Raw genomic sequence first — 1153433 nt, forward strand, 5'->3', positions numbered from 1 at the left:
GATGGCAGTCTCTCCTGCTGTCACCTCATTCAAAATACAGTAGGCCTCTGCCTACACCCTCCTATTTCCTGGGCTTCAACACAGCCAGTTGTAGTTCGGAAGTGCCGTCCACACGGAAAGAGATACTTGCTCCCGTGTCTCAGTGGGGTTCAGTAATGTCAGCTGATCCCCTGCTGTGAGGATGGCAGTCTCTCCTGCTGTCACCTCATTCAAAATACAGTAGGCCTCTGCCTACACCCTCCTATTTCCTGGGCTTCAACACAGCCAGTTGTAGTTCGGAAGTGCCGTCCACACGGAAAGAGATACTTGCTCCCGTGTCTCAGTGGGGTTCAGTAATGTCAGCTGATCCCCTGCTGTGTGGATGGCAGTCTCTCCTGCTGTCACCTCATTCAAAATACAGTAGGCCTCTGCCTACACCCTCCTATTTCCTGGGCTTCAACACAGCCAGTTGTAGTTCGGAAGTGCCGTCCACACGGAAAGAGATACTTGCTCCCGTGTCTCAGTGGGGTTCAGTAACGTCAGCTGATCCCCTGCTGTGTGGATGGCAGTCTCTCCTGCTGTCACCTCATTCAAAATACAGTAGGCCTCTGCCTACACCCTCCTATTTCCTGGGCTTCAACACAGCCAGCTGTAGTTCGGAAGTGCCGTCCACACGGAAAGAGATACTTGCTCGCGTGTCTCAGTGGGGTTCAGTAATGTCAGCTGATCCCCTGCTGTGTGGATGGCAGTCTCTCCTGCTGTCACCTCATTCAAAATACAGTAGGCCTCTGCCTACACCCTCCTATTTCCTGGGCTTCAACACAGCCAGTTGTAGTTCGGAAGTGCCGTCCACACGGAAAGAGATACTTGCTCCCGTGTCTCAGTGGGGTTCAGTAATGTCAGCTGATCCCCTGCTGTGTGGATGGCAGTCTCTCCTGCTGTCACCTCATTCAAAATACAGTAGGCCTCTGCCTACACCCTCCTATTTCCTGGGCTTCAACACAGCCAGTTGTAGTTCGGAAGTGCCGTCCACACGGAAAGAGATACTTGCTCCCGTGTCTCAGTGGGGTTCAGTAACGTCAGCTGATCCCCTGCTGTGTGGATGGCAGTCTCTCCTGCTGTCACCTCATTATGGGAATGTGGACAGAGCAGTCGACATTGCCGGACACACATCAGGGGATTAACTGACCGGACTGAACACCTGTAACACAGGAACAAGTGTGGATTGTGCAGACGCCACTTCGGAGCTGTAACTGGCGGGGTTGGAGGACAGGGGAAATACGAAAATCAGTGAAGCCACAGGCCTAAGTGGAGCTTGGTTCAAATTAGTAGTCTACAACCGATCTTAAAATTTCTTCAATGCAGCCTCAGCCTGCTCCGTGCTTGTCCCTGGGCTTCAACACAGCCAGTTGTTGCTCGGAAGTGCCGTCTTCACAGAGTAAAACACTAGCTCCTGTGTTTGTGGGGTTCAGTAACGTCAGCTGTTCCCCTGCTGTTTTGATGGCAATCTGTCCTGCTGCCTCCCAATTGACAGCACATCAGGCCTCAGCCTGCTAAGTGCTTGTCCTGGGCTCCAACATCGCCAGTTGCTGCTCATAACTGACTTTGGCACGGGTACTCCCTCCTGCCCAGCTTGGTTCCAGCCCTGCCTGCTGTTTCCGGGAAGTGTCAATGTCAGTTTGCCACCCCAAGTTGCCATGTCGTGTTGCGGTTGGGTTAGCCGAGGCTAGGGTGCCAGCAGTTTAGGTGCTTCCTATGTGGACTGCGGGTTCTGGTAAGAAAGGTTTGTTCCATAGTTCCAGTAGGACAAGCACCCCCTGTAGGACTGTGTGATTCGGTAACTGCGGCCAGCTTGCGGCATGCCAACTTTGCTTTTCAGGGGTAACTTCTGATACCCCTCCGGGTTCCAGCACCGTCAGCTGGTTCTCATCAGAGCCTTTGGCCTAGGTGCCTCCATCTCGGTATCCGAGTTCCGGCAACGTCTGCTGGTCCTTGGTAGTGCTTTGTAGCACAGGTACCTCCTGCTTAGTAACCGGGTTCCAGCACCGTCAGCTGGTCCTCGGTTGTGCCATTGGCTCTTATTCCTTCTGCTGCCCCTCCGGGTGCCAGCACTGTCAGCTGGTCCTCGCTATTTCCATTTGCTCTTGCAGCTTATGCTACCCCTCCGGGTTCCAGCACCGTCAGCTGGTTCTCGTCAGAGCCTTTGGCCTAGGTGCCTCCATCTCGGTATCCGAGTTCCGGCAACGTCTGCTGGTCCTTGGTAGTGCTTTGTAGCACAGGTACCTCCTGCTTAGTAACCGGGTTCCAGCACCGTCAGCTGGTCCTCGGTAGTGCCATTGGCTCTTGTTCCTTCTGCTGCCCCTCCGGGTGCCAGTACCGTCAGCTGGTTCAAGAGGACAAAGAACAGGAAGACAACCACCAAGATGCAGAACAACAAGAGAGAGAAGACAAAGAAGCATAAAAAAAACAAAGCAGAAGAACATTAAGCATAAGACTAATACTCTGAGCAAATGATATTATCTTATTTATAAGCAGAAGAAGACTAAGCAGTGTATGGGGGTGAGTCCGTTCCTCCTCGTGGTGCCCCTGGAAAAGGCCTGCTGCTGCAGGCCAAACTGAACGCGGACAAATCCTGTTGTAAATCTTTTGTGACAGGCAGAACGGAAGGTGTAAACTTCTAACTTTTCTAGATAACAACTACAGGAATGCCTGACACAAACAAGAATATGATGAAGAAGAATAGGAAGAAGATGAAGAAGCTGAATATGTAGAATAATAATTGTTGAATAAGAAGAATATGAAGAATGTAAGAAAAGGAAGAAGAAGAAGAAGAAGAAGAAGAAGAAGAAGAAGAAGAATGTAAAAAAAGGAAGTAGAAGAAGAAGAAGAAGAAGAATGTAAAAAAAGGAAGTAGAAGAAGAAGAAGAAGAATGTAAAAAAAGGAATAAGAAGAAGAATGTAAAAAAAGGAAGTAGAAGAAGAAGAAGAAGAATGTAAAAAAAGGAAGTAGAAGAAGAAGAAGAAGAATGTAAAAAAAGGAAGTAGAAGAAGAAGAAGAAGAATGTAAAAAAAGGAAGTAGAAGAAGAAGAAAGAAGAAAGAAGAAGAAGACATACATGTCTGGCAAAATATAAATGAGGCTAACATAGTCAATATCTTTGTAACTCCTAACATCTTTAAAAAAAAAGTTTAATTCCTGCTATTCCATTTGATTGGGCTAAACCTCTATGGCTTTAATGTCTCCTCCACCTCTCACAATACATTCTACATTATTCTTAGTTGTTTTTCTTCATGTAGAATTAACCTACAAGGAAAGAAAGGGTTTTTTTTAATTCCGATATTTTGGCCCCATTGACTTGCATTGGTTCCCGGTATCGGAATCGGCGATACCGATACTTTTTTTTAAGATCGGCCGATCCATTCCGATCCGATATTTTCAAGTATCGGCTGGTATCGCTCAACTCTAGTAAAGACGCAAAGTTGAGTGTTAGCAGAAATTTTGGAATTACTCATCGCGGGGAAACCTCCCGGTATATGTTGCAGAGGTGATGCAGACCCTGAATTACTGTGTCTGTGGAGAAAGCGAAAAAGGTTCTTTGTGAAGAAAGGATTGCTTTATCGCAGTAGCGTGGATCACATCACCGTTACTCGTCTCCGTCAAATTGTGATCACAGGGAGAGATGTACCCATGGTCCTCACTGCCTATCATGATGTGTCTGGTCATTTTGGAGTGCAAAAGACAGAAGCCACAGGCGATTCTATTGGATTGGCATGAGAGGAGATATTGAAAAATGGTGGCAGGAATGTCACACGTCTGTGACTATAACAACTGTGAAAGGTGATCATAAACCACCACTGCATCCGCTTGTAAGTTGATGGCCATTTCAAATGGTAGCCATTGATCTTCTGAAGGTAGAGGCCAGCAGGACAGGCCATAGCTACATCTTAACATTGATCAATACACCAAATTTCTAGTGGCCATCCCTGTGAAGGATTTAACTGCCCAGACTACACAGCGGTGGAGCAGGGAGAGGTAAGTATTGCAACTTGCAAGTGCTGTGGCCATGACCAAGCAGGGGGGGCACAATCGTGGTCGATGGTACTGGCACAGGGCCCCTCATAGTACGCTGTTGTGTCTGACGGCGAGTGGGCCCTCCCACCGCCTGAGACACTGTATTGTACTATCAGGGGCCCTATGCCATTGCCGTCGGCCATCAGTGGGCCCATCCACCTGTTCAGAGCAATGGCACTTGCCCGGGTGTGCCAAGTCTTGACCCCAGCCGTTGGGGGAGGGGTGGGAAGCCCAGTTAGGGAGGTTTAAAAATTGGCATATGTAGATATGTTGGCTGGACATTCAGCTGCTGCAAAGGGCGTAATTGGGCAAGTCCGAGGAAGAGGAGGAAAAAACCGAGGCACTTTTCTGGTAACCTATGTGTCATCAGGGGAAGGTGGGAGAAAATCCCTTGAAACCCATGCATGGTTCATTTTAATGAAGGTTAGATCATCAACATTTTGGGTCGACAGACGGGTCCTTTTTTCTGTCAGGATTGATCCAGCAGCACTGAAGACTCTTTCAGATAGCACACTAACAGCAGGTCAAGCGAGCTCCTGTAAGGCATATTGTGCCAATTCAGGCCAGGCGTCCAGTTTAGAGTCCCAATAGTCAAAGAGGAATGACCTGTGAGGGAGAACATCGATATGGGAGGAAAAGTAGTTTGTAACCATAGTTGACAACTGCTGCCTCCTGTCACTTTTAGTCGATTAGTAAAACACAATAGCCCAATACTTTACAAAGCACAAATGGCAGTAACCTGAATATATGGTCTGCCATGATAAGTGGTTCCACTCCATGGAACTATGTATACACAAGGAGAAAAGGGAGTGACTGAATCCAACAATTGTAGACTATAAAAATATGAAAATTTTATTATAATCAGTAAGTATACAAGAGCACAATAATCATAATATAGTTACACATAAAATATGACACCATACACCAGAAGAGGAGATACACAACAATGGCAGAAGGCACCAAACCACAAAAAATGCCTAGGATATAGTAGCCCTTATGGGATATAGTTAGCACACTACTGCCTATGTAAAAATCCTATCGTGACCATAATATATCTAGGATGGCAGAGAGCTCCCAGAACGGGCTGACAATACAAAAATGAAAAACGACGGTAAGAGTTCAGCCTTACATAATTGTAACAAAAAGGTAAAGAGATTATAGTGCGAACGCTTACCGGATGGTGCCCACTGACCCCCGGTTGTAAAAAGAATCTCCAACGCGCGTTTCGCGCTTGCCACTAGCGCTTTCTCAAGGAGATGCCGCTAGTACTGGCGCAGGACCTTTTGTAGCCATAACAACTGTCACATGTCTGACCACGTGATGTGAGTGAGCCAATCAAAAACGGTTATAGTGGCGCATGCGCCGCGGCACCAGCCAGTCCTCTCACATAAAGACAGATGCCCATCGTTGGACGCGCGCTCAAGATCAGCGCTCACGTCACAAGTATAAAGGGCACCGCCCCCATGGGGAGGAACACGGGAGGGCACACAACGCATGCGCACAACCGCAAAGTCACAGAACAGACGTGACAGCTAAAAATAAAAATACATACAAACATAAAGACATCAAAGGAAGGGCACACAAATCAAGTAGCAGTTATACAACACAGTCCCACCCCACACAGAATGCCATAAAGATCAAAAATATATAGAGGATAAATCTTTACAACCCCCGCCATTAGCAGATATAACCAAAGATAGAAAGGTATTCAATACATAGAGCAGGGGGAGATTCAAAAGCAGTATCCAATCGATGGCAACTGAAAGGCTGGAGCCGGTGAAGAAGAAAACGGTGGGTCCATGTATACCAGAACAGCGACAGGAACGATAAAACTAAGAGATAAGAGATAAGAAACAATTAAAAATTAAGAACAATAAAAATACAAACGGGGAAGATAATGGGCAGTGGTGGACATGGACAACCCAAAGGGGTAACTTATTTTACAGGAAAGAGGCAAAGCTCAGAGACTCATTAAGACCTTTCGGGGTAATCGTATCCAGCATAACAATCCACTTAGATTCTCTTTGAGCCAAGACTTTCTTATAGTTGCCAGCTCTGATCCCTAGATGAACCCTATCAATCCCCCTCACCATAAATGTCTGTGGGTCACAATTGTGCACTAATTTAAAGTGACGAGGGATCGTCTTTAAAACAGAAAGATCGGTCACTGTCTTAGCCCCCAAAATGTCACGAACGTGCTCCCGGATCCTCACTCGGAGTTCTCTCGAGGTTAAACCCACATATATAAGAGGCGCGGCCTGTGCACCTTCGTACGCTAATCTTTTCCTCGGTTCGTGGGAAAGATTCATTTTTGGCGACGAAGGCGCAACGGCCGCCTCCCATGTGCTGTGCTGGCACCGCTATATTGATGATATATTATTTTTTTGGGATGGGACGGCGCAACAGCTCGGGGACTTTATGGCGTGCCTTAATGTGAATAATTTTAACATTAAGCTTACTTATAAATATGATTCAAGGTCCATTGATTTCTTGGACGTTATCTTGGAGGTAGATCATAGACGTCGTATTCAGACTGACGTATTTAGAAAACCTACCTCAGTGAATGCTTTGTTACACGCCACATCCGCACATAATCAGTCCACCATCAGGGCCGTTCCTGTCGGGCAGTTTCTACGAATGAGGCGGATCTGCTCCACAGAAGTTAAATTTGAGGAACAAGCCCGCGACCTGAGAACACGTTTTCAGGATCGCGGGTATAGTAACAGATGCATAGGGAGGGGTTACGACCGGGCGAGGAGAACTGCACGTAGGGACTTGTTATACCCTCATGCACAAACTGGTGGGGATAGTCCCGGGAGAAATGGTATTTTCCGATCACACGGCCCTTCTCGTTTTATTTCTACTCATAATCATGAGTGGGGACATATGCGAGACATTCTTACGAAGCACTGGGCCATTTTGAAATCCGAACCGGCATTAAATCAGGCTTTTGGTGATCATCCCTTGATGACTGCAAGAAGATCTAAGAATTTAAGGGATCTTTTGGTTAAGAGCCATTATGTCCCTGATATAATCAATCCGTTTGGCACTAGAGTCCCTGTGGCTGGTTTGGTCCCGTGTGGTCACTGCCTTGCCTGCCGCAATGTCTCACGGTGCTCGACATTCTGCAATTCGAACAGGTCAAAAGAATTTCAAATTACAGAACGGATATCATGCGGCAGTGATAATGTGGTATATTATGCCGTTTGCGGGTGTTCTCTTATATATGTGGGTTTAACCTCGAGAGAACTCCGAGTGAGGATCCGGGAGCACGTTCGTGACATTTTGGGGGCTAAGACAGTGACCGATCTTTCTGTTTTAAAGACGATCCCTCGTCACTTTAAATTAGTGCACAATTGTGACCCACAGACATTTATGGTGAGGGGGATTGATAGGGTTCATCTAGGGATCAGAGCTGGCAACTATAAGAAAGTCTTGGCTCAAAGAGAATCTAAGTGGATTGTTATGCTGGATACGATTACCCCGAAAGGTCTTAATGAGTCTCTGAGCTTTGCCTCTTTCCTGTAAAATAAGTTACCCCTTTGGGTTGTCCATGTCCACCACTGCCCATTATCTTCCCCGTTTGTATTTTTATTGTTCTTAATTTTTAATTGTTTCTTATCTCTTATCTCTTAGTTTTATCGTTCCTGTCGCTGTTCTGGTATACATGGACCCACCGTTTTCTTCTTCACCGGCTCCAGCCTTTCAGTTGCCATCGATTGGATACTGCTTTTGAATCTCCCCCTGCTCTATGTATTGAATACCTTTCTATCTTTGGTTATATCTGCTAATGGCGGGGGTTGTAAAGATTTATCCTCTATATATATTTTTGATCTTTATGGCATTCTGTGTGGGGTGGGACTGTGTTGTATAACTGCTACTTGATTTGTGTGCCCTTCCTTTGATGTCTTTATGTTTGTATGTATTTTTATTTTTAGCTGTCACGTCTGTTCTGTGACTTTGCGGTTGTGCGCATGCGTTGTGTGCCCTCCCGTGTTCCTCCCCATGGGGTGGTGCCCTTTATACTTGTGACGTGAGCGCTGATCTTGAGCGCGCGTCCAACGATGGGCGTCTGTCTTTATGTGAGAGGACTGGCTGGTGCCGCGGCGCATGCGCCACTATAACCGTTTTTGATTGGCTCACTCACATCACGTGGTCAGACATGTGACAGTTGTTATGGCTACAAAAGGTCCTGCGCCAGTACTAGCGGCATCTCCTTGAGAAAGCGCTAGTGGCAAGCGCGAAACGCGCGTTGGAGATTCTTTTTACAACCGGGGGTCAGTGGGCACCATCCGGTAAGCGTTCGCACTATAATCTCTTTACCTTTTTGTTACAATTATGTAAGGCTGAACTCTTACCGTCGTTTTTCATTTTTGTATTGTCAGCCCGTTCTGGGAGCTCTCTGCCATCCTAGATATATTATGGTCACGATAGGATTTTTACATAGGCAGTAGTGTGCTAACTATATCCCATAAGGGCTACTATATGCTAGGCATTTTTTGTGGTTTGGTGCCTTCTGCCATTGTTGTGTATCTCCTCTTCTGGTGTATGGTGTCATATTTTATGTGTAACTATATTATGATTATTGTGCTCTTGTATACTTACTGATTATAATAAAATTTTCATATTTTTATAGTCTACAATTGTTGGATTCAGTCACTCCCTTTTCTCCTTGTGTATACATAGTTCCATGGAGTGGAACCACTTATCATGGCAGACCATATATTCAGGTTACTGCCATTTGTGCTTTGTAAAGTATTGGGCTATTGTGTTTTACTAATTGCTTTCTCTGTGTTTTTTACAGAACTTCTCAGCCCTACTATGGATTTTCGGGCGCGCGACCTTACTTGGCGCACACAACTTAATGATGCCTTCCAGGAGGGTGATAATGTGGGCAGTGGTGGATTTGGTGTTGACATGCAGGAGACTATGGCCGAGTTCAGAGATCTCTTAAGGAAACGCACCAGAGTTTGGTGGAATTGCGAGTTTTTGGATAAATATATCCAAAGAGATCTTATCCCGAGGGGACTTCGTATCCAGGTCTTTCCCTCCTTCCCAATTCAGGATAATGACTTCAAAGATAGATGGGAAATCCTGGTTAATACCTGCTCCAAAGGGTTTCTGAATCTATTGAGAGAATATGATTTAAAAACATTAAGCTCCCTTGAGAGCGAAATTGAAACCTTACAAGTACAACTTCAGAAGGATCTTACTAGTGATGTTTTAAAAAAATTTAATGACGAGCTGGATGTCGACCTGCAAAAATGGGTGTCGGACATCCAGGCTCAAAAAACTAAAAAATTAAAAAGAGATATTCAGGATAAAACGACTGCTAAGGTGTATAGGTGGCGGAACCCGGTAGAACGTTCCCGCTACCCATATAGAAACTTTTCACGTTCGAGGTCGAGGTCAACATCGACCAGATCTAATGTGTCTATGGAGGAAGATACTGCACCGCAGGCTTCTAATCGCAGCGGGAATTCTGCACGTGACTTCATGTCACGACGTATAGTGACCCGTCAGTCCGCCAAAAATAAAAATCATACGGGGTCTACTAAGGAGGGCCATGCCACTAGTCTCCAGGTGATTAATCTTTCATCATATAGGCTCACCCAACCACAGTTAGAGGTTTTGAGCAAAGGTCTGACCTTCTCTCCGACTAACTCTTTTAATTTCTTTCTAGCGTTAAAAGACTTGCATCTCTTCTCGCGAAAGTTATTGTTGCAAAAATTACACTATAAAGATGAAAGTAGAGAGATGATGAGTGAGAGCGAGAAAGAGGCACTCCGCGCCCTTGAGGATCTCCTCGGTGAACAAGAATCTCCTATCCGGGGTAAGTTTCCTCCGAACATCTTGCCTAGATCCACAAGATTCCCGCCCCTATCACTTTGTCCCGCCATTGACATCTTTACTAAGCTAGTAATTGAGGACTTCAAGAAACTTTCCTCCCGGCGGAAATTTGACAACTTGACGTATAAGCAACGGCAGGCTATTAAGGAATTACAGTCGATTCCAGGGATACTGTTTAAGCCTGGTGATAAGGGCGGGAATATTGTGATGTGGCCTATGGACCTTTATGAGCGCGAGGCGTATAGACAATTAAAAAATCCTCATACATATGAGAAGTTGTCATATAACCCCACTACCTCCTTCTCGCTCTCACTCCAGCGTATCTTGGTCCGTGCCTTGGATGAAAATATCATTTCTAAGACAGTTTTTGAGGGACTAATGGTCAAATACCCGAAGACACCAACCTTCTATCTTCTGCCCAAAATCCACAAGAACGCCCTCGACCCTCCGGGCCGTCCGATCGTGTCTGGTATGGAAAGTTTGTGTGATCCAGTATGTAAATTTCTTGACTACTATTTGAAACCGTTGGTGGAAATATTACCATCCCATATCAAAGACACGACGGATGTCCTGACTCGGGTTGATGGCGTTCTTGTGGATTCCGGTACTCTCCTTGTCACGGCTGACGTCGAATCCCTGTATACCTGTATTGACCATAGTTTGGGGGTGGATGCAGTCCGCCTGTTCCTGAGGATGTCCGACCTGGACAGCTCCTTGTGCGAGTTGATCCTAGAGCTGTTGCGTTTTGTCCTTACCCATAATTTTTTTGTGTTCAAAGATCAATTTTATCTTTAGCGGTGCGGCACGGCCATGGGCGCGGCCTGTGCGCCTTCGTACGCTAATCTTTTCCTCGGTTCGTGGGAAAGATTCATTTTTGGCGACGAAGGCGCAACGGCCGCCTCCCATGTGCTGTGCTGGCACCGCTATATTGATGATATATTATTTTTTTGGGATGGGACGGCGCAACAGCTCGGGGACTTTATGGCGTGCCTTAATGTGAATAATTTTAACATTAAGCTTACTTATAAATATGATTCAAGGTCCATTGATTTCTTGGACGTTATCTTGGAGGTAGATCATAGACGTCGTATTCAGACTGATGTATTTAGAAAACCTACCTCAGTGAATGCTTTGTTACACGCCACATCCGCACATAATCAGTCCACCATCAGGGCCGTTCCTGTCGGGCAGTTTCTACGAATGAGGCGGATCTGCTCCACAGAAGTTAAATTTGAGGAACAAGCCCGCGACCTGAGAACACGTTTTCAGGATCGCGGGTATAGTAACAGATGCATAGGGAGGGGTTACGACCGGGCGAGGAGAACTGCACGTAGGGACTTGTTATACCCTCATGCACAAACTGGTGGGGATAGTCCCGGGAGAAATGGTATTTTCCGATCACACGGCCCTTCTCGTTTTATTTCTACTCATAATCATGAGTGGGGACATATGCGAGACATTCTTACGAAGCACTGGGCCATTTTGAAATCCGAACCGGCATTAAATCAGGCTGTTGGTGATCATCCCTTGATGACTGCAAGAAGATCTAAGAATTTAAGGGATCTTTTGGTTAAGAGCCATTATGTCCCTGATATAATCAATCCGTTTGGCACTAGAGGCCCTGTGGCTGGTTCGGTCCCGTGCGGTCACTGCCTTGCCTGCCGCAATGTCTCACGGTGCTCGACATTCTGCAATTCGAACAGGTCAAAAGAATTTCAAATTACAGAACGGATATCATGCGGCAGTGATAATGTGGTATATTATGCCGTTTGCGGGTGTTCTCTTATATATGTGGGTTTAACCTCGAGAGAACTCCGAGTGAGGATCCGGGAGCACGTTCGTGACATTTTGGGGGCTAAGACAGTGACCGATCTTTCTGTTTTAAAGACGATCCCTCGTCACTTTAAATTAGTGCACAATTGTGACCCACAGTCATTTATGGTGAGGGGGATTGATAGGGTTCATCTAGGGATCAGAGCTGGCAACTATAAGAAAGTCTTGGCTCAAAGAGAATCTAAGTGGATTGTTATGCTGGATACGATTACCCCGAAAGGTCTTAATGAGTCTCTGAGCTTTGCCTCTTTCCTGTAAAATAAGTTACCCCTTTGGGTTGTCCATGTCCACCACTGCCCATTATCTTCCCCGTTTGTATTTTTATTGTTCTTAATTTTTAATTGTTTCTTATCTCTTATCTCTTAGTTTTATCGTTCCTGTCGCTGTTCTGGTATACATGGACCCACCGTTTTCTTCTTCACCGGCTCCAGCCTTTCAGTTGCCATCGATTGGATACTGCTTTTGAATCTCCCCCTGCTCTATGTATTGAATACCTTTCTATCTTTGGTTATTTCTGCTAATGGCGGGGGTTGTAAAGATTTATCCTCTATATATATTTTTGATCTTTATGGCATTCTGTGTGGGGTGGGACTGTGTTGTATAACTGCTACTTGATTTGTGTGCCCTTCCTTTGATGTCTTTATGTTTGTATGTATTTTTATTTTTAGCTGTCACGTCTGTTCTGTGACTTTGCGGTTGTGCGCATGCGTTGTGTGCCCTCCCGTGTTCCTCCCCATGGGGGCGGTGCCCTTTATACTTGTGACGTGAGCGCTGATCTTGAGCGCGCGTCCAACGATGGGCGCCTGTCTTTATGTGAGAGGACTGGCTGGTGCCGCGGCGCATGCGCCACTATAACCGTTTTTGATTGGCTCACTCACATCACGTGGTCAGACATGTGACGGTTGTTATGGCTACAAAAGGTCCTGCGCCAGTACTAGCGGCATCTCCTTGAGAAAGCGCTAGTGGCAAGCGCGAAACGCGCGTTGGAGATTCTTTTTACAACCGGGGGTCAGTGGGCACCATCCGGTAAGCGTTCGCACTATAATCTCTTTACCTTTTTGTTACAATTATGTAAGGCTGAACTCTTACCGTCGTTTTTCATTTTTGTATTGTCAGCCCGTTCTGGGAGCTCTCTGCCATCATAGATATATTATGGTCACGATAGGATTTTTACATAGGCAGTAGTGTGCTAACTATATCCCATAAGGGCTACTATATCCTAGGCATTTTTTGTGGTTTGGTGCCTTCTGCCATTGTTGTGTATCTCCTCTTCTGGTGTATGGTGTCATATTTTATGTGTAACTATATTATGATTATTGTGCTCTTGTATACTTACTGATTATAATAAAATTTTCATATTTTTATAGTCTACAATTGTTGGATTCAGTCACTCCCTTTTCTCCTTGTGTATACACTTTTAATCGATGCAGTATTAGCAGTCGTGTGAGCTGTACTTGAGAAATCATTCCACAACATGGTCATTAAACCCCTGTCTCCAATGCCACTTCTGCTGTGTGCACCACGAACACCTCTTCCATTGTTCCCACTACAGCTCGTGGGAGAACCAGCAATGCTGCTGTGTGCTGGGAAAGCCTCAAACAAACGGTTTACCAGAGTTGCTTGTCTGTTTGCCAATATTATCTCTAGGTTCTCCTGTGGCATGATGTTGTGTAATTTGCTTTGTAGCGTGGATCGAGGATGCTGGCCAGCCAGTAGTCATCATACCTCATCATTTTGGCAATGCGGGGGCCCCTTTTTAGAATCCGCAAGGCATAATCGCACATGTGGGCCAATGTTCCAGGTGTCAATGATGCACTGCCCATGGTGGGTGGTGGAGCAGTTTCTGGCAAATCCACTTCCCTACAGTTACGCACAAACACTGTCCCTGACCTTGGAACGCCAACATTTTCTCTTGCCCCCTGAGAAATATCCTCCTGCCCAAAATAATCATCCCCCTCATCCTCATCCTCCTCCTCTTCCTCTTCTTCCTCCACCTCGTCCAGGACAGTTCCTTGACCAGACAATGGCTGGTCCATACAATCAGGGCAACTATTACCACCCACCTTTCATGTCTACGCCTTTCCTCATAGACTGTAAGCTTGCGAGCAGGGCCCTCATTCCTCTTGGTATTTGTTATAATCTATGTGATTATTGTTATGCTGTAATGTCTATTGTCTGTACAAGTCCCCTCTGAAATGTAAAGTGCTGCGGAATATGTTGGCGCTATAGAAATAAAATTTATTATTATTATTATTATGGCTGTCTGTCATCAAGGCTTCCCTCCTCCTCCTCCTCCGCTGCAGACGCCTGATCCTTAATGTGCGTCAAACTTTGCATGAGCAGACGCATAAGTGGGATGCTCATGCTTATGATGGCGTCATCTGCGCTTACCAGCCGTGTGCATTCCGCAAAACACTGAAGGACTTTACAGAGGTCTTTCAGCTTTGACCACTGCACACTTGACAATTCCATGTCTTCCCTCAAACTGCCTGCCCGTGTATCCTCCCACAAATGCATTACAGCTTGGCTCTGTTCGCACAGCCGCTCAACCATGTGCAGGGTGGAGTTCCATCTTGTTGCAACGTCTATGATTAGGCGGTGCTTGGGGAGGTGGAGCAATCGCTGCAGCTTCTGCATACGACTGGAGTGTACGGCCGAGTGACGGATGTGCGAGCACAGTCTTCGCACCTTATGTAGCAGGGATGTTAAGTCCAGATAATTATTAAGGAAGCACTGCACCACCAGGTTCAAAGTGTGAGCCAGGCAAGGTATGTGTGTGAGTTTTGCATGGGCTATGGCTGCCACAAAATTACGGCCGTTATCACTGACTACCTTGCCTGCCTCAAGATGTAGACTGCCCAGACATGACTCTGTTTGTCGCTGCAAGTAGTCGGCCAGTACCTCCACGGTGTGTCTGTTGACGCCCAAAGACATCATCTTTAACACAGCCGGCTGACGCTTACCACTTACCGATAGTGGGACACCTCGTGTGCAACACTGCCAGCTGCGGATGTAGTGCTCGTGCAACTGCACTCTGTGGACGAGCTTTCGCTGATAGATGAGGAGGAGCGAAAGCCTACAGCCAGCTGTTTCCTATACCGTGGGCTAGGCAGCACTGTTCCACCGCCGCTGTCCCCAGTGGAGCCTACATCCACCACATTAACCCAGTGCACAGTGATGGACACATAACGGCCCTGGCCATGCCTACTGGTCCATGCTTCTGTTGTGAGGTGCACCTTTCCACTCACTGACTGTTTTAGTGCATGGACAATGCGGTCTTTCACATGCTGGTGGAGGGCAGGGATGGCTTTTTTGAGAATAGAAGTGCCGACTGGGTAGGTCATAGCGTGGGACAGCGTAGGCCATGAGGTCGCGGATAGCTTCGCTTTCAACTAAACGGTAGGGCATCATCTCTAATGAGATTAGTTTGGCAATGTAGGCATTCAAACATAGTGTACGTGGATCAGAGGAAGAGTACTTTCTTGTCCTACTCAGAGTGTCTGGTAGGGTGAGCTGTACTGGAGAGCTGCATATGGGGGAAGTAGCGGTGGACCAGATGGAGTGAGAGGGGGTTGGTGATGGTATTGGTGGTGATGGCCTAGATTCAGTGTTGTGTTGCAAAACCATTGTGATTCCCTGAGTGCTTTTGCCTTGCAATGACACCTCCACATTTAGTGCTGGTGGTGTGCTTAATGGTGGCGGTGGTCTTACAGTGGGGGTAGCGATGGAGCGTTGTTGGCTACCTTCAGTCAGAGCAGGTGCACATGTGCTACCTGAGGTTTTGTAGTCCATCCACGCTTGCAAGTGCATGTTGATTAAATGTCTAAGCATGCAACTGGTATTCAAATTTCTGAGTTGTTTACCTCGGCTAAAGGTCCTTCCGCACTTCTTACAGGTAACCTTTGCCTTATCATTAGGATTTTGGACAAAGAAGTGCCACACTGCACTCTTCCTACTATGGTAAACATTTTCTGGCCTTGCACGCTGTGCTAAGTTGACCGTCTGGTCAAGCTGTCCTGCAATTCTTTTAGTTTTTGTTCCACGTTTTAGGAGAGCTATGGGCCTGCTAGATTACCCCTGCTGCGATGTCAATGCCTGCTGCGGATCCTTCTCCTTATCTGAACTATTGCCAATGCCACCCTCCTCCCCAATGGATGCCAATCCAGGCCCAGAACTGGGTCATCCATCACCTCCTCTCAAAGTAATCTGCACCTTCCTCTTTACCTTCCTCTGTGTCACCGTGTAAGGTGGTATAGTATGCGGGAAGGAGCACCTGGGTTTCATCAGGGTCAGATTCTGGCTCAATAGACTGCGAGGGCAATGCAGTGCTGTGGGTCAATGTACCAGCAGAATCATCTAGCAGTGGCTGTGCATCAGTGCACTCCATGTAAGATTCATCTTGGACTGGGGAATTCAGGATTTGACTGGATAACCCAGGCATGGTATGTGAAAAGAGCTCCATAGAGTAATCTGAAGTGTGGGCTGCCGCATCCTTAACTTTTGGTGGGAGTGAAGGACACAAGGAAAGGGGTTTTTTATGACCAGAACCCTGCACTGACGACTCCGTGCTTGCAGGTTTCGACCGTTCAGAAGTGGAGGCAATAGAGCTGGTGGCTGTTTCGGCAGTGTACGCCAAAACCTGTTCCTGATGCTCCGGCTTTAAAAGCGGTTTTCCTACTCCAAGAAAAGGCAAACTTACAGGCCTTCTTGGGCCAGAGGATGACGCAGGGTCAACACCTCCTGCCTTAGCTGCTATTGTGCTTTCGCCAGAACTAGTCGATGCACCACCACCATCAGTACAAGCTGCGCCCCCCTGCCCACGTCCGCGGCCTCTCCCACCATACTTCCTCATGTTTGGGAAAATGTACCAAAAATACCAGCAGAGAGATGGTACTGTATGAGGAGCGTCCAGCTGTGTAAGGTGTATTAAAGAAATTAAATCAACGTATATATTATGTTAGTCACAGACGCTCTCACAGTATGTATTGGACCTTAATCCAACAAGCAGATATACGGAACTGTATCAGAAGTGTACAGCTGTATACGATTTTTATGCAACTAACAATCTCCGTATATGTATTTACGGAGTGTCACACACACACGCTGACTAGGTAAAAAGTGACTGTAATGCGAACGGCAGATATACAATACTGTTGGAGAATAGGACAGCTCTATACCATGTATGTAAGGAAAATTATCAAGCTCCATGTATTTGTATACAGACTGACACACGCTGTCTGTGTCTAGTTTTGACCGTTATCAAACAGCAGATATACAAAACTGTTTGAAAAACGGACACAACTCTAAAGTGTAGGTCTGGAAAAACGGAAAAGCTCCTCGTTTTTTTTCCAGAGTCACATGCAGGTAGCTTCTATTTGTCCGTGCTAGAAGGCGGGACATGGTAGTGTGTGAGGAGCGTACACCGCTGTATGGTGTGTGTATGTAAAATTGTCAAGCTCCGTGTATTTGTATACGGACTGACACACGCTGTCTCTATCTAGTTTAGACCATGATCAAACAGCAGATATACAAAACTGTTTGAAAAACGGACACGACTCTAAGGCGTAGATCTGGAAAAACGGAAAAACTCCTCAGTTTTTTTTTCCAGAGTCACACACAGGTAGCTTCTATTTGTCCGTACTAGAAGGCGGTACACGGTAGTGTGTGAGGAGAGTACACCTCTGTACGGTGTGTGTATGTAAAATTGTCAAGCTCCATGTATTTTTATACGGACTGACACGCTGTCTCTGTGTAGTTTAGACCGAAATCAAACAGCAGATATACGAAACTGTTTGAAAAACGGACACGACTCTAAGGTGTAGGTCTGGAAAAACGGAAAAACTCCTCGTTTTTTTTTCCAGAATCACACACAGGTAGCTTCTGTTTGTCCGTGCTAGAAGGCGGTACACGGTAGTGTGTGAGGAGCATACACCACTGGACGGTGTGTGTATGTAAAATTGTCAAGCTCCATGTATTTGTATACGGACTGACACACGCTGTCTGTGTCTAGTTTTGACCGTCATCAAACAGCAGATATACGAAACTGTTTGAAAAATGGACACGACTCTAAGGTGTAGGTCTGGAAAAACAGACAAACTCCTCGGCTTTTTCTTCCAGAGTCACACCCAAATAGCTTCTATTTGTCCGTGATACCAGCCGGTACACAGTAGTGTGTGAGGAGCGTACACCGCTAGACGGTGTCTGTATGGAAAATTGTCAAGCTCTGTGTATTTGTATACAGACTGACACACGCTGTCTCTGTCTAGTTTTGACTGTAATCAAACAGCAGATATACGATACTATTTGAAAAACGGACACAACTGTAAGGTGTAGGTCTGGAAAAACGGACAAACTCCTCGGCTTTTTCTTCCAGAGTCACACCCAGATAGCTTCTATTTGTCCTTGACACCAGCCGGTACACGGTAGTGTGTGAGGAGCGTACACCACTAGACGGTGTCTGTATGGAAAATTGTCAAGCTCCGTGTATTTGTATACAGACTGACACATGCTGTCTGTCTAGTTTTGACTGTAATCAAACAGCAGATATACGAAACTGTTTGAAAAACGGACACAACTCTAAGGTGTAGGTCTGGAAAAGCGGACAAACTCCTCGGCTTTTTCTTCCAGAGTCACACCCAGATAGCTTCTATTTGTCCGTGATACTAGCCAGTACACGGTAGTGTGTGAGGAGTAGAGTTGAGCGAAACAGGTCGGTCAATTTCAAAAGTCGCCGACTTTCGCAAAAGTCGGGTTTCATGAAACGAAACCTGACCATAGCTTGAGGTCGGCGACCAGAGCGCCAAAGTCACATTTCAAAAGATGCTTCCAGTGCCCTTTTTCAGCCAATGATGGAGGATGCACACTGTGGGCAACGCGATGAAATAGGCAGCGGTCACCACCATCTTTGAGAAGGGCATGCAAATGATTGGCTTGCTTTGTGTGGCATCACAGTGGCTATAAAAGGCGTGCACGCCGACCACCATCTTACTTCTGCTGATCTCAGAATAGGGAGAGCTGCTGCTGATGATGATTCTGTAGGGAGAGCGTTAGGCAGGGAAGAAGATACAAAAAACTGCTTCTGCTGCTAGCGATTGTGCCTGTACAACACACCACTTAGTGTGCAGTGCAAGGGGAGGCTGTTGGTTATTAGCTCTGTTGGTTATTAGGCTGCCTTATAAGACTCCCTGATAGCTGCATTGCTGTTTTCACACTGCTGTGCAAACTGCTTTTTTAAAAGCAAAAATACTTTTCATCCTCTTTTTTGCCCAGTTACCAAGCGTTCATTTTTCCACACTTTTGTGTGCAGCAGTCCTGCTTATTAGGCTGCCTGCTGCCATACTTGGGACTGAGAGCATCATTGTCAGCTTGCTAAAATCTCTAGGGAGATTCAAATTCTCCCAAGTCCTATATAGACATTTTATACACTGTTGTGAGTTCATTTTCCCCTTCACTACTGAGGCCCGAGGAACTCCCTCTTCTGGTAAAGAAAGGTAGTGAGCCTGATTATCAAACACCTGAGCTTGATGATGATGACTGGCTGAGTGGAGTTACTGACTGGATATAAGGCTGCCGACGCCCTTCTGCCCTGCGGGTGATTTCTCTGTGGGATCCTTGGAGACCTGTCTGAATTCCTGCTCTTCTAAAGCTAAGTTTTCTGCTCGGCTTTTTGCATTTGTGCTTTGACTTTGTTTTGCTTTGTTTTTCTGGATTTCTGCCATTCCCTGCTGGGGTGTGCTGAATTCCTTTAGCTCTGTCTTCTGAAAATACCTGAGTGCTGATTTAGTTTTTGAAGCCTAGCTGCTTCAGGGTCTTTTTCCATATCAGCTTGTTGGCTTATGTCTTTGATAGGGTTTTGGCAGATTGCAGACAGCAACCTTCCTTTCCTGTTCTGTTTAGTTAGCTTGGGCCCCATCGTTTGCTCAGCCTATCTTTCTATCTGTGTGAGTGTTTTTCATCTTGCTTCACCGTCATTATATGTTGGGGGCTGCCTTTTACTTTGGGGTCTGCTCTGGGGCAGTTTAGATTTCCTTTTCTGTCTTTAGGCTATTTAGCTCTCCGGCTGTGATCGAGGGGTCTAGGGCATCGTAGGAACCCCCCACGGCTACTGCTAGTTGTGTTGATAGGTTCAGGGGTCTGCAATCTGATAGTTGCCAACTTCTCTGGTTTTCTGGACGTAGCTTCTATTTTTGTGTCTGCCTCCTACGGTGACTCAATCATAACAATACACCATCCAATTTCAGCCTGTTATATTGAGGTGTAATCTACACTGGGCCTGAGATATTAGTTCAGTGTCCTCAAGTCTGTAGGGAGATTCAAATTCTCCCCAGTCCTATATAGACATTTTATACACCATCCAATTTCAGCCTGTTATATTAAGGTGTAATCTACACTGGGCCTGAGATTATAGTTCAGTGTCTTCAAGTCTGTAGGGAAATTCAAATTCTCCCCAGTCCTATATAGACATTTTATACACCATCCAATTTCAGCCGGTTATATTGAGGTGTAATCTACACTGGGCCTGAGATAATAGTTCAGTGTCCTCAAGTCTGTAGGGAGATTCAAATTCTCCCCAGTCCTATATAGACATTTTATACACCATCCAATTTCAGCCTGTTATATTGAGGTGTAATCTACACTGGGCCTGAGGTAATAGTTCAGTGTCCTCAAGTCTGTAGGGAGATTCAAATTCTCCCCAGTCCTATATAGACATTTTATACACCATCTATTTTCAGCCTGTTATATTGAGGTGTATTCTACACTGGGCCTGAGATAATAGTTCAGTGTCCTCAAGTCTGTAGGGAGATTCAAATTCTCTCCAGTCCTATATTGACATTTTATACACCATCCAATTTCAGCCTGTTATATTGAGGTGTAATCTACACTGGGCCTGAGATAATAGTTCAGTGTCCTCAAGTCTGTAGGGAGATTCAAATTCTCCCCAGTCCTATATAGACATTTTATACACCATCCAATTTTAGCCTGTTATATTGAGGTGTAATCTACACTGGGCCTGAGATAATAGTTCAGTGTCCTCAAGTCTGTAGGGAGATTAAAATTCTCCCCAATACTATATACACCTTGCACCTTGTTTTACAGAACCATATTGCTGGTGGTATTTTGGGTACATTTTCCCAAAAATGAGGAAGTGTGTTGGAAGAGGTCGTGGAAGTGGGCGGGGGTTGCCAGCTGGTAATGATGGTGTTGGTGGTGGTGGTGGATCTGCTGGTAGTGGCAAAAGCACAATAGCACCTAATGCAGGAGGTGTTGAGCCTGCGTCATCGTCTGGCTCCACAAGGCCTCGAAGGCTCCCTTTTCTGGGAGTAGGTAAACCGCTTCCAGCTCTATCGCCTCCTCTTCTGAACTTTCAAAAAATAAAAGCACTGAGTCGTCATTGGAGGCTCATGGTAAGGAGCCACACCTTTTCTTGTGTCCTTCACCCCTACCAAAAGTAAAGGATGCGGCAGGCCACACTACAGATTACTCCATGGAGCTCTTTTCACATACCATGCCTGGGTTATCAAGTCAAATCGTCAATTACCCAGTCCAAGAAGAAACTGACATGGAGTGCACTGATGCACAGCCACTGCTAGATTTATCTGCTGGTACATTCACTCAGAGCACTACATTGTCCTCGCAGTTTACTGAGCCAGAATCTGACCCTGATGAAACTCAGGTGCTCCTTCCCGCATACTATACCACCTTACATGGTGACACTGAGGAAGGTGCACATGACATTGAAGAGGAGGTTATGGATGACCCAGTTGTTGACCCAGATTGGCATCCATTGGGCGAAGAGGGTGCCGCTGCCAATAGCTCAGAAGAGGAGGAGCATCCGCAGCAGGCATCGACATCGCAACAGCTGTTATCTGGCAGGCCCGGAGCAGTCCAAAAACGGGTTACAAAAGCCAAAAGTGTTGCAGGACAGCTAGGCCAGATGGTCAAATTAGCACAGGGTGCAAGGCCTCAAGATGTTGTCCATAGTAGGAAGAGTGCAGTGTGGCACTTTTTTGAACAAAATCCTAATGATCAGGCAAAGGTTATCTGTAAGAAGTGCGCAAAGACCTTTAGCCGAGGGAAAAATCTGAGAAATTTGAATACCAGTTGCATGCTTAGACATTTAACCACCATGCACTTGCAAGCGTGGACAGACTACCAAACCTCACGTACCACCTGTGGAACTGCTCCCAAAGAAGGTAGTCAGCAACGCTACATCATTTCCCCCACTGTAAGTCCACCGGTTAGCACACCACCAGCAGCAAATGTTGAGGTGTTGTCGCAAGGCCAAAGCAGTCAGGGAATCACAATGTTATTGCTATGAAAGACTGAATCTAGGCCATCAGAAAGAACACCAACTCCATCACCATCATCAACCCTCTCTCAGTCCGCCATGTCCACTGCTAGTTCCACCATATGCAGCTCTCAAGTCCAGCTCACCCTACCAGAGACTATGAGTAGGACAAGAAAGTACTCATCCTTTCATCCGCGTACACTGTGTTTGAACATCCACATTGCCCAACTAATCTCGCTAGAGATGATGCCCTACCGGTTGGTTGAAAGCAAAGCTTTACGCGCACTCATGGCCTACGCAGTACCATGCTATGACCTACCCAGTCAGCACTTCTTTTCTCGCAAAGCCATCAAAGCCCTCCACCTTCATGTGAAAGACCGCATTGTCCATGCACTCAAGCAATCAGTGAGTGGAAAGGTGCACCTCACAACAGATGCATGGTCCAGTAGGCATGGCCAGGGCTGTTACGTGTCACTGCGCACTGGGTTAATGTGGTGGATCCAGGGTCCACAGGGGACAGCGGCGGTGGGACAGTGCTGCCTAGCCCACGGTATAGGAAACAGTTGGGTGTAGGCGTTCGACCCTCCTCCAGAAGCAAAAGCTCGTCCATAGAACGCAGTCGAACGAGCACTCCATCCGCAACTGCCAGTGTTGCACACTCGATGTCCCACTATCGAACAGCTAGTGGTAAGCATCAGCAGGCTGTGTGGAAGATGTTGTGTTTGGGAGACAACAGACACACCGTTGAGGTACTGGCCGACTACTTGCAGCGACAAACTGAGTCATGGCTGGGCAGTCTACATCTTGAGGCAGGCAAGGTAGTTAGTGATAACGGCCGGAATTTTGTGGCAGCCATACCCCTTTCAAAATGCCGACACATACCTTGCCTGGCTCACACCTTGAACCTGGTGGTGCAGTGCTTCCTCAATAATTATCCGGAGTTAACAGGCCTGCTCCAGAAGGTTCGAAGACTGTGCTCGCACATATGCCGGTCGCCCGTATACTCCAGTCGTATGCAGAAGCTGCAGCGATTGCTCCAACTTCCCAAGCACGGCCTAATTAACAACGCTGCAACAAGGTGGAACTCCACCCTGCACATGGTTGAGAGGCTGTGCAAACAGAGGCAGGCTGTAATGCATTTGTGGGAGGATACACGGCCAGGCACTTTGAGGGCAGACATGGAGTTGTCGGGTGTGCAGTGGTCGAAGCTGAAAGACCTCTGTAAAGTCCTTCAGTGTTTTGAGGAATGCACATGACTGGTTAGTGCAGATGACGCCATCATAAGCATGAGCATCCCACTTATGCGTCTGCTCATGCAAACTTTGACGCACATTAAGGATCAGGCGTCTGCAGCCGAGGAGGATTAGGAAGAGGAGGAGGGAAGCCTTGATGACAGTCAGCCATTGTCTGCTCCGGGACCTCTCCTGGACGAGGTGGAGGAAGAAGAGGAAGAGGAGGAGGAGAATGATGATGGGGATGATTATTTAGGGGAGGAGTATGCTTCTCGTGGGGCAAGAGAAAATGTTGGCGTGGCAAGGTCTGGTACAGGGTTTGTGCGTGACTGGAGGGATGTGGATTTGCCAGAAAGTGCTCCTCCACCCAGCACTCGCAGTGCATCATTGACACCTGGAACATTGGCCCACATGTCAGATTATGCCTTGCAGATCTTAAAAAGGGACCCCCGCATTGCCAAAATGATGAACGATGATGACTACTGGTTGGCCATGGATCCATGCTATAAAGGCAAATTCCAAAACATCATGCCACAGGAGAACCTTGACCTAATATTGGCTAACAAACAAGCAACTCTGGTAAACCATTTGTTTGAGGCATTCCCAGCACACAGCAGCGGTGATGGTTCTCCAACGAGCCGTAGGGGGTAACATGGAAGAGGTGTTCGTGGTGCACACATCAGAAGTGGCGTTGGGGACAGGGGTTTCATGACCATGTTGTGGACTGATCTTTCAAGTCCTGCTCACACGACTGGTAATACTGCATAGATTGAAAGTGACAGGAGGCAGCAGTTGTCAACTATGTTTACAAATTACTTCTCGTCCCATATCAATGTTCTCCCTCACAGGTCATTCCCCTTTGACTATTGGGCCTCTAAACTGGAAGCCTGGCCTGAATTGGCACAATATGCTTTACAGGAACTCGCTTGCCCTGCTGCTAGTGTGCTATCGGAAAGAGTCTTCAGTGCTGCTGGCTCAATCCTGACAGAAAAAAGGACCCATCTGTCAACCCAAAATGTTGATGATCTAGCCTTCATTAAAATGAACCATGCATGGGTTTCAAAGGATCTTGTCCCACCTTCCCCTGATAACACATAGGTTGCCAGAAAAATGGCTCGCTTCCTCGGACTTCTCCAATTCCCCCATTTGCAGCTGCTGAATGTCCAACATCAATATATGCCATTTTTTAAACCTCCCTAACTGGGCTGCCCCCCCTATGGCCGGGGTCACCACCTAGCGCACGCAACCGTGCGAGTGCCATTGCCCTGGACAGGTGGGTGGGTTGACTCTTGGGCGCCGGCACTGGCACAGGGTCCCTCATAGTGCAATCAAGTGTCTCTGATGGTGGGGGTGCACACCCGCCATCAGACACAGTTGCATACTATGAGGGGCCCAGTGCCAGTACCGACACCCACAATTGGGCCCCCCTTGCTTGGGCAGGGCATTTGCAATATTTACCTCTCCCTGCTCCTCCGCTGTGTAGTCTGGGCTGTGAAATCCTTCCCTGGGACTGCGACTACAAATTTGGTGAACTGATAGATGATGGTTAAGAAGTAGCTACAGTATGCCCTGTCCTGCTGGCTGGGCTCTAGCTTCAAATGATCAATGGCTTCCATTTCTTATGGACGTCGACTCACAATGAGATGCAGTGGTGGGTTATCATCAGCTTTCACAGTTTTCCTACTCACAGACGTGTGACATCCCTGCCCACATTTTTAAATGTGCCCTCTCATGCCAATCTAATTGAATCGCCTACGGCTTGTGGCTTCTTTTGCACTCCAAAGTTACCTGACAGATCATGATAGGCAGTGAGGACCATGTCTACATCTCTCCCTGTGATCAAAATTTGATGGACATGAGTAACGGTGATGGGATCCACGGTACTGCGATACAGCAACCCTTTCTTCACAAATAACTGTTTTCACTGTCTCCACACACAAAGTAATTGAGGGTCAGCATCACCTCTGAGAATTATCCCGGGAGTTTTTCCCCTGATTGGTAATTTCTGCAATCACCCGACTTTATGTTTGTACTTTTATCCATCTCGTTTCCTCTTGCGGAGAGTCTGGACTGTCTTACTGAGACAGAAATATATATGAAGATTTAAAAATTCCCCAACAGTGTATACAGGTGTACGCTTCAAAAACATTTCCTTTTTTCTACTTTTTAGATTGTTGTCTAATCCATACTGAGGCTGTGAGTGTCTTTGTCGGACTCCGGAAATAAACACGGAGATTTTAAATGTTTAAACTATGCTATATATACCTGTTATCCGGTGATACTGTACCCTTTCTCAACTTTCTGCAATCTTGTCGAATCTATACTGTGCCTGAGACCATCTGAGTCTGCCTCCTGATTACAGATGAGTGGTGTTTGAGAGGAACTGATGGCCAAGTTCAATTTCTAGCTGTTTTGGGCGGTGTTAGATCCGTTCGTCGAACTACAACACTTTGATTAAAATTCGGCTGTTCGAGTTTCCGTTCGAGAACGTTTCGTTAAACAAAAGCGTATCTTTTTTCACATTAATAATGGTTTTCAATGATAATAGACAGTTTTAGGGCATAGTAGCGGTGTCTGGTAGCCAGCGGTGTAGTACACCTGTGAAGGAACTACACCGTTTGTGTTTCTAATAATTTTTTACCGCATATTGTCCTGAAAATCCTTTTGGGCCTAGTAACTGTGTCTGCTACTCAGAAGAGGAGTCCACCCCTGAACCGAGCTATGCAGCCTGTTTATGAAAGAACCAGTTTTTGACTGCATTTACACCACTTAATACTTTAGGCCTAGTAACTGTGTATGCTACTCAGCATAGTTGGCCACCCGTGAACCAAGCTATGCTGCCTGTTTATGTAAGAACTGTGTGCTACTCAGCAGAGGAGCCCAGCTGTTAAGCAAGCTACAGAACCTGTGGTTTTGACACTTAATTTTTTCACATTCTTTCTGGAATGCCATTTAGGCCTAATTCTGGAATTACGGTTGACCTGCACTTACTGGGAAATGCTTGTTCGCGGGGAAGAATTGTAATCCCAGATCCCCATCACTAACGGGGTTCACTGTGTTATCCGCACCTGTAAGCGATACACGCTGGTCCTTTCATTGTAGCACGCATGCAGCCCCGGACATGTAAGGGCATGACAGACCTGTTATTGGCCGATCTCGCGTGCCAGAGCCTCGTGTTTCCCTCTAGTAAGCTGGATGCGGACCGCGGGGGCATGCCTGAGTCTCGTTCGTTAACGAAATTAAGCTTGCAATCTGTGCAGCTTTTTTGTGGATGACATAGTTGAGGTTGCCCGTGTTGAGTCCAATTAAGCCGCAGGCTCCACTCCTGGTGGTGCCCTTATTGACATTCCTTTAAGGTTCAGCTTTGCAACCATACTGCCCCCGGAAACCAAACACTTTTCCTGACAGTGACATTCTGGTCAAAGAGCGTGATCACATCACGTCTGTATGCCCACTGCCTAAACAGTCCAAGTGCAGAGAGATGGAAGATGGCGACGACGGGGAGTCCAGAGTACAGGGATTCCCTAGCGAGGAGACTTATTTAATTGTTTTAAAGGTTGGGAGCAATTTTTGGGGAGCATGATACTCTGGAGAATGATATCTGGGGCCCACCATCTACTGGAGCATTCCAAAGGTGGACATCAGTCACTGGAGCAGCATTTACAGGGCCCATTATACACTGGAGCATTAGAAATGGGGCCCATTATATATGGAGCATTATTTGGCCCCATAAAACACTGGAGCTTCATCCATGGTGAGCAACATATACTGTAGCATTATGTGGAGCTCATCATATACTGTATCAAACATTATATGGGACCAATGATTCTCTATGGAGAAATTTATGGGCCTCATTACTCTGTATGGCGCACTATGCGGTGGCCATAATACTGTATGGAGGAATATACTGTCTGTTTTTGGAGCTATTGGAGAATTTAAAATGGATATCAGTCATGTGATGTAAGAATTGAAGTATTTTTCATTGTACTGTACCGCTATTTCTCTGCCGTATCAAAGGATCATGAATTGTGCCATGTGTTAAAGGAGCCCAGTGACACTCTTTGGCCCTGGGCCCACGAAAATCTGGAGCCAGCACTACCCCCCCACAACTTTAGCCAAATAACCCCCAGTTTTCAATGCCTAACTATTATTATAAAGTAAATTAAGGTTGACAAGCTTGAGGAATAAGAATTGCTGTTTTTGGCATTAAAATGGGCACTCTCGGTGTGTTTACTGTCCTCCACTCACTGCCGACTTTTCTTCCCCATTGACTTACATTGGGTTTCGTGTTTCAGTCAGCCTTCAACTTTTCACGATAATCGGGCGATTTCGTTTGACCTGACTTTTGCGAAAGTCGGGTTTCGTGAAACCCGACTCGACCCGAAAAAAGGCAAAGTCGCTCATCTCTAGTGAGGAGCGTACACCGCTAGACGGTGTCTGTATGGAAAATTGTCATGCTCCGTGTATTTGTATATTGACTGACACATGCTGTCTCTGTCTAGTTTTGACTGTAATCAAACAGCAGATATACGAAACTGTTTGAAAAACGGACACAACTCTAAGGTGTAGGTCTGGAAAAACGGACACACTCCTCGGCTTTTTCTTCCAGAGTCACACCCAGATAGCTTCTATTTGTCCGTGATACCAGCCGGTACACGGTAGTGTGTGAGGAGCGTACACTGCTAGACGGTGTTTGAAAAAATTAACGCCCAGTAACTAACCAGGACAAAATAATAAAATTTGGAGTGCTTTGAAAAAAGCAGTTTGAACAGCAGTGTGCACACAGCAATGCAGCTAGCAGGTAGCCTTAAAAGGCAGCCTAATCACCACCAGCACTGCTGCACACAACAAAAATCCTCCCCTTTCACTGCACACTAACTGTACAGTGAAAAGCGCTATCAGCAGAATCAGTTTTTTTTCTTCTTCCCTGCCTAACGCTCTCTCTGTTCAGAATCAGCAGCAGCACCTCTCCCTATTGTAAGATCGGCAGAAGTAAGATGGCGGTCGGCATTCACAGCCTTTTATACCCACTGTGACGCCACACAAAGCCAGCCAATCACTTCAATGCCCTTCTCTAAGATGGTGCTGGCCGCTGCGCATGTCATCGCGTTGCCCACAATGTGCGTCCTCCATCACTGGGTGAGAAAAGGCGCTGAAAGCATCATTTGAAACTCGACTTTGGCGCACTAATCGGCGACCTCATGGCCGACCTCACGCTAGGGTCGGGTTTCGATCGGCAAAACCCGACTTTGGTGAAAGTCGGCGATTTTTGAATCTGACCGACCTGTTTCGCTCAACTCTAGGTACGGAAAGTATTCAGACCCCTTTAAATTTTTCACTCTTTGTTTCATTGCAGCCATTTGGTAAATTTAAAAAAGTTCATTTTTTTCTCATTAATGTACACTCTGCACCCCATCTTGACAGAAAAAACCCACAAATGAAGAAATTTTTGTAAAATTATTAAAGAAGAAAAACTGAAATATCACATGGTCATAAGTATTCAGACCCTTTGCTCAGACACTCATATTTAAGTCACATGTAGAGTTGAGCGACTTTTGTTTTTTTATGGTCGAGTTTCGTTTCGTGCAAGATCGGCCGATTATAGGGAAAAGTCGGGGTCGTCCCGAAACACGAAACCCAATGTAAGTCAATGAGGAATAAAAGTCGGCAGTGAGAGGAGGACAGGAAACACACCTACAGTGCTCATTTGAATGCCAAAAGCATCAATTCTTCTTACTTAAGCTGGTCAACCTTAATTAACTTCATAATACAAGTTACGCACTGAAAAATGGGGATTATTTGGCTAAAGTTGTGGGGGGGTAGGGCTGGCTCCAGGTTTTCATGTGCCCTGGGCGAAAGAGCGCCCCTTTAACACATAATACCACAACTCATCATGCTCCGATACGGCAGAGAAATAGCGGTATAGTACAATGAAAAATACTTCACTTTTTACATCTCATGACGAGGCCCATCTATTTCTCCATACAGAATCATTGGTCCCATATAATGTCTGAAACAGTATATGATGAGCTCCACATAATGCTACAGTATATGTTGGTCCCCATGGATGAAGCTCCACTGTCTTATGGGCCCAAATAATGCTCCAAACATAATGGGCCCCATTTCTAATGCTCTAGTGTATAATGGGCCCTGTAAATGCTGCTCCAATGTCTGATGTCCACCTTTGGAATGTTCCAGTGTATGGTGGGCCCCATCTATCATTCTCCAGAGTATAGTGCTCCCCAAAAATTGCTGTCCCAACATTGAAAACAATCAAATAAGTCTCCTCGCTAGGGAATCCCTGTACCAGTCTGGACTCCTCGTCGTCCCCATCTTCCATCTCACTGCACAGCATTTCAACCTTGCAAGTGCTGTGATCCTGAGCAAGCAGGGGGGGCCCACTCGTTGGCGACGGCACTGGCACAGGGCCCCTGATAGTACGGTGGTGTGTCTGATGGCGGGTGGGCCGAACCTGCACTTTCATCTGCAGCTTCCTCTTTGTCACCGTGTAAGATGGAACTGTATATGGGAAGGGTAACCTGAGTTTCATCAGGGTCAGATTCAGGCCGTGTAGCGTGCGAGGGGAAGGTAGTGGTCTGGGTCAATGTACCAGCAGATTCATCGAGCAGTGGCTGGGCATCAGTGCACTTGTGTCGCCCCCAGGAGTACGGTCGCCACAGTGGCATTACGTTCCTCCTAGGGAGTGTGATGTCATGCTTGGGAGCAACGAAGGATCTCTCTAGCAGGTTAACTGATTGGGCGGCGTTATTCCCACGAGTCATGACCCTCCAAACAGCGTTCATGAAGGCAAAGTGTTTTTTTTACGTGGGCAGTATGGTTGCAAAGCTGAACCTTAAAGGAATGTCCAGAAGGGCACCACCAGGAGTGGAGCCTACGGCGTAATTTGACTCAACACGGGCAACCTCAACCATGCCAGCTACAGAACAGATGCACACATTGCAAGCTTAATTCCGTTAACGAACGTGACTCCGTCATGCCCCGCGGTCCGAGTCTGGCTTACTAGAGGGACACGTGAGGCTCTGGCACATGAGATTGGCCAATAACTGGTGTGTCATGCCCTTACATGTCCGTGGCTGCATGTGCGCTACACTGAAAAGGCCAGCGTTTGTCGCTTACAGGTGCAGATAACCCGCTGAACAACGTTAGTGATGGGGATCACTGATTACAATTATTACCCGCGAGCGATGATTTCCCAGTAAGTGCAGGTCAACCGCAGTTCCGGAATTAGGCCTAACCGTCATTCCTGAAAAAAATGAAAAACTTACGTGTGCAAACCACAGGTGCTGTAGCTTGCTTAACAGCTCGCCAGCCGTTCTCACGCCCAGTATGGGTTACACATGATTGCACAAAGGTGAGAAAGGGTACCGTATCCCCGGATAACATGTATGGATAGCGTACACATTCAAAATATATGTCTATACATCAGGAGGCAGGCTCAGACGGTGTTAGGCCCAGTATGGCTTGCAAGTGATTGCACAAAGGTGAGAAAGGGTACCGTATCCCCGGATAACATGTATGGATAGTGTACACATTCAAAAGATATGTCTATACATCAGGAGGCAGGCTCAGACGGTGTCAGGCACAGTATGGCTTGCAAGTGATTGCACAAAGGTGAGAAAGGGTACCGTATCCCCAGATAACATGTATGGATAGCGTACACATTCAAAATATATGTCTATACATCAGGAGGCAGGCTCAGACGGTGTAAGGCCCAGTATGGCTTGCAAGTGATTGCACAAAGGTGAGAAAGGGTACCGTATCCCCGGATAACATGTATGGATAGCGTACACATTCAAAAGATATGTCTATACATCAGTAGGCAGGCTCAGACGGTGTAAGGCCCAGTATGGCTTGCAAGTGATTGCACAAAGGTGAGAAAGGGTACCGTATCCCCGGATAACATGTATGGATAGCGTACACATTCAAAAGATATGTCTATACATCAGGAGGCAGGCTCAGACGGTGTTAGGCCCAGTATGGCTTGCACGTTATTGCACAAAGGTGAGAAAGGGTACCGTATCCCCGGATAACATGTATGGATAGCGTACACATTCAAAATATATGTCTATACATCAGGAGGCAGGCTCAGACGGTGTTAGGCCCAGTATGGCTTGCACGTGATTGCACAAAGGTGAGAAAGGGTACCGTATCCCCGGATAACATGTATGGATAGCGTACACATTCAAAAGATATGTCTATACATCAGGAGGCAGGCTCAGACGGTGTTAGGCCCAGTATGGCTTGCACGTGATTGCACAAAGGTGAGAAAGGGTACCGTATCCCCGGATAACATGTATGGATAGCGTACACATTCAAAAGATATGTCTATACATCAGGAGGCAGGCTCAGACGGTGTCAGGCCCAGTATGGCTTGCAAGTGATTGCACAAAGGTGAGAAAGGGTACTGTATCCCCGGATAACATGTATGGATAGCGTACACATTCAAAAGATATGTCTATACATCAGGAGGCAGGCTCAGACGGTGTAAGGCCCAGTATGGCTTGCAAGTGATTGCACAAAGGTGAGAAAGGGTACCGTATCCCCGGATAACATGTATGGATAGCGTACACATTCAAAAGATATGTCTATACATCAGGAGGCAGGCTCAGACGGTGTTAGGCCCAGTATGGCTTGCACGTGATTGCACAAAGGTGAGAAAGGGTACCATATCCCCGGATAACATGTATGGATAGCGTACACATTCAAAAGATATGTCTATACACCAGGAGGCAGGCTCAGACGGTGTCAGGCACAGTATGGATTTGACGGCCGAGACTACACAGCGGAGGAGCAGGGAGAGGTAAAGATTGCAAATGCTGGGGCCCTGCCCAAGCAAGGGGGGCCCACTCGTGGGCGTCGGTACTGGCACTGGGCCCCTCATAGTACGGCGGTGTGTCTGACAGCGGGTGTGCACCACCACCGTCAGAGACACTTGATTGCACTATGAGGGACCCTGTGCCAGTGCCCGTGCCCAAGAGTCGGCCTACCCACCTGTCCAGGGCAACGGCACTCGCACGGTGTCGTGCGCTAGGTGGTGACCCCGGCCATGGGGGGGGAGGCAGCACAGTTAGGGAGTTTTAGAAAGTGGCATATGCTGATGTTGGACATTCAGCTGATGCAAAAGGCGAAATAGGTCAAGTCCCAGGAAGAGGTGGACCAAAGCAAGCCATTTTTCTGTCACCCTATGTGTCATCAGGGGAAGGTGGGACAAAATCCTTGGAAACCCATGCATGGTTCATTTTAATGAAGGTTAGATCATCCACATTTTGGGTTGACAGACGGGTCCTTTTTTCTGTCAGGATTGATCCAGCTGCACTGAAGACTCTTTCTGATAGCACACTTGCAGCTGGGCATGCGAGCTCCTGTAAGGCATATTGTGCCAATTCAGGCCAGGTGTCCAGTTTAGCAGCCCAATAGTCAAAGGGGAATGACCTGTGTGGGAGAACATCGATATGGGAGGAAAAGCAGTTTGTAACCATATTTGACAACTGCTGTCTCCTGTCACTTTCCATCGATGCTGTATTACCAGTTGTGTGAGCGGTACTTGAAAAATCAGTCCACAACATTGTCATGAAACCCCTGTCTCCAACGCCACTTCTGCTGTGTGCACCATGAACACCTCTGCCAAGCTGCCCCCGGCCCGTACGGCTCGTGTGAGAACCATCACCGCTGCTGTGTGCTGGGAATGCCTCAAGCAACCGATTTACCAGAGTTGCTTGTTTATTAGCCAATATTAGGTCAAGGTTCTCCTGTGGCATGATGTTTTGTAATTTGCCTTTATAGCGTGGATCCAGGATGCTGGCCAACCAGTAGTCATCATCGTTCATCATTTTGGCAATGCGGGGGTCCCTTTTTAGGATCCGCAAGGCATAATCTGACATGTGGGCCAATGTTCCCGGTGTCAATGATGCACTGCGAGTGCTGGTTGGAGGAGCACTTTCTGGCAAATCCACATCCCTCCAGTCACGCACAAACCCTGTACCAGACCTTGCCACGCCAACATTTTCACTTGCCCCACGAGATGCATCCTCCTCCCCTAAGTAATCATCCCCATCATCATCCTCCTCCTCCTCTTCTTCCTCCAACTCATCCAGGAGAGGTCCCTTAGCAGACAATGGCTGAATGTCATCAAGGATTCCCTCCACCTCTTCCTCCTCGTCAACATTGGCTGCAGACGCCTGCTCCTTAAGGTGCGTCAAAGCTTGCATGAGCAGACGCATAAGTGGGATGCTCATGCTTAGGATGGCGTCGTCTGCGCTTACCAGCCGTGTGCATTCCTCAAAACACTGAAGGACTTTACAGAGGTCTTTCAGCTTCGACCACTGCACACCTGTCAACTCCATGTCTGCTCTCAAAGTGCCTGGCCGTGTATCCTCCCACAAATGCATTATGGCCTGCCTCTGCTCGCACAGCCGCTCCACCATGTGCAGGGTGGAGTTCCACCTTGTTGCAATGTCGATAATGAGGCGGTGGTTGGGAAGGTGGAGCAATCACTGCAGCTTCTGCATACGAACGGAGTGTACAGGCGACCGGCGGATGTGCGCGCACAGTCTTCGCACCTTATGGAGCAGGGCTGTTAACTCCGGATAATTTTTGAGGAAGCACTGCACCACCAGGTTCAAGGTGTGAGCCAAGCAAGGTATGTGGCTGAGTTTTGAAAGGGCTATGGCTGCCACAAAATTACGGCCGTTATCACTAACTACCTTGCCTGCCTCAAGATGTACACTGCCCAGCCATGACTCAGTTTGTCGCTTCAAGTACTCGGCCAGCACCTCGGCGGTGTGTCTGTCGCCCAAACACATCATCTGCAACACAGCCTGCTGACGCTTTCCACTAGCTGCTCGATAGGGGGACACCTCGTGTGCAACAGTGGCAGCTGCAGATGGAGTGCTCGTACGACTGCGCTCTGTGGACGAGCTTTCGCTTCTGGAGGAGGAGGAGGGTGGAACGCCTACAGCCAACTGTTTCCTATACCGTGGGCTAGGCAGCACTGTCCCACCACCGCTGTCCCCTGTGGACCCTGCATCCACCACATTAACCCAGTGCGCAGTGATGGACACGTAACGGCCCTGGCCATGCCTACTGGACCATGCATCAGTTGTGAGGTGCACCTTTCCACTCACTGACTGCTTGAGTGCATGGACAATGCGGTCTTTCACATGATGGTGGAGGGCTGGGATGGCTTTGCGAGAGAAGAAGTGGCGACTGGGTAGGTCATAGCGTGGTACTGCATAGGCCATGAGTTCGCGGAAAGCTGCGCTTTCCACCAACCGATAGGGCATCATCTCAAACGAGATTAGTTTGGCAATGTGGGCGTTCAAACCCAGTGTACGCGGATGAGAGACTGAGTACTTTCTTGACCTACTCATAGTGTCTGGGAGAGTGAGCTGGACTTGAGAGCTGCATATGGTAGAAGTAGCGGTGGACAGGGCGGACTGAGAGAGGGTTGATGATGTGATGGAGTTGGTGTTCTTTCTGATGGCCTAGATTCAGTATTTCGTTGATATAACAGTGGGATTCCCTGACTGCTGTGGCCTTGCAATGACACCTCAACATTTGCTGCTGTGCTAACTGGTGGGCTTACAGTGGGGGAAACAATGTAGCATTGCTGACTACCTTCTTTGTGATCAGTTGCACATGTGGCACTTGAGGTTTGTTGTTGTGTCCACGCTTGCAAGTGCATGCTGGTTAAATGTCTAAGCATGCAACTGGTATTCAAATTTTTCAGATTTTTCCCTCGGCTAAAGGTCTTTGCGCACTTCTTACAGATAACATTGGCCTGATCATGAGGATTTTGTTCAAAAAAGTGCCACACTGCACTCTTCCTACTTTGGCAGACATTTTGCGGCCTAGCACGCTGTGATGTTTTGACCCTCTGGACAAGCTGTCCAGCAACTCTTTTGATTTTTGGAACCTGTCTTTGGAGTGCTCCGGGCCTGCCAGATAACAGCTGTTGCGATGTTGATGTCTGCTGTGGATGCTCCTCATCTGAGCTATTGGAAGCAGCACCATCTTCCCCCAATGGATGCCAATCTGGGTCAACAACTGGGTCATCCATCACCTCCTCTTCAATATCATGTGCACCTTCCTCTGTGTCACCGTGTATGGTGTGCAGGAAGGGGCACCTGAGTCTCATCAGGGTCAGAATCTGGCTCTGTACACTGCGAGGACAATGTAGTGCTCTGAGTGAATGTACCAGCAAAATCATCGATCAGCGGCTGTGCATCAGTGCACTCCATGTCAGATTCATCTTGGCCTGGGTAATTCACCATTTCACTTGATAATCCAGGCATGGTATTTGAAAACAGCTCCATGGAGTAATCAGTAGTATGGCCTGCGTCATCCTTCAATCTTGGTTGTGGTGAAGGGCACAAGGAAAGGTGTGGTTCATGAACATGAGCCTCCAATGACGACTCAGTGCTTTTACTTTTTACAACTTCAGAAGAGGAGGCGATAGAGCTGGAGGCTGTCAGCAATGTAAGACAAAACTTTTTCCTGATGCTCTGGCGTTAAAAGCGGTTTGCCAACTCCTAGAAAACTAAGCCTTCGAAGCCTTATGGAGCCAGACGATGACGCAGGCTCAACACCTCCTGCATTCGGTCCTATTTTGCTTTCGCCACTACCATCAGATCCACCATCAACACCATCATTACCAGCTGCCAACCCCCGCCCAATTCCACGGCCTCTTCCACCAGCCTTCCTCATTTTTGGTAGAAATGTAGACAAAATCCAACAAACTATATAGTAATGTAAAACAAGTTACAAGGTGTATATAGGACAGGGGAGATTTAGATTTTCTGCACACACTAGTGGACACTGGACACTTTTGGATTGTGTGAGGCCCACTGAATATCAGAGCGCTATGTCACAGGCTCGATGGCACAGGTGTGAAAAAAGTGACTACAGGATAAGGGAGATTTTGAATTTCTGTGAGATTTTGAATTTCTGCAGACACTTGTGGACACTGGACACTTGGATTGTGTGAGGCCCACTGAATATCATAGCGCTATGTCACAGGCTCGATGGCACAGGTGTGAAAAAAGTGACTACAGGATAAGGGAGATTTTGAATTTCTGGGAGATTTTGAATTTCTGCAGACACTTGTGGACACTGGACACTTGGATTGTGTGAGGCCCACTGAATATCACAGCGCTATGTCACAGGCTCGATGCAGCAGGTGTGAAAAAAGTGACTACAGGATAAGGGAGATTTTGAATTTCTGCAGACACTTGTGGACACTGGACACTTGGATTGTGTGAGGCCCACTGAATATCACAGCGCTATGTCACAGGCTCGATGGCACAGGTGTGAAAAAAGTGACTACAGGATAAGGGAGATTTTGAATTTCTGGGAGATTTTGAATTTCTGCAGACACTTGTGGACACTGGACACTTGGATTGTGTGAGGCCCACTGAATATCACAGCGCTATGTCACAGGCTCGATGGCACAGGTGTGAAAAAAGTGACTACAGGATAAGGGAGATTTAGATTTTCTGCAGACACTTGTGGACACTGGACACTTGGATTGTGTGAGGCCCACTGAATATCACAGCGCTATGTCACAGGCTCGATGGCACAGGTGTGAAATAAGTGACTAAAGGATAAGGGAGATTTTGAATTTCTGTGAGATTTTGAATTTCTGCAGACACTTGTGGACACTGGACACTTGGATTGTGTGAGGCCCACTGAATATCACAGCGCTATGTCACAGGCTCGATGCAGCAGGTGTGAAAAAAGTGACTACAGGATAAGGGAGATTTAGATTTTCTGCAGACACTTGTGGACACTGGACACTTGGATTGTGTGAGGCCCACTGAATATCACAGCGCTATGTCACAGGCTCGATGGCACAGGTGTGAAAAAAGTGACTACAGGATAAGGGAGATTTTGAATTTCTGTGAGATTTTGAATTTCTGCAGACACTTGTGGACACTGGACACTTGGATTGTGTGAGGCCCACTGAATATCACAGCGCTATGTCACAGGCTCGATGCAGCAGGTGTGAAAAAAGTGACTACAGGATAAGGGAGATTTTGAATTTCTGCAGACACTTGTGGACACTGGACACTTGGATTGTGTGAGGCCCACTGAATATCACAGCGCTATGTCACAGGCTCGATGCAGCAGGTGTGAAAAAAGTGACTACAGGATAAGGGAGATTTTGAATTTCTGCAGACACTTGTGGACCCTGGACACTTAGATTGTGTGAGGCCCACTGAATATCACAGTGCTATGTCACAGGCTCGATGGCACAAGTGTGAAAAAAGTGACTACAGGATAAGGGAGATTTTGAATTTCTGTGAGATTTTGAATTTCTGCAGACACTTGTGTACACTGGACACTTGGATTGTGTGAGGCCCACTGAATATCACAGCGCTATGTCACAGGCTTGATGCAGCAGGTGTGAAAAAAATGACTACAGGATAAGGGAGATTTTGAATTTCTGCAGACACTTGTGGACACTGGACACTTGGATTGTGTGAGGCCCACTGAATATCACAGCGCTATGTCACAGGCTCGATGCAGCAGGTGTGAAAAAAGTGACTACAGGATAAGGGAGATTTTGAATTTCTGCAGAAACTTGTGGACACTGGACAATTGGATTTTGTGAGGCCCACTGAATATCACAGTGCTATGTCACAGGCTCGATGGCACAGGTGTGAAAAAAGTGACTACAGGATAAGGGAGATTTTGAATTTCTGCAGACACTTGTGGACACACTTGGATTGTGTGAGGCCCACTGAATATCACAGCGCTATGTCACAGGCTCGATGGCACAGGTGTGAAAAAAGTGACTACAGGATAAGGGAGATTTTGAATTTCTGCAGACACTTGTGGACGCTGGACACTTTTGGATTGTGTGAGGCCCAATGAATATCAGAGCGCTATGTCACAGGCTCGATGCAGCAGGTGTGAAAAAAGTGACTACAGGATAAGGGAGATTTTGAATTTCTGCAGACACTGGACACTTTTGGATTGTGTGAGGCCCAATGAATATCAGAGCGCTATGTCACAGGCTCGATGCAGCAGGTGTGAAAAAAGTGACTACAGGATAAGGGAGATTTTGAATTTCTGCAGACACACGACACTTGGATTGTGTGAGGCCCAATGAATATCACAGCGCTATGTCACAGGCTCGATGCAGCAGGTGTGAAAAAAGTGACTACAGGATAAGGGAGATTTTGAATTTCTGCAGACACTTGTGGACACTGGACACTTTTGGATTGTGTGAGGCCCACTGAATATCAGAGCGCTATGTCACAGGCTCGATGGCACAGGTGTGAAAAAAGTGAATTGTAGAAATGGGCAGAATAGGAATCTCCCTAGAGTGTAGGTCTGTAAGAACGGAACAAGTCCTCCACAGTGACACACAGATAGCTTCACTGTGGCTGTGATAACAGCCGTTACACGGTACTGTGTGAGGAGCGTACACCGCTGTATGGTGTGAATAAATGCACGCTCAGTACCTTAGCAGGACAAAAAAAAAATTGGGATTGTTTTTAAAAAAGCAGTTTGCAGAGCAGTGGGGAAACAGCAATGCAGCTGTCAGGAAGCCTTAGAAGGCAGCCTAACAACCAACACCGCTGATCCACCACAATATAGCCTCCCCTTGCACTGCACACACAGTGACTGGTGTGTTGCACAGGCAAAATTGCTAGCAGCAGAAGCAGTTTTTTTGTCTTCTTCCCTGCCTAACGCTCTCCCTACAGAATCAGCAACCTCTCCCTATGCTAAGATCGGCAGAAGTAAGATAGCGGTCGGGGTGCACGCCCTTTTATAACCCCTGTGACGCCCACCAAAGCAAGCCAATCACTTGCATGCCCTTCTGAAAGATGGTGGCGACCCCTGCCTATGTCATCACGTTGCCCACAGTGTCCGTGGATCCTGATTGGCTGAAAAAGAGCGCTAAACAAACTTTTGAAACGCGACTTTGGCGCGTAAGTCGCCGACTTCGTGGCCGACCTCATCCTAGGGTCGGGTTTCGTTTCATGAAACCCGACTTTGCCAAAAGTCAGCGACTTTTGAAATTGTTCGACCCGTTTCACTCAACTCTAGTCACATGCTATCCATTTCCTTGTGATCCTCCTTGAGATGGTTCTACTCCTTCATTGGAGTCCAGCTGTGTTTAATTAAACTGATAAGACCTAATTTGTAAAGGCACACACCTGTCTATATAATTTAACACCTTACTGCCATGTGACATACTATCCCGTCCATGTGCCCTGGGACTTAATTCCCAGGGACGGGATAGTACGTCATAGCAATCAGCGGCGCCCACGTGGTGAGCGCCGCTGATCGCGGCCGGTGTCAGCTGATTATCACAGCTGACACCCGGCACAATGTGTCAGGGGCGGTCACGGACTGCCCCTGGCACATTAACCCCTTGCACACCGCGATCAAACACGATCGCGGTGTACCGGGGGTTAAAGGGAAGCATCGCCAGGGAGGGGGCTCCCTCCGTGCTTCCCTGAGCCCCCCACAGCAGCGCAATGTGCAGTGCTGCTGCGGGGTCTCCTTCCCTGCAGGTCCCCGGATACAAGATGGTGACGGGGACCTTCGGGGGCCTGCAGGGAGCTGGCTTCCTCAGTGCCTGCAAAGCGCAGGCAAGAGGAAGTCTTCAATGCCTGTGACAGATCGCTGATCTGTCACAGTGATCTGTGATGTGACAGTCCACCCTGGGACAACCTAATAAAGTTAAAAAACGTGTAAAAATAATTTAAAAAAAAAATCGCTAAATAAATAAAAAAAAAATATTCCCTAATAAATTCATTTTTTGGAAATAATAAAAAAAAACAATAAAAGTACACATATTTGGTATTGCCGCGTCCGTAACGACCTGCCCTATAAAACTGTCACATTAGTTAACACCTTTAGCGAACCCCTTAAAAAATAAAAATAAAAAACAAAGCTAAAAATAATGTTTTATTATCATACCGCCAAACAAAAAGTGCAATAACGCGCAATCAAAAAGACAGATATAAATATCCATGGTACCGCTGAAAACGTCATCTTGTCCCACAAAAAATGAGGCACCAAGCAGCATCATCAGAGAAAAAATAAAAAAGTTATAGCTCACAGAATAAAGCGATGCAAAAATAATTATTTTTTATATAAAATTGTTTTTATTGCATAAAAGCGCCAAAACATAAAAAAAGACATAAATCAGGTATTGCTGTAACCATACTGACCCGAAGAATAAAACCGCTTTATCAATTTTACCGCACGCGGAACGGTGTAAACGCACCACCCAAAAGAAATTCATGAAATGCTGGTTTTTGTTCATTCTGCATCCCAAAAATCGGAATAAAAAGCGATCAAAAAATGTCACATGCCCGAACATGATACCAATAAAAGCGTCAACTTGTCCCGCAAGAAATAAGACCTCACATGACTCAGTGGGTCAAAATATGGGAAAATTATAGCTCTCAATATGTGGTGATGCAAAAACTATTTTTACAATAAAAAGCGTCTTTTAGCGTGTGACAGCTGCCAAATATAAAAACCGCCATAAATAGTAAATCAAACCCCCCATTATCACCCCCTTAGTTAGGGAAAAATAATAAAATTAAAAAAATTTATTTATTTTCCATTTTACCATTAGGGTTAGGGCTAGGGCTAGGGCTAGTGTTAGGGCTAGGGTTAGGGCTAGGGCTAGGTTTAGGGCTAGGGCTAGGGGTGTGTTGGGGTTAGGGTTGGAGTTAGAATTGGGGGGCTTCCACTGTTTGGGCACATCAGGTGCTCTCCAAGCGCAACATGGCGTCTGATCTCAATTCCAGCCAATTCTGCGTTGAATAAGTCAAATGGTGTTCCTTCCCTTCCAAGCTTTGCCATGCGCCCAAACAGTGTTTTACCCCCACATATGGGGTATCAGCCTACTCAGGACAAATTGCAAAACAACTTTTGGGGTCCTATTTCTCCTATTGCCCTTAGGAAAATAAAAAATTGGGGGCAAAAATATCATTTTTGTGGAAAAAAATATGATTTTTTTATTTTCACGCCTGGGCGTTATAAACTTCTGTGAGGCACGTGGGGGTTCAAAGTGCTCAACACACATCTAGATAAGTTCCGTGGGGGGTCTAGTTTCCAAAATGGGGTCACTTGTGGGGAGTTTCAATAGTTTAGGTACATCAGAGGCTCTCCAAACGCACATGACACCCGCAGACCATTCCATCAAAGTCTGCATTCCAAAACATCATTACTTCCCTTCCGAGCCCCGACGTGTGCCCATACAGTAGTTTTCTCCCTCATATGAGATATCAGCGTACTCAGGACAAATTGGACAACAACTTTTGGGGTCCAATTTCTCCTGGTACCTTTGGGAAAATAAAAAAATTGGGGACTAAATGATAATGCTTGTGGAAAACTACGATTTTTTTATTTTCACGCCCGGGCATTATAAACTTTTGTGAAGCCCTTGGGGGTTCAAAGTGCTCACCACACATCTAGATAAGTTCCTTAGTTTCCAAAATGGTGTCATTTGTGGGGGTTTCCACTGTTTAGGTACATCAGGGGCTCTCCAAAGGCAACATGACACCCGCAGACCATTCCATCAAAGTCTGCATTCCAAAATGTCACTACTTCCCTTCCGAGCCCCGACGTGTGCCCATACAGTAGTTTTCTCTCACATATGGGGTATCGGGGTACTCAGGACAAATTGGACAACATCTTTTGGGGTCCATTTTCTCCTGGAACCCTTGGAAAAATAAAAAAAATGGGGACTAAATGATCATGTTTGTGGAAAAATACGATTTTTTTATTTTCACGCCCGGGCGTTATTAACTTCTGTGAAGCACTGGGGGGTTCAAAGTGCTCACCACACATCTAGATAAGTTCCTTAGGGGGTCTAGTTTCCAAAATGGGGTCACTTGTGGGGGGATTTCACTGTTTAGGTACGTCAGGGGCTTTCCAAACGCGACAAGGTGTTCGATCTCAATTCCAGCCAAAAACGTCAAATGGCACTGCTTCCTTTCCGAGCTCTGCCATGCGCACAAACAGTCGTTTACACCCACATATGGGGTATCAGCATACTCGGGACAAATTGCACAACAACTTTTATGGTCCTGTTACCTTTGGAAAAGTAAGAATTGAGGGTGAAAAGATCATTTTTGTGGAAAAAATATGATTTTTTAATTATACGGCTGTACGTTATAAACTTCTGTGAAGCCCTTGGGGGTTCAAAGTTCTCACCACACATCTAGATAAGTTCCTTGGGGGGTATAGTTTCCAAAATGGTGTCATTTTTGGGGGGTTTCCACTGTTTTGGTACGTCAGGGGCTTTCCAAACGCGACATGGTGTCCGATCTCAATTCCAGCCATAAAAGTCAAATGGCGCTGCTTCGCTTCCGAGCTCTGCTATGCGCCCAAATAGTAATTTACACCCACATATGGGGTATCAGCGTACTCAAGACAAATTGCACAATAACTTTTAGGGTCCTGTTACCCTTGGGAAAATAAAAATTGGGGGTGAAAAGATCATTTTTGTGGAAAAAATATGACATGGCATCCGATCTGAATTCCAGCCAATTTTGCATTGAAAAAGTCAAACGGCGCTCCTTCCCTTCTGAGCTCTGTCATGCGCCGGAACAGTGGTTCCCCCCCACATATCAGGTTTCAGCGTACTCAAGACAAATTGAACAATAACTTTTCCAGTCCAATTTCTCCTTTTACCCTTGGTAAAATAAAAAAAATTGAACCTGAAGTATTTTTTTTGTGAAAAAAGTTAAATGTTCAATTTTTTTTAAATATTCAAAAAATTCCTGTGACGCACCTGAAGGGTTAATAAACTTCTTGAATGTGGTTTTGAGCACCTTAAGGGGTGCAGTTTTTAGAATGGTGTCACTTTTGGGTATTTTCTATCATATAGACCCCACAAAGTGGCTTCAAATGTGATGTGGCCCGTAAAAATAAAATGGTGTTGCAAAAATGAGATATCGCTGGTCAACTTTTAACCCTTATAACTTCCTAACAAAAAAAATTTGGGTTCCAAAATTGTGCTGATGTAAAGTAAACATGTGGCAAATGTTATGTATTAAGTTTTTTGTGTCTCATCTCTGTGATTTAAGGGCATAAAAATTCGAAGTTGGAAAATTGCGAAATTTCAAAATTTTCACCAAATTTCCATTTTTTTCACAAATAAACGCAAGTTATATGAATGAAATTTTACCACTATCATGAAGTACAATATGTCACGAGAAAACAGTGTCAGAATCACCGGGATCCATAGAAGCATTTCAGAGTTATTACCTCATAAATGGACAGTGGTCAGAATTGTAAAAATTGGCCGGGTCATGAACGTGCAAACCACCCTTGGGGGTTAAGGGGTTAAAGGGGTCTGAATACTTTCCGTACCCACTGTATAAAGTTTCTCCACACACATCTATAAAGTATCCTTATTAGATACTATTGCTACATTATTTTCTATTTAGTACTTTCCGTACCCACTGCGTGTTCTAATTCTCTTGCCCCATGTTGGAAAGCAAAGCCTATTTTAATTCTATTTTATCCAAACCTTAAAATACAAAAACCACATTAGAGGGATTGTCCTATGAGCAAAATCAATTTGTATTAATAGATTTTGGAATAATAATAAGTTCCACAATTTGATGTGTTTAAAAATTTTCCTGTGCTGAGATAATTTTATAAATGTGCCCCTGCTGTGTACTGTGTAATGACTGTGTCCAACCATGCAGGGCTGCTCTAGATCATGGTCAGCACATACCACAACTCCTGACAAAGGGAGTATGCATGAATCATAAATGTGATAAAAAGATATTATGAAGGTCATTGGACATTTGCTTAATGCATTGTTCTTGAAGGTTACTTAAAGTCATAGGCAGGATTTTGAACTGATCTGATATTGGTTTTCACACTGATACCAAATATGGTGCCATAGGTGACATTTACAGTCTCCATACCAAGGATGCATTTAGGCAGCATGTGCATGAGGCTTTATGATTGGATACCCCAAGCACTCTACTGCTTATTGGATTCTGCTAGATAAGGTCTCAGTTATCTTAAGTTAAAAATAAGTCTTTTATTCAAATATATAAAGCACGATAATATTACATTATTGCATTATATTTTGTATTGTATACATAGATTGTATTAGCATATATAAGGTTAATAGTCCCCCATAGAGATGAGCAAATTTGATCGGAATCGGTTCCGAATTCTATCGGCATCAAATATTGTTTATCCAATGTTCGTCAAAGACAGCCGAAAGTCATTAGAGTCAATGGGAGTAGAAATGACCAAATATGTTCGGAACCGATCATCAAACATACATTTGGCACGAATAGTGTTCGAATATGGCATGTATTTATGTCAAAATCAGATTTGGGGACAAAAACCGGACAAATTCGCTCATCTCTAGTCCTCATTCTCTTTCCCCATTACCTTTTACTTCCACCTTGTGTAATTCATGGTCCCTTTTTACATGTTTGTAGCAAATGGCTGGAGAAAGGTTTTGCCAAGAAATATATCAAGAAAAAACCTTTGGATGGCTCCCTAATAAATACATGAGATGCGGAACATTTAAAATGAGAAGGCCAAAGAACAGAAAATTGATCAAGGTACTGGGTGTTAAGCACTTGAGTTCATAATAAGCTGCCGATAACAGAATAATATTATTGTGAAAATGTTGATTAATGGCTCTTAAGATTATAAAGTGGTAGGTACACAGTAGTTAATATTTAGAAGAAATATAAAGTAATTTAAACATTTTCCATTTGTAAGTATTAGCAGAAAGTACACTAATATGTGACAACATACACTCTGACCAGGAGGGATAGACACTCACGCACTTTGGAATATGAGTGTAGATATTACTGGGCACCAAAGTCTACCAGAAAGATACTAATACTATTCTAAAAGCTGGAATACTTTTACTACAGAATAACAGAAGTGTAACTTAATGCTTCAAGGTTCGTCTATAAAGTCAATATAAAACAGGCCCCCGACCTATGAGAAGAGATCTTGGTGAAAGCTGCATCCCTTATGCTACATCATTGGTTACCATTATTAATTCTAAGGTTATGCATACAGATATGGAGGGAACAGATTGCCTTTCATACTCGGATTTCATCCTTGTTACATACGTTAAAAATAATGAAAGCACTTCTTCCCTCTTAAGTTGTATAAAGAATACTTGGCTGGTTATACAAAGACATGAAAACAGAAGCGGGCACAACCTATGGACTAATGTGACACTGTTTCTAGCGACTCCAGACCTTTCCTTATGTTCACTAAAGGTCTAGCCAAGAAAGCAAAAAATATATCTTAGTTTAATCCTTGGTTATTTCTTCACTTTTTCCATTGTGAAGTTGGCTAAAACATTAAATATGATTTTTATATTCTGTTAAGGGTCAGTATAAAATCCAACTCATGGCAAGTGTATATCTCTAAAGAAAAGGTTATCCTCACATGTCCACCCTTTTAATGACTATAAAAGTGATATAATAATATAATACATACAGTGGGGAAAATATGTATTTAATACACTGCCAATTTTGCAAGTTTTCCCACCTACAAAGAATGGAGAGGTCTGTCATTTTAATGTAGGTACACTTCAACTGTGAGAGACAACATGGAAATATAAAAAACAGAAAATCATATTGTACGATTTTTAAATAATTAAATTGCATTTTATGGCATGGAATAAGTATTTAATCACCTACCTACCAGCAAGAATTTTGACTCTCACAGACCTGTTAGTTTTTCTTTAAGAAGGCTTCCTACTGTGCACCCATTACCTGTATTAATGGCACCTGTTTGAACTCGTTACCTGTATAAAAGACATTTGTCCACACACTCAATCACACTCCAAACTCTCACCATGGCCAAGACCAAAGAGCTAAGGACACCAGGGACAAAACTGTAGACGTGCACAAGACTGAGGTGGCCTACAATAGGCAAGCAGCTTGGTGAGAAGGCATCAATTGTTGGCACAATAATTAGAAAATGGAAGAAACCCAAGATGACTATCATTCTTCCATGGTCTGGGGCTCCATGCAAGATCTCACTACGTGGAGTAAGAATGATTCCAAGAAAGGTCGGAAATCAGCCCAAAACTACACAGATCTGAAAGAGCTGGGACCACAGTCTCAAACATTACCGTCAGTAACACACTACGTCGTCATGGATTAAAATTCCGCATGGCACGTAAGGTCTCCTGCTCATGCCAGCACATGTCCAAGTCCATTTGAAGTCTGCCAATGACCATCTGGATCAGAGAAGGTCATGGGGTCAGATGAAAGCCACTTTCTGGTGGCGATACGCGTGGGGTTTGCTCCCCCCGCACACTCATCCCACAGAAGCACCAGGCACTTTATTTTTCATATGCATGGCATATTATGGAGCTTTGGTTTATTTGACCTTTTCTGCCTTCATTGTCTCTGCCATTTGTGGTCTGTATGTCTGCAACGACCTTATTAGAGGTGCAAAGGCATTAGTACTGCTGTCCCATATGGGCTTTTTATATTTTTCCATTCTTGTATTCATCTGCTCAATTTTTTTTTTGTTATATGCAGTCCACAGGAGTGTGTGCTCATTAACTACATCAGTGAGTACATAGATGCCAGTTCAGGGGTTTCATATGTGCTTAATATATTCATGGTGCTGTGAATAGTTCTCTTTCCAAACCAGTCAGGCATTTTGATTTTTCATGTTTAATGCCTTTTTTCATTTGTTTGTTTTAGAGACTGTTCCTCATTAGACACTTTATAGTGCTCATTCATACATTGTCTGTGGGGTCTGTTGATGTGGGAGGTTTATCATATCATTATTTCATGATTTGACTTACCACTTTTCCACATGTTTTTAAATGTTTTTATGGAGTCTGTGTTATTCCATGTCTGTGTTGGATGTATTCAATAAACTTCATACATTTTTTACTCATACATGTGGTGTTCCCTATTCATAGGCTGGTCGCTTAGGCTGGTTTCACATTTGCGTTTTTTAGCGCTGGAAAAAAACGCATACCTGCGCATGCGTTTTTTCCCCTATATTTAACATGGGTGCGCATACCTGCGCGCTGGTAAGCGCATGTATGCGATTTTCATGCGCTGCGTTTTTTTGGGGTGTGCGTTGGTATTTTCCAGACGCAGCATGTTGCATTTTTTGGCCCTGCAAAAAAGCGCATGCGCACATATGCGCACGTTTTGCACTAAAAATGGCCATTATAGCCTATGGATGCGCATATGTGCGCACTGGCATGCTCATGTATGCGTTTTTTTGCATATGCGTTTTTTTTTTTTAACCATGGAATTTAGGGGTTTGGGTTAGAGTTAGGGTTAGTTAAGGGGGTTTAGGGTTAGGGTTATGGTCAGGGTCAGGGTTAGGGTTGGGGTTTGGGTCAGGGTTAGGGTTAAGTATGGTTTGGTTAAGGGTTAGGGTCAGGGTTAGGGTCAGGATTAGGGTTAAGTATGGTTTTGTTAAGGGTTAGGGTCAGGGTTAGGGTTAGGGTTAGGGTCAGGGTTAGGGTTAGGGTTGGGGTCAGGGTTAGGGTTAAGTATGGTTTTGTTAAGGGTTAGGGTCAGGGTTAGGGTCAGGATTAGGGTTAAGTATGGTTTTGTTAAGGGTTAGGGTCAGGGTTAGGGTTAGGGTTAGGGTCAGGGTCAGGGTTAGGGTTAAGTATGGTTTTGTTAAGGATTAGGGTCAGGGTTAGGGTCAGGATTAGGGTTAAGTATGGTTTTGTTAAGGGTTAGGGTCAGGGTTAGGGTTAGGGTTAGGGTCAGGGTTAGGGTCAGGATTAGGGTTAAGTATGGTTTGGTTAAGGGTTAGGGTCAGGGTTAGGGTTAGGGTCAGGGTTAGGGTTAGGGTTAGGGTCAGGGTTAGGGTTAGTAAAGTCATGGTTTGGGTAGTGTGAGGGGCCACCTAAAAATGTTGGAAAAAAACGCAAACGCGGTAAAAACGCACTAAAAACGCATACAAACGCATAAAAACGCTGCATTTTTTTCATGCATGCTCATAAAAATGCTTGAAAAAAATGCAGCAGTTGTATGCTTATGTATGCGTTTTTTCAATGCGTTTTTTTGCGGGAAAAACGCGCTGCAAAAAAAAGCAAGTGTGAAACTAGCCTTAGTTCTTTTTTCTGTCACATATTTTTGACTAGTCTTTGGTGAACCCCTCTTTCCAGTGGTGCCCTCCATTTTTGTTCACATTACCTAACTCCATATGAAGCAGAGAGTTCAGGTGCCGCCCCCCTATACACACAGTCAGGAAACATGAACACAGCAGACAGGAGGTAAGAGGGACAGAGCATGGAGCTGGAAGTAAACAGAGTTCACAGCATGGCCTGGAGCAGTGAGAAAGATGGTGAGTGGGGAGTGGGAGGCCATGCAGCGATGCCAGCATGGTTGTTACACTCTCACAGTTGAAGTGTACCTACAATAAAAATTACAGACCTCTTGCAAATCGACAGTATATCAGGATATCAATTACTTATTTTCCTTACTGTGTGTATGTGTGTACATATATATATATAAATATGTGTATGCAAGTATATATATATATACACACATATGTCTGAAACATACTGATTATAATCAATGCATCATTGCTTTGATCTCATACTGAAATGAATATGATATCTATACATTAATTCCAAAGATAGTGTTAAAGTAAATAACTCAACTGAAGTCATTAAATGCAGTGTACTGTATATTATAAAATTCTTTTTGACAATCCCCTAGAAAGCCTGGAATTATTAATTTCTCCCAATCTGCCATTGTATTTCATAACGTTTCTTGATTCTTTGATCATCTAATTGCCTTTCTGTTCTTCAATCTCTTTTTTTGTCTTTACTGTGTGTCACCTGACCTAATCATCACCTCCGCCCTAGTTTGATTTGACTCCTTTCACCTTTCTCCTCTTCTTTCATCTCTTTCAAGATACAAAGTGCCAAATAATCTTCAGATAACCACCTTCTGGATATTTTGCTGTAAAAAAAAATGAATCCTAGTGACCTTGGCATTGATGGGTACATAACCTCTAATTTTATTTTTTACCCTGAAGCAATTTTTAAACCTAGTGGTCACTGCTCATCAATTTAACTCCTATGGAATATACTACCACTGTTCCAATTTCTAAACTGAAATTGACTTTTTTTCTTGCATTTATGCAAAGAAAGTGCATTTTATTATTATTTATTATGTTTTGCTTATATAGCACTATCATATTCTGCAGCACTTTACAGACATTATCATCACTGTCCCAATGGGATGAAACTGAAGGACCTGGAAGAATCCCACGCAAATACGGGGAGAACATTATATATATATACGGTATATATATATATATATAGAAATATAAGAGAATTGGGATCCAGCAAAAAGATGAAAGTTCACCAGAATTATAAAATCTTCTTCTTTATTTATCCATTAAATCATATAAAAAATATATGAGGAACTCCAATCAATTGGTAACATTCCAGCAAGGGACTACATGTTTCAGCACTATGTGCCTTCTTCACGGTCCTATTTGAACTGAGCTCCAACACTGACAATATATCCTCCTTTGTGGAACATATTCAAATGACCCTTAATTAAAAGCAGTGAAACAAACCAGTTAAAAACACCTGAGTAGATGGTTGAAACTCAGTTCAAAAATATTGCTAGAAAAATACATATATTGAACATGTTTTATACATAGACCAATGATATAAACATTTGGTAATAAATCAACAGTGATATGGAATAACTGCCACAAAAAAAAAAAAAATATATAAACATATATGAAAAAATACATCATGTAGTAGGCGCGATCTAAATATCAGAGACAATCACAAATATAACTCTCAAAAGGTATAATATATTGGAGTAGGTTTAAGATAGAGATATAATCTTTTAAAAACTAATATATGCACTCTATCTTTTCAAAAAAAAAAAAAAAAAATTCTTCTCTTATTTTCTTACTTAATATTGTGTAATAAGATCCATTCTACTGTTCAATCCGTCAGGAACTCTAGTCTCTAATAAAAAGATCCACCTACTTTCTCTAGAGAGGATTTTACTTTTATAATCACCACCCCTTCGTGGTTTTGTGACCACCTCTATTCCCCTAAAGGAAAAGCTTTTTAAATCTCCTTTATGCACATTAGCAAAGTGTTTGGAAACCGCAGAGGCTCCTGCAATAGGCAAATTAACTGCATCCGACAAATGTTTTCGCATACGCTGTTTCAATGAATTAGTGGTGCAATCCACATATTGAAGTCCGCAAATATTGCAATCAATAAGATATTACATTTTCTGTATTACAATTAATAAAAGAAAAAATCTCAAAGTTTTTTCCATTTTTTATAGAAGAAAATGTTTTTGTTTTAACAATATATTTGCAACACTTACAAATTTTTGCACCACAACCATAACAGCCTACATTTTTCATCCAATTTTGTTTCAATTTTTTGTCTGGATCAGTAAATAAGCTTGCCGTCAACATAGATCCTATAGTAGGAGCTCTCCTCGCAACAAATTTAATTGAATATTTTTTTAGTATTTCTTTCAATTCACCACTTTGTTCTAAAATGGGTAAATGTTTTTTAATAATGGAGACTATTTCTTGATACTGTGGACTAAATTTAGTGCTGAAAACTATACCCAAATCATTGTTATGGTCTTTGATATTTTTATATTCCAACAATTCCTGTCTATTTAAATTATCTACTATGCCTCTCGCTCTTTTTAGAGACCAGTTTGGGTACCCCCTGGATTTTAATCTTTTTGCCAAAAATTCAGATTCTTTCATATAGGTATCTTTTTCTGTACTATTTCTTTTTGTTCGAATCAGTTCACCTGTGGGTATATTCCTAATTACATGGTTGGCATGGCATGAGTTTGCCATCAATATACTATTCACAGCTGTAGATTTGCGATAAGGTTCCACCAACACTTTTTTCGATTTGAATCTATTTTCAAGGTCAAATCAAGAAAATTAATTGACAGCTCATTCATGTGGCATGTAAATTTGAGATTGAAACTATTGTTATTTAAATATGAAAAAAAAAGGAAGATGCTAAATCCTTGTTCCCCCTCCACACAAAAACCAAATCATCAATGAAGCGTCCCAACCAAAAAATGTTATGTCTAAATGGATTGTTAAAATGAAAAATATACCTCTCCTCCCATACTGACATAGTTAAATTTGCTAAAGACGGTGAGAATTTGGCCCCCATGCTCACTCCCTGTATCTGCAAATAATATTTCTCATCAAAAACAAAATAATTATGAGTGAGCAAAAAATTAGTTGCAAGCAATAAAAAATGTTGAATTTCAAATGTATACTCACTGTATTTAGGTAGGTAATATCTGAGGCTCTCCAATGCAACAGAATGTGGAATTGATGGATATAATCCAATAACATCACATGAAAGCCACAGAAAATCATTCCCCCATTCTATTTTTTCTACCATGTTAATAGCTGCTTTGCTATCTCTCAAGTGACTAGGAGTTAAAGCCACCAGGGGTTGTAGATAATGATCCACCCACTCTCCAAGGTGTTCACTGAAAGATCCTATCCCTGAAACGATAGGTCTTAGTGGGGGAGCAAAAATTTCTTTATGCACCTTGGGGAGTGAGTGGTAAATGGGTATAATGGGATGGTCACAATACAAAGCTTCACTCAATTTCTCTGAAATAGCTCCTGTAGATACACCTTCCTGCAAAATTTTTTTCATTTCCTTATTAAAAGGGAGAGTGGGATTTTCATTTAATTCCCTGTACACACTGGAGTTTCCCAATGCGGTTAAATTAAGTTTCTTATATAAACCAACATCCAGAATGGTAATTGATCCACCCTTATCCGACTGGACAATTTTTAGATCTTTATTCTTACTCAATTCCTGAAGAGCTTTATGCTCATGAAATGTCAGATTATGATGGGTCAGTTCCACTCTGTTATTTAATTCCACCAAATCCCTTTCCACCGCTTCTTGAAAAACATCCAGCATAGGAGGTCTAGATTTAAGTGGGTAAAATTTTGTATTTTTTACATGAAAAGAATCATTTAAATTAACCTGGTATTCTTTGGAGCTTTCAGATTCTAGTTGTCTCAAATTGTACAAACCCACCTGTTCCTCAAACGTAAGTAACCTTTCAACATCCCTATTTTCTACAGAACAAAAATTATCAGTACCAATATTATCCACAAAGTGACATTTTAAGGTTAAACTACGTGCTAGACGATTAACATCCAACACGGTGTCATATACATTGAATTTACATGCCGGGGAAAAACCAAGTCCTTTTGACAAAAGTGAAAGTTGCGGTGCTGAAAGTATATAACTGGAAAGGTTGTAGACTGGTACAGTTACTTCTTCCGTTTCCGGAGTTTGTCCCGATAAGCCTGTTCTCTTATGGCGTCTTCCTCCTCTCCTTCTAATCCGTTTTTTGGTTTAGCTCCCTCTTTGTTGTAATTTCTTTGGTGAGATTTTTTTCTTTTTTCCATACCTTTATTAGATACACAAGCCACTGATGAATCTGAATAATCATCTGAAGTATCTCCAAAAGTAGTGTCCATATTTTCTTGAGTTTTTTGAAAAGTCACTTTATGTTTGCTGAACCAAGGTTTCCGTTTTTTTAATATTGATGACGGATTCTTACTCCAATTATATACACATTTATTGTTATAATCCTCCAAATCTCGTGTGTATTTTCTTTTTTTAGTCTCAATAATGGTATCCTCTAGTTTATTTAATTTTTGTTGCATTTTTTCATATAATGATTTGTAAGAATCATTGCCTTGATAAATTTCCAGAGAATCTTTCACAATCTTAATTTCATCACTGAGTTTTTTAAGTTCAGTCTCCTCTTCTTCAATGATTAATTTTATAAGACTGAGAGAGCATTCACTAAGAACATTTTCCCACCTGGTCTGAAACTCATAATTATAAGCTGTTGTAGCCACTTTTTTTAATCTCAGACCACGTGGAATCATCTTCCTCTCCCAGTAGCAGCTGAGAGAATTGTGGTCCCACCATAATTTCTGTTCCTTGATCATAATACGTTACAAATTGTACATGATGGAATTCAATCCCCCAGGTGCTATATCCACTCCATTGACATTGTCATTAAATATCAAGGCAAGTTTATTGCGTCTTGTGTTGCAGTAATCCACTTCCATAGCAAAAAAAGATTTTTTACTAATGGGATCAGTCATATGTAATAAAGTTTCAAGTTCAATACTTTGATTATGGGTGCTCGGCTAATACTCCCAGAGGCAATATTCAAACAATGTAAAAAACATATAGCCAGCTCACCATAAAGGAGTTCCTCTTAATGCAATAGTCGGTGTTCACCTTATATTCTGCACGGATCCAGGCAGGGAGTATGCCCCAACAAATAGAAATATAAGAGAATTGGGATCCAGCAAAAAGATGAAAGTTCACCAGAATTATAAAATCTTCTTCTTTATTTATCCATTAAATCATATAAAAAATATATGAGGAACTCCAATCAATTGGTAACATTCCAGCAAGGGACTACATGTTTCAGCACTATGTGCCTTCTTCACGGTCCTATTTGAACTGAGCTCCAACACTGACAATATATCCTCCTTTGTGGAACATATTCAAATGACCCTTAATTAAAAGCAGTGAAACAAACCAGTTAAAAACACCTGAGTAGATGGTTGAAACTCAGTTCAAAAATATTGCTAGAAAAATACATATATTGAACATGTTTTATACATAGACCAATGATATAAACATTTGGTAATAAATCAACAGTGATATGGAATAACTGCCACAAAAAAAAATTAAAAAAAATATAAACATATATGAAAAAATACATCATGTAGTAGGCGCGATCTAAATATCAGAGACAATCACAAATATAACTCTCAAAAGGTATAATATATTGGAGTAGGTTTAAGATAGAGATATAATCTTTGGAAAACTAATATATGCACTCTATCTTTTAAAAAAAAAAAAAAAAATTCTTCTCTTATTTTCTTACTTAATATTGTGTGATAAGATCCATTCTACTGTTCAATCCGTCAGGAACTCTAGTCTCTAATAAAAAGATCCACCTACTTTCTCTAGAGAGGATTTTACTTTTATAATCACCACCCCTTCGTGGTTTTGTGACCACCTCTATTCCCCTAAAGGAAAAGCTTTTTAAATCTCCTTTATGCACATTAGCAAAGTGTTTGGAAACCGCAGAGGCTCCTGCAATAGGCAAATTAACTGCATCCGACAAATGTTTTCGCATACGCTGTTTCAATGAATTAGTGGTGCAACCCACATATTGAAGTCCGCAAATATTGCAATCAATAAGATATATTACATTTTCTGTATTACAATTAATAAAAGAAAAAATCTCAAAGTTTTTTTCATTTTTTATAGAAGAAAATGTTTTTGTTTTAACAATATATTTGCAACACTTACAAATTTTTGCACCACAACCATAACAGCCTACATTTTTCATCCAATTTTGTTTCAATTTTTTGTCTGGATCAGTAAATAAGCTTGCCGTCAACATAGATCCTATAGTAGGAGCTCTCCTCGCAACAAATTTAATTGAATATTTTTTTAGTATTTCTTTCAATTCACCACTTTGTTCTAAAATGGGTAAATGTTTTTTAATAATGGAGACTATTTCTTGATACTGTGGACTAAATTTAGTGCTGAAAACTATACCCAAATCATTGTTATGTTCTTTGATATTTTTATATTCCAACAATTCCTGTCTATTTAAATTATCTACTATGCCTCTCGCTCTTTTTAGAGACCAGTTTGGGTACCCCTGGATTTTAATCTTTTTGCCAAAAATTCAGATTCTTTCATATAGGTATCTTTTTCTGTACTATTTCTTTTTGTTCGAATCAGTTCACCTGTGGGTATATTCCTAATTACATGGTTGGCGTGGCATGAGTTTGCCATCAATATACTATTCACAGCTGTAGATTTGCGATAAGGTTCCACCAACACTTTTTTCGATTTGAATCTATTTTCAAGGTCAAATCAAGAAAATTAATTGACAGCTCATTCATGTGGCATGTAAATTTGAGATTGAAACTATTGTTATTTAAATATGAAAAAAAGGAAGATGCTAAATCCTTGTTCCCCCTCCACACAAAAACCAAATCATCAATGAAGCGTCCTAACCAAAAAATGTTATGTCTAAATGGATTGTTGAAATGAAAAATATACCTCTCCTCCCATACTGACATAGTTAAATTTGCTAAAGATGGTGAGAATTTGGCCCCCATGCTCACTCCCTGTATCTGCAAATAATATTTCTCATCAAAAACAAAATAATTATGAGTGAGCAAAAAATTAGTTGCAAGCAATAAAAAATGTTGAATTTCAAATGTATACTCACTGTATTTAGATAGGTAATATCTGAGGCTCTCCAATGCAACAGAATGTGGAATTGATGGATATAATCCAATAACATCACATGAAAGCCACAGAAAATCATTCCCCCATTCTATTTTTTCTACCATGTTAATAGCTGCTTTGCTATCTCTCAAGTGACTAGGAGTTAAAGCCACCAGGGGTTGTAGATAATGATCCACCCACTCTCCAAGGCGGAGACGCTGTGTGGTGGCTCGTTTTTTGCGGGACAAGATGACGTTTTCAGCGGTACCATGAATATTTATATGCGTCTTTTTGATCGCGCATTATTGCACTTTTTGTTCGGTGGTATGATAATAAATCATTATTTTTTGCTTCGTTTTTTATTTTTATTTTTTAAGGGGTTCGCTAAAGGGGATAACTAATGGGACAGTTTTATAGGGCGGGTCGCTACGGACGCGGCGATACCAAATATGTGTACTTTTATTGTTTTTTTTTTATTTTGAAAAAATGGATTTATTGGGGAATATTTTTTTTTACTAATTTATTTAGCGATTTTTGTAAAATTATTTTTAACACTTTTTTTTTTTTTACTTTATTACCTTGTCCCAGGTGGGACATCACTGTCCTGTGACAGATCGCTGATCTGTCACATCACAGATCACTGTGACAGATCAGTAATCTGTCACAGGCAGTTCTGCAGACTTCCTCGTGCCTGCGCTTTGCAGGCAGTGAGGAAGTCAGCTCCCTACAGGCCCCCCGAAGGCCCCTGTCGCCATCTTGGATCCGGGGGCCTGTAGGGAAAGAGACCCCCGCAGCAGCGCTGCACATTGCGCTGCCGTGGGGGGCTCAGGGAAGCAAGGAGGGAGCCCCCTCCCTGCCGATGCTTCCCTTTAACCCCGGTACACCGCGATCGCGTTTGATCGCGGTGTACAAGGGGTTAACGTGTCGAGGGCAGTCCATGACCGCCCCTGACACATTGTACCGGGTGTCAGCTGTGATAATCAGCTGACACCCGGCCGCGATCAGCGGCGCTCACCACGTGGGCGCCGCTGATCGCTGGGACGTAATATTCTGTCCATGGTAATTAGGTCCAGGGTCACATGGACGGAATATTACGTCCCTTGTAGGTAAGGGGTTAAATCATAATGGCAACCCAAAACATCCAAATGACCCTGATCAAAAGTTCACATACCCTTGTGATTTTGGCTTGATAACATGCACATAAGTTGACACAAATGGGTTTGAATGGCTGCTAAAGGTAACATCCTCACCTGTGTCCTGTTTGCTCGTAATCAGTGTGTGTGCATAAAAGCTGAGTGAGTTTCTGGGAACCAGACAGACTCTTGCATTTTTCATCCAGCCACTGATGTTTCTGGATTGTGAGTCATGGGGAAAGCAAAAGAATTGTCAATGGATCTATGGGAAAGGTAGTTGAACTGTATAAAACAGGACAGGAATACAAAAAGATATCCAAGGAATTGATAATGGCAGTCAGCAATGTTCAAACTGTGATTAACAAATGGAACATTGATGGCTCTGCAAAACCATATCTACGGTGAGGTAGACCAACAGAAATTTCATCCACAACTGCCAGGAAAATTGTTCAGGATGCAAAGAAATACCAACAAATAACATCAGCTGAAAGACTGGACTGTCTGAAAACTAGTGGTGTGGCTGTTTCAAGATGCACAATATGGAGGTACTTGAAGAAAAATGGGCTGCATGGTCAAGTCACCAGAAGAAAGTCATTACTGTGCAAATGTCAAAGTATCTCACCTACAATATGCAAAACAGCACAGAGACAAGCGTCAAAACTTCTGAAACAAGGTACAGTCATATGTAAAAGTTTGGGCACCCCTATTAATGTTAACCTTTTTTCTTTATAACAATTTTGGTTTTTGCAACAGCTTTTTCAGTTTCATATATCTAATAACTGATGGACTCAGTTATATTTCTGGATTCAAATGAGGTTTATTGTACTAACAGAAAATGTGCAATCTGCATTTAAACAAAATTTGACCGGTGCAAAAGTATGGGCACCCTTATCATTTTCTTGATTTGAACACTCCTAACTACTTTTTACTGACTTCCTGAAGCACTAAATTGGTTTTGTAACCTCATTGAGCTTTGAACTTCATAGCCAGGTGTATCAAATCATGAGAAAAGGTATTTAAAGTGGCCACTTGCAAGTAGTTCTCCTATTTGATTCTCCTATGAAGAGTGGCATCATGGGCTCCTCAAAACAACTCTCAAATGATCTGAAAACAAAGATTATTCAACATAGCTTTTCAGGGGAAGGATACAAAAAGTTGTCTCAGAGATTTAACCTGTCAGTTTCCACTGTGAGGAACATAGTAAGGAAATGGAAGAACACAGGTACAGTTCTTGTTAAGCCCAGAAGTGGTAGGCCAAGAAAAATATCAGAAAGGCAGAGAAGAAGAATGGTGAGAACAGTCAAGGACAATCCACAGACCACCTCCAAAGACCTGCATCATCATCTTGCTGCAGATTGTGTCACTGTGCATCGGTCAACAATACAGCACATGCATAACGCCTTTTTGTATGACCAAACAACTCAATCTTTGTTTCATCAGTCCACAGGACCTTCTTCCAAAATGTAACTGGCTTGTCCAAATGTGCTTTTGCATACCTCAGGCGACTCTGTTTGTGGCGTGCTTGCAGAAACGGCTTCTTTCGCATCACTCTCCCATACAGCTTCTCCTTGTGCAAAGTGCGCTGTATTGTTGACCGATGCACAGTGACACCATCTGCAGCAAGATGATGCTGCAGGTCTTTGGAAGTGGTCTGTGGATTGTCCTTGACTGTTCTCACCATTCTTCTTCTCTGCCTTTCTGATATTTTTCTTGGCCTGCCACTTCTGGGCTTAACGAGAACTGTACCTGTGTTCTTCCATTTCCTTACTATGTTCCTCACAGTGGAAACTGACAGGTTAAATCTCTGAGACAACTTTTTGTATCCTTCCCCTGAAAAGCTATGTTGAATAATCTTTGTTTTCAGATCATTTGAGAGTTGTTTTGAGGAGCCCATGATGCCACTCTTCATAGGAGAATCAAATAGGAGAACTACTTGCAAGTGGCCACCTTAAATACCTTTTCTCATGATTTGATACACCTGGCTATGAAGTTCAAAGCTCAATGAGGTTACAAAACCAATTTAGTGCTTCAGGAAGTCAGTAAAAAGTAGTTAGGAGTGTTCAAATCAAGAAAATGATAAGGGTGCCCATACTTTTGCACCGGTCAAATTTTGTTTAAATGCAGATTGCACATTTTCTGTTAGTACAATAAACCTCATTTGAATCCAGAAATATAACTGAGTCCATCAGTTATTAGATATATGAAACTGAAATACCTGTTGCAAAAACCAAAATTGCTATTAAGAAAAAAGGTTAACATTAATAGGGGTGCCCAAACTTTTACATATGACTGTAATTTGGAGTGATGAGACCAAAATTGAACTTTTTGGCCACAACCATAAACATTACAATTGGAGAGAGGTCAGCAAGGCCTATGATGAAAGGAAAACCATTCCTACTGTAAAGCACAGAGGTGGATCGCTGATGTTTTGGGGATGTGTGCGCTAAAAAAGCACAGGAAACGTGGTCAAAGTTGAAGGAAAGATGACTGCAGCACGTTATCAGCAAATGCTGGAGGCAAATTTGCAATCATCAGCCTGGAAACTGCAGAACAAAGTGAAGGTTCTGGAGTGGCCATCTCAGTCTCCAGACCTCAGCCCAGCCCAGGAATTTACAGGAACTGGAGGCTTTTTGCCAAGAAGAGTGGGCAGCTTTACCATCTGAGAAAATAAAGAACCTCATCCACAACAACCACAAAAGACTTCAAGCTGTCATTGATGTTAGGGGAGGGGAGAAATACACGGTATCAAGTAATGGGATATGTGAACTTTTGATCTAGGTCATTTGGATGTTTTGGGTTGTCATTATGATTGAAAATGAGAAAACACAGTAGTTTGCCAATAAATGGCTTCACCCACCCACTAGGCCATGTGAAAACACAGAAACACATTAAAACCATTCAATTTGGATAATAATTGTCATGATCCAGGTTGGATCTGACAGTTTAAATGCACAAAGTAACCTTTTTTCCCCCTTTGGCTGTGTGCCAAAGGTGGTTTTGTCCCCGGTGGCAATTAGGGTCATTGCACTGTGGTGATTTCAGTTGTAGTTGTCCCCCCGGTGGCCATTAGGGTAATTGCACTTTGGTTACTTTAGATTGTGCACGTGATTAGGTAACAGGTGTGATTGCTCTATAAGAGAGTATCAGGTGTGTTAATCACTGTTGGTGATGGGTCTTCATTTGCAAGCAAGCCTGGGTGAAGTATGGAGCTAAAGGAGAGTCACGGGCAGCTCAGTGAGATTCCTGAAGTAGCAGCTATGGTGTCTGTAAGGAGGGCTGGCATGGCGTGGTGGATTCGCAGCTATGGTGTCAGCAAGGAGTTCGGGCATGGATTGGTGTAGTGGCAGCTATGGTGTAGAGCTGCACTCAAAATGCTGGACGTTGCTGCTGAAAGCAGGACTCAAGCATGCTGGACTTTTTGGCAGAAAAACTGGACTCATTTGCGGGACTCTGTTTCTGAACAGCTGCACGCAGGCGGTGGACTCTGTTTGCTCCAAGGCTGCACTATGGTGTTGGATCCAGTTGAAGGAAAAGATGCACGCAGGTGGTGGGCTCTGTTGCTGGTACTGATATTTAACCGTCATCTTGTTAAGGGAACGATAATCAATACATGGTCTTAATGAACCATCTTTCTTGGCCACAAAAAAAACCCAGCACCTAAAGGTGACGAGGATGGTCTAATATGACCCTTCTCCAATGACTCCTTAATATAGGATCGCATAGCATCATGTTCGGGTACTGATAAGTTGAAAAGCCGACCCTTGGGAAATTTACACCTAGGCATCAACTCAATTGCACTGTCATAACTCCTATGAGGAGGCAAAGACGCAGACTTGCTCTCACTAAGTACAACAGAAAAATTGGCTAGATAATCAGGAATATCATGAGACTGAGGAGAGGTGGAGAAAACAGGAGCATCCCTAAGAACACACTGACAACCCCAACTCACCACAGACCCAGATTTCCAATCCAAAACTGGATTATGAGTTTGCAACCAAGATAAACCCAGAACAATAGTATCATGCAAACTATGCAGCACCAAAAATTTACAATTTTCTTGGTGGTCTGGGGAAACTTGCATTGTCACCTGGGTCCAAAACTGAGGTTTATTCTCCGCCAAAGGAGTAGCATCAATACCCCTCAAAGGAATAGGCGTCTGCAGAGGCGTCATGGAAAAACCACAACATTTAGCAAAGTCCAAATCCATCAGATTCAACGCTGCTCCTGAATCCACAAAAGCCTTCGTGGAAAACGTGGATAAGGAGCAGATCAGCGTAATTGCCAAAAGAAACTTAGGTTGTATACTGCCCACAGCAAATGTGTGTGCAAAACGTTTCTCTTTGGGCAGACAGAAATAGTATGAGAGATGTCTCAACAGAAAAAACACAGCTTATTATGCCTTCTAAACTCCTGACGTTGCGCCTTAGACAAAACCCCATCACATTGCATAGGTTCAGACGTTTGTTCAAAAGGTGGCAGTGCTTCCCGTGTAGTTTTACGTTCACGTAAACACCGATCAACTTGAATGGCTAATGATATAGAATCATCCAGACCAGAGGGAACAGGAATTCCACCATAATATCTTTTACGGTCTCTGATAAACCCTTATGAAAGAGAGTTGCCAATGCACTATCATTCCATGTAGTAAGGACCGCCCACTTTTGGAATTTTTGACAGTATAACTCTGCAGAATCCTGAACCTGGTTTAATGCCAAAAGGGTTCTCTCAGCTTGATCAACAGCATTAGGTTCATCATACAACAACCCCAAGGCTTGAAAAAATGTATCCACATTAGTCAGAATAGGATTTTCAGGTGTCAGAGAAAAAACCCTATCCTGGGGTTCGCCGCGCAGCAAGGAGATGACAATTTTAAACTGCTGCACAGAGCTCCCCGATGAACTAGGCTTCAAGGCCATAAATAATTTACAATTATTCTTAAAATTCAGAAATTTAGACTGATCCCCAGAAAACAAATCAGGAGTAGGGATCTTAGGTTCAGCAACATGTGACTGAATGAGGTAGGTGGAAATTCCCTGCAATTCAGCAGCCAACTGCTCCACACGATCAGACAATTGCTTAATCTCCATTAGGAAAAATTAAAAAAAAATCCTCCTTCGGCCCCAGAGAAAAAAGAGGAAAGAATATATAAAAAAAATAAAAAAATTCTGACACTTTTTTTTTTAACAACTCTTTCCTGCTTTTGAGTACCCTAGAATCTGCGGTATGGCTGGTGATTTTGTTATGAATGGGCCACCGAGGAGAAAAAAGCAAAACAAGCTAAGTCACAGAAAACCAGACAGGTTGGTAACTATGCAGATTGCAGATCCCTGATCTTACAGCACAACTAGCAGTAGCCGTGGAGCATGCCTACGATGTTCCTAGACTCCTCGTCATGGCCGGAGGACTAAATAAGCCTAAAGCAAGAAAAGGGAAAACTAACTGCCCCAGAGCAGACCCCAAAGGAATAGATAGCCCCCACACATGTATTGATGGTGAAACAAGATGAAGGCACAAACACAGGCAGGAAAATAGGCTGAGCAAATGATGGGGCCCAAACTAACTAGACAGGAAAGGAAATACACTGTCTGCAACCTGCAAAAAACCCTGCAAAAATCATGTCCAACACTTCTGATAGCAAAATTAACCCTGAAGTCACTAGACTTCTCCCACTATATCAGCACTCTGAAATATTCTGAGACAGAGCAAAAAGAGACCGAACTAGTAAGGGACAAAAAGCCAATTGGCAAAATACTGATAAATAAGAGTGGAAATTCAGCACAGCCCCCAGCCGGGGCTGGCTGACCACACAAAAAACTGAATAGACCAACAAAATCAAGTGTGAACATTAGCAGAAAAACTTAGCTTTAGATGACTGGAACAGAGCTGAAAACCAAGAGCTGACAAGCCAGAAGGAATCACCAGCAACTGAATAGGGCGTTGGCTGTCTTAAATCCAATCTGAGAATCCTGAGGTCCAATCATCATCCTCTTTCTCAGGTGGCAGACCTCCACCGATCAAACCAGCCTCACCACCTCCTGTTACCACCAGAGGGAGTCTGGAAGGGGAACTCACAACAGGTGAACCAGAGAATGAACTCACAACACCTCGCCATTAGCCAACCCTGGGAGGCGTCTACCTCGTGGTGTAAAGGGTGGGATGGTGGTGTTCCTTTGGTGAATAACGGGGGGTGTGAGTGTGGTGACACAGGGGGACGCCTCTGTTGTCGATCCCAGAATGAGTTCACAGAAATATGACAAACGAATGTGTGGCAATAAACGTTCAGGTCCGGACCTGTGTGTGAACGAGCATGTATGGGTGGCTACAAAAAACATCCTATGGAAGTGTGTTGTGGAGTCTTACCAGCTCATACCGAACATACACATACATAACTCATTCCCCAGGTTGACGCTTTGGAGATGAGTGGTGCCTCCAGAACATACTTTGCCAATACCAGCTGTGCGTTTGTCATAAACCTGAAGTGAAGGTAGTGGTTGGGGTGAACTCTGGATCTAGACGTCTCCGCTGTAGGTGGTGCCCTGATGAGGAGTGGTCTTGAGGGTCCAGAGGCCCCTCATTAAGGGGAGGGTACTGTCATGATCCAGGTTGGATCTGACAGTTTAAATGCAAAAGTAACCTTTTTTTCCCTTTGGCTGTGTGCTAATGGTGGTTTTGCCCCCGGTGGTCATTAGGGTCATTGCACTGTGGTGATTTCAGTTATATTTTTCCCCCCCGGTGGCCATTAGGGTCATTACACTTTGGTTACTTTAGTTTGTGCACGTGATTAGGCAACAGGTGTGATTGCTCTATAAGAGAGTATCAGGTGTGTTAATCACTGTTGGTGATAGGTCTTCATTTGCAAGCAAGCCTGGGTGAAGTATGGAGCTAAAGGAGAGTCACGGGCAGCTCAGTGAGATTCCTGGAGTAGCAGCTATGGTGTCTGCAAGGAGGGCTGGCATGGTGTGGTGGAGTCGCAGCTATGGTGTCAGCAAGGAGTTCAGGAATGGATTGGTGGAGTGGCAGCTATGGTGTAGAGCTGCACTCAAAATGCTGGACGTTGTTGCTGAGAGCAGGACTCAAGCATGCTGGACTTTTTGGCAGAAAAGCTGGACTCATTTGCGGGACTTTATTTCTGGACAGCTGCACACAGTGTTGGATCCGGTTGGATCCGGTTGAAGGAAAAGATGCACGCAGGTGGTGGGCTCTGTTGCTGGGAGCGTAAGCAACAGATCAAAGCTAAGTGGTGTTCCCCTGTATTGTCATTTTTCCTTATGTGTGTTTAGTGCAGTGGTGGGATTAGTTTCCGCACCAACCATTTCCCTAGTGAGGGTTTAGGTGCAGGGCGAGTCAGAGTTTTTAGGTTCCTGATCGTCGCCTGGTGCGGAACCGGCCTAGGGAACGTTAGGAGTGTAGGGACACTGACTCAGGGGAGTGCAGGAGGTCTCCACTTCCCCATTCCCTATCGCAGGGCCACCATTGTTATTGTTACCCAGGTTTTCCCTATTCCCTTTGTCTTATTGTATTAGCTACCGGCCTGCGGGCTGTGTCACATAGAACAATTTTTACGTGCCGCGTCCTGTTGTATCAGTGACCAGCCTGCTGGCCGTGTCACTCAGGACGGGGCACGTGACAATAATCCTCAAAAATATATATTTTTTTTATTGTAGGCTTATCCCGGTAGTGACATGTTTGTTCTAAATTGTAGGCTGGTGGCCCAGAAGTGGCTGATGTACGGTAGAGCAGGGACCCATCAGGGGGAGGTCACCTTGCCGTCGTTGATGGGCTTACATGAATTGGCCAATTTGTGCACTAAGAACCTTCATTTTCATCTTACTGTACGTTTAAAAAAATAAATAAATACATTTTTTGAAAAAATATTTTTGAGGATTATTATCCAAATTGAATGGTTTTAATGTGTTTCTGTGTTTTCACATGGCCTAGATTCATGCACATGTGCTGCTGTATTCTTTTTGTCTATATATCTATAATATAACCGGCTTAGCGCCACTCTGTCCGAAGCCTTTATAGACTGCGCAAGCGCGATGCACCTGCGCAGTCTGGCTCCATACAGAATGAGGCAGCCAGCCGTGAGGCGCGTGTATGGCGCCCGAGATGGCGGTACGTATGCACACTGCATACCGCTATGTCCAGTGCCATACTTACATACCTGACCGGGAGGAGTGTTGCCGCAGTGCTTCTCTTTGGCCGAAGACCGGGCCAGGAGTGCATTCGGAATCGCGCATAGCTCGATGAGGCGCCATTTTACTGAAGACACATTTGCAGTGTGTCTTCAGCAATATGGCGCTGGACAGCGCTATGGGCATAATAATAATAATAAATTTTATTTCTATAGCGCCGACATATTCCGCAGCACTTTACATTTCGGAGGGGATTTGCACAGACAATAGACATTACAGCGTAACAATAATCACATAGATTAAAACAAATACCAAGAGGAATGAGGGCCCTGCTCGCAAGCTTACAATCTATGAGGAAAAAAGGGAGACACGAAAGGTGGGTGGTAACAGTTGCCCTGATTGTATGGACCAGCCATAATGTTAAGTGTGTATCGGTACAGACACAGAGGGCTAATGGATGCATAAAGCATGTGGAAACATGATGCGGGGAACCTGGATATGGTAAAACTTTTGGCTGTGCCACACAGGGATAGATTAGGTTAATATGTTGAGGCGATAGGCCAGTCTGAATAAATGCGTTTTCAGGGCACGCTTAAAATTGTGGGGATTGGGGACTAATCGTATTGACCTGAGAAGTGCATTCCAAAGAATTGGCGCAGCACATGTAAAGTCTTGGAGACGGGAGTGGGAGGTTCTGATTATTGAGGATGCTAACCTCAGGTCATCAGCAGAACGGAGGGCACAGGTAGGGTGGTATACTGAATCAAGGGAGGAGATGTAGGGTGGTGCTGAGCCATGGAGGGCTTTGTGGGTGAGGGTAATAAGTTTATACTGAGTTCTGGAGTGGATGGGTAGCCAGTGTAATGACTGGCACAAGGTAGAGGCATCGGTGTAACGATTGGTGAGGAATATGATCATGGCTGCAGCATTCAAGACAGATTGGAGAGGGGAGAGTTTGGTAAGAGGCAGACCGATTAGAAGAGAGTTACAATAGTCGAGACGAGAATGAATAAGAGAAACAGTAAGAGTTTTTGCAGACTCAAAAGTAAGAAAAGGTCGAATTCTAGAAATGTTTTTGAGGTGCAGATGACAAGTCGAGCCAGTGATAGAATGTGGGGGGGCAAAGGAAAGCTCGGAATCAAGTATGACCCCAAGACAGCGGGCATGTTGCTGGGGAGTAATAGTGGAGCCACACACAGAAATGGCAATGTTGGGTATAGGTACATTAGTAGAGGGAGGAAACACAAGGAGTTCAGTCTTTGACAGGTTCAGTTTCAGATATAGCGAGGACATGATGTTAGACACAGCGTTTAGACAATCGCCGGTGTTTTCTAGAAAGGCTGGCATGATGTCAGGAGAAGAAGCGTATAATTGGGTGTCATCAGCATAGAGATGGTACTGGAAACCAAATCTACTGATTGTTTGACCAATAGGGGCAGTGTACAAGGAGAAGAGGAGGGGGCCTAGGACTGATCCTTGACGAACCCCAACAGTAAGGGGAAGGTGAGAGGAGGAGGAACCGGCAATAGATACAGTAAAGGAGCGGTCAGAGAGATAGGAGGAGAACCAGGAGAGAATGGTGTCCTTGAGGCCAATGGAACGGAGCATAGTGAGGAGGAGCTGATGATCCACAGTGTTGAATGCTGCAGAGAGATCCAAGAGAATTAGCATGGAGTAATGACCATTAGATTTAGCTGTTAGTAGATCATTAGAGACTTTAGTGAGGGCAGTTTCAGTAGAGTGTAAGGAGCGGAAGCCGGATTGGAGAGGGTCGAGAAGGGAGTTATCAGAGAGATAGCAGATAAGACGGGAGTGGACCAGGCGTTCCAGGAGTTTAAAGATGAAGGGAAGATTAGAGACAGGTCTATAGTTAGCGGCACAGTTTTGGTCGAGGGATGGTTTTTTAAGTAGTGGATGTATGGTGGCATGCTTAAATGAGGAGGGAAAGGTACCAGAAGAGAGAGAGGTTAAATATTTTAGTTAGGTGAGTGGTGACAGCAGGGGAAAGAGACTGGAGGAGATGTGACGGAAATGGGTCACTGATGCAAGTGGTTGGGCGAGAAGATGCAAGGAGCCTGCTTACTTCTTCTGTGACTGGTTCAAAATCAGAGAGTGAGCTAGATGCAGTGGGGGAGGGAGGACAGTGCATGGTATGAGGTGATTGGGAGATAATTTCCTGTCGGATCTGGTCAGTTTTTTCTTTGAAGTAATTGGCCAGATCGTCAGCTCGGAGCTCCGTTGTTGGGGCCTGTACTCTTGGGTTGAGTAGAGAATGAAGAGTGTCAAAGAGATGTTTCGGGTTATTGGACAATGAGGTGATGAGGGTGTTGAAATAGGTTTGTTTGCAGAGGTGAAGGGCAGTGTTGTATGTTCGAAGCATAAACTTATAATGGATGAAATCTTCGTGTAGATTGGATTTTCTCCTCAGATGTTCGGCGCATCTGGAGCACCGCTGCAGGAAACATGTTTGCAGGGTGTGACAGGGTTGTCGCCGTCTGAGTTGTGGTGTTCTATTTATAGCGGGTGCAAATTCATCCAGGGCACTTTGAAGTGTTTCATTGTAATGCTTCAGTGCAGAATCAGGACATGAGAGGGAGGAGATAGGGGCCAATACGCATGCGCGTACTCCAGCACCAGACTCCTCCCCCGGCCTCCAGCAGAACGTGACAGGCAGCGCTGGAGCACAGGTAAGAAGGGTGAGTATAAATGTTTTTTTTGTATGTGTGTAGTTTAATAGGGTGAGGGGGACCATGCATACTATGAAAGGGGGAGAGGGGACCATGCATACCATGAAAGGGGGGTGAGAGAACCATGCATACCATGAAAGGGGGGTGAGGGGACCATTCATACCACGAAAGGGGAGTGATGGGACCGCACATACCACAAAAGGGGTGAGGGTACCACGCTTACCACGAAAGGGGAGTGAGAGGACCATGCATACCAGGATAGGGGGGTGAGGGGACCACGCATACCAGGAAATGGGGGTGAGGGGACCATGCATACCACGAAAGGAGGGTGAGGGGACCATGCATACCACGAATGGAGGGTGAGGGGACCATGCATACCACGAAAGGAGGGTGAGTGTTATGAATGGGTCACCGAGGAGAAAAAAAGCAACACACGCTAAGTCTCAGAAAACCAGAGAGGTTGGTAACTATGCAGATTGCAGATCCCTGATCTTAACACACAACTAGCAGTAGTCATGGAGCGTGCCTATGATGGTCCTGTATGCCTCGTCACAACCGGAGAGCTAAATTAGCCTAAAGTAAGAAAAGAGGAAAACTAACTTCCCCAGAGCAGACCCCAAAGGAAAGACAGCCCCCCACATGTATTGACGGTGAAGCAAGATGAAAACACAAACAAAGGCAGAAAAATAGGCTGAGCAAACAATGGGGTCAAACTAACTTGAAAGGACAGGAAAGGAAAGAAACTGTCTGCAATCTGCCAAAAAACCCTACCAAAAATAATGTCCAACACTCTGATAACAAAATTTACCCTGAAGTCACTAGACTTCTCCCACTATATCAGCACTCTGAAATATTCTGAGACAGAGCAAAAAAGAGGCCAATCTAATAAAGGACAAAAAGGCAAATTGGCAAATACAGATAAATAAGAGTGGAAATTCAGCACAGCCCAGCCGGGCTGGCTGACTGCACAAAAACTGAGTTGACCAACAGGAGCAAGTGTGAACATTAGCAAAAACAAACTTAACTTGAGAAGACTGGAGCACAGCTGAAGTCCAAGACCTGAGAAGCAGACTGAATCACCAGCACCAGGATAGGGCGTCGGCTGTCTTATATCCAGTCTGATACTCCAGAGATGCAATCATTATCCTCCTTGTCAGGTGGCAGACCATTACCAATTAAACCAACCTCACTACCTCCTGTCACCACCAGAGGGAGAACGGAAGGAGAACTCCCAGCTGGTGGAGCAGAAAATGAGTTCATAACAGGTGAGGGGACCACGCATACCACAAAAGGGAGTGAGGGGACCATGCATACCACGAAAAGGCAGTGAGGGGACCATGCATTCCATGAAAGGGGGGTGAGGGGACCATGCATTCCATGAAAGGGGGGTGAGGGGACCATGCATACCACGAAAGGGGAGTGAGGGGACCATGCATACCACGAAAGGGGAGTGACAGGACCATGCATACCAAGAAAGGGGGTAAGGGAACCATGCATACCACAAAAGGAGGGTGAGGGCACCACGCATACCCTGAAAGGGGGGTAAGGGGACCATGCATACCACGAAAGGAGGGTGAGGGGACCATGCATACCACGAAAGGAGGGTGAGGGGACCATGCATACCACGAAAGGAGGGTGAGGTGACCATGCATACCACGAAAGGGGAGTGAGGGAACCATGCATACCATAAAAGGCGAGTGAGGGGACCATGCATACCACGAAAGGGGAGTGAGGGGACCATGCATACCACAAAAAGAGAGTGAGGGGACCATGCATACCAGGATTGGGGGTTTAGGGGTAGCATGCATACCAGGATAGGGGGGGTGAGAGGACCATGCATACCAGGAAAGGGGGGTGAGAGGACCATGCATACTAGTATAGGGGGGATGAGAGGACGATGCATTCCAGGATAGGGGGGTGAGAGGAACATGCATACCAGGATAAGGGAGTGAGAGGACCATGCATACCAGGATGGGGGGGTGAGGGGACTATGCATACCAGGATGGTGGGGTGAGGGGACCATGCATGCCAGGATTGGGGGGTGAGGGGACCATGCATGCCAGGATAGGGGGGTGAGGAGACCATGCATACCAGGATTGGGGGGTGAGGGGACCATGCATACCTGGATAGGGGGTGAGAGGACCATGCATACCAGGATAGGGGGGTGAGAGGACCATGCATACCAGGATTGGGGGTGAGGGGACCATGCATACCAGGATAGGGGGGGTGAGGGGACCATGCATATCAGGATAGGGATGAGGGGTGCCATGCACACCAGGATAGAAGGGGGGCAGCACATACCAGGATGGGAGACCATATACCAATAAAAATGCCCGCCACCCGGGCGTAGAACGGGTTCATAGCTAGTATATATATATATATATATATATATATATATATACACACACTACCGTGTAAAAGTTTAGGGTCACTTAGAAATGTTTTTATTTTTGAAAGAAAGGCACAGTTTTTTCCAAGCTAACATTAAATGATTCAGAAATACATTCTATACATTGTTAATGTGGTAAATGACTATTCTAGCTGTGAACATCTGGTTTGAAATGCAATATGTTCATAGGTGTTTAGAGGCCCATTTCTGTCAACCATCATTCCAGTGTTCTTATGGTACTTTGTGTTTGATAACTGTGTAAGAAGGCTAATGGATGGTTAGAATACCCTTGAAACCCTTGTGCAAGTATGTTAGCACGGCTGAAAACAGTTTCGCTGATTAGAGAAGCTATAAACCGACCTTCCTTTGAGCTAGTTGAGAATCTGGAGCATTACATTTGTTGGTTCCATTAAACTCTCAAAATGACCAGAAAAAAAAAGAACTTTCATGTGAAATTCGACAGTCTATTCTTGTTCTTGGAAATGAAAGCTATTCCATGCGATAACTTGCCAAGAAACTGAAGATTTACTACAACAGTGTGTACTACTCTTTTCAGAGGAGAGCACAAACAGGCTCTAACCAGAGTAGAAAGAGAAGTGGGAGGCCCCGCTGCACAACTGAGCAACATGACAAGTGTTAGGGACGGCAGAATGCACTAAATATTAAATAACATAAAGTGCGTTTGCCGCCCGGGGTCCACCGTGCAGTGGTGTTAGACTGCTGCTATATAATGGCAGATGCACAGTATTGCGGTATGGCACACGCGGGTTGAACGTCACCCGGTGAGTGCTGGCGAACTCTGTTATAATCACAGAGGCACCTAAGGCATAAACATAAATGCCGAGCCTGTTGACCTCACAGGTCTCAGCGGTGTGCACGCACGGTATATGGTCACAGGACTAGGCCCTAGACTCTCGGTCAAAGTCCATCTAGACCCAGCTTGCGTGCGGCGCCGCTACCACGGACGCCAACAAGTGCTGCTGACTGCAGCGCGGCGACTGATCCAGCCGCAATATGACAATGCCCAGACAGGCTCACTGTCGGACGCTAGCCCTGTGGAGGATGCGTACTGTGGCCTGTAGCTTGCCACTGACTGGCGCTGACTCTATTACTAGATCCCTATACACAGTCGTAATATCAGAGGGAGGGGAATCTTAATGAGTCATTTGCAGTCCATACATCCATCAACATTCACACAGTAGCAATTAGAGTCTATACTAGCGCATGGTCGAGTGGCCATGCGACCGTTTTGTAGCCGGGACCTTCCGGAAGCTTCCAGATCTCTGAGATGGACCAATGAGATCTGGAGAAGGACCTGAGCACATGACTCCCGATCTCCAATGGGAGATCGTCTCGTGAGCATGCCCAGTAGCGCGACGGGAGGACTTAGCCTCTGGAATGGCTTGCTGCAGAGCAGGCTGCACTACTATTGCTGGCCCAGAGGTGGCAGCAACAACCAGACCCACAGAGCTGGTCTGAGCAGAGCGTCTGGAACGCCGGGATTGCTGTGCAGGCTCCTGAGTGGGCTGTGGAGAATGGGAGACCGCTGAATGCAAGGCTCTGGATTCCTGCCATGCAGTTGCAAAAACCTGACGCCTAACATTACCCCCCCTCCTAGGGCCCCCTCCCCTCCGAGCCTCGCTACGCTCAAAAGCCGCGATGAGGAGCGGGGCGTGGATGTTCTCCACTGGCTTCCAGGTCCAAGCCTCTGGACCATGACCCTTCCAGTCCACCAAATAAAATTTTTGTGCCACGCACAATCCTGCGTCCCACAATGGCGTTGACCTCAAACTCATCAGAAGACAAGTCTGATGTCCCGGCAGATGACTCAGAAAACCGGGCCATGTGAACAGGCTTGAGGAGGGATACATGGAAGACGTCAGAGATGGCCACGTGTGGTGGAAGAGTCAGGCGAGCTGATCCACTTGAGGACTTTGAATGGACCAATGTATCGCGGCGCAAACTTGGTGGACAGGGTCCGCAGCTTGATATTTCGGGCATAAAGCCACACCTAGTCGCCAGGGGAAAAAGTTGGAGTGGGGCGCCGATGTGTGTCGGCGGACGCCCACATTCTATCCTTAGAAGCTCGAATGGCATCCTGGGTGCGATCCCAAATGTCGCAAGCCTCCACTGCCCAGTCTGCCACCCTGGAGTCAGTGGAAGACACTGGCATCGGGACCAGGATGCGTGGATGCTGGCCGTAATTAAGCAGAAATGGCGTCTGACCAGTGGAATCGGCCACTGCATTATTCAGGGCAAATTCGGCCCACGGCAGTAAGGATGCCCAGTCATCCTGCCTGGCCGAAACAAAATGTCGCAGGTAGGTGACCAGAGTTTGGTTGGCTCTCTCAACCAACCCGTTCGTCTCTGGATCATAGGCGGAAGACAAAGTTAGCTTGATACTGAGTAGACTGCAGAGCTCCCTCCAAAACCAGGACGCGAATTGGGGACCTCAGTCACTAACAGTTTTGTCCGGCATGCCATGCAAATGAAATACATGTTTTATAAACAGTGTGGCGAGACCACGATCGGAATGCAGCCGCGCGAGTGGCACCAGGTGCACCATTTTAGAAAAATGATCGGTGACCACCCAGATGACTGTACTGCCACCAGACTTGGGCAGGCTGACCACAAAGTCCATGCCAACCATCTCCCAAGGTCTGTCTGCCACCAGCAGGGGATACTGTAACCCAGCAGGCCTCTGTCTAGAGGACCTGTTCCGAGCACACGAGACACATGCCTGAATGTATTCTTTGGTGTCCCGGGCCATGTGCGGCCACCAATAAGACCTTGCCAGGAGTTCCGTTGTCCACTTATTGCCGAAGTGACCACCCACCCTGGACGCATGTGCCCACGCAAGAACCTCCGGCCGTAGGCGAGGAGGGACAAAGGTCTTGCTCAGCGGCACTCACTCGAGAGCAACTGGGGCCACGGTCCTGAGACTCTCAGTGGGGACAATTAGCCAAGGCTCAGCCTCCTCTTTCTCCACTGAAACCACCAAGCGCGAGAGGGCATCCGCACGGACGTTCTTCTCTCCAGACAGATGATGCAAGGTGAAGCGGAAGCGGGAGAAGAAGTGCGACCACCTAGCTTGACGAGAGTTCAAGCGTTGGGCTGTTTGTAAATAGACCAGGTTTTTATGGTCAGTGTACACCTGGAAGGGAAACCGGGCTCCTTCCAGGAGATGTCTCCACTCGGAAAAGGCCAACTTCATTGCCAGCAGCTCCCTGTCCCCGATTGGAGTAGTTTTTCTCCACCGGTGAGAAGGTCTTAGAGAAGAAGAAGCAGGGATGCTTCCGACCTTGAGCATCCTTCTGGAAATGGACTGCTCCTGCACCAACGGATGATGCATCCACCTCTAGGATAAAAGGTTTATCCACATTTGGACGGTGTAGGATAGGAGCACCGGCAAAATGGGTTTTCAAGGACGAGAAGGCCTTGGAGACCTGTTCAGACCAAGCCTCGGGATTAGCTCCTTTTTTAGTGAGGGCAACCAGAGGAGCTACCAGTGTGGAGAAATGAGAATTGAACTGGCGATAGTAATTAACGAACCCCAAAAAGCGCTGCACCGCTTTGAAAGAATGGGGCTCCTGCCAGTCCATTACTGCTTGCAATTTGGCAGGATCCATAGCCAACCCCTGGGCCGAGATGATGTAGCCCAGGAGCAGCAAGGACTCTTGCTCAAACTGGCACTTCTCCATCTTGGCGAAGAGAGAGTTCACCCGCAAACGGTCGAAGACCCTGCAGACGTCTCTCCGGTGAGAGGTCAAATCTGGAGAAAAGATGAGGATGTCATCCAGATAGACCACCACCCAGCTAGAAAGACATCATTTACAAAATCCTGGAAGACAGCAGGCACATTACAGAGGCCGAAGGGCATGACCAAATATTCCATAGAAGATATACACACTACTGTTTCAAATTTTGGGGTCACCCAGACAATAGAGTCAGCGCCAGTCAGTGGCAAGCTACAGGCCACAGTACGCATCCTCCACAGGGCTAGCGTCCGACAGTGAGCCTGTCTGGGCGGTCTCCCATTCTCCATCGACCGCAGAGGAGCCTGCTCAGCAGCTCCGTCGTTCCCGACGCTCTGCTCAGACCAGCTCTGTGGGTGTGGCTGTTGCTGCCACCTCTGGGCCAGCAATAGCAATGCAGGTTGCTCAGCAGCAAGCCACTCCAGAGGCTATGTCCTTCAGTCGCTACATTGAAGCTGAAGCTGAAGCTGAAGAGCCCGGCGCTGCCTGGGCATAGTAACTAACTGTGGTTAGTTGTAGCAAATGATAATTATCCTCCATCCCATAGTCCCGTGCCCATATACCCATCACACATCCTTCATCTCATAGTCCCATGCCCATATACCCGTCATACATATCCTCCATCCCATAGTCCAATGCCCATATACCCATCACACATCCTCCATCCCATAGTCCCGTGCCCATATACATATCCGCCATCCCATAGTCCCGTGCCCATATACCCATCAAACATATCCTCCATCCCATAGTCAAGTGCTCATATACCCATCACACATCCTCCATCCCATAGTCCCGTGCCCATATACATATCCGCCATCCCATAGTCCTGTGCCCATATACCTGTCATACATATCCTCCATCCCATAGTCCAGTGCCCATATACCCATCACACATCCTCCATCCCATAGTCAACCATTATGACATCATAATGAGCGGCGGCGGGGCTTGCAACCTATGATGACATCAGCGTCGCCATGGCAACCGTTATGACATCATATTCAGGGGCGGGGCTTGATACGGACACACTGCTTCCCCAGTATGCAAATAGGGGCATTATGACATCACAATGAGGGGCGGGGCTTGACACGCACACACTTTTTCCCCAGGAAGTATGTAGATAGGGGCAAAATTGTTTGGTGAATTGGAACGCACGGGGTTAAAATTTTGCCTCACAACATAGCTTAGGACGCTCTCGGGGTCCAGACGTGTGACTGTGCCAAATTTTGTGGCTGTAGCTGCGACGGTGCGGATGCCTATCCCGGACATACACACATACACACACACATACACACATACATACACACATACATACACACTTTGAGCTTAGATATATATATGTATCATTAGTATATATAATTACAGTATTCAAAGGTATAAAGTACCATTCAATCCATGTAGTTTGATATGTTCAGATGGTCAGAGATACATATTATATGGTTAACACATTGTATTTTATTTTTCAATTTTTAATTAGAAAATGTTTCCCATAAAGTCCATTTTTAGTTGTTAACATATATTATCAGCAGTTAGATTTAGGATTCTGCTTTGTACTGGGGTCCAGAGATTGAATGTCAGTATTTTTTTTTAAATGTTTCCTTGAGCTTGTCCACCAATAGAAAGCAGAAACTCCTTGGGATGTATTTGATATTGCAAGTGCAAGTGTTGGCTCCAGATTTACAGAGTCACAGTGGGCCACTCTTTTGTTTCCAACTTCCATCCTTACTTTCCAAGACTTATACGTTTTTTTCCTTTTGTGTTGATTGAGTTGTATGGAGGCTTTCTCTGTGCATGTGAGCTGCAGTTTTTATTAGTAAGATTTTGGGATCCACGTGACTTTCTGATCTCTTTTTATTCCATTTTTGGAGGCCAAGAGAACATGAAATAAAAATGTATCCATTTTTTTCTTGTGTTTCAGCATTCACTGCATAGGATAAATAATGAGATATTTTATTAGTATAGAAATTTACGCACATGGCGGTTCGAAATATGTTATTTGTTTGTATGCTTTAGACATAACTAAGAAAGAAAGTTAATGCAAAAATAGGGATCACCAAATAATTATGTACAATTTTTATTAGTAAACAAACAGAAGCAATTTAAAAACACTTAAAAAAACCCATACTACTGGACTGCAGCAAATGATCCATAATGAAATATTTAATACCTACTGACCTAATAACTGTAAAAATTGTTTATAACAATCAATAAATGATCAATGTGATAAGTACTCAACTTGCATAATCCTCAATTCAAAATATGCCAAAATATGCCAATAGGTCAAAACATGAAAGAACCCTATGTGAACCAAAACCCTGTTAGGGATATGTGCTGCCAGAACAATACAAGTTATTAATATGTGCAAGAAAATCAAAGATCATAATCAGGCAAAATGAAACATAAGAGCAAAGGTAGGGGGGAAATAATACTTAGCAGTATAAGAAGAAAGAGCCACCCATATATGCAATGAGACCAGTTAAACCTCTGAGTGGTTTGTTCACATATATATAGAGACAATGATCAAAATAATAAGATTTCATTTTTAGCAGCTGATCAAGTCTGTCACACCATATATGGACACATGGTATCTATTCATCAAGCCTCCTGATGAGCCAAAAGAGGCGAAACGCGTTGAGGCATTAATCTATGCATGGCAGATGGCGGGTGAAAAGATGAGTATCAATCTGTTTCTAATTGATGTGCTAGTGTAGCATTCTGCTCTTTATGCATCTGTATGACTTTTTGAAAATTCTTTTTGACAACATGGGCTTGATGCTGAGACTGTATGACGCAATTGCATATTGATGAATCTAGGGGATAAGTGCTAATAATATTTGAAATTGGAAATGTAGGCATTTATTTGAGATATCATCTAAAAAGCTGTGTGCCATAAAGGATATCATTTAATGTTGCTGTCTCATGAGCCTAGAGACATGCTCTTGATGTTGCTATTGTATTGAAATAAGAGATCAATAGTCAGTTTCTTTTGGAGTATTGCTAGTTGCACATCACCTTTCCACTAAGTAATCTACTATCAGTGTGGTTATACCTGTTTTCCACCGATATCAAAAACTTGGATTGCGGAGGGTTCTTAAATAATTTTATACCAACTATGCCACCAATTGCCTAATATGCTCTTTTTCATTGTTTTTATCTTTTTTTGGGGTCTAGGGTCTCCTTAGACATAGGTATGGTCTATGTTTATTGGTAGGGGACCCTCTAGAGATTGGGTAGAGGGATTTCCTAGTGGCTGCAGGGTATATCAGGGTGCCTTGGGACAGCCATCATGGAGCTGGGCGCTACAACGTTCCCCCCTGGGGTGCCAACCTCCGCAGCCAGGAAAGTGTAAGCTTACGTGATATACCAGGGACTTCTAGAATACCCCCATGATTTTATCTATATGTTTTTTGAGCACGTTTCATTTTTGCTTGGTCACTGGTTTTGATGTGAACCAATTTTTTGGTTGTTTTAACTAATAAAGTATAATTTGAATAGGGGATATATATGATATCAGTGTTTCTGGGATGCCCGCTTTTACGGTACCCAATTGTGGGAAGAATGAACCACTTTTTGCGTCCTCTGGAGTGCAAAGTTTGCCGCCCATCAGCTCAAGGGACCCTGATCCAGTGGAAGAGTTGCAAGATGCCCCTGAGGTACCTCTGCCAGAAGTAGTGGACTGTAAAGAGGAAGTAGGTCCTGAGACACTACCTCCGGCTGCTCTGGAGTATGGAGAGGGAGAGTTTCTCGACTTGTCAGATGTTGACTCAAAAGAGATTGCTGATCCATGGGACCTGGATGGACCCCTATTCCCTGCCTTCTACCTGAGGTTCAGAGTGACTCTAACAAGCTGTACTGGCTGAATGTGATGCAGGAGAGGTAGAGGCAGATGCAGAAACTGTGGGCATCTGTCGGCCCTCAGAAAACAGTACTGGAGTACGACGAAGCCTCGCCAGTGGAATGGCAAGTTAAAAGAGAGGGGGAGTGTAAGGAGATAGACTGTGCCTCGGGTACCTGCATGCCAGGTCCAGAACTAGAAAGGCTGCATCCTCTGTTCCGGGGGGGAAGCCTGAGTGGGGCGGACCTTCCCTTGCTGCATGAGGGAAGCATGAGTGAGACAGAGCTTCCTGCTGACAAGAGGGGGGTAGAGCCATAAAAGGGCACGCAGCAGCAGAGAGATAAAAGGAGAAAGTGCGCAAAGGATGGGAGTTTGGAGCCAGGGCAAAGTAGTGTGCAGAGCTGTGATTGGCGCGCTCTGTCTTCCCTTCCCTCAGAGAGTACCGGTGCTGTATCAGGCAGCATAGAGAGGGCCCTATTGCCTGCAGAGCCAAGCGTGAACAGTAGCACATCAGAGAGAGAGACCGCTGCGGAGCCGTGCAAAGTGGAGCAGTGCAGGGCTGTTTACCCCGGGCAGAACCGTGTAGAACCAAGCCATGTACATAGAGCTGAGACGTGCACACCAAGTAGAGCTGAGCTAGCCGTGCAGCAACCAGAAAGAGAAGTGCCAAGTCCTGAGAACATCAGCAGTGTGCAAGCTAGTGCCAGTCATCGCCTGCCGCCAACAGTGAGGACCAGAGAGAAAGGGACGTACAGCATGAGCCCGGTGACTGTCAGAAGGCAAGGCACAGAATGTGTCTGTGAGTATAACACACGTGCCCTATACGGGTGACCAAGGACAGGCGCTTGTACCCTGACCGTGCCGTTAAACAGCTACTGGGCCACGTGGGGCACATTCCGGATCGTGGCCCCTTTTACCGTCAGCCACTTTGGGCTCGCTTGACCGAGACTGTGAGGAGAGTTGTGCAGGAGTCTTGTCGAGCTTAGACAGTAGTCGTAACCCTTACCTTTGCAGGAAACTACAGTATATGGACTAGGGGCAGTGGAAGTTACCGGAGACCGACCACTGTCACCAGAAGACGGGAGTATTAATGAGGACACTGCATCGGCCTTTGCCGGCACCATTGAGTTCGCAGCAGGAGCTGCAGTATTAGGACTTCCTTATACATTTGCTAATATTTGAACTGTTGTATTGTACTGTGCCTTTAATACAGTTTAACTCTTTACCTCCCTGCGTGGAGTATTTCCCCTGTAAATAAACCTAACCCTTGCTCTGCCAACGTCCTGTCACTTCATCCTGCATTCCTGATTGTTACCTTTACACTCCCACCACCCCATGTAAATGTTAGCATACGATGGTTCGCATCTTGCCTCATTGCCATCCCAGATACATGTCTAAGTCATAATTGATGTTGTATATAATGCCTCTACATCCATAGAGGCGAGGATGGTGTTTTCCGGTATCATCAGACCCTCCAAATGCTGAATGAAATGTGATGAATCTCTTATATAGGATACTGCATTAGGGTAATTTTCCTCAAGCAATTCAAGTAGATCCCAAAACGCTTGTCTTTTGTTATCAGGTAGACTGTCTTATAAGCAAAGATTGGTGATATAGCAATGTAAATGTCAGCTGCCTGAATCTGAACTGACGTCTAGAGTATCACTGACATCCTATGTCAGCGCCTCCTGTTGTTGCGCCTGGTCTCTCGTTTGCATGGTGGGGACCAATCCCTGTATCGTCTGCCTCTCTTCCTTATGTTTTGAGGGTTTTCTTCTTACCCTTCTGTAGTGCTTTCTCGGTCGCTTGTATCGGAAGATAAAAATATCTCTTGATATAGATTCACATGCCCCAGGTAAGGTGTCCATCTTTTTATCAATAGTTTTAATGTTTATATTTTTCTTGTTGCCATAGTGGGTCCATCTAAAGACCTTTTGATTATCATAATTGGCTTTATGCCTTTGGCATTTGTTCTTCTTGCCCCTTATAATTTCTTTCTCATATCGATCAATAGTCAATTTCAATCATTCCTTGAAAGGTTCCACCAACCCTGGCTGATCAAATGAAGCCAATTTTGCCTCTCTGTTCTTAATATATGCTTTCAATTTGATTAAAGCTATTTGATCATGGTCAATTAACATTTCAATAATCAAGTGGAAACACCTATGCAGGACCTTTTCCAAAGTGGTCTTGAAATCTGTATTAACCTCCCATGCAGGGAATGTCTGGTCCCTTAAACTACGAAGAATCAAGACCAATTTCTTATACTTCTCTAAACTTCCAATATTCCACCATATTTTAACCCTTCACTACCAAGGGTGGTTTGCACGTTAACTCCCGGGCCAATTTTTACAATTCTGACCACTGTCCCTTTATGAGGTAATAACTCTGAAACGCTTCCATGGATTCCGGTGATTCTGACATTGTTTTCTTGTGACATATTGTACTTCATGTTAGTGGTAAAATTTCATTCAAATAACTTGCGTTTATTTGTGAAAAAATGGAAATTTGGTGAAAATTTTTAAAATTTTGCAATTTTCCAACATTGAATTTTTATGCCCTTAAATCACAGAGATACAGCACACAAAAACTTGATAATTAACATTTCCCACATGTTTACTTTACATCAGCACAATTTTGGAACCAAAATTTTTGTTTGTTAGGAAGTCATAAGGGTTTAAAATTGACCAATGATTTCTCATTTTTGCAACACCATTTTATTTTTAAGGACCACATCATATTTGAAGCCATTTTGCGGGGTCTATATGATAGAAAATGCCCAAAAGTGACACCATTCTAAAAACTGCACCCCTTAAGGTTTATTAACCCTTTAGGTGCGTCACAGGAATTTTTTAATATTTAAAAAAAATGAACATTTAACTTTTTTTCACAAAAAAAAATACTTCAGGTTCAATTTTTTTTACTTTACCAAGGGTAACAGGAGAAATTGGACTGCAAAAGCTATTGTGCAATTTGTCCTGAGTACGCTGATACCTGATATGTGGGGTGAACCACTGTTTCGGCGCATGGCAGAGCTCAGAAGGGAAGGAGCGCCGTTTGACTTTTTCAATGCAAAATTGGCTGGAATTCAGATCGGACGCCATGCCACTTTTGGAGAGCCCCTGATGTACCTAAACAGTGGAAACCCCCCACAAGTGACCCCATTTTGGAAACTAGACCCCCCAAGGAACTTATCTAGATATGTGGTAAGAACTTTGAACCCACAAGGGCTTCACAGAAGTTTATAAAGTACAGCGGTACAATTAAAAAATCATATTTTTTCCACAAAAATGATCTTTTCACCCCCAATTTTTATTTTTCCAAGGGTAACAGGACCCTAAAAGTTATTGTGCAATTTGTCCTGAGTACGCTGATACCCCACATATGGGGGTAAACGACTATTTGGGCGCATGGCAGAGCTCAGAAGGGAAGCAGCGCCATTTGACGTTTTTGGCTGGAATTGAGATCAGACACCATGTCGCGTTTGGAAAGCCCCTGATGTACCAAAACCGTGGAAACCCCCCACAAATGACACCATTTTGGAAACTAGACCCCCAAGGAACTTATCTAGATGTGTGGTGAGAACTTTGAACCCCCCAGTTCTTCACAGAAGTTTATAATGCCTGGGTGTGAGAATAAAAAAATCGTATTTTTTCCACAAACATGATCTTTTAGTCACCAATTTTTTATTTTCCCAATGGTACCAGGAGAAATTGGACCCCAAACGTTGTTGTCCAATTTGTCCTGAGTACGCTGATACCTCATATGTGGGAGAAAACTACTGTATGGGAACACGTCGGGGCTCGGAAGGGAAGTAGTGACGTTTTGTAATGCAGGCTTTGATGAAATGGTCTGCGGGTGTCATGTTGCTTTTGGAGAGCCCCTGATGTACCTAAACAGTGGAAACCCCCCACAAGTGACCCCATTTTGGAAACTAGACCCCCTAAGGAACTTATCTAGTTGTGTGGAGAGCAATTTGAAACCCCAAGGGCTTCACAGAAGTTTATAATGCTCGGGCATGAAAATAAAAAAAATCGTATTTTTTTCCACAAACCTGATCTTTTAGTCACCAATTTTTTATTTTCCCAATGCTGCCAGGATAAATTGGACCCCAAAAGTTGTTGTCCAATTTGTCCTGAGTACGCTGATATCTCATATGTGGGAGAAAACTACTGTATGGGCACACGTTGGGGCTCGGAAGGGAAGTAGTGACGTTTTGGAATGCAGACTTTGATGGAATGGTCTGCGGGTGTCATGTGCGTTTGGAGAGCCCCTGATGTACCTAAACTATTGAAACTCCCCACAAGTGACTCCATTTCGGAAACTAGACCCCCCATGGAACTTATCTAGATGTGTGGTGAGCACTTTGAACCCCCAAGTGATTCACAGAAGTTTATAACGCCCGGGCGTGAAAATAAAAAAAATCATTTTTTTCCCACAAAAATGATATTTTTGCCCCCAATTTTTTATTTTCCTAAGGGTAACAGGAGAAATTGGACCCCAAAAGTTGTTTTGCAATTTGTCCTGAGTAGGCTGATACCCTATATGTGGGGGTAAAACACTGTTTGGGTGCATGGCAGAGCTTGGAAGGGAAGGAGCACCATTTGACTTTTTCAACGCAGAACTGGCCGTAATTGAGATCCGACGCTATGTTGCATTTGGAGAGCACCTGATGTGCCCAAACAGTGGCAACCCCCAATTCTAACTCCAACCCTAACCCCAACACACCCCTAACCCTAATCTCAGCCCTAACCCTAGCCCTAACCCTAGCCCTAGCCATAGCCCTAGCCCTAACCCTAGCCCTAATGGGAAAATGGAAATAAATACATTTTCTTTTAATTTTATTATTTTCCCTAACTAAGGGGGTGATAACGGGGGTTTGATTTACTATTTATAGCGGGTTTTTATGTTTGGCAGCTGTCATAGGCTAAAAGACGCTTTTTATTGTAAAAATAGTTTTTGCATCACCACATATTGAGAGCTATAATTTTTCCGTATTTTGACCCACTGAGTCATGTGAGGTGTTATTTTTTGCGGGACGAGTTGACGTTTTTATTGGTATCATTTTCAGGCACGTGACATTTTTTGATCGCTTTTTATTCCGATTTTTGGGATGCAGAATGAACAAAAAACAGCATTTCATGAATTTCTTTTGGGGGTGCGTTTACACCGTTCCGCGTGCGATAAAATTGATAAAGCAGTTTTATTCTTCGGGTCAGTATGGTTACAGTGATACCTCATTTATGTCTTTTTTTATGTTTTGGCGATTTTATGCAATAAAAACTATTTTATATAAAAAATAATTATTTTTGCATCGCTTTATTCTGCGAGCTATAACTTTTTAATTTTTTGCTGATGATGCTGTATGGTGGCTTGTTTTTTGCGGGACATGTTGACGTTTTCAGCAGTACCATGGATATTTATATGCGTCTTTTTGATCGCGCGTTATTGCACTTTTTGTTCGGCGGTATGATAATAAATCATTACTTTTTGCTACGTTTTTTATTTTTAATTTTTAAGGGGTTCGCTAAAGGGGTTAACTAATGGGACGATTTTATAGGGCAGGTCGTTACGGATGCGGCAATACCAAATATGTGTACTTTTATTGTTTGTTTTTTATTTCCAAAAAATGAATTTATTTGGGAATATTTTTTTTTTCTAATTTATTTAGCGATTTTATTTTAATTATTTTTACACTTTTTTTTAACTTTATTAGGTTGTCCCAGGGTGGACATCACTGTCCTGTGACAGATCGCTGATCTGTCACATCACAGATCACTGTGACAGATCAGCAATCTGGCACAGGCACTGCTGCAGACTTCCTCATGCCTGCACTTTGCAGGCACTGAGGAAGTCAGCTCTCTACAGGCCTCCGAAGGTCCCCGTCGCCATCTAGGATCCGGGGACCTGTAGGGAAAGAGACCCCCGCAGCAGCGCTACACATTGCGCTGCTGTGGGGGGCTCAGGGAAGCATGGAGGGAGCCCCCTCCCTGCCGATGCTTCCCTTTAACCCCCGGTACACCGCGATCGTGTTTGATCGCGGTGTGCAAGGGGTTAATGTGTTGGGGGTGGTCCGTGACCGCCCCTGACACATTGTGCCGGGTGTCAGCTGTGATAATCAGCTGACACCTGGCCGGGGTCAGCGGTGCTCACCACGTGGGCGCTGCTGATCACTGTGACGTAATATTCCGTTCATGGGAATTAGGTTCAGGGTCACATGGACGGAATATTACGTCCAATGTAGGTAAGGGGTTAATTAATGAATTCTATAGATTAATAATTTCTGATGTCAATTTGTGAAAGCCATCATCATTTTCCATACTCGAGGCTACACCACCAATAATGCCCAACACCTGATAACGCCATGCTGCCTCTCTAGCATCCAAATCCATAATAGGGGTGATGTGCCACCACCAAGAAAAACTGACTGAGAACAGTCAGATACAACAACAATAAGAGTATATATTCTGATTGTTATGCTTTAGATTATATTTACATTATGAAAAAACATGAACGATATAAACATTCATATTTTGTTTATTTTTTAATCAAGAATCACTTGAATACAATACTGTAGTATTGCAGCAATTTGTAATACATGGCAGACACATGGGTCTTCAGTAGGCCCTCATTTACCTTTGGCATGCTACAATCATTTTGTGGGGATGAAGGGGCAAAAGGCATCAGAAAGGACACCTTGCCCCATTTCCAATCCTTTAAATTCTTCGTTCACGATTGACAGCAGTACCCAATAGGGTAGGGTAAACTGCTGTGATCAGAGCTACAGTGGGGGAAATAAGTATTTGATCCCTTGCTGATTTTGTAAGTTTGCCCACTGACAAAAACATGAACAGTTTATAATTTTAAGGGTAGGTTAATTTTCACATTGAGAGATAGAATATCAAAAATAAAATCCAGAAAATCACATTGTATACATTATATAAATTTATTTGCATTTTGCAGTGAGAAATAAGTATTTGATCCCCCTACCAACCATTAAGAGTTCTCGCTCCTACAGACCAGTTAGACGCTCCTAATCAACTCGTTACCTGCATTAAAGACAGCTGTCTTACATAGTCACCTTTATAAAAGACTCCTGTCCACAGACTCAATTATCAGTCAGACTCTAACCTCTACAATATGAGCAAGACCAAAGAGCTTTCTAAGTTTTTCATAGACAACAGCATAAACTGGAGTGGGCTACAAAACATAAGTAAGATGCTGGATGAGAAGGAGACAACTGTTGGTGCAATAGTAAGAAAATGGAAGAAATACAAAATGACTGTCAATCGACATCGATCTGGGGCACCATGCAAAACCTCACCTCGTGGGGTATCCTTGATCATGAGGAATGTGAGAGATCAGCCTAAAACTACATGGGGGGAACTTATTAATGCTTTCAAGGCAGTTGGGATCACAGTCACCTAGAAAACCATTGGTAACACGTTATGCAGTAAAGGTTTAAAATCCTACAGTGCCCGCAAGGTATCCCTGCTCAAGAAGGCACATGTGCAGGCCTGTCTGAAGTTTGCCAAAGAACACCTGGATGATAGTGTGAGTGACTGGGAGAAGGTGCTGTGGTCAGATGAGACAAAAATTGAGCTGATTGGCATTAACGCAACTCGCTGTGTTGGGATGAAGAGAAATGCTGCCTATGACCCAAAGAACACTGTCCCCACTGTCAAGCATGGAATTGGAAACATTATGTTTCGGGGGTGTTTCTCTGCTAAGGGCACAGGACTACTTCACTGCATTAATGGAAGAATGGATGGAGCCATGTACCGTAAAATCCTGAGTGACAACCTCCTTCCCTCCGTCAGGACATTAAAAATTGGTCATGGCTGGGTCCTCCTGCAAGACAATGACCTAAAACCTACAAGCAAGGCAACAAAGGAGTGGCTCAAAAAGAAGGACATTAAGGTCTTGGAGAGGCCTAGCCAGTCTCCAGACATTAATCCCATAGAAAACTTATGGAGAGAGTTAAAGCTTCGAGTTGCCAAGCGACAGCCTCAAAATCTTAAAATGATTAATGATTTAGAGATGATTTAGAGATGATCTGCAAAGAGGAGTGGACCAAAATTCCTCCTGACATATGTGCAAACTTCATCACCAACTACAAAAAACGTCTGAGTGTTGTGTTTGCCAACAAGGGTTTTGCCACCATGTATTAAGTCTTGTTTACCAGAGGGATCAAATACTAATTTCTCACTACAAAATGCAAATAAATTTATATACTTTATACAATGTGATTTTCTGGATTTTATTTTTAATATTCTATCTCAATATTGAAATTAGCCTACCCCTAAAATTATAGACTGTTCATTTCTTTGTCAGTGGGCAAATGTACATATTCAGCAAGGGATCAAATACTTATTTCCCCCACGATACCTTCATGCTGGCATCGGCTCTGTTTAAGGTAATTACAAAGAAGCCTAGTAATTGCTTACAGTGTCAGCATCTTTTAGATCTGAGAAAATTAAATTGTATTACTTGTATTATTTTTATTACTAGCAGTGTACAATTCAATACAACATCACGTATGGATTATATATATCTACATGAACTGAAATTGGGAACAGGTGTCCTCTATTCTAGTGCTTGTTGGGGGCCCCAGATTTAACAATTATCACATTTCCTAACCTGGTAAAGCCCACTGTAAATAGACTCAAATAAAATAGATTATTTTTGAAGCCACAAATATGTTTTTTGGTTTTACACAATAGTTTGGCTAGATATCTTGAAAATATGGTTTGAAAGAGGCTCAGTTCACATCTATCTTGGAAGTAGTAAAAATAATTAAAAACAGAAATATGACTAATTTTATATTGTGTAACAATGATATTATTTGATTATTAATATTCTGAATTACAGAGGATGGTTATGTTCGGTAGAGCGCTACATAGAACCAGAAAGAACTCTAATGGTTTACAGTTGAATAGATTCTAGCCAAGAAGTCTCAATGGGCCGCACATGTAAAATGGGCCGCACATGTAAAAAATTTCAATGTGAAATGCCACGTTTTTTGCAGGGGAAGATTATGTTTTGAGTGATACCGTTATTTTTCTATTTGACTTTTTGATTATCATTTTTTTTGGTGTGTTTTTTATTTTTTTAAAGGTGTTTATCATATGGGTTATTGTACAGATCTTCTCATTTACGTCAGTTTTCACATAAAATACCATTTTTAGTGGCAAGATATTATTCCATTATTTTTTCATTCTTTATTTTACTTTTTTTTTTTAAATGTCTTCCTTTTTTGGCCCCCAACTGGCCTCACACAGTAATATAGTTTTACAATTAACCCCATATAGTAATTCTGGCCCTCATTTTATAACAATGTCTCCAATCCTGTAATAATGTCGCCAATCCAGTAATTATGTCTCCTGTCCTGTAATAATGTTCCTATCCCTGTAATAATGTACCCCATCCTGTTATAGTGTCCCCTGTTGGGTAAAAATATCCCGAAGCTTATAATAATGTCCCTCGTCCTGTAATAATGGCCCCTGTTCTGTAATAATGGCCTTCAACCTGTAATAATGGTCCCAATCCTGGAATAATATCCTGAAGCTTTTAATAATGTCCACTGTCCTGCAATAATGTCCCTCAGCCTGTAATAATGTTCCCTGTCCTATATTAATGTACCACAGCTTGCAATAATGATCCCAATCCTGGAATAATGTCCCCAAGCCTGGAATAATGTCCCCTGTCCTGTAATAATGTCCACTGTCCTGTATTAATGTCCCTCAGTGTGCAGTAATGCCTCCTGTCCGGTAATAATGTCCCCTGTCCTGTTATAATGTCCCTCAGCCTGCAATAATGTCCCCTGTTATGTAATAATGTCCCTCAGCCTGTAATAATGTGCCCTGTCCTGTAGTAACGGCCTCATCTTGGTCTAATCTTATATTAATGTCTCCATCCTAGTCCTATCTTATAGCAATGTTAGCAAGGTCCCTATCCTAATCCCATTTTATAGTAGTGTCACCATAATGGTCCCATCTTATAGTAATGTTCTCGTACTAGTGCCATCTTATAGTAGTTTCCATATCCTAGTCCCATCTTATAGTAGTTCTCCCATCCTAGTCCCTTCTTCTAGCAATGTCCCCCATCCTGGTCTCATCTTATAGTAATGTCACATCCCTTCTTTTAGTAATGTCCCCACCCTAGTCCCATCTTATTGCAATGTTAGCAATGTCCCCATCCTAGTACCATTTTATAGTAGTGTCCCCATCCTAGTTCCATCTTATAGTAATGTCCCCATCCTTGTCCCATCTTATAGTAAAGTCCCCATCCTTGTCCCATCTTATAGTAGTGTCCCCATCCTAGTCCCATCTTAGGGTATTGTGCCCATCCTAGTCCCATCTTATAGGAGTGCTCCCATCCTATCCTCTTCTTCCTGTAATCTCCCCATTCTGGTCTCATCTTCGCCCAATTTGAGACGTGCCCTGGAGGAATTACAGGAGGATAGGCCTGAGCGCTGCCCTATGGGAAGATTGTATGTTCCTGACCAGTGGAGAAAGAGAGTGATGTCTGAAGTCCATTGCTCCGCATTGGCTGGTCATCCAGGTATTTTTGGTACCAGAGATTTGGTGAGTCGGTCGTTTTGGTGGCCTGCCTTGTCTCGTGATGTCAGGAATTTTGTACAGTCCTGTGGAACTTGTTCTCAGTCTAAACCCTTTTCTCGTTCTAGTGGGTTGCTGATGCCCCTGCCTGTGCCCAAGAGGCCATGGACCCATATCTCAATGGATTTTATTTCTGATCTTCCTGTCTCTCAGAGAATGACTGTTATCTGGGTGATTTGTGATAGATTTTCGAAGATGGTCCATCTTGTACCACTCCCAAAGTTGCCATCTTCTGCCGAGTTGGTGCCCTTGTTTTTACAACAGGTGGTTCGGTTACACGGGATTCCTGAGAACATTGTGTCCGATAGAGGGGTCCAGTTTGTTTCCCGATTCTGGAAAACCTTTTGTTCCAATCTGGGAATTCAGTTATCCTTCTCCTCCGCGTTTCATCCCCAGACCAATGGGCAGACTGAGAGAACAAACCAGACCCTGGAGTCTTATTTAAGATGTTTTATATCTGCTGATCAAGATGATTGGGTCTCATTTTTGCCCTTCGCCGAATTTGCGCTGAACAATAGAGATAGTTCTGCCACTTTGATGTCACTCTTTTTCTTTAATTTTGGGTTTCATCCTCGATTATCTTCAGGGCAAGTGGAATCTTCGTCCTGCCCAGGTGTGGACACTGTGGTTGTGAGAATGCAGCAGATATGGGACCAAGTGGTGGATAAGTTGTCACTCTCTCAGGAAAAGGCCCAGCGTTTTTACAACCGGCATAGGACCATTGGTCCCCGGTTTAAAGTGGGTGATATGGTTTGGTTGTCGTCTAAGAATATTCCTATGAAGGTTGCATCTCCAAAATTTAAGCCAAGATTTATTGGACCTTATAAGATTTTGGAGATTCTTAATCCTGTTTCTTTTTGATTGGCTCTTCCAGTTACGTTCAAAATCCATAACGTATTTCACAAGTCACTGTTGAAGAGGTTTGTTGAGCCAGTAGTTCCTGTGGCGGCACCTCCTGACCCTGTATTGGTTAAAGGCAATGTGGAATATGAGGTAAAGAAAATATTGGATTCTCGTTTGGTTAGACGGAGACTCCAGTATTTGGTCAAATGGAAGGGTTATGGCCAGGAGGATAATTCTTGGGTCTCTGCCTCTGATAATAATGCCAATAAATTGGTTTGTGCTTTTCACCGGGCTCATCCTGATCGGCCTGGTGGCATGGATGAGGGTTCGGTGACCCCTCCTCAAGGGGGGGTACTGTTGTGAACTAATTTTCTGCTCTACCAGTTGAGAGTTCTCCTTCCGTTCTCCCTCTGGTGGTGACAGGAGGTAGTGAGGTTGGTTTAATTGGTAGTGATCTGCCACCTGATGAGGAGGATAACGATTGGATCTCTGGAGTATCAGACTGGATATAAGACAGCCGACGCCCTATCCTGGTGCTGGTGATTCAGTCTGCTTCTCAGGTCTTGGACTTCAGCTCTGTTCCAGTCTTCTCAAGTTAAGTTTGTTTTTGCTATTGTTCACACTTGTTCTTGTTGGTAAATTCAGTTTTTTGTGGTCAGCCAGCCCCTGCTGGGATTGTGCTGAATTTCCACTCCTATTTATCTGTATTTGCCTTTTGGTCCCTTATTAGATTGGCCTCTTTTTGCTCTGTGTCAGAATATTTCAGAGTGCTGATATAGTGGGAGAAGTCTAGTGACTTCAGGGTTAATTTTGCTATCAGAAGTGTTGGACATTATTTTGGTACGGTTTTTGGCAGATTGCAGACAGTGTCTTTCCTTTCCTGTCCTTTCTAGTTAGTCGGGCCCCATCGTTTGCTCAGCCTATTTTTCTGCCTTTGTTTGTGTTTTCATCTTGTTTCACCGTCAATACATGTGGGGGGCTGTCTTTCCTTTTGGGTCTGCTCTGGGGCAGTTAGTTTTCCTCTTTTCCTGCTTTAGGCTTATGTAGCTCTCCGGTTGTGACAAGGCGTCTAGGATCATCATAGGTACGCTCCACGACTGCTGCTAGTTGTGTGGTAAGATCAGGGATCTGCAATCTGCATAGTTACCAACCTCTCTGGTTTTCTGAGACTTGGCTTGTGTTGTTTTTTCCTCCTCGTTGACCCATTCATAACAGTCCCCTAAGCTGACATCCTGTAGAATCACTTGGAACAGAGGCAAAGTGTTATGAATGGGTCACCGAGGAGAAAAAAAACAAAACAAGCTAAGCCACAGAAAACCAGAGAAGTTGGTAACTATGCAGATTGCAGATCCCTGATCTTACCACACAACTAGCAGTAGCCGTGGAGCGTGCCTACGATGTTCCTAGATGCCTCGTCACGGCCGGAGGACTACATAAGCCTAAAACAAGAAAAGGGAAGACTAACTGCCCCAGAGCAGACCCCAAAGGAAAAGATAGCCCCCACACATGTATTGATGGTGAAACAAGATGAAGGCACAAACACAGGCAGGAAAACAGGCTGAGCAAATGATGGGGCCCAAACTAACTAGACAGGAAAGGAAAGGCAAGTCACTGTCTGCAACCTGCAAAAAAACCCTACAAAAACAATGTCCAACACTTCTGATAGCAAAATTAACCCTGAAGTCACTAGACTTCTCCCACTATATCAGCACTCTGGAATATTCTGAGACAGAGCAAAAAGAGACCGAACTAGTAAGGGACAAAAAGCCAATTGGCAAAATACTGATAAATAAGAGTGGAAATTCAGCTCAGCCCCCAGCCGGGGCTGGCAGACCACACAAAAAACTGAATAGACAAACAAAATCAAGTGTGAACATTAGCAGAAAAACTTAGCTTTAGAAGACTGGAACAGAGCTGAAAACCAAGAGCTGACAAGCCAGAAGGAATCACCAGCAACTGAAAAAGGCGTCAGCTGTCTTAAATCCAATCTGAGAATCCTGAGATCCAATCATCATCCTCATTCTCAGGTGGCAGATCTCCACCGATCAAACCAGCCGCACCACCTCCCGAACCAGAGAATGAACTCACAACACAAAGTCTCCTTAAATAGTTCAAAACTGTCCTTAAAGCCATTCACAGGTGGAAGGGGTGATGATGTTAACATGCATTGTTTGATTATTTATAGTTTATCTTTCAATGTTTATAAGTCAACAAACTGCATGGTCTAGTATAATGTGTATCCAACATAGCAACAAACATCATTGTTCAGTGACATTGTGTCCCTGTTTTGCAAAGATAACAGTACAATAAACTGTAGAAGCTAATGTAAGAGATAAATAGCAACCATTCATCAATTTACAAATATCAATTCGACCTACAAGGATAGAAAATAATTTAGACAATAGTCTATGATTTTGGGCCTATGGAATTTATGTCTGGCATAATTAAGAATTTTCTATTGTGGCATATTCCCTCTCCCGGTCCAACAACTTCTGGGAGACATAGGCTATAGGGCGTTCCTGACCATCGTCTCCCTCTCTCACTGAGTATGGCTCCCAATCTGGTGTCCGATGCGTCTGTTTGGACAATGAACCGGTGGCGGAAGTTAGGAGCAGTCATGACTGGGTTTAGGGCTGGCTGGGTTTTCTACTGAAGGAATGCGGACTCACATTCTGGGGTCCAGATGAAATTGCAGGCATATCTTTTGGTGGTGAGATCAGTTAGTGGATTTGCTACTGTGCTGTAATTGGGGATAAACTTACGATAATAGTTTGCGATCCCTAAGGATCCGCTGATCAGTTTTTGGTTGGCTGGGCAAGGCCTCTGGGTAATGGCTTCTACTTCTGTGGTTTCAGGACAAATGTGAAAATTATAAATTTGAGGCTTAAACAACTGTTTGTGAAAAAAATTAATATTTTCAATATCACGACATGATATCAAATTCTGTATAGTACCCATGGGTTCAAAATGCTCACTATTCCTCTATATAAAATCCTTGAGGGGTGTAGTTTCCATTTGTGGAGAGTTCTGTTTTTAAGATACCTTAGAGGCTCTGCAAGGTCGATCTGGTGCTCACAATTTATTTCAGACAAATTTACGTTCAAAAATTCAAATGGTGCTCCTTCCCTTAGAGCCCTATTGTTTGTCCAAACAGATCTTTTTGACTACATGTGGGGTATTGCTGAGCTCATAAGAAAGTTGATAGCAAACTATTTGGTCCACGTTTTGGTGTTACATCTTGCAAAAGTGAGCCATTTGGGGCTAAAGAAAAATTTGTGTGAGAAAAATTAAAAGCTTCAATATGACAACCGAATGTTATCAAATTCTGTGTAGTAGCTATGTGATTAAAATGCTCACTATAGCCGTAGATAAAATCCTTGAAGGATGTAGTTTCCAAAATGTGGTGGGTTTCTGCTCTTTTGGTGCTTGTCATCGTGTAAATGCGACATGGTGCCCACCATTTTTTCAGCCAAATTTGTGTTCCAAAATTCAAATGATGCTCTTCCCTTCCAAGACCTGCCTTTTGTCCAAACAGAGGTTTCCGATGACATATGGAGAATCAACGCGCTCAGAAGAAACTGGGCAACAAATTTTGTGGTCCAAATTGTTATGCTATAACTTGTAAAAATGAAAAAAGTGTATCTAAAGCAACATTTTAATGGTAAAATTTAAATGTATGTTTTTTTCATTCCACTTTGCATTAATTATTATGTAGCATGTGAAGTGTTTAAACATTTCCTGACAGCAGTTTTGATATATTTAAAATAGTATGACTTTTGGGGCGTTTCCAATATATAGGCCCCTCAAAGTCCATTTAAATCTGAATAAGTCACTAAAGAAACAGGTTTGGAAAATTCTTGAAAAAAATAGAAATTGCTGCTAAACTTTTAACCCTTCTAACATCCTAGCAAAATAAAATGATGCTTGAAAAATAAAGGTAGACATATGGGAAATGTTAAGTATTAATTATTTTGTACAGCCTGACTAACTGGTTTAAGGTTATAAAGGTTGAAAAATCAATGCAAAAAATTACATTACATACATGCCTGGAGGAAAGAGGCAGAGGGAGATGGGGACAGGTGCAGAGATCCTCACTGCGCAGGTGCCAGACATCCAGCCCCGCAGTGTGAATACATCATAACACACTTTGGGGCGGCATCTGGGGCATCTGCTACATGCAGGCACGATATCCTTACATCACCTGATGTAAGTTTCCAGGCAGTGCGCATGGTGCATGCCCGAGGACTGATTGCAGAGTGCAGCCGCAGGTCACGTCACGAGAAAGAGAGGAGGCAGCGCCCGGAGGCCAGAGAGGGATGATGGATGACTGCGAGGCGGATGAGTCAGGGGGAGAAAACATACCTCCCTGACTCAATAGAGGTATGGCGGGAAATTTATAAAACTCATTATTTCAGTGTTCCTAGGGATAATAAACATAAGAGCCACCTTCACAGAATGCAGCCTTAGTGCTGCTGAAGGTGGCTCTTTTACTTTAATAGGCTCTGGGGGGACAGGTTCTCTTTGACAGTTGCTATATTCACTGTAGTTAGGTACCATTCATCAACTGCTAAACTGACAAGTGTTCCAATGCTTTGCTTTGTTACATTTTCCCAGTGTAGATTAGATCGTAAACATATAAAATGTATACATTACTTTTGTCACAATTGTGTATTTGAAGCATTTCAGAGTTCATTTTAGTGGCAGCAGAGCATTGTACAAGTTAATCAGTCCTGCTATAAATGCAGTTTTTTATACCATAACAATTATAGATAGATAAATAATTGATTTATTTCTATGAAACAGTAATGGAAAATCTCCCGAGGATGTTATCTGTTTGGATATCTGAAATAAAATAACTTGGAAGCATCCATATAATGAAAAGGACACAGAGCCACCCCTTGCGCATCACTTTAAATGAATAGGTTAATGAACCGTCTCTATTCTGCACTGAAAGGATAATCTGCCTCGTTCTTTTGTTAGCATTGTATCTTGCAATTAGTCTGTCATTATGTGTAAATGATCTAAAATAATCAGTGTTTTTCTTCTTATTTTTCCTCTTTGTCTCCACTGGCTTTGTGTCTTTCTATCTACAGTATGTACACAGATGAGCAAAAGGGTAACAGTGTTTTGAACTTTTGAGTTTCAGGTCCATATCTCACCAGCCACTGCTGCTTTGAACATGAGACTACCATCATTTTACTGCATAGACAATCATCGTGGCTATCTCATACATATAGTTGACTTGCAACTATTTAGCATATGATTAGTTATGCAGATTCTTGTCATGTCACTTCATTTTTAAGGCCCTTTTACATTTAGCGATGCACCAGCGATCCGACCAGCGATACGACCCGGTCAGGATCGCTGGTGCATCGCTAAATGATCGCTAGTGAGCTTCCACACAGGAAGATCTCACAGCGATGCAGCAGCGACGCAGCAGACGATACTTACCTTTCACACACAGCGATCCTGACTTCCTCCGGTCCGCGTCCAGCGTCGCTCGTCTCACACAGCAGGAAGCCCAGCAGGAAGCAGACGACGAGAAATGGAGCCGCCCGATCTCGCGCAATGAGCGACAGACAGCGGGGGAGCCGGTCGGAGGTAAGTATCACACATAGCGATATCGCTAGCAATATCGCTATAACGTCACAAAATCAGTGACGTTTTAGCGATATTGCTAGCGATATCGCTATCTGTAAAACCCCCTTTACTGTTTTGCTCCTAAAAATCTAAAATTTTAATTTTTATTATTTTGCTAGTATTTTGTAAATTCACCTTTGGTTTTTAACACTGCCTGAATCCTTCTGGACATGCTCTTGATCAGATTCAAGCAAGCCTTGACCAAAATCTGATTCCAGGTGTCTCCTACACGTTTCCAAAGTATGTACATGCTGGTTTACTCACTTGGGTTCACTCACTTATGCAAACAGCTTTTTCTTCAACTCTACCTATAAGTGTTCGATTGCGTTGACGTCTGGGTACCAATCCAGCACCTCTACTTCATTGTCAATGAACCATTCCTTGGTCAATCTCCAAGTATGTTTTGAGTCGTTGTCCGGCTGGAACAGTGTGTCGTCCTTTTCATACCCATAGTACTCGAGTGTACGAAGTAGCTCATCTTGTAGGATACTCACAAATAGCTCAGCATTGAGACCACCATTGATTCTGGTCAAGTATCCAATGCCTTTGGCTATGAAACAACTCCATATCATCAGGCTTCCTCCACCAACCTTTTTCCCTTGTTTTTTCCAGACCCATTAGCACCCAATAGAGCCTTGTTTATTTACTTTCATCCTATCGCTCCATATCACCTGTTTCCAATCTTCAACTGTCCACTTTTCATACTTTTTTGGAAACTGGAGCCAAGGCTTATTATGATAATAAGGTGAAGAAGCCTAGACTTTAATTTTTTGAACCACCATTTCAGACATGTGTAACGTGTGATGCATGGTACTTGCATTGACATCTGTGTTCTCACTATTACCAAGCAGTCGAGCCACCTCTACTGCCATATTTGTTGCACCAGAACTGATAGACCTTGTGATGAGCCGGCTTGTTGACTCCAATATTTTGCCTGGACTTCCACCCGCTTTGCTTTTGAATAGATGGACACATTTCAATTTGTATTTTTCCAACTGTCAGGCTCTCACATGAAGCAGTTTGGGAATTTTCTTGGCTGAGAGACCACCATCGATGAGCTGGACGATGTTGTTTCTGTTTTCTTGGGAAATCTTTATTGCTGCTCCTCAAGTCAAACCAGTGACATTTAGCATAGGAATCAACCTAATAACACACTGAACTATTAAGGAATGTGAGAACAGGTTGTATTTTGTAGTATGTAGGAAGAAAAAGATTATTCCACCACCAGGAGCAAAACAGTAACAATGCAGTGACATGACAAGAATCTGCATAACTATGCAACCAGAGAATGAAACATGATCGGCACCAGGGCAGTAACTTAATTCCCTTGTTCACATTAGATCCTTAGTAACAGATAGATCCTTATTAACTGATAGATAACGGTAGTACACCTGGACCCCTTGAAGCATTGTAACACTCAAAACGGCCGTCGTTCGCTCATGTTCCCTGCATGCCTGCACATGCCTGCCTGATTTTAACCTTGTCTATACCTTGGATGGAAAATAAAGGACTTTGGTTTTAAATATTCCGGTGAGTGCCACATTCCTTATCCTCTTGGTCTCTGTCTATCTGCATAACTAATCATAAGCTAAATAGTTGCAAGTGAGATATGGAGCCTGAAAATCAAAAGTTCAAAACATTGTTACCCTTTTGCTCATCATTGTATCTATCTATCTATCTAAATCAATCTAAAAAATATAGAACAAGTCCAGCATCCATGTAGTACCAAATTAACCTACAATTGCATATATGCCATGGCGAATTTACAAACATATATACACATATTATACGCCAGCATGCTACTACTGTAGATATTCCATAATCAGAAGAATTAGCCATTACTAACATAAATTAAATTCTATTGAACCTGAGACCCTTGAACAAGTGATGACATCTCAGGATAATTGTTTAATATTGCTGTCTCTTGAAGATGTACCCAACACCATTAAGCAGAATCCATCTGTCTCATAAGCTGCCTGATGTTTGTTTCATAATGAATAAGGAAAGTATAAGTAAAGAATAAAACTGTCACAGCCTGTTATAGTCCCAATCGTGGGCGGAGGTCCGGTCCTCTTCATTGATCAACTGTTGAATTTCACCTGACCCAAACATATCATTAAATAATATTTATACAATAATAGAGAATTTTGTTAAAACTAGTTTGAAATATCAAGAATATTTGTTTCTAAGTGAGAACAATTTTTCCTTTTGTGCCATGCCTTGCGTAGGGTCCCAGTTCTGTGAAGGGTACTACCGAGTGATGTCAACCCAGTTGATTCCCTTAAAAAAATTCAGATTGACCCCAAAATGATTGTGAAGCAGAGAACTAAAGAAAATATGGAGTCATAGAAGCCCAATAGTTTTTATCATAACAGTATTTGCCTTTTCTACCAGTTCTTGCACAGGGGGCCTATTCTGGCATAGGGTCCAGCTAGGTAAAGTTTCACCAGACACTGTTCCCCCAAAAATTAATTTACCTAAAAATAAGGAGTACACTGATATGTGCTAAATATTTTACAGAAGACAAGTAATTTTTCTATCCTCTTTCAAAAGCTTCACTAAGCAATACATGGCCATCGTCACCTGCCAATAGCAGATTTATTCTGTCACCTCACCGCCTGATGTAACTTGTACAGATGCTGTAACATATGCAGTTGAGAATTCCATTACGTTTCAAGTTTGCAAATCAGTCGGTAGCTGAGTAAAAACCACGCTGTCGCTCCAAATCCTTGCACAGTGGACCTGCCCACACACTCTTCTGACAATGAACACAACATTGTTCCTGCGGGTATATACTATATATATATATATATATATACATACTGTATATATTTAAATGCTACAGGATCAGATTGAAGGCATGTTCTATGCCACATTGCATGACAGCTTCAATATTTGTGGCATTGTTGCTTACTAAGTTGCCTGATTTTAGATTACTAGGAGTCATCCTGTGTGGCATGTGATACCAGATTATGATACATTGCGGGGGGGGGGACAAAAAGATGTCCATTTAGGAAGATGTGGAGGAAGTGCATAAGTGACATCTGGGGTGGAGGTATTACCAGTAAACAATGAGTCTGCTTCCAGTTGTGCATTGCTGTTGTGCAAAACATTAACTCAATGGGACATAACTTACTTGGAAAGTCCCTGGCCATAATTGCTGCTGTTGATGGTGGAGTGCATCTTTAAGCTCAATTCCAAGAATAAAACTATGGTCTTTGCTACATGTAAATATAAAACAGAGATGGCTTTATTCAATAAAACATGACAGCTAGGTATCTTCCGTTGAGGCTGAATGCATGCGATTCTTTTGCAAATCCATGGAGTTCGTCATAGATTGTGGTGAACTTGGACATGTGAGAATTCAGTTTCCACACAAACGGACAAATGACCACATGTTTCTGGGCACCCAAAAGGCTAGCTAATGAAGAAAAAGAATGCAGAAAGCAGTAGATGAGGCTGATGACTGATGACAATGACAAGGCAATGGTGCTACCAGTTAGGTGATCACGAATAAAGAGGACTGCGGACAGGGAGACATACCGTAGTTCCTAGTCGATGTGTGCCAAGATGTACATGGCTTATTTCCCAGTGGCAAGACCTGCACACTGGAATAGATTGGTCTTCTGGCAACATGGAAAATCATAGAATCATAGAATGGTAGAGTTGGAAGGGACCTCCTGGATCTTCTGGTCCAACCCCTTGCTCAAAGGGGGTTGGACCAGAAGATGTCTGTCCAGCTTCTGTTTGAAGACTTCCAATGAAGGAGAATTCACCACCTCTCGTGGCAGCCTGTTCCACTCATTGATCGCCCTAACTGTCAAAAAGGTTTTCTAATATCTAATCTGTGTCTCCTCCCATTCAGTTTCATCTCAGTGCTTCTTGTCTTTCCTTGTGCAAATGAGAATAAAGATGATCCTTCTACTATGTGACAGCCCTTGAGATATTTGTAGACAGCTATTAAGTCTCCTCTCAGTCTTCTCTTTTGCAAGCTAAACATTCCCAAATCTCGTAACCGTTCCTCATATGACATGGTTTGCAGACCGATCACCATTCTGGTCAGTCATCTCTGAACTTGGTCCAGTTTGTTGATATCTTTTTTAAAATGTGGTGCCCAAAACTGGACCCTGTGATGTACTGTGCACGTTCATATAGCATCTTGTGCTTGGGTGCGAGGAAAACACAGGATACACAGGTGTGATTAGGAAGGACTTGTATTACTTCATACAAGTAAGCAAAAGGATTCACACAGTTTTGCAGGGTACAAAGGCAGGAGATACAGCAGGCAAGACTAAACTTTAAGCACAGCAGAACTTCCACAACAGGTTCATGGTCTCTCTGTAACCTCCCTTGCAACTGTGGATTTAGAAGGCAACAGGTTTCCAGTGTCCACAAGTGTTCCCAAGTTCGTCAGCAGCAGATGGCTGGAGTACCAAGTCCAATGCTTCCAGGTCACAGGCTAACTGCAGACTTGATTCTGAAGCACTGATTGCTCAGCTGAGGCTGCTTAAAAGGCAAGAGGGAGAGAATCAGGGCGGGAACATGAAAGCTGGAAACTCCATACTAACTGAGGGCAAGATAGCTGCAGCAAGACAGAAAGCAAAATGGCCGACAGAAAAGACTGAGTTTCAAAAAACATGTCAAAAGAGACTGAGAACCTTACAGACCCAGTATTCCAGATGACATCTGACCAAAGAGGAGTAGAGGTCAGAAATGACTTCATGTGATCTAAACTGTATGCTTCTGTTAATACATCACAGAATTGTATTTGCATTTTTTGCTGCTGCATCACACTGTTGATTCATGTTCAGTCTGTGATCTATTAGTATACCCAAGTCTTTTTCACATGTGCTGTTGCTTAACCCTATTCCTCCCATTCAGTATATGCTTTTTTCATTTTTATTGCCCAGATGTAGTACTTTGCATTTTTCCCTGTTAAAAACTATTGTTAGTTGCTGCCCACTACTCCAGTTTATTTATATGTTTTTGAATCCTCTCTCTCTTCTCTAGTATTAGTGATCCCTCCTAGCTTTGTGTCATCAGCAAATTTAATCAGTTTACCCTCAATTCCCTCATCTAAATCATTGATAAAGAAGTTGAACATTACAGGGACCAGAACAGAGCCCTGTGGTACCCCACTAGAGATATTCTTCCTACTGGATGGCAAGCCATTTATGGCCACTCTTTGGGTCCGATCACTAAGCCAGTTATGAATCCACCTAACAGTTGCCTTGTCCATTCTATACTTAGTCATTTTTTAAATAAGGATTGTATGAGAGACTTTGTCAAATGCTTTGCTGATGGCAAGATATACTATATCTACAACATTTTCCTGATCCACCTAGTCAGTGTTCTGTCATAGAAGGAAATTAAATTAGCCTGACATGACTTATTAGTTTCAAACCCATGCTGACTCTGGTTAATCACTTCATTCTTATCCAGGTACTTACATACATGTTGTTTAATAATTTGTCCAAATATCTTTCCTGGTATAGGAGTCAGACTTACTAGCTTATAGTTCCCTGGGTCCACCTTCTTCCCCTTTTTGAAGATATGGGCAACATTTACTTTTTTCCAGTCTTCTGGGACTTCTCCTGTTCTCCAAGAATTTTCAAAGATTATGGAGAGTGATTCAAAAATTTCCTCTGATATCTCCTTCAGTACTCTTGGGTGTAATTCATCTAGACCTGGAGACTTTAATTCATTTAGGTTAGCTAAGTGTTTCCTCACTATCCTTATGTTTATAGGTATCCTGAATTCTTCTATTCCTTTAATAGGACAGTGAAGATCAGCTGATGTTACATTTCTTTTCTGAGAGAAAACAGATTCAAAAAAGGAATTTAAAAGTTAGACCTTCTCAACATTCTTTCTTACCATTTCATCATTTTCATCCTGCAAAAATCCTATAGCATCTTTGACTTTTCTTTTACTTTTGACATATCCTCAAAATCCTTTTTTATTGCTTTTGACATCTTTTGCAAGTCTTAATTCATTATCAGCTTTAGTAATATGATTCATGCCCTGCAGGTTCTGCAGACAGCATTATATTCTTCTTTAGATATGCCTCCCTCTTTCCGTTTGGTAAACATTTCTTTCTTCCTTTTTAGCATCTGTTTAAGTTCAGAGTTCATCCATCCTGGTTTCCTTAAATGCTTTGTATTCTTCCCTCTTTATGGAATTGTTAACGATTGTGCTTTGAGAATCTAGTTTTTCAAGATTTTCCATCCTTCCTGGACATTTTTGTCCTTAAGGATATCCAGCCATTTGATCCCTCCAATTCTCTTTCTGAGTCCCTTAATATCTGCCTTTCTGAAATATAACCTTAAAGTCTGAGTCTTCACAGGTCTTGCAACTCTAGCTATCCAAAATTCTAAAATAGCATGGTCGCTACCTCCTAAGGTCCCAGCCACTCTTATCTCCTCAACCATTTTCTCTCTGTTTATAAGGATTAGATCCAAGGTAGCAGTTCCCCTTGTTTTCTCCCCTACTTTTTGGAAGATAAAGTTGTCAGCAAGAGAGGATAAGAATTTGCTTGACCTGTTAGTTTTGCCTGAAAAGAATTCCTGCACCTGAGATGCCTGGAATATAGGAATGGAAATCACCACCACCACCACCATTGTTTTAATGCACTATTGATACCTCCAAACAAACATCAGTCATGATATCCTTTGCTCAATCCTGAGTTTACTATAGAAGAAGCAGATGTTTCGACTTTATATTTTAAAGCTGACTTCACTATCCTCTCATTCTGAGATCACTTCCTTGGCACTTAGATTTGGTTCGCTATCATCAGCAATATCCTTGACACAGCTCACAGTTGTCTAAGTGTGAGAAATGTCCTGAGATCCCTGCACTAATGTCTCATTACCATTTAAAGATTTGCCTTGACTCTGAGTGCCACTACAACTGCCAGTGCCCCTACTACCACAATTCACAGAGCCAAGAACACAGATAGGCATTTGAATCATAGAATCATAAAATGTTAGAGTTGGAAGGGTCCTCATAGGTCATCGTATCCAATCAGCTACTCAATGCAGAATTCACCATCTCAGACTCTCATTGATCACCATCACTATCAAAAAGTTTTTTTCTAATATCTAATCTGTGTCTCCTCCCTTTCAGTTTCATTGCATTGTTTCTCATATTTCCATGTGCAAATAAGAATAATGATGATATCTCTACACTGTGACACTGTTTAGATCCAATTTATCAGCCTTACGCCGCACAAACATATACACACTGTACCTACTTTGCAATGCAGCATCTAAAGGTACTGTCACACTTAGCGATGCACCAGCGATCCCGACCACCGATATGACGCGGTCAGGATCGCTGGTACATTGCTAAGTGGTCGCTAGTGAGCTGCCACACAGGCAGATCTCACCAGCGACATCGCATGGGGAGGGGGTCGCTACTTACCTGTCACACCAGGCGATCCTGCGTCCTCCCGCCCGGCTCCACGCGTCGCTCGTCATCACAGCAGGAAGCCCCAGCAGGAAGCTGACGACGAGAAGCGGTCCTGGACGTTCTCACGCGATCAGCGATAAGCAGCGGGGGAGCGGGTTGTAGGTAAGTATCACACACAGCGATATCGCTAGCAATATCGCTATAACGTCACTAGTTATAGCGATATTGCTAGCGATATCGCTTAGTGTGACAGGCCCTTTAGATTGTGTTGCATTTTGTCTAATCAATTTGGATAACTTAAAAAATTATATAAAAAAGAACAGAGACAAAAAAACAAAAATAGGTTAAAGTTTTACAACTGTTTTATTAGTCAAATTCAACAACTATTTGTGCCATAGCGATAATGCTGGCTGTACCTACTTGGTAACATAGAATTTTAGGGGTACATACATTGCATTTTTTTGTCAAGGCAGGGGATAACTTATAAAAACAAACAAATAAACACAGTTTATCATTTGTTTTAACCTAGCCAGATAGGCTGAGGACACTTGAACATTGTAAGGCTTAATTTGTAGTAAAGAGATCAAAAGGGGTTCAATACAGTCCTAGCATATACACCTATTTTCAGGGCAATTAGGGGCTTCTCAGTAATGAAAATCATATTTCTTTGGTACATTCGTCAAAGAAGGGGAGTTCGAATTTCAAAGGGTTCGATCATCTCTAATGAACATAGGTTAATTATTTATTTACTTCCCTTGCTTTTATGACTAACATATTTTATGTTTAATATAATCCGCAGCCCCTTATAGAATTAATAATGAAAATAAAATAATGTAAAGTCGGAGGAATTTATGAGAGGAGAACAATATTAGTATGCGATGGGCTCAGTCTGCCAGTTAGTAATCAGATCATCAAGATATATCCTCACCTCTGTGGGAGCGAGAATGGGCTGACGATATAAAGCACATGTTTATGTTGCCATAAAAGTAACTATATCCCATTACCATGAGCAGACATATGAGCATGGCCCATGTGTTTTATATTAGTGTTGTATTGCCTATTGCCATTTGCAGCCTATTCTGTTTTATGCACCTTTACTGCAATGTTTATTATCATTTATAATATAAATGTAAGCAGGATGAAGCTGTGATATCAAATTAATATTGTAATCGGTTTCTTATGTTTCCCTAATAATCCAGACAAACTGAAACAAAATGAAAATTGGATTTCTATCACATGAACATTCTCTTGGTTTTATTACTGTAATAAACTTTGTTTGATGGCATCAAATAAGAAATTATTAACCACATGTGTGCTTGACTATAGAGTATTCTTTGCTTTTTTGGTTACATAAGTAATATTGCAAAATCGCATATTTTTCAAGCTTTCCAGCTAGTACATTTTTCTAAAGCAGATTGTTTTTATAAGAAACAGATATTGTTGATGTAAAAGACCTCCCAAGTACTGCACTTAACTGATTATGAATCACAGCATTACGCAATACTGACACTGATTAAAGGATTGTATCTTATATTTATTGTATATTTATTGAATATGAAGAGGTTTGCCGCCTTACATGAATGGATTATTTTATGGATATACAGATTAAGAAATCTGTCCTAATCAGACAAAGCTTCCGAAAATCAATTCCGAGAATCAATTATTGTTAAGATTATCTGAATTGCCCATTTACATACATTTTGCATGTAAATATAGCATCAATCATCAGCATTTTCACATTAAATTACTACTGCTTACATTCCTCTGATCAGAAAATATATGGGCAGGTCATTTCATGTTGTCGTCTCATTTTGACACTCATTTACACAATTATCTTTACCATTTGATATTTGCAGTTGGACTGTAGAGAAATTCACTCTGTAAAAACTTAGCATAAATTAGGTTCTAACTATCTGAACTACTTAAAAGAATTGACGTACAAACCTTCTACGAAAGAATGATTTGCATATAAAATTTATTTATTTGCTTGCATAGCGCAATCATATTATGCAACCAGATGCAGATGTCCTTAGTTGGATTTTTACCCAGGACACAGAGCAAAAAATGTTAACTATTTGCTGTGCTGACTGTATGTTTTCAGTTGTCCTTTGCTTCATTAAATCTTGTATCTTTGTTAAATCTCAAAGCATATACAGCGGGTGAAATAAGTATTGAACATGTCACCAATTTTTTAAGTAAATATATTTCTAAAGGTTCAACTGATATGAAATTCTCACCAGATGTCTGTAACAACACATCCAATCCACACATGCAAATAAATCAAACCATAGATGTCCATAAATTAAACTATGTGTAATAATAAGAAATTACACAGGGAAAAAGTATTGAACACATGAAGAAAGAGGTTCAAAAAGCCATGGAAAGTCTTGACAGCAGCTGAAATCTGTCAGTAGCTAGAAAGCAATCCTGCCACTTAGTGAAAAATAATATCATCTGGTTCAACTGATGGCCTATTAAAAGATGTCTCATTACCAAGATGCCACACAAGAAATATCTCTCATGATTGGGAAAATTAGTGAACAATCTCAAGACCTTTCACATCCTCATTGTTGCAAAATATATTGATGGCATTGGTTACAGAAGAATTTCTAAACTACTGATGGTTCCATTGAGCACTATTGGGGACATAATCTGGAAGTGGAAAGAACATCATCTCACCATATACTGGACATGACCAGGTGCTCCTGCTTGATTTCAGATAGAGGAGTGAAAATAATAATCAGAAGAGTTGTGCAAGAGCCAAGGACCAACTGCGGAGAGCTTCAAAAAGACCTGGAATCAGCAGGTGTCATTATCCAGATGGGGTTCTCCCTGGTCTGGTCATGTCAGGGGTTAACTTTTTCTCTGCCTCGTTCTGGTGTCAGGTTGGCTATTTCCCTACGCTGCATCCTGAAAGCAGTGTCAGTTATGTTTTCTGGCTACGGCATGAGTAGCTGACTCTGGTTATACCCTGATTTGTCCTGCTGTGCTTTATTGACTGTGCCCGTGTCTGTTCATTCCTCACTCCCTGTCCCGACTCAGTGTTTGCCTTCATGTTTGGACTTCCTGGTACCCGACTCAGTTTTGACTCTGACCTGATTCCAGCTCTTGCTTCTGGTATTTCTGCTTCTGGCCGGTACTGACCTTTTTGGCTTTCCTCTGACTCTGAGTTTGGTACTTCCCTTGGTACTGTGCTACTCTCTAGTATCGACCTGGCTTGTTTGACTATTCTGCTGCCACCTGATGGTAGCCTCGCTGCAGGGCTGCTGGTCTGCTCTAAGCAGTATTTCAGTCTTCCCTCCACTCTGCTGCCATCTTGTGGAGATTGCATTTACCTGCAGCGATGCAGCGTGACAGCAGGTACAATTGTTTCAAAGAAAGAAATATGAAATGCACTCAACCTCCATGGAATGTATACACAATCACCACACAAGACTCCATTGCTGAACAAAAAACATGTTCAAGTGCGTTTAAAGGTTGCTTAACAACATTTAGACAAGCATGTGAAAAACTGGAAAAATATAGTCTAGACAGATAAGACCAACATTGAACTCTTTGGATGTCATAATGCACACCATATTTGGAGGACAAAAGGTACTGAATGCCACCCCAAAAACACCATACCAACAGTGAAGTTTGGAGTGAGAGCATTATGGTGTGATGCTGTTTTTCAGGATATGGAACCTTCATAACATAGTTGAAGGAAGGATGAATGGACAAATGTACTGAGACATTCTTGAAAAAAAATCTGCTGCCATCTACCAGGATTATGAAGATGAAATGAGGGTGGACATTTCAGCATCTCAGTGATCCCAAACACACAGTCAGGGAAACTCTTGGTTTCCCTCTTGGTTTCAGAGAAAATAAAGCTGCTAGAATGGCTCAGCCAATCATCTGACCTGAATCCAATCAATATTTATGGAATAAGCTAAAGCTTAGAGTTCATAGAAGGAGTCCACAGATTCCTCAGGATTTGAGGAGTGTTGGTGGGGAAGAATGGGTCAAAATCTCACCTCAGCAATGCATGTGACTAGTTTCCCCATACAGGAGGTGTCTTGAAGCTGTCATCACCAACAAAGGCGAAGCTATTGTGGTGTAGTAACCACTGAGTCCGCTAGGGGGCGCTGTGTGGATGTCCCAGGAGAAAGGATGAATGGCAGAATATGGAATGGCCATTATGTATCCCAAAGTGGGTTGCTTTGGGATGAAGACTTATGTGTTGTTCAGCAATGATATTGCTGAGGTGTTGCTTCAATGTATAAGGGAGAAGTCTCCAGGTAACTAGAAAGATGGGTGGCCCTGGTTACCTACAAACCCACCCAGGGATGTGTTTAAGAGTGCCATAATAAAGTATATGTGTGGCTGTGTGTAATAGGACATTTAGTGAGGTCAAAGCCATGTGATCACCTGTGGGTGTGGTTATGGACCATATAAGGTACCTGAGGTCCGGTCACATGAGAGAGAGCGCATGGATCTGATTGGGCCATGTGGAAGGTCCCGGCAGGCCTAGGTGGAAGAAGGTGTGCTACCTTCCTGAAGATCACGTGCTGAGGCTGCTGACCCGGGGAGGCCTATGTATATTGGCTGTATGTAAGGAGGGATAAGACTCCTGTGTTTTGCTGAGGCTCCGGAACTGAGCCTGAAATCATGGACACTTGTGCTTGCTTTCGCCTGAGCTAAAGGCTATTCCTTGTGTTATGTGCTGCTTTATGGGTTATGAAGCAATAAACCCTATGAACTTTTAAAGGAACGTGCCTCATGATTGACTCCCGTTGCTCCTGAGCGAGTAGAATCCCTACAATTGGTGGAGAGTGTGGGCATCAGTTCCAAGAAGCACATGTTGCTGTACTGGCGGCTCTGAGCCAGGAGAGCAGACGGTCTGAAAAATCGTGAGTAATACTGACCGAGGTCAGAGAAAGTGACTGTTTTGATATTTGTGGGATACCTCTGAGGAGACGAGGCATCCAGGAACCGGTGTGGCCGTCACCAACAGGTAACAGACAGGAGTCTGTGGTATGCTGACCGGGGTCAGTGAGAAAGAGACTGTGAATTGTGCTAGAGTGCCTCTGCGGAGAAGAGGTACCCGAGAACCTGTGTGGCTGACACCAGCAGGTAATGGACAGGAATCCGTGTTGTACTGACCAGGGTCAGTGAGTAAGACTGTGTACTTAGAGGGTTCAGTGAGCAAGGTCCTGGAGGGTCAGTGTTGGGAGGTTCTAGGAGAAGAATCGGATCCCTGGAGCACATGGTATGATCTTGGACCTGGTGAGGCGTGAGTGTTGAGCTGTCTCAGGTGGAGACGGATGTCCTGAATAGCATCCACCGAGCCCCTGGACCTGGTGAGGCTGGTGTGTTGGGAAACCCTAAGAGGAGGGTCGGCTCCCTGAATAGCACCCGGTGCACTCTGTGTGTTGGACGGTCTCAGGCGGAGACGGTACGTCCTGAATAGCACACAGACAGGACACGTGAGTTTTTTTGTGGAGTGTTTTTTTCTTCTTTTCTCAACTCAGCCTGCGGTGGCTCAGTGGGAGTCAAGAAGGTGACAAGCGGCTTCCGGTAACTCGGTGGGGATACGAAGGTGACAAGCGGCTTGCTGTAACTCGGCTGGGTTACGAAGGGGACAAACGGCTTCCTGTAACTCAGCGGGGTTACGAAGAGGACACCAGCCGCTGTGTGTGAACAGCAGCCAGTGATGTCGTTGATTTGTGACAGCAGGAGCTCTGGCAGCGCCAGAAGGAACTGGTGTGGTGTCGTGCTTAAAGGGCCAGTACCAGCCCAAAAGACAAACTGTACTGTGTGAACTGTGGCATAAGAAGTTCTGCAGAACAGACATGGGGAAATCCCGAAAGGGGGCGGTGGCCCAAATCGGGGTGGTAGCCCAAAAGGGGGTGAAGTACCAGAAGGGGGCGGTGACCCAAATCGGGGTGGTAGCCCAAAAGGGGTGGAGTCCCAAAAGGGGGCGGTGACCCAAATTGGGGTGGTAACCAAAAAGGGGGTGGAGTCCCAGAGGGGGTGGTGACCCAAATTGGGGTGGTAACCCAAAAAGGGGTGGAGTCCCGGGAGGGGGCAGCAACCCAAATTGGGGTGGTTTAGGAAATGACAGCACTGGTTGCCTCAGTGGGTATGTCTGGGGAACCGCAGAGTGTGTGTATGAGTTTTGAGGAGTGCGGCATGTATTTTCCTGATAATGACGGGCCACAGGTGAGTACCGTGATGCTGCAACGGGAAGGAGTCTCTGGTAGACTGGACTCAGAGAGTCAGGTAACTCTGACAGGAGCTCCGCTCGTTTTATCTCTGACCAAGAAAAACGCCAGGGTTCGCTGTAAACATGGGATCACTGTGAACTATGCAGTAGACCGAGTAATGTTTGAGGGGACCAAAGGTGGTGTGTGCAAAGGGGGCGGGATACCACAAGACTTAGTCTATGCCTTGGAGAGGGGCCGGGACTTTGTGTTGTTTGATGACATATGGTCGGACGATGGAGACATTTCGACTGTGGGGCCAGCGGACGCTGAGACGGTGACGCCTCCTAAAGTGGACAGGTCAGAAGTAAAACTGACTGGGAAAAGAAGTACATCTGCCCAACTGACGGACCTAACGTCTCGTGACAAGACAGATGGTGGGCTGGGAGATGAGGTGACTGGAGTGGACACACGGTCAGAGGGTAACTGGAGGGTTGACTTGGATGATCAGCATGACTCAGACTCTAGGGGTGACTGTGGCTCTGAGAGAGAAAGGGAGCACAGACTGGATGAGCTAGAGAAAGAAGTCTTCGAGCTCAAAGGTCACCTGGCATCGTGGCAAGGTCTGAATAAGTCCCTCAGAGAAGAGGTAGGAGTACTAACAGAAACTGTAAGAGGTCTTCTGCGGGAGAAGAAGTGGGACGAAGACTTACAGCGGCCAGGCCTGAGTAAGGAACAGTGTGAAGACAAAAAGAAACTGAAAAGTATGGAAGCAGAGGTGATTCGTTTGCAGATGGAGCTTGCTGCTGCAGAGTGTGCTAAAAGACAAGCACAGCAGGAAAAAGATGAACTGGCTGATGTGATTGCCAACAACAGAGGTGAAAGTGCTCTGGCTTTGGAAGAAAAGAGGCGGTTAGAGTCTTGCATTGTTCAGCTTGAAGAAGAAGTGGAGGAAGAACACGGCAACGTTGAATTAGCCAATGACAAGCTGAGAAAGGCCACACTTCAGGTTGACCAGATGATGCTGATCTGAAGACAGAACGTAGTAATGCTCAGAAGTATGAGAATGCCCGTCAGCAATTAGTTCGCCAGAATAAGGACTTAGAAGCAAAGGTTGCACTACTGGAGGAACAGCTTGATGCAGAAATTAAAGTGCGACAATCTGCTAGCAAACAAGTACGTCGTATGGAGAAAAAACTGAAGGTTGTACTAAGGCAAATGGATGATAAAAGGCGTAATTCTGAGCAGTACCAAGACCTAGCGGAGGGAAATGATGTGCGTCTGAAACAGTTGAAACGCCAGGTGGAAGAAGCAGAGAAAGAGGCTCAACGTGCCAATACGTTGCACCGTAGATTACAGTGTGAACTGGAGGTTGCTACAGAGACAGCAGATGCAAAGAACTGTGAGGTTAATGCACTGAAAAGTAAACTTAGATGTGGTGGGGTACCATTTGTTACAAGACACTTAGATAGAGAAAGGATGGTGACTAACCAGTGTCTGACCGACCGTGACTGGAGGGTCAAAGCCAATGACCTATATTCTGACCGCTGGAGGCGGGGGAGGTCTAACATAGGAACGAGGCCGTATGACAGATGGAGACGGTTCTCTCGACCTGTGGGGCAAGGTGTAGTGAGTGCCCGGTCGCGAGACCTGATGTGTTGTTATGTGTTCAACCCCACAAGTTTGAACAGAGGGGGAGGTATGTGGTGTAATAACCACTGAGTCCGCTAGGGGGGCGCTGTGTGGATGTCCCAGGAGAAAGGATGAATGGCAGAATACGGAATGGCCGTTATGTAGCCCAAAGTGGGTGGCTTTGGGATGGAGACTTATGTGTTGTTCAGCAATGATATTGCTGAGGTGTTGTTTCAATGTATAATGGAGAAGTCTCCAGGTAACTAGAGAGATGGGTGGCCCTGGTTACCTACAAACCCACCCAGGGGTGTGTTTAAGAGTGTCATAACAAAGTATATGTGTGGCTGTGTGTAATAGGACCTTTAGTGAGGTCATAGCCATGTGATCACCTGTGGGTGTGGGTATGGACCATATAAGGTACCTGAGGTCCGGTCACATGAGAGAGAGCGCATGGATCTGATTGGGCCATGTGGAAGGTCCCGGCAGGCCTAGGTGGAAGAAGGTGTGCTACCTTCCAGAAGACCACGTGCTGAGGCTGCTAACCCGGGGAGGCCTATGTATATTGGCTGTATGTAAGGAGGGATAAGATTCCTGTGTTTTGCTGAGGTTCCAGGACTGAGCCTGAAATCATGGACACTTGTGCTTGCTTTATCTTGAGCTAAAGGCTATTCCTTGTGTTATGTGCTGCTTTATGGGTTATGAAGCAATAAACCCTATGAACTTTTAAAGGAAAGTGCCTCCTGATTGACTCCCGTTGCTCCTGAGCGAGTAGAATCCATACACTATCATCACCAACAAAGGCTTTTGTTTGAAGTATTAAATACATTTCAGTATCTTGGAGAACAGGAGAAGTGCCAGAAGACTGGAGAAGAGCAAATGTTGTTCCTATCTTCAAAAAGGGGAAGAAGGTGGACCCAGGCAACTATAGGCCGGTGAGTCTGACTTCTATACCAGGAAAGATCTTTGAACAAATTATTAAACAACATGTAAGTCAATACCTGGATAAGAATGAAGTGATCAAACAGAGTCAGCATGGGTTTGTAACTAATAAGTCATGTCAGACTAACTTAATTTCCTTCTATGACGGTATCACTGATTGGGTGGATCAAGGAAATGCTGTAGATATAGTATATCTTGACTTCAGCAAAGCATTTGACAAAGTCTCTCATACAATCCTTATTGAAAAAATGACTAAGTATGGAATGGACAAGGCAACTGTTAGGTGGATTCATAGCTGGCTTAGTGATCGGACCCAAAGAGTGGTCGTAAATGGCTGTACATCCAGTTGGAAGAATGTCTCAAGTGGGGTACCACAGGGCTCTGTCCTGGGCCCTGTATTGTTCAACATCTTTATCAACGATTTAGATGAAGGAATTGAGGGTAAACTGATTAAATTTGCTGATGACACAAAGCTAGGAGGGATAGCTAATACTAGAGAAGAGAGAGAGAGGATTCAAAAAGATTTAAATAAACTGGAGAAGTGGGCAGTAACTAACAGAATGGTTTTTAACAGGGAGAAATGCAAAGTACTACATCTGGGCAATAAAAATGAAAAAAGCATATATAGAATGGGAGGAATAGGGCTAAGTGACAGCACATGTGAAAAAGACTTGGGTATACTAATAGATCACAGACTGAATATGAGTCAACAGTGTGATGCAGCAGCAAAAAAGGCAAATGCAGTTCTAGGATGTATTAACAGAAGCATACAGTCTAGATCACGTGAAGTCATTATTTCCCTCTACTCCTCTTTGGTCAGACCTCATCTGGAATATTGTGTCCAGTTTTGGGCACCACATTTTAAAAAAGACATCAACAAACTGGAGCAAGTTCAGAAAAGAGCGACCAGAATGGTGACCGGTCTGCAAACCCTGTCTTATGAGGAAAGGTTGCAGGATTTGGGAATGTTTAGTTTGCAAAAGAGAAGACTGAGAGGAGACTTAATTGCTGTCTACAAATATCTAAAGGGCTGTCACATTGTAGAAGGCTCAACTTTATTCTCATTTGCACAAGGAAAGACTAGAAGCAATGGGATGAAACTGAATGGGAGGAGACACAGATTAGATATTAGAAAAAACTTTTTGACAGTTAGAGTGATCAATGAGTGGAACAGGCTGCCACGAGAAGTGGTGAGTTCTCCTTCAATGGAAGTCTTCAAACAGAGGCTGGACAGACATCTGACTGGGATGATTTAGCGAATCCTGCTTTGAGCAGGGGGTTGGACCAGATGGCCCAGGAGGTCCCTTCCAACTCTACGATTCTATGATTCTATGATTCAGTAACCATGTTCAATACTTTTTCCCTTTTTCTCATTATAACACATAACTTACTCAATGGTTTGATTTATTTGCCTGTGTGAATTGGTTGGGTTGTTACCGACATCTGGTGAGAATTTTATGTCAATAGCATCTTTAGAAATGCATTTGCTTACAAAATTGGTGATGTGTTCAATACTTATTTCACTCGCTGTGTCTTTCATTTCAAGAAAAAAATCCTAAGGGTATGTGCACACACTGCGGATTGGGGTGCGGATTTGGCCGCATGGATTTTGTAAAATCCGCAGGTAAATCTGCAGGTCAAAAGACCTGCGGTTTTACCTGCGGATTGGCCTACGGTTTTGCCCTGCGGTTTTTCATCTCCACAATGGAGGAGATGGCAAACCACAGCGGAATCCGCAGAAAGAAATGACATGTCAATTCTTTCTGCGGTTTAGAAACCGCAGGAAAACCGCGCGGAAAAATCTGCACCGTCTGCACTGCAGGTTTTTTTTCCATAGGATATTATGCTACTGTACACCGCAGCAGTTTGCTGCGGATCCGCAGCTGCCAAATCCGCTGCGGATCCTCAGTAGAATCCGCAGCGTGTGCACACACCCTTAGTAGCACACATGAATATATAAAATGATATATCCTATTAAACATAAAGAATCACCTTCCTGTTATCTACAGTAATGAAAATACACGAGCAGTTGAAGAGGGATTCAGCTTCTTTTTTTTCATTCAGTGTTCTATTGGAATAGAAAACGGGAAAAAAGAAAGGAGAAGCTTTAGACTATATTCCCGCAATAAGTTCTCGGTGAGGTTATTTTATTATGTATTTAAAAAAAAATACAAGAAACCTATTTTACTTAATAGGTGCAAAAATGGTACAAAAAATCTGCAACATCAAAAACTCACCAAAAGCTCATCGTGGGATCATAGCCCTAGTGAAAAATCTGATTAACCCATAGCCCACAACATATATCTTATATCACATTAAAAAGAGCCTGTCCACTCAGCAAGCATGCTGATATTTGCTGAGCTTTAACTAAAACCAGAAGGATTGAAAAATACTACAAATATGCAAGTTAAACTTAACATTTCTGGTTGCAGTAACTGTGATCTACAGTTGCCAGATTCTCTTTTTGTGCCATAGTAAGTATGCTTTGACTCTTTCCCTCCAAAGGACATACAAGTGTTCCTCACAAAATTAGAATATCATCAAAAAGTTAATTTATTTCAGTTTTTCAATACAAAAAGTGAAACTCATATATAGAGTCATATAGAGTCATTAGTCAAAGATAGTGATCTATTAAAAGTTTCTTTTTCTGTTAATGTTGATAATTATGGCTTACAGCCAATGAAATCCCAAGAGTCATTATCTCGGTAAATTAGAATGCTTTATAACACGAGCTTGAAAAATGATTTCAAAATACGAAATGTTGGCCTACTGAAGTGTATGTTCAGTAAATGCACTCAATACATGGTAAGGGCTCCTTTTGCATCAATTACTGCATTGATGCAGTGTGGCATGGAGGCGATCTTTCTGTGGCACTGCTGAGGTGTTATAGAAGCCCAGGTTGCTTTAATAGCAGCCTTCATCTCAACTGCATTGTTGGGTCTGTTGTCTCTCATCTTCCTCTTGACAATATCTCATAGATTCTATATGGGGTTAAGATCAGGCGAGTTTGCTAGCCAATCAAGCACAGTGATACTGTTGTTTTTAAACCAGATATTAGTACTTTTGGCAGTGTGGTCAGGTGCCAAGTCCTAATGGAGAATGAAAATTTACATGAAGTGCTCTAAAATTTAGATTTACATTACATTTACATTTAGTGCATGAAGTGCTCTAAAATTTCTTGGTAGACAGCTGCACTGACTTTGGGCTTGATAAAACACAGTGGACCTACACCAGCAGATGACATGGCTCCCCCAACCATCCCACTAGACCTCAAGCAGCTTGGATTGTGTGCCTCTCCATTCTTCCACCAGACTCTAGGACCTTGATTTCCAAATGAAATGCAAAATTTACTTTAATCTGAAAACAACACCTTGGACCACTGAGCAACAGTCCAGTTCTTTTTCTCCTTGGTCCAGGTAAGGTGCTTCTGGCGTTGTCTATTGGTCATGATCGGCTTGACACAAGGAATGAGACACTTGTCGCCAGTGGCGTAACTACAAAGTTATGGGCTCCAATGTGAACTTTCAAATGGGTCCCCCTATGCCAAAATATCCGCACATCTTCGCTCCGTACACCTCGTACATGCGCGGCTCAGCTCCATACACCTCGTACATGCGCAGCTCAGCTCCGTACACCTCGTACAAGCGCAGGTCCGCTCACCTCATACACGTGCGGCTCTGTTCCGTACACGTCGTACACGCGCATCTCCACTCCATACACCTCGTACATGCACATCTCCGCTCCGTACACCACGTTCATGCACGGCTCCGCTCCATACACCTCGTACACGCGCAGCTCCGCTCACCTCATACACGTGCGGCTCTGCTCCATACACGTCGTACACGCACATCTCCGCTCCGTACACCTTGTACACGCACGGCTCCGCTCCATACATTTCGTACACGCGCAGCTCTGCTGACCTCGTACAAGCTTGGCTCTGCTCCGTACATGTCGCACATGCACATCTCCACTCTGTACACCTCGTACGCATGCTGCTCAGCTCCATACACATGCGGCTCAGCTCCGTACACCTTGTACACGCGCAGCTTCGCTCACCTCGTACACGCGCGGCTCTGCTCCGTACACATTGTACACGCACATATCCGCTCCGTCAACCTTGTACATGCACATCTCCACTCCGTACACCTCGTACAAACGCGGCTCAGCTCCATACACCTTGTACACGCGCAGCTCCGCTCCACTTCTAATATAAAAAAAATTATGGTTTCAAAATTGTGCTGATGTAAAGTAGACATGTGGGAAATGTTATTTATTAACTATTTTGTGTAACTCGACTGATTTAAGGGCACAAAAATTGCAAAAGTTTAACATTTTTTGCCAAATTTCTGTTTTTTTCATAAATAAACGCAAGTCATATCGAAGAAATTTTTACCACTAACATGAAGTACAATATGTCATGAAAAATAGTCTCAGAATCAGTGGGATCCATTGAAGCGTTCTAGAGCTATAACCTCATAAAGCGAAATGGTCAGAATTGCAAAAATTGGCTTGGTCATGAAGTATCAAATTGGCTCTGTCACTAAGGGGTTAAACTATGGTGCAGCTCATATCTGTTATTATTTTCTCATGCTGATTTGGCATTCAAAAATAATCACAGCATGCTGCGATTGCACCCAAGAATTGGATTGCACTCTCCTGCCCAAGTCTATGGGTGCATATGAAACATCGCACTGTACTCGGATATCACTCGAGTGCAGTGCGATTCCTGCTGACGCCGGAAATGAAGGAGATGGAGAAACTACTTTCTCCATCTCCTCTGCACATGCGAGAGTATCGGTGCACGGAGCACTGACACTTGGCTCCCAGTCACAGAAGAGCATTAGCCCAGTGTCATTAGCTCTCGCATGAGATGCCATATGCTAGTGTGACTCTGGCCGTGGTCCAAGTTCACATGATTGGTCCGATAGCTGTCCATGAAGAAAAGGACTATGCATGGACAGCAGTCAGACCAATGGTATTCAATGGAGAAATGAAGATGAGCAATTTTTTTCACAGACTAAACCTCTGTTTGAAAAAATTTGTAGCTTGCACTTGTTTCTGTTCGTGTCAGATAAGGCCTGTTTCACACTTCTGTTGATGGCGGACAGATGACATCCGCCAAAAGCGAAAAATTTAAAGTGACCGGGGTCGGGAAAGAGAGAGAGAGGGAGAGAGAGATTTTTTGCTGCTCCCGGAACGGCATTTCAGGGTTAAAATGCTTTCCGGAGTAAAGCTTCCGGGCATGCGCACTTAAAATTGACGGACCATCAAGGAAAAAAAACATTGCAGGGTCCGTCTCATCCGCCCAGGAGACGCTAAAATCTTGGCGGATCCGTAAAAAAAGCTGGTGGAACGGACGACCGTCAGTCAAGATCCGCCACTAATGTAAGTCTATGGGGGAAAAAAAAGGATCCGCCCTTTTTTTGGAGGATCCGTTTTTTTCTAAAATTGGCTGATTTTGACTGACATCAAGAAACGGAAGTATGAAACAGGCCTTAGACTTACCCATTGAATTCTATGGGTGCGGGAAAAAAATATATATGTTCTATGCTCATGTGACCACATCTTAAAGGGAACCTGTCACCCCCCAGGCATTTTTAAGTAAAAGAGCCACCTTGTGCAGCACTATTGCTGTATTCTGTCAAGGTGGCTCTTTTATTTAGCATCCCTTCCACCGCCGAAATAAGCGTTTTTAAAATTAGTCAGACATACCAGAATTTTGACTGGGGGCAGGTTTTTCCTCCTCTGACACTGACACCTCGCATCCATCATTCTTTTCCTACTTATGTCTTTGCTCCACCTCCTCTGTGTTCAATTCAAATGCTGGCGCCTGCGCTGAAATATATATTCTTGGGCATGCGCAGATAGCGCTGCCCGTTCTCTCACATCACTTCATGGCCAGACTATCGCGCCTGCATGGACTCGCTGCCAGAGAGCCCGCCCCGCAGTCGCTTATGATTTATTCACACTGCGGCGCTGGGAATCTTGGGCATGCGCAGTAGTTAACTGCGGCTCTCATGCTCAAGATTCCCAGCCCTGCAGTGTGAATAAATCATAAACACAGAGGAGGCGGAGCAAAGACATAAGGAGGAAATGAATGATGGATGCGAGGCGTCGGTGTCAGAGGGAGAAAGACCTGCCCCCTGGTCAAAATTCTGGTATGTCTGACTAATTTTAAAAACGCTTAAAACGCGGATGAATGTCATCCGCTCAATGCCGACTTTTATTTCCCATTGACTTGCATTGGGGTCGGGTTTCGGACGAAACTCAGACTTTTTTTGCCCTAGACCAGTTTCATCTGAAACAAATTTTGTTTCATGAAACCCGATTCGACCAAAGTCGCTCAACTCTAGTGCTGAAATGACATGGGAACATCATGGGGAAGATCCCTGAAAGCATTTGTGACTCCTAGGTCACTGCTGTGAACAATGTTGTCAGAGTGTTATGCCACTTTTACAGGCGCACACTAAAACATACAAAAAGGAAACCAAAATGAATTTCCCTGGGAAATATGTTAAGGAGCATTCTTTCCAGGGTAATGATTTGCATGTAAGGCAAAATAAATAACTTGCGCTAATTAAATGTGTCTTGGTTAAATAAAGATATCTTATGAAGAAATCTATTACCTTTACTGAAGCTGAAAACTGGCGAGGCAGGGAAAAAGGTCTTCAGAATGCAGGGTGGATTTCCAGGTCCTTTCCCAATGATACTCCCCGACACAGGTATATAAAAAGTTACTGGAGCTAAAGGGTGCTACCTCCTAGCATGCCGCCGTCCCGGCCGGTGACTGGCGCGCAGCTGGAGGTGTATATCGGCAGGCTGTAAGAGTACCAGCCGCCGCTTGCAAAAGCAGGCCTGCAAGGTCCGAAAAAGCTGAAGGACCTTGCGTGACGTCACAGTCACGTGATAGATCACGTGACAGGCAAGAAAGCCCTATGGGGCGCTGATGGGGCCAGAAAGCAATGGCAAATCCTACGCGTTGCGGAATTCACTGATTCCTTCTTCAGGGATGGCCCCCTAGAGCAAGAGGAACCCTTATATAGCCTCCAGTATATAGCAATGGAGCATTATACTATGCATTAAAAGCAAATAGCTCAATCTCGCTATTTAAACCGTTTGGGATCAGAGTATTCAATTCAAAAATCCATTTACTTTCCACCCTGGACATCTGATGGATAAAATTACCTTTCCTGATACTTCTTTTAACTATTTGAATCCCAGTCACTTTAGTGTCCCTTAGGGAGCTCCCATGATGTGTAAGATAATGATTAGAGAGGGGGTGACCTGTGAATTTCTTACAAATATTCCGTAAATGTTCCCCAATTCTGACATTTAAGGGACGTATCGTTCGACCTATATATAATTTATCACATGGACATGTGATACAATATATCACCCCCTTCGTGTCACAGGTAATAAAATCACGAATCTGAATCTCCATGGATTTATTTATAATAGAGAATTGTTTCTTACTGCCTAATTTTCTGCAAGATACACATTTTTTGCAGGGAAAAAAACCTTTTAATTGCTGTTGTGAATGAGAATTGGGGCCTTTTTTGGATATTGAAATAGAAGGGGCTACCAGGTTACCTAAATTATTTGCCCTTCTAAAGACAAACCTAGGGCGGGCTGGTAGAACTTCCCCTATGATTTTATCATTCTTCAAAATACCCCAGTGTTTATTTACAATTTTTCTGAGAATTTGACTATTTGAATTATACTGGGTGATGATAGGAATCTCGTCTATACTAATATTTTCTTTATTTTTTATGTCTGAGGAATTGTTCCCTTGGTATATGTCCAATATATTCCCTGGTTGCTAGCAGGGATTGGGTATCATAACCTTTTTGACAAAATTTTTTGATTAGAGTTTCAGCCTCAGTTAAATAGTCCTGTGACTTGGAAAAATTTCAACAATTTTTATTCAATTCATCAGTTATACCAGATTCGCGCCCAGTTATGCAAATTTGTATGTTGGCAAGTGGGAACATGAAACCATCTTTCCCGAGGGCAGGCTGCGCGCGAATCTGGTACTCTGGCACCGCTTCATAGATGATATTATTTTTATTTGGTCTGGTGGGCCTACTCTTTTAACAGATTTTATTGATGAATTGAATAAAAATTGTTATTTTTTAAAATTTACCGCAACTACTAGTCTCACGGAGATTAACTTTTTAGACTTAAAAATCTTTATTGAGGACAACACCATTCAGACACAACTATTTCACAAACCCACTGATTCAAACAATTATATTTCGCTAGAAAGCTGTCATCTCCCAAGTTGGCTTCTTAATATTCCAAAGAGCCAATTCATACGGGCTCATAGAAATTGTTCCAAGTCACAGGACTATTTAACTGAGGCTGAAACTCTAATCAAAAAATTTTGTCAAAAAGGTTATGATACCCAATCCCTGCTAGCAACCACGGAATATATTGGACATATACCAAGGGAACAATTCCTCAGACATAAAAAATAAAGAAAATATTAGTATAGACGAGATTCCTATCATCACCCAGTATAATTCAAATAGTCAAATTCTCAGAAAAATTGTAAATAAACACTGGGGTATTTTGAAGAATGATAAAATCATAGGGGAAGTTCTACCAGCCCGCCCTAGGTTTGTCTTTAGAAGGGCAAATAATTTAGGTAACCTGGTAGCCCCTTCTATTTCAATATCCAAAAAAGGCCCCAATTCTCATTCACAACAGCAATTAAAAGGTTTTTTTCCCCGCAAAAAATGTGTATCTTGCAGAAAATTAGGCAGTAAGAAACAATTCTCTATTATAAATAAATCCATGGAGATTCAGATTCGTGATTTTATTACCTGTGACACGAAGGGGGTGATATATTGTATCACATGTCCATGTGATAAATTATATATAGGTCGAACGATACGTCCCTTAAATGTCAGAATTGGGGAACATTTACGGAATATTTGTAAGAAATTCACATGTCACCCCCTCTCTAATCATTATCTTACACATCATGGGAGCTCCCTAAGGGACACTAAAGTGACTGGGATTCAAATAGTTAAAAGAAGTATCAGGAAAGGTAATTTTATCCATCAGATGTCCAGGGTGGAAAGTAAATGGATTTTTGAATTGAATACTCTGATCCCAAACGGTTTAAATAGCGAGATTGAGCTATTTGCTTTTAATGCATAGTATAATGCTCCATTGCTATATACTGGAGGCTATATAAGGGTTCCTCTTGCTCTAGGGGGCCATCCCTGAAGAAGGAATCAGTGAATTCCGCAACGCGTAGGATTTGCCATGGCTTTCTTGCCTGTCACGTGATCTATCACGTGACTGTGACGTCACGCAAGGTCCTTCAGCTTTTTCGGACCTTGCAGGCCTGCTTTTGCAAGCGGCGGCTGGTACTCTTACAGCCTGCCGATATACACCTCCAGCTGCGCGCCAGTCACCGGCCGGGACGGCGGCATGCTAGGAGGTAGCACCCTTTAGCTCCAGTAACTTTTTATATACCTGTGTCGGGGAGTATCATTGGGAAAGGACCTGGAAATCCACCCTGCATTCTGAAGACCTTTTTCCCTGCCTCGCCAGTTTTTAGCTTCAGTAAAGGTAATAGATTTCTTCATAAGATATCTTTATTTAACCAAGACACATTTAATTAGCGCAAGTTTCTATCAGGTTTATTTATTATTATTATTTTATGGAGACAACTTGAGTGGTGTGTTGTCTTATTACTTGCTGCTTTGTGTTCTGTGGGTGTACGCTTTAGCGCCATTGGTATATACATATATTTATTGCAAAATAAATAACTCCCCAAAAGAAATGTACCTCCACCACTTGGGCTATGTTCACACGTAGCATTTTTAATGCATTTTTCAACTTTAGCATTGCTTTCAACCAATACAAATGCATTCACAGGGAAATCTCTTTTTAACATTTAACAACCTTAGTTAGCCATGTGGTGTGTGTCACATCATCAGACACATCCTGTTTCATTTATGAAGGAGGGACTCTGAAAGTTACAAAGCCTATTTTTATAGGGGCATCAGGCGGCATTAATATTCTTAAAGGGCCATCAGCCGGCAATGCTTCATTGTGCCCATTATTAAACAGTGGGACTCCTATACTGTTATTGCCTATGCAGTGAGTGACTGGGCTGCCAAAAATTAGTACGCACCCCAATACCCCTTTGACGAGACGTACAGGAGGGCCTCATGAAGAAATGTTCCCTTTATAAGAAAGTGGATCTCCCATAGTGTTTGCCTATGCATTGAATGCAAGGCTTGCCTTGCCCCAAAGTTACACGCACCCCAATAACTCTTTGAACCAGATGTCCAAATGAAACCAAAGTTCCCATTATTATTCACACTCCAAACTCCACTATGATGAAGACCAAAGAGCTGTCGAAGAACAACAGAAACAAAATTGTAGCCCTGCACCAGGCTGGGGAGACTGAATCTTCAATAGGCAAGCAGCTTGGTGTAATGAAATCAACTATGGTAGCAATAATATGAAAATGGAAGACGCAAGATCTCACCCCATGGGGTCAAAATGATCACAAGAACAGTGTGCAAAAATCCCATAACCTCATGGGGGGACCTAGTGAATGACCTGCATAGAGCTGGGATCACCGTAACAAAGGCTACCATCAGTAACACACTACGCCGCTCAGATTCTGCAGTGCTAGACATGTCCCCTGCTTAAGCTAGTACGTGTCTGGGCCCGTCTGAAGTTTGCTAGAGAGCATTTAGTTTATCCGTAAGAGTATTGGGAGAATGTGATATGGTCTGATGAAACCAAAGTAGAACTGTTTGGTAGAAACAAAACTTGTCATGTTTGGAGGAGACAGAATGCTGTGTTGCATCCAAAGAACACCATACCTACTGTGAAGCATGGGTGTGGCGACATCATGCTTTGAGCCTGTTTCTCTGCAAAGGGACCAGGACGACTGATCCGTGTACATGAAAGAATGAATGGGGCCATGTATCATGAGATTTTGAGAGCAAGGGCATTGAAGATGAAACGTGGATGGGTCTTTCAGCATGATAATTATCCCAAGCACACTGCCAGGGCAATGAAGCAGTGGCTTTGTAAGAAGCATATGAAGGTCCTGGACTGGCCTAGCCAGTTTCCAGATCTCAGCCTCATAGAAAACCTTTGGAGGGATTTGAAAGTCCATGTTGCACAGCGACAGGCCCAAAACATCACTGCTCTAGAGGAGATCTGCATGGAGGAATGGGCTAACATACCATCAATAGTGTGTGCCAACCTTGTGAAGACTTAGGGTGTGTGCACACGTTGCGGATTCTGCTGGTTGGTGATCATTGTATTATCTGCACACTGACACTATATACAGAGCTCCTGTGTATAATGTCACTGGTGATCTTTGTATTACCTGTACACTATACATTATACTATACACAGAGCTCCTGTGTATAAAGTCACTGGTAATAACTGTATTACCTGTACACCGACACTAATATACAGAGCTCTTACTGACGCGTCAGCGGTGGGCATGGATTTGTGACATCAGACGCTGATTCCCTGGGTTCCAGTCCCCGCCGGGTCACAGAAGCACTGCTTCAGCTATGCATTGCAGATGATTATTCCCTGGAGTATATAAACTTGCCAGTCAATCCCTGACACCACACCTCCCGAAGAAGCACATTGCGAAAAGTACGTTGGGATCTGCCTTCCCCACATCTGTTCCAGGTTTGTCTCTGTCTACTCATGCCTTAGTACTTTTGAATCTATTTGGTATACCCAGCGTAGTTTTTATGGTCAGGCTTTTCCCTATACCTATATTATGGTCTTACAACATTGAATGTCATTTTTTGTTTGATATTTTCTATTTATGCTATGCAAATTAAGCACTATGCATTTTATGTAAAATCTTACTTGTAAGCGCATAAGGGTAACTTTCTATCTGACCTCAATACTATCTACATATAGAGCCACTACTATTGTACCATCTTAGATTCCCTTTAGGAGTATATATAGACATTTTTTATTACTTTCCTGCTCTGGCGTGGCATCTAGGTGTCGCTTCTCTTTATATTTTTATTCTGTTTATATTGAATCTTTATTGGATTTTGTGATAAAATATTTTGCAATAAAAGCTGTTATATACCTTTTTTTACAAAGCTCTGGTGTCTATTCCTTTTTGGTCTTCTAATAGTGCTTAAAGGATGATCTCTTTGTTCTACTATAGGCCTCCTTTTGGGTTAGTTATGGTCTGGTGGTAATTTTCCTTGTATGTTGTATTATTTGGTCACTATGTGGTCTGGTCACAGTGTTTTGGTATTTCTTCACTATATATAGTAGTATTGGTATACTGGATTGTGTTGTGTATGGTGGTCTTTTGGTCTCTCTGATATTAATTAGGAGAATATTCTATGTTAGGCGCCGGATTACTGTAGCTGCACAGCGGGAATCCAGAGGCTTGCACCTCTGGGTCAGCAATAGCAACGCAGGCTGTCCTGCAGCAAGCCACTCCAGAGGCTAAGTCCTCTCATTGCGCTACTGGGCATGCTCACGAGACGATCTCTCATTGGAGATCGGGAGTCACGTGCTCAGGTACTTCCCTGGATCTGATTGGTCCATCTCAGAGATCTGGAAGATCCCGGAAGCGCATGGCTATAAAAGGCCCGCATGGCCGCTCGGCCATGTGCTAGTATAGACTCTAATTGCTATCTGTGTGAATGATGATGAATGCATGTGCCTGCGAATGACTCATTAAGATCCCCTCCCTCTGATAATACGAGTGTGGCTAGGGACTTAAGGGGGTTTTACACTAAGCGATATCGCTAGCAATATCGCTAAAACGTCACTGGTTTTGTGACGTTATAGCGATATTGCTAGCGATATCACTGTGTGTGATACTTACCAGCGACCGGCTCCCCCGCTGTCCATCGCTGATCGCGCGAGAATGTCCGGCTCCATTTCTCGTCGGGCACTTCCTGCTGAGACTTCCTGCTGTGACGACGAGCGACGCTGGACGCGGGCGGGAGGACGCAGGATCGCTGTGTGTGAATGGTAAGTATCGTGCGCTGCGTCGCTGCTGCATCGCTGTGAGATCTTTCTGTATGAAAGCTCACTAGCGATCATTTAGTGATGCACCAGCGATCCTGACCGGGTCGGATCGCTGGTTGGATCGCTGGTGCATCGCTAAATGTAAAAGGGCCTTTAGTCATAGAGTCAGCGCCAGTCAGTGGCATGCTACAGGCCACAGTTCACATCTTACAGCACTAGCGTCCGACAGTGCGCCCCCTCTTGGGCATTGTCGTGTGGCGGCTGGGTTGGTCACCACGCTGCAGTCAGCAGCACTTGTTGGTGTCTGCTATGGCGACGCCGCATGCACGGTAGGCCTAGACGGACATTGACCCTGAGTCTTGGGCCTAGTCCTCTGACCATATACCGTGTGTGCACACCGCTGAAACCTGTGAGGTCAACAGGCTCGGCATTTATGTTTATACCTTAGGCGTCTCTGTGAGATTAACAGAGCTCGCCAGCGCACATCGGGTGACGTATAACCCGCGTGTGCTATACCGCCATATAGCGCGTCTGCCATTATATAGCAGCAGTTTAACACCTCTGCATGGTGGACCCCGGGCGGCGAACGTACTTTCTGTTATTTAATATTTAGTGCGTTCTGCCATCCCTAACATTATACTAGCACCAGGGTCTGGCTAGTAATGGCAGATCAGCAGCAACTACTGCAGTACATTCGGCAGCTGGAGGGCAGGTTGGTGGCTCTCAAGAGTTCCACCTCAGCTGCGAAGGTTACTGCGGCTGCTGCACAGGCAGTCGCAGAAGCTGTCTCTTGTATGCCCACGCCCACGCCTGCACCGACATTATCCCGTCTCCCGACAAGTTTTCGGGTGACAGCGCCACCTGTAGGGGTTTCATGAGCCAGTGCTCTATTCAGCTTGAGCTACTGGCTGCACGGTTCCCTACAGAGTGGGCTAAGGTGGGGTTTATTGTCTCCCTCCTGTTGGGCAGGGTGTTAGAGTGGGCTACGCCATTGTGGGAGCGTGATGACACCGTGGTTCTGAGCGCTGCTCAGTTTCTCACGTCCTTAAAGCAGGTCTTTTTAGGACCACGGGTCACTCACAACACTTCTCTACAGCTATTAGCCCTAACACAGGGGTCCCTCTCGGTCAGCAATTATGCCGTCCGATTCCAGACACTGGCTTCCAAGCTGGAGTGGCCTGATAGGACACTCGTCCCTGTGTTTTGGAGAGGGTTAGCGGAGCATGGCAAGGATGCTCTAGCAACCAGAGAGGTGCCCACAAGTCTGGAGGAGTTGATTGCCATTTCCACCCTCATTGATCTCCAGTTTACGGAACATGGGTTGGAGCGTGCGCAATCCAGACAAAGGGTTAAGTTGGCTCCCACTTTCTCCGAGCCGCTAGAGTTTCCCGCTCAGGAGCTTATACCTTCTGAACCCATGGAGGTGTCTCGCGCCGGTCCCAAGCCGCATCCGGTGCAAAGCTCCGCACGCTGTTACCAGTGATGGCAGTTTGGTCACTTGGCTAACACATGTCCACTGTGGTTGAAAAAACGATTACATCCAGTGGTCATAGGTGGGGGTCTATCTCATATGAAACCTTTCTCCCCCAAACCGGTATTCCAAGGGACCTTAGATAGCGGGGCTTCCACCTGGGAGGTAGAGGTCACGGTGGATTCCGGGGCAGAAGGGAACTTTATGTCCTCGTCCTTCGCCCAAAAGCACGCTATTCCGCTGGTGTTACTGTCCCAACCCTTGACCATCAAGGTGGTTAATGGTGCACCTTTACCATCTCAGGTTACCCACCAGACAGCACCCCTAGGGCTCTCAATCTCACCATCCCACCGTGAGATTTTGTCCCTGTTCATTTTGCTAGATGGCATCGACCAGGTGCTTCTCGGAGTTCACTGGCTCTGTTGCCATTCCCCTCATATCGATTAGGTTTCGGGGAGTATACTGGGTTGGAGCAAGGACTGTGAGGGAAGGTGCCTGATGGACAGTGTTCAAGTAGCCTCCACAGAAGTGCCCGCGGATCTCTCCGCGCTGCCCAGACAATACCACCAGTACGCGGACGTCTTCTCCAGAAAATCCGCGGAGACGCTTCCGCCGCACCGTTCCTTACGATTGCCCGATAGACCTATTGCCAGCCATGGAACCTCCTAGAGGCTGCATGTATCCTCTATCACTCCCCGAGATGGAGGCTATGTCTCAATATATCCGGGAGAACCTGGCAAGAGGTTTTATCAGAAAGTCGGTGTCGCCGGCTGGTACAGGGTTCTTCTTCGTGCAGAAGAGTGGAGTGTTATGTCCCTGCATTGACTACAGAGGTCTCAACGCCATTACAGTAAAACAAATACCATCTTCCGTTGATCTCCGAGTTGTTTGACAGATTGCGAGGGGCCCGGATCTTTACAAAATTGGATCTACGGGGGGGTGTACAACCTGATCCGCATTCGCGAAGGAGACGAGTGGAAGACAGCCTTTAATACCAGGGATGGCCACTATGAATATCTGGTCATGCCTTTTGGCCTCTGTAATGTGCCTGCTGTCTTCCAGGATTTTGTCAACGACGTCTTTCCTGATATGCTCTCCAACTCGGTGGTGGTCTATCTGGATGACATTCTCATCTTTTCTCCAGATTTGGCCTCTCACCGGAGAGACGTCTGCAAGGTCTTTGACCGTTTGCGGGCAAATTCTCTCTTCGCCAAGTTGGAGAAGTGCCAGTTTGAGTAGGAGTCCTTGCCGTTTCTGGGCTATATCATCTCGACCCAGGGGTTGGCTATGGATCCTGCCAAACTGCAGGTGGTTATGGACTGGCAGGAGCCCCATTCTCTCAAAGTGGTGCAGCGCTTTTTGGGGTTCGTTAATTACTACCATCAGTTCATCCCCCACTTCACCACACTGGTAGCTCCTCTGGTTGCCCTCACTAAAAAAGGAGCTAATCCCAAGGTTTGGTCTGAACAGGTCTCCAAGGCCTTCTCATCTTTGAAAACCCATTTTTCCGGCGCTCCCATCCTACATCGTCCCAATGTGAATAAACTTTTTATCCTCGAGGTGGATGCCTCATCCGTCGGTGCAGGAGCAGTCCTTTTCCAGAAGGATGCTCAAGGTCGGAAGCATCCCTGCTTCTTCTTCTCTAAGACCTTCTCACCGGCAGAGAAAAACTACTCCATCAGGGACAGGGAGTTGCTGGCAATGAAGTTGGCCTTTTGCGAGTGGAGACATCTCATGGAGGGAGCCCGGTTCCCCTTCCAGGTGTATACTGACCAAAGAAACCTGGTCTATTTGCAAACGGCCCAGCGCTTGAACTCTCGTCAAGCTAGGTGGTCGCTCTTCTTCTCCCTCTTCTGCTTCACCTTGCACTACCTGTCTGGAGAGAAGAACGTCCGTGCGGATGCTCTCTCGCGCTCTGTGGTTTCAGCGGAGGAAGAGGAGGCTGAGCCTCGGCTAATTCTCCCCACTGAGAGTATCAGGACCGTGGTCCCAGATGGTCACGAGTCAGTGCCACCGGGCAAGACCTTTGTCCCTCCTTGCCTGCGGCCGGAGGTCCTCGCGTGGGCACATGCATCCAGGGTGGGTGGTCACTTTGGCATTAAGCGGACCACAGAACTCCTGGCAAGGTCTTATTGGTGGCTGCACATAGCCCGGGACACGAAAGAATACATTCAAGCATGCGTCTCGTGTGCTCGGAGCAGGTCCTCTTGACAGAGGCCGGCTGGGTTATTGTGTCCTCTGCCGGTGGCAGACAGACCTTGGGAGATGGTTGGCATGGATTTTGTGGTCGGCCTGCCCAAGTCTGGTGGCAGTACGGTTATCTGGGCGGTCACCGATCATTTTTCTAAAATGGTGCATCTGGTGCCACTCGCGCAGCTGCCTTCCGCTCGTGGTCTCGCCGCACTGTTCATAAAGCATGTTTTTCATTTGCACGGTATGCCAGACAAAATAGTCAGTGACCAAGGTCCCCAATTTGTGTCTTGGTTTTGGAGGGAGGTCTGCAGTCTACTCAGTATCGAGCTAAATTTGTCCTCCGCCTATCACCCCGAGACGAACAGGTTGGTTGAGAGAGCCAATCAAACTCTGGTCACGTACCTGCGACATTTTGTCACTGCCAGGCAGGATGACTGGGCATACTTACTACCGTGGGCTGAATTTTCCCTGAATAATGCAGTGGCTGATTCCACTGATCAGACGCCGTTCCTTCTCAATTACGGCCAGCATCCGCGCGTCCCTGTCCTGATGCCAGTGTCTTCAACTGATTCCAGGGTGGCAGACTAGGCAGTGGAGGCTCGCGACATTTGGGATTGCATCCAGGATGCTATTCGAGTCTCTAAAGAGAGAATGAGAGCATCCGCCGACACACATTGGCGTCCCGCTCCAACTTTTGCCCCTGTCGACTTGGTGTGGCTCTCTGCCTGAAATATCAAGCTGCGGGCCGAGTCCTCCAAGTTCGCTCCACGATACATTGGTCCCTTCAAAGTCCTCGAGCGCATCAGCTCAGTGGTCTACCGTCTGGCTCTTTCACCACATTTGGCCATCTCTGACGTCTTCCATGTGTCCCTTCTCAAGCCTGTTCACATGGCTCGGTTTTCCGAGTCATCTGTCAGGACATCAGACCTGTCCTCAGATGAGTTTGAGGTCAACGCCATTGTGGGACGCAGGATTGTGCGTGGCAAAATTTTTTATTTGGTGGACTGGAAGGGTCATGGTCCAGAGGCCCGGACCTGGGAGCCAGTGGAGAACATCAACACCCTGCTCTTAATCATGGCGTTTTAGCATACCAAGGCTCAGAGGGGAAAGGGTACTAGGAGGGGGGGTAATGTTAGGCGCAGGATTTCTGCAGCTGCACAGCGTGAATCCAGAGCCTTGCAACCAGTGGTCTTCCATTCTCCCCCAACCGCTCAGGAGTCTGCACAGCAATCTCGGCGTCCCAGATGCTCTGCTCAGACCAGCTCTGTAGGACTGGTTGTTGCTGCCACCTCTGCGTCAGCAATAGCAATGCAGGATGTCCTGCAGCAAGCCACTCCAGAGGCTAAGTCCTCTCATCACGCTACTGGGCATGCTCACGAGACGATCTCTCATTGGAGATCGGGAGTCACATGCTCAGGTACTTCCCCGGATCTGATTGGTCCATCTCAGAGATCTGCAAGGTCCCGGAAGTGCACGGCTATAAAAGGCCCGCATGGCCGCTCGGCCATGCGCTAGTATAGACTCTAATTGCTATCTGTGTGAATGATGATGAATGCATGTGTGTTATGATGAGTCACCGAAGGAGGAAAAAACAAAATACCAGATAAGTCCAGAAAAACCAGAGAGGTTGGCAGCTATCGGATTGCAGACCCCTGAACCTATCCACAACAACTAGCAGTAGCCGTGGGGGGTTCCTACGGTGCCCTAGACCCCTCGATCACAGCCGGAGAGCTACATAGCCTGAAGACAGAAAGGGGAAAACTAAACTGCCCCAGAGCAGACCCCAAAGCAATAGGCAGCCCCAACATATAATGACGGTGAAGCAAGATGAAAACACTAACACAGATAGAAAGATAGGTTGAGCAAATGATGGGGCCCAAGCTAACTACATAGGACAGGATAGGAAAGCTGCTGTTTGCCATCCGCAAAAACCCTATAAAAATGAGCCAACTGACTGATAGGAAAAACAGGCCCTGAAGTCGCTAGGCTTCAAAAGACTATATCAGCACTCAGGTATATTCTGAAGACAGAGCAAAAGATCAACAGATCAGAGACAAAAATGGAATTCAGCTCACCCCCGGCCGGGGATGGCAGAACTCCCAAAAAACAAGGCAAGACAAAAACAATACTGAAGAGTACAAAGCAGAGCAGAAAAACTTAGCTTTGAGATGCAGGAATCAGACTGGTCTCCAAGAATCCAGCAGGAAAATCACCAGCCAGGAAGAAGGGCGTCGGCAGCCTTATATCCAGTCCTCAATTCCAGCCACCCAGTTATCATCTAGCTGCCCAGGTGTTTGGTAATCAGTCTCACTACCTTCCTTCACCAGAGGAGGGAGTTCCTCAGACCTCAATGGTGAAGGGAAAAATAAACTCACAACAGTACCTCCCCCTTGAGGAGGGGTCACCGAACCCTCATCCATGCCACCAGGGCGATCCGGGTGAGCCCGATGAAAGGCACGCACCAATCTTTCGGCATGAATATCAGAGGCAGAGACCCAGGAATTATCCTCCTGACCATAAACCTTCCACTTAACCAAATACTGGAGTCTCTGTCTAGCCAGACGGGAATCCAGTATCTTCTCTACCTCATATTCCATGTTACCTTCAACCAATATAGGGTCAGGAGGTGCCACCACAGGAACTACTGGTTCAACAAACCTCTTCAACAAGGACTTATGAAACACATTATGAATTTAAAATGTGACAGGAAGAGCCAACCGAAAAGAGACCGGATTACTAATCTCCAAAATCTTATAAGGTCCAATAAATCTAGGCTTAAACTTAGGAGAAGCCACCTTCATAGCGATATTTTTTGATGACAACCAAACCATATCACCCACCTTAAACTGGGGACCAACGGTCCTACGCCGGTTGGAAAACCGCTGGGCCTTTTCCTGGGAGAGAGACAACTTATCCACTACTTGGTCCCAGATCTGGTGCATTCTCTCCACCACAGTGTCAACACCTGGGCAGGCAGAAGGCTCCACCTGCCCTGAAGAAAATCGAGGGTGAAAACCAAAGTTACAAAAAAAAGGTGACATCAAAGTGGCAGAACTAGCTCTATTATTTAAAGCAAATTCGGCCAAGGGCAAAAATGAAACGCAATCATCCTGATCGGCAGAAATAAAACATCTCAAAAACGACTCCAAAGTCTGGTTTGTTCTCTCCGTCTGCCCATTGGTCTGAGGGTGAAATGCAGAGGAGAAGGACAACTGAATTCCCAGCTTGGAACAGAAAGTCCTCCAAAATCTAGACACAAACTGAACTCCTCTGTCAGATACAATGTTCTCAGGAATCCCGTGCAAGCGAACCACCTGTTGCAAAAACAAGGGCACCAACTCAGAGGAAGATGGCAACTTAGGGAGTGGTACAAGATGGACCATCTTAGAGAATCTATCACAAATCACCCAAATAACAGTCATTCTCTGAGAGACAGGCATATCAGAGATAAAATCCATTGAAATATGGGTCCATGGCCTCCTGGGCACCGGCAAAGGCATCAACAAGCCACTAGAGCGAGAACAAGGTGTAGACCGGGAGCAAGTCCCACAGGACTGCACAAAATTCCTGACATCACGAGAGAAGGCGGGCCACCAAAAAGACCGACTCACCAGATCTCTAGTACCAAAAATACCTGGATGACCAGCCAATGCAGAGCAATGAACTTCAGACATCACTCTCTTCCTCCACTGGTCAGGAACATACAACTTTCCACTGGGACAACGCTCAGGTTTGTCCTCCTGAAACTCTTCCAGAGCACGTCTCAAATCGGGCGAGATGGCAGAAAGAACTACCCCCTCGCCTAAGATGGTAGCAGGCTTAGTCACAACAGGAGAATCAGCAAGGAAACTCCTAGAGAGGGCGAGAGGGCGTCTGCCTTGACATTCTTAGTGCCAGGAAGAAAAGAGACCACAAAATCAAAACGTGTGAAAAACAAGGCCCACCTAGCCTGTCTAGGATTCAAGCGCTTGGCCGACTCCAGGTAAATCAAATTCTTGTGGTCAGTAAGGACCACGACTTGGTGTTTGGCTCCCTCCAACCAATGTCTCCACTCATCATATGCCCATTTCATGGCCAACAGTTCCCGATTCCCCACATCATAGTTGCGTTCGGATGGGGAGAACTTTCGGGAAAAGAAAGCACAAGGATTCATTTTAGATGTCACAGGATCTTTTTGGGACAACACCACTCCTGCACCAATCTCAGAAGAGTCCACCTCCACCTGAAACGGGAGTGAGACATCAGGTTGCCGCAAAACCGGAGCAGAAGTGAATCTTCGCTTCAGCTCCTGAAAGGAAGAAACAGCCTCCGGAGACCAATTCAGCACATCAGCACCCTTCCTAGTCAAATCCGTCAATGGCTTGGCAATACCAGAAAAATTAGCTATAAATTTCCGATAAAAATTAGCAAAACCCAAAAACTTCTGGAGGGCCTTCAAAGAAGTGGGCTGAACCCAATCATAAATGGCCTGTACCTTGGCCGGGTCCATTTCAATAGTTGACGGAGACAAAATAAATCCCAAAAATGAAACCCTCTGTACCCCAAAAAGGCATTTCGATCCCTTGACATACAGGGAATTCTCCCTCAAAATCTGGAACACAGTCCGAACATGTTCCACATGAGAGTCCCAATTCTTGGAGAAGATCAAAATATCATCCAGATAGATAATCAAAAATTTATCCACAAAGTCTCGGAATATATTGTTCATGAAGCACTGGAAGACAGAAGGGGCATTAGTGAGCCCAAAAGGCATCACCAGGTACTCAAAATGTCCCTCCAGAGTATTAAACGCCATCTTCCATTCATCCCCATGCTTAATGCGAATAAGATTATACGCCCCCCTGAGGTCAAGCTTGGTAAACCAGCAAGCACCTTTAACTCTGGAGAATAGATCAGAAATCAGGCGTAACGGATACTTATATTTAACAGTAATTTTGTTGAGGGCACGATAGTCAGTACAAGGCCATAATGAACCATCCTTTTTAGCCACGAAAAAAAAACCAGCACCTAAGGGTGAAGAGGATGGTCTAATATGACCCTTCTCCAATGCCTCCTTAATATAGGATCGCATAGCCTCGTGCTCGGGTACAGATAAATTGAAAAGCCGACCCTTGGGGAATTTACACCCCGGGTTCAGCTCAATTGCACAGTCATAACTCCTATGAGGAGGCAAAGACGCAGACTCATTCTCACTAAATACATCATAAAAGTCAGCCAAATAGTCAGGAACATCATGCGACTGGGGAGAGGTGGAGAAAACAGGAGCATCACTAAGGGCACACCGACAACCCCAACTCACCACAGACAAAGATTTCCAATCCAGAACTGGATTTTGGATTTGCAACCAGGGAAACCCCAGAACAATGGTATCATGCAAATTATGCAACACCAAAAATCTGCAATTTTCTTGATGGTCTGGGGCGACCCGCATTGCCACCTGGGTCCAAAACTGAGGTTTATTCTTCACCAAAGGAGTAGCATCAATACCCCTCAAAGGGATAGGCGTCTGCAGAGGTGTCATAGGAAATCCACAGCGTTTAGCAAAATCCAAGTCCATCAGGTTCAGAGCTGCTCCTGAATCCATAAAAGCCTTGGCAGAAAATGTGGACAGGGAGCAGATCAGAGTAATTGCCGAAAGAAACTTAGGTTGAACACCACCCACAGAAAACATGTGTGCACAACGTTTCTCTCGTTTAGGGCAGACAGAAATAATATGCGAGGCATCTCCACAAAAAAAACACAGCTTATTACGCCTTCTGAACTCCTGACATTGCACCCTAGACAAAACTCTATCACATTGCATAGGTTCAGACATTTGTTCAACAGGTGGCAACATCTCTCGTGTAGTTTTGCGTTCACGTAAACGCCGATCCACCTGAATGGCTAATGACATAGAATCGTCAAGACCAGAGGGAACAGGAAATCCCACCATAGTATCTTTTACAGTCTCTGACAAACCCTTCCGAAAGAGGGCTGCCAAGGCACCATCATTCCAGGTAGTAAGGACCGCCCACTTTCGGAATTTTTGACAGTACAACTCTGCCGAATCCCGACCCTGGCTTAATGCCAACAGGGTCTTTTCAGCCTGATCAATAGCATTAGGTTCATCATACAACAACCCCAAGGCTTGAAAAAATGCGTTCACATTATTCAGAATAGGATCATCAGGTTTCAAAGAAAACGCCCAATCCTGGGGATCGCTGCGCAGCAAAGAGATGACAATTTTAACCTGCTGCGCAGAGTTCTCCGACGAGTTAGGCTTCAAGGCAAAAAATAATTTACAATTATTTTTGAAATTCAAGAATTTAGACCGATCCCCAAAAAACACATCAGGAGTAGGAATCTTTGGTTCAGCAGCATGTGAATGAGCAAGATAGGCGGAAATTCCCCGCACTTCAGCAGCGAGCTGCTCCACACGATCAGACAATTGCTTCATCTCCACTGAGAGAAAAATTCCCCCTACGGCCTCAGAGGTATAGAGGAAAAAATATGCACACAAAAAAAAAAAAAATTCTGACACTTTTTTTTTTTATTACAATTCTCTCCTGCTATTGAGTACCCTAGAATCTGCGGTATGGCTGGTGATTCTGTTATGATGAGTCACCGAAGGAGGAAAAAAGAAAATACCAGCTAAGTCCAGAAAAGCCAGAGAGGTTGGCAGCTATCGGATTGTAGATCCCTGAACCTATCCACAACAACTAGTAGTAGTCGTGGGGGGTTCCTACGGTGCCCTAGACCCCTCGATCACAGCCGGAGAGCTATATAGCCTAAAGACAGAAAGGGGAAAAACTAAACTGCCCCAGAGCAGACCCCAAAGTAATAGACAGCCCCCAACATATAATGATGGTGAAGCAAGATGAAAACACTAACACAGATAGAAAGATAGGTTGAGCAAATGATGGGGCCCAAGCTAACTACATAGGACAGGATAGGAAAGCTGCTGTCTGCCATCCACAAAAACCCTATCAAAGTGAGCCAACCGACTGATAGGAAAAACAGGCCCTGAAGTCGCTAGGCTTCAAAAGACTATATCAGCACTCGGGTACAGTGGGGAAAAAAAGTATTTAGTCAGTCAGCAATAGTGCAAGTTCCACCACTTAAAAAGATGAGAGGCGTCTGTAATTTACATCATAGGTAGACCTCAACTATGGAAGACAAACTGAGAAAAAAAAATCCAGAAAATCACATTGTCTGTTTTTTTTTCATTTTATTTGCATATTATGGTGGAAAATAAGTATTTGGTCAGAAACAAGCAATCAAGATTTCTGGCTCTCACAGACCTGTAACTTCTTCTTTAAGAGTCTCCTCTTTCCTCCACTCATTACCTGTAGTAATGGCACCTGTTTAAACTTGTTATCAGTATAAAAAGACACCTGTGCACACCCTCAAACAGTCTGACTCCAAACTCCACTATGGTGAAGACCAAAGAGCTGTCAAAGGACACCAGAAACAAAATTGTAGCCCTGCACCAGGCTGGGAAGACTGAATCTGCAATAGCCAACCAGCTTGGAGTGAAGAAATCAACTGTGGGAGCAATAATTAGAAAATGGAAGACATACAAGACCACTGATAATCTCCCTCGATCTGGTGCTCCACGCAAAATCCCAGAACCACGCGGGGGGACCTAGTGAATGAACTGCAGAGAGCTGGGACCAATGTAACAAGGCCTACCATAAGTAACACACTACGCCACCATGGACTCAGATCCTGCAGTGCCAGACGTGTCCCACTGCTTAAGCCTGTACATGTCCGGGCCCGTCTGAAGTTTGCTAGAGAGCATTTGGATGATCCAGAGGAGTTTTGGGAGAATGTCCTATGGTCTGATGAAACCAAACTGGAACTGTTTGGTAGAAACACAACTTGTCGTGTTTGGAGGAAAAAGAATACTGAGTTGCATCCTTCAAACACCATACCTACTGTAAAGCATGGTGGTGGAAACATCATGCTTTGGGGCTGTTTCTCTGCAAAGGGGCCACGACGACTGATCCGGGTACATGAAAGAATGAATGGGTCCATGTATCATGAGATTTTGAGTGCAAACCTCCTTCCATCAGCAAGGGCATTGAAGATGAAACGTGGCTGGGTCTTTCAACATGACAATGATCCAAAGCACACCGCCAGGGCAACGAAGGAGTGGCTTCGTAAGAAGCATTTCAAGGTCCTGGAGTGGCCTAGCCAGTCTACAGATCTCAACCCTATAGAAAACCTTTGGAGGGAGTTGAAAATCCGTGTTGCCAAGCGAAAAGCCAAAAACATCACTGCTCTAGAGGAGATCTGCATGGAGGAGTGGGCCAACATATCAACAACAGTGTGTGGCAACCTTGTGAAGACTTACAGAAAACGTTTGACCTCTGTCATTGCCAACAAAGGATATATCACAAAGTATTGAGATGAAATTTTGTTTCTGACCAAATACTTATTTTCCACCATAATATGCAAATAAAATGAAAAAAAACAGACAATGTGATTTTCTGGATTTTTTTTTCTCAGTTTGTCTCCCATAGTTGAGGTCTACCTATGATGTAAATTACAGACGCCTCTCATCTTTTTAAGTGGTGGAACTTGCACTATTGCTGACTGACTAAATACTTTTTTTCCCCACTGTATATTCTGAAGACAGAGCAAAAGATCAACAGATCAGAGACAAAAATGGAATTCAGCTCACCCCCGGCCGGGGATGGCAGAACTCCCAAAAAACAAGGCAAGACAAAAACAAAACTGAAGAGTACAAAGCAGAGCAGAAAAACTTAGCTTTGAGATGCAGGAATCAGATTGGTCTCCAAGAATCCAGCAGGAAAATCACCAGCCAGGAAGAAGGGCGTCGGCAGCCTTATATCCAGTCCTCAATTCCAGCCACCCAGTTATCATCTAGCTGCCCAGGTGTTTGGTAATCAGTCTCACTACCTTCCTTCACCAGAGGAGGGAGTTCCTCAGACCTCAATGGTGAAGGGAAAAGTAAACTCACAACACATGTGCCTGCGAATGACTCATTAAGATCCCCTCCCTCTGATATTACGTGTGTGGATAGAGACTTAGTCATAGAGTCAGCGCCAGTCAGTGGCATGCTACAGGCCACAGTTCACATCTTACAGCACTAGTGTCCGACAGTGCGCCCCCTCTTGGGCATTGTTGTGTGGCGGCTGGGTTGGTCACCACGCTGCAGTCAGCAGCACTTGTTGGCATCCGCAGTAGTGACGCCACACGCACCGTAGGTCTAGACGGACATTGACCCTGAGTCTTGGGCCTAGTCCTGTGACCGTATACCGTGTGTGCACACCACTGAGACCTGTGAGGTCTTCAGGGTCGTCGTCTCCAGGGTCGTCGCTTTTGGGATCGTCTTCTTCGGGGGTGGTCTTCAGGGTCATCGTCTTTAGGGTCGTCATCAGGGAGATCCAGAGTGATTATCAAAAACCATTTCAAAAAGCTTGAACTTGGAAATGTAGCGGAAGGTACAAGAAGGCTGAGGAACTGCTGAGAACCAGCTGACGGTAATGGAACCTGGATCAGTAGCCGAAGGTACAAGAGCCAATGGAACTACTGAGGACCAGCTGATGGTACTGGAACCCGGTTACTAAGCAGGAGGTACCTGTGCCAGAAAGCACTTCCAAGGACCAGCAGATGTTGGTGGAACTCGGATACCGAGAAGGAGGCACCTAAGCCAAAGGCTCTGCCTGGAACCAGCTGACGTTACTGGAACCCAGGGGGACATATTCAAGATTGACTTCCAAAGAACCAGCTGATGGTACTGGAACTCAGATAGGCAGCAGAAGGTACACATGAAAAAAGAAGTTGCAAGGCCGCGAGCCGGCCAGAGTTACCGAAACCCACAGTCCTACAGGGGGAGCTTGTCCTATTGGCACTACGGAACCAGCCTTCATTGCCAGATCCTGCAGCCCACATAGGAAGCACCTAAACTGCAGGCACCATAGAGTCGGCTAACCCGACCGCAACACAACAGGACAACGTATTGGAGGCAAAGTGACGTTGACACTACCCGGAAACAGCTGGCGTGCTGGAACCAGGCTGGGCAGGAGGGAGTACCCGTGCCAAAGAACCTTCTGAGCAGTAACTGGTGGTGTTGGAGCCCAGGGATTACAGTAGAAACAGAGTGTAGCCAGAGGCCTAATTGGAGCAAGTTTAATATCTGTAGTAGTGTGAATGTGGACAGAGCAGGCGAAATTGCCGGACACACAGCAGGGGATCAGCTGATGTTACTGAACCCCAATAACACTGTAGCATGTGTTGACTGTGCAGACGGCACTTCTGAGCAGCAACTGGCGGTGTTGGAGCCCAGGCATTACAGGAGAAGCAGAGTGTAGCCAGAGGCCTAATTGGAGCAAGTTTAATATCTGTAGTAGTGTGAGTGTGGTCGGAGCAGGAGAAATTGTCGGACACACAGTAGGGGATCAGCTGACGTTACTGAACCCCAATAACACAGGAGCAAGTGTTGACTGTGCAGACGGCACTTCTGAGCAGAAACTGGCAGTGTTGGAGCCCAGGGTAAATACAAGAAACAGAATGGAGGCAGAGGCGTAATTGGAGCAAGTTTGAAATCTGTAGTAGGGTGAATGTGGACAGAGCAGGCGAAAATGCCGGACACACAGCAGGGGATCAGCTGACGTTACTGAACCCCAATAACACTGGAGCATGTGTTGACTGTGCAGACGGCACTTCTGATCAGCAACTGGCGATGTTGGAGCCCAAGGATTACAGTTCAGATGGTAGAAACATGAACACAACAGGAGACCTGGTGTGAGGTACACCTGGGGAGGACCCGCTAGACCGTGGCAACGAACCTCCCGGGGGCGAGCTGACCAGGTGGACCACCCCCTATACAGGGAGCGTTTGGGGCAAGCCCACGGGTAACTATTACCACGGCAGCTGGTACCCTGGGAAGTAACGACAGACAGACAGCTAGAGCCGAGTTGGGGATACAGGACTGACGGTACCGGCTGGGAACCACAGGACAGACGGGCACGGCTTAGAGACACGAGACAGGTGGGCACGGCCTGGAGACACAGGACAGGCGGGCACGGCTGGGAGACACAGGACCTAGGAGAGAGGAAAATGGAGAGGTGAACGAGCAACGGATGGACAGGACGCGAAAGCGTGCATAGAGGGCGGCCAGAATCACTAGGGAAAAGTAGTGATACTCAGGCACCGCTGGCAGGAAGAGGCGGCCAGATATAGGGGCTAGTAGGAGGACTTCCGGGTCGTGACCTAAAGTGGAGGAGGAGCAGGCGCGCGTCCTCAGGAGGAGGAGGAGGAGACCGCCGGACGGAGAAGAGGAGCCGGGGAGGACCGCGGAGAAGACCGCGGCCGCCGGCGCAGAGGGGAGCAGGACACCGGAGGATGGGTAAGCTGCGGCCGGGAGGAGGCAAAGAGAGGAGTGCGCGGCAGCCGCCGCGTGACAGTACCCCCCTCCTTACGTGCCTCCCTCCGCAGTCCGGAAAAAAACTTAGCCAAGATTCAAGGGGCCTGGATGTTCTCTAGGGGCTCCCAGGACCTCTCCTCGGGACCAAAGCCCTTCCAATCAACCAAAAAAAAGGTTCTCCCCTTTTGCTTCCTCATGGCCAAAATATCTTTAACCTCAAACACATCGTCTGCGGAGACAGGCGGAGGCGAGTGAGGGGCCTTAGAAAGGAAACGATTGAAGATGACTGGTTTTAGCAAGGACACATGAAAGGCATTAGGGATACGGAGAGAGGCAGGAAGCCGTAGTTTGTAGGAGACATCATTAATACGGGACAAGACCTCAAAAGGTCCAATATAACGGGGACCCAGTTTATGGGAAGGGATCTTGAGGCGAATAAACTTGGAGGCCAGCCAAACTTTATCACCAGGGTGATATGGCGGAGCATCCAGGCGTCTTTTGTCGGCGTGTCTCTTAACTCTGTTACGTACCAACTCGAGAGCGGCCTTGGTCTCCTGCCAGATCCTGGAAAATTCCCCGGTCAGAAGGTCAGCCGCCGGTACACCCGAGGCAGGGGGAACCGGAAGAGGTACACCAGGATGTTGCCCGTAGACGACAAAGAAAGGGGACTTGCCCGAAGACTCACTGACGTGGTTATTATAGGCGAACTCAGCCCACGGGAGAAGTTCAGCCCAGTCGTTCTGGTGGACATTGGAAAAATGCCGGAGGTAGTTCACCAAGCACTGATTTGTCCGTTCGGCCTGACCGTTGGACTGGGGGTGGTAAGATGAGGAGAAGTCGAGAGTGATATCCATTGATCTGCATAGGGCTCTCCAGAAGCGAGAGGTGAATTGGACTCCTCTGTCAGAAACAATATGTTGGGGCAGTCCATGAAGACGGAAGATGTGCTGAACGAAAATCTTCGCCAAGGCTGGGGCCGATGGCAAGCCGGAAAGAGGAACGAAGTGTGCCATCTTAGAAAACCTATCAACCACCACTAGGACGACAGTACAGTTGGCAGAGTGGGGCAGGTCCGTAATAAAGTCCATGGCAATGTGTTGCCAAGGGGACGAGGGTACTAGAAGAGGGTGTAGAAGACCAGAAGGCAGCTGCCTAGGCACCTTGATCTTGGCACAGGAGAGACAGGAGGCGACGAAATCCCGGACATCCTGGGGAAGAGTCGGCCACCAGTAGTAGCGGGACACCAGGAGAAGTGTCTTCTTAAGCCCGAGATGGCCAGCCAGCTTGGAAGCATGTCCCCAGTGGAGGATTCGTCCTCGGTCCTTCTCCGGCACAAAAGTCTTGCCAGGTGGAGGTGAGAGAAGAAAAAGCGGTGCCACCGTGATGAGCCGGGATGGATCCAAAATATGCGTGGGTTCCTCTTCGACATCTGCGGGAAGGAAGGACCTGGACAAGGCGTCAGCTTTGAGGTTCTTGTTGCCTGGGCGAAAATGCAGATCAAAATCGAATCGAGCGAAGAACAGAGACCACCTGGCCTGGCGTGGGTTGAGTCTCTGTGCAGACCGAAGATAAGCTAGATTCTTATGGTCTGTGAAGATTGTGAAGGGATGTGCGGCGCCCTCCAATAAGTATCTCCACTCCTCTAGAGCTAACTTGATGGCCAGCAGTTCTCGGTCCCCAATGGAATAATTCCGCTCTGGGGTGGAGAAGGACTTGGAAAAGAAGCCGCACGTAACGAGCCTACCGGAGGAAGATTTTTGAGACAAAACCGCTCCAGCTCCAGTTGCTGAAGCATCCACTTCGAGGACGAACGGTTTGTTGACCTCAGGACGATGGAGTACGGGAGCCGTGGCAAATGCTCGTTTCAGAGATAGGAAGGCCTCCTCTGCTTCAGGGGTCCAGACGTGCGGGTTGGCTCCTTTACGAATCAAAGATGAGATAGAGCCGGCCAATGAGGAAAAATGAGGGATGAACTGCCGATAATAATTTGCGAAGCCGAGAAATCGCTGAACGGCTTTCACCCCTTGGGGACGTGGCCAGTTGAGCACGGCAGAGACCTTCACCAGATCCATACGCAGGCCGGAGTCGGAGATGATATAGCCCAGAAATGGAAGGGAGGACTGTTCAAAGGCGCACTTCTCCAATTTGGCGTACAGGCGATTCTCCCTCAATCGGAACAGTACTCGGCGGACATCTCTTCTGTGGGTGGACAGATCGGGAGAGAAGACCAGGATATCGTCAAGGTACACAACCACACTGGAGTACAGAAGGTCTCGGAAAATGTCATTCACAAATTCCTGAAAGACTGCGGGAGCGTTGCACAACCCGAAGGGCATGACGAGGTACTCGTAGTGTCCATCCCTGGTGTTGAAGGCGGTCTTCCATTCATCTCCGGAGCGAATACGGACGAGATTATAGGCTCCACGGAGATCCAATTTAGAAAAGATTTGCGCCCCTCGTAGCCGGTCGAACAGCTCGGGGATGAGAGGTAGAGGATATCTGTTCTTGATGGTAATCTGGTTAAGACCTCGATAGTCAATACAGGGGAGGAGAGACCCGTCCTTCTTCTTGACAAAAAAGAAGCCAGCCACAGCGGGAGAAGATGACTTTCGGATGAAGCCTTTGGCCAAATTCTCTTGTACATATTCAGACATGGCCTGGGACTCGAGTGGACTCAACGGATAGATTCGCCCCCGGGGCGGAGTCGAGCCGGGTACAAGCTCGATGGGGCAATCATATTGCCGGTGCGGTGGAAGAGCCTCTGCCTCTTTCTTATCAAAGACATCCGAAAAAGCCCAATAGGCCGAGGGCAAATCCGCAGGGCCCGAGACAGGAGACGAGCATTTGAGGGGTTGTACTGGACGAAGACATCTAGTCTGGCAAACGCAGCCCCAGCAAAGAATGTCTCCGGTCCGCCAATCCAGGACAGGTTCATGCATCCTCAACCACAGAAGACCCAGGAGCAAGGTGTGGGATAGAGATGGCAGCACGAAGAAGGCTATTCTCTCACGGTGCAGGACCCCGATCTGTAATTCCAGCTCTTCAGTGACCAGCGTAACGGTCTCGCGCAAGGGAATGCCGTCGACTGAAGCTAACTGCCGGGGAACCTCCAAGGACCTAACAGGTATCCCCAATCTCTTCACCGCCTCGAGTTGGATAAAATTACCAGCAGCCCCTGAGTCAATATAGGCTAACTCCGAGAAACGTTTGGATCCCTGGATAAACAAAACAGGAAGGGTCAAAGGTAGAGAGGTGTCGAAGGCACCTAGGGAGGCCTCTCTTACCTGTCCTAGGCGGAGGAGTTTCCCGGCCTCACAGGGCAGGAACGTAGAAGGTGGGAAGCACTGCCACAATAGAGACAAAGACCATGAGTGAGTCTCTCCTGGCGGCGTAGCTCTGCGGGCCTGAGTCGGTCAACCTGCATAGGTTCAGGGGCTGACGCCGAGGTGGAAGGCCGAGAGCGGGGAGGACTGCGTGTCGGAGGAGAAAACCGAGTGGGTCTTCTCTCCCTGGCGACCTCGCGGGAACGCTCCCGGAAACGCAGGTCAATTCGCGTTGCCAGCGAGATGAGATCTTCCAAAGACGTAGGTGTATCCCTGCCTGCCAACTCATCTTTGATTCGGGGCGACAAGCCACGCCAAAAAGCCCCTACTAGAGCCTCATTGTTCCATCCTAGTTCAGAAGACAACGTACGAAACTGGATGGCGTACTGTCCCACAGAGAGAGCACCCTGGCGAAGGCAAAATAAGGACTCGGTGGCGGAGACCAGACGGCTGGGTTCATCAAAGACCTTACGAAATGTCTCCAAGAAGGTTGCGAGCTGGGAGACTATCGGGTCATCTCGCTCCCACAAAGGATTCACCCAAGCCAATGCCTCACCCTCTAAGTGGGAAATCATAAAGGCCACCTTGGCCCGGTCGGAGGGATACTGCAGGGATGCCAGCTCAAAGTGCAACTGGCACTGGTTAATGAACCTCCGACAGAGTTTGGGATCTCCACTATAGCGTGGGGGTTTGGCCAAGCGGGGCGAGGACTGAGAAGCTGCCGCAGGCGCAGGGACAGCGGCCGCCATCTGTAGAGCTAGAAGGCGGTTATCTACAGAGGCTATGTAGTTCAAAATATGGGCCTGGGTGTCGCGCTGCTGAGCAAGCTCCTGCTGTAAGCCGGAGATTTGGGAGGCAATCCCCGGATCGGAGGTTTGCAGAGAAGAAAGTCTGGACTCCATTGACTTGAGGAACGACATGATCCTCGCCTGATTCTCATGAAGGAACAAAAGTTCCTTTTGGGTCGGGGTCGGGGTACCAGCGGGATCCATGGCCTGAGTATTCTGTGAGGTACACCTGGAGTGGACCCGCTAGACCGTGGCAACGAACCTCCCGGGGGCGAGCTGACCAGGTGGACCACCCCCTATACAGGAAGCGTTTGGGGCAAGCCCGCGGGTAACTATTACCACGGCAGCTGGTACCCTGGGAAGTAACGACAGACAGACAGCTAGAGCCGAGTTGGGGATACAGGACTGACGGTACCGGCTGGGAACCACAGGACAGACGGGCACGGCTTAGAGACACGAGACAGGTGGGCACGGCCTGGAGACACAGGACAGGCGGGCACGGCTGGGAGACACAGGACCTAGGAGAGAGGAAAATGGAGAGGTGAACGAGCAACGGATGGACAGGACGCGAAAGCGTGCATAGAGGGCGGCCAGAATCACTAGGGAAAAGTAGTGATACTCAGGCACCGCTGGCAGGAAGAGGCGGCCAGATATAGGGGCTAGTAGGAGGACTTCCGGGTCGTGACCTAAAGTGGAGGAGGAGCAGGCGCGCGTCCTCAGGAGGAGGAGGAGGAGGAGGCGCGCGCGTGCCCTGGCACAGTATGTGCGCGCGCCCGCCGAGCAGGAGGGGCGGGAGCGTGCACCCGGCGCGGTCCGGAAGATCGGACGGAGGAGACCGCCGGACGGAGAAGAGGAGCCGGGGAGGACTGCGGAGAAGACCGCGGCCGCCGGCGCAGAGGGGAGCAGGACACCGGAGGATGGGTAAGCTGCGGCCGGGAGGAGGCAAAGAGAGGAGTGCGCGGCAGCCACCGCGTGACACCTGGATACTGTTGCCAACCAATTATTTAATCTGGAAGAGGACTGGCAAATTCCTGCGAGATCCAGGCCTTGTTCATTTTCAGAAAAGTAAGCCTGTCAACGTTATCGGAGGATAGTCGCATGCGACGGTCTGTTAGTACACCACCTGCGGCACTAAAGACGCATTCCGATAATACACTAGCAGCAGGGCAAGCCAGCACCTCCAATGCATACTGGCTAAGCTCTGGCCATGTATCCTGCTTAGAGACCCAAAACTTGAAGGGGGAAGAGCTGTGTGGGAGAACACTGAGAGGGCAAGACATGTAGTCTGTCACCATCTGACAGAAACGTTGCCTCCTGCTGACTGGAGCCGTCTGTGATGGTGTAGACATTTGTGGCGGGGACACAAAACTTTGCCACATTTGGGCCATACTGGTCTTGCCTTGTGCTGAGGCACTGCTTCTGCTCCCTCTTTGTGCAGAGCTTCCTCCACTGCCTCGACGCACTGAGCTGCTTTGTAAAGCACTAGCAGCACTGCTCTCGGGTGGAATGGAGAACATGATGGAATGCACCAGTGTGTCTTGGTACTCCCACATTTTACGCTCCCGGTTCAACGGTGTTATGAGGCTTTGTAAGTTGTCCCGGTAGCGAGGATCTAGGAGGGTGTACACCCAATAATCAGAATGTGGGTGATGCGGTGGTCGTTTCTCAGGCACTGCAGCATGAAATCAACCATGTGCTGCAGACTGCCAACTGGCCAAGAAACGCTGTCCCCTGCTTGAGGCGTCATCTCTGCCTGCTTTGCATCACCCCACCCTCGCTCTACATACTGACTACTAGAGCATTGTGTACCTCCCTTCTCTGGACATATGTCTTCCTCCTCCATTGACTCCTCCTCATCCTCCTCACAAAGTGTCCCCTGCCTAGGCCTTTGTGAGGAACCACGTTGCGCTGACTGTCCAAAAGCAGATGGCATTTGTGACTACTTATCCTCCACCTCTTCCACAACCTCCTCCCTTAGTGCTTGCAGTGTTTTTTCAAGCAGGCAGATAAGGGGGATAGTCATGCTGACTAGTGCATCATCTGCACTCGCCATCCACGTGGAATCATCGAAGGCACGCAAAACGTGGCAGATGTCCTTCATAGAGGCCCACTCAGTGGTGGTGAAGTGTGAACGGCGCGCAGTGCGACTTGTTTGCGCCTGATGCAGATGGTACTCCATTACTGCTGCCTGCTGCTCACACAACCTCTCCAACATATGTAACATTGAATTTCACCTGGTGGGTAGGTCACATATGATGCGATGTTCCGGAAGGCGGAATCGGTGCTGCAGAGCTACAATGCGCGATCTTGCCATGCTGGAACGCTGCAAGTGAGCGCACTCTATGCGGACCTTGTGCAGCAATGCATCAAGATCCGGATAGTCCCTCAAAAAACTCTTCATGACCAAGTTAAGCACATGTGCCAGACATGGGATGTGAGTGAGGTTGCTTAGGCCCAGAGTTGCCACTAGATTTCGGCCATTGTCACACACTACCATGCCTGGCTGGAGATTCGCTGGCATAAACCACATGTCGCTCTCCTGCTTGATGGCATTCCAGAGCTCCTGCGCTGTGTGGCTTCGATTCCCCAAAGAAATTAATTTCAATACGGCCTGTTGACGTTTGGCCACGGCTGTGCTCATATCGGTCGTAACAGGTAAGCGTTCAAGGGTCCATGTGCAGGTAGACCGTGATGGCTCCTGCAGCGCTGATTCAGTGGAACTGGAGTATGAGGAGGAGTCAATGTGTACAGACTGGATTCCTGCAATCCTTGGAGTTGGCAGAACACGTACAGTGACACTCTCAAGATCTGTACCCGGCTCCACAACATTTACCCAATGGGCAGTGAGGGAAAGATATCATCCCTGTCCATGGTTACTGATTCACGCATCGGTGGTCAGGTGGACCTTGCTACTGACGGCGTTTAGTAGCGCATGTTTAATTTTTCCCTCCACATGCTTTTGCAGGGCAGGGACGGCTTGCCTGCTGAAATAAAAGTGGCTGGGCATGTTGTATTGTGGGACTGCCAATGCCATGAAGTTACGGAAGGTGTCAGTCTCCACCAGCCTGAATGAGAGCATTTCAAGGGACATTAGTTTTGCAATGCCAGCATTCAGAGCCTGTGCTCGGGGGTGGTTTGCCGATTATGGACACCTTTTCTCCCATGCCTGTGCTACCGATGGCTGTAGACTGGCCTGGGAGTGTGAGGGTGACAGGGAACGTGGTGCCGTGGGTGGAATGACACTGTGTTTGTGTACAACAGTGCCAGAGGTTCTTCCATGGCGATCCTGTGAGGAAGCCGAACCAGCTGTGTGTGAGCTGGAGGAAGAGGCTTCAACATGAGCTGAAGAGCTGGTAGGTGGCGCTGTAGGTTTGCCTAGGCGTTCAGTGTGTCTTTGTAACTCCACCACGTGCTTGGTCCGCACATGTTTCCACATATTTGTGGTATTGAGGTTGCTGACACTTTTCCCTCTTTTCACTTTCTGATTACACAGCTTGCATTTGACAAAGCAAATGTCATCTGCAACTGTGTCAAAAAACGACCAGGCACTGTAAGTCTTGGGAGCGCCCGTTTTGGGTTTTGGAAGAGGCATGCTCCTAATGGGTGCTGAAGTGGAGGCTACAGGCAACCGAGTCTGCCCCCTCCCTCTTCCTCCTTTTTTGGCCGTTCGGGGAATCTCTTCCTCAGAGCTGCTCCCACCACCTTCTTGTACCTCACGCCATGATGGGTCAAGGACCTCATCATCTACACTACCCTCTTCAAACGACTGCATCTCCTGGGTAGTCTCGACAGCACAGTACGCACCAGAAAGTGGCACCTGAGTCTCATCATCAGATGCGTACTGAGGTGTGCTGACCATAGGCACTGGCCCACTCGCCTCTTCAGATTCTGAGAGACAAAGCTGTTGCGCATCACTGCATGCTACCTCTTCTTCAAATTCTCGAATGCTGCTTGGCTGGCCCCCTCTTTCCAAGCCAACAGATTCAGAGAACAGAAGTAGAGATGGCTCCTGTCCAGGGCCCTCTGACTGCCTGGGCAATTTGGCAGGTGGTGAAGAGACAGATGGGTGCTCTTCAGTGCTCTGGACCTGAGTGGATCTGGAACTAATTTAAGTCGATGCGTTAGCTGCCATCCATCCGACAATGGCTTCTAATTTGTTCGTCCCGCAGCAGTGGGGTACGGCAAGCTCCTACAAAGCTGCGCATAAAGGTCTGTTCCCTGGGAAAACTGGGGGATGCTGAGTCACTGGTGCCCGCAACAGGCACAGAATCCCCACGTCCTCTCCCTGCAGAAACTCCACGCCCACGACCACGTGCCTTACTCCCTGCCTTCTTCATCTTGGTAAACTGATAAAGATAGGCAGAAAAGTACTAAGGGCTTAGTGTGCTTATTCCTGAACAGCTGCTAACAGGTATAAGAAACACTAATTTTATAAAGTGTAGACTAGACTTTAATATGAGCTAATGTGGCCTACACAACTGTAAAGTGGAGTGTTTGGTGAACTTTATTAACTTTTTTGTTTTTCACAAAAGACACTGGATGTGCTCAAAGATGTAAAACCGATAGTATCACAAACTTTTTGTAGCTATTACAATGCAGGAAGGTAACCTACAATGCAATAGATGAGGGTCCAAAAAATAGGCTAATACTAATCTGGCTGGGGCTGCAGGGCACAAGCCAGCAGAAAGGCTCCTCTATCTACTCCTATATAGTATTTGCAAATATTGTAGCTGGATACGGATTTTAAATTATGATTATTAATATTAAGGAATTTTATGAATTCTTTTATATTATCTGGATCACCCTTCCATATTATTATCAGATCATCAATAAATCTTCCAAAAAATTCTATATGATCCATAAAAATATTTTCCTGACCATAAATTTTTTCTTCCTCCCACCAAGTAACAAATATATTTGCAAGCGATGGGGAAAATTTCGCCCCCATCGCACATCCTTGTAATTGAAGGAACAAATTGCTTTTCCTTTTGAACCTAAAATAGTTGTTTTTTAACAAAAATTCAGTTACAGATAAAATAAATTTCTGCAATTCCACACTGTATTTAGTATATTTAAACAACTGATCCTGAAGTGCACGAATAGCTAGATGATGAGGTATAGATGAGTACAGTGTAGCAATATCTGCAGTAACCCATGTATAATTACTATTCCACTTAATGTTCTTCATTACACGTAACACATGTTTACTATCCTTAATATAGCTGGGTGATCTCAATACTAGTGGTTGAAGTCGTGCATCCAACCAATCCCCCAAATTCTCCAATAATGACCCTATTCCAGATACAATAGGTCGCATAGGTGGGGGAAATACCCCCTTATGAACCTTGGGCAAGGCATGAAAAAGAGGAATTTTGGGGAAAGATGGATTCAGAAATTCCAATTGCTGACTAGTAAGAAAACCCATCAAATGTCCTTCTTCCAAAATTTTCACTAAAAGAACTCTTATCTCCTCTGTAGGATATTTCATTAACGGCTTGTACACAACACTGTCTTGAAGCAACTTAAGCACTTCTTGTTCATAAAGACCAGTATCCAGTATAGTAGTAGATCCACCTTTATCTGAACTTTTTATAACAATGTTAGAATTTTTCTTCAATTCCTCCAATGCATTTATTTGTTTTTTTGTTAAGTTTTTTTTATTATTCTGATTTTTGATTTCCGATGCCAGTTTGGTAAGTTCACTTTCCACCACTATTTGAAATTCCTCCATCACTGTGCTACATGACTGCACTGGGTAATAACTAGGATTGGGAACCCTGTTTCCAAACAGACGGTCATTTATGTCCAAAAAATTTTTTTCTTCTTCTGACATTTCATACAAATTTTTTAAAATAATCTGGTCTGAAAAAGATTTTTTGTAATATTCATTCACAGGTGGAATCTCATCTTGGACAGTATGAATAGAGTTTTGTTCATCAAAAAAATGTTTCTTTATTGTTAAACCTCTGATAAATTTATTCATGTCCAGAATTGTATCAAAAAGATTAAACTGTTTATTTGGGACAAAACCGAGTCCTTTCTCCAGAACTTCCACCTGTGCATCTGATAAAATTGTAGCTGACAGGTTTAGAACTGTTTGTTCCTCTTTTGGTAGTGCCTGGTATAATAATTTCGTCTTACGATATTTTCGCCCTGCCCGCCTCCGTTTTTTCTTGATGACAATCCTTTCTGTGAATCCAAGTTTTTTGTCAGGATAGAACTAGTAGCCGCTGCCTGTTCTTCTATGTCTACATCAGACTGATCAGTACACCCATCTGTATTATCAGTAGACGAAAAACTAACATGTCTTTGCGATTTATACCGCTTTCGAAAACTACTGTTCAGGGTATTATTTCTATTGAATGTTTTCCAACTGTAGACCACATTTTCATCATAATCTCTAATGTCTCTTTTAAATTTTTCTTGTTTCCTTTTTACAATGTCCCCTTCCAGCATATTCAGATTATCAAAGATCTTCTTTTAGATTTAATAAAATAATCCGTTTTCTCAAATTGTATTAATTCAGTTTCAATATCTTTGATTTTTTTATCCAAAACGGAAACTTTTTCTTCCTCATACTAGATAATAAGGGACATTAATTTTATGGAACAATCTGACAAAATGTTATTTCACTTGTCAGAAAATGAGACATCAAATTGAACCGTGGAGCGTTTATTCAATCTTAAACCTCTAGGGATCATTTCATGACCTATATAGTTTTGCAAAGTGGTCAGATCCCACCACGTTTTTAATCTAATAATCATTTGTTTTTCCAATTCTGATATAGATTTTTCAATATTGTCATAATCTTTCAAATCCACTCTATTTGTTCTAGAAAAAACAGCAGCGGCCTTATTTAGTCTATCCGCATTTTTTATAGAAAAAAATTCTGAATCTTTAAAGGACACTTCACCTTCAGCCATATTATATAAATAGTCTTTATCTTTAGAAAATGAACTATTCACTCCAGAAAAAAATATTATTATGGATCAAATTCAGCTACTGGTTTATAGGAGCAAGACATAAACCGGCAAGTACACAAGGAAAAAATTTTGTCAGCTCACCAAACCGTAGCAAATGCGGAGTCTGGAGGAATGCAATCAATCCTGGGCGGTACAGGGAACTTGGATTCCGGAAAATCTTGTAGGCACAATACTCAGGAGGTGTTCCAGCAACTTCGACCAAAGGATGGTTAAAATCAAAAGACTTTATTCCAAAAAAATGATTAAAAACATTGTGACAGACGCTTACGCGTTTCGGACTGGGGGGTCCTTACTCATAGCTTAACATCTTACTATATACTGCATACTATGTGCAAAGCTCCTGTGTATAATGTCACCGGTGATCCCTGTATTACCTGTACACTGACACTATATACAAAACTCCTGTGTATAATGTCACTGGTGATCATTGTATTACCTGTACACTGACAGTATATACAAAGCTCATGTGTATAATGTCACCGATGATCATGGTATTATCTTAGTATCTGTACACTGACACTATTTACAGAACTCCTGTGTATAATGTGACTGGCGATCACTGTATTACCTGTATACTGACAGTATATACAAAGCTCATGGGTATAATGGCACTTAGTATTTTTTTTATTAATTATCAGTATTGTAGTAGTCGGTCACTATGTGGTGGTAATGTGTGGTCTGGTAATGATGTGGCAGCATTTGTTCCTTGTATGTGGTATTATTCAGTTACTATATGATAGTAATATGTGGTCTGGTCATGGTATGTCGGTATTTGCCTCTTGTATGTGGTATTATTTGTCACTATGTGGTGGTAATATGTGGTCTGGTCATGGTGTGACAGTATTTTTCCCTTTTATGTAGTATTATTGGTCATTTTAAAAAATATATGTGACTAGTTACCTTAAAGAAAAATAAAGAAAAATATACCTAAAAAGAGTATGGGATATTTTAAGACATTTTTAATAGGGTAGCGTAGGGAACAACCAAAAAGAGTCCTCCTTGTTGTAAAGGCGGTTTAAATTTTTTTTGACCAAAACAAACACTGATGGCTATCTATGTGATATGGCGTTCGATGAGAACTTTTAATGTGTGAATGGTGGGGATATGGTGCAGAAGTGGAGATTTTCCAAGAGTGGGAGGTGTGACTGTGGAAGGTTCAAGGGGAGGAGGTGGAGCTGGGGTGGAGCCTGGGCAGAGTCTCAAGGGGGCCCAAAAATTTTGCCAGTGTGGGGCCGTGAAATTCCTGGTGGCAGCCCTGAGTATATAATACCTGTCCATGTCACAACATAGTGAAACTAAATAAAGTGCAGACCACAGATAAATATTAGTGTTACATTCAGAAATGAGAAATATATGCAGTGACCTATACTGTATATATGTGCTATAGTACTGACCTCAAACCAAATGCTATTTCCTAATAATAAAGGAAATAGGGAAATATCGTTTGGTTTTAGGTCAGTTCTATACTATAACATGCTTTATCACTTCCTATCTATGGGTCACTGCATATATTTTTCATTTCTGAACTTAACACTATTATATATCTATGATCTGTACTTTTATTTAGTCTCACTATGTTATGGTAAGGACAGGGAGTTTAGATGTGCTACTATCTGTTTATGCACTGATGCACTTCATGGTTATACCCCATTGGTTTGTTGCTTTTTATATATTTTATATTAAATTGCACATATACATTTGATTGTATATATACTATGCACATTGCATAGACCCACCTTTTTACTTTTCAGCACAGCAGGATATGTATATACATATATACAGTCGGGGAAAAAAAGTATTTAGTCAGCCACCAATTGTGCAAATTCTCCCACTTAAAAAGATGAGAGAAGCCTGTAATTAACATGATGAATAGACCACAACAATGAGGGTCAAAATGAGAAAACAAATCCAGAAAATCACCTTGTCTGATTTGGCAAGATTTATTTTGCAAATTATGTTGGAAAATAATCAAAATAATCAATGATCAGAGGAAGAGATGGAAGCAGAGGATGATGCGGAAGGGATAGCAATATCTCAAGTTTCTGGATTGTAGTCTCACAGGCGGGTGGTGCCATGAGAGGGTGGCTTACAGCTCTCAAAGGGGACTCATGGTGCCAGAATAACTGTCAATAAAGATGCAGAGCAGAGGAACTAATTGAGGAGGACAAGGTGATGGACGCGCAACAGTCAGGAGATGAAGAGGGTAATGATACGCTCTCTGTTGTCCTTGGTTGGCAGGAGGGGATGGAGGAAGCAACTTTGAGTGTTACCCTGCGACCAACACAGCATAGACTGGGACCTCATGGAAGTGCCCGACACATGATCACCTTCTTGCTACACTTGTTTTGCCACAAACTTTTTAAGCTAATAAATTTAAAAATGCGCCAGATTTATCAAACAACTTGAGCCACTTTGATAGATTTAGCAAATTTTTCCACTGTCTTGTTTAAGTCTTCATTATCTATGAATTAGATAGTATTAATAAATAAATATTCCGCAGTTATATTTATTAATAATTAAACTAATTAAATTAAATGAATGAAATCAAATTTAATAGTTAAACAAAAATCTAACAGGATGTCTGAATTCTCTTCCCCAACTCAATATATTGACTCTTTTACTGCCTGCTATCAAAAAGCAGAGTGATCACCCTTCAGGAAGGGGCACATGACCTATTTCCTTCTACTCAAAAAATTATGCTAATCAAATATCAAAAGACTTAAGGGGTCTTTACACATAGCGATATTGCTTGCGATATCGCTAAAGCGTCACCTATTTTGTGACGCAGCAGCGATATTGCTAGCGATGTCGCTATGTGTGATACTTACCTCCGACCGGCTCCCCCGCTGTCTGTCGCTGATCGTGCGAGATCGTGCAGCTCCATTTCTCGTCGGGTGCTTCCTGCTGGGCTTCCTGCTGGCGCCAACGAGCGACGCGTGGACGCGGGCGGAAGGACGTCAGGATCGCCGCGTCTGAAAGGTAAGTAACGACCGCTGCTGCGTCGCTACATCGCTGTGAGATCTGCCTGTGTGGCAGCTCACTAGCGACCATTTAGCAATGCACCAGCGATCCTGACCAGGTTGTATCGTTGACGGGATCGCTGGTGCATCACTAAATGTAAAGGGGCCTTTACTGTCACTACAAAGTGCTACTTTATTTGTTGGCTATATATGGAGATGGCTACTCTTAGTAAGCACCTGTACACACCTGTTTTCTGTTTAAGAAGTGCAAGTCAGTCTTTTGATATTTGTATACATAGGCTCTCTGACTGAGCACACCACCTCTCATCCTCAGGCGTTTTTAATTACAGCCATATATATGTAGGCTTCAGCCTAAGGCTGGCGTCACACTTGCAAGTGTGATGTGAGAAATTCGCATGAGTTTCTTGCATCAATACTTGGCGCCGCCACCAGCACTCGGGACCGGAGCGTTCAGCACTGGTCCGAGTGCCGGTGGGTATTGATGCAAGAGACTCGTGTGAGTTTCTCGCATCACACTCACAAGTGTGGCCCCAGCCTAAGACAAGATTCACATTAGATAGGTCCCCACCAATGAGAACCCCCTTATCACTGCTTCCGGGTACACATGAATTAGGCAATTTATGCACTATGTATTCTCAATTTTTCCAATTTTCTAAAGCAGTAATGCAGTTCAAATTTCATATATTTAATGTTTGCATGCTATAGCGCTATAGAGTGCTGCTTTATTTGTTGATTTAACAGAGATTTATCATAGTGGGATTAGTTTTTCTTGGAGATGATGAAAAAAAAAGGTCCTCCACTTTCTCCATTTAGTCAGTCTGTGAAAATCAGACTGCACTTGGATGTCATCTGATTGCAGTCTGAGGTTTTCCATGGACCCATAGACATGTCTTGCAGATTTTGATCTGACACTTAGATCAAAATCAGGCATGTCACAGATTTTTTCTTTGGACATGTGCACAGACCCCATAGAATAACATGGGTGTGAATGTTATCCATCAAAACCACAGAGAGCACTTGTAGGATTTGAACAGTTGTGTACACAAGACATTATGTTTCTTTAAAAATATCAGAATACAGCAGTGAGCTGAATATTTTAGGTGAAAACTGTATTATATTATATACGCTGTAAAATATTTGGGCGGGCAAGCTGCATAAAATTCATTAATTTCTGAGCATGTCTTGGACTAATTTTACAATTTGCCATGTCCCTTTAATCTTTAATTACGTACTTAGGAAATGTTCCATTCTCATACTATAAAATGACTGTCACAGTCTATAATAAGGTACTGCTGTGTTGTTGGACGGTTAGCAGTGTGTGCACTTCTCTTTACCGAGAGCCAGTACAATTATCCAAAACTCTGCAACCTGAAAATATTAGCTGAGGGAATGCATCCACAAGCCATCGTTACAATGCAGCGATGATGGAGATCTGTGATCCAAGGACTTCTGCTCATTGAGATGAGAAAATGAGTATGTGAATAGCAATGAAGTGAGGACACACATTACCGCTCATTGGAATACTGATTTATTGGTGTTTAACATGGCAATAATAATTTAGACTGCCTTTAGTGTGGTTTATGACTTTCGCTGTCAGTCCAAGGCTAGAACACAAATATTTACCGATATGCTTGAATGTATTATGTACAGACTGTGCGATCCGTTCCAAAGCAGATGCTGCCTTCAGACACTGAAGGATGAAGAGATTCTCTTGATTTCCTCTCTATCACATATGCAGGGTTAATGATTGGTAAACTGAGGAAACCGCTATTCAAAATTATATAGATAATTAAACAAGATATAAATTAGTTATTACTAATGTAGAAACTGCAGGAGCTTGAGATGTCGTCACAGACAGGAGACAGATCAAGAGTTAGCTGGATTTTATTAACAACAAATACACTACACACAGGGAGTGGCAGGGCAGGGAGGAGTATAATAGGACAAAGGACGGGACAGGGAGTTTGAATGGGGTAGGACAGGGATGAACGATAGTTCAGAAGGAAAAGGGAAGACACTTATCAGTCTGTAGTCTTCTTGATTGCAGCATCTTGGTTCTCCAACAGTGGCACCAGCAACAGCGGCACGTGACGGCTTGGAGGTGTCTGTAGAGAACCGGGTTTCAATCCACGGAGCAGGAGAACAGTTTCTGAAGGGCGCGGGAAACTCCCGTACCCAGGAGCTCCACACGCTGTGCTATTCCAGTACAGGTAATCGCAGTGTATGGGGAACTTGGCTGAAGGGCTCTGCTTGGAGTGGGGTGAGAGCGTTATAGTCTCTGGTCTCGTCTGTGAGTCACCTCCCGGGAACGGAGGATAGCGGGGAACTGGCTGTCTGTAGACTACTTGCAGTGGACCTGTACGCAGGTAAACCGTCACATTGGCCTGCGCTCACGTGGTGTTCTGCCTTCATGGCCGTCATTGTACCCGACTGCCTGCTTTGGTTTCCCGCCTGCACCATGACCCTCTTCCCATGCACAGCACTTTTTAACTCTGCCCCACCTACCTCAGTCACATGTAAGGGATGGTCCCTCTCAGGAAGTCTTCGCCCCTGCAACATTGGTGACAGTCCCAGCAGTTCCGGAACCGGAATGAGAGAGGTACCCCCAATCTTGTTCTTCCTCCTACACTAACAAGAATCAATTAGCTTCAATGATACAATCTTCTTAACATTGATCAGTGATAAATCTAATTTTGATCAGTGATAACTGCAGTGTTGCCAACAAAAATATCTAGGTCCCATACAAACCAATAGATGTGACTTGTTTATCCTTCACCAGGGAAACAATTCAGTTTGGTGCCAGGTCATATACACACCATAAGTGGTTTGAGTAGTAGTTATGTGACTTCACTCATATGCGATTTGCATGCTTACAGTTATGTGCTATCGATCTTATTACTGTAATTCTCTCAATGTTTAGTGAAAAACTGTAGCCACTGCATCATTGAGAGAAGCTGGAAGAGAAGCTAGTTGGCACATGAACGCAAGTATGAAAATGACACAAGTGGTCATCTGATGACGGCTAGAACCAGCAGACAGAGCCGAATCCTGACAGTGAGTCCATGACATGCTATTAGGATTTGGCATGCTATAATGGTTCATTTTATAATTAATTTTCCTAACATAAATACAGATGTAACAATACTTTATTAACACAGCCATGTATCATGTTATCTGACAAGTTATGGACTGCTACATGTGTACAGGATCAGAACCAATATCAGTATAGAAATGCATCACCAGAACCACAAACAGTGCAGAAATATATCACCAGAATAAATAACAGTACATCAAAACACCAATAAAACAACAAAAAGTACAGAAATACACAACCAGAAGCACAATCAGTAATGAAATACATTGCCAGAACCACCAACAGTACAGAAATACATCACCAGAACCACAGTCATTACATGAATACATCACCAGAACATGAATATATCACCAGAACAACCAACAATACAAAAATACAGCATCACAACCACCATCCGTACAAGAATACATCACCAGAATGTGACGGTCTCAAGTAAAGGTCAGGGGCCTAAAACTGTCCCTTGAACAGGGACCCTATCTATCCCTAACCCAAGGGAACTTGATGGTAGAGAGTACCAGGTCTTCAACCTTGCTATGCTCCTGTTAAACCCTAATCTGTCCCATCCTCCACCACATGAGGTACACAACAAAAATGCCACGCTGCATGTCACCTTGCCAGGCTGGGTCAATGACTTCATCATCCACCACCTCGTCTTTTACTTCCATACTCTAGTCCTCCTCCTGACTTGGTGTCTTAACATGACTTGTTGGCAACTGTGTCTCATCATCATCCACCTCTTGAGACAGTAATTTCCATTCACCATCATTGGCATCTTCTGACCGTGGCTGCTCAAATATTTTGGCATCTCTGCACACAATCTCCTCATGTCCCTCTCAAAACCTGCACAGTGACAGGCCAGAAAAAGCCATAAATGGAAAGATAAAGAGCTCCTCGGAGTGTCAAAACATGGGGTTACTTGTCTCCTGGGACTCACCATGGTGGGAGGAAGCAGGATCAGGGTGAGGATTATGTGATCCAGACTCTTGGCTAGTGAGACTGGGCCATGTGGAAGACAAGATGGTGCTGGGAAATAGACTGGAAGCACTATCTGCCATCAAACCCACAACCTGCTCGCACTGTTCTGGCATTAAAAGTGTTAGGCGTCGGGTTCCTGCAGTGGCTCAGCAGGAATCAAGAGACTCACATTCTGCGGCCTCCCATTGTCTATCAACCTCAGAGGAGATTGCTCAGCAGTCTCGGCATCCCAGACACTCTGCCCAAACCTGCTCTGTGGGTCTGGTTGTTGCTGCCACCTTTGGGTCAGCAATGGCAATGCAGGCTGCTCAGCAGCAAATTGCTCCAGAGGCTAAGTCCCTCCGTCGCTCTACTGGGCATGCTCACGAGACGATCTCCCTTTGGAGTTCGGGAGTCACGTGCTCAGGTCCTTCTCCTGATCTGATTGGTCCATCTCAGAGATCTGGAAGGTCCCGGAGGCGCACGGCTATAAAAGGTCCGCATGGCCTCTCGGCCATGCGCTAGTATAGACTCTAATTGCTACTGTGTGTATGGTGATGGATGTATGGACTGCGGATGACTCATTAAAATTCTCCTCCTTCTGATATTACGAGTACGTTTAGGGATCTAGTTATAGAGTTTCCGGACACTGGCTTCCGAGCTGGAGTGGCCTGATAAAACACTCATCCCTGTGTTCTGGAAAGGGTTGGCAGAGCATGTCAAAGATAGATATTCACGTATATTTGTTTTGTGTACATTATATGTGAACATGGTATCTGAGGATATGGTATTCAAGTGGATTATGTAAAAAAAGAGGTTGGACAAAGAAATGACATCACAATTGGGTTTTTTTGTTGTTAAATAATAGATCTTTATTTAGCTTACAAAAACGCATACAAATCCGTATGAAATTCCGCATCAAATCTGCATCAAAAACGCATCAAAAACACTTGTATTTTTAACTGTGTTTTCTGCCAAGAGAGGAAGAAAATTCCACAAGCAAATCCGCAACGTGTGCAAATACCCTGAAGGTCAGGTATCAACAATGAGCGCTCATATGTAGCGAATGAAATGAAGACAGAAGTGGTAATAAACCAGTTCTGTCTTCTCCCCAGGGACTCTTCTGTATCAGAGGAATGATCCTACTCCTCTTCCTAAGAGCAGGAGTTTTAACCCGGTATCCTAAAGACCAAGCACCGTAAATTTATGATGCTTGTTCTTAATTGGGTTAAATGTATTTTAAAAAGTATTGATAATGACATTTTATACCTTTATGTTTGTCTATTCCTGGAGGACCACTATAAGGCCTCATTCAGATGTTTGTGAAAGACATAAATAACAAAAGACTGACTGACACTTCCAAACAGAAAACTGGTGTGCACAGGTGCATACTTTGAGAAACTTTAACATTAGGTTAGGTTCCCAGCAACTGGAGAGCACCTTGTCGTTGGCAGCTAGGCAAGCATGAATTGGCCAAATTATGTGCTAAGCATTTCTATTTTTCTTATTATCTAGATCAGTAATGCAATTCAAATGTTATATGTGTTATGTTTACATGCTGTAGCACTTCAGAGTGCAACTTTGTTTGTGATTCACAGTCTGGGTATGGACTGTCGTGCATGGACAGGTCGGGCGTCTCCTGACCTGAACTTAACATCCTGTGTGAACCCGTTTAGGATGAAGAATACATACAGTCTTGTCATTGTGATAGCTTAACAATTTTAAAATAGGTGTAAAAATCTAATTAGAAATATTAGCAAACAAGATATTCTTAATAAAGTTAGAATGGTGCAACCATGGGCATACAGCGCTGCCATTCATCCATTCCTTGTGACTTAATGAAGACCGTATGTTTATCTATTTGCTAAACCAACTGCTGCTTTCTTATTGAGTTCTGTACCTGCTTACAAATGTAAACACACTCAGGCCTTTTTTCTATTTTTTTTTTTTTATAAAGGAGATTCGATATCTCCAATAATAAAATGACAGGAAAAGGTCATAGAAGAATAGCTAAGAAAGAAAGGCACATGAGATTGTGAGGAAAAGTGACAAAAATCTTATTCTAAAGAAAAATAAAAGCTCTAGAAAGAGGTTGAGGACTGAGTTTATCAACTTATTGTTGTTCACTTCGGATGCACTTCTTGATTATTATTCCAGACTGTGTGGAAAATGAGAATTCATTCAATATATAGGGAAGTTTTTAGGTTTAAACATGACTTTAGACTGATTAGGATAAGGTAGCAACATGTGCAAGGGTATGGGCATATCTGGTCGGATTTTATTTTAATATACTGTGTATATATATTGGAAAGTGGTGGGTAGCAATATTGGACCCCTTCGTTTTGATGATGTGATTGCTTATTTGTTTCCTTGAATTAAAACAGTTTTGTTTTAAAATATGGCATTTGGTTGTTGAAAATAGCAATTTCTAATATTAAATATCAATATTTCTTGGGAGAATGAAGTGCTAATAAAATAGTTTCCGCAATAATGATGTGACAAGTGCACTTTCTGCTTATAGTCTAATAACCGAAAATTCCACAGGTATATGATGTATGAGCATTTTACCGGCATCGGTCACATATTGACTATTGCATGCATCTCATCGCAGCCTGCACATGCTCTGTTCCATATAATGCATCTGCTTGGGTATCTTAATTTTTACTCTTTAATTTATAGCTAAAAATCTCTTTCTTCTTTCAACATTGTTGCTGTATATTTTATTTATAAAATTAGGAAGCAGTATAACTTTGGTTCAAAAATATAGACTTTACCTATGCTGCAAAAGGTTATTGCTGCTCATTAAGACTGATTTACCCCTTATTAATTGGATATGATTAGCCATTAATCCAGTGTCCTTATAGTAAATCATTTGTCTCATCCTCTGTAAACCATGTTAATTAGCTATTTAAGGAAGCTTAATATTTGTGTTAGCATAGCTGAAGCATCTTGTGGCAGGTTCACTAATATTACTTGCCTAATATTTCCACAGTGAAACTTTAGCATAGGTGGTCTGCAGACGCACAAAATGTATTACAGTGCCTTATGCTAGATGATAAATGTGGTACATTTTAGATACTTCTGTTTGATGCTACACCTACTTTACTTACTGTAGACCACTGTTTTTTGAGCCAAAACTTTGATGTAGTGCAGAGTATTCTAACCCCTTAGTGACCGAGCTAATTTTGACCTTAATGACCAATCCAATTTTTATATTCTGACCACTGTCACTTTATGAGGTTATAGCTCTGGAACGCTTCAACGGATTCCACTGATTCTGAGAATGTTTTCCCGTGACATATTGTACTTCATGTTAGTGGTAAAATTTCTTCGATATGACTTGCGTTTATTTAAAAAAAAATGGAAATTTGGCAAAAGTTTTGAAAATTTTGCAATTTTCAAACTTTTAAATTTTGTGCCCTTAAATGAGAGTCATGTCACACAAAATCTAATATATAAAGCTCAAGTGTGTGTATATATGTATGTATGTATGTGCATGTATGTGTGTGTGTGTATGTCCGGGATAGGCATCCGCATCGTCGCAGCTACAGCCACAAAATTTGGCACAGTCACATGTCTGGACCCCGAGAGCGTCCTAGGCTATGTTGTGAGGCGAAATTTTAACCCCACGCGTTCCAATTCACCAAACAATTTTGCCCCTGTCTACATACTGGGGAAAAAGTGTGTGCGCATCAAGCCCCGCCCCTCATTATGATGTCATAATGCCCCTATCTACATAATGGGGAAGCAGTGTGTGTGTATCAAGCCCCGCCCCTCATTATGATGTCACAATGGTTGCCATGGCGACGCTGATGTCATCATAGGTTGCAAGCCCCGCCGCTCATTATGATGTCATAATGGTTGACTATGGGATGGAGGATGTGTGATGGGTATATGGGCACTGGACTATGGGATGGAGGATATGTATAACGGGTATATGGGCACGGGACAATGGGATGGAGGATGTGTGATGGGTATATGGGCACTGGACTATGGGATGGAGGATATATATGACTGTTATATGGGCACGGGACTATGGGATGGCGGATATGTATGATGGGTATATGGGCACGGGACTATGGGATGGACGATATGTATGATGGGTATATGGGCACGGGACTATGAGATGAAGGATGTCTGATGGGTATATGGGCACTCGACTATGGGATGGCGAATATGTATGATGGGTATATGGGCATGGGACTATGGGATGGAGGATGTGTGATGGGTATATGGGCATGGGACTATGGGATGGAGGATGTGTGATGGGTATATGGGCACGGGCCTATGGGATGGAGGATATGTATGATGGGTATATGGGCACGGGCCTATGGGATGGAAGATATGTATGATGGGTATATGGGCACAGGACTATGGGATGGAGGATAATTATAATTTGTTATAACTAACCACAGTTAGTTACTATGCCCAGGCAGCGCCGGGCTCTTCAGCTAGTAGTTAATAAAAAACATTTCCCACATGTCAACTTTTCATCAACACAATTTTGGAAACACAATATTTTTTGCTAGGAAATTATAAGGGTTAAAAGTTGACCAGCGATTTCTGATTTTTCAAACAAAATCACAAAACCATTTTTTTTAGAGTACGCTGATACCCTGTATGGGGGGGAAAGCCAATGTTAGGGCTCAGAAGGGAGTGAGTACCGTTTGACTTTTTGAACACAAAATTGGCTGGAATCGATGGCGGGCATCATGCAGCATTTGGAGACACCCTGATGTACCTAAACAGTGGAAACCCCCAATTCTAACTCCAAATCAAACACAGCCCTAACCCCAACACACCCCTAGCCATAATTCCAACCCTAACCCCAACCCTAACACTAACTACAACCTTAACCACAAACGTGATCCTAACCACAACCACAACCCTAACCACAACACCCTAACCACAACCACCACCATAGCCCCAACCACCACAACTGTATTCCAACCATAACCCCAACACAACCCTAACCCCCACCCTAACCCTGGCTCTAACCCCAACCCCACCCTAACCCTAGTTCTAACCCCAACCCTACCCTAACCCTAGCTCTAACCCCAACCCTAACCCTAGCCCCAACCTTAACCCCAACCCTAGCCCCAATCCTAACCCTAACTGCAAAGAATGGAAAAAATACATCATTTTAACTTTATTATTTTTACCTAACTAAGGGTGTGACAAAGGGGGATTTGATTCACTATTTTTTATTTACTATTTTTATTTTATTTTTTATAGACTATCACAGTGATCAAAATGAACCAATAGGAAAAATCTCCTATTGTTGCCGGGTACCAGCCAGCAGATCTTGACAAGTGCACTGTGCCCACTATTTTCTTCCAGGAGGAAGATGTGGAGGGTTGGGGAACAAAGTAGGAGGGTCTGGGGATGGCAGAGTTACTGGGGGGCCCCATTTCTCTCTTCTCTGGTATGTTAGATCATAGCAGAGGAGAGAGAAAAGAATGGGAAATCGGAGTTTTCTTTTCGATCACGAGACTAGGAACAGTAAAAACTGACCCGAATCATGTCCTCTGGGGTCTCAGCTACCCCCAGTAGCCAAGGCTCCAGAGACTTTCCAATGCTGGGGGGGCACTATACCCTTATTTCTCAGCGCCGTTAAAAAGCAGCCTTAGGAATAAGTACCCTTACCTGCTGACATTAAAAGGTGTATCAGCGGTCATTAAGAGGTTAAGCCACATTTCTTGGAAGCTATACCCTTTACCACTAAGCCATACTCCTTTAGGAATGAGACACAATTGTCTAAACACATCTATGAAGTGATCTTTGGGTTACAAAGTGGGCATATCCAATTTTGTGTTCAGGCTATTGTTTTCACATGACATGTAGAATAATTATTTTTCAATACTGCCAGGAAACTGTCTGCTTTTTTTTAAAGTTGTGGATTTCATATAAACCCTTTAATGATGCCCAACATACCTTTTTATGACAGTCACTAAGGGGCCCTATTAATCAACACCATATTTTCACAGCCTTACAAAATAAGTAAATAGCACACCTTGACAGGCGAAAATGTAGTTGGTGTTGGCTATATACTATAACTGTACCCCTCCTGCATTGGTTACAATTGGTATTAGCATTGATCATGGCCGATTAACTGTCTAGATGGCACTGTCAATAATGACAGCAGCATCTTGATGGCTGACAGAGTGGGGAGGCTTCATAGATCACTGTTGTGAACTCAATTTCTGGTTTACCTCTGGCTTCTGGTGAGGGTGGTGGAGCTGGATGTGTTGACAGAGGAGTCGTGAGCTCTCCATCCGGGCTCCCTCTAGTGGTAACAATAGGTAATGAAGCTGATCTAAATGGCAGAGACCTGCCACCTGAGGAGGAGGACTGTGAGTGGACATCAGGAGTCTCTGACTGGATTTAAGACAGCCGACTCTCTAATTTTGTGCTGGTGATTTTTTCCTGCCCTGAGGTTCTGGTTTCCAGTTCTGTTCCTGCCTTCTCAAGCTGGTTTCCAGTTCTGTTCCTGCCTTCTCAAGCTAAGTGTGCTCTGCTATTTTTTCACATGAGATTTGGTCTTGTTTACTCAGTTTTTGTGGTCAGCCAGCCCCTGCTGGGGCTGTGCTGAATTTCCATTCTTATGTCTCTGTTTATGCCAGTTTGCTTTTTGTCCCTGATCAGATTGGTCTCTTTTTGCTCTGTCTTCAGAATATACCAGAGTGCTGTCTGGTCTAGTGACTTCAGGGTTTTTGTTATCAGAAGGTGTTGGACATTTTTTGGCAGGGTTTTGTGCATGATTGCAGACAGCATCTTTCCTTTCCTGTCCTTTCTAGCTAATGTGGGCCCCATCGTTTGCTCAGCCTATTTTTCTATCTGTGTTTGTGTTTTCATCTTGTCTCACCAACAATACATGTTTGGGGGCTGTATATTGCTTTGGGGTCTGCTCTGGGGCAGTTTAGATTTCCCCTTTTCTTGCTTTAGGTTTATTTAGTTCTCCGGCTGTGACGAGGCATCTAGGATCATCGTAGGTACGCTCCACGGATACTGCTAGTTGTGTGGATAGGATCAGGGGTCTGCAATCTGCTTAGTTACCAACCTCTCTGGTTTTCTGTGGCTTAGCTTGTTTTTGTTTTTCCTCCTCGGTGACTCATTCATAACAGATCACGTAATATAGCAAAACAAAGATTGCTCTGACGTCATTAATTATAATAGATCTTATACTAATGTTGACAAATTTAATAAACCTATTCATTCCACTCAATACAGTTTACTAACAAATAAATAAATGACAAATACTTGCCAGTTTTTCTGGAGGATGATATTCTTGATTCCATCCTGCAGTCCGGCTGCAGAGTGAATGCACCCTCGCAAGGAATGCACCCTCATTAGGTATTATCCTCTCGCATAGCTGTTTTAGTTCTCGCCATTCAATTTGAACTTGGCGTAGTTTCAAAGGTTTTTTTCGCTGTGGTGCCCAACATCTTAAGACATGCCAACAAGCACAACTTTTAGCAATCATGATAATACCCAGAGCTACAATTTCAAGCAATTCATTAATTATAATACTCAGAATGTAATTTATGCCATTAAATGTTCTTAATGTAACAAAATATACATTGGTTGTACTTCCCATAAATTGAAGACTCGTATTACCAAGCATTTGAAAGACATTAATAATGTCAGCAGCATTGCCCATCATGTCTCCTTTCGCAGCCAAACATTTCATTTCAACACATCAATGACAGATTCTGTCTTTAAAAAATTTTGGTCTTGAAAAGGTTAATAGACTGATTCGCGTGAGAGACATGAGGAGATGCTAACTGACCAGGAAAGCATTTTTGATCTTTATTCTCGGCAACCGATTCCCTGGTGGTTTGAACTTACCGGGTGAAATAATTTATTACCATCGGTTTTATTTATTATGCATTTTTTTAGGTTGTTCATTGTCTCTATTGCTTTCTAGCTATAATTATGTGGTTGTGATTTTATATAAGTATTCTCGTTTTGTTTTATTTTTTGACCACGTTTTGTTTTGTTGATTTGTTTACCTGATTAGTTAAGCCTGATGGGTTATTTCTAAGGTAGGCTTTGACAAAGAGCGTTGGACTTAGGGATGAGTGAACCCAAACGGTAAAGTTCGAGTTCGTACAGGACACCTGGTGTCCGATGCTGAATTCTTAAAACGGACTTTTAAATGGATATCCATGCAACTGTTCGTGTTTGTCAGCCAAATAAAGCTTGATGAAAGGCTGCAGTGCAGGCAATCAACAAGATTTAGGGCTGTGGGCACTTTCGGCCCCATTACAGCCATGCCAAGTATTGGCATGGCTGTGATTGGCCTGCGCACCACATGACCCAGCTGTCTTGAGCCAGTCCATGTTTTGAGTCCTGTCTGCCCTCTTCCTGGGCTGATCATGTCAAGGGTTAACTTTGCCTGGCCTAATTTTGGATTCAGGTTTGCTATTTCTTCCTGCTGCATCCTGCAGGCCATGTCAGTTATATTTTCTGCCTATGGCGTGAGTATCTGACTCTGGTAGTACCCTGATTTGTCCTCCTACTGTTGCTGACTTTGCCCGTGTCTGTTTGTTCCCCACTCCCCGTCCCGACTCAGTGTTTCTCTTTCATGTTTCGGACTCTCTGGAATTTGACTCGGCTTGGACCCTGACCTGCTGTTTGTCTCTTGTCTTTGGCATATCTGCTCCTGACTGGTACAGACCCATTTGGCTTCCTTCTGACTCTGTGTTTGTTTATTACTTTGGTACTGCGCTACAGACTAAATATCGACCCGGCTTGTTTGACTATTCTGCTGCCACCCGGTGGCAGCCTCGCTGCTGCACTGCAGGTCTGCTCTTGCTGTGTGCAGTCCTCCCTCCACTCTATTGCCATCTAGTGGAACTTGCATCTACCTGCATAGCAGCAGCGTGACATTTTATCTGACCCACATTTTGTTTCTCTCCTCGCTCTCTATGGCTCTGCTTTGTACTCTTGCGGACCAGATGTCTGATTTGACTCAAATGATGCAGGATTTGTCTGTAGAACATAGAGCCCTGGCAACTTCTCATAATCAGCTTCAAAAGGAACTCTCTGAAACTGTTAGGTCTGTTCAGGGTTCTGTTTCCCAACTTACCTTTACTTAGTCGGACCCCATGGATGTCTCGTTCCACGCTCCTGAATCTACGGTCAGGCTTCCAGATACTTTTTCCAGAGAGAAGGAGAAGTTCCGTACTTTCAGGGAGAGTTGTAAGTTGCTTTCCTCCCTGAGACCCCGATCCTCTGAGAATGAGAGTCAACGAGTGGGGATAATCATTTAGTTACTCCAGGAGGGTCGCCAGACTTGGACATTTAGGTTACCTGCTATTGCTCCTGAAAGTGTATCTGTGGATAGGTTCTTTGAGGCCTTAGGACTGATTTTTGATGAACCAGACCAGGTCAGGGTGGCAGAGGACACTATCATGGGTCTCTTCCAGGGTAAACTCACCGCTGAATGGTATTGCTCTGAGTTCAGGTGGTGGGCCACCGAAGTTACCTGGAATGACTCTGCACTTACAGTAGTTGTCAGTTCAGGAGAGGACTGTCGGATCACCTTAAGGATGCTCTAGCTATCCATCTGCCACCCAGCTCCTTGGAGGAGGCTATGACTCAGGCCATCCGTATGGATCGGAGTTTTCGGGAGAGAGGCATAATGCAACAAGAGACTCCTTTACGTCTGGCTAATTCCGATGTGGCACCCTATACTGAACTTATTGAGGTAGGGGCCACCAACCTGGAGAAGGAGAAGAGGTGGCGATGAGAAGGGAGATTGTGTTTTTACTGTGGAGATCCTGGACATTGGAAAAAGGACTGCCACTCTTGCCCACCGACTGACAAGCTGCCGAGTCTGGGTGATCATCGAGGAGGTAACCCAGACTCTCAGGTACCTTTTTCTTCATGTCAAAAAATGTTGCTGGAGGTGAAACTTTGTTATGGTGATTGTTTCACACCCTCTTCAGCTTTATTGGACTGTGGGTCATTCATGAACTTCATTGATTCATGTTTGGTATCTAAAGGCCCCGTCTCACTAAGCGATCTCGGTAGCGAGATCGCTGCTGAGTCACAACTTTTGTGACGTAACAGCGATCTCACCAGCGAGATCGCTGTGTGTGACAGCGATCAGCGAGCGGCCCCCCTGCCGGTATCGCTGATCGCTGGAAGAAACCTCTATGACATTCCTTTGGTTGCTGGTCTCCCGCTGGCCAGCACGCATCGCTGTGTGTGACAGACGGGAGATCAGCGATCAGGTGTAAAAAATAATAAAAAAATAAAAACTATAGTTATTCTCACCTTCCGACGTCCCGTTCAGCCATCCCGCCTCTCTCCACGCTTCGGTCCCAGTAATCCTTTGCACGAATGACCGCGAGACTTTGTTATCCCTCGAGACCGTGACATCTCGCGGTCATTCGTGCAAAGGATCACTGTGACCGGAGCGTGGAGAGAGGCAGGATGGCTGAAGGCGACGTCGAAAGGTGAGAATAACAATATTTTTTATTTTGATTCTATTTTTTACAGGGATGGCCAGCGATGCCGGGTGCTCGGCATCGCTGTGCTGATCACTGGTGAAGCTGTCTGTGTGACAGCTCACCAGCGATCACATAGCGACTTACTAGCGATCCTGACACCTTGATATCGTTGTCGGGATCGCTGGTAAGTCGTTTAGTGTGACGGGGCCTTAAGTGTCAGATAGGGACAGTTAGGCTTGAAACACCAATTCATATTATTGCTATTGATAAGACTCCGCTGGTTAAGAACATTGTTAAATTTTCTCTCGGAGGAGTTCCTCCTCAAGGTGGGTTCCTTGCATCAGAAACGCATCTCATGTTATGTTCTGGACCATTTTCCAGCAGAACTGGTGTTGGGATTCCCCTGGTTATGGTTACATAATCCTGTTATTAACTGAGAATCTCGGGATATTGTAAAATGGAGGCCTAACTGGTCAAAAGGTTGTCTTTCTACTGTATTGGTGTCGTCCGTTAATCTGGAGGGTATTCTGGAGTACCTGATGGATTTTAAGGGCGTGTTTTCAGAAAAAGAGGCTGAAGTTTTACCACCGCATTGCTCCTATGATTGCGCTATTAATCTTGTTTGGGTGCTAAATTGCCCAAGGCCCGTCTGTACAATCTTTCTGGCCCGGAACATTCCGCTATGAAAGAGTATGTCTCTGAAAGTTTACGTTAATAACACATCCATCCCTCTGTCTCTCCTGTGGCTGCTGGATTTTTTTTGTTAAGAAAAAAGATGGTGGTTTGCACCCTTACCTCGATTTTCATGAACTTAATAAGATTGCGGTGAGAAATACTTACCCTTTCCCACTCATCCCTGATCTTTTCAACCAATTGTCTGAGGCAAAGTGATTTTCCAAGTTAGACCTCAGGGGAGCATACAATCTTATTTGTATTCGGGAGGGGGATGAGTGGAAAACGTAATTTCTCACCTCTGAGGGTGTCACGATCTATTTTTGGATCTGTGACAGATCTGGATTCTCAGATATAAACTTTTTTCCCAACAGGCCATCGGGGGATTAATGCCTGTTTACCCCCCCAGTGGCTGCTGGTGTAATTACATTGCTGCTTATTTTGCTGATGCAGGTGGTGACCACTCCCACCATCCTTTAAAAGGTCACCTGATGCATCAGCTGATCATCGGTGTTAGAGTTCATGCTACAGCGACCTTGCTGGAGGTAGGAGCTTGCTGGGAGCAGTGGTGCCTCAGCTGTTTATGGTGTATCTGCTGTTGTTATTCTGCTGTCTGGTGCTTTACAGCAGAAAGCAAAGTGTTGTATTTTTGTTACCCTGTTCCTTTTGCTTTCCATCTATCCTTACCCTGTGTTGTATTAGTGCAGCGGTGGGACCAGTGTTCTCACTTGCCAATTCCCTACTTAGGGATAGGAGCAGGGCAAGTGAGGGCTTAGGTATCCTGCTCAGCGACAGGTTGTATAGGGACGTCAGGGAGATTAGGGCATATCCTTAGGAGAGTGCAGGAGGTGTCCATTTCCCCGTTCAATATCGCAGGGCCCACCATTGTAATTGTCTCCCAGGTGTTTCCTTGTTTGTTTTGCTGTTTGGTGACTGACCAATTGTTGGGTCGTTTCGCGCTGGTCAGTCACTCCATGATATTAACACCGACCTGCCTATTTTGCCCTCTGGTGAACCATGACCCAAATGCAGGCCTTTGTTCAACTGCTCCAGACCCTCATCGATGAGCTCAGGGTGCTGCGTTGTGAGGTAGTGCAGCAGCTAATAGTAACATAGTAACATAGTTATTAAGGTTGAAGGAAGACTTTAAGTCCATCTAGTTCAACCCATATCCTATCCTAACTTGCCCTAACATGTTGATCCAGAGGAAGGCAAAAAAAACCCCATGTGGCAAACAGTAAGCTTCACATAGGGTAAAAAAATTCCTTCCCGACTCCACATACGGCAATCAGACTAGCTCCCTGGATCAACTCAATATTAAGGAAACTAGTATATATACCCTGTATTATACTTTTCAAGAAAGGCATCCAGTCCCTTCTTAAATTTTAGTAGGGAATCACTCATTACAACATCATATGGCAGAGAGTTCCATAGTCTCACTGCTCTTACAGTAAAGAATCCGCGTCTGTGAGTATGCTTAAACCTTCTTTCCTCCAGACGTAGAGGATGCTCCCTTGTCCCCGTCACAGGCCTAAGAGTAAAAAGATCATTAGAAAGGTCTTTGTACTGTCCCCGCATATATTTATACATTGTAATAAGATCACCCCTAAGCCTTCGATTTTCCAAACTAATAGTAACATAGTTATTAAGGTTGAAGGAAGACTTTAAGTCCATGCAGCAGTTGGTGGGGTTTTGGGTCTTGGCTTAGGTGCAGGCTCAACCAGAACCCAAGATATCTCTCCCAGACAGGTTTTCTAGAGGGAGAGATCAATTTTTGGTTTTTCAGGAGGCCTGCAAGTTGCACTTCAGGCTCCGCCCTTGTTTAGCAGGGAGTGAGGACCAACAGGTGTGAATCATCATATCCCTTCTTAAGGGTGATCCCCAATCCTGGGCCTTCTCTCTGCCGGCGGATTCACCATCTCTACAGTCAGTGGACAAGTTTTTCGCAGCTTTGGCGCTGGTGTATGGAGATCCTGATGGCGTCTCCCTGGCGGAATCCTGACTCCATAAGATCAAGCAGGGGGGCTGGCCAACTAAGGAGCACTGTTCAGAGTTCAGGAGGTGGGCCACTGACATGCAGTGGAATGACCCTGCCCTTAGGAGTCATTTTATGCAAGGTCTGTCTCCTAGGTTGCAGGATACTCTGGTGCAGTACGCTGCCTCCAGGTCATTGGAGGCCGCCATGTCCCTTGCCATCCAGGTAGACAGAAGCCTCAGGGAGAGGCATACACCAAATGTGCCCCCGGTGGTCCTTGCTAAGGAATAGGCACACTGGTGCTGACCGACGAACCCATGCAGGTGGGAGGAGTTAATTCCCAAACAGAGTTGCCTGCGGTTCGTCGTGGTGTGGGGGCATGTTTTTACTGTGGGCAGACTGGTCACTTCATCGGTGTCTGCCCAGCTGATGCCAAAATACCTGTACAACCTAAGAAGCCGTGTTCCCCTGGTGGGGAGGAGGGAAGCGAACAGGGAGTGTATATTTCCTCCATTTTTTCTCCTCAGTGTAAAAAACCTGCTGAAGTGGTGGTTGGCAGGGTAACTGAGAGTATACTGGTGCTTGTGGAAAGTGGAGCAGGAGTCAGTCTGCTGGATGCTCACTTTGTCCAGACCCATGGCATGAGGTGTAGGATGCTAGCAAAACCTGTAAGCGTCCAGGGCATTAACTCTGTCGCACTTAGCCAGGCGATGTTGACCCAAGTCAAGGATGATATACATCAGTGTATAGGCACTCATCATGAAGAGTCCCTGTCGTGCTACTTCTTGGGGGGAATGCCATCACCCATCATTTTAGGCCTCCCTTGGTTGAAAAGACACAACCCAGTCATAGATTGGCTGTCCAGGGAAGTAGTCAGCTGGGATCAGTCATGTGAGGGCTGCTGCCCAGGGGCTACTGTCTCTGCTGTCTTTCTACAACGGTCCCCTTCTTCTCCAGCAGAGGTGCTGTCAGGGAGTAGGGGCAAGTCTCAACCCTCACCACAAGCTAACCCTGAGTGTTGGAGTCCTCTTAGGAGGAGGCGTCAGAGGAGGGTGGTGTGTTGTGAACTCATTTTCTGGTCTGCCTCTGGTTTCTGGTGAGGGAGCTGGTTGTGCTGACAGAGGAGTTGTGAGTTCTCTTTCCGGGCTCCCTCTGGTGGTGGCAGGAGGTAGTGAAGCTGATCTAATTAACAGAGACCTGCCACCTGATAATGAGGAAGAGGAGTGGACATCTGGAGTCTCAGACTGGATTTAAGACAAGCCAACTCCCTATTCCCATGCTGGTGATTTTTTCCTGCCTCCTGAGGTCTTAGTTTCCAGCTCAGTTCCTGCCATCTCAAGCTAAGTTGTCTTTGCTAATGTTCTCATTTGATTTGGTTTGGTCTATTCAGTTTTTTGTGTGGTCAACCAGCCCCGGCTGGGGCTGTGCTGAATTTCCACTCTTATGTCACTGTATGTGCCAGTTTGCTTTTTGTCCCTTATTAGATTGGCCTCTTTTTGCTCTGTTCTCAGAATATGCCAGAGTGCTGATATAGTGGGAGAAGTCTAGTGACTTCAGGGTATTTTTTGCTATCAGAAGTGTTGGACATTTTTGCAGGGTTTTTTGGTGTGATTGCAGACAATATCTTTCCTTTCCTGTCCTTTCTAGCTAGTGTGGGCCCCATCGTTTGCTCAGCCTATTTTCCTACCTGTGTTCGTGTTTTCATCTTGTCTCACCATCAATACATGTGTGGGGGCTGTCTATTCCTTTGGTGTCTGCTCTGGGGCAGTTTTAGATTTCCCCTTTTCTTGCTTTAGGCTTATTTAGTCCTCCGGCTATGACGAGACTTCTAGAATCATCGTAGGTGCGCTCCACGGCTGCTGTTAGTTGTGTGGTTATGATCAGGGGTCTGCAATCCGCGTAGTTACCAACCTCTCTGGTTTTCTGTGACTTGGCTTGGTCTTGTTTTCCTCCTCGGTGACCCATTCATAACAGTGGTGGTTCCTTCTGAGCATTGTGGGGGTGTGAGTATGTTGACACAGGGGGATGCCTCTGTTGTGTTGGTTCTGTAAAGAGTTCACCAGCTTGTGGCAAATGTGTGCATGGAAATAAACGTTCAGGTCCGGACCTGTGTGTGAATGAGTACATATGGGTCCACCAATATGTGACTGGATGAGGAAATGAAGTAGGAAAAGGAGTCAACATGGACAGAGAAACATCCTGCAATCCTCAGTGATGGTACAACATGACCTACAACACCTTCCGCCTCTGGCCCAGTAGCCAGTACATTTACCCAGTGGCAGTTAGGGAGATGTATTGTCCCTGCCCGTGCTTACTGGTCTACATATTGGTGGTTATGTGGGCCTTACCACTGATGGCGTTGCACAGTGCACACCTTATTTGGTCCGCATCATGTGTGTACATGGCAGGGATGGCCTACCTGGGAAAGTAGTGGTATCTGGGAACAATGTACTGAGGGACAGGCAATGCCATCAGATTAAAAAGCAGTCCTTCTCTACCAGCCTGAATTGCAGCATTTCAAAGGCCAGGAATTATGAAATGCTGTCATTCAGGAGCAGAGCTTGTGGGTGGGTAGGGGAGTATTTTCTCTTTCAATCTAGGGTTTGGGGGATGGAGAGCTGAACGCTTCCATGGGATGGTGTGGAGATTTTCAGTGACACTGTGGTGGTGTTGTCACATCCTCTCTTTGCAGGGAGGCATGTGGCCCTATTGATCGTTAGCAAGTAGAAGAGACCACAGCAGAAGATGTAGCAGGAGGAGGCTCAGATGCTTTTTAAGTTGTGTACTCCACTGCACCTTGTGCTTGGAATTCAGAAGGTGAGGCTCAGGTTCAGCTCATTTTTGACTCGCTTCAGGCTGATGACACAGCGTGCAAACGACCCATCGCTTGTCATCAGCACAGTGCCTGAAAAAATACCACTCGACAGAACTCCTTTGAGCCATTGGTGTGCTCATTTTGTGAGCGTGGTGGGCAGAAGCAGCTGACGTACTGGCTAGGGGTCGGCCTCTGTGCTTTTTGCACCATGCTCACAGTTTTGTTGTGCTGCTGGGGCAGCGTAACCACCTGCTGTTCCTCCGAACTGCGCACATCACTAGAATGGCCTTTGCTCCATGTGGGGTCTAGGACCTCATTATTATTTGCATCATCTTCCACACACTCCTAAGCCCTACCCTCCTTGCCGGTCTGTACAATGCAGAATACTGCAGCAGTTGGCACTTGTGTAGGCAGAAAATATAACTGACATGGCCTGCAGGATGCAGCAGGAAGAAATAGCAAACATGAATCCAAAATTAGACAAGGCAAAGTTAACCCTTGACATGATCAGCCCAGGAAAAGGGCAGACAGGACTCAAAACCCGGACTGGATTATGACAGTACCCTCCTCTCAAGGGGGGCCACCGGACCCCCAGGTTTTCCAGGATAACGTGCATGAAACGCCTGATCCAGACGATCAGCATGGATGAAATGCGCCGAAACCCAAGATCGCTCCTCAGGACCGTAACCCTTCCAATGGACCAAGTACTGAAGCGAACTGCGAACCCTCCGAGAATTGACAATCCATTCAAATTTGTACTCAGTCTGACCATCCACCGAGACAGGAGGCGGAGGAGGTGGAGACCCAGCAGAGGAAGGTAGGCATGGCTTAAGAAGGGACTTATAGAATACATCGGGCAGCACGGTGGCTCAGTGGTTAGCACTGCAGCCTTGCAGTGCTGGAGTCCTGGTTTCGAATCCCACCAAGGACAACATCTGCAAGGAGTTTGTATGTTCTCCCTGTGTTTGTGTGGGTTTCCTCCGGGTACTCTGGTTTCCTCCCACATTCCAAAGACATACTGATAGGGAATTTAGATTGTGAGCCCCATCAGGGACAGTGATGATAATGTGTGCAAATTGTAAAGCGCTGCGGAATATGTTAGCGCTATATAAAAACAAAGATTATTATTATTATTTAATACATTGGGGATCCGAAGCGACGTAGGTAAGCGTAAATGGAAGGCAACTGGGTTGAGAACCTCAATGATCTCGTAAAGGACCAATAAACATAGGACCCAGCTTAAAGGAAGGAACCTTCAGACATACATTCTTAGTAGACAACAGACCTTGTCTCCCACCAGAAACTTAGGTCCCACAAATCGTTGCTTATCAACAAAACATTTTTGTTTGCCCTGAGCCACCCCAATGTTCTTCTTAACCTCCCTCCACACCTCCTCCAACCGTTGAACCGCCGAATCAGCCCCTGGACATCCCGAATCCAGCTGGAAAATTCACCAAAAAGGGGGGGAAAACCGTAATTACAGAAAAACGGAGAAGTACCAGTGCACTGATTAACCCGATTATTGAATGTGAATTCAGCCACCGGCAGTGAGGAGCACCAATCACCTTGCTGAGATGTGGCAAGACACCGCAAAATTTGTTCAAGTGACTGGTTGGTTTTCTCCATCTGCCCATTGGTTTCAGGATGGTAGGCCGAGGAGAAGGTCAAATCAATACCCAGTCTCTTACAGAAATCCCTCCAGAACTTGGATACAAATTGTACCCCTCTCTCAGAAACCAAATTCAGAGGCACACCATGCAACCGCACAACATGCTCAATAAATAACTTGGATAAAGTTTCTGCGTTAAGTAGTCCTGCCAATGGTACAAAATGTTTCTGTTTACTAAATTTGTCAACCACCACCCAAACCACAGTCTTACCATTAGAAGTAGGGAGATCAGTGATAAAATCCATGGACAAATGAGACCAAGGTCTCTCCGAAATTGGCAATGGCACCAATTCCCCGGCCAGCCGGTTACGGGAGCTTTTAGCAAAGGCACACGTATAACAAGCAGACACAAACATGGTGATATCAAAAGACATGGAGGACCACCTGAATAGTCTATCAATAGCTCTCCGGGTAGTCGAGACTCCTGGATGCCCACTGAGAGCAGAGTTATGAAACTCATGGAGAACTCTCCTGCTCCAACTCGGAGGACACCCCAGCAACGAACACCCCGTGCTGAAGAATGGAGGAGGGAGATTTGGGAGGTGACAAGAGATTCAAACTGCAAGACAAGGCATCGGCCTTGACATTCTTGGAACCAGGCCGAAAGGTGAAGGAAAAATAGAACCGTGAAAAAAAAAGTGACCACCTCATCTGCCTAGGAGTTAAACATTTTTCCAACTCAATGTAGGACAGGTTCTTGTGGTCCATAATCACTGTAATCCAATGAACAGCCCCCTCCAAAAAGTGTCTCCATTCTTCAAAAGCTAGTTTTATGGCTAATAACTCCCGATTCCCGACATCATAATTTATATTAGCAGGAGAAAATTTCTTGAAGAAAAATGCACAAGATCTCAAGTTAGTCAAAGTGGCGGGTCCCTGAGACAACACTGCCCCCACTTCCACTTCCGATGCGCCTACCTCAGCAATGATTGGTTCAGACAGATTGAGCTGGACCAACACAGGACACAAAACAATTTTTCAATGAAGAAAATGCTGCAACTGCCAAGACTGACCAGTTTTTAAGATCAGCCCCCTTACAAGTGAGATCAGTGAGAGGCTTGACCACCTGAGAAAACCCTTTAATACATTTCCGATAATAATTAGCAAACCCCAAAAAGCGCTGAAGATCTCTCAGGTCTTTGGGTTGCACATAGTCAACAATGGCCAGTACCGTACCAGGGTCCATGTGAAACACTTTAGCAGACAGAATAACCCCAAGAAAGGACAGGTCTTGGACAAAAAATACACACTTCTCAGGTTTAGCAAACAGCAAATTCTCCCATAACCTCTGAAGAACTGCACGCAGATGACCCAAGTGAGATTCCTTGTCAGAAGAAAACACCAAGATGTCATCTAAATATATCACCACAAAACGCCTGATGAAGTCGGAAAAAACATTATTAATGAAATCCTGAAACACAGCTGGCGCATTGGTGAGGCCAAAAGGGCATAACCAGGTTTTTAAACAAACCCTCTGTCACGGAGTGACTGACCAGTGCGACACGACCAAATGATTGGTTGGTCACCAAAAAGCAAAACAAACAAGGAAACACCGGGGACACAATTACAACGGTGGGCCCTGCGATAGGGAACGGGGAAATGGACACCTCCTGCACTCTCCTAAGCATGTGCCCTAATCTCTCTGATGTTCCTATACAGGTTTTTACAACCTGTCGCCAAGCAGGATACCTAAGCCCTCGCTTGCCCTGCTCCTATCCCTAAGTAGGGAATTGGCAAGTGAGGACACTGGTCCCACCGCTGCACTAATACAACACAAGGTAAGGATAGACAGACAGCAAAAGGAACAGGGTAACAAAAATACAACTATAGCTTTCTGCTGAAAAGCACCGCACAGCAGGATTGCGACAGCAGATACAGCATAAACAGCTGAGGCACCACTGCTTCCAGCAAGCTCCTTCCTCCAACAAGGTCGCTGTAGCATGAACTCTAACACCGACGATCAGCTGATGCATAAGGTGACCTTTTAAAGGATGGTGGGAGTGGTCACCACCTGCATCAGCAAACTCAGCAGCAATGTAATTACACCAGCGGCCACCGGGGGGAAAAACAGACATTAACTCCAGATGGCCTGAAAGGAAAAAAGTCTATATGTGAGAATCCAGGTCTGCCACAGATCCTAAAATGGATTGTGACAGTACCCTCCCTCAACGAGGGGCCTCTGGACCCTCAACACTGGACCTCACCTGAAAGGAACCTATGGTGAGGATGCCTACATCTACCAGAGTTCACCTCGGCAGTCACCTGACTCTCAGGTTTATGGGAAACGCGGGCTGATGGAAGTGACAATAACGTATGCTCCGGAGGTGCCACAAATCTCCAGAGCGCCAACCAGGGGAATGAGTAAGGGCATTACTGGGGGTAACTCCAGCTGGTAAGTCTCCGGGCCGAGAATGGCCAACACTCGATACGGCCGGGTCACCTGAGAAGTCCAGGCCCCCGCACCATACTTCCACCGGATTTTTTGGATTGGATTTGCCATTGCTTTCTGGCCCCATCAGCGCCCCATAGGGCTTTCTTGCCTGTCACGTGATCTATCACGTGACTGTGACGTCACGCAAGGTCCTTCAGCTTTTTCGGACCTTGCAGGCCTGCTTTTGCAAGCGGCGGCTGGTACTCTTACAGCCTGCCGATATACACCTCCAGCTGCGTGCCAGTCACCGGCCGGGACGGCGGCATGCTAGGAGGTAGCACCCTTTAGCTCCAGTAACTTTTTATATACCTGTGTCGGGGAGTATTATTGGGAAAGGACCTGGAAATCCACCCTGCATTCTGAAGACCTTTTTCCCTGCCTCGCCAGTTTTTAGCTTCAGTAAAGGTAATAGATTTCTTCATAAGATATCTTTATTTAACCAAGACACATTTAATTAGCGCAAGTTTCTATCAGGTTTATTTATTATTAATAGTGGAGTTTCAACTGCAGCACTCTGCTAAACAACACCACTTCACCACCAATGAGTAGGTCCCCATGTGGGACACTTGTGCCATGTTGTGCTGCTTCGAATATTCCACCAACATGGCCACAGCTGATGATGCCATCATGAGTTTTACTATACCTCTTCTATGCCTATTTAAAAAAATTCTTCCAACGATGATGGATGTGGTGGTGGTGGCACAGGAGGAAGAGGAGCAGGAGGAACAGAGACCATTCACATCATTATTAGGCCTGTCATCCACATATAGCTTGGAGGGTGGGTTCCTGTACCAACAGCAGCCAGGTACAAAACTGTCCAGCTAGAGTACTGTGTTGGAGGATGAGAAGGAGGAAACGTGGTCACAACATGGTGCCACTCAAAGCAGCTCATGGGCATCACTGGAGTGTGACTGTGGGGATGCAGGAATACAAGTGCATGCTGGTAGAGGCACTACTGATGTTGTTTCCACCTGACAGTGGGGGTTCAGTGGAAGAACACGGCAGATGAAGAGGAGGAAGTCGCCAACACAGCTGGGGCATCGGCACCACTGCGGAAGGGAGGGCTGGATGGCTTAAATGTGGAAAAACTTCCTCAGAAAGCACAACGTTCGGCACCCCCATTTGATACAGTCCGTATTAACAGGAGACAGCATTTCATCAACATGGTGGAAGAGTAGGTGTCCACAAGTCTATATGTATTAAGTGATGGATCTGCCCCATTTAACTTTTGGGTCTCCAAATTGGACACATAGCCTGAATTTGCCCTTTACTCCTTGGAGGCGCTGACCTGCCCTGTGGCAAGTGTACTGTCAGAACGTCTATTTAATCACAGGGGGTGTAAGGGAATGTAATCACAAAAAGGTGCATCTGCCTGTCCACACCCAATTTGGGGAAGCTAGCATTCATTAAAATGAACAAGGCGTGGATCACAAAGAACTTGTCCGTACCTTTGGCTGACTAGATAACTATACCAGCTGCACCCAGCCATTATGATACTCTTTTTGCCATTTGTTTAATTTTTGGGGCCTCCCCAAATAAAAAAATAAAAGCAAAACAGTGTTAGATACCTCCTCCCCCTCTTCCAACTACACCGCCATATTCACCTCCTTCTCATACTGAACCTCCTCCTCCACTTGGGCCTCTGCCTCCTGGTTCAAGATTATTATTTTTTAATTCTGTTATTTTAAGTAATTTCCCTATCCATATTTATTTTCAGGGCAATTATCCTGCCCCTACCCCCATTTTGCTTCCTTTTGCAGCCCCCTACACCTTACTACCCCCCATTTTACAGCCCAAAACTTCAGGCCCCCTTTGGTTCCTATTGGCTGTGAGCTGGTCTAATTATGCAAGACAGGGCCGAATAACCATGGAGTTTCCCAGCCTTTTAATATCAGCTCACAGCTGTCTGCTTTGCCTTTGCTAGTTACTAAAATGAGGCAGACCTTATAAAAATGACATGGGGTCCCCCTATTTTAATTAACCAGCCAAAGGTAAGCAGACAGCTGTGATCTGGTCTTATTATACTGGGAAAGAAACAATATTCATGGACTTTCACAGCCTATTAATATCATCCCCAAGCTGTCTGCTTTGCTGGCTATTAAAAATCGGGTGACCGACCCACCAAAAAATTACATGGGGTCCCTCCTATTTTTAATAACCACCTAAGGCAAAGCAAACAGCTGGGGGCTGATATTAAGAGACTGGTAAGGTCCATGGGCCCCTTCCCAGCCTAATTAAACCAGCCTTCGGCTTCCCCAGAAATGGTGCATCCATTAGATGCGCCAATTCTGGAGATTAGCCCGGCTGTTTCCAATTGCTTTAGTGTGGTCGCAATCGGGGTGATAGTCTTTGGGTTGATGACAGTTGTGTAATGTCAGCTGACCTCAAGCCCAGAGGTTAGTAATGGAGAGGTGTCTATTAGACACTCTCATCACTAACCCCGCATTTAAAAATAAAAAGACGCACACATAGGAAAAGACGTTTATTTGAATAAAGACTCCCCCACACATTCCCTGGTTTACCCATTTAATATTAAAAAATAACCCCAGCAGCTCCAACGTAATTCATTGTGGCTCCCACGATGTCAAACAATTCTCTCCTGCAACCTATGGAGAGTTGCTCTGAAAATGATACTTCATAGGTTACCATTGATCATTTCTCATGAGCGATGACGTCAGTTTGGGTTCACTCATCTCTACCTAGGACAATTAAATAAATGCCCTATACCCACAGTTTTAAGCATGCCCTATAAACACATTTCTTTAGACTAATCAATCAGCTCAACCCACTCATATAACTATTCCCATTTGGGCCCTACAAAATTTTTCTTTCAAATCTGGTCCCTTGTAGTATCTGTTTACGCACCCTTCATACACTCTGTATCTGTACTGGACTCTTACTGGCTGGTGACCGGTTCATGCAGCGTTATTTGAATACCCTATGTTGATGGCTGGACCATACTGTACAACACAAGCTCTTTTTACCAGTTACCTTTTCGTTTCTCCCCTATTTTCTCATAGATTGTAAGCTTGCTAGCAGGGCCCTCACTCCTCTAGGTATCTGTTGAGTTATGTGTTACTCTATAATTTCTTTATTGTCTATATAAGTCCCCTCTAAAGAGTAAAGTACTGCGAAATATGTTGGTGCTATGGAAATAATTATTACCTTTATACTGTTGCATTTCATTCAATGCATGAACTGTTTATACCCATTTTATTTTAATATGTGTATGTCCTTAATAAGCTACATGCTCATTTCTAAAAAGAAAAAGTTAAGGTAACTGAAAATAGAATAGTTAGTATTATTATTTTTATTATTTCTATTGGTATTATTATTGAAGAGGGAAATCCTTGTTCAAATACCAATATTCTCCATTTGATGTTTTCCTCACGCACTGTGCCTGGCACCAAAAATTTGGTTGGAAGCCCTTAGAGACCAGATGTCACTTCCATTGAATATCATCATGCTAATTTATGAAAGAGCTGCATTTCTGTCATGTATTCAACAACCAACTCTTTTGTTTATTCTGCCACAATTAAAAATAATTGATAGGAGGAAGCTGTTATCCTCTTAATAACACGCTGTCCATGGGATTGGTTCAAACTGTGTATATCCTGTTTTCAGTAAAAACATGATAGACAGTATATTGGAAGGAAAACTATCAAAATCTCAGTTTTTCAAGATTATTGATATTGATTTCATGTTATTTACTTGGTGTAATATCTCAATACTATAATGATAACAAAAATTAATAATTTCAGAATGCTAGCAGCTGCTTTCATATTATAAAACATAGGAGAATGTAGACAATACAGGGCCATGGAACGGGACAGTGTATGGGCCATTACCATACTTACTACTAATTTGAAGACAAGGGTGTACGAAACTGAAGATCTCTTTTATGGCTCAACCCATATATTGATCATTGGGAAACCTGAATATAACTCTTTTTATGGAAGGCAATGGACATTAGCTTCCTTGTAATTAAGAGTAGGCCTTTGTGCTGCTGCATAGGTTGCAAATAACAAAAGACTGATTGGCACATCCAAGCTAGTCTGAATAGGTGCATATCAGGAGCAGCTACCTCCATATACAATGTGCAAAAAAGGTTGCACTCTATCATGCTAAAGCATGTCAATGTGGAATAAATGAAATATGAATAACAATGCGGCTTTTGAATATTAGGAAAAAATATGAAACTCTTTGCATACAATTTGGCCAAATCATGCCGGTCCATCAACCAACCTTAAGGTGGTCCCAAAACCTGATGGGTCCCTAACAATGTGAATACCTCTCTAAGGCTGATGTCTTTATTCCTGGGTGAATGTGGACACCTCTCTCAACACCTGCATTTATGGGTAGCTAGGCTGTGAATGGCTGCTCAAATATGAGCCAAATTTATTAATAGGCTCATCCTCTTCTCATTTTACCCTGCGGAAACCAATAAACTACCACTGTCATCTTTGCAAGCATTGACTTAATGATTTATAACACAGGTCAACGAAAAAAATTTTTTTTTCTGGTGTCCAAAATATTTTAATGAATTTGGGGTATTTTTGGGGTGCTGATTCTGAATATGTCATCAGTTTTGCCAGATTGGCTCAAGTTTTTGAGATTTTTGGTATCTTATTTATAGCACTTGTTGGTAAATGCGACGCATCATCTCATTAATTTCTTTGGATTAGTACTTGAACTGAGCAGTTCTCAATATAGTTTTGTGTTAATTAGTGTTCTAAAAGTTTGTTCATAGCTTGATTTTTGCACTAACTTTATGTTGTTGTCTGTTTTCCAGTGAAAAGCATGAACTCATCATGAAGAAGTTGTCTTAACGATCCAGACTCATTCTGTTACATTTGTGGTGAATATACACTGCCAAAACATAGAAGAAACATAACACACTTCGTAAAAAAAGTGTATTTTGCCTATTTTGGGGTTATGCTTGGGGACCAAGACAAGTTTTGGGCACCACACATAGTGTGCAAAGCATGTATCGAATTATTACGAAAATGGAGCAAAGGACAAAGAAAAAGCTTCAAATTTGGTGTTCCAATGGTGTGGAGAGAGCCAAAAAATCATCATGATGACTGTTATTTCTGTGCAGTGCAAGTGCAAGGATTCAATAAGCATAAGAAACGAAAATGGGAGTAACATGGAATCTGCAAGAAGGCCTGTCCCTCATTGTGAAGATGTGCCTGTACCTGTGTTTACCATAAATAACAGTCATCATGATGATTTTTTGGCTCTCTCCACACCATTGGAACACCAAATTTGAAGCTTTTTCTTTGTCCTTTGCTCCATTTTCGTAATAATTCGATACATGCTTTGCACACTATGTGTGGTGCCCAAAACTTGTCTTGGTCCCCAAGCATAACCCCAAAATAGGCAAAATACACTTTTTTTACGAAGTCTGTTATGTTTCTTCTATGTTTTGGCAGTGTGTATTCACCACAAATGTAACAGAATGAGTCTGGATCGTTAAGACAACTTCTTCTTGATGAGTTCATGCTTTTCACTGGAAAACAGACAACAACATAAAGTTAGTGCAAAAATCAAGCTATGAACAAACTTTTAGAACACTAATTAACACAAAACTATATTGAGAACTGCTCAGTTCAAGTACTAATCCAAAGAAATTAATGAGATGATGCGTCGCATTTACCAACAAGTGCTATAAATAAGATACCAAAAATCTCAAAAACTTGAGCCAATCTGGCAAAACTGATGACATATTCAGAATCAGCACCCCAAAAATACCCTAAATTCGATGAAATATCTTTGGCACCAAAAATGCTGTTGACCAGTGTAATCATTTTAGTTTGTCTGTATTCACAGTTGCTGTAATGTTATCTCAATCACCTTTTAAACTTTGATATTTCATAACTTATAAACTTTTTGGGTTTTTTGCATATTCCTGACTCCATAAGTGTTAAGTCAGTTTATTAAATGTATATTGAATTAAATTAGACCTAGTTCAAAGCACATACTTCACTATAAATTTTAATCTGGTCAATGGGAAGGCTCTCGAGCAGGTTGGATATTTTGTCTAAGTGCTAGCAGTTATACATTATACCTAGCAATTAGGGCAGAAGACAGATTAGCTATGAAAAATACATACATAAACTTTTTCTCAGTTCACTTTAACTGAAAAATGTTTTTTTCCCATGATTATTTACTTCACCTAAGTCTTAGCTGCTGTTTTCTTCCAAATTTACCATCATCTAACACATTCTGTGCACTCCACCCACATCAGTCTCTCTTCATCCTCTCCCCCTTTTACAGCTCTATTACTCTTCTCACATTCTTAAAACATTTAAATTAATCCACCCCCAAACAGCCATGTGTGGAATTGTGATCCACCCAAGGCTGTTAGCATGTTAAATGCTGCTGTCAATCTCTGACAGCGGGATTTAACATGTTTGCTCCAGAAGTGCGTCACAAATGCCACCCATTGGTGCCCATGTCACTGAGGGGTTGGCATGACAACCCGCGGTCTGAAGGAGACCCCTGTAGTTTTCATTGCTGGATTGCTATGAGTGCTGCCCTGTGGCCGCATTTTAGCTGCACATACGGTCCATATTGTTATACGTTGTGTCTGACGCCAGCCTTAGGATTTGTCTCTGATTGCTATTTTGATCAGTCGCCACGTGATCGCTCATTGGTTTAACATTAGCATTCAGAAAAGCAGGAAGATTAACTAGCCGGTAGGCGCCAACACGCATGCAAAAAATGACAATACTATTGCAGAATCAATAATTTTTGCGTGAGACGAAGCAGCAATACCTTTGTGCTCTAGATTTGTATGTCATGGTATTATGCTAAATTCCAGTACACTAGGTGGGCAAAAAGTTTTTTGCTTAACTAGCCATAGAAGGAAGACTATATCTACATATATAAACGCCTTATCATGTCTGTCTGTAACCGAAATCGCGGGACGCTGATTGGTCGCGGTCGCCAGGCCCCCGCCAGGCCGCAACCAATCAGCGACAGACGCAGCTGTTTGTAATGGTAAGCTGCGCCTAATGCTGATTGGTCGTGGCCGCCAGGCCGTGACCAATCAGTGGCAGGCGCAGTCGGGAGCAGGCCTTAATCTGTAAAAAAGAGAATTAAAATAAAAAAAGGTTATTCTCACCTTCCGACGGCCTCCTGTCTTCTTTCCACGTTCCCGGCCACGCGTTTCCAGTAATGCTTTGCGGCCTCTGACCGCTGATGACATCACTCTCGCGAGAGCGAGAAGGAAGACCGACATCACTCTAGCGAGAAAGAAAACCATCAGCGGTCTAAGCTGCAAAGCATTACTGGGAACTCGTGAGGGGACCATGCATACCAGGATTGGGGGGTGAGGGGACCATGCATACCAGGATTGGGGGGTGAGGGGACCATGCATACCAGGAAAGGGGGGTGAGGGGACCATGCATACCAGGATTGGGGGGTGAGGGGACCATGCATACCAGGATTAGGGGTGAGGGGACCATGCATACCAAGAAAGGGGGTGAGGGGACCATGCATACCAGGATAGGGGGTGAGGGGACCATGCATACCAGGAAAGGGGGGTGAGGGGACCATGCATACCAGGATTGGGGGGTGAGGGGACCATGCATACCAGGATTGGGGGTGAGGGGACCATGCATACCAAGAAAGGGGGTGAGGGGACCATGCATACCAGGATAGGGGGTGAGGGGACCATGCATACCAGGATTGGGGGGTGAGAGGACCATGCATACCAGGATTGGGGGATGAGGGGACCATGCATACCCCGAAAGAGGGGTAAGAGGACTATGCATACCAGGAAAGAGGGGTGAGAGGATCATGCATACCAGGATTGGGGGGTGAGAGGACCATGCATACCAGGATTGGGGGGTGAGGGGACCATGCATACCAGGAAAGGGGGGTGAGGGGACCATGCATACCAGGATTGGGGGGTGAGGGGACCATGCATACCAGGATTAGGGGTGAGGGGACCATGCATACCAAGAAAGGGGGTGAGGGGACCATGCATACCAGGATAGGGGGGTGAGGGGACCATGCATACCAGGAAAGGGGGGTGAGGGGACCATGCATACCAGGAAAGGGGGGTGAGGGGACCATGCATACCAGGATTGGGGGTGAGGGGACCATGCATACCAAGAAAGGGGGTGAGGGGACCATGCATACCAGGATAGGGGGGTGAGGGGACCATGCATACCCCGAAAGAGGGGTAAGAGGACTATGCATACCAGGATTGGGGGGTGAGAGGACCATGCATACCAGGATTGGGGGGTGAGGGGACCATGCATACCCCGAAAGAGGGGTAAGAGGACTATGCATACCAGGAAAGAGGGGTGAGAGGATCATGCATACCAGGATTGGGGGGTGAGAGGACCATGCATACCCCGAAAGGGGAGTAAGAGGACCATGCATACCAGGAAAGAGAGGCGAGAGAACCATGCATACCAGGATTGGGGGGTGAGAGGACCATGCATTCCAGGATTGGGGGGTCAGGGGACCATGCATACCAGGATAGGGGGTTGAGGGGTAGCATGTATATCAGGATTGGGGATGAAAGAACCATACATATCAGGATTGGGGGTGAGAGAACCATACATATCAGGATTTGGGGGTGCATTATTGCATTATTATTAAATCTTCAAAAGTAAACTGCATACATATTCTAGAATACCCGATGCGTTAGAATCGGGCCACCATCTAGTTAAACATATTTTGAAATTAAAAAACAAGGGAAAATAGATTAGCAGTAGAAACAAGGGAATCTTGAAATTCAAGTTTGCCAGCTTAGCTAATTTTTTTTAATGTATTTATTGCAAATATTCCAGTTGCCCTGGAATTATGTTCATGACACTTTGAGTTCTTCCAAGACTGTATTCAACCCCTTTTAAGCTCTTTAACCCCTTACTGACATTTGACATACTGGTACGTCATATGCTGGCGCTCAGATGTGAAAGATGATTTAATCAGCCATCACGCACCTTTAACCGCTGTGGGGGAGCTCTGCCTGCGGCTGTTAACCTGTTAAATGACCCTGTCAATCTCTGTAGCTGGCGTTCATAGGAGATCGTAATTTTCAGTATACATAGCAGTGCTGTACTGTTATACTTCATAGCAAATCTAACGTTTCAGAAGAGCCCACAAGTTCTCAATAAGATTTATGTGAGTCGAGGAAGGGGGCCATGTCATTTTTCTTTCATCTTTAAAACCTTAAAGACTTCAATGTATGCGATGGAGCATTGTCCTGCATAAAAATCATGGTTTTGTTCAAAGATGCAGACTTTTCCCTGTACCATTGCTTGAAGAAAGCATCTTCTAAAAACTGACAGCAGGTTTGGGAGTTCATTTTGAGTCCATGTTCAACCTGAAAAGGTCCAACTACTGTATTTTTCAGACTATAAGACACACCAAACCATAAGATGCACCTAGGTTTTAGAGGAGGAAATTAGGAAAAAAAATTGAAGCAAAAAATGTGGTAAATTCTGTACTTAATATCCCCTATCCTGGTATATATGGTCCTCTCATCCCCATCCTGATACACATGGCTTCCTCATCCCTATCTTGGTATGCATGGCCCCCCTCATCTCTACCCTGGTATGCATGCCCCCCCTCATCCAAACCCTGGCATGCATGGCTCCCTCATTCCCATCCTATTATGCATGTCTCCTCATCCCTAGACTGATATGCATGCCCTCCTTATCCCTATCCTGGTAGGAAGATCCCCCTCATCCTTATCCTGGCAGGAATGATCCCCCTCATCCCTATTCTAGTATGCATGGACCCATCCCTATCCTGGTATGCAGGGCCCGATCCTTACCCTGGTATGATTGGCCCCCAACCTCGGTCATGGTATGCATGGTCCCATCCTTACCCTGGAATGTTTGGCCCCCAACCCTGGTCCTAGTAAGCATGTTTTCCTTATCCTGGTATGATTAGCCCCATCAGGAAACATTAAAAAAAACCCACTACACTTACCTTCCTGCACTCCCTCACAGCGTCCTGCTCTGATGCCAGCAGGTGCTTAACGCTTGTAAGCTGTGCATGGCAGGGATGTCATGGGCTGCTTGCAAGCCGAAGGGAAGCTGCTGGATTGCTCAATGCTCTGCATTCCGGGACTGTGTACGCAGAGAGCACAGTGTCACCCAGAGCCTTCCTGCTGCTGCTGGCGGTCACGTGTGTTGATACTTAAGAGAAATGAATATTCACAAATATTATATTATATTATAATATAATTATATATTATATTATTCACAAATAATTCACTTTATTTAATAGTAACTCTGAAACGCTTCAATGGATGAAACTGATTCTGAGTCTGTTTTTTCATGGTATATGGTACATCTTGATAGTGATAAAAATTAATGCATTTATTTGTGAAAAAAATAAAAAATTCGGCGAAAAGTGTGAAAATTGAGCAATTTTCAAACTTTAAATTTTTTATGCTCTTAACCCCTTCCCGACATGTGCCATACATGTACTGCTCTGTGGAAACTGTGTTCCCGCAAACCGCAGAACAGGTACAGCTGTCCCTGACAGAAGACCATCCCTGTACGTCGCCACGGGAATCTGTACTGCCCCCTGCATTGGAGATCGCTGTGATTGGCTGGTCAATCCTGACCAGCCAATCACAGCAATGTGTTAATAAAGGAAAATACATGGAGTGGGATTTCTCTTGTTTTAGACATTTCTTGTATTTCTAGCTTGCAGAATAATTAGAGTGGTGATATCTGTCCTGTATATTGCTATTATGGCTGTAGACATGCAATGAGCATCGTAGTTTTGTGTTTTCATGGACATTACAACACGACCCACCCATAGGAAGTTCTCCTCTGTACAATAGGAAGAGCTTACTTACAAAAAATCTCAATAAAACCAAAATCCACAAGGCTCATCTAATATTTCATAATGTGTCTAATAATAATAAATTATCATAAGGCCATATCGGATATGTATTAATATAGCTCTTAGTAACTACAAACAGTAACTGCCAGCCACTGTGGATGGGCTTTATTTTATAACACTAAACCTTGAAAATACAGATAAATTGCATTTCCTATTTTACTTTATCTATAACATTTATTGTACAACTATTCATTGCCTGTAAAAATACTGGCATAGTCTGTTGTACAGATCTTATATTTTGCAATTCTGCACGCTCGGGAATGCATTACTCAGTGTTATGAACAAAGCTATTGCCATATTTACTATGCCCCGTGAAGCATTTATTTTTATAGGTTTCTGTTATGTATGAGTGTTTCCTTATAAGCTGATTTACCTGTTCAAGTCCAGAGCATTTCTGATTTCAGTATGCCGTGTCAAGCACCATTTGACAGCAGTCATGAGGTTATTATCCACATACTGTACCTGATGAACCTGAATCTTCTATACAAGTCTTCAAATAATAATAATAATAATAAATTTTATTTTTATAGCGCCGACATATTCCGCAGCACTTTACATTTCAGAGGGGATTTGTACAGACAATAGACATTACAGCATAACAATAATCACATACAGTAGATTATAACAAATAACAAGAGGAATGAGGGCCCTGCTCGCAAGCTTACAGTCTATGAGGAAAGAGGTAGACACGAAAGGTGGGTGGTAACAGTTGCCCTGATTGTATGGACCAGCCATAATGTTAAGTGTGTAGCAGTACAGACACAGAGGGCTAATGGATGCATAAAGCATGTGGGAACATGATGCGGGGAACCTGGTTATGGTAAAACTTTTGGCTCTGCCACACAGGGATAGGTTAGGTTAATGTGTTGAGGCGATAGGCCAGTCTGAATAAATGCGTTTTCAGGACACGCTTAAAATTGTGGGGATTGGGGACTAATCGTATTGACCTGGGAAGTGCATTCCAAAGAATTGGCGTGGCACGTGTAAAGTCTTGGAGACGGGAGAGGGAGGTTCTGACTATTGAGGATGCTAACCACAGGTCATCAGCAGAACGGAGGGCGCGGGTAGGGTGGTATACTGAAACAAGGGAGGAGATGTAGGGTGGTGCTGAGCCATGGAGGGCTTTGTGGGTGAAGTCAAATGGAATGGGTCCTTCATGTTAGTTACACATTACTATATATAGTATTCAGTTTTTTAGTTTATATAAAAAAAACATTGTAAGAACAATTATGGTTTGGAGATATTTATGTTAACGTTAACTGTATTTTCTTAAATTTTCAGTGAATGTTTCAAATCTTTATATTATGGTAGATACCAATTTAACATTTCCATTTTCACATTATATTTCTTTAGGGATAGTCTGTACATGGCTTTCCAATGACACAGAATGTGACTTGAAAGCAAAATATTGATTTATCTACCTACAGTAACTGACATTTCCATTATTGATACTCTTATAGATACGTATAGTTTTACCTTCTTACGTAGTAGTGGCTTTGGTGCTGTGCTGCACTTAGTATTTTTCTTTTAGTAGGTATTTTTCTTAGCAAGAATTGAACAGCACTGCAGTCACTAGAACTCTTGCTGTGTTTCTATAGGAAAATGCTACATGGGACAATGCAACTTTGTAATATTTTCAATCATGTAAATGATGGGAAAAATTGTTCCTAACATAGAAAACATATTTCTATGCACATCTCACGATCGATCAAGGTACCAATAACAAATATTATAACATCAGTTATGTTAGGATCAAAATGTAGCAAGAAAAACAATCTTGCGTCCACTTTCTATGTAGTTACTTATACTATATACTGAATATTACAGGGACATACAACCTGCAGGCCACATGAGGTTTGCTAACCTAAGCTGTGCAGTCTTTATCCGCCTGGCCACAGACCATGGCTGGCGTTAAGGGCAGTCTAACCAGACATTTGCTTAGGGCCACCTCTCCCTAAGGGGCACCCAGCCAGTGGCATGCCACTACCTAATTGCGCCAGACCAAGCGGCCACTATGGAACCCATATGAGTCAGGGGGGCCTGGTGCCAGTGCCGGGTGTGGGGTACCCCTTGCATCACGCATTGAACTGTATTAATATCACAGATAGAAACAAGGATGGAGGGGAGAGCATCAGGTTATACTCTCTTTCCCGTCATTCCTTCTTTGCTTCAAACGCAGCAGGAGCGATGACGTTGCTTCATATCGTGCCAAGCTGTGCACTAAGTAGACGTACTAAGTAAACGTACTGCAGTGGGGGAACAGGGAAAGGTGAGTATTGTGTATATATATATATATATATATATATATATATATTTAAAATCAGTGAGTATGTGGTGGCCATAATACTGCAGGACTATGGGGATGCGTTACACTATACGTACTATTTGGGGCTGTATTGTACTCTATGGGGCTGCATTATACTATACAGTGAGGAATTAGTATTTAGTCAGACATCAATTGTGCAAGTTCTCCCACTTAAAAAATTTAGAGAGGCCTGTAATTGACATCATAGGTAGACCACAAATATGAGAGTCAAAATGAGAAAACAAATCCAGAAAATCACCTTGTCTGATATGTCAAGATTTATTTTGCATATCATGGTGGAAAATAAGTATTTAAGTTCATTTCAATATTTTGTTATATATCCTTTGATGACAATGACAGAGGTCAAACGTTTTCTGTAAGTCTTTACAAGGTTGGCACACACTGTTGGTCATATATTGGCCCATTTCTCCATGCAGATCTCCTCTAGAGCAGTGATGTTTTGGGCCTGTTGGGCAACACAGACTTTCATATCCCTCCAAAGGTTTTCTATGGGGTTGAGATCTGGAGACTGGCTAGGCCACTTCAGGACCTTCATATGCTTCTTACAAAGCCACTCCTTTGTTGCCCTGGCAGCGTGCTTTGGATCATTATCATGCTGAAAGACCCATCCACGTTTCATCTTCAATGCCCTTGCTGATGGAAGGAGGTTTGCACTCAAAATCTCACAATACATGGCCCCATTCATTCTTTCATGTATATGAATCAGTCATCCTTGTCCCTTTGCAAAGAAACAGCTCCAAAGCATGATGTTGCCACCTTCATGCTTCACAGTAGGTATGGTGTTCTTTGGATGCAACTCAGCATTCTGTCTCCTCCAAACACGATGAGTTTTGTTTCTACCAAACAGTTCTATCTTGTTTCATCAGACCATATGACATTCTCCCAATACTCTACTGGTTAATCCAAATCCAGAAGGGCCTGGACATGTACTGGCTTAAGCAGGGTGACACATCTGGCACTGTAGGATCTGAGTCCCTGGTGGAGTAGTGTGTTACTGATGGTAGCCTTTGTTACGGCAGTCTCAGCTCTATGCAGGTCATTCACTAGGTCCCCCTGTGTGGTTCTGCGATTTTTGCTCACCGTTCTTGTGATCATTTTGACCCCACAGAGTGAGATCTAGTGTGGAGCCCAAGATCGAGGGAGATTATAAGTGGTCTTGTATGTCTTCCATTTTCTTATTATTGCTCCCAAAGTTGATTTCACCACATCAAGCTGCTTGCCTATTGCAGATTTAGTCTTCCCAGCCTGGTGCAGGGATATAATTCTGTTTCTGATATATTTTGACAGCTCTTTGGTCTGCACCATAGTGGAATTCGGAGTGAGCCAGTTTGAGGCTGTGGCAAGTGTCTCTTATACTGATAACAAGTTCAAACAGGTGCCATTACTACAGGTAATGAGTGGAGGACAGAGGAGCCTCTTAAAGAGGAAGTTACAGGTCTGTGAGAGCCAGAAATCTTGCATGTTTTTAGGTGACCAAATACTTATTTTCCACCATAGTTTGCAAAATAAATCTTGCCAAATCAGACAAAGTGATTTTCTGGATTTGTTTTCTCATTTTGAGCCTTAGTTGTGGTCTATCTATGATGTCAATTACAGGCCTCTCTCATCATTTTAAATGGGAGAACTTGCACAATTGGTGGCTGAATAAATGCTTTTTTTCCTCACTGTATGTACTCTATGGGGCTGCAATATACTATATGTACTCTATGGGGGCTGCATTATTTTATATGTACTCTATGGGGCTGCATTGTGCTGCATGGGACTGCATTATACTATAAGTACTCTATCAGGCTGCATTGTACTCTATGGGGCTGCATTATACTCTATTGGGCTGCATTATACTATATGGGGCTGCATTATACTCTATCAAGAACTGTAGACTGTGAGCCCTCACGGGCAGGCTCCTCTCTCCTTCTGTACTTGTGTGTCCCTTGTCTTGCACATGTTTATTGTACTTGTCTATATTTCCCCTTTTCCCATGTAAAGCGCCATGGAATAAATGGTGCTATATAAATGTATAATAATAACTATGGGGCTGCATTATACTATATGTACTCTATAAGGCTGCATTATACTATATGTACGGTACTTTATAAGGCTGTATTATACTATATGTACTCTTTGGGGCTGCATTATAATCAATGGGGCTGCATTGTACTCTATGCACTCTATGAGGCTGCATTATACTCTATCAAGGACTACGTGGTGTGCATTATACTGTATGTACTATTTGTGGGCTGCATTATACTCTAACAAGGACTATAGGCTCTGCATTACACTATGTGTACTATATAGGGGCTGCATTCTACTGTATCGAGGACTATGTGGAGTGCATTATAATGTATGGAGGACTATGGGGGAGTGCATTAAACTGTATGGAGGACTATGAGGAGTTTATCATACTATGTGGAGGACTTTGGGGAACATTATACTATATGGGTGACTATGGGACACATTATACTGTTATGATGAGTCACCGAAGGAGGAAAAAAAACAAAATACTAGCTAAGTCCAGAAAAAACCAGAGAGGTTGGCAGCTATCGGATTGCAGACCCCTGAACCTATCCACAACAACTAGCAGCAGCCGTGGGGGGTTCCTACGGTGCCCTAGACCCCTCAATCACAGCCGGAGAACTACATAGCCTAAAGACAGAAAGGGGAAAACTAAACTGCCCCAGAGCAGACCCCAAAGTAATAGGCAGCCCCCAACATATAATGACGGTGAAGCAAGATGAAAGCACTAACACAGATAGAAAGATAGGTTGAGCAAATGATGGGGCCCAAGCTAACTAAATAGGACAGGATAGGAAAGCTGCTGTCTGCCATCCGCAAAAACCCTATCCAAAATGTGCCAACCGACTGATAGGAAAAACAGGCCTTGAAGTCGCTAGGCTTCAAAAGACTATATCAGCACTCAGGTATATTCTGAAGACAGAGCAAAAGATCAACAGATCAGAGACAAAAATGGAATTCAGCTCACCCCCGGCCGGGATGGCAGAACTCCCAAAAAACAAGGCAAAACAAAAACAAAACTGAAGTGTACAAAGCAGAGCAGAAAAACTTAGCTTTGAGACGCAGGAATCAGACTGGTCTCCAAGAATCCAGCAGGATCACCAGCAAGGCTGAAGGGCGTCGGCTGCCTTATATCCAGTCCTCAATTCCAGCCACCCAGTCATCATCTAGCTGCCCAGGTATTTGGTAATCAGCCTCACTACCTTCCTTCACCAGAGGAGGGAGTTCATCAGACCTCAATGGTGAAGGGAAAAATGAACTCACAACAGTACCTCCCCCTTGAGGAGGGGTCACCGAACCCTCATCCATGCCACCAGGGCGATCCGGGTGAGCCCGATGAAAGGCACACACCAATCTTTCGGCATGAATATCAGAGGCAGAGACCCAGGAATTATCCTCCTGACCATAACCCTTCCACTTAACCAAATACTGGAGTCTCCGTCTAGCCAGACGGGAATCCAGTATCTTCTCTACCTCATATTCCATGTTACCGTCAACCAATACAGGGTCAGGAGGTGCCACCACAGGAACTACTGGTATTGCCAAGCCATTGACTGATTTGACTAGGAAGGGTGCTGATGTGCTGAATTGGTCTCCGGAGGCTGTTTCTTCCTTTCAGGAGCTGAAGCGAAGATTCACTTTTGCTCCGGTTTAGCAGCAACCTGATGTCTCACTCCCGTTTCAGGTGGAGGTGGACGCTTCTGAGATTGATGCAGGAGCGGTGTTGTCCCAAAAAGATCCTGTGACATCTAAAATGAATCCTTGTGCTTTCTTTTCCCGAAAGTTCTCCCCATCCGAACGTAACTATGATGTGGGGAATCGGGAACTGTTGGCCATGAAATGGGCATTTGAGGAGTGGAGACATTGGTTGGAGGGAGCCAAACACCAAGTCGTGGTCCTTACTGACCACAAGAATTTGATTTACCTGGAGTCGGCCAAGCGCTTGAATCCTAGACAGGCTAGGTGGGCCTTGTTTTTCACACGTTTTGATTTTGTGGCCTCTTTTTTTCCAGGCACTAAGAATGTCAAGGCAGACGCCCTCTCTAGGAGTTTCCTTGCTGATTCCCCTGTTGTGACTAAGCCTGCTACCATCTTAGGCGAGGGGGTAGTTCTTTCTGCCATCTCGCCCGATTTGAGACGTGCTCTGGAAGAGTTTCAGGAGGACAAACCTGAGCGTTGTCCCAGTGGAAAGTCGTATGTTCCTGACCAGTGGAGGAAGAGAGTGATGTCTGAAGTTCATTGCTCTGCATTGGCTGGTCATCCAGGTATTTTTGGTACTAGAGATCTGGTGAGTCGGTCTTTTTGGTGACCCGCCTTATCTCGTGATGTCAGGAATTTTGTGCAGTCCTGTGGGACTTGCTCCCGGTCTAAACCTTGTTCTCGCTCTAGTGGCTTGTTGATGCCTTTGCCGGTGCCCAGGAGGCCATGCACCCATATTTCAATGGATTTTATCTCTGATATGCCTGTCTCTCAGAGAATGACTGTTATTTGGGTGATTTGTGATAGATTCTCTAAGATGGTCCATCTTGTACCACTCCCAAAAAACAAGTTAAAACAAAAACAAAACTGAAGTGTACAAAGCAGAGCAGAAAAACTTAGCTTTGAGACGCAGGAATCAGACTGGTCTCCAAGAATCCAGCATGATCACCAGCAAGGCAGGAGGGCGTCGGCTGCCTTATATCCAGTCCTCAATTCCAGCCACCCAGTCATCATCTAGCTACCCAGGTGTTTGGTAATCAGCCTCACTACCTTCCTTCACCAGAGGAGGGAGTTCATCAGACCTCAATGGTGAAGGGAAAAATGAACTCACAATATTATACCATATGGAAGACTATGGGGCACATTATACTAAATGAGCAAAATGCTGCATATTCATTGAGTGATTGGATTGTTTATACCGGAACAAAAATCGTTGTTCTCAGCAGCACATCGCCCGGTGTGAACAGCAGATATGCTGCTAACATGATATTGTATGGGGACAGATTGATCTATTAATGATCATTCTGTGCCCATCATTCTTCCTTAAATATTGTTGATCACACTCGTTGAACAGTCTGAACTCAGGGCAGGTAAATACAACTAAAATGTTTCTGTGTGATGGTGAAATATGTTAGCATTTGGGGCCCTACTTTACACCTTTGTCCAGGGCTCAACTTTGTCTAAAATCAGCCCTAACACAGACATACTTGACAGTGTCTGGTGGCTGCTCACTTGTATTTCCATGTCAGGATGAAAAGGCATGGTGAGTACACTGGAAGGTTTTTAATTGCGAGCTACGCCTGGTTTCCTTTTCACTCCCCATTCACATGATGCTGTTTTGGCACATGGAGAGGTAGACATATAGTGGTTAGGGACCATCCATATTAAAAGGTACAACTTTGACACAGTTGAATGACTTTTGTGTTCTTTGGTTAAAAAATACTAAGTACCTTACGTTTTTAACATTTACAGCAATATTGCAATGGAGTTTATGTATAATGAGAACTTTGAGTAGCACCCCAAGAGCAGGTAAATATTAATAGTGCACCATGTGACCATCTCATTGTGCATAAATATTAGCAGAATTAGGTTATCCTGACCCCTGTGTAGCATGAAAGGAATAGACGAGATGAAGAACACATGAAAGTGCTGCTATATTCCTGTAGTTGATGGGATTCTTTCTGGATTGTGAATGGGGAAGAAAGGAACTTCTATCACCCTGATAAGTGGGAGTCCTAAATGTTGACCTAGTAGACATTTAGGCAATATACTTTTTATCTGTCATAAATGTCTCTTAAGGTAATATGATCTAAAGCCCAAGTTTTATTGCTGCCCTTAGGGTTGGTTTGATCTCGCAGTGTGGTCCACAGACAACTCCTAGAATATAATCCACTCATTTGACACAGCTGTAAGCATTTATTTCCAGCATGGGAAAGTTGTGTTTAGCATTATTTAATTGGATTCATGACAGAAAGTCTGCTCCTGGCTCATCAAATGTACAGTTGACTTCAAGCTGTCATTGATGTTAGAGGGGGCAATACACGGTATTAAGAAATGGGGTATGTGAACTTTTGATCAGGGTTATTTGGATATTTTGGGTTGTCATTATGATTTAAAAAGAGAACACACAGTAGTTTGACAATAAATGGCTTCACCCAACCACTAACCATGAGCGGAGAAAAAGGTTTGGTGTTAATATCATTCATATTCTCTGAAAAAGGCCAAGAAAGCAAAAATTCTTCGGGGTATGTAAACTTTTGAGCACAACTGTATTTCCCATGGTCATTTTCTAGTTGGTGTAGCACTGCTTTAGCAGATTTAGTTGTCACAGGTGATGTCTGGACTGCAGCAGTTGATACATTTAAAAAGCTTTTATTGTAATTGTGAGCAACATAGAGCCCCCCCACCTTGGATACGATACTACCCTATGGCTGCTTGTCTCTCTTTTTTTCCTTTTCTATGTGAACATATAGGCAGAAACCTGTCAATCCAGGGCAATGGGCTGGGAGAAGCAATCAGGGATCCACCTGTCCGACTATCTCCAGCGCTGCTCAGTACCTGGCCACTTTTAAAGTAGGTTTTACTCTAAAACATCCCCCTCAAACATATGTAAGGGGTTAACCCCTTAACGACCAGGGGTATTTTTGGTTTTACATTTTCATTTTTCCCTCCCCTTCTTTCCAGAGCCATAACTTTTTTATTTTTCCGTTTATATTGCCATGTGAGGGCTTATTTTTTGCGGGACGAGTTGTACTTTTAAATGACATCATTGGTTTTACCATGTCGTGTACTCGAAAACGGGAAAAAAATTCCAAGTGCGGTGAAATTGCAAAAAAAGTGCAATCCCACACTTGTTTTTTGCTTGGCTTTTTTGTTAGGTTCACTAGATGCTAAATCTGACCTGCCATTATGATTCTCCAGGTCATTACGAGTTCATAGACACCAAACATGTCTATGTCCTCTTTTATCTGAGTGGTGAAAAAAAATTCCAAAGTTTGCTAAAAAAAATAAAAAAAAAAAAAAAAAATTTGCACAATTTTCCGAGACCCGTAGCGTCTCCAATTTTCATGATCTGGGGTCAGGTGAGGGCTTATTTTTTCCATGCCGGACTGATGTTTTTAATGATACCACTTTTGTGCAGATATGTTCTTTTGATTGCCCGTTATTGCATTTTAATGCAATGTCTTGGTGACCAAAAAAACGTAATTCTGGCGTTTTTAATTTTTTTCTCGCTACGCCGTTTAGCGATCGGGTTAATGCTTTTTTTTATTGATAGATCGGGCAATTCTGAACGCGGCGATACCTAATATGTGTATGTGGGATTTTTTTTTTACTGTTTTATTTTGATTGGGGCGAAAGGGGGGTGATTTGAACTTTTAGGTTTTTTAAATTTTTTTTTATTTTTAAACATTTTTTTTTTTACTTTTGGCATGCTTCAATAGCCTCCATAAGAGGCCAGAAGCTTGCACAACCCGATCGGCTCTGCTACATATGGGCGATGAGCAGATTGCCCATATGTAGCAGATTTACTGCTGTGCTTTCAGTGCCGACCACCGGGTGGCGCTGAAAGCCATATGCCTGGAACATCCATAGAGGTCTCATAGAGACCTCTGGCTGTCCAGGCAACATGACACGTCACGTGATCGGGGGTCGGCGATGAGGTCATTTCCGGCCCGGCGGCCGGAATTGCTATTTAAATGCCCGCTGTCAGCTTTGACAGCGGCATTTAACTAGTTAATAGGCGCGGGCGGACGGCGATTCCGCTCGCGCCTATTGCAGGCACATGTCAGCTGTTCATAACAGCTGACATGTCCCGGCTTTGATGCGGGCTCATCGCCGGAGCCCTCATCAAAGCAGGGGAAATGTCTGATGACATACTGTGCACGTCATTGGACATTAAGGGGTTGAGACCGTCCTGTATAGATGTGCATATAGTAATGTATGGTTTTATAAATGTATGTTGTTGTTTTGTTTTATGGTAGGGAAAGTTTAATACCCTATTTAGTCCTCTAGATGGGGGTAACGTTATGCTCAGGATGTAAATAGTTAAATGTAGGAGGGCTAACTGTGGTTAAGCTGAGTGGCATCTGACATTTTTGTTATTTGGGCTAGGGAAGCCCTGACTGGGCAGTTAGCCCCGTAATGTTGTAAAGATATTAGCCCAGCCTTTCCGGGCCAGAGGGCCAAAGAGATTAACAGCACAGTATACAGCAGCAGAGAACAGAATAACAGAGTTTGCAGCTGTGCAGGCTTTATAAAAGACGGAATGTGGCAGCTAGCTATGTGGGCAGATGCCCTTTTTGCTGGGGCGAAACAGACAGGTGAACTCCCAAAGATAGCAAAGCTGGACAGGAAGGATGATGTGATGCTGTCTGGGACGGGATGACTCGGGAACGTTCTAGAAGGTGACAGTGAGAATATAGGGAAAGAAGAGAAGGCAAACTGTGCGATACCTGATGCGTATGCTGTAACTGAAGTGAACAGACTGAGAACTTATAAGAGTAAAATTTCTTGTTTAAAGTTGGAATTGGACTGTGACTCTGTTTATGCCAAAATTTTTGCAAAAAATATACAGCCACCTATGGAAGGCCCTGAAGGTGAGAAGAATGGAGCCACAGGTATGCTGACAGAGAACTGTGATGTGTATGTGAGGGGGAGGCCAGGGTGTGCCTGGCCATTTACCTCAGTCAGGACTACCGCCCTGGCCGAACCTTACACATACCTGACTGAGTTTAAACCATCAGTGCCTGATACATGCTGCCTGTGGATCGGGCAACATGTATCAGCTGTCATGTTCACTTTAATACTATACTCTTGCTTCCTATTGGGTATTTTTTTAGATTAACAGAAATAGACTGATTCAGACCCACTGAAATGCTTAATGAGTATGATTTCATCACTGGGGTGAGGGGAAGGAGGTCAGCTGTAACCATGAATGCTGGAGCCAGTGTTATCTCCTGTATACAGATGTGTTACCTTTCATTGTAATCCTGTATGAGATGATAATGAGACTGCTGAAAAGTCATCTGTATGGAACATGAAGGGTGAATCTAGAGTATCAAGACATCTGATTTTTTTAATATAGATATGGAGTGATATGTTATTTCTAAAATGGAGAATTGAGAAAAAATAATATTACAACTGGTGTGTTTCCCTTTTGAAGGCTTCTTCATGGTGTTGTCAAGGTAGTCTCCCTACCAATCTCTGGCTATCATTGTATCCATAACAAAAACAGGAATCATTGGTGGAGAATTGGTGGAGAGGACAGACCTCTGTTTCAGCATCCATTACTATATTTCTTTGCACCAAGATAGCCCTTGAGAGTGGTGGTGCGAGGTTAGTGAAGATGCATAAAGTGACATAATGTACAGTTACTGGACCCCTTTAGTCTTCATTCCATTAGCAGCTTGCCATTATATTGATTTGGTTGTGGAATCAGTGGGACATTTCATCAAAGTGCCCCATGAGCTGTTTTTTAACGTGACAGCTCTTGACCACATGTTGTTCGGGTTACTATGAGCAGCCTGCATGGCCTAAATGTGATACCTTGTCCTACAGCATCTCTGAACTTATCTCCCTTTGAGCACATCTGAGATGTCATTAGTTGGTAGTAGCAAAGGAAACCGGCAGTAGCAGATCTTGATGACAACCATTAAGAACTCCATTGATAGCATGTCAAATGTGTCTATTTGTGAGCATGGTGCTCATACTAAAATTTTGTTTCCATTGTTTCATGATTTGCATATTATTAACATGTTTATCAGTCCAGAATTCTGTGACTTTTCTCTCCTGGCTTTGCAATTTTATTACTGAGGACTATATAACTGATGTAAAGATGATGGCTGTTGTTTGCCGCATGAGACGGTGCACGGAGACTTGCTAGGATTCGTCTAGGTATATTACCAGTGTTTTCTAGCTTCTATACGATGTGTACACTGGCATGACTTTCTAGTTTTCTTGTAATGTGTGAGCTGATATAAAGCTGTAGCTGTGGATGGACACAGACAATAAAAGGATTAATATAGTCCCCTTGTTCTCCAACTGCTAATTCAATGATGGCAAGATTGAACATCCCTTATTGTCTAATTAATTAGTAGAATCATAGAATTGTAGAGTTGGAAGGGACCTCCTGGGCCATCTGGTCCAACCCCCTGCTCACGATTCGCTAAATCATCCCAGACAGATGTCTGTCCAGCCTCTGTTTGAAGACTTCTATTGAAGGAGAACTCACCACCTCTCGTGGTAGCCTGTTCCACTCATTGATCACTCTGTCAAGAAGTTTTTTCTAATATCTAATCTGTATCTCCTCCCATTCAGTTTCATCCCATTGCTTCTAGTTTTTCCTTGTGCAAATGAGAATAAAGATGATCCTTCTACAATGTGACAGCCCTTGAGATATTTGTAGACAGCTATTAAGTCTCCTCTCAGTCTTCTCTTCTGCAAGCTAAACATTCCCAAATCCTGCAACCTTTCTATTAAAAGTAAAAACAACATTTAATTTCATTAACTAATGTGATAATGTGGTTCATTGCCTTATCCATTGAATATGTCTGCTTCTGGTCTCAGCTAGTTTTAGGCCATAGTTGGAATTTGTCATCAGGGGACAGTGGTAACCTGATGGAAGATAACTAATGCACATGTGAACAGAGCCATTGACTATTTTGTTTTCACACATAGATTACTACAAATTCAATTCTCATATCAATGTGTTACATGTTCCTTATCAATGTCCTTGAATTTTTACTGATATACTGTATCTCTAACCAGGGCTTTTTCTGTAAAAAAATATTTGCCGATACGCAATATTTGCCCCTGACCTCCTCTGTGCAGCCCCCGTCCTCCTCTGTGCAGCCCCTGACCTCTTCTGTGCAGCCCCCGACCTCCTCTGTGCAGCCCCCGACCTCCTCTGTGCAGCCCCCGTCCTCCTCTGTGCAACCCCCGCCCTCCTCTGTGCAGCCCCCGTCCTCCTCCTTCATGCCTAACCTGCTGTGCTGTCGCTGAACGTCCCTGAATCCTCTGTTTTCCAGCGCTGACAGCTTCTTCCTGCCTTCAGCGGTAACATGGTACCGCCCCTTAAGTTCATGAATATGCTTCCACGCCCATGGGCATCCATATTCATGAGCTTAATGAGCGGTACCATGTGACTGCTGAAGGCAGAAGCTGTCAGCGCTGGGACAAGGAGGATGCAGGGGACTTTCAGGGAGGCACGGGAGGGATATGACTTCCCAGCCACCAGCTCCTGCCGCCGCTCCCCCTCCCCCACTGAAGCACCTTCAGATTTCCGGTACGCCGTACCGAAGCGTACCGGCGCAAAAAAAACGCTGTCTCTAACAATACTGTTTACAATGCTTTTACTATATGTGATTTTTTTAATCTTGAGGTAGTTTGATTTGGCTGAACGCATGCTTCACAAAGCCAGCGAGATCACACCTTTCTTTTTTGATGGTTATTGGAAATGATAATTTTTTGTGTATTGTGTAACACCATTTTCAGTCTGAAGGGATTTTTTTTTCTTAAAATTTTCAATATAAAGAGACAATTGTTTATTTTTATGTTTTTTTATTATCTATTTTCTTCATAGAGATCCATTGTTGAGTTCTTGAAATCCAGTCCACAGTTTGAACATAAATATATTGCATTTCAATTTATTTATAGGTATTTTAACCATGAGAAACAAATTCTGCAAAAAATCCTGCCATATTTTGGATTATTACCAAAAACAAAGCACAATCATAAGAGTGAATAAATATGACGATGCCAATCAAAGTGAGTGAAAATGTGACTGAGCCTATGATGTACTGAGTGCATGTTATTACCAAAATTACTAACCAGACTATCTGAAAAATTTAAATAAAGTATTATATATAATATGTCATATACAGTTTTTATTTCCTGAGCAAAAAATATGGATCGATATGACATACATTGTATAGTCTAGCATTATATGCTATATTAATATGCTATATAAAATGCTAGAAAAATATTTAGAATTGAGAGTCCTCAGTGGTTGACACTTTTTAATGGCTAACTGAAAAGATGGTAACAAACTGCAAGCTTTCAAGACTACGCAGGTCTCTTCATCAGGAATATAGACTAATACAAAATCTGAAGAATCACATATTTATACACAACACAGCACAGAACTGTTTATTGTCCTCTGATAGGGGTCGGGTTCTGTGATGCCCCCACAAGGTCTGAAGAGCTGATTCCTTAATTGATGTAAAAAGACAGGAATCCATGTGACACATTCAATATAAAATGCTAGATTTTTATATTTGAATATTTTTGAGAAAATTGATTAGCCCTATCAAAAGTCAAGTACTATGGGGCTATGTTAAATCAGAAACTGTAGTAAACTGTGCCTCAATTTCTGAGTGAATTTTGGTGAATATGCCACTTGCTATTGATCAGGTTGTTGCTGCTATTGGTCTTTAGCACACAGAGATTAATATAACTGGATGACCCTCCCGTATTTAGTAACCTAATATTTGGGTCATTTTATCTGGCATGGAAACTTTACTGATATATGTGAAAGCATCTTAAAAGCACTGATCCCTCCAACATTGTGCATGTTCACACCAGTTAAAAATCCATGTAGCACCACTTTTCTCAGGAAGAATTATGTCTGCAGGAAAAATCAACAGTTTCAATACTCCAATACAATGCACAGACATGACGCCAGCACCTAGGCATGCAAATCATCAAGGTTCGCAGCTGGCAGTTTCCTTTGCAATTACCAACTGACATCCAAAATGTAATCAATAGCAGATGTCCAGAGACATTGCAGGCCATGTTAGCATGTTTAGGCCATGCAGGCTGCTCACAGAAGCATGAGCAACATGCAGTATTGAGTTACAAAATAGCTCCTAGGACACCTTGATGAAATGACTGTAGAACTGATTCCACCACCAAATCAATGTAACATTGAGCTGATAGTGTACCTGGAATGAAGACTAGACGAGTAAATTTACTGTACATTATGCCACCCTCACCAATCAATCAGATAGCAATCAAGATAGAACTGGTGTGATATTCCTCCAATGTTCTGTTCCAGCCTATTGTCTCTACTTTGAGACTATGTGAGCGACACCACTAAGAAGCCTTCACCCCATACTGGTCCTATTCCAGGAATTATAGTGTGGGACAGTATAATGTAGCCAGAGTTTATTCCAGGTACGAAAACAACTTAGCGTTATTTCGATTTGATGAAGGAACCATTGTTATGGCCATTTTTGCAATGTGTCCCAGGAACTGTTTAGTAACACGACTCCAAGCTGCATGATGCTCGTGGTACTGTGAGAAGCCTGCGTTGTCTAAGCATTCCAGCCTAACATGACCTGCAAGGTCTTTGGATTTGTACATCTGGGACGTCATTGGTCGGCAATTGCAAAGGGAGCTGCCAGATGTGAATCTTGATTATTTGTTTGCATAATGGCTTTCAGAATATTCATTAGACAATAATAACCTCATTGATAGTTTACCAAGGTGTGTAAGTATGTGTAGTCTGTGCATGGTGCTCATACTTAATACTGAATAAATCAATATGTTTCGAACTTTTTGTTTCCATTCCTTCATTTGCATTTCATTAACATGTCTATCAATTCTGATTTCCTTAAATCTACAACTTTTCCTTATAAGTGTTGCAATTTCAATGTTGAAGAACATAACTAGTTGAGAGTGGACAAATGAAAAAATATAGCATATATTTGCTTATGATATTAAATTTGGTTATATTTGGTGAAATCTTGTGCAAACAATGGAATTGACAGATTTTTTACAGGAATTGTGAGTGATTTTTTTAAAATTAAAATGTTGTATAGAGGGGAATATAATGTTTTATACGTGTTCAGAAATTTGGTCTATAGGAGCCTGTTCTTGGGAACCATGTGTGCATGTAGGTACTGATTATTACCTGGAGAATATCCAATGTAGAGCAGCTCACATATATGAGGGTTCCATGCATAAATCATTCATCAATGAGCAAGCTGTGCACCTTTGAATGCCAAGTACTGATTTGTAGTATGACGTATGTAATAAGGTATATATATTTCTACAATCCTAAAGAACCCTTTTCATATGCAGTGTTGCTTCCAATACCCTTATCATCGCCTTGCAATTTATTAATCATCACAAGCATAATTTAATATTTATAGTCTGAGTTAATCTGATGACTATTTGGGTCACACAAACTTACATTTACGGTATTTTAGTAAAGGTGAGCAAACAAATAAAAAAATAACAAACCAAATTAAACATTTATAAGAATATTTTAATTGAATTGCTCCTTTTGCAAATTCTCAATACTTTTGGTATTTCTTCTAGCACCTACATTACAATAATACAATGGTCAGATGTCTGACTCATTAAAAGGTGTATTCTCATGATTGAAAGTTATCCCCTATCTATAACTTGTCGATTGCTATGTTTCTGACCACAGGAGCCCACATTGATCCTGAGAACTACGTGTGAATGAAGTGGAGGTTGGTAATATCCACTGCTGCTCAATTAATTCCTACTGGAGTGCTGAAGGTCAGCCGGCAGACATTGGCAACCTATGGCACATCCATTATGAATGAATGGAGCATCAGTGATCGATCATTACTCCATTTACACATGGCTCTTCAGTATTCCAGGTCTTGGATCGGTGGGGTCTCATTAGTCAGACCCCTAATAATCTGGAAGTTATTAACTTAATTACTGTTAGATTGGTGAAAGTTTGACTGCTGACCCCCACTGATCATGGGACACATTTAACTCCAATAGAATGGAGTGGCAGTGCGCATGCTCGACCAACACTTCATTCTCGATGGGATTGCTGGAGCATTGTATTCAGCTTCCTACTTATTTCCCATAAGTGATGAATGGAGTGACAAGTGCGCATGCTCGACCAACACTTCATTCTCTATGGGACTGCTGGAGCATTGAATTCATTTTTCTACTTACGTCTCATAAGTGATGAATGGAGTGGTGGTCAAGTATGTGTATTGCCAGTCTGTTCTAATGGAAATAAAAGGGGCCCATTCGGGAAACTAGAGGAGATGACAGAGGTCAGATCTCAACTGATACATAAGTAATGATCCCATACATAGGTCATAATTTGCTCCAATTGAAATAACATAATATACCAAAACAGCACAAACAATGTTTTTACTTGTAGTTTTGGTCTCTATTAGTCCTGACTGAGTACAGTGGAAATATACTTAAAGGGAACCTGTCATTTGATTAATTCTACTCGTACCACTGCCAGCAAATGTCAGGGATGATCTCCATTATTGCAGCCGTGTATGTTTCACTCTGAGTTGGCACAGAGTTTTAGAGAAAGCATACTCTAAAACACAGCCCAGGGACTATGTGACTAGGATGGCTAGTTACAGCGGGCTTCTTCTTGTCTTGGACTAAACATCTATGTTGCACTATTCCTGACAATCATTTTAAAGTATGCTTTCTTACAGATGTTGATTTCAGAGTGAAACACATGGTTGCAATAATGGAGCCAGTCTGATTCATTCTGCCTTCATGTTGGATCGGACAGTATGAGTCCGCTTACAGATTCCCTTTAATGAGCCCAGTGTATTCATGAGTCGAGAGCTCTTTCCTTCTTTAAGGTGACTGATAAGCTGGTGAATATGCAAACATACACAGACGTCTGTATTGCGTTCTTCCCCAGGCTCATAGGTCTTGTCAGGGCTTATGTCCATACCTCCTGCAATTTGGGCGTATGCGACGATGGGGTCATTGACAAATTTACCATGTGCTTTGTCATGCATAATTTTGGGGCATTTACACTTACTGGAGGCACACACTCAGGTGTAGTAGGCTGCATTGGAGAGTCCGCCTCCAGCAGGCATATATGCCCGAAAATGATGCATGTCAGAGGACACGTTGACTCTTTAGGCACCATTATAGTCAATGGCCACTCCAAGAGTAGATACCCAAGAACACTTGGTAGATCAAACATACACACTTGTTGGTGCATTATGTACCATTTATTAGATGTAAACTCAATAACAAATATCAGAATTTGTGAAAACAATGCAACGTTGTAACCTGAAAATGAGTGCCTTGATTGTTTTCTGTGCACCAAATGCATAACTAATAAGATGTTAAAGGGATATCTCATTTACCATGTGAAAAGTTGTGTCTAAGTTCATGTGTAATGTGCTTTCCTTCCCAGAAAAGACATCTATTCCTCATGATATTGTAATATAACATTCAAAGCAATGTATTCAAATGACTGAACAAACTTTTATTAATGCTGAGGAATGGTACAAATTAGCAATAGCTTATACTTATCAGAAAAATCAAAAAATCCAAGAAAAAAATAGTTCTTTATATTCAACAAAGGCCAATTAGGTGTTAAATTTGGATTCAGTGGATACTTTTAGGGGTTCTGTTAGAAATTTTAATGATGATCTTCTAAATAAAAACTAATTCACAAACTCCTTAAAAGGAAAATATAAATTTTCAAGATTAAATGAATTCAAAGGGTTAAAAAACTGGAAGAGCAATTACACAATTTAATTGGAAACTGTTCTAGGACTGGACAATTATAAAACATTTCTAGTCAATGAGGTCTTGAGAGTCAATTAGTTGGTAGCCACATTTAATCCATTTTTCATCGTCCATAATCCCAGCATGAACGGACAGAGATTATCTGCCCTTGTGATTTTGAAAAACACTTTAGTAAGATACTGTAAGCCTATATTTGCAACCCATAACCTTCATGGCCATTAAAGTAAATTGCAAATTACAATATTTCTTATTTTTTACCGTAGAAGCAAGGACTTCATTAGAAACATATCGTTGTACATGTAATGTAAACCCTATTGCAATGGGTCATGTAAGGAACAAAAAGCAGGGGTATAATGGTTGCTCCCTCCTTTTTGTCTGCAATGGGCTTTCTCTCAAATGGAATTGATTGTAGCTTTTATACACAACATAGAAAAAAACGCCAAAAAAAAAAAAAATAAACAGACGTTAAACAGTGAAGTGTATCAATGTTTTACCACATGATGAGCACCAACAAACACAACACACAAAGAGACGAGTATTAGGAAAATGGTTTAATATAGGAGACAGAAGCAAAAAACTGCATCACACAATAACATACGTTACAAAAATAAGTTTGACTGTTTTAACTACACAGTAATGTTCACAATGAAGACGGAAGTCAGAAAAAACTTTGTTCTAAACGGCAAAAAAGCAAACCCCTATTTTTTTTTGTTTGGATTTTTTTTCTTTTAGGTATTACTAATACATTTATCCACTTAAAGTGACTGCGTACGTCTAGCGCTAATTACCTTAGTGTGTAACTGCACAACACATAATAAAAAGTGTAACTTACCGCTGTCCATTTAGACATTATCTTTACGTTATGTATAAGCAAAGGAAAAAAGCAAGCCAAAGTTTTTTTTTTTTTTAATGTTGAAAGCAAAACCACCGTTCTTTAATCCATTCAGAAATCAAACTCAAAAATCGGTCATGGTAGGGCCTTCAAGAGTAAGCCACAACTTTTCCTTTTGTTTTTTTAATCTCCAGTATAAAATGTTGCACTGGTACAAAATGCATAAGTACAATCAGTTAGTAGAAATAGGAAAGCCTGTTTTTTTTGTTTTTCTTTTTGGCTCAAATTCCATCACACAACAGAACCAAAATGCATCAAGAAAACATAAACAATACTTAAATGATCTTACAGTTTCCACTAAAATTGCAGTAACTTTGGCTTTTCTCAGACGATACTCAAAAACCATTTGTAATGCGAAACAAAATGAATTCTTATTTAATCTCTACAAACAACAATTCTCACAGCACAAAAAGAAACACAAATACATTTCCTTTGTAAGATGTAGTTCTAAAATGTTATGAAACTACAAGTTTTTTTTCTTATTTGTATTTAGCACTTGAGATAATAAAAACAGAACAGTTAAAATGACTTCAGAATTACACAAGCCAAAAAACTAGAATCTTAAGGTGAAAAGTTGGTTGAACGTATTAGTCCTTTAAGCAGCGTCCTTCAGTGCGATCCTTGTGTTTAACTGCATTAGTGCTGAACGTGTTCTTCTTTATACAGTAGGATGCTTAACTAAGAGAGTTAGCTTTCTGTATTATCCAACTGTATGTGGGGGGATGGGATGGACGTTATACATTGTAAATGGTTTTCTCATTCACCTTAATTCTAGGTGTGTTAGATCAATGCCTTTTAAATAGCTCATTGTAACATAAAAAGTTACAATGGACCAGTCATTGCACGCTTTCATTTCGAGATGCATCCAAATCTGCATAAATCTACATAACAAAAATATGTGTTCTATAATATATATCTCTATACATATATTCATAGAATGGCATCTAGATAAAATTTAGTCATAATCTTTGTGCATTTCTCATACAAAAATAGCCCTCAAATAATTCTGGTAGGACCCAGGAGTAGAGAAGTAAACTGGTAGGACCCAGGAGTAGAGAAGTGAACACTGGCAAGGACCAATATATAAATGATTACAAATTTAATAAATTTCACTTAACATAGGGAGTCTCGGACTACTGTTGATCGATAGCATTTGTTGAGGTTTAGAAACGAGGCACTGTATTATTTATCAAATGCTATTACAGTCTAGCCATTTAGGGAATAATGGCGGACAAAGAGGCCAACCCCCATTTGTGCCATTAGACATAATGCCAGCTAGGAAAGTAAAGACATTAAAAACAAGTTCAACAAGTTTTTCAGACATACAAAGGATGGAGATGAGAAGTTTATGCGGCACTTTTGACGTCATGTGCTGTTTCCTTTGCCTACTGTGGCATCAGAAACATGGATGATTCCAAAGTTGTACGTAAACAATGTGCACGTGCTCTTTAAACCATGTATGTGCTTATATGTGTTTTATATACCCTGATTCTTTTGGACGGTATGCTTAAAAGGAATAGCAGTTCAACCCTCTTCACCGCAAAGACTTCCACAGACCATGAAAAAAGTACAGTTGTGAGGTTTGCTTTCACAGGATCGATGTGCAGAGTGGTTAAAAAAGTGGAACATGGGCACTTACTGTATACAATGTTTTACCAAAAACATCAAAGAGATATAACAAACAATAACAATTTCAGGCAACAAGACCACAGGATAGCAAGTTAACAAACTTTGTAACCTCTCTTTTTAAATAGAAGGGATTTATACAAAACACATAATAAAATACCCATGTTATCAAATTACTTCGTACACGAAATACACTGAAGCTTTAGGCAGGAAGTACCTTTGGAATTTGGCACTGTTATTTTTCACTGATTTTTTTTCTTTCCAAGAAAAAAAAACAGGTCACATTTTGCTGAACACAAACACATCTAAGTTTCCCCACAATAGAAAATAAGAACATCGATGCTTTACAAGCCAACACAAAACTTATTTTTCTGGAATAGTTTTTTTGTTTGTTTTTTTTTTTTGTTTCTTGTTTCACATGAAATTATAGCAAACAGACTCTTTATTTCTGAAAATGATTTTTTGTTCAAGTAAACCAATTTTTTTTTCTTTTAAAACTTATTAAACATAGAACACAGAAGACTTTTAAGACTTAATGAAGCCACAACTAAATTCACAGAAGCACCAACGTGACACGGTATACATTTACCTTCTTTTCTGTACATTGAAACAGTATAAAATATAGGTAATTTCATGTGCATTAAACCATGGATTGTCTAACTGTGAGTCAGTTCAGCAAAAGGTGACAGAACTAGGTAGCATTTGCCCCAAAACAGGGTAAATATTTTCTTATACTAATCTACAAAAAAGTGGTTCTATATATATAATTTAATGAGAAAGTGAGCCACCTAAAATGGCCTTATCAAAAAACTTTACACTGCCTGAAAAATGTAAAAACTATTACAGAGCTCTAGAGACTTAAAATCAGACAGTTTTTCTCAAACTGTTTTGGAAGTTGTCTGCTTCATTTAGAAACCAACATTCTGCATTCCTGGACACATATTGCTTTAGGAAACAGTGACCGGACAGAATGCTAATCCCTGTGTAATACTTTCAAGTCTGTTTATGTTATGAAACAAAAAAGAGAAAGAAAAAGAGAAAACTTTTTTTTTGCCACAGGTTTTTTTTTTATCTTTTTTTTCTCTGTAATTTATCTTATAGTAAATTTCAGTCTTGCGCGAACGCTGCAACGCTTCTTGCGTTGAATTTTTTTCTTTTTGTGTTTTATTTTTCCAGAATTCAAAGCTAGATGAGATCACATGCAAATTTCAGAAGTCAAACTAAGTCAGTTGGAGGATCAAATATGATGTGAGGTCAGAAAGACATCAGAAACAATGACGGGACGATGAAACTTTTTTTTTTTTTTTTTTACAGACGCCACAGGGACATGCTAGGCAAACGGTGAACTAACAGGCATGGAGATGTTCTAGGGAAAAAAAACAAGGAAGAGTATAAAGTTACACAGAATCTATGCAGCAGAAACAAAAAAATCACTTTTTAAGCCTATCAGTGTTGGCGTTACCAGTGGTGCATTAGAAGGTAATGCAGTTCTGTCTGCTCCATCACTGAATAGGTTAACCAGTGTAAGAATAAAATGTAATGCAATTTTTTTTAGCCATTAGAATATTCTATATGCATTCTATAGTTCACATTTAATTATAAATATATAGAATATATTTTAACACAAAGCACAATGAACAGCCCAAAAGAAACCATCTAGTTAGAGTTAGTGCAGATGGATTGCTTTGGGGAGGACAGGTAGGGTTACAGAAGGGAATAGGCGGCCATTTTGAACAAATGCCACACAACAAATAAGTCACAGGACAAATCTTTCACTACGCGATGGAAACAAAAATAATCAAACAAAACATAGAAACGGAAGAGAGTGATTTGTGCATAATGGGTGTTTCAACTAAAAATAAAACAGTATTATTTCTCATTATTTTGTTACTCTAGAGTCTATTTCAAAAAGGTATCTATCTAGCATCGAGAACTTCTCTTTATGTATCCAATAAGTTAACAATAAATAACTCCCATTATTTCTGAGGCAGTAAAAATTTTTGTATAAAAATAGAAATGTTTTTTTACAAATAAAATTTACAGGCCTGTGGCTTCCTTTATTATTAAATTTATCTCTCAAGTAACGTCAAGTATATTCACTCGCTTTAGTTATTTTGAAACCCTGTAGCTTTAGAAACAGTTCTCCAAGACGGTTTTTTGTTTGTTTTTTTTATAACACACAACTTGTCCAAACAGAATGATGATAATAATAATAATTATAATAATAAATAACAGCATACATAATATTACGAACAAACTGAATTAATTTTAAGAAGTTAATTGACCAGTAACGACTGGTCCTTAATAATTTTAATAACTAAAATGTTTCGTAAACAAAAGTTTCTAAAACAATCTGACGCATTGGAAGGATTGTGTTTTTGCCTGTGTGAGTGTGTGCCTTAATTAAGGAAACAAACAAATAAGAAATGAAAAAAATAAAACTGTGTAGCTTGGCAACTATTTTCATATTAAGCCACGAGCCTAGCCTCCTAACTGCTGGTGTCACTATTATACAACCAGGTCCTCGAACCTTTATCATGTGTTCAGTATTTTTGTTTTCTCATTTGATGGCACCAGTGGTTGCAGAGTATAATTGCACATTATTTCGCTGCTATTGTAAATCTGAAGATGTCATACAAAAAAATATAGGGAAATGAAAACTGAAAAGGAACACTGTTAAACGACTTGCTGGATTCTGGGTAAGAAAAATATAGCCAGAGTAAATGGCAAGAGCTGGGGCTCAGGGTAGAAGGGAATGGAAGCGTTTAATGTAAAAATAATTGTCTCTCTTGGTGAGTGTTGGCAATGTTTTCCTCCTCAGCCCCCAGTGGAGAATAGGCTGGCTCATGGGACTTACCCTAAGAAAGCTAAAATAAGAGCAGAAAGCTTCTGGGGTTAAGATCAGTATGGTTTGCTGTCATTTTTGGAGCGTTTCAGCTGAACTTTCAAACGTTTCATGCCGATCTGAAAGCCGTTCATAGCCTGAATAGCAGCTTGTGCGGAAACGGGATTGTCATAGCTAACAAAGCCTGCAAAGAAGAGGAAGGACATTATAAAGTTATACTGTGGCAGTATATATGGATGAAAAATGTTCTTCGTACTAAAACAGACTATACATATAAACAGTAAATGTCGACTACATGTATACCAAATACAAATATTGGTTAGAAATACTCAGTAGTCCAATAATCTCTAGCTTCACACTTCAGAAAATCTCTCTCTAATAGTCATAAAGCAATAACTATGAGGCATTACGATTGGTGAAATGTCTCACTTTCTTGTTCACTAAGCAGAGAATTGGTGTTTGGCTTTAAAGAACCTTTAACTCTGCATTTCATAAAATAAACCATCTGTGCTGTTTCAGTATTGCTGCTTGGAACATTCCGAGGACTGAAAGGAAATGTTGGGGCATGCTGTGAATCCTGAATACCTTCAGAAAGAGGTTGGTTTGGCAGTGAGATGAAAAAGCCCGATGCTTAAGAGAATACGTTGAAAGTAGATTCTAAGTATTATGATACTAGTAGCTGTTCATCAAGCTAGCAATGTATTATTAACCTTCACTGCAGGGATTTAAATACCATCTTGAAATCTGCATTTAATCCTCTAATTTCAAATATTTTTCTGATACATTTCTAGAAATGATCTTGTAAATGGAACAAGACATTACAATTTTTGCAGGAGAGTTGGCCATATAAGACCCAACTTCCCAATATTACCCAAGGATTAATCGTATTGTCAATCTATATGGGGATGTACTGAAGACTCCTTGTACATTTTTTTTACAATTTTGCATACATTTTGAAAAACAATCTTAAAAATCTAATGTTTTTGATGGGTACAACAAATGCTAATATTTAGTTTCCACACTGATCTTAGGTTGTGAAAACATAGTGGACTTTACGCTATCCACTTGCAGAAAATCTACAGCATTTTACAGTGTCAGCAAAGTGCAGGGGATATTGAAACAACTCGTGCACAAGGTGCGTAATATATCCACAGCGCAAACTGACAGGAGCTGCGGGTTTGAAATTAGCATATGAATAGCTTGATAAAATGGACAGTAAATGATATTTGATTAATAATTGAAGTTAATATGAAATGTATCTAAACATAAGAGGTTGTGATTACATAATCTTGCACGGTCTTTGTTTGCCTATATCACAAGAAATAATGTCAAGGGAACCTGTCATGGCAAAAACTGCTATTGACCTGGAAGTATGGGACTAATCACCACTCTGACACCCCTGCTACCAAAAGGAAATTAACTTTATTCCTCCCGACAGCATTCATTCATAGAGGAGCGGCGTCAGTCACCGCTCAGTACAATGATCAGCAGCAGCTGAAAACATGCCCCGTCACTGATAGTCAGATCAGCACTGATGCACTCTTCAGCTAGCTGTCAGTCAAGCCGGGAAATGGATACAGCTGGTGCTCGCTCACTGCCTACTGATCAAAGACCTGAAAATTGTGCCTCTACGACTGAAAGTGGAATACAGTTGATTTCCTCCTGGCAGCGGGGCTCTCAGTGAGGTCGCCACACAGATTTATAACTCTACTAACCTGCAGATTAACCCCGCTTCCGCAGGTTAATAGCGTTTAGAGACATGACAAGTTCACTTCATCTATACTCATCTCTACTAAACCCTCCTCAAAAAAACAAACTACCCTATTAAATAAATGTAAAGTGTATGTGTATATTCCAACTGATCCATACAGCTGCATACTTTTTTGTGTTATACGTTTATACTTTCCTAAAAAATGGATGGATACATTTTAAAACATGGTGTCAACCTAGTCTAACACTTTTAAAGGTCAAGAACACTTTGTATAACGTAAAGAGAACCTGCCATCACATTCATGCTGCCCGAAACATGAGTGGCATGAATCAGACACTGGCTGACTGACTGCAGCCAGGTATGCCTTTCTCAGAAATGCTGCCTCATTCCAGAGTAAACATAACTTGAAATGATGGCTAGGGACTATATGTCTCGGCTGACGAGTCTGATGCGGGTCAGCTCCAATTGTCTGTATATGGAGACACCCGTCAGTCAAAGATATTGTGGTGGGATGACACCAGCAAGGAAGAACCTCGGACTAGTCAGCCTATACACACTGTACCCAGCTGGCTTTTCAATGTATGTTTATGCTCAAACGCTGCAGAATTTCATAATAAAACATACCTTGCTACAGTCACACATCCAGTATCTGATTCATGCTGCCCGTAGTTCGCACAGCATGAATCTGATGACAAGTTTCTCTTTGTTCTTAGGAAAGGTGATAAATTGTTTAAAAATGAGCCACTCAACAATGAGTACAAGGAGAAGAGCAGGTTTTACAGTACATTTACACATATCAACATTATGATTAGAAACATTCAGACTGAGTTGTACTGTAATATAAAATATAAATGTAAGATAACCATGGCTTTCCTTTATTCAATTAGTGTACATTTGTAAAACCAACTTTGTAAAGGTTTTCACAGTTCAGTTTATCTGAAGCAACATACTTCCACTTAAAAGGGACATAACTTTGGAGGATACTTACTGAGCTAAATGTATCAGAATTCTGGTGCAATTTGTACCCAAAAAACCTTGTCTTTCATGATGTGTACTACATTTATTATGTGTTTCAGATACTCTCTTCGTATAAATGCAAAGTTGTGTGCAAAAAATGTACCAAAATTCTGAAGCACATTTCAGGCACAAAGTACGCCACCTAACGTGTAGTGTTTAATTAGCCTAGACAGTATAAAGATGCACCAAGTTTATCAAATAGCATGAACCACTATGATAATAAATGGTGCATTCTGAGACGGTCAGGTTTATTTTTATTAGGTCTTTATTGTGTAAACTTAGACTAGACTTCTAGTTAGAAAAATTGATGAATATGCCTCAATGTGCCAGCAATATTCAAGTCGACTTTTGAAAAATGGCTTATGTAATAAAACTCATCACCCTTAAGAAGATTGTCAGGACTTTAACACTGAGGGCTTGTCCTTAGGATAGGTCGTCAATGTCTGATCAGTGGGAGTATGACACCCGCCATCATTGCCGATCAGCTGTTTCAGGTGTCGGCGGTGGTTGGAACTGCTCAATTACAGAGCTACATAGTACAGCTCTATCAATGGAATAGTGGCTGCAGCCATGTACTGCACATTAAACCCACTATTCTGTTGACAGAGCTGTATTATATAGCTCCGCAACTGAGCAGTTTCACCCGCCACCAAAACTTGGAACAGTTGATAGACGGGGTGCCAGATGACAGGGATGCCCCACCAATCAGACATTGATGACCTATCCTAAGGATAGGTTGAAGTCCCAGACAACGCCTTTAAAGAGTACCTTTCATCAAATGTTTCATGTTGAACTGGACACACAATGTATTAGTGGTTGCAGAACGGAATAAAATGTTTTCCTTTGTTTTTGTTTTTTATAAATTTTGCAAATCCGTTGCAGAGACATTAGTAATCAAAATATTTGGCACTTAATGAGTTAGTTTTGTTTCACCAGAGACTTGTACTTCTTCTCCTTGTATGAGTTGCTATCTGATACCACCTACTGGGACTTAACAAAAGTTAACTCATTAGATGCCAAATAATTGCCGAATACTTGCTAATAACAGAGAAGCAAAATAAAAAAAGGTAAAATAACCACAAAAACAAAATAAAATGTTTTATTCCACTCTGCAGTCAATATTGCCACATGAAAAATTTGGTCAAAGGTCCTCTAACTGCAAAGGTCCTTTAACTACAGAATAACAGTAATTATTTCATAATTAAATAACTAAAATAAAGAGCAAAGAGTAAAATAAAACCCAAAGCATTACATGGAAACAAACAAGGAGAAAAAACAACATGCACCATAATTCTGCCTCAAACTTGCGCCAGATAAGTTTCTCATGGATTTTAAACACTTTTTATGCCTTGCTAGACAGTTCTAAATGTGCTTAAAAGTGGGTAATCTCTGAATAGAGTTATATAATTTTGAAGCACCACAATTTAGTCACAAAAATTCTGCCCAAAAAGTCTAACTGAAAAGATGGTAATACATTGCAAGCTTTCGAGACTACTCACATCATGAAGAGACCTGAGTAGTCTCGAAAGCTTGCAATGTATTACCATCTTTTCAGTTAGCCATTAAAAGGTATCAACTACTGAAGATTCTCAATCCTGAATATTTTTCTATCCACTGGCTAACACGGTACAAAGATATACATCTTTCCTGCCCAAAAAGTTGAATTTCAAGCAGTGTGTGCCAGAATTGTGCCAAAATCTTAAGAATCTTTTTTATTTAAATGGTGGCAAAATTGAAGACATCTAGGAAAACCAAATTCGCATGTTTTGTTTTTTTTCATTGCACAATGAGTTAAGTAGAGCCTTACAAATGCTTGAGTCAAGGCTTTGTGAAATGAGTCCTGAGTCTTAGGGCAAAACACAAAAGAACGGTGTCACAATGCAACATAGGACGAGAAGACAGCAGAAATGATAGGGACAAAGCTACCTAGCAAGTGATGTGCCTGCCTTAGTACAAAGCAGTAAGATTAGGTATTCTAGAAGTGACATGCTGATAGTATAGGAACAGCGCTCGCCCGCACTGAAAGTAATTAGTTTCATTTACTCACTATGTCCACATGTCAGTTTGTATTCATTTTCCTTTGTGAACTATTGTGTCTGTGCATCGCTCATTTTAAACAGTATTACACTTAAAAAAAACAACTAAAATTTTGTCCTAAACGCTTCAATGACAGGCAAGCAACATGTACAAATTACAGAGAATACTCTTTATATAAAATGCATTTATTTTACCCACATTTCTGACATGTGAAAACATAAAATCAGGCCAAAGCTGAAATGATATTTTATTTACATAGGGTTTGACCTAAGAACATGGGTTTAAATTAAAGTAACTTTTTTCCTAAAGTTGCAGTGGGAATCAGTGTTAGGCCGGGGTCATACTTGCAACTGCAATGTGAGAAACTTGGGCGAGTCTCTCACATCAATACCCGCACTGCCACCGGTACTCGGGATCGGAGTGTGTGGCTGCAAATATTTCTGAATTATGAAAAAAGCAAGCGTCAAGGGGCAATGGGCATAAAACAAGAGTACGAACTGGCAACTTTTGACCTTCTGACAGAACCTCTATAAACGCTTGATTCAGTATGCCGGGCGGCTTATAGTTTAGTTATGATCCAACAGTTTTTATTTTGATAACATTTTCCTTACCAAAGCACTTGCTTAGATTGGTCTGTTTGTCAATGAAGACTTTAGCAGAGATTACATTTCCAAAAGGCATAAACATTTGCAAGATGTCCTGGTCACCAAATTCTTGGGGTAGATGATAAATGAAGAGATTTGCTCCTTCCGGGCCTTGAGAGGAAGAGAAAAGGAGGCCTGACTTCACTATAGTTAGAAACTCTTTCCAAGCACGCTTTCAAATGATTTTATAAAACATATATTTAACTACATATTGATAACAAATAGAAAGTCATTAAAAATTTTAGCTACTTGCTGTGTTCTTGGGACTCCTTTAAAGGGAATCTGTCATCAGGCTTTTACTATGGAATCTGAGAGGCGAATGATGTAGGGGCAGACAGCCTGATTCCACCAATGTACAGTACTACTTACTAGGATGCTTGGTGTAGTTTTGATAGAATCCCTGTATTCTCTGCTGTAGATGTAGCGGTACTCAGAATGCTGTGTTGTGTATAACCCCGCCCACACCCCTGATTGGCACCTTCCTGTGTACACTGTACATTGTGGGAAAGCAGGCAATCAGGGTGGGAGCTGGGTTACATATATTAGCCTGGCTTGCACAAGACACCTAGTCAAGCAGTGACAATCTCCTGGTGATAAAACACAGATTGTATAAAAACTACATCATGTTGCCGAGCAAGTGACACATCCCTGGAATCAGGCTCTCTATCCCTGCATTCAGATTAAATTGCAAAAACCTGCTAGCAGATTCCCTTTAATAGGCTCCAATTATCTCCCATACAGACTGGTATTTAGTTAAATCTGTCGTACAACTAATATTGCTTATACTTAAGTATACAGTACAGTACCCATTATGACTCAGTTGGTATTCTGGTTGGAAACACAGTTTCTAAGTACTAAAAAGGATGTTAAAACGTGAGTTACTACTTTACTTTAATAACTAAAATAATGTCAACATTTTATTATTTTAAGTTATTTGCTACCTGGAAAATATGGTGAGCATTAGGTGAAATAAGGGGTGCAGACATACACCATGCAGATGATGTTCTTGGTGGGATTTGAACCAAAAACATAGCCTTGCAAAGCAAAAGTGCTAGCCAATGAGTGCTGCCCCGCGCTTAATGGCTTTATGCATTCTAAAGTTTTATTCTTCCATTGTGCGTGATTCCTTTAAAAGTGCCTACTTGGTGTATCTGTAAGGTGTCTTGAAGATATACCCACCCAGTTTGCCTTAAAGTGGTATTCTCTTGTTATTAAATTGGCTTAGCTAATTGGACAGCATGAAATAAGCAATGTGTAATTGACTTGCTTTTACTACCTGCTTTCTATCTCCTGTTGAGAGTGCTTTTATCTTATATACGCAAAGCTTCTAGTAGTGGTTGTAGTTTGGCCACCAGAGTCTGGCTGAGTGTAGTGACATTCCAGGAGAGGAGTTAACTCCTAAGATGCTAGTCAGCTTTCTCCAGCCCACAGATTTCTATACAGTTAGCTGCTCATCCCCTCCCCTTTCCTGTCAGCTCCTAACTGAGCTACTTTTATCAGTCCTGAACATTCCTAATCCCCCAGCTCCCTGCATCATTAGTTTCCAGAACAATTCTCCTAATCGTGGCTCTCACTTTCACACCTTCAGACTGAGCACTCCTCCCATTGGCCTAAGGTGGTTATCAATAGAGATTGATACTTGATCCTCCTTGCCCATATAATTAATTGTAGGCTTTTAGCTTGGGAGAGGCATCATGTTAGTTTTAAGGTCACAAAAAGGGGGTACGCCTTGTTGCTGGCTATTAGACTCATATCAGTTGGCCAATTTACACGCTAAGGGCCCCGTTACACATAGCGACTCACCAGCGATACCGACAACAATATCAACGTGTCAGGATCGCTGGTGAGTCGCTACATGATCGCTGGTGAGCTGTCAAACAGACAGCTTCACCAGCGATCAGCATCAGCGACGCCGAGCGCGCGGCATCGCTGTGTACTTTAGTTACCAGCACGCTGATGCAGGGAGCTGGTAACTAAGGTACACATCGGGTTTCTAAGGGATGCGCGTCACTTAGAAACCCGATGTGTACCTTAGTTACCAGCTCCCTGCATCATCGCGGTGGTAACTAAGGTACACATCGGGTTTCTAAGTGACGCATGTTCCTTAGATACCCGATGTGTACCTTAGTTACCAGCTGATCGCTGGTCTCCCGCCTGTCACACGCAGCGATGCGTGCTGGCCAGCGGGAGACCAGCAATCAAAGAAATGTCCAGGGCTTTCCAAGAGCGATCAGCGATGCCGGCAGGGGGGCCGGTCGTTGATCGCTGTCATACACAGCGATCTCGCTAGTGAGATCGCTGTTGTGTCACAAAACTTGTGACTCAGCAGCGATCTCGCTAGCGAGATCGCTATGTGTGACGGGGTCTTTAGTACCTTAATTTTTTAACTAATTTTCTAAAGCAGTAATGTAATTCCAATTTCATATAGTCAATTTGTACATTTCATAGTTTATAGTAAAGACTTGGCACTCAAAATGGAAAATTGAATTTAACTGTTCCTTTATTGTACAAAGCATCCAGTTAAAAAATTCTTGAACGTTTTTGGTCGTACAATCGACCTTCATCAGAAAAGGAAATTCACAGTTGATTTAAATGAAAGGAGCTGTAATGGAAAATTCCATATATCATTAAAGACACAGCTGGCCTGTGTGGTAATATTCAGTACTGAATATCTGGTCTAAAAATCTGGAATAAGAGGCGTCTGGTAAGCAGCGGATACTGAAGGTAATAACGGGAGGAGAGGATGCGCTGGTTAGAAAGGCACGTGAGTGCAGAGGAATAGCGCTGTATCTGTGTCCAGGCGTGTGTACAGCTGCTGTAGGAGTGCGTCCTCTACTCCCGTGGCACACATACCTGGGCAGGACATACTTTCTCAAACAGTACCAGTCCCATATCAGGGACACAAGCATGCTATGCACAACATGTGGCATATCCTCTAATTAAATCTCAGCTATTACTTTCAGTTAAATCAACTGTGAATTTCCTTTTCTGATGAAGGTCGATTGTACGACCGAAAACGTTCAAGAATTTTTGAACTGGATGCTTTGTACAATAAAGGAATTGTTAAATTCAATTTTCTCTTTTGAGTGCCAAGTCTTTACTATAATCTATAGTGGATTGGATACCTTACTTGTGCACTTCCCTCTCAGTCATCGAGTGCTGTGTTTTTTCTAATTTGTACATTTCATAGTGTTTCAGGATGCAGCTTTAATTTGTTAGTTATATATAGAGTGGCTCTCTTATTTTGCACCTGTTCACATCTGTCTTTTTCTGTTTTGAAGTGGCGGTCAGTTTTTTTTATATTCTTCAAATACACTGCTACCTCTATTTGCAGACTTCAGAACAATGACATTAGCAGAAGGAAACTGACCAGAACAGTCACCAAATGAGGAGTGCTCACCCTTCCAGAAAACAGGTAGTAAGGAGACTGCAGAGCTCTGGGCTGCTCAAGAGACATCTTGGGATTACCCTTTAAGCCATGCTACCTTGAGAAAGCAAGAGGTAAGCTCACTTCATACTGTTTCACCAGCCCGTACCTTGTGGATGGAGTTCGTAAGAGCATAAAACTAGTGGCATGTTCCCTTTTAAAGCTGCTGAATTTTTATGTTTTATCAAAGGACACACGTTCACGTTATGCATCTAAATCAATAGGAATGGCTAGACAGTATGGACTGTATTTTCATCACTCATTATCAGCATTTTCTGCTGAGCTTTATCATTTGGAAGCATATACTTTATGTTTAAAATGTCTTCAGAACTCAGTGCACTGGACATTTACACTTTACGTCCTGATTCTTTATGAATGATATATATTATTTATTTAATGCTATATTAAAAGTTCTTAAAGTTTATCGTGTACATTTCAATTCTGAAACATAGATATCAAATGACAAAAGACTGACTGGCACTTCCAAGCTAGTGTGAACAAGCGCATACAAGGAGCAGCCATCTACATATACAATAAACATATTGACATGCCTTAGCACTATGGAGTGAAACTTTTTTTTGTTTATTGAAACAGATATTGGAGACCGGGGCTGTTTGAACCTTTGTGTAATCTTAGACAAACATGACCATACACTAGCATGAAAAGCATATAGTTATACAGTATCTCACGGTCATATAAGTATATATGTCTCATATGCACTATATATATAGATGTGTGTGTATATAAATATATATATATATATATATATATACATACACACACATATACTGTTTGAGTATATATAAATATTTTCACACACATCTAAGCCATTTTGTTAAATGGTTTAATTAAAATTTATGTTTTTTATTACTTCTAATTGCAGTAAAAGTGAATTTATTGGGCTCTCCCAATCCTGTGTTGCATTGTCAGCTGTTTATCTAGGAAGAAAACCTTGATTTGCAACTATGTGGGGTTTATCTAGTAAACTTAAAACATAAGCAAGAAAATCAATGTGAATCTGATGAATAATTTATCAATAATATTCTGGACGTCTTCTTAAATCTCTCCGAGTAAATTATTATTGTCCATAACAGTATAACAAGAAAACCTGTGCTGGGTTTGGTGCCAGTGTAAAATCAATCCTGTAAAAAGTGAATTTGGAAAGAGGAAGCAGGGGAATTTGTAAAACCCTGCCGACGCTAATGTGTTAATGGTTGTCCTATCACTAATTTAAAAATGACAGGTATGGTGCAAACATCACAGGAAAATATTATATTGCGTGACCTCACAAGGGATGACAGCATAAAATGAGGTCCCCAGTCTAAATGTGATCTTGTTTAATATGTTTAGTTCTCACACATTACATTTTGAAAAATTGCAGTATTGAAACCTAGACTGAAACCTGAGAAAGCATATTGGGCATAGGTAATGTCATTTTCTAGGCCCCAGAATGGACTGCGATGTGTCTCCAAGTGCACCATAACTTCTTATTACACAACACGGGCTCATAAATATGACAGAATCGTTTTTTCTCAGGAGACATGGATTGAAAATAAATTTAATGAAAATTCAATAAACTGGGAAGCCATCAATCAAATATCTCCCTATGCAGCATTCTCTAAAACAACACTCTTGATGCGATCTCTCAGAGAGCTAAATTCAGTATACTCTTACCTTCTTTCTGACTGCCCGCAGCACTCTGCTGTTGTAGCAAACTCTGACTATAAAGTGTTGGCAGTGCCGCCGCGGCATACTGCTGAATTCCTGAGTAGGCCTGGGTTAGGGCATCCATTGTACCAGCTGTACCATTCGTTAAGCCTGTTGCGCCAAGTCCTCCATTCAGAGCAGCCATACCTGAGAGCATTTGAGCAACTTTACAAAAAACCCAACAATAGAGAAAAAAAATTGCACTTGTTCATTAGTGCTTTCTAATAAATATTGATCATTTTACACTGAAAATGACTGCACTGCATGCAATAATATGAGCACTCCGACAAGTAAAAACTGAAACAGCACTGTAAAACAATGGTGAGTAATATCTCAAGGCATGCACATCTCTGAAAGCAAGCAGTGTCACTGCATTCCACTGTGTGTTCTCTTTTTAGGACAAAGTCATGCACTAACCATATAGAGATATAGATTGGAAAATATACTGCACATATTTACATGTGCTACTTCCATATCACTATAATGTTCATGTTTTTATTGTAATTCACATATATAATGCAAATCTAATAAAGGTCTACTGGTCTTCTAAGGACTCCATGCTATTTCCAGGCACCTCAAACAGTAGCTTATTAAAGAAGCACTCCCATCAAAAATGTTAGCATTCTAATATATTGCAATCATCATAGTATATAGCACTGTGTACTTACAATTGCTTATTTGCCTTTCTACCCAGCTAATTCTTCTCTTTTCCATTAGGACTATGACATCACATGTTTAAACTGACAAGCTGAATCCTTCTAAGCTCTATATAGAAACAGGAGGTCAATTTTCTCTGCATGAGTCATATCTTTAAAAGTCCCTGGCAGGGGTCAGAAGGGAGCGGCTGGGTCAGGAGTTGAAGAGGGAAATGACTCATGCAGGGAAAAGAAACTTCCTCTTTCTACATACAGCAGAGAAAAGAGAAGAATTAAAGGCAAAATGAGCAATTGTAAGTACACAGAGAGCCATATAATATGATGATTGCAATATATGGTATTAAGGGGATAAAAATTTTGTTTGGAATGCTTCTTTAAGGAAACACAGATTTGAGTGTGTGGAATTCATTTTTTAAAAATAATTAATTTGTTACATCTGTCATTTTAATATGTAGTTAATGTGTATTGCATTAAGCTAAGGAGATGTTGTTGAGACTATCAGTTAATTGCTGTTTGATCTTTTGAGTAGTAGTCAACAGACTAAAAAATCTATCAATGGAACACCTTGAAGCTCTTAGACCCTAATGCAAAATCTGTTGCAGGGTCCTCCATTTAAGATGTCATTGATAATACTCAGGTGTCCGCTGAAGTGCTACAGCTGTAAAAATTTGAACGACTTCATTCACATTATGTAACAATGAGCCAAAGCAGCTAATGCTGACGGGATCTACCAACAGGCTAATAAGAGATTATCAGAGATGAGCGAACCCGAACTTAAAAGTTCAGTGTTCGTACCGGACAGCTGGGGTCTGATGCTAAACCTGAACATAGACTTCTTCCGGAAGTCTGTTGCAATGATCAGGGTTGCAGAGTTGCAGAGAGAGAGAGATTTTCCTGCTCAAAAGTTTGGGTCTCCTTTGTTTTTAATGGGGTTCAGGTTCTGGTTCAAGTTCGGGTACAGTTTTGGTACCTGAACAGAACATTGGAATAAAGTTCAGGTCGGGTACCAGAACTTCCATGGGTCCACTCATAACTAGCGATGATGTCTGGGCAGAGAATAATTCGAAGATGCAGCAATAAATATTGCCGGCTCACCATATGTTTAGTTGCTTCTTCGTGCAACCGAAATGGATCATCAAGAAACCAATCTCAGGAAATAGGTCAAGCACTCGAGGTAAAAGCAGCAAAGTTTTATTTAGACTTATTAATATCCAACATGTGGAATGTGCACATTCAGCACAAAAGCCGCACTGTTACTGACATGTTTCAGGCCTCTCCACGACCTAAGTCGTAGCTTTGAAAACTTTGCTGCTTTTACCTCGAATATCGGACCGATTACCTTCAAGAGAAGGATCCAGAATGATGTGTTTCAATGACCAAACCTTTTATTTGGCGTTGGAGATGAATCACTGCTAGAGAAATCTCTTAGACGCTCTCTCAAAGAAATGCTAAGACAAGTTCAGCATTCCTGCACACGGAGAGAGCTGTCGGCTAACAGCTATCTAATATATATGGCCAGCTTTAGTGTTATGTCACACTGCATTATACGTGGTCGTATCCACATTGTATGTTATAAGCCTTATCTCTATTAACAAGAGGGAACCTATGGAGGCAATGACTCCAACTTGTTTTATATCAGAGGTCTTTAACCTGTGGTTCTTCAGATGTTGCAAAACAGTAACAGTCAGAATAATCTGACATAGAAGATGAAACTTTGTTACAGCTGCAAACAGCAAATTGGAACAGAATGCTTTAGATAGTAGCCAAATACTATTTCAGATGTAAATGCTAGAATACTAAATATGGAAAGGTGGGTAAAGCTGTAGGTTTGCAACTCAACAGTTCCACAGTTGGTGCACACTTATATAGGAAAATCTTGGAATTCCACTGCATTTTTGGAGTCAAATTTCAAAAATGAGATTTTTCTAAATGAGGTGTACAAATTTAAAGTAGCTAAAATACAGTAAAGAGGTTACCTCAACCTGATGAATCAGTAAAACTGCAAAGTGCTTATAAAAGCAAGCAATTTATCTATTCTCAAAAATCCTCTCTGTTCACAAGAAAAGATGGATTTTTATTCTATGTTATACTGCTTATTGTCTAGGTTACTGGCCACTGTTTCAGTCTGTCAGAGGTGGCCGGATGCCTAGACAGGGAGTATAGGGATTGTAAGTGCTTGAAGCTTGCCAGATTGCTGCATCCAGCCAGCTTCAGAACCCTTCAGCACCTCCAAAGCTGCATATGCAAAGCTGCCTGTGCTGTCAGTATTTGAGAGGACGACAGAGTTTTGATCAGCAGCTCGACCATGCCACCAGCCTGACCAGTCAATCGTCAGAAGCATACTGTCCACAGACAAGTAGAAAGATGGAATGCAGTGGCGCTCCTATGGTTTGATCTTGAGAACAACCGCTTGAAGTAATAAGATACATATTATTGGTCTATATTTATTGATGTTTCTCTTTAATCAGAATACATATCTTTATGATTTTCACTGTGAGTGTCTGTGCAAGTACAGATTAGCTCTCATTCAAATAGGTATTCAGACCCCCATACTCATTGCGTGAAACAGCGATGGGGGCATCGATGGGTTCAGCTGACAGTCTAATATGTATGGGGGTGCTTGCAGGCTGACTGCCAGGGGAGATGTCGATTGGGCATGTCCGATTTTGATCCATTTTGATCATGTTGTTGACAAGTCAGCCGGCGATATTTTCAAAGTAAACTCAGGAGCACTATGGAGAGTGAGTGCTCCTGTGTATGGAAAAGTTGGCTGAATGATAGTCATAAGCATTGTTTGGCCAACAGCCATCCGATGTGTACGGCAGTCTTTAGTCTTATAATTTAGAGATAACATAAGCTGTACAAATCAAACCGGTTCAGAATACATACTTATATTGCAAAAGTATGAAAAATGTTCCTTGATATTGCTGCATACTCAGCTTATAGTTTACTAAGAAATATGTATAAATTGTGATAATGTTAATTCACTGCAAATTTTACAATACAACATCAAAAATCACATGAAATTCAATGAAAAATGCCATCCACCACAGCACTAAATACTCACTGTTTACGGTACCTGCTAGTGCATTTATATTATTCAATCCCACGGTGGCCCCAGCCAGCCCCTGTAGAGTGCCTAGAGAGGTTAAAGAATTCATGGCGGCTCCAGCTGAGGGGTTCGCAGTTGATCCAGCCACTGGAAGAAAAAAAGAACATTTAAAGACATTCCAAAATGCAAAGTATAAGGGTTATCTTTTTAATATGAATGTATTGGATGGACTGTGTTTAGCATTATTGTTTCATTTTTGCAAAACGTTTAAACCATTTAAGACTTAGTAAGGTACTGTATGTGATATTCTAGAATGGAATGTGTTAAACCGAGAACTGCCAGAAGTGTCTGTAATTCTGGCCAGGATTCATTGTACAAAACATATTGTACATGAAATCAAACCGCAAAACATTTGAACAAACCGAAATGAGAATCTGTGAAAGAGAGGTGCTTGCACAGCAGAAAAATGTAATATCATAATAAAGCAAGGCTCCCTTCTGACAACATGAATCCAGAGGTACCGTTCACAGAGAATATGAAGCTAGAGCCAGGCACTTGTTTCATCTTCCAGTTCTTATCATTGTCTTGCCCTTCAAGCATCATAAAAGGAAGACATTAATAGATCTACCCCTATCTACTCTGGAAGATGATTTTTTTCCCTTGCTTCCTAGCAAAATCTTGGTGAGTGAAACCTGCTTTTTAGAAATTGTGAATAAAATGTAAAATATATCTTTTTATATTTAAAACCTGGTTTCCATTATAATAGTACAATTTAATTTTTGCACAAAGGATAGCTGACATGAATGGGATTGCTAACACTGTGATATCAGACACATGCCGCAAAACATAGCACATAAATGACAAAAAAATATTTTCTTTATTAACAAAAATGACTTAATTTGTTTTATTGCCAACTCTCTTGAAAGCTGGTGTTGGAAGCAGAAAATTGCTGATTCGAAACCTATTCATTAACATAGGATTTTCATTGAGGTCAGAGTCTCCTCAATGCATTTTCCCAAATGGGAGATATCAAGGCACAGTCATCAAGCTAATGTCATAGACATAGGGTAGCTGTCAAATCAAATCAAAAATCAATCAAATCAAATTTATTATCACCAAGTACATATTACATATATACAAGGAATTCTTTGTGGCAAAGAGGCAACATAATATATAACAACAGATACAATAAGTAACATCTAACAAGACAGATACAGTATATAGTCTACACATGACGATTTAATTGTTGAACAGAGAGTGGATAGAAGCTGTTCATATGGCGGTTGGTGCTGCATTTGGGGACTCTGAAGCGACGTCCTGAAGGGAGTAGTTGGAAGGAGGAGTGTCCCGGGTGAGAGGGATCGGATGAAATTTTCAATGCGTGGGATCGAATACTCTTATCATAAAGATCCTGGATTTTAGGCAGGGGGGAACCTATAATTCTCTCTGCTGTTCTGAAAGTCCTTTGTAAGCGGAGTTTGTCATGCGCAGTGGCTCCCCCATACCAGACTATCAGAGAGGAACAAATCACAGATCTGATGACAGCATTAAAGAATAAGATCAGCAGATTCTTAGACAAACCATATCTTTTCAGCTGACGCAGGAAGAACATCCTCTGTTGTGCTTTTCTTATAACAGCATCCACGTTTTTCCCCCATTTAAGATCATGAGAGATGATAACACCAAGGATCTCATATAAATCAGTGGGTTAAGAGAATAAATAAATTTTTCTTTGGAAATAAGAGGCGCCATTGGTGAAAAGAACCTGTTAATGGAGGGTAAGAGGAAATCATGTCTGGGTTGCAGTCACCTAATGTCTATGGTTTATAAAATGCAAAAATTATTTGACAAGAGATCAATTGTAACTATTTCCAATCTTACTTTTTTAGATTAAGCTTAATACAAGCTCTGATCTATCATTGTGGATAAAGGTGGAAATGACCATGTTAATAATTCTGAATAATTGTGGTATGTGTAAAGATCCTTCATATATCCTCAAATTAAGTAATATTATTATTAGTAGTGGTAGTATTTGTTGAAGTACATGATAGCTGCTGGCTTGCGATGGAGGACTGTGTTGAGTAGACAGCAGATGGTGTTGTTGGAGTTTGGTTTGTTAATACTACACTGTTTGATGATGGGTTTCTTTAAGTTAGTTCTAGCAATGTAATCTTCTATGTTGTTGTCATGAAGAAAATTGTTGTTCTGTGTCACAAGTAAAATAGTACATTCCCTGACAATGTCTGAATGGTAAATGAGTCTGCTGAAAGCTGAAATACACAACACTATTTCCATAAGTTTCTGATATCACATGTAACAAGTTTTGAGCTATGATCATGCCTACACACTCACAGGGGTAACAGAGAGGCAAAGAACTACCAAAGAGAAGCTTCACCTGTAACCAACTGGTCCCTCTGTAGACTAGAAAGGATCCGATCCAGAAATATATACACCTCTTCGGACTTGGCTCTCTAAAAGGCCATTGTGAGGTTTCTTGTACCTCCTGAGGAGCCAGAAAGGTGGCCACAATACAAATCCAACAAAGGTAGAAGAAAGCGCGTAGGGAGACACGAGAACCCAGAGTGAAATATAAAACACATTCACAAAGGATAGACAGAGTTAAATAAGGAGAACCAAAAAAACAAAAAGAATAAATGAAACCTTCCAGATCCCCAAATGTGGAGAAGGATTACCTGACAAAGTAAACCCCCAGCTGAGGAGCTGGAACTCAAAACACCAATCTATATGGAAGTAAAGCCAGCAAGTGAGGTAAGTGAAAGGTGAACATATAAAACCCATCTCAAAATGTGATAATACAGAGCCAAAAGGGAAAATGGAAAACACCTGGAGAGAAGCCAACCAAGAAACCAAAGCCAATACCATCAGCATGTGGAGAAAGACAAAAAAGACTGTAGCCCAGTAGCAAAAAGTCACCGGAACAAATCCTGAAACCGAACCATGGCACTATGATAATTTCAAGAATCTGGCGCTGAAAACTGAATTTTGCTTTGCAGGATTCTAATGATATCTATTCTAACTGTTCTGTAGTAGCCAATCACATTTTTAGGCTATTTTCACACCTGCATTTTGAGTTCCATTTCTCTGTTTGGTTTTGGGAACACACAAGTGCATTTCATATGGAAAAAGATCCATTGCAAACTGAAGCGAAACAGACCAACTGAGGATAATCGGATCTGTCCATTTTCAGTTTGGTTTTTTAACAAAACATAAAGTGCTGCTTGAACAATTGAACAATTTTGTAAGTCAACTAAAGCAAACTAATGGAGACTGTGGGTGACTATCAGTAACCATGAACTTTTCAGTGTGAGGACCTAGAAGCCAAATCCACAGATCTCAGTTTAATGTTTGAGATTCAGTTTGGAATTGAGTGTTGGTATTTTTCATTACATTTCAGAAATATGTCATTGGTCTTTTTCAACTTATCCAATCAATATGGAAATCAGGAACTGATGGTTGGGAAACATAACTCCATGTCTTCATAAACACTACATTAGATCAGGTGCCACAATTCTAAATCCTAATTTATATGTAATGAATTGAACAGTTATCCTCTATACTTCTCCCAGTGGTGGAATTTAAAGCCCTTTGGGCCCCAATGCAAACTGTGTAGCAGGGCCTCATCTAAAATTGTACCGTTGACTTCTCCCCATGCTTTTTCCACTGTACTACTACTGTTTTGCCAGTTTTATTGTTAAATGTTAAAAAAAATCAATAAAAATATATTAAAATGGTCAGAGTTTCATATTATTGATGCTAAGCCAAGAAAGATGGAAAATGTCCAGCCTGAAAAAAAGTAATCAGAAAAGAAAAAAGAAGCAGCTTTGCTAGTGCTTAACATTTATGCTATAAAGAAAACCCCGGTTACTTGTAACAATGAATGGAATGGCAGGGACATCAATATTATCAGTCCACAAGAATGAGAGAAATGAAATATAGAGTATGTAAAATAAAGAACTAATCTGCTGTGAGGCATTCTGTAAGAAAACACTTTATCCCTTAGGTTGGCACCGATGTGGTGTTGTCTACCACAGAGTAACCTACATATGTCGGTGCAGTCAAAGAGTTTTCAATGCTGTGCGGATGCGAGATATAATGACAATGCTCCAGCAGCTTATCTCTGCATGTCTTTATTTGATATTTATTGTGCGTCTTGTCCCACTGACACACTACGATTGGACAATGGCAGAACTTTTAAATTGCATTTCTTCAGCAGCTCCCAAGACACTAGTGAACACGTAAATAACTATTGAAATGCGCCTGCTACGAATTGCTTGGCGTAGTAGCGTATTTCAGGCATGCCACAAAAGGCCCAGATTGTGCCCCCTATCATGTGTGACTACTAAGGATTCCAATATTTATTCATGGCAATTTTTACTAACGTCTCTGCTAATAATGATAGTGGAATACAAGTAATAAAATATTTATTTTTTTCTAATGTTTTTGTCATGCAGAGGAACATTACAATGTGGTTGTTAAATTGTCATTTATCGTGCATTATATATCATCAGAAAAATGTGTCTGAATGCAAATGTATATAAAATGATCTAACAAAATTAATCCTGGCAAACAGTGACTTATATCTACATAATGAAAAGGCTTATCTTATGCCACAGAAGCGTATCTCATTTAAAGCAAAGCGAAACGTATGTTATATAGATAGATAAAATAAGTGACATAATCACATAAATAGTGACAAAATATATACTAAATTTTAGTTACATCAACAAAAAACACACTTAGGGGACCTGCCTTGAGTGTGTTAAAGTTTAATTAATAAATCAAATGGTAAAACTGGAGAGACAAAAAGCGCAAACAGGGTCTTATCTGATAACCAAGTGGTATAAGATATTATAGGTACGTTCACCGGATGGGGTTGTGACAGCCACAACTTCTATAGAAGCATGTAAAGGTTGCAGCAGAACCACCAATAAGATACATAGGAAAAAATTAGGAATATGGTGGTTCAGAGTCCGCGCTGCCCAAGGTTCAAAGATACGATCACAAACAAAGGTGAAACATGAATGCAGTTTATTTTGTAAAGTTTCAAGTTGTTCAAACCTCTTCATCAGGACCAAACAACAATAATTGATTGTGGTGTGTGATCGTATCTTTGAACTTTGGGCAGCGCAAACTCTGAACCACCATACTCCTCATTTATTGCAAAATTTAATTAATGTATTTTATGGATTAAGCTACATCTATGCCAGAGCTGCCTTTCCACAAAAAGACTCAGGCCCCTGGTTATTATGACTGGCAATGTACACATCAGTCTTAAAGGAAGGGGTGAAATGGATTAAGACACGCACATCACTTAATGAAACAGATGCACCCTACAAGTGGCCTCCCTGCACCTTGCTTGAAATCATATTTCTGGCAAAAAGTAAGCCAAGTCTAGTCATGAATTTGACCAGGCAATAATATTACGCATTGTCAAGCCCATGCTCTGCTCACTTTGGCAGAGCTGGATAGAATTGTCTTGAAAATGTCAAAATTCACAACATTTTTGTGCAATTTCATATTGCCTTTACAAAGTGTGTCACGCCAGTCTTCTGGTGTAAACACTTTGCTGTATCAGCCCCATTATGTTCTATGTTGACTGTTGAAAATTATATTGGAGCCAATCAAGTACCTAATGCTGGATGATAACCAGTGACTATAAGATTTATGAGTACTTCGGGGGTTTGTTAACAGTTGTCTGACAAATGAGAGGTACTATCTGCCATGTGTCCTTGCAATAGAATAGTTATCCTGTTTTACCTTTTTTGTATTTTACTGCCACTATTGCTAGTCCCCAACATTGGGTTCAGTTGCTCTATTGGAACTGCATGCTCACTTTAGCGCATATCAAAGCCCCAATTTACATTTTCTTATTCAGATCAGGAGGCTGTAACATTACTTCTTGGTAGAGTATTGTGGACTACTTGTGATTTTATCTTTATGTTAGGATACCATGCTGTACAGATATATTCTTTTTCTTGTGTCACCTTGCCAAATTGTATTTTGTCAGCATTTTTATTTTTGACGGGTGATTAATTATAGACCTGTCACAATGATTTTGTAATGTAATGTAAAGGCATGGCTTACATTGATTCATTGATACCTTTGTTGAAGAAATAAACTTTTTGGTTCTTTAATCACCATTTAAAGTTTTATGCTAATTAGATTTCAGTGCACAGGGGCCGGACTGTGCACTGGGTCTTCTCCTCCCTGTCTGTGATTCCCCAACCACTCTGCTTTGACTGATCTGTGAATTGTCCTGCCTCTTCTGAAATCTCAACAGTGACCTGTCAGTCACAGACCGGAGGCAGTGGGGTCGGCGACGCAGACATGGAGGAGACGATCCATTACACAGTCCGGCCCCTGTGCACCAAAATCTGATTGGAAGAAAACTACAAATGGTGATTAAAATAGAATCACAAAGCGGATTTTCTCACCCAAGGTATTAATTTAATCTGTGACACAGTGCCATTACAACTGTCTTTAATTTAAACTACAAAATGATGCTGACAGGTTTTCTTTCATAAAGATTACTGCGGTTTGTACACTTACCGGCAAGAACATTTTTGACCAGGTTTATGACAATCCTAATTAATAATGTAATATCCACCAATTCAGGTCACTCATGTAACAACAAAGATACATGGTTCCAGGTAACAGCTTTTTTATTATTATGAGGGAGCTTTTTAAGATTTCTGAAAACGTACAATAGGTAAGCAAAGTGTATAGCTATTTGCTTTAAATATTTAGTATTTAACCAAGGAACATACATTTCCAATTATACTGGAATTTAATATTTGAAAGATTTAATGACCAGGTCAGGCCTACATACTGTAAATGCCTCATGTTTTTGGATTATGCTTGATTCAAATCTTTCCATTCACGCCTTAGCATGTACAATGTTGCACCTGCAACTCATAAAGAACAAAACAAAAAAAAGAAACCTTAAGACTCTGCCCTTGAAACAGCAAACGCTGTTATTGTTGATCTAATATATTCTCATCTTGATTAATGTAACTCATTGATAAACTGTCCTCCCTTCTGTAAATTCTGCCCTATACAACCTATTCCGAATTCAGCCACCAGGATCAAATTTTTGTCACGCACCAATGCTTCCACCTTGTGCCAGCCGCTTACCCATCCGCTATGCAATACAACTTATGACTCTAAGCCACTGTGCTGCAATGCCCTCCATCTCGTCCCTCATCTCATGCTACCATAGTACCGATGCTCTCCATTTTGCTAAGACTAACATGAGCCATAATCCAAATCCCCTATTCTTATCTGTAAGACTGTTCTTGAGCTGTACAGATTCTGAAATGAGCAAACACAGGCTCACTTCTGGGAAACCCTAAACTAAGGAGGAACAGTACCTTAGACGTGCATAAATAATACTGAAAGATGGCAAATAATCTTAACTATATTCAATGTTATATAGCCGTATAGTCAATGCATTCTGCATTTTAAGGAACAAACTAGTAAGGAACACACTAGCAGGATCTACCTTTTGTGTTCTGCCCACACGTTTACTAAACTGAAGACTGAACAAGAGATTTGTACTGTAGGTTGATGCTAAGTGAGGAAATGTACGTGGTGTAATCTGTATTTACCTATTGGAGCAATAAACACGCTCCAAAATCTAAAGGGCATAATTGCAACCTTTGGAATAGATCTGACACATTAACGCAGTTCCAATAAAAAAAATTGGGAAAAAGATGTTTGAACTAGCAGGGGAGAAGAACAAGGGCAAAACGTAAAAAAAGGAAGCCATGGATGTAAGGAAAGAACATGATGAAATTGGAAAGAGAGAGCTAGCAAAGGTATCATTAGAACAAAATAGGTTAATGGGAATGAGTGCTGTTAAAAGCATTGCCCAAGGGCTTTTCTTTCAGATACCAAGAGGAAAATATTATCTTATAACTCAAGTATAAAAAAATTGAAAAGAACAAAGTGAAGTGGAAAGAGTGGATGTGAATGTTATAAAATGTGCTTTGCTTCATATTTTAACTGTTCCTTCTGCTTAATGTACTTTTAGAGCAGTGGGTGATAAATATGTACATGGTTAATGCACTTTTCCTAAATTTAGACACAAGTAGAGCAATATAGCAAAATGCTGCAAGCTCAGGTAGAGACAGCTATAAAAGCACATAGTATTAATAGGTATTAATAGTGAGCCATATAAAATGAAAGAACTAGGCTTCGAGAAAAAAGAGCATATTATGCATGAGTTTTAGAAATATTCCATTCATGAGAAATATATTTAAATTTTAAACATATTCTAATATATCACTTATCACTCCATATCAAGAGACAAGTATGGTCCTAAATTAGACTCATATGTGATTTCAATATAAGATTTTTAAGCCCTTTATTCTTTTATTTATAACTTCCAGGCATATAGTTTTGATTGAACGTTCCTAACTGATATTTGCAGACTCCAGAGCAGAAACGCTCTCTTGTTCAGCTATGAACTTTTTTTTTGTAAATTAACCTGTGGTTTGCCTTAATACAGCTGTTCGAGACAAATGTATGCCTCTGAAATTCTTCAAAAATATTCAGGTTCTTCTGAATCCATTTTTTTGCGATCTGCTTCTTGCAAGTTTAGCAAAATAGCAGCCGCCTGTCTGTCACTATGATGGATTGTATGGGCCACTAATCGGTTGCACCAAAGCTGCCCGCTGACCGATGCTTTACATGTCCTCTTTCTTCAGTCATGTTCATTCACCAGCATCATAAAAGCCTTTAATGAAATGATGCGTGTCAGGACATCATGATGTCATGGTGATGTGCCTCGTTAGAGGTCAAGTCAGCCCCTTGAGCAATGTACGTCATGATGTCGCATTGCGATCAGCACCAACACACTAACTAGGCTTCGACTGATGTGAATCGTTATGTCTGTAGCCTACTAAATGCCAAAAGCCTCAGCCAAAGTGAATGGGCAAAGGACCAGTTGAGAGAAGGACTGAATGCGGGTCTGTGGCAGAAGAGGTACAGGTGAATGATGAGTTATTGCCCCGACCCCATGTTTATTATGCTCTGGGATCTGTAGTTAGGAATAACTTTAATGTGAGTCAAATTTTCTGGCAAAATTCAAGCAATATGACAAATTCAAATTTCATCTGATTTGTTCATTACTTTATATATTAAAGCAAATTTTACATAGTTACATAGTTTTGAAGGCTGAAGGAAGACCTTATGTCCATCTAGTTCAGCCTATTTTTAGTGCAGCTGTTATGCATTGTTGATCCTGGGGAAGGAAAAAACCTACAGAGTAGCAGCCAATTTTCTCCATAGGGAAAAAAGTTCCTTCCCCTAAGCTGGGTCAACCATCTACCTATAATATTATGTTATTCGTAACCTTCTATACTGTTACTCACAAGAAAAGCATCCATTCCTTTCTTAAATTCATTCAGTGAGTTGGCCATCACCACTTCCTCAGGAAGAGAATTCCAGAGCCTCACTGCTCTTACTGTGAAGAACCCTCTTCTATGCTGGTGCAGAAATTGTCTTTCCTCCAAACAAAGAGAATGCCCCCTTGTTCTTGTCACAGTCCTTGGTACAAACAGTTCATTGGAGAGATCTCTGTATTGCCCTCTGATATACTAGTACATATATATTAGGTCTCCCCTAAGTCTTCTCTTTTCTAGAGTAAATAGACCTAATTTTGATAACCTTTCTGGGTATTGTAGTGAACCAACTCCATTTATCATTTTAGTAGCCCACCTTTGAACCCTTTCAAGTTCAGTAATGTCTTTCTTGAGCACCGGCGTCCAAAATTGCACACAATACTCCAAGTGTGGTCTGACGAGTGATTTGTACAGAGGGAGAATTATGTTTTCACCTCGTGTCCCCAGACGTCTTCTAATGCATCCCATGACCCTATTTGCTTTGGTGGCAGCTGCCTGACACTGGGCACTCCAATTTAGCTTCGTATTGACTAAGATGCCGAAGTCTTTTTCCATGTCTGATTTCCCCAGCAGTTTCCCTTTTAGTAAGTAATTGTAGCATCTGTTTCTCCTTCCCATGTGCATAACCTTACACTTATCTGTGTTAAACCTCATTTGCCATTTTTCAGCCCAATTCTCCAATTTACTCAAATCTGTCTGTAGTTGCAAACTGTCCTCCTTTGTGTTAACTACCTTACATAGTTTTGTATCATCTGCAAATACTGATATTTTACTGTGTAAGCCATCCACTAGATCATTAATAAACATATTAAACAGTAGGGGGCCCAATACAGAACCCTGTGGTACCCCACTAGTAATCCTTGCCCAATCTGAGTATGCCCCATTAATAACCACTCTTTGTTTTCTATCACTAAGCCAGCTACCTATCCATCTACACACATTTTCCCCTAGCCCAGGTTTTCTCATCTTACTTATCAATCTTTTATGTGGGACAGTGTCAAATGCTATAGAGAAGTCGAGATAAATGACATCCAATGATTCTCCTTGGTCCATTTGAGAGCTTACATCCTCATAGAAGCTGATCAGGTTAGTTTGACAGGAGCGATCCTTCATAAATCCATGTTGATATGGAGTTAAACATTTATTAACATTGAGATATTCCTTAATGGTATCCCTTAGAAACCCTTCAAAAATTTTACCCACAACAGATGTTAAGCTTACCGGCCTATAGTTTCCAGGTTCCCTTTTACACCCCTTTTTGAATATTGCTACCACATTTGCTTGCCGCCAATCAAAAGGAACAGACCCTGTTTCTATAGAGTCTTTAAATATAAGGAATAGAGGCCTGTCTACCACATTACATAACTCCCTTAATACCTGAGGGTAAATGCCATCAGGGCCTGGTGATTTGTCAATTTTAATCTTACTAAGGCGGTTCTGCACTTCTTCCTGGGTTAGGCAGGTAATACTTAATGGGGAGTTTACATTATCACTCTGCATTTCCCCTGGCAAATTCTTTTCCTGTGTGAACACTGTTGAGGAAAAAGTATTTAAAACGTTTGCTTTTCCCACATCGCTCTCTATGATTTCACCCTCATTGTTCTTTAAAGGGCCGACACCATCAATTTTAATCATTTTACTGTTTATATAATTAAAGAATAGTTTGGGGTTTGTTTTACTTTCCTTAGCAATTAGTCTCTCAGTTTCCACTTTTGCTAAATGTATTTGCTTTTTACACATTTTATTTTTTTCTCTATAACTTTTTAATGCTTCTTCATTGCCTTCTTGTTTTAGTTTCTTAAATGCCTTGTTCTTGTTATTTATTGCCCTTTTTACATCCTTATTTAGCCACATTGGTGTTCTCCTGTTTCTCATCAGATTTCACAATACAGACTGCAGACATTTATAAATATACCTCCTAGACCTGACAATAATGCTGTATTTGAAATAAATCATGTCGGATTGACAGTATAATCCTTTATGACAGTTAAACTCAATCTCTGCCCACCTACCCTGACTGACAGCTCCCCATTGTCCCTCCTACTGCTGAGATCTCACTGTTTAGTACCAGCTGCAGCTGTCAGTCAGGGTGGGTGGAGACTGACTTCTATATTAGTAAAGATTTTTGAACAAATTATTAAACATTATGTATGCAAGTACTTGGATAGGAATCCAGTAATTTACCAGAGTCAGCATGGGTTTGTAACTAATAAGTCTTGTCAGACTAATCTAATTTTCTTCTATGACAGAATCACTGACTGGGTGGATCAGGGAAATGCTGTAGATATAGTATATATTAACTTCAGCAAAGCAATTGACAAGTATCTCACACCATCCTTACTGAAAAAAAAATGACCATCTATGGAATGGACAAGGCAACTGTCAGGTGGATTAATAACTGGCTTAGTGATTGGACCCAAAGAGTGGTAATAAATGGCTGCACATCCAGTTGGAAGAATGTTTCAAGTGGGGTACCCAGGGCTCTGTCTTGGGCCCTGTGTTGTCGAACATCTTTTGTCAGTGACATAGATGAAAGAATTGAGTGTAAACTGATTAAATATGGTGATGACACAAAGCTAGGAGGGATAGATAATACTAGAGAAGAGAGAGAGGATTCAAAAAGATCTAAACAAACTGGAACTGTGGGCTGCAAATAAAATGTATTTTAACAGTGAGAAATGCAAAGTACTACATCTGGGCAAGTAAAATGATAAAAGCATATACATAATGGGAGAAATAGGGCTAAGCAACAGCACATGTGAAAAAGACTTGAGTATACGAATAGATCACAGACTGTACATGAGTCAACAGTGTGATGTAGCAGCAAAAAAGGCAAACAGAATTTTGGGATGTATTAACAGAAGCATAGAGTCTCGATCATGTGAAATAATTATGCCTCCTTGGTCAGGCCTCATCTGGAACACTGAGTGCAGTTCTGGGCATCACATTAAAAAAAAAAAATGAACAAACTGGAGCAAGTTCATAAGAAAAGTTTTCAGATTGGTGACCGGTCTGTAAACAATGTCCTATGAGGAATGGTTAGAGGATCTGGAAATGCTTAGCTTGTAAAAAAGAAGACTGATAGGAGACTTAATAGCTGTCTTAAATATCTCAAGTGCTGTCACACTGTAGAGTGATCAGCTTTATTCTCATTTTGCACAAGGGCAGACAAGAAGCAATGGGATGAAACTGAATGGGAAGAGATACAGGTACGATATTAGAAAAAGCTTTTTGACAGTGAGGGTGATCAATGAGTGAAAAAGTCTACCACGAGAGGTGGTGAGTTCTTCGAAAGAAGTCTTTAAACAGAGGTTGAACATTTTTCTGGGATGATTTGGTGAATCCCATTGAGCAGGGGGTTGGATCAGATGACCTAGGAGAAGAGGTCCCTTCCAACTATACCATTCTATGATGCTATGAGACTGAACATACTCAAACTCATCAGATAGATTTTTCGATAGCTGTATTGAATGCCCAGTATAATCTTAATACTGGGATTATACAGTCATACTGACTTTCATTTTCAGTGTAAGAATACCAGTCTCATCAGATCTAGGAGATATATTTAAAAATGTATACCGTTTGTGTTGTGATATCTGGTGACAGATCTGCTTTAAGAAGCTGTCATTTACAATGAATGTTCCCTTTAAGAATGTATCCTTTTAGACGTGAACTGCTGTGATAAAACCAGAGGTTTCCAAAGTAGCCTTTAATTTGGAAGAACATGTAGTGTGTTATATTATTTCACAAAACAATAACTGTTTCACCATATGCAACACACTTGCTAGTTGTTTCCTCTCCTATTCCCAGACATAAGACAATGAAATAACTGTGATTTACTGCATTGAAAGCGCTACAACATCCATTTTTAAACCAATGTACGATATGAATGCACATGGAAATAGAGAGAAATAATTAAGTGATGACTGAGGTATCATCATTGTTAGATAATCACAACCCCAGGGCATTAGAAATGCCAAGTGCTCCCTGTCCCATGAGGACTAATTATTCTTACAAACCACACCTCCTAATTTGAATCTGCTCTTTAAGAATTTGTTTTCTTTGGTGAGAGAGGAAGGAAGGGTGGATTATGATTTAAGAGAGAAAGAAGAAGCTTTTTATAATGTCTGGGATACATTTTTATGAGGAAATAAATGTGACCAGCAGAAAATAGGAAATAAAGATCTCTTACAAATCACACAACACTCACTGAAAGATGTTACATAAATTCCTCTGTACTTCTTCCAAGATTAGCCTGTACACATGAACAATAATCAGCACTTCACTTACAACCTTTACTTTTATCTTGTTTGTCAGCAGTTATACTAATCTTCTAGCAGCGATGGGTGATGTACAATTCTATGATGGATACATTTTTTCGAGATATTATTCTAAGAGTGTACTGAGCAGTCAAGTGGACAGTCCTAATCAATGACTGACAGTCTTCTCTGCATGTCAATCAATGATAAGAACCGCCCTCTTAACTCCTAAGCCTAGAATGAGCAGGTTGTTCTAGTTCTATTTAATAAAAAATGGATATGTAAAGGTATTGCTGGATTTGTCTTTGAAAGAGCTATATGCACATATAAATAGTTTTTTTGTGTGAAATCCTACTGATAGATTCCTTTTAAGGAGTTAGGGTCTAAGAAGTAAGGTTTCTCCTTGCGGAGAGTGACATGCCAGCTGTGGCTTGTCAAGGTAAGGAGACTTATTCGCTGTGCAATGCTCCTCTGGGAAAATAATATGCAAATTGCCTCTTCAGAAAGAAAGAGGACTTTTACTCTACAGCCCCACCTATTGGTAGTAGCGATCCTACAAGTCACAATCAACCCTTTAACGAGTCTTGTAGTATGACTTAGGATACAAGCCAAATCAGAATCTCAATTTGCAGACACGGTGTTTCGAGCTGTTGGCTCTCGTCAGTGCAAAGTATGAGATCTGATTTGGCAAGGTGAGAGGCTCTGGACTAGGGTCTAAGAAGTAAGGTTTCTCCTTGCGGAGAGTGACATGCCAGCTGTGGCTTGTCAAGGTAAGGAGACTTATTCGCCGTGCAATGCTCCTCTGGGAAAATAAGGAAAATAAGTAAGGAGAAACCTTACTTCTTAGACCCTAGTCCAGAGCCTCTCACCTTGCCAAATCAGATCTCATACTTTGCACTGACGAGAGCCAACAGCTCGAAACACCGTGTCTGCAAATTGAGATTCTGATTTGGCTTGTATCCTAAGTCATACTACAAGACTCGTTAAAGGGTTGATTGTGACTTGTAGGATCGCTACTACCAATAGGTGGCACTGTAGAGTAAAAGTCCTCTTTCTTTCTGAAGAGGCAATTTGCATATTATTTTCCCAGAGGAGCATTGCACGGCGAATAAGTCTCCTTACCTTGACAAGCCACAGCTGGCATGTCACTCTCCGCAAGGAGAAACCTTACTTCTTAGACCCTAGTCCAGAGCCTCTCACCTTGCCAAATCAGATCTCATACTTTGCACTGACGAGAGCCAACAGCTCGAAACACCGTGTCTGCAAATTGAGATTCTGATTTGGCTTGTATCCTAAGTCATACTACAAGACTCGTTAAAGGGTTGATTGTGACTTGTAGGATCGCTACTACCAATAGGTGGCGCTTTAGAGTAAAAGTCCTCTTTCTTTCTGAAGAGGCAATTTGCATATTATTTTCCCAGAGGAGCATTGCACGGCGAATAAGTCTCCTTACCTTGACAAGCCACAGCTGGCATGTCACTCTCTGCAAGGAGAAACCTTACTTCTTAGACCCTAGTCCAGAGCCTCTCACCTTGCCAAATCAGATCTCATACTTTGCACTGACGAGAGCCAACAGCTCGAAACACCGTGTCTGCAAATTGAGATTCTGATTTGGCTTGTATCCTAAGTCATACTACAAGACTCGTTAAAGGGTTGATTGTGACTTGTAGGATCGCTACTACCAATAGGTGGCGCTGTAGAGTAAAAGTCCTCTTTCTTTCTGAAGAGGCAATTTGCATTTTAAGGAGTTAATGATTAGTGGACCTTATTTCCATGTATAAGTGGATAATAAGTATAATCAGTCAACAATGCTGCTTAAGGCCATGACTCAGAACACTCAAAATTTCAAGAACTTTCAAAATATCATCCAACATAATAAATCATTACTGATATGTCGCAGTAGCATAACATAATGTCTAGTACATATACTAGCACCTTTTCATAGTAAAAATTGACGTTTCAATAAAGTGTAGCAACATTAGTTTTAGTAATTTGTGCATAAAGCTGATGGACCTGACAATCATTGATCAACAGATGAACAGATGGGCTTTCTCAGATAGAAATTGGTTCTTTAGGGTCTCCAGATAAACAGAGGTGTTTTTTCGTTTCATTTAGAGGTGGGCTCTCTTGGGTCTCAAAATAAACACATGGGCTTTCTCAGTTGGAGATGGACTCTCTAGGGTGCCCGGATGAATGGGCAGACTTTCCCAGTTGGTGATGGGTCACTATTGCTATCTATCTGTTTTCTAGAAGAGAGATTATTAGCCACATAGAAAAAAGGAGAAAAAAAGGATCCATAGGCTGGATATAAATAAAATTCACTTTTTATTTTATTCCATTAAAAAGGAAAAAAGTAATGTCCAGACAGATTAGAAGGAATCCAAGATTCTAGAATGCTGGATTCCTTTTAATCTGTCTGGACAACACTTTTTTCTTTTTAATGGAATAAAATAAAAAGTGAATTTTATTTATATCCAGCCTATGGATCCTTTTTTCTCTCCTTTATTCTAAATGTATCCGATGGTCAACGGACTTGGATCCTGGCTGCACTATTACGAATCAACCATCTATACATCACACAGTGAGGCTTATTTCCTAATTTCTATTTTTTCTCTCCTTTTGATATTAGCCACATAGTGGTTCATATACATGTTCTGTAAAGTCACTTTGGCTGGAAGCAGCCATACACCCATCCCTGAATTATGTACTCACAACTAGTAAGTAAAATATTAAGTCGTTCTGTCCACAAAGGAATTGCAGCATATCTTAAGCATCTTTACATGACTTGAATATACTGATCAGTGTCACCGGAGCCATGAACTTTTCCTTTATCAAAGTCATGATTTTAACAACATTTAAATTCATAGGAACAGTGCTGAAGAGACACCAAATACTTACAATAAGGATAGTTACAGCAATGATGATTTTAAGACCAATTATACAGGGCTGCAATGATCCAAAACATTTTGCAGATGTAGATACGTTCATTAAGCTGAATAATTTATGGACTTAATGGGAGAAAAGCAGAAGGACGGGAACATGAAGCCATCTGAATAAAATGATCACTCTTCTTTAAAATTTTAAATACCTCATAAAGTACATTCTCCCATATTTAAATGTTCTATATGGATGTGCATTTCTCATGAGAAAATTTATAAGTGCTTTCATGTACATTTCAAATGGGCAGTAATAGTTCACAAATGCAGTGTATGAACCTCAATTCATAACTCTGTTTCTACCTAGCAGCAAAAAATAAAATATTAGCTCATATAGTACTTAAGTAAGTTGGGTTTGGGGAAAGGCTAAGATGTATTGCAGTATCAGTGTGGAATGTGCCATATAGAAAGATTTGCCAGTGCTATAGAAAGACTTGCCAGTGCTACAGACCATGGCACATATCAATCTCAGGTAGGGTTGTGTCTTAGCTTAGGACTAGTGTTGAGCAAAATCAATTGCAGGACCTTGGCCTACCTGCCATGTTGGTAGTTTGTGGCCATCGAACCAAAGCACTGCAAACCTTCTACTACCTGTGGTATCCCTGGCATCACATCTAATTAGAAGGCCCCTGTAACATCATACATGCGTTGCTTGATGAAGCTCCAGAGTCTACCAATCAGAAGAGGCACCGGAGATGCCGCAGGGAGTAGAAGTTCCACAGGGTTGTGCTTCAACAGCCATGGACTACCTATTGTAACATCTGTGCCGGTCTCTGCTTCGACCGCTAGATGGCGCTACACAGTTGTGGATGATGATTGACAGAATCAATCCTATTTTAGTCCAGTGACTTGTGGTTCTGGCCAGTCAGGAAGCTAAGGGGCTAATCTTGTCGAGTTGGTTTCTGTCTGCTGTCAGCACTAGGGTTGTTCTATATAAACCCCTGAGAACCAGCTCCCACTGCCAATCAATAGTTCAGCTACCCTGTTTCAAAGCTCTGTGTTGTGCATCGATGTTTTGTCCTGATTCCATTCTTTGACCTCGGCTTGATATTTGACTACCCGCTTGTTTTTTTATTCTGTTCCTTACATGATCTCTTGGCTTTGACTCTGCTTGGCGACCCATTCTTACCTCTGGTTCGCACTTCCGGACGAAAGGTTCTTCCGTGGTAGCTATCCACTGGGTCCTGTTGTAAAACCAGATCCACGAAGAGGGGTTAAAGGACATTGGGGCTCCTCTGGAATCTGCCAGATGGAGTGGCTTGTGCCAAGTATGCCCAAGATAGTCTTTTTGAGCCGGTGGCCTCACGCCAATATTACACCAATGTGGCAGCTAGACCAGGGTCCTGGAAATCTTCTGGCTGGACTCAGCTTAGGACTAAACTGTTTGGGCTGAGGAACATTAGTACTACTTTAAAATTATCGTACAAACATTAACAAGTGGCCCCATGGGCTTCCCATTGTACTTTGAGCTTTTTTTATTAAAGGCAATTAGACTTTAATTTGAAAAATAAAGGAGTTCTAGAAAAATACATAAATGAAGTTAAAAATAGCTAGACAACATCAATCGTAAATACTATCCTGGCCTTGGCAATTGCTCATGTTTCTTTTCCGTTCTCTGCCATAAAACTGTTGCGTGTTCGCATTTCTATATCATTAAACTGTCCAGAGCCATTTCACATGTGACACCGCTTAGCAGTGAAATGCTTATACATGTTGTTTACTGACATGTATAGTAAATACATTTCTCTTCATGGGAAATTGCATTGTACTAATGTGAGTTAGCCTTGCACTTACTCTATTTTTATAACTTCCCAGGGCCAAATCATCAATAAATTTGATCTCTAAAATAATTGTCACTAGGGTTGTAGCAATCTAATGGCTACTGTCTTTCATTCAAAAAAAGGCAGCTAGGAATTCAATATGATCTTTACATTTTTCAGACAGGGCTACCACACCCTATGCCCAGAAAAGCTAGTGCTCGGACACTGCATTCCAAATACATGCTCATTTTAATGGATATACTGATGGAAGGAAGCTGGCTTGTTAGATATGAAATAAAAAAAAAGCTTAGAAACATAATTGCACGGCACCAATTGATAAATATGGTGCAATTCCGTCTGTCAAGAATTCTCTATGGCAATAATAACAAGGTCTATATTGAAACAACTTATTGAAGATATCCCAGTGGAGCGACACACAGGTCACTGTGCTGGACACTTGGCAATAGGCAAGTTCAATACAGAGTGAACCTGTCATCTGTGTGACTCATTGCACAGATCTCAAGCAATTTACCAGGCGGTGACCCTGTATTTTGCTGGGACGTTGTCATAAAGTCTGAAATCCTACTGATCTAATTTGGTCATTAGAGGTGAAGCAGTGTGTAAAAAAAGGACGCATGCTAGCGAAGTTCAGATAAATGTAGCACTTTCTGCTTATTAAGCTGTCATAAGGATTTACAAATACAAACTGATGTCTAGAATTGTAGAGCCAAAATCATATATATGCATAAAAATAGATACTGATTACATCTAAAATAAATAGGAAAAAGGGGATGTTCTGGCTTCTGGATAAAACAAAATCCACTATATTCTATATTAGGTCATTTAGGTCATTTTAAAATTGGCTCCAAGAATATATAACAGAAAATAGAAAAGCGATGCATTTTCAACACTATCTAGCGTTCTTTGTCTAAGCTTGGACAAAGAACGCCGGATAGCATTTGAAATTCATCCCTTTTCTTTTTTCTGTTCTACATTCTTGGAACCAATTTAACAATGACTTAATAAAGTGGATTTTTTTTAATTCAAGAGCTGGAAAATCCACTTTTTCCTTATTTTGCATTTATCAACACGTTTGGTCAGATCGTGGTTTCAGATGTACTGGAGTTGCTTCTCACAAAATTAGAATATCATCAAAAAGTTAATTTATTTCAGTTCTTCAATACAAAAACTAAAACTCATATATTATATAGAGACATTACAAACATAGTGATGTATTTCAAGTGTTTATTTCTGTTAATGTTGATGATTATGGCTTAGGACAGTCAATGAAAACCCAAAAGTCATTATCTCAGTAAATTAGCATACTTTATAACACCAGCTTGAAGAACTATTTTAAAATCCAAAATATTGGTCTACTGAAATGTATGTTCAGTTAATGCACTTAATACTTGGTCGAGACTCCTTTGGCATCAATTACTGCATCAATGCCGCGTGGCATGGAGGCGATCAGCCTGTGGCACTGCTGAGGTGTTATGGAAGCCCAGGTTGTTTTGATAGCAGCCTTCAGCTCATCTGCATTGCTGGGTCTGTTGTTTCTCATCTTCCTCTAGACAATACCCCATAGATTCTCTATGTGGATAAGGTCAGGCAAGTTTGCTGGCCAATCAAGCACTGTGATGCTGTTGTTTTTAAAACAGGTATTGGTACTTTTGGCAGTGTGGACAGGTGCCAATTCCTGCTGGAGAATGAAATTTCCATCTCCAAAAAGCTTGCCGGCAGAGGGAAGCATGAAGTGCTCTAAAATTTCCGGGTAGACGGCTGTACTGACTTTGGTCTTCATAAAACACAGTGGACTTACACTAACAGATGACATGGCTCCCCAAACCATCATTGATTGTGGAAACTTCACACTAGACCTCAAGCAGCTTGAATTGTGTGCCTCTCCACTCTTACTCCAGACTCTGGGACCTTGATTTTGAAATTAAATGCAAAATTTACTTTCATCTGAAAATAACACATTGGACCACTGAGCAACAGTCCAGTTCTTTTTCTCCTTGGCCCAGGTAAGACACTTCTGTTGTCTATTGGTCATGAGTGGCTTGACACAAGGAATGCGACACTTGTAGCCCATGTCCTGGATACTTCTGTGCGTGGTGGCTCTTGAAGTAATGACTCCAGTAGCAGTCTATGCCTTATGAATCTCCCCAAAATTTTTGAATGGCCTTTTCTTAACAATTCTTCCAAGGCTGCAGTTATCCCGGTTGCTTGTGCACCTTTTTCTACCACACTTTTTCCTTCCGCTCAACATTCCATTAACTCCTTTCCTACATTGGACGTACTATTCCCTCCATGTGACCTGGGACCTAAGTCCCAAGGATGGAATAGTACATCTAATGCGATCAGCGGCGCTCACGTGGTGAGCGCCGCTGATTGCGGCCAGGTGTCAGCTGATTATTACAGCTGACACCCAGCACAATGTGTCAGGGGCGGTCACGGACCGCCCCAGACACCTTAACCCCTGGCACACCACGATCAAACATGATCGCGGTGTACCGGGGATTAAAGGAAGCATCGGCAGGGAGGGGGCTCCCTCCGTGCTTCCCTGCGACCCCCACAGCAGCGCGATGTGCAGCGCCGCTGTGGGGGTTACCTTCCCTGCAGGTCCCCAGATCCAATATGGCGACGGGGACCTTCGGGGGCCTGCAGGGAGCTGGCTTCCTCACTGCCCGCAGAGCGCAGGCATGAGGAAGCCTGCAGCAGTGCCTGTGACAGATTGCTGATCTGTCACAGCGATCTGTGATGTGACAGATCAGCGATCTGTCACAGGACAGTGATATCCCCCATGGGACATTATGATAAAGTTAAAAAAAAAAAAAGTGTAAAAATCATTAAAAAAAAAAAATAGTCAGCAGTCTTCCCCATGATTGGGGAGCTTACTGAAACAGACTAAGGGACCTTTTGAAACGCTTAGGAAGCCTTTGAAGGTGTTTTTTGTTAATTATTCTAATTTACTGAGACAATGACTTTTGGGTTTTCATTGGCTGTAAGCCATAATCATCAACATTAACAGAAATAAACATTTGAAATAGATCTCTCTATTTGTAATAACTCTATATAATAGATGAGTTTCACTTTTTGTATTGAAGAACTGAAATAAGTTGACTCTTTGATGATATTCTAATTCTGTGAGAAGCACCTGTATATTCTACATATGGTGAGCTGGCAATTTTTTTCTCTTATTGATTAAATATACAAATCTAATCATGTATTATATATACATGACTGTGATTCCAATACTTCCAATGCCTGTATATCCATGACTCCAAGTGACACCAAGGTAATGTAATATGGAAATCAAACAAAATGGCAATCACAGGTAAGCAAGGACATTTTACAGAAAAGAAACAGAAGAGCAATCCCATAAGTGGCACATGTTTAGTTATAGCAAGGTAGGGTGAGGTTTCCCTATACTACATGTACCATGTCACAACACATCGGCATATACTCAGAAGCAAGACGTAATCCACGGATTATAAAAAAATAAATAAATAAATAAAAGAAAGCCTCTCTCTATTTTATCTTAGCTTCAGTACCAAATGTTTGTATTTCATTCTCAATACTGTAAATGTCTGCATTTGTCCTTACATGTCTGCTATAATTAAAGGGGACATTTACTTATCCAAAGGCAATTTAGAAAATATTCTACTCTAATTTTTCAGGCCAGGAAACAAAGGAAACAGCTTATTGCCCTAGGTGTTCTTTTCAACAAAGGGAATCTCACCTTTTAAGTTACTGCACAAAGTTACCAAGGATCACTTAAGGGAATGCTACTAGGAGGTACATCGTTGAATGAAAAAAAAGAAAAATAATCAGGGCATAGTTGTCATCAATTCAGTTACAACATTTACTGATTTTTTAGGTTTTACTGCTATCGGATGAGTCAGAAGCAGTAAGATATGGGTAAGCATCATGTACAAGGCAGATATGTTACATTGATAAAGTCTTGTAAACAGTTTTGAAGGCAGTGATAATGCACAGTAAAAGCAGGACATACATTTTCTTTATCTCTCGAAACAGTGGTAAAAATCTGGTAATGCAAAAAAATGTGTTGCCACTAAGATAAAACCTGACTAATGGCTGTCAGACACAGTCTACTTTAGAAATTTTGACTTTTCATGCCCTAGCTTTTCTTTATAAGTTCACAGAAGGTGAATATACACATATGTGCTAAAGAAGTAACTAGCTAATTAATTCCTAATTTTATATGTATTCTGATAACCAGAAATCCAATTCAGATCTAAGCATGGCTTAAATGTATCATGAGTCTCACAGCCCTTTTCATTGGACACTCCTATCCTGTTTCCTCAATTATCCCAACACTATATGTACACTGACAGAAACAGATAGACCCACTTTCTAGCCAATGCCCCTCCATGAGTTTTCAACTTCCCCATTATACCTGTTTATTGCCCCCTGAATGTATGATTAGACACAACAGCATGCCTGACTCATGCAAAAGAAATATTCATGAAGTGAAATTTTAGGGAGGTTTCAGCAGCCTTCAGAAAATGTGTCAACCGTCCTGAGTAGGCTGATACCTGATATGTGGGGGGGGGACCACTGTTTCGGCGCATGGCAGAGCTCAGAAGGGAAGGAGTGCCGTTTTACTTTTTCAATGCAAAATTGGCCAGAATTCAGATCGGACGCCATGTCACGTTTGGAGAGCCCCTGATGTACCTAAACAGTGGAAACCCTCCACAAGTGACCCCATTTTGGAAACTAGACCCCCCCAAAGGAACTTGTCTAGATATGTGGTGAGAACTTTGAACCCATAAGGGCTTTACAGAAGTTTATAACGTACAGCAGTACAATTAAAAAATCATATTTTCTCCACAAAAATGATCTTTTCACCCCCAATTTTTATTTTTCCAAGGGTAACAGGACTCTAAAAGTTATTGTGCAATTTGTCCTGAGTACGCTGATACCCCATATGTGGGTGTAAACGACTATTTGGGCGCATGGCAGAGCTCAGAAGGGAAGCAGCGCCATTTGACTTTTTTTGGCTGGAATTGAGATCGGACACCATGTTGCGATTGGAAAACCCCTGATGTACCAAAACAGTGGAAACCCCCCACAAATGACACCATTTTGGAAACTAGACCCCCCAAGGAACTTATCTAGATGTGTGGTGAGAACTTTGAACCCCCAAGGGCTTCGCAGAAGTTTATAACGTAAAGCTGTACAATTAAAAAATCATATTTTTTCCACAAAAATGATCTTTTCACCCTCAAGTCATATTTTTCCAAGGGTATCAGGACCCTAAAGTTATTGTGCAATTTGTCCTGAGTATGCTGATACCCCACATGTGGGGGTAAACCACTATTTGGGCGCATGGCAGAGCTCGGAAGGGAAGCAGCACAATTTGACGTTTTTGGCTGGAATTGAGATCGGACACCATGTCGCATTTGGAAAGCCCCTGATGTACCAAAACAGTGAAAACCCCGAACAAATGACACCATTTTGGAAACTAGACCCCCCAAGGAACTTATCTAGATGTGTGGTGAGCACTTTGAACCCCCCCGTGCTTCACAGAAGTTTATAACGCCCGGGTGTGAAAATAAAAAAATTGTATTTTTTCCACGAACATGATCATTTAGTCACCAATTTTTTTATTTACCCAAGGGTACCAGGAGAAATTGGACCCCAAAAGTTGTTGTCCTATTTGCCCTGAGTACGCTGATTTCCCATATGTGGGAGAAAACTACTGAATGGGCACACGTCAGGGCTCGGAAGGGAAGTAGTGACGTTTTGGAATGCAGACTTTGATGGAATGGTCTGCGGGTGTCATGTTGCTTTTCGAGAGCCCCTGATGTACCTAAACAGTGGAAACGCCCCACAAGTGACCCCATTTTGGAAACTAGACCCCCTAAGGAACTTATCTAGATGTGGGGTGAGCACTTTGAACTCCCCAGTGCTTCACAGAAATTTATAACGACGGGGCGTGAAAATAAAAAAATCGTATTTTTTCAACAAACATGATCTTTTAGTCTCCATTTTTTTTATTTTCCCAAGGGTAACAGGAGAAATTGGACCCTAAACGTTGTTGTCCAATTTGTCCTGAGTATGCTGATACCCCATATGTGGGAGAAAACTACTGTATGGGCACACATCGGGGCTCGAAAGGGAAGTAGTGACGTTTTGGAAAGCAGATTTTGATGGAATGCTCTGCGGGTGTCATGTTGCATTTGGAGAGCCCCTAATGTATCTAAACAGTGGAAACCCCCCACAAATGACACCATTTTGGAAACTAGACCCCCTGAGGAACTTATCTAGATGTGTGGTGAGCACTTTGAACCCCCCAAGGGCTTCACAGAAGTTTATAATGCCCAGGTGAGAAAATAAAAAAATCGTATTTTTTCAACAAACATGATCATTTAGTCCCCAATTTGTTTAATTTTCCCAAGGGTAATAGGAGAAATTGGACCCCAAAAGTTGTTGTCCAATTTGTCCTGAGTATGCTGATACCTCATATGTGGGAGAAAACTACCTAAACTATTGAAACTCCCCACAAGTGACCCCATTTTGGAAACTAGACCACCCACGGAAAGTATCTAGATGTGTGGTGAGCACTTTGAACCCCCAAGTGCTTCACAGAAGTTTATAACGCCCGGGCGTGAAAATAAAAAAAACATTTTTTTCCACAAAAATGACATTTTTGCCCCCAATTTTTTATTTTCTTAAGGGTAACAGGAGAAATTGGACCCCAAAAGTTGTTTTGTAATTTGTCCTGAGTAGGCTGATACCCCATATGTGGGGGTAAAACACTGTTTGGGCGCATGGCAGAGCTTGGAAGGGAAGGAGCGCCGTTTGACTTTTTCAACGCAGAATTGGCTGGAATTGAGATCAGATGCCATGTTGCGTTTGGAGAGCACCTGATGTGCCCCAAACAGTGGAAACCCCCCAATTATAACTCCAACCCTAACCCCAACACACCCCTAACCCTAATCTCAGCCCTAACCCTAGCCCTAACCCTAGTCCTAGCCCTAACCCTAATGGGAAAATGGAAATAAATACATTTTCTTTTAATTTTATTATTTTTCCCTAACTAAGGGGGTGATAACGGGGGGTTTGGTTTACTATTTATAGCGGGTTTTTATTTTTGGCAGCTGTCACATGCTAAAAGACGCTTTTTATTGTAAAAATATTTTTGGCATCACCGCATATTGAGAGCTATAATTTTTCTATATTTTGACCCACCGAGTCATGTGAGGTCTTATTTTTTGCGGGACGAGTTGACGTTTTTATTGGTATCATTTTCAGGCATGTGACATCTTTTGATCGCTTTTTATTCTGATTTTTGGGACGCAGAATGAACAAAAACCAGCGTTTCATGAATTTCTTTTGGGGGGTGCGTTTACACCGTTCCGCCAGGGGTAAAATTAATAAAGCCCTTTTATTCTTCGGGTCAGTACGGTTACAGTGATATCTCATTTAGGTCTTTTTTATGCTTTGGCGCTTTTATGCAATGAAAACAATTTTATATAAAAAATAATTATTGTTGCATCGCTTTATTCTGCGAGCTATAACTTTTTATTTTTTTGCTGATGATGCTGTATGGCAGCTCGTTTTTTGCGGGACAAGATGACGTTTTCAGCAGTACCATGGATATTTATATGCGTCTTTTTGATCGCGCGTTATTGCACTTTTTGTTTGGCGGTATGATAATAAATCATTATTTTTTGCTTAGTTTTTTATTTTTATCTTTTAAGGGGTTCGCTAAAGGGGTTAACTAGTGGGACAGTGTCATAGGACGGGTCGTTACGGACATGGCGATACCAAATATGTGTACTTTTATTGTTTTTTTTTTATTTGCAAAAAATGAATTAGGGAATTTTTTTTTTAATTTATTTAGCGATTTGTAAAAAATTATTTTTACACCTTTTTTTTTTAGCTTTATTACATTGTCCCAGGGGGGACATACCTGTCCTGTGACAGATCGCTGATCTGTCACATCACAGATCACTGTGACTGAGCAGCGATCTGTCACAGGCACTGCACAGGCTTTCCTCATGCCTGCGCTTTGCAGGCACAGAGGAAGCCATCTCCCTGCAGGCCCCCAAAGGTCCCCATCGCCATCTTGGATTCGGGGACCTGCAGGGATGAAGCCCACCGTAGCAGCGCTGCACATTGCGCTGCTGTGGGGGGCACTGGGTATCACGGAGGGAGCCCCCTCCCTTTTGATGCTTCCCTTTAACCCCCATGTTTGATCGTGGAGTGCAAGGGGTTAACCTGTCGGGGCGGTCCGCGACCGCCCCTGACACATTGTGCCGGGTGTCAGCTGTGATACTCAGCTGACACCCGGCCGCAATCAGCGGCGCTCACCACGTGGGCGCCGCTGATCGCTGTGACGTACTATCCCGTCCCTGGGAATTAAGTCCCAGGGCACATGGACGGGATAGTACGTCACATGACAGAAAGGGGTTAATAAGAGGTAAACTGCAAAGTTGCTTGCTTTTCCTTTTTAAATATTTTTATTAGATATTGTGATAAAACCAGGAAATGGTAAAGGAAGGTAAGGTAAGGAAGGGGTAACACGGTGAGGAGGCTAAAGGGGTATAATAAAAACTAGAGAACTAAGAATCATTCACAGAATAAGGAAAGTGAATCTTACAATGATATCCATTTGTGCAGCTTAATATACAAATAGGAAGGATGTAATATGGAATGAAAGCAGTATACCAGAATGAAATAATGAAGCTCCAATATTTCTTTTTTATGAGACTATCGAAGGATCATGGAGTGCGAAATTCCAAGTTTTCCATTTCTTTAAATAGTTTTTTATACCATTAGTATTCATTGCAAATCTCTACTCTAGGGAATTGTGTTGGTGGATGTGATCTAGAATATCCGCAATTTGGGTGGTTCCGGTTTTGAGTGCTAATGTGTTCTTAACCACAAGGAATATGTGGATTATGACATTTATCCTGAGGATCGGTTCCTTCCATATTTATGGAAAGGAGGACCCTCTGTGGAGTAATTACAAAATTATCAGCAAATAAGTTAATATGTTGAGTAACACTTGGCCAAAGAGGTTTTAATTTCGTACATCCCCAGAGAAGATAGTAAAGGTTACCTTGGTATCCACACTTCCTCCAGCACATGGGAGGGTAATCTTGGATTATATGTGCCAATCTAGTTGGTGTGTAGTACCATCTCATGATTGAGATAAGACTCATGTAAAGCCAATAAGATCGTAGACTTGTATATGGTTTTAATAGCGCGTTCCAAATTCTCAGCTTGTAAAGTTATATTGAGGTCAGATAACCATCTTTTCATGTAAGCATTTTTGAAACTTACACAGTCTCTATTGAAATATCTGTACATATGTTTTTATTGCTTATACTGCACAGTAGTGAAGAAATAATATCTAAATTAAGGGTTTGCTATTTAGTAATCTCTGGATGCCTTCTTTCAAAATTATAAAGGAAATTATTTCAGACGAAGGTAAGTTAAATTTGAGTTTGATTTCACTGAAAGTGAGGAATTTAATCCTGTCATAAATGTTTCCAATCCTCTTGATGCCTGATTTGATCCATGAATCTGACAGTGGGATATTATATATCATGTGTGGTACAGTAAAGGGTGTTTTACTGGATGGAAGATATGTTTCTCCCAGCAGATTAATGTTTGGCCGCGTTTTTCCCTTAAGACGGGACCTGCGATGATGTCAGGGTCACGTGATCAGCCCATGTGGTGTCTACCTCACTGGTGGGAGGGGTTAGGCCCTATGTAATGGAGGTTGGTAATTACCACAGTGTGAATGTGTTTCTGGAAGCTACAGGAACTTGTGTGGACTCAGCCTGAAACTTGTATACAGGATTCCCGTGCTGCAGGACTATAGCAGCAAGACTCAGAAGAACCCCGGGAATGGCACCTGGCGGATGCCGCAGGACCTGGCAGCCGCTTAGTTACGCCCGTCCCGTGCAAGGGGTGAGTCTGGGACCAGTGATTCTCCAAGCTGGAGTATGTGTTTGGTTTTCCTTACGTTTTGTTAAGCTGCTGGTTACTGAGTGACATTAAAACCACTGGAATTGGACTTTATGCCTGTGTGTTGCCTCGTTACTGCCGCCCAGCTATTGCCTACCAGAGCGAATCCCTACACATGGTTAACAGAGAAAGAGGGAATTTCTTAACCTGATCAGTCCTATTAAAGTTTTCTTTTGGGGGTTTGGCAAGAATCCTCCATGCTTGTATTATAGCCCTAAAAATGGGATGGGAAGGTTCCCCTGTTGGTTTATGGAATAGAAAACTGAAAAAAATATCTTTAGCCGAAAGTGGATTATGGATGTCATTTTCAATATGAAGCCAAGCTGTGGATGTTCCACTACCAAACCAGTACCTACTTTGTTTGATCAATGAAGCTAGGTAGTATGCGTGGAAATTTGGTAAACCAGCTCCACAATTACATTTATGTTTACATAAGACATCTAGAGAAGTTCTAGGTTGTTTGCCTCTCCAAATGAATGAATTTATCAAGTTTTGAAATTTGTAGATGGATTGGTATGAGAAAACTACTGGGAGGGTTCTAAAAAGATATAGAATCTTGGGGAGGATAAATGTTTTAGTGGTCATTATTCTCCCGAATAGTGAGAGTTCTGAGTGTGTAAAGTGGGTGATGTCAAGGGTGATCATTTTTAAGGTGTTTGCGAGGTTAGCTTTAATTATATTCTGTATTGTGTTTGATATCATTCTACCCAAATACACTATCTCATTACCTTCCCAAGCGAAATTTGTCAGCCATCTCAATTCTCTTATTTCAGAGTCCTTCATATTAAAGGTCAAGAATTTTGATTTTTGTGGATTGACCTTGAAGTACGATATTCTAGTGAAAGTAAGTTGCTTGTTTTTCCAAGTACTTTGCAATTTTACCAATTTAATAAGACGACAACACTTCTTTACGTGATTTCTGTTACAGGACACATTGTTGTGGCCACCCCTTGTATAAACTAACAACCTATTTTTCAGTTCCGTACTTGGAAACGATCTTATACTCCGGCTACTTAATCTGTATGATTTGGTGTATAAATACATCATATGAGATAATATACATCTATTATCTATATCTATCTATCTATCTATCTATCTATCTACTGTATATCTCTTTATCTGAACTTGTACTACAGAAGAGAAGAGAGAGAGGGAAGGAGAGGAGCTGTCTTGTTAAGCGTCAGGAGGTCTGGCAGACGAGAACAGCCTTGCCACTAGGTCAATCCGTTAGAATAAAATTGTCATTTGATTAAAGATAAAATAAATTAGCTGATAAGACACCATTGGATAGCCTTAGCTATCAAACACTTCAAGCACTCATGAAGTGTGACCACCTATTAAGTAAATGTTTGTTACAACAGTGAAGAAAAATGGACTTAATACACAAGCTGTTTTCAAAGGACACTGCTGAAAACTGAGGTTTCTCAAATAATACAAAAGGAAGCTGCACAAAGATATAGCGAAACCTGCAAGAATCGGCACAGAGAATGCTTTTGATATTGACACTAAGCTTTTATTATGACAGAAGCTTTGTAGAACTAGAACTTTTTTCTAATAGAAAGAGTGTTACAGATTGGTGTTTGGCATATTCTCTCAGAAATACATTTCCGCAGAGGCCAAAGTGACACCATTTTTCCAACAAAGCCATACGTTTTCAAGAATGAATGCTTTGTTACCACCCTAAAAGTGAGCTTGAAAAACGCTATTGATAAAATTCTCAATTTCAGCTTTATTCTATATTAAAGTCAACCCAAACCATACTATATTTTGCAGGCAATGTAGCTAAGGATTACAATGCAGAGATGTTACATCATTTAGATGCCTAAAAGATTGTATTTCTATATTGATAGAATGTAACTGATGCTGTCTCTGAACTGAATATGTAAACCTGATGATGAGTAAAAAATAAGGTCTATATCCAAATTTAATACACATTAATAAAAAATAATTAGAATCATAATGTACAACAACATGAATAGAGCTACTTTCACCAGTCACCTAAAGCTGGCTACACAATTATAGCCATAGACCAAATGTTTGGTTAACATGTATTTCTCGCAACTTCAAAATTAATATGCATGCTCATCTTGGTTGGATGTGCATATTTATTTATTTTTTTTAAATGATTTTCTCAGATCCTTCTTTACCCCAATAACTGCCATCTGGGCAGCATTAGGAAACCCTACACAGTCAGGAGACCCAATACATATTACATTACCTATTAGCAGCTGACAATATCGTTTCTTACTTCCCCCTTCTGAAGCAGTCTTTTTAGCTATTCTGCCTTACTGTTGCATAGGGCTTTCTCGTACAAGCAGGGCAGAATGTTATTGTCAGCTCAGCAGTGAACAGAATCACAGAGAACTGGCTGTGCAGAGAGCAATATGGGAGCACTCATCAGGTGGATGTGCACATTGCTATACACTTTGTACACATTAAGTAGGGCTGGAGTAGGATTATTGGTTGTCATATAGGTGTTTATTTTCAATAGGATCAATTAACCTTTCAGTATATTTTGAAGCATGGGAGGAAAACCCCAAAAACGGGAGAACAACTAAACTACACGCAAATATTGTCTTTGGTCAGATTAAAACTACAATACGTGGGTGGTACAGTCATATTTAAAGCACGCTTTTGTAATATAAAGTAAAAACATGGCTATAATTGAGGTTTAATACTGTTAACATTGATACCTTGAGTGAATAAATCCACCTTGGTGTTCTTTTTTAATCACCATTTTGAGTTTTCTGCTAATTAGATTTCAGTGCACAGGGGCCGGACTGTGCACTGGGTCTTCTCCATATCTGTGATTCCACGGCACCTCCACCTGCCTCCTGTCTTTGAATGATTGGCCTCCTCTGTTTGAAATCTTAGCAGTGACCTGTCATTCAAAGGTTGGAGGCAGGCAGAGGGTCGGGGAATCAAAGAAAGGGAGGAGAAGACCCAGTGCACAGTCCGGCCCCTGTGCACCGAAACCTAACTAGAAAACTAAAAATGGTAATTAAAAATAAACAACAAAGTGGATTTCTTCACCAAAGGTATCAATTTTAACTGTATTCCTGCCCCATTACAGCTATGCCTTTATTCTTCTACATTACAAAATCGTGCCGACTGGTTCTATTTAAGTTACCCTATATACGCAAGAAACAGCTCTATATAAGCCTTTCTCAAGAGTAATACTCTGTAAATATATTTTTAATCAGTCAGTTATGGAATATCAGTTGCAATTTTTAAATGTATAAATATAACTCAACAAACAAGTTCTGCAAGCTTGGGAAAATTCAAACTTTCAAAACTTAAAGGGACTGTGAACATCTACTGAAGGCTTCGTGGTAAACTTATTCTCTAAATGAGACAATAGAAATTATTTTATAAAGACAGTGATGCTGCACTCACAAGCATTACTCCTTTTAGCTGATAAATGGTGGTGTAGAAATGGGATTATAGAAAACACAGATAGTCTGCTTCCAAAGGAGCCAATAAAAATATATGGGAGTTTCAAAAGGAGACAAAGATAAATAAAATGTTAACATAAAAAGTGTATCTTTTCATTCAAGCTAAAATGTGCAAGGTCCTTTAATTATACTGTCCAAAAGACAAAATAGCACATCTGCACCACAGACCGGTATGCTATATGAAGCATGCACTCAGTTCTAAACTACCTTACTGCACGTTTATCCTCAAATGCAGTAGCAGTCTGCAAACATTATATATATATATATATATATATATATATATATATATACAGTTGTGGCCAAAAGTATTGACACCCCTGCAATTCTGTCAGATAATACTCAGTTTCTTCCTGAAAATGATTGCAAACACAAATTCTTTGGTATTATTATCTTCATTTAATTTGTCTTAAATGAAAAAAACACAAAAAGAATTGTCCTAAAGCCAAATTGGATATAATTCCACACCAAACATAAAAAAGAGGGTGGACAAAAGTACTGGCACTGTTCGAAAAATCATGTGATGCTTCTCTAATTTGTGTAATTAACAGCACCTGTAACTTACCTGTGGCAGCTAACAGGTGTTGGCAATAACTAAATCACACTTGCAGCCAGTTGACATGGATTAAAGTTGACTCAACCTCTGTCCTGTGTCCTTGTGTGTACCACATTGAGCATGGAGAAAAGAAAGAAGACCAAAGAACTGTCTGAGGACTTGAGAAACCAAATTGTGAGGAAGCATGAGCAATCTCAAGGCTACAAGTCCATCTCCAAAGACCTGAATGTTCCTGTGTCTACCGTGCGCAGTGTCATCAAGAAGTTTAAAGCCCATGGTACTGTGGCTATCCTCCCTAGATGTGGACGGAAAAGAAAAATTGACAAGAGATTTCAATGCAAGATTGTGCGGATGTTGGATAAAGAACCTCGACTAACATCCAAACAAGTTCAAGCTGCCCTGCAGTCTGAGGGTACAACAGTGTCAACCCGTACTATCCGTCGGCGTCTGAATGAAAAGGGACTGTATGGTAGGAGACCCAGGAAGACCCCATTTCTTACCCCGAGACATAAAAAAGCCAGGCTGGAGTTTGCCAAAACTTACCTGAAAAAGCCTAAAACGTTTTGGAAGAATGTTCTCTGGTCAGTTGAGACAAAAGTATAGCTTTTTGGGCAAAGGCATCAACATAGAGTTTACAGGAGAAAAAAAGATGCATTCAAAGAATAGAACACAGTTCCTACAGTCAAACATGGCAGAGGTTCCCTGATGTTTTGGGGTTGATTTGCTGCCTTTGGCACTGGACTGCTTGACCGTGTGCATGGCAATATGAAGTCAGAACGCTACCAACAAATTTTGCAGCATAATGTAGGGCCCAGTGTGAGAAAGCTGGGTCTCCCTCAGAGGTCATGGGTCTTCCAGCAGGACAATGACCCAAAACACACTTCAAAAAGCACTAGAAAATGGTTTGAGAGAAAGCACTGGAGACTTCTAAGGTGGCCAGCAATGAGTCCTGACCTGAATCCCATAGAACACCTGTGGAGAGATCTAAAAATGGCAGTTTGGAGAAGGCACCCTTCAAATATCAGGGACCTGGAGCAGTTTGCCAAAGAAGAATGGTCTAAAATTCCAGCAGAGCATTGTAAGAAACTCATTGATGGTTACCGGAAGCGGTTGGTCACAGTTGCTTTGGCTAAAGGTTGTGCAACCAAGTATTAGGCTGAGGGTGCCAATACTTTTGTCTTGCCCATTTTTGGAGTTTTGTTTGAAATGGTCAATGTTTTGCTTTTAGCTTCATTCTCTTTTGTGTTTTTTCATTTAAGACAAATTAAATGAAGATCATAATACCAAAGAATTTGTGTTTGCAATAATTTTCAGGAAGAAACTGAGTATTATCTGACAGAATTGCAGGGGTGTCAATACTTTTGGCCACAACTGTATATATATATATATATATATATATATATATTCCAATATTGCTCAATACTGTTAAAGTTTCAGGTTCTTTGCACACTTTATGATCAAAGTGAGAGAGCTTATCTGCCATCGACAAGGTAACCTAACCTCCTTTAGCTGGGATCCTGTACTAACACATCTGCTTGTGCGTAGGCCTAAAACTTGGGAAGAATAAAATCTAACTATAGTTTATTTTAATTAAAAATATTCTGAAACAGATGGGTGAATGCCATCAATGTCTCTGGCAGGTAGGCTCACACATTTTGATCAAAATTATCGTTAAGCACCTCACAATTTTTATGACTGTAGCAATATCATAACTCTTGCATTCTATATTTCCACAGTGCATTTACATTTATACTGCAGTCACATCGTACTTGCACGGGTGTATTCATTTTATAGTATAGGTAGTGCTAACCATTCTAAATTTAATTTCCACATTCAGGTTTACAAAATCAATTCTATAATGGACGGCACGGTGGCTCAGTGGTTAGCACTGCAACCTTACAGCACTGGAATCCTGGGTTCAAATCCCACCAAGGCCAACATCTGCAAGGAGTTTGTGTGTTCTCCCCGTGTTTGCTCTGGGATATACAGTTTCCTCCCACATTCCAGTAACATACTGATAGGGAATTTAGATTGTGAGCCCCATCGGGGACAGTGCCAATAACGTCTGTAAAGCGCTGTGGAATTAATGGCGCTATATAAATGAGTAAATAAATAATCAAAAAGAACACAATTATGACATTATTCATAGCTGTAAAATTGCCAAACTACAATAAGCTATGACTAATTCCCATTCAGTAGAAGACCATCACAGCCAACTGTAACCCATCTGTCCTGTTTCTAACACCATTTACAGACATTTTATCTGATTGGTTCTTGTGCAGCTTCTCCATTTTTGGCCTGTGTTAGTCTATATAAATGGGACCCATGCTATATGCAGCCAGACCACCATATAAATTTGTCATAACTACATCAAATTAATTGAAAGAATGGGGAATGAATTAAAGGCAAATAAGATGAAAATGTCAACAAGAACAATTAGTACAGCAAAAAAGGGTATCCATGAAGCCCCCTCCCTTAGAACGGTTCAATGATAAAAAGATGGAATTGGCGACACAAATGTTTTCTTTGAACATCCTGGAAGAATGTTCTATGTGACAGACAGAAAACACGCCTCACCCGGGCTTGTTAGCGCTCCCAGTGCGCTAGTCGTTGTGGAGAGAGGATTTGCATTGGTGGTGGTTGCAGAGGTTTGGGCTGCGGCTGCTGCAGCTGCTAAAGTAGCCAAATTCTGTAATTGCAAAGCATTCATGCCTGTGTAGGAAACAAAAGAAACCTTCAGGGACAAAGTAAAAAAAAAAATAATTCACTGCTTTGTGAATAGGTTTCCTGCTTTGCTGATTGTCATGAAATTTGAAAACTGTCAGACCTAATGGAAATGGTAGTGTCAGAGAGTCAATGGAAGTCTAGGTATCAGTCCACTTCAATAACACAGAATACTCATCCACGCCTTCAGACCCTATATAACTACATGTGCCAACATTTAATCATAAAAAAATTCATATTAAATGGACTCTTTACATTGTCATCAGCCAAACTTTCAGAACTAAATATTACATTTGTCCCACCACTGCAATATACTGTGTTGAAATAATTGGTACATGTGCACAAATCTTTGGGACTAAAACTGTCTTCCCACATTAGGTCATTTTTTTTGACATAAGTCAATAGAGTAGAGCGTGCTACTATAGTAGGGTTATTCAGTTCACAAACCCTTTGTAAGTTAACAGAACGTGTAAAACATATGTATTAAATGAAAAACAACTCACACAAATGATGATTCCGAATCAATATCCCTATACAGCTTAGGTCCTATGTGTCAACTCATGCCTTAGTCCTCAGAAAAGCGAACTTATCTCCGTGATGTTAACAAACATGACATGGTCATAGAGATTAGTAAATACTCCTTGTCCTAAATGACTGCTAACCTGTACAGCTGTGGTCCTCAAAATTCATGCCCAGAGAACAAACGCATCTCATATTTTATGCTTTACCATTTGAGAAACAGAAGTGATTATGAACTCAGAGACAACTCATGCTATATAATAAAAGAACAATATTTTGCAGTAGACTCTAGAAAATTCTATAATTTGCTGACTAGATTTGCAATTTCTTTGGTCCTTCCTAATTTACCTAGAGTTTTAGGTAGACCATAATAAAGGCGATGACTCAGAAATGGATGTCTGTCTACCATTTGGAGATTTTGCCATAACCTAATTTTAGAGTAGTACTTCTCAATTTTGTATCTTACAAGTTGTGTTGATACTGTGTAACATTATAATTTATACATCTTTTATCTTTCTGATGAAAACCTCAAAACATTTTTTATTAGGATTAAATTGTCTCTTCAGAGAGGAAGAGGACTAGAACTCTAGTGCCACCTATTGGAAGTAGCAATCCTAAAAGTCAATGTCAACCCTTTAATGAGCCTTGTCACACGACTTAGGATAAAATTGAGATTCTGGTTTGGCTTTTATCCTAAGTCATGTGACAAGGCTGGATAAAGGGTCGACATTGACTTTTAGGATTGCTACTTCCAATAGGTGGCAGTAGAATTCTAGTACTCTTCCTGTCTGAAGAGACAATTTGCATATTTCCCAGAGGAGCTTTAGGTCTCCTCATCTTGGCATGCTTAGCATGTCAATCTCCGCAAAGAGAAACGATACTTCTTGGTTATTAGGAGCAGTAATTAAAATGATTGTACTCAGTTGGACCAACTGAGAGGTTCGCCGTGACGTGGCAGTGGGTTTCATATAGTCTGATTAGAATGTTAAACTAAGAACCTCATGTTCTGTTTTCTAAATTTTCACCTAGTGGCATTAGATCAATGTATGATTTTTTTTGGAGGTGCTGTCCATTCTCCTTTTTCAGCACAGTAATTAAAGGGATTGTACTCAGTTATTTATTATCTCCATGACTGAGATATTGGTGACCTATTCTTCAGCCCACCATATACATTAGATGATTTGGCCCATTGTCAACAGCCATCTTGGCCGGTAGCATCTCGATCCACTCTGCCATACAAGTTAGCGCTCATTTGGTCGAGTGCTCCTGTGTTTTCTATCAGTCAGAAATTGGACACAACCATTTTCTCCAACAATGAGTTGGCAAGTGCCACCCTACACATTAGACTGTCAGAGGAATCCCTCAATATTGGCAGAGATTAGTCTAGTGTGTATTGAGGACTTTGAGATAGCTCATCAATATCAGATTGGTGAGGGACATTCAGCATCCCTGCTGATCAACTGATACCTGATGCTGTGACCACCTGAAGTACATATTGTATGAAGCCAAAACACCAAAGCTCTGTAGAGTCCAGGATAACCCCTTTAATGTGCAAAGTATGCCCTTCATCAGTCTGAATAATTGGGAGAGTAAATGAGCACAGTCTGTGTGTTGTATGCCAGTATTCTGTGAATGTAAATTATTATATTTCATTGTTTTTACAGAAGACATTATTAGATTTTTCTGTTGGTAAATGCTATCGTTTTTCAGCATTCCAGTTAGGGTTTCATGTATAGGTGGTCACAATGGCATAATCTGCTTTTTTACATAGCAAAGTGTTGATAGTAGAGAAACATTGCCATTTGTTAGGATCTGTTCTAATTTCTGTTAAAATGTGAGATGGAAGCACAAACCTGCACATCGCCTTATAAATAGATTTTTGAGTAGGCAGGTAAAGCAGGCAGCATGGAATTATGTTGTCCTTATGCGCGCAGTCACTGATTGATATCCACAGGATGGGTTGGATTTTCAGAGTGCTAACTATGCAGTGATAATGTAAGCACATATAATGCAGGATACATATTCATCTTCTGCAGTGGGAAGTACACGCTTTGCTTTTGCCTGGATCTCTGCATATTTGGATTCTTGGAATATATTTCCCTCTTAACCAGCGCTATACAGAAACAAGTTTAATACAAGATTTGTCTTGTGACAAATGCATTTATTTTACAATAGTTCGGACCTTGAGATTTATTGATTCATGGAATTATTATTTTTTCTTTAGGGTTGGCAAGTTAAAAATGTAACATTCACCTTAGGTATTTTTGTTCTATTGTTCATAACGATTATCATAAATCTGCATATAAATAAGCATGAACAGATGTCAGTTGTTATGAGCGCTTGCCAATCAGGCCTGTTAGAAAGTGACAGATGGGTGGTGATAAAAACATTCTCACAAGGCCTATTAGTACATTCACAGAAAAGCGCTGCTGTGTATGTGCAGTCACAGATGCCGCTGTGTGAAAATAAGGGCCTGTATACCAGTGCGATTCATCCACGATCATGTCAAAGGCTGCACTTCACAGACACGCTCATGCAGAGTAGAAGGCATTTATCACATTGCCTAATATTCTCTTCTACTGGTGCTACCTATCACAAATGTATATTAAAAAAATATAGATCTATCTATGTATGTATAAGAAAGCACAGCAGTACTCTGTGAATGACAAGACATATAATGTCAATGGAAATAACAACTTACAACTGCATTGTCCCTCAGCAAGATGTACTTGCAAAAAAGCAAAGGTTCTTAGCACATAAATTGGCCAATTCATGTGTGCCCATCAACCATGGCAAGGTGACACTTCTCTGATGGGTCCTATCAGAACCCTTCCCTATTCTACTGTACATGCCGCTTTTGGGCTAAAAAGCCTACAATAATGGACAAACATGTCAACTGACCTGTAGGAGTTCTCAACCAATTCTATTTGTCCATTCATACTGTAGGCTTGCAGGCCAGGAGAGACACGTTTGTCCATTATCGCAGGATAGGGAAGGGTTATGATAGAACCCATCAGAGAAGTGTCACCTTGCCATGGTTGATGGGCACACAGGAATTGGCCAATCTATGCGCTAAGAACCTTCCCTTTTTTTGCAGATACATCTTGCTGAGGGACAATGTAGTTGGAAGTTGTTATTTCCATTGACATTATATGTCTTGGCATTCACAGAGTGCTGCTGTGCTTTTTTATACATATTCTGCAGTCACTACAGCTTGCACCTATTCACACTTAGGAGGTGCTAGTCAGGATTTTTTGTATAGCTTTTCTTGTCTATCTATCTATCTATCTATCTATCTATCTATCTATCTATCTATCAACACTAAAAAGAAAGAAGCACCAAAAATGCTTACTAGTGAGTGCAGAGCCTCCTGGATACACAAAGACTTGAAAAAGTATTCACACCCTATGAACTTTTCCACAAACTTAAAGGGGTATTCCTAGCTTCAAGATCCTATCTGAATATGTAGTACGTGTAATAAATTATATTAGCAAAATATCTCCAAAATGTAGTATAGTATTTCTGATTCGCTATGTCTCTTTCCTCATGTGCAGGCATTGTAGGACCTTAGGTACCCATAGTTATGACCACTAGCAACTATCTAACTGCCACTATTTCAGTGGTTGTAATGATGGATACCTAACAGATTTTCCTCCAGGACTGCCCTTTATTTAGCTCCATCCATCTTTCCATCAACTCTAACCAGCTTCTCTGTCCTTGCTGAATGAAAGCATCCCCACAGCATGATACTGCCACCACGTTTGCCCGGGTGGATATTGTTTTCAGGGTCACGTGCAGTGTTCATTTTTTTTAACGTATATAGCTTTTTGCATTTAACCCAAAACGTTCACATTTTGTCTCATCTCACCTTCTTGCTGTCACGGTCACGTGTGTCTGGACGCAGCGAGTACCGCAAGGCGAACCCATATGACACATGTGACCCTGAATACACCGCCTCCAGTGGGGCGAATTTAAATAATAAGACGTGCAGCTGGATACACCGCCTCCAACTGGCGAATTTAGGTAATACACGTTATATATACAGTAGTCTGGAAACCCCGCCTCCAGTAAGGCGAATTTAAATAATAAAGGGGAAAGCTGGGTAACAATAACAATGGTGGGCCCTGCGATAGGGAATAGGGATGTGGAGACCTCCTGTACTCCCCTGAGCCAGTGTCCCTGCACTCCTAACGTTCCCTATGCTGGTTCCGCACCGGGCGACGCACGCATACCTCAAACCCTGACTCGCCCTGCACCTAAACCCTCACTAGGGAATTGGTCGGTGCGGAAACTAATCCCACAACTGCACTAAACACACATAAGGAAAAATGACAATACAGGGGAACACCACTTAGCTTTGCTCTGTTGCGTACGGTCCTAGCAACAGAGCCCACCACCTGCATGCATCTTCTCCTCCAACTGGATCTATCACCATAACCGGATCCATCACCCTAGTGCAGCCTTGGAGCAGAGTCCACCACCAGTTGCAGCTGCCCAGTAACAGAGTCCCAAAGATGAGTCCAGCTTCTGCCAAAAGTCCAGCATGCTTGAGTCCAACTTTTCTGCCAATAAGTCCAGCATGCTTGAGTCCAGTTTTCAGCAACCAAGTCCAGCATGCTGAGTGTAACTCTCACCATAGTCGCCACTCCACCAAGCCATGCAAGCACTTCCTGCTGACACCATAAACTGCGACTCCACCATGCCATGCCAGCCCTTCTTGCAGACCACATCGTTGGACTCCACCAATCCATGCCAGCACTCCTTGCAGACTCCATAGCTGACTCAACCACTCTTGCTGGGCTGCCCAGGACTCTTGTTCAGCTCCATCTTTCACCCAGGCTTACTTGTGAATGACTAACTATCACCAACAGTGATCAAACACACCTGACACTCTTTTATAGAGCCTCACACCTGATTTGTAATACGTGCACATTAAAACTAAAGTGTAATACCACTCACCACCACCGGGGCAACATAGAACAAATGACACCACGTGTAATAATTCTAATGGCCACCGGGGGCAATCAACCCACTTTGGCACCAAGCCAAAGGAAAAAAAGTTCACTTTGTCCATTTACTTGTCAGATCCACCTTGGATCATGACAGTACCCCCTCCTTAATGAGGGGCATCTGGACCCTCAAGACCACTCCTCATAAGAGAAACACCTACAGCGGGGACGCCCAGATCCTGGGTTCACCCCACCACCACCTGAAACTTCAGGTTTATGACAAACGCACCGCTGGTATTGGCAATACATGTTCTGGAGGCACCACTCATCTCCACAGTGCCGACCTGGGGAACGAGTTTATGTATGTGTATGTTTGCTATGAGCTGATCAGACTCCACAACACACTTCCACAAGATTTTTTTGGTGGCCACCCATACATGCTCGTTCACACACAGGTCCGGACCTGAACGTTTATTGCCACACATTCGTTTGTCATATTTTGGTGAACTCATTCTGGACTCGACAAGAGAGGCGTCCCCCTGTGTCACCACACTCACACCCCCGCTATTCATCAAGGGACACCACCCTCCAACCCTTTCACCATGAGGTCTGCGCCTCCCAGGGTTGGTTAATGGCGAGGGGTGAGATTTGTCCCTACTCCCCCGCAGCACACCTGCAGCTCACACCTGGAGGAGAAGGGGACAGGAATATGGAGGAAATATACACTCGCTGGTCGCCTTCCTCCAAACGACCAGGAGGGGGCGGCCTCTTCAGTGGTATAGAAGATTTGGCGTCAGCCCCGCAGACTATAACACCAGTCTGCTCACTACAGGGACGTACCCCTTCAACTTGGGGAACCTCAGACAGCACCATGGGGATCACCAACTCCACCCACCTGTCTGGTTACATCCGCCTGTATGAACAAGTCCCGCTCCCCAGCAGCGACTCTGGAGGTTTTTTGCCAGACCGCAGTCGCCATTTGATTATCTGGTGAAGCCAAAGGGAAGGCCCCAGACCCTGATAACTACTGCTGCAGCAGCTCTAACACACCATGCCGCTCCTCACTCACCTCAGTGAGGCCCGGCAGCAATTACTCAGAGGTCTCCACATGGCCAAGGCAAACCAGAAAAAAAAATGTAGGGTTGGTGATAATGTCACGGTCACGTGTGTCTGGAAGCAGCGAGTACTGCAAGGCGAACCCATATGACACATGTGACCCTGGATACACCGCCTCCAGTGGGGTGAATTTAAATAATAAGACGTGCAGCTGGATACACCGCCTCCAACTGGCGAATTTAGGTAATACACGTTATATATACAGTAGTCTGGAAACCCCGCCTCCAGTAAGGCGAATTTAAATAATAAAGGGGAAACCTGGGTAACAATAACAATGGTGGGCCCTGCGATAGGGAATAGGAACGTGGAGACCTCCTGTACTCCCCTGAGCCAGTGTCCTTGCACTCCTAACGTTCCCTATGCCGGTTCCGCACCAGGCGACACACGCGCACCTCAAACCCTAACTCGCCCTGCACCTAAACCCTCACTAGGGAATCGGTTGGTGCGGAAACTAATCCCACCACTGCACTAAACACACATAAGGAAAAATGACAATACAGGGAGAACACCACTTAGCTTTGCTCTGTTGCGTACGGTCCTAGCAACAGAGCCCACCACCTGCGTGTATATTCTCTTCCAACTGGATCCATCACCATAACCGGATCCATCACCCTAGTGCAGCCTTAGAGCAGAGTCCACCACCAGTTGCAGCTGCCCAGTAAACAGAGTCCCAAAGATGAGTCCAGCTTCTGCCAAAAAGTCCAGCATGCTTGAGTCCAACTTTTCTGCCAATAAGTTCAGCATGCCTGAGTCCAGTTTTCAGCAACCAAGTCCAGCATGCTGAGTGCAACTCTCACCATAGTCGCCACTCCACCAAGCCATGCAAGCACTTCCTGCTGACACCATAAACTGCGACTCCACCACGCCATACCAGCCCTTCTTGCAGACCACATCGTTGGACTCCACCAATCCATGCCAGCACTCCTTGCAGACTCCATAGCTGACTCAACCCCTCTTGCTGGGCTGCCCAGGACTCTTGTTCAGCTCCATCTTTCACCCAGGCTTACTTGTGAATGACTATCACCAACAGTGATCAAACACACCTGACACTCTTTTATAGAGCCTCACACCTGATTTGCAATACGTGCACATTAAAATTAAAGTGCAATACCACTCACCACCACCGGGGCAACTTAGAACAAACGACACCACGAGTAATAATTCTAATGGCCACCGGGGGCAATCAACCCACTTTGGCACCAAGCCAAAGGAAAAAAGTTCACTTTGTCCATTTACTTGTCAGATCCACCTTGGATCATGACACTTGCACATACTAACTGTGTCCCCTACATGATTTTTTAAACTACATATAGAACTCCTTATGGCTTGCTTTCAAAAATGTTTTTCTTCTTGCCACTCTTCCATACAGGCCAGATTTGTGGAGCGAATGAATGTGGCAATTTACTTAAACTATGATTACTGTTTAGCATTACTGCAAGTGTTAAATTATAATTACTAAAAATGACATTAAACTAGTTGTAATGATGGAAATTATTTTGATAAAAGACAAGAATAATCTCATAATTTCATGTATTTATGATACTTTGTATGTCATAAAATCTACCATGCAAGAACAGTCTATTCTTATAATGTACTGCTGGCTGTAAAGCATGCTGAACAATCTCCACAAGAAATTGACAAGCAATAGATTATTTTACATTATTTATTACATTAACATGCTTTCTCCTTGATGTGCAGTAAATGTGACAAGCACGAATAATTCTTCATACAGAGACACAATATAATAATATAAAATGGTCAATACAGAGCATAAGATACTGATTAATTACACACAGTTGTTTTACTTCAGAGCAGAATTAGCTACTGAGTGAACAATGTCCTTATTTCATTATTAGTAATTATTCACGATGGAAGTCTATGTGACTATCATTGGAAGAAATGTTCTAATTAATACAAATTGCTGGGCAATTCTAATAAACTACAGAAAACTGAAATATAATGTGATATAGATCTTTCAAAGAAGATGACCTCATTAGGCCTCAATCATGAAATCTAAAAATGAGCAAAAAAGTATAGGTGCCATTATTTTTTCCTGAGCAGTTTTAAAAACATATAACCTGTCATGTGAAAAACACTTTTAACCTGCAAATATGGAGTTAATCTACAGGTTAATATAATTCTAAAGCTGTGTGTCTGCTGCACTGAAAGCACAACTACCAGGAGGAAATTAACTTTATTCCTTCCGGCAGCTTTCAGTCATTGAGGCGCGGCTTCAGTCAAAGCTTCATACATAGTGAGCAATGTATGTAACCACACCTCCGACACTGACAGCCGGCTCATCAGTGCATCAGTACAGAATCGGCTGTCAGTCAGAGCCAAGGAATGGTTACAGCAGCCACTCACTATGTACTGAGCACTGACTGAAGCCGCGCCTTTATGACTGCAGGGCTTTCCTCCTGGTACACAGGCAGTGCAGCGGCCACAAGGCTTTAGAACTCTATTTTACACCATATCTGCAGGTTAATAGCTTTTTTGACATGACAAGTTCTCTTAAAGGTGAAATAATAACTCCTTTTTACCAGAAAAATGGCATATTGAAATACATTTTTGTGCAAAAAGTAGTCAGGGCTTAGCGGGAGTGATGCGGCAGATATGCCATAATTTATGCAAGAATGTGACCTAAATCTTAGCAGAAATATACAGAAGCTTAAAGCTATATAAGATTTCAAATTCTGGCACATGGTAGCTCTGAAATATTTGTCAAATTGTCTGGAATTTGGGAAATTGTCTGTAGTCACTTTATGTGACTGCAGACTTCTGAATCACAACACCATGCGGTGTGCATGCTGTCACGATTCCCAGGTATTCACCGTATTCAGGTATTCACTCAGCTATTCACTGTAAATCCATCCCACATTCCACGACGATCTCCAACTCTGCTACATCCAGACGGTATATTGAGCAGTAACATGATGAGACCGCTCAGCACGCCAGCTGGAACACACTGACAGCAGCATGAGAATGCGTCTGCAGTGAAGAGCGCTGACATCAGTAAGGTGAACAGAGTTCACCGGTAATTTCAGCCAGGTAAGTTTTATTCTGAAAAACTGCAGTGTTTCTGAGAAAACATACATTTAGGAGGTGAGCAGGAACCAAGCCGCTTGGATGCCTAGTTCTAAAGGCTTTTCCCTAGGAGTTTCTACTCATCCCACTTATTTTGAGCAATAGGTTTCACTTCGTCTGTGAAATCCTGCAGCATTTCACAGTAAAACATATCTATAGAAATGCTACAGCCGGTATCTGATACATGCTGCCCATGGTTCAGGTTAGATATATGTGCTATCGCTTTCCCTTAAATATTCATACTGTATCTGCATATCACACGAAGAAGTATGTGCAGTACGACGCTCGTAATTGCCATAAAAAATGGTATAATTCATATAAAATTCAGCAGCCGTTAAGATAAAAATACAACTTTCACTAACGCATTTCAAGCACTGACTGCATCCTTAGCGGTAGCAGCTCTGGCTAAAGCAGCTGTCAGCAAAACACTTCAGGTGTGAGTTGTATTTTTATCTTCACTGCTCTTGGTTTTTATACATTTCTGAAGAATAAAATAAACCAATTTTTTTATCGCAATTATGAGCGCTGGACTGGATTTAGCTCATATTTCTGCTGCTGCTTTAGTCATCTATTAACTAAATTGAAATCCGTACGTAGAGTATATATGTGCATTCATCCCATTAATGATTTTTGCAATCATATATATTTTATAGAATTAATAATAATAATAATAGTAATAATAATAATATGTACATTTGACCAATCTAATTAATTAGACTGTTGTGACACAGTATATCCTTTTGTTGTCATAACTCATGACTTTTATAAAATGGTTTTGTTGCTTTTAATCAGCTTTCTTTAATACAATAGAACTTTCTGTATCACTGATTTAATGTGTATAATTTTAACTGTAGAATATCAAATTGGGAGCATGTATCTATAGTATACTTTTCTGCTGTCTGAAAATATACCCTTATTTTGCTGTCAAGAGAAAATAAAAATATTCTAGATACATTAATGTCTTTTTAAAACCAATATTATATTTATCATAATGTTTTTTATAAAGTCATTATATTCCATAACATTTCACACTTAAAGGAAATCTGTCACCCTTTTTTTGGCCTTGCAGCTGCCGGCATAGACATCGGGGGCTTATCTACAGCATTCTGTAATGCTGTAGATAAGCCTCCGATGTAACCTGAAAGAGAAGAAAAACACGTTATATTATACTCACGGAGGTGGGCGGTCCGGTCCGATGGGTGTTGCAGTCCTGTCCGGCGCCTCCCTTCTTCATGCGATGACGTCCCATCTCCCGTCCTGTAATGGCTCCGGCGCAGGCGCACTGCTCTGCCCTGTTTAGGGCAGAGCAGAGTTCTGCAGTGCGCAGGCATCGGGAGAGGTCTGGCACCTGCGCACTGCAGAATTCTGCTCTGCCCTCAGCAGGGCAGAGCAATGCGCCTGCGCTGGAGCCATTTCAGGATGGGAGAAGAGGACGTCATTACATGAAGAAGGGAGGCGCTGGACCGGACCGCAAACACCCATCGGACCGGACCGCCCACCTCAGTGAGTATAATATAACGTGTTTTTCTTCTCTTTCAGGTTACATCGGAGGCTTATCTACAGAATTACAGAATGCTGGAGATAAGCCCCCGATGTCTATGCCGGCAGCTAATAGGGGAAAAAAAGGGTGACAGATTCCCTTTAAGAGGGTACATGTACAATCAACAAGCATTAAAGGGAATCTTTCAGCAGGTTTTTGCAATGTAATCTGACAGCAGCATGAGGTAGGAACAGAGACCCTGATTCCAGCAATGTATCACTTAGTTTTCTGGGTGAAGCAGTTGTGGCAGAATCACAATTTTCTCTGCTGCAGATCTTGCAGCACTCAGAATGCTGAGACTTGTGTACCCACACCCACACAACTGATAGACAGCTTTCTGTGTACACTATATATTGACATATATTTACTAATCAGTGCTGGGAGAGGAATTGCACAAGGCATTTTACCCTCTTGTGATAATCTAATCTCCTGATGACAAACAGAGTGTATTGAAATGGCAAAACACAGCATAGTAAATAATCAATTAAATCAGGATCTTTTCACCTACAGTGGGGGAAATAAGTATTTGATCCCTTGCTGATTTTGTAAGTTTGCCCACTGACAAAGACATGAACAGTCTATAATTTTAAGGGTAGGTTAATTTTAACACTGAGAGATAGAATATCAAAAATAAAATCCAGAAAAACACATTGTATAAATTATATAAATGTATTTGCATTTTGCAGTGAGAAATAAGTATTTGATCCCTCTGGCAAACAAGACTTAATAGTTGGTGGCAAAATCCTTGCTGGCAAGCACAGCAGTCAGACTTTTTTTGTAGTTGATGATGAGGTTTGCACACATGTCAGGAGGAATTCTGGTCCACTCCTCTTTGCAGATCATCCCTGAATCATTAAGAATTCGAGGCTGCCGCTTGGCAACTCGGAGCTTCAACTCCCTCCATAAGTTTTCTATGGGATTAAGGTCTGGAGACTGGCTAGGCCACTTCATGACCTTAATGTGCTTCTTTTTGAGCCACTCCTTTGCTGCCTTGGCTGTATGTTTTGGGTCATTGTCTTGTTGGAACAATTTTAAAAAGGATTTAACTGTACATGGCTCCATCCATTCTCCCATTGATGTGTTGAAGTAGTCCTGTGTCCTTAGCAGAGAAACACCCCCAAACCCTAATGTTTCCACCTCCATACTTAACAGTGAGGATGGTGTTCTTTGGGTCACAGGCAGCATTTCTCTTCCTCCAAACACAGCGAGTTGAGTTAATGCCAAAGAGCTCAATTTTTGTCTCATCTGACCACAGAACCTTCTCTCAATCACTCATAGAATCATCCAGGTGTTCATTGGCAAACATCAGACGGGCCTGCACATGTGCCTTCTTGAGCAGGGGACTTTGAGGGCACTGCAGGGTTTTAAACCTTTATGGCGTATTGTGTTACCAATGGTTTTCTTAGTGACTGTGGTCCCAGCTGCCTTGAGATCATTAACAAGTTCCCCCGTGTAGTTTTAGGCTGATCTCTCACCTTCCTCATGATCAAGGATACCACATCAGGTGAGATTTTGCATGGTGCCCCAGATCGATGTCGATTGACAGTCATTTTGTATTTCTTCCATTTTCTTACTATTGCACCAACAGTTGTCTCCTCACCCAGCGTCCCACTTATTGTTTTGTAGCCCATTCTAGCATTGTGCAGGTCTATAATCTTGTCACTAACATCCTTATAAAGCTCTTTGGTCTTGCCCATGTTGTAGAGGTTAATTGAGTTTGTGAACAGGAGTCTTTTATAAAGGTGACTATGTAAGACAGCTGTCTTTAGTACAGGTAACGAGTTGATTAGGAGTGTCTAACTGGTCTATAGGAGCCAGAACTCTTAATGATTGGTATGGGATTAAATACTTATTTCTCACTGCAAAATGCAAATATATGTATATAATGTGATTTTCTGGATTTTATTTTTGATATTCTATCTCTCAATGTTAAAATTAACCTACCCTTAAAATTATAGACTGTTCATATTTTTGTCAGTGGACAAACTTACAAAATCAGCAATGGATCAAATACTTATTTCTCCCACTGTATATCATGTTACTCTCAAATTACATATCAAAAACCTGCTGACACTTCCTTTACAAGAAAGCTATCATCATAAAATGACCTATTGTTTAAATCATGTTTTTGTGTTAAATAGATTTATGGGGTTTTTTAACTGCATTTTTTACATATAACACTCTATTGAAAATACAAATGCAGCTCTTCACACTGACCACTGGGGCTTTTTACACTTTAGCTTCCTACTGTTTCAAGAAATAACACATGTTTATAGCCACAATGGTTGGATCCCAACCTTGTCCTTAGGTGCTAAAGTGTCTAATGAGCGTGTGCAAAGGTCATTGTGAAGAGAGAGGGGACAGTGTCAGGTGTGACATTACCGATTGTAATTGGTGGATCCTGTGTAATCATCTGTCTATAGGGGTGCAACCTGTCATTGTAATCCTGCATCCGATGCTGGGGTGCCTTGCTATAAACTGTTCCTGAAAGGAAAGGAAGTACAAGTAAAAAAAGCCTCAGTGACCACAGTGAAAATTGTAAGATCATTGATAAGTATTTTTTTTCATAAAGGTCATAATATAAAAAATTCCCTTTTTTTAAATTGCATGTAACACAACAATCTGACATAAACAAAAGGTTATTTTCTGATGATAGCTTCCATTTAAAGGCTAGTGTGAGAACTCCTTTAATAAATGGATTAGTTATGAACTGTATTTGTGTTTTATACATGGCTATGTACTGTAGTTGTGTGTTCTATATACCGTGGGTAAAATAAGTATTTGATACACTGCCGATTTAGCAAGTGTTCCCACCTATAAAGAATGGAGAGATCTGTAATTTTTATCGTAGGTACACTGTGACAGACAGAATCTAAAAAAATCACATTGTATACTTTTTACATAATTAAATTACATTTTATTGCATAAAATAAGAACTTGACATTTCCTGTAGTCCTTGACCAAGTTAGCACACACCGCAGCAGGGATTTTGGTCCACTCTTCCACACAGATCTCCAGATCTTTCAGGTTTCGGGGCTGTCGCTGGCCAACATTGAGTTTCAGCTCCCTCCAAAGATTTTCTATTGAGTTCAGGTCTGGAGACTGGCTAGGCTACTCCAGCACCCTGAAAAGCCTTTTACAGAGTCACTCCTTAGTTGCCCTGACTGTGTGTTTGGGTCACTGTCATGCTGGAAGACCCAGCCACGATCCATCTTCAATGCTCTTACTGAGGGATGAAGGTTGTTGGCCAAAATTTCAAGATATATGACCCCATCCATACTCCTTTCAATACGGTGCAGTCATCCTATCCCCTTTGCAGAAAATCACCAACAAAGTATGATGTTTACCCTACCATGCTTCACAGTTGGGATGGTGTTCTTGGTGTTGTACGCATCCTTCTTCTTCCTCCAAACACTACAAGTGGAGTTGATATAAAAAAAAGTGTTATTTTGGTCTTATCTGACCACATGACCTCCTTCTCCCGTGCCTTGTCTGGATCATCCAGATGGTCATTGTCAAATTTCAAATGGGCCTGCACAAGTACTGGCGTGAGCACGGGGATCATTCGTGCCATGCAGGATTTTAATCCATGAGGGCGTAGTGTGTAACTAACGGTAATGTTTGAGACTGTTGCCCCAGCTCTCTTCAAGTCATTGACCAGGTCCTCCTGTGTAGTTCTGGGCTGATTCATGACCTTTCTTAGAATCTTCCTTACCCTATGAGGCAAGATCTTGCATGGAGCCCCAGACAGAGGAAGATGGACAGTCATCTTATGTTACTTCTATTTTCTAATAATTGCACCAATACTTGTTGCCTTCTCACCAAGCTGCTTGCCTATTGTCCTGTAGTCTATCCCAGTCTTGTACAGGTCTATAATTTTGTTCCTGGTGTCCTTAGACAGCTCTTTGGTCTTGGCCATGATGGAGAGGTTGGAGTGAAATTGAGTGTGTGGACAGATGTTCTTTATACAGGTAAAAAAAATTAAAACAGCTGCAATTAATATAGGTAATGAGTGCAGAGTAGGAGGCTTCTTAAAGAAAAACTAACATATCTGTGAGACACAGAATTCTTGCTGGTTGATAGGTGATCAAATACTTATTTCATGCAATAAAATGTAATTTAACTATTTAAAAATCGTACAATGTGATTTTCTGTTTTTTATTTTTAGATTCTGTCTCTCACAGTTGAAGTGTACCTACAATAAAAATGACAGACCTCTTCATTCTTTGTAGGTGGGAAAACTTGCAAAATGGGCAGTGTATCAAATACTTATTTCCCCACTGTAGTCATATAATGTTATATTGGTATATGCAAATGTTTCACTATTGCTTTGCAAAAGTTTTGAAAAATCTCTGCACAGTGTTAAAAACATGGGGACATTGCAATTAGATTAAGCAATGTTTTCCCTTTCTTGACTAGGGTGTTTTAACATAAAATATACAGCAGTATACTACTATACATCTCATTGGTTAAAAATACTCCTTAAAGGGAGTCTGCCTGTACCAGATATTGGCTGTGTTAATACAGAAATGTATATTTTATGCTGAAATCAGGGGCGGACACTGACAGCCTGGGGCCCCTGTGCAAGAAATGTGTCTGGGCCCCCCTCCTTTTATGGCGACTAAGATATTTAATATACATATATAAATACAGCCATACACACATACATGTATATATATTACATAGTCTTCTTTATTATGTATATTGCTGTCCCTTATTACACAGTGACCTCTCTTGTTATGTACAGCACCATCCCTTATATATCTGATTATATAGAGCCCTGTCTTTATTACATACTGTCCTGTCTTGTTAGATGTATAATCCAATGATGGCTGATAGAGCATGGGAAAGCTTCTTTTCTAATGGAGGAGCTGATGGACTGGTAGTCTGGTCACCCACTGCTCCATCAGCAGTCATTTTATATCTAACAAGAAAGGACTATGTAATAAAAGAGGGCGCTGTGAATAACCAAAATAACAAGCATACACTATGTAAGAGACAGCACTACACATAACAGCAGAGGAAGCTTTATAATACGGGACAACACCATAAATAACTAGAGAAGATGGAACGTAATAAGGCACGGTGTTATACATAATAAAAGAGGAAACTAAGTAACTAAGGATGGTGTTATACATAATAGGTGAGTACACTATATACTAAGGGGCTGTGCTATACATAATAAGTGACTACACTGAATACACAACATACTAACGGACTCTACTGTTCATAATAAGTGAGCACACTAAATACTAAGAGACTTATGTTAGACATAAGTGATTACACTATATACTTAGGGACTGTGCTATCTATATATATAAAAGTGAATGTATGTGTGTATGTGTGTATCACCAACCAATCACAAAGCATCTTTCATTTCATCAGAGCTGTGTAAAAGAAGCTGAGCTGTAATTGGTTGCTATGAGCAACAGTTTTCGTTGCAACCAATCACTAAGCATCTTTCATTTCACTAGAGCTGTTTAAAAGATGCTGAGCTGTGATTGGTTGCTATGAGCAACAGTTTTCCCACTCCACGACAACACCTCTGCAGACACTGACCGAGTGGGAGAAATCTAGCATCCTCGGAAACATAAGCTCTCAGCCATTGCCTGCCCCCCAGAAAGAAGCAGAGAGCACATGACAGAAATGAATCACCCCCTCCTGTGCTCATATACCCATCACACATCCTCCATCCCATAGGCACATCTTCCCTCTTAAAGGGATCTCCGGTATGGAAGTCAGGGCAAATCCATCAGTGCTCTGATTCTGACCCCAGGCTTCTATTAAAGGGATAATTGGTATGGAAGTTAGGGCAAATCCATCCAGCTCTTTGGTTTTAACCCCAGGCCTCTCTTAAAGGGATCCCCGGTATGGAAGTTAGGACCGTTCCACTCAGCACTGTGGTTCTGACCCCAGGGTCTCTTAAAGGGATCATCGGTATGGAAGTTAGGGTAATTCCACTGAGCGCTCTGGTTCTGACCCCAGGCCCCTCTTAAAGGGATCCCTGGTACGGAAGTGAGGACAAATCCACTCTGCACTTTGGTACTAACCCCAGGCCTCTCTTAAAGGGATCTCCGGTATGGAAGTTAGGGCGAATCCCTCAGTGCATTGATTCTGACCCCAGGCCTCTCTTAAAGGGATCCCCGGTATGGAAGTTAGGGCAATTTCACTAGCGCTCTGGTTCTGACCCCAATCTCTCTTAAAGGGATCATTGGTATGGAAGTTAGGGCAATTCCACTCAGCGCTCTGGTTCTGACCCCAGTCTCTCTTAAAGGGATCATTGGTATGGAAGTTAGGGCAATTCCACTCTGCGCTGATTCAGGCCCATCTTAAAGGGATCCCCGGTATGGAAGTGAGGGCAAATCCAAACTGCGCTTTGGTACTGACCCCAGGCCTCTCTTAAAGAGATCTACGGTATGGAAGTTAGGGTAAATCCATTAGCACTCTGATTCTCACCCCAGGCTTCTATTAAAGGGATCATTGGTGTGGAAGTCAGGGCAAATCCACTCAGCGCTCTGGTTCTGACGCCAGGCCTCTCTTAAAGGGATCCACGGTATGGAAGTTAGGACTGTTCCACTCAGCACTCTGGTTCTGACCCCAGGCTGATGGGATGATGTGTAATATTAGGGGTAGTAGTCCAGTGGCTCTGTCCGATAGGATGATGTGGGATATTAGGGGTAGTAGTCCAGTGGTTCTGGCTGATGGGATGATGTGGGATATTAGAGGTATTAGTCCGGTGGCTCTGACGGAATGATGTGGGATATTAGGGGTAGTTAGTCTGGTGGCTCTGACGGGATGATGTGGGATATTAGTGTTAGTAGTCCGGCGGCTGTGACGAGATGATGTGGGATATTAGTGGTAGTTGTCCGGTGGCTCTGGCTGACGGGATGATGTGGGATATTAGGGGTAGCAGTCCGGTGGCTCTGGCTGACAGGACGATGTGGGATTTTAGGGGTAGTAGACCAGTGGCTCTGGCTGACAGAATGATGTGGGATATTATAGTGAATGTGGTTATGCGGAGTGGGAGGGGCTCTAAACTCAGCTTTATATATATATATATATATATATATATATATATATTATCATTATAATTTGTTATAACTAACTGTAGTTAGTTACTATGCCCGGGCCACGCCGGGGTCTTCAGCTAGTGTATAATAAGGCTACATTCCTGTATCCGTGTGCAGTGGTGATGAGCTGTACGTTTTTACAGACGCATAGAGCATGTCCTATTCTGATCCTCAAAATCGGATCAGAACAGAACATTCTCTGACCCTCGCAGATCTCATTCTCAGATCCGTGATTTTCATGTATGTGTGAATGGATTTATAAAACTTTACGGATATTTCACACAAATGTGAGAATGTAGAATAAGAGATTTTACGAAAAAACATTATCACTCCACGTCACACAGTGCAGATACATAATAATGTCTACACCCAGGCACTTACCGCTGATGTCTCTTCTGATTAGAGCAGTTTTCTCCTGCTTCTTCTCCATCTGGTCAGACCTTCATGTCGACATCTCCCAGCCATGACTCGTCTTGTCACGATGATTGTCGCAGCCCTGAAAATAACAAGGTCACATACATTGTACACATACATGTGTCTCCCCCTGAATACAGATTTGTACCCCATCATTAAAAATATAAAGTGATAAGCAGCACTGTGTCCCCCATTAACTATAATCTCGGACTCTCAATAATATAAACTATTTAGTCTGTGACTCTCACCAATTAACTGTAAGGCATGTGCACATGGAAAGTACGCAAGGTTTTACAGTACAGGAAAAGTGAATGAGATCTCTGAAGTCTCATGCACATGCTGCTTATTTCTTCCTAGCAGATTTGCAGCAAATTAAAATATGCATAATGTCAATTCATGAAGCATATTTCACCCATTTTAATGGGGAAAATTACATAACAAAAGCATGGCAAAAATGTGGAAAAAAAAAATAAATGTATCTTATGCAAATCTCTTCCTGCCAACACATTGAGATATGCAGAAGAATTTTCTCCTGCCAATCCTGAACATGTGCACATAGCCTTAGTCCCTATCATGTGTCCCCATCATTCATTATAAGTCCTTGATAGCATCATAATGAATTTGGGGGTGGGAGAAAAGCCATCAGGTACTGAGCATCCTCCGCCACCTCCCAATTCATTACAAGTCCCTGACAGTGTCTTCTCCCACCTTTCATTTCATTATAAAGTGTCCTATGCATCTTATCGCCTCCTCACCCAATCCACAATAAATTTTAAGTCCCCGATAGCATCACAATGAATTGTTAGAAGGGGGAGGGCGCTATCAGGGGCTTGGCACCCTCCTCCACCACCCAATTCATTTTACATCTATAACATCTTCCTCCATCTCCCCCTGTTCATAAGTCCATTACAAATCCCCCTTCCACCCATCACAATCTCCCACATCCTCCAATGTCCCCCCCATCCGATCATTGTCCCCGAACCCACCTCCTTCCCTGCCTTCTCCACCATCCACAACACTGCCCTCTCCACCACCTCAATCATTGCCCTCTCCATCAAGGCTTTCTCCACCACCCCATCATTGCCCTCTCCACCACCACAATCATTGCCCTCTCCACCACCCCAGGCATTGCCCTCTCTACTACCTACATCATTACCCTCTCCACCACCTCCATGATTGTTCTCACCCTCCACCCCATCATTGTCATCACCACTTCATCACTACCTTTTCATCCACCTCCCCCATCATTGCCATTTCAACCACCTCCATCATTGCCTTCTCCCCCACCACCCCATCATTGCCCTTTCCACCACCTTCATCATTGCCTCCCCCACCACCCCATTATTGCCCTTTCCATCACCCCATCATTGCTTTCTCCCCCACCACCACCATCATTGCCCTCTACAGTACACATGTTCCCCCGCAGGCAGGCAGACACACACACACCTCTGCATGTTCCCCTGGAGGCAGGCAGGCAGACACACATACAGACACACTACTCACCTCTCCACACGTTCACCGCAGCACATCCCCACGGCATCTTCGTCGCCGGCAGCTTTCTCTCTGAAACAGCTGTGCACTGAATGATGCACTGAATGATGACATCATCCAGCCGTGCTGCTGTTTCAGACAGGAATGCGGGCAGGATGCAGGACGGATCCCTGCAGTTCTGTTCTGCCGCTATTTTCCCCTGTAGGCAGCGGAGCTGTAGGCATCACTCCCTGCCCGCTGCACATGAGAGCAATCTGGCCAGGGCCCCCCTGGAGGATAAACAGACCAGATTGCCCTCAGTGTTAGCCCCCTCAGGGGCCCCCCTCCATCTCCGGACCCCGATGTAGCCGCACTGGCTGCACATGCGGTATGTCTGCCCCTGGCTGAAATGCTGAAGCATTTATGTGAAAACTTACTTTGAAAAGTCATTCAGTGACCATGTGTCTGGGATAGCTAGTCCAAGGCAGGTCCCCAGGGCTTCTCCCCATCGTGATACTCAGTCTGACAGTTCTCTCCATTAATTCTCTGATATACACATAGCAGATGGTTTTATATCAAAACTGCATGTAGTTTATTGTCCATAGTAAACTTTACAATTCCAAAATGAAAACAGCATACCTTCTGTACAAATGAACAACACGAATAGTTCTTTCCTCAGGTGCAATAAAACAAAGTAAATGTAGCAGCCTCACCAATCTCGGTATTCCAGGCAGCATAAGCTCAAGCAGTTTTAAATGTGTTCACCAAACAAATATCTCTCTTCAGCCCCAGCCCAAACGCCACAACACTGAGCTAACCTAGCTGCCTGCAAGCCCCGTGCTGCATTATGGGAACAACCTTTTCCAACCAGACTCTTTTGGGTGCTCCTAAATCCCAGACCCAAAATCCAGTCAAACTAAAACTCTCTTAGTAACTAATGTTACTGGTACATAGTTTACAATATCGAAGCCAACCACCTCGGTGACCCTTTTTTGCCCTCCAGGACCTTACCTCCTGCTGTCTTACAACACATATATGAGGCTGCAATAGCAAAGCCAGGTTCTGATTCAACCATTCTGTAGTTTAAGCTGTATAAATATCTATCAGATTCCCTTTAAAAATGATAAGAACAATGTTGTCACTCTTACCTTAAAGGTACTGTCACACTTAGCGATGTACCAGCGATCCCGACCAGCGATATGACGCGGTCAGGATCGCTGGTACATCGCTAAGTGGTCGCTAGTGAGCTGCCACACAGGCAGATCTCACCAGCGACATCGCAGGGGTCAGGGGGTCGCTACTTACCTGTCAGACGCGGCGATCCTGACGTCCTCCCGCCCGCGTCCACGCGTCACTCGTCGGCGCCACAGGAAGTCCAGCAGGAAGCTGACAACGAGAAACGGTCCAGGACGTTCTCACGCGATCACCAATAACCAGCGGGGGAGCGGTCGGAGGTAAGTATCAGACATAGCGATATCGCTAGCAATATCGCTATAACGTCACAAAAAACAGTGACTTTATAGCAATATTGCTAGCGATATCGCTTAGTGTGACAGGCCCTTTATAGTAAATTTTAGAGTGCATATATCATATTGCGGACTTATCCTATTGATACGTCCTCAAAATTAAATTGGCGGGGTACTGACACATAGAACCCCCACTAATCATTTGTTATTGGCCACTGTCAAGTACTGCAGATCAGCTTTAAATCAAAGGAACTGAAAACAGCTGATTGGTGGACTGCTTTATGTCATATTCCCTCCAAATGATAGGTCAATAACATGGCTCTGGAACTGGAGAACAGGGCACTGCAGAGACCAGTCTTGAACAGAGAGGAGGTTTGATTGCTCTTCTTCGTTACTTTCACCATCTATGTTACTGCTGGAACAAGTTGAATACAGCGCTATTGTAATTCTGGCAGTACCATAACTAAAGAAAACTGTCCAACCAAGAGACCTGCCATTCGCTGTGTCCAAAATACAGAGACCCAAGAAATGTCTTCCCATATACAATATGCTCAGCACAGATTGACGTTATTTATATCCCATAGTCATGTATTTTTGTAATTTGGGGTGTGCACCGCTGCACCACAAGAGATGGCAGACTGGCATCAGGAGGCGCAGGACTGCAGGAGACTTATCCATTTCCTCACAGACAAAAGACATTTGGTACCGTGTTAGCCGTGTTAAACAAGAGAATAATCTTTATTTTTATATAGCGCTAACATATTCCTACAGTTTGCACAGTTAGCTATGATACCTTTAATGGACAACAAAAATAAAATAAATGATGTTACAAATCAAGCTTTCGGGACTTCTTAGGCCCCTTCCTCAGGCCTGACGAAGGGGCCTAAGAAGTCGTGAAAACTTGCTTTGTAACCTCACATAAAGAGGAATGTGACGGACTCAGCTCCTGCTGAGCCCATTTTTTGAGTAGACCCTCTGGGTCATGGCACCCACCCGCCGAGGGCGAGCTTACCTTGTGAGGATCCACCCCCTGTACAGGGAGTGTCAGGGGCAAGACCAAGGGGGTGAGCCACCACGACTGCTGGACCAGACGGCCGGCTCAAGGAGACACTATTGAGTGTCTGTCAACAAGACGGACTGGATACCAAACATAAAGTGAAGTCACACAGTTTCTTCCTCAAACGTGGATTCACACTTTATTCAGGTGCAAGGCATAACAGGGAATCAGGTGCAGGGCACAAACAGTGAAACACGGCAGGATACGTGCAAGGGCACGCCAAATGTTCCAGGCATAACACGTGCATGAAAACATACCAGGGTCCAGGACAGGATACGTGATAGGGATCACACAAGAGTTCCTAGAAGGAATGCATGCTAGGACACGCCAGGATCCAAGACGGGGTGCGATGGCATCGGACTCCGGACTACTGGCAACGACCGACAGGGTCCAGGCATCAGGCTGCGGACATCAGCTCTGGACATCAGGCCGCAGTCATCTGGTTCCGGACCTCTGGCAACGGTCGGCAGGTTACGGGAATCCGGCAGGCAAACCAGGTTTCAGGCAAGGAGGCAAGACAGATCTCCAGGCTTGGTGCATGTTAGGGAACACGCCGAGGTCCAAGGCTAGGTGCGAGACAAAGGTGCGTGTGTAGGGGACACGCCAAGGCACAAGACAGGGTGCGTGTAGAGACACGCCAAGGCACGAGACAGAGTGCGTGTGTAGAGACACGCCAAGGCACAAGGTACGAGATAGAGTCCTGAGCGTGCAAAGGGGCACACCAGGGTCCAGGTGAGACAGAGGCCTGCGCGTGCAGAGAGGCACGCCAGGGACAGCGTTCAAGGACCAGGTTAGGACCTGTGCGTGCAAGAGGGCACGACAGGGTACATGGCCAAACCTGCGCGTACTATAATAGAAGCACGGGGAGGTATGCCATGAGCAGGCAAGGGCCTGCGCGTGCTTTAGAGAGCACGCAGAGCACAGTGCGGAAACAGCGTGAGGTGCAAGAGAGCACAGAGAGCACGGCTGGGGCACTGGCTAGCTGATCGGGCTGCGGCACTGACAGACGGGCAAGACTCCAGCGAACCCGGCTGAGGCATGGCAGGCGACACAGCTGTCACTGACCGACGAGCACGGCTGAGGCACAAGCAGGCGGGCACGGCTGAGGCACAGACAGGAGGCTAGGAAGGCCAGGAGCATGCAAGAGCATACGAAGAAAGAGCAAGGGAAGACAAGACGAGAAACAAGGCAGAGCTTATGCAGAGTAAAGAACCAGGAACGGAAGCATAGGCAGAAACACGGAATCAGATCAGAGCAAGAACAGAGCTAGCAGCGGAGCGTAGGCCGAAGCCCAGAGCCGGGCCAAGGGAGAACCTTGGGACTAGCCTAGAAACGTGCAAGAGAGCATAATAGGAAAGAGTCTAGCAGCGGAGCGTAGGCCGAAGCCCAGAGCCGGGCCAAGGGAGAGCCTTGGGACTAGACATGGAAAAGAGCACAAGAGGAAAGAGAGAAGGAATGGTGCGTGTGCCAGGGAGCACTACAGATCACCATAGGAGAGAGAGGCAGAGCAAGCAAAGGCAGAGACCATAGGGAGGAACAAGGCAGAGCATAGCAAAGGCAAGGCAGAGAATAACAGAAGGACTACAAGTCCAAGCAGGACAAGGACGAACATGGCACAACGGACAAACATAAGACAAGGCACGGGACAAGAGATGGAGTACGAGCACGGAGCGTGTGCAGAGATGCACGACAGGGCAGAGTGCAAGGGCACAGAATAGAGGGAGCGCCCCACAGACCAAGCAGCCATGCAGGGACACTACACAATACTCAGGCCCTGAGCAAAGGAAGGGGCGGCCTGATATAGGGCATAGCACCTCCTCTTCCAGGTCAGGACCAGGGGAGCACTTCCGGGTTCAGATCCACAGGATAACAGAGCACAGTCACATGATCAGAGTTCCAGACACGACGAGACGACTGCAGATCCAGTGCTGAAACCTAGACAGGTCACATGATCATAGTTCCAGACATGACGAGATGATTACCGAACCAGACAGTGCAGGATCTTTAGGAAACGTCACATGATAAGCGTTCCAGACATGACGAGATGATTGCAGAACCAGACAGTGCAGGATCCAGGCAGGGACACATGATCAGGGACTCCTAGACATGATGAGAAGATCACAGAAGGCAGAGCAGAAACGCAGGCATCCTGCAGCTCAGACATGAGGTGAGTGTGCACACTGCTCTAGTGAACATGCAGGACAGCAGACAAGATATGCACATCGCTCCAGGAGTTCTTGAGACAAAACAGACATGGCAGACATGACAAACATGGCGGACATGACAGTACCCCCCTCCTTAAGCCCCCTCTTACTGGGGCTGGAAAGAAGAAAAAAAAAAATTCTTCAGCAGAAACCAGAGTTAAGTACAAACCACTCCAACAATGTTGATCCGACATCTGAAACGGACACCTGCACCGGTCAAGACACAGGAGCCGCTAACGAGACACGAAGATCCAGTGGGGAGGACTGCGGTTAGACAAGCAAGTCTTCTTACTCTGGCTGCCATCATTTCCAAACGACTTCAGAGGTCAAGGGCCGGGTCTGATTTACATCAGAAGAGTGGCCGGGGTACCGCCATTTTCGGGAGAGTCCAGGAGACAGAGCAGATCAGATTCTACAACAGACGGGTCATCAGACAGGTAGCCGAGGTACCAGCGGAGTCCATGGCCTGAGTATTCTGTGACGGACTCAGCTCCTGCTGAGCCCATTTTTTGAGTAGACCCTCTGGGTCATGGCACCCACCCGCCGAGGTCGAGCTTACCTTGTGAGAATCCACCCCCTGTACAGGGAGTGTCAGGGGCAAGACCAAGGGGGTGAGCCACCACGACTGCTGGACCAGACGGCCGGCTCAAGGAGACACTATTGAGTGTCTGTCAACAAGACGGACTGGATACCAAACATAAAGTGAAGTCACACAGTTTCTTCCTCAAACGTGGATTCACACTTTATTCAGGTGCAAGGCATAACAGGGAATCAGGTGCAGGGCACAAACAGTGAAACACGGCAGGATACGTGCAAGGGCACGCCAAATGTTCCAGGCATAACACGTGCATGAAAACATACCAGGGTCCAGGACAGGATACATGATAGGGATCACACAAGAGTTCCTAGAAGGAATGCATGCTAGGACACGCCAGGATCCAAGACGGGGTGCGATGGCATCGGACTCCGGACTACTGGCAACGACCGACAGGGTCCAGGCATCAGGCTGCGGACATCAGCTCTGGACATCAGGCCGCAGTCATCTGGTTCCGGACCTCTGGCAACGGTCGGCAGGTTACGGGAATCCGGCAGGCAAACCAGGTTTCAGGCAAGGAGGCAAGACAGATCTCCAGGCTTGGTGCATGTTAGGGAACACGCCGAGGTCCAAGGCTAGGTGCGAGACAAAGGTGCGTGTGTAGGGGACACGCCAAGGCACAAGACAGGGTGCGTGTAGAGACACGCCAAGGCACAAGACAGGGTGCGTGTGTGGAGACACGCCAAGGCACAAGGTACGAGATAGAGTCCTGAGCGTGCAAAGGGGCACACCAGGGTCCAGGCGAGACAGAGGCCTGCGCGTGCAGAGAGGCACGCCAGGGACAGCGTTCAAGGACCAGGTTAGGACCTGTGCGTGCAAGAGGGCACGACAGGGTACATGGCCAAACCTGCGCGTACTATAATAGAAGCACGGGGAGGTATGCCATGAGCAGGCAAGGGCCTGCGCGTGCTTTAGAGAGCACGCAGAGCACAGTGCGGAAACAGCGTGAGGTGCAAGAGAGCACAGAGAGCACGGCTGGGTCACTGGCTAGCTGATCGGGCTGCGGCACTGACAGACGGGCAAGACTCCAGCGAACCCGGCTGAGGCATGGCAGGCGACACAGCTGTCACTGACCGACGAGCACGGGTGAGGCACAAGCAGGCGGGCACGGCTAGGGCGGGCACGGCTGAGGCACAGACAGGAGGCTAGGAAGGCCAGGAGCATGCAAGAGCATACGAAGAAAGAGCAAGGGAAGACAAGACGAGAAACAAGGCAGAGCTTATGCAGAGTAAAGAACCAGGAACGGAAGCAGATCAGAGCAAGAACAGAGCTAGCAGCGGAGCGTAGGCCGAAGCCCAGAGCCGGCCAAGGGAGAACCTTGGGACTAGCCTAGAAACGTGCAAGAGAGCATAATAGGAAAGAGTCTAGCAGCGGAGCGGAGGCCGAAGCCCAGAGCCGGGCCAAGGGAGAGCCTTGGGACTAGACATGGAAAAGAGCACAAGAGGAAAGAGAGAAGGAATGGTGCGTGTGCCAGGGAGCACTACAGAGCACCATAGGAGAGAGAGGCAGAGCAAGCAAAGGCAGAGACCATAGGGAGGAACAAGGCAGAGCATAGCAAAGGCAAGGCAGAGAATAACAGAAGGACTACAAGTCCAAGCAGGACAAGGACGAACATGGCACAACGGACAAACATAAGACAAGGCACGGGACAAGAGATGGAGTACGAGCACGGAGCGTGTGCAGAGATGCACGACAGGGCAGAGTGCAAGGGCACAGAATAGAGGGAGCGCCCCACAGACCAAGCAGCCATGCAGGGACACTACACAATACTCAGGCCCTGAGCAAAGGAAGGGGCGGCCTGATATAGGGCATAGCACCTCCTCTTCCAGGTCAGGACCAGGGGAGCACTTCCGGGTTCAGATCCACAGGATAACAGAGCACAGTCACATGATCAGAGTTCCAGACACGACGAGACGACTGCAGATCCAGTGCTGAAACCTAGACAGGTCACATGATCATAGTTCCAGACATGACGAGATGATTACCGAACCAGACAGTGCAGGATCTTTAGGAAACGTCACATGATAAGCGTTCCAGACATGACGAGATGATTGCAGAACCAGACAGTGCAGGATCCAGGCAGGGACACATGATCAGGGACTCCTAGACATGATGAGAAGATCACAGAAGGCAGAGCAGAAACGCAGGCATCCTGCAGCTCAGACATGAGGTGAGTGTGCACACTGCTCTAGTGAACATGCAGGACAGCAGACAAGATATGCACATCGCTCCAGGAGTTCTTGAGACAAAACAGACATGGCAGACATGACAAACATGGCGGACATGACAAGGAACTTCTATCAAGCAAAACTGGGTTGTGAGCACATGTCAGTGATAGTGCACTATCATTATCTGCACTCAGAGAAGTATCACTGTGTTATCTGTGGTGTTCCATGGAAGTGCAGGTGACATCTACTGCAATATCTGTATTCAGAGTTATGGCAGGCACGGCACCATATAGAGAACATGCCTTTGACTGCAGAGCCCCCATATAATAAGCTGGAAAGGAAATCTGTGCAGTGCCTCCCCCCTCCCACTACTGCCCCAGGTGATGCCATAATGAGGACACCCAACTGACCAACGGGAAGAAGGAAGAAGGGGCGTACGGCCACACCCTTAGGGGTTGTGCTAGGGTCGGAGACTTCCTCTTTCACCCCAGCTAACCCGTGGAAGCTTTTGTCCCACCCTCCCTGCCGTATTGATTTGCGGATGTGCTGCGTGATTATTGTTTAAAATGTTATACAAAAAAAAAAATTCAAAATTATTTACATTGTTATTGTTGTTATTACGTCACAGCGGTAGTGTAGAGGGGGGCAAAGGTTTTCAACCTCTCATCTGCTTGCTGGCCCACCGGTCAGTGACGCGGGCCTTTCAGCGATGAGTCCATTGTGAATTGTACTTGCCTCTCTCTGCTTATAATTTAATAAACTGTGACCGACCTGTTCAACCCATCCATGCCTGCGTGTTTTTGTCAATACGGGATTGGTGGGAGGCGGGAAGGCACTGTTTTATGTCACACAGGTCTGTGCAGTCTTACTATAAATGTGCTGTTACATGGGACTGCGGGTAACATCTACTACATTATTTGTACTCAGAGACTTATTGCTGTGTTATCTATGAGGTAAAATAGAACTGCAGGAGACAGCTACTACATTATCTATACTTATAGAGGTATCACTATGTTATCTGTGGTGTTCCATGGAACTGCAGGTGACATCTACTGCAATACCTGTATTCAGAGTTATTACATGGGAGTGCGGGTAACATCTACTACATTATCTATACTTTGATAGGTATCATTATGCTATCTGTGGCATTTTTTGGAGATGGATGGGGGAAAGTGTGTAAAATATGCCTTACAGCATGGGCCTGCTATCTTTTCTGACACTAGCAGCACCCCTACTTGTACAACCATCAGTATAGTAAAAGTATTTTAGCATGCAGCACACGAGCGCACATCTTAAACACAGATTTTTGGAGTTACACATAGTCTCATTAAAAAATTGTCAATGTTTAATTTGTGTAAAATTGTCATGATAAATGATGTTATATGATGTTGTTTATTTACAGTCCTCTCACTCAATGATTTGACATGAAGTGATAGAAATGCTGACAGCTGGGAGAATAACGTGCGGGGCATGCGATAGTGACAGGAATTATGTATTGCCCTTGTTAACCTATGTTCACCTGCAAGTGAGACTTTATATAAACTACTTGCTTTTGTATTATCAAAGTCTCCCAGCTGCAAACCTGCAGAAAACAGCATAACAGGTGCTAAATAAAACATCAGGCAAGCACTGCAGAGCTGGGCCTATATGTGGAGTAAAGCAGATGTTGTTTTTTTTCTGCTGTTAACAACTGTTGACAGAGGTGGGAATTGTGGTCGGATCGACTAGCGAATAGCAACCAGTATATATTCACTTATTGCAATTATTCAAATTATTTTGTCTAATAATGCCAGAGCAATTTTCTCTTGTTTTGATTCTATTTTGTTAACACAGGATAATGATTGGGAATTATGCTGATGGTATTTAGATCTTGGCGGCACTCATACATTGGCAATAGGCCATGAAAGGGGACCCATAATAATGGCTCTGTAGTGTGAGTGTATGGACTGCTCAGTGTCTAATACATACCTTATCATGCCAATATATTGCAGCTTAGAGATAGACTGATACAGTTGTGAGGACAGAACTATATTACTGTATACAAGCTAGACATATCATTGAAAGCAAGGATCACCAAACATCACCCCCTATTTTACATTTGCAATGTTGTCTGAGACGTCCCAATTGATGTTGTACCATTTCTAAATAAAGCTGAATAAAAGATTTTTATCAACACCCTGGTGTGTGAGCTGGATCCATTTTCACACTGTTCAAGTTGCCAAGTGCTATGCAGCAGCAGGATACCCGTGCTCCTATCCTGGACTGGATCTACGCCTCAGGGGTGAGCTGATTTTTCACTTATTCATCACCAAACTAGGACTTGCCTACTTTGGACATATCATACGAAGAGAGCAATCACTGAAGAACGACATCATGGTTGAAAGAATAGAAGGAAAAAGATGAAGAACAAGACCAGCAACTGAATGGAATAATACTATTGAGATAATGACCGGGAACATCCTGGTGGACGTATCTACTATCTAGGCTTTCACAAGATCGATCTTCCTATAGCATGTTCATCCATGAAGACACCACGGCTCAAGATCTAACCAAAGACTGTTAACTAGTAAAAAATGATAATAATATGTAAAAGGGAATCTGTCACCAGGTTTTCACAACCTAATCTGAGAGCAGCATCATGTAGAAACAGAGACCTTGACTTCAGCGATTTGTCACTTATTGGGCCTCTTGGTCCAGTTTTGATAAAAGTTTTATCAGCAGGATATCATCACTATAGGACTAATAAACCTGCAGCGATGTAGCCCTCAATTTTCATGAGGTCTGTACAAGCCCACTCCGACACTGACTGATAGCTTTCTGTGTACACTGTCCATCTGAAAAAAGCTGCCAATCAGTGTAAGGGGGGTAAGGTTATACAGAGCTCATGAAAATGGAGGACTACACGGCAACGGGTGTATTAGTCGTATAACGATAATCACCTGCTGATAAATCAAGAATTTTATCAGAACTACAACAAGCAGGCCAGTAAGTGGGACATCGCTGGAATCAATGTCTCTGGCCCTAAAACATTCTGCTCCCAGATTACATAACAACAATTTGCTGACAGATTTCATTTAACGGTTGAAATGAAGATCTTTCTTATATGGATGTCAATGTTGGCAAGTTCATATTTGTAGGCAGCGGCAAAGGTCAGACTGTGGACTGAAGCTTACTTCCACGTTCCTCCTGCTCTTGGCTGACAAATTTAGCACCGTGGTTATCACATGTTGACCATAGTTTTTTGTATTCTGTTAGTGCGAGATGCTTTTTTAATACATTGAACTTGGTGCCTGACAGATCCTTCTTACTTATCTGTCATGCTTTCTACAGATTAGGACTAGGTAGCATGCTACGTTATTTTGTCAGTCAAAAGTAACAGAAACTGACGGACTGGAGTCCTACCATACACATTAGATGGCTGTCAGCCAAAGGATGGTTTGGCTGGTCATTCCTCGGGCAGCCATCTTGGATGGCTCTCCTATACAAAGGGTGCTCTCTATAAAAAAGTCATTGCCAGAGATATCTGGCGACTTATCTGATTAGCAGTCCATAACAGGACATGCCAGGCTAATATTTGCTCATACAGTAAATTCTTCTTGGATACTAGACACATTGAACTGCACCCATGGCTTTGGCCAACATTAGTCTAATGTGTATGGGAGCCTTAACGGAATCCAACTGTAGATACAAAAATAATCTTGAAATCAATGGGATGTTAAAGGAAATATTTCTTTACTTTTTATCTAATGGTAACAGAGTAGAAAAAAAGCATCAGTGTAAATAGAGCTTTAGGCCTCATACATAATATGGTTATACAAGAGCTAAGTCTTTTCTGTACAGCTCTAATTCTATATGGCACACTGTGCTAACATTCATATGGAATCCAGCAAAAAATAAGGGCTATAATAGAGGTATTCTCTCCTAGAAACATGGCTTCTAAGGAGGGCTTTCTATGACATAGAGCACCCAATGCAGAACCATGTGGCGGTGCACAGGGATAGGACCTAGCCCTGTTTTACACTAGTGTAGAACCCCATAGAAGATATAGACAAAAATTAAAAAATATTTTGACACCAATACTGTTACTAAATCAACTAAATCAAACTACGCGATCATGCAATTTATAGCTGTACCAAAAGTCAAAGTCAGTCTACTAAATGGATTTCTGCTTCACATCACATACACTGTTGGGGCACGTTGAGCTTCTTAAAATCTACTACTTCTGAAGGACATTACAGTTCCTTCAACCAACACGTGGTCATACTGCCCATAAACTTTGCTGGCTGCGTGTTGGGGTGGATGCAGGTGCTACGGTATCCCTCCTCACTCATCTGGGTAAGATATACTCCACTTAGTCTTATTGCCCTAGCAGTGTCTCTAGGCTGAATACTTTTAATTAACTATATGGCACATTCTTTTACCCAGGTCTGTTAAATACTGTTAACATCAATGGACAATTGGTCTTTTTTGCTAGTATTTATGTCTATGGTTGATTATCAGTCTGATTCTATTAAAAGACCACCTGCATGCATCCTGCATCCTAGCATAATGCACTTACACACTTTCCTCACTTTCCTCCCCCATTCACTTGTTCTTTGATGTATACACTTTAATAAAGTGTTAACAGTTTTATACTACAAGGGACTGTCTTGATTGCCTTTTTTTCCTTGTTTTGCCTGGCTCCACAGATAGCATAGCATTAGTTAAGTGTTTCTTGGCATAATATTTTCATATATATTGTGTGGCATAATATTTTCATATACTATATATTGCTGTTTTTTTAATTTAGAAGCGTTCTAATGTATATTTAATTGCTATTTTGCTATTTTTTACAGAAGACATATATTTGATAGACGGGGCAGCACGGTGGCTCAGTGGTTAGCGCTGCAGCCTTGCAGCGCTGGAGTCCTGGGTTTGAATCCCACCAAGGACAACATCTGCAAGGAGTTTGTATGTTCTTGTATGTTTGTATGTTCGGTTTCATCCGGGTACTCCGGTTTCCTCCCACACTCCAAAGACATACTGAATTTAGATTTTAGATTGTGAGCCCCATCGGGGACAGCGATGATAATGTGTGCAAACTGTAAAGCGCTGCGGAATATGTTAGCGCTATATAAAATAAAGATTATTATTATTATAGACTTTCTGAATCAATGGGCCTTCAATTTCAGTGTGAATACATATGTTAGATACATTGAAATAAATAAAAGATGACCAAGGTAAAATCATAACGTCCGCGCTTTTTATTTTTGGCTTGTTATTATCGGGGTGTAACTATAATAGGTGCAGAGGTTGCAAAAACATTCGGGCCTTGGAGCTTATGGAGCCAAAAAGGTCCTTTTGGCCATTATGAAAAGACTATTACTATTAAAGACATTTTGCAATGGGGCCCACAAATTTTACGTTACACCACTGGCTATTACAATGCTTGTTACACTGTATGTGACATTTTAATTTTACTTTTTGTCTAAAGTCACCTGTGCTACTTTCAAATCAAAGCTAAAAATGAACTTTTTATAAGCTACTTAAAAATGTAGTTTTTTGGCTACAGGAAATATTGTATACTACGATTTCTGTATTCTTGGGTCTTATGGCCTGCCTTTACTCCTATATTTAATAAAAAGTAAATATGAAAAATAAGAAAGGGAAAAAAAATCAACAGCCAGCAGGTGTTAAGATGAGAAAATAATTCAGTGATCTTTACATCTCCAGGCCAATTTATATTGTCAGACAGCAGATTTAGATTACTCAAAGATGCCAGTGCAATAATGAGTTGCTGTACCAACTGATCACAGAATATCTGTGGGGAGAGACTTGTACCAGTAAAAATATTGAAAGTCTTATTGGAACTGAAGTTAGATTCTCGAAAACAATAAAATGCACAGATGAGAAACCCTCAAGTGATAAACTTTCGCTTCAAACAGGAAACTCCCATTAGAAAACAGTCATACACATTTAAAGAAGCAGCCGCTTATACTGGATGGCCATGTTGCCAGTGTATGTGCATTATTTGAGGATAGACTATCTTGGTACAATATTAGGAACTGCAGAAATTATGCTCTCATTCTCGTGACGAAGTATACCATGCAATGTGCCATCTATGAGGAAAACTATCTAGATAGCAAAACTCATACGAAGGCTAAAGATGCATTTCCAATGGCCAACAATTCTTCAGATTCTGATGTTACAGGAGCACTCCCATCTCAATTTTTTTAATTAATGTGTATTTATGTGCATATAATATAGTGTGAGTGTATGAATGTACTCACCTACCACCACCATCGTCAGGATCCAGCGCTGTTCTTCTCTTCTCAGTGACATCACCCCTCTGCAGACTCTACTCTTCTCAGTGAGATCACCACTCTGCAGACTCTTCGCCTCTTCTAATTAACATCACCCTTCTGCTGACTCTTCTCTTCTCAGTGACATCATCCCTCTGCAGACTCTCGGGGTCTCATTGTGTTCTATGAGGGCCGGAAGCAGCTTGTTACAATGTAAGCATATGGAGCGTTAGCCGTGACGTCACCCCTCTGCAGACTCTTCTCAGTGACATCACCGCTCTGCAGACTCTTCTCTTCTCAGTGACATCACCCCTCTCCAGACTCTTCTCTTCTCAGTGGCATCACCGCTCTGCAGACTCTTCTGTTCTCACTGACATCAACCCTCCGCAGACTCTTTGCCTCTTCTAAGTGACATCACCCCTCTGCAGACTGTTCTCTTCTAAGTGACATCACCCCTCTGCAGACTCTTTTCAGTGACATCACCACTCTGCAGACTCTTTTCTTCTCAGTGACATCACCCCTCTGCAGATTCTTCTCAGTGACATCACCCCTCTGCAGACTCTTCTCTTCTCAGTGACATCACCCCTCTGCAGACTCTTCTCCTCTTCTCAGTGAGATCACCCCTCTGCAGATTCTTCGCCTCTTCTAATTAACATCACCCTTCTGCCAGCTCTTCTCCTCTTCTCAGTGACATCACCCCTCTGCAGACTCTCAGGGTCTCATTGTGTTCTATGTGGGCCGGAAGCAGCTTGTTACAATGTAAGCATATGGAGCGTTAGACGTGACGTCACCCCTCTGCAGACTCTTCTCAGTGACATCACCGCTCTGCAGACTCTTCTCTTCTCAGTGACATCACCCCTCTGCAGACTCTTCTCTTCTCAGTGGCATCACCCCTCTGCAGACTCTTCTCTTCTCAGTGACATCAACCCTCCACAGACTCTTCGCCTCTTCTAAGTGACATCACCCCTCTGCAGGCTTTTCTCTTCTAAGTGACGTCACCCCTTTGCAGACTCTTCTCAGTGACATCACCACTCTGCAGACTCTTTTCTTCTCAGTGACATCACGCTTCTGCAGACTCTTCTCCGTGACATCACCCCTCTGCAGACTCTTCTCTTCTCAGTGACAGCACCCCTCTGCAGACTCTTCTCCTCTTCTCAATGACATCACCCCTCTGCAGACTCTTCTCTTCTTCTTAGTGACATCACCCCTCGGCAGACTCTTCTCAGTGACATCACCCCTCTGCAGACTCTTCTCCTCTTCTTAGTGACATCAACCCTCGGCAGACTCTCAGGGTCACGCTGTGTTCTATGTGGGCCAGAAGTAGCTTATTTCAATGTAAGCCTACGGAGCATTAGAAACAGGGTCCATAGGCATTCACTGTAAAAGAGACTTCCAGCTCAGACATAGCGCATAGAGTGAGAAGAGGAGAAGAACGACGATGGACACCGGAGAGAGAAACGGTAGGTGAGTATATTAATACATTCACACTATATTACATGCATTAATAAACACATCAAATAAAAAACAGTGAGTAGGAGTGCTTCTTTAATGACCCATCATTCATGATAATTGTCTAATGCCATCTTTCCAAAAACGTGCATGAAATAATTTAGGCAACTGAAAAATTCTCATTCAATTTTCTAAAAGTTTGTAATGTAAATGGAGAATGTTCTCTCATTCAATGATCTGACCTGCAAAAAATGAGCAGAAATTCAGATCATAGATAGGCATGGTTTACAGTGATTGGTTGATCCGAGGGGACTGTTCAGTAGCAGTCGGAGCATTAGAAGGAGAACATATTCGTGTCATATTGTTCTTTGTTATTACTGCAAATGCTAATTCATGTAAAAATGGGAAATTATATTGAACATTTTATCACAAATTTTGTAATATTTTCTTTGTTCGCTATCAACGAAAATGTTTGTACAATAGTTTATGAATTCATGCATATAATATAATTAGTATCACCCATGGGATTTAACATTGAACACATCTGCAGTTTAGATTATCTGCATATGTAATCACAGTGCACTATGATGTTATGATGTAACCGTCGCTATTCAACCATCTTATTCACAATTCTTGTGCAGTGTAAACATTTGCCTGCCATTCATTACTAGTCGTGAGTTATGATCACATCATTCATCATTCAAACGATTATCTGGTCAAGTACATGAACTCTTGCAATGTGGTGGATCATATTCTGTCCTTGTGTCTGTCATTTTGATGGAAGATTAGTACGGCAAATTAGTGCGCTATTCTTACCATAAAAATATAGGCATCTACAAAAAGGCTCCTACCGATGCAGATGTGAACAGATCCTAATCCGACATTTCAACAATATAATCCCAAACAATCTATTCTATTATTTCTAAATACTGTTTTTCGGTGATTCATACTGCACCCACACACACAAATGATACACCATTTGAATTGTAAACTTGCCTCTTCAGCAAGAAAATAGCCAAACAAACCACACATCCATGATTTGATCACAAAATACAGTTTAAACATTCATTTTCATAAACCTGCAGAATGACACAATGGCCTGCAGGTGGCACCTCAACCGGAAAACATTTTTTGACCTCTACTTATCAAAACAATTTATTGTATTACCAATCTACACATATAAATACCTGTCTGTTCTCATCATCACATGAAATACATTTACATTTGACCAGCTTGCTTTGTCTTAAATTGCCTGCGCCCCCAACGACCAATATGCGAAAATTTTGCACGGGCCAAGCTAGTTCATTTTGAATCCTAAAATAGCCGCTAATAGTATTTCCAATTTACAGACCATTATTACCCAGGAAAAACTGATAGTCCAGAATCTTACTGCAGGAAAGGAAAACTATGGTCCTGATTTATCATTTACCAATTTTTGAAATTAATAATACAAAATTTTTAATTTTTCATTCTGCGACAAAATCATCAAATGATGTGCATCTTTCTTTAAGTTGTCTTGAGTTATTTAAGTAACTTTCTGATTTTTACGTCAATATGGCTTTTGCAGAAGTTTTTGCCTAATTCACCAAATGTAACTCTTTTTTGAAAGAAAAACTACTAAATTGGGCGCAAAATTATTTCAGTCCCCGGATTGATTTTATACAGTATATCATCAATTTTTATTACGCTAAAAACGAACAAAACAGGTAAAAGACAAAAAAAGAGTATTTTTTATTTTGCGCAAAATTCATGTAGCATGTGTACCATTTAAGCATTTGGTGCAAAAACATAGCAACAAATCTCACATGACAAAAAGTAAAGTGACTCAAAAAAATCCTCAAATGACAAAACAGGAGCCTATAATTGGCAAGATGTGTAGCAATCGTTCAGTGTATCAGCTGGACAGTAGTAGTGTGGACCTGTCCTATAGCACACTGATGTATAAGTGTTTCATCTCTTCTAATATATTTGAACATCCAATACTCAAAAATCTACTAAATAATAGTAGAAGATAATAATAGAAGATAGCCACTTAAACAGACTAATAAGGTAGTTTATACATCAGTACAAACCATCATCATCATTTTCATAATTGCATAATGTGCCAAAAACTGGTATAAACAAATATTCAAGAAAAGTGGGGAACTCCCCACTTAGCGTTAAAATATTACTTTATTGTGGTTCCATAAACAGATTGCGGAGACAATTGTGGCTAACAACCCTTTACCATGAGAAGTGTGACTCTCACGCAAAACAACTGTTTCAATAATCTCTGTTTATGGAACCACTATAAAGTAATATTTTAACACAAAGTAGTGAGTACGGTACCTAATTTTTCTTTAATTTTTCTCAATCTTTGACTCTTTCATGGTGAGCACCATTGAACGTTTTTAGCTGCTAAATTTTGGCACTGAAACCATTATCGATAACATGTACAGCATGTCAATGGGAGCAGTGCCAGATCCCTGCTTTTCTGCATTTTTGGCCAATAACTGGTAAATCAGTAATCATGGAACCAGATGAGATTATGCCTTGACTTCCTTGTGCCTGCTACTAATCAGAACTTGTCCATACGCAGCAGATATTTCATACCACTTGGTTGACCCTAAATATGGACAATCACCATGATGAATCTGGGTACTGCCCAATATTGTTTGACCATCTCATGTTATGCAGATGCAGAAATCAGTGATTAAAACCAATAAAACTAATATATTACCCCCAATATACCCCAAATGGGACATGTTTAGCATTCCACACCGTTGATTAAGCGGTACTCTCAACCTCTTCTATGGATGTGGTCTGTATTTACTTACTGATGTGAACAACTTGACTTTTTTGCCACATCGGAGCTTTCTTGTCAGTTTTAAGTCTCGCGAAAGATTTTTCTATTTTGGGGCAATTATTTTTTGGTGAAGTACAAAGCATAATAGAAAGCCATTTAAAAAAATACTGCATAGCAAGGACAAAAGCACCTGCGACACACACAAAGACTAGACCCAGCCTGTAATATTAAGTAGGCAGGGCACTGTAGAAAATAGAGAATTACACAGTCCAGGGTGGAAAAAACCAGAGACGTTTTGTCCTTGTTTGTGCAGATTACATATTCATTGATGTGGTGGGGGTCATGATTAAAATAAAATACAGCCACATTAATGCTCCAAATTGTTTTGCTTTTGCATGAAACAAAGAGAAAGCTTTCTCGCAGTTTTTCACGGCAGGCATAATGGGCATCCAAGCTCTGATTTAGCGCACGTCCTGCCTTCTGCAGCTCCACGTTAAGTTAGAATATCAGCATGGAAGGTCACACAGTGGGAATGACCTTTCACTAATCACTACACATCAGCTACTACAGGCACAGCTCATTACAGAGAAATTCTTCAACTAGCAGCCTTTCAAATAGAGGCAAGCTTTGATTTTTGGAAACGAAAAGATAATTTTATATTTCAGTGGGGGGAAGCAAGGAAAGAAAAATGGACGTTTATTGTGTAATTTTGTTGTCTGGGCTTCCTCTGCAACAAGTCCACTCTGCAAGGTTGAAAATAGATTTTAATCCCATATCGACTCGATGCCTGTAATTTTGGTCCCTGCCAAAGAAGGTCAGAACATTTTTCTTCCCAGCGTTCACTGCTTTCTGTAAAATGTCTGCGTTGTCACTAAATGGGTTGCCAGGACATTGCAATCTCCATAGAAGTTAAACAGAGGTCCTGTGGTTGTTTTGTCGTTACCATTATTAGAATATGATGCAGCTGCAGGGACTAAAAGCTCTCCTGCCTTTTACAATTGGTTGCTTAGGACAAATGGCGGGTGACTAATGTAGGATAAACTACTTGTTCAACCTCGGAGCAGTTGGTTCAATTTTCCGTTTCTAAGAGAGCAAGTGTTTCAATTGAGAATTTAACAGAGGGGTGTCCCTTTTTAACAGAGCATCATTAGAGCAAAAGAACTTAAGAGCTGGAGAAAATAGGGCATAATTGGCTAAAATTAAATGCTTTTTTCTCCACTTACCAGCCATTTGCTGAATACCGCTAAATGCACCCAGGTTACTGGAGGAGGTGGCTTGCTGCAGGAGCTGTACAGAAAAGAAGAAGAAATCAAGCAATAAGGCATCCGCAATGAGACAAATTGGCTGCTTGATATGCGTTGTTGCACACAAGGTCTTTTTTTTCCGTTCTCCCTTTTCATATATTCCATTTCTTAAAGACTTTTTTGCTCATAGACGGACAGGTTGTCCCCTGGGTCGGAGCTGTAAATCTATATCAATGTCTAATCTCTGCACAGAAAGGCACACGCACTAGAGAGACTCAATGAAATGACTGCTTTAAAAACAATTAATCAATTTAGTCTTTTTAACAGCCAGGTGTTAAATACATTTAAACCGACACAGCGCGACTAATTAAAGCCCTCTATAGTATTGTAGTTACCATAACTCATCTATAAAGATTATTCTCATTTTTTTCCCTCTTTCTGAAATATCTTCTCCTGTAAGAGGCTGAAATCTGCGCTTCATAGGTACATACAGGAATACATTTCTATGATTACGTTTTAAAGTTTGAGCCGTGGATACTAAAGAAGAATTAACCATGATTTGCGCTAATAATCCTGAAGGCCTCTTGATGTTAAAAATTAATTACTCGTTTAATGTCAATGTTGCAGAAAACTAGTCGTTCTGCATACATGTTATTCTGCTGGTATAATTTTCCTGGTGTTCTTACGTGGAGTACTTCAGATTAACTATGGACAGGTATAAATTTCGGGACGTGTTTCTTTGCTACAAGTGATATGTACAGTTAGTAAGGAAAGTATGCAGACGCCTTTAAATTTTTCACTCTTTGTTCCATTGCAACCATTTGGTAAATTCACAAAAGTTAATTTTTTTCTCATTAATGTACACCCTGAACCCCATCTTGACTAAAAAAAACAGAAATGCAGAAATGTAGAAATGTTTGCAAATTTATTAAAAAAGAAAAATGAAATATCACATGGTCATAAGTATTCAGACCGTTTGCTCAGACACTCATTTAAATCACATGCTGTCCATTTCCTTGTGATCCTCCTTGAGATGGTTCTACACCTTCATTGGAGAACAGCTGTGTTTAATGAAATGTATAGGACTTGATTTGGAAAGGCACACACTTGTCTATATAAGACCTCACAGCTCACAGTGCATGTCAGACCAAATGAGAATCATGAGGTCAAAGGAACTGGCCAAGGAACTCAGAGACAGAATTGTAGCAGGGCACACATCTGGCCATGGTTTCAAAAGAATTTCTGCAGTACTCAAGCTTCCTAAGAGGACAGTGGCCTCCATAATCCTTAAATGGAAGAAGTTTGGGACCACCAGAAGTCTTCCTAGACCTGGCCGTCCAGCCAAACTGAGCAATCGTGGGAGAAGAGCCTTGATGAGAGCGGTAAAGAAGAACCCCAAGATCACTGTGGCTGAACTCCACAGATGCAGTAGGGACATGGGAGAAAGTTCCACAAAATCAACTATCACTGCAGCCCTCCACCAGTTGTGCCTTTATGGCAGAGTAGCCCAACGGAAGCCTCTCCTCAGTTCCAGACATATGAAAGACCACATAGAGTTTGCTAAAAAACACATGAAGGACTCCCAGACTGTGAGAAATAAGATTCTCTGGTCTGATAAGACGCAGATAGAACTTTCTGGTGATAATTCTAAGCGGTATGTGTGGAGAAAACCATATATATCTTTGTATCGTGTTAGCCAGTAGATAGAAGAATATTTAGAATTGAGAGTCCTCAGTGGTTGATACCTTTTAATGGCTAACTGAAAAGTTGGTAACAAATATCTACAGGAGACTGGGACAGCAATGGAAAGTAAAATGGCTCCACAGTATGCAAATCTTTTCATGGCCAAGCTTGAAAGCGACTTTTTGTCCTCATGTTCCATCGGGCCTTTGGCCTACTACCACTATATTGATGATATTTTAATCATCTGGATGGAGTCTGAGCCACAGCTAAAGACGTTCCATGAACAGTTTAATCAATTTCAGCCCATCATCAAATTAACACTCAACTACTCCAGCACTGAAAATAACTTTTTGGACACCATCATCAAGCTATAGAACAATGAAATAGACATCCCTGTATCAGAAGCCAATCGACCATCCAACATACCTCAAATGGGACAGTTTCCATCTAAAACACATAACAAACTTTATTGTCTACAGCCAAGCCAACAGATACAACCGTACATGTTCCAACCCCATGGATAGAGATGAACACCTCGGTCGCCTCAGAAAGACCTTTTTGAATCAGGGCTACAATCCAAGAACAATTCAAAACCAAATTACAAGAGCCACCAGAATATCAAGTAATCACCTCCTACATTACAAAGCTAAAGAAGAAAATAAATGGGTCCCTCTCGTATTCACCTACAATCCAAATCTGGAGGTGCTAAGGAGAGCTGCACGGAAATTACAAGTTTTACTACAAAAAGATGCTCAATTACAATCCATTTTTCCAGAACCCCACTACTGTGTTTTAGGCAGCCCCCAAATCTAAGAAGCATCATTGTCAGAAGCTCCCTGTCCTCCCCAACAGCTGCAGGAATCTTTCCTTGCAACCAGGAAAAATGTAAAACCTGTCCATTTATAATGACCACAGACAAGATAAAGATCCCCAATTCACATCAGGACTACAAGATCCCAGGTACTGTCAGCTGCATCATATCTAATGTGGTGTACTTAAGGGTACCATTACACTAAGTGATGCACCAGCGATCCCGACAACGATATGGATCCCTGGTGCATCGCTAAGTGGTCGCTAATGAGCTGCCACACAGGCAGATCTCATCAGCGACATAGCAGCGGTCGGGGGTCGCTACATACCTGTCAGATGCAGTGATCCTGACGTCCTCCCGCCCGCGTCCACACGTCACTCGTTGGTGCCACAGGAAGCCCAGCAGGAAATGGTCCAGGACGTTCTCGCGCGATCAGCGATAGCCAGCGGGGGAGCCGGTCAGAGGTAAGTATCACACACAGCGATATCGCTATCAATATCGCTGCTGCGTCACAAAACCAGTGACGTTACAGCGATATTGCTAGCGATATCGCTATGTGTAACGGGCCCTTTATTATTTGTACTAAATGTTCAACTGGGGGTCTGTATGTAAGGGAGACAAGGCAAAAGCTTAGAACAAGGATGAATTCTCATCGCCACAGAATAAGAGAAAAAAGAATGGATCTACCTGTGGCCAAACACTTTTGTATGCCGGATCACAGCACAATTGACATGAAATTACTTGCTTTGAAAGAGTAACGATGTATATCTTCGTACCATGTTAGCCAGTAGATAGAAGAATATTTAGAATTGAGAGTCCTCAGTGATTGATACCTTTTAATAGCTAACTGAAAAGATGGTAACAAATTGCAAGCTTTTGAGACTACTCAGGTCTCTTCAGCAGGCATAGAATAAAGCAAAATCTGAAGAATCACATTAATGCACAACAAAGCACAGTACATATTCTTTCTTTCCGTGCTGTGTTTTGCATAAATATGTGATTCTTCAGATTTTGCTTTATTCTATGCCTGATGAAGAGACGTGAGTAGTCTCGAAAGCTTGCAATTTGTTACCATCTTTTCAGTTAGCCATTAAAAGGTATCAACCACTGAGGACTCTCAATTCTGAATATTTTGCTTTGAAAGGTAATTTAAAATCTCAGAGAGACAGGAAAGTCTGAGAGTATAAACTGATGACAACCTTTGACACACTCAATGCAGGAATGAATGTGTCGCATGGATTTATGTCTTACTCTTTTTACATCAATTAAGGAATTTGCCCCTCAGACCTAATGAGGGCATTACAACACAGAATCAGACCCCAGTCAGAGGACTATAAAACTTTCACATTCCTTATCTATGAGCTGCTCTAATATTTATGGCCACAACAACTTCTCCCATAATGATATTTCTGCTTCATGTCATGTCACTTGTCTTATCTATTGCATTATTTCTTTCTGTGCTCTGTTGTGCATAAATATGTGATTCTTCAGATTTTGTATTAGTCTATGCCTGATGAAGAGACATGAGTAGTCTCTTGAAAGCTGGCAATTTGTTACCATCTTTTCAGTTAGCCATTAAAAGGTATCAACAACTGAGGAATCTCCATTCTAAATATTCTTCTGGAGAAAACCAGACACTGCTCATCACCTGCCCAATACAAATCCAACAGTGAAACATGGCGGTGGCAGCATCATGCTATGGGGGTGTTTTTCAGCTGCAGTGACAGGACGACTGGTTGCAATTGAAGGGAACATTAATGCGGCCAAGTACAGAGATGTCCTGGATGAAAACCTATTCCAGAGTGCTCTGGATCTCAGACTTGACCAAAGGTTCACCTTCCAACAAGACAATGACCCAAAGCGCACAGCTAAAATAACAAAGGAATGACTTCAGAACAACTCTGTGACCATTCCTGACTGGCCCAGCCACAGCCCTAACCTAAACCCAATTGAGCATCTCTGGAGAGACCTGAAAATGGCTGTCCACCAACGTTCACCATCCAACATGACGGAATTGAAGAGGATCTGCAAGGAAGAATGGCAGAGGATCCCCAAATACAGATGTGAACAACTTGTTGCATTATTCCCAAGAATACTTGTGGCTGTACTAGCTCAAAATGATGCTTCTACTCAATACTGAGCAAAGGGTCTGATTACTTATAACCATATGATATTTCAGTTTTTCTTTTTTAATAAATTTGCAAAAATGTCTACATTTCTGTTTTTTTTCAGTCAAGATGGGATGCAGAGAGTACATTAATGAGAAAAAAAGAACTTTCTTGAATTTACCAAATGACTGCAATGAAACAAAGAGTGAATCATTTAAAGGGGTCTGAATATTTTCCGTACCCACTGTACAGATATATATATATTAATATTATTAATATAATAATATTAGTATGGATATCATAGATATAATCAATTCAATAAGAAGACTAAGACTTTAAAAAAGAATAATAGCCTGTAATAATAACAATACTGGTATGGATAGCACATCAATGCAATCAAAAGATCAAAACTTAGTTATTTAAAAGAGAATAATAGCCTGTAATATGGTCATAAAAGGAATTACTGGATTTTTTTTATTAGAAATAATTTTTTTTAAAAAACCTTCCATCCCTACCACATCCAGAGAGCTGAATGCCACTAAAGTTACAAGATCCTGTACATGGTCTACCGCTACCCGCAGGCTGTACATTGTATGCAGCTATGTCACCTACTGGTACAAAGAACACCCACCGAACCTGCTGAGTGCTGAGGCAATGTTTCCATGCAGAGGCTTTAAATTCTGTGGACCCCAGAAGGTTGGAGATAATTTTTTAGCACGTTATTGAAAAACCCCTTTATTAATCAAAAAATAAGAATAAAAAATAAGAAATTCTAAAACCCCTTCAACCACATTGTACAACCCAATTTGAAACAGCTACAATCTGTGTAAATATTCATGCAGTTTCTGTAGTCACTATAATAACTCCTTGTGACAAACTATTAGGGCTAATTGGTGCCTTAAAGGGAACCTGTCCCCAGGTTTTGCTTAGAGCACCATGATGTAGGGGCAGAGAGTCTGATTACACCAATGTGTCACATACTAGGCTGTGGGTTGCTGTTTCAATAAAATCAGTGCTATATCAGCAGGAGATTATCACTGCAGGACTAGGTGTCTCATGCCTCCTAGTCAACTACTCTGTGTAACCCCGCCCCCACCAGTGATTGGCAGCTTTCTGTCAATATACAGTGTACACTGCCAATCAGTGTTGTGAGTGGGGTTAAAACAGGTTAGTATTTTGAGCACTGCTAGATCTACAGCAGAAAAAACTGTGATTGTAAAATGACAGCATGTAGACCAGCAAGTGACACATCACTGGAATCAGGGTCTCAGCCCATACATCATGTTGTTGTAAGATTATATATCAAACACCTGCTAACATATTTCTTATAAGTCAAGGAGTCGTCACTGTTTGTTACTCAGGAGGAGGGGGGTGGCAAAAAAGCCAAACAGGACAATTAGAAAATCCATATAAAAAAACTACAAAACTTTATTAAATTGCGTAGACATAAGAGGAATGGATTGGCAGGGGCTTTTTTGCCTCCCCCTCCTCTTGAGCATGTTGACAATTAGTCATTTTATGTGTTGAATGTGTGGATCCACATTTAGCAAAGCATTGACTCTTTGATATTATTGTTTAATCCACTTCATCCTTAAACATATAATGTCTGTCATTTAACTATTATGGTATGATGTTACTCGGGGCAAGGGTTAACCTGGGGACATGGCCCCATAAACCGGATTTATATCCTACAAATCACTGAAATGGCATCCACAGAATTGTAATATAATTCATCTGTGGGTTTTGTGCTTTATTGTGCAAGTGCTAAATTCTCCCTCAGAACACAGCCCTTTATCATAGCTGTGATTAAAAGTTATATATGGGCACGGGGCGTGTTAATTGTCTTTTCTTGTTCATCCTTGAATTTGTCCTAATCAAGATATATGAGTTTGTATCTGCAAGCGCCTGATTAATTTTAGGTTCCACTGAGGTCTTGGTCTCCAGAAAATACAAGTATATATCCACAAAGAATATTCTTTTTACTTACTGCTAAATATTGTGGTGTGAGTCCTCCGAGTCCGGTAAGGTTCCCCCATGTGGCAGTATTAAGCTGTTGCATTTGTTGTGCTAACTGTTGCTGTAGACGCCTCTGTTCCTTGTCTTTCTGGGTATCAGCAAATTTCACCACTATTGGTGAAGAACACCCCTAAAATGGGACAGACCACAACAAAATGGATATAACAACTAATACAGTAATGACTTCATGACTGCCACTATTCTGCATACAGGTTACGTTACTTACTGGCATCCACATGACTACGCCCAACACTTCGCAGTGATGGGTATCCGGTAGAAGAACCTTAGTAAGTGTCTAAACATTATTCATAAAGTATTAAATAGACTCAATTAGGCTGTACCCCACTTTGTAGGAATATATTGCATGTATGGTCACTGGAATTGGTAACGCATCAATATGACATCATTTGTGTAGTTACAGCGCCTAAAAGACCTATCGTGAATAATTTAAAGCGCCTCAAAATAATCCTACCGCAAGGCATTAAAGGGAATCTGTCACCTATTTTTTGGTATATAAGATGCAGCCACCGCCATCAGGGGCTTATCTACAGCATTACAGAATGCTGTAGATAAGCCCCCGATGTAACCTGAAAGAGAAGAAAAACGAGTTATACTATACTCACCCAGGGGCGGTCCGGGTCCGGTTCGGGTCCAGAGGGTGTCGCGGTCCGGTCCAGCGCCTGCGCACTGCAGTACTCTGCTTTGCCCTCAACAGGGCAGAGCAGTGCGCCTGCGGCGGAGCTGCGATGGGAAGCAAAGAAGCGGACATCATCTCTAGAAGATGGGTGGCGCCGGACCGGAACGCGACACCCTCCGGACCCGGACCGCCCCTGGGTGAGTATAATATAACAATATAACTCGTTTTTCTTCTCTTTCAGGTTACATCAGGGGCTTATCTACAGCATTCTGTAATGCTGCAGATAAGCCCCTGATGGCGGTGGCCGCATCTTATATACCAAAAAATAGGTGACAGATTCCCTTTAAATGCATATGGCCTCATCATAACCAGTTAAGGTTTGTGGGGGTGATGAGAGCGTTAAAAAGTGAGTAATAGCAGTTCTCCTAGAGTGTACCTTCATCAGGGTTCCCAGCTTCCGGTCGCCCTGAAGAATGCCTTTCCAGACCACAATGCTTCACTGATGCTTGGATAATGACTGTATCTATCTAAATATAAATATATATTCTGCCGAAAGTCACTTTCTGCCTTTTACGCTCTACTATTAGGAGGTTGTTGAATATAAATGCCACTTGCAGGTTCACAAAATATATTCAAGTAAATATTTCTGATTAGAGACCTGCCACGTGTAAAATAATTTGTTGCTAAAGAATCGATGCGTTTGTACCAGGGAGTGATCTCCTATGAATTATCTATTCTGTATGCTGCCTGACATAAGCTGCAGTAATTATGGAGCACAATCAGGTATAAAAGAGGTTTATCTTATGGTTTGATAACAGACAGATGGGGCCGTTTTAGACCGAGCAAAAGCAATGATCATAAATACATGAAGCTAAAATACAAAGCAGTTTGCCTTGATATCTTGACTGTAACCTGACATCCCATTTCTCAGAGCTACCTCTCAATTCAATACATAAAAAACAATTTCTTCATTGTATACCCAGTGTATTCATTCTTCACTGTCTGCTCCATATTTCACAAGTTTGTGAGTTTCAAAAGCAGATGCCATTATCAGAATTGTAATGACATGAGAAAGTGTTTTGTTGTTGAATGAAATATGTTCGGAGAGATGAAATGTACAGGAATCATTCCCTGTGTATGCCTTACAGCTTAGAGACGGGGATATTATGCTGTATTTTACATAGCTTGTGGTTAAAAAGCAATGATGATGAAATATAATGAGCTAATTTTAAGGGGTTGGCTTATGTTCATTCTTCAGGTGGGCACCACTCCTATGCCTATTGGCTTCCTTCTTGTTAAGGGGAAGAGCTCTCCTGATCATTGACAGTTCAGACCTTTGGCATGGCTATGCCGCTGGCCCAAACTGTGCAGTCTCCCATGCTACAGGAGAAGACAGCTTTTCATCTGCAGCATCAGAGGTGTACAGGTGGTCCTAGCCAGTAATCCGGCCAGCTTCAGAGGAGCGTTTCTCTTTCCTGTAGAGCTTGCATGTGTTCCCTCCTTGTCTAGGAGACTGCTAATAGATGATGACCTCTAAATTACAAAATTTAAAAAAATCCCTCCATTATTGATAACAGAGAAGATTTTAATAAGAGGTAAATAAACTGCAAAGTTGCTTGAGTATACAGGCATTTTTGCAGATTTCTGAAATTAAGAAAATGAGACAATCATTTTAAAGTGTTTGGCTAAAGATGATTGTGGTGGAGGGCAAATTCTGTGACCCCTAGTCTTGCCTAGAACGAGAGGCCAAAAATCCACACTCAGAGCCAGAAAGCAGGGAACACGTGCCATTGAGTAAGACGTGAATGTTTCTCAATGCTCATTTTATAGAGAAATGGTTTATTCCATTCCTGATCTACATTTTAAAGTGGAGGGGTTGTGCTGATCTGATGGGGTGAATAAAATAAGGGGCTGTGCTGATGGGGAGGAATAAACTGAGGGGCTGTGCGGATGAGGGAATAAAATGAGGGTCTGTGCAGAGAAGGGAAAATAAAATGAGAGGCTGTGCACATGGCGGGAATAACATGAGGGGCTGTGCAGAGGAGGGGAATAAAACAAGGGGCTGTGAGAGGAGGGGAAATAAAACAAGGGGCTGTGCAGAGGAGGGGAAATAAAACAAGGGGCTGTGCAGAGGAGGGTGGATAAAATGAGATGGGGTGAATAAACACAGAGACTGCAGATGGGGGAATAAAGTGACGGTTGTGCAGATGGGGTGAACGAATTGTGGTGCTGTGCAGACAAGGATATAAAAAGAGGTGCTGTGCAGATGGTGGGAGAAACAGAGGGGCTGTGCAGATGGGGGTGAATGAACAGAGGGACTGTGAAAATGGGGGGAATAAACTGAAGGGCTGTGAAGATGGGGGATTAAGCTGAGGGGCCGTGCAGAGGGGGAAATAAACTGACAAGCTATGCAGATGGGGGGATAAATTTATGGGCTCTGCTGATGGTGGGATAAGCTGAGAGGCTGTGCAGAGGGGGGTAAAGTGAGGGGATGTGCAGTTCGGTGGGAATAAACAAAGGGGCTGGGCAGATGGGTGAATAAATTGAGGGATAGGCAGATGGAGGGAATAAATTGAGGGCTCTGCAAATGGGGGAATAAGCTGAGGGGATGTGCAGAGGGAGATAAAATGAGAGGATGTGCAGATCGGTGAAGTTTAAACAAAGGTGCTGTGCAGATGAGGGAATAAATTGAGGGCTGTGCAGATGGGGTATTAAACTGAGGGGCTGTGCAGAAGGAGGAAAAAACTGAGGAGCTGTGCAGGGGGGATAAAATGTGGGCTCTGCAGATGGGGAAATAAACTGAGGGGCTGTGCAGGGGGGATAAAATGTGGGCTCTGCAGATGGGGAAATAAGCTGAGGGGCTGTGCAGGGGGGATAAAATGTGGGCTCTGCAGATGTGGAAATAAACTGAGGGGCTGTGCATGGGGCATGAAATTAGAGACAATGCGTGGGAGCCATGAAATGAGGGTCTGTGTGGAAGCCATAAAATGAAGGGATGTGAAGGAGAGACAGCAAAGTATATGAGGAGCTGTCGTGACCATACTGTATATGGGGCTGTGGAAGTCATTATACTGGGGGCTGTGGGGACCATACTGGATAAGGGGTTCTGCTGAATATTATACTGCTTTGGGTATTGTTTGTGGGCTATAATACTGTACAGGGTGTTGTGGGGACCATCGTACTATACATGAGGGCTGTTTTGTTCATCACACTATTTATTGGAGTCTGTAGTGGACATCATACTATACAGTACAGTATATTGGGGGCTGTGGTGGTGACCAAACTATATAATGGGGGCTTTATAGATATCATACCATATGGGTGGCTTTGGTGATCATCATACTGTGTAGGGGAACAGTGTGAGGAGTGGTTACAGTTGAAGAGGGCAGCGTGCTGGGTAGTATGAGGGCATAGAGTGAAAAGGGGCACAGAATGGATATGAACTAAGGACAGCGTGAAATTGAAGCATAACATGGAGAGGGGTTAGCATGGTTGGGGGACAATGTGGAGATATAGAAAGTGTAATGGAAAATTAGAGAGGGGACAGCCACGATATAGGCCCTGGTTCATGAGGGCAGATGATGTGGCAGTTATAGCTGATAATGGTAGACAGTGTGGAGGCAATATACCATAGGAGGCTTATTTAGGCTCATAATATGGGCAGATATTTTTATGCAGAGTGCATTTTAGTAACACTATTTTTAAGGGCACTGTGTTGGGATGTGCTGCCAAACACCTAAGAAAAGGGAGATCTGCAAAGAACAGCTGTGGATGTGAAAAGTCCTCATGGCATCTAAACGAGATGAAAAGAAAGAGATGACTCCAGAGAAGATGTAATCTATTAGGTACCTGGATGTAAATGTTTATTTCTGATACTGACTAATTGTCATCAGTACTATGGTTCCTGTATAGTCTGATGATGGCTGTAAATAACAACTCCTTACCATTATTAAGGACATTCTGGGAGTTGTAGGTACATGCAATACAATTGTCTATGGGGCAGACTTGATATTACAATTGATTGTTGTACTAAGCTTGGTTCTTGTATTAAAGTACTCTTGGTTCTGGTCATGTATACATGTACTTATCGTGGTTCTGGTGACATAGTCAAGTATGGATGGTGGGTCTGTTGATATATTGATGTACTGATAGTGGATCTAGTGATGCATTCATGTATTAATGGTGATTCTGGTGACGTATTCATATACTGATGGAGGTTCTGGTGACATTCAAGTACTGATGGTTGTTCTGGTGATGCATTTATTTACTGATGATGTTTCTGGTGCCATATTCATGAACTGTTGATGACTCTGGTGCTCTAATTATGCATTGATGATGACTCTGGCTTCATTTTAATGTACAGTTGATGGTTTCGGTGATGAATACTCGTATGTCACCGGAATCATCATCACTACATGAATACAGCACCAGAAAAAACATCACTACAATGGAACGTCACCAGAACCGCAATACAACACCAGAACCATCATCAGCTTTGTGCGAGCTATGTTTGTCGCATGACAGGCACCCAAACCATTAGACGTATACCTTTTTTAGAACGTTGGTCTGTTTATTTTCCATTAGGGTATTTGCTAACTGTTGAACACCTTACTTGAAACAAAACGGTCCCGATTATAGTTACACTTTATTAGTTTCCATAACTATCCTAGGGTTGCACATTTAAAATATAGGATTTCAGGGATCAATATTGCGATTTTTCTTCTGTATTGTGTAAATGGTCTGCAAAAAATGATTGATTATGTATCTATCTTTGTAATTACACTCCCTGTTAAGTCACAATCCTAAAGTGCACCACTTTTTTATATTTTTGATAACATTTTTCTGTGAAAAAGGTAAAAATTCTAGTGGAAGTGGTCATCATAGTTTGTGGGGGAGGCATCATTGGCTTCATCTGCCCCCCCAGGGCACTAAAATACTTTGTCCAGGCCCTGCTACAATGTGACATGATGTATGTGAAGAAATGTGATAGCTCACAAAAATCACTTTACCTGCCAAAATAATTTGTCTCACAAAACATGTATGCTTTTATAGCAGATACAAATGTGGCCAAAGATAGCCAAAGATAGCTATTCTGTCCTAAATTCTCAAGTAGTTGGATTATGTGATTTACCAAGAAGAAATAACTTTCAACTATGAACTAAGCAAGCTGAATTACTTGTAAGGTCTACCTGCAGGCTTATTTTTTGTTAACTATAGTATGAAATTCATTATCTTCATGCACTTATTTATTTGTTATGTCCTCTATACAAAAAGCAGAGGTTCCATGGTATACAATAGCATTTAACACAGAAAATACCAGCAGGGTTAATATCACATAGGGACTTGTACACTGTTATCTCAGGAAACAAACCTGCCATCAGGATAAATGACAGTCTAAGTACTTCTCAGGCATGCTTTGGACACAAAGCACTTTTAATGGGAAATGGCTAGGCTCCAAGAGGTTACAAGTTCTGTATTAGTCACTGCAATTATCAATACTAATTAGTGCCTCACATTACAAAAATGCCACAAGTAAACACATTTAATTAATTCCCTGTTAGCAAGACTGTGTACTTCCTGATCTCCAATGGATACAAGACAGAAACTTCTGGAGAAAATAAAGCAACATTCTGCATTCCTACACAGACTAAGTAACCGATTCCCCACGCTAAGGGGCAGTATCATTAACAAATTGGATTACCCCAATTCTAAGCCTCTTCCTTAAATTACAATTTAGCACTTGATTTTCTGAAACAATTTCAAAGTTGCAAACATTTTTCAAACAAAGGTTCTTTGAGATATCCAAATTTTTTCCCAATGGCCAACTGTGTGATATATTCTGGTGATGTTCCTATAACCTGGTCCTATTTTAGACTAACAATCAAATTATTTGAGTGTAACAATAATGATCACATTGACATATATTAGGGACACTATCTTAACAATTGATTTTTCTTTGAGTGTGTTCACATTATTTAGTAGCATGGCACCTGAGGGGCATGATCTGCAAATGACTGTCACTAAAAGCACTTTCTTTGTTATTGGCCATATCACATGGTATTCCAAATATAAGTGGCTATCGCGAGTTGTACATGGATAATGACTTAGAAATTAGCAATGGCCCGATCGCTGAGACGCCCAACATCATTAATCCATTTATTCTCTTTTGTACGGTTGGAGATAGCAAAATACAGCGCTTAGCTATGTCCAGCAGTTCCAAGGACAATCAAATGAGTGGCAGTCGAGCATGCACCCTACCGTCACCATGTTTGTCTCAGTGGTCAGGCCCCACCAATCTAAAAATTATCATTAGAGATGATCAAACTAATTCTTAGCAAACTGAATCAGATATAAATGTCCTCCAAAATTTGGATTTCCTTGAATACAAATATTTGGGGTTCGATTTGTGCAAATCTAGCAACTTGATAGCTAAATGGATGTAATTTGCTGGATTTCTAAGAGTTGGGAAGATGTAAATCCTCCTATAAATTCTTATACGCATCTTTCTTTGTCCCTCCCCTCATCTGTCCTGCTGAAGTTGTTTGTCTTCTTTCATCCGATAGTCTACTCTCCCTTCTTCTGTGGTCTGGTCTTATGAGTTTGCCGCTACTGAGTAAGACTCATTATTAACATGAGTCCCATGTAGTTTGTTAAATTGCCAGTGGGTGATATCAAAACAATTTGTTCACCCACGGCATAAGCCACATCAGCTCCAATAATCAGTTGCAAAACCAGAGGAAGAAAGGAGCCAAACAATGATTACAAAAAATTCAATATTTTTATTTTTAAATTTTTAAATATTATATGAAAAGTGCAAACAATCATATTAAAGTGCCAATGTCAAGCAGATGAACACACACCCGACAGGTCCCACTTTAATATTCCACCCAAGATGGAAGAATAATCCTCCTATACATGTTCAAGACCTAATACACAAAAGGTGAAAGCCCAGAAATATAATGCCACCCCACAACAGGTTAATAGCCATGTGGCTCAGTCGCTCCAAGTACAATCCCTGAGCAGAGCTCAAGACAGTGAAGGGAAACCTAAGTGTCCATGGGGTGCAGAAAATCTAAGCACAGAAAAAAGCGATCACCAATAAAAAACAAAGGTAATAGTTAATCCAAATCTTACCAGAGGATGGGAGGGGAGGAGGGAACTGTCTGGCAGTGACCCCCGACGCGCGTTTCGCGGCACAAAACGGCTGTTCCCGGTCACATGACCGCGGTCATAGGGTACTTAAAGGTCCTGTGATTTTAGTTACCATCTCCTGATAAAGCGGCCGTTTTGTGCCGCAAAACGTGCGTCGGGGGTCACTGCCAGACGGTTCCCTCCTCCCCTCCCATCCTCTGGTAAAATTTGGATTAACCAGTACCTTTTTTTTTTATTGGTAATCGCTTTTTTCTATGCTTGGATTTTCTGCACCCCATGGACGCTTAGGTTTCCCTTCACTGTCTTGAGCTCTGCTCAGGGATTGTACTTGGAGCGACTGAGCCACATGGCTATTAACCTGTTGTGGAGTGGCATTATATTTCTGGGCTTTCACCTTTTATGTATTACGTCTTGAACATGTATAGGAGGATTATTCTTCCATCTTGGGTGGATGAGGGACCTGTCGGGTGTGTGTTCATCTGCTTGACATTGGCACTTTAATATGATTGTTTGCACTTTTCATATGATATTTAAAAATTAAAAAATAAAAATATTGAATTTTTTGTAATCATCGATTGGTTCCCTTCTTCCTCTGGTTTTGCAACTGAGTAAGACTCATGCAGTCATGAGGAGTGTGACGCATATCAATAACATGTATTGTATCCCAAGAGACCACTTGGAATACGACACATGTTGCCCCAACTGACTAAGTGGAGGATAATCAGCAGCAGAGCCTACTGTTAGGCAATGGGGGAAGAAAGACCAGACTGGAAAACATGGAAGAGGAGTATCGGCAGGACAGGTTTGCCAAGGAGAGGAAATTATAAGAGTTTATCATTTTTTTATTTCTACCAAGCAATTTTGATTTATAGTCTAACCTAATGTTTTCCTTGAGTGTTGAATGTTGATTTGCTCTCTTGACCAAGCTAGATATCTCAGACTGTGTGATTCATAAAGTATATTATATGATATGTGCATTATATGTGAAAATTAACTTTACATTTAAATGGTAAAGTGTCATTTTATGTAAAAAGTATTAGCAATTTTACATGTATAGATGTCTAAAAAAACACAATAAAAAGAGTAAATGGAAAAGTTGAATATAGTTTCTTGTTTTTTTTTGTAATTACATAATAGTCTTAAGTAATACAAGGTCTGGATAGTTCCCTTTTTATTTTATTAGTGTACTTTTCTCTTTTTATGTCTGTTGCTTAGAGACAGTTTTATGCCTGGAAGACAAGCTCGGTGTTTTCTAAACTGGAAATACAGGCTGAAATCACGATTCTTCTAGCTAAGCATAAGGGCTAAGAGAGCGTGCATCCAACCACACAATATACATTCTCTGAAGAGAAAGACGGTGAAGTGAAGGCACTGGAAATGTCTTCAAGTGATTAGCATTGAAGAATGGCATCAGTATAAACCTTGGGAGTATGTCAATTGCATAGGACGTGTCCCTACATCTGTGACTTAAAATGGATAAAAAGTTATGTTCTCTAAATTTGTATATTTCGTGATGATGGATAATTGTGCATTGTATATATATTACTGCAATCTATTATATGTTACTGGAGATCTAATTTATTGTGAATAAATTATAAGAGATTTAAGCTTCATAATGGGTATGAAATTGATCTAAATATACTTTACTATACACCACTGGATTGCACTAGTGGGTCAGTTTGTAACTTTTAGAGAGCCTGGCACTTGATATTAATATGTATATTCTTTACCCGGTGTAAATGCGACTGTTCTTCTGAATCTCGCATCTTTTTATTCTTTTTTTCCGGTGCCTCTCTGTTCCTTAGAAATACAGTTAGGTCCATATATATTTGGACAGAGACAACATTTTTCTAATTTTGGTTCTAGGCATTACCACAATGAATTTTAAACAAAACAATTCAGATGCAGTTGAAGTTCAGACTTTCAGCTTTCATTTGAGGGTATCCACTTTAAAATTGGATGAAGGGTTTAGGAGTTTCAGTTCCTTAACATGTGCCACCCTGTTTTTAAAGGGACCAAAAGTAATTGGACAATTGACTCCAAGGCTATTTCATGGACAGGTGTGGGAAATCCCTTCATTATGTCATTCTCAATTAAGCAGATAAAAGGCCTGGAGTTGATTTGAGATGTGGTGCTTGCATTTGGAAGGTTTTGCTGTGAAGGAAACATGCGGTCAAAGGAGCTAACCATGCAGGTGAATCAAGCCATCCTTAAGCTGCAAAAACAGAAAAAACCCATCTGAGAAATTGCTACAACATTAGGAGTGGCAAAATCTACAGTTTGGTACATCCTGAGAAAGAAAGAAAGCCCTGGTGAACTCATCATTGCAAAAAGACCTGGGCGCCCACGGAAGACAACAGTGGTGGATGATTGCAGAATAATCTCCATGGCGAAGAGAAACCCCTTCACAACAGCCAACCAAGTGAACAACACTCTCCAGGAGGTAGGCGTATCAATATCCAAATCTACCATAAAGAGAAGACTGCATGAAAGTAAATACAGAGGGTTCACTGCACGGTGCAAGCCACTCATAAGCATCAAGAATAAAAAGGCTAGACTGGACTTTGCTAAAAAAATCTAAAAAAGCCAGCACAGTTCTGGAAGAACATTCTTTGGACAGATGAAACCAAGATCAACCTCTACCAGAATGATGGAAAGAGAAGAGTATGGCAAAGGCGTGGTACAGCTCATGATCCAAAGCATACCACATTATCTGTAAAACACGGCGGAGGCAGTGTGATGGCTTTGGCATGCATGGCTGCCAATGGCACTGGGTCACTAGTGTTTATTGATGATGTGACACAGGACAGAAGCAGCAAAATGAATTCTGAGGTATTCAGAGCCATACTGTGTGCTCAGATTCAGACAAATGCAGCCAAACTGATTGGTCATCGTTTCATACTACAGATGGACAATGACCCAAAACATAAAGCCAAAGCAACCCAGGAGTTTATTAAAGCAAAGAAGTGGCATATTCTTGCATGGCCAAGTCAGTCACCTGATCTCAGCCCAATTGAGCATGCATTTCACTTGTTAAAGACTAAACTTTAGACAGATAGGCCCACAAACAAACAGCAACTGAAAACCACCACAGTGAAGGCCTGGCAGAGCTTCAAAAAGGAGGAAACACAGCGTTTGGTGATGTCCATGAGTTAAAGACTTCAGGCAGTCATTGCCAACAAAGGGTTTTCAACCAAGTACTAGAAATGAACATTTTATTTACAATTATTTAATCTGTCCAATTACTTTTGGTCCCTTTAAAAACAGGGTGGCACATGTTAGGGAGCTGAAACTCATAAACAAACCCTTCATCCAATTTTAATGTGGATACCCTCAAATGAAAGCTGAAAGTCTTAACTTCAACTGCATCTGAATTGTTTTGTTTAAAATTCATTGTGGTAATATCTAGAACCAAAATTAGAAAAATATTGCCTCTGTCCAAATATATATGGACCTAACTGTAGTTCCCGATTCTCTGTGTATAAATGTTGCCTTTTAAGCCAGCTGAGCATGATCCTGAAAAACTTCAATATAGAAGAGTTGAGGACCATGCCCAGTTGGCTAAAATGACTAAAATTATATAAAAAGAAGAGAGGGCCATATCTCAGGGATGGAGATATTCATGAATAAAAGAAAAAGAACACTGGATGCAGACGAACAAAACATGTCATATTTATGGAAAGTGACAGTACCTAAATGCAATATGACATACATATCCGTCATGAGAACATGTCGCTTTATGGTATATGTACAGTATGTGTGGGATAAGCTGCAGGAACTCGACTAATATACACAGCTGGGCTCTATCTGTAACTGCCAGGATCAGAATTCTCAAAGATCCTCATAGTGTAACAGCTGATATACCACTGCCAATAGTGTATGCTATGGTGTCTAAGTATATTAAAATACTTACCATTCACGATCTTCTCCATTTTCCATCACTGCTCTGGTTCTCATCTGGACCACTTGACCCCAAGCAGCTTTGCTGACTCGAACAGCATCTACAGTGTGGAGCATTAGTTCCTTTACCAGTATAAGTCTGACATTCAGAACATGAACCCATGGACTTATGGAAGAGTTAGACGGCCGTATAACTCATGCGAAAATCGCAACGCAATGTTCAGACTGGCCATCAGCTCTCCTGGGTTTACTGACAGCCAGTCCGACCACTGCCTTGTGATGAACCTCATCCGTGTTATATGCTGTCTGACTCTTCCCATATACTGAGAAAGTGACTTTTGATCCATATATAAAAACTTGTGTGATGCGGCTAGTCAGATTTTACATCACGCCATCCAGAAGAGGACCTGAGTAACACTGGAAACCAGAAAAGACAGCAATTGGTAAGTATTTTAATACGCTTAGACACAATTATAAAATACATACGAGGAATTACGGAAAAAAAAACTTTGAGACTACTTCTTTAAATGTCCAGAAAGTTCATGTAGACCAATATTTCTCAACTCCAGTCCTCACGACCCACCAACAGGTCACATTTTCAGGATTTCCTTAGTATTGCATCAGTGACAGAAATAAAGCTTGAGCAGATGATGAAATTATCACCTGCAATACTAAGGAAATCCTGAAAACATGACCTGTTAGTGGATCTTGAGGACAGGGGTTTAGAAACACTGGTGTAGACTGTAGACAGAGCCTGTTGCTTTTTACTTAGACTTTGTTTTCATATTCTTACTATGGATAAGGATCACCATTGTAGGGCTACAGAGCAGTTTGCTTGCAAGAATTGCCCCATAATCATCTCTTTTCTGGAATAATCAGCTATATTTATGTTTCTTTGTGTCCCTGCTGAATAATCTGAGCACTTAATTGGAATGCATTGTGCTCTTTGTTTTCAATGGTGCACTGCCTGCCACTGCTGAAATCACAATGGGACACGGCTATCCTTTTTAGCTCAGGCTCCAGAGTGTAATAATGCAAATGACAAGGGAACATATCGTTAAATTTTTGGTTAAAACTTTGCTGTATACGATGCTCTCCTTGTTACTCAAACACACAAATGGAATATTTCTTGCTAAGGTCACTGTGTATTCTACAGCCGTGAAGGCAGGATGCTGGAAGAAAAAATTGTGAGCACAAGCTGAAGATTTTCAACCAAAGTTCAAAAATGCTGCTCGCAAAAAGAAGATAAATTTACGATGCCAATCTCATTACATCTGAAAAACGGAAAACAATTAAATTATGACATTTTTCATGCACTATGCTTTTCATCTCTCATTTAACAAAGCCACAGATTAATGGGTCACAACATGATGCCATAATGATGATCTAGTACCCAACATGCTATGGGAGAGACTAGCATTGCAAACAAACATACATAAAAGAAAGAAGAAAGCAAGATAAGAAATGCAAGTATTTTGACAGGTTTTGATTTCAAAACACTGCACACAACATCACAATGTCATAACCAAGAAAATTATTGTACACAAATTACAATATACAGAACACAGTATACATGCATGCTGAAATCAACCAGTAACATAAGCTGTAATATTACTGTTGTTTGTGCAAAATTCTGAAAAAACATGACAAATCACAGACTAAATAACTTGTTTTTGAGGTGTATGTAGGAGTTATTCTAATCGTATTAGTGTTACTCTGTGTTGACCCCAATATGACTCATTTCCCTTTTACCACTAGAGGGTGGTGAATGGAAGTGTAGTAATTATGAGGGGTGTAATTAGACTACAGTATTTCATTAGAATGATAAAATTATAATTAATTAATGTATCTATTTATTAATTTTCAGCTTGGAGCATCTTGATTTTTTTTAGTGTATGGGGGGATAATTGAGAGTACAATGCTCTCTGTGTTGTCTGCTTGGCTTCTAGTAACCCCAATACATTGGAGACAGTAATAAGAAAAAGGAGCTTTGCATGTGAACAGTGAATATAACTCTGGCGCATCTGAAATAGAACAGGAGTTTCCATGCTAGTGCATATATAGCACTAATCAGATGACGAACAAGCAAAACGATTGCTTGACAGCTAATGGGATTGTTTATGTGGGCCCTTATATTAGTGTTGGAAGGAACACGTCTCCTTGTGTACCAGATGCATATGGTATGGAGACGGAATGACTTTGTTGAAGGGAATCTATCACCAGGTTTTAGTCACCTAAACTGACAGCAGCATCATGTAAAGACAGAAACCTTGATTTCTGTCATGTGTCACTGGGAAGCAGTTTTGATAAAATCACAGTTTTATCAGCAGGAGATTATCCTCATAGGACTAGTAAATCTGATGCCAGGTAGTCAAGCATATTCATGAGCTTTGCATAACTCCTGTAAATCAGTGGTGTGGGTGGGGTTATACTGAGCTCAGCATTCAGAGAACTGCTAGACCTACAGCAGAGAAAACAATGATTTTATAAAAATGGCAGCAAGCAGCCCAGTAAGTGATACATCACTGGAATTAGGGTCACAAATAGTGATGAGCGAATATGCTCGGATACGGTGTTATCCAAGCATGCTCGAGGGATAACCGACTGTCTTCGGCGTGCTTGACTAACATGTTCGAGTCAGTGCGGCTGCATGTCTTGCAGCTGTTCAACAGCTGTGAGACATGCAGCAGCGGGGACTCAAACATATTTTTCGAGCACGCCGAAGACACTTGGTTAGCACTCGAGCATGCTCGGATATCTCCTTTTCTGAGCACTTTCGCTCATCACTAGTAGCTACCCGAACACTATGCTGCTTTCTGATAGGGTAGCCAGAACCTGATGACAGATTCCCTTGGGCAATTGTTTGGTCTCTAAACAGTCTCAATCGGCACTCAGTATGGATAGAAATCTGCAAGTGTAAAGACACTTTTGGGTAGCACTCACACATTCGTTTGTGACGGTCAGACTATTGACCATGATTTACAGAGCGACAGCGAATCTACTGATCCGGATATTGCAGGCTCATATATGCCTATGAGGCTGTTAAGTTCTGGTCAGCAGATCTGCGGTCAATCACACTCTGTACTTGGACCGTGACAAGCAGCTTTAGACATATGGGATGTGTGAAGAAATGTGTTGTTGAATGTGTTTGGAGAAAAATGCAGGGATTTCACTGCCAATTTTTCATTTTGAATCACTTATATATTTTCCATATTATTTCATAGTTTTACATAGTAACCAGCAGCTTAGTTTTGTTATAAGGCAGATTTTTTATTTTACAATTTTCTTTTGGGATCATTGAAAGCAGCGGACTTCTCGGAATTTGAGCGCTGCCATGGATCTGTCAGAGCATAAATGAATTCCTAGAAAGTGTGATTGATCACAGGTGGTTGTGTTACTAGATGGCCTGGGTAGGTTTCATAGACACATCACCGCAATAAGGTTTTATTTTCTGCCTCCGTGTTTTTTGTTCTTCCACAATGTACAAGTTGGATTTATCGAAAATGCATCTATAAGAGAATCTTTACTGTGTACAAGGTGGCACTATGATGTCAGAAAATGATCAGCGCAATCCGTCTTGTGGTTCACAGGCTTTGAGTTGCCGTATTTTTAGCTTTTACATCGAAGATTCTTCCTCTGCTGAAGTAGTTAAAAAGATGCCTTAGCTTAGACAACTTAAATATCACTTTGATAAAGTGGGAACCAATTTTCTGTGTAGGATTTCAAAGATATAATTGCACGGCCGCAGTGGGCCAAGCTGTAATTTTAGAAGTCAGTGCTCTGTTTCACAACGAACCTTTCTTTTTAATGTTTGGGATAATTGCACCACAAGCACAGGTGGCGTTGTAGCAATGCGGCACTGCATTTGTAGGCATTTCTTCATTGGGATTTCAATGAACGCAATATTTCAGATTTCTCGGGGCTGATATGACATGCTCCAGAAATAAAAGACATTTAGATAAATGAAAAACATGAATCGGATTTATCCTGGGGCCTTGTAGTTTTATTTTACTTTTAAGGCAAATAAATTGTGTAGAGCTCAACTTCTGCTCTAGTATATTATTGCCTGGTGACTTCTACCTCTCGTTTTATCTTTATTTCGGAGGCTCATTTCTTTTCATTGCTATTCACACGGGTTCTTTTATTCAGCACTTAAATGTGTATAGTGTTAATGTTAAGACAACAGCTATTCTGGCTGGAAATAAAAGCGGGAGCCTAAAATATAGAGGCTGACATGTCCTGTGACCACAAGTGAAAGACTAGGTGTCACTGGTGATTTAAAATCGGAAGCTCTCCGGAGAAGCTGCCTGCTGGCTGTTGATTTAGGTCTGTTGAACCATGGAGACCTTAAGACTGGTAATTGCAGGGTTATTTGACATAGAGCAGTGATATTAATCAGCCATATTGTCTTTTCAAGACACATTTATGAGAAATAAAAGAGATCGCTATGCTACTGGTGGTCTGGCCATGGAGATTAAGGGTAATATATGACACTGTGCAGTATGTCATGCATTACCTGGCTTTCTGAATGGCTTTATGTCAGCTGACACAGCTCGTTTTAAGTGGGTAATGCAGGTCCTGCCAGTGATGGCCTTTATAGAAAGCGTGGCCTTTACATTAGTATGCCACTTTGTGCTCTGAGACTATATTACTGTGAAAGAAGATTCAAGTCCTGTGATTTTAAATGAAAATAACTACCATATCTCCTGAGCATCTTATAAATGCCATAATAAAGTCATACCTGATTAATCAGTTCTGCATACCAAAGGCCTCCAAAAATGACAATTAGAAAGCTGCCATTAGACTCCTTCTCCCTGGCACAAGGTACATTGCCTCGCCCTTCTATTCATCAATAAGCACTTTAGAAGGTCATTTAAATCATCCTTCTACTATAGCTTTCTTAGGTATTTTACGTCTAAGTGGGAGCCGTCAAATCAATGGATCGTAGTTGGACTAATGTTAGTCTATGGGGCCGCATAAATATCCAATTGCAGCTTGTCCATGTTTGATTTGATTATCTAATCACACTCATCCATGCAAATCAATGAGCCCGTGGAAACCATCAGACTGCACTGGGATGACATCTGAGTACAGTCCGATTTCAGTGCACTGACGCAATAGAGAAGATGGAGAAATCTTGGTCTCCATCGTCTTCTAGCTGTGTTCTCTGATTCTCTCATCCAAGAGAATCAGATCACACTATGATGACACTCCGATCAAACTTTGATTGGCGTCATTTTCATTATCGACCCGACTCTGTCAGATGAGAGAGTTTACGTTTGTATGACCCTAGTCTTACGGTTGTAGGATCAATTTTCTCTGAATAGGTAGAAAATGGTGCTAAGCTGGAAAACCTCTTTAAGTGAAAAGTTACTTACATTTAACTTGGCAGATTTTTTCCCCCAATAAGTTAAGTATTAGCAAATGTCTCTAGTATTGTTTTTCACTGGGAAAAACTAAGGACCCAACATTAAAATAAAGCAATCTGTCCATTATTTCCTGAAAAATCTGATTGCAGTAAGAGTGGAGCTCGGTACACACTGCTTTTGTGCCCACTGTTGGGCGCATAGACTCAGGAACTATGTACCCAAGAGTAGTCACAGTCAGGATGGAGGCTGAGGCATCTGTCCATTATAGGAGCCCATTATAAGAAAATATATACTACACTGTCCCTCTGTATAGGAAAGAATAGTCTTATGTACTTTCCTATGGAGTAAAACAGACAATATGGAGACTATACCTGCCAGATGGAGCTGAAAGAACAAAGGTTTAGCCTTTGTCTGGTGAACTAGGGCCCATGGGAATGTTACAGTATATGATGGGAAAAGCTCCCAATGTATATTGTAGGTTCAGTGCACAAATGCAGTGTACACTTAGCCTTAGATATATTTGAGTATTGCGTATGTTCTGTTTCTTAGATCCCAGTTCCCTACCTAGACAGTACTGGAGGTGCTAACTTACACTGCCATTACCTACGTAAATGGGGCATGAAAACTGAGTATAAAAACTGGTTCATCTGCTTTAGACAAGTAGAATTCTGTTTCGTGAGGGATTAATGTGCCAATAAAATCCAACCACTTTGTATTTGAAATGAATGTGCAGATGGGATGTGTTGTACCTGAATTAATGTAGAGTATGCAGTTCTATGTGACCTGGCAGCCCGATCGGTTGCAATGAAAAAGCTTCAATGAATGGTGTAATGAGTGTCAGAGAGAAGTCTGGGGTCTTTACATCTGTGATTGTCATGTTAACAGTCTGAACAGGAGAGAATGACTTTCGTTTTTACCCAATTATTTGCACAAAGAAAACAAAGAAAGGGCAGATGATACAGTACCTCCATGGTCTGAGACTGGTGCATGGCTTTGATTGCATTCTGTGCCATTGCCCTTGTAGAAAATGTAACAAACGCACAGCCTGTGGGGACAAGGGGACAGGGGGCAGGAAAGACAAAAAAAACAACAAGACAAAAGGGTTGGACGCTTGTTAAACCAACACAATCTACGAGAACGGCCACAAGACGACACTGTTCTCAGTAGTACATAAAAGTAACAACTCCTGGAATTTTTTTTTAGTGGTTTGGTACTTACAGTGCTGACTTGCTAATCCGACCATAGAAGAAAGGAAAAAAAAACAAAACAAAAACAAAATGGGGAAGTGTTCTTTTCAGCCACAGGTGGACACACACATTTAGAGAGATAGAGCTACAAGTACTCAATCACTGATCATTTCATTTTCACATGATTGAAAGCGGCAAAATATATCACCATTTATAACGGGATCAAGTTGTACTATGGGACTCACATAATACTGGAAATATACACTATGGATATATATTAATATTGATGGTAGCATCGGTTAGGTCAGTGGGAATGTGATTTCTGTACTTTATAATATCCAATATATTGTTCTTTCTATTCATACTGATAGACAAACTAATGTAAAGTTGATACAAAGAGCTAAAATTGTCAATCCTGCATTCTGTAATTCTCATCCTTTTGAGAGAATTACAATTCTGAAGTGTAGATTGAGAACCAGTAGCCACCACTGCAACATATAGAAAACATGTCCTATCTCAAGGCCCTAAAACCACGGTCATATTGTTATTCAGGATCCCCAAAGGTTGGTTTGTGAAGATGTGACTGCCTAAAATGGCACTTGCAGCATGAAGGAAAAAATACATTTATAAGGTAGAACGAACTGTCTGTTAGTAGTCATGTGGGCGGTCCCTGTCCCTGGAGTAGCCAAGCAGTTCTATTTTGAAAACCAGTTTTAGCACAATCTGGAGCACTTGCAGACCTCATGCACTTGCAGAACGCATGTCCTGAGACGGGACTGCCCACATGACTTTTCACGTATAGCGTGTACTGCTTTACTTTTTCCTTAGGAGATTGTCATATTTACAAACCAATTGTTACCCTGTATAATGTTATGGTTGCTGCATAGGAATTAATATAGAACGACAGGTTCTCTTCAATGAGATGTAGGGTGAGAAAACATAAAAAAAAGGAACACATTGTAGTACATTGTACAGTATAAATATATCACAATTGTTATTGAAACTTTGGTGTAAATTGTAAAATCAACCATTACTGAAATGCATTCCAAAATATCATGATATATACAATAGCGGCTGATTGTTGCAACACAAGTTATGTAATTTGACCAAACTCTTAACTATATAAAAAAAAGACATGTGCAACCCTGGAAAGGTTTCCTTAGTCTATATCTCATCCCAGTGGTTTCAAGAGCAAGAAGAGGAACATGTGTTGCTTTGTAATTAGCAGGCACATTGCACTTTTTGGGGAGCCATTTTAGGTGCAAATATTTTCATTAGATTAGTTGTGGTGAGGATCTGGTAAGTAACAGCATCAAATGAGGTAAACAAGATTTTTCTTTGCGGTGAAACATATACCATAGATATATACACAACCTTTGTTTTTAAAAAATATCACTTAATGGAAAAACTGTAAAAAAAAGGCATCTGTTCTGGAAATTTTCAACAAAAATATTTCCAAGTTAGAAACCAAGATTCTCCATTTATGTATCACTTACAATTTTTGCTTAGAATAAAAACAGCTTTAAAGTTTAGCAAAGACGAAAATTGTAGCAAGTCTTTAATAAATACCCCCTACTACCTAATACAGTCCTCCGCTGTCTCTGCTCTCAATGCAGAGAATACTGACACAGTAAATGCCACCTATAATCTGCTGATGCTGGCAAAGAAGGCAGATGATGGTGATGAATATAAACTCTCCACACCTGAAGGAGCAGTCGTTCTAAAGGGAACAGTTGGAAATCTTATTACAGTTTAATATCATAAATTCAATAATGTTGAGGAACAAAAAAAAGTGGAAAAATGTGGATTATGTCACAAACCACATTTGATCTACTTATTTCCCATTATCGCTTCTCTTGTGACTTTAAAAATAAAGAAGTGTGGAGTTTAGTGGAGAATGACAGAATTACTATAAAATAAGCCAGAAATTGGTGAAAATTACAAAGTTGACCTATTTCAGCTCACCAGACATAGATTTTATTTTCATTTTCTTTGTCAAGGATCAAGTGTTTGTGAAACGTACGTCGGGTGTTTGGTAGGTGAACCTAATTATATCTACACCATTGTATGCACTGTTTACACCTTATGTGACAATCTCTAGGGAATTACTTTGTCTGGCGCTCCAACCTGTATTATGTTATCACTTTATATGCCTGAACTAACATTTCCTATTTACCATTTGTATAATATACATAAACCACGCACATAAACGTCTTGCGTACATTGTTGACTAAAGTGATTGTAGTTACTGGCACCCCCTTTACTTTGGTTTTTTCCATTTTGGCTCACCAACAATATATCTACAGTATATGTTTGTTATGATGGATGATGAATAAAAACTATTTTTAGCATTTATTAGCACATTTTTGGATTGTTTTGGGCTTTTTACTATATATTGCATCATAGGGATGGAAAACGTGAAAATGAATTTAAAAAAATGCAGAATAATCCAAAGTAGAAACATTCTGTTTGTTCATCATCATTAACTTGGCGTAATGTAATATTTATAAAGGTTTAATATTCAGAACGTGACGCCAAGCCAGTTACCCAGCATGGTGGCTATATTAACATTATTTTATGTTAAAAAGCAACTGGGTGGTCATCTTAAATAATGCAAATCTCTTGTGCTTTTCAGCAACCTTTCCAATAGATACCCGCAGTGAGATTTTAAGTTAATGAAAGATGAGGAATAAGTAGCACAGATAATGAACTTCATATTTGTTTATACATTTTATGGCAGCGTTCACTGACTTCTGTTCTTATTTGTATGTACACCTTCAAATGAAGGGTTGTGACACCTAGAATACATAATACCTTATTGCTACTCATGCCAGAACTGGCTCCCGTGTGGGTCAAATGCAGCACTTTCAAGGCTCATTGCCCCCTTAACTAATAAAAACACTGCCTTTTGAAATTTCCATTTTATTCATCGAGCACCCTTGGGTATCTTGAAGAAAAAGACTGTGAAATTAATGTAGATTCTGGCTGATTTTGTAATAATACTATGGCTCACTAAAAGCTTCACCAGAGCAACACAGACATGTTTGACTCTTGCTCTCTAATGATTTTAAAAGTGCATTGATTTTCAGCTTCTTTAGCCTTGCACAGTTTGAACTTGGGTTTCAGAGAATAATTTAGTGTTCCACTCAATTTCCTCAAAACATTATTATTACTACTTAAAAGATTTCCAAATGAAGCAAATCTAAACACTGAGTGGTTCCAGCATATTGTCATTTCGAAGCTAATGCACAAAATCCTGTTCTTGGCATTACACGATTATCAGCTGCCCCAGTGGCCAGTAAAGACAATGAAACAATTATTTATTTATTTCCTTGATGTTCCAACGACTAACGCATTCATAAGAAGGGCCAAATCAATTAGCTGGCTAAAAGAATAAAGTAATATATAAAATGCATGGTTAATTTAGCTTTTCCACATCCTCTGTATACAGCTGATGATACCAAATAATACATTTTGTGTAAAAAGTGACATAAACAAATAAATTAAGGCTGTGTTCACATTTGTGTTGGAGGCACTGTTGTGAATCTCCATCACAGATATCATTACATCTCACGGTAAAATGTATTGTAGCATGGAACACTGCTTTATGATGGACATCTTGGCAGAGCCCAATTGACCACATGACAGGTCAATGGGGTGCTTTGATTAGAGCTGGAACACATGGTGTGATGGATCCATTGAATCTTTATTCTGCTTCTATGGTCTTATGAGGGAAATGACACATGGAACCCATTTCATCAAAGCTTACACGCCAAAATTCTGGCTAAAAGCTTTGAAAGGTCGCAACATTTATTTTCAAATTTTCACACCAGTATCTCTGAGCTTTAACAAAATGGGCAAAGTTGGGGCAGGAACGTCATGCCACGCGTGTAAGCTCGTCTAATTCATCAAGAGCTGTGGCTTTCTCTATACCAGAAATCTTACTTCAATGCTGATTGGAATGAGATTCCAGGTGAGGCAGACATTCCAGATTGATGAAGAGGAGCGTCTGTCTCCAGCACACCTCCCTGCTCTTGCCAGTTTTCAAGAATTGGACTCATTGTGTTTGAAATAGAGGTGTGAACTCATCTTGTATAGGATTTTTAATATGACTGCACAACTTTTAAAAAAAATCTTGATTGAAATTTATAAGGAATGATCGGCTATAGAAAGTGCACAAAATATTTTAAAAGGGGGTTTATGGTTTGTACCATATGGGTTTCTCATGCTTCCGCATTGTCAGTACAATGGAGCTGAGTTCAACTTTATGCATGTGTTACAATTCTTGTTTTTAAAGGTTTTGTTGGAATTAATAAAAGGGTTCATTAAATATGCGATCCTATAAATAAATATTACCTTTCTCAATGAACACTTTTAAAATGTTCCTATTGCTGTTCCATGCATTTTACTTTATACTCGGGTCCCCTTTTTATTTCCTAGCAGAAAGTTCACTAAATGAGTCCAGTACTGGTGAAAAATAGCCACTTCTAGTGCCCAGATTTCTACAGGATGACCTGCAATGTGGCAAGAAACAGTCTGCTGTCCATAAGAGGATATTGGTTGTGGGACTGAGATAATGGGCACTTGTGACAACTGGCACTAGACATACTTAGCTATACATTTTATAGAATTAATATTTTTATAACATAAAGATTAAAATTGTTGCTCATTTATTTCATTCATATCAGCTCACCATTGCTATATACACTCACTGGCCACTTTATTAGGTACACCATGCTAGTAAGGGGTTGGACCCCCTTTTGCCTTCAGAACTGCCTCAATTCTTCGTGGCAGAGATTCAACAAGGTGCTGGAAGCATTCCTCAGAGATTTTGGACCATATTGACATGATGGCATCACACAGTTGGCGCAGATTTGTCGGCTGCACATCCCTGATGCGAATCTCCCGTTCCACCACATCCCAAAGATGCTCTATTGGATTGAGATCTGGTGACTGAGGAGGCCATTTGAGTACAGTAAACTCATTGTCATGTTCAAGAAACCAATCTGAGATGATTCGAGCTTTATGACATGGCGCATTATCCTGCTGAAAGTAGCCATCAGATGTTGGGTACATTGTGGTCATAAAGGGATGGACATGGTCAGCAACAATACTCAGGTAGGCTGTGGCGTTGCAACGATGCTCAATTGGTACCAAGGGGCCCAAAGAGTGCCCAGAAAAAATTCCCCACACCATGACACCACCACCACCAGCCTGAACCGTTGATACAAGGCAGGATGGATCCATGCTTTCATGTTGTTTACGCCAAATTCTGACCCTACCATCCGAATGTCGCAGCAGAAATCGAGACTCATCAGACCAGGCAACGTTTTTCCAATCTTCTACTGTCCAATTTCGATGAGCTTGTGCAAATTGTAGCCTCAGTTTCCTGTTCTTAGCTGAGAGGAGTGGTACCCAGTGTGGTCTTCTGCTGCTGTAGCCCATCTGCCTCAAAGTTCGACGCACTGTGCATTCAGAGATGCTCTTCTGCCTACCTTGGTTGTAACGGGTGGCAATTTGAGTCACTGTTGCCTTTCTATCAGCTCGAACCAGTCTGCCCATTCTCCTCTGACCTCTGGCATCAACATGGCATTTCCGGCCACAGAACTGCCGCTCACTGGATTTTTTTTCTTTTTCGGACCATTCTCTGTAAACCCTAGAGATGGTTGTGCGTGAAAATCCCAGTAGATCAGCAGTTTCTGAAATTCTCAGACCAGCCCTTCTGGCACCAACAATCATGCCACGTTCAAAGGCACTCAAATCACCTTTCTTTCCCATACTGATGCTCGGTTTGAACTGCAGGAGATTGTCTTGACCATGTCTACATGCCTAAATGCACTGAGTTGCCGCCATGTGATTGGCTGATTAGAAATTAAGTCTTAACACACAGTTGGACAGGTGTACCTAATAAAGTGGCCAGTGAGTGTATATTTTTTCAATATTTTAGAGTTATCTTCTATACTTTAAATTAATATATTGTTTTTTTATTTTCTCTAGGGTGTTTTTTTTCAGGTATGGCATCTCAGAGCTTGCTCTTGGCATAATACAGTGCACATGTTTTGTCAAGATTGTTCATATAAAGGGTTATTCCTAGGATTGAAAATTATCCCATAGGAGATAACTTGCTGACTGCGTAGGATCCAACCAATGGGATACTTCATGATTCAAAAGATAAGACTGTGGAACCATTGGAATGGGCATGTAGAACACTGTACTCGGCTGTCTCCAGCAATCACATTGACAATGAATGGTGCACATCTCTGCTCCACTCAAGAGGGTTTCAGAGCCTCATTCTCTGGGTCACTAAGTTATCAGTAACTCCTCTGATCACTAAATTATACCCTATTCAATGCAATTCTGGGAATAACCATTTAGGTTTACTTTCAAGAACAAAAGAGCTTAGCATTGTTTTTTGTAATTTTTTTTATATGAGTCTCTCAACTTTTATATACCCCAATGAGGACAACAACACAGGGAACGAAAATAACTTTATCAATAATGATACCACTGTGAGCCCCAATAAAACAGCGATGATAATGTCTAAAAGCACTGTGGGACATACTGTAATAGAGCCATATAAGTAAAAGAAATAAATCCCCTTTGTTAAATTTGCAGCCTATACACTGAATTACTACACCACCAGCACTGTCCTATTTCTCCATCATAATAAAAGACCAGACATTATTTTTTTTTTGAATGACAACTATAAAGATTGCATTTTCTACCCATAGCATTTTGTGGACTTGTAAAAGGATGGGAGACTCATTTTCAACCCTTTTACAACTGTTAAGTATCATTGATACCTATACCCTGCTGTTTTGTACAGAACTGTCCAGGACTGTGAAATGCTATGGTGGTTGCTATGGATTACCATTGATCCAGTTGCAGTGGAGATAACACAATCTTATCAACATTGCCTTACTACTGTCACAAATGTGTGACAAATTTTAGAAAGCTGCAAATGTAATGCGAGAGATTAGTGATGTGTGAGCTGAGAAATAAATCAGAGAAATGCCCTACGTAAAAGAATGACACTGAGTAGCAAAGTTGAGGTATGGGTCACGAGCACCTGTTATTAGGGGTCTGAGCTGCTGTCTGCCCTTTAATTAACCTGTCCTTAATCTCTTTTCACATGATTGGATCATAGGTTCCTATTTGCCTGCCAGTAGAGATCAGACACATGCATGATAGTCAGACACATGAACATGTAAAGGTATCCAACTTGAGCTGCCGGCTAGTATGGTTTATGTTATGAATCGGATACCGAGGAGGAAAACTAAACAAGCTAAGTCACAGAAAACCAGAGAGGTTGGTAACTATGCAGATTGCAGACCCCTGATCCTAACCAGACAACTAGCAGCAGCCGTGGAGCGTTCCTACGATGAATCTAGATGCCTCATCACAGCCGGAGGACTAAATAAGCCTAAAGCAAGAAAAGGGGAAAACTAACTGCCCCAGAGCAGACCCCAAAGGAATAGACAGCCCACACATGTATTGATGGTGAAACAAGATGAAAACACAAACACAGGCAGGAAAATAGGCTGAGCAAACGATGGGGACCAAACTAACTAGAAAGGACAGGAAAGGAAAGACACTGTCTGCAATCTGCCCAAAAAACCCTACAAAAATAATGTCCAACATTTCTGATAACAAAATTAACCCTGAAGTCACTAGACTTCTCCCACTATATCAGCACTCTGAAATATTCTGAGACAGAGCAAAAAAGAGGCCAATCTAATAAGGGACAAAAAGCAAATTGGAAAATACAGATAAATAAGAGTGGAAATTCAGCACAGCCCCAGCCGGGGCTGGCTGACCACACAAAAAACTGAATAGACCAACAAAATCAAATGTGAACATTAGCAGAAACACTTAGCTTGAGATGACTGGAACAGAGCTGAAAACCAAGACCTGAAAAGCCAGAAGGAATCACCAGCACCAGAATAGGGCGTCGGCTGTCTTAAATCCAGTCTGAGATTCCAGAGATCCAATCGTTATCCTCATCATCAGGTGGCAGATCTCTACTAATTAAATCAACCTCACTACCTCCTGTTACCACCAGATGGAGCCCGGAAGGAGAACTCACAACTGGTTGACCAGAAAATGAGTTCACAACAGGTTTATCCCAATAGAATACCAGCCCACCTCCATGGCACTTGGCACTACCAACACTCCTGTGAGAGGGCAAAGATTGCCACAACAGAGTGGATCATAGAGGCTTTTTCCTTTGTGTTAGGACAACTGTTTTTCAAGTACCAGTAAAATGTTGCAAGTGTCTGCTGTCTGCCAACTGTCTTCCTCTGTTTAAGCATGTCACTGCATATGAATTTCTGTAACCACCAAGCACATTGCCTCATGTGAGAAAAGTTGTTGAAGTATCACTAGTGTACAGCTGCATTCCTTCAACTGCTCTATGACCAGGAGCCATTTTGTCCATATCCTTGTGGCTGTATACTAGCACAATGGTGGTCTGTATGTAGGGGAGACAGGGCAAAAGCTTAGAACAAGGATGAATTCTCATCGCCACACAATAAGAAAAAAAAATAATGGATTTATCTGTGGCCAAAAATGTCTCCCTGATCACTGCACCATGGACATGAAATTACTTGTATTAAATGGTAACTTCAAATCTCAGAGAGACAGAAGAGTCTGGGAGTATAAATTCATGACAACCTTTGACACACTCAATGCAAGAATGAATATGTCACATGGATTTATGTCTTTCTACATCAATTAAGGAACTTGCTCCTCAGACCCTTCTGGGGACATCACAACACAGAACCAGACCCCAATCAGAGAACAATAAAACTTTCACACTCCTTATCTATGAACTGTTCCAATATTTATGGCCACAATGGTTTATCCCTCTCCCATAATGATAGTTCTGCTTCACATCATTTGTTTTATCTATTGCATTATTTCTGTGCTGTGTGGTGTATAAATACGTGATTCTTCAGATTTTGTATTAGTCTATGCCTGATGAAAGAGACCTGAGTAATCTCGAAAGCTTGCAATTTGTTACCATCTTTTCAGTTAGCCAATAAAAGGTGTCAACCACTGAGGACTCTCAATTCTAAATATTTTACTAGCACAATATCATTTATAACAGAGTAGCCCTGCCTCCCATCATGTGAAGGCAAGCAACTGTTTTGCAGTCCGTCTATTTGTGTATTTTCATTACCCCCCTTCCAGCCAGGAAATATATCACTAAAGCTTTCTGTGATTGAAGCAATATTTTAAAAACCACGTAGGTAAGTGTTATAAGCTAAATAAAGTATTTTTTTCTGTCAGTTTAACAGACTGAGCAGGTGCTTTCATTTATCACAGGATATTGCACTTAAAGGTTCCATTTCGTAGCTTCTGATTTGAATGTGAAGATCATTATCTTATAGTGGTATATGCACAGACCGCATTCCTGACTAACATGGCACTTTGTTGCCAAGGAATCCTTTTAGTTACCTAATTTGATCTTATTATCCATGAGTGTGTTCCGTACTAGCAATTACTAAACAGAGGTTAAGAATGTATAAGAGGCATGTAAAATGTCAACAAAAATCAATAAGGCACAGTTTATGCATTTACCACAATTTTCAGCAGCCGCAGCAAGCCGGAGAGGCGTTATACAGAGATGTTGCAATTAGCTGTTCTAGAAAAAAGTGTTAGCTGAACAATAAAGATGCTTTTTATGCCACAGAGAGAACAAGCAAGGTCTTTTAAAAGTGTACGTCTTTTTAATTTACAGATCAATCAGTATTCCTTTTAGCATCAAATGAAATACATAGCGCCTCCCAAATTCTATTTGAAAATCTTGTAATTGCTTTTCAAGTAGGTCTGTCGTTGGACAGAATTCTGTTTTGTATGCTTTAAATGTTGAAGAACATTGATTATTTTGTTTTTTGCTGGAGTATCAAAGTTATCTTCTGCTTCAATCTCCTTTAGATGACAGCTGCAATGTAAAATCAGAAGCGTTTTTGCTATCATCATTAGTGGAGATGATAAAATGCTATATACAGTACATGAGTGGTAACATCATGGCTTGACAGGTTTCCTAACTTTTTATAAACTGCTTGAAATGTCACCAAATTTTTGTGCAATGTTTTGCAACTATTGGGTCCTTCAGTCCCAGCCAGCTCTGGCATCCTGTTAAAAAGTGGGTGGAGCTTAGCTTGGAGAGGAGGTGATTGAGAAATTATGAAAAATTTGGCATAATTTATATAAAAAATGTAGTGTAATAAACCAGATAAATTTAATTTAGTGCACTTTTTTGTGGTGGTGCATGGCAGCTAAGAAATTCGCTAAATAGATTAAGTTATACACTACTCTAAAAGAATTTGATGGGTCTTACTCAAATGTACTCCTCATCAAGATTGATATATAAAATGTTAGTCTTGAAGAATCAGGACATATGTGTATTCTTTCATCTATTGCTCCTTTTAGGCACATCATTTTTGTATCATTTTGGCTAATAGGTGAGCAGACCTGTCCCCAAATTGTGCACTTACATAGAGCTGCACTGTTTGAGGACAGTTGTTCTTAAATTGTGATGCTGAACCAGATGTCAGTAAAACTAAATGCCTCACAATCACTACTTTATTACTATTACTCCAAGATCTGACTACCTTCAAGAACAATATTCTCATATATTATTGACATCAGTGTATCTTATTAATAGCTAGTTTTTCTTTTTCTTTACAATCAAGATATTTCCAAGGTGAATCTCATTCTATTTATATTTGCAAAGGTTAAAACCTCCACTCATTAAAACCTGAATGGGGCATTTTTTGCAATCTTGGTGAACCACCAAGTGATGTATCAATATTCATTTATTTCATTGCAAAGTGCACCCTATTCATTCATCTGACTAATTAGATGAACTTTTAAAAGATGTAACATACGAATGTGAAATCTGGACAATTAAAAAGCAAGATAGTAGTAGAATCGACACCTTTGAAATGGGGTGCTGGCAAAGGATGTTGTCAATACTATGGATGGCGAAAAGAACAAACAATTAAATTTTGGAACAAATCAAGCCAGACATGTCACTTGAAGCATGGATCACCAAGCTACGACTTGCCTACTTTGGGACTCATCATACGAAGAGAGAAAAACATAATGGCATAATGGTCTGAAGTATGAGAGAAACAAGACATAAAGGAAGAACAGCAACCCAATGGCTTGATACAATCAAGATATCGTTGGAGAAGACCCTGGTGAACCTATATAGGCTTACACAGGATTGATCTTCCTACAGATCGTTCATCCCTCAAGTTGCCATAGTTCGAGATCAAGCTTAAGACCATTTAAAAAAATAATTCAGAATATATTCATTTTCAAAAATGTGTCGTAAAAGAACTTTAAAACATAAATGAATCAAAATGTCTTTGCATTTTCGTTCTTCCTTATCTCTAGGCTACAATAATTTTCTAATATATATTTTTCCAGTTTCAGATAAGTACCATAGGTATAAAGAACAATAATGGTACTGCTTGTAAAGGTATATTCAAATATGTATGGTTTGTTGAAGATATTTCTGTGACTGGATATGAGTTACAATGTCAGAGAAGCCCACAGTACTGCAAATCATTTGCAGGTGCACCGTGGAAAGTGTCATGGACCCAAATACACAGCACACAAATAGTTAAACAGATATTAGATGCTAAGATTTTTCTGGCATACAGAACAACAGATTTTGTCACTTGTCGTATTCCCACCAGACATGTATCTTTATCAAGATATCAGTAATTAGAGGTAAGAATGGATATCAGTAGTGTATACAAGCATGCATGTGATATCCTATGTAGGATATAAATAAGTGTTTCCTTTTTTCAGAAGTCTAAAGTGAAACGTTTGTACTTGTAAAGAGTGCCAAATCGGCGTAAGGAGACATATAGGCCATGAAATGCCCATCTGGGAATTTAAATATGCATATAGCCTCATATCCTATGTGACAAGGCTCATTAACCCCTTTCTGACATCGAGCTTAATAGTACGCCAAAGTCGGACACCCTCCCTTTGATGTGGGCTCTGGCGGTGAGGCCACATCTTTCTCGGCACATGTCAGCTGTTTTGAACAGCTGACATGTGCCCGAAACAACTGTGGTTGGAATTGCGAACCACCTGTAGCTATGAACCCGTTAAATGCCGCTGTCAAACACTGACAGCGGCATTTAAAATGCACTTCCAGCAATTGTGCTGGAAATCTGATCGCGGGTCACCCATTGGTTGGCATGACAACCAGCGGTCTCCTGGTCGGTGCTCATAGCAAGTAATTCAGCTACATACAGGCGTATTGATCACTGCCTGTATGTAGCAGAGCCGATCAGGTTATGGCAGCTTCTAGTCTCCCATGGAGACCATTGAAGCATGCCAAAAGGAAAAAAAAAGTTTTTTAAACTGTAAAAAAATATAAAAAGTCACCCTCCGTTAGGGTTGGCAGATTGCACTAAATAAAATAACTAATAAAGTGCAATCGCAACCCAGGGTCCAATGTTCAGAGGTGTTAAACTGCTGCTAGTGAGCAATGGCGGTGCACACAGCGAGCGAATGCTCGTACACAGAGTTAACGTAACTCAGTGTGAACAAAATGCAGAGTTCCAAGCTTTGTTACTCCACAGAGAGGACCAGTACAAACAAGTACTAGGTAATAAGTCCTGTTATCCATCACAGGACAAAGCATGTGGACTGAACCCGCTCTGCAACGGGACCATGTCAGAAGGAAATGGTAACGAAACAGGCCCTGAGTATGGAGCCCATACTATGGGTTGGACATACTCTGCAACCTTCAGATGCTAAGCCAAGAGCCTATTTGCTTCCACTGACGCTAGCTGCCCACCTACAAGTTCAGACCCAGGCTAGACGGATAAATAGCACATGCAGGCAAAGTGGTATAGTCTCCACACACATAACCACACATCAACAATAGTAGCGCACCCACATGCGCTGCTGGGGTTTTTTTTATACCTAAGGATCCACCCCCAAACACTTACGCCCAGTCGAGCGAGACATCGCACGTGGGCCAATCCAAGGCTGCCACCTCCCCCATGCAGCAAGCGTCCGACCACCAATGATCCAGAGTGGTAGGCTGTTCCTGTATAACACTGGGAACAAAGGCCTTGGCTGGAGAGCCTGCAGTAACTAACCGTATACCATGAGTTTGAGCTAGATGCTTGGACTGACGTCTATGCTGAGCAGCACCTGCCGTGGCTGAGCCCGAATGGGAGACCGCCGAGTCAGACAAGGCTTGGGACCTACCCCATGCAACAGGAGAATGCCGGCAACTAACACCCCACCAAAATAAAACAAAAAATCAAACATTAGCATATTTGGAATTGCCTAATCTATCAATAAAAAAGGATTAACCTAATAGCTAAATGGCGTAGTGAGAAAAAAATCAAAACGCCAGAATTATTTTTTTTTGTCGCTGCAACACTTCATTAAAATGCAAGATTGTATCCGCACCAAAATGGTATCATTAAAATCACCAACTCAGCAGGCAAAAAATAATCCCTCACCCAACCCGAGATCACAAAAATGGAGAACCTAGTAAAAGAGCAAAACAAAAAACAAGTGTGGATTGCAAAGTGCCAGAATTACATTATTTTGGTCACTGCGAAAATGCATTAAAATGCAATAATGGGTGATTAAAAGATCGTATCTGAACCAAAATGGTATCATTAAAAACATCAGCTCGGCACGGAAAAAATAAGTCCCCACCCAATCCGAGATCACGAAAAATGGAGACGCTACGGGTCTCAGAAAATAACACAATTTTTTTTTAACAAACTTTAGATTTTTTTTCACCACTTAAATAAAAAAGAACCTAGACATGTTTGGTGTTTATGAACTCATAATGAACTGGACAATCATAATGGCAGGCCAGTTTTAAGCATTTGGTGAACATGATAAAAAAAATCCAAAAAACTGTTGCAGAATTGCACTTTCTTTTGCAATTTCACCCCACTTGGAATTTTTTTTCCCAATTTTGAGTACACAATATTGCAAAACCAAAGATGTGGTTCAAAGTACAATTCGTCGCGCAAAAAACAAGTCCTCACATGGCCATATTGACAGAAAAATAAAAAAGTTATGTCTCTGTGAAGAGTGGGAGCGAAAAATAGAAACGCAAAAACGAAAAAGGGTTGCGTCATGAAGGGGTTAAAGTACATTTAAAATCAGTACATACTTGTGAGCAGCATACACTTTAGCAAGTCATATTCAGCTATAACATTAAAAATACCTTTGTTCTTCAGAACTGAGAGGACTTTTATTAAGCGGCAAATTGCAAAGTTACTTGTTTTTTTACAAACACTTTTGCAATTTTACCCATTTAGAAACTTGCGACAACACCTTTAATACTTTTACAAAATGCACGCAGCATTAATAACTGTAAATTCAAAATTTTACCAAACCTTCCAACACAAACCTCTGGGATGAAAGAGATATCAAGACACACATTAAAGACCAAGGAAATGAGAAGATTACATATTTATAGGTGCTAACTCTGTGGTGAGTAAGGTCATGTTTTATGCCTGTGATAAGCATTAGAAAAGGATAGCAAGCGCTAAGCTTTGATAGGATGTGATAATCAGTTTCAAGCTGTACTTAACAGTCACTCAGTAATCTATATATCCATAGAGAGATTTAATTAGAAATAAAGGTCATTATTGCATATATAACTCCGCATAAATGTCAACAGGATTAATAAATAATGCACTGAGTATGCAAAATATTGGATTTGGCTTGTTTTGGTGATAAAACTGTAGTTAATACACAGGCCATCTAATAAAACCTGTGTAATATCTATTGCATGCCAAGCATATTTGAGATATTATTTGTATGGTTTTACAGTTGTGGCCAAAAGTATTGAAACCCCTGCAATTCTGTCAGATAATACTCAGTTTCTTCCTGAAAATGATTGCAAACACAAATTCTTTGGTATTATTATCTTCATTTAATTTGTCTTAAATGAATAAACACAAAAGAAAATGAAGCAAAAAGAAAAACATTGATCATTTCACACAAAACTCCAAAAATGGGCCAGACAAAAGTATTGGCACCCTCAGCCTAATACTTGGTTGCACAACCTTTAGCCAAAATAACTGCGACCAACCGCTTCCGGTAACCATCAATGAGTTTCTTACAATGCTCTGCTGGAATTTTAGACCATTCTTCTTTGGCAAACTGCTCCAGGTCCCTGATATTTGAAGGGTGCCTTCTCCAAACTGCCACTTTTAGATCTCTCCACAGGTGTTCTATGGGATTCAGGTCTGGACTCATTGCTGGCCACCTTAGAAGTCTCCAGTGCTTTCTCTCAAACCATTTTCTAGTGCTTTTTGAAGTGTGTTTCGGGTCATTGTCCTGCTGGAAGACCCATGACCTCTGAGGGAGACCCAGCTTTCTCACACTGGGCCCTACATTATGCTGCAAAATTTGTTGGTAGTCTTCAGACTTCATAATGCCATGCACACGGTCAAGTAGTCCAGTGCCAGAGGCAGAAAAGCAACCCCAAAACATCAGGGAACCTCCTCCATGTTTGACTGTAGGGACCGTGTTCTTTTCTTTGAATGCCTCTTTTTTTCTCCTGTAAACTCTATGTTGATGCCTTTGCCCAAAAAGCTCTACTTTTGTCTCATCTGACCAGAGAACATTCTTCCAAAACATTTTAGGCTTTTTCAGGTAAGTTTTGGCAAACTCCAGCCTGGCTTTTTTATGTCTCGGGGTAAGAAGTGGGGTCTTCCTGGGTCTCCTACCATACAGTCCCTTTTCATTCAGACGCCGACGGATAGTACGGGTTAACACTGTTGTACCCTCGGACTGCAGGGCAGCTTGAACTTGTTTGGATATTAGTCGAGGTTCTTTATCCAACATCCGCACAATCTTGCGTTGAAATCTCTTGTCAATTTTTCTTTTCCGTCCACATCTAGGGAGGTTAGCCACAGTGCCACGGGCTTTAAACTTCTTGATGACACTGCGCATGGTAGACACAGGAACATTCAGGTCTTTGGAGATGGACTTGTAGCCTTGAGATTGCTCATGCTTCCTCACAATTTGGTTTCTCAAGTTCTCAGACAGTTCTTTGGTCTTCTTTCTTTTCTCCATGCTCAATGTGGTACACACAAGGACACAGGACAGAGGTTGAGTCAACTTTAATCCATGTCAACTGGCTGCAAGTGTGATTTAGTTATTGCCAACACCTGTTAGATGCCACAGGTAAGTTACAGGTGCTGTTAATTACACAAATTAGAGAAGCATCACATGATTTTTCGAACAGTGCCAATACTTTTGTCCACCCTCTTTTTTATGTTTGGTGTGGAATTATATCCAATTTAGCTTTAGGACAATTCTTTTTATGTTTTTTCATTTAAGACAAATTAAATGAAGATAATAATACCAAAGAATTTGTGTTTGCAATCATTTTCAGGAAGAAACTTAGTATTATCTGACAGAATTGCAGGGGTGTCAATACTTTTGGCCACAACTGTATATCTAGTATACAACACTGAAGGAAAAATATTTCAGAGGTGAAAACTTTTGCATTTATTTTTTAAGAATGAAGACCTGTTTGTGCATCCTATTTAGAAGTGTCTTACAAAACATAGGATCGCACTCGGACCAATGTTATTCTATGAGGCCATGCACATGTCAGGTTTTTTCTTCGGATAGAGTCTGTCCAAAGAAAACAAATTGCGGCATGCCCAAGAGTTTGATCTGATATTCGGACTGCTCTCAAATGATTTCCGAGTGCAGATCGCTTTCCGTGGACCGACAGAATGGAAAAGATGGAGACATTTTCTTCTTCATCTTCTTGTCATCCAAGAAAATCGGATCACACTATGATCAGACTCTGATCAGAGTTTAGTAAAAGGGTTATTTGCATAATTGATTCAATTTTGTCAGATGGCTAAAAAGCTCATCTACACCTAGTCTTAAAGGAAATCTGTCACTCCATTTTCGGCCTATAAGATGTGGCCACCGCCATCAGGGGCTTATCTACAGTATTCTGTAATGCTGTAGATAAGCCCCCAATGTAACCTGAAAGATAAGAAAAAAAAAGTTAGATTATACTCACCGGGGGCGGTGGGTGTTGCGGTCCGGTCCTCCCATATTCATACGATGACGTCCCCCTTCTTACTTCTGCCGCGGCTCTTGCGCAGGCGTACTTTCTCTGCCCTGTTAAGGGCAGAGTATAGTACTGCAGTGCGCAGGTGCCGGGAAAGATCAGAGAGGTCCCGCGCCTGCGTACTGCAGTACTTTACTCTGCCACGGCAGAGAAAGTACGCCTGCGCAGGACATGCGGCAGAAGTAAGAAGGAGGACATCATCTCTAGAAGATGGGAGGCACCGGACCGAAACACCCATCAGACCACACTGGATCCCCGGGTGAGTATAATCTAACTTGTTTTTCTTATCTTTCAGGTTACATTGGGGGTTTATCTACAGCATTACAGAATGCTGTAGATAAGCCCCTGATGGCGGTGGCCGCAGCTTATAAGCTGAAAATGGGGTGACAGATTCCCTTTATCCTTGGGTCAATATAAAGGCAGGATCTGACTACACACAGAGTCTGTTTGGTGTGTGAACTGAAGACAAAGATGGACTCTCTAAATTTTTGCTATTATGAGAAACAAGATGCCTTTTTAACAACCAACTTGCTTTTCCGACATCCCTAATTCTGTTTCAGCCTTGTAGCAATTTTCCACATTTATGAAACATTTCCTTGATGAACATTTCAGCTAATTTTATACTTTTTTACATATTTACCTGGAAAAATACTTAGATAATTCATTGTACAGAGTCATCTCCTCCACATCAGGAGACATGGAAATTTAAGGGAATTTTGACTCTAACCTAAACTTGAACATTCACAAAACATTTTAGAAAATGAGTATGTTGTCTTTAGTATGAGGAGAAATGTGTGCATGATTATATAATTTAAAAGTTCATCTAGTGTGTATGTAGAAATTAGCCCTTTGCGGAATATGCCATGTTGTGAAATAAAACTTTGTTACCGCACCTACTCTCTAATTATACAGGCAATAATACATGTCATTTTAAATAACATAGAGGCATTTCCCTTTTAGCATTTACATTTTCAGACAGCTTGCTATAAAGTACCATCTCTATATTCCACACTCTTGCTGTAAGTATAGAGAATTGGAAGGTAATTATGCAGTGCTGATTTCTATCAATTTATGAAAATGCCAGAAATGATTGACTCTGTATTACAATGCAGGTAATTGTGGGTTTCTTATTCAATTCTAGCCCACACCAGAACTTCTGGTCCTGCCTCACATGTTAGAAAGGTCACTCTGAATCTTAGTTTTAGAAGATCTGTCTTTCTTTTTCTTCTACTCAGTTTGAAATACATTAGTTTGCGGATCAGAACTAACAGGGAGGCATGCAGGTGGAGAGTAGAGGCCTGGCTTACAAAAGCTAATATATTTTGCATAATTTTCCCTCTACTGTAAACTGTAAGATTACGTTTCACAGAGAGAATAAGGGGTTACAATAAGCATGGACACCATGGTGAGAGCTTAATACTTTTACGCGAGAAAATTGGCGTAAAATGCTTTGAAAAGTTGCAAAAATTTAGCAACTTTTGGCATTTTCATGCCAGCTTAAAACAGCTCCCCCAAAGGCTAGGGCGGGAGAAGCCGTGGCTAGGTCAATCCATCAAATTCTGGAAAAGTGCTGACATTAATTATTCAAAAAATGCTACTACAGTCCTTGACTACAGCATTAGCATTTTTTTGAGAGGTACACACAACTGAGACGATGCACCGAATTCATTAGGAACCAATGCTCTTCCTAATGAATTTGGCGCATTCATGAAGACGTATGAAACATAAGTTTTAATGAATTGTCCCCTATATGTTTACTCTAAAATGCCATTATACACATTTGTAAATGTGTATAAACAATTACTGCTTATTTCCAATCAAACTGAAAAAAATATTAACTTTGCTTCATATTAGCAATAATGGCTCCCTAAAGTCTAATCCCATCCATGAACCAACATAATCTACTTTTCTGTGTCTGTAAGTATTCATCCCTATCTTCTCCTTTTTCCCACTGCAAGTTATCCCTTGCAACCAATGAATGAAGATAATCTTTCTGATCCACAAATATATTCATACACTTATAGGGCTCAGAACTTTCAGTTACCTAAACCAACATATACTCTTAATGAATAATATTCTTGCACATTTTTACTTTTATAGCAATGTGAACAAACTCATATTTTATTATGCTATAATGCTAGAGCCACAAGTTGTAGATTACAGAAATGCCAGGTGTTCATATGCTTTAATCATATACAGCATCTCACAAAAGTGAGTATTTTTGTAAATATTTTAATATACCTTTTCATGGGACAACACTGAAGATCTGACACTTTGATGTAATCTAAAGTTGTCAGTGTACAGCTTGTATAACAGTAAGTGTGTTGTACCCTCTAAATAACTCAACACACAGCCAGTAATGTCTAAACCGCTGGCAACAAAAGTGAGTACACCACTAAGTGAAAATGGACAAATTGTGCCCAATTAGCCATTTTCCTTCTTAGTGTCATGTGACATCATCCAGGTATGAATGGGGAGCAGGTATGCTAAATTTAGCGTTATTGCTCTAACACTCTCTCATACTGGTCACTGGAAATTCAACATGGCACCTCATAGCAAAGAACTCTCTGAGGAACTGAAAAAAAGAATTGTTGCTCTACATAAAGATGGCCTAGGCTATACAATAAGAAGATTACCAACACCCTGAAACTGGGCTGCAGCACAGTGGCCAAGACCATACACTGATCAAATTAGTCTGCATTCCTGTCATCACAGAAGAAAGCCTCTTCTAAAGATGATGCACAAGCAAGCCCACAAAAACCTTTGATGAAGACAAGCAGACTAAGAACATGGATTACTCAAACCATGTACTGCGTTCTGATGAGACCAAGATTAGCTTATTTGGCTCAGATAGTGTCAAGCGTGTATGGCAGCAACCAGGTGATGAGGTGTGTCTTGCCTACAGTCAAGAATGGTGGTGGGAGTATCTTGGTTTGAGGCTACATGAGTGCTGCTGGCTGTGGCGAGCTACAGTTGACGGAAAGGAAACATGAATGCTAACATGTACTGTGACATACTGAAGCAGAGCATGATCTCCTCCCTTCAGAAACTGGTCCGCAGGGCAATATTCAAACATGATGACTCCAAAAACACACCAACAAAACAACCACTGCCTTGCTAAAGAAACTAAGTGTAAAGCTGCTGGACTGGCTAAGCATGTTTCCAGACCTAAACCTTTTTGAGCATATGTGGGGAATCCTCAAATAGAAGATGGAGGAGCGCAAGGTCTCCAGCATCCACCAGCGCGGTGATGTCATCATAGAGGAGTGGAAGAGGATTCTAGGGGCAACCTATGAAGCTCTAGTGAACTGCATGCTCAAAAGAGTTAAGGCAGTGCTTGAAAAGAATGGTGGCCACAAAAAATAATGACACTTTAAGCACAATTTTGCCATTTTTACTTAGGGGTGTACTTACTTTTGTTGCCAGCGGGTTAGACATTAATGGCAATGTGTTGAGTTATTTAAAGGGCACACCAAATGTACACTGTTACACAAGTTGTCCACTGACTACTTTACACTGTATCAAATTGTCATACCTTCAGTGTTGTTTCATGAAATGACAGAATAAAATATTTACCGTACAAAATATAAGAGGTGTATTCACTTTTGTGAGATGCTATATATGAGAAGTAGGGAGTACATACTGCTTCACAATACAAACAGCAGCTCCTTTTTGAATGTAGGATTAATAGCAGCCAAGACATACAGTAATGGCGTTTTCTAAGAATAATATTTTTCTCTAATTAGATACGCAAATGAGCCCAAAAGTGAGCCCCCTTCATAGATAAGTCACATGCTAAAAAATGAAGGAGGAGCATGAGATCACACTAATAGAGATCATATCAACTATACTTTTAAGTTCTAAATTTTTATATCATGAACACATTTAAAGATCCCCTAATTTCCACAGAGGCACTGTACACACCAAGATCTTAGTAAATTGTTGCTAGGCAGTTTATATGTAAATATATATATATATTTTCTTTTATGATTAGAGTAATTTAACCACTATTTTCCAACTCTAGAGGCTGCGTAAAAACTGGTACTTTCAGCCCATTTGACATTGCTATTGTGTCATGTACATATTTATCAATTTGAGACCAGTATCTCCTGAGTTGCAGATTATTAAAGAGTAGGTTGAAGAACAATATCTTGGGGGTCCAAGTAGTGGTCTATGTTATAAAAAGACCTATGAAAATATATAGTTGAGTGGCTTGCTTTCCACATTTCGAAGGAGAAACCGACTTAGATGTCTTCAAAGTCAAGGTCTCTGCTTATCAAGTTACATCTGCAATAATGGGCAGGTGTAATTGGTTTGGTGACAAAAAAAATAAAATGAGACCTTACAATAGAGAGATAGGTTCATGTTTGAAGATCGGGAAATTAAAAAGATTAGGCATTACATTATTAAACTGGGTTTCCAGGGCATGTTAGATCAGTGCAAAATATTGGATTTAGTTCTTTCTTAAAAGCTTAGAATGTTTTTCTACACTCATTTCAGCATATCTACCCCAGAAACAAAAGCCGCCACAGTGGAGAATTAACTTTCAACCTTTTAAGGTTGTCATTATTGACATGTGGTAACAATAGGGTATGCAGTTGCTGAGAACAACTTACAAACAGCACTCCAAATGAAAAGGGCTTACATAAGTGCATAGAGGATATTTGCAGAAAATTAGTACAGTCAATGGCTACCCTAAACAAAATTATTGTGAACACGGGGTCATGCAACAGATTGGAATTAGATATATTACAAGATATACATTCTATATTAGATATCTACATTAATTGATATTATTCCCAGAAAATGTGAGCTTTTGTACTGGCTGTGGAAATGTACTGTATGATGATGAGGGTTGGTTCTGCTATGGGAAGTAAAGCAATAAGTAACCCAGCGGATTGTCAGGTCACACAACATGCTGGTCTATGTAATCTGTGCATTCTAATATAAGAAAGAGCTTTTGTATGGACATGTTTGGATTACAAGCTAAAAGTAAAATACACACGTGGTCAAAATTGTTGGTACCCCTCGTTTAATGACAGAAAAACCCACAATGGTGACAGAAATAACTTGAATCTGACAAAAGTAATAATAAATCGAAAATCTATGAAAATGAACAAATGAAAGTCAGACATTACTTTTCAACCATGCTTCCACAGAAATTTTAAAAAAATAGGCCTGGTCAGAAATGATGGTACCTTTAACTTAATATTTTGATGCACAACCTTTTGAGGCAATCACTGCAATCAAACGATTCGTGTAACTGTCAATGAGAATTCTGCACCTCCCGATATGTATTTTGGCCCATTCCTCAAGAGCAAACTGCTCTAGTTGTCTTGTGTTTGAAGGTTGCCTTTTCCAGACAGAATGTTTCAGCTCTTTCCAAAGATGCTCAATAGGATTTAGGTCAGGGCTCATAGAAGGCCACTTCAGAATAGTCCAATGTTTTCCTCTTAGCCATTCTTGGGTGTTTTTAGCTGTGTGTTTTGGGTCATTATGCTGCTGCAAGACCCATGACCTGCAACTGAGATCAAGTTTTCTGACACTGGGCAGCACATTTCTCTCTAGAATCCCTTGATAGTCTTGAGATTGCATTGTAACCTGCACAGATTCTAGACACCCTGTGCCAGATATGTAAGGAAGGTGACCTGACGGACGGACGGACTTGTCAGAATAGAGAAAGGAAGGTTTGCACAGTTTAGACAGGTGTCAGTTACTACAGTGGGAAAATAGCTGAGAAAGTGTAGTGGACGTGCAGTACCTTGGGTTGACCATTAGAGGGCAGGGAGGAGTGTGAGTAAAGGACTTGACATCAGCTTAGGGCTTAGGAAACCGTTGGTCATGGGGGGCGGAGTTACAGGGAACCGGGAATGATATAAATTTGACAGGATGGTTCCAGAAAGTTCCAGTCCCCAGGGGGAGCTCAAGTGACAGGAAGACTATGACAGTTTGTGCACTGTGAGGAAAACCAAACCAGGGGGACTGAGGAGAGAGGAAGTCAGGGGGGTGGTCCTGACACAAGAGTACCGCAGTATAAATGAGACACTGATGTAACGCAAACTGTATGGAAAAAGAGACGACTGATCAGTAAAAGTACTGTTGGCTTACGGGCCTAGGGCGGCCACAGTGGCAAATCTGACAGGAGCGTCAAAGAGTGAAGAGGGGACGGTGCGTATATGTACGTCCCCGGTGTAAAGTACGGTGTGCGAGAAGCGGCCCTGGAAACGGAGGGCCGATAAGGGAAGTGAAGTGAATTGGTGAACTGAAGTGTGGTGTACTTCCGAGGCCGTCAGGCGGACGGCAAGCGAATAAACTTGGACCTGTTGTACCCGACACTTGCCTCCATCGTGTCTCTGTTACGTCTCTGCGCGGTAAGAGAAGGACCACCCCCCAGTCCGGCCCACCCACCCTACAGATGCAGCAAATCAGCCCCAGAACATAACAGAGCCTCCTCCATGTTTCACTGTAGGGACAGTGTTCTTTTCTTGATATGTTTCATTTTTCCATTTGTGAACATAGAGCTTATGTGCCTAGCCAAAAAGTTTCATTTTTGTCTCATCTGTCCACAGGACATTCTCCCAGAAACTTTGTGGCTTGTCAATATGTAGTTTGGCAAATGCCAGTCTGGCTCTTTTATGATTTTTTTTCAACAATGGTGTCCTCCTTGGTCATCTCCCATGAAGTCCACTTTGGCTCATACAAAGATGGATGGTGCGATCTGACACTGATGTTCCTTGAGCTTGAAATTCACCTTTAATCTGTTTAGAAGTTTTTCTGGCCTCTTTTGTTACCATTCGTATTATCCGTCTCTTTGATTTGTCATCAATTTTCCTCCTGCGGCCACATCCATGGAGGTTGGCTACGGTCCCATGGAGCTTAAATTTCTGAATAATATTTGCAACTGTAGTCACAGGAACATCAAGCTGCTTGGAGATGGTCTTATACCTTTTACCTTTAACATGTTTGTCTATAAGTTTCTTTCTAATTTCCCGAGACACCTCTTTCCTTCGCTTCCTCTGGTCCATGTTGAGTGTGATACACATCATGTCACCAAACAGCACAGTATCTGTAGCCCTCTATACAGGCCCACTCACTGTTTCCAAGATTGTAGACACCTTTAAGGCTAATTAGTGGACAAACCTTGATTTAACATGTCCCTTTTGTCACATTATTTTCAGGGCTACCATCATTTCTTTCCAGGCCTATTTCATAAGTTTTATTTTTTTACAAATTCTGTGGAAGCATGGTTGAAAAGCAACATCTGACTTTCATTTGTTCATTTTCATAGATTTTTGGTTTATTATTGCTCTTGTCAGATTCAAGTTATATCCGTGACCATAGTGGGTTTTTCTGTCATTAAACGAGGGGTACCAACAAATTTGACGACATGTGTATTGCTATCTGTTTATCACAACAAAAAGAACAAGGCTATAATGATTTCCTGAATATTTCTTGCCATGAAACACAACTTAGTTAACAAAGTCCATTATGGTTTTCACAATGCAGATGTTGGTAGAATTAATGCATTTTTCTTATTTTCTTTTTTACTCCTTGGATGCTAGTCATATTGCATTCCAGCAAATTGCTTAGTGTGCCTGGAACTGATCCTCTCAGGGGAAAATGAAAAATGTGTCCATATTGTTTTCATTTTATCTGTGTAATCCACAAATGAAAGGAGAAGTCTATAGGGATTTAAAAGCTCTGTTCTTCATCTCTGAACTATTAGGTTGGTCCAATTAAAGGTTTCTCCATGTACAGTCAACATGATCTACTTTGTGAAGGATTGTGCTAAACAAGCTCTAGAACAGATGCCAAGGATCACAATCAATTTTGCTGTTACATGCATTCCTGAGATCCTCTTCCTTGTAGAGCACCTTTATGTCACTACACATAAAAGTGTATGTGTGCAGCATGCATACGGAAAAATATGTCATCATAAGCAGCTGTCTGCAGTGTGCTATAAACTGGCCAATAATCAGTTCTAACCACATAATATAGCCACTTCCATCAAGCTTCATCTTTATGCTTTATGTCGCAGCCAATCAGACTTATTTGTAGAAATGTTCAGAAATAACACAATTTGCAGAGAAACTGCAATCAACTGCACACTTCAAGTAGAGTTCGAGTATTGTTAGTAAATGCATAAACCATGAATCTCAAGTAAAAATGGAAAACCATAAAGCAATCATCAGAAACATATTATTGTGATTCTGACTTTTATGTTGTCTTTTCAATCCAATGTATGTTCTTTCTTAAATGTAAGGTCGACCACTTAACCAATACAATAAAAAGATCTTGTTTACCCCATTTGTGCACACACAGAGGACACACTTTTATAATATAAAGAAACCATACATATTTAATTCATACATATACACAAAACTTGGTGATTTCAGTTTTCTAATGTACGGTGCTTTGTTTCTATTTTTCACCATTTTTAGATCACCTTTCTAATGTCAAAAACCATTACTGATTACATCAAATGGTTGAAACTCAATCCAAGACTGGCAGGGGGATCTGACGTTGACCACATCAGAGCGCCGTTGGTTGAATGCTCACTTCAGATGAAGGCTACCTCTCCTCATTCCCCTACACACATTTACGCTCAGTGGATTGCTTGGGTTCTGAATAGGGAACGGTGGAAGTCGCTGACAGACACCGATGGTAACAGCTCATCTACCGTAGGATCAGATCTCCCATAATCATAAGATTGCCTAGATTACATACAATTGTAATAAACATCTCCTCTGTGAGAAATATTTGGTTTGCATAGTTTTTTAAAGGGGTTCCTCCCTTCGGTAAATGTGACATCCAGTCAGTGAGTTCAGAGGCTTTGAGTGATTTGTTCCATCTACATGTTCTCTGATTTTCTAGTGAGCTGTTGCCATTACATGACCAGTATAGTCAATATCAGACAAAAGGCACAGTACTGAGACTCGTCAATGGGCCCAGGTAGGGTGAGTACACAATTTTTTATTTCTTTATAATATCCTGCAGCCAGGGACCAATATTTACTGACAGAGAACCCATTTAACATTTAGATGTAAAGAGGAATGGTTTCATTCACCGACAATATGTAGAAATCTTTAATACGGTGAGATAAAATAAAATATATTACAATGTGCCACAATATCCTTAAAAAATGTATTTTATTTACATAAACCAAGGAACCTCTTTTAAAGTAAATCTTCAATCTGATATTGCAGTTCTATGTAAAACCAGCACATTATAGCTACAGGTCCATACTCTGATTAGCAAAATAGAACAACTTTATCTTGTTATGGTCTGGCTACGAGGAGCAAAGACGTGTAGCTGTATTATGTTCGGACAGCATATTTCTGGACAGTTCTGCTTCAAAGGGACTGTCAGCACTAAATGACTGTTCAAACCAGGCATAGATGCTCGGTGCACCCTTGGTGTGGCCGAGTAGTTCAGTGCACGTTTACTACTATTACATCTGCTTGATTTCCATTTATTTCCACCCCTCTTCATCTTCTGTGAAACCAGGGCTGTCAATCAAGGAAGTGGAGATAAATGCAAAATAATTAAATGGGAAGGTGCACTGAAATGTTCGATCACTCCAAGAGTGCACTGAGTGACTATTCTTGGTTTAATCAGTCATTTTGTGCTGACAGATACCCTTAAAGTAGTTTGAAATCAGGAATTAACACACTGGGTGGGACATGCTGCCCCATTAACTTTTCAAACAGAAAACAATTAATTAACAATGGCAATTGTTCCATATAAAAATTATATTTATAAGGTTGAAATCATTAGGCCTATTATACATAAATATTAACCTAGTTATTGGGTATAATAATAATAATAATAATAATAATAATAATAATAATAATATGTCTTACTGTGCCCTAATAAATGCAGTGCTAGTCAAAAGAGGTGACCTTTGTATCCCTCATTTCCTCTTGCTAAAACATAAGGATTTCCAAAGGATCTCTCCAGCGTGGCATGGTGTTCTGACCAAATAAGTTATCTATGTCTAATTATTTGATACTAGGCAAAATATGACATACCATATATACTTAAAAAAAACTGGGTAAGCTTATTAATTTGAGTATAAGCCAGGTATGCATTGTCCCCTCATCCCTGTCCTGGTATGAATAGCTCCCCCGTCCTTGTCCTTGTATGAATGGCTCCTCATCCCTGACCTAGTATCCATGGATCTCCATCCCTGTCCTGGTATGCATGGTTACCCTGTAGCTGTCCTTTTATCCATGGCTCCTTAATCCCTATCCTTGTGTGCATGGCTTCCCCATCGCTGTCCTGGTATGCATAGCACCCCTTCCCTATCCCTGTATGCATGGCTCCTTATCCCCTATCTTTGTGTGAATGGCTCCCCCATCACTGTCCTGGTATGCATGGCTCACCAGTTCCTATCCTTGTATGCTTGGCTCCTTATCCCCTATTCTTGTATGCATGGCTCCCCCCATCGCTGTCCTGGTATGCATGGCTCACCCGTCCCTGTCGTTGTATGCATGGCTCCTTATCTCCTGTCCTTGTATGCATGTTTCCTATAAAAACAAACAAACATTCTATTACCTTGCCTGCGCGCCCTCGATGAATCCTGTTCCGGTGCCAGCAGCTCTTCCTGTCGAGCGATCACGTGGCCCCGCTCATTAAAGTAATGAATATTCACTCCACACCTATGAGAGTGGAGAGGTATGAATATTCATTACCTTTATGAGTGAGCCACGTGATCGCTCGGCCGGAAATGCTGCTGGCACCGGAAACAACGAGATGCAGCGAAGGCACCCAGGAAGGTGAGTAGGATGTCTTCTGGAAGCCGGCGGCTGTGGTTGTCACTGTGCATGCTATAAGAGAAATTAATATTCATTTCTCTTTAGCAGCAGGCACAGTTACAGCCGCAGCCACTGGTCCAGCCTCCTGTGACCCACTGCTCTGCCACTCCCCAGCCGGTTCTCTGGGACAATTGACTCATGTATAAGCCGAGGGGGGTGTTTTCTGCACACACAAAAATGTGCTGAAAAACTCAGCTTATACACAAGTATATACGGTAAAATCAATGTATCAAAATGTGTCAATGTAACAACAAAAACAGACTGCAGATTTCTATTTTTCAGGGCAGAGTTGAAAATTAAAAAGTGTTCTCATCAGTGGGTATGGACATTCTTGGCACTTTTTATTAGAACAGTTCTTAGGCATGAAGACTATTGCAATTCTTAAATAATTTTCTTAACCCTCTTGCAACAATTACAATAAAGAAATAAATCTTGGTTATATATAGAGTATTTCCTTAGCACTTTTGTGCCTCACTAGTAAATTTTGAAAAGGGTCTAGAAAAAATGAAATGGCTTAGGGAAAGAGGCCTGACTTCAAATACATTAGACTGCACCAAAATAATGCCAGTAAATTGATACATAAATTTGGTCTAAGACCGAACCAAGATGCGGTGGAAGGAAATAAAAGTGGCTAACCTGTCTAGCAACGTATGCCTAATTAATGACACAGCGCGATGATTTTGTACATCTTCTGCCTGTCTGGTCTTAATTTCAGCTAGGTTTAAGACAGTAATAATATTTCAGTTTGTTAAATTTCTAAACCTTCTACCGTTTTTCAAAGTGGAAAAAAGAGCAGTAAAACAATGAGAAAATCAATGGCACTGGTACCACTGAATGTTTTTTAGTACATGGCTATGGCTGCTAGCTGGGCTCATGCAGGAATGGTACATTTAAAATATTGGAATGAAAATCTACAAAACTCAGAATGGTTTAAAGAGGAATGAATGAACTTGTCTTGTGAAATGGACTCTACTGGTAACACTGGCAGCTGGAAATATTACATTTGGAAATACTCCCATAAAGAGCTGCAAGCGGTTTACACACAAGTGAATGAAGATAAATTCCTTTATCCATGTTGCATTGTAATAGATAACACACTAAGTCATGCTTTCCATAGAGACCCTCTTTGACTTTACAAATAAAAGTGATTACTTCTTTCCATCTTTGTGGAAAGTTCATGTGGGTAACTACATCGCATGGGAAGCAATCTGGAGTGGCCTCTGGCCCAACACATCTGCTGTCTGTGACATATTGCTCCAATTAGCTGTTAAGGAAAGGGTCTTTACAGACAGCACACTCACCTCGACTCAGTCCGTCAGGTCCCCGTAGGATTCTGCATTCTTCTATTTGACCAAATGGAGAAAACATCACCCTGATATCGTTCTCGTTACACTTCTTCGAAACCATGCCTATGAACAATTTTCTGTCTTCCACAGCTAGAAGATAAAAATAATGAATGAGCAAAGGCCATTTCATCTTTTTATTCCTGTGATCAATGCTTCATTACCACATCAAAACCAGCTGCGATCATGTGAGTCTTTCTTTGTGCTTTCACAGGTCCCAGGAAGGCAAATGCTTACTCTTTATTTCTCATTTATTTCTTCCTTTTTTCTTTCTTTCTTTTTTTTTTTTTTTGCTGTGATGCTACTACAGCTCACAGCATGATAAGAAGCTGCTGCTCATCCAGATACATTCATTCCACTCACTTAAACACACTGGGCGAAAAGTTACATTTCATGTCTATGGGTTACACTGCATTTTAGTAAATCTTAGAAATAGCTGAACAGCAGTAGCAATCAAATGCCCATGAATAAATGGTAAACTTTCCAACTCTATAATTTTCACCCAGGTCTTCATTTTAAACACAGTGGTTGACTATATCAGGGGGGTCATGCTACAGATGTACAAATAACATTTCAAAGTCCATTATGGGGTAACTCCATAGAATTCAGAATTGTGCACAATAAACAAAATACATTCGATTCTGCGTTAAAGAGTATCTAAGACCAAAATGGACTTTTCTTTGATTTTATACACATTATAAATATATACTTACATTATAAGGTTACTGTTTTTATGTTACTCATACTCTAAATCTGAATGTCATCTTTGAAGCTAATCAAAATGTCTGCTCACGAGCTTGCATTATGGGTTCAATTTCCTAATAATACATAACTTAACCTCCACTCTAAGCTAAAAGTTGACAGGTATTCTCTTTGCTTCTGTGCAACAGTACCGTAAATGTAATTGGTTAAAAATATCCTTGAAGCTTAAATCTTTAGACTCATTAAATTGATAGGTAGATGCAATCACTCCTAAATTAATACGTAAGTAGCCTCTTCAGAGAGGGAAAAAACAAGAACTCTAGTGCCAACGTTTGGAAGTGGCAATTCTAAAAGTCAAAATCGACCCTTTACATAGCTTTGCCACATGAATTAGGATTTAGAAGCCAAATCAGAAACTGCATTTGCAGACACATTTTGGGTTGGCTTCTTATCCTTAGTCATGTGGCAAGGCCCTTTAAAGGGTTGATATTGATTTTTAGGATTGCTATTAGTGATGAGCGAACATGTATTATCCGAGTATCTTGGCGTGCTCGTATATTATGTTAAAGTCCTTATGGCTGTTAGACAGCCACAGCACATGTGGGGGTTGCCTGTTCGTTAGGGAAGTCTTACTTCAGTCTGGCATATGCCACGGAGGCAAAGGCCACTTGTCAGACACTATTGATTCATAAAGACCCACACACCTCTTCATGAATCAGGAGTAGAGTTGCGCAAATTTTTCAAAATTCGGTTCCGATTATGATCGGTGGCGAATTTTGCATGTGCAATATTCGCCGAGCACAGTCGAACGTCATTGGAGTCAATGGGAGTGGAAATGACCAAATATGTTCGGAATCAATTGTCAAACATAAATTTGGCACGAATAGGGTACCAATATGGGACGAATATGGCAAATTCAGATTTGGCGATATATTGCGAACATATTCGCTCAACTCTAATCAGGGGCCTCTTACTCCACCATGAGGAAATTGACCGTCTTGACAAATCAGAGCCTCTATTTTCTTATGATACTGCATTATTTTCTATTTTTCTCCATTGAGATATTAGGGAAGGTCTCTATCCAATCCAGCACATAGCGATAGCCTTCATTCCCGTAAAGAGTGCTTCTCTTAGGAAAATTCTATCAACATGAGACCATAATTGTTCATCTAAAGATTCCGAACACACATATCTCAGCTCTGTAATCTAATCTATAGGAGCCTCCATCACTCTTGTTTTCAACCTCAGACCGAAATGTCTGAATCTCAGAACAGTCCCATAACTTGCAGCCATGAGTTTACCCAACTGCCGAGACTTTACTTAAACACATAAATATTAAAGCGTTGTAGATAATATCACCAAAAATAAGACAATGTGTCTAAAAACATGAATGGCAAATAATTTGTTTCAATTAGAGTACAGTTAAGTTACATCTCTTAATAATCTCTTTTGTACAAATTTCTAGAGATTTCCTCTTTCAATATGTGACACATCAATGTGTCAGGAAACAGAGGATGGAAAACTCGTCTTTCATCAATGTCATTATTCCCACTGCTCAACATGATAACTTAGCAAACGCAAATCTCCTGAAATCTATTGAAGTTAGAATTTGCACTAGGCTGTGATTTGTGCTTTCTTTATCAATACTAGTACACGAAGCCCGATACTACCAGTCATCATATTAATGCTTACATTGTAATTCTTACTATCCTTAACGAACATATTTCTTGCCCAGACTCTACTTTACATTGAAATATTTGCTGAGTATTGTTATAACTAGAGACGAGCCCCGGGAAATACTCATTGATTTAGCAAAGATTTACTGTTTTCTTCTATGACCAAAGGAAAAGCTTTTTCGTTTTAATTGCAGCCATTCTCTTTAGCAGTGGTGCCTGCTGGCAGTAGCAGCTATCATTTTGTCTTTGTTAGATTCCCAGTTTAGCTGGAAGGGTGAACATCATGGATAATTGTGAATACTTTCACAGCAATCTCAGGAATGGAGTTACACATTCTTTGAAACTTTAGGCACATATCAAATATGACCTTCTGATACACCATATCTGGTTCCACAGAACGGGCTTTGTTCACAGAGTCACGGTAGGTTATAGCCAGGATATTAATAGCCACAATAATTGCAGTATTTTTCTGAACCAAAGTATACAGCTGAGACATTTGTGCAGCTACTCTAGCGGTGAAATTATGTGAAGAGCATGAAAGCGCACTACATTTCTACCTAGAGATAAAACCAGGCTGCCATACTGATACTTTTTTTAAGCACGGGAGATTGCACTTTTCGTCTAGATGTTTAGCTGTACAATTTTTTGATTGGTAAAATATTACGTTTGTAAGGTCAAAAGCCTATTTTTGTTTTTGCTAGGATCATTCAACAAATAAATAACTATTGTAAAATGACCGTTTCAAATACTGACAGAATCAAGTCAAAGACTGTGAAATGTGGTATGATTTGTTGGAGTGGAAGACAAGAAAAGCCTCCACTTCAGTCCACTCATGACATTTCAGGGCTTGGGCTGCATAATAAGCCTTATTAGGGTCCAAGTGTGAAGTCTCTTTTACTAAGACAGGCTCAGACTGCTATATCTTATGGTCCATATATGGACCTCAATGCCCGCGGCCAATTGGACATTGTGGACTATTTACGAACTGTGAGATACGGCACTCTAAACCTGGCCTACCTCTGAACTCTGGTATCCATAAAACATGGTCTGAGTAAGGACTGTGATTTCCAAACTGACCAAGGGTCTCATGACCTGAACTAAACAGCCCCATATGCTGTTGTGTTAAGGTCAGGAGATCCGTGGAAAGCCTTGAAGTCATACTCGGATCGTGATACATGGACATCTGAATTCAACCTAAGGTTGAATTCACACATTGGGTTTTTAATGCAAAATGGATAAGATTTGTATGCTGTCAGTTCACATCCCAAACCTACTCTCTGTAGTTTATAAGGTTGTGATAGCATCGGTCTGCAAAAGAAGAAAGACCTTATGAGTAGAGTTGAGCGATACCGTCCGATACTTCAAAGTATCGGATCGGAATGGATCGGCCGATCTTAAAAAAAAGTATCGGTATCGCCGATTCCGATACCGGAAGTCCCATTCAAGTCTATGGGACTTCCGGTATCGGAATAAGAAAAACCCTGTTTTTCCCTTGTACAGCCTCTCTGGGGTCTGTACGGGCCTTTCGGGGGGCTGTGCCGGCCTGCCAGGGGGTCTGTGCAGGCTCCGGTGGTCTGTGCCGGCCTGCCGGGGGGCTGTGCCGGCCTGCCGGGGGGGCTGTGCAGGCTCCGGTGGGCTGTGCCGGCCTGCCGGGGGGCTGTTTAGGCTCCGGTGGGCTGTGCCGGCCTGCCGGGGGGCTGTGCCGGCCTGCCGGTGGTCTGTGCAGGCTCCGGTGGGCTGTGCCGGCCTGCCGGGGGGCTGTGCCGGCCTGCCGGGGGGCTGTGCAGGCTTCGGGGGTCTGTGCAGGCATCGTCCGATGGGACTACAAGTCCCATCGGGCGATGCCTGCTACCATGACAGTGATTGACACATTAGCCAATGATGGGACAGTAGTAGTCCCATCATTCGGCTAATGTGTTGAATGTAAAAAAAAAAATAAAAAAAAATACATGCTACATACATGCTACATTCATACTACATACATGCTACATTCATACTACATATATACTACATGCAACATACATACTACATATATACTACATGCATGCAACATGCATACTACATATATACTACATGCATGCAACATGCATACTACATATATACTACATGCTACATACATACTACATATATGCTACATATATACTACATGCATGCTACATACATACTGCATGCTACATACATACTACATATATACTACATGCATGCTACATACATACTACATATATACTACATACATACTACATGCATGCTACATGCTACATACATACCACATACATACTACATACATACTACGTATATACTACATGCATGCTACATACATACTACATGCTACATATATACTACATGCTACATACATACTACATGCATGCTACATACATACTACTTACATACTACATGCTACATACATACCACATATATACTACATACATACTACATACAATACATTCATACAATACATACATAGACATACAGTACATATAACATAGAGTAACATACTTACCAATACTTGTCACATTGTTCCCCGAAGCCATTGTCTTTTAAAGGAATAAATATTAACATAACAAACCACAAAAATACTCACCCACGATCCGAAGCAGTCCACGAGTGTGTCCCACGACGATCTTGGGTAGAGAACTGCAGCATCAGCTGATGCCGCCGTTCTCTACGGGCTGCAGGAATCCAATGACGGAAGGTAGGTATCCTTCCGCACTGTATTCCTCCGCCACTTAAAAAAAAAAAAAGTCCCTAGTCTCACTTTATGCCATTGCTGCGTGGGATTCCCATGCAGCAATGGCATAAAGTGAGACTAGGGACTTTTTTTTTTTTTAAGTGGCGGAGGAATACAGTGCGGAAGGATACCTACCTTCTGTCATTGGATTCCTGCAGCCCGTAGAGAACGGCAGCATCAGCTGATGCTGCAGTTCTCTACCCAAGATCGTCGTGGGACACACTCGTGGACTGCTTCGGATCGTGGGTGAGTATTTTTGTGGTTTGTTATGTTAATATTTATTCCTTTAAAATACAATGGCTTCGGGGAACAATGTGACAAGTATTGGTAAGTATGTTACTCTATGTTATATGTACTGTATGTCTATGTATGTATTGTATGAATGTATTGTATGTAGTATGTATGTAGTATATATGTGGTATGTATGTAGCATGTAGTATGTATGTAGTATGTATGTAGCATGCATGTAGCATGCAGTATGTATGTAGCATGCATGTAGTATATATGTAGTATGTATGTGGTATGTATGTAGCATGTAGTATGTATGTAGCATGCATGTAGTATGTATGTAGTATGTATGTAGCATGCATGTAGTATGTATGTAGCATGTAGTATATATGTAGCATGTAGTATATATGTAGCATGTAGTATGTATGTAGCATGCATGTAGTATATATGTAGTATGTATGTAGCATGTAGTATGTATGTAGCATGCATGTAGTATGTATGTAGTATGTATGTAGTATGTATGTAGCATGCATGTAGTATGTATGTAGTATGTATGTAGCATGTAGTATGTATGTAGCATGCATGTAGTATATGTGTAGTATGTATGTAGCATGTAGTATGTATGTAGCATGCATGTAGTATGTATGTAGTATGTATGTGGTATGTATGTAGCATGTAGTATGTATGTAGCATGCATGTAGTATATGTGTTATGTATGTAGCATGCATGTAGTATGTATGTAGTATGCATGTAGTATGTATGTAGTATATATGTGGTATGTATGTAGTATGTATGTAGCATGCAGTATGTATGTAGCATGCATGTAGTATATATGTAGTATGTATGTAGTATGTATGTAGCATGCATGTAGTATGTATGTAGCATGCATGTAGTATGTATGTAGCATGCATGTAGTATGTATGTAGTATGTATGTAGTATATATGTAGTATGTATGTAGCATGTAGTATGTATGTAGTATGTATGTAGCATGTAGTATATATGTAGTATGTATGTAGTATGTATGTAGCATGTATGTAGTATGTATGTAGTATGTATGTAGTATGTATGTAGCATGTATGTAGTATGTATGTAGCATGTAGTATGTATGTAGCATGCATGTAGTATATATGTTATGTATGTAGCATGCATGTAGTATGTATGTAGTATGTATGTAGCATGCATGTAGTATGTATGTAGTATATATGTGGTATGTATGTAGTATGTATGTAGCATGCAGTATGTATGTAGCATGCATGTAGTATATATGTAGTATGTATGTAGCATGTAGTATGTATGTAGCATGCATGTAGCATGTATGTAGTATGTATGTAGTATTTTTTTTTTTTAACATTTAACACATTAGCCGGATGATGGGACTACTACTGTCCCATCATTGGCTAATGTGTCAATCACTGTCATGGTAGCAGGCATCGCCAGATGGGACTTATAGTCCCATCGGACGATGCTTGCACAGACCCCCGGACATCAGCACAGCCCCCCGGCAGGCCGGTACAGACCCCCACAGGGTGCACAGACCACCGGCAGGCCGGCACAGCCCCCTGGCAGGCCGGTACAGACCCCCACAGGGTGCACAGACCACCGGCAGGCCGGCACAGCCCCCCGGCAGGCCGGTACAGACCCCGGGCAGTCCACACAGCCCCCCGGCAGGCCGGCAGAGACCCCCGGAAGGCCCGAAATGACGGCGCATCATGATGCGCACACACCGCGCATCATGATGACGTCAGGCTGTCAATCAACTTTGAACTTCCGATTCCGATGCCGACTTCCGATATTGAAAAAATATCGGAAGTCTGTATCGGAATTCCGATACAGCAAGTATCGGCCGATACCCGATACTTGCGGTATCGGAATGCTCAACACTACTTATGAGAAAAACAGATTTGTGAATGAGGCCTTAGGTCTGAGATACGAGAGTCAATATCACTCACACAGCTGTTATTGCATATGTGCTATCCATATCATATATATGCACACACACAAAGTCTCATATAAGACTTCATACTGACATTACACTGACTCATCATGAATGGACATCTCTGTGTAATCCTTCCAAACACACACTCTTTGAGGGGAATTGGAAGGTTTTGTTCACAAATTAAGCCAAATTCAGAATTTTTTTACAGGTTTTTTTTTCCATATCATCAATATGCAAAAAAAAATGGTACCAATAAAAACTTCAACTCGTAACACAAAAAACAAGAAATGTGGAAAAATTACAGCTCTCAAAATATGGCGATGTAAAAACTAGTTTTGCAAAAAAAGCGTCTTTTAATGTGTAACAGCAGCCAAACATAAAAACAGATATAAATCTGGTATTGCTGTAATCACACCAACCTGAAGAATAAAGTAGTCTAATCACTTACACTGCACGAGGAATGGCATAAAAAATAAATAAAACCAATTCTTGACCTGTTGTAGATTTGTTCATTCTGCCTCCCAAAAGTTGCATTATGGATCAGCTCACATTTATCCTGCCCTCTGCACTGAGCGCTTACACCGTGGTTTCCATGTAAATCTCTGAAGTAAGTGATTCAGATGGTACCCCCGTTGGAAGATTCCTTATAATGAGGCAGACGGAAGCACTGTGGACGTCGTCTGGCCTGTGATCCAAAGTTGTCCGTCTTTTTAGGCATGCATAAAAGTGCCGTCGGCCACAGTTTTGTGCACCTCTAAAAACGACACAGTTGAACAGAGACCAGATGAAGTCCACAGTAACTCTGCTGCCTCATTCTAGTAAATGGATCCCTCAAGGGTTTTATCTGAATCATGTCATTCAGAGATTTGGATGGAAACCAAACATAAGTGCTCTTCTTAGAGCGTCGGATAAATGTAATTCCAAATGTTACGTAAAATGTTCCCAATAAAAGCTTCAACTAAATCCACAAATAAAGCAAGTCCCCACTCAGGTCCGTCATATGTTAATGGAAATATAGGGGGCTTTCACGTTATTGGTAGTACAAAGGCTCTGGAAAAGACTATGGCTCCTCGCCTCCCAAATGAAATCCAGCGAATTCTGTACTCCCGAATCCAAATGCCCCCCTTCCTTCTGTTCCCAACAGTGTGTCGAAACCACATCTAGCATCCACATGATTGACATTTCTGTAGCGATGATAGCCAGTTTAATTTATGGGTGCATGTCTTCAAAAGCATGAGTTCGGCATAATGTACTACTGGGCTTTACAACATACTAACCATTACAATATACGAGCAGCAATATACAGTAGAAGATTTGCAATTTTCACTCAGCAACATCCACTGCTGCTTGTTTCTGGAAAACACCCATGAGGGAAATCATCACTACACTTATACATAAATTCACAAAGAGGTATAATTTCAAAAATGGGGTCACTTGAGGGGGTATTCTTCTCTTCTAGCACTGAGGGGCTCATTATATGGAGTCTACAAACAATTCTAGGAAAATATGCGCTCCAGAAGGCAAATAGCGCGCTGTCCCTTCCGAGTCTCGCCATGTGGATAAGCAGTACGGTATAGCTACATATGAGGTATTTCCATGTTCAACACAAATTGTGGGACAACTTTTGGTGCCATTTTTACCCATTTCCCCATGTGAAAAAGTAAAATCTGGGGCTAAAACAAAATTTTTGTGGTAAAAATTTAATTAGGTTTTCTACACTACCCAATGATATACAATTCTACGACATATTCCTGGTGTCACTATAATCAATGCACCCTTAGATGTATTCATTGAGAGGTGTTGTTTGAAAAATGATGTCATTTATGGGGGGTTACAGCTGTTCTGGCACCTCAGGGGTTCTGCCAATGTGACAAGGCACCCTCAAGCTATTCCAGCAAAATCTGAACTCGAACAAGGCATTTCTTCCCTTCTGAGCTTTGGATTGTGCCTGAAAAGTAGTTTTCCCCCACATATGGGGTATCGGTGTACTCAGGAGAAATTGAACAACACATTTTGGCATCCATTTTCTCATGTTTCCCTTGTGAATATAAAAAATGAGGCTAAAAGGACATTGTTGTGGGAAAAATGTGATTTTTAATTTCACAACTCATATATATATATAGATATATGGCTTGAGGGGTATAATTAGCAAAATGGTGCCACTTCTGGGGGATTTCCAATGTTTAGGCACATTCGGGGCTCTCCAAATGCGATATGGCATCAGCAAATTGCAGACAATTTTGAGCCCATAAAGTCAAACCATGCTCCTTTCCTTCTGAGCCCTGTCATCCGCCCAAAGAGAAGCTTTCCCCCACATATGGGTTATTGGCATGCTCAGAAGTTGATTGGGACTTGAACACCTTGAGGGGTGCAGTTTATAGAATGGTGTCCCTTTGGGGTATTTTTTGTCATATTGGCCCATTAAAGTCACTTCAAATGTAATATCGTCGCAAAAAAACAGGTTTTGTAAATTTTTGGGAAAAATTAGAAATTGCTGGTCAATTTTTTAACCCTTCTATCTTCCTAACAAAAAAATGTGTTTCAAAAATTGTGCTGATGTAAATTAGACATATGGGAAATGTTATTTATTAACTATTTTTTTGTGTCATAACGCTCTGGTTTAAGGTGGTAAAAATAAAAAGTTTGAAAATTGCAAAATTTTCTCCAAATTATTGATTTTTTCACAAATAAATGTGAGTCACATCCAACAAATTTTACCGCTATCATGATGTTAGGCACTGGGATTCTCTCACTGCACAGGATGGATCTCAAGCCTTGTATGGTGCTGTGGTCTCCCATTTAGGCTCAGCTGCTGGGATGACTGCTTAGCACAGACTTCAGGCCCAGCCCAGACTTCAGGCCCAGCCCTTGCCCAGGCTTGCGCTGCATATATAGTTACTGCTGGCCCTCCAGCTAAGCCTATGGTGACTACTAGTTTACACGTGCAGCGCTGTGCTATGGAACCTAAGTCCAGATTTCACCCTACTGAGCATGTTCATGATATTGTGCCTTTCCATTAGTGCTCGGATGTCAGGTGCTCTGGTGATGTGGCAGCTTCAGATTGGTCCACAGGCAAGGTACTGTCTGTCTGGATTTGAGAAAGGTATAAAAAGCTCTCAATGGCGCACGCCTGTGTGCTAGTATCATGTATGTTTGGTGTGTTGGTGGCTACTTTACCACCCTGTGTGCAGGTGTGCCGCTAATAGCACTGCTAGTGCTTGTTTCGACAGGCAGTGTGGGGTGAGAACTCCTGCTTGAACTTAGCATCTGCATCAGGCATCCTCAGGTGCACATGCTAAAGCACACCATGTGTCAGAGCAGGGTCAACCACCAGCTTTGTCTTCCCTGGGAGGTTAAGTTATAGAGACCCCAATTAGTATTTAAAGTTATTCTTTTTACCCCCTTTCCGATGTTGGGCATAATAGTACGCCCACGTTGGAATCCCTCCCTTTGATGTGGGCTTCGTCACTGAGCCCACATCCTTCCCTGCACATATCAGGTGTTTTGAACAGCTGACATGCGCCTCAAACAGTCACGGGTGGAATCTCGATCTACCTGCAGCTGTTAACCTGTTAAATACTGCTGTCAATCTTTGACAGCAGCATTTAACTCACATTACCGGTAACCGTGCCAGAAAGCCCGCCCATTGATGGCCCCGTCACGTGAACGTGGGTCACTGATGGGTTGGCATGACAACGAGAGGTCTCCAGCAGACCTCTATCGTTGTCATAGCTGGACTGCTATGAGCACCGCCGGGTAGTCAGCGCTCATAGTAAGTGAGTAATTCTGCTACATACAGGCCTGATCATTGCCTGTATGTAGCAGAACTGGTCAGACAACTGCAGCTTCAAGTTTCCCATGGATCGTATTGAAGCATGCTAAAAGTAAAGAAAAAACGTTTTTAAAAATATAAAAAAATAAAACCATTAAAAAATCAAACATACACATATTTGGCATTGCCACATCCAGGATTGCCCGACCTATCAATATAAAAAAAGAATTAACCTGATCGGTAAATGGCGTAATGAGAAAAAAATTAAAAATGCCAGAATATTTTTTTTGCCACTACTTTGCAATAAAAAGCAACAACGGGTGATCAAAAGATTGTATCTACACTGAAATAGTATAAATAAAAAAGTCAGCTCAGCGAGCAAAAATAATCCCTCACCCAGTCCAAAATCACGAAAAATGGAGACGCTACAGGTCTTGGAAATTGGCTCCTTTTTTAATCGAAATTTGGATTTTTTTTTTTACCACTTAAACGAAAAAGAACCTAGACATGTTTGGTGTCTATGAACTTGTAATTACCTGGCGAATCATATTGGCGGGTCATTTTTAGCATTTAGTGAACATGGCAAAAAAAAAAAAAAAACAACTGTGAAATTGCATTTTTATTTGCAACTTCACCGCATTGGAATTTTTCCTAATTTCCAGTACATGATATGTTAAAACCAACCATGTCGTTCAAAAGTACAACTTCTCCTGCAAAAAACAAGCCCTCCCATGGCCATTTTAACCAAATATTAAAAAAGTTTTGGCTCTGTGAAGGGGAGCAAAAAACAAAAAACGCAAAAACGAAAATACCTCCGGTCATGAAGGGGTTAAACGCTGAACCTAATGAACCAGTCACTTCCAAAAATTGCGGATGTGACAGTTCTCGTGTGGCTTGCCTGCATAAGAAGAGCTGCCTACATGCACTAATCTGCGGTTTTTTTCTACGTGGACTTGGGCTCCATGTGGAAAATAGTTAATGCTCATTAACACATAAGCTAACATTGGTCCATGTGTAGTCCGTGTGGGCACCACCAACCAAGATGAATCTGGTGGCAGCTACACTTGAGCTGTACTACAGAATTCCCTGCCAGATTTTCCACTTTACATGAGCTACCAATGTGTTAGCTCCAGTGCAGTAAAGCAGAAAGCAGAACTAGCAACCATAAATTATGAAAATAGAAGGTTTCATGTAACTTGAATAAGAGAACATACATCAATTCTTGGTGCTGCAAGATTAGAATTAAAGCTTGAATCACAATACAGATGTAATGCAGCGCAATTTGATATCAATCTTTAGAATATCATATGATATGATTTTATAGACATATTAAATTAAAAGTAAATCTACTCCATTCTGAAACATTTTTTCAACTAACCTGCAGTCCTAAGTAAAATAGAAGAGAATATATACTATCAAAATACTCTAAGCTTTAAAATTATTTAGTCAGAGCTTTTAGGGTATGTGCACACGTTGCGGATTCGTGTGCGGACTTTTCCGAGCGGAATCTGCAGAATCCGCAGGTCAAAATGCCTGCGTTTTACCTGTGGATGTATTGTGGATTTAGTGCTTTTTTACACCTGTGGATTCCTAGAATGGAATAGGTGTAAAAACGCTACGGAATCCACACAAAGAATTGACATGCTGTGGAATTTTCCGCAGCATGTGCACAGCGGTTTTTGTTTTCCATAGGATAACATGGTACTGCACATCCCTTGGAAAACTACGGCGGATCCGCAGGGCCAGATCCACTGCGGATCCGCAGACGAATCCGCAACATGTGCACATACCCTTAGTGTCTACATTACATCTCCCCCCCCCAGTTGCCTTTGTTAGCCAGCCAAAAATAAGTATAAATATTAGGGCAGGTGTAGATGACCGTAGGTTCTCTCATCCAAGAAAATCAGTAAATTTCTAATCAGAGTGTGCTCATAGTATGATTCAATTATCTTACATGAGGAAAGGATGGAGAAATACATTTCTCTATCTCCATTCTGTCAGTCTGTGGAAACCGGACTGCACTCAGATGTCATCCGACTGCAAGTCGATGTTTTCCACGGACACATTGACTTGAATGGCCAAGTGCAATCGTAATACTGGATGAAATTTGGGCATGTGCACAGCTCCATAGAATAAGAATAGAATCAGAATAAGATTGGTCTAAGTGCGATCCAGTGTTTTGTCAGATCACACTTTGACCTAAAAATACAAGTCTGCACCTGCCCTAACATAGAGGTATCATAAGAACAATACATCAATAATTCTTCATCTCTTGCTCTAGTAAAATTAAGCTATCTGCATTAGGCAGGGTTAGGACAGCCATGTTTTACGTCTGTGCTATACAGAGACCACACTGACCCAGTAACAACCTTCACTAGAAATCTTACCCATGTACATAGTGGTTGTGCTAAAAAAAATTGCAGCTCAAACTAGTGTGGTCTGTTTTAAGGACTAGAATAATGCATGTAAATAGCAGGCCGCTTCGGGACCTGTCCACTAAGCAGAGGACCAGAACAAAAAGCAATTTGCTTATGTGTCTGGCCACTTTTTTGATAATGTATGAATATAAATTAGGGTGACAAGTTACTAAAGTGCTAAAAGGATACATTCAGTTACTTTCTTCTTTCTGTCAAAAACTCATTGAAGGTTTGAAGAGGCATAATTGTTCTGAGCAAACGATCTGTATCAAATGAATGAACAATCATTCTATCTTCTTTACTTGCCAAACTTAGAAATGTCACACGGCATCGTCGCTTACCATGCAGCAAAAGGCACATTTTCTAGTTGCATAATTTGGAGTGGATAATCGGCAACTGTTAGCCTGGGGTTCACTCAGAGGATAATCGCCTAAAGTAGTGTGTGACTGGTGGAATATTATTACTCAAATATTAATACTCAACATAATCTAGAAATCTGCTGACACAAAAGTTTAATGCTAGTACATAGCTGATGGACAGGCATGACTCTAAGAATTTGTTACTAGCTCTTATATGTACAGTTATTTCCCCAAATAACCCCTGGATGTCCCATTATAATAAGAAAACCTAAGTAATTAGTCATATTTGTGGCGTCATCATTTAGAGACCTGAAACCGAGAATGTAGGCATCTGTATACTTTGCATGTGACACTGACATCTTTTTGAGATTAGTAGGTAGGAGAGATGGGAGGATATCACTGCTTGAGAACACATTCTGTCATTTACTCATAAGGTATACCTGAACCTTTGGTCACAAGGGCATGGTGGTGGCAAATATTAATGTGTACGCCACTGTATTACCACTATAAAGGCAACCTGGCAAACTGTACAGGGGCCCAGGAAGTAAGCGGGCCCACATCTATCTCCAAAGCAGGTGGAATTGTGCATTATGATGAGCTGTTAGACTGAAAAAGGCCCATTTATTGATAGTTTCTGGTGTCCTTCGACAGCTCTTTGGTCTTCACTATAGTGGAGATTGGAGTGTGACTGCTTGAGGTTGTGCACAGGTGTCTTTTATACTGATAACAAGTTCAAACAGGTGCCATTACTACAGGTAGTGAGTGGAGGACAGAGGAGCCTCTTAAAGAAGAAGTTACAGGTCTGTGAGAGCCAGAAATCTTGCATGTTTTTATGTGACCAAATACTTATTTTCCACCATAATTTGAAAAATAAATCTTGACAAATCAGACAAGGTGATTTTCTGGAGTTGTTTTCTCATTTTGACTCTTATAGTTGTGGTTTACCTATGATGTTAATTACAGGCCTCTCTCATCTTTTTAGGCTACTTTCACACTTCAGGTTTTCGGCGTCAGGCGCGATCCGGCGTCGTGCCGGAACGCCGGATCCGGCAAATGTTTAGTAAAACCGGATGTGACGGATCCGTTTTTCTGCCGGATCCGTCTTTTTCTTGACAGACAAAACCGGATCCGTCTCATCCGGTTCATCCGTTTTTCTATCCGTTTTTCGACGGATTACGCCGGATCCGGTTTTTAAAATTGACCCTTGTGGCCTTCCGAACGGGATTGGCTACTGGAAAACTATATATAGCATGTTCCTACAGCCCTTCTTTGACAGGTTGTAGAGGAGAAAGTGCAGGTTGGAGAGAAGAGCAAGTTATTGGCGAAGATGGATGTTGTCATTGGAAATATTTTGAAGAATTTGGCGGATTTTATAGCGGAGGCGAATCGTTTGAGGGTGATTGTTCTGGAGAAGGAGAGAGCGAGACAGCAGCGCATCAGGCATCGTAGATGACGTTTGTGGATCCACCCCATCACAGCCAAGAGAATGACGCGTGGGGTCTATTCTACACTCTGCATGGACCTTCGACGAAACCCGGATAAATTTTTTGGATATGTTAGGATGAAAATGGAGAATTTTGATTACTTGGTGGAGCGCATTGCACACCTCATAAGAAAAGCGGACACCTATTGCCGCTTCTCTGTTTCACCCACAGAGCGTCTGATGGTGACTTTAAGGTAAGCCACATTTATTGGATGTGATCGCATCAGAGCACACTTTCAGTGCAATCTTGTTGGTGGTAGTTTGTATCTCCAAGTGTTATAGCTCAGGTTTGGTATGTAATGCTGTGATTTAAAACTAATTTATTGTTTTTTAATTCCCCACAGATTTCTTGCAACTGGAGAATCCCTTTCGTCACTGCATTTCCAGTACAGACTCGGGATTTCCACCATATCTGGAATAGTGAAGTACACATGCCGTGCACAGTGGGACTCCTTAGCTGAAGAGTTTTTACCAGAGCCCACAACAGAGAGGTGGATTGAAATTGCTGACAAGTTTCAACAGACATGTCAGTTTCCCAACTGCTTGGGCGCTGTGGACGGGAAACATATCCGCATTGTAAAGCCAGCTGGATCGGGATCGGAATATTTCAATTACAAGAAATATTTTTCAATTGTCCTCATGGCCATCGCTGACGCGGAATACAAATTTATTGCGGTTGATATTGGGGCCTATGGCCGCTCCAATGACTCTCAAGTTTTCAAACTGTCTGCCATGGGGCGTAAACTGTATGGAAACACCTTCCAGTTCCCACCACCTAGACCGCTGCCGCAAACATCTGGTCCACCAATGCCATTTGTCTGTGTAGGGGATGAAGCCTTCCAGCTGTCAGAACACCTTTTGAAACCGTACTCTAGCAGAGGATTGACAAGACCAAAACGCATTTTTAATTACCGCCTCACAAGAGCAAGAAGAATGGTTGAATGTACCTTTGGTATTCTGACAGCCAAATGGCGGGTCCTATTGACTGCGATCAACCTCAAGACAGAAACTGTGGACGAGGTGATCAAAGCGTGCGTGGTACTCCACAATTTTGTTATCTGCAAGGAACCCATTTCCATTGAGGACACCTCTGAAGAAACCACCTTGCAAGATTACCATGACATTACCACTAGAAGTTCTGTGACGGTTTCAGTAATGAGGGACAATTTTGCACTATACTTTATGTCACCTCAAGGCAGAGTACACTGGCAGGATGACAGAGTGTGAAAGATTTGTGCCCAACCAAACTTGTGTACCTTCTGTACCAACAGTATATACCTTTGCCAACCAAAGTTGGCTATCTTGTCATGGTCTCTATTTTTAGCTTTAGGCCACAGGTGTGTACCTGGTTGTGTTTTATGCAAAGTATTTCACCTTTTAACAAAAGTTGTGTACATTGTTAGGAAATCACCAACAATAAACACAACTTTTTAGGTGAAATACTTTGCTTCAAACACAACCAGGAACACAACTGTGGCAAAAAGCTAAAATTTACCCACAGTTATATACCTAGTTTTGAATACCATTTCACCTTTTAAATACCCTGTATTTAACCTTTTTCGCCGCAGAAAGAAATGACAGACAACCAGTGTAAAATAATTTAACTTTTATTGAAAAATGTTTTTTTTAGTAAACTTTTTTAAAATTTTAATAAACTTGTTTAATAAAGCTTTGAAACTATAAAACTGAAACCATAAAACTGGTCATTTTTATTTAAATACACACATTATAAATCTGTGTAGTGTGTGGTGGAAATACTGCTGTAGGGGCTGCGGGACACTTCGACACTGGGAGTGTGGAGAGAGGACTGGGATCGTGGTGGGTAAGGAACAGTTAGAGGTGAAGGTGTGGAAAAAACTACAGAATGGGTGGACATGTGGGAAGCAGAAGAGGTGGTGGGTGGTGGAGTGGAGGGTTGGGCAGGGACTGTAGGAGCAGATGATGTTGATGGCAAGTTGTATGGGGAAGGAGTTTGGTACGGGGCAGGTTGCTGGAAGTGGGGAGATGTCTGGTACGGGGCAGGTTGCTGGAAGTGGGGAGATGTCTGGTACGGGGCAGGTTGCTGGAATTGGGGAGATGTCTGGTACGGGGCAGGTTGCTGGAAGTGGGGAGATGTCTGGTACTGGGGAGGTTGCTGGTACTGGGGAGTTTGCAGGTACTGGGGAGGTTGCTGGTACTGGGGAGGTTGCTGGTACTGGGGAGGTTGCTGGTACTGGGGAGGTTGCTGGTGCTGTGGAGGTGGATGGTGCTGGGGAGGTGGATGGTGCTGGGGAGGTGGATGGTGCTGGGGAGGTGGATGGTATGTAATAGGAGGGGGAGGATGGAAAGTGGCTGGAGGGGGTGTAGATGTAATAGGAGGGGGAGGATGGAAAGTGGCTGGAGGGGGTGCAGGTGGAGGAACTACTGTGGTGGGAGGAGGAGGTTGGGAGGTAACTTGCTGGAGAGCAGCGTGGCATGAATGCATTACATGCATCTGCTGGGCAGGAGAGAGCGTTTCCATGCGCTCCACAACAGACCTGAAAAAGGTGTGGTTTGGCGAAGATCTTGCTTCTGAATGCATGGTTTGCAGAAGTGTCTTCACCTCCAGAATGCTGGAGTTGATCTGCTGATAGCCTGCGGAGATTTGCTCTGACAAGACTTTTAGACAGTTCTGGAAAGATGCATTCAGATGCAAGAACTCTGGCGCATAAGTCTTTTCCTGACCCCTCTGCCGCTGCCGCCCAGTACCCGCAGGTGTACTAGAGGTGGCAGGGGCAGAAGGGTGGGGTAAAGGGAAAGCGATCTCCTCACCAGCAGCTTCATGTAATGTAGGCGGCCACGATGCTCCTGTGCTGGTGGATGGGACTGATGGGTCGAATGTGTGGGAAGGCTGGGAAGGTGCAGATGTACCGGGGCGGTCGAAGTCTCCCTCGGTGCCGGTCTCCTCAGGGATCGCCTCAGAAGGGTCCAATCGTGCAGGCTCCCGAGTGCTGCTCACCGTGCTGTGGAATAAAGAGAAAAAAAAAACAATTAAAATAGTGACATGGTATGGCCCTGGCTGAAAAAAAAAAGTTACATCTAAACATTTTTTTGTCACATGTGGTGTGTAATATTTACCTTCTGGTGAGCATTGTCTCCCGGAGGAACGACAGGGCTCGTGCGTACTTGTACTTGCTCCTGCGTCCTCCAGATCCACTTGGGGCCCGCATCTCTTTATTGAACTCCTTCTTGAAACGATCCCTCACAGACCGCCACCGCTTCACAATTCTCTCCCCTGAAACGAGAAAGGACAAAGTGGTTAGTATACAACATCAGTGTTTCCCAAACTCCAGTCCTCATGGTCCCCAGGGGTCATGTTTTCAGGATTTCCAAAGTAAATAGAAATCCTGAACACATGATCCGTGGGGACCACGAGGACTGGAGTTCGGGAAACACAGGTTTAAATCAAGCAACCGGTACTGTATATACTTACGCTCTTTAATCTGGGCCCGAGCTTCGAGGTCCTCCCAGCGGTCCACAAGGAGCGAACAGATTTCCTCCCAGAGTCGTCGGGTAACGATCAGGTCAGCGTGGCGTCGGTCAGCCATATTCCAGAGCGGCTCCCTTTCTCTGACGAGATCGATGAGGCGGTCGACATCAATCCCTCCATCCTCACCGTCAGAGTCGGGAGCACGCTGTGAAGGCTGTTAAAGAAAAAGACAAAAATAACATAATTAGCCTCCACAAAAGAAATGAAATAAAAAGTGCAAAAAAAACAAAGCAAAAATATTTATACTTACACGCTGGTGACCGCCGCGTTGCTGTCGCCGAAGACCCTGGGAGGCACTGCGAGGACCTCTTGGCCGAGCACCAGATTGGGAAGACTAGAGAAGAAAACAAAAAATGTTATGTCTTTGGATGTAGGCATTTGTTTGCTGTGTGTGGTCTGCAGAACATTGTTTTCTATGTGTTGTGTGTAGTGTGATGTTGTGTTTCTGCGTTTGATGCAAAAAACTTACCAATTGTGAGCCCACTCCAAGTGTCTGTCCACCCCTTCCTTCTTCTTCTGGGAGCTCCTCTTCATCTTGTGATTCCTGTTTTGAAATAAAAGGCAATGAATACACATATATTACAGAGATGATGGATTTTGGAAATAAAAACTTACCGTCAAACGCTGACGATGCGAGGGAGGGCTCCCAGAAGATGTGCTGTCTTCCTCATGGCCAGACTCCATGGCTGTGGGTGGTGTTTCTGCTGCTGCCATTGCTGCTGCTGCTGCATCTATTGGGCGGCTGTTGAATAAAGAGAAACAAAGGGCCAATGAATATCTTGATATTCCATAGCCCTAGTTTGGAGGAATGGGGGATTTGATAATTACCGTCTCTCATCTGCTGCTGGACTCCCCTCCCGTTGTTCAGCATGCTGCTCCATTTGGGGTGGTGCTGATGGTGCTGCTGCTGCAGATGTCTGCTGCCTTCTCCTGCTCCTGGTTCTTGGCTTGGGTGGCATGTTGGGTGTGGCTGAGGGTCCCATTGTCTTGCTTTTATATATGTCCTGTGGGCAGAGCTACTGAGCATGCTCAGACCAAAAAAACCGGATCCGGCTGTCGCCGGATCCGGCGCATTGCGGCACTCATAGGCTTTCATTGTATGAAAAAGCCGGACACGCCGGATCCGGCGTGTCCGGCTTTTTCGACGGATACAAAAAACGTTACAGTCACCGTTTTTTCCAGACGCCGGATCGCGTCACATTGCCGAATCCGGCGAAAATCGGATGAAACGCATGGCCATCCGGCTCGATCCGGCTCTAATGCAAGTCAATGGGGAGGAAACCGGATCCGGCATTGCATTTCGACGGATCCGGTTTTAGTCAAAAGCGCCGGATCGCGCCTGAAGCAGAAAACCTGATGTGTGAAAGAGGCCTAAGCGGGAGAACTGGCACAATTGGTGGCTGATTAAATACTTTTTTCCCCCACTGTATACACATTTAAGGCTGAAATCATCAGGATCATCAGGATTGGCTGACAGTCTAATGTGCATGGGGGCCTCCCGACTCTCCTCGATAGATAAGTTCAGAGTCGGGCTGTTAAATTTTAACGCCTCGATAGAAGGAGCTGAGCTGTCGAATCCATTTGTTCTTCTTGGAGATCAGCCACTTCCAGAGGAGTCTATCTCATAGAGAAACAAACACAGTAGGGAAATAGAGCGCAGCAGACTATAGGGTGATGCCTTTATAAAAAGATATAACAGATCCAGGTAATGTGCTTACCTGATCAAGTTGTGTAGGCCCAACTCACGTGGAAGCTCAATAATGAATGCTGCTGCCCCATGGCTGGGTGATGAACGCCAACCCTGATGCTTGAAGGAATAGACATTTCCCGGTTTTGGACTGAGATAACCTGTACAGTTGGTTTTTACACTTAAGAAAGACCCCAGTCCGGCGTGAAATTGCGTTGTGGAATAAAAAATGATCCTGAATATTATTAGATCAAGGATCCATTTCAGTTACAGCAGCCCAAAACCGTGAATTGTCTTTTCCTTCTTTCTCATGGAGAACACAAGAACGCATCTTCACATTGCGCATGCGCAAGTCCTGAACTTTAAGAATCTAGGGGAGCTGCAGTGGAAAATCTCTAAAATGTAGTAAAATTGACAATACACAGAACAAACATGCAACTAAAAAAAATCTGCAGCAACTGGAACAGATTCACAAGGTATTTAGTACCTTGTTATAGATATCATAAAGTGATGTAATGCTCTTAAAGGAGGTGGGTATGGGTGGGGTGGGTTCATTCTTTGTGCCGAAAAGATTTTACTAGCACAGTGTTCACTGAATGTATTTATACAGAGAGTAATCATTTCCGGATCAGTGCATTAAGATTCAAAATGTCATTGTAATTAAAATTGGATCATTTTTAATTTTCCCTACATAGCGTTCATTTCACTTTACCAACAAATCACTAGCATTATCCTTTAGTCGGTTGTTGTAAATGCATTATTACTGGGCATTAGCTATTTTGGAGCCATGACATCAAAGCATTGCTATGAAGAACCAATCTAGCAAGAGCATTGGAGGAAATCTGCTAGAATGAATTAGGTGATAATGGCCAACTTTCGAGAGTGTCTTGTTGTCAGCATGACACAAGGTAGTATTTTCCTGAACGAGATGCCGTTGGAAAGAGAAGCATGATATTATCTAGTTTTCACTCTCCCTTTATTTATCCAAGCTGATCATTTTTCCTGAGGTGGTTAAACATCAATCCGTGAAAAGTGCTCCATATGGGAAGTACACATTGCTATCTAAGAGCTAATCCTTTGATTGGTAATGATCTTGAATTGGTTGGAAATGAAGCAGATGCTCTTGAGCTATCAGTGGGTTATCGTTTTCCATGGCGCTAACAGCCAGTAGATTCTAGACCACCACAGCTGAACATTGACAATCAGACTCCCCAGCTCTATACACTGTGTATTTACCGAAGCAGATGCTGAAAGATGTTATATTTGCATTAAATCCGCCCTTATATTGTACATCTGAATTGGTAACTACTGATTTATTCACAGCTAATGCAAACTGAAATCTCATTTTTTTTTTATTTTAAAATGCTTAAAGTATTCTGCATTCTCTTTTTACGATTTCATTCCATCCACTCTCTAAATGGCATGCAAATTCAATTCATTGTTAATGAGCAGGCTGTCAGAGCCAGTTTTGAAGTACAGCTACGGAGTCAGAATTTTTCCCCCTGAGACTTTCCAGCACACATATTTATTTTTATTATTGTGCAAATTATTTAAGCAGAATTGTTGTATTTCCATTTTTTTTTGTGTTTGCGGTGTTTTTCTTTCCTGTATGTTAAGAGACCTCCTTTTTTCTTAGAAAAAGGGGCAATTCCCTCAGATGCAGAAAATAATTTTGTTCCAACAAAGTCAGTAAAATGAGAAATAATGTGTACATATTATAGCTCTGGTTTCATTGTGTTATTACGCATCCCTGTTGAATGCGTAGTTATTTGGGCTCTTCCTTCAGTGCTGGCATAAGCAATGTGCAGCCAACAAAGGTTTGCAACAAAGCACTAATAGGCAGATCTTTCATTCATTTTATGAAGAGTCCAAATATGCAAAAAGTTGAATTTTTTGCACCAGTAAGGGTGGTTTCACATTAGCGCTTTTTAAGCGCACGCACGGCCGGGGGTAGCTCCGCCCCTGAGCCGGCTCTCTGCCCGGCGTGCCCGCCCCTTGCTTGTAGCGCCGCCTCCTAGCGCACAGCGGCGCCTGCGATCGGCGCACCCTATCTTTAGCATAGGGTGCGCAGATCGTGCGCAGGCCGTGCGCTAGTTGCGCTTTGACCTGCGCTGCGCACTTTTGACGGTGCGCCGTGCGCGCCAAAATCAAACTTTTTGGATTTTGGCGTGCACGGCGCACCGTCAAAAGTGCGCAGCGCAGGTCAAAGCGCAACTAGCGCACGGCCTGCGCACGATCTGCGCACCCTACGCTAAAGATAGGGTGCGCCGATCGCAGGCGCCGCTGTGCGCTAGGAGGCGGCGATACAAGCAAGGGGCGGGCACGCCGGGCAGAGAGCCGGCTCGGGGGCGGAGCTACCCCGGCCGTGCGTGAGCTTAAAAAGCGCTAATGTGAAACCACCCTAACTTATTGAAACATGTATATCATAAATGTTGCTCTCGCATTTGCTCCACAGAATATCAGTTTTCAGAACGTAATAAAAGTGTAAAAAATGATGTTAATGATTTTTACTGTACTGAACCCAAACAATGTTCTCCTATGCTGACATCACCTTTGGATGAAGTGGCGCCTCATAGAGATATTGTTCTTCTATGTTCCTTTTGGGAACCAGAGTGATAGAATGTTTAACTGTAGAAGAATGCTGAATAACATAGAAGGTCCCTTTGACCTATGGATTATGTGCTATTGTCTACGTATTTTCAATAGTAATAGAAAAAGTTCCCATTTTAATTTATATAAGCAGCAGTGATGAGTAAACATGCTTGGGTGCTAACCAAGTGTTTTCGACGTGCTCGAAAAATATGTTCGAGTCCCCGCACCTGCATGTCTCGCAGACATTCAACAGCTGCAACACATGCAGGAATTGTCTGTTTGTTAAGCAATCCCTGCATGTGTTGTGGCTGTCGAACAGTCGCGAGACATGCAGGTGCAGGTACTGGAACGTATTATTCGAGCACGCCAAAGTCACTCGGTTAGCACCCAAGCAAGCTCAGACAACACCTTTACCGAATACATTCACTCATCACTAAAAAGGCGCTGTCAAAAGCTACAGAAAGATTGGAAATAAAATGTCTACTGTTTGCCTTCAGAGCCATTTATTATTCTTGGAGCAAAGGTTTCAGACAAGCCTATCGTCAGAATAGACTATAGTTTTTTGAATGGCTGAAGAAAGTTATTATCTGTTACTTGCCTTTCATACATTTAGGTTTCTTCTACTTTCAGTAGGCTGAAACTACAGCATATTAGGGAGCCGTAAGTAATACAATTCCCAAAACGCATTTGTTCGTTTCACAAACAAGAGATATACTGGTGCCCAATGATCTCACTGGATACTTCTCATGTGCCTATAATAATACTTATCATAGACATCTCCATAGTATATTAAGTATATACATACTGTATTTACCTACTATTGATAATGCTTATAGATAAACAAAATACTAATGTCAGGATGATCAAAAGGGTCAACAATGACTCCTTAGAACAAAGTTTAGCTCACTCCCCTTATCTACAACATAATTAGATGCACCAAAATACACACGCAAAAATCTGGAATTTTTTTTTTTTAGTGGGAAATATTTGCAAAAATCATTTTCATGTGAACGTGCAGGCAAGAGAGCTACTGTAGGTAAAACAAGAAGTATAACTGTCCATGGTGCTGAAAAGAACCTGGCAGCGGATATTCTCACTGTTGATTAGTTAAAAATTCTAAAAATTGACACAACCCCTTAATTTACTTTGTCATATCTTGATTCCCAAAGTGAGTACTGCCTGAATTCAATTAGTTTTTCTACATCTCCACAGTGACACTATAAGAGCTCAGTGTCAGTGTGCATTCTCATCACTGGCTCCTGCGTGCAGTACAGTATTGAGCAGGCAACCGACAGGAGCTAGCAATGAGAACACACACTGACACTGCAGGAGCCCAGCATACACTTACAGTGTGTGCTCTCATCTCTGGCTCCTGTCTGCAGCCACTGCTCACTACTCTATTGCAGTCAGGAAACAGGGATGAGAATGCACACTGACACTGCTGGAGCCCAGCATACACTTACAGTGTGTGCTCTCATCTCTGGCTCCTGTCTGCAGCCACTGCTCACTACTCTGTTGCAGTCAGGAAACAGGGATGAGAATGCACACTGACACTGCCGGAGCCCAGCATACACTTACAGTGTGTGCTCTCATCTCTGGCTCCTGTCTGCAGCCACTGCTCACTACTCTATTGCAGTCAGGAAACAGGGATGAGAACGCACACTGACACTGCTGGAGCCCAGCATACACTTACAGTGTGTGCTCTCATCTCTGGCTCCTGTCTGCAACCACTGCTCACTACTCTATTGCAGGTAGGAACCAGGGATGAAAACACACACTGACACTGCTGGAGCCCAGCCTACACTTACAGTGTGTGCTCTCATCTCTGGCTCCTGTCTGCAGCCACTGCTCACTACTCTATTGTAGGTAGGAACCAGGGATGAAAACACACAATGACACTGCTGGAGCCCAGCCTACACTTACACTGTGTGCTCTCATCTCTGGCTCCTGTCTGCAGCCACTGCTCACTACTCTATTGCAGGTAGGAACCAGGGATGAAAACACACACTGACACTGCTGGAGCCCAGCCTACACTTACAGTGTGTGCTCTCATCTCTGGCTCCTGTCTGCAACCACTGCTCACTACTCTATTGCAGGTAGGAACCAGGGATGAAAAGACACACTGACACTGCTGGAGCCCAGCCTACACTTACAGTGTGTGCTCTCATCTCTGGCTCCTGTCTGCAACCACTGCTCACTACTCTATTGCAGGTAGGAACCAGGGATGAAAACACACACTGACACTGCTGGAGCCCAGCCTACACTTACAGTGTGTGCTCTCATCTCTGGCTCCTGTCTGCAACCACTGCTCACTACTCTATTGCAGGTAGGAACCAGGGATGAAAAGACACACTGACACTGCTGGAGTCCAGCCTACACTTACAGTGTGTGCTCTCATCTCTGGCTCCTGTCTGCAACCACTGCTCACTACTCTATTGCAGGTAGGAACCAGGGATGAAAAGACACAACGACACTGCTGGAGCCCAGCCTACACTTACAGTGTGTGCTCTCATCTCTGGCTCCTGTCTGCAACCACTGCTCACTACTCTATTGCAGGTAGGAACCAGGGATGAAAACACACTGACACTGCTGGAGCCCAGCCTACACTTACAGTGTGTGCTCTCATCTCTGGCTCCTGTCTGCAACCACTGCTCACTACTCTATTGCAGGTAGGAACCAGGGATGAAAACACACAACGACACTGCTGGAGCCCAGCCTACACTTACAGTGTGTGCTCTCATCTCTGGCTCCTGTCTGCAGCCACTGCTCACTACTCTATTACAGTCAGGACCAGGGATGAGAGCGCACACTGACTCTGAGCACAACCTCAGTCCTGCAGTGTATCTGCAGTGGTAGAGACTCACTAATTTAATTCAGGCAGCCCTCACTTGAGCACTGTCAATGAAGATATAAAAAAGTGCTCAGTATTCAAATTGGGGAAGCATTGAAGCCCCCTAATTTTTAGATGAAATAAATCAATACTATGATATCAATTCATCTAAATACCTTTATAAGTAGTTTGATTTGCATTTTGGTGGTGACAGACTCTTTTATTATGATCAGGTGTTTATATTATTATTTTAGGTTTAGTTGACCTTCACAGTTACATACTTTTACCTAAATTGGGATGTGTTGGCCATAATTACAGTAAGTTAACTTGCTGTTTTATTCTAAGAAGCCTGGGGAAACATCATGTTTGATAGCTCTAATGGAAGCATGGTGGTTATCAAACACATGCCTCAAAATTGGAGAAAATAGGAATAGCTAGATGCAATGTTAACAGCCAAATACATGGAAACCTCGTTTAGATGACGACCCAAAATTGTATTGAAAAATGGTCTTCTATTGGAAAGGTCTTCTCAAAGAGGATAATATACTGTCCTGTATAAGACTGTACTGAAAACCATAGTAACTACATTTAACAATACAAATATCCCCCCGAAAAGGTGAAGGTATGTTTTTAATAGGCTTCGATAACAGTTGTATGCAACTGCATAAGCAAATGTTTAAAGGGACCATTTAAAATCTGATGTACGTAGCCTTGATATGGAAAATAAATAGAACTAACACTATGTCTCTGTGAACTTAGATTTTCCCTGTCTTTAGGCATACAATATAAATGGATTAATGAATACTTCTCTAGAACTAGGTTAATGCTTTGATGCGAAACTGAACAGCACACCTGGAACTTGCTTGCTTGAAAAGTCTTACAATGAAATGCATCTTTCCCAATAAATATCTAGTTTTCTGTGGAGAATCAATTGTGTGCCTACTTACCATGGAAATAATTCATTTAATTACACTTTTTAATTGAGGAGAATAATATTTTCAATTGTACATATTTTAACACTTTGCTTGTGATTTGCAAGAAAAAAAACACCCAAGAATCAAGCATTGCATGCATTAATTAACAACTTTCCTATGTGTTAATGCGAGCATATGGCATTTAATTACCAGTTGACAAACCTGTGAGTATGCCTGATTAGTGTAGCAGAATTTCTTGCCCAGGTTTGTAAAAAAGATGGCTGTGGGCCCTTAAAGAATTCTGTATCTTCACAAAACAAACTGTCAGTGCCCTCGCATATGTTCAGTAGCCTTGCATATTCTTCACTCCGAATTGGCAAATCAGTTCTACAATGGGTTATTTGGTCATGACAATTTTTCCTAGATTTAGGATTTTTGAATTTTGGTGTCACCACTGTATATTGGATCTTTTCCAACTAAAGAACTAGATTCTTAGTTTATTCTGGCTTCTTGGTTATCTTTCCTATTATAATCATCAGATACATGGTAGTAACAAAAATTCTGGATATTTTACTGACTTTATGAAAGTCAACAACAACACACATTTAATGTGCTTTTTTTCCACAAAGTGCTCAGTTGCTTTTTTTTTAAATTGGAAATATATGACAAAAAGTTATTTGGTCAGCCAAGATCATAAAGGAATAAAGAAGCATAACTGTCCATGGTGCTGAGAGAGAGACTGACTGTTGGTGATTAGTGATGAGTGAGTATACTCGTTACTCGGTGATCTCTGAGTATTTGAATGTGCTCGGAGATTTAGTTTCTGTCGCCGTAGCTGAATGATTTGCGGCTGCTAGACAGCCGGAATACATGTGGGGATTTCCTAACAAAGGCAATCCCCACATGTATTCAGGCTGGCTAGCAGCCGCAAATCATGCAGCTATGGCGACAGGCACTAAATCTCTGAGCACATCCAAATACTCATAGGCCACCCGAGCATGCTCGGGAAATCTCAAGTAACGAGTATACTCGCTCATCACTATTGGTGATTAACATTTGCACTCTACTAGTCAACCAAAGCTTACAAGACCAATCCTAAACATTTATAAATTATAAATTAAATATCTATGCTTTGGGTTAACATCTGTAACATTTAAGTATTATTGAACGCAACAAGTTATACAGGACATGATACAGAAAAATGTTCTATTGATTTTAATAATGTATGCAGTCTTCTGTTAAAACAAGAAACTGCTGTAAAATATGATCATTTAATTGTCATTAAGACTAACATTGCTTAGGAAATAACATGGGCCATCACGTAAAAGTATCCTGTCGACAGATCATCATCCAAATTAAATCAAAAACCTGATTAGCACATGTTACTTTACATTTCTGCACATTACTATTTTATTCAACAAAACCAATTAACGATTAAGTTATCTTTCTTTATCCAAAGGTCAAGAATAGTGAACTATCCAAATCTGACTTGCATTAAAAATAAAAGAAGTCTTGCTCTATTCATGCAACTTTTATGTGCTACATCTGAAGACAATGTTAGGTATACACAGTATATACAGAGACTATACAGTGCTGTGTAAATATTTTAGGCAGATGTGAAAAAAATGTTGCAATGTAAGAATGTATCAATTAACAAAATGCAAAAAGGGAAATCTAAATCACATCAATATTTAGTGTCACCACCCTTTGACTTCAAAACAGCATCAGAACATCAATTCTTCCAGGTACACTTGCACTCACTATGTGAAGGAACATAGTAGGGAGGTTGCTTCTAACATCTAGAAAAACTAATGACAGATCTTCTGTGGATGTCACTTGTGCAAATCCTTCTGTATCATCATGTAAATCCATACAGACTAAATGATGCTGAGGTCAGGACCCTGTGGAGCCCATATCCTAACTTCCAGGCTTCCTTGTTCTTCATTAAGTTGCAGATAGTTTTTAATGAATTTGGCTGTATATTTGGGGACATTGTCCAGCTGCAGAATACATTTGGAGGCAATCAGATGCCTCCCGGGTGGTATTGAATGATAAATATGTATCTGTCTGTATCTTTCAGCAATGAGGACACCAACAAATGGGCAACATTGAGAATTATAATAGGAGTGATTGGCCAAGGAAACTTAGCGCAGCAGATAATAGACACATTACCCTTAATTCCCTTTGAAATCAGAAGATGTCCAACAGTACAATCACCTTGGAGCTGGTAGTCACCAATAGAACACATCTACACCCATCTACTATTCAGAGACGTCTGGTTAGCAGCAATCTTCAAGGATGAATTGTGACCATAAAATATACCATCCGCATGGAAACAAGGCTAAGTGACTCAATTATACATTAAAACATAGGAACTGGGGTGAAGAAAAATGGCAGCAGGTGTTCTGGACTGATGAGTCAAAATTTGAAATATTTTGCTACAATTGTTTGCGAAGGGCTGCAGAGTGGAAAAAATAATGAGAGTCTTCGGGCAACAGTGAAGAATAGTGGAGGTTTCTTGCTGGTTTGGGGTTACATTTCATCAAATAGAATTGGGGCTTTGGTTATGATTAACGATGTCTTCAGACCTGAGAAATACAGGTAGTTTCTTATCCATCATGCAGTACTATCAGGGAGGCAATGTCCCCCAAAATACAGCCAATATCATTAATAAGTATTTTCAATGTAATGAAGAACAAGGAGTCCTGGAAGTGATGATATGGCATCCTCAGAGACCTGGTCTCAACATCATCAGGTCTGTGTGGGATTACATGAAAAGACTATGGACTTGCACAAACACATATCCACATAACATCTGAGGTTAGTTCTCCAAGATATTTCTAAAAAACTTCCTGCTGAGTTCCTACAAAAACTGTATGCAAGAAGAACTAATGCCTAAAATATTTGGATAGTAATGTATATACAGTACATACAAATAAATGTGTGTGTGTGTGTGTGTATATAAATACTCATATAAGTAGATTTATATATACAGCGCTGGTAAAAATTAAAAGACCACTGCACAGTTTCATAAAAATCAAATTCTCTACATGTCTGAGAGCCATTTCATTTCAGTGTCAGTTGAATTCCAAACAGAGTACACCTCATTCTACTTAATGTGCTTCTGATTAGGTGATCACCTGAACTAAATCCTATTTAACGAAGGAAAGTATAAAAAACCCTGCTGTGGTGTACACAATCCTCTTGCAATAGGACAAGCTGGATGGCAAAACAAGTGCTAGTAATATCCCAAAAGTAATTGGAATGAAAAAATAACTTTCAACCATGCCAAAGGAGTTGAAAAGTCTTGAGTGAGGAAAAGAAGGGCTCAATTCTGGCTTTACTAGCAGAGGGATACAGTGAGAGTCATGTTGACTCCATCCTCATTATTTCTAAGACGGCAGTCCATTACAACGAAGTCAAGCAGCAGACATTGGGGACAATAAAGCTACAGACCGACAGAGGGCAAAAACGACTCTCCACTGACTGGGATGACATCATCTTATGCGAATGTCACTCAGCAAACGCAGGATGACATCAAGTGATCTACAAAAGGAATGGCTAATGGCAGCTGGGCTGAAGAGCACAGCAAGAACAGTTCACAACAGGCTCCTAGAGGCAGGGCTCAAGTCATGCAAAGCTAGAAAAAAGCCTTTCATTAATGAGAAGCATTGGAGAGCCAGGCTGAAGTTTGTCAAAGACCAAAAGGATTGGACCATAGAGGACTGGAGTAAGGTCATCTTCTCTAATGTGTCTAATTTTCAGCTTTGCCCAACATCTGGTTGTCTAATGGTTAGACGGAGACCTGGAGAGGGCTACAAGCCACAAAGTCATTCACAAACTGTGAAATTTGGTGGAGGATCGGTGATGATCTGGGGATGCTTCAGAAAGGCTGGAATTAGGCAGGTTAATCTTTGTGAAGGATGTATGAATCAAGCCACATACACGGTTATCCTGGAAAAACAGTTGATTCCTTCTGCTCAGGCAATGTTCCCCAACTCTGAGGACTGGTTTTTCTAGGAGTGCAGTGCGCCATGCCACACAGCTAGGTCAATCAGTGTGTGGATGAAGGCCCCCCACATCCAATCCCTGTCATGGCCAGCCCAATATCCAGACCTGAACCCCATTGAAAACCTCTGGAATGTAATCAAGAGGAAGATGGATAGTCACAAGCCATCAAACAAAGAAGAACTGCTTAAATTTTTGTACCAGGAGTGGCATAAGGTCACCCAAAAGCAGTGTGAAAGACTGGTGGAAAGCATGCCAAGACCCATGAAAGCTGTGATTAAAAATCATGGTTATTCCACAAAATATTGAGCACTGCATTTGTTTTGTTATTTTGACCATTTCTCATTTTGTGAAAATAAATACAAAATTTAGTGCTTGGAAATTCGAAGACATGTTGTCAGTAGTTTATAGAAAAAAAGAGCAATTTACATTTTACTCAAAAATATTCCTATAAAGAGAAAAATCAGACAAACTGCAGTGGTCACTTACTTTTCGCCAGAGCTGTATATGTAGCTAGAGAAATAGATGGGCATACACATGCACACATAAATACGTTAGTATATAGCGTACATATAACAGATACATATTCAGTTGTCCATGCTTCTTTTTGCAAAAAAAAAGATTTTTGGAAGAAAGAAAACATATAGCACATGCATATGCACAAAATTGCAACATGAATATACTGTAGCGTTACCTTTCCATGGGATCACAGTATGCTTTAAAAAAACATATGGTAACTATTTTTTAGTGAAATACAGTGCCTTGCGAAAGTATTCGGCCCCCTAGTTTTTAATAATGTTTGTATATATAAATGTTTTAGAACCCTATAATAAAACTTAACTAGATTATTAAGAAAATACCCTAACTATACTTGTGAATAGTTAGTAAACAAAACAAACTAAAGGGCCTGTCACACTAAGCGATATCGCTAGCAATATCGCTATGTCTGATACTTACCTCCGACCGCTCCCCCGCTGGTTATCGCTGATCGCGCGAGAACGTCCTGGACCGTTTCTCGTCGTCAGCTTCCTGCTGGGCTTCCTGCTGTGACGACGAGCGACGCGTGGACGCGGGCAGGAGGACGTCAGGATCGCCTCGTCTGACAGGTAAGTAGCGACCCCCGACCCCTGCGATGTTGCTGGTGAGATCTGCCTGTGTGGCAGCTCACTAGCGACCACTTAGCGATGCACCAGCGATCCTGACCGCGTCATATCACTGGTTGGGATCGCTGGTGCATCGCTTAGTGTGACAGTACCTTAACATTTATGTTATTGCTGCAGTTTAACCCAATCTCAATTGTTTTACAATATCCTGCATTACTTTGTACAAATGCATTCTTGTTGCACACAGCTCAACCCTAGTTTTAATTGAAATGGCTACACGCTTACAACAGTCAGCAGACATCAGGTCAGTGGCACTGTGACCAAGGGTGGTCAGCCTTGCGCTAATTCTGTTACCGCACAGTTGTTAGCAATGTGACAAATAGAAATTCCTTAGTTCGGCCAGGTCATTATCTCATTGTGACATAAAGTGAGTTAGCATATATTGCTTTCATACGCAGCTCGCCAGCTAATCATTATTTGACCAGATGTGCACTCTTCAACACAGTGCTCTTGATTAAAATCAATATTTTGCATTAAAATGCCATTTCTGGTCTACAATCCCCAAATCTTAGATTGTGGTTCTTGGAATTTGACATCCTTGCTTCACTAAGCATTTCTCTGTGATACGTGCTCTAATTAACTTCTTTCTTATTTCCCACAGGAGAACATGTGATCCTTGTAAAAATCATTGGGTACAGAATATTGTATCTTATGATAGTTTCAACTAATGATAGCTGGCTACAGCTGCGATCTACTAAACCAGCTATCTTCTGTGTACAGATTTCGGCAATAATTGCAGCATAATTTGAAATTATGGAATAATTTGTGATGCCCAATGAATATAGGTTTTATTAAAAACCATAAAGAATGTGTGATCACAGTGGAGCTATTACATTTTAATATTTAAGTTCAATTTAGATGCTAAAGTTTACTTGCAATATGCTGTTCAAGAAAAGAAATGAATAATTGTACATATCTATACTCAGGCCAGTGTTAGCTGACCGCAGGCCAAGGGGTACGGCCACAGGATCACTGAAGCCAATTACTGGCCTCAGCAGTGATACCATCCAGTAAGGCATGAGGCTACTCCGGTGAGTGACTGGCTTCAGTGGTCCTGTGGATGTGTAGCATATCACTACTGCTGAAAAATCAAGAAAAATCAGCAAATAATTCATTAGGCGAGTACTTTTTTTCTTTTCAATTGTATTTCCACCTGTTAGCGTAAAATGGATCTGTCACTAAATTTCAAAATATAAACTGCACACATTACTAAGAAGATCTCTTAGACCTGATGTGGCTGTCATATTTACTTTGAATATCCATGTAAGAATGTCTGTATCACCCTTTTATAAAGTTAAATGTACGTTTTATGAATCTAGTTCTAGCTAATAATAATGTAATGAAAATTAATAATGTATACAGTTTGTATTGTGAAATCTGCTAACAGATCAGTGTGTCACAGTTTCACCCCTTCGCATGTCTGGGATGCAGTTACTGTCACCTCACCCCTTCAATCTGGTGCAGGGGCGTGCTGAGCTGTCAATGTGTCGATTGACAGCTCGACTATCCAATCTGAGACTGGGAGGTGTCGGCTGTCTCTAAGTGTTCATTATCCGGGTGATTGCCTTGCTACTTAACTGAGCTGTTTCTTCCAGACCTATGCCAGACGTACATTCAGCTGGTGTGGTTTGTTTCCTCTGTGCCTAAAGTTCTGTATGTTGATCTTTCGTTGCCTGACCTCGGATCTCATTCTGACCATCCGTCTGTTTAACTCCTTCTGCTCTGATCCACTATCCTCCTGGTATTCTGACCTCAGAACGTTACCTGACTACGCTTTTGTCTCTTTCTTCTGTTTATGACATACCCTCCTGGCTTCTGACCTTGGACTTCTTGATTATCCTGACTCACAGCTTGGCTGTGAAAAATGTCTAGCATCACACAGTGTTAATTACTTGAAATGCTAGCCAAATCCTTCTAACCTCTTCTTTTAGCAGGTTTCCAAAACTAAGGACTTGCCGTATGGAAGTGAACATGAGAATCCTGAACCGTTTCTGGCCATATTAGAATATTACGTACACCAAAGAAAATTCCAACAGAAGAAATGGATGACCAAAACCCGCTAGATTGACACCATCAAGAGTGACATGGTAATGACCATTGGCAACTGAAAGAAACAACGCATGAAATTCCTTGGCGAGCAATGATCGACAGAATGACAGAGTTGCACTCGACTGAAATGATGAGAGAGTGGGGAATGGGAGCACTAGGATCATGCTTTTACTATTAATTTTGGGATAAAGGATAGGTGTGAATTTAGTGTACTTGCAATTGTACTGTTATACACTAAAATCCTAATACTCTGTTCCGAGCTACTCATTGCATGCTGTCCAGTCCTATGTGGCTCTTCTTTCTTCCATCGACAACCAAATCTCCAGAGTTCTCATTCTAGGCTAGGACTTCCAACCGCATCCAGGCCTCAGAGGTCACAATGTTTGGCACAGAGGGACATCTGATGCCTGCTTGTGGCTGGTATTTTCCGGCCAAGAGTGAAGACATTGGAGATGCGCACATTTCCCATGAAAATCCTTATCTCTAGCATAATCTAAAATGATTTTTTTATTACTTTTACAGTGACCGCTTATCCACATTAGTTGGTAAATGTATACTGAATGCAGTCAAATGTCAGGAACAGCAAGGACAACTATCCTTTTGGTAATTAAATATGTCTTATTATGTGTCTTGTGCAAGAACAACATTATTTTATAAAAATAACAAGAACATGTCCTAATGTACAAGGTTCATTTTCAACTATATGCTGAAGTCCTTAGTGATTCAGAAGTAAAGCTTCCTCTATAGATCTGAATAAATCATTGCTTACTGGCCTTCAATTATTATTTTTGGCATATACCTCGAAGCAGGATACAATGCAAATGTAATGCAAAAAAAAACTGTGAACAACAGAATGTCCTGATTTTTTAATTGTAAGCGATAAAGCAAAAGCATAGGAAAGGATGTTCTTCACCAAGTGTTCGGCAGAGATTGAGTGGGAGCAAAAGCAAATGCTGAAATCATCCAGCCTGTTGCACTTGGAAGTCAGATGGTGGCAACGTTGAATGTTGAATATTTTAAAGGAAATGAAAATGTGAAAAAAATATAGTACAAGGTTTAATGAAGTATAAGAGGACTTATACAAAGCCAAAACATTTTAAGAAATCACTAGAAAAGGGATTATTTTATTAATGGAACACAGCCATGTTTTTTTATTGGGAATCATGCGCTAGAACATAATTAGCTGTTATCTGACGTTCCACAGGACTGAAGGTCAGCCTAAAGAGTTGTCCCACAAAGTTATTTTAGACTTCAAACACGTGACCATATTAAAGATAAGTATGGTATGGCTAAAGAATAACTCAGATATTAAAAACTATAAAATACTCTAAAGTCATTATGAGATAGAATATCATATAAATCGCCCAGGTGAGTTGGTGGTGTATATATATTCCTATATGTGCTAATTGGATAGATGAAGCAATAGAGAAAATGTTACATTTTACAATTTTACTCTCGTTCAGGCCGGTATAGCTTTGTGCCCTTGATTCAGCACAGAGTAATGATCTGACATTGGGTAAATAATGATTTATACTGTCTCAGAGGTCAGTCAAGTCCTGGCTCATTTACACATCTAAAGAGCTCTGTGCAATCACTAAACATCAAGAACACATTAAAATATGACAATCCTTCCAGCTTATTTTAATAATTTGTGGCAGGAAACAGAATCAATGTTTTACAACATTCTGCAAATGAATCTCACTGTTCTAAACGTCCAGAATTTCATATTATACTGTAATATGCATTCATCACGAGACAGATATTAGACTTTTCAAGTATGTTCTGGTAGTATTCAAGATCGGTGAAATCAAGTTACCCTTTACCAGTGACAGTGACAAAGCTTGAAGCTTGTCAGTCACAATGCAAAATCTCCAACAGGGCACCAAACTATAAGGGGTCTTTATAGGGAATCTGCCACAAGGTTTTTGCTAACCTATTTGAAAGCAGCATCATGTAGTGTTAATGAACCCGATTCCAGCTGTTTGCGGCAGTTTTGATAAAATCACTGTTTTATCTGCTGCAGATCAATCGGTTCTCTAATGGCTGAGCTCTGTATAACCCTACCCATATTACCGATTGATATCTCTCTGTGTACACTGTCCATAGGCAGAAAGCTGCCAATCAGTGGTGAGAGCGGGGTGATAAAGAGCTCATGAATTTGTCGGACTAGAGTATATGACCGCAGATTTACCAGTTCTTTAGTGACAATCTCCTGCTGATAAACGGTGATTTATGAAAACTACAACACGCAGCCCAGTAAGTGACACATCACTGGAATCAGAGTCTCTATCTCTACCTTGGGCTGCTTTCAGATTAGGTATAAAAAAAACTCTACTGTTTGGGTGTGACCACAACCTATTCACCCTCCTTTGCCCTTTTGTTAGTATGTAGGAATTATTTTTCTCTAAAAGACCTTTTGTGGAACATGAGCATCTTATTAACACACATAATCCTTTCAAATGTCTCATCCATACATTTTCTATAATTCCCATTCATAACCTTCGAAAAATGTCTTTTTTTATCAATCTTCCGTTCTCCATCAAACATATCCTTATCTACCAATAAGAATGTGAAAAGCAACAAAAACAATATTGTATTAGTTTTTGGAAGACTTATTTTGTAGCCCAAATGACTCATTCCAGTGTTCTAAGCAGCATTACAGGTCTAAAGGTTTGCAATGAATTGAACACATCAACTAAGAACACTTCCTTATCTTTGGTACTAATGTGCAGCAAGTGGGAAACCGTTTCTGTTTCCATTTTCGCACTGGCCTATGATTTCATTTTTTTCTATATAGAAAGCAAAATATTACCGATGTGTTATAAAAGAAGTTTACCATTGGCAAGGCGATGGAGTCCGTCAATACTCAACTAGAAATTCATTGTTACTTTGGCAATGTTTATTACATGCCTGTTATTTTGGAAAGTATTAAGAATGAAAGCTTAAGCAACGTTTGTCAACCACTCAATCTATTCATAATGACTAATGGAATTAAAAAAACAAGAGCAAATAATACACACGTTCTGCAACCGAGAATAGTGGAGAGGCTGACCTGGGGTTAATTTACCTAAATAGACTTTGACTATATGGTCTGAAGTGTGTTCTTAATCAATGATGAAGAGATTCATGAACTAAAGTTTATTGATTGCTAATTTATGTATGAACATTTGACTTTATAATACTGAAAGCGGTGTGTTCAGTGTTTCAGAACACATAAGATCACGACCATGGCCACAGAATCCTTATAGACACAAAAGCCCTGTATATGGTTAACAGTGGAGCAAGTCATAATTTTTTTACACATATAAAAGGAATTCTACAAATAAGAACACAACATTTTTAACAACAATCATCACTACACGTAAAAATACACTTTACTAGTGAAAAAAACATCTAATATATATACTCGTGTATAAGCCAAGATTTTCAGCCCATTTATTTGGGCTGAAAGTGCCCCTCTCGACTTATACACGAGTCATATACTGGGGGTCGGCGGGAGAGGGGGTGTCAGAGACCATACTCTCCCCCTCCTGGCATGGTCTCTGCAGCCCCCCTGCTTCCCCCATGATCTCGGCGCCCCAGCTGTTCCTGCATTCAGCGGTCATGTGGCACCACTCATTAAAGTCATAAATATGCGCATATTCATGACTTAAATGAACTGTACCACGTGACCGCTGAATGCAGGAACAGCTGGGGCACCGAGACCATGGGGGAAGCAGGGGCTGAAGAGACCATGCGCCAGGAGGGGGTGTGTATGATGGGGGAGGACGGGGAGCAGAGCAATATTCACCTGTCCCCGTTCCACCGCCGTGCATCGCTCTGTTCTCCGCGTCCTCTGACTGTGACGTTCAGGTCAGAGGGCGCGATGACGTAGTCAGTGTGCGCTCTCTGCTGAATGTCACTGCAGAGACCCAGGAGACAGAGCGGTGCGCAGCAATGGACCGGGGACAGGTGAATATCACCAGTGCTGGGGGCCTGAGGAAGCAGTGACACCGACACCTGGCCCCCAGCGATGGAGAGGTGAGTATGTCATTTTTTTTAATTGCGGCAGCAGCATATGGGAGGTATTTATCTATGGAGCATCTTGTTGGGCCACCATTAACCCTTGTGCAGCATTTTATGGGGATATTTATTTATGGAGCATCTTCTTGGGCCACCATTAACCCTTGTGCAGCATTTTATGGGGGGTATTTATGTATGGAGCATCTTCTTGGGCCACAATTAACCCTTGTGCAGCATTTTATGGGAATATTTATTAATGGAGCATCTTCTTGGGCCACCATTAACCCTTGTGCAGTATTATATGGGGGGTATTTATGTATGGAGCATCTTCTTGGGCCATCATTAACCCTTGTGCAGCATTTTATGGGGGGTATTTATGTATGGAGCATCTTCTTGGGCCACCACTAACCCTTATGAAGCAATATATGGGGGGTATTTATCGATGGAGCATCTTCTTGGTCCACCATTAACCCTTGTGCAGCATTTTATGGGGGGTAGCTACCTATGGAGCACCTTGATGGGCCACCATTAACCCTTCTGCAGCATTTTATGGTGGGTACATATCTACGGAGGATCTTTTTGGATCACCATTAACCCTTGTGCAGCATCACCCTCGGCTTATACATGAGTCAATAAGTTTCCACAGTTTTTTTGTGGCAAAATTGGGGTGTTGGCTTATATGTGGGTCGGCTTATACACGGACCATAAGACGCACTTTTTCCCCAAAAAATTTTGGGGGAAAGTGGGGGGTGCGTCTTATGGTCGCAATATACTCACACTGGTGCGGGTGCGGTGAGTGCAGCGTGGCTCTGTGGTGTGGTGGTGGCGGCGGCGGGTTGTGCTCCGGTGCAGGGGCAGCGGCTCCCTGTTCTCTATGGGGTGGAGGCTCGGCTGGCATTTTCTCACAGCCCGGATGCCCCCGCACATCCGTAGCTGCCATGTTGCGGTGGCCTCCGGGAACATGGACGCCGGGAAGATGGCCGCCGGTCCGGTTACTGCGCATGCTCATGTACAGATCTCGCCCCGAGATCTCGGGAGACGAGATTCAAATCTCGGCAACGAGATCTCGCCCCGAGATCTCATCTCCCGAGATCTCGGAACGAGATCTGTACCTGAGCATGCGCAGTACCCGGACCGGCGGCCATCTTCCCGGCGTCCATGTTCCCGGAGGCCACCGCAACATGGCAGCTACGGATGTGCGGGGGCCTCCGGGCTGTGAGAAAATGTTGGCGGATTCTCCGCCCTTGCACCGGAGCCGCTGCCCCAGCTCCAGAGTACAGCCCCCCTGATCACAGCACCGCAAGCCCCAGCACAGTGCCCCCAGTACAGCACGGCGCCCCACTGCCCCCCTTCCCAGCACAGCGCCCCAGCACAGTGCTCCCAGTACCCAGTACAGCACAGAGCCCCCAGCACAGCACGGCACCCCACAGCCCCCCTTCCCAGCACAATGCCCCCAGTACAGCACAGAGCCCCCAGGATGGCACCCCACAGTCCCCCTTCGCAGCACAGCGCCCCAGCACAATGCCCCCAGTACAGCACAGAGCCCCCAGCACAGCATGGCACCCCTCAGCCCCCCTTCCCAGCACAGTGCCCCAGTACAGCACAGAGCCCCCTGCACAGCATGGCGCCCCACAGCCCCCCTTCCCAGCACAGCGCCCCAGCAGTGCCCCAATACAGCACGGTGCCCACAGCACAGCCCCCCTTCCCAGCACAGCACGGTGCCCACAGCATAGTGCCCCCAGCACAGCATGGTGCCCCAGCACAGCACCCCTTCCCCAGCACCCCAGCACAGCACCCCTGACCCAGAACAGAGCCGCCACCGCACCAGTTTGGGATGGGATTTCCTAGAGGCCACTGCACCAGCCTGGAACACCGAACAACCCCTGTGCTGGATCCCTTCCCTGGTAAGCTGAATTCGGACTGTAAGACGGACCCCCATTTGACACATTATTATTTTTTTCTCTATTTTCCTTCTGAAAATTTGGGGTGCGTCTTATGGTCCGGTGCGTCTTATAGTCCGAAAAATACGGTATATACGGTAAATAATACAATGCAAGATTTAACAAAAAAATGTTGCGTCAACATTCATCACCTACCCAGAACAATATCTGGTCGCTGAAAATACCATCATCCCGTTATTGTTGCAATCAGAGAGCCATAAATTTATCATCTATTTAGCTGTGTTGTATTTTTTTTTGCAGGATAAGCTGCATTTTTTAATGGCACACTTTTTGGATACACACTGTATAGAAAAAAGTTCTTTTTTTGGGTGCTAGAATAGTAAAAAAAACAGCAATTCCACACTTGTTTTCTAGGTTGTTTTTTTTTCCCCATTGTTCATCACATGATATAAATGGCAGCTTAACTGTACTATACAGATAAGTATGGTTATGGCAGTGCAAAAGTTGTGTAGTTTTTTCATGTTTTATCAGTTGTGAAATAAAAAGAAAATCATTTGCTTTTGTATCGCCGCATTCAAAGAGCTAAAGTTTTTTTTTTACTGTTTTGTCAATAGAGTTTTGTTTGGTTCTCCTCAGAAAATTAGGCAGAAAATTGGGGCTAATAAAATGTCTTTAGACCATAAAATGGTAATTCTTGATGTCTTAATATAAGAGGAACAAAGCAGTTAAAAGGGTCATCCACCTTTTGGGACAATTATTCTTTATAGGCTAGGGTCACACCACCATTTTTCTCTCAACCGAGAAAATCGGTCTGATTATGCTAATCAGTCTAATCAGACCCAGATGGAGGATGATACGTATGTGACCCGATGCTTTCAGAAGTGGAGGGAAAAAAAAGGTTTCACCACCTTCTCTATTCAGTCAGTCAGTGAAAATCAGACCACACTCATCCAAGTGCAATCCGATATTTTCCATGGATCCACAAACTTGAATGGCCAAGTGTAATCCAGCGGCAAAACGTGCATGCTGTGATTTATTTCCTCGGACACTTGGACTGAGAAAAAAAATCAGACTTGTACACGGCCTCATGGAATAACATGGGGACAAGTGCTACAAGTGATTCTCACAAAATTAGAATATCATCAAAAAGTTAATTTATTTCAGTTCTTCAATACAAAAAGTAAATCTCATATACAGTGGGGAAAAAAAGTATTAAGTCAGCCACCAATGGTGCCAGTTCTCCCACTTAAAAAGATGAGAGAGGTCTGTAATTGACATCATAGGTAGACAAAAAATATGAGAGTCAAAATGAGACGGGCCCGGGCATGTACTAGCTTAAGCAGGGGACACATCTGGCACTGCAGGATCTGAGTCCCTGGCGGTGTAGTGTGTTACTGATAGCAGCCTCTGCTACGGTGGTTCCAGCTCTGTGCAGGTCATTCACTACGTCCGCCCATGTGATTCTGGGATTTTTGCTCACCGTTCTTGTGATCATTTTGACCCCACGGGGTGAGATCTTGCGTGGAGCCCCAGATCGAGGGAGATTATCAGTGGCCTTGTATGCCTTCCATTTTCTTATTATTGCTCCCACAGTTGATTTCATCACACCAAGCTGTTTGCCTATTGCAGATTCAGTCTTCCCAGCCTGGTGCAGGGCTACAATTTTGTTTCTAGTGTCCTTTGACAGCTCTTTGGTCTTCACCATATTGGAGTTGAGATTGTTACTGTTTGAGGTTGTGAACAGGTGTCTTTTATATTGATAACAAGTTCAAACAGGTGGCATTACTACAGGTAATGAATGGAGGACAGAGGAGCCTTTTAAAGAAGAAGTTACAGGTCTGTGAGAGCCAGAAATCTTGCATCTTTTTAGGTGACCAAATACTTATTTTCCACCATAATTTGAAAAATAAATCTTGCCAAATGAGACAAGGTGATTTTCTGTATTTGTTTTCTCATTTTGACTCTCATAGTTGTGGTCTACCTATGATGTCATTTACAGACTTCTCTCATCTTTTTAAGTGGGAGAACTTGCACAATTGGTGGCTGACTAAATACTTTTTCCCCACTGCATTATATAGAGTCATTACAAACAGAGTGATCTATTTCAGGTGTTTATTTCTGTTAATGTTGATGATTATGGCTTACAGCCAATGGAAGCCCAAAAGTCATTATCACAGTAAATTAAAATACTTATAACACCGGCTTGAAAAAATATTTTAAAATCCGAAATGTTGGCCTACTGAAACGTATGTTCAGTAAATGCACTCAATACTTGGTCGGGGCTCCTTTTGCATCAATTATTGCATCATTGCGATGTGACATGGAGGCGATCAGCGTATGGCACTACTGAGGTGCTATGGAAGCCAAGGTTGCTTTGATAGCAGCCTTCAGCTCATCTGTAATTTTGTGTCTGGTGTCTCATCTTCCTCTTGATAATACCTTATAGATTCTCTATGGGGTTAAGGTCAGGCAAGTTTGCTGGCTAGTCAAGCACAGTGATACTGTTGTTTTTAAATCAGGTGCTGATACTTCTGGCAGTGTAAATAGGTGACAATTCTTGCTGGAGAATGAAATTTACATCTCCAAAAAGTTTGTCGGCAGAGGGAAGCATGAAGTGCTCTAAAATTTCTTGGTAGATGGCTGCGCTGACTTTGGTTTTGATAAAACACAGTGGACCTATACCAGCAGATTACATGGCTCCCCAAACCATCACTGATTGTGGAAACTTCACACTAGACCTAAAGCAGCTTGGCTTGTGTGACTCTCCACTCTTCCCCCAGACTCTGGGACCTTGATTTCCAACACCTTGGACCACTGAGCAACAGTCCAGTTCTTTTTCTCCTTGGCCCTCGTAAGACTCTTCTGGCATTGTCTATTGGTCATGAGTGGCTTTACACAAGGAATGCGACACTTGTACCCCATGTCCTGGATATGTCTGTGTGTGGTGGCTCTTGAAACAACAACTCCAGCAGCAGTCCACTCCTTGTGAATCTTCCCCAAATTTCGAATGGCCTTTTCTTAACAATCCTTTCAAGGTTGTGGTTATCTTGGTTGCTTGCGCACCTTTTTCTACCACACTTTTCCTTCCACTTAACTTTCCATTAATATGCTTGGATGCAGAACTCTGTGAACAGCCAGCGTCTTTAGCAATGATCTTTTGTGGCTTACCCTCTTTGTGGAGTGTGTCAATGACTGCCTTCTGGACATCTGTCAAATCAGCAGTCTTCCCCATGATTGTGGAGCCTTCTGAAACAGACTAAGGGACCTTTTTAAATGCTTAGGAAGCTATGCAGGCATTTTTTGTTAATTGTTCTTATTTACTGAGATAATGACTATTTGGGTTTTCATTTTCTGTAAGCCATAATCATCAACATTAAAAGAAATAAACACTTGAAATACTGTAGATCACTGTAATGACTCTATATAATATATGAGTTTCACTTTTTTTTTTTTTGAAGAACCAAAATAAATTAACTCTCTCATGATATTCTAATTTTGTGAGAAGCACTTGTATCTGTCAAAACTATGGATAGCATTCCTCCAATTTTTAAGGTCATGGGCACAAGCCCTAAATTAGATAGGCTGAAAGTTATTATTGCAATCAGGTTTTAATAGAAATTTTGCACCATTCGGTTTTTTTTAGGCTCTTTGTTTTGCCACACATTCATCTTATATATGGCCATAAATCAGCTGAGAAGAGCTCAGAAAATACAAAGAAACGAATCACAAACTTTCTCGTCATTCAGTCTGAACGACCTCACTGACGGATTCTTGGTTAATTTATTCTGCAGCCAAAGGTAGTGCAGCTTAGAAGCTGTAAAGGGTAAATGGTGCAAGATTTTTAACCTCTGCCTGACATGGCTACTTTCCTTTTTTTTTTTCCTTTTTGTTTTTTCCTCTTCTTCTTTTAAGAGCCATAACTTTTTTATTTTTCTGTTGAAATAGTCACATGATGGCTCATTGTTTGCAGGTCGAGTTGCTATTTTAAATTATATTATTCATTTTAACATGTGATGTACTGAAAAGTAAAATTCTAAAAAAAGTTCAGCTGCACAATTATTTTAGGTTTTTTTTGTTTATCATGTTCACTATACAATAAAATTGAATTGGCAATATGATTTGGCAGGTCAGTACAAATACATATATACCCAATATGTATAGTATTTTCTTATTTACAGTAAGTAAAAAAATTCAGAAATTTGAAAAACAGAAATTTGTTTCTGTCACGTCCGAGTCCATGAGACAGTATGGAGACAGAAGACGGGAGACAACGTGTCTAGCAAGGTGCAGGCGGGGACATGCAGGATGCAGGAGTGTGTAAAGCGTGGACATGGGAGCACGCAGGGTACAGGGTAGGGCAGGGTGTGTACACGGGGGCATGTTGGGTACAGGAGTTCATATAGCGTGCACTGACAGGCACGCCCAAGTACGAGGCAAAGCAGAGTGCATGCTGGTAAGCACACCAGGGTACAAGGCAAAGCAGAGTGTGTGCTGGGACACACGCCTGGGTACAAGGCAAAGCAGAGCGCATGCAGGGAGCACGCCTGGGTGCAAGGCAAAACAGAGAGTGTGCTGGGAAGCACGCCCGGGTACAAGGCAAAGCAGTGGGCATGCCGGGAAGCACACCTGGGTGCAAGGCAAGGCAGAGCACGTGCTGGAAGCACACCTGAGTACAGAGCAAGGCTCCTGAGTACACAGAGAGCAGCCAAGCAGAGACCAAGCAAGTCTAGCAAGGAAGCTAGAACGATAATCAGGCACCGCCTACAGGAAGAAGCAGTCTGATATAGGGCATGTGTGCAGGGACTTCCGGGTCATAGAGACGTCAGAGATGGCATGGCTGCAGTCAGGCTATGGGGAAGCGCATGTGCGCTTTACAAAGTCATGGAGTCGAGTGAACAACCACAGAGCCAAGCATGGGAGGTGCGCGTGCGCACTCGACGGGATCCCCAGACCGGCCGCGATGCTGGAAGTGATGGTGTTGGGCGCTGAGCCCCGACTCCAGGGGAATGCGGTGAGAGCAGCATAACACAACTTCAGGAAATTCATGTAACTCCTGTCATGCCCAGGAAGCACTGACCTGGACAGTGAACCTGGGTTGCACAAAGCGATTCACTCATCTCTAATGACCACGCATGTGCTGATTTTCTCCATTCACTACTAAAAAAGTTCCAAATTGAGCTGAGCAGGTGTATTTCAGTTTACAAGGAACCGGTCAGTAAGATCAACTCCCCTAACTGCATATATGGGCAGAAAAGTCTTTGACATGTAACTCCATCAACACCTTTATATCTTCTATCTATTGCTGTATTCCCAAGTATTAACTCACAGCAGTCAGAAAGTTATCTCAGAAATTGTTGGTATCCTATGGACAGAGGATATGATGATTTTTTTGAGAATAGTCCTTTAAGTCAATAGCTTGCTACTTGAGAATGGATTATGCTGACTGCACATAAGCTCAACCTGTGGCAACATTTCTGAAATAGTCCTTGACAGAAAATTAATGATAATCAGAGGAGGCAAACTGAACCTAAGAACAAATTTTAATACAAAAAGACTGTATATCTGTATTCTGGTATTAAATTCCATTTGATTCATCTCTAAATTCTCTCTTTAATGAAATCAGAATGAATACAAGTTCTAAAATTAGAAGGAAAACAAAAGCCCACTGGGAACTATAGGCATTCATGATTTGCATTGGGAGATATGCAGATCTCTTAAAACCCTGGTTACTAATTAATGAGGCTAAGCGCTTTTCTTTCATAAAGAAACATTCCTGGCTGTAATGACCTGCAGGAATTTCTTTACAAAGTTCAATTAATTGAATTTATGGGAATGTTTACTATCTATCATTCACTTTTTATCCCAGCTACTACTGGCAGCTGTTGTGTATAGTATCATGGGTAATGGAATCTTCTGTGAATGTTTACTCTATGAAAATACAATGTAATTATGTGCAGAGACGAGGAATCAAAAAACAAATAATAAACCCATATATTTCCATAATTAAGCACTGTCAGTATAATAAGAAGCTTTCTGTTATTATCATTGTACCATTCCATTATCACCTAACATCAGAATGTTCCATGGAAACATCTTTGGGTCTTTGGCACTAACCGTGTCGACAGGATCAGAACGAAAATAGTAATTCATGGGCAAATTCATACTGAGACCCAATTTGCTCAAAGACAAACTTATTACATGAACAGTCATGTGATATTACCTAGGCAAACCCTAAAATAGTGAGATTTCAAGGTAATTTCAATACTTGGTCGGTATTAGACCGGAATTCATTGCGCCCACTAAAGCAAATAATCACTCACCCTCCAGCCATACAGAACATGTCCACTTTAATCACATCTTCAACTTACTTGTACACAAATGACACATCATCAATAAAGCCTACTAGATTATTAAGAAATAGGACTCTAGCGGCAAATGAAAAACTAGGGAGAAGATGTACAGCCACAGCACCATTGCAGCCTCTTTGGTCTTAGAATTGGTGGGGTTAACATATGCCATTAATTACGGAGATCGAAATATGACTTTAACACCTTTCCTCCCTAGGACGTAATAGTATGTCATAGGGGTGTTGTAGTATTGTAGTATATAGTAGAAGCAATCAAACTTGCAATCAATTGCAGACTCAGTGCCACTAAGGAGATGTAAAAATGTAAAAAATGTAAAAATCTAGATAAAATTTAAAATTTTTTTTTTAGAAATATAAAAAACGTAAAATTTTCCCTTTTCGCCATCCAAAAATAAAGAAATTAATCATGTTTAGTATTACCATGATCATATGTCTGATGTATCAAAATATAAAATTATTTGCTAAATTGCTGTTTTTCGTCTGTTCCATCTCTCCCAAGAAATGCAATATAAAGTGATTAAAATGTTATGTGTACCACAATATGGTAGCAATAAAAAACACAGCTCAGCACACCACAAAAAACACAAACCGCTAAACTGCTCTATTGATAGAAAAATAAAAACTAGTTACGAGTAGAGTTGAGCATTCCGATACCGCAAGTATCGGGTATCGGCCGATACTTGCTGTATCGGTATTCCGATACCGACATCCGATATTTTTTCAATATCGGGCATCGGAATCGGAAGTTCAAAGTTGATTGACAGCCGAAATGACGTCATCATGATGCGCGGTGTGTGCGCATCATGATGCGCCGTCATTTTGGGCCTTCCGGGGGTCTCTGCCGGCCTGTCGGGGGGCTGTGCCGGCCTGCCGGGGGGCTGTGCCGGCCTGCCGGGGGGCTGTGTGGACTGCCCGGGGTCTGTACCGGCCTGCCGGGGGGCTGTGCCGGCCTGCCGGTGGTCTGTGCACCCTGGGGGGTCTGTACCGGCCTGCCGGGGGGCTGTGCCGGCCTGCCGGGGGGCTGTGCACCCTGTGGGGGTCTGTACCGGCCTGCCGGGGGGCTGTGCTGATGTCCGGGGGTCTGTGCAGGCATCGTCCGATGGGACTACAAGTCCCATCGGGCGATGCCTGCTACCATGACAGTGATTGACACATTAGCCAATGATGGGACAGTAGTAGTCCCATCATCCGGCTAATGTGTTAAATGTTAAAAAAAAAAAAAAAAATACTACATACATACTACATACATACTACATGCATGCTACATACATACCACATATATACTACATGCATGCTACATACATACTACATGCTACATGCATGCTACATACATACTACATACTGTACATACTACATGCATGCTACATACATACTACATGCTACATACATACTACATATATACTACATGCATGCTACATACATACTACATGCTACATACATACTACATACATACTACATGCATGCTACATACATACTACATGCTACATGCATGCCACATACATACTACATGCTACATACATACCACATATATACTACATGCATGCTACATACATGCTACATGCATGCTACATACATACTACATGCTACATACATACTACATACATACTACATGCATGCTACATGCATGCTACATGCTACATACATACTACATATATACTACATGCATGCTACATACATACTACATGCTACATACATACTACATACATACTACATGCATGCTACATACATACTACATGCTACATACATACTACATATATACTACATGCATGCTACATACATACTACATGCTACATGCATGCTACATATATACTACATGCATGCTACATACATACTACATGCTACATACATACTACATACATACTACATGCATGCTACATACATACTACATGCTACATACATACCACATATATACTACATACATACTACATGCTACATACATACTGCGTCGGATCATGGGTGAGTATTTTTGTGGTTTGTTATGTTAATATTTATTCCGTAAAAGACACTGGCTTCGGGGAACAATGTGACAAGTATTGGTAAGTATGTTACTCTATGTTATATGTACTGTATGTCTATGTATGTATTGTATGAATGTATTGTATGTAGCATGCATGTAGTATGTATGTAGTATGTATGTAGCATGTATGTAGTATGTGTGTAGCATGTAGTATGTATGTAGCATGCATGTAGTATGTATGTAGTATGTATGTAGCATGTAGTATGTATGTAGCATGCATGTAGTATATATGTGGTATGTATGTAGCATGTAGTATGTATGTAGCATGCATGTAGTATGTATGTAGTATGTATGTAGCATGTAGTATGTATGTAGCATGCATGTAGTATATATGTAGTATGTATGTAGCATGCATGTAGTATATATGTAGTATGTATGTAGCATGTAGTATGTATGTGGCATGCATGTAGCATGTAGTATGTAGCATGCATGTAGTATGCATGTAGTATGTATGTAGCATGTAGTATGTATGTAGCATGCATGTAGCATGTAGTATGTATGTAGCATGCATGTAGTATATATGTAGTATGTATGTAGCATGTAGTATGTATGTAGCATGCATGTAGTATATATGTAGTATGTAGCATGCATGTAGTATGTATGTAGTATGTATGTAGCATGTAGTATGTATGTAGCATGTATGTAGCATGCATGTAGTATATATGTGGTATGTATGTAGCATGTAGTATGTATGTGGCATGCATGTAGTATGTATGTAGTATGTATGTAGTATGTATGTAGTATGTATGTAGCATGCATGTAGTATATATGTAGTATGTATGTAGTATGTATGTAGCATGTAGTATGTATGATGCATATATGTAGTATGTATGATGCATATATGTAGTATGTATGTAGTATGTATGTAGCATGTAGTATGTATGTAGCATGCATGTAGTATGTATGTAGTATGTATGTAGCATGTAGCATGTATGTAGCATGCATGTAGTATATATGTACTATGTATGTAGCATGTAGTATGTATGTAGCATGCATGTAGTATGTATGTATGTAGTATTTTTTTTTTTTTTTTTTACATTTAACACATTAGCCGGATGATGGGACTACTACTGTCCCATCATTGGCTAATGTGTCAATCACTGTCATGGTAGCAGGCATCGCCCGATGGGACTTGTAGTCCCATCGGACGATGCCTGCACAGACTACCGGAGCCTGCACAAACCCCCCGGCAGGCCGGCACAGCCCCCCGGAGCCTGCACAGACCACCGGCAGGCCGGTACAGACCCCGGGCAGTCCGCACAGCCCACCGGCAGGCCGGCACAGCCCCCCGGCAGGCCGGCAGAGACCCCCGGAAGGCCCGTACAGACCCCCGAGAGGCTGTACAAGGGCAGGAAAGGGTTTTTCCAATTCCGATACCGGAAGTCTCATAGACTTGAATGGGACTTCCGGTATCGGCATCGGCGATACCGATACTTTTTTTAAAGATCGGCCGTTCCATTCCGATCCGATATTTTTAAGTATCAGACGGTATCGCTCAACTCTAGTTACGAGTCTTAGAAAATGAAGACACGAGCTAATTTATTTTTTACAAAGTTCGAAAAGGTTTTAAGCCACTAAAATAATAAAAAAAATACATATACTTGGTATTGATGTAATCGGACTGAATACCGTAGAAAAATCTTGTTGCCGAGTCATTTTCACAATGGAGACCTTAAAAATTAAGCGTAAAAAAAAGCAATGTCGGAATTGCATGTTTTTCACCATTTCACATTGCTTGGATTTTTTTTGACTATTGTTCCATGTTCTATATATTATATGGTAAAACGTATGGTGCAATTTAAAGCTACAACTCGTCCCGCAGAAAAACAAGCCATCATATGGTCATGTCGACGAGAGAATAAAAAAGTGATGGTTCCCGGAAGAAGGGGAGGAGAAAGCAAAACAGCAAAGGAACAAATTGGCTGCATCAGTAAAAGGTTATCTAACATTTTATTTATCCATTTATCATATAAACGGATTTAAAACATACAAATCCAAAAACATACCGTTTGACTTTTCACTATCTGCAGGCTTCATCTGAATAGGATGATGCATCTAAAAAAAAAATTATGATTAATTACATTTCTGACACATTTTCCAATGGATTATGATAATATTCATATACAGATATAAATGATATGCAGAATTTATTTAACATGGATTATTGTATGATCTGAGAAATATAAATAAAAGGTCCTTGTAACATACCAACCTAAAATAAACATTTACATAAAACCCATTTTTATCAATTCTTTTTATACAGAAGAGCATCATGGTTGCCTAAATTGGCTCAGTCTTCTGGCTCTAGTGTTGTGAAATTAATTAAAGGGAATATGTCAGCAGATTTTGGCTAATCTGAAAACACCATGAGATAGGGGCTGAAACACATATTTTAGAAAAGTGTTACTTTTTTGGCCGTGTATTTTTTACTTACAATGAAGGTTTTATCAGCAGGAGATTATCACTACTTGGTTTACAGCTCACATGACTGCTAGACTGACCCTGCCTCCTGTGATAAGCAGCTCACTGTCAATAGATAATGTGACAATGTGCATAAAAAGTTGTGGTGTCGGCGGAGTTAGCTTTAAGAGCTCTGCTTTATGCTATATCTAAGAACTCTGATTGCATCACAACTGCTGCACACAGTAATATAAGTGATACATCATTGGAATCAGGGTCTCTTCTCCTAAATTAAGCTGCTCTCAGATGAGCTAGCAAAAACCTGTTGACAGATTCCCTTTAAGATAGTTTGTGGTAGATACATATGCCAATATATCAGAATATGTGAACTATATTGTGCTGGATATACTCTGGTGTTCTGTTTTGAAAAGTTTTATAGTTTTCAAATCTTTTAGGCATTTCGCATTCTGTCGCAACGTAAAATAGCAAATAGCAAATCAATGCTGATCAATTTCATTTCATGTGATTCCTACTTTCACATACAGCAGAAGAGGGCCCCATCGCAAGCGTAAAAATAATGTTTCTGCTGGGTGCTGCCTGACACTAACATATGTCTAAGTGCCTATGGGACTCTTGCAGCAGTTGAAAAGAACACATTCCTTTGTAGGTTCTCATCACCCATTTGAATGGAAAGACGATCAACCTGGAATGGGTCCCAGATGCCCCACTTTTCAGGGTCAGCATGACTTCTGTAGGGGCAGCCTTTCTAATATGCCATAGGTTGTTATCTACATGACATTGACAATGTTTGAATTCTCTGAATATGGGTGGTGACATATCGGTAATCCATAAGTACGGTAAGTACTTCATACACAATTATGCTAAAATATCAGTGGATGTTATCTGTGTCACCAAATGAGGCTGCATTATGCTAATGCGATGTCATCTAGTGGCTACAATGAGAAAAGTAATACACATTCTAATGTGGAAACACATTGGATTTCTATTAGCATCACATTGAAATGTATTTATGTTTCCACTATTCTGTCGGCAGTAACCGTTAAATATGTGCATTTTCTTCCATCAGAAAGATTATCTATAATAACTGCACATTCATTTATTACCAGAAGGGGATCTGAATAAAAACAAAATGCATTTCTCTAGAAGTACCTATACATACTCTTTAAGCACACATATAGGTTAACCGCTGGAATGAATGTGTATAAAATGAAAAGTATTGAATTTATGTGAACACGCTGGTTAAATAGGTTAATTCAATTCAGAAAGGCAACTGCGATGAGAGCGGTTTAACCCCTTGAGTGCAAGGAAAACATTTAGCGCTCTCTGCTCAGAAGAGTCTAGATAGTGATGCTGAGAAGTCTAATAGGGATCAAGGCGCTCAACATAGCAGAATAAATTACAGCACAGAGATTACATTTCTTCCAGTTGTAATACCATCTGGAAATAAATATATTCACTGACACAGCGAGAGATACAACCTTTGCTAGAAATAACAGGAGTGACAAGACAGCCTATTGAAAGCACTATGGTTCGCTTTGAAAAGTTTAGCAATCGGAGGGAACAATGCCTTTTATTATAGAAGGCACTATGGGGCATAATTATGATGTATATCTCGGGGTAAGGTTAATATTTTAACATCTCTTATGGCTACAGATCTTACTTATTAATAAAGTAACAGGAGCAGGGTCAAAATGAATGTAACCAGAATGGAAATGGATGACGCAGAACGATAACTATATGAGGGTCTCCTGTTTAACGTGCCTGCTTTATTATTCACACCAAATACTACCTGTCGCAGAAAAAAATACAATTCTCAGATAGTATCTGCCGCAGAAAAAAATACAATTCTCACATGCTGGCCATACAGGCAAAAAGCTTGCAAAGAAATGCACACACATGTACGTAGCACTGGCAAATACAATGAAAAGGTTAAAACAGGCCACCGCCATTTGACAGTGGATGGGTAAAGAAGTGCATCATGGACCGAGAAGTCTAAGTTCCAGGTGTCTGGATCATAGAGGAGAACACAAGGGAAATATATTGGCAATAAAAGAAAAGTATAAGGGCTTGAAGCCTTTTTTGAAGTCATAGTATCGCGGGGATGGGTGCAGATAAGGTGGAAGAGTGACATGAGGAATATATCTAAAATGTCTGTGTGTATTTTTTATTCCATTGCCTTTTTCAATTTCTATCTCAGTGCCACCTCCATTATAGATTCTTTCTTTTCCTTCAGAATCTTTAAATATTTTATAGGCACTGAACTCATAATATGTCCTGTCATGCCTCCAGTCCCAGGGGGTGAGCATCTTGCTGGATAATACTATGTGATTCCTTGATACTCAACAATCTATTTCACTTACTTTAATGTCTTACTGTACTTCAGGTCAAAATTTTCCTATTTATGAGTTAATACTTATGTGCGGTAAAAAAATAACCTTGATTTTCAAGTCCAGAATAAATTTCTCAGCTGATGGGCCGTCCACACAGTTATTTCTTCTGTATTGTTTCTTTTTACGTGAACAAAACATTTAATTCAATTAAAATATTTCACACTTCAAAGATGTGCATTACTTTGAAGTCTACTACAGTATTAATGGAAAATAAACAAATATAATAGTTCAGTCAAAATATTTACTGAATAATCCAGAAGTATATAGTCTTAGGGTACTGTTACACTTAGCGATGCACCAGCGATTCCGACAACGATATGGATCGCTGGTGCATCGCTAAGTGGTTGCTAGTGAGCTGCCACATAGGCAGATCTCACCAGCGACATAGCAGGGGTCGGGGTCTCTACTTGCCTGTCAGATGCGGCGATCGTTACGTCCTCCCGCCCGCCTCCACGCGTCGCTCGTCGGCGCCACAGGAAGCCCAGCAGGAAGCGCCCGACGAGAAATGGTCCAGGACCTTCTCGCGTGATCAGCGATAACCAGCGGGGGAGCAGATCGGAGGTAAGTATCACATGTAGTGATATCGCTAGCAATATCGCTGCTACGTCACAAAATCGGTGACGTTACAGCGATAATGCTAGCGATATTGCTATGTGTAACGGGCGCTTTAGATTTACTCTTGCTACACATCCAGTGATACATCTTAGTGAGACATCTTCCTGATCAACACTGATTCAAAACCCATTCACAAATCTTTCAACCTTCTTCCATCATCTGTAAAAAATGCAATATTCTCTGGCCACCAACTGTTCACACATGTGTAAAGATTATCATCAGTATAAAAAAAGTCAATGAAAGAAGAATGGGGTCTTTGAGAAAGAACTGCGGATACAATTTGAATCAGTGTTCAGTGGTCTTACTATAAAGCCTCATTTAGATATCCCTGCAACACGGTCCATGTACAGACATGACTGGTCACGAGTCTCCTGTCCTGGCCAGAACTTGATAGTCTATATGAAGCTGTCAAGTTCAGTTCAGAAGACCCATGGTCAGTCTGTTCATCACAGATGTCTGAATGAGGCTTAAAGTGAACATGCAAGCAGGATTTTGCTCAGTAAACTATAGACACTGTCAGGTTGGAGCTGTTAAACTGATTAAAATGATACCTTGGTTGATGAAATCCATCTTGTAATTCTTGTGTAATCAGTGTTACAAGTTTTCAGTTAATAAAATGCTCATGCAGGACTTTAGGCAGAGTCTTATCTTCCTGCTCTAAAGCCCCCGTTACACACTGCGATATCGCTAGCAATATCGCTGTAAAGTCATCGATTTTGTGACGTTGCAGCGATATCGCTACATGTGATACTTACCTCCGACCGACTCCCCCGCTGATTATCGCTGGTCGCGCGAGAAGGTTCTGGATCATTTCTCGTCGGGCGCTTCCTGCTGGGCTTCCTGTGGTGCCGACAAGCGACGCGTGGACGCGGGCGGGAGGAGGTCAGGATCGCCGCGTCTGACAGGTAAGTAGCGACCCCCGACCCCTGCGATGTCGCTGGTGAGATCTGCCTGTGTGGCAGCTCACTAGAGACCACTTAGCAATGCACCAGCGATCCATATCGTTGTCGGGATCGCTGGTGCATCGCTAAGTGTAACAGTACCCTAAGCCAGAGAAACCAAGGAAAGACCTGCCCAAAGGCCGCCCTGAAGCATAAACATGTTCATCATCATGGCAGGTCTTTTCTTGGTTTCTCTAGCTTAGAGCAGGAAGATAAGACTCTGCCTACAGTCCCATCCCAAAGCACAAGCACGTTCCTCATCATGGGCAGGTCTTTCCTTAGTTTTTCTGACTTATAGCAGGAAGAAAAGTCTCTGCCTACAGTCCCGCCACGAAGCACGGGCATATCATTAGCTGAAAATTTCTAACACATATTACACAAGAACTACAAGATGGATTTCTTCACCCCTAGTATCATTTTAATCAGTATAACAATGCCAACCTGACACTGTCTGTAGTTTACTTAGCAAAATCCTGCTGACAGGTTCACTTTCAGATATTGCTAAATTGATATGGGAATAACTGTTGACTCCAGTTCCTGACTCCACAAATACTGTTGATTGTGTGACACATTGTGTTCATCACATTACAAAATATTTTTCTCTAGGGTAGCACCCCTAGAAATCTTTATATGCCATAATGCTTGGTCAGAAATGAAATGTGCAAAGTATTTAGCATATTTCTTCACTATTGTGTTACAAAGTAATTCCTAAGCAAAGTAGGGTAGTGTAACAGAGTAGCAAACTTACAAATGCCATACGACCCATCAGTAAAAGGGGCTTAGCTAAGACTAAACAAACTGTACAGATAAAGGAGCTTCAGAGGTATAGAGGATTTTCAGCAGAAAAAGAAAGAGAAGCAGAAAGGTGATGAGTAAAGGACTACAAAGCCACAAGACAAAAAGTTATGGAACAGAAAGACAAAGAATATAGCGTGATAACTAGAGTTGAGCGAAACAGGTCGGTCAGATTCAAAAGTCGTCGACTTTCGCCAAAGTCGGGTTTTGCCGAGCGAAACCTGACTATAGCGTGAGGTCGGCCATGCGGTCGGCGACCCGAGCGCCAAAGTCAGATTTCACAGAATGCTTGCACGTGACTTTTTTTTCAGCCAATGAACAAGGACGTACACTGTGGGCAATGAGATGACATGTGCAGCGTCCGGGAAGAGAGCGAGAGAGACAGAGAGAGAGAGAGTTTTCGTGCACGTTAAAAAACCGGTCCGGCCTGTAGGTGTGTTTACTGTCCTCCACTCCCTGCCGACTTTGCTTCCCCATTGACTTGCATTGGGTTTTGTGTTTCAGTCGGACCTTCGACTTTTCACGAAACCCGACTCGACCCTAAAAAAGGCCGACCCTAAAAAAGGCAAAGTCGCTCATCTCTAGTGATAACCATCTGGATCCTAACATTTTTTCCATCTCCTATCTTGCTGGCAATGGTCATGGCACAGTGTGTTCCACTATAAGTTTTGCTATTGGAGAGTCACTGAGTGGCATTAAAATGGAAATAAGTTAGCGTAATAGAAACTGCTTAGTTGCTTTATTGGGTTTGGTTTGGGAATTTGCATTTTGAGATTCCCCTTATACATAGGATCCAACATTCACATAAGTGATGGCCACAGGTCACATCATTCTCCCTGCAAATTTGCATTATGTACATGTCTCAGAGCATGTCTAGAGAACTCTCAAAGAAGTCATCTGTCCATGATATATGTGAATGCTGTCAAGGATAGCATCACCTCAGGGAAGATGGATGCCCCCATATTCATGGGCAGAAAATACAAAAACAGATGACAAAAAAGCTAATTTTTCACTATCTGATTTTAATTAGTAAAAAAAAAAATTAGTGAACCTGTCCCTATAAGCTGTGGTGGACACAGGCAGAAGAAGGTCCTTTGTAGTTCAATAGCTCATCACAATGCAAATTCCAGCTGCTATGGATGTGAAAGTGGGGCTCCACACCTTTTGGACCCCTGTAGGGCTGCACAGGTTGCACCAATGATATAATATAATATAGAAATGACAGCAAAAAAAGCCTAACATCTAATATTTCATTATTATTATTATTCCATAAAATTGGTTAAATTGTAAATCTGCTAGAAATTTTTGAATCTTGACTTCAAATCTGTTTATACAAACAAAAGAGTGACATTTTGGTAGGAAGGAAGGAAGCAAAGGGAAATCAGTTTCTCTAAATATTGTAACATGTAATGCAATGCTTAGAATTCTTAGGAGAGACCGGTAACATAGCAATCTATTTCTACTAAAAATAGAGCTGGGAAACTGGTTCAACCTGGGTGGAATTCTATCTGGGAATTGTGAGCCTGTCTGTGGTGATTAATTCATCATTTCTGTCAGATTGCTCTAATTGGCTGTCAAATGACATAGCACAATCCCATCTGTGACTTCATATTATCTGTGCAGCTATATCCGATGTAGAGATGAATACCGACTCAAAGTAAAAATTAACAATTAAGTCCTACTTCCTACATAAGCCGTCTATAAGATTTTACTGTACGGTCTATAGGGACTGAATTTAAATTCAACCCCACAAAAAATTCACTATCACTATCATTGTTGTGGTGAATTATTTCTATTTGACTTTTTAGTGAAATAAAATAAAAAACAAAAAAGGTCTGCAATGCTTTGCAAATTCTTTTTTCCTTTCCTTATGTCCATATGTGACTCACAGATGTAACAACGCTTTACCATAAGAAGCGATGCACCATCCTGATACCTTGTCATGGAAAGTTATCTCATTTAGGAGGATTAAGATAACCTAATATTAAACCATTGACCAATGTCAAATTACACTTTCTTGTGTCGTGATTAGAGTTGAACAAATTTTTCAAAATTAGGTCCCGATTATGATTGGCGGTGAATATTGTTTTTGCAATATTCCCCAAACACAGATGAACGTCATTGGAGTCAATGGGAGTAGAAATGACCGAATATGTTCGGAACCGATCATCAAACATAAATTTGGCACGAATAGGGTACCAATATGGCAAATACAGATTCTGAACATATTCGCTCAACTCTAGTCGTGATACCTGAGTGCTGACTTCCCATAAGCACACACACACATAACTTGGCTGAGAGTATGCTTCTCATGATGAGGACAGGGAAATTAACTAATGCTGCAGTTCAAATTAGATAGATGTCGGCTGATGGTTCAGCACTCGACCTAGCTTTCCCATACATAAAACAGCTCATTTTTCTGAGTGCTCCTGTATGCTCCTGTGAATTGCCTACAAGACAGCTATCAACAGACAAGTCAGGTGGCGGCTAATCCCCAAGAAACAATACAATGAACAGTTCAAAATCATACATACCAGATTGCTATTTCTCCCAACAATAACTTGTCTGTGGCTCTCATACACATTAGACTGTTAGCCAAACTGGTCAATTTAGACAGGTTGAGCCAATATTAGTCTAACGTGTATGGGGAACGTAACTCTCGAACACTACAGTTCATCATATTCCTTTTACTCTTGACATCTGATATACAGGAAGAGTTAAGAGACTCACAAACTCATTGTATCACTAAACAATTTCCCTGAAATCAGCAGATTCTGACTATTTTGATCTACGGCTATTAAATCGTCATTTTAGCTCACTTTTTCTGGTAACAACAAACCTTACAAATTTAACGGAACCTGCCAGCAGGGTTTAGCACTATACAGTAAGGTATGGACATAATGGCGCTATTACATTGATTAAATTGACACCTATGTTGAAGGAATCCAGTCAGTGTTTCTTAAAAATGACTTTAAGTTTTCTTTTGATGATGTCTTCAGTGCATAGGGGTGGGCCTGGGGGGGGTCTTCTGCTCTGAAGCCTCCACCTGCCTCCTGTGTTTCTACAGGTCACTATATCCTGCCTCCATTTTGAAAATTCGCACCGCCACTGCCATCCTTGTCTGGTCGACGTGTGCTCAGTGTGAGATTCCATGTCTGGTCTTGTTTTCAATAAGAGCACAGACCTAGCAGTTGGACCCACATTGACTACAAAAGTGACAACTTGTTTTCTTGGGAATAACCCTCTAGTATTGCCCTTCCATAGTATAAATGACCCAGCACTAGCACACAGTCTTCAAATTCTCCAACAAACTAGACATGCATTAAACTACTATGTGAATAACTTCAGTACCAATGCTTGGCATTGCAAATAGTGATTTATAGCTTATGTTGAGCTGCTTACATATGAAGAATCCATTTCCTGAAGTATCTGACTCACAATCCTTGATCCTTGAACAAAAAAAGGTGCCATGTGTAGGGACCGGAGGCAGGCTGGGACGGAGGGTAGCGTGCTGTGGTATTTAGGTGGTGTGGCTGGTAGGTGGCGGAGGTGTGCTGTACTCACAGGAATGGGGGGTGACCCGCTTCGTGAAGTCGACAGGCACGAGACAGAGGCAGGAATTGTATTCAACAGGTTTGCTTTTATTGGCCGCCCTCACGACGACCAGAACAAAACACAACAGATGTTTCACACTGTTATCCTCCTGCCGACAGGCCCGGGTACCTTCATTTGTGCACTTTCTCCGTCAGGCGTTCTTCGTGGCTCTATCCGCCGTGGCTGCCCTAAGCCAATCCACCACGGCGTTTCACCTTACAAAGTCCACCAATAATCCAGGTCCTCACAGGCCGTCTCTGCCTGTGACCAATGTCCTATAGGGTCACCCCCCGTGACCGTTTCCACTGTCCAAAGTCACTGAGGGGTCGCCTTTGGCAGAAAAGTGCACCAGACAGAGACTGGAGTATGTTTCTGGCTTAAGTTACGGCACAAATGCTGTGTAACTTTTCATTAGTTAGTCAGATGGGCTTAGCCATGCTCCACTTCACCCATTCTCTGCATATTTTGGGGAAGCTGGCTGAAACTGGCACGAAAATGTCAAAAGAAGTAAACTTTTTGAGAAATATCCAAGTTGAGCAAAAATTTGGTGACATTTGAAGATGTTTCATGCCAGGAAACTGCCATAATATCTTCATGAATCGGCACCTAAAGGTACTGTCACACTAAGAGATATCGCTAGCAATATCGCTATAACTTGTGACGTTATAGTGATATTGCTAGTGATATCGCTATGTCTGATACTTACCTACAACATGCTCCCCCGCTGGTTATCGCTGATCGCGCGAGAACAGGCTGGACTGTTTCTCGTCGTCAGCTTCCTGCGGCACTTCCTGCTGTGACGACGAGCGACGCGTGAAGCCGGGCGGGAGGACACAGGATCGCCTGATGTAACAGGTAAGTAGCGACCCCCGTCCCCAGCAATGTCGCCAGTGAGATCTGCCTGTGTGGCAGCTCACTAGCGACCACTTAGCGATGCACCAGCGATCCTGACCGCGTCACATCGCTGGTCGGGATCGCTGGTACATCGCTAAGTGTGACAGTACCTTTAGTGTTTTTGTGGTGTGCCACTTCATGGTTCGGCAGCTCCTCCTAGACACTTCCACTTCAAATAGCACACATACAATTGATGAGGTCATATCTAACAAGCTAAAAATTCAATGAACTGACTAGTGGTAAATCCCACCTTTGTGCCAAGCTTGAAAATGCTGAATTCTTTAGCATGACCTATACTCCTATATTGTCTGTCGATGAATTTGCAGGTCTATGTGCTTGATTTAATGTCACTGATTTGGACACCATCTGTGTAGCTGGTGTAAAATACGAAATTACTTAAAGAACATAGTACACAATTTGATATTTTTTGCTCACAAAATGGCTTGAAACAAGCTCTTGTATTGGTTGTGCACTTTCTATCAAATGTAACAAAAACACACCTTGGATGTAGCACTTTCAATCACTGAAGGTGCGAAAAATCCAATTAAAATTTATATGTTGCTTTGTTAATTTTAGTCTTTTTAACACAAAACAGCAAATTATTCTGTCATTCTGATAACAGCAAGCTGACACTTGAGAGGTGAGGTGCTGTTGTGAGATAACACCACTAAAGAAGATCTTGCAAATGAGTTCGACTGTCCCAGGTGTCATCTTATCTCCCACCTACTAATTAATGCTTAATTAAGTCATTTATAGCAGGCAGTTCCTTAAATAAAAAGAAGGCTCTATTATTTGGTCTTTCTGGTTCAATCTGTGTTGTCACGGGGTCATATAATCTAACAATATAAATATAACAATAAAACAAAAAAATCTGAGACTAAGGTATACCCACTGCTGCAACAGATAATTCAGAAAAATCGTTTATAGACTCTAAATTGTGCTTCAATAAAATTAATTAAAATCAATACTTTCTCCTAAATGTTCTCAATGAGTAACTAAGAGCAGTTTCTGTTTCGCTAGGTGACACTTAATATTAGTATACAACCATCTGGCAGTAGAATTCAATTTAGGCTTTATTCAGACATTTACGTATGTTTTTCTATCCTTTTTTTGTTGTTTTTTTAACATACCCATTAAAGTCTATGGTGTTATTCACAAAGTTGTGCTTTTTTGGAGACCATGAGTCATCTGCAAAATAATAAAAGCGACTTGCGTTTTTTTTAAGAATTATGATTCAAAATTACCCATAAAAATTTATGGGACAGTGAATGCATCTGTGCGACATTAGTGTGCTCTGGGGTTAACACTCAGAGATAGGAGATTTGTCATTTATTTATTATTTTTTCATACGGAAAAATCACTGATGTAACACTGATGGTAAAAACTGACGCACGGACCAAACACTGATGAAAGTCAGATTCAAAACACTAATGAAACTTGGACTACTTTTTGCGCATGTATAAAATTATCGACCTCTGCATGAGCCTTACTGAGATTTCACTCTATGGCATACATGTCAAACTCCGACTCGTCGGCCAAATTTGGCCCACAGTGTAATTACATTTTGCAAGCGAGTAAACACCAACAGTCTACTAGAGCTGGCCCACGGTACAGAGTGAATGCACTACTAATACTAGAAATCCCAAGTTTCTGGTCTGGCATGCTCCTGGGTTACTACAAGGCTGTTTGCAACATGCCCCGAAGTAATCCCCTCCCCAGCTATGACCACTTCCTGCCCGGCATTCACCTGAGCCGGACGTTCCCTCCTCTTCTCCCTACATCAGCGCACTCTCCTTGCGCTCACCCATACATCACAGTGAGTCTATCGTGTATTACCCGCTCTCCTCCACAAGCGGGGCACAGGAATGCTATCAATGCGCTCATGCAATGATTTCAACTCAGTTTTGAATAATCACAAATGGAGATGAATGACCTGGGAAGGGTATGCTCTCTAATCCAACAAGGCTATAAAAGAGCCAAAGCCCCACCAGGAGGGACTCCTCTATAGCAGGTCAATAAAACTTAGCTTTTATAGTACTACAATAAAATTGTTATTTTATGTTGCAATGAATTAAAATGACAATCAGTTCTGGAGGAGAAAGAAGTAGATTTCTCTGATAAGAGTGGGATTCTCCCACTGTCTGGGGTACCTGCGCACCATTAGGTAAGCTGTCCCTTTGCTCTAATCTCTGCCATTATGGTGCGATAATGTTACATATGGGATTGTTTACCGCTACTCCTCCTTACTATATATAGCTAGCCTTTTGGACTTATTGTCCCTCTTAGACCTATTATGGTGGTGACTGTTTATGAATATAGGCAGTGATGCTATTTCTACATGCCATCTGAGCTCTTCATAGAGCGTGGTGTAGCATTTTTTCCTTTTGGTGCAGCAGGTTATGTGCTATTCCCCCTGTGCTTCCCCTTCTGGGGTTTGGTGTCATATATAGAGTTGAGCGATACCGTCCGATACTTCAAAGTATCGGATCGGAATGGATCGGCCGATCTTTAAAAAAAGTATCGGTATCGCCGATTCCGATACCGGAAGTCCCATTCAAGTCTATGGGACTTCCGGTATCGGAATAAGAAAAACCCTGTTTTTGCCTTGTACAGCCTCTCTGGGGTCTGTACGGGCCTTTCGGGGGGCTGTGCCGGCCTGCCAGGGGGTCTGTGCAGGCTCCGGTGGTCTGTGCCGGCCTGCCGGTGGTCTGTGCAGGCTCCAGTGGGCTGTGCCGGCCTGCCGGGGGGCTGTGCCGGCCTGCCGGTGGTCTGTGCAGGCTTCGGGGGTCTGTGCAGGCATCGTCCGATGGGACTACAAGTCCCATCGGGCGATGCCTGCTACCATGACAGTGATTGACACATTAGCCAATGATGGGACAGTAGTAGTCCCATCATCCGGCTAATGTGTTAAATGTTAAAAAAAAAAAAAAAAAAAAAAAAAATACTACATACATACTACATACATACTACATGCATGCTACATACATACTACATGCTACATACATACTACATGCATGCTACATACATACTACATGCTACATACATACTACATATATATTACATGCATGCTACATACATACTACATATATACTACATACATACTACATACATACTACATACATGCTACATACATGCTACTTACATACTGCATGCTACATACATACTACATGCTACATACATACTACATATATACTACATGCATGCTACATACATACTACATATATACTACATACATACTACATACATACTACATACATACTACATACATGCTACATACATGCTACATGCTACATACATACTACATATATACTACATGCATGCTACATACATACTACATGCTACATACATACCACATACATACTACATACATGCTACATGCTACATACATACTACATATATACTACATGCATGCTACATACATACTACATATATACTACATGCATGCTACATACATACTGCATGCTACATGCATGCTACATACATACTACATACATACTACATGCTACATACATACCACATATATACTACATACATACAATACATTCATACAATACATACATAGACATACAGTACATATAACATAGAGTAACATACTTACCAATACTTGTCACATTGTTCCCCGAAGCCATTGTCTTTTCCGGAATAAATATTAACATAACAAACCACAAAAATACTCACCCACGATCCGAAGCAGTCCACGAGTGTGTCCCACGACGATCTTGGGTAGAGAACGGCAGCATCAGCTGATGCTGCCGTTCTCTACGGGCTGCAGGAATCCAATGACGGAAGGTAGGTATCCTTCCGCACTGTATTCCTCTGCCACTTAAAAAAAAAAAAAGTCCCTAGTCTCACTTTATGCCATTGCTGTGTGGGAATTTCCCATGCAGCAATGGCATAAAGTGAGACTAGGGACTTTTTTTTTTTTAAGTGGCGGAGGAATACAGTGCGGAAGGATACCTACCTTCCGTCATTGGATTCCTGCAGCCCGTGGAGAACGGCAGCATCATCTGATGCTGCAGTTCTCTACCCAAGATCGTCGTGGGACACACTCGTGGACTGCTTCGGATCGTGGATGAGTATTTTTGTGGTTTGTTATGTTAATATTTATTCCGGAAAAGACAATGGCTTCGGGGAACAATGTGACAAGTATTGGTAAGTATGTTACTCTATGTTATATGTACTGTATGTCTATGTATGTATTGTATGAATGTATTGTATGTATGTAGTATATATGTGGTATGTTTGTAGCATGTAGTATGTATGTAGTATGTATGTAGCATGCATGTAGCATGCAGTATGTATGTAGCATGCATGTAGTATATATGTAGTATGTATGTAGCATGCATGTAGTATATATGTAGTATGTATGTAGCATGTAGCATGTATGTAGTATGTATGTGGTATGTATGTAGCATGTAGTATGTATGTAGCATGCATGTAGTATATATGTAGTATGTATGTAGCATGTAGTATGTATGTAGTATGTATGTAGTATGTATGTGGTATGTATGTAGCATGTAGTATGTATGTAGCATGCATGTAGCATGCATGTAGTATGTATGTAGCATGCATGTAGTATATATGTAGCATGTATGTAGCATGTAGTATGTATGTAGTATGTATGTAGTATGTATGTGGTATGTATGTAGCATGTAGTATGCATGTAGCATGCATGTAGTATGTATGTAGCATGCATGTAGTATGTATGTATGTAGTATGTATGTAGCATGCATGTAGTATGTATGTAGTATGTATGTAGTATGTATGTAGCATGCAGTATGTATGTAGCATGTATGTAGCATGTATGTAGTATATATGTAGTATGTATGTAGCATGTAGTATGTATGTAGCATGTATGTAGTATATATGTAGTATGTATGTAGCATGTAGTATGTATGTAGCATGCATGTAGTATATATGTAGTATGTATGTAGCATGTAGTATGTATGTAGCATGCATGTAGTATGTATGTAGCATGCATGTAGTATGTATGTAGTATGTATGTAGTATTTTTTTTTTTTTTTTTTTTTTTTTTTACATTTAACACATTAGCCGGATGATGGGACTACTACTGTCCCATCATTGGCTAATGTGTCAATCACTGTCATGGTAGCAGGCATCGCCAGATGGGACTTGTAGTCCCATCGGACGATGCTTGCACAGACCCCCGGACATCAGCACAGCCCCCCGGCAGGCCGGCACAGCCCCCCGGCAGGCCAGTACAGACCCCCACAGGGTGCACAGACCACCGGCAGGCCGGTACAGACCCCCACAGGGTGCACAGACCACCGGCAGGCCGGCACAGCCCCCCGGCAGGCCGGTACAGACCCCCACAGGGTGCACAGACCACCGGCAGGCCGGCACAGCCCCCCGGCAGGCCGGTACAGACCCCGGGCAGTCCACACAGCCCCCCGGCAGGCCGGCAGAGACCCCCGGAAGGCCCGAAATGACGGCGCATCATGATGCGCACACACCGCGCATCATGATGACGTCAGGCTGTCAATCAACTTTGAACTTCCGATTCCGATGCCGAATTCCGATATTGAAAAAATATCGGAAGTCGGTATCGGAATTCCGATACAGCAAGTATCGGCCGATACCCGATACTTGCGGTATCGGAATGCTCAACACTAGTCATATACTTATGTGCAATTTTTGCTATGGATAATTATTGTATTTATTTGTGACAATAAAATTTTGATATTTTTCTAATTTGGTCTAGATTCAATCACACTGTTTCTCTGTATATATATATATATATATATATATATATATATATATATGCGTATGGAGTGGAACTATCTACTGATATGGCGGGTTATGACTATAGGTTACAGCCATTAATGCTGTATAAAGGATTGGGCTTTTTTGTGTTACTAGGGATGGAGGATATGTATGACGGGTATATGGCACGGCACTATGGGATGGCGGATATGTATGATGGGTATATGGGTGCAGGACTATGGGATGGAGGATATGTATGATGGGTATATGGGCACGGGCCTATGGGATGGAGGATATGTGATGGGTATATGGGCATGGACAATGGGATGGCGAATATGTATGATGGGTATATGGGTGCAGGACTATGGGATGGAGGATATGTATGATGGGTATATGGGCACGGGACTATGAGATGAAGGATGTGTGATGGGTATATGGGCACGGACAATGGGATGGCGAATATGTATGATGGGTATATGGGCATGGGACTATGGGATGGAGGATGTGTGATGGGTATATGGGCACTCGACTATGTGATGGAGGATATGTATGATGGGTATATGGGCAAGGGACTATGGGATGGAGGATAATTATAATTTGCTATATCTAACCACAGTTAGTTACTATGTCCGGGCAGTGCCGGGCTCTTCAGCTAGTATAATATAAAGCTGTTTGGTCGGCAGGTGTAAATAATCACCTGTTCGCCCTATAAGAGGGAGTACCAGAGGTGGGACCCCTATATTTCATGCATGCTGGTTCAAATCATCTATTCTAGGAAGATTCTAGGATTGTTTCTATGGCAACTACATTTACTGTATGTAAAATCTGCATTGAGTTTGACAAGGAAAAAAATGCCATGGAAAGCACCAACAATCGGATATTCTATAAACTATAAGAAAACATATGGCTGTAGTGCATAGTGTGAACCATTATGTAATACTCTCTACCATGTACTTTTTACTTTTTGTGTTTCATGTACTTTTTACTGTTTATAAAAATACCTGCCAGGTAAACGATCCGTAAAAACTGCGCTCATAGTGCTGAAAAAACTGTTCTAAGAAAAGAGCTGGTTGTTATTGACAGCAATAAGACTGTAACTAAACCATAACATAAAAACAAACATTTTTCCAATAGTTAATAAAACTAACGGTGACGTTCCCTGTACGTTTTTACTAGAAAATGTAAAAATACTTTAAGCTCAGTATTTCCCAATAATATAAAGGGCATTTACTGAAAATTTTGAAAAATCTAAAAGGTATTTACTATTGACCCCATTGATGCATGCAGTTTGCCTGGGATTGAGCACTCAACCTCAATGACCATACAGTCTGTAGTGTACGGGATCCGGCCCCTACTACTTATGCTTTATACTGTTAGCTTTTCTGCTTTTTTCTGAGTGCCCATTCAGACCACATCGGCGAGACCTATCTGTTGTTTTTGCTTTGCAAAGTGTATCCAACGAAAATCAGCAAATTAAACTTTTCACTGACATTAACCTTTTATGATGTATTTTTAAAGGGGTATTGTCATCTCCAAGATCCTATCCCAATATGTAGTAGGTGTAATAATAATAAAATTAGCAAATACCTCCAATTAGAAATGTAGCATAGTTCTTCTGATTCGCAATGTTGCTTACCCGATTGACAGGCCATTAAAGTAGCTTAGGTATCCATGGTTACGATCACTTATATAGTGATAGTTATCGGTTGGTGGTCGTAACCATGGATCTCTAATCTACTGCAATGAACTGCACATGGGGTATAGAGAATCAGAAGAACTATATTAGATTTCTAATTGGGATAGGAACTTGGAGATGGGAATACCCCTTTAAACTAACTTCAATAAGGTGGAAAAATGTTAAAACAGTAATAGTATTCATTTCTAAGACAATATTAGAGATGATTTCTCAAATAAACATATTATCAGTTGTAAATGTTTCAGTATTTGACAATTTCAGAAGCTTATTTTGACATAACTCATCAGATATATCTGTACACAATTATTTTATAAAGTAATGTCATTGCGAACCATCTTACAAATAAAACTGTCCCTCTTACATAAGGAAGAAAAACAATAAAATGGATGCTTAAATGAGATTGTATAATGCCTTTACAATAATTTGCTTGTGTCTGCTTTGAGTGGCATTAATGACTCCAAATGCTTAGCACGTGATTAGGTCCTTGTTTTAATCTAGATCTGCACCTAATGTCAAACTCCTTCTATAAAATGCAATCTCGGTGAGGCTCGCTGATGCTTCTCAATTGCTCTCAAGAGAATACCATTATTACACAAAGTCCAGCTGTTTTCTCATCATTCAGCGTCATCCAAGACCTCTGTACACTTGAACTTTAACAATGGAAGCCCATTCCGATCTCCTTGTGTAATTAGATACACCATGTCATCAATGTCCAAGCAATTATTTTTCCTCCTAACTACTGTAGTAGCAGACGTTGTTCTATTAAAGTATGAATGGAGAGGATACCAAAGTTATTCTTGACTTATTAAGTCTAGGGGCACTTGACCTACTACATATTGGAGAGAGCAGTTACATTAATCTCATGGTTCATCTTAGACATGACAGAGATGTTACTCATTTAACAAGCTATAAAGAATCCTGCTGGGATGGCTATTTTAGTCGGTTTTCTATGAAATGTATTTTAATAATGAACATCAGAACAATTATCTAACGCGGTATATCGTCTAAGTGCACGCTCACTTATAATCACTATTTCATAATTTTAGGTTAAAATTAAGTTGTATTGTTCCAACGATACAGCCGATAGAGCCAAGAGAAGTCAAAATCCTGCAGCCTTCCTAACTGAAATGTACAGAAAAATTAAGGCCCCCATACACATTAGAGTAATGTAGTCCAAATTCACTACTATTGGCGGGATCAGCCAGAAGTTTAATAAGTATGGGGGCCTCTCAATTTTCTCACAGCATCAGAAGGATCTGGCATGTAGGATCTCTGACAGCCAATCTTTTAATTCTTCAGGTGATAAGCTGCCGCCATAACAGTTTGGGAGCAGCCAATCAAAAAGAACACAAGAGCACTTGGCAAAGCATAGCTCTCCTATTTATGGGGGTCTCGGGAACATAGCTGTAAGCTGAATGACTGTCCAACAGTTATCTGATGTGTATGGGGGCTTTAGAATGCAGCTCTGAACTATGACACAAAGTGTAATTTCGGACCATAGTACCCCTTCGAGAGAGAGATTCTTTTGAGCATGTCTACTACAGATCAATGATTTAGAGGTTTGGCAACAGATGCTATTGTACCTTTGTTGGACTGCATACAACCTTCTTTTATCTTCAATTATTTATTGTACAACTCTAAATTTACACTGACCTGTCTAATACTGTATAGATCTCCCAGGTGACACGAAAACAACTGTTTAAGGCATTGACTCCGTAAAGCCTCTGAAGTCGTTCTTCATAGACTCCACAAAGCCACTGAAGGCCAGGGTCTTTGAAGTAGGTCTTGTAATTTGTGAAATGGATCCTCCATGGATTGGATTGGATTTTTTTTTCTAGCAGATTCTAAAAATGTTTGCTCAAATTGATACCTGGAAAAATTCAGTATCATCACATCAATGCCTTAAACTCTTTGTAATATTCCTCAATCCATTACCAGTTTTTGCTGTGTGGCATGGTACATTATGAGGCTGACACAGGCCATTGTCATTTAGGAATTCTGCTGCTATGAAGGTCTGTATTATGTTTGCAACAATGTTTTAAGTATCGGAAAGTGAAATGTGTAACATTCACATAAATTCCAGGATCCAAAGTTTCCTAATAGAACAGTGCCCAGTTGAATAGGGTACTGATGCCATTACTGACTTCTTTCTCCTGCTGCTGCCAGCATTATATAGCACTGGGACTATGCTTGATACAGACTTAGACTCCATTGAATTGTTGAGTATATGTTAAATTTTTTTTCAAGTTTCTGCAGCAGAACCCACTTCAGTTACATGCGGATTTAGTTGCATATTTGCTGTAGATTTCATCCTTTTCATTGCAGAGCGTAAAATCCGTGCTGAATTATCTTGATGCAAATCACATTATAAAAAAAAAGCAATCAAAAACAGTTTCCTTATAGATTCCAAGCGGACAAAAATCAGTCATTTGGATGAGATTACGGTAAATCCCTTTCGCTGGTACTATAAAATGCTCTGGATTTTCCATGTGGAAAATGCACACCAATACACGACGAACCAACACAGCCTTAGTGGTGTGGCAAGAGAGGGTGAAGAGGTAGGAGATGCCCCTATTTCCCCATAACCAGATATCGGTATAATAAATGGAGTGTGAGAGCCCTGCTACATATTTTAGATTGAGGCCCAAGATCTTCAAATTACGTCTCTGTTATTCTGCATGAAAATCCACAAAATTAAATAGGTATATCCAGTGTCGGACTGGGGTGCCAAGGGCCCACCAGTAACACTGACTTTGGGGGCTCACTTTTCACCTACATACAAATATTACACAACCCTGGTTCACAAATTTACCTATATCTCTATATACCCTGGGTAGTTTGGTTAATGATTAATGAATGATGAGATGCTGCTTTTTTCTGTACAGAGTGAATCAAGTGAATTATGACAAGCATTGCCCATACAGTGGAGTTGGGGGCCCAGATCTGCACTGGGGCACACTGGGGGATTCCCCTGTTATCCTATGGGCCAGTCCGAGCCTTGGTGTATCAACATACTACATCATCCTGAATCAGATGGCTTTGTTAAACAATGTAGCGCTATGTGGTAGAATAATTTATAACACTCCGATACTTGTGGGTATTATTTATTTTACCTTTTATGTTAGTTGGCCTATTATAAAATATTCATAGACAGCGAAGGCTAGGTAGATTAATGAAAATCTATCGAATATCTAAATTTTTCACAGGCATCCTTATAAATATTATTATGGATACATCATGGCCTATTTTAATTACGGTATATGACTACTGTGCGGGAGGTTTGCTTAACGCTCTGAAATTATTCAGCCTTAATTGGCACCTTTCTTTGATATGCAAGAAAAGCATTTGGATGAAAAGGCATGCACAAAGGCAATGCCATTGGGTGTGAAGCTTTTCTCCATCCATCAGTCAGTATTAATCCCAGCTAAAATACAGATTTTCTAAATCACAGTGAAGCCTTCCTCGTTATTAATGGTAAGGGCTACAGGATTTGAGGTTATTTAAAGTATGATTAGAATATCAAACAGGTCAGATATACAGTAAAAAATATAATGCACAGGTTCAAACACAAAAAGACATATATTAGTATAGAATAAAGAGCGACTTATCTCTTATATATAGCTTGCTATATGTACAGCAAAGACAGTTTTGGTCTTTACAAGTATACAGTCTACTTACAATATGTTCGTTCAGTTAGGGGGCAGAGATTGCCATTACAATAAGGCCCTGGAGCCTAGGGGGGCCACAAGATCAGCCTGGCACATATGAATAGACCAATAATATTAAAAACCATGACAGTTGGCTTTTGGAGGTTTTGGGCCAAAGAGTCTCAAGTTACGCCACCGTGGTTCATCATGTCCATCTTCTCTGTATTAACAGCTGTTTTTTATTATAAAGGGAAAAGAAGATTGCACACAACAGGAGACCTTTCTCTAGCGATTTCAGTAGGTACAACTGAACCCAATAAAGGGATAATGCAGAATTAGAATAATATGGCTGCTTTCTTTTTGAAATAACATCACACTTTTCCATTGGATGTATGTGGTTTTGCATCTCATTCACATTCAAAGTGCAATACCAGATATAATCTGTGGTTAGGTGTGGTGATGCTTCAGGAAGAAGCCACCTATAGTCTTCTAATCCTGTATAACCCCTTAAAACATTCAATGAATGACCATGGTGGAAAAAAAAAATCTTAAGTTTTATACAAAGGTTTATCATCATTTTGATTTACAAGGGTCAGCACAGTACGTCATGAAACGTTCTTTATAATAACGGTGGCTGTCAGGAGATATCTGTTGTTGGCCAATACAACCACAAAAAGTAAAGGAAGCCCTGATTTTCTTTCACCTCCATGACTGGGTATTTTAGGGTGCAGTGGCACTGAGTAGTCTGCAATTTTTCAAAACCTGTGACATTGTGACATATCTGATTGAATGGAAGGCATTTATGCAGGAAAGACCTAAGTGTTAATTTTAGACAGAAGTCATGTTCTTGCAGTTTTAGCAATTCTGTTGGATAAAAAAAGGCATCGGACAAAGCTACCAACGACCTTTGGAACAGCATGGATTTTGTCACACGTTTCTTAACAAGGACAAACATCACTGAACTTATGGCTCTACAAATGAACGCATGTTAAGAGAAATTGTATGGCAGGTCACTGTTCACTGACCTGTTCAGGATTAGCTCTCCAAAGCCAGTAGACTATGTTTTACAATAGACAGTATCTTTTGCAATTTCGAACAGACTTTAACAAGAAATGTTTTTTTTCCAGCTCATAACTTTGTCTATTTTGCTTTTATAAAACCAACTGTTTAACTCCCTGTAGTACAAAAACACAAAAATAGTTAAATATTGGCTGAAAAACAGATAAATCGCAGAAAATATGTTTATTGTACGGTTTAGGCAACACATACCCCTTATTATAACACAGGAAACACTGGGATTGATATAATATATTAGGCTAGATTGCTTTCCCAAGGTGTATAATAAATGTTATATTTAATATTTGAAGACTTTATAGCTTTCTATTGCTACACTTCTCTCTTCTTTAGGAAAAAATGTGATGTTATGAAGACTTCGGTAGGTAGTAAGGATGTAAAGCGATAAAGAATCCTTCTGCCTAGTGCAGGGTCAGTGAGGGTAGTCCCTGTTTGGTGTTTGTATTTGCTCCAATCAGCCACAACATTAAAACCACTGTGAGGTGAAGTGAATAATATTCTTTAACTCATGACAATGTCACCTGTTCCACAAAGGGTTGGAATAAAAACAAGCGAACAGGCAGTTCTTGAGGATGATGTGTTAAAAAAAGGAAAAATGGCCAATTATGAGGATGTCAGTGACTTCAACATTAGAAAAAATTGTGACAAAGCATCTCCAAATGGCAGATGTTGAAGGGTGTTCTCGGTACACAGTGATTTGTGCCCAGAAAAAGTAGTTTAGGGAAGAAAAACCAGTGATTTGACTAAAGAGTCATGTGGGGCCAAGCCCTAATGAAGCTTATAGGAGCAAAATGGCTTGGCCATCTGGTACAATTCCACAGAAGCCCTACTGGAGCTCAAGATACTTAAAGAGTTGATTCTGGCTATAAAATAATGTTAAGTGCAAACATAGTGCATCTTGTAGAGCAGGGTTCCCCACCTCCAGTCCTCAAGAGCCACCAATGGTTCATGTTTCTAGAATTTCCTTAGTATGGCTCAGGTGATAATTGCAGTACCTGCACAGGCAATAATTCCATCACCTGGGCAATACTAATGAAATCCAGAAAACGACCTGTTGGTGGCTCTTGAGGACTGGAGTTGGGCAACACTGTTGTAGAGTAAGGGTGGGTCAGCACATCATTTTTTCCTACATTCAGTGACTCTGTTAAAGCTTTCAACTGAATCCCCATAAAACGGGATTGGGGTGTACGCACCAACGAGACCATTTACTATAATGATACAGATGGAGTGTGCTCTGTTGTGCATCATGTTCGAACATGACTCTGGTGATTCTGCCCGCACCATTACATACAGTCCGTTGGCGCACAAACTCAAATTGTAAACCCACCCAAAGGGATTTCACAGCTGCAGACCAGTCTTGGAATTAGTCTGGATGTTGCCTGCCGGTGATCTAAACATTGCTGCAGACCAAGTATACCTATTCTGGGCAATGGCATTCAAAAATGGCTGCGACCTACTTTTGCAAGATAATGCGCCTTACCACACTGCAAACAATGCTCAGTAAAAGTTTGAGGATCATATGAGATAGATCAAAGTGTTGACTTGGCTTCCAAATTCCCCCAATCTCAATCTAATCAAGGATTTGTTGAATGTGCTGGAAAAACAAGTCAGATCCAAGGAGACCCCACCTCACAAGATGTATGGTATAGGTCATGGAAAAACTATAGGCCGATGATTTTCATTGATCCATCGGTACTTAGAAGCATAATGGAATTGAACATCCCTGGATTGTATCTGAGATTTACCTGGAATGTTGAAAATGGCAAAAGTGATGGGATGAGGTGTGATAATGATGTACAATTAGAATGCACGATTAGTAAAAGTAGGTCTGAAAATATAGCTATAAAATTATCTATGGGGACTTAGATAATAAAAAATGATTAATGTGTGTGGTAGATGTATTACGTTATAAGGAGCTAGTAGTTTCCTTTTATAAGGCAATGAGTAGAAAAAAATGCATTTGGGACACAAGCTTTGAATGTCAGACTTTAAGATTAATGGCGCTATATTGTCAACAACAGCAGATAAAAGGGTCCCGGATGACATTGTTTCAAAGGAATTTCAAAAAAGAAAAAAATGTATGTAAAGCCAGCAGGTTGCAGAGACATAATGATGCCACAATGTAAGGCCTATCAAAGACAAATGGAACACAAAAGGCAGCACACACTACTTTTCACCACTTTTAAATTTAAAAGTCACCTTATAGACATTTCTGTGTAGATTTCAAGGCTGAAGCCTGCACATACAAAAATAATCTATCATAAACACTATACAAAACAATATATTCGATGAACATGACCATAGGTTATATATTTTAAAGATATTTTCTTATAGAAAGTTTCCATATGTTACTATTTGCGCAATTGTCAATAGCAATATAGCAATCACAGTGACACCTTCAGTTTCAGAATAGGTACTGCACAATACAAAATCTGGGGGAAAAGGAAATATGTGCAATTTTAAATTAGATCTCTTTCCTAAAAATATGACAGCACAGTAAATATAATTTGTAATGGATGCTCAATGATGAAAGAGTTTCAGCAAAGGCACTGATATTGATATGAAAGGTGGTTTAAATCCAGGGAAATAGAAAAGGACATAAAAAAGCAAAATATAGAGAAATTTGAAGGCAAAGTAAAAAAGAAGAAAATGACACCCTTGAAAATCAGCCAGGCACAGATGAATTCGTTTGTTCGACTGATAATGTGTATCAGTCTTAGCTATGATCCAGATGCACTCTGCTTTGTCCCTGTAGACAATAGACGCCAAGTAGTAAATGGCACACAAAACCTGGAATTTCAAAACTGCCAGGAAGATAAAAGTTCTGTGATAGCCCAAGGAATACCCACTGCCGAGGAAGTGGAATGTGAATGGGAGCGTACACGTTAATATGCAACACACAGCTCTGCCATGCTTTCGCTTAGTGGTTGCATGCTATTCAGTAATGGTTGTAAGATGTGAAGGACATATTCTCTACGTGAAACTAGTGTCACTAAATAAACCTTTCAACTTTAATCAATTATACCTCAGAATATAGAAATTATCTTGCAAATTAGGATGAGGATTTCCAGTATTGTGCCATTGCTATATACGAAATGTTGACATTTCCATTTTAATATAATTTCTAACTATGGTGTGAAGGCATCATGTCAAAGATGTGTAACTATAACTAATAATTATGGCTAGAGAGAACAACTAGGGCAGTGAGTGGTGCACACCGTGGAAAATGTGTTTATGAACTTGCCCCTTTTCAGGGCCATTTCCACCTACCACGCCCCAATTTTGTTTTATAAGTGTATGCTCCCACGGTCAGTAAACTCTGCGGGCTGGACGCTGCATATTTCCGCAGCGTCCAGATGTTACAGCACAGTGGATGGGATTTCAAGAAATCTCATGTCCACTATGCGTGCACAGATGCCTGTGGATCACCTGAGGAGACAGACATGGGGCATGTCTTTCCAGACCGCAGCATGTCTATACCTATACAATGTATTAACGCGGTGATTCTGCACGGTTCATTGAACACATGCGGATTCTCCTGCGTTCAATAGACGGCAGCACATTGGACGCAGTGGACATTTGCTGCGTCCAAAGTGCTGACAATTACTGACCGTGGGAATGTAGCCTTAGGCCACCATCACAAGTTCAGTATTCGGTCAGTATTTCACATCAGTATTTGTAAGCCAAAACCAGTAGTGGGTGATAAATACAGAAGTGGTGACGTGTTTCTATTTATATGGATTCACCTAAATAAAATGGGAATGGTTGGTGATATCAACTTCCTGTTTGTGGCACATTAGTATATGGGAGGGGGAAAACTATTCAAGATGGGTGGTGACCATGGTGGCCATTTTGAAGCTGGCCATTTTGGATCCAACTTTAATTTTTCCAATGAGAAGAGGGTCATATACTAATGTGCCACAAACAGGAAATTGATATCACCAACCATTCCCATTTTTTTTAGGTGTATCCATACACATGGCCCACCCTGTACTTTTCCTGTGATTGTTCCACTCCTGGTTTTTGCTTACAAATACTGGCATAAAATACTGACCAAATACTGAATGCGTGAATGTGGACTTAAAAGGGTTGTATCAAGTTCATAAATGAGTAATATCACAAAGTGCTGGTAAAAACAGGCAACTTTGCATTTTGCTCCTTATTATCCCCTTTGCAAACTTGGGGTTTTCAATTTTTGCATTTCCCTTTTTGCTCCTAGTCTTCCCAGAGCCATCAGTTTTTTTATTTTTCGGTCAATATGGCTTGTTTTTTGTGAGACGAGCTGTACTTTTGAACAACACCATTGGATTTACCATATTGTGTACTGGAAAACGGAAAAAAAATTAAAAGTGCAGTGAAATTGCAAAAAAGTGTATAGGTTATTTTTTATTTAAGTGATGAAAAACAAATCCAAAATGTGCAAAAAAAAAAAAAAGCTATTTTCCGAAACCCATAGCATCTCCTTTTTTTGGGATCTGGGGCAGGATAAGGGCTTATTTTTTGAGCGCCGAGCTGATGTTTTTATTGATACCATTTTGGGGTAGATATGACATTTGATCGCCTGTTATTGCAATATTGCAGTGACCAAACAAACGTAATTCTGGTGTTTTGATTATTTGTCTCATTACGATGTTTATTGAACGGATTCATTTTTTTCATATTTTGATACATCGGGTATTTGTGAACTCGGCAATACAAAATATGCATATTTTTTTCTTTAATTATTTTATTTTGAATGGGGCAAAAGGGGGATGATTTGAACTTTTATATCTTTTTAGTTTTTAAAAAAACAAACTTTTTTTTAACTTTTTACTTGCTTCAATAGTCTCCATGGGAGACTAGAAGCTGCGATCATCCAATCGCCTGCGCTACACATAGCAAGGCTTCAGCTAAAATGATCATCTGCTATGAGCAACGGCCACAGGGTGGCACTCATACCAGATTGGCAATGACAACCACAGGGGTCTCTTGCAGCCCCCAGGTTGTCATGCCAACCCATCGCACCCCGCGGTCATGTGACACAGAAAGCACAGTTTGGATCAATAGTGCAACCATGCCAGGGGTCTGAACTCTTATTTTTCAGAATCGCACTGCCCAAGGCAAAGCTGTAAGCTGGGGGCTAGAAGCAGAAGCGCCTGAAGATACGCCTTGAGGAAAACCCCTTTAACTTTCCCACCTCCTAAAAGTGCATTCAGACATTGGGGTCCATCCAATGATGGAGGACAGTGGCATCAAACACAAGAACCCTTATATGCTTTACCTTTTTGGGAGGCTTTTGCAGAGAACAATAGATTTTCCAGCTTTTCTGGGAATCAGGAAGGACTCCTAGAGCCACCAGGATATTTTGGGATAGCTAACAAGTATGTGCATAAAAAAGTCAAGAATAGTCAGGAATAGATCACTTTACATGTGTGAAAATAACAATCAAGGAATGGAATGTCATATATGATAAACCAGAACCCTCATAATAGAGAGAGAGAAGTGACCATAAAAAAAAAAGAATGGTTCAGGCAACATAATTGTGGACACCATCCATCTGATACTTAATAAGGTATAGCCCTTCTAAACACATAATGTGGTAAGGGGAAATTGAATCTACTTCATCAATGTGTATACTCCAATTTATTGATAAAAAAGTCTAATAAATGCACTTAATATGATGATACGTATACAAAGGACCCACATAATATGCGCCACACTCAATAGTCAGCACCTTGACCCTATAGAATGTTTCCATATAAATCCAGAAATGTTCTGAACATATTGCATTAGACGGTTCTATTCAGAATAACCGCTCAGAGCTCAATACTAGAAAGAAAATCAACATCCATCAAATACTGAATCATCTTCACCTTATCAATTTACTGTGACAAAGACTGATTACAGGGAGACACAACTGAGTATCTTGTACAAAGATCCAGACATTTCATGATCCTCAGTTGGCAGGCATGTCAGCAATCTATGGTGTTATCCTAATAGTAGTATGCATCTTCTGTATGTACTGTGTAAAAGGAATCATTTATCTTTCCAATAAGTTTAAACAAATACAATAGCAAAAATTTCCAACGATGTGCAGAGGGATGCGTCCTTTCAAATAAAAGGATATTATTTGTTGTTTCTTACTATTGTATCACCCAGGGTAAGCATCCAAATAAGTGAACATCATTAAGCAGTCATAATTTAGTGTCTTCATAGCTCGGCTTGTGTATGACATTGCTAAGGCCTCATTTTGAAATCCATTTTTTTTGTGCACAAGAAAAAGCGCACCATTTTTCATCAGTCTGCTGGATACAATTTTCGTCCATTTTTGGTCCATGTCTATTCTTACTATTAGTGTAGCAAAAAACAGACAGCACTCGGATGACAATTGGATATCATCTAAGTGCTGTTTTTTTGAAAGACTCATTCACTTAAATAGGCGCATTTGATCAGCACATTGGATCCATAACAGACATGTCCCTTTATTTTTTAGAAAAATTAGTCTTCAAAAAACTAGGCTATTTAAAATGTGTCATAACTGTAAAAAATGGATGTCTGCATGATAAGTTGGAACATGCATAGTACATTCACATTTTAAAAAAAAAAAAACATTGCTGCAATTTTACAAAATTTTGAGAACATTTTCTTTGGCAATTTCGGAAAATCACGGCAAAAAAATTCTCGAACCATTTCGACAACGTGGAACTCAGCCTAAGAAAATTCATTAACAAATACTTTTCATGATATACCTGAGCAGTGGAGCTAAAAATGTATAATTTTCACTTACTAAAAGGACTAACTGAAGAGAAGCATCAAAGGGAGAACATGGTTTCACCCGTATTCTAAAAAGAGAGGTCAAGAGAGTACAGCCAGCCATAGGAAATTTTTAAACATTTTATACATATTTTCTGGTAAAATACTAAGATATACAAATCATCCTATGAAAAGGAACGCTTTACAAAGCAAAAACGTTACGGATTTTAGTTGGCTACGTCTTGGTGCCCGCTTTCAATAGGAGTATATAGTCGAAAATGATGCAAGAGGGAGTACATGATAACTCCGAATACATCATTACAGTCAAAGGCCTAATCCACAGATATGCCCAAATTCTGTTTTGTGGGGGGGTCGGATGAAAGCACCGAAGGGGCCAATGTACATATGAGAAAACACTATGTGAAAGGGCCCTTGCAGCTTATAATGACAATAATAATTAGGGTACATCCATATGTGTCTAATAAGCAACAGCAATGTGGATAAGATTTTACAAAATCTCATTTATATGGAGTGGAAAAAAATCTGCAGCCAAAATTGACCTCCAGTGTGTATTTTAGCACCACAGCATTTCATCTTTGGCCTTGCACCTTAAAGGGGATCTGTCACCCCATATTAGCCCTATGAGCTGCAGGCACTGCCATCAGGGGCTTATCTACAGCATTCTGTAATGCTGTAGATAAGTCCCTGATGTAACATGAAAGATAAGAAAAGAATTAGATTACTCTCACCCCGGCATTCGGTCCGGTCCAATTGGTGTCGCTGTCCGGTCCAGCGCCTCCTATCTTCATGCAATGATGTCCTCCTCCTTGCTTCTCCCTCGGCTCCTGCGCATGCATCTTTTCTCTGCCCTGTTGAGGGCAGAGCAAAGTACTGCAGTGCGCAGGCGCCAGACCTCTCTGACCTTTCCCGGCGCCTGCGCACTGCAGTGCTTTAATCTGCCCTCAATAGGGCAGAGAAAGTATGCCTGCGCAGGAGCCGAGGGAGAAGCAAGGAGGAAGACATCATCGTATGAAGATGGGAGGCACCGGACCGGACCGCAACACCCACCGCACCTGACCACGCCCCCCGGTGAGTATAATCTAACGTGTATTTCTTCTTTTTCAGGTTTCATCAGGGGCTTATCTACAGCATTACAGAATGCTGTAGATAAGCCCCTGTTGGCAGTGGCCGCCGCTTATAGCGCTGAAATGGAGTGACAGATTTCCTTTAAATTTTACTCTTTGCAATGCATATCTGGGTCAAATCCTCATGTAACACGGGCAGATATTGTTGCAGATTTCGAGTTGCCATGGAGATGTGATAAAAGCCACAGAGGAATATGTGTATGTCTGATGATTTCTTTTATTTATTTACTATACAATAATTAGATGTGTTCATTAAAGGTGAAGTACAAATAACACTGCAGATAACCATTTCTTGGAATTGTTGCTGATGATACAATGACTATTGAGTTGAAAATAAAAGTGCTCAATACAATTTAACATCTGTAGTTTCAGGAAAATAACAGGTATCACACAGCTATCATTTATGTGTTCTTCCTTTTTGATGTTGGAAATTGAAGGCTTCTTGCAAAAGGGCATCATTAAGTTCTTATTAATTCCATAACACAAAAGCAATCCTTTTAAAACCATGGCTCTGTAACTTTAAATTACAGAACTAGCTTGGTATTTAATGAGAGATTTAGCACAGCAGGGCATCTGTTAAATTAAGTTGTGCCTTCACATCACAGTGGGGAGACAGGTGTATATTGGTTTAGAATTATGGAAATGTTGACTAATTCTGAAGCTTGTAATCAAACGGACGGCACCCTGCAATATTTTCTTCCAAGAAATCTGCATTAATCATTTATACACCCCCCTCTTTATTTCGTGTCCATCATGAAGGAAAAAAAAACAAAAACAAATCAAAGGCTTATCTAATATGTTTTGATGTTGACTTTCACAGTGGAATGTTGTAAGCTCGGAAATATAGTCTAAAGATGGTAATATTATACCGTATTTCCAAGCATAGTACAGAAAACTACATAAACTTCACAAGAAGTTCCAATAAAAAATACTTTTACCCAAGGACCTACCTGTGTTTTAGATTTATTTCTTATTGAAGGGAATGTCAATAGAATCAACCCTCCTAAGAAGTCTATATGGGCATGCAGGTCATACCAAATTGATTAACAGGGGCATTCCCAGTGTGAAATATAATGACTGACAATCTGCTCTGCTGAGCTACATGTCTCACACGGGTAACACTCTCTTTCAATTAAAATAAGCTCTGGAGGCAGATTCTCAAGGAGATCTATGTCCCTCCCATAAATCTTAACAGCTCGTTTACATATTAAGACAAATATGGATTTCTTTGGATCAAGACATGATCACAGATATCAAGGAATCATTTTATACAACTTTCCGTGACCTAAATATCCATATAGCAAAATAGAAAAAACACGGCACTCAGTGTGGAGAGAGGTGCACAAGTCGGGTATCCAGCCAACTAACAATGTAGTACAAAAACTTGGCACTCAAAAGAAAAATTGATTTGACAGTTCCTTTATTGTAAAAGGCATCCAGTTAAATATACTTCTTTTACTTCTTTAAACGTTTTCGGTCATACAATTGACCTTCATCAGAAACAGAATTTTTTCACAGTTGGTTTTAACTAGAATGAGTTTACAAGAAGACAAGACAGTACGGTTAGTGAACAAATAAGTATCTAACAAATATCTGAGCAACAGGATGCTAATAATGACCGTATGAACATCATACAAAGTTTAGATGAAAGGTCGATGACTAGATAAATACTGAAATAGCGAAACCTGAGACAAGGTTCAAGTGAGCTTAGTGAAACTCCACAGGTTCCATGGGCGGTGATAGAGAGTCCGTGCTGTGATGGTATGTAAGGAACATATGTAAAAGACGTGCCCTAGGAGGTTGAAAAAAAACAACAAGTGTGACACTGGTAAATAAAGGATACAGTGAGATTCGTGGTCGGCTGGTGCTACTGGATGTGCAATACCACATGAAAAGTAATAGCCGACTGGAATGAGTGCCAAGACAGGTACCTGAGAGGAACTGTAATGGAAAATTCCATATATTATTATTAAAGAACCGCTGTCATAAGTAGGCACTATTCAGTACTGGAAAAAAGAGAAAGAACAAGACGGTGAGTGACTATGGCACATAAACATAAACATATTGGGCGATGTTATGTGAATGAGGAAGGAGAAAAAATCCAAAACAGTCAATTAATACCTGGGTATATTCATTAATAATGTAGAGAAACAGACGTCTGGGAAGCAGCAGCTACTGAGGATGAGAGGACACTGACCCACGGGTTTGACACCTTGGGTTATACAGGGACCGATAGATCCTTGCCTCCCTGGGCAGGACAGACCATTTGGAAAATCACAGGTGACTCTAGCTCTCCCAGACAACATTAGGGCACCACTATTGTACCATCTAGTGCCTTTTTGCTTATGATTTCTTCTCTTTCAATTTTAGCACCCAGTTGTGGACATTCATGCCTGTCACAAACAATACAGGATAGTTTCCTGAATATATTACAGGTGATTTCACACTTCTTAATACAGTGTTCACCTCACATTCTTTGTCCTCAGGGCTACTCATACCTTCTACATGTTTCAATTGCAGTACAAATTTCTGGACACCCACACCAATTATTGGATCTACCGGTCCCTGTATAACCCAAGGTGTCAAACCCGTGGGTCTGGTGATTTCCTACATGAATGGGTAATTCAGTTCACATTACGTGCATATCCTCAGCCTATCTCAGTACACACATTTATACTCTTTTTTTATCATCCTTATGTGCCATAGTCACTCACCGTCTTGTTCTTTCTTTCTCTTTTTTTCCAGTACTGAATAGTGCCTACTTATGACAGCGGTTCTTTAATAATAATATATGGAATTTTCTATTACAGTTCCTCTCAGGTACCTGTCTTGGCACTCATTCCAGTCGGCTATTACTTTTCATGTGGTATTGCACATCCAGTAGCACCAGCCGACCACGAATCTCACTGTATCCTTTATTTACCAGTGTCACACTTGTTTGTTTTCAACCTCCTAGGGAACGTCTTTTACATATGTTCCTTACATACCATCACAGCACGGACTCTCTATCACCGCCCATGGAACCTGTGGAGTTTCACTAAGCTCACTTGAACCTTGTCTCAGGATTCGCTATTTCAGTATTTATCTAGTCATCGACCTTTCGTCTAAACTTTACATGATGTTCATACGGTCATTATCAGCATCCTGTTGCTCAGATATTTGTTAGATACTTATTTGTTCACTAACCATACTGTCTTGTCTTCTTGTAAACTCATTCTAGTTAAAACCAACTGTGAAAAAATTCTGTTTCTGATGAAGGTCAATTGTATGACCGAAAACGTTTAAAGAAGTAAAAGAAGTATATTTAACTGGATGCCTTTTACAATAAAGGAACTGTCAAATCAATTTTTCTGTTGAGTGCCAAGTTTTTGTACTACATACTAAATATCCATATAGATGGCTTAGGAAGGTTGATCTCACTGGCAGATTCGCTTTAAGATATAATTTGGCGTGTAGGGATTGTCTATCTGGACAACCCCTTCTCTAACTAAGAGAGTCCAAGAAGATCGGCTCATATTATTAGGGAAGCAGTTGGCAGTTGCTCATTTCTCCTGCAGTGCCAGCTTATATTGTGCTTATAAAGGAGTTATCCAACGAGACAAATGATGAGTTTCTGATAATTGGGGATCCAACCACTATGACCCTTACTGATCCAAAGAAGGATCCAATTAAAGAGTAACTAAACTTTTGGGACACAATTTTATATTTTTGTGTCCTTTATGTCTGTCTGCAGATCGGTCTATGCTTTCTATAGTGTCTGTACTTTGCTCTGTGTGGGCACTCAGACAGCAGTTGTGTGCTACTGGCTTTTGAGCTGTACACATTAGGAGTCTATTGAACGATCTTTGGCATACAAGGACCAATATCCCCTTCAATCTGAAGACAATCAAAGGTGCACAAAAATCTAAAAAAAAATGTGTCCTAAATACTTTAGAGTTGAGCGAAACAGGTTGGTCAAATTCATAAGTCGCCGACTTTCGCTGAAGTCGGGCTTCATGAAATGAAACCCGACCATAGCGTGAGGTCGGCCACGAGGTCGGCGACTAGAGCGCCAAAGTCGCGATTCAAATGATGCTTCCAGCACCCTTTTTCAGCCAATGATGGAGGATGCACACTGTGGGCAACGCGATGACATGGGCAGCGGTCACCACCATCTTTGAGAAGGGCATGCAAGTGATTGGCTTGCTTTGTGTGGTGTCTTAGGGGCTATAAAAGGGCGTGCACGCCGACGGCCATCTTACTTCTGCCGATCTTAGCATTAGGGAGAGGTTGCTGATGCTGATTCTGAATAAGGGAGAGCATTAGGCAGGGAAGAAGAAAAAAAAACCAGCTTCTTCTGGTAGCGATTTTCACTGTACAACACAACAGTTTGTGTGCAGAGACAGGGGAGGCTATACTTTTGTGCATCAGCTCTGTTGGTTATTAGGCTGCCTTATAAGGCTCCCTGATAGCTGCATTGCTGTTTGCACACTGCTGTGCAAACTGCTTTAATAAAAGCAAAAATACATTTCTTCCTCTTTTCTGCACAGTTACCAAGCGTCCATTTTGCCACACTTTTGTGTGCAGCAGTCTTGCTTATTAGGCTGCCTGCTGCCATACTTGGACTAAGAGCATCACTGTCAGCCTCCTAAAATCTCTAGGGAGATTCAAATTCTCCCCAATACTATATACACCGTGTGCCTTCTCATACACCTGCCTATTTCAGCCTGTTAAATTGAGGTGTAATCTATAGTGGGCCTGAGATAATAGTTCAGCCTCCTAAAATCTCTAGGGAGATTCAAATTCTCCCCAAAACTATATACACCTTGTACCTTGTCATACACCTGCCTATTTCAGCCTGTTAAATTGAGGTGTAATCTATAGTGGGCCTGAGATAATAGTTCAGCCTCCTAAAATCTCTAGGGAGATTCAAATTCTCCCCAATACTATATATACCTTGTACCTTGTCATACACCTGCCTATTTCAGCCTGTTAAATTGAGGGTACATTTTCCCAAAAATGACGAAGTATGGTGGAAGAGGCCGTGGAAGTGGGCGGGGGTTGCCAGCTGGTACTGCTAGTGGTGGTGGTGCATCTGCTGGTAGTGGTAAAAGCACAATCGCACCTAAGGTAGGAGGTGTTGAGCCTGCGTCATCGTCTGACTCCACAAGGCCTCGAAGGCTCCCTTTTCTGGGAGTAGGTAAACCGCTTTTAAAGCCGAAGCTTCAGGAACAAGTTTTGGCTTACATTGCTGACACAGCCTCCAGCTCTATCGCCTCCTCTTCTGAAGTTTCAAAAAATAAAAGCACTGAGTCGTCAGTGGAGGCTCCTGGTCAGGAACAACACCTTTCCTTGTGTCCTTCACCCCTACCAAAAGTGAAGGATGCGGCAGGCCACACTACAGATTACTCCATGGAGCTCTTTTCACATACCATGCCTGGGTTATCAAGTCAAATCGTGAATTCCCCAGTCCTAGATGAATCTGACATGGAGTGCACTGATGCACAGCCACTGCTAGATTTTTCTACTGGTACATTCACTCAGAGCACTACATTGTCCTCGCAGAGTACTGAGCCCGAATCTGACCCTGATGAAACTCAGGTTGCCCCTTCCCGCATACTATACCACCTTACACGGTGACACAGAGCAAGGTGCACATGAAATTGAAGAGGAGGTGATGGATGACCCAGTTGTTGACCCAGATTGGCATCCATTAGGGGAAGAGGGTGCCGCTGCCAATAGCTCAGAAGGGGAGGAGGAGGATCCGCAGCAGGCATCGACATCGCAACAGCTGTTATCTGGCAGGCCCGTAGCAGTCCAAAAACAGGTTACAATAACCAAAAGAGTTGCAGGACAGCTTGGCCAGACGGTCAAAGTAGCACAACGTGCAAGGCCTCAAAATGTCTTCCACAGTAGGAAGAGTGCAGTGTGGCACTTTTTGAACAAAATCCTAATGACCAGGCAAAGGTTATCTGTAAGAAGTGCGCAAAGACCTTTAGCCAAGGGAAAATCTGAGAAATTTGAATACCAGTTGCATGCTTAGACATTTAACCACCATGCACTTGCAAGCGTGGACGGACTACCAAACCTCACGTACCACATGTGCACCTGCTCTGAATGATGGTAGTCAGCAACGCTACATCGCTTCCCCCACTGTAAGCCCACCGGTTAGCACACCACCAGCAGCAAATGTTGAGGTGTCATCGCAAGGCCAAAGCAGTAAGGAATCTCAATGTTATTGCTACGAAAGACTGAAACTAGGCCATCAGCAAGACCACCAACACCATCACCATCACCAACCCTCTCTCAGTCCGCCATGTCCACCGCTAGTTCCACCATATGCAGCTTTCAAGTCCAGCTCACCCAACCAGAGACTCTGAGTAGGACAAGAAAGTACTCATCCTCTCATCCGCGTACTCTGTGTTTGAACGCCCACATTGCCAAACTAATATAGTTAGAGATGAGGCCCTACCGGCTGGTTGAAAGCAAAGCTTTCCGCGAGCTCATGGCCTACGCAGTACCATGCTATGACCTACCCAGTCGGAACTTCTTTTCTCGAAAAGCCATCTCCGCCCTCCACCTGCATGTGAAAGACTGCATTGTCCATGCACTCAAGCAATCAGTGAGTGGAAAGGTGCACCTCACAACAGATGCATGGTCCAGTAGGCATGGCCAAGGCCATTACGTGTCCATCACTGCGCACTGGGTTAATGTGGTGGATGCAGAGTCCACAGGGGACAGCGGCGGTGGGACAGTGCTGCCTAGCCCACGGTATAGGAAACAGTTGGCTGTAGGCATTTGACCCTCCTCCTCCTCCAGAAGCTCGTCCACAGAGCGCAGTCGCACGAGCACTCCATCCGCAGCTGCCAGTGTTGCACACGAGGTGTCCCACTATCGAACAGCTAGTGGTAAGCGTCAGCAGGCTATGTTGAAGATGATGTGTTTGGGCGACAACAGACACACCGCGGAGGTACTGGCCGACTACTTGCAGCGACAAACTGAGTCATGGCTGGGCAGTATACATCTTGAGGCAGGCAAGGTAGTTAGTGATAACGGCCGGAATTTTGTGGCAGCCATAGCCCTTTCAAAACTCAGACACATACCTTGCCTGGCTCCCACCTTGAACCTGGTGGTGCAGTGCTTCCTCAATAATTATCCGGAGTTAACCTTCCTCTAGTGTTAGCTTTCTGTTACTCTTTCTTATGTTAATGGGTCGGTTTTGACCCGTGTCTTAAATCACCCCTAGGATACCCTAAAAACAGTTATTTATGATCCAATTTGTTTCTTACCTCTTAGTTGCTTTGTTAGGGTTTCTCATCCATGGAAGGATTGATTTTAATATTTTTGTTGTGGCCCCCTGGGCCTTTCATTTGAGAGCATACCCTTCATTTTCAATATAAAAATATTGTCAAATGAACCTCAAGAGAATAATATAATCTTTAAAAAGTTTGTTATATTACCTGACTATTATTGAAGGTTTTTAGAACACATTTCTTAAATGTAAAAAAAATATACATATACATATTTTATATTATTAACTCTAGTAACATCTATGGTGTTACGGGTCAATTTTGACCCATATATAACTACTTTATGAAAAAGGCAAAAAACAGATTTTTTTTTATAGAACTTTAATACAAATAAAAGATGAAAATTATGTTAACATTAATAGCAATAATAATAAAAAGTAGCTTTTCTAGGTCAAACAAACAAACAACAATCAATCAAGCAAATCAAATCAACAGAAATCAAGTACTAGTTTTTAGATGCATTAGTATTTAGATGCATGTGTGGCAAAAAGTGACACTTTTTGTGTGTTCTTTGCAGAGGTATTTTTTGCAGGCGAATCACGATGTGTTTGTCTTTCTGTCCTTATTGCTAGGGCAGACCTGACACCTCTTTCTTTTAGAATCAGGTGGTCTCACTGGAGTTGTGGCTGTTATGGTTGATGTTGAGGCAGGCCTGGTTGAGGAGGATGCTGGTGATGATGCTCTTTGTGTTGCTGTGGGTGTGGACAAAGCACTTGTTAAGCTCTGGAGTTGTCGGGCCAAGGCTGCAGTGGCTGGGTCTCGGGGCACTCGTTCCCTTTGGTCAATGTGCGCCTTGACAAGGGATCTTCCCAGTTCCTCAAGAAACATCCTCCGCTTGTTTTATTTCTTTGAATTCCATCCTTGGTGAATGTGGGTCCACAACACAAATGAATTGCATGCTGACACATCAAGGATGTTGTAAAATACAACCATTGGCCATCTCCTAGTCATTCGCTGGCAAGTGTAGGTGGCAGTCAGCTTGTCCAGGTTGTCCACTCCTCCTTTGTTTTTGTTATAGTCCAGGATTATTCTGGGCTTTTTGTCACTTCCTGATGACACAGCTGCATCTTTGTGAAGTGTGGACATCAGTACCACATTCCGTCGTTTTTTGGGGCAGTATGAAACAGCAGTGGTGGTGTCTGTAAAAACAAACTTTGAGGAAAGTGGAGCCCTGTCCTTCATCTGCAACAATTCAGCGGGCAGCTCAGGTTTGTTTTTTTTCACTGTGCCCACCATGGTGATTTTCCTCCTGAGAAGTTCTTGTCCAAGGTCATAGCTGGTAAAAAAATTGTCACAAGTAATGTTGTGACCCTGCAGTCCAGGAGTCATATCGAGGACTACACGTTTTCCTTGTTTTTTTCAGGGATGCCGCTTGCAGACTTGCCTGTGTAAATCTGTAGATTCCATGCATAGCTAGTTTTTGCATCACAGGCTGCCCAGATTTTGATGCCGTATTTGCCTGGCTTACTTGGCATGTATTGCCGGAAGGGGCATTTTCCGCGGAAAGGGAGAAAACGTTCATCTACTGTCACCTCTGGCCCTGGGTTGAACATCAGTGGAAGGAGCTGCACCCATTTCCCCCAAACATCCCTGATGGGAGCAAGTTTGTCAGATTTTGTTCTGGTGTCTCTGTTGTCAAATCTGAGGACTCTTGATATCATTTGAAACTTTTGAAGTGACATTGTTGCCCGGAAAATATTCCTGCCTGTCGATGCGTCCCAGAGACTATCAGTGGCCTCATTGCAGGATCTGTACACTCCAGCAAGGAGAAGAACACCAATGTAGGCATCCAGGACATCATCATGAAGGTCATTCCACATGTTGCCGTGGACTTTTTTTCCTTCAAGATTTGTCATAGCAATAATGACTTTTTTATTGACAATGGCATTAACAGATCAAAACATGTATTGATGTCACTTACTCTTGTCACAGCAAACCTTGTGATCCCAGGGGTAATTTTTATGACATTTGCAGCATCTGCCCTGCCATGTACATCTGGAGGTACTGAGCTCCAACTGATCTTGCCACTTTTGGATTTGAATCTTTCAGCGGGAGCAGCTTCAGCACCAGTGACCTCCTCATCAGACTGATCAGAACTGTCTGTGTCTTCTGGTTGATACTCCACATCATCTTCCTCCTCAGAAACCTGTTCATCTGTATCAGTTTGCTGCTGTGTGTCCTCTGATTATTTATCATCTAAGATATAATCCAGAATTTGGCTTACATCAAATCTTCTCCTCATTGTAGCATGTGTAAACTGGAGATGTATACTCTGCAAAGTACCAACTCTAAGCTGATTTGGCCATACATGCCTGGACATGTCCCTAACTCAAGTTGTTGGAGGTAGAGCTGGCTGTGGGCTGTTGGTTTATATTGTGTTTATGAGTTCAGTTTTGGGACTTATTGTTTTTTTACTCTTATATTAGACCTGGGTCGAAATTGACCCCAACAACACAAATGTTATAATTTTAATAAGAGCATTTTACAATTTAGTAAAATAGTTTTATTTTATTGTACTTTACTTAAAAATAAGTTCCTGAAAAAGTCAAAAAGTCTTGATGCAATAAACAAATGTATGTAGAATTTGTATGCATTTAAAACCTAAAACGGGTCGGTCACGACCCTAACGCTAGAGGAAGGTTTTAACAGCCCTGCTCCTTAAGGTGCGAAGACTGTGCTTGCACATCCGCCGGTCGCCTGTACACTCCAGTCGTATGCAGAAGCTGCAGCGATTGCTCCACCTTACCAAGCACCGCCTAATTATCAACGTTGCAACAAGGTGGAACTCCACCCTGCACATGGTTGAAAGGCTGTGTGAACAGAGGCAGGCTGTAATGCATTTGTGGGAGGATACACGGGCAGGCGGTTTGAGGGCAGACATGGAGTTGTCGGGTGTGCAGTGGTCGAAGCTGAAAGACCTCTGTAAAGTCCTTCAGTGTTTTGAGGAAAGCACACGTCTGGTAAGCGCAAACGACGCCATCATAAGCATGAGCATCCCACTTATGCCTCTGCTCATGCAAACTTTGACGCACATTAAGGAGCAGGCGTCTGCAGCCGAGGAGGAAGAGGAAGAGGAGGAGGGAAGCCTTGATGACAGTCAGCCATTGTCTGCTCAGGGAACTCTCCTGGACGAGGTGGAGGAAGAAGAGGAAGAGGAGGAGGAGGATGATGGGGATCATTATTTAGGGGAGGAGGATGCTTCTCAGGGGGCAAGAGAAAATGTTGGCGTGGCAAGGTCAGGTACAGGGTTTGTGCGTGACTGGAGGGATGTGGATTTGCTAGAAACTGCTCCTCCACCCAGCACTCGCAGTGCATCATTGACACCTGGAAAATTGGCCCACATGTGTGATTATGGGTTGCAGATCCTAAAAAGGGACCCCTGCATTGCCAAAATGATGAACGATGATGACTACTGGTTGGCCAGCATCCTGGATCCACGCTATAAAGGCAAATTCCAAAACATCAAGCCACAGGAGAACCTAGAGCTAATATTGGCTAACAAACAAGCAACTCTGGTAAACCGTTTGAGGCATTCCCAGCACACAGCAGCGGTGATGGTTCTCCCACTAGCCGTAGGGGGCAACATGGAAGAGGTGTTCGTGGTGCACACAACCGAAGTGGCGTTGGAGACAGGGGTTTCATGACCATGTTGTGGACGGATTTTTCAAGTACCGCTCACATGACTGGTAATACTGCATCGATTGAAAGTGACAGGAGTCAGCAGTTGTCAACTATGGTTACAAAGTACTTCTCCTCCCATATCGATGTTCTCCCTCACAGGTCATTCCCCTTTGACTATTGGGCCTGTAAACTGGACACCTGGCCTGAATTGGCACAATATGCCTTACAGGAGCTCGCTTGCCCTGCTGCTAGTGTGCTATCCGAAAAAGTGTTCAGTGCCGCTGGATCAATCCTGACAGAAAAAAGGACCCGTCTGTCGACCCAAAATGTTGATGATCTAACCTTCATTAAAATGAACCATGCATGGGTTTTAAAGGATTTTGTCCCACCTTCCCCTGCTGACACATAGGTTGCCAGAAAAATGGCTCGCTTTTGTCCTCCTCTTCCTCGGACTTCTCCAATTCCTCCATTTGCAGCTGCTGAATGTCCAACATCAACATATGCCATTTTTTCAATCTCCCTAACTGGGCTGCCTCCCCCCAGGGCCAGGGTCACCACCTGGGGCACGCACCCGTGCGAGTACCGTTGCCCTGGACAGGTGGGTGGGCCCACAATTGGGTGACGGCACTGGCACAGGGTCCCTCATAGTACAATCAAGTGTCTCTGATGGTGGGGGTGCACACCCGCCGTCAGACACACCAGCGTACTATGAGGGACCCTGTGCCAGTACCGCCGCCCACGAGTGGGCCCCCCCTGCTTGCTCAGGGCCCCAGCACTTGCATTACTTACCTCTCCCTGCTCTACCGCTGTGTAGTCTGGGATGTTAAATCCTTCACTGGGACTGCCACTACAAATTTGGTGAACTGATAGATGATGGTTAAGACGTAGCTATGCCCTGTCCTGCTGGGCTCTATCTTCAGATGATCAATGGCTTCCATTTGTTATGGACGTCGACTTTCAATGAGTTGCAGTGGTGGTTTATCATCAGCTTTCACGGTTTTCCTACTCACAGACGTGTGACATTCCTGCCCACATTTTTAAATGTGTCCTCTCATGCCAATCCAAAAGAATCGCCTATGGCCTGTGGCTTCTGTCTTTTGCACTCCAAAGTTACCTGACAGATCAGGATAGGCAGTGAGGACCATGTCTACATCTCTCCCTGTGATTACAATTTGATGGAGATGAGTAACGGTGATGGGATCCACGGTACTGCGATACAGCAACTCTTTCTTCACAAAGAACTGTTTTCTCTGTCTCCACAAAGTAATTGAGGGTCAGCATCGCCTCTGAGAATTCTCCCGGGAGTTTTTCCTGTGATTAGTAATTCCAAAATTTCTGCAATCACTCGACTTTCCGTCTGTACTTGTATCCACCTCGTTTCCTCTTGCAGAGAGTCTGGACTGTCTGAGACTGAAATATATATGAAGATTTAAAAATACCCCAACAGTGTATACTGGTGTATGCTTCGAATACATTACCCTTTTTCTACTTTTTAGATTCTTGTCTACTCCCTACTGAGGCTGTGAGTGTCTTTGTCGGACTCTGGAAATATACACGGAGAATTTTAATGTTTAAACTATGCTATACACTGTGTTCCAAATTATTATGCAAAAAATATTTCCTCATATTTTCTCTAAATTGCCTATATGAATTGCAGTCATTGTTATTTTCCAGTCATCTAATATTCTAGTATAATTGCAATGTTTTTGAACAAACTGCCTATGAAAACAGTATATTTTTAAAAATAATAAACACTCAAAATGCATGTTCCAAATTATTATGCACAGCAGAGTTTTCCACCTTTTTATTTTTATTTTGAACAAAAAAATGGTCAATTGTGAAATTATAAGCATTATCAGCTTATTACAAAATGAAATCAAACAGTTTTCAAGTCAAAACTTTATTCTAGGTGATGTTACATTTGCACATAGGACCCCTTGTTCGAAAGGATCTTCTGAACTCTCTCGTTTATTGAATTTGTCAGTTTTTGGATGGTTTGTGCTTCAATTGTTTTGCATGTGGACAGAATACCCTCCCAGAGCTGTTGCTTAGATGTGAACTGCCTCACGCCATCATAGACACTCCTTTTAATGATGCTCCAGAGGTTCTCAATGGGGTTGAGGTCAGGGGAAGATAGTGGCCACACCATAAGTTTGTCCTCTTTTATGCCCATAGCAGCCAGAGATGCAGATGTGTTATTTGCAGCATGAGACGGTGCATTATCATGCATGAAAATGATCTTGCTGCGGAAAGCACGGTTCTTCCTCTTGAACCAAGGCAGGAAGTGCTGTTTTAGAAACTCCACATAGATTAAGGAGTTCATCTTTACCCCTTCAGGGATCCTAAAGGGGCCGACAATCTCTCTCCCCATGATTCCAGCCCAAAACATTACTCCACCTCCTCCTTGTTGGCGCCTTAGCCGTTTTCATGGGGTGTCCATCAACCAGCCATCCTCCACTCCATCCATCTGGACCATCGAGCGTTGCACGGCACTCATCGGTGAACAAAACAGTTTGGAAGTCAGTCTTCACGTATCGTTTGGCCTACTGGAGCCGTTTCTGCTTGTGTGCAGTGGATAGAGGTGGTCGACAGGATGGCTTACGCACAGCTGCAAACCTCTGAAGGACCCTGCATCTTGTTGTTCGGTGGGCGTTGGAGGCACCAGCAGCTTCAAAAACTTGTCTGCTGCTATGACAAGGCATTTTTGCAGCTGCCCTTTTAACCTGACGCAATTGCCTGTTGGAAAGAGTCCTCAATTTTTCCTTATCAGCACGCACACATGTGTGCTGGGAATCAGCTACACACTTCTTGATTGTGCAATGATCACGATGAAGTGTCTTGGCAATGTTGATTATAGTCATGCCTTGACCTAAATACTCCACAATTTGTTGCTTCTCAGCAGCCAACACATCCTTTTTCTTTCCCATTTTGGCAAAAAATGTAGGCTGCTTAATAATGTGGAACAGCCTTCTTAAGTAGTCTTGCCTTTATTTGGACACACCTGCCAAACTAATTTGCACAGGTATCTGCAATTGCTTTCAGTGATATAAAGAGCCCTGACACACATCACCATCAATGAGTTTAAATGACAAACAAAAAAATTCTAACCTTATCACTCCTAAACTCTTTTTGCATAATAATTTGGAACACAGTGTATATACCTGTTATCCGGTTATACTGTACCCTTTCTCAACTTTCTACAATCTTGTCGAATCCATACTGGGCCTGAGACCATCTGAGTCTGCCTCCTGATATATAGACATAGATTTTTAATGTATAAACTATGCTATATATACCTGTTATACGGTGATACTGTACCCTTTCTCAACTTTCTACAATCTTGTCGAATCCATACTGGGCCTGAGACCGTCTGAGTCTGCCTCCTGATATACAGACATAGATTTTTAATGTGTAAATTATGCTATATATACCTGTTATCCGATGATACTGTACCCTTTCTCAACTTTCTACAATCTTGTCGAATCCATACTGGGCCTGAGACCGTCTGAGTCTGCCTCCTGATATACAGACATAGATTTTTAATGTAGAAATTATGCTATATATACCTGTTATCCGATGATACTGTACCCTTTCTCAACTTTCTACAATCTGGTCGAATCCATACTGGGCCTGAGAACGTCTGAGTCTGCCTCCTGATTAGAGATGAGCAGTGTTCGAGTCGAACTGTTTGCCAAGTTCAAATTCGAGCTGTTTTGTGCGGTGTTCGAGCCGTTCGTCGAACTCTAACACTTTGCTTAAAATTCGGCTGTTCGAGGTTCCATTTGAGAACGGTTCGTTCACCAAAAGCATAGCTTTATTTTCACATTAATAATGGTTTTCAATGTTAATAGAGTTTCATGGCATAGTAGCGGTGTCTGGTAGCCAGCGGTGTAGTACACCTGTCAAGGAGCTACACCGTGTGTGTTTTTAATAATTTTTTACCTCATCTTGTCCAGAAAATCCTTTTGGGCCTTGTAGCACTGTCTGCTACTCAGCAGAGGAGCCCACCCGTGAACCTAGCAATGCCGCCTGTTTATGAAAGAACCAGTTTTTGACTGCATTTAGCCCAGTTAATACTTTGGTCCTAGTAACTGTGTCTGCTACTCAGCCGAAGCTGTGCCGCCTGTTTATGTAAGAACCATTTTTTAACTCCATTTAGTCCAATGAATACTTTGGGCCTAGTACCTGTGAGTACTGCTCAGCAGAGGAGCCCACCCATGAACCTAGCTATGCCGCCTGTTTATGAAAGCACTGTCTGCTACTCAGCAGAGGAACCCAGCTGTTAAGCAAGCTACAGCACCTGTGGTTTGGACACTTAATTTTTTCACATTATTTCTGGAATGCCGGTTAGGCCTAATTCCAGAATTCTGGTTGACCTGCACTTACTGGGAAATCCTCGTTCGCGGGGAAGAATTGGAATCCCAGATCCCCATCACTGACGGGGTTCAGTGGGTTATCCGCACCTGTAAGCGACACACGCTGGTCCTTTCAGTGTAGCGCGCATGCAGCCCCGGACATGTAAGGGCATGACAGACCTGTTATTGCTCGATCTCGCGTGCCAGAGCCTCACGTGTCCCTCTAGTAAGCTGGACGCAGACCGCGGGGGCATGCCGGAGTCTCGCTCGTTAACGGAATTAAGCTGACAAATCGTTAGCACAACTAAAAACGGCCATGCACCACCACCCACAGAATCGAGAAAGCATGCAATCTGTCCATCCTTTCTGTGGCTGGCATGGTTTAGGTTGCTCGTGTGGAGTCCAATTAAGCCACAGGCTCCACTCCTGGTGGTGCCCTTCTGGATAAAGTTCAGCTTTGCAACCATACTGCCCCCAGAAACCAAACACTTTGCCTTCACGGATGCTGTTTGGAGGTTCATGGGAATAACGCCGCCCGATCGGCAGTTGGCATAATTTATGGTGGGAAGTCCGACGGTATATGATCGTCTTCGATTTTAGAATTTTAGAATTTTTTTTATTTTAGATTTTTATTCCAGCCTTTCTTGACTTTATAAGGGCATGACATGGCTATATCTGTGTCTCTTCCTCCTCCTTTTACTCCTCCACCTCTTTTCTATATATAGTTGCCCTTTTCCATATGTTATTTGTGTCTTCTGAGCATTTTGTGTTTGTATGTATTTGTGTTTGCCTGCCATTGTTTTCAATGGGGTTCGACGGTGTTCGTCGAACGTTCGACGAACATTCGATGAACTTACCTCCTGTTCGACGAACCGAACCGAACTCGAACACTAGCGGGGTGGCTCAACACTACTCCTGATATATAGACGTACATTTTTAATGTTTAAACTATGCTATATAGACCTGGTATCTGGTGATACTGTACCCTTTATGCAAGAAAGTCCTCCTCCACCCACCACTCTAAGTGTATCATTGACACCTGGAACATTGGCCCACATGTGTGATTATTTCTTGCGGATCTTCTTTTTATATTGTGGTGTGATCCATCCTGAGCGTGTGAGAGTCTGTGGGTAACTCCTGCAATTTATATGTAGATTTAAAAATTACCCCAACACTGTATACAGCTCTACGCTTGTGATACATTACCCATTTACTGCTTTTTATATTCTGGTCTAATCCAAACTGACCAAGTGAGAGTCTGTTTCTGACTTTGGAAATAAATACTGAGATTGACAATGACCCCTACACTGTATATAGCTGTATGCTTCAGATCCGTTACCGTTTTACAGCTTTTTATATTATGTTGTAATCCATACTGAGCCTGAGAGCGTCTGTGTCTGCCTCCTGAAATATATACAGAGATTTAGAATGTTTAAATTATACTATATATACCTGCTATATGATGATACTGTACTCTTTTTCTACTTTTTATATTCTTGTCTAATCCATACTGAGCCTGTGAGCATCTCTGTGTGACTCATGAAATATATACGGAGATTTACAATTATCCTTTGACTGTATACAGCTGTACGCTTCTGATACAGTACCATATATCTGATGTTATTTTGTGCACATTTTCTCCAAAATTTGGAAGTACGGTGGAAGAGGCCGCAGACGTGGGCGTGGGGGGGGCCAGCTGGTACTGATGGTGCATCTGCTGGTAGTGGCAAAAGCACAATAGCAGCTAAGGCAGGTGGTGTTGAGCCTGGGTTATGGTCTGGCTCCGGAAGGCTATCTTTTCTGGGAGTAGGTTAACCGCTTTTAAAGCTGGAGCATCAGGAACTGGTTTTGGCTTACATTGCCGAAACAGACTCCAGCTAATATGCCCTCCTCTTCTGAAGTTTCAAAAAATGCAAGCACTGAGTCTTCAAGTGCTGGCTCCTGGTCAGGAAGAACCCCTTTCCTTGTGTTTTTCACCCCCACCAAAAGTGAATGATGCAGCAGGCCACACTTCACATTAGTCCATGTAGCTCTTTCTCACATACCATGCCTGGGTTATCAAGTCAAATCGTGAATTCCCCAGTCCAAGATGAATCTGACATGGAGTGTGCGTCGCCAGCCAGGGCAGTGGGGTTAATCGGTAACGGGCCGATGTCTCAGAGGGATGTGTCATGGTGGTGGTGACTCGGTCCGTGGCCCTGGGCGTCCATGCAAAGGGGTGAATAACATTTATAGGTAAATGAAACGTAACGCCACCTGTGGTTTCTGATCAGATTGACCAGCGCTGCAGTGTCGCTTCTCTGGGACAGATGTTGTGGTGCAGCTAAGATGTAGAAGCCCTGCACAGGTAGGGCCATAGTCGCAGGGCAGATGAAAGAGTTGGTAGATGGTGTGTAGTGCAGGATGTAGCAGAGCCGTGCACCAGGCACAGGAGAAAGATGACAGACACAGTCATGCAGTTCCTTTACCTATACTTGTTAAGTGCCATCCAGGACCCAGAGTACAGATGGAGAAGGAGTTGGTCAGCCTGGAAGCAAATTATAAATTGTCTCTCTGCAGATAGGTAGTGTGGCCTCCGTTCTAGCGCTTATCTGAGGTACTCGCAGTACTGAGTTCACTGAAGTTCCCCCTGTTGACTCTCTTTTGGAACTTTCTCGTATGGCAGGCAGCCGTAGCCTTTTCCTTCTGGCTCACACACGTCGCTGCTGGGGCCTCCGAGCCTTAGTTGGGAACAGAGCATTTACAGCTGCTACTTCCTCCGGTTTCTGCTGCAGGACCGTCGGTGTCCCTACAAGCTCCGAGACCGGAATCCGGACCATGCGCTCCAGCTAGGAGTGAGCCTTAACTCTGCTCATCCTTCAGCTCCCCTTCTCACGTCCACACACTTCCCCTTCCCTTCACAGACTGCCCTAACTTCCCTCCTCCCGACCACAGAGAGCAGCTCGTCAGCAGTCAGGTTCAGAGGTCTCCCTGCTGGCCTGGAGTTAGAACTGTGTTGTGTGTTGGTTTAACTGCTAGAAATCCTTCATTGCTCCCAAGCATGACATCACACTCCCTATGAGGAAGGTAATGCCACTGTGGCGACCGTACTCCTGGGGCGCCACAAGTGCATTGATGTCCAGCCACTGCTAGATGATTCTGCTGGTACATTGACCCAGACCAATACATTCCCCTCGCACTCTACACAGCCAGAATCTGACCCTGATGCAACTCAGGGTCCCCTTCCCGCATACTATACCACCTTACACGGTGACAAAGAGGAAGGTGCAGATGAAAGTGCAGGTTCCTTGAGCAGGTGGGGGGGCATACTCATGGGTGACGGCACTGGCATAGGGCCCCTCATAGTACGCAAAAGTGTCTCTGCCGGTGGGAGGGCCCTCCACCCGCCGTCAGACACACCGTCGTACTGTGAGGGGCCCTGTGCCAGTGCTGTCGCCAACGAGTGGGCCCCCCCTGCTTGCTCAGGATCACAGCACTTGCAAAGTTGAAATACTTACCTCTCCCTGCACCACCGCCGTGATGTCTTCCGCATTTCCTGACAGTGATATTCTGGTCAGAGAGTGCGATGACATCACGTCTGTACGCCCTCTGCCTAAACAGTCCAAGTGCAGAGAGATGGAAGATGGGAACGATGAGGAGTCCAGAGTACAGGGATTCCCTAGCGAGGAGACTTATTTAATTGCTTTAAAGGTTGGGAGCAATTTTTGGGGAGCAATGGGTATGGTATGGTGGGCTGAGAGATCGAGCAATAAGCTGAGCTTCACAGGCTTTGTCAGTGAAACACTGACAGTCTCATACACTGTTGTACATGAGTACAGTCAAAGTGATTAAAGTAAAAATTATACATGTCCCACAGTGGAACTAAGGAAAAAAGTGAAAAAAGTAAAATAAAACAAGTAAAAAAGTAAAAAAAAACCACAAAATATAGTGCACACGAATAGCTAAAATCTGTCACCACTCAAAACGCAGTTTGCAATAAAACAAAATTAAAGAAAAAGTACACATAATTTGTATTGCCGCGTCCTTAACGACCCACTCTATAAAACTGATACGGTATTCTGCTTATGGTAGAACACAAGAATGTGATCCTAGTCTTACTCTGGAAGCGATCAAAAAATATTATGTACTCCAAAATGCTACCGATTAAAACCAACCCTAACTAATCCCGCACAAAACTAGCCCCCACTCAGGTCTGTCATCTGTCACTGAAACTATAGGGGGTTCCCACATTACTGCTACAACAAAGACTCTAGAAAAGCGAAATGACTCAGATAAATAAAATTCAGTGAATTCTGCCCTCCCAAATCTAAATGCTCCCTCCTTTGAAGCCCCTCTGTGCCTAAACCACAGTAAGCAGCCACATATTGGGCAGTATTGTAATAGAGAGAAGGCACTTAATTTACGGGTGCCTATCACCAGAAGCACAAGCTGGGCACAAGGTATGTGTGCACTATAATATATGGAGGCTCAACACTGTATGGGGGCAAAATGTATGGGTACAAGACTGGCAAATATGCAATTCTACAGATAAAAAGCCTGGTTTGGATGTTACAAAATAGTCACTGCAGCCGTAGATGAATTAATTGAGAGGAGCGATTTCTATAGTGGGGTCACGTTAGGGTTTTTTCTGCTACTCTGGCATATTCTGGGCTCCACAAATGTCCCCACCAAACTATTCTAGCAAAATCTGTGCTCCAAAAGCCATATAGCGCTCCTTCCTTCTCAGCCCTGACATGTTGCCTAACAAAAATTTCTGAGAACATATGAGGCAGCACCGCATTCAAGAGAAATTGTGCAATAAATTGTGAGGATTTAGTTTCACCTATTATCCCCGGGGTACCTTACGAAGTTGCAGCAGATACAAAACTTACATTTTTACCACTAAAATGTCATATTTCCACGTCTCAATGTTATAAAATCCTGTGAGGCACCTATGGGTTCAAAATACTCACTACACCCCTAAATGAATCCCTTGAGGGGTTTAGTGTCCAAAATGGGGTCGTTTGTGGGGGTTTCTGCTGTTTTCACATGTCAGGGGCTTTTCAAATGCGACATGGCATTCACAATCTATGCCAGGCAAAAAGCGTTCTTTCCTTTCCTTGTCCTGCCATGTGCCAAAACATTAGTTTTTGACAAATTTTGGGGCCCATTTTCTCCTATTATCCATTGTGAAAATTAAAAATTTGAGCCTAAAATAATATTTTCGTGAAAAAAATGAAAATTTTCAATATGACGACCTAATGTTATAAAATTCGGTGTAGCACCTGACATGATGCCCGCAGACCATTCCATCAAAGTCTGTGCTCCAAAACGTCACTTCTGCTTTTCTGAACCCTGCCGTGTGCTCAAACAGTAGTTATCCTCCACATATGGGATATCGTTGTACTCAGGAGGTTACCCCACAAATGTTGGGGTCTATTTTCTCCTGTTACCCTTGTGAAAATAAAAAATGTTGGGCTAAAAGTACAGTAAATTTTTGAAGCTAAAATGTGATTTTTTAAAATTTTCACAGCTCTACATTTTAAACTTCTGCGATGCACCTGGGGGTTCAAGGTGCTCATCATGTATCTAGATACATTCGTTGAGGGGTCTTTTTTCCAAAATGGGGTCACTTGTGGGGGGTTTCAACTGTTCAGGCATATCAGGGGCTCTCCAAACGCGACATGGTGTCCGCTCTCGATTCCAGCTATTTTTGTGTTCAAAAAGTCAAACGGTGCTCCTTCCCTTCCAAGACCCAATGTGCGCCTAATCAGTGGATTTCCCCCACATATGAGGTATCAGTATACTCAGAAGAAATTGCAGAACAAATTTTAGGGATCATTTTCTCCTGTTACCCTTGTGAAAATAAGCTTGGAGCTAAAGTAAAATTTTTGTGAAACAAATTTAAATGTTCATTTTTTCCTTTCACATTGCTTTAGTTCCTGTGAAACATCTGAGGGGTTAATAAAGTTCTTGAATGTGGGGTTGAGAACTTTGAGGGGTTCAGTTTTTAGAATGGTGCCACTTTTTGGTATTTTCTGTCATATAGGCCCCCAAAGTCATTTCAAATATGATGTGATCCCTAAACAAAATTGTTTAGTAAATTTTGTTGAAAAAATGAGAACTAGATGGTCAGCTTTTAACATTTCTAACTTCCTAACAAAAAAAAATTGTTTCATAAATGATGCAGATGTAAAGTGGACATGTGAAAATGTTATTTATGTATTTTGAGTAACATAACTTTATATTTTAAGGGCATAAAAATTAAAATTTTGAAAGTTGCAACATTTTTGAACTTTTCGCCAAATTTCCGATATTTTCACAAATAACCACAAGTCATATAGAACAAATTTTACCACTATAACGAAGTAATATATGTCACATAAAATAATCTCATAATCAATGGGATCCGTTGAAACGTTCCAGAGTTAATACCTCATAAAGTGACACTGATCAGATTTCAAAAATTTGGCATGGTTATTAAGGTCAAAACTGGCTTGTCACTAAGGGGTTAATAGCCTGTTCAAACAGGCACACCAAGCTACACGATGGGCACCGAATGATCCATAAATGTATTGTTCAGTGCGCATAGACTGCCATTTTTCTCGGCAGCGCCAAATCTGTTTACAAAGGACAATGTGCTGCAGAGAACGATTATCATTTGTACAGTGCAAAAGATTTTGTTCATTCAGTAGGTAATCAGCAGACTTTTTACACTGTAAGATTATCAGGAAATGACCAATTTTAGGAACACTCGATTGCTATAATCTTTCATTGTAATTGTACCTTTAGTCTCAATTGTAGATCCTGACGAAGATCCACTTTATGATAACAATCAAACCAATACTGACCATAACATATTAAAATCAGCTCACCATCGGAAATACTGTATCATAATCTAGATACATAGCTTAAAGGAAGAAATAATATGACATGTGTAGTGTACAGAAATATTATCATCTTCATGGATGGTAAGGTAGAATATTATCATTGGAAAATGATCAGAAGAATTACCATTGCTATATTCTAGGAGGCTGGTAATATGTTAAACAGACATTGAAACTTAGCCACAAGCATTTTACAAGAATCATGGTTCCTACACCCTACCCTTGTTGCAAAGCAGCAGTAACAGCTTAACTATATATTCAATGTATCGCAGTAAATAATCCTGTTATCTTGCTTTTTCAATCTTTTTAGGTAGCAAAAAAACCCTGTTTATTTTCCCCAATTACAAAATCTCAAAATCATGCATCGTCACATTCACAACTGGCACAGATTCAACCTTTTTTCTATTGCTGAAATTTCTTAACTATGATTTCATATTTTACTTCATCATTTATGATTGATAAATTCAGAAGGTTGAGAGCTACGTTTTTATTTTCGAATAACAAAGCTGCCTGGAAGACTAAATTACAATTTTTAGATTGCAGTTTTTCTACTTTTCTGAGTATAACATTATTTTATGAGTAAGAGATCATTTATTGCGCCATTCTTTAAAAGCGTTACATTATATAATGTACAGTGTGCCACACATTGGAGTATGTTACTCACTGACGGGAGAGATATTTGTTCGCTATTGAAGTTGTAGAGTTGTTTAATGCTTAGCAAAACAAATTTTTATTAGCCAGCTATACATGTCGTAAAATGATATTTTTGGAGTCAAGAGGGCTAGGTGGTAAATAGTGACTTCCCAAACTATGAAATTTTGCATTTCCGTGCGGTCGCCGCAGACATCAAATTGCCGTATGAGAACGCATCCACATACAACGCATGTCCCTGCGTACCTAATGTTAAAGATAGGTACGCAGGGAAACGTTGGACGCATGCGGCGGTAGGCAGAGCATGGGTGGAGCTTCACGGAGGAAGGAAAGGAGGAAGTGGCTGCCATCCGCGGCCCTCCTGAACGCTAGTGTGAAACTAGCCTAACTTGTGCCTTGGTAGAAAGATGCCAATCAGAGGTGAGGAGTTATACAGAGCTCACGAATAATGAAAATTACACAGCAGCAGTGATAATCTCCAGATGATAAATCAGTTATTTTATCAAAATTACAAAAAGCAGCCCAGTAAGAGTCTCGGTCTGTACATTACGCTGCTCACAGATGAAGTAGCAGAAATTTGTTGAAAGATTCCCTTTAATTTGTCTCTGTTACATAAAGTATATTTAATCATGTATAGTTTTGACAATATCTGTTTTCCTTTTTTGATTTGGTAACTAAAGACTTTGCATATTTCTGTTTTCAGAGGCATTCCTATAAATATATCTGTCTGTATATATATATATATATATATATATATATATATATATATATATGTTATTAAACCTTCGAAATTCCCATAAATCATGGAATCATAATCAAATCTTCTCAACTCTTATACAACTACAGATACAAACACCCTTAAATGCTATTGCAAGCAAAAAGGATCAACGAGTTTTTAGGAATAAAATCTATTACATTAAATTGTATGTAGAAATCCCCCTGGCCTGCCGCCTCACACATACAATTTATTGGCCATTATCTATTTCGCGCATCTATGCACTGATTATGCACTAATAAGCACTTTATTATTGTTCAAAGTTTGATCGGCTAGTTTGGGTGAATTGAAACCCCTAATTTGGGCTCAGAATATTTAATACTTACTAGTGTGGTCTATTAGCATTATTTATAAATGTATCACTTTTTCTGCCCATAAATAAGTGATATAGATATTAGATCATTTTTATATGGATTCTTGATCTACTTTATTTTCATCCCTGTATTTTTGACTGCATAGTGTTTTGCTCTGTTCCATTATTATGTTTTAATAATGATTTAATAAAATGTAATTTATTTTATTCCTAAAAACTCGTTGATCCTTTTTTCTTGCAGTAGCAATTAAGGGTGTCTGCATGTAGGTATATATTGTGTGTCCTATAAACAGTATACGTAAATTCACTATATCATATTAGGTACCATATCTGAATAATATCCATCTTCATGTTCTAACCGCACAACTTCGGCGTGCTCGAAAAACATGTTTGATTTTCACAGCTGCATGTCTCGCGGCTGTTCGACAGCTGCAACACATGTAGGGATTGCCTAATAAACAGGCCTACCATGCAAGTGTTGTGTCTGTCTAACTGCCCGAAGACATGCAGGCACGGGGACTCGAACATATTTTTTGAGCACGCAGAAGATACTCGGTTCGCACACAAGCAAGCTCAGATGACGCTTATCCGAGCACGTTTGCTCATCACTACATATGTTTTATTTACCCTAAAATAACACTGTTTTAATATGTTTGGCTTTGTAACTGCACGCCAAAGTTTAGCATCTTGCAGCCCTACAGACCTGAGTATACTATCCACTTTTACAAGAGTATATTATAATACTATAGATATAGTGTATATAGGTATAAAGTACACTTTATTTCTATTTGCTCATAGCCAGAAAGCCACCATTCAGACATAATAGATATAATATTATCTTACGATATACCTGCCTAAAATAATAAATATTATGTCTAATTGTATCTTATATAGTAATTATATTGTATTAACAATATGTAATTAATACAATCATGATAATGTAATATATAATATATTCTGCCATTAGACATCATTGACATTGTGTCTATCACAATGAAAACAGAAAGTGAAATACATGACAAAAGTACAGTCCAGCTGATAATAGGTTTAAAATGTAGGGGTAGATAAAACCTGACAATGAATGTGATGAAAAAATACTTTATAGAAAACATGCGAGATCTGAAAAATAAAAAAAAGAGATAGCAATGAACATGATTCATATCAAAAGACTTTGTGATACCATGGAACATGATCTGTTTCTCCATTTGTGAGAACATGAAAGCTCTGAAAACAGAAAATGTTAACACATGGTGAGCCTTCTGAATGAAGTCAACAATATCTGCCATATGAATATCTCAGCTGGAAGTCTAGAAGAATACATGAAAATGATACTGAGTCTTGGAAATGGTAATATATTAATAAACGTATAAATTATACTAAAGAAATAAATGACATCTGTCACTGAACCCAATAATGAATTCCTATTACCTGTCATGCTTAATATTTCTCCATCAAAAATTCCATAGAACCGTACGTTCTTTGCTATTTTTATCCTATATATTATAACCTTATTTTTTTTTAATTAACTAAAACTTTTCTTTGCAAAAGCTCAAAACTACAAGTAACCTTTAAAAAAAGACCAATCCTATAAATATAGTAGCAAATGAAAAAAATGGACTTATGTGATTCCAGTTTTTCATCTATTAAGCTGTAAATATATCTATTTATTTATTTCTTTATTTATTTTGCATATGACATTTCAAATTTCCAATGTGACAGTGGATGGAAATATTACAGCTGTTTTAAAGTTTTTACTATATACATTTTCAGATTTCTCAAAAAAATCTTGAATGAAGATGTTCTTGTCTCTGTTACCTCCATATGGAAAGTTTTTGACTAAAGTAGACAACTGCTCATCTCCTTTAATAAACTAAATAAGTATGGAAACTAATAAACTAAATTTTGAAAATAATTGAAAAGTTAAAAAGTCAAGAAGAAATTCACTCTAATAAATGAATATCATACAATATATGTACCTTATGCTAATATATTAATTCTATTATATACATTTACAATAGGTCAAATAAAATATATTTAGTCATATATCGTACTTTTTTTATGAAACTGACTGGCTTATAATTTGGTTCCTCTCCTTTGAAAGACACTCAAGTCCCGAGGATAAACATAATAAAGCTTCAAATAATAGATTCTCCCATTATACTTTCTTTTTCAATTTAGGCCTTCATTACTGTTCTCATGCAATTAAGACACCCATTGGCCCCTTAAAGCCCTAGTGCTCCCTCTAAGGATACAGCTACACGCAGCGATGCACCAGCGATCCCGACAACGTTATGGATCGCTGGTGCATCGCTAAGAGGTCTCTAGTGAGCTGCCACACAGGCAGATCTCACCAGCGACATCGCAGGGGTCGGGGGTCGCTACTTACCTGTCAGACGCGGCGATCCTGGCGTCCTCCCGCCCGCCTCCACGCCTCGCTCATCGGCGCCACAGGAAGCCCACTAGGAAGTGGCCAACGAGGAATGGTCCAGGGAGTTCTCGCGGACCAACGATGAGCAGCGGGGGAGCGGGTCGGAGGTAAGTATCACATGCAGCGATATCGCTAACAATATCGCTGCAACGTCACAAAATCGGTGACTTTACAGCGATATTGCTAGCGATATCGCAGTGTGTAACGGGGGCTTAAGACCAATACAAAAGGAGTTTCCAAAAAAAGTTGTCTTAAAAAAATAACAGAGATTGATGGACTGATCAGTAGAGGAACAATTTTGAGTCGAATTTCCTGAAATTCACAGGTGCCCGCAAATGAAAACAGTTTGCAATTCAATTAGCGAGGATTGAAAGTTAAAAAAATGCCCAGGGCCCTTTCACTGATGTAGCAGCACCTTAAGAACAATATTTTTGTATACTTCACACACTGCAAAGAGGACAGTATTAGTATTGGTGCTAAATTTACTCACATTCTCTGTCACTTTTCATTATTGTGGTTCAGAACAAATCTATTCAACTCAAATTGAATATTTTTGGAAAATTCAACTAACCCAGCAAGTTAGAATTTCAAAAGAATAGCTCATCTCTAATAACAACTCATAGTTTAATAAATAGTATGGGAAACCTATACACAGTATACTGTATATACAGTATAAAACCAAAAGCAAAACACAAAACAAATATCCTGGAATAAAAAAGTAAAAAAAAAAAAAAAAATACAGTATGTTAGCAATAGATGACCAGAAATTATGATTTAAAGAGTAGCTGATCTTTCTCCAATTTTTTAAATACCTATTTCCTTCCTTGCAGATTGGTGGAAGTCTGCATCCTGAGACTCCCACAAACTACTCAAAAAATGCTCTGAAGAGAGCTGCTCAGCAGGAAGAAGCGTAACCTCCCCCATGCTCTGGCGCCCATACAGTAGTGCTTAAAGGGAATCTGTCAAAAGATTGTTGTGATGTAATCTGAAAGCAGGATGATATAGTTTGTGACAGAGTCACTGGTGAAGTGATGAAGGGGAGTTAAGAGTCACTGCGCATGAAGGCATCAGTGATGTAAAACAAGAGTAGTTTCCTCCAGCACACTACGTGTTGAGAGGATTAAATGAGAGTTATATTATGGGCTGGTTTAAGTGGATGGACCTGCATTGAGCGGGTGGGAGGCGGTCCACTGTATCTCCACCTGCAGAGTCCTGACAGGACCTCTGTGATGTCAGGATCATGTGATCAGTCACATGATGGAGGAGTCACAAGGTCTGGGCTTAAATGGCTTAAGGCCAGAGCTTTCAGTGTTTAGTGTGTGCCTGGAGAGGGAGCACTCCAGGAAAGTGCCGTTGGGACTTGTAAACCTGAACAGTGTGTGTTCTGTCAGTCGTGATTGGGAGGAACCCTGTCACAGAAGGACTGAGTTTGTTCTGCCACCATTTTGTTTTGTTTTCCTGTTTTGCCCAGAGGACTGTATTTTCTTAATGACACCTTGGTTTATGCTGCCAGTGTAGGGAAGGTGACCTGACGGACGGACGTGTCAGAATAGAGAAAGATAGGCTTGCACAGTTTAGACAGGTGTCAGTTACTACAGTGGGGAAACAGCTAGGAAAGTGTAGTGGACGTGCTGTACCTTGGGTTGACCATTAGATGGCAGGGAGGAGTGTGAGCAAAGGACTTGACATCAGATTAGGGCTTTAGAAACCGTTGGTCATGGGGGGCGGAGTTACTGTGACAGGGGACCGGGAGAGATATAAATAATGAGGGAGGGTTCCAGAAAGTTCCAGTCCCCAGGGGGAGCTCAAGTGACAGGAGGACTACGACAGTCTGGGCACTCTGAGGAAAACCAAACCAGGGGGACTGAGGAGAGAGAACGTCAGGGGGTGGTCCTGACAGGAAAGTACCGCAGAATAGATGAGGCACTGAGGTAAAGCAAACCGTACTGAGAGAGACTACTGTTCAGTAAAAGTACTGTTGGTTACAGGCCTAGGGCGGCCACAGTGACGGATCTGACAGGAGTGTCAACGAGTGAAGAGGGGACAGTGTATGCATACACGTCCCCAGTGTAAAGTACGGTGTGCGGGAAGCGGCTCTGGAAACGGGGGGCCGACAAGTAAAGCGAAGTAAAGTGTATTGCATTGAAGTGCGGTGTACTGCGGAGGCTGTCAAGTGGGCGGCCAGAGAATAAAGCTTGGACCTGTTGTACCCGACATTTGCCTCCATCGTGTCTCTGTTATATCTCTGCGCGGTATAAAGAGGGACCACCCCCCCAGCTCGGCCCACCTCTACACCTACAATAAGGAAGTTCTTAAAGCCGCAGTGTACCCATGTCTACCTCTGCATGCAGCTGTGTGAGCCACTCTAACTCAAGTGATAGAGATCCCGATTCCAGCCATGTAACACTTACTGTACTGTTTGGCTTAATCCTTGTGTAATGCTGGAAGGTGTGGAGTCACTGGGCTTACCCTGGGGTGTGCAACAGAGTGACTACCTGGTATTGACTAGGGCCTCTGGTGAGGATAGGTTTCGCCGCAAATAATCACTATGTACCACTCCAGGGCAGCCTCCGGGTCTGCAGCAGCTGACTGGAGGCTCAGAGACACAGGCAAAATATATAGGAGGACGAAGACAAAGACGTGGTCAGATAATACGGTATCAGGGCAGGAAGCACAGGATCAAAATATAAAGACAAGGTCAAGAGCGGAAAGGTCAGACAAGATGAGTATACATGGGTAAGAATACAAGGACAGAACAATGGAAAGGACACCATTGTAGGTATTTACTACAGGCCACCTGTGCAAGCTGAAGATATGGATGAACTCTTTATGCATCAAATGGCCAAGTTCTCCAAAAAATATGACATAGTTGTCATGGGATATTTCAACTATCCTGACATTTGTTGGGAATCTCTCTCAGGCAAAACTAACAGGTCAAGGAAATTCTTATCCTCTCTTGCTGACAACTTTATCCTCCAAAAGGTAGGGGAGAAAACAAGGGGATCTGCTACCTTGGATCTAATCCTTATAAACAGGGAGGAAATGGTTGAGGAGGTAAAAGTGGCTGGGAACCTAGGAGGTAACGACCATGCTATTTTAGAATTTTGGATAACTAGAGGAGGAAGACCTGTGAAGACTCAGACGTCAAGGTTAGAGTTCAGAAAGGCAGATTTTAAGGGATTCAGAAAGAGAATTGGAGGGATCCAATGGCTGGATATCCTTAAGGACAAAAATGTCCAGGAAGGATGGAAAATCTTGAAAAATGAAATTCTCAAAGCACAATTGTTAACAATTCCAAAAAGAGGGAAGAATAGGAAGCATTTAAGGAAACCAGGATGGATGAACACAGAACTTAAGCACATGCTAAAAAGGAAGAAAGAAATAACTCATAATATTAGTGTGCGCTTGGAACACTCATAAAGAAGAGGGAAATCTAAATTAGGTGGTTATAGAATGAAAAAAAAAACCTCTTATAAGTGCTCTTTATGTAGCTGGATAATAGCGAGAAAATAGCAATTAGAAATAGACAATTGTAAGACCTCAGAAGAAGTGCTTAAGGGAAAAAATATATATATATATATATAGATGCTGGTGGCAATCTTGGTTCCAACCTGAACAATCATTAAAAACTAAAAAGGCATGAGTGAGGGTAAAAACCTGAAATCACTGAACAGGTAATATACTGCAGGGTACTTCTCCCTGATAGCAGCTTAAAAAAAAAGTCAAAGTCAAATTGCAGCCTGTGAACGGCTGTGCAGAGTAGTGTTTATGAGTGTTCCAAGCACACACTAATATTATGAGTTATTTTACCTTATTTCTTTGACACCCTTGTGACAGGTGTCTTAGTGTTTGCTGCTGGAATTACACTCATACACAAGCGCCACTGAATCTCCATTTGTATAGGAAGAAAGAAATGTTTATAAAATGGAAAGAGGGAGGCATATCTAAAGAAGAATATAATGCTGTCTGCAGAACTTGCAGGGCACACATCAGATTATCTAAAGCTGACAAAAAATTGAGGCTTGCAAGAGACGTCAAAACCAATAATAAAGGATTTTGGGGATATGTCAAAAATAAAAGAAAAGTCAAAGATGTTATAGGATTTTTACAGGGTGAAAATGATGAAATGGTAAGACAGGATGTTGAGAGGCCGAACTTTTAAATTCCTATTTTGCATCTGTTTTCTCTCAGAAAGGAAATGTAACATCAACTGTTCTTCACTGTCCTATTAAGGGAATAGAAGAATCCAGGATATCTATAAACAGAAAGATAGTGAGGAAACACTTAGCTAACCTAAATGAATTCAAGTCTCCAGGTCCAGATGAATTACACCCCAGAGTACTGAAGGAGATAGCAGAAGAAATTTTTGAACCCCTCTCCATAATCTTTGATAATTCTTGTAGAACAGCAGAAGTCCCAGAAGACTGGAGAAGAGCAAATGTTGTTCCTATCTTCAAAAAGAGGAAGAAGGTGGACCCAGGCAACTATAGGCCAGTGAGTCTGACTTCTATACAAGGAAAGATCTTTGAACAAATTATTAGACAACATGTATGTAAGTACCTGGATAAGAATGAAGTGATTAAACAGAGTCAGCATGGGTTTGTAACTAATAAGTCATGTCAGACTAACTTAATTTACTTCTATGACAGAATCACTGATTGGGTGGATCAGGGTAATGCTGTAGATATAGTATTTCTTGACTTCAGCAAAGCATTTGACAAAGTATCTCACACAATCCTTATTGAAAAAATGGCTAAGTATGGAATGGACAAGGCAACTGTTAGGTGGATTCATAACTGGCTTAGTGATCGGACCCAAAGAGTGGTCGCAAAAGGCTGCACATCCAGTTGAAAGAATGTCTAAAGTGGGGTACCACAGGGCACTGTCCTGGGCCCTGTATTGTTCAACATCTTTATCAATGATTTAGATGAAGGAATTGAGGGTAAATTGATTAAATTTGCTGATGACACAAAGCTTAGAGGGATAGCTAATACCAGAGAAGAGAGAGAGAAGATTCAAAAAGATATAAATAAACTGGAGCAGTGGGCAGCAACTAACAGAATGGTTTTTAACAGGGAAAAATGCAAAGTACTACATCGGCAATAAAAATGAAAAAAGCATATACACAATGGGAGGAATAGGGTTAAGCAACAGCACATGTGAAAAAGACTTGGGTATACTAATAAATCACAGACTGAATATGAGTCAACAGTGTGATGCAGCAGCAAAAAAGGCAAATGCAATTCTAGGATGTATTAACAGAAGCATACAGTCTAGATCACGTGAAGTCATTATTGCCCTCTAATCCTCTTTTGTCAGACCTCATCTGGAATACTGTGTCAAGTTTTGGGTGCAACATTTTAAAAAAGACATCAACAAACTGGAGCAAGTACAGAAAAGAGCGACCAGAATGGTGATCGGTCTGCAAACCCTGTCTTATGAGGAAAGGTTGCAGGATTTGGGAATGTTTAGCTTGAAGAAGAGAAGACTGAGAGGAGACTTAATAGCTGTCTACAAATATCTCAAGGGCTGTCACATTGCAGAAGGATCATTTTATTCTCACTTGCACAAGGAAAGACTAGAAGCAATGGGATGAAACTGAATGGGAGGAGACACAGATTAGATATTAGAAAAAACTTTTTAATAAAGATGGCTATAAGGTGCAATGATACACTGCGCTGCTGTAGGTATAGTTCAAGGAGCTTTATTGGTGTCTACACGTTTCCTGAGCTGTCCCAGCTCACTTCATCAGGGCATGTGATGCCCTGATGAAGTGAGCTGGGACAGATCAGGAAACGCATAGGCACCAATAAAGCTCCTTGAACTATACCTTCAGCAGCGCAGTGTATCATTGCACCTTATAGCCATCTTTATTTACAAGTCTTTGGACCCTGTGCAGACTGCAGCAGCTGTATCATGCATTTATAGGTGTTGTGGCCGAAGTTTCACAACCTTATCAGGTGAGTCTCTCCTTGCCTCACCATTACAATTGTGTTTTAAAGGTTTCACACAGTGGATGCACCCTGTTTTGTTTCTTTTAGAAAAATTTTTTGACAGTTAGAGTGATCAATGAGTTGAACAGACTGCCACGAGAGGTGGGGAGTTCTCCTTCAATAGAAGCCTTCAAACAGAGGCTGGACAGATATCTGTCTGGGATGATTTAGCGAATCCTGCTTTGAGCAGGGGGTTGGACCAGATGGCTCAGGAGGTCCCTTCCAACTCTACGATTCTATGATTCTATGTGGGGTCGATAACAGAAGAGACCGAACAAACATGCTCCCACTGGATTCAGAGACAAGCAACTGGGAACCAACGATGGCGCAAGGAGTGGTGGGAGAAGCTGCCTAATAAACCCTGCAGGATCAGGCCGTGCCTCACTATAGCCAGGTGGAGACTCTCTCTAGGAGTAGAGCTGGCAGTGAGCACAAGGCAGCTCAGGGAGATGGTCTGACATTAGTGAAGCACAGTGGTGAATACAGTGAGTAGGGTGGCGTTGAGAAGGCATGCAAGACACCAGCATTACTCCCTGTTTTCTCTGCCAAAGATGTAGCATTGGTCAGACTGTTGAGCCTTGTAAAACCCAACCCCCATCCCTGGCTGGCAGCTTCCTGTAGACACTGTACAATGTCAGCAAGTTGCCAATCATTGCTAGGGATAGGGTTACACAGATTAGCCAGACTAGTTTGCATGAGACGCTTAGTCCTCTAGTGATAATTTACTGCTGATAAAACACTAATTGTTTTGAAACTATATCACACTTCCCAATAAGTGATACATCCCTGGAATCATTGTCTCTGTCCCTATGTTATGCTGCTCTCAGATTAAACAACAAAAACCTGCTGACATACTCCCTTTAATACAAAGTACAATGCTCTATGCCTGTGTTTAAGTAGAGGCAGTGTGCTTCTGCCTGCTGATCAATGCGATGTGTTTTGGGGTGATCAGTAGGACATGTAAGCAATGGTAAAGTTATAAAAGGTAAAGTATTTTTTAAAGAAAAAAGTAAAAACCACTAAATAAATAAATACCATAAAATGCAAAAATGATTTCCCCTAAACACTAGGAAATTGATTTGCTCTACTGACTCTGAAACAATAGTGAGCTTTTAATTTATCTAAAATAACATAAATCTCAAGTGAGACAATTAAGTAAACATGACTTAATACAATGACACAAACAATAAGAGAATACTTTAACTGTGATTGAGTAAAAGAACAAGAGAAAATAATGACAAGTAAACATGCACACGGCATATTTTACTCCTACGATTGTTGTCTCTTGTCAGCCTAAATCCCCATTCATACAGAATTTTTGTTACAGCATCCTCGAAAGGCTTAGCAAAAGAAGATATGAAAAGAGAAGAAAAAACAAACAAACAAAAAAAACAAAGACTTGTTTGCAACCTTCTCAAGGCTTTGCATGTGAATTTTAAGTTTGTTCTGTTTCATCCTTGGGGCCTAGTTTTGCAAAAATATTTTCATTGATTTGAATACATCCCCTATAATGGCCTAGGAGGTGCTATATTCTGTACACGGTTCTATACACACTATGGATTATATGGGATGCTGCAGTAACTAGATAGGTAAAATATCACGCACTGCTTTTAGCTAATAAACTCTGTTGCACTATATATTCAGCAAAGGGTTGAATGAAAGACCATGAATACAAATATACTTTTTTTGTTGTTTTTTTCTCCATATGATGAAGAGTTCATAAAGAATATAGATTACTATGTCCTATTTCATATACTATCAAATTGCTCCATATTGGTTGGTCTACATCAGTATATCTCAAAAACTGATAACGAATGCCACTACACAATTTCTGTCACAGGCATCTATTAAATGTGGAATTCATGAGGTCTTCAATAGTTTGCCAAAATGTATAATATAATAATAGTAATAATTTTTATTTCTATAGCGCCAACATATTCCACAGCACTTTACAATTCAGAGGGTACTTGTACAGAGAATAGAGTTACACATAATTTAACAGATACCAAGAGGAGTGAGGGCCCTGCTCGCAAGCTTACGATCTATGAGGAAATAAGCGGGACACGAAGGGTAAATGGTAAAAAGTGCTTGTGTTGCATGGTCCAGCCACCAATATAATAAATAGGGTATTCACATAATGCTGTATGAGTCGGTCATCAACCAGTATGTGTACAGTACAGACAAAGAGAACTATTAAGTGCATGGAGGGTGTGTGAACAGATACTACAAGGGTCCACAGTAGGAGGAAAATTTTGTAAGCACAAAAACAGGAATAGCTACATAAGTGAGGTGATAGGCCAGTCGAAAAAACTGCATTTTTAGGTCATGCTTAAAACTGTGGGTATTGAGAATAAGTCAAATTGTCTGGGTTAGTACATTCCAAAGAATTTAAGAAGAATCCAAGAAGTCTTGGAGATGGGAATGAAAGGTTTGAATTAATTAGAATTTTAGTCTTAGGTCAATAGCACAACGAAAGGAATGGGAAGGGTGATAGACAGAAATGTGGGAAGAGATTTAGGGTGATACAGAACTGTGGAGAACTTTGTGGGTGAGAGTGATAAGTTTATAATGGACTCTGTAAAAGATGGGCATCAGTGTAGTAACTGGAGCAGGGTAGCGGTTGAACATGAATATGATCCTGGCTGCTGCATTCCGGATGGTTTGGAGAGGGAACAGTTTAGTAATAGGGAGACAAATAAGTAGAGATGCAATAGTTCAGGTGAGAATGAAGAAGAGCAACAGTAAGAATTTTTGCAGAGTCAATGGTAAGAAAATGTCAAGTTCGAAAAATGTTTTTGAGGTGTAAGTGACGTGAACAAGAGAGTGATCAGATAGAGAGTGAAGGAAAGATCTCAGTCAAGTATAACCCCAAGACAGCAAGTGTGTGTATGGTAGAAACACACGTGGAAATGGCAATATTGGGTTTAAGAAGGTTAGTAGAGGGAGGAAACACAAGGAGTACAGTTTTTTTATGGATTCAGTTTAAGATAGAATGAAAGATGTATAGATGTTGCTATAACCAGCCAGCATTGACATCCATCATTTATAGGCTACAATGTCGCTCTTTTAATGTGTACCTCATGAAGTTATTAAAAATGCATGACATGTATGTTACACAGATGCCACTATAGTTAGTGTTTTATCACAAATTCTGTTTTACCCACTAAACAAGAACAAAAAACTAGATGCAAAAGAGGCATTAGCAAAGAGTCTATTATGTATTCCCACTATATCGCTAAGATATGTAATCACCTTATGGTTGTGTGGGGATGAATGGATCACCACAGAAAAACAACCCTTAAAAATATCATTTATTAATATTCAATTAAAAATTATCAACTATTTAAAGAATACCAATTACAAACACCAGAAAAAAACAGGGATAGGTGTTGATTGGGCAAAAAAAAAAAAAAAAAAGGTTTTATATCAGGATAGGTTGTTTGTTAGTAGTGTAGTTCGACGCTGACCCTAATTGGACCCTATTAGGCTGAACACCTTCCTAACAGTGGAGGTTGGCACCCTAAGTTGCAATGTGGCGCCCCCACTCTGTGTTGGCTGTCCTTTAAATGCCTAGATTGCCCTATCAACTACCCAGCCCAAATACCCAACACCATGCACACAGATGATCCATCAAGTGAGTAAAATATATCTCATAGAAAAAATATTGGAGGAGTAGTGTTGCACTTCAAATAAATCAGAAATGAGGGCTAATATGTTCTCAGCTAGACTCGCTTGAGGTGAAATAATAGTCTTGGCCAAACTATTAGATCTCGTAAACTGGGATATAATATATATCTAGTTGGCTGCTGATGAATTCCCTCAAGACAAGCGGGTATTTTTTGGCTAAACTATTAAATCCAATAAGCTGGGATATAGAATGAAATTAGTTAGCCACAGAAAAAATACCACAAAAAAAGGGTTAATATCCGCCAAATTTTTGTTTAACCCCTTCACTACCAAGGGTGGTTTGCACGTTAACTCCCGGGCAAATTTTTACAATTCTGACCACTGTCCCTTTATGAGGTAATAACTCTGAAATGCTTCCATGGATCCTGGTGATTCTGACATTGTTTTCTCGTGACATATTGTACTTCATGTTATTGGTAAAATTTAGTTCAAATAACTTGCGTTTATTTGTGAAAAAAATGGAAATTTGGCAAAAAATTTTAAAATTTCGCAATTTTCCAACTTTGAATTTTTATGTCCTTAAATCACAGAGATACGGTACACGAAAAACTTAATAAATAACATTTCCACATGTTTACTTTACATCAGCACAATTTTGGAACCAAAATTTTTTGTTAGGAAGTTATAAGGGTTAAAAGTTGACCAGCGATTTCTCATTTTTGCAACACCATTTTATTTTTACGGACCACATCACATTTGAAGCCACTTTGAGAGGTCTATATGATAGAAAATACCCAAAAGTGACACCATCATAAAAATTGCGCCCCTTAAGGTGCTCAAAACCACATTCAAGAAGTTTATTAACCCTTCAGGTGTGTCACAGGAATTTTTTTGAATATTTAAAAAAAAATGAACATTTAACTTTTTTTCACAAAAAAAATACTTCAGGTTCAATTTTTTTTATTTTACCAAGGGTAACAGGAGAAATTGGACTGCAAAAGTTATTGTGCAGTTTGCCCTGAGTACGCTGTTACCTGATATGTGGGGGGGAACCACTGTTTCGGTGCATGGCAGAGCTCAGAATGGAAGGAGCGCCGTTTGACTTTTTCAATGCAAAATTGGCTGGAATTCAGATCGAACGCCATGTCACGTTTGGAGAGCTCCTGATGTACCTAAACAGTGGAAACCCCCCACAAGGGACCCCATTTTGGAAACTAGATCCCCCCAAGGAACTTATCTAGATGTGTGGGGAGAACTTTGAACCCACAAGGGCTTCACAGAAATTTATAACGTACAGCCGTACAATTAAAAAATCATATTTTTTCCACAAAAATGATCTTTTCACCCTCAATTCTTATTTTTCCAAGGGTAACAGGACTCTAAAAGTTATTGTGCAATTTGTCCTGAGTACGCTGATACCCCACATGTGGGAGTAGTTTGGGCGCATGGCAGAGCTCAGAAGGGAAGCAGCGCCATTTGACTTTTTTGGCTGGAATTGAGATCGGACACCATGTCGCGATTGGAAAGCCTCTGATGTACCAAAACAGTGGAAATCGCCCACAATTTACACCATTTTGGAAACTAGACCCCCCAAGGAACTTATCTAGATGTGTGGTGAGCACTTTGAACCCTCCAGTGCTTCACAGAAGTTTATAACGCTCGGGCGTGAAAATAAAAAAATCATATTTTTTCCACAAATATGATCTTTTAGTCACCAATTTTTTTATTTTCCCAAGGCTACCAGGAGAAATTGGACCCCAAAAGTTGTTGTCCAATTTGTCCTGAGTACGCTGATACCCCATATGTGGGAGAAAACTACGGTATGGGCACACGTCAGGGCTCGGAAGGGAAGTAGTGACGTTTTGGAATGCAGACTTTGATGGAATGGTCTGCGGGTGTCATGTTGCTTTTGGAGAGCCCCTGATGTACCGAAAGAGGACTTGAAAGTCCACCAATAATATAAAACAGCAAAAAGAGCAAAGAGGTTTACCCGTACAGGCCTCCAGACAAATGCAGGATGCAGTGGACCCATATAATTAAGATGACAACACAGGTGCAAGAATACCGATAATAACAACCGCTCGCAGCCTACCAATATATGGAGGGGGCGGTTGCCTGGTATGTTAATGCACAACAAAACACTTGTATGCGGCGCTGTTCACACTATGGCCATGCACAGTGCATTTGTCTGGAGGCCTGTACGGGTAAACCTCTTTGCTCTTTTTGCCGTTTTATATTATTGGTGGACTTTCAAGTCCTCTTTCTGTGCTGTATCAGTCTTAGGATTTAGTGTTAGGTACCCGTAAACGTGGAGATCTTTGACGCAGGTTACGGGCTCACGTATTTTGGCCAAAATATCAGCTAATACTCCACATTTTTTTAATGTGTTTTTTTTGCACTTTTTATTCAGGGTGCAGTTGGGCCCATTTGGTCTTGTAAACTGTGGTGTCTGTTCACATGGCATGCATTTTGATCGCGCTGGGCCAGCCCGCCTGAGCTAATAGAAGGGTGTCACTACTAGGCTGGCCTGGATGCTGTGCATGGTAGTGTGAAACAGCGCCGCATACCCCATATGTTGGAGAAAACTACTGTATGGGCACACATCGGGGCTCGGAAGGGAAGTAGTGACGTTTTGGAATGCAGACTTTGATGGAATGGTCTGCGGGTGTCATGTTGCCTTTGGAGAGCCCCTAATGTACCTAAACAGTGGAAATCCCCCACAAATGACACCATTTTGGAAACTAGACCCCCTAAGGAACTTATCTAGATGTGTGGTGAGCACTTTGAACCCCCCAGTGCTTCACAGAAGTTTATAACGACCGGGTGTGAAAATAAAAAAATCGTATTTTTTCAACAAACATTTTTTTATTTTCCCAAGGGTAACAGTAGAAATTGGACCCCAAAAGTTGTTGTCCAATTTGTCCTTAGTATGCTGATACCTCATATGTGGGAGAATACTATTGTATGGGCACACGTCGGGGCTCAGGAGGGAAGTAGTGACGTTTTGGAACGCAGACTTGGATGGAATGGTCTGCGGGTGTCATGTGCGTTTGGAGAGCCCCTGATGTACCTAAACTATTGAAACTCCCCACAAGTGACCCCATTTTAGAAACTAGACCCCCCACTGAACATATCTAGATGTGTGGTGAGCACTTTGAACCCCCAAGTGCTTCACAGAAGTTTATAACGCCTGGGCGTGAAAATAAAAAAATCATTTTTTTCCAGAAAAATGATATTTTTGCCCCCAATTTTTTATTTTCCTAAGGGTAACAGGAGAAATTGGACCCCAAAAGTTGTTTTGCAATTTGTCCTGAGTATGCTGATACCCCATATGTGGGGGTAAACCACTGTTTGGGCGCATGGCAGAGCTTGGAAGGGAAGGAGCACCATTTGACTTTTTCAACGCAGAATTGGCTGGAATTGAGATCAGACGCCATGCTGCATTTGGTTAGCACCTGATGTGCCCAAACAGTGGAAACCCCCAATTATAACTTCAACCCTAACCCCAACACACCCCTAACCCTAATCTCAGCCCTAACTCTAGCCCTAACCCTAGCCCTAACCCTAGCCCTAACCCTAATGGGAAAATGGAAATAAATACATTTTCTTTTAATTTTATAATTTTTCCCTCACTAAGGGGGTGATAACGGGGGGTTTGATTTACTATTTAAGGCGGTTTTCATGTTTGGCAGCTGTCACACGCTAAAAAACGCTTTTTATTGTAAAAATAGATTTTGCATCACCACATATTGAGAGCTATAATTTTTTCCTATTTCGACCTACCGAGTCATGTGAGGTCTTATTTTTTGCAGAACGAGTTTGCGTTTTTATTGGTATCATTTTCGGGCATGTGACATCTTTTGATTGCTTTTTATTCCGATTTTTGGGATGCAGAATGAACAAAAACCAGCGTTTCATGAATTTCTTTTGGGGGGTGCGTTTACACCGTTCCGCCTGCGGTAAAATTGATAAAGCGCTTTTATTCTTCTTCGGATCAGTACGCTTACAGCGATACCTCATTTAGGTCATTTTTTTATGTTTTGGCGCTTTTATGCAATGAAAACAATTTTATATAAAAAATAATTATTTTTGCATCGCTTTATTCTGCGAGCTATAACTTTTTTATTTTTTCGCTGATGATGCTGTATGCATCTCGCTTTTTGCGGGACAAGATGACGTTTTCAGTGGTACCATGGATATTTATATTCGCCTTTTTGATCGCACGTTATTGCACTTTTTGTTCGGCGGTATGATAATAAATCATTATTTTTTGCTTCTTTTTTTATTTTTATTTTTTAAGGGGTTCGCTAAAGGGGTTAACTAATGGGACAGTTTTATAGGGCAGGTCATTACGGACGCGGCGATACCAAATATGTGTACTTTTATTGTTTGTTTTTTTATTTCCAAAAAATGAATTTATTTGGGAATATTTTTTTTTTAATTTATTTAGCGATTTTTTAAAATTATTTTTACACTTTTTTTTAACTTTATTCCATTGTTCCAGGGGGGACATAACTGTCATGTGACAGATCGCTGATCTGTCACATCACAGATCACTGTGACAGATCAGCGATCTGTCACAGGCACTGCACAAGGCTTCCTCGTGCCTGCGCTTTGCAGGCACTAAGGAAGCCAGCTCCCTGCAGGCCCCCAAAGGTCCCCATCGCCATCTTGAGACCTGCAGGGATGGAGCCCCCACAGCAGCACTGAGCTGCTGTGGGGGGCTCAGGGAAGCAAGGAGGGAGCCCCCACCCTGCCGATGCTTCCCTTTAACCCCCCCGATACACTGCGATCGTGTTTGATTGCGGTGTGCAAGGGTTTAACGTGTTGGGGGTGGTCCGTGACCGCCCCTGACACATTGTGCCGGGTGTCAGCTGTGATAATCAGCTGACACCTGGCCGCGATCAGCAGCGCTCACCACGTGGGCGCCGCTGATCGCTATGACGTAATATTCCGTCCATGGGAATTAGGTCCAGGGTCACAAGGACGGAATATTACGTCCATTGTAGGAAAGGGGTTAAATAGCTAGAATCTGTTTTACAATTAATAACTTTTCTCTTACAGTATAAAAAAACACAATTAGGTATAAAGTGCAACCATGCTTCAAAGTTGCAGATAGTGCATTGTCTCAATCATTTATAATTCCTTAATCAATACTCAGCAATCACAAATAGTATATAGCATGCTACAATGTCGTGATCTGTCACTCATTTCTTAGTTGAACAGAACAAATCTCTTATGACCAAACAAAGGACAATGCTGTAATTCAGAAAAAAACATGCTAAAAATCCAACATTATGCCATTGTGGCGTGCTCCTATCTACGGTCCCCTGATGAGCCCTTACACTAGGAGGGGGAAAAACGGGTAGGAAAAATGATATTGGGTCAAACAACGCTATCTCTATTCAGATAAGTGACCTATTATGGTTTTTTAGCATGTTTTTTTCTGAATTACGGCATTGTCCTTTGTTTTGGTCATAAGAGATTTGTTCAACTAAGAAATGACAGATCATGACATTGTAGCATGCTATATACTATTTGTGATAGCTAAGTATTGATTAAGGAAATATAAATGATTAGACAATGCACTATCTACAACTTTGAAGCACAGTTGCACTTTATCCCTAATTGTGTTTTTTATACTGTAAGGGAAAAGTTATTGATTGTAGAACAGATTCTAGCTATTTAAAAATTTTTTGGGGGGATATTAACCCTTTTTTTGGTGGTATTTTTTCTGTGGCTAACTAATTTCATTCTATATCTCAGTTTACGGGATTTAATAGTTTTAGCCAAAAAATACCCGCTTGTCTTGAGGGAATTCATTGGCTAACTAGATATATTTTATATCCCAGTTTACTACTCCTCCAATATTTTTTCTATTGTTGATCATCTGTGTGCATGGTGTTGGGTATTTGGGCTGGGTAGTTGATAGGGCAATCTAGGGATTTAAGGGACAGCCAACGCAGAGTGGGGGGTGCCACATCGCAATTTAGGGTGCCAACCTCCACTATTAGGAAGGTGTTCAGTCCAATAGGGACCGATTAGAGTCAGCATAGGATTACACCACTAACAAACATCTTATCCTGATATAAACCTTTTTTTTGCCCAATCAACACCTATCCCTGTTTTTTTCTGGTGTTTGTAATTGATATTTTTTAAATAGTTGATAATTTTTAATTGAATATTAATAAACGATATTTTTAAGGGTTGTTTTTCTGTGGTGATCCAATTATGTATACCCATTTCTGTATTTATTTTGCTGTTGTTTCTGTGTGGGATTGAACCATCTCAGCTCTGACAAAGTGGGTAGAGCTAGTGAGTGAAGACCCTTTCTTGTCAAATTCATGACAAGAGATGGCTTTCCTTACGCCACAAATCTTAAATCAGTCCATGATTGGAGTAAGATTTGTTTCGCGATGCACACAAAGAAACACTCCACTTCGCACCTCACTTGATTCATTAAGACACATGTGCCTCTTAATGAAACAGACACCTTACACTCCATCCACTCCCTCAGTAGTAAAAAACACTGTTCTTGATGAATTGGAGCCTGCATCTTTTTGGAATGGAAACTGAGAAGAAACTTTTTGAGGAGTTTTGAGTTTTTGAGGATGATTTTGGAGAATTTCTGCTCAGCTTCTGCTTCAAGAACTCCTCCAAAAGCTCAATGGGAACATACCTTAAAAGTAATTTCATTTATTTGTGCTGTCTTATAATAAAAAAGTCGGTAAAATCTGCAACATTGTTTTTTTTCTGAACCTGACAATTTATCAGATGCTTACTATTTATGACTCCTAAATGTTCTAGAGATCCCACAATTAGGACTTCATGTATAATGGCTTCTGATGCAGTTTGGCAGTTGTTTGTCCCACAGAAATAGAATAGCTGATTCTCCAATTTTGATTCTGTATTTGTGTTAACAGATCAAAATACCTTTAATTCCATTTTCTTTAATGAAAGAATAAATTGGGGAATGGCATATACTGTTCGTTTCTATGCTGGCACTGCATGTAAGACCAATATGGTAATGCTGCAGGACTAAGAAAACCTCTGTGCATTTTTGTTGTCTAGATGATAATTATTCTCCAAGGGAAAGTGTCAGGTTTTAATATCTCAAAGGCTTACTAACCCAATTAATGCAGCTCATGCTAAATTATCCAATTAAATGATACTGTGCATGGCATCTATTCTGAAAAACTGCCACATTTATTTACTAAGCGGCTACTGGTCATGATACAAATGAACAGAGATGATGTCCATGAATTTGCATGGTGCAATATTTGCTCAATATCAGCCTCTGTAATCTTGAAAGCACTGGATGTAATTGAAGTGAGCTATGCCGACACTGGAAGGCGTAACTGAGCACTATCTGGGCAGAATGTAACAATTTCATATCAATGCTGATGGCCATTTCAAATATTTCAGGAAAAAGAGGCAACCAGTTCAGCATCGGGCCATTTTACCAAGTTCCTGACAAAGGCACATTTTTGGAATTTATATCATATGTGCTTTTAACAGCTCTAAAAAAATTCTCGTTCAAATAATTTAGCTTCTAATTTGTAGTGAGTAAGATAAATATTTTTTATTTAATTTTTATCATATTTTTTCTTGTTGATAATGGGGAATAATGGAAAGAACAATAAAAAATATGTGTCTATTTTTCACTTTTTTTTTTGAACCACGTATGAATGCTACAAACATTATTTTTATATGTTGGACATATTTTCTTAGATGGGGTAGGGCTAAAAACAGTAATTTAGACTTACAGTGTCTTTTTTTTTAGTTTTGTTTTATTTATTTATCTATATATTTATGTTTTATTCTATTTTATTTTTTATGCTATATTTATTCATGTTCCACATTGTGCCCCCCACAGGGTTTTAAAAAACCATTGGAGTGTTTAAAGACCAATATTAAATTAATAAATTGAAATTATCTCACCCAATTCAGGTTAATGTTAGGATCTCTGGCAAAGGTTTTAAGACACTCATGTGAAGCTGTGGGTATCCAGCCACTGTACAGCCATCAATATCATAGGTACAAAGTGTTAGTGCCAGTTAAGAATTAACTGCCCTTTCCCCGACACGTTTCATCTCAACCTGGACTCATCAGGGGATATGGCAGCCATCCTAGGAGGTTCTTTGTTGCCTGATACGGCAGAGTCCTCCATCCCAGCTGCTATATTCCCTGATGAATCCCGGTTGGGATGAAATGGGTTTGGGTGAGATCATTTCAATTTATTAATTTAATATGGATCTATAACGACCCTATTAGATTTATTCACTACATGTCAGTGGTACGGGCATAGGTAATCAATTATAGACAATTGGTGCCTTATCTGACCCTGATAGTTTGTTTGGCAGGTCTTTTTAAGGCTCTAATTATATGTTTTGTTGTGTTTTGGTACCTTTTAATGGTTTATTAAATGCTAAGTTTTAAATTTCTACTTTTGTTTAAATTTCTCTATCACCTTGAGGGATCATTTGTTTTTTTTTTGTTAAAATCAAATTTGCTATTCTGTAATATTCACCAACCTGACAAAATGTCAATGATAACTATGTATTCTGAAATGCTTAAGGGTCCCATTTCACATAGCAACGCACCAGCGATCCCTACAACGATACAACCTGGTAATGATCGCTGGTACGTCGCTGCATGGTCGCTAGTAAGCTGCCAAACAGGCAGATCTCTTCAGCGACGCAGCAACGATCCGGCGATCCGTATAACGACCTCGGCGGTCGTTGGTACCTTGCCACACAGCAGCTTTTCTGACGATTCCCGCCTGCGTCCCTGAGTTCTGCGTCGCCGAGGTCGCTCGGCGGTGTCAAACACAGCGATGCACACTGGCCAAGCGGGACACCAACGATGAAAAAATGGCCCAGGACATTCGAGCACGATCAGCGATATCCAGCGGCGGGGCGGTCGCTGCTGTGTGTCACATGTAGCGAGATCGCTGGCAAGGTCGCTGTTGCGTCACAAAATCGGTGACGCTTCAGCGATCTCGCTAGCGATCTCGTTATGTGAGACGGGGGCTTAAGTCTACACTAAAGGGGGGGTAACAAATAGTATCATACACAATGCTGTTTCAAATATATTTTATGCCAAGTAAACTTTGTGTACAAAGATGGCAGAGTTCAATCAGACTTTATTCAATTTTTAAAAATCCTAATTAGCAGATGTCCCATTTCTTTGGTAGCCAAAGTGAATTGCCTGTCTCTTCAAACCATTTGGATTACTTCATTGATAACCATTAACTCTAGAAAAGCGTCAAAGAAATCTTTTTTGACCAAGAGTTGTCCTGCCCTGTGGTATCATTTAAGAGGCAAGAAAATCAAAAAGCAATCTACAAATGGGTGACATCTTTTAGATACCTTCTATATAGCATTGTTCCTAATTTTTATACTTTTTTTAACATGGAGCATTGCCTATCAATGAGTTTCCTGGCACCATGTGGATCTTTTCAGTATCCTACAGTGCTACTTATACCTTCAAAGCTTTGTTCAGCACTGGGGCTCATCTACATGTTCATTACCTAAAGACTTAAGTTAAATGCTTTTGCAGCTTGAAAAGAAGAACATTTCTCAAAATTCAATACACATCAGCCAAAACAAAATCAAAGTAGACTGGATTACATAGGTGAGGTATTGTGATAATGTTTGTTTCCAAGATAAAGCCTAAAGTACATTCACTGTATTGTACACAAAGCCATCTGACTGAGACAATTAAGGGATTAGCCCGACACCATCATAAGTCCATTCCATTGCTGCCCAGACATTTTGAGAAGTGCACACTTCATCATGTACTCATTGGTTATTTGGAAAGAAAGCTATTCCCTAGCAATAAGTAGAACAAATAAATGACACTTAATCATGACACTGTGTCCAGGAGAAGAAGAATGTACTCACCCCAGGTAAAGTTTTAATATTGTGCAATGCGTTCTGTGCTTCCAGTGCTGCTTTTCTTGTATAAAACGTTACAAAACAACAACCTGCAGATCAGAAAGAAAGAGGGATTAGTAAATGCCCTAAAATAGGTTCAAGACATAGGCTAAATGATGATAAATTGGACGTCTAGTGAAAGAAGGAATTTATGAACCCATTCTAGCTCCTACAACACAACATAATAGTCACACTTGTCTTCCTGTAGTAACATATCTTTAGGTATTGAATGACTGAGGATGCCAGCTGACAGAAAATTTACTCCAAGTTCAAGTCAAAATGATAACATTCCAAGCAAGGAGAAAAAAAATAAGAAAATAGCAGTAGGGTTAAATGGGTATTACTACTCATAAATTGATGGTATGCAACATTACTAAGACAACACATCATTTCATGTTTACTAGGGTCTGCCTTATAGGACTCTCATCTGTGGCCCCTTTATTATTTTTTCTTCACAATCGTGCTCCTAGTCACCCAGGTGTATACAGAACTTCAGCTGGCTTTAATCTATGTTTAGTGGGTGACTGCGTGCAGGGAAAGACTGTTAGCCCCTTCATAACGGGACCAATTTCCGTTCTTGCATTTCCGTTTTTTCCTCCCCTTCTTCCTAGAGCCATAAACTTTTTTATTTTTCCGTCCATATAGACAGATGACGGCTTGCTTTTTTGTACGACGAGTTGTACTTTTGAATGACACCATTCATTTTATTATATACTCTACTGGAAAATGACAAAAATATTCCAAGTGGGGGGGGGGAATTGTAAATAAAATGCAAATTTTAAAAAAATGTTTACGGTGTAAATTTTGTGGCAGAAATAAATGACCTTGCAATATGATTCTGCTCATAAGTACAATTATGGAGAAAACAAACATTTCCATTTTTAAATTATTTTAGTGGTAAAGAATAATCGGAAGTTTAAAAAAAAAATTTTGGGGGGGGGTTGTGCTGCCATTTTCCAAGACTCATAACATTTTTATTTTTAGGTCGATACCGTGTGATGGCTTATTTTGGGCGGGGCGAGACAACATTTTTATTGATTCCATCTTAGGATAAATGTGAGTCATTTTTGATCATTTGTTACAGCATTTTTTGTGGAATTACAGAGACCAAAAAAACGTCATTTTGACATTCTTTATTTTTTTTGTTTATGGTGTTTATCGAATGGATCAATTATTTTGATATTTTGATAGATCTGATTTTTCAGAATGCTATAAAACCACATATGTGTATTATTTTTATTTTTATGATATCTTTGTTATTAATGGGGGAAAGGGTGGGTGATTTCAACTTTTATGTCTTTCTTTCTTTTTTTCATATTTTACTTTACTTTGAAGCCGTGATTGTTTGATTGCTTGTGTTGTATACAGCCATACCACAGCATCGTAATACATAGTAAAAAACACGGTACCATTTGAAGCCCAGCCACAGGCTGGGTTTCAAAGGAGCTACGTAATGACAGGCACGGTAGTAATCAGGAGACCTCCGGCTGTCATAGCAACCCATCAGCGACCTGCGATCACATCATGTGGCTGCCCCATCAATATAACGTCAGCTCGTGGATATCTACCTACTAGGTAATTGTGCGCATTACTAATGAATTACACTCTATTGTTTTATTTTTGTATATATGATGGTTTGATACACTACGTTTGAAACGTGTCTAGTATGATGCTCTGACTAATTTGCTTACTTTGTTGCAATGCAGCTGAATCGCATGTATACTTTATATGCATAAATGTAAATATATCTAACTTTCTATATATGATATATAGGGCATATTTATCATTTCTGATTTTTAGTGATTACTTTACACTGGATATTCATTTTTCGATTGATTAATGTTGAATATACAGTATAATTGATCGGTATGCATATTGTGTGTGTATACACAGAGACGTGATTTTCCTTTTGTGTGTTTGATTCATATTTAACCTCTGATTGTCTTTATCATGCACAAATAAGTTACTATTACGTACAGCTGTGTGAAAAAGTTTTTGCGCCCTTCCTGATTTCCTATTTTTTTTTGCATATTTGTCACACTTAAATGTTTCAGATCAGCAAACAAATTTAAATATTAAGCAAAGATAACACAAGTAAGCAAAAATGCATTTTTTAAATAAAGGTCATTATTATTAAGGGAAAAAGAAATCCAAACCTACAGGACCTGTGTGAAAAAGTGATTGCCCCTTAAACCTAATAAATGGTCGGACCACCCTTAACAGCAACAACTGCAATCAAGCGTTTGCGATAACTGGCAATGAGTCTTTTACAAAGCTCTAGAGGAATTTTGGCCTACTTATCTTTGCATATTGGACGGTTTCCAAGCATGAACCGCCTTTTTAAGGTTATGCCACAGCATCTCAATTGGACTAAGTTCAGGACTTTGACTAGGCCCCTCCAAAGTCTTAATTTTGCTTTTCTTAAGCCATTCAGAGGTGGCCTTGCTGGTGTGTTTTGGATCATTGTCCTGCTGCATAACCCATGTGCACTTCAGATTGAGGTCCCGAATAGATGGTCAGACATTCTCCGTCAGGATTTATAGTCAGACAGCAGAATTCATGGTTCCATTTACCACAGCAAGCCTTCCTGGTTATGAAGCAGCAAAACAACCACCGACCATCACACTACCACTACCACATTTTACTGTTGGTATGATGTTCTTTTTTTAAATGCCGTGTTACTTCTACTCCAAATTTAATGGGACATGTATCTCACAAATTGTCTCGTCAGTCCACAGAGTATTCTCCCAAAAGTTTTAGGGATCATCAAGATGCTTTCTGGCAAAACTGAGATGAGCCTTTATGTTCTTGCTGCTCAACAACTTTTTTTGTCTTGGAAATCTGCCATGCAGGCCACTTTTGCCCAGTCTCTTTCTTATGGTGGAGTCATGAACACTGACCTTAACTGAGGCAAGTGAGGCCTGCAGTTCTTTGATTGTTGTTGAAGAGTCTTTTTGGGACCTCTTGGATGAGTTGTCGCTGCACTCCTGGGGAAATTTTGATCAGCTGGCCACTCCTGAGAAGGTTCACTACTGTTCTATGCTTTCTTCATTTGTGGATAATTAATCTCTCTGTGGTTCGCTGGAGTCTTAAAGATTTAGAAATGTCTTTATAACCTTTTCCAGATTGATAGATCTCAATTAATTTGTTTCTTATTTGTCAGATTTTTTTTGGATTGCATCATGATGGCTAGCTTTTTTGAGGAGCTTTTGGTCTACTTCACCTTGTCAGGCAGGTCCTATTTAAGTGGTTGCTTGACTGAGAACAGGTGTGGCAGTAATCAGGCCTGCGTATTGATAGGAACTTTGAACTCAGCTTCCCAAAGATGTAACAAACCACAGTTAATTTATGTTTTAAGGTGGGGGGGGGGCAATCACTTTTTCAAACAGGGCCCAATAGGTTTGGATTCCTTTTTACCTTAATAATAAAGGCCTTAATTTAAAAACTGTATTTTGTGTTTTCTTGTGTTAACTTTAATATTTAAATTTCATTGGTGATCTGAAACATTTACGTATGACAAAGATGCAAAAGAATAGGAAATCAAGAAACAATTTTTCACACAACTGTATATACTAATATCCAGCTACACCCACCAATTACCTCTTCTGTGGCTTCTCACTTTTTAAATGTACCTACGTGTTGGTTTTTATATTTTGTCTGTTTAATAAAAATCTTGTTTATATATGTGGCACTTGTTTAAAGCCTTTTTGTTGGAAAATCTATCAATATAATAGCAATAACCTACATTCTTCTTTTCAGTGACCTTTTATATATTCTTATATAATGTAACTTCTAACTCCTGACCCTAGTAACAATCAAATATCTATTTTTATATCTTCATTATATATATCAGAATTTGTCTTTTATTACATAAAATGCACTGAAAAAATATAGAATACATAGGTGAATACATAGGTTTGTATGGGCAACATAGACTTCATACATTCACTAAGTCAGTTCACTGGCCCACTGCTGTGGAGAGTACTCACTGGCCCATAGTTGATTACGCTGTACTCTTAGTACTGCAAATATTAAATTAACTAAAATGTACAAGTTTGCAGTCGAGACACTCAGTTACTCATATTGTTAGCATTCATCATTTAAATTAATTGTAAAGTCTTAACAAAAGCACACAATTGATTCATTTTTTGAATGATTATCAATATATCAGTCATTTCCATGCACACTCCAGAGAGAAATAACTTGAATACACTTAATCTTTAAACAGCTGATTTGTAATCTAAGAAGATAATTTATCTATCAAGTCACTAATCATACTCAAAAAATATCACATATACAAGATTTTTGAAGGGTGAAATATATTTTTGGCCTGGATCTTTCCTGGCAAAACAGGAAATGATTCAATATTACAAAATCCTAAAGTTTCTCTGATTGATTCCATTCCCATATTTGACAATTATTGATTGAAACTACTGTATTAAAATGCCCTTAAAGTGTGTTTTTCATCTTGCCATTCAGGAGCACACATCTTCCCTGCCTCACGGTTTCCTGAAGGGTGGTGGGCTGCTGAATGATTGACAGTCTGGACCAGCGGCACTGACTAACGATGCACTTTCCCATACTATAAGCAATGGCAGTTTTGCCTCAGCAGCATTGGAGGATCAAAGTGGCACTGAAGTTGGATGGATCGGGAACTAACAATACACTCGAGAGATCTGGCCAGCTTCCTAACCAAGCTTTCAAACTATATTGGAAAGAGAACTGTGCTCCTTGATTTGGAGACCAACCGCCACTGAGTAGTAATCTAGGCTTCAAGCAAAACAATAGAATAAAAATTCCTTCCATTCTTGAGAAAAACATAAACTGTAAAGTTTATTGATTTTACAAGCATTTTGCGATTGTATCCATTAAAAAACTTAAGAATGAACCTTTAAAGGTGAAATGCAGTTAAAATAATCTTCTAATATGTCATACAGACATGTAAGAAAAGAACCTAAAGGAAGTCTATGATCTGGGACCATCACTAACTTTCCTGAATGAAAGGGTTTAATAGAGCGAATAAATCCTTATGGCACTGCTCAGAGATTTTGAACATAAAATCCTAAGCAAAGGACCATTGATTTCAATGGCCCTTTGCTCACAATGTGTGAGATTTCTAAAAAGAGTTTAAATCTTCTACAGAAGCCTTTTAGTCTAAAAACAGTGGTAGTTGGAGATCACAAACTTCACCATTGTCTATTATATATCAGATAATCATTTGACCTAGATATTCTACTTTATTTTATATCACTGCGAAACCAGGCAGTTTAGGTCTACATGCTAAAATGTATTTTCACATATTACACTTGTACTCAACAATAACTAAAATAATCATAAACACATGCTAAATTTCAAAGTTCAAACAAGATTTGTTATTCTGCACACCCAAAAAAGTAAATGTTCCAACAAATTCATTCAAGAACATGTTGCAAAATTGAGTAAAAAAAAGTAAGTTTTAAGTATAAAGCTAACGCTTAGACTAGAAGCAATGGGGTGAAACTGAATAGTAGGAGACACAGATTAGATATTAGAAAAAACTTTTTGACAGAGTAATCAATGAGTGGAACAGGGAGAGGTGGTGAGTTCTCCTTCCATGGAAGTCTTCAAACAGAGGCTGGACAGACATCTGTCTGGGATGATTTAGTGAATCCTGCTTGGAGCAGGGGGTTGGACCAGATGACCTGGGAGGTCCCTTCCAACTCTACCATTCTATGATTCTGTTTCTATGACTGCAAAATTCTAATTAACAAGAACTCAACCACAGGTAAGTCTATTCCTTAAACTGGTGTTCAGCAGACAGTAAAATATAAAAGGGCATTACTGAACAAAGAATACCTGTTCCCTTTCATAATGTCAGCAATAGCACCACATGGAAGAGAAATGTCACAAGACCTTAGAGAAAATAATTTCTTTACACAAGAAAGGTGAAGGCTACAAGAAAATCAGCAAATCTTTACTTATCATTCAGAATACTGTAACCAAAGTGATACAAAAAATGTAACAAAGATGGAACTGCAACTATCTCACAGAGATGTTGCCGTTGACCAGGGAAAATTAGCACCTAAACAGGAGCATCTTCTGATGAGAAGGGTTGAAAATAAAAATTTAATATTTATGTACACTGTAGTTAGCTAAAGAAAAATTAAGTTAAACCATATGGTATGGCATCATGAATTCACAGATGTACTGCTCTATATTGAAAGAGATGGTGCTACAAATACTCCGTGTCCTTGGTAGACGGGCACTTTTCTAACATGACAATGATCCAAAACACTTATATAAGGCCACTGTTGCATTTTCTGAAGATTAAAAGGTGAAAGTGTTTCAGTAGACAAATATGTCGTCTGGTCTGAACCCAACTGCAACACCTATGGGGATTATGAAGACACATGTGTTGAGCATCAGTCTCCATCCAGGCTCTCTAAGAGATCATTCTTGAAGAATGGGAGAAGATAGATATTGCAATATGTCGCCAATATGCCATGCCTTGAAGACTTGATACTGTCCTTAAAAATACTAACTGTAGTTGTTTTGATGTGAGGTGTATTCATTTTTGCATCAACTCAACTGAGTAAAATGAAGATTTTGTAATGGAAGTTATTTACCCTTACTTTCACGTTATAGGTTAAGAAAATGTTCTAAGAATCTCCGTCTTGTCAAAATTTCAGCAATTGTTCTTGGGTTGAGTAAAATATTGATTAAAATCTTACTTTTCAAAGGAGATGTACTCATTTATTATGAGCACTGTACATATGATTATATATAAATATATATTTATACACAGACATATGTCTATACATGCATATTCCTGCTATATATTTTTCTTTACTATCTGGTGCCTAAATTATGTATATACTGTAAAGTAGCTGCAGGGGAACTCCTTATCTCAGAAGGTAACCGATAATATTTCTACATGTAATATAGATAAGTGGAGCAGCGTTGGGCCCCAGGGTACTACTCCATCATTATAATTCACAAAAGACCACTCAGGTTAATACAAGTATTCATCACTTATGAAAGTATGTAGATATGTACATATGAGATGTGAAATGCTCTGCGTGTAATAATGAGCATTTTAATATGAGTTACAATGTGTACTTTTCCCTTTTATACAAATGTTACACACTGCTGACCAGACATGGATCTGATTTTGCTTCAGAGTATCATTGGAGTTAATTTCTATTATAATAGATATGCAATTTTTCATCACTGTTCCAGTGTTATATAGCCGCTGATCTGCAGAGTAATTAACCAATATGTAATATGTCCTATTTGATAAAGATAATGTTTAAAAACCAGGCTTAGCAATATGGGATTGCATCTGTTTTAGGTTTTCCGTATTGCTATGCTTCCTAATGTTTCTATTGCTTTGTCCTATGCTCCTGAAGGTGGCGCTTATGAGCTAAATGTCATATCTCTTCAATATATACTTGAACGGCAATGCTGACAGAAGAAAAAGTCGAAAGATACCATCATTTTAAATGGAACAATACTTATCTGGGCATGGTGCAGTGATGCTACCTTTTTACTAGGTCAGTGTAGAAGCAGCAGATGCATATAATTCTTAATGTTCACTCAGATACTGTATACTGTAGTAAGGCACAAGCACTGATTACTTGAAATCCCTGGTGATTTCCCACAATGCTGCACAGTTATAGGATTGTAGCTTCTTTTGTGTTCGATGAAAACAGATGAAATAAGACTTGGCGTAAAGAATAGCAATAATATCCTTTCTTCTTTGAGTGGACTTTTGATCATCCTAAATGTATCGTAAACATGAATCCATATACCGTATGTGTAATGGTCAACGTGTGACTGGACACAGCGCCTCCAGCAGGGCGAATTTATGATACACGTGACCCTGGATATAGCGCCTCCAGCGGGGCGAATTTAAATAATACTGGGACATGCAGCCGGATACACCGCCTCCAGCTGGCGAATTTAAAAAGTACACGTAAAACTGGATACCCCGCCTCCAGCTGGCGAATTTAAATAATAAGGGGAAACACAGGAACAATTACAGTGGTGGGCCCTGTAATAGGAAATAGGGACGTGGAGACCTCCTAAGCTCCCCTGAGGAAGCGTCCCTGCACTCCTTACGTTCCCTATACAGGCTCCGCACCTGTCGCCGCACGCGAACCTTATGCCCTGACTCGCCCTGAACCTAGTCCCTCGCTAGGGCATTGGCCGGTGCGGAAACTAATCCCACCACTGCACTAGATCACACATAAGGAAAGTCACAAACAGGGGAAATAGAAAACTTAGCTCTCTCTGTGCAAATGCTCCAGCACAGAGTCCAGCAACCGACTGCAGCCTTCCTCCTGAATAGCTGACACCAAGTTCAGTAAGGCCGGTTTCACATTAGCGCATTTTCAGCGCGCGCACGGCCGGGGGTAGCTCCGCCCCCGATCCGGCTCTCTGCCCGGCGTGCCCGCCCCTTCCTTGTAGCGCCGCCTCCTAGCGGACAGCGGCGCCTGCGATCGGCGCACCCTATCTTTAGCATAGGGTGCGCCGATCGTGCGCAGGCCGTGCGCTAGTTGCGCTTTGACCTGCGCTGCGCACTTTTGACGGTGCGCCGTGCGCGCCAAAATCCGAAAAGTTTGATTTTGGCGCGCACGGCGCACCGTCAAAAGTGCGCAGCGCAGGTCAAAGCGCAACTAGCGCACGGCCTGCGCACGATCGGCGCACCCTATGCTAAAGATAGGGTGCGCCGATCGCAGGAGCCGCTGTCCGCTAGGAGGCGGCGCTACAAGGAAGGGGCGGGCACGCCGGGCAGAGAGCCGGATCGGGGGCGGAGCTACCCCCGGCCGTGCGCGCGCTGAAAATGCGCTAATGTGAAACCGGCCTTAGCGCTGCAAAGAACTCCCTTCGGTGACTCCTTCCACATCAGGACTCAGATTGAGCTGAGCAATCTCTCCAGCTCCTTCCACCACCAAGGTTGGTTGCAAATGAACAACTATCACCAACAATGATTGAATACCCTGAGACTCATTTATAGAGCCTCACACCTGATTTATAATTACAATTAAACCTACCACTAAGGTGCGATACCACTCCCCACCACCGGGCAACTTAGAATGAAAGACACCACGTGTGATAATTCCAATGGCCACCGGGGGCAATCACGTCACACATTGCACTTGACAAAGTAAAAAAAATTCACTTTGTCCAATTTAAAACTGTCAGATCATGACAGTATGTTTCCTTTACAATTACTATAAAAAATGTTCAACCTCTAACACTTTGGGCTTAAGCCATCATTATATCATACACCCCAGTTATTCTTTTAACAATTGTATTTTATGAATGTATGCACAGTATGGCGAAAAAGCTTTAGGCAGGTATAGAAAAGTGCTGCATAGTAAGAATGCTTTCAAAGATATAAATGTTAATAGTTTTTTTTATCTGTTAAAGCAAAAAGAATGAATATGAGAAAAATCTAAATCAAATCAACATTTTAGTGTGACCTTCCGTTGCCTTTAGATCAATATCAAAGTGTCAAATCTTGTAGGTACACTTGCATGCAATTTTTGAAAAACTTGGTAGGTAGGTAGGTAGGGTGTTCCAAACATATTGGAGAACTAATAACAGATCTTTTGTGGATGTTGGCTTGCCCAAATTGTTCTGTCTCTTCATGTTATCCCAGGAAAATGATAATTTTGAGATCAGAGCTTCGTGGGAGCCAAATCATCCCTTCCATTATTCCTGGTTCTTCTTTACGCTGAAGATAGTTCTTAATGACATTGTCTACATGTATGATGTCATTGACCTACTGTAGAATAAATTTGGAGCCAGTGAGATGCTTCTTTGATAGCAGTGAATGATGGCTAAGTAGCTGCCTGTATTTCTCAGCATTGAGGGTACTTTAATCCTGACCAAATTCCCAACTCCATTTGCAGAAATTCAGCCCCAAACTTGAAATGCACCTCTACCATACCACTCTTCTACACTTTGGCAAACCAGCTGCTTTCTGATACAGCCAAATATTTTACATTTTGACTCATCTGTCCAAAGCACATGCTGCCATTTTTTGCACCTCAGTTCCAATGTTTTTATGCATAGTCCCTTGGCCTGGTTTTCATGTCAAAGGTATGGTTTTTTGGCTGAAATTCTTCCATGAAGACCAATTCTGTTCAGATTTCTTCGAACAATAGATAGGAGTAACTGGGTCCACTAGTTACTGCCAGTTCTGGCTTATGGGACTGTTGGACATCTTTCAATTTAGGAGGGAAGTAAGCATAAGAAGTTTTTCCTCTGCTGAACTTAATTTTCTTGCCTGACCATTGAAACTATGGATCACATCATTACCATTTCTTAGTGTCTTTAATACTGTGAAATACAGGTAGATACAGCCGTTCCAACATGACAACGATCCAAAACACAAGGCTAAGTAGACCTGTCATTGGCTACAGCAGAACAAAGTGAAGGTTCTGGAGTGGTCAGTCTCCTGGACCTCAATACCATTGAGCCACTCTGGGGAGATCTGAAGCGCGCACTTCATGCACAGAGCACAGCACAGAGTAAAACAGCCCTGGCTCACATCGCAAACTCAACTTCTCCAGCGATGCTCTAGGAGTGCTGAACGCCTATGGAGAAAAACCCGCACACCAGAAGACTTCATCCACTTCATATTTATGTTAAGAACCTATAACGCTGCCCTTCACCTCGCCAAACAGACCTACTTCACCACCCTGATCTCCTCACTAGCCAACAACCCTAAGAAACTTTTTGACACTTTTTACTCCCTCCTCAGGCCAAAATCACAAACCCCTATCACAGACATTTGTGCTGATGACCTGGCCTCCCACTTTACAGAAAAAATAGATAATATCCGTCAGGAAATCTGCTCCCAACCACCAAGTGCTGTAACTCCCATCCCTTCCTGCATCTCCCCTGGCTCACTATCAACATTTGATCCCATCACAGAAGAAGAAGTCTCCAGACTCCTCTCTTCTTCTCATCCGACTACATGCACTACCGACCCAATTCCCTCACATCTCCTCCAGTCTCTCTCTCCAGTCGTCACAACCCACCTAACTACAATCTTTAATCTCTCCCTCTCCTTGGGCATTTTCCCATCCTCCTTCAAACACGCCATCGTTACTTTATTACTAAAGAAACCCGCTCTCGACCCATCCTGCACAAACAACTACAGACCAGTCTCCAATCTCCCCTTCATCTCTAAACTTTCGGAGCGCCTAGTTTACTCCCGCCTTACCCGTTACCTCTCCATTCACTCCCCCCTAGACCCTTCACAGTCCGGCTTCTGCCCCCTACATTCGACTGAAACTGCACTCATCAAAGTGACCAATGACCTTCTGACAGCAAAACGTAATGGTGACCACTCTCTGCTCATTCTTCTTGACCTATCTGCAGCTTTCGATACTGTTGACCACCATCTCCTACTCTCTAGGCTCCAGTCACTAGGCATTAAGGACACTGCTCTCTCCTGGTTCTATTCCTATCTCTCTGACCGCTCCTTCAGTGTTTTGTTCTCTGGCTCCATGTCATCTCCTCTTCCTCTTGCTGTCGGGGTACCTCAGGGCTCAATCCTTGGCCCCCTTCTTTTCTCTCTACACGGCCCCAATTGGACATACTTTCAGCAGATTTGGCTTTTGGTACCATCTTTAGGCTGATGACACACAATTATATACGTCTTCCCCCGACCTTACCCCCGCTGTACTACAGAACGCCAGTGACTGTCTGTCCGCAGTCTCCAATATCATGTCCACTCTCTATTTGAAACTCAACCTCTCCCAAAACTGAACCTCTTCTGCTCCCGCCGTCTACTAACCACCCTAAATCTGACATTTCCCTCTCCGTGGGTGGTACCACAACAACACCCCGGCAGCAGGCGTGCTGTCTGGGTGTTATGTTTGACACCAATCTCTCCTTCACATCCCATATACAATCTCTTGCCCACTCTTGCCGCTTACACCTAAAGAACATCTCTAGAATCTGCCCTTTTCTCACCATGGAAACAACAAAAACCCTCACTGTAGCATTGATCCACTCCCACCTGGATTACTGCAACAATCTATTAATTGGCCTCCCCGTCACTCGACTATCCCCTCTCCAGTCCATACTTAATGAAGCAAGGGTCGTCCATCTGGCTAATCGGACCTCGGACGTGTCCGCTCTTCGTAAGTCTTTACACTGTCTTCCCATTCATTATAGGATCCAATTCAAAGTACTTGTTCTCACCCACAAAGCTCTCCACAGTGCGGCACCCCCCTACATCTCCTCCCTCATTTCTGTCTATCAGCCTAGACGATCGCTGCGCTCTGCAAACGACTTTCGACTAAACTCTGCACTAATCCGTACCTCCCACTCCCGACTCCAAGACTTCTCCCGTGCTGCTCCTATCCTCTGGAATGCTCTACCCCAAGAAATTAGGACTAACCACAATTTGCACAATTTGCATAGTTTTAGGCACTCCCTCAAAACACATTTGTTCAGAGCGGCCTATCACATTCATTAATCAGTCATTCTATGTGTAAGTGTGCGTGTGTAGCCCATTCACTATCTCCATCCATCCTTCACTCCCTCAAGATGGCTGGACCTTCATTGTAAATACACAATTGTAAATACACTCCTGTACTTTGTATATCCCTCACCTCATTGTAGATTGTAAGCTCTCACGAGCAGGGTCGTCTTATTTTGTCTTATTTTGCTTTAATTATTGTATTGTTAATGTTGTTACCTATGACTTGTGTTTTGAAACTGTTAAACTGTAAAGCGCTGCGGAATATGTTGGCGCTATATAAATAAAGATTATTATTATTATTCATGCTAGACAGCCCAGGAATTTACAGGAACTGGAGGCTTTTTGCCAAGAAGAGTGGGCAGCATTACCATTTGAGAAAATAAAGAACCTCATCCACAACTACCACAGAAGACTTCAAGCCGTCGTTGATGTTAGAGGGGCAATACACGGTATTAAGAAATGGGGTCATTTGGATGTTTTGGGTAGTCATTATGATTTTAAAAGAGAAAACACAGTAGTTTGACAATAAATGGCTTCACCCAACCACTAACCATGAGTGGAGAAAAAGTTTTGGTGTATCATTCATATTCTCTGGAAAAAGGTCAAGAAAGCAAAAATTCTGCCGGGGTACGTAAACTTTTGAACATGACTGTATTTAGCTATCTTTCATTACCATCAGGGGGGAATCTGATTGTCTCTAAATTTATTCTGCAACAAGAAAACAACCTCAAATAGCCAATGTCATTAAATACTATCCTCACTGTAAAAAAGAACAAGCAGTTCTATAAGTGATGGTATGGCCAGATGAAGACACAGAAGGATTTCTGCAAGCCTACATCCACAGAAGATTTGTGGTTTTGTTCTCCAAGAAGTTTAGAACCTTCCCGAAGAGTTTGTTTTAAATTCTGTGCAAGTGTAAGTAGGAGAACTGATGCTGTTTTGAAGGCCAGGGGTGATCACATCAAATATTGAATTGTTTTATGTTTCTCTTTCGTTCATTCACTTTTTACTTTGTGAACTGGCAAAATTCAACTATTAACATTTCTATTTATGAAATCATTCATACTTTGGAGCACTTTTATAACTACCTAAAATTTTTGCACACTGCAATATATCTTACTACTGTACATTATTTCTTGCTACAATCATGTTTTATAAAATGAAGTTTCCATCCTAACAAAAAATGGGTGATTTGTTCTGACATCCAAAATTTTAATTCAAATTAATAAACACAATAAGGTAACATACAAATAATTGAAAAAAGTATAAATAACAAGCAAGAGTAGTGACCTTTACAGTAAAGATGGCAATCTCACTCTGCTCATAAATGCTGGCTATATGTAAAGGTGAAGTAGCCAACAATAAGGAAAATCCATTCAGGTTCCATAGGAGGGAACACGATTTCAAGTATTCTTTTGAAGTAATAAGGTTAGCACTACATGGAAATGACAGGTATATAAAAATTATGTCCTAGGAGCTTTAAATTAGGCCAGTCTCACATTTCCGACATTCAGGGTCCGAGCACCTTCGACATTGTTTGGACCAGTTGCAGGTCTCCAACCTGAACTCAACAGCCTCATGAATGACTCTAAGACTGTTCTATACAAGTCAGGAGATGTACAGGCGGTCTAGACCACATGTTGGACATGTTCAACCAACCTTATATGTCTGGGTGTGAGTTGATGTGCTAATAATTGCATCAGAGATGTACTGCTTGCTGACATCGTTGATTAAATCAAAGTATAGGAGCCATTGTAAATAAAGTACCGTACACTCATTGTAAAATGAAATAATTGCTAGGCACTGGAATATTGCATTCAGATTGTAATACTGCTAATTCCTGTCACATGACATTCCCTTTTTGTTTAATAATGAAAGAGTTAATCAGGTCATAGACCCCCTTCCTCAAAGACTATTTCGGCAGTTTCCATAATTGTAAGTAATTGCACTAGAGATATTAAAGGTCCCGTTTGTATTAACACAGACCAACTCAATTTCATAGTTTAATATACTAAAAATGGAGTATATGCAAAAAATTAAAATCAAATTTATTTCACTCATTTAGGTATCATGGGGTCAGTTACAGATCAGTGCATAAGCTGATTAAAATCTTTCTATGTGATGATAAATGCAGTATGCTAATTTCATTCAACAGAACGAAGTTTACTGTATGGCCATATGCTTCAGTACAAAGATTAAATGGTTTAGAATATGAAAGACATCAGGGGTCGTGCTTGAAATGTGCGGAGGGAAAGAAAAATAAACCGTAAAGGAAGCAGATAAGTAGTGTTGAAATTACCAGAAAATTAAACCTCTCAACCACAAAACAGGCCTTTCATCACACCAAAAATTCAACATAAAAGCCACATTTGCCAAATATTGATATGCCTGCAGACTCTTCAAAAAGCAGAACAATCTTCTAATGCCAGATGGCTGTTGGCACACAGAAGCAAGGAAAATGCACTAAAATCCAGAGTGTGAAAAATTCATGTCTTATAAACAAGTGATATTGTATATTAATTCATCAATTTGTAGAAAATGATTGAGAATAATTGACCAAGTTTCAAAAACATGGATATCAGAGATCAATATACACTCCCAATATGATGGTCAGTAATGCCACCCAGGACAGAAGGATCTAGTATTTATATGCTTGAACTCCATTTGTTTACTGGCAGTAGCCGTGAAAATTCTTCACAAGTTCTCAATACCCCAAAAGAAATGGTACAAAAACAAATTTGACTGGGCCCTCTCTCTAGAGCCAAATTGAATATGGTGCTCCTCATTCTTCCATCATTTGTCCTTGGACAAATAACATTAAAATCTGAAGCAACATATGACGGCAGTTGAACTAAGAAATGACCAGTTAAAAATAAGGCACAGCTTTCCTCCTATTTTCTCAGATTTAGGCCTAAGTCACACACCAATCTTTTCGATTGCATCCGGGAAAGAAATGGACTGCATCTCATTAGCGAGCTGGAGCTGATTTTCATGCACTTTAGGTCCACGTGTCCACTTATACCACCAGTGTGACATCCATTTCTTCTTGTATGCAAAATAAAAATGAGAAGGTTTCTAAGTTTCTCCTACATATTATATGGTGATAAATGTACTGGAAAAGGATGCAACACTAATGGCATTTTTAGTCCATATTATTAATGGACCTATTGACAAGAATGGACAATATTAATTAAAAATCCAAACAAAATTGGACATATCTCTATCATTTTTGTAGGATGATGGTTGGCAATAAAACATGCATATAGTAACATAGTATTTAAGGTTGAAGGGAGACTTTAAGTCCATTTAGTTCAACCCATAGCCTAACATGTTGATCCAGAGGAAGGCAAAAAAAAAATCCGTGCGGCAAACACTAAGCTCCACATTGGGGAAAGAAATTCCTTCCCGACTCCACATACAGCAATCAGACTAGTTCCCTGGATCAATGCCCTATCAAGGAATCTAGCATATATACCCTGTAACATTATACTTTTCAAGAAAGGCATCCAATCCCTTCTTAAATTTTAGTAGGGAATCACTCATTACAACATCATATGGCAGAGAGTTCCATAGTCTCACTGCTCTTACAGTAAAGAATCTGCGTCTGTGATTATGATTAGACCTTCTTCCCTCCAGACATAGAGGATGCCCCTTGTCCCTGTCACAGGTCTAAGAGTAAAAAGATCATTAGAAAGGTCTTTATACTGTCCCCTCATATATTTATACATTGTAATAAGATCACCCCTAAGCCTTCGTTTTTCCAAACTAAATAACCCCAAGTGTAATAACCTGTCTTGGTATTGTAGACCCCCCAGTTCTCTAATAACCTTGGTCGCTCTTCTCTGCACCCGCTCTAGTTCAGCTATGTCTTTCTTATACCCCGAAGACCAGAACTGTACACAGTATTCTAAGGGGTACTTCACACTAAGCGAGATCGCTGATGCGTCACTGATTTTGTGACGCAACAGCGACCTCTCCAGCGATCTCGTTACGTGTGACACGTAGCAGCGACCAGGCCCCCACTGTGAGGTCGCTGATCATGCTCAAATGTCATGGGCCATTTTTTGATCGCTGGTGTCCCACTGGCCAGCATGCATCACTGTGTTTGAAACCAACAAGCGACCTCATTAGCGACTCAGAAATCATGGACGGGAGTCGTCAGAATCGCTGCTGTGTGACACTAAGCGACGCACCAGCGATCCCGCCGAGATCGTTGCTGTGTCATTGGGTAAATTTGACTGTTTGACAGCTTACTAGTGACCTCTTAGCGACGCACCAGCAATCCTTACCAGGTCGTGTCATTGTCAGGATTGCTGGTGCGTCGCTTAGTGTAACGGCACCCTAAGTGTGATCTCACTAGTGACTTATATAGAGGTAAAATTATGCTCTCCTCATGAGCATCTATGCCTCTTTTAATGCATCCAATTATTTATTTGCCTTTGCAGCAGCTGCCTGACACTGGCCACTAAATGTGAGTTTGTCGTCCACCCATACACCGAGGTCTTTTTCAGTGACAGTTTTTCCCAGTGTTTTACAATTAAGCACATTATACAGCTTATTTCTTCTGCCCAAGTGCATGACCTTACATTTAACCCCATTAAACCTCATTTGCCATTTATCAGCCCAAGCTTCTAGTTTACATAAATCTTCCTGTAATATAAAATTGTCCTTCTCTGTATTGATTACCCTGCAGAGTTCAGTGTCATATGCAAATATTGAAATTCTACTCTGTATGCCCCCTACAAGGTCATAAATAAATATGTTAAAAAGAAGCGGGCCCAATACTGACCCCTGTGGTACCCCACTGCTAACCGTGACCCAGTCAGAGTGTGCTCCATTAATAACCACCCTTTGTTTCCTATCCCTGAGCCAGCTCTTAACTCACTTACACATATTTTCCCCTATCCCCATTGTTCTCATTTTATGTATCAACCTTTTGTGTGGCACTGTATCAAAAGCTTTTGAAAAGTCCATATACACCACATCCACTGCGTTACCTTGGTCCAGTCTGCAACTTACCTATTCATAGAAACTCATCAGATTAGACTGAAAGGTCCCTGGTAAACCCATGTTGATATTGGGTCATGAGGTTATTCTTCTTCAGATACTCCAGTATAGCATCTCTTATAAAACCCTCCAGGATTTTACCCACAGTTGAGGTTAGCTTACTGGCCTATAATTTCCAAGTTAGGTTTTTGTCCCCTTTTTGAATAATGGCACAACATTTGCTATTTACCAGTCCTGTGGTACAGACCCTGTTATTATGGTAGATTAAAAATAATGGTCTACCAATGACGGTACTTAATTCCTGCAGTACTCTGAGGTGTATCCCATCTGGGCCCAGGGATTTGTCAACTTCAGTGATATTTAGACGCCGATGTACATCCTGCTGGGTTAAGCAGGTGACAATTAATGGAGAGTTTTTGTTATCACTGATCATGCTATCCATCATGGGATTTTCTTGTGTAAATACTGTTGAAAAAAAGTCATTAAGCATATTGGCTTTTTCCTCATCCTCATCCATCATTTCACCCAGTTTATTTTTAAGGGGGCCAACACTATCATTTTTTAGTTTCTTTTTATGCAGCTAAAGAATATTTGGGGATTATTTTTACTTTCTCTGGCAATGAGTCTCTCTGTCTCAGTCTTTGCTGCCTTGATTTGCATTCTACAGAATTTATTTAATTTTCTGTATTTATTTAATGCCTCATCACTACCTACTTGCTTTAATTCTTTAAATGCTTTCTTTTTGTCACTTATTGTGCCCCTCACTGCTCTATTTAGCCCTAGTGGTTTCCTCCTATTTCTAACATGTTTATTCCCATACAGTATATATTGTGCACAGGTCCTATTCAGAATGCTAATAAACGTTTCACATTTTCCTTGTGTATTTTTATGTCTCAGGATATTGTCCCAGTTTGTTGCACTAAGATCATCTCTCATCCATTGGAAATTTGCCTTCTTGAAGTTTAGTGTTCTTCTACACATCTTATTAAAGGATATATGAAAACTTATTTTATCACTATTACCCAAGTGACCCCCAACCCTTATATTTGATATGTGGTCTGGCCTGCTGGTTAATATTAAGTCTAGCAGTGCCCCCAGCTTGTTGGGTCCTGAACTAGTTGTGAAAGGTAATTGTCTCTCTTAGTAGTCAAAAACCTATTACCTTTGCTGGAACTGCAGGTTTCGGTTCCCCAATGAATTTCAGGGTAATTGACGTCCCCCATAATAATGACTTCTCCATGAGTCGCTGCTTCATATATTTGCTTTACGAGGATATTCTCTGTTGCTTCCATTATTTTTGGAGACTTATAACAAACTACTATCAATAATTTATTATTTTTTCCCCTTTCCTTTATCTCCACCCACAGGGACTCTACATTTTCATTAGTTCACATATATTATCATGCAGGATGGGTTTTAAGGATGATTTTACATATAAACACCCCCCACCCTCGCTTATTTGTACGGTCATTTCTGAACAGACTATAGACCTGTAAATTAACCGCCCAGTCAACACTCTCGTCCAGCCATGTCTCAGATATCCCCACCATGTGATAATTATGTTCCAACAAAGTTAATTCTAGTTCCTCCATTTTGTTGGTGAGGTTTCTGAAATTAGTATACATGCACTTTATGTATCTCTCGTTACCTCTACTCTTCTCTAAAATCTTAACTGTTCTAACCCCACCCCCCACACAACCCCCAATTTCTTTATTTGTGCCCAGGTCACTATCTGCACTATCTTCCACTCCAATAAAATGAACACCTTCCCCCAATCCCTAGTTTAAACACTCCTCCAGCCTTCTAGCCATTTTCTCCCCCAGCACAGCTGCACCTTCCCCATTGAGGTGCAGCCCGTCCTTAGAGTAGAACCTGTAGTCAACTGAGAAGTAGGCCCAGTTCTCCAGGAACCCAAACCCCTCCTTCCTACACCAATTCATGAGCCACTTATTTATATTCTTATGAAGAATCCTATAGAATATAATGGGAAAATGTTTGATCTGTGAAAAACACAAAACATGTATGACAAAAATGGAAATCAAAATGAGACCTATCTGAGATTAGAATATTTCATATTTACATCATACATACATCCCTAAAGTTATTCTTTTATATCAACATAAATCATACGCTCTAAGTATTCAAACTAAAATGCACCTCACTAAATTACAGAAAATAATGAAATGTCTTTCCAAATAGTCTATTCATGTAAAGACGCCCAACACCAAGAAATCCAATTGGAAGGTGGATCACTTGAGAAAGGCAGAACCTGGGTCGAAACAGCTTAGCTACATGGGATGCTAAGATAGCAGTCTCACCAATGCAATGGCACGTACCTCCACCACAAAAGGACAGGGTGCTTGGGGTACCTGTTATGAATGAGTCACCGTAGGAGGCAAAAGCAGAAATGCTAGCTAAGTCCAGAAAACCAGAGAAGTTGGCAGCTATCGGATTGCAGACCCCTGAACCTATCAACAACAACTAGCAGTAGCCGTGGGGGGTTCCTACGGTGCCCTAGACCCCTCGATCACAGCCGGAGAACTACATAGCCTAAAGACAGAAAGCGAAATCTAAACTGCCCCAGAGCAGACCCCAAAGCAATAGGCAGCCCCCAACATATAATGACGGTGAAGCAAGAAGAAAAAACACTAACACAGATAGAAAGATAGACTGAGCAAATGATGGGGCCCAAGCTAACTAGATAGGACAGGATAGAAAAGTTGCTGTCTGCGATCCGCCAAAAACCCTATCAAAACAAGAGCCAACAGACTGACAGGAAAAAACGCCCTGAAGACGCTAGGCTTCAAAAAGACTATGTCAGTACTCAGGTATTTTCTGAAGACAGAGCAAAAAGACACAAAGGAATTCAGCTCACCCCAGCAGGGAATGGCAGAATCCAGAATAGCAAGGCAAAATAGAACCAAAACACAAATGCAAAAAGCAAGGCAGAAAACTTAGCTTTTGAGGAGCAGGAATCAGACTGGTCTCCTAGAATCCCTCAGAGAAATCACCAGCGAGGCAGAAGGGCGTCGGCTGCCTTATATCCAGTCAGCAATTCCCGTCACCCAGTCATCCTCTACCAGCTCAGGTGTTTGGTAATCAGCCTCACTACCTTCCGTCACCAGAAGAGGGAGTTCATCAGACCTCAATGGTGAAGGGGAAAATGAACACATAACAGTACCTCCCCCTTGAGGAGGGGTCACCGAACCCTCATCCATGCCACCAGGGCGATCAGGGTGAGCCTGATGAAAGGCACGCACCAATCTTTTGGCTTGAATATCAGAGGCAGAGACCCAGGAATTTTCCTCCTGACCATAACCCTTCCACTTAACCAAATACTGGAGTCTCCGTCTAGCCAGACGGGAATCCAGTATCTTCTCTACCTCATATTCCATGTTACCTTCAACCAATACAGGGTCCGGAGGTGCCACCCCAGGAACTACTGGTTCAACAAACCTCTTCAACAAGGACTTATGAAACACATTATGGATTTTAAATGTGACAGGAAGAGCCAACCGAAAAGAGACCGGATTAATGATCTCCAAAATCTAGACACAAACTGAACTCCTCTGTCAGATACAATGTTCTCAGGAATCCCGTGCAAGCGAACCACCTGTTGCAAAAACAGGGGCACCAACTCAGAAGAAGATGGCAACTTAGGGAGTGGTACAAGATGAACCATCTTAGAGAACCTATCACAAATCACCCAAATAACAGTCATTCTCTGAGAGACAGGCATGTCAGAGATGAAATCCAATGAAATATGGGTCCATGGCCTCCTGGGGACCGGCAAAGGCATCAACAACCCACTAGAGCGAGAACAAGGTTTAGACCGGGAGCAAGTCCCACAGGACTGCACAAAATCCCTGACATCACGGGACAAGGCGGGCCAAATAGTCAGGAACATCATGTGACTGAGGAGAGGTGGAAAAAAACGGAGCCTCACTAAGGGCACACCGACAACCCCAACTCACCACAGACAAAGATTTCCAATCCAAAACTGGATTATGAATTTGCAACCAGGGAAACCCCAGAACAATGGTATCATGCAAATTATGCAACACCAAGAATCTGCAATTTTCTTGATGGTCTGGGGCGACCCACATTACCACCTGGGTCCAAAACAGGTTTATTTTTCGCTAAAGGAGTAGCATCAATCCCCCTCAAAGGGATAGGCGTCCGCAGAGGTGTCATAGGAAATACACAACGTTTAGCAAAATCCAAGTCCATTAGGTTCAGGGCTGCTCCCGAATCCACAAAAGCCTTGGTGGAAAATGTGGACAGGAAGCAGATCAGAGTAATTGCCAGAAGAAACTTAGGTTAAACATCACCCACAGAAAACGTGTGTACAAAACGTTTCTCTCGTTTAGGACAGACAGAAATGATATGCGCGGCATCTCCACAAAAAAACACAGCTTATTACGCCTTCTGAACTCCTGATGTTGCTCCCTGGACAAAACTATCACATTGCATAGGTTCAGACACTTGTTCAACAGGTGGCAACACCTCTCGTGCAGTCCTGCGTTCACGTAAACGCCGATCAACCTGAATGGCTAATGACATAGAATCGTCAAGACCAGAGGGAACAGGAAATCCCACCATAGTATCTTTTACGGCTTCTGACAAACCCTTCCGAAAGAGAGCTGCCAAGGCATTATCATTCCAGGTAGTAAGGACCGCCCACTTTCGGAATTTTTGACAGTACAATTCTGCAGAATCTCGACCCTGGCTCAATGCCAACAGGGTCTTTTCAGCCTGATCAATAGCATTAGGTTCGTCATACAACCCCAAGGCTTGAAAAAATGCATTCACATTAGTCAGAATAGGATCATCTGGTTTCAAAGAAAACGCCCAATCCTGGGGATCGCCACGCAGCAAAGAGATGACAATTTTAAACTGCTGCATGGAGCTCCCTGACGAGTTAGGCTTCAAGGCAAAAAATAATTTACAATTATTTTTGAAATTCAAAAATTTAGACCGATCCCAAAAAACACATCAGGAGTAGGGATCTTTGGTTCAGCAGCATGTGAATGAGCAAGGTAGGCGGAAATTCCCCGCACTTCCGCAGCGAGCTGCTCCATACGATCAGACAATTGCTTTATCTCCATTGAGAGAAAAAAAAATTCCCTCTACGGCCTCAGAGATATAGAGGAAAAAATATACACACCTTTTTTTTTTTTTTTTTCTTACTATTCTTTCCTGCTATTGAGTACCCTAGGATCTGCGGTATGGCTGGTGATTCTGTTATGAATGAGTCACCGTAGGAGGCAAAAACAGAAATGCTAGCTAAGTCCAGAAAACCAGAGAAGTTGGCAGCTATCGGATTGCAGACCCCTGAACCTATCAACAACAACTAGCAGTAGCCGTGGGGGGTTCCTACGGTGCCCTAGACCCCTCGATCACAGCTGGAGAACTACATAGCCTAAAGACAGAAAGGGAAATCTAAACTGCCCCAGAGCAGACCCCAAAGCAATAGGCAGCCCCCAACATATAATGACGGTGAAGCAAGAAGAAAAAGCACTACCACAGATAGAAAGATAGACTGAGCAAATAATGGGGCCCAAGCTAACTAGATAGGACAGGATAGAAAAGATGCTGTCTGCGATCCGCCAAAAACCCTATCAAAACAAGAGCCAACAGACTGACAGGAAAAAACGCCCTGAAGACGCTAGGCTTCAAAAAGACTATGTCAGTACTCAGGTATTTTCTGAAGACAGAGCAAAAAGACACAAAGGAATTCAGCTTACCCCAGCAGGGAATGGCAGAATCCAGAAAAGCAAGGCAAAATAGAACCAAAACACAAATGCAAAAAGCAAGGCAGAAAACTTAGCTTTTGAGGAGCAGGAATCAGACTGGTCTCCTAGAATCCCTCAGAGAAATCACCAGCGAGGCAGAAGGGCGTCGGCTGCCTTATATCCAGTCAGCAATTCCCGTCACCCAGTCATCCTCTACCAGCTCAGGTGTTTGGTAATCAGCCTCACTACCTTCCTTCACCAGAAGAGGGAGTTCATCAGACCTCAATGGTGAAGGGGAAAATGAACACATAACAGGTACCCTCTTACACACTACACAACAGAGTTCAAGAGGTTCAACTTACAGCTCTAATGGGCGGTCTACAGTGGTATTTCCAATGGCTACTTCCTCTCCATATTTGATGTTATATCAAAAGAAAATGTTATAAGATGAGCACATAAGAAAACAAATAAAATGAAGAGCATATGTTCTTTAATAGATGGTACCCCTTTATTGTGCTCCTGTAGGCTGGTTTGCCTATATGGTAAATCAAGTAGTGTCTGCAGGTTAACCCTTAATACTTTCAGGAGGACTGTTTCTTTCATGGTTGTACAAGTGCCATGAACTAACTCCAAGGTTGAAATCAGAATAAGTATGCAGTTAGCTATTAGCATATATGAGGCATGCGTTTAGTAGCTGTAGCTTGCATTTAAAACAGCATATCTTCAGTAAAAGGATTACCCAGTCTGTTAAATACGAATCAAGATTTGTTTCCTCCAAAGCATCATATTAATCTAGATGTGGAGAAACTGAGAATTGAAATATTCAAGTCTACAGAGACTGCCAGCTGTATATTGCACAATTTTTCCTTGTGCTTAAGAGGTTAAAACGTCTAGAAAAACTAATAATTGAAAGATCCGTTTTTTTTCCCTCTCGACTCTTCAAATAAACCAGCTGCATGAATCCTGCTTGTGAAAAGGGGAGCCGGAATAATTATATTTATGAGCAAATCCTCCTGCATACCAAAATGGATCTGGTTTAGGCAAATGAAATGACACAATATAAATGCAAATTATTATTACGACGATCATTTCCTCAACCTGCCCAATCAATTTAGGAACTGTATAATCTGAACTCACTTCCCATAAACAGTATGATGCTGATTAAAAGTAACAGGAACAATACCTAGAGTTTAATTTGCTCTGGAAAATATACAACGGCATTGAAATATTGTAACACATAACATAGAGAGGCCATAAATCCTTACTTGATATTCAGTTAGTTGAAACTTTGTATAACCTATGACACTGAATGACATAACATAACATATGGGAAGGTTTGAAATCGAGCACACTTTACAATTGTACAATGGGAACCAGGGTCCCGAATCTGAAGATCTTCGATTTTACAAACAATACTTACAAATTTAATGTCAAAAGGAACCTTTAAAGATGATCAAGCTATTTTGTCTGCAAGCAGCATGAGATAGAACAGATTTGCAGTATCGTTTTCATTTTAACAGATGCTGAATTCTGGGTAAGTTCTACCCTATACGCTAGGTCATGGCGGTATAATTTGACACATTTGGTGAGACAGGCAAGATCCAGTTCTTCCTTGTGGATTTTTATCCCTTCTATATTTGAAACCTCTCTTTCAACCCATTTTAGTGACAAGCTCACTTAAATCTTTGTGTTTTTAAGAAAAATGAGGATATTAATTTTATTGGGAAGCTCTCACATTGTAGACGCAGTTCTATTTGTGAGCAGCAAGCTGTAGAGCGGGAGGCATCAGTACTCAGTTACTGATAGAAGGGAAGACTGTTAATCACCGAAGAGGACCACCCACTGGGCTCCAAAACATAAAAAAGCAAGGATTTAAATGAACAAAATACCACTTATACTGCATGTAGAGCAGATACTATTTTCAACATGACAGCCTTGTTTTTAATGATTGTTTTCACTGAAGTCATCAGAAAGGATTTTCCCCTCCATTGTACAATTGTACTTGTTTATGTTCTCATGCCACCCTGCCAATGGCCATGTGGTACAAGAATAAGATGGTACTATTGAAATAATGGAAAATACAAAAATAAGATGAGGGGCTAATTTCCAAAATCTGTAATTAGAAGAACATTTCCAGTCTATATTTCAATCTATATTAAAGAGTTTTTCCATATAGACATCGTCCTGCTTCTGAATCCTCTCTGTAAGAAATCTTTGAGTAAAGTCACAATTGCTATCAAATGACCCATCTCAGCCAAGCAAAAACATTGACAGAAATAATATTAAATCTGCTGTGACTGCCGGAGTCTTGGAGCGTTTTTTTTTTTCTTGTCTCCCTATTTGCCTCTATGGGTACCGTCACATTTAGCGATGCACCAGCGATCCCGACAACTATACGACCCGGTCAGGATCGCTGGTGCATCGCTAAATGGTCGCTAGTGAGCTGCCAAACAGGCAGATCTCACAGCGACGCAGCAGCGGTCGGCGGTCGTTACTTACCTGTCAGACGCGGCGATGAAGACATCCTCCCGCCCGCATCCACGCGTCGCTCGTCGGCGCCAGCTGGAAGCGGCCGACGAGAAACAGCCCAGGACGTTCTCGCGCGATCAGCGATAGCCAGCAGGGGAGCCGGTCGGAGGTAAGTATCACACATAGCGATATCGCTAGCAATATCGCTGCTGCGTCACAAAATCGGTGACGCTTAAGCGATATCGCTAGCAATCTCGCTTAGTGTGACGGGGCCTTATAGGACACTCTTAAGTGGGTGCAGTTGTACAATCAGTAGCATAGCTTTATTAGGTTGTCAAACTTATGACCTTAATTAAAAGTCTTTCATAGAGGGGGAATAGTAGGCGTGTACACATTTTTATTATAAAGAACCCCAACACAATTTAAATACGGTAGCTTTTCATGAGGCAACTATCCCACCCAACTATCCTTGTTCTCAAGGAGAGCTCTTCTGGATCCTTATCTCACCTGAGATCTCTCTGCAGCATTCGACACTGTGGATCATCAGCTCCTCCTCACTATGCTCTGTTCCATTGGCCTCAAGGACACCGTTCTCTCCTGGTTCTCCTCCTATCTCTCTGACCGCTCCTTTACTGTATCTTTTGCCGGTTCCTCCTCCTCTCACCTTCCCCTTACTGTTGGGGTTCCTCAAGGATCGGTTCTAGGCCCCCTCCTCTTCTCTTTGTACACTGCCCCTATTGGTCAAACAATCAGTAGATTTGGTTTCCAGTACCAGCTCTATGCTGATGACACCCAATTATATGCTTCTTCTCCTGACATCACGCCAGCCTTTCTAGAAAACACCGGCGATTGTCTAAACGCTGTGTCTAACATCATGTCCTCACTATATCTGAAACTGAACCTGTCAAAGACTGAACTCCTTGTGTTTCCTCCCTCTACTAATGTACCTATACCCGACATTGCCATTTCTGTGTGTGGTTCCACTATTACTCCCCAGCAACATGCCCGCTGTTTTGGGGTCATACTTGACTCCGAGCTTTCCTTTGCCCCCCACATTCGATCACTGGCTCGCTCTTGTCATCTGTACCTCAAAAACATTTCTAGAATTGGACCTTTTCATACTTTTGACTCCGCAAAAACTCTTACTGTTTCTCTTATTCATTCTCGTCTCGACTATTGTAACTCTCTTCTAATCGGTCTCCCTCTTACCAAACTCTCCCCTCTCCAATCTGTCTTGAATGCTGCAGCCAGGATCATATTCCTCGCCAATCGTTACACCGATGCCGCTACCTTGTGCCAGTCATTACACTGGCTACCCATCCACTCCAGAATCCAGGACAAACTTATTACCCTCACCCACAAAGCTCTCCATGGCTAAGCACCACCCTACATCTCCTCCCTTGTTTCAGTTTACCACCCTACCCGCGCCCTCCGTTCTGCTGCTGACCTGAGGTTTAGTATCCTCAACAATCAGAACCTCCCACTCCCATCTCCAAGACTTTACACATGCTGCGCCCATTCTTTGGAATGCACTTCCCAGGTCAATACGATTAGTCCCCAATCCCCACAAGTTTAAGCGTGCCCTGAAAACGCATTTATTCAGACTGACCTACCGCCTCAACACATTAACCTAATCGATCCCTGGGTGGCACAGTTAAAAGTTTTACCATAACCAGGTTCCCCGCATCATGTTCCCACATGCTTTATGCATCCATTAGCCCTCTGTGTCTGTACTGATACACACTTAACATTATGGCTGGTCCATACAATCAGGGCAACTGTTACCACCCACCTTTCGTGTCTCCCTTTTTTTCTTCATTTCTTCTAGATTGTAAGCTTGCGAGCAGGGCCCTCATTCCTCTTGGTATTTGTTATAATCTATAACTATGATTATTGCTATGCTGTAATGTCTATTGTCTGTACAAATCCCCTCCGAAATGTAAAGTGCTGCGGAATATGTCGGCGCTATAGAAATAAAATTTATTATTATTATTATTATCATCTGTCAGGTGATAGACATATGGCAATTGTGTATACCTATAAATATCGGTGGCTTTGGGCAACGATAGTCTAATGTGTGTGGAGACCTTAATATTGCTTTACAGAGCTGCTAGGTAATCATTCTTTTACGTTTTTATAAAGGGAATCTGTCAGCAGGATTTCACCCCCTAAACTGGACGTCTCCTGCTTGCCTTTGGTTTCCAGCATCCTACCTATCTACCTTCAGTGTAACGTCCCTTTAGTTTTCTGTGTGCTCTACCTTGCTGCTGCTCTGACGCCAATAGCCAGTGTAGCGGCAGGGCGGCACGGTGGCTCAGTGGTCAGCGCTGCAGCCTTGCAGCGCTGGGGTCCTGGTTCGAATCCCACCAAGGACAACATCTGCAGTGAGTTTGTATGTTCTCCCCGTGTTTGCGTGGGTTTCCTCCGGGCACTCCGGTTTCCTCCCACATTCTAAAGACATACTAATAGGGAATTTAGATTGTGAGCCCCATCGGGGACATGATGATGATGTGTGCAAAATGTAAAGCGCTGCGGAATATGTTAGCGCTATATAAAAATAAAGATTTGCCGCTGCATTCACACACATCCACCGCCCTGGCATTAACTCTCCACACTCCATCCATATTGGCCCCTCGCTTCTTTCCTCTCCTATGTATAGCACTCACACTCTTTTCACATTGTTAAATTGCACAGATCCAGGCAGTCCCACCATTCAACACCAGAGACGCTCTCACAAATCACTTAACCATCTGCTCACTCTTTCTATCCTCCTTCTCCTAGTCGCAGGAGACATTGCTCCCAACCCTGGTCCCCCATGTTATAGAAAGTCAAACCCCCCCACTGCTACACTCAGAAACCCCTCTAATCTCATTAATATTCCCTGCATGCCATCTGTCTCTCTTAATTGTGCACTTTGGAATTCTCGCTCAGTGTGTAACAAACTCTCCTTCATTCATGACTTCTTCCTTTCTAATTCTCTTAACCTCCTGGCTCTTACTGAAACCTGGATCCAGCAGTCAGATACTACCGCTGCTGCTGCTCTTTCATACGGGGGGCTACACTTCTCTCATACCCCAAGATCAGACAATAGAGCTGGTGGAGGCGTTGGTCTGCTCCTATCACCAAAATGTACCTTTCAGGTTATCCCTCAAGTACCCTCACTTGTCTTCCCTTCTTTTGAGGTCCATGCCGTCAGACTCTACACCCCTTTCTCCATGCAAGTGGCGGTGGTGTATCGTCCTCCCGGCCCCTCCCATCAGTTCCTGGATCATTTTGCCACTTGGCTTCCACATTTTCTCTCCTGTGACATCCCTACCCTCATCATGGGAGATTTCAACATCCCCATTGCTCTTCCCCTCTCCCCATCTGCTACTCACCTTTTATCTCTAACTTCCTCATTTGGCCTTTCGCAGCTTACTAATTCTCCAACGCATGAAGACGGAAACTCCCTCGACTTGGTCTTCTCTCGGCTTTGTGCAGTGGATGATTTTGCAAACTCCCCTCTCCCGCTCTCTGACCACAATCTTCTTTCATTCTCTATAAAGAACTGCCAGGCTGCTCAGGTCACCCCCACTGTCCAGACTTATAGAAACATACAGGCCATTAACACCCAGAAACTTCTGAAGAACTTGCAGTCTTCATTGGCCCCTATCTCCTCCCTCTCATGTCCTGATTCTGCATTGAAGCATTACAATGAAACACTTCAAAGTGCCCTGGATGAATTTGCACCCCCTATAAATAGAACACCACAACACAGACGGCGACAACCCTGGCACACGGTGCAAACACGTTTCCTGCAGCGGTGCTCCAGGTGCGCCGAACGTCTGTGGAGAAAATCCAATCTACACGAAGATTTCAGCCATTTTAAGTTTATGCTTAGAACATACAACACTGCCCTTCACCTCTCCAAACAAACCTATTTCAACACCCTCATCACCTCACTGTCCAACAACCCGAAACGTCTCTTTGACACTTTTCATTCTCTACTCAATCCAAGAGTACAGGCCCCAACCACGGAGCTCCGAGCTGACGATCTGGCCAATTACTTCAAAGAAAAAATTTACCAGATCCGACAGGAAATTATCTCCAAATCCCCTCATACCATGCACTGTCCTCCCTCCCCCACTGCATCTAACTCACTCTCTGATTTTGAACCAGTCACAGAAGAAGTAAGCAGGCTCCTTGCATCTTCTCGCCCAACTACTTGCACCAGTGACCCATTTCCGTCACATCTCCTCCAGTCCCTTTCCCCTGCTGTCACCCCTCACCTAACTAAAATATTTAACCTCTCTCTCTCTTCTGGTATTTTTCCCTCCTCATTTAAGCATGCCATCATACATCCACTACTTAAAAAACCATCCCTCGACCAAAACTGTGCCGCTAACTATAAACCTGTCTCTAATCTTCCCTTCATCTCTAAACTCCTGGAACGCCTGGTCCACTCCCGTCTTATCCGCTATCTCTCAGAAAACTCTGTTCTCGACCCTCTCCAATCCGGTTTCCGCTCTTTACACTCCACCGAAACTGCCCTCACTAAAGTCTCTAATGATCTGCTAACAGCTAAATCAAATAGTCATTACTCCATGCTAATTCTCTTGGATCTCTCTGCAGCATTCGACACTGTGGATCATCAGCTCCTCCTCACTATGCTCCATTCCATTGGCCTCAAGGACACCGTTCTCTCCTGGTTCTCCTCCTATCTCTCCGACCGCTCCTTTACTGTTTCTTTTGCCGGTTCCTCCTCCTCTCACCTTCCCCTTACTGTTGGGGTTCCTCAAGGATCGGTTCTAGGCCCCCTCCTCTTCTCCTTGTACACTGCCCCTATTGGTCAAACAATCAGTAGATTTGGTTTCCAGTACCATCTCTATGCTGATGACACCCAATTATACGCTTCTTCTCCTGACATCACGCCAGCCTTTCTAGAAAACACTGGCAATTGTCTAAACGCTGTGTCTAATATCATGTCCTCACTATATCTGAAACTGAACCTGTCAAAGACTGAACTCCTGGTGTTTCCTCCCTCTACTAATGTACCTATACCCGACATTGCTATTTCTGTGTGTGGTTCCACTATTACTCCCCAGCAACATGCCCGCTGTCTTGGGGTCATACTTGATTCCGAGCTTTCCTTTGCCCCCCACATTCGATCACTGGCTCGCTCTTGTCATCTGCACCTCAAAAACATTTCTAGAATTCGACCTTTTCTTACTTTTGACTCTGCAAAAACTCTTACTGTTTCTCTTATTCATTCTCGTCTCGACTATTGTAACTCTCTTCTAATCGGTCTCCCTCTTACCAAACTCTCCCCTCTCCAATCTGTCTTGAATGCTGCAGCCAGGATCATATTCCTCACCAATCGTTACACCGATGCCTCTACCTTGGGCCAGTCATTACACTGGCTACCCATCCACTCCAGAATTCAGTATAAACTTATTACCCTCACCCACAAAGCCCTCCATGGCTCAGCACCACCCTACATCTCCTCCCTTGTTTCAGTATACCACCCTACCCGCGCCCTCCGTTCTGCTGATGACCTGAGGTTAGTATCCTCAATAGTCAGAACCTCCCACTCCCGTCTCCAAGACTTTACACGTGCCGCGCCAATTCTTTGGAATGCACTTCCCAGGTCAATACGATTAGTCCCCAATCCCCACAATTTTAAGCGTGTCCTGAAAACGCATTTATTCAGACTGGCCTATCGCCTCAACACATTAACCTAACCTATCCCTGTGTGGCAGAGCCAAAAGTTTTACCATAACCAGGTTCCCAGCATCATGTTCCCACATGCTTTATGCATCCATTAGCCCTCTGTGTCTGTACTGTTACACACTTAACATTATGGCTGGTCCATACAATCAGGGCAACTGTTACCACCCACCTTTCGTGTCTCCCTCTTTCCTCATAGACTGTAAGCTTGCGAGCAGGGCCCTCACTCCTCTTGTTATTTGTTATAATCTACTGTATGTGATTATTGTTATGCTGTAATGTCTATTGTCTGTACAAATCCCCTCTGAAATGTAAAGTGCTGCGGAATATGTCGGCGCTATAAAAATAAAATTTATTATTATTATATTATTACCCACTCGGACCTTGGGCTTAGGGTATCCACCTCACTCAGTGAGACCACTTTATGTAACAAATACTTTTGTCACTTGTGGTTTTGTACTGACAAAGAAGGTGTATATACATCGAAATACGTCAGCAAATAAACTGCATTTTTTATGATGCTTCTTTGGCTCTGTTCATCATCCCTCATCCAAATAGGCATTGTAGGATTAAGCCCATCTCCTCCCACCACATTGGATTATACTGCATGTGGGTCTGCAACAAGTTTTTTTTAAATGATTTCTGTGGTTGTGGTCGCACCCACCTGTCCTACTTCTTAATCGGTTAATAGCATATTGAGCTATTGCTTTTTTCTAGCTCTTCCACCTTATATGGCAAGCCATTAATATGAGATGGGTGGAGGTTCAAGTGCCCAAGCAATCAGCTGTATGAAAAGGAAGAAGCATTCGGATAAGCACCATGCCGTGCTATAGTTAATTTTATTTTTGACATTATATTTGACATCCACTGTATCTAATATTGCAGCTAAGTCCAATTTGCTTGAGCTGCAAACAGCTGCAGTACCAAGCACAGTCACTATAAAAAGTACCGCACTGCGCCTTGCAAACAGAAGATGTCATGCCCCTTCAATCAGCAAACTGTAACTACCTTGCGACCAGCAATATCAGCAAACTACCTTGCGACCAGCAATAGCAACCTCATGAATCTTATATATATATGGTTGTGCAAAACGTTTACATACCTCAGCAGAATTTTTGCTTTCTTGGCCTTTTTTCAAATAATATGAATGATAACATCAAAACTTTTTCTCCACTCATGGTTAGTGGTTGTGTGAAGCTATTTATTGTCAAACTATTGTGTTTTCTCTTTTTAAATCATAAAACATTCAAATGACCCTGATCAAAAGTTTACATACCCCATTTCCTAATACTGTGTATTGCCCAATCTAACATCAATGACAACTTGAAATCTTTTGTGGTAGTTGTGGATAAGGTTCTATATTTTCTCAGATGGTAAAGCTAACCACTCTTCTTGGCAAAAAGTCTCCAGTTCCTGTAAGTTTCTGGGCTGTCTAGCATGAACTGCGCACTTGAGATCTCCCCAGAGTGGTTCATTGATATTGAGGTCAGGAAACTAAGACTGCCACTCCAGAAACTTCCCTTTGTTCTGCTGTAGCCAATGACAGGTTGACTTGGCCTTGTGTTTTGGATCGTTGTCATGTTGGAACGTCCAAGTACGTCCCATGCACAGCAAAATTTGCTGATAATGTGCTGTATTCATCTTTCCTTCAACTTTGACCTAGTTTCCTGTACTATTATAGGTCCCACATCCCCAAAACATCAGTGATCCACCTCTGTGCTTTACAGTAGGAATGGTGTTCGTTTCATCATAGACCATGAGTGGAGAAAAAGTTTTGGTGTTATGACTCATATTCTCTGAAAAAAGGCCAAGAAAGCAAAAATTCTGCCGGGGTATGCAAACTTTTGAGCACAACTGTATATACTGTATATATATATATATATACACACACATATACAGCATATCAAGTACTACATATTGCAGATTATAAGACACACCAGTTTATAAGATGCACCCCAAATTTTAGGGAGCAAAATAGGAAAAAAGTGTTTTTTTTAATAAAATAGTGCGTGCTATAATCTGCTTTTGCAGTAGCTTACCTGGGGGTCGGTGGTGGTGAAGCAGGGACCCAGGTGGAAGGGTTGCTGCTGGCAGAGGCAGGAGATGCTGTGTGCCCCAGACTGGTAAGACAAGGTGTTCAGCTGAGGCAGGAGTTGGACCATGACTGCGGGCCCCAGGCTGGTATGATGAGGTAGTCAGTGGTTTGGGGGCTCCGCCATCATTTTTGAAAGCCCAGAACCCCGCACCTTCCGTACTTTCTAATGTGATGGACTAGGGGGGAAAGTTGAGATGTTGAGAGATGAGATTTCGGTGCCAAGAACTCAATTTGCGCATGTGCCGGCCATTTTCCCTGTGTCCACCACATAGGAGAGTGTGGGTCTCTGGGCTTTCACAACTCGTCGTACCAACCTGGGGCCCGCAGCCATCGCCATACTCCTGCCGCCGTCAGAAGCTTCCGGCAGCAGTGACCCTGGGACCCCGCTCCATTGCAGCCTGTATGCTCCACTGTTGCTACAATTCAGATTTTTTTTTTGGGGGGAAAAGTGACTCTTATATATACAGTATATGTGTGTGTATTTTTTTATATTTATATATATTTATATACTATCCTAAAAGAATATAACATTCATTTCTAGATGTCACCAGGTATCCCCATAATGGAAGTTAGGTTTGCTGATGGCTACTGCATCATATCGAATCTGATCAGATATTGTGCGCCTGATATAAATCTATAGCATATTTAAACGGAAAGAGCTTCATCTTTAGAAGGAACAAAGATAAGTTGCAAATGTGGTTTTAGTCCTGTTTCAGAACCAGATAATATTGTACATACCGGTCACGTCTTGCTTATCAGTGGGGAGTGCTGTTGCATTATAATTTTAATTTCACTGAAAAATGTCCACAATACATAGAATTTCAAATATTTTTTTTCTGGCAAATAGTGACTTCTACAAATATTTTCATTTTAAATGATAGAATATATTCACACTAAAGAAACCCATCTGGTTCAAAGCAAATCTTTTCAAATCACATCTGTTTCTCTTCTCAGGGAAATCTTTACCAAACACCTCAGGAGAACATTGCGTAGAGCCACAGATTATCAGGTTCTCAGAGATAACCTGTTTACAGGCAAAGCCTCAACAGATGATGCGGGGAATGTTTTCCTAATACAAAATTATTTAAATACTCTGTCTCTCACAAAACTAATTTTGTGTACAAGCGTTCTGCTCATAGATGGATTCACCAGAGATGATTCATTAGTTGGAAAGTACAGAAAGGTTTTACCGTATGAGGGAGATCGACTTCAATTGTATTTCTTGTGTTTATTACAAATGATTTGTCATTAACACTTTAAGGAATCAAAAAACAAGTCTTTGTTTAAAAAGAAATAGATGATCTTAGCTTAATATATTCATGAAAGGTTTATACAATAAGCTGTCGCTGTGAATATTTACATCAACATAGTAGGAACTGTGCGGAACTTGGCTGAACCACTTATGGAGTAATCAGGACAAACTGTTACTAGAACGGAAAGAACTTGGTACACTAAGTAATAAACAGTGCAACATTTCAGATCCAGCGTATGAAAAGTATATATTGGATCTACGAAGATAAACATAGTCTGAGACATCTACAGTGCACTGACAGATAGCGCTCACAAAGCAAACCTTTCTTATTGGACATGCTGCTATATTTGCTGACAGGAGCTGAGCAGATGGATATATAGCTTTGTGAGAAACAGTGTTTAAAACTGAGAAAATGGAACATTAATGGTTTATACAGGCTGTCTTCCGATGGCCAAACTTGTGAGGAGTGTTCCCAAGTTTATTCAAATGGTATAAATCTAACGGGCAGCATCTCTACTTGTAGAGAGTGATATACCAGTGTAAGGAGACTTATAGGGCATGCATTGCTGTTCTGGGAAATTAAATATGCAAACTGCCTCTTGGTCACATGTGATACAGTTAACAGGGTATTTGAGTTTAGTTATCATTTCAAGTATAGCTCCAATACAGTGTTAATCCGCATAGCGGGGAAGCTCACTCAGTGCACAGGTAAATGCGTGAACTAGTGCTGCAAGCATGTACAGCAGTAAGTGCTCCGTGAGCTGGGGTGCCATTCCAAGGAAAATAGCCACAATGAATACAAAAATTGAATGGAACGGATGGCACTCACTGGTTAAAAAACTTCTTTATTCCAATACTTTAAAACATCGGCGTAGGGAGGATGGGAGCAGGAGTGGAATGGACGACAGCCGTTTCGCGCTGCTCCCATCCTCCCTACGCCGATGTTTTAAAGTATTGGAATAAAGAAGTTTTTTAACCGGTGAGTGCCATCCGTTCCTTTCAATTTTTGTATCATTTCAAGTATCTATATTACATTTCGGTTTTATAGTGTCAGTATAATCATTCCTCATTCATTCTGATCAGCTGCCGACGTAAGTGATTCTGCAGAGATTTTACACCGCTGTCTACATTGAACAACCAATAAGTGAGGATTCGCACATGCAATACCTTAGAAAGAAAGCTATTGGTATCTACCGTATATTGGTTAAACTGTCTAATTTTCAATTTTGTGCTATACAGTTTAAAAATTGTTGTGATATGAAACTTAATTGGCGTGTTGAGCACATTAGAAGTTAGTCATCTGCAAGGTGACATTTTAATGGGAATTGATAACTTTGGATATTTTGCAAATTTTAAATGAATCTAGCTAAAGCAAGATCTGTCCTAAATTATAAATGAATGAATCTTCTCACTTAATACTTTCCTCAAGCTACAATATAAGTCCAGAATTATACAAAAAAATGTCCACAGGACCAGGGAAAAAATATCAAAAGTGCAATCATATAATCCCTTTTAAAAACATGAAATTTTAATGAATAGAGTTAACCCACCCCCCTAGTGCAGTCAATACAATGACAAACTCTAAACATATATAACCTGAGTTAGCCCTATACTAGCCTGCTGTCCCTTCCTGACAATAGAGGTTGGCACCCTAAAAGATGTGATTATATGGCGCCTCCACTCTGAGACGGCTGTCCCAGACTCGCCCTAGACAAGTAACTAACACAGAACAGAAGAAATAAAATAAAATTTGTCTTGCAAACACATTTTGCTTCTCTCTCAGCTCTGCTGTATTGTAACAATATTACATCCCTGTCTGCCTGTGAGCTGGAAGCTGAGAGGAACCTGCAGATGTGTCAGGTATAAGCACACACAGCTCTGCAGTGAGATCAGGAGAGCAGAGTGCGACCATTGAATATCACACTGGTAACCATTACACATCACACTGGGAATGCCTCCTTCATGTAAAATAAGCTCTGGAGGCAGAGTTATCTTCCAGGCACCATCCGCCCCAGAGCCTGGAAGAGGTCATTTACATAAAGTGATGATTTCTCATCAACAACACATCAGATATGAGACATACAGGTATCAATCTCCTCAGCAGCCTATAACCTGTATGCCCATATTAATAGTTTACATAGGTATCATTCAGTGACAGACTCCCTTTAATGTTATTTCAATACACTAGGCTATTCCTAGTACTGTGTTTTAGCCCTATATTGCAGTCCAGAGAATGCCACTTTGCTTTTCTGACTGAGTGGGTTCATGTACGTAATACTGTGTCATTCATTGATTTTGTCATGTACGATAATCTTGCAGTTTAAACAGCCAATAACCAGATGTATGAAAAAACTCTCGTTTGTTGGGTGAAATGATTTTAAGATACTTAAAGATCATCGTTCTTGGCAGCACACCGTCCTGTGTAAACAATAGTTGTGCTGCCAAAAATATAGGTAGCCTATGAACAGTGACCAATGTATTCCAGGTTTTAAAAGAAATGCCAATCTGTAAATCATTACCAATCAGTGGTCGTGACTGGTGTCTCTGTACCCCTATAGCTATGCTATCGTCTGTTATCATCCCAGGCACATAGCAATGCTTGCCAAATGACTGCTGATTGAGTTGGTCAGCGCAGCCTTTATAGGGGGAAGGATTCAGAAATTCTCAGACATACAAAAGAATAATCTAATCAGAGCCCCCAAGGTGCTTCGTTTTAATATCAAATGTTATCATTTTCCATCAGTTTCTTAGCAGTCTGACCTTAGAAAAAAGCCGCCCTTAGATTCTCTAACAATGTACAAGCAGCAGTGGCAGCATACATATGTTTGGTTTATCATTATTTGAAAGGAATGACACTTTGTGTTGCTCATTTTAAGCAGGCAACAAACATCAATTTAGAGATCTCCTAGAGTTGAGAGCATTATCATCTAGTGCCAAGATCTGAACCCTGACCACAGGATGTGAGAACACACATCAGTATGCCTTTCATAGCCTGCCGTGGCTTAAAAGTCTGAAATCTGCTTTACTTTCAAGGCTAATAAAATAAGCACTTCAAAACAGACGTTATGATTATCTGATGACAGGGTTCTGTATTCTCTTAGCAAGTAATGGAATCCTAGTTGACAGATTCAATGCAAGATACATTTGTCTTCTGAACTGAAAAGATGGTTAGCCCCTGCACTGCCAGAGGGGCCTACAACCCACTGTGCAGCAAAACCCTCCGGCATCACAGAGGTTAACACTGCAGTAGGATTTAAGAGCTGACAGATCAAGAGACTGCATCCCCAGAAGGCTAAATGAGAAAAGTCCTACCGAGTTTTTTTTTCTGTGAATGAAAGTCTTTTGGAAATGCATTTGCAGGCAGATCAGGTGTCTACTTCACACGAGCCTGAAATCTCATTTGGGATATTGTCATCTTGTCAATCCAATGCAGTTCAAGAGAGGCAAGCAAGAGGCCAGTTATACCAGGTGCTTCCCCCTATTTAGAAGATCAAAAGCAAATCTTTAGCCGTATTTCTCGTATTCAACGAAAAAAATGTAAAAAGCTGTACAGTGTGTATCCACTTCAACAGATTATGTCCTTTCCAATAATATAAATTGGTAACCAGCTGTGTTTTCTGTAGCCACAAAATGCTCTGCTCGGTTGTAGTTTATTTACAGGATATGTGCATCATTGCAAGCAATTGTGACGCTCCAATGGATCAAAAATAACAAAACTACCGTATGTGACTTTTGTTTAAAAATAGCCAACTGTTTGTTGTATTCAGCCCCTAAACACGTTTGAGTCTCTATGGTTACACTACAGAATGACCTTGCGTGGTCCGATCTTGAAGTCATATTTCTTTCTAGATGCACTATACCTTTTTTCGCTACAATAAGTCCAGTGGCTTAGAAAGAAATCTAGACAGATAAAAAGGTGTATGATTGCAGGATCAGACTAGTCATAGTACGTTTGCATCTTTCCCTATATTCTTCTTCTGTCCAGTATACAGGGGTGTAAGTATAATAGGGGCAGGGGTTGCAATCACACCTTGGACCTGGAGACTAAGAGAGCCCAAAGGGTCCCTTTGCCCCATATGAAGGTTATCACTATTCATGATGTGTTTTATTTTGGGGCCCTGTTGGACATTCTGCAATGGGGCCCATAATCTTCAAGTTACACCGCTGCCAGTATACAAAGCACTTCTGAGTCCAGGGTAGTCCAGGGTATGATGAAACTACCGTAGTAATATTTTTCTTTTTGCTATTCTATTAAATGGGGTATCCGAGACTGTACAAAACAAACAAAAAATGCATCTAAGCACTTACAGGCAGGTAATTGCAACTTACCTGTCTGTTGGGCAAAGTGTCGTTCTTCCCCTGCATAGAGCTGTCACAGACAGCTCCTGCTGGGGATTCAGCTGACTTTGCTGACACAACCACCCGGGACTTCTGAGGTCACTTTAATTGACAGCTGGTTCCCCCAGTTAGGCAGCGGGGATCCGGCTGTCAATTAGAATGACCCTTGAAGTCCCGCCCCGTCAACAGAGTGGAGTGGAAAAAAATCCTCCACTCTGTAGACGTGACGTCTGCAGATTTTACTGAAACCACAGCAGGAGCGTTTGTGACCGCTCTGTGCCAGGGGAGAACGGTGCAGTTCACAACCAGCAGGTAATTGCAACTAGTTAGTGCTTTGGCACATTTTTTTTTTTTTTTTTTTTTTTTTTTTTATAAAGTCCTGAATAACGCCTTTAAAAATCTGGTTTCACACTGCCATTGGAGACTTCAATGTTCATATGATGTAATTGGAGGTTGAATTTATTAACCAAAATACCAAAGTTTCTATCCCCACAAAAAAAATGTTTCACCAGAGTAACCCCATAGACAATGATCATTAAATGGGTTGTACTTATTTGTAGGAAAGGGAAAGGACAATGAAAGTACCCTGTAGAGACATGACGTGTTCCCACTAAGGGACACAGGACAGGCTGAGGACCAAGGCTAGAGCCATTAACCAGATAGACTTGATACATGCTTTAAAAAGTTTACTTTTCTGTAAGTAGGTTTTATCAAGCATTTTCTAAGCTTCTATATGTACATTTGTAAAAAGTCTATAAAAGGTGCCTGATGATTGGTGTTTTACTGCAATTATTATTATTATTATTTATTATTTATTATTATAGCGCCACTCATTCCATGGCGCTTTACATGTGAGGAGGGGTATACATAATACATACAAGTACAGTAATCTTAAACAATACAAGTCACGACTGGTACAGGATGAGAGAGGACCCTGCCCGCGAGGGCTCACAATCTACAACAGGATGGGTGAGGATACAGTAGGCGAGGGTAGAGCTGGTTGTGCAGCGGTTTGGTGGATCGGTGGTTACTGCAAGTTGTAGGCTTGTCGGAAGAGGTAGGTCTTCAAGTTCTTTTTGAAGGTTTTCATGGTAGGCGAGAGTCTGATATGTTGAGGTAGAGAGTTCCAGAGTAGAGGGGATGCGCGGGAGAAATCTTGTATGCGATTGTGGGAAGAGGAGATAAGAGGGGAGTACAGAAGGAGATCTTGTGAGGATCAGAGGTTTCGTGCAGGTAAGTACCGGGAGACTAGGTCACAGATGTACGGAGGACTCAGGTTGTGGATGGCTTTGTATGTCATGGTTAGGGTTTTGAACTGGAGTCTTTGGGTAATGGGGAGCCAGTGAAGGGATTGACAGAGGGGAGAGGCCGGGGAATAGCGGGGGGACAGGTGGATTAGTCGGGCAGCAGAGTTAAAAATAGATTGGAGGGGTGCGAGAGTGCTAGAAGGGAGGCCACAGAGCAGGAGGTTGCAGTAGTCAAGGCAGGAGATGATGAGGGAATGGACTAGGGTTTTTGCAGATTCTTGGTTGAGGAGTGTACGGATCCATGAAATATTTTTTAGATGAAGTCGGCAGGAAGCGGAAAGGGCTTGGATATGTGGTTTGAAAGAGAGATCAGTGTCAAGCATAACCCCGAGGCAGAGAGCTTGTGGCACTGGAGAGAGTGGGCAGCGGTTTACTTTAATGAATAGGTCTGTTGGGGGGGTCACGTGAGATGGGCTAAAGATGATTAATTCTGTTTTGTCCATATTAAGTTTTAGAAATCTAGCGGAGAAGAAGGATGACATAGCAGACAGACATTGAGGGATTCTGTTTAGTAGGGAGGTGATATCTGGTCCAGAGATGTAGAACTGTGTGTCATCAGCATAGAGATGATACTGAAAGCCATGAGATTCTATGAGCTGTCCAATTCCACCCTCCCTTGATCAGACAGTTCTATGACAAGTGGTACAAGACATTCTACAACCATGTTATTATCACTATTGTTTTTACTTTTATTTTAATCTGGTAATGCACCAACCAAATTTTGATTGGAACCAAAAATTAAAAATAAAAATTCATATATAAAAAACAGTGCTCTTCAACTTCACTGGTAGATTCTACAATTCACAAATATTCCAAAGCAATTATTCCCCTTTCTCTACGTATATGCATAAGGAGGAGGACCGGGAAGCGGGTACTTGTATTGAGCCAGGTCCGGAACTGTTGAGGCTGCATCCCATGTTTCCCGGAGGAAAGAATACAGTAGGCGACCGGACAGGACCCGAGAAGAGGGGGCGTGTTTACACCAGAAACAGAGCCGAAAGCACGCAAAGCAGCAGTCAGTTTCCCGCCATCAGGGAGCGTGCAGGAGGGTGAGCAGCACGCTCCGCACCCCGAGCATCAGCACTGCGACATACTGTGGCTGACATCTCCTGGACAGTCAAGCAGCACGGTGAGAGTGGAGAGCGCCGTGCGCCCGGCTAAAAGCCAGACCGCACTCGCGCAGGGAAATGTGGGATGGCTGCAGGACATTGGGTTGCAGTCTCCTCTGCCGGCCAGCGCGCAGCAGCCCACGCTAAACTCCGGGATTTCTGCAGCTCTCTTTGCTTTAGCTGTACAGGCTTATGGACTAAAGGCTCAGCGGGTAAAACCAGTGACTGCCTACTGCCGCCAGAAGTTGGACCGTTATTTGTGGGACCCCATCTGAACATATTCCACTGGTCGTTGCTGGTACTACAACCTCCAACCCTGCGGCTGAGGACTCTAAGGACACAATAAGTTTGATAACTGGACTGTTACATTACAATTTCTCCTTTTGAATTTAAATGTTTTCTCTCTGCAAGGAGTTCCTCTATTGTTCCAATAAATTGTTAATTTGTTAACCCTTGCTCTGTCTCCTTTGCATCACTGCATCCCGCAACCTGCTTACATATGCTTCAATCCACAATGCAGTCTTCTCAGTCAGGATCCCGTTTCAACATAGAAGCATAGAAAAATCAATTTTTTTTTAAACTGGAGAGTACACTTAGCATCACAATAGAAAGCCACTGATGGTTGTAATTTCTATATTACACACTTGAATTACATAATCTATATGGTATAATTAAAAGTGCTATGAAAGGCATGGAATAGTGATGAGCGAGCATACTCGCTGCTCAAGATTTTCCGAGCATCCTTGGGTGTCCTCCGAGTATTTTGGCGTGCTCGGAGATTTAGTTTGTGTCGACATAGCTGCATGATTTGCGACTGCTGGACAGCCTGAATACATGTGGAGGTTGCCTGTTTGCTAGGGAATTCCTAGATGTATTCAGCCTGTCTAGCAGCTGCAAATCATGCGGCTGCGTCAACAAAAACTAAAACTCGGAGCATGCCAAAATATTTGGAGGACACCCGAGCATGCTAGGGAAAACCCGCGCAATGAGTATACTCGCTCATCACTAGCATGGACATGTTTGTATAAAAGGCAACTAGATGATGGGATTTATAGAGTGGAGCTCTGTGACTTGAGAAGCACTCCTGCAGGAAGACAGGAGAGCAGGAGCCGTGCTCCCTTCATGTGAATGAGTAATAGGGAGATCACTACAATCATGTCTATCTATTGTGCTAATTTTACTTTCCATTTAAAAAAAATGTTTTTCTATGCTCTTATATTCTGCTAAAATGTGAAAATAAACCCTGAAATGAATACACAGACACGAAGTCCATGCTTTTATATCCTTGACATTGCCATTGACATTTGTTAAAGTCAAGTCAGTAGCAATTATTCAGGGATTTACATGATTAGAAGTAAGCAACCTTTCTTCCTTCTTTCGACTAGAGAACTAAGAATGCAGCAATTAAAACAGAAGCATCGATCAAGCTTAATAACAAAATATTCGGCAACATTAATCTACCTGATAATACTTCTTACCCATAGAAGTCATGTATATTGCAGAATTTAAACCGAGGCAGACAGAGTCCCCGCGGCCTTATACTCCACGTGCTACCATATAGTGCCTCAATACTGTGAATTACGGATATATGCTTCTATGGGATACTCTGCTCAAATAACGGGGATTCATAGAGAATCCAACAAAAGGAATCTCAGGGGCATAGACTTCTACAAGGCCATTTCCTCTCTGTGTAGGTTGTATAGAGCTATAATATTGTTTCATGCATGAACACTTAACAAAATAAATCTACAAAGAACATTATTTTCCGTGCAAACAGTATCTCTTAGTTTATTCCTAGGTATTTTCCAGTACATTCGTCTACAGCTTTAGTTGGATTGTCATTTTCTTTTTCCTTAGTATGAATAATACGGTAGACATATAGCAATTTGATTTGGAAAATGGCACACAAAATGGGACATAATTGTGCACCTATCTCAGGGCGACTGCGTAGATTACACAGACAATCTGTTAAAAGAACACAACTTGCAATTCAGCAATTATCACTCGACATAAAATTTACAGCTGGAGACTCTGTCCAGAATACATGGCGATACTTCCACTGGCCTCCAATTAAGATGAAATTGCTCTCAAGGTAGATATTTAATTTTAACATTCCGTAACTTACAATATGTTGCCTTGGAGATATCAGTTCAGCATATTTCAGCACTTTCCAAGCCATCAGGAGTGCCCTCGATCATTCATTTTGGCCCCACATTGGTCACAAAGTATTATCTAGAAGAACATTTCTTAAATGGCCCTTCATTTGTGGCTGCTCATTGTATAATTTGACTCACACCATCATTAGCCTATACATCTTGTTATTAGCCCCAGCGTGCTATTGATGTGTGTAGGAAACGTGTTTAGAGTATTTTATGCTACTGAAATCCACGATATCGGCAACTTATTTTTCTGCAATTATTTTTCTTTCCTTTCCATCTAGATTGCATTTCTATGCAGATTTTGGCTCAACCCTGTCCAGAATTCAGTCTTGGCTTCCAACGCCTCCTAAACATACACATCCCTTCAATCCCCAGGCAGTCACCTCATTAGCTCCTTCTGCTGCAGGCACTTCTAATCTGTTCCTCACAGAGTGATAAGACCTGCCTTGCAGTCATACTCTAAAATGATTTATTTCAACAATAAAGGGTAATAGCAAAATATATTGTATTATTCATATTGTTTCTTTTTTTCATATTTTGAAGCTTCTAATGCAGGAATTTTAAGACCTTTATTATGTCTATTATAAAACTGTGTGTGCTCACAAAGAAATGTAATTCCTCTGAAACATCTCCCAATGCAAATGCACAAGACAAAACTATTTATATGGAATAAGGAACATCATTGCTGTCTTTTCATTGATCAGGAAATGAATATATCTTCAGAACTGGGGCGCAGAAGTGTACGGAAACAAGCTAGTGGTAAGTATTATGGGACGTTAACATATCACACATTTATAGAAGAAATGACAAAGTGTGCTAATTTTCCGAGGGTTATGAAAACTAATGAGTTCTGAGAAACCGGAACATAAAAGTGCTGAAGCAGTGTGTAAGCAAGTGATAATTCTACCGCTATGCTATCATGTTCAGTGACCTACGCTCCTAAAATGGGAATGCAAGACTAATGTATGTATATTTCTTGAATTGGCTGTTGGCAGTTGAGTTGTCCGCCAGCCTGGTGCTGATTGTTTTAGCGTTACGGGGCCTACTGTAGTTCTCCCTGGAGCTGTGCCCTCATTGGGCCGGCTATAAATCTTCTCTAGTGCACATCGGATATGGCAGCTTGTATTACTCTCTTGCAGGTGGAAGGTTGCATCTGTTTCTGTCATCATCCCTACAATCTATTCATCCTGATATCTTGTTTAACTCTTGCTCCTACCTCATTATTCATTTTGTATTTTTTTTATATGGTCAACATCCCATATATAAAATACCTATGCACACATATAGGTTTGCAAAGTCAATATAATTTATAGATCAAACCATTTGAGATCTTACGTTATCAGTTTCTGACACTAATTTATTTCAATAGTTCATATGCCGTCTTTGACCTTTCCTGGCACAGGCCTATCTTTGTTTATTATGCCTGCCTCAGGACGACATAAATATGATCACAGGAGGCCTAGCTAGATTATCGCATCCAATTGATACCAATGTTGATTAGTTTAGCACTAATTTCTCTTTTGTTCTTCATAAAAAGGCTCTGACGTAGATGAGGAATTCAGGAACAACACCCATCTAGGTGTGTCAGTAACAGAACCAATAAGTTGGCATCCGATGAAAGCTGCAATCTTCCTCTAAAGTGATAGCCAAAATAAATCTCAGAAATTGACCATTCTCCTCGTACTCTGATAACTACAAGAAGACCCCATACAGTTACAATGCCCCTCAGATAGTGACCGACAAACCCTAAACATGCCCTTCTGACTTCAATAGCTGTCAGTCAAACATTTATTCAGATGAACGCTGTTCCCTCCTCCTCCTATATATACTCATATAGATGGCATATGTATGTTTCAGCAGAGCCACAAGCCTTTTCAGTGAGGGCAGAGGACTAAGCTACTACCACCATCTACATACATCATTCCCCTACGTCATCTGAGGGAAGTCGGGAGGCCCCCATACACAGTTGGTGGGTTTGGATAACTTTGCTCTAATAAGTATACTTGCTTGACCAACTGAGCATGTGTTTCAATGGTGACAGAGAAATAAGCTGCTGCCAGACACCTATGGCAGCAATATGCGCCCCTTGAGGTCAATAGAATTGGAATTTTAATAAGTATACATTTAAAATACTAAGGGTATAAAACTTCTACCTAGTCTGCCTCAAATTAGATTATTCCTAACAATTTTGATTGTGAGTATTCATTGGATGACACCCGGGGTCCCAACATTTATAGGGCAGAATAGGACAGACAACATTATAGCATTGGTTCACCCAAGATGAGGTCATGCCAGCGTCCCATCCCCTAATGATGCCGAACACGCGTTGAAACATGTTAGGGAGACTAGTGCTATAATACCGTCTGTCCTATTCTGCCCGATATATAACTGGAAGGGGTACATTATGCTAGAATGGGGGACATATATATGAGGATGAGGCACATATACACCTGGATGGGGTACATTGTACTCGTACCAGGATGGGGTACATATATACCAGGATGGGGAACATGTATATATGAGGATGGGGCACATATATATCTGGATTGAGCACATCATACCAGGATGGGGCCCATATATACCTGGATGGGGCACATTATACTAGGATGGGGAATATATAGGAGGATGTGGCACATATTTACCTGGATTGGGCACATTATATAACAGGATGGGGAACATTATACCAGGACTGGGCATATTATAGTAAGATGGGGTACATATATAACTGGATGGGGTACATTATGCTAGAATGGGTGACATATAGATGAGGATGAGGCACGTGTATACCTTTATGGTGTACATTACACCAGGATGGGGCACATACAGTGGGGCAAAAAAGTATTTAGTCAGTCAGCAATAGTGCAAGTTCCACCATTTAAAAAGATGAGAGGCGTCTGTAATTTACATCATAGGTAGACCTCAACTATGGGAGACAAACTGAGAAAAAAAAATCCAGAAAATCACATTGTCTGTTTTTTTTTTTTCATTTTATTTGCATATTATGGTGGAAAATAAGTATTTGGTCAGAAACAAGCAATCAAGATTTCTGGCTCTCACAGACCTGTAACTTCTTCTTTAAGAGTCTCCTCTTTCCTCCACTCATTACCTGTAGTAATGGCACCTGTTTAAACTTGTTATCAGTATAAAAAGACACCTGTGCACACCCTCAAACAGTCTGACTCCAAACTCCACTATGGTGAAGACCAAAGAGCTGTCAAAGGACACCAGAAACAAAATTGTAGCCCTGCACCAGGCTGGGAAGACTGAATCTGCAATAGCCAACCAGCTTGGAGTGAAGAAATCAACTGTGGGAGCAATAATTAGAAAATGGAAGACATACAAGACCACTGATAATCTCCCTCGATCTGGTGCTCCACGCAAAATCCCACCCCGTGGGGTCAGAATGATCACAAGAACAGTGAGCAAAAATCCCAGAACCACGCGGGGGGACCTAGTGAATGAACTGCAGAGAGCTGGGACCAATGTGACAAGGCCTACCATAAGTAACACACTACGCCACCATGGACTCAGATCCTGCTGTGCCAAACGTGTCCCACTGCTTAAGCCTGTACATGTCCGGGCCCGTCTGAAGTTTGCTAGAGAGTATTTGGATGATCCAGAGGAGTTTTGGGAGAATGTCCTATGGTCTGATGAAACCAAACTGGAACTGTTTGGTAGAAACACAACTTGTCGTGTTTGGAGGAAAAAGAATACTGAGTTGCATCCATCAAACACCATACCTACTGTAAAGCATGGTGGTGGAAACATCATGCTTTGGGGCTGTTTCTCTGCAAAGGGTCCAGGACGACTGATCCGGGTACATGAAAGAATGAATGGGGCCATGTATCGTGAGATTTTGAGTGAAAACCTCCTTCCATCAGCAAGGGCATTGAAGATGAAACGTGGCTGGGTCTTTCAACATGACAATGATCCAAAGCACACCGCCAGGGCAACGAAGGAGTGGCTTCGTAAGAAGCATTTCAAGGTCCTGGAGTGGCCTAGCCAGTCTCCAGATCTCAACCCTATAGAAAACCTTTGGAGGGAGTTGAAAGTCCGTGTTGCCAAGCGAAAAGCCAAAAACATCACTGCTCTAGAGGAGATCTGCATGGAGGAATGGGCCAACATACCAACAACAGTGTGTGGCAACCTTGTGAAGACTTACAGAAAACGTTTGACCTCTGTCATTGCCAACAAAGGATATATCACAAAGTATTGAGATTAAATTTTGTTTCTGACCAAATACTTATTTTCACCATAATATGCAAATAAAATGAAAAAAATCCAGACAATGTGATTTTCTGGATTTTTTTTTCTCAGTTTGTCTCCCATAGTTGAGGTCTACCTATGATGTAAATTACAGACGCCTCTCATCTTTTTAAGTGGTGGAACTTGCACTATTGCTGACTGACTAAATACTTTTTTGCCCCACTGTATATACCAGGATGGGGCACATTTATATACAAGAATGGGGCACATATATACCTGGATGGAGCACATTATTCCAGGATGGCAGAGATGTATACGAGGATGGGGGACATATATACTAGGTTGGGGCACATTATGCATCAAAGGGGACCATGATGGTGTACACTATCCCAGAAAGAGGCCCAGGATGTCAAAATATACCAGGAAGGGGATTAGGATGGGGACATTATACCAAGAAGGGAACACACAATGGGAGACATTATACCAGGAAGGGGACATTACACTAAGAAGGAGGCCAGGTTAGGAGACATTATCCCAGGAATGGGCCCACTATGGGGTCATTATTGCTGGAAAGGCCGTCCCTTATTACATACCATTCTCTCTAGTTATTTATGGGGTGGTCCCTTATTATGTAGCATCCTCTATTGTTATATACAGTGCTGTCCCATTATTACATAGTACATGTCTTGTTATTTATAGCACCGTCCTTTATACAGAATATTCTCATTATTTTTGGCATTCACATTGCCCTTATTTACTCCATTTTATTTAAGTCCCTGCTTTTTAGATATAAAATAAAATTACTTGTGATAGAGCAGCATCTGACCAGAAGACCAGTCAATCTGCTCCTCAATCAGAAAAGCAGCTTTCCCATGCTCCATCAGCAGTCATTTTAGTTTATATCTAACAAGATAGGACTGTATGTAATAAAGAACAGGGTTCTATAAATAACAAGAGAATCTGATATTGAGGGATGATGCTGTACATAAAAAAGGGCATTATGTAATAAGGGACAGCAATATACATAATGAGAGAAGACTATGTACGATAATAAATATATACCGTATATAAACACATTTCTTGAACAGGGACCTAAAGCTGTAAGTTTCCGCCCCGGATCAGGCTTATTGTACGGTGCTTTTCATATTTGCAATTGGATGACCAGAGAAAATAAGAGATCCTACTCTCTTTGCAATGGTATTCTTATTATTTATTGTAAAATGTGATTTGGCCAGAGGACCCAGCCACTTTGTAGTGGGAAGTGATGATCTAGGTCTATATCTTGTCTTCGATACAGTAACATTGCAAACGTTTTAATACAAAATTAGACAAATTATCAATCACTATTTCAGAAATCAACATATACACAATGAAGATGGTTTTCTTTAATTTATTTGAATCTCCGTTTCTATTTAAAAGGTTATTCCAACCTCTGAAGATGGGTAAAATTGCAAATTGCTTGTAAGAAAAAGTAACCTTGCAATTTAGTTTTTATTAAAATACTCATTTCTAAAGAACAGAGGCATTTTTTATATTATTGCTCAAAGCTCGAGGATATCTAGATGTAGGAAGTAGAGCGCACAATATTGTGATACCTATGTAGGGAGAATAGGCAAGTGTTTGGTTATGTTCACTTGGTGGAGTTGTGACAGGCTCATACCCTATGTAGGGATGAAGAAAAGACAGCTACTGCCCCATAGCTGATGGATAACTCTTCCAGGAAGTCTTGGATCCAGTTGGCTAAAGCATGGAAGATGTGCTGCGCTGCTCAAATAAACTGGTTCTTCAATAGTGATGATAATAAGGTATTTTGTATTCACATTGTGTTTCATCTTTTGGGATATGGAAAATGTTATCATTTTGATTTCTGATGGAATTCCCCATCAAGATAAGTTTGGACCAACAATACTTGCTTCAGACCACTCAGCCCCTTCTCTTGGCATTCCCCAAGGCTATGAAAAGCCAAACAATGTTTATCTGTAATTAAAAACCAAGAACAAACCCTTTGAAGCTCTTCACACAAGGGTGGCTCCCTTTGTGTGACTGAAGCACATGGAAACAGCAAGTACAACAAGTCACAGCAGGCTCTGAGGTATTGAGTCTGGAAAATGACCTATAATAACAGAATGCAATATCGCTGAGCCTAGCTGAGCACATTATCGGAATCGGCATTCCTTTCCCCACGTGCCCATATGAAATAGCCACCCCCAGAACCCTGAATTATGGAGTTATGAGCAGAGCTAACAGGAATTACATACAAATAATACAAAATCTCAATGGCAAGAATCATAGTATAGGTAGTAGTTGGGACAGTACCATCATCACCACCTAGCATTAGCTGCTGGAATACTCCATCAACCATATGAACACACAGAAAGAAAGGAGTCTATATCCAAATTGTAAAATCACCTCACTATTTTATTGGATAAATAATATCACACATTTAAGACAAAAGGATAGTGCAAAGTCATGGCAGAGTAAAATTCTGAGAGACCAAGGTGCAACACTAGTGCAGTATTCCAGACAATATCTGTTAGCAGGCTGTAACCCCCAGAAGAAGCCCTCGCGAAACGCGCGTCGGGGCACAGCGTGCAGATCGTCCTGACAGCCATGGGTAAAACATAATGATTGGGGTTACAACCTGCTAACAGATAGGAGAGGGATCACTAGGTTATGCGCACACCTTACTGTGGGTTTATCACACCTCCGTCTATTTTTGTTTTGTGGGGCCCTGTATATATTGTAGCACTGGCAATATACATAATTAAATACCCTATTGTCTAGAATACTGCACTAGTGTTGCACCTTGGTCTCTCAAATTTTTACTCTGTCATGACTTTGCACTATCCTTTTGTCTTAAATGTGTGATATTATTTATCCAATAAAATAGGTGATTTTACAATATGGATATAGACTCCTTTCTTTCTGTGTGTTAACAGGAATTACATACAGTAGGCATATTTAGTCTCTAGGCACAGATAAAATCCAGTGGAACCCATTGGCGGCACCACCGACCCATTCAGGCAGAAAGTTATGGGCCAATCACGATTCTGGGCAGAAAATCATATTTTCAGACATGGGAGGAGGGAGGCAGCCCAGGGGTGGGCGCAGAGTGTGGGAGAGGGCAGCCTAGAAGATTTAAGGCAGCTCCTCATTTTTGGAGTCAGTTTTCTAATGGCCGGAGGATACGTTAGCTGACGCAGCCAGGAATGCCTGTAACTAAGTTTTGGACCTGTGATCCATCAGCACCTCCCTGTGGTCACATGCTACATAACACGGTAATTGCAACCCATCTATACCCTATCCTTGTACTACACTTGTGACTGTATACCTGTATATTGTTCTTGTAAATATATACCTGTATATTTCTAGTGCACCTTTTCGGCGATTAAATATAAAATTAATCTTGGGCTGCTCTTTTATCTCGATTCACGAATCCCCACGTCCGCACGCTCGGTTGGTCTATTGTACGCTACCCGGGTTGGTTTCTGACCCGATATAAGCCTGTTGTCGGACAGGGCTTATGTTGAACGAGGAACTGGTGGCAGAATACCAAATTGCTTTTGTGAGGAACTCTGGCAGTGACGGCCCGGTGGTTTAAATATATCTCCCCAGCCTGTACTGGTGATATATATCCCCCTCACTGGGAGCGCCTCACTAACTCGTACCTATAAGGGAAGCCTTTCCAGTGACTATTTGCCCTCGGTGCAGTTCCCCGATTGACCTGGGGCAAGTGGTGGCACCAGAGAGCCGATCCCTGCGGGTCCTTCTCTCCTCTTCCCTGAGGTGAGCTAAGTCAATGCCCCCCTTCCCCTGTGAGATCCCTCACACATCTATTTATATAATATAATATATTTTTATATATATGTATAATTCACCTTTTCTCTGATTTATTCATTCCTCAATTCCACTTGAACTTTTCTCCCCTTTCACCCCTTCCCTATTGGTTTAAATATCCCTGTGGGCATTCCCATGTGTAATTGGCGCCTATTTTAGGCTTTTACGTCTCACCTGTTTTCATGACTTGCACATTTGCTTTTTTCACTCGAGAAAGATGCTAGTACGGTGTTGAAATGCATTGTGAATAAAAAAAAAAAACATATTATGATCACTGCTGAAGAAATTGTTTATAGCTAGTGGCTTAGAGAACAGCGGCGGTCGCCAGACTAGTGCAGTGCTGACAAACTCTTTTCAATAGAGCATGTAAGCACTTCTCTGAAGCTGGATGGGATCGCTGGAGTCAACTTTTAGTTTCCAATCACAGCCAGCATTAGTGCTACAGTGCTCTTCCGATGCTTCAAAGTCAAAACTGCCTCATAAAGCAGTATCTGAAGGGAGCCAGCAGGCCAAAACATCAAAGAAGCAGGAGCATACCGTCCCCAAGCAAGCAAGAAACTTGGTGGTTGGGGAGAGGTGCACTTCTGAAGTACAATAGTTGACAAGCCATTTAATACTCTGAAAAGTTTCCTTAATTACATTTTATTTATTGTGTTGATCTCTTTGGGAATAGCAAAAATTGATTCCTAAAAGTGGAAACACTATATGAACACTAATATCCTACTAATGTAATACAAAGTACACAGTTAACACTATCACCTTCAACAATATCCTTTATTACATTAAAAGTTAATGGCAACCACATGCGTAAATGGAAGGAAGATTTGTTTGGCAAAATTCCAAATGATTACAGACAATTTAAGTGGCTGTCATTTCCATTGATACCGTTTGCATCCTCAATACAATAACTATAATATTTGTTTGCGTCTGTCTTTCTAACGAGCTGTAGATACTGTATTTGCCTAATAGGTTTTGATGCCATTAGTGTCATCACATCGCCAGATAAATCTTGCATCAAGAGAATAGCAATTCTCAGTCCTGCAACTGTTAAGTATCTAAAACTAAAAAATCATCCCGCTGCGCCCAATTTTTGGTCTATGTATCTTGTACGCTGTGACTGCATTGCCTGTTAATTGGGCGCAAGTCCAGGTTTGCTGTCAGCTGTTGGTGGCACTGGGGACGTCTACAAGAAGAGCCTCGCTCTGTCATTCCTCTTCTCCAGTGAATACAAATGCTCCGTATAAATGTCCTCCGCTGTAAAATCGAGGTCTTGTTTGACCTAGATTGCTTAAATCGCCTGCATTTTTTTTTAACTCTTTTGGGAGAGTAACTAACGCTGGGACGTGCGCTGCAACACTTTCTATCATTATTATGCAAATTCCACGGAAAGTGCGACACAGATAGAAAAGATATCAAGGGCAAAATTGCTAGAGTCTGCTTCTCTTTCTCTCTGAAGTAAGCCACTTGCATTAAGCAATTTTAAACATCTAATGGCCGTAAATGTATCTGAAGAATTTTAATGTAATTTCGCCATATACAGTAGGACAATCGCAGCTTTTAGCTGAATCTTGCACTCCAGTGCTGCATGCATAATACATAGAAAGTTTACTGCTAATGTGTTCACTGGAAAACACCGGTGGATCTGCATAAAAAATGACACCGTTGTTTTGAAGGTTCGTTCTGCAGCTTAAAATTCTGGGCACACACGGCAATGTTAAGCAGCGGGCAAAAATATAACCCTTTCCGCTACTAGATTCGAAGTCTGAAATTATTATGGAATATTAAACACATAATAAATACATCAATGTTCCACACAGGCAGAAAAGGTGAAAGAAGAATGCAAGCAGCAAAGGGGAATGATGGATCAAAAAATGGCACCTGCTTATTTTACCGTTCTGCTTTTCAAATTTAATATGAGATTGTAATAAAAAAAAAAAAAGCAAAATGCTGAATACTGTCTGTGAATAGATGCTTGGAGTTTATAAACTCCCCAAATTTTGAAGCCTGTTTGAAAGTTTGTGAAGCGGCTGTAGCGGAAAGTGAATATTAAAAGCTTTTCTTTTTTTTTTATTTAAAAGCATAATGTTGAATAATATGGGTCCTTCAGATTTGTACCTGAGACATCAAAGAGCTTTTGTCTATTCTGCTATTACATGGGCCCAGAAACAATGAATATATTCCTCCTACTCTGGTAGATGTACATGAATAATGGCTGATTATTATTCGATTTTCTTTAAAGCACGGTCTGTTTAGTATTATTATTGCCAATAATAATATCGCTAATGTTTTTAAAAAGTTAATATATAAAAGGGTTCTCTAGTGATAGATGAATAAGAATGACACTTTTCACGGAAATGAATAGGAGTTATGGAAAACTCGGAGCAACAGCAATTTTAGTGGCGAGCAAGCATTCATATTCAAGGTCTCCTGTACAGATGTATGACAGTAAGAATCATGTCCCCTTTTGTATTTGGTATTGGTGGGGTCTGGATTCTAGACTCACCAATCTGGCTTCCAAATTCCAAGCATGCGGATATTTCACAAGGCATTAGGGCTTGTTAAAAAGACAGTAGTAGGCTAAAATCCCACAGTGAGTATTTTGGGTATTTTATGCTGCATTTTTTTTAAATAAGTAACCTATTTTACTTAATGGGGGCAGAAATGCTGCACCATCAAAAACTCAGCAAAAGCCACGGTTACAAGTTCAGTATTTTACATCAGTATTTGGTCAGTATTTTACCTCAGTATATATAAGCAAAAACCAGAAGGGGGTGATAAATACAGACATGGTGACATGTTTCTATTAGGCCATGTGCACACATTCAGTATTTGGTCAGTATTTTACCTCAGTATATGTAAGCCAAAACCAGGAGTGGGTGATAAATACAGAAGTGGTGACATGTTTCTATTAGGCCATGTGCACACATTCAGTATTTGGTGACTTTTTTACCTCAGTATATGTAAGCCAAAACCAGGACTGGGTGATAAATACAGAAGTGGTGACATGTTTCTATTAGGCCATGTGCACACATTCAGTATTTGGTCTGTATTTTACCTCAGTATGTGTAAGCCAAAACCAGGAGTGGGTGATAAATACAGAAGTGATGACGGGTTTCTATTAGGCCATGTGCACACATTCAGTATTTGGTCTGTATTTTACCTCAGTATGTGTAAGCCAAAACCAGGACTGGGTGATAAATACAGAAGTGGTGACGGGTTTCTATTAGGCCATGTGCACACATTCAGTATTTGGTCAGTATTTTACCTCAGTATGTGTAAGCCAAAACCAGGAGTGGGTGATAAATACAGAAGTGGTGACGGGTTTCTATTAGGCCATGTGCACACATTCAGTATTTGGTCAGTATTTTACCTCAGTATGTGTAAGCCAAAACCAGGACTGGGTGATAAATACAGAAGTGGTGACGGGTTTCTATTAGGCCATGTGCACACATTCAGTATTTGGTCAGTATTTTACCTCAGTATATGTAAGCCAAAACCAGGACTGGGTGATAAATACAGAAGTGGTGACGGGTTTCTATTAGGCCATGTGCACACATTCAGTATTTGGTCTGTATTTTACCTCAGTATGTGTAAGCCAAAATCAGGAGTGGGTGATAAATACAGAAGTGGTGACGTGTTTCTATTATACTTTTCCTCTGATTGTTCCTCTCCTGGTTTTGGCTTACACATATTGAGGTAATATACTGACCAAGTACTCAGTGTGTGCACGTGGCCTTAAATTCCTAGAGCTGTCCGTATACAAAACTGATAGCATACAGGCAGCATACTGATCAATGTAAGTCAGTGTAGTAGTTTACACAAGGACTGATGGTCTGGGTGCAAAAAAAGTTGCAGCATGCTCTAGTGTAGGCCATGTTCACACTATCAGTATTTGGTCAGTAGTTTACATCAGTTAGGAAGGAGTCACACTAACCTGCGCAAAATATGGTCAGTATTTTACATGCGTAATACGGATGACAGACCCCTAAATAGTGCTCCGTATGTCATCCGTAATCAAGGTGTGGTCGCGTATTTTGCGCATGTCAGCATCCGTATGTAATCCGTATGGCATCCGTATGGTGAGATTTTCTCGCCGCCTTGCAAAATGGACATATAATGGAGCCCTATGACAGGGTTTCTAAAGACACCTGGTGCGTATTTCTCGCAAGTCACATGTGTGGTCCGTGTGTAATCCGTATTTTTTGCGCACCCATAGACTTGCATTGGCGTACTACGGGCGTAGTACGCTGACAATCGCAGCATGCTGCGAGTGGCACGGAGCGTAGGATACTGAGGAGAAATATACGGCTGGTGCGAGTGACCCCATAGAGAATCATTTGTCCGTGTCTAATGCGTGCTTTTTGCGCCTCTCACTCTCCTGTATTCCTCGCCAGTGTGACCCCGGCCTTATTGTAAGCCAAAACCAGGAGTGTTTTTTCCTCTGCTTGCTCCACTACTCCACTGGCTTAGGCTACTTTCACACATCAGTTTTTTGCCGTCAGGCAGGATCCGGCTATTTTTAGAAAAAATGGATCCGGCGTAAATTTTGGAGAACTGTTGAAACGGATCCGTTTTTCTGCCGGATCCGTCTAGCAGGTTATATCTGTTTCCTGGGGGCTGGCCAATTGGATCTGAGCATGTGCAGACTTAAAAAAACGGATCCGGTGGCTGGATCTGTCTTTTTCTGGATCTGGCGCATTCCGGCGCCCATAGACTTTCATTGTAGCAAAAAGCCAGAAGCGTCGGATCTGGCGCTTCTGGCTTTTTCGAAGGAGACAAAAAAAGTTACAGTAGCCGTTTTTTCCAGACGCCGGAATGAGACAAGTAGCCGGATCCGACAAAAAACGGACAAACCGCAATGCCATCCGGCGCTAATACAAGTCAATGGGGAAAAACCGGAACCGGCATTGCATTTCGCCGGATCCGGTTTTACAAAAAAAAGCCGGATCTCGCCTGACGGCGCAAAACGGATGTGTGAAAGAGGCCTTACAGATAGCAATATAACATACTGACCAAATACTGAACATGTTCATGGATTCCTTGCAGTTATAAAAATAGGATATTGTGTTTGACCGCTATTATTTATTAAATAATTTATTTACAAAAATGGATGCTATACGGACGTAAAAAAATGGATAAACAGATGAAATATGGTTTGTATATTGATGTCAGTATAGATGAAAAATCGTCAGTTTATTCTGGCTGTAAGGCCACATTCACACATTGAGTATTTGGTCAGTATTTTACCTCAGTATTTGTAAGCCAAAACCAGGAGTGGGACAATCAGAGGAAAAGTATAATAGAAACACGTCACCACTTCTGCATTTATCACCCACTCCTGGTTTTGGCTTACAAATACTGAGGTAAAATATTGACCAAATACTGAACGTGTGAAAGTGGTCTAAAATGGATGATTTTGCATTTCCTCTTGTGAACCCCGCCTTAGATTTTGAAATATCTTTAGCTGTTATTCGATTGCTGAAAACGTGGAACCACCATGCCTGGTCCTGGATCTCCCACTACCAATTGCAGAATTGGGCAACAGATCATATAGTAAATAGTTTATAATAGTGTCACAGGTATTTCTGCTCTCAGTCAAAGACAATGGTCCATGACCCTGCTAGTTTTAATGAATAAGATTTTAGCGTAGAAATTTTATCAATAATTCAAATCCATTTGACTCTGTCCCTCGACTTCCAATGCAAATTTGGAATTCAGAATCTTTCTAATTTATACACATCATGGGTTAGTGGAGTGGTCCGAAGGCAATGTCATTTTGCTCCTAACTCCCTATCTATTTGATGCTATAATCTAAGGTATTTTCTAATATACTTGCTTTAAAAATTAAAAAGAAAAAACCTGTCTGTTCCACTATAACCCCAAATTATAGGGAGTGAACAGAATAAACACAACATCCAAAAGTGTGGCCAAAACGCACGTCGTGGTGGAGGGACACGGCACGATCTCCACACACAGAGTGAGTAATGTTATAAGAAGTTTCATTTATGTCTAAATTGTGGCTGTTGTATCAGATAAGGTGGAACAATTGAGCTATATGCTTGTCGATATATTATATAGGTTCAGCACTGTCAAAAGGACTTTTATGTATAGTATCATATTATTGTTTCTCAAATTTTTGCACGTTGCACTTTATTCAATTGATATAATTAGCCATGTATTAGCATTTTTTTACTCTATCATGTATGCCCAATAGTGTGTTTAAAGGAGCCAGTAGCATTTTTGTGTCCCTCATTACTTGAGGTTATTACAGATTTATAATATAACTAGCTGAAGAGCCCGGCGTTGCCTGGGCATAGTAACCAACTGTGGTTAGTTATAACAAATTATAATGATTATATTGCACATAAAAACCATGCATCTAATCCTATCCTGTGTGATACTGACTGCAGAGCCGTATATCTAATCCTATTCTGTGTGATACTGTCTGCTGAGCCGTGTATCTAATACTATTCTGTGTGATACTGTGTGCTGAGCTGTGTATCTAATCCTATCCTGTATGATACTGCCTGCTGAGCCATGTGTCTAATCCTCTCCTGTGTGATACTGACTGCTGAGCCATGTATCTAATCCTATCCTGTGTGATACTGGGCTCCCCCTGCAGTCTGTGTCAGAGGGTGGTCTGTGTTGGCACGGTAATAAATTGTGTTATTTCCAGCTTTACAGAAGGACGATAACACCATAGAAATGATAAGAATAATAGGCCTCAGTTACCACAACTGTCTATAAAGAAAACTGTTGCTGATAGCAACCAATCACAGCTCATTTTTCATCTTTTAAACAGCTTTGGGACAGCGTGGCGAATTTTGAGTGGCGACTTTTGTGTTTCGACTTTTATGTGGCGAGGTTGGTGTATGTGTGGTGCAATGTGTGCGGAGGGTGGTATATGTGTTGAAGCATGTGGTAGTGTGTGGCGTATTTTTTGTGTGTGTTCATATCCACGTGTGTGGTGAGTATCCCATGTCAGGGCCCCACCTTAGCAACTGTACGGTATATACTGTTTGGCGCCATCGCTCTCATTCTTTAAGTCCCCCTTGTTCACATCTGTCAGCTGTCAATTTGCCTTCAACACTTTTCCTTTCACTTTTTCCCCATTATGTAGATAGGGGCAAAATTGTTTGGTGAATTGGAACGCACGGGGTTAAAATTTCGCCTCACATCATAGCCTATGACGCTCTCGGGGTCCAGACGTGTGACTGCAAAATTTTGTGGCTGTAGCTATGACGGTGCAGATGCCATGACATACATACACTTTTCCTCATTATGTAGATAGGGGCAAAATTGGTGAATTGGAATGCGCGGGGTTAAAATTTCACCTTACAACATAGCCTATGACACTTTCGGGGTCCAGACGTGTGACTTTGCAAAATTTTGGGGCTGTAGCTACGACGGTGCAGATGCCAATACATACATACACTTTTTCCCCATTATGTAGATAGGGGCAAAATTGTTTGGTGAATTGGAACGCACGGGATAAAAATTTTGCCTCACAACATAGCCTATGACACTCTCGAGGTCCAGACGTGTGACTGTGCCAAATTTTGTAGCTGTAGCAGTGACGGTGCGGATGCCAATCCCGGACATGCATACATACATACATACATACACACCCACATTGAGCTTTATATATTAGATTATGCATCTTAATAGTTGTCAATAAATTTTGTTCATCTATTTCAAAGAATTTTTTGGATGTTGTGTTTATTCTGTTCACTCCCTATAATTTTGGGTTATAGTGGAATAGACAGGTTTTTTCATAATAAGATTAACACAAGTTATTTTTTGGGATTATTTTGTTTGACATAATTGCTTTAAAAATTCCCTACCATTCCCTAACTACACTAAGGCTACTTTAACACTTGCGTTTTTTTGCGCTGCGTTTTTGTGCATAAATGCGCATGCGGTTTTTCCCTATATTTAACATGGGTGCGCATTGTCATGCGTTTGTATACGCATGCGTTTTTTTGTAGTGTGCGCCTGGGCGCACAAAATGCATCCAGTTGCATTTTTTGTGCGTCAGACCTGTCTCAAAAAAACGCATGCGCATGCAATGCGCACGAAATTCACCCAAAACCTATTAAAGTCTATGGGAGAGCTGACGTGCGCATGGTCATGCGCACGTCAGCGCAAAAAAATGCATGCTTTTTTTGCAAAAAACATGCGCAAAAAACAAGAAAATGCATTTAAAAACGCATTATGCGTTTTTATGCGCGTTTGCACTGCGCACGCATCGCACCGCAAAAAAACGCAAGTGTGAAAGTAGCCTAAAAGCTATTGTATTCTTTCTATTTTTTTCAGTACTTTCTGTGTGATGCTGATTTATATGAGTATCCCAGTGCATGCTGGGATACTCAAACAAAGTGTTATCGGGGCAGAGGTTGCAGTCACTGTCACTGTCATATGGTTTCAGGGCAGTGCTGTACTTGCTCTGTCTCTCCCATGTGATGTATGCAGTGTGATATCTCATCTGTGTGCGCTCTGTTGTCTGCTTAGATGAATAGCAATAAGCCAAGAACAGAGCGCTGTCACTATACCTGGCGGTGCAGGAAACTAGCGCCGCCCCCGCAGGTGAGGTCACTGATCTGTGTTGGGTATAATCACAATCAGGTACGGACTGAGACTGAAATTCTGCCCTGGCATTTGCAATCACACAGGCCCATGCTGTCCCCGTCCCCAAGAACCAGATGGGATATGTTACTAATATTACCCTGGATAGAGGAAAGGAAGATTTACTACAAGACCAATATTTCTAATGATACCCGTGGCCTGCTGGGGTAAGTGACAGAGTCAGCGACTTTGTGCTCCATTACAATTGTTAACAGTATGTATGTCTTGAGAACACCGATTCAGTTAACAATGTAGCAGACAAGGCAGCCCTCAACCAGACAGGCCCTTCTGGCATTTGCCAGAATTGCCAGATGGCCAGTCCGGCCCTGGTCACAATGCTCTGTTGGGTAAAGATAAGCAAATAAAGAGTTTGCACAAATGGAAATAACGTATATCCTTATATATAACCACCTTTATTCATGTCCACTTAGATTTATCTCTATATTTTACTATTACATACAAGAAGTTGTGGCGCAAGTCCCTCGGGCCTCTTCCAGATTGGAAATATTGACTCTCGCATACTTTTTGATTGCTGTACAGTATTTTCACATCACAACATCAGAAATTTTTTCCAGATATATCAGGCTCAATTTTAAAATTCCCCAGGCAATACATGTTTGTGAATATAACTGTGGTTCGGATGGACTTTAACATCAGTAGTCCCGTGCTGCAGCAATCACAATCCTACCTTTTTTCCAAGGCAATATTGTACCGCTAAGCATACACCCTAAGGATAGAGATGACCATTGAATAGAGAAGTCTAATAGGAACACTCAGTGTAAAGATGCGCTGGGCTCTTTAAGAATTCGTGGAGGTAAATGTCCCTATCATGCGGCAGATCTCTATGACAGCGCGTCTTTGTTTAAGACATCAGTATCCATTATAGTAAATTTACTTTGCTATTAAACGCCAGAACATTATTTGCATTGCTTAATGAAGCAAGTCCATGTCAATATCTCCTACTCGTACCTGTGCGGTGCCTCAAGCAACGGAATTAGATTGATTTGGCAGAGACGTTTACCTGCACAACGCTCTATCTGAAGCCATGTACCTAGTATTCGGGAAAATCCTAATTAGCGCCTCTAATTGATACAAAGTCTTCCCTGATCCAGGAGATTTCCAAAATGTGTTGTTGTTTTTTTTGCTGCAAATATAATGGCAGAATTATTCTCCGCAACAACAAACTGCTAATAGTCTCTTAATTTTCATTTGTTGTTTCCAACAGGCCACCTGGAAAACCAGCGGCAGCCGAGAAGCGTTTTGTAGCCTTTGAAATACATCAATAAATATGAAGCATTTTCTTCTTCAGGGCATTTTCTCTCTTCCACTTTCATAGAAAATATCTGATGGAGCATTTAACTTAAAATACCCTTATTTATCATTATCAAAGTCCTAGTTGTTTTGGAAGGCATTCACGGCACTGTTGTGTGTGTATAAACCTCCTTGATGTATGGATTAATTTCATGCTGCGGCCACATCGTGTGCTCCTTTATACAATGCAGTGTCAGTGCTGCAATCATGTCCCCTTGTTGCTGTGAAGTACCCTAATGTTTGTGAAGTATTGTGCATTATGGCGGTCGTCTGATACTGCTGACTGGGGTACAGTATTATGCATTAGCTGCTAAATCGCCCCCCTCCACCCAGAAATATAGCTATTAAGCTTTTATTTATTTATTTATTTATTTATTTTTTAACGGAATCTGTCACCAAGTTTTTGCCTCCCAATCTAACAGCAGCATAATGTAGGGGGAAGAAACCCTGATGCCAGTGATCTATCACTTACTGGTCTGCTGGCTGTATTTTTAGTAAAAAAAAACAGAGATTACCACAAGAGGAATGTTTTATTTGCTACAGATCTAGCAGTTTTCTGATTGCTGATTCCTGTATATCCACGCCCACACCACTGGTTGTCAGCTTTCTGTGTATACTGTGCATATGCAGAAAGCGGAAATAAAATGTGGTTGGAAGAAGGTCAACTAGTCCACTACTAATGATCTCCTGCTGATAATCTAAAAAAGACATTTATCACAGCACAGGAAAAAAAGGGGGAAAAGGGTGCAAAGTTTCAAAGGCATGTACCAAACCTTGTAATTAGAGTCAAAAAAAGTTGACACAGCACTCCATATAGCAGTTATAAGGTGCTCTTTAATGGCCCATGTGGCGACGTTTCAGTGCTGGATGCAGACCTCTAATCACCACTAATAATTTAGTGATTTTATTAAAACTATAGCAGGCAGCCTAGTACGTGACACATCACTGGAATCAGGGTTTCTGCCCCTACATTACGCTGCTCTCAGATAAAGTGGCAAAACCTAGTTACAGTTTTCCTTTCATTGCAGGTTATCGTTTTCATCTAATGCTTATATGTACCAGGCATAAACTTACCTGCCAGTCACATTACAGAGTTTACATTGCACATTTAAGAAGTTTGCCACTCGTTTACATAAAATTAATTTAGCAAATACTATATCCATAGGTGAATATATAGAACCCACAGACCGGTCTTTTCTTCTTTTTTAAAATAAACCATCTGTGGACAATATCAGGCTAAAAAGTATGCAATCTTACAGAATGGTGATACCCATAGCTTATTAAAGGGAACCTGTCAGCAGGATTGTGCACAGTAACCTACACACAGTGTCAGGTCGGAGCTGTTACAGTGATTACAATGATACCTTGGTTGATGAAATCCATCTTGTGGTTGTTGTTTAATCTTTATTTTCAGTTCTGAGTTAATGATATGCTCGTGCCTGGGGCGGCCTGGGGGCGGGTCTTCATGTGAATTCCTGTCGGGTTTTGCCGTGGAGTGAGACTTCAATGCCTCTTCTCTATGCAAAGAAATGTCAATTGTGTTGTAGATCACGCTCCTACGCCAATTCTAACTGTTCTGTGCGTAGAAGTGGCGCAGAAGTCCTGCTCCACGGGCAAAACCCGACAGGACTTAAAACAATGATAGTAATAAAGTCGTGGTTTTAAACCACTCTTGCAGCCCCTCCACAGGTGCCACATAATATATACATGTCAGACCTACTCAAAAAGGTGAATATAACAAAAAGAATCCAAAATATGGAAACTTTAAAATAGTTTTTTTAATACAATATTAAAACTGACAAAAAAAAACATAAACTGACAAAAAAAAACATAAAAAATACCATAGTATCAGTAGATAATATATCAAATTCATAATTAAGAACACTGACCAAAAACATGATAGTAAATAATCCCTAACAAATAATTTTTATAAAGTGCAAAGAGTAAATAGACAAAGTTCAAAGTCTGAAGTAAGGTGCATAAAATAGATACAGGAGGGATTACAGATAAATACCAATGGTCAGTGATCCTTGGCTCCTGGAACAGCCAGCATGTCTTTCTCAGGAATTCAATAATACAGTATATACAGTGCCTTGCAAAAGTTTTCGGCCCCCTGGAAATTTTGAACCTTTTCCCATATATCATGCGTCATACATAAAGATACCAAATGTAAATTTTTGGTGAAGAATCAACAACAAGTGGAGCACAATTGTGAAGTTGAACGAAAATTATTGGTTATTTTAAATTTTTGTGGAAATTAAAAAACTGAAAAGTGGGACGTGCAATATTATTAGGCCCCTTTACTTTCAGTGCAGCAAACTCACTCCAGAAGTTCATTGTGGATCTCTGAATGATCCAATGTTGTCCTAAATGACTAATGATGATAAATATAATCCACTTGTGTGTAATCAAGTCTCTGTATAAATGCACCTGCTCTGTGATAGTCTCAGGGTTCTGTTTGAAGCACAGAGAGCAACATGAAGACCAAGGAACACAACAGGCAGGTCTGTGATACTGTTGTGGAGACGTTTAAAGTCGGATTTGGATACAAAATGATTTCCAAAACTTTAAACATCTCAAGGAGCACTGTGCAAGCGATCATATTGAAATGGAAGGAGTATCATACCACTGGAAATCTACCAAGACCCCGGGCGTCCCTCTAAACTTTCATCTCAAACGAGGAGAAGACTGATCAAAGATGCAGCCAAGAGGCCCAAGATCACTCTGGATGAACTGCAGAGATCTACAGCTGTAGATCGGACAGTCTGTCCATAGGACAACAATCAGTTGTACACTGCACAAATCTGGCCTTTATGGAAGAATGGCAAGAAGAAAGCCATTTCTCAAAGATATCCATAAAATGTGTCATTTAAAGTTTGCAACAAGCAACATGGGAGACACACCAAACATGTGGAAGAAGGTGCTCTGGTCAGATGAAACCAAAATCAAACTGTTTGGCAAGAATGCCAAACGATATGTTTGGCGTAAAGGCAATACAGCCCATCACCCTGAACACACCATCCCCACTGTCAAACATGGTGGTGGCAGCATCATGGTTTTTGGGCCTGCTTTTCTTCAGCAGGGACAGGGAAGATGATTAAAATTGATGGGAAGATGGATGGAGCCAAATATAGGATCATTCTTGAAGAAAACCTGTTGGTGTCTGCAAAAGACCTGAGACTGGGACGGAGATTTGTCTTCCAACAAGACAATGATCCCAAACATAAAGCAAAATCTACAGTTGTGGCCAAAAGTATTAACACCCCTGCAATTCTGTCAGATAATACTCAGTTTCTTCCTGAAAATGATTGCAAACACAAATTCTTTGGTATTATTATCTTCATTTAATTTGTCTTAAATGAAAAAACACAAAAGAGAATAAAGCAAAAAGCAAAATGTTGATCATTTCACACAAAACTCCAAAAATAGGCCAGACAAAAGTATTGGCACAATCAGCCTAATACTTGGTTGCAAAACCTTTAGCCAAAATAACTGCGACCAACCGCTTCCGGTAACCATCAATGAGTTTCTTAAAAATGCTCTGCTGGAATTTTAGACCATTCTTCTTTGGCAAACTGCTCCAGGTCCCTGATATTTGAAGGGTGCCTTCTCCAAACTGCCATTTTTAGATCTCTCCACAAGTGTTCTATGGGATTCAGGTCTGGACTCATTGCTGGCCACCTTAGAAGTCTCCAGTGCTTTCTCTCAAACCATTTTCTAGTGCTTTTTGAAGTGTGTTTTGGGTCATTGTCCTGCTGGAAGACCCATGACCTCTGAGGGAGACCCAGCTTTCTCACATTGGGCCCTACATTATGCTGCAAAATTTGTTGGTAGTCTTCTGACTTCATAATGCCATGCACACGGTCAAGCCGTCCAGTGCCAGAGACAGCAAAGCAACCCCAAAACATCAGGGAGTCTCCGCCATGTTTGACTGTAGGGACCGTGTTCTTTTCTTTGAATGCCTCTTTTTTTCTCCTGTAAACTCTATGTTGATGCCTTTGCCCAAAAAGCTCTACTTTTGTCTCATCTGACCAGAGAACATTCTTCCAAAACATTTTAGGCTTTTTCAGGTAAGTTCTGGCAAACTCCAGCCTGGCTTTTTTATGTCTCAGGGTAAGAAGTGGGGTCTTCCTGGGTCTCCTACCATACAGTCCCTTTTCATTCAGACGCCGACGGATAGTACGGGTTGACACTGTTGTACCCTCGGACTGCAGGGCAGCTTGAACTTGTTTGGATGTTAGTCGAGGTTCTTTATCCAACAGCCACACAATCTTGCGTTGAAATCTCTTGTCAATTTTTCTTTTCCGTCCACATCTAGGGAGGTTAGCCCCAGTGCCATGGGCTTTAAACTTCTTGATGACACTGCGCACGATAGACACAGGAACATTCAGGTCTTTGGAGATGGACTTGTAGCCTTGAGATTGCTCATGCTTCCTCACAATTTGGTTTCTCAAGTCCTCAGACAGTTCTTTGGTCTTCTTTCTTTTCTCCATGCTCAATGTGGTACACACAAGGACACAGAACAGAGGTTGAGTCAACTTTAATCCATGTCAACTGGCTGCAAGTGTGATTTAGTTATTGCCAACACCTGTTAGGTGCCACAGGTAAGTTACAGGTGTGTTAATTACTTAGAGAAGCGTCACATGATTTTTCAAACAGTGCCAATACTTTTGTCCACCCTCTTTTTTATGTTTGGTGTGGAATTATATCCAATTTGGCTTTAGGACAATTCTTTTTGTGTTTTTTCATTTAAGACAAATTAAATGAAGATAATAATACCAAAGAATTTGTGTTTGCAATCATTTTCAGGAAGAAACTGAGTATTATCTGACAGAATTGCAGGGGTGTCAATACTTTTGGCCACAACTGTACAATGGAATGGTTCACAAATAAACGTATCCAGGTGTTAGAATGGCCAAGTCAAATTCCAGACCTGAATCCAATCGAGAATCTGTGGAAAGAGCTGAAAACTGCTGTTCACAAACGATCTCCATCAAACCTCACTGAGCTCGAGCTGTTAAGGAAGAATGGGCAAGAATTTCAGTCTCTCGAAGTACAAAACTGATAGACATACCCCAAGCGACTTGCAGCTGTAATCGCAGCAAAAGGTGGCGCAACAAAGTATTAAGTTAAAGGGGCCGAATAATATTGCACTCCCCACTTTTCAGTTTTTGAATTTCCACAAAAATTTAAAATAACCAATAGATTTCGTTCAACTTCACAATTGTGTCCCACTTGTTGTTGATTCTTCACCAAAATTTACATTTGGTATCTTTATGTTTGAAGCATGATATGTGGGAAAAGGTTGAAAAGTTCCAGGGGGTCGAATACTTTTGCAAGGCACTGTACATGTGTGGAATCACTTTTTCACACACTAAGGCCTCTTTCACACATCTGTGCCTGTGGCACGTGTGCAGTCCGTGCCGACATACGGACAGCAATGTTGCTCTATGGTCCCCCTTCACATGTCCGTTATACCACACGGACTGTGTCTCCATGTGAAGCAGACACATGTGTCTGCATTAGTCATACTCACCAATGGGGTAGGCAGCACTAAAAGTGTCTAGGGCAGCATAAACTCTAAATACTGCCCTGGTTTTCTCAATGTAAATTTATAAAAATATTAAAGTATCTCATATTTATACAACAGGGTGAAGCAGATTTTTGAATGCATACTTTTGGTGTAAGAATGCAATCCATATAACCGTGTAGGCATAAGGTGAAACCTTTTCTTGGTTTTCACCAGTTCAATGTGGCCCTACGGATATATTTGCCATATGATTTGGAAGTTTTCTCACTGCATATGCAGCAAAGGGTTAACAGACCCAATACTGGCATGTTATAACAAGCAATCATCACACTTGCATGAGACATTGAAGTCTTGAGCTTCTAAGCTTCAGTATAAGTGTAAGGCTATGTGCCCACGTAGCGTTTTAAAACGCTCACTAAAAACCGGACTCCTTCCCAGAAATCGCGCGTTTTTTTCCACGCGATTTCACCGCGATTGTACCGCGATTATGATCGCGATTTTGCCGTGATTTTTTCATGCGATATTCAAGCACTTTCCAAGCGATTTGAAGCATCGCTTAGAAAGTGACTGACAGGTTGGTCACACTCGTCAAACATAGTGTTTGACAAGTGTGACCAGGTTTTTACTATTGAGGCCGCCTCTGCGGCCTCAATAGTAAAAGATAGGATGTTAAAATGCTAAAAAAAATAAAAAAATCGGGGTATATTTACCTTCCGGCGTCCCGCGCTGCATTCCCGGGCCACAGCGTTCCCAGTAATGCCTTGCGAGACCTGGGATGACGTAGTCTCGCGTTGCTATAGCGATCTCGCGAGACCGCGAGAGTCACGCGAGACTACGTCATTACAGGGCCTTGCCGCAAGGCATTACTGGGAACAATAAATCAGGATACAAATCCAGCTCACCAGATACGGCATTCCAACATCGGAGCACGAGACCGCTGTGTCAAAGCGCACAATCCAAGGCAAATGAGAAAAAACTTTGTCCAGCTGGACAAAGTTTTTTCTCATTACTGGGAACGCTTAGGCCGGGAATGCAGCGCGGGACACCGGAAGGTAAATATACCCCGATTTTTTATTTTTTATTCTTTTTTTTACAGGGGTATGGTACCCAGGGCCTGGAGGACAGTCTCCTCTCCTCCACACCGTGGGTACCAACCGCACATGAGACGCTTAACTTCGCGCATGGTGGGCATAGCCACATGCGGGAAGTAAGCGATTCTCATGCATTCCTATGGGTGCGGAATCGCGGCAATTCTTTGCGATTCCGCACAAAAGAATGAGCATGCTGCGATTTTTTCCGCGATGCGATTCCGCCGCGGAAAAAAGCGCAGCATTAGCACAGCATGTGCGGAATGCCATAGGAAAGCATGGGGGGCATTCTGTACACGATTTTTAAACGTTTTTGCAGCGTTTTTGCGCCGAAAATCGCGGCAAAAATGCTTAAAAATCGCTACGTGGGCACACAGCCTAAATTGCACCACCAATAACCTGTTGTAAGGGTGGACGTACTATTGGTGCAACCACAGGGCCCAAAAGGTAAGGGGGTCCACTTTTACCCAACACAGTACATAAAGGGTTCATTATAATAAACTACTGGACTGCAAAGGACCCATATACTGTCTCTGTCCATCCCTGCGGCTTATGGACACAGCAGAACCTGTATGTAGCCATATGACCTCCATGTGCTGTCCTATAGGATTTGTGTGCGGAAATATATTGCTTCTAGATGAGAATACCTCCATAACTCTATACGTCCATAGCTCTATACCTCCATAACTCTATACCTCCATACCTCTATACCTCCATAGCTCTATACCTCCATAACTCTATACCTCCATACCTCCATAACTCTATACCTCCATAGCTCTATAGTCCATACCTCTCTACCTTCCATAGCGCTATACCTCCATAGCTCTCTACCTTCCATAGCTCTATACCTCCATAGCTCTATACCTCCATAGCTCTATACGTCCATACCTCTATACCTCCATAGCTCTATACCTCCATAGCTCTATACCTCCATAACTCTATACCTCCATAGCTCTATACCTCCATACCTCTATACCTTCCATAGCTCTATACCTCTATACCTTCCATAGCTCTATACCTCCATAGCTCTATACCTCCATACCTCTATACCTTCCATAGCTCTATACCTCTATACCTTCCATAGCTCTATACCTCCATAGCTCTATACCTCCATAGCTCTATACCTCCTTACCTCTATACCTTCATAGCTCTATACCTCCATACACAGGAAGTCCAATAGAGTATGCCTCAATTAATTTATTTAGGCTTTGTACAGGATTTTTATGTTATTATAGAGAGAATAATTCTACTGTAATACAGGATAAGTATCATGATATATTTAATATGTGATTGTACAAGACACAGATATCTGTACAGTTCAAGGAATAGGGTGACAAAACAAAAACACACGTCCCCTTGCTACCACCTTGTGACCTTCCATCTATGGTGCAAATTAGCCATTCTACAAATGCAAAAATGCAATGAATGATCCAGACAGTAAATCTTTCCTAGCAGAATATCTCACTTCAGCCATCACTTAATTGAAAATAAAACAACCAAAAAGTTATTTCCCCCTCCTCATTGTAACCTTTATTGCTCGCTACTTTCAGCAGCAAATGTGTTTTCAGATAGTGGAGGAAATGAAAAACAAGCAATTATCAGATATAATGTTATGCCAGCCAGAGGCTAAAAAACTATTGATTATCTTTTGTTAAAGAACATCTAGGTGAGACTCTGCGTTAAGGGCTAAAAAACTGAAACAAAGTAAATACATGAACAAAAAAGAGATGTGAATAAAACACATATATTCCAAAGCTGTCCATTCATCTTAGGAAGAAGGTCAGGAATTACACAATAACACAGCAAAATCACATTCTAGTTCCGATCCAATATAATTTGTGGTAAAATACATATTATGGGACAAAAGATAACAGCATCAGGGGCATTTTAGGCAAACAAAGAAACAAAAACAAGAAATGTAATGATTTGCAGGCTGAAGTTAAAAACTGTCATCAATGGTGGTTGCTTATCTCAAGATAATTGGGTGTTCAAATGTAAAATGCCATATTCTTGTTGAGAAGTCCCATACGCATCAGATGGTAGGCTGGTGCTGGCAGGTTTGGCCAACCTAATTTATATGAGCCCCAACATTGTCCTTTGAAATACAGAATTGTCACCAGTTAACACTCTAATCTGGTAGGAGCCATGAGATGTGCTTAATTATTTTGTAACCCATCTTTGTTTAATAGATATTAATGGGTAGCTTGGCTGCACGATGATTGTAAGATTGTGACAATCTTCCTATGAGGACTTAAAGCGGATCAGTCTCTAGAACAACCATTCCCATCTACGGTCACCACAGTGTTAAGCTCATTATACACTACTCATAGCACTTGTTGGAATGTTTTCAGACATCTTCCATCCTTTACAAAACATTTATTCCTGTTTTCCTAGAAAACATGTAAATCATGTTATGGCGTAAGTGGTACAATAGTCAGTTTAATCTCCTCCATCCCACCCCCTAATACTGTGATTGACAGCCAAGACCTTCCAGAAGTCTGAGCACATATACCACTTGCTATCACAGATATAATGTTCACATATGCAGAGTTACCCATGATGAGCTTGGTACCCAAGCTCTACATTAGATAAAATGTACATACTGTATAAGGCCCCATTAAAAGGTATCAACCACTGAGGACTCTCAATTCTGAATATTTTTCTATCTACTGGCTAACACGGTACAAAGATATACATCTTTCCTGTATCATATAAGGCCCCGTGTCACATAGCGAGATCGCTAGCGAGATCGCTGAAGCGTCACCGATTTTGTGACGCAACAGTGACCTCGCCAGAGATCTTGTTACATGTGACACTTAGCAGCGACCGGCCCCCCCGCTGGATATCGTTGATTGTGCTCGAATGTCCTGGGCCATTTTTTGATCGCTGGTGTCCCGCTCGCCACCGCGCATTGCTGTGTTCGACACCTACGAGCGACCTCGTTAACGACTCAGAAATCATTGATGCAAGCGGGAGTCATCAGAGTCCCTGCTGTATGACAAGGTCCCAACGACCGCCAAGGTCGTTATACGGATTGCTGGATCATTGCTGTGTCGTCGGGCAAATCTGACTGACAGCTTACTAGCAACCATTTAGCGATGCACCAGTGATCCTTACCAGGTCGTATCGTTGTTGGGATCGCTGGTGCGTCGCTAAGTGTAACGGTACCCATATGCAGCATTATCCTTGGTGAACGTGATACTGCCATAGATATAATCTACATATACGCAGACTTAACCATGGTGAACTTGGTACCCAAGTTCCACTTTAGATATAATGTACACATATGCAGAGATATCCTTGATGAGCTTGGTACACAAGTTCTACCTTTGATATAATGTACACATATGCAGAGTTATCCTTGATGAGCTTGGTACACAAGTTCTACCTTAGATATAATGTACACATATGCAGAGTTATCCTTGATGAGCTTGGTACACAAGCTCTACCGTAGATACAATGTACACATGTGCAGAGTTACCCTTGATGAGCTTGGTACCCAAGTTCCAGCTTAGATATAATGTACACATATGCAGTTGTCCTTGATGAGCTTGGTACAAAAGTTCTACCTTAGATATAATGTACACATATGAAGAGTTATCCTTGATGAGCTTGGTACACAAGTTCTACCTTTGATATAATGTACACATATGCAGAGTTATCCTTGATGAGCTTGGTAGACAAGTTCTACCTTAAATATAATGTACACATATGCAGAGTTATCCTTGATGAGCTTGGTACACAAGTTCTACCTTAGATATAATGTACACATATGCAGAGTTATCCTTGATGAGCTTGGTACACAAGTTCTACCATAGATACAATGTACACATGTGCAGGGTTACCCTTGATGAGCTTGGTACCCAAGTTCCAGTTTAGATATAATGTACACATATGCAGTTGTCCTTGATGAGCTTGTTACAAAAGTTCTACCTTAGATATAATGTACACATATGAAGAGTTATCCTTGATGAGCTTGGTACACAAGTTCTACCTTTGATATAATGTACACATATGCAGAGTTATCCTTGATGAGCTTGGTACACAAGTTCTACCTTAAATATAATGTACAAATATGCAGAGTTATCCTTGATGAGCTTGGTACACAAGTTCTACCTTAGATATAATGTACACATATGCAGAGTTATGCTTGGTACACAAGTTCTACGGTAGATACAATGTACACATGTGCAGAGTTACCCTTGATGAGCTTGGAACCCAAGTTCCAGCTTAGATATAATGTACACATATGCAGTTGTCCTTGATGAGCTTGGTACAAAAGTTCTACCTTAGATATAATGTACACATATGAAGAGTTATCCTTGATGAGCTTGGTACACAAGTTCTACCTTAGATATAATGTACACATATGCAGAGTTAACCTTGATGAACTTGGTACCTAAGTTATACCATATATATAATAAAAATATATGCACAGTTAACATTAGGGAACCTATTGAAGAAGGTCTTAGAAACTGTTGCTACACATTGAAAATGCTGCTGGAAGATGGGCTTTTTCTTACTGTAGCACATGAAGACTTCTGCTTCTACTGCATATGTGCTAAAATTCAACAGCAAGCCAGGAGGATGATGAAAAGACTTGACAAACAAGTTAGGTAGGCGGAGAAGTTTACAGCTTGAATACACTTGGCCTCATAAAATCTGGCAGTGTACAGCAGGACTCATAAAATGCTGAGCATTTAGAAAGGATTAAAGAGTAATTCTGGGATGGATTTGCCAAGAAGGTACACCCTCCTCATCAGAGCCTGGTGATCTATTTTATGATACATACAGATCACATTCTTAGATCTGATGTCAGATCCTCTTTAAGTGTTTAAGTGTTGATTAAGAATAATGATAACTATTTTAAGTAATCTTTTGATCTATAAACCATGACAGATTTTGTTATTTTGTCTGTTATGTTCCTAATACTTTTATGGTCACATGTGCATTCGTAAGACAAAAAATATTGTCTTGATTAATATGTCAAACAACTTTGACGAATCACATCTCTGCCATATACAGTAAAATATAACATTCTGTAAGATGAAAAAGGGCCTTACGTGTCGGAGCAGTTTATACGATGTCTCAGTTGTTTGATAAATGTGGCACAAGTCAGTTGTGACAAAGCTCAGCAACCATCATTTAGTCCGGTTTTTCATGACATACAGATAAATCTGCCCCAGCATTCGCTTTCATGACACTGAGCATACTTAGTTGTGTATTCTGCCAACCAGATAAGCTGGACTGTTTAACCCTAAGGCATATGCTTATGGATTCACATGAACGATGTGTTTCAATACACTTGACAATCCTACTTAAAGACTAAGAGTAGACGTCATTTTACTTTTTATTACATAAATCATTAGTTCACATGAGAATAAACATCTTTGTAATATATATGAAAAATACTCCAAAAGAACATCCTTATTTCATTTTAAGTTAAATACCTTAATAGTGCCTCATGAAGTCAAATATAATGGAGACGATTCTCAATATCATGAGAAAAAGGAGGACATAGAATCCAAATCCATTGCAAGCATATATGAATTTATTTATCAAAAAGGAAGACACATATCAGAGATACAGGATATTACAGAAATCCACTAAAATGGGTAATCACATAAGGCCCGATGCTTGAAAGAACAAGTGGGCAGCCTGTGATGGGTATGGATGTCCAAAACCAATACCACAGAAAATAAAATAAAAATTGTAAACAAAAGTACAACATTGGTTATGAAATGGCATAAGATGCAGTCATTGTACCAAACAAAAGGTATATGGTAGGATATATTTTTCTTCAAGGGTCACCAATGTAGGACTTCACTTGGGCAATATTATGTCATATGTAATGCCCAGATAAATAATACTGGTGATATCAATAATTGCTGCACTGGATGTAAACCAGCTAGTACATCCTAACGCTTAGTCTATATAAAACTTAGCTGTATACCATATCAATAAGAAATGCTGTAACGTATAACAAAAGAAAAACTGTGGGAAAGGTCTGAGTGTGCTTAAATAAGCTGGATAAACGTACCCATCATATCCTGGTGTGTAGCAGGCGCCGACTCGTGTACCCCAGTGCAGCAATTATTGGTATCACCAGTATTATTTATCTGGGCATTACATATGACATAATATTGCCCAAGTGAAGTCCTACGTTGGTGACCCTTGAAGAAAAATATATCCTACCATATACCTTTTGTTTCATAACCAATGTTGTACTTTTGTTTACAATTTTTATTTTATTTTCCGTGGTATTGGTTTTGGACATCCATACCCATCACAGGCTGCCCACTTGTTCTTTCTAGCATCGGGCCTTATGTGATTACCCATTTTAGTGGATTTCTGTAATATCCTGTATCTCTGATATGTGTCTTCCTTTTTGATAAATAAATTAATATATGCTTGCAATGGATTTGGATTCTATGTCCTCCTTTTTCTCATCTTTGTAATATATCTTATCAGAGAAATCAGCTTTTTTCTCTGCCAAAATTGATCAGTCATTATCAAAATTCTGAATTTTGAGGTGAAATCTGTATTCAGTGCACACAGACTCTCCTATTACTAAGATAGGAGGTGGTGCTGCTACTGATTAGATTCTATCTAGAAAGTAGGGGGAGGAGGGAGGGAGGAGCTCTGCCTCTAGCTCCTCCCACTTCCTGTCTACATGGAATTGTATCCATAGTAACTGCCACCTTGGAAAGCAAGCTGCACACACGGATATTAGCAAATATGCTCCCGAGTGAATGGAATGGGTTTGGATTCTGCTTTATGTTCAGTCTTCTTAATTCACTGGGTGGTTTTAAAATCCATAATGAATCTACATTACTGTATGCCTGATCACATTTCCCCATGAGTGTTTAGAAATACAATACCATTTTATGAAGATTGTAGAAAAAATGGTCAAGAGCGAACGGTTCACATTATTCCTCTATGATTACAGCATTTGTTGCTTCTACTGGATAAAAGGGCCCATTGTACTAGGTGGGAAGAAGACAACTTGTCATTTAAACCAATATAAATAGAGGTGAAGGGTATGTGACGCAAACATCCATGTTGGGCAATCGCGAGGTGATGATTAGTGGTATGATATCACACAATCACAGAGGAACCTCACGGTGTACCTCTCTCTACGGTAATGTGATGAAGTTTACAAAATCTTTACAAATGGCACATTTTTAAAAGTAGTTAAGTTGTTCTTATTGGCCTTATAGCAGCTGCATAGGCTACCTATACAGTTTAACCCCTTTACGACCTTGGACGCATCCATACATATGGAAACGTCCAGGCGATTTTGCGAGCACAAAAGCTGCATGCACTGCTCCTGGCAGTTTGAACCTCTAAATGCTGCAATCGATATTGATCGCAGCATTTAGAAGGCAGGCAGAGGGACGGGGCTCCCTCTGCACTCAGATTGGTGCCCCCGCAACTTCATCGTGAGGGGCCGACTGTTGCCATGGTGACTAGATGTCATCATGACAACTGGATCACCAGCAAGTTCGTGAATGCAGTATGCAGTGCATGGTCTAACTAACTTGGGTCAATGCAGCACAGTGTAAATAAAGATGTTATAGCTGAAAAGGTCTTTGTGTTCCACAAAAAACAAGCTGCCATACAGCTCCAGCAGGGGAAAATTAAGAAAGTTATAGCTCTCAGAATAAAGCGAAGCAAAAATAATTATTTTTTCTATAAAATAGTTTTCATTGTGTAAAAGCGCCAAAACACAATAAAAAGATATTTAAATGTGGTATCGCTGTAATTGTACTGACCCAAAGATTAAAGCTGCCTTATCAATTTTACTACACTTATAACGGCATAAGAAAAACAAAGACATTTCCTGAACTTCTGTTTTTTGTTCATTCTGCCTCCCAAAAATCAGAATAGAAGGCGATCAAAAGATATCATGTACCCGAAAATGGTACAAATAAAAATGTTGACTTGTCCCGCAAAAAACAAGCCCTCACATGACTCTGTCGGTAGAAATATAGAAAAATTATAGCTCTTAAAATATGGTGATGCAATAACTTGTTTCTGCAAAAAAAACCCATCTTTTAGTGTGTGACAGCAGCCAAACATAAAAACCTAATATAAATCTGATATCTCTGTAATCGCATCAACCCAAAGAATAAAGGCATCACACAGTACACACCGACTCTCCCATTACTAAGATAGGAGGTGGCACTGCTACTGATAAGATTCTATCTAGAAAGTAGAGGGAGGAGGGAGAGAGGAGCTCTGCCTCTAGCTCCTCCCACCTCCTGTCTACATGGAATTGTATCCATAGTAACTGCCACCTCTGATTTTCTCAGATAAGATATATTACAAAGGTGCTTATTTTCATGTGTACTATTAATTCATTAAACAAAAATTCAAATGATGGCTACTCTTTAAATGAATGAAATGGCCCCATCAATAATTTGATATAGTCTGCAATAGACAATGTGTTCAGTAGATATTAGGCAACATAACCAATATATTTCTATGTATTGGTATAAGTAATATTTCTATTTTTTATACTTTTACCAAGAAAATAAGGGTTAACTGAAAATAATCATCATGTGCTTTTCAAGGGTAACTTTTGTTACTCAAATCAGTATATAACACCCCAGCTATTGACAGGGAAACCTAAAAGCACTCCGAACGTTTGACTATGAGCTTTCTAGGTATCAATGTGATATAAATACTTCTGGTCAAGCTACCACATAATAGTAAGTATTATTGAGTTAAATGGATCTTGTTATCACGTATACATCCGTAAATGGCCACCACAGAGATTATACAATCTAAAGTATCTGGGAGCAGTCTAGTGGGCAGTCCCAGTCTTCTCAGGAGCCACACAGTTCTGCCTTGATTGATATTCCTTAGGCTGGAATACAATTACAAGACTGCTCCTACGGCATTTGGTGTATGTGCAGTCAACATTGCAATTTGGTGTATGTACAGTTGGCAGTGTAATTTGGTGTATGTGCAGTTGGCAGTGTAATTTGGTGTATGTACAGTCGGCAGTATAATCTAGTGTATGTACATTTGGCAGTGTAATTTGGTGTGTATGTACATTTGGCAGTGTAATTTGGTGTATGTGCAGTCGGCAGTGTAATTTGGTGTATGTACAGTTGGCAGTGTAATTTGGTGTATGTACAGTTGGCAGTGTAATTTGGTGTATGTGCAGTTGGCAGTGTAATTTGGTGTATGTACAGTCGGCAGTATAATCTAGTGTATGTACATTTGGCAGTGTAATTTGGTGTATGTGCAGTCGGCAGTGTAATTTGGTGTATGTGCAGTCGGCAGTGTAATTTGGTGTATGTGCAGTCAACACTGTAATTTAGTGTATGTACTGTTGGCAGTGAAATTTGGTGTATGTGCAGTTGGCAGTGTAATTTGGATTATGTGCAATCAGCAGTGTATGAAGTAATGGTAATTGGTGCTGGATGATACTAGATCTGGATTGTAATGATGTACTAATCCTTTAAATGCCAGAAGAGGCATGTGACTGCGAGTCTCCTCAAGAAGATTCTTCACATGTGCAAAATACTGGGGAAAACAGCCACTCACTTTTTCATATTCATATAGCACATTTTCCATTTTTATGCAGAATGCACCAAGGAGCTTTAGTGTTGGTTGGGTATGGTAGGGTGTCTGTCCATGTGGGGTGCTCTTTTAGGGTATGTGCACATGTTGCAGATTTGCCTGCAGAATTAGTGTGTTTTTGATGTGGTTTTGATGCGTTTTTTGTGCGGATTTATCTGCGGGTTTTTTTTCTGCGGATTTGTCTGCATTTTTGTAAGCTAAATTATTATTATTATTATGCATTTATATAGCGCCATTTATTCCATGGCGCTTTACATGTCAAAAGGGGAATTACAGACAAGTGTAATATATACAAGAATAATAAATAAGTGTAAGACAAGGGACGCACAAGTACATAAGGAGAGGGGACCCTGCCCGCGAGGGCTCACAGTCTACAGGAATGGGTGAGGATACAGTAGGAGGGGGTAGAGCAGGTCGCGCGGTGGTTCAGTAGACCGAGGATCATTGCAGGCTGTAGGCTTGCCGGAACAGGTGGGTCTTCAGGTTCTTCTTGAAGGTTTCCACTGATGGTGAGAGTCTGATGTGTTGCGGCAGGGAGTTCCAGAGTATGGGGGAAGCACGGGAGAAGTCTTGTAAGCGGTTGTGGGAAGAAGAGATAAGGGGGGAGTAGAGAAGGAGATCTTGAGATGATCGAAGGTTGCGTGCAGGTAGGTACCTAGAGACCATGTCACAGATGTATGGAGGAGACAGGTTGTGGATGGCTTTGTATGTCATGGTTAGGGCTTTGAATTGGATCCCCTGGGTGATAGGAAGCCAGGGAAGGGCCTGGCATAGGGGGGAGGCTGGGGAGTAGCGGGGAGACAGGTGGATTAGTCGGGCAGCAGAGTGTAGGATGGACTGGAGCGGTGCCAGAGTGCTAGAGGGGAGGCCAGAGATTAGGAGGTTGCAGTAGTCGAGGCGGGAGATGATAAGAGCGTGAACTAGTGTTTTTGTCGTTTCGTGATTGAGGAATGAGCGGATCCGGGAAATATTTTTGAGTTTGAGGCGGCAGGAGGAGGCGAGGGCTTGGATATGTGGTTTGAAAGAGAGCGCAGAGTCGAGGATCACCCCAAGGCACCAAGTGTGCGGGACTGGGGAAAGAGAGCTAAATAAAGATGTTATTTATAGAGTGACTTTTGGTTTTTTAGGGTCGCGTTTCGTTTCGTGAAACCCGACTTTTCCAAAAGTCGGGTCGAGCAAGATCGTCCGATTATAGGGAAAAGTCGGGGTCGTCCCGAAACACGAAACCCAATGTAAGTCAATGGGGAATAAAAGTCGGCAGTGAGAGGAGGACAGGAAACACACCTACAGTGCCCATTTGAATGCCAAAAGCATCAATTCTTCTTACTTAAGCTTGTCAACCTTAATTAACTTCATAATACAAGTTACGCACTGAAAAAAGGGGGTTATTTGGCTAAAGTTGTGGGGGGGGGGCTGGCTCCAGGTTTTCATGTGCCCTGGGCGAAAGAGCGCCCCTTTAACACATACCAAAACTCATCATGCTCCGATACGGCAGAGAAATAGCGGTATAGTACAATGAAAAATACTTCACTTTTTACATCTCATGACGAGGCCCATCTATTTCTCCATACAGAATCATTGGTCCCATATAATGTTTGAAACAGTATATGATGAGCTCCACATAATGCTACAGTATATGTTGGTCCCCATGGATGAAGCTCCACTATCTTATGGGCCCAAATAATGCTCCAAACATAATGGGCCCCATTTCTAATGCTCTAGTGTATAATGGGCCCTGTAAATGCTGCTCCAGTGTCTGATGTCCACCTTTGGAATGTTCCAGTGTATGGTGGGCCCCATCTATCATTCTCCAGAGTAACGTGCTCCCCAAAAATTGCTGTCCCAACATTGAAAACAATCAAATAAGTCTCCTCGCTAGGGAATCCCTGTACTAGTCTGGACTCCTCGTCGTCCCCATCTTCCATCTCACTGCACAGTATTTCAACCTTGCAAGTGCTGTGATCCTGTGCAAGCAGGGGGGGCCCACTCGTTGGCGACGGCACTGGCACAGGGCCCCTGATAGTACGGTGGTGTGTCTGATGGCGGGTGGGCCGAACCTGCACTTTCATCTGCAGCTTCCTCTTTGTCACCGTGTAAGATGGAACTGTATATGGGAAGGGTAACCTGAGTTTCATCAGGGTCAGATTCAGGCCGTGTAGCGTGCGAGGGGAATGTAGTGGTCTGGGTCAATGTACCAGCAGATTCATCGAGCAGTGGCTGGGCATCAGTGCACTTGTGTCGCCCCCAGGAGTACGGTCGCCACAGTGGCATTACCTTCCTCCTAGGGAGTGTGATGTCATGCTTGGGAGCAACGAAGGATCTCTCTAGCAGGTTAACTGATTGGGCGGCGTTATTCCCACGAGTCATGACCCTCCAAACAGCGTTCATGAAGGCAAATTGTTTGTTTTACGTGGGCAGTATGGTTGCAAAGCTGAACCTTAAAGGAATGTCCAGAAGGGCACCACCAGGAGTGGAGCCTACGGTTATATTCGACTCCACCTGGGAAACCTCAACCATGCCAGCTACAGAACAGATGCATACATTGCAAGCTTAATTCCGTTAACGAACGAGACTCCGTCATGCCCCGCGGTCCGAGTCCGGCTTACTAGAGGGACACGTGAGGCTCTGGCACATGAGATTGGCCAATAACTGGTGTGTCATGCCCTTACATGTCCGTGGCTGCATGTGCAATACACTGAAAAGGCCAGCGTTTGTCGCTTACAGGTGGAGATAACCCGCTGAACAACGTTAGTGATGGGGATCACTGATTACAATTATTACCCGCGAACAATGATTTCCCAGTAAGTGCAGGTCAACTGCAGTTCCGGAATTAGGCCTAACCGTCATTCCTGAAAAAATGAAAAACTTACGTGTGCAAACCACAGGTGCTGTAGCTTGCTTAACAGCTCGCCAGCCGTTCTCACGCCCAGTATGGATTACACGTGATTGCACAAAGGTTAGAAAGGGTACCGTATCCCCAGATAACATGTATGGATAGCGTACACATTCAAAATATATGTCTCAGGAGGCAGGCTCAGACGGTGTTAGGCCCAGTATGGATTGCACGTGATTGCACAAAGGTTAGAAAGGGTACCGTATCCCCGGATAACATGTATGGATAGCGTACACATTCAAAATATATGTCTCAGGAGGCAGGCTCAGACGGTGTTAGGCCCAGTATGGATTGCACGTGATTGCACAAAGGTTAGAAAGGGTACCGTATCCCCGGATAACATGTATGGATAGCGTACACATTCAAAATAAATGTCTCAGGAGGCAGGCTCAGACGGTGTTAGGCCCAGTATGGATTGCACGTGATTGCACAAAGGTTAGAAAGGGTACCGTATCCCCGGATAACATGTATGGATAGCGTACACATTCAAAATATATGTCTCAGGAGGCAGGCTCAGACGGTGTTAGGCCCAGTATGGATTGCACGTGATTGCACAAAGGTTAGAAAGGGTACCGTATCCCCGGATAACATGTATGGATAGCGTACACATTCAAAATATATGTCTCAGGAGGCAGGCTCAGACGGTGTTAGGCCCAGTATGGATTGCACGTGATTGCACAAAGGTTAGAAAGGGTACCGTATCCCCGGATAACATGTATGGATAGCGTACACATTCAAAATATATGTCTCAGGAGGCAGGCTCAGACGGTGTTAGGCCCATTATGGATTGCACGTGATTGCACAAAGGTTAGAAAGGGTACCGTATCCCCGGATAACATGTATGGATAGCGTACACATTCAAAATATATGTCTCAGGAGGCAGGCTCAGACGGTGTTAGGCCAAGTATGGATTGCACGTGATTGCACAAAGGTTAGAAAGGGTACCGTATCCCCGGATAACATGTATGGATAGCGTACACATTCAAAATATATGTCTCAGGAGGCAGGCTCAGACGGTGTTAGGCCCAGTATGGGTTGCACGTGATTGCACAAAGGTTAGAAAGGGTACCGTATCCCCGGATAACATGTATGGATAGCGTACACATTCAAAATATATGTCTCAGGAGGCAGGCTCAGACGGTGTTAGGCCCAGTATGGATTGCACGTGATTGCACAAAGGTTAGAAAGGGTACCGTATCCCCGGATAACATGTATGGATAGCGTACACATTCAAAATATATGTCTCAGGAGGCAGGCTCAGACGGTGTTAGGCCCAGTATGGATTGCACGTGATTGCACAAAGGTTAGAAAGGGTACCGTATCCCCGGATAACATGTATGGATAGCGTACACATTCAAAATATATGTCTCAGGAGGCAAGCTCAGACGGTGTTAGGCCCAGTATGGATTGCACGTGATTGCACAAAGGTTAGAAAGGGTACCGAATCCCCGGATAACATGTATGGATAGCGTACACATTCAAAATATATGTTTCAGGAGGCAGGCTCAGACGGTGTTAGGCCCAGTATGGATTGCACGTGATTGCACAAAGGTTAGAAAGGGTACCGTATCCCGGATAACATGTATGGATAGCGTACACATTCAAAATATATGTCTCAGGAGGCAGGCTCAGACGGTGTCAGGCACAGTATGGATTTGACGGCCCAGATTACACAGCGGAGGAGCAGGGAGAGGTAAAGATTGCAAATGCTGGGGCCCTGCCCAAGCAAGGGGGGTCCACTCGTGGGCGTCGGTACTGGCACTGGGCCCCTCATAGTACAGCGGTGTGTCTGACGGCGGGTGTGCACCACCACGGTCAGAGACACTTGATTGCACTATGAGGGACCCTGTGCCAGTGCCCGCGCCCAAGAGTCGGCCTACACACCTGTCCAGGGCAACGGCACTCGCACGGTGTCGTGTGCTAGGTGGTGACCCCGGCCATGGGGGGGAGGCAGCACAGTTAGGGAGTTTTAGAAAGTGGCATATGTTGATGTTGGACATTCAGCTGATGCAAAAGGCGAAATAGGTCAAGTCCCAGGAAGAGGTGGACCAAAGCAAGCCATTTTTCTGTCACCCTATGTGTCATCAGGGGAAGGTGGGACAAAATCCTTGGAAACCCATGCATGGTTCATTTTAATGAAGGTTAGATCATCCACATTTTGGGTTGACAGACAGGTCCTTTTTTCTGTCAGGATTGATCCAGCTGCACTGAAGACTCTTTCCGATAGCACACTTGCAGCTGGGCAAGCGAGCTCCTGAAAGGCATATTGGGCCAATTCAGGCCAGGTGTCCAGTTTAGCGGCCCAATAGTCAAAGGGGAATGACCTGTGTGGGAGAACATTGATATGGGAGGAAAAGTAGTTTGTAACCATGGTTGACAACTGCTGTCTCCTGTCACTTTCCATCGATGCAGTATTACCAGTTGTGTGAGCGGTATTTGAAAAATCAGTCCACAACATTGTCATGAAACCCCTGTCTCCAACGCCACTTCTGCTGTGTGCACCATGAACACCTCTGCCAAGCTGCCCCCGGCCCGTACGGCTCGTGTGAGAACCATCACCGCTGGTGTGTGCTGGGAATTCCTCAAGCAACCGATTTACCAGAGTTGCTTGTTTATTAGCCAATATTAGGTCAAGGTTCTCCTGTGGCATGATGTTTTGTAATTTGCCTTTATAGCGTGGATCCAGGATGCTGGCCAACCAGTAGTCGTCATCGTTCATCATTTTGGCAATGCGGGGGTCCCTTTTTAGGATCCGCAAGGCATAATCTGACATGTGGGCCAATGTTCCCGGTGTCAATGATGCACTGCGAGTGCTGGTTGGAGGAGCACTTTCTGGCAAATCCACATCCCTCCAGTCACGCACAAACCCTGTACCAGACCTTGCCACGCCAACATTTTCACTTGCCCCACGAGATGCATCCTCCTCCCCTAAGTAATCATCCCCATCATCATCCTCCTCCTCCTCTTCTTCCTCCACCTCGTCCAGGAGAGGTCCCTGAGCAGACAATGGCTGAATGTCATCAAGGATTCCCTCCTCCTCTTCCTCCTCATCAACATTGGCTGCAGACGCCTGCTCCTTAAGGTGCGTCAAAGTTTGCATGAGCAGACGCATAAGTGGGATGCTCATGCTTAGGATGGCGTCGTCTGCGCTTACCAGCCGTGTGCATTCCTCAAAACACTGAAGGACTTTACAGAGGTCTTTCAGCTTCGACCACTGCACACCTGTCAACTCCATGTCTGCTCTCAAAGTGCCTGGCCGTGTATCCTCCCACAAATGCATTATGGCCTGCCTCTGCTCGCACAGCCGCTCCACCATGTGCAGGGTGGAGTTCCACCTTGTTGCAATGTCGATAATGAGGCGTTGGTTGGGAAGGTGGAGCAATCGCTGCAGCTTCTGCATACGAACGGAGTGTACAGGCGACCGGCGGATGTGCGCGCACAGTCTTCGCACCTTCTGGAGCAGGGCTGTTAACTCAGGATAATTTTTGAGGAAGCACTGCACCACCAGGTTCAAGGTGTGAGCCAAGCAAGGTATGTGGCTGAGTTTTGAAAGGGCTATGGCTGCCACAAAATTACGGCCGTTATCACTAACTACCTTGCCTGCCTCAAGATGTACACTGCCCAGCCATGACTCAGTTTGTCGCTTCAAGTACTCGTCCAGCACCTCGGCGGTATGTCTGTCGCCCAAACACATCATCTGCAACACAGCCTGCTGACGCTTTCCACTAGCTGCTCGATAGGGGGACACATCGTGTGCAACAGTGGCAGCTGCAGATGGAGTGCTCGTATGACTGCGCTCTGTGGACGAGCTTTCGCTTCTGGAGGAGGAGGAGGAGGAGGAGGAGGAGGGTGGAACGCCTACAGCCAACTGTTTCCTATACCGTGGGCTAGGCAGCACTGTCCCACCACCGCTGTCCCCTGTGGACCCTGCATCCACCACATTAACCCAGTGCGCAGTGATGGACACGTAACGGCCCTGGCCATGCCGACTGGACCATGCATCAGTAGTGAGGTGCACCTTTCCGCTCACTGACTGCTTGAGTGCATGGACAATGCGGTCTTTCACATGATGGTGGAGGGCTGGGATGGCTTTGCGAGAGAAGAAGTGGCGACTGGGTAGGTCATAGCGTGGTACTGCATAGGCCATGAGTTCGTGGAAAGCTGTGCTTTCCACCAACCGAAAGGGCATCATCTCATACGAGATTAGTTTGGCAATGTGGGCGTTCAAACCCAGTGTACGCGGATGAGAGACTGAGTACTTTCTTGACCTACTCATAGTGTCTGGGAGGGTGAGCTGGACTTGAGAGCTGCATATGGTGGAAGTAGCGGTGGACAGGGCGGACTGAGAGAGGGTTGATGATGGTGATGGAGTTGGTGTTCTTTCTGATGGCCTAGAATCAGTCTTTCGTTGATATAACAGTGGGATTCCCTGACTGCTGTGGCCTTGCAACGACACCAACATTTGCTGCTGTGCTAACCGGTGGGCTTACAGTGGGGGAAACAATGTAGCGTTGCTGACTACCTTCGTTGTGATCAGTTGCACATGTGGCACTTGAGGTTTGGTGTTGTGTCCACGCTTGCAAGTGCATGCTGGTTAAATGTCTAAGCATGCAACTGGTATTCAAATTTTTCAGATTTTTCCCTCGGCTAAAGGTCTTTGCGCACTTCTTACAGATAACCTTGGCCTGATCATGAGGATTTTGTTCAAAAAAGTGCCACACTGCACTCTTCCTACTTTGGCAGACATTTTGCGGCCTAACACGCTGTGATCTTTTGACCCTCTGGACAAGCTGTCCAGCAACTCTTTTGATGTTTGGAACCTGTCTTTGGAGTGCTCAGGGCCTGCCAGATAACAGCTGTTGCGATGTCGATGTCTGCTGTGGATGCTCCTCATCTGAGCTATTGGAAGCAGCACCCTCTTCCCCCAATGGATGCCAATCTGGGTCAACAACTGGGTCATCCATCACCTCCTCTTCTATGTCATGTGCACCTTCCTCTGTGTCACCGTGTATGGTGGTATAGTGTGCGGGAAGGGGCACCTGAGTCTCATCAGGGTCAGAATCTGGCTCTGTACACTGCGAGGACAATGTAGTGCTCTGAGTGAATGTACCAGCAGAATCATCCATCAGCGGCTGTGCATCAGTGCACTCCATGTCAGATTCATCTTGGCCTGGGTAATTCACCATTTCACTTGATAATCCAGGCATGGTATGTGAAAACAGCTCCATGGAGTAATCAGTAGTATGGCCTGCCTCATCCTTCAATCTTGGTTGGGGTGAAGGACACAAGGAAAGGTGTGGTTCATGAACATGAGCCTCCAATGACGACTCAGTGCTTTTACTTTTTACAACTGAAGAAGAGGAGGCGATAGAGCTGGAGGCTGAGTCAGCAATGTAAGACAAAACTTTTTCCTGATGCTCTGGCTTTAAAAGCGGTTTGCCAACTCCTAGAAAACTAAGCATTCGAGGCCTTATGTAGCCAGACGATGACGCAGGCTCAACACCTCCTGCATTCGGTCCTATTTTGCTCTTGCCACTACCATCAGATCCACCACCAACACCATCATTACCAGCTGCCAACCCCCGCCCAATTCCACGGCCTCTTCCACCAGCCTTCCTCATTTTTGGTAGAAATGTAGACAAAATCCAACAAACTATATAGTATGTAAAACAAGGTACAAGGTGTCTATAGGACAGGGGAGATTTTGAATTTCTGCACACACTTTTGGACACTGGACACTTTTGGATTGTGTGAGGCCCACTGATATCTGAGCGCTATGTGACAGGCTCGATGGCACAGCTGTGACCTAAGTGACTAGAGGATAAGTGAGATTTTGAATCTCTGCACACACTTTTGGACACTGGACACTTTTGGATTGTGTGAGGCCCACTGATATCTGAGCGCTATGTGACAGGCTCGATGGCACAGCTGTGACCTAAGTGACTAGAGGATAAGTGAGATTTTGAATCTCTGCACACACTTTTGGACACTGGACACTTTTGGATTGTGTGAGGCCCACTGATATCTGAGCGCTATGTGACAGGCTCGATGGCACAGCTGTGACCTAAGTGACTAGAGGATAAGTGAGATTTTGAATCTCTGCACACACTTTTGGACACTGGACACTTTTGGATTGTGTGAGGCCCACTGATATCTGAGCGCTATGTGACAGGCTCGATGGCACAGCTGTGACCTAAGTGACTAGAGGATAAGTGAGATTTTGAATCTCTGCACACACTTTTGGACACTGGACACTTTTGGATTGTGTGAGGCCCAATGAATATCTGAGCGCTATGTGACAGGCTCGATTGCACAGCTGTGACCTAAGTGACTAGAGGATAAGGGAGATTTTGAATCTCTGCACACACTTTTGGACACTGGACACTTTTGGATTGTGTGAGGCCCAATGAATATCTGAGCACTATGAGACAGGCTCGATGGCACAGCTGTGACCTAAGTGACTAGAGGATAAGTGAGATTTTGAATCTCTGCACACACTTTTGGACACTGGACACTTTTGGATTGTGTGAGGCCCACTGATATCTGAGCGCTATGTGACAGGCTCGATGGCACAGCTGTGACCTAAGTGACTAGAGGATAAGTGAGATTTTGAATCTCTGCACACGCTTTTGGACACTGGACACTTTTGGATTGTGTGAGGCCCAATGAATATCTGAGCGCTATGTGACAGGATCGATGGCACAGCTGTGACCTAAGTGACTAGAGGATAAGGGAGATTTTGAATCTCTGCACACACTTTTGGACACTGGACACTTTTGGATTGTGTGAGGCCCAATGAATATCTGAGCACTATGAGACAGGCTCGATGGCACAGCTGTGACCTAAGTGACTAGAGGATAAGTGAGATTTTGAATCTCTGCACACACTTTTGGACACTGGACACTTTTGGATTGTGTGAGGCCCAATGAATATCTGAGCGCTATGTGACAGGCTCGATGGCACAGCTGTGACCTAAGTGACTAGAGGATAAGGGAGATTTTGAATCTCTGCACACACTTTTGGACACTGGACACTTTTGGATTGTGTGAGGCCCAATGAATATCTGAGCACTATGAGACAGGCTCGATGGCACAGCTGTGACCTAAGTGACTAGAGGATAAGTGAGATTTTGAATCTCTGCACACACTTTTGGACACTGGACACTTTTGGATTGTGTGAGGCCCAATGAATATCTGAGCGCTATGTAACAGGCTCGATGGCACAGCTGTGACCTAAGTGACTAGAGGATAAGGGAGATTTTGAATCTCTGCACACACTTTTGGACACTGGACACTTTTGGATTGTGTGAGGTCCAATGAATATCTGAGCACTATGAGACAGGCTCGATGGCACAGCTGTGACCTAAGTGACTAGAGGATAAGTGAGATTTTGAATCTCTGCACACACTTTTGGACACTGGACACTTTTGGATTGTGTGAGGCCCAATGAATATCTGAGCGCTATGTGACAGGATCGATGGCACAGCTGTGACCTAAGTGACTAGAGGATAAGGGAGATTTTGAATCTCTGCACACACTTTTGGACACTGGACACTTTTGGATTGTGTGAGGCCCAATGAATATCTGAGCACTATGAGACAGGATCGATGGCACAGCTGTGACCTAAGTGACTAGAGGATAAGTGAGATTTTGAATCTCTGCACACACTTTTGGACACTGGACACTTTTGGATTGTGTGAGGCCCAATGAATATCTGAGCGCTATGTGACAGGCTCGATGGCATAGCTGTGACCTAAGTGACTAGAGGATAAGGGAGATTTTGAATCTCTGCACACACTTTTGGACACTGGACACTTTTGGATTGTGTGAGGCCCAATGAATATCTGAGCGCTATGTGACAGGCTCGATGGCACAGCTGTGACCAAAGTGACTAGAGGATAAGGGAGATTGGATTGCTTTTAAAAAAGCAGTTTGCGGAGCAGTGGGTAAACAGCAATGCCAGCCTGTCAGGAAGCCTTAAAAGGCAGCCCAACAACCAACACTACTGATACACCACAATATAGCCTCCCCTTGCACTGCACACACAGTGACTGGTGTGTTGTGCAGGCCAAATTGCTATCAGCAGCAGAAGCAGTTTTTTTTTCTTCTCAGCAGGACAAAAAAAAAAAATTGGGATTGCTTTTAAAAAAGCAGTTTGAGGCCCAATGAATATCTGAGCGCTATGTGACAGGCTCGATGGCGCAGCTGTGACCAAAGTGACTAGAGGATAAGGGAGATTGGATTGCTTTTAAAAAAGCAGTTTGCGGAGCAGTGGGTAAACAGCAATGCCAGCCTGTCAGGAAGCCTTAGAAGGCAGCCCAACAACCAACACCACTGATACACCACTATATAGCCTCCCCTTGCACTGCACACACAGTGATTGGTGTGTTGTGCAGGCCAAATCGCTAGCAGCAGAAGCAGTTTTTTTGTCTTCTTCCCTGCCTAACGCTCTCCCTACAGAATCAGCAGCAACCTCTCCCTATGCTAAGATCGGCAGAAGTAAGATGGCGGTCGGCGTGCACGCCCTTTTATACCCCCTGTGACGCCCACCAAAGCAAGCCAATCACTTGCATGCCCTTCTGAAAGATGGTGGTGACCCGTGCCTATGTCATCACGTTGCCCACAGTGTCTGTGGATCCTGATTGGCTGAAAAAGAGCGCAAAACAAACTTTTGAAACGCGACTTTGGCGCGTAAGTCGCCGACCTCGTGGCCGACCCCATCCTAGGGTCGGGTTTCGTTTCATGAAACCCGACTTTGCCAAAAGTCGGCGACTTTTGAATTTTTTCGACCCGTTTCGCTCAACTCTAGTTATTTAACAAAAAAAAGAGTTGTGATGTAATTTCTTTGTCCAACCTCTTATTTTGCATACTCCATTACACACACAGATAAATAGATAGATCTATAGATAGATAGATAGATGATAGCTAGATGATAGATAGAGTGATTGTTTTCAGGAGTATTCTGCACCTGTGCTGCTCCTGCCTTTATCATGGGGGTCTGCTGCATCTTGCTAGTGCATTGGTAATCTCAATTGGTGTTGGTAAGGCTGGTTCTTTTTCTGTGTTTTTTGCATTTTTGTCCTTTTCTGTGAGCTGTATAATGGTATTGCAGCTGTTTAGAGGCCATATACGGGGTGACAAGTTACCTTGGATTTACTGCCTCCATTATAGGCTCTGAAGCCTATAGTGCACAAGTAATGCATACACTTTTTTGAATTTTGACCCAACAGAACAAATATTTAAACTGCTTCAACCAGAGCCGCCATTGAAAAGCAGTGGATCACATAACAAAAATGACGATATAACAAAAATAAAATCAATATAATAAAAGCCTTTTAAGCTTCTAGGAAGAACAAATTCTAACGCCCTTTGCTCATTGTGATATGGACTACCTGGTCAAGGATAAGTGTGTAATGCATACAGAGTTCAGATGGAAACATTGTGATTATGACGGGGAGATAGATGCAATGAAGGAATGATTAAATATCATATAGAAAAAAGCCCTCTCTTTGAATGCCGCTTTCAATCAGTTTAATCTGTTGAGCAGCATTGTATATCGCTCAATAAAGATAGAACCTTCAACAATGTAATGATTTTTCTGTTTTCTGAGACCTCGTTTTCATTTAGGACAATGGCGATCTTACAATATACAAGTCATGAAGCTTCATGAGTTTTCGCTTACTCAAGGACGGGAGAAAACAATGCTTAATAATGGAAGGAAAAGAAGTCCACAAAGAATAGTCATGTCAGACAGAGCTTCCGTAAGCCAGACTTTGTGCAAGAACTGAATCACAAAGACTAGCAGAACACTGCTTTGCATCTGAAGTGTAGCATTAGTAATAAATGATTACTAAGATGCTGCCGAGAAATCTGTGGGGAGCTGCGGGGTTTTTGCAAAGTGCTAAAGTGCCTTCTAATAAGCAGTCACAGAACTAGTGTATAAATACAATTTAATGACAAAATGAACAATGACAATGATTTCAGTGAACAGTCTTTCTACTCTTATGTAACCATTACCGAAAAAAATTGACTAATTTAAGCTCACATTTTTTTTTATCCCACATTCCCAAAAGTCCTATATTCAATAAGTTTGTACATTGAATTCCTGTAAATGAAATTCCAACCTGTGTAGCCATGCTGAAGGATGGGGAAGCCGGGCGTAGGGCGACCACTAGTGGCTGCAGCCGGTGTATACACTAGAGGCTGTCGCCCATCTACACATTCACTCCAGCAACTGCTCTACAGTCTTTAGGCCGACAATGAACCTGCATGTTGAATGCTCCATTTATTATAGTAGCAGGGTTTCTAGCTGCAAAAAAACTCTTTCATTAATCAGTAAAACAGTATAATAATGCATAAAAAATGCAACATGTCTGATCCAGACCTCCAAATCCTAAAAACATTGGGTGCAATTTGCAATAAAAAAATTACAATTCCTAATATTCATAAGACAACTTCGAATATGTGTTAAAGATATTTTTCTGGTCTGATTATTCTAAAATGAAGAGTTCGCTGTATCAATTCCTCCCCATTTTCACATTAGTCTCTGCATACGAACATGTTACCTTCTTGAAAATAGTGAGAACTTGACACAGAATATATAATATAAAATTGCAGAACTTTTTACTGTGCAATCATTACCTCTATAATTTTTCAGTTTTATGAAACTAAATACCTTTACTTACATAAACCAGAAAAAAACTTTTAAAGGGAACCTTACAGCTTAAAGATGCCCTTTAAAAGACCACATACTTTTTCTAAAGCTTAATTGGAAATTTGGCATTCTTCTATAAACCCCAAATTACGGTAAGTATCACAAAAACCTCTATTTCCTAAACAGTTAGTAGCCGCTATGAAAAATTGTACTCAAAAACTAGTTGGTGCTGGTATTCGAAGTAGAAGGGGGTTAAATACTATCAGAAATGTGATGCTTAGGTTATAATTTGCTGATTTTTCTTTCTACAAAGTATACAGTACTGTGAAATAATTGTTTCTGAAACACAGTAATGCCAGCTTCCAACATTACAGACATCATAAGCTCTGATACAAAGAGATAAGTAAATGATTACATGACTACCTATTTCATTTCACTGCTCTTAAAGGAATGGATAAAGAAGCTTTCTGTGCGCAACAGCAGGGCCCAGATTAGTCCAGCAGAGTTCACAAAATATGGAGATGCAAATATCTGCTGATTGTAATTGAACCAAGGCATCTCTGCTCAATATTGTTAGTGGCTCTCCACTGAATACTTTTACAAAAGAATCTGCTAAATACAACTCTTCCGAGCGCTTGGAAAACAAGCTGCACACACAGATATTAGCAAATATGCTCCCGAGTGAATGGAATGGGTTTGGATTCTGCTTTATGTTTAGTCTTCTTAATTCACTGGGTGGTTTTAAAATCCACAATGAATCTACATTACTGTATGCCTGATCACATTTCCCCATGAGTGTTTAGAAATACAATACCATTTTTTGAAGATTGCAGAAAAAATGGTCAAGAGCGAACGGATCACATTATTCCTCTATGATTAGAGCATTTGTTGCTTCTACTGGATAAAAGGGCCCATTGTACTAGGTGGGAAGAAGACAACTTGTCATTTAAACCAATATAAATAGAGGTGAAGGGTATGTGACGCAATCATCCAAGTTGGGCAATCGACACGTGATGAATAGTGGTATGATATCACACAATCACAGAGGAACCTCACCGTGTACCTCTCTCTACGGTAATGTGACGAAGTTTACAAAATCTTTACAAATGACACATTTTTAAAAGGAGTTAAGTTGTTCTTATTGGCCTTATAGCAGCTGCATAGGCTACCTATACAGTTTAACCCCTTTATGACCTTGGACGTATCCATACATATGGAAACATCCAGGCGATTTTGCGAGCACAAAAGCTGCATGCACTGCTCCTGGCAGTTTGAACCTCTAAATGCTGCAATCGATATTGATCGCAGCATTTAGAAGGCAGGCAGAGGGACGGGGCTCCCTCTGCACTCCGATTGGTGCCCCCGCAACTTCATCGTGAGGGGCCAACTGTTGCCATGGTGACTAGATGTCATCATGACAACTGGATCACCTGCAAGTTCGTGAATGCAGTATGCAGTGCATGATCTAACTAACTTGGGTCAATGCAGCACAGTGTAAATAAAGATGTTATAGCTGAAAAGGTCTTTGTGTTCCACAAAAAAACAAGCTGCCATACAGCTCCAGCAGGGGAAAATTAAGAAAGTTATAGCTCTCAGAATAAAGCGAAGCAAAAATAATTATTTTTTCTATAAAATAGTTTTCATTGTGTAAAAGCGCCAAAACACAATAAAAAGATATTTAAATGTGGTATCGCTGTAATCGTACTGACCCAAAGATTAAAGCTGCCTTATCAATTTTACTACACTTATAATGGCATAAGAAAAACAAAGACATTTCCTGAACTTCTGTTTTTTGTTCATTCTGCCTCCCAAAAATCAGAATAGAAGGCGATCAAAAGATATCATGTGCCCGAAAATGGTACAAATAAAAATGTCACCTTGTCCCGCAAAAAACAAGCCCTCACATGACTCTGTCGGTAGAAATATAGAAAAATTATAGCTCTTAAAATATGGTGATGCAATAACTTGTTTCTGCAAAAAAAAACATCTTTAAGTGTGTGACAGCAGCCAAACATAAAAACCTGATATAAATCTGATATCTCTGTAATCGCATCAACCCAAAGAATAAAGGCATCTAATCACTTTTACCAAGGAAAGGTGTAACAAATAAATAAAACCAATTCTTCATCTGCTATTGATTTGCTCATTCTGCCTCGCAAAGATCGCAATGAGGTTTGGCTCACATTTATCCTGCGCGCTACACTGAGCACTTACACCAGGGATTCCATGTAAATTTCTGAAATACGTGATTCAGACGGAACCCCAAGTGGAAGATTCCCTTTAATGAGGCAGATTGAGGCACTGTAGATGCCATCTGGCCTTTGATCCAGCAGTGTACATCTTTATAGACGTGCAAAAAAGCAAGTTTTCTGCATCTCTGGAAAGAAGGACACCTCTGGACAGAGGTCAGATGGAGTCCAAAGTAATTCTGCAGCATAGTCGGTGAATGGTTCCCTCGAGCATTTCATCTGAATCACGTCATTCTGAGATTTAGATGAAAACCATGATATAAGTGCTCAGTGTAGGGCGAAGGTTAAATGTGATCCCAAACGTTATATAAAATGTTCCCAATAAGAGCTACAACTCAATCCACAAAAAAGCAAGTCCCCACTAAGGTTTGTCATCTGTTAATGGAAATATAGGGGGCTTCCACATTACCGGTAGCACAAAGGCTCTGGAAAAGCACTATGGCTCCTCACCCCCCAACAGAAATACAGCGAATTCTGCACTCCCAAATCCAAAATGCCCCTTCGCATCTGAGCCTCACAGTGTGCCTAAACCACATTTAGCGTCCACATGTTTGGCATTTCCGTAGCGATGAGAGTGCACCTAATTTACAGGTTCATGTCTCCAGAGGCATGAGCTGGGAAAAACAACATACTGTTCATTACAATGTACGGGTACTACAATAACTTGTTTCTACAAAACACACATGGAGTCAAAATCTTCACTAACTTGTAGACTAATTCCCAAAGGGGTATAATTTCCAAAATGAGGTTATTTTAGGAGGATATTCTGCTTTCTAACACTTAGAGACTATATTTATAGACTTATAGCGCTCCAGTAGGCAAATAGCGCTCCGTCCCTCCCAAGTCTCGCCGTGTGGCTAAGCATTACTGTTCAGCCACATATGGGGTATTTCCATGTTCAGTAGAAATTGTGTGACACATTTTGGTGCCATTTTTACCTTGTGAAAATGTAAAATCTGAGGCTAAACCAACATTTTTGTGGTAAAAATGTAACTATTCTTTCTTCACCGCCCAATGGTATAAATTTCTATGAGGCACATGTGATATCAACATGCTCACTGCAAACCCTAGATGAAATCACTGAGAGGTGTAGTTTGTAAAATGACATCACTTATTGGAGGATGCTGTTGTTCTGGCACCTCAGGGGCTCTGCCAATGTAACATGGCACCCTCAAACCATTCCAGCAAAATCTGAACTGCAATATGGCACTCTTTCCCCTTCTGAGCTTTGCACTGGGGCTCAAAAGTAGTTTTCAACCACGCATGAGGTATCGGTGTACTCAGGAGAAATTGAACAACAAATTGCATTGTGCAAATTCTTCTGTTACCCCTGTTGTACAGTACTGGTGGTTATAATATAAGCAATATTTTGGTAATTCATTAAAAATGCATTTTATTCACAAAGGAAAATGATTATGGATCAAATGTGATCAAATTACTGTAAACTTCAAAATAAAGACACTAAGAAGTTATAGATCAGGGGTCTCAAACATGCGGCCCGCGGGCCGAATGCGGCCCCTGAAGCAGGCATCTGCGGCCCACGGTGCACCACATGTCTCACTCCCTGAGGCAGGGGGAAGGCACGCATTCAGGAGCGGCGACGGCATTGGCTGTTCTGTGTGCACACACTGCACAGAACCTGTGATGAGGTCACAGGAGGGGGAGGAGTCAGGGGTCACATGATCAGGGGCATCAGTGTGTGCAGGATGGACGCTGCTGTCTGTGTGCTGGTTATCATGGTACTGGATGAAGGTAAGTTTATGCGTGGGGTCAGGAGGGGTTTACAGGGTGGATGGAGGAGAGCCCTGTGTGTTCGAGGTGTATGGTGCGGGGCCCTGTGTGTACGAGGTGTATGGAGCAGAGCCCTGTGTGTATGAGATGTACGGAGCGGAGCCCTGTGTGTACGAGGTGTAAGGAGCGGAGCTCTGTGTGTACGAGGTGTATGGAGCGGAGCCGTGTGTGTACGAGGTGTACGGAGCCCTGTGTGTATGAGGTGTACGGAGCGGAGCCCTGTGTACGAGGTGTATGGAGCGGAACCCTGTGTGTACGTAGTGTACAGAGTGGAGCCCTGTGTGTATGAGGTGTACGGAGCGGAGCCCTGTGTGTACAAGGAAACCAGAGTGGAGATCTGTGTGTACGAGGTGTACGGAGCAGAGTCCTATGTGTACGAGGTGTAAGAAGTGGAGCCCAGTATGTACGAGGTGTATTGCGCAGAGCCGTGTGTGTACGAGGTGTACGGAGCGGAGCCCTGTGTGTACTAGGTGTATGGAGCAGAGCCCTGTGTGTACGAGGTGTACGGAGCCCTGTGTGTATGAGATGTACGGAGCGGAGCCCTGTGTGTACAAGGTGTACGGAGCGGAGCCGCGTGTGTACGAGGTGTGCGGAGCCACGCGAGTACGGGGTGTATTAAGTTTGAAAGGAATGCGGCCCCCCAGCTCAAATTTTTTTTTATGTGTGGCCCATTTACTATGCTGAGTAAATGCTGAGACCCCTGTTATAGATGAAGTCCAACCCAAAAAGTTGCCATGACAATAAAGTTCTATAAGTTTGTCCAGTACTGACAGCCCTGTTTTTGATCAGTCTAAACCCACCAAACGATACATAACACCATTATATAAGGTTTGATGTGGCTGATTATGGGGTTTGTCCCCCATCACAATCAATGGTAATACATGGATATACTGTTGATGAACATTTGTGAGATGAATATAATTCCCTCACGTAAAGGATTCCCCTCTTAGATATTACGATAAATATATTAAGAGGACCAAGAAACAAATATTTCTGTAAGGTAGATACATTTATCAAATCTTAATATATAATAACAAAGTATTCCTATTACAATAAGTATACAGCAAAGCACAGCAAAAAGAAAGCCTGAAGCAGAGGCAGAGCATATTAATAACCCAATCTATTAGAAAAAAGGATGGTCCTGTGCCTCCATAACAGGGCCGACAAAAACAACAAGTATATGGACACTCATATAAAGAATGCATGCACAAGAATTAGAGTATATAGTCCAAGATGAAATATAAAAATATTTTATTCATGGTTAGATGTACCTAGCAGCAGTTAATATAAAAATTGTACAAAGAAACAAAGTAATTCAAATCAGAAAGCAGGTACCAAAAAGAGGGAATGCATGAGTATCCCAAATATGGTTTAGGGTAGATGGAGCATAAACTGAATTACAATTCTATATAAAGTGACAGTGCAGCATAATAGTAGAGATCGGTGTACAAAGCCATTACACAAGCGGATAAGGTCACATTGTAAGAGGTAAAATCCTAAATCCCACTGCCGGTATTACTAGTGGCTAAATACACCATCAGTAAGGAGCTCTTACCCATATTCTAATTTGTGAGGCCTTGCGCACAGCCCCAATGCGTGTTTTGAGTTTGCATCCTCAGGGGGCCAAAGCTACAGCCTCTATGAGCATTGGGGCTGTGCGCGTGATCTCACAAATTGGAATATGGGTAAGAGCTCCTTACTCATAGGGGTATTTTGCCATTAGTAATACCGGCAGTGGGATTTAGGGTTTAACTACTTACAATGTGACCTTATCCCCTTGTGTAATGGCCTACTACACCGATCTCTACTATTATGCTGCATTGTCACTTTATATAGAATTGTAATTCAGTTTATGGTCCCCCTACCCTAAACGATATTCGGGATACTTTTGTGTTCCCTCTTTTTGGTACCCGTTATCTGATTTGAATTACTTTGCTCTTTGATACTTTTTTTTATATTAATTGCTGCCTTGTAAGTCTAATCATGAATAAAATATGTTTATATTTGATCTTGGACAATATACTCCAATTCTTGTGCATGCAGGAGAGAAAATGTAGTCGAATAAGCTTCCATGTAGTTCACATAATACAAATGTATTAGACTGGGAAGGGTAGGGGTCTGAGAAAACATAATGAAGTGGTGAGTTTATCATAGCTGTTCTTTCATAAATATTGGAATATGTTTTTGTGACCCATTTACAATGTTCCAATTCCAAATATCCTAGAAGCTAAACAAGGTGCAGAGTAGAATTTTTCTACTTAAATTCTGTCCATTATGTCATTCACTGTCAAATCCACAACAAAATAAACCATCATTACTAAAACACTAGCTGCTGTAACAAACAGGAAAAACAGGAAAAAGGAAAAGTGTACGTAGGCCAAGCAGCACTTATTTGCATTCTCTTGTCTAATTTTACATACTTTTGCAAGAAACTTACAAGAAACTTTTTTTCAAATGTTATAAATTTAAATACCAGAATTACTGGCATTGAGTATACTTAGTGTCATAGACCAAAATAAGTCTCAACACTTATTCATGCATGTGCTCTCAGATCCGTTAATATGACTATCTTTACTAAATACCCTGTCCTACTGACATACGTAAATGGAAAAAAGACAGGCACACACCCAAAAATCTGTATGAGATAAGAAAACACTTATGCACCTGAAGAATATAGTAGCTTTGACACTAGACAAGGATGTAAAGTGGGTTGTCAGAAATGAAGGATACATACTTATCTTTAGTGGTAATCATCACCATAAGTACAGTTAGTCCATAAGTGTTGGACTCATCGTACCAAACACATAGTCTATAGCTATCTGGTAAATAAATCTTGTAAGAATCAAGAGAGACCTGTCTGAGTGCTGGCTTCAGTAAGTTGGTTGTTCAGCTTTGGAGAAACTAACTGTCTTCATACACATTACATTATTGTTGGTCGAATTCAATATTTTTGGTGGGACTTATGTGTGTGGACTTGGAGACCTCCTAACTAATGATAGTGATTGTGCACTATAAATTCAAACACTCACATTTTTAGTTCTCCAGGTACATAAACCACTACTAAATGTTGTTTCTAAGCATCTATCTTCCCTCTCCCTATAGAGAACTTGGCTGACTCAAGTGTATGGAAGAATTAGGAAAAAAGCTAAAAGTGTTCATAAGACAACCATTTAAGATGTATGTGCACCTTCAGGTGCACTTATGCACTGAAGGGAATCTGTCAGCAGTTTTTTGCTATTTAATCTGAGAGCAGCATAATATAGAGCAAGTGAGCCTGATTCCAAAGATGTGTCACTCATTGTGTATTGTAGCTTCAATACAATCAGTGTTTTATCAGCATGAGATAATCACTGCCTGACTAGGTTTTATGTGCATGGCAGTCAGGCTAATGTGTGTAATCCCACCTCCTGCCACTGATTGGCTTCTTGCTGACAATGTACACAGGGATCTGCCAATCAGTGATGGGGGCAGAGTTAGGCCTCTTTCACACATCAGTTTTTTGCCATCAGGCAGGATCCGGCTTGTTTTTGTAAAACCAGATCCGGCAAAATGCAATGCCGGATCCAGTTTTTCCCCATTGACTTGCATTAGCGCCGGATCGCGCCGGATGGCATTGCGTTTCATCTGTTTTTTGCCGGATCCGGCTACTTGTCTCATTCCGGCGTCTGGAAAAAACGGCTACTGTAACGTTTTTTGTCTCCGGCAAAAAAGCCGGAAGCGCCGGATCCGACGCTTCCGGCTTTTTGCTACAATGAAAGTCTATGGGCGCCGGAATGCGCCGGATCCAGAAAAAGACGGATCCAGCCACCGGATCCGTTTTTTTAAGTCTGCGCATGCTCAGATCCAATTGGCCAGCCCCCAGGAAACAGATATAACCTGCTAGACGGATCCAGCAGAAAAACGGATCCGTTTCTACAGTTCTCCAAAATTTATGCCGGATCCGTTTTTTCTAAAAATAGCCGGATCCTGCCTGACGGCAAAAAACTGATGTGTGAAAGTAGCCTTATACATACCCTATCATTATGACCACTGCTACATCTATAACAGATAAAACAGGGATTTTATCAAAACTACACCAAGAAGTCCAGGAAGTGATTCATCAACTGTTTAAATACAGTTCTAGAGGAATGAAAAATATGACTGTGAAATCTTATAGATTCATCCTGTAAAATCTCTTCTCTGAGTAATAAGAATGCAATGCTTAGATATAATGAACTCCATTGTGTTGCCCAAACTCTGACCTTTGATACTTTGTAGCCTGGGTGGCTGAATGAAGACATTCAAGTTAGAACTGTATAAACACTAATGCAAATAAGTCCAGTGCCACTGCCTGCAGAACCAATAAGATCCTACTTGACGATTAGCAAATGATGGATACAGAATGAAACACAGCATCTGAGTCAACTTATGCTGATAATAAAGCTATTTTTCCACCCACTGCTTTGGCATCTAGTGAGTTTGGGTTGAAGCAGGAGGCAATGTGCACAAAATCTGAAAGGCAAAATATACAGCGTCTGCCATGCACTTCCAGCACAGATAAACTTGAAATGACAGTTTAATTCACCTGTGATTTCAGAACTATTTTACATTCACTTCTGCATTATTCTGCAAACAGCTAACAATAAAGTCTACTAAAAGTTAATACCAGTGGGTAGTGATTGCATGATTGTGTTTTCTTAATCTGATTGCTCCCCTTAGGGTAACATATAAAAAAAAAGCCAAGGAAGCAGGGTACACGACTGGATGGGCACTTGGGAGAGCAATATTTGGACACGGCCACAACACTCCGTCAGCACACTCACTAAGCACTGTGACTACCAGCAATGTGGCCCCATCAATAACTGTCATTGCTTTGCTCCAACTCTATCCCAGCCATCAATCTGTATGATTGTCCAAGAATAAAGACACTTTCTGGGTGAGAGCCACAGTTTAGTTTCCTTAATTTTTTATATGATATTAATGATCTTGTTCTATATTTTTTCCAATTAAAATATCAACAAATAAAAAAATATAATCATTGGAAAAAATGGTAAACATTGGATGACTGGTAAATGATCTCTTTGCCAAAGGTTGCAATGCACCCAGTTTCAAAAAAGTCAAATTCAGTTCAGACATGGAGCCTAGCTAGAGATATACCCAGCCCAGCAGCCACGCCTGGTAGCCACTAACTGAGCGTCGTTTGAACACCGTAGTTGTGTCGTCTATAGCAGCTGACTGTGTTAAGAAGAAGCTTTGATCTTTTTAATTTAAGTACATTACAATTCTTACACACTTTTTTTGAGGTCATCTATCACAACAAACAATGGGATTATTACCACATCTGACCATGTTTGATTTTCATTCTTTGAAGAGTTGTCTTTTAATTTATGAAGCAGCATATCTAAAAAAGTCAGGTGTAATACTATTCACACAATTTTGATAATTACAATGGACGAGTTACTGTATTCTGAGATACTAGACTTTGCTATGTAATTTTTTTGTGAAGCCCTTAATAAAGTCTGTCAACGTGATAGAAATATCTGACAAATTAGAACTTTATGTGGTCATATTCATTAAAATGCAATCAATCATTTCAAGCTGCCCGGCTTCAAACTAAAGCTAGCAAAGTAGTAGAAGATAAAAATAAAAAGTCCATTAAAATATTTGACTAATACTCTCACAAACAGTAAAAGTCTCCAGGGAACGCTGTCTGATTACTAATGGCAGCTTTCCAGCTTTTTAGTTGCGTAGAATTTGAGCCAGTAGGAAAGGCAAAGTTCTGTATTAGAGTTGCTAAAATAGCCTTGTCTCGGCCTTACTCTCCCATAGCGCTACAGTGTCTAATAGAGATGAGCGACTTTGCCTTTTTTCGGGTCAAGTCGGGTTTGATGAAACCCGACTTTCACAAAAGTCGGGACGAACGCAATCGGCCGATTATCGTGAAAAGTCGAAGGCCGACTGAAACACGACACCCAATGCAAGTCAATGGGGAAGAAAAGTCGGCAGTGAGTGGAGGACAGAAAACACACCTACAGTGCCCATTTTAATGCAAAAAACATCAATTCTTATTACTTAAGCTTGTCAACCTTAATTTACTTTATAATAATAGTTAGGCATTGAAAACTGGGGGTTATTTGACTAAAGTTGTGGGGGGGTAGGGCTGGCTCCAGATTTTCATGGGCCCAGGACCAAAGAGTGTCACTGGGCTACTTTAACACATGCCACAATTCATGATCCTCTGATACGGCAGAGAAATAGCGGTATAGTACAATGAAAAATACTTCACTTCTTACATCACATGACTAATATCCATTTTAAATTCTCCAATAGCTCCAAAAACGGACAGTATATTACTCCATACAGTATTATGGCCACCACATAGTGCGCCATACAGAGTAATGAGGCCCATATATTTCTCCATACAGAATCATTGGTCCCATATAATGTTCGATACAGTATATGATGAGCTCCACATAATGCTACAGTATATGTTGGTACCCATGGTTGAAGCTCCACTGTCTTATGGGCCCAAATAATGCTCCATATATAATGGGCCCCATATCTAATGCTCCAGTGTATAATGGGCCCTGTAAATGCTGCTTCAGTGTCTGATGTCCCCCATTTGGAAAGCTCCAGCATATGATGGGCCTCACGGATGATGCTCTAGTGTACGATTGGTCCAAATAATGCTCCATATATAATCTGCCCCATTTACAATGCTCCAGTATATGATGGGCCCCAAGGATGATGCTCCAGTGTCTTATGGGCCCAAATAATGCTCCATATATAATGGGCCCCATTTCTAATGCTCCAGTGTATAATGGGCCCTGTAAATGCTGCTCCAGTGTCTGATGTCCACCTTTGGAATGCTCCAGTGTATGGTGGGCCCCATATATCATTCTCCAGAGTATAGTGCTCCCCAAAAATTTCTCCCAACCTTTAAAACAATTAAATAAGTCTCCTCGCTAGAGAATCCCTGTACTCTGGACTCCTAGTCGTCCCCATCTTCCATCTCTCTGCACTTGGACTGTTTAGGCAGAGGGCGTACAGACGTGATGTCATCGCGCTCTCTGACCAGAATGTCACTGTCAGGGGACGCGGAAGACGTCACGGCGGTGGAGCAGGGAGAGGTAAGTATTTCAACTTTGCAAGTGCTGTGATCCTGAGCAAGCAGGGGGCCCACTCATTGGCGACGGCACTGGCACAGGGCCCCTCATAGTATGGCGGTGTGTCTGACGGCGGGTGAGCACCCCCATCATCAGAGACACTTGATTGTACTATGAGGGACTCTGTGCCAGTGCCGTCGCCCAAGAGTGGGCCCACCCACCTGTCCAGGGCAACGGCACTCGCACGGGTGCGTGCGCCAGGTGGTGACCCCAGCCCTGGGGGGGAGGCAGCCCAGTTAGGGAGGTTGAAAAAATGGCATATGTTGATGTTGGACATTCAGCAGCTGCAAATGGAGGAATTGGAGAAGTCCGAGGAAGAGGAGGACAAAAGCGAGCCATTTTTCTGGCAACCTATGTGTCATCAGGGGAAGGTGGGACAAAATCCTTTGAAACCCATGCATGGTTCATTTTAATGAAGGTTAGATCATCAACATTTTGGGTCAACAGACGGGTCCTTTTTTCAGTCAAGATTGATCCAGCAGCACTGAAGACTCTTTCGGATAGCACACTAGCAGCAGGGCAAGCGAGCTCCTGTAAGGCATATTGTGCCAATTCAGGCCAGGTGTCCAGTTTGCAGGCCCAATAGTCAAAGGGGAATGACCTGTGAGGGAGAACTTCGATATGGGAGGAGAAGTAGTTTGTTAACATAGTTGACAACTGCTGTCTCCTGTCACTTTCAATCGATGCAGTATTACCAGTCGTGTGAGCGGTACTTGAAAAATCAGTCCACAACATGGTCATGAAACCCCTGTCTCCAACGCCACTTCGGATGTGTGCACCACGAACATCTCTTCCATGCTGCCCCCTACGGCTCGTGGGAGAACCATCACCACTGCTGTGTGCTGGGAATGCCTCAAACAAACGGTTTACCAGAGTTGCTTGTTTGTTAGCCAATATTAGCTCTAGGTTCTCCTGTGGCATGATGTTTTGGAATTTGCCTTTATAGCATGGATCCAGGATGCTGTCCAACCAGTAGTCGTCATCGTTCATCATTTTGGCAATGCAGGGGTCCCTTTTTAGGATCTGCAAGGCATAATCACACATGTGGGCCAATGTTCCAGGTGTCAATGATGCACTGTGAGTGCTTGGTGGAGGAGCACTTTCTGGCAAATCCACATCCCTCCAGTCACACACAAACCCTGTACCAGACCTTGCCACGCCACCATTTTCTCTTGCCCCCTGAGAAGCATCCTCCTCCCCAAAATAATCATCCCCATCATCCTCCTCCTTCTCTTCCTCTTCTTCCTCCACCTCACCCAGGAGAGTTCCCTGAGTAGACAATGACTGACTGTCATCAAGGCTTCCCTCCTCCTCTTCCTCCTCGGCTGCAGACGCCTGCTCCTTAATGTGTGTCAAAGTTTGCATGAGCAGACACATAAGTGGGATGCTCATGCTTATGATGGTGTCGTCTGCGCTTACCAGCTGTGTGCATTCCTCAAAACACTGAAGGACTTTACAGAGGTCTTTCAGCTTCGACCACTGCACACCCGACAACTCCATGTCTGCCCTCAAACTGCCTGCCCATGTATCCTCCCACAAATGCATTACAGCCTGCCTCTGTTCGCACAGCCTCTCAACCATGTGCAAGGTGGAGTTCCACCTTTTTGCAACGTCAATAATTAGGCGGTGCTTGGGAAGGTGGAGTAATCACTGCAGCTTCTGCATACGACTGGAGTGTATGGGCGACCGGCGGATGTGCGAGCACAGTCTTCGCACCTTATGGGGCAGGGCTATTAACTCCAGATATTTTATTGAGGAAGCACTGCACCACCAGGTTCAAGGTGTGAGCCAGGCAAGGTATGTGTCTGAGTTTTGAAAGGGCTATGGCTGCCACAAAATTCCAGCCGTTATCACTAACTACCTTGCCTGCCTCAAGATGTAGACTTCCCAGCCATGACTCAGTTTGTCGCTGCAAGTAGTCGGCCAGTACCTCCGCGGTGTGTCTGTTGTTGCCCAAACACATCATCTTCAACACAGCCTGCTGACGCTTACCACTAGCTGTTCGATAGTGGGACACCTCGTGTGCAACACTGGCATATGCGGATGGAGTGCTCGTGCCACTGCACTCTGTGGACGAGCTTTTGCTTCTGGAGGAGGAGGAGGGTCAAACCCCTACAGCCAACTGCTTCCTATACCGTGGGCTAGGCAGCATTGTCCCACTGCCGCTGTCCCCTGTGGACCCTGCATCCACATTAACCCAGTGCGCAGTGATGGACAAGTAACGCCCCTGGCCATGCCTACTGGACCATGCATCTGTTGTGAGGTGCACCTTTCCACTCATTGATTGCTTGAGTGCATGGACAATGCGGTCTTTCACATGCAGGTGGGGGGCTGGGATGGCTTTTCGAGAAAAGAAGTGCCGACTGGGTAGGTCATAGCGTGGTACTGTGTAGGCCATGAGCACGCGGAAAGCTTCGCTTTCAACCAACCGGTAGGGCATCATCTCTAACGAGATTAGTTTGGCAATGTGGGTGTTCAAACACAGTGTACGGGGATGAGAGGATAAGTACTTTCTTGTCCTACTCAGAGTCTCTGGTAGGGTGAGCTGGACTTGAGAGCTGCATATGGTGGAACTAGCGGTGGACATGGCGGACTGAGAGAGGGTTGGTGATGGTGATGGTGTTGGTGGTCTTGCTGATGGCCTAGATTCAGTCTTTCGTAGCAATAACATTGTGATTCCCTGACTGCTTTGGCCTTGCGACGACACCTCAACATTTGCTGCTGGTGGTGTGCTTACTGGTGGGCTTACAGTGGGGGAAGTGATGTAACGTTGCTGACTACCTTCATTCGGAGCAGGTGCACATGAGGTCCGTGAGGTCCGTCCATGCTTGCAAGTGCATGGTGGTTAAATGTCTAAGCATGCAACTGGTATTCAAATTTCTCAGATTTTTCCCTCGGGTAAAGGTCTTTACGCACTTCTTACAGATAACCTTTGCCTGATCATTAGGATTTTGTTCATAAAAGTGCCACACTGCACTCTTCCTACTATGGAAGACATTTTGAGGCCTTGCACGCTGTGCTAATTTGACCGTCTGGCCAAGCTGTCCTGCAACTCTTTTGGTTTTTGTAACCCGTTTTTGGACTGCTGCGACCTGCCAGATAACAGCTGTTGCGATGTCGATGCCTGCTGTGGATCCTCCTCCTCCTCTTCTGAGCTATTGGCAGCGGCACCCTCTTCCCCAATGGATGCCAATCTGGGTCAACAACTGCATCATCTATCACCTCCTCTTCAATTTCATGTGCACCTTCCTCTGTGTCACCGTGTAAGGTCGTATAGTATGCGGGAAGAGGCGCCTGAATTTCATCAGGGTCAGATTCGGGCTCAGTACACTGCGAGGACAATGTAGTGCTGAGTGAATGTACCAGCAGAAAAATCTAGCAGTGGCTGTGCATCAGTGCACTCCATGTCAGATTCATCTTGGACTGGGGAATTCATGATTTGACTTGATAACCCAGGCATGGTATGTGAAAAGAGCTCCATGGAGTAATCTGTAGTGTGGCCTGCCGCATCCTTCAGTTTTGGTAGGGGTGAAGGACACAAGGAAAGGTGTTGTTCCTGACCAGGAGCCTCCAATGACAACTCAGTGCTTTTATTTTTTGAAACTTCAGAAGAGGAGGCAATAGAGCTGGAGGCTGTGTCATCAATGTAAGCCAAAACTTGTTCCTGAAGCTCCGGCTTTAAAAGCGGTTTACCTACTCCCAGAAAAGGGAGCCTTCGAGGCCTTGTGGAGACAGATGATGACACAGGCTCAACAACTCCTGCCTTAGGTGCTATTGTGCCTTTGCCACTACCAGCAGATGCACTACCACCACCATCAGTACCAGCTGGCAACCCCTGCCCACTTCCACGGCCTCTTCCACCATACTTCCTCATTTTTGGGAAAATGTACCCAAAATACCACCAGCTATATGGTACTGTAAAACAAGGTACAAGGTTTATATAGTATTGGGGAGAATTTGAATCTCCCTAGAGATTTTAGGAGGCTGAACTATTATCTCAGGCCCACTATAGATTACACCTCAGTTTAACAGGCTGAAATTGGCTGGTGTATGACAAGGTACAAGGTGTATATAGTATTGGGGAGAATTTGAATCTTCCTAGAGATTTTAGGAGGCTGAACAATTATCTCAGGCCCACTATAGATTACACCTCAATTTAACAGGCTGAAATAGGCTGGTGTATGACAAGGTACAAGGTCTATATAGTATTGGGGAGAATTTGAATCTACCTAGAGATTTTAGGAGGCTGAACTATTATCTCAGGCCCACTATAGATTACACCTCAATTTAACAGGCTGAAATTGGCTTGTGCATGACAAGGTACAAGGTGTATATAGTATTGGGGAGAATTTGAATCTCCCTAGAGATTTTAGGAGGCTGAACAATTATCTCAGGCCCACTATAGATTACACCTCAATTTAACAGGCTGAAATAGGCTGGTGTATGACAAGGTACAAGGTGTATATTGTATTGGGGTGAATTTGAATCTCCCTAGAGATTTTAGGAGGCTGTCAATGATGCTCTCAGTCCAAGTATGGCAGCAGGCAGCCTAATAAGCAGGACTGCTGCACACAAAAGTGTGGAAAAATGAACGCTTGGTAACTGTGCAGAAAAGAGGAAGAAAAGTATTTTTGCTTTTAAAAAAGCAGTTTGCACAGCAGTGTGCAAACAGCAATGCAGCTATCAGTGAGTCTTATAAGGCAGCCTAATAACCAACAGAGCTGATGCACAAAAATATATCCTCCCCTGTCACTGCACACAAACAGTTGTGTTGTACAGTGAAAATCGCTACCAGCAGAAGCAGTTTTTTTCTTCTTTCCTGCCTAACGCTCTCCCTTATTCAGAATCAGCAGCAGCAACCTCTCCCTATGCTAAGATCGGCAGAAGTAAGATGGCGGTCGGCGTGCACGCCCTTTTATAGCCCCTGTGATGCCACACAAAGCCAGCCAATAACTTGCATGCCCTTCTCAAAGATGGCGGTGACCGCTGCCCATGTCATAGCATTGCCCACAGTGTGCGTCCTCCATCATTGGCTGAAAAAGGGCGCTGGAAGTATAATTTGAAACGCGACTTTGGCACTCTGGTCACCGACATCATGGCCGACCTCACGCTATGGTCGGGTTTCGTTTCATGAAACCCGACTTTAGCGAAAGTCGGCGACTTATGAATTTGACCGACCGGTTTCGCTCAACTCTAGTGTCTAATATTACTTCCAAAACCAAAATATCCATGATACAAACCCAAAATTATCATATATAATACCACTACACAATTATATATTATTTTATATAGGTATATGATAAGTTACTGCTGGTTCCTATGGTACATATGGGTATTCACATCTCATACATTTATGGCATACCATTGCATGTGCCAAAAATATATTGCAAATTCAGGGCCCACCAAAAGAATAGTCATCTGTTTTAAGAAAGGGGTCCTAGAGCTGTCAGTGGAGTGGTGGCTAGAATACCCCATACACATAGAGGACATCTTTCTCTATTCATCTGTATGCAAATTCTGACCACCTCTCCACTAACAGTTGTCAGGGTCCCGTTCCCTATATAAATTATGGATCTGCTTCTACCACACTTTTATGGCATATGCTATGGATATGCCATAAATGTATGAAATAGCAATTTCCCCTTTAAGGGGCATCTTCACGGATATACAGTATGTAGCAATGTAGCCAAAGAATTGATGTTTTATTCCTCAAATAAATGTTAAAAAATTCAGGTTAAGAAAAGACATAAAATGCCAAAAAATATGTGCATATGACATTATCAAAAATTGAAAAAAAAAATGCAGTTAACAGATTAAATCACCACCTTGTATAGGCACAATAATCAGCGCAAAGTGTATCAAACAGTGACTACTGACAACGTATGAGAATCAAAAACAGTAAGTGTTAAAGCGAACCTGTCAGCAGTTTTGGCTGATATAAGATATGGCCACTGCCTTTCAGGGCTGATATACAGCATTCTATAATGCTGTAGATAAGCCCCCGGTCCAACGTGTATGAGAAGAAAAATAACTTTTATTATACTCACCCGGAGAACAGACTGGTCTGATAGGTGCCGCAGGTCCGGGTCCAGCGCCTCCCATCTTCTTGCTATGCCGGCCCTCCTGTTGAGGGCAGAGCAAAGTACTGCAGTGCACAGGTGCCGGGAAAGGACAGAGACACCCAGCGCCTGCGCACTGCAGGAATTTGCTCTGCCCTCTACAGGGCAGATAAGTACACCTGTGCAGGAGTGCGATGCCGGGGAGCCTGTGAAGCAAGCAGGAGGGTGGCATCACAAGAAGATGGGAGGCGTCGGACATGGACATGCTACTCCCATTGGACCGGACCACCCTGCAGGTCAGTATAATAAAATGTATTTTTCTTATCTTGCAGGTTGGATTGGGGGCTTATATACAGCATTATAGAATGCTGTAGATATGCCCTGAAAGGAAGTGTCTGACAGGTTCCCCTTAAAGGAGTTTTCCAGTGAAGACAAGTTATAACCCATCCAAAGAAAAGGTAATAATTGATAGGTCGGTGGAGGACTAACCACTAGGACCTGCTGTGATTGGCAGAATGAGACTATTCTTTATCCCCAACAGGGAAATTTTACGCTGTCAGAATTGAGTGGCAATGCAAATACCCAATTGCTGCTCCATTCATTCCCTATGCGGCTGACGAGTGATATGCCCAGCTTTTTCTGACAGCCCCGAAGTCAATGGAGCAAAGGTTGAACATGCACACTGCCTTCTGCCCTTCTGTTGTTCGATGTGGGTCCCAGCAGTAAGTCCTTCACTAATCAATAAATTATCACTTGTACTGTGGATAGGTGATACCTTGTCTTCACTGGAGAAACCATTTCATGGTAACATTCACTTGTGAAAACTGATGTACATTTTTTGTCAACTGCTTCATTTGCAAAAGTCAGTTCTCATATACAGTGGGGAAAAAAAGTATTTAGTCAGTCAGCAATAGTGCAAGTTCCACCACTTAAAAAGATGAGAGGCGTCTGTAATTTACATCATAGGTAGACCTCAACTATGGGAGACAAACTGAGAAAAAAAAATCCAGAAAATCACATTGTCTGTTTTTTTTTCATTTTATTTGCATATTATGGTGGAAAATAAGTATTTGGTCAGAAACAAGCAATCAAGATTTCTGGCTCTCACAGACCTGTAACTTCTTCTTTAAGAGTCTCCTCTTTCCTCCACTCATTACCTGTAGTAATGGCACCTGTTTAAACTTGTTATCAGTATAAAAAGACACCTGTGCACACCCTCAAACAGTCTGACTCCAAACTCCACTATGGTGAAGACCAAAGAGCTGTCAAAGGACACCAGAAACAAAATTGTAGCCCTGCACCAGGCTGGGAAGACTGAATCTGCAATAGCCAACCAGCTTGGAGTGAAGAAATCAACTGTGGGAGCAATAATTAGAAAATGGAAGACATACAAGACCACTGATAATCTCCCTCGATCTGGTGCTCCACGCAAAATCCCACCCCGTGGGGTCAGAATGATCACAAGAACGGTGAGCAAAAATCCCAGAACCACGCGGGGGGACCTAGTGAGTGAACTGCAGAGAGCTGGGACCAATGTAACAAGGCCTACCATAAGTAACACACTACGCCACCATGGACTCAGATCCTGCAGTGCCAGACGTGTCCCACTGCTTAAGCCTGTACATGTCCGGGCCCGTCTGAAGTTTGCTAGAGAGCATTTGGATGATCCAGAGGAGTTTTGGGAGAATGTCCTATGGTCTGATGAAACCAAACTGGAACTGTTTGGTAGAAACACAACTTGTCGTGTTTGGAGGAAAAAGAATACTGAGTTGCATCCATCAAACACCATACCTACTGTAAAGCATGGTGGTGGAAACATCATGCTTTGGGGCTGTTTCTCTGCGAAGGGGCCAGGATGGTTGATCCGGGTACATGAAAGAATGAATGGGGCCATGTATCGTGAGATTTTGAGTGCAAACCTCCTTCCATCAGCAAGGGCATTGAAGATGAAACGTGGCTGGGTCTTTCAACATGACAATGATCCAAAGCACACCGCCAGGGCAACGAAGGAGTGGCTTCGTAAGAAGCATTTCAAGGTCCAGGAGTGGCCTAGCCAGTCTCCAGATCTCAACCCTATAGAAAACCTTTGGAGGGAGTTGAAAGTCCGTGTTGCCCAGCGAAAAGCCAAAAACATCACTGCTCTAGAGGAGATCTGCATGGAGGAATGGTCCAACATACCAACAACAGTGTGTGGCAACCTTGTGAAGACTTACAGAAAACGTTTGACCTCTGTCATTGCCAACAAAGGATATATCACAAAGTATTGAGCTGAAATTTTGTTTCTGACCAAATACTTATTTTCCACCATAATATGCAAATAAAAAGAAAAAAAAAACAGACAATGTGATTTTCTGGATTTTTTTTTCTCAGTTTGTCTCCCATAGTTGAGGTCTACCTATGATGTAAATTACAGATGCCTCTCATCTTTTTAAGTGGTGGAACTTGCACTATTGCTGACTGACTAAATACTTTTTTTCCCCACTGTACGTATTTATAAATCCCTTACCGGTATGTACAAGAGGTTGGCCATATACCCCTCATTTAAAGTACTTTTGTTTTTGCATGCAAATTATGAGTAATAGTGTAAAGATTTACTAAGGACATAATCCATAGTATAGAGGGATCATGACCGCTAGCTTTCACTTCCCATTCATTTTTATAGAAATACAACTGCAAGAGAAAAAAATCATATGTCTAGCCTGCACTAGAAATCCCCCAACCAAAGCCACGTGGACCACTAACACCACAGCTGCAGTCTAGCTGTTGGGTCACACGGTGAAATAGAGATAAGGCATCCTGAATGATCATCATGTTCTCTAACAAGCAATAAAGAACTTTGACTTTATCAAGTTTTCAATGTTATGTATGTGTGTACCCTGGCCCTAGCAAAGCTTAGGACTCATTCACATGGCAGAGCAAAATAATTACAAAGTACAAAGATGTAGCAACCCCCTACGCTGCCAAACCATGCTCCATTGGGTGCCATATGGAGAAGAAATTTGCTATAGAAACAAGGATTTTTCAGGATAATAGTTCAGTAATACATCATGCCACAATTTTATTTCTCTCTGATTTGCATGATTTCACACACACATCCCATGTACCTCAAAGGATGTCGTATTGTGCTCCACATGAAACTTAGGTTTGAAGTGTTTGCAGGAGATCTTAATGGGCCCATGTACCTCAAAGGATGTCGTATTGTGCTCCACATGAAACTTAGGTTTGAAGTGTTTGCAGGAGATCTTAATGGGATTGTCCATTCCTTGGACAACCCTTTCTCAATCCCGATGTTTTCCTCCAGTAAAATAATAACACTTACACTTAACTCCGGTGCTGGTGCCATTCCAATGGTGTTGGCACTGACTCTCCCAGTGCATTGTTATGTCACGCGATCTCTGTGGTCAATCAGTGCTGACTTCATTCTCCCCTCCTATGGAACGGAATTGTATCCAGAGGAAGTGAGAGCTGCAACTGCTCTCACTTCCTCCTGATATCTTCATTTGTCCAAAGGAGAAGAGAGTGAAGCCATCACTGACTCGCTACAGAGATCACGTGACATAACGATGTCACGCAAGCTCCTGGAGAGCCAGTGTCGACACTGCTGGAATGGGAACCGGAGGTGAGCATGCGTGTTATTATTTTATTGGAGAGAGGTATAGGAATTCAAAAGGGGTTGTCCCAGTTGTGGACAACCCCTTTACTCCTCCCAAAATAAACCATGCAGGAAAAAAGGCATTTTTAAAGATCACTCCTTTATTTTATAACTTCAAATTGCAAGCTAAGCACAATATTTCTAGTGCAAAAAATAGACTTTTTGATAGCTGAAACAAGTATAAAATGGCTCTGTCTATAATTCTCCAGAGTTCAAACAATATAGTTATGTAGATAAAACATAATCTGACTTTAACCAAGATATCAAATGCTACTAAAAATGAATTGCTGTAGCTCAAAATATAAATTGGACTACAGTTCTGAATAAATGCTATCACACTGAATCTTCTGGAGAGGTGAAATGTATTAAAACAAGTGACATGGAATTAAATGAATCAAACATATTACACAAAATGCAGTTCGGTAAGCACAATTTTTTCTGCGGCTTGGGAGCCGAGACCATTTTCTCAGAGATGGATTTCACTTACTTTCAAATAAATTACTTTAGCCATTGTTGTGATTTGAAATGCCAAATAGAAATTTAATACCCAAAATACGCCAAACCATTTTCTTTATATGAAATATACAAGACATCAATTGCAGTGCAAAGTGATTCTCTAGAGGGAAATCAGATGGCAAAAAAGGTTAAATTGCCTATTTAACCATTTCATGCCAGTGATGCATACTGTAGAGATGCATTATTAGTTTGTTAATAAGAAAAGCAAATATATTCACACATTTATACATTCAATTCGAATATGCAAATAAATGTATCATACGCTTACCATAGGAATACATTATGCAAGTTGATCAGGCAATCAGTGAAAACTACATTAGGATAATTTTAAAGTGCCATTTTATTTTTATTCATTTTTTTTTTTTTATAAAAATGCTACTTTCTTACATTTGGGTTGCACTTTTAAAAGTTTTAGTCCCTGTTAAAATGAAGCCTGATATGAGGGAAAGAAGAAGAAGAACACACTTTTTTTTTTACCTTAAAACACCAAGCATGGTGGAATCTGGAGTTACTATTTGTTCGTGACCTTTGTGTTAGCCCAAACTGTATTGTTTTGCTACATAAACTATCGAAGTTCTGCAGTTTGTGAATTGTCATTCTTAAAGGATTCTTCAGAATGTAAGTAATGTGTCTTAGAATACCACAGAATATTAGATGTCTTATTAGCGTAGACCCTATGACCTTCCTCATCTACGCTAATACTCCATGAGTGTGGAAAGTGGCTTTACTTCTGCAAAACAAGAGAAGACTCTGAAACTGTTTTTTTCCCTTTTTAAACAAGTCTCATTTTTTTTTAATAATTAGGAGCAAATATGAGGTGCCTGGATTGTCTAAATTGGATAATACGTACATCAACATTCTTGTCGCTGTGGTTTTGGCTAAATTTGTCACCTCAACAGACCACTTTAATTAAACTAAAAGAAAATGTGTGATATTAGATGTACTGTACGTAAGTGGGTGTTTTAACAAATATTAATTATCTCAGTTAAAATGTAAGGATGCCTCGATATACAAATGTACCATCAATCATTAAAGGGAAACTGACAGGAGGCACATGTTGCTTGAACCACGGGAAGCAAAAATCAGATACTTGATATGATACTACAGCCATGTATATTTTATTCAGGCAGCTTCTTCCGGTCCCTTTCCCCATGACAGACAGGTCTCTGCTTTAGTGTGTATATAGGGAAGACCTTTTAGTCCAAAGATGAAAGGCAGGAGGAAGCCACCAGGGACTTACCTCAGACCAGTCATCTAGACCTCAATACATTGAGACAAATATTGCTCATGATGACAGTTTTTATGAGACATGGCATCAGACACTCCTTATCCATTAAAAGGTATACGCTTCTTAATGAATCCGGAAAGTCTGAAAAGTAATGTGTGGTTATGTGCACCTCGCCATAAATCTTGCTCCAGTCAGGGACTGAAGTAATATTTTTGGAATAAGATGTGCAACAGTTCGTCATGAAGAAGACGAGCTGTGGTGTCATTCCCCTGTCCTATCCCGTCCCACCCCAGCGGTGTACATTTTGGAAGAGATGTGCAAAACTGTCTGTTATGGAAAAGCAAATGTCGCAACATTTTTTCTCAACTTCTCAATGCGCAAAAGGTTGCAACTTTTCAAAGCGGTGTAATCCAGAATTCTGGAGTAATAACTTTGATGAATCGTGGTCATGGTCCATAGCATGCTTTTCAAACTATGTTTACTATGAAACACCCAGCATTTCAGAATAATATATATGTGGCTACAATAATGCCTGTGGTTCAGGCAGCATGAATTTTCTTTCAGGTTTACTTTAAACCCAATTAGCCATTCAATAATGCCAAGAAACATGCATGCAGGGCATCTCTCAGTGTTTCTGACCAGTCTGTAAGGCTCAGCAAGATGTGGGAAAGCTCATTAAAGGAGTTGTCTGACCTAAGGCTTCAATTCTGCAGTCATTCTATGTGACTGCAGACTTGTGAATCCTGATATCATGCGCACTAATTACTGTAAGGTTTCTCCGCTGCCAACACCGGGAGAGGATAGTCATGACGCCACAAGTAGGTGATTTCCATACTTCCGGCCACATTTCGTTCTGCGTACGTCTAGTCAACACATTGCCGTATGTATGTAAATCACATAGTGTGCGCAATGTGAGAATTCACAAGTAGCCTAAGGTCCAACAACACCATTAATGATAGTTATAAATTTTGTTTCCTTCATAAACATACTTCAGCAGATGGGGATACACTTATTAGGTAAACAAAACATATTAGTGAACATCTGCGCAATATGAAAAATACATTTTTGGATCAGCCACTATCCAAGCATTACACTGAAGATCATGAAGGCCTGTCTAAACGCACACAAATTTGGGGTATCCAAAAAGTACAACAAAGTTAGAGAGGAGGCAATTATATCAATCAGATGTCACAGGTCGTGTGTCAATGGATATTTGAGCTGGACGCCCTAAAACCTAAGGGGCTAAACAGTGAAATAGAGCTGTTTAGTTTTCAATAAGAATTAACCTACCTGAGGGTGGAGTTACTGTGGGACTTATACATTGGATTGCACTTATTGAATGTAACTAATCCTATGGAAGGAAACTGGTGTTTCCGAAACGCGGCGATTTGAGGACAGACCCATTCATTATTCTTCAGTGTGATATAACTGGAGGCTGCAACATGACGTCACAGACCATCATCCTCCCATGCCAGCACACGCTTTCCGTTCCCCTGCTCTACGGCTTCTCTTCCCCAAGCACGCACTAGCGGCCGGGGAGCCTCCGCAGTGAGCAGCGCAGACAGGACCGTTTCATAAGAAACAAATGGACATTGGACATGCATGAAGGTAAACCTGTCAGGTGAAGATTTTACCATATATTGTTGCTGGCTTTTATCACTCATTGAGGGTACGAACATATGCACTAGTCTGCAACAACTACTTAGAGTTTAAAACCTCTACAGCCCTGAATGTGTATAGCTCTGAAGGTTTATATCATCAATATCATCGTGCATATATTGGATGCACATGGCATTTTATAGTGACAGTGGACATACGCCCTACAGCTCTAAAGGCCCTTTTACATTTAGCGATGCACCAGCGATCCGACCCGGTCAGGATCGCTGATGCATCGCTAAATGATCGCTAGTGAGCTTTCACACAGAAAGATCTCACAGTGATGCAGCAGGGACGCAGCGCACGATACTCACCTTTCACACACAGCGATCCAGACGTCCTCTCGCCCGCCTCCAGCGTCGCTCGTCGTCACAGCAGGAAGCGCCGCAGGAAGCAGACGACGAGAAATGGAGCCGGACATTCTCGCGCGATCAGCGATGGACAGCGGGGGAGCCGGTCGGAGGTAAGTATCACACATAGCGATATCGCTAGCGATATCGCTATAACGTCACAAAACCAGTGACGTTTTAGCGATATTTCTAGCAATATCGCTATGTGTAAAACCCCCTTAAAAGAGACACTTGCCCTGCCACAACTTGGTGCACTATTGACTATTTACAACAATGAAATAGTGCATATAGGTATGTGACTGGGATTGCCTACTAATTGGATTAGGCAGATCAGACACTCAGCACTTGTGTAAACTGAAGTATCCAACCAGTGTGCATTCACCCCTCTCAGGATTAGTATTTATTTGATTTCAATCCCGAATAGGATTTGCAAGGCCCTCACTGGGTTATACTATCAATGGGAATATCTATCATGTCTGAATACTAGAATATATAGGCTAATAAAATATTTTTATTCCTACTCTTCCAGCATTGCACCTGAACGTGATTTACCCATCTACCCTTACCATAGCAAGACTTCACTGTTCTTACTATTGTCTATGTCCAGGGCTCTTGGAGTGTATCTATTTTAAAGGTCTCTGTTTCACTTATATACATTACTTAAATGACAATATAACGAGACATAAAAATATTTCTAAAAAAATAAATTTTAATAATATAAAATGTGACTTTATATTATTGAATATGTACTGTACAAATAGAAGAGGGAGAATATTACATAGGGTAAAAGAAGCTTTAAAATGTCCTTGGGGTTTCTGATAGTTCATTTTATTTCAGTCATTCGGGCACACTTGTACAAGTACAATTATTCATATTTCAGTCCAAGAGTGAGTTAAGGTAATATTAATATAAAGCAGAGGTAATTGATGTGAGTAAAATGTTAAAGTGTTTTATATTACAGTACTTCTCTTTGGTAAAATCATAGTAATTGAAAAACCATGTTCTAGACTAGAAAATGCATTATAAATACTTGATGGACAGAGAACGGTAAAAAGGGCAGAAATAACTTTGGGATACCCAAATATGTCGAATTTCAGATAGAAAAGAGTAGGAAGAATACAGAAGGAAAAAAATAGCAAGAAGAAAAATCTAAACCTAAAGCTATGGAATAAATTGAGCTATAATTATAATTATTATTATTAATAATAATAATAATAATAATAAACCTAATTTATAAACGTTCAATGACAAAACAAAATCCTAACCTTCATGCTGTGCAGTGAGAACCAACAGGATTTTATGAGCAATTGATTTACACCATTCATTTTTAATAGCTTGACAGTTGACATTGTAAGTAAAGTGTATTCATCCACCAATTCAGATCAGTACGAGCCATATTGAACTGAGCAGGGATTGGACTCCCTTGAGGAGGGATCACTAACTTTATTTTGTCTATGGGCTGGTTTCAGATGAGGAATCCATATAATATTTCCAGCAGTCAATTGATATATGAAGAGGCCAAAATCATTCTGTAACTCAGCCTAAAGTTTTGGCAGTTTTGTTCGAGGGGTTTTGTCTTGATGACATTCCTTGTCCAATTGGCCTTTTGGCCATTGCACAACAAAGCTAATCTGTCACCAGATTTATTCCATCTTTTGCTTTCTGCCTATGCACAGTGTACATACAAAGCTACCAATTAGTGGATTGGGTATGATTTTAACTAAATGATTTTACATAAATTAGGCTACACTTACATAAAAATATTGAACAGACAATGCACAGACCGTAATGCCAAGACTAATCGTGGGTCTCTCGACTTGAATTAATAGCTGCATATGTGAGGCTGTTAGTTCAGGTCTAAAAAACTACAAAGCAAAATAAGCAAAAATCCTGCTATAACTAAATAAGAAAAAAGCAAGTGCGTTTAAATAACACAGGGTTCAAAGTAATACGATTTTTGATCAAAAAATGCATGAAAGCCATCTCTCCATCGCCAAGGTGACCCTGATCGAGACAGTCCTACACTGTCTAATATTAAAACCTTACCATGTGTCGAAGTCGACCTCAGTGTGTGAATAAGGGCAGACAAAAAGCTTTTAAATTTGATTTAGAGCTATAGAGGGTGAGGCCACACCCGACTTGCGCAGAATGCAAAAATACAAAGAAAAAACACACAAAAATTGAGCTTAGTTGAAATTGGTATACATGATACATCCAACTTCAACTAAGCTCAATTTTTGTGTGTTTTTTCATTGAGGTCCGTAGACATATCATATTTTATGTTTACGTGAACATGGCCTCAATTTGCAAGTATACACTATAGTTGTGTAGCTGTACACATTTAGAATTTTCAATCTTATAATTTTTGTGCCGAGGTTATGTTTGTACCCCTGTGATACTGTTAACTGTGGATGAAGAATTGTACATCTTGATTTTGTGATTCTTGAATCGGTGACTTTTTACAGTATGTGACAAGCACAAAAAAAATTGGTATTCCTCTACAAGCATACTCTATTAGCAGTATTATTTGTATCAATCACTGTTTTTTTACTATTCCTATGTTTTGTGTATTTTACATTTGTGCTGATTTGCTTGCTGCCAGGAATGAACGTTGAATTTTAATGCTGATTTCTAATGAGTCAAATCTGCCGATTGAACAAATGAATAGGGTCAAGCCATCTTCCATTTTATCTCAGACACATGAAATTATAGGGCACATTCATTTCTCCCCTTCCTGCTCCTTAGGTTAAAATGGAAATGAGAAATAACAAGGTTAAGCCTGATCTAAGAACGATAACAGACCTTGTAAGTCTCATGAAAGTGAAATGGAAGATGTCAATATCTAAAGCATGCAGCTCTCCTAATCTCCCGGATAAACTAACAGGATGAAGCAGGGCCGTCATCCATGAGAAAGAGCATGCAGGTACTGCAGTCAGGAGACAAGATATCTTTCCATGTAAGCCCTCTTAGAGCTAAATCCAATTCCACTGGGTACCAAATAACTATAAGATCTCCACTTTTGTTCTTACCACTTTCAGGCCACTACAAACATTCACTGCACTTGGCGATGAATGTGTTAAAGATCTAGTTTATCATATGCCTTTTTTGTGTGTTTTTTTCCCCAATTCCAGAGCAGCACATGACTCTATCATTCCACAGAAGACTGACAACTAACTGATTTGGGATCAAGAATGAATACAGAATGCAGACAAAGCTTAGCCTGATATTACTGATACTGGTTGCTGCAGATATTTCCACATAACAGGCATCGATTTTCTGCTTTACATACCGGTATCATGCATTTTGTGAATTTTGATATTACACAATGAATGTTTTATGGTTTTTGAAAAGGATTGCAATAAGTTTTGGAGCGTTGAATGAAACATATCATGTTGTATATGAAGTCTGATCCATGGACAACATGGTATAAAGAAAGAGAAGCTGAGCGGGATGATATATATGTTTTTAGGAAAAGATTCAGTATAACTTGTGTTTTATTCATTGCAATCCCTGTATTCTATATGATTATTTCATATAGTCCAGCGATCTGACAGGATTTGCAGGAGGCTTGCCGATGCCTGCTCTCAGCAGACACTGACAAGCCACCTCTCCCTGCAGGACCCGGAAGGACCCCGCGGCCATCTTGGATCCGGGGTCCTGCAGGAAGGAGGCCCTCGGGACAACACGATCACATCGCGTTGTTCTGAGGGTCTCAGGGAAGCATGTAGGGAGCCCCCTCCCTGCGCATGTTTGATCGCAGTGTGCCGGGGGTTAATGTGCCAGGATCGGTCCGTGACCACTCCTGGCACATAGTGTCGGGTGTCAGCTGTGATAATCAAATGATCCCCCCGTGAGCGCAGCTGATCGCGATGATGTACTTTCCCATCCACGGTCATATGGGCCCGGGTCACCTGGATGGGAAAGTACGTCAAATGTCAGAAAGAGGTTAATAAATGTATCTCTATTACACCATTGGCTCCTTTCATATCTTAGTAAATTAACTTTATTATGGTCCCCCCGTTTTATTCAAATTTCTGTCAGGCTGACAGATGAGCCGGTCTGAATCACCTCTTGAAACTTTAGCAAGCCTACAAAAGGATATATTACGCATGAATCAGAGGCATGGGGAATGGATTCTGAAATGACGAGGCACCAAGGATGGGCCGCCTAGTGACCATTTGCATATGGTGGGTGACAAGAGTAAAGTTAAGCTGTTGGGGTACGTTCGGTTGCGGAGTTGTAATAAAGACACATATAAGAATCTATTTAGAATTAGAAGGAAGCAGTGGAAACAGTTTACCACAAGGAAAACCTGATGACAGGTTTGCTTTAAGATCTTGCAGTACAATAACAATATATTGCAACTGACTTTTTCTTTTCAAACATCAGTAGCTTTTAATTGATTAAGGTCATTCTCACACAGCTGTAATAGTATTGCATTTGAAAGCCTATATATTGATAATTAGACCTCCCATGGTTCAACTGAGCCTAAGGGCCCCGTCACACATAGCGACTCACCAGCGATCCCGACAATGATATCAACTTGTCAGGATCGCTGGTGTGTCACTACATGATCACTGGTGAGCTGTCAAACAGGCAGCTTCACCAGCGACGCTGAGCGGGCGCGTCGCTGTGTACGTTAGTTACCAGCGCACTGATGCAGGGAGCTGGTAACTAAGGTACACATCGGGTTTCTAAGCAGCGCGCGTCACTTAGAAACCCGATGTGTACCTTGGTTACCAGCTCCCTGCATCAGTGCGCTGGTAACTAAGGTACACATCGGGTTTATAAGAACCGCGCGCTACTTAGAAACCCTGCGTTTACCTTAGTTACCAGCGCGCTAATCGCTGGTCTCCCGCCTGTCACACGCAGCGATGCGTGCTGGGCAACGGGAGACCAGCGATCAAAAAAATGTCCTGGCCATTTCAGGACGATCAGCGATAACCGGCAGGGGGGCCGGTCGCTGGTCAGTGTTACACACAGCGATCTCGCTGGTGAGATCGCTGTTGCGTCACAAAACTTGTGACTCAGCAGCGATCTCGCTAGCGAGATCGCTATGTGTGACGGGGGCTTAACTTACAGTAGATCGCCCACTGCATCCTATATTAGTTAAGGTATAGTTCAGGAGAACTATATGATGCAAACTGGCAATAATAACAATGCAAAAATATGGCATGTGAAGGTCATATGAAAACAGACTAAAGAGAATCAGTCACCCAAGAAACAAAATTGGAAATATGGAAGGCAAGCATGCGCTAGTATTATGTAACATGGTTTCCCTTATTTGTGCATTTTAACCTATTAGATCATCTTACAGCTAACAATTCTGTTTAAAGGCAGTCTATTAGGATAATACTGCCCTAAATGAGGGCAAAATACTCAGAGACCCTGATTCCATCTCTGGATTACTTACTTGTCGTCTTGCCCATCACAGGAGTTCTCTACATTATGTGCCTGCTCTCTCAAGTCTGTTGATATTCATAAGCCATAGAATCCCGTGCCCACCCACTGCTGATTGACACATTTTTCCCTATGCACAGTGTAAGGATAAAGCTGTCAATTAGGGACAAGGCTGGCCCACTCATGAATAGATGGACAACTCTCAACTAAAATTCCCCATACACAATAAAGCTGTCAAACAAATTATGGTTTGGTTGATCACTCACCCAGCAGTTATCTCTCCTGACTCCTCTTGGGTCAATGCTAGACTCCTCCGGTGACAGCTTTTCATGCCAAGAACAATAGGATGGGTATTCCTAAATTGGACATACCAGATTACTATCTTTCTGACATCATCTATAGGTGGAGTGTCGGGAGACCCCCATAGACATTATAGATTGTCAGCCAAGTACACCGATATCGTCAGCATAGAAGAAAGTTAGTATAATGTGTATGGGGTCCTTAAGTGATGGAATAAGGGTCTCTGTCACTACTTTATGCTGCCTTCAGATTTGGCAGCATACACATGGTGATAGCTTGCCTTTAACACCGTATAGTATAGTACAAAATGTAGGAATAGTCAGAATGGTACCATGTGACACCTCTCAAACCAACAGTAAATTGGAATGCAAGATCAGAAAACTATAAAAAAAATAAATGATCCCTGATGCAGCCTCAAGATAAAGTGAGAAATAAAGCAAGAATATCCTGGATTCATTTTTGTGGCAGAACCTCTTCAGTGTAGTACAGAAAATTAGCTTACAGTCTCCCTTAATATTACAGACTTTGTTCATTGAAATAAGAAATATAAAAGTTCTTTCTCTGGCAACCATTCCATTATAAAATGTCACAAGAAAAGTATTAAACCATGTTACTCGGGGATAAAGACCAACAACATGAGAATTTTAAGTGTCTGAAGTCAAAATGAGTGCATTTCTTGCCAAGACATACTTTGTTATTTTCAAGCTTTAACCTCATACAATCTTTGGAGTTTTTCTCTAGCATAAATCTAAAACAAATCTCACTTAATAAAGCAGATATGTCCTAAGAGATCCACACCATCAGCAAAATCAAATAAGGAAAGACATACACCCATACACCCTACAGCCTATAGGTCATGGTGGAAGTTGGAATCCAACAACTAATTTAACCATCACTGCGATCACTCCGTTATAGCATTTACATTAGATTCTATATTCTAAAAATACTGCGGAAAAACATAGCAGGCACATACATTTCCAGACTAACATTAGACATCTTTACCTTTGCTTTGGGGTGGATTCTGGCTTCTATCTCTTAGGACGTTGATTTGATAGACGGCTCCATAAGGCTCAAAAAGGTCTTTGAGTTCTTTTTCTGACCATGAACGTGGGATCTGACCAACAAACATCTTAATGGCATCTGGGTCTGGCTGGTCTGAGTGATCCAAAGCTCCATTCATCTTGTTGGTTGTTCCGTTACTGTAGAGAAAGAAGTATAAAAGCATTATTAGAACTGACAGTATAAATCCTAAGTCTGGCCAAAACAGGTGCTGTCTGGAGAAAGGTCTTCATAAATCAATGAATGTTACATCTTTTAGGCTCTGACTTACATCAGGCTACAATCAGCAATGAAGTTGTCAGAAATATCACGGATGGTGGCCAAGTCTAGACTTCAATAACTAGACATCACATAGCAAACAATGCAGAAAATAGCCCACTATAACTTTACATTGCGGCTCGAGCTTCTAGAAATAAAATGCATTTGCCTTATTTTGCTTCCGTGGTGGGATAAAAGAAAAGCCGGTTTTGGTAATAAAGTCATATGAAAAGAATATGAAACGCTTGGCAATCTGTCAGATGACTAATGCAAGATGCCAGTGATGAATCTGTAGATTGTGTGAAGCCTCCATGTGTGCATTAAATTAGTCTAACTTTCCCCAGAATGTTGAAAATGGCTTTATACTGCTGATCTGATCCCACTCGCGCTCTCTTCAAGGAATGAGTGAGTTTGAGAAATTTAGCCCACTGTTTGCTGAACAAAGGCTTCGATTCACAAGCAGAAGTGTAAAAAGCAGAAAACTTTCAGAATCCTGTTTGAAATGTGATGTGTGAGAACCTTTTTGCTATCTCAAACTATTTTTAAAGCGGTGCGCCAAGATGAAAACTGTTTCATGTGAGCGAAGATCATCAGTTGCAACCAAGGCACATTGCTTTATCTCAGCTGGGCATATATATAGTCTATACGTGTGAGTGAGAGACAGTGAGATAGGCAGAGCACTCTAACTAGTATGAATTCACTTATTGTTTGCCGATTAATATGCCTTGAATGCCAGCTAACATTTCCAGCACGCCCCCATTATGCCATTATGCATACTTTCATTAAGACATATTGTATAGGAAAATAGTGTAGGCAGAGGCAAATAAAGGGAAATGTAGCTTGGCATAACTCACTGCAGGTTGCAAATATAATTCAATGAATTAAATAGATTTTTTTATTAACTAAAAAATAGACATAGGGGCCGAGAACTGCATAAAATAATGAAAGACCCCTTGCTTATCTGACAATTTTTCTGTTTTTCTAAAGCTACCACTCCGATGCTCGTCGGCAATCTGAATTGCAGTAGTGAAATCTCTAACTACCCACATGCCCACAGCAGCTAATTACTGGTCTCAGACGCTGGCCTCATCTCAGCAGCACTGGTCTATATTTACTGCTCTACAATGGTAAGTTTCCTGATCAGCCTGATTGCTGCAGCCAGTGATTGTCTGCAGCAGCCACGTGCATAGTTGGGAGACATTTTTGCTGCAGGACAGACTGGCAGGGAACACTAATAGAAAGGTGGTGTATTTATCAATTGATCTGTCTTTTAATTGTTTTATGCAATTATTTGCTTTAATTTTTAAATAAGTCAGAAACCCTCTTTTGGTGACCAGACAAAATGTGAAAATTGATGATGGAGATCAAAAATTTTGACTGAGCTACGCTGTTTCCATAATGCCCATAAAAACCCCTTTACTGCCAACGTACAGTGGGGAAAAAATCAGACAAGGTGATTTTCTGGATTTGTTTTCTCATTTTGACTCTCATAGTTGTGGTCTACCTATGATGTCAATTACAGGCCTCTCTCGTTGTTTTAAGTGGGAGAACTTGCACAATTGGTGGCTGACTAAATACTTTTTTCCCCACTGTACATCTACAGTACATCACCCTAAATATCAGAAAAGAATGTCCATCCTTACTGAAAATAGTAATGTCAATGATCAATAAAATAATTATTGTCTGCAAAGTCAAATGATATGTTTTGTCCTCAAAGAAGACCTGACTTTATAGCTACATATTGACATTCAGAAATTGAAATTATTGGCTTAAAAATAATATTTTTACTTCCAAATTGTCAACCCTTAGTTAGCAGTATATGTTGTTTCATAAGGAAAAAAACTTTGAAAGATTAAAAAAGTTAAATTAGCTTCAGCCCAAAATCCTAAACCAATATGTAGAACGTGTAATAACAATATTAGAAAATGCTTCCAATTAGAAATGTCGTATACAGTTGTGGCCAAAAGTATTGACACCCCTGCAATTCTGTCAGATAATACTCAGTTTCTTCCTGAAAATGATTGCAAACACAAATTCTTTGGTATTATTATCTTCATTTAATTTGTCTTAAATGAATAAGCCAAAAAGAATTGTCCTAAAGCCAAATTGGATATAATTCCACACCAAACATAAAAAAGAGGGTGGACACAAGTATTGGCACTGTTCGAAAAATCATGTGATGCTTCTCTAATTTGTGTAATTAGCAGCACCTGTAACTTAGCTGTGGCACCTAACAGGTGTTGGCAATAACTAAATCACACTTGCAGCCAATTGACATGGATTAAAGTTGACTCAACCTCTGTCCTGTGTCCTTGTGTGTACCACATTGAGCATGGAGAAAAGAAAGAAGACCAAAGAACTGTCTGAGGACTTGAGAAACCAAATTGTGAGGAAGCATGAGCAATCTCAAGGCTACAATCCATCTCCAAAGACCTGAATGTTCCTGTGTCTACCGTGCGCAGTGTCATCAAGAAGTTTAAAGCCCATGACACTGTGGCTAACCTCCCTAGATGTGGACGGAAAAGAAAAATTGACAAGAAATTTCAACACAAGATTGTGCGAATGTTGGATAAAGAACCTCGACTAACATCCAAACAAGTTCAAGCTGTCCTGCAGTCCGAGGGTACAACAGTGTCAACCCGTACTATCCGTCGGCGTCTGAATGAAAAGGGACTGTATGGTAGGAGACCCAGGAAGACCCCACTTCTTACCCCGAGACATAAAATACAAGTTCAAGCTGTCCTGCAGTCTGAGGGTACAACAGTGTCAACGCGTACTATCCGTTGGCGTCTGAATGAAAAGGGACTGTATGTTAGGAGACCCAGGAAGACCCCACTTCTTACCCCGAGACATAAAAAAGCCAGGCTGGAGTTTGCCAAAACTTACCTGAAAAAGCCTAAAACGTTTTGGAAGAATGTTCTCTGGTCAGATGAGACAAAAGTAGAGCTTTTTGGGCAAAGGCATCAACATAGAGTTTACAGGAGAAAAAAAGAGGCATTCAAAGAAAAGAACACGGTCCCTACAGTCAAACATGGCGGAGGTTCCCTGATGTTTTGGGGTTGCTTTGCTGCCTCTGGCACTGGACTGCTTGACCGTGTGCATGGCATTATGAAGTCTGAAGACCACCAACAAATTTTGCAGCATAATGTAAGGCCCAGTGTGAGAAAACTGGGTCTCCCTCAGAGGTCATCGGTCTTCCAGCAGGACAATGACCCAAAACACACTACAAAAAGCATTAGAAAATGGTTTGAGAGAAAGCACTGGAGACTTCTAAGGTGGCCAGCAATGAGTCCAGACCTGAATCCCATAGAACACCTGTGAAGACATCTAAAAATGGCAGTTTGGAGAAGGCACCCTTCAAATATCAGGGACCTGGAGCAGTTTGCCAAAGAAGAATGGTCTAAAATTCCAGCAGAGCTTTTTAAGAAACTCATTGATGGTTACCGGAAGCGGTTGGTCGCAGTTATTTTGGCTAAAGGTTGTGCAACCAATTATTAGGCTGAGGGTGCCAATACTTTTGTCTGGCCCATTTTTGGAGTTTTGTGTGAAATGATCAATGTTTTGCTTTTTGCTTCATTCTCTTTTGTGTTTTTTTCATTTAAGACAAATTAAATGAAGATAATAATACCAAAGAATTTGTGTTTTCAATCATTTTCAGGAAGAAACTGAGTATTATCTGACAGAATTGCAGGGGTGTTAATACTTTTGGCCACAACTGTAGTTCTATGTCGCTTACCCCATGTGCAGGGTATTGCAGTAGGTTAGATATCCATAGTTACAGCCACTGGCAACTAACTAACAGTCACTATATGAGTGATCTTAAGCATGGATACATAAGCTACATCAATGCACCTGGGGTAAGCAACAGATCTAATCAGAACTATACATTTGTAATTGGAGGTATTTGCTAATATTATTACTTCACCTATTACATATTTGGACAGGATATTTGAGATGGGAATACACCTTTAAGTCTCAATAGTTATAGAAATTAACTATAGCTATTGAGAGATCATACTGTTAAATATTCAATCCTGATGTGAGAATTCTGAAGTCAATGGATTATGACTCTCAGTTACTATACATAAATTCCTATATATTTCTTAATATGCAAATTGCCTCTTCAGAAAGAAAGAGGACTTTTACTCTACGCCACCTATTGGTAGTAGCGATCCTACAAGTCACAATCAACCCTTTAACGAGTCTTGTAATATGACTTAGGATAAAAGCCAAATCTTATAGAGATTAGCAGATCTGGCAAAATTCAAATTCGCAAAAATGTTCAGATTTTGCAGGGAACTTTGATTCAACTGGAATTATTCTCCGTGAATTGAATGTCCCCTATTATGCTCTGGAGCAAAATTCAAATTTGCAAAAATGTTCAGATTTTGCAGGGAACTTTGATTCAACTGGAATCATTCTCCGTGAATTGAATGTCCCCTATTATGCTCTGGAGCAAAATAGAAGAAATATGTAAAAAGAAAAAAAATGCTTATACTCATCATACCGCTCACCCCTCCGGCCCCTCTGCTCTTCACTGCCCCCGTCGGGCCTGCTTCGCATCTTTTTACCACCCCTGAAATTCTCTTTGCACTAAGCCAGGACTTCCAGCTCTGATGACAGTATACAAACAAGAACCGTTGGCACTACCCTTGAGATACCGGAATGGTGCACAATTAGGATCCCAATCCGTGACTATCAATGCATATAAACTTGGCACACACCAAACCAAGTTTATGTGCCAAGTTCCAGCTCTGATGAGACCCGAGACTTTTCTGTGCACGTAAAGTCACGACAAGCTTCGTGAGTTTATGCGGGCAAGAACAGAACCATCCCAGGCCACATCAGAGCTAGAAGTCCTGGCCTAGCTTGAAGAAGCCGAGGATTTCATTGTTTCAGGCACAGTAAGGAGATGTGAAGAGGAACAGATGGAGAATGTTGCAGCGTGGAAGGGCTAGATAGGTGAGCATTAAGGTAAGTATAATTATTTTTTTATTCTTTTTAACCTTCATATGTCCCCTTATGGCTCATAAAAATGTCATCCAGCGGCCGCCATTTTGCTGATTCCACATGGAAGGAAATAAAAATAAATTTGCATTTTGCCGATTGCAGACTTTTGGTAAAAATTTTGATCTTGATCTTAAGATACTGTACTTACAGTATATTAATTTTAATGAAACTAAAAGTCTCGTCAGACAACAATCATCAATGATTTTGCCCTAGTAAAGTTAGCTGCGTAAATTGGCCTAGTTGGATTTGTCCTATATACAAACAACCGACTACAGTCAGTAAGTTGTCATACTGTGACTTACTACATTTCTTTATTCTACTTTATTATGTCAGCTCCTCTTGTTATGTTTGTTAATTGATTAAACTGACTTATGTTATGCATTATCCGTAGTGATACATCTTGTGTGTTTTATGTCCATCTCTGCCGGTAGTCTGCAATACACTTCTCAAATTCAAAGACTAATGTATTCTGCTAGCCTCAACCTCATTCATCAATGTTCTTTAGGAAAAGTAATCACAGCACTGAGATGTCCTCCTATCTACAACTAATTCCAAATAAGACAAAATAGTGAGGAATATTAGGAGGACATTCACTCATTGTGAAAAAGTCAGGTCCTAGCATGTTACAATGAGTTATACATATATAAGGTAGAGAAAAAAAATGTATGTAATGTGTGCAGCACTATTCCCATTAGCAAGGTATGACAATAAAAATAGGCTACACCCCTAAGGCTATTTACTAAGTAGAAGCAAGCTACACGCTATCCTACCACCTGGAATAACCCCCCTGTGGCTATGTTATGATTACTACATAGAACTGAGTATCTGGTTGAGATAATTGAATGGAGTAGATTATTTATTATTTACACTACCCTCTGGTTTTTGCACACCCCACTCTAGAATACATGTATATTACCGCAACATTATATGGACTTCTACAATATATTATAAAAATGAGACAGCACAATATCCATAATATTGTAACACATGTGAAGCAACTATTTTTTTGCCAAAAGAAGTGTACATTTATATATAGAACTTAGGGTATGTGCACACATAGTTTTTTGTCTCTGCGGATTTTGTAGAGAAAACCGCAGGAAATCCGCAGGACAAAGTGCTGAGGTTTTTCTGCGGTTTATCTGCGTTTTTTCTGCGGTTTTGCCCTGCGGTTTTACACCTCATAATGGATGAGGTGTAAAACTGCAGCGTTTCTGCACCAAACAATTGACATGCTGCGTTTTGAAAACCGCAGCAAAACCGCGCGGAAAAAAACGCAGCATGTGCACAGCTTTTTTTTATTTCCATAGGAAATAAAGGTACTGTACAACGCAGCAGAATCTGCTGCGTTTCTGCAGAGCCAAAAACGCTGTGGAAACGCAGCAGAAACCGCAAAGTGTGCACATACCCTTAGAGATGGAAAATTCAGCTACAGATTTTAGTACAAGTCAAAGTCTAACTTAGGGCTCATTCAGAAGTAAGTGCCCTCAAGGTCTAGCTTAGGACTCATTCAGAAGTAAGTACCCTCAAAGTCTATATTAGGGCTCTTTCAGAAGTAAGTACCCTCAAAGTCTATATTAGGGCTCATTCAGAAGTAAGTACCCTCAAAGTCTATATTAGGGCTCATTCGGAAGTAAGTACCCTCAAAGTCTATATTAGGGCTCATTCAGAAGTAAGTACCCTCAAAGTCTATATTAGGGCTCATTCAGAAGTAAGTACCCTCAAAGTCTATATTAGGGCTCATTCAGAAGTAAGTACCCTCAAAGTCTATATTAGGGCTCATTCAGAAGTAAGTACCCTCAAAGTCTAACTTAGGGCTCATTGAGAATTAAGTACCCTCAAAGTCTAACTTAGGGCTCATTCAGAAGTCAGTACCCGCAAAGTCTAACTTAAGGCTCTATCAGATGTCAGCTTTTCATGTAAAAGGTCTATCCATATTTTCATGGACAAAATTCATAGATATTATAGCCTTTGGGGCAGTTCACATCTTTATGTATTTTTGTGGACCGAGTGGTCCACACCAAAATACTGAAAGATGTCTGAATTTGTCGTGGATCAAACGTGCCAACGCAATTTTATGGGTCCATGAAAAAACTGGACAGCACTCGGATGCTATTTGTGTGCTGTCCGATTTTCATGCTTGGTTTGGAAGGGATAGCTTGTGAAACCTTTTCGTAGGAAAAAAACTAACTAAACTCTGAGGGTAAAAACTGGTCTGTTTTTCACTTTTGAGAAAATCATTGATGTCTGAATAAGGCCCTACTTTAAGGGTTTTTTTTGTTCTGGAATCACTTGCCAGGATTCAAAAATCCATGACATCCAAAAATAAACATGTAGAACATGGTGCACACAGATATTTTCATAGGAAAAACAATACCTCCTCTTCAGCTATTTAATGGGGGGTATGTTTTATAGTGGTTACCAAATGGCTATTGGGATCACCACTAGCTTTCATGCTTCTGGCTTATGAAAAGCATAAATCTTCAGAATGATGGAAAGTGAGTAAGATTTTTTATGTTGGAAGTTGAACACTAGCTATGGGTTTATGAAAATGCCATTTTGATGGCAAATAATTAAAAAATAAAATAAATAAATATAGCCATTTGACATATCTGATATAATTAACTACAAGTAATTTACATTTACGTATAAAATAACATTGAAAGTTAACTTAATTTTACCTCTTATTTTTCAAATAATAAATTGAAAAAGCATTTTGTACAAGAAAAAAATGCATTAGAACTTTAAACACATAAGAAGTTTCACATACTGTACAGTACAGAACAGAAAATAAAAATCAATAGGACAAGTAGCCTCTGTTTTCATAAGATCTGCTCTTTATTAGACAAGATCTAGGCAATTTAGACAATCTCTAGACTCCAGCTTTGTTTATCACAAAGATTTCCATTGGGGTTAAGGTTATTGAGACCATCGATCGGCGGCAAGAGAGAAAGTACTACAAGCTTCCTATTTAGACGAATACTGGTTATTAGACACATAGAAAAAGGAGAAAACAAATAATAATCTCCACATTCAGCTTACTTTGTCATTTTATTGTGCTGCACTAGCTTTTGTGAGAAGAAAAACTAAAAATGAGGATCTTTATAGCGTAATCAGGAACCATCACATTTCAGAGACTCTCACAGAGAGCGTTCGGGTTCTATAGATGTCTCTGTGTCCAGGCTCATAACTGCCCTATATGTGCACAGCACTCATTAGATAGGATAGTTTATCTAATAATTATATTATTCTTTATGCTGTAGTATTATATAGAGAACGAATCCCACTTGTATTTATGGCTGTCTTTATTTCAATTTCTTTTAGATTATAGGATGGATCAATGTATAATGAGGAAACATGTTCTTCATACAAATGACACAGGAATAATGAGCAGAATTAAGCCTTCATATCATTTAATGTAAGGTAGCACTACTACCTTTCATACCTCTTTTTCTTCCTGTTGTTCACTTTGGCTTTTTTTGGATCCATCAAGGATTTGGTGGATCTGTTTGAGGAATTTAACATCAAATCTAAATAAATCCTCCTGATCCAATTGACTTGGACAATTTCAGATTATCGTGAAAAACGGACCAATTGTGAAATGTGATGTCCAAAGCAGCTCAAATTCAACAGTCTCATATATGCCCAATTTGTCATTGAGTTCAGGTTAGGAGACCCGCGGTTGGTCGGTATGTCACAATTCATAATCGTAACTCAAAGATGTCTGAATTAAGCCTTAAAAATCGCTATTCAGCTGAACTACACAAATATTTTAGTATGATGATACATTTCATTAAGGCACAGTACCATATAATGGCATCACTGAACAAATACATGGCAGTATACCAGCACAGCATATCATATTTATTAAGAAATAAATTAGAACATGAGTCTTGGAGTTCATTTGCAATTGTAATAAGAATATTAATTTACTGTATAAACTACAAACAGGGGGACATCAACTTACTATCATGAATAGCTGAATAAATAACTGTTTATTCATCAGATCTGACTTTAACAGTCCTCCATTGTTTTGCAGTTTTATACATTTGTGTTTCTTTTTAGTAAATGTACCCAACCTGTTACCTCAACAACCAAAGAAATCGGGTTTTTACAGTATGTTAAATGCTGCTCCCACTTCCTCTTCAGGTTCAATTTTTGTGAAGGCAAAGACAGTGACACCAGAGGTAATTTGGAGCCGGGGTCAAGTGTTATATATAACAACCGCACGAGAGCCCCAGGAGAGCGAGACCTACACCGCTGGAACGGCACCACTATGGGAAATGAGTATAATTTGTTATAATTTTATTGGGCCAAACATTTAGATAAAGATGGGGTTGTCCTAGTATTGGACAACCCCGTTAAAACAATATATCAGAAATCGATAGGCTTTTTATTATATCAATGCTTTCTATTCTCTATAGTTGACTTTTCAGCAGTCTCTTTATCATCACAGGAAGGATTGCTCTATATACAGGCGATAATACAGAATCAACTATTCACAATAGGTGACAGCTCATGTCCTCCACCTTTCTTCACAATGATCTTTCTCCATATTACATCGTGCTCAGGTAACTTCTACACAAACCTGATTCAATCTATTGCTGCTTATGGCCAAGTTAAAAACATGATGTAAGAATCTAATATTAGGCCATCCTAACCAGTGGAAGAATTTCATTTTTTCAGCTTTTTTTAGATGTGATATGATAAAAAGAAAAATGATCAAAACTTTAAAAAAATACATTTAATATAAAATCCTGATTTAAGCAATATTCTGATGACACATTTCTTTTAGGCCGGCTTCACATTTGCGTTTCAAGGCGCTGCGACGGCCCCTGCCGCGCCTCCGCCGGTAGCTCCGCCTATCGGCACATGACACTGCATGCGTCCTGCATCCCCTATCTTTATCACTGGGGACGCAGGCCGTGCGCAGTATGTGTTTGGCGGCACATGCGTCCTTTTGATGGTGCGCCGACCAGCGCCAAACACAACCTGTTGCAATTTGGTTGCGCTCGGCGCACCGACAAAAGGACACATGCGCCACCAAACGCATACTGCGCATGGCCTGCGTCCCCAGTGATAAAGATAGGGGGCGCAGGACGCATGCAGCGTCATGCGTCGATAGGCGGAGCTACCGGCGGAGGCGCGGCAGGGGTCGGGGCTTAGCGGCGGCCGTGTGCAGGCCGTCGCTGCGCCCTGAAACGCAAATGTGAAACCGGCCTTAGTGTGTTATTCACAGCTATTTTAGGCCATATTTTTGGGATTTCACCATAAAATATCTTTACAATTCACAATAAATATTTGATTATTATTTCCAAGCAAGCATGTAATCCTAGCTGTTTCTTTGTAGTAAGCTGATGACAGCAGTAAAACAGGGGGAGCCTGGTTCTGATCCCGTTCTCAGCATCTTGTAAACATGGGCAAGTCACTTTATCTACTCATGCCTAAGGCAGCAAAACACAGATTGTAAACTTTGCAGGGTGGATTCAGTCTATTCCCACTGCCAAACACAGTACGCCACTAACTATACTGTAATTGGGAAACACATTCAGTCTCATGCGGGATCATGTGAAATATTTTATATTGTTAGTTAATGTTGTCATTATTGTATTAAATCCATGAGTCTACAAGGATGAAATAACCAAGTGGCAATACTTTAATTGTTAAACCATATATACCAGTTAAACCAGAGGACATACCATTGGTGCAACCTGTGCAGTGGCACCGGGAACCAAGAGGTAACCGGGCCACTTCTACCTTCAAAGGTCCAAGCAGCATCTGATACATAAAGGGGTGTATTATGATTCAATATTAGACAGCAAAGTGCCCATATATAGTTCCTGCTCTGGGGCCATTTCTTCTCCATCAAAGAGTTAGACACTGCTTATTGCCTAATAGGAAAGCACAGATAAATGAGGGTAGTGGAAAACCTTAAAAAAAAAGAGGGGAATGATCTGAAAAAAGTCTTATGAAATAGAGTACATATATGTAATTGAAAAAAATAGGTGTCATAAATTTATGGTGGGTTAGTGAGATGTACCCCTCGAAAATATGATTAAGGACCCTACGTGATGCCAATAAATCATGCAACCGCCTTACGTCAAGTGCCAGGAATTGCTCATGCATGGACGTTCATCTGTAAGATCACTACATTTACTATGGCAACCCAAAGCTACATGCTAGGAATTTTTGTCCTACCCCTACTACTAGTATTTGCCCCTTTTCACAGATGCTTTTAACATCATGCAATGATATTCGGTTTACGGTTAATACAGATGTTCAGTTCATCAGATGACCACGGTTACTTGAGCACATATCTGATAAAGACTCATGAGGCTTGTACGAGCAAAAGTATTTTTGTTTTCCAATAGACAGTTCAAGAACGTGGTCGTGCACAAAATATATGCATTAGGCCATGCACACACCAATACTATGCACTTTCTCAATATCTATGACACAATAAGATACTAAGCTGTTTGCCAGTGAAATATGTAACATTATGTTCTGCACCAATTAAAGATATTCTATTAAATCACTGAAGTGCAGAGCAGGCTCATTTATTTGCTCAGAAAATAAAGCTGCGTATTGCGCAGATGCTCATAAAGAAGGAATCCCTTGGCAATTAATGTCAAAGAAGAGATTATTATTTATGGGAGAAAAAGTGAAGCTGTTTATGCCCGAGTGGCCCTGTGTGACTGGCAGGCTGGAGTCAATGTCCAATTTAAATTAGTGGACCTGCCAGTGACCTGACACTTCATCTTAATCACTGACAGGGTATCACTTTTTTATTGAAGAGGAGCCTGGGGCAGAGATTATGGTGCTGTAATGATAGTTACTGCTAGATCCGCATTGCTAAAACAATGTGGTTCATACTCTATGTTACTCTCATACTCTAATATTTCCAACATAAATTCTGCTTTCTTCATTTTACGCTTTTCCAACACTACCCAAATGTATGAACTGTAGTAGGTTTACATGCATTCCTTTGGAAAATCGCAAATGGTAATATACAGTAATGGCAAACTGGATCAAATGACATACCGTATTTTGCGTTTTTTTTAAGACGCACCGGATTATAAGATACACTCCAAATTTTGGTAAGAAAAATAGGAAAAAACCTTTTCTAATAAAATGGTGGTGCTTCTTATAATTTGTGCAGTTTATTGCCTAACAGGGAGATGGCGGCTGCTGTGGTGCGGGGTCCCAGGGTTGTTGCTGGCGGAGGCAGGGGTGGGGCATTGCTGCAGTCCCCAGGCTAGGAGATTGGGGTGTTCGGAGGTGTGATGCCGTTGGTGTTTGGTGATGCGGGGTCTCCGTTGATATTTTGTGAAAGTCTGGAGCACCTGCACTTCCATGGCCCCCGACGACCATTTTCCCAAAGTCCACCACAATGTAAACCATGGACGTGCATAGGTTGAGGGGTTTCATAAAATGTCAGCAGACTGCCCCCCCCCGCACCATTGAACCCCGCAGCGTCGCACCTCTGAACACCCCCTCCTCTCAGCCTGAGGCCTGCAGCATCACCCCACTCTTGCCTCTGCCACCAGTGAACCTGTGACACCACTCCACTGCAGCCAGTAAGGTAGATTCAAATTATAAGAAGCACCCTCATCTCCTCCCCAAATTTTGGAGAGAAAAAATGCGTCTTATAATCCAAAAAATACAGTATTTTTCTTGGTATACCTGTGCACATTATGGAAGGGGGATAAGGAGGATTTACTACTTCTAAAAATGTAACAGCCTCATAAAAAGCAGTATTGTCACACAATTAATATATCGCTGTTTGCGCAAACATATCTGGAGTCCCGAAGAGGAAGTCGTGAGTAATGCCTTGATCGGAGGCTCATCTATAACTTCATGTGGATGGAGTATGGTGATGTGACACTAGAGATAATATGTGTATCATTACTACACTGCTATATATTGTCCATGTCTGTTACGGAGCACTGACTCGTACTTTCATTATATGTGCACATATAATACTGTAAGCACTGTCACACACAATACAGAACACACTGCCATCGGCAATATATTTATATGTATAATACAGTATATATTTTGTAGTGAGGACGTTTTCATTCCACCAAAAACATGTTTGTCGTTAAACCATTTCTCTTGTTTTGATGCAATTACACTTGCGGTTGTAAAAAAATGAGAAGTAGAACAATTTATGCAGAACATGTAACGTCAGATGACATGACAGATGGCAATAACAGGAATGCAAGGGCTTTGAAGAATGCATCCAATAGTAATCACTGGTTGAACGTTTAATATGGACTTAAAAGTGGTGCTTCTAGTTGCCATTGCTGTCTTCTAAATAAAAATAGAATTATTTCTAGCTGTGAAGGGCATTTCAACTTAAAACATCACTGGGATTTCAAAAGATCTTTCAGAGGAGTTGAAGATAAGAACATTACACTGATCATCATTTTGAAGTCTGCATAACAGACAGTTCTTTACTGCATGATGTTGATGAGGTTTTCATCCAAACACTTCAGTTTTTAAGTCATGACAACATAGAAGTGGGCAATGCTCCAATAAAATCATCTGACTTGTCCTCTTACAAGATAGGATCATGCGTGTGATAGAGACTTGGAATTTTAATAGTGTTTTAATTAAAACACAAAAGTAATATAGTGAACATTTTATAGATAAGATTTTCCAACCATCACCTTCACCACCTCCCCTAAAATAGTGGGTTCAAACATTTCAGTGACGTTCACTGATAACAGCTGCTGCTGTTAAACATACCCTCGTGAATGCTGCAGCCAATCACTGAGCTAAGCCACCTTGTACTGTACACTGCTAAGGTCAGTGATTGGCGGCAGTAGTCACATGGGTAGGCATTAGTCATGAGTGAACGTGCTCAGATAAGGCGTTATCGGAGCATGCTCGTGTGGTAACCGAGTGTCTTCAAACTACTCGAAAAATCTGTTCGAGTCACCGTGGCTGCATGTCTCACGGCTAACAGGCATTCCATGCATGTGTTGTGGCTGTCAAACAGCCGCAAGACATGCAGCTGTGGTGCATCAAAGATATTTTTCAAGACATTCAGCACATGAGCAAGCTCGGATATTATTGTGTAGAACACCGAAGCAGTTAAGTTGAAGCTAAAGTGAACTTTTTAGGGCAAGTATTATTTTGCTACTTTATGCCAACTGCTTTATTTATCTCAATTTTGCCTTGACTAAGCAATGGATGAGAGATGCAGACTCAGATTTAAATATACAGGGTGGGCCATTTATATGGATACACCTAAATAAAATAGGAATGGTTGGTGATATCAACTTCCTGTTTGTGGCACATTAGTATATGGGAGGGGGGAAACTTTTCAAGATGGGTGGTGACCATGGTGGCCATTTTGAAGTCGGCCATTTTGGATCCAACTTTATTTTTTCCAATGGGAAGAGGGTCATGTGACACATCAAACTTATTGAGAATTTCATAAGAAAAACAATGGTGTGCTTGGTTTTAATGTAACTTTTTTATTTCATGAGTTATTTACAAGTTTAAGACCACTTACAAAAATTATACTCTGTATATATACAGTAAATACTCGTGTATAAGCCAAGATTTTCAGCCCATTTTTTTGGGCTGAAAGTCCCCCTCCCGGCTTATACACGGGTCATATACCTGGGGGTCGACGGGGGAGGGGGAGCGGGGGTGTCAGAGATCATATTTACCTGTCCTGCCGCGGTCTCTGCAGCCTCGCTTGCTTCTCCACTGTCTCCCTTCCTGTCTTCAGCGGTCACCTGGTGCCACTCATTACCACTCATGAATATGCGCATATTAATGAGTGGTAATGAGCGGTACCACGTGACCGCTGAAGACAGGAAGGGAAGGGAGACAGTGGATAAGCGAGCGAGGCTGCAGAGACTGCGCCAGGATGGGTGAGTATAGCAATATTCACCTGTCCCCCGGTCCATCGCTGCTCACCGCTGTCTCTGCTGCATCCTGTGTCAGTGACGTTTAGGCAGCAGGGGGCGCGGTGACGTGATTAGTGCGCGCCGCCCCTCTGCTGGCTGAACAGTCACTGACACAAGAAGCGGCAGACAGCGGCGATGGACCCAGGAGAGGTGAGTAAGGCTTTTTTTTTGCAGCATATGGGGGCATATTCTATGGAGCAGCACATGGGGGCATAGTCTATGGAGCAGCATATGGGGCATATTCTATGGGGCAGCATATGGGGGCATATTCTATGGGGCAGCATGTCGGGGCATAGTCTATGGGGCAGCATATGGGGGGCATATTCTATGGAGCAGCATATGGGGCATATTCTATGGGGCAGCATATGGGGGAATATTCTATGGGGCAGCATATGGGGCATAGTCTATGGAGCAGTATATGAGGGCATAGTCTATGGAGCAGTATATGGGGGCATAGTCTATGGGGCAGCATATGGGGGCATAAACTATGGAGAAGCATATGGGGGCATAATCTATGGAGCAGCATATGGGGGCATATTCTCTGGAGCCACATATGGAGGCATAAACTATGGAGCAGCATATGGGGCATAAACTATGGAGCAGCATATGGGGGCATAGTCTATGGATTCCACCCTCGGCTTATACACGAGTCAATAAGTTTTCCCAGTTTTCTGTGGCAAAACAGGGGGGTCGGCTTATACACGAGTATATATGGTGTGTGTGTGTGTATATATATATATATATATATATATGAATCATACATGAAGGAATATCAAGATTAAGTCAATTATTTTACAAATTTTTTAGTATATAAATACCAATGATGTCATCTACATGTACAGATCTAAGCACATAAAAATAATACAAATAATGCAATGTTTGGCTATATATCATATGTGATATTACATGCTATAATCTCTTGTATGCACTAAGTAGGCGTATTTGTATAGGAGTGCTTTCGAATTTTCTACTACTACGAAACACTTTCAAAATGAACGTCTATTGAGTACAGTCACAGTACATAAAGCAAATTAAATAGATGGACCTTTTTCTGCTACAAAGGATTACAACTTAACAGATGACATCTTGGGCTACATCCAAGCGGTCAGTAATGGCAGCGCTTTGAACGCAGCACAAGTCCGCTGCATCCAAACATCTGCCGGCTTTAGAACACAGGTGATTTTGCATGTGCTCACTGAACCGTGCGGATCACTGCATCCTATACATTGCACTGGTGATATTTATCTTGTGGAGACGGAGCGTCTCCGCAAGATAAATAGACATTCTGCGGTCTAGAAAGACGCGCCGCATGTGCACCTCCGTAGGGAAGCCGGAGACAACTGTGCACCCGTGCACACACAGTGGACATGGGATTTCTTGAAATCCCCTCCACTATGCTGTAACATCTGGCCACTGCGGGTTGGACACTGCTGATGTACGCAGCATCCAACCCGCTGCGTTTACTGACCATGGGAACATACCCTTGGGCTTCTAATTTGCAAGGTTTGAAACTTCCTTTAATGAATAAATGGTCCTCTTAGTGAAAACATCCTTTGGACTCCATAAATGAATGAAGGTTGGCATTGAGCCAACGGACAATGTTATCTCTTGAAATCAGTAATTTACTATTTAAATACAGAGATTATAAATTGTATAAACATGCGGCTTATAAGCATCAGTTCATAGAAGTGCTAACAGAGCCGTGATGGGGCCTGAAAAAATATCCCTAAAAGCCCATCCAGTGAGCCAGTGTAGAGGACAAACAAAAGAGATACATTTTTGCATCTGTAAAAGCTCTGTTTCAATAAGAAATGACAGGCTAACACTCTGCCAAAGAAGACTCTTGACCATTTTCCAAATTAAGGGGCGAGCATTTGGATACAGCTAACAGTGTTCAAAGCTTTATCCATGTTTTACTGTCTGAATCATTTCCCGATGGCAACTGGATCTTCAACTACAATTCAGAAATCATCTTTTGTGTGCAGGGTCTGGCATTATGGAACAACAGCCTGCCATGTCCTAATGATATATGGAGCATGGAACAGACTTTCACAATACAGCTAATGGCAATGTGAAGAGCTCTGCTAACTAGCAGTCTGTTTTATGTGACGAACCATCCCGACACTACATTATTATATTGTGAATTCAAATGTAAAACATGGCGCTAACTGCTAACATGTTAACAAGGATACGGCTTATGTTCTAAAGAAATCAACAGGCAGTTAAATCCAAACCCCTCTGAGAACCCTCCTACAAAGCAGTCTGCGTTAAATAATCTATGGGTTATTGAGCTTACACATGTACTGAATTAATGTAGTGTATGACATATTCATAATAATGGTTGCAAATATCTCATTTAATCTGTCTACATACAATTACAAGAAGAGGGACATCATAGAGTTACATCTGGATACATGAGACAAAAATACTATACGTTAGTTGTCCATGCCTTCCTGTGTAGTTGGAGAACCTGGACATGCAGCAAGAATATGTGGGCCCAAATTCAAAATGTTTAACCGTGCCACCACCTAATAGAACATTAAAACTTGTATTTTTATATGGCAAAAAAGCCTTTAAACATGCTCTAGATTCAGGGTTTTCATGTCACTGCTCCACCTATTTCTATACCCATGGGAAAAGTTTCCAGACTTATTTTGAAGCCTATAGAAACCATCTAGTGGCATGCTTTCAGCAAAAGAACCAAGAATTGGAACGTTATATCAAAAGCTTCATGTAGAAATGTACTAGCAACTAACACTGTCTTTAAAGCTGTCAACATAAATCTCACAATGATTTCATAACGTACCTAGAATATTGCTACTGGGCCAAACTCTTTGGGTTGCTTACTAAAGGCGTGCTTTACTACAGTAAAACAATAATAAAATGGCTCCTAATGGCAAATACAGTTAAAGTCAAATAATTCATTTTGATCACTCCTGGTTTCCAAAAAAAAACAATAGACCAATATTGAAAACGCTATGGGAAGAAGACAAGCTGACAAAGGCATTGAGCCTGGGTAATATTCTAATGCAAATTCTTTGGAGGTGACATCTTGGAGATGTTACTTTTCCATGTTCCACCCATCTAAACATTGTTGCAGTCAATGTACATAAGCATAAGTGCAGGAAAAAAGTCTTATACAAGGAAGCCCCATTTCTCACAACTTATATAACTTGAAGCGTACCTATCACCAATCTGGAGGTGCCCTTTTTATTTACAACAAAACAATGGGCAATCCCACATTGTTTACTTTTTAAGTATAGTTCAGTTCAGTATCAAAACCTCATAAAAATTCACCAAAAGCCAGACTTGAACTTCTATTTTGTGGGATACCTGATGTAGAGCATGATCACAAAACCCACCATGGCCGCTCTGAATGAATGAGTAAAATCTCAGAAGATCTCAATGTTTCCACTAATCTTTCAAGCTGTTACAGAATGGTAAAATCATTACAGAAGTTACTATGTTCTAGCAGTAACGTTGGATTAATATAAAGAACTAGATCTCAAAAAATGTTGCTATTTCACTATGAAAGCAGCCATGGAGGGCTGTGTGATCCAACTGTGCCCTGTTGTCACAACCCTGAATATCGGGCCTGATTTTACTAAAAAGTTGAGCCCTTTCAGAGAACATTAGAGACAATTCTGCACGGTTTTAGTGTTGGATTATATTTAGAAAACTCACGAATCTGAGACTGCACGTTGCTTTATTAAATAACAACGGCAGGTTGAGATTGGTGATCTGTTCTATTTAACAAACCTACTGCTAACGTCATGGTGCCAGAAACGACTGAACATTTCAAGAGATCTAGTAAACTATATCAAACTACAAAACTAAATATTTTTGGGAAGAGACATATTTATTGAGAGTACACCTTACATTTTGGCTTCCATATTTATACATAGAGAAATGGACAACGTTTCAGCCCATCTTGATCATGGCCTCAAATATGATATACAGATGTTTGCTAATGTAGTCTCTATGTCTATGTTTTTAGTTTATTTTACTTTATCTTGAGAGTTCTACTGAGATCGTACCTTGATGGCTCAAAACTGTTTTGAAGGCACAAGTTGGAGAGTTCACAAAACAAGGCAAGTGGTTTTAATGTTAGTTCAGACTGACTGGTGTAAATACCTGGTAATACAATGTAGACTCTCTAAACATAAATTCAAAGGCCATGGTCCCTCTTACTACTATTTCTTTTTCATTATGTAGTTAACATGTATTTAACGATCAATCATCCCACAAGGAAAACACTTGGCACGACTGTCTTCCTCCCATAAATGCAGTATGATACATTCAGATGGTGGTGCTCTGTCATTACACAAAAAGACACTGAAAGTCCCAACTAGTAAAAGTGAAGGTGATTACACTCACGACATAATCGAAAAATCTTCTTTATAACTTGATAGCAAGCAATTAGAATCAGGCGGGGAGAGTACAGGCAAACAGCATCGGGCTACGGCCGACACAAAACATAAGTTGGCCTTTATATTGGTTGGCCCCACAAGAAGTTTCTCTTGCTTCTGTTATTGGTACTATATGGCCAAAACTATTAGAATATTTAGATTTTTATCTTCTCTATTTTTTACTGCCTGATCATTTAACTTTTAAAAATATGTCAAAAATATATTTACTTTTTTGCAAGAAAATAATGAATAACGTATGCTATTTTTGTATTTCCAGAATTCCAGCTTTTTCTACATCACCTCTTTATATCACCACTCAATATATAGCTTTTAATTGCCTGTCACTATAAATACAGCCTATGGCAGCATTATGCCTGCTGCACAGCAGCACTTCAGCACAGACTAAAGTCAAATATGACCTTTTCTGCCTAGCAATTATGTGCATAGAACATTTTTTTGGGGGGAAATAAAGAAGGTAGATACATATATTGGAGAAATACTTTTGCTCATTCTTGACTTTTCCTAGATAAGAAAACTTTGATGTTATAACAATATATCTATTTAGCATAGTGCCATTTTACCGTAAATTCAAGAAAATGGTATGCTAATGAATGTAACACAGGAGCAATCAAATAAGCTGGATGCTGTCTTGTACAATTGATATTCAGTTTGATAATACAATTTGTCAATTTATTCGAAAATTCATCAGTTAGTATTGTAACTATTTACTAGGTGGACATCCAGAATGACAATCAACCATGTTTCTACAAGTTCAGTATATGACATGCCCAAGCCAGTCCAAACTGAGTGGCGATCCTAATATGCCTGATGCATCCCTACACCCAAGCACCCAAGCCAGCATGCTCACTGATATGTTCACATATTCATATATTGACTAGAGATGAGTGAATACATTTGAGTATAATTGAATTTAACACTAATATTACACCCACATTGGCCAAAATGCAGATTTTTTTGTAATTTGTTTATGTGCTTATTAAGCACTATAGCGGCCACTCGTCACCATTTTTATAAACTTTAAAAGGCCATCAAAAGGTTAAAAAATACTTATACTTACCTCATCGCTCACCTCTCCGGACCCTACGCTCCTCACCTACTACTTTTACATTTAAATTATAGGCTTATAGCCCGAGAGAGACAAGTTTGTCTATGTAATTGTAGGCATTTTATCCCAAGAGTGGCATGTTAAGTAGAATATGATAGTGGCATGTCCAGTATGATAGGACCCATCAGAGAAGTGTGACCTTGCCATGGTTGATGGGCACACTTGAATTGCCTAATTTATGTGCTAGGAACCTTCATTTTTTGTAAGTATATCTTATTGAGTAACAATATAACTTAGATTTAATGCTTCCAGTGTTTTCATATATCTTGGCCCTTACAGAGTGGTGCTGTGTTTTCTTTCTATACATCATGCAGTCATTGCAGCTTGCACCTGTTCACACTAAGATGCTTGTCAGGTTTTTTAATATAGTCCGCTCCTTACCGTCACCCATCCAGTCATCGTCGCCTCTTATTATCACAGCCATGAGCAATCAAATCTCTGGGCCTCTAACTCTAGGCTGGGATTTCCAACTATGATGACGGTTCTATGCCTGCGCATGCAAGGTCATCGCACACATCTTACATTTATTATTGCCTGGAGGGACCCCACAACATACTAAGGGACATTACATTCATGGGAAAAACTTCTCTGTGTATCACGTTTCCCAGGAAAATCCATGTGAACAGGCAATTAAAATTTTGCCTGATCCATTAATCGCTAATATTGATTGATAGCAGTAGTCTTCACCTTTTTCATATGATTGCAGTGCTTTTAGGGTATGGTTGTGACATTTCAGCATTATTTTGGCTTTTTTCTTTAAAAAGTCCTTGTAAATTGCATATCCTCTATTGACTTCATGGGGATTTTTTTGAAGGGGTAATGTTTCCTCCTACCTCTGCTGGCAACATATACATACTGTATATGTATTACTAATGAGCCTTCAGGTGGATGAGCACAATGTGGATTATATTCTGTGGCTACTGTCTAGCTAATAAGATAATATATCTGTAGTTGGGCTGCTTGTTGGGCTGTTTTGAAGAAATATTTTGTTATCCATGTTGTAAAGGATTTTTACATCTTATTAGTCTGCCTCTCGATCGTTTCATTGTATTTTACGCAGGTGACAATTCATAAGAAATACAAATTTAAAGTTTTAATTTTCCTATCCTCAATTTTTCTATTTGTATGAACAAATGAAATATTGCACCGTGTTAATTTTGTCTTAAGCAGCCGCCCACCTGAGTAAATAGAAATCAGATGTCTTCCTAAAGAGATCCGCAAATGTTTGAAATGTAAAATCCTCTTTAAACTTTACCCTAAAGCCCATCTTTTAGTAGAGTTTTTATTTTTCTATATTTTCTGCATCTGGTACATGGAATATGTACCATAGCTTGTTTATATATCTGTCTTATTGCTTTGCCCAAACACAGCCAGATGGAAGCTTTCAAAATCAAATTAATTTCAGATTAATTCATTTTTGGAGGCTTGCCAACTTTTTTCTTCTTTTCATGTCATTTGGGTTGAGTCTTGAACCTAAAGTTGTAATGATGAAGGTAAGATTGACCATCAAAGATGTCCTATGATACCTCATTGTAAACATGCAAGGTGACTTCTTTGCTTTACAAAGTCTTAAGGTGACCTTTATGGTGCTCGTGGTAAAATTCACATCATATTCGTGAGGTGGTTAGCTTCTAATGACTAATTTCTGCATATCAAGGATATTACAGTCTATTAAAATAATTGTTTACTTCAAATGACTTTTAAACATTCATTTGATATTAGTGAATTTCAGCAATCTTCACAGTATTTTACAGAGCGTAGGTGTTTGTTAATAATTAGGTAACCAGAAGATTACACTTTGCACAACTTCTTGGAAATGAATGCTTAGACAATATTACAAAGTCAACCATGCTTCAAAGTTAAAAACATAATGAAATTTTGTACTCTACTAGATGGTGGCCCGATTCTAAAGCCTTAAGCATTCTATAATATGGCCAGCGGCAGTTATACTCACCTTCCGACGGCCCCCGATCTCCTCTCCACGCTCCCGGCATCCTCCGGTCCCAGTAATGCTTAGTGTGAAGGACTGGAGATGACGTCACTCTCGCGAGAGCACAACGTCATCAGCGGTCTTTTGCGCAAAGCATTACTGGGACCGGAAGATGCTGGGCGCGTGGTGAGAGGAGGGAAAGAGTCCAGGGGCTGTCGAAAGGTGAGTATATCACTATTTTTTATTTTAATTCTATTTTTACAGGTTTATGGTACCCAGGGCCTGGAGGAGAGTCTCCTCTCCCCCAGACCCTGGGTACCATCTGCACATTGAGCGCTGTGCCGGTCATCTCCCGGCTGCATCACCGCTGACCTCCGTGCAGCAGGAGATGACCCGCGGCAACCGTCGGGAGATCAACGGCTAGCGCCGCAGATCTCCCGGCGGTAGCGGGGGCGTGCGTCATTCGAATTCCGCGCCATTTCACGGTCGGACTGCGCCTGTCGCTGATTGGTCGTGCCTGGCTGTCCGCAACCTATCAGCAACGCGGGATTTCTGTTACAGACAGACAGAATTAGACGATTATATAGTAGATGGTAATATGTTGGGAAATTTTAGAGCAAAACTTAATTTAATACATAAAGTTTCTGTTTCCACTTTTTTTCATTTTTGTTAGTTTAACACTGAACTCAGCTCTGTTTTGCCATGGAGCGCATTTTGCCATTGAGCTGTATTTCATCAGTCTTCTATATACAGATATTGTTGCACGACTTAAATGGAAGAGATTTTACCTTTTATTGACAGATGTACAGAAAAGTTCCTTTTCAGGATTCCATTAGCTGGGATCTGAAAGCAGTTTCTTTATTGTAAGCCGAATACTCTAGTTATTGTGAAAGTTGTTCACGTACAACTCATTGAAAACAGAAGCAGAATGCATCCAGACGTGGCAATTGATGACAATTGTCACCTTTGGCTAATGTGTCTGATTTTTCATATGTCTCGCAGGCATTAACAATGTCTCTTCCAAACGTGCTCCATCCACAAATGGTTTTATAAAACTTTACAAGATATTGGCTATGCATCATTACTGCAAAACTACTGCTAAAGAACTGTCTACAGATCTCAAGAACAACATTCTTGTTTAGAAAAGCTCCTCAGAAATATTAAAACATGAAACCAAGAAGATTGTTTTGTGTCTTTTCCACTAGAAACGCCAACTCCCCTGGCATCTATTTGGGGAAAACAGCTTTAAAACAAAATGACAAACTCTTGTTGTGTCAAACGATACAAGAGTGAAAATAAAAGATGCATTTATGGTTGGGTTTAAAGTATCAAGATTCTACATATAATGTAATGATTTCTAAGGCAGAACTGAGTTAGATTTGTGTTAGAAAAAAATGAAAAATTTTGGCACACAATTTTGTTTTTAATTTTCACCCTCTATTGCCATTGTACTAAAGAATGGGCAAGACTTAGTCAAAGGGGCAGTGTCTCCCACAAATATTATCATTTGCACCAGAATTTGGGGGAGTTATAGCACAAATGTACGCAAGGCCATCGCTGGGGCATCATACTCCAGTGAATTTAAGACTTGGACTGGCGTATGACTGGGTGATGAAACTTAAAAAAACCCCACAATGTTTGGGAAAATAGGACACCATATACTTATGAGTAAATAGTGTGCGCAGATTCCACATCTAAATTGATATTCTACACTGCACCCATTTGACTAGTTTCCTTACATCATGTGCAAGAAAACAGTACCAATGGCGATAACAATGGAGAAATATGAAGAGGCTTCAATACTTATTCATAAAAAATATGTATATGTTATTATCCAGTTTAATATATAAAACCTTTTAATAGGCATTGTTCTGCTTTTTTTTAAGTCTTCATATTTTGAAAATATCTGATGAAATAAATCGGTCCATCAATCATAAATCTTATTAACTCTGTAATGAGCTGGAAGGTGGATTTAAATCAGTCTTAGTTCTTAAGACATTGGAAAAGGTTCTGCCTGAATATAGAAAAATCATGTAATTATACTGCATAATAATAATACCTCCACAACTAAAGCTTATGAATACTGTAGTCACATTCTTCTCATAAACATCGGCAGTGAGGCAAAAGAGAGGCGATCACCTACTGACTAATCAAGTAGAGAGTTGCACAAGATTTGGGTATTAGATTTTAGAACAAAAAAATTAGGAATACTTAGGCCACTAGCTCATCTCATGATGCAAATGTCAGGCTTAGGAACTGTCAATCTCATAGGATGCCTTTATTATCTTACTTGTTTCCATTGCAATTTGGGTTGCCATGGAGATGCGACAGCCAGTTCCAGAAAATTATAAGATAAATGTCAGGCAGTGATAACAGTGTTAATGAAGCTTCATTGACAGGCAGCTCCATGCTTCAAATAATAAGCTTATTTTTTCATTAGCATATGGCTATCTATCAGAAAATTAAATAATGTCCATGGATAAATAAATATATATATATGTAGACAGAGATAGCAAAATATGTGTGTGTGCGTGTGTATATATATATATATATATATAGATAGATAGATACATATATATTATATATATCTACGAATAGATATACATGTATATATATACATATACAGTATATATATATATACCGTACATATACTTTATATTAGTAAACATTGAGATTGCATCATAAAAAAAGAGGTGTTGTGGAATTATGGAAATTAAAGGATCGCTAGACATGGAAATGATATAACAATGGAAACATTTTCAAAACATCTTAATTTATTAATTATAATAATTATTGTGTTTGAGTGCCCAGCTCAGAAATACACACATTTATACACCTTGGCATGCTATCAATGAGGTTATTTATGGTTACTTGAGGAATATTCTGCCACACTGAAAGTATTTGGGCACTTAAATCATCAAAACCCGCTGCTGCCAGCTTCCTTTGGAATTGCCAACCAATGACTTTCCATATGTGCTCAATGAAAATCCATTCTTGAGACTCTGCAGGCCACTGTGGCCAGTTTATACTATGCAGGCTGCTCACAGTAGTGCAAGAAACATGCAGCATGGCGTAGTCATGTTGGAAAACAGTGCCTTGGACACTTTGGAGAATATAATTGTTGATTAGTCTGGCACATTGGCTTTATAAGTATTTTTAATTTTAGCCCATTCCTCCTTTCAAAACAGTTTCAGCTCTGTTATGTTGGTGGGTTTTGTCCCATCAATTACCCATCTGGTCCTTCCATAGCATTTGTATAAGATTAAGGTCACAACTTTGACTTGGCCTTTCCAAAATTTAAATTTTAATCTTCTTTAACCATTTTTCTGCATAGCTTTTGGTTGTTGTCCTGCTGTATGACCCACATTCTTTTGAAATTCAGTTGATGACAGATGTTCAGACATTTTCTTTTAGAATTTGCTGATAAAATTTAGCATTCAGTGTTCCATCAATGATGCCAAGACATCGTGGCTCAGATACAGTAAAACAACCACCACCATTTATCCCAGATAGTATGAGGTTTTTATGCTGTAACACAGTGTTTTTCTTTCTCTAAACATACCACTTCTCATTTAAACCAAAAGCTCTAATTTGGTTTCATCCAACTACAAAACATTTTCCAATAGCCTCTGGGTTTGTCCAAGCAATCTTTATCAAATTGCGGATGGGCTGCAAAACTCTTTTCTTGGACTACAATGGCTTTCTCTTTGCAATCCTGTCACACCGTTGTTGCTTAGTGTTCTCCTTATGGTGGACTCATGAATAGTAACATTGACAAATGTCAGAGAGGCCTTTTGTTGCTTAAAACATCATCTTGGATTCCTTTGTAACCTCATAGACTAAAATAGATTTGGAGTGGTCTTTGTTAGTTGACCACTCAGAGGGTGGGTAATAATGGTCAGAAATGTCCTCAATGTTTACACAATCTGACAGTGACTTGGTGGAAATTAAACTTTATAGACATGGTTATATAATCTTTCCAGCAAAATGTGCTTGAACAACTTATCGTCTGAGATTGTCAGAAATCTTCTTTGTTCATGCCATGACACACTTCCACAAATGTGTTGTGAAAATCAGCCTTCCACAGATCCCTGTTCTTTAAAAAAACACGCCACACATGACTCCCTTCATTTTTGTTTGGAAACATAAGCCTCTAATTTCACCTACAATCGGATATTTTTAGAGGTTCACATTCCTTTTGCCACTAACAAACAATGCACTGGTTCATTTTCCTCATATCAAAAATGGCAAAGTCTATTTTTTTATTAATTTGTTTTATTTGATTATTCTTGGTGACGAGCGAACGTTCTTGAACAACGTGTTATCCGAGCATACTCAGGTCTTATCCGAGTATTTTGGGAATGCTCGTATAATATATTCGAGTCCCTGCGGCTTCATGTTTTGCGACAGTAGACAGTGTCAACACATGCGGGGACTGACAAACAGGCAACCCCCACATGTATTTTGGCTGTCTACATGCAGTCGCAGGAACTCGAATATATTATCCGAGCACACCCAAGATACTCAGATAAAACCCAAGAATGCTTGGATAACACGTTATCCAAGCAGGTTCGCTCATCACTATTTATTATCTTTATCTACTCTTAGGACTTGAGTGAAAATCTGATTCAGGTATACAGCTACCTTGTATGACTTCATATATCTTTATATATCAAACTTTTATATTCCACCATGACACATTTTATGCTATGTGCAAAATTATACCTTAAAAGTAGGACTTCTTCATTACTGGCTGCTGAAATAACAAAAAAATGCTGGTATTCTTTTTACTCTAGCAATTAAATTGCTTCTTTCAAGGCAGAGCTCTTTAATCATGCATACACTGTTGTATTACAGACTTGCTAAAAATTCTAAGTAAGTAGAGACGAAATACCAAAATGCTTAGAATAAAATATAGTGGTCAATTATTATGTATCGTTACATAAGAATGACTCTTGAGATAATCAAAACAATAGGGATTTAAATCAGGAAATTATACATTCTCTAGTATTTCTTATGTAGATGGTTTATATCTTCCTGATTTTTCATGATTTACAGTAATAAAAGTCCCTAAAAGCAATAGATAGGATTGTGCTCACACGCATCTTCATTATCTACATTCACTATGCAGCTGTAGGCCAATACACTGGCATACATATATGAGTTACGTCACATTAAAAAAAAAAAAACAACAACAACGCTATTAAAGACTGCTTTTTAACAAAACCGAGGCTGCGGATTCCCTAGGTATGCCAGCAAAAGCATATGCCAAAAGAACACTCTATTAGTATATGGTTATCCAATACAAGTTTATGTTAGATATATATATTGAGAGAATTTCTAAGCATAAATTCCAAATAGATAAGCCCTAAGAAATCTAGGCTCAAAGAATGAATGTGATATGCTGATATTTATTTAATGTAAACGTGGAAAGCACATGGCCTTTGACAATGTTAAAACATGAATATGTTAGTGTTGGTCTCCTTAACTGACAGTAAAAAATCAAAACAAAACAACCTTAATATACTAGGAAAAAATTTAACTGAAACATAATCAAGTTGGGAACCGAGATGCTATCCACAGTGCTGCCATTTATGGGAAAAAAAACATGTAATTTAGTTTATTTATTTTTTTTGCTAATGTTTTAATATTGCTAAAAAACTAGTTTTTATTACTTCCTAGTTGCTGTTAGAATATCATAGCTGGCACCTGCTTTGAATAGTTCGGATTCAGCTCCTGAGCAACATAAAATCAAGCCTCTTCAAATCAAAATGTGCAGATATTTGCCTATGCTTACCTTTTAATACTTTAAAGGGAACCAGTCATATGAAAAAAAATGCTATTAAACTTCAGATATAGGGCTAATCTGTAGGTTAATAGTGTTCTGAACTTGTCCATCGCCCGCACTTAGAGCCTCACTGCCAGGAGGAAATTAACTTTATTACTCCCATAGCATTAGGGTTTCAGTCATAGGGATGGTGCCAGAACAGTTTCAGTCACTGCTCAGTGTTTAGAGACGGCTGTAACTGCGCACCCAGCCCTGACTGTCAGCCAATCCTAATGATAAGCCTTCTGTCAGTCAGTGTTCTGGATGTTGTTATGGCCAGGGCTATGGAGTCACAGTCGTGGAGTCGGAGTCCATTTTGGCGGAGTTGGAGTCAGTATAAAATGACTGACTCTGACTCTTAACATATAAATTATTTTGGGTACAGAAGTTCAGAGCAGGATGTGCTGTAAATGGTTTCATAAGAATTTGGGAAAGTTATGAAATGTCCTATAAATGTCTGTTCTGTTCCTGATTAGAGTTGAGCGAAACGGGTCGAAAAATTTCAAAAGTCGCCGACTTTTGGCAAAGTCGGGTTTCATGAAACGAAACCCGACCCTAGGATGAGGTCGACCACGAGGTCGGCGACTTACGCGCCAAAGTCGCGTTTCAAAAGTTTGTTTTGCGCTCTTTTTCAGCCAATCAGGATCCACGGACACGTGGGCAACGTGATGACATAGGCACGGGTCACCACCATCTTTCAGAAGGGCATGCAAGTGATTGGCTTGCTTTGGTGGGCGTCACAGGGGGTATAAAAGGGTGTGCATGCCGACCGCCATCTTACTTCTGCCGATCTTAGCATAGGGAGAGGTTGCTGCTGATTCTTAGGGAGAGTGTTAGGCAGGGAAGAAGAAAAAAAAACTGCTTCTGCTGCTAGCGATTGTGCCTGTACAACACACCAGTCACTGTGTGTGCAGTGCAAGGGGAGGCTATATTGTGGTGTATCAGTGGTGTTGGTTGTTGGGCTGCCTTCTAAGGCTTCCTGACAGCTGCATTGCTGTTTACCCACTGCTCTGCAAACTGCTTTTTTAAAAGCAATCCAATTTTTTTTTTTGTCCTGCTGAGGTACTGAGCTGCAAACTGCTTTTTTAAAAGCAATCCCAATTTTTTTTTTTTGTCCTGCTGAGGTACTGAGCGTGCATTTTTTCACACCATACAGCGGTGTACGCTCCTCACACAGTACCGTGTAACGGCTGTTATCACAGCCACAGTGAAGCTATCTGTGTCACTCTGTGAGAATAAGTCGAGGACATGTTCCGTTCTTACAGACCTGCACTCTAGGGAGATTCCTACTCTGCCCAATTCTACATACACCTTGTAGTTTGTGATACACTAGCCAATTTCTGCCTGTGACATAGCGCTGTGATATTCAGTGGGCCTCACACAATCCAAAAGTGTCCAGTGTCCACAAGTGTCTGCAGAAATTCAAAATCTCCCTTATCCTCTAGTCACTTTGGTCACAGCTGTGCCATCGAGCCTGTGACATAGCGCTCAGATATTCAGTGGGCCTCACACAATCCAAAAGTGTCCAGTGTCTGCAGAAATTCAAAATCTCACTTATCCTCTAGTCACTTTGGTCACAGCTGTGCCATCGAGCCTGTGACATTGCGCTCAGATATTCAGTGGGCCTCACACAATCCAAAAGTGTCCAGTGTCCACAAGTGTCTGCAGAAATTCAAAATCTCACTTATCCTCTAGTCACTTTGGTCACAGCTGTGCCATCGAGCCTGTGACACAGCGCTCAGATATTCAGTGGGCCTCACACAATCCAAAAGTGTCCAGTGTCCACTAGTGTGAGCAGAAATTGAAAATCTCACTTATCCTCTAGTCACTTTGGTCACAGCTGTGCCATCGAGCCTGTGACATAGCGCTCATTCAGTGGGTCTCACACAATCCAAAAGTGTCCAGTGTCCACTAGTGTGAGCAGGAATTCAAAATCTCACTTATCCTCTACTCACTTTGGTCACAGCTGTGCCATCGAGCCTGTGACATAGCGCTCAGATATTCAGTGGGCCTCACACAATCCAAAAGTGTCCAGTGTCCACTAGTGTGAGCAGAAATTCAAAATCTCCCCTGTGCTATAGACACCTTGTACCTTGTTTTACATTACTATATAGTTTGTTGGATTTTGTCTACATATCTACCAAAAATGAGGAAGGCTGGTGGAAGAGGCCGTGGAATTGGGCGGGGGTTGGCAGCTGGTAATGATGGTGTTGGTGGTGGATCTGATGGTAGTGGCAAGAGCAAAATAGGACCGAATGCAGGAGGTGTTGAGCCTGCGTCATCGTCTGGCTCCATAAGGCTTCGAAGGCTTAGTTTTCTAGGAGTTGGCAAACTGCTTTTAAAGCCAGAGCATCAGGAAAAAGTTTTGTCTTATATTGCTGACTCAGCCTCCAGCTCTATCGCCTCCTCTTCTTCAGTTGTAAAAAGTAAAAGCACTGAGTCGTCATTGGAGGCTCATGTTCATGAACCACACCTTTCCTTGTGTCCTTCACCCCAACCAAGATTGAAGGATGACGCAGGCCATACTACTGATTACTCCATGGAGCTGTTTTCACATACCATGCCTGGATTATCAAGTCAAATGGTGAATTACCCAGGCCAAGATGAATCTGACATGAAGTGCACTGATGCACAGCCGCTGATGGATGATTCTGCTGGTACATTCACTCAGAGCACTACATTGTCCTCGCAGTGTACAGAGCCAGATTCTGACCCTGATGAGACTCAGGTGCCCCTTCCCGCACACTATACCACCATACACGGTGACACAGAAGAAGGTGCACATGACATTGAAGAGGAGGTGATGGATGACCCAGTTGTTGACCCAGATTGGCATCCATTGGGGGAAGAGGGTGCTGCTTCCAATAGCTCAGATGAGGAGCATCCACAGCAGACATCGACATCGCAACAGCTGTTATCTGGCAGGCCCGGAGCACTCCAAAGACAGGTTCCAAAAATCAAAAGAGTTGCTGGACAGCTTGTCCAGAGGGTCAAAAGATCACAGCGTGCTAGGCCGCAAAATGTCTGCCAAAGTAGGAAGAGTGCAGTGTGGCACTTTTTTGAACAAAATCCTCATGATCAGGCCAAGGTTATCTGTAAGAAGTGCGCAAAGACCTTGAGCCGAGGGAAAAATCTGAAAAATTTGAATACCAGTTGCATGCTTAGACATTTAAACACCATGCACTTGCAAGCGTGGACACAACACCAAACCTCAAGTGCCACATGTGCAACTGATCACAACGAAGGTAGTCAGCAACGCTACATTGTTTCCCCCACTGTAAGCCCACCGGTTAGCACAGCAGCAAATGTTGAGGTGTCGTTGCAAGGCCACAGCAGTGAGGGAATCCCACTGTTATATCAGCGAAAGACTGATTCTAGGCCATCAGAAAGAACACCAACTCCATCACCATCATCAACCCTCTCTCAGTCCGCCCTGTCCACCGCTACTTCCACCATATGCAGCTCTCAAGTCCAGCTCACCCTCCCAGACACTATGAGTAGGTCAAGAAAGTACTCAGTCTCTCATCCGCGTACACTGGGTTTGAACGCCCACATTGCCAAACTAACCTCGTTTGAGATGATGCCCTTTCGGTTGGTGGAAAGCGCAGCTTTCCGCGAACTCATGGCCTATGCAGTACCACGCTATGACCTACCCAGTCGCCACTTCTTCTCTCGCAAAGCCATCCCAGCCCTCCACCATCATGTGAAAGACCGCATTGTCCATGCACTCAAGCAGTCAGTGAGCGGAAAGGTGCACCTCACAACTGATGCATGGTCCAGTCGGCATGGCCAGGGCCGTTACGTGTCCATCATTGCGCACTGGGTTAATGTGGTGGATGCAGGGTCCACAGGGGACAGCGGTGGTGGGACAGTGATGCCTAGCCCACGGTATAGGAAACAGTTGGCTGTAGGCGTTCGACCCTCCTCCTCCTCCTCCTCCAGAAGCGAAAGCTTGTCCACAGAGCGCAGTCGTACGAGCACTCCATCTGCAGCTGCCACTGTTGCACACGAGGTGTCCCCCTATCGAGCAGCTAGTGGAAAGCGTCAGCAGGCTGTGTTGCAGATGATGTGTTTGGGCGACAGACACACCGCCGAGGTGCTGGCCGAGTACTTGAAGCGACAAACTGAGTCATGGCTGGGCAGTGTACATCTTGAGGCAGGCAAGGTAGTTAGTGATAACGGCCGTAATTTTGTGGCAGCCATAGCCCTTTCAAAACTCAGCCACATACCTTGCTTGGCTCACACCTAGAACCTGGTGTTGCAGTGCTTCCTCAAAAATTATCCGGAGTTAACAGCCCTGCTCCAGAAGGTGCGAAGACTGTGCGCGCACATACGCCGGTCGCCTGTACACTCCGTTCGTATGCAGAAGCTGCAGCGATTGCTCCACCTTCCCAACCACCGCCTCATTATTGACATTGCAACAAGGTGGAATTCCACCCTGCACATGGTGGAGCGGCTGTGCGAGCAGAGGCAGGCCATAATGCATTTGTGGGAGGATATACGGCCAGGCACTCTGAGAGCAGACATGGAGTTGACAGGTGTGCAGTGATCGAAGCTGAAAGACCTCTGTAAAGTCCTTCAGTGTTATGAGGAATGCACACGGCAGGTAAGCGCAGACGACGCCATCCTAAGCATGAGCATCCCACTTATGCGTCTGCTCATGCAAACTTTGACGCACCTTAAGGAGCAGGCTTCTGCAGCCAATGTTGATGAGGAGGAAGAGGAGGAGGGAATCCTTGATGACATTCAGCCATTGTCTGCTCAGGGACCTCTCCTGGATGAGGTGGAGGAAGAAAAGGAGGAGGAGGAGGATGGGGATGATTACTTAGGGGAGGAGGATGCATCTCGTGGGGCAAGTGAAAATGTTGGCGTGGCAAGGTCTGGTACAGGGTTTGTGCGTGACTGGAGGGATGTGGATTTGCCAGAAAGTGCTCCTGCAACCAGCACTCGCAGTGCATCATTGACACCGGGAACTTTGGCCCACATGTCAGATTATGCCTTGCGGATCCTAAAAAGGGACCCCCGCATTGCCAAAATGATGAACGATGACGACTACTGGTTGGCCAGCATCCTGGATCCACGCTATAAAGGCAAATTATAAAACATCATGCCACAGGAGAACCTTGACCTAATATTGGCTAATAAACAAGCAACTCTGGTAAATCGGTTGCTTGAGGCATTCCCAGCACACAGCAGCGGTGATGGTTCTCACACGAGCCGTACGGGCCGGGGTCAGCTTGGCAGAGGTGTTCGTGGTGCACACAGCAGAAGTGGCGTTGGAGACAGGGGTTTCATGACAATGTTGTGGACTGATTTTTCAAGTACCGCTCACACAACTGGTAATACTGCATCGATGGAAAGTGACAGGAGACAGCAGTTGTCAACTATGGTTACAAACTACTTTTCCTCCCATATCGATGTTCTCCCACACAGGTCATTCCCCTTTGACTATTGGGCCGCTAAACTGGACACCTGGCCTGAATTGGCACAATATGCCTTACAGGAGCTCGCTTGCCCAGCTGCAAGTGTGCTATCGGAAAGAGTCTTCAGTGCAGCTGGATCAATCCTGACAGAAAAAAGGACCCGTCTATCAACCCAAAATGTGGATGATCTAACCTTCATTAAAATGAACCACGCATGGGTTTCCAAGGATTTTGTCCCACCTTCCCCTGATGACACATAGGGTGACAGAAAAATGGCTTGCTTTGGTCCACCTCTTCCTGGGACTTGACCTATTTCACCTTTTGCATCAACTGAATGTCCAACATCAACATATGCCACTTTCTAAAACTCCCTAACTGTGCTGCCTCCCCCCCATGGCCAGGGTCACCACCTAGCGCACGACACCATGCGAGTGCCGTTGCCCTGGACAGGTGGGTAGGCCGACTCTTGGGCACGGGCACTGGCACAGGGTCCCTCATAGTGCAATCAAGTGTCTCTGACGGTGGTGGTGCACACCCGCCATCAGACACACCGCCGTACTATGAGGGGCCCAGTGCCAGTACCGACGCCCACGAGTGGGCCCCCCTTGCTTGAGCAGGGCCCCAGCATTTGCAATCTTTACCTCTCCCTGCTCCTCCGCTGTGTAGTCTGGGCCGTCAAATCCATACTGTGCCTGACACCGTTTGAGCCTGCCTCCTGATGTATAGACATATATTTTGAATGTGTACGCTATCCATACATGTTATCTGGGGATACGGTACCCTTTCTCACCTTTGTGCAATCACGTGCAATCCATACTGGGCCTAACACCGTCTGAGCCTGCCTCCTGATGTATAGACATATATTTTGAATGTGTACGCTATCCATACATGTTATCTGGGGATACGGTACCCTTTCTAACCTTTGTGCAATCACGTGCAATCCATACTGGGCCTAACACCGTCTGAGCCTGCCTCCTGATGTATAGACATATATTTTGAATGTGTACGCTATCCATTCATGTTATCTGGGGATACGGTACCCTTTCTAACCTTTGTGCAATCACGTGCAATCCATACTGGGCCTAACACCGTCTGAGCCTGCCTCCTGATGTATAGACATATATTTTGAATGTGTACGCTATCCATACATGTTATCTGGGGATACGGCACCCTTTCTAACCTTTGTGCAATCACGTGCAATCCATACTGGGCCTAACACCATCTGAGCCTGCCTCCTGATGTATAGACATATATTTTGAATGTGTACGCTATCCATACATGTTATCTGGTGATACGGTACCCTTTCTAACCTTTGTGCAATCACGTGCAATCCATACTGGGCCTAACACCGTCTGAGCCTGCCTCCTGATGTATAGACATATATTTTGAATGTGTACGCTATCCATACATGTTATCTGGGGATACGGTACCCTTTCTCACCTTTGTGCAATCACGTGTAATCCATACTGGGCGTGAGAACGGCTGGCGAGCTATTAAGCAAGCTACAGCACCTGTGGTTTGCACATGTAAGTTTTTCATTTTTTCAGGAATGACGGTTAGGCCTAATTCCGGAACTGCGGTTGACCTGCACTTACTGGGAAATCATTGTTCGCGGGTAATAATTGTAATCAGTGATCCCCATCACTAACGTTGTTCAGCGGGTTATCTGCACCTGTAAGCGACAAACGCTGGCCTTTTCAGTGTAGCGCACATGCAGCCACGGACATGTAAGGGCATGACACACCAGTTATTGGCCAATCTCATGTGCCAGAGCCTCACGTGTCCCTCTAGTAAGCCGGACTCGGACCGCGGGGCATGACGGAGTCTCATTCGTTAACGGAATTAAGCTTGCAATGTGTGCATCTGTTCTGTAGCTGGCATGGTTGAGGTTTCCCAGGTGGAGTCGAATTTAACCGTAGGCTCCACTCCTGGTGGTGCCCTTCTGGACATTCCTTTAAGGTTCAGCTTTGCAACCATACTGCCCACGTAAAACAAACACTTTGCCTTCATGAACGCTGTTTGGAGGGTCATGACTCGTGGGAATAACGCCGCCCAATCAGTTAACCTGCTAGAGAGATCGTTCGTTGCTCCCAAGCATGACATCACACTCCCTAGGAAGAAGGTAATGCCACTGTGGCGACCGTACTCCTGGGGGCGACACAAGTGCACTGATGCCCAGCCACTGCTCGATGAATCTGCTGGTACATTGACCCAGACCACTACATTCCCCTCGCATGCTGCACGGCCTGAATCTGACCCTGATGAAACTCAGGTTACCCTTCCCATATACAGTTCCATCTTACACGGTGACAAAGAGGAAGCTGCAGATGAAAGTGCAGGTTCGGCCCACCCGCCATCAGACACACCACCATACTATCAGGGGCCCTGTGCCAGTGCCGTCGCCAGCGAGTGGGCCCCCCCTGCTTGCTCAGGATCACAGCACTTGCAAAGTTGAAATACTGTGCAGTGAGATGGAAGATGGGGACGACGAGGAGTCCAGACAAGTACAGGGATTCCCTAGCGAGGAGACTTATTTGATTGTTTTCAATGTTGGGACAGCAATTTTTGGGGAGCACTATACTCTGGAGAATGATAGATGGGGCCCACCATACACTGGAACATTCCAAAGGTGGACATCAGACACTGGAGCAGCATTTACAGGGCCCATTATACACTAGAGCATTAGAAATGGGGCCCATTATGTTTGGAGCATTATTTGGGCCCATAAGACAGTGGAGCTTCATCCATGGGGACCAACATATACTGTAGCATTATGTGGAGCTCATCATATACTGTTTCAAACATTATATGGGACCAATGATTCTGTATGGAGAAATAGATGGGCCTCGTCATGAGATGTAGAAAGTGAAGTATTTTTCATTGTACTATACCGCTATTTCTCTGCCGTATCGGAGCATGATGAGTTGTGGTATGTGTTAAAGGGGCGCTCTTTCGCCCAGGGCACATGAAAACCTGGAGCCAGCCCTCCCCCCCCACAACTGTAGCCAAATAACCCCCATTTTTCAGTGCGTAACTTGTATTATGAAGTTAATTAAGGTTGACAAGCTTAAGTAAGAAGAATTGATGCTTTTGGCATTCAAATGGGCACTGTTGGTGTGTTTCCTGTCCTCCTCTCACTGCCGACTTTTATTCCCCATTGACTTACATTGGGTTTCGTGTTTCGGGACGACCCCGACTTTTCCCTATAATCGGACGATCTTGCTCGATCCGACTTTTGGAAAAGTCGGGTTTCACGAAACGCGACCCTAAAAAAACAAAAGTCGCTCAACTCTATTCCTGATCTAAGGATCTCGGCTTTTAGTTGAGATGAATCTGTGCTGCAATTTATGTACATGCTCAGTAGTGACCAGAGCTGTGGGGTCGTGGTTGAGATGAATCTGTCCTGCAATTTATGTACATGCTCAGTAGTGAGGCAGTGCTGTGGAGTCGTTGTTGGAGTCGAAGTCAAGGAAACTGAGGAGTCAAAGTCGGTGGTTTGGATTACTGACTCCACAGCCCTGGTTACGGAAGCCGCTTTCTACATACAGAGCGACTGAAAGTGTGCTGGCGCCACCCCTATGACTGAAACCTGAACACCTATTGGCAGCGAGACTCTAAGTATGGCATAGGGCAGGCTCAGAAAACCATGTTTTTTCATGTGACAGGATCCCTTTAAGCATGATCCAGCCTTTCCTAAAAATTCAACCTGTATTATTAAAAGAAATATGAACTTCAGAAATGTCCTATGCCCATTCAAAGGAAGTGGTTAATGAATATGATGTAATTCTATTAAAAAAATCTTTCACACTCCGTAATGAAAAATTCAATGTCCGAAGACTGCAAAAAAAATATTCAACTCACTGTAAAAAGACAAACAAACAAACAAAAAAAACAGGGCGGGTTATCTGTGTCTGTCCTTTATCACAATGGTGATAAATGACTTCCACCTGGAAAACAGATCACATTTTTACAAAGAGAACATGGCTCTCGTCTTGCGTTATAGCTAATTAACGCAGGTGTTGGAAAGAGCTAAGATTCCATTATTGTAATGGCCAGTATGATTGTGATTGATCCCCACTCCCTACATGTTGAGAGCATTAACTGTCCTGGTTTCATTGCATCCAGCCTCCTTTAATAGAACAGTGTCCAATATAACTCTACGACTACCAGTGCAATGAAAATAGAGCACAGTTTAGTTTGTCATGTCATTAATCATGCCGTGCAAATCAGCTTTAATCCTCAAAGGAAGTTGTCAAAATGCGATTCAGATTCTACACGGTTTTAGGCAGAGATTCTACACTTGAGCTGTCTGACAAAGCTCGGAAGTCTAAGGACTGTTGGACTGCGTAGACATCCATTTATTCATAGTCTGATAGCTACGAAATATTATTTCAAATCTTTCCACAATCCAACATTTATTATGATCATATTACACCCAGTGATGAGAAAAGTACACTGGGAAGTAAAACATATCATCAAGCTGAAAGTATTGACACTTCAGATATCTACTGGAATAATTTCAGTACATTCTGGCTGATAAAGCGTGATATCTTGTAATCCAATCTTGTCATCAAAGTCTAGGTATGGTACACGACGCAATAATAAAATAGGCAATTCATCAGAAGAGCGTGAGGAGCTTTCCTAGAAACAGCTATTAGTGAGCCGACTATTACATTAATGTATATAATAGATTCTCAATACAGACTGTATATAGACAATATATCATTCCATAGTAAATTTATTAATTTTTTCCAACAGTTTAAAGGGAATCTGTCACCTACCCTTTGGCGGGCGATGAAAACGAGGTCGGTCGGTCAGATGGGCGGTGTTCCCGATGTGTGCCGCCTCCCCATCCTTGCCCGCCGTCCGCAGGTTATTGCTGAATTGGAGTAGGTGTATGCCATTTTTTTGCCCGTGCGCTAAGCATTCATAGCTAGCGCACGCGCAGTATGCTTTGCCCAACTGCAGGCAAAGCCGAAAAGCCGGACTGCGCATGCGCCGGTTAACTAAGCCCCGGAAGTATTTTGCTGTGTTCCGGGGCTTAGTTAATCGGCGCATGCGCAGTCCGGCTTTGCCCGCAGTTGGGCAAAGCATACTGCCCGTGCGCTAGCTATGAATGCTTAGCGCACGCGCAAAAAATGGCGTACACCTACTCCAAATCAGCAATAACCTGCGGATGGCAGGCAAGGATGGGGAGGCGGCACACATCAGGAACACCGCCCATCGGACCGGACCGACCTCGTTTTATCGCCCGCCAAAGGGTAGGTGACAGATTCCCTTTAACACCCATTAACTAGTGATACTGACAATACTAGCCTTCATTCAGACATATGCATGTAGATAATAATTGACTTTCTGTGTCCTACACTTGCGACTTACTGTCGCTTACACTTACATGGTGGACCATATAGTGCCCCAATAAAAAAAGATACATTGTTCAAATAACTATACAATACAGTGCCCCCCAAAAATAAAAAACACTGCCTCAAAGTATCTAGATACCACTCATAAGGTGTTTCTTAGAAGTACTTTCCAAGACTTTGATGTTGATAGCCTATTCTTACAATAGGTTTTCAATATAGTAGCAGTGTGGATATGATACAATTATGTGATGAATGGGTTGCAACACTCCCCTTCATGATTTGCCACACGTTGTAGTGGGTGCACTGGGTGCTGCAGCTTTTGGCACCTCATTCCAATTCAAGTGAATCAGATAGAGCTGCATTACCAGACACAGCCACTAAAAAAGCAAAGGAGCTGAGCCTAGTAATCAATGACAGCACTGGCCTAATAATCTATGCCAGCACTCACCAAAGCACCTCATCCCTTCAATCAGATGATCGGTTTGGGCACTGGGAGTTGGGCCACCTCCAATGTAATATTAGTAGCCTATGCTAAAGTACTAGGAAATTCTGTCATAGAGAACCTGTCAGCATGATTTTGTAATAATAAGTAAAGACATGGCTATAATGGAGTAATACTGAATAAATTGATACCTTTGGTGAAAAAACTCCACTTTGTTGTTTTTCTGTAATCCCCACTTAAAGTTTTCTTCTAATTAGATTTCAGTGCACTGGGGCCGGACTGTACATTGGATCTTCTACTCCGAGTCTATGATTCCCCATCCCTCTTCCGGCCTCCGGTCTGTGACTGATAAGTCACTGCTCACATTTCAAACAGAGGAGGCCAGTCATTCACAGGCTGGAGGCTGGCGGAGGGGGCTAGGGAATAACAGGCAGGAAGGAAAAGACCCAGTGCACCGTCCGGCCCCTGTGCACCGAAATCTACTTAGGAGAAAACTTCAAATGGTGATTACAGAAGAACCACAAAGTGGATTTCTTCACCAGAGGTATCGATGTAATCAGTATTACAGCCCCATTTCAGCAATGTCTTTAATTTACATTAAAAAATCATGTTGACATGTTCTGCCCAATCAATAAACTAGAAAACACAGACTTGTCTTTCAACAGACTTGTACATCAGGTCTGAGATTTTAGGTACAAGTTCTAAGTGCCTAGACCATCAGGACCATTGAAATTCCATTTAGTAGTATCAAGTTGTTCTTTGCTCGACTACACAGGTATCACTGTCCTGCGTCACAAAAGCTGTCACATCAACATATACTTGGTAAGCTTTTGTAGTCTAAGACAATACAGTAATTTAGAATTTTTTATATAATTTAGAACACCTTAAAGATCAAGGGACTGCACTTATAATATCTAATTACTTCATTTTCAGAGGTCAACTACAAAAATGACTAATCATTACATTTAAATACACAATTTCCATTACTGTAATATATGATTCCCGCGCTTTCATTAACAGGACAATAATTGTAATAAAATACAATCTCGTGGTACATAATGCTCAAGCTATATAATAATTGGCTTGTAAATCAGCAGAAATCACACACCACGGTATACTACTGGACCTTACTTTCAGTTAAATATGGTAAGGACACCCCAGAGAGATAGTTACCAGCTTCTGTGCTGCACATAAGTGAATAATCTTTAACTGAACATGGTTATAAATGAGATTCTTTTTGTCTCGTAGATGAATGGAAACGCTCTCCTTACATTGGACTGTAATATTGACTAACATTTCTACAAAGTTTTAATGGTCGAATTTACAAAATGTACAGCTAATATGTGCCATTTATTTCTTTGGAGAAGGAATAAAGGTTACTGTATGTAGTCATACTGTCAAATTAGAATCTCAGTGCTCGCAGTATATGTTGACAAATGGGTATTTTTAATTTTGTACCCGTCATGCAGAAACAACACCAATTATTGTTTCCAGCATGTAGCAAAGCCATGAGAACATTATCTCTGCTGGCTTTTTATAAATGATCTGTTGTGTTCACCTACAGAAACTAATGATCCAGGTTCATATTCCTCTGCCTTTTCAGACCATGGATCAAACGTGACCCACTTTCCTCTAATATTTCCCTGTCAATGCCTTTCTATTAGTCATGAGCAACATAAAGAAAGACTGCGCTATATGAAAAGAGATTGAGAAAGAAAAAAGGAGGTAAGACGTGGTAGCAGAAATGTGAAGAACAGAAATATATCATTAAAAAAATTGGTTGAATGTCTGTCTATAGTTGCAGTTTTCATTAGGTGGAAATGCTTTTTGATTAAAACATTCTGATGCAAACTAGAGTCAATGTTTATACAGATAAGGGAGGTTTCTTTTTCTTCTTTCCTCTTCATCTCCCTAATGGAAATAGTTTGATATTGCTTTCTAAACTGCCACTGTACGAGCAGTGCCTAGACTACCACTAATTGCAATTTGGACAGGTATATCCATAGGGTGCACTGGTAAAGATAAATCTGGAGAACACCAAGTCTACTTCCAAAAATGTTTGCAAATTAATCCCTACTCTTAAAGGGGTTGTCCACTACTTTAGCATTGATTACTTATCCTCAGGATAGGTCATCCATGTCTGATTGGTGGGGGTGCATCACCCGGCGCTCTTGCTGATCAGCTGTTATTGATGTCGGTCGGAACTGCTCAGTTGCAGACCTGCACAAGTTTGTCTACTCCAAGTATTGCATTGATTTCAATAAGGGGCGGATGTGCAGTATCCAGCTGCAGCCACTATACAATAGATGAAGCCGTGCAACTCTGTAACTGAGCAATTCTGGAAGCCGCCGGCAAGCTGATTGGTGGGAGCGCCTGATGTCGCACCCCCACCGATCAGACATTGATGAACTATCCTAAAGATAGGCCAACAAATGATAAAATTTGGGGACAACCTCTTTAAGTCCTGTCAGCTTTCTTTTCATCCTCTGTTCACTTTATTACACCAAAATGTCATACTTTTCTACGTATTTGTCAGAAAACTGTTGTAAATTTAATCATAAATCTGACCCACTGACTCCTTCACACAACACTCCAGTAAATCAGTGGATCTCACTCATATTTTTTCATCTACACTAGATTTGAAACTTGAGGCCTGTTACCAATGGCCAAGATGGGCATAGCAAAAAATCTTAAATTTTTTCTACACCTCTTTCAACAAGACTGGAATTGTTTATAGAAAAAAATCTAAAAAAAAGTATTAAACCAAGTATTAAACTTGTTCATGAAAATGAAAAGGAAAGAAGATATAAAAGAAACTGTGAAAGTAATAAGAAGAAAAAGTTGGAGAAGAACAAAAAAACACAATAAATGTACATTTTCCCTAGAGAATAACTTTACAAGATTCTAGTTTACTTAAATTGTGAAGAAAAAACAATAAACATGTTTCTGAAGACAAAATTTGCGCTTAAACAGTTTTTTTGAATGATGCCAAAGGCTACCAGGCCTTTCTAATATTCATATGTCTCCCTGGTTTTTTCTTATGCAAATGTTTGTATACAGTAATGATTTTCATTTATTTTCCTTGCCCTGTTTTCATGAAGGCTGTAAATGCAAAGCAGTCTTTTTTAAGCACAATTCCCCTGTCAGGGTAGGGAATGATTAAATGTTTTTGCATTAGTTAGTCATTTTTATTTAACAATTTCCTAGTTTATCACCTAGGTCATACAGAATAGCTACAAAGATCTATGCAGTAATCAACCAAAATCACAATATAAATCATGATAGTATGTAAAGATTGTAGAATGCACTGAATATAAAGAAAAATTTCCCTTCAAGAGAACATGAATCATTCAGTATATTCATGAACCGGAGTCTTAAAGGTGTTGTATGAGGTTTAAACAATACTTTAGTGACTGTGTCTGGTGCGAATTCTGCAAAAAGCAATTCTCCCTTTCAAAATTCTTAAAATACCTTTAATATTCCATTTTGTTGAAAATAAGTTATAAAAAACTGAAATGCCCCATATTATAAATATTTGTAGCAAAACGGTTTCCATGGGATTTGTCATACTATGTGCACATGGCCTTTAAGACGCCAATGCAGCTGTCAAATTTTTCCAGGTGAAGTTGCTTTAGGAAAACGCTGGCAGTCATTCTTCTGAAGCAACATCGCTGGTGGTTGAGCCAGCGTTCTTGGGGTGGCTTCACAGCCTTAATGTGGGCGACCTCCAAGGGGAAACCATCCAAAGAATGAGCATGTCATTCCTTTTAACCTCTCCAGGTTTTCCAAACTCTGAAGAGGTTAAACGAAGAGACAAAAGAAGGAACATGTGCACAGCAATGTTGTTTTGACATTGCTGTGCTTACTGCTCATTTTATGGGGTGCTTTTGCAGTGCTTTTTCTGGCGGATTCAGTCCAGAATCAGTCTGCAAAAGATATGCAAGCATAGCTGAACTGTGGCCATGTCACCAAAGCAGGATTGTGTCTGCCACAGGGACGAAATGGATTCCATATGCGTTCACTGTAATACTAAACCACATGAACATAGTCAAAGAGTTTAGAAATGATTAATTTACTAGATGGAGGCCCGATGCTATCGCATCGAGAGGGCAGTAATGTCACGATGGTGGCAGGCTTTGCAGCAGCATTGAGAATCTCTCCCTCCCATGGGCTCACACACCTATCCACTCTCTCTTTCCCCATGTGCTGACTTCTCCCGTCTGTGCTCTCTTCTTTGACCTGTCTACCCCATGTGCTATCCCCCTTGTCTGCTGTCTCTCTCCTTCATGTGTTGTGTTCTCCCCTCATGTGCTGTCCCATTTGAGCTGTCTCACCCCTGTGCTCTGTCTGTCTCACCCCTGTGCACTTTCTCTCTCCTCCATATGCTGTCTTCTCCTCTCATGTCATTTCTTGTTGACCTGTGTTCCCCATCAGTAAACAGTCAATGCACAGCATGTCTGGAGGAATTTCTATTTAAAGGGGTTTTCCCACAAACAAAAGCTCATTGTAAAAATTGTCTGTGTCTGACCGTGTACAGAACATACCACAGCTCCTGGGCAGGGGAGGACGCAAAAGACAATACTGACATTGCAGCAGAAGATCGCAGAGGAAACATTTTGTGAGGTAAAATATTGTTTAAAAACAATCAGTTAAATATTTTACCTAACAAAATGAATCTTCTGTGATCCCCTGCTGTAATGTCAGTATTGTCTTTTGCTTCCTCCCCTGCCCAGGAGATGTGGTATGCTCTGTACATGGTCAGACACAGACAATTTTTAAAATTAATTTTCGGTTGTGGGAAAACCCCTTAAATGTGACCAGCTTCCCCTGCATGTAGACAAGTCATGCATCTGCCACCGGGATCAGCCAAATGATTCACTGTGCCTGCACGGAATTCGCGCAGGCACAGTGCGGCGGTGTTCCGCTGGTGCTACCACACAAGAGGCTGTGTGAGTGTGTGAGTGTGAGTGAGTATGAGAGTGAGTGTGTAAGAGTGTGTGTGTGTATGAGTGTGACTGTGAGTGTGAATGTGTGTGAGAGTGTGTGAGTGTATGAGTGTGACTGTGAATGTGAGTCTGAATGTGAGTGTGAGTATGAGCGTGTGTGAGTGTGTGTGAGTGTGTGGTGCATACGGCGTAGAGTGTATATGTGTGTATGAGTGTGACTGTGAATGTGAGTCTGAATGTGTGAGAGTGTGTGTGAGTGTGTGGTGCATACGGCGTAGAGTGTGTGTGTGTGGTGCGTACAGCATATAGAGTGTGTGTTTGTGTGGTGTGTCGGTGTTCCACTGGTGGTACCGCGCAACAGGTTAGTACCAGCAGCAGTTTCCACATTGGGACACCCATCACTTGGTTGTCTCAATATGATGGTCGGTGAACTTCCTCTGCTTGGAATTCTGGGATACGGTGACATCTGGACAGAACAGGAAATGGAAACATTACAAGGCAATTTTATAAGTAGATTGCATTAAGTAGTCTTTGGCAAACCAAGAAAATACTGCATGTAAGATATACAGTACATGTTTACTTGTTTGTTTTTTAAAACTGCATATTAATGACTAGTCAGTAGACCTGGTATACTAGTTAGTAACAGATCCAGATACAATACTGAAGAACATATTTAGAACGTGCACCTGTTGATCTACAAATTGAATAAATGGAGTAAACACCACAAGTTCCATCTGAGCAAAGAAGACACATCAGACATTGCTATATGTGTGTCTGAAAAGCAGCTTACAGAGAATAAGACAGACTATAGGGACTGTGAAATTGGGAAATCAAAGTGTTTACTTAAGTCAGCATCTGCAAAAACATCTTACAGAAGCACAGCCGCCCTTCCTAGTGCGTATGGTGTCTGAACAAATTAGTAACTGATTCACTCATGGCTACACATGGCCATTGCCTGAAGGCCATATTAATCCTTCAGTCCTTATCCAAGCTGTCTCATCTTCACATAGGTAACATCAATAAAAGCCGGGTTTTAACCATTTGTTAAAATGTACTTAGCAGTTTTTAGTAAATGTACAAATAAACAACCTGGTTCTTCAGGGATAGTTATAAGTGCATTTAAGATGTACTCCCAAGGTCAGTTACATTTCCCACTGAATATCTTAGCTACTGGCTCTTTATTTTAGCATTGCTTCCATTAAATCAGATTGTGCTTACTTGATCAGTATCGGACACAAAAGTACATGTGAAATATATGGAAACATCAACATTCCTCTTAAGCATAATACAAAAAATGTTGCTGTACACTTATACTTGACTGTTTCATAGGTATATATAAGTCTAGGAAAACATAACAAGATCAAAAAAGTTTTTTTTAAGGGTTGCATACATCTTCGCTATACAGTTCAACTAGAACAGGGGGAATCATCATAGGTAAGTATTGACGAGTCTTGAAAAAGTGGCTGATAACCTGGTGGAAACAGAAAGAACTGTCATATATGTCACTTGGTTTTCCTAATTTTCCTTATTTTACACACATATATAGGTACATTATACTGGGGGAAAACTTTCTAATTTCAATCTAGTTTCAATTTTAGACTTGAAGTTGTTTGTTTTCCCACAAAGTTTACTATCTTGCCTAGGGTGACGTGCATTTCCTATTACATTTATCTACACTATAATTTCTTTACACTGTCTCTTTTTCTAACTATTGTGCTTTATTACTCCTTTCTCTGGTCTATGAACACTGGTCATGTAAAAGAGCAACCCTTGTGATCCTCCAACAGTTTTGGACACCCTCCAATTTGGCTTCTATCTGTTACATTCCACAGACACAGAATTAGCAAATGCCCTGGGTAATCCTCCTTATAGCTGACAATTCTCACCTCCTCTTCATGCTGGAGACACGGTTGGATATGTCCTGGGATGCCCACTCCTATGAAGTGCACCAAATTGAAAACTATAATGATTGCATGTGATTACATAAACAGAATTTACACACTGACATTTTCCAACATGAATGACCTTTTTTTGGCCCAGCAATAGAACTAGACCATGGAAACACCATGAGAGAAGGATAGAATTCTACCCTTTTTACGAAACGTTCTTCACAAAATGTAATTGTATATCTTCTAGCTTGGGCAAGTCTTGTACTTAAAGGGTTATTCCATGAACATTCTTCACCTACCCACAGGAAAAGTAATAAATGTATGATCACTCGATGTTACAACTGCTGGGATTCTCGTCAATCCAGAAAAAGGAGATCTTCAAGTCCTTTGGGTGTATGGAACAGTAGTGTACATGTATGCCCACTAGTATATTCACTTTTATGTGACTATTGGAGATCACCAAAACATCAGTTCTATGGAAGAGAAAGGATCGCGCTCACCATTCACACACGGACCATTTTGAAGATTGATGGGAATTCCATGAGACCCAAGCAATCATACATTTATCATGAAAAATGATGTTTATGGGAAAACCTGTTAAAGCTTAGTTAACTAGATGTATGGCTATATGCCCAATCCTTTGTCCCCCAATGTGATAAGCAACACCAATGGCACTTGGCATCTTGAAAAGAAAAATATCATATTATGTACAAGAACTAATTTTTTTTATTATAGACCACATGTATTTTAAGTAATTAAACAGAATTGTTCTTATTTTCAGTTTGGCATCAAGGTAATTGAGAAGTAGGTTCATATTTAATTATGCATTAAACTAATAGTAAAGAAGTAAAGGCAAATAATATTCTATTCTGAGTCTGGAGATTGTCCGCAACAGGCTCATTTTATGCTCCAGAGGGAGCCACTTGTGATCAATATTTCATTGTTTTGTACAAATAGCATTGTAGAGAATTTATCTGAATTACATATTTTAGTTTCAGAGTGGTCAGGTTTTTTTTTACATCTTCAAAGTCCAGAGATAGTGCTGCAATAAACATGCAAATATTAAAAAGAACGCTTGCCCAGCCTTCAACTGAAGCATAAGAAGTACATAGTACAGTAATTCCCAGACTGAGCATTGAAGTCCATTGCCAGTGACATCTATTCCCTTTACATTTCTTTATCTGGTCCTCTGGTTTCCAGTTTTTTTTCGAGCAGTTATCAAGGTGACAGTTTTTATTCCGTGCTATTTTGGACCGATTCCCACAGAAATTATTCTTCCTTTAACAATCATAAAATCTCACTTCTTTTTCTATAAGAATATATTAAATATATTCCTAAAACTCTAGTGCCCATTACCTCTAAACTACACGTTTTATTAAAAATCCTGGCATGTATTTGTGCAAAAATATAGGATGAAATTCAGCAAAGCGTAAAGAGGAGCCTTCAACCCTACATGACTTGTGTACAGAGCGCTGAATGACTGCAGGGTAAGGAGCAGGACATAAAGCCCTAGGGTACAAGTAGTTTATATTATGTGTTGAGACGTGAATGTTCCTCCAGCAAAAATATACCATATACTAGTGGGTGATGGCCGAGCTGAAAATCTCTATAATGAACGGCAAAATAATGGTAACTGCTGAGTCTAATTTCTTCTCTAATTATGTTTAAAATTAAGGTAATTGCTTCAAATGACTTAACTGCAAAATTCTACATACAATTTACCAAGCACCAAGTTGCCACCATTATGAGACTCTGTGAAAGTACCAGCCTATGTCATACAGACACATCATACAATAATTATAGGTTGGAACCTACCCTAATAAAATCAGGAAAGGAGAATGAATCAGAACTACATGACGTTAAAAAGATAAGGGTCCTGCAGAGATTTTGAATATCATTACTTTTACTGCAATTATTTTTGAGCATTATTGAAATATTCCAGAAAAAAAAAATTAGATGCAGTTTTTAATTAGGGAATAATTTTAAAACCCATCAAAATTATACTCAATAAAAATAAAATGAATGGTATTTACCCTCACCATCTGCTCACAAGTTCAATTCTAGGTTTCAGGGTCCCGTTTCACTTAGCGACGCACCAGCGATCCCGACAATGATACAACCTGTTAAGGATCGCTCTGGTGCGTCGCTAAATGGTCGCTAGTAAGCTGCCAAACAGGCAGATCTCTTCAGTGATGCAGCAACAATCCAGCGATCCGTATAACGACCTCGTACCTTGTCACACAGCAGCTTTTCTAATGATTCCCGCCTGCATCCCTGAGTTCTGCGTCGCCAACGAGGTCGCTCGTCAGGGTCAAACAAAGCGATGCGCGCTGGCCAGTGGGTCATCGAGGATGAAAAAATGTCCCAGGACATTCTAGCACGATCAGCGATATCCAGCAGGGGGGGCGGTTGCCGCTGCGTGTCACATGTAGCGAGATCACTGGCGAGGTCACAGTTGCGTCACAAAATCGGTGACGCTTCAGCGATCTAGCTAGTGATCTCGCTATGTGAGACGGGGGCTTTACTCAGTCTGTATTGGTCTGTGCTTCCTGGTCCAGTCTTGAACACACCTTAGGAGATAACCACTCAGCCAATTACTGTGGGCAGAGGTCAGATCCCCATCCAGTGACTGGCTGACTAATCATTTCTAGCCATTTTACAGTTTGTCCAGAATGTGACCAGAAAATATGGTGGGGACCAGATAAGACCAGGTAAGTGCTGGACTTGCAGGGGATCAATAAAGGGGACCATCAATTCTTTTAACTGGACTGTGTGCCCTTTAATTATCATTGTGAAACATACAAGAGACAAGTATGCCAAAAAAAGGGATCACCAACAGCTAATCTATTTTTATTGATAGAGCAAACACCCTTCCTCATTTGCTTTAAACAGGATATTTGGAATACTATATTAATCTATTAATATATATAGAAATGTTATATAATCATGTAGTGATGGTTGAAATGACATGAATATGGTAATATCAAAGTCAAATAACCATAAATAAAAATACATAAACATTCCATAAAAAAATAAAGTAATGGGTAATGATATAATGGCGGAAAGGTAATGATATGATGCCGGAAACTGACGGACCCCCGAACGCTGCAGACCGCGTCCGAGGGTCCGTCACAGAATGACGGCACATTGCGAACGCATGCCGATTATGACATGTGTTGGCGATGCGCTCGTCTATTGCAGTCTATGGGTGCGTTAACGCATCCATTACATAGAGTCAATGCTGCTATGTAACGAATGCATTAAACGCTGCTCACAAATGCAATGTGAACCCAGCCTTAATAACAAAGTGTAAAAACCAAAGAAGCTGTAAAGTGGACAATAATAAGATGAAAAAATGAGGATTCCCATGCCACCAAAACTCAGCTGAAAGAAACTGTTTAAATAAAGAATAAGAGGTATTTATATTACCATATTCTTTGTAGTACTTTGTAGTACTTTCTTGCTCTCCCAGATATGTGATTTTAAGAAATGATTTACCACTAAAGATAAACTACAATGCTTTACCATAATGTACTTCATTCAAAAACATTATATCTGCTATATTTATGACTTCGCTAGAAGCACTGTGGGAAAGGACTAATCAGAGGTACCATCCAGTGCATGACGCATACCACGCTAATTGATTACATCACTTGCTGCAAGAAACAAAGACTAGCATCTTGTCTTGTAACTTTTGGCTACAAATGCAGCTATAACTTCCCCACTTGCCCTGATTGTCCATATCTACTCGTTTTTACGAAGAATCCTTAGTTTAGATTGTAGAGCTATAGATCGAGGAATAAATAGCCTTCACCTAATTGATAGGGGTTTATGTGGTTTCTATATATATCTAGCACGCACAGCTATATGCTATTGATTGTGGTGTATTGATAAATTATTCAGAGCCATTGTCCAGCTTACTTGAGGTGTTCTTAATTGGTTACATTCATACGGCTTTGAAACATGCAATTTGTCTTTAGAAATTATTTATAGGGAGCAAGTTAGAGGCACAGTTCACCCAAGACCTTTTATAGCATTTTTTTTTCCAAACCCAGAATTCATGTCAGATTATGATTAAAGTTATACTTACAGTTTAATTGCTGTATAGGAAAATGCTAAATTAAAAAGGACAATTAATGCAAACAATCACACATATGCTGCTGCATTCATGAAATACGTTTGTTTTCCTATGAAAGTTTGCTATTCCATGAAATATGTCAACTTAATGGAATAAAAAAGAAAAATCCTAAACTTGGTGCCTGATCTAACATCAAGAATAGAGTAGTTGCTATATTTGTTATCAAGGGGATTTAAATCATGTATGAAACCCCAAATGACCCCGTTAAAATTGATGGAGCTCCATTTAGGGATGGCCATGTCGATCCGTCTAACAACAGATCTGGCAACTCATGGTAAGCATAGCATAACAAATGCATGTAATGTCTATGGGATCCTCCCGGAATGGGTATTTTTAAGTGATATTATTTTGTATGTTGGTGTAGTCTCTTGTAAATTCCGGTAAATCACTTCTATTATTACTTCTGACCACTGACTGTGAGGCCTAAATTAGAGATTGATTGTGATTTTTAACTAAGAGGGACTGTAAGTGAATAAAAATCAGAGAGACAAATAAAATAAACTCCTTCGTAGTACAGAATCATAGAATGGTAGAGTTGGAAGGGACCTCCTGGGCCATCTGGTCCAACCCCCTGCTCAAAGCAGGATTCGCTAAATCATCCCAGACAGGAGAGGGGAAAACATTAAGAAAGCATAAGTTGTGGTAACTCTTACTTCAAATTTTGAATAGATGCATATCAAGAGTGGGGCCAAAAAGTATAAAAGAGAAGGAAACATCAAGAAAGAATAGGTTGTTGTAACTGCTGAAGTATCTAATTGTCTACATTTCATTATTTTTTACAAATCAAGAGTGGAGCCAAGTGTAGAGCTTAGTTTCAAGCTATCCGCCAAGGTTTACGTTATTACAGAAACATCTTCAATTGTAGCAATATATTTGGCAGTAACTAATTATTCCACTGAAGAAAGCCACCTTGCTTCGAGAGATGTACATGCTAATATGGATTTGTTGATTGCTTAGAGATGTCACTTGAAAATTAACAAGTAATTTGTGTTCCTTTTACATGTAACTATCAAGGAAGGGGTGCAGCTGGATGGAATCAGCACAAAAAGAATGTAATTTATTTAGTATTAATTCGTACTTTGTTTAACAGGCAATTTCAGAGCATCATAAAAGCCTCTTTAATTTGTCTCCATGTAATATAAAGCAGATGTACTCTGTTAATAAACTGATTTGTTAAGTAGTATACATTGTTTGAGCGGTTTTCTTCATTAGACAAGCTGTGGAACGTTGCGTGCTGATCAGATTTACCTAAATAACTGAAGTTTTGCTATTAAAATAAAGATGGGTGTGTGCTTACTTACCCCTGCCTTCATTCAAGTAACTATTCAAAATAAACAGCCCTGTATATACATGTGGAATAACACTATCTCTGGCTGTGAAATGGCTTGAATCCTGCATTTCCATCAGTTTTCTCATTTCCATACTCTATCTCTTATTTGTAATCCAGAAGAAGCTAGGGGTGAAGAAATTAGGAGCTCTCCTATACACAGCTCAGCGCATAGAGGATTCTTTCTCTTCATTTATTATTTTGAGCACACAGGGACAAACTGCAGCATCATGTAGGAAATTTTAAGAAAAGCTGAGCTGTCTTGATCTGATTCAGATTCTGATGTGACGCAAAACACTTGTTAAAGAGCTTCGTGTAATGTTTCTGTCTCACCCTGCCTGTTTCCTTGCCATGCTCTTCATGTCTCCTCCCCACTTACCTCAGCATAGACCAGACTAGCCTGTGTCACAAGACACCTGCAGTTCATTTCTACTGAGCAAGACATATTTGAGCAGGTTTTTCAGAGTGGATGATAAATTCGGTAGGCAGGGTGAGTGAAAAATTGTTGCATAAGTCGGGACGGAAGCTGATCGTTCTGATAAGATATACTACACAGTTTGTATAATTGCCTGTACTATAAATTTAGGCAAAGTTTGTTGAAAATATAGTTTCCTTTTAAAGATCAATAACCAATAAAGTAAAAAAAAAACAGCAATGGTAAAAGGAAGTCTTCTGACTTATTTTCTGCACTGTATATGTATATACAGAACCTTCTTTAGTCTTCGCAATTTATATTGAAATAGTACAATTTGCGGATACTTCCTAAACATTAAAGGAAAGTTTAAAAAAACAATTTAGCGCAACAGTCGACGCGTTTTGAGTTAACTCTTAATCGGAAGAATCATTGAAGATGGGTCATGGCTGGGTCTTCTAGCATGACAAAAAGTCAAAGCACACTACCAGGAGAACTAAGGAGCCAGTCTCTAGACCTGAACCCAATAGAAAAACATTGGAGGGAGCTGAAACTCAATATTGTCCAGTGGCAGCCCCGAAACCTTAAATATCTGGAGAAGATCTATATGAAAGAGTGGGCCAAAATCACTGCTGCAGTGTGTGGAAACTTTGTCAAGAGCTGCAGGAAATGTCTGACCTGTGTAATTGCAAATAAAGGTTTCTGTACCAAATCTTAAGTTCTGCTTTTCTATTGTATCAAATACTTATCTCATGCAATAAAATGCAAATTAATTATGTAAAAATCATACAATGTGATTTCTTGAATTTTTTTTGTAAGATTCTGCCTCTCACAGTTGAAGTGTACCTATGATAAAAATTACAGGGCTCTCCATTCCTTGTACTGTAGGTGGGGAACCCTGCAAAATCAGCAGTGTATCAAATACTTATTTTCCGGACTATATATATATATATATATATATATATATATATATATACATAACCTTCTCTAGTCTTAACAATTTATATTGAAACAGTACAATTTGTGGATACTCCCTAAACTCTTCCTTTACACTCTAAAACACCCATTTAAACATATAATACCTGTATTTTTCCTGGAGCAAATAAACTCCTAATGCATCCATTCTGACTCCTCCACTTTAGCATTCTTACAGCGTCCTCTTTTTCACGCAGGCGTGCCCAAGAGCATCTGTCCACAGTGATAGCAACAAGCCTTGAGGAAGCATGAACCAACCAAATTTTGTTCTGAATTGCGTGCAGTGCAGGCTTCCATTAAAAAGGGATGCCATGAGATTATCAGAATGGGACCTTCGGTATCAGAAAGCAGAATAGAAGAAGAAAGCACCATTGCTCCAGGATAAATTCTTTAAGTCCTATGAATTCAGAATATAAATTCTTGAACTACGGATATCCCTGAGTGTAGATGAATGAAAGGGAATCAAGTAATAGAAAATGATAATTGATTTATTTTTCTTTCAGAAAATATTTAGAACTAAATTATTTATGATCTTACTTCCAATGTTTTAGGCCATGAGTGACAGACAAGCTCCCAGTGAGGCTTGTTACAAGTATCATCAAACTGTGCATTGTCATGGTCTTCTAGTGAGATTCCTACGTCTAAAACTTCCGCATCAGTCATATTTGGTCTTAATTATGCATCTATCCAGTTCTCTATGTAGCAGATAGGGCTTTAAAAATTGACAAACAACAGATTTGCTCTTTTTTAATTATCTGAGGGCCACAGTCATCACTTCTAGATAGAGCTGATGTACCAGCTGATGATGTGGTACACTTCAACAAATAATTCATATTTTAACCCTTTCACCACCTTGCAATTTTCCATTTTTGCTTTTTGCCTTCCTTCTTCCCAGACCCATTACTTTTTATTGTTCCATCAATAAAGCCATATGAGGGGTTGTTTTTTGTGGGATGAGTTGTACTTTTGAATGACATCATTGATTCAACCACATAGTGTACTGAAAAATGAGAAAAAAAATTCCAAGTGAAGTGAAATTGAAAAAAAAAAGTGCAATTCCACAATTTTTGGGGTTTTTTTATTCACCGTGTTCACTAAATGCTAAAACTGATCTGCCAATATGATTCTCGGTATGAGTACGCAGATACCAAATGTATATGTTCTTTTTTTTAAAGTTTTGAAAAAAATCCAAAATTTGTAAGAAAAAATGTTGCCATTTTCCAAGACCCGTCTCCATTTTTTGTGTTTGCATCAAGCTGATGTTTTTATTGATACCATTTTGGGGTACATAAGATGTTTTGATCTCCTGTTCTTATATTTTATTGCAATGTTGTGGGGACAAGACCTTGGACATATCTATACGTCTAAAGCTGTGAAGGAGTTAAAGCGAATCTGTCACCAGGTTAGAGCCTTCCAATCTGCGAGCAGCATAAAATAGGTTCAGAGACCCTGATTACTGGTGTGCATCACTTATGATGTGTTTCTTCCTGTAATTTTGATAAAATTACTGTTTTATCTACTGAAGCTACGCTAGTCTTCTCAATGATAATCTCTAGCCGGTACTGCACTTGCTGCTGATAGATAACTTTCTGCCTATACTGAGCATATGCAAAAAGTCGCGTATCAGGGGCAGCGCTATTCAGAACTCATTAATAAAAAAACTATACTATAACGATATCATCATTGAGAAAACTAGCATAGCTGCAGCAGACAAAAAAATGTTTTATCAAAACTACATTAAAAAAACCTAGCAAGTGAAACACAACTGAAAATATGAACTTTTCTACTACCTGATGTTGGCCTCACATGGAGGAGAGGGGACTTCATAAATCAGTAGACATGCTCTCTTTAAAGGGTTCTTCTTTAGAGGGTTCTTGCCAACATCTATGCACATGAGAGCAGCACATATCAACCTTCCAACTTCCTGGGTTTCATTCCCTACTTTATGCTGATCTCAAATTTGGCAGCATAAACTGAGTGACAGTCTCTCTCACCTAACATCATAAATGCTCAATCCCCAGTCTGCAAATTCCTGGTTACTTGACCCTTGATGGTTACGACCACCAACAACAAACTAACTTTCACTAAATGAGTGGTTATAACCATGGATACCTAAGCTACTGCAATGTTCTGCACATGGGTTGGTAAGTCATATATTTAATCTGAAGAACTATACTACATTTCTAATTGCAGGTATTTGCTAATGTTATTATTACACCTACTACATATTGGGATAGGATGGGAATACTACTTTAAACAATAAAACACAAAAGAAAATATAGCAGAAGTATAAACACAGCCAAAAAAAGCAAGTAAATTGCAAACTTGCTTACTTTCACACTGCATACCTGTCTGTAGCCATTTAATATTAACCTTTCAACACCTTTTTTGACTCTATGTAAATGGAGCTGAACTGAAATTTTAGATACACCATACAGACAAGAGTTCCATTGTTTGGAAAATAAACAAAACAAGACCTTTTATTCTATTCTCACACAGCCCAATTAATTCTCCTGCAGTGCTATTTAGAATATGTTGCTGTGAGCATCTATTGAAAACTAAATATAAAAACCTTTTTTAATGAAGAAAAAAATATTTGATATTGTCTATTCTAGAGAGGATCCACTCCGGGGATAAAAAAAAAACTTTGACCTTTGCTGCAAAAGTTTTTTTGTCGTTTTTGCCAACACATTTTATTTTCTATTATTTAATCACAAACACCTTTGGAATCCAATTAAAGGCGTGCTACTAATAATGGTAGTTTATAGGCAAGTATATTGTGAATGTTTGTGTGTGATGAAACTGTGCTGGAATTCAGCTATGAATATCCCAGATTAGTTGATATACGGCATATATAGACTTTTTCTTTAAGACTATGACCTGATTTCAAGCACTACTGCTCATTTACAAGACAAACAAGTGAACCGTGAAAAGAAATCATTCTCGGGGCATCATAATAATAGCAGTGCTCTAACCTAGACAAGCTCAGTAATACAGACATGGAAAGCACCATTACATTTTATATCATCACTGCATTATTTGAAATATACCAAAAAGGATCTGTAAGTGCCTGCTGTGGTTCTTTAGATCATCATGCAAGTCAAAATAATGGTTTATCACATTTGCTCATTAGTAAATGATTTATTGAAGCAAGAACCATAAATGATCTGCATTATGCCACTGGCTTTATACATTTATGGCATAAACAACTCTGCACACCGCCCAGTCTGACCTGATTGTGGTAACCTTTTAGTACAGACCCTCATGGGCATTGCTGATACACTAAACAATCTTTTAAACCTTCTATCTGTGAATACAGTCTCCAGAGGAATTCTCACAGAGATGAAGGAAAGCTCAAAGTCCTGCCCTTTGACTTGGCAACAGGTATTGGAAGTAGAGACTGACATACAACTGCAGACATGCTGTCAGGGCGCACAATGAATCAGAATACCGATGACAAATATTAAGACGTGAAATATGAGTGCTATAATGTCAACTGTATTTACTGAGAATTCCAATTCAGCTCTAAGATTATATCTCTTTTATAGTAAATGGAAAAGAAGGGCGCGTCATGTCAATTGACTGGTAAGCTACGAAGGGCACAATTCTCAAGAATTGGTATTATTTCTATAGGTATTACTATTGCATAACAGTGATGGTAAACTTATAACCTTCTTAACATTGGCCTTGATTTAATAACTAGAAAAAGAGTGGTAATGAACTTCATGACGTCATGTATGAAGCAAATTATTAAAACGTCCTCGAACTGAAAATACACGCAATAGATTGTTCAGTGTGGATCTCTGCTAATTGTTTGGTAACACCAAGCACTCGGTAACTTCCTTCTCTTCTGAAATGTCAAGTACAAAACCTGTTCACATGTTGGAAGTTAAGAAGAGAGCATCATAACTTGTGCTAAATTAGAAAAAGAAAACAAAAAGCAGTAGCTTATAACAATAGCCAGATGCCAAACATCTTAGGTACATACCAGTCCTTGTAACATATAGAAAAAATGGAAGTAGCACACCATCATAGTGCAAAAACAAGTAGCTCTAGTGCTAAATTAGAAATTTTAAAATGCCACAGAAAAAAATAAAATAACAACCAATTTTATATGCACTGGACATACAGTATATCATAGTGGGATACATACAGAGTATTTTCTTTTAATTCCTTGGTGCTGAGATCTTCAAGAACTTGGCTTTTTAGGTCTTTCACTTCTTAATCATGACCGTATAGAAAAGCATGCAGAAACACAGCATGCTCATACGTATCAAGATCACAGATTGGTAATAGAATGCAACAGCAATATGTATATACATTGCAGCAATGCTACTAACTTGGAAGCAATCTGAGATATCACAGGAACCATTTCTATTTAAAGTCCTGGTGGTTTATTTCAGTCCTCATAATCTATATCACAACAAAAAACTTAAATACAGCCTTTGTCTGGCACAAAGTAAAACATCAAGTTAACAGTCCATACAATAGTGCGGGTTCACCCGCTTGTGTAAAAGTCGAGCTTTTTAGTCTTTTTGCAATGGTATACAATCCAGGAGTGCTACCTACCTCCATACACAGAACCATGTGTCAAATAAGTAAGTCCCATTTTACAATGTGAACCACACCCAGGGGTGGAGATATGTTGAGCAGCACTCCCGCTCTAACTCTCCAGCTGCTCACAATTAGAGCTGAACCTAACCCTCTCTTAGTACTGTGTGTACTAGAGCATTACTCCAGGTTTATATCACAGAGGACAAGCACCTCCCATCCACTATGTGTCCAGCAGCCACCTTACAATATGTTTTATAAAAAATCTTAATCCTGAGTAATTAAAAGCAAGTTAAAACCAATAAAAACCCATTAAAATAATAAAACATCTTAATGCCAATGAATACATGTGCTATAATACCAAAAATGGAGAAGAGTGGAAGACTAAAATGGAAGAAAGCACAACTCCCAAATGCAGAAAGACTAAACTAGAACTTTATGTGGAATCCAAAAAATGTGTATGTCAGTAATGGCTGCCAACACACACAATGTTACAACACTCTTCAATAATCAACATATTTATCAAATTAAATGTGTCACAATGCTGGTGTAATTTGCATAAAAAACTGTATTTTATGACTTGTATATTATTTATTTAGTGTTTTAGAAACTTTCTGTACCTTGTCCTCCCAGAAGGTGTGGCCTCACTACAAAAAAGGGTATGCCTATACATGCAACACCAAACTCAGTGCATTAAAAAGCAACAAAATTGATACGTTTACTATTTTTACAAATAAGATGCAGGTATACACTGTTCTAAACACAGGTTTGGTAAGATAGCTCAAATGTGCAAACCAGTGTCTTTTCTCTAGCAGATGGGCTCACAAACTTTGATCAAAATATTCTCTAAGAGCCTGACATTTTCACATTTGCAGCAATTACAGTAATGAAACTCAAAAGTGACATATTCAATGTTTTTTAGCACTATATCAGTTAAGTAACTCGAAGAGCTCCCATACGTATTAGACTAAAGTCAGCTGCCAATATCGACTGGTTCGACTCACTGTCTAATGTGTATGGGAGTGCTAGCTGATTGATGGTCAGAAGAGATGTTGGTCACTCATGTCGGATTTCGAACTGCAGATTGTATTGTTCTCCCTGACATAAGCCTCCAGCCACCATGTCAGCCGATGGCTTTCTCACAGCAAACATAGGAGCGCTCATACTGTGCATGGTAGTGTCAGCTGAGATGGCTGTCAGCTAAATCACTGATCGAAACATCATTCGGCTGGCAGTCTTCTAATGTGTATGGCCAGCCTAAAGGTCTATGCACACAGACTATCCAGTGGCACAATATGACCGCTGATCAGTAAACTTTTACTGATCGGCAGTTGTTTTAGGCTAGGTTCACATGAGCGTTTGAGTCCGCAGCGTAGTGCTGCGTACTTCCCTCCTTAGAGCTCTGCCTAATTCTGCATGGCTCTGCTTACTTGCGCATGCATCCTGCGCACCTATCTTTAACATTGGGTACGCATGGACCTGCGTTTTATGCGGATGCGTCCGCGTGCTACGTTTTGACGTTCCCACCGAACGCAAGAAAATGCAACATGTTGCGTTTGGAGGGCACTTCAAAACGCCGCACACGGACGCATCCGCATACAATGCATGTCCCTGTAAACCCAATGTTAAAGATTGGAACGCAGGATGCAAGCGAAGGAGGTGGAGCATAAGGAAAGACGTCCACAGCACCACGCTATAGACTAAAATGCTAATGAGAACCCAGCCTTATTGCCTGTTTACCCAGCCAGACCAAAGCAAGCTATGTGCACTGAGTTGTCTGGTAGATTTTCGTGTGCACAGGCAGCCAGTTTATGGTAGTGCAAGTCCTGTTTACACAGAACAATGCACCACCGAGAACGATTATCATTTACGTTGCACAAAAGATGACAGCACCTTATTAGTGATGAGTAGTGTTGAGTGATACCGTCCGATATTGAGAAATATCGGATCGGATTGGATCGGCCGATACCCAAAAAGTATCGGGTATCGCCGATTCCGATACCGGAAGTCCCATTCAAGTCAATGGGACAGAAATATCGGAATTAAAAAAAACCATTTCTGTACTTGAACATCCTGTTTGGGAGGGGGGAAGAGTGTGGGCGGTGCGTGGGCGGACACTGTGCGTGTCTGTGTGTGCGGGCGGGGTCTGTACGGGCTTGCCGGGAGTCTGTACGGGCCTGCCGGGGGTCTGTGCGGGCCTGCTGGGGGTCTGTACGGGCATGCCGGGAGTCTGTGTGGACTGCCGGGGGTCTGTGCGGGCCTGCCGGGGGGTCTGTGCCAGCTGCTGGGGGTCTGTGCAGACTGCCGGGGGTCTGTACGGGCCTGCCAGGGGTCTGTGCTGGCTGCCGGGGGTCTGTGCGGGCCTGCCGGGGGTCCGTGCTGGCTGCCGGGGGTCTGTGCGGACTGCCGGGGGTCTGTACGGGCCTGCCGGGGGTCTGTGCCACCTGTCGGGGGTTTGTGCGGGCCTGCCGGGGGTCTGTGCCGGCTGCCGACAGCCGGCACAAACCCCCGGCCGGCACGTACAGACCCCTGACAGCCGGCACAGGCCCCTGGCAGGCCAGTACAGACCCCCGGCAGCTGGCACAGGCCCCCGGCAGGCCCGTACAGACCCCCGACAGCCGGCACAGGCCCCCGGCAGGCCCGTACAGACCCCCGGCAGCCGGCACAGGCCCCCGGCAGGCCCGTACAGACCCCCCGCAGTCGGCACAGACCGTTCATCATGATGCGCACAGACCGCGCATCATGATGACATCATTTCAGCAGCCAATCACAGCCACAACAGTGGCTCATTGCATTATGGGAACTTCCGATTCCGGTATCCGATATTGAAAAAATATTGGTACTCGGTATCGGAATTCCGATACAGCGAATATCGGCCGATACCCGATATTTGCAGTATCGGAATGCTCAACACTAGTGATGAGTGATTATGTTCGGATGAGGTGTTATCCGGACACGCTCCTGTACTAACCGAGTGTCTTCGGCAAGCTCGAAAAGTATGTTGGAGTCCCTGTGGCTGCATGTCTCACGGGTATTAGACAGCCGAAACACATGTGGGGAATGCCTAACAAACAGAAAATCCCTGCATGTGTTGCGGCTGTCTAACAGCAGTGAGACGTGCAGCCACGGTGACAGGAACATATTTTTCGAACACACTGAAGACACTCGATTAGCACACGAGCATGCTCAGATAATACCTTATCCATGCATGTTCGCTCATCACTACATCTAATGTTAATGAATGAGCATTTTGCAAGTTCATCTGCTGATCAGCATCTTGATTACATGGCAAGATAATTGTGAAACAAGAGTTTCTAACAACGCTCCTTCATGATCTTGCAGTGTAAATGCCCTCTACGATATTTACTGCGCTGTGCATGATCTTACATACCTTAATATCTCCAGATACATGGGTTAAATCTTATTCCGTTTGTCTAATTCTTTTTATCAGGTAAACACATCAGTGGGCTGCACAAGAGATGCAGTAGGTAGCAGTGAGTCACATTCGCCCACATCCTGTTGTTACATCCTGTTCAACAGCGAAACAACACTTTGCAGAATTTACAAGGCCAATAATTGTTGTCGCTAACATTCAGTGCAGGAGCCGAGACAAAGTGCTGCTAAGCAGCAAGTCAAAGAGCTTTACACTCTCTCTATTACTATACTGAAGGCCAACCAAGCTTTGAATGAATGGCAAATGGATTTTTTATTAACAACATGACAAAAAATGTAATTAATTGAATAAGAACTGTGGAGGGGAAATAAATAATTAACACCGGGAAGTTCCATTTTTATAATGATGCTTAGTCTACACATGTGTCTTTCAGGAAGTTGGCCTTCACCAAAATTAACGCTCCTTGCATCTCGCTGAATAGTCTCATGAGTAATTTATTACAGCAAATGCTTAGTTCCTATTAATAGTTGATATCTATATTATGGTCTTGTTTGTGGTGGAGGCCTCTGGTTCAATCATATGGTATCACACATGTCCACATTGGGAATGATCTCAGACCACAAGAAATTAATGTCTCAAGCTCCTTACGAACATCTTAGGTATAGTATACTTGAGTTAAGTATGCCTTTGTTATGTTTTTTTGTGCAAACCATACACTTAAAGTTGAAGGTATTAATCTCAGATTATCTTTCTCACTTTTAGAAATAAACCCAGTCTGTCAAAACAGCCAGTCCAACTCTGAATGTGCTTAAGATAAAGTATACGCAGACTGCACTATTCCATATAGTAAAAAAAAATGCATATCATATGCTTATGGCTGATGGATGCCACTGACTGTATGAGTGTGCAGTAGCAAACAACAGAAATATGCACTGAAAATACATATTGGGGAATTCTACCAACATACAGTATATCTTCAGTGAGCACTACAAATAAAAGTTTTATAGGAAAGGCGTAACAACTAGAGATGAGTGAATATAATTGAGTGACATTGAATTGTATTTAAAGGGAACCTGTCAGGTCCCCCATGCCTTCCAACCCAGCACCATTCACTTATGTATCAGTAAATTCCCTACCTAACCATCCCTGTAAAATGTTTTAGGTAAAAATTTGATTTTTAAAAGCATTTATAATGTGCCGTAGTGCGCCTCTAAAGCAGTGCGCAAGCACGAGACTTGCAGGAGCTGGCGATACTGACAGCTCCTGCAATTTATGTTATCACGCCCACAGGGGTGTCATAGCATGGTAAGATGACTGACTAGTCTGGGGCAACTAACGCCCCATTGAATAGTCAAAGTCCTAATTAGCATTTAAAATGAGGGGCATTATAAATGCTTTCTTAACTCTAATTTTTATTTAAAAACGTTATACAGGGATAGTTAGGCAGGGAATTTATAAGTGAATGGTGCTGGATTGGAGGTCATGTGGGATCTGACAGGTTCCCTTTAAATATTACAAATATCTGCATTCGCCAAAATGCAGTTTTTTTTTTGTAATTCGCATTCATGCTGAACCAGCATGATGTAAAACGCCATCAAAAGGTTAAAAAAACTACAGTGTGTCCGTAAAGTCATGGTGCACTTTTAATTAGTCACTGGAAAACAACAAAAAACGATAGAAACGTGAAATCTGCTCCAAATAAAAGAAAAACTCTCCCAGTTTCATACCTATTCAGTGCAGTTCGAGGTGGGATCCATTTGTTGCCCTACACACATCCAAACGATAGTAAATTTCTTGCCACACACGGGTAAGGACGTCTGGTGTAACAGAGTGAATAATGTCTATGATTCTCTGTTTTAAGTGATTAATGTCGTTGATACGTTCAATGTACACATGTTGCTTCACATAACCCTGAAAGTAAAAGTCTAGGGGCGTCAGATCCGGGGATCATGTATACTTTCCTGTGACTGGTCAAAAGTGCACCATGACTTTACAGACACTCTGTATGTATATTTATACAGTATATATATATACACACTTAAATTCACTATAGCATTCACCTCTCTGGCCCCTCCACTGTGCCATCCGCCATCTGATCTTTGGCACATTTTCTTATCACCACCACCTAGCGCTGAATTCCTATTTATGGCATTATCACACAAGGTCACAGAGCATGGCGTGACACCATGACATTGTAATTTTATGCATGCTTGTGCAGAACCTGGGCCTTAGAACCGAAAATCACATACTAGCGAGAAGAGACCCGAGGATTCAGTGCTTGGCAGCAGTAAGAAGATGGGAGATAGTGAAGAGTGAAGGGGCCAGAGAGGTGAGCGGTAAGGGAAGTATAATTATTGAATTGCATTTTCTACTGTTTATGTTTAATATACTCGGAGGTCTAGAGGGACCAAGAGGATAAGCATGATGTGAATCACATTTCCCAGGAAAATCCCCGCAGTTTGGTGAATTTGAATTTTGGTAGATCTGCTCATCTCTTGTAACCACATATATGAATAGCTTCATAAATTGAGCTATTTGGGTACATTGTAAGCAGCCAGCAGTCCTCCAGTTACCCATCTCCGGCCAGCTATGGAATTCTGTCAGCTGTTTATGGAGGCCTGTTGCCAACAGTGCTTGTAGTCAATGGAAGATGGTAAGCCGCATAAACTGAAAACCTTCTGTAGTAAACTACAATTATGTAATAACTCAAAATGCACCATTTACCTCATGAAAACTTAGAGGAAGGCAATATAAGCATGTGATTGAGGTTTATAGTAGAAATTAACTTCAAAGAGATGTAAGCTGATTGATACTGAATGTACAATACTATAGGAATATGGTGCCCTTAAACCATCAATAGAAATCAGCCAACTGCTATCTCTCCTGACTCATTCATACATCCATTCTGCTCAGCCAAGCATTCAATGGGGACGCAAGAGTAAAGGCCCTTTTACATTTAGCGATGCACCAGCAATCCCACCAGCGATCCGACCCGGTCAGGATCGCTGGTGCATCGCTAAATGATCGCTAGTGAGCTGTCACACAGGCAGACCTCACAGCGATGCAGCAGCGACGTAGCGCACGATACTCACCTTTCACACACAGCGATCCTGGTGTCCTCCCACCCGCCTCCACGCGTTGCTCGTCGTCACAGCAGGAAGCCCAGCAGGAAGCAGACGACAAGAAATGGAGCCGGACATTCTCGCACAATCAGCGATGGACAGCGGGGGAGCCAGTCGGAGGTAAGTATCACACATAGCGATATCGCTATAACGTCACAAAATCGGTGACGTTATAGCGATATCGCTATGTGTAAAACCCCCTTAAGCCAATGTCACACAGCTGTAGCAAAGCCTTATGTCCAGGTGAACAAGGGGATCGGATATTACAATTCAAAATGTCCGAACGTTCTGTTCCTTGACATAATTTGTGAGGGGAGAGATGTGAAGCCTCAATACACATTAGATAGTAGTCTGCTGCTGTTCAAAGTGCGCGTAACTTCCATGTAATGAGGGTGGGGGTTGTTTCGGTAAATGAACACACAACAAATTTGCAGAAAATTTGCATCAGAAACTGCATTTGCTTCATGCACTACTGGGAAAGGAATGGATCTGTACTTGCCTATGTAAGAGGATAACTGCACATGTTAAAGTCTGTGATTGACAAAAGTGCACATCTCATACCGGCATATGCTTTCTGCCTCCTATCATTTTGTAAAGGAGCGGAACAATGTAATGCATTTGCGCATTCACACATGATTTGATGGATGTCTTCAGTAATTAATCATAATCTGTTGTCTTTTAGACATGAGCATTTTTCACATTAATGTTTTTGGGCTGATTGATTTCTGCATTAAAATAAGCGATTTATCAGCCAATGATTATTTTTCATACTCTAAATAAATTACAGATCACAAATAGTCTTATTTTTTTCTTAGTGAGACTATTTCCTTCATGAATATGTAGTGCTTGCTTTGAGTGTGTTTCAGTAATGGGATAGGCTAATGGTCTGTGCATGGAGACATTTCATATTACTCTTTCCTCTAAAAATAGCTGTGACTGACACCAGAACCTATCACTGGTGATAAATAGCAAGGGGGTCAAGTAGCTCTCTCTAAAATTACTAGAATTTTCTAGTTCCCAAAGTGTATTTATTTTCAATATATGTATGCATTTGTAGAGATATCTATATATACACACAACACGTATGTATATCTCCTGCAAGTGTAAATACTGCATCCAGAAGTACATTAATCTTCCATTTATAAAATAGTCAATAATACAATGTAAATCCCATATCTATTTAGTGCACAGTGTTTTCCCCATGCCATTTAATAACTATCTAGTACATAACCTACAATACTTTATGTTGCTGCATCCTTATCAGGGTTGCCAACTTCATTTTAGATATTTTTTCTGAACAGCTTATAAGAAAATCCTAGACAGCCAGCAATTTTTACAGATACACTGGAAAACTATAATAAATCATTAAGATTCCACGTGATAAATGTCTACACTCCATAATCCTGATGTGAAGACATCAGCTGCAGTCACTGTGAACTGTAAAATGATGATAATTACAGTCAGAATAATGTGGTCAAGTTCCTCCAGCTTAAAAAAAAAATCCCGGACGCATCTAATTATTATGTGGACGGTAAAAAAATGCCTTATATTGACGGACTTTCCACAAATTTCTGGACAATCGTCAACCTTTGTATGTTTTATCCTGACGCTATTTTTCCATATCATGTTTTCTGAGAGAGGGGGCCAATTTGAATCTACAGTGTATTAAGATAGCAAATAAAGCATAACATAATATGACAACTTCTTTGCATATAGCCAGATGTGTGCAAACATTGGTCATCCATTCAAAGACTCACATTTAGCTGGAGAAGAGAGGACTTACAAAAGAACATCTCTTGTTCCAGAGCATGTGATATGTTTGTGCATTACATACACAGACTATTGATTTTAATTGGAGGTGTGTAATGCCTAGCTTCTCCTGCGGGAGTGCTGCAGGGATATTAAACTCTTTCGGCTGTGCGCACTCACAGGTACCTAATGATTTCTGGGGATCTAAGTACCTATAATTCGGGAACTTTCATTACAAAAAACATTGTCTACCAAATAAAGAATGCTTACTAGACAAATCAGTCCTCAATACAACTGTATACATTAAAGCATCTAAACGAGCAGGGTATCTGACATTTAGCCTCCAAACAGATGTGATGTGACGATTACCACTAGAGATAAAGCCAAACTGAATCTATCATTTGGCAGAATGATGATATCACAATTTGTTATCTGTGGTTACTACAAATGGAGACAAGACTAGGCTCTGCCACATCTGCAGTATAGGCAGTAAAGATTTATCACACATGGAAAAAAAAACTATAAAACTAGCAATGTGACCTAACCCTCTCTTCTTCAATATTCTTTCAAGTTGACTAAAAGGCTCGACCATTGCAATAAAATATATTTCATTTCATCTTATTTTTAGAGGAAGCTAATGATTGCCATGGCAACTATAAAGAGATATCATGATAGGTTCAATTCATGGCAATGATAAGTTCCATATACGGTAGTAATCACAGTGCCTTGAACACAAAGAATCATTTCTTTATCCATCATGATTATCCAATTAAAGTCATATATTATTTATTGCCTCCCCCCCCAAAAAAAATATATATATAATTAGAATTTCCTATTTTATTCTTTGTGTCATGATTAAAGATTTAAAGGGGCAACGGAGAATTCTATAATATAATATGCCTTTCGGCAAGTCACTTATTTACACTGACAGTTATCTGTTCGTAGATGTCTCCTATCTTGGCTCCTGCTCAGAATGAAAGACATTTGAGCCCACTGATTGCAAGTTAAAATTCCACAACATGCTTGGGCGCTAAATGAATGCGCTAAATACTGGTTTTCTAACATTTATTCATGGTCAGGAAGAAAAAATGAATCTTCCAGACGTTCCTTCTTCTGTAATGTCTTCACTTGGAGAATGCCCCAGCTGTCTTCAGCCACACAGTAAATGACTTGCTGAAACAAACTGAATGTGTGCCTGAATGAAAGCTGATGCTGGAAATGGCATTGTGTTAAGATGGGTATTGATTGACACATTTTATAGATCAGTGGATCTGGCTGTGAATACCAGCGTGTAACAAGAGAAATGTCTGAGATAATGGCACAAGGTCTGAACACCCACTAGGTGTCACTTTTTGGACCATGCAGCAAAACTGAATTTTGAACAAGGCAATATAGGCTTTGACCTTATTAAATTTTCAAGGTCATGGGACAAAATGTTAGTTGCTATTCATGAATGTCAAGTATAATCCCTGCAGTCAGTGTGAATTGTTTATCTACAACTTGGCTGCATATGTGACATCCATAGTGATTGGCGGGCATAATAGTGGAAAACAAGAGTTTTAATTCATGATTAGGCTATTCACTGCAAATATTAAAGGGGATTTTTAAGAATCCCACTCTCTTCTAGTTTATGTAAATAGATACCATGGGGACGTTATGGATTAAACTTTCTTAAGTGGGTGCACCAAGTGGTCACACTTTGCAATGACTTGGAGTATGTTTAGATGCCTATATATGTTTTACCATCCAATAAATATGCACAGTATGATTTTAAAGTCAGGGGTATCAGGTGTGTGCGCAGGTGGGTGCTAGTCTGCTGGTGAAAGCATGGCAGTGATATGGTGCAACAAGAAGGTGGAGAAGACACGAGATGTAAATCTAGAACTGAAACCAAGGTGCAATACTCCCCTACGACCCTTCCCTTTTCCTGGCACAGTGTCTCACAAGGGTACAACAAAAACCTTAAAGTTGTTCACTGGGCATTTGATATTGATGACTCATACAATATCAGATCAGTGGGGGGATGACATCCAGCACTCCCCATGGTCAGCAGCTACCGTGTTTCCCCGAAAGTAGGACCCCCCCGAAAGTAAGACAGGGTGGGGGTTACGGGGGGGTCCTTCAATGAAGGCCTCCCCCGAATGTAAGGCAGGGTTGGGGGCCGCTGTGAAATGTAAGGCCCTTACCTTTGGGCCGCCGCTGTCCCCCATTGGGTCCCCAGGCTCCAGAGGTGTCCTCAGGTGCAGCTGGGCGGGTCCAGTGCTCATGGGGTTAACTCGCCGTGTTAACCCCGCAATCCGCCCAGCTCAACAGCTCATTGGCCGCCCCTGTTCCCCACGTCACCGCCGGCCCCCGGCTCGAGCACTGATTGGTCCAGCAGCTCGGGCTGTAATTGGCCGCCCCAGCCCCACGTCACCACTGTTTCCCTGCTGATTGGCACAGCGTTCCCTGCAGCACAGGCCTTCCGCACCCACAGCCGCACCGCAGAGGAAAACGTCCAGCATTTAAAAACCAAGTAGGGAAACATGTACTGTATAGGGTGTGGGGCTGTGTGCAGTGGGATACGGCACTGTTATGGGGTGTGGGGCTGTGTGCAGTGGGATACGGCACTGTTATGGGGTGTGGGGCTGTGTGCAGTGGGATACGGCACTGTTATGGGGTGTGGGGCTGTGTGCAGTGGGATACGGCACTGTTATGGGGTGTGGGGCTGTGTGCAGTGGGATACGGCACTGTTATGGGGTATAACAGCATGTTAATAAATGTTAATTTATTGGTTAAAAAGAAATTGTCATTTTTTTTCGGCTAATGTAAGACCTCCCCCGAAAGTAAGACAGGGTGGGACTTTTTGGGGTAAAATTAATGTAAGACAGGGTCTTACTTTCGGGGAAACATGGTATTAGCTCTGCCGGCTGCATACATGGAAATGTGTACTACACCTAGACATCAAAACAGCTGATACCATGATAATAGGGGGTGTTGTAACCCAATTTTCAGATATTCATTACATAGCTTAAGCAAAAGTTTTCAATATCAAATGTCCAAAGAACCTTTTTAAGGCTGTCATCACGATTAACAGCCCTTTAAAGGACAAAGACCAACAAACATACTGACAAAGATAGGAAAGCACAACACTTAGTTATCCCTATCATGCTCACAGAGTTTCAACAGAGAAGTGCATATGTCCATTATATTATGAAGGCTAGCCATCATTTTAATTAAATTGGGTCTTCATTTCTCTGCAAAATACTTGATAAGTTAATACATAAGTCTCATGTACATAAACAGATTTAATTAACATTTTACCTGCTTGGAAGATATATAATTTTTAATCCAAGTCAATTGATCAAGCGTTGAGAGCAAAATATATTGTATTTAATGGTGATACTTGACCTTTATCATAGTTCAGTTATTCAGTATGACTAATAATAAAATGGTTAATGACAGATAAGTATAAATGCTCCAAATAACATAATGGGTAAAAAGCCTGTTTTATCGCATTTTACCTTTCCCACAGAAGGATAAAGCATAAATGTTACAGTACTTGAGTTTTCAAGGCCAAATATCCAATAACCTGCTGGAGAACCCTTGATTCTAATCAATATCTACTTGTTCAGCATTCATATTCTGGAGTAAACATATTATGTGACCGCATATGTTCAAGTTATTTTTTATCTTGTTTAGAAAATTGGAAACGAATCACATTTTTCTGTATTCTAAGGACTACATTTTATATATCCATTGTGTCCAGAGAGAAACAACTGTGGTCATTAGTTGTGCTGCTCTAATGGTCATATGTAATAGAGGGTAACATTTCTGTTCTATATGAGGATGCGAGCAATTGGACATTTATTTAATGCTTTCCTTTTAACTCCATTAGGTGATACGTGATAAACGCCTTTGAGGTTCAATAGCGCGTCAGTGCAGCTGCTCGATTGCTGCTGAATTCAACTGGAGAGGCCTCATTCTCATGATCGCTAGTGATCCTAGAGGGTGGACCCCACTGATCAGACACATCCGTTTTCCTATTGATGGGTGAAATGTTGATAATATGCAAAGCCACTTCAATTCCCAGATTAAAATTTAATGTAGATAAAGTATAACAGATGTCAAGAATAATGGCAGTATAGTGTGCCTTCTAATAAAAGCAAATGGGATACCCTCTAAACTCATTAATCTAGGACAGTAGCGTAGCTAACGGGGACAGAGGGGGTGGTCGCCTCGGGCCACTTGCTCTGAGGGGGCCCACCCACACCCAGAGCTTCTGCCAGTGTTAACCATGTCAGCGTGTGCAGCTCACCGATGTAGTTAAGCTTCTCTGTATAGTGCAGGGACACTATACCTTTAAGCTTCCTCCAGCAAACTGTAGACCCGCCCACACTGCTCCTTGTGTGTCTGCAGGTGAGACATCACCACGCAGCCTTCAGAGCAAGATATGATGCTGTGAGTATAAGAACTCGGGCTGCTGCATGCAACAGGGGCCCTGAGGTGTCTGTGCAGTGATGAGGGGCAGGATAATGCTCCCCTCCTTACATGTCCTGGATGGTTTATTGTTTTTGTTTGTGGTCATGTATCTGAGGCACAGGAGATTTGTGGCAGCTACTTGAACTTTTATACAGCTCAGAAGGTGTCTCTGTCAATGTAAATCAGCTGCCAGAAATCTGCTTGTGCCTCAAAGCCACTGACATGAGTGGTCAGTATCATGTACTGCCCTAATAGAAGTCACCTCGGCTGCAGGACAGCACAGGTAAGAATATGTGACTTTCCCTCTTCATATACGTACTGTATATATATGTATGTATATATATATATATATACTGTATATATATATATATATATATATATATATATATAATATATACACAGGTAAATGTAAAAATCTATAGTAGCAAAAAATGAAGGCAGAGCACCATTAACAAAATTAAAAAATTGTGTTTTAATAGCCCATTGGGGCTCAGCAACGTTTCGGTCCTACAGAGAACCTTTTCCCAGGAGAAACAAAACTCTTTTTTTTTTTTTTGATTTTGTCTATTTGGTGTCCTGCCTGCATTTTTTTGCTGCTATATTGAAGATCAGTAAATGCCTTGAATGTTTGGCAGCCGTATATTTCAAATATCTCTCTACATATATATGTGTATGTATATATATATATATATATATATATATACATACACACACACACACCCTGTGACTTGGTCCTGTAGCCGGGGTGAGGGTCCTATCATCTCATATTGTAAATCCAGGGTGGCAAGCATGAAAACCCAATTACGGTATATAACTTTTTATTAAAAAAAATAATCCCCACAAAGTTGAGGATGAATATATCTGATAAAGAGCCAAATAGAAGAAAATACAAACAGCTAGTAGGTGCATATAGCTGATCACATATAGACCCCTGAACGTATACTCAGTCTGGACAAGACCCCCCCCAAAGGCAGAGAAGGGAATAAAAGAGAAGACGTACCAGGGGGCACAGTTTCTTCTTTACATGAGTAATATTTTACCTCCCTCTCTTCTAATTCCCTCTTTGGGGCCTTGTCCAGACAAGAGTATTTCTTTTAGGGTCACCTGGGTACATTCAGGGAGCTGTACCCATATTCTGGCCTCTATACACACCCACTGTTTCTATTTTCTTCTATTTAGTTCTTTGTCTTATATATCAGAGCTATGCAAGCTGTAGCCCACAGACAGGGACCGACAGAGACCAGAATCAAAGGAATGGGAGCAACAATGGGGGCCATTATACAGCGTTAGAGCTAATTCGGGGATCATTGTACAATGGATAAGCTAATGCAGTGGCCAGTAAACAGCGTGAAAGCTATTGCCAGCAGAGTCGGGGAGTCAGACAAGGCTGCAGCCTAAGCCCAACGCTCTTCAACATTTACATCAATGAGCTGGCTACCACTCTGGAAACTTCCACAGCACCAGGTCTCACCCTCCACGACGCGCAGGTGAAATTCCTGCTGTATGCAGATGACCTGCTGCTTCTGTCAGCATCCGAGAAAGGCCTCCAAGAAAACCTGAAAATCTTAGAGAAATTCAGCTCCACCTGGGCACTACTGGTCAACCTAAAGAAAACCAACATCATGGTGTTCCAGAAGAGAAAGAGAAAATCAGACCAGCACCCTTCATTTGTCCTCAACAACTGCGCCCTTACAGGAACGGACAAATATACCTACCTGGGCCTAGAGATTCACCAGTCAGGGAGCTTCAAACAAGCCATAGAGACCCTGAAAGACAAGACCTGCAAAACCTTCTATGCCATCCAAAGGAAACTTTACCATCTGAAGCCACCGGTGAGGGTCTGGTTAAAAATCTTCGACTCTATCATTGCCCCAATCCTCCTGTATGGCAGCGAAGTCTGGGGTCCTCACACTTACCCAGACTGGTCAAGGTGGGATTCAAGCCCAACAGAAATATTCCACCTGGATTTCTGCAAGCACCTTCTCCAAGTCCATCGGAGTACCTCCAACAGTGCTTGCCGAGCCGAGCTGGGCAGATTCCCTCTACACCTAACTGTTCTAAAGAGGGCACTGTCATTCCAGGCTCACCTACGTAGGAGCAACCCAAGCTCCCATCACCATAAACCTCTGACACATGTAGGTGAAACAGAAAAACCAGGACCCTCAGGACAGCTCACCCAAACCCAACCTGACCAGAACACCAATCACAGCAACCTGACAAATGCCGGAATCAGGAAGATGGTAGACGAAGGCCAGGAGAGGTACGTGACTGGAAGAACGACATCATCAGCTCACAGAAACTGACCATGTACCAGAGTCTACAGAGAGACTACAGACTGGCCCCATATCTGGAGAAACTCCCGGACCTCAGAGACCGCAAGATCCTGAGCCGGTATAGACTCAGTGCCCACAGTCTGGCCATCGAATCCGGCCGACACAGGCAGAGCTACAAGCCCAGGGAGGAAAAACTGTGCCAACACTGTGACCAGGAGGCCCTGGAGGATGAGACCCACTTCCTGCTACACTGCTCCAAATACTCAGCAGTGAGGGACACTCACTTCAGAAGACTCTCACATCTCTTCCCGGATTTCATCACCATGAAGGAGGAAGAGAAAACATATATCATGCTGGGGGAAGAAGAGAGAGCAGTGGAGATAGCAGCGCAATATGTGAGCGAATGTCATAGACTGCGAGAAAGAGAACTATGATATGCCATGGACTTCTATGGCCCCCACCCTGGATATGCCCCATCTCCCCATCCACCTTCCCTATGCTATGGACTTCTATAGCCTCATTCTGGATCTGCCCCCATCCCCCCATCCACCTTCCCTATGCCATGGACTTCTATAGCCCCATCCTGGATCTGCCCCATCCACCTTTCCTACAACCCCTACCCAACATCCCTACAGTCCCTATCCCCATTCCCTTCTGTACACTTGCTTTGGCAAAACTAATGTGTATTTAGTCCTGCCAATAAAGCTTCTTTGAATTTGAATATTGCAGGGGTCATTATACAGTATGGGAGCTAATGTGGGGCCAGTGTATGCAGGGGTCATTATACAGTATGGGAGCTAATGTGGGGCCAGTGTATGCAGGAGTCATTATACAGTATGGGAGCTAATGTGGGGCCAGTGTATGCAGGGGTCATTATACAGTATGGGAGCTAATGTGCGGCCAGTGTATGCAGGGGTCATTATACAGTATGGGAGCTAATGTGGGGCCAGTGTATCCAGGGGTCATTATACAGTATGGGAGCTAATGCAGGGGCCATTATACAGTGTTAGAACTAATTTGGGAGCCATTACACAGCTAATGAGGGGGTCATTGTATGGCATGGGACCAAATGTAGGGGTCATTATACAGTACAGTTTAACCCCTTCACGACCTTTGACGCCACATAGGTGTCATGAAAAGTCGTGCCAAAACGACCCATGACGCCTGTGCGGCGTCATGAAAAGATCTCCCTCCTGCGGGTCGGGTGAGCGGGTTCAATGAAAGTTCACCCGACCCGCAGTTACAGGGGGACCTAGACTTGACCCCAGGGGGTGACTTCGTCCCCCAGGGATACAATCACTCCCAGTGACCTTTTTGTCACCCCCCTCGCATCTGATTGGAGCTAGCGTCCATATGACGCTAGCCCTCCAATCAGATGTGGAGGGGCGGAGTAAAATCATCGCTGCCTCCTTCCTCAATTTCATCCCGTCCGTCAAAGCTGAGGAACGAGGTGCCTGACTGCCACCCTGACCTGCGATCGACGCCGCCGCTTTCACCGCCGCCGCTGTCATCGCCGCTGCCGCTGCCACCACTGCTCTCAGGTAATATATTTTACTGCCCCGTGGCCTAATTCCAGCCCCTCCCACCTCCGCTCACTCTCCCCTGCCCCCTGACCATCTCCTGCTCCCCTGATCCTCCCCCAGCACCCCCAATCTCCCCCAGCACCCCCGATCATCCACCTGCTGTCTCCAGCTCTGCCAGCTCCTCAGCCGCCTACTGCCTCCTGTGCCTGAGAGCCCCCTCCTGTGCCCCCATGATCACCACTCAACCCCAGTGATTACCCTCCTTAACCCCTGCCCCCCCATCAACCCCTGCCCCCCTGATTTACCCCTGCTGCAGGTTTTTATTTGCTTTTCTCCTCAGCCACCTCCTGCCCCCCCGTGCCTGACAGCCCCCCTCTGCCCCTGGTGATCCCCCAGCACCCCTGATCATCCCCCAGCACTGCTGATCATTTCCCCTGCTGCTGCAGGCTCCTCAGCCGCCTCTTGTGCCTAACAGCCCCCTCCTGCCCCCCGTGATCACCCCTCAGCCCTAGTGATCACCCCCATCAACCCCTGCCCCCCTGATTAACCCCTGCCCCCCTAATTAACCCCTGCCCCCCTGATTAACCCCTGCTGCTGCAGGTTTTTATTTCCTTATCTCCTCAGCCACCTCCTGCCCCCCCGTGCCTGACAGCCCCCCTCTGCCCCTGGTGATCCCCCAGCACCCCTGATCATCCCCCAGCACCCCTGATCATCCCCCCAGCACCCCTGATCATCCCCCAGCACCCCTGATCATCCCCCAGCACCCCTGATCATCCCCCAGCATCGCTGATCATTTCCTCTACTGCTACAGGCTCCTCAGCCTCCTCCTGTGCCTAACAGCCCCCTCCTGCCCCTCGTGATCACCCCTCAGCCCTAGTGATCACCCCATCAACCCCTGCCCCCCGATCAACCCCTGCCCCCCTTATTAACCCCTGCTGCTGTTGCTGTTTTTTACATCCACCTCCATCTCCTCAGCCACCTCCTGCCCGCCCAGCACCTGACAGCCTCCATCTGCCCCTGGTGATCATCCCCCTGCACCCCTGATCATCCCCCTGCACCCCTGATCATCCCCCTGCACCTCTGATCATCCCCCAGCACCCCTGATTACCCCCAGTTGCAGCCGCCGCTAATTCCAGCTCCACCTAATTCTCCTCAGCGCCCTCCTGCGCCTGACAGCCCCTTTCTGCCCCCGGTGACCATCCCCCAGCCCCAGTGATCACCCCTGATCACCCCCCTGCTGCTGCCGCTGGTTCCACCTCCACTTCCATCTCCTCAATCCCCTCCTGCCCTCTGCACGCCCGACAGTCCCCTCCTGCCCCCCGTGCGCCTGACAGTCCCCTCCTGCCCACCACACGCCTGACAGTCCCCTCCTGACAGCCCATTCCTCCAGTAAAAAGTTTCAAACACTCGCACATACACACGCACACTATAATAAAGGTTTTTTACACACGCACACACACCACACACACAATGTCCCGCTCATCCCAGTCATCCCAGTCCCAAAGGGTCTACTCAGTTGAGGAGGCATATGAAATTATTGCCTCTGATACTGATAGTGAGAGAGAGGACCCCACCTTTCTCTATTCCTCCCACTCTTCCTCTTGCAGCGACACAGACTTGCCACCACCGAGATGTCGCAGGACGAGAAATCTTCCGGAGCCCAGGGAGGAAGAGTCGGAGGCCTTAGAGGAAGAGTTGGAGACCTTGGAGGAAGTCTCACAGCCAAGTGTGAGTTTCCCCCAACCTAGTGCTAGTCACGCCCAACCTAGCACTAGGTCTCCCTCCTGGACCCCTGTCCCTGAAAATTTTGCTCCACGGATTCCTGATTTTGCTCCCCAATCAGGAATCCAGTTTGAGACTGCCAACTTCAGGGAAATAGACTTTTTCAAAGTCTTTTTCTCTGAGTCAGTCATCAGTCTCATGGTGGAGCAAACTAACTTGTACGCCCAGCAATTTTTGGTGGAACACCCAATTTCTTCATTCTCTACTTGGAGTCCCGTGGACTCTAGAAATGATTAAATATTGGGGACTGGTCCTTCACATGGGGATTGTGACGAAACCAGAAATTCGCCAATACTGGAGTACTGATATTTTATATCAAACTCCAGTATTTGGCATAATGATGACTCTGAAACGTTTTGAGGCTATTCATAAATTTCTTCATTTCAGGGACAACACTGAAAGCCTTCCCCGCGATGACCCAAATTTTGATAGACTGTTCAAAATTCGGCCAGTCGTCGAACACTTCAGCAACAAGTTTGCTGAAGTGTACATTCCCGAAAGGGAAATTTGTGTGGATGAATCCCTCATCCACTTCAAAGGGAGGCTTCAGTTCCGTCAGTACCTGCCCAGCAAAAGGGCAAGGTATGGGATGAAACTCTAGAAGCTGTGTGAGAGTACCTCAGGGTACACTCTCAGCTTTAGAGTTCACCAAGGAAAGGACAGTAGGATCCAGCCCCCAGAATGTCCACCTGCTCTGGGGGTGAGTGGGAAAATAGTGTGGGATTTGGTCCACCCTCTGCTTGATAAAGGTTACCATCTGTACGTTGGTAACTTTTATACAAGCATCACACTATTTCACTCCCTATCTGCCAGAGCTACCATCGCTTGCGGTACTGTGCGCAGAAACCAGAGGGGTCTCCCTTTGCCACTAACTGAGCAGCCTCTCCGAAAGGGTGAGACCCGATGTACCGGCAACATGCTTGTGGTCAAGTTCAAAGACAAAAGAGATGCCTTTGTCTTGATCACAATCCATGGTCCCGGCACCACGGCCAGCACCGTTCGAGGTACCCCAGCACCGGTCCACAAACTGGACTGTGTCCTGGCGTACAACCATCACATGGGGGGAGTTGATCTTTCTGATCAAGTCGTCCAGCCCTATAGCGCTATGCGGAAAGAGAAGGGGTGGTACAAAAAACTGGCTGTGCACCTCGTACAAATGGCACTGTATAACGCATGCATGCTATCACGATGTGCAGGCCAGAACCACTCTTTCCTTGACTTCTAGGAGGCGGTGATAAAGGCCATGATTTTTGGAGAGGACGGAGCGCGCCCCAGCACCCCTGGAACTCAAGTTTCACGTATGGTACCAGGGCAACATTTTCCCCGTGAGGAGAGAAAAAAAAAGGTTCCGGGTATGCTATAAAAGGGGGACAAGAAGGGAAATTCGTTTCCAATGGGAAACGTGTCCCGACAAACCTGGACTGTGTTTGAATGAATGCTTCAGAATTCATCACACGTCCATGGACTAAACACATCCTGACACTCCACTACAGAACTCAACCACACCAGCCTGACATACACAACACCACACACACCAACCTGATGTACACTACACCACACGCCAACCTGACGTACACTACGTGTCAGGTTGGTATGTGTGGCGTAGTGTACGTCAGGTTGGTGTGTGTGTATGGCATAGTGTACGTCAGGTTGGTGTATGTGTGTGTGGTGTATACTACACCACACACACACCAACCTGACGTACACTACACCACCTTCCAACCTGACATACACTACGCCACACACACCAACCTGATGTAGTGTCAGGTTGGTATGTGTGGCGTAGTGTACGTCAGGTTGGTGTGTGTGGCGTAGTGTACGTCAGGTTGGTGTGTGTAGGTGTGTGGTGCACACTATACCACATACACCAACCTGACGTACACTACATACTTTCCATAAGCGACCTGGTGTCCGCTAATGATTGGAGCTAACTTTCCATTCAAAAAGTCAAACGGCGCTTCTTCCCTTCAGGACCCTGCCGTGCGCCCAAACAGTGGTTTATGACAACATATGAGGTATCGGTGTACTCAGGAGAAGTCGCCCAACAAATTTTAGGATCCATTTTATCCTGTTGCCCATGTAAAAATGAAAAAATGTAGGCGAAAAGAAATTTTTTGTGAAAAAAAAGTACTTTTTCATTTTTACAGATCAATTTGTGAGGTACCTGGGGGTTCAAAGTGCTCACTATGCATCTAGATAAGTTCCTTTGGGTGTCTAGTTTCCAAAATGGGGTCACTTGTGGGGGTACTCCAATGTTTAGGCACACAGGGGCTCTCCAAACACAACACGGTGTCCGCTAACTATTGGAGCTAATTTTCCATTCCAAAAGTCAAATGGCGCTCCTTCCCTTCAGAGCCCTGCCGTGTGCCCAAACAGTGGTTTATGGCCACATATGAGGTATTGGTGTACTCAGAAGAAATTGCCCAACAAATTTTAGGATCAATTTTAGTCTGTTGCCCATGTAAAAATGAAAAAATGTAGGCGAAAATAAATTTTTTGTGAAAAAAAGGTACTTTTTCATTTTTACAGATCAATATGTGAAGTACCTTGGGGTTCAAAGTGCTCACTATGCATCTAGATAAGTTCCTTGGGGTGTCTAGTTTCCAAAATGGGGTCACTTGTGGGGGTACTCCAATGTTTAGGCACACAGGGGCTCTCCAAACACGGCATGGTGTCCGCTAACTATTGAAGCTAATTTTCCATTCCAAAAGTCAAATGGCGCTCCTTCCCTTCAGGGCCCTGCCGTGCGCCCAAACAGTGGTTAATGACCACTAATGAGGTATCGGTGTACTCAGGAGAAATTGCACCAACAAATTTTATTATCCATTTTATCCTGTTGCCCAGGTGAAAATGAAAAAATTGATGCTAAAAAAAAAATTTTGCTGGAAAAATTAAAATGTTCATTTTTTCCTTCCACGTTGCTTTAGCTCCTGTGAAGCACCTGAAGGGTTAATAATCTTCTTGAATGTAGTTTTGAGTAGCTTGAGGGGTGCAGATTTTAGAATGGTGTCACTTCTGGGTATTTTCTGAAAAATAGACCCCTCAAAATGACTTTAAATACAATGTGGTCCATAAAAAAAATGGTTTTGTAAATTTTGTTGTAAAAATGAGAAATCACTGGTCAACTTTTAACCCTTATAACTTCCTAACAAAAAAATATTTTAGTGGAAAAAGACAGCAGGATGGCACTCACCGTTCACTTGAAATGATTCACTTTATTTCACATTGACAAAGCATAGGCATCGGCACGGGAGAGATGTAAAAAGACGGTCCGTCTTTTTACATCTCTCCCGTGCCGATGCCTATGCTTTGTCAATGTGAAATAAAGTGAATCATTTCAAGTGAACGGTGAGTGCCATCCTGCTCTTATTCCACTATGACATTTCATGTTTTTTCTTCATATGGATAGAGCACCCGTTCAATAAGGGTTATAGGTGTCACACTGACAGCGGTTATAAGCAGCTTTGCGGGTATTTCTTTCCCAGGGACAGTGCCGGATGCTTCTTTTTTTCCTTGGATATTTAAAAAAATATTTTGTTTCCAAAATTGTGCTGATGTAAAGTAGACATGTGGGAAATGTTATTTATTAACTAGTTTGTGTCAGATAACTCTCTGGTTTAACAGAATAAAAATTCAAAATATGAAAATTGCGAAATTTTCACCAAATTTCCGTTTTTTTCACAAATAAGCGCAAAAATTATCGACCTAAATTTACCACTAACATAAAGCCCAATATGTCACAAAAAAACAATCTCGGAATCGCTAGGATGCATTGAAGCGTTCCTGAGTTATTACCTCATAAAGGGGCACTGGTCAGAATTGCAAAAATGGCCAGGTCATTAAGGTCAAAATAGGCTGGGTCATGAAGGGGTTAAAGGCTACTGTGGGGGCCATCATACAGTATGGGGGCCTATATACAGTGTGGGAGCTACTGTGGGGTCTGTCATAAACTGTGGGTTATATACAGTATGGGAGCTATTGTGAGGGCACAAAAGAGACATTCTGCTATGTATAGGGCACAATGGTGGCATTATTATGTGAGGCAGTTAGAGGAGCTCTGCTTTAGTACCACACAGAAGGTACAATAGTAGGGACACATACGGCAGCAGGGGCTCAGTATTGGGGTATCAGGTACAATAGTAGGGACACATGCAGCAGCAGCGGCTCAGTATTGGGTTGAGTAGTTTGTGCATGTTGGAGATAGATGGGTACTGGGCTGGAAATGTGAGAAGTCAGATGTGCCTTTGTTGTAATCTCTGCAGATGAGTCCTGGCTGGAGAAGTTGTCATGTCGGTCTGAGTAAGATGCAAAAGTGAACGATTATCAGTAAGAACATAACCCCTGTAAGTTATCATCTGTAACTGTATACTAAACTCTTGTATATTTTGCAGGACTGGCATCTACCACTATGAGGTCACCATATGGCGGTAATATCAGTATTGTTTTTTGTATAGAGATTTGTTTCAGTTACAGCGCGGTCATCTGCTGAGGTTCCCCTATACCCACGACTAAAGTGTGCCAACCTGAGTTGTAATCAGGGTTACCGGTTAGGGGCCCACTCACATTTTTCGCCCCCCCAAGCTGAATCCCTAGCTACGCCTCTGATCTAGGACACAGCTTAGCACATGAAGACACTGCAATATAAAAATTCTACATTTTGCACATAGTTTGCTCATATGTGCCAGCACTTTAACATTTTATAAAAACTGTCAGTTCTTACGATATCTACCTAAATAGCGGAGCGCTACAGCAATATTTTGCCTTTAGAGCTTCTTATGTGGACTATATGCACTATTACTTTTGACATGCTTTTTATGAAATCACATTTTTTGGAGAATCCTATAATACCACAGGGGAATTGAAGTCATGGCTACTGCCAACTAGCTTATGAATCAAGTTGAACAGATTGGTTGTTAGAGATACATTGACCATCAACTGCAGTCTTCTTAATGATTTTCCAGGTGGCACGTGTTTAGTGACTACTGTAGTCTCTTCTTAGATGACTGAAGTTTTTAACAGGGACAAGGATGAAAATTGTAGGAGTTAGAAGTGGTTGTCCAGGACTTACATACTGATATTCAGTGATCTGTGAATGGGAGAAAAACTGCAGTAGATTGCAGTTGATCAAGGGGAGGCCGATTGTTGGACCCCTCCACCCAATCTCTTTTTGATGACCTATACTTTGGATATATAAGTCAGTACTTAAATTATGCCTTTCTGAAACTCGTAATGAAATATTTAAGGTATTTTCCATTCTCCTGTAGTGGTCAAATGAGTTGTAGACTCTGGAGTTGGGTGAACAGAGACAGATAGGAGGATGCAGGGATCCATCAGAAAATTTGTAAGGTGAATGGTACTCCTTTAGTTATTTTATATCTTTGCAAACAGCATGTAACGCTATGACAGACACCTCCATTAACCTGGTGTTTTAATGACCTTTTAATTTCAGACATGGAAATCTAGGTTATACAGTGGTTCCAAGATAAACAGCTGTGAGGCAGTGACCCCTGTTACAGCTAGGGGGAACTGTATGGGCTCCTCAGGATTCATTTGGAGGCGTAACTGTGATGGTGACACACTGACCGTTGTCGTGATGAATGGCCGGTAGGTATCACAGAGGTGGGTGGCCCTGTGATGGAAGCCTGGACGTGTTTTTCTCAGCAGATCTACTGCTGAGGGATTGGCTTTATATTGGAAGGCTTCCAGGTGACTTGGAGAGATGAGTGGGTCCAGTCACCTACATACCCACCCAAGGGGGTGTGTCTGAATACCCAAGATTGAGTCTGTATGTAGTTGTGGGTTTGAGGACATGCGGTGATGTCACGGCCACCTGACTAGCCATGTGTTTGGTACCTGGGTGTGGCTACAACTATGTAATGGAGTTGTTTGGCACATGGCAGAGGAGAGTGTTTGGGAGTCTGTCAGTGGGGACAGATTTCCATGTGTCCAGGCTGGACACTACAGAGTGGTCTGTGTGCAGTGAAGAAGTCTTCCTGCGTGTGTGGCTCCAGACCAAACCTGCTTGCTGGACACTGCATGCACAGCCTGGGGTAGTGCTGGCTAGTCTGAGCCAGAGGAAGGAGGTCTGTGAGATACCTCTGGCGTGGACAGTCTGACAACCGTGAGTAATACTGACCAGGGTCAATGAGAAGTTTCTATGGGATACCTCTGAGGAGAAGAGGCATCCGGGAACCTGTGTGGCTGACACCAACAGGTAACGGACAGAAATCCATGTTATGCTGACCGGAGTCAGTGAGAAACTGTGTTTATGCTATAGAGCTGAATGTGTAACGGACTGTGTACTGGCTGCTGCATATTACTAGGCTCATGCTGTACTTTAATAAACCAGATTGACTTTTGTAACCCTGAGTGTCCCAGCATATGCCTCAAAGACCAGCAAAGTGAGTGTCCCCCACACACTCAGTAAGCGCTGCACTATAAAGCCCATATTATGATTTGCAATCCTCATACTCATAATAAATGATATGATTTGATCAATCATATTCCTTATTATTTCTAAGTTTATTTTTGGCTTTCACCTGTCAATGGAGCCTAGACTACAGTCTTGGGAAAAAACATCCTAGCCTGCTGGCGGCCTATTGAGAAGCAGCAGGGACGGTGGAATATCCCTGGGGCTTTCCCAGCTAGTAAGGAGGGAATGCAGAAAATTAATTATTAAACTGTTTACTTTGAATCTGAAGATGCATTTGCCAAATAAAATATTTATTTTTATAGGAATAGTAAGATTGCTAATACATTTCCCTCCCAAATTTATCTGATCATACTGCCCAATACCTGTTTATATTTTAAATATATCTCATCATGTAAATCCATGCAGTGAACTAAAATAATTAAATAAAAATAAAAAAAGAACATTTAAAAAAGTCTTAATGCTTACATTATGTACGTTCCAGTGTAAGTTTTATTTTTTTTTTAATAAAATGTTTAAATCTAGAAATACCGTTAAAACGGTTAAATTGCTGTTTCGGGACATCTGTTACACACAGCGCAGGTTAGAGACAGAATGAAGTAGAATGTGATGGATTAGTTGGTGATTGACAGTACAGGATTATAATGGCTTTCAGCAGTGCAGTAAATGCAATAATGCAAATATGGAAAATGAGAATTTTAACTCTTTGCACACCAGCAGACACTGATTCATCGGCGGAGTATTAAGTACAGCATTGTGTAGACACAGATGTAGCTTCAAAATACTTTGTTGGCAGTGACAGTTAAGATCAATATTGGAGACCAAATGCGAGCCGTAAAAGGGCAATGTCCGTCACTATTCCTCTGACTAACTGCGCTTATCACAGGTTCTCATGCTTCGCTGAGTGAAAATACTGCCATTGATCTTACTGTCACCGCTCACATTCCTTTTACATCAAACAAAATTTTTTTTACCATCGAGTTTCAAAGAATCCAATTTTTTTCCTTTTCAAATAATCACCATCCTGTACCTCTCACATGAATGGATTTACAAAAGGCCTGTTTTACCACATCTGAGTTATAAAGGGCTTATAAGCATACACCCGGTATATGTAAAATGATATCAAAGCCCTCTTGTACACTACGGTCCGATGTAATCAATAGCAATGATCACGTTTTTCAACTTTGTGAATGGGCATTAACATGTCCTGGTTTAAATGGCAAAGGGATTTGCAAAGAGAAATCTCGTTCCAGACATGAAAATCTAATTTAATCTTTGACATCTTTGGTACCAAGCAGTCAGGCTTTGTTAATATTAGTCTGAGTAAGAGACCCGTACAATCTTTCTGTAATTAAATGCCTACAGAATGAAATCTTTATTTTTTATTTTAGATTTTATCCTTAGAATTTTGCAAAAAAAAAAAATATTAATAAAGTTTGTACCAAACAAAAACCAATTCCGGTCATGTTTTTAAGTTCGCTCATTATCCACAATTAAATCAGGTGGTCCAATGGTAGGCAGCAATGAAGGAGAGCGTGATTATTTTAGGTCAGCAGCAACAGAGGAGCCAAATCTTGAGAAAGAGGGATGGGTCCCTCGAAACGCATCGAGATTGGACCCTGTATGTGTCCCCTACTAAGGGCAGGTGACGTCACCGTTAACCATGCCCCCACTCGCTACGCTACTACACAGCAGCACCATCGGCCGAGGTTCACCACCACATCACACAGCTACAAGCGTGTGGAGGATCTCTTGAGAACAGAAGGACGCTCCCCCATTTGATATTAGACTGCATCCTAAGGCTACATCTCCACAGAACGGACTAAGCAACTGACAACTAGAATCTTCAGGCACGCAGAAGTGTCATTTCTCATGTTTCAGTCATACTGCACGGAGGCTTATCCATCTTGAAACAGCAGTCTTCACGTTATCAGCATGGCAGCCACATTTGTTATCTATTTACTCATGACAAACTGATGGAAAACACTGATGGAAAACACTGATGATAAACTGATAGAAAACACTGATGACACACTGATGGAAAACACTGATGATAAACTGATAGAAAACACTGATAACAAACTGATGGAAAACACTGATGACATACTTATAGTAAAAATGGACACATGGATAACACACTGATGGAAAAGACTGATGACAAACTGATGGAAAACATAGATGATACATTTATATTAAAAACGGACACATGGATAAAACACTGGTGACTGATGACACCAGTACCGGCTTTTCATGTACGTGTTTTATATGGATGTGGGAAGGAGGTCTTAAGAGGCTTACTATATTGTAGGCACATACTTTACTATGGGAGTTGAAGGAAACTTAGCTGATCATCGTTTGCCTTGAGTTTCTAGATTACCAGAAACTAACTGAGTTCGCCATGCACTGAACATATAGCCTGACATTATGGCCTTTCAAATAAATGGTCAACTATGCAACACATACACTCACTGGCCACTTTATTAGGTACACCATGCTAGTAAGGGGTTGGACCCCCTTTTGCCTTCAGAACTGCCTCAATTCTTCGTGGCAGAGATTCAACAAGGTGCTGGAAGCATTCCTCAGAGATTTTGGACCATATTGACATGATGGCATCACACAGTTGGCGCAGATTTGTCGGCTGCACATCCCTGATGCGAATCTCCCGTTCCACCTCATCCCAAAGATGCTCTATTGGATTGAGATCTGGTGACTGAGGAGGCCATTTGAGTACAGTGAACTCATTGTCATGTTCAAGAAACCAATCTGAGATGATTCGAGCTTTATGACATGGCGCATTATCCTGCTGAAAGTAGCCATCAGATGTTGGGTACATTGTGGTCATAAAGGGATGGACATGGTCAGCAACAATACTCAGGTAGGCTGTGGCGTTGCAACGATGCTCAATTGGTACCAAGGGGCCCAAAGAGTGCCAAGAAAAAATTCCCCACACCATGACACCACCACCACCAGCCTGAACCGTTGATACAAGGCAGGATGGATCCATGCTTTCATGTTGTTTACGCCAAATTCTGACCCTACCATCCGAATGTCGCAGCAGAAATCGAGACTCATCAGACCAGGCAACGTTTTTCCAATCTTCTACTGTCCAATTTCGATGAGCTTGTGCAAATTGTAGCCTCAGTTTCCTGTTCTTAGCTGAGAGGAGTGGTACCCAGTGTGGTCTTCTGCTGCTGTAGCCCATCTGCCTCAAAGTTCGACGCACTGTGCGTTCAGAGATGCTCTTCTGCCTACCTTGGTTGTAACGGGTGGCAATTTGAGTCACTGTTGCCTTTCTATCAGCTCGAACCAGTCTGCCCATTCTCCTCTGACCTCTGGCATCAACAAGGCATTTCCGGCCACAGAACTGCCGCTCACTGGTTTTTTTTTCTTTTTCGGACCATTCTCTGTAAACCCTAGAGATGGTTGTGCGTGAAAATCCCAGTAGATCAGCAGTTTCTGAAATTCTCAGACCAGCCCTTCTGGCACCAACAATCATGCCACGTTCAAAGGCACTCAAATCACCTTTCTTCCCCATACTGATGCTCGGTTTGAACTGCAGGAGATTGTCTTGACCATGTCTACATGCCTAAATGCACTGAGTTGCCGCCATGTGATTGGCTGATTAGAAATTAAGTCTTAACACACAGTTGGACAGGTGTACCTAATAAAGTGGCCAGTGAGTGTAGAAGAGTACACAGTGGGAATTAGTTGGCTAAACCAGCACAATACATGGATTTAGCTGGCTCATCTAATACAATATGTACCATGTGTGTGTTCAAAAAGATCAGAACTTTATTAAAAATTACAACATTATTACAACATGAACTTAATAAAATATATAAAAATACATAGTGTACAGCCCCTGGATCTGACCAGAATATGGATCTAAAAGTCTCCACAAGAAATCTAAAGTATTGTGAGGAACATGGCCCCTGCAACAGCAAAGTACTACTGGAAAGCCTAATAGATCAAAGGCATATCAATATATCAAAATAAGGCAGCATCTAGCAATGATGTACTGTAGACCTAACCATGGAAAAGCTAGATAATGATGGATAAAGCTAATTAAAGGGTAGCGTTTCTTAAAAGGACACAGATATCGTGATGCAGAAAGATATCCCGATACAAAGAAGTGTAACTTGACAGCTAACTATACAAATGCAATGGCTTTTGTTGCATTAGGTATTAAGAGCTTACTTTTGCATTTTCTTGTGCACTAGTTTAAGAAAGCCTACATGTATGTCCAAGTATCCATGCAGGTATAATGATCCTGTACACTGGCTTGTTATCATTTCCCCTCTCTGACTCAAAGACAGGGGTTCTTTCTACCTCTTTTTTGATGCCCAGAGCAAAATAAGTGAACATAGCGAAACCAGTATACTGTCTCCAGCAGTTTCTGACCTGCCGGATAGTCCAATGTTTCGTGGGGAAGCGGAGGTAACTTTTCAATGCAAGTCTATGAGAGCCTCAGTTCTAGTCCTTATAAACTTGCAATGTGCACTTGTGATGGTTACCTCTGACTTCCGGTCAGATGTTACGGTCACAAGATGGCAGCGCTGATCAAAGCCGATATAAGGTGAAAATGGTGGAAGGTAAGTAAGAGACCATGGGAACCATCACAGAGCAACTTTAATTTTACCAGAATAGCTTAAGAATTTAACCCCTTCACCACCTTGGGATTTTCCGTTTTTGCACTTTCGATTTTTGCTCTTCTTCCCAGATCCATAACCTTTTTATTTTTCCATCAATATGGTAATGTGAGGGCTTGTTTTTTGCGGGATGAGCTGCACTTTTGAAAAACAAAACTCCATTGATTATGCTGTGTAGTGTACTGGAAAATGGGGAAAAAAATCAAGTGTGGTAAAATTGCAAAAAAGGGCAATTCTACAATTTATTTTTTTCCACGTTTACTAAATGCTAAAACTGACCTGTGAATCTCCAGGTCATTACGAGTTCACAGATACCAAACATGTAAAGTTCTTTTTAATATAAGGGGTGAAAAAATCCAGTTTGTAAAAAAAAAATGGTGCCATTTTTAAAGCATCTCCAATTTTAGGGATATGGGGCTAGGTGAAAGTTTATTTTTTGCGCATCGAGCTGACTTATTTTATACCATTTTGAGATCGATATGGCATATTGATCGCCTGTTATTGCATTTTATTGCAATGTTGCGGCAACAAAAAAAAACATAATTCTGGGGATTTTTTTTCTAGCTACGCCATTTACAGATCGGATTATTTTTCTTTTGATAGATCGGGTGTTTCTGAAAGCAATGAAACCAAATTTGTGTATTTTTGAGGGTTTTTTTAATTATTTTATTATTAATGGGGCAAAAGGTGGGGTGATTTGTTTGAAGTTTTATATTTTTAATTTTTTTTTTTTTTTAATTTTTTTTTACTTTTTGCTCGCTTCAATAGCCTCTTTAGGAGATTAGAAGCTGCTTCAGCCCTGCTATGTGTAGCAAAAATGATCATCTGCTATGAGTGCCAGCCATGGTCGGCGCTCATAGCAGATCAGCAATGACAAGTGTGGGGGTCTCTGGCAGATCCCTGGTTGTCATTCCAAACCATCGTGGCCCTGCAATCTTGTGACAGGGGCGCCGATGGACGTGGTGTGTGACGTGCTACTGGCACATGCATGTTAACTGCTGCTGTCAGAGATTGACAGCGGCATTTAACATGCTAACAGCCGCGGGTGGATTGTGATTCCACACACAGCTGTTAGAGGCAAATGACAGCTGATCAGATCAGATGTGCCTGAAAAAATGTGGGCTCAGCACTCCAGCCCGCATCAAAGGGAGTTAGGCGACCTATGACGTATAGGTAGGTCATAGGTCGTAAAGTGATTAAAGGTAAAGTCTGATTGGTCGCTGTGGGCAACAAATACTGACTGTCTTTTAGACAGTTTTGATAAATGAAGCCTAAAGAGTAAAAACCTCTGCAGCCACTAAATAATAAAGTTGGATTACCTGAATTTGGCTTGCGTCAAACCAAGTTTTTGTAACTTTTGAAAGCTACAAGTTTTTATTTTATATCCAAAAATACTGATCTGTTGTACAACTCATCCAAGCACTTTCATTTCAAATCAACTATACCAATATTTATTTTAAACATATATGTTTGCATCTCTCTTTCAAAGGGCATGTGGGAGTTTCAAGATATCGTGTGACTTGTTTTCTGGAAGAAAAAAAAACGGAAGAAAAAAAGGATGCAAACCTATGACAATACATTTGCCTCTGTCCCCCATAGGCTTCAAAGTTACAAAAAAGGATATGTTTTTCATCCATTGTTATAAAGGATGAATAAGCGCAGCAGACTACACTTTTTGCGTGCTGTAAAAAAAACAGATATATGCACAAACATATGACAAAGAATACTTTCTTCCCATTATGTGTTATATAAATACAGATTATATATATATATATTTTTCAACAGTACAAATAAATATATCAAGTGCATACAAAAACATGGTGTAAAACGTTTCTTGGGGGTCTGTGGCTGACATGGTCTTGTTGAAGGACATAATCGTTTCGGGGGAACAATGCTATGCTATGGGGAATGTTTATACCAGTGAGAAACTAAATGCATCCCTGTTTCCTAGCGACCGCTATGTGAAATGTTAACGCACTATTTATTTATACGCTCTAATATTTAAATGGCTTTGTAGCACACATGTGTTCAACCCGTGTACAGTTTACAGATGGGTTTCGAGAACAGAATGCACTCAGAGAATTTCAATATTTGTCTCCAAATTCCAAACTGTTCCATTTCTGCTATTAAAAAAATGATTGACTGTAAATATATTAATCCATTGTTACATTTCTTATTACTTCTCCTGTGAGATTTATCTGTCTAACAAAAGATCCTTTTCATCCTTTTATGGCAGATTTCAACAATGGATTGCTCCCTTTGTTTATTAAACGCACTCTAAATTGCAGAGAGAGGAGCCAGATCTCTCCCCCAGGAAACGATTCCTTTCAAGGAGGACTCGGCAATGATGAGATTTTTTTTTTCTTAACAATTATCCAAATTGTCGGGGATAGTGAGCATCATTATATCTGTATGGGAAGTAGTAAAAGTGTAATAGTAAACTAGATTGGATCCCTGAAGGATTGTACTCAGCAAAATTATTCTAGACAAGGGAAAACTTAGGCTGCATGGGTATGTAAAGCAGAATAGACTCTATTTCCTCTCTGTGACTCTCAAAAGACAGTGGAAGACGAACATTAGCTAATGCAGCTCTGTACACATTGCTCCCTTGGTAGAACGTTGATTTGTTATTGCCCAGATCGACTTTCCCTGGTTAGTTAAAGGTCCATTCATTTCCAGTGCTAGTGAAGCGGGAGATCTCTGTGGTTTGTAGAAAGTGATTTTTGGCTTCTGTGCAGTCTCTGACAGCTGCCAACAGATCTCTTAAAAGAGTGTCTAACATTTTATTTAATTGACCACTAAGGCCAGGGCTACACTTCATCTTTTTATCACTCTCAGAGATTTTTTTTTATTGCTACATGCTGGATTATTTTAACAATTTTAAATAGTATTAGCTGTTTTTTTCTTCCATAGAAAAACATTAATATCAAATCTCATGGTAATTTCTTGAAAAAGTCCTCATCCTGTATAAGTTTTACAGTGTCTATATTCATTAGAGCAGAGCCTTGATTTGGCTCATTGTGCTGTCATTTTGGCTTATTATTAGAGCAGAGCCAGCAGATTTTGGTGGAACTAGCTGACTATATTATGGGGATCTGGATGCCTCAACTATTTTATGACATCAAAGATGGACTGAGAATGTAGCAAGGCCTGATCCTTTTGTTCTCAGGGAAGATTAGCCACCACCCGAGGTGTCCTTTAAAATCAGATATATGCAGGTGCATGGCAGGAAGGGGTATAGAGGGTGGGGAAAGTGTCAACCGACAGCTGCTGAATATGTATGGAAACCTTAAGAGGTGTCTGTCAGCATAGGATGGCTGATCAAACCAAGCTTGGGGGTTCAGTGCACTATTGTCATGATTACATAGTCCATTACATCTTCTCACTTACTTGTTTTCCATATATCTCTGGCTTCTGTAAGGAAAGAGCTGTCAATCAAGAAAGAGGGGGTGACGAAAGATGCCAAACAGATGAAGGTGCAGTGAACTGGTTGGACATCCCAAAAATGCCTGCATTTGCTTTGGCCAGTTTTTTTGTGTCCTGCAGACTCCCATGAAGTCCATAATATCTAAGTTTAGCCACCATATTCTAAAGGCCTCCATAAACATTAGACTAATATCGGCCAAACCCACTATTGTCGATGATTGTGAGGGGAGATAAGGATTTCGGAATATCATTCTTTTTCTATTCTAAGAAATAAGCCACTGCTAGACCACCACGCTCTCATAAGGAACAGACTCAAACACTCCTGTGAATGGGAGAGACAGGCGAGATACCTACTGGCCGAATAATCGGTGGACCATTGCTCGATCAACAGCTGTAAGAAATGTATGAGGAGATCTTTACACTGACTTGCAAGATTAAGATGAAGATTAAAATGAAAATGTAAAGTACTATAAATCACGAAGTGTTGGTATCTGCATAGTTTATAAAATAGACCACACTACATGATGGAACAGACTACAATCTGCATAAATTGTCAATAGATCAGAGCCTTAAAATACATATGGCCTGCATATACATAAAGAAAATGTGTTATCAATAACCCGGCAGTAAGAGTTATTGCTTTTTTCCCAGTGGAATGTGCACTGAGCTCAAATTTTTGTATTAAAACGCATAAGAATTTTGTCACCATTTTTAGCTAATACATATGGAAGACAAATGTTAGAAAGTTGATTATCTTCATAAAAAGTCGTAAGGTATTCTGAGGTCAACTCCTTGAGATATTACATACAGTTAACAGAAGAGAGGCAATGCTTGAAGCATCAATTTATATAACAATGATATGATGCATAATGGATAAACATGTTTACTGAGTTTAAATAGTTTTGCAATTAAAGAAGCAAAATAATGCTGTGCTCTATTTGTGAGCCAGAAGTCTCTTTTACAATGTAAGCTTATCAAGCCTCGGTCTGACACTCCATAGATTTACAATGTAAAAGCCGCTTTATGCTTCTATACAAAGATAGAGTTAGACAGTGGCATAACTAGAGTTTTATAGAACCCATTGAAAAATTTGGACGTGACTCCCCAAACACACTCAAACACCCCCTGCCCCCGCATGTTAGTCAGATGTATGGGCCCAAGAAGCGTACTAAATCCTATAAGAACATACGAGTTGACACCCCTCTGCCATTATGTAGTATTGTCCCCAAACCTGGGCTCCTTCCTGGTATATACAGTGGGGAAAAAAAGTATTTAGTCAGTCAGCAATGGTGCAAGTTCCACCACTTAAAAAGATGAGAGGCGTCTGTAATTTACATCATAGGTAGACCTCAACTATGGGAGACAAACTGAGAAAAAAAAATCCAGAAAATCACATTGTCTGTTTTTTTTCATTTTATTTGCATATTATGGTGGAAAATAAGTATTTGGTCAGAAACAAAATTTCATCTCAATACTTTGTGATATATCCTTTGTTGGCAATGACAGAGGTCAAACGTTTTCTGTAAGTCTTCACAAGGTTGCCACACACTGTTGTTGGTATGTTGGCCCATTCCTCCATGCAGATCTCCTCTAGAGCAGTGATGTTTTTGGCTTTTCGCTTGGCAACATGGACTTTCAACTCCCTCCAAAGGTTTTCTATAGGGTTGAGATCTGGAGACTGGCTAAGCCACTCCAGGACCTTGAAATGCTTCTTACGAAGCCACTCCTTCGTTGCCCTGGCGGTGTGCTTTGGATCATTGTCATGTTGAAAGACCCAGCCACGTTTCATCTTCAATGCCCTTGCTGATGGAAGGAGGTTTGCACTCAAAATCTCACGATACATGGCCCCATTCATTCTTTCATGTACCCGGATCAGTCGTCCTGGCCCCTTTGCAGAGAAACAGCCCCAAAGCATGATGTTTCCACCACCATGCTTTACAGTAGGTATGGTGTTTGATGGATGCAACTCAGTATTCTTTTTCCTCCAAACACGACAAGTTGTGTTTCTACCAAACAGTTCCAGTTTGGTTTCATCAGACCATAGGACATTCTCCCAAAACTCCTCTGGATCATCCAAATGCTCTCTAGCAAACTTCAGATGGGCCCGGACATGTACAGGCTTAAGCAGTGGGACACGTCTGGCACTGCAGGATCTGAGTCCATGGTGGCGTAGTGTGTTACTTATGGTAGGCCTTGTTACATTGGTCCCAGCTCTCTGCAGTTCATTCACTAGGTCCCCCCGCGTGGTTCTGGGATTTTTGCTCACCGTTCTTGTGATCATTCTGACCCCACGGGGTGGGATTTTGCGTGGAGCACCAGATCGAGGGAGATTATCAGTGGTCTTGTATGTCTTCCATTTTCTAATTATTGCTCCCACAGTTGATTTCTTCACTCCAAGCTGGTTGGCTATTGCAGATTCAGTCTTCCCAGCCTGCTGCAGGGCTACAATTTTGTTTCTGGTGTCCTTTGACAGCTCTTTGGTCTTCACCATAGTGGAGTTTGGAGTCAGACTGTTTGAGGGTGTGCACAGGTGTCTTTTTATACTGATAACAAGTTTAAACAGGTGCCATTACTACAGGTAATGAGTGGAGGAAAGAGGAGACTCTTAAAGAAGAAGTTACAGGTCTGTGAGAGCCAGAAATCTTGATTGCTTGTTTCTGACCAAATACTTATTTTCCACCATAATATGCAAATAAAATGAAAAAAAAACAGACAATGTGATTTTCTGGATTTTTTTTTCTCAGTTTGTCTCCCATAGTTGAGGTCTACCTATGATGTAAATTACAGACGCCTCTCATCTTTTTAAGTGGTGGAACTTGCACTATTGCTGACTGACTAAATACTTTTTTTCCCCACTGTATGTCCCCCATCCTGTTCCTATCCTAGCATATATGTGACCCATCTTGGTGTATATATATATATATATATATATATGTATATACTGTGTGTCCTCCATCCTGGTATATACACACGTGGTCAAAATTGCTGGCATCCCTTGTTTAATGGCAGATAAACCCACAATGGTCACAGAAATAACTTGAACCTGACAAAAGTAATAATAAATCAAAAATCGATGAAAATGAACAAATGAAAGTCAGACATTGCTTTTCAACCATGCTTCCACAGAATTAAGAAAAAAAAAAATAAAACTCATAAAATAGGCCTGGACAGAAATGATGTTACCCATTGAAAATAAAGTGACAAAAGGGACATGTTAATTCGTGGTGTGTCCAATAATTAGCACCACAGGTGTCTACAATCTTGCAATCAGTGAGTGGGCCTGTATAGAGGGCTACAGATACTCACTGTGCTGTTTGGTGACATGGGGTGTATCACATTCAACATGGACCAGAGGAAGCGAAGGAAAGAGTTGTCTCAGGAGATTAGAAAGAAAATTATAGACAAACATGTTAAAAGTAAAAGTTATAAGATTATCTCCAAGCAGCTTGATGTTCCTGTAATTACAGTTGCACATATTATTCAGAAATTTATGCTCAATGGGACTGTAGCCAACCTCCCTGGACGTGGCCGCAGGAGGAAAATTGATGACAAATCAAAGAGATAGATAATACGAATGGTAACAAAAGAGCCCAGAAAAACTTCTAAACAGATTAAAGGTGAACTTCAAGCTCAAGGAACATCAGTGTCACATCGCACCATCCATCGTTATATTAGCCAAAGTGGACTTCATGGGAAATGACCAAGGAGGACACCATTGTTGAAAAAAAATCATAAAAAGCCAGACTGGAATTTGCCAAATTACATGTTGACAAGCCACAAAACATCTGGAAGAATGTCCTATGGACAGATGAGACAAAAATGGAACTTTTTGGCAGGCACATCAGTTCACAGACGGAAAAATTAAGCATATCAAGAAAAGAACACTGTACCTACTGTGAAACATGGAGGAGGCTCTGTTATGTTCTGGGGCTGCTTTGCTGCATCTGGCACCGGATGTCTAGAATCGGTGCAGGGTACAATGAAATCGCAAGACTATCAAGAGATTCTAGAGAGAAATGTGCTGCTCAGTGTCAGAAAGCTTGGTCTCAGTCACAGGTATGGGTCTTGCAACAGGATAATGACCCAAAACACACAGCTAAAAACACCCAAGAATGACTAAGAGGAAAACATTGGACTATTCTGAAGTGGCCTTCTATGAGGCCTGACCTTAATCCTATTGAGCATCTTTGGAAAGAGCTGAAAAATGTCATCTGGAAAAGGCAACCTTCATACACAAGACAAGTGGAGCAGTTTGCTCTTGAGGAGTGGGACAAAATACATGTCGAGAGGTGCAGAAGTCTCACTGACAGTTACAGAAAAACACTTGATTGCAGTGATTGCCTCAAAAGGTTGTGCAACAAAATATTAAGTTAAGGATACCATCATTTCTGTCCAGGCCGATTTCAAGAGTTTTATTTTTTTTTTAAATTCTGTGGAAGCATGGTTGAAAAGCAATGTCTGACTTTCATTTGTTTATTTTCATAGATTTTTTATTTATTATTACTTTTGTCAGGTTCAAGTTATTTCTGTGACCTTTATGGGTTTTTACTGTCATTAAACGAGGGGCACCAACAACTTTGACCATGTGTGTATGTTTCCCATCCTGGGCCCCATCCTGTTATGTATGTTCCCGATCCTGGTATATATGTTTCCCATTCTGAGCCTATCCTCGCATATATATTCCCCATCCTGGTCCCATCCTGGTATATATGTTCGCCATACTGGTATATATGTCTCTTATCCTGGGCCCCATCCTGGTATATATGTTCCTTATCCTGAGCACAAGCCTGGTATAAATAACACCCATGATGGTATATATGTCCTTTATTCTGGGCCTCATCCTGGTATATATGTCAGCGCACAGAGCCACATCCAGCAGAAATTTACACTGGCATCGGCAGGCCCCTCACCTGCACGGGCCTGACTGCGACATCTGCGAACGCGATCGTTACCCCCCTGGGGTTAGAGTATATTTACTGCATCTAATGTACATGTGATTTCCTGAAATAGTAGGCTGTTAAGAGTCTAAAGTAGCCCCGGTGGCTAATGTCAAAATTTCTCGTTTTTATTTTTAATAAAGATTGCGATAAGAAAGTAAAACATTGCCCTGAAAAGATATATATATATATATATATATTTATATATATGTTTTTTTTTACACAAAAACTGAAAAACTTGATTTGAACAATAGGTAATTTCTGATGAAACATTCCATTTAACTTGACATTTAATGCGTTGCATAGCATGAAGTGGGAAATTTTAACATGGCATTTAACATATCACATGCAATTCAAAATGTCAAGTTAGCGTTTGGTACATCATGAATATGTAACACGTTCAATGGGAAGTTCAGGTGTATTGCATTGATATTCATTTACAATACATAGTGTGAAAGCAAAACAAAAATTTTGACAAACAAGAAGTAGTAAAATATCATTTAACAGCTAACACGTTAATAAGCCATTATAGCTTAGTCACTTTGTGAGTATATGCCACCCTCATTGGGACGTCCTGTTTAGCTAAACATATCTGCCTGTGGATCCATGTTCTGTGCACACAGAGCTGGACTATTAGGTGGAGCAAGACATTAAAGGGAATCTGTCACCAGTTTTTGCTACCTAATCTGAGAGACAGTGTCCCTGATTTCGGCGATGTATCACTTACTGGACAGCTTGCTTTATATTTGATAAAATCACTGTTTTATCAGCAGGAGATTATCACTACAAGACTAGTAAACCTGCTGCCATGCAGTCCTCCATTTTCATGAGCTCTAAATAACCCCATGCACACCACTGATTGGTGCTTTATGCCTATGCACAGTGTGCACAGAAAGCTGCCAATCAGTGGTGTGGATGGAGCTATAGAGATATCAGTATTCATAGAACTCGTAGATCTACAACAGGTAAATCAGTGAGTTTATCAAAATTGTAGCAAGCAGTACAATAAGTGACACATTGCTGGAATCAGGGTCAATGCCTGAATAATTTATTGAATCTGAAACACTGTGTTATGTATAACTCAACGGTAATAATAGGTAATATGTAACTTGTGAAAACTTTGGAAATAAATTGTTTTATCTGTTTCAGACTACTGTAGTTTGCGGCACCTTATTGTTTTTAATACAAATGTAAGCAAACAAAATAAAGCTATCTTAGGATCGTGTATTTCTTGTCGATATTAACTACAAGGCAAAAGAGTGTTCTTCCTGAAACTGTCAGCACAGCACAGGACCGAGCTCAGCCCTCTCTACCCCTTTCAGGAACAGATCACCTAAACGCCATAACCTTTCACAATAGTCAGAAATCCCACCGGTACATTACAAATCTATCTGCTTAATAAATCATTTTTCTGACTTAAGCCAGCTATACTTGTTTTTTTTACCCATGACAGTGCCTGTCAAACTTTTTAGATTGATACTGGCATGCAGTGGGCTGAGATAAGCAGTTGCTCTAAACCCCTCCGGCTAGCTGGAGATAGTGCAACTTGTAAGGTCTTCTGAGGAGGAAGGCAAATGTGGACTTCTCCTTTCTTAACGAGATTACAATCTTTCTGTTTGAGTGTGGTCAGTAACACGACTAATTCACAGTATCCTGTTTTCGTTGCTTGATAAGTATAGTGGTTTCTTATTACTGCCCTATGTTGACGAATTAGGCAGTAGATGTCGTCAACTTGAGTGCACTTCTCATGCAGTTCCACACATACTTAAGCTTGGCATTATAAATTGTTTTACCCACGCTGAAAAAGTAAAACATGATAAAAACGTCATTGGTAAGCCCAATGAATAATATATGCTGCCTGCAAAATAGTGCTCATGTATACTAAGGGTCTATGAGAAGTTCCTTGCAAGAATTTCCTGGGCTTCAGGGAATATGTTGCTGCTTGACTTTGACATCCAAGTCACATACCGCAGTTCCCTGACACCAGAGTCTTAGGGATTTTGTAAGGCAAATTCTTCAAACGCTCAGCCACATATCCAGTTAGGTCACTTAATGCCACTTGCATTTTAATGTACCAATTCTCTTCTTCCACTGACATTAAATTCATTCATCTTTCTTTCCAGTCAATGTTTCCTGCTACCGCCTTAACTTGATTTAGTAGAAATGTGAAAATTCTAGTAGATTCACAAAGTTTTATAAAAGGTTATGTAGCACAGACTATCCGAAAAATACGGCAAATATTCAGCTTCATTGCCCTTTACTCCTACTTGTAAAACATGAAAGCCCTTCTAGCTAGGTGAGTTCTTACTACTATTGACTTGGCAACTTGTCCTTATGATATATCATGAATTGTTGGTGTTTTACATGATCATATGAAAATCTCAGTAGTAAGTGGGTATAAAGTGCAAATTTCCAACTAAAAACATGTTTATATAGGCTAGTTCTCCTGACCACCACCAACCGACTGCACTGGGACCCTTGAAGCTCAGCACTAGTTTAACAGCAATAAACTGCATTCTTTTAAAATCAGTGACCCATCCTTTGATTTTAATAGATCTGCTGATTCTTCTTCCACAGGGGATCTTCAAAGCAACTCTCCATCCTTATTCAAAGGGTAGGATCACATTTGGTGGGTCATAGTACGGGAATTACATAAATAATTGTACAGGAAAGATGTATATCTTTGTACCGTGTTAGCCAGTAGATAGAAAAATATTCAGGATTGAGAGTCCTCAGTAGTTGATAAAAGGTATCAACTACTGAGGACTCTCAATCCTGAATATATTCATAAATAATTGTAGGCAGCCTATGTCTGCTAGAAGTGTAAATTATCCCATTCCTTCTACTGATAGTAAAGGTCAGAGTAAAGTTTTGCTAATACTAATTGGCAGTATTATATTCCAGTCTCATGCACATAACCATAATACAGTTGTACAGTTTGTAGTACGCCATTTATAGCCTGTGATGGACCTATCCTGTGCCTGTGTATTCTGCTTTAATTCAGAGGAAAACAATTTTTCAGACAGAAGTGAGAAAACAATCATGGCATACTGAATTAGGTGCCTTAGTACAGAGTTAGTCTCCCCTAGAATAACTGCTTTTCATAAGGAACACTGAGGCTCCATATGGAGCTATACAATCTAGAGTACCCATTCCATTAAGACGTTGGTTTGTGAATTACTTACCCCCTATATCTACAAGGTATGGATTTAAGAATCTACATTATGACATATCATTACAGGGTTAATATTAGCTAAAACCAAGTGATATGGAAAATATATATAAAGTATGGCAACGCAAGAAACTGGATCATAATCAATAATTGCTTCTATCTATCAAGCAGTACGATTCTTTGAAAGGAAAAAGATCAACATTTTCTGATTGTCAACCCTATGGTATACAGTGAGCAGAATAATGCAAATCTATAGTACCCAGTAATTCTATTTTTTTAATTCTCCCAATTAAAAATAATATCCATGCTCCATTTACAGTTCTGTTCATCGATTTAGAAAACCAGGATGAGTATTTGTAAGAAGCAAGCGAGTAAAGCACAACGTACCTTTCCAACTGTCACCAATGTTACATTTGAAACAGGTTCTGCCCTAGAACGCACGGCTTCCTTTCTCTACAAATTCCTCTTTTAGAGATAGAAACACTTTCAAGCCTTTCTAATACGATTTGTCAGTTTCGGCCCAATTAGTTGGATTTCCAACCACAGCCACTGTGTCTACTAATTAAAAAAAATGGCATTGCTCTCTGCAAAGTGCAGGACGGCAGGAAGACTCTAAATAGCACAGCAGTGAGAAATGATGAAATGAGCAGATCCGGTTGAATGAAATGCGATGTGGTTTTGAAATCGTCTTGCACAACGGATGTCCTTTGTTAAACTTTATTATTTTTTTCTTCTTGGTTACTGTTATCTTCTCCAGCCTGTAGCTCATTCGAGCAGATACCTTTTAACCCCTGTCATATTGAATGCGGCATATCTTTAATGCTAAAACTTTACAGCAAAAAACACATTTTTATCTGTAGCTTAAGGATCTATTATTTTTTGTTCTGTATTTTGTCGCGCTGTATTGTTTAACCTGCTACATTTATAAATGCACTCATGAAATGTATCTGCTATATAGCTGGATTTTATGTTCAAAAGCTGGACAAAGAGAAGAAGTGGATAATGCTATACATTTCCTTAATTAAAATATAACATGGGTACCTATTCCAATATACTGTAGATTAAACATAAACTATATAATATAAACAAAAGTATTGGACACCTACAAATAAAATCTACAGGAGCTTTTATGACATCCAATTCCCATTCTATATCCATGGGCATCAATATGGGATTCCCACCCGGCCCCCCACCTCTCAACCTCCATTTGCAGTCTTCTGATTAGGTTTTTTAAAATATTTTAGGGGTTTGTCTATGGGAATTTCTGTTTATTCTTCCAGAAGAGCATTTGTAAGGTCAGACATTGATGTTTGACGAGAGGGCCTGGCTCAAAATATTCGTTCAAGTTCATCCTAAAGATGTTCAATGGGTTGAGAGATCTATGTGGGCAAATCAAGTTCTTCCACACCAATCTCACCTGACCGTGCATTTATGGACCTTGCTTTGTCACTGGGTCACAGTCCTGCAGGAACAGAAAAGGGTCTTTCCCAAACTGCTCTTGCAAAGTTGAAAGTATACAATCAACCAATATGTATTGTATGCGGAAATATTGAGATTTCCATCACTGGAACTAAGGAGCCTATGTCAACCCATGAAAATCCACCCCATAGCATAATCCCTTCTCCACTTAAATTTACATTTGGCACAATGAAGTCAGGCAACATCACACCAAGTCTTGTGGTGCATCACTTGACAGAACACATTTCCACTGCTCCAGAGTCCAAAGGCGGCACACTTTGCACCACACTTTACATCCAACGTATCGTGGTTTGTGATGCTTGGCCGTATGTAGTACAAACTACATGCCACGGCCAAGCAGCTTGTACTCAGCTGCTTGGCCATGGCATGCAGCTCTTGATGCACAGTCTTTGTGCTAATAATAATGGCAGAGGAAGTTTGGAACTGTTTGTAATTTAGGTAATCTACAACTTAATTCCTGAGTTCCTGTGGTTCCTAAATGCATTCAATACTCAATAATACTTTACACAGATAATCCTGGAATATTTGTGAGGGAAGAAACTTCATTAACTGATCTGTTACATTGGTGGCACCCTATTAGGCCTGTTTCACACTTCAGTTGTTTGACATCAGTTGCAAACCGTCAAAGTGTGAAAAAACGGATCCGTTTCCGTTATGCAAAAAACGAAAGCACTGGATCCGTTTTTTGGACGGATCCGCTGCAGCCGCAAATGTATGAAATTTAAAGCAAGAGGACTCTGGTAAAGGAGAGAGAGAATCTGTTGGCGGATTCCGTCAATTAACGGTTTGCAAAGGATCCATCGCCCATAGGAGTCCATTATAGCACATGGCGGACAGCGATGGATCCGTTGCTATCCGCCGTTTCAACGCAGGCAAAAAACGTTTCATTGCCCGTCCACTCCAGACAGCGGACGCCAAGATTATAACGGATCAGTCAAACAAACGGATGCAACGGATGACCATCCGTCACAATCCGACGCTAATGTAAGTCTATGGGAAAAAAATGGATTCTGCAAAAAAAATGGCAGATCCGTTTTTTTCTAAAAACGTCGGATTTTGACTGATGTCAAACAAATGAAGTGTGAAAGAGGCCTTACACCTAAAGAAAAAAGCTGACTTGAATTCAGTGAGCTCTTTAGAACAATCTATTTGTTTAAAAATGTGTGTAACCCCAGTCTTGCTAGATGCTGGATTTTATACACTTGAGGCAATTGGACAGGAATGATAAACCTAAATTTAATGATTAAGAGACGTGTACCAATAAGCTTTTCTTTTTAGCGTATGTGCATCTTAAAAAATAATGTGCATCTTGAAAATTGTTTTAAATTGTGAAAGTACTTTTCATTATAAAAACTCTTATAAATTTGCAAAACAGTCTTCATGGCATCAGACAGGCCTGCTGGAGCACAGGAGGATCTTTTAGTGGGCCCTGGCTTTGACACAGCAATGAGCTGCAAAAGTCCACTTAGGTCTGACTTTTGACCTATTTAAGTTTATTTCTTATAGCATGATTTAAGATGATATCTTAAATAAGATATATCTTGTGTGTACAATGATAGCCTAAAGCCCCCGTTACACATAGCGATATCGCTAGTAATATCGCTGTAAAGTCACTGATTTTGTGACGTTATAGCGATATTACTAGCGATATTGCTACATGTGATACTTACCTCCGACCGGCTCACCCGCTGGTTATCGCTGATCACGCGAGAACGTCCTGGACCATTTCTCATTGTCAGCTTCCTGCTGGGCTTCCTGTGGCGCCAACGGGCTGGAGGACGTCAGGATCGCTGCGTCTGACATGCGTCTGACATGTAAGTAGCGACCCCCGACCCCTGCAATGTTGCTCTGGAGACCTGCCTGTGTGGCAGCTCACTAGCGACCACTTAGCGATGCACCAGTGATCCATATCGTTGTCGGGATCGCTGGTGCATCGCTAAGTGTAACGGTAACCTAAGACACAATTAAAAGGGGACGTACACGTGGAGGAGGGACCCTTAGAATCATTTCATTAGGTAGGCTGAAGGATCCCCAGTTCAATACTTATTAAAGCTTTGTCCTTATGGCCAATACTATAGTGGCTCACAGGGTTCATGCACTTTATAAATATTAAATATCTTAACTGCAAACATGTTTCCATTTAGATGTACTTTGGCCTTTTCATTAACCATCACTTTCACTAAAATGCACATAATAAGCAGCTTCACAGAAGTTGAAGTAATTTTCATGGATATTAGGCAGACGTATTCATAGTATTAAAAAAATAGAATTTGTCCACTTCCAAAGCTGCACACTCTTAAATCAAGGCCATAAACACGTACCCTTCTGTAACAGACACTGTGCAGAGCGGTTTAGTACTTTGTTGGGCTTTTATGCAGTTTTCTATCTCACAGTATGTACATCTAGTTATTAGCAAGTAAAACCATTATTTCAATGTTATTTCCCAGGAGAAGAATTAGAGAAATGCAAGCAGTCGTCTCAGGAGAGCATCCGCCATGAAACAGAAAGAAAAAGTAAACAGAATAAAAAAGGTTGTTAAAATGTGACAGAGGCAATAAAGTGCTTTCCTATCCTACTTTGTGTATTCCCGATCAAGACTGTTACCGGAGATGCACAAAATGTAACTATCAATAAAAGTATAAACTGTGGATCTAAAGTAATGGGCTGAAACTTAACCAGACTGTCATAAGTAGTGATGTGCGAGTATACTCATTGCTCGGGTCTCCTCCGAGTATATTGGCGTGCTCGGAGATTTAGTTTGTGTCGACACAGCTGCATGATTTGCGGCTGCTAGATAAGCTGAATACATGTGAGGAATGCCTGTTTCTTAGGGAATTCACACATGTATTCAGGTTGTCTAGCAGCCATAAATCATGCAGCTGCTTCGACAAAAAACAAAATCTCCGAGCACGCCAATATACTCGGAGGACACCCCAGCAATGAGTATACTCGCTCATCACTAGTCATAAGTGATAGTGCTGGAGAATGAGCACACAATGTGCTGTTTTAATTTATTTATAAGTTTTTTCATGTTAAAATAGTGATGGCATATAGCTCCTTCTGTGGATTCGGTATGCCGTCGCATACCACAAACATGAAAGCTCAGCTTAGCCAAGACAGGAACAATTCACTGCCAAAGTAATTTTTCAACAGCTTATTTCCCACAAGAACAGAGGATCATCAGACATGATGAAATCTGTGTACAATCTATGAGTTTTAGTGTGTACGAAGAACATAGTTGAAAGAATGGCACAAAGAAGAGCGACCAAAGTTATTATGGGAAAAGGTGGACTGCAATACCAAGACAAGTTATCAAATTTGGGGTTACTCAGTTTGGAAAAGAGAAGGTTTAGGTATGATACTAATACACAGTACAAATATATGAAGGGACTGTAAAAAATCATTCTAATGAACTTTTTACACCTAGACCTACAACAAAGATCAGTGGATATCCTCTAAGTCTGGAGGAAAGAAGGTTTCATCATCATCATCATCATCATCATCATCATCACAGACAGGGATTTATTCACAGGACAAGCAGTGAGGCAATGTAACTCTCTACCACATGATATTTTGACGGAATTAATTAATTGGACAAATACAAAGAGGGCTTGGATACCTAACATAAAACATATATTTCAGGTTATGGGTACTAAATAGTGTGATGAGAGGTTGATCCAGTGAACTTGTTTGATTCCCATATGAGGAGTTGAATTTATCTCCTAATTTGGGGTATAATAATGTCATGCAAGTGCAGCCACTGCTTGAACGGCATCTGCACCGGAAATGTTATTAACTTATAAGGGGGAAACGTGATTGAGAAGGGATTGTCTGAGTAGTGGACAACCCCTTTAAGAACTATGAAATCGAGTATATAGCAAGGAAGATTCTTATACACATTTAGTTGATGGCCTATCCTGTTTAATCAGCCGATTCTGGGTGTCATTTATCTAATTGGGCATTTATATAACTGCCTAGACTTTACACTTATCCTACTGAATTAAATTATACATAACATTATTAACATTATTAAATCACTAACAGTGATTACAGTGCCAATTGTTACACAATGTTACAATACTGTTACAGTTATGAATTCGCAACTCAAAAGCTGATTAACAATGGAAATGTATACTGTAACTTTTTTTGTGGTTCTGGCCAATACAGCCTTTTTTGATCTGTGTAGATGCCTTCCTTCTTCAGTAGTGGATCCTGGACCAGTGCTAAACGATAACCATGCTAAACACTACCACCATCTTCATTTAACACTTGCTAGCTTGTTCAAGAAATAATGTTCTTTGTTAATTGAATTAACACACCACCTCCTCACCTCGCCCCCTATCTGTCGGAGTCCCACAAGGTTCAGTCCTTGGGCCCCTGCTGTTCTCTATTTACACCTTTGGCCTGGGACAGCTTATAGAATCTCATGGCTTTCAGTATCATCTTTATGCTGATGACACACAGATCTACATCTCTGGACCAGATATCACCTCCCTACTAACCAGAATCCCTCAATGTCTGTCCACTATTTCATCCTTCTTCTCCACTAGATATCTGAAACTCAACATGGACAAAACAGAATTCATCATCTTTCCCCCATCTCACGTGACCCCCCCTACGAACCTATCAATTACAGTAAATGACTGCCCACTCTCCCCAGTCCCACAAGCTCGCTGCCTCGGAGTAATCCTTGATGCTGATCTCTCCTTCAAACCACATATCCAAACCCTTTCCACTTCATGCCGACTTCAACTCAAAAATATTTCACGCATCCGTTCATTCCTCACCCAAGAATCTGCAAAAACCCTAGTCCATGCCCTCATCATCTCTCGCCTTGACTACTGCAACCTCATGCTCTGTGGCCTCCCCTCAAACACTCTCGCACCCCTCCAATCTATTCTAAACTCTGCTGCCCGACTAATCCACCTGTCCCCCCGCTATTCCCCAGCTTCTCCCCTCTGTCAATCCCTTCACTGGCTCCCAATTGCCCAGAGACTCCATTACAAAACCCTAACCATGACATACAAAGCCATCCACAACTTGTCTCCTCCATACATCTGTGACCTCGTCTCCCGGTACTTTCCTGCACGCAACCTCCGATCCTCACAAGATCTCCTTCTCTACTCCCCTCTTATCTCCTCTTCCCACAATCGCATACAAGATTTCTCTCGCACATCACCCCTACTCTGGAACTCTCTACCACAACATATCAGACTCTCACCTACCATCGAAACCTTCAAAAAGAGCCTGAAGACCCACCTCTTCCGACAAGCCTATAACCTGCAGTAACCACCGATCGACCAAACCGCTGCACGACCAGCTCTACCCTCGCCTACTGTATTATCACCCATCCCTTGAAGATTGTGAGCCCTCGCGGGCAGGTTCCTCTCTCCTCCTGTACCAGTTATGACTTGTATTGTTTAAGATTATTGTACTTGTTTTTATGTATACCCCTCCTTACATGTAAAGCGCCATGGAATAAATGGCGCTATAACAATAAATAATAATAATAATAATAGTACAATTTTTACTCTAGTTAAGATTGACTCAAATGACAAACCCAGATTCAGCAATTTATTTCAGACCCATTTCATTTTTATGAATCCGTTAAATACTAACCCCATTCTACACACAAAAAACTCTCTGTGAAAAACCTTAAATGTTCAGATTTCCCTTGCTGCATTTTAACATCAATGTGCGGCGTATATGTAAACCATCTTCAGTACAGGCAAGAGACTTTGTGTTGAGTTTAGCCTATGGCTCTAAATATTTATGCAGTATTACAGCGTGCTTCACTCCAGAGATGTACACGGGCACATATCAAAGGAACATACATTTCTTGTGATACACAACAGCCAACTGGCTTGGTCACATGGGGTATGAATAAAGTGCATACATATATGGCTCAATACATTTATGATATTAATCATATATATGTTCACTATCAACTTGGATTGTGAAGACTAGTCTATCTTATTCTTCCAACTTTTGGTTCCTGACTCGGCCTATCGCCCCTGGAGGTTGTGTATTCATCTGTTTGTAAGAATGTAATTATTGAAGCAAATGCACCAAAACTGGAGCACCCAGACAGCCTAATATTCTCTTCTCTGCCAGTTCTATCCCTCCTCTGAAGAAGAAATGACTCTTAATCAGCTAGTCATTCTTTCTAACAACAGTTTTTATAATCTGAGGATGGCACAGAACAGTTCTTTTATTGCATCGTGTGATTTTAAAGACAACTGGATTTAATTTACTCAGAGAAAAGATGCAGACAGCTGCTGCCTCCGATTCTTAGACTCATATGCAAGTCTTCAATCTGTGTCCTATTGAAGAAGTGTGAATTAGCTTCAGGTAAGGGATGAAGACATACTGTAGGCTCACAGACTGTTCATAGTGGAAAAATAAGTTCAATACAGATACGATTTTCTTCTTGTGATGTAGCAAAGCGGAGTTTGGCATTATCATGATATCACAAGCGAGTGATCCCTTAGCATTATATTAGATTGAGTATTAAATTTATATCTCAGGATCCTGTAGGCATGGACTTTCTGGGGCATTTGATTCTGGCCATCAAATTGAAAACTGTGATGCGCTTTTTACATCTAGCGCTGTCTGCAGTCTTTCCCGTGTCGCTCTCTGACCATGATTACCTCAGCAATGACACTGACTACAGGCCTTAATGTATAGCCATGATAAATCAATTTTCATTATAAAATTTCCAATATTTCAATGATGCAACTTTGCTGATCATGAGCATGGCATTGAAGATGTTCAGCTGCATGTATGCCCGCTTTTTAGAGGCTATGCCCTCTCAAGCTGATTCCCTCACTACATGCTTTGTTCACCCAAATTTGCAATTGGATGCTAAGATGCAATAAAACCTCCATTAAAAAAACATTTTTAGCCAGTTTTTGATACTTTTCACATGACCTCGGTTGATTTTTTGACCATACCAGAAGTCCAGGAGGAATCTTCTAATTCTGGGAGAGATTACAAGTTTATTGTAACACATAAGCCACATTTATCAAAACTGTCAAAAAGAAAAATAATTTTTGCTACCCACAGCAGCTAATCAGAGCTTAGATTTTAGCTCTTAAACCACTATGCCAATAGTTAAGTTATGCTGGATCGGATGCTTATAGGAAACAACAGAAGTCTCTTTTCAACAGTTTTGCTAATTCTGCCCCATTATGTAATTCTGTACTTTTTGTATTGCCATTAAATTAATTTTTAAACCATGTTACTACTATGTATACAGTCAGGTATATACTTATGGGTCATTGACTAATTCCAAAATTAACAGTTAACCTTTTTTTGCCATCTAATTTATATAGCTGGGTCTGTGGACAGGGCCAAGCCATTGAACAACACCTAAGTGTATAGTAAATGCTTCTGTTAACCCATTGCCTCTCCTCACACAAAGGAATTGTTGGATACCAACAGGTTGCTATGGAATCTGGAGGCTTAAAATGACCTCCATGTGTGCCATCTTATGAAATTGGGCAGTGTGTTAAACAAGCTGTCTGATCTTTAAGTCACCTAACGAGACTGGAAAAAAGTAAAAAAAAAAGCAAAACAAAACCCCTCTCTATTATTACAAAAAAAGTTTGTAACAACAACAATTTAGAAGATATAATTTTGCCCACACAAGGAATGCTGTAAATGAAAAAAAATTAATTACTGGTTTTGTTTAACTCCTCCCCATCCCTCCTAGAATGGAATAAAAATTGATCAGGGTGGTACATTTCCCCTACACTGGTAAAGAAATACAGCAATTTCACAAAAAAAAAACAAAATAGTAAAAAGTTTAATGCACTCAAAATATGTCAACACACATTATATATCATAGTGCATTTACCCCAAAATGGTGCCACTAACAAAGTACTAGTTATTACACTGTGACCAAGACCTATAAAGCTATAAAGTACATTGATAGGAGAAAAAAAAAGCCAAAAAAAGGATAAAACTGACAGCTAAGGTAAGGTTGCTAATGGGAAGAGTATTTGGAGGGTACAATTTCTGTATGAGAAAAGTTATAAAACCTATGGTGTCTAACATTGCTTTCTAACTTGAAGTTTTGTTATCAGTGAAAAGGTTTCTATTTTAGGTCCATCACTTATGGCACCCCATTGTTTCTCAGTGCTGGCCCTTTTGTGCAGTTGAAGGGTAAAATTTATGCGTACGAAAATCATAAATCTTTTGGCATCTATCACTTTACTAACTATTTTAGCTTCTTGGTGGACAACACAATAAGATACAAAACATTCTAAATAATAACAGTCTTAACAGTGAAAAGGTTTCTGCTTTAGGACCAGCACTGATGGCACACCATTGTCTCTCAGAGCTTGCCCTTCTGTGTAGTTGTGAAATTTATACATAGGAAAATCATAAATCTTATGTCGTCTATCATTTTTCTGTTTTAGATTCTAGGTGGACAATGCGATGGTAAGATATTAGCATTTGTAAAAAATAACAAAGTCATCAGTTTCAGCTTAAGGTTCATTACTGATGGCACCCCATCATTTCTTACTGCTGGCCCTTCTCTGTAGATGGAGGGTGTAATTTATGCATATGAAAATCATAAGGCTTATGACATCTGTCACATTTCTATTTTATCCTCTTGGTGGACAATACAATGGTAAGATATGAGACTTTCTAAGAAAATAACAAAATCTTATCAGTTACAAGGTCACTGCTTTAGGTTCACCACTGAGATTCCCATTGTCTCTTAAGAGCCTGTCACACTAAGCGATATCAATAGCAATATCGCTATAACGTCACTGGTTTTTGTGACATTATAGCGATATTACTAGCGATATCGCTATGTCTGATACTTACCTCCAACCGCTCCCCCACTGGTTATCGTTGATGGCGTGAGAACGTCCTGGACCGTTTCTCGTCATCAGTTTCCTGCTGGGCTTCCTGCTGTGGAGACGAGCGATGCGTAGAGCCGGGTGGGAGGACATCAGGATCGCCTCGTCTGACAGGTAAGTAGCAACCCCCGACCCCTGCGATGTCGCTGGTGAGATCTGCCTGTGTGGCAGCTCACTAGCGACCACTTAGCGATGCACCAGCGATCCTGACCGCGTCATATCGCTGGTCGGGATCGCTGGTGCATCGCTAAGTGTGACAGTACCTAAGTGTTGACCCTTCTATGTTGATAAAAAAAATGGTTAAAAAATGATGGTGCCTTCCGTTTATGTGGGTCTAGGTGTTCGATTTGTGAGTGATAAACAAAACTACATAGGTATTTCCTATGACTTGTAATCATATACAAAAATAGAAAATGCATTTGTTCTCCTGGGCGATATATATACCGTAATCCTGCATAAATACCTTTACTAACAATCCCCAAGCTGGCGATCGTAAAAGTGTCTCATCCTAAAACTAACATGACTTAACCTGCATGCTGTAGAATATAACCAATGTCTGTCTTTCTAGGTAGATTCCCTTTTATTAAACAAATTATGCTGTTAAACTATCTCCTGGACATAAATCTCTTCTTAATTTGAATGCTGCTGAAAGGAATTGCTTACTTGACTTTATCAGAGACAACAAGACATGCCAGAAGCTATACACACTAATCTTCACATCTTGAAATATTTCTAAGAAATGTGACCCCACTCTCGGCTGTCCACACAGTGGGAAAATTACATGGAGGCATACACTGATATAGAAAGTAGTTAGCTACAGTTTCATTACCGTAACTATCTTTTTCATAATTTGCACTTATTTTCAAATACATCAATGTACGACGGTTTGACTCAATAAGGACTGAAAAAGTTCGTGCCTCCTGCTACAAGTTATGTTGTGACAGTTCATGCTATTTCTAATCCATATTTACCAATAGTCTCGAAGCAGGCAAGTCTTCAATAAATCCAGAAGTCAAAATAACTGGCCTGACAATCAATCTTATCTTTCCATACACAGAAACATAAAGCATAAACATATCCCAACAGATCATCTTAATATAATTTTTTTTTTCTAACCTAGTAATCTCACTCTACACAACTCAGTATATATTGAGCCAATAGAAAAAGAAAAGAAGTACACATCTACAGCTCTTCAAATGCTCAGTTTGTCTGATTGTTCTCTTTATGGGTACATATCTGAGTAAAATGTAAATTGTTCTTTTAGTCTATAAACGTCTGACATGTCTACGAATTTCCAAGCAATAAATTTTGGGGGGTTTTTTCTGACAAAGAAAAATGGTCAAAATTAAAAAAAGTGCTTTCAGACCTCAAATAATGCAAAGAAAACAAGTTCACAATCATTTAGAAACAACAATACTAATGTTTTAACTCAGGAAGAGTTCAGAAATCAATATTTTGTGGAATAACCATGATATTTCAAGACAGCTTTCATGCGTCTTTGCATGCTTTCCACCAGTCTTTCACACTGCTTCTGGAGCAAAAATTTAAGCAGTTCTTCTGTGTTTGATGGCTTGTGACTATCCATCATCCTCTTGATTACATTCCAGAGGTTTTCAATGGGGTTCAGGTCTGGAGAATGGGCTGCCCATGACAGGGATTTGATGTGGTGGTCTCTTAGTTTTTGTCAGAGCTGTATATATGAGAATGGTTGTTGTATAATTTTTTTCTTCAAGACTTACAATATTTTTTGGATTACGAAATGCACTTTTTAGCAAGAAAATGAGTGGATGTCTTGTAGTACGTAGTCAGCTTCCTATGATCGAGAAAAACGCTGACACAGTGCCCTTCCTGATCACTGAGAGAACTTCACTCTCATTTACTTCTGAAACTGATCAATCCAGGGCAGGAGAGAAAGGTACTAAGTACAGTTGTGCCAAAAGTATTGACACCCCTGCAATTCAGTCAGATAATACTCAGTTTCTTCCTGAAAATGATTGCAAACACAAATTCTTTGGTATTATTATCTTCATTTAATTTGTCTTAAATGAAAAAACACAAAAGAGAATGAAGCAAAAAGCAAAACATTGATCATTTCCCACAAAACTCCAAAAATGGGCCAGACAAAAGTATTGGCACCCTCAGCCTAATACTTGGCTGCACAACCTTTAGCCAAAATAATAACTGCGACCACCCGCTTCCGGTAACCATCAATGAGTTTCTTACAATGCTCTGCTGGAATTTTAGACCATTCTTCTTTGGCAAACTGCTCCAGGACCCTGATATTTGAAGGGTGCCTTCTCCAAACTGCCATTTTTAGATCTCTCCACAGGTGTTCTATGGGATTCAGGTCTGGACTCATCGCTGGCCACCTTAGAAGTCTCCAGTGCTTTCTCTCAAACCATTTTCTAGTGCTTTTTGAAGTGTGTTTTGGGTCATTGTCCTGCTGGAAGACCTATGACCTCTGAGGGAGACCCATCTTTCTCACACTGGGCCCTACATTATGCTGCAAAATTTGTTGGTAGTCTTCAGACATCATAATGCCATGCACACGGTCAAGCAGTCCAGTGCCAGAGGCAGCAAAGCAACCCCAAAACATCAGGGAACCTCCGCCATGTTTGACTGTAGGGACCGTGTTCTTTTCTTTGAATGCCTCTTTTTTTCTCCTGTAAACTCTATGTTGATGCCTTTGCCCAAAAAGCTCTACTTTTGTCTCATCTGACCAGAGAACAATCTTCCAAAACGTTTTAGTCTTTTTCAGGTAAATTTTGGCAAACTCCAGCCTGGCTTTTTTATGTCTCGGGGTAAGAAGTGGGGTCTTCCTGGGTCTCCTACCATACAGTCCCTTTTCATTCAGACGCCGATGGATAGTACGGGTTGACACTGTTGTACCCTCGGACTGCACGGCCGCTTCAACTTGTTTGGATGTTAGTCGAGGTTCTTTATCCAACTTCCGCACAATTTTGCGTTGAAATCTCTTGTCAATTTTTCTTTTCTGTCCACATCTAGGGAGGTTAGCCACAGTGCCATGGGCTTTAAACTTCTTGATGACACTGAGCACGGTAGACACAGGAACATTCAGGTCTTTGGAGATGGACTTGTAGCCTTGAGATTGCTCATGCTTCCTCACAATTTGTTTTCTCAAGTCCTCAGACAGTTCTTTGGTCTTCTTTCTTTTCTCCATGCTCAATGTGGTACACACAAGGACACAGGACAGAGGTTGAGTCAACTTTAATCCAAGTTAACTGGCTGCAAGTGTGATTTAGTTATTGCCAACACCTGTTAGGTGCCGCAGGTAAGTTACAGGTGCTGTTAATTACAAAAATTAGAGAAGCATCACATGATTTTTCGAACAGTGCCAATTCTTTTGTCCACCCTCTTTTTTATGTTTGGTGTGGAATTATATCCAATTTGGCTTTAGGACAATTCTTTTTGTGTTTTTTCATTTAAGACAAATTAAATGAAGATAATAATACCAAAGAATTTGTGTTTGCAATCATTTTCAGGAAGAAACTAAGCATTATCTGACAGAATTGCAGGGGTGTCAATACTTTTGGCCACAACTGTATCTGTATGATGCTGCACATCCTGAGAAGTTGAAGGACCTTTCATCTGACTAGCTGAAGGAACTTTTAGGTCATGTGACCAGTCACATGCCTGTAAGGAACTTCAGAATATGGTAATGTATAAAGCGTGTATGCACTATGTGCCTTTATGTACTTTGTGTGTACGTTCTATATGTTGGTGTATGTCCTGTGCATGTACTGTGTGTGAATATGTGTATGTAGGAGTACTAGGTGTGTATGTAGGAAAAGTGTATGTGTAAGTAGCATAGCTGTGTGTGTATGTAGAGACCTGTGTCCCTATGTAAGAGAGATGTGTGTAAACTTAGGAAAGCTGTGCGTTTCTGTAGCACAGCTGTATGCGTATGTAGGAAAGGAATGTCTGTATGTTGGAGAGCTGTGTGTAAATGTGGGAGCAGTGTGTGAATATAGGAGAGCTGTGTGCATGTAGGAAAACTGTGTGTATGTAGAAGAGCTGAGTTTTTATGTTATGTTGGAGAGCAATGAATGCATGAAGCAAAGTTATCTGTATATAGCAATGCTGTGTATATAGGCGAGCTATATGTGTGCATATAGGTGAGCTGTATGTGTATGCAACAGAGCTTTGTTTGTGTCTGTGTGCATGTAGTACAGCTGCATGAATTTGTAGCACAGCTCTGTGTAGATTCAGAAGAGCTGTGTGTGTATTCAGGATAGCTAAGTGTGCATGTACTCTGAAAGCAGTGTTGTGTATATGTGTGTGCTCCACAGAGTGTACATAATGTCCATGCTGCAAAGGCTATACTGTATGTGTATAAGGCTATGTTTCCACGGTCAGGAAACCTTCAGGATTTGCTGCAGATTGGACGCTGCGTACAGCTGCAGCGTCCAATCCCCAGCGTCCAGATGTTACAGCATATTGGAGGGGATTTTATGAAATCCCATCTCCAACAGTGGGCGGTACTTTGGGCTGAGCGGGGTATCCGCTGCATCCAAAGAGCAGGGAACGTGGAGACATAGCCTTATACATATGCTGCAGAGAATCATTAAGAGAACTGTTGCCTACCTATTCTGGCCTACTGCATTAAAATGAGTAACATTGACTCCTCCAATTCTTTACACCTCAAAGTACAGTTTAATTAGTAGGAAATATATTTTTTCTATTTTCGGTTATCTAAACCTTGAGTGCAACTGATAGTAAGGCATGTACTATTGTTCGAAAAGAAAGGTAATTCTTCATGAAAACTAGTCAACATAGTCCATAGACACATCCACATTCATAACTAGCTCATATATATATAATTCCAATTAATACTCAATTGAAATTAAAATAACAAAAAGCAAGTAATAGAAATGCCCATGGATATAGGTCTTTTTAATGAACTTTCTTAATTAGGAACCTCAGTAGCAAAGTGTTAGGGTATGTGCACACGCTGCGGATTCCGCTGCGGTTCCGCAGCGGTTTTGGCCGCTGCGGCCCCGCAGCAGTTTTAGCTGCGGTGTATAGTACCATTCAAATGAATGGTAAAAAAAAAACGCTGTGTAGACGTTGCGGAAAAATCCGCGCGGATTTGCTGCGGTTTTGAAATTTGAAACCGCAGAAAGAATTGACATGTCAATTCTTTCTGCGGAATCCGCAGCGGGTTCCTATCTCCACCATGGGGAGATGGTGAATCCGCAGGACCAAACCGCAGGCAAAACCGCAGATAATCCGCAGGTCTTTTGACCTGCGGTTTATCTGCGGTTTTTGCAAAATCCGTGCGGATTAATCCGCAACGGATTCCGCAGCGTCTGCACACACCCTTAGAGTCTCCATTTCTTATATTTGATGTGTTTTTTAACTCTTTCACCCTGTAAAAGAATCAAGTTTCCTCTTACATTTAGTAAAACTTTGTACAACATAATAATGTCAATTTTCATACGAGCTAATAATTGTTTTAAAGAAGAGACTCTTTGATTTTGAGTGACTGGTGCTCTGGAGGGTCCGCAAGCTGCTGTGTGGATCTGAAGACAGTTTGACACAGGTGTTGACAGTTTGAGAAGGGTTTTGCTCTGCAGTTAAATGGGTGTCTGAAGCGTCCTTTGTTAAATATAACCTTGCATTTAAGCCGTGTCTGTTGCTGCTTCTGCTGCTACCTCCAACATAACAAAGCACTAATTTCCTTTTGGATGGAATAAAACGTGCAGACCTCCAAAATTTTTGGACAGTCTCTCTAAGATTGTGCCTGTGACAGATGCATTTAGTTAAAACTTCAAAGAAAATGATTATTGGATATAACAGATGGAAACAAACCTGTTTCAATGTGTAATGATTTCTGCATCGTACGTATCCCTATTGCCAAATCTCTTTTAGAGCTCCAAATAGGAAACTAGGAAATACAATCTGTGACAGTGGTATCCAGAAAAACGTCACCAATTCTAGGGGTTAAGATGGATTTGCTTCAGAAAAATGTAATTATATCAGAAATGTTATTCTATCTATATTGCTTTCTCTTGACAGCTAATCATCTCTTATGACCAGACATATGTCAGGCTGTGTTCTAGATTATATTGGAAGCTAAAAAGCAATGGAAGAATTAGGTAGAACTATTTCATTTATTTTTTCATTATAATACATATAATTAATCTGAAAAAACACACAATTTCAGAGTTGCACTATAAAATAATTTTGCTGAAAATTAAAGTGAGGATCAAGTGTGTATATATTTTTTCTTGAGTTATCACAGTCGGTACATGTCTTCCACTGAGATTGATAACCACATCACAGATTTATCCTACACTGAAAGAAGTCCTGTAACAACGTCAAAAGTGGACAGTTACTGCTGTTAATGTATTCCTTCTGTTCCCAAGTATTCAATTATTTGACTTTCTGAAATCCGCAGTATGGTTCCAGAGATATGGGCCATTTTATTTAGTGCTAATTTTCATGATGTTTCCCAATGAGATATGGCTCACAGGATAATACTATAAAGCAGCCTACATCTACAACCCCTGAGAATCCTGGGAGCCATGCCCTTTTGGAAAAGACCATAAAATTTAGCACCAAATATAAAAAAAGTATCTCTGGAAACGTAGGGTGGATTGAAAAACAAAAAAACCCAAAGCAAAACGATACTCCTATGGGAAATGCAAGATTTAAATGAGAGCAAAAACTGGCCAATTTTGACCTGGTGAAAAGAGCTGTTTACTGTTAGAGGCTTCTACTCTTTTGGCTAAGTATACAACCTTAAAGGGTTATTCCCAACATCCCAACATTACAAGTTATCATCTATCACTGGGTAAGTGATAAGTTCTTGATCCTTGGGTGTTCGACTTAAGAATCCCAACTGATCCTGAGCGCATGGCTCTGACATGTCTCATCAGAAAGAAGCGGTAAAGACGGCTCCATGCCGATGTAGCATTTCAATACACTTTTTACTACATTAACCCCTTAATGTCTATGGACGTGCTCAGTCTGTCATGGCAGGATGTAATTTCCTGCACCAGGACGGACTCTGAGCGTCCTGCCTTTGAACTGTCACTGCTTGTAAACAATCCGTTTCAGTTCAGTGCCGACAGGTGTCTATGACTGCTGAGTGGCACGGCAAGGGGGGCAGGGACCTAGTTAACCCCTTCAGTGAACACCATGAAAAAAACATAAAAAAGTAGCAAATTATATTTTTTCCATGTGGTATCATCATACCACTTGGAAAAAGTGCAATAACACGCAATCAAAAAGACGGATATAAATAAACATGGTACCGCTGAAAACTTCATCTTGTCCCGCAAAAAACGAGCCACCATACAGCATCATCAGACGCAATATAAAAATGTTATAGCTCGCAGAATAAAGCAATGCAAAAATAAAAAATTTTTTCTATAAAAATTTTATTGTGTTAAAAACACCAAAACATTAACAAAAAGATATAAATGAGGTATCGCTGTAATCGTAGTGACCCGAAGAATAAAGCTGCCATACTAATTTTACCACATGCGGAACAGAGGAAAAAAAAAAAAAAAACAATTCCTGAATTGCTAGTTTTTGTTCATTCTGCCTCCACAAAAATCGGAATAGAAAGCGATCAAAAAACATTACGTGCCCGAAAATGGTACCAATAAAAAACGTCAGCTCTTCCCGCAAAAAACAAGTCTGCACATGACTCTGTCGGCCGGAATACAGAAAAATTATAGCTCTCAAAATACGGAGATGCAAAAATTTCTTACAAAAAATTCTTACAAAAAAATGCGTCTTTTAGTGTGTGACAGAAGCTAAACACGAAAAAAGGATATATATCTGGTATGACTGTAATCGCACTGACCCAAAGAATAAAGTTGCCTAATCACTAATACCGCACGAGGAACGGCGTAAAAAATAAAACAAATTCTTCACCTTTTGTGGATTTGTGCATTCTGCCTCCCATGGATTGCAGTAAGGCGATCACAGTGGTTTACCCCTACATATGGGGTATCAGCGTACTCAGGACAAATTGCAAAACAACTTTTGGGGTCCAATTTCTCCTGTTACCCTTGTGAAAATACAAATTTGGAGGCAAAAAATCATTTTTGTGGAAAAAAATATGATTTTTTTATTTTCACGGCTCTATGTTATAAACTTCTGTGAAGCACTTGGGGGTTTAAAGTGCTCACCACACATCTAGATAAGCTCCTTGGGGGGTCTAGTTTCCAAAATGGGGTCACTTGTGGGGGGTTTCCACAGTTTAGGTACATCAGGGGCTCTGCAAACGCAACATGACGCCTGCAGACCATTCCATCAAAGTCTGCATTCGAAAATGGCACTCATTCCTTCCGAGCTCTGCCATGCACCCAAACAGTTGTTCCACCCCACACATGGGTTATCAGCGTACTCAGGACAAATTGCACAACAACTTTTGGGGTCCTGTTACCCTTGGGAAAATAAAAATTGGCAATGAAAAGATCATTTTTGTGGAAGAAATATGATTTTTTTAACTTCACGACTCTACGTTAAAACCTTCTGTGAAGCCCTTGGGGGTTCAAAGTGCTCACTACACATTTAGATAAGTTCCTTGGGGGGTTTAATTTTCAAAATGGGGTCACTTATGGGGGTTTCCACTGTTTAGGTACATCAGAACCTCTCCAAATGCGACATGGCGTCTGCTCTCGATTCAAGACAATTTGACATTCAAAATCTCAAATGATCCATTCTGACCACTGCCGTGTGCCTAAAGATTGGTCTTCCTCCACACATGGGGTATCGGTGTACTCAGGAGAAATTGCACAACAAATATTGTGATTCATTTTCTCCTGAAACCCTTGACAAAATAAAAAAATTGTGTCCAAAGAAAAATTTTGGGGAAAGAAAGTTAAATGTTATTTTTTTTTCTTCCACATTGCTTCAATTCTTGTGAAGTACCTAAAGGGTTAATAAACTTCTTGAATGTGGTTTTGAGTACCTTGAGGGGTGCAGTTTTTAGAATGGTGTCATTTTTGGGTATTTTCTGTCATGTACACCCCTCAAAGTGACTTCAAATGTGAGGTGGTCCCTAAAAAAAATGGTTTTGTAAATTTTGCTCTAAAAATAAGAAATAGCTGGTCAAATTTTAACCCTTATAACGTCCTAACAAAACAAAATTGGTTCCAAATTGTGCTGATGTAAAGTAGACATGTGGGAAATGTTATTAACTATTTTTTGTAACATATCTCTCTGATTTAAGGGCATAAAAATTAAAAGTTTGAAAATTGCTAAATTTTAAAAATTTTCGCCATATTTCCGTTTTTTTCATAAATAAACGCAAGTCACATCGAAGATATTTTACCACAAACATGAAGTACAATGTCACAAAAAAACAGTGTCAGAATCAGCGGGATCCGTTGAAGTGTTCCAGAGTTTTAAGCACATAAAGTGACAGTGGTCCAATTTCAAAATTAAGGCCTGGTCTTTAACCTACAAAATGGCTTGGTCGTTAAGGGGTTACATGTATCCCACACAAGTACGATCACACTTTGCCGACTTATAAATTAATATATGGGAATATTTGTGATTGTGACATTATTCACTATGAACCAAGAGTAAAACAAACAGAAATCTTAAAATGAAACTGCCCTGTTAATCAACTGTTCAACACAGGTCTGGTGTCCATTACTGTTGATCAGCTGATTTCACCAGAGAAAGCATGGTGTGACTGCTGAATATATGACCATTTTACCACTTTATACAGGGTATTGTTGTTTATCTTTCCTAGTAGGACATATGGAATGGCGCTGCCCAGATTGGATAACTTCTTTAAGTATACTATGCTCCCTATTTATTAATCTCAAATTAGTTTTCACTTGGAGAGACTGGATTATTACAGAATACTTTGTTTTATCTCACATTATGTGTTCAGTCATGCATTTACTCCATCAAATATAATGCCTACAAGTTTGAGATGTGAAAACGGATGCATTAAAGTCCTCTCAAAATGGAAATAGCCCATAAAGTGTTAAACATGGAATGAATAATAATTGTACATAATAAAGAATGCAAACTGTCAGTCCATATTAAAGGCAATTAAGCTTACTTTTTATGAGTTTAGTACCAATTAAAATTGTTAATGTCAGTTAACTACCTATTGTGGCACAATATACTGCACTGGCATTTCAGAACACAATTTTAATTGGTGTCTAGGTAAAGAACAGTATGCACTTTGATTCAATGTATTCATGTAGCTCATTTTATTATACATAATGTAAATTAAGCAACTTGCATTCATTCTGTGAAAAAAAAATAACATGAATATAAATATGAATTAAATGGCTACATCCCAGACTAATTATTAACACTAAAATAAAATCTACTATATCTGAAATAATAACATTTTGAGAGATAATTATACAAGATATATAGTGACAAAAAGCTTGAGGGATTGACAGCGCCATCTGACAGTGCACAGCCTCCATTGTTATTTAAAGGGAACTGTCAAGCAGATCATACTCTCAAATTTCCAGCAGTATGTTGTAGTGCAGGCAGGGCTCCTACCTAGGAGGCCAGTGGGGGGTGCTGCTCAGTTAGCTATGTCTCCTTGTAGATTCTTGTAGGGAAAGCTGTTTTTGAATCTCTCCGCCCACTGGACTCCTAAACATAGACAGAGCAAGGATTTCAATGTATAAAATAAAAATTTAAATTTAAATAGTGCTACAAAACTATATACCAATCTGCTCAGTTGCTTTTGATCTATAATATTAACTGAAATTTTCCAGCCTTATTAACCTCATATATTACCATTAAAGGGAGCTTGTCATGTGAAAAAATGCTATTAGCTTGCAGATATGGGATTAATCTGCAGGTTAATACTTCAGACATCATGCAGATCCCCACACTTAGATCACCGCTGTTGGGAGGAAATTAAGTTTATTCCTCTCTGCAGCATTCTGAACCTGTCCGGTGCCCACACTCAGTGTATAGGGAGTGGCGGCTGTAGAGGCGCTCCCAGCACTGACAAGCAGCTAACTCAGCATTAGGGCAGCTGTCAGTCAGTGCCAGGCGCATTTACAGCCGCCGCTCCCTATACATTGAGTGTGGGCACATGACAGGTTCAGAACACTATTAACTTGCAGATTAACCCCATATCTATAGGTTACTAATGATTTTTTTCACATGACTGGTTCCCTTTAAACCATTTGCAACCATCTTGCATTACCAAAATGTCTTTCATTGGGAAGAACAGTTTCTAAACCTTGTTGAGAAATGTTTAGTTACCCAAATAAGGTTAAATAGAAATGAGCACCAGTTGTACCCATCAAAGCCAAACTCTTGTCCATGTGTCTGCGACTGTCACTTCATTTGTAAAAGAGATGAGCTTAAATAAAAGCAGCCATGCAGAATTAGTCCTAGGCATTCATTATTCATATATCGGAGCACAATGGAGATGAAGACAGAAAGCTTCAAATGCTAAATACATGTAATTATGGAATTTCTGCTCTACCATCAATGGTATGTCTTATAAAATCCAGATAGGCTCACTTCTCATCCTCATTTACCTTCTTGTTGTATTTTTGCCCTTTTATTCAATGTTCAACAGTTTATTCTCTACTACAAATAATGCACCATTTTACATATTGGTATGAACTTACTGCTTGAGTTGACTATTTTCTCTAATACATGAGTTCCTTGTCGCCATACTGTCTATATATCTACAGCTGGTCAATGTCACCTACAGTATATCTTCCTTGCCTCAATACTTCCATACTACGCTTTGACCCCACCGATATCATTACAATTACTGTGCTTTAAAATTACAGTCTTTCTTCAGAGTTCTTCCAACAATTTGAAGAAATACTAAATGACTGCACTAAGGAAGGAGAAAAATTACAGATTTGCACTAATATCTTCTCCAAATCAGCATCACTGATATAAACTTTTCCTAAATAAGGATGTTTTTTGAAGACTTGCAGTCTGTACGCGGAACAAAATTAAGGTCGACTTTTCAGTAGCATGTTTGTTGATTTATGTGGTGAAATTGCTGTCAAATATAGTTTATAATTTCCCCGAGATGAAAGAAACATTTTGTACCTCTTTGGATTTCTCATTGCTTTGCTGGTTTGTAATGCAAAAATAAACTTGTTAAGCTTAACATGGCTCATGCAAGTAAATATTTATGCTGAATTTTATGGTTTCACACAAAATTAACAAGTATATGTGTATTTTGAGAAGAGCACTGGTGAATGCAAATACATCACTTTACTTCCAAAATGTTGTTTTTTTTTAAGTAAATGCAGATGAGCAGAATACCCCCAAAAAGGGGCCAAACATACATGTGTTAGTGTTTTTTCAGATTTAATATGAATCAATTAGAAGAAAGTTCAGTTTGTTAAACAGAGTTGGTGCAAATCGAATTGCCCATCCCATTCCATTAGCCGTAACAGTGGTCTATGGCTGCTAAACAGGAGCAAAAGTACCGGCTCATACCTCATGTCATCTGTGGCTTTTGATAAGTTGGCTTCACACATTACAGGTACGTTACGCCTCAGTGATGACGTCACACTGGCTGACTATTGATCAAAGAAAAGTCCCTGATGCAGCCAGGTGACGGCAAGTCTGCCACTCCCATCCAGCGGCCATAAACCATTGACATGTCCAATGGACTGGGTAATGCTAATCAATGGCACTAATTCTGGTTACGCCATACATGCGAAGCAGATTGTGGCTTTGTCATATGTACAATGAAGTGAAACAGTTGACATATGCGCCACATAAGGTCAGTAGTACTGTGGAAATACAATAATGAGGCACTGCTGGACAACATAGATTTGAACATGAATATTTTATATTAATTTATGTATAAATGTTCATACAAGTAAAAAATATATATATGCAGCTGGTCAATTCTAAGTTAGCCAAAATGATTGGATCTTAGTTTATGTGCTGTTAAATAACTTTAATGCCCCTCGCTATGGCTACACTTGACAAAGACTCAGGTGAAAGTCAAAATGTAGCAATTTTGTATGGATTGTGTAATTGAGTGAATACATTTCTTTACTGATTTGGATTCTGTCCTTTTTTTGTACACATTTGTCTGGATGAATGGAAAAACAGACATGGTCAATAGCAAACTTACATTTCCTGCAGGTCTATAAATGGAACCAAATAGATATATTATAATTATTAAGAAGCACATTGATGTAGCAGAAGCAATCACACTTATGAGATGCTTATATTTCAGCTCCATAAATTAATCTTTGAGTCAACATTCAAGGACAGCTAGACACTGATGCTGAGAGGCCATCTAGTCAGAACATTGTGATCAGAACCTTTCATTATCCAGCACTACTTCTACAGGATATACATCACAAAGAATCAATTAAGGGATTCATGAATTTAACATGAAGTCTGAAAAGCGCCATTTTCACTAAATACGATAGATTTCTAACGAGCAATATGATCTAAATGGTGCTCGTGAAGAAAGTGGTTTAGGGGAGAAGGATGAGAAGCATTGGGGTTTTAGGTTCTTCAATTTCTCCTACAGTTATGTTTATGAGCTAACAAATTACACATTGGACACAATGAACTTCCCACTACTGTTTCATTAGGCAGCACAGGAAGAGTTTTAAAGAGTAATTTAGGCACTGACTGTGTAGAGAATGGTTTGATAGCGGTTCTCTTATGTCTTTTCTAATACTGCAGTAAATAAAGCAGACTTGTTTGTTTCTACTTTTCTTGTATCCTGCATTATACACTATTAAATGCGCTATTAATTCAAGCATGGATAAATTATATAGCAATAAAGTATATATTGAATAGGTAAGTACTTTTACTACACAAAATTCTCTAATTAAACATCAAATGCCCGAATCAGCAAAGCTTTTACAACAATATTCTGACATAAAAAGTTTTGATAAGACATATAATTTTGGGTACCTGAAGGCTGCGCTAAAATTATGCGACTTTTGGTGTTCTCACATGGAGACGTGGCTATCGCTGCTCATCAAATCTATAGGTGTACGCCAATCGTCTGAACATTCTGATTCATGAAAATGCATACACTTCTATATGAATCATGAGCGTCTGACGCCAACCCATCTCCTCATCAAGACCTGGTGAACAATGCCAGTCTTGATGTATTGGGCCCTAAAACTTTGAAAGAAATCTACTATAATGTGTTATATCTTGGACAGGTCCAAAGAGTGCATTATTCGACAGTCATGCACCATACTTACAGACCTGTCATGAGCCACAATACAATGATGACGTTTTACTTAGAGCAGTGTTCTCCAAACTCCAGTCCTCACAGCCAACAGATCATGTTTTCAGGATTTCCTTAGTATTGCACAGGTGATGCAATTATTATCAAAGCGTCGGAAATATCCACAAGTTCTCTCACGTGTGCAATACTAAGGAAATCCTGAAAACCTGATCTGTTGGAGATTGTGAGGACTAGGTTTGGGAAACAGTGGTCTAGAGTCTTCAAGATATTCCAAAACGATCTACATGCAAAAGATGTAACCCCAAATGCAATGGGCTATCCAAAATGCAAAAGTTAATCAATGTATATTCGAGGTAGAGGCAAAAGTACCATATTTCAGGCTATACTTCCAACATGATTTTACTGCCAGTCACATAATTCCATGTAATGTATGGGTTAAGGGCCTCCTTGGTGCCAATAATGCCTGTCATTGCGCTTTATATGACTCACATGCAATGAACAGTCAGGAAGATACCATATCAGATAGATAACTTGACTGGTATAGAGGATCCAGTTGGATGAACATGTAAGATGTGCTGCACCGCTGGAGTAAATTATTCTTCAGTAATGATGATGAGAATAAGGTTTTTTTAATCACAAGGCGCTTCAATGTTGTAGTGATGCCTTTATCAAGTGAAAAAACAAATGTTTGGTTTAAAAATTATGTAAGTATTAAGAGTTTTGTAAAAATATTATTCTTTCATATATTATTTTGATATAAAACCATTTGGGTAGTGTTAACTTCACACAGTGACTTTTTTTCCCCCTCTTTTAGATAAAATCTGTGTCCACTGCAGCTCTTGGTGCTGGAGGGTCATTGATTTCAAAGGCAAACTTTTTCTACTTTGTTTTCCGTGTTATATTCCTGTAGAGAAATGGCTATGCAGACAAAAAAACAGTTTATCATGATGACCCATCCCAAATCCTTTATTTTACATATAAGATATTGGCTCTTTCTTCAAAACTGTACAATTTCTATCACGCAAATATCAAAATCTGTAAAGACCTACCAGGTATTAATAATCCATCCCACACAATTAATACTTTACAATGAGTGTTATAGGGGGAAAACGGATTTCTCACTCCAATGCAAGTGAATGTCACAACATATTTGATGAAGCTGTACATGAAATGGTGTTTGGAGCAGAAGCCAGGTACGAAACGTGTTGAAGCCTTCGGGGCACAAGGTTAAAAAAAGTAAATTTGTACATGAAAAAACACCTGCTTTTCTCTTTCAACCACGCAGAGGTGTGAATTTTCCTTTGGGATTCACACATTATCTCAGCCTGAAAAAGCAAAATAGCTGTGATATATTTTAATCAACACTTTGTGAGAGAATAAAATGGCAATGGGGAGGCAGATTTCATCCGAATGACTGACAGTGACCATAACAGGCTTTCAAAGTCAGTTTGCCATTCCAAATGCTGCATTTCCCTCACACAATTGATGCATAGCAACTGAAGGACAATTACAAGTGACTGCATATCACTTTGCATCTATTGGCAATGGCACGTTAATTCCCTGACAGATTAAGAAATTACTGCTAATGCCATTCACTGCCTCTGAGTTCAACAACACAGTCTGGGACTGGAAATAACCACACTACAGTAAACCGTGCTTCTAATCAACCATACAGGCTGCATTGCTTGTGAAGAAAATGAGATTATCCGTAGTTTATGTATATTGGTGAAGTGTTTAATTATTTAATGCTTTCTACTTCCCTTTCCTCTTGAGTTTCATTTAAAAATAACCTGTTTTAGCAGCGATTTTTTCTTAATGTCTGCTACTGCAGAAAATGCTGTTTCATCACATAATGGGACACTGGCGCATGCAGATTACACATTCTACAAATACTACATGTTGAACCTTTGATCCAGTCTCCAGTGTTCCATTAGAAATGAAGATTATGGTACATGGTTATGCTAAGGAAGGTATCCATTTGTTCAGTCTCTAGAAATCTTGCCATAAGCAAAACTGCTTAAATACATCATACAAAATATTTCTAGTAACTAGAGTTGGGTAAATTTATTCAAGAGGAATTGAATTCTAAATCAATTTTACAAAAATCTGTATTCTACAGAATATGGTTTATTTGTCATTTGCTACACATGAATTTGGCAAAATGGTGGCAATCATTTTGCTGAACCGTAGAGGGCTCGCAAAAGATTAAAAACTAAAATAAACTTAACTCACCTCACCGCTCACATGTCCAGTCAGTTAGCTGGTCGTTCTATCTCATACAGACCTCGGCGTCTCTTCATACTGCTACCACTAAAATCCTGGGCTTCTTCATGCTATGTCAAGACTTCCGGACACAACCAGGATCTGAACATCTATGTACATGTGTGTCATAAGGTAGGTTAGGTTGTGATGGTACAACATATGCTATGACCTTAGAAAGCACCTGGGCAGGGACATCCCAGCCAAGTGTGAAGATGCCTGGGCTTTTAGCATGAAGCCGGGCTGAGAAGAGGCGCCAAAGATTGTAAGTGGGACAATAAGTAGCAGAGGAAGCGGTGTGGTGATAAATTTGCTGCAAATCAAATTTCCCAGTAAAATTTTTGCAATTTGTCAAATTTGACTCTCATCACATCCACTCATCTCTACTAGTAGCCTATTCTTATGATATAAAAAATGAAAAAATAAATATTATTGTCAATACAACCCTATTCCCTGTTCCCTGTATGTGCTAATCGTTGACTGAAAGTATAAGGCTATGGGGCTAATCAGTATGTACTTTGCACAATAATTTACATTAAATGTTCACTACATTGGAGACTACAAGAGACAATCCTCTCATGTTTTAGACTTAAGTACAGCTCTACGGAATAACAATCTTGATAAATGGCCTTATCCTTTATTTATTTAAAAGGTATTCATTATTTTTGGTAATTATCCAAATAAATTTAGAGGAAATGAGCTAGGGAATAAGCAGTCAGTATGATTTTAGATTACCCTTAATTATATACCTAGCTTTCATTCTAAATAACATTATGTACCTCAATGTGGTCTACATAAAGTTCAATGATGACCAGAACACAACAAAAATAACAAGAACATTATGAAACTATCAGAAAGGTCAAATTTGTAAATAACATGCACAGAATATTCTATATTGTGGCATATCCTGACAGGCAAAAAGTCTCATTAAAGCAACATTTATATGTCCTCTTACAAAATACAGATTCATAGAAAAGGGTCTTCCACTTAAGGCCCCGTCACACTAAGCGACTTACCAGCGATCCCGACACCGATATCAAGGTGTCAGGATCGCTAGTAAGTCGCTATGTGATCGCTGGTGAGCTGTCGCACAGACAGCTTCACCAGCGATCAGCACAGCGATGCCGAGCGCCCGGCATCGCTGGCCATCGCTGTAAAAAATAGAATCAAAATTAAAAATATAGTTATTCTCACCTTCCGACGTCGCATTCAGCCATCCTGCCTCTCTCCACGCTCCGGTCCCAGTGATCCTTTGCATGAATGACGGTGAGAAGTCACGGTCTCGAGGGATAACAAAGTCTCACGGTCATTCGTGCAAAGGCTTACTGGGACCGGAGCGTGGAGAGAGGCAGGATGGCTGAACGCGACATCGGAAGGTGAGAATAACTATATTTTTTATTTTTTTTATTATTTTTTACACCTGATCGCTGGTCTCCCGCCTGTCACACACAGCGATGCGTGCTGGCCAGCGGGAGACCAGCGACCAAAGAAATGTCCAGAGGTTTCTTGCAGCGATCAGCGATACCGGCAGGGGGGCCGCTCGCTGATCGCTGTCACACATAGCGATCTCGCTGGTGAGATCGCTGTTACGTCACAAAAGTTGTGACTCAGCAGCGATCTCGCTACCGAGATCGCTTAGTGAGACGGGGCCTTTAGAATCCATCCTCCTTTGTGAGCCAGAGCAGAGACCTGCTGCTAAAAAGCTTCCCTCTGTAAAGAGCATGGCTTATGTGTTATACATGGTCAGCCAAAGTTTCCCTAGAGATAGCAACTGATCACCCAAGCTTATGAAGCTATACACTTGGCTATCAGTTAAAGGGGTTGTCCACTAATAGGACAACCCCTTTTCAATCTGAATGTTTGCCCCATGAAAATTACAACACCTATACTCACATCCCGTGCCAGCGCTGTTTCAGCAATGTTGGCACTCATGTTACCAGGGCTGCTCACGTACAGTTGTTATAACATGGGATCCCTATGTCCAATCAGTGCTGGCATCACTGTCCCAACCTTTGGAAATATTAATAATCAAGAGGAAATGAGAGCTGTGACTGGCCACTCAATTCCACTTGATTACTAATATGTCCAAAGGTGGGGACTATGACACTAGCACTGATTACGCACAGAGCTCACGTGACAAAACAACCGCACGTGAGCCCTGTGACACAAGTGCCAACACCGCTGGAATGGAGCCTGAATGCAAAATGAGTAAAAGTGTTTTTATTTTCACGGGGCAAACATTTAGATCGAGGAGTTCTCCTAGAAGTTGACAATCCTTTAAACATATGACTAATCTAAGTAGTGAAAAAGTCATATGAAAGAGTATTATTTTAGAGTTATTTTAATTGAGAGAATTTTTTTTATTAAAGACTTATTGTGGAGTACAGAAGCATTACAAGTATGCAGTGTGCTATGGTTGCCTTACTAGTTCTCATATTTGGCAAGTCCAGCATGGTAAATGTTTGTCTTGTGTTGTGTCAGACATATATTTTTGAAATGCCCTTCTTTTAGTCTATGATGACAAGCTATTATACATCTGCTATTTTTATCTGCATGAACAGGGATAAAAGCAGATTTGTGAAGTTTTATATAACTTTTAATCAAGATTAATAGGTCCTTTGGCACTTTTTAACACCCCGACAATTATTTTGTTGAGATTTATCTTCCTGTATGTTTGCTGGTATAACAAAAAATAGCATGAAAAAACATATTTCATTAAAAAAAAACTTTTGTGAATTAACACTGTAACAACAAGGGAAACAAAACAAGAGAATGTGCAAATCAGTTGAAATTTTAGTTCCACATCGAAACCCACCACCATACTTGGTATATGTTTTATAAGCCAATATATTTGTAATATTAAAATTGCATATTTTTTTAGCACACACGTACTACTTTGTAATGTAACTGATTACGTTTTGCGGTTGGTTATACTGTTGGTGTATGCGTTTTATATTTATGTGCTTCACACCAAAGCATTTTTTGAATGCATTGATTTTTCAGGGGTGTGGGTCCCAAATTTATAAGTCCATATTAAATGAAGGTTGTCCCTATTACAGTCAGGACTCCGTAGCACTTCTTGAGCTTGTTCAACTTTTTTTAATTGTGTCTTTCCTTGCAGTAATACAATTTTGATATAATTAGATGTGACATGTCACTACTTATATGCTAGATTGATTTTTGTGATATATAGTTGAAATGTACACTTTACGTCTCATACTTCATTTTTTTCCAATGGTACCCATCTCCTTTTATTTTTTTTAAAAACCTCATTATGTCCATTTATAACCTTAAGCCACTACAAAAATCCACCAAGGCAAGCCAAGAAGCCAGAACAAATATCACTGAAAAAGATCTTAGAAAAAGTCTATGAAGAAAAATAGTTTCAGAGTTCAAACACCGGCTTAGAAGAATTTCATCACTGGTTCAAAAATCTTTAAAAGCTACAAAACATTGATATTTCTTTTAGAACAAAAAAATTCAGGGAAGACATATTCAATTGAATCTCAAATGCATCATTTTTTTCTTCTATACACAGAAAACCTGAAAAGAGAAAGACAAGAAAGAAAGGCAACAGGGCAGTGTGATGGAGACTGAAGACTCTGGCAGTACTATTGTTATTTATCGAGAATGTAGGCTGAGTGAATAATATCAGTAAACCTACTGTGAAATTCATCTTATAGCACAAACTAGCTTTGATTGTTGTTATAAATCTCTTATACTTCAGAACGTGTAAGGAGATTGTAAAGAATTAATTTGAGGCTGTCAGTTTTTTTTAATGAACGATCCTGATTCTTCTGGAAACATCACACATTTGTTCACACTGATACCACAGTACTAACAAGTCATTCTTTTACCCTTCTCAAAGGGTCAATGACAAGATCAGTCATATGTGCATCCTGCATTCAGTGCTTCTTGCCTGTTATTACTTGTTGACTTTTTGTGCCTCTTGCAACCTATAATTTATATTTCATTTTGCACTGCAGAGTAAAGCCGAAAACAGCTTTATTCCAACCTTCCATGTGTCATGTCCTCTGCAAACTGATGATTTTTCTTATTTGTTTTTACCATTACACTAATGGTGTCAATACCATTTAACCTAATAAAACTACTTTGAGAAGCCCCACCCTTTATTCTATTCAAGCTAACCATCAATCTGCTGAACCATTTTACACTCTCAAGGCAAAGCTATGGGCACAAAACCTGTACAAATACGTACAGAATATCTGTAGCTCCATACCATAGAGCAGTAGGCAAATCAGTGCTGCCATATGGTGCTGACAGACAATATTTCTGTAATGTGATATCTGACAGAACATGGCTTAATATTTCTATTTGCTTCTTGTAAAAATATTAAGGTATTACAAAGCAAATAGTCTAGAGTTGCTGTATTAAATGGATTGTCCACACTGAAATTTAATGTCAGCTATCACTACATGCAAACGGCCAAATCATGACATTGTGTAGTGAGCACACAGTCACAATTGTCCTGTATTACCCAAGTGGGTGGGAGGTTACGTGAGCACTTGCATGACATTTGCATACATGTGGTCAAGTGCTGACTAGACTCATTCCACTTCTTTCAATTCTCATCTATTGAGAGAAGCCAGATGAGTCTAGTCATCATTAGACATGAGCGAACAATCTATTGAGAGAAGCCAGATGAGTCTAGTCATCATTAGACATGAGCGAACCTCTACTGTAAAGTTCGAGTTTTGTACCGGACACCTAGTGTCTGGTGCTGAACTCCGAAAATAGACTTCCCTTGGAAGTCCATTTTACTGTTCGGGAGAAAGAATTTTCCAGCTCCAAGTTTGGGTCTCCATTGATTTATAAAGATTGGGTTTAGCTCTATCTAAACCGAAGTTTGGACTGAAGTTCGGTTGAACTCGACGAGCCCAAACTTCTACGACCAGCTCATACTTAGTCATCATGTGACAGCCTAACTACACAAGGTATAAAAGGGAACCCTGAAAGTGTATGCACCACTCACTGTCACAATTTGAGACCGTATGGAGATGCAATATAGTATTATAATACATGCATGAACGTTTAAGATAACCCATTATTTATGTATTGCTCCTTAAATAGCCCTGATATATTTAACAGTGCTGTCTCTTTCTTTAATGGCGGTTTACGTTCCAATTTTATTTTTTATTTTTAACTTTGAAAGAAAACAAGAATACTCAAAGGAAACCAATACAAAAAGTGCTGAACATAAGATACCAGTGGTGCAAGGCAACAGAGCTAATCACTGTGCCACTGTACTGTCCACTCATTAATGTTGCCCCCTAAAGTCCTTCAAATGCAGTCATCTATGTGTAGTGATTCACTGTCTTATTTTTAATGGGGTGAATTTATAGAAACACCTTAGGAAAACAATTTTTTATATTAATTTCTACACTTGGTATTGAACCTTCATGTTTGGGGTTTGATCATTTGTGCAAGGTATTTCATTAGGGATACGTTTACTCATCAGTGAAAAGACTTTCTGGTTTGAATTCATTTGGTAAGTTTTAGTTCTAAAAATTTAGGTTTGTCTGCTGCTTATTGTGAATCAAATCCTTCTCTTATATTGCAGATTAGCACCTACCCCATAATAGCAAGAATCAATTTAATTTAATCTCACAAGAGATATTATGTTGCTCATGCATTAGAAGTTTAGTATATCTGAAATCCTTAGAGGGAACACAGATTTACTCTGCACCACTGGCCATGATGATATCCTAGACCAAGGTTCACAAACTTTGTTTGCTAAGGACATTAACGTGAAAACATTGACATAACGGATTAGAGCGCCAGGGATCTGTATGTATTTTACTATTTCTTATGTGTCACAATGAAGTGTAAGATGTTGCGCTTCAAAACAAGAGGATATAAAAGGGATTAAGTCGGCATTTAAGTTAGTTAGCTCAATAATAAAGGAAAGGAAAAGGGGATTTGTGTGGTAGATTTAAAAATTACATATTTTACTCATTAATACTATATGTCTATACCTGTGTAGATATAAAAGGTACCAAACTAAAGCGGATCGGGTTATAGGATGTTTACGTATGATAATCACTCACAAATACATAGTTGAATATGGATTCTTTCACCAGCATTATTCAACCAAATACACAAATACATCTCTTGGATTAATAGGGCAGAGATCCTAGATTAGATTACGTTATCAAACAGTAAAATCCCAATTTTATGAGGCATTGGCCAAAAATCATGAACTATCAGAAATATAGCAAATAGTGCATTATAAGGTTCTAACCTAGAAAACTGAAAATGTATTAAAACTATATATAAACATTTACTTTCTTAGGACTGACTACAGTTTCTTTCCAGAGAACAATTAAAGCCACGTTTTTTACTGTAAGCATGCACTCAATTTGTCCAACCAGCAATAAACCTATCCATTTGTTGGTAGCTTTCAGCAATTAGTGCTATAAAGCAGAAAATGTAACTGATTATAATACTGCTTTAATTTATAATCTGATTTAATCACTCTCTTTAGAGAATATTTCTTATTCCCCCTCTGCGTTGGCTCTAACTGAATGTTTGATTTTATATATCAAAATCTACTAGTTAGTAATGTTTCAAAAAAAGAAATGTTAATGGGCACGAACTATGGGCAGCATGAATCAGAGTCCGACTCCGGCATTTCAGGCAGGTACTGTATGATTTACTCTGAAACACTGCAATGTTTCAAAAGCCACTCCTGTGACTAGTCCATAAGGCTGGTCCTTGGAGGCTTCTCTCCACTCCCATTGAGTGACAGGTTTTTCTCTACATGTATGCCTTGGGTAGACATGTCGTTCAAAAGGAGAAGGGTAGGGAGAAGCTTCTCAGGCCCAACCTTTAAGGCTAGTCATCCCTGTCCACCTTTTAAACATATGTTTTCATTGAAATATCAAAGTGTTTCAGAGTAAAAGATATACAACTGAAATTACAGAACCAAACTCTGATTCATGCTGTCCAATGGTCAGACAGCTTGAACCTTGTCAGGCTCATTTAAAATTCTCCATATACAGTATGAACACAACGTTTTGCATGAAGTCAAATCATTGGTATTTTTTGTACAAAAATTGTGCAATTGTTAAGATTCTGTTCTATTATATCCAGTTGTAAATTGAGGTTGTTATTATTGTAGATCATTTCTGTTTTGCATCCATTCTATAATTCTAGTTTGATACTTATAGATAATGCCTAAATAATAATATTTATGTCATTTCCAAGAGCCCACCATGGTCTAAATGAAAACTGTAGAAACACAGATAGAGAATTTTAAATAACTAGGGATGAGCGAACCCGTGAAAGTTTGGGTTCTCGTTCCCAACTGAACTTCAGTCCAAAGTTCGGTTTGGATACCAGAACTTCACATGAAATTGAACCTAAACCTGAACCTCATTGAAATTAAGGGGGACCTGAAATTTGGAACTGGAAAATCCTCTCTGTCTCTCCTCCCGAACTTCCCCCAGAACTTCGAACATTAAAACGGACTTCAATCAGATCACTTGTATTATGACTAGTATTATGCAATTACTTATTCATGACATTCACAATTTGATGAGTAATTTCAACAAAGTATAGACTAACTGATTGATACTGCAGGCTTATGCAATGTGACTCAGGTCCAGGTGGACACATTTTTCAATACTATTTTTTATGCATATACCCTATTACTTTAACCAAGGATGTGTTACAGAACCCTTCAATAGGTAAAACTACAAGGCACTAGTTTACTAAACATTTCCCCAAATTTCCATTCATTACTCATGAGTATGAAAGGAAGCGTAATGTGATCTTGATTTCTATTAAATATCCCAATTACTTATTTAACATTATTGAGTACAGCGTAAATTCTTCACACCTCTTCTTTCAATTTGACATTAGCGATTGGACAGTGTCAGGTTGAGCAATTGGCATAACCCACTCGTACATTTGCAATAAGAGAAACTAAAGAAAGTCCTGCATTTAAAATAAGAGAAATTATGTTGTGTTCCTTGTGGGACTCAAAATCATGACCTGCTGTATGGGAGGCAGAAACACCAAGAGTGAGCCACAGATTGGTACTGTTAGCTATATGTTGGATTCTTTCTGCCTTAAAAAAGTAGTCATATGCGTAATGTACTGGTATATGCAGATATACTGTATCTCTACATACCCATATATTATATCTAGGGAAAATAAGAAAGGTAAAAGTCCCATTTAATTATAATGTTATTAAAATTAAACAGCATAAAAATTGTTAAAACCAATGCCTTTTTAATGGACTTTATTAAGCAAAACACTAAATCCTACAGATATATTTGGTATTTCTGCAGTCATAGTATCACATATAAAAGTAGTGAATACATTTTTGTTGATTAGTAAATGGACGAAGCTTTCCACAGCGAAATGGGCATTGGGTGTGGTGGGTCCCTGGATCCTGGCTCTGCTGGTAATATTACCTCAATAGTACTGTCATTTTTAATGATGACTGTATACCCATGTTCACTCTGATATATGTTCCTTTTTGGTTCCAACATCTTGTCACTTTATACCATTTAATTAAGTCTACCAGAACTCCTTTTACATTTATATGAGTAAATGTTGCTGCTATTGACACCTGATATTTTACAGGTTTTAAAATGAATTGAGCAGTATCACAATAGTGCCAATGTGTTATTTGACATATATGAACTTAGTACTATGGATACCAATATATTATTATTAGAGCTTTTATGACTATGACTGATTATTAATAATACATCATTGCAGTGCCTTATATGCTATTTACTCCCAGGTATACCCACCTTCCTTCCTTTCCTGTATTTGTTTTCCCCATTTTGCATACATATATTTCTATACGGTATGTACTGTTAAAAGAAATTGCACGTATGTACGGTACCTATTTTCTATGTATAATATACTGAGAGGATAAAAGAAGTTGAGCAATAAGAGGTTCCAATATTCTCTATAGAATGCATACACTTGCAGTTGCCTTTGGATGGGATACTTACTTTGTTTTTACAATTTTTAGAGCTATAGCTTTTCATAGAGACTGGTCTGGAAGAAACGAATACCATTCAGAGCTCTCCCTAGTGTAACCAGTTTAGACCAAAAAAAATTGCTGGCATACATTTTTTGCTTGATCTTTGTCCCCCATCAGAATTTAGCCATTCAGTGATTCACATTAATATGAATTATCGGCAGTAATAGAAGCTGCATAAACAACATGCTGCACTGTCCAATTGCAATTCTGACATACATTTATAGAGTCCTCCATAAGTACAATGAGAACTACTGACATTTAAAGACTCTCTTGACAACCGCCTTATTGTTATCTTTATGCAAAAGACACATTTTCAATTAAACATTTACACAGAGGAATTTGGGTCTTTGATTTTTATATACCAAGTGGGACTTGAAATGCTGCAAATTTTATCTTTAGCGCTTTCTTTGCTGGAGTAGAAAAGCACATCTTAAAGGGAGAGTGACAATTACCATATTTTATTATGATAAAGTAGTACAGTGGCTTGTAATATGTTGACATTGGTTAAGATTCTGTTACATATGTGAACATATCCATGATACCTTTCGCACCCGAAGAATGCCTTTGACCATACACCAGTCCAGTATTCTTTGGAATGCCATTATTTTTACTCAATTTTAGGCAGAGGTAAAAGTAAAAAGCATATACCAAATGATATAAATTGTTTTAATTCGAGTATCTTTGGGATGCTGGATGCTACTATATGTCTATACAGCAGTGTACATTACAAGAACAAAGTAGAGAATGCCCAAAAGTAAAGAACTCTCAAATGAAGGATAAAGAATTCTCAAAAGGAGACCTATATAAAAACTGTATACATTAAGGGAGTCTTACAAATAGCTATTAATCCTCATATATATATATGGCCTTATCACGGCTCCATACAACCAGTGATCTGTATTTGATGTGGTGGAGGGGGCATCAAAACAGGAATAGAAAGATCACGCTGGTGGGGGCGGTAGATACATTGATCATTCATAACATATACGCCCCGAATACTGAGCAGAAGGCCTTTTATACTAAATTACGGGACAAATTTGTAGGGAGGGAGACCCAAAAAACAATAGTAGGAGGAGACTTCAATATGGTTCAGTCCATGACGGAAGGAAATAGGAGAGGGGATCAGGAGACGAGAGGGTAAGCCAACGTTGTTGTCAGAACTACTGATGGACTCAGACTTGACAGATGTGTGGAGAAGGGAGTATCCGAATTAGAGAAAATTCTCTTTTTACTCACATGCTCACCAAACTTGGTCTAGAATTGATTATCTACTGGCAAGTAGTGACTTATTGGATAGATGTAGGGAGGCCAAGATAGAGGACATAGTAATCTCTGACCATGCGCCAATTGCTCTGGATATTGCCGACAATTTCCCCAGAGGGACTGATTATATATGGAGATTTCCAGGTTTTTTGCTTAGGGACCAACAGTTTGCGAAGGTGATGCAGGAATGGTGGGGAGATTACGAATACCATAATAAAGCGGAGGGAATGAATCCACAGCTATACTGGGAAGCAGGAAAGGCGGTCATGAGAGGTCATCTAATGGGACGAGTGTCGGGTCTTAAGAAACAGGTGAAGGAAAAGTTTTACAAGGCAAGTAACAGATTGCGTGACACTTATAGTAGTTTTTTGAGGGACCCTTCTAACCAGCAAAGGGAGGACTGGAAGCAGGCAAAAAGGGAGTTCGATCACTGGATGGAAAAGAGAGAGCTCATGAGAAAATCACAATGGGACATAGACTTGAGGCGATTTGGTGACAAGGCGGGCAAATTGCTTGCAAACCTTGCAAGAGGGAAGAGACACAGGAACAACATTCAAAAAATAAAGAAGAAGGATGGGTCGGTGGTCACTAAACCTGTAGAGATAGTCGCAGAATTACAACAATTTTATACAGAGCTGTATAGAGAAAAGAGCTCAGGGACAGAAGGGGGCACACATTTTCTGGAGAAAGTAAATATCCCGACTCTAACGACAGCTCAACTAGATCTTTTAAATGGGAATGTCACGGAACAGGAGGTACAGGCAGTCATAAAATCTCTACCTGCAGGCAAGTCATCGGGGCCAGATGGATACACAGGGGACTTCTATAAAGCAATGGCTCAACAGATAACACCCACTCTGACAAGATGGTTTAACAAATTGTTACAGGGGAATACACTTTTAGAAGGTTCCAACTTAGCTTATATTAATTTAATACCAAAGGAAGGGAAAGACCTCGAAGACCCAGCGTCCTTTAGACCAATATCTCTAATAAATCAAGACATCAAGATAATCTCGAAACTTATGGCTAATCGTTTGGCGGAGGTATTACCAACAATAATTACCCCAGCGCAGGTAGGATTTAGTAAGGGCAGAAGTGCAGTCATAAATATTAGGAGAACGCTACTGGCAATAGATGCTGTGGTCAAGGATGTGAGTGGAGGTGGCAGACCGGCGCTTGTGACCCTGGATGCGGAGAAGGCGTTTGACAAAGTTAAATGGAGGTGGATGGACCAGGTGTTGGACAAGGTGGAATTGAGGGGTGCGTTTAGAAACTACATAAGAATGATTTACACTGAACCTACGGCAAGAATACAAATTCCGGGTCACTTGTCGGGTGCCTTCTCACTGCAAAAGGGGACACGCCAGGGATGCCCATTATCACCATTGCTCTTTGACCTGGCGCTGGAGCCACTGGCTCGATACCTGGAGCAACACAAGTGTTTTGATGGGGTAAAACTTGGACATAAAAGCCTAAAAGCTGCATACTTTGCTGACGACATTATTTTGTATATGGGGGAAGTGGAGCGAGATTTACCCAAGGTACTGGGAATTTTTGAAGAGTTTGGGGAATTCTCGGGGTTTACTTTGAACAAAACTAAATGTGAAATTCTCTTCCTTAGGGCCAGAGACAGACAGAACCATGTAGGGGATAACTTGAACGAAATCCCAATAGCTAAGACGAGCATAAAATACTTAGGTATCAGATTAGGGAGAAGAATAGACTTGGTATATAGCTGGAATTTCCCACCGGTCATAGCAAAAATAGTGTCAGAATTGGAAAGGTGGCAGAATCTACCCTTAAGTTTGCTGGGTAGAATCCATTTATTGAAAATGATGAGTTTTTCTAAGCTGCTTTATCCGTTGCAAACAATCCCAATGCTGCTAAAGCACACGGACGTTAAAAGAGTCAATGCGGCTATGAGAAAATTTATTTTGAAGGGACGACGCCCTCGCATAAAGTTACAGACACTTATGATGGACAGAGAGAGGGGGGGCATGAACATGCCAGATGTACGGGGATACAACCTGATGTGTATAACAAGGCATATTATAGATTGGATACAAAATACCAGTTGGTACTCAGATATAGGGATAGAAAAAGCATACGCTCATCCGTGGGACATAATATCATTACTGCATACCCCGCAGGGTCTACTTCCAATTAAGATCAAAAATACAGTGGTATTCAGGGACACAATCGCGACCTGGAAGGAACTAAGGAGGAAACTAAGTTTATCATGGAGAGTTTCTAAATATCTGCCGTTATGGCAAAACCCAGCCTTTCCAAATATTGGGGATAATAGCCTACTACTTGAATGGAGACGTAAGGGGATTCATAGGGTGGCGCACCTGCTGCACACTGAGGAGCATAGGTGGTTGAAGAGGGAAGAGATAGTAGAAAGACATGGATTGAAAAGCGAACAAACATTACAATATGGGCAAATCAAAGGGTCAATAATGTCGCTATTGGTGCGGGTGGAGGAAGAGACAAGAAGCAATAGAATGGATAGATTCCTATTCCAATCAATAGATAAACCAACGATTACATCACTTTACAAAGAGTACAGGGAGGTGTTTATTCAGAAAGAACCTAATCTAATTTTTGGTGGATGGGTAAGGCAATTGGGAATTGCAGATGAGAACACAGGAGAGAAAATACTCGATGGGTGGAAGACCTTGAGGATGAGTGTATTGAGCGAGGTGTGGAGAGATTCACACTTCCGCATTATGCACAGAGCAATCATAGCTTTTAATATACCGATCTCGGCTGCTATGAGGGATAGGAAAATACACTGCCCGAAATGTAAGCGGAGAGACACAGACTTATTTCACGGGTTATGGGAGTGCGCGTCAGTAAGGAAAGTCTGGGACAGCGTGAGAAGGATGATGAACAACTTATGGAAAAGGGATCTACCCCTGAATCCCATCTTATATCTATTCCACTATGTAGGAGAGAGAGAGGAGAGTCGTTTAGAGGGAAAAAGGGCAGTACCGATTTTGTTCCATTCCATATGCGTCATGGTCAAAAGAAATATCTTGAGGTATTGGTTGAATGACTCAATTCCGGGGGTGGGCGCGATTGTAACTCAACTCAAGTCAATGATTAACTTAGACTGGATGGAGGCAGAACGAAATAAAGAGAAGGGAATAAAGCCGTTTATAGAAAAATGGAAAGCATTCTTGTTGGGCTATCACACAGACCAGGAAATAGTGAACTACATGAAGCCATTTACATACACTGAGTGGTATCTCTTGGAGGATATAAACGGCTCACTTGGGAAACTGAAGGTGCCGGTGGTCCACCAACAGATAGTTACACATAACGAAGTAGATGAAGAAATGTAGCGGCAGGGATGGTGTACTCGAAATATAAACTCTGCATACTTGTGACAAAGTAGAAAAATTAATAGCTTGGAGGGGGGAGGGGGGGAGTTTTTTTTTTTTTATGTATTTTGATGTATGGATATGTTTTATGTATACAAATCTATTCAGATAAGGGGCCAGGACTTGAAAGGCTGTACAGTATCAAAATTTTCATGTATCGACCCCAAAAAAGTATGTAACTGCGATATTGTCTGGATTTTATCTTTGAAAATAATAAAAACTATTGGGAAAAAAAAAACAGGAATAGAAGTACATTAAAGTAGGGTCCGGAGGACATGAGATGGAATAGAGGGGGCAGCAGGCAGTGGGGATAGTCCCTACTAGCTTTTATAGGAAATTAAATGCAAAATGAAAAAGTACATGCCTTTTTAGCAAGTAATTCAGTGTCCAGTATTTTAAATTAGTACATTTTGGAAATATTTTCAATCTTCTACTTAAAAAACTGCACTTTCACTAATGGCGCAGTGTCAGTTTGACTTTATTGAATGTAATAGCATTTTTAACAACCGGCGACGTCCTTGCGTGAACCTAGCCCGACTCCTTATGTCTTCAAAACATGAAAGTAGATAAACATTTCAACAGGACCAGGAATAAAATTCACAGTTTTAGTAATCATTACTGCTGAAAACTCACAAATCTTGTGGAAAAAAAAAACACTGGACTGATAAGACATACAATACAGGTTTATAAACATCCATGACTATCTTGCAAACACAGCTGTATCTGCCATGAAGGACTAAGAGAAAATATTTCAGAAAAGAAGAACATATAAAAGTTATATAGATGTGTCTGCAGATTAATAACCTTTTTTATGTCAAGGACTAAATAATTTATTGCATTTATGGAAAAAAAAATCTGGACAAACAGTAGCCTAAAATGTCACCAGCAATGGATAGCATCTGACCCAGGAAATCTCATGGTAGGTTCACATGACAGTAGAAAAAATTGTTCAAAGTTGCATCCAGAAAAGTGTGACAATTTTTTTCTCTCTTGTCATCCATGGGCAGCCGGTATCCATCCGTGAATTTACAGCAGTAGATAATCATTTACAAGACCATTTACTGTTTACTATGTTCCAGAATTGCAATGTATCGGTAAAAATTGGATGCTATACTGTGGCATCTGATTTTTTTCTGACACCCATAGACTTGAATGGGTGTTAGGATTGGTGGAATGCACCAAATAAAAAATTATAATAAGGTGTGTTCGCAACCCGGGGTCCACCGTCCGGTGATAGAGAAACCGCAGCTAGCACAATGGCAGAGCATGGCTGCAAGAAAACACTTAAATCACACTGAGTTAAATGTCACTCAGCGTGCACAGAGCGCAAAGTAACAAGCTCTGTTACGCCACAGAGTGGTACTATGAAGCAAAGCAAAAACGACTATACCCTGTTAGACTGCACAGGCGTATAGAAAAATACTAATTAGGATCCCTATAACAACCTCCCAGGGAAGACTAAGCTGGTGGTTGACCCTGCTCTGACACACGGTGTGCTTTAGTGTGCATGAGGACGCCCGATGCAGATGCTAAGTTCAAGCGGGAGTTCCCACCCTACACTGCCTGTCTAGACCAACACTCGCAGTGCTATTAGCACCTCACGTGCACAAAGGGTGGTAAAGTAGCCACCAACACACCAAACACATGATACTAACGCACAGGCGTGCGCCATTGAGAGCTTATTATACCTTGCTCAAGTCCAGACAGACAAGACCTTGCCTGTGGACCAATCTGAAGCTGCCACATCAACAGAGCACCTGACATCCGAGCAGTCATCTCAGCGGCCGAGCCTGAATGGGAGACCACAGTACCAGACAAGGCTTGAGATCCATCCTGTGCAGTGGGAAAATGCCGGTGCCTAACATTGGGTGAGTCACATCCAATTTCAAGAGAAAAATCGAGCATGATGCCATTTTTTTTACTGCAGCATTGAATAACACTGACTTAAGACAGATCCGTTTTTTTAATGGATAACAGTCAGACTGAAATACGGTTGTCTGCACGAAGCCTAAGGCCACGTTCACATGTGGCTTACATCAGCATTTGTAAGCCCAAACCAGGAGTGGGTAATAAATACAGAAGTGGTGACGTGTTTCTATTATACTTTTCCTCTGATTGTTCCACTCCTAATTTTGGCTTACAAATACTGAGGTAAAATATTGACCAAATATTCAACGTGTGAACACTGCCTAAGGATGAGAAAGCAATAAGCTATACCAGAATAAAAATGTGAAAGTTTACAATTTTGTAGAGTACATTAGGGAATAGAAAGTTATGTCTCTACACTTGTTCTGTTTCTATAATGGACCCCAAAGCAATCTAATAATCCAGCTTAGAATAGCAGGTTAAGGTATAAATGTTAGTTATTTTGTATTTTATAGTATATGGTAGGAAACACATTTTTGGGCCTTCTCTAGGAGAATGCAGGCACCACTCCAGACAGCACAGTAGCCTCAAGCAAATCACTAATCGGTAACACATTCTAAAGGACTTATGAGCCACATCACAACCTGGAGCTTTTGGCTAAGTAGCACTGCTGGTTTTAAATAGCCCCTCATTACACAACAAATGTAATATTAATTATTTTACTACTAAACTATTTCTTCTCTGTCAGAGTGCCAATCCTAGTCACATTTAAAATACATTGTCTGGAGGCAAAAAATATAATTCCATATTTAATTTTTATGAATAAATCTAGCTATTTTGTTATTTTGGTTCAAACAGGATTTAACGACGTTAAAAAGGCCCGGGAAGAGAATCTCTAAGTAATTTCATTTTGGGTCAAGGTGGGAAGAAGGGCATATTGGAATTTTACTTCCCTGTTTGTAAAATGAATTAAAATTAAATGAGTAGCTATAAAATGTCTTCCCAGGTCATTTAAGCTAGCTGTAAAATTTACTGGCCATCTCTACTGTAATGTCTTGGATTGATGGGAGATAACCTGGTCGGTGTTTCTATAATTGTTATCTCATGTCGCATATAAATTGCAATCAAGACTCTTAGTGTAGAGCAATTAGACAAACTGGAATCTTGTCTACCAGGTTTAGGGTCCCGTCACATTTAGCGATGCATCAGCGATCCTGACCACGATACAACCCATTCAGGATCACTGGTGCATCGCTAAATGGTCGCTAGTGAGCTGCCAAACAGGCAGATCTCACTAGCGATGCAGCAGCGGTCGGCGGTCGTCACTTACCTGTCAGACGCGGCGATGAAGACGTCCTCCCGCCCGCGTCCATGTGTCGCTCGTCGGCGCCAGCAGGAAGCCCAGCAGGAAGCGGCCGACGAGAAACGGCCCAGGACATTCTCGCGCGATCAGCGATAGCCAGCGGGGGAGCCGGTCGGAGGTAAGTGTCACATATAGCAATATCGCTAGCAATATCACTGCTGCGTCACAAAATCGGTAGCGATATCGCTATGTGTGAAGCCCCCTTTAGTCTAGGAAAATGCAAAAATTGAATTCTCTTTGATATCATTTCTCCTGCGTATTTGCTCAGTATTATTGTGACCATTAGAAGTGGAGAAATGGTTAAATATTAAACTGTGGGCCTAAGGCTATAAAAACTTGTGCATCTCTTTACTAAAGCAGGTGAATACTTATGTGAATTAAAAGTTAATTTTACGTGGTGGTAACATGCTACATTTTAATTGGCCACAACAGTCACATATTCCTTAGTTCTACTGAACTAAATTTGAAAATGAGTCCAGCCATACCTGTACACAAAGTTAGTTAAAGAGGTTTTCCGCTACTTTTTCATTGATGACCTATGGTCATTAATGTCTGATCGGTAGAGGGCTGTCAAACGACACACCAGCTGTTCTCTGTGGCGGCCTTCAGACCTGTTCAATTGTGGAAATGTTTCGTCTTCTGATAGTGGCCATGGCAGGGTACTACATATTCGCCTCCTATTGATTTGAACAGCTGATCTACAGGGATGCCGGTCACCGACCGATCAGGTATTGATGACCTATGCTGAAGATAGGTCATACAATGAAAAAATAGTGGACAGACTCTTTAAGGTATCCAATTTCTGAATAACACATTCAAAACATTATAGTGATTTGACAGCAACCCCCCTGATGGTGGATTTTACATCATAAGTAAAGGATGGCTACAAAGGAACACACTCAGCATAGCCATCTTGTGACAAAGTATTGTGAAATCACATTTTTTGTTAAGATGGTAATGCCGCACATCTCAGGATATAATGATCTAAGGTAGCAAGAACACATTCAAAGATCACCCCTGGATTTTGTGGTAATCTAAATTTGGTCCAGTAGAATTATGGAGAGCAAGATGTCGAGGCCATGACACAAACAACAAAATGCCTCAAGCTGCGACCTTGTGAAATAGGAAAAATAATAAAGCATCTGGTAGCGTTGCTGTATTTGATAAAGGAGGATCTGTTTATTTTTCTAAGTCAAATATGATAAAATGTCTGAGACTATGTTGTGCTGTCTGAATTTTCAAAAATCAGTGAACAGGAATATCGTAAATTCAAAATGGTCCTCAACTGGCATTTCATCACAAGCCTTTGATTGTCAGACGCATGCAACCAATATATCTGCTTTCTCAGTAATCAGCAATCTAATGAGGTAGTTTGAATATTTATGAGGTTATCTTAATAACTGTGAAGGTTTTTTTACATTTTATAATAATATATTACAATAATTGGCTTATCTCAAAACAACACCGTTATCATGCTTTCTGTTCTACTGATGTGACACACTGTGAGCAGTCTGCACTACAGCGAAAGTTGGAAAGCAAATGGTACAATTAAAAAGGTGTTAGAACACGCCAGTCAATGAGATTGAACACTTAGGAAACCAAAAATAGAGGAAAACAAAAATAGACCATAAATATGAAACAATGCTTTCAAGCAATGGTATTTAACTCCTTAATGACCAGAGGTATTTTTGGTTTTGCAAATTAATTTTTTACTCCCCTTTTCTCAGAGCCATAACTTTTTTATTTTTTGGTCAAAATGGCCATGTGAGGGCTTGTTTTTTGCGAGATGAGTTGTACTTTTGAACGATTAAATTGGTTTTACCATGTCGTGTACTCAAAAACGGGAAAAAAATTACAAGTGCGGTGAAATTGCAAAGAAAGTGCAATTCTAGAGTTGGTTTTTTTTTCACCATGTCACTAAATGCTAAAATTGACCTGCCATTATGATTCTCCAGGTCATTATGAGTTCATAGACACCAAACACGTCTAAGTTCTATTTTATTTAAGTAATGAAAAAATGTCCAAAGTTTGTAAAAAAAAAAAAAAATTGCACCATATTTCGATACCCGTAGCGTTTCCACTTTTTGTGATCTCGGGTTGGGTGAGGGCTTATTTTTTGTGTGCCGAGCTGATGTTTTTAATAATACCATTTTGGTGTGGATACGATCTTTTGATCGCCTGTTATTGCCTTTTTATGCAATATTGTGGCAGCCAAAAAACATAATTCTGGGGTCTTGACTTTTTTCTAGTTACGTCATTTAGCTATAGGGTTAATTATCTTTTTATATTGATAGATTGGGCGATTCTGAACCCAATGATTCCACATATGTGTATGTTTGTTTTTTATTATTTTATTTTGAATGGGGCGAAAGTGGGGTAATTTGAACGTTCATTTTTTTTTTTTTAACATTTTATAAACATTTTTTACTTTTGCCATGCTTCAATAGCACATACCACAAAAAGAAAGCGGAGCACCAGCACAGCTGTTCAACTTCGGGATAATGAGGTTGAATTCACACCAGGGAATACGGGTGCCACTTCCAAAGGGATAAAAAAGAGAAATCCAATATGTCCATGCAAAAGAAAGTGGATATGCACTCACCGTCCCATACAAAATAATCCCTTATTGTGGAAACATGACAACCACAGCAGGCGGATAAAACAGTGGAACAAGTGTCAGACGATGTTCATTTTCCGATTGTCATCTGACACTTGTTCCATTTTATCCGCCTGCTGTGGTTGTCATGTTTCCACAATAAAGTATAATTTTGTATGGGATGGTAAGTGCCTATCCACTTTCTTCTCCATGCTTCAATAGCCTCCATGGGAGCCTAGCACCTGCCATAACCCAAACAGCTCTGCAAGGCGGTGCTCATAGCAATTAACCATCATAGAGATCCGCAGGAGACGAAAGTTTGTCATGCCGACCCATCAGTGACCCGCGATCACGTGATGGGGGTCACCGATGGGCAGATTTCCAGCGCGATTGCTAGAAGTGATTGATAAATGCTGCTATCAGAGTTTCACAGCGGCATTTAATGGGTTAATAGCTGCGGGTAGATCGCGATTCCACCTGCAGCTAATCTGGGCACATGTCAGCTGCTCAAAACAGCTGACATGTGTCAGGTAAGATGTGGGCTCGCCGCCAGAGCCCACATCAAAGGGAGAGAGTCCGACATCGGCGTACTATTACACCTGATGTCGGAAAGGAAAAAATAAAGGAAAGTTCTCCATAATTTTGTTGTGCAACTTCTACTGAGCATGCCAATACTCCATATGTGGGGAAAAACTAATGTTTGGAGCACGGCAGGGCTCAGAAGGGAAGAAGCGCCATTTGACATTCTGAATGTAAAATTTGCTGGCATAATTAGCAGACACCACATCCCATTTGGAGAGCCCATGATGTGCCTAAACAGTTGAAATCCCTCACAAGTGACACCATTTTAGAAACTAGACCCCTCAGGGAACTTATCTATATGTATGGTGAGCACCTTGAAACTCCAGATGCTTCACAAAAGTTTATAACGTTGAACCATGAAAATAAAATAAATCACATCTTTCCCACAAAAATGATTTTTAGCTCCAAACTTTGCATTTTCATAAAAGTGACTGGAGAAATTGCACTATAAAATTTGTTGTGCATTTTCTCCTGAGCATGCAGACACTCCATATATGCCGGAAAACCACTGTTTGGGCGCACGGCAGGGTTCAGAATGGAAGAAGCTCTATTTGACTTTTTGAATGTAAAATTTGCTGGAATAATTGTCGGACGCCATGTCGTGTTTGGAAAGCCCCTGATGTACCTAAAAAGTGGAAAACCACCACAAGTGACACCATTTTGGAAACTAGACATCAGGAAACTTACCTAGACGTGTGGTTAGCACTTTGAAACTCCAGATGCTTCACAGAAGTTTATAAAGTTGAGCCGTAAAAATAAAGAAAAATCACAATGATCCCACAAATATATTTTTTTAGCCCAAAATTTTGTATTTTCACAAAGGGTAACAGGAGATAATGGACCCCAAAATTTGTTGTGCAATTTCCCCTGAGTTCACTGATACCCCATATGAGGTTGAGGCACAGTGCAAAGCTCAGAAGGGAAGTAGTGCCATGTTATAGTGCAGATATTGCTACACTGGTATGTGGGTGCCATGTCACACTGACAGAGCCTCTGAGGTGCCAGAACAGCAGAATCCCCCATAAGTGACCGCATTTTACACACTAAACCTCTCAATGAATTCATCTAGGGGTGCACTCATCATATTGACACCACAGGTGTGTCACAGAATGTTATACAATTCGGCAGTGAAGATAAAACAATTACATTTTTACCACCAAAATTATGTGTTAGCCCCTAATTTTCCATTTTCATACTGGGAAATGGGTAAAAATGGCACCAAAATTTGGCCCACTATTTCTGCTAAATGTAGAAATACCCCATATGTGTCTCTACAGTACTGCTTAGCCATACAGAAAGACTCGGAAGGGACTGAGCGCTATTTGCCTCCTGGAGAGCAGACTTTTCTAGCATAGTTTGCGGACTCCATATACAGAACCCTCACGTGCTAGAAAAGGAGAATCCCCTGTCAAATGACCCCATTTTGGAAATTATACCGCTTTCAAAATTTATCTACAGGTGTAGTGATGATTTTGACTCCATCGGTGTTTTTCAGAAACAAGTAGCAGTGTGTTAGGCATCAGGATCCTCCCACTGCACGGCGGTCTACCATTCGGGTCCAGCAGTTTTACATCTCTGCACGGTAGACCCCAGGTTGCGATCGCACTTTATTATTTATTTTATTTAGTGCAATCCGCCAACCCTAACACTGTGGATGTTGCTGAGTGAAAACTGCAAACTGTCATTGTAGTGAACAGTAGGCTGTAGGGACCAGTGCATTTTAGTGACCAGTACATTGCAGTCACCAGTACGTTATGCCCAGCTCATGACTATGGAGACATACATCTGTAAATTATGTGGGAGCTCATCTATAATAATAAATGCCCTAAGCAGCTTCCGGTTGTAACAACTTTGGTCCAGTTGTAACCGATGACGTCACCACACACACGCACATGTTAACCCTCAACACACCACACCGCCTCAACACACACTCCTCTCACCTTTCACCTCCACTCACGTCCACTCACTCTTTCACTCCACATACGTTCCTTTCTCTCACTCCGTTTCTCATACTCACACCGTCATCGTCGCTGCCCCGACATCTTCCTCCGCTGCCGCGATCCTGGATCCAGACGTTCTCCAGGCCGCCGACATGTTCTTGCGGCGACGCCATCTTGGATTTCGTGAAATCCCGCGATATTCAAGATGGCGTCGCCGCAAGAACATGTCGCTGGCGTGGACGACTCAGGATCCAAAAAGATGGCGTCGGCGAAATCTCGCGAGATTACGCCGACGCCATTTTGGATCCCGATGTCGTCCACGCCGGCGACATGTTCTTGCGGCGACGCCATTTTGGATCGGCGAAATCCCGCGATAGTCAAGATGGCGTCGCCGCAAGAACATGTCGCCGGCGAGGACGACGTCGGGATCCAAAATGGCGTCGGCGAAAACTCGCGAGATTTCGCCAACGCCATTTTGGATCCCGACGTCATCCACGCCAGCGACATGTTCTTCCGGCGACGCCATCTTGACTATCGCGGGATTTCACGATACTCAAGATGGCGTCGCCGCAAGAACATGTCGCCGGCGTGGACAATGTCTGGATCCAGGATGGCGCCGGCGGAAGATGTCGGGGATCGTGGAGCAGCGGCGATGACGGCGTGAGTATGAGAGACGGAGTGAGAGAAGGGGTCGTATGTGGAGTGAAAGAGTGAGTGGAGATGGTGAAAGGTGAGAGGAGTGTGTGTTGAGCAGTGTGTGTGTTGAGGGTTAACATGGCAAGAGGTGTGATGCTATCGCATCCTCCCGATGCGATAGCATCGGGCCATAACCTAGTTACTACATAAATGCCAAACATGTGAGCCCTATATGTGGTTTAAGCACACTGGGGCTCAGCAGGGAGGGGGCATTTGGATTTGAGAGCGCAGAATTTGCTGAATTTCTTTTGAGGGGCAAGGAGCCATTTTGCTTTACAGACCTTTTGTGCTACCAGTAACGTGGAAGCCCTCTATAATTCCATTAACAGATGACAGACCTGAGTGAGGGCTTGCTTTATTGTGGATTGAGTTGAAGTTTTATTGGGAACATTTTACATAACATTTGGGATTACATTTATCTGACGCTCTACGCTGAGAACTTGCTTTGGGGTTTCCATCTAAATCTCCGAGTGACAGAAAGAAACCCCCAAGGGATCTATTCACAATAATGAGACAGCAAAGTTACTCTGGATCCCATCTGGCCTCTGTTCAGAGGAGTCATTCTTTTCAGAAGTGCACAAAATTGTGGCGAACGGTGCTTTTATGCTAGCCTAAAAAGATGAACACCGCCGGATCACAGGTCATTTGGCATCCATAGTGCCTCCATCTGTCTCATTATAGGGAATCTTCCACCAAAGGTTCCGACTGAATCACGTATTTCAGAGATTTACACGGAAACCCCGTTGTAAGCGCTCAGCATAGAGCACAGGATAAATGTGAGCGGATTCGGACAGCGATTTTTGAAAAGCATAATGGAAAAATCAGCATTAGTTGAAGAATTGGTTTTATTTATTTTTCACGTTGTTCCTCGTGCAGTAAAAGTGATTAGACAACTTTATTCTTCGGGTCGGTGCGATTACAGCGATACCAAATTTATACACACTAATAGAGGCTTTTTATTGCAAAAATGCATCCTCATATTTAGATAGCTATAATTTTTTCATACTTCGGCTGACAGTCATGTGAGGGCTTGTTTTTTGAGAGACGAGTTGACGTTTTTATTGGTAAAATTTTCAGACATGACTTTTTTATCACTTTCCATTCCGATTTTTGAGAAGTAGAATAAACAAAAAACAGCAATTCAAGAATTGTTTTTTGTTTTTTTGTACCGTTTCACGTGTGGTACAATTGATAAGACAGCTTCATTCTTGGGGTCAGTACGATTACAGCAATACCTCATTTATATTGTTTTTTATATTTTGGTGCTTTTACTCAAAAACTATTTTATAGAAAAATATATTTTTGCATCACTTTATACTGAGAGCTACAACTTTTTTATTTTTCTGCTGACGGAACTGTATGGCTACTTGTTTTGTTTCAGGACAGTATGATATTTTCAGTGATACCATTTTTAATTACATTGGTCTTTTTGATCGCGTTTTATCGCAGTTTTTGTTCAGCGGTATGATGATAAAGAATTGTTTTGTGCCTTTTTTTACGGTGTTCACTGAAGGGATTAACTAGTGGGACAGTTTTATAGTGCGGGTTATTACGGACGAGACAATATCAAATATGTGTACTTTTATTTTTTTACATAAATGTATTTATTGGAATAATATGCTTTTTTTGTTCTTTATTTGCGGATTTTTAACAAATATTCTTATATTTTATTAACTTTTTTAAACTTTTTTATATTGTCCCATTTTCATATTGTGACAGATCGCTGATATGATACTCTGCAATGCTTATGCACTGATAGGCAGGGAAGGATGAGTGTCAGATCCTGCTTTGCTCTTAACAGGCACTATACTAAGAAGCCACCTTCCCATGAGGACATCACATGGGGTTGCAAGGTGGTGGCTGCAGGGTATATTGGAATAAATAGGTGACAGGTTCCCGTCAAAGGCAATCTGTCAGCGGGTCTTTGCTACGTAATCTAAGACCACCATGGTGTAGGGGCAGAGACCCTGATTCTGAGGATGTGTCACTTACTAAGCTGTGTTTTGCTGTTCCAATACAGTCAGTATTTTATCATCAGTAGATTATGACTACAGGACTAGGTGTCTCATCCTCTTAGGGTCCTGTTACACTAAACGACGTACCAGCGATCCCAACAACGATACGACCTGGTCAGGATCACTGGTGTGTCGCTACATGATCGCTGGTGAGCTTTCAAACAGGCAGACTCACCAACGATCAGGACCAGGGTAAATAGCGGGTAACTAAGCGAGCGCAGCGCTTAGTTACCCGCTGTTTATCTTGGATACCAGCTCCCAGCGTGAGCATGCTGGTATCCAGGGTAAACAGCGGGTAACTAAGGGACACGCAAGCTTAGTTACCCACTATTTACCCTGGATACCAGCTCCCAGCTTCTGCTTACAGCGCTGGGAGCTCGCTGATCGTTGGTCTCCCGCTGCCACACGCAGCGATGCGTGCTGGCCAGCAGGAGGCCAACGATTAAAAAATGGCCCAGGACATTCCTGCACGATCAGCGATACCCGGCGAGGGGGCTGGTTGCTGATGCGTGCCACACACAGCGAGATCGCTGATGCGTCACAAAATTGGTGATGCATCAGCGATCTCGTTAGCGATCTCGCTTAGTGTGAAGTACCCCTTTGTCCAACCACAACCCCACCAATGATTAGCAGCTTTCTATCAATATACAATGACTAAAGAAAGTTGCTAATCAGTGTTCTGGGTGGGATTACACAGGGCTCAACATTCGGAGCTCTGCAAGATCATTATCAGGGGAAACTGCTGTATTTTGTAAATGCTACTGTCAGATTACATTGCAAAAAGCTGCTTGACTGATTCCCTTTAAAATACAGTGACCAGAAATCGTTACAAACGAGACCATTATTTATCAGAATCATATCGAGCAACAAAATGACATCAAGGTTATAGCAACGTAAAAGTGTGGACTGCACTATGGATGTCATTTGTTTCACAGGTGGCAGCATAATGTTAAATACTGTATTCAACTAGTGATATTTCTACCCACCAACAGTGTTACAAATAGATTGGTGTCAGAAAGTCTATTCCAGGAGCTGTGAAAAATGCAATTCATCTAAGTGTATCACAAGAAATGGGGTTTTTAGTTAACCCTGGAAATTGCATTGGCTGTAAAATTGCTTTGCATGGAATGAATATGGTAACTCTTATTGGTACATATGAAAATATCACACATTGCTATGGTAACCGAATTGTAATTCTTAAAACTCAGCAAGTATGGTGCCATTCACATTACAGATTTAATGCTGAACACAGTGCTTACTTCTATCCACTGCACTTCTATCATACTGTCCATACCAAACTCATACTCCTCTATTAGTGATGGGGAGCGAGTCATTTTTCTCTTCTGTGCTGAAGCATCTATGTCTGGTTACTAACATTGATTATTCTTTAAAAAAAGTCACCACATGACGACCTTAGTCAAATCTTTCAAAAGAAAAATGTATCGAAAAAACTAAAAATGTTACTAAATGTTACAAACCACAATGAGTAAACCCTATTTGACTCAATACATCATAGGTCTGATAGGACAGATGGATGGAAATTAAATGATTAGGAAGAAATATTGTCCTAGATAAATATTGTGAAAGAGCCCTATGATCCTAAAGAAACTAAACCATATCTTCTTTTTTTGTGTATTCTATTTACTACATTAAAAGCAATAAATTGGCAAAATTTGGAGTTGCATGGATTTAATCACCAGGTAACTGTATTGTGAGCAATGGTGTAACATGTCTTAAAGGCTATAGATACCTTTGACATGAAACAAATTACTTTTTCATACGTCACTTGCTTACTTTGCTCTCATATGTCAGAGCAGCTCCAGAACTACACTTATTGTGCTTTCCTCTTTGTCTACATACAATTTTCTCAACCCTCCTAAAACTTTAGATACTTTCTCCTCAATCTATATGTTCTAGTCTCAGAAGATAAGTGCAATGTGCATACTGTCACAATTCCTCTGTGTTCCCTCTGCGAGCCTGGGGACACGTGACTGCATATATGCGATTTACATTCTTGCGGTGACGGGTCGATAAAACTCACCTGGCGTCTCTCAATAAAAGAGAACTGAGTCCAATAGTCTAAGCAGCACGCGATCGCAAGGGTGCACATCGCATATATGCGATCATGTGATCTTTCACCTGCATAAGGAATACAGGGGAATTGTGACAGTGTGTGCAAGGTACAATGTCATGATTTGGTAATCTGGAGTCATTATGTGACTGCAGACTTTTCTTCTGAGACCAGGCAACCCCTTTAAGGTGCTCATACGCTTTAAGCCAAGGAACTAGTAAAATGATTATTTAAACAATATCTTACTATAGTCACATCTACATCTCTTTATAGCCTGTGACTGGTATGGAGACTAGGAAATGCCACGATTGGTGGCCTACTCACAACTCTTAGGGTACCATTACACTTAGCGACACACCAGCGATCCCGACAACGATACGACCTAGTAAGGATGGCTGGTGCATCACTGAATGGTCACTAGTAAGCTGCCAAACAGTCAGATTTACCCAACGATGCAGCAACGATCCAGCGATCCGTATAACGACATCTGCGGTCGTTAGGACCTTGTCACACAGCAGCGATTCTGACGACTCCTGCCTGCATCCAAGACTTCTGAGTCACTAATGAGGTCACTTGTCTGTGTCAAGCACAGCGATGCGCGCTGGCCAGCAGGCCACCAGCAATCAAAAAATTGCCCAGGACATGTGAGCACGACTAGTGACATCGCAGCGGGGGCCTGGTCGCTGCTAAGTGTCACACGTAACGAGATCGCTGGCGAGGTCACTGTTGCATCACAAAATCGGTGACCTTTCAGCAATCTCGCTAGCGATCTCGCTATGTGAGACAGGGCCTTTAGGGATAGAAAGGATCTGCTAACAAAGAAATTATCAACTTAGAATTTTACTGTTTGAGAGAACACGGAAAACACTAACATTCTCAATAACATTATTAGCAATTGTGAGGACAGAGCAGATCATTAAAAACTCATCACAAATGTACGAAATAGAAAGCAGAAGGTAAGAAATGAGCACATCTAACAAAGGCTGACCTTCATGGACAAATTCTTTGTTCCCAACTTTCCAACCTATGCAACAGTGTAATTCCCAATATTCTGTAGAATAGGTTGTCTAATTTTAGAGCGACAAGCAGCATGGATTCCGCAGTGCGCACAGGCAGCTCAGCTCCATCAGCTGACTTTTATCTCTGTGACTGCAGGTCGCATTATCTCATGAATGAACTACTATGTAGGTCAGTTGGAATCTTCTAATTGAATGCACATTTTAGTCATGGCATTCATGCTCTAAATATCCAGATCCTTGATAATTGCTAGACTGACTATATGGCTTACATTGAAAAGATGGAACAATTTCATACCCATGTTTAATACATTTTTTGGTTTGCAGCTTGTATCATAGATATCAATGTTAATTATAGCTCAGCATATCTATTAAGAGGAAAAAAACAGGGTGTAAGATTTAGTGCTAAGACAACATGGGTGGCATTATGGAAATAATGTATGGCAACGGATGTGAAATCATCGGATGCGATATGCTAATGACACTGGACTGCTGCTCTGCCACGAGCGTGAGCCGAATGTCAGTGCTCTGTGCTACTATCCTCTCGCATCAGAGAATTGGAGCACAAGTGTGCAGTAGACGGAGAAAGTGGTCACTGACCAACCAGCAATTCTGCAGCTTCCGCTGAAGCCACATTGACAGAGCAGTTGCTTCTCTCCCGCTCTGCTCTGTTAACAGGGTATGACAGCCGATGTCATGCTGATTGACAACTGGCTCCCCACTGCATAACTGAAGGAAGCTGGCTGTCAATCAGCATGACTGCGGCAGTCATGCCCAGGTGTCAAAGCAGCCCGGAAGGAGAGCTTTGCTGACATGGGGCAACTGAATCGCTAGCAGGAGCGGTCATGACTGCTCTGAGCCGCCACCTGATAGAACAGGTTTTGGGCTCATAGTAAAAAAAAACCTACCTGGATAACTCATTAAGACTTTTATATGAAATATTAGCCTTAACAAATCTACCATATATTATAGCCATAGTCGTAGACTGCATTGAGACAGCCACAACACAGTTACATGTAGGAGCCATATATTTAATGCCAAAGATGGGATTGGTTTCCTATCATGCGTTGGTCTGGGAAACCCTTTTCCAGTAAAGCTTTGGGAAAGACTTTCCTAAATCCACAACTTTCATGACTACCTTTGCAACCCTCAATGGTTAATATTGGCCAGGAAACCATGGGATTGAATATAGGGATGCATTTCTATTCCAACAGGGCTATATGTTTTTGATTACAAGCAAAAATAAAATTAAGACTATTTCCTAAAAATAATGAATGATATCATTTAAATTCTGTACATTACCAGCCATGCTGGATTTGTATTTGAGCTATCCATCTAGCCACTCATCCATATACTTCACCATAAGGACCGCAGCATGTGGGCCTCTGATTAACAACATTTTTTTTTCTATTTTCCATAAACAACATTAACGCATTGCCTTAGAAGTAACTGATTGTGTGTTTCCCTGACAAATAATACTTAATATTTCAATTGCACTTTATTAATCTCCATCCATCTTTCTTTCAGAAAACATTTAGAGGTGAAAATTTAATAAAGGAAAAACAATAATGCAATGTTGTGAAAAAAAAAATCCGAACGGCATTAATATTTAAAATAAACAAGGGAAGCAGAATAGCAGAAGTATGTGCCAGCTAATGTACTTTGCCAGCATAACTGAATTTCACAAGATACAAGATAAATGTTCAGGTTGGACCCACATGCTTTTCTCCATTAACCCTATCATGCAAGTCTTTGGGATATGCTTGAGTCCTACCTTAATAGAAAGCAAGGTGTCAAAATAATGTTATTCCACAATATTATAAAGAAAAATAGCAGAGAAAAGCTGTAGTATGAAATGATCTGCATGACTTATAATCTGCAAACCGTTGTCATAGACATTTATTCTCTATATACTGAACATCTAGCGCTATAATGACGGCTCCCGAGTAATACAGTGGTAATGACTCCAGAGCAGTATATCATTTCCTAACGACAGAAAACAGAATAGACTCAATTCTGCCTTAAATGGAGAAATATATTAAAGCTAATGTAATGTGTGCTGAATAAATACAAACGAAACTAATAAAGACCTGCAGTACACATTACTTATGATATTCTGTAAAAGATATAGGTTTTAATAATATTTTCTCTTTTTAAAGGGAATCTGTCACCAGTTTTTTGCCACCGAATCTGAGAGCAGCATTATGTAGGGACAGAGACCCCAAATCTAGCAATGTGTTACATACTTGGTTACTCACTGTAGTTTTGATAAAATCAATGTGCTATCAGTAGAGTACTAGTAAACCTGCCGTCATTAGTATTATATACGGATAGGCAGATTTCTGCCTACTCACAGCGTACACAGAAAGCAGCCAATCAGTGATGTGGGCGGGAATATATAGAGCTCAACACTGAGAAAACTAGTAGATCTGCAGCAGAGAAAACAGTGATTTTATCAGATCTGCAGCAACCAGAAAAGAAGCGAGTAACGAGGTTAATTCAGGTTGTTCGAAAGGTTGTTGCCCATGTCATCTAATAACTCCAACTATTATAAATATAAAGGGCAAGTAGGTTTCACTGTTGTCTATTCTGTGTTTTCCAGGATTTACCAGAAATTGTTTCACATTTGAATTGCTTTAAAACTGATTACATTTTCTTGTGTTTTTTTTTCTTCCTGGCATGCCTTCTAGATGGGTCTTGGATTATCATCTCTGGTGTCCTACTTCTGCTGCTATGCATCTTCCAACTACACCACCTATGTCTATCCATCCTATCCAAGACAGCTCCTGCACAATCAAACACTGTCCAGTCCAGTACTTCTTTCGACATCCAAAAGTGAACCATGTAAACGCAACATGCGATTAAGTCCTTGGACCAGTCCAGTAACCTGCATAGGGTCAACTAGTCATACTTTGCTCAGAGCCCAGAAAGCCTTGCTTTACATTAATTGGATGCCTAGGTAGCTACATCAGCATCAAGGTAGTGAATGTTTAATAAAACTGGAACAATAACATGGTAATGTATTTGGTTGAGATCCTGATCCAATTAAAAATCTTTTCAAAAAATGTAGAATATAGACATGCCTATACTTCTAGCTAGAACATGCATTTAGGAGAAGGAAGCCATGAACAGCAGGTGAAAAGCTGATCAGCATATTCATACAGCAGAAATGTCGTGCACAGTGCTCTTAAATGTGAAGCGCTGTGCTCGGAATAACTCCACCATCAAAATGATTGGCAGAAAGAAAGCTGCAATGTGTACAAAGAAACATGCACAAGAAAATAAAACCTGAAGCGGGTGCTAGATCATCTCTGATTGCTCATAAGGGAAATTTCAAATGTGAAAATTGGAAACTGGAGAGCACAGTATTGTTCCTCTTCGTGGTCAGGATCCTGCAGCCCCAAAGAGTAATCTGACATGTTAGCAGCTGTAAGCAATTATACAATTAAGCATTCACTCTTGCTTTGGAGCTCCAGGTACTTGTGTAGTTTTCTCTGCAGGTAAAAATGAGACATTTTTTTTCTTCAGAACAAGCAATTTGGGTGAAATATTTAATTTTATACAATTTTTACCATTTTGAATGCTCTGTCATCAGCAAAGTAAATTAGATATGTTCTGATGATCACACAGAAAGCACCATCAAAGGGGAACTATAGCTACACAGGATTTGTTCGTGTTTTCCATTGTGAGATCCTAATCTGATGTTTTAGCCACTTCTGGAATGTCAGTTTCTGTTGAAAATCTTTTTTGTAAATATACAGGCTTGGGGATTTTAAAGTGGATGTCCTAGGGTAGAAAAATATTTTTACAGCACTACTATGGAGTTTTTCTTATTTCATTGCCGGAGTGGTATCACTAATGTCTGTTTTCTGCTCTTAGTAATATACCCAACAGCCACCGTGTTCTTATTTTCTTGGTGCCATTCTGGTCATCTTTTACTAGTTGTGACCTGCTGAATCGCTCAAGTGTTTGCTGGGGGACCGGAAGTCACTGCTCAATGTAAGTCTATGAGAGCCATAAGAGGGCTGTCCTAGACTTAAGGTGTTTGTGAAAACCGGTCAGAGATGGGATCGCAATGTATGGACTGGCCGCGGCTCAACCCAACCCGAGTGGGAGAATGTCATACATGGAGCAGTTATGCTCAAGTCGCAAGACCCACAGCCAGTCCATTCATTAATGGTCTGATCTCAGACCAATGTGCACGGATGTGTGAATGAGGCTTTTCATTGAGAGATTGTGACCATTAGCTCTGAACATGAATTCATGTCTTGGGAAGGTGTCTGCACATTTCATAGCCAACATGTCTCTAAATGCCAAGTCTGGATCTGAGTTCTGGTCACAGCTGTTAATCATTTAAACACCACTCTCAATCTCTAATATCGGCATTTAAATGAAATGTGCGTTGGTGAGCAAGTAATGGCTCCCATCGCAACTTGCAATCTGATAACTGCCGGGGGCAGCTGAAGACCCCTGTTGCTGTCATGTCGGCACTTCTATAGCTGAGTTCCATAGGAGACCAAGATTTTCACTATGTAAATCAATATTCAGTCTCAAGCTAAAGTCACCAAAACATACTTAAAAATAATGTAAAAATAATACTTTTTAAAAATCCCCCAAAATTTGGGAATTCAAACCACACACTCCTTCACCAGTTAAAAACAAAGAAAAAAAATATAGACATATTTTAAATTGCCACGTTTGTAAAAGTCAGATCTATTAAAATATGTAATGAATTAACCTGATTGGAAATGCCGTAAGGAGAAAAAAATTAAACTGCCAGAAGTGGATTTTCTTGGTCACATCACCTTCCAAAAAATGTAATAAGCATTCAAAGCATTGCATGACCACAAAATTGGTATAAATAAAACTGCCGGCTACTGTAACTATACAATAATCAAGCACCTCTTATGTTATGGGTCTCAGAAAATGGTGGCACAATACAAAAAAAATATTTTTCACAATATTCAACATTTTTTTCATTGTTTAAATAGAAAAAACAATGCAAGTTTGGTATCATTGTAATTAGATTGATCTGGACAATCATGTTTCTAGCTTATTTTTTACAGCATAATGAATGTTGGAAAAACAAAAGAAAAAAATAGTGGAATTTTTTTCCATCATTTTATTCCACTTGGATTTTTTTTCCTATTTCTCAGCACACTGAATGGTAAAATGAATGGTTTCAAATAAAGCTACAACTCACCCTGCAAAAAGCCCTCCAATGTCAAAGGAAAAATAAAATAAAACATTTTTGACTCTTGTAAAATGTGAGAGGAAAAAAAAGAGCAAAAAGAAAAGTTCTCAGTTCCTTACAGGGTTAAACATAATAAAGAACAATCAGAAATCTAACTTAAATTAATTAATATAATTTTGTCTGTTGTAGAGCATTTCTACCATGCAGTCTTTATAGGCAGGTGTTCTGGCCTTACAATTGTACAGACTAGCTTGAAGGCTGAGGAGAAGAGTCCTTGGTGACTACTTAAATGAACCCCTTTGCTACTTGATAGCTGTTACTCTCTCCCACAGACAGAAAATCACCAGTAGTTTTTTGGTAATGATGAGTTGAGCTGTAGAAGTAAAGAGCAGGTAACACTTAATCCTCGATAAAACTACCTTGCTGCACTTTCTCAGGAGACACTTTACAACCTGTGCTGTTACTCCATTGTCATTTGAGCCAAACCGAGAAAAAAAACCCTAAAGCTAGCTAGAAGCCAGTCCATACGTGATTGAGATTGGCCTTCATGGTCCTGTCTGAGATTGTCAAGTAGAAGACACAAATGCATAAATGAGAACAAGGAGCACTAGATGTATTTTGGCATTTCAGAATAAAGTTCGAGTTGGAGAAATATGATATCACATGATTTTTTTCACCAGAAATAAGTACTATATATGTAGAGTTTTTACCTATGCTATTTCTTTTTACAGCTTATCTCCAATAAATGTTTTTTTTAACACAGATGGACATTTAGACATGCCACTGATATTAATTCCTCCAGAGTAGTTGGAATCTCCCTTGTGGCCAAAGCATCCCTGACATGATCAGCTAATCCCCTGTAAAAGATAGGTATTAGGACCTTATCTGTCCACTCCAGCTCGGTAACCAGGGTACGAAATGAATGGCAAACTAGTTAACCAAGGACGAAACCTGAACTAAAGCCAGGAGTTGGAGTGCAGTATCATGGGTTACTTGTAGCCCCCAAAAAACCTCTTTCAGGGCACCCAGAAAACAAGAGTGGCTAAGGATCAGGTGATCATCTTGTTCCCATAATGGTGTAGCCCACTACAATGCCCTGCCTTACAAGAGGGAAATTATAAATCCCACCTTGGTACGCTCTGTTGGGAATCGTGAAACCAGTAACTCCAGGTGGATTGAGCACTGATTCACAAACCCTCTACTAGCTTTGCTGTCCCCGGAAAATTTTTCGGGCAGCGAAAAATGCGGCACAGAGGAAACAGGAGCCGCAGCAGTAAACTTAGTAGCGACTTTGGCAGCTTGCTGTGCTACCATTGCGGCGAGGTCCACAGCTGAGGTAGCCCGCTCAAGAGTGGTCAACCTGCTCTCAAGCTGCTGGACAAACCACTGAAGACGCTGATCGTCCGCCATTGCTAGCAAGTATACTGTTAGGGTTGGTGGATCGCACTAAATATAAATTATGATAGAGTGCGATCGCAACCCGGGGTCCACCGTGCAGAGATGATATACTGCTGCTAATGAACAATGACGGAGCCGTGCGGCGAGCGTTCTCCAAGAAACACGCTGTGTTAACTCCAGTGTAAACTGAACGCAAGATACCAGTCTCTGATAATGTCTCAGAGAGGTGGCACAGGGAGAGGAATACCAGCTCAGCTAACTGCCGAGTGGCAAAGAAAATATAAATAACTAACTCAACTGACCACCGAGTGGCGCAAAAATATACAGTAAGTACCAACTCAGCTAACCACCGAGTGGTACAAAATGAGGTGTGTGTAATACCCAGTAAAAACAATAGGGTTTAAGCACGTGGGTTGACTGTGCCTTGTAAACAGCCCGTGCTAACTGCACACGTGGCCGAGACAGATGCTAGGTCAAGCGAAAAGAAAAATCTGCCTCTCTAAGGAAAACCAGGTGTTCATACAAACCGACAGAGCAGCAGAGTCTGTGTGTGTGTGCGTGCATGCGTACGCACGCATGTACACTACTAGCACACAGATGTGCACCATTGAGAGCCTTTTATACCTTACACTCATGTCCAGACTGACAGGACCTTGCCTGTGGACCAATCTGAAGCTGCCACATCACCCAAGCAGCTGAAGTCCGAGCACAAATGAGAAGGCTCCACATTACGAACATGCTCAGAAGGGTGAAATTTGGACTTAGGATCATGAATACAATGCTGCACATGTGTACCAGTAGCCACCATAGGCTTAGCTGGAGAAGCAGCAACATCTACACATGCAGCATGAGCCTGAGCAAGGAGCTGGGTCTGAAGTCTGTGCTGAGCAGCAGTCATCCAAGTGGCTGAACCTCAATGGGAGACCACAGCCACAGACAAGGCTTGGGATCCATCCCATGCAGTGGCAAAATCCTGGTGCCTAACACACACTTTGAGTATTTGTTTTTTTAACCTCAGTATTTACAGTGGGGGAAATAAGTATTTGATCCCTTGCTGATTTTGCTTGCCCACTGACAAAGACATGAATAGTCTATAATTTTAAAGTTAGGTTAATTTTAACATTGAGAGATAAAATCCAGAAAATCACATTGCATAAATTATATAAACTTTCATTTTGCAGTGAGAAATAAGTATTTGTTCCCCTACCAACCATTAAGAGTTCTGGCTCCTACAGACCAGTTAGGTGCTCATAATCAACGCTACCTGCATTAAAGCCAGCTGTCTTACATAGTTACCTTTATAAAAGACTCCTATCCACAGACTCTAATCTCTACAACATGGGCAGGACTAAAGAGCTTTCTAAGCATGTCAGGGGCAAGATCATAGACCTGAAAAAGCTGCAATGAGCTACAACATCATAAGATGCTGGGTGAGGAGACAACTGTTGGTGCAATAGTAAGAAAATGGAAGAAATACAAAATGACTGTCAATAGACATCGATCTTGGGCACCATGCAAGATCTCACCTCGTCAGGTATCCTTGATCGTGAGGAAGGTGAGAGATCAGCCTAAAAGCTCCGCGTTGCCAAGCGACAGATTCAAAATCTTAATGATTTAGAGATGATCTGCAAAGAGGAGTGGACCAAAATTCCTCCTGACATGCGCGCAAACCTCATCATGAACTACAAAAATTGTCTCACTGCTGTGCTTGCCAACAAGGGTTTGGCCACCACGTCTTGTTTGCCAGAGGGATCAAATACTTATTTTTCACTGCAAAATGAAAATAAATGTAATGTATTTTTCGGATTATAAGACGCACTTTTATTCCCCCAAATGTTGGGGGAAAGTGGGGGGGTGCGTCTTATAATCCGAATCTGTGTGCTGTAGTGAAGGGGGGTGGCTCTGAAATGGTGTCAGGGGGCTGGGGTGGGCTGGTTGCGGGCTGCAGAGACAGCAGGAGGTCCTGTGCTCCCACTCATTAGGCTCATGTAATATTCACTGCACCTGCTGTCCATCACCTCAGTGCTGAAGCCGCGCCGAGTTCGTAGACAGGGGAGCAGCACATATTACATGTGCCTGCACTCTCCCCCGTCACTATAGTCACCTTCCAATGATGGCTCCTGCTCCCAGCTCCCCTCCATGGCTCTCCTGCGTCTGTGCTGAGTCTGCTGACATCCTCCTCCTGCAGGGCGCGCGTCAGCAGCTGCTCATTCAGGTAGTTCATGGTAGCTTCAGGACCTTCCATGATGTGACCAATAGGACCTGCGGTCACATGACTCCCAGTGTGCACAGCGAGTCACGTGACCGCAGGTCTTATTGGTCACATCATGGAAGATCCTGTAGCTACTAGCTACAATGAACTGCCTGAATGAGCAGCTGCTGCCGCGCGCCTTTGCAGGAGGAGGATGTCGGCACAGACACAGGAAAGCCACGAGGGGAGCTGGGAGAAGGAGCCATCATCGGATGGTGTGTTATCTGTTTGTTATTTTATCATGTGCTTGCCAGCAGGGGGGAAAGATAGGGAAGGGGCCATGTGTGACAGCAGGGGGGAATATATGGACTGGGGGGCATGTGTGCCAGCAGGTGGGAATATAGGGACGGAGAGACGTGTGCCAGCAGGGGGGAATATATGGACGGGGGGGCCATGTGTGCCAGCAGGGGGCGAATATAGGGACAGGGGGACAATGTGTGCCAGCAGGGGGAAATATATGGACGGGGGACAATGTGTGCCAGTAGGGGGAAATATATGGATGGGGGGACAATGTGTGCCAGCAGGGGGGAATATATGGACGGGGGGTCAATGTGTGCCAGCAGGGGGGAATATAGGAATGGGTGGACTATGTGCCAGCACAAGGGGGCAATGTGCCAGGATGAGGGTTATATAGATACCAGGATGAGGGACATATATGGTATATGATTTGAAAGACGGACACTGGCATTATAATACACACCTCCATTTAACATAAAAAAATGTTTTCTCTTTTTCTTCACCAAATTTGGGGGTGCGTCGTATAATCAGGTGTGTCTTATAAAGCAAAAAATACTGGATTTTATTTTTGATATTCTATCTCTCAATGTTAAAATTAACCTACCCTTAAAATTATAGACTGTTCATGTCTTTGTCACTTGTCAAACTTACAAAATCAGCAAGGGATCAAATACTTATTTCCCCCACTGTATAAGCCAAAACCAGGAGTGGAACAATCAGAGGAAAAGTATTATAGAAACACATTACCACTTCTGTATTTATCACCTACTCCTGGTTAGGGCTTACAAATACTGAGGTAAAATACAGAGTGATTGTTTTTTTCTTGTCCAGACTCAAAGTTTTGATCTCCAATGTTATAAATAGGGTTAGGGTTCTGGTTCAAGTTCGGGCACTCAAACCGAACTTTGGAATAAAGTTTGGGTCGGGTACCAGAACCTCCACAGGAGCACTTGTTAGGCACCAGGATTCTCCCGCTGCTCAGGGTAGATCCCAAGCCTTGTCTGCCTCTGCAGTCCCCCATTCTGCTCCAACCACAGTGGGGCCTGTGCAGCTAAGTCAATGGTCTCAGCATCTTGCTTACATCCACATGGTTTTCTTGGTTACTGCTGGCCTTCCAGCCAAAGCTATGGTAACCAGCAATAAGCAGCGGCTAACAGACGCTCTGTATGCTAAGTCCAGAAATCACTCTATTGAGCATGCTCGTGAGGTGGCGACCTCTCATTGGCGGTCGGTCGTCAGCTGCTCAGGTGATGTGGCAGTTCCAGATTGGTCCACGAGCAAGGTCATGTCTCACAGGACTTAAGTGGAGCATATAAAAGGGTCTTTGGGGCGCACATCAGTGCGCTAAGATCCTTTATGTTATGTGTGTGTTTCAGTGGATACTTTTCCACCCTGTGTGCACGTGAGCCACTTCTAGCACAGCGATTGCGTGTCTAGGCAGGCAGTGATGGGTGGGAACTCCCACTTGGCTCAGCATCTGACTCCGGGCGTCCTAAGTCGCGTGTGCCATTAGCACAGCCAAGTGTCAGGGTGACCACAACCACCAGCCTAGATTTCCCTGGGGAGTAGCTATAGGGACCCCACTAGAGTAGCTCCAAGTGCTCTCGGTTATTGTACCGCTCTGTGAAGCAACCAAGCAGGTACTTTTGCACTCTTTCCACATGAAGTGACCTTTAACTCCTTGGGTTTAAGGTGCTCGCACGCAGCATCGCTACGTCATTGTTCTTTAGCTGCGGTTCTCCATCACTGCACGGTGGACCCCGAGTTGCGATCGCACCTTTTCATAATTTATATTTGATGCAATCCACAAACCCTAAAACTGCTCATCCCTATACATGGACTCAAACTGTTTTTTGTTTTGTTTTTTTAAATCTGCAGCATATCAATTATTTCAGCATTTTTGCAGCTTTTTCATCCATTCAAATGAATGGAAAAAAAACAGACATAAAAAGACGACATAAAAAGTGTAAGTCAGTGTAAGTCACTGGTTTTTGGTGCTACAAATATTCGATGCGTGCACGTTGCCTTACAAAGACCTTGAAATCAAAAACCTGTATAAGGTATAAATAAAGCAAACCCTGTATGCATAAAGATAAATGACTGGATACCATCCAAGGGAGTGGTCTTTGAGGTGGATGGCAAGTGAGAGTAAAAATGTTAACTCTCAGAAATACTCTAAAATTAGCACCATTAAGACCTTATTCACATGTCAGTGTTTTTGCATCAATGTTTGTATGCCTAAGGCTAGTTTCAGACTATCGTTTCCGGGCACAGTGCAGGGCCACCGCTAAGCCCTGCCCCCAACCGCGCCCCCTCTTGTCATCTCCTCCGATCGCATGACTGTGCATGCGATCGGCGTACCCTATACTTAGCGTTGGGTGCACTGATCGTGCGCTGGTCTGATTTTGCTGGTGCTGCGCCCTTTTGGCGCTGTGCCCAGCGCACAAAAACGCACTGTGTTGCATTTTTGTGCACTGGGCGCAGCGCCAAAAGGGTGCAGCACCAGCAAAATCAGACCAGCGGCACGATCAGCGCACCCAACGCTAAGTATTGGGTACGCTGATTGCATGCACAGTCATGCAATCGGAGATGATAGGAGGGGGCACGGCCGGGGGCGGGGCTTAGCAGCGGCCCTGCGCTGCACCCGGAAACGCTAGACTGAAACTAGCCTATGCTAGGAGTGGATCTTGCACACAAAAATTATAATTGAAAGATTGTCACCTGTTCTGTGTTTTCAGACTTGGCATACAAATACTGATGAAACACTGGTGCAAAAATACTGGCGTGTGAATGAGGCCTAAGGAGTTGGACTCTTTGGTCACACGTTCCATATTTGGTTGGTATTGCACATCGGTATTTGAAAGCAAAAACCAGGAGGCAAGAGCGGGTGAGAAATTCAGAAGTGGTGACGGTTTTCTACTATACTTTTCCTCTGATTGCGCCTCCCTTGGTTTTGGCTTACAAAAACTGAGGTAAAATACTGATCAAGTACTGATAGGACGACCGTGGTAAAGTACTGACCAAACACTGTGAACGTGGCCTTAGGATAAGTATGTGTCCCCTCACCAGAGTCATTTTACCAAAAGTCTAATTAGCAGCATTCATACAAACTGTAATGTATGCACTTCACGAGTGCCAGAAATAAACACTATTCCCATATTTCTAAATGTACATATGGAAAAAAGATGAAAGTGCATTTTACCAGAAATTACAAGGTTTCGTTAAAAATGGACTGGGATAAAAAGTTAATGACTTTGAAAGCCTTGGCTAATTATCTATGCAGTAATAAACTGTGAACATTGAGCTGAAAGCAAAGATCATGTTGTCAGTGAAATAGTGCCGAAAGGTGTGAGAAAAAACGAATACAACTTTAATGTGACATGCTTTTATCGAGAAAGCTATGTACTGCTATATTTCAATGACAAAAAAAGCAGATAAGCGCTCTCACCCTTTGTTGATATATTGTACAGATGGAGACAATGTATTATCAGAAGACTATTTGGAATCCTTTTTTTCACGATTCCATTTTCTGCCTCACGCTCCCCTGAGTCTCTGCTACCATAAATAGCTATCTGTGATCAGCAGGATGGAGGGCTAATCAATGACACAATGAAGGAACCTACCTGTGTTACTTTATCGGTAGATTGTGAAGACTTGTCCCAGTCTCTTTAATGATGAGTTTTCATAGCCTGGGTTAAAGGTTTATTGTGACGAAGTGTATTTACTGGTCATCTTGTGATGTAGTATTAATTGTAAATGGCTGGGATGTGTAATAAATATGCTAAAAGGTGCCAGGCTGTTGAGGTCACCCCTCTCGTATAAATGAGAGCATTTATAGAAATTGTACAGCTAAAATTCTAGGGCTAAAGGCTGTGTGCGATGTAAGAGAATATTTTTAGTTTTAATTTTAATTTTCTGAGGGGTACACAGGATTTGACATGTTACTTCCAGGGACAATATCAAAGGGGGGCATTGTGGTGGACCTCTGCTGTGGAATAATTATGTTGTGGGCACCATGGAAGCACTATGTTTGGCGCTGATACTTTAAAAGGCACTCTGCTTGTGGCATTTACAATGGGGTTTACCAAACACGACAACACTTTTAAAATAGGCAACTCTCGTTTGCATTTGAAGGGAAGTTACAGAATAACAAAATTGCACCACACAGAAAGCTTAAAAGGGTTGTCCAGTCAAAACCGATAAGTCTGCAGTCAATCTGTGTGACAGCAGACTTATGAATCCCCCCAGCGCGCACTGCGGGGATTCGCCGGTTTCAGACCCTGAAATGGAGAGTATGCATGAGTTATTTATACCCCCAACCAGTGGGGATAGTCTTGCCGCGCCCCATCTAGTGATGTGGCCGGCCAGTGTGTCCGACTAGAGGGCCTCGCTCTATACAAATGTATGGAGACCAAGGCTGCGCCCACTGGCCGGGGGTATGTAAAACTCATACATACCCTCAGGTCTTGGGTCCAAAACCAGCGAATCCTTGCAGTGCACAGTGCTGCACTGGGGGGATTAATAAGTCTGCAGTCACACAGAGTGACTGCAGACTTATCGGTTTTGCACAGACAACCCCTTTAAAAGTTCATGGTGCGGAAAAAAAATCTCTATAAATGTTTATGCCTGCGTTTCCTTTTAACAATAAACCTGATGCTTTTGTGTTCAAATAACTATGATAAATCCCCTAATACATCTAATCAGATTAGATCAGCTTTGTGCACTTTCCATAAACAAGCTGCAACAAGACTCACATACCACGACAAAGCAATCACATTTCAACTGAATACACAAAATGGAGGGGAAAGGACAGAGGAATTTCATTGTAATATAAGAGATAATGCCCGAGGCCTTGCTTTCTTTAATCTTAGACTTCTTCCTTGTATTTTCATCTTCTCGGCCCTGACAGCTGTTCCATCTTTGAGTGCTCCCTTCTTATAGTTGTTCAAATTTTCTTCGTTTCTAAACCTCTTACTAAAGCTTATCAGACAAATGTAGTGTCAGCCCGGAAAGTACTGTTCACATATAGTTTCTTGTCCTCCTCTATGAAACCAGTGCTACTATTATCTGAATAACCTGTTAGCCTTAAAAGCAATTGCCTTCAAAAGAATAAAAAAAGAGGAATAGGTTTTAAAAACCATATACACTCAACATTGAAATGGCAATTCCAAGAAGAAAAAGTTGTGGAGTTATGGAAATCCCAGGATTCCTAGACATGCTAATGATATGCAAATGAGGAAAAAACTGCATTTTCAAAACATCTTGATTTATTCAGTATCGAGTATGAGCATCATGCGTAGAAGTACATGGACTTGCAGACCTTGCCTGCTATCAGGTGAGGTCATTGATGGCAACTAGTGTACATTTAGCAGCAATATCACAAAATTATACCTGCATTGCCATCTTTGCCTACAATCTGCTCATGGCTGCTGTGGGATTGATAATGGCTTCTCTGTTTCCTCTTGGTCATCAGGTTCCTCTTTGTGGAAGAGAGTACTTTACAAATAAAGTATTTATGGTGATGGTAGTAAATTAGGATTGGTCCTCCTGAGCTCCATGAAACTTGCTTTTATCCTTAGAAACAAGGCCTCTTGACTAGAATATCTCTATAATATGGCATTCAGTGGAGTATGAAATGTTTTTCTTGTCTAGTTTATACAAAATCCAATAGAAAAAAGTCCATAACTCAATGTGAATTCGGTATATTGAACAACCATGGGTGGAAAAATGTCTGAATAGACGTTAAATTGTGCTGTAACAGTCAGATGTCATCCAAGTCTGATGTTTGCCCTTGGATGACAATGGAGGTATTAAACTGTACAGGTAAGACCCCATGTACCTCTATAGCAGCTCTTTTACAGCTCTGTACAAATCAGTCATAATATAGTTGAGTACATGAGCCCTTAAAGGATTTAACTTTAAAAAAGCCTAATATAAATTAATTCCACAATAAGAAAATGTGAAGCTGTTCCATGTGTTGAAAAAATTCTCCTTCCAGAAAAAAATTAAATATTGAAAGTTGAATAATGCAACCATTAACAGACATAATGTGAAAAAAATTAAATCTGGTCCTATGTGCCAACTCTGAAAAACAATATGCTGCTCTCTGAATCCTATTTATCTACTTACATAATTTGCAATTCTCCATTTTTCATATTTTTCAAAGTCTGACAACATACGCAGCTGCATGGAAAATGTCTCTTGGCTTCAGGGGATGAGAACTAGCTATATTTTTTGCCTAATGATCACAGTCATTCTGACAACTCTTTGGAAGTCCAGATTATACATCACTGTTTTTCTACTGCACTGATTTCCAAGTAGCATTTTCTCTCACTGACTAAAAAAAAATCCACATTCTTGGTTGTCCTTGCTGAATTAAAAACACATTTGCTGAAGTGTTAATCATTGTGCTCGGGGCTAACGCTGCTTTTTTTTCATTTCCCAAAGAGCTCTTTTGTAAACAAGGGGAGAGAAATATAGGATAACCAGGAAACTCAAGTTCATAAAAGCTTATGGTCTTTTATCTACTGCTTATCAGAAACTGTCATTGATATACCATATTTTTCGGACTATAAGACGCACCGGACCATAAGACGCACCTAGGTTTAAGAGGAGGAAATTAGGAAAAAAAATTGAAGCAAGAATGTGGCCAATTCTGTACATAGTATCCCCTATCCTGGTATATACTGTATGTATATATTCATGGAATGAGGTGAATATTCATTTCTCTTAAGTATTGGCACACGTGACCACCGGCAGCAGCAGGAAGGCTCCAGCTGACACTGTGCTCGCTAGAGAGAAATGAATACTCACTGCTCTCTGCGCATACAGTCCCGGCGCGCAGAACATTGAGTATTCCAGCAGCTGCCCTTCAGCTTGCAAGCAGCACATGACATTCCTGCCATGGGTTGCTTACAAGCATTAAACAGCTGCTGGCATCGGAGCAGGACACTGCGAAGGAGCGCCGGGAAAGTAAGTGTAATGGTTTGCTTTTTTAATATTTTCTGATGGGGCCATGCATACCAAGATGGGGATGGGGGGCAATCATACCAGGATAAGGAAAGGATTGGACCAATCATACCAGGACCGGGATGGGGGCCAATCATATCAGGATGCCATTAAAGAGAAATGAATATTCATTGCCCTCCATGCCCATGGGCATGATATGCAGTGAATATTCATTTCTCTAGCATCGGTCACAGGATTTAGCTGCAGCAGCCGGCTCCTGCCTCTGTGATCTGCTGCTCTGCCGAAACAGCTCCCCCTCCTCCCCACCTTAGCCAGAGCCGGTACATCATGACTATAAGACGCACCCCCCATTTTCCTTCACATTTTTGGAGGAAGAAAGTGCGTCTTACAGTCTGAAAAATATGGTATACATTTTATAAGTTGAATTTTGCAGAGTTTTTGAATTGCCATCATGTTCTGTGAAGTCATAACAATGCATTATCTGTGTGCTGCACTGTACAGACTATAGGACAGGTGTCTATGAGCATGTGCAATAGGAAAAACCTATACTGTGACCTGGAGATATCTTTACCATTTACTGTCAAGCTTTCCCAAGGTCACAGCATACGCTCAGCATTCGGATGGAATGATTGGACATCAGTGTGAGCTGCTTATTCTTACCTCAGCACCACTGGCATCTCAAGTACTAGATCAGACAGACAGGATGGACAGCAGTGTGAACAGTCTCTATTTACCGATTATTAGATCAGATAGACATGGTGGTCAGCAGTGTTGGCAATCTTTTCTAATCTCAGCAATCCTGGTATCTCCAGCAATAGATCAAAAAGACATGGTTGTCACCAGTGTGAGCAGCCTCTTCTAACCTCAGCACTCCTGGTATCTCTAGTATTAGATCAGATAGGCAGGGAGGACAGTAGTGTGAGCAGCCTCTTCTAATCTCAGCACTCCTGGTATCTCCAGTAATAGATCAAAAAGACATGGTGGACAGCAGTGTTGGTAGTCTTTTCTAACCACAGCACTCCTGGTATCTCTAGGGTTAGATCAGATAGGCAGGGAGGACAGTAGTGATAGCAGCCTCTTCTAATCTCAGCACTCCTGGTATCTCCAGTTAAAGTACTGTCACACTTAGTGATGCACCAGCGATCCCGACCAGCGATATGACGCAGATCTCACCAGCAACATAGCAGCGGTCGGGGGTCGCTACTTACCTGTCAGACGAGGCGATGAAGACGTCCTCCCGCCCGCATCAACGAGTCGCTCGTCGCCACAGCAGGAAGCCCAGCAGGAAGCTGACGACGAGAAACGGTCCAGGACGTTCTCGTACGTACAGCGATAACCAGCGGGGGAGCGGTCGGAGGTAAGTATCAGACATAGCAATATCGCTAGAGATATCGCTATAACGTCACAAAAACCAGTGATGTTATAGCAATATTGCTAGCGATATCGCTTAGTGTGACAGGCCCTTAACAGATCAAAAATACATGGTGGTCAGCAGTGTTGGCAAACTTTTCTAACCTCAGCACTCCTGGTATCTCCAGTATTAGATCAAAGAGACATGGTGGACAGCAGGGTTGCAAAGTCTCTTCTTACCTCAACAGCCTTGGTTATCTGTGGCAATATTTAAGAGTATTCACTGGGAGCACATCTTCCTACACATGAAGGGAGCGGATACAGCTTTCTATTGCACAAGCTCACAGGCATCTGTCCTAATATTCAAGCCGAGATTTCCATCTGTATAATAATACAATGGCCATTCTATTTATATACTGGTTAGTTCTCCAGACAAAAAGAATGTGATTTTCTTATTAAAAGTATCTAAGAATTTATTCACAATTACTCCTTCCACAATTTATCCTACCCCTTTAAGTACAGTTAGGAAACCAGTCTGCTGTCACATTAAAAACAATAAAGTGTATGTCTATGTGTCTATGGACTTTGAGCCATGTGTATGCCAGAATCAAATGGCATCCTCAATCAATGCAGCGTCTATAAGTCATATTCAAGGATTTCAAAGCATACTTTCAAAAAAGAGTAAGTAAAGTACAGTAGTAGCAGATTAGTCATCTTAAGGTTTTATGCATATAAGTGTATCCTTGGTAGGTGGATCACGATTACAGCTTCTCGGAGAATTCCGAGTTTCTGCTGAACATGTTTTTCCTCCGATTTTCATACAGAGGAATTTGTCATAGATTCCATATGAATTCATGGAGAAAAATGGTGGCACATTTAAATATGTGCCATATTATGGAGATTTGTGCTGTAAAAGCTTGCTTCCAAAGGGAACACAGTGGCAAATGGAAGAGTGGATAACAATACAGGTTCATACCAAGGACTATTTTTATGGCATGATATTTTGTGTTTTTACCCTTTGTGTTTAAGAGGTCTAACTATTCAGTGGAGGAATTAGGCAACTACCGGCTCGATTTAAAATCAATAAAGTCGACAGCAGGGTTGTCAATTGTAGGAAACAAACAAGAATATTTATAATATTAAATAACCAATGATGCAGAGATGACATTAATTCAGCTGTACGCAAAGCACAATATCCTCTGGCTAAAGTTTTATCTGCTTTCGAATCTTCGCATCAGAAGGATATGATTGTCAGTGTGCCACTTTGAAAATTAGCCAAAAACACATGTACCAAATATAACCTCTATGTCTGCATCCAGCTGCTCGGTGCATCTCCCCTGATGAGCATGCTGTTTCTGACTTGCACAGGCAGATTTAATTTCTACACTGAATAAAATGTATGTATTTTTTTTTTACCAATAGATGTAATACTATATGTATATAGTGCATACATGGTATTTATTTATTATGAGTCATTACTTTCAAGGGCAAAAGGGAGGTGATTTGGAAATGTTAGAACCAGAAAAGCGCTCAGAATGGCTCTTGAGCAGTTAGATACTAATTTATGGAGCTTCAAAATTGCAATGACAAGTGGCATGAAATAGGTATAATTACTTCTATGAGGTAACCCACATGCCAGCCAATTTCAGTGACAGCTTTAGTGGGAAAGCAATTAGACTTATATTTATCCATAATGATCTGGGAAGAAGAACCATATATGTATATATATATATATATATATATATATATATATATATATATCTAGAAATAGACCCCCAGGTTTCCTTGTTGGTTTAAGGAGAGATGAGAAAACCGAATAAATTAATAGATTACCATATATACTCGTGTATAAGCCGAGCTTTTCAGCACTTTTTTTTGTGCTGAAAACGTCCCCCTCGGCTTATATACGAGTCAATTGCCCCAGAGGGCTGGCGAGGGAGGGGGAGCAACGGGTCACAGGAAGGAGCCGGTGGCTGCGGCTGTAACTGTGCCCGCTGCTAATGAGAAATGAATATTCATTTCTCTTATAGCGCGCACAGTGACAGCCGCAGCTGCCAACTTCTAGAAGACATCCTACTCACCTTAATGCGTGCCCTAGCAGCATCTCATTGGTTCTGGCGCCAGAAGCATTTCCGTGACCCTGCTCATTAAGGTAATGAACAAGCATGCGTCTCCACTCCCACAGGCGTGGAGTGAATATTCATTACCATAATGAGCAGGACCACAAGTCGCTCAGCAGGAAGAGCTGCTGGTGCCAGAATGAACTGCACCAGGGTGCGCAGGAAGGTGAGTAGGATGGGTTTTTTTTATTTTTTATAATAAGAAACATGCATACAAGGATAGGGGATAAGGAGCCATGCATACAAGGACAGGGAATGGGGAGCCATACATACCAAGACAGCGATAGGGGAGCCATTAATACCATGACAGGGACTGAGGAGCCATGCATACAAGGATAGGGGATAAGGAGCCATGCATACGAGGACAGGGACAGGGGAGCCATGCATACCAGGACAGCGATGAGCGAGCCATGTATACAAGGACAGGGATGGTGGAGCCATGCATACCAGGACAGGGATGAGGAGAAAATGCATACCCAACTTATAATCAAGTCAATAAGCTTACTCAGTTTTTCGTGGCAAAATTAGGTACCTCAGCTTATACTCAGGTCAGCTTATACTCGAGTATATACAGTACTTAATTATTGGATAAATATTACTTCTGATCAATAACATGTTTTGGTGTCATGAGTGAGGTCCCTATTAGGTGACACACAGAGTGGCTAAGGACTTTGTATTAGTGAGCCATAAGGACTCTGTGCGCCATACTTTATTGCCTAGGAGAGTAAATCTCTATAATGCAGCATCATATGCAGCACCAACTTTTATTCTAACAAATTTCATATGAATTTGCCAAAAAGAAAAACTCTGTATGTATCCTATTTCATACAATATGACGCCATAGATTTCTGCTGTGTTTTATTATGGCTCTGTACAACTCAAAGCTAGAAGAGAAAAGTAACATGACCTTAAAGGGAACCTATCACCCCCCCAGGGCGTTTTTCTGTTAAAGAGCCACCTTCAGCAGCACTAAGGCTGCATTCTGTGAAGGTGGCTCTTCTTTTTCTGACCCCCAGTAATGCCAACATATTGACTTTTATAATTAGCTTCTCATACCTGTAATGTGTCCCACAGGTATGTTGTGTCCCCCAGTATCAGTCGCCTACCATCCGTCAATCATGCATGTCCGAGGCCTTGGCGCCGCCCACGATCTGTCCATAATGATGCTCCGTGCGTCGCTGCCTCCTCTTGATTTGAATCCCGGCGCCTGCGCTGTAACAAGTGTCCTCGGGTATGCGCAGTGCGCGCTGCCCGAGAACCGACATTAGGCTATTGCGCCTGCGTGTTGCGGAGGCCCCAGCCCCGCAGTGTGAATACATCATAACACACTGCGGGGTAGGATCTGGGGCCTCCACAATGCGCAGGCGCAATAGCCTGTTGTCGGTTCTCAGGCAGCGCGCACTGTGCATGCCCGAGAATACTTGTTATAGCGCAGGCGCCGGGAATCAAATCAAGAGGAGGCAGCGACGCACGGGGCATCATGATGGACAGATCGTGGTTGGCGCCGAGGCCTCAGACAGGCATGATTGACGGATGGTAGGCGGCTGATAGAGGGGGACACAAAATAGCTGTGGGACACATTACAGGTATGAGGAGCTAGTTATAAAAGTCAATATTTTGGCATTACTGGGAGTCAGAAAAAGAAGAGCCACATTCACAGAATGCAGCCTTAGTGCTGCTGAAGGTGGCTCTTTAACTGAAAAACACCCTGGGGGGGTGACAGGTTCCCTTTAATGTCTCAGAATAAACTGTTAAGTTATCGATAAGTTATTGTTCCTAGGTAAAAGTATGACAAATTTTCAGCTGGCGTTCTGAAATTTTACTCATGTGCCTATTAGGTACTCCAGAAGCTCAAACATAAGGAAGCATTTGGAATCTCATACCAAGCTGAAGAAGGAGCAACATTCATTTATCCTGACCTAGCATTGTTGTTTTCCTATGAAAACTAGAAGAGGATGAATTAGGAAGTTACGTTTCCACATATTTACAAATGTTACTTCATCAGTCAAAAGTTTTGACAAGATGGCTACCTCTTATCCACGAAAAGACACAATAAAAATACAGCTAATAATATTCAATATTCACCATAAAACGAAAGGAACCAAAAGCACAAGGACGTCTTATCACAAACTGCTATGCTGGTTTATTCCCTAATTTGCACAATGTTTTGGCTCTCGTCCTTCAGAAAGGCTCATTGTAGAGTAGAAATGTAGTGAATAAACCAGTATGTCTGTTCCGAAGAAGTAGCTTGAGTGTTCCGTCTTCTACTTGCTTCGTGAATCCTGGGATTGATCTATCCCTCTGGTAATATGAAAGCAGCCTTTTCCATCTTTTGGATTTGAATATTTCTCCACAAATGTCACATCAACTGGAAAAACTATACTTTGTATTATGTTTGCGATATCTCTGGTGTTGGATTACTTTATGCAAAAACTTCTTGAAATTAGTGGCTTACAAAGAAAATATGCTTTACAGGCTAAATAATCTAGTAAGGGGATATGTCACACTGATGATAGGAATTAACAGAAGGGAAGTTTAGACATTACACCATGCTTTGAAAGATTAGAAATAGGAGATGGCATTTATGAACCAAGAGAGTGACATACAGTGGGGAAAAAAAGTATTTAGTCAGTCAGCAATATTGCAAGTTCCACCACTTAAAAAGATGAGAGGCGTCTGTAATTTACATCATAGGTAGACCTCAACTATGGGAGACAAACTGAGAAAAAAAAATCCAGAAAATCACATTGTCTGGTTTTTTTTCATTTTATTTGCATATTATGGTGGAAAATAAGTATTTGGTCAGAAACAAGCAATCAAGATTTCTGGCTCTCACAGACCTGTAACTTCTTCTTTAAGAGTCTCCTCTTTCCTCCACTCATTACCTGTAGTAATTGCACCTGTTTAAACTTGTTATCAGTATAAAAAGACACCTGTGCACACCCTCAAACAGTCTGACTCAAACTCCACTATGGTGAAGACCAAAGAGCTGTCAAAGGACACCAGAAACAAAATTGTAGCCCTGCACCAGGCTGGGAAGACTGAATCTGCAATAGCCAACCAGCTTGGAGTGAAGAAATCAACAGTGGGAGCAATAAATAGAAAATGGAAGACATACAAGACCACTGATAATCTCCCTCGATCTGGTGCTCCACGCAAAATCCCACCCCGTGGGGTCAGAATGATCACAAGAACGGTGAGCAAAAATCCCAGAACCACGCGGGGGGACCTAGTGAATGAACTGCAGAGAGCTGGGACCAATGTAACAAGGCCTACCATAAGTAACACACTACGCCACCATGGACTCAGATCCTGCAGTGCCAGACGTGTCCCACTGCTTAAGCCTGTACATGTCCGGGCCCGTCTGAAGTTTGCTAGAGAGCATTTGGATTATCCAGAGGAGTTTTGGGAGAATGTCCTATGGTCTGATGAAACCAAACTGGAACTGTTTGGTAGAAACACAACTTGTCGTGTTTGGAGGAAAAAGAATACTGAGTTGCATCCATCAAATACCATACCTACTGTAAAGCATGGTGGTGGAAACATCATGCTTTGGGGCTGTTTCTCTGCAAAGGGGCCAGGACGACTGATCCGGGTACATGAAAGAATGAATGGGGCCATGTATCGTGAGATTTTGAGCGCAAACATCCTTCCATCAGCAAGGGCATTGAAGATGAAACGTGGCTGGGTCTTTCAACATGACAATGATCCAAAGCACACCGCCAGGGCAACGAAGGAGTGGCTTCGTAAGAAGCATTTCAAGGTCCTGGAGTGGCCTAGCCAGTCTCCAGGTCTCAACCCTATAGAAAACCTTTGGAGGGAGTTGAAAGTCCATGTTGCCAAGCGAAAAGCCAAAAACATCACTGCTCTAGAGGAGATCTGCATGGAGGAATGGGCCAACATACCAACAACAGTGTGTGGCAACCTTGTGAAGACTTACAGAAAACGTTTGACCTCTGTCATTCCCAACAAAGGATATATCACAAAGTATTGAGATGAAATTTTGTTTCTGACCAAATACTTATTTTCCACCATAATATGCAAATAAAATGAAAAAAAACAGACAATGTGATTTTCTGGATTTTTTTTTCTCAGCTTGTCTCCCATTGTTGAGGTCTACCTATGATGTAAATTACAGACGCCTCTCATCTTTTTAAGTGGTGGAACTTGCACTATTGCTGACTGACTAAATACTTTTTTTCCCCACTGTATGGAAGAATATTCATGGGTTATTGAGAAGAACAAGTGAGATGACAGGAACTGGAGCTTCAAAAAGTGTCCACACCATAAAAAAGTAATGTAGTAACAGCAAGAAGTAAGAAGTGTATAAAGTAACAGTATAGGAAAAATACATATCTTTGTACCGTGTTAACCAGTAGATAGAAGAATATTTAGAATTGAGAGTCCTCAGTAGTTGATACCTTTTAATGGCTAACTGAAAAGATGGTAACAAATTGTAAACTTTCCAGACTACTCAGGTCTCTTCATCAGGCACAGAATAACACAAAATCTGAAGAGTCAGTAAGAAGTTATTGAATAACATTTTATAAAAGCTCTTCAAATACAGCTTGAGCTTTTGATAATACAAAAGGAATTAGTAGAAGGCAAAGAGGAAAAAGTCTGTAGTCGCAGACTGTTGTATATCAACCTGTGTTTACATGTGCAAGTTACATTAAACTGGATTTCAATGTGTCTACATTGCTTTGGGGAACACTTGTTCACCCACTGAAGAAGGCAGTGCTGAAACACACATTGGGGCTGATGTCATTGCAGTGATACAGACATATTCTGGTTCATTTTTGCACTTCATATAATCATGTTTAGTTTTTAGAATCATGTTCATGTTATATGGCACAAGGCACTATCTTCTTCTGATAGGCAGTGAATCATTACTATAATTATGCACTTTGTGTTTTATACACTGATCAACATGTTTCTATATACAAGTAATGTATGATACATGTTATACTGACACCAGTTCACCTACTCTACGACTTGGCATATTATGAATACGCATGCCCTTATATCAGACTTTGCAATCACACTATTGTGCATGTATCATATGGAATCACATCACATATTGCACTATATTGCCTGTATTTATCATCTCTGCCATGTCGTCTATTAGACTATTGTGGTTCTGTTTTTAATCCATATTTTTAATTTGAATCATGTCGTTGATTTAATAAAAAATACATTTTCTCATTTAAGAGCCTTTGAAATAAAATCTTTATAGGTTTAAATGTTGACAGTAATAGATAACTAGAGGACAGTTGTAGATGTCTGAATGGTTGCTGATGCCTTGCAGGGACCTTTTTCTTATTCATTTTTTCTTACACAGGAATAAAACTTTTTTTTTCTACCAAAACTTAACAAGAGAAAATTCTACACAGGTATTTTTTCCCAAGAAGCATTTGTTCGAGAGAAAATTTCTATGCGTACAGCATCCAAGAGAGCTGGTATATCTTCACATGGAGGCCAAGTGGCTCCGTACTACAGGAGTATATACTGCTCTTTTTTCTTACAGTGTTTCAATGTATGTCAAAAAAGCATGAATGGGAAATAATATGTGTAGGGACAAAAAATAAAATAAAAAAATATTGATTTTGCTTTTATCACTATCTGTTTGAAAAGTGATTTTAAAATAACACCTTATTACTATCAACTAAGCAATTGTTAGGTTTCGCTCATTAAATCTACATTTCATTAAATCTACATTATTCTGGCAAAGTAAAGCCACAATAATCATTTTTAAATGGGATATGACATTATGTCTTATATTAATGAAAGTCCATTCTAGTTGCACTGCATAAACCATTAAAGCCATTAAAAAGCATCACAAAGCAATCAGCACACAAGAGCTAAAAGCATATAAAAGATAAAGACCCAAAATAGTGCATGATTAAGGACAACTTGCACGTATTAAAAATGATCATAATACTTCACAGAACTCCGACAGGCTATAAAATCAGATTTTGTAATTGAGCTAAATGGGAGATAAACACTGAGATCTTTCTCTGGTAGTAGAGCGAACAACAAAAACGAACAGAAAATCAAACAACTAAAATAACTATTACTACATAATAAATGTCAAAATATACCTCACAAAAGCAGAGTATAAATAATATATATATTACTAATATTAATTTACTAAATTTGCCACGGTGAGTTAATTTTTCAAGTAGATTAACCGGAATGATAAGTACAAAGAAAAAGTTCAAAACACCAACACAAAACATGAAAAGCCACATTCATGTTTCTTACTCACTGCTATGTGTATATATTTGTGTATATATACATATATATACACACACCTATATATGGATACTTATATACACTGCTCAGAATAAATGAGTACACCCAATCAGAAAACCTTTAGTATCATTTCAGAATCAATATTTTCTATTGGATACCACACTTTTCCCAGAAATGTGGACCCTTGAATGCAAACAAGATTTGGAATTTTTCACACTCAAACAAGTAACTTTCCCAACAAATTCATTCAAGACCAAGTTGCAAAAATGACTACACCCCAGTGAAAGTCTTAAAAGCCAAGCTAAAGTTTAGACTACAACATTTTAATTACAAAAATTCAATCACAGGTAAGTCAAATTATGAATTCAATTGTTAAATGGGTATTCCCATCTCCAAAATCCTATCCCAATATGTAGTAGGTGTCATAATATTATTAGCAAATACCTCCAATTAGAATTGTAGTATAGATTTTCTAATTTGCTATGTCTATTTCCTCATGTGCAGGCATTGCAGGACCTTAGGTATCCATGGTTATGACCTCTGATATAGTGATATTTAGTTAGCTAGTTGCTAGCCCTCTGTGTTTGTACTGTTACACACTTAACATTATGGCTGGTCCATACAATCAGGGCAACTGTTACCACCCACCTTTCGTGTCTACCTCTTTCCTCATAGACTGTAAGCTTGCGAGCAGGGCCCTCATTCCTCTTGGTACCTGTTATGATCTATGTGATTATTGTTATGCTGTAATGTCTATTGTCTGTACAAATCCCCTCTGAAATGTAAAGTGCTGCGGAATATGTCGGCGCTATAAAAATTAAATTTATTATTATCATGAATTCACAGATGTATTACTCTATATGGAAAGAGGAGATGCTACTACCATCCCGTGGCCTTGGTAGATGTGCACGTTTCCAACATGACAATGATCCAAAACACTCTTCTAAGGCCACTGTTGCACTTCTGAAGAGTGAAAGTGACCAAGTATGTTGTCAACTTGTTTATTCCATGACTAGAAGACTTTGTGCTGTCCTTAAAAATCATGGGGATCATACAAAATACAAGATGTACTAGTTTTTGATGCAACGTGCATTTACTTTTACATCCACTAATTTGAGTAAAACTGAAGATTTTCTAATAATAATGATATTATTAACACTGCTTTCATGTTATGAGTTAACAAAATGTTCCATGAAACTCGGTCTTGTCAAAATTTTGGAAATTATTTTTGTTTTTAGTTAGATACTGATTAAAATCTTAATTTTCAAAGGGGTGTACTCAGTTATGCGAAGTACTGTTTCTCTCTCTCACTACCTATACATATATACCTATCTGTATCGCGTCTCAGTGTCGCTTTCACCCTCACCTTGGATATCTATAATCGGATGCTCTTCTTGGCCTAGTATTTACCAAGCACAATGCGCTACCTGAACTTGTTTGAATTTTGTCCTTGTTCAAAGAAAGCTTTTTAAAATCATTGTTTGACTTTTCTCATTGTGAAAGGTTAAAAGGCATTCAAGGGAATTGCTTCCTCTCATGATGGCACAGCAAAGTTAAATAAACAGTCAAAAGTACAAGGGGGAAATTTGTTCTAATGTATAAAGTTGCAATGAATATGACATACAATATTTACCGTCAGCTTAAAAAGGACCTATTTAACTTTGGCAAGGACATTTCTAATTTGGACTGGTGCATGTTTACTGTAATGATAACATAGGCATACAGGTATATATTATGGTTTAATATAACAGAGGTAGAACTGTGACAAATTCCAATGTTCTGATAGAATATATTGACCAATATGTTATTTTATTGGGTGGCATTTGTGGAAACCCTCCCTTCGTGTCTGCTAAATGCTGTGTGGCATCCATCAATATCCAGCAGTAGAATAACATGAGCCAATAGTTGGATAATTACTATTGAGAGATAGAATCAATGGCGGCATTTCTAATTTACCATTTATACACCCTGTAATGGGCTTCATTATCCAATGGCTCTACTTCTCGATCATTTTATCATTTTATCCACTACTGGAAAACCCTTATTAATGGGCCCGGGGAAATGAAAACACAGAAAGAAAAGATCCCTCAGTTTGGTTCAGGTACCAGAACAGTACCCTAACCTGGATCCCATTCACATGAATCGGGGGCCTGAACGTCCAGTGTTTGCCACGCTGTCATCTGCATGACAGAATGGAAAACTGTGCCTATGATTATGGTAAGATAATTACAGTGTGCCAGAGAGCAGTGGCTACCACGCTGTCAGATGACAGCCAATTTTTTGGCTGGGGGGCGTAATATCCATGGCCCCTTACCAGCCTGAGAATATCAGCCCCCAGGCTGTTGGGTTTTAATTTTAAAAAATGGTGTGGGTTCCTCTGTATTTTTGATAACCTGCCAGGCAAAACTGACAGCTGTGGGCTGCAACCCTCAGCTATAAGCTTTAGCAAGGCTGGTTATCAAGAATACAGGGGTCCCCACACCATTTTTTAAAATTAAAACCCAACAGCCTGGGGGCTGATATTCTCAGGCTGGTAAGGGGCCATGGATATTACGCCCCCCAGCCAAAAAATAGTAGTCTGTAGCCACCCCTATTAGTTGCTCCAATTCAGGTGCTTTGCCCAGCTCTTCCCACTTGCCCTGTGGCAGTGGCAAGTGGGGGTCATATTTGTGGAGTTGATGTCACCTTTGTATTGTCCGGTGACATCAAGGCCATGGGTTAGTAAGGGAGTAGAGCCTATCAGACGCATATCCATTAGTAATCCTACAGTTGTATTGCAAATTACCACACAGCCAGAATAAAGTCCTTTATTTGAAATAAAAAAATACACTTTTACTTTTTATTTAAAAATAACATACACAGTTATACTCACCTAACACAAATTTTATATAGATCCCAGATCATAATAACATTTAAGTTTTTTTATCGTCAATAAAGAACAATATGGAGAGAGAACAATAGTTCTTCACATCAAACTTTTTGTCAGCAAGTGTGAACTGGACCATGAAAGACACTGAATGACCTGTATATACTAGAACTAAGCTCAATAACTGGCAAAAATCAACTAGTGTAAGTGGGTCACAACACAATCACGAATAAATCTAAGGATTAAACCCCTAAAAAAAATGTCTTCTATGTAGTATCTGAACTTAAAGGGAACCTGTCACCTCGTTTTTCAGCTATAAGCTGTGGCCACTGCCTTTCGGGGCTTATCTACAGCTTTCTATAATGCTGTAGATAAGCCCCAGATTTAACCTGAAAGATAAGAAAAACATGTTTTATTATACTCACCCAGGGCCGAGCCGGTCTGATGGGCGTGGCAGGTCCGGGTCTGGCGCCTCCCATTTTCATGGGATGTCGTCATATTCCTTGCTTCGTGTCGTCTCTCCTGCGCAGGCATACTGATCTGTCCTGTTGAGCCTCTCTGACCTTTCCCGATGCCTGCGCACTGCAGTACTTGGCTCTACCCTCAACAGGGCAGATCAGTACGCCTGCACAGGAGCCACGACACGAAGCAAGGAAGATGCTGACATCGCATGAAGATGGTAGGCGCCGGACCCGGACATGCAACGCCAATCAGACCGGACCGCCCCCGGGTGAGTATAATAAAACTTGTATTTCTTGTCTTTCTGGTTAGATTGGGGGCTCATATACAGCATTATAGAATCCTGTAGATCAGCCCCGAAAGGCAGTGGCTGCAGCTTATAGCTGAGAAAAGAGGTGACATGTTCTCTTTAAAAAAAACCTGTTGCACTGTAATATATAAATTATTGGATTTTAACTCTAGATGTCAAGTCTTTAATGCATCAACTATTTATTATTCAAAAGAGACTGTATAGAAATCAGATGAACTGGGTTTTTTTTTATTTTACTTTTAATCAAAAGTCCACTGAACAGAAAGAAATCTAACGTATGAAAGTTTCAGATTTAAGCCTCTAAATTATACATTTTATTTACTCAATTTAATGATCACCGCCTCTGCTCCCAATTAAATAAACCATGTCCCCCCATCAGTACTCTCATTATAGGATGGTGTGGCCTGCAAAATGTGTCTGTTAATTATCAGAATTCTACCACCAAGATTTGTCCGTGTAAGACATTTTTACCCTTTCGACACATTAGACAAAATTTAAAGGCTACATTTATTTGTGATTAAAATTGCACGAAAAAAAATCTATAATATATGTTTATGATCGCAATAAAATTATTTCTGAAAAATTGCAAGAAACAGTATATTGTATTCCTATGTAAAGCCATATCATTAATGAAGTTGCTTAAATAAAAGATATCAAATTTAGCCATTATTAAAACAACAAAAGTGGTGATCACTGGCTGTAAAATTCCTTATCCCTTGATTAAACAGCTCATTAATGCATTTTGAAAAGATAGCGGTCATGACCAGTCTGCTTGTAATGGTCTGTGCACAGATTTAATGGCATTCATTTCAAACATGAACTTCCCTAAAGTAATTCATTGTTAATTGCATCAAGCTATGTGAATAATACTGATCTTTCTAAAATCAAGATGAAGACATATTGCCGAACACACTAGTGCATAGAAAACACTGGTACCTGGTCTAGGGAAAAGAAAAGGCCCCCTGAATGTAATAAGTTCTGTTTGACAGTTAATGTCTGGACTAAGGGTGGTTTCACAATAGCGTTTAAGGCCACAGCGTCTGCCTGCGCACGGCCATCGCTAAGCCCCGCCCCCTGCCGCGCCTCCGCCGGTAGCTCCGCCTACGGGCGCATGACGCTGCATGCGTCCTGAGTCCCCTATCTATAGCACTTGGGACGCAGGCCGTGCGCAGATATGCGTTTGGCGGCACATGTGTCCTTTTGACGGGTGCGCCAACCAGCTCCAAACGTAACCTGTTGCAATTTGGTGCGCTCGGCGAAAGTCAAAAGGACGCATGCGCCGCCAAAAGCATACCTGCGCACGGCCTGCGCCCCCAGTGCTAAAGATAGGGGACGCAGGACGCATTCAGCGTCGTGCGCCCGTAGGCGGAGCTACCGGTGGAGGCGCAGCAGGGGGCGGGGCTTAGCGGCGGCTGTGCGCAGGCCGACGCTGCGGCCTTAAATGCTAATGTGAAACCACCCTAAGATGTTATTGATTTATCACTTAACATAAGTGCATAATATCTTTCCGGAGCCCTTGTCAATCAATATGAACTAAAATAGATTTAGATTTATATGACTTAAACAGTTACACTTAAATATATTTTTAACAAAATCATTAAACTTCAGAAAGCTCTAGTCAAAAATAAGTTGTCTATTATATATATCTTGTAGTATTTACATATATTTCTTTAAGGGAATCTGTCACCAACTATTGTGAAAGCAACATGATGTAGAGACAGAGACCTAGATTCCAGTGATGTGTCATTTACTGGGCTGCTTGCTGTAGTTTTGATAAAATCACTTTTTTTCAGCACATTATCAATAGAGAAACCTGATGATATGTAGTGCTCCATATTTATAAGCTCTATATAACCCCGCCCCAAGCTTTCTGCCTATGCACAGTGTACAGAAATATTAGGACGAACCAATATTCCTATAACCAAAAGGCATCTGGCTGAGTAAGAGTGATGTAAACTAAATATCACGAGATAAAGAAAAACAGTGATAGAAAATATCTCACAGATATATCAACTTTAGTATAAAATATAATGCATTAAAATAAAAAAAAGCTCAATGGAGGGCTAACAACAAGGCTATAAACAGTATATGGTTAGTATGCCAACATATCTATTACAGCACATACCTTAATGTTTAACATACTGTATACATCAGAAAGAAGAGTATTGAAACTTACATAGTAATAATGTGGAGCCCTGTTAAGTGTGTAGCCCTACGCCCTGACACACGTTTCACCAAGCTTCGTCAGGGGCGTGTCACTTCCTCAGGGGGCGTAGGCATACTAATTATATACTGTTTATAGCCTTGGGAGGTTTGTTGTTAGCCCTCAATTGAGCTACTCTGTGTTTTTTTTTAATCCATCTGTTTTTTAACAAAATCTGCTATATTTTATATTTAATAAAGTTGATATATTTGTGAGGTATTTTGCAGCACCATTTTTCTTTTGGTTTATCACAGTATGCAGAAGGCTGCCATTCAGTGGTGTTGGGAATGGTTATAGAGAGCTCAGCATTAAGAGAATCTGTAGATATTCAGCAGATCAAACAATTATGCTATCAAAATGACAGTATGCAGACGATTAAGTGACACATCATTGGAATCAGTGTCCACATCATGCTGTTCTCAGATGGGGTAGCAACATCCTGGTAGTAGAACCACTTTCACTACCCACTGTAAAGGCATGGTCGCACATTCATCTGTAAGTATCTGCAGGGAAGTCAACAGCTGCTGATCTACACTGCAATCTGCTAATTTTGCTGCCTATGTCCCTCAAATATTATGTGGCAGATGAACAGGGCCATAATCCCAAGAAGTTCAGCTAGAGGCAAAACAGCTGTAATAAGAGTAATCAGGATACAGGGCATTTCAATAATTTTATAACGCAATGGTAGGCCGCATAGAGAAAGGTGATTGGTTTACAATACCGTAATGTGTTGACTGGAGTTTCCCCTTCACTCTTGGACAGAGACAGTTTCTATAAGTCTAGAGAAGATGAGAAAGCTAATAAAATAACTACATTTTGCCAACAAAGGACCAAATGTCTATGACAGTGGCATAAATAACTATAAGATGACACCACAGAGGCTTAAAATTTCCCATTCATTTATGTCACAGCATGACTTTGTGATTTTCCATGGGTGACACCAGTCTGAAGATTTTTGTGCACTTAGACGGTTACTTGGCTGACAACTGCTTATTCGTCATCTTGATGGCAGTCCAGGCATACGTCTTTCCTGGTCCTACATGATTTCTCTGTCTACTGGCAAACAATAACGTGCCAGGCTCTGAAAGCACAATCTACTTCGCCCAGTGACATAATAGCAGGCCAGCTGTCAAATGGAGGGCAAACATCTCTCAGCCAAGCACCTTTGGTCTCTAAGTATCGAAGTCAACACTTTTACATCTTATATGACATGCTGGTGGAATAACTAGATGACTGAAATAAATACTGGCTTGTATTTTATAACAATGTTGGTTTTGGTTTGTCGAATACCTGCATAAGACTGATATGTGTTCAAGACAAACTATTCCCTCCAACAAGCCAAGAATATTATAGGATTAATGCAACTATGTAGCAGTGCTTTGTGTTACTGGTGTTGGCCGCCTGTCTACACTTTGATGCACAACTGCAGAACATCGCCTGGTTTTCCCAAGACAGAGAGAGTAGAGGAAGCATTGTTATCAATGTGTTTGGAATGCCTTTCCCCGCTCCTAACAGAAGCATTTAGAAAAGGGAAGTGCTAGACTTGGATTTGGCTGCCTATTACATGGTCTATTGAGACACACATGTTCGTGGCTGAACTGCATAAGAACCAGTTAAGTACAAGCATAAAGAATTCATTTAAAGTTTCTAGGGCTGTTATATCACCAAGTTACTGCCAGTGAAAAATACAAAGCGGATATCCTCATACATTACAAAAATAGAGCAGCGCAGTTTAACTTTATGTTTTTATTTATGAGAGCGCTACTCAATTCTGCCTCATCCTAGAGTAATGCAGCTATAACTTATCACAATTATGCCTGCAATTGTAGTCGCGAGATGACAGCCCGCAGCATGTCTGCTTCCTAATCAAAACTAACCAGTTCTGAGAAACGTAAAGGAGGAAAAGACCCTAAATTTTTCAATTTAACTCTCTATAAAATGGATTTTCTGAAATACAATATGTACTAAACAGAACCTACCAAAAAGTATGAGAACTAAGCAGAGTACTTAAAGTCTATCTGTCATTACCTAGAAATATGTATTTTTTTATCCTGGTGTAAATGCCGCTCTTCTCCTTAATCGGTCATCATATTTATTTTGTTTCTGTGCCTTTTCGTTCCTAACATATGTCCCCCTCATATATGTAACTAATACAAGAGCAGCACTTCAAATGTATGGATGCACATATCGGATCCGATGAACCCAATTGGAAAGATTACATTCCAAAAATAGAGAGGAACAGCATTCGATCCAGGTGAAAAATAAAATTTGGTCTTTATTTTGCCATAGTGCAATGCTTCGACCACTGTAGATCTACCTTTGTAGGTCTTTTCCAAGCATGCTTGAAAAAGACCTACAGTAGTTGAAACATCATATTGTGGCAAAATAAAGATCAAATTTTGTTTTTCACCTGGATCGGATGCTGTTCCTCTCTATTTTTGGCCCTTTATATATGTAAGTCTAGTCTTATTAGACAACTAGGCATTGTCCTCATGAAGACATCCACAAAGAAGGCAAAGAAGTTTTAATAACCAAACCTACTTATGAAAACTAAATATACTGTACATAGAAAGAAAAGGGGGTCATATCTCAGGAACAGATGAGCACAGACACAACCTCAAATTCAGAAGAACAATGGCATTTACACCAGTCAAAGAAATACATATTAATGGGAAGTGACAGATCCTCTTTAAATATAACTGAAAACCATTATTCATATTGTATTGCCAGTGGACAATACAGAAAATACACTGGTCCTCATACAGAACTGCTGTTGGTCCCCTTCTTTCCAACTGCTAATTTGATACAAACAAGTTAATAGTCATAGAGCACCGCCTACATAACTCTACGGAAATCCAACCACCATACTGCTTTTACTAGTAAATGTAAAGCATAGATAGAAATCTTTAGCACTAGCACCTCACATGCAATCAAATGGACAGTAGCGAGGATTTTTATCATTCTCATAAAGTAAAAGTGGGTCCCTTTGCTGGTAGGAACACTTTGGAGCTACACTGTTTGGATTTCAGCCAACATACCATTGCAATGTCCATTCACAGAACACAGGCTGCAATAAATTAGACCAGTATTGTGATGGTTTCTAGTGGCCCGCATTAGTGAATTCTATTATCCCTCCAGACTTAGGGTACCGTTACACTTAGCGATGTACCAGCGATCCCGACAACGATATGGATCGCTGGTGCATCGCTAAGTGGTCGCTAGTGAGCTGCCACACAGGCAGATCTCACCAGCGACATAGCAGGGGTCGGGGGTCGCTACTTACCTGTCAGACGCAGTGATCCTGATGTGCTCCTGCCCGCGTCCACGTGTCGCTCGTCGGCGCCACAGGAAGCCCAGCAGGAAGCTGACGACGAGAAACGGCCCAGGACCTTCTCGCGCGATCAGCGATAACCAGCGGGGAGCGGTCGGAGGTAAGTATCACATGTAGCGATATCGCTAACAATATCGCTGCTACGTCACAAAACCAGTGATGTTACAGCGATATTGCTAGCGATATCGCTATGTGTGACGGGGGCTTTAGGCCACGTTCACACATTCAGCATTTGGTGAGTTTTTTACCTCAGTATTTGTAACAAAACCAGGAGTGGGTGATAAATACAGAAGTGGTGACGTCTTTGTATTATACTTTTCCTCTGATTGTCCCACTCCTGGTTTTGGCTTACACATCCTGAGGTAAAATACTGACTAGATACTGAACGTGTGAACATGGCCTCATTATCAGACTCACACCATGTGGATGGTGCTTCACTCAAATATTCCTAATTAATTCTTGGGAGAGGACATTTACCTATGTTGCAAAGTAGGTGTTGCTTGTCCAATCTTGCTTGCCAACTTGCCTTGACATAGACACCCTCTTTATCATTGAATCCTTAAGGCTTATCAGCCAACATCTTAGCACTTACTGTAATTAGGCCACACACTTGGCACATGAATTATAAGGTGGATACTGGGCACATGCTAGATTCACAGAATGCACAGAATGATTATTGGACAATATATACATAATCAAATACAAGTCATTGAGCAGTAACCAGCCCCGGCAGATCAAATGCATACAATTCATATTTCATCAATTTCACAGCTCAATACTCCATATAATTCCTCCACATAAATCTCCAAAAAATAATTGGATGCAGATATTATTGTACAGTATAAATACAACACATTTTTAGGATTGTGCCAGGTACCACCTATTAGTCCAATGCGACACTCTGTATGTTACCATCAACCAGCACAAAATATCACACATACCACATGTTTTTGGACTGTAAGACACAACGAACCATAAGACGCATCCCAAACTTTGGGATGGAAAATAGAAAAAAATGTTTCATGTTAAAATGGGGGTCAATGGGGAATAATGTCATCTGCTCAATGCCGACTTTTATTTCCCATTGACTTGCACTGGGGTCGGGTTTCGGACGAAACTCCGACTTTTTTTGCCCTAGTCGGACCAGTTTCATCTGAAACAAATTTTGTTTCATGAAACCCGATCCGACCAAAGTCGCTCAACTCTAATAACAACCCATTAAATATGATACTATACTGCATACAGATGCTGTACATCCATGAGCAACTCAGCCAGACAAATTACAAGTTGACCTGGGATCTTAGTGAACCATGTTTCTGTGCAATTTCACTATTCTACTTTTACTGGCTTTGACGGGATGATGTGGGATATTAGGAATAGTAGTCTGGCAACTCTGGCTGACGGAATAATGTGGGATATTATATTGAATGTGGCTATGTGGAGTGGGCGGGGCTTTACACTCAGCTTTATATATATAATGATGTGGGATATTAGGGGTAGTAGTCCGGTGGCTCTGACTGACGGGATGATGTGGGATATTAGGGGTAGTAGTCCAGCGGCTGTGATGGGATGATGTGGGATATTAGGGGTAGTTGTCCGGTGGCTCTGGCTGACGGGACGATGTGGGATATTAGGGGTAGTAGTCTGGCGGCTCTGATGGGATGATGTGGGATATTAGGGGTAGTTGTCCGGTTCCTATGGCTGACAGGATGATGTGGGATATTAGTAGTCTGGTGGCTCTGGCTGACGGGACAGTATGGGATATTAGGGCTAGTAGTCCGGTTGCTCTGGCTGACGGGATGATGTGGGATATAATAGTGAATGTGGCTATGCGGCGTGGGCGGGGCTATACACTCATGTTTGCACACTAACTAACCATAACCATAGTTAGTTACTATGCCCGGGCAGCGCCAGGCTCTTCGGCTAGCATAAAATAAATTATAAGATTGGTAAAGTCGTAACGAGAAAAAAATCAAAAAGCTAGAAATAAGTTTTTTTTTGTAGACGCAACATTGCAATAAAATGCGCTAAGGGTCAATCAACTCATTATATCAACCCCAAAATGGTATCAATAAAAACATCAGCTCACATAAGCCACATATAGCCCAATATACTGAAAAATAAGAACGTTACGGTTTTCAGAAAATGGTGACAAACGCAAAAACATTTTTTCATACAAATTTCATATTTTTTTCACCACTTAAATAAAAAAAAAATAAGGTATGCATGTTTGGTATCTGTGTACTCATACGGACCTGGCGAATCATATTGCCAGCTCAATTTTATCATATACTGAACATGGTAAATAAAAAAACCCAAAAAAGAATTGTGGAATTGTACTTTTTTTGCAATTACACCGCACAACACTTGGAACTTTTTCCCGTTTTCAGGTACACTAGATGTTAAAATCAATGGCGCGTGCCATTCAAAAGTACAACTTGTCCCGCAAAAAGAACAAGCCCTATAAGGAAATATAAAACAAGTTATGGCTTTTGGAAAAAGCGGATGAATAAACAAAATGAAAAAATGGAAAATGCACATGGCGTGAAGGAGTTAAAGGGAATATGTCAGCAGATTTTTAAAATGTGATTTGAAAGCAGCACAATGTGATTCTAGTGATGTATCATTTAGTTTATTGGTTGCTTCAGTTGTGTTAGACTGACAGTTTTCAATGCTGCAGATCTTGCAGAGCTCAAAATGTTGAGCCCTGTGTAACCCCGCTCACATCACTGATTGACAGCTGTGTGTATATATTATATATTGACAGAAAGCAGCTAATCCGTTGTGGGGGGCTGGTTGGACTAGTAGGCATGAGGCCAGCTTGTTTTGTAGTGATATTCTCCTGCTGATAAAACACTAATTGAATTGAAACGGCTAAACAAAGCCCAGTACGTGACACATCGCTGGAATCAGACTCTTTGCTTTCGGATTAAATTGCAAAAACCTGTCGAAAGATTCCATTAAAGCTCCTAAAAGGAAATTCCTAGAAAAGCCCCCCACTTGCCCCGTTCAGTTTATAATAATGGAGTCTTGTAGTGTTGCAAGGGGGGAAAGCTAAGTGATTCTGAACTCATTAAGAAATTAAGATCACAGTATTATCAAAGCATGACAATGTCACTGGTCAATAAAAAGTTATAATTGAAGGTCATAAAAAAAGAGAAAATGTCAGCTATGACTTCCTAAACAGACCTACACAAAAATTAAAAAAATTATAAAACAGAAGTTGGTGCGCTCTCTTCAAATCATTGGTCACTACAGGCAGATAATGGTCTGAACCCTGCCATCTATACATGCCACCAGTCCATGCTCAATGACACAGATGTATCATTATTGCAATATTCAATGCATTTTAAATGACAAACACATGGTGCTGGAACTTAAGGGAAAGCATTTTGATGAGGATTTGGGACATGAACACATACGTATTGTATAATTTAAGCAATTGCATTCCATTATGTATGTTTTTTTTCCACAAAGCCTACTATTTGTACTGGCTTGAAAATGTAATTATAGATAATACTTGCATGACTAGCGAGAAAACAATGTACAAATGGGGCATGGAAAATTCACTCCAATCGCACCTTAAACAACAAAGCTTATATTCTGGCTAAAGTGAAGGCAATTCAAGCAGATAATATTCTATGTAGCACTAGGTGGGTTCCGATAAACTGCAAGTGAAAAGGCAGCAAATTTAACCATTAGAAATGAAAAAAAAAATACTAACATTATAATATTGCAAAATTCCGTCCACAGCATCTTTACGATTGTTATTCTCCACTTTTCATGCAATAACCTCTGCAAATATTCCTGAACAGGGAAAAATTACAGTAATCTTATTGAATATAAAATAACACATTAAATAAGAATATAACACTGCTAGCATCAGTGGGAAGAAATAAACCTTGATTTGTGGTTTACAATACAACAACAAAAAAAGGTAAATCAATGCCCAAAACAATGGGATTTTTAATATTATTTTTTCTTTTCTATTGCTGAAGCTACTAACATTAAATAGGAGATGTGTGTTTCCATAGCAGCAGGCTGAACGCCGGTCTATTTCAAGTTTTCTTGTATGTCATGTACGGTGAGTGATGCTCATTATTTAACCAAATGTGTGTGAAGGCATGTGACCGGGATGCATAAAAAATAAACCCACGTCACCAGAGCTTATGGAAACATGTGCTCTGCATATGCATGTGAACAAGTGACCTTAGTGTCCCAAAGACAGAGAAATCATTCAGTACCAAGAGATTACAGCTGAACAACAGGCTGTTGTATAGAAACTTAATGAGGAAAGGCCATGCAGACCCTAGAGCGATCCTCGGAAGAAGTTATGAGTAGGGATGAGAGAACCCAAACTGTAAAGTTCGGGGATCGTGCCGAGCACCTAATGTCCGATGCTAAACTTCGAACATGGACTTCTGGAAGTGTGTTTTATAGTTCGGGAGTTCGGGGAGGAGAGAGATTTTGTAGCTCCAAGGTTCAGGTCCTCATTGATTTCTATTGAGTTCGGGTAAAGTTCTGGTGCCGCCACCCGGGCGGCAAGGTGGCTCAGTGGTATCCTGGGTTTGAATCCCACCAAGGACAACATCTGCAAAAGTTTGTATGTTCTCCCCGTGTTTGCGTGGGTTTCCTCCGGGCACTCCGGTTTCCTCCCACATTCTAAAGACATACTGATAGGGAATTTAGATTGTGAGCCCCATCGGGGACAGTGATGATGATGTGTGCAAACTGTAAAGCGCTGTGGAATATGTTAGCGCTATATAAAAATAAAGATTATTATTATTATTATTATTTGGACTAAAGTTCGGTCAAACCCCACGAAATCGAACTTCCACTGGCCCACTCATCACTAGCTATGACGAAATGAGTATAACACTAGAGTATAAAGCAGTAATACAGCTAATTACTTAATTTAAATATTTCACATTGGTTCTTGAGCAATGCATATTAATAAACATAAAGGTAATTCAATACAGATTACCGATATTTTACAAATGGCATCCACTTGAATTAAAGGGATGGATTTTTTTTTCATCAGAAAATGAGATGTTGTTTAAACTACACCTGCCAATATGATGCCAATGCACATGAACAATTGGAGAAGTCACTGAGGTCATCATTTATATATTTGTTGCAGTGCCTTTACATTTTGAGTCCTCATTGATCACTACTGCAGTGCGTAACCGTTAATGACATTTCACTGTGGGATACTTTTAACAAACCGATCATTGATTCTGAGTCCACAATCAATCATACTTAATGTCCAATCGTTACAAATTAAGGTTCTTCTGTTATGTCTATGACAAAAGCTTATCCTTTACCTCCGCATCTCTGGCGCCCCTCATGGTTGGAACTCCGCTATAGTACTTCACACAATGCCACTCTTTTCCATTTGGCTTTATATGGCACAATATATGCCAATATCTATTTAACTGGGAGCCATGTTACCTTACCAGTGAGAGTCCAGGGTGATTTAACATGCAAATATCATACATTTATGGCCAATTGTTGAATAGACCATTAATGTTATTTCTTAAAATTAATTAAGACCAATCTATCAGTAAAAATATGTTTTCTAGATCAGGAATCGTTAATCCAAGTGCTTCATTTAAAAAAACTTGACAAGTAAATCCATATACAATACATAAGAGTCTTCTCGTTGTCCCATTATGGTTCCTTAAATTACAGATGCACCAAATGTCACATCTAATTTTTCATTTGCAAGACTAACCTACTTTGAAAGAATCAATGACTAAAATAGGGCTTCTAACATAGGAAGTGTAACACAATGCCTATAACACAACCTTGAACATCGTACACAACTGCACAATATATTATAAATCTAATAAATAATATTCCAATGGATTCCATATTTTTAAAGGAATATAAGAGATGTGAAGCACTTCAGAATCCAGTGGAGTCCAAATACCATAATTGTCCATGTATAGACAGTAATGCTTTATCTGACATGTTCTTCCTTGCGCGTTATGTTTTTTCTGTTTTCTTCAGCTTTATTTCTGAGAAACAATTACTTCATCCCATGTGCCAAAACAAAGGAATGATTGTCCTACTGGAAGTATTCAACACTGTTCTATAAGGTAAAGCCTCTGTAATACCCCAGAGAGCTCCGTCTAATCGTGAAATGTTACAGAATGGAACAACTGGCTTATGCACTTGTAACATACCATGACCTCCACTTTACAATTAGAATATGCTTAGATAAGGGGAATTTCTAGCCAAACCTTATAAAAAGATAAATAATTGCTTTAAAGTAAAATTTACAGTGGCGCTTGAATGTTTGTGAGTTTTGAACCCTACAGAATTTTCCAAAAGTCTGCATAAATTTGGCCTAAAACTATATAAGATTTTCACGCAAGTCTAATCTGATATTTTTGACATATTTAAGTTAGCTCTCTTTATCTACTATTAAGACTTGTGTGAAAATCTTGTGTAGTTTTAGATCTAATTTATGCAGAAATATAAAAATTCTGAAAAGTTCACAAACTTTCAACCACAACTGTATGAAAAGGCAGGCAACTATATGAGGATCCCCAGCAAACACCAATGGTCACAGATCAATCATTCAATTCTTGAATACTTAATATATTGTATTGAATACTGGCTCTCATTGATGGTATCCAGCTGGTGTGTGGAAACTTATATAGCTGCTCATTAGGAGATAGTATGCAAATCAGCTCTCTGATATTGTCAAGCAGAAGTTGAAAGAAGCTTCTAAAGGAGAATGAACTGTGGGACATTTACTAGAGGGGGTTTTACACATAGCGATATCGCTAACAATATCGCTAAAGCATCACCGATTTGGTGACGCAGCAGCGATATCGCTATGTGTGATACTTACCTCCGACCAGCTCCCCCGCTGTCCATCGCTGATCGCGCGAGATCGCGCAGCTCCATTTCTCGTCGGGCGCTTCCTGCTGGGCTTCCTGCTGGCGCCGACGAGCGACGCGTGGACACGGGCGGGAGGACGTCAGGATCGCCGCGTCTGAAAGGTAAGTATCGTCTGCTAGATCGCTGCTATGTCGCTGTGAGATATGCCTGTGTGGCAGCTCACTAGCGACCATTTAGCGATGCACCAGCAATCCTGACCGGGTCGTATCATTGTCGGGATCGCTGGTGCATCGCTAAATGTAAAGGGGCCTTTAGACTAGCATTTTAAAAGCAAGTTTTAAACAGATGCTTTGTGGTGTAAGATCCACCAAATACATTAGCATGCACATGACTCATTAAGTCTGATGCATCTTCAGCCAAAAAAAAAATTAATCTATGCCGACTGTGAGCCATTTTGTGCCACAGATTACAGTAAAAGTGTTTATTTACAGTTGGCTTCATCCCCGCTAAAAAAAATGTTGAGATCAATGCAAAATTTAAGGGTGTCACACATTTACAAGGCCAGTACATTCCTCCATTACTGAGAAATCACAGTTTCGATTGATATGCAAATGAGACTGAAGGACTATACTGTAGTTGATCTTAAGTCTCTGTCACTCCAGCTCTATTCTCTGTGAAGCACCGCCTACTCTTTGACTGACAGATTCTATGCTGTTTGACTTCAGGCAAAGGAGCTGTGAGTCAAGCAGTAGGAGGCAGGGCTGGGTGGGGAATAGAGCTGGAGTGACAGAGGCTTCAGATCTACAGCCTCATTTTCATATCAAGTCAAACACTGATTTCTCAGTCCCGGCAGAACGGACTGCTTATGTAAAGGTGGACTTCTTTTGAAAGTCGCATAAAAATAGTTTGGGTGTTGGGTAATTCTTCTGAATAATTTAAAAGGAACCAATACTTTCTAGTTGACAAGCTGAAAAACATGTGCAATATTTGTTTGTTTTTTTGTTCTAGAGGAGATGAACATATTCTTGTTGCATCAACTCAATGCATATGCACATTTCTGAACTTGGCAAGATCTGCTATCCAGACAAAATGACCTTTATTCGGGATTTAAAGAATAACTACACAAGACCTTCATCCAATGTTCATGAGGGTGAGAACTGAAGGAGTTGGAAGAGATATATTTACAGAGTGTGTTAATGTATTCTGGCACATACCCTAGATACATTCTTTGCATTGGTGTTACTTAACTCCAGTACACTAGTGACCCCGACAGGTCATACTGCATTGCCAATTTAATTGGGGTCAATGCTTCACTAACTGCCACAGGTGTTCTCTCAGTAGGAAACCCTTAAAGTCTGAGCTGTTGGGGGGGATTTGAGAACTAAAGATTTTTCAAAAACAAAGGAAGAATATGGGGTACAATAATAAAATAACCATTATTTACCTATTCACTCATTTGGCTTAATTGCTACCCTTGTGTTGATCCTCATCACTCCTTTGGTGATGTCATGTCCATTATCCACAAGATCGATGCAGTCAACAATTTGCCTCAGCGGTGGCGCTAGCATTTATGCATAGTACATGACCACTGAGGCCAGTGATTGGCTGATGCAGTCATGTTACTGGCGGTTGTGATGTCATCACATCAGCACACTCACTGGGACCAGTGATCTTACATCGGATTCAATATGTAATGGTTGGCTTATTACTTAAAGACATTTCCTAGATAATCCTTTATGCTAAATAAAAATGTCCAATGAAAGATGAAAAGCATAAATCTCAGTGCTCCTGAGCAAGTACTACATTTAATAGGCCATCAGGATGGCTTTTATTTCAATCCTTACAGATCTCAATAAAAAATGCAGATCATAATGGACCGTGTAATAACACTGATTATATGGGAACTAATGACAACTAATGTAAACTGATGAATTGAGTTAATAGGATCAGTCAGCAAATCTGCCATGGTTATTTGAAAAAAAAAAAAAAAAACAATGGATAGACCAAATTATTCCACAAAAAAAACTCATTCAACTCCACATTCCTGAAGATGCCTCATGTCCTTACTAATCTTTACCTCCTTATAATATACAGCAGTACAATGACTTGTACTTGGCAGATATGTACTTGAGCTGGTCAAAAACCATCATCACTTTTCTATAACATGTTATCTAGAAATAAAAACAGAACTATCTTTACAAGCGAGAGGGAATTACAACAGTTTTCCTTGAGTGAAGAATTACATATAACAAGACAGACCTCCGGTATTGAGCATCCTTAGACACTGCATTCCCTTTTCTTCACTCATAGTTGAAGAACAACACACTTTAAATGCAAATCCCTCAATGCGATAACCCATAAGGCGAAGAAGGTGCAAGCGTATCTATGGTACTATCAGTAGTGACTTCTCTAGGCCCAAGTTGGACTTTTGGAGGGCCGTCTTAATTTTCTTTAATTTTGGCCAAAGTGCTTTCTTTGCTTGTGTTTCAGGAGCCAAATAAATATACAAATTGTAAGTTTGATATGAACATTTGTTACAAGTAGTCAAAAATGAACAAGACCTAAATAATCTTCTAAAAGTTATTTTATTTACTATGTACTAAAAAAATTACTTAATAAGAAGAATAGAATATTATAAGTACTGCTGACCTCATCCAAAAAAGCTGTTGCCAAAAGCAGTACATGGTCTTAAGGTACTGTCACACTAAGTGATATCGCTAGCTATATCGCTATAACTTGTGACGTTATAGCGATATTGCTAGCGACATCGCTGTGTCTGATACTTACCTACGACCCGCTCCCCCGCTAGTTATCGCTGATCGCACGAGAACGTCCAGGACTGTTTCTCGTTGTCAGCTTCCTGCGGCGCTTCCTGTGGAGAGATGAGCAACGAGCGTGGAGCCGGGCGGGAGGACGCAGGATTGCCTAGTGTGACAAGTAAATAGCGACCCCAGTCCCCAGCGATGTCGCTGGTGAGATCTGCCTGTGTGACAGCTCACTAGCGACCACTTAGCAATGCACCAGCGATCCTGACCGCGTCATATCGCTGGTCGGGATCGCTGGTACATCGCTAAGTGTGACAGTACCTTAATGATGCCTAAAGGCAAGATTTCAGTATGCACCCCCCCATGCTCTGTAAAGTTCAGCATTATAATGGTCAGTAAAACAAATGTAAATTCCTACTGAAGGGAAATGCTACTTATACCCACCACTGACACCAGCTTGGACACAGTATCCATTGAGCTTTTTTTTTAAACTTTTTTATTCAATAAATTTAATTCCAATCCCGGTTGCGTAAGAGACTGCCGGCTCCGACGATAGTCCTGGTTATTATCAATATGAAACATAGCTCATGCAATAAGCAAATATCATTTATAGCTATTTATGAGCTATTTATTACCTTCTCACTATATCTTCCTTACAATATTACAAATATTGTACTGTGTCTACAGAACAGTACATGAGTACCAGGAACAGCTGGTCATTAAAAACATCCGGTGTTCCCTCAAATTTGCCAGGCTGTTGTGTAGTAAATCAAAGCTCAGTTGATGATATTTATCTGTGAACCTGCTCATCATAAATATAAGCTTGAAAATCAGCGAGTGTGGGGGAGAATAATTTGTACCTTTTTCGGAAGTGAACAGCTGCAGGCAATACCACTGAATTTACTACACTTGGTATGGGAAAGTTAAAATGCTTCAATATTCGTGGTCTTGTCTGAGAACCGATGGTGAAAGGCCCTAGAAATAAGCTTATGGTTCACATTGAATACATACGTAAACACCTGCACAAGCTCTATGCAACTTCTCCCAATGCCAAGTAAGCAATTTAAGTAAAATCTAACAAATCGTATAATACCGGGCATCAGCTGCATTGCATTAGCTAGTCAACAGTGGCTATATTAAGACTATTTCCAATGCAACGGTAAGTTTTCATTCTTCAGTAAAGACCATGTGCAAATGTGTCAAGAATAACATATCCCATAATGTTTACTCAGGCCACATTGGAAAAAAAAAAATCAATACATATAGTTCTAGCAGAGCTCCATTTGTCAACTGGCCCAGCTCATCAATATGTCACTATTATAAGGGAGGCATATAGTACTGCACATAAACCTATAGAATTTAATTGACAAATATCATATTAGTGCGTGGCAACAAGAAAACCTTAACGATTCAGGTAATAAATTCCATTCTACTGCACATATATACATTATATATATATATATATATATATACTGCTCAAAGAAACAAAGGGAACACAAACAGCCTGTTGCAAATGGAATAGTGTTACCTTTATTTTTTTGAGTATATATATATATACATATGTATAATATGTATACATATATATATCTTATATATGGTATATATAAGAAATAAACCATTCCTTCATGCCTAAGGAAGTCTACACGAACAATAATTCTAATGTCACGAATATCGGTCATAAATGACTAAAAGGAAAGAGAAGTACGGCTGATTAGGGTGCTCAGACCAAAACAGACACTTGTTTTGGATGGAAAAGAAACTTCTTTACTTGGTCATTATGTCCTCACAAAGCTTTTCGGCGGTGAATCCGCCTTCACCCGGCAGCATAACCACGGCAGGTTAATGTACTTTGTTCCTAACCTCCTATAGTTGACCACCAGGTATCACACCAGGAGCGTCCCCTCCTCTCTCCTATTTTGTTTCTATAAATGACTAAAAGGTTCCTTCTTTGGGCAGCATGCATACTGTGCAATAACGAAAGGTTTTCGCCTTTTTTTTTTGCTATCGGCAGCATTTTGCAGATATAATAAGAAGACAAAGTGAAGTTAAATTCATCCATCAATAACCCAATAAAATCAGGCAATAACATAATTAATGTTGTATTTAAGCTATTCAGCATTAGGTAATGTGAAATAATATCGAGGCTGTGCATATGTGATATTATGAACTCTCAATGGCATTTCCAATGCTTGCTAGCAAGAATTTTTGTTAGGCTTTCATGCCTACCATTCTCAAGATTGCATAATATGGCTTTGTAAAAAAGAAAAATGGGACACAAAAATAGTCACATCTCATTTAATTGGCCTAATTCATAGTCAACATATTCTAAAAATAATTACTCTTTATACTTTGCTTGCTAACGATACAAAAAAAGGTCACATCCAAAGGCCTACGCTGATCTATCTAATGATCCATACCGCCGTCTACCTAGTACAAATTACATTTATCCAGATGACAACTACTGTCAACAGTGCTCATCCCACTGATGCCACAATTAATCCCTACTAAAACCTTTCGCTCATCAGCAGACGCACAGAACACTTATAATATAATGGCGTATTAAGATGTATTCTACTGCCACTTTATGAATGGAAATTGGTACAAACAATAACAAGCAGGTTACAACAATCGGAAAAACTGTGGACAAACTGAATAACTTTAATGATACGAACAAATTATTCCGGCTTCAAATATTGTCAGCACGGTTATGTGTCCAGATGACAAATGAAGCCTTGCTTCAAGCTATATATCTTCTAAGCTATTCGGATCATCAGCAAAGTGTAATGTTCACATTCACGTCAGGGCAACTTCTTTAGAGAGGTTTATTTTAGGTGACCACTGCGGTTTAAAGGCTACCAGTGTGAAGTCTATAGCATTAGGTATGTAATCCAATTATTCCTAAACTCATCAGGCTAGAAAAGAAAAAAAAAGTTCTGGCAGAAGTAGATGCTAGGAAATATTCTAGTCATGAGGAACTCTTACGTATATATTATAACAAAAACAAGTTGCATTTTTAAAATAAACTATTTATTTTTCTTTATGCATGTGTCATTAATGTGCTTTACCTCTTAATTAAAAATCAATATTAAAATTAAAAAAAATAAAGTTCAATAATAGAATGGTTTATAGATAGGTATATTGATACATATAATCATAGATTAGATACATAGATAGATAGATAGATAGATAGATAGATAGATAGATAGATCATATAGTGGAACTGCACCCGATAGCTAGGCTTTGGGGTGCAAGGCCTCCCAAACAAAGACCCAATTGTTATACTAATATAAAAGATGAAAAAGAGGCAGCACTCCAATGGACTGTGCAAAGAAAAAGCGGACTTTAATTAGCTCATTGGATTATCTCTTTTTCATTTTTTTTTAAATAGATAGATGATAGTAGACATATATAGATAGATGATAGCTAGATAGATAGATAGATAGATAGACAGACAGATAATGGCACTTGAATATCTTTGAACCCTTCATAATTTTACATATCTATGCATAAATTTAATCATATTTTCTCAAAAGTCCTAAAAGTAGATAAAGATAAGCAAATGAGTAAAAAAATGTTAGGCTATCATTTTTTTATTGAGACAAATGATCCACTATTGAACGTGTATAAGCGGCAAACATGCGCCAGTCTTTGCTTTCAGCATCTTGTGTAACCCTATGTATGTAAATGTTTTCGGTAATTGTTGAGTAGTCCTGCACATTGGCTTAGAGAATTTCTGGCCCATGCCTTTCTACAAAACAGCTTCAACTCTGTCATGTTGGTGGGTTTTCTTCCATGAGCTGCTCATTTTAGGTCCTTCCACAACATTTTTATGGAATTAAGGTCAGGACATTGACTTGGTCATTTCAAAACTTCAACTTCATTCTTAACCATTCTTTTGTAGAATGACTTTTGTGCTTTGAGTTGCTGTCTTGCTACATGAACCAAGTTCTCTTGAGTTTCACCTCATTGACAGCTATCTTGACATCTTCCTTTTAGAATTTGCTGGTGTAATTCAGAATTCATTGTTCCATCAATGGTGGGAAGCCGCTCTGGCCCAAATGCAACAAGACAGGACCAAATCACGATATACCACCACTATGTATTCATAAATGGTATGAGGTTTTTATACTCTATAGTGCTTTGTTTTCTCTCTCCAAACATAACACTTCTCATTAAAACCTAAAAGCTGTATTTTAGTCTCCTTTGTTCACAAAATATTGTTCCAACAGCCTTCTTTCAGATATTCTTTTAGGAGAACATTGGCTTATTCCTTGCAATCCTACCATGAACACCATTGTTACTCGGTGTTTTAACAATGGTTGACTAATGAACATTAACATTAGCTAATGTGAAAGAGTCCTTTAGTTGCTTAAAGATTTCCTTGGGTTCCTTTGTGACCTTGTGGATTATTGCTCTTTGGATGATCTTTGCTAGTCAACTATACATTAGAAGGATAAAAATTGTGATGAATTTCTTCCATTTGTACACAATCTGTCCAACTATTGTTTGGTGGAGTCCAAACTCTTTAGAGATGGGTTTGTAACCTTTTCCAGCATTTTATGCATCAACAAACTCGTCTTCTGAGATCCCCAGAAATCTCCTTTGCTCATGTCATGATAATCTTCCACAAACACGTATTGTGAAGATCAGTCTTTGACAGTTACATAAAACAGGTTACACACTCACATCTGATCATCATCCCACTCTAATCTCACCTTCAAATTATCTTCTAATTCTAATGATTTGCATACTTTTGCCACTCATTGACATAAGATATTGGATCATTATCTTCATTTATAAAAATGACAAACTCTAATATTTTTACTCATTTATTTTATTTGGTTCTCCTTAGCTACTTTTAGGACTTGTGTGCAAATGTGATATAGCGTTAGGTCAAATTTATGCAGAAATATGGGACACTTTGACGGGTTCTCAAACGTTCAAGCACCACTATAGATAGGTAGACAGATTGATAGATAGACAGATGGAGAAATAGACTGATAACTAAATAGATTGATAGAAGGAATCTGAATTTCCAAACTATTTAGAACTGCATTACTTTTTACATCTACTTCTATCACAAGTTCCGCCAAATGAAAATGTCAACTCTGCGACATTAGCATGTTGGTCACATTATGCAACACATTTCACATGAAATTGCATCTTAATAGTTTTAGCTCCATTGTTGCATGTCCTAATTACTTTGATCATTTACGTTAATGTTGCATAATGCTTTTCTCTCATGTGGCACATTAAAAGAGACCTGTCAGACCTTCATGCACCCTACTGGTATTTGCTTTTTTCATACAGAAGTCATAATGTCCCATGCCCACAGCAAATAGAATAAAATACCTAGAGACCCTTGTGGCTTGTCTCCTTTAATGCCAGTATGAAAAGTAATAAGTTTATTGATACCACCACTATCAATGTAATTTCCACAAGCTTTATATTAACTTGAACTTCTATCCTGTTTCTTTATTGCAGCAATTTTGTCACAAGTGTGTAAATGTCACTGGAAGCTCATTAAATCTTAATGCTTGTACTACAATAACATAGCTGTACACAGTAGCGGAAAAAAAACCAAAAAAACAACAACCCAAGTGATAAACAACATTTGAAGAATCCTGCCCAGAAAAAGACTGTTACAAATGATAATACTCATGCCATCTGACGTACACATTAAAGTACTGCGGCTATGAAGAACATTCTCTTTGCCAAAGGACTATAACGGTTTGGAGAATGATAACTGTTCTTAGAAGCTGTAAGGCATTGACAACACTGAAAGCCCCGTCTAACCAGTTTAGTAAGTCTGCAATGACGCTTTTTATTCTCTTTCCTTTAATGGCAGATTTATCAGTGTCATCTGCTAATGAGATGAAATGATGAAAATTGGAATAATGCAATGAAACAACCTAAGAAAAACACAAAGAAGGATTCATATACTCGCTTTGGTATAACTGACGCTGGTGGGCCATCCTAGTCGAAGACACATAAACTATCGGAGAAGGAACTTGCGTGCAAGTCGACATAACTCCTATTCTGGAACCTAAGGGAAGGTTATATTGCTGTGACCCAAAGGGAGGACCTCGAACTTCAGGCGCTTGTTGTTGTACAATATCTATTTCACTGGTGTAAGACCAGATGATGAACACACGGTGAAGTGTTACGGTGAAAGACAATACCCGTCATGACCTCCTGTTCACCTGCGTCTACCTCATGTGGGTCATTATTTATTCATTTAACCTTTTCATTACCAGCCCTCGCGTTCCGGCGCCTATATTGGACCTTTGATGACACTCTTTTGGAAAAACTTTCGACGCCTCTTCTGAGGCAAAAAATAGATTAGATCAGCGATTTCTGAACTTTTCACCCTTAGATGTGAAATAAAAAAAACCTAAAAGAAGACAAGCGGTTTAGTTTTCTGCCCTACTAACAGAATACTATGAATCAAGTTGGCCAGCAGATGAAAGGCTCGTGCTCCCCACCCCCCCTATAGCGCCACGGCTTAAACAATAGGCTAGTATCGAATCTCTTCCCTCAAAGGCTCCTCTTCTAATGTGCTTAGGAAAGCGGCTTCACCGGTGGGGAAAGTTTGCTGCCAGTAAAATTGATCATAAAACTCGGAATGGTCCTTCTTAGGCTTTGCACAGAGAGACGTAAAGATGAATCATGGCTGGCAGTTATTAGAACCTAGACGTGCTTTTATTTATAGATGCACTTTAACCCTACAAACTGGATTTTTATTTCTCTTCTGCGTAGATCTATGGTGAAGGGACGTACAAGTTGTTAGTAAACAGAGTAAAAGTTAACAGATGTGGATTTGCTCCAGTAAATACTTGTATTTATTTCTTTTGGCATGAAGCAATTTTTGGAAACAATTAAATATGTCGTGTAAATATTTCTTCCCACAAACATTAATGACCCAGGCGGGCGGCTGCCACATTCCGGCATAAATCCCTGTTTAGCTTCTCATATCCCACAGCCCAGCGCTCAGTGTCACTCCGAGTACAGTCACACATCCCATTCAAGTAGAACAGTGGGGAAGTAGCAGAGATTCTCAGCTTTCCACAAACATGACATGACTGGAGCAGGGGCTTTAATGGCATGTGCTGTCCTAATCTCTGTCCCCATAGCCAGTCACAGGGTGGGAGACCCAGCTCATGTCATTAGCCCTCATTAGTGCCCTCCACAAGAAGCAATGAGGAAATGTATGAGGGGAAAGGATGAATGCCATCATACCCATACACTGCTTCTCACCTCAGCACAGTCCAAGGCAGGAAAGCATGAAGAGATTCAAAGTGATTGCAGAATGACTCCCTACAAAAGTGTGCAGCCTGGAGGAAGCAGAGGCGCCCCCCGCATGAGGCATGGGTACTTACATTCTGTCAGAAACTAGCAAGCGGCTATCGACCATCATATCAGGCAGGAAATCCAGCTTGAATGAAGAAGTCATGGTGCTGCTGCTGCTGCTGCTGCTGCTCTGGCAAATAACAATGTTTCTCTGCTTGTCTGACTGAACAACAGTGCTGGCCACAAGACAGGCAGGGACAGGTGCAGGAGGCCTCCCCAAGGCAGCAGCAGCCAGAGCCGGCACTTGTCACATTCTCTCCCCCTCTTGTTTTCCTCCAATCCCTTCTGAAATCTACTGCTGAGGCAACTGTCTGTAGAGGACCAGGTGCTGGAAGGAGGGGCGGAGCTCCGGGCCTGCTGCAGCGCCTGTTAACCCCTGCGCGCACTGGAGCTCCAGTGCAGCCCCCCCCAGGCCGTGTGTGCATGTGGGGGCGCAAGGGCAGCAGCACTCGGGGAGAGGCTGAGAAAACACACAGGAACATACACTAGAAGTGAGGGGGAATAGTTGTATCCAATGGCTTCCTGTGCTTAGAAAACAGTGGCAGGATGAAATATTTTATATGACACTTATAAGTCTGTGTGTGTATATAAGCATACACAGCTGTGCGGTAACTATGCTCAGTGCATACATCATATCTAGTGCAGTCATAGATGGGGATTACTACAGACAGTACTTTCAATATGTGTATATATATATATGATTCACTATAGATAGATATAGAGAGAGAGATAGATATAGAGAAAGATAGATATGGGATATATAGATAGATATAGAGAGAGAGAGATAGATAGGTAATGGATAGATAGATAGATGATAGATAGATAAGATATAGAGAGATAGATATGGGATGGATAGATAGATCTATAGATAGATAGAGATAGATAGATAGATAGATAGATAGATAGATAGATAGATATAGACAGACTATATAAAGAGTAAATAACATAAGTAACACTAAAGTCCTTATTTTGGCTATGACATAATCTCCAAAAAGTAGAAAAAAAGATAGAAGATGGCAGCACTTGAGAATATTGCACACTATTTATACAGGTTATTATATATCTATATACAATGATATATATCTATCTGTCTATCTATCTATCTGTCTATCTATCTATCTATCCCATATCTATCTCATATCTATCTATCTATCTATCTATCTATCTATCTCATATCTATCTATCTATCTATCTATCTATCTATCTATCTCATATCTATCTATTTATCACATATCTATCTATCTATCTATCTATCACATATCTATCCATCTACCCATCTATCTATCCCTTATCTATTATCTATCTATGTATCTATCTATCTGTCTATCCCATATCTATCTATTATCTATTTATCTATCTATGTATCTATCTATCTATCAATCTATCACATATCTATCCATCTTCTATCTACCCATCTATCTATCTATCTACCCATCTATCCCATATCTATCTAATATCTATGTATCTATCTGTCTATCTAGTATCTATCCATCTATTGATCGATAGATACACACCCATACATGAGCATCCTTGAATATTACATATTTTCATGTGTTATGCATCTAACAACTACAAATGACCAATATTTATTGCTCTGTTTATCTGTAGACTCATACACTCGCCGTATATAGCAAAGTATATTAAGTATACGCCAGTGCCAGGTTTTGCATGGAAATATTGTATGCTTATACAGCCATCTATTGTTATTTGTCTCTTTCTCTCCATATGTCCTGGAGGTTGCTACCTGGCAAGTATTATTATTTCTATCTATACATTATATAGAGCCTTGTCATTCAATGCCTTTGGGTTATCATCTTGTTTCTTCTAAGCTTTGGAGCAGTCAGCATACTGGACACAATGATAACCCCGTGTACCTGTAAGAGCCCCCAGTGCAGCGTGACGTGTATGTTCCATATGTATGGCATCACACGGTTCTCACCCCTATTCTGCTATGAGGAGATTCTTCTGACATAGCTGTTTGCAGCCACATGAGGTAGTGCAAGTAGTGTTGTGCATGTGTCCTATTTTACCTGTATACAACAGTATATGTAACCATACTGGCAGCTACACTATTAAAAGGGTCTAATGGAATATAATGAGGCATATTCTATTTTATTATGGGACAATTTATGCAATTTGTCCAAATAGAAGTCAGTAAGGCACATTGTACAAAAAGGGTTAAAAGCACTCCCCAAAATTTACTTCAAAACACTTCCTTTGTGCCACCTAAAGCTACATTCACACATCCATGTGAATTTTACCATCCCTGAGAAACAGATCTTTTTTTCCTCATATGTTATCCCTATTGCCTCCCTGTGGCATTTTCCTGTTGCCTCCATTTTTTTCTCATCTGTTCTTTTTTTCAGTGAAGGAATGGGTTTCTTCCCAAGCTAATAAAAAAGCCCCTTGGAAGGTCAGATTTTTATCTAAATGTATCGCAAACAACAGATCTGTGAGGATGCCAAACGGAAGCAAATAGGAAGCCTCCTGATTTGTGTTTCACGGATCCCCATAGACGTGAATGTCCAGTGCTATCCATGAACACATGGACCTGCTCTGAGTCTCACAGATACCACATACGGAGCCATGTGTTTCACGGATATGTGTATAGATCTATGAAACTCTATGGGTTTGTGTGCTGAGGAAAAAACGGGTAGCACATGGACATGTCACTCCGATGTGTGACTGTAACCCAATGGACTCTGTCCACCCTAGCTACTGTAGTATGGATGTCTCAGATAAGAGATACAAGGGCATATGGAAATCAGGACCCTCCTATATAAGCCAGAATTGCAAACCGCTATGCCAGACCAGACCAATTTATGCATTCATTTGATTCCTAAGTTTCCCTTCCAGTGAGAACTATGGGGACAGCTTATTGCCTGGAGTAAGAGCATCTAAAGAGAAGAACACGTGTGCAGTACATGTGCTTTGCATTGGCATCATTGCATCTTCCTTTTTTAAGCTTACTGCACTGATTATCCAACCATAAGTCTTTTCTAACCTGTTTACCATCCCTACCTGTGTACTGCTCCATCACTACTGCCAGAGCGTCAGCTCTTGCTATCATCAGTGGTAACTCCTATCCATACATGAAGGACCTCCAGGGATCCATGTAAACCTTATTGGGAGCAGTGCATTGGAGTGTTGCCATGTAATATCTGTTGACTTTAGGGACACAATTTAGTAATCTATTCTCGGTGGAATTTTTTTTTTCCTTGGATCTGTTTCACATGTCCATGAAACCAGCCTTAAATGAGATCATTCAGAATGACCACTGGGTACCCTAATATGAGCCAACTGCCTCATAAATTCCTATGAAGCAGATAGTTCTGGTCAGGAGACCTGGCAGTTGGACTTGGTTTTTTAATGTGACCACACTCAGTGTTTATGGATGTGTGATACCAACCTTATGGTGGCCATCCATGATTCGCAGTCCAAGTATGGACCTGTCCACAGGTCTCCTGACCCAAACGTAACAGCCTTATAGACATATACAGTATGAGGATTTTGAGTTCAGGTAAGGAGACCCGTGTCCAGTTCATGCATCAATGGCTAAGTTCTCAGACCATGACACATGGATGAGTGCAACTGGCCTAAAGTGTATGGCAGAGGCTCATTTTAAGCCATGCAGATTACTTATCAATAAAAGTTCATTCACATCTCGCTGCAGCAATCCTGCATAGCTAAAATTTGACCTCTGCTCATTTTAAAAGGACTATTCTGAATCTAAAACAATATGGGTTAAGGGATATACATTTATATCCCGACAATTGTGCTCTAGTAAAGCTGAAATGATGCATCTTTGTTTCACTTGGCTTGGGTGCAATAAAACTACTGCCATGCTGGACTTTTGCGCCATTGATTTTTTAGATTTCTGTGACTCTTTGTGCAGTCATTAACCCAATGGAGGCCTGCACCTATCTTTATATATATAAAGGTTATGCAGGGGTTTGAGCAGGCGAGTATATACAGTGTCTAAAATATATATATGGAAAACTTAGGTCTTGCAATGCCTGCAACCGAGGAAAGAGATATAGCGCATCTGAACAACTATACTACATTTCTAATTGGAATGTTTTTTTTTTAAATAATTATGACACATCATGTCTATGACACATGAAAATGAGTCCCCTTGTCATTTGCAAATATCTTTTTCACAGTTTAACATTATATCGCACCTCCTCTGAGTCTGGAAATTCCCAGTACCTTTTACCGTTGAAGTTGAATGCAAAATAGATTTGGGATGAGTCAAGACACGGCTTCTAGGAATTGACTAACCACACAGGCCTTCTTCAAGACCATTATATTAACAGTCGTGATAGAGGTAAAATGAGTGACTTACCGTATTGTTACAATATTTGTCTTATTGAGCTATATCAGGTATTTGCCTTATTGAGATAAACTGTAGCGGATAAAAGAGTTGACAATACTTTTTTTCAAATACAAGAGGTGATGACAATACTTCGATTTCAAGACCTTCATTGCACTCCCATTCCTAACTATTTCATCCTGTATATGGTACAGATAAGAACAAGACATCACGCGTAATCCATTAATAACATTTCCGAGCAGTGTCCTGCTTACTACTGAAAGCTGACATTAGGATGATTGCTATCTGGTAATGTATCATTAAAAAAAATTCCAATATGAAATATATTAGTCCACATGTATTATTAAAACTGTACTGAAAGGATGGCTTGATGATTCAACTTGGTTTTGGCTGGAGATTTGCACTATTCCCTCCTTTCTTAAGGAGGATCGTGGAGTGTTCTCTGTTTCACAGATTTAAAGGGAGGGATTAATATTGTCCCTATAGATTAGTCATCTGTCTGGGTGTTAGTGACAGCTGCTGCAGCTGTGTTCCATATGACCCTTCATGCTTAGTACATAAAATATGACTTCCTTTCTGTGTGCATGTTATAATTAATGGGGAACACTACAGGGCTTATTCACTAATGTCTGTCAGGTGACCCCGAGCCCTAGTTTAATTCATAAATCTAGATTAGGTCCACCCCAAACATTATTCTGAGATTCAAATAGAAATTTGGAGAGTCCTACTTTTGCATGTTATATTCAGGTGTCATCCTAGTATAAAAATCTAATTTTCTTTAAAAAAAAAAATCTACCATTTCATTGCCTGTTTCAGGATTTTTTGAACCCTTAGGCTGTGTGTCCACGTAGCGATTTTTACGCGTTTTTGCAGCGATTTTCGGCGCGAAAACATTTAAAAATCGTGTGCAGAACGCCCCCATGCATTCCTATGGCATTCCGCACATGCTGTGCTAATGCTGCGCTTTTTTCCGCAGCGTAATCGCATCGCGGAAAAAATCGCAGCATGCTCATTCTTTTGTGTGGAATCGCAAAGAATTGCCGCGATTCCGCACCCAAAGGAATGCATGAGAATCGCTTACTTCCCGCATGTGGCTATGCCCACCATGCGGGAAGTTAAGCGTCTCATGTGCGGTTGGTACCCACGGTGTGGAGGAGAGGAGACTGTCCTCCAGGCCCTGGGTACCATACCCCTGTAAAAAAAAGAATAAAAAATAAAAAATTGGGGTATATTTACCTTCCGGCGTCACGCGCTGCATTCCCGGCCTAAGCGTTCCCAGTAATGCCTTGCGGCACGGACCAGTGATGACGTAGTCTCGCGTGACTCTAGCGGTCTCGCGAGATCGCTATAGCAACGCGAGACTATGTCATCACAGGTCTCGCAAGGCATTACTGGGAACGCTGTGGCCCGGGAATGCAGCGCGGGATGCCGGAAGGTAAATATACACCGATTTTTTTATTTTTTTTTTAGCATTTTAACATTCTCTCTTTTACTATTGATGCCGCATAGGCGGCCTCAATAGTAAAAAGCTGCTCACACTTGTCAAACACTATGTTTGACGAGTGTGACCAACCTGTCAATCACTTTCCAAGCGATGCTTCAAATCGCTTGGAAAGTGCTTGAATATCGCACACGAAAATCGAGGCAAAATCGCGATCATAATCGCGGTAAAATCGAGGTGAAATCGCGCGGAGAAAACCGTGCGATTTCTGGGAAGGAGTCCGGTTTTTGGTGTGCGTTTTAACACGCACCGTGGGCACATAGCCTAAATTTTCTTAGTCTTAGAATTCTTTCTGTCATTTGAGGCCAGCTCTCTAATGCTGTTCTACTTGAGTGATTTGAGACTACTGCAGCCAATCATTGGCCCAAGAGTCCTCACCAAAACGGGAAACAGGGAGCCTAAAGGAGGGAATCTGTGATAGATGCATGACTAGGGATGAGCGAACCCGTGAAAGTTCGGGTTCTGGTACATGACCCAAAATTTATTCTAAAGATGGGTACCAGAACTGTACCCAAACTTGAACCAGAACCAGAACCTTATTGAAAACAATGGTGAACCGACCTTTTGAGCTAGAAATTTTTTTCTGTCTCTCTCTGCAACAGAACTTCGAACATTGCAACAGACTACCGGGAGAAGTCCGTGTTTGGCATTTAGCAACGGACACTAACTGTCCGGTACGAACACCAAACTTTTGAGAACCTGTCAGCAGGAGGACCTGTCAGCAGGATTGTGCACAGTAACCTACAGACAGTGTCAGGTCGGTGCTGTTATACTGATTAAAATGATACTTGGGTTGTTGAAATCTGTCTTGTGGTTGTTGTTTAATCTTTATTTTCAGTTTTGAGTTAATGATATACTCGTGTTCCTGGGGGCCTGTGGGGGTGAGGGGGGTCTTTATGTGGTGCTCTGATTAGGTATTTATAATGCAGCCCACTGACAGGTCACTGATCCCTCACTGACCTGCCCCCTAGTTTACATAATGAATGTATTTATATATACTGCAAAAAAAAAAATCACCTCTATGTACACCGATAGCCACTTCTGCGCAGGCGCGGCGGGCACCATTTTAAAATAGATTTTTTTTATACTCCTCAGGTAAACCTGAAGCACATTTATTAACTACACAATAAACATGCGATTATGTTGTAGCACAGGTGTCATGGCTGGCATCTGCCTGCAGAATGGTTTTTTTTTTGCAGTATGTACAGATATTCATTATGTAAACTAGGGGCAGGTCACTGAGGGATCAGTGACCAGTCAGCAGTCTACATTATGAATACCTTATCAGAGCACCACATGAAGACCCCCCACAGGCCGCCCCAGGACACGAGCATATTATTAACTCAAAACTGAAAATAAAGATTAAACAACCACAAGACAGATTTCATCAACCAAGGTATCATTTTAATCAGTGTAATGGGTGCCAACCTGACACTGTTTGTAGGTTACTCTGCACAATCCTGCTGACAGGTTCCCTTTAAGTTCTGGTTTGCTCATCTCTATAGGTGAGTACATATTATTTTTTACTTTAGACTGCTGTGATTTTTTTTATAGGGGGTATGGTTGGAAAACTCTTTCTACCAAAAAGCCCCACAATTTTTCATTTTATTTCAGATCATTTTTTCTTACAGTCTGTAGCTTCTCCTCCCTACTTGACTCAAGTGGAATTTTGCCCTGTGTAAGATGCATAACACACAGTAGATCATATCTGCTGAAGAGCCTCTTAAACATCAAAGGTAGGTTCATGTTAATCACTGACATGCAAATTCTCGTCATAAAAAATAGTTTCTACAGCAGCTACAGTGTACACACTAACAGAGCTGCTTCAGAATCTCAGTGTTCATGATCAAGCTATTGCGGAGTAACTTTGGAAGACTAAGTGGAACTCTATCCAGGGACTATTATGAAGCCACTTCATCTTTTACACATAAAAGTTCAATAACAGTACTGGCACAACTTGTAAGGTATTGTTCTGTCTCCGACATTTAATTCCCAACCTTTGACTGTCTGCTTGTTTATATATATACAGTGATTTGCTGAGAATATCCATAATGTTCAGTTTCAGCCATAGATTTAATGTTTTCATTGTTTCTGGCTCCATCTAAAGGCCAGAGTCATAACCGCAGTGTTATTGTGTGTTTACTTCCTGAATCTTTCCCTCCATTCACTATGTATACTGGGGAAGCTTGCAAAGCACCCTGGTAAGTTTGCAAAGCGTTACGGTTTAGTCCAGCCCCCATTTTTCCCTCCAGTCCTCCATATTCTCTCAAGACTGCTTCCTGGGAACATCTCATTTCTCTTCCCCCTTGTGTCAGCATCGCTGGTACGTAATCATGCTTCCTGTATATAATTCCTGTCTCAGATCAGCCTGCTAAGTTAGCTCTCCCCTGCTCAGCTAGTAGTTCAGATAATGTATGTTATGTATATTATGTATTCTCATTTGCACAAGGAAAGACTAGAAGCAATGGGATGAAACTGAATGGGAGGAGACACAGATTAGATATTAGAAAAAACTTTTTGACAGTTAGAGTGATCAATGAGTGGAACAGGCTGCCACGAGAAGTGGTGAGTTCTCCTTCAATGGAAGTCTTCAAACAGAGGCTGGACAGACATCTGACTGGGATGATTTAGGGAATCCTGCTTTGAGCAGGGGGTTGGACCAGATGGCCCAGGAGGTCCTTTCCAACTCTACAATTCTATGATTCTATGATTCTATTCCTATGAACCCAGTACTGATTGTATTTATATGTTTTACTTGTAGTTTCACCACATCAATATACCACTACGTTCAATAAAACACAGCTTCAACCTACAGTCTCCTTATTGGACCCCGGTAGAGAGGTTTAACTGCCTATTTAAGCTACATGAAGTCTGCTTCAATTAGTGAGGACAGAACAGGTATAATATACCCTTACTGTAAATTATTTGAAATATTACAATTCATTTTCAAATTTTCCAATGACCTATATAAAGGCACTAGACTTGCATCTTTGTGTTTGGAATTTGGCACCGAACTTTGAAATACATTTGTATTTCATATATAGATAAATTAATAAATAGATAGAAAAATAGAATGATTGAATGCTTAATATTGTATATATGTATCTGTCTGAATGAATGGTCAAATGACATTAATAGCACAGTCAATAATATAATATTTCAGACTCCAGTAGAATACAAATGTTGCTTAAGGCATTTAATATAAGGTAGAAAAATTCTATTCCCATTAGTCTTTCCATGACATACCTGTAGTTTGATACAATGAAAAACATTTCCCTCCAGGGTTATTATCTAGACACTGCAAGTCTTAACATAATGCACACCTAAGCATCTCATATTTGGTCTGCTAAAAAAATGCTTGCATCCTTAACTATTTCTTCTGTTGCTTATGGAGAAAACGATTTTTAACGCTTATGTTCACATTTTGTGGCAAAGCTATATTTTATGGAAAATAAAATAATCTACTCTCCCACACAAGATATGCTTGAAGTGAGTGCAAAAAGTGACATCTTTAAAATTCTTTACATAGCTGAATTGAATCAGAAATAACTAAAGATGAGTGAATATATTCGGGTGGAATTGAATTCTACTCTAATATACAAATAGATGGATTTTTGTAAATTTGCTTCACTCAAAGTCAGCAAAATGGCAGCCGGCTGGCCATCGTTTTCCAGAACTGTAGACAACCAGAAAATGTTTCTTAAAAAAACAAATGTATACTCATGTCACAACCTGTCCAGCTCCTCCACTGCTCACAAACTGGTCTTCATAGCTACTGTCACGATTCATTTTTGGTTTTGTGGCAGCTCTGGTTCTGCTATAATTTATACATGGCTTTTTTCCCTTTTTGGGACAGCAAAGGGTTAATGTCAGTTTCCTTGCTGGCAGTTGTTTTGTTGCTGGTCAGCTGATGTGGGTGGTGACCACTCCCACCATACTTTAAATAGTCACCTGACGCATCAGCTGATGGTTGATAATAGAATTATTCTATGAAGACCACGCTAGGAGTTTGGCGCTGTCTGGTGCCAGTGGTTTATCTGCTACTTCTGTGGAGTTCAGTTTCAGATTCCATGTCCTCTGCTGTGTGGAACTTGGCAGTGGAGGTTGGAATTAAGTTTCTTGTTCCCTTCCCTAGTCTGTCTCGTGGTTGTCACTAACCCCTGTATTTATACCATCTGCAGTGGTGAGGCTAGCGTCCTTGCTGACCAGTGCACTAGCCAGGGAATAGTGAGGTGACAGCTAGGGACTAGGTACGTGATGGCAGCGGGGAAAGACCTGCATAGAGCATTAGGGGAGCTTAGGGATAGGCACAGGTTTTAGTTAGGAGGTGCCTCGTCCCTCGCTCCCTACTGTCAGGGCCTTCCTCTCCCTTTTTCGATCACATTGTTGATGTTGGTTGTGTCATCCGCTGGATCTACCTGTGTTGGTCATGATAGCTAGCTCTTCTTTCCCTTGTTGCGCACCACATCTACTGGCCCATTCACTAAAAGCCAGGATTTCCTGTCATGATCAGGCCTCGAAGGTCACTGTGGGTTCCACATTGCGATGTCACGGATATGCAACCCACTGTGACCTATGATGCCTGAATGCGGAAAGAAGAGGATTGGACAGCATGCAGCACTGCTCTCTGCCTGCCAACCATTCTTCAGGGCCTCTTCTTTCCGCTGCCCAAGCTCCATCCTGTTCATTGTAGTCCGGGACTTATGGCCCAATCAGGCGTCAGAGGTCACTGTTCGTAGTCTGTCCGTGTCATCATATCATGTGATGCACAGTGACCTCAGATGTCTTATTGTAACTAGAAGTCCTCACCTACAATGAATAGGACAATAGATGCAGCGCACTGTGGGGGGAAAAACACAGCTCTGAGGACTGGATGGTGAGCAATAAGCAGCGGATGAGGCAGAAGGGTGAGTTGTCAAGTGAATATAAGTTTACTTGAAAATGGACCCTTTTTCGCAAAATTGAGATCTGGCAGATCCATCTCTAGAAATCATAAATATTTCACAATATGCTGATGATATTTTACTGTTTGGAACAACCAGTCTTTCGTTTTCTTGTAATCATGGCGGTGATATCATTAATGACAGTACTGGACAATCAGGGTTTATTTCACCACTATATAACCAGGGATCTAGAGCTTATTGTAAGATTGGTTACTATTCGTAGATGCTTATGCTTTGATTTAATCAAGGATGCCATTTTGTAGGCCATTCTTGATGTTGTATGTGCTGGAGTAAGATGCACTAAATTCACTAAAAGGCATGTGCCTCTTGAATTTGGTGCATGTTTTAGCTGCCATGATCAGGATCTAGGGTACTCTTCTGTTGAATTTACACCACTTTTGTGCTTTAAATTATGATAAATTTGTCAGCTACAGTAGCCCATGCCTCTTCTCCTCAAGCTCTGTTTAGTTTTCAAAAAGTTGGCACAGCTAGCCAGAGGTTTTCTAAAAACACCAAAAGTCACAAAATTTTAGCACATCTACAAGTTGCGCAAAAAAAGTGACCTTTCAATCAGCTTAGATTTCTGATGAAAACTGTTTGATAAATTAGGGCCGATGCATATTACACACCCCAGGATAGGCACTAAATTATCCATATTATGATCACTAAATATTCAGCTAACCAAGATGGAGCAAGAAAATTGTCAAGAGTCAGGACAGTTACCTGCTAATTTTCATCAACTCTCAGCTGTTGATTAAGTGCAGAGGGGAAATTTATAGAATTTACCAACAAGAGCGGTGTTGACAGATTTGCCATAACTTGTCATAGAAATTGTTGAAAATTACAGTGTAAATCTACATCTGGACATAACAAGTGCAGATTTAAATTTCTGGTGCAAGTACATCTAAAGATTTGCCAAAAGGGAGTCAGCTTCAAAATAACTTTGGCTCATTTTACACCAGCGCAGTTCACCATAAGACGGACGTATGAAGAACCAATTTTAGTGAGATTTCTCTCACAATGGTATGTGATAAGGTCTACAGATGTTTGGGTCAGTAAAGTATGCAAATGTAAATTTACCACTATAGTCCATAGCTTGTTTTTTTTCATTGTGATTTCTTACCTGATATTACTTTTGTTACCATGTTTTGGTTAGGGACACATGGACATCAATATCCTGAAATGTTGCGTTATATGTACTTTTTATATTATGAGCAGTCTTTGAGGAAATACCTTCACTTGAGATAATACCTACTTTATTCTCTATATTTTTCATACAGACAATTTTCACTTCATATGTGTGCTTTATTGCATTTTTATGATTCAGTGCAGAAGGTAAAGGCCATTCCTGCACATGCTAGAACAACCAATAAATCTAATAATGGCAGATACATCTGTAATATATAGAGTGTGTTCAGCCAATAACCTATATTTACCAAAAGCATTTCCTAGGGATACATATATATAATTTTGATGGCATAGACCGAATATGAGTTTATGGACAATAGAAGGAATCAATAACCCAACATACATCTTGTACATGCTTCCTATCATTTAGAAGCGCATTGAATTTTATAACTCAATTTAACTACAGTTTGGGCGGAAATATAACTAAGGTAGCTTGAAGTTCCTGGGGCTTGTACAAAAATAATACAAAAAACATATCAACAATATGCTTTGAAGTGTAAAAAGCCATATTTTTCTGAAGTCTAGCCAAACACGAGGCCTGATTTTCAATGTACAGTATGTATATTAACGATTTCACAATTTTACAGCACAATGCAATAAATACGAATGAATCTGCCAAAGCTAAAATTCCACGGTTGACTTGACATCAGCTTGGAAATTCGATTCACATGGAAAAAATTTGGTGGAAATCAAATCTGCTAAGAGGGCGTTAAGAAAAAAATCTTATGCTCACCTCTTGTCAGCCCTCACCATACTTCTCTCCTCCTATTAGCTCTTCTGTGCTCTCTCTTCTGTCTTCTAACTTCCTATTTCCTGCCCTATTTTTGCCATTCTTCATTAGTTCCCATATGATCACGTGAGGGTGCAACACACAGATTAATAGCCATGACAGCCGTTGCATCCAATGGCGTGGGGCCTAGTAAAAAGTGGGATCACCAGAGGTAAAATAGAAGCAGGGGATAGAAGACAAAGGATCACTTGGTGGTGATGGGAGAATTATGGGGCCACATCCCAGCCCTTAGAATCCAGCAAAATGGTGGTAATTTTTGTGGAACTTATTCGAATCGAGTTGTGAATAATTTGGGTATGGGTGAATGTGAACCTTATGGGAAATGAATGACAAATTCAACTCATTAAGAATTGATTTGCTTATGAGATTTGCACAATAAAAATAATATCATATCACAAAGCTCTATACAACTCTACAATTTAATTGCTGCTTGTCTCAGTTTTGCAGGGAGCCTAAAGGGTCCAAGTGCAATAACTGCTGCACCTTGTATTTTTTATACCACTGAGCGACAAGTACATCAAGAACCAAGGTCTTTCTATAAATATCTTGGGCTAGAAAGTATACATAATTAGAGTAATGATGAACAAGACGTTAATATTGCACTTTACATTTCCCGTATTCCAGGGTTGCCTTATTAGAGATTAATTAATGTTTACTATGCTGCTAAGTAGCAAGGTGAAATTAGCTAAATTGCTGGACAGAATGGCACTTCTAGCAATGAAGAAAGAAGTCGTCCTGCCGATGAGAACACCTGAAATGATTACCATTCTGAAATAGATATGGACATTTAAAATACTACATTAAAACAAGAGTTTCTTTGAAAAATATATTTTATTTTTAATTACATGTGAATTAGCTGGAAGAAGCTGCAGGGAAGCCCAGGCTCTTACTGACTTAAGCCTTCTCAGCAGTTTGTTAAATTCCAGCCTCAAATCCCTTGAGGGACTGGTGGATTCAAAGCAGCTTTTAATCATACCACAGGGAGGGTGAAGTAGTATGTAAGTAGGTCATATAGAAAGCACTGCAAGTGCATAGGTTACTGTTTTATTTAACAACTAGTGTGTCACATTTTCAATTCACCTTTGCTATTAACATTTGAAGGAGATGGTATGACTAGGGTCAAATACAATGGGATATGATTTATGGAATGGAAATGCTCTATTTAAAAGGTACATTCGATTCACTGTTCTAACAAAGAAATGAGAACCCTTTAAATCTGGCCAAAAGGGCTCTTTGTTACAATACACAGGGGGCACCTATATATATGCTAATGTACAGCAATTGATACAAATGCAACCACATGACATGTATACCTGGGTTCTTCCTATTTACACATATACACACACAGATCCATGCACTGCATATCATTTCTACATATTTGTATCCTCACGCTACCCGTATTCTCTGCAATTCCCAAAATATTATAAATATATGTCAGGTTCAGCTATACAGCCCCAGTCAATTTTTAAAATGTCTCCGATCAAATGTGGTTATGAACTTAAAAGAGTAAAAAAACGCAATATCTTATTCTTTTCACCATCTCAGACTGTGGAAACTGTAATGCAAGAGGATTTAAAAAAAGAAAAACTCCTTGACTTTCCAATAGAAGAGAAATATATTCTTTAGAAATGATATTCTGAAGAGTGGATCTAGACATGAATAGGCCCTTTTACATTTAACAATATATAAGGAATCCGAGTTTCTGCACAGCTTCACTTCTCTGTTGCAGTGAATGTTTGTTTCAGTCGGTGTAGTAATTCAGAAGCGTATCTTAAAGCTGGGCGATGAATTATAATAAAGATAATAACCCCCAACCAGAAATAAACATGTTTGCCGGAATTCTTACAGTACATTTTTAATATTCACGGAAAATTGGTAAATTCCATTTAATTCCCGTTCCTCTTAATAAAATGGAACTATGGTCTTCCTTGAATGATATTTTCTCTTTCCACATAGATTCCATTCTGATTATCAATCATCAATTAATTATTTAACTGAAAAGCAAGTGGAGTCACTTCAGAGAAGTGTGTCAGAACAAGCTTATTTCAGAGGAAGCCTGTAAGGCAGTGCACCGAGAGTTCACATTACTGCTTGGATTTTCCCCTCAAACACCAATCAGTATTAGGAAAACTATACGTTGCCTTTGGCACTGCAATGGGTCTAAAGAAGACAGAGCTTCATAATATGAAAAGGATGGATAATATACGTTCTAAAGAATGAAAAACGGAGCCCTGAGCCTACACAAAGCAGATACAACCTTCCTGACCCTTGTAAAGCTAATTGTCATCAGACTATCTAGCTGTCATCAGTTTAAGGCTGTTTCTAACTAGTGATAGACCCTACTTGCCCTTAACATTAGTAAGCTTTTAGCCCAGGAGAGGCATGTCTTATAAAAGGTCCCATCATGTTTGATAGTTAGATTACCATAAAAAATAAAGACGCCTTGTAGTGGCTGGTGGGCTGTCATGAATTGTCCATGATCATGCTCAGTTTGATTGGCGATGAGCTGGATATGTTGACATTCACTTTAATGGCAATCGATATATATGGAACATACTTATAATGGGAAAAAAGCAAAACAATGATAAATGATTATCTATTATCAGAACCTGAGTCTAGATAAAACAATAATTTCTTCAATCAAAAATTCCAATTGAAATATTTTTGGTAGATGCAATGTAGGTGACAACATGGGGTTAGGATGCGTTGCTGCTACCAGGAAGTATATTGGAAAAGGCATTATGGTACAATCACTGAACCCAAGCCAAAAAAAATGGTTTGAGAACAGTTGGATAGGAAAGTGAAAGGAAAACAAGCAAAAATGCTCAGTGGACCATTCACATCGCATTTTGACCCTCCCATTGAACGTTCCATCTGAATTTCCCAAATTTAAGCAGATTTAGACAAAACTTCTGACAGAGTCATAGACTACAATGGAATCCATTTGCGCTTTTTTTAAAATTTTTCATTATTTCAGAAGTAAACGTTCTGTTTGTTCTCTGTTGTGTCATTGCACTCTATGTGAATAACAGTTTGGAAAACCATCAAGTTAGTTTGAATAATGCCAGCGTCTGCAAAGCTGTTGTCAAGGAAAATGGTGTAATTTTAGTCTCTACTTCATTTTATTTTCGTCAAGTGAACCGCTGGGGTCCTATACTTAAATTCTGCCAAGGACAATGTCTGCAATGAGGTTGTATATTTGTGTGAGATTCCTCTTGGTGCTTCAATTTTCTCCCACACCACAAAGACACACCGATAGGGATTTTAGATTGTCAACCCCAATGTGGACAGTAATGTCGATGTCTGATATGTGCTGTGGAATTAATGGTGCTATTAAAGTGAGTAACATAAATTCAGCTAATTTTTGGACCACACACACACACATACATGAACATCTAAAGGTATATATAAACATTTTTCTTGGTAGGAGATCGATCTACACTGCTTCCAGATCAACAGTAATACACTCACTGGCCACTTTATTAGGTACACCTGTCCAACTGTGTGTTAAGACTTAATTTCTAATCAGCCAATCACATGGCGGCAACTCAGTGCATTTAGGCATGTAGACATGGTCAAGACAATCTCCTGCAGTTCAAACCGAGCATCAGTATGGGGAAGAAAGGTGATTTGAGTGCCTTTGAACGTGGCATGATTGTTGGTGCCAGAAGGGCTGGTCTGAGTATTTCAGAAACTGCTGATCTACTGGGATTTTCACGCACAACCATCTCTAGGGTTTACAGAGAATGGTCCGAAAAAGAAAAAAAATCCAGTGAGCGGCAGTTCTGTGGCCGGAAATGCCTTGTTGATGCCAGAGGTCAGAGGAGAATGGGCAGACTGGTTCGAGCTGATAGAAAGGCAACAGTGACTCAAATTGCCACCCGTTACAACCAAGGTAGGCAGAAGAGCATCTCTGAACGCACAGTGCGTCGAACTTTGAGGCAGATGGGCTACAGCAGCAGAAGACCACACTGGGTACCACTCCTCTCAGCTAAGAACAGGAAACTGAGGCTACAATTTGCACAAGCTCATCGAAATTGGACAGTAGAAGATTGGAAAAACGTTGCCTGGTCTGATGAGTCTCGATTTCTGCTGCGAAATTCGGATGGTAGGGTCAGAATTTGGCGTAAACAACATGAAAGCATGGATCCATCCTGCCTTGTATCAACGGTTCAGGCTGGTGGTGGTGGTGTCATGGTGTGGGGAATTTTTTCTGGGCACTCTTTGGGCCCCTTGGTACCAATTGAGCATCGTTGCAACGCCACAGCCTACCTGAGTATTGTTGCTGACCATGTCCATCCCTTTATGACCACAATGTACCCAACATCTGATGGCTACTTTCAGCAGGATAATGCGCCATGTCATAAAGCTCGAATCATCTCAGATTGGTTTCTTGAACATGACAATGAGTTCACTGTACTCAAATGGCCTCCTCAGTCACCAGATCTCAATCCAATAGAGCATCTTTGGGATGTGGTGGAACGGGAGATTCGCATCAGGGATGTGCAGCCGACAAATCTGCGCCAACTGTGTGATGCCATCATGTCAATATGGTCCAAAATCTCTGAGGAATGCTTCCAGCACCTTGTTGAATCTCTGCCACGAAGAATTGAGGCAGTTCTGAAGGCAAAAGGGGGTCCAACCCGTTACTAGCATGGTGTACCTAATAAAGTGGCCAGTGAGTGTATATCACTTGTACAGAAAATACCATTGATTTTGTTTGGCATGAGAGAAAACTGGGCGCTTAATATATAACTATTCATTAAAATATAGATTGTTTCCTGAGTTTCGTTACCAATTTATGACATACAAATCCAGTACTGCACAATGAGCACTTCTAAGGTTTCGTTTCCACGATGAGTATTTGGTGACTTTTTTACACTGCTTATTTTTGGAAAAATGCAAGCAATGAGTGCAGAAATGGTGCAAAAAATCTTCAACATCAAAAATTCTTCAAAAGCTCATCATGGGAACGTAGCCTATAGAGGTAGAAGTGTCCAAGGTAGTAATAATTCAATTTCTTTAAAATATATTAAGCAGAAATGGCATGTAAATAAGTAGAGCACATGAAGAAAGTGTGAAAAGTGATTGGGTTATCAAGGCTTCCCTTTGCTTGCAGCTACTATGCTCATGTACTACCTTGACCACTCATTTTCTTTTTACCATGTTCTCTGGTAATTCTCACAAAGTCTTGAAATAGCAATAAAATGGAACAGAAAGCATACCGTAATGACCGGCTGGGTCCATATCTGGGTTTGAGCTCCCAATTGGAGGCTTCTTTTCAATTTCCATGTTGGTCTGTCGGGTGCTGTTTATTTCTGCCAATGGAAAAAACCATTTCCTACATAAATTCTGTTTCTCTGTTCTTATGCGGAACAGAAAAACTGAATTCCTAATGCAGATGTGAACACAGCCTAAAGGGGGTTTTACACTAAGCGATATCGCTAGCAATATCGCTAAAACGTCACTGGTTTTGTGACGTTATAGCGATATTGCTAGCGATATCGCTATGTGTGATACTTACCAGCGACCGGCTCTCCCGCTGTCCATCGCTGATCGCGCGAGAATGTCCGGCTCCATTTCTCGTCGGGCGCTTCCTGCTGAGACTTCCTGCTGTGACGACGAGCGACGCTGGACGCGGGCGGGAGGACGCAGGATCGCTGTGTGTGAATGGTAAGTATCGTGCGCTGCGTCGCTGCTGCATCGCTGTGAGATCTTTCTGTATGAAAGCTCACTAGCGATCATTTAGCGATGCACCAGCGATCCTGACCGGGTCGGATCGCTGGTTGGATCGCTGGTGCATCGCTAAATGTAAAAGGGCCTTAAGGCAGATGATAACAGGTCAACTTCAGGCTTTAGTTTTTTGTCTCTAAACACTGATAAGCTGGCAAAGTTGTAAGGTACCAAAAAATGTTTTTCTTTTTTACATTTCAATACACCAAAATTTTTTTCTTTTAAAAGAATATTCTGACCTTTCTTTTTAAAGAACAATACAAAACATGGTGTTGAATGTTGAGGAAAGAAATTTTGTTGATTACCTTTTAATATTCTGAAAAGACTGCCTTACAATGGACCACATTTTCTATCCTTTCCTTATTTTCTCCTACTGCTTAGTGTTATATTTTGTATGACTTGTTAACATAGGAAAGGGCAGGTGAAGGCAACAGCTCTTAGCGTACTTCTGGCTCACAAAAGTATATTTCATTTATTTGTTGGCCTGGTAAGCCAAGGTGAATGCCTTCTCTACACTAGGACTATACTAATTCATTGTTCTGTGGACAAGAATATGGATAGACATAAACTTAGGTTTTACTCGGTCAATTTCTTTTCATCTCTCCCAGGACTAAAATTGGCCTATATAAGCCACCAGAATGTAGGAAAATGTAAGCTCAACACTAGAAGACGAAAGTATTTAAGGCTGGTTTCACATTAGCGTTTTTGTGCGTGGCGCATCGTGCGCATCCATGCGCATGCGTCGTGTACCTATGTTTAACATGGCGTACGCATGGTCTTGCGTTTGCATGCGTTCGTCTGCATTTTTGTGCACATGAGTTTTTTCCAGGTGTGTGTCTAGACGCGTCGGACGCAACATGTTGCATTTTTGGGTCCGCCCAAAGGCGTAAAAAAAAACGCATGCACACACTTGCGCACGGAATGTGACAAAATAATGCACTACAGTCTATGGGAATGCAGGCATGTGCATGGACATGCGTTCATCTGGGTTTTCGTGCGCATGTGTTTTTTGAGTAAACATGTCTAGACACTGGCTTAAACCCTCCCCTACACAAAGAAACATTGTTTGATGTCCCATTAGTGGAGTCTGTTTCAAGGATTTTTAAAGGATTTTCCTCGTGTGAAATGTGACACCTAGAGAACGCATGTGCATAAAAAACGCAAATGCATGCAAAATGCATGCACGTTTACTTGCACACGATGCACTGCGCACAAAGACGCAAATGTGAAACTAGCCTAACATGGGAAACATGAATTAGATTTAACTCGATTTATTAATGGATTATGTCAGTTTCTAGAATGAGAGCATTATGTAATCTGAAGTTGTATTCATTAGCCCAAACTACAAAAAAAATTAAAGGGAATGTGTCACCAGGTTTTTTCTACCCCACATGAGAGGAGCATAATGTAGGAAAAGAGACCCTGAGTCCAACAATGTATCACTTAGATTACTGGGTGCACACAATCACAGTTATCATATGTAGTATGAAGCAGAGCTCAGAATGCTAATCCCACCCACACCACAGCTTTCTATGTACATTGTCTATTGACACTGGGCTGCTAATCAGAGGAGGGGGCGTGGTCGATCTAGCAGTTCTGTGAGCTATAGTCCAGGCAGTGATAATCTCCTGATGATAAAACCTTCATTGTAAGCGAAGATATAATTTACTAAAAGTCATAGAACCATGAGCTTTCAGTAAATATACCACATCAAGAATTGAGAAATAAAATAATAAAATATACATTAAACAACTGCCAATAACTAGATGGTGGTAACTTTCATTACGCAACCAGTTATTCCCAAAAAAGTAGGATGTATTGGCAGAGCATGTGTGCCGATACGAGTTGTGATGCTTTCCGCAGTTAATTCTTGGTAATTTATCAACATTTAGTTCTAAGTGCTTTTTGATGATTTTGTGGATAGCACCCAGTGTGACGATGACTACTAGTGCAACAGCTACTGGCTTGTGCCATATTAAATTTTTTTATTATTATCACTATTATTACTATTATTCATTGTGTATGTTGGATTTTAGTATTTTTTTATTTTCAGTCTTTACCTGCAACATTCTATGTGAGTAGCCTGTAATTATTGGAAAGTCATTCTACAAACCAGTCTAATCCTTTTTTGTGCCATACGGGACAGGCACTTATTGTAAATTATTGTAAATTTAAGTGCCACAATAATGTTGCCGCATTCCTAGTTTCTGTTTGGTGCTTGTGGAAGTTACTTTAGTAACAGTTTTAAAATATTACTTTTATTAGGTCCCATTATTAAAAAAATATATTTATAAGATTATTGAAAAGTTAGTATACCTGGATGTGTTTCATGAATGAGTCTGCTGTAAATGTCTACTGTTTGATCCAAATAGCTGATAGACATTCAATTAGATAATAGTATATTGTCATATGCTGAAATTCTCAATCAAGTGACATCTATTTATGAGAAATTACAACTAGAGCATTTTATAAAATACAATAAATACTTCACAGCAGTGGGTTACATCAATGACATCTATTATTATAATATGTTGTTTTACAATGTTGGCTGTCAAAAGGAAGAGATTTACAAAGAATCAAGAGAAGATATGGTCTATAGAAAACATTTTTTCTCACTGTTGCCTAGCAGCAGGAACTCTATTACTAAATGAACCTTGGGAATAAAACACAGAATATTTTTAACCAACTGTGTTGACCTACAGTACTATACAGGGTGGGCCATTTATATGGATACACCTAAATAAAATGGGAATGGTTGGTGATCTCAACTTCCTGTTTATGGCACATTAGTATATGGGAAGGGGGAAACTTTTCAAGATGTATTCAAAGTAATATCAATGCACCTCTCTTCTCTCACTTTTGACACACTGATAGCAACCTCGCAGAAGAAATGCTAGCACAGGTTTCCATTATCCATTGTTTCAGATTCTGCACATCTCGTATCGTCACAGCATAGACAATTGCCTTCAGATGACCCCAAAGATAAAAGTCTAAGGGGGTCAGATTGGGAGACCTTGGTGGCCATTCAACTGGCCCACGATGACCAATCTACTTTCCAGGAACCTGTTCACGTAGGAATGCTCGAACCTGACACCAATAATTGATGGTATGGTGTGGTATATGGGGTAAAAAGATAATGGGGCCATTCTTCATCAATGCCACTGAATATCTGAAATTGCTACATGATGATGTGTTGCCCTTTTTATGCACTGAAGATGGCATGTTCCCTGAGTTTTTCCAGCAATATGGTGCACCACCACATTATGGGTGTCGGTCCAAATATTCCTACAAGGAATCTGACTCCCTTAGACTAGCATTTCTTCTGTGGTGTTTCTATCAGTGTGTCAAGAGTGGGAGAAGAGGGTTGTATTGACAATCCAACACAATGGACAGCACTTTGAACACATTTTAGAAGTGGTCATAAACTTGTAAATAACTCATGAAAGAATAATGTTATGTTAAAACCAAGCACACTATTGTTTTTCTTGTGAAAATCTCAATAAGTTTGATGTGTCACATGACCCTCTTCCCATTGGAAAAAATAAAGTTGGATCCAAAATGGCCGACTTCAAAATGGCCGCCATGGTCACCACCCATCTTGAAAAGTTTCCCCCCTCCCATATACTAATGTGCCACAAACAGGAAGTTGATATCACCAACCATTCCCATTTTATTTGGGTGTATCCATAAAAATGGCCCACCCTGAACAATGTTCCCATATAGGCAATATGTTTATAAAGCCATAGTTGGTTTTAAGTTTTTTTTTTCATAAAATACAAAAATATCTAGCTTTAAGAGATGTAAATGCTTTAATGCAAATTCCAATAGAAATACCGGTTTCCTACTTGAAGTAAAAATACATAATAATGTTAAAATGCCAAGACAATTTAGTATCTACTATTAAACTTTTGAAAATTAAAAAAAATGACAGAAAAACATTTTTTTAAATTTTTTTTTGTAATTGAATGGCATTAAGTGTTTTTTTTAAGCCCTATATTTTTATGGTCACTGCCCATTGCCCTTTAAACAGGCAGAACTGTATGATCATTCCCTCTTTGACTGTTCCCTTGAGATCTTTTAAGAGCTACACAAATTCAACATAAAATGATTTTACATAATGATTTGTGATTTATATTGCAGCCTGAGAAATGTTCTGTATTTCATGGTATAAAAATGAATTTCATCACTGAGGCTTTCTTCAGGTGGAACAAATTTTGTCTCATGGATCATGTGAGTGATGATCGTGAAAATGAGTTCGGAAATAAAACATACAGTTCTATCTATCTAATAGTCATGCCAATATGACTGCACTAAACCCCCAGCTTAACGGCTGTATTAAATAATAGAGTTGAGAAAACAAAGAGAATCTGTTGGATCTCCTGCCACATTTTCTGTACTAAATACTATTAAAATATCAATTGTGAAGTATTTTTTCTTACAATTCTGTGTCATGCCATTCTTCTGTTATTTCTCCTAGAAATATACAAATAAATTGGCATCAGGGTGTTACTATTTTCCTTGTCATAATGTTGTGTCCTTATACAGTCTGATGCTGTAAGCCAGGGGTCCCCAACCTGTAGCTCTGGAGCCACATGTGGCTCGCGGTCCCATGAATTGTGGCTCACGACTGTCTGCCAGCTTGGTGCATTAGGTCTAGGTCTAGGAAACAGGTATGAAGAATACATCTCAAAATTTTGAATTCTGTGAGTATCCCTGCACAGAAGTGCAGATCTGGATGCACATTTACTGATCTTAGTGGTTTAGAGATGTTTTAGGTATGGTACGCTGGAGGATAGTACTACCTGTTAGAGGAGGTGCTCAAAGCTGGATGTGACAGTGTGTTGGGAGTCCTTGATAGGAGAATACTGAATGGGGGTATTGGGGGAACCCCTGAATCTCAGTGTACTGCTTTGGGGTGATTTCTGTGGAAAAGCTTTGGTTATCGTTACACTTGTAATGGGGGCTTTGGTTGACACTACTCTGAAGGGGGTAGGAGCTGGATGTGGCTTGCGACCCTCTCTCAGTGCTGAATGTGGCTCATGACCCTCTCTCTAAGCTGAATGTGGCTCTCAAGGTCAGAAAGGTTGGGGACCACTGCTGTAAGCAGAGTAGACAGTGTTGGAGCAAATCAGGAAACATTTCCAACAAGGTTGTACCCCTTTGTACAATTAAAAATGTATTCATAGTTTTATAGGAGGCATACAAGAGGTAGAATAACACACACATACTGTATATATAAAATTATCCACAATCTCTGTGTTTTAACAAATGAGAATTTGATACTTTGAAAAATGGTGGCCTTGTGGATGCCCTTTTGTATTATTCATATGGACCAGGCAAAGCTTAAAAACAGTATAATATCGTACTCACTTTCACTTTTCCCCTTACCTGTAAGTGCTGCTGCAGCTTCCCATTGGTCTTCTGCTCTCATTTAGGTACCACCTTTGGCTTTGGTCTTCTCTTTACTCTTTGCCTGCGTTTCTGGTGCTGACGAGGCCATAATGTGTGTTATGAAGGGAGATAGCGAGCAGAGGATCAGCGGGGAGCTGTGGCAGCTGTGACAGGTGAGCAGTGAGGTATAAGTTTTATAGTTTATGTAACCCCTCTCCAGCCAATCTGGTTATTATACTTTGGAATTTGGAGACCTTAAAGCATAACAAATGCTTTTATTAATTGGAGTCAGGACACATTTTATCTGCAGTGAATAAGTTTAATGCAAATCCAATTTCCTAGCTAAATTTGAGCAAATCTGTCAAATTTAAATTTCACTAGTTTCACACATCTAATATTCATCGTAATGTATGTCTCAATCACAGAAGTCTATGAAGTGAATATATTAATACCATTGGGTAGGGATCAGTGTGTTGTACAGGTGCTTTTGCTGGCTATGGGTTGGTCACTAGTCAAACACCATGATCAAAAGAGTGGTGGCTCAGTGGTTAGTACTCTAACCTTGCAACGCTGGTGTGGCGCCCCTGAGGCTCAGTCGCCACAGAGGTACTGCACCTTCCTTGCTCTTTAAAGGTGTAGTACCCCACCATCCGGGTAAGGTGGGAACTCCTTTCCACGCTACAACACTCGCATCCCACACAACAGGGTAGTTCTGCACAACCACATTGCGGCTCAGTGCTTGGAGAGTAGCAGAGCACCTCTGGTGGTTCCCTGCATGGAACACTGGATGTGCTGGGAGGTGGGTGGAGTTTAGATACATAAAAGAGTGGGAAAGTATAGGAGGAGGGTTCAGTCAGTCAGACGGAGAGTCTGGGAGAGGAAGCCACTTGGGAGGAGTGGGGATCCCTGGAAGAAGGGATGGAGGAAGGAGTGCTGCAGCTGCTTCAGTGATCTGAGCCAGTTGGCATGGGAAAGGAACAGAAGGAGAAAGACGTAGAACTGCAACCTAAGCTTCCATAAGAGAGAGAAGGATCAGTACGGAACGAAGGAGTAGGAAAACAGAGAGGAGACGTGGGATGGAAGAGGAACCCTGCCTATAGGTTCTCAGAGCAAGGCCAGGGCCCGGTCCCCGAGGTTGTATGGACACTTATGGTTCTGCAGCAGACACCGGTGGAGTAGTTGGCTGTAAATGCACTACTCCCAACTAAGACTTGGGGCACAACAGCAATTGAATAGAGAGCCAGGACTCCGGAGAAAGGGGTCCCCGAGAGAGGCTACAGCTGTCTGCCATACGAGTAGAATTGTTAGGAACATCTGACAGGAGGAACTCCAGAGTACCACGGTACAGGAGATCTTCACACTTTAAGGCACAATATAGGAGTCATTCAGGAAAGGTACATGTTGGCGGAGTGTTGGAGAGGAGCTTTCCATCTGGCCTGGAGGTTGGCTGAGTCTCTGACCCGGAGGACACGGCCCGGAGGCAGGCACCCTTGTGTACCGCAGACTGTGAGTAAAGCTTTGGAACTGCAAGCCTCGGTGTCCTCCATTCATTCTTGCGCCAGCCTGCTCAGCACCGCTACATCTGGGTACCATTCTTTACACTGCCTGTGCCTTTCCACAACCATTACAACTACACTTCCCTGGGACATCAGTCCTGCCTGTGGAGGGCTCTACCATCACTGCTGCATCATACCATCTGTCCCAGAGGATCTGTCTGCAGCGTCGGCTTAACACCTCCCTTGCCGAGCACCACAAGTGGCATCACGAACTATTCCATTCCAATAACTACATATACATTCTGCCATTGACTTGGGCGCCCAGGGCCACGGATCGGGTCATCGCTGCTGTGACACATCCCCCTGACACTGGCCCGGTACCGAGTACCCCACAGCCCTGGGAGGGCGACCCACTGGGATCTTGGTTTCAAATCCCACTAAAGACGACATCTACAAGATGTTTGTATGTTCTCCCTATGTTTGCATAAGTTTCCTCCAGGTACAGTTGTGGCCAAAAGTATTGACACCCCTGCAATTCTGTCAGATAATGCTCAGTTTCTTCCTGAAAATGATTGCAAGCACAAATTCCTTGGTATTATTATCTTCATTTAATTTGTCTTAAATGAAAAAACGCAAAAGAGAATGAAGCAAAAAGCAAAACATTGATCATTTCACACAAAACTCCAAAAATGGGCCAGACAAAAGTATTGGCACCCTCAGCCTAATACTTGGTTGCACAACCTTTAGCCAAAATAACTGCGACCAACCGCTTCCGGTAACCATCAATGAGTTTCTTACAATGCTCTGCTGGAATTTTAGACCATTCTTCTTTGGCAAACTGCTCCAGGTCCCTGATATTTGAAGGGTGCCTTCTCCAAACTGCCATTTTTAGATCTCTCCACAGGTGTTCTATGGGATTCAGGTCTGGACTCATTGCTGGCCACCTTAGAAGTCTCCAGTGCTTTCTCTCAAAACATTTTCTAGTGCTTTTTGTAGTGTGTTTTGGGTCATTGTCCTGCTTGAAGACCCATGACCTCTGAGGGAGACCCAGATTTCTCACACTGGGCCCTACATTATGCTGCAAAATTTGTTGGTAGTCTTCAGACTTCATAAGCCATGCACACGGTCAAGCAGTCCAGTGCCAGAGGCAGCAAAGCAACCCCAAAACATCAGGGAACCGCCGCCATGTTTGACTGTAGGGACAGTGTTCTTTTCTTTGAATGCCTCTTTTTTTTCTCCTGTAAACTCTATGTTGATGCCTTTGCCCAAAAAGCTCTACTTTTGTCTCATCTGACCAGAGAACATTCTTCCAAAACGTTTTAGGCTTTTTCAGGTAAGTTTTGGCAAACTCCTGCTTGGCTTTTTTATGTCTCAGGATAAGAAGTGGGGTCTTCCTGGGTCTCCTACCATAAAGTCTCTTTTCATTCAGACACCGACGGATAGTTCGGGTTGACACTGTTGTACCCTCAGACTGCAGGGCAGCTTGAACTTGTTTGGATGTTAGTCGAGGTTCTTTATCCAATATCCGCACAATCTTGCGTTGAAATCTCTTGTCAATTTTTCTTTTCCGTCCACATCTAGGGAGGGTAGCCACAGTGCCATGGGCTTTAAACTTCTTGATGACACTGCGCGCGGTAGACACAGGAATATTCAGGTCTTTGGAGATGGACTTTTAGCCTTGAGATTGCTCATGCTTCCTCACAAATTGGTTTCTCAAGTCCTCAGCCAGATCTTTGGTCTTCTTTCTTTTCTCCATGCTCAATGTGGTACACACAAGGACACAGGACAGAGGTTGAGTCAACTTTAATCCATGTCAACTGGCTGAAAGTGTGATTTAGTTATTGCCAACACCTGTTAGGTGCCACAGGTAAGTTACAGGTGCTGTTAATTACACAAATTAGAGAAGCATCACATGATTTTTTGAACAGTGCCAATACTTTTGTCCACCCTCTTTTTTATGTTTGGTGTGGAATTATATCCAATTTGGCTTTATGACAATTCTTTTTGTGTTTTTTCATTTAAGACAAATTAAATGAAGATAATAATACCAAAGAATTTGTGTTTGCAATCATTTTCAGGAAGAAACTGAGTATTATCTGACAGAATTGCAGGGGTGTCAATACTTTTGGCCACAACTGTACTTCTGTTTCCACTTACACTCCACACTCCAAAGACATACTAGTGGGGAATTTAGATGGGAGCCGTATTGGGACAGTGATGAACATATCTGTAACAGGCTAAGGAATTAATGGCACTATATAAGGGAGTAGAATAAATCTATATATACTGGATTATTAAAAACTAAGATATTTGATGCTATAGAAACAGAAGTTTGTCATAAAAGGAAATTCACCAACATCTGAACTAACTCTAAGGCTAAGCTTTCACATTGTAGAATCCGCATAGAAGATCCGCAGCAATTTGCAAGTCCAATAAAAATAAACAGGGTTTTCAAAATTTTATTTATACGTTGTGGAAAACAAACACAAAAAATGTAAAGCAGAGTTTGAATTTCAAATCTGTAACTTGCTCATTCTTGTGCAGATTTTCACTGTGGATTTCACTTTATTCAATACTTTGTAATAGAGTAGGGTGAAATCTGTTGCTAAAACTGCAAAAATAATCTGAATGTAGTACATGCAGATCCTGTCTATGGATCAAATCCACAATGGAAATTTTTCACAATATGTGAACATGGCCTAAACATTCTCAATGTTTCCCATGCCTTTGTGAGTGTGACATGAGGAGAAGAGAGGTTAACTTCACAGGATATGAATTTTCATGTGTCCAGAATAGGTCATATAATTAGTTGGACTTTACAGGTGAAATGAAACTACACGTAAAGTATGAGGAGCAATCTCCAAATGATATACATTTTCATTAAAAATGGAATAATCTACTTTTCTTCTAAGAAACATACATGTAGGCTTTGGAGTCATCTAATGGGACAACGATGAACATACTTTCATACTTACTTAATATTGCAAAATTTAACCCCTTCACAGCAAAAAACAATGATTACATCCTACTTCTGCTTCTATGGAGCGGACTGAGGTGTCGAGCCAGAGCCTTACCCCGCAATTGCCAGCTGTGTCACACAGCCAGCATCTGCTACTTGTAGCAGCGACCAGAGCTAGCGTCAATCCCTGTTTTTGAACCATTTGGTTTCAACTGTTACTCTCTGACATTGGTCTTTAAATGGACCGATTACCAGTGTACACTTGGATGCCACTAGCTTGTCATGACATAATTGATTCTGCTGAAAACCTAGATGACTGCTATATTAGTCCTCCTGTGAAGTCCACTAAGGGAAAAAAAAATAACATAAACAATAAATATAAAAAAGGATGTAAAAAAATTTAATCACTCCTCTCTTCGCTCTTTAAAAAAAAAGATAAACTTGTTTGGTATCTTTGTGTCCATAAAGGTCTGATCTATTGAAATATAAAAGAAATAACCCCATATAGTATACACCACAAAACAAAAAAGAGATCAAATGCACAAAAGCTGCACCTGACCCTCAAAAATGTAATTAAAAGATATCAATACAACGTATGTACCCGAGCATGGCACCTATACAATTGTCCGCTCACCACACAAAAAAAGCTATAGACAGCTCTAATCTATGGGACTCTCAAAATGGTACCATACCTATATACAGCATATATATATATATATATATATACAGTGCCTACAAGTAGTATTCAACCCCCTGCAGATTTAGCAGGTTTGATAAGATGCAAATAAGTTAGAGCCTTCAAACTTCACACAAGAGCAGGATTTATTAACAGATGCATAAATCTTACAAACCAAAAAGTTATGTTGCTCAGTTAAATTTTAATAAATTTTAAACATAAAAGTGTGGGTCAATTATTATTCAACCCCTAGGTTTAATATTTTGTGGAATAACCCTTGTTTGCAATTACAGCTAATAATCGTCTTTTATAAGACCTTATCAGGCCGGCACAGGTCTCTGGAGTTATCTTGGCCCACTCCTCCATGCAGATCTTCTCCAAGTTATCTAGGTTCTTTGGGTGTCTCATGTGGACTTTAATCTTGAGCTCCTTCCACAAGTTTTCAATTGGGTTAAGGTCAGGAGACTGACTAGGCCACTCCAACACCTTGATTTTTTCCCTCTTGAACCAGGCCTTGGTTTTCTTGGCTGTGTGCTTTGGGTCGTTGTCTTGTTGGAAGATGAAATGACGACCCATCTTAAGATCCTTGATGGAGGAGCGGAGGTTCTTGGCCAAAATCTCCAGGTAGGCCGTGCTATCCATCTTCCCATGGATGCGGACCAGATGGCCAGGCCCCTTGGCTGAGAAACAGCCCCACAGCATGATGCTGCCACCACCATGCTTGACTGTAGGGATGGTATTCTTGGGGTCGTATGCAGTGCCATCCAGTCTCCAAACGTCACGTGTGTGGTTGGCACCAAAGATATCGATCTTGGTCTCATCAGACCAGAGAACCTTGAACCAGTCTGTCTCAGAGTCCTCCAAGTGATCATGAGCAAACTGTAGACGAGCCTTGACATGACGCTTTGAAAGTAAAGGTACATTACGGGCTCGTCTGGAACGGAGACCATTGCGGTGGAGTACGTTACTTATGGTATTGACTGAAACCAATGTCCCCACTGCCATGAGATCTTCCCGGAGCTCCTTCCTTGTTGTCCTTGGGTTAGCCTTGACTCTTCGGACAAGCCTGGCCTCGGCACGGGAGGAAACTTTCAAAGGCTGTCCAGGCCGTGGAAGGCTAACAGTAGTTCCATAAGCCTTCCACTTCCGGATGATGCTCCCAACAGTGGAGACAGGTAGGCCCAACTCCTTGGAAAGGGTTTTGTACCCCTTGCCAGCCTTGTGACCCTCCACGATCTTGTCTCTGATGGCCTTGGAATGCTCCTTTGTCTTTCCCATGTTGACCATGTATGAGTGCTGTTCACAAGTTTGGGGAGGGTCTTAAATAGTCAGAAAAAGCTGGAAAAAGAGATAATTAATCCAAACATGTGAAGCTCATTGTTCTTTGTGCCTGAAATACTTCTTAATACTTTAGGGGAACCAAACAGAATTCTGGTGGTTTGAGGGGTTGAATAAAAAATGACCCTCTGAATAAACTTTTCACAATTTAAAAAAAAATTAAACAAAGAAATAACATTCTTTTTTGCTGCAGTGCATTTCACACTTCCAGGCTGATCTACAGTCCAAATGTCACAATGCCAAGTTAATTCTGAATGTGTAAACCTGCTAAATCTGCAGGGGGTTGAATACTACTTGTAGGCACTGTATATATTTACAAATTTTTGCTTTTTCTCCTTCCACTAAAATAAAAAAAATGGATATTGTTATTGCCATAAAAACTAAACCCCAAAGATAGTGATGGAATTACATTTTGTTCAACATTTCCCTGCACTTGACTTTTTTCACCCTATTTTACAGTAGATTTTATGGTAAAAGGAATAGGGTAAAGACTACAATTCATCCTGCTACTCGTCTTATTTATTCTAAAAAATTCAGTCCTTTAAAAACTGACCGATAAAGTCTATATGTAGATCAAATGAATTACATTATCACAGAAGAGCAAGCCAGGAGTTGTCAAATATTTCCACAACTAGAGGAAAACAATTAACCAGTGCAACCCAGCCAGATAAGTCGTGGAAAAGTCAATGTACCTGTACACAAAGTAATGAATGTTGTGATGAGCTAAACCATTGATTGCAGAAGGTATAAAAGAAGATGGTGATTTTGATTTTCTAACACAACCTTTTCTTTCCTTGTTAACATATATAGATTCCTACATTTTCCTCTGAAATCCATTCCACTAGACAATATCTGTAATGCAATGAGCATTTAAAGAATTTGTGATAATGAAGTAATTAATTAAATGTTAAATCTTATGGATGCTGGGATTTTTCCCTAAAGAGCACTAGTTCTTAATGGCAAATATGAGCTCTATTTAGATCTTTAATATTGTAAAATCCCTTGTTTTTTTGGAGGACTTTAAAATAATTTATCCATTTCTCACAAGGGTATGAAAAATGTGTAAATTATGTCTATCTATTCTATAGGTTAAATTATGCGTTATCATAGTGTATGCCTAAGGGTACTGTCACAATTAGCGATGTACCAGCGATCCCGACCAGTGATATGACGCGGTCAGGATCGCTGGTACATCGCTAAGTGGTTGCTAGTGAGCTGCCACACAGGCAGATCTCACTAGCGACATCGCTGGGGACGGGGGTCGCTACTTACCTGTCACACCAGGCGATCCTGCGTCCTCCCGCCCGGCTCCACGCGTCGCTCGTCGTCACAGCAGGAAGCGCCGCAGGAAGCTGACGACGAGAAACAGTCCAGCCTGTTCTCGCGCGATCAGCGATAGCCAGCGGGGAAGCCGGTCATAGGTAAGTATCAGACACAGCGATATCGCTAGCAATATCGCTATAACGTCACTAGTTATAGCGATATTGCTAGCGATATCTCTTAGTGTGACATGCCCTTAAGGGTGTATTTACTGGCTGACCAATGGTTGATAAAGACCACCAATTGGCGACAAGTAAGATTGTAATACAGTGCCTTGCGAAAGTATTCGGCTCCCTGGAACTTTTCAACCTTTTGCCACATATCATGCGTCAAACATAAAGATACCAAATGTGAATTTTTGGTGAAGAATCAACAATAAGTTGACACAATTGTGAAGTTGAAGAAAAATGTATTGGTTATTTTAAATTTTTGTGGAAAGTCAAAAACTGAAAAGTGTGGCGTGCAATATTTTTTGGCCCCTTTAACTTAATACTTTGTTGTGCCACCTTTTGCTGCGATTACAGCTGCAAGTCGCTTGGGGTATGTCTCAATCAGTTTTGTACATCGAGAGACTGAAATTCTTGCCCATTCTTCCTTGGCAAACAGCTCGAGCTCAGTGAGGTTTGATGGAGATCATTTGTGAACAGTAGTTTTCAGCTCTTTCCACAGATTCTCGATTGTATTCAGGTCTGGACTTTGACTTGGCCATTCTAACACCTGGATACATTTATTTGTGAAACATTCCTTTGTAGATTTTGCTTTATGTTTGGGATAATTGTCTTGTTGGAAAACAAATCTCCGTCCCAGTCTCAGGTTTTTTGCAGACTCCAACAGGTTTTCTTCAAGAATGGTCCAGTATTTGGCTCCATCCATCTTCCCATCAATTTTAACCATCTTCCCTGTCCCTGCTGAAGAAAAGCAGACCAAAACCATGATGCTGCCACCACCATGTTTAACAGTGGGGATGGTGTGTTCAGGGTGATAAGCTGTGTTGCCTTTACGTCAAACATATTGTTTGGCATTGTTGCCAAAAAAGTTCGATTTTGGTTTCATCTGACAAGAGCACCTTCTTCCACATGTTTGGTGTCTCTCCCAGGTGGCTTGTTGCAAACTTTAAACAACACTGTTTATGGATATCTTTGAGAAATGGCTTTCTTCTTGCCACTCTTCATAAAGGCCATATTTGTGCAGTGTATGACTGATTGTTGTCCTATGGACAGACTGTCCCACCTCAGCTGTAGATCTCTGCAGGTCATCCAGAGTGATTATGGGCCTCTTGGCTGCATCTCTGATCAGTCTTCTCCTTGTTTGAGATAAAAGTTTAGAGGGATGGCCGGGTCTTGGTAGATTTGCAGTGGTATGATACTCCTTCCATTTCAATATGATCACTTGCACAGTGCTCCTTGGATGTTTAAAGTTGTGGAAATCATTATGTATCCAAATCCGGCTTTAAACTTCTCCACAACAGTATCATGGACCTGCCTTTTGTGTTCCTTGGTTCTCATGATGCTCTCTGTGCTTCAAACAAAACCCTGAGACTATCACAGAGCTGGTGCATTTATATGGAGACTTGATTACACACAGGTGACTTATATTTATCATCATTAGTCATTTAGGACAACACTGGATTATTCAGAGATCCACAATGAACTTCTGGAGTGAGTTTGCTGCACTGCAAGTAAAGGGGCGGAATAATATTGCAAGCCCCACTTTTCAGTTTTTGAATTTCTATAAAAATTTAAAATAACCAATAAATTTTGTTTAACTTCACAATTGTGTTCCACTTGTTGTTGATTCTTCACCCAAAACTTACATTTGGTATCTTTATGTTTGAAACATGATATGTGGGAAAAGGTTGAAAAGTTTCAGGGAGCCGAATAAACCAATCACACTTTCTTACTTATTTTAATACAATAATTCTGTGCGCATAGACAATCATTGTAATTTACAGCACATATCCTGTTTATATAGTACCTATCTAACATTTGTCAGCTATCCACCTGATAGATAATAAATGTCTTTCGCTACACCTGTAACCACTCAACGACCAGTGCCATACATGTACAAGCACTCGTAGACAGAGGATGAATAGTAATTGCTCAGGAGCTGAACCTGCCCTATGCCTGGCATATGATTATTGTGTCATTCAGCCATCATCTGCCTCTAAGGCTACTTTCACACTTCAATTTTTTTCACAATCCGTCGTCTCGACAGATCGACAAATCTGTCGCAGATTGTGAAAAACTGATGTGACGGATCTGTTTTTTCATTGGATCCGACTGCCCTACCTGGCAGGTTTATATACATTTGGGGCTGTGGATATTGGAGCATGCTCAGTTTAAAAAAACTAAATCCGTCACTGGATTCCGTCATTTGACGGACAGCAACGGATCCGGCGCCCATTAGACCTGGTCTTCACCCGCCTCTGCTCCCTTTCTAACTTCACCACCTCCCCTCTCCCTCTATCTGACCACCATCTACTCACTTTCCCATCCCTGTCCTCGTCACCTGTCACCCATGTCCAGCAGCTTGCGCACCCCTGTAGAAACCTCGCACATCTCGACACTCGCACACTCTCTGACTCTATTCTACCACTGTCCTACTATCCTCCATATCTTCACTCCACGACACTGACACTAGTTTCTACAATGCCACTCTTGCATCAGCCATCGACTCGGTCGCCCCTGTCATGCATAACAGAGTGCCACAAATCAATAGACAACCCTGGCACAGTAGCACCACTAAAAATCTTCGGCAAGCATCCGGAATTGCAGAATGGCGCTGGAAGAAAACGCATTCACAAGATGACTTCACTGCACTCAAACAAGCAACACTTGCATTCAAATCAGCTCTCACCTCTGCTAAACAGGCTTACTTTACATCCCTTGTATCTTCCTTATCCCACAACCCCAAACAGCTGTTCAATACTTTTAACTCCCTCCTCCGCCCACCACTGCTACCTCCGACTTCCCTAATCTCTGCCGAGGACTTTGCAGCACACTTCAAAAACAAGATAGACCAATCACGGCAAGTCTTTATTGCTCAACCACCACAACCCCTTTGCATACCAGACCAATATCCAAACCCCATAACCTCCTTATCTAACATCCCTGAAGGGGAGCTTGCTCATCTTCTGTCCAAATCACACCTCACCACTTGTGCACTTGACCCTATACAATCCCACCTCCTCCCCAGCATCACCACCATTCTTATCCCATCCCTAACCCACCTCTTCAACCTATCATTAACTTCTGGTACCTTCCCTTCTGGTTTCAAACATGCCACAATCACACCTATCCTTAAAAAGCCAACCCTCGATCCAACAGCCATGTCCAGCTATCGCCCAGTATCGCTGCTCCCATTCGCTTCTAAACTCCTGGAGCAGCACGTCCACGCTGAACTTTCCACCCACCTGTCATTTAACTTGCTCTTTGACAATCTACAATCTGGCTTCCACCCCCATCATTCCACTGAGACAGCCCTGACCAAAATTACCAACAACCTACATACAGCCAAAGCTAACGGACAATACTCTATACTCCTCCTTCTAGACCTGTCCTCTGTTTTCGACACAGTTGACCACTGCCTCCTACTACAGATCCTGTCCTCCTTTGGCATCAAAGACCTCACCCTATCCTGGATTTCCTCATACCTTTCCAACTGCACATTCAGCATCTCCCACTCCCACACTACCTCCTCATTCCACCCTCTCTCTGTTGGAGTCCCCCAAAGCTCTGTTCTAAGACCCCTACTCTTTTTAATCTACACACTTGGCCTGGGGCAACTCATAAAGTCCCACGGATTCCAGTACCACCTTTATGCAGATGATACTCAGATCTACCTCTCTGGCCCACATGTCACCTCTCTGATGTCCAGAATCATGGAGTGTCTATCAGCCATATCCTCCTTCATCTCCTCTCGCTTCCACAAACTCAATATGGACAAATCTGAACTAATCATCTTCCCCCCATCTCAAAGATCTACCTTACCTGACCTTTCTATAACAATTGACGACATCACGCTTTCCCCCGTAGCAGAGGTCCGCTGCCTCGGAGAAACCCTTGACTCTGCCCTGTCCATCAAACCGCACATCCAAGCTCTCTCCACCTCCTGTCGCCTCCAGCTCAAAAATATTTCCAGAATCCGTCCCTTCCTCAACCCTCAATCTACTAAACTACTTGTGCATGCCCTCGTCATCTCCCGCCTTGACTATTGCAACATCCTTTTCTGTGGCCTCCCTGCTAACATCCTTGCACCTCTCCAGTCCATCCTCAGCTCTGCCATCCAACTAATTCATCTCTCTCCTCGCTACTCCCCTCTGCAAATCTCTTCACTGGCTCCCATTCCCTCAGTGTATCCAATTCAAATTACTAATACTGATCTACAAGGCCATCTACAACCTGTCTCCTCCATACATCTCTGAACTAATCTCCCGATGCCTTCCCTCACATAATCTCCGGTCCTCCCAAGACCTCCTTCTCTCCTCCACACTTATTCTGTTAGCCGTCGGGTTCTGGGCGCTGCACAGCGGGAATCCCGAGCATTGCCACCTTCGGTCTCCCATTCCTCTCCAGCCGCAGTGGAGCCTGCTCAGCAGACTTCACGATCCCGGCGTTCAGCCCACACCAGCATTGTGGTTTCAGTTGCTACTGCCACCACTGGTTCAGTTATGGCAATGCAGCCTGGCCAGCAGCAAAAGACTCCAGAGGCTAAGTCTTTCCTTCAGCCCACTGAGCATGCTCATGAGACGATCTCCCATTGGGGATGATCGGGAGTCACATGCTCAGGTCCTTCTCCTGTTCCGATTGGTCCATCTGGAGCATCAGGAAGGTCTCGGAAGCGCACGGCAGCTGCGACGCCACACACTCGGTAAGTCTAAAGGGACGCTGCTCCTATGTCCTGGGGCCAGAGTCCTGTGACCATATACCAAGTGGTCTTCTCCCTGAGCGCTGTGAGTGTGAACAGGCTCGGCATTTGTGTATTAGCGTTAGTGCTGCTCTGTGAGGTAACAGAGTTCGCCCAGCGCACACCGGGTGACATTTAACCCGCGTGTGTTATACCGCCATATTGAGCATCCGCCATTACTTAGCAGCATACCAACACTGCACAGTGGGCTCCGGGCGGCAAACGCGCCTACTATTATTTTATAATTTGGTGCGTTCCGCCAGCCCTAACATTATACTAGCGCCAGGGACTGGCTAGTAATGGCAGATAAGCAGCAGCTACTGCAGCACATTCGGCAGCTGGGGGGCAGGTTGGCGACTTACAATTTGGTGCATTCCACCAGCCCTAACATATTCGCTCCTCACCCAACCGCCTCCAAGTCTTCTCCCGAATAGCCCCCATCCTCTGGAATTCCCTGCCCCAACACATCTGGCTATGAACCACACTCGTATCCTTCACATGGAATCTGAAGACCCACCTCTTCAGGGAAGCCTTCAGCCTGCAATGATCCCCGCTACCTCCTCACCACTACTGGAGCTGCCGCCTCACGATCACTGGAGCTGCTGCAACCCCTAACCTACTGTCTCCTTCCCCACCAACCTGTAGCATGTAAGCCTGAAAGGGCAGGGTCCTCTCTCCCCTCTATGTCAGACTGTGATTGTTAGTTTGTTTACTGTAAGTGATATCTGTAATTTGTATGTAACCCCTTATGTACTGCACCATGAAACCAATGGTGCTTTATAAATAAATAATAATAATAGGCTTCCATTCTAGCAAATGACGGACGCGCTGGATCCATTGCTGTCCGACCTTTCGACGGAGACAAAAAATATTCCTATGTCCGTTGTCTCCAGCCGATGGACAAAGAATTTCCAACGGATGAAGCATGCGGCCATCAGTAGGAATCCGTCGCTAATACAAGTCTATGAGAAAAAAATGGATCCGGCGGCATCAGTCACCGGATCTGTTTTTTTCAAAATTTGACGGATTGCGACTAATGGCAAAGAACTGAAATGTGAAAGAGGCCTAACAACCGCAAGAAGAGCGAAGTTCCATCCATGGCTTTTAACCTGATAAACCTGACAGTGGCATTTAATGTGTGCTCTGTTCTAATCACTCATTTGTGCCAATGTGATGGGATCACGACGTGCTGATGGGTTGCCATGATGGCTGGTGGTCTGCTGAAGATAAACGTCTGACTGGTTTTTGACCTACATACAGCAATACTGTGGCACTGTGGTATATTGTACAATTAATTGGATGATCACAGATGTAAGTCCCCAAAAGGATTACCAAATTCATTTAAAATAAAAAACCCAAACAGCTGAATCTCCCTTTTTCCGTTATGTAAAATAAAGATGTTATTTAAAAAAAAATAAAAGTATGTGGTATTGTTGCATCAATAAAAGTCTGATATATCAAAATATAAACTTAATCAACACCATTGGTAAACATAGTGAAATGCAAAAACTCCCCAATTGTGTTTTTTCGTCTCCATGACTCCTCAAAAAATGCAATAAGAAGTGATCTAAATGTTGTATAAACCCCCAAAAAGTATCAACATCAGGTCACCTTGCAAAAAATGAGGCTTCACACAGCTCCATCAACCTCAAAATGAAAATGGTACGGGTCTCAGAAAATGGCGACACCAGTGCAAAATTGTTTTTACAAATTTTTCTGAATTTTTTTTTTGCTCGGAAATAAAAGAAAGCTGTGTCAGTTTGGAATTGACATAATTATACTAACCTGGAGAACCAAAAGTCCAGGTCATTTTTGCTTTCCAAAAAACCACCATAAAAACAAAAGCCAAAAGGAAGATGTGGAATTGTGTTTTTTTTACAGTTTCACCACACTTGGAATTTTTTTCCCATTTCCAGTATTATATGTTAATATGAATGGTGTCATTCAAAAGTACAACTAGTCCCGCAAAATCAAGTCATATGGATGGAAATATAAAAAAGTTATAGCTCTTGGTAGAATGAAGGAGAGGGAAAAATACAAAAGCGCAAAAGCAAAAAATATCACCTGTTGCTTAAGAGATTAACGTGTTTGTAGCTCTTAGATGCTTTATTATACAGTTGGTGTTAAATGGTCGAGTAACAAACTTGCAATGCCAATAAATGGCCCTAGGATTTGATTTAACATAAAAGAATGAAACAATACAAATGAAAGTGGATAAACCCTGTAGTAAGCATTATTAATTCATGAAGTACCATACAAGATCGTATTAGTCAGATGTTATAATTGGACCTTGTTAAATGGATAATACATATTGGAATCAGTCTTTAAAAGCCTTTTCCAAAGAAAAATCATGGGGGTTCAGCAAAATTTCTAAAGCGATACATTTTCCTAGAGAAGAGGGAGTGTTTAATTATGCTTGTTGCTAACATTGATAAATTCAGAATTGGTCTTACATTTTATGTTTCTTTTCATTTTAATAATGGTAAATTCTTTATTTGAGAATTGAAAAGAAGACAAATTAGCAATAGTTATTTGCAAATCGTGTTATTATTGGGAAAGGGTTATATGAATAAAAAAGATTATGAATAATCAGTTCACTGTCTGCAGAAAAGATAAGAACCTTTGTACAAAACAGGTTGTGAAGACAATAAAATTGTCTGTAGCCATTTTTTCATTTTAATTAGTTGACGTTTTTGCATTCTTGTCACTGCCTCTCCCTCTGCCTTTGTCTTTTTTATTCTTACTACTCTCATCACTGTTACATTGTTAATCATTTCACCATAATGACATAAAAATGTAAAGAAAAAAAAAACCGAAGCACAGCTACATAGAATATCATGTTGACTTCCAAGCATCGCACATTATGGAGTGTATAAGTGGTATTAGAAAACTAACGAGATCAGTCACATTAACGAGCAGGATTACAATTATCATTTTAAAGAGAATACAAGTGTATGGTATCAGAGCGCAGGGACATAGCTTATTAACACATCCCAGGATAGAAAAGAACACGGATCATTGATAATTTTATTGACTAATTTTCCTAACATTGTGGAAATTATTTTCTTTACAATTTAAAATCTGGATGTATTGGCATATTACTGTGGTTTGCATAAATTTATGCTCACCAAAAATATATTTTACGGCAAAATTGGAATAAAATGTTCTTAGTAAATAGTATGAATATATTAGTGTGAATCTGACTAGTTAGATGTGGTTACCCTTGAAGTCCACTGAACATTACAAAGGATGTTACATATTGGTCTACAAAGAAGTCACAAGATCGTATTTTGGGAGTTACTTCAGTAGAGAATGGTGAAAGTGCCTTCCGCCTGAGATCGGTGTTGGTAAGATCTCATACACTTGAAGTCCAAATATATTACGCTTCATTGGCAAAATGATCTCAGTGAAAAGCGACCTTTGGATGAATGGCAGGTTGTAAAGCGATGTTACTTCATTTCACTGCTGCACCCCAGATCATCCTTTCTGAAATGTTTCTATGGCTCTAGATTAATTGACACAACCACGGAACAGGCAACCATGAAATATGCTGAGTGCATATACCAGTAAGTTGCTCAAATTTTTAGTATTTTTTTTATTGAAGTTTCTGGTAGATAATTTAACATATCAGAAGTTCAAATGTATGTCAAATAAAATGAGAAATGGATGTTGATCCATACAACATCTGGAAGGAGTTTGTGTCTTCTTCCCGTGTTTGCGTGGGTTTCATCTGGGTTCTCCGGTTTCCTCCCACTCTCCAAAGACATACTGATAGGGAATTTAGTTTGAGAGTCCCAATAGGGACAGGTCCGATAGTGTCTGTGGAATTAGTGGCGCTATATAAGTGAGTAAAATAAATGAATACATTTTCTTTCCATCCAGGTGGTATTTTTTTATTCATTATCCTTCATGATTTGAACAATTATAAGATATATGAAAGAAATGAAATCCTAATTCCATAAATCCCATGTGAGAATTACTCTCCAGGATAAGCTTTCACACTGCAATCCAAATCATACATCTATCTACTGCATCATGTCTACAAGACAGCGAGTAAATATATTCATGGTCTATGTATGTGTTTCTGCCGATCCAGACGAGTGCCTTATCTTTAGCATCCAGAAACTGAAGCAAGTGCATTTCAGGCGTATTGCAAAGGCTTCCAGGTTTTAGCTCTTTGTATAGTTGCCAGCTCAAACATATAAGCTGTAATGATTTTTCACAGCCCTATGTAGCCCATCATTGTACAGGTCAAGGACAGCTGAGCCTAGGTGCCAGAAGCCCATGCTGCCCTGATAATACAGTACATGTCATTCCAAGCATGGTGACATGCTTTCTCACTGGATGCCATTTTCAGTTACCTATTATAGGACTGACACACAAATAAATATGTGTAAACAGCGAACACACTGCACAGAAAGAAACACCTGCAGCTGATAATCTGTCATGACAGCATGAGGATGGGTGATATCAATTTCAAAGCGAGTTTATCTCACATGTAAACCAAATAAAAACCTATTTTACAACTTCCTTTACACCAAGTATATGTGCATCCACTGGCAACGTATACAACACAAATCTCCTTTCCTGCTGTATCCTATAAATCAGATGGAAATCATATCTCAATTGAATCATGTTTCCAAAATAGAGTAAAATATATGACACTCCATTCAAACTGCCTTTATTTACCTACATAATAAATTATTAAAAATTAGATTTTTTTTATTGAAAATCATGATCTAAGTGGAGACAGTCTGTACTGTTCTGTTATAATACTAACTGCATTGATTATTAAATAATAGATCTCTTGGACCTGATGGAGATGTTATTTATTTATTTTGGCTTCATAATAGCTTTATAATTTTATTAAAGTTTAACACAATCTTCGCCCATCAAGCCCGATTCAAAGCTCCTCAGTGTTCTTCTTGATGCTGAGATCTCACACTGCTCAGTACAAGCTGCTGCTTGAAGTTAAGGATCGGTGGGCAGAAATTCAATATAGTTGGATGCTCTCACTCTATAGCTGACTTAAAAAAGTTCATCTTAATCATAATTATACAGTATATCGTATTTTTCAGACTATAGACTGAATGTAGGTTACCGGGCGGCGGCAGGAGTTGGGTAATACTGCGGGAAATGGTGTGGTCCCTAGGCTGGGAGGAGGGGGTTTTCGGAGGTGTGACGCTGTCCGGCAATGCTGCAAGTCCCAGGCTGGTAGGAGGGGTTGCTTGACAGTGCTCAGTGGTGCAGGGGCTCCACCGACATTTTGTTAAAGCCTGCACTTTCCTGGTTTTAATGCGGCGGATACTGGGAAAATGGCCACCAGAGGCAATACACGTGCCATCTCCCAAGATCTCGGCTCCCAAAATCGAAATCTGCGCATGTGCCGCTTCTGGTGGCCTTTTTAATGCAGTCTACCTCATTGAAGCCATGGAAGTACAGGGGCTCCAGGCTTTTACAAAATGTCAATGGATCCCAACGCACCACCGAGTATCTACCAGCCTGGCATGGGATTTGCAGCATCCCCCTGCATTGTTGCACCTCTGAACACCTCCCCGCTCCACCATTGCCACCTCCCCTCCCACTGGTGAGCTGAATTCGGACTATAAGATAGACCCTCATTTGATGCATTACATTTTTTTCCCCTATTTTCCTCTTGAAAATTTGGGGTGCATTTTACAGTCTGAATAAAACGGTAACCATTCTTATATGAAATTTTAAAGTAAATCTTATGAAAGAGATTTAATAATGTATGCAATTTGTCTTGTTACATCTGGTGAAAAATCCTCTTTTGCTACTGTTTTGATTCCCAATTGAAATAGTTATCAATAGTGATGAGCGAGTGTGCTCATTACTCGAGTTTTCCGAGCATGCTCGGGTGTCCTCCGAGTACTTTGGTTGTGCTCGGAGATTATGTTTGAGTCACCGCAGCTGCATGATTTGCGGCTGCTAGACAGCCTGAATACATGTGGGAATTCAGGCAATATCTGAGCACGCCCAAAATACTCAAAGGACACCCGAGCATGCTCGGAAAACTCGAATAACGAGCACACTTGCTCATCACTAGTTATCAATAAAAACAGGACAGCAATATCAGTAATTTGTCCTTTTGCATGAGGCCTGTTTATTTTTTATTTAATGAGTATGAGTTGTTTTGGTAGATATTATGAATTAACCATCTCCCCTTCTCTCTCAGTCTCTTTTTTTGTTCATCCATTTCATTCATTATGGGTCAGAATGAGCAATGTTATAGGTTTTACAAAGATAGAAGAGTGATTGATACTGTGCTATAGAGCTTAGAATTGTGAAAGGACACAGAAAAACAGGTTCTAAATGTTGACATTTTCTTTATGAATCCATAATTGTCAAGCAGTATAAAGATAAATTGCATATGTTTCTGCAACATATGAAGGGTTTTTAGGGTAGCTTTAAAAGCCTATGAATAAAAAGTTCAAATAGATAACAAAAACTTTGCAATATATCACATCAGAGAAATATGCTTCCTTCTCCACTTATCAGGCAGTTTATCTTACCCCTCCTGAAAGCATGGAGGACTGCCAGCACCATGAGATGTCAAGTTACAAAGCAAGTCTATGGAGAGAATATGGGGAGAAAAGTGAGGAGCACTCAGAGTGAGTGACCAAGTAGACAGAGGCAGACTGGGTTGCAGTTTCATTAAAATATTTTATCTCTCTATAAAGCTGGATTTACAGCTACATAGATCAGGACTTGACTATAATATCCTCTATCATGATAATTTTTTTCTCTTTGTGCTAGAGAAAAAAAGACCAGGAATCCCTCATGTCTGTGTGTCCATTCAGTGTAAGACATGATAGTAACTAATCGACACCCAATAGCTCAGAGGAAACTGAAAATCAAGGCTAGAGCCAGCAGAGGGGAAAACTGAAGAAATTTTAAGGATACAAGTCATACAATGGCAGGAAATAGTGTTATTCATCATGTACACTCATAATAGCCTAGTTTGAGAATTTACTAGAAACGATAGATAAGTTTTAAGCATATTAATTGCTACTGTTGGATCATTTAGCTTTTAGGTAACATATAAAAAATATAGTGTTAATAAACTGGTTGCTGAAACCTAAACCAAATATCCGAAAGAAAATGCTCAACTCAGTGTTGTACTGATTTTATTCTAATTGGCTGGTCTTTGCTCTACTTTAACATATATCATTAGTGGAAAATGGATTATAGACTTTCATTGAGCTTCACTCTTCCAAAAACAGATGATCACTGATCAAAGTTATACAGTGCTTAGCTGAGCACATCTACACCTTGCTGTCATTGAATTGATCGCAACACCCAGGCCCCATTGATCAAAACTTCTAACATGTCACTAAAGGCCCCTTTACATTTAGCGATGCACCAGCGATCCCGACGACGATACGACCCGGTCAGGATTGCTGGTGCATCGCTAAATGGTCGCTAGTGAGCTGCCACACAGGCAGATCTCACAGCGACGTAGCGACGCAGCAGCGATCGTTACTTACCTTTCAGACGCGGCGATCCTGACATCCTCCCGCCCGTGTCCACGCGCCGCTTGTCGGTGCCAGCAGGAAGCCCAGCAGGAAGTGCCCGATGAGAAATGGAGCTGCACGATCTCGCGCGATCAGCGACAGACAGCGGGGGAGCCGGTCGGAGGTAAGTATCACACATAGCGATATCGCTGCTGCGTCACAAAATCGGTGACCCGCTAGCGATATCGCTATGTGTAAAGGCCCCTTAAGATTATAAATCACAAATTTACAACATATACACACTGCTCAAAAAATAAAGGAAACATTTAAATAACACAATGTAACTCCAAGTCGATCACACATCTGTAAAACCAACTTGTCCAGTTATGAAACAACACCAATTGTGTATCAGTTTCTCCTGCTGTTGTGTAAATGGAACAGACAATATATAGAAATGATAGGCAATTAGCAAGGCAACCTCTATAAAAGGAGTGGTTCTGCAGGGGGTAACCACAGACCATTTCTGTTCTCATCCTTTTTGGCTGTTATTTTGGTCACTTTTGCATTTTGTCATTGCTCTCAGCCCTAGAGGTACTGTAAAGTTGCATGAGGTGGTGTCTACAACCCACAGAAGTTGCTCAGGTAATAATGCAGCTCATCCAGGATGACACATCAATTCAAGCTGTGGCAAGAAGGGTAGCTGTATCTGTGCGCACAAAGTCCAGAGCATGGAGAAGATACCAGGAGACAGGTCAGTACAAAGGAGATGTGGAGGGGGCCGTAAGAGGGCAGCAATCCAGCAGCTACTGGAGCAGCAGGACCGCTACCACTTCCTTTGTGCATGGAGGAGGAGCACTGTCAGACCCCTGCAAAACTACTTAAACAGACTCCATGAGGGTGGCATGAGGGCCTGACGTCCACAAGTGTTTGTTTAGCTTACAGCCCAACACTGTGCAGGGTGATTGGCATTTGCCAGAGAACACGAAGATTGGCAGATTCAACATGGGCGCCCTGTGCTCTTCACAGATGAGAGCAGGTTCACACTGAGCACATGTGACAGATGTGACACAGCCTGGCGACGCCATGTAGAATGTTCTGTCTGCAACATTCTCAAGCATGACCCGTTTGGCAGTAGGTCAGTAGTTGAGTCATTTCTTTGGAGGGCCGCACAGCCCTCCATTTTCTGGCCAGAGGTATCCTGACTCCCATCAGGTACTTGGATGAGATCCTAAGACCCATTGTGAGACCATATGGAGGTGCAGTGGGCCCTAGGTTCCGTCTGATGCATCACGATGCTAGGCTACATGCGGTTGAAGTGTGTCAGCAGTTCCTGCATGATGGAGGGATTGATGCTACGGCCAGTCCTGAAACCAATCGAGCACATCTGGGACATCATGTCTCGTTCCATCGTGCTCGTTCTCGTGCCATGTTGCATCACAAACTGTCCAGGAGTTCACTGATGCTTTAATCCAAGTCTGAGAGGAGATCCCTCAGGAGACCATCCGCCACCTCCTCAGGACCATGTCCAGGCATTGTAGAGAGGTCATACAGACATGTGGAGGCCACACGCACTACTAAGCATCATTCTCTGGGCTTAAGGCATTTCCTCTGATGTTGATCAGCCTGCAATTTGATTTTCCACTTTGATTTTGAGTATCATTTTAAATCCAGACCTCCATGGGATATTTATTTTGATCACTTTTATGTTTTATTGTTCTCAACGCATTTCACTAAGTAAAGAATAAAGGTTTGCAACTGGAATATTCCATTCAGTGATATCTAGGATTCAGTATTTTATTGTTCCCTTTATTTTTTTAGCAGTGTATTAGAATAGGCAATTTTAATAATGGCAATTTTGTTCTCCATATCCATGAATGCAAGCACATACCGGTACTTCTCTAGGAATTAACATGTTAAATGGGGAAACATATTTCTAGAGTGTACTTTCACAGATAGGGAGTTGTACATGTGTGTAAAAGCAAAGCTCTTGGCATCTGCTAAGATAACAAACTAAGAATATAATCTATTAAACAAATCCTATATTCACTACTTTGCAACCATTATTTATAAGTAAGAATAGGAATGTATTTTCTCCTTTCAGTGCTTTCTTTATGAAGTGGAAGAATTTCTCTGTTATTATGCCATGTCAAGTTAAAATTTATAGAAAGCTGACAATATTTTCAGTAAGAAAATTTTTCAATATGACAAACTAAAAAATACAGAACACAATCTGACCTTTATATTTGAACATATTAGCGCAGTTTTTTGGGTCATACATTTCTACAAAAATTTGACATACCCCTATCCCAATCAGATATCTTTTTCAGTTGTTAGATGCTAGATATTATCTTAAAATATGTCATGTGGGACAGATGAATGATTTGAGGAAAAGGCAAAAGGAGTATATCTAGTATAAATCAATGTAAGGCATACTAAGAACTATGACAATGCCTACAATTTAATATATTAATTGCAAAAGTTTTCAATGTTACGGAATTCTTTCCAGACTCTTATTATTCCGTAATGTACGTCTGTTTGTAATTATATGTGATACAATGCTTGATGCATGTCATATTTATTAGCATATGTGCTGGAATCTACCAAAGTAGAAAAATCTGTTCCCACAGTATGATCAGGAATCAAGATCCTAATAACACATGAAATGATCTCCACGAGTGTCTATGTGGTGTGCATACATAATGGCGGTGGTATTTCCTTCCTGTCTGGTTACATGGATTCTGATGAACGCTACGAGAAAGGCTTTAACTAAACTCTGTTTTGTGATGGCCATTGAAAACTCACAGTGAGGCATTCTCCCTATAGAACAAAAAGCTGGGATAGTGAAAGGATTCCTTACTGAATGAGCGCACAATGACGCTTTGTCGTCCAGAGACATCACAAAATGTTTTACACGGCCCAGTTTTACTTTTGCAGCTTCCCCCATGGGAACTATGCCTATACATATTTATGGCATTACTTGTATAAATCGGTTTACCGGGTCGTGACATATACCTCGATGCAAACAAGATCAACAATTCTTACAATGTTATTTGGTTTTAAAGAAACAGGATCCCTGGTGAATTGTAAAATGTACATTTTATTGAGCAATCTATGGAGGGTATAAGGGTTTGTAGGCTGTTTTTTATTGTGCAGTGAACCGAGATATTGCTGAATTTCTACAGTGCTAATGCCAATGGAAAATGTGGAACAAGAATTGAAATGTCTTCTTTGAAGTGAGTAAAGAAAGTGTTAATCTATCCGTAGGCCATAGAGGAAGCTACTTACACATTCAACAGGATGTCACAGCAATGGCATGAAGGCTACACTTGTATGTAGACATCTGTGGCTACAGCTGGCATAAACCGAACCAGATATCCATTTGTACAAAGCATGGCATGGCTTTTGTTTTCTTCAGCTGTGCTACCTTTACACTATACTTCTTTATTAAATATGTTTCCTTAATGAAATTTAGCCCATCTACAGTAATTTCTCAGTGGCGAATAGAGCTTGACTAATTGAATGCATTGTTTGATATTATAAGCATCAAGGACTACAGAGTATGAATTGGCATCTACAATATGTAAGAAAAATAAAGGTGTAATTCCTTGGCAAAATCACCATGTACCTGCGTCTAGAAAGAATCTGATATTTTCAATTTTGGACATCAGCATTATCTTTTTTTTTCCCTTTCCTAATATCACCTGCCATTTCATTTGAGGTTTCATCAAGTTATGCGATTTCGGGCTATAAGCAATGAACTTTCCATCAACGGCATCTTCAGCTAATTAACCCCGCTGATTACAATAATTAGTATTGATTTACTCCTGAATGACTTCCTAAGCATCCGAGCCCAATCTACTCTGGCTGCAAAGTTCTGGGTATGAATATTAATTTGATGTTCCTCTTTGTTTTGGAGCCCCAAAGGTATAGTTTGCAATCTTATACACTTCAATTTGATAACAGACGCACTTGAGTTTTATTGTAATTTAACAATGAGTGTGTGAATACATTATAGCATGATGATAGTAATGCATAATGTTGGACTACGAGGGATAGAATACTGCTAGGATATTACGTTGGAGATTATTAAAACACACCGGAATCAAAACTTGACACAACACCATTCTGCGCAATTCAAGATATCATTGGGTGAACAGTGTTTATTTCATTGGCGATGTGACTTTTGATATTTCTATTACTACAACGGGTTAAATGTGTTAAACCCATTTCTTAAATATACAGTCATGGCATATCCGGAGTGGATGGGTTACATTGTTCCCTTTTACTAACTCTTGCAGCACTATAGTCATTGAAAAGCTCATTTGTTTCATTAACTCTATAATGGGTTTATTATATACATGTTAAATTGATTACAACTTCAGAATTGTTGGTGATCTAAGAGGTTAAAAAGCTACTGAGGCTTGCCAAATTGCCTTGGCTTTTCTCCTTGGTACATGCTAGAGGCGAAATGTAAAGCAGCTGATCATTCAGATTTAGTCCACTATAAACCACGAGAGATCAGGAGCTCACAGTGAGGGCAAAATTAAATAAAAGGAAGGGGAAAAAAAGCTGGACATATCCATTTATCGCGGGCCATGGTAAATACTCGGGTTATTGCTTATGTGTGCAGCAGTCCAGATCTCAATTGTAACACAAGATGATTTCCCTTCTCTTCCACACACAGGTAGGTTTGTTATTTTCACTTTTCGGCGCTCCTAATCATTGAAGGATCAACCACTGCACTTCCTGCAATTTCTGAACTGGATAACTCATTGCCTTCATAACAACAGATATTGACCAGCTTACTAACATCCGACCAGCACCTTGCTCTTCAATTTCTGCTATTCACGCCTTATGGCTGGAAAGGTCACTTTGTTATTGCAGAAGGGAGCACGTCTCTGCTTAGCAATAAAACTGTACTTTCTATGAACTTATATGTGCTAAGAGCATCATGGAACAATTTCACATTCAAGGCAGAAAGAACAGAAAAGAACAAGGAAGAATGGAGACACCTAGACATCTAAAAATCTCATATGGCATTGAGGAGAACAGAACATTCATTGCATTATCTTCCTGGAGAATACTCACTTTTATGTGAACACATCATTGCAAACATCTATTGTGTACATTAGCTTCAATCACACAGGCCTTAAGCGGAAATGTTTCTCGACTAAGACAAATTCGCTTACAAAAAACCTTACATTGGGGCTAAAGACGTGTTCAATGCAATGGCAAAGCAGAGGTTTGGGCTGAGGTCCAGGTTATTCCAAATGGAGAAGACAGGCATGGGGTACAGGTGACACTTTGGTCTTTAGCAGAAATCTGCAGCTGTCTCACTTCCTCAGCACTCTCTTTTGACTGATTCATGAAGTGGCATTTGCATTGGCTTCAAAATGAGCCACCTTGCACGCCCTCTCAGTAGGTGGCAATGGAATGGTGTATGGATGATAGCAGCTGCTAGCGAGCAATAAACGAGGTACTGTCTGTGCAAGGAAAACACAGGCATGTACAGCACTGTGTACAGTATATATATATATATATATATATATATATATATACAGAGAGAGGGAGATTTAGATGATGTCTCTCTCTCTGAATATATATATATATTTTTTCTCTTTTTCTCTAGTAACATATTATTGTTTACAGGAAGCGCATAGTATATTTAGAGGAATTAAAATCACAAAGTTATTAAATACATTTCATAATTAATATATTTTGGTGCCATTCTTAACCCCATACATGTTGAAAAAATTCAGTTGTGATGTGTAGATAAGTGAATATATCCCAAGATCAAAATGTGAGCACTAAAGTGTATAATAACAAAGCATGTACTAGTAAAATAACACAAGACAGTCATAGAAATAAACATTTACTTGGCTTGCATCCCATTAAGAGCAACTACTCGCGAAGATTAACTCAGTTGCAAAGACTGATAGAGAGATGGAAGGATAGATGGATAGATAATGGATAAATAAAAGAAAGAATGTTAGATATACTGTATATAGAGAGAGATCTAAATAGATCGATAGAGCTAGATAAACAGATATGAGATGGATAGATAGCTAGATGGTAGACAGATAGATAGATAGATATGGGATAGACAGATAGATAGATAGATATGGGATAGATAGATAGATAGATAGGATAGATGATAGATAGATAGATAGATATGGAATAGATAGATAGATGATATACAGATAGATAGATATGGGATAGATAGATAGATAGATAGATAGATAGATATGGGATAGATAGATAGGATAGATGATAGATAGATAGATAGATATGGAATAGATAGATAGATGATAGACAGATAGATAGATATGGGATAGATAGATAGATAGATAGATAGATAGATAGATATGGGATAGATAGATAGGATAGATGATAGATAGATAGATAGATAGATATGGAATAGATAGATAGATGATAGACAGATAGATAGATATGGGATAGATAGATAGATAGATAGATAGATAGATAGATAGATATGGGATAGATAGATAGGATAGATGATAGATAGATAGATATGGAATAGATAGATAGATAGATAGATAGATGGATGGATGTATAGATGGATGGATAGATAGATAGATAGATAGATAGATAGATAGATATATGAATAGATAGATAGATATGGAATAGATAGATAGATAGATGGATGGATGTATAGATGGATGGATAGATAGATAGATAGATAGATATATGAATAGATAGATGATAGATAGATATGGAATAGATAGATAGATAGATAGATAGATAGATAGATAGATGGATGGATGGATAGATAGATAGATATATGAATAGATAGATAGATATGGAATAGATAGATAGATAGATGGATGGATGTATAGATGGATGGATAGATAGATAGATAGATAGATATATGAATAGATAGATGATAGATAGATATGGAATAGATAGATAGATAGATAGATAGATAGATAGATAGATGGATAGATAGATAAATATATGAATAGATAGATATGCCTGAGTTTTGTGTTGAGGGAGCTGTCATTTCAGCAACAACAACATGAACTGTTTTAGGGTCATACAGGGACAGAATACTTCTAAGCTCCCCTGCTTCCCTCTGTCAAATCTTTCAAATTGCACACAATATTAGGCTTCAAGAAAGCTGTTTAGAATTAATGCTGAAAGATGGGTGACAATGGATGGGTATGTTAAATGAAATGTGCAGCGAAAATAAATATCATTGCTAATGAACATAATCAATACCCATTATAGCATGGTACACATAGGAAGACACACACTAATGGGAGAAGCCTGGCCATGTCTGCAGCAGATAGCGGCTGTATTTATTTAATAGGTAAGTGACATTTAGGAGATTTTGAATGCATGTTTTATTTAGCAGGCCCATAAATTCTGCGCTAACACAAAGCAGAAATTCTTTAAGTGAAACCTTAATGTAATGCAGAACTATCTGGGTAGTACAGTTGGACTGGAAGGCTGTACTTATCACCATGCACTTTCATCTACATTTCTTGTGTTTTATGTATATGGTTGCTCTCCTTCCACTGTGAAAATGTGCAGATTAGAAAAAGCCAGAAGCATAAATAATGCTCCAGATACTTCACATAGCATTTTTTATTTAAATGTGCACATGATGCCTGAATGGTCGTCTCCCTTAACTGTTAGGAAACCAGATTCCCATATAACTTTTGCCAGTCTCATGCTAAATTAGCCTGGCACCGAGAATGGATGACTTGACACATTGTATGCTATAAAATCCATGACCCATGCATTATGTTCCACTAACATATTAATAATAAAGGCTCCAAGTCATCCTAACAGCACGACAAACTATGGAAAATGGCAAAATCATTTCAAAGAGCAAGCTAATTGCCAGATTAATACCCCTTTTTACAGACCTTTGAAATCAATACGTTTCCCCGTGCAGTTAATGAAGAGGTAAGCAATAAATCTGTAGTGTAATCCACAAGACATGAATATGCGACAAGGAAAGTATGGTTTAACAGAGGAGAGCAAATTAGAAAAAGAAAAAAAAAAAAACAAGAAGCAGCCAATACTTAATAGCCCGTGCTGACATTTAGTCTGCACAAACAAGATTATAGAAGTGGAGAGATAATGAAAAGAGGGTTGTGGGGAGAAAAAGCTGCCCCAGACATGCATTAAGCTACTTTGACAGCTCCATTGTTTGACTGTCCCATTGTCAGCCCCAAAGATGCATTCACGATATGTCTAGTTACAAACAAACAAAAGCCTGGATTATTCCTGCTGCCGGATCACATACAATTTAGAATCAATTAAATATGAAATTCCGGAATGCCTCTATTTTTTATTCTCACTGAACTCCAGGCGTAGGATGGAGATATAGTGCCGTATACAAGGCAGAACCCTGACGACTGTGTTTAGGTAGGCTAAGTCCAGCTTATAGCAGTATTTAGAGCTCCGTTATGAAGCCTTAGCTTTTTTTTTTTTTTTTTTAGGATTATTTTGGTGCGTACAACAGCAAATAGATATTAATAGGAAGATAGGTGGAGAAAAGGCTGGTCTTTTAAGGCTGCCCCAGCTCTTGATGTGGAGGGAAGCAGTATAATTTAGCCCCCAACAGCAAACAGAGCTACTTATTACACAGCACGCTGACGGACAAGACCATCCCGGACAAGTGAAAAGCAACCGGGAAAACAAAGGAGTGTACAACGTACCTTAAAAGCAGCTCCTCATTTCTCATAGTAACAGCAGATTTGGGACAGCGCATGCTTTCTGCACAGATATTCTCAACAAAAGCCGGTTCAGAAGTGCGCTCAAACATCAATGCCACCGTAGCTACTAATGGCTATGGCTAGTCCCTCTGCCTCTTTCTCTCTCTCGCTCTCTCTCGTCAATGCTGAGTGGTGAAGCAAAGGGGCCCCTGCAGACTCACTAAGCAGAAATAATCCTCTGTGACAAGTTATGTTGTCTGGCCATAATTTACATTAGTGCAGTGTGTTGCCTATAGGGGCCTTGCTTCCTTTTTGGTATTTATTGTTGTTCACATGTCCTCGTTTTTCCAATACCTGTTAGGAAATAAAAATAAATGATAACAAAATTGCTCCAAAAATATGCGTTAGTATTTGGCGCGTAGTGATAATGTATTACGAAGAGCATGGAAGGGAAAATGAAACCTATGGAATTGTGTGGTTTTATTCTAAAATTAAACAACATTTAATTTTCTTATTTAGATAGTGGAATTAAAGGAAACCAGGTCATGGGAAGAGAAATTGGAATCTCTGAGTTTTTCAATGCTCGTCGGCTCAATATGTGTTAATTATGGTTATGTGATGTTCTCCTAATAAGCCTCATGATGTATTGTCCTTAGCAATGTAATACATTCTTCTCATGTCGCATGCAGCATGGGCAATTTATGATTTTTTTTATATAATTGCTATCCTAGAGCAGAAGCAGTAAGCTGTAATTCATATATACAATGTCTAACAATTGTTCTGTACTCTGGAGACTAGACAGACAGTTGAATCGATCGAAATGTTGGGATCATGGCTATGTCACATCTCCCACTGTAATTCCATTAGATCTGTCTGCCAGGCATTATAGACCCTAGTCTGATACCAGCTGGGGGAGCTATTTAGGAAAGTCACACGCACTTATATTTTCAACCAAATGCCCCCCAGGCAAGAAATTATATCCTAGGGTCTCTGTGCTACAATGGTAAGAGTGCACTAGTAGTATAGGAAAATATTGGACTCAAACTGTTTTACTTGGAGAGCTTACTATGACATCTTTACTGAACGGCAAGAGTCCTCTTTTTACTATATTTCTAAAGTAACTCCACTTTTTTTTACAATAGTATATTCAAATGTGGAATTACAATATACACATATATTTCAGAAGAGACATTTTATGTTACTTGTAAAGAATAGAAGTTTTCACAGCTTTTTAACAGCTCTCTTCAGTTTGAAAAGACGTCTTATAATGGAGTCCTTTACTAAACTGCAGTTCACACTTCTGTCTTCTAGAGAATGAAGAAACTGCAATATTGTTTCTATTACATTTGATACGTGTTTTTCCCATGTGAATACGAGTCTTCAACATCGAAACTGTGGATCCACCGGATAAAAGATATAAGTATGGGAAAAATCTGAAAAGTCATTCACTGCCAATTATTGTGTGTCTCTCTCGCAACCTCTCATAGTCCAACATTTTCTTCAGATTCTTATTCAAACATAAAAAAATTATTTTTATGAAAAATACATGAATTTTTTAAATGAATTGAGCAAGGTCATCCATAGAAAGCTAATGCTTTTGAATGGTAATATTACAATATATACACTAATGACGTGACCCACGCAATTGTATGGGCTACAGCATCCAATATGGGTTCTCCAGGATATATAAATGCTTTTTGACAGTATCAGAATGTAAAAAGATGAACATTTTATTATATATGATGTCTCAGTGCAACTTCATTCACTTAAGGTGGACATACACATTAGATTAAAGTTGTCGGGATCTTCCAATTTTAATGGCTGACCATCAATGAGCATTTCATCACGACCAATCCTTTTGATACACACAATTGACACAGAAGCAGAAATGTCTAGCAACAAATTGCTTGCCTCTCACCATTCCAAACACATGCATATTCAGTAGATCAGAGTGTGCATGTCTGTGGAGGACTATGGAGAAACAGAGAAGAATGCCTATTGGTTGATTGAGCAATTGGAAGACAGCTACACCTCTTAAACTAGAACAACATGGGAAGGGAAGCAAAAGACCAGAAAAAGCCATACACCTGACAAATGCTATTGAGAACTCTGCTATTAGAAGTGGAAAGGAAGAACAAAGACGAAAGAATCTAATTAATAAAAATATTGGAGAAAGAGAAACCAATCACAAACTAAAATGTTTCTATACTAATGCACAAAGCATGGGCAACAAACAAGGAGAATTGGAACTACTAACACAGGAAAAGAAATATGATGTCATTGGAATCACTGAAACTTGGTGGGACAATACACATGATTGGAATACAAGACTAGAAGGATACAACTTATTTGCAAGAAACAGACTTGATAAACGAGGAGGGGGTGTCGCATTGTATGTTAGAAACGCGTATGTCTGCACAGAGATTGAAGCTTCAGAGACTGGGAGTTCTGTGGAAACTGTTTGGGTAAGAATACAAGGACAGAACAATGGAAAGGACACCATTGTAGGCATTTACTACAGGCCGCCTGTGCAAGCCGAAGATATGGATGAACTCTTTATGCATCAAATGGCCAAGTTCTCCAAAAAATATGACATAGTTGTCATGGGAGATTTCAACTATCCAGACATTTGTTGGGAATCTCTCTCAGGCAAAAATAACAGGTCAAGGAAATTCTTATCCTCTCTTGCTGACAACTTTATCTTCCAAAAGGTAAGGGAGAAAACAAGGGGAACTGCTACCTTGGATCTAATCCTTATAAACAGGGAGGAAATGGTTGAGGAGGTAAAAGTGGCTGGGACCCTAGGAGGTAGCGTCCATGCTATTTTAGAATTTTGGATAACTAGAGGCGGAAGACCTGTGAAGACTCAGACGTCAAGGTTAGATTTCAGAAAGGCAGATTTTAAGGGATTCAGAAAGAGAATTGGAGGGATCCAATGGCTGGATATCCTTAAAGACAAAAATGTCCAGGAAGGATGGGAAATCTTGAAAAATGAAATTCTCAAAGCACAGTTGTTAACAATTCCGAAAAGAGGGAAGAATAGGAAGCATTTAAGGAAACCAGGATGGATGAACACAGAACTTAAGCACATGCTAAAAAGGAAGAAAAAAATGTTTATAAAATGGAAAGAGGGAGGCATATCTAAAGAAGAATATAATGCTGTCTGCAGAACCTGCAGGGCACAAATCAGATTATCTAAAGCTGAAAATGAATTGAGGCTTGCAAGAGATGTCAAAATAATAAAGGATTTTGGGGATATGTCAAAAGTAAAAGAAAAGTCAAAGATGCTATAGGATTTTTACAGGATGAAAATGATGAAATGGTAAGACAGGATGTTGAGAAGGCTGAACTTTTAAATTCCTATTTTGCATCTGTTTTCTCTCAGAAAGGAAATGTAACATCAACTGTTATTCACTGTCCTATTAAGGGAATAGAAGAATCCAGGATATCTATAAACAGAAAGATAGTGATGAAACACTTAGCTAACCTAAATGAATTCAAGTGTCCAGGTCCAGATGAATTACACCCCAGAGTACTGAAGGAGATAGCAGAAGAAATTTTTGAACCCCTCTCCATAATCTTTGAAAATTCTTGGAGAACAGGAGAAGTGCCAGAAGACTGGAGAAGAGCAAATGTTGTTCCTATCTTCAAAAAGGGGAAGAAGGTGGACCCAGGCAACTATAGGCCGGTGAGTCTGACTTCTATACCAGGAAAGATCTTTGAACAAATTATTAAACAACATGTATGTCAATACCTAGATAAGAATGAAGTGATTAAACAGAGTCAGCATGGGTTTGTAACTAATAAGTCATGTCAGACTAACTTAATTTCCTTCTATGACGGTATCACTGATTGGGTGGATCAAGGAAATGCTGTAGATATAGTATATCTTGACTTCAGCAAAGCATCTGACAAAGTCTCTCATACAATCCTTATTGAAAAAATGACTAAGTATGGAATGGACAAGGCAACTGTTAGGTGGATTCATAACTGGCTGAGTGATCGGACCCAAAGAGTGGTCTTAAATGGCTGCACATCCAGTTGGAAGAATGTCTCAAGTGGGGTACCACAGGGCTCTGTCCTGGGCCCTGTATTGTTCAACATCTTTATCAACGATTTAGATGAAGGAATTGAGGGTAAACTGATTAAATTTGCTGATGACACAAAGCTAGGAGGGATAGCTAATACTAGAGAAGAGAGAGAGGATTCAAAAAGATTTAAATAAACTGGAGAAGTGGGCAGCAACTAACAGAATGGTTTTTAACAGGGAGAAATGCAAAGTACTACATCTGGGCAATAAAAATGAAAAAAGCATGTATAGAATGGGAGGAATAGGGCTAAGTGACAGCACATGTGAAAAAGACTTGGGTATACTAATAGATCACAGACTGAATATGAGTCAACAGTGTGATGCAGCAGCAAAAAAGGCAAATGCAATTCTAGGATGTATTAACAGAAGCATACAGTCTAGATCACGTGAAGTCATTATTTCCCTCTACTCCTCTTTGGTCAGACCTCATCTGGAATATTGTGTCCAGTTTTGGGCACCACATTTTAAAAAAGACATCAACAAACTGGAGCAGGTTCAGAAAAGAGCGACCATAATGGTGACCGGTCTGCAAACCCTGTCTTATGAGGAAAGGTTGCAGGATTTGGGAATGTTTAGTTTGCAAAAGAGAAGACTGAGAGGAGACTTAATAGCTGTCTAAAAATATCTAAAGGGCTGCCACATTGTAGAAGGATCAACTTTATTCTCATTTGCACAAGGAAAGACTAGAAGCAATGGGATGAAACTGAATGGGAGGAGACACAGATTAGATATTAGAAAAAACTTTTTGACAGTTAGAGTGATCAATGAGTGGAACAGGCTGCCACGAGAAGTGGTGAGTTCTACTTCAATGGAAGTCTTCAAACAGAGGCTGGACAGACATCTGACTGGGATGATTTAGCGAATCCTGCTTTGAGCAGGGGTTGGACCAGATGGCCCAGGAGGTCCCTTCCAACTCTACGATTCTATGATTCTATGATACACTATGTAGACAAAAGTAATCTGACGCACCTCTTAATTTTTGAGTTCTGCTTTTTTATTCAGTCCCATTGCTACAAATGTAAAAAAAAAAACACCTAGCCATGCTGCCAATCTTTACAAACAATTTTAAGAGCATGGGTAATTCTAAGGCGCTCATGAAAATTGAGAATTTTATTGTGGAACAATGCCACTAACAAGTCAGTTTGTGAAATTTCTTCCCTCCTAAATATTCAATGATCAGCTGTGAGTGATATTACCACAGCAACTCATCCACAAAATGGCAGATCATGTAAAGTTAAAGCTCTGCTGACTGAGAATGGTGCACTGGAAGCCGGGTGGCATCAGCTGTCATGGCCAATCAACTGCATGCAAGCCTTACATCACAAGCATAATACCAAACATCAGATGGAGTGGATAAAGCATTCAGCCACTGGATTCTGGAGAAGTGGAAACACTTTCTATGGAGTGAACAATCCCACTTCTCTATCTGGCAGTTTAATATGAATGACAGAACATTAGTCCTGACAGCACTTTGCCAACTGTTAGGGACAGCGGAACGCACTAAATATAAATAATAGGAAGTGCGTTCGCCGCCCAGGGTCCACCGTGCAGTAGGTGTAACAACCGCTGCTGAGTAATGGCAGACTCGCTATATGGCGGTATACTGCGCTCTGGTTAAACGTCAGCCGAGGTGCGCAGAGCGGACTCTGTTAAACTCACAGATGCGCTAAAGCATAAATGCCGAGCCTGTTAGCTTCACAGGTCTCAGTTGGCATGCACACACGGTATATGGTCACAGGACACGGCCTAAGACAGAGGTCAGTGTCCGTCTTGACCTACCGCGCGTGCGGCGTCGCTACCGCGGACGCCAGTAAGTGCTGCTAACTGCAGCGCGGCAGTAACTACTGCCGCTATACGACAGTGCCGTGAGGCTTCACACTATCGGACGCTAGTGTAGCGATGCGGTATGCACTGTGGCGTATGGCTTGCCACGGACTGGCGCTTACTATAACTCTAATTCCCTATCCACATGCGTAATATCAGAGGGAAGGGGTTTCATAATGAGTCAGTCACCAGAATCATAAATCCGTCACCATTCACACATAGCAAGTATAGCCTATGCTAGCATATGGCCGAGCGGCCATGCGGGCCTTTTATAGCCATGCGTTTCCGGGACCTTCCAGACCTCTGAAATGGGCCAATCAGATCAGGACAAGGACCTGAGCACGTGACCCCCGATCTCCACTGGGAGATCGTCTCGTGGGCATGCCCAGTAGCGCGGCAAGAGGACTTAGCCTCTGGAGTGGTTTCCTGCAAAACAGACTGCACTACCATTGCTGGTCCAGAGGTGGCAGCAACATCCAGACCCAGAGAGTTGGTCCGAGCAGGGCGCCTGGATCGCCAAGATTTCTGTGCAGGTCCCTGAGTGGTCGGAAAGGAATGGGAGACCGCTGGATGTATGGCTCTGGATTCCTGCTGTGCAGCTGCAGGAACCCGACACCTTACATTACCCCCTCCTAGGGCCCCCCCTCTGAGCCTCACTACGCTCGAAGGCCACGATCAGAAGCAGAGCGTGGATGTTCTCCACTGGCTCCCAGGTCCGGGCCTCTGGACCATGACCCTTCCAGTCCACCAAATAAAACTTTTTGCCACGCACAATCCTGCGTCCCACAATGGCGTTAACCTCAAACTCGTCCGAAGACAAGTCTGATGACCTGGCAGATGACTCAGAGAACCAGGCCATGTGAACAGGTTTTTGAAGGGACACATGGAAAACGTCAGAAAAGGCTAAATGTGGAGGAAGAGCCAGGCGGTAGACCACTGAGCTGATTCGCTCAAGAACCTTAAAAGGTCCGATGTATCGTGGTGCGAACTTGGGGGACTCAGCCCGCAGCTTGATGTTTCGAGCAGAGAGCCACACCAAGTCGCTGGGGGAAAAGGTTGGAGCAGGTCGCCGATGTGTGTCGGCGGATGCCCTCATTCTTTCTTTAGATGCACGAATAGCATCCTGAGTGTGATCCCAAATGTCACGAGCCTCCCAGTCTGCCACCATGGAGTCAGCGGAGGACACTGGCATCGGGACAGGGACGCATGGATGTTGGCCGTAATTTAGAAGGAACGGCATTTGACCCATGGAATCAGCCACTGCATTATTCAGGGCAAATTCAGCCCATGGTAGCAAGTAGGCCCAGTCATCCTGCCTGGCAGAGTTGAAATGCCGCAGGTACGTGACCAAGGTTTGGTTGAGTCTCTCAACCAAGCCGTTCATCTCGGGGTGGTAAGCGGAAGACAGGTTTAGCTCAATGCTGAGTAGGCTGCAGAGCTCCCTCCAAAACTGGGACACGAACTTCGGACCTCAATCACTAACAATTTTGTCTGGCATGCCATGCAGATGGAATACATGTTTTATGAACAGTGTGGCAAGACCACGAGCGGAAGGCAACCGTGCGAGTGGCACCAGATGCACCATTTTAGAAAAATGGTCAGTGACCACCCAGATGACCGCACTGCCACCAGACTTGGGCTGGCCAACCACAAAATCCATGCCAACCATCTCCCAAGGTCTATCCGCCACCGGCAGAGGGTGCAATAACCCAGCCAGCCTCTGTCTAGAGGACCTGTTTCGTGCATGAGACGCATGCTTGTATGTATTCCTTAGTGTCTCGAGCCATGTGCGGCCACCAATATGACCTAGCCAGGAGTTCTGTGGTCCGCTTATTGCCAAAGTGACCACCCACCCTGGACGTGTGTGCCCAGGCGAGAACCTCCGGCCGTAGCTGAGGAGGCACAAAGGTCTTGCCCGGTGGCACTGACTCGAGAGCAACTGGAGCCATGGTCGTAAAGCTCTCCAAAGGGAGAATTAGCCGTGGCTCAGCCTCCCCTTCCTCCGCTGAGACTACCGAGTGCAGGAGAGCATCCGCACGGACGTTCTTCTCTCCAGAGAGATAGTGCAAGGTGAAGCGGAAGCGGGAGAAGAAGAGCGACCACCTAGCTTGACGAGAGTTCAAGCGTTGGGCCGTTTGTAAATAGACCAGATTTTTATGGTCTGTACACACCTGCAATGGGAACCGGGCTCCCTCCAGGAGATGTCTCCACTCAGAAAAGGCCAACTTCATTGCTAGCAGCTCCCTGTCCCCGATGGAGTAATTCTTCTCCGCCGGTGAGAAGGTCTTAGAGAAGAAGAAGCAGGGATGCTTCCGACCTTGAGCATCCTTCTGGAACATAGACACAAAAACAGAACACAGTATGACAAACGTGCATAAATACTCTGCTGTAAAACATATGTAACTGTAAGTAGCAAGTGCTAGTAAAAGATGTTAACAAAACCAGGGTATTTTGTTGATACGTTTTTTTGCAAAAAAATGTACGCTAAGCCACTCCGCCGCATCAAGGCATACCCTTCTCGGAGCAGTCCTATCTAATATATTTAAAAACCTGAACATGTGAATAATACCTTCATGAGCAGGGTTCAGAAAGGTGCTGCCCGGTATGGGCTCGCTGGGCAAAATGGCTTTTTATGCATGCCCCAAAGGAGAGAGGCGGGGATCTCCCAAAGCTTGCATAAGCAAGAAATCACTGGATTCAGAACACATGACACATGCACAAAAACTGAACGGGTCATAAGACCCTGTTCACACCACCCAAGAACTAAGACACAAAAACAGAACACAGTATGACAAACGTGCATAAATACTCTGCTGTAAAACATATGTAACTGTAAGTAGCAAGTGCTAGTAAAAGATGTTAACAAAACCAGGGTATTTTGTTGATACGTTTTTTTGCAAAAAAATGTACGCTAAGCCACTCCGCTGCGTCAAGGCATACCCTTCTCGGAGCAGTCCTATCTAATATATTTAAAAACCTGAACATGTGAATAATACCTTCATGAGCAGGGTTCAGAAAGGTGCTGCCCGGTATGGGCTCGCTGGGCAAAATGGCTTTTTATGCATGCCCCAAAGGAGAGAGGCGGGGATCTCCCAAAGCTTGCATAAGCAAGAAATCACTGGATTCAGAACACATGACACATGCACAAAAACTGAACAGGTCATAAGACCCTGTTCACACCACCCAAGAACTAAGACACAAAAACAGAACACAGTATGACAAACGTGCATAAATACTCTGCTGTAAAACATATGTAACTGTAAGTAGCAAGTGCTAGTAAAAGATGTTAACAAAACCAGGGTATTTTGTTGATACTTTTTTTGCAAAAAAATGTACGCTAAGCCACTCCGCCGCGTCAAGGCATACCCTTCTCGGAGCAGTCCTATCTAATATATTTAAAAACCTGAACATGTGAATAATACCTTCATGAGCAGGGTTCAGAAAGGTGCTGCCCGGTATGGGCTCGCTGGGCAAAATGGCTTTTTATGCATGCCCCAAAGGAGAGAGGCGGGGATCTCCCAAAGCTTGCATAAGCAAGAAATCACTGGATTCAGAACACATGACACATGTACAAAAACTGAACGGGTCATAAGACCCTGTTCACACCACCCAAGAACTAAGACACAAAAACAGAACACAGTATGACAAACGTGCATAAATACTCTGCTGTAAAACATATGTAACTGTAAGTAGCAAGTGCTAGTAAAAGATGTTAACAAAACCAGGGTATTTTGTTGATACGTTTTTTTGCAAAAAAATGTACGCTAAGCCACTCCGCCGCGTCAAGGCATACCCTTCTCGGAGCAGTCCTATCTAATATATTTAAAAACCTGAACATGTGAATAATACCTTCATGAGCAGGGTTCAGAAAGGTGCTGCCCGGTATGGGCTCGCTGGGCAAAATGGCTTTTTATGCATGCCCCAAAGGAGAGAGGCGGGGATCTCCCAAAGCTTGCATAAGCAAGAAATCACTGGATTCAGAACACATGACACATGCACAAAAACTGAACGGGTCATAAGACCCTGTTCACACCACCCAAGAACTAAGACACAAAAACAGAACACAGTATGACAAACGTGCATAAATACTCTGCTGTAAAACATATGTAACTCTAAGTAGCAAGTGCTAGTAAAAGATGTTAACAAAACCAGGGTATTTTGTTGATACGTTTTTTTGCAAAAAAATGTACGCTAAGCCACTCCGCCGCGTCAAGGCATGCCCTTCTCGGAGCAGTCCTATCTAATATATTTAAAAACCTGAACATGTGAATAATACCTTCATGAGCAGGGTTCAGAAAGGTGCTGCCCGGTATGGGCTCGCTGGGCAAAATGGCTTTTTATGCATGCCCCAAAGGAGAGAGGCGGGGATCTCCCAAAGCTTGCATAAGCAAGAAATCACTGGATTCAGAACACATGACACATGCACAAAAACTGAACGGGTCATAAGACCCTGTTCACACCACCCAAGAACTAAGACACAAAAACAGAACACAGTATGACAAACGTGCATAAATACTCTGCTGTAAAACATATGTAACTGTAAGTAGCAAGTGCTAGTAAAAGATGTTAACAAAACCAGGGTATTTTGTTGATACGTTTTTTTTGCAAAAAAATGTACGCTAAGCCACTCCGCCGCGTCAAGGCATACCCTTCTCGGAGCAGTCCTATCTAATATATTTTTGTGCATGTGTCATGTGTTCTGAATCCACTGATTTCTTGCTTATGCAAGCTTTGGGAGATCCCCGCCTCTCTCCTTTGGGGCATGCATAAAAAGCCATTTTGCCCAGCGAGCCCATACCGGGCAGCACCTTTCTGAACCCTGCTCATGAAGGTATTATTCACATGTTCAGGTTTTTAAATATATTAGATAGGACTGCTCCGAGAAGGGTATGCCTTGACGCGGCGGAGTGGCTTAGCGTACATTTTTTTGCAAAAAAACGTATCAACAAAATACCCTGGTTTTGTTAACATCTTTTACTAGCACTTGCTACTTACAGTTACATATGTTTTACAGCAGAGTATTTATGCACATTTGTCATACTGTGTTCTGTTTTTGTGTCTTAGTTCTTGGGTGGTGTGAACAGGGTCTTATGACCTGTTCAGTTTTTGTGCATGTGTCATGTGTTCTGAATCCAGTGATTTCTTGCTTATGCAAGCTTTGGGAGATCCCCGCCTCTCCTCCTTTGGGGCATGCATAAAAAGCCATTTTGCCCAGCGAGCCCATACCGGGCAGCACCTTTCTGAACCCTGCTCATGAAGGTATTATTCACATGTTCAGGTTTTTAAATATATTAGATAGGACTGCTCCGAGAAGGGTATGCCTTGACGCGGCGGAATGGCTTAGCGTACATTTTTTTGCAAAAAAACGTATCAACAAAATACCCTGGTTTTGTTAACATCTTTTACTAGCACTTGCTACTTACAGTTACATATGTTTTACAGCAGAGTATTTATGCACGTTTGTCATACTGTGTTCTGTTTTTGTGTCTTAGTTCTTGGGTGGTGTGAACAGGGTCTTATGACCTGTTCAGTTTTTGTGCATGTGTCATGTGTTCTGAATCCAGTGATTTCTTGCTTATGCAAGCTTTGGGAGATCCCCGCCTCTCTCCTTTGGGGCATGCATAAAAAGCCATTTTGCCCAGCGAGCCCATACCGGGCAGCACCTTTCTGAACCCTGCTCATGAAGGTATTATTCACATGTTCAGGTTTTTAAATATATTAGATAGGACTGCTCCGAGAAGGGTATGCCTTGACGCGGCGGAGTGGCTTAGCGTACATTTTTTTGCAAAAAAACGTATCAACAAAATACCCTGGTTTTGTTAACATCTTTTACTAGCACTTGCTACTTACAGTTACATATGTTTTACAGCAGAGTATTTATGCACGTTTGTCATACTGTGTTCTGTTTTTGTGTCTTAGTTCTTGGGTGGTGTGAACAGGGTCTTATGACCCGTTCAGTTTTTGTGCATGTGTCATGTGTTCTGAATCCTTCTGGAACATGACTGCTCCTGCACCGACGGAAGAGGCATCCACCTCCAGGATAAACGGTTTATCCACATCGGGACGATGTAAGATGGGAGCGCCAGCAAAATGGGATTTTAGAGACGAGAAGGCCTTGGAGACCTGTTCAGACCAAGCGTTAGGATTAGCTCCTTTCTTTGTGAGAACAACCAAAGGAGCCACCAGTGTGGAAAAGTGAGGTATGAACTGGCGGTAATAGTTGACGAACCCTAGGAAGCGCTGCACCGCTTTGAGTGACTGTGGTTCCTGCCAGTCCATTACCACTTGCAGTTTGGCCGGATCCATAGCCAACCCCTGGGCCGAGATGATGTAGCCCAGGAATGGCAAGGACTCCTGCTCAAACTCCCACTTCTCCAGCTTGGCGAATAGAGAGTTCGCCCGCAGACGGTCGAAGACCCTGCAGACGTCTCTCCGGTGGGAGGTCAAATCTGGCAAGAAGATGAGGATGTCATCCAGAGAGACCACCACAGAGGTGGAGAGCATATCGCGGAAGAAGACGTCATTGATGAAATCCTGGAAGACAGCAGGCGCATTGCAAAGGCCAAAGGGCATGACCAGATATTCGCAGTGGCCATCCCTGGTATTAAAGGCTGTCTTCCACTCGTCTCCTTCACGAAAGCGGATCAGGTTGTACGCCCCCCGTAGATCTAATTTCGTAAAGATTCGGGCCCCTCGCAACCTGTCAAATAGCTCAGAGATCAACGGGAGAGGGAATTTGTTTTTAACTGTTATGGTGTTGAGACCTCTGTAGTCAATGCAGGGACGTAAGTCTCCACTCTTCTTCTGCACGAAGAAGAATCCTGCACCAGCCGGCGACACTGACTTTCTGATAAAACCTCTAGCCATGTTCTCCCGGATATATTGAGACATAGCCTCTGTCTCAGGGAGTGACAGCGGATACACACAGCCTCTAGGAGGTTCCGTGCCTGGCAGAAGATCTATCGGGCAATTGTAAGGACGGTGCGGCGTGAGCGTCTCCGCAGATTTTTCAGAGAAGACCTCCGTGTAATGATGGTAAGGTTTAGGAAGCGCGGAGAGATCCGCGGGCACTTCAGTGGATGCTACCTGAACACTGCCCCTCAGGCACCTTCCCTCACAGTCCTTGCTCCAACCCAGTATATTCCCCGAAGCCCAATCAATATGAGGGAAGTGACAACGGAGCCAGGGAACCCCAAGAAGCACCTGGTCGATGCCATCTGGTAAAATGAACAAGGACAGAATCTCACGATGAGATGGTGAGATTGAGAGACCGAGTGGGGCTGTCTGGTGGGTCACCTGAGATGTTAAAGGTGCACCATTAACCACCCTGATGGTCAGAGGCTGGGGCAGTAACACCAGTGGAATAGCGTGTTTCTGGGCGAAGGTCGAGGACATAAAGTTCCCCTCAGCCCCAGAATCCACGGTAACCTCTACCTCCCAGGTGGAGGCCCCACTATCTAATGTCCCTTGGAATACCGGTTTGGGAGAAAAGGGTCTCGTATTTGTCTGACCACCACCTACGACCATTGGACGTGATCATTTTTCTGACCACAGAGAACACGTGCTAGCCGAGTGACCAAACTGCCGGCACTGGTAACAACATGCAGAGCTTTGCACCGGACGTGGCTTGGTGCCGGCGCGAGACACCTCCATAGGTTCGGAGGATGTAAGCACCTGAGCGGGAGATCTTAGCGGCTCGGTGAAGGTGGGAGCCAAGTTAACCCTTCATCTGGATTGCGCACGTTCCAGCCCGCGCTCCATATACCGGAGATCAATGCGGGTGGAGATGGCAATCACTTCCTCCAGACTTGTGGGAACTCTCTGGTTGCTAGAGCATCTTTGACATACTCTGCTAACCCTCTCCAAAACACAGGGATGAGTGCTTTATAGGGCCACTCTAGTTTGGAAGCCAATGTCCGGAATCGGACGGCATAATGGCTGACCGAGAGAGACCCCTGTGTTAGGGCCAATAATTGGAGAGAGGTGTCGTACGTGATCCGTGGTCCCAAAAATACCTGCTTCAGAGCCGCGAGGAACTGAGCAGCCCCCTGAACCATGGGATCATCACGCTCCCACAATGGCGTAGCCCACTCTAATGCCCTGCCAGATAAAAGAGAAGCAATAAATCTCACCTTAGCCGGCTCTGTAGGGAACCGTGCAGCCAGTAACTCAAGCTGGATAGAGCACTGACTCACGAATCCCCTACAGGTGGCGCTGTCACCCGAAAACTTGTCAGGGAGCGGGAGGCGAGATATTGTCGGCATAGGCGTGAGTGTGGGCACGTGTGAGACAGCCTCTGCGACTGCCTGAGCAGCGGCTAGCGTAGCATTCGCAGCTGAGGTGGAGCTCTCAATAGCCTCCAACCTGCTCTCCAGCTGCCGAATGTACCGCTGCAGCTGCTGCAGGTCCGCCATTACTAGCCAGACCCTGGCGCTAGTATAATGTTAGGGACGGCGGAACGCGCAAAATATAAATAATAGGAAGTGCATTCGTCGCCCGGGGTCCACCGTGCAGTAGGTGTAACAACCGCTGCTGAGTAATGGCAGACTCGCTATATGGCGGTATACTGCGCTCGGGTTAAACGTCACCCGAGGTGCGCAGAGCGGGCTCTGTTAAACTCACAGATGCGCTAAAGCATAAATGCCGAGCCAGTTAGCTTCACAGGTCTCAGCTGGCGTGCACACATGGTATATGGTCACAGGACACGGCCTAAGACAGAGGTCGGTGTCCGTCTTGACCTACCGCGTGTGTGGCGTCGCTACCACGGACGCCAGTAAATGCTGCTAACTGCAGCGTGGCAGTAACTACTGCCGCTATACGACAGTGCCGTGAGGCTTCACACTATCGGACGCTAGTGTAGCAGTGCGGTATTCACTGTGGCGTATGGCTTGCCACGGACTGGCGCTGACTATAACTCTAATTCCCTATCCACATGCGTAATATCAGAGGGAAGGGGTTTCATAATGAGTCAGTCACCAGAATCATATATCCGTCACCATTCACACATAGCAAGTATAGCCTATACTAGCGCATGGCCGAGCGGCCATGCGGGCCTTTTATAGCCATGCGCTTCCGGGACCTTACAGACCTTTGAAATGGGCCAATCAGATCAGGACAAGGACCTGAGCACGTGACCCCCGATCTCCACTGGGAGATCGTCTCGTGGGCATGCCCAGTAGCGTGGCGAGATGACTTAGCCTCTGGAGTGGTTTCCTGCAAACAGGCTGCACTACCATTGCTGGTCCAGAGGTGGCAGCTACATCCAGACCCAGAGAGCTGGTCCGAGCAGGGCGCCTGGATCACCGAGATTGCTGTGTAGTTCCCTGAGCAGTCGGAAAGGAAAGGGAGACCGCTGGATGTATGGCTTTGGGTTCCTGCTGTGCAGCTGCAGGAATCCGATGCCTAACAGCCAACTGTAAAGTTTGGCGGAGGAGGGAGAGTGCAGCGGGGTTGTTTTTCAAGGGTTCGTCTAGGCCCTTAGTCCCAGTGAAGGAAAGCTTAACGCTTCAGCAGACATTTTACATAATTATATGTTTTCAATTTTGTGAGAAATGTTTGTGGAAGGCCCTTTTTTGTTTCAGCATGACTGTACCCCTGTTTATATTCATGGTTTGGTGAGTTTAGTGTGGAAGAACCTGATTGGCTTTTACAGAGCCCTGACCTTGACATATATAACAATTTTCTAATAAACTAGAATCAAGATTGTGAGCAAGAACTTGTTATTCAGTGTGTGACCTCACAAATTACCATATGGATGGATGGGCAAACATTTCCACAGACACACTACAAAATGTTTCAGAAAGCCTACCGATTAGAACCAAATCAATATTAATTATGGATTTAGAATGGGGTGTCATAAAAGCTTCTTTAGTTGTAATGTGTACGTATCCCAATATTTTTGACCACTTAAATGATCTAAAGTGAATGGTTAGTGATACTGTAGGTTCAGAGGCTCCTAAACATGTCATGTGTAAACCAAAACACATACACAAGCAATACAGTATCATCACAGAAGTTAAATCTTGAAATCTTGGGGCGCATGTGTACACACGGGACTTTAACTCCTCGAGGTATCTTGTATATTGCAGTATATGCTCTGGTTTATTTTCATTGGCACCTTTTGCTTTGCACATACCGTTGCATAATTGTTTAGGCGGTATATGCTCTGGTTTACTCTCATTGGCACCTTTTACTTTGCACATACTGGTGCATATTTGTCTGATTATTTCCACTTTGCACTTTTATATTAATATATTTTATTTGCATTGTTTTTGCACATGGAGTACTTATGTACTTATTAACCTTAGCACTTTAGTCACTTGCACTTGTTGCTTTAAATCAGAGGTACATGATTTTATATCAATTTATACTACCTTGTGGGTCTCTATTTAACCTATATTATACACATTATTATTTATTATTTTTTATTGACCCTGTTGTGTGCACTTTGTGTTTTTAATTTTCTTTCATCCTTGTGATTTGCCTTATTATATTATATGAAATTTAAATAATAAAATATTCTATTATACTGATCTCCTGTCTGGTATTCCCTCACTTTAATCAGTGTCTTGGTTTTGGGTTCAAAGTTAAATCAAAGTAGAAGGTACTAATTTCACCATTAAGGGTCCAACTTCTTCATCAGAAGATGTAAGGTTTAATCAAATAATGGGATACTAGTTCAACAAGATTTGCAACAGGCAACCACATCTGAAGGAGATATACAGTAGGTGTCAATCATTTGCCATTAGTGTCTATTATCAAATAACATATTTCACCCTATTGTGAATATGCTGTACAGGGCTATGGGTGGGACACTGATCTGCATGAGAATCTGTGTTCAGAGATTATTTTAAATAAAAGGGGGCAGTAGCATTGTGATATGTATTGTCTGCTCTTCTGATTTCACTGCAGCATTGTGTGATTATAACTGACCCTCTGACGAAGCCAACGTGAAACGTGCATTGGGGCTGCACGGTGTGGATCCAGACAAACCACAAAATGGGTAAGGTATCCAGGGCTTGGGAGGTTCTTATACTTATGGGGCACTTGGCTCTTGGCATGTAGGATTTCTTCATTAGCCATATTCACCACCCTTTTCCTGGTGTTCCTCCCTACTGACATGATTACAAAGCACTAAGCACCTTACTATATGACATATGTGGTTATTTCTGGTTGACACACTGTTTATTTGTCTACCTGTTTTCCTCCCTGAACATGCAACTGTCATTTGTATTTTATCTATCTTTACTCCTTGTATGCTACTAATGAGATAATTTATGTAATAAAATTATACCCTTTTAACTATTTGAGACTTGTACTCCACATTTTCTCTTTGGGTATAAGGATTCAGTATTTGGAGTGTCCTTATTCTTGGCTCTTCTGTTTTCATGCTCCCCCAATTGGCGGTGAGAATGCATGACAGATTATTACCTATGTTTCCTGTTGTGGGTTGTATTTATCTTTAGAACAACCCTTGAACTCTCAGAATATTTGCTGAATTGGAACTTGTGGCTTTTAAATCAGAGGCCTATGCATTCAGTAGATTAAATAGTTACTGTAGGATTTACATTTATTGATGTGAATGTGTTTGGCTGCATCGTGGATGGTTCTAAATAAATTGCACTCATAACCTAAGCACAGTAGGAATTAAGACACTATAAATAGTTGAAATATGTGAAATGTTACTAGTATCGTAGCTAGTTGAATTTAATTAGCAGTTATGTAAAAACAATTTAGTTTCTAAGGACAAAATGGATTCCTTTCTTTGAAGTAATATTCAGTATATGTCTCATGTTAAAGCTACATAAGGGAGATTTACTAAAACAATTATGCCAATTTTATTAAAAAAATTAATTCTTATTAATGTTGATAAAAAGGGCAATGCTTTCTAGTCTCTTGTTTGATGTATTTAGAAAAAAAAATCCCATCACTTATTTTAAGGAGAAAAGTGGTTATTAAACAATGCTAAAATCAGAAGCTTGTAATGTACCCTGACTGAGACAAAACAGCTCCACTGACTCTAATAAACCCATCACATACCAGAGACCATTAGTGAAAGGACATGTACATATGCGAAAATTCTAAATTGCTATTGATTAAATGGAATGCTGGGAGAAACAATATTGACAATATTATACAAAATAAACCATAAAACTATAAATTAAGGGTTGCAAATCTTAAAGGGAAACTGACCAGTCCCCTATGCCCACCAAACCACCATCATTCCTATATTCATTTCATAATACCTTGCCTAACCAGCCCTTAATACTGCTAGACACATTAACAGATCTTTAAAAAAAGTGTTTTTTAATATGCTACTTACCATATATACTTGTGTATAAGTCGACCCGAGTATAAGCCAACCCCCCTAATTTTGCCACAAAAAACTGGGAAAACTTATTGACTGTATAAACCTAGGGTGGAAAATGCAGCAGCTACTGGTAAATTTCAAAAATAAAAATAGATACCAATAAAAGTAAAATTAATTGAGACATCAGTAGGTTAAATATTTGTGAATATCCATATTGAATCAGGAGCCCGATATAATGCTCCATACAGTTCATGATGGCCCCATAAGATGCTCAATACAAAATACGCCACATATAATGCTGCACAAAGGTTAATAATGGCCCCATAGATATATATGCCTCATATGCTGCTCCATAAAGGTTATGGCCCCATAAGATGCTCCATAGAATATGCCCCATAAGATGCTCCATAGATTATTCCATCATAAGATGCTCCATGGATTATGCCCCATAAGATGCTTCACAGATTATGCCCCATAAGATGCTCCATAGATTATGCCCCATAAGATGCTCCATAGATCATGCCCCAATAAGATGCTCCATAGACTATGCCCCCATAAAATGCTCCATAGATTATGCCCCATAAGATGCTCCATAGATTATGCCCCCATGCTGTTCCATAGAATATGCTCCCATATGCTGCTCCATAGAATATGACCCCATATGCTGCCCGATAGAATATGCCCCCATATGCTGCCACATAGACTATGCCCCCATATGCTGCCCCATAGAATATGCCCCCATATGCTGCTCCATAGACTATGCCCCCATATGCTGCCCCATAGAATATGCCCCCATAAGATGCTCCATAGACTATGCCCCCATATGCTGCCCCATAGAATATGCCCCCATAAGATGCTCCATATATTATGCCCCATCTGCTGCTCCATAGAATATGCCCCCATATGCTGCCTCAAAGAATATGACCCATGTGCTGCCTCATAGAATATGCCCCCATATGCTGCTCCATAGACTTTGCCCCCATATGCTGTCCCATAGAATATGCCCCCATATGCTGCCTCCATATGCTGCTCCATAGAATATGCCCCCATAAGATGCTACATTTATTATACCCCCATATGCTGCCTCCATATGCTGCTGCATAGAATATGCCCCCATATGCTGCACCATATATTATACCCCCATATGCTGCCTCCATATGCTGCTGCATAGAATATGCCCCTATATGCTGCACCATATATTATGCCCCCATATGCTGCTGCTGCAAAAAAATTCCATACTCACCTCTCCTTGCTGGGGGCCAGGTGCCGGTGTCGCTGCACACTCGGGACCTGGCACCTGAGATATTCACCTGTCCCGGGTCCATCGCTGCTCACCACTGTCTGTCGCTTCCTGTGTCAGTGACTGCTCAGCCAGCAGAAGATACAGCGCTCACTAACCACGTCATCATGCCCTCTGCTGCCTAAACGTCACTGACACAGAACGCAGCCGACAACGGTGGGCAGCGATGGACCCGGGACAGGTGAATATAGCCTATACTTACCCTCTCCTGGCGCGGTCTCTGCAGCCCCGCTTCTCCCGGTCTCCCTTCCTTCAGCGGTCACGTGGTACCGCTCATTAAACTAATGAATATGCGCATATTCATGAGTTTAATGAGCGATACCACATGACCACTGAAGGCAGGAAGGGAGTCCGTGGGAGAAGTGGGGGGGGGTGCAGAGACTGCGCCAGGAGGGGTGAGTATGATCTCTGACACCCCTGCTCCCCCTCTGCCGCCGACCGCCAGGTATATGACTCGTGTATAAGCCGAGAGGGGGACTTTCAGCCCCAAAAAACCTTTCCTTGTAACTTACTCAGAGAGCTTATTAAGAAATAGAGAAATGATGGTGTTTTGAGGGCATAGGGGACCTGTTAGGTTCCCTATAAGCAAATCTGTTAAAAATAATATAATATTCAAAGATATAGGAAGAAAGAATAAACATAAATAGATAAGTACATTTTCTGAAGAACAAACTGCTCATTATTAGTGTTGAGCGATACCATCCGATATCGTGAAGTATTGGATCGGATTGGATCGGACCGATACCCAAAAAGTATTGGGTATCGCCGATTCCGATACTGGAAACCCATGCAAGTCAATGGGGCACAAATATCGGAATTAAAAAACCCCTTTCTTTACTTGTACATCTAGTTTGGGAGGGGGGAAGAGTGTGGGCGGTGCGTGGGTGGACACTGTGCGTGTCTATGTGTGTGGGCGGGGTCTGTATGGGCCTCTTGGGGGTCTGTGCGGGCCTGCCGGGGGTCTGTGCGGGCCTGCCAGGGGTTGTGTGTGTGTGCAGGCATCGTCCGATGGGACTACAAGTCCCATCGGGCTATGCCTGCTACAATGACAGTGATTGACACATTAGTCAATGGTGGGACAGTAGTAGTCCCATCATCCGGCAAATGTGTTGAATGTAAAAAAAAAACATACATACTACATACATACTACATATATACTACATTCATACAACATACATACATACATACTACATATATATACTACATTCATACAACATACATACCGTGGGGAATAGATAGCTCAGCTGGGATCTTTGCTTTGGCACAAGCGTGTGGCTATGAAGTCACTTCAGCAGACTAGCAAGTTCCACATGGATATGAACAGGGCATATTTATTGTGCACACTTGTTACTCAATGTTACACATGCCAAACATGAAATAAAACATCTAAGGCCGTCTGGCCACTAACTAACAATAGCAGGCTAACTACAAAATAAACCTATATAACAGCAAAGAAGTCCATGTAATCTTACTGTGTCAGCTCCCAGCTCAGCAGACGAGATAGACTGAGAGATCCCAGCTCCTCCTGATTATATCAGCTGGACCAGTCAGGAAAACAAAACCTGGATTGAATTAGTGGAGGGGGAACTACCAGTCCTTTCCATGCTGATCACTAAGGAAACCAGGACTGGATTACAGTGAAATAAACTGGCTTCATCATCAGTACAGGGAGACATATGAAATGAAATGGGGAGAAATATACCTGTTTTCTAGTACCTTTTCCCTTGGCACCTCACACACCCCCCTCCTCTGTTCGAGCCCGTGGGGTCGGACACGACGAGTCACCAAGCAGTGCGTTCTAGACAACGCATCTGCATTTCTGTGTGCTGTGCCCGCCCTGTGCTCAACGGAAAATTTAAACCCTTGTAATGCTAAGAACCAGCGTGTCACCCGCGCATTGCCTTCTTTTGCCCGGGACATCCACGTTAGGGGCGAATGGTCCGTCACTACTCTAAACTGGCGACCTAGTAAATAATAGCGCAAGGTGCACAGGGCCCATTTCACAGCCAGGGCTTCCCGCTCAACTACACTGTAGTTCTTTTCTGCTCTCGTAAGCTTTCTGCTTAGATAGGCCACTGGGTGTTCCTCGCCATTTACTTCTTGAGACAAAACTGCGCCGAGGCCCACCCCAGAGGCATCTGTTTGGACAATAAACTCCTGTTTAAAGTCTGGTGCAACCAACACTGGTTGGTCACAGAGGACTGTTTTCAATCGCTGAAAGGCCTCCTCTGCTTCTGCGTTCCACTTTATTGTGACAGATTTCGACCCCTTAGTAAGATCTGTGAGAGGAGCTGCGATGGTCGCAAAATGTTTGATGAACCGCCTATAATAACCAACTATCCCTAAAAAAGCTCCAACCTGTTTTTTGGTTACCGGTCGTGGCCAATTTTGAATAGCATCCACTTTATTGGCTTGAGGCTTCACGACGCTTCTCCCTATGCTATATCCCAGATAGCGAGCCTCTTCCAATCCCAACGTACATTTCTTGGGATTGGCAGTCAACCCAGCTGTTTTTAGGGAGTCTAAGACGGCTTGTACTTTTGACAAATGCGTGTCCCAGTCATCGCTAAAGATAATGATGTCGTCCAAGTACGCGGATGCATACTGGCCATGGGGTTTTAGGACAATATCCATTAGACGTTGGAAGGTGGCTGCGGCACCATGCAACCCAAATGGCATATCTCGGTACTGGAATAATCCCTGGGGCGTAACAAAGGCAGTTTTCTCTTTGGCTGATTCCGTGAGGGGAATCTGCCAATAACCTTTTGTTAAGTCAATAGTGGATATGTACCTAGCCGAACCCAGTCTCTCTATCAGTTCATCGACTCTTGGCATCGGGTAGGCATCGAATTTCGATACTTCGTTTACTTTCCGAAAATCGTTACAAAATCGGATAGTCCCATCGGCTTTTGGCACCAGTACGATAGGGCTAGCCCAATCACTCCGTGACTCCTCAATGCCCCCGTGCTCTAACATCTTCACTTCCTGGGCAATGGCTTGTCTCCGAGCCTCCGGAATTCGATATGGTTTTAGCCGTACCCGCGCCTGTGGATCAGTAATAATGTCATGTTTAATTAGGTGAGTCCGGCCAGGAAGTTCCGAGAAAATATCTGCGTTCCTCTGTATGAACTCCCTGGTCTCTCGTTTTTGGCTTTTGGATAGCGTGTCTGCAATACCCACTTCTGGCGGAGCTACCTGGGGGTCCTTTACCTTAGAAGGTGGTGCCCCTCGAGGCCCATCCTCAAGGGCAGCTCCTGCCACCAGACTCTCCCTGTCCCGCCAGGGTTTAAGCAAGTTTATGTGGTATATTTGTTAGGGCTTTCTCTTGTCTGGTTGGTGTATCTTATAATTTACTTCACCTATTCGTTCCAGCACATCGTATGGTCCCTGCCATTTAGCAAGAAATTTATTCTCTACGGTAGGCACCAATACCAACACCCTGTCTCCGGGTTGAAAGACTCGTGTTTTTGCCGCTCGGTTGTATACCGTGCTTTGGGCATGTTGTGCGCGCTCTAAACACTCTTTAACTATTGGCATACAGTAACTGCTGCAATTCGGTCCTGCATAAGTGTTATGTGTTCAATTACACTGCGATAAGGAGTCACCTCTTGTTCCCAAGTCTCCTTGGCAATATCTAACAGGCCTCTAGGACACCGCCCATAAACCAACTCAAAAGGTGAAAAGCCTGTGGAGGATTGGGGTACCTCACGTATAGCGAACAGGAGGTATGGTAGTAGGGCATCCCAATCTCTCCCGTCCTTATCCACCACCCTTTTCAACATTCCCTTTAGGGTTTTGTTAAAGCGCTCCACCAAACCGTCAGTCTGAGGGTGATATACTGAGGTACGCAAATGGGAGATTTTTAGTAGTTTACATAAATCCTTAAGTATACGAGACATAAAGGGGGTCCTTGATCCGTAAGTATCTCTTTCGGAATGCCGGTGCGGGAAAACATATTAACCAGCTCCTTTGAAATTGATTTCGCATTGGCATTCCGCAAGGGCACTGCTTCGGGATAACGCGTGGCGTAATCCAATACTACCAAAATGTACTGATGACCCCTGGCAGATTTTACTAATGGACCGACTATATCCATTGCTATCCTCTCGAAGGGAACCTCTCTATTATTGGTAAGGGCACTAAGGGGCTTCTAAAATGTGACATAGGTGCGGTCAATTGACACGTAGGACATGACCGACAGTACTGGGTCACGTCTCCCACTAGACCCGGCCAAAAGAAACGTTGCAGAATACAGTGTTTTGTCTTTTCTACCGCCAGGTGTCCTCCCAACGGATGTTTATGTGCCAAATCCAAAACTACCTGGCGAAAGGACTTAGGTACCACTAGTTGTTCTACCACCACCCCTCACACCTTGTCTATGTGATACAACATATCCTGCTGCACCGCCACGTGTGGGAACTCGTTTTGAGCCCCTGGGTACAATGGTCTTCCCTCGGAGACCTTTATGTTTTCCCACGCCCTTGCTAGAGTAGGATCCTGGTGCTGAACGGTCCAGAACTTACCACGGGCCACCTCAAGATCAGGCATTTCTAAAACATCCTCTAGCTGGTCTGCCTCGCCTGCACACACAGCCAGAGGAGAGTCCACAGATTCTAGTACTTCCTCTGAGATGAGTTCTCCGTCGTCTTGCTGCAATGGTTCAGGGGCTAGCTCCGGAGCACCGTCTTCAACTAGAGGGTTCATGCCACTTTTGAAGTTCCACAAGTCCCAAAATAAGGGAAAGTCTCTCCCCAGGATTACACTGTGTCCCATAGACTTTATGACTGCTGCCTGATGTCTTTTGGTCCCTACTGGCGTGGCAAGAGTAACCCAGGCAGTGGGGTAGTTCTTAGTATCCCCATGGATGCAACTAATGCCCACGGTTAAGTTCGTTAAGTTCGTTAGGGCGCTAGAGTCCACCAAACTGGCATGTACCAAAGTTACTTGACTGCCGGAATCCAAGACGGCATTCACACTATAACCGTCAACCTCGACGTGGCACACGTGTTGTTCATTTCCCGTGAGGGTCTCCACCACACAGACTGACTGCACATATAACGAAAGACGCCTCATAGCGTTACAGTCCATTGGCTCTGTAGTCATTGGGCAGTTAGCTGCTACATGGCCAAGCCCACGACATCGCCAACATTGTATAGGCCCTTGTCTCCTGGATGGAGATCCCAGACGAGGTCTGCTGGCTTGATGTGAGCCCGTACCACCTCCATAGTTCTTTGTAGGTCTGCTACCCTTCATTGTGACGTTCTCTTCTTTTGAAGATGAAGTAGGTTTCGCAGGACTCTCCAGCGATTTCTTGGGGAGCCAGTGGGGTGCTAACGTCCCTTGGAGTAGGCTTTCAGAAGCATTGTAGCGTTCGACCATATTCACCAACTGGTCAGCGGTAGTTGGGTCACCCTGTCCAACCCACCTCTGGATCTTAGCGGGTAAGGACCGCAGGTACTTGTCTAGAACAACACGCTCCACCATCTGTGCGGACGTCAAAGCCTCTGGTTGCAGCCATTTTTTTACTAGATGGATGAGATCATGCATTTGTGAGCGGGCTGGCTGATGCTCCACAAAATTCCATAAATGCACCCTCTGTGCGCGTACATACGTGTTTACTCCCAGCCTTGCCAGGATTTCGCCTTTGAGTTTGATATAGTCCATAGCGTCCGCTCCACTCAGATCGTAATAGGCCTTTTGTGGATCTCCGCTCAGAAATGGAGCAACTACCTCAGCCCATCTGTCCAGCGGTAAGTGCTCACGTTCTGCAATACGTTCAAACACGGTGAGGTATGCTTCCACATCATCGTCTGCGGTCATTTTAAGCAAAGTCTTCTGTACGGTTTTCTGCACATTAGCATCATCTCGGGGTTGCCGAACCAAGGCCTGTTTTATTGCCTCCAACTGCTCTTGCTGCATCTGGTGTTGCTGCTCCAGACCCTTCTGGAAGCAAGTATTAGTCTGCTGTTGTTGCACATTTGCTTGCAATAACTGCTTCACTAGTTCCTCCATATTACTGGACTCTTGGCTCTTCAAAAGCGCAGAAGCTTTCAGCCAGGACATACACAGCGTTTTCTCTGCAGTCACAGTCCAGCAGCCACAAGTGCCCGCATTCGAAACACCATTTGTGGGGAATAGATAGCTCAGCTGGGATCTTTGCTTTGGCACAAGCGTGTGGCTATGAAGTCACTTCAGCAGACTAGCAAGTTCCACATGGATATGAACATGGCATATTTATTGTGCACACTTGTTACTCAATGTTACACATGCCAAACATGAAATAAAACATCTAAGGCCGTCTGGCCACTAACTAACAATAGCAGGCTAACTACAAAATAAACCTATATATCAGCAAAGAAGTCCATGTAATCTTAAGGTACTGTCACACTTAGCGATGTACCAGCGATCCTGACCAGCGATATGACGCGGTCAGGATCGCTGGTACATCGCTAAGTGGTCGCTAGTGAGCTGCCACACAGGCAGATCTCACTAGCGACATCGCTGGGGACGGGGATCGCTACTTACCTGTCACACCAGGCGATCCTGCGTCCTCCCGCCCTGCTCCACGCGTCGCTCGTCCTCACAGCAGGAAGCGCCACAGGAAGCCGACGACGAGAAACAGTCCTGAACGTTCTCGCGCGATCAGCGATAACCAGCGGGGGAGCCAGTCGCTGGTAAGTATCAGACACAGAGATATCGCTAGCAATATCGCTATAACGTCACTAGTTATAGCGATATTGCTAGCGATATCTCTTAGTGTGACATGCCCTTTACTGTGTCAGCTCCCACCTCAGCAGACGAGATAGACTAAGAGATCCCAGCTCCTCCTGATTATATCAGCTGGACCAGTCAGGAAAACAAAACCTGGATTGAATTAGTGGAGGGGGAACTACCAGTCCTTTCCATGCTGATCACTAAGGAAACCAGGACTGGATTACAGTGAAATAAACTGGCTTCATCATCAGTACAGGGAGACATATGAAATGAAATGGGGAGAAATATACCTGTTTTCTAGTACCTCTCCCCTTGGCACCTCACAATACATACATACTACATATATACTACATTCATACAACATACATACATACTACACACATACTACATATATACTACATTCATACAACATACATACTACATACATACTACATATAGACTACATTCATACAACATACATAAATACTACATATATACTACATTCATACAACATACATACATACTACATACATACTACATATATACTACATTCATACAACATACATATATACTACATATATACTACATTCATACAACATACATACATACATACTACATATATACTACATTCATACAACATACATACATACTACATATATACTACATATATACTGCATTCATACAGCATACATACATACTACGTATAAACTACATTCATACAACATACATACATACATAGTACATACTACATACATACTACTTACATACAACATACATACAACATACATAAAACATGCTACAGACATACAACATACATACTACATACATACTACATATAATACATTCATACATTCATACAATACATACATATAGACATACAGTACATACAACATAGAGTACATACTCACCATCACTTGTCACTTTGATCCCCGAAGCCAGTGTCATCTGTAAAAAATATTAAAATAACAAACAAGCAATATACTCCCTGATCTGCAGGAATCCACGAGTGTCCCACGACGATCTCCCGTGGAGAACAGCAGCATCAGCTGATGCGACCGCTCTCTAGGGGCCCCAGGAATACAATGACGGGAGGTAGGTGTCCTTCCACACTGTATTCCTACGCCACTGTAAAAAAATAGTCCCTAGTCTCACTTTTGGCATTGCTGTGTGAGAAAGTTCCCACGCAGCTTTTGCCATAAAGTGAGACCAGTGAACTATAGTAACCTCTCAGTGATGCACTGCAGGAGATCGTCGTGGGACACTCATGGATTTCTGCGGATCAGGGAATATATCGGTTGTTTGTTATTTTAATATTTTTTACAGTGAGATGACACTGGCTTCGGGGATCAAAGTGACAAGTGATGGTGAGTATGTACTCTATGTTATATGTACTGTATGTCAATATGTATGTATTGTATGAATGTATGAATGTATTGTATGTAGCATGAATGTTGTATGTATGTTGTATGTATGTAGCATGTTGTATGTATGTAGTAAGTATGTAGTATGTAGTATGTATGTAGTATGTAGTATATATGTATGTATGTTGTATGAATGTAGTATATACTGTATGTAGTATGTATGTAGTATGTATGTAGTATGTATGTTTTTTTACATTCAACACATTAGCTGGATGATGGGACTACTACTGTCCCATCATTGGCTAATGTGTCAATCACTGTCATTGTAGCAGGCATAGCCCGATGGGACTTGTAGTCCCATCGGACGATGCCTGCACACACACACAACACCCGGCAGGCCCACACAGACCCCTGGCAGGCCCGTACAGACCCCTGGCAGCCTGCACAGACCCCCAGCAGGCCCGCACAGACCCCCGGCAGCCCGCACAGGCCCCCGGCAGCCTGCACAGACCCCCAGCAGGCCCATACAGACCCACGGCAGGCCCGCACAGACCCCCGGCAGCCCGCACAGACCCTCGGCAGGCCCACACAGACCCCCGGCAGGCCCGCACAGACCGCGCATCATGATGACATCATTTCAGCAGCCAATCACAGCCACAACACTGGCTCATTGCATTATGGGAACTTCCGATTCCGTTATTCGATATTGTAAAAATATCGGTACTCGGTATCGGAATTCCGATACAGCGAATATCGGCCGATACCCGATATTTGCAGTATCGGAATGCTCAACACTACTCATTATTGATTGATAGCATTCAGCATTTTATTCTGAATAATGGATTCGAAAACAGTCTTCTACTAGGCATTGCTTCTACTGGTCAGTTTCCTACTCCACACTGATGAGGGGCAATACCCCGAAACAGCTGTCTGTGGATGGATACCATGTTTTGGCATAGGTGGTTTCCTTCATTAGAGACTGCCCTTCCCGTGGTTGTTCCTTCCCGGGGAAAGACCTGGCTAGTCATTGCTTGCGTTGAGAAACATGTGATGGTGTCTCCGCGGCTTGTGTTTTGCATGTTTTTACATATTTCCCATAAGGGATGGGGGCATTGCTCTAGAATCACTGCGTTGAGAAACATGTGATGGTGTCTCCGCAATGTTGGATGTTGATCTCCATGAGTTCATTCATCCTCATTTTTCACAGTCTTCTACTAGGCATTGCTCCTACTGGCCAGTTTCCTACTCCACACTGATGAGGGTCAATACCCCGAAACAGCTGTCTGTGGATGGATACCATGTTTTGGCATAGGTGGTTTCCTTCATTGGAGACTACCCTTCCCGTGGTTGTTCCTTCCCGGGGAAAGACCTGGCTAGTCATTGCTTGCATTGAGAAACATGTGATGGTGTCTCCGCGGCTTGTGTTTTGCATAATTGATCAGGTGGCAGCCAGGTGTATCAATTGTGATGGAGGCCATTAAACAACTGCAGATCAGTTATATGTAAAATCCTGTTTTGACAGTCTAACCGCTCTTCTTTACACAGAATTATCACTTATATGATCGTTCTGGACACAGACTATCTTTGTTCTCAGCTGCACATGTCATGTGCGTAAAAATCTTAAAACACAAAAGATGATATTATTGAAGCTAAATGTGTTAGATGCTTTCATGACTTTTGTGTATGTGGCTTTGCTGAAAAGAAGTGTGACTTAGGGCTCATACTCACTTGCGAGAGACACCTCGCATGAAAACCTGGCACTGCCGCCGGCACTCACTACATGTATTTCTTTGTAACTGCACTCTCCAGTCCGAGTGACGGCGGCAGTGCCAGGTTTTCATGCAAGAGACTTAAATGAGAATCGTGCGAGTCTCACGCAAGTGAGTATGAGCTCTTAGCAGGAGATACTTGGTCTAACATGTAAGGCTGAGGAGCGATTCAGCTAAGTGTTTTCACTGGTGTAAAACACTTTGAAAGTCACAAAATTTTTGTGCAATGTGGAGCTGCACAAGAAAATTTTGATTTTTGAGGTGCTTCTGACACTTTGGGGCAGTTTCTCCAAGTTGGGTGCAGCTGGGAATGATTTGGGGTGTAGCTATACCCTTCTTCAATAGTGCTAGCATTTTTCAAGGACTGGAGTAACATTTCTAGTATGGAACACTAAGGCGCACACCAGTAATAAGATGCATCAAACTTGGTAGCTGGCATGCAGCTCTTAATGAATTCGAAGCATTCTATACCTGCACAGCGCTCATTAAAACTTGCGTATGAAATGCAAGTCTTAATGAATTGGAGGCCTATATGCCAAAAATGCAACAAAATTTTGGCCCGCATTTATGGCACAAAGTGAATCAACTAATGGTGGAAACTTAGACTAGGAAGACTTAATATACGCCAAATTTATCACACAATATAAATTTCTATGATAAAGCACTGTCTATGTCCAAGAATATGCCAATATTGATAAATATATCAAATTCTTGTACATTTTTCTTGGAGCATATCTTTTATTTATTACTTAACTCCTGCTTAAATAAGCTGATGCTACATTTTACACTTAAGGACCTATGGAAACATAGGACTAGATTCTGAATATTGTAAGATATAGAAACTGCAAATACTAATTACAGTATTCTGTATATGTAATGATAAGCATATAATTTATCAGGGGCAGACATACCATTGGTGCAACCTGCACAGACGTACAGGTACCCAGGAAGTAAAGGGTCCTATTTTCACCTTCAAAGCATGTGGAATTTTGCATTATGATAAGTTATTGGTGTTACGATTCCACCTTTCTTTGTGCCTGGTTGCAGTGAATTACTGTCTGCAGTCCAATCTTGAGCAGGAGCATGCTCAACTTTCAGTATATTATGGACAGCTCAGCTGCCCAATCAGATGCTGGGGCATGCTGAGCTGTCAGTGTCTTGAATGACAGTTTAGCCATCCAATCAGAGATAGTGTTTCCTGAGCTTCATCCATGTGTCTTCTGTTCAGGCTATTTAGTCAGCCTCAGACAAGTGCCAATTGTAGCTTTTTGCTCACTGGTGTATGTTTGTCTTGTTTCTCTGTGCTCTGTGTTTTGTGTTCTTATCTACTGCTGATTGACCGAGGACCATGCTCTCTGACCATCCATTTGCTTTGGCCCTTTGCTTGATCCGCTATCTTCCTGGTATTTTGAGCTCTGGACCATAACCTGACCATTCTTTTGTCTCACTCCTCTGTCTATGATGTACTCAACTGGCTTTTGATCTCTGGACCGTGATCTGACTATTCTTTTGTATGACCCTTCTGTCTATGACATACCCTCCTGGCTTCTAACCTTGGACCTTTTGATTACCCAGCCTTGCTGCTTGCCCATGAGTAATGACTAGCACCATAATTGTTCTTCAAAGGATCCATATACTGCCCACCAGTGTAATTTACTATATATGATGATGTAGTAACTATCAAAGGTTCCTGCATCTTCTAAGATGAAATGAACATAAAGATAAATTGAAAAACAGAGTGCTATATGTAGAGACAGATGTATTAAATATCCACCATTAGGGATGAGCAAGTACTGTAGTATTCGGACTCGCTGTACTCGTTACAGTTACCGCATTACTCGCCGAGTACCGAATCCTCACGAGTATGCTCACTCATCCCTATTCACCATGATTAAGTGTTATCTTAGATAAACTCTGCACCATAGGGGTAATTAAAATTTCAGAAAATTTGGTATTCTACACAATGGAGATAGCCTTGTTTATCAAGGGATTTATCAGCTAAGCACCAGCTCATGATCCTAGAAGCTAATAAGCAAGGAAAACAAGTACTGATGAGTTGGTAGCTAGCAGAGCTTCTTAAGTGCCAAGTCCTACTAAAGGTACAGTATATCATGTTGCATAGTTACTGTATGTCTGTAAGACACTCAATTTAAATAATATATATTTAAGTGGCCTAAGCCACTAAGCCCATGTTAACCTGAGAAGTATTATAATATTTGTGCCTTTATTTTACATTCATATCAATTTGATCCTAATACAATGGGGTGAGAAAGCCAAAAATTATATTGTGCTGTATACTATGCATAAAAGAGGAACTGATGACATATCTGTGTTGGTAAATTATTGTATCCCCATAAAATAGCTATGCAAGAACACTTTTTCTTAGACCTGTGCTCAGTGACATTCCATTGTTATTCCTACTGGAAATTTATGAATAAATTAACAATTTAAAGATGCTTGTCCTGGCCAGTGGCCACTTATAAAAATATGTTATACTCATAGTTAGAAATCCACTTAGTTCCCCATTCTCTGAATTTGTCACTTGACAGGTTATTTGTGATTTGCTTACTTGTGATCATGTGCCAACTGCTTTCTTTGCCACTTCTCTAAATGGTCTGTATTGAGTATATCACACACTATCAGGATATACATATTACATACCCTCCCTTTACCACTACTAATCTTAGATGTCTCAGATGACATTTCATTTTTGTTTTCCAATGTTATAAACATTTCTGAAGCACCTGTGTGGCTAAAATGCACACTACCAGGGATGAGTGGCCCCTGTCATGATCCAGGATGGGCTTTGTCTTTGGCCCTTCCTGGTCAGACAGGGGTTAATTGTTTCTGCTTCTCTCTAGCAGAGGGCGGCTATTTATTGCTCACTTGACCTAGGTCCGGTGTCAGTTATACTCCTGCCCTTGGCTGAGTTAGTTGACCTCGTGCGCCTTGTGCCTGATATCTTGCTTGCTTGTTTGGTGTTGATCTGGTTCTGTCCCTGTTACGAGTTCTGCCTGTCCCTCTTGTACTGCGCTATCTCTCTGTGTATGACCCTCTGCCTGTGACTTGACTATTCTCTGCTCGTCCCTCTGGTACCGCACAGCCATCTCCATGAACAAACCCTCGCTTGTCTGACCTGTGTTTTCCTCTACTACAGTGTTAGCGTGGGTGGTCAGGAGCGGGAGCTCCGAGAGTGGACCCTCTGGACCGTGGCACCGAGGGACCCCGGGCGAGCTGCCAGGTGGAACCGACCCCTATACAGGGACCGTTAGGAGCAGGCCCAGGGGTTCGAGTACCACGGTAGCCGGTACTGAGAGGGGCGGCTCAGGATGGACCGGAGTAAGACTGAGACTGGAGTAGGACGGCAGGAGCACTGAAGACAGGACTGGAGTAGGACGGCAGGAACACAAGGCAGGACTGGAGTAGGACGGCAGGAACAGTGAAGGCAGGACTGGAGTAGGACGGCAGGAACACAAGGCAGGACTGGAGTAGGACGGCAGGAACAGTGAAGGCAGGACTGGAGTAGGACGGCAGGAACAGTGAAGGCAGGACTGGAGTAGGACGGCAGAAACACAAAGCAGGACTGGAGTAGGACGACAGGAACACGGGTAGCAGGACTGAGAAGCTGCTGTGAGGAGCAGCCGAGACAGGAACTGCAGGAGCAGAGTGTGCACGATGGAGCGAGGCCAGAGTGTCAGGAAACACAATGATCAGGCGCCTCCCTCAGGGGGAAGCGGCCTGATATGGCCCCGTCTGGTCAGCCATTGGTCCAAATGTGCTTCCGGGTCAGGGCACAGCCGGAGCATAAGAAGCAGGAAGGAGGCGCGGCCGCGGCCTATGGCGCATGCGCATAGCATGCAGGGAAGGCATCGGTCGCGGGTCTGTCTCAGGTGACCGCCGCGGCCGTCGGGTGGAGAGAGGCTGCGGCGTGGGAGCGGAGGGCGACTGCGGCGTGGGAGCGGAGGCCGGGTGAGTATGGCGGAGCGGTGTAACAGTACCCCCTCCCCTAAGCCGCCCCCCCGGAGATTAACAAGAAACCTCTTGAGGATACGGGGAGCATTAATATTCTCCCGAGGCTCCCAGGATCTCTCCTCAGGACCAAAGCCCTTCCAATCAACGAGAAAGAAAGTCCTACCTCTAACCCTTTTCACAGCGAGGATGTCCTGCACTTCAAAAACGTCGTCGGCACCCACCGGCTGAGGACCAAGATCAAGCGAGGAATGGAAACGATTCAGCACCACAGGCTTCAGGAGAGAGACGTGAAAGGTGTTCGGGATCCGGAGCGAAGCAGGCAACCTCAATTTGTAGGCAACTTCGTTAATACGTCCCAGAATTTCAAACGGACCGATGTAGCGTGGACCCAACTTGTAGGAGGGCAGTTTTAGTCGGACGAATTTGGAGGAGAGCCAGACCTTGTCGCCAACACGATACGGAGGAGAATCCAACCTCTTTTTGTCTGCATAGTTCTTCATCTGATCAGCGGATCTCTTGAGTGATGTGTTGGTCTCAGCCCAAATCTTAGAAAATTCCGAGGACAAGGCATTGGCCGCGGGTACCTCAGAGGCAGGGGTTATCGGAAGAGGGACACCAGGATGTCTGCCAAAAACAATGAAAAACGGAGACTTGGCCGAAGACTCACCAGCATGGTTGTTATAAGCGAACTCTGCCCAGGGGAGTAAGCTGACCCAATCGTTCTGGTGGGCGTTAGAGAAGTGGCGTAAGTATCCCGTAAGCGTCTGGTTGGTACGCTCTACTTGTCCGTTGGACTGTGGATGGTAGGCCGAGGAGAAGTCGAGGGAAACGTTCATAAGCTTACAAAGCGAACGCCAGAACTTGGAGGTAAACTGAACCCCTCGGTCAGACACAATGCGTCGAGGTAGTCCATGAAGCCTGAAGACTTGATGAATGAAGATCTCGGCCAGCTCCGGCGCTGAGGGAAGACCGGGCAGAGGGATGAAGTGAGCCATCTTGGAAAAACGATCCACCACCACCAGAATGACTGAGCAGCCCGCAGAGCAGGGTAGGTCGGTGATGAAATCCATGGCGATGTTCTCCCAAGGAACCGTAGGGACAGGCAACGGAAGCAACAAGCCAGACGGAGATCTCCGTGGTACCTTGTTCTTTGCACAGGATGGACAAGAAGCCACAAAATCGAGTACATCTTGGCGAAGTGAGGGCCACCAGTAGTGACGTTTGATAAGATCAAGGGTCTTCTTAGTTCCGGCATGGCCGGCCAGTTTGGAGGAGTGCCCCCATAGAAGAACCTTTTGCTTGAGATTCTCTGGCACAAGCGTCTTGCCAGGCGGAGGAGTAAGCCAGTTCACTGGAGCCACGGTGATGATCCTAGTGGGATCAATGATATGTGACGGTTCCTCCGTGGATTCGTGTGGTTGGAAGACCCTGGACAGGGCGTCGGCTTTGGAATTCTTGCTGCCGGGACAGAATCGGAGCTCGAAATCAAATCGGGCAAAAAATAAAGACCATCTGGCCTGGCGCGGGTTTAGTCTCTGGGCAGACTGGAGATAGGCCAGATTCTTGTGGTCCGAGAAGATGACAAAAGGATGGACAGCTCCTTCCAGGAGGTGGCGCCATTCCTCCAAGGCCAACTTGATGGCCAAAAGTTCCCGGTCACCGATCGAGTAGTTACACTCGGATGGAGAAAAGGCCTTCGAGAAGAAGCCACAAGGGTGCAGGCGACCGGAGGCGGTTCTCTGGGACAGCACCGCCCCGGCACCAGTCGAGGAAGCGTCCACCTCGAGTACAAAAGGTCGATCGCTCTCAGGGCGATGCAGGACCGGAGCCGTGGAGAAAGCCCGTTTTAGGGACAGAAAGGCCTCCTCTGCCTCAGGAGACCAATCCTTGGAAGTAAACCCTTTACGGGTGAGCACAGAAATGGGTCTTGTGATCGCGGAGAAGTGGGAGACAAATTGCCGGTAATAGTTGGCGAACCCGAGGAATCGTTGTATCGCCTTTAATCCGACGGGACGAGGCCATTTGAGGATGGCAGACAACTTCTCGGGATCCATCCTTAGACCAGCGTTGGAGATAATGTATCCCAGAAATGGCAGAGAGGTCTGTTCGAAGAGACATTTCTCGATCTTTGCATACAGACGGTTCTCCCGAAGACGCTGAAGCACCAGGCGGACACTCTTTCTGTGGGACGAGAGGTCCGGCGAGAAGACGAGGATGTCGTCTAAGTACACGACCACACAGGAGTACAAGAGATCCCGGAAGATCTCGTTGACGAACTCTTGAAAGACTGCAGGAGCATTGCAAAGACCGAAGGGCATGACCAGGTACTCGTAATGGCCATCTCGAGTGTTGAAAGCGGTCTTCCACTCGTCACCTGCACGGATACGGACCAGATTGTAGGCTCCTCTGAGGTCCAGCTTGGTAAAGACCCGAGCCCCTCTGAGACGGTCAAACAGTTCCGGAATGAGTGGAAGAGGGTACCTGTTCTTGATGGTAATCTCATTCAAGCCCCTATAGTCAATGCATGGCCGTAGAGTCCCGTCCTTCTTTTTGACGAAGAAGAACCCGGCTCCCGCGGGCGAAGAGGATTTCCGTATAAAGCCTTTGGCGAGGTTCTCTCGGACGTACTCGGACATGGCGGTGGTCTCCACGGGAGACAGAGGGTAGATTCTGCCCCTTGGGGGGGTTGAACCAGAAACAAGTTCAATTGGGCAGTCAAACGGCCGGTGTGGAGGGAGGACCTCTGCTTCCTTCTTATCAAAAACATCGGCGTAGGAGCTGTAAGCTGGAGGAAGACCCGGGAGGTCTGGAGGTGACCGTGGAGCGGCCGCCAGGCGGACAGGAGTCAGACAGCGAGCTTGGCACGGGTGCCCCCAGCGGAGTATCTCCCCAGAAGACCAGTCGAGAACAGGCTGATGAGTCCTTAACCATGGAAGACCGAGTAGAATGGCGTGAGAGAGCTTAGGTAAAACGTAAAAGGCTATCTTCTCTCGATGTAAGGCTCCGATTTGCAATTCCACCTCTTCAGTGACCAAGGTGACGGTCACCTGTAGCGGTTTGCCATCCACGGTGGCAATCTGAATTGGGTTAGATAGAGTGACTACAGGAATTTGGTATTTGTCTACCTCTTCCGGCCGAATGAAGTTACCCGCTGAGCCCGAATCCACGTAGGCCACCTCGGAACCACGCCTCCCTCCTGAAACCAAAAGCACAGAAATCGTAAGGGGTTGAGAGGAATCATCATCATCACCTAGGAAGGCCTCTCTTACCTGACCTAGGTGGAGTCGTTTCCCTGTCTCTTAGGACAGGTGCGGATATAGTGTGACGAATGACCGCAATAGAGGCACAGACCTTGTGCCCGTCTCTCTCTCTGACGTAACTTGGCCAACCTGAGATGATCTATCTGCATGGGCTCACCCGAAGAGAGGAAAGAAGATCCGACTGAACGTGAGCTGGCCGACTGAGTGAAAGGAGGAACTGACCTGGAGGAGCGCCTGTCTCTCACTGACTCCCGAGCGCGCTCCAGGAAGCGCAGGTCAATGCGGGTAGCCAGCGAGATAAGGTCCTCTAAGGTGGACGGGGTATCTCGACCAGCGAGTTCATCCTTTATTTTACTAGAAAGACCGCGCCAGAATGCCCCCACCAAAGCTGCGTTATTCCAGCCGAGCTCAGAGGAAATAGTGCGAAAGCGAATAGCGTACTGTCCGACCGTGAGAGAGCCCTGGTGTAAGTTAAAGAGTGACTCAGTGAGAGAGGCTAACCGGCCCGGCTCATCGAAAACCTTACGAAACGTATCCAGGAAAACCGGGAGACTCGAAACGACCGGGTCGTCACGTTCCCAGAGCGGGTTTACCCAAGAAAGGGCCTCTCCCTCCAGATGGGACATGATGAAGGCCACTTTGGCCCGGTCCGAGGGATATTGCTGCGGCAGCCATTCAAAGTGGAGACTACACTGATTTAAGAATCCCCTACAGAGCTTGGGATCCCCGGTGAAACGAGGCGGCTTGGCGAGGCGGGGCGTCGGATGAGCAGCAGACGCAGGGGGAGGAGTCGGCACTGCAGCGGCAGCCTGGAGGGCCGACAAGCGACTATCAAAGGAGGCCATGTAGGACAAAATGTGGGTTTGAGTATCTTGCTGCTGGCCCAGCTACTGTTGGAGACTGGCCAGCTGAGTGGCATTTCCAGGATCGGCCACCTGTAAGGCCGACAAACGGGTGTCCATCGACTTCATGATTGACATAATGCGCCCCTGATTCTCCCGTAGGAATAGCAACTCTTTCTGGGTAGCAGCCGTAGTACCGGCGGAGTCCATGGCCTGATCGTACTGTTAGCGTGGGTGGTCAGGAGCGGGAGCTCCGAGAGTGGACCCTCTGGACCGTGGCACCGAGGGACCCCGGGCGAGCTGCCAGGTGGAACCGACCCCTATACAGGGACCGTTAGGAGCAGGCCCAGGGGTTCGAGTACCACGGTAGCCGGTACCGAGAGGGGCGGCTCAGGATGGACCGGAGTAAGACTGAGACTGGAGTAGGACGGCAGGAGCACTGAAGACAGGACTGGAGTAGGACGGCAGGAACACAAGGCAGGACTGGAGTAGGACGGCAGGAACAGTGAAGGCAGGACTGGAGTAGGACGGCAGGAACACAAGGCAGGACTGGAGTAGGACGGCAGGAACAGTGAAGGCAGGACTGGAGTAGGACGGCAGGAACAGTGAAGGCAGGACTGGAGTAGGACGGCAGAAACACAAAGCAGGACTGGAGTAGGACGACAGGAACACGGGTAGCAGGACTGAGAAGCTGCTGTGAGGAGCAGCCGAGACAGGAACTGCAGGAGCAGAGTGTGCACGATGGAGCAAGGCCAGAGTGTCAGGAAACACAACGATCAGGCGCCTCCCTCAGGGGGAAGCGGCCTGATATGGCCCCGTCTGGTCAGCCATTGGTCCAAATGTGCTTCCGGGTCAGGGCACAGCCGGAGCATAAGAAGCAGGAAGGAGGCGCGGCCGCGGCCTATGGCACATGCGCATAGCATGCAGGGAAGGCATCGGTCGCGGGTCTGTCTCAGGTGACCGCCGCGGCCGTCGGGTGGAGAGAGGCTGCGGCGTGGGAGCGGAGGGCGACTGCGGCGTGGGAGCGGAGGCCGGGTGAGTATGGCGGAGCGGTGTAACATACAGTTTCCCTGCAGTAGGTACATTATATCATCTGCAGCAGTAGGAAGCTAAGCCCCGCCCCCTGCAGTCACATGATCTAGGTCCTGGGACCCTTACTATTTTCAGTGCCGCAGGTCCTGTCTGCTTGAATCGTCACTACTGTATTTGACCCCGCTCTCCCATAGTGGGGGTAAATCACCCTGCTCGGCGTGGCAGTTTGCTGACGCTGACAGGGTCCTGACATTTGAGTCCTCACAGCCCCATGGTAGTTCGAGTTCTGGTACCCGACTTGAACTTTATTCCAAAATTCGGTTCAGGTACAAGAATTGTACCCGAACTTGAACCAGAACCCGAACCCCATTGAAAGCAATGTAGACCCGAAGTTAGGGTCTGGATAGGAAAAAAAATATCTCTCTCTCTCTGCAACAAAATTGAACTTCGAGGATTATCACTTTTTTTTGGGGGGGGGAGTTCTGACATATTTGTCCCATAAGCCATTTTAAAGCTGAATAGAACTGTAAAAAAATAGGGGTTTTGTAGAAAAAAATGAAAATTTGTTGCTAAACTTTTAACCCTTTTAACATCTTTAATAAAACAAAAGGAAATTATGTAAACGAAAAGTAGCCACATGGGAAATTATCTTTTTATAACTTTGTGTTGTATGTCTTTCTATTATAATGGCATAAATATTTAGAATTTCAAAATTGCTAATATTTCAAAATGTGTAAAATTTGTTAGATATTTTCATAAATAAGTGCAAATCTTATTGACCTAAACATAAGATAGAAAATGTCATGACTAAACAATCTCTAGGATTGTAAGAAGCATTTCAAAGTTATTACCAACTGAAGTGACATGTCAGATTTGAAAAATGGAGCTTTGATGGGAAGAATAAAAAACTTGTTTCTCCAGTAAGGGGTCAAAAGGGGACAATGCTTGCCTATGCAAGGTTGGGACACCTTATCCAAAAACAATATCAATTCTTTTAGAGCCTCAAAGTGGGCATTGAGAAGTAAAGAAATTATTGTATTAAGGATTTTATAAAATATAGCTTGATTGTTATACTTCAATGCTGGCAGACTAGAGAGGAAAACACACTATATGGAGAAAAGTATTTGGACAACAATATACGTACAGGAACTTTTATGATACTGCATGCTAAATCCATAGCAACAATATGTTCTTTGTCCTACCTTGCACTATAATCGCTTCCATTCTTCTGGAAGAGCTTTCTACAAGATTTTTTAGTATGTCTGTGGGAATTTTTGCCCATTTACCCACAAGAGCATTTATGAGATCAAAAGCGATGTTGGACAAGGGGGAATGGCTCAAAATTTCCATTACTGGCTCATCCCAAATGGACTGCTTTATAGGATATAATGAGACAGTTTTATTTATCACATAGCTAGTTTCACACTAGCGATCAGGAGGGCTGCGGATGGCAGCCACTTCCTCCTTTCCTTCTCTGCCCATGCTCCGCCTACCGCCGCATGTGTCCAGCGTTTCCCTGCATACCTATCTTTAACATTAGGTACTCAGGGCATGTGTTGTATGCGGATGCATCCGCATGCAGTGATTTGACGTGTGCGGCAACCGCATGGAAACGCATGTGATGTAATGTTCCAGATGGGAGGGGGAGCAGTGAAAAGCAGCTGCTGCCACATGGAATTGCAAGTGTTATAAAGATAATTAACGTGCATTAGGCATCTCATCTTTATAGTTAATGAGGGCAGGGACAGTACAATAATTTTTTATCTCTCCAGAGTACCTCTTTAATGTGAAGAGGTAAATAAAGGTATATATGAACAGAGTTGTTTGAGATGAGTCCATACCAACGAACACCTAAATAATGGCTCAAGAGAAGCTAGAAACACTTGTCTTATTAATTTATGCTGTAAAGCTACTTTGCAGAACATGTTCTGTCTTTTGAGTGTTTCTTTTGACTTAAAGTTTAAAAAACACCTCTTTGGCAAAAAAATGCATGTCATGTCTTTGAAGTCGATCTTGATGGAATCCTCTCAAAATTATACAATGTCCAATCAAAAGGCCGAAAAAATCTTTAAGGAAAAACTCTTCCAAAATGCTTAGCCTGAATTCCCAAAATTTCGTTCTTTTTTCTGTTGTGTAATTTCGTTGCGCAAAAAATGGCAGCATAGTACAGTTTCAGTAAAGTGGATGGGATTTTGTCTCATCCCCACTGTATTTCTTTAATACTTCATTAACAGATCTGAGATGCAATTTGCCTTGCAGTAAATATCCATTTTATCTGCGATTTTCCCACAGATTGAGTGACATGAGAAAAATCTGCAAGTAAAAAAAGTATGTGAATAAGCACATTTCCACACTAAAACGCATGTAAACCACACATGACTGTATCAATATAGTTTTTTAACGTTAAGGAACACTAAATATCCAAAAGAAAGCAATTTTATTTAAAACATGACATACCAAAAAGAGATAATCCGGAGCAGAAAAATGCAAAGAAGCACCTGTGAAAAATCAAAAGCAGAAGAAATGTAGTTTACTTAATAGGTGCAGATATGCTGCATAACATCTGCAACATCAAAAATTAACCAAATATTAACCTCTTTCTGACATCAGACGTAATGTTCCATCCATGTTCCCTGGACCTTTTTAACCATGAACAGAATATTACCTCCGAGCGGTCGCCCACGCACATGGGGGGTGTGCAGGCAATCGCTGCTGGGTGTCAGCTGATTCTTAGAGCAGACACCTGGCACTAAGTGCCAGGAGCAGTCACAGACTTCTCCCGACACTTAACCCCCGAAATGTTGTGATCAAACACGAACGCAGCATTCTGGGAGCAGGCAGAGGGCTGACAGCCCCTCCACCTTTGTGTAAGGTTTCCGGATGTTCCATGGAGCCTGTTTTGCCCTCGTCCAAGATGGATTCTAGTACTTTGCCCTGTCCTTGAACTTTCTGTCAGTCCTGTTATTTAAGTCCAGGTCAGGAAAGACTCCTTGCCTGAGTATTTTGTTGCTAGTAGCTTCTGAGCTTCCTCCTGATTTGCTTCTGGAGTTCCTACTGCTACACCCCCGGAAGAAGCTGCAGGTGAAACGTGCGTCGGGGTGAGGGGGCATGACTGTCTCACTCCTCTGCATCATCTGGCAACACTTTTCAGGTACATTTCATGGCGGTCTAATCAATTGTCATACCGATATGGGAGTCGGATTTTTTATACATATGCTATTTAACTCTCTTGCTGAGAAATCATAGCGCCAATTTAAATAATATTTAAATCAGCTTGCTATAACATTCTCCATGTTTTTGCTTGTAATTATGGACCCTATCTGATATATGAAATTATAAACTTATTTGATATGCCTCTATTTTTTGGTGACTTATTGTCACATTGTAATTGATTGTATTATAGATGGAGTGATACTTTGGTGCCCCCTGCTGGTTGTACTTTTTTGCAGCTATTTTGTGCCACAATTTTTGTGCATATTTTTATACTATATCAATAAAATTTACTATCTTAAATATATGCATTTTTTGTGGCTCTCTTTGTTGGGGCTGATTGTTTCATGACACCAGCACCCGTTTTTTGTGTTTATGTTCTTTGAAGTGCCATATGTTGAATTTAGTTTGGGACTAATATTGTGTTGATCATATAATTTCTGGATTTGCTTGCATTAGTGGTCACGCTCCGCTAGCATAGCAGCTGAACATTTCCGTTTTGTGCTGTTTTGCACTTTGCTGTAATTTCAGTAATTCCTCTGTTAGTTTATGTTTACTTTTGCTTTGTTAATACAGTTTTCTTGTCTCAACTTTTGTTTCAGATTTGTTTATCCCACGCAATCAGATTCCATAGTACCTTCATATATATTACACTCTGGATCAGAGAACCCCGCGGAGTGACGCGGGGTCCCGATCGCTGCCATGGTTACCAGATGTCATCATGACGACATCTGGGTCACCACAGCTAGGAAACTTGCTGATCATGCGCAGTGGAAGAAGGTGGACCCAGGCAACTATAGGCCGGTGAGTCTGACTTCTATACCAGGAAAGATCTTTGAACAAATTATTAAACAACATGTATGTCAATACCTGGATAAGAATGAAGTGATTAAACAGAGTCAGCATGGGTTTGTAACTAATAAGTCATGTCAGACTAACTTAATTTCCTTCTATGACGGTATCACTGATTGGGTGGATCAAGGAAATGCTGTAGATATAGTATATCTTGACTTCAGCAAAGCATTTGACAAAGTCTCTCATACAATCCTTATTGAAAAAATGACTAAGTATGGAATGGACAAGGCAACTGTTAGGTGGATTCATAACTGGCTTAGTGATCGGACCCAAAGAGTGGTCGTAAATGGCTGCACATCCAGTTGGAAGAATGTCTCAAGTGGGGTACCACAGGGCTCTGTCCTGGGCCCTGTATTGTTCAACATCTTTATCAACGATTTAGATGAAGGAATTGAGGGTAAACTGATTAAATTTGCTGATGACACAAAGCTAGGAGGGATAGCTAATACTAGAGAAGAGAGAGAGAGGATTCAAAAAGATTTAAATAAACTGGAGAAGTGGGCAGCAACTAACAGAATGGTTTTTAACAGGGAGAAATGCAAAGTACTACATCTGGGCAATAAAAATGAAAAAAGCATATATAGAGTGGGAGGAATAGGGCTAAGTGACAGCACATGTGAAAAAGACTTGGGTATACTAATAGATCACAGACTGAATATGAGTCAACAGTGTGATGCAGCAGCAAAAAAGGCAAATGCAATTCTAGGATGTATTAACAGAAGCATACAGTCTAGATCACGTGAAGTCATTATTTCCCTCTACTCCTCTTTGGTCAGACCTCATCTGGAATATTGTGTCCAGTTTTGGGCACCACATTTTAAAAAAGACATCAACAAACTGCAGCAAGTTCAGAAAAGAGCGACCAGAATGGTGACCGGTCTGCAAACCCTGTCTTATGAGGAAAGGTTGCAGGATTTGGGAATGTTTAGTTTGCAAAAGAGAAGACTGAGAGGAGACTTAATAGCTGTCTACAAATATCTAAAGGGCTGTCACATTGTAGAAGGATCAACTTTATTCTCATTTGCACAAGGAAAGACTAGAAGCAATGGGATGAAACTGAATGGGAGGAGACACAGATTAGATATTAGAAAAAACTTTTTGACAGTTAGAGTGATCAATGAGTGGAACAGGCTGCCACGAGAAGTGGTGAGTTCTCCTTCAATGGAAGTCTTCAAACAGAGGCTGGACAGACATCTGACTGGGATGATTTAGCGAATCCTGCTTTGAGCAGGGGGTTGGACCAGATGGCCCAGGAGGTCCCTTCCAACTCTACGATTCTATGATTCTATGATTCTGATTCTATGATCTGTCAGTACAGAGCTGACAGTTTCTATGCTGCTTTATCTCCATTCTGCAAAAGCGATCAGCCTGCAAAAGATGATTGTTCCATAGTGGGACAAAGTAAAAACGTTAGAAAAAAACTAACATTTTTAAAAAAATAATTGTAAAAATATAAAAAAATCAAAAATAATAATTAAAAATCAAAAGATATTGTATCTATACATAACTATTTGAATGAAAAAAAAACAAAAAAAATTAAAAGTATACATATTTGGTATCACCACGTCTGCAATGACCCGACCTATAAAACTGTCCCACTAGTTAACCCCTTTAGTGAACACCATAAAAAATAAAAAACAAGGCAACAAACAATGCCTTATCATCATACCGTCGAACAAAAAGTGGAATAAAACGCAATAAAAAAATGGATATAAATAGCATGATACAGCTGAAAACATTATTTTTTCCCGAAAAAACAAGCTGCCATACAGCTCCATCAGCAGAAATATAAAAAAGTTATAGCTCTCAAAATAAAGCAATGCAAAAATAATTTTTTTTCTATAAAATATTTTTTATTGTATAAAAGCGCCAAAGCATAAAAACAATAAATGAGGTATCACTGTAATCATACTGACCTGAAGAATAAAACTGCCTTATCAATTTTACCACACAGATCGGCATAAACACCCCCCAAAAGAAATTCCTGAATTGCTGGTTTTTGTTTGTTCTGCCTCACAAAAATCTGAATAGAAAGTGATCAAAAAATGTCATGTGCCCAAAAATGGTACCAATAAAAATGTCAACTCATCCCGCAAAAAACAAGACCTCACATGACTCCATGAGCCAAAATATAAAAAATGATAGCTCTCAAAATGTGGTGATGCAAAAACTATTTTTTGCAATAAAAAGCATCTTTTAGTGTGTGACTGCAACCAAACATTAAAATCCGATATAAATCTGGTATCTCTGTAATCGCACAGACCTGAAGAATGAAGTCACCTAATCACTTATATCACACGAGGAATAGTGTAAAATATAAGTAAAACCAATTCTTCACATGCTGTTGACTTTTTCATTTTGCCTCCCAAATATCGGCGCACATTTATCCTTTGCTCTGCATTGAGCCCTTATGCTGGGATTTCCTTGTAAATCTCTGAAATATATGATTCAGAGGGAACCTTTGGTGGAAGAGTCCCTATAATGAGTCAGATGGAGGCACTGTGGACGCCATGTGACCTGTGATCAGGTGGTGTCCATCTTTTTAGGATTGCATAAAAGTGCCGTCGGCCACAGTTTTGTGCACTTCTGAAAAGGACACCACTGAACAGAGGCTAGACAGAGTCCAGAGTAACTCTGCTGCCTCATTATAGTGAATGGATCACTTGGGGGTTTCATCTGAATCATGTTACTTGGAGATTTAGATGGAAACCCCAAAGTAAGTGGTCAGCGTAGAGTGCCAGATAAATGTGATCCCAAACTTTATGTAAAATGTTCCCTATAAAAGCTTCAACTCTATCCACAAAAAGAGCAAGTCCTGGCTCAGGTCCTTCATTTGTTAATGGAAATATAGGGGGCTTCCACGTTACTTGTCGTACAAAGGCTCTGGAAAAGCAAAATGGCTCCTCACCCGCCAAAAGAAATTCAGCAAATTTTCCCCACCCAATTCCAAATCCCCCCCTCCCTTCTGAGCCCAACAGTGTACCTAAACCACATATTGCATCCATGTTTGGCATTTCTGAAGTGATGAGAGCCCACCTAACTTATGGGTGCCTGCCTCCAGAAGCACAGGCTGGGCATAACGTACCGGTGACTGCAACATGCAAAGTCACTACAACGACAGTTTACAATTTTCACTCATCAACATTCATTGCTGCTTGTTTCTGAAGAATACCCATGGAGTAAAAATCATCACTACACCTGTAGATAAATTCCCTAAGGGTATAGTTTTCCAAATGGGGTCACTTGAGGTTGGATTCTGCTCTTCTAGCAATTAGAGGCTCTGTATATGAAGTACGCAAACTGTTCTAGGAAAATCTGCACTCCAGGAGGCAAAGAGCCACATTTGGGGTATTGCTAGAAATTGTGGGACAAATTTTGGTGCCATTTTTACCCACTTCTTGTGTGAAAATGTAAAATCTGGGGCTAAAACTAAATTTTGGTGGTAAAAATGTAGTTATTTTTTCTTCAGTGCCAAATGGTATAAAATTCTGTGACACACCCGTGGTGTTAATATGATCACTGCATCCCTAGATGAATTCATAAATTCATTGAGAGATGTTGTTTGTAAAATGGTGTCAATTATGGAGAGCTCTGCTGTTTTGGAGCCTCATTGGCTCTCCTAGTGGGTAAGGCACCTGCAAACCATAACAGTAAAATCTGGCACTCCTTGCCTTCTGAGCTTTGCACTGTGCCTCAAAAAAAAAAACAAAAAAACAAAAAGCAAAAAACACAAATGTCCTGAACTAAAAAGTAAAAAATATACTGCAAATAATGCATAAAGGTAATAATAATAATAAGGGTATTTAGTAAACATAATTTTGATCAAAATAATGTACAAGCCATCCCGCCACATTACGGCAACCCTTGTGGGACAGTCCCTACTCTAGTATTTAAAACCTTTTCACTTGCCAAGTGACGTGAATGTGAATAAGGATCGAGCGGCTGAACCACTAGTAACAGCTTAGGCCAGACTGGATGGCTTTCCCAGCTCAGAAAGAGGGCGGTCACACCCATATATGCACTGAATGCACAATGAAATGAATAAAAAACAAATCTGAACTGAGAAAAGTAAGTTAATGTGTATGCACAATGTAAGTGCATATTAACACATGACCATTAACCAGAGAAAACAAAAAGCAAAAAACAGTTCAGATTTGTTTTTTATTCATTTCATTGTGCATTCAGTGCATATATGGGTGTGACCGCCCTCTTTCTGAGCTGGGAAAGCCATCCAGTCTGGCCTAAGCTGTTACTAGTGGTTCAGCCGCTCGATCCTTATTCACATTCATGTCACTTGACAAGTGAAAAGGTTTTAAATACTAGAGTAGGGACTGTCCCACAAGGGTTGCCGTGACGTGGCGGGATGGCTTGTACATTATTTTGATCAAAATTATGTTTACGAAATACCCTTATTATTATTACCTTTATGCATTATTTGCAGTATATTTTTTACTTTTTAGTTCAGGACATTTGTGTTTTTTGCTTTTTGTTTTCTCTGGTTAATGGTCATGTGTTAATATGCACTTACCTTGTGCATACACATTAACTTACTTTTCTCAGTTCAGATTTGTTTTTTATTCATTTTATTGTGCATTCAGTGCATATATGGGTGTGACCGCCCTCTTTCTGAGCTGGGAAAGCCATCCAGTCTGGCCTAAGCTGTTACTAGTGGTTCAGCCGCTCGATCCTTATTCACATTCACGTCACTTGGCAAGTGAAAAGGTTTTAAATACTAGAGTAGGGACTTTCCCACAAGGGTTGCCGTGACGTGGCGGGATGGCTTGTACATTATTTTGATCAAAATTATGTTTACTAAATACCCTTATTATTATTATTACCTTTATGCATTATTTGCAGTATATTTTTTACTTTTTAGTTCAGGACATTTGTGTTTTTTGCTTTTTGTTTTCTCTGGTTAATGGTCATGTGTTAATATGCACTTACATTGTGCATACACATTAACTTACTTTTCTCAGTTCAGATTTGTTTTTTATTCATTTCATTGTGCATTCAGTGCATATATGAGTGTGACCGCCCTCTTTCTGAGCTGGGAAAGCCATCCAGTCTGGTCTAAGCTGTTACTAGTGGTTCAGCCGCTCGATCCTTATTCACATTCACGTCACTTGGCAAGTGAAAAGGTTTTAAATACTAGAGTAGGGACTTTCCCACAAGGGTTGCCGTGACGTGGCGGGATGGCTTGTACATTATTTTGATCAAAATTATGTTTACTAAATACCCTTATTATTATTATTACCTTTATGCATTATTTGCAGTATATTTTTTACTTTTTAGTTCAGGACATTTGTGTTTTTTGCTTTTTGTTTTCTCTGGTTAATGGTCATGTGTTAATATGCACTTACATTGTGCATACACATTAACTTACTTTTCTCAGTTCAGATTTGTTTTTTATTTTTTTACTGTGCCTCAAAAGTAGTATTCCCCCACATATCAGATATTGGCATACTCAGGAGAAATTGCACAACAAATTATATGGTACAATTCCTCTTGTTACCCTTATGAAAATATTTTGTGCTAAAAACATATTTGTGGGGCAAATTATAGTTTTTTAATTTTTTGGCTCAACGCTATAAACTTCAGTGAAGCACCTGAGGATTCAATGTGCTGACTACACATCTAGATCAGTTCCCTGAGGGGTCTAGTTTCTAAAATGGTGTCACTTGTTGGGGATTTTCACTGTTTAGGCACATCAGAAGCTCTCCAAACGCGACATGGCGTTCTCCAATTGTTCCAGCAAATTTTGCATTCAAAAAGTCAAATGGCGATCCTTCCCTTACGAGCTCTGCCGTGCGCCCAAACAGTAGTTTTCTCCCTCATACTGGGTATCGGCATGCTCAGGAGAAATTGTACAACAAATTTTGTGGTCCACTCTTCCTGTTACCCTTGTCAAAATAAAAAAAAATTGGACTGTCATGAAGCAATTTCAGTTAACATGAGGGAAACAGAGAAAATATTTAGACAAAAATCCAGGGCATAGTGGGTTTCAAAAAGCAAAACACATTTAATATCAATCAAATATAGGATGAATACATACTGTAATGTAAGTAAAAGCCACTCCTGCAGAAATACATTTGTGCATCTTGGTGTCCTTGAAGGTTATGCCAGGGTGCACAGTCTCCAGAAGAATGTCAAATGTAGCCAGGCTCATCCAACAGTACCAATAAAACTTGTCTGGATGGCTGCATAGAGAACCATACAGTCGCTGGAAATGACCTTTAGTCATCCGCCGCCTCAAAAGCAGATGAACCCACTTTCGTCTCCGCCTCCTCGGATCAACAATTACTGGGTAACTCTCCCCAAAGCATTGAGAAAATGCTCAGTTGTGTTGAAGGTTAGCCGATCATAAATGTGAGACACAAACCACCAAAAACAATACACCAGCAGGGCCTCTATGTGAAAGATTGGAGGAGGGAACTAGTTGTGGAGCCAATATATAGGCTTCTTGATTAGGTTTTTATTAATTTCAGGCCATTGAACCATTTATTTTAATGTGGAAAGTCAGTGAGAAATGTAAAACCATACATATGACTTACAGATGCCAAACAGATGTCATACGGATACATAGGTGCGAGAAAATCATATCATCACATTGCAAATGCATTACAGACGGATGACCAAATGGAGAACACTCGTGCAACTCTCGATTTTTCAAATGTTAAGGCTACTTTCACACATCAGGTTTTCGGCGTCAGGCGCGATCCGGCGTCGTGCCGGAATGCCGGATCCGGCAAATGTTTTGTAAAACCTGATGTGCCGGATCCGGTTTTCTGCCGGATCCGTCTTTTTCTTGACAGACAAAACCGGATCCGTCTCATCCGGTTCATCCGTTTTTCTATCCGTTTTTCGACGGATTACGCCGGATCCGGTTTTTAAAATTGACCCTTGTGGCCTTCCGAACGGGATTGGCTACTGGAAAACTATATATAGCATGTTCCTACAGCCCTTCTTTGACAGGTTGTAGAGGAGAAAGTGCAGGTTGGAGAGAAGAGCAAGTTACTGGCGAAGATGGATGTTGTCATTGGAAATATTTTGAAGAATTTGGCGGATTTTATAGCGGAGGTGAATCGTTTGAGGGTGATTGTTCTGGAGAAGGAGAGAGCGAGACAGCAGCGCATCAGGCATCGTAGACGACGTTTGTGGATCCACCCCATCACAGCCAAGAGAATGACGCGTGGGGTCTATTCTACACTCTGCATGGACCTTCGACGAAACCCGGATAAATTTTTTGGATATGTTCGGATGAAAATGGAGAATTTTGATTACTTGGTGGAGCGCATTGCACACCTCATAAGAAAAGTGGACACCTATTGCCGCTTCTCTGTTTCACCCGCAGAGCGTCTGATGGTGACTTTAAGGTAAGCCACATTTATTGGATGTGATCACATCAGAGCACACTTTCACTGCAATCTTGTTGGTGGTAGTTTGTATCTCCAAGTGTTATAGCTGAGTTTTGGTATGTAATGCTGTGATTTAAAACTAATTGATTGTTTTTTAATTCCCCACAGATTTCTTGCAACTGGAGAATCCCTTTCGTCACTGCATTTCCAGTACAGACTCGGGATTTCCACCATATCTGGAATAGTGAAGTACACATGCCGTGCACTGTGGGACTCCTTAGCTGAAGAGTTTTTACCAGAGCCCACAACAGAGAGGTGGATTGAAATTGCTGACAAGTTTCAACAGATATGTCAGTTTCCCAACTGCTTGGGCGCTGTGGACGGGAAACATATCCGCATTGTAAAGCCAGCTGGATCGGGATCGGAATATTTCAATTACAAGAAATATTTTTCAATTGTCCTCATGGCCATCGCTGACGCGGAATACAAATTTATTGCGGTTGATATTGGGGCCTATGGCCGCTCCAATGACTCTCAAGTTTTCAAACTGTCTGCCATGGGGCGTAAACTGTATGGAAACACCTTCCAGTTCCCACCACCTAGACCGCTGCCGCAAACATCTGGTCCACCTATGCCATTTGTCTGTGTAGGGGATGAAGCCTTCCAGCTGTCAGAACACCTTTTGAAACCGTACGCTAGCAGAGGATTGACAAGACCAAAACGCATTTTTAATTACCGCCTCACAAGAGCAAGAAGAATGGTTGAATGTACCTTTGGTATTCTGACAGCCAAATGGCGGGTCCTATTGACTGCGATCAACCTCAAGACAGAAACTGTGGACGAGGTGATCAAAGCTTACGTGGTACTCCACAATTTTGTTAGCTGCAAGGAACCCATTTCCATTGAGGACACCTCTGAAGAAACCACCTTGCAAGATTACCATGACATTACCACTAGAAGTTCTGTGACGGTTTCAGTAATGAGGGACAATTTTGCACTATACTTTATGTCACCTCAAGGCAGAGTACACTGGCAGGATGACAGAGTGTGAAAGATTTGTGCCCTAACCAAACTTGTGTACCTTCTGTACCAACAGTATATACCTTTGCCAACCAAAGTTGGCTATCTTGTCATGGTCTCTATCTTTAGCTTTAGGCCACAGGTGTGTACCTGGTTGTGTTTTATGCAAAGTATTTCACCTTTTAACAAAAGTTGTGTACATTGTTAGGAAATCACCAACAATAAACACAACTTTTCAGGTGAAATACTTTGCTTCAAACACAACCAGGAACACAACTGTGGCAAAAAGCTAAAATTTACCCACAGTTATATACCTGGTTTTGAATGCCTTTTTACCTTTTAAATACCCTGTATTTAACCTTTTTTTTAAACATATTTCGCCGCAGAAAGAAATGACAGACAACCAGTGTAAACAATAATTTAACTTTTATTTAAAATATTTTTTTTTGTGTAAACTGTTTTTAAAGTTAAAAAAACTTTTTTAATAAAGGTTTGAAACCAACCAAATGGGCATTTTTATTACAAAAAAAACATTATAACTCGGTGTAGTGTCGGGTGGAAATACTGCTGGAGGGGCTGCGGGACACTTCGACAATGGGAGTGTGGAGAGAGGACTGGGATCGTGGTGGGGAAGGAACAGTTAGAGGTGATGGTGTGGAAAAAGCTACAGAATGGGTGGACATGTGGGAGGCAGAAGAGGTGGTGGGCGGTGGAGTGGAGGGTTGGGCAGGGACTGTAGGAGCAGATGATGTTGATGGAAAGTTGTATGGGGAAGGAGTTTGGTACGGGGAAGGAGTTTGGTACGGGGCAGGTTGCTGGAAGTGGGGAGATGTCTGGTACTGGGGAGGTTGCTGGTACTGGGGAGGTTGCTGGTACTGGTGAGGTTGCTGGTATGTAATAGGAGGGGGAGGATGGAAAGTGGCTGGAGGGGGTGCAGATGTAATAGGAGGGGGAGGATGGAAAGTGGCTGGAGGGGGTGCAGATGTAATAGGAGGGGGAGGATGGAAAGTGGCTGGAGGGGGTGCAGGTGGAGGAACTACAGTGGTGGGAGGTGGAGGTTGGGAGGTAACCTGCTGTAGAGCACCGTGGCACGAATGCATTACATGCATCTGCTGGGTAGGAGATAGTGTTGCCATGCGCTCCACAACAGACCTGAAAAAGGTGTGGTTTGGCGAAGATCTTGCTTCTGAATGCATGGTTTGCAGAAGTGTCTTCACCTCCAGAATGCTGGAGTTGATCTGCTGAAAGCCTGCGGAGATTTGCTCTGACAAGACTTTTAGACAGTTCTGGAAAGATGCATTCAGATGCAAGAACTCTGGCGCATAACTCTTTTCCTGACCCCTCTGCCGCTGCCGCCCAGTACCCGCAGGTGTACTAGAGGTGGCAGGGGCAGAAGGGTGGGGTAAAGGGAAAGCGATCTCCTCACCAGCAGCTTCATGCAATGTAGGCGGCCACGATGCTCCTGTGCTGGTGGATGGGACAGATGGGTCGAATGTGTGGGAAGGCTGGGAAGGTGCAGATGTACCGGGGCGGTCGAAGTGTCCCTCGGTGCCGGTCTCCTCAGGGATCGCCTCAGAAGGGTCCAATCGTGCATGCTCCCGAGTGCTGCTCACCGTGCTGTGGAATAAAGAGAAAAAAAAACAATTAAAATACTGACATGGTATGGCCCTGGCTGAAAAAAAAAAGTTACATCTAACATTTTTTTTCACATGTGGTGTGTAATATTTACCTTCTAGTGACCATTGTTTCCCGGAGGAACGACAGGGCTTGTGCGTACTTGTACTTGCTCCTGCGTCCTCCAGATCCACTCGGGGCCCGCATCTCTTTATTGAACTCCTTCTTGAAACGATCCCTCACAGACCGCCACCGATTCACAATTCTGTTCCCTGAAACGAGAAAGGAGTGGTTAGTATACAACATCAGTGTTTCCCAAACTCCAGTCCTCATGGTCCCCAGGGGTCATGTTTTCAGGATTTCCATAGTAAGTAGAAATCCTGAACACATGATCCGTGGGGACCACGAGGACTGGAGTTCGGGAAACACTGGTTTACATCAAGCAACCGGTACTGTATATACTTACGCTCTTTAATCTGGGCCCGAGCATTGAGGTCCTCCCAGCGGCCCACAAGGAGCGAACAGATTTCCTCCCAGAGTCGTCGGGTAACGATAAGGTCAGCATGGCGGCGGTCAGCCATATTCCAGAGCAGCTCCCTTTCTCTGACGAGATCGATGAGGTGGTCCACATCGAGTCCTCCATCCTCACCGTCAGAGTCGGGAGCACGCTGTGAAGGCTGTTAAAGAAAAAGACAAAAATAACATAATTAGTCTCCACAAAAGAAATGAAATAAAAAGTGCAAAAAAAAAAGCAAAAATATTTATACTTACACGCTGGTGACCGCCGCGTTGCTGTCGCCGACGACCCTGGGAGGCACTGCGAGGACCTCTTGGCCGAGCACCAGATTGGGAAGACTAGAGAAGAAAACAAAAAATGTTATGTCTTTGGATGTAGGCATTTGTTTGCTGTGTGTGGTCTGCAGAACATTGTTTTCTATGTGTTGTGTGTAGTGTGATGTTGTGTTTCTGCGTTTGATGCAAAAAACTTACCAATTGTGAGCCCACTCCAAGTGTCTGTCCACCCCTTCCTTCTTCTTCTGGGAGCTCCTCTTCATCTTGTGAATCCTGTTTTGAAATAAAAGGCAATGAATAGACATATATTTACAGAGATGATGGATTTTGGAAATAAAAACTTACCGTCAAACGCTGACGATGCGAGGGAGGGCTCCCAGAAGATGATGTGCTGTCTTCCTGGTGGCCACACTCCATGCCTGTGGGTGGTGTTCCAGCTGCTGCCATTGCTGCTGCTGCTGCATCTATTGGGCGGCTGTTGAATAAAGAGAAACAAAGGGCCAATGAATATCTTGATATTCAATAGCCCTAGTTTGGAGGAATGGGGGATTTGATAATTACCGTCTCTCATCTGCTGCTGGCCTCTCCTCCTCAGCATGTTCCATTTGCTGCTCCATTTGGGGTGGTGGTGGTGCTGATGGTGCTGCAGTGGTCTCCTGCCTTCTCCTGCGCTTGGTTGCTTTCTTGGGTGGCATGTTGGGTGTGGCTGTGGGTCCCACTGTCTTGCTTTTATATATGTCTTGTGGGCAGAGCTACTGAGCATGTTCAGACCCAAAAAAATCGGATCCTGCCACCGGATCGCGCCTGACGGCGAAAACCTGATGTGTGAAAGAGGCCTAATTGTGACCCAGGTTTTAATAGCATTCTGAGCTAAGTGACTTCACTCTACTGAGAGCCTGACTTCCAGGAGGAAATTAACTTTATTTCTTTCTTCAGCCTTGGGCATTTAGCCCCCTGCACTGACTGACAGCCAGAAGCAGAAAAAACTGAGGGCACCACAAAATGACAATCGTAATCACTTGACCACACACTTGAAAAAGCATGTACAACAAGTGTGTAAACATGGTAAGGATCACCGATGAATATAAAAAATAAATTTATTGAATTACAAATCTACAAGAAGGACAAATGCAAATTAAAAACAATTAAAAAGCCAACGGGCTAAGATATATAACATCTCAAAGTCTGTAAAGGGACCATCCAGACTCCTCCACTGTGTGAACAGGGGGGGGTGCGCCATAGGTAATATGCACTCAAACTGAGCTGGAAAAACAGGTGATAAAGGAGTATTGCAGATAGTATAATACAAAATCACAATCCATGAATGTGAACAGCAGCAAATAATCCTGAAAAATCCAGAAGAATATTTCAAGGGAAAAAGTCAATAATATCCCAAATTAAAAATAAGGCAGATACTATGAGAAAGAGAGATCTCAGGAAAACAAGACTGTATAAGACCTGTTGGGGAATATGTCAAGTGAGAACCACCCAGTCACAGCATGATGCATAGAGGAAAGAGCCCCATGCGTATTGCCCTGTAGCGTGGCTTCCTCAGACTGACAGCTGGCTCAGCACTGATGCACTGAACAACTGGCAGCCGCTCCTCGAGTGTGGCGGCCGCATGGCTTTATAGCTTGCAGATTAGCCCAATTGCTGCAAGTCAATAGCATAATATCATATGAAAGGTTCCCTTTAATCTTATGAAACCCTTAAAAACTGCATTAGGGATGAAAAACTGCAAAATCTCCGCAAAGAAAGAGCATGTCATGAAGTGGTTTCCACTAGAAAACTGGTTATTTTTCAGCCACAAATAAACTGTGTGTGCACATAACTTAACAGTTTAAGAAAATGATTACTGGGCTGTTGTTTGCTGGACAGGGAATGAGGCTAAAGCACTAAATACCTGTGGTCCACATAGGGGCACTAAATAGCTGTATTTAAGAGGGAGTTGTAAATGGTAATGGAGGGCACTTAAAATAATGTGGAGGAACTGTAGATAATCCTGTGATTGTCCTATGCATATAGGTGTATGGAGGATTACAGAAGACTCCTACTTGCTATGATGCTGTTGTCTCACTTCCTTAGGCTGGTTTCACATTTTCGTCTGTTTGCGCAGCATTTCATCCACAGAAATCCGTATGTGTCATGTTTCCCTATCTTTAACATGGTGTATGCAGGGGCATGCGTTTGCATCCGTTCGCATGCGTCAGTGTACCCATGCGTTGTCTTTTGGTGTGCGGTGAGATCCGGCGAACACATCATATTGGATTTTTGGAACTGGCAAAAATCCATCAAATATGCACATTCATGCGCATGCGGATGAGTGTGTCAAAAAATGCATTACTGTGTATGGGAACGCATGCATATGCAAGGACATGCGTACGCATGCGTTCAAAATGCATGCGTTTTCCACATAATCATGTCCGGGAAATGAGACACACCCATTAGATGTGGCTTTTGTCAAGGAAATTTTCCAAACGCATGGGCTGAAAAACGCATGAAAATGCAGCTTTTTTTGCCGTCATGCGTAAGCTGATGCGGATAAAAATCGCAGTGTAAACATGCATTATTATGCGTTTTGACATGTGTTTGCGCACGCAGATGAAACCTTGCACACACAAACGCTAATGTGAACCAAGCCTTAAGGGGGTTTTACACATAGCGATATCGCTAGTGATATCGCTATAACGTCACCGATTTTGTGACGTTATAGCGATATTGCTAGCGATATCGCTATGTGTGATACTTACCTCCGACCGGCTCCCCCACTGTCTGTCGCTGATCGCGCGAGAATGTCCGGCTCCATTTCTCGTCGGGTGCTTCCTGCTGTGACGACGAGCGACGCGTGGAGGCGGGCGGGAGAACGTCAGGATCGCTGTGTGTGAACGGTGATTATCGTGCGCTGCGTCGCTGCTGCATCGCTGCTGCATCGCTGTCAGGTCTGCCTGTGTGACAGCTCACTAGCGATCATTTAGCGATGCACCAGCGATCCTGACCGGGTCGGATCGCTGGTCGGATCGCTGGTGCATCGCTAAATGTAAAGGGGCCTTTACCTGTCAGACTGCATATTCTCCTTCCATGTTTCCAGCTGGCAGCCTGTATGCTGTGCATGTGAGAAGGCACTGTCCCTCCCTCTCCTGCTGCACAGTCTGCTTAACAAGATAGGGCCAGTGTTTCATGTAAAGTTGTATACTTAAGCCTAGGTTCAGTCTTTTAATGAGTGGAGCAAAGCCCTGTAAAGCAGTACTGGCTATACTATCCTGATTGCAGCTCTATGTGTACATCACAAAAGGTGCAATGAAAGTGTGCAGTATACATAGAATACCCAAGACTGCTGAATACAGCATATAGCATACACAGACTCTGCTGCATACATCACATAGGATACACTGAGACTTCTCTATGGTATTTCACATAACATACACTGAGGCTGATGCATAAATTACATAGGATACACTAAAACTCTGTATATACATCATATAGGATACAATGAGACTGTTGTTTATACATCACATGGAATACACTTGGACTGCTGTATGTACATAACAAAGGATGCAGTGAAACTGCAGAATATGTTGCATAATATACTCCAACACTACTGTAGGCATCATATAGGGCACTCCAGTACTCTGCTGTATACATCACATAGGATACACTGAAACACTGCAGTATACATTACATAGGAGACATAGCTGTATATATTACATAGAATACATTGATAGTCTATAGTATACTTTGGAAAACTCTGACACTCTGTTGCATGCATCACAAAGTATACATTGATACTCTGGTGTATACACCACATATATATCACATAGCATACACTGAGAATGCTGTATACATCACAAAGGATACAATGAGACTGCTGAATACATAAAAAAATCACTGAAAAAAGGGCTAAAAAATTAAATGAAAACGTCAATGAAAGAGAGAATAAGCAACCATACAAAACACAAACAGCATACAGCAGGTCCCCCATGATAAAGGCCGGGGAAGCACAAGTGCAAAATACTGAATACAACCACTTACAAACCCACAAAATATCCGTGGGGTGGCTGCCTATTAATCTATACAGAGTGTCATTCACACCATTACATGAGATGCACCTCTTTATCATAGGCGACCTGCTGTATTTTGTTTGTGCATTTGTGCCTGGACATGGTATTGCAAGTATTGTTTCTTTTACTCTCCTTCAGTGATATTTTTTTGCTGTACACATGTACATCACAAAGGATACAATGGGACTGATGTATTCATCACATAAAATACACTGAGACTGCTGTTTACATCACATAGGATACACTGAGAGTCTATAGTATACATCAGTTCAGAAATAACTATAGACCTGACATAGATCTCCCTGATAATCAGCCTCCAGAGCTTGTTTTTAAGAAAAGGGGGCATTACCAGTGTGAGACAAGCAACTATCACAGTACAGTAGAAATGAACATTTGCTGCAGCTGTCACAACCCTGTTGTATTGCAATACTATTGCAACATTGGCTGCCTGTAAGATGGAAGCTAAACCACTGAGAGGACACCTGAATATGTTTAATGTTGTACTATGTCAGTTATAATCATACAAAGTTCTATTGTGAGATCAGGACAGCAGACTGTTAGTCATTACAAGTCTCGCACTGGTAAATCTTTTCATTTAAAACAAGTTCTGGAGGCAGATTCTCACGCAGAACAGTATCCTGCCCTGTGTCTATAGATCTGAATAGCTAATCTAATTTATAAAGCTCAAGTGGGTGTATGTATGTACGTACGTATGTATGTATGTGTGTATGTCCGGGATTGGCATCCGCACCGTTGCAGCTAAAGCCACAAAATTTGACACAGTCGCACGTCTGGACACCGAGAGTGTCCTAGGCTATGTTGTGAGGCGAAATTTTAACCCTGCGCGTTCCAATTCACCAAACAATTTTGCCCCTATCTACATAATGGGGAAAAAGTGTGTGTGTGTCAAGCCCCGCCCTTCATTATGATGTCATAATGGTTGCCATGGCGACGCTGATGTCATCATAGGTTGCAAGCCCCGCCGCTCATTATGATGTCATAATGGTTGACTATGGGATGGAGGATGTGTGATGGGTATATGGGCACGGGACTATGGGATGGAGTATGTGTGATGGGTATATGGGCACTGGACTATAGGATGGAGGATATGTATGATGGGTATATGGGCACGGGACTATGGGATGGCGGATATGTATGATGGGTATAGGGCATGGGACTATGAGATGAAGGATGTGTGATGGGTATATGGGCACTCGACTATGGGATGGCGAATATGTATGATGGGTATATCATAGAATCATAGAATCATAGAATCGTAGAGTTGGAACGGACCTCCTGGGCCATCTGGTCCAACCCCCTGCTCAAAGCAGGAGTCACTAAATCATCCCAGTCAGATGTCTGTCCAGCCTCTGTTTGAAGACTTCCATTGAAGGAGAACTCACCACTTCTCGTGGCAGCTTGTTCCACTCATTGATCACTGTCAAAAAGTTTTTTCTAATATCTAATCTGTCTCCTCCCATTCAGTTTCATCCCATTGCTTCTAGTCTTTCCTTGTGCAAATGAGAATAAAGTTGATGCTTCTACAATGTGACAGCCCTTTAGATATTTGTAGACAGCTATTAAGTCTCCTCTCAGTCTTCTCGTTGCAAACTAAACAATCCCAAATCCTGCAACCTTTCCTCATAAGACAGGGTTTGCAGACCGGTCACCATTCTGGTTGCTATTTTCTGAACTTGCTCAGGGCATGGGACTATGGGATGGAGGATGTGTGATGGGTATATGGGCATGGGACTATGGGATGTAGGATGTGTGATGGGTATATGGGCACTCGACTATGGGATGGAGGACATGTATGATGGGTATATGGGCACGGGCCTATGGGATCGTGGATATGTATGATGGGTATATGGACACAGGACAATGGGATGGAGGATAATTATAATTTGCTATAACTAACCACAGTTAGTTACTATGCCCGGGCAGCACCGGGCTCTTCAGCTAGTTTACATATAAAAAACATGTATTTCTCTGGAATAAAACATATCATGGTACAATTTTATTCAGCTTCCCTATAATCTACATGCTTATATAGATGGCTTAGGTGGGTTGATGGTATTGACAGATACCCTTTCAGTGCCAAACTTGTTTTCACCTCTCTGACCAAGGCAAATTCTACAATCTTGACCAGTGTCACTTTATGAGGTAATAACTCTTGAATGCTTCAACATATCCCAGTGATTCTTTGATTATTTTTTTTGTGGCGCATTGTACTCCATGGTAGTGGTAAATTGTGGTTGACATAATTTGCTTTTATTTATGAAAATATTGAAAATGTGTCAAAAAATGTGAAAATTTTGCAGTTTTCAAACTTCATATTTTTATGTCCTTAACCCCTTCACGACTAATGATGCCACATAGGCATCATGAAAACCTGTGCCATTATGACCAGTGATGCCTATGTGGCATCATGACTTTAAAGCCCCCCCTGCGGGTCGGGTGACAGGGGTCACTGAAAGGTCACCCGACCCACAGATACAGGGGGCTTTGTACTTCACCACAGGGGGCATGGCTTCGCCCCCACGTTGCTACGATTGCTCTCATTGGCTGTTAAAAGTGAAACAGCCTATCAGAGCGATAGTACTATTTCATCAATGAAAATTGATGAAATATTACAATCCAGCCATGGCCGATGCTGCAGTAGCATCGGACATGGCTGGTGACACCGATCCGACCCCCCCACGGTTAACGGGGGCGATCTGCACCCAGCCACTGAATGACAGCGGAAATGTGCCGCCGCTGTCATCATCTGCTCCCCCGCCTTCCCTCTGCTCCCCCCACCTTCCGATTACCTCCCCTCCCACCCCCGGTACCTACCAAGTGCCGCTATCGCTCCCGGTGTCCTGCAGTCCTGGACCATGGGCGCCGCCATATTGGAAAATGGCAGGTGCATGCGCAGTGCCCCCGCCAGCTGCAGATTCCATTCATTCATTTTGATCACTGTGATAAACTCTCACAGTGATCAAAATAGAATGAAAAGTAAATAAACCCCCTTTATCACCCCCATAGGCAGGAACAAATAAGAAAATAAAGAAATTCTTTTTATTTCTTTTTCCATTAGGGTTAGGGTTGGAAATAGGGTTAGGGTTAGAATTAGGGTTAGGATTGGAAATAGGGTTAGGGCTGGAAATAGAGTTAGGGTTAGGGTTGGAATTAGGGTTAGGGTTAGGGTGGAATTAGGGTTAGGGTTGGAATTAGGGTTAGAGTGGAATTATGGTTAGGGTTGGAATTAGGGTTAGGGTTAGAATCAGGTTTAGGTTTGGAATTTGGGTTAGGGTTGGAAATAGGGTTAAGATTAGAGTTAGGGATGTGTTGGCGTTAGGGTTGGGATTAGGGTTAGCCTTGTGATTAGGGTTATGGTTAGGGTTGGGATTAGGGTTAGGGGTGTGTTCGGGTTAGGGTTATGGTTAGGGTTGGGATTAGGGTTAGGGATGTGTTGGGGTTAGGGCTGTGGTTAGGGGTGTGTTGGGGTTAGGGTTGGAGTTAGAATTGAGGAGTTTCCACTGTTTAGACACATCAGGGGGTCTCCAAACGCGACATGGTGCAACCATTGATTCCAGCCAAAAAATTAAAAAAATTCAAACAATGCTCTCTCCCTTCCCAGCCCCAACGTGTGCCCAAACAGTGGTTTACCCCAACATATGGGGTATCAGCGTATTCAGGAAAAATTGCACAACAGCTTTTGGGGTCTAATTTCTCCTGTTACCAATGGGAAAATAAAACATTGGGGGCTAAAAAATTATTTTTGTGGAAAAAAAATTATTTTTTTATTTTCACGTCTCTGCGTTATAAACTTCTGTGAAAAACTTGGGGGTTCAAAGTGCTCACCAGATGTCTAGATAAGTTTCTTGGAAGGTCTAGTTTCGAAAATGGGGTCACTTGTGGGGGGTTTCCACTGTTTAGGCACATCAGGAGCTCTGCAAACGTAATGACGACTGCAGACCATTCCATCAAAGTCTGCATTTGAAAACGGCACTACTTCCATTCCGAGCCCTTACGTGCGCCCAAACAATGGTTCCCCCCATATATAAGGTACCAGCGTACTCAGGACAAACTGGACAACTTTTGGGGTCCAATTTCTCCTGTTACTCTTGTGAAAATAAAAATTTGCGAGCTAAAAAAATGATTTTTTGAGAAAAAAATGATTTTTTTATTTTCACAGCTTTGCATTATAAACTTCTGTGAAGCACTTGGGGGTTCAAAGTGCTCACCAAACATCTAGATAAGTTCCTTGGGGGGTCTAGTTTCCAAAATGGGGTCACTTGTGGGGGGTTCCACAGTTTACATACATCAGGGGCTCTGCAAATGTAACATGATGCCCGCAGACCATTCCATCAAAGTCAGCATTTCATAATGACTACTTCCCTTTCGAGCCCCGACATGTGCCCAAACAGTGGTTGCTCCCCACATATCGGGTACCAGCGTACTCAGGACAAACTAGACATCAACTTTTGGGGTCCAATTTATCCTATTACCCTTGTGAAAAAAAAATCGTGGGTTAAAAATCATTTTTTTAAGGAAAAAAATGATTTTTATTTTCACGGCTCTGCGTTATAAACTTCTGTGAAGCACTTGGGGGTTCAAGGTGCTCACCACACATCTAGATAAGTTCCTTTGGGGGTCTAGTTTCCAAAATGGGGTCATTTGTGGTGGGGTTTCCACAGTTTAGGGACATCAGGGACTCTGCAAATGTAGCATGACGCCCGCAGACCATTCCATCAAAGTCAGCATTTCATAATGTCACTACTTCCCTTCCGAGCTCCAACGTGTACCCAAACAGTGGTCCCCACCCACATATGAGGTACCAGCGTACTCAGGACAAACTGTACAACAACTTTTGGGGTCCAATTTCTCCTGGTACCCTTTTGAAAATAAAAAATTGCGCACTAAAAAATAATTGTTTGAGGAAAATTTTTTTTAAAATTTTCACGGCTCTGCGTTATAAACTTTTGTGAAGCACTTGGGGGTTCAATGTGCTTACTATGCATCTAGGTAAGTTCCTTAGGGGGTCTAGTTTCCAAAATGGGGCCATTTGTGGGGGAGCTCCAATGTTTAGGCACACAGGGGCTCTCCAAACACGACATGGTGTCCGCTAACGATTAGAGGTAATTTTCATTTCAAAAAGTCAAATGGCGCTCCTTTCCTTCTGAACCCTGCCATGCGCCCAGTGGTTTCCCCCCACATATGGGGTACCAGCTGTGGTGTAGTGACCACTGTGTCCACTAGGGGGCGCTGTATGGATGTCCCAGGAGAGTGGATGAATGGCAAGATACTGAATGACTGTTATGTATCTCAAGGTGGGTGGCCTTGAGATGGAGATTTATGTGTGTTACTCAGCAGTGATACTTCTGAGGTGCTGGTTCTATGTGTCAGGGACTAGTTACCTACAAACCCACCCAGGGGCTGTGTTTAATAACGCTATTTGTAAAGTGTATATGTGTGGTTGAAGTACCTGTGATGAGGTCATATTCATGTGACCCGGTGGGCGTGGCTATGGACCATATAATGTGGCCAGGGTAGGTCACATGGGGGTGAATGCTGGGACCCGATTGGTCCAGTGTGGAAGGTCCCGCTGAGATGGAGCTTCCTGGCTAACAGCCTGTGGAGGGGCTGTGGTGAATGGCTGCACGTGTCTGAGAGTTCCCAGGGGAGGGAATGAACATCTGCAGTAAGCTGAAGCAGCCATGAGTGACCCTGACGTGGGTGAGATATCTGAGGCTAGAAAGCCTGTGCATGTTTAACCTGTGTGACCACAGGGATTACAGAGCTGAACTCTGTCATGTACGCTATGCTGTTATAAGAACTTTATGTTGCTTCTATGGGTTTATGCTGCTGAATAAACCGCATGGACTGTTTTGGTATTGTGGAAAACCTGGTGCCGGATGTGTCTTGTTCGCTGCCTAGCGAGGATCCCCTAACTGAATAACAGCGCTACCTCACACAGCGTACTCAGGACAAACTGAAGAACAACTTTTGTGGTCCAATTTCTCCTGTTAGCCATGTGAAAATAAAAAATAGCGTGCTAAAAAATTATTTTTGAGGAAAAAAAATTATTTTTTATTTTCACTGCTCTGTGTTATAAAGTTTTGAGAAGCACTTGGGGGTTCAAAGTGCTCACTACACATCTAGATAAGTTCTATAAGGGGTCTAGTTTCCAAAATGGTGTCACTTGTGGGGGTTTTTCACTGTTTAGGCACACAGGGGCTCTCCAAACGTGAAATGGTGTCTGATAACGATTGGAGCTAATTTTCCATTCAAAAAGTCAAATGGCGCTCTTTCCCTTCCGGACCCTGCCGTGCGCCCAAACAGTGGTTTATGAGCACATATGAGGTATTGGTGTACTCAGGAGAAATTGCCCAACAAATTTTAGGATCCATTTTATTCTGTTGCCCATGTAAAAATGAAAAACAGGCTAAAGAAAATTTTTGTGAAAAAAAAGTGCTTTTTTTATGGATCAATTTGTGAAGCACCTGGGGGTTCAAAGTGATTATTATGCATCTAGATAAGTTCCTTGGGGGGGTCTAGTTTCCAATATGGGGTCACTTGTGGGGGATCTCCAATGTTTAGGCACACAGGGGCTCTCCAAACGCGACATGGCAACCGCTAAATATTCCAGCATATTTTCCATTCAAAAAGCAAATGGCGCTCCTTCCCTTCTGAGCCCTGCCGTGCGCCCAAACAGTGGTTTATGACCACATATGAGGCATCAATGTACTCAGGAGAAATTGACCAACAAATTTTAAGATCGATTTTATCCTGTTGCCCATGTAAAAATGAAAAAATTGACGCTAAAAGAAAATTTTTGTTGGAAAAATTAAAATGTCCATTTTTTCTTTCCACGTTGCTTTAGTTACTGTGAAACACCTGAAGGGTTAATAATCTTCTTGAATGTAGTTTTGAGTAGCTTGAGGGGTGCAGTTTTTAGAATGGTGTCACTTTTGGGTATTTTCTGCCATATAGACCCCTCAAAGTGACTTCAAATGTGATGTGGTCCCTAAAAAAAAATGGTTTTGCAAATTTTGTTGTAAAAATGAGAAATCGCTGGTCAACTTTTAACCCTTATAACTTCCTAACAAGAAAAAATTTTGTTTCCAAAATTGTGCTGATGTAAAGTAGACATGTGCAAATTGTTATTTGGTAACTATTTTGTGTCACATAACTCTCTGGTTTAACAGAATAAAAATTCAAAACTTGAAAATTGCGAAATTTTCGCCAAATTTCTGATTTTTTCACAAAGAAACGCAAAAATTATTGACCTAAATTTATGACTACCATGAAGCCCAATATGTCACGAAAAAACAGTCTCAGAATTGGTAGGATCCATTGAAGCATTCCTGAGTTGTTACCTCATAAGGGTACACTGGTCAGAATTGCAAAAAATGGCCTGGTCATAAAGGTCAAAATAGGCTTGGTCATGAAGAGGTTAAACCAGAGAGTTAGGCTACTTTCACACTTACGTTTCTTTGCGCTGCGTGTGCAGTGCAAACGCGCATAAAAAACGCATCATGCGTTTTTTATGCGTTTTCTTGTTTTTTGCGCATGGTTTTTGCAAAAGGTCTCATAGACTTTAATGTGTTTTTGGGTGAATTTTGTGCGCATTGCATGTGCATGCGTTTTTTTGAGACAGGTCAGACGCACAAAAAATGCAACAGGATGCATTTTGTGCGCCCGGGCGCACACTACAAAAAACGCATGCGCATACAAACGCATGCCAATGTGCACCCATGTTAAGTATAGGAAAAAACGCATGCACAAAAACGCAGCGCAAAAAAATGCAAGTGTGAAACCAGCCTTATACCACTTATTAGTTGGAAGGGTTATAAGTTTATCAGCAATTTTTCATTTTTCCAGTGAAATGTACAAAACCAATTTCTTTAGACACCACGTGTAGTAAGAATATAAAAATGGCTATTTTTGAGTCCATATTGAAATATACAGAATGCATTCAGACCATGACAGAGCTGGATTTCTGGTCAAACAGTTAAGGGGGCTTTACACATAGCGATATCGCTATAAATATCGCTAAAGCGTCACCGATTTTGTGATGCAGCAGCGATATTGCTAGCGATATTGTTACATGTGATACTTACCTCCGACCGGCTCCCCGCTGGCTATCGCTGATCGCGCGAGATCGGCCTGGTCCATTTATCGTCGTCAGCTTCCTGCTGGCGCCGGCGAGCGACCCATGGACGCAGGCGGAAGATGGACACCCTCGCCGCGTCTGAAAGGTAAGTACGACCGCCGACCGCTGCTGCGTCGCTACATCGCTGTGAGATCTGCCTGTTTGGCAGCTCACTAGCGACCATTTAGCAATGCACCAACGATCCTGACCGGGTCGTATCGTAGTCAGGATCGCTGGTGCATCGCTAAATGTAAAGGGGCCTTTACAGACAGAGACAATTCTCATAGTGATACAATCTTGAGAACTATTGTTTAATACCTGAAACCGTTTCACTTCACAAACAGTTCTATGTTTATCTATGTTTGTTGTTTGTCATTGTAAAACATTAAGGTTTACTTAACCTCTGTCTGTGGTGGTTTTACCTAAAACCTTGTGGCTTTTATATTCTTAGGGTTTACGACCCATTGTCTGATGATGCCATGTTGTCTGTTTCATCCGACCTTGAAGGCTGGCCACTGGAAGGGTTGAGTGAAGCAAGTTATACATAAGCGTAATTTAGTATATAATACCAGAGAAACATGACTAAGCCAGAAGCAAAACTTGGACACCTGTACACATGTATAGTGTTGATACCTGCATAATTGGGGATGCCCATGCAGTGTAGTGAATCTTCCAGGGGTTCTCTGTCTTGGCGTTGCTTCTCTGATATTCCAGACGGATGATGTTTAAAAGCCTCTTGGTGATTGATGATGTGAGTATACTGTATATAGTTAATCTTCATATATACTTAACCATTATATGTATTCAATCTTTATATGTACTTAACTTGTATAATAAAATATACAAAAGTGTACGCAATCATACTATCCAATCATACTATTCCTTTAATTTTGTACATTGAAATAAAATTGCGTTATATCGCAAGTAGTATCCTTCTTTAAAACCGTATCCGAACCTTAGTGTTAAAAACTGGGCAATACACCACGGCACATTTGAATTGTCTTTGAGGGGCCTATGTGACAGAAAGTATGCAAAAATTACACCATTTCAAAAACAACAAACCTCAATGTTCACAAAACCACATTCCAGAATATTACTAACCCTTTAGCTCCTTTACAGGAATTAAAGCAATGTGGAAGGAAAAAACAAACATTTTAATTTTTCACACAAAAATGTTGCTTTTGCCCCAAATTTTTCCTTTTCAGAAGGGTAACAGGAGAAAGTGGGCCATACATTTTGTTGTGCAATTTTTGCTGAGTGTACCGATATTCTGTATGTGGTGGAAAGCAACTGTTTAGGCACACAGCAGGGCTCCAAATGGAAGGAGCACCATTCGTTTTTGGAGCGCAAAATTAACTGGAAGAGATAGCGGATGCTATATGTTGTTTGCAGAGCCCCTGATGTGCCTAAACAGTGGAGACCCCGCTACAAGTGACCCCATTTTGTAAATTACAGCCCTCAAGAAATTTATTTAGAGGTGTGGTGAGTACCTTAAATCCGCAGCTGCTTCACAGAATTTTATAGCGTTGAGTCTTGAAAATGAATAAATTCATTTTTCCCACAAAAATGTTGGTTTGGCCCCAAGTTTTCCATTTTCACAAGGATAATAAGAGAAAATGGACTGCCACATTTGTTGTGCAATTTCTCCTGGGTACATGGATACCCCATATGTGGTAGAAACCTACTAATTTTGCACACACCAGGGCTTCAAAGGGAAGGAGTGGTAACTGAATTCTGGAGCACAATTTTGGCTGAAATAGATTGTGGATACCATGGCACATATGCCAAAACAGCAGAAACCCTCACAAGTGACCCCATTTTGGAAACTACACCTCTTGATGAATTCATCCTGGAGGTAGTGAGCATTTTAACCTTCAGGCACTTCACATAATTATATGAAATTTATCTGAGTACTTGGAAAACTACCATTTTTTCTACTCACATGTTGCTTTTGCACCAAGTTTTCAATTTTCAAAAGGGATAACAGGAGAAAACCAACAATACAATTTGTTATGCAATTTCTCATGAGTAGACCCATACCCCATATGTGGTAAAAAACAAATTTTGAGGCACAATGCAAATCTCAGAAGGGAAGAAACTCCATATTGTAGTTCAGATTTTGTTGGAATGGTAAAGGTGCCATGTCACATTGGCAGAGCCACTGAGGTGACAGAACAGTAAAAGCCTCTATAAGTTGATGTGATTAAAGCGATACCAGATATATATCGTTTTTCATGTTTGGGTGCTGTCTGTTTTTTTGCAAAACAGTTTTTACAGCGCCTTATTTAGATGGCTATAAAAAAAAAGTTTTATTTCTGCCGACAGAGTCATGTAAGGGCTTGCTTTTTGCGTGACAAGTTCACGTTTTTATTGGCACCATTTCCTAGTATGTAAGCTTTCTATTTTGATTTTTGGGAGTCAGATTGAACAATAATCAGCAATTCAGGAATTGTGTTTGTTTCTCTTTCATGCTGTTGACCGTGTGGTAAAAGGTGATAAGACAGCTTTATTATTCGGGTCAAAACTATTACAGCAATACACATTTATATAATTTTTTTATGTTTTGGCACTTTAACACAATAAAAATTATTTTACAGAAAAACAATTGTTTTTGTGTCACTTATTCGTTTTCAGTGATACCATCTTTATTTACATTTGACTTATGTTATGGAAATATATATGTATATGTATTTCATCTAGATCTCACTTGCCTGCTATAGGCTATATGCTATATACTTATGTACCCATATACACTCTAAAGTATATATTTCTATATGCGCACTTAGAGATATATTCACAGCTGTTCTGAACTTTGTAATCAGTTGCTAAAGATGACCTAACCCCATGAAGCCAGAGCATTGTCTTGTGACATTTGTCCCAGACAATACAGAAGAGGAAGTTAGGCCAGATGGTCCAAGCCGATATTGGAGTCTTGCTGACATTGTAAGACAAGGGGCAATATATCATCTGATGCTTAAGTCACCATAGGTCGGACACCCATATGTGTTCATGTATTTAAACTGACCAATTAGATAAGAAGTTCAGCCTTTATGTTAATGAGTAACCACTCCTTTGTACGAACTGATAAAAAACCATGAATGTGAATAAACTGGCAGAGTTCTGCTGGAATGAGTTGTTGCTAACCAAGTGTAGCTTCCTCTTTTCCTTTGAGCGCTCAATAAGACTCTGTCTAATTAGGACAGGCCGCAGCACACACAGAGATATATATCTATAGCAATCAAAAATTTACAACAATTGACGCCCAACTCGAGGCTAAGGACGAAAATGCATGGGGATCCTGCTGACCGGAGAGGACAGAGGTGCCGGCCAAGGTCTTGGCTCATGGGAACGGAGATTTGCGCAACTCCATAAGTAAGGTAAGAAAATCTAGTTATCTTACCTGAATGTTCCTTGTGCCCAGTCCGGGTCAACAACTCTAGCTGGTCAGTGTGGTCACCAAACCCAGGTAGTGTAAAAAAGTCCACACTCTTATCCAAACCCTGGGATGAGCAAAGTGTCTGCTGTGGTCCTGTGTTGTGTCTGGATCCGGGAGAGAGCTGGTGGAAACACGGTGACTGATTGTGCTTGTGGTTGCTGGGAAACCGATAACAGGGGAGTTTGACCCGCTCAGATAGGTCCTCACAAATACACCTGGACACAGGGGGAGGACAGGAGAAGCCTTGCCCAGGGACAGGTGGTGGGGCCTTACTGAGCTATTACAAGGCGAGTCTCACATCAAGCTATCACAACAAACACCCGTGCACAGGAAAGGACAACAGCGCCCACGCCAGGCCACGCGATGGTGTTAGCTTAGGGGAGATATTGCAAGCCAAACCACTTGACAAATTGCCACCAACACACCTGGTCACAGGGAAGGACAGGAGAAGCCGGCCCAGGCATCAGGTGGTGGCAATTTTGTGGGATTTATCACATTCCTGTTACGGACGAGCCAGCCAGGACGTCCGAGACAGCGTGGTAAACATTCCCGGGGCTCCAGCGCAGTGCACCCAGTGTGGTTGGCAGTTATCGGTTACCAGCAGCTGTTTGACATATGAGCCACAAAACAATTTTTATTCTTGAGATTTTTATTCTTGTTACTGTAGTGTGAGAATTTTCAGGAAAACTGAGTCTCAGACTGCTTTCTGTTTTCCATTGTTCTCAGATTTGACTGAGAGACGCAGGCAGAAGGAAAAAAAAAAAAAAGGGGAAGTGTGTGTATCCTGCATCATTTCTGCATTAACCCTTTTATTGTTGAAAGTTGTACTGATTTTTTAGATTCTTATAAATATTTTGGAGTGTTTTTGCAAGGTCTACCAACTTCATGAGTATTCTTTTTGTTTTCTTTCCTTTTTCCTCCATTTTTTCCTGAATCTACTGATCTTTTTATTTCTCTGAGTGGTGCTTTTGTAAGTTTTATCAACATTTTGATTTGTTTTCCTTTTAAAAATCTTTTACTCCCTGATCATTTTTCTCTTTTTCTTTTGTTTTTTTTTCCATTTTTACGTTTTGTTATGAGTCATTTTGGTTTTCACCACTCATAGACTTTTTCCTTTTCTTCTATTTTGTTAGAAAGAGAAAGAAAAATCATTTTTCCCCTTTTTATCTCTTTTTAGTTTCCTACCACCTTTTGTGACATTTTATCAGTTTTTTAGGTTTTAATTTTCACTTCTTTCTTCCAGTTTTTTGTTAAGAGAATTTTTACCTGCGTTGGGTCATTCCTGTGCTCTCTTGTCAATTTTGATTTCCCTTCTTTGTTTCCACTACTTTTGGAGTTTTTTCACTAAATATTCTTGTTTTGTTTTTCCTTCCCTTTTAAGCAAGTTAAAAGGGGTTGCAAAGTTTTTAAAGTTCTAATCACTTTTCTCCAGTCTTTAGAACAGACATAGTATGTGGTTTTGCAAGAACAGTTTTTTTCTTTAAGCTGTAGCATGACATGATGTATTGAAAAGAAAAGGGAAGTAGCTAGTACTTGCCATCTGCATTTCTTAAAGTGACAGAGGATTTTACAGCGTAGAAGGTGTGAACAGGAAGGGATTGGGTTTTTTTACGTGTAAAAAGTGTTTTCAGCGGCATTCTAATTTGTGCCGTCTGAGAAGGACCACAGGTCTAAGAATGCCTTCTGTGACGACAGAAAAGGGGAAGCAATCCACTCCCCCACCATTTTCTCTCTCCCCACTCTTCCCTCCTCCCATCCCTCGAACCTCTCTCCTCCCTCTATCTCACTCCCACCTCCCCTCTCTCATCTATTTCTTCTCCTATACCTCATCCTCCCTCACCATCTCTCCCTCTCCCTCCTCTATCTTCTTCACCTCCGCCTATCTCTCCCCCTTCTCTCTCTCTCATCTCTCCTCCCTCTTCACCACCCATCTCTCCCCCTTCTCTCTCATCTCTCCTCCCTTTCCAACACCCATCTCTCCACCTTCACTCTCTCACATTTCTCCTCCCTCGTCATCACCCTCGTCTTCACTCTCTCCCCCTCTTCTGTCTCCTTCCCACTCTCCTCCACTATCTCTCACTTCTCCTATTGCCAAACTCTCCTCTACCTTTCCCTGCTTCAATCTCTCTCCCTCCCGTCCACCTCTCCATTCATCGTCACCAGCTGGCCCAGTGCCAGATCCAGACAGTGAGGTGTCCCTATTTCCACAAGGCACCCTCTCTAACGAGACAGTTAAGACACCGGGAGAAGAAAGTGAATCACTCCCCACACACAACACAGGTGCCCTCCCGATGCAACAGCTAGTGGAAGGGAGGTGTGTGCCATCAGAGACTGCACCTGCTAAGTCTGACACGGAGCTGCAGTCTCAGAGGGGGGAATACTACCCACACACAATGGCACAGTTTCTCCTCTGATGAACATGAAGAGGAGATTATGTTGCATAGTACTAGGGGAAACTCACAGACACCAAGTAGGCAGGGTGTCTGCCATAACTCTTACACTATGTGCCCTTCACCCCTAGTCAGGTGTTCAGTATTCTAAAAAATCTGCCAGACCCAGATATGGACCCCATGCCATTTTACCGAAGAATGCAGCAGAGCCAGCAGACATATGCTGCAACCTGGAGTGATCTCTGGTGCATAATGGAGATAAAAGCAGGTGAAACACTCTGGCCAATCATGAAGGAACATTTCAAGCTTCCATCAGAATTAGATGTGCGTTCCTGGGAATCAGGATCAAAGCTAATTGAACACCTTAGAGAGTGGGCCAATGCCAGACAAGCACTCAGCCTGCATAACATGAGCCAAGCCGAGGCAGAGTCTGTAGACGAGTTTCATGGCAGAGTGAGGCAAGTATTCCAAGTTTTAGGCTTCACCATTCATGATCAGATACATGGACAAAAGTTGGCACAGGCCTTTGTGCATGGACTAAGAGAACCAATCAAGAAACTGCTGATAGTGGCCAGGCCTGAGTACAGGACAATAGCAGTAGATGTCCTGCTCGCAGTAGCCAGAAGAATTGAGTCCCTCCCAGGGGTGTGGAGGACAGGCCCTCCTGTGATGGCCACTGACATGGAGGAGCAACTATCACACAGAGTTAGGAGAGCTGGCAGGTGTTTCAACTGTGGCAACTTTGGCCATTTCCAGAACCAGTGTAAAGCACCCCGGCAACCCAGGTCATCCCGCAGAGGAATAGGCCAAGAAAGAAACACAGAAGACGATGAAGAACCCTGTCCATAGGACAGAAACAAACCAGGTCCGCCAGACATCACACCCCTGACATGTGAACCCCATTAGCGGACCCAATACCTCAAATCACTGGGGGCTGTCATATCTTTCCTTTTGGACACTGGTGCAGTCAGAAGTGAAAATCCCCGACCCCACCAGTCTATCAGAACACCCTGTGTCTTGTATGGGGACTGCAGGTCAAGACAGACGTTCCCCAGCTTGCAAGCCTCTGAGCATGTGGACACAGCCAGGACACTCCATCCTGTTCCAGTTTATGGAGGAGACCTGCCCACCACACCTGATGAGAGCAGACCTACTGCAGGAACTGAAGGTGACCAAAGTGTCCCATGAAGATGTGACCTTGACCTCTTCTCCACCCCAGACCCAAGAAGAATCAATCATGCCCATGCTGGTGGCCCTACAAGAGCCTCACTCAAACAAACGGTGCAAGCCTACCCAACTAGGTGCTGGACATAGCACCTGGAAGCCTATGGTCCAAGGGAGACTTCAAGTTGCGCCAGTGCGGGTGTCACCCAAGTTTGGAACCCCGGACACTCAGAAGGCCCAGCATCCGCTGCTCATCACCCAGAGCTAAACTGCCTCTGACCAACTGGAGGTCTAAGTGGAACTGCTGTTCAAGAAATGGCCTAAGAACTTTGGCATTGTCCAGGAAAACTCTCAACCCAGTGGGACCACACCTGCTTCGATGACTGGAATGGCTGCACTGCTTTTGGCTCCAGCGCCAGAGGATCATTTTGGACAAGATTCTGAAGGTGCTTCCTGAAGTTAATCCAGGCCCTGGACCAGAAGACAGCCACTCAGCTCCTCAAACGGGTTAACAAATGCTGACCTGAGATCGAGCTGGGTGAAAGGAACTGCTGCTGGCTGGTAAAGAAGACGCCAAAGCAAAAAGACCCCCTGTGAGAGCAAGAAAGCTCAGCTGGGCGTCATCTCTGATGAAGAGGACCCCAGTATAACGGCTTGTTTTCCTGCCGGCCTTGTGCCAGAAGTTGGGAGTCACTCTCGGCACTGTGAAGAGCAAGACCAGATTCAGCCACCTCACCCATGGGAATCATCATGCAGTCCTAGCTTTTCTCGATCAAGAGGAAGACAGTGAAAGGAGAACCAGACTGGATTGAATGGTGCATAAACTTAAGGGCTGTGAGTGAAGCAACTGTGTTTGAATCCCCAGTTGTGCCAGATCTGCACAATCTGCTGACAAACGTGCCAGCCACAGCAACGGTGCTCACGGTGATGGATCTGCCCGAAGCTCCCCTCAATGTTCCCCCTTCACCTGGAGGACCAGTTCCTGAAAACGCACAAGGGGGGTGCAGAACAAATGGACAGTGATGCCCAAGAGGGCCCAGAACAGCCTTTCACAACTCACCTGAGCATTGTCCTCCATCTCCATCAACTGGATTGCGGAGCATGCAGAAGTCATCGACATCTCTACCTGCACAGCGCTTTCCATGTCTCCTCTACTCTGTCTGGCGAAGCAGGAACGTAAGTTCTGCAAAAACAGAGCCCAGTGGTGTCAAAAGCAAGTTTCTGAAGACACAGTATCGCTCACTAGACGAAACACTTGACAGATGACCGGAGGACCGCAGAGGAGAAGATGGCTCCCTCAACAACTCCGAAGATGCAGGCCTTCCTTGGTCTAGTCTCGTACTGCAGGACCTGGATCCCTGGTGCTCCAGGCTTAATGCAGCCTCTGTACAATTGCATCAATGCATTGCAGCCTTCATCTCATACAGGAAACTGAAAGACTTCATAGTCTCTGCGCCAGCTCTAAGCCTTCCTGACTACGAGAAGCCATCCTGTCCTGGCCTAACGGAAAAAGAAGGACAGAGATGGAGAAGGTCATGCTGCTGGTGTATTAAAACGGACCCACGGAGGAAAACCAGAGGCCTCTAGACTACCTCTCAGCCGGCCTGGATCCAGTTGCAAGGGGGGCCCTCCTGCATGAAAACAATATCTGCAGCACACGCCCTCCTGACAAGGCTGCTCTCCACCACTCTTCAGTGCTCTCAGCCGTTACCTGTCTCTACTCCCACTCCCAAGGGGGGATGCGGATACGGACCCTCAGATGAAAAATCTAAGATACCGTAGATGGCTCCAGTTTTGCAAATGATGAAGGAAGATTCCACACAAGATGTGCAGTGACCAGCAATCAAGACACCCTATGGTCCAGAAGTTTGTCAGCCAAAGAGCCCAAGAAGCAGAACTGATAGAGCTGACGAAAGGCCTGCCAGATTGCGAAGAACAAAACTTCCAGGTACTTGCATGGCATAGCACATGACTTCGGACCCATCTGGGCTGCAAGAGACTTCATCACAGCAAGCGTGTCGACCATGAAGCACCATGGAGCCATCAGAGACCTGCTGGACGCTCTTCAACTACTAAAAGTAGTGGCAATGTTGAAGATCAGGGCACAAGGAAAACTGAACACAGTAGAGACACTGGGCATCAACAGCAGACGTGGCAGCAAAAGAAGCAGCCAGAGGAAGACAATATGGAAAATGGGAGAGGTCGTAGAGCCGGACGGCTACTACAAGACGACTGAAGACGAGAAAACCTGACAAAATGACTTCCCAAAACCTGCACAAGAAGTAGCCGGACCAGACTCGGAAGGAGGAGAAGGAAATCTGGATGCTGTAGGGCAAAAGCACTGGGCTCCAAGAAACCCGTCTACCTCAAATCGTCTACCTCAAACCTCATTACATTTTATTCTACGTTTTTTTGGTGGTATGACGAAAAATATTTTTTTTGCCACTTTTTATTTTTAGATTTTTACTATGTCCATTGAATGGGGCTAAATAGTGTGACAGTTTTATAAATCAGGTTGTTCCAGATGCGGCAATACCAAATATGCGAACTTTTTTTTTTTGCATAAATATACAGTATGTATTTATTGGTATAATCATTTTTTCTAAGTTCTTTTCCTTTATTTTGTGATTTTTTTTAAAAAATATTTTTGCAACATTTTTAACCCCTTTCTGTCATGAGATGTACTATCCCGTCCATGTGCCCTGGGACTTAATTCCCAGGGACGGGATAGTACGTCATGGCATTTAATGCGACATCGCGATTTATGTCGCGATGATCGCATTAAAATTCCGACGCCATTGTACCTTATTGTAGATGGCCTCGGCATCCTGGGGTCTGTCGCCGCCCTCCCTTCCTCCCAAGCGCTGTGATTGACTGTTGAAATCGAAACAGCCAATCACAGCGCTTCTCATAGTTTCAGCCAATCGGCGCGGCTGAAACAATGATGTCCTAGGCTAGGATCGAGTACCGATGTACTCGATCCTGGATATGGTGCCTGGCAATGCCAGACACTGGCAAAACTCCCCTGGATTGGCGCGATCGCCGATCGCATCGATCGCGCCAATAGCAGGGCACAGCGGCGCTATAGCACCGCTCTGCCCTGCCAGTATCGGTCCGGATCAGTGCTGTATTAGCACCGATCCTAGGCAGGGATCTGATACAGGCCCAGCAGGGCCTGCAGGACTGGTTGGCGCGATCGATTAGATCGGCGATCGCGCCAACCACAGGGCACAGCTGCGGTCACTCTGTGACCAATCTGTGCCCAGCTGATGACCTGGGCATGACCTGCCTTTGAATCGGAGCTGTGAGCTCTGATCCTAGGCAATTGTCATGGTCACCAGGCAGTGCAGGGATAGATGGATCGATATTATCATTCGATCCCACCAATGACAGGTCACAGCAGCGATGTGACCGCTCTGTGACCTGCCCCTGACCTGCCTGTGACCTGTATGACAGCTCTGCAGGGGGTCCTCACACTAGCTGAGGATTCCCTAGAGAGCGGTCATACGTCTGGATCTCCTGGTGTGCTGGGTATTGTGATGCCACAGCAGCTTGTAGCATCACAATACCTGCTAAAGAAAGAAGAAAGAAAACCCTACAACTGTAAGTATTGCCTGATCCCCGATCCCTGCTCAATCTAGCTTCACCCCCCCAATCTAGCTTCATCCCCCCAATCCCCCCTTCCCTCTACCCCCTCTTTTTACCTCCCTCCACCCCCCTTTGCGCCACCTCCGTGCGCACTTTAGCAGCCGCCGAGCGTTGATTGGTGACACAGTTCACCAATCAACACTCGTGCTTGCTTTTTTCCCTAAGCCCCCTTTGCGCCAGCTCCATATTCGCATCCTACAGCCGCCAAACTTTGATAAGCGACATAGTTCACTTATAGCTTGTGCCTGCTGATTTCCTTTTTTTTCATCCCCCCTTTGCGCCACCTGACTACAAGCGTAAGTGCTAATCCCTGTCCAATCTCTCTTCATCCCCACCCTTCCCCCTCTTTTTACCCCTTCCATCCCCCTTTGCACCGCCTCTGTGCGCACATTTAGCAGCCCCCTTAGCGCCAACTCCTTATTCGCATCCCACAGCCGCCAAACTGTGATAAGTGACATAGTTCACTTATCAGAGCTTGTGCCTGCTGATTTCCTTTTTTTCACCCCCCTTGCACCACAGCTGTATGCACACCCAGCAGCCGCCACTGAACTTTGATAAGTGACGCCATTCACTTATCAGAGCTAGGGCCTGCTGTTTTAGACTTTTCTTTTCACAGGTATTTTTCTTCCCATTTCCTTTTTTCTTTTAGCTTTTTCTTTACAGGATAGTGTGCACCAATCACTTGGCCCCACACATACACATAGTTATAAATAAAGTACACCCAAGCCCCACTTTCACAAAAAATGTTCCGCCCATCGCGTTTATCCCAACAGCGCTATTCAATGGAGGAGGCATATTCTTACCTTGCCTCCGACACTGATAGTGAGGATGAGGATCCGACTTTTCTTTATTTTTCGAATTCTTCATCCTCTTCCTCTTCCCCCTCCTCATCTTCCTTCTCGGGTCCTGCGGAACCGTCACGGAGACGCTCCAGGACAGAAGATGAGGCAGCGCCCACCATGCCCAAAGCTAATTCAGTAGACCCTGTATGGACTTCGCCCCCCGAAAATTACGAGCCACTGATTCCTGATTTTGTGGCAGAATCAGGAATCAAGTTTGACACCACCGACCTCACAGAAATAGACTTTTTCAAAGTCTTTTTCTCTGAGGATTTTGTTAACCTCATGGTGGAGCAAACTAATTTGTACGCTCATCAATTTTTGGAGGAAAACCCGCGTTCATCATATTGCAACTGGTCTCCTGTGGACGCAGTTTTGGGGCCTGGTCCTCCACATGGGGATACTGAAGAAGCGGGAAATTCGGCAATATTGGAGTGTTGATATTTTATACAACACTCCAGTGTTCTGAATGGTCATGGTCCAGACGCGTTTTGAGGCCATCCACAAGTTTCTGCATTATACCAATAATGCACAGTGTCCCGCACGAGATGACCCCAACTTTGACCGTCTTTTCAAAGTTCGGCCGGTCATCGAACACTTCAACAAAAAGTTTGCTGAAGTGTACGTGCTCCAAAGGGAGATCAGCGTGGATGAGTCCTTGGTCCATTTCAAGGGAAGGCTCGGATTTCGTCAATACCTGCCCAGTAAGAGGGCCAGGTACGGAATCAAACTCTACAAACTTTGTGAGAGTGTCCTCCTATCCTGGGAATGAGTGGGAAAATTGTGTGGGATTTGATTCACCCACTGCTGGATAAAGGTTTTCACCTCTACACTGATAACTTTTATACCAGCATCCCACTCTACAAATCCCTCTCTGCGCGAGGTACCGCAGCCTGCGGTACAGTCCGCAAAAATCAGAGAGGCCTTCTGAAGACGCTACTTGGGCAGATGCTCAGAAAAGGTGAGAGCAGAGCCCAATGTAGAAACCACCTACTGGTGGTCAAGTACAAGGACAAGAGGGATGTCCATCTCTTGACCACCATACACGGTGATGGCAGCACCCTCTGCACTGTACAGGGTACCTCCACACAGGTCAGCAAACCGACCTGTGTCGTGGGGTACAGCAAAAACATGGGGGGCATTGATCTCTCCAATCAATACCTCCAACCGTACAATGCTCTCAGAAAGGTCATGGCGTGGTACAAAGAGCTGGCTGTGCACATCGTACAAATGTCAATGCTCAACGCATTCCTGCTGTCACAATGTGCACGCCACACCGATACATCGTACCTTCATTTCCAGGAGGTAGTGGTTAAGGCCCTGATGTTTGGCGCTCAGGAAGGAGCGGGTCCCAGTACTTTTGGAACTGAAGGTGCTCGTACCAGGTCAGCATTTTCCGGGGGTGGTCCCGCCAACTGGTAGAAAAGGTAAGCCGCAAAAAAGGTGCCGAGTGTGTTATAAAAAAGGGAATACGCAAGGACACCATTTACCAGTGCGACACCTGCCCCGAAAAACCTGGCCTGTGTATGAAGGATTGCTTCAAATTGTACCACACCTCCATGCACTACTAATTTACATTAGTTTAGTTGGGGGCATATCTAGATTTGTTCTTTGGGGGTCTAGTATACAAAATGATGTCACATGTGGTTTTTTTTCTTGTTTAGGCACATCAGGGGCTCTGCAAACGGAACATGACGCCAGCAGACCCATCAAAGCCTGCATTCCAAAACGTCACTACTTCCCTTTCGAGCCCCGACATGTGCCTAAACAGTTTTTTCCCACATGTCGGGTACCAGGGTACTCAGGTCAAATTGGACGTCTTTTGGGGTCCAATTTCTCCTGTTACTCTTGGGAAAATTAAAAATTGGGGACTAAAATTCATTTATGTGGAAACAAAATAGGATTTTATATTTTCACGCCCGGGCATTATAAGCTTTAGCGAAACACTTGGGGGTTCAAAGTGCTCACCACACATCTAGATAAGTTCCTTAGGGGGTCTAGTTTCCAAAATGGGGTCACTTGTGGGGGGTTTCCACTGTTTAGGTACATCAGGGGCTCTGCAAATGGAACATGACGCCCGCAGACCATGCCATCAAAGTCTGCATTCCAAAACATCATTACTTCCCTTTCAAGCCCTGCCGTGTGCCTAAACAGTGTTTCTCCCCCACATATGGGGTATTAGCACACTCAGGAAAAATTGGACAACAACTTTTTGGGGTCCAATTTGTCCTGATACTCTTGGGAAAATAACAAATTGGGGACTAAGAGATCATTTTTGTGGAAAAAAAAATATTTTTTTTCACGCCCGGGCATTATAAGCTTTAGCGAAACATTTGGGGGTTCAAAGTGCTCACCACACATCTAGATAAGTTCCTAAGGGGGTCTAGTTTCCAAAATGGGGTCACTTGAGGGGGGTTTCCATTGTTTAGGTACATCAGGGGCTCTGCAAACGGAACATAACGCCCGCAGACCATTCCATCAAAGTCTGCATTCCAAAACGTCATTACTTCCCTTTCAAGCCCTGCCGTGTGCCCAAACAGTGTTTCTCCCCCATATATGGGGTATTAGCGCACACAGGACAAATTGGACAACAACTTTTGGGGTCCAATTTCTCCTGATACTCTTGGGAAAGTAACAAATTGGGGACTAAGAGATCAATTTTGTGGAAGAAAAAAATATAATTTTTTTTTCACGCCCGGGCATTATATGCTTTAGCAAAACATTTGGGGGTTCAAAGTGCTCACCACACATCTAGATAAGTTCCCTAGGGGGTCTATTTTCCATAATGGGGTCACTTGAGGGGGGTTTCCACTGTTTAGGCATATCATGGGCTCTTGAAACGGAACATGGCGTCCGATTTCAATTTCAGCGAATTTTAGGTTGAAAATGTCAAACGGCGCTCTTTCCCTTCCGAGCTCTGCCGTGTGCCCAAACAGTGTTTCTCCCCCACATATGGGGTATCAGCGCACTCAGGACAAGTTGGACAACAACTTTTGGGGTCCAATTTCTCCTGATACCCTTGGGAAAATAACAAATTGGGGATTAAATTATCATGTTTGTGGAAAAAACATGATTTTTTATTTTTACGCCCGGATGTTATAAACTTCTGTGAAGCCATTGGGGGTTCAAAGTGCTCACCACACATCTAGATGAGTTCCTTAGGGGGTCTAGTTTCCAAAATGGGGTCAATTGTGGGGGGTTTCCACTGTTTAGGCATATCATGGGTTCTCCAAACGGAACATGGCATCCAATTTCAATTTCAGCCAATTTTAGGTTGAAAAAGTCAAACGGCGCTCCTTCCCTTCTGAGCCCTGCCATGTGCCGAAACTGTGGTTCCTCCCCACATATGGGGTATCAGCGTACTCAGGATAAATTGGACAACAACTTTTGGGGTCCAATTTCTCCTGTTACCCTTGGGAAAATAAAAAAAATTATGCTAAAAGATCATTTTTGTGACTATAAAGTTAAATGTTCATTTTTTCCTTCCACGTTGCTTCTGCTCCTGTGAAACACCTGAAGAGTTAATAATCTTCTTGAATGTAGTTTTGAGTAGCTTGAGGGGTGCAGTTTTTAGAATGGTGTCACTTTTGGCTGCCCCTGTCACTTTTTTCGCTGGTCAACTTTTAACCCTTCTAACTTCCTAATAAAAAAAAAATTTTGTTTCCAAAATTGTGCTGATGTAAAGTAGACATGTGGGAAATGTTATTTAGTAATTACTTTGTGTCACATAGTTCTCTATTTTAAGAGCATAAAAATTCAAAGTTTGAAAATTGCAATATTTTCAAAATTTTTTCCATATTTCCGTTTTTTTCACAATTTATGCAAGTTTTATCAATGAAATTTTACCACTAACATGAAGTACAATATGTCATGAGAAAAGAATCTCAGAATCGTCTAGATCCGTTGAAGCGTTCCTGAGTTATGACCTCATAAAGGGACAGTGGTCAGAATTGTAAAAAATGGCCCGGTCATTAACATGCAAACCATCCTTAGGGCTTAAGGGGTTAAACTATATTTCGTTTTTTACTTTGTGCTTCTATGGGACTTTACCTTTTATTACTCTGATCACTGGTAAAATGCATTACACTGTTACACTGACAGAACTGCTTTTAGACCATGCTCCTGGCATGGTCTAAACAGGCCACTGTAGCTGACATACCCGGAGATCGTCATGATGATGTCGGGTTGCCATGACAAAGGTGAAGATCGGGTGGTGATGGAGTCCACTATCTCTCATAGCATTCTATATGTTGTGATCACTTTTGATCATGGCATTTAATAGGTTAAATGGCCCGGGGCTGCAGGCTGTGACAGCCGGGGCTCTACTATCACTTAAGCCAAGTTCCCTGCGGCGATCGTGCTGGCAATGTTCTTGTGTCTGCATGATTGTCATGATGTGAATGGTTGTATTTTTTTGTGTAAAATCCAGATAAGCATATTTTTCATTATTATTGATTCTCTGTGTCCATAATATGATATGAGCTTAGCTAAATACTGTATGTATTGGAAGGTGCATATAAAGGTATACAATTTAAGTAATATTCACATTATAATCATGATATCAACTGTACATAGTCTTCTTGAATATACTGTACCTAATCTTTGATAAATCCTAAAAAGAAAAAGTATTTCTGGGTAAGGTCTGCTGACTGTTGTGACCATTCAATCAAGCCTCGCCTACATATCCACTTAAGATGATAAAAAAGTTATGACTAGACCCTCTATGCCTACATTTATGACAACGACTTGTCTTACCTTTTATAAATATTTCCCTTTGTTTTGCTTTATAAAATTACATGTTAATGGAATAAAAAAGAAACAATAAAACATATAATTGCATTTTTCAACATGTTATGGTTGCCACTAGTACAGTGACCTTCACAAAGCTATTCTAATATAATATCTGAATTCTCAGAACAGTCATGGGTCTTCTTTTGCAGAGAATGTTATGTCACATTCTATTACGTTAGATCTGAGGGTACTGTCATATAAATTATTTCCTTGCAGTTGGACCATGCCAACAATTCACTTCTTCAGTGCTGTTAAAGCATTGTATCATATTTTCTGCAACAATATCATCGCTGTATCTTGCCATTATTGAGTTAAATATTTCTATCCTAATCCAATGCAGTTTTTGAACTCTTTTGCCTTTGGTTGAATCTTCAATATATTTACTTGGTGGATTGCCTTTAAATTTATTATAGTGCAAGTGTCAATATTGTATGCTAATCAAAAAGTCTGCTAGATAGACTCCTCAACAGTGAAATTGTAACATCAAAAACTACAAGCCAAAAGGTTGTTAAAATCAAGGAAGTAGCAGGTATCGCAAAGATCTGAAAATTATCACATTTTGAAGCACCTATCTTCAATCTGCTAGAATTTGGTGCGGGGGAAAAAAACAGTTTTAATGCACATTCTGTTATCAAAAATTGTATCAATTCTTGAGGGATGATTGTGCTACACCTCCTGTTTAGGGATGAGCGAACACGAACTGTAAAGTTTGGGGTTTGTATTGGACACTTAGTGTCTGATGCTGAACTCCGAAAATGAACTTTTCACGAAACTCCTCTTTAGTATTTGGAGTTTGGATGATTACTAAAGCTTGCTGAAAGGCTGCAGCACAGCCAGCAACAAGCTTTTTGGCTGTGGGCACTTCCACAGCCATCACAACCATGCCGCGTATTGGCATGGCTGTGATTGACTGGCTCAGCACTTGACCCAGCCTCTATAACTGCCAGATCTTGGATGGCACTGCCATTCTGCTCTGACTAGCGAAGGGACATGATGTGGCTCAAGTGAGGGACAGTGTGCTTTTTGGGTACGCTGCAAAACAACCTCGTTGGGGATAATATGCAAAACAGCCCTTGTGGGTGTACTCTGCAAAACTGCCTGTGTGGGTGTACTCTGAAAAATAGTCTCGTTAGGGTACTCTGAAAACAACCTCTGTGGCGGTATGCTGCAAAACAGTATATGTGAGTGTACTCTGCAAAACAGTCTCGATAGGGGTACACTGCAAAACAGCCTGTGTGGGGCTACTCTGTAAAACAGCCCTTGTGGCTGTACTCTGCAAAACTGCCTGTATGGGTGCACCCTGAACAATAGTCTTGTTAGGGTACTCTTATAACAGCCTCTGTGGGGGTATGCTGCAATACAGCCTCTGTGGGTGTACTCTGCAAAACAGTCTCATTAAGAGTACTCTGCAAAACAGCCTCAGTGGGGGGTAATCTGCAAAACAGCCTCTGGGGGTACTCTGCAAAACAGCCTTTCTAGGGGTACTATGTAAAATAGCCTAATTGGTGGTACTCTGAAAACAGCCTCTGTGAGGTTACTATGCAAAACAGCCTTGTTGGGTTGGGGGTACTCTGCGAAACAGCCTATATGGGGTTACTCTGTAAAACTTCCTCTGTGGGGGTACTCTGCAAAACAACCTTGTTGAGGGTACTCTGCAAAACAGCCTCTGTCATGGTACTCTGCAAAACAACTTTGTTGAGGTACTCTGCAAAACAGCCCCTGTAGGTGTACACGACAAATAGCCTCTGGGGGTGTACTCTACAAAACAGCCTCGTTGGAGGTATTCTGCAAAACAGGCGCTGTGAGTATATTTTTCAAAACAGCCTTGTTGGGGGTACTCTGCATAACAGCCTCTGTGGGTGTACTCTGCAAAACAGCCACTGTGGGGGTACTCTGCAAAGCAACCTCTGTGGTTGTATTCTGAAAAACAGCCTCTGTGGGTATACTCTGCAAAACAGCATAATTGGGCGTACTCTGCAAAACAGTCTCTATTGGTGTACTCTGCAAAACAGCCTTTGTGGAGTACTCTGCAAAACAGTATAGCTCAGGGCACTCTTCAAAAGAGCCTCATTGGGGGTACTCTCAAAATAGCCTCTATGGGGGTACTCAGCAAAACAGTCTCGATGGATGTACTCTGTAAACAGCCTTTGTAGGTGTATTCTGCAAAATAGCCTCATTGGGGTATTGTATCCAGGGCGTGTAACACTCTGTACTTTTTGGGGTGCAAAGAATGAGGTGAGCATCAAATGGGGGACATAGCCATTGTTCTGCTTCTGGTGTTGCTGCAGTAGGGAGAGGACATTGTGCTTGCTAGTCTCCCAAATGAAACACTTTCCTCTGGTGCACGCAGGTGACAGTACAAACTGCGTAATTATATAGGCCCGAGTCCCGCTGGATGAAGGGTGAGGCCAGAACAAGTAGAGGCCATTTTAGATTTTATGGCTGACAGTGCCTCCAATTCCTTTGCTTTATCTTCCACCCAGTCCCTTGCTGAAAGTGCAGCGTTTGCACCTTCAGCCCATGGGCATCTGTCTTCTGCCTCACCCCCTTTCAAATCAGGCAAGCAGGAACTTCCGCTGCCTGTGGTTCCATGGCCATTCACCTTGCTCTGCCTCACAAGTAGAAGAGATTGAGTGTACTGATGCCTAATCACTTGTTCTGTTTGAGGATGAGTACATTTGGGGGTAGGGCAAACAATCAGTGAACTACCGCAGCACATCTCTGAGGAAGATGACTGCAGCTTTCTGCAGTGTGCCTACTGGCAAGGAGGGCGACATGAAGTCAAGGCCATCCGAGTGACGTGGGCAGTTCGGAGGAAGAGGTGATGGTCATGCTGCCCTAGCTGCATAGCAAAAGAGGGAACAGGGTGCAAAAGCACAGCGGCCAGCCCCTAGCTAGTATGTTGGCTGCTACTGCCCACCGTGCCGACAAACTGGGCACAACAAAGCCAGCTCAAAGGAGCTCCCTGATGTGGCATTTCTTCAGGTAATATGCTGATGACAAGACATGGGTAGTTTGCACGCTGTGCCATAAGAGACTAAAGCAAGGCATACAACAGAAAAAATGCAGGGAAAAACGGAATGCCTCACTGTGTCAATGTGCCTGGTAGCCTTGAATTTGCCAGCAGTGATCCAAAAAATTCCATCTGACCGTCGGATCATAATGAGAGGAAAAAAAAAAAAGTTGTCAGATCACGCAGCTGAATAATCAAAAACAATTCTTCTTTATTTCACACCATCATAAAAACGTGTAGATATATCCACAAATAGTTAAAAACACAAACACAAGTCACATTCTTACGCGTTTCTGGCTATCAGCCCTTAGTCATAGAATGTATCAAAATAACAACTAGAGGAGTAATTTATACAGGTGTGAGTTTCTATGACATCACAGTTAATTAGCATCTACACCTAACAGAATACACGCAACAGAGCTCACATTGCAGAAACTAATTCAACATGAATAAATTTCACATCAAAAAACAAACATATAGCTTATATATTCATGCAACATCATATACCATAGCAGATATTCTTTTATTAACAGACAGTATATTTCTTATTATCCTTCATATATATAAATGTATACATGAAGTGAACCACTATTAAAATTATTGCATTCATATAATGAGGTATACGCTGTTCCAAAACATTTAAAAAAAAAAACACGGGTAGTTTGCATGCTGTGCCATAAGAGACTAAAGCGAGGCATAAATGTTCTTTACCTGAGCCCCACCTACAAGGTATCTGAATGTAAAGCACAAGCTGCAATTGGAGTACACATCTGAAAAACCAGAAAAGTTTTGAGATTCCACCTGCTCCCTCTTCTGCTGCGGTCTCAGCCTTTTCCTCCTGCTCCCGGAACCAGGGCCACCGAGCTCCCCACAAAAGAGAGGATGTGACAGCACCACCACAAGAGCATCTCCACACTGTCCAATTGAAGTACTCAGCTGTCCATCCCCAAACACTAGAGAGAAAGAGGAAGTACCACCCTACCCACCCACAAGCCCTGGACCTGAATAACAAGAGCATTTCAAAGTTCCTGGACTTTGAAATGCTGCCCTGCATGAACATGTTGTGGACAAAATCAGGTGTGCACTGCACATTGCTACTAGTGGCAAGGTCCACATAACCATCAATATGTGGATGAGTAACAACAGGCAGCAACATTATATCTCCCTAACTGAACACTGGGTAATTATAGTGATGGCTGGGCCTGAGGTGGAAGTCGTTTCTCTGTCCATGATGCCTCCTCCTCCTACTCCACTTCCTCCACCACCTCCTCATCCAGTGAGCATAACATCTGCATGTTCAACTTTAGGACAGTCAGGGGAAAATGGCAGCAGCCTGTTCTGAAACTCATCTGTTTGGGGGAAAAAACCTAGACTGCGCAGGAGCTGTTGACGAGGATTAAACAACAGACTGATGAGTGGTTGGTGCCGCTGAACCTCAAGCCCGGCCTGATAACTGGCAAAATCTTGTAGTAGCTATGGTCATAGCCAGTTTGATGCACATCCATTTCCTGGAGCATGTGTTGAATTTGGTGGTCCAGAACTTCATTAAAAATTACCCCGAGATGTCAGAGTTGCTGCAGTAAGTGCGGGCCATCTATGAGCGCTTTTGACATTCTCAAGCTGCTTCTGCTCTCCTGTCTGTGCTGCAGAGTCACTTCTGCCTTCCCACTCACCATCTCATATGCATCGTATCCACCAGGTGGAACTCCACCTTGCATATGTGGAGTTTCAACTGCAGCACGCAACGGTGAGTCGCTCTGCAGAAAAATACTACTTCACGGCCAATGAATGAGCCTCCATGCAGGACGTGTATACCGTATTGCACTGCTTTGAGTAATCCACTACCATGGCTAGTTCTGATGACGCGATCATCAGCATTACTATCCCACTTCTATGCCTCCTTGAAGAAACACTTCGGGCGATGAAGGATGAGGTGGTGGCACAGGAGGAAGAGAAGGAGGAACAGGGACCGTTCACACAATTTTCAGGCCAATAATCCACACAAGTTTGTAGACAGAGTCAGGTAGGCGGCTTCAAATGGAACGCCAGGCTGGCGGTGAGAGTAGATGCAATGAGGGTGGTCCGCTGCAGCTCCAGCTGGGTACCTCAGGAGAGAATCAGATAGGATAAAAGTAAAATAAACCGGTCATAAGGAGCGCAAGTGATGCAGTTCAGCTGGTATTAAAAGTCTTCCTTTATTAGTTTCTACAACGCCTTTCAACGGAATAGCTCCGTCTTCCTCAGGTGGCAGTTATGCATAGGGTGGGATGGGGAAAGTAAGTAAAGGTGGAGCAGCAAATGAAATTTAAGAAGCAATTAATCAGAACGCCCACAAGATTAAAAATGCAATTTATGACTGCACTAAAATATAAAAACGGATGCAATATAAAACACATATAAACTAAAACCAACCTAAAAGCGAATAAAAAAACAAATAAAAACAATATACATACATTTTTTTTTCACAACGTACATATAGTACGTGACTTTCTCAATGGTGAGGTTTAACCCCTCAGGGGTCAGTGTGCCAAGTTTAAAAATCCAGAAACTATCCCTTCTTATTAGATTACTGTACCTGTTCTGCCCTCTGAATATAGGGCAGCCTCTTGAATTATGTGCTCTGTATAAAGCAATCTGTTTTTATTATTTCTGGGTTAATTATAGCACCTTCTAGTGGTGGTGGAATTTATAGCTGCATCTTAAACAGCATTCGCAGCCTGTGCCTTTAACAGAAGCAATGTACTTTGGGATTGAAGCAATGCATTGTGGGAACTACGCAGTGTATTCTGGGAGGAAGGAGACTCCATTTTCCTTTTGTGGATCTCATAGGACGCACATGTGAATTTTGTCCTCTTGTTAACCTTTGTTTTCCTGTGACTTCTCTACTTGAGTCGCTATCTGGGTAAAGCATATCTGATAAGGATCAGTGTTTTCTTGCAATGCAGTGATTTACAGAATTGTTATTTACTGTCTAGCAGCCAGGAGATGTCATTAACCGTTTAGGTACCATTTCACAGTGAATGTAATCAGGGACTCATGTATTCTCATGTAATGTTTGCATCACCGTACACTTTCTATAAACGTGTTAGATGTGTTATCATCTGCTGAATACTTACCTATGTCATTTGTATTCCTTGCAGTTTTACCATGCATGTTCTATACTGTTCACCAATAAACAAGTTAGACTACAGAGAACAGTCTTCTTATTTGGAACACAGAACAGTGGTTTATGCTGAATGCTGAATTGCACACCGTGACAACGTGCATGAAGGCAGAACAGTAAAGCAGATGCTAGATGCCTGTGATAGTGAATACGAGTAAAACTGAAGCACCGGTCGCAGGCGGTGGTTACACAGACTGTAAGAGACCGCTATCAACCAGACTGCACCGCATATGGGAATTACAGCAGCCGCCATACAGCCGCAGGGAACAAGAACCCAGGGCTCAGTAAAGGACCGCCGGTCGCACGTGGTGATTGCATAAACTGTACGTGACCGCTAACACCCACACTGCTTCACATATGGGTATCACAGCAGCCGCCATACAGCCGCAGAACACTGCTGCAGCCCGCCAACAAGTGCTACATCTTGCCTGCCATGCGGAAGCCCGCCATGCATAGACTGTCTATCTCTAGTGTATTTAGCAGTACGAAGCTAAGTGCACAATGTCTTGAAACAGCACACCCTCACTGAAAACGAGGTCACAGGCAAGCTCCAGCAGGTCGTCATTAGCAGAGCTCGCTGCCGTCGCTCGCGCCGAAGCCGAGGCAGCCAAAGCAAGATCCTGATTCGCCAAAAGAGAGATGCACTTAAAGCTGAGACAGGCGGAGCAAGATATGGAAACCGTACGTCTGCAGGCAGAGAGAGAAGCTGAAACCACACGTCTCCAAGCCGAAACCACACGTTTGCAGGCAGAGAGAGAAGCAGAAACTGCACGTTTGCAAGCAGAGCTAGAAAAACTTGCGGCAGACAAGGAGACAGCAGCTGCAATAGCTAAGGCGGAGTATTTGGAAGCTATGATGGATCCTGATTGTGACAGACGCAGCAACATTCCCGGACCAGATCTAGAGCAGCAAGATCCAGCGCAGCGCGTCGCAGAGTACCTCCGTCAACATTCCGGCATGGATGACAGCCCTAATGCACCACATTGGCCAGCCTGCGCCAATTACCAGTGATCCAACCCCGAACTTCACTACCATAGGCAAGGGGACATCCAGCACAAAGATGTCTACCACAGCTACCGTTCCACAGAACAGAGGGTACAGCCTCCACCCAGACTGAAAGGGACACTCCTTGCATCAGAAAGGTATTATACAGACAATCCGAAACCAGAAGCTCCTTATAGGTATGAGGATACACCACACACACAGCATGACAACAGCACACCAGCTTGTGTTGACACTGACCCTGCCACTATGAACCTTGCGAAGTTCTTTGCTCGCCGGGACCTGGTGAACAGGGGACTTGTAAAATTCACCGATCGAGCTGAGAGCTATAGAGCATGGCGAGCCTCCTTCTGGAATGCCATTAGAGACTTAGATTTTTCTAGTAGTGAACAGTTAGATCTACTGGTAAAGTGGCTTGGGAACGAGTCCGCTGAACAAAGAATTAGAAACATTAACATAAATTACCCACACATAGGCCTCCGTATGGTGTGGGAGAGACTTGATGAATGTTATGGGTCAGTAGAAGCTATTGAAAATGCTTTGCATAAAAGACTTGATGATTTTCCCAGAATAGGAAATAAGGGTTATCAAAAGCTTATGTAACTGAGTGACTTGTTAATGGAGGTGCAGGTTGCTCAGATGGAAGGAGACCTGCCCAGGTTGGCATTCCTGGACACCGCCAAAGGTGTCAACCCAATTGCGCTAAAACTCCCTTACAACCTACAAGAGAAGTGAATCAGTCATGGGTCCCGTTACAAACAGACTCATAAGGTCTCATTTCCCCCTTTCAAGGTGTTCGTAGACTTTGTTACTCAACAAGCAAGAGTTAGAAATGGTCCCAGTTTTGATCTTAATATGTCATATAGCACTACCCCTGGTGTCAAACCCTGTAAAACACCAGTGGCAGTTCACAAAACTAATGTTACTCCTACAGGCTTTCCTTACAGGGCAAGCAAGACCTCCCCGGAGGAAGACAAACCTCAAGATCTCAGCAAACACTGCCCCTACACAAGAAACCACATCCTCTGCTAAAATGCAGAGCTTTCAGAGAAAAGTTTCTAGAAGACCGCAAAGCTTTCCTCAAAGAAAACAAGATATGTTTCAGATGCTGTGCGACGACCTCGCACTTCGCTAAGAACTGTGAAACCAGTGTGAAATGCGAGGAATGTGGTAGCATGGAGCACAACACAGCCTTACACTCTGGAATGCCCTCAGGAGTATCATCGCAAGTAGAAGAGTGCGGCGAAAAGCCGATGGTCACCATCGTAGACACTCCAGTAATCACTTCCAAGTGTATAGAGATCTGTAAGGAACTTGTAATAGGAAGATCCTGCTCGAAGATCTGCCTTGTCAGAGTCTACCCAGCGAGCCACTGCGATAAGGCAATCAAGGTGTATGCAATCTTGGATGATCAGAGCAACAGGTCTCTAGCCACGTCCTTTCTCTTCGACACCTTCAACATTGCTGGCCCCGGTTCTCCTAACTCCTTGAAAACATGTGCGGGTACTGTCGAGACGGCAGGGAGAGAAGCAACTGGGTTAAAGGTAGAGTCTATAGACGGTCAAACCTGCATAGCTTTGCCATCAATACTGGAGTGCAACCAGATTCCCGACAATAGGTCTGAGATACCGACGCCAGAGGTAGCAGCTCACCATCCTCATCTGAAGCGTATAGCCCATCTGATACCAGAACTGGATCAAGAAGCTCCGATCGTCTTACTCCTTGGAAGAGACATACTATGAGTCCATAAGGCTAAAAGACAGATTAACAGCCTACAGAACGCCCCATATGCTCAGAGACTTGACCTGGGATGGGTCATTGTAGGAGACGTCTGTTTAGGTGGAGCACACAAACTGACCTCAGTCAGCAGTATGTTCACTAATACTTTTGAAAATGGACGTCCGTCTCTCTTCCAGCCATGTAATAGTTGCTTCCTGATAAAAGAGTTGCCACGCAATTCTCCTCTACCTTGTTCGTTAGCTGATCCTTCCTGTGAAGACCACGCATGTGTCGGTGATCAAGATCACATAGGGTGCACAGTTTTCCACAGAACAAGATAAGACAATAAGGTAGCAATGTCAATAGCAGACAGAATGTTTTTGGACATCATGGATCGAGAGATGGTGAGAGATGAGTCAAAAAGTTGGGTGGCCCCTCTACCATTTAAACCCCAGAGGCAACGCTTACCCAACAAGAGAAAACCTGTCTACGGTCGATTTATCTCTCTCAAACGCAAACTTCAGAAGGTACCTGAAATGAGAGAGCACTTAATTGCCTTCATGGAGAAAATATTTCAGAATGGCCATGCAGAAATTGTACCTGCAGTTCCAGATTCCGAAGAATGTTGGTATTTACCTATTTTTGGCGTGTATCATCCTAAGAAACCTGGTCAGATAAGAGTAGTATTTGACTCAAGCACCAGATATGAAGGTATCTCGCTAAACAATGTCTTTTTGTCTTGCCCAGACCTCAATAACAGACTTCTAGGAGTACTTCCGCAAGGATGCAGTGGCATTCATGGCTGACATACAACAGATGTTTCATTGCTTCTTTGTCAAGAAAGAACATAGAAACTTTTTGAGGTTTTTCTGATACCGCGATAATGACCCCTACAAAGACATCGTGGAGTATCAGAAGAGAGTACACATCTTCGGGAATGGTCCTTCCCCTAATGTTGCAATCTATGGTCTTAGACATTCAGCCAGAGAGGGCGAAACAAAGTTTGGATCGGATGTTAGATCGTTTGTAGAGAAGGACTTCTACGTGGGCGACTGCTTGAAATCCACACCCACAGATGAATCTAAAAAGGAAACAAGAAATGCTCGCTTTGTCCAATTTGAGGCTGCACAAAATTGCTTCCAACAGCCAAAAAATGATGGCAGCTTTTCCCTCTCAAGATTACTCAACTGATCTGAAAGACTTAGATTTAAACACAGACTCCCTTCCCATGCAACGGAACCTTGGATTGCTCTGGGATTTGAAGAGAGATGCATTTATCTTTCGGATCAACGAGGAAGAAAAACAGCCTGTACGATCCTCTAGGATTTGTAACCCCTGTAACTATCCAAGGTAAAATGGTGTTGAGAGACTTCACCCAAGAGATGTCTGAATGGGATGATCCGCTTCCCATAGAAAAGAGAGATTTGTGGGTAAGATGGAAGAAATCTTTGGAGGCCTTGTCAAATCTTTATGTGGCACGACCATACGCTTCCATACCATCAACAGAAGTCAAGATGCAAAGGCTCTGTATCTTCTGCGATGCCTCAACCAAAGCAATTGTAGCAGTAGCTTATCTGAAGACTACTGAAGGGGGTTTTACACATAGCGATATCGCTAGCGATATCTCTGTAACGTCACCGATTTTGTGACGTTATAGCGATATCGCTAGCGATATCGCTATGTGTGATACTTCCCTCCGACCGGCTCCCCCGCTGTCCATCGCTGATCGTGCGAGAATGTCCGGCTCCATTTCTCGTCATCAGCTTCCTGCTCGGCTTCCTGCTGTGACGACGAGCGATGCGTGGAGGCGGGCGGGAGGACGTCAGGATCGCTGTGTGTGAAAGGACAGTATCGTGCGCTGCGTAGCTGCTGCATCGCTGTGAGGTCTGCCTGTGTGACAGCTCACTAGCAATCATTTAGCGATTCACCAGCGATCCTGACCAGGTCGGATCGCTGGTCGGATCGCTGGTGCATCGCTAAATGTAAAGGGGCCTTGACATTAAAGAACAATGCCATGTAAGGCTTGTTATGAGCTGGACAAGACTAGCGCCAGTCCAGGAACACACTATATCACAAAACTGATCAAGTCCAAAGGACTAGGGAAAAAACTTTAAACTTTAAATAATGTGAACATATATTCCCATAAACATATATTATGGGAATATATGTTTGCACCAGGAGCACACTATACCCAGACTGGAACTCTGTGCGGCTGTGCTAGCAGTAGAGTTAGCTGAACTTATCTCGACGGAAATGGACCTGGAAATCAAGGACGTTGAATTCTACTCAGACAGCAAGGTAGTGCTTGGGTACATTTGCAATGAAACTCAACACTTTTATGTTTACGTCAGCAATTGGGTGCTAAGGATCATGAGGTCCACTTGCACTAAACAGTGGCGATATGTGTCCACACACCACAATCCTGCGGACCATGCAACTAGATCTGTTGAATCAAGACAACTTAAGGACACAACCTGGTTTACGGGTCCTGAATTCCTATACCGTTCAACGCCTTACAGTGAAAAATCTGACACCTTTGAACTGGTAGACCCAGAAGCAGATGAAGAAATCCGCCCTCAGGTATCCGTTCTTCTAATGGTGGCTTCAGACAATTACCTGAAATCCCACCATTTCAGCAGGTTTTCAACCTGGAACTCGCTTGTTCGTGCCATTGCTTGCTTAATTCATGTGGCTCAGTCTTACAAATCAACATCACCCACCAGTCAGAAGCCTTGTAAAGGATGGCACCACTGCAAGCATGCCTTTACTGCTCCAAACCTGGAAAACGCCAAGAACATAATCATTCGTACCATACAACAAATAAAGAAGTTTCAGGGCACTTCCTTCAGAGGATCTTTAACCCAATTTGGAGGAAGAAGGTTATAAAGCCAAAGAACTGAGTATCTCTGATGTTAAGTCAGATGATATCTTATTGGCTAAGTAAAATGCAAAATTTTTTAAAAAACAATAAAAACATTAAAACATTTTTTGTTATAAAAAACACAACGCGTTTCAGCCGTGTAGGCCTTCATCAGGTGTATAAAAGATGATTTTGTTGTAAGCTATTTATACCCCATTTTCCTTACTAATGGGTGTGGTTATAATAACTGAGGAACCAGTCACTAATTATCAAACTCTTTAGCAGTTAAAGTACATATATTGTAACTTCATCCCCAATAAAAGAATGTTGTGCACGCATAATAAATAACATCATCCCTCCTTCAGGGTTAAAGCAGTATATCTGTAAATTTTAGGCAATCAGACATGTCATTGTACATGTTCCACAAAAAAAAAAAACAACCCTGTTCATATGCCTGATTAAACACCTCACTTCTCTTGGTGCAAGCGGTCAGGTGGTAAACTAGAAGCACTGCAGGTACTAAAGATCATAGAATCATAGAATCATAGAATCGTAGAGTTGGAAGGGACCTCCTGGGCCATCTGGTCCAACCCCCTGCTCAAAGCAGGATTTGCTAAATCATCCCAGACAGATGTCTGTCCAGCCTCTGTTTGAAGACTTCCATTGAAGGAGAACTCACCACTTCTCGTGGCAGCCTGTTCCACTCATTGATCACTCTAACTGTCAAAAAGTTTTTTCTAATATCTAATCTGTGTCTCCTCCCATTCAGTTGCATCCCATTGCTTCTAGTCTTTCCTTGTGCAAATGAGAATAAAGATGATCCTTCTACAATGTGACAGCCCTTGAGATATTTGTAGACAGCTAATAAGTCTCCTCTCAGTCTTCTCTTCTGCAAGCTAAACATTCCCAAATCCTGCAACCTTTTCTCATAAGACAGGGTTTGCAGACCGGTCACCATTCTGGTCGCTCTTTTCTGAACTTGCTCCAGTTTGTTGATGTCTTTTTTAAAATGTGGTGCCCAAAACTGGACACAGTATTCAAGATGAGGTCTGACCAAAGAGGAGTAGAGGGAAATAATGACTTCACGTGATCTAGACTGTATGCTTCTGTTAATACATCCTAGAATTGCATTTGCCTTTTTTGCTGCTGCATCACACTGTTGACTCATATTCAGTCTGTGGTCTATTAGTATACCCAAGTCTTTTTCACATGTGATGTTGCTTAACCCTACTCTTCACATTCTGTATATGCTTTATTCATTTTTATTGCCCAGATGTAGTACTTTGCATTTTTCCCTGTTAAAAAACATTCTGTTAGTTTCTGCCCACTGCTCCAGTTTATTTATATCTTTTTGAATCCTCCCTCTTGCTTCTCTAGTATTAGCTATCCCTCCTAGCTTTGTGTCATCAGCAAATTTAATCAGTTTACCCTCACTTCCTTCATCTAAATCATTGATAAAGATGTTGAACAATACAGGGCCCAGGACAGAGCCCTGTGGTACCCCACTTGAGACATTCTTCCAACTAGTTGTGCAGCCATTTACGACCACTCTTTGGGTCCAATCACTAAGCCAGTTATGAATCCACCTAACAGTTGCCTTGCCCATTCCATACTAGTCATTTTTTCAATAAGGATTGTGTGAGATACTTTGCTGAAGTCATGATATACTATATCTACAGCATTTTCCTGATCCACCCAATCAGTGATACGTCATAGAAGGAAATTAAGTTAGCCTGACATGACTTATTAGTTACAAACCCATGATGACTCTGTTTAATCCCTTCATTCTTATCCAGATACAGACATACATGTTGTTTAATAATTTGTTCAAAGATCTTTCCTGGTATAAAAGTCAGACTCACCGGCCTATAGTTGCCTGGGTCCACCTTCTACCCCTTTTTGAAGATAGGAACAACATTTGCTCTTCTCAAGTCTTCTTGGACTTCTCCTGTTCTCCAAGAATTTTCAAAGATTATGGAGAGGGGTTCAAAAATAAATTTCTTCTGCTATCTCCTTCAGTACTCTGGGGTGTAATTCATCTGGACCTGGAGACTTGAATTCATTTAGGTTAGCTAAGTGTTTCCTCACTATCTTTCTGTTTATAGATATCCTGGATTATTCTATTCCCTTAATAGAACAGTGAAGAACAGTTGATGCTGCATTTCCTTTCTGAGAGAAAACAGATGCAAAATAGGAATTTAAAAGTTCGGCCTTCTCAACATCCTGTCTTACCATTTCATCATTTTCATCCTGTAAAAATCCTATAGCATCTTTGACTTTTCTTTTACTTTTGACATATCCCCAAAATCCTTTATTATTGCTTTTATAATAATTTAATAATAATTTTTATTTATATAGCGCCAACATATTCCGCAGCACTTTACAATTAAGCGGGGACATGTACAGACAATAAATTCAATACAAGTTAAGACAATTCAAACAGTGACATTAGGAGTGAGGTCCCTGCTCGCAAGCTTACAATCTACAAGGAAATGGGGGGACACAGTAGGTGAGAAATGCTTGTTAATTCAGGTCTGCTTTTGACGTCTCTTGCAAGCCTCAATTCATTGTCAGCTTTAGTAATCTGATTTGTGCCCTGCAGGTTCTGCAGACAGCATTATATTCTTCTTTAGATATGCCTCCCTCTTTCCATTTTATAAACATTTCTTTCTTACTTTTTAGCATGTGCTTAAGTTCTGTGTTCATCCATCCTGGTTTCCTTAAATACTTTCCATTCTTCCCTCTTTTCGGAATTGTTAACAATTGTGCTTTGAGAATTTCATTTTTCAAGATTTCCCATCCTTCCTGGACATTTTTGTCTTTAAGGATATCCAGCCATTGGATCCCTCCAATTCTCTTTCTGAATCCCTTAAAATCTGCCTTTCTGAAGTGTAACCTTGAAGTCTGAGACTTCACAGGTCTTCCTCCTCTACTTATCCAAAATTCTAAAATAGCATGGTCACTACCTCCTAGGATCCCAGCCACTTTTACCTCCTCAACCATTTCCTCCCTGTTTATAAGGATTAGATCTAAGGTAGTAGATCCCCTTGTTTTCTCCCCTACCTTTTGGAAGATAAAGTTGTCAGCAAGAGAGGATAAGAATTTCCTTGACCTGTTAGTTTTGCCTGAGAGAGATTCTTAACAAATGTCTGGATAGTTGAAATTTCCTATGACAACTATGTCATATTTTTTGGAGAACTTGGCCATTTGATGAATAAAGAGTTCATGCATATCTTCAGCTTGCACAGGCGGCCTGTAGTAAATGCCTCAAATGTTGTCCTTTCCATTGTTCTGTCCTTGTATTCTTACCCAAACAGTTTCCACAGAACTCCCAGTCTCTGAAGCTTCAATCTCTGTGCAGATGTACGCGTTTCTAACATACAATGCAACACCTCCTCCTCGTTTATCAAGTCTGTTTCTTGCAAATAAGTTGTATCCTTCTAGTCTTGTATTACAATCATGTGTATCGTCCCACCAAGTTTCAGTGATTCCAATGACATCATATTTCTTTTCCTGTGTTAGTAGTTCCAGTTCTCCTTGTTTGTTGCCCATGCTTTGTGCATTAGTATAGAAACATTTTAGTTTGTGATTGGTTTCTCGTTCTCCAATATTTTTATTATTTTTATTTTTTTGTCTTTGTTCTTTCCTCCCACTTCTAATATCAGAGTTCTCAATAGCATTTGCCAGGTGTATGGCTTTTTCTGGCCTTTTGCTTCCCTTCCCACATTGTTGTAGTTTAAAGCTTTCCTGATGAGTGTAGCAAGGTGGCTTCCAAATACATGTTTTCCAGTCTTCGTAAGGCGCTCCCCATGTCTAGCAAGTAGTCCATTGTATAGGTAATTCACTCCGTGATCCAGAAATCCAAATCCTTGCTGACGGCACCATCGACATAGCCAGTTCTTCACCTGCAGAATCTTATTCCACCTCCTGGTTCCATGGCCATCCACTGGGAGGATGGAAGAGAAGACCACCTCTGCTCCCAGTCCTTTCACTTTCTTGCCTAAGTTTTCAAAGTCACTGCAAATGGTTTCCAGGTTGTTTCTTGCTGTGTCATTTGTCCCCACATCTATTAGCAGGATTGGGTAGTCATCTGTAGGTCTGAAGAGTCCTGATATCCTGTCAGACACATCTTTAATTTTTGCTCCTGGAAGACAGCACATTTCTCTTGAAGTTATATCCTGTCTGAAGATAGCGGCCACTTTTCCTCTCAACAGGGAATGAAACATGACCAGCACTCTCCGTTTCTTCTTCACAACATTTTTCTTTCTCCATCCAGGAGGATTCTGAAAGCGTACAAGGTTGCTGTTTGTGGGCAAAGTCTTATCCTGATGTATTTCTTCATCGCTCTCCTGCGTGAGAGCCTGGTAGTGGTTCCTGAGCAGTATGGGTGCTGACTGCCTCCCGATCCTCCAGCTTCTCTTGGTCACATGCTTCCATTCCTCTGTTTCTTCAGGTGCACTTCGAATTTCTTCTCTTTCTGTAACATAAATAAATAACAAAAATTTTTTTAAAAAAGTGTTTTTTTTTCTTCCTTTTTTCTCCCTCCCTTCCAAAGAAATTAAAAAAAGGAAAAACAAGACAAAGGGGGAATCTATTGATTGATCTATATGAGATCAGAGATCTCATTCAGTCCATCAGGGTACAGACTGCCAAGTCTGTATATCCAATAGGAATCTTTGGCATTAAGAGCTGCTTTTCTGTTTCTCATTGCTGCAGGTATTTGTTCTATTGGTGTGACCTTTATACACTCAAAGTTTTTGTTATGTATAAGAGTGATGTGCTTAGATAAACTTTGTTTTAAAAACCCTATTTTCACATTATGTCTATGACCATTCATATGATTTTGCAGTGACTGTCTAGTGCGGCCGAAATATAAAAATCAACATAGAAGAAAAGGATGCGCGCTCTTGCTATTTAGATAGGTGCTGACTGAGCGTGGAAAATCCACAAGCAATAGTCACTAAATAGACAGTCGCACTCAAAAATGACTTAGTCTTATTGAAGAATCTTTGTAATTTTTGTAATTTTTATTTGTTATTTTTCAATTCAACAAATAGTGTAACACCGCAGTAAATCCCAGAAGTGTACTCTGTATGGTTACGTTTCGACCTAACCATAGGTCTTTTTCCTGAATAGGCATCTGACTTTGAAAATTGTGGATTCAAAAACCATCACATTTCTAAAAAACCCCAACCCAGTCACCCCAGTGTTTTGCACATTACCAAAAATCCACAAATCCTTACATAAACCTGGCCATCCAATTGTTGCCTCCACGGACTCCATCTTATCTCCGATTTCCATTTTTCTTGAAAAAATCTTGACCCCACTTACAAAAACTACCAGATCTTTTGTTCTAGACACAATTCACTTCCTCACTAATATTAGCCAAATTGTCAATATTCCCCCAGAATGTATCTTAGTTACTCTAGACGTCAAAAGTCTATACACTTCCATTGACCATGATCTCGGGATCAAGGCCACTAAAACACTTCTTGACTCTTTTGATCTCTCCCACAATTCTATTCAGTTTTGTATCGACCTCCTTTCCATCATTCTGAATGAGAATTTTTTTCTCTTCGGGGACCAATTTTACCTTCAGCTGCGTGGGACCGCAATGGGTGCGAACGTAGCACCCGCCTAAGCTAATGCCTACTTGAATGACTTTGAATGCTCTCATGTCTATAACAATGCCCTCTTCATGTCATACAGTAAATGTTGGTTATGCTAAATCAACGACATTTTTTGTTTATGGACGGGCACCCTTGAAGCTCTACATTCCTTCACAGAACATCTCAACTCAGTCAGACCTGAACTACAGTTCACTCTGAACTGGAATCTCTCCCAGATTTCTTTTCTTGATACACTGGTAATCAAGACTAGCACTGGATCACTTTCCACTGACCTCTACATCAAACCTACAGACTCCAACAACCTCCTCCATTATACAAGCTGTCATCCTACCTCCACCAAAAATAGCCTGCCCCGCTCAGTTTACACAAGTGACAAGGATTGTCTCAGATCCCATCCTTGCTCCTATCCGCCTCAATGAAATGACCAACAAATTTAAGGAAAGACAATATCCCACAAAACTCCTTGAATTGGAAGCACACCGAGCCCTTGAACCCCGTCTTCCACAATTGTCTCAACCTAATGGGGAAAGAGTTACCTTTGTACACACCCACCACCCTGTAATGCCCAAATTTTATCACATCTTCAGAAAGCACTGGTCCATCCTACCAAAGTCATATCCTAACATTGAGGCCTTTAGAACACCAGCACTTATGTGCAAACACCGACCCTAAAACATCAAAGATGAGTTGGTCAGAGCCGACATTAGTCTAACTAAAAAACCAAAACAAACCTTTCTTGGAACTGAACGCAAGGGCACCTTCCCCTGTCTCGGTTGCGCCTGTTGCTCTAATGTGATCAAAGGGAGCGACATAGCACACCCACACACTGGCAAATGATACGTCGTTAGAGGGTTCTTCACTTGTGACACAAACTATGTAGTATACCTAATCAAGTGCCCCTGTGGCCTACTTTACGTAGGCAAAACTACCCAACACATGCGCAATTGAATTGCCAGTCACAAATCGACCATTCGATGCAAAAAAACCAGGCTCCCAATTCCACATCATTTTATTAACGCAAACCACTCAGTGTCCCAACTTACACTCACTGGCCACTTTATTAGGTACACCATGCTAGTAAGGGGTTGGACCCCCTTTTGCCTTCAGAACTGCCTCAATTCTTCGTGGCAGAGATTCAACAAGGTGCTGGAAGCATTCCTCAGAGATTTTGGACCATATTGACATGATGGCATCACACAGTTGGCGCAGATTTGTCGGCTGCACATCCCTGATGCGAATCTCCCGTTCCACCACATCCCAAAGATGCTCTATTGGATTGAGATCTGGTGACTGAGGAGGCCATTTGAGTACAGTAAACTCATTGTCATGTTCAAGAAACCAATCTGAGATGATTCGAGCTTTATGACATGGCGCATTATCCTGCTGAAAGTAGCCATCAGATGTTGGGTACATTGTGGTCATAAAGGGATGGACATGGTCAGCAACAATACTCAGGTAGGCTGTGGCGTTGCAACGATGCTCAATTGGTACCAAGGGGCCCAAAGAGTGCCCAGAAAAAATTCCCCACACCATGACACCACCACCACCAGCCTGAACCGTTGATACAAGGCAGGATGGATCCATGCTTTCATGTTGTTTACGCCAAATTCTGACCCTACCATCCGAATGTCGCAGCAGAAATTGAGACTCATCAGACCAGGCAACGTTTTTCCAATCTTCTACTGTCCAATTTCGATGAGCTTGTGCAAATTGTAGCCTCAGTTTCCTGTTCTTAGCTGAGAGGAGTGGTACCCAGTGTGGTCTTCTGCTGCTGTAGCCCATCTGCCTCAAAGTTCGACGCACTGTGCGTTCAGAGATGCTCTTCTGCCTACCTTGGTTGTAACGGGTGGCAATTTGAGTCACTGTTGCCTTTCTATCAGCTCGAACCAGTCTGCCCATTCTCCTCTGACCTCTGGCATCAACATGGCATTTCCGGCCACAGAACTGCCGCTCACTGGATTTTTTTTCTTTTTCGGACCATTCTCTGTAAACCCTAGAGATGGTTGTGCGTGAAAATCCCAGTAGATCAGCAGTTTCTGAAATTCTCAGACCAGCCCTTCTGGCACCAACAATCATGCCACGTTCAAAGGCACTCAAATCACCTTTCTTCCCCATACTGATGCTCGGTTTGAACTGCAGGAGATTGTCTTGACCATGTCTACATGCCTAAATGCACTGAGTTGCCGCCATGTGATTGGCTGATTAGAAATTAAGTCTTAACACACAGTTGGACAGGTGTACCTAATAAAGTGGCCAGTGAGTGTAGATTTCAAGTCATAGAGAAGGTGAAAAGCCCACGTAGGGGCGGCAATCACATTAAGCTCCTGAAATCCAGGGAGTCCTATTGGATATATAAGTTACAGACTCTGACCCCCAAAGGCCTCACCCGTGAGTTGGATTTGCTTCTATGACAGCTACTTGAAAGTCTATTTGTTGTATGCATTTTGTCCTAAGCATGTATATTCACTCTATTGATCAATTGTTTTATTCCCTTCTTTTTTACCCCTAGGGTGGTGGATTTGCGGCCTTTATTTCACTTATCTTAATCCTTTATTTTTCAGATCCAATAATTTCTCTCCTCTCCCTCATGGGTGAGTATCCCCGATTTGTATTATTTTTTATCTTTATTTTTATTTTTAAATTTTTATTCTTCATTTTTTCTTTTTATAATTTTTACTGTATTTTTTATTTTTTCGATCTTCACCTCCATTTTCATTTTATTATTTATTATTTTTTGCTTCTTTGTTTTTCACTCTTATTTTTATTTTTATTTTTTACATATTTTTTCACTTATTTTTTGTTTTTTATTTTTCACATATATTTCCATTTTCCAATTTTTGCATTCTACTTTCTGTCTATTATTTTTATTTTTTTATTTCTTCATTTCATTTACCAAAATAAACTTTTTATTTTCTTCATCTTACTATCTTCTCCCTTTTTCTTCCCTTTTTTCTTCTCTCTATTTCTCTTATCTTTTCTTTTCAGTTCTTTCTACCTACTGCTCTTCCTTCCATCATTTTTTCATCCTAATTTTTCCTTCTCTTTGATTGTCCCTTCATTATTTCCCACACTCTCTATTCTTCTCCCTCCCTCATCTCTTCTTTATTTTCTTTACTTTTTCCATTTTCACCCTTCTCTCCCTCTTCACTTACCCTAAATCTCCCCCTCCATCCCTGTCTCTCATTTTATCGCCTTCTCCAGTTCCCCTTTCCTTTTCCATAGTTTCACTCTCTACTACGCAGGCGCCACCTATCCTGCACATTCTGTCAGCTTTCGATTGATATTTCACAGCCTCTGCCTCTGCCCTGACCCTCCACAGCGCATGCTCCTCCTGGCCACTCGTTCCTCCTGCGTCACAAGCCTCACACTTGTGCTCTGACACCTGCGCCCTGCACCTCCCCTCCTTCAAGCCTCATTATGGCCCTGAGCATATATAAACCGCGCCAGTCTGGGTCTACACCCAGGTCACCGCATTTCCCTGCTTCCCACAAGCCATCAGGTTAGTATAGCAGCATCTCCTGGCATCCCTGCCATCTCTCTGCGCTTTCTCATTATGTCTTATTCTCTTACAGCCCCTAACAGGGACTCTGAAAATAATTTTCTTATCTCCCACTCTGAAACTTATATTTGAGGTCAGTACTTACTATGCCAGCTTTGCTTCTCCATATCTGCCGCTCACCTCCACCACCCCCTTTGTCTTAATGCATAACTCCGCAAATGTAATGTAATATGATCCTTCTGGCCAACAGCCTGAAACGTCCTCTCTGTCTACTCTAGTAGCAGCATTGTACCCTCCTTGATTTTTCACTGATCCCAATGTTGTCAATTTCTATGTATGTGAATGTGTGCTATATTTACAAGGGCCCTTCAATTCTTTTGATTTTATCTGTACATAGTTATACCTAATATGTTCGTTTTCAGTTCAATGCTCTCCTATACTGACTGGCAAAATCTCATAACCAAAATCGACAAATCTGTCGACGAGCAACGCAAAACCTAACAAGATAAGAAGAGAGCCAAATTTCAAAGAGACGCCGATGATTACACTCACGACAGAGTATATAGATGGAACGGCTCCTCCAATATGGGCTCTTGGTGCGGGAACTACAATCAAAGATGCACAGGCTCTTACCACACCGACAGCGACAGCTCTACTGGAAGTTCTTCACAGAACCGTTTTTTAGCCAGGCGCCATCCAACAAGACACAACACTTACCGGACTGCAGGAGGAGACCGACACGGAGGGCAAGCTGTAAACCCCGCAGAACGCATGACGACGAGATGATCCGCTCAATGCCGACTTTTATTCCCCATTTACTTACATTGGGGTTGGGTTTCGGACGAAACTCCGACTTTTTTTGCCCTGTTTCATCCGACTCAAATTTTGTTTCATGAAACCCGATCCGACCAAAGTCGCTCAACTCTAGTTGTGACTGTTGTAAAATTATAGATCATGGTAAGAAAAATTTAAATATAAAAAACAGCAATAACACATACAATTTTACCCAAGAATTAACCTGTGGTTCTGATTTTGTTGTGTATGTGGTGACCTGTGTGTGTGGACTTTTATATGTCGGCTGCACTAGACAGTCACTACGAAATCATATGAATGGTCATAGACATAATGTGAAAATAGGGTTTTTAAAACAAAGTTTATCTAAGCACTTCACTCTCAAGGACGCCATCAGTGCATGACAGCCCTTATTGCTTTATGGGGCCCAGTGAACAGCAGCACAGACGGGGGCCCGCAGATCAGGGGCCCCGCTCCTGTGCTGCCAGTCATCGGGCCCCAATTGTGCGCTGCAGTCAGGCCCCATGTGTGCGCTGCGGCCTGGCCTGCAGTGCACACATCAGCAGAGCCGCCACAGCGCCCGACATCTGAAAGATAGAGAAGTGCTGAAGGACCTGTGGTGACGTCATCATTATCACAGGCCTTCAGCATTGATTAGCTCCACCCCCTGATCACATGATGATGACGACACCACAGGTCCTTTCAGCTCACACAGCAGCAGCTCCATCTTCAGCGCAGGAGCGAGGTCAGGTTAGAAGAAAGTTTTTATTTTTGAAAGGGGCAGTATGTATCCCTGGCAGAATGGAGACACGGGGCAGGATTGGAGACAGACAGGGGCAAATATGGAGACAGGGGGCAGGATTGGAGACATACAGGGGCAAATATGGAGACAGGGTGCAGGATTGGAGACATACAGGGGCAAATATGGAGACGGGGCAGGATTGGAGACACACAGGGGCAAATATGGAGACAGGGCGCAGGATTGGAGACACACAGGGGCAAATACGGAGACAGAGTGCAGGATTGGAGACAAACGGGCAAATATGGAGACAGGGGGCAGGATTGGAGACACACAGGCAAATATGGAGACAGGGCGCAGGATTGGAGGCACACTGGGGCAAATATGGAGACAGAGTGCAGGATTGGAGACAAACGGGCAAATATGGAGACAGGGGGCAGGATTGGAGACACACAGGCAAATATGGAGACAGGGTGCAGGATTGGAGACACACAGGGGCAAATATGGAGACAAGGGGCTGGATTGGAGACACACAGGGCCAAATATGAAGACACGGGGACAAAATGCAAGACATGGGGCAAAATGATGCAAGACATGGGGTAGAATGCAAGACATGGGGGCAGAATGTGAGACATGGAGGCGGAATGCAGACATGGGGGCAGAATGCAAACATGGGGCAGAATGCGAGACATGGGGCAGAATGTAGACATGATGGGGCAGAATGCAAGACATGGGGGCAGAATGCAAGACATGGGGCAGAATGCAAGACATGGGGCAGAATGCAAGACTTGGGGGCAGAATACAAGACATGGCAGAATGCAGGCATGGGTGCAGAATGCAGACTTGGGGGCAGAATGCAAGACATGGGGGCAGAATGGACATGGGGCAGAATGTGAGACAAGGGGCAGAATGGACATGGGAGCAGAATGCAGAACGTGGGGGCAGAATGCAATACATGGGGGCAGAATGCAATACATGGAGGCAGAATGCAATACATGGAGGCAGAATGCAAGACATGGGGCAGAATGCAATGCATGGGGGCAGAATGCAGACATGGGGCAGAATGCAAGACATGGAGACAGAATGCAAGACATGGGGGCAGAATGTGACAGTGAGTCACAGGAGGGTGCAGAATGTGAGACATGGGGGCAGAATGCAAGACATGGGGGCAGAATATGACAATGAGACACAGCAGGGGGCTGAATGTGACAGTGAGACACAGGAGGGGGCAGAATGCTAGACATGGAGGCAGAATGTGAGACATGGAGGCAAAATGTGAGACATGAGGGTAGAATGCAGGACATGGGGGCAGAATGCAAGACATGGAGGCAGAATGTGACAGAGAGACAGGAGGGGGCAGAATGTGACAGTGAGACACAGGAGGGGGCAGAATGTGAGACATGGGGGCAGAATGTGAGACATGGGGCAGAATGCAAGACATGGGGGCAGAATATGACAGTGAAACACAGGAGGGGGCTGAATGTGACAGTGAGACACAGGAGGGGGCAGAATGCGAGACATGGGGGCAGAATGGACATGGGGCAGAATGTGAGACATGAGGGCAGAAAGCAGGACGTGAGGGCAGAATGCAAGACATGGGGGCATAATGCAAGACATGGGGGCAGAATGTAACAGTAAGACACAGGAGGGGGCAGAATGTGACATTGAGACACAGGATGGGGCAGAATGTGAGACATGGGGCCAGAATGTGACAGTGAGACACAGGAGGGGGCAGAATGTGACAGTGAGACACAGGAGGGGGCAGAATGTGAGACATGGGGGCAGAATGTGACAGTGAGACACAGGAGGGGGCAGAATGTGACAGTGAGACACAGTAGGGGGCAGAATGCAAGACACGGGGGCAGAATGACCATGGGGCAGAATGTGAGACACGGGGTCAGAATGGACATGGGGGCATAATGTGACAGTAAGACACAAGAGGGGGCAGAATGTGACAGCGAGACACAGGAGGGTGCAGAATGTGACAGTGAGACACAGGGGACAGAATGTGACAGTGAAACACAGGAGGGGACAGAATGTGAGGCATGGGGGCAGAATGTGACAGTGAGACACAGGAGGGGCAGAATGTGACAGTGAGACACAGGAGGGGGCAGAATGGGAGACACAGGGGGCAGGATGGGAGACACGTGGTGTAGGATCATGGGGCAGGATGGATACAATGTAGACAGATAGGGAAGGATCTGGAGATCATGTGGGGGCAGAATGGATACTCATGAGGGCAGGATGAGAGAAAATATGGCTGGAGCCAGGATGGGGGATATTATTACCATAGGGGCTAATTAAGGGATATTATTACTGCAGTGATGTATTTATTGTATTTTTTTGAGGATACTGTTTTAGATGGGGGAGGTTCTGTTACTGTGCAGAGTGACACTATGTCATCTTTTTTTCTTCATCTGGTGTACTGTAGAAGTTGGGAAAAAAATTAAGTAATGTGTTCTGCAAGTGAAGCTGTAGATAACTGTGTTATTTCCTGCAGAGACGAGCCCTGGCTGGAAGACATGATGGCAATCTGTGCTGGATGAAAAATGAAAAGCAAAGATAAAGGATTTTACCTAGAGACGTCACTGGTGAGTCAGTGTGTTACCTGTACAATGACACTATAGACTATATACTGAGTGCCTTTGTACAATATCACCAGTGATCACTGTATTACCTGTACACTGGCACTATATACAGAGGTCCTGTGCATAATGTCACCGGTGGTCACTGTATTACCTATACACTGACACTATATACAGAGCACCTGTGTATACTGTCACTGGTGATCACTGTATTACCTGTACACTGACACTATATACAGAGTTCCTGTGTATAATGTCACTGGTGATCACTGTATTACCTGTACACAGACACTACATACTAAGTACAGATCTCCTGTGTATAATGGCACTTATGATGATAGTAATATTTTTTTTTATTAATGATCAGTATTGTAGTATCCAGTCACCATGTGCTGGGAATATGTGGTCTGGTCATGGTGCGGTGGTATTTGTCCCTTGTATCTGTAATTATTCTGTCACTGGTGGTAATATGTGGTCTGGACATGGTATGGCTGTATTTGTTCCTTGTATGTGGTATTATTGGTCACCATGTGGTGGTAATATGGTGTCTGGGCATGGTGTGGTGACATTTGTCCCTTTGGATTTGATATTATTGGTCATTTTAAAAATTGAAAAATAAATAAAAAATATACCTACATTGTATTGGATATTTTAGCAAATGTTTAATAGGTTAGAGTAGATTAGGGCCCAGCCAAAAGAGTCTACCTTGTGGTGGCAGATTTAACAAATCTTTTGCCCGTAACAAGAGCTGCTGGCTATGTGTGTGATCTGGAGATGGGAACTGTTAATGTGTGATTGGTGAGAAGTGGAGTTTTTCCAAGAGAGAGCAGTGGGGCTGTGGACAGTTCGAGGGCTGGAGCCTGGGCGGAGTCTCAAGGGGGCCCCGAAAATTTTGCCAGTATGGGGCCCCGAAATTCCTAGTGGCAGCCCTGATCACTCTTATACATAACAAAAACTTTGAATGTATAAAGGTCACGCCAATAGAACAAATACCTGCAGCAATGAGAAACAGAAAAGCAGCTCTTAATGCCAAAGATTCCTATTGGATATACAGACTTGGCAGTCTGTACCCTGATGGACTGAATGAGATTTCTGATCTCGTATAGATCAATCAATAGATTCCCCCTTTGTCTTGTTTTTCCTTTTTTTAATTTCTTTGGAAGGGAGGGGGAAGAAAGGAAAAAAAAAAACATTTTTGAATTTTTTTTTAAATATATTTTTTTGTTATTCATTTATGATCTTTAGTACCTGCAGTGCTTCTAGTTTACCGCCTGACCGCTTGCACCAAGAGAAGTGAGGTGTTTAATTAGGCATATGAACAGGTTTTTTTTATGGAACATGTACAATGACATGTCTGATTGCCTAAAATTTACAGATATACTGTTTTAACCCTGAAAGAGGGATGATGTTATTTTCTATGCGTGCACAACATTCTTTTATTTGGGATGAAGTTACAATATATGTACATTAACTGCTAAAGAGTTTGATAATTAGTGATTGGTTCCTCAGTTATTATAACCACACCCATTAGCAAGGAAAATGGGGTATAAATGGCTTACAACAAAATCATCTTTTATACACCTGATGAAGGCCTACACGGCCAAAACGCGTTGTGTTTTTTATAACAAAAAATGTTTTAATGTTTTTATTGCTTTTTAAAAATTTTTGCATTTTACTTAGCCAATAAAATATCATCTGATTTAACATCAGAGATACTCAGTTCTTTGGCTTTATAACATTCTTGCTCCAAATTGGGTTAAAGATCCTCTGAAGGAAGCGCTCTGAAACTTCTTTTTTCGCAATATCACATGGAGGAAAATTTCTTTCTGGGAAAGGAAAATTATCTCCATGCTATTACAGATGGGCAGCACACCGATGGAAGGATCACCCTTGTTTGCAAACTTTTCCCAGTGTTGTGCCTCTTTGCACAACCACACAAGGTGAGCAAGTTTGAAGTTGTATTTTTCTCACCAAACTGAATCCACTCATCCACTACGCTTAGATAGCACTCTCCCTCTTTTTCCCCTCTTCCTCTCTTTCCCAGGACCTTATTCACATCGTACCATACAACGTGAGTGTTATGCCAAGGAAATAGACAACCTCAGCAAGGGTCAACCCATTTCTGGCGACAGTGTCTTGAAAAAGCTTGATCCAACCAGTCTCACTCCCGCCATGTTACTTACTCAGAAAACCAACGCTCCCAGTGCTCCACTGGGAGAATTCAGCAACAAGGACCCGTACAGATGTCAATTGAGACAAGTTCAAAGTCTCTCCAATACTTTCTGGCATAGATGGAGAAAGCAATATCTCTCCACAGCCTAGGAAGAAGTGGCAGATCGACAAACCGAACATCAAACCCGGTGATATTGTGCTCATGAAGGACAGTCAGACACATCGAAATGAGTGGCCTCTGGGCCTCATCACCAAGGTATTCCCAAGTAAAGATGAGAAGGTGCATAAGGTTGAGGTCAAAGTGTGGAAGGCTGGGGAGAGTAAACTATTCCTCAGACCAGTTGCAGAGCTAATTCTATTGCTTTCACCAAAAGAGCCTGTAAGTGGCATCAGTTGATGCCAGGCGGGGAGTCTTCTGCCCTCTGAATATAGGGCAGCCTGTTGAGTTATGTGCTCTGAATAAAGCTATCTGTTTTTGTTATTGCTGGGTTAATTATAGCACCATCTAGTGGTGGCTGAATTTATAGCTGCATCTTAAACAGCATTCACAGCCTGTGCCTTTAACAGAAGCAATGCACTTTAGGATTGAAGCAATGCATTTTGGGAACTACGCAGTGTATTCTGGGAGGAAGGAGACTCCATTTTCCTTTTGTTGATCTCATAGGACGCACATGTGAATTTTGTCCTCTTGTTAACCTTTGTTTTCCTGTGACTTCTCTACTTGAGACGCTATCTGGGTAAAGCATATCTGGTAAGGATCAGTGTTTTCTTGCAATGCAGTGATTTACAGAAGTGTTATTTACTGTCTAGCAGCCAGGGGATGTCATTAACTGTTTAGGTACCAGTTCACAGTGAATGTAATCAGGGACTCATGTATTCTCATGTAATGTTTGCATCACTGTACACTTTCTAAAAATGTGTTAGCTGTATTATCATCTGCCGAATACTTACCAATGTCATTTGTATTCCTTGTTGTTTTACCGTGCATGTTCTATACTGTTCACCAATAAATAAGTTAGACTACAGAAAACAGTCTGCTTATTTGGAACACAGAATAGTGGTTTATGCTGAATGCTGAATTGCACACCGTCCCACCAAGGACCACATCTGCAAGGAGTTTGTATGTTCTCCCCGTGTTTGCGTGGGTTTCCTCCGGGTACTCCGGTTTCCTCCCACACTCCAAAGACATACTGATAGGGAATTCAGATTGTGAGCCCCATCAGGGACAGTGATGAAAATGTGTGCAAACTGTAAAGCGCTGCGGAATATGTTAGCGCTATATAAAAAAAAATAAAGAATAAAGAACGTGTATGAAGGCAGGAAAGTACCGATCAGGCAAATCATCTGGAATCTGGTCAATGACAATAAGTCTTAATGAATTCAAATTCTTTTGGTGCACTAGAGAAAAATGTTTAGAAAGACTACATAGTATGAACCCATTTTGGATATTTTGATGGTGCGGTGGGGACGAGATTGGCCCCAAGTTACGCTAATCTGTTCATGGGGGTGTTCGAATCTGTCTTCATTGAGCAGTCCTCACTGGCGAAAGGTAAAATTGCTGTGTACTGTCATTTCATTGACAACCTTTTCATCATCTGGACTGGGTCTGAACAGGAAGCACATGATTTTGCTAAATCCCTGAATTCTAATTCCTGGGGATTCAAATTCACAGCTAATATATCCAATACAATGATTCAATTTTTGGATCTAATGGTGCACGTCGATCCGTGTGGTCGTTTTTCAACCTCCACCCACTTCAAGAAGGTGGATGTAAACAGTTATCTCAGCTTTAGCAGTGGCCACCTCCCTAAGTGGATCTTAAACATCCTGTCACGTGCCCCGTCCTGTGTGACACGGCCAGCAGGCCGGTAGCTAATACAACAGGACACGGCACATGTAATTGTCCAGTGTGATGCGGCCCGCAGGCCGGTAACTAATACAAGACACAGGGGATAGGAAAACATTTACAATGGTGGGCCCTGCGATAGGGAACGGGGGATGTGGAGACCTTCTGCACTCCCCTGAGTCACTGTCCCTAACACTCCTAACGTTCCCTATACAGGCTCCTCACCTGTCGCCGATCAGGATACCTGTCACCCTAGCACACCCTACACCTATTCCTTACTAGGGAGCTGGGTGGTGCAGGCACTGGCCCCACCGCTGTACTAACACCAACATGAGGAAAAGTGACAAACAGGGAAACACTTAGCTTTGCTCTGATGCACTTGCTCCAGGCAACAGAGTCCAACACCTGAGTGCATCTTCCTCCCACCGTGTCCAACACCTGGGTGCAGCTGTCCAGCAACGGAGTCCAGCACCTGAGTGCAGCTTCCAGCAAGAGTCCAGCATCTTGAGTCCAGCTTTCCAGCAACTGAGTCCAGCATCATGAGTGCAGCTCTTATCTTACATAATCCCGCATGGATCATGACACATCCCTTATGGGCAATATTGGAGGAAAAGAAAGAACTGTATGAAGGCCGAGATTCTAAAAAATCGTTTTAGGAGCAAAGGCTACCCAAACAAGTTGGTTTGTGATCCCTTCACTAAAGCTAGAGCATTCACACAAAAGAAATGCATTGAGAAAATAAAGTATAAGGAGAATATTCCTGATAAATCCTCCGATCTATTGAACTGGAGTTTTATCACTACTTTTAATCAATCCCATGTCACCATACGTAACCTTGTTAAAAAATACTGGTTTATCTTGAAAGGGGTCCCTATACTATCAGTACACATACCCGCACAACCCAGAATGATTTTTTGGAAAAATCTAATTCTTTTGAATCTCGTTGCCCCTAGCAACACAACTCTTAAGTCCTCATCTTCCTCTGTAACCTGGATAAATTCCAATCTGGGTTGTTTTGCATGTAGGACCCCTAAGTGTTTGTGCTGCATCTCTATTTTGAATGGGGCACAAGAATTTAAATCTCGTAAAACAGGCACCAGTTTTAAAATCAACTGTCTTGTAAATTGCCAATCTTGCTATGCTATTTATTTAATTGAGTGTGGTTGTGGTTTGCAATACATCGGTCGGACGATACAGACATTGTCAAAATATCCAAAATGGGGTCATGCTACATAGTCTTTCTAAACATTTTTCTCTAGTGCACCAAAAGAATATGAATTCATTAAAACTTATTGTCATTGACCAGATTCCAGGTGATTTGCCTGATCTGTACAATCTACTATATAATCGCCTAATTCTGTCTGTCTGTAACAGAAATCCCACGCTGATTGGTCGTGCCTGGCTGCGACCAATCAGCGATGGGGGATTTCCGTTACAAACAGCGAGACAGACAGAATTAGATGAGGCCACCCTACTTTCCCCACACCGGCTACAGTGGACTGAGGACCGGGCACACAGCACTGACCTGGCGGAAGACACTCGGCAGAGCAGGGAGCTTTGGCATTGTCTGCACTGGAGGAGCAGCTCCTGCTAGGTATTGACGATGACGTAGGAGCCACATGACACGGGCAGATCACATGATTCGTCCCTGCAACATTTCCGCTATGGGGTATGCAGTGTGTAAACGAGGGTGTGTAGCACAAGTGGACGGTATTACGGAAATAGCCAAGCGGGCTTTACTACTACGCCATTTCTGTATAGTAGACGTGAATGGCAGATACGTAAACAGCGCTACTGCGGCGAGATACGCTAATTCTATAACCTTTAAGTTACGAAAATAACATACCTCTCTGTGCTTGCGCTGTTTCCGTAACTACCATTTATTTCTATAGGATCTATGGAAACAACTTAATAGTACAGCCCGCTTGGCTCTTTCCATCTTCTGTCATCGCTTTATAGATTGGTATTCCTTTCTCAGACATGAGTGGTCAAGCTGTGACTACCTGAAGTGAAAATAAGTAATTTATAATAAAAATCTATCAATTTTGTGCCCAGAGTGTGTTATAAATGCACAGTTCCTCAACAGACAACATCTACTATATAATCGTCTAATTCTGTCTGTCTATCACTCTGTAACGGAAATCCCGCGTTTCTGATTGGTCGCGCCCAGACGGGATTTCCTTTACAAACAGAGAGACAGACAGACAGAATTAGACTATTATATAGTAGACTAGATGGTGGCCTGATTCTAACGCATCATATTCTACAATATGTATGTAGTTTCGCGGGAGGACTGCACCTGTCTCTGATTGGTCGCGCCTGGCCGACCACATCCAGTGAAGTTAGCACTGGTCATCTCCCGGCTGTGTCGCCGCTGACCTTCGTGTGGCAGGAGATGACCCGTGACAACCATCGGGAGATCAGCGGCTAGCGCCGCAGATCTCCCGATAGTAGGGGTGGCATGCATCGTTCGAATTCCGTGCCAATTCGCTGCCGGACTGAGCCTGTCACTGATTGGTCGCGCCCTGCCGGCCGCAACCTATCAGTGATGCGGGATTTGTGGCTGGACTGCGACAGGTGCAGTTCGCCTGTGAATCTACATACATATTCTAGAATACCCGATGCGTTAGAATCGGGTCACCATCTAGTAATCTAATAAGAAGGGAGAGTTTCTGGATTTTTAAACTTGGCACACTGGCCCCTGAGAGGTTAAACCTCACCATTGAGAAAGTCATGTAATATATGTACGTTGTGAAAAATTTTTTTTTATTTACATTGTTTTTATTTGTTTTTTATTCGCTTTTAGGTTGGTTTAGTTCATATGTGTTTTATAGTGCATCCATTTTTATATTTTAGTGCAGTCATAATTTGCATTTTTATTCATGTGGGCGTTCTGATTAATTGCTTCTTAAATTTCATTTGCTGCTCCACCTTTATATACCTTCCCCATCCCACCCTATGTATAAGTGCCACCTGAGGATGATGGAGCTATTCCGTTGAAACGCGTTGTGAAACTAATAAATGAAGACTTTTAATACCAGCTGAACTGCGTCGCTTGTGCTCCTTATGACCGGTTTATTTTACTTTTAATAATCCACACATGGCTCGGAGGGAGCCATGGAACAATTTTGGAGGGTGAAGATGAGGAGAAACCGTGTTCACATCAGGTTTACACTCAAAGCAGCTCATAGGCATCACTGGAGCATGGCTGGGGGGACACAGAAGATCCAGACCATACACCTCTCACTGACGAGAGCTTGTTGTTGCCTCTGGGCAGCCTGGCATGCATAGCCAATACATGCTGCTGTGCCTGCACAACGACTGCTGAGTTGCTGGGATTTTACCAGTGCTGATTATTGTGTGACCACGGTACTGGACCCAGCTATAAGGACAACATACCCTGATTAATTCTGTCACTGGAGCATGATTGTAAAGTCCGGGAATAAAAGTGTACAATGGGAGATACACTACTGATGGCATACCCACCTAACAATAGGGCCTTAGTGGAAGCAGAAAGTAGAGGAGGAAGTTACCAATGTAGCTGGGCATCGGCACCACCTTGGAAGGAAGAGATAGGCTGTCCGAAATGTTTAAAACCTTCCCCAGCACACCACAACATAGATCACCACCATCTGATATGGTCCATATTAGCATGAACCAGGGATTCAGCAACATGATGGAAAACTATGTGTCCACACATCTGCATGTACTGAGTCACGTATCTAACCCATTTAAATTCTGCGCTTTTAAATTGGACACATGGACTGAGCTTGTCCTTTATGCCTTGGAGGTGCTGGCCTGCCCTGCACCAAGTGTATTGTCTGAATGTATGTTTAGCACAGTAGGGGATGTGATCACAGATTAGCTCATCCACCGGGTCACATCCAACGTTTTCAAGCTCACATTCATTTAAGTGAGCCAGGTGTGGATCCCACAGGACTTGTTCGTACCTTTGGTTGAATAGAGAAGTATACCAACTGCACTCAGCTCTTGTTAGGCCACGTGCACACATTGAGTATGTAGTAATTTTTTTACCTCAGTATTTGTAAGCCAAAACCAGGAGTGGAACAGTAAGAGGAAAAGTATATTAGAAACACATGCGCCTCGTCTGCATTTTTTACCCAGTCCTGGTTTTGACTTACAAATAATGATGTAAAAAACTCACCAATCACTCAATGTGTGCATATGGCCTTATACTCCACTGCTGTTTGTTCATTCTATTTGCCATTCCCAATGTTCTTCAGCCTCACCAATAGAGATGAGTGAACTTGTTTGGAAAACGTTAGCCAATTTCATATTTGGCACGAATGTAGCACATTCAGATTCGCGCTCTGTTTCACAAGCATTTTTCCTCAAAACCGGATTGTGCTTCTACCAATGCTTTTGTTTTTACTTTGTCTAGGTTAGTGGTTCTGTATGATGAGTGTGGGAGGGGGACAGGTTTCATGAGGGGAGGGGGTGTGTATAGATCAGAGGAGCAGCGTAGTATAATTTATTTTAGTAACTTAATGTGTGCAACAGGGGCCAAACAGGTGTAATCTGAGAGTAACATGATGTAGGTGCAGAGACCCTGATTTTTGCTATGTGTCTCTTACTTGGATGTGTTTTACTTTTTCAATAAAATCACTATATTATCAGCAGGAGATTATCACGACAGGACTAGGAGTCTCATGGCTCTGAATCCACAGTATTAGCTGATTAGCTGCTTTCTGTCAATATGCAGTGTACACAGAAAGGAGCCAATCACTTGTGTGGGGGAGATTATACAGAGCTCAGTGATCATCTAGTGACAAGAGACTGTGGACACCTACTAGATGCCTCGAACTAGTGTCACCCCAGGATATCCCTGTCCCCCGGATAACCTCAGATGGCGGAGATGCTGGAATCTCATACCTTGTTATGCTCATATCTTAACCCTTGTCTGTTCCTTCCCCCACCCAGGGAGGTGTGAGTCCGAAGTGTATTGGAAACCGCTAACCAGACAGACAGTGGTAAACAGACAGGGATAAAATAAAACTACAATCATAAAACTACAATCATAAAATAAGAGAGTGGGAAGCAGGGGATGAATAGGAGGCACAAACCAAATGGTAGAAGATAAGGAGTAACACGCAAACCAACATCACAAAAAATCTCCTGAAAAACTCTCTAACGGCCTACTCCAAACCCTGAACTTCTCCTTCAACTCTGTACCAGGAAGTGGAAAAACTATCACTGGCAACTTCCAAGTACCAGTGGCAAGTATATATACCAGGGGGGAGTGGCCAACACAGAACAGCTGAGAGAGGATGGAGAGCTCCAGGAGAACTGAATTGATTAACCATTGCAATGACAGAGCAAGGGAAAGCCTGCACTGTTTAATAGGAGGTTGAATCAGTTCTAATCAGTGCAGGAGTTTGTGCAACCAGACACTGTGGTCTTTGGCCCTTCCCTGTCATGATATCCCCATGACATCAGCATTTTGAGCACTGCAGCAGAGCAAACTATGATTCTGTCGCAACTTCTGCACCCAGCAAACTAAGTGATACATTTCTGGAATCAGGGTCTTTGTCCCTACATCACGTGGCTCTTAAATTATATAACAAAAACCTGCTGACAAACTACCTTTAAGTCCAGACCCCTAAATTAATGCAGACCGCAGACTAGATACCTAAATATATTCAGAATCTAGATACCTTATTTCAGAACCCCCCAAAATAGCTATAAGCTTCAAATGGATGTATGGAATCATCTCAAAATTTTTTAAAGCATGTATGTCACATGTGAATTCACCCATAGGAGCTAACCAGTATATAACTACAGCTTTCCCTTCTTGGAAAAGTATCTAACAATTGTTTTGTCCATACATTTAAAAACAAAACAGTTTCTTAGCGATTTTTACGAATTAACTCTAATACATTGTGAGTAATGTAATGCACATAACTTTGCTACAAGTTTTGAACAAACTCTAAATCAAGCTAGAGCTGTAGTACATTATCTGATTTTGGAAGAAAATAATCAATCCAAATACACTTTTCTTACAACAGTAGAAAATGTTAACAAATGTGAAGTACAATGTTTAGCAGTGTTAACTCTATCAGCCTGATTTTTTCAACGAATAATGATTTTTTTAGTGGACCATTTTTCAACAAGTGATTTAAAGCAATTTTAAATTATTGTACTATTGATATTTTTTGCTTAAACATTGGCTCACTAATAAATGCAGTTTTCTTTTTCTTTTTGTGGCATAAGGAATTTAAGTAAATGTTCAATAAGACATATATAGCATGATTTCCTTAATTTAAAATTAGTTTCCTTAAAAACTAATTAGATAATTAAAGTGCTTTAACCCATTCCTGTAAATGGATTTACTATTACTTCCTACTGTAATTACCACAATAGGGCTTAATACAGTGTATGCTTTATTTATCATGCAGGTATAGTGAGGACTGGGCTCTGATCATGGGCTTTCAATCCCTTAGATGCCTTAGGTACTTTAGAGCATTATATATGGTACATAATGGAGCAAATGTTCTGTAGCTGTTAGTTCTCTTTTTCCAGGAAATATATTTATATTATTTTAAAGACACTGTACTGATTACAGATAATAGACAATAAAATAAAATAAATACGGCATAAAGTATCACTGTAATAAACTGAATTCATGGAACAGAGTTACCAAATTATTTACAGATATCGCTGCCCATACCTTTCTGCAAATTGTGTTAAAGGGGGGAGTTTTCAATTTTAAATAAGTGCATACCTACAAAAAAAATTAAATAATCATTATTCAACCTCATTAGGTTCAGTAATGCCTTTCCACCACTGGCCCCCAATTCAAAGTCCTGACCTTAATCCGATTGAGATGCTGTGGCAAGACCTTAAAAAGTTGGTTGATACTTGGAAACCCTCCAATGTGGCTGAATTGCAACAATTCTGCAAAGATGAGTGAGACAAAATTCTTCCAGAGCCTTGTAAAAGACTCATTGCCAGTTATTGCAAACACTTGATTGCAGATGGTGCTGCTAAGGGTGGTCAACAAGTTGTTAGGTTTAGGGGGCAATCACTTCTTCACACAGGGCCCTGTAGGTTTGGATTTCTTTTTCCATTAATAAAGACATTAATTGAAAAACTACATTTTGTGATTACTTGTGTTATCTATGAGTAATATTTAAATTTGCTTGGTGATCTGAAACAATATGCAAAAGAATGGGAAATCAGGGAGGGCCAAACACTTTTTCACACAACTGTATACTTTATAGACACATAGAGCATGTACATATCCTGACATATCATGTTTTTTGCTTTTAAAGCTTGCCACCTAATGCCAAACATCTCAGAAAATGTTGAGCCAAAAGTAAAAGGGTAGAAGGACACATGGTATACTGATATTTCCAAATAGATGTAGAAGCCATCACTTGGCTATTTGCATGAATGGTAAATTGTGCAAATATCATAGCAAGCTACATCATTTGCATCGAGGGCAAACTGTTAAGTTATTGGCTGCTACATCTGTATGGTAAACTTTTGTAAAATTCTCAGCTCATAGTTACTTAAAGGAAATATTTTGCCAGGTTTTTGCTATGTAATCTGAGAGCAGCATGATGTAAGGGTAGAGACCCTGTTTCCAGTGATGTTTCAATTTCTGGGCTGCTTGGTACAGTTTTGATAAAATTACTGTATTCTCTGATGCACATCTACTAGTTCTCTGGACAATGAGCTCTGTATAACCTCGCCCACACCACTGTTGGCAGATTTTTGGGTACACTGATAATAAGTGGTGGGGGTGGAGTTACACATAGCAGGAGGACTACTTGGCACAAGACAAATGCTCCTCCTCCTCCCCTTTAACGACCTGGCAGTATTTTGTTATGCGCTTCCACTTTTTGTTATGAATCCATCATTAAAGCTGTTGGAGGGCTTGTTTATTTGCAGGATTTATTGAAGTTTTAAATGACACCATTCATTTTAACATATAATGTACTGAAAAAACTGTAAAAAAATGCACTGAATGGGTGAAAAAAACTACAAGCCTGCCATAGTTTTTTGAGTTTTATTTTTACAGGACCCATTGTGGGCAGTGACCTGAAGAATTTGACTTCCAGGTCATGATACCAATAAATAAAAATAATAATCTTTATTTTTATATAGCGCTAACGTATTCTGCAGCGCTTTACAGTTTGCACACATTGTCATCGCTGTCCCCAATGGGGCTCACAATCTAAATAATAATAATGATAATACCCAACCTTTAAGGATTTCTTTATATTTTACTGGTTAAAAACATTCTAAACTTTGTAAAAAATATTTAGTTTGTGCCTTATTTTGTGAGACCAATAAAATGGATAAATATTTTAATATTTTATTAGTTCATTAAATTAAACATGCAGCAATACCAAATATACTAATTCTTTTTATTTTTTAACATAGTAATATATATGTTCTTCTAAACGTGGGGTGACTCAAAATTCTATTATTTTGTCTATATATTTTTAAAATATATTTTTAATGTTTTTACATGTTTAAACCTATGATTGCTTGATTGTCTATGCATTATACTGAAATACTATTTTGCTGCCGTGTATTGTGAAATTGACAGTCTCCTTTGAAGCCCAGCTTTATGCAAGATCTTATATGGCAGCTAGTACAACCATTTAACACCCCTTGATCATGTTGTACGGGTTGTTGATGGCTGTCATAAATACGGGGCACCATGCTAAAGCTTGTTAAGTGCCATTGTCATGCTTCTTATCCATCAAAATTTTACAAGTTTCTCCATAAATTGCTCTTAAAACTACATGACATTTTCACACAAGTCCAAGCAGTAGATAAAAAAAACAAAAACAAATGAATCAAAAATATTAGTCTTCAGCATTTTTTAAATGAGGAAAATGATCCAATATCCCATTTTCTATTTGGGATATACCATATATACTCGTGTATAAGCCCAGTTTTTTAGCACATTTTTTTTGCTGGAAAAGAAAACCCTGGGCTTATACACGAGTCACGGTCCCAATTACTTGTTCTCTGCTGCAGTGCGGGTGCTCCCCGGTCTCTCCCACTCATCTGCGTGTGCCTGCTAGTGTTCTGGTGACTGCTGCTTGTTTGTTAGGAAATCCCCACATGTATTCAGGCTGTCTAGCAGCCGCAAATCAAGCAGCTGCAGCAACACAAACTAATACTCGCTCATCACTAATTTTTAACTTTAGAATTTACAGATAGTATGAAAGCACAATTAAAGTCTGATGCTTTCAGTCAATGGGATAACAATAAGATGTGAATATATCGCTTGTTTAATTTAAAGAACAGGGATCTATCAAAATCTGATCTTCACAACACATTTGTGGAAGTGCATGAATAAAGCAGATTTCTGGCAACCTCGGAAGAGGAACGTGATGAAGATCATTTGGCTGAAAAAATACAAAATATCTTAAAAGAGTCCACCAATCCACTAATCCACAGTCACACAGATTAATGGATGAGAAATGTAACTTTTCAGAGAAATATCTTGATATTTTTTAAGTGCAATTTTCCTTCACAAATATTCTTAATTTTTGTTGAAATTGTTAATGATTTTTTTTTGGTAGGATTAACCTTCCTAGTAGAAAACTGCACAGGATTGGACATAGGTGCAGACACTCATTGTACGTGTTACATGTAACAGGATGTAGAGGAGAAAGAGAATGAACAGCAGTAAGTAGACCTGGAGGGGTACATTGAGTGTGCACAGGAGGTAGTAGATCATACTTGGTGTAATCCCAAAGGTAGGCAGCTGAGTAGCTTAGCAGACTAGGAGGATGAAGATGAGGAGGTTACGTTGATGCTTCCCACAGACACAGTTATGCAACCACAAAAACCAATGCATCCTGAGCCCCAACTCTGGCAGTGGCCAGCAGCATTCGCAGGTCAAGAGTTACCTAACTTGGGTCTATTTTTCAGACCTTCAAAAATGATAAAAATCACGATATATGCCAACTTTGTTAAAAAACAGAGTAGAGATAAAGAAAATTCAAGAATTTTTTGACTACATGAATGAACTGGCACATGCGCAATCAGCATGCATTAATCTGTGAATCTCACTGTGCTAAAATGCAGACAAGCGGGCCTCGCCAACCACTGTCCACCCCATCAACTGCATCTTCTGTTTCTTCCTCCTCCCTCATCAACAAAGGGCCAAGTCTGTAATAGCAAGATATCAGAAAATCTGTAGAAAGAGGGAATGTTTCACTGTGTCAAACGGCAGAAGCCAGGTCCAGGAGAAGGAGGAGGACAAACTAGTTTTGCTTTGATTTGGTGGTTAGTAAGTCGTTGGTGACTTTAGTCAGGGCAGTTTTAGTGGAATGGTGTGGTCAGAAACTAGATTGTAAGTGGTCAAAGAGGGAGCAAGAGTAAAAGTGGGAGGACAGTTCAAAATGGACATGTTGTTCCAGTAGTTAGGAGGCATAGGGGAGAAATGAGATGGAGTGATAGCTTGGCACAGTGGATGAGTCAAGGATGGGCTTTTTGAGGATGGGTGTGATCAAGGTATGTTTCAATCAGGAGGGAAAGACACCATTTGTTTGTGACAGGTTGAAGAGGTGGGTTAGGCTTGGGGTGAAGACTCTGGTAAGGTTTGGAATGAGGTGGGGTGTTATTGGGTCAGGTTCACAGGGGGTGAGGTAAAGTCTTCAGCTGAGATGAGAGGTGAAGGAGGGGGAGCTTGTGGACGGAGGAGAGAATTGAAAGTACTGAATAGCTGTTTAGGGTTGTGAGACAGTTTGACATGAGGAATGAGAAGTAGGTTTGCTTTGCTGCATAGAGCAATTGCAGAGAATTTCTACAACTTCTGTTACTAGACGGGCTACTCCACTGCCTTTCTTTGGCAGCTGCACAGCAGTACGCATTGTAGATGAGGGCCAGAAACAACATGTGCTTCAGTAGATGGGAAGCGCTGCATCCATGGCTGTCACTAGGAATTTCGGGGCCCCATATACTCCCACAACATGACCAGATCATATATTACCACCACATAGTGACCGATTACTACAATACTGATCATAAATAAGAAAACCACAATACTAATATCACCATAAGTGTCACTATACACAGGAGATCTGTGCTTAGTATACAGTGTCAGTGTACAGGTAACACAGTGATCACCAGTGACATTAAACACAGGAGTTCTGTATACAGTGTCAGTGTACAGGTAATACAGTGATCACCAATAACATTATACACAGGAGCTCTGTATACAGTGTCAGTGTACAGGTAATACGGGGATCACCAGTGACATTATACACAGGAGCTGTGTATACAGTGTCAGTGTACAGGTAATACATTAATCACTGGAGACATTGTACACAGGAGTTCTGTATATAGTGTCAGTGTACAGGTAACACAGTGATCACTAGTGACATTAAACACAGGAGTTCTGTATACAGTGTCAGTGTATAGGAAATAGAGTGATCGCAGTGACATAGTACACAGGAGCTCTGTATATAGTGTATAGTGAACAGGTAATACAGTGATCACCAGTGACATTATACACAGGAGGCTATGTATATAGTGCCATTGTACAGGCAATACAGGGATCACCAGTGACATTATACACAGGGGCTCTGTATAATGTGTCAGTGTACACATAATACAGTGATCACCAATATCATTATACAGAGGAACTCTGTATACAGTGTCAGTGTACAGGTAATATGGGAATCACAGTGACTTTATACACAGGAGCTGTGTATACAGTGTCAGTGTACAGGTAATACAGCAATCATTGGTGACATTGTACACAGGAGCTATGTATATAATATACAGTGTATGCTGTGCATGTACATGTAATAAACTGACTCATGAGTGACATCTCTAGGTGAAGTCCTCCATCTTTGCTTTTCACCTTTATCCAGCACAGACCGCCATCACTTCCTCCAGCCAGAACTCGTCTCTGCATGAAATAAAACAGTTATCTAGAGCACCACTTGCAGAGCACATTGTTTAATTTTTTCCCAACTTCTACACTACACCAGGTGAAGAAAAAAAGGTGACATAGTATCGCTCTCTGCATTAACAGGAGACAACCATTGAAAACAGTATCCTCAAAAAATAAAATACACCACTGCAGTAATAATATCCCTTAATTGGCTTCTGCAGTAATAATATTCCCCATCCTGCCCCCTTTTGTCTTTTTCCTGGCTCCAGCCAAATGTTTTCCCATCCTGCCCCATATGTTCTCTTATCCTGCCCCCATATGAGCTCCAACCCTGCCCCAGTATGAGCTCCCATTCTGTCCCCATACCCCCATGCCCCCATATGAGCTCCCATCCTGTCCTCATATGAGCTCCCATCCTTTGGCTTTCCATACAAAAAGAAAGTAAAAAAAATTCTCCTTACCTGGCCACAGCCTAGCGGTGCCCTTTCCCTCATTCAATTGAGGTGCGGACACGCCGGTACATGACAGTGACATCATATGCCAGTGATATGCGTGCCGATGTCAGCCGCTAGCCTGTAATTAACTGACAGCTGGTAAGTATTCTTGTGCAGAATGCCGGTGGCTTTCTGTGCTGCAATATATTGCATCTGAATGTGCATCCTCAGATGCACATTTAGTTGAAAGTTGCGGGCCAGGAAACTGGATTGTGGCACTGGTTCTTGACGATTTGGGCAACCGCCTGCTATTTTTTACAAGCAGTGTCACTGAACTGGTGAGAGTCCCCTGAATGCTACCACTGCAGCCAGTGTCTTATACAGTGCCTTGAGAAAGTATTCGGCCCCCTGGAACTTTTCAACCTTTTCCCACATATCATGCTTCAAACATAAAGATACCAAATGTAAATTTTTGGTGAAGAATCAACAACAAGTGTAACACAATTGTGAAGTTGAACGAAATTTATTGGTTATTTTAAATTTTTGTGGAAAGTCAAAAACTGAAAAGTTGGGCGTGCAATATTATTCGGCCCCTTTAACTTAATACTTTGTAGTGCCACCTTTTGCTGCGATTACAGCTGCAAGTTGCTTGGGGTATGTGTCTATCAGTTTTGTACATCGAGAGACTGAAATTCTTGCCCATTCTTCTTTGTCAAACAGCTCAAGCTCAGTGAGGTTTGATGGAGATCGTTTGTGAACAGCAGTTTTCAGCTCTTTCCAGTTTCCACAGATTCTCGATTGGATTCAGGTCTGGACTTTGACTTGGCCATTCTAACACCTGGATACGTTTATTTGTGAACCATTCCATTGTAGATTTTGCTTTATGTTTGGGATCATTGTCCTGTTGGAAGACAAATCTCTGCCCAGTCTCAGGTCTTTTGCAGACTCTGACAGGTTTTCTTCAAAAATGGCCCTGTATTTGGCTCCATCCATCTTCTCATTGATTTTAACCATCTTCCCTGTCCCTGCTGAAGAAAAGCAGCCCCAAACCATGATGCTGCCACCACCATGTTTGACAGTGGGGATGGTGTGTTCAGGGTGATGAGCTATGTTGACTTTACGCCAAACATATCGTTTGGCATTGTTGCCAAAAAGTTCGATTTTGGTTTCATCTCACCAGAGCACCTTCTTCCACATGTTTGGTGTGTCTCCCAGGTGGCTTGTTGCAAACTTTAAACAACACTTTTGATGGATATCTTTTTGCCACTCTTCCATAAAGGCCAGATTTGTGCAGTGTACAACTGATTGTTGTCCTATGGACAGACTGTCCCACCTCAGCTGTAGATCTCTGCAGCTCATCCAGAGTGATCATAGGCCTCTTGGCTTCATCTCTGATCAGTCTTCTCCTTGTTTGAGATGAAAGTTTAGAGGGACGGCCGGGTCTTGGTAGACTTGCAGTGGTATGATACTCCTTCCATTTCAATATGATCGCTTGCACAGTGCTCCTTGGGATGTTTAAAGTTTTGGAAATCATTTTGTATCCAAATCTGGCTTTAAACTTATCCACAACAGTATCACGGACCTGCCTGTTGTGTTCCTTGGTCTTCATGATGCTCTCTGTGCTTCAAACAGAACCCTGAGACTATCACAGAGCAGGTGCATTTATACAGAGACTTGATTACACACAGGTGGATTATATTTATCATCATTAGTCATTTAGGACAACATTGGATCATTCAGAGATCCACAATGAACTTCTGGAATGAGTTTGCTGCACTGAAAGTAAAGGGACTGAATAATATTGCATGCCCCACTTGAGTTTTTGACTTTCCACAAAAATTTAAAATAACCAATAAATTTCATTCAACTTCACAATTGTGTTCCACTTGTTGTTGATTCTTCAACAAAAATTTACATTTGGTATCTTTATGATTGAAGCATAGAATCATAGAATCGTAGAGTTGGAAGGGACCTCCTGGGCCATCTGGTCCAACCCCCTGCTCAAAGCAGGATTCGCTAAATCATCCCAGTCAGATGTCTGTCCAGCCTCTGTTTGAAGACTTCCATTGAAGGAGAACTCACCACTTCTCGTGGCAGCCTGTTCCACTCATTGATCACTCTAACTGTCAAAAAGTTTTTTCTAATATCTAATCTGTGTCTCCTCCCATTCAGTTTCATCCCATTGCTTCTAGTCTTTCCTTGTGCAAATGAGAATAAAGTTGATCCTTCTACAATGTGACAGCCCTTTAGATATTTGTAGACAGCAATTAAGTCTCCTCTCAGTCTTCTCTTTTGCAAACTAAACATTCCCAAATCCTGCAACCTTTCCTCATAAGACAGGGTTTGCAGACCGGTCACCATTCTGGTCGCTCTTTTCTGAACTTGCTCCAGTTTGTTGATGTCTTTTTTAAAATGTGGTGCCCAAAACTGGACGCATGATATGTGGGAAAAGGTTGAAAAGTTCCAGGGGGCCGAATACTTTCGCTAGGCACTGAATATAACCTTTCTCACCTGTGTCTTGCCTCTCTGTTGTGTTTTCTGTTTCTCTCTTCTCACTTCTTCCATCTTTTCTCTCTCCTGCTCTTATTTTCCTATATCCTTCTGCTTCCTTCTCCCTGGTTGTCTGTGGCTCCACCCCCAACATTTAGCCCCACCCCTCCATGTCTCTTTACAGTCTGATAGCTGTGACGATGCTGGAGAGGAGGAATTGGCTGCTCTGCTCCTGGCTCTGCTACAGACTGCTGGGGGGGTGAGCATTGTCACAGCGTGTAACTGCATATCCTTCCACTGCAGCTGGCAACTCTCTGCATGGCCGTGTGCACCACCCGCATTCTGCTCCACACTATGCAGAGTGTGAAGGAGTAGAGAATGAGTGCGTGCGGCCACCCTGATACCCGGCATTGCAGCATGCCGGCTTAGTACCAGGTGAGCAGAAACAAAAAGTGAAGGGCCCGCTTTGGTCCCCTCTCTGCTCACCGGTTCCAATACGCCATAGCTGCATCAAGTGGCCACTGCTCCTCCACCTTACCATCACACACAGTACAGTTCCCAGAGGTGGCAACCCAATTACCCTTGTTTTCCCCCACGTCACAACTATTGGGAAACACCAGTGGATGAGTCTGCAGATCTGCTCACACATGCTATGCCATGGGCATCGGAATTGTACTCCAAAGATTCACAGTCAAGAGGAGAAAATCATCTGCACCGATGCCCAAATTTTTTTCAGTTTGATCCAGGGCTGGATAAAGTTGGGTCCGAGCATAATCAAAACCCTCGTCAACAGATGTTAACCTTGAGGTGCCTGCGGACTGTACTGAAAGTCAGGGCAATAACATGAGGAGGGTGACTTGGGGTAAGGAGTGGAAGAACAGAGAGGATGATGATGAGGTAGTAGATCATACTTGGTGTAAACCCAAAGGCATGCGGCTGAGTAGCTTAGCAGAGGAGGAAGAGGTAGACGAGGAGGTTACATTGATGCTTCCTGCAGACACAGAGTTATGCAATAACAAAAAGCAATGCATCCTGAGCCCCAACTCTGGCAGTGGCCAGCAGCGTTCGCATGTCTGCAGTTGCCTAGCTTGGGTCTTTTTTTTCATACCTTCAAAAATTACAAAAATCATGATATCTGCCAACTTTGTTAAAAAAGACAGAGTAGAGTTAAAAAATGCAATAATTTTATGACTACATGCATGAACTGGCACATGCGCGATCAGCATGCATTAATCTGTGAATCTCACTGTGCTAAAATGCAGACTAGTGGGCCTCATCAATCACCTTCCACCCCATCTTCTGATTGTTCCTCCTCCCTCACCATAGCAAGTATTGTCACACAGATCGCATAACCTCCACTTGTTTACCCCCTTGTTGTGAACTATCTCGATTTGACTTCGGAGTCGGGGCTCCCTCTGGTGGTTACTGTGGGTAGTGGAGCTGACCGAAGTCTGCCACCTGACGATGATGATTGGGAATCAGGGGTTACTGACTGGAGTATTTAAGTGAGCAGGCTTCCTTCAGTGGCTGCTGGTGATTAGTTTTCTTTCTGTGCATTCTGAGGTCTGCTGTCTCCTGCCTGATCCTGCATTTTTCAGTTAAGTTGTTCATTTGCTAATCCTTTGCATCTGATCTGGTTTTGCCTCTTTCTGCTTTGCTGCGAGGGTTCAGCGTGCTCCCTGCTGGGGCAGTGCTGGACCCCGCTCCATATGTTACAGCTTGGCTCAGTTTGTTCAGTCCTCTGTTATATTAGTCTTTTTTGCTTTGCTGCCAGTTCATATCAGAATGCTAATATAGTGGGGGAGAGGTCGTGAGACCTCAATGTTTTTTTGTACATCAGATGTGTTGGATTTTTAGGGTTTTTGCGCTATTGCAAACAGTGTCTTTCCTTTCCTAGCCTATCTAGTCAGTTTGGGCCCCATCATTTGCGCAGTCAATTTTCTGCCTGCGTTTGTGTCTAATCTTGTCTCACCAACAATATATGTTTGGGGGCTATCTATTCCTTTGGGGTTCTACTCCAGGGCAGTTTAGATTTCACCTTTATCGCTTTAGGCTTAGTTAGCTCTCTGGCTGTGCCGAGGCGTCTAGGGCATCGTAGGTACGCTACTGCTAGTTGTGTTGTTAGGATTAAGGGTCTGCAATCCACTAAGTTACCAACCTTTCTGGTTTCCTGGTTGCCTAGCCTATTCCTGCCATCCTCCTCGGTGACAAGTTTACAACACCCCCTACAGTTGGGGTGACTGAGAACCTGTCAGCTGGTACAGAAGTGGGCAAGCCTGCTGTTTTTGACTGATCTTAGATGCCAAGCACACCCCATCTTTCTAAATCCATTATAACATCTCCACCTGCACCTCTCTCACAGTCGTGTTCACCCTATTCCACCCTGTGCCTGGAAAGGTCAACGAGCCCAAGCACCTGCACACTGCAGTACTTTACTCTGCCCTCAACAGGGCAGAGAAGTACACCTGCGCAGGAGTCTGTATGGATAACGCAGGGATGCATCGTCCACACGAAATAAGCAGGAGGGCGGCATCGCAAAAAGATGAGAGATGCCTGACCAAGAAGAGTGACACGCCTTGGACCGAACCACTCTGCAGGTGAGTACAATAAAAGTTATTTTTCTTTTCTTACAGTTCGGGTTGGGAGCAGATATAAAGCATTATAGAATGCTGTATATCAGCCCTAAAAAGTGAAGGCTGCAACTTATATTATTATTATTATGCATTTATATAGCGCCATTTATTCCATGGCGCTTTACATGTGAAAAGGGGAAATATAGACAAGTATAATAAACATGTGTAAGACAAGGGACACACAAGTACATAAGGAGAGGGGACCCTGCCCGTGAGGGCTCACAGTCTACAGGGATGGGTGAGGATACAGTAGGAGAGGGTAGAGCAGGTCTTGCTATGGTTCAGTAGACCGAGGATCATTGCAGGCTGTAGGCTTTTTGGAACAGGTGGGTTTTCAGGTTCTTCTTGAAGGTTCAGATCAAAAGTTATATTGGCCAAAGCTGGTTCTCTTTAATAAGACATACGTTCCAACACTGCAGAGAGACTCCCCTCCCCATTTTCGTACTGCACAGCCAGGTCTCACTGCAATCAGGCAGATCACAGTCATATAGATCAAAAGTTTTGCACTATCCATGCCAAGTTTGATCAATGGCTATCTACACTCAACCAGGAGCCAGGGAAGGCCGAGTGCGATAATGGTGCAAACTTGGTGGCAGCTCCATGCTGGCCCAACCTCATACACGTGGCTTGCATGGCTCGCATCCTCAAATTGATGGTACAGCAATTCCTATGCCACTGTCCCAGCCTGGATGCGCTGCTGCAGAAACCACTGTTGGTATAGAGATCTTTGGGACTACTTTTAACCGGTTGATATGCGATGTGACCACACCATGGAATTCAATTCTGCCATGTTGCAGTGACTGTGGCAGCAGAGCTAAGACCTGCTGCAGTATGACATTTGCATAGCCTGGCACAATGCAATACGGATGTGGTGCAATTTACACTTGCGGAGTGGACACAGATGAAAGACCTCTGCACCCTTCTTCATATCTTCGAAATACTAAGATGGTAATGCTGACAATGCTTTCATCAGCATCACTATTACTGTCATCTACATGCTGAAACACACTTTAAATAGTCTTGGCAAGGAGATGGTGGTAGTCCCGGGGGAAAAGGAGGAAGCAGAGGAGGATTCCTTTAGAGTTAACAATATCTATAAGTTCAGGTCTGTTATCTCACAGACAGTTACCATGGGAGGAACAAATGGAGATGGATCAGGAAAATGATGAGAAGGAAGAGGTGGTGGGTGTGCAACAGTTAGGAAATGAAGACAATAATGATTTCCTCTCTGTTGTCTGTGGTTGCCAGGAGGGTATGGAATTAGAATGCTTGAGTGTTATCCCACCACCAACATGCTGTGGACTTGAACCTCATGAAAGAGATCGACCAATGAGTGACTTCTTGCAGCACTATCTGCAACATGATTGTTACCTGTATGGTTATGATTTGAAATCGTGCTGACTACTGGGTTGCCAGTCTGTTCTATCCATGATACAAAAGTAAACTTTGCCAGTTGCTTCCCCCTGGAATGTGACATGCCCATGCTGCAGTATCAAAACATGCTTGAAGACAATCTTGACAGTGGTTTTCTCCAAGACAGCAATGAGGCACACAGTGTGCATTGCAGTGATAGGCTTCCAACCCCAGGAACATTGAGTCGTCAACGCAAAAACATAAGCAGGCTTGCAGTGTTGGAGTCCTGTGTTTCAACCCCACCAAGGACAGCATCTGCAATGAGTTTGTATGTTCTCCCTGTGATTGTGAGGTTTTCCTTCCAGGACTTATTTTTGTACATACCCTCCAAAGACATACAGATAGTAAATTTAGATTGTGAGTCCAAGTGGTGACAATGCCAGTAATTTCTGTAAATGTCTGTAAAGCGAATGTTGAATTATTGGCGCTATATAAGTGATAAAAAATTAGAAATTGATGCTCAATCTCACTCAGGTGGCACAAATATTAATTTCATGGACTACTATTTTCAGATAAATTTAAGGATAATAACACGGGTAGTTGACTCAAAGAGAGTGGATGACTGTCGGTATCAGATGCCTACTGCTGCAGGCAACACACATGAAGGAGACCCAACCAGAAGTCTACACATTTCCAAAAATTGGTGGCAGACACCAACAAAGTGGCATCAATTTCACTACAGTAGAAATTGTATAATAAGGACCGACACGTCTTCCACTACAGCCAACTCACCAGATGGACACCCAAGCAAGACTGTTCACATTTCCACATATTAGTGTTAACATCTACAGCAGCAGCAGGCTCAGAATCCCCTCTAAAGACATCACAGACTGCAATTACACGAGAACAATGCAGCACACTAAAAACTACAACATCCAGTAACAGAAGTTGTCAGCTGTCTTTGGATAGGATGTGATGTTGTTAGTTCACTAGTGCTTTCACAATCATTACCACCTACCATACATACATGTTGAACACCAAGCCTAATCCCCCTTCTACCACAACCTCACTTTATCACAGTTATGTTGCTCAGATAGTGTGCTAGGAACACAGTATTAGCAACTAAAAATTAGATTTTTTACTCTGCACCACCGCTGCACAAAGCTGAATTTGAGTAGCACTAAATGAGAATGTGAAATATGGTGTGCAAAATCGAATTAGTCACATATTAAAGAATTGTTTCAGTGTGGATGAGGCCTGTATAACAAAGAATAGATGCTCCAAACAATTTCAAACTGAGATCTCCCCTACTGTTTGATGTTAGTAACAGAAGAAATTTTTATTTGGTATGGATGAGGCTGATATAACATAGACTAGATGCTCCAAACAATTTCAAACTGAGTTCTCCCCTACAGTATGATGTTAGTAACAGAATAGATTATTTTTTTGGAGTTGATGAGGCCAGTACAGCATAGACTAGATGCAGCAAACAATTTCAAACTGAGATCTCCCCTACTGTATGACATTAGTAACAGAAGAAATTATTTTTTTTTGGTGTGGATGAAGCCTGTATAAAATAAACTATATGATGCAAATAATTTAAAAATGAGATCTACACTACTGTATGATGTTAGTAATGAAATAAATTAACTTTTCTCTGTGCATGAGGCCTGTATAACATAGACTAGACTAGATGCTCCAAACAATTTCGAACTGAGATTTCTCCAATTTTATGACATTAGTAGCAGATGAAATTTTTTTTTGTGTGAAAGAGGCCTGTATATCATACACTAGATGCTCCAAACAATTTAAAAATGAGATCTCCCCTACTGTATGACGTTAATAAAATAAGAAAGAATTGTTTGTGTTGATGAAGGCTGTATGACAAAAAAAGATATGCTCCAAGCAATTAAACTGAGATCTCCCCTAATGTACGACTGTAACATTAGACATTTTGTTTTGGGTATGGATGACACCTGTATAACATAGACTAGTTGCTCAAATCAATTTCAAAATGAGATCTCCCCTACTGTAACAGAAAAAAAAAATGTTTTTAGTGTTGATGAGGCCTGTATAATTTAGAAGATAGGCTCAAAACAATTTCAAACTTGGATATCAGCTGTTGTATCACATTTGTAGAAAAAAAAATTAATGTGCAACAGCTCTGCACACAGAACAATTTCAATGGAGTACATTTCTAGCATACATTATGAGACTAAAGTGATGTAACTTTTAATGAATTAGACTAGAGGGTTTACCTACTCCCTATCTCAACCTGCCTTACCTTTCTCCATCTATTTTAGCAGAACTGTCCATTACTCGTGTGAAAACTTCAAAATTCGCACAATTTGTGCTTAACTTTCAAGTTGCAAAGTATAAATCAAAATATGGAAAAATAAAGTCAAAAATCAAATATGCTAAACAGGGACCTTACATTAACATTAGAACCATTGGAAATACCTTTAGTATAGAAATTCACTGAGAACAGTACCACACATAAAAACAGCCAACTGTGTTGCCTACCATGGCCCTGAAAGAGGAACCCTGATTGCAAACTACCTGACAGCGGAGGTTGCCACCCTAAACACAATCGAGATTGGCACCCCCACTCCATGAAGGCTGAACCCTAAAGCTCCTAGGAATCGCTCGCTAGTGCAGAATACGGTCACTCATTTACCCAGAACAGGAGCATATAGAGGTTGCCAAAAAGAGGTAGTTGGGTAGGCAACAAAGAAAAATTGTGCAAAACATGCTAATGACACAGACATTAAAGTGACAAGTGCAAAACAAATGAGTACCTGACTAGACTGTTCCCTGTATCTGTAACCTTCCTATCTGCGGAGGTTGGCACCCTACTGGTCAGCGGAATGGCGCCCCCACACCACAACGGCTATCCCTTGGAATCCCTAATGTAACTGATAACCATTAAAAAGGCTAGCACAGCAACAAATCAATGGAAGGTGTGAACCAATCCATCCATCACATATCAACATATATGGCAGAGAAAAAAATGATAACAGTAAGGAAAAAGGGTACTCAAAGTTGGTGGCTGATAAAGAAGAACCTCAATGCGTTTTTCCTAACAGGATCATCAGGAAGTGGATAGTCAGATGGTGGTATTTATTCCTTACACTAATATATTGCCATGCTTTATATTCTATTACCAAATGTCTGAGTAATATGGAAGTTGCGCTGATACATATTGTTCCTAATTACTATAAGTGCTATCCATGACAGACACCTGCTATATGACACACAGCAGGGTATTAGGGAGACATACCAAACTTAGGCCTCTTTCACACTTCAGTTTTTTGCCATCAGTCAAAATCCGCCAAAATTTGAAATTGGCGGATCCGCAAAAAATGCAAACAAAACGGATGCAAACTGATGGAACGGATCCGTTTTGTTGAGGATCCGCCATACCGATTTTACTGCGGATCCTCAACAAAACGGATCCGTTCCATCAGTTTGCATCCGTTTTGTCATCCGTTGGATCCGTTTTCTTGCGGATCCGTTTTTCCACACCTCCAAAATGGGATGCTCCCAAATATGATTCGCTCTTGGAAAATGCTCTCAAATGTGATTGGATGCTGGAAACTAGGGAGAAATATATCTAGGGTGTTGTGATACAATTTCTTTGAAAGGTTTTAGAGCTAGTGGCAGCGATGGAAGGAGTTAGTGCGAGTCTGGAAGGAGTTATTGCGAGTATTGACAGCTTCTGTGTGGAATTGGATCTTCACTTGAATCGGTTGGCAATTATTGCTATCGAGAGGGAGAAAAGAAGACTGCGAATCCTGCGTATGAGGAGACGGCGCCAGTGGATTCATCCCATTAATGCGCAGAGGTTCACCCGTGGCGTTTTTTCCACACTGTACCTGGAATTGAGGGAGAATCCGGACAAGTTCTTCAACTACGTGCGCATGCGGATGGAATTCTTTGAGATATTGGTGGATCGTGTTGGAGAACAAATCCGGAGAAGAGACACCTACATGCGGTTTTCTATATCACCGGCGGAGCGTTTGATGGTGACCCTTCGGTAAGTTATCTACCTTTTAAAATGTTTCAGATTCTGCAGGCTTTTATTGTTATGTTATGGCTTGTAGTTTGTATTAATTTTACTTTTTTTCCCTTTTTTTAAGATTCCTGGCAACTGGAGAATCCTTCACCTCCCTCCATTTCCAGTTCCGGATTGGGATTTCCACTATTGCTGGAATTGTACAACAGACCTGCCGGGCATTATGGGATTCTCTACAGGAGGAATACATCCCAGAGCCAACCCAGGAGAGGTGGCTGGAGATTGCAGAGAAGTTTCAAGATATCTGCCAGTTTCCAAACTGCATTGGTGCCGTGGATGGCAAGCATATCAGGATTGTGAAACCTATGGGATCTGGTTCACATTTTTACAACTATAAAAAATACTTTTCTATTGTGCTTATGGCCATTTCGGATGCAAACTGCAAATTCATTGCCGTGGACATTGGTGCATACGGTCGTTCTAACGACTCACAGGTATTCAAGATTTCCACCATGGGCCGTCGCTTGCATGGAGACAATTTTAACTTCCCACCTCCAAGACCACTCCCTGGAACAACAGGTCCACCAATGCCTTTTGTGTGCGTTGGCGACGATGCTTTTCAACTTTCTAAACACCTACTGAAACCATATGGTAGTCGTGGACTAACACACCGGAAAAGAATCTATAACTATCGGTTAACTAGAGCGCGCAGAGTGGTGGAGTGCGCGTTTGGAATTTTAACTGCCAAATGGAGAGTCCTGTTAACGGCCATGAAAATGAAAACAGAGACTGTGGATGAGGTGGTAAAGGCCTGTGTAATCCTGCACAATTTTGTCCTTTCAAAGGAACCAGTTTCCATCGATGAAAATGTGTATGAAACCACCTTGTGGGATTATGAGGAGCAAACTTTTCGGAGTACTGGTTCAGTGGCAAGAATTAGGGATACCTTTGCAGATTATTTTGTTACACCAGAGGGACAAGTGGACTGGCAAGCTGACATGATATAATTTTCTTCATACCAATTGTGAGTAATTTTTTTTTTTTTTTATCTGAAATTTTACCAAGTGTTTGCTTTGCACAAGCATTGTGTTTTACCATGTGATTTGGTTAGTTTTACACTTTGCAGTGTTACCAATTGTTGGGTACCAAGCGTAAAGTTACAAAGTGTTATGTACCTATGTTACCAAGTGTTGTGTACCAAGCGTTTTACACTTTGAAATGTTCACAAGTGTTTGTTATCATATGTTGTGCTACCAAGTGTTTTTTTGTACCTTGTACACCACCGGTGTACTGTGAAATATTACCAAGTGTTGTGTTTACCTTTTACACCACTGGTGTAATTTGAATAAAGAAAGAAGCAAAATATAAACATCACAATAAAGTTTTTTGAAAAAAAAAACTGTTTATTTCTGACAATTTGTATTAACTTTTTTTTTCCTTAACTTTTTTTGGTATATATTACCTTTTTGGTAACTTTTTTTGGTATATTACCTTTTTTAATTTTTTTTGGTATATTACTTTTTTTAATTTTTTTTTTTGGTATATTACAACAAAATTACAAACTATGATAATGTTGGGTGGAGATAGTATTGGAGAGGTTAACAGGGTTGACCACATCGAGGGGGGGGTAGGGGACTGGGGAGGGAGTTGGTGAGGACCAGAAGTGGAAGGGGGGTTTAACACATGTGGTTGGGACGGGAGTGGATGGACAGATGAGGTTTGTGGGTACATTGAAGGTGTATGTGGGGGTGGGTATGGTGAGGGCATTGGGGTATAATGCAATGGGGAAGGTAGGTACTTGGAAGAATGGAATGGGGAACTAGAGAAAGGAGAGGGAGTGGTAGGAGGCGGGACGGCTGTGTGATGGATGGTGGTGGAAGGATGGACGGGGAAGGATAGACAGGGGGAGGATGGACAGGGGGAGGATGAGATGCTTCAGCAAGCACTTCCACTAGAGCATTGTGACAGGCTTGCATCACACGCATCTGCTGGTGAGTACTTAAACCTTCCATTTGCCGGACAACAGATTGAAAAAAGGTATGTCTCGGTATCTGGTTTGACTCTAAATTCATCTGTTCCATGTATCTTCTGAGTTCCATGATACTTTGATTGATCATGGTCAACCCAGAAGATAACCGTTGTCCATAAGTGTGGAAACCGTGTTGAACAGTTGAGTTTAGATTCAAACAGTCAGACAAGGTCAACCTTTCCTGACTCCTCAGACGCTGCCGGCCTGAACCAAAAGTTGGTCGAGATGTTGCGGCAGTGTCTGAGGGGTGGGGAACAGGGAACAAGTCGTCACCAGCAGCTTCATGTGATGAAGTCTGCCCTGCTGCTCCAGTGCTGGTGGAGGGGATAGAGGGATGAGACAAGAGGGTAGGTACAGAGGAGTCGGATACCTCGATGTGGTCACCGGGGGCGGTCTCACTAGGGATCACTCCAGAGGGACGCAACTCTGATGCAGACTCCCGAGTGCTGCAGATGGTGCTAAAAAAGGAGAAAAAAAAATGTATATTAAAAATATTGATATTTAATTTAAGTGTGCTGAAAAAAAAATTGGTTAAACATTTCTACTACAGGAATTGTTTGGGGAATATTTACCTTCTGCACGCCATTGTAGATCGCAGGAACACCAGGGCTTTGTAGTTTTTGTACTGGGGTCCCTGGCGTCCTCCCGACGAGCCACTCGGGGTCTGAATCTCTTTGTTGTAGTCCCTCTTGAAGCGATCCCGGAGCGACCGCCACCATGTGATAACCCTGTCACCTGTGAAGCAAGAAAAAAAAAAAAAAGTTTAGTATTCAACACTTCACATGCTGGAAATATAAGTTACTGAAGTTGTAATACTTACGCACAAAATCCCTGGCCCTCGCATTGAGTTCCTCCCAGTCATCAATAACTGAAGAACAGACTTCATCCCAGAGCCGTCGGGTGGTTGGTTGGTCGGCATGAAGACGGTTTGCCATGTTCCACAGCGGCTCCCGGATTTCCACCTCATGGACGAGGTCATCAGTATCAATAATGACACCCTCCTCCTGATGTCTGCGGGGAGCACGCTGTGAAACCTGTGAAGATAAAAAACAAAACAAAAAGCAAAAAATTACATTATATTCAAACACATGATGTTCATTTAAACAATTATCAAAATAGGGTTACTTACCGTTTGCCGACCACCAGAGGCATCACCTTCACGACCCTGGGATGTCCTGGGAGTCACTCTAGTGTGGGCACCGGATTCTGAAGACTGTGGGGGGGAAAAAAAAAAAAAAAAAAAATGTTTGGATGGATGGATGCATAGTTATGGTGTGTGCACTGTGATGAATGTTTGTGTTGGGTGTAGCATTATGTATCTGTGTATGTGCTAAACTTACAATCTGCGCACCCCCTCCGTGTGTATCTCCACCCTGCACGTCTCCTCCTGGAAGCTCCTCTGAATCAGCTTCCTGTTAAAACATAATAGGATAGTGTTTTTAACCACCCAAAAAATTATTTTAAATAAAAAAAAACAAATTTTTTTTTACCTCAGCTCGCTGATGATGTGAGGGGGAGTTTTCAGGAGAAGACATTACGGATTGGGGCAGCTGCGTTGCTTCCTGAACTGATCTGCAAGTATAAACACACTTGTTAAGCTACTATACAAAGTATCATAATAAGCTTTCAGGCTTTTATACTTACAGGGAAAATGTTTGGCTGGCAGTCTCTGCTTCGGCCTGGCTGGCAGTCTCTGTTGCGGTCTGGCTGGCCCTCTCTGCTGCAGCCTGGCTGGCTCTCTCTGCTGCTGCTCTCTCTGCTGCGACCCTGCTGGTAGTGCTTGAAGTGATCTGCAAGTATAAAGACACTTGTTAAGCTACTATACAAAGGATCATAATAAGCTTTCAGGTCTTTATACTTACAGGGAAACTAATGGTTGCCTGTACGCCGCGGTGTGGCTGTTCCTCTCTGCTGCGGTCAGGGTTGTTTCTGCTGCGGTCTGACCGGTCATGTCTCCTGAGTTGTTGATCCCTGCTGCGGTCTGAATCTCTGCTGCGGTTGGGCTGGCCTTTTCTGCCGGTATGGTGGCGCTTCATTGTGTGAACTGAAAGAAAATTATATCAAAGTTTAAAAAAAACAAAAAAAACACATTTTGTATGTGTAATTCCCTGAAACTAATTATACGCAATTTTAAGTGTTTGCATGTCTACATTCCCTTATCTCAGAGTGTAACCAGTGATTGAAGGTGTGTAATATTTTGTGTAAACCCACTTTCTTTTGTAACTGAGTGTAACCAGTAATTGAAGGTGTGTAATTGCTGTGTATACCAGTTTGCATTCCCTGAAACTCTCACCGAGAGTGTAACCAGTGATTAAAGGTCTCACCGAGTGTAACCAGTGATTGAAGGCGTGTAGTGTGTAATTGCTGTGTATACCAGTGTTTGCATTCCCTGAAACTCTCAACAGATTATGTAACCAGTGATTGAAGGTGTTTAATTTCTGTGTATACCCACTGTGTTTGCATGGTTTTGAATTCCCTGAAACACAGTTGTGTATACCCATTTTTTTCATGGTATGTTGCAATCTCACTTTTAACCACACTTGTATACCAGAAGACTTCAATTACCTTTATGGTTACTTAATTTTACCTTTTTTAAAATGATACAAAAGGAGATTTTTTCAAAACAATTTATTTATTTTTTTATTATTTTTTTTTCAAAAAAATAGGAGCTACTCTGCTCTTTATTTTAAATACCACAATACATGAAAAAAAACAAAAAAACGCAAACACGCATAACACACAGCCAGGCTACACACTCCAGGTGTCTTGCAGGTGGAAGATTTGCAGCGGAGTTTGAAATTCTATCAGTCAGGCTGGTGTTTGATGTCTGGTTCGGTGTCTTCAGTGTGGCTGTTGCCAGATGTCTGGGCCCAAACCACATACAATACCATTTAGGCCGGTTTCACATTTGCACTTTATAGCGCAGCGATGGCCTGCACACGCCCGCCACTAGTCCCCGCCTACTACCGCACATGAATGCTTGCGATCTGCGCACCGTCTTTATCATAGGGTGCGCAGATGGTGCGCTGGCAGGATTTTACAGTGTGCTGCGCACTTTTGAAGGTGTGCCGTGCGCGCCAAAATGCTGCGTTTGGCGCACAAGGGCACACCTTCAAAAGTGCGCAGCACACGGTAAAATCCTGCCAGCGCACCATCTGCGCACCCTATGATAAAGATAGGGTGCGCAGATCGCAAGCATTCATGTGCGGTAGTAGGCGGGGATTTGTGGCGGACGTGTGCAGGCCATCGCTGCGCTATAAAGTGCAAATGTGAAATCGGCCTAAATGGTATTGAATGTGGTGTTATTGGGCCCAGACATCTACATCAAACACCAGCCTGACTGACACAGTCAGGCTGGTGGTTGATGTAGATGTCTGGGCCCAATAACACCACATACAATACCATTTAGGCCGGTTTCACATTTGCACTTTATAGCGCAGCTATTTCCTGCACACGTCCACTAATCCCCACCTACTAGCACACATGAACGCTTGCAATCTGCGCACCCCATACTAAAGATAGGGTGTGCAGATCGCAAGCGTCCATGTGTGCTAGTAGGCGGTGATGACCAGATGGGACGGGGATTAGTGGCGGACGTGTGCAGGTTATCACTGCGCTATAAAGTGCAAATATGAAACCAGCCTTACACCACACAATCACAGCAAGAAATACAATATTAAAGTTGTATGAAAATAACATGCAGTACACATGCAACAGAAAAAAAAAAGATGGAAAAAAAAAAAAAAAAAAATGCAACACACACACACACACCCACGCTCCAGGGGTCTTGCAGGTGGTAGACTTGCAGCTGGGCAGGCAGACAGGTTTTATAGCTCTAGTTGAATCTTCTGTCAGGCAGGCTGGAGTCGGATATCTTGCTTGGAGTATTCAGTGTTGCTGGTGCCGGATTGTCTGGGCCCAATTACACCACATACCATACACCACTCAATCGCAGCAATCACAGCATAAAAAATACAATATAATTACAGTTGTATGAAAATAAAAAGCAGTACACATGCAACAGAAAAAAAAATAAATAAAAAAAAAAAAAAATGGAAAAAAAAAATAAAAATGCACACAGGCCACACACATACACACACACGCTCCAGGGGTCTTGCAGGTGGTAGACTTGCAGCTGGGCAGGCAGACAGGTTTTATAGCTCTAGTTGAATCTTCTGTCAGGCAGGCTGGAGTCAGATATCTTGCTTGGAGTATTCAGTGTTGCTGGTGCCGGATTGTCTGGGCCCAATTACACCACATACCATACACCACTCAATCGCAGCAATCACAGCATAAAAAATACAATATAATTACAGTTGTATGAAAATAAAATGCAGTACACAAGCAACAGAAAAAAAAAATATAAAAAAAAAAAAAACAGACATGCAACACACACACACACACACACACACACACACACACACAGGCTACACACTTGCAGGCCATACACAGAAATGTCATAGGTATACTCACACTTGGTAAAGCTGGTACTGGCAGACCTCTTGATAGCTGTGACTGCAGGCTTGGTGGGTGTCTGGCAGGCTGGGTGGTCTGGCAGGCTCGGTGGGTGGTCTTGCAGGCTGGGTGGGTGGTCTTGCAGGCTGGGTGGCTGTCTTGCAGGCTGGGTGGCTGTCTTGCAGGCTGGGTGTCTGGCTGCTACTGCATGTCTGGGCCCAATTAGCCCATCTTATATAGTTTTGGGACTGTCTGGAAAAGTATCTTTTTTTCTGGGCATGCGCAGTGCGATTTTGCGGATCCTGCCGGCGGATTCCGCAAAATCGCGGATCCCGGCGGATCCGCCGCCCATAGGGAATCATTCTACCGCATGGCGGATGACGGCGGATCCGCCGTCTTCCGCCATTTTGACGGCGAAAAAAAACGTTACATGCTCCGTCCCCCTCAGACAGAATCCGCAAAGAATTTTGCGGATCCGCCGAATATCGGACGCAACGGACGACCATCCGTCAAGATCCGCCACTAATGAATCCTAATGGGGAAAATGGCGGATCCGCAACAAGAAAAAGCGGATCCGCCAATTTCAAATTTTGGCGGATTTTGACTGATGGCAAAAAACTGAAGTGTGAAAGAGGCCTTAGGCTACTAAGTATGTGATATTGATATTTTTGAAAGTGGTCATGTCTCCTTAGTGAAATAAATTTCAACATTACTACCTACAGAGCAGGCTTTTGTAATCCTAAATCAAGCTTAGAATACCTATATTTAGGTATATATATATACTATATATATATATATATATATATATATATACAGTGGGGAAAAAAAGTATTTAGTCAGTCAGCAATAGTGCAAGTTCCACCACTTAAAAAGATGAGAGGCGTCTGTAATTTACATCATAGGTAGACCTCAACTATGGGAGACAAACTGAGAAAAAAAAATCCAGAAAATCACATTGTCTGTTTTTTTTTCATTTTATTTGCATATTATGGTGGAAAATAAGTATTTGGTCAGAAACAAGCAATCAAGATTTCAGGCTCTCACAGACCTGTAACTTCTTCTTTAAGAGTCTCCTCTTTCCTCCACTCATTACCTGTAGTAATGACACCTGTTTAAACTTGTTATCAGTATAAAAAGACACCTGTGCACACCCTCAAACAGTCTGACTCCAAACTCCACTATGGTGAAGACCAAAGAGCTGTCAAAGGACACCAGAAACAAAATTGTAGCCCTGCACCAGGCTGGGAAGACTGAATCTGCAATAGCCAACCAGCTTGGAGTGAAGAAATCAACTGTGGGAGCAATAATTAGAAAATGGAAGACATACAAGACCACTGATAATCTCCCTCGATCTGGTGCTCCACGCAAAATCCCACCCCGTGGGGTCAGAATGATCACAAGAACGGTGAGCAAAAATCCCAGAACCACGCGGGGGGACCTAGTGAATGAACTGCAGAGAGCTGGGACCAATGTAACAAGGCCTACCATAAGTAACACACTACGCCACCATGGACTCAGATCCTGCAGTGCCAGACGTGTCCCACTGCTTAAGCCTGTACATGTCCGGGCCCGTCTGAAGTTTGCTAGAGAGCATTTGGATGATCCAGAGGAGTTTTGGGAGAATGTCCTATGGTCTGATGAAACCAAACTGGAACTGTTTGGTAGAAACACAACTTGTCGTGTTTGGAGGAAAAAGAATACTGAGTTGCATCCATCAAACACCATACCTACTGTAAAGCATGGTGGTGGAAACATCATGCTTTGGGGCTGTTTCTCTGCAAAGGGGCCAGGACGACTGATCCGGGTACATGAAAGAATGAATGGGGCCATGTATCGTGAGATTTTGAGTGCAAACCTCCTTCCATCAGCAAGGGCATTGAAGATGAAACGTGGCTGGGTCTTTCAACATGACAATGATCCAAAGCACACCGCCAGGGCAACGAAGGAGTGGCTTCGTAAGAAGCATTTCAAGGTCCTGGAGTGGCCTAGCCAGTCTCCAGATCTCAACCCTATAGAAAACCTTTGGAGGGAGTTGAAAGTCCGTGTTGCCAAGCGAAAAGCCAAAAACATCACTGCTCTAGAGGAGATCTGCATGGAGGAATGGGCCAACATACCAACAACAGTGTGTGGCAACCTTGTGAAGACTTACAGAAAACGTTTGACCTCTGTCATTGCCAACAAAGGATATATCACAAAGTATTGAGATGAAATTTTGTTTCTGACCAAATACTTATTTTCCACCATAATATGCAAATAAAATGAAAAAAAAACAGACAATGTGATTTTCTGGATTTTTTTTTCTCAGTTTGTCTCCCATAGTTGAGGTCTACCTATGATGTAAATTACAGACGCCTCTCATCTTTTTAAGTGGTGGAACTTGCACTATTGCTGACTGACTAAATACTTTTTTGCCCCACTGTATATATACTAGCTGAAGAGCCCAGCGCTGCCCGGGCATAGTAACTAACTGTGGTTAGTTATAACAAATTATAATTATCCTCCATCCCATAGTCCCGTGCCCATATACCCATAATACATATCCTCCAATCCCTTAGTCCCGTGCCCATATACCCATCATACATATCCACCATCCCATAGTCGAGTGCCCATATACCCATCACACATCCTTCATCTCATAGTCCCATGCCCATATACTCATCATACATATCCTCCATCCCATAGTCCCGTGCCCATATACCCATCATACATATCCGCCATCCCATAGTCCCGTGCCCATATACCCGTCATACATATCCTCCATCCCATCGTCCCTCATACATATCCTCCATCCCATAGTCGAGTGCACATATACCCATCACACATCCTCCATCCCACAGACCCATGCCTATATACCCATCATACATATTCTCCATCCCATAGTCCCATGTCCATAAACCCATCATACATATTCGCCATCCCATAGTCGAGTGCCCATATACCCATCACACATCCTTCAGTTCATAGTCCCATGCCCATAAACCCATCATACATATCCTCCATCCCATAGTCCTGTGCCCATATACCCATCATACATATTCGCCATCCCATAGTCCCGTGCCCATATACCCGTCATACATATCCTCCATCCCATAGTCCAGTGTCCATATACCCATCACACATCCTCCATCCCATAGTCAACCATTATGACATCATAATGAGCGGCAGGGCTTGCAACCTATGATGAATAAGCGTCGCCATGGCAACCATTATGACATCATAATAAGGGGCGGGGCTTGATACGCACACACTTTTTCCCCATTATGTAGATAGTGGCAAAATTGTTTGGTGAATTGGAACGCGCGGGGTTAAAATTTTGCCTCACAACATAGCCTATGATGCTCTTGGGGTCCAGACGTGTGACTGTGCCAAATTTTGTGGCTGTAGCTGCGACGGTGCGGATGCCAATCCCGGACATACACACACACATACATACATACACACATTGAGCTTTGTATATTAGACTAGCTGAAGATCCCGGCGCTGCCCGGGCATAGTAACTAACTGTGGTTAGTTATAACAAATTATAATTATCCTCCATCCCATAGTCCCGTGCCCATATACCCATCATATATATCCACCATCCCATAGGCCCGTGCCCATATACCCTTCATACATATCCTCCATCCCATAGTCCCGTGCCCATATACCCATCACACATCCTCCATCCCATAGGCCCGTGCCCATATACCCATCATGCTTATCCTCCATACCATAGTCGAGTGCCCATATACCCATCACACATCCTCCATCCCATAGTCCCATGCCCATATACCCATCACACATCCTCCATCACATAGTCCCATGCCCATATACCCATCATACATATTCACCATCCCATAGTCGAGTGCCCATATACCCATCACACATCCTTCATCTCATAGTCTCATGCCCATATACCCATCATACATATCCTCCATCCCATAGTCCCATGCCCATATACCCATCATACATATCCGCCATCCCATAGTCCCGTGCCCATATACCCGTCATACATATCCTCCATCCCATAGTCCAGTGCCCATCTACCCATCATACATATCCGCCATCCCATAGTCCCGTGCCCATATACCCGTCATACATATCCTCCATCCCATAGTCCAGTGCCCATATACCCATCACACATCCTCCATTCCATAGTCAACCATTATGACATCATAATGAGCGGCGGGGCTTGCAACCTATGATGACATCAGCGTCGCCATGGCAACCATTGTGACATCATAATGAGGGGCGGGGCTTGACATGCACACACTTTTTCCCCAGTATGTAGATAGGGGCATTATGACATCATAATGAGGGGCGGGGCTTGACGCTCACACACTTTTTCCCCAGTATGTAGACAGGGGCAAAATTGTTTAGTGAATTGGAACACGCGGGGTTAAAATTTCGCCTCACAACATAGCCTAGGACGCTCTCGGGGTCCATACGTGTGACTGTGCCAATTTTTGTGGCTGTAGCTGCGACGGTGCGGATGCCTATCCCGGACATACACACACACACACACATACATACACACACATACATACACTCACTGGCCACTTTATTAGGTACACCATGCTAGTAACGGGTTGGACCCCCTTTTGCCTTCAGAACTGCCTCAATTCTTCGTGGCAGAGATTCAACAAGGTGCTGGAAGCATTCCTCAGAGATTTTGGACCATATTGACATGATGGCATCACACAGTTGGCGCAGATTTGTCGGCTGCACATCCCTGATGCGAATCTCCCGTTCCACCACATCCCAAAGATGCTCTATTGGATTGAGATCTGGTGACTGAGGAGGCCATTTGAGTACAGTGAACTCATTGTCATGTTCAAGAAACCAATCTGAGATGATTCGAGCTTTATGACATGGCGCATTATCCTGCTGAAAGTAGCCATCAGATGCCTGTTCTTAGCTGAGAGGAGTGGTACCCAGTGTGGTCTTCTGCTGCTGTAGCCCATCTGCCTCAAAGTTCGACGCACTGTGCGTTCAGAGATGCTCTTCTGCCTACCTTGGTTGTAACGGGTGGCAATTTGAGTCACTGTTGCCTTTCTATCAGCTCGAACCAGTATGCCCATTCTCCTCTGACCTCTGGCATCAACAAGGCATTTCTGGCCACAGAACTGCCGCTCACTGGATTTTTTTTCTTTTTCGGACCATTCTCTGTAAACCCTAGAGATGGTTGTGCGTGAAAATCCCAGTAGATCAGCAGTTTCTGAAATACTCAGACCAGCCCTTCTGGCACCAACAATCATGCCACGTTCAAAGGCACTCAAATCACCTTTCTTCCCCATACTGATGCTCGGTTTGAACTGCAGGAGATTGTCTTGACCATGTCTACATGCCTAAATGCACTGAGTTGCCGCCATGTGATTGGCTGATTAGAAATTAAGTCTTAACACACAGTTGGACAGGTGTACCTAATAAAGTGGCCAGTGAGTGTACATACATACATACATAGATACATACACACACTTGAGCTTTATATATTAGATATATATACATATATATATACATATACTTTTTGTTTTGGCAGTAATCCTTGCCTAGTTACTGTCCACTGATTCTCCTGTACTTGTTTGATATGTACATATTTTTAAAATATTCTGATGAATAAAATGTTCCTTCTATTTAGTAGCATTGACTCTGTGTTCTCTGTTTTTCTATATTTGATTGAGTTGTTATATGTTTTCTGGTCATAGTTGATAATATTAACCCCTTCCCGACATGCGCCATACATATACTGCTCTGCAGTAGCTGCATTCCCGCAAACAGCAGTATATGTACGGCAGCACCTTCGCGATTTGATTGCGTTGTCCTGAAGGTCTACATGGAAACCCATGGCCGCAAGATGGCTGCGGGGTCTTTAGGGTCCTACAGGAAAGGTGGATTGTGAGGAACATGCTTCCTTCTCTGCCTGTCAGATGCTTATAATGATACTCAGCAGTGAAGAAGCATTGCAAAGTATCAGATCAGTGATCTGACACTATACAGTGATGTCCCAGGATGGGGCAATGTAAGAAAGTAAGAATGTAAATAAAAAAAATTAAAACGTGTAAAAACATTTTTTTTAATTCCTTAAATAAAGAACAAAGGAAATATTTTTCCAATAAATACATTTATTTATGTAAATAAAAAAATAAACAATAAAAGCACACATATTTGGTATTGCCACGTCCGTAACGACCCGCTCTATAAAACTGTCCCACTACTTAACCCTTTCAGTGAACACCGTGGAAAAAAGTAAAAAACAAAGCAAAAAACAATGCTTTATCATCATACCGCCAAACAAAAATTGCAATAAAATTAAATAAAAAAGACGAATGTAAATAAAAATGGTACCGCTGAAAACGCTGAAAACATCATCTTGTCCTTCAAAAAACAAGTCATACAGCTCCATGAGCAGAAAAAAAAAAGTTATAGCTTTCAGAATAAAGTGATGCAAAAATAATTATTTTCTCTATAAAATAGTTCTTACTGTGTAAAAGTACCAAAACATAAAAAATATATAGATTGGGTATCATTGTAATCGTACTGACTTGAAGAATAAAGCTGCCTCACAAATTTTTTCACACCCGGAAAGGGAAAAAAAAACCCTAAAAGGCAATTTCTGAAATGCTGGTTTTTGTTCATTCTGTCTCCCAAAAATTGGAATATGAAGCGATCCAAAAATTTCATGTGCCTTAATATGGTACCACTAAAATCGTCAGCTCGTCACAAAAAACAAGCCATAACATGACTGTGTCGGCCGAAGTATGGAAAAATTATAGGTCTCAAAACATGCGTCTTTTAGTGTGTGACAGCAGCCAAACATAAAAACCAGATATAAATTTGGTATTGCTGTAATAGCACTGACCCGAACAATAAAGTTGCCTAATCACTTATACCACACGAGGAATGGCGTAAAAAATAAATAAAACCAATTCTTCACATGCTGCTGATTTATTTTAATTTAACGTCTTAACGTTATAAACTTCTGTGGAGGTTCAAGGTGTTCATTACACATCTAGATAATTTCCCAAAGGTGTCTAGTTTCCAAAATAGTGTCACTTGTGGGGGATTTACACTATTTTGGCTCATCAGGGGCTTTCCAAACGTGACATGGAATCTGCTAATAATTCATGCAAATTTTACATTCAAAAAGTCAAATGGCGCTCCTTCCCTTCCAAGCCTTGCCGTGCACCTAAACAGTTGTTTTCCTCCACATTTTGGGTATCTGCGCACTCAGAAGACATTGCACAACAAATTGTATGGAGCAATTTCTCCCATTACCCTTATGAAAATGCAAAAATTGGAGCTAAAAAAGATTTTACCTGGGAAAAATGTGATTTTTTTTTATTTTCATGGCTTTACGTTATAAACTTTTGTGAAGCACCTATGGGTTCAAGGTGCTCAATACACATCTAGATAAGTTACCTAAGGGGTCTAGTTTCCAAAATGGTGTCACTTGTTAGGGGTTTCCACTGTTTAGACACATCAGTGGCTCTCCAAACATGACATGGCATCCCCTAATTATGCAAGCAAATTTTACATTCAAAAAGTCAAATGGCGCTCATTCTTTTCTGAGCCCTGCCATGTGCCCAAACAGTAGGGGGTGCAGTCGGGCCACCTAATGCGGCAGTCCGAAGAGTCTCCCCCGACAGCTGCATTCGGCCACCCCTGTACCAGTAGTTGGCAGTTCTCTGAGCTAAGAGCCGGCACAGAGACGCTGCAGTTCCGGCTCCCAGTGTTCAATTGTACTCACATCTTACAGACTCAAGAACAATTGAAGCTCTGACAGCTGGGTCAGAGCGATGCCAGCAGCATGATCAGGTCATGTGATCACACTGCTAGCGTCACACATCAGTGGCCAAAAGCGCGAACAGCATCGGTGGTAAGTGCTCCACTCTGGAGCTGAATTCACCAAAGATTAAATGTACCTGGGGGGGTGTGATTTATACTGTGGGGGGCATTTACTCTGTGAGGCAGGGAATTTATTCTGTGAGGAGGATTTATTCTGTGGGAAAGATTTATTCTGTGGGGGACATTTAATCTGTGGTGGGAGATTTATTCTGTGGGGGAGATAGATTTATTCTGTGGGGAAGATTTATTCTGTTGGGAGTGATTTATTCTGTGAGGAGGATTTATTTTGTGGGGGTATTTACTCTGTGGGGCAGATAATTTATTCTGTGAGGACATTTGCTCTGTTGGGGGAGACTTATTCTGTGGGGAGAGATTTGCTCTGTTGGGGAGATTTATTCTGTGGGGGGAGATTTATTCTGTGGGGGATTTACTTTGTGGGGCAGGAAATTTATTCAGTGAGCAGGATTTATCACTCTGTAATGATATCATGTAATGACTCTGTATATTATTTTTGATGTTTCACTTTTTGTACTGAAGAACTGAAATAAATGAACTTTTTGATGATTTTGTGAGAAGCACCTTGTCACAAGAGATGTACCTGTATCACCGTATGGTATACCATAGAAAAATAACATTGCACTTGATTTAGTAAATGTACAATCTCATCCTTTTGCGTTCATAGATAGGACCAGGCCATGTTTGAAATGCACGAGAGGATTCTGGTTGTCCAAAGGGACATTTTGGGGCATTTCTGATGTGGGTCCTTTGGAATCCAATGCGGTGGGGTAATGTGTGGCAGTAAAGTATTTCCCCCTCCCTTTGGACAACCGGGATCCTCTGATGCATTTGGAACAAGGCCTGGTCCTATGTATGAACGTAACCAGGTGAAATTGTTCCTTTACTAAATCAAGGAAAATGAAGGGAGGTATCACTTATTCGCTGCTGAGATGAAAACTCCTTAAAATCAAATCATTTATTGAAACAGGTTACAAGTCGACGCGCCCTTCATCAGGACAACCTAGACTAGGTTTGTCCTGATGAAGGGGTCCTGTGTGACCCTGAAATGTATTGACTTGTAACCGATTTCGATAAATAATTTGATTTTAAGGAGTTTTCATCTCAGCAACGCATAAGTGATACCTCCCTTCGTTTTCCTTTTTGTCAGTGGTCGTCCTCACGATGGGTGTCTGTGCAGCAGCTGTTACATGCTGTTCATGTGCTGCCATGAAGCAAATTGGCAAGGTGAGTGTATCTCACTTTTTATGACACCCTATTGTTGTTGGATAAGACCCTATTGCACTTTATCTCTTCCCAGTTTATTTGTGTATTTATTAAATCAAGAGATAAGTGTGCTTTTTGAGAATAAGCATATTGTGCAATGATTATTTATCTATGGTATACCATACTGTTATTTTCATTATAATAATAATAAATAATAAATTTTATTTCTATAGCACCGACATATTCCACAGCACTTTACATTTCAGAGGGGATTTGTACAGACAATAGACATTACAGCATAACAATATTCACATAGATTATAACAAATGCCAAGAGGAATGAGGGCCCTGCTCGCAAGCTTACAATCTAAGAGGAAAAAGGGGAGACACGAAAGGTGGGTGGTAACAATTGCCCTGATTGTTTGGACCAGCCATAATGTTAAGTGTGTAAGGCTACTTTCACACTTGCGTTTTTTTTGCTCTGCGCACCGTGCGCAGTGCAAACGCAAATAAAAAACGCATCATGCGTTTGTGTGCTTCTTTTGTGTTTTTGCGCATGTTTTATGAAAAAAAAACGCATGCATTTTTTTGCGCTGACGTGCACATTACGATGAGCACGTCAGCGCACCCATAGTCTATAATGGGTTTTTGGGTGAATTTTGTGCGCATTGTGTGCACATGCGTTTTTTTGAGACAAGTCGGGCGCACAAAAAATGCAACAGGATGCATTTTGTGCGCCCGGGCGCACACTACAAAAAAACGCATGTGCATACAAACGCGTAGAAACGCATGTGTATGCGCACCCATGTAAAGTAAAGGAAAAAATGCATGCTTTTTTTGCCCAAAAAAACGCAAGTGTGAAACCAGCCTAACAGTACAGACACAGAGGGCTAATGGATGCATAAAGCATGTGGGAACGTGATGCGGGGAACCTGGTTATGGTAAAACTTTTGACTGTGCCACCCAGGGATAGATTAGGTTAATGTGTTGAGGCGGTAGGCCAGTCTGAATAAATGCATTTTCAGGGCATGCTTAAACTTGTGAGGATTGGGGACTAATCATATTGACCTGGGAAGTGCATTCCAAAGAACTGGCGCAGCACGTGTAAAGTCTTGGAGACGGGAGTGGGAGGTTATGATTATTGAGGATGCTAACCTCAGGTCATCAGCAGAATGGAGGGCGCGAATAGGGTGGTATACTGAAACAAGGGAGGAGATGTAGGGTGGTGCTGAGCCATGGAGAGCTTTGTGGGTGAGGGTAATAAGTTTGTACAGGATTCTGGAGTGGATGGGTAGCCAGTGTAATGACTGGCACAAGGTAGAGGCATCGATGTAGCGATTGGCGAGGAATATGATCCTGGCTGCAGCATTCAAGACAGATTGGAGAGGGGAGAGTTTGGTAAGAGGGAGACCGATTAGAAGAGAGATACAATAGTCGAGACGAGAATGAATACACATGGAAAAGAAAATCAGTGCATAGACGTCCAGGATAAGGTGTAAAGTCACAAATCTTTATTAAATGACACAGGTAAAAATTGGCACAAATGGCAAAGGGGTGACACAAGAAAAGCCGAGCAGTAGGGACACCAGTGTCTGTAGGATCCCCATACCCATAATAATATGTAATAATAACAACTGGTAGGGTGGATAAAAAACAAGTCTAATTGCCCAATGTCAGATAACAGTAATCCCTTGTCACTATGAAGATGACAAGCAGGCCAATGTAAACCATAATACCGAGTATATTCCCCACCTAGGCCGCTACATTCAAGGGGTAACGGAATATGGGCAAGAACTAGTGCAAGACGAGAATGAAGAAGAGAAACAGTAAGAGTTTTTGCGGAGTCAAAAGTAAGAAAAGGTCAAATTCTAGAAATGTTTTTGAGGTGCAGAAGACAAGAGCGAGCCAGTAATTGAATGTGGGGGGCAAAGGAAAGCGCGGAGTCAAGTATGACCCCAAGACAGGGGGCATGTTGCTGGGGAGTAATAGTGGAACCACACACGGAAATGGCAATGTCGGGTACAGGTACATTAGTAGAGGGAGGAAGCACAAGGAGTTCAGTCTTTGAGAGGTTCAGTTTCAGATATAGTGAGGACATGATGTTAGATACAGCGTTTAGATAATCGCCAGTGTTATCTAGAAAGGCTGGCGTGATGTCAGGAGAAGAAGAGTATAATTGGGTGTCATCACCATAGAGATGGTACTGTAAACCAATTCTACAGATTGTTTGACCAATAGGGGCAGTGTACAAGGAGAAGAGGAGGGGCCTAGAACCGATCCTTGAGGAACCCCAACAGTAAGGGGAAGGTGAGAGGAGGAGGAACCAGCAAAAGATACAGTAAAGGAGCTGTCAGAGACATAGGAGGAGAACCAGGAGAGAACGGTGTCCTTGAGGCCAATGGAATGGAGCATAGTGAGGAGGAGCTGATGATCCACAGTGTCAAATGCTGCAGAGAGATCCAAGAGAATTAGCATGGAGTAATGACCATTTGATTTAGCTGTTAGCAGATCATTAGAGACTTTAGTGAGGGCAGTTTCAGTAGAGTGTAAAGAGCGGAAACCGGATTGGAGAGGGTGGAGAAGAGAGTTATCAAAGAGATAGCGGATAAGACGGGAGTGGACCAGGCGTTCCAGGAGTTTAGAGATGAAGGGAAGATTAGAGACAGGTCTATAGTTAGCGGCACAGTTTTGGTCGAGGGATGGTTTTTTAAGTAGTGGATGTATGATGGCATGCTTAAATGAGGAGGGAAAGATACCAGAAGAGAGAGAGAGGGTAAATATTTTAGTTAGGTGAGGGGTGACAGCAGGGGAAAGGGACTGGAGGAGATGTGACGGAAATGGGTCACTGGTGCAAGTGGTTGGGCGAGAAGATGCAAGGAGCCTGCTTACTTCTTCTTCTGTGACTGCTTCAAAATCAGAGAGTGAGCTAGATGCAGTGGGGGAGGGAGGACAGTGCATGGTATGAGGTAATTGCGAGATAATTTCCTGTCGGATCTGGTCAATTTTTTCTTTGAAGTAATTGGCCAGATCGTCAGCTCAGAGCTCCGTGGTTGGGGCCTGTACTCTTGGGTTGAGTAGAGAATGAAAAGTGTCAAAGAGACGTTTAGGGTTATTGGACAGTGACGTGATGAGGGTGTTGAAATAGGTTTGTTTGGATAGGTGAAGGGCAGTGTTGTACATTCTAAACATAAACTTAGAATGGATGAAATCTTCATGTAGATTGGATTTTCACCACAGACATTCGGCACACCTGGAGCACCGCTGCAGGAAACGTGTTTGCAGGGTGTGCCAGGGTTGTCGCCGTCTGTGTTGTGGTGTTCTATTTATAGGGGGTGCAAATGCATCCAGGGCACTTTGAAGTGTTTCATTGTAATGCTTCAATGCAGAATCCAGACATGAGAGGGAGGAGATGGGGGCCAATGAAGACAGCAAGTTCTTCATAAGTTTCTGGGTGTCAATGGCCTGTATGTTTCTATAAGTATGTACAGTGGGGGTGACCTGAGCAGCTTGGCAGTTCTTGATAGAGAATGGAAGAAGATTGTGGTCAGAGAGCGGGAGAGGTGAGTTTGCAAAATCATCCACTGCACAAAGCCGAGAAAAGACCAAGTCGAGGGAGTTTCCATCTTCATGCGTTGGAGAATTAGTAAGCTGTGAAAGGCCAAATGAGGAGGTTAGAGATAAAAGGTGAGTAGCAGATGGGGAGAGGGGAAGAGCAATGGGGATTTTGAAATCTCCCATGATGAGGGTAGGGATGTCACAGGAGAGAAAATGTTAAAGCCAAGTGGTAAAATGATCCAGGAACTGATGGGAGGGGCCGGGAGGATGATACACCACTGCCACTCACATGGAGAAGGGGGTGTAGAGTCTGACAGCATGGACCTCAAAAGAAGGGAAGACTAGTGAGGGTATTTAAGGGATAACCTGAAAGGTACATTTTGGTGATAGGAGCAGACCAACACCTCCATCTGCTCTATTGTGTGATCTTGGGGTATGAGAGAAGTGTAGTCCCCCATATGAAAGAGCAGCAGCAGCAGTCATGTCTGACTGCTGGACCCGGGGTTCACTAAGAGTCAGGAGGTTAAGAGAATTAGAAAGGAAAAAGTCATGAATGAAGGAGAGTTTGTTACACACTGAGCGAGAATTCCAAAGTGCACAATTAAGAGAGACAGATGGCATGCAGGGAATATTAATAAGATTAGAGGGGTTTCTGTGTGTAGCTGTTGGGGGGTTTGACTTTCTATAACATAGGGGACCAGGGTTGGGAGCAATGTCTCCTGCGACTGGGAGAAGGAGGATAGAAAGAGTGAGCAGATGGTTACGTGATTTGTGAGAGCATCTCTTATGTTGAATGGTGGGACTGACTGGATCTGTGCAATTTAACAATGTGAAAAGAGCGTGAGTGCTATACATAGGAGAGGAAAGGAGTGAGGGGCCGATATGGATGGAATGTAGAGAGATAATGCCAGGGCGGTGGATGTGTGTGAATGCAGTGGCCAGGATATAAATTACACAAATGCATAAGGTATATATTTGTTGTATTCCAAATGTACAGGGAATAGATGTATATAATTGTCTTACCTGTCTCCTGTCCTGTCTAACTGCCATGCTATAACTGCCTCGTACTTTGATACATGTACTTCGATTACATGTGCATAAATGCCCCCTGCATAAATGCTCCCCCAAGCTATGTCTGAATATATAGGAGGCTAAGGCTTAGATCTTTTTAATTTTTTTTTTTTGCTCTCTCTCTTCTCGTTAATCAATCAAACTAAATTGAGACAGCAGGACCCAATAAAATGTTGTGGTCAGATAAACAGATGTCCAGCACTACATGGATCATAAAGCACTTTGAAAAGTTTCTTGACCTCACAACATAAGGGGACAAGCAGAGTAAGTTGAATTAACTATATACCAGATATAAGCTTGCATAGTTGAAAACACATATATAGCATTCAGGATTAACTGCTTTCTGACCTTGAATGGAGTGGAGAAACACAGGAGTTGATTCAGAGCAGAGATTGAAAGAGCTGGTTACCAGATATAAGCTTGCATAGTTCAAAACACATATATAGCATTACACAGGTACATCTCTTGTGACAAGGTATATTGTGCAAAATAATTTTTTGCTGACCTATGGTATACAACACAGTGGTCTCTATTACATTGGTTCATAGGATATATATAGACACCTTTAAAGGGACTCTTCTATTAACTCTCATATAGGTTTCCTCTTGGTGTGCAGGAGTGTTTTCCTCCTAGGTATAGTTTTTATAGTCCTCTGCTAATCCACATGTTATTATATGTTTGATTATTTGTATTGTCATTCATCTCATTAGACAGAGGGTCTTCTATTTTAGGAATTTATTACAAGTTAAATTTTAATTTATACCCCTATCTTGAAATTGTACCCAAGAATAAGCCAGACTTGTGCAAGTCCACAATTCTCTTCCTGATATTTTGACTGATTTCTTGAGACTTTCCCATGATGTTACACAAAGAAGCATTGTTTTTCAGGTGTGCATTAAAATACATCCACAGTTATGTCTCTAAGGCCTGTTTCAGACATCAGTTTTTTCTGTCAGTCTAAATCTGCCAAAATAGCGGAAAACGGATCCGCAGGCGGACTGACAGAAACGGGGGACAGCGGATCGGTGGATGTACGGATCTGCCGATGGTAAAAATTTAAAGGAATCGCGCCTGGGGAAAAAGAAAAAAAAAATCAAAAATTAATACCGGCGGATGTAGAGGTATCCGGAAGAGAGCGGGCATCTGCGGTGAGCTCATATCGCGCGATGCGAGAGCATGAGGGAGGAGATCGCGCGATGTGAGACGTGGAAGATTGCGCGGTGTGAGAAATGGGGTTGGAGATCGGGAGAGAAATGGAGGAGGCAGGTAAGGAGAGAGAGAGAGATTTCATCCAGCAGCGAGACTTGATTAAGGGTTAAAAGAGCAAAATGCGTATCCTGACAGTAAAAAAAACGTTGCATGGTCCGTTCGGTGATCGCATTGGACGCAAAAATTTTGGCGGATCCGCACAAATACGGACGCAACAGACGATCATCAGTCAAAATCCGCTGATAATGAAAGTCAATGGGGAAAAAAACGGATCCGCCATGGCGGATTCGTTTTTTTGGCAAGTCGGCGGATCTTGACTGATTGTGAAAAACTGAAGTGTGAAACAGGCATAGTTAACTCAGATGTTGCTGAAAAACTATCAGAAGCTTCCAAACATATGACCTCATCATATGAGCAGTCCAGAATTGTATAAAGGCATAGTAATTTTGGTGTATGTAAACTTTTGACTTTGCAGTAAGTAATAAAAATGCCTAAAGACATTCTCTCTTTCATTAGTCTGGCATTTGGCAAATAATAATTATGGGTATCCTAATTGATGTAAAGCGGGAAAGGTTTTTCCGGATTTCATGGCAGATATTGAGAAAAACAGGCATATGTGTCAATTTATATAGTGCAAGTAAACTTCTGGTTTCAACTGTACATTACGATGCTAAACTGGAGTATTTTCAGAATAAGTACTGACGTTTTTTAATTTTTCTATCTATAAAAACATCTTATTGCTTGCTGCATCGTAACTGCTTTTATGTTGAGAAACACTACCTGTTTACTTTGCTTAAAGTTCTTTACCACCATGCACCCACAACTAATCTGTCGCTAATCTGAGTAGCACACCCTAGGAATTTGACTGACAAAGTGTGTACCTCTTTGCAGGAGTAATGGGTGACTCACCTCAGTCTTCATTGGCAACATATTCTATGATACTGATACTTTCTTTCAGTTTATGTTGTTTAGGTTTTGAAATAACATCTCTTTACGGAACTCAATCTTTGTGTAATAAAGCTGGGAAAGTCCATACAAATCAGTCATCAATTATCTCCGGTGTAAATGTTAAATTCCCGCTCAATATTGATTGTAACTAATGAAGAGTTCTCATGCTATATGTTTAATTCAACTGTCTTGAGTTCTACAGGTAATAATTTATTGCAGAATCAAGAACTGCTATTACATTGATTCTTCATGAAGGTCAGCTACTGATATTAAAGGAAAAGAAAAAATCTGTCAGGCAAAGTTTCCAAATAATCTTGTGACTGTGACCTCATAGCTTAATTAAATTGACCTTGCTTTTCAAAAATTGTTGTGTATTCACTAAAAGAACAAAATGAGCAGTGAGGTTCTTGATTCTGATAATATAATGGTAACCAGTTTAAGTTCAAATAAAATTACAGTTGTGGGCTTTGTGACAATTTGTCCCTAGTAAATTAAGAATGTATAGTATAGACAAAGGCTAGTAGTGAGGCCAAAAGAAAGCCACATTGTCTCATTTACTTTTGAATTCATTATTCAAAGTATTCTTCTATACAGATACCAGTTAGCACTAAACTTTTATTGGAAGGGATATGCAGAGGATTGATGTGCAGAGCCAAATATATATATTTTTTATTTATCATTAAGGCTATATATATTGTATTCTGAATAGTATGTTTGCCTTGCTAAAGTCTCACTTCTTTAGTATTGTATTAAACTGTTTGACCACCCATTCTCCTTTCCCATACACAGCCCACATGGTTTACTAGCACTCGATTGAAGATATTTTCTTAGCTTTTTCAATTTTTTTCACTTTTGTACCCATTTCCAAGATCATAGCATGCTTTTAATATGGTGGCAGTTTTCAGGCAGTTTGTGGTATTTTTCTCCCATAGACCTCCACAAGTGTCTGTTAGGCATCATGATTCACCCGCTGTGCAAGATAGATCCCAAGCATTATCTGGTTCTGCAGTCTCCCATTCAGGTCCAGCTGCTGTGATTGTTGCTCAGCACAGATGTCGGTCCCAGCATCTTGCTCAGGCTCGTGGTATACGATTGGCTACTGCTGGCTCTCCAGTCAAGTCTATGTTAACCAGTGATATACAGGTGCAGCCTTGCGCAGTGGAGTCTAAGTCTAGAAATCATATTACTGAGCATGTCCATGATGTGGCGTCTTCTCATTGGTGGTCAGATGTTAGCTGCTTTGGTGATGTGGCAGCTCCGGATTGGCCTGCAGCCTCAACTGACTGGGCAATAGTGTTTGGGGTGGAGTCTAGCTTTTAAAAGGCTCACAGCGGTGCACGAGGATGCACTAGTGTCATTTACATTTGGGGTGTGTGTGTATACTCTACCTGCACGTTTGGGTGACTGCCTTTGCTTGAGCCTGTACACGTTGATAGGCAGGTTGCACACTTATGCGGTTTCGTACCCATGGCTCTCCGCCTGAGTCTCTAGTCTGCTACATGCTTTGGGTGCCGGTCAGGCACAGGTTCAGTAGTGTCAGGCCTGGGGTATTTAGCCGCTTGGCTTAGCATCTGTTACAATCTTGTGTGCGGTTAGCACAGTCCAGTTACAGAGCAAGTTCAACCCTTACACTATACTTCTCAGTGAAGGTGACAGGGTATTGAATCTAGCTTCATAAGAGTTCTTTCTTTCTGCTCAGCATCTGCTTCATTTGTGTGTGCAGTTAGCACAGTTTAGCTGCAGAGCAAGCCTAATCCACGTGCTAACGTCCCTGTGACGTGAACAGGGTTTAGCACTTAGCACACTTAGTGCACTACCTCTCGGTGAAGTAACTGAGCTTGGTACTCTGCGTTCCTTTCACACTGTGTGGCATTAACACAGTGTGTTTAAGGTAATTCTCGCTGTTTTGTTCCGTCATTATTCTCACTAGCAGCTGGTTACATCTCTGCACGGTGGACCTCGGGTTGCGATTGCACTTTATTTTTTATTTTTATTTTATTTAGTGCAATCCGCCAACCCTAACAGTGTCTTGCCTCTTTTTGCTCTGTTTTTATCACATTACAAATGTGATCATAAGAGAAATCTTGGAATAATATGATCTTTGAATTGCATGGATAGTAATATTATAAATTCAACTACAAAACAAAGTAATAAATGATGAAAATTAAGTTCTTAAATAGAACCTGTCACTAGAAAAAACACTATTAACATGCAGATATGGGGATAAATTGTAGGATAATGGCTTTTCTAAGCTGCCTGGCGCCTGCACTTAGACAATTGCTGTCAGGAGAAAATGATCTTTGTCCCAGCTTCTGTCAAGGGTGGTGGTGCCATTGCAGGTTCAATCACTGCTCTGAGTATAAAGATTGGTGGCTGTAACAGCATTCTGCCCCTGACTGATGCTTGCTCTGCATTGGAGCTAGCCATCAGTCAGGGTGGTGCAGTTAGGGTAAGTTCACACTGGGCATTTTTGCTGCTTTTTTTCTGCAGCAAAACCTGATTACTTGGCAGGAAAGATGCTGCGGCAAAAAAACGTTTATTTGGTGCGTTATTGTTTACATTTTTGTTGCGATTTTCGTGCATTTTTTTAAATGAGATTTTGGGGCAAATTTGTGTCTCTTTGTGCATGCTAATAAAGTAGAGTGCCCCCAGAGGGAAAAGAAAACGATTCCCTGCAGAACCATAACTCTAGATCCTTTGAAAAGCTGGCAATTCATATGCGGCATACAGTAACATCACACTGACAGGTTAGAATAGAATAGATAGAATAGATATATACACATAGAATACAAAGATATATAGATACCAGTGAAACACACCCACATACAGTATATACATATATATTACATAGATAGAAAAATGAAAAGCCAGCAATTCATGTGCCGCATACAGTAATATCACAGAGTGGCAGGATAGGATAGAATAGATAGTATAGATATGTACACATAGCATACACAGATATATAAATGTCAGTGACACACACATATAAATATATAAATATATTTATATTACATAGATAGAAGAAAAGATGGCAATTCATCTGCTGTGTACTGTAAAATCACCACAGGAGCCGACAGGATAGAAGAGATGGATTACATACAGTAAATACACACGTGGTACCCCTTGTTTAATGACAGAAAAACCCACAATGGTCACAGAAATAACTTGAATCTGACAAGAGTAATAATAAGTTAAAAATCTGTCAAAATGAACAAATGAAAGTCAGACGTTTCTTTTCAACCATGCTGTTAGGGTTGGCGGATCCCACTAAATCAAATTAAACTGTAAAGTGCGATCACAACCCAGGGTCCACCTTGCAGAGATGAATAACTGCTGCTAATGTGAAACAATGACGGATAAAAAACTACTAGCAAGTGTTCCCTCCTAAACACACTGAGTTAACTCCACACAGTGTGAATGGAACGCAAAAACCCAACACCAGAAACTACTCAGGAATGCACAGGAAGAGAAACAAACACATACGTCTGTGGGCCAATCCGGATCTGCCACATAACTAGAGCAGTCCAATCACCAAAAAGAAGGCGCCACATCATGGACATGCTCAGTAAGGTGACTTCTGGACTTAGACTCCAGAGATTAGGGCTGCCTCTGTATACCACTGGTTACCATAGACTTTAGCTGGGAAGCCAGCAGTAACTACATGTATAACAGGAGCCTGAGCAAGTTGCTGGAACTGATAACTACGCTAAGCAACAGACCCAGTGGTTGGGCCTGAATGGGAGACCACAACACCACACAAGGCCTGGGATCTACCCAGCACAGTGGAAGATTTCTGGTGCCTAATACATGCTTCAACAGAATTTAAAGAAAATAAAACTTGTGAAACAGGCCTGGACAGAAATGATGGTGCCCTTAACTTAATATATCTTTTTCACAACTTTTTGAGGCAATCACTGAAATCAAACGATTCCTGTAACTGTCAATGAGACTTCTGAACCTCTTGACAGGTATGGCCCACTCCTCAAGGGCAAACTGCTCCAGTTGTCTCTTGTTTGAAGGTTGTCTTTTCCAGACGGAATGTTTCTCTTTCCAAAGAAGCTCAATAGGATTCAGGTCAAGGCTCATCGATGGCCACTTCAGAATAGTCCAATGTTTTCCTCTTAGCCATTCTTGGGTGTTTTAAGCTGTGTGTTTTGGGTCATTATCCTGTTGCAAGACCCATGACCTGTAATTGAGATCAAGCTTTCTGACACTGGGCAGCACATTTCTATCTAGAATCCCTTGATAGTCTTGAGATTTCATTGTACCCTGCACATATTCTAGACACACTGTGCCAGATGCAGCAAAGCCCCAGAACATAACAGAGCCTTCTCCATGTTTCACATTAGGGACAGTGTTCTTTTCTTGATATGCTTAATTTTTTCATCTGTGAACATAGAGCTGATGTGCCTTGCCAAAAAGTTCCTTTTTTGTCTCATATGTCCATAGGACATTCTCTTAGAAGCTTTGTGGCTTGTCAACATGTAGTTTGGCAAATTCCTGTCTGGCTTTTTATGATTTTTTTTCAACAATGGTGTCCACCTTGGTTGTCACCCATGAAGTCCACTTTGGCTCATACAACGACTGATGGTGCGATCTGACACTGATGTTCCTTGAGCTTAAAGTTCACCTTTAATCTGTTTAGAAGTTATTCTGGCCTCTTTTTTTTACCATTCGTATTATCCCTCTCTTTGATTTGTCATCAATTTTCCTCCTGCGGCCACGTCCTGGGAGGTTGGCCACAGTCCCATGGAGCTTAAATTTGTGATGCTAATTAGTGGACACACTGCAATTTAACATGTCCCTTTTGTCACATTATTTTCAGGGGTACCATCATTTCTGTCCAGGCCTATTTCATGAGTTTTATTTATTTTTTTTTTTAAATTCTGTGGAAGAATGGTTGAAAAGCAATGTCTGACTTTCATTTGTTAATTTTCATAGATTTATTATTACTTTTGTCAGATTCAAGTTATTTCTGTCACCATTGTGGGTTTTTCTGTCATCAAACGAGGGGTACCAACAATTTTGAAATGTGTGTACATATACAATAGATAGTTATATAGATGTCAGTGTCAAATACAATTAATACATTGAGTGTGCAGCTTACTGTACATGTATTTAATTATTAAAAGATTATTTTTCTGAAATAAAATGGTGTGGGCTCCATCATAATTTTCTTAACCAGCAGAGGTAAAGCCGACTGCTAGGGCAGATCTTTATAGCCTGGGAAGGGGGTAATACCCATGGGCTTCCCAGGCTATTAATATCAGCTCAGAGCTGTATACTTAGTTTTTGCTGGCTATTAAAATGGGAGACCCTAAAAAAACTGACATAGGGTCCCCCTATTATTAGTAACCAGCAAAGGCTATGCAGGCAGCTGCAGGCTGATATTAATAGCCTAGGAAAGGGCCATGGACACTGGCCCCCCAGGCTAAAAACATCAGCTCTCAGACACCCCAGAAATGGCGCATCTATATGATGTGCCCATTCTGGCACTTAGCTTTGCTCTTCCCACTTGCTCTGTAATGGTGACAAGTGGGGTGATAGTTGGGGAGTTGATGTCACCTTTGTATTGTCAGGTAACATCAAGCCCCGAGGTTAGTAATGGAGAGGCATCAATAAGACGTCCACATTACTAACCCCATAGTAATATTATATAAAAACACAGACACCCAGAAAAAAGTCCTTTAATTGAAAGACAGACAAAGACTCCTTTAATAGTCTTAATTAAACCATACTTATGACCTCACCTCATTCCACCCTTGTTCTCCTGCAATAAATCAGAAATGAAAAACAACAATATCCCTCACCTTTCTGTCCTTCTGTCCCACACCATAATCCATGTCTGGAGGATATATAGTTTTCAACCTGGATGGTGCCAAGATACGACCATCCAGGTTGCGAACCACTGGTGACTGAGCTGTTGCGAGCGCAAGCATCAGTGACTAGCGGTGATGTCACTGAGGCTGCACTCACAGCCACTCATTCACAAGTGGTTCTCAGCCTGAACGATTGCATCTTGGCACCGTCCAGGTTGAAAACTAATTAAGCCCCAGATATGGCTTATGGCGTGGGACACAACAAAGTAGAGATGAGAGATATTGATGTTTTTTATTTTTGGCTTATTACAAGGGCTTCGGTGGAATTAGGTGTTAATCCACAAGGCATTTAATTAAGGGCACTGTGGAAAAAGTGTATAGCATCCCCCAGAGTCAGATGTTCTCCGGGGTCTCAGCTGCCAGGGGTAGCCGAGACCCAAGAGGACATGATTCGAGTCAGTTTTTACTGACTCCAGTTTTGCAATCGCCATTATTAACCGTATAACAGCGACCGCAAAAAAGTCTGATGTGCCATTTAATTTCTCTCTCCTCAGATGTGATCGCACATCAGAGGAGAGAGAAATAGGGTCCTCGATCCCCTGGTACCTCCCGGTGCTCCTCAGCCACCATGCTTTCCCCCATGGGCACCGCCGTCTTCTTCCAGGGAGAAAATGGCAGGTGCATGCTGAGATCTGCCGGCTGGCACCCGGCAACAATAGGAAGATTTTTCTTATTGGTTCATTTTGGTCACTGGGGAAGTAAGAAGAATTTTAGCTTTGTATTTATCTATTCCTCTATTTTTTATATTTATATATATCTGACCCACGCAAGGATATCAGAAAAAAATTAGAGGGGAGATAAGGGGCGCAGAGTCTATGTATAGGTGAATATTCACCCCCAAAAATATGCAAATTGCCTCTTCAGAGAAAGAGGACTTGAACTCTATAGCGCCACCTGTTGGTAGTAGCGATCCTACAAGTCACAATCAACCCTTTAACGAGTCTTGCAATATGACTTAGTATAAAAGCCAAATCAGAATCTCAATTTGCAGACAGGGTGTTTCGAGCTATTGGCTCTTGTCAGTGCAAAGTATGAGAACTGATTTGGCTTACCCCTTAGACCTCAGTCTAGAGCCTCTCACCTAGCCAAATGAGTTCTCATACTTTGCACTGGTGAGAGCCAATAGCTCAAAACACCGTGTCTGCAAATTGAGATTCTGATTTGGCTTTTATCCTAAGTCATATTGCAAGACTTGTTAAAGGGTTGATTGTGACTTGTAGGATCGCTACTACCAACACGTGACGCTGTAGAGTTCAAGTCCTCTTTTTCTCTGAAGAGGCAATTTGCATATTATTTTCCCAGAGGAGCATTGCACGGCGAACAAGCCTCCTTACCTTGACAAGCCAGAGCTGGCATGTCACTCTCCACCCCAAAAAATAAATTGTTGTTGCACTTACTCTTTGGATGTCTTGTATGTACACTCAAATGATCCGTGTGATGGATTTGCTCCTTGCAATCTTCCTAACTGCAGCACAAATGCGGGAACTATGCCAGCCTTGATCCAAGGTTTGCATGTGAATATATTTGTAAATAGAAGATTTCACTTCTTGGTGCTTCCGGAGGACAAGAATAGTTTGTTATGTGTTTTTTTTTTCTTTTTTTATATACCATTCTGATATACTAAAATCGGTTCAAGATCACACTCACCGAATTGGGGTGTGGTGTCAATCCTAATTGACTGAGGGACACCCCGGTTATGTGTTAGTAGTCACCAGTCTATAAAGACAATTTAAAAATTTTTTTTTTATAAGCATATATTTTATCTGATGAAGGCAGTTGTGGGCTATAATGTGTTGTTTTATTCATATTACAGTGTCCTAATAAATTTGTTATTGTGCAAAATATCTCAACTTCAAACTGTCCTTGTCCTCTGGAAGTGCCGAGAAGGGAAATCTATTCACCAATAGATCTGAATCAGGGATGTTGAAGTCACTTTTAACAGAGTTAAAGGTTTGTAATAGTCCAGACTAAGAGACTTGTAGGATGTCTGATAGGTGAGATATTCCTAATAATGCCCATTGGTTTATGAAAATTTTCGGAATAGCAATTTCTAAGAATATGTTTGGTATATTATGAGGATTACTCTTAGATACTTTATCCTTACATGTAAGATGTATTTTTTTTCTACGCATACACTGAGTCTTTAAGTGTGGGGAAGCTTGGTAATTTAAGTTTTGTATCAAGAATATGAGCCTGAATTAGAGATGTGAGAGGGATTTTGCTGTAGAGGTATGTCTCTATTTCTAACCAGCCTGATTCTTATGATTGGAGTAACAATTTTTGTGTCTGGTTTATTTAATTGGATAAGTAATATCCTATAAGGTTAGGTAATCCTACGCCTCCTCTTCTTTTGTTTTTAATGACAATGTGTTTTGCTATTCTCTGCTTTTATTTTTCCACATAATTCTGGACAGTTGGTGCTGTAGGTTTTTTAGCTAGATGACTGGTATGATCAGGGAGATTGTGCAAAATATATAGAATATTCCAGGTACAATCAGCATTTTGTATACAGTTATCTTTCCTAACCAGCTATTATCCAAGTTGGATAGGTATGCCATTTCGTCTTGAATGGTTTTATATATTCTGTGTACATTTTCCCTGATCATTGCGGGACTTGGGTTTGTTATCTGTATGCCCAAGTATGGAATGTTGTTTTTTCCCATTTAAAGTTACATTTATTTCTTAATTCTTTTTTTGCTTCTTATTCAAGAAGAAACTTTTAGCATTTTAGATTTTTCTGACTTTATTTTGTATAATGAGGTTTTTGTGAATGTTTATATTGTTTCTGACATGACAGCTAGTGAATTTATTGCATCTGTTATAGAACTTAATATGTTGTCAGAATCTAAACTAATTTTATGCTGTCTTATGCTAGTAGGTATACCTTTAATGTTATTATTTGATTCTATAGGTTCTGCGAAGGGGTCCATTATCATGGCAAATAGAATCGGTGAGGGAGGGGACCACTGTCTCATGCAAATGGAGATAAGGAAGTTGTAGATAAATCTTCTTCAGGTGAGTCCAGCGCTACGATGTTGCCATTGTTGTTGACTGGCAGTTTCGTAGGGAAACCACATCTATATAGGATGCCATTCTGGTGAAGTTTAGAGGTGATTTGTTTAAAAGATTTTCTTTTTTTGAAGAGTTTCCTTTGAGTAATTGGGAAATTCTTAATTCCATTGAATGGCAGAGGGAGGGCTTTATTTACTCTAATATAGAGCATGAGTTGATCCTTGATATGGTAATAATGAAGTCTTACTATAATGTCTCTTGTAAATCTTTCATTAGAAAGCCAGGCTGAGGTAGTCTGTGACCTGTGGAGCACCAGCACAGAGCAACCTTTCAGTAGCACTTCATGCCAACCCATCACCCTAATATGGTTTTTACCCAGCTTGTTGACTTTTCTTTGACCTGCCATTCAACTCTGTGGATGTAATTAAGGGCACTCTGAAATAAGTCCTGATCACTGTACAGTGGTGAAATGGTGAAGGATGGTTTCCCGAGGGACCTCCTTAGCAGAGTTATTTAAGTAAAGTCTTTCTGTGGAAGCCCTAATAAAAGTTGCTAGGCTGTCACATACAGTTTATCCCTATAATGTATAAACTTTCTTGATGATGACCTGCCTATCTGTTAAAACGCTAGTCAATATACTGCTGAGCTTTTTACCTTAATTATTAATGATGGACCCTTGATTCTAAATGTACATCTATTGCTTTATATATTCACTTAATGTGTTTCTTTTTACTTTTTGTTCAAGCTTAAAAAAACATCATGACTCAGGTACTTACTGCCTCACACAGTAAGAGTAAGTGCCGACTGAGTTAAAGAAAGGCAGTAAAACATATATATGTTTTTTTAAGGAAACGACTTTAGGAAACATTCTTTATTTGGGGAGATTTTGGAATTCATATCTGAATAATTTCCTGAAGAGTTTTGGAAGCATTTTGTATGAGTTTTGTTCCTGGAGCGTTTTTTGCCAGCCTATTGTTCAGACAGTTCCATCTTTGGAACAGATTCCTCAAAGATTTGCTTCAAAGGAGTGAGGAGCACTTTCTTTTTCTTTCCCACCAGGCATTTTTGAAAACATGAAGTGAAAAACATTCCTCAAAACACTGATTCTAAGCATGAAAGTGTAAACTAATAGGAAAAGTCTTTCAAATGGATTTTAAGAGGTTTTTGGAGTGGCATACTCTTGAATACATCAATTATAGTGCAGTGGTCTTTCACAAACCGGAGTTTCACAGAATTAGGGGGCCAATGTACAATTTTTGCCATGGTAGCTAGGGGAACTTAAAAAAGCTATCTAGGTGTGCACAAACCCCTTTAAAAAATAAGCCCCCTTTTCAATAAAAATATTTTGTTTTGTAAAATAAACAGTATACATAAAATGTAGATATGATTTAGTCAAGTAAACAAGGTCACAGCTGATAAACTTTTCATTTTAAATTCACTCCCGAAAAATTAATTAAAGATAATGAATAAATCATATGTTCCCTAAAAGGATGTTTTAAAGATATGTAACTCTTCCAGTAAACTTTTTTCAGCAACCTTTCTTCAGCTACATCAGTGACAAATTAAAAAAATGTTATGACTCTTGGAATTCAATCACGAAAAACAAAATGCACCATGTCTTTGATCGGTTACATTTCCTCCTTTTGGGCTTAAAGGAATATGGTCATATGCTATTATTTTTCTGAACTAGTGGAAACCTTTTTAGAAAAACTGTGTTGTCACCAATTACAGCATTTTACTAGATTTTCAATATCCAGCAGCTCACATATACTGCATAATTGCTAAGGTGAGTACATAATGAACTCTGTTTTCTATACCTGACATTTAATTGGAATTTTTTTAATATTCTTGCCATTTGATGTCAGGAACTGACCACCGAATCAATGAAACATGCAAAATTATGCAATGTGTTTAATTTAAGCATGGTCCATCATTTGATCCGCTTTAAGATATTTGCTCTATTATTAGGGAATTTAAATAATAATTTATTTCTTACATAGGTAAATTAGAGGGAAATTAGTTGTGAAAGGGCTCTCATTTAATGTCTTCCTCAATGTACAGTGTTTGCAAGAATTAATTGCCGTGCTCTTAGCATTTTGATGAGATGTGCCCTCTTGCCCTCGGCAAACTGGTCTGTTTTTTTTTCTACAAGCTCAAGCTGGAGTAGCTTTTTACCTAAAACTTAATGTGGAAAATACATATCAAAATTAGTGTCGTATGTACAAGAACTTAAGTAATTTTAATGGTATTGTATATTAAATCATAATAGATGCTCCCTATAGATTACAGGTCCAGATGTGTTCTTTTATAACTTCTTTCTAAACCCAACTAATCCAGACATGTATGATGAGAGGTGTTAAACCAGGTAAATAGTCTCACAGCCAATACAACAACCCTCCATGTCCCTGTTAGCTTCCTAAGGTAATTTTTAGATCTAGTAATTTCTTAACCTAAAACAAGAAGCATTAACTATATACCATGTCAGAGAAAAATATCAAAGCTGTGACTGTACACTTAAGACAATGCAAGCTATTGTACATATCCACATAGGTGTTGAGATATACTTTTCTGCATCACAATATCTTACTGCATTGTGGTATGTGTGTCAAGATAGAAATTGATACATCTGTACTGTCACAATGCGATCTCTCTGGAAAAACAGATGATTGCTAATATAGAAAACACTAGTTCACTTCCAACTTGCTACAGCTCTTTTTTCAGACTTAAGGCCCCTTTACATTTAGCGATGCACCAGCGATCCCGACCACGATACGACCCGGTCAGGATCGCTGGTGCATCGCTAAATGGTCGCTAGTGAGCTGCCACACAGGCAGATCTCACCAGCGATGTAGCGATGCTCGGTGGTCGTACTTTCCTTTCTGATGAAGCGATGACCGCGTCTTCCGCCCGCGTCCATAGCTCGCTCGTCGGCGCCAGCAGGAAGCCGACGATGAGAAATGGATGTGGACGATCTCTCGCGATCAGCAATAGCCAGCGGGGGAGCCGGTCGGAGGTAAGTATCACATGTAGGGATATTGCTAGCGATATCGCTGCTGCATCACAAATTCGGTGATGCTTTAGCGATATCGCTAAGGATATCGCTATGTGTAAAGCCCCCTATACATTATATGATTAAAACAATTGGATACCTACCCTTTATGCTTACAGAAGCTTTTATGATATTCCATTCTATATTCACAAGCAATAAAATGGAATTACTCCCCCAAACTTTTTCCCTTTACAGCTCTTTGGGAAGAATAAGATGGCTGTATAACTTGGACAAGGATCGCAATGCAATACTTGGACTGACTGTCGACTCTCTCGACCCGAGCATGAATATTGCAAAGAAATATGTTAGGAACGGCGGAACGCACTAAATAAAAATAAATAATAAAGTGCGTTTGCCGCTCGGGGTCCACCATGCAGTAGGTGTTGCACCGCTGCTAGGTAATGACAGAGGAGCAATATGGCGGTATGATGCCCATGGGTTCAGCTTCACCCGGAGTGCGCAGAGCGGGCTCTGCTCACACACAGAGGTGCAAACACATATAAAATGCTGAACCTGTTAGAGACACAGGCCTCAGGTAAATGCACACACGTTATCTGGTCACAGGAGCAGGACCCAAGACAGAGGAGCTACGTCCCTCTAGACCTACCGTGTGTGCGGTGTCGCTTCTGCGAGCGCCAAGAAGGGCTGCAACTGCAGCGCGGCGTAGGACACTGCCGCTCGACGACAAAGCCAGAAAGCAAGCGCAATGTCGGACGCTAGCGTAGCGGTGCCGTGTGCATAGTGGCTTAAGGCTTGCCACTGACTGGCGCTGACTGCCAAACTAATTCCCTATCCACATGCATAATATTAGAGGGAAGGGGTTTTATAATGAGTCAGTCACCAGAACCATACATCCGTCACCATTCACACATAGCAAGTAAAGTCTATACTATTGCATGGCCGAACAGTCATGCGCGCTTTTTATAGCCGTGCGGGACCTTCCAGATCTCCGAGATGGACCAATGAGATCTGGAGCAGGACCTGGGCACATGACTCCCGATCTCCAATGGGAGATCGTCTCGTGAGCATGCCCAGTAGGAGCACAGAGGAACTTAGTCTCTGGAGTGGTCTGCTGCAAAGTAATCTTCTCTGCAGTAGATAGACAGCAGGAGACCGCGGAATGTGAGGCTCTGGATTCCTGCAGAGCAGATGCAGAAACCTGACGCCTAACAGAAATACATGCTGTAATGCTCAGATTGGAAGAGCCGTCTGCCAGTCCGAGCGTTGCATTGCATCCAAGTCTGAATTATATGGTTGTCTGACTCTTCCCTTCTGGCTTCAGCTTTTTTGGGAAGGCTTTCTACAAATGTTTTGTGTGTGTCTGTAAGAAGTTTTACTTAACCAAGTAGAACATTTGAGAGCTCAGACACTTTTATTAGATGGGAGAGTCTGGCTCTCAATATCTGTTCTAGTGTGATGGAAATATATATGTATTCCATATAGATCTCACTTGCATGCTATATACTCATTTATCTATTCACAGCTACCTACAACTTTATAATCAATTGCTCAAAATGACCTACTAACCCCATGAGCCAGCCAGGAGAACCAACATTGTCTCGTGGTAGCATTGTCTTGTGATATATCTGCCAGACATGAGAAAGAGGAAGTTGAACCAGATGCACTAGCCGATGTCGGAGTTTTGCTGACATTGCAGAACAATGGATGCAGTAAATTATATTGCTAGAATCAGCCTTTTGTCAAACGCTTCCATATATGTTCATGTATTCAAACCAGCCAATTAGATAAGAAGTTCAGCCTTATGTTAATTGATTAACCACCCCTTTCTTATATGCATCAATAAATATATGTATGCACAATAAAGCTTCAGAGCATTGAAAGAATTGACTGCTGTCACGTGTACAGTTTCTTTCTTTCTTGAGCGCTCAAAGACTCTGTCTAATTAGGACAGGCCGTCTAATTAGACCCCTTGACAGTCCCTGTTATACTATTTCTTCCTTTGTGAAATTGATGCCACTTCTGTGGTGAAAGGCCATCATTTTTTTTTTAAATGTCATCACTCCTGGTTGGGTGTCTATCTGCTGGATTGGGTGTAGTGGAAAACCTATTGGTCCCTATTATACTATTTCTACTGTGGTGAAAGTGATGCTACTTTTGTAGTGTCTGCCAATAATTTTTGGAAATGTGAACACTCCTGGTTGTGTCTCATTCATGCATGTTGCCTGTAGCAGTAGTCCACCGACACCGTCAGGCCTCCCCTTCCTTGGACTTAACTACCCGTGTTACTATCCTTAAAATTTTCTGACAATGGTAGTCTACAAAACTGATATTTGTGGCTCAGCATAAAAGCAAGTAGAGGTGTTTCATGTGGTATCAGGGCTCCTAGCCAAGGGGGCATACACCAATTCCTCACCCACCTCATCTTACTGTGACATTCAATTGAAAGCTGTAAACGCTGTCCCAGACCCCAATAACTCATGTCTGGATGATTGCTGCACTTTCATGCTAAAATGTGCACTGTGGGTGAATTTAGGCCACTTTCCTGGTGTCTGCCCCTATTTTGGTGTGTTTTGGCAGCATTTGCGGCCGTCATATGGCATTGTGCATCCGCTTGTTTTTGCCTCCCATTGAGATGAATGATGTTCCGTTCCGTTCGGAGAATATTCGACGAATTAATCAGCGAATATTGCAAATTCGGCGATCGTAATCCAAACCGAACATTGAAATATTCGCTCGTCTCTAGTTCTAGGCCAACCTCTGAAAAAAGGCAGTTAGGTAATCTTCTTCTGGCCGTTGTCAAACCCAGACTTGTCCATTGGAATGTCAGATAGAGAAGTGTAATTTTTCACTAGACAGAGTATATTTCCTTTGTTCTAGAGTCCTTGGCAGTGTGCATTACAACATTCCATTGCACGCTGGACACTGTACTTTTATACCACTGCTTGCCTATGCAAATTCTCTAAATTAAAGTGAACCTGTCACCCCCTCCAGGCGATTTTAAGTAAAAGAGCCACCTTGTGCAGCACTAATGCTGCATTCTATCAAGGTGTCTCTTTTATTTAGGGTACCTTCCACCGCAGAAATAATATTTTTTAAAATTGTTCAGACATACCTGATATTTGACAGGGGGGCAGGTCTTTCCCCATCTGACCGAGACGCCTAACATCCATCACTCATTTCTTCTTGCGTTGTTTGCTCCACCTCTTCATTTTTCTTTTCAAATCCTGGTGCCAGCACTGTAGTATGTATTCTGGGGCATGCGCAGTGACCGCTGCCTCTACTCTCTCATGACTTCCTGCACTTCCTATCGCATGGCCAGAGATCCCGCCCCGCAGTTGCTTATGATTTATTCACACTGCGGGGCTAGGAATCTTGGGCATGCGCAGCAGTTATCTGCGACTCTCATGCCCAAGATTCCCAGCCCCGCAGTGTAAATAAATCATAAGCGACTGCTGGGCGGGATCTCTGGCCGCGCGTCCACGCAGGCGTGATAGGAAGGCCAGGAAGTCATGATATTGGACGGGTAATGGTCACTACGCATGCCCCAGAATACATACTACAACGCAGGTGCCAGGATTTGAAAATAAAAATGAAGACGCGGAGCAAATAACGCAAGAAGACATGAGTGACGGATGTGAGGCATCTTGGTCAGATGGGGAAAGACCTGCCCCCCTGTCAAATATCAGGTATGTCTGACCAATTTTAAAAAAGATTACTTCTTCGGTGGAAAGTACCCTAAATAAAAGAGCCACCTTGACAGAATGCAGCATTAGTGCTGCACAAGGTGGCTCTTTTACTTAAAATCGCCTGGAGGGGGTGACAGGTTCCCTTTAAGCTCCTTGGGCACAGTTTTTGCTAGAGTACGTTTGGAATAAGTTAGAACCTTGTTGACTTTTATATACATGGTATTCAACTTCATAGCTGAATTGCTGTGGTTTCTAAAGCTTCCATTTTTCAAAAATATCTTTTGCAGTTGATTGTGGAATATTTAGGAGCCAAGAAATATCACAAACTGTCTTATTATCATTGTGGAATCCTATCACAGTACCATGTTCTAATTCAGTGAACTCTTTAGGATGACCTATTCATTCACAAATGTTTTTTGATAGCAGACTGCATAAGTTAGGTGGAGGATTTTATAAATTTGCGACAGTGGGATAAATTAAATATCGGAACTCTTTGATTAAGAGATGTACAGTATGTGAGACTTCATGACCTTCTAATTATGGAGAGGAGAGAGGAGAATATAAGTGGAAACATGCATCTTGAGTGAACTAGACACAAACTCAAAAAAACAATTTGATTTTTGGAATTAAATTATCCTTTACGGTATGCATGGATTGTAGTATCAGGTTTTAGACAGTTGCTGTGCTGTAGATGCATCCTTTCAGTGAAGACAGGTGTGTCAGAGGAGTGACATGAAACAATTTAGTACATGAATAAGGAAGGCACTCATGAGATCTTAATGCAACTATTAAACCATCACTTTTTTTTAGATATATATATTCCTTTCAACATTATTTGACAGTTAACATATGGATACAATCTGCATAAAAAGTTCTGCTGGTTGCTATTGGGAACAGATGACAGGCTTATTGATTGACATATCTTTAATAGCGTAGCTGAGCTCCTGTAATAAAGTGAACAGGTTAGTTTTTCTACCCACATCTCAAAGGGTGCTCTTAATACCTGTCATGAAAGGACAAGAAGGTGGGAATCCAAAGGCAAAAATGCAGCAATGAGATGAAGTGACAGCTAAGTTTTAAAGAACGTTCTAGTCTAAAAGGAAAGACATTAAATACATGGTATTTCTATCTATTCCTAAGGCTGAAATTAGAATGGTTTTCTGCTTTTATTTGTGACACTGTACTATATGCATACTACAGTATGACAACAGATACAATGTGTCACAGAGAAAAATTGTAAAACCCATAAAGATATCTCTGGAGAGGTGACATATCACCCTCACATGGAACATATGGGATTAATTATAACTGAGGAAGTGAGAAAGAGCTGACACTACAACTTCTACTGAAGTATGATCTTCCATGAACAGGTAATTTCAATAGGGTATCTGCTGAGAGCCAGCCACCAAGTCTAGGATTAATATACTCAGAGGCAAAGAAGTACAATTCCCGAGGCTGGGGCTTCCTCTGAGCAAATAAAAAGAAAAACCGACTCTAGGGGGGCGCTATACACTTTTTCCACTTTTATTAACGGTGCTGTGGATTAAGTACCCTTAACTACAGCCATTAAAAGGCATATGTTTTAAGCAAATGTTTTAAATACTTTTTTCTCAACAGTGTTCACACAGGAAAAGGATTTGCCAGGGGAAATGCAGAGTGATAATGTAAACTCCCCATTAAGTATTACCTGACTAACCCAGGAAGAAGTGCAGAACCGCCTTAGTAAGATTAAAATTGACAAATCACCAGGCCCTGATGGCATTCACCCTCGGGTATTAAGGGAGTTAAGTAATGTGATAGACAGGCCTCTAGTTCTTATATTTAAAGACTCTATAGAAACAGGGTCTGTTCCTTTTGATTGGCGGCAAGCAAATGTGGTACCAATATTCACAAAGGGGTGTAAAAGGGAACCTGGAAACTATAGGCCGGTAAGCTTAACATCTGCTGTGGGTAAAATTTTTGCAGGGTTTCTAAGGGATACCATTATGGAATATCTCAATGTTAATAAATGTTTAACTCCATGTCAACATGGATTTATGAAGGATCACTCCTGTCAAACTAACCTGATCAGCTTCTATGAGGATGTAAGCTCTCAAATGGACCAAGGAGAATCATTGGATGTCATTTATCTCGACTTCTCTAAAGCATTTGACACTGTCCCACATAAAAGATTGGTAAGTAAGATGAGAAAGCTTGGGCTAGGGGAAAATGTGTGTAGATGGGTAGGTAGCTGGTTTAGTGATAGAAAACAAAGAGTGGTTATTAATGGTGCATACTCAGATTGGGCCAGGGTTACTAGTGGGGTACAACAGGGTTCTGTATTGGGCCCCCTACTATTTAATATATTTATTAATGATCTAGTGGATGGATTACACAGTAAAATATCAGTATTTGCAGATGATACAAAACTATGTAAGGTAGTTAACACAAAGGAGGACAGTTTGAAACTACAGACAGATTTGAGTAAATTGGAGAATTGGGCTGAAAAATGGCAAATGAGGTTTAACATAGATAAGTGTAAGGTTATACACATGGGAAGGAGAAACAGATGCTATAATTACTTACTAAATGGGAAACTGCTGGGGAAATCAGACATGGAAAAAGACTTAGGCATCTTAGTCAATAAGAAGCTAAATTGGAGTGCCCAGTGTCAGGCAGCTGCCACCAAAGCAAATAGGGTCATGGGATGCATTAGAAGAGGTCTGGGGACACGAGATGAAAACATAATTCTCTCTCTGTACAAATCACTCGCCAGACCACACTTGGAGTATTGTGTGCAATTTTGGACGCCGGTGCTCAAGAAAGACATTACTGAACTTTAAAGGGTTCAAAGGCGGGCTACTAAAATGATAAATGGAGTTGGTTCACTACAATACCCAGAAAGGTTATCAAAATTAGGTCTATTTACTCTAGAAAAGAGAAGACTTAGGGGAGACCTAATATATATGTACTAGTATATCAGAGGGCAATACAGAGATCTCTCCAATGAACTGTTTGTACCAAGGACTGTGACAAGAACAAGGGGGCATTCTCTTCGTTTGGAGGAAAGACAATTTCTGCACCAGCATAGAAGAGGGTTCTTCACGGTAAGAGCAGTGAGGCTCTGGAATTCTTTTCCTGAGGAAGTGGTGATGGCCAACTCGCTGAATGAATTTAAGAAAGAAATGGATGCTTTTCTTGTGAGTAACAGAGTAGAAGGTTATGAATAACAGAATATTATAGGTAGATGGTTGACCAAGCTTAGGCTAGTTTCACACTTGCTTTTTTTTGCAGCGCGTTTTTCCCGCAAAAAAACGCATTGAAAAAACGCATACATAAGCATACAACTGCTGCGTTTTTTTCAAGCATTTTTATGAGCATGCATGAAAAAAACGCAGCGTTTTTATGCGTTTGTATGCGTTTTTAGCGCGTTTTTACCGCGTTTGCGTTTTTTTCCAACATTTTTAGGTGGCCCCTCACACTACCCAAACCATGACTTTACTAACCCTAACCCTGACCCTAACCCTAACCCTAACCCTGACCCTAACCCTAACCCTGACCCTAACCCTTAACCAAATCATACTTAACCCTAACCCAAACCCTAAACCCTAACTAACCCTAACCCTAACCCTGACCCTAACCCTAACCCTAACCCTGACCCTAACCCTGACCCTAACCCTAACCCTAACCCTAACCCTAACCCTGACCCTAACCCTAACCCTAACCCTGACCCTAACCCTTAACAAAACCATACTTAACCCTAACCCTGACCCTAACCCTAACCCTAATCCTGACCCTAACCCTGACCCTAACCCTAACCCTAACCCTAACCCTGACCCTAACCCTTAACCAAACCATACTTAACCCTAATCCTGACCCTAACCCTGACCCTAATCCTTAACAAAACCATACTTAACCCTAACCCTGACCCTAACCCTAACCCTGACCCTAACCCTAACCCTAACCCTGACCCTAACCCTAACCCTAACCCTAACCCTTAACCAAACCATACTTAACCCTAATCCTGACCCTAACCCTGACCCTAATCCTTAACAAAACCATACTTAACCCTAACCCTGACCCTAACCCTAACCCTGACCCTAACCCTAACCCTAACCCTGACCCTAACCCTAACCCTAACCCTAACCCTGACCCTAACCCTTAACAAAACCATACTTAACCCTAATCCTGACCCTAACCCTGACCCTAACCCTTAACCAAACCATACTAAACCCTAACCCTGACCCAAAACCCAACCCTAACCCTGACCCTGACCCTAACCCTAACCCTAAACCCCCTTAACTAACCCTAACTCTAACTCAAACCCCTAAATTCCATGGTTAAAAAAAAAAAACGCATATGCAAAAAAACGCTTACATGAGCATGCCAGTGCGCACATATGCGCATCCATAGGCTATAATGGCCATTTTTAGCGCAAAACGTGCGCATATGTGCGCATGCGCTTTTTTGCAGGGCCAAAAAATGCAACATGATGCGTCTGGAAAATCCAATCGCACACCCCAAAAAACCGCAGCGCATGAAAATCGCATACATGCGCTTACAAGCGCGCAGGTATGCGCACCCATGTTAAATATAGGGGAAAAAACGCATGCGCAGGTTAGCATTTTTTTCCAGCGCTAAAAAACGCAAATGTGAAACCAGCCTTAGGGGAAGGAATTTTTTACCCTATGGAGAAAATTGGCTTCTACTCTGTGGGTTTTTTGCCTTCCCTAGGATCAACAATGCAGAACAGCTTCACTAAAAATAGGCTGAACTAGATGGACATAAGGTCTTCCTTCAGCCTTCAAAACTATGCCACTATGTTACTATGATATTGGCAGTTGTTGAGGAGTTAAAAAAGCAAAATGATTTATTAAAGCTCACCTGTTCATATTCAACTATTAATAACACTATTCAGTAAGAACTGAAACTCATAAGCTTTGCCTGATTGCACATCAGAGGAGCAATAAATACTGTAGGGTCCCCGATCACCCCTGGCACCTCCCGATGTTCCTCTGTGTTCTGGTCTCCCCTTACAGCTGCCGACGTCTTCTTCCAATAACACAATGGCGGGCGCATGCGCAGTGCCCCCGCCGACATCTGCCGGCCGGCACCCGGCAACAATAGGAAGATTTTTCCTGTTGGCTCATTTTAGTCACTGTGATAGACCCTATCACAGTGATTAAAATAAAAAACAGTAAATAAACTCCCCTTTATCACCCCCTTTGTTAGGGAAAAATAATGAAATAAAGAAAATATATTTTTTTCATTTTCCCATTAGGGTTAGAGTTAGGCTAAAGTGAGTTGGGCTAAAGTTAGGGTTAGGATTAGGGCTAGGGTTGGAATTAGGGTTAGGGTTGGGGTTAGGGTTAGGGTTGGGAAAAGGATTTCAGTTATGGTTGGGATTAGGGTTAGGGTTGTGGTTAGGGTTATGGTTGGAATTAGGGTTAGGGGTGTGTTGGGGTTAGGTTTGTGGTTATGGTTAGGGTTGGGATTAGGGTTAGAGGTGTGTTGGGGTTAGGTTTATGGTTATGGTTAAGGTTGGAATTAGGGTTAGGGGTGTGTTGGGGTTAGGTTTCGAGTTAGAATTGATGGGTTTCCACTGTTTAGGCACATCATGGGGTCTCCAAACACGACATGGCACCTCCATTGATTCCAGCCAATTTTGCACTGAAAAAGTCAAATGGTGCTCCCTTCCTTCCAAGCCCCGATGTGTGTCTACTTTCTCCTGTTACTCTTGGGAAAATAAAGAATTGGGGCTAAAAAAAAATCATTTTTGTAAAAAAAAAATGATTTTTTATTTCCATGGCTCTGCTTTATAAACTTCTGTGAAGCACTTAGGGGTTCAAAGTGCTCACCATAAATCTAGATAAGCTGCTTGGGGTGTCTAGTTTCCAAAATGGGGTGACTTGTGGGGGTTTCTACTGTTTAGGCACAACAGGGGCTCTTCAAATGCGACATGTCATCTGATCTCAATTCCAGCCAATTCTGTATTGAAAAAGTCAAATGGCGCTCCTTTCCTTCCGAGCTCTACCGTGCGCTCAAACAGTGGTTAGCCCCTACATATGGGGTATCTGCGTACTAAGGACAAACTGCACAACAACTTTGGTGTTCTAATTTCTTCTGTTACTGTTGTAAAAATAAAAATTTGGGTACGAAAAGATAATTTTTGTGGAAAAAATATGATTTTTTATTTTAATGGCTCTACATGAAGCACTTGTTTACCCCCACATATGGGTTATCTCTTTTTACACGTGTGAAAATAAAAATAATTGGTCCTGAATTAAAATGCTTGTAAAAAAAGTTAAATGTTAATTTTTTCCTTCCACATTGCTTCAGTTCCTGTGAAGTACCTAAAGGGTTAATAAACTTTGTGAATGTGGTTTTGAGCACCTTGAGGGGTGCAGTTTTTTAGAATGGTGTCACTTTTGGGTATTTTTTGTCACAAATGTGATCTGGTCCCTAAAAAAAGTTTTTGTAAATTTTGTTGTAAAAATAAGAAATCGCAGGTCAATTTTTAGCCCTTATACTCTAACAAAAAAAAATTGTTACCAAAATTGTGCTCATGTAAAGTAGACATGTGGGAAATTTTACTTATTAAGTGTTTTGTGTGACATATATCTCTGATTTAAGGGCATAAAAATTAAAAGTTTTCGCAATATTTCCGTATTTTTCACAAATAAATGCAAGTCATAGCGAATAAATTTTACCACTAACATGAGTACAATATGTCATGAAAAAACATTCTCAGAATCAGGGGATCCGTTAAAGTGCTTCAAAGTTATAATCTCATAAATTGACAGTGGTCAGAATTGTAAAAATATGCCTGGTCATTAAGCTGCAAATTGGCTCCGTCACTAAAGGGTTAAGTTGATTGGTTCTTAATGATTTTGACATTTAAATTCATAATGTTATATAATAACCATATAACATTATTGTTATTATACCATAATGTTTAGTATTGTACATGCTATATGTCACATTAGCATGTTTTACACAAGATAACTGTCAATGTTGCTCAGTCTGGGGCTCCATGCAAAATCTCGCTTCGTGGGGTAAGGATGATTCTGAGAAACGTCAGGAATCAGCCCAGAACTAAATGGGAGGACCTGGTCAATGACCTGAAGAAAGCTGGAACCACAGTCTTAAATATTACCCTTAGTAACACATTAAAATCTTCAGGGTATGCAAGGTCCTGCTCATGCCAGCACATGTCCAGGCCCATTTGAAATTCATCAGTGACCATCTGGATGATCTGGAGGAGGCATGGGAGAGGGTCATGGAGCATGGTGGGGAAACATCATACCTTGGGGATGCTTTTTTGCAAAGGGGACAGTATGACTGTGTAAGAGAGGGACAGCACTGTAATCGTGACCTGTATTACTGTAGCGACTGTGTCCAGTCCTTCCCCTAAATGAAACAATACTATTCACCTCGGCATACTTGCATCTCCAGCTTCAGCTTCACCTTCACCCGGGCACTTCCCAGGCCACAACGGTCCTTCTTTCAGGTGATCCCCATCAATGGAGACACAGTCCGAGTTAACTTTAACACTTTATTTACTTAGGATTTCGCACGTTACATCCACAGTTGGTACACTATAACATTTGCTTGCTTCCTCATCTTTCCCTTGCTTGCTGTCACTTCTTTGCAGTACACGTCCAGACTGGACCGTCTTAGACTGCTTCCCAGTTCCTTCCTGGCCTTACCTTGCTATAATGACATTTCCTTCTGCCTGTTTTGCCCCAGACACAAATTCATCAGTCACTACGTTTGGTGGCCCCTAGTGAAGCATCCGACCTGTCTGTATCGATCTCGTCAAAGCTCCAACTCCCTTCATCACCTTAGTCAAGCCAAGTCCAGCCAAATTCTGCGATAAAAGCATTGGCCCAGGTGATAAATTGCCACATCTTTCTCTTCCTGTTCTGGCCCACTGCTAAGACACGCCATGGCCATGGGTAATGTGGGCTATAACGACTTAACGTTACATGGCTGCTGAGGTGTCCGGGCCTATAGCCTATGTGGACACTTGAATGCCCTGGGCCCGTCTGACTAATCTACTCTTCAGCACTAACCTTAACTCTCAGCAGCCCCTCCTAAAATTAGCCCTCTATGAACATCCTATCAGGCCCCACTAGTATACCCCCATCTAGTGGCCCACAACATAATTACATCTACACGGTCTATGGGGAGACTATATACTAAGAGTGCCCTCCTCTAATGTCCCAAGAAAGGATGCACTAACTTTCCCTAACTATACATGTACAAAAGGCACATAATATCTGCAAAACTATAATACAGGAATACAAGGCAATGTATTACTGTTTTCTATAAAATGGTAACACATTCATGTGGTAATACCATAAACAAAGAGCGGTAATACATTGTTATACATGTAGTAGTACCGCAGGCAATTATCATAAAACACATTTGTAAACATTAAGAACCGGAAGACAATCAAAAGGAAGGCAAGCATGAAAGACATTATCTCACACCCTTACAACTGCACCATATTGAAGCGAGGATGGATGATGTCATATATTGTGAGATTTTGGCCAAAAGCGTCCTTCCCTCAGTAAGAGCATTGAAGATCAGTCGTGGCTGAGTCTTTCAGCATGACAATAACCCAAAACACACAGCCAGGGCAACTAAGGAGTGACTCTGTAAGATGCATTTCAAGGTCCTTCGAGTAGTCTAGCCAGTCTCCAGACCTGAACCCAATAGAAAATCTTTGGAGGGAGCTGAAACTCGATGTTGCTCAGTGACAGCCTCGAAACGTAAAAGATTTGGAGAAGAGCTGTATGGAGGAGTGGGCCAGAAATCCTGCTGCATTGTGTGCAAACTTGGTCAAGAGCTGCAGGAAATGTCAGACCTCTGTAATTTCAAACAATGGTTTGTATACCAAATATTAATTTCTGTTTTCCATTGTATCAAATACTTATTTCATGCATTATGGACCCTCTGAGAATCTACAACTCTCTGAACCTCATACTCCAGGCCACCGTCTACTGAAAGCAGAGGAGATGGGGGTGAGGGAGATAATGCAGAGGGGACACACTCCTTTAATTGCGATTTATGGAATATGTTAGGGATGCGAAGGGATGGAGGAAGCTATAATCTAAATGCTATAATCTAAATGCCACAGGATTGACCACCTCTAGGATCTCATGTGGACTAATAAACTTTGGACCCAACTTCGCCTACTGCACTTTAAGTTTAATGTTCCTGGAAGACAACCAAACCTTATCCCAAATCTTAAAAAGAGGACCCACCTAACATCTTCTATTGGCCTTTTGTTTTTGGTGAATCTGGGCAGTCCTAAAATTCTTTTGAACCCCCCTTCAGACATCCCTGTTATGATTAGGTAACTGAGGAGGATAGCAGGTGAATAGGCTAGGTAACCAGATAACCAGAGAGGTTGGTAGCTTAGCGGATTGCAGACTCCTAAACTGACAACAAAACTGGAATTAGCCGTGGGACGTACCTACGATGCCCTAGATGCCTCGGCACAGTCAAAGAATTAACTAACCCTAAAGAGATAAATGGGAAAGCTAAACTGCCCCGGAGTAGAACCCCAAAGGAATGGATAGCCCCCGAACATATATTGCCGGTGAGACAAGATGAGGCACAAAACACAGGCAGAAAATAGAGTAAGCAAATGATGGGGCCCAAAGGAATAGATAGCCCCCGAACATATATTGCCGGTGAGACAAGATGAGGCACAAAACACAGGCAGAAAATAGAGTAAGCAAATGATGGGGTCCTATTTTGCATCTGTTTTCTCTCAGAAAGGAAATGTAACATCAACTGTTCTTCACTGTCCTATTAAGGGAATAGAAGAATCCAGGATATCTATAAACAGAAAGATAGTGAGGAAACACTTAGCTAACCTAAATGAATTCAAGTCTCCAGGTCCAGATGAATTACACCCCAGAGTACTGAAGGAGATAGCAGAAGAAATTTTTGAACCCCTCTCCATAATCTTTGAAAATTCTTGGAGAACAGGAGAAGTGCCAGAAGACTGGAGAAGAGCAAATGTTGTTCCTATCTTCAAAAAGGGGAAGAAGGTGGACCCAGGCAACTATAGGCCGGTGAGTCTGACTTCTATACCAGGAAAGATCTTTGAACAAATTGTTAAACAACATGTATGTCAATACCTGGGTAAGAATGAAGTGATTAAACAGAGTCAGCATGGGTTTGTAACTAATAAGTCATGGCAGACTAACTTAATTTCCTTCTATGACGGTATCACTGATTGGGTGGATCAAGGAAATGCTGTAGATATAGTATATCTTGACTTCAGCAAAGCATTTGACAAAGTCTCTCATACAATCCTTATTGAAAAAATGACTAAGTATAGAATGGACAAGGCAACTGTTAGGTGGATTCATAACTGGCTTAGTGATCGGACCCAAAGAGTGGTCGTAAATGGCTGCACATCCAGTTGGAAGAATGTCTCAAGTGGGGTACCACAGGGCTCTGTCCTGGGCCCTGTATTGTTCAACATCTTTATCAACGATTTAGATGAAGGAATTGAGGGTAAACTGATAAAATTTGCTGATGACACAAAGTTGGAGGGATAGCTAATACTAGAGAAGAGAGAGAGAGGATTCAAAAAGATTTAAATAAACTGGAGAAGTGGGCAGCAACTAACAGAATGGTTTTTAACAGGGAGAAATGCAAAGTACTACATCTGGGCAATAAAAATGAAAAAAGCATATACAGAATGGGAGGAATAGGGCTAAGCAACAGCACATGTGAAAAAGACTTGGGTATACTAATAGATCACAGACTGAATATGAGTCAACAGTGGGATGCAGCAGCAAAAAAGGCAAATGCAATTCTAGGATGTATTAACAGAAGCATACAGTCTAGATCACGTGAAGTCATTATTTCCCTCTACTCCTTTTTGGTCAGACCTCATCTGGAATATTGTGTCCAGTTTTGGGCACCACATTTTAAAAAAGACATCAACAAACTGGAGCAAGTTCAGAAAAGAGCGACCAGAATGGTGACCGGTCTGCAAACCCTGTCTTATGAGGAAAGGTTGCAGGATTTGGGAATGTTTAGTTTGCAAAAGAGAAGACTGAGAGGAGACTTAATAGCTGTCTACAAATATCTAAAGGGCTGTCACATTGTAGAAGGATCAACTTTATTCTCATTTGCACAAGGAAAGACTAGAAGCAATAGGATGAAACTGAATGGGAGGAGACACAGATTAGATATTAGAAAAAACTTTTTGACAGTTAGAGTGATCAATGAGTGGAACAGGCTGCCACGAGAAGTGGTGAGTTCTCCTTCAATGGAAGTCTTCAAACAGAGGCTGGACAGACATCTGACTGGGATGATTTAGCGAATCCTGCATTGAGCAGGGGGTTGGACCAGATGGCCCAGGAGGTCCCTTCCAACTCTACTATTCTATGATTCTATGATAAACTGTCTAGATAGAACAGGACAGAGAAGGATACTGTCTGCAATCATGCAAAAAACCCTAAGAAAAATCCAACACGTCTGATATGCAAAAATACTGAGGCCACACGACCTCTCCCCCACTAAATCAGAACTGTGATGTGAACTGTCATGATCCATCCTGGATCAGGACTGATAAAAAGCACAGGTAACCTTTTTTTTCTTAAGCTGTGCTTAAGTTTGGTTTTTGCCCCCGGTGGCCATTAGGATTATTGCACTGTGGTGTCTTTTGTTCTAAATTTGCCCCCGGTGGTGGTGAGCATCATTGCACTCTGGTTTCTTTAATTAATGCACATTATTATAATGCAGGTGTGATTGCTCTGGCTCTGCTATAAAAGAGTCACAGGTGTTGCAATCAGTGTTGGTGATGGTGTTCATTTCAACCATCCTTGGTGGAGGAAGGAGCTGGAGAGCGTTCCTTGCAGCACTGTCTTAGCCCTGGTGTGGAATGAGTCAGAGGGGATTTCCTTGTCGCTCTGACAGAGCTTGGTGGCAGCTATTCAGGAGGAGAGCTGCATTCTGGTGGTGAACTCTGTTGCCAGGAGCAAGTGCAACAGAGTAAAGCTAAGTGGTGTTTCCCTGTTTGTGTTTTTCCTTAGTGTGTATTAGTACAAAGGTGGGGCCAGTGCCTGAGCCACCCAGCTCCCTAGCAAGGGATAGGTGTAGGGTGTGCTAAGGCGACAGGTTCCTGATCGGCGCCAGGTGCGGAACTGGCATAGGGAACGTTAGGAGCATTAGGGACACTGACTCAGGGGAGTGCAAGAGGACTCCACATCCCCTTTCCCTATCACAGGGCCCACCATTGTAACAGTTTCCCCTTTCCCCATGTTGTTGCAGTACCGGCCGGCTGGCCGTGTCACACAGAACAGTATCACGTGCCGCGTCTTGTAGTTTCTGAACTCACACCAGCAGAGCAAAAATCAGAAAACAACAAAAGTGAATCAAAATGCAAAAAAGATTCAAGCAGTCAAATAACTTATCTGAAAGATGCAGGACGGAGCAGGAGGCAAGCAGACTTCCAAAATGCTCAGGAAGCAAACTAAATCACCGGCACCACTGAGGGAAGGTTGCTCACTTAAATCTCTTCAGTCTGTAACACCTGACCTCCAATCATCATCCTGAGGCTGGTTTCACATTTGCGGTTTTTTTCGCGGTAATTTAGCGCTAAATAGCGCATGCGTTTTTTTTCCTATACTTTGCATGGGATGCGCTTATGTGCGCATACACATGCGTTTTACCGCGTTTTACCGCGCATGCGTTTTTTTGCGGTATGCGCTCGGGCGCACAAAATGCAACTTGTTGCATTTTTTGTGCGTCCGATTTGCCTCAAAAAAACGCATGCGCGCGCAATGCGTTTTTTTACAGCAAGACACCCATTATAAGTCTATGGTGAGCATATGTGCGCATTGGCATGCTTATGTATGCGTTTTTTTGCACATGCGTTTTTTTTTACCATTAGTTTAGACAATGGAATTTAGGGGTTTGGGTAAAGTTAGGGTTAGTTAAGGGGGTTTAGGGTTAGGGTTAGGGTCAGGGTTAGGGTTAGGGTTAGGGTCAGGGTTAGGGTTAAGTATGGTTTGGTTAAGGGTTAGGGTCAGGGTTAGGGTTAGGGTTAGGGTCAGGGTTAGGGTTAAGTATGGTTTGGTTAAGGGTTAGGGTCAGGGTTAGGGTTAGGGTTAGGGTTAGGGTCAGGGTTAGGGTCAGGGTTAGGGTTAAGTATGGTTTGGTTAAGGGTCAGGGTTAGGGTTAGGGTTAGGGTCAGGGTTAGGGTTAAGTATGGTTTGGTTAAGGGTTAGGGTCAGGGTTAGGGTTAGGGTCATGGTTAGGGTCAGGGTTAGGGTTAAGTATGGTTTGGTTAAGGGTTAGGGTCAGGGTTAGGGTTAGGGTTAGGGTTAAGGTTAAGTATGGTTTGGTTAAGGGTTAGGGTCAGGGTTAGGGTTAAGTATGGTTTGGTTAAGGGTTAGGGTTAGGGTTAGGGTCAGGGTTAGGGTTAGGGTTAGGGTCAGGGTTAGGGTTAGGGTTAGGGTCAGGGTTAGGGTCAGGGTTAGGGTTAAGTATGGTTTGGTTAAGGGTTAGGGTTAGGGTTAGGGTTAGGGTCAGGGTTAGGGTTAGGGTTAGGGTTAGGGTCAGGGTTAGGGTTAAGTATGGTTTGGTTAAGGGTTAGGGTCAGGGTTAGGGTTAGGGTTAGGGTCAGGGTTAGGGTTAGGGTTAAAGTTAGTTAGGGTTTGGGTTAGGGTTAAGTATGGTTTGGTTAAGGGTTAGGGTCAGGGTTAGGGTTAAGTATGGTTTGGTTAAGGGTTAGGGTTAGGGTTAGGGTCAGGGTTAGGGTTAGTAAAGTCATGGTTTGGGTTAGTGTGAGGGGCCACCTAATGTTGGAAAAAAACGCAAACGCGGTAAAAACGCACTAAAAACGCATACAAACGCATAAAAACGCTCCGTTTTTTTCATGCATGCTCATAAAAATGCTTGAAAAAAACGCAGCAGTTGTATGCTTTTGTATGCGTTTTTCAATGCGTTTTTTTGCGGGAAAAACGCGCTGCAAAAAAAAGCAAGTGTGAAACAGGCCTTAGGTGATTGACTTCTGTCAGCCAGACCAGCTCCATTACCAGCAGCAACCACCAGGGGGAGCCCACACTCAGAAGCCAGGACAAAGGTGTTCACAACACATCCCCGAGTCTCTACACAGAGACTTCCATCCCAGGGCATTCAGAACTAATTGTAGAAAATTCACCAAAATGGGGGTGAAGACCATAATTACAGAAAAATGATGAGGTGCAGGTATATTGATTTACTCGAATGACAAAAGCAAACTCAGCGACAGGTAAAAACGAAGACCACTTCTCCTGTTGCACTGCCACAAAGCACCTTAAAATTTGTTCCAATGATTGATTTGTCCTCTCAGTCTGACCATTGGATTCAGGGTAATAAGCAGATGAAAATGGCAAGTCAATCCCTAGTTTCCTGCAAAAAGCTCTCTAAAATTTAGAGACAAATTGTACTCCCCTATCAGACACAGTGTTCAGAGGGATCCCATGTAACCTTACAATATGAGAAATAAACAATCTGAAGAGTGTCTCTGCATAAGGTAATCCTGACAAAGGAACAAAATGAGCTTGTTTGCTGAATCGATCAACTACCACTCAAATAGCAGTCTTCTCATCAAACAGAGGCAAATCTGTAATGAAATCCATGGACAAATGAGTCTATGGTCTTTCTTAAAAAGGCAATGGTGCCAATTCTCCAGCCGTCCGGCTATGACTGACTTTGGCGTGTGCGCAGACTTCACAAGCAGATACAAAATCTTTAATATCATTATGCATGGACGGCCACCAAAAAAAGTTCTTGTGGCAGTAACCCCTGGATGACCACTTAAAATGGAATCATGAAATTCCTGTAACACCCGCAATCTTAGGTACACAGGCACAAATAACTTGGACCATGGGGAAGTGGAAGGTGCCTATTAAAATCTGTTCAGTTTGTGACTATCAGCCATTTTCTTCAGGCTTACAGTATCTTGTTTCCTGGAAGGGTTTCGGTCGCGAGGACAATTCCTGGGTAAAAGCTGTGGACGTCTCAGCCTCAAGATTAATTAAGGCTTTTCACAGAAAATTTCCGAATAAGGCTTGGCCTAGAGGATCCACGGATCCTCTTTAAAGGGGATGTACTGTTAGAATCTGTTCAGTTTATGACTATCAGCCATTTTCTTGTAATGTTCTGGCTGCTGCTCTTTTTCCCCTGGTGCTGGGTTTGTGTTGGGTCAGGTGATCGTATCACCCTTTATTGACCTGCACCTGTCTCACATTCCTTGCTGGACAACAGTGTTATTCCACTTGAAGTCTGGCTTGGAGCCTTGCTTTGCCTTCTGTGTGTTTAATTAGTGCAGTTCTTGGACCCCCCCCTGGTTCTGCTAGTCTTAGTTTCTGTTTTCAGTTTGTTTCTGCAGCCTTCTCTTTGTTTTCTATTAGGAGGTGACCCTTTTTTGTACCCAGTCCTTTGATCATTCAGGGACCCCCTTCCCCCTATCTATAGGTCTTCGCTTGAGATTAACCGAGGATCATCAGTGGGTCCATTCACAAGGAATGGGTCGCCCACTCCATCGTATCAGCCTAGTCGCAGTGCAGGGTCAGTTTTCCCCTTCCTACCCTAGTCCTGTGCTGCAGAACCATAACAGTGCCAACAACTGGGCTTTACGAAACTCCTCTTCTAGCTCTGAGGTTACCATAGACACCACAATACTCTGAGGAATAATGGAGGATGGAGGTTCTGGAGGAGAAATCGAATCTAGACTGCGAGATAAAGCATCAGCTTTCACATCCTTAGACCCTGGTCTGAATATAATAGAAAATTAAACCTAGAGAAAAACAAGGACCATCTGGCCTGTCAAGAAGTTAACCTTTTAGCTGATTCAATGTAAGCTAAATTCTTGTGACCCATTATCACCGTAACTAGATGAACTGTCCCCTCCAAAAAATGTCTCCATTCCTCAAAGGTCAATTTGATAGCAAGTAACTCCCGATTCCCAATATCATAATTTCTCTCAGCCGTTGAAAGTTTTTTTTTAGAAGAAAAGCACATGGACGCAGGTTAGAGTTTTGGGCCAGTGCAATAAGACTGCCCCACTCCGATCTCCAAAGCATCCACCTCCACAATGAACAGTTCCTGGAGATCAGGTTGGATCAGAATGGGTGCGGTCATAAAGGACTCTTTTAATTTTTCAAAACCCTCGATAGCACCCACCGCCCAAACCTTGAGATTCGTAAGTGGTTTAGCAATCTGTGAAAACCCCTTGATAAATTTTCTATAACAGTTGCTGAATCCCAGAAAATGCTGCAAAGCCTTAAGATCACATGGTTGAACCCAATCACTTATGGCCTGCACCTTCCCAGGGTCCATCTTAAACCCTTCTGCTGACAAGATAGACCCCAAAAAGAGATTTCCTGCACAGAAAAACACACTTTTCTCTAATTTAGCAAACAGAGTTCTCCCTCAATCTCTGTAACACAACACGGACATGCTCCTGGTGAGTGTACAAGTCTGGCGAGAAAATTGGAATGTCATTGAGGTAAATCACAGCAAATCTTCCAATGCAATCAGAGAAAATATCATTCATAAAATTTTGAAACAAAGCAGGTGCATTAAATAAATCAAAAGGAATGACAAGGTTTTCAAACAGACCCAACGATGTTAAAAACACCATTTTACACTCATCACCCTTCCGGATGCTTATATTATACTTATGCTATGTTTTATCTTTGTTTCATTTTTTTAGCAACTGTCGTGAAAAAGTCCTATTTTGCCGAAACGCATTGACACTCAAAGAGTGCTCTTATGTTTTGAACTTTAATAAAGGAAATCTTGTTTGCATTCAAAAGGAGTGTGTAATTGATATATATTCTACATGGTCTATGAGGGATCTCACCAATCCCTTCAATTGGCACCTCCGTTAGTGAAATACCTCAATGTGCATGCCAATATTTATTTTTCATAGATTTAAAGGCTGACTGCAGTCCGTAATGGAAGCTGTGACAAAGAATGCTGGAGTCGCGCTTGAAACACTTTGCATAACCCTCTATCCCCCCTTCCTCACCTCCTCACGTTAAGGATGAATTTTTTAAATATGTTCTACAAATAAACGCATTGGTTTTACCTGGAGCTGGACCTTTCTTCTTTTTCACTTCTGCATTTTCCATGTATGATCAGGACGATGCCCGGGCTCCACACACAAATCACAGCAGGTGAGCTGGCTGTCCTTTCTTTGCATTATCCATATCTGCACTCCATGACACATACAGTGCCATTTCTTTCTACTATGCCACTCTCACATCAGCTATTGATGAGGCTGCCCCTCTTGTCCATGCCAGAGTGCAATGAATCAATAGACAACCCTGGCACAATAACCTCACTAAAAAGCTTTGTCAAGTGTCCAGGGTGGCAGAGCGGCACTGGAAAAACACAAATTCACAAGACGACTTCACCACATTCAAACAAGCAACTCTCGTATTCAGATCAGGCCTCACCTCTTCTAAACAGGCTTACTTCACAACCCTTGTATCTTCCTTACCCTATAACCCCAAACAGTTATTCAAAACATTTAATTTCTTCCTCAGCCCTCCATTGTCCCCTCTAACCTCCATCATCTCTGCTGAAGACTTTTCTACCCACTTCAAAAATTAGATCAAACAAACAAGGCAAGTCTTTATTGTTCGACCACCACAAACCACTTTGTATACCAGAACAATGCCCTAACCTCATAACCTGAATATTAAAATCCACTATAGAAGTAAGTACTTTCAGAGATAGTTGAGTAGCAATTTTTTTGCCAAAGGGGTTAGGTGCATATATTGATTAGAGAGCAGGGTAAGTTGTCTCTTTTAGAGGTGACAAATTGCCATGGCTGCACCGTTAGAAATAATAAAAATAGCAAAAATAAAAATAGCAATAGCAATAATAAAAATAGCAAATTGGACTGACATTGCTATTTTTATTATTTCTATAGTAATGTGTCCCTTTTTTGAAATTTGTGACATTCAAGGAGTGTATATTTTTTAATCATATGGTATCTATTCTAAATAAACAACAAAAAGCAAACATCAGACAAGGGTGTTAACTGTGATTTGTGGCTATCAGCACCTTAATTCTGTTGTACAAAGCACCTCCTCTACTGGAATTTATTTCACACAATAGCCTACTATAATTTTATGCTGCAGTAAGACATTGAAATTGATTTTCAAGCGCCATGGGACTTTATGCAGTATCCTAACCCCATAACCTCCCTCTCCAACATAAATGAAGGAGAGCTTACTCATCTCCTCTCCCAGTCACATCTCACCACTGGTGCACTTGACCCCATCCCATCCCACCCCCTCCCCAACCTCACCACCACAATTATCCCATCTCCAACCCATCTCTTCAACCTATCACTAACTTCTGGAACCAAAATTCCTAATGGCTTTTATACAGCCCAAGCCAACAGACAATTCTCCATACTCCTCCTTCTCGATCTCTCCTCTGCCTTTGACACAGTTGACCCGTGTTTCCTATTACAAATCCTCTCTTCCTTTGGTGTCAAAGACATTGCCCTATACTGGATCTCTTCATATCTTTACAACTTTTAGCATCTTCAATTCCCACACTACTTCCTCATTCAGCCCTCTCTCTGTTGGAGTCCCTCAAGGCTCTGTCCTAGGACCCCTACTCTTCTCCATCTATACCCTTGGCCTGGGACAACTCATAAAGTCCCATGGCTTTCAGAATCATCTGTACTCTGATGACAGTCAGATCCACTTCTCTGGCCCAGATGTGACCTCTCTACTGCCCATAATCCCAGAGTATCTTTCAGACTTATCCTTCTTCTCCTCTCACTTACTCAAACTCAGTGTGGATAAATCTGAAGTCATTATCTTTCTTCCATCTCACATATCTTCCCTACCTGTTCTACTGTATCTATCACAATAAATGACATCACACTTTCCCCTGTACTGGAAATCCGCAGCCTACAAGTAAGCCTTGATTCTGCCCTGTCCTTCAAACCACACATCCAAGCTGTAGCCACCTCTAGTCTCCTCCAGCTTAAAAACAATTCCAGAATCCCTCAACCATCAACTTACTAAAATGTTTGTGCTTGCTGAATTCATCTTCTGTTTCGACTACTGAAGCATCTTCCTCTGTGACCTACCTGCTAACTTTCTCGCATCTCTCCAATCCATCCTTAATTCTGCTGCCTGACTAAACCATCTGTCTCCTTGCTACTCTTTTGCTATTTCCCTCTGCAAATCCTTTCATTGGCTCCCAATTCCCCAGTGTATCCAGTTCAAACCACTAACACTGACCTACAAAGCCATCCATAACCTTTCTTCTCCGTACAGCTCCAAACTAATCTCCAATTATCACGTATTGTCTGGTCTTCACAAGACCTCCTTATCTCCTCCACAATTATTTGCTCCTCACCCAATCGCCTCCAGGACTTCTCCCAAATATCCCCATTCCACCAGAATCCTGTGCCCCAACATGTCTGATTATCCTCCACATTTGGATCCTTCAGACTTAACCTGAAAACCCATCTTTTCAAGATAGCTTACAACCTGCAATGACTACACTGCCACCTCAACACCCCCTTAGCTACTGCAACACTTCGACTTACTGTCTCCGATCATTCTGTAGAATGTAAGCCCACAAGGGCAGGATCCTCTTCCCTCTGTACTAGTCTATCATTGTTAGTTTGTTTACTATAAGTGATACTGTATCTGTATTTTGTATGTAATCCCTTTTCATGTACAGCACCTTCCAATCAAAAGTGCTATATAAATAACTAATAACAGTAATTCCTCTGTTCAGCCATCCTGACAGGACACCAAGTGGAGCAGGACTAAAGGAAAAGATAAACACACCTATCTTCAGCTGACAAAGGCTGGTTTCACATTAGCGTTTCTGTGTGCAGCGTAGGCCTGCGTACTTATTTTCTTAAGATCCGCATAGATCCACCTGCGTCTTGGGTACCTATATTTAACATTGTGTATGCAGGGATATGTATGATGTGCCCACCGAGCGCAGCAAGAAATGACCTGGAAACCATCTGCAGTGACTTTGAAAACTTAGGTAAGAAAGTGAAAGAACTGGGAGCGCAGGTGGTCTTCTCTTCCATCCTCCCAGTGGATGGCCATGGAACAAGGAGGTGGAATAAGATTCTGCAGGTGAACAACTGGCTACGTCGATGGTGCCATCAGCAAGGTTTTGGATTTTTGTATCACGGAGTGAATTACCTATACGATGGACTACTTGCTAGAGATGGGGTGCACCTTACGAAGACTGGAAAACATGTATTTGGAAGGAGGGAGGCATATCTAAAAAAGAAGATAATGCTGTCTGCAGAACCTGCAGGGCACAAATCAGATTATCTAAAGCTGACAATGATTTGAGGCTTGCAAGAGACATCAAAAGCAATAATAAAGGATTTGGGGGATATGTCAAAAGCAAAAGAAAAGTCAAAGATGCTATAGGATTTTTACAGGATGAAAATGATGAAATGGTAAGACAGGGTGTTGAGAAGGCCGAATTTTTAAATTCCTATTTTGCATCTGTTTTCTCTCAGAAAGGAAATGTAATATCAACTGTTCTTCACTGTCCTATTAAGGGAATAGAAGAATCCAGGATATCTATAGACAGAAAGATAGTGAGGAAATACTTAGCTAAACTAAATGAATTCAAGTCTCCAGGTCCAGATGAATTACACCCCAGAGTATTGAAGGAGATAGCAGAAGAAATTTTTGAACCCCTTTCCATAATCTTTGAAAATTCTTGGAGAACAGGAGAAGTCCCAGAAGATTGGAGAAGAGCAAATGTTGTTCCTATCTTCAAAAAGGGGAAGAAGGTGGACCCAGGCAACTATAGGCCGGTGAGTCTGACTTCTATACCAGGAAAGATCTTTGAACAAATTATTAAACAACATTTATGTAAGTACCTTGATAAGAATGAAGTGATTAAACAGAGTCAGCATATGTTTGTAACTAATAAGTCATGTTAGACTAACTTAATTTCCTTCTATGACAGAATCACTGATTGGGTGGATCAAGGAAATGCTGTAGATATAGTATTTCTTGACTTCAGCAAAGCATTTGACAAAGTATCTCACACAATCCTTATTGAAAAAATGACTAAGTATGGAATGGACAAGGCAACTGTTAGGTGGATTCATAACTGGCTTAGTGATTGGACCCAAAGAGGGGTCGTAAATGGCTGCACATCCAGTTGGAAGAATGTCTCAAGTGGGGTACCACAGGTCTCTGTCCTGGGCCCTGTATTGTTCAACATCTTTATCTATGATTAGATGAAGGAATTGAGGGTAAACTGATTAAATTTGCTGATGACACAAAGCTAGAAGGGATAGCTAATACTAGAGAAGAGAGAGAGGATTCAAAAAGATATAAATAAATTGGAGCAGTGGGTAACAACTAACAGAATGGTTTTTAACAGGGAAAAATGCAAAGTACTGCATCTGGGCAATAAAAAAGAAAAAAGCATATACAGAATGGGAGGAATAGGGCTAAGCAACAGCTCATGTGAAAAAGACTTGGGGATACTAATAGATCACAGACTGAATATGAGTCAACAGTGGGATGCAGCAGCAAAAAAGGCAAATGCAATTCTAGGATGTATTAACAGAAGCATATAGTCTAGATCACGTGAAGTCATTATTGCCCTCTACTCCTCTTTGGTCAGACCTCATCTGGAATACTGTGTACAGTTTTGGGCGCCACATTTTAAAAAAGACATCAACAAACTGGAGCAAGTTCAGAAAAGAGCGACCAGAATGGTGACCGGTCTGTAAACCATGTCTTATGAGGAAAGGTTGCAAGATTTGGGAATGTTTAGCTTGCAAAAGAGAAGACTGAGAGGAGACTTAATAGCTGTCTACAAATATCTCAAGGGCTGTTACATTGTAGAAGGATCATCTTTATTTTCATTTGCACAAGGAAAGACTAGAAGCAATGGGATGAAACTGAATGGGAGGAGACAGATTAGATATTAGAAAAAACTTTTTGACAGTTAGAGAGATCAATGAGTGGAACAGGCTGCCACAAGAGGTGGTGAGTTCTCCTTCAATAGAAGTCTTCAAACAGAGGCTGGACAGACATCTGTCTGGGATGATTTAGCAAATCCTGCTTTGAGCAGGGGTTGGACTAGATGGCCCAGGAGGTCCCTTCCAGCTCTACGATTCTATGATTCTATGTTGCTAGACATACCTTACAAAAGGACACCCTAAAAATGATAAATATTTGATCACTTAAGATATGAAAAAATCCAACTATCATGTATGATAGACAGGTATAATTATCACAGCAGAGTTTTTGGATTTGACTCCATCCCAGGTGTAGATATGAGGAAACTTTCACATCACTCTGTTTGCTTACACTGGTGTGTACTGTGATTAGTTTTAAATTGTCTGTCTTGGCCAATTATTTTTTGAATATACATAAATAAAGTTAACTCTATTGATTCTATATTTTTTGGATGAGGCAAATTTATATAGCTTCTTCAACAAAAGCAAAAAATAAAAAGTAAAAGTTATTGATGTTTTTGGATTAATATATTTTATTTAAATGATCAGCTTGAACTCATCCTCTCCCAGAAAATGTAAAAAGAGATTATATTTATGCTATAAAAAAATGATTGTATTCATACTAAAAAAATGTATATACTATTCTTTTTATTTAGTATCTCTTTCTCATGTGCGTTTGATTAAGAGGCCTAACAGTTAGTGCTTTGGATTATTGTGTATAATATGTGATCAAAGGATTGCAACTTATTGTCCAGCTCTAATGATGAGCAAACTTGTTCAGAAAATGATCGCTAAAGATAAATTTGTCACGAATATGGCACATTGGGATTCCTAATCGGAAACACAAGCAAAATTTTATAAAATCGTTAAAAATCGGTAGCATTCGATAAAAGTGCTGGAAAGTATTTTTGTGTTGTCACAAAAATTGCACTTTAGCAATGATAATGGTGGTGTATCATGAGGGGAGGGGGTTTGCAGAGATCAGAGGCGCGGCGTTCTTGTAAACAGTCTTTTTTTTTCCTAACTTTATGTGTGCACATTGCAGCTAACCACTCAGGGTGCAAGAAACACCCACAATGTCCTGACACAATGGCTTGTGTCATTGGCTGCTGAAATCACATGTCCCTCTTCATATAAATAGCGGCCATCTTGTTTTAGCGCCATTTTGACACTGTAACAGCGCAGAGAGGCTGCTCCTGACACTGGCACTGTTAACAGATTTTATCTAGTTAGTTAGGCGGTTGTATATCAGTCAGATAGTGTAGCTAGCTACTGTCCAGTTTGGCTGTTAAATTTACCTTCCAGCACCTTTTTTCTTTTCTCAATATTATGAAGGTCCACAAAGAAAGCCAGCAGTTCACGTGTTGTGCACTGCTTCTATTGTGCTCCATGCATGAATATAGCATTCTAATTAATATTTATTCATACAAAACCTACAAAAGACAAAATAAGAAAAACCCTGCTGTAATTAAATAAAAAGCAAAAGTGCATTTAAATAATTCAGAGTTCTTTGTAATACTGTATTTGATCAAATATAGCACAAAAGCCGTCCCATCATCGACAAGGTGACTCTGATCGGGGCGGTCCTATACTGTCTAATATTAAAAACCTTATCATGTGTCAAAGTTGACATCAGTGTGTGAATAAGGGCAGACAAAAGGACCGGGTCCTAACCAGTGGACACCAGTCAGGGGAAGCCTTTAAATACAATTTCCAGCTCAGGAGAGGGAGACCACACCCCAGCTTGCACAGAATGCAAAAATACAAAGAAAAAAACACAAAAATTGAGCTTCGTTTAAGTTGGTATACATGCAGCACATAAACGCATGTTCACATTGGCCATAAAGCATACAAAACCTACAAAAGACAAAATAAGAAAAACCCTGCTGTAATTAAATAAAAAGCAAAAGTGCTTTTAAATAACTCAGAGTACTTAGTAATACTGTATTTGATCAAATATAGCATAAAAGCTGTCCCACCATCGACAAGTTCACTCTGATCGGGGCGGTCCTACACTAATATTTTTCCACTAGCTAAATGTGAAAAACCCTACTGTATCCCACATTTTAGCTAGTTAGTCAGGTGGTTGCTGACACTGTAACAGCTCAGAGAGGCTGCTCCTGAGTGCTGGCTCTGTTAACAACAAGATTTTAGCTAGCTAGTTAGGCGGATGTATATCAGTCAGATAGTGTAGCTAGATTGTGTCTATTGTGGCAGTTAAATTTACCTTTCAGCATTTTTGTTGTCATTACTGAGGTCCACAGACAAGCCAGCAGGTCACATGTCCTACAAGTGCACTGCTTCAATTGTACACCGTGCACAAGTATAGCATTCTAATTAATATTTTTTCACTAGCTAAATGTGAAACAGCCTGCTGAATCCCACCTTGTCATTTAGTGCTGTGGTGGTATAAAACTGTTTGCAGGCCCTATAAGGCACATTAAAAAAAAATCTAATTTTTTTCTGTTGCTGAATGTGATACAGTCCACCATATCCCACATTGTATTGTTGGGGCTGTGATATGAACCTGTGTGCAGACTTAACACACATTTAAAAAAATGATAATATTTTCTGTTGCTGAATGTGATACAGCCCGCCATATCCCAAGTTGTCATTTTGTGGTGGTGATATGAAGCTGTCTGCAGACACATTAAAATATTTTTTTTTTCTGTTGATAAATGTGATATAGTCCGCTATATCCAACCTTTTCATTTAGTGGCATTGAAATTGTGGCATTTACAAACGTGTTACAGCAGCCGAGATCTGAGTTTGAAATTGTTTTGAGCCTATCTTCTAAATTATGTGCATCTTTAGCATCCAATTTTTCACGAGCATCTTTTATAGCTAGCTTGAGACGCACATCTGTTACACCTATTTTCTAAGGAGCATCAATCTCTGGTAATTTGTGTTGGGTAAATGAGTAATCGTTATAGGCTGGATTCTGAATCTCGTACCTCCCATAGCTGACCTGTTATTGATCCTGTTGTACGCTCCCATTCCCACTGTCATGGCCCTTTACCTGAATAGTTCATGTAATGACATGGCAGCCATATTTCTCCAGCAAACCTGCAGCTTACCAGCAGCAACTGTAGGAAGTAGGGCGATTCAATTCCATGGACAACCTTCTAGATTATACATACCTCATCCACACTAAAAAAAATAATTTTATGCTACTCATTGAATACAGAAGGGGAGATCTCAGTATGAAATTGTTTTGAGCATCTAGTCAAGGCTATACAGGTCTCATCGACAGGCCCCACCCAAATTCTTCTGTTACTGATGTCATGCAGAAGGGGACATGTCACTTTGAAATTGTTTGTAGCCTCTATTCAATGTTATCCATGCTTTAGCAACAAGCCCAAAAGAAATCTTCTGCTACTAATGTCATACAGTAAAGGAAATCTCACTTTGAAATTGCTTGAAGCCTATCTTCTAGATTATGTGCATCTTTGGCATCCAACTTCTCACGGGCATCTTTTATACCTAGCTTGAGACACACATCTGTTACACCTATCTTCTGATGAGCATCAAATCCTCTCTGGTAATTGGTGTTGGGTAGATGAGTAATAATTCTCAAAAAGAGAAAACAGGTATCCGGCACCGTTTGTATGATGTATAAAATACCCTTAATTTCAGCACATGTATTTTCACATTCACTCAGATACACCACTTTAATCCCATTTAGAACAGGTGCTCAATCCCATATCGAAAAAACAAGAAGTTTCAAATGCTGAGAGAAGAGAAAGCAGGATGGCACTCACTGTTCACATAAAATTGATTACTTTACTTCACATAAACAGGGCATAGGCATAGGCATGGGAGCAATGTGCTGAAAGACGGACGACAGCCGTTTTGCGCATTGGGCACAGTAGGCCTCCGATACCGTCAGTCCTCCACAGTTTTTGCATCAACTACTCGTGTTACTATCCATACATTTTTCTGACAATGGTAATCTGCGAAACTGATTTGAGTGCCACCTTAGTGTGGCTGAGCATCACTTTCAATTGTTTGGGGGGTTTTATCACTTAGATAGTGCCAATAATTCAACATTCACTTTGCAGACATTACTGGCACTGTCATCATTGGGACTCACAATCTAATTGAAGTATCTGTATGTCTTTGTATTGAGGGTAGAAGAATAATTACTGGGGGTAAACCCTTGCAAACACAGGTAGAACATACAAACTCTTTGCAGATGCTGTCCTTGGTGGGGTTGTAACACAGGACTACAGACAGTGCTGCAAGACTGCTAATGTTTTTGCATTGATAACTGAATGTTTCTGTGGTTGGAAGGCTATCACTGCGATTCAAACTGTGTGCCTCACTGCTGTGCTCGTGAAAACCACTGTCAAGATTGTCTTCCAGCATGTTTTGATACTGCAGCGTGGGAGCATCCCTTTCTAGGGTGGGAAGCAACAAGCAAAATTTACTTTTTTATTGTGGCTAGAACACACTGGCAACCCAGTAGTCAGCATTATTTGGAATCATAACTATACGGATAACAATCATGTCGCAGATAGTGATGCAAGAAGGCACTCATGGGTTGGTCTCTTTCCTGAGGTTCAATTCCACAGTGTGTTGGTGGTGGTATAACACTTAAACTTTCTTCCTCCATCCCCTCCTGGCAACCACGGACAACATAGAGGGAATCATTATCATCTTCATCACCTAACTGTTGCGCGTCCATCATCTCTTCCTTCTCGTCCTTTTCCTGGTCCTTCTTCATTTGTTCCTCCCATTGCAAACATCTGTGAGATGACAGACCTGAACTTATAGATATTGTTAACCCTAAAGGTATCCTCCTCTGCTTCTGCCTCTTCCCCGTGACCACCACCTCCACCTACTCACCCACACTATTTAAAGTGTGCTCCAACATGTAGATGACAATAATAAGGATGCATCATCGCCACTAACTACTAACTATTAGTAGTCATTAAGAAAATGTACAGAAGGATGCAGAGGTCCTTCAACTGTATCCAGTACGCAAGTGTGAATTGCACCACGTCCATACTGCGTAGGCTATGAAAAATTTCATCCTGCACTAGGTCTCGGTGCTGCTGCCACAGTTACTGCAACATATGCAAAGTTTAATTCCACGGTGTGGTCATATCGCATATCAACCTGTTAACTGGTAGTCTGAAAGCTCTCTATACCAACTGAAGTGGAATGGTGGAAGTCAGCATGAAAGTGGTTTCTGCAGCAGTGCATCCAGGCTGTACCATCAGGTTGAGGATGCAAACCATGCAAGGCATCTGTGTAAGGTTGGCCTGGCATAGGGCCATCACCAGGTTTGCACCGTTATTGCACAGGGCCTTCCCTGGCTCCAGGCATGGATAGCTGTCCATAACTGTTGATCTGTATGACTGTGATCCCCAGGGCATATTATTATAAACAATGCCTGATTACGGTGAACCCTGGCTGCGCAGTACGGAGGTGAGAGAAGGATTCTTTCTGAAGTATTGAAACGTGTGATAATTAAGGCAGTAGTTGAGGGCACAGGTGGAGGCCCTAGAGAAGGTGGAGGAGGCAGAAGCACTGCAGGAACTGTTACATACAGGGGTTTGTTCCGCAAGCCCTGGGGATTCCAAGACTTGATGTCTGGTGACACCTCTGTGTCTACTGCTTCTCCATCCCCTGGTGTGTACTAGTTTAGGTTTCCAACCCCTGTTGTTTAGTAGTTTAGTTTTCCAACCCCTGTTGTCTATTAGTTCACTTATCCATTATATGGTGTGTAGTGGTTTACTTCTGCAACCCTGGCTGTTTAAAAGTTTAGTTCTCCAACCCCTGTTGTCTAGTAGCTTAGTTATCCATCTTATTGTGTGTAGTGGTTTAGTGTTGGGGATTGCAAGACTTGTGAAGCAGCCCCTTTCCCGACTGCCCCTACAGCCACCAAAGTCACCCAGTGCCCAGTCATCTAGCTGTAATTACCCTCCAGGTGTCATAGAATCATAGAATGGTAGAGTTGGAAGGGACCTCCTGGGTCATCTAGTCCAACCCCATGCTCAAAGCAGGATTCACTAAATCATCCCAGACAGATGTCTGTCCAGCCTCTGTTTGAAGACTTCCATGGAAGGAGATCTCACCACCTCTTGTGGCAGCCTGTTCCACTCATTGATCACCCTAAGTGTCAAAAAGTTTTTTCTAATGTCTAATCTGTGTCTCCTCCCTTTCAGTTTCATCCCATTGCTTCTAGTCTTTTCTTGTGCAAATGAGAATAAAGATGATCCTTCTACAATGAGACAGCCCTTGAGAAATTTGTAAACAGCTATTAAGTCTCCTCTTAGTCTTCTTTTTTTGTAAGCTAATTATTCCAAAATCCTGTAACCGTTCCTCATAGGACATTGTTTGTAGACCGATCACCATTCTGGTCACTCTTCTCTGAACTTGCTCCAGTTTGTTGAGGTCTTTTTTAAAATGTTGTGCCCAAAACTGGACACAGTATTCCGGATGAGGTCTGACCAAAGAGTAGTAGAGGGCAATATTGACTTCACGTGATCTAGACCGTATGCTTCTGTTATACATCCCAGAATTGCATTTGCCTTTTTTTTGCTGCTGTATCACACTATTGACTCATGTTCAGTTTATGATCTATTAGTATACCCAAGTCCTTTTCACATGTGCTGTTGCTTAGTCCTATTCCTCCCTTTCTGTATATGCTTTTTTCATTTTTATTGCCCAGATGTACTGTAATACTTTGCATTTAGCCCTGTTAAAAACCATTCTGTTAGTTGCTGCCCACTGCTCCAGTTTATTTATTTCTTTTTGAATTCCCTCTCTCTCTTCTCTCGTGTTATCTATCCATCCTAGCTTTGTGTCATTGTTGAAATGCACCCTGCTAGACATAGCATTTTTCAGGGAACAAGTGATGTTGTCTGCGACTTGTTTCTGTAGAGCAGGCACATTTTTCTTAGAGAAGTAATGGTGACTGGGCAACTGGTATTGGGGAGACTGCGACGGCCATCAGTGTTTGGAAAATGTCTGTATCCATAAGGCGGAAAGGCTACATTTCCGTGGCCAACAGATTGGCGTGGCCATGCAATTATCACAGAAATCAGAGGCCATGAGTCATACAGAAACAAGCGCTGTGATCTTTGTAGCAAATAGTTCTCAGTTGGTCCAGACAATGACCCGATTGGGCAACGAATCATCCGAGGAGGCCACAGGCTGTTCACAATAATTAGTTTTCTTATTAGAAAAGTAATAGTAAGCATACGGCTTATTCATGTCCAGATTACATCAAATGGAATATGCGTATATCCCGCTGTACGATCACTGCTAATGCCACGATAACCCTACATTCCTCGCTGCCAACAACAATCCTGTTTTTAACCCAATAAATAAATTCAGACCGATTGGACACCATTTTTCTTTTGAGGTTCACATCATCAGCGTGTTCCATCCCCTCTCCCTCAGAGTAGCTGTCATATACCGGCCCCCCAGGCTCACCCACCCACTTCAATTATCGAGGCCTCTCAAAACTTTCAAACTCTGAGACAAATAAAGACAGTAACACCCCTGATCTGGACTTTTTCCGGTTCAGTTCAATCTCCTACCTAGATGACTCACCTCTTACCCTTTGTCTCACATGAAATTAGGAGTATAACCACAACTTAGACATTTTTAGGTGCTCTCTAAAAACCCATCCGTTTAGGGCGGCCTATCATGTTCCCTAATCAAAGTCCTTTTTATACATATAGCTTATTCTCTACTTCTCTGAAGATAATTCACGATCAAACTCAACCATACCCAAAAGGCTCATGCAGTCTTTATCTACAACCCATTTACTCAAGATGGTTGTACCATCATTGTAAATAAGCACCTGGAATTGGTGTCACCCCCACCTCTTGGAGATTGTAAGGTCTGAAAAGCAGGGTCGTCATAATTTTTGCTTTAATTGTTTGATTATCTTAAGCTTTGTAACTTTTGACTGTTTTATATGAACTGCTAATAAATACATATAAACTTGGCACACACCCAAAGGATGATGTTGCAAAAATGGTGATTTTAATAGATGGCAGTACATACATAAACGTTTCGGTCTATGACCTTCATCAATGTACGTTAGAATGTACTGTGGGCACTTAGTGAATGGGTTTTAAGGAAAACCAAACGTTTCGGTCTATGACCTTCATCAATGTACTGAAAAATTAAACAAACATGCCAAAATAAAAGAAAGTATTTACAATAGAATATCATGGGTCTTTTTACACAGAAAAATTACATAATATGCTGAGACATCGGTCACATTATGGCACAAAGTGTAATATACTAATGAGGGCACAATCATGGAGACAAAGATCAACCCATAGAGAAGAGGCACATACCGTTAGAATGTACTGTGAGCACTTAGTGAATGGGTTTTAAGGAAAACCTGAGAAAAGGGGGGGAATGGAGCTGTTAAGACAACCATCCAAATTAAGTGAAAGTGAATCCTATGTCACCAAAAACTCAGATGACAAACTAATGCCGACACGCCCCCATCCACGTCTCCTCTCAGCGCCTGAAGCGCCGGATGACGTCAGTCATACACGCGCCCACCCACTTCCGGTGGCGCGCGCCCGATAGGCTAAGCAGCACTGTACCCGGGCTATATAACACCGCCACCTTCCCCATACCGTAGCGCCATAGGATCCACGGCGGATACCGCATCCACACGCCACAAAATTGCACGGTAAGATTGCTCTTTTTGTCCACACAACTAGTCAGTGTGGACATTACCCTCTTGGCAATCACTCAGCGTTTTCTCTTTTCCCACAGTGGGACGGCTATAGTTACCTCCCTGCAGCATTGGTATGTCTGAGTTTTTGGTGACATAGGATTCACTTTCACTTAATTTGGATGGTTGTCTTAACAGCTCCATTCCCCCCCTTTTCTCAGGTTTTCCTTAAAACCCATTCACTAAGTGCTCACAGTACATTCTAACGGTATGTGCCTCTTCTCTATAGGTTGATCTTTGTCTCCATGATTGTGCCCTCATTAGTATATTACACTTTGTGCCATAATGTGACCGATGTCTCAGCATATTATGTAATTTTTCTGTGTAAAAAGACCCATGATATTCTATTGTAAATACTTTCTTTTATTTTGTCATGTTTGTTTAATTTTTCAGTACATTGATGAAGGTCATAGACCGAAACGTTTGGTTTTCCTTAAAACCCATTCACTAAGTGCTCACAGTACATTCTAACGTACATTGATGAAGGTCATAGACCGAAACGTTTATGTATGTACTGCCATCTATTAAAATCACCATTTTTGCAACATCATCCTTTGGGTGTGTGCCAAGTTTATATGTATTGATATTCACGGATTGGGATCCTACTTGTGCACCATTCCGGTCTACAAAGGGTAGTGCCAACGGTTTTGTTAGAATACTGTTAACCCTTACGTTGTGCACACCCCCTTGGGCGATGACATCCCTCACATTCTCGTATAATGCAGAAGAGACATCCAACATTATAGCACAATCCACTCTTCCTAGTGACTTTCTCAGACTTCCTCCCAAGGAGACCAGGGGTCGTGACTTGGAGAGGACACTCAGGCGGTGCACCAATCTGGAGTTACACTGTGTCACTCTCACTGAATACCTTAAAGTTCAGAGGATACCCAGGGGACTGCGTGTTCCCCTGCGTCCAACTCTCTTCAGCGAATCTAGTGACTTCTGCTCTCGCTTCGAACAAATCATTAACAAATGTTCTTTTGATCTCATTACTCTTACTTTGGAGCATTTACATCTAGGAATCGCCAAGTGCAAAGAGGAAATTTCTAACATAGAAACCCAGCTTTCATCTTCTATCAGTACTGAGGACTTCAACAATCTGAAGACAAAAATCAACGGGGTTATTGAACAACATCGGCGGGACACTGAGACAAGGAAAAGGAACAAATTTGCCCGCGATACGGACGACTACGAACACAACAGAGTCTATAAATGGCGAGAATCCTACAGTTCCGGAAATTTCAACTCCCATTCCAATTACAGATCCACCACGGATATCTCGTCCTCAGGTTCGGATCACGACAGACAGGGCCCGTCCAGTCATTTTTTAGGACAACGACGCAGATCGACAAAAAGAAGAGGACCCGCAGGGGGAAGAGATCCACACAGAAATACGGACTTTGGTCGCATTACTCGCTCACAGGTAATGACCCACTGGTAATCAACATTTCCTCAAAAAGTCTAAGCATAGCGGAACACCGGGTACTACAAAAGGGTCTCTCCTTTTGCCCTAGCTACAGCTATAATACATTTAACCTGGATATGGACCTACAAAGGTTCTACAGGTCATTGAGATTGAAGGCGCATTTCTCTAACATCATTGATACACATTGTACATCCGGCCCTTCTCATCCCCTACTGATATCCTCAGATAGCTTGGGCCTTAGGAACAAGAGTACCTTTAGACCACCCACAGGTTCACATGCATTGGAGACTTTCATCTCTTTTATAGACAGCACATTTCAGAACTTACGAGATGATATCCATAAAAGACGTATACATTTTCCACCCAATCTCACTGCACTAGATCAACAAGCTCTAAAAACCTTACAGGATGACAAGGACTTAATTATCAAACCGGCAGATAAAGGGGGAGCCATTGTTATTCTAGACAAGAGCATGTACTTGGGCGAAATATATCGCCAATTAAACGATACATCAATTTATGAACCACTCAATAGGGATCCCACCAACGAAATTAAGCATCTCATCCAGACCACCTTGATTAAATATAAATTATGTGGAGTCCTGGATAGCAAAACGTGCGATTACCTAACCAAACAATTCCCCATCATGCCGGTTTTTTACATACTCCCTAAAATACACAAAAACCTTGATAACCCACCCGGCAGACCAATCGTGGCCTCCACGGAATCTATCTTCTCCCCTATTTCCAAGTATTTGGAGAAAATCCTAACACCCCTTATCAAATTAACACCATCATTCCTACTGGATACAGGAGCCTTTCTGGACGTACCCTGGATCATATTCCTATAGATGCTATTCTAGTTACACTAGATGTGAAAGATCTTTATACATCCATTCCCCACACTGAAGGTATTCAATCTGTACGGAGGCTATTGGGATTGTCCAATTTTTGCCCCAAACAAATTAATTTATGCTGCAAACTACTGTCCATCATTCTAACTAAAAACTTTTATCTTTTTGAGGATACACACTATCTGCAGACTAGGGGGACCGCGATGGGCTCAAACGCTGCACCCCCCTATGCAAATTGTTATGTGGCTCACCTTGAGGATTGTATTATCTATCGTGATGACCTCTTCCGCACTCACGCTATAGTGTGGAAGAGGTACATCGACGATATTTTCTGTATCTGGGGAGGATCATTAGAAACACTACATTCTTTCTTCTCCATGTTACAAACATCCTGGCCAGGTTTAAGCTTCACTATGACACATCACCTCAAACAGATTAATTTCCTGGACACACTCGTCATTAAAGAGGAAACAGGTCATCTAACTACTGACCTCTATAGAAAACCGACTGACCGCAATAGTCTGCTTCATTACACGAGCTTCCACCCTACCAAAATGAAAAATGCGATTCCTAAGTCACAGCTTAAAAGGGTGCAAAGAATAGTGCCAGAGACAGAGACTCAGAAAATACGCATGGCAGAAATGCGTACTAAATTCCTCGAGAGGGGTTACCCCACAGACACTTTGAATAATCTGGATTTTTCCTCCCCCAGTAAACCAAAGGCTACGAATCGCATTGCTTTTGTTCATGACTACCACCCATTCGCCTACCGTATACATTCTAGTATTAGGCGTCACTGGCATCTTCTAACAACAGCCCACCCACAGGTAGAGGCTTTCAGGGAACCTTTCCTACCTTGTTTTAGGAGACCACGCAATGTGCGTGACATTCTAATTAAAGCTGACATAGGCTCTCCTAGCCCCCCTAAACACCAACGATTTCTCTCTAATCCCAAATTCGGTACCTTCCCTTGCCTACAATGTATGCAATGCAATAATGTACAGAAAGGCAACATCTTTTATCACCCCCACACGGGCAAGAAATATAATATCCGTGAATACTACACTTGTGATAGCTCGTTCGTTATATATCTCATCAAATGCCCTTGCGGCCTTCTATATGTGGGGGAAACTACACAGCATATTAGGGATCGCATATCAAAGCACAAGTCTACCATTAGGTGCAAGAATATGCTTCTTCCGATCCCCTTCCATTTTGTCACTGCCGGTCACTCTATTGCCCAACTCAAATTTCAAGTCATAGAGCAAATCCATCTGCCACGTAGAGGAGGTAACCGTATCAACATCTTAAAAAGAAGGGAGGCCTTCTGGATTCATGAGCTTAATACCCTGGCACCCAAGGGGTTAAATAAAGATTATGATATACAGGCTTTCCTCCGATCCTAATGTTCTGAATTTCATACTAGTAATCTTGTTATGATATACCAGTACTGTTGTTACTGTATACAACTCCGTTATTCATCCGTTCTCCATTTTTTATTTTATCATGTCATGTTATTTTGCTTGGACTAACGATGTTTTATTTCAATTACAGAACCCACAACTGTGAACTCTTGTTGAATCTTCACCACCAATCACTGAACAACCACTGTTTCCACTCTTGGCACTCCTGTTATTAACGCTGCGTCTGTAACCATGGTAACTTATCCCTCCTCACCACACAGCGTTCTAGCCTGACAGGTTGTGACACACTTCCGGGGCCTAATGCCGACACGCCCCCATCCACGTCTCCTCTCAGCGCCTGAAGCGCCGGATGACGTCAGTCATACACGCGCCCACCCACTTCCGGTGGCGCGCGCCCGATAGGCTAAGCAGCACTGTACCGGGCTATATAACACCGCCACCTTCCCCATACCGTAGTGCCATAGGATCCGCGGCGGATACCGCATCCACACGCCACAAAATTGCACGGTAAGATTGCTCTTTTTGTCCACACAACTAGTCAGTGTGGACATTACCCTCTTGGCAATCACTCAGCGTTTTCTCTTTTCCCACAGTGGGACGGCTATAGTTACCTCCCTGCAGCATTGGTATGTCTGAGTTTTTGGTGACATAGGATTCACTTTCACTTAATTTGGATGGTTGTCTTAACAGCTCCATTCCCCCCTTTTCTCAGGTTTTCCTTAAAACCCATTCACTAAGTGCTCACAGTACATTCTAACGGTATGTGCCTCTTCTCTATAGGTTGATCTTTGTCTCCATGATTGTGCCCTCATTAGTATATTACACTTTGTGCCATAATGTGACCGATGTCTCAGCATATTATGTAATTTTTCTGTGTAAAAAGATCCATGATATTCTATTGTAAATACTTTCTTTTATTTTGTCATGTTTGTTTAGTTTTTCAGTACATTGATGAAGGTCATAGACCGAAACGTTTGGTTTTCCTTAAAACCCATTCACTAAGTGCTCACAGTACATTCTAATGTACATTGATGAAGGTCATAGACCGAAACGTTTATGTATGTACTGCCATCTATTAAAATCACCATTTTTGCAACATCATCCTTTGGGTGTGTGCCAAGTTTATATGTATTGATATTCACGGATTGGGATCCTACTTGTGCACCATTCCGGTCTACAAAGGGTAGTGCCAACGGTTTTGTTAGAATATTATATGAACTGCTGACTCGTAAAGCTATGCCGAATGTGTTTGCGATGTATAAATAAAGGTTATTATTATTAGAAGATTGAAGATGGTGAAATTCAATCTGTTATCTTTGCCATGTGTAGGAATAAAGAATCTTTTACATGAGCACAACTGTACAGACGAGGGTTTGCTGCGGTGCCGACATAGGGTGGAGTGCAGTCGGGGATGTTATGTTGGATTGAGAAAGATGGGGTGTGCTTGGCATGTCCAATTCCATATCAGCTGACAGGCTCTCAATCACCGCAAATGTAAGGGGTAAACAAGTGGAGGTTCTTTGGCCTGAGACCTGTGTGACAACACTTGCCATGGTGAGGGAGGAGGAAGAATCAGAAGCTGTGGTTGATTTGGTGGACGGTGGTTGGCGAGACCTGCTAGTCTGCATTTAGCACAATGACATTCCCAGATTTAACCATGTTGAAAGCACATGTGCCAGGTAATGCATGTAGTACCGAAATTATTTCTATTTTTTTACTCTACTAGGTTGTTTTAAAAAAGTTGACAGATAACATGATTTTTTCGATTTTTGCCAGTCTGAAAAAAGATCCAAGGTAGCCAACTGCAGAACTGCAAACGCTGCTGTCTACTGCCAGAGTTGGGCCTCAGGGTGCATTGGTTGTCGTGGTTGCATAACTCTGTGTCTACGTAACCTCCTCATCTTCCTCCTCCTCTGCTGAGCTACTTAGCTGCATGCCTCTGGGTTTACACCAATTGTGATCTACTACAGCATCGTCATCCTCTCTGTTCACCCACTCCTTGCCCTGAGAGTCACCTTCCTCCTCTTCCTGCCTTGACAGCACAGTAGAGTCTGCAGGCACCTAAAATATCTGAATCTCATCACAAATGGATCACCTTCACCCAATGGGGTTAACGTCTGTTGACGAGGGTTTGGTTTATACTCGTACAAAACTTTGCTATGGATCAAAGTGAGAAAAAATTTGGTCATCAGTGCAGATGATTTCCTCTTCTTGACTCTGTGAATCTTTAGAGCACACTTTCTATGCCCATGGCATACAATGTGTGAAGAGATCTGCAGACTCAGCCATCTGTGGTTCCCAACAGTCAGTTGGGCGCTTGGAGAATTGTGATGTAGGGGAAAAAAGTTTAATTGTGGTGCCACCACTGAGGACTATACTTTGTGTGATGTTAAGGTGGAGGAAGAGTAGCAGAGGAAACTTGATGCAGTGCTTGCCATCTACTGGAGCACATGTTCATTCTTGCCCTCATCTACCAAACATACCATTGTGTTAGGAACGGCGGAACGCACTAAATAAAATAAATAATGAAGTGCGTTCGCTGCTCGGGGTCCACTGTGCAGAAGGTAACATAGTAACATAGTAACATAGTTATTAAGGTTTAAGGGAGACTTTAAGTCCATCTAGTTCAACCCATATCCTATCCTAACTTGCCCTAACATGTTGATCCAGAGGAAGGCAAAAAAACCTCATGTGGCAACAGTAAGCTTCACATTGGGGAAAAAAATTCCTTCCCGACTCCACATACGGCAATCAGACTAGCTCCCTGGATCAACGCAATATTAAGGAGACTAGTGTATATACCCTGTAATATTATACTTTTCAAGAAAGGCATCCAGTCCCTTCTTAAATTTTAGTAGTGAATCACTCATTACAACATCATATGGCAGAGAGTTCCATAGTCTCACTGCTCTTACAGTAAAGAATCCGCGTCTGTGAGTATGCTTAAACCTTCTTTCCTCCAGACGTAGAGGATGCCCCCTTGTCCCCGTCACAGGTCTAAGAGTAAAAAGATCATTAGAAAGGTCTTTGTATTGTCCCCACATATATTTATACATTGTAATAAGATCACCCCTAAGCCTTCGATTCTCCAAACTAAATAACCCCAAGTGTAATAACCTGTCTTGGTATTGCAGACCCCCTAGTTCCCTAATAACCTTGGTCGCTCTTCTCTGCACCCGCTCCAGTTCAGCTATGTCTTTCTTATACACCGGAGACCAGAACTGTACACAGTATTCTAAGTGTGGTCGCACTAGTGACTTATATAGAGGTAAAATTATGTTCTCCTCATGAGCATCTATGCCTCTTTTAATGCATCCCATTATTTTATTTGCCTTTGCAGCAGCTGCTTGACTCTGGCCACTAAATGTGAGTTTGTCGTCCACCCATACACCCAGGTCTTTTTCAGTGACTGTTTTGCCCAATGTTTTACAATTAAGCACATAATTATACAACTTGTTCGTTCTACCCAAGTGCATGACCTTACATTTATCCCCATTAAAGCTCATTTGCCATTTATCAGCCCAAGCTTCTAGTTTACATAAATCCTCCTGTAATATAAAATTGTCCTCCTCTGTATTAATTTCCCTGCAGAGTTTAGTGTCATCTGCAAATATTGAAATTCTACTCTCTATGCCCCCTACAAGGTCATTAATAAATATGTTAAAAAGAAGCGGGCCCAAAACTGACCCCTGTGGTACCCCACTGCTAACCGTGACCCAGTCCGAGTGTGCTCCATTAATAACCACCCTTTGTTTCCTATCCCTGAGCCAGCTCTTAACCCACCTACACATATTTTCCCCTATCCCCATTGTTCTCATTTTATGTATCAACCTTTTGTGTGGCACCGTATCAAAAGCTTTTGAAAAGTCCATGTACACCACGTCCACTGCATTCCCTTGGTCCAGTCCAGAACTTACCTCTTCATAAAAGCTTATCAGATTAGTCTGACAGGAACGGTCTCTTGTAAACCCATGTTGATATTGGGTCATAAGGTTATTCTTCTCCAGATACTCCAGTATAGTATCTCTTAGAAAACCCTCCAGGATTTTACCCACAGTTGAGGTTAAACTTACTGGCCTATAATTTCCAAGTTCAGTTTTTGTCCCCTTTTTGAATATTGGCACCACATTTGCTATACACCAGTCCTGTGGTACAGACCCTGTTATTATGGAATCTTTAAAGATTAAAAATAGTGGTCTATCTATGACTGTGCTTAATTCCTGCAGTACTCGGGGGTGTATCCCATCCGGGCCCGGGGATTTGTCAATTTTAGTGATTTGTAGACGCCGCCATACTTCCTGCTGGGTTAAGCAGGTGACATTTAATAGAGAATTTTTATCCCTGATCATGTTATCCGTCATGGGATTTTCTTGTGTAAATACTGTTGAAAAAAAGTCATTTAGCATATTGGCTTTTTCCTCATCCTCATCCACCATTTCACCCAGACTATTTTTAAGGGGACCAACACTATCATTTTTTAGCTTCTTACTATTTATGTAGTAAAAGAATATTTTGGGATTATTTTTACTTTCTCTGGCAATGAGTCTCTCTGTCTCAATCTTTGCTGTCTTGATTTGCTTTTTACAGAATTTATTTAATCTTCTGTATTTATTTAATGCCTCATCACTACCTACTTGCTTTAATTCTCTAAATGCTTTATTTTTATCTCTTATTGCGCCCCTTACAGCTCTATTTAGCCATAGTGGTTTCCTCCTATTTCTCGCATGTTTATTCCCATACGGTATATATTGTGCACAGGTCCTATTCAGGATGCTAATAAACGTCTCCCATTTTCTTTGTGTATTTTTATGTCTCAGGATATCGTCCCAGTTAATTGCACCAAGATCATCTCTCATCCGTTAGAAATTTGCCTTCCTGAAGTTTAGTGTCCTTGTAACCCCTCTACTACACATCTTATTAAAGGATACATGAAAACTTATTAATTTGTGATCACTATTACCCAAGTGACCCTCAACCCTTACATTTGATATGCGGTCTGGCCTGTTGGTTAATATTAGGTCTAGCAGTGCCCCCCCTCTTGTTGGGTCCTGAACCAGTTGTGAAAGGTAATTGTCTCTCATCGTTGTCAAAAACCTATTACCCTTGCTGGAACTGCAGGTTTCGGTTCCCCAATGTATTTCAGGGTAGTTGAAGTCCCCCATAATAATGACTTCTCCTTGAGTCGCTGATTCATCTATTTGCTTTATGAGGATATTCTCTGTAGCTTCCATTATTTTTGGAGATTTATAACAAACCCCTATCAGTAGAGTTGAGCGACTTTTGGTTTTCTAGGGTCGCGTTTCGTTTCGTGAAACCCGACTTTTCCAAAAGTCGGGTCGAGCAAGATCGTCCGATTATAGGGAAAAGTCGGGGTCGTCCCGAAACACGAAACCCAATGTAAGTCAATGGGGAATAAAAGTCGGCAGTGAGAGGAGGACAGGAAACACACCTACAGTGCCCATTTGAATGCCAAAAGCATCAATTCTTCTTACTTAAGCTTGTCAACCTTAATTAACTTCATAATACAAGTTACGCACTGAAAAATGGGGGTTATTTGGCTAAAGTTGTGGGGGGGAGGGCTGGCTGCAGGTTTTCATGTGCCCTGGGCGAAAGAGCGCCCCTTTAACACATACCACAACTCATCATGCTCCGATACGGCAGATAAATAGCGGTATAGTACAATGAAAAATACCTCACTTTTTACATCTCATGACGAGGCCCATCTATTTCTCCATACAGAATCATTGGTCCCATATAATGTTTGAAACAGTATATGATGAGCTCCACATAATGCTACAGTATATGTTGGTCCCCATGGATGAAGCTCCACTGTCTTATGGGCCCAAATAATGCTCCAAACATAATGGGCCCCATTTCTAATGCTCTAGTGTATAATGGGCCCTGTAAATGCTGCTCCAGTGTCTGATGTCCACCTTTGGAATGTTCCAGTGTATGGTGGGCCCCATCTATCATTCTCCAGAGTATAGTACTCCCCAAAAATTGCTGTCCCAACATTGAAAACAATCAAATAAGTCTCCTCGCTAGGGAATCCCTGTACTTGTCTGGACAGGTGCTGTAGCTTGCTTAACAGCTCGCCAGCCATTCTCACGCCCAGTATGGATTGCACGTGATTGCACAAAGGTTAGAAAGGGTACCGTATCCCTGGATAACATGTATGGATAGCGTACACATTCAAAATATATGTCTCAGGAGGCAGGCTCAGACGGTGTTAGGCCCAGTATGGATTGCACGTGATTGCACAAAGGTTAGAAAGGGTACCGTATCCCTGGATAACATGTATGGATAGCGTACACATTCAAAATATATGTCTATACAGCATGAGGCAGGCTCAGACGGTGTTAGGCCCAGTATGGATTGCACGTGATTGCACAAAGGTTAGAAAGGGTACCGTATCCCTGGATAACATGTATGGATAGCGTACACATTCAAAATATATGTCTATACAGCATGAGGCAGGCTCAGACGGTGTTAGGCCCAGTATGGATTGCACGTGATTGCACAAAGGTTAGAAAGGGTACCGTATCCCTGGATAACATGTATGGATAGCGTACACATTCAAAATATATGTCTCAGGAGGCAGGCTCAGACGGTGTTAGGCCCAGTATGGATTGCACGTGATTGCACAAAGGTTAGAAAGGGTACCGTATCCCTGGATAACATGTATGGATAGCGTACACATTCAAAATATATGTCTATACAGCATGAGGCAGGCTCAGACGGTGTTAGGCCCAGTATGGATTGCACGTGATTGCACAAAGGTTAGAAAGGGTACCGTATCCCTGGATAACATGTATGGATAGCGTACACATTCAAAATATATGTCTATACAGCATGAGGCAGGCTCAGACGGTGTTAGGCCCAGTATGGATTGCACGTGATTGCACAAAGGTTAGAAAGGGTACCGTATCCCTGGATAACATGTATGGATAGCGTACACATTCAAAATATATGTCTCAGGAGGCAGGCTCAGACGGTGTTAGGCCCAGTATGGATTGCACGTGATTGCACAAAGGTTAGAAAGGGTACCGTATCCCTGGATAACATGTATGGATAGCGTACACATTCAAAATATATGTCTATACAGCATGAGGCAGGCTCAGACGGTGTTAGGCCCAGTATGGATTGCACGTGATTGCACAAAGGTTAGAAAGGGTACCGTATCCCTGGATAACATGTATGGATAGCGTACACATTCAAAATATATGTCTCAGGAGGCAGGCTCAGACGGTGTTAGGCCCAGTATGGATTTGACGGCCCAGATTACACAGCGGAGGAGCAGGGAGAGGTAAAGATTGCAAATGCTGGGGCCCTGCCCAAGCAAGGGGGGCCCACTCGTGGGCGTCGGTACTGGCACTGGGCCCCTCATAGTACAGCGGTGTGTCTGACGGCGGGTGTGCACCACCACCGTCAGAGACACTTGATTGCACTATGAGGGACCCTGTGCCAGTGCCCGCGCCCAAGAGTCGGCCTACCCACCTGTCCAGGGCAACGGCACTCGCACGGTGTCGTGCGCTAGGTGTTGACACCGGCCATGGGGGGGAGGCAGCACAGTTAGGGAGTTTTAGAAAGTGGCATATGTTGATGTTGGACATTCAGCTGATGCAAAAGGCGAAATAGGTGAAGTACCAGGAAGAGGTGGACCAAAGCAAGCCATTTTTCTGTCACCCTATGTGTCATCAGGGGAAGGTGGGACAAAATCCTTGGAAACCCATTGTTAGCGTGGGTGGTCAGGAGCGGGAGCTCCGAGAGTGGACCCTCTGGACCGTGGCACCGAGGGACCCCGGGCGAGCTGCCAGGTGGAACCGACCCCTATACAGGGACCGTTAGGAGCAGGCCCAGGGGTTCGAGTACCACGGTAGCCGGTACCGAGAGGGGCGGCTCAGGATGGACCGGAGTAAGACTGAGACTGGAGTAGGACGGCAGGAGCACTGAAGACAGGACTGGAGTAGGACGGCAGGAACACTGAAGGCAGGACTGGAGTAGGACGGCAGGAACACAAGGCAGGACTGGAGTAGGACGGCAGGAACACTGAAGGCAGGACTGGAGTAGGACGGCAGGAACACAAGGCAGGAATGGAGTAGGACGGCAGGAACACAAGGCAGGACTGGAGTAGGACGACAGGAACACTGAAGGCAGGACTGGAGTAGGTAACCAGGAACACGGGTAGCAGGACTGAGAAGCTGCTGTGAGGAGCAGCCGAGACAGGAACTGCAGGAGCAGAGAGTGCACGATGGAGCGAGGCCAGAGTGTCAGGAAACACAACGATCAGGCGCCTCCCTCAGGGGGAAGCGGCCTGATATGGCCCCGTCTGGTCAGCCATTGGTCCAAAGGTGCTTCCGGGTCAGGGCACAGCCGGAGCATAAGAAGCAGGAAGGAGGCGCGGCCGCGGCCTATGGCGCATGCGCATAGCATGCAGGGAAGGCATCGGTCGCGGGCCTGTCTCAGGTGACCGCCGCGGCCGTCGGGTGGAGAGAGGCTGCGGCGTGGGAGCGGAGGGCGACTGCGACGTGGGAGCGGAGGCCGGGTGAGTATGGCGGAGCGGTGTAACAGTACCCCCTCCCCTAAGCCGCCCCCCCCGGAGATTAACAAGAAACCTCTTGAGGATACGGGGAGCATTAATATTCTCCCGAGGCTCCCAGGATTTCTCCTCAGGACCAAAGCCCTTCCAATCAACGAGAAAGAAAGTCCTACCTCTAACCCTTTTCACAGCGAGGATGTCCTGCACTTCAAAAACGTTGTCGGCACCCACCGGCTGAGGACCAAGATCAAGCGAGGAATGGAAACGATTCAGCACCACAGGCTTCAGGAGAGAGACGTGAAAGGTGTTCGGGATCCGGAGCGAAGCAGGCAACCTCAATTTGTAGACAACTTCGTTAATACGTCCCAGAATTTCAAACGGACCGATGTAGCGTGGACCCAACTTGTAGGAGGGCAGTTTTAGTCAGACGAATTTGGAGGAGAGCCAGACCTTGTCGCCAACACGATACGGAGGAGAATCCAACCTCTTTTTGTCTGCATAGTTCTTCATCTGATCAGCGGATCTCTTGAGTGATGTGTTGGTCTCAGCCCAAATCTTAGAAAATTCCGAGGACAAGGCATTGGCCGCGGGTACCTCAGAGGCAGGGGTTATCGGAAGAGGGACACCAGGATGTCTGCCAAAAACAATGAAAAACGGAGACTTGGCCGAAGACTCACCAGCATGGTTGTTATAAGCGAACTCTGCCCAGGGGAGTAAGTTGACCCAATCGTTCTGGTGGGCGTTAGAGAAGTGGCGTAAGTATCCCGTAAGCGTCTGGTTGGTACGCTCTACTTGTCCGTTGGACTGTGGATGGTAGGCCGAGGAGAAGTCGAGGGAAACGTTCATAAGCTTACAAAGTGAACGCCAGAACTTGGAGGTAAACTGAACCCCTCGGTCAGACACAATGCGTCGAGGTAGTCCATGAAGCCTGAAGACTTGATGAATGAAGATCTCGGCCAGCTCTGGCGCTGAGGGAAGACCGGGCAGAGGGATGAAGTGAGCCATCTTGGAAAAACGATCCACCACCACCAGAATGACTGAGCAGCCCGCAGAGCAGGGTAGGTCGGTGATGAAATCCATGGCGATGTTCTCCCAAGGAACCGTAGGGACAGGCAACGGAAGCAACAAGCCAGACGGAGATCTCCGTGGCACCTTGTTCTTTGCACAGGATGGACAAGAAGCCACAAAGTCGAGTACATCTTGGCGAAGTGAGGGCCACCAGTAGTGACGTTTGATAAGGTCAAGGGTCTTCTTAGTTCCGGCATGGCCGGCCAGTTTGGAGGAGTGCCCCCATAGAAGAACCTTTTGCTTGAGATTCTCTGGCACAAGCGTCTTGCCAGGCGGAGGAGTAAGCCAGTTCACTGGAGCCACGGTGATGATCCTAGTGGGATCAATGATATGTGACGGTTCCTCCGTGGATTCGTGTGGTTGGAAGACCCTGGACAGGGCGTCGGCTTTGGAATTCTTGTTGCCGGGACGGAATCGGAGCTCGAAATCAAATCGGGCAAAAAATAAAGACCATCTGGCCTGGCGAGGGTTTAGTCTCTGGGCAGACTGGAGATAGGCCAGATTCTTGTGGTCCGAGAAGATGACAAAAGGATGGACAGCTCCTTCCAGGAGGTGGCGCCATTCCTCCAAGGCCAACTTGATGGCCAAAAGTTCCCGGTCACCGATCGAGTAGTTACACTCGGATGGAGAAAAGGCCTTCGAGAAGAAGCCACAAGGGTGCAGGCGACCGGAGGCGGTTCTCTGGGACAGCACCGCCCCGGCACCAGTCGAGGAAGCGTCCACCTCGAGTACAAAAGGTCGATCGCTCTCAGGGCGATGCAGGACCGGAGCCGTGGAGAAAGCCCGTTTTAGGGACAGAAAGGCCTCCTCTGCCTCAGGAGACCAATCCTTGGAAGTAGACCCTTTACGGGTGAGCACAGAAATGGGTCTTGTGATCGCGGAGAAGTGGGAGACAAATTGCCGGTAATAGTTGGCGAACCCGAGGAATCGTTGTATCGCCTTTAATCCGACGGGGCGAGGCCATTTGAGGATGGCAGACAACTTCTCGGGATCCATCCTTAGACCAGCGTCGGAGATAATGTATCCCAGAAATGGCAGAGAGGTCTGTTCGAAGAGACATTTCTCGATCTTTGCATACAGACGGTTCTCCCGAAGACGCTGAAGCACCAGGCGGACACTCTTTCTGTGGGACGAGAGGTCCGGCGAGAAGACGAGGATGTCGTCTAAGTACACGACCACACAGGAGTACAAGAGATCCCGGAAGATCTCGTTGACGAACTCTTGAAAGACTGCAGGAGCATTGCAAAGACCGAAGGGCATGACCAGGTACTCGTAATGGCCATCTCGAGTGTTGAAAGCGGTCTTCCACTCGTCACCTGCACGGATACGGACCAGATTGTAGGCTCCTCTGAGGTCCAGCTTGGTAAAGACCCGAGCCCCTCTGAGACGGTCAAACAGTTCCGGAATGAGTGGAAGAGGGTACCTGTTCTTGATGGTAATCTCATTCAAGCCCCTATAGTCAATGCATGGTCGTAGAGTCCCGTCCTTCTTTTTGACGAAGAAGAACCCGGCTCCCGCGGGCGAAGAGGATTTCCGTATAAAGCCTTTGGCGAGGTTCTCTCGGACGTACTCGGACATGGCGGTGGTCTCCGTGGGAGACAGAGGGTAGATTCTGCCCCTTGGGGGGGTTGAAGCAGAAACAAGTTCAATTGGGCAGTCAAACGGCCGGTGTGGAGGGAGGACCTCCGCTTCCTTCTTATCAAAAACATCGGCGTAGGAGCTGTAAGCTGGAGGAAGACCCGGGAGGTCTGGAGGTGACCGTGGAGCGGCCGCCAGGCGGACAGGAGTCAGACAGCGAGCTTGGCACGGGTGCCCCCAGCGGAGTATCTCCCCAGAAGACCAGTCGAGAACAGGCTGATGAGTTCTTAACCATGGAAGACCAAGTAGAATGGCGTGAGAGAGCTTAGGTAAAACGTAAAAGGCTATCTTCTCTCGATGTAAGGCTCCGATTTGCAATTCCACCTCTTCAGTGACCAAGGTGACGGTCACCTGTAACGGTTTGCCATCCACGGTGGCAATCTGAATTGGGTTAGATAGAGTGACTACAGGAATTTGGTATTTGTCTACCTCTTCCGGCCGAATGAAGTTACCCGCTGAGCCCGAATCCACGTAGGCCACCTCAGAACCACGCCTCCCTCCTGAAACCAAAAGCACAGAAATCGTAAGGGGTTGAGAGGAATCATCATCATCACCTAGGAAGGCCTCTCTTACCTGACCTAGGTGGAGTCGTTTCCCTGTCTCTTAGGACAGGTGCGGATATAGTGTGACGAATGACCGCAATAGAGGCACAGACCTTGTGCCCGTCTCTCTCTCTGACGTAACTCGGCCAACCTGAGATGATCTATCTGCATGGGCTCACCCGAAGAAAGGGAAGAAGATCCGACTGAACGTGAGCTGGCCGACTGAGTGAAAGGAGAAACTGACCTGGAGGAGCGCCTGTCTCTCACTGACTCCCGAGCGCGCTCCATGAAGCGCAGGTCAATGCGGGTAGCCAGCGAGATAAGGTCCTCTAAGGTGGACGGGGTATCTCGACCAGCGAGTTCATCCTTTATTTTACTAGAAAGACCGCGCCAGAATGCCCCCACCAAAGCTGCGTTATTCCAGCCGAGCTCAGAGGAAATAGTGCGAAAGCGAATAGCGTACTGTGCGACCGTGAGAGAGCCCTGGTGTAAGTTAAAGAGTGACTCAGTGAGAGAGGCTAACCGGCCCGGCTCATCGAAAACCTTACGAAAAGTATCCAGGAAAACCGGGAGACTCGAAACGACCGGGTCGTCACGTTCCCAGAGCGGGTTTACCCAAGAAAGGGCCTCTCCCTCCAGATGGGACATGATGAAGGCCACTTTGGCCCGGTCCGAGGGATATTGCTGCGGCAGCCATTCAAAGTGGAGACTACACTGATTTAAGAACCCCCTACAGAGCTTGGGATCCCCGGTGAAACGAGGCGGCTTGGCGAGGCGGGGCATCGGAGGAGCAGCAGACGCAGGGGGAGGAGTCGACACTGCAGCGGCAGCCTGGAGAGCCGACAAGCGACTATCAAAGGAGGCCATGTAGGACAAAATGTGGGTTTGAGTATCTTGCTGCTGACCCAGCTCCTGTTGGAGACTGGCCAGCTGAGTGGCATTTCCAGGATCGGCCACCTGTAAGGCCGACAAACGGGTGTCCATCGACTTCATGATTGACATAATGCGCCCCTGATTCTCCCGTAGGAATAGCAACTCTTTCTGGGTAGCAGCCGTAGTACCGGCGGAGTCCATGGCCTGATCGTACTGTTAGCGTGGGTGGTCAGGAGCGGGAGCTCCGAGAGTGGACCCTCTGGACCGTGGCACCGAGGGACCCCGGGCGAGCTGCCAGGTGGAACCGACCCCTATACAGGGACCGTTAGGAAAAGAAACACAAAATAAGGAGAAACAGCGAAATTTACATTATATTAGGATAATGCTATAAATAAAAATAAAAATAGTATATCGCCGGAGTATGATGGACTGTTTAGAGGACAGTCGTGTTACAAACACCAAATTTACATAAAGAAAAACGACCAGAAAGTCCCAGAAGGAAAATATATTTTATTACGTCATTATAGAAAATAGTTAAAAACCATTACATAAAATTAGATAATACATATACTGAACAAAAAAGGGGGTTACGCTACCCAGGTATAAAGCATAAAAAATGTACCAAAAAATGTATAAACAATTGGTGATTAAGCAAAATAGATAGTGATATATATAATAAATAATAAACAATATACAGTGCACAAACACCAATAAAAAAATTAAAAACCATAAACACAAGTGTAAGCCACTACCACAATGAAAACCTATAAATATCAAAATATCAAAATAGTGCGTCTGTGTGATAAGGCTAAAAAAGGACACTATATGTGTCACCGTGAATTAAAGTGTCAAGCTGACCAGGAAAGGAAAAATGTAGCAAAAATAAACATACAAATAAGTAAAAAAACTTATATACAACCTCTCCTGGTCTCCTGGGGAAGCAACCCGGTCCCGACGCGCGTTTCGGCGCTAAGCCTTCATCAGGGGGTGGCGTCTCACAAGGAGAGGTAAGTATAAATACTGGCGCTAACCAGTAAAAATGTGGGTGTGTGAAAAACAAGCCAATCATTATAAAGTGCATATGCGAAAACATGCAAGCGTCATCGCGCAACTGCGCAGAAGCACTGACAACATGCTGGTAACCCAGAACCGGCATTCAGTATTGAACCGGAAGAAAATGTCCGCCAACTGGAAGTCGACGTTACCTGGCAACCAGGCGCTTAGATTATCATGTGCCTGGGAATTAAACCAACAAAAGTCATCATAATTGCTGAGGGACGACAAATCCCATGACCAACAGGACAGTGACAAACCTTTAAAGGTAACATTACTAGACAAAAAATCCGTAAACCGGAAGTGACCGTTACCCGGCAACCAGACGCCTAAAGTATCATGTGACCAGGGCGATGATGTCAACCTAAAAAAGTGTCATAGTTGCTAAGGAGCTGGTGGTCACATGTACAGAACAAAAATGAGTGGTCTAAATATAACCTTGCCACGAAACCGGACATATGAATTGTCATATAAAAAAACCATATCACCAACACTAGAACCATACAAATTGGGAGGTAAAAAACAATCATAGATCCGGAAAAGGTTTTCTTAATCACTCATAGCAAGCGATACCTTAGCCGGACCATTACGGCTACCAGGTCATCCTAGACAGTTATATAGCAGACAACTTAGAACAGACATATGACAGAAATAGACAAACATAAGGGGCATAACGCACATATCTAGACCGCAGCAGAAACCGACGCACATAAAGCAGGGGAGGCGGGAGCACAGGGGAGGGCGCGTCAAGTCGCAAAGGCGGCAAAAAAACGCGACCCCACCAGGGCAAACCGCATACCACCGCCACATGTGCGTACCAGCATAGGTCAGGAAGGTGCGACCCATACCAATAAAAATGAATAAATCATTGATGAACATGACATGCAAAAATATTAATGAAAGCCCAATATAAAGTGATACCAAGTGTATATGTTAAATAAAATAAAGTGTACAAAAATACATATATCAAACATGCCGTATACCGAGTAAAGATTAATAACAACCATATAAATCTTGATATCACATGTTAACAGTTAAGTATTATATTCGACACAATATATTAAAACACAAGCCATTCGGCTGATTCCACTCTTGTGTTCCAGCTTGAAAAGTTCCATGTGGAGGAACAGGACAGAAGTACAATGTTTTTGAAGCCTTGCCCTAGATTGTCATAAATAAAGATAAACAAAATTAAAAAATATATAAAAATATATAGTATAATGCGTCCGTCAGCATATACGCATAATATCACATATCATACCCAAATATCAATTTAACATTAATGAATAAAATATATAATAAAAATGTCTCCAACAGATACACATATAGAGTAAAATCAGTATATATATATATATAATGAGTTTCAGATAAATGGAATAAAACTATTGTTTTCATTGAGACCATGTGGTTGGACTGTATTTAGAGTCCAAATCCACCTGGTCTCACGTTGTCCAAGCTTACGACTGACATCCACACCCCTAATACTGGTGGGTAACATGTCAATCCCACGGAAATATAATTTAGTACTATCACAGTTATGATGTTGTTTAAAATGCCTTGGAATTGTTTTTAGGGCATTCACATCATTTTCCGTTGCTGCAGCTTTAATACCTAAAATGTGCTCCCGAACCCTCACCTTAAATTGCCTTGTGGTCATACCCACATAAATTTTCCGGCATGGACACATTGCAAAATATACCACTGCTTTCGTGGTGCAGGTAATGTGATGTCTAATCTCAAATATACGTGTTTCACCTTGATTAAAAAATGTTTTAGTTCGTTCTACATTGACACAGGCAACACAATTGCCGCATGGGAAACATCCAAGATCTTTTTTTGGAAAATTGTCCAAAAAGGTAGGTATCGATGCCGGTGTATAGTGACTTTTTACTAATTGATCACGCAAATTGTCTGAACGCCTGAACGTAATCTGCGGCCTATTTGGAAGATAATTGGCCAAAGTTGAATCAGCACATAGAATAGGCCAAAACTTATTCAGACATTCTCTAATCTGCTCAGCTTGAGCATTATATTTGGTAAAAAATCTAACCTTATTCGTTGTCTCCTTTTGTTTGTTGGAATATAACAACGAGTTACGTGACGAATGTTTAGCTCTTAAATAGGCACGTTTAACTGTACGGTGACTATACCCCCGAGCATAAAACCTTGTTTTTAGATCAAGTGCCTGCTTTTCAAATATTTCATCAGATGAGCAGATTCTTCTCAACCGAAGAAACTGTCCAATAGGTACTGCTCTAATTACTGATTGTGGATGGGCTGATGATGCATGCAGTAATGAATTGACTGCCGTTGGTTTACGAAAAATATTCGTCTGCAGCAAATTTTTCGAATCACGTCTAATAGTAATGTCAAGGAAATCAACAGAATTGGAGTTTGCATTGTAAGTTAATCGAATATTCAAATCATTATCATTGAGACTCTTCATAAATGCATCCAATGTCTCGAGAGAACCCTGCCAGATCAGAAAGATGTCGTCGATGTACCGTGCCCAAAAGAGAACACGGTCAACCGACGACAGCCGGTTTGAATATTCGATTAACTTACAATGCAAACTCCAATTCTGTTGATTTCCTTGACATTACTATTAGACGTGATTCGAAAAATTTGCTGCAGACGAATATTTTTCGTAAACCAACGGCAGTCAATTCATTACTGCATGCATCATCAGCCCATCCACAATCAGTAATTAGAGCAGTACCTATTGGACAGTTTCTTCGGTTGAGAAGAATCTGCTCATCTGATGAAATATTTGAAAAGCAGGCACTTGTTCTAAAAACAAGGTTTTATGCTCGGGGGTATAGTCACCGTACAGTTAAACGTGCCTATTTAAGAGCTAAACATTCGTCACGTAACTCGTTGTTATATTCCAACAAACAAAAGGAGACAACGAATAAGGTTAGATTTTTTACCAAATATAATGCTCAAGCTGAGCAGATTAGAGAATGTCTGAATAAGTTTTGGCCTATTCTATGTGCTGATTCAACTTTGGCCAATTATCTTCCAAATAGGCCGCAGATTACGTTCAGGCGTTCAGACAATTTGCGTGATCAATTAGTAAAAAGTCACTATACACCGGCATCGATACCTACCTTTTTGGACAATTTTCCAAAAAAAGATCTTGGATGTTTCCCATGCGGCAATTGTGTTGCCTGTGTCAATGTAGAACGAACTAAAACATTTTTTAATCAAGGTGAAACACGTATATTTGAGATTAGACATCACATTACCTGCACCACGAAAGCAGTGGTATATTTTGCAATGTGTCCATGCCGGAAAATTTATGTGGGTATGACCACAAGGCAATTTAAGGTGAGGGTTCGGGAGCACATTTTAGGTATTAAAGCTGCAGCAACGGAAAATGATGTGAATGCCCTAAAAACAATTCCAAGGCATTTTAAACAACATCATAACTGTGATAGTACTAAATTATATTTCCGTGGGATTGACATGTTACCCACCAGTATTAGGGGTGTGGATGTCAGTCGTAAGCTTGGACAACGTGAGACCAGGTGGATTTGGACTCTAAATACAGTCCAACCACATGGTCTCAATGAAAACAATAGTTTTATTCCATTTATCTGAAACTCATTATATATATATATATACTGATTTTACTCTATATGTGTATCTGTTGGAGACATTTTTATTATATATTTTATTCATTAATGTTAAATTGATATTTGGGTATGATATGTGATATTATGCGTATATGCTGACGGACGCATTATACTATATATTTTTATATATTTTTTAATTTTGTTTATCTTTATTTATGACAATCTAGGGCAAGGCTTCAAAAACATTGTACTTCTGTCCTGTTCCTCCACATGGAACTTTTCAAGCTGGAACACAAGAGTGGAATCAGCCGAATGGCTTGTGTTTTAATATATTGTGTCGAATATAATACTTAACTGTTAACATGTGATATCAAGATTTATATGGTTGTTATTAATCTTTACTCGGTATACGGCATGTTTGATATATGTATTTTTGTACACTTTATTTTATTTAACATATACACTTGGTATCACTTTATATTGGGCTTTCATTAATATTTTTGCATGTCATGTTCATCAATGATTTATTCATTTTTATTGGTATGGGTCGCACCTTCCTGACCTATGCAGGTACGCACATGTGGCGGTGGTATGCGGTTTGCCCTGGTGGGGTCGCGTTTTTTTGCCGCCTTTGCGACTTGACGCGCCCTCCCCTGTGCTCCCGCCTCCCCTGCTTTATGTGCGTTGGTTTCTGCTGCGGTCTAGATTGTGCGTTATGCCCCTTATGTTTGTCTATTTCTGTCATATGTCTGTTCTAAGTTGTCTGCTATATAACTGTCTAGGATGACCTGGTAGCCGTAATGGTCCGGCTAAGGTATCGCTTGCTATGAGTGATTAAGAAAACCTTTTCCGGATCTATGATTGTTTTTTACCTCCCAATTTGTATGGTTCTAGTGTTGGTGATATGGTTTTTTTATATGACAATTCATATGTCCGGTTTCGTGGCAAGGTTATATTTAGACCACTCATTTTTGTTCTGTACATGTGACCACCAGCTCCTTAGCAACTATGACGCTTTTTTAGGTTGACATCATCGCCCTGGTCACATGATACTTTAGGCGTCTGGTTGCCGGGTAACGGTCACTTCCGGTTTACGGATTTTTTGTCTATTAATGTTACCTTTAAAGGTTTGTCACTGTCCTGTTGGTCATGGGATTTGTCGTCCCTCAGCAATTATGATGACTTTTGTTGGTTTAATTCCCAGGCACATGATAATCTAAGCGCCTGGTTGCCAGGTAACGTCGACTTCCGGTTGGCGGACATTTTCTTCCGGTTCAATACTGAATGCCGGTTCTGGGTTACCAGCATGTTGTCAGTGCTTCTGCGCAGTTGCGCGATGACGTTTGCATGTTTTCGCATATGCACTTTATAATGATTGGCTTGTTTTTCACACACCCACATTTTTACTGGTTAGCGCCAGTATTTATACTTACCTCTCCTTGTGAGACGCCACCCCCTGATGAAGGCTTAGCGCCGAAACGCGCGTCGGGACCGGGTTGCTTCCCCAGGAGACCAGGAGAGGTTGTATATAAGTTTTTTTACTTATTTGTATGTTTATTTTTGCTACATTTTTCCTTTCCTGGTCAGCTTGACACTTTAATTCACGGTGACACATATAGTGTCCTTTTTTAGCCTTATCACACAGACGCACTATTTTGATATTTTGATATTTATAGGTTTTCATTGTGGTAGTGGCTTACACTTGTGTTTATGGTTTTTAATTTTTTTATTGGTGTTTGTGCACTGTATATTGTTTATTATTTATTATATATATCACTATCTATTTTGCTTAATCACCAATTGTTTATACATTTTTTGGTACATTTTTTATGCTTTATACCTGGGTAGCGTAACCCCCTTTTTTGTTCAGTATATGTATTATCTAATTTTATGTAATGGTTTTTAACTATTTTCTATAATGACGTAATAAAATATATTTTCCTTCTGGGACTTTCTGGTCGTTTTTCTTTATGTAAATTTGGTGTTTGTAACACGACTGTCCTCTAAACAGTCCATCATACTCCGGCGATATACTATTTTTATTTTTATTTATAGCATTATCCTAATATAATGTAAATTTCGCTGTTTCTCCTTATTTTGTGTTTCTTTTCTTATATTGTATTGCTGTGTTTCGCACAGGTTTATTAAGGAGATGGACTATAAAGCCAGTGAACTCACGTGGCTTGGCAAGATTAATCAAGTTTTTAATAATGGAGCAGATGCTCAATACTCTAATGGTCAGAGGAAAGTGGATTTTGATAATTCTATTAAGCAATTGTTGTCCAAAAGAACTAGACTTTGGTGGAATATGAGATTTTTGGAGAACTATATCGCTAAGCAGCTAATCCCTAGGGGACTGCGTATTAAGATTATCCCATCGTACCCAGTAGATGATGAGAATTTCATTAAAACCTGGGAAGAACTCTGTAATGATACATCTAGGAAGTTTATGGAAATGTTGATTGATTCTAACAAAAAAACCCTGATTGAGCTAGACAGACATTTGGATGAATTACTCAAGCAAGCTAAATCTGATCTGTCTGCCGAACAATTTCAAGAGATGAATGGCAGTATGGATAAATTTGTGGAAACAATTGTCAAAAATATACAGGAGACTCAGTTGAATAAATATAATCGTGATTTGAAGGATTTCCAATCTAATAATGTATATAGATGGAGAAAGTCTAAACAGAATCGTGGATTCTCAAGGACTCCGTCTACATCATCAGTTACATCTATGAGTGACACATCTGCCAGTTCTTCTTCTGCCTCCTTTAATATGGTGACAAGATTCCGTAGTAGACCTAAACGTAACCGTGAACAAAGACAACTTCCCTATAAAAGGAGTAATGGGATTTCACCAAACAATGATAGACATGAATTGAAGGTAATTAATTTGAGTGAGCATGTATTAACTGTGACTGATCTACATATATTGTCAAAAGGTTTGTCTTTTTCTCCCAAATCGGATTTTGATTTGTTCACTGTTATCAAAGACTTACATATCTTTGCTAGGTCATTAATTTTTAAGAAGCATTTTCATGATCAGACTTCACATGAAATGTTTCCTACAGAAACGGAGCAGGAGGCTTTAAGAACCCTTGAAGAACTGGCAGTTGAACACGATACTCTTGAGAATGATAGAATTCCTGCATCCATACGCCCCAAATCTAGGAAGTTTCCGGCTCTTTCAACATGTGCCAATGTAGATTTATTCGTCCAATTAGTCTCTAAGGATCTGGAGGCGATTCCAAGACATATGAAGAATGACAATCTGTCAGGTGAGGAACGTAAATCATTATCTAAATTTCAATGTTGGGATGATGTTGTTATTAAACCGTCTGATAAAGGGGGAAATATAGTTATATGGCCAACTAAACTATATGAAAAAGAAGCATTCCGTCAGTTAAATAATCAACAATGTTATAAAAAACTGACATTTAATCCCTCTGGTAGTTTTTTTCTTGGGTTGTCCAAGATCCTAACACAGGCTTATAACGATGGTGTTATATCTAAAGAACTCTACACAATTTTGCAAGTCCCTGAACCCATTATTCCTACATTTTATTTATTGCCTAAAGTTCATAAAGATATGAGGAACCCACCTGGTAGGCCGATTGTATCGGGGACAGGTAATTATTTAGAAAAGGTGAATCGTTATATTGATAGTAAATTACAGCCATTAGTTGAATGTCTCCCCTCTCATGTGAGAGACACTGCTGATATATTAAAAAAGATTGATGGACTACATATGGATGATGATACTATATTGGTGACTTGTGATATAGAATCACTGTATACTAGTATAAGGCATAGCGATGGATTAAAAGCAAGTCGCTTTTTTCTAGAGTCTTCTGGCCTTGGAACAAGTATGGTGTCATTGATTTTGCAACTGTTGGAGTTTTCTTTGTCCCACAATTTTTTTACCTTTAAGGGGTCCTTCTTCCAGCAGCTCCAGGGTACAGCTATGGGCGCATCTTTTGCACCATCTTATGCCAATTTGTTCCTGGGGTTGTGGGAGAGGGACCTCTTCTTGTCGGATCGGCTGTCGTCGGTTGACCGTGTTCTCTTTTGGGCACGGTACATCGACGACATCTTTCTGATCTGGCAGGGTTCTCTCAAGACATTGGATGCATTTATGAAGAGTCTCAATGATAATGATTTGAATATTCGATTAACTTACAATGCAAACTCCAATTCTGTTGATTTCCTTGACATTACTATTAGACGTGATTCGAAAAATTTGCTGCAGACGAATATATTTCGTAAACCAACGGCAGTCAATTCATTACTGCATGCATCATCAGCCCATCCACAATCAGTAATTAGAGCAGTACCTATTGGACAGTTTCTTCGGTTGAGAAGAATCTGCTCATCTGATGAAATATTTGAAAAGCAGGCACTTGATCTAAAAACAAGGTTTTATGCTCGGGGGTATAGTCACCGTACAGTTAAACGTGCCTATTTAAGAGCTAAACATTCGTCACGTAACTCGTTGTTATATTCCAACAAACAAAAGGAGACAACGAATAAGGTTAGATTTTTTACCAAATATAATGCTCAAGCTGAGCAGATTAGAGAATGTCTGAATAAGTTTTGGCCTATTCTATGTGCTGATTCAACTTTGGCCAATTATCTTCCAAATAGGCCGCAGATTACGTTCAGGCGTTCAGACAATTTGCGTGATCAATTAGTAAAAAGTCACTATACACCGGCATCGATACCTACCTTTTTGGACAATTTTCCAAAAAAAGATCTTGGATGTTTCCCATGCGGCAATTGTGTTGCCTGTGTCAATGTAGAACGAACTAAAACATTTTTTAATCAAGGTGAAACACGTATATTTGAGATTAGACATCACATTACCTGCACCACGAAAGCAGTGGTATATTTTGCAATGTGTCCATGCCGGAAAATTTATGTGGGTATGACCACAAGGCAATTTAAGGTGAGGGTTCGGGAGCACATTTTAGGTATTAAAGCTGCAGCAACGGAAAATGATGTGAATGCCCTAAAAACAATTCCAAGGCATTTTAAACAACATCATAACTGTGATAGTACTAAATTATATTTCCGTGGGATTGACATGTTACCCACCAGTATTAGGGGTGTGGATGTCAGTCGTAAGCTTGGACAACGTGAGACCAGGTGGATTTGGACTCTAAATACAGTCCAACCACATGGTCTCAATGAAAACAATAGTTTTATTCCATTTATCTGAAACTCATTATATATATATATATATACTGATTTTACTCTATATGTGTATCTGTTGGAGACATTTTTATTATATATTTTATTCATTAATGTTAAATTGATATTTGGGTATGATATGTGATATTATGCGTATATGCTGACGGACGCATTATACTATATATTTTTATATATTTTTTAATTTTGTTTATCTTTATTTATGACAATCTAGGGCAAGGCTTCAAAAACATTGTACTTCTGTCCTGTTCCTCCACATGGAACTTTTCAAGCTGGAACCCAAGAGTGGAATCAGCCGAATGGCTTGTGTTTTAATATATTGTGTCGAATATAATACTTAACTGTTAACATGTGATATCAAGATTTATATGGTTGTTATTAATCTTTACTCGGTATACGGCATGTTTGATATATGTATTTTTGTACACTTTATTTTATTTAACATATACACTTGGTATCACTTTATATTGGGCTTTCATTAATATTTTTGCATGTCATGTTCATCAATGATTTATTCATTTTTATTGGTATGGGTCGCACCTTCCTGACCTATGCAGGTACGCACATGTGGCGGTGGTATGCGGTTTGCCCTGGTGGGGTCGCGTTTTTTTGCCGCCTTTGTGACTTGACGCGCCCTCCCCTGTGCTCCCGCCTCCCCTGCTTTATGTGCGTCGGTTTCTGCTGCGGTCTAGATTGTGCGTTATGCCCCTTATGTTTGTCTATTTCTGTCATATGTCTGTTCTAAGTTGTCTGCTATATAACTGTCTAGGATGACCTGGTAGCCGTAATGGTCCGGCTAAGGTATCGCTTGCTATGAGTGATTAAGAAAACCTTTTCCGGATCTATGATTGTTTTTTACCTCCCAATTTGTATGGTTCTAGTGTTGGTGATATGGTTTTTTTATATGACAATTCATATGTCCGGTTTCGTGGCAAGGTTATATTTAGACCACTCATTTTTGTTCTGTACATGTGACCACCAGCTCCTTAGCAACTATGACGCTTTTTTAGGTTGACATCATCGCCCTGGTCACATGATACTTTAGGCGTCTGGTTGCCGGGTAACGGTCACTTCCGGTTTACGGATTTTTTGTCTAGTAATGTTACCTTTAAAGGTTTGTCACTGTCCTGTTGGTCATGGGATTTGTCGTCCCTCAGCAATTATGATGACTTTTGTTGGTTTAATTCCCAGGCACATGATAATCTAAGCGCCTGGTTGCCAGGTAACGTCGACTTCCGGTTGGCGGACATTTTCTTCCGGTTCAATACTGAATGCCGGTTCTGGGTTACCAGCATGTTGTCAGTGCTTCTGCGCAGTTGCGCGATGACGCTTGCATGTTTTCGCATATGCACTTTATAATGATTGGCTTGTTTTTCACACACCCACATTTTTACTGGTTAGCGCCAGTATTTATACTTACCTCTCCTTGTGAGACGCCACCCCCTGATGAAGGCTTAGCGCCGAAACGCGCGTCGGGACCGGGTTGCTTCCCCAGGAGACCAGGAGAGGTTGTATATAAGTTTTTTTACTTATTTGTATGTTTATTTTTGCTACATTTTTCCTTTCCTGGTCAGCTTGACACTTTAATTCACGGTGACACATATAGTGTCCTTTTTTAGCCTTATCACACAGACGCACTATTTTGATATTTTGATATTTATAGGTTTTCATTGTGGTAGTGGCTTACACTTGTGTTTATGGTTTTTAATTTTTTTATTGGTGTTTGTGCACTGTATATTGTTTATTATTTATTATATATATCACTATCTATTTTGCTTAATCACCAATTGTTTATACATTTTTTGGTACATTTTTTATGCTTTATACCTGGGTAGCGTAACCCCCTTTTTTGTTCAGTATATGTATTATCTAATTTTATGTAATGGTTTTTAACTATTTTCTATAATGACGTAATAAAATATATTTTCCTTCTGGGACTTTCTGGTCGTTTTTCTTTATGTAAATTTGGTGTTTGTAACACGACTGTCCTCTAAACAGTCCATCATACTCCGGCGATATACTATTTTTATTTTTATTTATAGCATTATCCTAATATAATGTAAATTTCGCTGTTTCTCCTTATTTTGTGTTTCTTTTCTTATATTGTATTGCTGTGTTTCGCACAGGTTTATTAAGGAGATGGACTATAAAGCCAGTGAACTCACGTGGCTTGGCAAGATTAATCAAGTTTTTAATAATGGAGCAGATGCTCAATACTCTAATGGTCAGAGGAAAGTGGATTTTGATAATTCTATTAAGCAATTGTTGTCCAAAAGAACTAGACTTTGGTGGAATATGAGATTTTTGGAGAACGATATCGCTAAGCAGCTAATCCCTAGGGGACTGCGTATTAAGATTATCCCATCGTACCCAGTAGATGATGAGAATTTCATTAAAACCTGGGAAGAACTCTGTAATGATACATCTAGGAAGTTTATGGAAATGTTGATTGATTCTAACAAAAAAACCCTGATTGAGCTAGACAGACATTTGGATGAATTACTCAAGCAAGCTAAATCTGATCTGTCTGCCGAACAATTTCAAGAGATGAATGGCAGTATGGATAAATTTGTGGAAACAATTGTCAAAAATATACAGGAGACTCAGTTGAATAAATATAATCGTGATTTGAAGGATTTCCAATCTAATAATGTATATAGATGGAGAAAGTCTAAACAGAATCGTGGATTCTCAAGGACTCCGTCTACATCATCAGTTACATCTATGAGTGACACATCTGCCAGTTCTCCTTCTGCCTCCTTTAATATGGTGACAAGATTCCGTAGTAGACCTAAACGTAACCGTGAACAAAGACAACTTCCCTATAAAAGGAGTAATGGGATTTCACCAAACAATGATAGACATGAATTGAAGGTAATTAATTTGAGTGAGCATGTATTAACTGTGACTGATCTACATATATTGTCAAAAGGTTTGTCTTTTTCTCCCAAATCGGATTTTGATTTGTTCACTGTTATCAAAGACTTACATATCTTTGCTAGGTCATTAATTTTTAAGAAGCATTTTCATGATCAGACTTCACATGAAATGTTTCCTACAGAAACGGAGCAGGAGGCTTTAAGAACCCTTGAAGAACTGGCAGTTGAACACGATACTCTTGAGAATGATAGAATTCCTGCATCCATACGCCCCAAATCTAGGAAGTTTCCGGCTCTTTCAACATGTGCCAATGTAGATTTATTCGTCCAGTTAGTCTCTAAGGATCTGGAGGCGATTCCAAGACATATGAAGAATGACAATCTGTCAGGTGAGGAACGTAAATCATTATCTAAATTTCAATGTTGGGATGATGTTGTTATTAAACCGTCTGATAAAGGGGGAAATATAGTTATATGGCCAACTAAACTATATGAAAAAGAAGCATTCCGTCAGTTAAATAATCAACAATGTTATAAAAAACTGACATTTAATCCCTCTGGTAGTTTTTTTCTTGGGTTGTCCAAGATCCTAACACAGGCTTATAACGATGGTGTTATATCTAAAGAACTCTACACAATTTTGCAAGTCCCTGAACCCATTATTCCTACATTTTATTTATTGCCTAAAGTTCATAAAGATATGAGGAACCCACCTGGTAGGCCGATTGTATCGGGGACAGGTAATTATTTAGAAAAGGTGAATCGTTATATTGATAGTAAATTACAGCCATTAGTTGAATGTCTCCCCTCTCATGTGAGAGACACTGCTGATATATTAAAAAAGATTGATGGACTACATATGGATGATGATACTATATTGGTGACTTGTGATATAGAATCACTGTATACTAGTATAAGGCATAGCGATGGATTAAAAGCAAGTCGCTTTTTTCTAGAGTCTTCTGGCCTTGGAACGAGTATGGTGTCATTGATTTTGCAACTGTTGGAGTTTTCTTTGTCCCACAATTTTTTTACCTTTAAGGGGTCCTTCTTCCAGCAGCTCCAGGGTACAGCTATGGGCGCATCTTTTGCACCATCTTATGCCAATTTGTTCCTGGGGTTGTGGGAGAGGGACCTCTTCTTGTCGGATCGGCTGTCGTCGGTTGACCGTGTTCTCTTTTGGGCACGGTACATCGACGACATCTTTCTGATCTGGCAGGGTTCTCTCGAGACATTGGATGCATTTATGAAGAGTCTCAATGATAATGATTTGAATATTCGATTAACTTACAATGCAAACTCCAATTCTGTTGATTTCCTTGACATTACTATTAGACGTGATTCGAAAAATTTGCTGCAGACGAATATTTTTCGTAAACCAACGGCAGTCAATTCATTACTGCATGCATCATCAGCCCATCCACAATCAGTAATTAGAGCAGTACCTATTGGACAGTTTCTTCGGTTGAGAAGAATCTGCTCATCTGATGAAATATTTGAAAAGCAGGCACTTGATCTAAAAACAAGGTTTTATGCTCGGGGGTATAGTCACCGTACAGTTAAACGTGCCTATTTAAGAGCTAAACATTCGTCACGTAACTCGTTGTTATATTCCAACAAACAAAAGGAGACAACGAATAAGGTTAGATTTTTTACCAAATATAATGCTCAAGCTGAGCAGATTAGAGAATGTCTGAATAAGTTTTGGCCTATTCTATGTGCTGATTCAACTTTGGCCAATTATCTTCCAAATAGGCCGCAGATTACGTTCAGGCGTTCAGACAATTTGCGTGATCAATTAGTAAAAAGTCACTATACACCGGCATCGATACCTACCTTTTTGGACAATTTTCCAAAAAAAGATCTTGGATGTTTCCCATGCGGCAATTGTGTTGCCTGTGTCAATGTAGAACGAACTAAAACATTTTTTAATCAAGGTGAAACACGTATATTTGAGATTAGACATCACATTACCTGCACCACGAAAGCAGTGGTATATTTTGCAATGTGTCCATGCCGGAAAATTTATGTGGGTATGACCACAAGGCAATTTAAGGTGAGGGTTCGGGAGCACATTTTAGGTATTAAAGCTGCAGCAACGGAAAATGATGTGAATGCCCTAAAAACAATTCCAAGGCATTTTAAACAACATCATAACTGTGATAGTACTAAATTATATTTCCGTGGGATTGACATGTTACCCACCAGTATTAGGGGTGTGGATGTCAGTCGTAAGCTTGGACAACGTGAGACCAGGTGGATTTGGACTCTAAATACAGTCCAACCACATGGTCTCAATGAAAACAATAGTTTTATTCCATTTATCTGAAACTCATTATATATATATATATACTGATTTTACTCTATATGTGTATCTGTTGGAGACATTTTTATTATATATTTTATTCATTAATGTTAAATTGATATTTGGGTATGATATGTGATATTATGCGTATATGCTGACGGACGCATTATACTATATATTTTTATATATTTTTTAATTTTGTTTATCTTTATTTCTGACAATCTAGGGCAAGGCTTCAAAAACATTGTACTTCTGTCCTGTTCCTCCACATGGAACTTTTCAAGCTGGAACACAAGAGTGGAATCAGCCGAATGGCTTGTGTTTTAATATATTGTGTCGAATATAATACTTAACTGTTAACATGTGATATCAAGATTTATATGGTTGTTATTAATCTTTACTCGGTATACGGCATGTTTGATATATGTATTTTTGTACACTTTATTTTATTTAACATATACACTTGGTATCACTTTATATTGGGCTTTCATTAATATTTTTGCATGTCATGTTCATCAATGATTTATTCATTTTTATTGGTATGGGTCGCACCTTCCTGACCTATGCAGGTACGCACATGTGGCGGTGGTATGCGGTTTGCCCTGGTGGGGTCGCGTTTTTTTGCCGCCTTTGCGACTTGACGCGCCCTCCCCTGTGCTCCCGCCTCCCCTGCTTTATGTGCGTCGGTTTCTGCTGCGGTCTAGATTGTGCGTTATGCCCCTTATGTTTGTCTATTTCTGTCATATGTCTGTTCTAAGTTGTCTGCTATATAACTGTCTAGGATGACCTGGTAGCCGTAATGGTCCGGCTAAGGTATCGCTTGCTATGAGTGATTAAGAAAACCTTTTCCGGATCTATGATTGTTTTTTACCTCCCAATTTGTATGGTTCTAGTGTTGGTGATATGGTTTTTTTATATGACAATTCATATGTCCGGTTTCGTGGCAAGGTTATATTTAGACCACTCATTTTTGTTCTGTACATGTGACCACCAGCTCCTTAGCAACTATGACGCTTTTTTAGGTTGACATCATCGCCCTGGTCACATGATACTTTAGGCGTCTGGTTGCCGGGTAACGGTCACTTCCGGTTTACGGATTTTTTGTCTAGTAATGTTACCTTTAAAGGTTTGTCACTGTCCTGTTGGTCATGGGATTTGTCGTCCCTCAGCAATTATGATGACTTTTGTTGGTTTAATTCCCAGGCACATGATAATCTAAGCGCCTGGTTGCCAGGTAACGTCGACTTCCGGTTGGCGGACATTTTCTTCCGGTTCAATACTGAATGCCGGTTCTGGGTTACCAGCATGTTGTCAGTGCTTCTGCGCAGTTGCGCGATGACGCTTGCATGTTTTCGCATATGCACTTTATAATGATTGGCTTGTTTTTCACACACCCACATTTTTACTGGTTAGCGCCAGTATTTATACTTACCTCTCCTTGTGAGACGCCACCCCCTGATGAAGGCTTAGCGCCGAAACGCGCGTCGGGACCGGGTTGCTTCCCCAGGAGACCAGGAGAGGTTGTATATAAGTTTTTTTACTTATTTGTATGTTTATTTTTGCTACATTTTTCCTTTCCTGGTCAGCTTGACACTTTAATTCACGGTGACACATATAGTGTCCTTTTTTAGCCTTATCACACAGACGCACTATTTTGATATTTTGATATTTATAGGTTTTCATTGTGGTAGTGGCTCACACTTGTGTTTATGGTTTTTAATTTTTTTATTGGTGTTTGTGCACTGTATATTGTTTATTATTTATTATATATATCACTATCTATTTTGCTTAATCACCAATTGTTTATACATTTTTTGGTACATTTTTTATGCTTTATACCTGGGTAGCGTAACCCCCTTTTTTGTTCAGTATATGTATTATCTAATTTTATGTAATGGTTTTTAACTATTTTCTATAATGACGTAATAAAATATATTTTCCTTCTGGGACTTTCTGGTCGTTTTTCTTTATGTAAATTTAGGGACCGTTAGGAGCAGGCCCAGGGGTTCGAGTACCACGGTAGCCGGTACCGAGAGGGGCGGCTCAGGATGGACCGGAGTAAGACTGAGACTGGAGTAGGACGGCAGGAGCACTGAAGACAGGACTGGAGTAGGACGGCAGGAACACTGAAGGCAGGACTGGAGTAGGACGGCAGGAACACAAGGCAGGACTGGAGTAGGACGGCAGGAACACTGAAGGCAGGACTGGAGTAGGACGGCAGGAACACAAGGCAGGAATGGAGTAGGACGGCAGGAACACAAGGCAGGACTGGAGTAGGACGACAGGAACACTGAAGGCAGGACTGGAGTAGGTAACCAGGAACACGGGTAGCAGGACTGAGAAGCTGCTGTGAGGAGCAGCCGAGACAGGAACTGCAGGAGCAGAGAGTGCGCGATGGAGCGAGGCCAGAGTGTCAGGAAACACAACGATCAGGCGCCTCCCTCAGGGGGAAGCGGCCTGATATGGCCCCGTCTGGTCAGCCATTGGTCCAAAGGTGCTTCCGGGTCAGGGCACAGCCGGAGCATAAGAAGCAGGAAGGAGGCGCGGCCGCGGCCTATGGCGCATGCGCATAGCATGCAGGGAAGGCATCGGTCGCGGGCCTGTCTCAGGTGACCGCCGCGGCCGTCGGGTGGAGAGAGGCTGCGGCGTGGGAGCGGAGGGCGACTGCGGCGTGGGAGCGGAGGCCGGGTGAGTATGGCGGAGCGGTGTAACACCCATGCGTGGTTTATTTTAATGAAGGTTAGATCATCCACATTTTGGGTTGACAGACGGGTCCTTTTTTCTGTCAGGATTGATCCAGCTGCCCTGAAGACTCTTTCCGATAGCACACTTGCAGCTGGGCAAGCGAGCTCCTGTAAGGCATATTGGGCCAATTCAGGCCAGGTGTCCAGTTTAGCGGCCCAATAGTCAAAGGGGAATGACCTGTGTGGGAGAACATCGATATGGGAGGAAAAGTAGTTTGTAACCATAGTTGACAACTGCTGTCTCCTGTCACTTTCCATCGATGCAGTATTACCAGTTGTGTGAGCGGTATTTGAAAAATCAGTCCACAACATTGTCATGAAACCCCTGTCTCCAACGCCACTTCTGCTGTGTGCACCACGAACACCTCTGCCAAGCTGCCCCCGGCCCGTACGGCTCGTGTGAGAACCATCACCGCTGCTGTGTGCTGGGAATGCCTCAAGCAACCGATTTACCAGAGTTGCTTGTTTATTAGCCAATATTAGGTCAAGGTTCTCCTGTGGCATGATGTTTTGTAATTTGCCTTTATAGCGTGGATCCAGGATGCTGGCCAACCAGTAGTCGTCATCGTTCATCATTTTGGCAATGCGGGGGTCCCTTTTTAGGATCCGCAAGGCATAATCTGACATGTGGGCCAATGTTCCCGGTGTCAATGATGCACTGCGAGTGCTGGGTGGAGGAGCACTTTCTGGCAAATCCACATCCCTCCAGTCACGCACAAACCCTGTACCAGACCTTGCCACGCCAACATTTTCACTTGCCCCACGAGATGCATCCTCCTCCCCTAAGTAATCATCCCCATCATCTTCCTCCTCCTCCTCTTCTTTCTCCACCTCGTCCAGGAGAGGTCCCTGAGCAGACAATGGCTGAATATCATCAAGGATTCCCTCCTCCTCTTCCTCCTCATCAACATTGGCTGCAGACGCCTGCTCCTTAAGGTGCGTCAAAGTTTGCATGAGCAGACGCATAAGTGGGATGCTCATGCTTAGGATGGCGTCGTCTGCGCTTACCAGCCGTGTGCATTCCTCAAAACACTGAAGGACTTTACAAAGGTCTTTCAGCTTCGACCACTGCACGCCTGTCAACTCCATGTCTGCTCTCAAAGTGCCTGGCCGTGTATCCTCCCACAAATGCATTATGGCCTGCCTCTGCTCGCACAGCCGCTCCACCATGTGCAGGGTGGAGTTCCACCTTGTTGCAATGTCGATAATGAGGCGGTGGTTGGGAAGGTGGAGCAATCGCTGCAGCTTCTGCATACGAACGGAGTGTACAGGCGACCGGCGGATGTGCGCGCACAGTCTTCGCACCTTCTGGAGCAGGGCTGTTAACTCCGGATAATTTTTGAGGAAGCACTGCACCACCAGGTTCAAGGTGTGAGCCAAGCAAGGTATGTGGCTGAGTTTTGAAAGGGCTATGGCTGCCACAAAATTACGGCCGTTATCACTAACTACCTTGCCTGCCTCAAGATGTACACTGCCCAGCCATGACTCAGTTTGTCGCTTCAAGTACTCGGCCAGCACCTCGGCGGTGTGTCTGTCGCCCAAACACATCATCTGCAACACAGCCTGCTGATGCTTTCCACTAGCTGCTCGATAGGGGGACACATCGTGTGCAACAGTGGCAGCTGCAGATGGAGTGCTCGTACGACTGCGCTCTGTGGACGAGCTTTCGCTTCTGGAGGAGGAGGAGGAGGGTCGAACGCCTACAGCCAACTGTTTCCTATACCGTGGGCTAGGCAGCACTGTCCCACCACCGCTGTCCCCTGTGGACCCTGCATCCACCACATTAACCCAGTGCGCAGTGATGGACACGTAACGGCCCTGGCCATGCCGACTGGACCATGCATCAGTTGTGAGGTGCACCTTTCCGCTCACTGACTGCTTGAGTGCATGGACAATGCGGTCTTTCACATGATGGTGGAGGGCTGGGATGGCTTTGCGAGAGAAGAAGTGGCGACTGGGTAGGTCATAGCGTGGTACTGCATAGGCCATGAGTTCGCGGAAAGCTGTGCTTTCCACCAACCGAAAGGGCATCATCTCAAACGAGATTAGTTTGGCAATGTGGGCGTTCAAACCCAGTGTACGCGGATGAGAGACTGAGTACTTTCTTGACCTACTCATAGTGTCTGGGAGGGTGAGCTGGACTTGAGAGCTGCATATGGTGGAAGTAGCGGTGGACAGGGCGGACTGAGAGAGGGTTGATGATGGTGATGGAGTTGGTGTTCTTTCTGATGGCCTAGAATCAGTCTTTCGTTGATATAACAGTGGGATTCCCTGACTGCTGTGGTCTTGCAACGACACCTCAACATTTGCTGCTGTGCTAACCGGTGGGCTTACAGTGGGGGAAACAATGACTACCTTCGTTGTGATCAGTTGCACATGTGGCACTTGAGGTTTGGTGTTGTGTCCACGCTTGCAAGTGCATGCTGGTTAAATGTCTAAGCATGCAACTGGTATTCAAATTTTTCGGATTTTTCCCTCGGCTAAAGGTCTTTGCGCACTTCTTACAGATAACCTTGGCCTGATCATGAGGATTTTGTTCAAAAAAGTGCCACACTGCACTCTTCCTACTTTGGCAGACATTTTGCGGCCTAGCACGCTGTGATCTTTTGACCCTCTGGACAAGCTGTCCAGCAACTCTTTTGATGTTTGGAACCTGTCTTTGGAGTGCTCCGGGCCTGCCAGATAACAGCTGTTGCGATGTCGATGTCTGCTGTGGATGCTCCTCATCTGAGCTATTGGAAGCAGCACCCTCTTCCCCCAATGGATGCCAATCTGGGTCAACAACTGGGTCATCCATCACCTCCTCTTCTATGTCATGTGCACCTTTCTCTGTGTCACCGTGTATGGTGGTATAGTGTGCGGGAAGGGGCACCTGAGTCTCATCAGGGTCACAATCTGGCTCTGTACACTGCGAGGACAATGTAGTGCTCTGAGTGAATGTACCAGCAGAATCATCCATCAGCGGCTGTGCATCAGTGCACTCCATGTCAGATTCATCTTGGCCTGGGTAATTCACCATTTCACTTGATAATCCAGGCATGGTATGTGAAAACAGCTCCATGGAGTAATCAGTAGTATGGCCTGCGTCATCCTTCAATCATGGTTGGGGTGAAGGACACAAGGAAAGGTGTGGTTCATGAACATGAGCCTCCAATGACGACTCAGTGCTTTTACTTTTTACAACTGAAGAAGAGGAGGCGATAGAGCTGGAGGCTGAGTCAGCAATGTAAGACAAAACTTTTTCCTGATGCTCTGCCTTTAAAAGCGGTTTGCCAACTCCTAGAAAACTAAGCGTTCGAGGCCTTATGTAGCCAGACGATGACGCAGGGTCAGCACCTCCTGCATTCGGTCCTATTTTGCTCTTGCCACTACCATCAGATCCACCACCAACACCATCATTACCAGCTGCCAACCCCCGCCCAATTCCACGGCCTCTTCCACCAGCCTTCCTCATTTTTGGTAGAAATGTAGACAAAATCCAACAAACTATATAGTAATGTAAAACAAGGTACAAGGTGTCTATAGGACAGGGGAGATTTAGAATTTCTGCACACACTTGTGGACAGTGGACACTTTTGGATTGTGTGAGGCCCACTGATATCTGAGCGCTATGTGACAGGCTCGATGGCACAGCTGCCTGTGACCAAAGTGACGAGAGGATAATGGAGATTTTGAATCTCTGCGCACACTTTTGGACACTGGACACTTGTGGATTGTGTGAGGCCCACTGATATCTGAGCGCTATGTGACACGCTCGATGGCACAGCTGCCTGTGACCAAAGTGACGAGAGGATAATGGAGATTTTGAATCTCTGCGCACACTTTTGGACACTGGACACTTGTGGATTGTGTGAGGCCCACTGATATCTGAGCGCTATGTGACAGGCTCGATGGCACAGCTGTGACAAAAGTGACTAGAGGATAAGGGAGATTGGATTGCTTTTAAAAAAGCAGTTTGCGGAGCAGTGGGTAAACAGCAATGCCAGCGTATCAGGAAGCCTTAAAAGGCAGCCCAACAACCAACACCACTGATACACCACAATATAGCCTCCCCTTGCACTGCACACACAGTGACTTGTGTGTTGTGCAGGCCAAATCGCTAGCAGCAGAAGCAGTTTTTTTGTCTTCTTCCCTGCCTAACGCTCTCCCTACAGAATCAGCAGCAACCTCTCCCTATGCTAAGATCGGCAGAAGTAAGATGGCGGTCGGCGTGCACGCCCTTTTATACACCCTGTGACGCCCACCAAAGCAAGCCAATCACTTGCATGCCCTTCTGAAAGATGGTGGTGACCCGTGCCTAGGTCATCACGTTGCCCACAGTGTCCGTGGATCCTGATTGGCTGAAAAAGAGCGCAAAACAAACTTTTGAAACGCGACTTTGGCGCGTAAGTCGCCGACCTCGTGGCCAACCTCATCCTAGGGTCGGGTTTCGTTTCATGAAACCCGACTTTGCCAAAAGTCGGCGACTTTTGAATTTTTTCGACCCGTTTCGCTCAACTCTACCTATCAGTAATTTATTATTTTTCCCCCCTCCCCTTATCTCTACCCACAGGGACTCTACATTTTCATTAGATTCATATATATTATCACGAAGGATGGGTTTTAAGGATGATTTTACATATAAACACACGCCTCCCCCTCGCTTATTTGTACGGTCATTTCTGAACAGACTATAGCCCTGTAAATTAACAGCCCAGTCATGGCTCTCATCCAGCCATTTCTCAGATATCCCCACCATGTCATAATTATGTTCCAACAACATTAACTCCAATTCCTCCATTTTGTTGGCGAGACTTCTGGCATTAGTATACATGCACTTTTTGTATCTCTCTGTACCTCTATTCTTTCTTAAATTATTAACTGTTCTAACCCCACCCCCCATGCCACCTCCACCCCCAATGTCATTATTTGTGCCCAGGTCTCTATCTGCACTGTCTTCCCCTCCTATAAAAGGAATACCCTCCCCCCCCGTCCCTAGTTTAAACACTCCTCCAACCTTCTAGCCATTTTCTCCCCCAGCACAGCTGCACCCTCCCCATTGAGGTGCAGCCCGTCCCTAGCGTAGAACCTGTAGCCAACTGAGAAGTCGGCCCAGTTCTGCAGGAACCCAAACCCCTCCTTCCTACACCAATTCCTGAGCCACTTATTAACCTCCCTAATCTCCCGTTGCCTCTCTGGCGTGGCACGTGGTACAGGAAGTATTTCCGAAAATACCACCTTGGAGGTCCTTGCTTTAAGCTTACAGCCTAATTCTCTGAAATCATCTTTAAGGACCTTCCACCTACTTCTAACTTTGTCATTTGTGCCAATGTGCACCATGACCGCTGGATCCTCTCCAGCCCCTCCCAGTAATCTGTCAACCCGATCAGCGATGTGTCGGACTCAAGCGCCAGGTAGGCAGCACACCGTTCGACGATCCCTGTCTTTGTGACAGATTGCCCTATCTGTTCCCCTAATAATTGAGTCTCCCACTACCAGAACCTGTCTGGCCTGCCCTGCTCTCCTATTTCCCCCCTTACTGGAGCAGACACTCCTCCGGCTTTCAGAGGACATGCCTTGCTGCAGCAGTGCTACTCCTGCACTAACACTCCCCTCATCTGCCAACTTAGCAAACTTATTGGGGTGTGCCAGATCAGGACTAGCCTCCCTGGTGCTCTTCCCTCTACCCCGCCTTCTAACTGTCACCCAGCTAGCTGCTTCATTGTCCTGCAGCTCCAACCTAGCATCCCCCCCCTCATCTATCCCATTGAGCGTCTGCTCAGTGAGCAGAAGACTCCTTTCCATATTGTCTATGGATCTCAGTGTTGCCAGCTGCACATTTAGATCCAGTATCTGGGCTTCCAAATGCACAACGTGCTCACATCTTGCACAGCAGTATGCACCCTCGACCGGCTGTTCAAGGATTTCATACATGCGGCAAGACGTGCACTGGATGGCATTGGCAATAGTGGAGCACATCCTAATGGGGATTGCACCAGACAATAAAATAAGCAAAAATAAATTAAAAGAAAAAAAAAAAAAAAAGTATTAATATAACAGCAATTCAGTAAGACCTCCCTTGGAAACTCCCTGAATCTAAAGTCACTGAATTTCAAGTCACACACTTACCACAGTTCGCACTTACGCTCAGGTCACACTCAGCTCGTTCACACTCGCTCAGGAAGAAGATTTAAAAGAGTTTTTTTTTTTCCCCCTTTTACCAGCACACCACCTTGCTGCTCAATGCACTTCCAAAAGGAGTTGAGCCCCAACCAGCTGCCCCTTATAAACCCTTAATTACTGTATGAACTCCCACCCTTAATTAACCCCTTGTGAATATAGTTACACCTCAAGATTTAAATGCAATATAGTTTACCCTTAAAAACACAGATAGTAAAATAAGAGATTAACCCTGAAGAGAGAAAATATAGGTTAAACAAGCCCCCAAGCCCCGCAAAAATTGAACAGGTAGAAAGCACTCAGCAACTTACAATTCAGCAACTCACACAGGTATTTGTTATAGGTTTTCCAGTGTTATAACTGCTGCTGAGTAATGGCAGACATGCTATATGGCGGTATAATGCGCACGGGTTCAGCTTCACCTGAAGTGCACAAAACGGACTCTGTTAGCTCACAGAGGCGCTGTAACATAAACATACAAAAAGCTGAGCCTGCTAGTGTCACAGGCCTCAGGTTAATGCACACATGGTATCTGGTCACAGGAGCAGGACCCAAGGCAGAGGAGCTGCATCCGTCTAGACCTACCGTGCGTGCGGCGTCACTACTGCGGATGCCAAGGAGGGCTGCAACTGCAGCGCAGCGTAGGACACTGCTGCTAGTCATCAAAGCAAAGAAGCAGGCGCAATGTCGGACGCTAGCACTGTGGATGATGGTGTAGTGGCTTGAGGCTTGCCACGCGCTGGCGCTGACTCTAATCTAAGTCCCTGGACACATTCGTAATATCAGAGGGAGGGGATCTTAATGAGTCATTCGCAGGTTCATACATCCATCATCATTCACACAGTAGCAACTAGAGATTATACTAGCGCATGGCCGAACGGTCATGTGCGCTTTTTATAGCCGGGACCTTCCGGAAGCTTCCAGATCTCCGAGATGGACCAATGAGATCTGGAGCAGGACCTAGGCACATGACTCCTGATCTCCAATGGGAGATCGTCTCGAGAGCATGCCCAGTAGGAGAACAAAGGGACTTAGTCTCTGGAGCGATCTGCTGCAAAGCAATCTCCTCTGCGGTAGATAGACAGCAGGAAACCGCAGAATGTGAGGCTCTGGATTCCTGCAGAGCAGATGCAGACACCTGATGCCTAACTCCATTGTATGGCTGCCAAAGAAAGGGAGTGGAGTTGTCCATCCAGTAACAGAAGTTGTAAAAATGCTGCAAAAATTCTCACTGCAGCAAAACAAACCAACTTCTCATCCCGCATATCATATCTGTCTCACAATCCTAAACAGCTATTCAGGAATTTCAATTCTTTCCTGCGTCCACCAGTTCCCCCTCCCTCTCCTCTCATCTCAGCTGAATACATTGCCTCACCACCTGTGAACATGACACAATAACATCCAACCTCATTTACCACAGTCTTCATCACAAGCTTAACCCACCTCTTCAACCTGTCACTAACAACTGGTGTCTTCCATCCTGATTGAAACATACTTCAATCACACCCATCCTCAAAAATCCTACCCTTGAGCCATTCTCTGTATCTACCTATTGCCCCATATCATTTCTATGCCTCAAACTACTGGAACAGCCCATCCATTTTGAACTGTCCTCCCACCTCTCCTCCTCCCAATCACCAGCTATCATTGCTCCAAGACAAAAGCAGGACTCAACGATAAAGAGGAGAGACCTCCATAACAGGCTCCATTGCCATCTTTCTGGAGCGCCCTCACTCGCCAGGGCCGTGGGGTACTCGGTACCGGGCTGGTTGATCTTCTCAACGGGAGTTGTCACGGCAGCAGTGACCCGGTCCGTGGCCCTGGGGCTCCATTGCAAAAGGGGTTGTTTTAGTGTGCTTATGGTGGTGAAAGTTTATAAGTGATTAGTGATGCCACCTGTGGTGTTCGGCAAATGTTACGCCGACTCTGCAGACAGATCCTCTGGGACAGATGGTGTAGTGCAGCAATGATGTTATAGCCCTCCACAGGCAGGGCTGTAGTCCCAGGGCAGTGTAGGTGAAGTGACACTTAGATGGTGTAATGTCGGTCGCAGGAGGGATGTAGCGGTGTCCGGCAGGCTGGTGCAGGAATAAGTGGAGGACATCAGGACATATAGTTCCAAAGCTGTACTCACAGTCTGTTGTGGTACAGGTGCCCGCATCCCTGCCATGTCCTCCGGGTCAGGAGCTTAGCCAACTTCCAGGCAAGATGAAGTACTCCTTTCCAACACTCCGCCAACATATGTGCCTTTTCTGAACGTCTCCTTCTTAGCGCCTTTGAGTGAAGTACTCACAGTACTGAGTTACACTGGAGTTCCTCCTGTCAGATGTTCCTATGAACTCTACTTGTACGGCAGACAGCTGTAGCCTACTTCGGGGACTGCTTCTACCTAGTCCCGGCTCACACACGTTGCTGTTGTGCCCCCAAGTCTTGTGTGGGAATAAAGTGGTCACTACTTCTATTCCTCCGGTGTCTGCTGCAGGACCATTAGTATCCATACAACCTCGGGGACCGGACCCCGGCCTTGCGCTTAGAACTTGGGAAGGGTTCTCCTCTAACCCTAATCCTTAGTTCTCTTCTTCTCCTCACGTTCTGTACTAATCCTTTCCTTCTTATGGAGAGTCAGGCTTTCTATCAATGTTCCTTTCTTTTGCCAGCGGACCCAGATCACTGAGGTTGGCTGCAGCACTTTCTTCATCCATCCCACTCAGGGGATCTCCTTTCATAGACTGACCTCGTCAGACTCCTGTGACTAACTAACTCTATCCTAAACCCTTCCCGCTCTTTTAGTGCAAACTAAACTCCACCCGCCTTCCAGCACGCTTCGTGTTCCAAGCAGGGAGCCACCAAAAGGTGCTTTGGTACACTACTATGTTGTGTGGGATGCAGGTGTTGGAGTGTGGTCAAGTGTCTCCACCTTACCTGAATGGTGGGTCACCACACCTCAGGAGGAGGTGTAGTACCTCTGTGGTGACTGAACCCTCAGGGGCGCCACATATCTCTGCGCCATGATAGTCTTTGAGAGCAGCGGAGTTTGGTAAATGGAACACCTGTTTCTGGCCATCTGGCTTGTAGCCCACTGTCTTGCAAATGCCTTCTCAATGTTTGTGTAGACACTGTTGGACACCTTAGGCTTGGTATGTGATGTCTAATTTTACTTGCTGTACAAGATGGTATCACTATGTGTCATTCTTAGAATCTCATAAGACCACTTTGGCAAAGTCATGAAGAAGCTGACACAAGGGAATAGCGTACTGGTCCTATTCCTGAGATTATCATGTGGAGTAGCATAATGTTCGGTAGATGGACCACTTTAGTCTTCATTCCAGTTACACTAAGGGCTCAGCATTACATTGATTTGGTTGTGGAACAAATGGCACGTCCATTTCTTCAGAATGTCCTAGAAGCTATTTTTCAACTCAATGCCAAGAAGCAGGTTGTTCATGCTACTGTGAACAGCCTGGGTTGTCTAAACGTACTCAACAGCACCTCCACACTTGTCTCCCATCAAGCACATCTGGAATGTCATTGGTCTCCAATTACATAGTGAGCTGCCAGTAGTGGATCTTGATGATTTACATGACAAAATACATTCAGCATGGCAGACAATTCCTCAGACAACCATTATTAACCTCATTGATAGCCTGCCAAAGCGTGTAAGTACTGTACATATATTTCTGTGAATGGAGCTCATACTCAATACTGAATGTATTGAAATATTTTGAAAATTTTGCTTCCATTTTTCATAATTTGCATGTCATTAACATGTCTATCGATGCTGTGATTTTCACAATTTCATGATTTTTTTTCTTGAAGTTTTAATTTGAATTTTGAGGAGTGTTGATATAAAGTATCACCAATATCATGACAACCCATCAAAATATTTAAACAAATTGTGCACAGGATGAAAAAAGGGCAAAAACAAAATGAGGATTGCTGCTTTTCCCCAATCCTACTTATGGAAAAAAAAATCAAACAACAAATATATTCTATAAAAAATATTCAAACAATTCAGTAGAAAACAAACTCATAAGCACTATGGGGGTTGATTTAGCAAAGTATTGGATAGAAAAAAGGTGTAAAACACTTTGCAAAGCCACATTTTTTTTGCGCATTGTGGAATTGCGCAAAAATGTAGCATCTTTTGGAATTTTCAAGTCAGATTGAAGCAGCTCTGTCAAAATGGATCGGGCAGGTGAGTAGCCAGGACCCAATGTGATGTGGCTAAGCACAGCGATCAAATTCATCAAAAGTGTCGGCGTTTTGTATGCCAGTAATATTACTCTAGTGAGGCACATACAGCTGATAAGATGCTCCAAATTTATTACATGTTGTGAGCCTCTTAATAAATTTGTCTCATTGAATGCCAGAAAGCCCGTTCTTTAGACTGGCATGTACAAAGCCAATTGTCTTGAACTGGCTACTATGAACCTTAAAGTAGCATCCCAAAAAAGATTTTGATTTTTTTCCCTTTAAAACGTGTTTTTATTTAGTACTGAATCATATATATGCTGTCAATATGATATCACTGTATTCATATCAACTCATAGAATAAATGTGCATTCTTTGATCACATGCAGAGCACACTGAAACATTCCTTTATTGAAAAGCTTAATATGCAGTCTAATAGGCTCTGGTACATGGCAGAACTGAAAACTATTGATAGGCTCACGGCTGCCCATGGCTTACTACACATTGACCCAGATTTTTAATTTGATTTTTTTAATTTTTTGATAATTTGATTTGATCAAATTGTGACATTCCATAATTTCTCACATTAAGGCTAGGGTCAAACTAGTGTAGATTTTCTGTCACCAGAGAAAATCATGTGAAAAATGAGGATGAATGAACTCATGGAGATCAACATCCAACACTGCGGAGACACCATCACATGTTTCTCAACACAGTGATTCTAGAGCAATGCCCCCATCCCTTAAAAAAAATATATAAAAACATACAAAACACAAGCCACGGAGACACCATCACATGTTTCTCAATGCAAGCAATGACTAGCCAGGTCTTTCCCCGGGAAGGAACAACCACGGGAAGGGCAGTCTCCAATGAAGGAAACTACCTATGCCAAAACATGGTATCCATCCACAGACAGCTGTTTCGGGGTATTGCCCCTCATCAGTGTGGAGTAGGAAACTGGCCAGTAGGAGCAATGCCTAGTAGAAGACTGTGAAAAATGAGGATGAATGAACTCATGGAGATCAACATCCAACATTGCGGAGACACCATCACGTTTCTCAACGCAGTGATTCTAGAGCAATGCTCCCATCCCTTATGGGAAATATGTAAAAACATGCAAAACATTTTTTGATAATTTGATTTGACCAAATTGTGACATTCCATAATTTCTCACATTAAGGCTAGGGTCAAACTAGTGTAGATTTTCTGTCACCAGAGAAAATCAGGCGAATTATGCTAAGCACACTCTAATAAGACTCTAATCCGACTTTGATCAGAGTGTGATGACAATGTGACAGTGTGAGCAGGTTGTGGGATGCAGTGACGGACAAAAACAGAGGAAGGGTTAACAACTTTGCTTAACACAGGGATACAGAGAGGTAAACAGTTAAATGAGGGAAGATAAGCAGTTCAAATGTGAAGGGTATACTAGTTTGGGGGGAACAACGTATACAGTAGAGATAATAATTCAGGTAGGGTTAACTTATTCAGTCAGTCAGTCGATTCTCAGGCTGTGGGGTTGCAAGACAAGTGATGGCGTCAAAAATGGCTGGCGCAGGGTTAATCCGGTGAAGTCCTGCAGATAATGATGATCTGTCTTGTGGCGGCAGCGGTTATTTTCTGATATCTTTTGCAGCGCTCCTAGTTCATATACGGGTGCTGTAGAGAGGGTATGGATCACCGTGCTGCTTGAGCCCAACGTGGCTTGGCAAATATTGGGTGGAGGGCCAGAGCACAGATAACGGTCGCACACCCGGTTGTTCTCAGGCAGCACACGTGTGGTACTCGCAGGCCCAAAGCGTTCTGCACTTTGCTCTCTGAAGGCCAGCGGGCACGCTGCACATCTTTGGGCACAGTCTCTGCGAGTGGCAGTGGGGATGCTTGGGTGCGGGCCTGTGGTGCTGTAGTGTTCAAGGGCTGGGGCACTCACTTCCCTCTGCTGCACGCTGTCTGTTCCCGCCAAGTCTGACTGCTTCAGCGCACGCTGTGGCTTCTTTTAGCTTAGCCACACCCCGTGCTACCAGATGCAAGTCTAGGTCCAGTCCCCTAAGCTTTCCCCGGGACAACAGAGGTGACAGCCCCAACAGTTCCGAACCCACGGTCCGGTCCTTCTTTTTACAACAGCATTTTCTTGGATGAGGAGAGTGTAGAAAAAGAGATTTCTCACACTTCTACATTCTGCTAGTCTATGAAAATTGCACTGCACTCAGATATCATCCGTGTACAGTCCAATGTTTTCCACAGATTCATTGACTTCCATCTGATTTACGGATGCAAAGCATGCATGCTGCGATTTTTTCCTCGGACAGACTTGGTGTGAGGAAAAAATCAGATATGTGCATGGCCCTATAGAGCAACATTGGTCGAAATGTGATCTGATCTGTTTTGTCGGATCACACTCAGACCAATTATAGGATCATCTGCATGAAACCTAATTTAACCCTTTCATGATCTTTAATGTATATATTTATGTCAAAGGTCGTGTCCCTGCCTTTGATGTGGGCTCACATGCCAAGCCTACATCTTTAACCAGTTAAATCCCACTATCAATCTCTGTGGTTCTTGGAATAAGGAGAGGAAAAAACAAAAGCACAAAAGGTCAAGAAGGGATTATGGGGATTAACTCATCTGGACAACCACTTTACATATTCCATATTGAACCATTTGGATATAATAGGGTTTGGAGTGTAAGGGCCCCGTCACACATAGCAACTCACCAGTGATCCCGACAATGATATGATCTTGTCAGGATCACTGGTGTGTCGCTACATGATGGCTGGTGAGCTGCCAAACAGGCAGATCTCAGCAGCAATCAGGACAGCGACATGGGGGTAACAAGCGGCGCACGTCGCTTAGTTACCTGCAGTGTACGTTAAGATACCAGCGTGCTGTTGCAGGGAGCTGGAAACCAAGGTAAACATTGGGCTTCTAAGCGCCGCTCGGCGCTTAGAAACCCAATGTTTACCTTGGTTACCAGCTCCAGCTCGCTGATTGCTGGTCTCCCGCCTGCCACACGCAGCGATGCGTGCTGGCCAGCAGGAGACCAATGATCAAAAAAATGTCCAGGCCATTCGAGCACGATCTGCGATACCCAGCAGGGGGGCCGGTCGCTGATAAGTGTCACACACAACGATCTCGCTGGTGAGATTGCTGTTGCGTCACAAAACTTGTGACTCAGCAGCAATCCCGCTAGCGAGATCGCTGTGTGTGACAGGGGCTTAATACTACAGTACGTTCCCCTTCTAGTTGGTGTGGCAGTACGAGGGTGGCTATGATTAGAGAGGCCATCTTTAATGCAATTTATATTTGCCTATTTGTTTTTCTCTGTTCATTTAGTGAATAAAAATAAATAAATACAGTACATAAAAAAGGGTTACCCTGTAAGTGGGAACTATTTTAAACTGAGGTTATTTCACTTATTCTAGAACTGAGCATTTTAGAATGTGTTAAAAATAAAATTTGAATAAACTATATAAAACAACAACAGGCATGTTGCAAAAATTATAGGAAATTCACATTAATTAGATAAAGAACACTTTCATTAAAATAGAAGAACTGGTGTGGTTAATTTCATATGCCAATACTCGAAAGTCTGAAAATAACTAAAATACGAAACAAAACTAACAAGCTTCAGAATATTCAGGTGCCCATAGGAATTCTCCACACAGTATCAATAAATTTAATTATTTTCTTTATATCCTTTGGTTGGTGAAAGAAGTGACATGTAATTAGGAGCTAAATAGCTTCAGTTTCCTTCTGGTAATTTACTGCAGCTAATTTTGTTAATAAGACTGGTAATTGTTTTACGCTCATTCAGAATGTAAAGTTTACCTAATACTACAGCCTATCAGGAAAAGAAAGATATTTTTCAAGAAATCAGTGCCATTATTGAACATAATAGGAATGCAGAGTCAGATGAACTCAAATCTCCTGTGGGCTTATTTCACTTTTATATTCATGGCTAGGATAAGGTTATTATGAAAGAATATTCTTGTGATGATTGAAAAAAAAGCATACACTTGGATCTAGAGCCCTTGCTGATTTTTGCAGATTTTATGGAAATTACCTTTGAGTTGCATTTGCTTTCTTCAAATCATTAACCCATTGTAATCTTTATAGTGATTTCAATTTATCTAACTATGTGCTACTGCTTGGAAAAAGATATTACTTGTTAAACATGCATTTGATTGTTTTATTCTGTCCTGATGTAATCCTGTAACCTATAACTCTATCCTTCACCTAGCCAAACAGACCTACTTCACTACCCTGATCTCCTCACCACCCTGATCTCCTCACTATCCAACAACCCAAGGAAACTTTTTGACACATTATGGGTGTCAGGTCCGAGCATTCCTACAAGGAATCTGACCCCCTTAGACTAGCATTTCTTCTGCGGTGTTGCTATCAGTGTGTCAAGAGTGGAAGAAGAGGGTTGCATTGAAAATCCAACACAATGGGCAGCACTTTGAACACATTTTATAAGTGGTCATTAACTTGTAAATAACTCATGAAAGAGTAAAGTTATGTTAAAACCAAGCACACCACTGTTTTTCTTGTGAAATTCTCAATAGGTTTGATGTGTCACATTACCCTCTTCTCATTGAAAAAAAATAAAGTTGGATCCAAAATGGCCGACTTCAAAATGGACGCCATGGTCACCACCCATCTTGAAAAGTTTCTCCCCTCCCATATACTAATGGGCCACAAACAGGAAGTTGATATCACCAACCAGTCCCATTTAATTTAGGTGTATCCATATAAATGGCCCACCGTGTAGTTTATTGTACATTTATTTAGCAATAAAATGAATAAATAAGTGAAAAAAATGGTGTGGGGTCCCCCCTATTTTTAATATTTAGCTAAGGGAAAGCAGACAGCTAGCCTTAATATGCTGGGTAGGGCCCAATAACCATGTAGCTTCTCAGTTTATTAGTATTATTGATATCAGCTCACAGCTGTCTGCTTTGTCTTTTGTAGTTATTAAAAAAGAGGAAATGCTAAAAAAATAACATGGTTACCATAGGTCGCAGCCCCCAGGTCACATAGCGTGCAGCGCAAGAGCAGGAATGCAGGAAGTTTACAATGTCAGGCATGGGAGTCTTTGCAGACCCCCGGCTGTCAAGATGACCCATCGATGTCCCGCAATCACATGACTGGGGTGCCTATGGGGGTTTCTTGTGACACGCTTCCTGTTATTGTGTGGTAAATGCTGCTGTCAGATATTGACAGCGGCATTTAAATTGTTAACAGGTCACTTTATTCTTAAAAACAAGGAAATGAATGAAAATAGCAAGCTGGCAGGAAAACCTTTAAAAAACAAGGAATCACAGGTGCACACACATCATTATACAAGATTTACAAAGGGATTTATTAATCAGATGGTGTCACTTCTTGTGAATGTTTATTAATGGGGGATAGAAGCACTTCAAAGACACTTCTCCATTCCCTCTGTAGATTTTTTAATCAGGAGTAAAATACAACAGATTATTTCTTTATGGCGATTTGAAATTTGCTGTTGATTTCAAAAGCTCATTTGTGTTAGCCATTATATAGAAACAGGACTAGTTAGTGCATTGACTTCTTATCACTATTTATATAGCTAAGGACATTTTAGCACAAACATGTTCCAGTTACTAAAATAGATACAATACAGTAACGTTTCAATAATCCAGTAACCAAAGTATTAGACAATAGATAATTGAAAAAGCTTTAGTGAATGGCAAAACTGATTTGTATAATGCTTGAGGTTTGTCCTTTGTCCTCCATAATGGTTGATGGTAAATACTCCCGAACCATTATTTCTTACAATTGGTACAGTATTTTACAAGGAAGAAGCAGGCATGCTAATGAATGTCATGCCTGATGCAACATTCACATTAGTTATGCTTCCATCCTCCATGGAATACAATAATAAACTGGCCAGAACAGCTTAGAAGTTGTTGCTTCAAATGTGATAAAATATGGAAAGATAATGCTAGGTAAAAGGTTCCAGTTTTTATCATTGGACAAATGTGTAAATAATGCATAATAATGCGTCAATTTGTATACTCTAAGGATAATATGATGCTTTCTTTCAGTACAATGTGAACTAGACCTAAAAAAAATAATATTCAAAGAGATTCAAGGTGGTGCAAAAAATATAAGGAAAATCAAGACCATGTTCACATGATGTGGTTGCAATTTTTTTTGCTGTGATTTTCTGAAAATGCAGTACAAGGGCATAAATTTTACCATGATTTTGGAAAATCTCAACAAATCTACATTGCAAACGCATTAAGTGAAAATGCCTAAAGGGGTTGTCAACTATTGGACAAACCTTTCTAAATAGTTCCAAGGTGCATCATTAAAAAAAAAGATGCTATACTTACCGCTTAGCCAACTCCATTTCTAAGAAGTCAACACTGTGTCCATTGGTGGTTACATGATATAGTTATGCTGTGTGACCACTGCAGCCGATCTGTAGGCAGTTGATGCATTTCTTATTTTGTTTGTGTGGACAGTGCTACAATCAGAGGAACAGAACCAGACTGGGAAGTTAGTATAGCATTTTGTTTTATTCATGATACACTTTGGGCTAATTCAGACGGGGTTGTCCAATAGCACACCACCTTTAAAAAGAAAACTAGAGTATACTATTTTGCTATTGCAATTTATAAATTAAGTTATTGGGAAAAAAAACATTTTCATGAGAATTGCATGACTGCCCTATGCAGTGCAATTTTTTTAAGTTGGTTCAGATGCCAAAATACACACTTTTGTATGTTAAATTTCTAAAAAAAAACAATCAACAAACAATACTATTCAGTACTATTCTACCTGATCCCTCAAACTAGGGGGCACCATAGTCTATGTATGTCCCTTGGATTAACCAGGAAGGTTGAGAAGCCGGAGGCACTCACCTTGCTATGCTCCTATCTTAAAACGTATCTGTTCCCTCCCCCATCTAGGGAGGTGTAAGGCTGAAGTGTATAAGAATACACTAACCAGACAGACAAGGTTAGACAGACAGGGATGAAAGAAATCTACAATAATACACACATACTCACAAAACAACAGAGTGGAACACAAAGGAGGGATAGGTAGAAGAAACCAAATAGGAGACGATGAAGATAAACATGCAAACCAACTCCAAGCAGAATTCTCTTGAACAACTGTCCAACCGCCTACTCCAAACACTGAATTTCTCATCAGATAAAGTAGAACTATCACTGGCAATGCCCAAGTGCCAGTGGCGAACATATGTACCATAGAGGATTGGCCAACACAGAACACCTGAGACAATTCATTATGGAAAGCTCCAGGAGATCAACGGAACTGATTAATCCTTGCAATGACAGTGCATGGAAAAAGCTTGCACTGTTTAATAAGATGGTGAAGCAGTGCTAATCAGTGCATATTTCATGTGACCAGACGCTGCAATCTTCTGGCCCCTCTCTGTCGCGGTATCATCATGACAGGTGATGGTACAGAGTCACAGAATGCATTTATTCATTAACAGGTATCTTGAAAATATTGGGAAATGAAATACAATTTTTGTTTAAACATACTTTTTCATTTTAGAATGGCTAAATGGGTGATTTGTTTAGGTTATCACTTTTTGTTAGATATGTATGTTGATGATAATATGGTGTTTTATGATGAGAAACCTGGCAGCAAGTATTTAGTTTTCTGCAATCCAAAGGGTGAACAAAAAAGTACAAGTTAAAAAAAAAGTAAAACTCTTTTTGTCAATTTTATGTTCTTGTTGTCTCATTTGCTCTTAATTGCTTAAAGGGCGTCACCAGGTTTTGGCTACCTCATCTGAGAGCAGCATTATGTAGGAAAAGAAACTCTAATTCTGACTATGTATCACTTAGCTTATTGTGTGCCGTGGTTGCAATACAATCAGAGTTTTCAGATGTAGCTCAGAAAGCTAACTGTGTGCACATGACAGCTTTCTATGCACACTGAATCAGTGAAAATGGCCAGCACTCTTTGTTGTCATAAAAGATCAATGCTTTATTGGATCATTAAAAACAAAGTTGTTAGAGACAAACAGAATGAAATTAAGCATAATTGCAAATAAGTAGAAAAAGAGAGCACAAAACTCTAGGCACTGTGCTTTGGACAAGAACGGTCCTTAGTTTGAGCCAGACATCTTTCTCACGGTACCAGTGCAGTGCACCAGACAGGTGAGCTGACTAAACCCTTTTTTCCACATTTCTATGTACGAGCTGCTTAACAGAGGAGGGGGTGTAATGGATATTTACCATATTCTTTACTTGTCTTGACAACATTAATAATGTTAAATTATGCAGCAAAAATTATAACAACGATTTGTTTTAAATAAATTAATATCATATTCATTGTTGGCTTATTCTTTGTAAAAAAAAAAAAGAAAGTAAAATAACAAATGTACATGTCATGAAAAAAAATAGATCTTTGCAATTAGCCCGCAGCTAGTATTTAGAATGCAGCATTTTGTATTGACTATAAGAATCCAAATACTGTATATAAAGTATTAAAAAGAAAGGAAACACAAAAAGCATTGATTTCTTTTAAAACATGCATTCTATTGATTTATACAATTTTACCCATTAAATGATCTTATAAATTGCTTTAATTAGAAGGATGCATACTGTATTTAAAATTGCATGAATACTATTTCAAAAAGAAAAGTATATTAAGCTAAAAATTGTTGTATACTGCATAATTTCAAGCTAATATTATCTAATTAACTTCTAAAGTAAAATGTTCATCAATATATCAACGTACCATCTACATCTAAGATATTCACCTAATATTTGCTAGGAAGTGCTGGAACATATTGCTAAAGGTTTAACCCTCTGTTTTAAGTATAGTGAATAGAAACTTTAATTTAATATTAGATAATAATAGAAATTTAATAGGTCCATGGTCATCTAATGGTATAACATAATGTCACTGGCTCCTTTTGTTAGGTTAAGTTTTCTGTCCTTCTTGCCGGCATACACCTTGCTGCCAAATGCACATTAAACCCCTATTGACGTATGACGTATCATGTGGGGAACATGAGTATTTGATACACTGCTGAATTTGCAAGTTTTCCAAAATACAAAGAATAGAGAGCTCTGTAATTTTTATCGTAGGTACAATTCAACTGTGAGAGATAAAATCTTAAACAATTTTTAAAAAAATCACATTATATGATTGTTACATAATTAATTTGCACTTTATTTCATGAAATACATATTTTATACAATAGAAAAACAGAACTTAATGTTTGGTACAGAAAAATTTGTTTGCAATTGCAGAGATCAGACATTTCCTGCAGTTCTTGACCAAGTTTGCACACACTGCAGCAGGGATTTTGTAAACACAAAAATATACAAAATATAGCCAGCTCACCAGCAAATTTGGTGATGTCTTTTTGGGAATTGCAATTCATATTCTCAGCCTCCAATCCTTTTTCTGAATACTTGGTCTGTTATGGCAGATACATCGATGATACCCTCATTATTTGGGGGGGTGTATCTGCCATACCGAACTTTGTGAACTATTTGAATTCTAATGACTTTAATATTAGGTTTACATGTAAATATGACGCCAATAAAATTTCATTCTTGGATTTGGAATTGGTTGGTATTTCCAACCATTCCATTCAGTCCAGTACCCATCATAAACCGCTCAGTGGAAATACGGTTCTTCAAGCTACTAGCAGTCATAATAAACATACGATTAAGTCTATCCCTGTAGGGGAGTATACTAGAATAAAACGTAACTGCAGTCATGCATCTGATCTGGATAGGGAATTTAAACAAGTGACGGAAAAACTAAAAAAATGTAAATACCCAGTGTGGATGCTGAATAGAGCCCGAAATTTAGTTAATAAAAAACAGCGTGCTGAATTAATTAAGTCTAATACAGGTAAAAGTACAAAAGAGTGGAACAAAAAACGTATGTATGTTTTCAATTTAGCCCACAATTTAGGCAAATTAAGAATATAATCAATAAATATTTACCTATATTGTATGAGGATGAAAAATTGAAAAAGGTACTTAATACAGGTTTTAATATAATTTTGATGCGCGCACCAACTCTGGGTAACAAATTGTCACCCAGTACATTTTTTCTGAATAAGAAAAAACCTCTACATAACTGGTTAAATTGGGCTTTTATAGATGTGGCTCTAAAGGTACTGTCACACTTAGCGATGTACCAGCGATCCCGACCAGCGATATGACGCGGTCAGGATCGCTAGTGCATCGCTAAGTGGTTGCTAGTGAGCTGCCACACAGGCAGATCTCACCAGCGACATCGCTGGGGACAGGGGTCGCTACTTACCTGTCACACTAGGCGATCCTGACGTCCTCCCGCCCGGCTCCACGCTCATCGCTCGTCTCTCCACAGGAAGCGCCGCAGGAAGCTGACGAGAAACAGTCCAGCCTGTTCTCGCGCGATCAGCGATAACCAGCGGGGGAGCGGGTCGGAGGTAAGTATCAGACACAGCGATGTCGCTAGCAATATCGCTATAACGTCACAAGTTATAGCGATATTGCTAGCGATATCGCTTAGTGTGACAGTACCTTAACAGCTGTAAGACTTGTGCACATGCGATAGTCATCAAAGATTGTTTTGAAAGCGGAGATCAAATGAAATATAAAACTAGGAGTTATATTAACTGTAATTCCACAAATGTGGTGTATAGGATTACTTGTAAGATCTGTAAGCTTTCCTATGTAGGATGTACATCTAGGAAACTTAAGGTTCGCATCAGAGAACATTTATATGATATAACCAGTACCAAAACCGCGGATAGAAATGTATCTGCGGCATTGCTACATTTCATTGTTTGTCATGCCAGGAGCACTAGTTCCTTTGAAGTTCATGGCATAGAAATAGTTAATACTCCATATTGAGGGGGGATGTCAGAAGACTACTTCCCACAAGAGAAATGTATTGGATATATCGTTTAAACACAAGATTTCCACATGGCTTAAATAAGCGCAATGATTTAGCGCTTCATTATAATTTAATTAATGTGTATATAATTTGGATAAGGTGTAAGCAACAGCTTTTTTAAACGTTCTTTTGGATTTTTATGTTTGTTCTCTCTGATTTCACATATGTGTTTGTCATGTGATTTAATACTGCAATACTAGTGGTTAGTTCTTTCTATATAGAACTCTGTGTCGGAAGAATGGACATGACTTTTGATAAAGATCGCATAGATCGAAACGCGTAAAGCTTGTCCGATGTGTATTGGCAGCAGTCCTGGAGAGTGAATTTGTCATCTGACCATTTGCTTTTAATGAGAAGAAATAAAGCAAGTCATTACGTTTTAACGCAGCTGGAACTACTCATCTCATTTTCTTTATGGATTCCACGTCTGTCAGGACGAAGTTCCGAGGTTTCTGCGGTGGTTGCTGGTGAGCTGGCTATATTTTGCATATTTACTTAGTGACAGCCGTGCCCCCGGCATTCTCTCCAGGAAATTTTAAATGCACAATTGATTTTGATACATTGATATCTGCCTTGACACTAAAAAGGACTTTTTTTCGACATATGTTTTTATAATATTCACCTTATACCATGGCCACCAGTTTAACAAGGGATCGCTCCAGCAAAGCAGCACAAGTATTTTCAGATCGTTTGAACACCAGTGCAGGTACTGTTGGCTTTGATGAGAGCCTTGGCAGGCTGGAGAAATTAATGACACATGAAACTAAACTTTGGTGGGACCATGCAACATTGAATAATTATTTGGCCAAGAATATGATCCCTAGGGGCTTGCGTTTAAAGAAAATTCCGACCACTATGTTTTCAAATGATTTCAGCAAAGAGTGGGACTTGATCCTGAGCAATTGTTCTTTGGATCTAATGCGATTAATAATTAAGTATGAGGATGTAAAATTAAAAGATATTCAACAGGAAATTGAAGTATTAAATTCTTCCATGACTGAATTTAAATCCTTAGCGCATTTTGATTCATCAATTGAGGCAATGAATAAAAATATTATAATGCTCGAAGATGAAATTATGGATCGTAAGAAGAGGAAATTTACGAGAGACCTCAATGACTATGCTAATAATAAAGTCTATGATTGGGGCAATTGGGACAAGTCATATGGAACACCTAAATCTATTTTAAAATCTGGCCAAGCTCGATATATGAGAAAAAAATCTAAAAAAGCAACCAGATCGCATGTTTGTTTTACATCCTCGGACCCAGACTCATCTGATAACAATTTAAGCGCTTCAGATACCTCTGTAAACTAGAGTAATTCAGTGACATCAAAAAAGGAATTCTGCCAGTCAAAAAACGCAAGAGGCGTGGCGGTAGAAAACACCCCGCATGATCTGGGTATCATTAACGCAAAAGGAGGAATCTGAACAAGTAGTGGATCACACTGTTACAGAACCACTCAGCACCCAGAATATGTTGTGCAGTTATATGTATATATAATAGGTTCCATGTGAGATGCATATCCCTAATGTATCAGCAGTGTCCGCCCTCCCCCCACCTTTGTAATTCCCACAGTAAACCTCCGCAGGCTCCGGCCACCTGTGGCTTTTGTAATGCATGTCTGTCCTGACACTTGTCTATTGGCCGGCCCTCTGTATCTGTGTAATATATTCTGTGTCCTGTGAGTAAAGTGTTGTCAGACTGGAAATACGTGGAGAAGCAGTGATCTTTTATATGCGCCCATGCACTCAGAGGAATTCCAGCCAGCGTCATTCATTCAGACTCCAGCCAACGCAGAGCGGACCTCCGAAAACACGGGGTGGTACTGAAAGAGGTACCCCAGCTTGGAAGTCCCCGTTACACACACTAATGTGCTGAATTTGTCCTCAAAAATTTTAACTTCAACTCAAATACAAGTCCTGTCATTAGGCTTAAGCTTTGTCCCTGATCAGGATTTTGATCCATTTTCTACCATCTTGGACATCAACAAATTCATGAGGAATTTGACAATTAAAAAACATTTTTTGAGTGATCCACAAATGGAGGAACATCAGGACCAACTTTTACTTCATGCTGGTGAAAATCCGCAGAATGAATTTGCCAATTTGGACTTCAAAGAACAAGCGGCGCTGGTTACTCTGCAGCTCTTGGACTCGGAATCGTCTAAAAAAAACGGAGTACTGATTTATCATATAGTTTTTCTACGAAGAATCCATATTTTTACCCGGTTCAGACTAGGTCAGAATGTATGGACCGGTTCCAAGATCTGGTTGAGCAGGAATTACTTGTATTATACAATAAGTCCAGAGTGAATCATGGAAAGAGAAATTTCTCTAAGAAGCAATTTGCAGCGCTTAAAGAGTTACAAGATATGACAGATCTAACAATTAAGATGTCAGACAAGGGTGGAGTGGTAGTAGTCTTAGACTCTACTGATTATTATGACAGTATGATGCAGCTGTTATCTGATCATGCTGTGCATGAGAAATTATCTCACAACCCATTGTATGAGTTTAGGGATAAGAGTGTCATGGTCATCAGAGATGGTTTAAGTCTGGGGGTTTTGACTGCCCAACAAGCAGAATTTTTGGAGGTTAAAAACCCAATTTTACCCATTATTCATGGGGTTCCTAAAATACATAAAAAGCAAGGAATACCTCCTATGCGCCCAATAGTCTCGGGCATAGGCTCTGCAAATGAGCATTTATGCCAATGGGTAGACTCATTTCTACAGCCACTTGTAAAACAATCCCCTGGTCATATAAGAGATTCCAAACAAGTTTTGGAATTTTTTTCAGAAAAAATTTGGTTATCCACGTATACTTGGGTATGCTGTGATGTAGTATCCCTTTATACGTGTATTCTGCATAAATTAGCTATTCAGGCATTGAAGTTTTATTTGTACAAATTCAGTGAATATACAGTGGACTTAATAGATTACATTCTTCAGGTGGTTAGTTTTTTATTGTCTCATAATTTTTTTGCATTTAATGGTGAGTGCTATCTACAGAAAACAGGCGTGGCCATGGGGCGAAATTTTCACCTTCATTGGCAAATTTGGTGATGTATTTTTGGGAATTGCAATTCATATTCTCAGCCTCTAATCCTTTTTCTGAATACTTGGTCTGGTATGGAAGATACATCGATGATACCCTCATTATTTGGGGGGGTGTATCTGCCATACCGGACTTTGTGAACTATTTGAATTCTAATGACTTTAATATTAGGTCTACGTGTAAATATGACGCCAATAAAATTTCATTCTTGGATTTGGAATTGGTTGTTATTTCCAACAATTCCATTCAGTGCAGTGCCCATCATAAACCGCTCAGTAGAAATATGGTTCTTCATGCTACTAGCAGTCATAATAAACATACGATTAAGTCTATCCCCGTAGGGGAGTACACTAGAATAAAACGTAACTGCAGTCATGCATCTGATCTGGATAGGGAATTTAAACAAGTGACGGAAAAACTAAAAAAGCGCAAATACCCAGTGTGGACACTGAATAGAGCCCGAAATTTTGTTCATAAAAACCAAGGTGCTGAATTAATTAAGTCTAATACAGGTAAAAGTGCAAAAGCGTGGAACAAAAAACCGTATGTATGTTTTCAATTTAGCCCACAATTTATGCAAATTAAGAATATAATCAATAAATATTTACCTATATTGTATGAGGATGAAAAATTAAAAAAGGTACTTAATACAGGTGTTAATATAATTTCGAGACGTGCACCAACTCTGGGTAACAAATTGTCACCCAGTACATTTTTTCTGAATAAGAAAAAACCTCTACATAACTGGTTAAATTGTATGGGCTTTTATAGATGTGGCTCTAACAGCTTTAAGACTTGTGCACATGCGATAGTCATCAAAGATTGTTTTGAAAGCGGAGATCAAATGAAATATAAAATTAGGAGTTATATTAACTGTAATTCCATAAATGTGGTGTATAGGATTACTTGTAAGATCTGTAAGCTTTCCTATGTAGGATGTACATCTAGGAAACTTAAGGTTCGCATCAGAGAACATTTATATGATATAACCAGTACCAAAACCGCGGATAGAAATGTATCTGCGGCATTGCAACATTTCATTGTTTGTCATGCCAGGAGCACTAGTTCCTTTGAAGTTCATGGCATAGAAATAGTTAATACTCCATCTCGAGGGGGGGATGTCAGAAGACTACTTCTCACAAGAGAAGCGTATTGGATATATCATTTAAACACAAGATTTCCACATGGCTTAAATAAGCGCAATGATTTAGCGCTTCATTATAATTTAATTAATGTGTATATAATTGGTTAAGGTGTAAGCAACAGCTTTTTTAAACGTTCTGTTGGATTTTTATGTTTGTTCTCTCTGATTTCACATATGTGTTTGTCATGTGATTTAATACTGCAATACTAGTGGTTAGTTCTTTCTATATAGAACTCTGTGTCGGAAGAATGGCCATGGCTTTTGATAAAGATCACATAGATCGAAATGCGTAAAGCTTGTCCCATGTGTATTGGCAGCAGTCCTGGAGAGTGAATTTGTCATCTGACCATTTGTTTTTAATGAGAAGAAATAAAGCAAGTCATTACATTTTAACGCAGCTGGAACTACTCATCTCATTTCCAGCAGGGATTTTGTCCCACTCCCCCATACAAATCTTCTCCAGATCTTTGAGGTTTCGGGGCTGTCTCTGGGCAACATTGAGTTTCAGCTCCCTCCAAAGATTTTCTTTTGGGTTCAGGTCTGTAGACTGGCTAGGCCACTCCAGGACCTTAGCTGCCCTGTGTCATGATCCAGGCCAGGGTTTGTTTCTTGTTATTCTCTCCCTTGTCTGGTCCTGCGGGGGTTAACCTTCTCTGCCTCATTTTGGGTTCTGTGTGGCTATTTCAGTTTGCTGTGACCTACAGACTAATGTCAGTGATAGTTCATTCTCCCAGTCTAGAGCAGCTGACCCCTTGATACTATGTTTTGTCCTATGCCCATTTACACGGTTCCCTTGACTTCTCTTTCCTGCCACCCTGTTTGTCTTAGTGTTTGCTCCCTGTGCTTGAACCTCTTGGTATATGACCCGACTTGTCTCCTGACCTGTTTGTCTGTCTCATGTCTCTGTTATCTCTGCTCTTGTCTGGCTCTGACTTCTGGCTTTTATTTGACTACGTGTATTGCTTTTTCCTCTGGTCCTGTTTTTCCTGACTGTTTCTGACTCGGCTCATCTGACCACTCTTTCGCCACCAGGTGGCACCTGTGCTTCCCTCACCAGCACCCTCTGGTGGAGGTTGCGCTGTACTGCAGTGCAGCAGCATAACATTGCCACTGACCCATAGATTTAAAGGGAATTTTTACATTTTATTCTCTGGTCATGAATCCACTTCGTAACTTGGCAGATCAGGTGTCCAGTTTGACACAGATGATGTGGGATTTATCGGTGGAACATCGGGCCCTTGCCACGTGCCATACTCAATTACAAAAAGAGTTGACGGAGACTGTTTAGACCGTGCGGGGAACCACCCCTCATGCTGTTAGTCGACCTGGTGATTCTGTAGATGTTGCTTTGCACTCTGCCAAACCCTTGGTTAAGCTTCCTGACATCTTTTCTGGCGAGAAAGATACATTTCGTATGTTCAGGGAGAGTTGTAAATTATTGTTTTCTCTTAAACCTCGATCATCAGGGAATGAGACTCAGTGAGTGGGGATTATTATCTCCTTACTCAGGGAGGGTGCCCAATCTTGGGCTTTCTCACTGCCCCCCACTGTCCCCCACTGCCCAAGAATGGATGTTGGTGGATAGGTTCTTTGAGGCCCTAGGACTTATCTATGATGAACCAGACCTTGTCAGGTGGCAGAGGACACTATTATGGGTCTGGTTCAGGGAAAACACTCAGCCGAGTGGTATTGCTTGGAGTTCAGGCGATGGTCACCTGAGGTGTCCTGGAATGACTCAGCGCTCAGGTGTCAGTTCTGGAGAGGACTCTCGAATCATCTGAAGAACGCTCTGGCTCTCCATTCGCCAACTAGTTCCTTGGAGGAGGCTATGACTCAGGCCATCTGTATTGATTGTAGACTACGGGAGAGGGGAGTGACATGCAGTGAGAAGTCCCTCTCCTTCTGAGTAATCTCGACGCCACACCTCATTCCAAGCCCATGGAAGTGGGGACCACCACCGTCAAGGAAAGGGAGAGGAGACAAAGATGGTAAGGGAGACTTTGCTTTTTAGAAGCAAACAAAGCAAACCAGCTCACCGACAACCATCCAGGGTGCACAAAACTCCGCCTGATCAGACAACTTGCAGCGAAGAAAACTAAGGAGTCATGTTGCAGCTCCCATAAAACATATTGATTCTTTATTCCAAAATTTAAAACATGAACATGACAGCAAATGCTCCCTGAAAAATTGTGAAGTCAAGGAAATGCTTTGGTACTTCCCCGTTCTTTCACAACTATAGGTTTTACCCTCACTTTGGTGAGTTTTCTCAGCTGGTTTTGGGGTGTCCAAGGGCTGATTTGGCCTTTTAGCGGTTTGGGAGGTCTGGAGGGAGGTTCAGAGAAACATTGGGGAGGCTTAGGGCAAGTATAAATTTTTTGCGGATAAACGACTTTCGGTGGGGCTAGTTTTCCAGGTGGGGGATAAGGTATGTTTAACCACCAAGAATATAAGCTTGAGGATTCCTTCTGTTAAGTTGGGTCCCAAGTTCATTGGTCCTTAAGAAATTTTAGAGTTGGTTAATCCTGTGTCCTTTCGCCTACGCCTGTCTTCGTCGTTGCGGATCCCCAATGAGTTCCATAAGGCGCTTTTGAAGCAGTTGGTGTCTTCCTCATGTGAGTCTCCCTCGCACGAGCCACCTGTTGTGGTGGATGGCTAGACCGAAAATGAGGTGGAATGGGTTGTGGATTCTCGTATGCTCCACCGTTCTCTTCAGTATTTGGTCCATAGGAAGGGAAACCATCCTGAAGACCGGTCGTGGGTTCCAACACGTTCGGTCCATACGGATCAGTTGGTCCAGGCCTTTCACGCTCGTTATTCAGGTAAACCTGGGGGTCCAGTGGCACCCCATTGAGAGAGGGGTGTTGTCATTATCCAGGCCGGGGTTTGTTTCTTGTTATTCTCTCCCAGGTCTGGTCATGTGGTGGTTAATTTTCTATGCCTCATTTTGAGTTCTGTATGGCTATTTCAGTCTGCTGAGGCCTGCAGACCAATGTCAGTGATAGTTCATGCTCCCAGGCTAGAACAGCTGACCCCTTGATAAAGTGTTTTGTCCTCTGGCCGTTTACTCTGTTCCTGTGACTTCCCTTTCCTGCCACCCCGTTTGTCTTAGTGTTTGTTCCCTGTGCTTGGATCTCTTGGTATGTGACCCACGTTGTTTCCTGACCAGTTTGACTGTCTCACTTCTCTGTTATCTCTGCTCCCATCTGGCTTTGACTTCTGGCTTGTATTTGACTATGTGTATTGCTTCTTCCTCTGGTCCTGTTTTTTTCTGACTGTTTTTAACTCAGCTCGTCTGACCACTCTTTCGCCACCAGGTGGCACCTGTGCTGCTGCTCAGTGGTGCTATGGCGTGTGTGCAACCTTATTCCCCTCACCAGCATCCCCTGGTGGAGGTTGCGCTGTTCTGCACTGCAGCAGCATTACACCCTGGCTGTGTATTTCAGGTCTTTGTCATACTGGAAGACCCATCCATGACCCACCTTGAATGCTCTTACTGAGGGAAGGTCGTTTGCCAAAATCTCTCAATAAATGACCCCACCCATCCTCCTTCAATATTGTGTAGTTTTCTTGCTCATTTTGCAGAAAAGCACCCCCAAAGTGTGATGTTTCCCCCATCTTGCTTCACGGTTGGGATGGTATTCTTGGGGTTGTACTCATCCTTCTTCTTCCTCCAAACACTGTGACTGGAGTTGATACCAAAAAGTTGTACTTTGGTCTCATCTGACTATATGACCTCTGGATGATCCAGATGGTCATTGATGAACTTCAAATGGGCTTGGACATGTGCTGGCGTGAGCAGGGGAACCTTGGGTGCCCTGCAGGATTTTAATCCATGAGTGCGCAGTGTATCACTAACAGTAATGTTTGAGACTGTGGTCTCATCTCTCTTCAAGTACTTGACCAGGTCCTTCCATGTAGTTCTGGGCTGTTTCACGACCTTTCTCAGAATCATCCTTATCCCACAAGGTGATCTCTTGCATGGAGCCCCAGACCGAGGATGATTGACAGTCATCTTGTGTTTCTTCCATTTTATAATATTTGTGCCAACAGCTGTTGCGTTCTCAACAAGTTGCTTGACTATTGTCCTGTAGCCCATTCCAGCCTTGTGCAAGTCTAAAATTTTGTCTTGTTTGCACAAGATAATGTGCTACTGAGGATGATGAGCTATTATAGCGCACAAAAAATCATTTCACTAGACGACCAAGTGTTTTGCACTTTCATCAGGTGCATAACAGCTACTTTAGACTGCATGATATTTAAAATTGTACTTTTTATTATTTATTTATTTTCTATTCCCAGATGAACTCATTTAACCCCTTAACCCCTTACCTACAATGGACGTAATATTCCGTCCATGTGACCCTGGACCTAACTACCATGGACGGAATATTACGTCCCAGCGATCAGCGGCGCCCACGTGGTGAGCGCCGCTGATCGCGGCCGGGTGTCAGCTGATTATCACAGCTGACACCCGGCACAATGTGTCAGGGGCGGTCACGGACCGCCCCCGACACGTTAACCCCTTGTACACTGCGATCAAATGCGATCGCGGTGTACCGGGGGTTAAAGGGAAGCATCGGCAGGGAGGGGGCTCCCTCCTTGCTTCCCTGAGCCCCCCACGGCAGCGCAATGTGCAGCACTGCTGCGGGGGGCTCTTTCCCTACAGGCCCCCGGATCCAAGATGGCGACGGGGGCCTTCGGGGGCCTGCAGGGAGCTGCCTTCCTCACTGCCTGCAAAGCGCAGGCATGAGGAAGTCTGCAGCAGTGCCTGTGACAGATCGCTGATCTGTCACAGTGATCAGTGATGTCCCTCCTGGGACAAGGTAATAAAGTAAAAAAAAAAGTGTTAAAAATAATAATAAAAAAAATCGCTAAATAAATTAGTAAAAAAAAAAACAATATTCCCCAATAAATCCATTTTTTCAAAATAAAAAAACCCAAAAACAATAAAAGTACACATATTTGGTATCGCCGCGTCTGTAGCGACCCGCCCTAAAAAACTGTCCCATTAGTTAACCCCTTTAGCGAACCCCTTAAAAAATAAAAAACGAAGCAAAAAATAATGATTTATTATCATACCACCGAACAAAAAGTGCAATAACGCGCGATCAAAAAGACGCATATAAATGTCCATGGTACCGCTGAAAACGTCATCTTGTCCCGCAAAAATGAGCCGCCATACAGCGTCATCCGCAAAAAAATAAAAAAGTTATAGCTCGCAGAATAAAGCGATACAAAAATAATTATTTTTTATATAAAATTGTTTTCATTGCAAAAAACCGACAAAACATAAAAAAACAACCTAAATGAGGTATCGCTGTAAACGTACTGACCCGAAGAATAAAAACGCTTTATCAATTTTACCGCACGCGGAACGGTGTAAACGCACCCCCCAAAAGAAATTCATGAAACGCTGGTTTTTGTTCATTCTGCGTCCCAAAAATCGGAATAAAAAGCGATCAAAACAAGTCACGTGCCCCAAAATGGTACCAATGAAAACGTCAACTCGTCCCGCAAAAAATAAGACCTCACATGACTCAGTGGGTCAAAATACGGAAAAATTATAGCTCACAATATGTGGTGATGCAAAAACTATTTTTACAATAAAAAGCGTCTTTTAGCGTCTGACAGCTGCCAAACATAAAAACCGCCATAAATAGTAAATCAAACCCACCATTATCACCCCCTTAGTTAGGGAAAAATAATAAAACTAAAAGAAAATGTGTTTATTTCCATTTTCCCGCTAGGGTTAGGGTTAGGGTAGGGTTAGGGTTAGGGTTAGGGCTAGGGTTAGGGCTAGGGTTAGGGTTAGGGCTAGAGTTAGGGCTAGGGTTAGGGCTAGGGCTCAGATTAGGGTTAGGGGTGTGTTGGGGTTAGGGTTGGAGTTATAATTGGGGGGTTTCCACTGTTTGGGCACATCAGGTGCTCTCCAAATGCAACATGGCGTCTGATCTCAATTCCAGCCAATTCTGTGTTGAAAAAGTTAAATGGTGCTCCTTCCCTTCCAAGCTCTGCCATGCGCCCAAACAGTGTTTTACCCCCACATGTAGGGTATCAGCCTAATCAGGACAAATTACAAAACAACTTTTGGGGTCCAATTTCTCCTGTTACCCTTAGGAAAATAAAAAAATTGGGGGCAAAAATATAATTTTGCGGAAAAAAATGTTTTTTTTATTTTCACGCCCAGACGTTATAAACTTCTATGAAGCACTTGGGGGTTCAAAGTGCTCTCCACACATCTAGATAAGTTCCGTGGGGGGTCTAGTTTCCAAAATGGGGTCACTTGTGGGGAGTTTCAATAGTTTAGGTATATCAGGGGCTCTCCAAACGCACATGACACCCACAGACCAATCCATCAAAGTCTGCATTCCGAAACGTCACTACTTCCCTTCCGAGCCCCGACGTGTGCCCATACAGTAGTTTTCTCCCACATATGAGGTGTCAGCGTACTCAGGACAAATTGGACAACAACTTTTGGGGTCCAATTTCTCCTGTTACCCTTGGGAAAATAAAAAAAATGGGGACTAAAAGATGATGTTTGTGGAAAAAAATACGATTTTTTTATTTTCACGCCCGGACGTTATAAACTTCAGTGAAGCACTGGGGGGTTCAAAGTGCTCACCACACATCTAGATAAGTTCATTAGGGGGTCTAGTTTCCAAAATGGGGTCACTTGTGGGGGGTTTCCACTGTTTAGGTACATCAGGGGCTCTCCAAAAGCAACATGACACCCGCAGACCATTCCATCAAAGTCTGCATTCCAAAACGTCATTACTTCCCTTCCGAGCCCCGACGTGTCCCCATACAGTAGTTTTCTCCCACATATGGGGTGTCAGCGTATGCAGGACAAATTGGACAACAACTTTTGTGGTCCAATTTCTCCTGTTACCCTTGGGAAAATAAAAAAAATGGGGACTAAAAGATGATGTTTGTGGAAAAAATACGATTTTTTTATTTTCACGCCCGGACGTTATAAATTTCAGTGAAGCACTGGGGGGTTCAAAGTGCTCACCACACATCTAGATAAGTTCCATGGGGGGTCTAGTTTCGATAATGGTGTCATTTGTGGGGGGTTTCTACTGTTTTGGTACATCAGGGGCTTTCCTAACGCGACATGGTGTCCGATCTCAATTCCAGCCAAAAACGTCAAATGGCGCTGCTTCCCTTCTGAGCTCTGCCATGCGCCCAAATAGTGGTTTACACCCACATGTGGGGTATCAGCGCACTCAGGATAAATTACACAATATCTTTTAGGGTCCTGTTACTTTTGAAAAAATAAGAATTGAGGGTGAAAAGATCATTTTTGTGGAAAAAATATGATTTTTTAATTGTACCACTTTACGTTATAAACTTCTGTGAAGCCCTTTGGGGTTCAAAGTTCTCACCACATATCTAGATACGTTCCTTGGGGGGTCTAGTTTCCAAAATGGGGTCACTTGGGGGTTTTCCACTGTTTAGGTACATCAGCGGCTCTCCAAACGCGACATGGCGTCCGATCTGAATTCCAGCCAATTTTGCATTGAAAAAGTCAAACGGCGCTCCTTCCCTACTGAGGTCTGCCATGCGCCTAAACAGTGGTTCCCCCCCACATATCAGGTATCAGCGTACTCAAGACAAATTGCACAATAACTTTTGCAGTCCAATTTCTCCTGTTACCCTTGGTAAAATAAAGAAAATTGAACCTGAAGTATTTTTTTTGTGAAAAAAAGTTAAATGTTCATTTTTTTTAATATTCAAAAAATTCCTGTGATGCACCTAAAGGGGTAATAAACTTCTTGAATGTGGTTTTGAGCACCTTAAGGGGTGCAGTTTTTAGAATGGTGTCTCTTTTGGGTATTTTCTATCATATAGACCCCTCAAAGTGACTTCAAATGTGATGTGGTCTCTAAAAATAAAATGGTATTGCAAAAATGAGAAATCGCTGGTCAATTTTTAACCCTTATAACTTCCTAACAAAAAAAATTTTGGTTCCAAAATTGTGCTGATGTAAAGTAAACATGTGGGAAATGTTATGTATTAAGTTTTTTGTGTGCCGTATCGCTGTGATTTTAGGGCATAAAAATTCAAAGTTGGAAAATTGCGAAATTTTCAAAATTTTCGCCAAATTTCCATTTTTTTCACAAATAAACGCAAGTTATTTGAATGCAATTTTACCACTAACATGAAGTACAATATGTCACGAGAAAACAATGTCAGAATCACCGGGATCCATGGAAGCGTTCCAGAGTTATGACCTCATAAACGTACAGTGGTCAGAATTGTAAAAATTGGCCCGCGAGTTAACGTGCAAACCACCCTTGGTAGTGAAGGGGTTAAGGACCTAGCAATTTTTTGTTTTTGTGCTTTCATTTCTCCCTTGCCTTCTTCCAAGACCAGTAACTTTTTTATTTTCCCACTGATAAAGCCACATGGAGGCTTGTTTTTTAAAGAACTAGTTGATGACCCCAATCATTTTATGTAACAGTATACTGGAAAATGTGAGAAAAAAATCCAAATGAAGTGAAATTGTGAAAAAAACCAACAATTCTAAAATTCTTTTTTTGGGTTTAGCTTTTTTCGGTGTTCATTTTGCAGTAAAAATTACCTGGAAATGTTATTGTTCAGGTCAGTATGATTACAACGATATCAAATTTGCAAATTCATTTTAAGTGATAAAAAAGTTCAGAATGTCATGAAACACACACCAAAAATTAGCTTGAGTCTCCCTTTTCCAAAACACATAATATTTTTATTTTTTTGGTTTATGAAACTCTGTGAGGGCTCAGTTTTGGCATGGTGAACTAATGTTTTTATTGTTACTGATTTGAGGTTTATTGAAGGCTTTGTCTGCTTTTAATTTTTTTGTGGTGTTGAAGCAACCAAAAATATGCAATCTTTGCATTTTCATTTTTTTTAACAGTTTTTACAGATCGGGTTAATTAATTTTATATTTTCATAGATCAGACTTTTTTAACACATTGATGCCAAATATGTCTATTTTTCCATTTTTTTATTCTTAACTGTTGAAAAGGGGGAGTATTCGTATTTTTATATATTTTCACCTTTTAAGAAACTTTTTTTTATTTACTTTTTAAATTACTTATTAGTTTCCTTGAAGGACTTGAACCCGTGATTGAACCTGCCATTGTTTGTTCACTTGTACTATATACAGCAATATCATACCTTGGAGGTTATGGGATGGCCTTTAAGCTTTTTTTTATTTTTTATCATAAACAGTGTTTACTAAGGACCCTATGATATTCATGTGTACTATTCCATTTTTTCTTATTTACAGCAGGGTATATGATAGAATCTCATCAGTCTCATCAGTAGCAACTGCCATCTCCAATCTCAGTAAGGCCTTCTTCACATGACTGTTTTTTATGTCCATATGCGGTTTGTTTTTTAAGGACCGCAATTATGGACATTAATGATGGTGCACAGGTCAGGTTTTTCACATTGATGGACCATGTGTCTGTGTCAAAAACACACAGAAATATACCTATTTTTAATGTACCATGGACAAAATGGGTGCTGTACATGTGCACACTGATGACACATTGATAATATCCATGTATCCTTAGTGTGACACATACCGGCGCTTGGGAAAAAGCAGTACAGTTCTCACTGTTCCCTTGCGCCGGGTGCTGAATCGAACTCTCATCATCCTTGCCTGGTCTCCATGCAATTAGCGAGACCAGACGAGTCTGATCATAGTTGCACTCAGCTTCCTCCATCTGTGTCTAGTGCTTACAACAAAGGTCATCATTGTTGCCTGGTCTTCCTACGATCAGCGAGACCAAGCGAGTCTGATGATAGTTCTAGTCAATAACCACCATCTTTGTCTTTCGCTTATTAACTCCCTCACGACATATGACGTATGTTGTGTCTCCCCCTTTAATACGGGCTCTGGTGCTAAGACCACATTTTTTTCCGCACATAACAGCTGATTTCATCAGTTGGGTAATAGTTGCGGGATTGATGTCATTTGTTTTATGGCCACTGACATCAAGCCCAGGGATTAGTCATGGAGAGGGTTCTACAAGACATTCCATTACTAACCACATAGTCAAATTTAACAAAGACACAGACACAGTTAAGTTTTGTATTTGAAATAAAAACTTCTCAATCCTCTTTTATCTATTTATTTTACAAAAGTAAAAATAAAAAAGCAGGGTTATATTCACCTTTCCTAACTGAAACAATCCATTAGGGCTCATGTCCCATGACAATCTGGATGGTTTGGTGAGCGGTCACATCAGTGATGCGACCTCTCACCATGCCAACCTTAACACACTGAGCTGAGCGTGAGAAGTGCTGCCTGTGACTGGTGGTAACATTAATGGCTTCATCGCCAGTCACACACAGCCATGTTCCCACGCTCAGCTCAGTGTGTTCTGACTGGTAGTACAAAGGCTCTGGAAAAGCGCTATGGTTCCATGCCCTCCAAAAGAAATTAAGCAAATTCTGCACTCCCAAATTCAAAGGTCCCCTCTCTATACTGAGCCCCAGTGTGCCTAAACCACCTTTAGCATTCACATGTATAGCAATTCTGTAGTGATGACAGCCCACCTAATTTATATGTGCATGTCTCCAGAAGCATGAGTTATTCAATAAATTGTACTGAGCACTACAACATACTGGTGAATGAAAAAAATAACTCAAAGATGGATGGGAATGAGAAATCCCACAGGGTAAAAGAGATGCAACATAAAATGATAGTAATAATAATAATAAATTACACAATTTTTTAATATAAAAATGCCTTTATTTAAATATTGGCACAACAATTAAGTGCATTAAAAATATATGTATACATATAATAAAATATACAACCAAGTTAGCAATGTGTTTATGGATAATGGAAAAACCAATCCATAACAAAAAGGCTTAATTAATGAACCAGGTAAAAAAATATATATATAGTGACACAAAAATTGTTACATAAAAAGAAAGGTATTTCACACTTTGTATCTTTGTTGCACACGCCTCAGTGCGATTTGAATTTTTTGCACAGTTGCACCTTTGCACTTTGGGCACATTCATTATATATATATTTATCTTTCTCTTTATGTAACAATTTTTGTGTCACTATATATATATATTTTTACCTGGTTCATTAATTAAGCCTTTTTGTTATGGATTGGTTTTTCCATTATCCATAAACACATTGCTAACATGGTTGTATATTTTATTATATATATATACATATATTTTTAATGCACTTAATTGTTGTGCCAATATTTAAATAAAGGCATTTTTATATTCAAAAATTGTGTCATTTATTATTATTATTATCATTATTTTATTATTATTTTATGTTGCATCTCTTTTACCCTGTGGGATTTCTCATTCCCATCCATCTTTGAGTTATTTGTTTCATTTATACCGGATGGTCTGCCATCCTTTGTTAGGGGGATTGGTTCAACCACATCTTTGAGATTTATTTATACCATCATACACGTTCACAAGATTATTATATATAAATATATTGTGAGTTGTTTGAATCCTTTTCCTCTGTTTATTCTAACATACTGGTGAATACAACTTACTGGGCTCTATAATTTTCACTCAACATTCAATACTGCTTTTTTTTAAAAACACCCATGAACTCAAAAATGTCACCTATACACTTGGAAATAAATTTGTCAAACAGGTTTAATTTCCAAAATGGAGCCATTTGAGGGGGGATTCTGCTCTTCTAGCACTTAAGGTGATCTGTACATGGAGTCCACAAACTTTTCTGGGAGAATCTGTGCTCCAGGAAGCAAAAAGAGCTCCAACCCTCCTGAGTCTCACAATGTAGCTAAGTAGTACTGTACAGCCACATATGGGGTATTTCTACATTCTGCAGAAATTGTGGGACAAATTTTGGTGCCATTTTACCCATTTGTGGTGATAAAAATTTAATAATTTAATCTTTTTTCTTCACTTCCTAAAGGTATAAAATTCTGTGATACATCTGTTATGTCAATATGTTCACTGCACCCCTAGACAAATTCATTGAGAGGTGTAGTTTGTAAAATGGGGTTAATTATGGCTTATTCTGCTGTTTTAGCACCTCAGGGTCTCTACTAATGTGATATGGCACCCTCAAACCAGTCCAGCAAAATTTTAACTCCAATATGGCACATCTTTCCATCAGAGCTCTACACTGTGCCTCAAAAGTACTTTTTGACCACATATAGGGTGTTAGTGTACTCAGGAGAAATTGCACATCAAATTTCTGGGGATTACTTTTTCCTGCTATGCTTGTGAAGATGAAAAAACTGGGGCTACATCAACATTTTTGTGGGAAAAATATATATTTTTTTATTTTCACCAATCAATGTTGTAAAATTCTTTGAAGCACCTGTGGGTTCAAGGAGCTCCACACACATCTAAAAAAATCCTTGAGTGGTCTTGTTTCCAAAATAGGGTAAATTGTGCTGGGTTTCCACTGTTTAGTCACATCAGGGGCACTCCATCCTGTCTGAGCCTTGGCGTGTCCCCAAATGATAGTTTCCCCAGTAGTCAGGAGAAATTGCACAACAAATTTTTCTCCTCACCCTTGTGAAAATAAAAAATGTTGGTCTAAAAGAACATTTTTATGGGAAAACATTTGCCAGTCTCAAATTCTGGATGAACATAGCTCATTCAGATTCGTGTTCTGATTCCTGAGCATTTTCCCTCAAAGTCGGCAAAATTCGGGCACAGTTCATTAAATGATCATGTTTCCACTAATCTTTTTGGTAGGACTTTGGCTAAGATAGTGGTGCTGTATGATGAGCAGGGGGACATGTTTTATGAGGGGAGGGGGTGGGGAAAGGTCAGAAGAGCGGCAGACTGCTAGTCCTTTTTTTTAAATAATTTAATGTATGGAGAGTCCCTTAGTCAATCAGGGTGCAGAAACCATCCACAATGTCCAGAAACAAGGGCTCTGTCATTGGCTGACAAAGTCACATGTCCCTCTTCATATAAAAAACAGACATGTTGTTCTGGTGGCGCCATTTTTTCAATGTAACAGCACAAGAGGGGCTGATCTTGCTGCTGCTGCTGCAAGTTGTTATATATCTAGATAGAGTGTTTATTGTCAGCTACTTCAGCTTGACAGGATTCTGTGTGAAATCGATCTTCCAGCATCTAACTCATTTGTGCTAATATTGTAATGCAGGCAGAACGCCATATTTCCTAATCTAAATTGTTTGTGCTAACATTGTGGTGCAGGCAGGAGACCACATTTCCTAATCTAAAACGTTTTGGCTAATACTGTGGTACAGGCACAAAGCCATATTTCTTAATCTAAATCATTTGGGCTGATACTGTAGTGCAGGCAGGAGGCCACATTTGCTAATCTACATCACCAATTCCTTGAAAAGATCTATGTCTGCCAGGGTGCATTTCACAACTGAAACCTGGTTGAGCAAACATGGCCATGGGTGTTACATCTTGCTGACTGGACACTGGGTGACTCTGGTAGCTTTGTGGGCAGGTGGACAAGGGGCTGCTCCACAAGTCTTGGAATTCCCAAAGCTTGCGTGACAAACCTCTGTATCTAATACTTCCTCCACTGCTTCTGCCTCCTCCACCTCGTCTAGGGCCTTCTCCTGCACACTCAACCTCTCCCTTAATGAAACATGCATTCCAACAGTGCAAAGCGAATCCCCCCCACATACATACTGCACAGATAGGGCTCACCACAATCACGCAGTGTTTAAATTAATATGCTTTGCAGATCACTGTCACACAGCTCAAGAGTTGTGGACAGCTATCCAGTCTGAGTTTGATCAATGCCTGTCTCCACTGAACCTAGAGCCAGAGAAGGCCTTGTGTGATAACGGTGCAAACCTGGTGGCAGCACTAAACCAGGGCAACCTCACAAACAAACCTTCCATGGCTCACATCCTCAACCTGGTGGTACAGCAATTTTTCCACCACTGTCCCTGCATGGATGCACTGCTGCATAAAGCACTGGCATTGTGTGCTCACTTCCACTGTTCTCACCTCGCTGGTAATCCACTTGCATCGCTACAGAGGTTATTCGGTCTACCAGTTAACTGTTGATATGCGATGTGCCACATGGTGAAATTCCGCTATGCACATGTTGCAGTGACTGTGGCAGCAGCGATGAGTCCTGGTAGAGTATGTCTTGTTGCATAGCCTGGGCCAATGCAGTCCAAATATGGTGCAAATCACACTTGCGGAGTGGGCACAGTTAAAGGACCTCTGCACCTTTCTGCACAGCTTCGAAATGTCTACTAAGATGGTTAGCACTGACGATGCCATCATCAGCATCACTACTGAATTGTGGTCATCTACATGTTGGAGCACAGTTTGAATAGTTTGCGGGAAGAAGTGGTGGTCCCAGAGGAAGAGGTATAAACAGAGGAGAATGCAGAAGGGATAACAATATCTCTAAGTTCGTGACTGTTGTCGCACAGTTGGATGCCATGGGAAGGTGTATTACAGTCTTCAAGGAAGGGTCATGGTATCAGACAAACTGTTACTGAAGATACAGGAGCCGAGGAACAAATGGAAGAGGACAAGAAGGAAGAGGTGTTGCGTGCACAACAATCAGGATAATGATCTCCTCTCTGTTGTTTTTGGTTGGTGGGAGGGGACGGAGGAAGCAAGCTTGAGTGTTAGGCTAGGTTCACATTGCATTATGGCGCTGTGTTTAATGCATCTGTTACATAGCGGCATTAACACTATGTAACGGATGCATTAAAACACCCATAGACGGCCATAATGTAGCGCATCGCTAACGCATGTCATAATCGGCATGCATTAGTGATGTGCCATCATTCTGTGACGGACCCTCGGACATGGTCTGCAGCATTCGAGGGTCCATCACTGCTAGCGCAGATGGAGCATCTGCATTAGCGCGATCGCATAATGTGATCAGAAAAATGAGTAGCGTTAGCGCAGTCCGTTTAATGCATACGCTGAACGGACTGCCCTAACACAATATAAACCAGGCCTTACACCGCCACCAGCACACCATGGAATTGGACCTCATGGAAGCACCCAACACATGAGCATTTTCTTGCTGTACTATCTGCAACATGATGTCCATATTGATAGGATTACAAATAGGGCTGACTACTCGGTTGCCACTCTGTTAGACCCATGGTTTAAGAGTAAATGTTGCCAGATTCTTCCCTCACTGGAAAGGGATATGAGCATGTTGGAATATCAAAACATGCTTGAAGACAATCTTAACAGTGGTTTTCTCCAAGAAAGCAGTGAGACAGGCAGTGTGCATTATAGACTTCCAAACCCTGGAATGTAGAGTCGTCAAAGAAAAAACATTTTTTAGACCAGCCTGTGCACCAACAGAACAGAGTACAAATCTGACACATTGTGAATGACTGGAGTGGATGGTACAGTAGTATCTCGAGCTGAATATCAATGCCATTAGGGGGAATTTGGGCCCTTTTGAAGTTTGGTCTTCAAAAATGAAAGAGTGGCCTGAGCTAAGCTGTCACACATTAGAGGTTTTGACATGCCCAGCAGCCAGTGTTCTCTTGGAACGTGTCTTCAGTGCTGCTGTTGTTGTCCTGACAGATAAGCGCATCCGGCTGTCCCCTGAAAGTGTAGACTGCCTAACTTTCATCAAGATAAGCAAGCCATGGATCTCCAATGACTTTTGCACCCCAGGTGCAGACTGGGCAGACTTGGCAATGGTGTACTTTTTAGTGTGCTGCATTGATCTTGCGTTATTGCAATTTGTGTTTTGTTGTAGCTTCTGTGCCTGCTGTTTTTTTTTCTGCTGATGTTACAAACAATTTTTTGAAATCTGAAGACTCCAAGTTAGGTCTCCATCTGTTTGTTTTCCTTTAGTGGAAGGGATGTCAGAGCCTCATAATGCTTTTTCTATTCTGAGGAAAATGAAGCCACTTTAGTGGTGTTTGGCAATATTTTTTTGAAATGTGGAGACTCCAAGTTGGGTCTGCATCTGGTGGGTTTCCAGTAGTGGAAGGGGTGTTAAAGTCCCATTTTCCTATTTCTACTCTCTGGAAATTTATGCCACTTTAGTGTGTTTGTCTCCTTCATGTGTGTTGCCTGAATTTGGCAGGCCTCTTAGAGCACCAGGCTTACACCTGTCACTCATCCACCTGTTACTGATCAATGTTTCTGCTAGAAATGCTGGTCCAAACCCTGTCCCATGCATCCATGCTGCACAATTATAATATTTGTTTGCTGGGTAAATCTGTGCCACTTTTCCTGGTGTCTACCCCTAATTTGAGATGTTTTGGCAGCCTTTTAGCCCCTTTGAAGGTGTTGCCTACGCATCTATTCGCCAAACTGAACCGAACCTTGAAAGGATCGCTCATCTCTTGTTATAAACTACTATAAAGCACCTAAGGGTTCAAGGTGCTGATCACACATCTAGATAAGTTTCTTGAGAGGTCTAGTTTCCAAATTGGTGTCAATTGTGGGGGGGTTGACACATTTTAGGTACATCAAAGGTTTTCTAAATGCAGCAAGGCATCCACTAATAATTTTAGCAAATTTTGCACTGAAAAAGTCAAATCTCCCTCCTTCCCTTTTAAGCCCTGCCATTCGCTCAAACAGTAGTTTTTCTGCATATATTGGGTATGGCATAATCAAGAGAAATTGCACAACAAACTGGATTGTTTTTTTTCGCCTGCACCCTTGTGAAAATCAATAAACTGGGTCTTAAAGAACATTTTTGTGGGGAAAATATGATTTTTTATTTTCACGGCTCAACATTTTAAGCTTCTGTTCAATATGTTCACAACTAAAGATTAGCGAATGTTTCAATATTCAATTCAGCACACAATTGCTGAATTTGCAATATTCGCCAATTTTATTGCCGAATATAGCTGAACATGCACAGCACAAAAGCCGATGTTTCCCCTGCTGCGTGACGGCATGAGAAAACACCGGTGTAGTGCTTCTAATTGGTGGTAATGTTACCACCTGTAGATCATTACTGCTGTCAGAGTCTTGCGGAGTTACGCTGCCAGATGTCGGTGTGACCCTGCAAAGATGCGGTGACCCATGGTAAAAAGCTTACCGCAGGTCAGCAGGCGCTGGCTGATGAGATCCTACCTCTCCCATCAACCTGCGTCTGCTGTCACTGATAACATCAGCTCTCAGCCGCCCCAGAAAAGGCGCATCTATAAGATGCGCCAATTCTGGCACTTAGCCTCGCTGTTCACATTTGCTCTGTAGTGGTGGAAAATGGGGTGATAGATGAGGGGGTTGATGTCACCTTTGCTTTATCAGATGACATCAAGCTCTGAGGTTACTAATGGAGAGGCATCTATAAGACACCCCTATTACTAACCCCATAGACATATTGTATAAAAACACACAGACACCCAGAAAATAGGTCCTTTAATTGAAAGAATGACACAGACTACTTTAATAACTCTTAATTATACCATACTTTCGACATCGCCCATTCCTCTGACGCCATTGTCTTCTGCAAGAGAATTAAAATATAAAACAACAATATTACTCACCTTTCCCTTGAGGAGGTAATAATCCATTTGTCCCACGATGGGTCTATCTCTGCTACATCTAGATGGCAGGCTGCATGGTTGCATGCTATGACTATATGTTACGGCGGCGGAACACGCTTAAAAAAATATAAATAAGCCTGTTCACCGCCCGGGGTCCACCGGGCGGCAGATGGAAAAACCGCTGCTAACAGAGGCAGAGCACTATGGCGGTAGTGTGCACTGGGTATAACTGCACCCAATGCGCACAAAGGCAAGCTCTGTTCAGACACAGAGCTGAACGCACAGAGTATACAATAACGCTGAGTCTGTTCTATGTCACAGACTGACAGCAACACAGATACGGTATTTAAGGTCACAGGAGTAGCCTTAAACTGCAGGACTACTCCGTCTAGACCTACCGTAACAAAAGATGCGGAACGTCGCAACTGCGAACGTCCGACAGACTGCAACCGCAGCGCGGTGTGCACGGAGCCACGGAGGAGCCACGGCAAACTCGCTGGCGCGATGCAGGACGCTAGCTGCTGGAAAAGTATAGCTGGAGTGCGATGGCACTAGCGCTGCTATTGGCGGCTGCCCAATCACTCACACAATCGTAATATCAGAGGAAAGAGGTTTCATAATAAGTCAGTCACCAGTCCAAGCATCCATCACCATACATACAGCAGCAGTATGAAAAATACTAGCACATGGCATAGCGACCATGCGCACTTTTTATAGTGTACGGGACCTGCTGGAAATCTCAAGAGCCCTGAGCATAACCAATCAAATCAGAAGCAGGACCTGAGCACCTGACTCCTGAACTCCAATGAGAGCTAGTCCCGTGAGCATGCTCAGAAGCTTGGACAAAATACTTAGCCTCTGGAGACAAATGTGTGAATCTGGATTCCCGCATAGGCATTATAGAACCCAGATTCCTAACACTATATAGCCTGTCATCCAGCAGAGACACTGTGCAGCATCTGCTACCACTGCCCAGTGTCTCATGGTGAACTAGTAGGACTTGTTTGACGTCACCGTGAGCATGAGAAAATTCTCATGCTCCAGGTGCCTTCATAAAGGTCCAGGGAGTTCACAGCCAATGAACTCACTTAACCTATTTAATGTCAGAGTGAGCGCCATTCGAAGCTTACCACAGCACTCACGCTAACGTCAAATAGGTACCGAAAATCTAAGTGTCCTTGTTTGTAATACGTGTGGCACAAATGTGGCAACCATGTGCCGCCCATGTGCTGCATCAGTACCACACAGAGGTTGCCAGGATAGCAGCGACACCATAAGCACTGTTCCTTGGTGCTCCATGCTGAAGATTGCTCTCATCATTCTCTCCTGCTCTTCCAGCAATCAGCACAAACAGAGGAAAATTATGAGAGTTGTATTCAAGTGAGAACAATGACAGCAGGTGGTGGCTTTTGGGACAATTCCTCCCACCAGCCTACACCTGCTGCTGCTAATAACAGTGAAAATAGGAGGGGCTGAGGGGAGTAATCATCAACTGGCTCCTGAGCTAAATAAATAAATAAATACATGAATAAAACAGCTTGGGTTCCCCTGTATTATTGATAACCAGCCAGGTGAAACTCACAGCTGGGGGCTGCAACCCTCAGCTGTTAGCTTCAACAAAGAATAATGGGGTCTCCACGCCATATTTATAATTACTTAAATAATTAATTTAAAAAACGGCGTGGGGTTCCACCACTTTTGACAACCAGCTTTGCTAAAGCAGACAGCTGGAGGCTGATATTCTCAGGCTGGTAAGGGGCCATGGATATTGGCCCCTCTATTAGATGCTCCAATTCTGGCACTTTGCCCTGCTCTTCCCACTTGCCCTGTAGTGGTGGCAAGTGGGGTTCATATTTGTGGGGTTGATGTCACCTTTGTATTGTCAGGTTTCATCAAACCCACAGCTATAAGACACCTATCCATTACTATCCATTACTAATGCTATAGTTATGGTAAATAAAGACAAAGCCAGAATAAAGTCCTCTATTATAAATAAAACAAAACACAGTTTTCCTTTTTTATTTAAAAATAACAAACACAGTTATACTCACAAATGCCTAATTACACTGAATTCCTTGTCTCCTGTCATAAAACAAAAATAAAAAACAATATCCTTTACCTCTCCATTGTTCTGTCTCAACCCGTAATCGATGTCTGGGGGATTAATAGTTTTCAACCTGGATGGTGCCAAGATGCGACCGTCCAGGCTGAGAACCACTGGTGAATGAGCTACTGAGTGTGCAGCCTTAGTGACTAGCGGTAATGTCATCGAGGTTACTTCCGGTCACTGAGGCTGCGTTCCCAGCCGGGCTGAACTGCAGTGACCTCAGCACAGTCATAAAAAGTCAGTGAGTTCACCACTGATCACGGTGAGAAATTCTCACCGTGATATGCTGTGAGTGACTGAGTTTGAACTGCAGTGAATTTAGTAACTTTTCCCACAGTGTTAAGGTCACTGCAATTCGGCCCGGCTGGGAATGCAACATACTTATGAGAAATTGCACAATAAATTTTGGGGTCCATTTTCTCCTGTTACCCTTGTGAAAATAAAAAATGTGGAGTCTAAACTAAAATTTTTGTGAAAAAAAGTAAATTGTTCATATTTTATTTCCACATTGCTTCAGTTCCTGTGAAGCACCTGAAGGGTTAATAAACTTCTTGAATGTGATTTTGAGCACCGTGAAGGGTTTAATTTTTAGAATGGTGTAAGTTTTGGGTATTTTATGTCATAAAGACCCATCAAAGTCACTTTAAATTTGATGTGGTCCCTAAAAAAATGGATTAATAAATTTTGTAGGAAAAATTAGTAATCGCTGGTCAATTTTTTAACCCTTATAGCGTCCTAATAAAAAAATGATGCCTCAAAAATTGTGCTGATGTAAAGAAGCCATGTGAAAAAAGTTATTTATTAATTTTTTTGTGATATAACGCTCTGATTTAAGATCATAAAAATTAAAAGCTTGAAAATTGCTAAATTTTCAAAATTTTCTCCAAATTTCCGATGTTTTAAAAAACTAAACGCACATCATATTGAACAAGTTTTAACACTATCATGAAGTACAATATGTTACGAGAAAACACTCTCAGACTGACTAGGATCCGTTGAAGCATTCCAGAATTATTACCTCATAAAATGACACTGGTCAGAATTGAAAAAATTGGCCTGTCAGGAAGGTGAAAACAGGCTTTGGGGTGAAGGGGTTAAATGCCGCTCTCAGCAATTGAAAGCGGCATTTCAGGATGTTAATAGCAGCGATTGGCCTTCACGCCGACCTCTGTTAAAGGCAGATGTCAACTATATAATATAGCCTGTATCTGCCCTCTGTCGAGCGATTTCTGCTTCTGAGCACGCTCCAAAGTCCCTGACACGATTCTTGATGGATATATCCATCATAGGGCATTAAGTGATTAAGATAACCCATATGTTTACTTTAATTGGAAAACTCCTTTACCTTTTATTTGTTACAGAGCCGATAAGACATGCAAGAAGAATGTTTATAATAGATTCAAAATAGAAATTATACAATATGTGCATATGCACTAATAATAACAATGATAATAATTATAAAATGATGGAAATTGTCATATAGCTATAGGTTTTCTTCTGAATAGGATAATTAAACCTACAAAATATTTTAATGTATAGTAAAACATACCATAATATTTCAACAAGAAAGCACTGCAACTCAAACTCTACAGCATAAATTGTCGGTAACTTGAGCACTCTAGTACATATATACATATATGTATCAATGATTGATGCACAGTTTTTATGCTTGTTTTATTACTGCTAATGACTGTATTGATTTTATATTAGCATTAGTGTTGAGCATTCCAATACTGCAAATATCGGGTATCGGCCGATATTCGCTGCATCGGAATTCCGATACCGAGTACCTATATTTTTACAATAGCGAATACCGGAATGGAAGTTCCCATAATGCAATGAGCCAGTTGTGTTAGCCATGTTAACTAATGGCATGGCTGTGATTGGCTGCTGAAATGATGCCATCATGATGCGCGGTCTGTGTGGGCCTGCCGGGGGTCTGTGCGGGTCTGCCGGGGGTCTGTGTGGGTCTGTCGGGGGTCTGTGCGGGCTGCCGGGGGTCTGTATGGGCCTGCCGGGGGTCTGTGCGGGCTGCCGGGGGTCTGTGCGGGCTGCCGGGGGTCTGTACTGGCCTGCCGGAGGTCTGTACGGGCCTGCCTGGGGTCTGTGTGGGCTGCCGGGGGTCTGTGCGGGCCTGCCGGGGGTCTGTGCGGGCTGCCGGGGGTCTATGCGGGCCTGTCGGGGTATGTGTGTGTTTGCAGACATCGTCCGATGGGACTACAAGTCCCATCGGGCTATGCCTGCTACAATGACAGTGATTGACACATTAGCCAATGATGGGACAGTAGTAGTCCCATCATCCGGCTAATGTGTTGAATGTAAAAAACAAAAAAAAACATACATACTACATACATACTACATACATACTACATATATACAACATTCATACAACATACATACATACTACATACATACTTCATATATACTACTTTCATACAACATACATACATACTACATATATACTACATTCATACAGCATACATACATACTACATAATACATACATACTACATATATACTACATTCATACAAAATACATACATACATACTACATACTACATACATACTACATATATACTACATTCATACAGCATACATACATACTACATACTACATACCTACTACATATATACTACATTCATACAACATACATACATACTACATACTACATACATACTACATTCATACAGCATACATACATACTACATACAACATACATACTACATACATACTACATGCAATACATTCATACAATGCATACATATAGACATACAGTACATATAACATAGAGTGCATACTCACCATCACTTATCACTTTGATCCCCGAAGCCAGTGTCATCTCACTGTAAAAAATATTAAAATAACAAACAACCGATATGCTCCCTGAACCGCAGAAATCCACGAGTGTCCCACAATGATCTCCTGCAGTGCATCACTGAGAGGTTACTATAGTTCACTGGTCTCACTTTATGGCAAAAGCTGCGTGGGAACTTTCTCACACAGCAATGCCAAAAGTGAGACAAGGGACTATTTTTTACAGTGGCGGAGGAATACAGTGCAGAAGGATACCTACCTCCCGTCATTGTAATCCTGGGGCCCCTAGAGAGCGGTCGCATCAGCTGATGCTGCTGTTCTCCATGGGAGATCGTCGTGGGACACTCGTGGATTTCTGCGGATCAGGAAGTATATCGGTTGTTTGTTATTTTAATATTTTTCCAAATGACACTGGCTTCAGGGATCAAAGTGACAAGTGATGGTGTACTCTATGTTATATGTACTGTATGTCTATATGTATGTATTGTATGAATGTATGAATGCATTGTACGTAGTATGTATGTTGTATGTCTGTAGCATGTTTATGTATGTTGTATGTATGTAGCATATATGTAGTATGTATGTAGTATGTACAGTATGTTGTATGTCTGTAGCATGTTTTATGTATGTTGTATGTATGTAGTATGTATATAGTATGTACTATGTATGTATGTATGTTGTATGACTGCAGTATATATGTAGTATGTATGTAGTATGTATGTATGTATGTTGTATGAATATAGTATGTATGTAGTATGTATGCATGTTGCATGAATGTAGTATATATGAAGTATGTATGTAGTATGTAGTATGTATGTATGTATGTTGTATGAATGTAGTATATATGTAGTATGTATGTAGCATGCATGTATGTTGTATGAATGTAGTATATATGAAGTATGTACAGTATGTAGTATGCATGTATGTTGTATGAATGTTTTATATATGAAGTATGTATTTAGTATGTAGTATGTATGGATGTTGTATGAATGTTGTATATATGTAGTATGTATGTAGTATGTATGTAGTATGTATGAATGTAGTATATATGTAGTATGTATGTAGTATGTATGTATGTTGTATGAATGTAGTATATATGTAGTATGTAGTATGTATGTATGCTGTATGAATGTAGTATATATGAAGTATGTAGTATGTATGTACAGTATGTTGTATGAATGTTGTATATATGAAGTATGTATGTAGTATGTATGTATGTTGTATGAATGTTGTTGTATATATGTAGTATGTATGTAGTATGTATGTAGTATGTATGTTTTTTTTTTTTACATTCAACACATTAGCCGGATGATGGAACTACTACTGTCCCATCATTGGCTAATGTTTCAATCACTGTCATTGTAGCAGGCATAGCCCGATGGGACTTGTAGTCCCATCGGACGATGCCTGCACACACACAACCCGCGGGCGGGCCTGCACAGACCCCGGGAAGCCCACACAGACCCCCGGCAGCCCGCACAGACCCCTGGCAGCCCATACAGACCCCCGGCAGGCCCGCACAGAGCCCCGGCAGGCCCGCACAGAGCCCCGGCAGGCCAGCACAGACCCCCGGCAGGCCCGCACAGACCCCGCCCGCACACACAGACATGCACAGTGTCTGCCCACGCACCACCCACACTCTTCCCCCCTCCTGAACTGGATGTGCAAGGAAAGAAAGGGTTTATTTTCATTCCGATATTTGTGCCCCATTGACTTGCATGGGTTTCCGGTATCTGAATCGGCAATACCCGATATTTTGGGGGTATTGGTCCGATCCCGATATCGGATGGTATCGCTCAATACTAATTAGCATATGTGAACTCTGTGAATTATACAAGTAACTATGAGCCTTTTTTCACATTTTAACTTTAGCCCATTCCCTATATTTGCCTTATATGTACAGCGCAAGTCAGGAGCAGGCGTATGGGGTTACCTCAAGGGATAAGCCCACCTCATACCCAACAGATACTGCTTGAAGCATAGTAGAACTATTAACTCAATGAAGCCCCTAACATATTTCTATGGAACAGGTCAAAAGATGGGCTTTTTTGTTTTAACATCTACATTTTATATACTGTAGTTTTACCAATCAGCTGTAGGGTAAAAATGCTCAGGACACTCTTGAATTAATTTCTTGAGAGGTCTAGTTTCAAAAATGGTGTCAGTTGTTGTGAGTTTCTGCTGTTTAGCCACCTTAGGGGCCCAGCAAATGCAACATTGCGCCCGCTATATATTTCATCCAAATTTGATTTCCAAAATGTAAACAGTGCTTTTTTTCACTTCTGAGCCCTGCCATTTGTCCATCAGAGGTTTCTGGTCACATATGCGGTATCAGCGCACTCAGAAGAAAATTCTGGGCTCCATTTTCTTGTGCTGTTCCTGTAAAAGTGAAAAAATTGGGGCTAAAGCAACATTTTAGGCCAAATGCACACAATCTGGAAGTAGCAGCGCTTTGGATGCAAAACCGCGTGGATTCACCACATTCAATACATTCTATGGGTGAAATTTCTCTCTCGTCTGGAGAGACGTACCATATATCTGTCTCTGTGGTTGATAAGCTGGTGTCTGTGGACACATAGTGGGCATGTCATTTCTTGAAATCCCATCCACTATGCTAGTCACTGCGGGATTGATATTGCATAAGTATGCAGTGTTTACTGATTGTGTGCACATACCCTTAGAGACATAATATATATCTTTTTTTTTTTTCAGGAAAAGGAAAGGTACCAAGCTGTAAGCAGAGGTGGCTAAAAAAATGAATTTTATTAAACAACCTTAAAAAAATGCAAAAACATGGTGTCAGGCACCAGCATACCAGTGAGGAAGATTGATGCATTTCAACCTAAGTCTTAGTCATGATGGCAAAGTTTGTCAACAAAATTTAGAAACAAATTAAGCTATGTATACATGTTGAGTTTTTGCTGCATTTTTTTCTGAAGGTAAAACCTGCTCTCTTGGAAGAAGCTGCTTACAAAAAGCAGATTTTGCTGCATTTTTTGCTATGCATTTGTTGCATTTTTGGTATCACTGTAACGATAATGTAAAATATGGCGTAAGATTCCCCTGATTATCACATTGCAGAATCTTCTATTCACATACTGAACACTGCTATGTCAGTGGGGAGGGCTTGACCTCCCTTTCCTTTCCTTAGCCTGTCACAGCTGCAACTTTAACTCCCTCTGCCTGACTGTAATGTGAAACTCCAGTGTGAGCTCCTTCCCCCTCCCTCCCTCAGCCTCCACACACACATTCAGTCTAACCTGAATTACCAGTGACTGGTTTCCCGCCTCTCAGCAGGGGGTCTCTTTGTCTCCAAAATGTGCAGCAAATAGACAATAATGAGAATCTAATCACTTGGTCATAGAACATTGCCAGATTATGATAGAAAGATGAAAATGACATATTGGGACCTGCTCCGATCGGGCTTCACTACAGAGGTTCTTGCTAAATTCTAGCACCAACAGAACCAGAGAAATAGATTTCTCCTGAACAGAGGGGAATAGACAGATAGTGTTTGATGTCATTACAAAGCTAATTTCAATATAAGATGAATGATGGTCCTGCCGATATTCTGCTAGGTTCTCAAGCCCAGATATGATGGTTATAAGTTTTCAGAACCCAAATCTGTACTTTGAGAGAGGTGAGGACTGTCACAAGCCAGCCCCTTTAGTGATGTCACAAGCCCAAAGGTATAAGGTATTTTCCCCTACCCCTCCCTCATTCTAGCTGGCGATGCCTCGACAATAGGATCTCAAATGCATGGTGACGTTTGGCTCCTCCACCCAGCATGGTTCTGCCTGAAATGATCTGAGCGATATGTAAGTTTTATTTTTGCTTTTTTAAATACCTTTTATTTGTATTTGCATTGTACATATTCTAGTTGTCTCCCATTGTAAACTATTTTTATATCTTTGTAAACACTGCCTATCTTTTGGGAATAAACTATAAAATTTATTAGTTCTGTCTCCTTGCTCTGTGATGAATTCACCTGCCTATATGCAAATTACGCTCCTGGGTTGGCTTCGAATCACTCTATTAAATTTAAATATTGATAAGAGAAATCGTAAGCTTGTGGCAGCGAAGTGTGCTCTGGGTAGGCGGGCTAGCTGGCAGTGACAGAAGGGGTTTTATAAGCTGATTTGTCTGGCTGCGGCCTGGACTAGTTATAATTACCTCACTGCAGTGGCCTAATAGTCAGTGCACAACAAGTAGCCCGTCCGGCGACTAATTATCCTAGGTGCAGTTCCCTGACTGACTTGAGGGTAAGGGGGGCGCTGGAGAGCTGCGAGTTCCAAAGTGGAACTGAAAATGGGATATGCATAAATCCCAGCAGCAGTGGGATAACTAAAATAAACCCTTGCAATATATTGTTAGGGCAAGACTAGCTTGCTGTTTTTCATCACAGTGTGGCAGCCGTGGGATAACTAAGATAAGCCCCCCTGCACATGTGATAGCTGTCCAAAGGTCACACCCCTGATCGTGACAGTCTCTTGTTTTTTCTGTTGCTTTTTTGTTGTCTCTTATACATGCTGATACAGTTTAGTGACCTCCAAAAAATTCATGATGAAACTTCCGTAAAATTTTTGCACCAAAAACACAGCAAAACCTGATACCTGCACTTTTTTTCTGCATTTTTGCACTTACTCATTGCTTTTTATGGGTGAAAAAACACTGCAAAAAAGCTGAAAAAATGCTGAAAGAAGTGGCATGCTGCAGTTTTCAAAAACGCAGCAGATTTCCAAATCAGTCAGGAAAAAAAAACAATATGTGTACATGAAATTTCTGAAATCTCTTAGCCTTTGCTGGTACTGTAAAGTACAGGTTAAAATTTGCACATAGAAAATGCAGAAAAAAGCAGCAAAAACACAACATGTGAACATAGCCTTAAACAGTATCATTGTGTCCAAAATGTATAATAAGCTTAACCAAAGCCCAACAAACTTCATCCAACCATAAACTTGACGTTGGACCACTCAAAAACAAAAATCAACTTCCTAGACACCACCATAAAAATCCAAAATGGTTCATTTGAAATATCAGTGTATCGGAACCAATTGACCGCCCCACATACCTCAAATGGGACAGCTTCCATCCTAAACACATTAAAAAGTCCATTGTCTACAGCCAGGCCCTCAGATATAACCATATCTGTTCCAGTCCCAAGAACAGGGATGAACACTTAACCCAGCTTAAAATGTCGTTTTTAAATCAAGGTTACCATCCCACCTCCACTGATGATCAGATCATTAGGGCCACAAGGATCCCTAGAAGTCAAGTACTTCAATACAGAAAAAAAGAGGAAAATCTTCGTGTACCTCTGGTAGTGACCTACAACCCACAGCTTGAAATACTGAGAAAAATGGCTAAGAAACTTCACCATATCCTACACAAGGATGACCGGTTAAAAATACTATTCAAAGACCCCCTTGCTATGTTAAAAGCAACCTCCCAATCTAAGAAACGTCATTATCCGAAGTTCAATGCCTTCAGATTAACCAAGAGGAACATATCCTTGCAATGGGAGAAGATGCAAAACCTGCATTCACATAGAGACCAAAGACAAAATCCAAATCCCCAACACACAGCAGGACTATAAGATCCCTGGGACATTCACATGTTCCTCTTCCAATGTGGTGTATTTAATTCACTGCAATATTAGTCCTGTGGGTGGCCTCTATGTTGGAGAAATAGGATAGAGACTGAGAGCAAGGATGAGGTCTCATTGTCATACAATTACAGACAAAAAAAACCCATTTACCTGTGGCCAAACATTTCTGTGATCCAGGACACAACATAGACAATATCAAAGTTATCATTTTAAAAGGCAATTTTAAATCACAGAAACATTGCAGGGTGTGGGAACATAAATTCATTACAATCTTTGATTCTATTCACACAGGACTCAATTTGTCAGGAGGTTTTATGGCCCATTACCATATCTGAGCTATTTCCTCCAAATAGCCCTTTGATCTCACAGAACTTTCACACCACTTATCTAATATTACCTAATTACCTTCCTGAGAACACACACAGAATTGGAAACATTTCACACCTCCTAATGTCTTTGATAGGGAGACGCCAAATTGCAGCCTGACACTATCTATTTACTATGAGAAAGAAAAGTTATACAAACAGCTTTCAGAGAAAAATAATGTATTCATTGGTAGAGTCGCCATGATCCAGTCACAAACCAGCAATTAGAATATTAACATGAGAGACTGGTCTAGAAATTTGATTTCCATGCTAAATAAATAAATTAGGCTTTTACACAACTAAAGATGTTCATAGACTGAGGGACAGCCAAGCTGATGTGAGCCATTCATATTCATCCCCCCCTCAGGGAGCAGAATGCCAGACTGCAAAGTTTAGATATTTCTGTAAATTTCTCACTTTTATTTTATAACTGTTTTGCATATTTGTACGTCACTTTTTATTTCCATATTTTTATATCCTTTTATTGTAAGCACTGTACTTTTTTTATTAAAGCTTAAAACTTTAATAAAATTGAACTTTGTATGCTCTAAAGAATCCATAGCCTTAGAATGTATGATCCTGGTGATTGGTGGACAGTAGTAGTAGTAATATTTTCGGGACTGATCGCCCTTGTGTTCGGAGAGTGGTGGCAGCGTGTATGAGCGGAGTGCATGGTCTGTGTCGGGGTGTGATTTATCCTCCCATTGCAGCATAGGACAGAGATTGAATGCTGGACTGAATGAGAGGAGATAGATTAATCCTTGCAGGCACAACCCCAAGTTTCGTTCTGAGAAGCGGGTACGTGACAAATATGAATAAAAATGTGTTAGTTGCTAACACCAGCACCACTAGAATTTTTTTCTTGTTTTTCCAGTGCACTGCATGGTAAAATAAATGGTGCCATTCAGAGTAAAACTTGTCCTTCAAATAAGAAGCCAACATATGGCTATATAAAGTTATGGCTTTTGGAAGTAGGGGAGAAGGAAACAAAAATCTATAATTTCCCTCTATGGTCCGAATTACTACTGACTAAACTTAAAGAATTCTAAAATCTTCTATAATGTTTTACTACATAGTTGGATTACATATTTTATTCTACTTTTAGTGATATCAGAGAAGGTGATCATGGTAACCTTTTATGTCGCTTCTGATTGGGCACATTTTAAGGATGCTGTGTGATTAAATGTCCTATTTTATATAGTTAATTCTACTTCTAGTCATGAATATCACAGTCATATTTCATGTTACATTCATTGCTTCAGTAACCATGCAACGATTTATCAAATGCATTTACATATTTGAAGCATCTCAAACAAAATTGTTTTAAAGCTGTGTGTTATAGCATTTTCAGCTACTTGATAATTAGATAAAGTGTCTGACAGTGTATGCAGTGCTCAGTGGTGTAGAAAATCAAATATGTTTCATTTAGGTCCATTAGCATGGGAGTACCCAAAAGATCTCAGGGCAGACTGTCCATTACAATGATATATCATAATGGG

The 1153433-nt window shown here is 41.9% G+C and overlaps 1 protein-coding gene and 2 long non-coding RNA genes across 32 annotated transcripts; 2 read left to right on the plus strand and 1 right to left on the minus strand.

The window, feature by feature from the left end:
- Positions 1–207218: 207218 nt before the first annotated feature.
- Positions 207219–861995, minus strand: CELF2 (CUGBP Elav-like family member 2). 28 transcript variants are annotated; one of them, XM_073588995.1, is made up of 16 exons: positions 861764–861995; positions 603583–603779; positions 480801–480883; positions 405316–405364; positions 354928–355062; positions 325722–325733; positions 325469–325548; positions 307417–307575; positions 300807–300870; positions 275007–275108; positions 261270–261404; positions 226312–226443; positions 222556–222753; positions 217422–217589; positions 212058–212229; positions 207219–210566 (listed from the first exon to the last, which is right to left on the minus strand). In XM_073588995.1, the coding sequence occupies exons 1-15, from the start codon at positions 861868–861870 to the stop codon at positions 212102–212104; spliced, it is 1749 nt and encodes a 582-aa protein (XP_073445096.1). In that variant the 5' UTR covers positions 861871–861995; the 3' UTR covers positions 207219–210566; positions 212058–212101. The 28 variants fall into 28 exon arrangements, with proteins under 28 accessions (XP_073445096.1, XP_073445107.1, XP_073445106.1 ...); XM_073589006.1 differs by adding an exon at positions 789449–789506 and having other exon boundaries at positions 207219–212229; positions 861764–861875; XM_073589005.1 differs by lacking the exon at positions 861764–861995 and adding exons at positions 789449–789506; positions 809055–809362 and having other exon boundaries at positions 207219–212229.
- Positions 437731–438322, plus strand: LOC141100483 (uncharacterized). Its single transcript, XR_012234706.1, has 2 exons — positions 437731–437885; positions 437973–438322. It is a non-coding gene; the product is annotated as an uncharacterized lncRNA (long non-coding RNA).
- A 1079-nt stretch (positions 861996–863074) lies between the features above and the next one.
- Positions 863075–965424, plus strand: LOC141100482 (uncharacterized). Of its 3 annotated transcripts, XR_012234705.1 has the most exons (6): positions 863075–863180; positions 878586–878676; positions 963474–963503; positions 963898–964411; positions 964485–964544; positions 964834–965424. It is a non-coding gene; the product is annotated as an uncharacterized lncRNA (long non-coding RNA). The 3 variants fall into 3 exon arrangements; XR_012234704.1 differs by having other exon boundaries at positions 963898–964544; XR_012234703.1 differs by having other exon boundaries at positions 963898–965424.
- Positions 965425–1153433: the final 188009 nt, after the last annotated feature.

This window comes from Dendrobates tinctorius, unplaced genomic scaffold, assembly GCF_039654945.1.
Source record: "Dendrobates tinctorius isolate UK_male_01 unplaced genomic scaffold, ASM3965494v1 ptg000105l, whole genome shotgun sequence".
In the NCBI taxonomy this organism is placed as follows: domain Eukaryota; kingdom Metazoa; phylum Chordata; class Amphibia; order Anura; family Dendrobatidae; genus Dendrobates; species Dendrobates tinctorius.

Bases quoted from the DNA above. Each gene is read 5' to 3' on its own strand.
- CELF2 (XM_073588995.1), bottom strand. From the start codon at position 861,870: ATGTTTGAGCGCACTTCTGAACCGGCTTTTGTTGAGAATATCTGTGCA. The intron at 355,063-405,315 runs GTATGTTTTTGG...TTTATCTTCTAG, and splicing joins AGATAGTGAAAAGTCAAACG to CTGTGGAAGACAGAAAATTG. The intron at 226,444-261,269 runs GTGAGGCGTGTT...TTTTTCTTCCAG, and splicing joins GGGAGCGCTAACAAGCCCGG to TGGCTGGATCAACTGCGAAC.